General features: G+C 40.1%; 10 protein-coding genes, 5 long non-coding RNA genes and 1 pseudogene across 25 annotated transcripts; 11 read left to right on the top strand and 5 right to left on the bottom strand.

Annotated features, from left to right (window-relative positions):
- Positions 1–7092: 7092 nt before the first annotated feature.
- grxcr2 (glutaredoxin and cysteine rich domain containing 2) lies at positions 7093–21023 on the top strand. The gene is made up of 3 exons (XM_077248579.1): positions 7093–7441; positions 17013–17222; positions 19557–21023. Exons 1-3 carry the CDS (start codon positions 7109–7111, stop codon positions 19728–19730), a joined length of 717 nt encoding a protein of 238 aa, XP_077104694.1. The 5' UTR covers positions 7093–7108; the 3' UTR covers positions 19731–21023.
- A 124954-nt stretch (positions 21024–145977) lies between these two features.
- Positions 145978–146719, top strand: LOC143757655 (uncharacterized). Its single transcript, XR_013210729.1, has 3 exons — positions 145978–146031; positions 146110–146175; positions 146403–146719. It is a non-coding gene; the product is annotated as an uncharacterized LOC143757655 (long non-coding RNA).
- Positions 146720–183769: 37050 nt separating this feature from the next.
- On the bottom strand, positions 183770–677837 carry LOC143703835 (rho GTPase-activating protein 26-like). Of its 7 annotated transcripts, none has more exons than XM_077197298.1 (24): positions 677349–677836; positions 628748–628843; positions 626539–626600; positions 623010–623081; positions 621737–621838; positions 621474–621584; positions 620961–621065; positions 619503–619632; positions 618543–618643; positions 615343–615437; positions 610458–610536; positions 609569–609605; positions 609327–609392; positions 608602–608676; positions 598734–598818; positions 597103–597161; positions 594680–594785; positions 593190–593349; positions 580461–580611; positions 575627–575780; positions 556372–556407; positions 555640–555750; positions 542807–542898; positions 541395–542337 (listed from the first exon to the last, which is right to left on the bottom strand). In XM_077197298.1, exons 1-24 carry the CDS (start codon positions 677500–677502, stop codon positions 542249–542251), a joined length of 2328 nt encoding a protein of 775 aa, XP_077053413.1. In that variant the 5' UTR covers positions 677503–677836; the 3' UTR covers positions 541395–542248. The 7 variants fall into 7 exon arrangements, with proteins under 7 accessions (XP_077053454.1, XP_077053413.1, XP_077053415.1 ...); XM_077197300.1 differs by having other exon boundaries at positions 575627–575777; XM_077197307.1 differs by lacking the exon at positions 555640–555750.
- Positions 220778–345840, bottom strand: kctd16b (potassium channel tetramerization domain containing 16b). The gene is made up of 2 exons (XM_077197395.1): positions 344376–345840; positions 220778–222336 (listed from the first exon to the last, which is right to left on the bottom strand). Exons 1-2 carry the CDS (start codon positions 345190–345192, stop codon positions 221876–221878), a joined length of 1278 nt encoding a protein of 425 aa, XP_077053510.1. The 5' UTR covers positions 345193–345840; the 3' UTR covers positions 220778–221875.
- On the top strand, positions 361563–361679 carry LOC143704835 (5S ribosomal RNA; annotated as a pseudogene).
- Positions 368073–368825, top strand: LOC143757644 (uncharacterized). The gene is made up of 3 exons (XR_013210718.1): positions 368073–368458; positions 368544–368606; positions 368736–368825. It is a non-coding gene; the product is annotated as an uncharacterized LOC143757644 (long non-coding RNA).
- LOC143757633 (uncharacterized) lies at positions 375903–377114 on the top strand. The gene is made up of 4 exons (XR_013210706.1): positions 375903–375941; positions 376143–376267; positions 376534–376679; positions 376808–377114. It is a non-coding gene; the product is annotated as an uncharacterized LOC143757633 (long non-coding RNA).
- yipf5 (Yip1 domain family, member 5) lies at positions 388663–404124 on the top strand. The gene is made up of 6 exons (XM_077197278.1): positions 388663–388770; positions 389610–389729; positions 392044–392219; positions 397875–398020; positions 398179–398360; positions 402683–404124. The coding sequence occupies exons 2-6, from the start codon at positions 389620–389622 to the stop codon at positions 402843–402845; spliced, it is 777 nt and encodes a 258-aa protein (XP_077053393.1). The 5' UTR covers positions 388663–388770; positions 389610–389619; the 3' UTR covers positions 402846–404124.
- LOC143757622 (uncharacterized) lies at positions 425844–426065 on the top strand. Its single transcript, XR_013210695.1, has 2 exons — positions 425844–425873; positions 425949–426065. It is a non-coding gene; the product is annotated as an uncharacterized LOC143757622 (long non-coding RNA).
- On the top strand, positions 465145–540710 carry LOC143703878 (glucocorticoid receptor-like). Of its 4 annotated transcripts, none has more exons than XM_077197363.1 (10): positions 465145–465273; positions 467287–468338; positions 515239–515393; positions 520063–520089; positions 523504–523620; positions 527300–527578; positions 529134–529278; positions 531219–531349; positions 534948–535105; positions 537554–540710. In XM_077197363.1, the coding sequence occupies exons 2-10, from the start codon at positions 467296–467298 to the stop codon at positions 537704–537706; spliced, it is 2208 nt and encodes a 735-aa protein (XP_077053478.1). In that variant the 5' UTR covers positions 465145–465273; positions 467287–467295; the 3' UTR covers positions 537707–540710. The 4 variants fall into 4 exon arrangements, with proteins under 4 accessions (XP_077053478.1, XP_077053486.1, XP_077053467.1 ...); XM_077197352.1 differs by having other exon boundaries at positions 465167–466251; XM_077197371.1 differs by lacking the exon at positions 520063–520089 and having other exon boundaries at positions 465153–465273.
- A 10003-nt stretch (positions 677838–687840) lies between the features above and the next one.
- On the top strand, positions 687841–690682 carry fgf1b (fibroblast growth factor 1b). The gene is made up of 3 exons (XM_077248578.1): positions 687841–688056; positions 688416–688519; positions 689985–690682. Exons 1-3 carry the CDS (start codon positions 687888–687890, stop codon positions 690186–690188), a joined length of 477 nt encoding a protein of 158 aa, XP_077104693.1. The 5' UTR covers positions 687841–687887; the 3' UTR covers positions 690189–690682.
- A 34206-nt stretch (positions 690683–724888) lies between these two features.
- spry4 (sprouty homolog 4 (Drosophila)) lies at positions 724889–730376 on the top strand. The gene is made up of 2 exons (XM_077197277.1): positions 724889–725144; positions 726626–730376. The coding sequence occupies exon 2, from the start codon at positions 726677–726679 to the stop codon at positions 727610–727612; it is 936 nt and encodes a 311-aa protein (XP_077053392.1). The 5' UTR covers positions 724889–725144; positions 726626–726676; the 3' UTR covers positions 727613–730376.
- A 68144-nt stretch (positions 730377–798520) lies between these two features.
- Positions 798521–814218, bottom strand: ndfip1l (Nedd4 family interacting protein 1, like). 2 transcript variants are annotated; one of them, XM_077197420.1, is made up of 9 exons: positions 814019–814218; positions 811524–811611; positions 806814–806944; positions 806629–806679; positions 801461–801548; positions 800884–801008; positions 800571–800637; positions 800242–800342; positions 798521–799659 (listed from the first exon to the last, which is right to left on the bottom strand). In XM_077197420.1, the coding sequence occupies exons 1-8, from the start codon at positions 814046–814048 to the stop codon at positions 800242–800244; spliced, it is 681 nt and encodes a 226-aa protein (XP_077053535.1). In that variant the 5' UTR covers positions 814049–814218; the 3' UTR covers positions 798521–799659. The 2 variants fall into 2 exon arrangements, with proteins under 2 accessions (XP_077053535.1, XP_077053536.1); XM_077197421.1 differs by lacking the exon at positions 806629–806679.
- A 988-nt stretch (positions 814219–815206) lies between these two features.
- LOC143757589 (uncharacterized) lies at positions 815207–818113 on the top strand. The gene is made up of 2 exons (XM_077248577.1): positions 815207–815395; positions 816317–818113. The coding sequence occupies exon 2, from the start codon at positions 816394–816396 to the stop codon at positions 817537–817539; it is 1146 nt and encodes a 381-aa protein (XP_077104692.1). The 5' UTR covers positions 815207–815395; positions 816317–816393; the 3' UTR covers positions 817540–818113.
- An 8586-nt stretch (positions 818114–826699) lies between these two features.
- On the bottom strand, positions 826700–866455 carry mpp1 (MAGUK p55 scaffold protein 1). The gene is made up of 12 exons (XM_077197390.1): positions 866058–866455; positions 846185–846313; positions 845833–845911; positions 840148–840233; positions 839490–839558; positions 837769–837965; positions 837553–837659; positions 830732–830812; positions 830437–830517; positions 828867–829069; positions 828600–828674; positions 826700–827450 (listed from the first exon to the last, which is right to left on the bottom strand). The coding sequence occupies exons 1-12, from the start codon at positions 866178–866180 to the stop codon at positions 827274–827276; spliced, it is 1407 nt and encodes a 468-aa protein (XP_077053505.1). The 5' UTR covers positions 866181–866455; the 3' UTR covers positions 826700–827273.
- A 57428-nt stretch (positions 866456–923883) lies between these two features.
- Positions 923884–924755, bottom strand: LOC143757578 (uncharacterized). The gene is made up of 3 exons (XR_013210654.1): positions 924612–924755; positions 924369–924496; positions 923884–924284 (listed from the first exon to the last, which is right to left on the bottom strand). It is a non-coding gene; the product is annotated as an uncharacterized LOC143757578 (long non-coding RNA).
- Between the last annotated feature and the right edge of the window lie 245 nt (positions 924756–925000).

The raw sequence follows: 925000 nt of genomic DNA, 5'->3' as shown, positions 1-925000 counted from the left end.
CATTGCTATGCTGATGACATCCAAATTTATCTCACCACCAGCTCCGATAGGCCATCCCTGCCTGACTCACTCACTGCATGTATCAGGGACATCAAGCATTGGATGTCCCTGAATTTCCTCAAATTAAATAATAAAAAAACTGGGATATTTTTGATTGGCTCAGCTGCCTAAGTCAAAAGGATGGACCTGTCCTTTGATATTGATGGAGTTCATGTTAAGCCTTCGTCATCTGTTCGTAACCTTGGTGTCTTAATCGACTCAACTCTATCTTTTGGCTCTTATATTTCTTCTCTTGTTAAAAACACTTTTTTCCATCTTCGTAATATTGCACGTCTTCGATCTTCTCTCACTTTAGCTGATGCTGAAACCTTAATGAATGCATTAATCACATCACGTCTGGATTATTGCAATGCTCTATTTCTTGGTCTGCTCAAAAAACTTATTCCAAGATTACAGTATGTTCAAAACTCAGCAGCAAGAGTTCTCTCCTCCTCCAGGCGTTCTGCTCACATTACTCCTCTGCTTCATGACCTTCACTGGCTACCCGTGGCATCACGTATTCACTTTAAGTTATTACTTCTAACGTTTAAGGCATTAAATGGTCTTGCACCTCCATATCTGTCTGATCTGCTTTACTCTCACCGCCAGCCGGTCCCATCCGTCGTTTCTGGTTGGTAGGTGGAAGGTCATTTAGTGTTAATGCTCCTAAATTATGGAATTCACTACACCTTACACTTCGAAATATCTCATCTGTGGCTACATTCAAGTCTGAGCTAAAAACATATCTGTTTAACATGTATTTTGGATAATGTGACTATATGTGTCCTATGTGTTTGTAATGTGTGTGCAGGTGTGTAAATGTATTGTAATGTACAAAGTAAAGTGACCTTGAGCTACGGAAAGGCGCTATATAAATAAAACTTCTTCTTCTTCTTCTTCTCGCGGTCAAAAATGACCACATCGGAAATGAATGGGAAAAATTTTTTCGGTACTGCGGACAAACAAAATCTTACTGAAAGCAAATTTTTTGAGATATCAAGCTCAAATCTGGAACACAACTTGTTTAGATGTATGGCTTTAATTTCCTTTCGTTTTAAAGTAAAATGTATTTTTGAAAATATAGATTTAATATAAAATTGAAAATAGTATTTTCGGGCATTTTCCAAAACAATACATTTAAAATTCTGTAACTTTTTTAAAATTCGTTTTGTTAAACTTCTTCTTTTTTTACTTTAACAATAATTTTCCAAGTGTCGTCTTTAAAAAGAGATCAAACTTAAGTCTGTGCTTTAAAGCATTCAAGATTTCAGAAGTTTAAATGTTCAAAACGTGAATAAATGGATTATAACTACTGCATAAATATAATGTAGTACCATAAAATCCCTTCAAAATACAAAATGTTAAATAAAAAACATTATCAAACTAAAATATAGTACATCCCTTTCATTGAAATAATTTAAAAAAAAATCCGCCACGCAAATACCACCAGAGGGTTGGGCCTTGTCATTTTCAAAATATAAGATCATACAGTTGGGAACACATGTTAAAAATAATATTAATACTCCTATAACTTGTATTAATAGATTGCTTGTATTAAACAACATAACAGATTAACAGATGCATGCTTATGGAAATGAAACAAAGTAAGCATTGCAATCTCCATTACCTCGAAACACTTCCCCTATGATCACCAGTGCAGAAGTGAACCATCTCTGTTTACACATACGGCACTGGGACACAGTCATGAATATATTGTATGTCTTGCAGCTGCTTCACCGTCCTCATCACTGCAGGCAGAGCAGAGAGTTAGTGAGTTAGGAGCCATCTCTGGTTTGTTTGATAGTGCGAGCGCACAAATGTCAACTTCAAACAAATCATCTGCGATGTGTAATGACAAAAACAGAGTAATACTGTCATTCTGATTTCTGGCAGGATCATCAAAGTTTGGGCCAAACATGAATTACTGAATTATGAGAAAGCAAACTAGGTGTATTATAGGGCAATTTATTATTATTTGACCCTGTTACTAAGCAAATAGTTTAAGAACAGTGTTTTGTAGCACTGGGAAACTAATATTTAAAACATTTAATTTCAAGCAAATCAGTAGGGAGAAAATCTGAGAAATAAAAGTCAGAGTTGTGTTATAAACATGCAATCACGAGAAATAAAGTTAGAATTGTGAGATAAAAAGTCGCAAATACCTTATTTTTTTATTATTTATTATTAATTTTGAACTGACTTGAGGTGAATAATGATAATATTGTCATTATAGTAATGTGCATAATTTAAGATCATTGCAAAATGTCTCAGAAAAGTAGTTTTTGGAAAAGCTCAAGTCCCTTGGTTTGATATTATGTATCTAAATGTAATGACATTTAGAAAATGTTTAAGTGTAATTTAAATGTCCAAATTATTGGTGCCACTGTAGTTTTCATGAACCGATTCTAGATAAATAGATTGTTGAGAGCTCACACACACATTTAAAATTAATGGAGCCCATTATAAACAAACACTGCATGACACTCCATCAATGTCAGATACTCTAGCTTGCATTGAACATAATTAACTCTTTTCCTCAGACGAAAGGTTACGCCATCACATATTTTTACCCAGCGGCATGAGCTTTTATGACCATCTGGAAAATAAAGAACTGATGACATATCATCAGAGGCATCATTAAGACAACATCTAAAGCACTCAGAAATATGATGTCCCAATGAAGGTACCCCGCAGAAAAACACATTCTCCGGTGACAGCTGAAAATAAGCATGCATGCAGATTAATAATCATTTAGTACAGCCTAGTTTGAGACTTGACATCTTCAATGATTCTTTTACTAAGAGGTCCACAAAACAATTTATCACTTGAATGATTTCATAGTAATAGCAGATATGAATGTAGGGAGGAAAAGAGGCTAGCAGTCGCTTAGGATGCAATAACAGTCAACTAGGGAGATAATTGCAAGATGGATGTTAGAATGCACAAGGGTTAATGTCAGCCATTTGTTAGATTCTCTCAGTAAAATGGCTGATCTCAGGGATTTCTGCTGTTTTATACACTGCAAGATGCCCATAAAGAAATATAAAAGATGCAAATATTACAAAACCATCTAAATACGTGTAGGAATGTGACTAATCTGTTGAGATGTTGTAAACTAATTTAGATTCCATAGAAACTCAGCATTATATAACTTTGCTGGTTTGTTTGTGAGTCTTAACGTCTACTGCTCTTTTCTTCGACTGTCTTCATATTAAAGGTTAAGCGATATTTGCACCACTACAGAGTGTCCAAACAGAAACACCCAACAGCATTTTTGAGATAAGTCTCTTATGCTCACCAATTTGATCAAAAATACAATAAAAAAAAGCTGAATTATCAACAGCAATTACTATGACACCAGTCTTCAGTCAGAAATCCTTCTAATATGCTGATTTGCTGCTCAAGAAACTTTTCTAATTCAAATCAATGTTGTTAATGTTGTTTTTGCGGCGTAATATATACTTTTTGTGGAAACTATGAAACTCTACCATTCAAAAGTTTGAGGTTAGATTTCAAAATAAAATAAAATTAATACATCAAAGCTTTTCTTCAGCAAGGATGCATTCAACTGAAGATACTAACACTGACATTTGTATTATTCAAAGAATCCTGAAAAAGAAATGGTTTCAAGTGCCTTGACATGCGCAGCATTATTTAATGTGTTGATGTGATTTCACTGAAACAGGAAGACCAATAGTGTTTGGTTTATATCACAGCTTCGCCAGAGCTGTTGAGCTTGGCAAAGCCGCATTTGATAGCGTATGACAGCCACAGTGTAATAGATTCCTCTTTTAGATTTAATATGAAACTGTTATAAAGCAAAACTGTGATCATAGTTATGCTGAGGATGTAGTATAAAAAGTGTGTAATTTATGTTGCTGCATGTTATCTCTTCTACTCGTCAGTGCTGTTTCTCATCCATATTGCTTTAAAATACAGCATTCTTTGTATTTTGGTCTGTGCTGACGCGATCATATGATCCGCTTTGTGGTATCGTGTCTCTGGACTGGAGCTGTGGTAGTTCGCATGAGACTAAACTAGACTTCATTCGTCCCAATGGAAAGCATAGTTACACTGTCTGAATTGTTCCCTGTTCCCAATATATAGCACTATGTGCCATACATCATGTAGAAAATAGTAACAGTTTGAACAAGAGACCGATTTTAGCCGCAACTTTTTATAATGTAAGGGGTGGAGCTTCAGATTCTAGAGAGCATTTGATTGGACAGAAAATGAGAAGCTGAACTGCAGAGTGATGTCATCAAAATCATTGATTCATATTGGCAGAAGTGAGAGACTGTAAGTTTGAATGCTTGAATCTTCTAAATGTGAATTTTGTAATTGTTTTGGAGCACACTAGCTTATAGATATTCATAAAGTCATGTGGAATTTAAAGCAACACTATGTCATTTTTGCGGTTTTTGCTCTCGGGGTCCCCCTACAGTTGGGAAACAGTATTGTCTTTTACTACTGTCGTAAAACCTGTCATGGTTACACCAGGGAATACACGTACATTTGTTGACAAGCCGATACCATTTTGAGTTCTCACGTCTTGGGCAGACTGCCAGCGTTGCGTGTGAAATGTCTTCATCCCAGGTACATTGGCATATTTCAGCATGTCATATGAATATAATTTCATGGGTTTTATTTATTTTTCAAACGTCAAAAGATCACGTAGCTCACGTTTACAAGACCATTATAGTAGATTGGCTACTGTTTTACATAATGGATATGCTAATTTAATTCAATGTTTGTGTGGTAGGTAATAGCCATATATCGTCAATATTATAATATCAAGCTACCATAGATGAATCTGCAAATTTGAAAATCGATTTGCATTATAGCCTGAGGCAAGACACTTTCACAAGAAAAATAAAACAAACATAACTATCAGCCTGCAGACATTAGGATAGTTATCCTGAAAGATTATTTATTATAACCATCGTAAACTAGCATGTTAGTGTAGCCACCAGATTGATAATTCGCTACTCTACTAGCATTACTTGATTCATGAAGATAAATGGAGGACCAAATAGATTCCGTGACATGGCCAGGCCATGTTATTCAGCCTCTTACATTTCGCGCGGTAGTCAGCTCCCTGACTCCCTGATTTATTTATAAATGTATAAACACTTTATAGATGACTGACTGCTGCGCTTGTGACAGAGTGCATGTTACTGAAAGAACGAGCAGAGAGAGAGAGAGCTGGTCGCGCACGTGCACACTCTCACCGTCTTCAAACTGTCTTGCTCTCCCTCCAATATTGATCCTCGTCCGGCCTTTTAATTTGTCACTCTCCCTTTTTCTTCTTTTAGTCTCCTCTGACAAAACCTTTGCCTTCTTCCTTTTAGTTGTTACTTCGGCCAAGACAACAACAGACGGGTATCAAACGCTAGTTGGGCTCTCACGTCAGAATCTGAGGAAGTGGGGGAAGTGACGTATGCCGTAAAGCAGTCGAATTTTGTAGGGTTTTTTTGTGCTCGGGTTCCTACCCGAAACCCGAAGTTACATAGTGCCAGTAAAAGCGATACAGACACTGTCAGGCTACGGCAGACGTGTCATTCAACCTATTGTAAGTCGATGTACCATCACAAGGGTCTTGGAAATATATTAAGAAGGTTGAAAAACGACATAGTGTTGCTTTAAGCAGCTAAACTGTTTTCAACTTTGATGATAATAAGAACCATTATAAGTCATCACCTTCATTTATATACATTTAACAATTTAGATTGTTTCAAAGCAGCTTTTAATAGGAAATTAAAGTACCAGAGATTGTTTGGCTGTACAACAGAATAAAGCTCTAGAATAAAGTTATTGTCCAGCTAAAGTTAGTTTTGATTGATTCATTTCCGTTGCAAAGATAAATAGTTATTAACTTAGGGGCCACTAACACGAATAGTGTTGAGAATAATAATAGTTAAGAATAATTGATAATAATTAAGCACCAAATCAGCATTTTAGACTAAATTAAATTTTGGCAGGCATTTTGGAATGATGCAGCATCATGTAATAAAAAAAAAGAGAAAAAAGGTTTTCAATTACCATTGCCATTGTGGGCACTTTTAATTTATTACACATTAGGTGGTGCATTGTTATTATTATTATTTTAAAAATTATCATAAAAACAATCTAATCACTAATTTGAAGTCAAGTCAAACTACAGTCAAGCAACTCTTTAGAAAAAAGTAGTGTTCACATTTTAGATTAGGGTCCAATTCTCACTATTAACTAACTATTAACTATGAATTTTTCCTAATTACTGCTTATTAATAGTTAGTAAGGTAGTTGTTAAGTTTAGGTGTTGGGGAGGATTAAGGGATGTAGAATATGGTCATGCAGAATAAGGCAGTAATATGTGCTTTATAAGTACTAATAAACATCAAATATGCTAGTAATATGCATGCTAATAAGCAACTAGTTAATAGTGAGAATTGGACCCTAAACTAACGTGTTACCAGAGTAGTTATCTACATCTCAATTGGAATGAAAGTAACAAAACTGAACAAGTAAATTAATTCTAAATACAACAAAACTGTAATTAACATAACCAAAGTTGAAAACTTTGAAAACAGTGCAGGGTGCAGTAAGTCATTTTTTGTGTGATTTCAGTTCTGTCTGTGTATGTCTGCCCCCAAATAAATGGCATTTAAAAAAAGCTTTAATTAGGTTATTGATATAACTTCATATGAGTGTAGCTGATATTTTTTACTACTTTTCATTGATTTACTGTAGGTGTAAATCTTTATACTGATGTAAAAAGTTCAATGTGAACCCACAAAGTTATTACACACAACATTTGTAATAGTAGAGGTATCAGATTAAATGCATATTGATGTTCATTATAGGTGATGCATAAGCAAATTAGAGACACACCTGCTTCTCTCCTTCAACCATCATTATTTGATGAAACCATTAGGTCTCAATTTCCAGCTCTCCTGTTGTGCACAAGATCCCCTGCTCAATAATTCATCAGGACTATGGAAAGCAGCTGGACTGCCCCAGCCTTTCCTCAATACTTATCTTCCACAGTTCTTCCTCCTGTTCTTTACAAGACCATTGGGAATTTCATATGAGAGGGACTATGGAGGAGCTCCATGAGCAACCAGGCACCTTGACTGAGGGAAAGCCCAAAAAGGTGAGGTTCAAGCTGGCCTCGTCGTACAGCGGCCGGGTCCTGAAGCATGTGTATGAAGATGGACAGGAGCTGGATAGTCCAGAGGAGCAGTACCCTCACAGCTTCATGCACACCAAGATGGAGATGGGACATCTGTGTGGCTTAGAAGACATGCAGGACCAGAGTTTCTTCCCTCCGACAGGCCTGATCGCCCAGAGGATAAACGTCTATCGAGGAGTGACGGGATACAATTCCCTGGCCTGTGGAGATCTTCCACAGGATAATAAAGTAAGAACACCCTGCACTAAAAAATACATTTATTTTACTTTATTTGAAGGTGACCTATAGGTACACATGATACACATTAATAGCAGTAAATGATGCATAATTACAATTAACTGACCCTAAACCAAACCCTAACCAAAATAACCCTATATGGATGTAATTAATTTATATTACTCAGTATTATTTGTGTAATTGCACTGTGGGTAGCATAACCTTAAAAATAAACCTTTATTCAATTTCACTTACTTAGCTATTTTGGGGGTTAGGCATAAAGTAAAGAAATTCCAGCAAGATACTGTCCTGATTCCATAATAAAGAAAAAAACATGAAAATAATTAAATTATTGAAAAGACTTACTTAGTTTGCCATAATGGTGTAGTATTAAAATAGCATTAACTTTGATAGCAAAAATGTCTTCACAGCTTGTATTATATATTGCTTGATATTGCTTGAAACACAATATGGTTTGTTGCGCAAATAGTTCTCTTACGAGAGGTTCTCTCGTATTGCGTAAGTTTAGCTTACGCTACGGGAAAGATTCATCTTCTCGAGATACTGAAGCCAAAAAATTATCCTTAATTTTGTATAACTTGTCAACGCAGTGCAGCAGCTAGCAGACCTAGAGCAGGCCATCTCGCGTGCTCATTGGCTGCCCTGCGGGCAACTGCTGCAGCCTACCAGTGCGCCCGGCGTGACATCACGCCCAATGAAGGGCGCCCGCGCCTTTATAGCGACACAGCCCACCAGATAGGCGTGGCTTAGCGTATAAAATAGGGGCTGTAGGCTGAATTCTCTGATTTTTCGACTCTTCAGCGAGCTCTTCGCATCGCTGGATTTGAGAGAAGCCACCGCCGCCGTCGAACAGCGAACAGCCAGCTTAGGACAGCGCTGAGGAAGCCGGCCGTCTTCGCCACCTTCAGCCATCCGTGCGAGCTACGCTATCCGGCGACGTATCCTTTTTTGCAAATCATTCTAAAAGAGCAGCGAGCGTCTTTTTAAAGATGCCTCGCACTTCCTGCGGCTCGTGTAAAGCCCCGCTCAGCGCCGGAGACCGCCACCTGATCTGCGCTCTCTGCCTGGGCCTGGAACACGCAGAGCTCGCCCTCGCGTCCGGGGGCTGCGAGCTCTGTGAGGAGCTTCCGCTGTCGACCCTGCGGGCTCGACTCGAAGCGTTCAACACCACAGCAGTCACTGCGCGGTCCTGTGGGACCGCGCAGAAAGAAGCGCCGTTCCCTGAGACAGCCGGAACCTGTGGCCACAGCGACGCGCTCGCCGGAGAACCTCCCTCGAGCCTCGCTCTCGCCTTCCCCACCTCTCCTCACTGACGCGCAGCTGCTGCTTGCGAGCCTCACTGCCGTCACTTCGGAGGATGAGTCCGTGGGACACGCCACAAAAGACTGCTGCTCTATCCTGGCATCAGACAGCAAGGAATGGTCGCTTCACTCCGCCTCCTCGTCAATCCAGGAATCCGCCCGTACCCGCGCTGGAGCTGACGCGGAACTTATGCGCCTGCTGACGCAAGCTGTCGACCGTCTCGGGCTCGATTGGTCGCTGCCGAAGGAACCCGCGCCGAACAGGCTCGACGGCTGCTTCCTTCAAAGTCGCCGCCGCGCAGTTTCAGAAACCAGGCCCGCTCCATTCCTGCCGGAACTTCATGCGGAGCTGACGAAGTCGTGGAATTCGCCTTTTTCGGCTAGACTTCAGTCACAGGCCTCCGCGTCGCTCTCCCGAGTGGACGGCGCCGCCGAGAAAGGGTACACAGCGATTCCCCCTGTGGAAGAGGCGGTCGCAGCGCACCTTTGCCCGCCCTCCGCGAGATGGCGGTCACGGTCAGCCCTCCCGTCTAAAGCCTGCAGAGCCACTTCCGCCTTGGTCGGCCGTGCTTATGCCGCCTCCGGCCAGGCCGCGTCTGCTCTACACTCGATGGCTGTGCTTCAGATCCTGCAAGCCGACCTCCTCCGTGAATGGGATGAGAAGGGCCGGGACCCAGCTGCGGTTACGGATTTGAGAAGCGCGACGGATCTTTCTCTCCGCGCCACCAAAGCTGCAGCCCAGGCCATCGGACGAGCCATGGCCGCGTTAACCGTGACGGAGAGAGACCTCTGGTTAACGCTCGCGGATATGAGGGAAACTGAGCGAGCCACCTTTCTGAACGCGCCGCTTTCCCCCACTGGTCTCTTCGGCCCAGCGGTGAACGGGATTGTTGACCGCTTCTCTATGGTGCAAAAGACCACGCAGGCCATGAACCTCTTCCTGCCGCGACGCTCGAGTTCCGCCACAGGCCGCTCTCGCGAGAGACAAAGCCAGCCTCCTGTGCGAACCAGCACCCAGCGTCCAGCACAGCCTCAGCATCAGCCTTCGCAGCGACGTCAGGGCGGCCGCCCTAGATCGCGCTCAGACAGCCGTCGCAGACCGCCGCCCCCCAGAGGGCCTCGGCAAAGGCTCACGCTGAAGTCTGAGCACGCGAAGCCCTCCTAACAGCGGGAGAGAAAAGACGCGCGTGTCCCGCTGCGGCCGGACCGCCGTCAAAGTTCATTTCCCTGTCAGTCCCCTTCGAACAGGCTACTGCAGTGGTTCAACTAGCAGCCAACGAGCCGGTTTATTCACCCTCTCGCCTGCACACAAACGCCGTTTTCACGGCGACCCAGAGAAATCTCAAAAAGAGTATAATGTCTGGTCCGGCTCACGCCGTCAGTGTTTTAAGTGTAGTGAATGTGCCCACGCCCCAGTGTTCACCCCTACACATAAGCACTCAAAATCCCGTGTCACTCACAGAGCACACTCTCATAAAGCGCAGAAAAGCCGCTCGAGTGTTGAATGTAAGAAATGTGTCCACAGGTCTGTGCCCACTATCTGCCCGCTCTGTTACACGATCAAAAAAGCTTATGAACGTAAGTCTCGTGCCCGCCAGAGAGCGCTCACGCTTGCTAACACAAACCTTCCCCCGGGTCCCGCCTGTGCGTTTAAGTGTTATCACGAAACACAGGGCGTTAATAAAACGCTCCCCATCTACTATGATCGGGGCATCAGATACAGTTGTAAGTCTCGTGCCCGCGTGCGCGCGCTCACGCTTACAGAGAGCTCTCCCGCCCAGAGCGCTGCTCGCGCGTCAAAGTGTGGCAAAAGTATGTTCCCCATCCCTTATGATCGGGACATCTCACATAAGTCAGCCGGTCTCGGCTGTCAGCGAGCGGCCATTGCCCAGAACCGAGAGCGCGCGCGCCGCGCTCTCGGCTCCGGTTCAGTTTCACAAGCCCGCAAATGGCGGCGGTCTGAACCCGGAGGCCATTCGCCCCCTGGCGGCTCACATAGCTGCGTGGGAAACTATCCCAGGGATATCAGAATGGGTTCTGAGCACAATAAAGCAGGGCTATGCACTTCAATTCGTTCGCCGTCCTCCGCGCTTTCAAGCCCGGACCGCGACGATAGTGAATGCGGAAGTAGCACACCTACTTCACGCAGAAATAGCAAAGCTGCTGTCCAAAGGGGCTATAGAAAAGGTGCCGCCTTCTCTGAGCGAGTCAGGCTTTTACAGCCGATATTTTCTCGTACCCAAGAAGGACGGAGCCTTCAGACCTATCCTAGATCTGAGATATTTGAACAAAGTGCTTGTAAAAAGACCGTTCAAAATGCTTACGACCAGAAAAATCCTCGCGCACGTTCGCCCGAGGGACTGGTTTATTTCTCTAGATCTGAAGGATGCCTATTTTCAGATTCAGATAGTACCCCGTCACAGGCAATTTTTGAGATTCGCCTTCGACGGTCAGGCATATCAATACACCGTCCTGCCGTTCGGCCTGTCCCTAGCACCCCGTACATTTACAAAGTGCATGGACGCGGCGCTCGCCCCCCTGAGAAGTCAGGGGCTGCGCATAATGAACTATCTGGACGATTGGCTGATATTGGCACAGTCAGAGACAGAACTACTATCTCACAGAACAGTGCTTCTCAGTCATCTGGAAAGCTTGGGTCTCACGGTCAACTGGACCAAGAGCTCATTACTGCCCAGCCAGTCAATTTCCTTTTTAGGAATAGAACTGGACTCGGTGACCATGACGGCTCGTTTATCGACACAGCGCGCGCGCCGTGTTCGCCACCTAGCCGCATCTTTCCAGAAGGGCAGCTTTCTCCCTTTGAAAACATTTCAAAGGATGTTGGGCTGTATTGCATCAGCTGCAGCGGTGCTCCAGCTGGGCCTACTGCGCATGCGCCCGCTCCAACGCTGGTTGAACGCTCGCGCGCCTCGCCGAGCCTGGGTGTCTGGCGGCCAGAAAATCAGAGTGACTCAGACCTGCATAACAGCTCTGCAGCCCTGGTTAGTGGCCGATTGGTACCAGCATGGAGTAATGATGGGAACCATCTCTTATCGGAAGGTCATCTCGACAGACGCGTCCAACTCGGGTTGGGGCGCGCTGTTCGAGGGCAGACCGGCCTTCGGCCAGTGGTCAGACCAGGAGAAGCGTTTTCACATAAACTGTCTGGAAATGATAGCGGTCGAGAACGCGCTGAAGTGCTTCCTCCCGTTTATACAGGACCAGCATGTTCTTGTCCGCTCGGACAACACATCTGTGGTATCCTATGTAAACCGTCAGGGCGGTGTCAGATCCAGAAATCTCTGCAATCTGACGGAACGCCTCCTTATTTGGTCACAGACGAACCTGCGCTCGCTGAGGGCGGCGCATGTGCCTGGCCATTTGAACGACGGCCCAGACAGACTGTCCAGGGACAATGTTCCCCCAGGGGAATGGTCCCTGCACCCCCAAACGGTCCAGAAACTGTGGCGCCTATTCGGCAGAGCGGAAGTCGACCTGTTTGCGTCAAAAGACAACGCTCAATGCCCGATGTTCTTCTCGAAGGACGAGGACGCGCTGGCCCAGGTTTGGCCCAGCCTCCCGCTATATGCTTTCCCTCCGGTCTCTCTGTTGCCACAGGTGATCAAGAGGATCAGGGAAACGCGCCACTCGGTGCTCCTCATAGCCCCGCGTTGGGAGAATCAGACTTGGTTCCCGGAACTGGCACGGCTGTCACATACAGCTCCGTGGCCGATTCCGGTGAAGGCAGATCTCCTCTCTCAAGCTCGCGGCACGATCTGGCATCCCCATCCAGAGCGCTGGTCTCTGCATGCATGGTTGATCAACGGGTACTCGTTGCCCTGCCAGAAGGAGTGATGAACACGATCACGCAGTCTAGAGCCCCTTCCACTAGAAGGCTCTACGCGTCTAAATGGTCGGTGTTCTCTGGATGGTGCACCGACAGAGGTCTGGACCCGCGGACATGCGGGGTGGCGCATCTGCTCACTTTCCTACAAGAGCTGTTGGATAAGGCAAGATCCCCATCCACGCTCAAAGTTTACGTGGCGGCCGTAGCAGCATTCGCGGAATCGACGCACGGCCAGTCACTGGGAAGACATGAGTTGGTCATCCGCTTCCTTAGAGGAGCTAGAAGGATGAATCCGCCGCGCCCCCCGTCGGTTCCCATGTGGGATCTTTCACTGGTCCTCGAGGCCCTGAAAGCTTTTCCATTTGAACCACTAGACTCCGTGGAGTTGAAATATCTATCACTAAAAGCCGTTTTTCTGACTGCACTGTCGTCAGTAAAACGTGTAGGGGATCTGCACGCGCTGACTGTCAGCGCGTCGTGTCTTGAGTTCGGACCAAATGACTCTAAAGTCATCCTCAGACCTAGACATGGTTATGTCCCTAAAGTGATAGGCACTCCATTCAGAGCGCAAGTTATTTCGCTGTCAGCTCTGCCAGCATCTGACAGCGAAAGTGATGTGAATCTCCTCTGCCCTGTCAGAGCGCTGAGGGTTTACATTACGCGCTACGCCTCCTTCAGGCGTTCGGAACAGCTTTTCGTTTCGTTTGGTGGGCGCGCCAAGGGGCTTGCCTCCTCGAAACAGAGCCTGTCCAGATGGATAGTGGACGCTATAGCGGCAGCTTACGCGTCAAAAGGCCTGCAATGCCCTCTGGGCATCAGGGCTCATTCCACGAGAGGTGTGGCCTCGTCGTGGGCATGGTCCAGTGGAATTTCTATCCATGACATATGTGTAGCGGCGGGCTGGAGCTCCCCGTCTACCTTTGTCAGGTTTTATAACCTAGAAGTTCCTGCCTTGCAGGCTAAACTGTTGTCAGTCTGAAAAGAGGTGTATTCTGCCCAGATCTCCTGCTCAGATCACGTTCATGACTCAGCTCTCCTGGTTGAGCTGCACTAAGTAGGGTATGTGCCATATGACTATACAGACCGGCGCGCTGCTCTGTATTCCCTATGTGTGCTTATGTACAAGTGATGGCCCGCGTGGCTGGCCACCTTATTTTTTCCACTTATGGGGTTCCCCTTAAGCTCGGGATCTCATGTGGATGCTTGGCGCGCACGGCGTTGACAAAGTGTTCCCGTAGCGTAAGCTAAACTTACGCAATACGAGAGAACCTCTCGTAAGAGAACGATACTCGGTTACTAACGTAACCTCGGTTCTCTCTAGAGAGGGAACGAGTATTGCGTAACCGGCCGTGCTCACGCCACGAGCGACTTCGCTTCAGTCGTCGAAAAACCAGAGAATTCAGCCTACAGCCCCTATTTTATACGCTAAGCCACGCCTATCTGGTGGGCTGTGACGCTATAAAGGCGCGGGCGCCCTTCATTGGGCGTGACGTCACGCCGGGCGCACTGGTAGGCTGCAGCAGTTGCCCGCAGGGCAGCCAATGAGCACGCGAGATGGCCTGCTCTAGGTCTGCTAGCTGCTGCACTGCGTTGACAAGTTATACAAAATTAAGGATAATTTTTTGGCTTCAGTATCTCGAGAAGATGAATCTTTCCCGTAGCGTAAGCTAAACTTACGCAATACGAGAGAACCTCTCTAGAGAGAACCGAGGTTACGTTAGTAACCGAGTATCGTTTTACCACTTACTGCAGTTTGTTATTCTTCTTGTTATTTCCCTATAGCGTCAAATGAATCAGAAGTCTCACACATTTACACAAATAGCTTACTTCCACGTTGGAAAATAGGGTGGATAAACCAACCAGAACCTCAAAACATCAGTGTCCAATCAGTTATTACTGAGCAACTGTTGCTGTGTGTCTGGGATCTGGCTGTTTGGATAGTTCTAAACAAAAATGTACTCAAACTGCCAGATTGAGGACACACAACAGGAACGAGAGCAATTGACATTGGAAAGCGACGAGCCTTACACTGTAAGTTGATCAGCTTATGTATACGTTTGCAATTTTTTCATTTCTTTTAGGTCTTGTAGCATCTGCCATCTCTGACCTAGTTTGTTCGCTGGCTTTTATGGCTGTAATATGCTATTTTCCGCCAATTGGAATCCCGGGTTGTCGAAATACCATTGGGTAAATTTGCAGTGGGCGGGATCACAGACCAAAACAAAAACAGACAATCTGTCATGGAACGCAAATTTCAAAGTAGAATAACTTGCTGTAGTATTGCTTGTAGGAGAAACAAGTATTTGATCTTAGCAGTTAGCATGTTTCCTCAATTTAGGCAAACATACAATCAGAATCAGAATCAGAAAGAGATGTATTGCTAAGTATGTTTGCACACTCAATGAATTTGTTTTGGTGCCAGAAGAAGCTTCCAGTAAACAGAGACAACAAAAGTACACAGACAGTAAAATAATAAAAAAGATATGTGAATAAACAATTTTTTTTAATAAAAACTGGTATAGGTGTGCTATAATACACATAATACATATACACTATAATAGAATGAACAACAGGTAATGGATATTATGGATTTTTTATACGTTAGTACAGTAAAAAATAATTACATACAGCACTTTTAAGAGTATCCTAATGAAATCTGTTGAAAGAATGTGAGGAAATGTTCTGTTCACTAATGTTATCATTGCTTTCAAATTAGGCCTTTCTCTTTACAATTCACTACGGTAAATGTTTGCCTTGATTCTGATTTTCAGTCCCTGCTGCTTTTAACCATATTACTGCGTAATTTAACCGTTTCTTTAAAATTTATAAAAGCTTTCCTTGCGATGTCATTCCAGCCCCAGAATATCATCTATTAATTATATCTATTTTTTCCCACTTTATGATCACATAAGGATGGAAATTGCCCTGTTTACAGTAATAATCATTTCATTCCTGTGGGACTTTCTTTAAATATTGCAAAAGTAACTAAGCTGGCCAACTAAGTTTAGCAAAAGGTCAATTGTTGTAGGCGAAACACAATGCGTGTTTTGTAAGGGTTCCTTATTGTCCTCCTCATTATGTTTAGTATGTTTGATTCTGGCTCTGAAAAATGAATGCTGTAAAACATTTCCTGCCACTCAGTTTTTATGCCACACTGTTACTAATTCATAGTTCCCAGATCCAATAATAGACCCACACTCCAGCACAGCTTCTAAACATAGGCATGCAATTACATCCCCTCCACGCGGACATTCTCAGCTTTCTGTGATCGGTTTTGTTTCTCTGCCTCAAATCTGAAAAAGAAAAGAACATAATTCAAATACATAGACTGAACAAACCTAAACAATGTGGATCCTTAAGTAAGATTTAAAGCTAATTTGCTTTTTTTTTTACATAGTTCTAAAGCTTACATTTTCATTAAAATGTCACCTGTGACATGCTGTTGAAAGACTGAACTGTCAAAGATCTTCCCTTGCATATCAACATGTCAAAAAAAAAAATGACAGGATCTTTATCATATTTTTCATCACAAGATCCCTGACATTTAATCTAATCAATTTTATCAATGGCTCACAATTTTAAAAACCAGCCATGGTACAGTGGGCAGTGCACATGCTCATGACGCATAAAGGGAAGTTGGCTCATGGGGACGCAGGTTTCAGTCTGGCCTGCGTCATCTCCTAATCCTATTCCCCATCTCTCTCCCTGTGGTTTCCTTTTTCTCTTGACTTGACTTTAAAAAGTCTATTAAAGTCAAATAGATCCAGAGTAAAATATAGCTGCAAGCAGCAATTAACAGAGCCAAGCACAAAAAGGAACAATGAGACATGCAAGCATGGCTGGGAGCTTCAGAAAAACTGTAACAATAAGTAATTACAGACACGCTTGCTTATTACTTTGTCACTATACCAAAGCATTGCAGAGTCACAGCCCCAGAATCAGCCTTGCACCATGCCATCAAATTTGTAGATGCATTATTAGAGAACAGTTTTGGTCAATGAAAAAGCATTTAATAACTTTTTGCAGGCATGTTCTGAATATGATCTGAAAATACGACCAACGGTCTAGGAGGAGTGAAAAAAATCAACATGGCGGACAGCAAATTTGACCAAATATGGCATCATTGGTATCATTGATTTCTATATGACACAATGACTCTATAAAGACCAGTTTCATTAAAAGTAGTTTTTTTTCTATTTAATTTTGACCAGATGGTGGTGCTGTTCCAAAAAGTTGGGGGAATAATGTTAATACCATGGTAGTTTGGTACATATATAAGTACCGTGTTATTTAAATGGTACTTCCAAGTCATTTCAAAGACTATGATGGTAGTAACATATTCAAAGAAATTATTGTAGTATCATTTATACTTTTTGTAATCTTCTGCTTAGTGATTCTGTGTTTGTTTTTGCAGGCACCCGTATTAGATTTTGGAAAGATTATTATCTACACAAGCAACCTGAAGATTATCCGAGCTCCTCAGAGAAAGGGGGAGTCTGGAAGGAGTCCTCACCGCAGTCAGGACCGAAAAGAAAGTTCACCTGGACGGGAGTTCAGGAGCAAAGGGAGACGTAGAACAGCACGTTCCCATGCAGAGGAACCAGATGTGATGACTGAACAAAAGGTATCCACTGTCTGAAGTTTAGTAGAGTGTAAATACTGTTGACTCAATGCGCTTTACCCGATACGGACAATGATATCTCAAATCATTCGACACATTGAGTAGAGGTATTCCATTACTTTATTTCAACTTGGGGACAAAACGTCCCATGTGATGGCTGCATGTTATTATACAGTAGCTATTTTGATTGTCTCATAGAGTCAGAACAAACTGTTAATAGCATATTATTAACTTAAAAGTAAAATCTTTAATATGATATAATTACAATGGTCACTTTTTAAAAGTTTATATTTAAAGGCACAATATGTAAGATATGAAGATAAAAACATCCACAAACCACAAGAACAATGTTATGTATTTTGTTGACTTGTGTACTTACATTATCCATAATGTTTCCAACAGTGTTCAGTGTTCCAACAGTTAAATCCAGAGAAATCAGCTATTTTAACCCGTGTCATTGCGTCGCCTGCCAGTGACATCATATCCGCGTGACCCTCAATATCCGGTTTTACTTCTACAAAAACCACAGGAACACCAAAGTATATTTAACACTTTAATACATTATACGGATTATTAGACAGGTGAGCAACTGTTTGGATACCTTTATGGACAGAAAACTAATCATGGTTATATAGCTCAACACGGTTAGTCTGTGAATGTCTTGTTTTCTTGATTTACCGTGAGTAACGTGTTTGTACCTCAGAGACAACACTATTTTGTCAAGTGGCTAATACAGCATAATCAGAAAGAGCTTTATTTGTAGTAACAGTAATATAGCATTTTCCCCACTATACAATATATTTTAAAATGAGTAGCAACACAAGTCATTCAGCTTTTATTAATATGATATTTTAATATTGACCTAACTTACTGTTATGTGCAACAAGTGTCTCATACCAGCCACCAAGCAAACGCACAACATTATAACATACATTTCAACACACTTAAACATAGTTTAGTATGATTTAGGGTCATTTACGGTACGAAATGATTAAAACGGAGAAGTTTCTCCTTTGAGTTTTCCGCGTACAGACGACATTGTCAAAACGATCCCAATTCACACGGATCCGCAAAAACACCTAAAAACGCTGTAATCTGCTGCCAGACCATTAGATGGCGATGAAACACTACAGACTAAACACGTAATAAGGATGTTCATGACGTCATCATCTTCAGAGATTCGCTTTGTTGTTTACACGGAGACTGATTTAAAAAACGTACACTTTGAAACCCGTTTTCAAAAGTTTGCGTTTTCAGCCACCCAAAACGCTGTTGTCGAGTAAACGAATTGCCAAAACTCATAAAAAGTTTTACGTTTTAGTTGAAAAAGGTGTCATTTAAACAGCCCCTTAGTGTGATTTTAGTAACACAGTGCTACGTTACCCCACAATTTTTATTTGTCAGATAAAAGTGACTTGTATCAGTAGTAATTCAGCACTTGTGGGTATTTCATGTTATTGTTTTGAAAAAGTGACCTCTAGTGGCGAAACTTACATACTATGCCTTTAAGTGTGTCAAGAAACGTAAAAATAAAAGTTTAATATCTTTAAGTGCACTTTAATTATCGATAAAACACTTTATTTCGATAGTCCACTTTAGACATTCTACTAACTATAAGTAACTTTGCAGCTACATGTCAACTAACTGTCATTAGAGTATTAGTAGACTGTCTGCTTAATATCTGCTAACTCTTTATTTTGTTGGTCCCCAACAGACATTCAACTGACTATGAGTAACTTGGCAACTACAAGTCAACTTGTTCTCCTAACCCGAACCCTAACACCTAATCATAACCTAACAGTCTACTGACAGTCTACTACACTCTACTAATACTCTAATGAGAGTTAGTTAACATGTAGTAGCAAAGTTACTTAAAGTTAGTATGTCCAAAGTGGACTATCGAAATAAAGTGGAACCTATTTGTCTTTTATTTCTTTTATTTGCAAATATATTGCTTTAAACGAAAAGTGCACATTCATTACAATTAAGCACAAGGCTTTTTCTCAAGGCTTCATAGTTCACACAAAAAAGAACAATTCCTTCCAAACCTGTGTGACTTTCACAAAATAAGTTATTTAGAAAAAGGCTTCAATGAAAATGCTATAGTTTAGGCCCTGGGGTTACTCAAAACATTTTATTTTGTGTTTTTTGCAGGAGGAATTACATGCCCATTAGAAAATGATGTACAAAATATACATATTTCTGTGAACTATACATTTAAAACATGAAAGAGCAACAAGCTGCAAGCTTGTAATGTAGTGTGCACTTGGCTTTATCATTTTGCTTGCTTGTGCACCATGCTTGTTTGCAGTTCGTTTACTTGTTTTGTTTGTGCAGCAGGAATCAGGCTCATGTGGACAGTGTGGAGGTTCAGGTTGTGCGCCGTGCTCCCTCTGTCATGGAAGCAAACTGTCCATGCTGGCCAACCGCTTCAATGAGTCAATCAGAGAGCTGCGCTGTCCAGCGTGCAACCCCCACGGCCAAGAGCGGTGCCAGTCCTGCACTCACTAACACATCTACTGACGCCAAGCTGTGTCGGATGGAGATCAGACCCTTTGAGCTGTGAACCAAAGTGCATTTTGGATTAGTGAGTAAATATAAGAGCTTGAGGGTGGAATGGGCTGTTGGAAAGATCTGCAATGAACTGCAAACTCCCATGCTACGCCTCTGGATACATATTTTCTGTTTGAATAATGTATTAGTGACTTTTTTACTTTAGAATCATTTATATTGATTTATCATTTATAATCAACTAATGTAGTTAACTAATGTTAATAAAAGGAACCTTATTGTAGTGTTACCCGAACAAATCAATTTCCTCGATAAGTAAATAAATACAAATAGACATTTTATTGATGGAAATGATAGCCAAACCTCATCATGATCAAACAGTGGCTTTATTAATTGTCATGATCAAATCTGTCAAAAGTTCCCCTTATTAAAGAATCACCCAAAACTACTTATGTTACAAATGGTACAAAACATGTATTGATTACTTCAATGCATTTTTTCCTCCTTAAATTAATATTTTTTAATTTTTTAAATTAATATCACAGTCACCTCTGATAACAGATCACTCTAAATTGTACTCTCTGATCACTCTAATAATGTAGAAATACACATTTTCTGTAAAGCTGCTTTGAAACAATATGTATTGTGAAAAGCACTATACATTAAATATACAATAAATGTGAAATTAATTGAAAGCAGAAACATAACTGGGAGAATCATGACCACATGCAGGACAGAATTGTTGGGTTAAAGATTTTGATCATACTGTAGTTAGTATTGTTGTCTTAAAGGCCTAGTTGTTGTATGAAGGTCAACATTGCAAAAGAGTGTTGACACTTTATTTTATACATGCAATTTAACATTTAATGTTATATTCAACAATAATATTGATCTGCCTGCATTGACATTATTATATGAGAACTGAACTGAGCTGGACGATGACATCACGGTTTTCGCCAGAGTGGATTTATTTATAAATTAACTAAATTAAAATAACTTTTTTACAACAAAAATGAAAGATCAACTTACTTTAGCTGGACTGTGATGTTATTTTCTTCTGAGGGCAAACTTTGTTGCATTATTTTTCCTGTTATCTCTGTAAAGCTGCTTTAAAACAATCTGTATTGTAAAAAGCGCTATATAAATAATTGTGACTCGACTTGTGCCTAACCACATATCTGTGATTTGTCATGGATTATTACATGAAATTTTTATTTCAGCCACTCCTAAACACTAGTTTAACTATTGTCTTGTCAGACTTGCAAATTAAAATTAAATGAATATACAAAAATGTACATGACTCAAGTATTATTGTTCCTTATTGCTAAAATAGTTATTAAAGCTTTGAGCTATTGTTTTTCAGAGAGTTTTCATGCTGCGCAGCACAAAGCCCTAATCGATAAAGGTTCTAGCCTTCAGTTTTAAAAGCAACGCACATATTGGCAGATTTCACATCACTTCACTGAATAAAACTATATAGGATCTTGCCGGATAAGCTTCTTTAATCTGCTCAGGTTAAAGGAATTTTACGTCTACTGTTGCAAAAAGGGTCACATGCAAGTTGCTTATAAGTTTGTGGTCTATGGTCACTTTTTTTTTTTTTTGCTTTATTTTCTATAAATATTCATCTTGAGCTATCTGAATTTTCTATTTGAATGCTATTTTAATAAAAAATTCATGACAAAAAAATATGGATTTTTCAGATAATGACTTGATAGGAGGATAGGGGGTCAACATCCCACTAAGGTTCTCTATAAGGTGAAATCTACAAACTTCGACTTGACAGAGACGCCACTCTTGCTTGTACTTTATTAGACAGGTGAGCAAATGTACATAAAACTAATCAATGTTATATAGATCAACATGATGAAATGTTAGAATATGATCAGTAGTTATTCTAATGTTGATCTAGCTTACTGCTAGTCTCACATAGCCAACAAACTAACTCATAGAATAACATTATAACTTTCAACACACTCAAATGCTGTTTAGTGTGACAGTGTAGACCAAGTGAAACAGCATTGCGTTACCTAACAAGTTTCATTCGTCTAAGAAACTGACCTGTGTGAGTAGTAATTACTTGCTGGTTCGGTAGAATGAAATGTCCTTATTCCTTTATATCCGCGGGACTCGCGTGTGATATCGGTCTCTCATTAGCAATCGCAACCTGCTTCATACCACAGTCATGTTAAAAAACATCACTGTATTCCCTCATCAGTAAACATTAATAGATCCATCATCATGATGACAAGTTCCATAATTCTGCTTATTCACAACGTCATCAATCTACAGCTTAGTTATTGTTAGAGGTTAGCGACCCCTAGCGGCGGAAAAAATTACATATTGTAGCTTTAAAAGTTTTACTTTAAAGTACAATTTTAATAATTATGTTTTAATAATCTTGTGTCTTGCCTTAAATCAATACACTTATTTTGATTTGTTAACTAACACATTAAAGTAGCCTACTTGATTATAATTTTAACTGTGCATCTGATATTGCATTTACAGATAATGTATTTTGTATCTGATATTGCATTTAAAGATAATATATTTTACATGTAATACATTGCAACATAATCATTACAAATGTGTAATTACAACTATATTTAAATACATGACATACACGTTTCAATAGAAACTATATTAAAGTATATTTGAGTTTACAATAAATGCTTGTGAGTACATTTGACAGTACACTTTAATCAGAATAAGACAATGTAAGTTTTTAAGTTAAATTACATATGAGATGTACTTAAGTCATACTAAATATATAACTAATAAATATGATAACTAATATCATTTAGTATACTTTTAAACTATAATGCATTTTCATTTAACTGTAAATTAAACGCTGTTGTTCAAAAACATTACTGACAGTTTACACTAGTATATTATTTATAAATTTGATAATATTCCATTTTATATGATTTCTGCAATAATTAATCGTTTTAAAAATACACTGTGTATTTCTTTTTTACAAGGGTTAAACTCATAACATTTCAGCTTCCTGTTAGCCCGATCTGGCATCTTCAAACAAACAAATCCCACCTTTCAGTCAATGTGTCGATGAAACACCAGGTTTGTTCACCATAATGTTCAAAATCATCCTTCCCCTACACACAAAAGCAAGAGAAAAAAGAGAGATGAATATAAGCCTGTCAGGTTGTTCTTTGCTTTGAAGAAGTGGATATTCTCAAACCATCCGAGCCAAACTTTATCTAGTTAGGCAACAAAAGAGTGTACAGGATGTCAACAGTCATGAGCCGGCGTGAACGAGTCTGCTCTAATGTTTTGACAGGTCTCTGTGACGGCAAAGGCTTGTGCTGTGTCAAGGATCAGAGATGCTACTCCACTTTTCACTTAATTGTTTGTGCTTGACAAGGCAGAGGTGGTCAGATGTGTGTGCTAGTTGTTTTGTTGGTATTTTTTGTTGTTGTTCATTACAGGAAAGCACTGCAAGAAAAAAACTTGAGGTTACCTTGTCATAGACCTGCATATTTAACAACAGCTCTGTGTTAAAAAGGTAGGTCATAAAACGTGGCTATTACAGAGACGCAATAATAACTGTTCATTTAACTTACATCAAGTGAAATGGTCCATATCTCACTTATTGTAATATTCTAAACAGTCAAACAACTAAATGAAACAGCAATAATGGCCATTATTGTGATATTTTCGCGCTTCACACAAGTCTGTGATGAGCCAAGACTCGTTTTGTTTCACCGTGAAAGATCTTTGACTAAACATCATAAGCTGTGGTCCACAACTCAGCTTAAAACAGTCCAGTTTCAGAAATAAACACTCCATTCTTTTTCTGAGGTTCTGAGGTTGTTAATCGACGGTAAATGCTTTTGTGGAAGCCATCAGCCCTCATTGTTTTAACTTATTTTAAAAAATAATTGTGTTTAACAACTGAATTCATGGCGAGACACTACATTACCCATGATGTTTTACAGAGCATTCCACCAGTGAGAGACATGGCAAGAAAATTGTGTCAAAACAGCCTGCTAGGGAACGGTACATTCATGAAGTGCCACAAATTATATAATCGATTCAGTCTCGCTATCCTGTCAAATTACTTGTATATATGCATATTTTGCAATAACGCTACAATATATTGGTATTTAGATATAATCAACAACTTTAAAAGAATAATTTCTCCATTTTCAATTCACTTATGTAATTTGTTCACTAAAGCCTTTAAGTACACAGTCTCGGTATACCTTTGTCTTTTTATCCGATTTTCAAATACTTTTTTTGCTTCAAAAAATAAGTTTATGTTGTGATTTGCTTCGTAGCTGGTTGGCTTGGTTCATGGTCTATTGCCTTTTTAAAATCCCAATGAAAAAAATGAAAAAAGAATGAAAATATTCATAATTTGGAACCAGCATAACTGAAAGCTTGGGTGGGCACTAATCTGTATTTTGGCCCACTCATACAGGAAGAGACCATCTGACTGACATGTAAGGCCTATCAGTTTTTATTTGTGGATGCTATTTAGGGACAGGTTTAGATTCCCTCTAAAACCCATCCTATTTAGACCCATTCCTCATGATTATGACATGCTTTTTGTCTCCTATTCATGCCAGTGGTGTTTTTGGTCACTAAAAGACATTTAAAGTGAAGGCTTTTCAAAACGCTGTTTTCGGGTGATGTTTAAAGATTTTCTAATATGGAGTAATGAAATATTTGCATGTGGTAACACTGATTCATTTCATTTTGATTGGCTGTCACAGTTGTCCTCAGTGTGAAAAGATGGATCTCAAAATCATACAGTCACTGCTGAAAAGTGCTCAAATATGCGAAAGATTCTGCAAAACCAAAGAATTTGCGGGACCTGGATGATTTTTTCTGAAGAAGTTTGGGCAGTTTAACTGCTCAGAACAAACAAGGGACTCAAGAAAAACCATCACAAAACAAAAAGAAAGAAAAAAAACCGTTGATCATAAAGGGATTGACACAGTATTAAGAATAAAGGGTATGCACACTTCTAAACAGGTAATTTTTATTTTGTCTTGTAGACTAAACTGTATGTAACCATTTTTTTATGCAAAATATCTTATTCAGGGCAGTACTAAATACAAAATAACACACATTTTTTTAAGATCCCTCTTATTTCTTTATAATAATTTACATTTAGCTGATTTCTTGGCCTTGAAAGTGGTATTTGTGTAGCTGTTAATGGAGGGACAGAGAGCACTCAGATTTAATTAAAAATATCTTCATTTGTGTTCTGTGTTATGATGAACAAAAGTCTTACGGGTTTGGAACGACATAGGAGTGAGTAATTAATGACATAATTTTCATTGTTGGGTGAACTAACCCTTTAAAACTAAGTTAACTCACTATAGCCATCATACCTTCACAATTCAGTTCTATGCTTCTCATTAATCAACTGGTCTTTTCATCTGTTATTACACAGCCTTGAAAAACACCACATTGCTTCTCCAGTTTAGCACATGGTACCACAAAGAGGAAGCCTAAAAAGTTTGGTTTACTCTTCAATAGTGTCTTGACTCATGGGGTTTGTTGTCTAATCAATTTGTAGTCCTACCAGGTAATAGTACACAATGACGTCCCTACATTTCCTGCCTTCTACCTCATTACACCTACATAATATTTGGAATATAATTTTGCTTTAGTGCTGAACAACCCAAATAAGCCTATTTTTGATATGTCCTTAATTAGGTAGCTTATGTTAACTGGCTAAAATTGAAGTATTCAATTAATTCAGTAATGTTTTCACTGATAAAAGTATTTCCATATATCCTTCCCTGACATTGCTGTGCAGTATAAGTTTCTGAGCTTCAAAAACAGAGGTTGGGCTGGACCAACACATTTCCCAGCACTGATGTGAGCAGCTAGACACCATCATAGCCTTCTAAAGCCCCTTTTTATTTCAGCATAGAGCGGCGTGACTAGCATTTACTTAATGAGAACCCTGCAGCTGGAGTTCCAGTCATTAAATGGAATGACAACCCCCTACTCTGAACACACAAAGCTTCCTGCCTCGCTTCCTTTTGTGAAGACAATTAACATGAACTGCAGCCATGTGTGCTATTGTGTACAACACAATTTCATTATTCATTCATTTATTTGTTTAGAAATGTATGCCTACTTTAGTCATTGGAGCGCAAGTGTGTAAACCAGCACTAAATGGTGAATGTTGTTAGATTTTAGCATATCACACTTCCCTAAGATTACTTTTTTTTTTCTCCAGAGACAGTATTTAAAAGTTTTAATTGCCGTTTCTTGCTTCCTCAACTAAGATTTAGGAAGTCTGCCGGTCATTTCCTTTTGCCTGCTGTCACCATGGAGATCAGGTAGCCTTTGCCTCTGACTGGTCTTGTTATATTGGTGGGTCACCATGAGCCTAATTACTGTTGAGTTTAATTGACTCCATTAGTGTTCAATGTGAGCTTAAACTTACAGTAACACATGTTTAACGGATCAGCTATGTTTAGTTCTGTATAACTCTGATTAAGCTCAGTTTAGAATGTTGTGGTTTAACATATGAATTAGGCACAGACACCTAATAAATGTAATAAACAGCAGTTTTGTAATGAAGACCAGAGTGGCCCTGTCCCATATGGCAACCTAAACACTTCCTATATAGGATGTAACGCCACTTTGACTGTCGGGAAGAAGTCTGATGTGGAGTTTGCATCAGTGCAAAAGTGCGCATCGAGGGCGCATATCGACCACAAAGGGAGTGCTCGCGATCACACTTCTGAAACTTAAAATGACTTAATGGGACACCCTACGGTCTCATGGACTTAACAGACTCGCTGACACAACAGCCATTGTAAGTCCAAAAGCCTGAAAGTGCATATGAAGTGTGCCATTTGGGACAGGTCCAGTAGATGAAGTCATAGACAAGTCCATGGGTCATGTGAAACTGTTGTGAAATGTTGCACTATTAACCTCACAGGGGAGCTTCGGAAGCATAAAAGGAGGAGCGAAGACAGTAAAGGACAGAGAGGGGAGAGAGGAGAGGGGTTATGTTTTGTTTATGCCTGTGCTTTACTTTTGTTCCCGTTTCCTTCTTCCCTGAATTACTAACCTTATTACACTGAGGTTGTAGCTAAATAGGATAAAAACTTTACTATGGAGGAGATACATAGAGTAATATAAGGTCCAAGTTGGAGAAAACTGTAGAACAATCAAACTTGTATTAAAAAAGTACAAATATTTATTTTCGCTGTTGATGACAAATGAAAATTATAATTTATATGTATAGTATTTTCTCTGCCTTACAGTAAACATTAGTGAGTGATTACATCATTAGAGTAATGGTCAGAAACTGCTCAGTCATTGTTGAAATGGTAATGCATGCAAAGCAATGATATATTCAAGGCATGTTGTGGATAATGTTTATGATACTTTTTTATTTTGATTCATGTGCTCCTTGGAGCTTGATGGTCATAATCATAATAAGTCATCCCATCATAGCCATTCATCCCTCATTCAGAAAGAAATCTGTTTGGAAAGACATAAAAATGAAACAAAATGTTCTTATTGTTTCTGGAATGAGCAATTTGTTTAATATTTCTCCTGAAAAGCAGTCTCAGTTTATATTTAGATTCACTTGAAAAATGTTATGTATGTTTTCATCAAAAAGCATAAAGAAACTAGCAGAATATTGTTGGCAAAAAGAGGACAAAGTTTTTTTGTGTGTGAAAATTATAAATCTTCATTACTTTATAATAGTTTTTAATTTCCATTTAATATTCATTATTCTTCAGAAAAAAGCAGCAAAACGCTGAAAGAAAATGTCCCTTTTGAGGGAACTTCGACACTGCATCATGGTGTAGATGCTATGGGAACACCTATGGGAGGATGTTTTCAAACCTATAGATCGTTTGTTTTGTTCCATGGTCCTGAAGATGGAGTTAGTAGAGGAGTCTGAGATGGGTGTTCTCCTTTCTCTTGCTCTTTCTTCTGAGTTTGAGGGTCCCATTCTAGATTTGGAAGCTTGCTCTGCGATTTCTTCCAATCCGGATAAAGACCTACTTTCAGCCGCATCTGGTTCTGAACTGGGTAATATTTAAAGAAGCCGGCCTTGCCCTCTATGGCCATTTTGGGGATTTATGAAAGGAAAAAGACCTTTCTGCTGGACGCCCCGATATCGTTGTTTAGCCTGTTCATCGATGCATTAATGCTGTTTTGGCTGCTTGTGTCCCACTCCCCTGCCACCCTTAAGGTCTGGGGCCTCAGTTGGCGCACACAATCTCAGCTGTCCGGGATGAGAGCAGATCCAAGGTCTGTCATCGCCTCTCAGGTGGCAAAAAAAGAAGCCCTGACACATTCTAGGCTTCAAAGGTGAGCCCCTCTTGGGAGAGAAAGTGTAGCACCACAAAATCGTGTTCTCTCCCACAACACCTTTGCGAGGTCGTTTTGCATCGCTTGAACTCTGCAGACATACAGGTTCAAGACGCTAATGCTGAAGCGTATTGAGTCTCAAATTCAATCTCAGGATTGATTTGTCATGGTAGATCTGTAGGATGCATATTTTCATATCAATCGGGGTAAGGCCCAAGTAATGAAGTGAGCTGTGTCCCAATTCAGGGACTGCATCCTTCGAAGGCCGTATTTGAAGGCTGATTGAGTCAAAGCGGCGCGACGAAGGATGTCCCAATTCAATGGCTGCACCCTTCGAAGGGGACAACTTAGTAAGAAATAGTAACTTAGAAAAAAATACAAAGTAAGAAAGTCTATTCACACATCTTTGCTGAAATGTATTGTGCTGCTGTTGTTGTTCTTGTTAGCAAGCCATGGTTAATTTGTTCTGCCTTAGGATTGCAAGTGTCCTGGGACAGGTGAGGGTATGAGTGGGAAACCCACTTCTGAAACTTGGCGCTGGTTTGTCCTCATGGGTGAGGTGTTAGGACAGAGGCATTGCAACATCAGCAGCACCAGCACCACCAGCAGTAAATAAAAATAAATAATTATATACATAAAGAACGTTTTAAAACTATTTACAATATAACTTATGTATATCATCTGACAAACAACATAATTTAAATGAACGGTGCATAAAACAGAATAATTCAGCTGAGCAGGGAGACCCTGGTGGTGCTGCTGGACCTGGGTGGGCTCCACACAGCCTGGTAAGGCCTCTCTGCTGGTGGGACATCATCTAGGATGGTCTCCAGTGTGTTTGACTGCATATCTCCACTGTCCACTGCATTGTCTACCAACAGGTTTGCAGGGCTGACTCAATCGACGGCTGCCATCTCACTGAGATCATTTTAAAAAGAAGGAAGAATAAAAGAAATTAACTTGCATCTTCAAATCAAAGCATAAAATAGTTCAACATGCAAACCCGTTCTATGGCCAATCAGTTTTGGTGTTGGGCATTATATCTTTACAGTTACAAATTTACAGACTTGCCTGTTTCAAATAGTCATGATCAATGCATGCCTCCTCCAGGGCCGACACATCAGCAGACAGCTGGTTTTGCCAGGCCCCGCTGACTGTCTCCAAAACATGCTCTGCCACATCCTCCTCGTGCTCATCCTCCGGGGCCATGATGTCACCAAACCCAAGACAGATGTTGTGGAGGATGGCACAAGCTGTGATGACCTGAAATGAAAAATTAATATGGTCTGGAAAAAAGTTAATTATTTTTATGTTTTTTTGAAAATGTATTTTCAATTCACTTACGTGAGATACAAAGGTGTGGTGCACCTCCAGCGCTCTCAGGAAGATGGCCCTGAACCTGGTCTTCATCGTCCCAAAAGCACGCTCTATAAGGGAGCGTGCCCTGGAATGATGGAGATTAAAGCACTAGGCTCCCACACCTTGTACTGGCCTCTTGTAGGGAGTGATGAGGGGAAGTGGCTGTCGGAGGCATGGGTACACTCTGTCTGCGAGAATAAAGTGCCCTGGAGGTACACTGACCTCCTGTACAGTGGGCTGTACCGGAGCACTCCTGCGTCGTGCACTGACTCGGGCTAGCCCACGTAGGTGTCAATGAATGGCCACCACCTCCTCAGTGACTCGGTGGACAATGCGGTGGACAGTGTAACGTGGCATGTCAAACACTCCGGGGATGACCCTGTGTGATGTACCATACGCCAGCCAGAAAATAAATACCAGGGTCTCTATTGTGGAAACCTATCCGTGTTTCCGTTCACTTCTCAAAAGGTCCAGCGGCACTCTCAGGGCTCAGCTGAAAATCAGGTCGTGTGTTCATGTCATTAAAAAACCTGTCCAGCACTGGCACGTTAAAGTTTATCCTGCAGTACAGGGGTATGGTCTGATTTAGGGAAACAAAGAAAAGAGAAATTGTTTAGAGTTATTACAAAGTAATTGTTGGAAGATATATTGTGATACTTTAGTAAACTACTTTTAGTAAGTATTATGGCACATTGGGGAAATATTACTAGTCATATTTAAAATCTGACTTATGTACAGGTGTTATCTTGCATACTTTGCATACAACAAACAAGTACAGTTATGTATTCTGTATAAAAAAAAACTCCTTGTCAAGGTTTTTAAATTGATGTTGTTGCTTTAATATTACTGCTGCACTACGTGTATGTTGCATTTTAATTCTGAATATGTTGAAGGTTGTTATATTTAAAGTACTTTACTGTTGAGTAGTTTACTATAAAAAAATAATAATTTCAATTTAATTAAACTAATGTCTAATTAAAACATCTACAAATGTATACAACTGATCAGAGATCAGGTAAAACCCACAGACACTTCATTGGTTCTCAGTGACTCCTCATGATGGGTTGACAGAGATCATCGCCTCCAGCGGTGAACCACTGAAATTTCGAAGTGTTTCGAAACAGTTATGACGTAATGAAGCCTTGTTTACTGAAATCACGTGACTCTGGCAGTTTGATACACGCTCCGAACCACTGATTCGGAACAAAAGATTCGTAAAGGCGTCAAAGCTTCATTAAGCAGAGTTTTGAAATTGCCATCACTACTCCAAGCACATTCATAAGGTTTTATTGTGTCGGAATGGATTCAACCCCTGGCTTTTTTCGTGTCATCTTGGGTTAATTCATTACAACCTTATTTTGGGTATTTTGTGGGTATTAACATTCCCATAGTCTCAACAATATGAAACAGCACCTTGTTCCCCTCTCCGAAGCAGGTTACATATATAACCCTAGTCGTTAATGATTTTTAAGGTAAGCTTTTAAAGTTTTACCCAATCAAAGCATCACTAGTGACAAATAAAGGAATTTAGTTAAGTTTTTGACCGGATTTAAGAGGTTTCTGGATACTTGGACTCAACACAAGTAAGTCTGCCTCAAATACTACACTGACAATGACCATTTGTATGTTTTGCTGATGTATTTATTATACATTCTGACAATTAAAAATTGCCAAATGACTTTTGAGAGCATCACATGAGAATAACTATTAGATATGTTTGATAATTATTTAAACTATTTAAATTAACTTAGAATGAATGTAGCTTTAAACACATCAAAATTGTCTATTTTTCCATTCCATCTGAAGCATTGGGACTTTTCTAAGTGTGCACAATGTGTCGCTCTTTAGAATATATGAATGCAAAAATCTAGACCCTGTTTCACCCATGCATGGGTACAGAATGATAAAGCAGGCACATTTTGCAAACATCTATTGTGTATGTGTGGGGTAGTACTTTGTACTGGAGATGATGACAGCACGGTTACTGTGAAACTAATTATATGATCCTTTATTGAACTCAAATGAGTATGCCTTATGACAATGGCATTTATTACAGTTCCACTCTATATTGTCTGAGATAGCTGAAGTTTCTTCATTCCCATTGTGTGTCACGTAATCGTTAGTGGAGGCGTCCAAATTGATTGATTAATGGATTCATGAAACATGCACTTCTGCAACACCATGGAACTTGAACAGGAACAGGAGTATTGCATTCTTCAGAACAGCCTGCTTTTACTGCTAAATTGCTGTTAATTAACTTAGAAAGATTTGAGTTCATTTGAACTTTCTAAATTAAATAGTGTAATGTATTTGAGCTTATAGCTATTTAATAGTAATCCTATAAATCCTACTATTGATATGCAATTTCTAAGGCCTCTAAACATGATCAAAACGTTGCTGAAAATCCTCTTGTACACGATTTCCTTCCGTAATTTTTTTGATAGTTTATACTTTTTACCAATGCCTTTGGTATAATTTAATTTATATATATATTTTTTAAAAGTGTCCACTTTCAGGTTGTGGTTCATAACAGCTGCATTTCCTATGAAATCTTTACTGATTTTTAATAAAGTAAACGTAAGAATAACTTTTATATTGTTAGTAATATTTCAAGATAAATACTTACTGGACTGAAACAACTTAGGTTTACTTGATTTTTAGAAAAACCTTGTTAAAATGTGATATTTAAATATGGTACAACAGACTTTTAAGAAACATGTATTTACATCTCTCAATCATCATTGTATTGCTCACAATCAAAACTATAGGTTTGATCAACTAAAATATTAAATATAATTTTACTAAGACATATTATTGGGAGATATAGTTAGAACTGATATTCGTATGCATTTTATGCAATTAGTCTGCTATTCTGTTCCAAATATGTTATTGATTTACATTACAGGCTATCAGAATTTTATCTTACTTTTTGGCAATATAAATCTCAGCAAATGCATCAAATTGCATATTTTTGCTCAGTTTGGGCCTCTGAATAAAATGGAGATGATTTACCTGTACAAATGTATCCATGTTCATTCTCGTTTATTTTGATACATTATATTTGGTATATAATACAGTTCAAAAGTTTGTGATCAAAATACAGTAAAAACAGTAATATTGTAAAATGTTATAAAAATTTAAAATAACTGTTCTCTATGTGAATATATTGTAAAATGTAATTATATCTGTGATTATATCTGTGATGCAAAGCTGAATATTCAGCATCATTACTCCAGTCTTCAGTGTCACATGATCTCTCAGAAACCATTCTAATACCATTCTAATATGAGGATTTGCTGCTTAGGAAACATTTATTATTGAAACATAAAACTATGGAATTTCAGCAACATTTTTAGCAGCAGACATCTCACAAACCGAGACCATGGAGAATTTTGAATAACAGATAAGCCAACACATAAATAAACAATTATAAGTTACAAAAATAGTATGTCCATGCATACAGGTTTATTTTAGTTGTTACAGCAGGTGATGTATTCAACAAATGATAATAAGAACCAGTTTTAAAGCATCACAAGGTACAAAGGAAGAGCACAAGGCACTGAAATCAATGTAGACAAAGGCGGCTCTGCTGTATCCTAATGTTACACGAAATGCGTCATTTAATCATGGAAGTCTGCAAATTACATTTACATTTATGCATATAGTAGACGCTTTTATCCAAAGCGACATAAAGAGTGTTTCACAAAACATGCCAATAAAAACATTATAATTCGTTACAAAATGGCAAACACTTGTGGTTTAGGCATAAATTAATGCAACACTGAAACTATATGGATTATTTTATAAAGTTACCTTAATGAAATAATCCATTAAACATTCTGAGACAAATAGCATGAACTAAAATGCTCAGTTGCATACACAGTTGCGCATGTCTGGGAATGAATATGTGTATATGTGAATATCATGAATATATAATATATATATTTGCTCCGCCCACATACACCGAGAATCTCATAAACGGAAAATCACATAACATCTGAGCAACCGTGATATGTCAAAACTCACTTAAAAACTTATCTTTTTAGACAGGCATACTCTCTTTAACTTTTAAATTAGTTTTGACTGTAAGGATCTCATCCTTTCTCCAGTCATCAACGCACTACACTGTGCTCTGCCACGTCACAGCCTGTGATGAAGATTTTAAACCCGGAAGACGAAAATAGCGGGGAAAAACTAAAATTTAACCATTTTCACCCTACTATTAAAACTAACAGATGCTAACATTGTCTTCAATGGTGTTCAACACACATACCTCTGTTAAAATCTCAGAAAATTTGGTTTAGGGTTCCATGACCCTTTAATTGTATTTTATGTTATTATATTGCCTGCTTTCGTTGATTCAATGTTAATTGGATTGAGTGTTTTATTGTTGACTTTGTAAGGTGACCTTGAGTGTTGAGAAAGGCGCCTATAAATAAAATGCAATATTATTATTATTATTATTATTATTATTATTATGTACAGGTGAGTGACATCTGTACACAATATCCTGTGAAAACCATCTCGCTAGGTCTCAAATGTAAACACTTATAAATAATAGGCTTACCATTGTGAATCAGAGTAAGACAAAAACACATTTTGGAAGAAGGATTATGTATTTGAATTGTTAAAATGTTCTTAAAAAGTGACATAGTGTACCTTTAAATTGCTCAGATGAATAGATGAGGAATCGATGTTAGCACAGAGCACAGAGTGAAAGCTGCAGTGCAGAGACTTGAAGCAGCGCACTGTTTCTACATGTAGCTTGTATCTTTCCTTTTGTCTCCTGCGGTGTTTCACTGCAGAGCTTGTGTGTGTGGTCAACCGTTCTGTTTCTAGACTAGTGAAGCCAGGCCTTATTAATGCTGTCCTGAAATACTTCACTGCCTCCAGTCCAACATTTTATAATACCCACATTCACCATGCAATAATCTCATTTATAAACCATTCATTTTTTGTGTTGATGTCTTACAGGACAATACACAACATAAATCATGGTGTTGCAGTCTTTTAAATGAGGCATTCCAGAGGTTAATGTGCACTAATTGTGGAACAGTTGGCCATGATATACTTTAAGCCTGTCAAGCAGCAGGGTTTCTTTGCAGGAGTTTCAGCTGAACTTCACTGTTATATTCACTTTGTAATCCTAATCATTGAGGTGCTTTCAGATATATGGAGGGTGATATCAGTAGAGACAGGCCATACGAGATAGAGTGGATCTTTTCCTCAATTTGATCGGGAGAAGCGGTGTGTAACAAATTGTTTCATCATCTAAAAACTGCCCCGTTGCACCCCCACACTTTCCCCCAGTCTAATCCATTTTCCCTTTTCTTCACCGCTCATATATTCCGTTTAGTGAGGTTTGAAATCCAATGGAATGCTGAGCATCCCACACCATGGATGTATTTGGGTCAATGCTATGTTCAATCATCCAAAATACATTAAAATGCAATTCATATAGACAATTATCATTTGAAACCAACAATTAAACAAACAATTTCGCATTAGTATCATTAATATTTGAAAAAAAAAACTTTTTTCATGTAACATGCTGGAAGCCATTTTGAAAGAAAGGTATCACAGAGATGACATCTGCAGACCCATATGATTGCGTATGAAGGAATATTTTTTAAAGAAACTATTTTTTATTATTATTAAAAAGCAAAGTTAGTTCAAGTCAAATGGAGTAATCCAATAAATAATGATTTTTTTAAATAGAAAAATGATTTTGGAAAACAAATATGTGGACACTTGAGTGTATTCAAAGTGTAAAGGAAATAAGTTAAATACTTTTTACTTGATGGTGTCATGGACACACCAGGCTCATCAGTCTGAAATTGCATACTGTCTGAGTAGGCACTACATTTGAATTTTAATTTATTTTGCAACCGTTAAAAAAGGATGTACCGTATTGTCACAGTGTTGGTTTGTGTTTCCCCAGGTGTCCACTAGAGGTCTCTTTCCCTTACTGTCACCATTCATTCTGGAACTGCATTTCCCACAATCCTTTGTCTGTTCTCATCACGCATCATTGCACGCAGCTGTTTCTTATTACATTGTTTAGTTCTGTGTATAAATACCCTGTCTTTGTCAGTCCATGTCACGGAGTCGTTGTGTTAGATGTCCTCACACTTTATGGTTGGTTTCTTGTCTGTTCATGTTTTGTTTCTTGTTTTTGGACTGCCTGATTATTTGGAATTGACCCCTGCCTGGAAGACTACGATTTGGATTACCCTCAAATAAACTACTGCTATTGGATTTTCTGCCTCCTGTGTGTGTGACGTGACAGAACGACTCCGTCACAACCTAAATCCAGCGGTATGTTTTTAAACTTCTCTTCCCCAGCCACTGAGCGGGAGAGGAGAGATTATTTTGAGGGAACCCGCCTAGTCATTTTTCGTGGGACCCGGGGAGGTCGCAGAGGAGGAGGTGGTAGAGAGGAAGTTCAGCACCACTCTCCACCCTGGCCCTCCTTCGACCCTGGGGACAGCACAGAGCCAACATCTCACCGTCGCGGACGGAAAAGGGGGAAGAAATGCACGTCTACCAATTCAGAGACTGTTCACGTTCCGTCTGCCCAGTCAGAGATTGTTCACGTCACGTCTGCCCAGTCAGAGAATGGTCACGTCCCGTCTGCCCAGTCAGAGACTGGTCACGTCCCGTCTGCCCAGTCAGAGACTGTTCACGTTCCGTCTGCCCAGTCAGAGACTGTTCACGTTCCATCTGCCAAGTCAGAGACTGTTCACGTTCCGTCTGCCTTCCTGGACCTGGACTATCTGGAGCGTCTGGCTCGGATCCTGGACACGCCTGTGTCTGCTGTTCCAGAGCCGGAACCAGTGTCTGCTGTTCCAGAGCCGGAACCAGTGTCTCCTGTTCCAGGGCCGGAACCAGTGTCTGCTGTTCCAGAGCCGGAGGCAGAGCCAGTGCCCGTTCCAGAGCCGGAGGCAGAGCCAGTGCCCGTTCCAGAGCCGGAGGCAGAGCCAGTGCCCGTTCCAGAGCCGGAGGCAGAACCAGTGCCCGTTCCAGAGCCGGAGGCAGAACCAGTGCCCGTTCCAGAGCCGGAGGCAGAACCAGTGCCCGTTCCAGAGCCGGAGGCAGAACCAGTGCCCGTTCCAGAGCCGGAGGCAGAACCAGTGCCCGTTCCAGAGCCGGAGGCAGAACCAGTGCCCGTTCCAGAGCCGGAGGCAGAACCAGTGCCCGTTCCAGAGCCGGAGGCAGAACCAGTGCCCGTTCCAGAGCCGGAGGCAGAACCAGTGCCCGTTCCAGAGCCGGAGGCAGAACCAGTGCCCGTTCCAGAGCCGGAGGCAGAGACTTTGCCGGTTCCAGAGCCGGAGGCAGAGCCAGTACCCGTTCCAGAACCGGAGGCAGAGCCAGTGCCGTCTGCCTTATTGGATCTGGACTATCTGGAGCGTCTGGCTCGGATTCTGGACATGCCCGTATCTGCTGTTCCTGAGCCGGGGCCAGTGCCTGCTGTTCCTGAGCCGGAGCCAGTGCCTGCTGTTCCTGAGCCGGAGCCAGTGTCTGCTCCGGAGCCAATGTTTGTTTCTGTGTTTGTGTCTGTCCTTGTGGTTTTTACTGTCCTTGTGTCTATTCCTGAGCCGGTGTCTGTTCCTGAGCCGGTGTCTGTTCCTGAGCCGGTGTCTGTTCCTGAGCCGGTGTCTGTTCCTGAGCCGGTGTCTGTTCCTGAGCCGGTGTCTGTTCCTGAGCCGGTGTCTGTTCCTGAGCCGGTGTCTGTTCCTGAGCCGGTGTCTGTTCCTGAGCCGGTGTCTGTTCCTGAGCCGGTGTCTGTTCCTGAGCCGGTGTCTGTTCCTGAGCCGGTGTCTGTTCCTGAGCCGGTGTCTGTTCCTGAGCCGGTGTCTGTTCCTGAGCCGGTGTCTGTTCCTGAGCCGGTGTCTGTTCCTGAGCCGGTGTCTGTTCCTGAGCCGGTGTCTGTTCCTGAGCCGGTGTCTGTTCCTGAGCCGGTGTCTGTTCCTGAGCCGGTGTCTGTTCCTGAGCCGGTGTCTGTTCCTGAGCCGGTGTCTGTTCCTGAGCCGGTGTCTGTTCCTGAGCCGGTGTCTGTTCCTGAGCCGGTGTCTGTTCCTGAGCCGGTGTCTGTTCCTGAGCCGGTGTCTGTTCCTGAGCCGGTGTCTGTTCCTGAGCCGGTGTCTGTTCCTGAGCCGGTGTCTGTTCCTGAGCCGGTGTCTGTTCCTGAGCCGGTGTCTGTTCCTGAGCCGGTGTCTGTTCCTGAGCCGGTGTCTGTTCCTGAGCCGGTGTCTGTTCCTGAGCCGGTGTCTGTTCCTGAGCCGGTGTCTGTTCCTGAGCCGGTGTCTGTTCCTGAGCCGGTGTCTGTTCCTGAGCCGGTGTCTGTTCCTGAGCCGGTGTCTGTTCCTGAGCCGGTGTCTGTTCCTGAGCCGGTGTCTGTTCCTGAGCCGGTGTCTGTTCCTGAGCCGGTGTCTGTTCCTGAGCCGGTGTCTGTTCCTGAGCCGGTGTCTGTTCCTGAGCCGGTGTCTGTTCCTGAGCCGGTGTCTGTTCCTGAGCCGGTGTCTGTTCCTGAGCCGGTGTCTGTTCCTGAGCCGGTGTCTGTTCCTGAGCCGGTGTCTGTTCCTGAGCCGGTGTCTGTTCCTGAGCCGGTGTCTGTTCCTGAGCCGGTGTCTGTTCCTGAGCCGGTGTCTGTTCCTGAGCCGGTGTCTGTTCCTGAGCCGGTGTCTGTTCCTGAGCCGGTGTCTGTTCCTGAGCCGGTGTCTGTTCCTGAGCCGGTGTCTGTTCCTGAGCCGGTGTCTGTTCCTGAGCCGGTGTCTGTTCCTGAGCCGGTGTCTGTTCCTGAGCCGGTGTCTGTTCCTGAGCCGGTGTCTGTTCCTGAGCCGGTGTCTGTTCCTGAGCCGGTGTCTGTTCCTGAGCCGGTGTCTGTTCCTGAGCCGGTGTCTGTTCCTGAGCCGGTGTCTGTTCCTGAGCCGGTGTCTGTTCCTGAGCCGGTGTCTGTTCCTGAGCCGGTGTCTGTTCCTGAGCCGGTGTCTGTTCCTGAGCCGGTGTCTGTTCCTGAGCCGGTGTCTGTTCCTGAGCCGGTGTCTGTTCCTGAGCCGGTGTCTGTTCCTGAGCCGGTGTCTGTTCCTGAGCCGGTGTCTGTTCCTGAGCCGGTGTCTGTTCCTGAGCCGGTGTCTGTTCCTGAGCCGGTGTCTGTTCCTGAGCCGGTGTCTGTTCCTGAGCCGGTGTCTGTTCCTGAGCCGGTGTCTGTTCCTGAGCCGGTGTCTGTTCCTGAGCCGGTGTCTGTTCCTGAGCCGGTGTCTGTTCCTGAGCCGGTGTCTGTTCCTGAGCCGGTGTCTGTTCCTGAGCCGGTGTCTGTTCCTGAGCCGGTGTCTGTTCCTGAGCCGGTGTCTGTTCCTGAGCCGGTGTCTGTTCCTGAGCCGGTGTCTGTTCCTGAGCCGGTGTCTGTTCCTGAGCCGGTGTCTGTTCCTGAGCCGGTGTCTGTTCCTGAGCCGGTGTCTGTTCCTGAGCCGGTGTCTGTTCCTGAGCCGTGGCCACCCGAGGGGTCTTCACCGCCCTGGCCGCCCGAGGGGTCTTCACCGCCCTGGCCGCCCGAGGGGTCTTCACCGCCCTGGCCGCCCGAGGGGTCTTCACCGCCCTGGCCGCCCGAGGGGTCTTCACCGCCCTGGCCGCCCGAAGGGTCTTCACCGCCCTGGCCGCCCGAAGGGTCTTCACCGCCCTGGCCGCCCGAAGGGTCTGCACCTCCCTGGTCGTCACCGCCCTGGCCGCCCGAGGGGTCTTCACCGCCCTGGCCGCCCGAGGGGTCTTCACCGCCCTGGCCGCCCGAGGGGTCTTCACCGCCCTGGCCGCCCGAGGGGTCTTCACCGCCCCTGGCCGCCCGAAGGGTCTTCACCGCCCTGGCCGCCCGAAGGGTCTTCACCGCCCTGGCCGCCCGAAGGGTCTTCACCGCCCTGGCCGCCCGATGGGTCGCCTGCTTCGCCCTGGCCGCCCGATGGGTCGCCTGCTTCGCCCTGGCCGCCCTATGGACTGTCTGCTTCGCCCTGGCCGCCCTATGGACTGTCTGCTTCGCCCTGGCCGCCCGATGGACTGTCTGCTTCGCCCTGGCCGCCCGATGGACTGTCTGCTTCGCCCTGGCCGCCGGCTAAACCATCACCCCCTGTCTGTTTCCTTTCATGGACCTGGCCCCCCATCCCTCCCCCTGATCCTCCACCGTTCCACCACCCTCCTGGACTCTTGTTTTGTTTGTTTTTTGTGGGTCTTGGAGCGTCTGGTAGCCGCTCCGTAGAGGGGGGGTTATGTCACAGTGTTGGTTTGTGTTTCCCCAGGTGTCCACTAGAGGTCTCTTTCCCTTACTGTCACCATTCATTCTGGAACTGCATTTCCCACAATCCTTTGTCTGTTCTCATCACTCATCATTGCACGCAGCTGTTTCTTATTACATTGTTTAGTTCTGTGTATAAATACCCTGTCTTTGTCAGTCCATGTCACGGAGTCGTTGTGTTAGATGTCCTCACACTTTATGGTTGGTTTCTTGTCTGTTCATGTTTTGTTTCTTGTTTTTGGACTGCCTGATTATTTGGAATTGACCCCTGCCTGGAAGACTACGATTTGGATTACCCTCAAATAAACTACTGCTATTGGATTTTCTGCCTCCTGTGTGTGTGACGTGACACGTATAGTATGAATGTGGGTAGTATGAATGCAATTCGGACGTACTACCAAAGCCGCTTGAAGGCAAGCCTGCAACCTTAGCCGTAAGAAAGCGTAATGCCTGCTTACCCAACGATACACAGGGACGTTTTTTTAATGAATGTCAATGGAGGAGAGGCTTCACTACACTGAATTAACCACTTTTTGTGAGGAAACAGCCCAACGGCTAACCTTCAAAACGTTTGCTCTTAAACATTCGTTTTGGATTGATCTATTTTTAGTCTACAATAAAAAAAAAAATTATAAGAGAAGTCACAGATAAGGTATGATTCAGTTTACGTCACTTCTCATTAGTTTCGATGGGATCCACAAACAGTGATTGACTGTCGCACAACTCCGAATAAAATTTAATGACGTCAAGGCTGTAATGTGATTGGTTATCAAGGCACATGTGATCCAAGTTAGCCATTACACTTTTTTCCAATGGTAGAGCCACGGACCGTCGTATCTCCCAATAATAAGACCATCTCTGGTACTACATCTGCCATGTATTTACTGTCACCTTACCTACCAGCGTCAGTTTTATTAAAATAAAAATAATAAAATTACATTTGCAATCTTGCTGATATCCGGGAAAACAACACTTTTGCTACTTTATCACGGGATATAAACATAAAAAATGTAATCTCATACAGAGACACAAACTTGATATTTTTAAAGTTATTTAAAATAAAATATTTATAATATAATTCTATAATATTTTTCACAAATGCATTTACAGTTTTTTATCAATTGCTAAATCACTAGACCCCATTTCCTGGCTCAGTGACCTATTTGTCAAAGAAATCACTCTTAAGGTAAAACCTTAAACATGGTCAGGTAGTTAGACACCATTTGCAAATCTCATGCACTATTTTTTGCAAAATATTCTTGCTCACTAAAACACATTTTGCACTGTGATGCACTTGTGTTGGAAAACGGTAAACACGAGTGGCAAAGTTAAACACAACAACAATTGTTCACAATTGTTTCTAATGATGTGATCCAACCAACTGTACAAAATATAAGCCAGGTCAGAGTGCACTGGTGCCCTAAATATTGATACAAACAATGGATGGAAAACAATCTGATTGGGAGCCGAGGTGTACGTGTAAAAGTTGGTGAACGAGGATGATGAGGACGAGAAAGAGCAAGGTTTGTATAGCGTTGTCAAGGCTGGATTTGGCACACCAGAGGGTATTTCCCTTTGCCATCATTGCCTGTGATGTTTGTTGAAATGCATTGCTAGTATAATATATAATCAACATTAAAAACAAAAACTTACATAGGGTTTTGTATCGAAGGGAGTCTGAGTCTTAAAGGGGTGGTTGATTATGATTTCACTTTTTTACTTTAGTTAGTGTGTAATGCTGCTGTTTCAGCATAAACAACATCTGGAAAATTATGCTGCTCAAAGTTCAAAGCATAGGGAGATATGTTCTTTTATAGAATTCGCTTTTTAAGGACTACAAAAAACAGCTGGTAGGGACTACACGAGCTTCCCTCCCGGGTTAGTGACATCTCTAACCCTAAAATTTACATAAACCCGCCCCCCTTAATGAGATATATAGATTGTCATGACAGAATATGCTAATCAATGCTAGAAGATAGTTAACTCCATATCAGCTAAATAAATTCATCAACTAACCATTCAGAAATGTCCTGTTGCATTCTACATATTGTCACTTCTTCTTGAGTCTCTCCTTTCCGGCTCCGGTTTGAACATAATTTACATTTTCAGTGTGTTTCTGCATGAGGTAATCAGAGCTGCTAACACGCCAGCTCTTGAAGCTCCGCCCTCTGTGCCGGGAGTGCAGCTCATTTGCATTTAAAGGGACTACACAAAAACTAAACGATTTTGCTCACCCTCAAATTTAACATTTAACAGGTATTTTGAGCTAAAACTTCACATACTTCATGGGGACATCAGAGACTTATTTTTCATCTTGTGAAAATGGCATTATAGGACCCCTTTAAATCAATCTTAATGCACACTCTCTGTCTAGATTTGTTCTTTATGCTAGTAAGTGCTACAACCCAAGTTACATAGTTGAGAACTGCAGTAATGTAGTGCGATTTGCTGAGGCAGCATGCAGTCCATCATTTGCACACTGCTTCTGTGGATGCAATCAGTTTTGAAGATTAGGAAATTTGATTGGATGTTATTAATTTGAACTTTTACGGCACTACCATTTTCCTGTTTTTACACTAGCGGCGGCATTTTGTCTGTTAGAAATACATTTTAATGATTTTAATGTTATTTTAAGGTGGGGTAGAATTAAATGAATAGTAAAACTCAGCATCATGTTTGCGCAGCCCATCTGTGTTATGGAAGCAGACTCATGAGATGGTTAAAGCAGAACTAAGTAACTTTTTTACCTTAACCGAACAGCTTTGGAGTCATTGTATTGTTTAAATTACTGATTTCGTGTTGAATGGTGGTCGTCTCGCACCCCCCTGGTGCCTGTGAGCCACAAAACCACCCTTGCAACTTTGGGCCGGCGGGCCGATATCATGTGATATCAGGTCTCGCGAGGTAACGAATTGCTTTACGGCACTGCATACATTACATGCATACACGCCCCAATCCAGGATACGGCTAGCTATAAGAACAACTATCGTCCCATGGCAAAGCTGGCAAATAAGAAGCAGAAAGCTAGAAAAGCATTGTTGGAGGAACAGAGAAAGAGGAAATGGCAGACTGACCGTACTAGGAGCCAGACACGAGTAAATATCGGACCTGCGTTTTCAGAATGGCGAAAAAAAAAAAAAAGAAAGCGCGGTCGGAAGAGTCTAGAAAAAGGTAAAGAGAATCTGAAAGCACGAGGAACCGGACAAGAGTCCCACTGGCTCAGTCTTTCACTGTTAAAGTTGATTCCTGCGATTATCATGAGAACAGTTGTCAATATCTCACATAATTATCAGGACATAAATAAGCCTACATGTTGTAAATAGTGTTAATGAGCGCAATTTGCAAACTATTATGATAAATTGCAATAATCATGTCTAACAACATCATAACGGACATTGTTACGAAATCAGGGCTCTCAAGTGTCACGCATTGAGCGTGACAGTCACTCATTTCGGTCTTTTGTCACGCTCTCCCGCCACACATTGTATTTCTCACGCTGAAAAACTATTTGTAATATATTTAATATGCCAAAACTCCGGCCGCGCCGCTCTCACTGTGGAACCGGCAGGAATCAAGTGGGTCTCCTCTGGTGTTGTTCGTCGAGCTACACAATAGCCAATCAGAAAATAGCACTATTGTATCTGGGTAAGATTTAACGCAACAATCAATGACAAAAATGTATCTGTCGGCTGGATGTCACTCTTGCCTGTCTTCAAAACTTGAGAGCCCTGCGAAATAATGCGACGTACATGTTACACTTTATCGGTGTCATCTGGCATTTAGGCTCAGGTAAGCCTAACGCGGTAGGCTACTTTATTATTATGAAGTGCAGAGGCCGTGAGTCCAGATACGCTTTGCGTGAGTGGTGTTTACGACAGTAACGTTAAATACAAGTACTCTACAGCGACTCTAGGGATCGCTGTTTGACAAAAACAGAAATCCTGCATAGTGCCGCTTTAATGAAGATGTAACAGGAGTTTATTTGACAACACAGAGCGGAGATAGGATGCAGGTAAGTCATATGAACAATTATACTTTAGAGAGCGGTGCGGAGGTGATGATTGGAATAGTTCTTCTTACAGGAATGGAGACACGAGACAATGGAGACAATGGAGGTTTGTGATATCAAGGTAAGTAGTCCTTTACGAATAAACTAGACCGGACGGTGAACTGAGGTGAAGAGTATGGCTGCTTCCCAATTCGCTTACTTATACTACACCCTAAAAGTATGTATTCTTTTTGTGAAGAAAAAGTACATACTTTTGAGTGTGTAGCAAAAGAGTATGCAAGCTTTGGGACATACTACTACATCATCTTTAACGGACAGATCTGTTGCGTGCATCCTGTCACCGTAAACTGCCCTGTCAATCATCTTGTCACAGTTAAAATCCTCCATTCAATCTAATTTCATTTCCTACGTATCAGAGAACACGTTCACCTGTCAGTCATGGGTCTTTCATGCGGAGGCTCTCCTCATGTGTTTGCAATTTGAATATAATGATGCATTTAAAAGTTAATGTCTAAACTTATCTTTACAAAAGTGCACTATGCTGCTGCAGATGCAATATAATGTAGCCAACATTGAATAAATACATTTTCGTCAGATTAGATACTGATAATTAATCACTCAAACCCCTTTATCTAAACCTCTCTACATAACCGCCAGACTCGCGCGTCCTCCATGTCTGTAGTGTTTGTTGTTGTTTTTTTTAACACTTTTCACTCGTATTTGTAGTTCTAACCGAATCCTCATCCAATGTGCGATGGGTTGTAGGCAATATTAGTGTGCACTGATCTGCAATTCAGATTCTGACTGGAATTAGTAGACCATCCGGGTATCTTTGGAACACGCATTTCAACATACTACGATTTGGGACGTACTAATTCTATTTTCAAATACTAGCCTATTTAGGACGGATAGTATGCGAATTGGGACGCACCCTGTGTCTTTATAGTGCTGGTGATGATAGTGATGATGAGGTGCAGGTGTGTGTGATTAGTACTCAGTTGAAGGAGTGTGCTGTGATTGGCTGGTGTGAGAGCCTGGCTGATCTGCTACAGTCTGTCACCTCACGTACCCCAGTTTGGGAACCAAGGTGCTCCGTAGAATGGGTTATTAATTTTCCATGCCTTTCCAAATTAGGCTTTGGGCACATACCTACAACAATGGTTGTCTAGTCAACCTTAATTTGCATCGATTAGAAAATTCTCACCTTATGAATAACAAACCTTTTAGCAATACCTTTAACAGGCAACATTGTGACATCCTGACAGATCAATCACCAATGAGCCATTTATGACTACATCTCAACACCGCCACAGTTTTGGTTTTGACTCACTGATAGTCTTTCAGGTAATTTAATATTGAGCCAGTAGAAGCTGATCACAGGAGATCTGATTTGTAATGAAACTGGTTAAGATCAGTTCTAAGCCAACTGATAACTTTTGGTGTTAATTACCTTGTAAAGCTCAAAATTTTTTTTTTTTTTAAATGTTATGATTCTGCCTTAGTGTCCTTAATTTTCCCTAGTCGTGAGGCAGGATCATGACAGAATCATGTTTTGTTGACAAGCGCATGGCCAATTGTTTGGGCCATGTGCTTGTTGTCTCGTTACGTTACCCCGCCCCCTTGTTATCCGTGTCTTGTCATTAGTCTAGTCGGCTTCACCTGTCCTTGTCATTAGTGTTCCCCTATTTAATCCCCTTGTGTTTGCTGTCTTGGGCCGGTTCATTGTGATTCTCAGTGTGTGTATATCCTGTGATACAATATCTGTGTGTAGACCTTCCCGTGAGTACCTTGTGAAGAACTCTGTCTTGTAAAATCCTGATCTTGTTGCTGTTGTTAGTTATTTGTCTAGTTATCTGTCAAGTCTTAGTCTAGTGTTGTTAGTTTTTGTTTTTGCCCACCAGCCTTGTTTTGCCCCATCGTGGGTTTTGTTTTCCCTGTTTTGTCTGAATAAAACCGTGTTAATTGCATACTGTCTGCGATTGGGTTCATCTCCCCACATGCCATAACAAAAAAGGGCTTTTGTCTAAAGATTATTTCCACCCTTTTGTAAAAGAAGTGTGCTTAATTGTATTGAATGTGCACTTGTAGTTTAGCTCAAATCTTAAGAGTATATATAAAAAATTACTTGCAGATAATATTAATGAAAAAATTCCACAAGTATACTTCAAGAGTACACTTCATGAATGTTTTAAAAATTGCACTTTAAATTAAAACTTTGTAAAACTAAACATTTGGCGTTATTATAAAGTACCGTTTTAATCATCTGTATTCATGCTGGAAAGAGTAGGGGAGAGCGGGGCACAATGTAACACTTTTTGACTTTCTCAGTTTGTGTAAATCTACTCAGGGTTCAGAGTATTTATTTTTCCCTAAATTAATTTCACACATGTCTAGTACAATTATGTGGTTTTGTTTCATTAATACAGTGTATCCTTTTTTCTTGATATACCCCGAAAGAATGGAAGTGAAATGTGACAACATGCTCCATCGTTGGGGCATGTTGTAACATGTGAGGAGCACATTGACTGCTTTAAATGCTATCTGATCTAATCAAAAAAATATAGGAAAAAATAGGACAAACCTCAAATTTCCTCGAATATATACAACTATTACTTTTTCATATAAAATAATGGCATTTTTAAATAATTAAAAATAAACAAATTTTTGAGGTTGACAACAAACGCACCTGAAAACACAGCAATACAACATAGTTCAAAACATAATAATAATTAATCATTTCTGAACATTGACTCTCATTCTTATTCACCTTTTTCTCATGTTTTCTCAATAGAATTCATAAAAGTATAGAATAGCATAGTTCTAATAGGGGCACATTGTAATGCAGTGTTACAACATGCCCCAGCCGCGCAAACTGAGATTTAAACCCAGCGAGTGTCTTCTGATAGTTAGCGAAGCATTAAAGAACTATATCAACTGTTAAATAACACATTGGAGATTAAAATACTATCAGATTTGTCTAATTTTAAATACACACACAAAACGGAGATGAAAAAACATAGTTTTTTTTACTTTTGTTATGGTTAAATAAATGTTCAGTGATATCTTCCAAAGATTTCTGAATTTTGGCGCAATTTTTTCTCTAGTCAAGTCACCTTTATTTATATAGGGCTTTTTACAATACAAATTGTTTCAAAGCAGCTTTACAGAGATAACAGGAAATTAAAGTTGTAATAGTATTGTTAAATTCAAAATTAAATGTTAAATGTCCCCAACTAAGCAAGCCAAAAGCCAATGGCGAATAAAGGTGAAAAAAGGCGACAGTGGCAAGGAACCAAAACTCCATCAGGTGACCGAGTGGAGAAAAAAACCTTGGGAGAACCCAGGCTCAGTCAGGGGGGCAGTTCTCTTCTGGCCAACAAACGAACGGTGTATGATTATGATTTAGGCAGCATTATAGGTCAGAAGTCAGATTGGATCAGAACTTTCACAATATTTATCCAGTTCATCTGGTTAGGGTCCGGAGTCATCACGCCGGTATGGAGATGAGTTTGTGGAGGTGTCGATGAGGCCTTCACAGTGTTGATGAGGCTGGCACTTCAGGTATGCGTTGTCGTCGTGTCCATGTGATGGTCCTTCCTCAGATCTGGATATGGCCTTGATCCGGCAGTTTGCGGTAAACCTCTGGATAAACAGAGAGATTGATATTAGCATAGACGCCATCCTTCTTATGATGTATGATAGCATAGACGCCATCCTTCTTATGATGAATTTAACTCCTTCTATGATCGATTGCTGTTCCTGATCCTGATCGATTGCTCCTGTCTGCCTAGCTGCCTGCTGTGTTTTGTTTGCTTCGAGGCTGTAAGCTCCGTCTAAGCCTCGTATTAGCTTTGTATTTCTTTCTGTTTTGAACTATCATTTACTACCATTTCTAGTTGTTTATACTACTAAATACAGCTTAGACAACATCTCAGATTAAACTGACATCCATAGCTTCCGTTATTGTTAGCACAACACGCTAGTAACTCGCTAGCCAGTTAACGCGCCACCCGTGCGCTCAGTTATTTATTTATTTTTCTCTCGCGCGCCTGCGCCTCTGAGTTCATAAAAAGCCCAGGTGAGTAAGAATCAGTCAACAAACACGGTGAGTAATGTCTTGTCCTGTTATTTTCACCTGCACTTCATGTTACATGTTTAGCATATCCTTCCCCGTCGGCAATATAGGGTTTATATGTGATAAATGCAAGGAAACAGTCAGGCTGACGGAGAAGATTTCAGAATTAGAAACACGCATTCAAACTTTAATTGAGGATAGTAAGTGTGCTAGAGCTTTAGATTCTACTTTGGATGCGCCTAGCATAGTGAACCCTTTACATGATTCGGTTCCGGCTGAATTATTGCCTGTGCAACCAGGCAGATAGGTGACAGTGAGGGATCGCTCTAGTCACGGATCAAAAAAACACTCTTCCGTTCCGATTACCACAACAAATCGATTTGCCCCACTCAGTGAAACACCCACTGAGAATTCTGTTGATTGTGCCCTGGTAATTGCCGATTCTATTACACGGAACGTGAAAATAGGGACACCAGCCAACATAGTCACATGTTTGCCGTGAGCCAGAGCGCCTGACATCAAAGCAAATTTAAAAGTGCTGGCTAATCCTAATCGTAAATTCTCTAAGATTGTTATTCACGTCGGCACTAATGATGTTCGACTCCGCCGGTCGGAGATCACCAAAATTAATGTTAAAGAGGTGTTTGAATTTGCAAGTACGATGTCAGGCACTGTAATTTGCTCTGGCCCCCTTCCTGTTCGAAGGACTGATGAGATAGTTAGCAGATTGTCATCACTCAATGGCTGGCTGTCTAAGTGGTGTCCGCAAAATAATATAGAATTCATAGACAATTGGAGAAGTTTTTGGGGCAAACCTGACCTGTTGAAAAGAGATGGTATTCATCCCTCCTGGGATGGTGCTGCTCTTCTCTCTAGTAATTTGGTTCATAGTCTTAGAGACAAAACATGACAATCTGGGGCTCAGGTCAGGACCGTCCGACCGTCTGCTAGCGGCCTCGCGTCACCAAGGTCAGATAAATTCCATCACATAGAGCCTCTTTCACCTAGATATCATCATATAGAGACTGTGTCTGTTCCCCGAATTTGGAAATCCAAAAAACGTCCTAACCGATCTAAGGTTAAAAATGACGATTACATTACTTTAAATGAGTCCACCCCCCATGATTACTGTTATAAACATGAACCTCACCTGAAAGGCAAAGGGGGAGGTGTTGCTGTAATTTATAGTAATATTTTCAAAACCACTAAAAAATCTAGTTTTAAATATACTTCTTTTGAAGTGTTGGTGCCTAATGTAAAAACATATAATGTAAACGATAAATCAAGTTTGAGAATTCTGCTGGCAACTGTATACAGGCCACCAGGGCACCATAAAGATTTTTATCAAGGAATCTGCTCACTTTCTAGCAGAATTAGTATTGACTGCAGATAAAGTCCTAATTGTTGGTGATTTTAATATACATGTAGATAATGGAAAAGATGCAATGGGATTGGCATTTGAAGACATTCTTAACTCTATTGGAGTTAGACAACACGTGTCAGGACCTACTCATTGTCGTAATAATACTCTAGATCTAATATTATCACATGGAATCAATGTTGATGCTGTTGAAATTCTGCAGCAGAGCGACGACATCTCAGATCATTATCTAGTCTCATGTAAATTACATTTAGCCAAGGCTGCAAAGCCAACTTTGTGTTACAAGTATATTAGACCTATCACTTCTGCTTAGCTTAGAAGAACTTCCGTGTTTTTTTCTGTCAAAATGTCAAATCATTTTGTATTATCCATCCGTGTTTTTAAAATTTGTTAAAAGACAGACGTTTTACTGTTAACACAGCCCCATATTTCGGATTCATCTAAACTTATATAGGGGAGAGCCGGGACGATTGAAACGCGGGACGGATGAAACATTAAGATTTCCTTGAAAACCACTCACGTTATGTACGTCAAATTTCGTCAGCACGTACAGCACGCAATGCCTATCAGACCCGCAAAAACATTTCCTCTTTATGTCTTGCTGTTTTAAAGTTAGAGCCGGAAAGCTGTTTTTGAGTGTGGTTAGTGAAATCTTTTGTGCGGTACTTTTTTTTGACTGACAAGTGGTATTTATTGTTTCATGTGCCATTGTAATAATAATAATATGGCAGGTGTATTAGTACTGCATCACACCCTTAAGTGTATAATATCAGAGTTTTTTAGTTTACGGACAAAACAGGTTTAAATGTCTGGAGGCGCTGTCGGGACGGTTGAAACAGCGACTCGTGCCAGTTAAACCTGGTCATAGGAAAACACTCAATATGACTAAATCACTCAATATGACTCAAGGAATAAATGTAAGAAGTAATTGTAAACGGTTTTTTTCTATCTTCTTCAAAATAGACTATTAGAAAGATTACGCAAAATGCACAAAGGCTTATCGCCGATTGTTTATTGGGCGACAGAACAAAAATGTTAATATGAACTTTAAAATGAAAATAAATGACAAAATATGTTTGTAACAATATGTACATAAGTTACTTGTCAGGTATTGTTCATAAAAACAAGAATTAGATGAATAGTTACCGTTTAAACTGTTATGTTTCATCCGTCCCACCCCTGTGTTTAAATCGCCCTGCTGTGGAGGGACGATTTAAACAAAACCCAACTCCCGTTCAAAGTAAATTTTTACTTAAATCATTCTATGTTTCTACCGAATAACACATGATACTAAGAGAACACATATGTGAGTTGTTGATCACACACAAAAAATAAATAATCTATCTGTAATCTTATCTTAGAAAACGACGTTTATCTGAAAAGTGTTTCAACCGTCCCGGCTCTCCCCTACTTGATATTCTTTTTAGAATAAGTGATTCGTTTTGCTATTATTGGACACCTGTCTATTCATTGTCAACTATTTTCTATATGTTTGTATTGGCTAAAATATGTATAAAATATACATCTAAAATATGTTTGTATTGGCTAACGTTTATTCAGCTAATGCGTGTCCTGTTTAAAATGCACGTCACAAATAAAAGTCCTTTTTCCTGTGTGATTTAGTATCATATTTGGATATCGGAATAATAAATTAAGTAGCCTATCTTAAATGTACAAATCTATTTGTTGTTGTTTTTTTTTACTGTTTTCTAGGGGTTTCTTAATTTTAGACTAGTTATTAATCATGAATAAAAAATGGCCGAAAATATTACAATCTCAGGCCGATCTCAAATCTACCTTTTCTGGTAGATTTGAGATCTAGAAAAGGCAGTATCCTCACAACTGTGTTCCTTTCTTGAAAGAAATGGTATCTGCAAGGATTTCCAGTCAGGATTTAGACCGCACCATAGCACTGAGACAACTCTCCTTAGAGTCACAAATGATTTGCTCTTATCATCCGATCGTGGTTTTATCTCTCTATTAGTGTTACTTGATCTTAGTGCTGCATTTGACACCATTGACCACAACATTCTCTTACATAGACTAGAAAACTATGTTGGCATTAGTGGAATTGCATTAGCATGGTTTAAATCATATTTATCTGACCGCTATCAGTTTGTAGCAGTAAATGAAGTGATGTCTTATCGATCACAAGTTCAGTATGGCGTACCACAAGGCTCAGTACTAGGACCGCTGCTGTTTACTCTGTACATGCTACATTTAGGAGATATCATTAGGAAACATGGAATTAGCTTTCACTTTTATGCTGATGATACTCAGCTCTATATTTTTCCAAACCTAACGAAACTCACCAATTCACAAAATTATCGGAATGCATAGCTGATATAAAAAATTGGATGACTAGTAATTTCCTACTACTAAATTCTGAAAAAACAGAGATTCTAATTATTGGACAAAAAACTTCCACACGTAATAACCTAGAATACCGTCTAACACTTGATGGCTGCTCTGTTAAGTCTTCGTCGTCAGTTGGGGTGTGGGTGTGGGTGTGCTCCTTTATACCAATCTTTCATTTGAAAGTCACGTGTCTAGTGTCTGTAAAACCGCATTTTTCCATCTTAAAAATATATATAAATTACGTCATATGCTCTCATTGACAAATGCGGAACAACTAGTTCATGCGTTCATGACATCAAGGCTAGATTATTGTAATGCTCTACTGGGTGGTTGCCCTGCACGCTTAATAAACAAACTACAGCTAGTTCAAAACGCAGCCGCTAGAGTTCTTACCAGAACCAGGAAGTATGACCATATTTTTGTTTGAGATCGCAACAGACTGTGTCTGCTTCCCGGACAATGTTAGGAAGAATGTTCCAAAGTTTCGGTGCCAAGTAGGAAAAGGATGTACCGCCAGCAGTCGATTTTGATATTCTAGGAATTATCAACTGGCCAGAATTTTGAGATCGCAATAGACATGAAGGATTATAATGGGTTAAGAGCTTGCTCAAGTACTGTGGAGCTAAACCATTTAGTGCTTTGTAAGTAATCAGCAATATTTTAAAATGTATACGATGTTTAATAGGCAGCCAATGCAGTGTTGACAGAACCGGGCTAATATGGTCATACTTCCTGGTTCTGGTAAAAACTCTAGCAGCTGCGTTTTGAACTAGCTGTAGTTTGTTTATTTAGCGTGCAGGGCAACCACCCAGTAGAACATTACAATAATCTAGGCTTGAGGTCATGAACGCATTAATTAATTGTTCCTTATTTGTCAATGAGAGCATATGACGTAATTTAGATATATTTTTAAGTTGGAAAAATGCGCTTTTACAGATACTAGACACTTATTATTATTATTATTATTATTATTATTATTATTATATAGTGTTGACATGGCAACTATAAAATACTCTTAAGTTACGTCATGCAAAGAACATGTATTGATTTTAATTTTAACTCCTATTGTTATTTGATATTAAATTTAAAGTTATTATATTTATTTGATGTATAAATGTATGTACTAATTGCATTTAATACAAATTCAATCTATAATACAATTTCAGTTTATTGTAAATAACATGCATTTAAGTGTCGAATACATTACATTCAGTTAGTACTTAAGTATACAATTTTGAAGTTTATTATTACAGTTGGTAACACTTTATTTTGATGGGTTTTTTATACATTCTGTTTTCTATAATTAACTGTACAACTACATGTCAACTAACTTTTATTACAGCATTTGTAGACTGTCTGCTTATGCTTTATTGTGATTGTCCCTGATTTATATTTTGTCTATATTTGTAAGAACAAGATCCAAAGCACATGGAAGATTTTTATTCATATATTGGTTTATGATTCAAACACTGATTTTTCTTTAGATTTGACATGCCCACAGGCCCTTTAATGTTGCACAGCTTAGAATTTCATCTAATTTCATCTAAGAGTAATCACTTTATGATTAGCATTTTATGTGTGTTTTAATACTCTCAACCTTAGATAAACCAAGTGGCAGAATATCAAGTGCTTCTGGGTTTTTGAAGGAGAGGGGAAAATGTATTTTCGTAGCACACATACATTGTTGCTAAAGTTAAATGTACTCAACAAGGACGTGGGCTTGAAAATCATCCTGAAACTGTGTAGAACAGGTAAATCAAGTATAATTTAAACATATTTCTCTGCTTAAAAGTTTCACACCTCTTTCTTTCTTTCTTTCTTTCTTTCTTTCTTTATTTCTTTGTTTCTTTGTTTCTTTTTTTCTTTCTTTCTTTCTTTCTTGTATTGGTTTTGCAGCAAGACTAGCATACAAAAAAGAAAATTAAAAATAACATAACTACACAATACAACAACTGAAAAATGTGTTACATAAGGGTATATTATATTCACAGAATACTACTACTTTATCTCAGTATCCTAATATTGAATTATGACTTTCATTGATCTTCATTGTATGTTCTCATCTTGTTTTTCACGGTTGTATTCCTGTTTCTATTATATGTATCCTGAGTATTTTGTTTGGGGGTTTTGTTAATAAAATCTAAGACTGCTGGCAAATAGATCCTTCTCACCTCGTCTTGTTTGCAACTATGCGCTGACAATCATATAATTGCAGCTTTTTTCTTTTGATTGCAACTTTATTTCTCGTAATGTGACTATATTTTTCACAATTGCAAATGTATTTCTCTTTATATCTCACAACATGATTTGATATACCTCATTATGACTTATAAACGTATGACACTTTCCTGTTTCATTTTTCACTCTAAGGTGCAAAAGAGTATGAAAAAGAGTAAGAGTATACTTCATAGAGAATGTCATCTTCACTAAACAGGATATTTCTTCTGCCCAAATTCCAGTATTGAAGACATTTGGTGTAAAGCTTATGATGAGTTAAACTGTACCAACACAGTCTCATCGCAGTTCGTAACTATTTTACATTCTCATTTGTACATTTTCATATGAACTGCTTATGCTCCCCTGAAGTTTATGTTCAGGGGTAGACCTTCATCTTTACTTTTTTCTAAAAATCATATGTTCCATTCACACAAAATCGCCACCTTGTAAAGTACTAGTGTTTTCATGTGAGATAGGGTTGGTTGTACATCTTCTAACCCAATACAGGCCAACTTCCAAAACAACCAGAGGAAGAAACTGCACAGAAATCATGATGAAAGCTTGTTCATACACAAACTCATATTTCACAAGCTGTTTTCCCCTTTGATTTGTCTCCTATATAGAATCAGTCGTAAAAACTTACTCAATTTTCTCAAGGAGCCATGCTGTATTATGCTGGTTCAAAAAAGAAAAAAAGAATATAAAATAATATTTCAGGAATCAACAATTGTCATCAAATACCAAAAGTCCAAATAATCTTAGCTATGAAATTCACGTTAATTTTATAGCTATATACTAAATGTCAGCAGTTGCCTCATTTATGTCTATTTTTATTTTTCTCCTAAGGAATTTTTAGGAGAAAATGAAATAAAAGTCACACCACCACTCTGTCCACTGAGCCATAAATAAAGTAAAAATGTCCTCTGGAGTAACCTATTAGTGTCTCTTTCAAAACTGCAGCACACACTGCGACGTTGCCTGCCTTTGGCTTTAGAGAGCGACTGTGATGCTTAACATGGTAATGTGTCCTGGAGCAAGTTTATGTACAGTACACATGCACACAAACAGTTGGGCTAACAATATGCTTCATTAACCTTTAGAGGAAATTACATAACTACAACATCACAACATTACTAATTTATTTTTTTTAGGCTGTATCATGTAAATATTTTGGTATAATCATACAAATTATTCATATTGAAAGGCTATAATAATTAAGTAATAAATATAATATAATATATACAAATGTTATTGATTAATTATATATTATTTATCTTGAGTTACTATACAATTTTTGGCCTGAGAACAGTCTCTTCATCTTATTGCTTAAAATGACTTGCAAACTTGCAAGTGATTTCAATGTTGTTATAATTGAGACTGTCATCAACCAAGCAAATGCCTTCAGAATACGGCATTATCTTACATTACCTGCTCTTCTTACCCTGTACAAAACCTTGTTCGAACCTCACATTAGTTATTGTAATGTAATTTGGTGTAATACCTACCCGAGTCATTTAAATAAATTAATAAGTCTACAAAAGAAGATAATACGAGCTATATCGTGGTCTTGGTACAACACTCCTACTAGACCCCTCTTTCACTGCTTAGGTCTCCTCCGGCTTACTGAGTTGAACATATACCACAATGCGTGCATTATGCACCAAGTAGTTAATGTTACAAACAGCAGGCTATCTCAGCTCATTCCAATTAGTGGTCCGCTACATGCTCATGCCACCAGGAACAAACATCTGATTACTGGTAAAACCAGAAGACTTAAAGTGCAAATTTGAGCATTACAAGTAGAGGCCCAAAGATTTGGAATGAGCTAGATGGCAGGCTGAAGGTGTTGAAATCTGTATCCATCTTGAAGAAAACACTAAAAAAGGAACTTTCATGTTTATATCTATAACCTTGCCAGTAGCATACCTAGACTACAGTTGATCTTAAAAGCATTGTCCTGATTTACTTTTTGTGTGTCTCATGTTGTATTGTGTATTTTTGTATGATATCATTGTTATGTGACTGGTGTTTAGTATTTGTTTGTAATGTATTATTTTAATATGCCTCAGGCTCCCTATTATAAGCTTTGGTTAGCTTCTCTGGGAGACCTGATTCACACATGACTATATGTGCTATTTGTTCTGTGCCATTTGTCTTGAATTCATGTGTGGGTGAAACAATAATAAACAAACAAAAAACAAACAAAATAATTTTTCCAAAATGCACTAAAACACAGCAAACAGCACTTGTTCTGAAACAAAAACAAAACAGCAGGGACTTACCTCATGCAAACGGCCACGAGGGCATAATTACCATTCTTTAAGAATAAAAAAAATTATATTATATTATATATTATATAATGACCTTTTCTATGCGTAGCACATTTATGATGTCACCAAGTGTTAATTAGCATATGTTTGTTGTGTCACTCTAATTAACATGAATTAGCCTAATCCATTTAATTAAAAAACAGTCCTTTCTACTGATAAATCAACATCTTTAGCACTCTTAAACATACTAGGTTCACACCACTAAAGTACAATTTGACAGTGTTGCGCACCACCATTTATGTCTAATTACATGAGGTAATTAGGGGTTTTGCCAAGACAATGGTACTTCTGGGAAATTTGCAACTCAAAGAGAAATAGAAAACACTAACAATTAGCTCCACCGTGACACAAAAGGACAGAGGACACATCTGGAATACACTGCAATCAGCCAGTGGAATTAAACAGAGGAGCTCTATAGAGAGTAACACTGGCTTTAGCACCCCACAGGGGTATGTTGCAATGTTCGACTACACGCACCCAATTACAACATTCACTTTTTAATTTAAGTGACTAAACTGTGCAATGCATAATACAATAAAGTCATTGTAAACTCATTAGTATTTATTAGTATGTAATATGTTCTTGCACACATACATTTTTTAAACCAATATGTTCTATTAAGATGTGAAGAATGCTTAAAAAAAGTAAAATGTACAACCAGTGTCCAAACTTAAATGTTAAAACAAAGAAATAGTAAATAGTACTCTTTTTAACAATTGTTAAAAATAAAGCATAAACTGTAGTTGAAATTCAACCATATAGTTCACATTTTACAAAACATATGCTTTGCTGTTGTAAAACACATGTTTTATGCTGCAGATTTGGAGTTTACTGCATTGCAAACTTAAATATGTATGGTGAAAGATGGCTGTGTACTGCAAAACAACAACATGCAATTAAAAGAAAACATTTAACCATTTGGCACAGTATGTAACATTGTTTATTTTGTTGCCTTGATAGCAGAGGTTGTTGAAGAGAAACATTAACCCAGCTTAGATTTCATCTCTCATCTTCTGCTCAATATGTGACTGTAGCAGCATGAAACTTAAAAGCACTTTGATCATACAGTATTGCCTGACATAAAGGAAGCTTTTCAGACTCTTCCGAGGAAACAGGATGCTGAGTTTTGATGCAGTTAATCCCCATTAAAACACATTTTACAGCTGCACAGAATTTATTAATTTGGGTCATATTTAATAATTAAATATGAGGTTTAACTTCATAGCAAAAAAACTGTGGTTTTAAAATGAACCTGTTAAACATAAGAGATTTGCAAAAATGATAAGCGTTTATCTTTGAGGTTAGATAATTAACAACCTAAAAAACCCAACGAAACAAAAACAACAACAGCTGAAACCACATTTGTCATCTGATCATTGCAGAACCAAAAACATCTAAGTTAGGACTGCAACCCTGGTTTCCTGAGAAGGGAACAAGATGCTGTGTCAGAATGTTGATGCTATGGGAATGCTTCTGTGTGACACGCACGTGAAGCATGTGTGAAATTACTCCAATATCATTGGCCAACAGCAATCCCGTAACATGACGCCGCATACAGGAAGGTATAAAGGATAGTGGCTCAGTGGTTTATGTAGGTTGTCTGCAAACCGGAAGGTTGGTGGTTAGATCCCCGGTTCCATCTGACCAAGTGTCGCGGTGTCCATGAGCAAGACACGTAACCCCAGCTACTCCCGACAAGCTGGATGGTGCCCGACAAGCTGGATCACCGCCGTCGGTGAATAAATGAATGAGTGAATGGGTGAATGTGAGGCAAATATGTAAAGCGCTTTGGCGGCCATTGGGTCTGTGAAAGCGCTATATAAATGCAGTCCATTTACCATAAATGCAGTCCATTTAAGACAGGGATGGGCAACTCTGGTCCTTGAGGGTTACTGTCCTGCAGAGTTTAGCTCCAACCCTGACAAAAATTATTTTTTAGTAATCCTGAAAACATTGATTAGCTTGTTCAGGTGTGTTTAATTAGGGTTGGAGCTAAACTCTGCAGGACAGTGGCCCTCGAGGACCGGAGTTGCCCATCCCTGATTTAAGACATTCTCATGCATGCAGGAAGTATGGCAAAGTGATGCCAAACTTTGCCAAACTTGTTTCCTTCTGAGGGAACCAGGGTTATCGTCTTAACCAAGACGTTCCCTTTCAGAATGTTGATACTATGGGAACATTCATACCCACTACACCATACTTGAACAAATGCCTCCCTAAAAGTGTGAATCATAATGTGAACAAAACTTAAATCGCAAGCCCTTGAGAGCTTGGGGCAGATTCCGTTTCTAGGCTATATAATCTGATGAAGGTGTGCAGAGAAGACCAGCCTGCCACATCACAACATCTTGAAAAGAATCCCCTAAAAACAATGCCTTTGAGGAAGCCGTACTCATATTACAATGGGTCCTGGGGTCACATTTATTAAACTGTCCGTAGGATCCATACTAAAATTGTACGTGTGCCGGAAAGCCAAAAATGGCGTACACCAAAAAATATTCAGACTTATACAATTTTGCGTACGCCAGAACCTGTGCTAAATTCCCTTTAAAAAGGGTCAGAGTTTGCGTGCAGGTACGCAAATTTTCCCGTCAAGTTTGTTTTTATAAATTCCAACTTATGTGTCCAAAGTAGCACCTCTTTCAGGGCCTGTTTTGTGCGTACGCAACGGTTATAAATGAGGCTCTTGATGACTACGGGCAAGGGAAGATAACACGTCGCATAAGCCACATAAATTTCCTCTATGATCCATTTGCTTATGTGCTGCTTGGATGCTGAGGAAACCCCATCTGGGAAAAACCAAAGCACACCAACAACTGATCAGTTTTACGCCACTGAGAGGACGGTGAATGTAACAATTGAGGGCCCAAACTAGGCAAAGAAAATTGAGTTCCTCTTGGTTCTGCATCTGAAAAGGAGGAGGGCTCCATTCAAAACAATGGAGCAAAGTGCCTACACACATTGGTAGGCACTTTAGGGACATAACCTGGTCTAGGGTGTAGAAAAGCTTTGACCATGCAGAGAGTAAACACTAAGCAAGAAGAAGCAACATAAAAGGCCTACAGATCTCCTACTCTTTTAAGAGTTGAGTTGCCAGTAAGAAAGCTACCTCGAGAGTCCGAAATTTCTCAGAAGCAGACTCAATATGCTCAAAGTAGTACTCTCCGATACAATAGCCAAGTCCGAGGCTGTAACTCTAGCATGACATGCAGGCCTCAGCTGTAAAGTTCTAGGTAGGAAAATGGGACACCCTTTACTGTGGAAGGCTCTTCATAGGAGATTCCGATTCGGAGAGGTATTCGGTCACAAGCAGGTGGCACAATTTATTACCCCAACCGGAGAAATGGAAACTGTGGGTTTAGCCCTGAGGGGGTTCAACTTTTGAACACTGGTCTCTCAACTGAGGTTGTTGAGACCATCCAAGGGAGACATAGGGTCCAGGAGCAGAGCATCCTCAGCGGAAGATGTTCAAAATGAACACAGCCAGCCCCCTCGAGAGCGAACTGTGCATGCTCCACTTCCAAATTGAGGCAGGGACACACAGATACTAAATGGCTGCTTATTGTCATTTCAGTAATATAATAAAGGGACAAACAACACCAAACAAAAACTAACGTTTCACACAGAATGCTTCATGAACACATGTTTGGTTCAGATATCCTTTATACCTTCCGGTATGTGCCATCATCTGTCAAGGGACTGGTTTTGGCCAATGAGATTAGAGTGATTTCACACATGTTTCAGACACAGGTCACGCAGAAGCATTTCCATACCATCAGTACTCTGACACAGCGTTTAGAGTCTTAACTCTTTTCCCACAATTAACGGAACTTTCCTGCTTTCCGTATTTTCATTGTTAAGGTAGGGGGCGCTATTAGCCATCTTCAGAAAGAGTACAAAATGTCCAGATCAAACGATATGTGAAGAAGAAGCAGAAACAAGCAATATCGTAAGCAGATGCATATGTAAAATAACGCGATCATCAACATTAAACACCATATAAATCAAAACTGCCTCAGATATAGTCTTTGACAAAAAAAACGCTGGAACCCCAGTCTCTCGTGAACGCGTACGACAGTCAGTGGAAGTTAGAGATTACAGTTTGTAAAGTTTTAAATATGGTTATTTTTCTTAAGCATTGCTTCACTTCAGAACGCCTTTATTAACCCCCAGAGCGGCATTGGGCACTTTTATGATGGATAGATGCACTTTTATGGACTTCAAAACAGAAACATTCATTCACTGCCATTATAAATCTTGGAAGAGGCAGGACATTTTTTAATATAACTCCGATTGTATTTGTCTGAAAGAAGAATATCACATACATCTAGGATGACTTGAGGGTGAGTAAATCATGGGCTAATTTTCATTTATGGGTGAACTATCCCTTTAAATACTGAAAATCTATTTGGATGCTTAAAATAACTTAAATGTTATTCATAATTTCATGCCACCATTTAGCTTGTTCTTGACCTAACAGCCCAACAAACGGTAAATCAATATGCAGTACATACATAAGAGTAAATTAAACACTACTTACCATTCATATGAATTCTGGTGCTGAGATTTTGTGGACAGTGGCTATGTAGTTTTCAATCGACTTATGAATAAGATCGGGAAATTACCACTACACTTCTCAATGAAATTTGAGCGTGTTGTGCCACATCATGTTTGGTCGATGTATTATACATGACAAACGGGCATAAATGAATGTGTAATATGCAATAAGGTTTAATTGAATCGACACACTAGCAATCACTAAGAGAGCCATATAGTTGATTGCATAATCACAACTATGAATACGAAACAACTACTGACATAAAACTCCTTTTTTAATTTTATTGTGAGCAGAATTTCAACAATAAGGGAAAAATGAGTGAATAGCGGTTAGCAAGTGTAGCAGATTGGGGATTTTCCTCCATTACTCCCCCTGGTGGAGAACGGGAATAATTTCCACATGGATTCAGCTGTGTTCAATACCGGCTGGTTAATCAGTATCATGATTGCACTTTTAATAAAAGCAAGGTGCACAGGTAGCTGAGCTTGTGTTCAGCCATTCCTAATTGTCAATTTTATGCCCTTCCCGGATGGAGTCGTGTAGTTTGGGTTACTTGTTTCTCCAATCTCTGGTATGTGGATGAGTGTAAAGTGACATGTGATTTATTTTTGTTTAATATTTGTGTGTAACCTAAAGCCTGTTCTGCTGTTGTTGCAGTGCAGTGAGAGCATGTTGCAGCATTCAGTGGTTTTAGATACGTTGTTCTGACGCAGTGAGTATGATCTCTTTTTGGGGATTCTCTTCTGCTTTAAATGTGCTTAAACTTCACTGCTGTGTGTGTGTAGGTTGGGGTCGTGTCTAACAGCGTGCTTCCAGCTCGGAGCTCTGTAATCAGCAGGACACACGGACCCAGACTACGCTGCTGTTTTGTCTTTATTGTAAATGTATTGCTGCTTTTGTCTTCTGTATTAATATGTTGTGAGTATTTTTCTAGGGAACCTGCAATTTAAGTGCTGTGGTTTTCTCTCTGAGACATTTGTGAGGCTATTTGGCCCACCCGCTTTTGGGGTGTAGTGTTCAACACACTGAAGTGGGGATTTGTTTCATTGCCTTTGTAGTGAGGGTCACTGCGTGTGGGTGCAGTCTAATGAGTGACTACTTACAAGGTGGGTCAGGGATCCCTCTTCCTGTTAGTGTCTTTGATTAACCCAGTATTTATTTGTTTTGTTTTATTTATTTAAAAATACCTTTTTCTGTATTAACATCTGTGGGTAATTAAGAGGTAAATGTCGGAAAGGTAATTATTAGTGAATGTGTTGTCTTACATATCCTTGGGTGAAATTCCTGAGGTGGCGTAGTTGGCTACCATGTAAACCGTATTAGCGTTTTATTAATGTGAACTTCCAGGTTGCTTATCTTGGTCGGCATCTCTCACCTTAAATAGGTTTTTGGTCAATTTCAAGATCATATCATTTAACTCTGCTACCAGGCCTGCATCAATATATAGATGTAACATTGTTCCTTAGAAGGCTTAATGTACTAGAACTGGGCTGAGATCCTTTAGGTAGCATGTGGATAATACTAGACAGCAAACTTTTTATGTCTGTTGTATGTGAAAACATCTGTAAATTAACGAGAACAGATAAAAGCCATTTAATACAAAATAATTTATATTAATAATTTTTTTATTGCTTAGGCTTGGTACAATTTATTCGATAATAGACAAAGTGTTATTTAAATTAATTGCCTTTAGAACGATACTCAGCTGTCTGTGAATGTTGTGTGATAGGCCAGGGTTTGCATATAGACAAATAGAGTAAAATAATGTTTAATGATATATACGATCATGTTGTTCCAAACTTGTATGACTATCTTTCTTCTGCAGAACAAAAAAGAGAATATTTTGAAGTCTGTTTAAACTTTTTTGACCATACAGTGGTCACTGGTCAGTGGTGTCTAAAAAACAAAAAAATAACAAAAAAAAACTTTGTCATCCATTGACTTTCATTTAATAGACAAAAACAAAACTGATGTCAGGAAAGATAAAGACAGCCAGTGATTTGATCAAGCTGCAAAGTATTGTGCTAGCTGTGTTTTTTATTCTATTTGTATTTTTTTTAACATCACTTTGTTTATTTCACTCTTGGTCATTTTTGTAAATTTTTGCAGTACTCTGTAAACATCTTGTATGAAAGATTTCCCAGAAGCCACATTTTGGGGTATATTGCAAAAATCCTGGCACATATTGTTTTTCTGCCACAAACTGAAAACTCATTTGAAATATGGCACAGTTTTCCATTCCTCTAATCACAAAGCCGAATATATACACATGGGTTTGAGAAATTTGCAGTTAAGACACAGGAATGGACAGTTTTTGCAAAACAATGCCATGAACCTCACAAACTCACATCAAAACAACAAATCAAAATGTCCAGCTAGCTAATGACATAATATTGGTAATACTGGACTATGGAAACCGGAATAACATGGAAAAATTGATTTTTTCATCATCTACTCACCTTCACGTTGTTCCAAAACCATAACGCCGGGTTCAGACCGGACGCTGAAGCGACGCAGAACGGAAAATCACGCGCGGTCCGGCGCCTGCCTGTTCACACCAGACGCGCATTCTTCGTGGAGGTCGACAAGCGCTTCTGCTCAGTTGTTGTTTATTCAGAGCTATTTTTGTACATCAGGGGTAAGTAAATAACCTCATAATATAAATACACCATGTTTCTGTAACCAAGAAGTTTGTAGACTTCTTGTATTAATCCGTTGTCGAGACACACACGCAGCCAGAGAAAGAATATGGTAGACAGTTATAGTAGTGTATATATACCGTTGAAATATATATCCTCTCTTCAAATTTATTAAATCTATTTTCCTCTTCCTGTTTCCCAGTGCGAGTAGACAGGAGGAGAGCCCTTGCCCTATATCTTTTGATTATAGGGTATTATAGGGTATTTTAATTTGAAAATTGCTTATATTTTGACAATTGACCGGATGGTCGAGTGTTTCTTGGTGTAACTTCCTTCCGGAATTGACGCGGATCACTCGCGGCTCGCGAAAAAAATAGACCAGATGCCGAAACTGGCGCTTCACGCCGCCAGTTTCACGGTGCCAGGCGCTTCACTGGCGCTTCACTGGTGTGAACGATACCATAGGTTAACATGGGCACCGAAAGGAAGCGGCCTCCGTTCCGCGCCACTTCAGCGTCCGGTGTGAACCCGGCGTAAGGCTTTGCTTAATCTTTGAAAACAAATTAAGAATATTTTTATGAAACCTGAGTTTTCTGTCCCTCCAGTGAAAGTCTAACAACATTTTAAAGATCCAAAAAGGTTATAAAGGTATCGTAAAACAAATCTATACAAATCAACTGTTTTAATCCAAGTCTAAACAATCTATCAATGATGGAGACACATCCAGGTAGCACAGTGTTACTCACTGCACGGCTCGCCAAGATTTAATGGGACAAATGTAGCAGGGCTGTAGCAACGTTGTTGCGCGACATTCAGCAACTGAGAGACGATGTTCTCACAATTTATTTTATGTTATATAGGCTTATAGATATCCCCCATTTAGCATTTTATGTTTTGAGGTTAATTTTGAAGTAGTCAGATGTTAGATAATTATATACTTTTAAAATATTGTTTATCCTTATTATTATTTAATGGGGCTATCAGTAAATTAGCCTAATTATAACACCTGCAAGTGTATACTTTAAATAGTAAAAATGACAGATGGTTACGTTAATTCAACTTTATTAAAAATGCATATATGGTTATCAAATTGCACTTCCAAAAGTCATACATTTGTGAAAAAAAAAAAAACGAATATACAAAATTCTTTTAAGTATAATGAATAAAACATAAAAAGCAAAGATCAGAACATTTAATGAACAAAACCGGGTTCTGTACATGGCAGACAGTAGTCAAAAGCCGGGCGATAAAGGACGGTAACTTAACCGGAATCAGTCCAGGAAACATCCACAAATCCAGAGGAGCAAAGAAACGAATGAGACTAAATAGCAGACAAATCAAATGAAAAACTAAACAGTGCGAGCGAGGCTACATTGGTCACATTAGAAAATTAAGTTGTAGGTTGTGTTTGAATAATTACGTATCTTATTTAGGTAGGCTAAATTAAATAATGTTTTATTTAACAAGGTTCGGGAGGAGCAGGTGCAGATAATTAATCCAATCAGCACAAGTGGAGATCAGTCAGTAATCAACTCAGGACAAGATAAATAACAGCAGAACCCACCCTAGTCCTTGACAGTTTATCAGTATTTGGCCCCCGAGCAGCCTAAGTTACCTTCCTAACATGTCCGAATCGAGCTCTTCGCATTCGATGAAGAATCTTTCGTCTGTCAGAATCAAGAATCTTCGCCGCAATCCTCTGGTGTTTTCTCACGAGCGTCAGGCCAAACAAACGGGTCCTCGCCACTGCGGGCGAAACATGCGCGCATTTCTTTAAACCGGCCCATTTAAGTTTTCCTGCCATAGAGAAATGGATAATAAGGCAATGCCGCCCTCTTCACGCGAAGGAACGGGCCTTCCTCCAGCGTCAGGCCTTAATTAAGCCGTGCTGCAGATTTAGCCTGACCAGTCCACACTCTCAATGTCTTCCGGGTCAACTCCGCAAGTAATCAGTTCAAAACCTTTTCGGTTTCCATCCCGGGTCGAACTTCGCATCGCTTCAATTGTTGAATCACGAGCCAGTTATGCTATCTGGATACTAATTTTTTGATCGGGGGAACACTCGTTTTAAATCATGTCTGTACAAATGATTTACTGTCATTAACACGATGTTTCCTTGTGGCTTAAACTCCCACATAAACAGTAGGTCGCACATTACGTGCAGATTACACTCAGAATCATTAAGGACCTATCCTTAACACTGTCCAGCAATGTATCTACAAAAAATCGCTTAGAAACTTAAAGTTATAGTGTAAATGTATTTTTATTTTTTGAAGTAATTTAAACCCACAGCTTCACTATTGTTTTTCTGATTCAGAATGAACAAATCGGCAGGGAATGTGACCCATAGCCATAGAAATAATTAAAATAAACTGCCATGTTGAGGTTTCCTACTCAACTAAGAAAGTAATTTTAAAATTTAAAATTTAAAATTTTCGAATTACTTAATGACTAAATGAATATGCGTGTGCCACTCAAACCAGCAACGGATAAATTAACAAACAATCATCTAATTCAGACTGTACTTTGCTGTTTGATGATCATCCAACATCAAACAACGGTTACTGAATCAAACCGATGTGTCAAACTTTTTCAAACGTTTAATAATCGATAGGATATTTCTGATCTCGTCCACCTTCCCAGACAGTCAAATCTGTTCTAAACGCGAACTGCTATCTTTGCTCAGCCACCTAAACTTCAGATGTGCATAATCCTGCAAGGATTTAATCTCTCACCTTCTCTTCCTCGCGTCTTTGATTAATGTGCAAGAAGAAGAGCATCGGTCTGCCAGGCCCCAATCTCCTCCTACCTTCACTCAGCCTCACACCACAGGTCTCCTCTGCTCCCACAGGAGCTCTGTTTCTCTGGCTAATTTTCTCTGGCAAATTTTTCTCCACTGCCGTCAGACAATCATGAGGACACGGAGCCAGAATTCCGATATGGAATCCAAGATGGCCATGCCCTGCGTGACTCGTATAGTGCTGAAATGCTGAAAACCTACTGTAATTGTACTGATTTTTATTATCATTATTATTATTTTTCTCCCGTAAAACGCATTGTGCAGACCAAACCGTAAGTGCTGGAGCATTGAAACTTTGTCAGATGGTAGTACAAAAATCGAGAAGAGGTTCAGAGAGTATGACCCCGATTGGCCCATTGGTGGCGCTACAGCAATCAATTGCGCGAAAATGCTCATAACTCCTAGACCGTATGTCATAGACTCAAGTGTCTTAAATCATTGTCTCTCCAGCAGACACAGCATGTATCTATCTTCCCATTACCTCTGTCCAGCGAGCATTGGTCTCTCAGCGGACAGCACGTATCTACCTTTTTCATATTTCTGTCCAGCGAGCATTGGTCTCAGCGGACAGCACGTATCTACCTTTTTCATATTTCTGTCCAGCGAGCATTGGTCTCTCAGCGTACTCGACACGTATCTATCTTTCCTGCCCACCCAGCGTTTTCAAATTCATTCAACCTCGCAGGCGGCCGGTAGAGCCCAATATCCTGACGCCATCGAGCTGCTCACGTCAGAAGCTACATGGGCCCTCCCGGTCAGCCGTTTTTTCGATTCCCGCTTAACTCACCTGTTACTCACCCGGTAATGCCATGGAGATATACTTTATCAAGCGATCAAGCTTATTGAAAAGCCAGCCCGCCAAATTCGCAGCGTCTTTGGGGGGTCTATAGTCTGGCGGCTGTACTTTTGCTCTTTTGCTTTTTGGGTGGAGTACTCTGGGTTTGAGCAGAAGTTCCAAGCTCGGAGCCCTCCACCCAGACAGCACGCCAAGTACGCATAACCTTTACCATAATAATTATTTGTAGATGTGAACTCGTGAAATAATGTTTTATTTAACAAGGTTCGGGAGGAGCAGGTGCAGATAATTAACCCAATCAGCACAAGTGGAGATCAATCAGTAATCATCTCAGGACAAGATACATAACAGCAGAACCCACCCTGTTCATTGACAGTTTATCAGCATCCCACCTCCACCCCATCTCCTCACTTTTAGTTCCATCTCTAGTTCCATCTACTCTTACCAAGGGTGGGAGTACTCTGGGTTCGGGCAGAAATTCTGCACTCGGAGCCCTCCACCCGGACAGCACGACACGTATGCATAACCTTTACCATAATAATTATATGTAGATGTGAACTCGTGAAACACAATACTCATGTATCCTTGCTCGATGAAGAATGAGACAACACAATGAGCCCAACAGGCAGTTGAAATTTAAAAGGGTGATTTTCGCGCTTCAGGGCAGTGACGAGTACATATGTGGTCCAGTGTTTATCAAGACACCATAGGCACAACCTTGAACAATGGGTCTGAATGTTGGTTTAATGTCAACATTGTGAGAACGTTGTAACAACCTACACCACACAAGGTAGTTATAGCAACCTTTTCACCATGTTGTGAAAACGTTGTTAGAAGGTTGGGTACGTTGTGCCAACGTTCTGTGTTTGCTGGGATAACTCTAGATTGACTGAAAACCCAAAATGAAAGGACAACGTATGACATTGTTCCTGGCGAATTAAGTGTTATATAAATGAGTGTCCCGTCATTCTATAATTCTCCTGTCACTGCGTCTGTGAAGTGGAGCAGGACAACTTCCCACCAGTCCTTGTTTCAGATTCTCATCCTCAGATTTTGTGCTTTTTTACTGCATGTGTGATAAATATAAGCAGAACAGCACAACGGTTCATGTGTTCATTGTCTCCAAATTATAACCAGAAATTGATAAATATTAAGTATGCTGTTAAAAACAAATAAAGAACCAATGTAGGAGACATTGTAAGCGCAAACAGGGGAAAATCTGTATATTCGTGCGGCATGTCAAAAAATGTATTTCGATTTGAAGCTTCTGACATATAAATGCGCACATCAACCCGATCACGTTTAGCATTCATGTAAACTACAATACATTCAGATTCATCAATCGGAATACATTCAGTCCGATTGAAACAAAAGTTGTGCGTAAACATATCCAGTCTCTGCGGAGTTGCCAGTTATGGCGGTCTTACCAGCTCTTAACGCCGAATGTGCTCTTGGATGGTTACACGATGGGCTAATGTAGAAATTGTATGTATAGGGATGACAGATTGATAAGCAAAAATATGGTATTTATGACTGGATGTTATTTTTTATACTTTGCGGTAAAAATGACTCTCCTACTGACTTTGTCCTATCAGTGTGGCTCTCATAAAAAAATAGTAAAGGCCACTGATGTAGCACATTCCATATGGTCAACAAAGAATCTTTGTGCATCATGCACTAGAACAAACCTCATTGGGTACAGAGGGTGAGTAAATAATGACAGCATTTTCATTTTCAGTTAAAGTCTTTAATTTTTACAAAATATAAATCATGCCATGTACAATTTCAGCACTTATCAAATATCTTACATTCTGATATTTCATGTAAATGATGTCCCCATTTGCATACAATTAACCCTGAATATCGTCCTGGTTGCGTATGCAACCCACCGTTCCCTGAAGGAGGGAACGGAGGACGTAGTCGACGCGACTGAAATGGGATCACGCTAGGGAGCCTATCATCTTCGATTACTATTGAACGAGCCAATGGAATTTGGCGTGCGTGATTTGCATCACACACTCCGCCCCCGCGGCGCGGGTATAAATACGGAAGTGGATGCACGCACTAGTTGCTTTTCGCTGAGGAGCCGAGAGTAACCCGGGGTCAGCGGTGGTCCAGCGGTAGTGGCAAGGGGACTACGTCCTCCGTTCCCTCCTTCAGGGAACGGTGGGTTGCATACGCAACCAGGACGTTCCCTTTCAGTCGATAACGTCGGACGTAGTCGACGCGACTGAAATGGGATCAACCATTGAACACGCCACTAACGCTGCCACCTTCCAGTGCCTAAACCAAAGCCTCCTGATGCCCCCGCAAACTTAAGGCGGGGAAGGACAGGGCTTAGGCCAGGGAAGTCACTGCTGTTCCTACAGGACCACTGGGAAAGCGTTCCCCGTACGTTGGAAGGAAGGGACGCTGCGGAAGCCACATCCAACCCAGAGGGAGGTAATGTGGAGAATACACATATGAACTGGGCGGAAACCGGGCAGTCTAACATATGGAATGTCACTGGGGTGGCTCCAGCCTAAGACGGGGGGAGACACACCGGACAGTGACGGCAGAGAGACTCTGCCGAGGGAAGACACGGGCTCACCGCAGGGAGCCGTATCGTGGAAGAATACACATATGGGGTCACCGAAGGGACCGCAACATATGGACCCAGCCTAACACAGGTTCCACACTGCTTACGAGTGGTAGGCCTAACACCAGACGTTCCGCACGTCCGACGTCGGAGGGGTGTGGAGGAACTCAACAGGGTTCAATTTTAAGGGAACTCAACTGGAGTAAAAAGGCGCACGTATCCAGTCCATAGGAGGGGAATGGCGCAGCAAGCCGACACTTGAACCGGGCTCACGGTGAAACTGGCTTCATGAGAAGGGAGCCCACGGGAAGCAGCGGTTCAACCAGGTGTCGTCCAGCCCCCAACACTAGAATCTGTTTAGCAAAGTATATCGTCAACGCCCAGGCGGAGCCCTTTACACTCATCATAGAGGAGCTCAACACCTAAGTGGACATGTTGCATCTCGGATCTTTGCCGAAATGAAGGCAAGCACTAAGTGCAACTTTGCATGGAAACAGCCTTCCCTCTCTGCTGAATTCCAACAGATATTTGAAGAGCTGGTCTGAGGTCTATGACTTGCATTCTGTACACGTCCAAGCAAACGGACAGAGAAGCCAGGGCTGGATCTGCCTCCTCCAGGGCAGCGCTTGCAGGCTCACCACCTGCTCCTATTACGGGAGAGGTAGGAACCTTGGGCACAATCCGAGCCGGGGTCTCAGCCTGTGAGAGTTAGCCGGCCCAGACTCCAGGCACAATACGTTGACCGAAAGCGAGCAAGTCCCTACCCTCTAGTAGAGACCACGCGAGCAGGAGAACTGATATAACAGAATTTTTAACTCACTACCTGCAGTGGCTCAGGGGCGGTCTCTGCAGTGCAGTCGCACCAGGGACAAGGCCCAAGAGGATAAAGAGGGACACAAGGATTTACAAGACCTTGCTCCTCAGGAACCTGACGACCAGAACGTGCTTCTGCATACTTCTGCAACACGATGAGCGTCGTTTAAACACCGAGGCAACATCATTTTGAGGGTGATTTAGGAAAACAGCCTACTGCAACCCATTTTGCAGGAAAGAGAACACTGAAGTGATCGAAAGCTTTCAGGATCTCCTCAGGAGAGAAGACGCACTCAACGACTAGGTTCCACTTCTAAAGGCGTAAGCACGCTACCCAATTCTAGGGGGTGCTCGCAGAAGTGATGGTAACTATCACATGTCTTGTGATAGCCACCTGAACCTCCGCGTTCAGATGTAAGACCGCCCGGAATCTCCGGGGGAAGAACGCGTGTGCCATCGTGCCCTGTCCCCGAAAGAGTTTCCAGGGGAAGTCAGGAAGGCTGTTGAAGGGAACCAGGTCTAGTTGGGCCAATAAGGGGCAACTATGAAGACCTGTTCCTCTCCTGACATGGCACGTAGGTGCAAGTGACGGGCGCAAAAGACAGGAGCATTGCTCAACACAACATGTGAAGATCACTGGGCTTCAGGAGCATTTTCTGCTCAGCACTTGGGTGTGACAAGTTCACTGAGCTTCAGGAGCATTCCTGCTCAACACCTGAGTGTGATAAACTCACCGAGCTTCAGGAGCATTTCTGCTCAACACTTGAGCACGAAGAACCTCACTGAGCGACAGGAGCATTTCTGCTCAGCACTTGAGTGTGACAAGTTCACTGAACTTCAGGAGCATTCCCTCACTGAGCTTCAGGAGCATTTCTGCTCAACACTTGAGTGCGAAGAATTTCACTGAACGACAGGAGCATTTCTGCTCAGCACTTGAGTGTGACAAGTTCACTGAGCTTCAGGAGCATTACTGCTCAACACCTGAGTGTGATAAACTCACTGAGCTTCAGGAGTATTACTGCTCAACACTTGAGTGCGAGGAACTTCACTGAGCACCAAGAGCATTTCTGCTCAGCACTGCGTGTGATGAATTCACTGCGCTACCTGTGATGGACTCACTGAGCTACAGGAGCATTGCTGCTCAACACCTGAGTGCGATGAACTTCACTGAGTTTCAGGAGCAACTCTGCTCAACATGAAGTGTGATGATCTTACTGACCTGAGCAGCGCAAGGCGACCCTGAGTCGCCGTCACTTCTTAGAAGGCTCACTGGGGTTAAACGTATTCTGCGGGCCCCTGGGACAGCTGGGACCCCGTGTTTGTCCAAGGGTAGTCCGCTCGGTTTACTCAAACACTGGCGGAAAAATAAAACCGGGGGGGCAATTGAGCGGCCCCGGAATGGTCAAGACCCAGCGGACCCAGGGGATGGAGTCTCCACTTGCCCTGGCTATAACTGTCGTGAGGCTCGATGGCGGCACGATTGAGTAAGCGGGAGGGGTGGAACAAGGCGCCCTCAGAAGCGTCTGACTCCAAGGAGGAGGTGACGGGAGAGTTTGTGACACCCGCAATGTCTAACAACTCGAGGCACGAATGCCCGTGTAGTCGGGGGTCGCCCAGGCCCCCGTTAAAACACGCCCTTGGTCACCTCGGGACTCGATCGTAAGGCTAGCGCTGAAGCGGTCACATACGGAGGAAGCCAACTTAGGCTGTCGCTATCGTATACCCCAGGAGCCTCTGAATCTTTTCAGTGGGACCCTTTCTCACTTCAACACCGGCTGAACACATTCTCACTGGAGAGACGTGTTGGATCGAGTACCTCTCCAAAACTGAAACAGAGATACTCAGCCCATGGGCGAGCTCTCTTCCAGTTGACCTGAAGACCCAACGGGCTCTGGAGCACTCGAGGGGAAGGACACCACGTGTCCTTCAGGCCAAAGCTAGAGACCAATCTTGGGCCAAGATGGTCACAACCCACCACCTAGTAGCACGAAGAACGAGTTTACAACTGGCCTTCGTACCGGCTGGAGGAGCGGCTATATCAAATCCTTCGCCAGCAGGATGAGATAAGCACGCACAAGTCAGGAGCACTGCTCAACACTTGGTGTGAAGAATATCACTGAATTTTCAGGAGCACGTCTGCTCAACACCTAATGTGATGTTACTATCACTGACCTGAGCGGGGTCGCCGAGCCTGAGGTGGGGCAGCAAAGTAGAGACAGTGGTGTTAGTGTGCAGTGCAACACTTACCTGTCTCCACCAGCGGCAGGGGACGTGAGAAGGCGGATGACCGGGTCCTCGAACGCCCCAAGCTGCCTGTTGGCGACCAAGGGAAGCTGGGGGATGTAAGGCTATTATACAGGGTCACATCCGCCATACTGGCCCACTTGGGACTCAGGAATAGAAAAATTGCTCTTTTTCTGAATATGTGGGTACCGCTGACCCCGTTTTTATAAGGGCCAGCGGCGGAACAGACACACACATAACAAAAAACTCCAGCCGGCCCTCCAACCAGCCAGAGGGAGTGGATCGGCGACCACTCCACAAGCAACTCCTCCATTCCTGAGAGCCCGTCCAGGTTCAGCGTTTTCTTTTGCGCTGGAACTTACCACCTGGCTTGGCAGCGCCTGGAGCGGGCTGGGCGCCCCTTCCGCGGCCGGCTCCGCGCCGGAACCTGGGTGAAGGCTGCTGCGGTGGTTCGGCGGGAGCTGAGGCGGCTGCAGGTGGACGCCCTCGGCGACGAGCAGGCGGAGGATCTGACCTCGGGGGGCGGGTGAAGGCAGCAGCGTCCCTCCGAGGCAGGATGTGCCGGATGGCCTCCGTCTGCTTCTGAGCTGTAGAGAACTGTTGGGCAAAGTTCTCCACAGCGTCGCCGAATAACCCAACCTGGGAAATGGGAGAGTCCAGGAACCGAACCTTGTCCGCATCTCTCATATCGGCCAGGTTGAGCCAGAGATGGCGCTCCTGGACCACTAGTGTGGACATCGCCGAACCCACCGCGCGAGCTGCAACCTTCGCCGCCCGGAGGGCGAGGTCAGTTGCAGTGCGGAGCTCACCCATGAGCTCAGGGTCCGAACTACCCTCGTGCATGTTCATGAGTGCCTGGGCCTGGTGGACCTGGAGCAACGCCATGGCATGCAAGGAGGAAGCGGCTTGCCCACAAGCTTTGTAAGCCTTGCCCGTAAGAGCGGACGAGAACTTACAGGCTTTAGAGGGGTGACGAGGATCACCTCTCCAGGAAGCGGCCGCCGTTGGGCATAACTGCATCGCAACGGCCCGCTCCACCGGAGGGATAGCCTCGTAACCCTTCACCGCTCCCCCATCAAGGGTAGTGAGAGGGGAGGAGCTACTCAGGCGGTTTCTGGCAGAGAAAGGTGCCATCCATGCCCTCGTAAGCTCCTCATGCACTTCAGGAAAGAAAGGAACCGGGGCGGCGGACTGAGAACCAGTACGGCCCGCCCCGATATACCAATCATCCAACCGAGACGGCTCGGGACACGGTGGAGGGTTCCACACGAGCCCTACCGCCTCGGCGGCCTTTTTCAGCATAGCTGACATCTCTGGATCTGGCTCGGGCAACACTGGTCTCCCGGAGGGAGGCAGTGCAGCCGAGTCATCATCTCCAGAGTTCAGCTCCCCCTCCGATGCTGCGATTGACAACGTATCCCCTGGAGGGGCCCCAAATGACACGGCTGGCCCGTCCATTACAGAGGGACCAGCGGGATCAATGGGGAGCTCCACCGGTTGCGGTGTGAAAGAGGAGTGAGGGACCCACGGGGCGTGGCCGGGCGGATTACCCCTCACTGTGATCCTCAGATCACCCAGCTTGGACGGCACCCCAGTCCTCCTCTGGGAAGGTAACCCAGAGGAAGAACAGGGGCGGGGCCCAGAGGTGGGGACTGCGCCAACGCTTTTAACGAAGGCGAGTCTAGATCTCAACACCGAGATGGACATGTTCCCGCAGTGAGAACATGTCTCATCCACGAAAGCTGCCTCAGCATGCTGTAAGCCCAAACATGCGACACAACTTTCGTGACCGTCAGAAGGGGATAGTGCCAGACCGCACCCAGAAACGCACGGATGGAATGGCATCTTGAAAAAGACGCACTCACACCCGTGTTGCTCTTTTAGGAAATGGGACCGTCACCAGTGCCGGAGCACACAGGGAATGACCGCGGCAAACACTCAATAGTCTTTCAACTAACAGTGAAGCACTCACTTCTCGCCCTCTAACCAACCGTCAACACACAAACAAACAGTAGAAATTTGATGCTGTTAAAACAGCAGTTGAGAGCTGAGAAGCTCGCGATCACCGCTGCACCACGCTGTAGAACACCAACACTGGAGAGGTCTTCCCGCAAGAACACCGACACACTCGCTCGTTGAACACAACAGCACTCTTCAGAGACATCAAAGACGAACGGCTCCGAAGCGAAAGGCAACTAGTGCGTGCATCCACTTCCGTATTTATACCCGCGCCGCGGGGGCGGAGTGTGTGATGCAAATCACGCACGCCAAATTCCATTGGCTCGTTCAATAGTAATCGAAGATGATAGGCTCCCTAGCGTGATCCCATTTCAGTCGCGTCGACTACGTCCGACGTTATCGACTGAAAGGGAACTACTGATCACCCTTGCTATGTTTTTTCTTAAAAATATGAATCTTTAAAAAGCCACTTCTGTTTAGGGTGTTTTAAGAGAGACTATTGACTGCTGCTCTACCCACTGCACACTCCGAAGGAAATTGCTCTCTGACCATCTCAGCACATTTATCAATTAGCTGTATCTGAACACTCAAGTCAAGTCAAGTCACATTTATTTATATAGTGTTTTTTTAAAATGCAGATTGTTTCAAAGCAGCTTTACAGAGATAATAGGAAAATAATACCAAAAAGTTTCCAAAAGAAAATACCGTCACAGTCCAGCTTAAGTCCAGCTTTCAGATGTAAGTCGCTTTGGATAAAAGTGTCTACTAAATGTAAAATGTAAAAATGTAAGTAAAGTAAATTCAGTGACGTTTCATTTTTGTTTTAAAAAAAAGTTCATTATATATAAGCAACTATATACTATATAACAACTATATATAGTTAATTTATATATAGCCGCTCTGGAGTAAACCGTGATGTCATCGTCCAGCTCAATTCAGTTCTTGTATAATAGTGTCAATGAAGGCAGATCAATATTGTTGAATATTAAATTAAATGTTTAAATTTAATGTCCCCAACTACGCAAGCCAAGTAAATGGCAACAAAGGTGGAAAAAGGCGACGGTGGCAAGGAACCAAAACTCCATCAGGACAGAATGGAGAAAAATCCCAGACAATGTTAGGAAGACTGTTCCAGAGTTAAATAGGAAAAGGATCTACTGCCAGCAGTTTTGATATTCTAGGTATTATCAACTGGCCAGAGTCTTGAGATCGCCATAGACGTGAAAGGACTATAATGCGTTAAGAGCTTGCTCAAGTACTGTGGAAGTACCAAGTACCATTTAGTACTTTGTAAGTAATCAGCAATATTTTTAAATGTATACAATGTTTAATAGTGAGCCAATGCATTGTTGACAAAACCGGGCTAACATGGTCATACTTCCTGGTTCTAGTAAGAACTCTAGCTGCAGCGTTTTGGACCAGCTGCAGTTTGCTTATAATGCGTGCAGGGCAACCACCCATAAGAGCATTACAATAATCTAGCCTTAGGGTCATGAACGCATGAACTAATTGTTCAGCATTTTTCATTGAAAGCATATGTTGCAATTTAGATATATTTTTAAGATGGAATAATGCGGTTTTACAGATGCTAGAAACATGGCTTTCAAATGAAAGATTGGTATCAAAGAGCACACCCAGGTTCCTAACCGACGACGAAGACTTGACAGAGCAGCCATCAAGTGTTAGACATATTCTAGGTTAGTACGTGCAAAGGTTTTTGGTCCAATCATTAGAAACTCTATTTTTTCAGAATTAAGTTAAAGGAAATTACTAGTCATCCAAATTTTTTATCAGCTATGCATTCCGTTAATTTTGTAAATTGGCAAGTTTCGTAGGGGTGCGAAGAGATATAGAGCTGAGTATCATCAGCATAACAGTGAAACCTAATCCCATGCTTCCTAATGATCGGTCCTAGTACTGAGCCTTGTGGTACGCTATACTGAACTTTTGATCGATAAGACATTTCTTCATTTACTGCTACAAACTGATAACAGTCAGATAAGTATGATTTAAACCATGCTAATGCAATTTCACCAATGCAAACATAACTTTTGAGTCTATTTAAAATAATGTTGTGGTCAATGGTATGAAATGCAGAACTAAGATCAACTAACACTAATAGAGAGATAAAACCACCATCGGATGATAAGAGCAAATCATTTGTAACTCTAATGAGAGCAATCTTAGTACTATGGTACGGTGCCACGGTTCTGTTTCTGCTGTTTTGTGTGAGTGTATGCGTTTCTGTGTGGGCGTGGTTTTCCAATCCCATTGATTGTCCGTGCCAGCTGCTGTTCATCACCGTTCCCTTTATATGTCAGTAAGATCCTTCTCATGTTGTCAGATCGTTGTGGCTTCCCCGGTGTCGTGTCCTGTTCCTGTGTGGCTCTCTTCGTCTCCTCGTGTGGATCTTCTTCGTTGTCTTCGCCTGTTGGATTGTTTATTGTTCCTGGTTCCTGAGCACGCTGATCATCACCACCACTCACCGGATTGCCCATCAACGTCCCTGTGTCACTTCTCCACCTGAGTGTTTGTTTCCGGATCTGTGTTCAGTGTTTGACCTGACCATCTTCAATAAACGCCTTTTACTTGCATTTGTATCCGAACTGTTTCATCACAGAACGATCTGACCAGCCATGGATGCAGCAAGTTCGGCCAGTCTGAGTGATTTCCTCGCGCACAGCACCACAAGGATGGATCAACAAGGAGAGGAGATCGCGAACACAGGTCGCGCGGTTCAAGCACTCGTGACACAGGTGTCCGAGCTCACCCAACGTCTACAACATCTACATGTTTCCGCTGCGCCGCCCACACCGCCGATTCAGCCCCCCCCCGCCGCCACAAGAGAATCTGCCTGAGCCTCGTCTGCCCACGCCTGAGAGCTATTCAGGTGAGCCTGAGTACTGCCGTGCTTTTCTCACAAGATGTTCTATGCACTTTGCATTGCAGCCACGGACCTTTGCCAACGAACAGTCCAAGGTGGCGTTCGTTTTAACTCTGCTATCGGGGAAGGCGGCTCTCTGGGGAACGGCGGTGTGGGAGAACCAGGACATCTGCTGCGCCTCGTTCCAGGCACTCTCCGAGGAGATAAGAAGAGTGTTCGATCGGGCGGTGGCGGGTAAGGAGGCAGCCAGATTACTCGCCGATCTACGCCAAGGTGATGGCTCGGTGTCGGATTACTCCATTCAATTCCGCACCCTGGCTGCACAGTGCCATTGGAACGAGGAGGCGCAGTGGGACATGTTCCTGCATGGGCTGGCTGACCGCATCCAGAAAGAGATTTATATCCTGGACCTGCCTAGATGTCTTAATGGTCTGGTGGAGCTGGTGCTGAGGGTCGATTCACGTTTGAATCGCACGGCGAATCGGGTGCGTTCGAGTCCAACTATGGAGGTTCCACGAACCAGCGAGCGGGGCGCGGTCAGCCCAGTTTTCGACCATGAGCCCATGCAGGTAGGGAGAGCTCGGCTTTCCCGGGAGGAGAGGGAAAGGCGGAGGTCCCAAGGACTCTGCCTGTACTGTGGCAAGGCTGGCCATTTCCTCTACTCGTGTCCAGTAAAAGAGCAAGCCCGGTAGTAAGTATGAGGCTACTATCGGGTGGGATCTCCGCCGAGAAGTCCTCATCACCATCATCGACCCTCCTCCCGGTAAGACTGAGATGGGCAACCTCAACGCACGCCACTCAAGCACTATTGGATTCGGGAGCAGAGGGTAATTTTATGGATTTCAGTTTTGCATCTAAGCTCCAGATTCCCATCACTTCTCTCACGCACCGCATATCTGTCAACGCACTTAACGGACAAGAACTTCCCAGGATCTCTCACTCTACTGAGACCATCACACTCATCACGTCGGGCAATCACACGGAAAATATCTCATTTCTTCTCATGGACTCACCGTTAGCACCAGTAGTTTTGGGACATCCTTGGCTCACCAAACATAACCCACGTATCGACTGGCACAACAATTCCATTACCTCCTGGAGTAACCACTGTCATGAGTCATGTCTCTTGTCTGCCTGTTCATCTGTGTCTGGTTCTGTGTTTCAGAAGGAGGCAGTGGATTTGTCTAACGTGCCCAAAGAGTACCTCGACCTGAAGGAAGTGTTCAGTAAGTCTCGTGCTGCTTCTCTTCCTCCGCATCGTCCCTATGACTGTGCTATATATTTATTACCAGGTAAGTCTCCGTCTAAGGGCAAACTTTACTCTCTTTCTGTTCCTGAGAGGGAGGCCATGGAGAAATATATTTCTGATTCTCTAGCCTCTGGGTTCATCCAACCTTCCTCTTCTACTGCGGGGGCGGGGTTCTTTTTTGTTGGAAAGAAGGATGGCTCTCTGCGACCTTGCATTGATTACCGAGAGCTGAACAACATCACGGTAAAGAATACTTATCCTTTGCCGTTGATGTCTTCAGCTTTCGAGAGGTTGCAGGGAGCGTCCATTTTCACAAAATTGGACTTACGGAACGCTTATCATTTGGTTTGCATCAGGAAGGGGGATGAATGGAAAACCACATTTAATACCCCTAGGGGGCATTTTCAATATTTGGTCATGCCTTTCGGTCTGTCCAACTCCCCAGCGGTTTTCCAAGCACTCGTTAATGACGTGTTGAGAGACATGGTCGATCAGTTCATATATGTTTACCTGGATGACATATTGATTTTTTCTTCGTCTCTCCAGGAACACGTTCAACATGTCAGACGAGTGCTCCAGAGATTGTTAGAGAATGGGCTTTTTGTCAAAGCGGAGAAATTCGACTTTCATGCACAGTCTGTTTCTTTCCTAGGGTACATCGTCTCCTCTGAGGGAATGCGCATGGATCCTGACAAGGTTAAGGCTGTGATGGATTGGCCAAGTCCAGATTCCCGTAAGGCCCTACAGCGGTTTCTGGGGTTCGCCAATTTCTATCGGCGGTTCATTCGCAATTTCAGCCAACTAGCCGCACCTCTGACCGCCTTGACCTCCCCCAGAACTGCGTTCAGGTGGTCCGATACTGCGGAAGCAGTATTCACCAAACTCAAGAGTCGTTTTATTTCGGCTCCCATTCTTGTCACCCCTGATCCCACACGTCAGTTCGTGGTGGAGGTCGACGCGTCAGAGGTGGGGGTAGGCGCAGTTCTTTCCCAACGCTTTTCCTCAGACGACAAGATGCATCCCTGCGCGTTTTTTTCCCATCGCTTGTCACCTGCCGAACGTAATTATGACATTGGTAACAGAGAGTTGTTGGCGGTCAAATTAGCGTTGGAGGAATGGCGACATTGGTTAGAGGGGTCAGGGGTACCTTTTATCGTTTGGACCGACCATAAGAACCTTGAATATATTAGATCTGCTAAAAGACTCAACTCCAGGCAGGCTCGGTGGGCACTTTTTTTCGGACGTTTCGATTTTGTTCTCTCGTACCGCCCGGGTTCCAAGAACATCAAACCCGATGCCTTATCTCGTATTTTTGATCCATCCGAACGCCCGGTTACTCCCGAGTGTTTTACCTGAGAAAGTAGTTATCTCCGCACTCACATGGGAGGTCGAGTCGAAGGTCAAGACAGCCTTAGAAGGGGTAACGCCTCCGCCCGGTTGCCCACCGAGTCGTTTGTTTGTTCCGGAGGGGTTACGGTCCGACGTTATTCGGTGGGGTCATTGTTCCAACGTGGCTTGTCATCCAGGAGTAAGTCGTACCAGCGGTTTGGTCAAGCAACGATTCTGGTGGCCGTTAATGACCCGTGATATTCGCGATTTTGTTTTGGCTTGCTCGGTCTGTGCCACTTGCAAGACGTCTAACCGACCTCCTGATGGGTTACTCCGACCGCTGCCTGTCCCTTCGAGACCCTGGTCCCACATCGCGCTAGATTTTGTCACCGCCCTCCCGCCCTCTAATGGCATGACGGTTGTTTTGACCGTAGTGGACCGTTTCTCGAAGGCGGCACATTTCATTCCCTTGCTCAAATTACCTTCAGCCAAGGAGACAGCGGTCACAGTCGTTGATCACGTCTTTCGGTTACATGGCCTCCCGAAAGACGTGGTCTCTGACAGGGGTTCCCAATTTGTGTCCAAATTTTGGCGGTAGTTTTGTAAGTTATTGGGGGCCACGGTCAGTCTGTCTTCGGGCTATCATCCCCAGAGCAATGGTCAATCCGAGCGAGCTAACCAGGATTTGGAGAGAATGTTACGGTGTTTGGTAGCCAAGAATCCTTCGTCCTGGAGCCAGCAACTTTCTATGGTTGAGTACGCACATAACTCGTTACCAGTGTCATCAACGGGCCTCTCTCCGTTTAAGTGTAGTTTAGGTTACCAGCCACCAATATTTCCGAGTCTGGAATCCGAAGTCGCGGTTCCCTCCGCCCACGCATTCGTCCAGAGGTGCCGCCACACTTGGAGAATTTGTCCCGCCTTTCATGTCTCTAAAATCAAGCCCTTGTTTTATTCTCCTATTAACCCGCCAGTCCCAGTTCCCCCCCCGCCGCGACTCGTAGATGGAGAACCTACATATTCGGTACATCGTATTCTGGACTCGAGGCGAAGGGGACGCGGATTTCAGTACTTGGTGGACCGGGAAGGTTACGGTCCGGAGGAGAGAAGTTGGGTGCCTGCTAGAGACATTTTGGATCACTCCCTTATCGATGATTACAATCGACAGGTAAGTGTGGCTGGGAACGTCAGGAGGCGTTCCTAGGGGAGGGGGTACTGTCACGGTTCATGGATCCACTGTCTCTTTCTGCTGTTTTGTGTGTGTGTATGCGTGTCTGTGTGGGCGTGGTTTTCCAATCACATTGATTGTCCGTGCCAGCTGCTGTTCATCACCGTTCCCTTTATATGTCAGTAAGATCCTTCTCATGTTGTCAGATCGTTGTGGCTTCCCCGGTGCCGTGTCCTGTTCCTGTGTGGCTCTCTTCGTCTCCTCGTGTGGATCTTCTTCGTTGTCTTCGCCTGTTGGATTTTTTATTGTTCCTGGTTCCTGAGCACGCTGATCATCACCACCACTCACCGGATTGCCCATCAACGTCCCTGTGTCACTTCTCCACCTGAGTGTTTGTTCCCGGATCTGTGTTCAGTGTTTGACCTGACCATCTTCAATAAACGCCTTTTACTTGCATTTGTATCCGAACTGTTTCATCACATACGGTCTAAATCCTGACTGGAAATCCTCACAAATATCATTTATTTCTTAAAAGGAACAGTGCTCTTCATATTTCGACACATTTCAACACACAAACACTGTTCATTTAATTATTTGACTAAGCCATAAGGAAGCAGTATCTTGGGTTCCAATTCCATGTTTTATGGGGTCTTTCCATAGACATGCATTCCATTGAAGCAGACAAACTGGCTAAACCGACCGTCTGCTAGCGGCCTCGCGTCACCATGGTCAGATAAATCACATCACATAGAGGCTCTTTCACCTGGATATCATCATATAGAGACTGTGTCTGTTCCCCGAATTTGGAAATCCAAAAAACGTCCAAACCGATCTAAGGTTAAAAATGTAATTGATATTCAACAAATAAAAAATAGATATAATACAGATGAGCAAACGATAAAGCTTGGGTTGCTGAATATTCGATCCCTTACTTCAAAAGCACTCATAGTTAATGATATGATTTCAGATTATAACCTAGATGTGCTGTGTATGACAGAAACCTGGCTAAAACCAGACGATTACATTACTTTAAATGAGTCCACCCCTCATGATTACTGTTATAAACATGAACCTCGCCTGAAAGGCAAAGGGGGAGGTGTTGCTGTAATTTATAGTAATATTTTCAAAACCACTAAAAAATCTAGTTTAAAATATATTTCTTTTGAAGTGTTGGTGCTTAATATAAAAATATATAATGTAAACGATAAATCAAGTTTGAGAATTCTGCTGGCAACTGTCTACAGGCCACCAGGGCACCATAAAGATTTTATCAAAGAATTTGCTGACTTTCTATCAGAATTAGTATTGACTGCAGATAAAGTCCTAATTGTTGGTGATTTTAATATACATGTAGATAATGGAAAAGATGCAATGGGATTGTCATTTAAAGACATTCTTAACTCTATTGGAGTTAGACAACATGTGTCAGGACCTACTCATTGTCGTAATCATACTCTAGATCTAATATTATCACATGGAATCAATGTTGATGCTGTTGAAATTCTGCAGCAGAGCGACGACATCTCAGATCATTATCTAGTCTCATGTAAATTACGTTTAGCCAAGGCTGCAAAGCCAACTCCGTGTTACAAGTATGTTAGACCTATCACTTCTGCCACTAAAGATTGCTTTATCAATAATGTTCCTAATCAGTTTCATCGTCTCAGCATCCCAGATAGCTTAGAAGAATTGATATTGCAACAGAAACTTTTAACTCTCTCCTTTCTAGCACTTTAGATACAGTTGCTCCGTTGCGGTTAAAGAAGATTAAAGAAAATAGTCCAACACCGTGGTACAACGAGCACATCCGGGCCCTTAAGAGAGCAGCCAGAAAAATGGAGCGCAACTGGAAGAAAACAAAACTAGAGGTATTTCGGATTTCATGGAAGGAGAGCTCGATTGCTTACAGAGAGGCATTAAAAGCTGCTAGATCTGCTTATTTTTCAACCCTATTAAAAGAAAATAAACATAATCCAAGGTATTTATTTGAAAAAGTGGCTACACTAACGAAAAAGAAAGCTTCAAGCCCAGAAGTTTCCAGGAAACACAGCAGTAATGACTTTATGAACTTTTTCACTTATAAGATTGATAATATTAGGGACAAAATATTAAATATGCAACCGTCTACTACAGCATCACATCAGGGAGTGCATTATAGTCTCCCCGAGGTAAAATTTGATTCATTTGTTACCATAGGAGAGGAAGAATTTTGCAAACTCGTTAATTCATCTAAATTGACAACATGTATGTTAGACCATATACCGACTAAACTACTGAAAGAGATGCTTCCAGAAGTCATAGATCGTCTTCTTAACATCATTAATTCATCTTTGTCTCTAGGATACGTACCAAAAACCTTTAAGCTGGCTATGATTAAACCGCTTGTTAAAAAAACGCAACTTGATCCTACAGAATTTGTCAATTACAGGTCGATCTCAAATCTACCTTTTCTGTCAAAGATACTAGAAAAGGCAGTATCCTCACAACTGTGTTCCTTTCTTAAAAGAAATGGTATCTGCGAGGATTTCCAGTCAGGATTTAGACCGCACCATAGCACTGAGACAGCTCTCATTAGAGTCACAAATGATTTGCTCTTATGATCCGATCGTGGTTGTATCTCTCTATTAGTGTTACTTGATCTTAGTGCTGCATTTGACACCATTGACCACAACATTCTCTTAAATAGACTAGAAAACTATGTTGGCATTAGTGGAATTGCATAAGCATGGTTTAAATCATATTTATCTGACCGCTATCAGTTTGTAGCAGTAAATGTAGAGATGTCTTATCGATCACAAGTTCAGTATGGCGTACCACAAGGCTCAGTACTAGGACCGCTGCTGTTCACTCTGTACATGCTACCTTTAGGAGATATCATAAGGAAACATGGAATTAGATTTCACTGTCATGCTGATGATACTCAGCTCTATATTTCTTCCAAACCTAACGAAACTCACCAATTCACAAAATTATCGGAATGCATAGTTGATATCAAAATTTGGATGACTAGTAATTTCCTACTACTAAATTCTGAAAAAAACAGAGATTCTAATTATTGGACAAAAAACTTCCACACGTAATAACCTAGAATACCGTCTAACACTTGATGGCTGCTCTGTTAAGTCTTCGTCGTCAGTTAGGAACCTGGGTGTGCTCTTTGATACCAATCTTTCATTTGAAAGTCACGTGTCTAGTGTTTGTAAAACCGCATTTTTCCATCTTAAAAATATATCTAAATTACGTCATATGCTCTCATTGACAAATGCGGAACAACTAGTTCATGCGTTCATGACATCAAGGCTAGATTATTGTAATGCTCTACTGGGTGGTTGCCCTGCACGCTTAATAAACAAACTACAGCTAGTCCAAAACGCAGCCGCTAGAGTTCTTACCAGAACCAGGAAGTACGACCATATTAGCCCGGTTCTGTCAACACTGCATTGGCTCCCTATTAAACATCGTATAAATTTTAAAATATTGCTGATTACTTACAAAGCACTAAATGGTTTAGCTCCCCAGTACTTGAGCGAGCTCTTAACGCATTATAGTCCTTCACGTCTATTGCGATCTCAAAGTTCTGGCCAGTTGATAATACCTAGAATATATAAATCGACTGCTGGCGGTAGATCCATTCCTATTTAGCACCAAAACTTTGGAACAATCTTCCTAACATTGTCCGGGAAGCACACACAGTCTGTCAGTTCAAAGCTAGACTAAAAACACATCTCTTTGACCTAGCATTCACATAACACTCTATAGACTTCTATAATTCAATATTAGGCTGCTTAGATTAGGTCAGCCGGAACTGGGAACACTTCCCTCAAATCCTGATGTACTCGTTACATCATAAGAAGAATGGCATCTACGCTAATTTTAGTGTCTTTGTTTATCCTGAGGTTTTCCCGCAGCCTGCTGGATCCAGGCCGTTTCCAGATCTGACGAAGGACTTTCGCCTGGACCTGATGACAATGCAGTGCTGAAGTGCCAACTAGCCTCTCCCTGTGGAGGATCCCTATACCACTCTACAGATAAAGCGTTGTGGAATTTTTCGGTTCGCGTACCTAGCCAAAATTACCTAGTAAAAATTCTGATCAAAATTTATAGACAAGTAGTTTGTTTAGGCATGGTTTGTAAGGAATTACAAACCTGCGCACATATATTCAAACGCACATAACTATAGAATCAATCCTTAATGCGCATGTGAACGCCATCATCGTCTATCACAGGTTCACGTTTAAAGTCTGTTTAGAGAGAACGGTGTCGTCTTAGCGGCCCCTAATTTAATAACAAATGATCATTTAGACGGAAGTGAATCAATCAAAACTAACTTTAGCTGGAAAAAACATTTTTCAAGAGCCACTATAAAACCAAACCAATCTCTGTTACCTTAAATTATATGTTTATCTCTGTAAAGCTGCTTTGAAACAATCTACATTGTTAAAAGCGCTATATAAATGAGGATGACTTGACTTGACTTGACATAATGATTTTTATACTGTACAAACAGATTTTTTTTTTCTGGACAAGAAATTTACATTTCCTCATGCTTACGTAAATAATGTATGCAAATAAGGCAAAACAGGATTTCTAGGTAAGTATTTCCACTGAGGAAGGCAATTTATATCTGAGAGTGCTGTTATATTAAGAGCAAACATCTTTAGGAAATATTGCTTAAACAGTTCAAAAATAATTATTATAATAATTGGGTTTAGGGTCAAATTATATTCCAGGAAAGTTGTCTAAAGCTGCTATCTGCAGTTTTTCTTTTCTTCAAACATAAAAACACCATCAAGCAGCTGTTTGGGCAAGTATTTTCCTAGGAATTTTCACTCCCAGTGGAAAACTTCTCCCCCTTATCCTGGCAGGGTAATGGTTAGCCTCCTCCTTATGGTGTAATTAGTGTCATCTTTGTATGTTTGAGCTGACTTATGCCCCATTCATACTGACAGAGACTTGCAGTGGCAAAGCAACTGGATGTCATTCATTTCCTTTTAGAGTTGGCGATATTTGGACACATGAGTGACAGCGATTGTAGAAACGTTATGTGGACACGTCCTCTAATTTGACAAAGTTGAGAAAAGTTATGCAAACTTATGCAACTTGCAAATGCAAATTATGTTATTACGCAGTGTCTGTGAATGGGAGTGAAGTCAGTGGAGCTCATGTGAAGAGATACTGTAGTAGTTGAAGAGGAGAAGTTCTTGGTTCTGATTTCACTGGTCTATATGTTTTTTTCTCTGGCCGGCTAAATAATAATAATAAAAATCAAGTCACTTGTCCTAGTTGTCCTGGCATACAATATTTTGCACAAATCAAGCGTAGCGTCAGTTCTGGCAGGTCACGTTAGTCAAGCTCGCATCAGCTGACTCTCAGCCGATCCACGTCTACCAGGAATACGACGCCTATCACTGTATATATATATATATATATATATATATAAGCTCCTTCAGTACCTCAGGAGCTAATTACCCTCCTCCTTTGGCGATAGTGGTCCTGACAGAAATACCGGTTTCACAATATATGACGCGGTATTTTTATTTCAAGCATGACTGGGTGTTAACCACATTTTCTTCTGATTGAGACAGGAAACACTGCAGTAGATTGACTTAGAACGCCCTATTTTACTGTCATGAGTGAATATTGTAGAAAAAAATCCCCTCTCAAACAGTGTCGCGCCACACCGCGTAGCAGATCATTGTTAAAGCGACATACTATTTTAAATATTTATGTATAGATCATTTTAATATTTTTTAAAGTACAATATTTTGAAAAACATTTTTAACATTTACAATTTACCAACTATAATACATGTTTATGCATTGTAAACAACTATTATTAAGCATTGCAATAAGCATACTTAAAATTAATATGTTGTTCACTTTTACTTTTTTGTACTTGTAAAAGGCTACAAATGTTGTTGTCCATTACATGATACGCTCGTAATAGCTAGGCTACTACTGAAATTGCACAACTGATCCCAAGACTAAACTAGTATTAGGCTAGTAGTTTGTGGATGCAAACACCACGCTGTCTCATGGGAGCAACCTTTATAGTCAAGTCAAGTCACCTTTATTTATATAGCGCTTTTTAAAATGCAGATTGTTTCAAAGCAGCTTTACAGAGATTACAGGAAAATAATGTTGTAATAATATTGTTAAATATAAAATTAAATTATAAAGACGAGAGCGCTAGCCGCTGCTCTCAGAGCCTGCATACAGAAGACCTGTTTGGCTCCGAAGCGAAAGACAACTGGTGATTGCATCCACTACCTATTAATACCCGTGCTGCGAAGATGCAAATCACGCACGCCAATGTGCATTGGCTCTTTCTGTTTACACTCGAAGATGATTGAGGCTCTCTTATGCGAGTCGGTGCATCTATACCCGTAGAACGTGACCAACTGAAAGGGAACTGAGAGATTTATATCCCTCTGATGAAAGACGGTACACCAAAACTGTTCACGTTTCAAAAAGTTAATCACAAAAAAACATCACCTAAGTAATCCATATGAATCATGTGGTTTCCTCCAAGTCCTCTGAAGAGACACAATCGCAATTTAAAAGTTTAAATTTGACTACTAATCACATTCAAGTAACATGCACATTGCGCACGCACAGCATATCTGATAAACAGAAGCTCAGCTCATTATCATAAGAATCAATCAGAGCCAAATAGGTTTAGTCACATGTGTTACGCATGTTGTTTTAATTTAAAAAATCGATTTATGATGCATTTCAAATAATATGATGTTGAAATCTTTCTGGTACAACAACATTTGTAGCCTTTTACAAGTACAAACAAGTAAAAGTGAACAACATATTCATTTTAAGGTATGCTTATTGCAATGCTTAACAATAGTTGACAAATGTTTACAATGCATAAACATTTATGTATTATAGTAGCCTACATGTTAAAAGTATACTTGTGTTTGCATATTTCTTAAAGGGTAACTAAACCCTAAAACAATTTTTTTAAGTTAATGATCTGTAAGACTGGGGCTTTATTAATGCTGTTCATTGATTCGAGTGCATTTTTTGACATTTGGGTATAAAGTGTTTTAATTCCACAATATATAGTGTAAAAACTTCTGAGTGCTGCCCTCTTCAGGTTGAACGGTTGCTGCTGCAGTTGAATTTTCCTATTGGATGTTGTGGTACTGCGTGACGTACAGTAAGCAGACACCAGCTCACCACATCCTTGCCTACAGAGAGACGCGCGTCTCAGGCCCCGTCCACACTACTGTGTTTTCGTTTAAAAACGGAGAATTAAAACGAAAACGATCTCCGTCCACACCAGCGTTTTAGCTGCGTATTAGAATTGATCTCCGTCCACATTAAAACGACTGAAAACTCGGATCACGTGACCATTCTCCAACACTGTGCATGCGCGTGCCGGTGTAAACAGGAAACGGATGGACTATTCCTCAGATTTGATGAGGAAGCAAGTAACGTTAGCTACCTCTGCAATGATTAGAAAATGTCGTAGACCAGAGATTTCTTTTCATGGACCGCCGCTGCACACGGGAATTGTCATAGATCGCTCGAATAATAGTTTGCCTCCGGCGCATGTAGGCAGTTATAGCATTGTAAAATGCAGAATTTGCTTGCACAACAGCTGCTAACAAAGACATCAAAGTCAGTAACGCTTGTAATTCGTTATCCATGTTGCACTCACTAACATCAGCTACGTAGTCCGGGATGTTTTTGTTTGTTTTCTTCCGGAGACGGGACATGTGATGGGTGGCTGACGAATCAGGGAAGGATACGTCATGGGTGATGACACCCAATCATAGAGCCGAGCGTGACCTTCTACGTCATCGTTTCTAAACTCCTCCGTTTTGTCCCGTCTACACTAAAACGCCCTCCGGAGATTCAAAACGAAAAACGGAGCTGCAGCGTTTCTAAACTTCTCGGTTTTGGGTCTTCGTTTTTCCCGTTTTAGTGTGGACGGGAGGTGCAAACGTAGCAAAAGGTCTCCGTTTTTAAACGAAAACGCAGTAGTGTGGACGGGGCCTCAGGTGCACGTCCCCCCTCCGCTGGGGTCTGCCCACTTTCACAGCATTTTTCCAATATTGCCAGTGGGTGTAGTCAGGCTCTGACCAGGGGTTGTTACCCTTTATTTCGTAAGGGTTAGTAATGAAAGCACTTAACATTTTTAAAAAAATCACTAACATTTTTAAATAAAATAAAAAAAAACTTTTAACATCATGACATTGTTAGTAATTATTTTGATTTTTTTAAAGTAAGGTTTATTAGATTTGGCACATGTAAAAGTAACTGTAACAGCTTTCTAAACAATGTCATTATTTATTGTTTTATTAAAGATTTACATCTCACAAATACATCAGAGTAAACTTCATTTAATTGTGACATATACAGTATAAAATAAAGAAAAAATGCTATAAACAGTAAAAAAAAAGTAAAAAAAATATTTGAGTTCAGCGAGATGAACCCTACCAGCTTATGGTTATAGCTTTTCACAATTGAGTCAAGTCTTGCAGTTTATCTATCAATTAAATACATGACAACTTCTATTACTATTACTTTTTCATTCATTGGCAGCTTCTTAACGGCAGCTAGAATATATTGATACTAGGCTTGTGCAAAATTCAGAATTTCAGAATTGGCCTCCATTCAATTCATGAATTGGAATTTGAATTGAATTGACTCCGCCCCACAGGAAGTTGAATTTGAATTTGAATTGGAATGACAGGAAGTGGAATTAAATTCATGGCAATTCAAAGAAATTCTACACAGTCACACATAGGGTGACCACCATCAAACAAACCAAATGTGGGACGATGTGGGACATGTTACCAACACTAAAACATAACCTGAAACTGTTATATAATGTCCATTTAACTTAATAAAAACATTTATATTCTGCATTTCAGCTGATAAAAATACTTTGTTATTTAGTCCCTTCCAGACAACACCATTACATCACCAATGTAACATAACATGTCTTTATTTTACTTGCCATTTAAATTCAACATCACTGAGCAAGGCAGCAGGCATCATGCAGATCACTATTTTTGAAACAGTTCTGAATAAGTCCAACTAAAATCCAACAAAATAAATAATGAACAAATAAAATATAAAACAACATGAAATTAGTTTATTGACAGCCTTATATATTAAGAATATATTACACTAATGTTAACAAATGGAACCTTATTGTAAAGCGTTATCAGCACTTAACATAAAGTGGGTCCAATTTTACTATAGTCATACTGTAATGCTAAACAAAAATCCAGTTCTCATTACTGTAATGCAAAACAACAAAGATATATTTCATTTGTAAAGTATTTATAACGCATGTGTATTACATTTATGTTGTCCTGTAATATAGTAAACGTTACTGTTTAAAATAATTAAAATTACCATTGAAAATAAAGGGAATTACATAAAAAATGTGCAGATACACATTAATGAGGCTCTTTCATTCTTTCTATTTTTGTACTGGTGAAATGTAACCCAGACATGTTTTTATGAGATTAATCCATCTACTGTCTGAAAGTTCATCTTTCTTTGATGAGTACATCAGAACCCTCATCATTATTAGAAGTAGATTTGAGGCTCTCATATGAGTCATGGTTAAAATGAGGTCACTTACAGTATGTGGCACCACTCCACTGCCTTTCACAATGAGCCCTTGATACAGTCTCAGTTATCTGACTTTTTCAAGCAAGCCAGTTCATTTGGGATACAGTCAAGAAAGCCAATTCATTTGGGATATACAGAGGCCTTGGACTAAGTATATGTGACTCAGAATGAAACAAGCGAGCAAATTAGGGATGATTAAATCATTTCTCCATCTAGATAATACAAAGCGAGACATTCATCAGAGTTACTGGTGGGGATTAGTTTGTCTTGTGAAGAAAAAGAAGGAGATAAATGTTGCTCATTTGCTTTCACCTGTTTAGCCCATTACTGTTATTCTCAAACGAGTCACAGATGTACAAATTGTCTCTTGATGGAACCAATGCAATTACTCAATGATTTATTAAGAAGTGCTTTGTGAGATCCTAATTTGAGCAGTGAGCCATTTGCTTGATGGCTCATTTTACTGATTCCAATCTTTTTAACTTTTAACTAGAATAGAGTGCAGCAGTAGGGGTGCAAAAGGTAAAATTCCATTCATTATCTCAGTAAGAAACTTACTGATTTTTATATAGTTCACCAAAAAAAATCTAATTCTGTCATAAATTACTCACCCCCACATTGTTCAAAACTCATTTGATGTATTTTATTCTGCGAAACACGAAAGGAGATATTGTTCATTCAGTAATATTTAAAAGGGTTCAAATATCTTTTCATTCAGGCTCACAATGACATGAGGGTGAGTCAATTATGACAGACTTTTCATTTTTGGTGAACTATTCCTTGGCCCAATGGTATATGCTTTTATAGAAGTCAAAAGTCAGTTTTTCTGAAAAAAGAATTAAGCTAAACTACCCATAATTTAAAAAAAAAGATTCACCAGACTGCTAACCTGTGAAGCTGCCTTTACACTTCCAAATCAGTGTAGGTTTTTATCTCTCATCTTTGATCTTTATTGCCACACAAGCCAACACATTAACACAATTCCAGCAATGGAGTGCTAGATTGGTAAGCTTCCATCCGTTTGCAATCTGCCACTCTCACTAGTGTAATAATCATAAGCCACACCGGCTTCTAACACTACAAATCAGCCCGCCTAGCTGGCATGAATTGAAGTGCTGCTTGGTAGGATGCTAATTGCCATTTCCTCATCTCAAGCTTCTTGATTGCACCCCGGCTGTTAAGAATGACAGTCTCCAGTACAGGAATGGCATCGACACATCCAGTTGGAATGCAGAGTTCGCCACCCCACACTAATACTGCTGATGTGAAAATCAAGTTCTGTCAGTGGCCACATATGTTTTGAATCCTTTAGAATTAGGCCAAAAAAAACAATTGTTTGGAAATACTTTACAATGTGTTCACTAATATGCATTAATTTATGCTTTACTAATGCACAAGTAACAAGACTCATGAAGAACTAAACCAATCATTAATGATTACTGTATCAGCAATATAAAAATTGTGTTTAGTAATAAATATAAAAAGTATGTCTGATTAAGTAGATTGTCATATATGATTTGCTATTAATTAGATGTGTCAACATATATTAATTATTTATCAACTTATAGTATTAATTAGTGTTGTCAAAGTTCCGACTTCGGTACCAATTCGGTACTGAAATTTAAAAAATGTGACGCTTTGAATGCTGTTGAGCGGAATCGTAAACGCATCTGATTGGCCATTGTGTGTTCACATGCTCATCGAATATGTCTGTGACTGGCTACAATGATCAACGCACGGGAGCGTTTGAGAGAACACAGGCCAATCAGAGGTGTTTACGATTCCGCTCAACACCGCTCAAAGCGTCACATTTGTAAAATTTCAGTACCGACCTGGTACCGAAGTCGGTACTTTTGACAACACTAGTATAGTAGTGTACTAGTGTACATGAATGTACATTAATGTGTTGATTATCACAGTGGGTTGAAACCATGTATTTCAGCTTCCAGTTGTCTGATTTAATTAATCATTAGCCAATGATTTCTAAAGATATAATTGTATGACTTTACTTGTTGAGGCTCATGACTATTAACTCAATGTTAAGGAATATGTAATTTTGGTTTTGACATTCACACTAAGCCATGGATTTCAATTTTCAGGTGTCTACAACCGGGATTCCACTGGCGCATGCAGTGCCTTGTTGTTCATGTCACAGGAATATTTCTGGTTGAAGTTTGAGGTCTAGGATTCAAAGGTGGGACACTGAAAACCACTAGTGCTATTTCTTAACACCATGTCTACACTGGACGCGATCGGTGCAATACGACACGACAAAAGACAACCAAGTATAATCAGTTATACTGTCTACACTGGATACGGTATGATGCAACACAACAAATCCCTAAAGTAAAATGATTGATAGAACATTCCATTCTATTTTTGAGTAGTATTTTCATGTATTGTCTTGTCTTTGAGGTAGCGCGTGGTTTCGAGTTTCCTCCGGCTGTAATCTCGTTCGTCTAAGTGGTGAGTTGTTTTGTGTGTGGAGCGTGGTGTACGGATCTCGACACTTCGGTCTAGTTTGATTTTTTGAATCTGTGTCAGGATTCGGACATTCATGCTTACGTGTGTTTGTCTGTTGTGAGCACACAGGATAAGCATTCGCTCATTCTCCATGTGCTCTGTTTCTTTGTATGAGCATGTGGTTTTGAGTTTGTTGTCTTCTGTGTAGCATGCTGTTTGTGTTTGTATGGGCCGCATGCTTTCCTGTTGTCATGTTACATGTGGACATGAGGTCAGTGAGATCTCTCATGGGCTGTGTGTTTGTGTCGTGTTTGGTGTGAGCACATGGCTTGTCATGTTTGTTTCTATGTGCCATGTGCTCTCCTCTCTGTCTTAACCCCGCCCTTCTTTAGACCCACTCTCCCTCGATACCTACCAAATTTACTCTCCTATTTATTATCCCTATGTTTTCTGTCCAGTGCCTGTTCATTGTCACACACTTCATGTGTGCTATCCTGTTCCCAGCCTTGTCATGTCCTGCCATGCTCCAAGTCTTGCTGTGTCCTGCTCACAGCCTTGTGCTCAAGTCCTACTCTACCTGTTGTGCTGGAGGCCTTGGTGTTTTACTCCTATGGGTAGTTTTAGTTTGTCTTGTGTCATATTCTAAATAAAGAACATTGAAGTGATTTCTGCATTTGGGTCCTCACTTCCTACACCAACCCTGACAGTTGCAGCGCTACGTGTTCGGTTTAGACACGGTGTATCAGCTCTCAGTAACTAATGACATATACTTAAAGTATATGTGTAATAAGTATATACTTAGTAGTTTATAGACAAATATACATAATAATGAATTAGTTCTGTGCCTCGACAAGTAGTCATTACATAATTAAATATTTGCAAATCATTTACTAATGATTAGTTAAAACAGACAACTGGAAGTTAAAATACATATTTTGACCCGTTGTGGTATTTAACTCAAATTGAAATAAAAAAATGTCTTGCATTAGTGAAAAGGTTCCAATAAGTTCAACAATATTTTTTTGCATTCTACCATTGTTATGAACTGCTCCGAGACTTGGAGGTGAAGATCCAAATGCAGCTTTATTATAGAATAGTCAAACAGGCAGGGATCAACAACAGCAAAACAGGGCAACGGAGACAAGGCAGAGACAAACCAGATACAAGCAAAGGGTCGAGGCAGGCAGAGAGAATCAGAGTCCAGTGAAACAGTCCAGGGTCAGGGCAGGCAGCAATAATCAGAGTCCAAGAGCAATCCAAAGTCAAAACCAGAAAAACAAACACGGGAAAACGCTCGGAAATGCAGACACACAGTACAACAAGACTTCCTGGCTCTGGCTCAGGAACAGGAACAGACTCTGGCTCTGGCTCAGGAACAGGAACAGACTCCGGCTCGGCAGAAGTAACGTGAACAGTCTCTGAATCGGCCATCTTGTCCGTAGACACTGGCTCGGAGGCGGCCATCTTGTCCGTAGACACTGGCTCGGAGGCGGCCATCTTGTCCGTAGACACTGGCTCGGAGGAAGTGACGTGAACAGACTCTGGATCGGCCATCTTGTCCGTAGACACTGGCTCGAAGGTGGCCATCTTGTCCGTAGACACTGGCTCGGAGGAAGTGACGTGAACGGTCTCCGAATCGGCCATCTTGTCCGTAGACACTGGCTCGGAGGAAGTGACGTGAACCGACTCTGGATCGGCCATCTTGTCCGTAGACACTGGCTCTGTAGAAGTGATGTGAAGCGTCTCTGGCTGGACGTGGCTGACGTGAAGCTCTGGCTGGACGTGGCTGACGTGAAGCTCTGGCTGGACGTGGCTGACGTGAAGCTCTGGCTGGACGTGGCTGACGTGAAGCTCTGGCTGGACGTGGCTGACGTGAAGCTCTGGCTGGACGTGGCTGACGTGAAGCTCTGGCTGGACGTGGCTGACGTGAAGCTCTGGCTGGACGTGGCTGACGTGAAGCTCTGGCTGGACGTGGCTGACGTGAAGCTCTGGCTGGACGTGGCTGACGTGAAGCTCTGGCTGGACGTGGCTGACGTGAAGCTCTGGCTGGACGTGGCTGACGTGAAGCTCTGGCTGGACGTGGCTGGGCTCTGGAAGCTCTGCTGAGACGTGGCGAGGCTCTGGAAGCTCTGCTGAGACGTGGCGAGGCTCTGGAAGCTCTGCTGAGACGTGGCGAGGCTGGACAGGCTCTGGCTGGACAGGCTCTGGCTGGACAGGCTCTGGCTGGACAGGCTCTGGGACTGGTTCGGCGGGACGAGATTCAGGCAGGACGGTGATCCTTGCAGACCGTACAGACCTTAGCGGGGAATCTGCCAAGCTGGACATCAGCCCTGAACGCCCATAGACCGATCCAGTGTCAGACCCGCTGACTGGCGTGTCGCGAGGATCCTCAGGTTCAGTAGAGAAGATGTGAAGGAACCCGGTCTCGGCAGGAGGAGATACTGTGGGTTCACGGAGCTCTTTCTCTACCACGCCCACAGTAAACGATGAGTCGCTCAACAAAAGGGCCAGGTTAATATAGTGCTCTAAAGTCCAGTGAGGATCATGCAAGGGCATGAATGAACTGAGCGGTTCAGATAGTCCTCCCCGAAAAAAGATCATAAGACATACTGTGTCCATTGAGGTGAGATGTGCCAGTTCAATAAACTCCTCAACATACTTCTCAATCGGCCGATTCCCCTGACGGAGACGCATGATTTGTATACCTGTATCCATGGTTGGCATCGCTGCTGGATCTTGGTGTGGCGAAGTCTTCTGTTATGAACTGCTCCGAGACTTGGAGGTGAAGATCCAAATGCAGCTTTATTATAGAATAGTCAAACAGGCAGGGAATGAATGAACCTGGTATAAATAGACTGAGACTAGCAGGATGACAAGACACAGGTGAATACAATCAGTGACAAAGAGGTACAGGTGAATGTGATCAGTGATGATGAGTCCAGGCAGTGAGTATGGGAAATGTAGTTTGTGAGGAAGTGATCATAGTCTATTGTGGAGCGCCCTCTGGTGGCTCTGGAGGGCACTCCAGCTGGTGATCGTTACAACCATGTTACATTTATGGTTTTATTATGCCTTTTTAAAGGCTCCATTACATTACATTTTTTCAGTTTCTTTTGTATTCTGTTTTAAAAAGTAAAAAGTGATTTTTTTTATTTTTTATTAAAATGACAATAGAAAAAAAAAGTAAGTACTTCAAAGGAGACGTATGTAATAAATTTATTTCAATTAATCATAAAATGGCCCTAAAATGTCACTAGACATTAAGAAATCATGTTCATTTCAAATACTTACATCACTGACAACAGTAGTCCGGCCAGGATACTGTCATTTAAAAAGTGAAGTTTCAGCCCTCAACTGATGTTGATGTTGTCATGTTGTGTTTTGGTCTGATGCGCCACCCTCCACCTATCTACCCATCACCTAGTCAGTAGTGTTGTGGCATCCGGGTTGCCAGCTCTGCTCTAGTTACCACAGCTGCAGCTACAAACGTTTCGGAATCAGATAAAAAAAATGTCTAACATTGAGAAACCAAAAAAAACTCGTTATGAATCCGAAATACTTTGTGACAAAGTCCGAAATAAAACAAGGATCTGTATAGGAGATGCCTTTGAAAGATGGAGACGGCTGAAAACGGAGAAGAATTTGAAGGCCGACGCCAACGTTGCTAATTTTCTCCTGGACTGGTAAAATTCATCTATGTTTGGCTAACTTGTACTTGATGTAAATGGACATTTCAAATATTCATGACAGTCGAACAAAGTTATGCATGTTTGTGCAAAGTAACGTTACGTTAGCTCATATGGAGGAGGTGGGTCATCGAATTGAAAAGGTAAGGAATTGTTTGGGTAATAAAAACGACGAGTCGTCATTGAGCCTGTTTCTCTGTCATTATGCTGAGAAGCTGAGGAAAACAACATTAGCACGCCCATTATGGCAATGTGAAACGTAATTGAGACAGTAGCCTAACGTTACCTCGGTAAAAATGATTCCTCGTTAGTTCTTCACGTGTATTGTGGACTACACATGCTGCAAGTTGACCTGTATGACCATTGCTAATGTTATTTAGTTACAGATACCTACAAGTTAAACTAACAGCTACTGTTCTAACAATGTAGCCAAGTCAAGTCAAGTCATCATTTATATAGCGCTTTTAACAATGTAGATTGTTTCAAAGCAGCTTTACAGAGATAAACATATAATTTAAGGTAACAGAGATTGGTTTGGTTTTATAGTGGCTCTTGAAAAAAGTTTTTTTCCAGTTGAAGTTAGTTTTGATTGATTCCCTTCCGTCTAAATGATCATTTGTTATTAAATTAGGGGCCGCTAAGACGACACCGTTCTCTCTAAACACACTTTAAACGTGAACCTGTAATAGACGCTGATGGCGTTCACATGCGCATTAAGAATTGCTTCTATAGTTATGTGCGTTTGAATATATGTGTGTAGGTTTGTAATTCCTTACAAACCATGCCTAAACAAACTACTTGTCTATAAATTTTGATGCAGAATTTTTATTTTATCTTATCACTTTGGGTAGGTACGCGAACCGAAAAATTCCACAACGCTTTATCTGTTGAGTGGTATAGGGATCCTCCATAGGGAGAGGCTAGTTGCCACTTCAGCACTGCATTGTCATCAGATCCAGGCGAAAGTCCTTCGTCAGATCTGTAGCCTACTGTCACATACGAGCGTACATCTTCTGATTATATTTGGCTAATCGCCATTAGTAAATGTTTGCGATATACACTCACCTAAAGGATTATTAGGAACACCTGTTCAATTTCTCATTAATGCAATTATCTAATCAACCAATCACATGGCAGTTGCTTCAATGCATTTAGGGGTGTGGTCCTGGTCAAGACAATCTCCTGAACGCCAAACTGAATGTCAGAATGGGAAAGAAAGGTGATTTAAGCAATTTTGAGCATGGCATGGTTGTTGGTGCCAGACGGGCCGGTCTGAGTATTTCACAATCTGCTCAGTTACTGGGATTTTCACGCACAACCATTTTTAGGGTTTACAAATAATGGTGTGAAAAGGGAAAGACATCCAGTATGCGGCAGTCCTGTGGGCGAAAATGCCTTGTTGATGCCAGAGGTCAGAGGAGAATGGGCCGACTGATTCAAGCTGATCGAAGAGCAACTTTGACTGAAATAACCACTCGTTACAACCGAGGAATGCAGCAAAGCATTTGTGAAGCCACAACACGCACAACCTTGAGGCGGATGTGCTACAACAGCAGAAGACCCCACCGGGTACCACTAATCTCCAATACAAATAGGAAAAAGAGGCTACAATTTGCAAGAGCTTACCAAAATTGTACAGTTGAAGACTGGAAAATTGTTGCCTGGTCTGATGAGTCTCGATTTCTGTTGAGACATTCAAATGGTCAGAATTTGGCGTAAACAGAATGAGAACATGGATCCATCATGCCTTTTTACCACTGTGCAGGCTGGTGGTGGTGGTGTAATGGTGTGGGGGATGTTTTCGTGGCACACTCTAGGCCCCTTAGTGCCAATTGGGCAACGTTTAAATGCTACGGCCTACCTGAGCATTGTTTCTGACCATGCCATCCCTTTATGGCCACCATGTACCCATCCTCTGATGGCTACATCCAGCAGGATAATGCACCATGTCACAAAGCTCGAATGATTTCAAATTGGTTTCTTGAACATGACAATGAGTTCACTGTACTAAAATGGCCCCCACAGTCACCAGATCTCAACCCAATAAAGCATCTTTGGGATGTGGTGGAACGGGAGCTTCGTGCCCTGGATGTGCATCCCACAAATCTCAATCAACTGTAAGATGCTATCCTATCAATATGGGCCAACATTTCTAAAGAATGCTTTCAGCAACTTGTTTTGCACAATGCCACGTAGAATTAAGGCAGTTCTGAAGGCGAAAGGGGGTCAAACACAGTATTAGTATGGTGTTCCTAATAATCCTTTAGGTGAGTGTATAATTACTTTGCAAAACATCTCTCATTTGAAGCATAAACATAATTAACAGAAAAAAAAAATTACTGTGTAGGACTCCTCACTTGCCATTGGAAGCTTCTTGTAGCAGCCAATGTTCCTGCTGGATACTGCAGCATATTTGGCAACCTCGAGTCAGGGATACAACGCTCTACAGTAATTTGAAAGTGATTGCACTACCAGTTTTGGCCACAATCTTACATACGGCTCCTTTATGTAAAAGGAGTGGATAGTAGCTAAAATTGCACTCTGTATCACAGACTATGGTGCTAAAGATTAAAATAATCCACTGGCGGATCTTCAGCAGTGTAATGAAAGTTAAGAGTGATTTTAACAACCCAGCAATAATCCAATGCAAAGCTCTTGTGAAGTGCTGACTTTATTAGCAGGAGTTCTTGCCTATCAAAAACTACAGTGTTTTGTGCACATACAATTCACTTAAGAGCAATGCAAAGCTATCGGTTTTCATCTGCAGTCAACATGAAATCAAAATGGACAGTGAGTAGTTTTTATAATCGTATCAAAATGTATAGTAGCCTACATCACTAAGAGTGTGCAGTCTATTGGTATCACAATTCTGCAACCGATAGGACCCAAATGCACATGAGCAGACAATGGGTTTTTATTTACGAGATAGAAGACTTGAGACAGCAGGGAGAGTGAAGCGTGAACCACAGTTCAAACAAGAGGGCAGGGCAGACTACACAACGACAGGCAGGATGGCTGACCACTGAGACCATCAGTAAAATGGCAATGACATGAGCGCAATAGAGGCAGCTCCAAAAGAAAGACCAGGCGAGAACACAAGGAACTCGTAACTTGATGTAGATCTTAGATGTAGCATCAGTCTTGCCACTAGGTAAAGGCTCAGAGAACCAAAGGCTTGACACAGGGGTTAGATAGCTGCACCAGTCAGACTGCCAGGCAGTTAAAAGTCAGTGGCCAGGAAACTCGGGATACAGGGCAGGAACACACAAGACGAGACTCAAGACAGGCAAGATATAGCAACAATAAAGAGAGCCAAAACGAAACTGACAAAATCAATGACTAGAGAAACATAAAGTAGAGAAATAAATATAAATAAAAAAAGTTGAAAAAGTTGATAAAGAAGAGCAAGACTTCCAATTGACAGGAAAAAAAAGAACTGAAGAAAATAACTAAAAATAAAATTCTAAAACAAAAGATAACTCACACTAGATTATAAATCTAAAGCTAAACAAAATAGCAACAAGGATAATCTGATCCTGGGAATATGATTAAAAAACAAAAAACAGAGTAAGTGCTAGGATAATTTCAAGAGCACAAACTGGAAAACACCACAAAGTACATACACAAACCAAACCAACAAAGACACGAGGGAAAGAGGCACAATATAAAGGGGCCAGAGCACATGAGGATCAGGTGACCACAAATAGTGAAATGAGGGCAAGAAGTGGACTAAACAAGGGGGCGTGGTAACAGGAAACAAGGAGCACATGGCAAACACCGATCAAGACAGAGCCATGTGCTCAAACACAAGACAAACGTAGAAACATGAAACAAAGACAAGGCTGCCAGGACAGAACCTTGACAATTGGGGCAAAATAGCTACCCGTTGTTTTAACAAACTCACTCTCAGGTCTAGCTTTAAATGCAACTTTTCCTGCTGCAGCCAATTCCACTTTATAAAATCAAGTTTTAGTACATTTTTAACTGAATGTAAAATGTGTTTTGGTTAAACTTTATTTCGATAGTCACTTGACATTCTACTAACTATAAGTAACTTTTCAACTACATGTCAACTAACTGTCATTAGAGTATTAGTAGACTGTAGTAGACTGTCAGTAGACTGTTAGGTTATGGTTAGGTGCTAGGGTTCGGGTTAGGAGAACAAGTTGACTTGTAGTTGCTAAGTTACTTACAGTCAATATATATTGGGGGACCAACAAAATGAAGTGTTAGCAGATTTTAAGCAGACAGCATGACAGTTAGTTGACATGTAGCTGCAAAGTTACTTTTAGTTAGTAGAATGTCTAAAGTGGACTATCGAAATAAAGTCAGTCCCTCCAGTTTTTCGCGATTCTGCGATCGCTGAATACAACGCAAAATCAACAAAATGTCGCATTTTTTTGCGATCCTGCATAATTCCTAATTTAACCGCAAAATAATCACAAAAATTCAAAAAAAGACCACACAAAACATTAAATTATAATCACCCAATTGGAATATCTTTAGTTAATTAAAGTTTCAATGCATTTTTACGTGGGTACAGATGTTGCGCACGCGTGATGTCTGTGTGCGGTCTGTCAGAAACATGGCGAAAGAAAATGCGTCTCTCCTGCCCTCTCACATAAGCGCCCAGGTTTTCATTGGGCAGAACGGCAAACTTATTAACGCGTTTAACATGATTGAAGGACATAACAAAAAATGTGATATGCTCGATGGTACTAAAAATAATTTTTAAAAGCGCAGTATACCGTGAAAGAGAACTAATTCCAGCCAGTCGAGTGACAGTCTGTCCCTTACTGCAAATGTGTGCGTGTGTGTGACTGCCTGAATGACTGACTGCGTGTCACCGCCTGTTGGCCTAGTTTGAATATTGAATTCTCTTTATAGCGCTTGAACAAATACACATTGCTACAATTACTTCAAAATATTCATCTTGGCAAGTATTTACGTAAAACAATCAGTAATAACTGATTGGGACGTTTGTCATTACTGTAGTAGGTCTTAAAGTAACAGTAACCTAATTTACCTGCTGTTGTTAATGTTAATCAAGCAACAACAAAAAGCTACAGCACAATTTTTAAAAAAGTATTTGATTAGACCAAATAAACAAGCTTATGCATTTTTTTTTGTGATTTGTGTCATGTATGACTATTGTGCATCTCACATTATACTATTATGGTAAATGTGATGTCCTAATTATAAAATATAAAATTCGCAAATTTTTTCACAAATTTCTGGAAATTACCACCACAAAATCAGTCATTTTGATCGCAAAAATCACATTAAAAAAATCGTGAAATCCTGGAGGGACTGTAAAGTGTTACCTGTGTTTTGAACAGTTTTTACTACAATACTGATTCATAAAAAGAAGGGTTTAAGAGTTCATGAATTGGTGATTTTAAGATGAAGTTTATGTCATCCCTTAGACCAGTGATTCTCAATCCTGGTCCTGGGTACCCACAGCTCTGCACATTGTATATGTCTCCTTTATCTGACACACCCAGTTCAGTTCATAGAGCTCTTTCCTAACGAGCTGATGATCTGAATCAGGTGTGTTAAATGAGGGAGACATACAAACTGTGCAGAGCTGTGGGTACCCAGGACCAGGATTGAGAACCACTGCATCAGACAATATACTTGAATTGTAAAATGTATGTTGTGAGATAAAAGGTACTGCCATAGTAATTTTAGGGCCATTTCAGCTCAAATTCAAAGAGGTGTGCTCCTCCTATGCTGGGTTGTCAGTTGTTCACACTCTCGATCCACTTGGGAACTGCAGAAGTAGGTCAACAATGCCTCACCCTAACTACTCAACACAGCCTGCACAGGCTCTCTACCAGTGGTGCCCCCAGAAATAGGGGTGGCCAGAGGAGGCCACAGCAAAATCTTGGGGTGGCACCAAAAACAAACAAATTCAGTGTAATGTGTGTTATACTTGTTTACATTTGTTTACACTTGTTTCTGGTTAATGTAACAATATGGCTTTAAAGCCGCAGTCCGAAAAGAAAAGGCCAATTCACCCCAAACATCAAAGTGCATTCTAGCACTTAAACAATGCTAGAATGCACTTTGATGTTTGGGGTGAGTTTGCCTTTAATTGTCTCCAAAACTATACAGTATAATGACTTGAAAATAAACACAGTAATAGTCAGGGTCACTCTGAACAAATATCAATTGAAAGAATGAACAAACCTATAAAGGAAAGATTTTAATGAGTGTTTGAAAATGGGACATTGTGTAAGTGCTAAAATGCACTTTAATGTTTTTGGTTTTTTTTTTTCTTTAAAACTATACAGTAAAATTACTTTAAAATAAATACAGTAATAGTCAGGGTCACTCTCATGAGTGTTTGAAAATGGGACATGATGTTGTAATGATGGCGCAAACGCAAGGGGATCCATTCGCAGCATTTATTAGAATGGTCAAAACAGGCAGGGTCAAACAGTGGCAAACAGAACAGAGAAGGCAAGGCTGAGACAAACCAGGTAGACGGGCAAAGGGTCGAGGCAGGCAGAGAGAATCAGAGTCCAGTAAACGGTCCAGGGTCAGGGCAGGCAGAGAAGGGTCAGCTACGATAAACAATCCACAGGTAGTGATGTGACATTTGAAGCGAGGCGTCGGAGCTTGTGTCGAGCAAAAATGGGCGTGCCAGATGAAGCCGCGATTCGAGGTTTGTGTTGTTAACTTGAAAATCACGTGACTGATGACAAACGAGGCCTCAGTTTCAGTGGATACGTCATCGGTTCGGTTTGAGTGTCGTTTCCGGATAAAGGGGGTTCGAAACTCGCGCCACCTTGTGGGTGTTGTCAGGAGTAGTAGAAGCAGTTGTAGTAGTGTCAGCGAGTCAGAGTTAGAGAGTTGTTTCATCGTCGTTATTATGCAATATATGTGTTAGGGCTGTATATTATTACATTATATCAGGTTATATTAGTTATAGTATATTGTTAGTATTAGTTATAGTAGCTATATTATAGTATTGTTATATTAATTAGATAAGATTATTTGGATTGCTTTAGATTTTTGGATTTGGACTGGACTGCTTTTTGATTTGGATTGCCCTTTTGGAATTGTTTGCTTTTTGTGACCTCTTCCTTTTTCCTTGTAATGGAGCCAGCAATAAAGAGGAAATCCTCCCCTGTCTGGGAGTTTTTTGAAATGGTTGCTCACAATAAGGTACAAACACAATTTGTACTATTATTATTATTTTACTGTCTTGATATAATAATCCTCACTATATGGCTGTATTATATTTCATGTCTATTCATTTATGTTTCAAGGTGAAATGCTTGCTGTGCCTAAAGGAGCTGACATAGAGTAATAACACCTCCTCCATGCTCAGGCATTATCGAGCACTGCACGAGCATGCACAAACTACTAACCATCCACACAGTAGTCAAAGTAATTGATAATAATCTAGCGACAATGAGTCTTACATTAAACTAGCTCAAATTATATATAGGGAATTTAATAATTAATCATGAATGATTAATATATTGCATATTACAGTTAAATTATCGAAGCTGAAAATAGATCGATTGTATATATGAATGATCACCATAATGGGTTATGGTTCGTCATTAATATATCAATAGTCTTATTACAGATCGATTATATGAGATAACCTTAAATGGAATTAATTTAGTTATCGAACAATCTGTTTGTCCAGCAAACGGCCGTAAGATTAACTAATCAATTTTCAACAAAAACTATCTCTTTCATATAATTCCAAAAAAGCTATTTTTTGGCCATGAAAAATCACCTTCTTGTTATTATAAAATTTAGGTTACTGAAATAGTAACGAATTGTAAAGCTTTGTAGCTAAAGGGTCGAACATTTCATTGACTTTGTAAAAATAATGAGCATTTTAGACAGAAAGCAATCAAGAATATAATGGTTTTAATAATTGGACTAATAATACATCGAACTACAATTCACACATAATATATATGTATATACGACCAGGGCAGACAGAACGGAAGACATTACAAACACAAATTTACAATAGGATGAGAGAGGGAGAGAAAACGAGAGAGAGAGAGAGATAGAGGATGAGAAAGTGAAACTAACGGTCAGGATGAGAGAGATCACCGGGGTGATCGCAGCATGGCAAAAATCACAGACAACGTAACCCTTAGAGAGGCAACAAGAAATCACATCAATCAAATCAAATCAATAACCTATACTTGCGAATGCGTATGGTTCTCTTTGTGTTGCTGAGGAACGCAGAGTCGTATGCGTGTTTGTCCTTCGGCGCTATAGGCTTGTTCTCTCGTGTCTTCCGGGGCGAGCAGACTCGCGGGAAGTTTTAAAGGTTCACCGAACGTGAAGTTACCAAGGAAATAGTTCAGAGTTCATCTCCCTCGGGAGGTAGAGGCGAAAAATGAAAATAAAACTTAGTAAAGAAAGAAAAAGAAAAGAAACGCGATGTAAAGCTCCCTAAGGAGCCATGGGACCGGAAACCTCTCACAGAGAAAGTGCTCATTGAGAAACTTCTGTGTCAGTCTCTTATAGAGAGGAGGGGTTCACGCCTGCTTCGCGTATGTGAACCAATCATCTTAGAGCATCTCGAGCGGGAAAAGTTCTTCTTTGTCTTGTCAGGATAATTTACGATGGTATAACATTTTGTCATTTCTAGCCAGAAAGATTGTACACACAGAACAATACATTTTACTGTAATATCCTATGTATGACTTGTTTAGTCAAAACAAGACGGTCCAACAGGTACCAAGAATGGCCGGAAAGAGTAGAAGAAACATAAAGTTACATTCATATACAGAATTACACACATTTAATGTTCACTCACACGACTATAAAGCCATAATACCGGCTACCATGACCTAGGAAAGATCAAATTCATGTTTATACCTTTCTTAAGTGGTTATACTTATAGAAAATATAAGATTGCAGAGTCTATTAGTCTTTCTTTATCAGAATTCAAGTGGGAGCTGTGATTCCCTTGGAATTCCTTTTGGGGGTCATAAAGTTTTATGACCTAGCAAGAGGGAGAGTTACAGAAGATGATCCTGTTAAGTAATCTTTCTTTAGACATACACTTAAGATTCGAAGTTACAGACCAGTCTCCAATTACATCTATAGAATAAGACAAAACTAATTAGATATGCATGCATACAGGAAGGTCAGATACAATTCTGTGTTATATACATTAAGGACATTCCTATCCTAAGTTGCACACAAAGGACGTTTGTGTGCGGGTATGTGTGGATATCCTTATTTTCAGCATCTGTCCATCCGTGGTGTGTACCACGTGAGGGTTTCGAGAACAACGGGGACCTGTTTCTTGATTGCGCAATGCGTCATAAATGGAGTTAATCAATGACCTGCTGGCAGACATTGGGGCACCATTTCACATGATTCAAGGTTTTGTGAATTAAACATATATGTGTTCATATTTGTTCAGTAGTGAAAGGAAAACAGGATTCGGTCAGTCGCTACAATAATCATTAAAAAAACCATTATTTAAATAATGTTTTAGGCTCCTACAATACACCTGCATTTTATTTTATGATAGATTCCAAAAAAGAAATGGTGAATGAGGCCCTCGTGTACATGGTCATCAAGGACTCCCAACCCTTTTCCATTGTGGATGATGATGGGTTTAGGGAGCTCCTGTATGTGTTGGATCCTACTTATGTGATCCCAACTAGAAATGTATGTGATTAATAAAGTGGTTCATCATTATGTAAGAAGTTAAAAGTAAGAGTAACTGCATTTATTTTTATCCAAAGGCTTTGAAGGTCATGGTTGATCATAAGTACAAGGAGAAGGCCAGAGAGCAGTTGCAGAAAGTTCAGGCTATAAGCCTTACCTCTGACATGTGGACATCGCTAAACATGGATGCCTACCTGGCAGTAACTTGCCATTTTATAGATGACAATTACAAGCTCTGCACTATTTTACTAGGTGTACAGCATTTCCCTAAGAGCCATACTGCTGAGATCTTGGCTACTGGACATATCAAGCTCATGGAGGAGTGGGGCATAAAGGATAAAGTTAAGTGCCTGGTAACTGATGCTGCAGCCAACATGATAGTATGTGTACGATCACTGAATGTTAGGCATGCGATATGCATTGCACATGCACTAAACCTTATTGTGAGGAAATCTTTTGATGACATCAGTAGCTTGAATGACATTCGAACCAAATGTAGGAAACTTGTGACCTATTTCCGAACCAGCACTACAGCAAAAGAGAGACTGGCCCAAGTACAGGAGCAGATGGGGAGACCAGTTCTGAAAATGATAATTGAAGTGGACACTCGCTGGAACAGCACTTATAACATGCTGGAACGTCTCTATCAGCTGAGAGAGCCAGTGGGGCAGCCCTGGCCTCTCTAAAGACCGGCATCACCCCTCCTACAGCCCTGGAGTATGAGGCAGTCCAGGATGCTTTACATGTTCTTGCCCCTTTCCGCAAGGCTACAGTAGAGCTTTCGGGAGAGAAAAGGGTGTCTGCCTCCAAAGTGATTCCTTTGATGAAGATGCTTAATCATGCTGTAACGAGTAAGCTAGAAGGCCTGAAGTCCAATCTAACAAGGCAGCTGGGTGACAGCCTTGTACGGAGGGTCAGGGAACAAGCAGTACAATTAGAATCAATAAGTGTGATGACCACACCCACGTTATTGGATCCCAGATTCAAAAAACTAGGATTCTTAAGTCAAGGGAAACTGCAAGAAGGCGTATCAAGATTAAAATCTGAATGTGCTACTGTAATAAGAAGTTCTGGTCTCCATTCTGCTTCCACCAATACACCCCCAACTCAGCTGCCAGCCTCTTCAGAAGCAGGCCAATCCACAGACAACAGTAAGTAGTATATGTCTTGTTGTGTGAATGTTCAAATTAGTGATTAGTACTGTGAACCATTGTTAATGGAGTATTTTTTCTTTGTACCTCTATTATTAGGTGACCTTTGGCATCTGCTGGATAGCACGGTTGAACACAGTAGAAGGAGCTCAAGTGCAAAAGCAGATGCTACTGTAGAAGTGGACCGATATTTATCTGAAGTGAATCTCACAAGATATGAGGATCCACTGGTATATTGGGCTCAACATAAACATCAGTATCCTAATTTATACCAGCTGGCACTGGCATTTTTATGTTCACCTTATGGACATCATAAGTCTGCTCAGGTCATTGGTTCAGAATTAATTAATTTGTCTGCTACTTCTTTGCACAGTAGCTAGGTGTCACTAGTGAGCAATGCTGAATGAAGCTTCGAGTAATGAACCTTTGGGTGAACCAATGGTCTGCGAGGTCTCAGTGGTTCAGGAAGCCTCATTTTGCCATCACTATCCACAGGTCAAACACAGGAATCAAACTCAAGACAATAACGCTCAGAAATGATGGCCGGGGCAGATCAAGACTTCATAGAGAAATGGTGTGTGGAAGTGGCTTTTTTATGTGCGTGTAAATGAAGTGCAGGTGTGTGTGCAATCAGTGCAGTGCAGGTGTATGGTGTTTGGTGTAATCAGTCGAGGGGAGGTGTATGATGGGAAATGTAGTCCAAGTAAACCCAGGAAGTGCGTGGCTAATCGTGACAGATGTAAGTGCTAGAAGCAAAACTGTGCCGTTATATATAATGTGTGTGTGTGTGTGTGTGTTTTGAGTATCATATTTCATTCATCAGATATGAATGTATATTTCATAGATCAGGTTTTTATAGCTCATACTGTATATGCAATTCAATGATAATTGACAGATTAAACACCCCCAAAAGCCTGTTGTGTCATATCTGGCATTTACGTTAACATGACAAATGTAAGTAAATAAACATTAATAAATGATGTATAATGATTAATGTATTCTTTATATATACAAACATTATTGGAGCATTTCACCCGTGGGAACATTCATCTTTATTGAAAGTGGGTCATATATGTAGTCGAAATGTAACAAAAAATTCGAATTTTGTGATTTCTTGACCGAGTAAAGACAGAAAGTAACTTTAGGGCGCATTTGTATTGAAAAACCACAACTCCCACAATGCACCACATTGCACAGCTCCACAAGCCACTCCCACTAATACAGAACAATGCCTATGAGGTATCCGCCTATCAGATTCAGAGAAAGCACTGCCAGAGTTTGAAATTCATTTCACAGAAAAAAAATTGGAGTGGCAAACGGTAGAGTCTGGACTTTTGCCTGTGGGCCGGTAGTGTTTCTTTCTCTCGTCAAAACTGAATATGTTCATCAGTGGTTACAGTCTAAATCAAGCAGGGACACGTTTGTGTGCATTTTATTTTGTGATTTCACCGAAATGAATAGAGAGTCTCCGCAACGGCGATAGATTGAAGAGCGAGTCCGAGTGAAGACTGCGCGAGCCACAGAGAACACTGTGTCCATGCAACCGATCGCCACGGCAACGACCACTCAAAAACAACACATTTTAGCGCTAGATCTCTTATTTAATAGCGAACTCAATGAATGCTCTGCTAGTTAACTGGATATTTTTTTATTTATTTGTATTAGGTACATCCATGCCTAAATGTTTCAAAAAGTGGTGGGGGACAATATCGATCCTGAGAAAAAGTGGTGGGACATGACTTCACTGGATCTAAACAAATCAATCCAACCATAGATGTGACCAATAGTGGTGGCTTTCTTAATCTATTTAAAATCATTTTGCAAGGGTTCTTGGAAAAAAATATTGTATTTTTACCAAAATAGTCAGACTTCCCATCTGTCTCCACAGCGCTTCCTAGCTTAGCTTCCAAACAAGATGGTAGATATTGCTTTTAGTTTCTGCAAATCTAGTCCCACCCACTGATCTCTAAAAGGTCTGTAGCGTGAATGAGTCCCACCCCCTGGAGAAATGAGGAACTAGTTTTTGTAGTCTCCACCCATATGGGACTTTCTGCTTATAATGACGCAAAATGACGATTTATTCCGTCATTATAAGCAGGAACTGCAACACTGAAATCCTTAATTCTCCCATCTCAGGGGAAAATCAGGGAATAATACATGACCATTCAAAAATATGACTGGGTTTCTAACGATACAAAGCTTAATGCAAATGGGTGAAGTACCCCTTTAAAATCAACAATAAAAATGCACAAAAATTAATGTATGATAATTTACATTAATATTACATTTAATTAACATTAATAAATAAAGTATAATAATTAATGTATAATATATATAAAAACATTTATGATATATGGTATTAACATGAATCAATTATGTAATAATTAATGTATATCATATATAGGCTTACAAACATTATAATAATGAAAAATAAACACAAATAAAAGTCATGTTTTTTTTAATATCATGAAATATTATTATTTGTATTAGTCTTATTAGTTATTAGTATTATTAGTCTTAAAATCAATTTTGACCTCTTCCAGCACCCATACCGTAAGTGCACGATTAGACGCGCATACTAAAAAAAAAGTGTGGCTGGCTTGACCGTATATTTTCAACATGCGGCTGGCTTGAGCACAGTCAGTGTAAAAACTTTACTGAGGAAAAGTTAACTTAGAACACACATTCATGTCTTCACTATAAGTCACTACTGCATGGCATACATTGCCGTTTGTCGTCTCTCCAAAATGTGTAGATGCTCTCCTGTGATCGAATCAGTCAGTCCTGTTCTTGCTCTGACTGAGTAGTCAACGACGGGATTGAAGAGGGGGAGGGGCAGTAAAACAGCTTCTCTGGTGGCGCCAATCAATCTACAATCTTTTTTTAGTGGTTGCAGCGGGTGTTGTATTTTATTTTATTTCACTTACCGAACTATTGTGAATTTACATTATGTATTCAAATGAATAGTACCCACTACAAAATCATAATTGGGGTGGCCACAGGGGTCACCCCTTGGGGGCGCCCCTGCTCTCGACTAAACTGTAACTAGATTATTCTCAGGATAATTATTTTTCAATGCTTTTGTGTTATCTCACAGTTATATACTTTGGTGATCATTTTTATTGTAGGCCTATATAATTTGCAGTCATCAGGGAGCCTTCGCTATGCGAGGTATTGAAAATCGCATTTGACTGCGTGCTCGGTTTTCACTTTCGCAATCATGCATACTCTATGTAGAGGGAGTGGCGGTACTGACAGCACATTTTACAATATATTTATCAATGACGCTTAGGATCTGTTGTACACCAAATCCCCCGCCATCATCTTGTCAGTCATTGCTCCTTACTCTTGTCATGTGATCAGTGAAATTTGACACCGGGTGCACTGTGCTGTCACTCTTCAGCTTGTGCTGTATGGAGCAGAGAAGACGCTTTCAGTTAATAACTGTTGTGTTTGTTGACCAACTAAACTAAATGGTTTTTATATCTATAATAAAATGTAAATGACAGCAGGGATAGGTGCTACGGTGGTCAAGTAAGGTCATCCCTGTATAGCCAAACACTGTGTACCGCAGCAAGCCTAACGTCTCGGGTTACGACGATACGCTGCGTCGTATGACGACACTTTTAGGAACGCCTCCAGCATGACTGTGTCTGAAGCATGTGTGCAACTTGTCCAATCCCGATTTGTGCTAAAAAGGGAATCCAGCAATACAGCAACGTCAGCTTTTGATCGGCTAACGTAAGTCGCTTCCAGGCATGCAGGAAGCAAGGGTTACAGTCGTAACTTTCGAGGAAACCTATGCTGCATTGTATGAAGACACTTTGGTGAACAAAATACCGACTAGGACCAGGCCTCAGCCGCCATAAGCCCGAACACTCTCAGAAAGTGTTTGACAGTGGCATACCCACTAGTACTAAATCTTGGGCTAGCTTGATCCTGGTGACTGTAGCCAGAATGGTCTCGCATCATAGTCGAGTGCCACATGCATCCTTTAGATCAGGGGTCGGCAAGTAAGTTTGGCATTGGGACTAAATCTTTATTCACTATCTTTATTTTGATAGTCCACTTTAGACATTCTACTAACTATTAGTAACTTTGCAGCTAAATGTCAACTAACTGTCATTAGAGGATTAGTAGACTGTCTGATTAATATCTGCTAATTATCTGCTAAAACTTTATTTTGATGCTCCCGAACAGACATTCTACTGACTAGAAGTAACCTGGCAACTACAAGTCAACTTATTCTCCTAACCCGAACCCTAACCTAACAGTCTACTGACAGTCTACTAATACTCTAATGAGAGTTAGTTGACATGTAGTTGAAAAGTTACTTATAGTTATAAAAAAGTTACTATATAGTAGAATGTCTAAAGTGGACTATCGAAATAAAGTGTAACCAAAATTTTGCCACTAGATGGCGGGCCAGAACATAGTCAAAGGATAATTTAAGAAATTAATTGATGAAAAATGCAACTAGAATTGCCTGTACCAGACTGTTACAATGTCTTTTGTGACTGGTAGTGAGCTGTTACTCTGTGTTGAATCCTGTAGTAGGACAGCCATTAACAAAAATCCACATTTGTGTGGTGGTGTCCGGGTTTTACACTGGATAAATTAATAAAGCAATAGTGACACGTAACCCGGCAAGTAACTTCATTCAGCAACTTGCAACACAGAACGCCTTGCTAAAACACACATACATTATGTGGGAGATGCGGAATGGATAAAAATAACTAACCTAATAAAAATTAAAAGAGGACTTGAAAAGGCATGTTTGAGTCACTATGTATCATTTCCTTTATCCATATTGTGAATAATAAATGTGTATAATTTTAATTTTCTTGTTACTCAATGGAGCCTAACTTATTGTAATAATGATTTGACGTAGCCTACTTTTACACTCAGAATTATTCCTTAGGATCCTCACGTACTAAACTGCATTTTTTTGATTGTTTGCCTGCTGTAGGGCTCATTTGCTGCTGCCTAAACAGCCCCTTGGGACCGAGCGCGGAGAGGGATGAACCTATTACAAGCATCGAGGTCCTTTAATAGGTCAGCCTGGTAGGCTTGCATCCTTTTTTTTTGTGTGTGTGCAGACATGCACCAGCCTGATCTGCCGCCATATATGCTCTGCCCACCACATTAAGTGTAGTTCGGCAGGGTTTGGTGGGCAGTGTCGGGGCTGTAAGCCCGGCTCAATCTGCCCAAAAGAGGTTTTCCGATCAGCGGGTGAATGTCTCTGCGCGTTACTGTCTTTCCGTGTGGCAAAGTAATTTGATTAAATGAAATTCATTTTCTCATATGTATTAACTCGTTATTTGATCTGACTCCATTAATGAAAAAAGTTTTAATGATATCTGTACATCATTAAATGTGAGTCGATTAGAATACAGTCAAATGTTTACAATTTATTATGTCAGGTAAATATATCATGCCAATTGCACAATCAGTTTAAAGATAATAGATACAAACATCAAATGCTCTGGAATAAAGAGAGAAGATGCAATACCATGACATAAAATACATGATGCGAAGTGTTTTGCTTACACTTCACATCACGGGTGATTCTTTTTGCAAAACGAACACTTCGAAAACTAAGTTGTTCCACAGACTCTTCAGAGACCAGAAATAATATTATTTAATTCATATTCTTTTAAATATAATACAATTGTATTGTTATATACAATATACAATATACATTATATTGTAATCGCAAAGCCGGGCATTAATTGGAGAAAGTGACATTAATCCTTACAATTCGATTTCATTGGCCTGCTACCCAGTGTCAAAAGGGGAGGGGGTGTGCTTGTAAATTTACAGGGTGTGAAATGCTAAACATCAGACAGAAGTACCACAGCTTTTTGCAGGTCACAATAGATCTGCACTAACCAAATGTGTGAACGACACCACAAAACAGCAAATGCTAAGCAGGCAACACCGAAAGAGTTGAACTAATTTCTGCCCACAGATCTGACTGTAATGAGAGCAACTTTGAAGCCTTGAGCATCGACCCATTTGATCTCATGACAATATGAGTGAGAAAAACTAGATTAATCCAGAAAATCCAGAAAATTTCCCCAGCAGAACTGGGATCTCTAATGCTCATGACACAGCAGACTGTGATGGCTCAACTACAAGAGCAGCTTTAAGGTGTCACACACTGCACTGAAACAACAGCAATAATTCAGACCTGGTCAATGAAACTCAGTTTCATGTGACAACTGAAATTAAAATTGCAATGGACATGATGATCTCTGCATTTGTTTCTGTTTCAGGTTTACTACTGCAATTCCTTGGAGGATGGATGCCAGGACGGGCCGGACCCCTCGATCAATGGATCAAAGCCAGGACAGCGGAATTGTTAGAACATTACATGAGATTCGGGAGATGGGTGAAAAGACACTTCAAGAGGCCATTTACATCTCACAATAGCACATAACTGCATAAGCATGGCCTCCTATTAGTATATAACTGGAACTAAATTTACAACACAATTATTATAAATTAGATTCCAACAATCTCCTGTCATGAACACTGAACACACTCCTCCATCACTACACCCTCACATCATCATCACCTGGAATAGATCAAGTCTATCCAGGCTGAACACTACACATCACAAGAAGATAAAGATAACAGAGTCCAAAAGTGTCACTTCACTAAATATCTATTGTCCATCTTCACACTAACATATCCAGATAGCTTCACACACATAGGACGGTAAAGCTGATCCCATGACAGTCTAACAGAGACACACACAGCATACGCTATTCACAACACTCTGCCAACTCATGGGAAAACACTGTAATATACATATGAATGGCTACAGTCACAAATCGATGATGCAAATTATAAAGCAGCGACAGACCTGCTATTAAATTTCAAAATGTTTAAACTTTCTAATTTGTTGTTTGGGTGGTTGGAAAATCAGAGGGCCCCTGATTTCTCAACATACCACTAATAACAGAAACATCACAAAAAAGGTCTGAAGTGTGAGTGCTTCAATCAATTACAAAATTTACAATTGAACCCTGTCATCGACTGTGATTTAGCCACACACACACACGGAATTAACAATCTCCATTCTTGTATGACTAAGCAGGTTCCAAGTCACTTCTTAGATCTGCATTGGTGGCTTGCATTGGAAGATTCCTGAGCAAATGCAGTAATTATAATATGTATTTCTTCATAATTGTGATTGAATATTATTATTATTGTTATTACATGCCATCTATTTGATTGTTTAGATTACACTGACCTCTTGCTGACATGCCATCAATTTGATTGTTTAGAATTACACTGACCTCTTGCTGCATTTCCTTTGAGTAATTCAGACCAAGAATATTTAAATTCCACTACCATTTAACTCCATCACAGTGGTGATGAAGAATTGGATATTTAAAATGGGGCCACCCTACCATCCATGACCTTGAGAAACACTTGAGACCAGATGTACCTATAAGACTTGCTGACATGACCCCATTTATTGTTTTTGCTTTGTTGCATTGTGTGTTCTTATAGTTCATAAGTGCTCAATCGTGAGGTGGCCATTTAAGATGCTTTTTTTCCACACAAAGCTGTGTGGAACCAAGGAGAACCCATTGAGGTCTGCCCAGACAACCACACCATTGGAGGTGACAGGATTGGTCAAGAAGGGACAGATTATTGTCATGGGGAAGGTGCCACAGAAGCAGAAGTTTCTCCATGAAGGAATGACACGTCAACTGAACAAGTCACAAAGGTCCAGATTAACTCTATGAACTTTGCTCACATTCTAGGCTGAACCACAGGAAGAAAACCTGAACCGATTCACCCACCTGCTGAACTCAAGCCACATACACCTGGTGAGACCAGGTGTTCTGCAGGTGAACACAGCCATCTGAAAGCTTCCACAGATGCAAACATTGCAAAGAAAATTTTTGTGTTACATCAAGGATTACAACAAATGTCTTACTCTGACCCCGTAAGTAAATCTGAATTTGACCCACAAGGTCAAGGAGGGAAAACTGTAAGACTTGAGAAATTATATAAATGCCAGGCAGTCTACTTGAGGAATGACCACTCCCTGATGAGACAAAGGACCTTTCTGGAAATAAACATTTGAACTCTCTCGTGAAACTGGCGCCATCATTTGAGACGCAAGTCTCTCCTAAGCAATCCTAATCTACATGTTTTTCCCTAGACCCCCATTCCCCCATTTGCTCTTTCTATCATGCTGAGATTACCTGAAATTCACCCTAAAATCTATATGGGTTAATGTGATTAATTATAAAGTATTACTGTTATGGAACAGAGACTCACAACAAGGATTTAATGTGGAGAAACAGGTTTATTGAAACAAGAGACTGTGAATACTAGTAGGTGATGGCGAATGCCTCTTAATAATAATGATGAGATATACTGACAGTTTATGGTTATCTTGCAGATGGAGGCTGTAGTTGTTGCGGTGAGAGATTGCTGGAACATACACACAATGGAATGGAGAGAGGTAAGTAGCGGGCTGATGACTGGACCCGGGAAGACAAGGAGACATAGCATACACTGAAGGTAGACGATCACACTAAGACATCAATGGAGGGTAGGGAAGAGTAGCAGGGAAGTGAGTCCTTACTCAAACAAGACCAGACAATGTGACTGTTTGTGGAGAGTGCTGACTCTGTTGATAATCGGATGACCTGCAGGTGATAGCGATCTCTGTGATTGGGAAGTGCATGTGTCACCGGTGCGGGCCGGGGCGGACTCGGATGATCAGCCACCCCTGACTTAGACACCACCGTGAGTAGCCGACACCACGGCTCCGCAACAGATGGACAACGCAGACTACAGATAAATTCAAAGGAATAACAATCTTTATTGAACACAATATATCAACGAGCACAAACGTGATAGACTTCAGTCTCCTCAAGGTCTTCTTCGGCTACGAGTAGGTACTGATCGAACGTCACAGTTTCGCCCTGACGGCGACTTCACCAATGATACGGCTCACTTCAGCACTTGGACGGTAAGTACGAAGGTAAGAATTCTTCTCAGTCTATGATACTTTCGTCAGTGCACAGTAGTGAAACAGTGATTTAAAAGCTTTCTTCACCAACGATGCTGCATACTTCTAGACTCAGACGGTACGTAGGAAGATAAGGATTTTTCTCAGTACAGGATACTTTCGTCGGTGCACAGTAGTGAGACAGTGGTTTAAAAGCTTACTTCACCAACGATGCTGCATACTTCCAAACTGAGATGGTAAGTAGGAAGGTAAGGATTCTTCTCAGTATAGGATACTTTCGTTGGTGCGCAGTAGTGAGACAGTGATTTAAAAGCTTACTTCACCAGCGATGCTGTATACTTCCAGACTCAGACGGTAAATAGGAAGGTAAGGGTTCTTCTCAGTATAGGATACTTTCGTCGATGCGCAGTAGTGAGACTGTGATTTAAAAACTTACTTCACCATCGATGCTGCATACATCCAGACTCAGACGGTAAGTAGGAAGGTAAGGACTCTTCACAATATGGAATACTTTCGTCAGTGCACAGTAGTGAGACAGTGATTTAAAAGCTTACTTCACCAGCGATACTGCATACTTCCAGACTCAGCTGTATCACTCTGGGCTTCTGATGGAGAGCAGATATATTAACTTTTCACAAACTTGTAAGCAGGGGTTGGGGCCGCTTCTCAGCAAAAGCACACCACACTCGTGTTCACTTCAAATCCACAGCCATGAATCAATATATATAAATAAAGCAAAAGCACTGCAATTCACTCACACGATAGGGCTGATCAGAGTCCTCAATCCATTCGTTACACTCCCGTGGGGGATATTTAATCAGTTCCTCCTCAACACGCTCCAAAACACATAGCTTCCCCAACAGTCAGATTTACATTCACTGAATCCTCTTCGAGCTTTTCGAATGTTCGCAAGATGAAATCAATTCACTTATCTTTCTCTCTCCCTTCACAGCGCAGATTCAATCGATAAATCAGTCCGGCAGACTCCCACAGACAAACTCTGATCCAGCAGACTTCAATGGGCGGCTTCCACACCCAGACAACTTCCCCGAGTAAGCTTGTACCTGAAAAAGAACCAGGACGCCGAAACCTCTCTGAATAGTCCTTTTATCTTTGGCTTGTGAAGCCAGAAGCCTGTGTGAACACCGCTCGGGACGGGGGGGATGATGAATCAGGACGGGGGGGATGATGGGAGATGTAGTGAGGAGGAGACTAGATGGTGACCGTGACAATTACACATGTTTGATATCATTTTAAATGTCTCAGTGCGACTGGTACAAAGGTCTCATTCGCAAAGAAGTAAACCAAAAGGTAATAAGGTATTTAAGAGTTTAGAGATAATTCACAATCAGATGAGGGTGTGTTTTTCCAGGCAAATGGTCTCCTCCTCTCAAAAGGTGTAAACTCCATACAAATTCTTATTGTTAGCAAATGTTTCTGCCACCAGTCTGAGACTGTGATTAATGTTAATTCCCACTGTGAACTCATGTTTACATTTGAAAAGAGGTTTCCGCCTTGGTCTGGCTTGGTGCACACCAAACAAGTGGACCGAGACCACTAAAAAGATGGGTATTGGTCTGCTTCCAAACAAACTCTGGTGCGGTTCAAATTAAATATAAATGCAACACGGACCAAAGACATGTAAACTAACCCAAAATGGGACATGATGTCACAAGATGCAATCCTAAAAATGACAGAATGCTCAAGCATACCTGTTTTTTCTCACCATAGTTGCAATGTTGCTCATCACAGTTCGGTACAGGCATCAGAACCGCATCTCCTCGCAGCAGATCTTTGTTTGTGTGTGTCATCTTTGGATGATCGGTAAGTTCATGAAATATACTGTACATAATAAAAGCCGACCAATCAGGTTGTGAACATATCCCTATGCTTTTAGATTTGGTGTCAAAATGCCAATGTGAACGCTAAGTGTATCAGGACTTTTTTTTTTTTTTGGTCCTGACCAGACAAACCAAGCGAATCGAACTACAAGTGTAAACACACCCTAAATCATAACTTCAATACATGTGTTCATGCGACGAACAACCGTATAAGTCCAAAAAAATTTAGATAACCATGTGACTTGAATGTATGTGTGCCGCTTTGTATACAGAATCACTTTGGGGGGGTGTTCGCGCGACCAAAACTCTGTATTTTAAAATTTTAAATAGTCTCACGTGGAAAAACCTTTTATGTCCACTAATGAAAAATGGAGACACCGGGTGCTTTCGCGTCCGCTGCGGACATTAAAAGGCAAAACCTCGGCAAAAAAAGGAGAGCGAACATGAATGAATGGAAGGACAGAGCAAGGAAGTCTTTGAGGGATACTGGGAAACCATATGTGAACCGGAGAGGAGAGCAAAAAACAAGGAAAAAGTCTACCGAAAGAGGTGAGTGAAAGAACCTTATACAAAGTATCTGCTTAACGTTAGCTGTTACAGTCAGAGGGGCGTGTAGGCTACTGGCCGTCGTCTACTAGAGTTCATTCAAATAGCTCACTCTGTTTAACGGATCAATTCATGAATGGGTCGAAATTAATGCTGTAGGCTACTCCTTATAACCACAGATAAATTAATCGAAACATTTTAGCTGCGTTTGATGTCTGGCTAGCCAGTTACTTTGTAACGTAGCTGGTTACAGTCAGGGGGCATATTGCTGGGCGTCTAACGTTACTAATGTTCATACAGCTTGGACTGTTTAGCGAATCATGTCATGAATGGGTCGAAATGAAAGCTGAGAAAATTAGACTTTGATTACTTTATGTCTTCACTGAAATTGGTAAAAAAAAAAAATAGCCTATATATGTGACCCGTCACAGAAACCAGGGACATAAGTCGGCAGCACAACTTTCGAGCAAAATGAGAAAGAAGAGTTTTTTTTCAAATTTGGTGAATTTAAATTTTTGCAGAATCTGTTAATTGAAATCACGAAGTAGCCTCATCATGTTTGAGATAGCAGTATTGGTATATTTAAAAGCTTACATTTTGAGGTTTAAATCGGCTTGTTTTCGGAGATTCTAGCATACATTAGGGGCGTGGCGTGTCATTGTCTGTGTGTATATCCATACTGAATAACCCGGCGCTTTTGCCCCCGCCCTCCAAGTGAACCGCATGGCTACTTATTATGCAGTGCTCTGGCCGGCTCTATCTGATATCAAAATTCAATGAAGACGGATGCCGCAAAGATTGTCGCAGACGAAATTAACCGTGGCAGTTACACCGAAAATGTTTTCGCCGCACTTCGTGGGCTCGGGAAACTGAACCGGAGTTATGGGTGCGGCGCGCGCACTCTCAGTGCTTGAATACGGCGGCTCGGCTCGCTGACAGCGGTGGCTGGCTGTTTCATATGTGACGTCCCGATTGCTTTGAATGGGGAACGTTTTTTGAACAGGGAACAGAGTTAATGGACTGGCAACAATCTCCATAGAACATGAACTGGCACAGAGAATCGAAATAGAGGATGCAGTTAAGACCTTTGCTGCGATGAAGGCCCGCCGTGCGCGTTTCTGAAATGTAAGTTAAGCTTCATTTGCTCTTTAGTCGTTATTTAAGATGCTGAACCTGCTGATGATATAATGTGCTTGCGGACATTTCATTTGTGTTTGTATACGCACATAAGAAAGTGGTATAAAGAGATTTGCAACAGTAATTTGAGGAGGTGAAATGTGATTATTTGGAAAATTCCTGTCATGACTGCTTAAAGAAAAAATGCCAGCAGGCATTTGCCTCCTGCATAAACTTTAATATTGTTGACATTTTGGGCACACGAGCGTTGCACACTATTTGCATTATATGTAGGCCTATGGCTTATTGGTCTTTGTGTGTTGTTGCTGGTTTTGCGTTATATGTATATGGCATATTGGTCTTTGTGTGTTGTTGCTGGTTTTGCTTTATATGTATATGGCATTTTGGTATTTGTGTGTTGTTGCTGGTTTTGCGTTACATGTAGGCTATATGGCATATTGTTCTTTGTGTGTTGTTGCTGGTACGTTGCAAATAGAGGGGCAGCACAATTGTTTTTCGCCTAGTGCTACAGAAGTGCACTCATTCGAAATGCAAAAAAAGCTGTAAAGGACAGGGGGGAGCTTTACAGGGGGTATGGCTTATCTAAATGAGATGTAAATGAGCCCTATTGTCACTCCCAGCAGCAGAGACAGGTGAGAACTGCACAATCTTTAGAGGTCGTTTTCTCATCTTTGAGCTTTTTTAAGTGCCTAGCTTCAAATGGCCACAACTACTCCAAATATTATCAGATTTCCACAAGTTACACATCGTTGGAAAGCTTGGAGATTACACTTTCAGAATCTATGAATAACTCAAAATGCCCCAGAACCGACTTGTGTCCCTAGTTTCCGTGACCGGTCACATATGTGACCAGTCACGGAAACTAGGGACACAAGTCGGTTCTGGGGCATTTTGAGTTATTCATAGATTCTGAGAGTGTAATATCCAAGCTTTCCAACGATGTGTAACATGTGGAAATCTGATAATATTTGGAGAAGTTGTGGCCATTTTAAAGTAGGCACTTAAAAAAGCTCAAAGAGGAGAAAACGAGCTAAAGATTGTGCAGTTCTCACCTGTCTCTGCTGCTGGGGGTGACAATAGGGCTCATTTACATCTCATTTAGATAAGCCATACCCCCTGTAAAGCTCCTCCATGTGCTTTACAGCTTTTTTTACACTTCGAATGAGTGCACTTCTGCCGCACTAGGCGAAAAACAATTGTGCTGCCCCTCTATTTGCAACGTACCAGCAACAACACACAAAGACCAATAATGCCATATAGCCTGCATATAACGCGAAACCAGCAACAACACATAAAGACCAATATGCCATATACATATAACGCAAAACCAGCAACAACACACAAAGACCAATATGCCATATAGCCTGCATATAACGCAAAACCAGCAACAACACACAAAGGCCAATATGCCATATACATACAGTATAACGCAAAACCAGCAACAACACACAAAGACCAATATGCCATATACATATAACGCAAAACCAACAACAACAAACAAAGACCAATAAGCCATAGGCCTACATATCTATAGCGCAAATAGTACGCAACGCTCGTGTGCCCAAAATGTCAACAATATTAAAGTTTATGTAGGAGGCAAATGCCTGCTGGCATTTTTCTTTAAGCAGTCATTTCTGCAATTTTCCAAATAATCACATTTCACCTCCTCAAATTACTGTTGCAAATCTCTTTACACCACTTTCTTATGTGCGTATACACACACAAATGAAATGTCCGCAAGCACATTATATCATCAGCAGGTTCAGCATCTTAAATAACGACTAAAGAGCAAATGAAGCTTAACTTACATTTCAGAAACACGCACGGCAGGCCTTCATCGCAGCAGCAAAGGTCTTAACTGCATCCTCTATTTCGATTCTCCGTCACATATGAAACAGCCAGCCACCGCTGTCAGCGAGCCGAGCCGCCGTATTGAAGCACTGAGGGCGAGCGCGCTGCGCCCATACCTCCGGTTCAGTTTCCCGAGCCCACGAAGTGCGGCGAAAACATTTTCGGTGTAACTGCCAGACGGTTCATCTCGTCTGCGACAATCTTTGCGGCATCCATCTTCATTGAATTTTGATATCAGAGAGAGCTGGCCAGAGCACAGCATAATAAGTAGCCATGTGGTTGACTTGGAGGGCGGGGGCAAAAGCGCCGGGTTATTCAGTATGGCAATACACACAGACAATGACACGCCACGCCCCTACTGCAAGCAAGAATCTCCGAAAACAAGCCGATTTCAACCTCAAAATGTAAGCTTTTAAATATACCAATACTGCTATCTCAAACATGGAGAGGCTTCTTCGTGATTTCAATTAACAGATTCTCCAAAAAATTGAAAATCACCAATTTTGAAAAAAAACTCTTCTTTCTCATTTTGCTCGAAAGTTGTGCTGCCGACTTGTGTCCCTGGTTTCTGTGACGGGTCACATATATATAAAATAAAGTCATTGACGTGATTAAAATATTTTGATATATTGTTTGGATCTCGATGGTTAAAGGAAAGGTAGTAGATAAACATTCTTCATTAATGGTGAGGCAATACTAACAGTTTCTGAGAAGCCAGTGAAGAGTCTTGGGAGATGGTACGATGGGGATCTAAAGGACACAGTTCGAGTGGGAGAAGTTAGACGACAAGCAGTGGAAGGGTTGAAGAGCATAAACATCTGTGCTCTACCAGGCAAACTAAAACTCTGGTGCTTTCAGTTTGGTCTACTGCCAAGGTTGCTGTGGCCACTGACTGTGTAAGAGGTTTCTTTGACAACAGTGGATAAGCTGGAAGCGTTAATACGCTCATACATCAGGAAATGGTTGGGAGTTCCACGCTGCCTCAGCAGAGTGGGACTTTATAGTAAAGGAGTATTGCAGCTGCCAGTCTCTGCTTTAACCGAGGAGTTTAAGTGTGCCAAGGTCAGACTGGAAATGACTTTAGCAGAGTCACGCGACAAATGTGTAAGGGAGGTAGCCCCTGTGGTAAAAACTGGTAGAAAGTGGTCAGCAAAGAAATATGTAGTAGAGGCAAAGGCTGACCTCCAAATTGGGGATATCGTGGGACAGGTACAGCATGGAAGAGGGGGTTTTGGGCTCAGTTTAGCTCCTCCTAAATGGCACAAGGCAGGCCCAGCTCAAAGGAGGAAGCTGGTAGTCAACGAGGTGCGAAAGCAAGAGGAGAGGATGAGATGTATAAAGGCCATTTCCCAGGCCAAGCAGGGAGAGTGGATGAGATGGGAGAGTCTGGAACAACGCAAAATGGGCTGGCAAGACCTTTGGTCAATGGAAGAGAGTAGGATCAGTTTCCTTATTAGGTCAACATATGATGTTCTCCCATCACCGCAGAACCTAAACCTCTGTGTAAGAGAGGATCCCTCTTGTCCTTTGTGTTCATCACCTGCCACATTAAGGCACATTTTGACAGGATGTAAGGTGGCTCTTAGCCAAGGTCGGTTTACTTGGCGCCATCACCAAGTATTGCGATGTTTGGCTTTAGCATTGGAAGGCAAGCGTAGTATGACCAATAAGTTGCCGCCTGTTCTAGCAAAACATTACACGCAGAAGACAATATTCCTCCGCCCAGGCGAGCAACCACCAAGAAAAGGTGCTAACACCAATTCTCGCCCAGGACAACTGGAAGTTGCTAGGGACTGGAAGATGCTGGCTGATCTTGATCAACGGCTTATTTTTCCACCTGAGATTGCCACCACTAACCTACGCCCAGATATTGTTTTGTGATCTGGATCAGCACGCATTGTTCGACTGATAGAGTTAACATTGCCATGGGAGGATACGGTAGATGAGGCATATGAGAGGAAGAAACTGCGGTATGCTCGTCTGGCCGCTGAAGCAGAACAGCGAGGATGGAGAGTCCAGGTTTATCCAGTGGATAAGAGTTGGCCAAGAGTTGCGTCGCACAGTAAAGAACTTATCGAAAGCAGCAGAAAGGAGCAGCAACTGGCTGTGGTTGAGACGGAAAGATTCTAGCTGGCTGTGTACAGGCCGCCATGCTACGGTTTCGTAGAATTCTTGAAAACTTGAAGAGTCTGTTAGTTTATTTGTATAGGTTGTATAGTATTTACAGTCATTACGTTCCTGTGTATATTGCGTGAATGACGGGTGGTTGGGCAGACATTGTGTTTTGCGGTAGGTGGTATGCCATACGGAACCGTTGCCACTGAAACTGCATATTAACGCACCAGTGGGGCTCGACAGCCTTAGTCAAACGGGTTGGCACGTATGGTTGGGTTGCGGAGAGATTGTGAGATTGTGTTTAGGTCTCAGCAGCAGGAGGGATGTAGAGGTCAGTAAGCTGGGCTGAGTTGAGTGGGGGACGGAGGGGGGGGGGGGGGACTCTGGGACGCCAGAGTCACTGTCGAGCCCTCTTGAGGTGTCGTGGGCTAGTCGACGAAACACTGAGGACGGAAGGTGCCCACTTGAAGACCCTAGAGATGTCCCCTACTCAGCTCAATCCAGACGGTTGTCATGGGGGGACCGCACTGTGGTTGCAGCCGTTGTGTGTGCTGACGCGTGTTAACACAAGACAGAAGGAGATTTACATCACCATATGGAAAGAAGCGTAAATGGATGGAGTAGCATAGGTTACTGTAAAGCTATGTCTTAGTTAGTGCTTATCTTGGCGAAAGCCGAGTACAAATCAGCATGAAGTTTTAACATCTACTCTCGTGTAATGGAAATAATTTGGATCCCTTGTTACCATTTAATGCAACACTTTGTTTTGTAATATTGTATGCTATGTTTGTTTGTTACTCATTATTTAATAAATAAAATAAATAAATAAATAAAAGGTAATAATAAAAAAATGCATTGATTGTGTAAGCTGTTATATATTCTAGCTAGTAACCTTAATAGCTGTTAATACCTCTAGTGTTCTATAGCTAAAAAAACAACAACCGCTAATGTGACTTTGTTTTTGTTAAGGGCAATGTGTGCAAGGAGACGTGTCCCAGGCAGTTTTATGCTGTCTCTTATGAGAGGCAGCAGGCTATCATTCTCTCTGGTTTGGAGCAGGTAGGCTAACTTAAGCAATTCATGACCATATCATGTCAACAGTATGCAATGCATCACAATTTAAGCCGATGAAATAACCAGTGAATTGAACACTAAGTTAGTGAATTCACTAAGACTGCACATGTGCCTGATCACTGTAAATGTTAAATTCTGTGAGGATGGATGAAGGAGGATCGGCATCAAGTAGGCCACCAAGTGCATTACAGACCACAGCGCTTTGGTGCCCTAAAAGGCATACACATGGCTTATTCATTCTCCTAACCAAAGTCTACTCACATATTTAATGACCTTAGCTTGACAGCTCTACACTACGGCTAGTCTGCTACGCTATGGTAAATGTCTTTTGACTTCATGTCTTTTTACTTCTAGCACAAGGTGAGTCGACCACGTGGGCCTGACACTGAGATTACTAAGAGGAAGTACACCTTCAAGTACCATGTGCAAAAAGGAGGCCAAAGACTTGCTGTTTGTAAGCTCACATTTATGTCAGTCTTTCAACTGACCAACAGTCGCCTACAGGCAAGTTTTATATAGCCTAGCGTTTTCCGTTTGTTAACTTTTTATTGCATGCATGATTTTAATTAGATACATTGTCCATTACATATTTATTTAAAGTTACTTATCTTTGAAAAGGTTATTCAAGAAAAGTTAGGCAGTCAGTCTGAGGGAACAGAGCAGGTAGCTAAAGTCAGGTCTCCATAAGAGGACTTCAGAGGAAAACATAAGAAAAGGTAAGTAAAAAAAAAAAAAGATCTTGAAGGACCTCTCGTCCTGTTAGTTTTTAAAGCTGCACCATTGTCAGCATCCATTGCCCTACAACATTCCCTGGTCTAATGGTGCACTGGACGCTGGCAATATAGGGTGTTGGGTGCCTTGCCCTATGACGCTATGACGCCAGCGTGCACATACCGTAATGGTTAGGATTCAGCTCACTGTTGTTGTTGTTGTAGTTTAGAGGAATGTTTAGAATTATACATTTATTGTCACAGAAACAATGCAATTGTGCAAAACAGACCAGCATAGTTTATTATATTTCCCTTGTTCATGAGTTGTATTGTTTACTTTTTAGGCCTCATAGCATTCATCCTGCAGTGAGAGAGGGGATAAGAGAGCATATCTTCAACTTCCCACGCCAACCGAACCACTACTCACGGATGAAGGGAGATGTGGAGAGGGAGTACCTGAGCCCTGATTTAAACCTGCTCCCCTTGTTCCGCCTGCAAAGTTCTGGCTCTATAGGGACCTCTTCAAGCAGCAGAACCTCAGTTTTGGGCAGCCAAGAAGTGACACTTGTGCAAAATGTGACGCCCTGTTCTCAAAATTAACAGCTGCTACAACAGATGGAGAAAGGTTGAAGATCGCAGCCGAGAGTGAGCTTCACCACCGGAAAGCTGAAAAAGCGTACACCCAGTAGCAGGCTGACACAGAGTGGGCCAAAGCCAATGATGACTGCCATGTCATTTGTATCGACATGCAGGGTGTAGTGTTCACACCAAACCTGACACACTCCAACGTGTACTATCAACGGCAGCTGGCCAACTACAACCTCTGTATCCAGGAGATGGGCTCTGACGATCCTCCTACAATGTGCCTCTGGCATGAGGGCATCGCTCACAGAGGTTCCATCGAGGTGGCAAGCTGTCTTTTGAAGTGGGCAGAAACATCTTTCGCTCCCCTAGTCCAGGCAAAAGAACGGAAGCTTGTCATCTATAGTGACCAATGCTGTGGGCAGAACAACAACTGGCGAGTCCTAAACCTCATGGCCCTGCTCGTATCTAGAGGGTACTTCAGTCAGATAGAGCAGAAGTTCATGGTGTCTGGTCATTCCTTCCTTCCATGTGACCGTTCCTTTGCCACGCTGGACAAGAGGCGTAAGGTGTCCACACTCCACACCCCCAGCGATGTCGCCGAGAGGATCCGTGGAGCCAGACAGCAGCATCCATTCAAAGTCATTGAGATGAAATGTCCGGACTTCAGGCAGCTCCCTGATGCAACATTAAAGTGTCCACCTGGCTTGCTAATCACATCCATGATGTGGTTGAAAGTGACAGGTAAAAAACTAAAGAGTTGGTTTTCTGAGATTAACAGTGTTGGGAATATGTGCGTGAAAGAAGAATCTTTATTGAATTTCTTGTTGAATCATGATTTTAGATGCTGATCCATGGTGTGTCCACACAAAAGGGAGCCACAGCCTCTACGAGGGATGGAAGACCTGGCTGATCACCAAACAGAGGAAGAATCAACCACCTCCAGCTCCCTTGCTCTCCACCACGTATGCTCGTGCTTATGAGGACCCTCTGCCCGTCAAGAAGGAGAAGCACCGGGATCTTATGAAAATGCTAGCCTACATGCCAGCGGAGGCCCAAGAATTTTATGGGACATTAGAATGCGAAGAGTAGCCTGGTATGTGTAGGTCATGTGCAGGGTAAGGTGGGGTATATTGTGTATATTGTGTACAATTAATCATAATTGTAGTTGTAGCTTATCTTGTATGCCTTATCTTATGTTGTATAATAGAAATATATAGTTATTTATTTAGGAAATGAATGAATGGGGTGATTTATGAAATGTATTATAAAATGGTAAACTAGCATATGGAACCATAGCATGTGTAGCGGGCCTCACTCTTCTACGTGAGGAGCAACTATAGAAACGCCACCACTAGCTTAGGCATGACTACGCCACCCTGTCTACCAGGGAAATATTAATCCTATGTATTTAATGTTTTACCCACAAGACACACAGGAACGTGATTGTCAAAGGAGGGCCAGAGACGTGGATACTAAATATACAAAAAGTTTTATTTTAATACTCGCAACCATTTAAAAAAGACATTGAAAGAACTTGGTCATCAGCATTCACCGCAAAAGAGACCAAGAGATAAAGGAGGCCGAGGCTTAACGGCAGATACACAAATTTCAGTGCGCACAAGGCTTCTATATCACTCTCAACACCCCGTGTACAAGCATTAACACACACTGCAATCCAGTCCAGCACAGCACTCTGTGACAAGCCCACCACCGCACGTAAGGGCCTACTAGTGGCCTGCCCTGAAGCCTCGGCTCCTTCTACCAGCAGATTTGAGGGAAATCAGACGTCAAAACAAATACAATACTGCAAAACATGGAAAACAAGCGTCACCCAAGACTGTGAGCACACGCTTGGGAAGAGAGTTTGTTATGCAAATAATCTGAAGGTACAAGCAGCAGCGTCAAACCACGTTGCCCACCAGGCGCCCCCGAACGTCCATTATTCCTAAAATACAAACATAAGCATATATTTGCAATATATAACGGAATGGGCGCTGCACAAAATGGATGTTTCACCTACCTTTAATTCATAAACCGATGCCCATTCACGCCACGCCAAACATCACCATCCCCCAAAGCACGGGAATGCGAGAGGGACATGCAAAGGGGAGTGGCCGCCGCCCAGAGCCCACACAGCGAGCTATAGAGCTATATCCCACACAGTTATTACAACACATCACACATCGGGGTGCTAACTAGTTAGCCAACGCACACATACGTTACCTCAAAGCATCAGAAGACACGGGACTGCAAGAGAAGCATGTAACAGGAAGGCCAGGGCCGCCAACAGCCGCAAATTATACCCTCAAGCTATGAACGACACAATCGTTTATACACGATCCCGCATCTGTGTTCACTAACGAGCCAAATAGCACCTACCTCAAAGCAGAAACCGCAACGTAAACCAGAAGGGGCGGTCCCCGAGCAATGACGCGACCCAGACGGCAAGCACACGCAAGAGGTGACTAAACTTCCTTTTTATACTGTCCCTCCTGTTCTTAATTGGACTCTCAGTACCCCCAACACATCAGTTTAATTATAGAGCCACAATAAGTCCCACTACACATGGAATGATGATGATGCATGTCTGTATTGAAAATATATATTGTTTACAGTTATTACTGTTGTTTATTGTTTGTATGTATTGTTGATTGTATGTACGGTTTATTGTTTGTACTGACGTTTGTTTTCTGTACTATAAGTAGGCCTATGTATTGTTCATGTCATAATGTCTGGATGAAGGACAGGAAGCAGTTGCGAGTTAACAGTTTAATGGATGATAAAGAATACAGTACAAGCAGGAGGAACACCGTGACGCAGGGACTTCGATGGCCAGGATCCGTGAAGAAGTGCGGTGCGGAGGTGACGGTGAGAAGACAGGAGAACCAGATGCAGACGACGAGGAACAGGAACACAAAGCAGGAACAGAACACCGGAACACCAACACGCAGGACATCAAACAACGATCTGACAGGGATGATAGAACAGTGGTAAGTATTTAAGGAGTCGTGAGATTGATTGCAGCTGGTGATGAATGACGATCAGCTGGAGCGGATCAGGTGATGTCATACACTCACACCCACTACACACGTGCACTCACCCAACAACATAAACACAAGACTAGAAGGAACAGAGAATATGTCTACCGTGACAGTACCCCTCCTCCTAAGAACGCCTCCTGGCGTTCCCAGACTCCGTTACCTGTCGATTGTAATCATCAATAAGGGAGTGATCCAGGATGTCTCTAGCAGGCACCCAACTTCTCTCCTCCGGACCGTAACCTTCCCAGTCCACCAAGTACTGAAATCCGCGTCCTCTCCGCCTAGAGTCCAGAATACGATTAACCGAATATGTGGTCTCCCCATCTACGAGCCGCGGTGGGGGAGGAACCGGGACGGGCGGATTAATATGAGAATGAAACACGGGTTTAATTTTGGATACATGAAAGGCGGAATGGACCCTCCTGTACGCTGGAGGTAACTTGAGGCGGACTGCCACCGGACTAATGATCTTGGTGACAGGAAACGGGCCAATAAATTTGGGTGCAAGCTTATTAGAGACGGTGCGCAGTGGAATGTTCTTAGTTGAAAGCCACACTTTTTGACCAACGACGTATACGGGAGGCTTTGACCTGTGGCGATCGGCCTTGGCCTTGGTGCGCGCCCCCACCTGGAGTAGAGTCTCACGGGCTCTAATCCAGGTGCGGTGACACCTCTGAACAAAGGCGTGAGCGGAGGGGACCGCAACCTCGGATTCCATACTGGGAAAAATTGGTGGCTGGTAACCTACGCTACACTCGAACGGAGATAGGCCCGTGGCTGACACTGGCAACGTGTTGTGGGCGTACTCCACCATAGACAACTGTTGGCTCCATGAGGAAGGATTCTTGGAGACCAAACATCGCAACACTCTCTCCAAATCCTGATTGGCCCTCTCGGTTTGACCATTGCTCTGGGGATGAAACCCAGAGGATAGACTAACCGTCGCCCCCAATAATCTACAAAACTCTTGCCAAAATTTGGACACGAACTGGGGTCCCCTGTCGGAAACCACGTCAATCGGGAGGCCATGTAACCGAAAAACGTGGTCAACGACCGTCACCGCTGTCTCCTTAGCTGAGGGTAATTTGGGTAAGGGAACAAAATGGGCTGCCTTCGAGAATCGGTCCACCACAGTCAAAACGACTGTGTTCCCCTGAGAGGGGGGGAGGGCGGTGATAAAATCTAGAGCGATATGGGACCAGGGTCTCGAAGGAACCGACAGCGGCTGAAGTAACCCGTCTGGAGGTCGATTGGAAGTCTTACCAGCAGCACAAACCGAGCAGGCCAAAACAAAATCGTGAATGTCGCGAGCCATAAGTGGCCACCAGAATCGTTGCTTGACTAAAAAGCTAGTGCGATTAACTCCTGGATGGCAAGCTATATTGGAGCCATGACCCCACTGGATAACGTCAGACCGTAATCCCTCCGGCACAAACAAACGATTCGGTGGGCAACCGGGCGGAGGCGTTACCCCTTCTAAGGCCTTCTCGACCCTCGATTCGACCTCCCATGTGAGTGTGGAAACGAATAGAGTTTCGGGTAAAATGCACTCGGGAGTAGACGGGCGTTCGGAAAAATCAAATATGCGAGACAAGGCGTCGGGTTTGATGTTCTTGGAACCCGGACGGTATGAAAGAGTAAAGTCAAAACGACCGAAAAAAAGTGCCCACCGAGCCTGCCTGGAGTTCAATCTTTTGGCGGTTCTGATGTATTCTAGGTTCTTGTGATCAGTCCAGACGATAAAAGGTACCCCCGACCCTTCTAACCAGTGGCGCCATTCCTCCAATGCTAACTTAACTGCCAACAGCTCTCTGTTACCAATGTCGTAGTTACGTTCGGCTGGTGACAAACGATGGGACAAAAACGCGCAGGGATGCATCTTGTCGTCTGCCGGAGAGCGTTGGGACAACACTGCACCTACTCCCACCTCTGACGCGTCGACCTCCACCATGAACTGACGTGAGGGATCAGGGGCAACAAGGATGGGGGCTGAAACAAAGCGGCCTTTCAGTTTGGTAAACACGGCTTCCGCCGTGTCAGACCACCTGAACGTAGTTCTGGGGGAGGTCAAGGCAGTCAGAGGAGCGACTAGTTGGCTGAAATTGCGAATAAAACGCCGGTAGAAATTGGCGAACCCCAGGAACCTCTGCAGGGCCTTGCGAGAATCCGGGGTTGGCCAATTCACCACAGCCTTGATCTTCTCAGGGTCCATCCGCATACCTTCAGACGACACGATGTGTCCCAAGAACGGAACCGACTGTGCATGAAAATCGCATTTCTCCGCCTTGACAAAAAGCCCATTCTCTAGCAACCTCTGAAGCACTCGTCGGACGTGTTGCACATGTTCCTGGAGAGAAGAAGAAAAAATCAATATGTCATCCAGGTAGACATATATGAACTGATCGATCATATCTCGCAACACGTCATTGACCAGTGCCTGGAAAACTGCTGGGGAGTTGGACAACCCAAAAGGCATGACCAAATATTCAAAGTGCCCCCTGGGGGTGTTAAAAGCAGTTTTCCACTCATCCCCCTCCCTAATGCGAACCAAATGATAAGCGTTACGCAAATCCAATTTTGTGAAGATAGACGCTCCCTGCAACCTCTCGAAGGCTGAAGACATCAGCGGCAAAGGATACGTATTCTTTACCGTGATGTTATTCAACCCCCGGTAATCAATACAAGGTCGCAGAGAACCGTCCTTCTTCCCCACAAAAAAGAACCCCGCCCCCGCTGGAGAAGAGGAAGGGCGAATGAACTTGGTTGCTAGAGAATCAGAAATGTATTTCTCCATAGCCTCTCTTTCTGGAATAGAAAGTGAATATAACTTGCCCTTAGGCGGAGACTTACCTGGCAGTAAATCTATAGCACAGTCATAGGGACGATGCGGAGGAAGAGAAGCAGCACGAGACTTACTGAACACCTCCTTCAGATCCAGATACTCTGCGGGCACGTTAGACAGATCCCCTGTTTCCTCCTGAAAAACAGAAACAGGCACAGACGAACAAGCAGACACGAGACAAGACTTATGACATTCCTTGCTCCACTCCAGCACTGATCCATGAAACCAGTCCACCCGGGGATTGTGTTGGAGGAGCCAGGGATGTCCGAGGACGACGGGTGCAAGAGGTGAATCCATGATGTAGAATGAAACTGTCTCAGAGTGATTGCCAGAAGTGATAAGGGTAATGTCTTGAGTGGAGAGGGAAATGGTGGGGAGTTCTTGTCCATTGAGTGCGTGAACAGCGATCCTATGAGTGAGAGTTCTGAGGGGAATCTGAAATTTCTGTGCAAAAGTGTGGTCCATAAAATTACCTTCAGCCCCAGAGTCCAGAAGTGCTTGGCAGTCGTGCTGATGGACTGACCATCTTAGTCTCACCGGGAGGAGCGTGGAGATAGATGTAGTCGCTGATGAGGTCTTCCTGGCGGAGATCCCACCCGATAGTAGCCTCAAGTTTACTATCGGGCTTGGCCTTTTACCGGGCAATTATAAGCAAAATGTCCCGTTTCTCCACAATACAGGCAAAGGCCCTGGGACCTCCGCCTCTCCCTCTCCTCCCGGGAAAGCCGAGCTCGACCCACCTGCATGGGCTCGGGATCGTAGACTGGGCTGACCACGTCCCTGCCGCTGGATCGTGTCCCGTCATTTCCTCCGAAGGTACGGGTGGACGGAATCCGACGCTCGACTCTTGACAGTCGGGCGTCCACCCGCAGAGCAAGATCAATGAGGCCATTCAGTGTGGTCGGCAGATCCAGGGCGTAAATCTCTTTCTGGACGTGGTCAGCCAACCCATGCAGGAACATATCCCACTGCGCCTCCTCGTTCCAGCCGCACTCCGCCGCCAAGGTCCGAAACTCGATCGAGAAGTCGGAGACAGATTTCTCTCCCTGACGAAGGTCCGCCAATGCTCTGGCTGCCTCCCTCCCAGAGACAGCCCGATCGAATACTTTTCTCATCTCGGCGGCGAGGGTCTGGAACGAGGCGCAGCATGGATTCTGATTCTCCCACACCGCCGTTCCCCAAAGCGCCGCCTTCCCGGTTAGCAACGTCAGCACGAACGCCACTTTAGCCTGTTCCGTGTTGAAAGTATGTGGTTGAAGAGCGAAGTGCATGGAGCAGCGTGTCAGAAACGCTCTGCAAAAGGCTGGTTCTCCAGCGTATGACTCTGGTACCGGTAGGCGGGGCTCGGTCTGCGATGGTCTCTCTGGAGGTGGTGGGGGAACGGCCGGCGTGGGCGGCGCAGCGGGATTCTGTAGGCGTTGGATCTGCTGGGTGAGCTCGGACACCTGCGTCACTAATGCTTGTACTGCCCGGCCCGTGTCGCCGATATCCCGCTGCTGAGAATCCATCCTCCGAATGCTATGTTGGATAAATTCTTCCAAAGATCCCGAAGATGAACTCGCTGCTTCCATTTGACGGTCAGATCGTTCTGTCATAATGTCTGGATGAAGGACAGGAAGCAGTTGCGAGTTAACAGTTTAATGGATGATAAAGAATACAGTACAAGCAGGAGGAACACCGTGACGCAGGGACTTCGATGGCCAGGATCCGTGAAGAAGTGCGGTGCGGAGGTGACGGTGAGAAGACAGGAGAACCAGATGCAGACGACGAGGAACAGGAACACAAAGCAGGAACAGAACACCGGAACACCAACACGCAGGACATCAAACAACGATCTGACAGGGATGATAGAACAGTGGTAAGTATTTAAGGAGTCGTGAGATTGATTGCAGCTGGTGATGAATGACGATCAGCTGGAGCGGATCAGGTGATGTCATACACTCACACCCACTACACACGTGCACTCACCCAACAACATAAACACAAGACTAGAAGGAACAGAGAATATGTCTACCGTGACAGTTCATTGTTCGTACTGTATTGTCCGTGTTTTCGTTCTGTGATTTACGTTGGCAAAAATAAAAGAAATTGAAATAAAGAAATGCTTAATATTTTCTTTAAGGTTCTTTTACTGTATTAAAACTAAGATAAAGGAATCAAATCTCCAGTGGTTTAAAGTGATATGATGAATTGGACTTATACTGTTATTCCACATTAACTGGACATATACTGTTCTTCCACATTCCAGAAATGTAAATTACTCTAACTTTTTATTTTTAAGATCGATACTAAAAAATCGTATCTCATTAGAATTGTGAAGCTTTTGTTGTCTATCTTCAAGTAAAAAAAATACTAATAATATAATATTCAGAGTCCAAATAAAAAAAAAAATATTATTCAAAATTTGAAAATATGGACTTATATGGTTCTTCGTCTCAAGCTCTCACATTTTGGATCAAACTTAATCTGTCTGAGAGGCAGCCCCACTGAGTTATCCAATTCCACAATCTGTAGCTACTTGGAATTTAAACTGAGGTGATATTCTTGGTGAAGTGTCATTTCTGCACCATTGAGCAAAAAATAGAATTGCAAAAAAATAATAATTGTTTGTGTCAGGCTGCTTGGGATGCTCAAACATATAGAACAATATTGTCATGGCTTGACAGAGGGGAACTCAACCTATGAATACTGTATGTTTAAATAAGAATAGGAGAGAGTATTTTAACAACAACAAAATCACATACCTTTAAATAAATATTTAACAAATCTGGTCCTGCTTTAATGCTGTGTCTTTAACTAGTTGTAAGTCAGGCTGTGTAAACACACACGAAGATGAGGATGAGAGTAAACAGGCAATCTTTAATAATCCACACAGGTTAAATCCAACACAGAGGCAAACAATCCAACACAACAGTAATAGAAACAAGACCAGACAAAGACACAAACAGAACTGAATTTAAACAGTGAGAGGATAATGAGATTATTGATCAGTGCACAGCTGAAACTAATGAGTGTCCATGACAACAAACTAACCAAGGGAAAACGGTACTGACTGAAAACAAGGCTGCATCCGAAAACATAGGCTGACTTGTTCAAGCCCCTGCCCCTTTGGTCTCAAAATGTATTGTGCCCCTCTCTGATAATTGTAAATAATAATAATAATAATAATTATTATTATTATTATTATAAATAGTATAATAAATAACAATACACTTATACACTATTGCCATTTACAATAATAATAAAAAAAATAAAAATGTTTTTTGGCGGAAGAATTTGGCGCAGATGAAGTGGTAGGCGGAGTTTTCTCTGCAGTGCTAGTACACTCGCCGCAAGTCTTCAAACTAAAGGAGCAGCGGGTAACGTTAAGCTAATATGGAAAAGTTACATTTATCCTGCCATGCTACTGTAAAAGTTGCGGCTGCATGCGAGTTATGCTTAACTAAAACTCGATTCAGCCGCATTCTGAGTCTGGCAATGGCATTCGTTTTTATCCAAGGCAAGTGTTAGCTTGAGGAAATGCATAGTGAAATGAAACCTTAAGCCCATGTCCAACTCTAAATTGTAAGGAATTTATATCTTTGATTTCATAGTAACACTTTACAATAAGGTTAATTTGTGTATTATTCATGTATTAACTAACATGAACTAACCATGAGCAACACATTTGTTACTGTAGGCTATTTGTTAGTCTTAGTAAATAATATTACGCCTGTTAATTGTTTGTTCATGTTATGTCACAGTCAGTGCATTAACTAATGTTAACAAATAACTTTTGATTTTAATAATGTTTTAAATTCTGCAATTAATATTAACTAAGATTAATAAATGCTGTAGAAGTGCAGTTCATTATTAGTTAATGTTAAAAAAAATAACTAATGAAAGCTTATTGTAAAGTGATACTGATTTCATGATAGCTAACACTATATGCATGTAATAGTATTATCGTAATCGCACTCTTGAAAACATTTCTAACTTTAACTTACAGCGAAAATGTTTTTAAACAAAGAATGAGGGGCCGTTTGCATGACACCGTTTTCAACTAAAACGTTTTTGCCGTTCATTTACATGACAGTGGCATTTTGGGGCCCTGAAAATGCAAACTTTTGAAAACGGGTTTCAAAGTGCAAGATTTTGAAAACTGTGACGTTATGCGCACGCTTATTACGTGTTCAGTCTATAGGCGTGTAGTGTTTCTTCACAAAGTGGCATCGCTAACTACTGGCCTGGAATGTATATACAGCGTTATTAGTAATTTTCGCAAATCCTTGTGAAAGGGGATTTTTTTAATGTTGTTTTCGGTTTGCGAAAACTTCTTTTTTTAGTAAGCCTACATCGTTGTCATGTAAACATACCCTGAAAGAGTTGTCGGAAGCTTAGTGATGGTGATGTTATGCATTCTAATTGTATCAACATCTTTTCATAGAATGCCAAGGAAAAAAGGATAAAAAGAAAGAAAAAAACATGGAACTCCTCTTTTTTTCTTTTTGCCCTTTTTGGTCCTTCCGCCCCTGAGGAGGTCTGTTTACGCCACTGCTATCAGGCATCTCATGAAACTGATATCAGACAGACTTCTGAGGCAGTGTTACGGTTTAATGATCTACAGCAAAATAGAGCGAGCTTTGGTGAAAACTAAGTGAATATGTAATGACTACAATAGTAACTTCTCGCTAGAAATGACATCATAAGTGAAAAACATTGATCAAAAATGTACATTTACCCACAACCTGACGACCAGGCGCAACTTTCAGACGCCATCTTTATTTTTCTAGCTCAACTGTCACAAAATGGTAAGCACAAGATTGTGGGATGTCAAAGGCAGCAAAAAAAGATACATCTATGCTGCCTTCAAAAATCGATCAGATGAAAGTATCTTAAGAGACGGAAAGTGAAACTAACATTGCATTCGGATGTTCCTTGATGCCTTCCGACCTTGAAATTGTCCTCCTAAGTCTTCCTAAGGCAGCATTTGTCAGTTTTCGGACACAGCCCAAGAGTTCATGTGGTGTGAGGGTGTGACACTAGTATTACTAACAATTCACTTATTGTGTACATACATGTTATTACATTATACTTATTTTAAAAAATACCTGCATGTAATTACAGCTCTAATTATTTTCTGTAATTACATTTATATTTACTACGTCTTACTACGACTACATCTATATCTAGATCTACCGTACTGTCATTTATCCAGTGTTGTCCCGTGGCGAAAGATGTAGAACACTGTTTTTGTGTCATGGAAACAAAAATGCTGCGATGGATCTCCGGCATCACCCACTTCGACCACTTCGATGACATTCGGCAAAGGTATGGTGTTGCCTTAATATCTGACAAGCTATGTGAAGCCCGGATTCGGCGGTACGGCCATGTCCTGCGCGCTGGCCATACAACGCTTGCCAAAATGGGCTTCCAGCTGGAAGGCATGACCGAAACAGCAGTGGCTCAACACGCTGCATAACGATCTCAAGCTTACCGGTTTGCAGCCCGATCAAGCCTACGATTGCATCAAATGGTGCCAGCGATCCAGAGAAGCAGACCCTGCTAATATGTAGGATAAACGCCAAAGAAAAAGAAGAATTATATCTATATTTACACTGTTGACCCTTCCCTTATTAACCCACCCTTAAACCTAACCCAAACCTGTCCCTAACCAGATAATTTCAATAACAAATAAATGTAAAACAATTCTTGCAAAATTTGAGTTTGAATTTTTGTCTTTAATTATTTTTAATTTCATTCATTTTTTTTGCAATGTTTTTAGTGGTGGCATAAATGCAATTCAATAATTGCCCCTAACAAGTCTAAACAACATATTAAATAACAATACTAAGCAAAAAAAATATGGTAACACATTTCATTCATTACATTTATAAAATACCATGACCATAATATGTACCTTTGGCCTTCCTCCATTTGATCATTTTCAAAAGGTGGTTGGTAAAATGTCTGTTCCTAATACATTTATTCTAAGACACAAAGGTCAGCTGAATCACTCATAAGGGCTTTCAATTAATTTTACCTTTTTTTTGGCTTCTACATGAACCAAAAACATTTCAGTCATAATTATCTCTAAATGATAGAGGATCTCAGAAAAATTACAGAGAATGATGTAGAAATTAACTTTTATGATTGCCAATTAGAAGCAGGAAGAAAAAAACATTTGTCAAGTTTGGTTTGATTAAAATTCAGTCTGGTGTTGTTATTCTGTTCACATGCGGTTCGTTTGAAAAACTGCAAATGCTGCCATCCGAACCCTGGTCCGCACCAAATAAGCGGATTCCAAACAAACTCTGGTGTGGTTTGACTGAAATTTGAACGGAACACAGACCCATGCTCTATCCATGCTTGATGACACAGCGGGGGCTCTATGACAGCTTGTCCCCCCTTCCTCCCGTGCTTCGGCACCAGGGTAACAAGGTTTAAAGTTCAGGGAGGAAGGAGGCGGGAAACGGTGAATGTTAAAACATACTTTAATATCAAAATAAACAAACACACAAGTAAAGTAAAGCAGCCACTCCTCAAGGACGACCACCCCACAAACATAACAAAACACAATGTAAAATAGTCCAGGCCTGGTAATCTCTCGTCCTTCACTGTCGTCACTCCTCCTTTTATGCTCCGTGAGGTATGAGGCAGGTGTGCTCATTAGCAATCGCGACACCGGCCGCACCTCTTGGCCCCGCCCTGCATGCTGCAGACTCGTAAGCTGCCTTCCACTCCAAATTTTTATGCCCTTCACTTGCTAACTTCCCTCCATCTGGTTCACTCGGATGTGCGTCATTGCTTACGTTGCACGAGTGCCCACTACTGGCGGAACTCATGAATGAGGTTAAAATATAACGCACTAAGCCCTTGATCACTTGAAATTCACTATTGAGCTGGTTTATTATTTAAAGGTGACATATTATGGCCCTTTTCACAAGATGTAATATAAATCTATGGTGTCCCCACAATATGTCCGTGAAATCTCAGCTCAAAATACCCTCCAGATCATTTATTTTAGCTTGTCAAATGTGCCCCTTTTTGGGTGTGAGTTAAAACGAGTAGTTTTTTGTGTGTCCCTTTAAATACAAATGAGCTGCTGCTCCCCGCCTCCGTTCAGAAGACGACGGTCCTTTACACGAGCTTCGGATACAATAACAACACGCAAATAATCTCACTCATTCAAAATCTCAGAAATAACCAGAGGTGTCAATACCAGGGGTCAGAAAGTAAAAGTCCTGCTGTATGTTTATTCCACCCATGAACTCATCCAGCTATTTAGTTCAATTAGTTCTATCTACTGGCTGAAAAACTGCTAATTAACAAATCCAGGTGATTGGAAAAAACTACTAAGGAGAACTTTTACTTTCTGAACCTGGACTTTCCACCTCTGCTTGCGAAAACCAATTGCCGGCGCAATATTATAACAAGGTCCCTTTCCCACCTCAGAAGGGGAGCGAAATCTGATCAGCTTATTTTTTGACATGCTTATATAGAAAGACTTACCAAAACAAAGTTTCTGGGTTGTCACTTTCCACGTTTTTTGGGCTGGTAGATGGACTGGGGACCCAATTATAGCACTTAAACACGGAAAAAGTCAAATTTTCATTATATGTCCCCTTTAAACTTTTAAACCTTTTTTTACTTATTCATTTATTTTATGCACTGTTCTATATGCATATAAGTTGTGGGAAGAAATATATAAAATCATATAGGTACATGAGCTGTTGGAGAAAAGTAAAATTACACAAACGAGAAAAAAAAACTTTGACTGTGAACATAATGTAGATCTCAACATAATTATGCGATTAATTGTCAAAATAATTAAAGGGGTGTTTGATTAGGATTTCACTTTCCTGACTTTAGCTAGTGTGAAATGTTGCTGTTGGAGCATAAACAACATCTCAAAAAGTTACAACGCTCAAAGTTCAAAGCAAAGGGAGATATTATATTTAAAAGAAATTGCTTTTTAAGGACTACAACAAACGACTGGTAGGGACTACAAGACATTCCTCCCGGGTAAGTAACATCACTAACCCTAAAATGTACATAAACCCCGCCCCCGGGAACGCGATTTATAGATCATCATGACAGAATATGCTAATCAATGACTATAAGATAACTACACATCAGCTACATAAATTCATCAACTAACCATTCAGAAATGTCCTGTTGCATTTTACATGTTGTCACTTCTTCTTGAGTCTCTCCATCTTTGTCCGACTCCGGTTTGAACATAAAAGGCTTAAAGTTTTTGAAATTTTCAGTGCATGTCTGTGTGAGGTAAAAGTACAATGAAGTTGAATTGTGGGATATAGAGCTGCTTGAAGTGTATATTGGAGTCAGAGGTGTCAATTCCAGGGGTCAGAAAGTAAAAGTCCTGCCGTATGTTTATTCCACCCATTAACTCAGCCAGCTGATTTCACTTATTAGTTCTATCTCCTGGCTGAAAAAAACTGTGCTAAATAGCAAATCCAGGTGATTGGAACAAAATACTGAGGAGCAATTTTACTTACTGAACCTGGACTTGACACCTCTGATTGGAGTAGACTCGCTCCCTCTGTCAAAATTGAGGGGACAAGGGTCTGTCCATATAAACGTCTCTCGTCCACTTCACGAACTTCACGAACAGGACTAAATGTATATTTTTTTTTTGGTCTAGACCAAAAGAACTTAGAGCACCGAACTACAAGTGTGAACACACCCTAAAGTTGCTTTCACGCTAACACTTTTGGTGCGCACCCGGGTTTGAATGATGTCAGAGTTTGGTTCGTTCGGATGATGCGAATGCTGCACCCACGAACTGTACCCGAGTCCCCCTTAAAAGGGTGATTTTTGATACAGTTCATGTGAACTCTGGTACGGTTCACTGCTAATATAAATACAAACACACTAAATTGTGGAAGTGAACTGCTATTGATGATGTATAATTCGATAAAACTGTGTACTGTGGCTGTTTTTACTGACTTTCCTGATGAGAGTGACTGATGCACTACAACTCTGTTTTGAAGCACAGTTTAAGCAAAGTAGCCTACATTTAGTAAAGTAAATTTTTTAATTTCATCCCAGAGAGTGTAAAATATTCACCTTCATTTACTCATCACACTAAATATGAGTTACATCCATATGCATTTCAAACCCACATGTGCCAACTGCTTAATTTCACCTTAAATTTCCCTGCCTTTGGTCCTGCTTTCAGTTGTGAAGCATACAGTTTTTTTTCCCCGGGAACCTGATGAAGGTTAGAAAAAGACTAGCAAAACTTTGGACCTTCCCTGCATGGAGTATCATAAAGTCTATTGCAACAAACTACTCATATAAGACATCAGGGTCAATTGTCAGGTCTAGAGGCCAGCTACAATGCTGAAAGAGATGCTGAGCTGTCCAGAGAGATGGGGAAAATCACACAGACATCAATAATCTCTTCAACACTTCACATACTGCCTCTTTGGGAATAAAGCTAAAAGAAGACATGCCTACAGTCAAGAACCATAGAGTAACGTAAAGAGAATTTCTAGTTAGCTTGTTAAATACTAGTTAGCATTCTAAAGGGTGAGAACTTTGTTAAAGGGATAGTTTACCCCCCAAATAAAAACATTCTATCGAAATTAGCTTTCCTTCTAAAGAGTTGCAAGGATATTCTTTAAAAATATATATATATATTTTTGTGTTCCACTGTCGGGATTTTACATTATGTTCTGTTTAATTGTTCATGTGTTCTTGTTTTCCATTTCTGTCTCCTTGGTTACTTACTACCAGTATCATGCCCTAGTTTGTTTCTGTGACTGATAGTGACTGATTAGTTTCACTGAGCATTCTTTGTTAGCTCTTTGTATTTATACCATGTGTTTTATTCACTACTGTTCGGTTCTCTTTAATAGGCTGTATTGTGTTATTGTGCTCCAGTGTTCCTAAGTTTTGTGAAGATAAATACATTTCTTTCTATCTATTATTAAATAATTATTTCTATCTTCTTTGTTGTGATTGTGACAGCATGTGACAGAAGAACTGACCTCACAGAACGAATGAGGAAGAAAAGAGGATTTAATGTGGATTTGTTTGCCTTCTCCTCCGAACCCAAAAGATGATTAGTCCATAAAGGACCAGACAAGTGAGCTCCTGGACTTCGCCTACCAAACACACTACCCTGATAGTGCTCTTATTTCCCTTCACTGAACTGGTTTAAATCCCTGCATCAAACAACTTGTTCCCCAACCTACTGATGATCCCCGAGGGAGATTCATGTATTATGTTGAGTTAATTGATCCTTGTTCACCCTAGTGGAGGTCGATGAAGAGCCTCGCACCCGTGAAGGACCCAGACCCCAGCCAGCCGCCAACCACGCCCTACACGGCCAAGCAGCCAGATCCAATCGCAGATGGGGAGCACGAGCCCAACATAAAGCCCATACCAGAACCGAAGTCTGAGCGCAACTTTGTCCCAGAGCCTGAGCCCCACAGTGAGTCTGACCAGGTGCAAGAACCGCCAACACTGTTTTTCCCTGAGGGCATCCTTGTGAAGTATGGGCGCATGAAGGTTTAGCTGTGCCCGGTCCCCACAAAGTAATGGGAGGAATTAGAAGAGGTTCTTCCACAAAGGCTCCCATTGCCGCTGGTCCCGCCCAGCTCCAAATATCTTGCGTCTCCACTGGTCCTGCCCAGCTCTAAGTCTCCTGCATCTCAGCTGGTCTCGCCCAGCTCCAAGTCTCCTACATCTCAGCTGGTCTCGCCCAGCTCCAAGTCTCCTGCATATTCGCTGGTCTCGCACAGCTCCAAGTCTCCTACATCTCAGCTGGTCTCGCCCAGCTCTAAGTCTCCTGCATCTCAGTTGGTCTCGCTCAGCTCCAAGTCTCCTACATCTCAGCTGGTCTCGCAAGCTCCAAGTCTCCTGCATATTCGCTGGTCCCACCCAGCTCCAAGTCTCCAGCATATTTGCTGGTCCCATCCAGCTCAAATTCTTCTGCGTTGCTGCTGGTCTCTTCCAGCTCCAAGTCTACGGTCTCCGGTCTATATGTATACCCTGTGTTTTAGTCATTCCTTGTCAATTCTCATTAATGTATTGCGTTACTGTTATTACTCCTGTGTTCAAGAGTTTAAACAAAGTTCCTGAAGATAAATAAATATGGTTATTTCTATCTTCGTTGACGTCATCATCATGCCCTGCTACCAAATAACACATGACAACCACAGAATAATGAAAGTAGTATTGCTTGGAACGGCAATGATGAGCAAATGACAGATTCTTTTTTTCATTTTGGGGTTAACTACCCCTTTAAGACTAAAAGTATTATTTTAGAAATTAAGGATTCAGCAATTTGTGGGAAGCAGTCAAAACTTCTAAAGCTCAAGCTTAAACTATATTTTCTGAGCTGTTTGGAAATCACATGCAATGGAACTGGAAGACAATCACAAATGCATAAATATGCATGAGACTTTATCTCAGCACACATCCGCCTCTAAACCCAAGTATTAGAAATGATGGGACCTAAAATCTTATAATGGGGTAGAACAATTTGTAATGACTTTGCACATTCCTGCCTCCCCCTCATAGTGCTAACTTCACAAATAAAGGAATAGATAAAATGCCATTTCAGGTATTTATTTTGCAAACCTAGACTTGTTGTCCATCACGAAAAATGGAAGTTTTCAACTTCAACAAAGTGGTCTATGATATTTGTGTTGACCAAGCACTTGTGCGCCCCCCACAATTAATTAGTTATGCGCATATTGCTTAATTAGTTAATTAGGTTTTAATTAGGTAAACAAGTGTTACAAGTGTTATCTGTGTGGCCCAAACCACACAACATCTCAGACAGAATAAACAATTACATGATTAATCTGTTTGTTGAAGCCTGATGTTGGATCCACATTTAGATTTCTAAGATTGGTAAGCAAGGTTGGAACATTAGTCAAAACTATTCCATGTCATCCATCTTTTTACTTTGATTAGAACAAATAGGTGAAAATTTGACTGCTAGGATTAGTACATTAGTCTCTGCTTGCAGATGCCATAACTACACCATCTGGATCTTAAAAGCGTCTTTCTCAATCAGTGTGTCAAAATTACACATTTGACAAAATACTTCTATTTTTTTTTGGCAGTGGCTATGTGCATAGATGATATTTAAATTAAGTTCTAATAGTTATAGGTGCTATAAATAAAACATTTTCTTTGCTCTAAGTGTAAATATTGTTAGATGATATTTATTCTAAACATAAAACAGTATGCGGTAATAATATTCAGGGTACTGTAAATAATTATATTTATTAAAATAAATGGAATACTGCCTTTTTGGGATCTTACTTGCCCGTATCCCGTCCCAACATATATACGGGCTCTTCATCGACCTCCGCTAGGGTGAACAAGGATCCACAATCAATTAACACTTGCTCAACATAAACCATGAATATCCCTCGAGGACCATCAGTAGCAGTTGTTTGATGTAGGGATTTAAACCAGTTCAGTAAAGAGAAATAAATGCACTATTGGGGTAGTGTGTATACCAAAATATGGGAACTGAACATGCTGAGCGGTAAAGGTGTCCTCAAAGGTCCAAAAATGAGCGTCGGGTTTGAGCGCAGTAACAATAAATTGTTGATCAGCTGGAAAAAAAATTCTTAAAAGTGATTCCAACTATATCGTTCCTGTCATTATAATAATAGATGTGATGTGGACTTTCCTATTTGCACAGAATTTAATTGATTATTAAAACTTTATAGTTATCGTTATTGTCCTGAGGGTTGTTCCATAAAGGCCGCTTAGAAAAGCAGAGATTAAAGTCCAAGACCTGACTTGAATGAACCGAACTAATCAGCTGCACTAAAAATCGGTTCCATAAGGGTAAGTTGAAGATCTAGTGATCTTACTAATTTAAACCAGTTTCAAATAGTCTGTATAATACACACCGGCGACTGAGTAGCGTTTGCTTCTCGAGACTTATGAAGAATTTAAACATTTGATTACCAAAAAAGGGAATACCGCAGCTATTATTAAAACAAGAGAGAAAGGCTGGTAGGAAATTGCTGATCTTCTTAATGTGCAAGTTGGTGTGTGTGTGTGTGTGTGTGTGTGTGTGTGTGTGTGTGTGTGTGTGTGTGTGTGTGTGTGTGTGTGTGTGTGTGTGTGTGTGTGTGTGTGTGTGTGTGTGTGTGTGTGTGTGTGTGTGTGTGTGTGTGTGTGGATAATGACTAACTTTTACAGCAGCAACTTAAGTGAAGAAAAAAAGAACATGGCAGCAGTGATATTGTTCAGAATGCTAATATTGTTCAGAATGCTAAGTATAGCCTATGTAAATACTTAAGTATAGCCAGCTAGATGTTACAGCTGTCCAGTCTCATGATGTTTATTAATTGCAGCTGCCAAAAAGAAGAGTGAGGTTGCTGGTTCTGGGGGAGGGCCACCAACAGCCAACTTTACTCCTGCAGAGGAGCTGGCATTAGAAATGAACAAAGGGAGGCCTGTCATTGAAGGAATAGAGGGGGTAACAGCATCTGAATCCATCCCACCTAGTATAAGAAATGACTACATAAAAGGTGTTTTTTGTTTGTTAGTTTTGTATTCTTGCATTCCTAACCAAATATTTTCATTTCATAGTGATGCCAAATTCTCCGTGCTTGCTAGATCCACCAGACATCATGCTGAACCCTGTGAGTATAACAGAGTTTAAAGCACTGATTTATTGTCAAGTGGTGATTTATTAAACTCAGTTTATAAAATGGTTTCAGTTTGAAGGCCCATCCACAGTTGAGGAGGATGAGGAGACTGTGTCAGTATGTTCAAGGAGGCCTGAGGTAGCCACAGATTTACACATTATATATTTAAAAGCCTACCTGTGTGGTGCTAATCGTGTGTATTGCCCTTATTATTATTATTATTATTATTATTATTGGCTGCAGGATGCCGACACCCTTCTAGAGCCCTCTCAGTCTGAGACCAAATGTGACCAAATGAGTATTAAGCAATTACAAAAAAGTACCAAGAGCACTCAATCAAATAACTTAAATCCCTGTTCCTACAGAACCCAGTGAACATAAAGGGAGTCTACAAACGCTATCTCCTGAAACAAATGGAAGCCATAGATACTGACATCCAATATAAAAAACTCAAGATAAGAAAACTGGAGATGGAAATCCAACAGCTAGAGAAAAATGCAATTAGAACTGCCATATTTAAAACAATTACCTTTTTTTGACATTTCATTTTATGTTCACCTCCATCAACCTGAATAATAATAAAAAAAAACTTATTGTGACTTGTGTCTGGTAAATTAAGGGGAAATTCATTGTCCTCAAAAATGGCTTTAATGCCCCAGTCTTCCTCTATAACCATCATTGGTCTCCTCAGACAGGTAATGTTATGTACTGTAGCACAACACATGCAACTACTGTGTCGCATGTCCTTTGTGGAGTCACTCAGAGGTAATTCAGCCACTGGGACCTTGACTTGATGAGCCCAAATGCCATCTCTATACAAGCTCTTGGGGTGTGCATGCGCAATATTGTATCTGTGCTGTGCCTCAGTCTGGGGCTCCTGATGGGGAGATAAGGCAGGCATGCAAATCCCTTGTCTCCCAGCAAACTCCTGAGAATTTGGTAAAGGTATTTTAAAGCTGTAGTTTCTGCCATATGTTAAGTGACAAACATACTTGTGCCAGTTGGTGGGAAAGAGAAGAGGCCTGAAAGATTCTGCACTGAGCCAGGCCATTTTGCCTCTTCATTTGTGATGATGCAATCTGCATCACAGATCATCTAAATAATAAAAAATGTAGGTCACTACACTGGACTTAGATATAAAATGAGGATTGTTACTGCATTTGTAATGAACAGAACACTGGTTCCCAGCTAATTGTACAGAATAATCAGTTCTACAGTAGTTGCCTACAATGTAGTGGGACTGTACCTGTACATTGATGCTTGTAATGATTTCCTATTAACGAAGTCTGCTTCATGAGGACCAGACGGACGCTTCATGCGCAAGTGGGTGCAGTCCAGAGCCCCGATAACCTTTGGGAAAGCTACATGTGTTTGTCTTTCAATTGCCATGTCTAACATTAAAGGGTCATGAAACCCCCCTCATTCAGCTCAAGTCTAGCTCACAATCTTTTTGAAAAATGCAACTTAAATGGGCGTGGATGGCTGTGAGAAGAAGGGAGGGAATTGGTGTGGCACGGCAGGGGAGAGGAGAGGGGGAACTGTCATCAGCCAGCAGTGTTGCCAGATGTACGTTAATGATGGTATTTTTACAATAATTTTGACCTCTGTACAATGTACGATCAATAATGAACAATAATTTCAGAGTTTTCAGTCGTTCGTCCAAACACACATCCTATCGCTTCTCTCTCTGACCCCGAATCATTTCGCAGGCTCGCCCTGCCTGCACGCAAGCACGTACACACACACACACAGGCACCACACGGTGTCGCCCGGCCCGCACGTCAACACTACACATTCACAAGTCTCCCGCATTAAGCATACAATTGATATATTATCGAAATATCTAAAATGTGCATAATGACCGCTTATTTAACAAAAGGCAAGTAAAATGACCAGGGTTACATTTTAGACACACACGTAGCCTACCTCTGAAGGGATAGAAAAGTCCTCAGGACTTGGTACCGCATTACTTGCAAGACGTAACTTGCATTGGTCATCGATAAGGCCAAAGTCCACCATTCTCAAGTTCTCGAAGCTCTCTCGGGTAAAATGTTTGCGGCACACGTATTAGATGTGTCCGTGGTTGATGGCCAACCAACCGCCCGGAGCCAGAGTCTAGCCCTGGCAGCATCGCGGGGAAATATATTCAACCCACTTTGACTTTTGCACCACGAAAATTTTGCGTCCCATGATTGTCTCTCTCCTTTACTACGCGATATCACAGTTTGACATGTCTGTGGAAAGATCCACGTGGTGTCATGAATAATTAAGAGACAGTGTCTCATTAATAATTATGAGAGACCGATGAGTCATCAACGCACTACACTGTGCTCTGCCACGTCACAGCCTGCGATAAAGATTTTAAACCCGGAAGACGAAAATAGCGGGGAAAAACTAAAATGTAACCATTTTCAACCTACTATTAAAACTAACAGATGCTAACATTGTCTTCAATGGTGTTCAACACACATACCTCTGTTAAAATCTCAGAAAATTTGGTTTAGGGTTTCATGACCCTTTAACAGACAATAAATATGTCCATTTTCTATATAGTTATTATTTGAACTTACCTGCAATTCCATAAAAGGCCTGTTTAAAAGTATGAATCGCTCTGTGGCCAGGGAAAGTGATGAACACATTTTTTTAAAGACAGGTACACAATTCGTACAGAGCGGCAAACCGATGCTTTGCTGATATTCTCTGCATCTCCAACTGTGTACAAAAATGTTCCGCTGGCAAAAAAGCGAAGTGCAGTGCATAGTCTGTGCTGAGCGCTTTATTGCGCCGTGTGCTATTTGCGATGAGTGGGCTCAGTAATCTACAAATATATGCTATCCCTTCCCTAGAGAATCTATACCGCTCATGCAGGTTGTCAGAAAAAGCCAACGGGTCTGCCCTGTCCCTGAAAGTGCGTTCTCTTCGAAATGCCCTGCGTGTGATTATCGCTCCCTCATCCACCACCTCATCAATGAAAGGACACGCCATGATTATGTGTCCCACACTCCCTATTTATAGACATTTAATTGATTCATTACAAAAATCACATCAACTAAACAATTATAACTTTACTTCTTTACACTTTTTGTATGTTCAAATTTATTACATTTATTATTAAAGTGCATTTGCTTTCGTTTTTGGACTGATAGTGGTACATGAAATAAAATGGCAGCATGCCAGCGAGTTCGATGTAATATCATCACATTCCAAGCGGGTCATTGTTATACGGTATTCTGGTTAAGCATCAACTCAGACTTAGGCTGACAGTTAGCCTGCCCCGGACCAGGTTAGTTTCCCAGCATAAGTTGCCAGAGTAACTGAGTTTGAACAATTTTAAGATTCCTTTATGAAACGGAATCTACCAACAATAAGTCTGACTAACCAAAATAAGCCTGGCTTGTATTCTAATCTTGGTTTATGTAACAACCCTCTGGTGTGAGTTTGCTTGTTCACGTTTAGTTTGTTTTCATTCATGAATGTGTTTCTTGTGTGTTAATTGGTTCTGTCTTCCCACTTTCCAACCTGTTTGTCATGGTCACTGATTGCTTTGTATTATGGTCAGGTGTGTCTTGTCAATTATCTAGTTAGTTTCTCCCTCTGTTTGCTGTGTATATTAGCCCTGTGTTTAGTCCTGTCTAGTTATTTGTTATTGTTGCGTATCCAGATACAATATAGCCTACATCATTACAGCACATTGCTACCAATATTCTATTTAGTTCTTTTATTTTTAGAAATGTTCTTTTGCACCTGCATGCCAATTGGAATCTTGTGCTTCACTGCAAAATACACTTTTGTTCTTTCTTTTTGCCACCTTAATATATATAGTGTATCATTCTGGTCCTGTGCCAACCGAGAAATTGTTCTCCAGGTACAGTAATACACACTTCTTTGAACAGAACCAGTGTAAGTACAAAGCCATCCTTGTTCCCATTTGTTTAGAACAATATAATTTGCAATTAAATTATTCTTTGTACTGTCTGCTGTAAAAAGAACGAACTGTACTTACCTGTGCTGGGCTTTAAATAAAAACACCCTCCTACTGAGAGTGACAAAAGTTCTTTGAAGTTCTTTAAGATTTGTCTACTTTAGTGGATTCAAGAAGCTTGAGGATAATACCACGGGAATAGCATTCCTAATTCTGGATTTCAGATTTAAGGATCTTGAATGATGTGTGTAGTGATTCGTGCGGCTAGATTTTATGTCTAAACCTATTTTTGGCATGACCATCTGATGGTGCCTGTTTAAAATATCCTTCTTCCTGATGTTTTCATTGCTTCTTCAGGGGACAGTCACACCAGCCAAATGTAAGTTACATCTTAGCGTTTCTTTCACACTTTCCGCAAGCCAAGTGTATGCCACTTTGTTATTGGCTTCATGCGAAACTGGAATGGTGATACTGATTGCATTTTACTAACCCACTGCAATTAGAATTATGCAATATGTTTTACTGGATCACTCTGCAACACACACACACACACACACACACACACACTATTAAATTGACAGTACATTTTCCAAGTTTGTTTTATTGATTTATGGTCTCACTTTATATTAAGTGCAATTAACTGCATTGTATCAAATGATTAATTTATATGTTAGAAAATAGTACTTATATTTTAAAAATATTTTCATGTAATTGCAACTGTTTTTACAACTAATTAAGTAATCTATAATTACACTGTTGACCTTTCCCTTACAATGCACAAATTGTAGGTAAGTACATAGTAGTTAAGGACCACCTAATATAAAGTTGGACCATATTTATTTATTATCCCTGATAAATCTGAGGAAAAGATCTGAATATTGTTTTATATAGAAATGCATAAATAGTATTAATACAATTTCATGTTTATTTGTATATTGCATTCCCTATTATTGTGTATATACTGAATGGAAATTTGAATTTTTTCCATTGACACAAGAGGCAAAATAAGTTTGAAGAATCATAGAAGTGCCTGGCGTTTATGTAGGAACTCCTTATTGGATGAATTCAATCTTGCCATGAAAACAAATGGTAAAGCCAAACTAAGTACAGAGCTAGTAACGAACTTCTGTTACTAAGTACTGTTACTTATATCCCAGTCCCAATACTAAACTGTTTGAATGAGTATAAAACTTTTAATTCATTTAATTATTTAAATAAATGAAATAGGCAGCTACCATTCTGTAAAATAAAACAAATAAAAATAAAAAGGCCAATGGTTTACTTTTTTCCCCCTGATAATTAATTCACTTGGAGTTCTAATAAATTATTTGATCTCAGGTTGGTTATTGTTGTATGCTGAGAGCTGTAATAGCTATAGCTGTGAAGTGTTTCACTACATTTTGAAGCAGCTTAGTATGATTGCCACTTCGGGTGGTGTTGGCATTAAGAAGCCAAAATTAAACTGCTCGTTCTCAGATTTTCTGTTGATGCCAGTTGCTGCATTTGGCTCAGCTTCACCCCACAGGGAGCGAGGGAGATGCTTATACGCTTCTTTTGTAGTGCTGCTAAAGTCATCAGACACTGGGACACCCAAAGCCAGATGGTCTGGTGCTATACTTTTGTTGCTCTGACACGCTTATTTGAGGGTGAGCAGAAATAGATAACCCTCATACGTAGCGCACTTCCTGCCACCTATGAAACACAATGCCCTTATAGCTCAGCTGCATGTTATTCAACCCTATTACGAAGTTAAGTGGCAAAAGTTTGTGAAGGTTTCAAAGAAGCTCATCAAAAGTTTCAAAGATGTCCAAAGACTTTGGAAGAAATGTGCTTCCTGTAAAACCTTACTTCTACTGTTATTTTGCTTAACTGAAGCAGATTTTTTCTGTCCTTTATGATTCTGTTATTTTCTCTCATACGCATTAGGCCAGTTCACACCAAGAACGATAACTATAAATATAGCCATAATGATAAATATATTATTCTTTACATCAGTGCATGATAAAGTTCTGTTTCTTATCCATTTATTTTTTAGCATAAGAGCTAGTATGATCAGTTGTAAATTATCTGGCTTCCGGTGTCATCTGCTTCCAGTTGTTTTTAGGGATACACTTTATTTCAATGGTCCATTTTAGAACTTCTACTAACTATAAGTAACTTTGCAACTACATGTCAACTAACTCTCATTATAGCATTAGTAGACGGTTAGGTTAGGGTTGGTAAAATATGTTGACTTACGTATAGTCTGTATAGTAGAATGTCTGTTAGGGGACCATCACAATAGTATGTCAGCAGATATTAAGCTACTAATCAGTCAGGCGATTGGACAGTCTACTAATACTCTAATGACTGCTAGTTTATATATAGTTGCAAATTTAATTAATTATAGTTAGAATGTCTAAAGTGGACCATTAAAATAAAGTGTAACCATGCTTGATATTGCAAACTGGTATTTCTTACCATTTTAAAGTATTGCCGTAATTGTAAACACGTTTTTGTAGTGCAAACAGAAAACAGCTTACTTCGGCATTGCAAAACAAAGGGAATAAGCATTCACTGCAGTTCTGTCGTCGTCTGCTTTAACCCCTTAACTGTCACCCCTCTTTTTGAGAATGGACATTAAAATGCACTATTCAAAACTTAAATAGTTGCAATTTAAGAATGCATTGTAATATAGACCTCAGTCTTGTTTTTTTAAGAAAACACGCAGCAGATTATTGCTGAAGTGAAAGCACTTCAAAAAATGAAAGTATGAAAAAGTTATGGAAGTTTAAATTAACAGTAAATCAAATATACTGTACTTAATATTTTTACTTTTATATAAAATATATATTTTTACTATAAAATCAAAGCAATATATCTAACCTAGTTGTGTTCCAAATTAAGTTGATATCACAAAAATTGACATTCCCATGAGATTTTGTTTAGGCGTAACACCAAAAATAGCCACCGGGTAACATACATTCCATTGAATTTAATTGCATGTATTCTGTCGTAACAAATTAAAAAAATTCTGTCCAAATATGACTTCTGTCAAAAAATATGGAACCTTGAGACTCTCTGACAATATGTGTTTTGTCAAGATTAGAAAGACATAGTGAAACAAAAGGGGCTTTCGGACCAGATAGTTCTAGGAACTTAGTTCTAGGAACTAGCCCCCAGGGTGATTCCCCGAGAACTAATGGTTCCCATAGGAACGCTTTCCTCGTTGCATTCGCTTTGCCAGTAGGAACTCTGAAATGACGTAAGCCGCGCTTGTTGTTGTGACTTTTATTTTGACTCCGCGGCAGACCTTTATTTTGACGCCACTGAATGCTCGCATTCTTCGTGTTCATTAGTTTATGATCAGTCCTGTATAATACGTTATTAGATACAACTGTTATAAAGTAGACTGTAATGAAAAGGTATTAGCGTTTGCCGTGTGGTTGATGTCCAGTGTTGCTAGCAGAGCAGAAATACAGAACTGTATCTAACGATTATTTTTGTTGTCGATTAATCTATTGATTATTTCTTCGATTAGTCGACTAATCTAACGATTATTTTTGGGATTAGGTGATTTATTCATTGGCAAACTTTCCAATAAATAATAAGTACAACTTCCATTAGTATTTCAAACTTTTATTAATTCATTTTCTGAAAAATACTTTGAAATTTCCCAGTATAAAAAATAAAGTGCCAGCATTAAAATGCAAACAACACTTTAGTGCATCATGTAACATTAATGCCACATAAATTCTGCCAAACACTGTGCAAAAATTACATTAATATGAAGGCATTAAGTAGTTTAAAGGAGCAAAGTCCAACATAAGCAATGCCTAATACAGTGCAAAGAACACCTGAAATGCTACCTATAGAAAGGAGCAAAGTCCAACATAAATACTGCCCAATCTAAACAGTGCAAAAAAAGTTGGGGGACTGTGTTACTAATTTGAATAACTTAACTCGGTTCAAGTAACGGATAATAAAAAAAAGAGGCAGATAATCTAACAAAAATTCTGCATATCAATATCAGTATTGTACGTCAGCAAGATCTTAAATAGCATTGCAATGGAGGAATTAATATATTATTAATTATTATATTAGTTTGCGGAATCTGGGGTCAAGGGCTAATAATACATACATTCTCTCCATCATCTCTGAATTTAGTTTCCCACTCCCATCTTGATGTCATCTGCTGTGCAGCAACACCTTGGAAAGCCTTGACAGCTGCATTCTCAAATAATGTGCTCTTTATGGACTTCTGTAGGCCCTTCAACAGCGGAGGTAGAGCGGAAACAGTCACATAGGACTCTCCACTCAGGAAGAGGGTAGCATTTTTTTAAATCCAGGAAGCGCTTCCCTTGTGGTGTGACATCAGGATCTGAAAGCGTTGCGGTCACATTAGAGCCCGAAGCCATTTGTTTTGAGAATAATGGCTGGCTGATGAAGTTATTGGCTGGCTAGCCGGCTCAGCCAAAACCTAAATGGCTGCTGCAGCCGCCAAACTTTTCATAGCTGCAAATGGCTGAAGCTGCCACTTCATGTCTACAGATGTCTATGTTATACTGATTTACTAGATCTCAATATTTCCAAGCAATGCATGGCTTACACTATATTTCTACAAAATGCAATACAATGTAATAAAGAAAACACCAGATTTTACTTTCACAACGTATGTACATATTTATCATCTACAGACACAAACAGACGAAGTGTAGTAAAATAAAGACCTAAATGTGTATTTCGGACTTTTTTTCACCACAAGTCTGTAAGAAGACATGGAAGACAAATATCCAAAAATCTCAAAATTGACCAGTAAAAAAAAAAACGATGTTTTTGCCTGCCGTGTCTCGCCTTAATATAAACACACACTGTTATCAGTATTATTTTGGACAAAGTTTTGCACATTTCACTTCAATGTACACTGAAGCATGCGTCGTGAATTAGCAATGTGGAAACGGTGGTTTGTTACTGCAGTAATATCACGTTCAGTGCTATAAATCTCTCCGTTCCAGAATATTTGGTTCATAACATCATATCTTTGATTCAGGTGTTTGTGCAACCGTGCCCTGAAGATTTAACAAAAGTCTGGCTAGGCCTAAGTTAAAAAAAAAAGTAAGTAGGAATTAGCAAAGTATGTGAGAAGTGAGATCAAAATTACCTTGCTTGCTTCTTTCCGCCATTTCACCTCAGTGCGAGAAAAAAATGCATCGCTTCTTCTGTACGGAAAACGAGCAATTTTAATTGGTCGTCAATTCACTGTGAGTCTGTGTACCGTAGCAACGAGCACAAGACTGTGCTGTTATGAATCCAGTGGGAAAATAGATCTCGTGTATTGTTTATATATTCGTGTCGTGTGTGTATGTCTCTATGTGATAGAATTATTATTTGATGCAAATAATTCTAGCCAGCTCAGCCAAACTTTATCAGATGGCGGCTCAATTTGGCTTACGAAATTATTGGCTGGCGGCGGCTGAAATTCTAAATGGCGCAAATGGCGGCGCCTGGCGGCGGCTTCGGGGTCTAGGTCACATGCCACCTCTGTTCAAGCAGGCGGCTGATCATGTGCAAAGTACTGTTCCATCTTACGGACACATCTTGTATTAACGTATGCTCAGGGGTACCCATTTGTTACTGCTTTGCTTTCAGCCTTGTGCTGGCCAGCTCACTTTTAAAAAAATGTTCCACAAGGCTCTTCTTAGCCCTCAGTGCCCTGCTGATCTGGGGATCCTTTAGAGCATGGTTGACAACCAACTGTACTGTATGACCAGCACACCTGAGAGAAGCAATCCCATGCTTTTCTTCCAAAGTCCTTAGAGCAGCAACAAGATTTGCAGCATTATCATGTACAACCACCATTACATTGGTCATGGATCTCTCAAACTTCTCAGCTGCTTTTTCCACCCAGGTAGCAATATTTTCAGCTGTATGCCGATCTTCAAGTGGCATGGTGGTCAAGTTGAACGAAGTAAGCTCCCAGTCTTCATTAATGAAGTGGCAGGTGACACCCAAGTATGCCTCTGTGACAATACTGGTCCATGCATCTGTGGTGAGAGTGATTTTGGTTTTTACTTTTTTGAGTGAAGCTTTCACTCTCACTTTCACTTGAGTTACTTTCACCAAAATAGCTATACAGTAGTAGAACTTAACATTATAAGGCTGTAACGATATGCAATATGAAACCGAAATCGCGACACTCAGATCCACGAACCTGCAGAATCGCGACACACCCCTTCCAACTTTAAGAGTTATTCCTCACGTCCAGAGGCCGTATTCACAAAGGATTTTATTTTACCACTAGGAGTACTCCTAAATCACACTAAAATATTTTAGCTAGGAGTTTTCTCTTAAAAGTTATTCACAACGCCTTTCAGACCTACTCTTAGTTAGGAAAAATGACAACTCCTAAACTAAGAGTGAGTCTTCGTTGCTATGGATGACGTCAATTCTCATGCACGAGTTTCCTCGCAATGATCACGGTGATTGGTTGTTAGATGACAGGGCCATCATGCGGAACATAACACAGACGCAACAAATCATGGAATTACGACATCTAAATATGTCTATGTCCTACACAAAATAATAATAGTAATGTCATCGAAATGCATATATAATGACATGTTTGTGCAGGCCCCAGTGAAGTGTAATTCTAAAATGCCAGAGAGAGAGAGAAAAGTGGTGAATTAAATTAAATTAAATTAAGGTAGCCTAATACCCTAATGAAACCGCCACTTGCCTAATAATGAAAAACAACACTTGCATTAACACTTGCTTGGTTAATTGACATCCTATTAGTATGGAAGCTTGTTTCCGCCACTGAATAAAAATAAATAAAAAATAATTGCAACTTTTTATCTCACAATTGCAAGATATGAAGTCAGAATTGTGAGAAATAAAGTCGCAATTGTGAGATAAAAAGTCGCAATTACCTTTTTTATTTTTCTGTGGCGGAAACAAGATTCCATAGCCTAAATAGACTACTTAAAGCAAGGAAATGTTGCTCCTATTGAAGTAATGTAATAGTTGAATGACGATGGATTATGAACTCGCCAAAACGGAAAAGAAAGCCCAACTGGACGCAGGATTAGTTACTGCTGCTGGTCCAGTTGGTGCTGAAAAAAAAATAAAAATAAAAAAATAAAAGGGAAATTCGACACTGGGATATCAAGCAAAACTAAGCATGAGACATGGGAGAGGATTTGTTTGCAGATCAATGCAGCATTCCCGCTTGTGTCGCAGACCCCGGACGACTGCGAGAGGCGGTGGTATGCGTTACAATCCTTTGTGAATAGGTCTTAGTGAGTTAGGAGTCCTCTCGACTTCTTTTAAGCTGTCCCAGACGTAGGTGCTACTTTTAGGGCTAAAATGCTTCATGAATTACTCTTAGTGAAAAAAATTAGGAGTCCTAAAGTTAGGAGTGACACGCCCATTATTTTTAGGAGTTGCTCTTAAATTCGCCAGTTAGGAGCTACTTTTAGCCTTAAAATTATTTGTGAATACTGTCCCTGATCCAATGCTACCACATCTATAAATTAGTATTATTTGAATTTTGAAGTTAACATTATAAAATACGTAGACCTACACCACAAAACTAGTTGAGGATAAATTATTTAAAATTGGGGAGTTCCAGCGTTTTGGACGTGACATTTGCAGTCAAAACTTAAAATATAAATTTTCAGAAAATGCATTTAATACCAATATATTGAAACTTCTGTTTATTCATAGGATACCCCCTTAAAAGAGTCCAGACATTAGAAAAATATCAGTCTACAGATGCGTTTTATATTTAATATGAGGGAAATACACGCATTCATGGGTGACAAAAAAATATTTAAAATATTAAAATGTGTAATATATTTTTTTGTAATTCTGTGAATTACACTGCGCAAATCAAAAGTACTACCCACCGGATGAAGAAGGGTTGGCCCTCCACAGAACATAAAATATTATTTTATTTTTCGTATTCGCATTTATGAGGAAAAAACAATGTACGTGACAGTTCTCCGTTACGGACGCGACCGCTCTGAAGCGGCACTAAAAGACTATTTTAAAACTTTCACAGAGACCTCAAACAGAAGACACAAATTTCTTTAAAGTGAATTTCGATTTGTACTAATTGTATCTTAATTTTAATCAATGTTTCATCAACAATTGCCTCGATTTAATAAATAAGAAGTAAATATAGCAGACAATAGATAATCACGACACGGAGGCGCCTGCGCGTGAACTGGAGCGCATCTCATAAATGAACCGAAACTCAGCGTAGGCTATAAGGTAGCCTACTTCACAGACCTGAAAAATATGTATTGAAATGTCTACTTGTAAACAGAACAGTTCAAAACGAAAGAAAACAGACTGCTCTCTTATTATCTGTATGAAATGCGCATATCTCTCTGGCACATTCACTACTGCGAAGATCGCGAGTCAACAACGTCAACTTCATCTTTATTAATAAAGAATTAAAATGTCTCTTTGCATATTACTGAAAATTGATTAGTAATGCCTTACACTACTGCGTTACAGCAAAAAGTAATATGTTACTGTAATGCATTACTTTTGTAACGCGTTACTCCCAACACTGATCCTGGGTAGAACACGTTGATCATCTCACGAAAGCCCTGACCCTCTACAATAGAACAAGGTCTCGTATCCTTTACAATCATGTTCAGAATGTGGCCATGTGGAGCATGCAAACGTTGACGTCCTTTTTATGGAAGAAATCTTGCATGCAACTTTGTCTCTTCCTGAGAAATAAAACAAGCACAACAATAACATAATTAAATTTTTTAAACATGCAATCTATGAGTGCTAACAATATATCAGCTGTATTTTGAAGAGGGTATGCATCTGTATATTATTTTAACATGAAATCTATGAATCATGACAATTTTTTTTTTAACTAATTATTTTTTTAACTAATGGTAGCCTACTATTTCATAAAATCCCCTATTTAGGAAATGTGTTGTTTACTATAGTCTGTTGTTAATTACCGTAGTGGGAGTATGATTTACTCAATTAACTTGTCCATTAACTTGTCCGAAAATGCACTTGTGTTTACCTGCAAAAAGGTTTTCATACACTAGATTACAGCCTAGGCTACTATTAATGTAAATATAACGTTATTTGTTGTTGTTTGTCTACATTAGAGACCTGCGCGGGATGGATTTTTCCCTAAATAATTCCTAAAAACATCTCAGTTCTGCACGATCTCACAAATCTCTCTTATTATCAGTGAAACTTTCATAATATCTACACTTTGTTTGCTATAATCGGATGATTTGCCAGTATGCAGAACTCAGCACTGAACAAAAAGTCCATTTTGAGCGGTGAGGGGATTCTATCTTAAATGCATCTGATTGGCCATTGCGTTCAAGAAATCAACACATGTCTGTGATTGGCTACATTGTTCAACGCTGCAAACATGTTATAAATAGATAGCCTCTGGCCTGTAAATCGTTTCTATATTGTTTTAGTTGTTCTTGTTGCTTTTGTGCAACAGATGAATGACAATTTATTCGTTTTTTTAGGTGTTCAATTTATAAATTTCTATTTTGCGGGAGTCCCGTGAATCGTTTTATTCTCCCACAACCAGCACACACACGAGTGCATTACCGCCCGCACTCGGCCATCAGATCTGTATTCCCGCGCCACACTCAGTTGCGTTGGGTCCCGCGGGAGTGCATGTCTCTAGTCTACACGTTAGGGCTGGGACGTTTACCGCATTACCGCAATACCACGGTCACGTGACTCCAACCGCGGGTCTGAGCCACTGATCTATATAGAATGACTGTATAGCTCATGACATCATAAACAGTGAAGCCACTGCGCCACCATATTGGAATTCCCCAGTGAGCTGACACGTTTTTTTGAGTCAATAGGAAATTTTATTTGACTGAGAAAACATTGCCTAACGAGACACCGTTTTTAAATCTAGAGGTCTCCCTGAACATTCTTACAACGCAAACATCCTAAGCTTTTAAATGGGTATTTGTTTAAAGTCGGAAATTTTACCTGCTTATTAAAAATTGCTTTGATACCGGGGAGAGAAGCTTGGAGAGTGTCTGTCTAGGCTAACAGTATGGCAGTAATGAAGTTTTATTTTGTGATTGGCCCTTTGAATGAAGAAGAAGCTTACTTCCTCGTTGAAATTAATTTTAAAGTAAAATAATTTTTTAAAATATTTTATGAAAGATTTGTCACTGAAGAAAAATTCCTTATAGGCTATGTGTACTTAAAATATAGCTCTTTCTGATTGTGTTTTATAGATCAGTAGTTTGTTCATATAAAGTGTTTGATTAGTTGTTAAGAAAATATTCAGGAAATTCATAAAACAAATTGTAGGGGTTAATGTAACCCCTTACACTGCAAACGTCTGCGGCGCGTTACGGCTGCGAACTCTAGTCAATGCTTTTGTTTTCACCAGGCGCTTCGCTAACGCCTGTTTCACACACATTCCGTTTGCAGTGCATATTTTTTTCCGTACCCATGTTAACAGGCTAGAGCGTTCACACTGGATGCGTTCCATGTGCGGTGCGTATACAGCAGTGCAGAGATCGTTTCCACACCGAGTTCTGCTGCTGAAATAAAGTACTCAAAAGTTACAGCATTCTGAACAAACGTAGCCTTTTTGTTTAGTCCTCTCACATTTGAAAGGCAATAAAAAATTGTTGTTTTCTGAGTGACACACAAAACTAAAGACTCATAACTCCAAAACTATAGCAAGGAGAGTCAAAAGGTAGGTATCGTTTGATAGAACACTTTTCAAATTTTTTGAAAATATAAATTACATTACATTTGGACATTTTCCTGCCGAGAAACTGCTGATAAAAGACAAAAAATAAATATAATTTTTATTATGATTTTGCATATCTTTCTTATTTGACATATAATAACTCAGGAAGGAAATAAGGTAGGTGGAAAATTCTTTTTTGGTGAATTCCCTCTACATGTGAGCTGCATCTGGATAAAATTGTGTGGTGATTGGATAAAGGAATCAAAAGTTACAGCATTTGGAACCAAGACAGGCTTTTTGTTCAGTCATTGACGCCCCCTAATGGGCATTTTTAAAATTGTTCCTCCATGGAGAATATCTTGTCATAAACGCAATAGATTATGTTCATTTTGGGCTCATTTTAATTGTAATAGTATGCTGTAAAAAATGATGTGCCATTTTCAACGATCTGTGAATCTTTCATGAGCTGTATTGTGTTTTTGGCACATTGCAGTACATAGTAAAAAAAAGTATTTTATAGATTATGAAAAAAATAAATTCTATTTATTAGTAAATAACTAAGCAATACTTAGGAGATGTTCAAATTGGCTACATTCACTATTAAGTTCAGACTCTAAGCTTTCAAATGACACCTATTTTGTGTTAATCAAGGCAATATTTTTGAAAAATATGATAATTAATATTTTCGCAGCCAGGTGGCCTCCGCGGGCGGTGCCCTCAGAGTTAGAGGGACTACTCAGCACTCGTTCAGAGTTGATCGAAGTTGTTAGATGCTTTAAAAAGCTGAGATTCTAAGCTTTAAGATGATACATATTTTGTGTTATCCCACGTTTGAAAAAAGCACGGATGGCTCCGGAAACATTGGAAAACACATTGCATCCCGGAAAGATGAGATACATGTTTTTTTAGCCAAGCATGCATCACTTCGTGAGGTATATCTCGTGATCAACGAAATGGATCATGTTGTGTTTGGGCTCTTTGTAATCGAGAATCTGCTGTCAATAAAGATGTTCGATTTTTCACAATCCATGCATGTTTCATGGAGTTATGAGCTGAAACGTCACATCAAAACAACATAGCATCACTGCTACTGCTACTTCATTGGTGCGCATAGTGCAACGTCATGTGTTAGAAGTCCATAAGGAATATCTTTAGATCTGAGTGATGGATTATGGTGAGTTTGGGCTCTTTTTAATCTTAACAATCTGCTGTAAATAATGATGTGCCATTTTACACGATTTATGCATGCTTCATTGAGTTATGAGTGAAATCGCGGCATTAGTGCTCATTCTATATACAAGGCTCTATGTGCGCCTGTGGGGGTGCGTGTGTTACAACTCCATTAGGAATATCTTAAGATCTGAGTGATGGATTATGCTGTGTTTGGGCTCTTTTTGATCGTGAGAGTCTGCTGAAAATAATGTTGTGCAATATCCTACGATCTGTGCATGTTTCATGAAGTTATAAGCGAAAAACCAACGCGAGTGCTTCACCAGTATATACTTGGCTAGGTACGTCTGTGGTATTTTTTGTGTTGGAACGCCATGAGGAATATCTTTAGATCTGATTTATGGAATATATTGAGTTTGGGCTCTTTTTAATCGTGAGCCCCTGCTGTAAATAACGATATGTCATTTTTCATGATCGATGTATCTTTCATGAAGATACGAGTGAAAAGGCCAAGTCTAAGCTACCTTGCTTGGCTACGTGCGTCTGTGGATTTTCTTTGTGGTAGAAATCCATGAGGAATATCTTTAGTTCTGAGTGATGGATTATGTTAAATTTGGACTCATTTTAATCGTAAGAATCTGCTGTAAATAATGATGTGTCATTTCCCACAATCGGAGTATGTTTAATGAAGTTACGAACGGAAATGTGCCTTAAATTATGCATCCTTATATGATTTACATATGGTCTCTTGAGGGGCTTCTTGTACAAAACCTCACTCAAGTTTAGTAAAAAGCCCGAAACAATTATGCTTGTTCTATTCTACTCATTGAGACCTTTCAAATGACATATGGCACATGACTATCTGAGCTGTTTGATGTATTTGACATATTGTAGTATGTACTACTTCATAAATTATGAAAACATTTTTTTTCTATTTATCAGCAAATAACTCATCACTACTTAGGAAGTTATAAAATTGGCTACATTCATTGTAAATTGCAGACTCTAAGCTTTCAAATGACACCTATTTTAAGTTGATCAAGGTAATATTTTTGCCTTGCCAGCGTCCTTGCCAGCGTTGCCAGCGTCCTTCCTTTTATACCAAAGAGGTGGGGCGGAGTTACGCTATGCAAATTCCGCAGACCCATGGCATTTTCCTGCCATTGGCTCGTTTTATATTCTCAAAATTGATAGGCTTTCTAAGCAAAACCCCATTAGTTGTCACAACGTAACGTCTCCGTTCCCTACTCAGGGAACAAGGGTTACATACGTAAACGAGACGTTCTACATCATACAGAAAGCCATAAATATTAATTATTTTACATATGTATTAGGATTAAATTAGTCTTGTGTTTTGGCAACAATTCACAGACCCAACTTTTCCAGAAAGAAGTGGCTTGTATCACTTGTAAAACTCCAGATACAAAGCATTTGTCCCACAGGGGCAGTAAAGGAGAGCTGGAGCACTAATACTTTTTTCGTAGCTATACTGCACTTCATTTTAATGGATGTGAAAAATGAACTTCCCATCTCCTACATAATGTATGAGACCTTACTCAATCTAGACTGAGTTCTACACACCGTAGCCTTACACTAAAGATGAATATGCAGTCATGCAGTATGTGTGTCTGCTGCAGGAAATCTTTAAGCCGCAGCTGCTTTCTTATTCTCTATGTATGAACCTTCGCTTTCTGTTGTTAAATTAATGTGCAGTCTATGGAGTGATTTGCAAACAGGACAAAAAAAGTAAATCAAACTGCAAATATGCTATTTGTCTTACATTTCACATACAGTATTATACAGACTTCAATCACAGAAAATGCAATTCCAGTAATTTCTTGAACCGATGAGGATATTTATTGTTCTTTGAATTCAGTTGTCTATTGAATGTGCTTCATGGTGAATTAAAAACCAACAATATAAAAAAGAATTTTCCTTCAGCTCTACAACATCAGGAAAATAAGCTCCCTTCTCCGACCTCTCGCTCTCTCTCTCCCTCCATCTTTTTCCCAATCTTTCTTTCAAATTCCCATATGTTTTATTTAGATCCATTTGTTCTTGTTAGGTTGAATAGTTTGAATAAAATGTAGTAAAAATCCTTATTTACACTATTCTTATTGGACCTATTAAATCGTAGGCTACGACGCAAGTTAGTATAGAAGAATAAAACGTCATCAGCTTGCACTAGTGGTAAACAAATAGAGCAATATGAACCGCACTTTGGAAATCGTGTTTTTTATGTGCGCTGAAAAAAAGAGGAGGAAGTGAAAGAGGAGAATATTGATGTGGTCATGGCTAGGGAAAATAGGCCAACTTGGCATGTCAATCTTGTAAATTGAGCTTGAGGTATGTAGTTTTAAGTCTTAAAGCAATTACGCGTTGATCAGTATGCCAAGACTGTGACAACGGCCATCTCTGAACCTCTCTCACTGTACGATGAAGGACCACCGTTTACAAGCCACGATCACAGAAATCACCATGATTGGTCATCTTTGTCTTTGACAGCCCAAAATCGTACGATGTGTACCAGGCATAAGAGGATCCACAACTGCTTTTGCACTGTCATCAATTCATTATTGTTCTGTGTTCTCATTGGTTTGCTGGCATATGGGGGATTTCGGGATTGAGCAAGGAAAGATGTCAGCGAATGGCACTCCCAAGTAGGAGAATTTGCTGCCAGATCTCAATCACTGGAAAAAGTCACCTTTATATAACAAAAAGGTGTACATTACATGATTAGCATGCATGACGTGGAGGCAAAGAACCACTCATTCTTTAATTCATGTTATGTTTCAATTCGACAATTTTAAACATGAGTTGACCTGCTGAAAAAAAGATTTCAGAGGGGACAAGTAAACAAAAAATCAATGTATGCTAATGTTAAAAAATAAACTGAAAGAAGTACTGCTTCTCTAGACATGTTTAAAACCCAAAACGGCAAAAAGGAACAAAATGGTTAAATACATCCATCTTGATCACATAGGCAAAACAGCATGGGCAGACACAAAAAAACGCTTCTATTGTGAATGCCACAAATTGTTTGTAGAAGAATATCTACTTCATCCAGTGCTGTTTGTTCTCTGTGCTCTTAAGTGTCTTGATACTGTCTGTTTGTTTTACTGACTGAGAATTCAATTCAAATTCAAACAAATATGAATCGATTCAGACCATTTTACAAGCGTTAAATGGTCTGTAAAACGGTGCTTAAATGGTCTCGGTTACATACGTAACCTCGGTTCTCTCTAGAAGAGGGAACGAGTAAGTTGCTTACGCTACGGGTAAAGTCATCTTTTCTTGAGATATTGAAGCCAAAAATTATCCTTAATTGTCCATTTATTGTCAACGCAGTGCAGCAGCCAGCAGACCTAGAGCAGGCTATCTTGCGTGCCTATTGGCTGACCTGCGGCAACTGCTTCAGCCTACCCTCTGAGCCTCACGCGTGACTTCGCGCCTTCTACGCGTCACAGCCCGCCAAAATGGGGGTGGCTTAGCGTATAAAAGTCAGGCTCACATAAGCGGATGCAATAGCATCCACTATCCAGGACAGGCTCTTTTTCGAGGCGGCAAGACCTTTGGTGTGTCCACCAAACGAAACAAAGAGCTGCTCCGAGCGCCTGAAAGGGGCGGAGCGTGTAATGTAAGCCCTCAAAGCCCTGATAGGGCAGAGGAGATTAACAACTCTCTCACTATCGGATGCTGGCAGAGCCGATAGAGAAATTACCTGCGCTCTGAAGGGAGTGCCTATCACCTCAGGGACGTAGCCATGCCTTGGTTTAAGGATGACTTTAGAGTCATTTGGTCCAAACTCAAGACATGCAGCGCTAACAGACAGCGCGTGTACATCCCCCACACGTTTAACTGATGACAGAGCTGTCAGAAAAATGGTACTTTACAGAGGTACTTTAGGTCCACGAAGTCTATCTGTTCAAAGGGGAAAGCTTTCAGGGCCTCTAGGACCAAGGAAAGATCCCACATGGGAACCGACGGGGGTCACGGGGGATTCATCCTCCTGGCTCACCTAAGGAAGTGGATGACCAGCTCATTCCTTCCTATTGACTGGCCGTGCGTTGATTCAGCGAATGCTGCAACGGCCGCCACATAAACTTTAAGCGTGGAGGGGGACCTGCCCCTGTCCAACAGCTCTTGAAGGAAACTAAGCAACCACGATACCCCACATATCCGTGGGTCCAGAATTTCTATCGGCACACCATTTGGAGAACACAGACCATTTAGACGCGTAGAGCCGCCTCGTAGAGGGAGCTCTGGATTAAGTAATCGTGTTCATCACTCCTTCTGGCAAGACAACTTGTATCCGTTGATTAACCATACATGCAGACCAGCGCTCTGGATGGGGATGCAAGATTGAGCCGCGGGCTTGAGAGAGGAGAGCTCTCCTCACCGGAATCGGCCAAGGGGCTGTGTGTGACAGCCGCGTCAGCTCCGGGAACCAGATTTGGTTCTCCCATCGCGGGGCTATAAGTAGCACCGAGTGGCGCGTTTCCCTGATCCTCTTGATTACCTGTGGTAACGGAGAGACCGGCCAGCGCATCCTCGTTCTTTGAAAAGAACATCGGGCAATGAGCGTGGTCTTTTGACGCAAACAGGTCAACTTCCGCTTTGCCGAAAAGCGCAACAGTAACTGGACTGTTTGGGGGTGCAGGGACCATTCCCCTGCGGGAATGCTGTTCCTGGACAGTTTGTCTGGGGCATCGTTCAGATGGCCTGGCACATGCTGTCAGCAAGCGCAGAAGGTGCTGGGACCATATGAGGAGGCGTTCCGTCAGACTGCAGAGATTCCTGGATCTGACACTGCCCTGACGGTTCACGTATGACACTACAGACATGTTGCCCGATCGGACTAGAACGTGGTGGTCTCGTATGAGCAGGAGAAAGTGCTTCAGTGCGTTCTCAACCGCTATTTTCTCTAGACCGTTTATGTGAAGGCATTTCTCTCTGTCTGACCACAGGCAAAAGACCAACCTAGGTTGGAGGCGTCCATCGAGATTACTTTTCAATATGAGACGGCTCCCATCGTCACCCCTCGCTGGTACCAGTCGGCCGCTAACCAGGGCTGCAGAGCTGAAACGCAGCTCTGAGTCACTCTGATTCGTCTGCAGCCGAGAGCCCAAGCTCAGAGAGGCACTCGATCATTCAACCAGCGCTGTAGCGGGCGCATGCGCAGTAGGCCCAGCTGAAGCACTGCTGAAGCTGAGGCCATACAGCCCAGCATTGTTGAAACATCTTCAGAGAAGCGACGCTGCCCTTCTGGAAAGATGCGGACAGGTGTCGCACACGGCACGCACGCTGTGTCGATAAATGGGCCGTCATAGCCATAGAGTCCAGTTCTATCCCCAGAAAGGAAACTGACTAACTGGGCAGTAATTAGCTCTTGGTCAAGTTGACCGTGAGACCCAGGCTTTCCAGATGACTGAGGAGCACTGTTCTGTGAGATAACAGTTCTATCTCTGACTGTGCCAGAATCAGCCAATCATCCAAATAGTTAAGAATCCGCATGCCTGATTTCTCAGGGGAGCGAGAGCCATGCACTTTGTAATGTACAGGTTGCTAAAGACGGGCCGAACAGGAGGACGGTGTATTGATATACCTAGCCGTTGAATCTCAAGAAAGGCCTGTGACGGGGTATTATCTGAATCTGAAAGTAAACAACTTTCAGATCAAGAGATATAAACCAGTTTCAACCTCAAAAATTCAACCTCAGGTGAATTTGCGCGAGGATTTGTCTGGTCGTGAGCATTTTGAACGGTCTTTTCATGAGAGTTTTGTTCAAATATCTCAGATCTAAGATAGGTCTTAGAGCTCCGTCCTTCTTGGGTACGAGAAAATGGCTGCTGTAAAAGCCTTGCTCGCTCAAATGTAGAAGGTACTGGTTCTATAGCCCCTTTGCACAGCAGTTTGGCCATTTCTGCGCGGAGTAGATGCGCTACTTCCGCTCTCACTTTCGTCTCGGTCCGTGCTCGAAAGTGAGGGGGACGGCGAGCGCACTGTAGTAAATAGCTATTATTCTTATTGTGAATAGTCTTATTGTGCTTAGCCCCCACTCTGATATCCCTGGAATCGCTTCCCATGTTTTTACATGTATAGCTAGAGGCAAAATGGCCTCCGAGTTCCGATCGCTGCACTTCGTGGGCTCGGGAAACTGAACCGGAGGTCTGGGTGCGGCGCGCCCTCGGCGCTCGAATACGGCGGCTCGCTGACAGCAGTAGCTGGCTGTTTCATATGTGATGTCCCGATTTGTTTGAATGGGGAACGTTTCATGATACGCGAGCGGCGCCCGGGGCAAAATGTTTGTTAGTAAGCGTGAGCGCTCATGAGCGGGCACATAACTTACATTCATATGTGACGTCCCGATTGCTTTGAATGGGGAACGTTTTGTGATTTACATTTACATTTATTCATTTAGCTGACGCTTTTATCCAAAGCAACTTACAATTGCTTATATTTCAGAGGTCGCACGCCTCTGGAGCAACTAGGGGTTAAGTGTCTTGCTCAGGGACACATTGGTGTCTCACAGTGGATTCGAACCCGGGTCTCTCACACCACAGGCATGTGTCTTATCCACTGCGCCATCACCACCCCACCCCGCGGTGATCACTTTGTGATGCACGAGCGGCACCTGGGGCAAGGTGTTTGTTAGTAAGCGTGAGCGCTCGTGAGCGGGCACATAACTTACATTCATAACTTGACCGATATGAGGCTGCTTTGGCCGTGCAACAGAGCGGGCAGATAGTAGGCGTGGGCACGTAGTTGTGGGCACATTTCCTACATCTAACACTCGAGCGGCATTCGCCACCTTTAGGAGAGTGGGCTCTGTGAGAGCGAGAGACACGGGTATAGTGCTTGTGTGTAGGGGTGAACACTGAGATGTGGGCACCTTTTGTACACTTATGACACCATCGGCCTGAGCCGGATAACCAGACATTATACCCTTCTTTGTTATGCGCGAGCAGCGCAGGACGTTTATTAGTAAGTGTGAGCGCTCGTAAGCGGACACGTAACTTACATTCATAGCCACGCGGCGCGCACACCCTCGCTTTATGAGAGTGGGCTCTGTGAGTGTGAGAGACACAGGGGTATCTTGCTTGCGTGTAGGGGTGAACACTGAGATGTGGGCACATTTTGTACACTCAGAGCACCACGGCATGAGCCGGATAGCCAGACGTTATACTCTTGAAATTTTGCGGGCGAGCGGGTTGCATTACCGGCTCGTTGGCTGCCGAATACACCGCTGCAGTAGCCTTTCTAAGGGGACTGACAGGGCGAGATGTTTCAATGGTGGACCGGCCGCGGCGGGACTCAACCATCTTTTGAGAGATTTATCTGGGTCGCCGTAGCAACGGTGGTTGTGTGCAGGCGAGCGGGTTGCATTACCGGCTCGTTGGCTGCCGAATACACCGCTGCAGTAGCCTTTGTAGCCTTCCCGGATCGAGGAGGAGGCGGAGTGATGAGAACTCGACCACTCCTTGCTGTCCGATGCCAGGATGGAACAGCTGTCACCAGGGTCCATTCCTTCAGCTTCGTCCCCTGAGGCGGCGGCAGTGAGGGCCGAAGCCGGCAGCTGCGCGTCCGGGAGGGGCAGAGAAGGAGAGAGAGAAGCTGGCGGGATGTAATCCGGCGAGCTCTTCAGTGTGACCTCAGGCTCCGCTTGCTTCTGTGAACGGCGCTTCTTCTTGCGCGGTCCGGAGGGCGGAGTGACAGTATCCACAGTGAAGGCCTCGAGTCTAGCCCGCAGGGTCGGCAGCGGAAGCGCTTCACAGTGCACGCAGCCTCCCGAATCCAGGGCGAGGGCCCAGGCAGAGAGCGCAGATCACATGGCAGTCTCCGGCGCTGGGCGGGGCCCTGCACGAGCCACAGGAATGCGAGGCATTTTTAGAAAAACGCCTCGCGCTCTTTTAGAAAGTGAGTGTCGCAGCAGCGAACACTCACAGAAAGCAATAGCACTAAAAGGATACTTGTCGCCGGATAGCGTAGCAGGCACGGAAGGCTGAAGGCGGCGAAGACGACCGGCTTCCTCAGGCTCTTTCCTCTGCGTGCTGGTCGCTGGTTTCAACGGCGGCAGCTTCTCTCAGAGTCAAGCGATGCGGAGAGCTTCGCTGAAGATGATGAAATCAGCGACGCAGCCTCCGAGCCTGACTTTTATACGCTAAGCCTACCCCCCATTTTGGCGGCTGTGACGCGTAGAGGGCGCGAAGTCACGCGCGAGGCTCAGTGGTAGGCTGCAGCAGTTGCCGCAGGGCAGCCAATGAGCACGCAAGATAGCCTGCTCTAGGTCTCCTGGCTGCTGCACTGCGTTGACAATAAATGGAAAATTAAGGATAATTTTTGGCTTCCACATCTCGAGAAAAGATGACTTTACCCGTAGCGTAAGCAACTTACGCAATACGAGAGAACCTCTCGTAAGAGAACTCAACCAACTCCAAATGATTAATTCAAGAATGATTAGAATTGCTGGTTCAGTCGACACAAATGTTTCTCAGGTCAGTCAGGCCATGTGTATGTGTGGTCCATGTGAATGTATATGACAAATTAAAATCTTGACTTTGATAGGATGTCATACAGTTTTGAAAAGAAAGGATGGTAAATAATGTCATAATTTTAATTGTATGGTGACATATTCCTTTAAAGCTAAGGAACAGACTTTTTCCTTCCACTGATACATAAATCTACATTTACTGTATGTAGGCCTCCCATTTTCTAGCTACACCAGATAAATCCCTGTCCTCATTAAAGTGTTTTGAATAAATGTGTCATCCTCCTGTAAAGTCTTTTGTTAATGACCAATGATTCATGTGCTGCATTTCCATGGACTTGGAGACTAATAAAGGGACCTAGAGGCAATTATCGGACTCCCCTGGTGCGACGGAGGCATGTTGGACAACTGAAAGTAGAATTCCCATGTTGCTGGAAATGTAGGATTTGATACTTTCTGTAAAAATATGTTAAATGGGTGTAAGTCTTAGACATTAAAAAACAATAATAATAAAAAAAAGTAATAAATCCAATGTGTTGATAGAAGTCTGGAGGTTATTGATGCATATTTCTTTGGTAAAGCAGACCATGTACACATTGACATTTTTTTGACAATAACAAAACAACAACCTTTATGTGACATTCTTGTTATGAAAAATCTCAAATTCTATATGCATGACAGGCTATACAGAGTAGTGACTTGCTTGAAAGCTTTTAACAACATGAGCATTTACAATGAATAAATGTATCAGGGTTTCCTTTCATTCAGCTATTTCACTATTTTTTTTTTTTTATAATTGCTCATAAATGGAAGAATCTACAGCCTTCTGCACAGATCTTTGTAAGGCTACAAAACATTTCTGCTGTATCAGATATAGCAATATAGTTTACATTTTGCAACAAAATAAGCAATCAAGCAGTTAATAATTGCTATATGGTATATCTTTTTTGTATATGAATATATATCTTAAGTTGGTTATACTTTATATGCAACTTTATAGAGCTGTGCAATAATATAGTTTACATTTCATAAAAATATAAGTAATCACAGCCAGGATTTGATGTATAGTATATGCTTTACATGAGTACTGCATGGTATGCAGGGAAAGATGGATGTATCCAACTTTTAATATATTGCTAGGAGACAATATAGTTTTTTTTATTACTATAATATAGTAATTTTGCAACAATATAAACAATCAAGCAGTTGAAATTTGCTTTATAGTAAATGTCATATCCAATCTGGGCTTTATTGCAGAGTGGCTTGCAAATGGAAACATTTTCTCAGTGCAAGACACATGAAAGCCCACTTGGAATTTGCAAAAACGCACCAAAGGGCAATATTCTCTGGAGGAGAACATTGAGAAGATTGAACTGTTTGGCCTCAATTCCTCAAGTGTCATGTCTGGAGGAAACCAGTCACTACTCATCACCTGTTCAATAACATCAAAATGGTGAAGCATAGTGCTGGTATTATCATGCTGTGGGAGTGTTTTTCACAGGCAAGGACTGGGGGAATGAGCAGGGGTGCAATGATACAACAAATTTCCCATAAAGGAATTAACTCACTGCTTAACCATACTATGATGCATCGTTGTAGAAACTAACTAGCTAGTCATGCTTGTTTCCCGAACTTGGTCGCACCTTTGTTGTTTGAAACACATTCAACAATATAGCACTGTGGTTAATTTTGTCACATGCAGGTTGTGGAGTAATTACTTAGGCAAATGAATTGATTCGAGATCGCAATTAATGCATTTAACATTATTATAGTTAATTTGCATAACAGAAAGCCAGTATTAAATTTTTTTTTTTTTAACATTCAGTATTTTGAGTATATTTCCTTTGTTTATTAAGTCCTTGTTCTGTAACATGCAGATGAAGGAGCCTTGAAGGTGAAGGTTCTGAAATCTGTGGCACTAAGCTTATGGTCATATAGATCTCTTTCTCTCTCGCGCTTGCGCCTTTTACGAGTCTATCAAGAAACTAAGGTAAGTAGAATCAGTCAAAAAACACGGTGAGTAATGTCTTCTCTTGTTATTGTCACTTGCACTTCGTCTCACATGTATAGTATAGCCTTCTCTGTCAATGTCAGACACTGTAATTTGCTCTGGCCCCCTTCCTGTTCGCAGGATTGATGAGATACTTAGTAGACTGTGCTCACTCAATGGCTGGCTGTCTAAGTGGTGTCTGTAGAATAATATAGAATTCATAGACAATTAGAAAAGTTTTTTGGGCAGACTTGACATGTTGAAAAGAGATGGTATTCATCCCTCCTGGGATGGTGCTGCTCTTCTCTCTTGTAATATGGCACATAGTCTTAGAGCTCAAACATGAATATCTGGGGCTCAGATCAGGAAGCAGACAAACTGCCACACATAATACAACAAAACATCAAATAAAATAGTCCAGGCCTGGTCCTCTCCCCTCCTTCTCGCCTCACGCCGTTCTCTCACAGTCCTCGGCCTCGTCCTGCGCGCCACAATTTCTTTTTCTTTCTTTCTTTCTTTCTTTTATTTATTTAAGGCCAGTGCACATTAATTAACATGACTGTAAATGTGCCAGTGTTAGCCAGCAGGCTAATTTGGACCAGCCTGCCCCATCACAGATGTCATGGAGGAAAATCCATGATAATAAAGCCACTTCTTGGGACAGTAGGTCCCTCCTGGTCGGAATCTCCATCAGAGACATCCAGAAGGGACACCAGGGGCCTCATTTATAAAACTGTGCGTAGGATCCTTACTAAAAGTGTACGTGCGCCAGAAAGCCAAAAATGGCGAACGCAAAAAAATATTCAGACTTATAAAACCGTGCGTACACCAGAATCTGTGCAGAATTCACTTTATAAATGCCAGTTAGCGGAAGATTGTGCGCACATGCGTCTCCTCCCGAAACAACCATATATGGAGCTTACAACGCCTAGTTTTACTATGCATATCCTCATCTGCATATCATTTGCATATGATTATTCGTCCAAGTGATAACATGTTTAACGGTACAAGACATTAGGAAAATATGAAATATGGATGTGCTGTCACATTAATTACATTAATAAAAAGCATTTAGTAGCCTATCCTTGCCTTGTTTTTGAATAAATAAATCAAATTGTGTAAAATACATTTCGGAGAAAGTTTTTCTCAATCTTTTCCACTGACCAAGGAGTATTTTTAATTGAGTTATGTTTTTAATGGAAACAGATAGACCTTTTTGTGAATTATTTGCACAAAACTATTTTCTCAGACAATCTGCTATTATCATAAGCAATTATCTCTGTAGTTAAACATTAAAACACAGCATGCCAGAGGAAACGTGTTCGAAAGCACTGCATCCACAACAAATATTTATATTTATTGAATATAAAAAATGTTGTAACTTCTCAGTAATGATTTCATGTAATTATTTAATCTAAATGTTTAAATCAGAAGTAAAACAAAGTTTAAATCATTATTTTATTTATTTAAACTGTTATTGTGAACATGCACTGTATTTATGATTAGGACTTATAATGAAGATTTACGGTTTTAAATAGGCTTATGCGTCAGTTTCACTAAACGGCCCCACGTGCTCGCTGGCGCGGACATATAAGAAGGGATGGATGTTTGCTTCATGTGATAGGCTTGGTGAGTGAAATTATATTTGTATTATCTTTCTGTATGTGTATAATTTTTTTAGATTTTCTGTATAAAAGTGACCAAAAGACATTTTACTTCAGCTCACCATCGGTGTCGCCAAACTGCTCCATCTCCAAAATGTTCGTACGCATGGGTCAGAGTTTGCATGCAGATGCGCAAATTTTCCCGTCAAGTTTGTTTTTATAAATCACAACTTGTGCGTCGGAAGTGGCGTACGCCTCTTACAGGGCCTGTTTTGTGCGTACGCAATGGTTATAAATGAGGGCCCAGGTCCGAGAACCAAACAAAGGCCGGCCAGTAAAAAAAAAAAAAAACGCATAGGTGTAGCCTCGGCCACACATGAACCATCCAACCCGAGAGGAGCTGGGTGCGTGAGAGAGAATCACATAGAACAGTGTGTTGTATCTTACGATGCGAAAAGCTCAACTGGAACTTGACCGAAATTCTCACAGAGGAGCTTCACCACCTCAGGGTAAGTCTCTATTCCCCGGGCCTCAGTCCCTGCCTTGACAGGATATCCGCTCCCTGGTTTAGATGCCCTGGAATATAAACTGCCCTGAGAGACAGTACTTCTCCCTGGGCCCATAGGAGGATCTGATGAGCCAGTTTGCAAAGGTGACGTGATCTCAGACCCCCCTGATGGTTGATATAAGAGACCACCAATGTATTGTCCGTGTGGACAAGCACACGGTGACCTCTCAGGTCTGGCAGGAAGTGCTTGAGAGCTTGAAACACCGCCATCATTTCTAGCCAGTTTATGTGCCAAGAAAGTAGATGGTCCTGCCATAGACCTTTCACCGAGCGACCACTCATGATCGCCCCCCAACCTGTGAGGGAAGCATCTGTCAATAGCGTTACGCGTCAAAAAGAAAGCTCCAAAACTGGCCTTTGGGCGAGGAACCAATGTTTGTTCCACATTACTGAGGCACCTAGGCATCGCCGCGTGACCTTGATCATGCTAAACAGATTTCCCGTTGGAGAAAACCCCTTGGTCCTGAGCCACCACTGCAGGGGTCTCATGTACAGAAGGCCAAAAGTTATTACGTTGGACGCAGCTGCCATGAGACCCAACAGTCTCTGAAACTGTTTCACAGTGAGTGACTGGCCTAGTTTTACCTCATTTCATGAGTTCACACATACATGAAATCAAATGTAATATTAATGCGTATTTGGCTTGCTGTCCGGGGGAGGGCTCCGAGCTCGGAATTTTTCCCGAACCCAGAATACTCCCCCTATACTGGGGTAAACCCAGCCGAGTGTGAGGTGATGGGGTGGTGGAGGGATGCTGAGAGACTTGTCGTGAGACAGGAGGTGAGGAAAAGCTTTATTTATACCGGCTTCCTCTTGAGTTGATTGGTTGATTACCTGAACATGCTCCTCCCGAACTTTGTTACATAAAACTTCATTTCACAAGTTCACACATACATGAAATCAAATGTAATATTAATGCGTATTTGGCTTGCTGTCCGGGGGAGGGCTCCGAGCTCAGAATTTTGCCCGAACCCAGAGTAATCCCCCAAAAAGGCCAGGTAAGCGTGGGACAGCGAGCGTAGAAATAAAACCCCCCAAAAAAGTGGAGGGCATGAGAGGGCATTTACTAAAGAACGAGCTTGACCGTTCGACCGTGAGGGCTCTCGCGACGTCCGACGGGAACTTGGATGCTCACGGCATCGGACGGATGAGCCCCGCCAGCAGTTGAACTGACAGCTCGATGACGCCAGATTTGTGCAAGCGTGATATTGGAACGAGTTAAGCCGTTCAACCGGGAGGGCTCTCGCGGCATCCGACGGGCACTGGATGTACACAGCATTGGATGGGTATGCCTCGCCAGTTGGACGGGGGCGCCCGCTGTACTCGGTCGGGAGGGCTCGACCGGCGCTTTGAAGGGGGCTGGGGCACGGGAATAGACGCGAGTGCGGCCGTCCGACGAAGATTAAGACGGGCAGGCTCTCACTGCGATTCGGACGGGAGGGCTCGACCATCGCTTCAGAAGGGGGACGGGGCCCGGCACACGAGCGGGGAGCCATCACTGTGTACGAACGGGGGAGTCTGCGATTGTAAAAATTACGCTATATTTTAATATACTTATGTAGCGGGCGTGGCTGCGGTGAGAGTGGCAATGAAAGGAGCGCAACTGGTGATGGGAATTAACTATTTAATTAGTAACGGCTTGGTGTGCGTTTCGGATGTGGAAGTGGCTGGATCTGATGTAGGTTTTGAAAGCTTCAGATGACCAGCGACCGAGGGATTGAATTTGTTGTTGGGAAAGACCTTTTTGAGCGGCTGTGGTTGCTGCACCGATGCGAAAGGAATGGCTTGAAAATTTGTTTGCTGAAATGCCGGATTTGATGAGGACTGCTTTGAGATGTTTTTGGAACCAGAATCTCGTGGCTGGATGATTGGAGTTGTCTGTGAAGAGTGGATCGAGAGGAGATTTGTGCGAAAAACGTTTATACTGAAGGTAATTTAGCAAGGAATGGAACGGTTGAATGGGAGTCGGCAGATTGAAAATGTAAACGAAGTGACCTTTTTTAGCTCGATCTGTTTTGCTTTGTTTGATGAAAAAAGATATAGGGCCCTATCTTGCACCCGGCGCAAATGACTTTGTACACTGACGCATGTATCATTCCTATTTTGCACCCTCGATGAGCGGACTTTTCCCTCCACAGACACACGTCGGTTAACTAAGAAATACACTAGCGCTCCCCGGGGTGGTTCAGTGCAAAAAGGAGGCGTGTTCCGGCGCAAACTTTCCCTCATGCTATTTTGCTGTTCTATAAAACAATTGCGCCACTGACCAGAAAAAACCTAGTCTAAAGTCAGTGGCGCGTTGCGCGTACATTCAGATGCTATTTTAAGCGCGCATGCTTGGCCATAATACAGAGTGTGAACAACTCGCATACACTGTAGATGATTCTCTCATCTACACAGATGCATTTAACTTTTTGCAAATGATACATTATTATAAGGAAAAATATTAAAACACGAGGGAAATCATTGTTGTGTCCATGACGATGGGGAAAATAGTAATAAAGCTTACACATTTACCCAAATTATTATATGCATGTTTAACCTAAGCTAATTTGGGTGGGTTTGTCCCATCCCCAATGTCACTTCTCTTTCTTTTACGGCCCTGAAGAGAACATCGATCTCCTCGGCTGTGAACCGATTCTAAAGCGCGCCTGGTAAATGCGCCGTTATAATAGTATTGCGCCATGGAACAAGCGCACCTCGTTCATCATGCTCTTAAAGGGAATGTGATATAAAGCTCTTATTGGTTTGTTTCCCGTTACGCCCAAACCACACCTATGAATAATGAAGCTACTTCAGACCAACCCCTTTTAGATTTGCGCGAGGCGCAAGAGGCATTTATCCCGCCGGGAAAATAGCAACAGCGCCGGGATCCTCCCACAAAGTTACTTGCGCTTTGCGCTTTGACACTTGCGTTTCAGATTGTTAAAATAGGGCCCATAGTTTCGTTATCTACGATCTGTAAATCTGAAATGGTAGGGTAAATATTTGAATTGAAATTAGATGTGATGGTCAATTCGGAGCAGCGGAGAAAGCCGAAGAAAGCTAGGATGCACATTGCTTCTAGTGTGCGCGCCGTGTTGGTGGAGTGGTATCCGAGACAGAGTAATGAAATACATTTGGCGAGTATGTCAATTGTAATGGGTTGTCTGGTATCCGGGCGAGTGGGATGAGTTCTCTGAATTCCTTTAATGAGATGGGACGTTTGGAAGTTATTAATGGAGGCTGGCCTACCATAAACTAATTTGTGAAAGAATTGAATGCCGCTTAGATAGCTTTTTATTGATCCGGCTTGGAGACCTTTAACTCGATTGAGGTGAGATATGAACGAAGTAAAGGTTAGAAGAGAGAATTCGGGAAACGGCAGATTGTGTGAGAGGTGAAATGATTTGAAAGATTTCCACGCGGTGTAATATGATTGGAGAGTTCTGGGTGAAACTGCTTGTAGGATGGAATCGATGGACGTGTCCAGAAGGGATTTCAGCGGATGGTTTATGGGAAGATTGGTTATTGGTCCGCTTCTGGTGCCAGCATCCTGAATCTCTGAAAAGAGAAACGGGAGAGAGAGTCAGCGATTTGGTTGAGAGCACCTGGGACGTGTTTTGCATTTATTATGAACTGATCGCAGGCGGAGATCCAGATGAGGCGTCTGAGGAGTGGCATTAATGCAGGTGAGCGAGACCGACCTCTGTTAATGCATTGTACGGTAGCTTCCTTGTCGCAATGAACTTGAATGCTTTTGGATGACCACTCTTTCCCCCATAGTAAAGCTGCGACGACGATCGGGTAGAGCTCGAAAAGGGCAGAGGAAGCTGAAGACTGAGGAGTGTCTAGCAGCTAGGGGGGCTAGGGTGACGCGAACCAGCGACCTTGGTAATAACCTCCGAAGCCGACTGAGGGAGCTGCGTCTGTGAACAGTTTGATATCGAGGGGGAGAGAGATGAAGTCGTCGTAAAAAAAAGTTATGCTGTTCCACTGGTTAAGAAAAGTGATCCATAATTTTAGCTCATTTTTGCACTCGCAAGATAGGATAATTTGGTCTTCCAGCGCTTGAACGGATGACGAGAGGGCGAGGAGATGCGCGATGAAAGGGCGGCCTTGCGGGATAATGTGCATGGCATAGTTTAAGTGGCCAAGCAGCGAGAGGAGGTCGCGTTTTGGGTAGTCTGTAGATTGTCTGTAGTCGGTAGATTGGCGGCGATTAAAATGATTCGATCTATTTTTTCCTTTGGCAGTGAAGCCTGGAAATTAACTGAGTCAAGATTGATGCCCAGATATTCTATGTATGTGGTTGGCCCCGTTGTTTTTTCCTGAGCTAACGGAATCCCTAGCATGGCGAAGACTTTTTGCACCATGACGAGGTGAGCCGGGGGGATGGCTTCGTGAGGTGAAATGATTAAGAAATCATCGACCAGATGGAGAAGGTAAGGAATTGCATAATTGTTGGAAAGGATCCAACATATGGCTTCTGATAGTGTGTCAAAGATTTTGGAACCGAATGTTAAGCGCACCGCAAAATAAAATTCACGCCGAATAAATGCCACGAATCTGGGTGGATTGGCATTACTTTAAAAGCAGAAGTGATATTTACTTTCGCCAACCATGCGCCGCGACCCGCTATTTTGATCATGGTTATGGCTTGTTCGATGTCGTGGTATTTAATGGAATACTCTAACTCGGACATGACGGCACAAGGGCGGAGTCAAATGCTGAGAGACTTGTCGTGAGACAGGAGGTGAGGAAAAGCTTTATTTATACCGGCTTCCTCTTGAGTTGATTGGTTGATTACCTGAACATGCTCCTCCCGAACTTTGTTACATAAAACTTCATTTATGGCTAAATACGGTGACAATCGTGCCTGCATCATCATCGAATCCCATACCACACCTAGAAAAGTGGACCTCTGAGACGAGAGGAACATTGAGCCTCAAGCCCAGCATCTTCATGTGAGACAGAACGACATCTCGATGCCGAATCTGGGTGGATTGGCATTACTTTAAAAGCGGAAGTGATATTTACTTTCGCCAACCATGCGCCGCGACCCGCTATTTTGATCATGGTTATGGCTTGTTCGATGTCGTGGTATTTAATGGAATACTCTTTGAGGGGAATGAGACTGTTAATGCTTGGATATGGAGAGTTATGAGAAGCTGAGAGGTCAATTATCAAACGCTTTTTTCATGAAAATTTTCTTGTAGCCACACCTATGGGGCTGATGGGGGGGGGCCTCGAACGGACCAATCATGAAACATGATTCTATTTCTTTTTTAATTAGACAGTCTACTACTTCAGGCTCTGCTAGGGAGGACTGAAGATTGTTGCAGGTGATGTTTTGCGTAGGCTGGCATTCTACGTCGAGTTTAAAACCTTGGCTGAGACCGGACAGCAGGTAATTTGTAAAGTTGACGTCTGGGTGATGGAATAATTCCTCAGCCAGACGAGAAATATGCACTGGAGTCGAGAGATAAATTTTTTTCACTTTTATTTACGGCCTTTTGTTCAGGACATACCACGTGGGTGTGGGCACCGCCACAATAATTAAAGACGTGGAGATAGCGACAGCGTTGTCTTGGGCATTTACCCTCGTTGAAATTATTGCAGACTTGCCTGTTGGAAGCGACGTATGGATTTGATAAGGATCTGCGCTGGGCCGGGAGGAATCGAGGGATTAATTTGAGGGCATGCCGTGGTGGCATGGTTTACGGACCTGCAAATTGCGCAAGAGATGTTTCGGCACCCCGAGAAAAACTCGGTTGTGGAGATCAGAGTCCAACGCTCCCCAGTAAGGACACTGATTCCATTGGGAAATACGGTCGGCGCATTTAGCAGAGAATAATTTGTGGTAAGTGTAAAAATGACTACCCCCATAAGACAGCGCGAGCTCTGCTATGATAGAAAGGTAATCGTTGAGCTCGCGCCGTCTATGGGGAAAAACAGAGCATATAACTTCAGTATAGCGGTTGAAGGAGATACAAAATTCGGCCAACGACAGTGTGCGAGATGAAACCTGCGTCTTGTTTTTTAGAGTGACGGATATGTCGCCGCAGTCCACCTGGCGATTGGATTCTGACATGGGGAACATTGACAGGAGGTAGCTCAAGTCTACGTCCGCACCTGCGAGAATTTGAGCTCTGATGCTGTTCGTCACTGGCGGAGGTTCTGCGGCGACGGCGTTTGGAGGGGCTGGTTGAGGAGTGGCTGAAAAGAGAGAGAATGAAGATCGAGCGAGGAGAGGGTTGGAAGGAGGGAGGGCCGGTGCTGAAGCCGTTTGTCAGGAGGGAGAGGAAACATTTTAGGAGCTGCTATTATGTTGGTGTTGCGGAGATCTGGAGCGTACGGTGCCGAGGTGGGAGGGGCTGAGGAGGAGATTTGACCTGGAAGAGAAAGAAGCCCTTCCGCGACAGGCTCTGGGGCGCGGCCCAGGCTGGCGGCAGGTCTGCGGCGACGTGGCGCGTGGGTGGAGCCCGGCACTGCTTGTGAGGAAGGTGGAGACACAGGGGGGCGAGCGATCTGGGTCCGGTGGGCTCTGCTCGTTCGAGCCGATTAAATGGGAGCTGGAACAGAAGGGTGAGTAGATTGTAAAGAGACATATAGATTAAATAAATCTGCTTTGTTCAATCTGCGAGAAAAGTTAACATCAGAATTAATTAGGGCTAGTCTCAGCCCTTTAACAGTCCACTTCCCTATGGGAGGGATGTTTGGGTGGGCCGGAGAGGGCGAAGACGCGGAGGAAGATGGTGGAATCCTCGCCGGCGGTGGTGAGGGGAGTCCTCGGCGTCTTGGCGTGCGTGGAGAGGATCGCGGAAGCTGGCGTCCCCGGTTTGAGGAGGCTGGAGATGGAAAGATCCTTGGATCCGCGAATTGTGATGAGAGAATCATCATCGGAGGGGAAGAGCTCTAACTCGGACATGACGGCACAAGGGCGGAGTCAAATGCTGAGAGACTTGTCGTGAGACAGGAGGTGAGGAAAAGCTTTATTTATACCGGCTTCCTCTTGAGTTGATTGGTTGATTACCTGAACATGCTCCTCCCGAACTCTGTTACATAAAACTTCATTTATGGCTAAATACGGTGACAATCGTGCCTGCATCATCATCGAATCCCATACCACACCTAGAAAAGTGGACCTCTGAGACGAGAGGAACATTGAGCCTCAAGCCCAGCATCTTCATGTGAGACAGAACGACATCTCGATGCCGAACTGCCATCTGCTTAGACTGAGAAAATCAACCAATCGTCAATATAATTCAACTCGCGGATGCCCTGGAGTCTCAGGGGAGCCAGAGCTGCATCCACGCATTTCGTAAAAGTGCGGGGTGATAAACCTAGGCCGAACGGAAGAACACGATATTGGAATGCTTCGCCCCCGAAAGCAAACCTCAGGAATAGGGATGCACCGATACCATTTTTTTCAGAATCGATCCGATCCGATACAGCGCAGTTTTTTTTTTCAATCAAGTAGAATTTTTATAACTCTCTGTGTGTGGAACTGATAATAACTCTTTTATGTGTTAAACACAATCTACTGAATAGCTACAGACAACTTCATTATAAAGAAAACAACAAATCAAAAAAATATATGATCATAATCTATGACAAAAATGCTATTATAAACTAGATTAGTGGATAATTCAGCAGTAAAATTTAGTCTAGAAAAATCACGAGTGCACAATAATTGTATAAAATCTGAACATTTAGTGAAAAAAACATTTAGTGGGGAACAAAAGAGACAATAAGTGTAACACTAAATCCGGTAAAACGTTACACATTGCTCTTTGCATTTTTGTAAAATACATTCATGAAAAACAAGATAACAAAAATCAAAAAGTAAAAAAAAAATTATAGCTACAGGCTACTATAAAATTGACACGTTTTAAATGTATAGCACAGCTGTTTAATGAGGCAGCAACATATGATAGATAGGAAAGAACAAGAAAAGCTATTAATAATCTTTCATTGCGTCCCTGTATTATGATATGAAACACTGCAATACAGTGCAGCACAAAGTGCTTATGCGCATCCCGAGCGCAGAATGATGCGCTTGAAGCAACATGGAGTCAAAGCGCGAAGCGCGTCTAGTCCGCATTGAAAAGTTCAAAGCACAAAGGAAAGACATATTGATGCGTAGTGTACAGTATCTATCTATGCAATAGTTTATTGAGCCTTTTCTTTTAACATTTTTAAATTTCAGTTACTGTGCGCCTGAAGAAACAATTATAGTGCTCTGACTTTACTCTAGTGTTGTGATCTAACAGACACCCAGGAGATAGTAACATGATTAAGTTACAGCAATAAAGTCCAGCAAGATAAAGTTGTTTTATGCAAAACTAAAGACCTTTATCTACAGATCAAGTATAATAATAGTAACATTAAATCATCTTGGAGAGAGTTTCATCGAGTTGACTGTCGTAACCGAACACGACACGCTGTTTGAATGCTGAATGAAGAATGATTGACAGCCGCAGCGGAGGGAAAAGTTTACGTGATCTTGAATTTAATGACTTAAATGTTAATTTATATCTCACATTATACTATATAATGGCTTCAGAACACTTGTAATATAGTGCACAAAAACTTTATGGTGCTTTATAATGTTTTTGTGCCTTTTGGTGGGGCTTAACAATAACACAGTATATTAGTCTATACGCACAATATCGGATTTGGATTGGCCTCGTCTGACCGATACCCGATCGGCAAAAATGGCAGTATCGGAGCCGATGCATACCTATTCAGGAACTTCCTGTGATGAGAATGGATGGATACATGGAAGTAAGCATCCTTCAAGTCTATCGTGACAAACCAGTCCTCGGACTGAAGGTGTGACAGATAAGGTACTGGATCTGGCAGGTGAAGGCTGAGATAGGGTTGGGCCCGTCTCAAACCCTGCTGTCAGATCCATTTGCAAACCCCAAGATGTGCGTCACAGCTGTGCCTCGGGCAGTAGCGGGACCTGCACCCTGAGGAGCACTCACCGAAATGCCCTCCACAAAGAACACCCGGCGGGAGGGAAGCGTCCTCATGGACAGTTTCTCGCAATGCTCACAGTCAGCTCCCTGGAGAACTGACTGGGCATGCTCCACTCCCAAACAACCAACACAAAGCTGATGTGTGTCCCCACCCATGATAAAACGAGGGCAGGGCAATATATAAATATATATATTTATATATTACTTTCTGTAAAATATTGTGCTTGCAATGACAGACAACAATAAATAGACAGGGACAGTATACAGAGAGCGCTTGCTGAAGGCACAGAAGCTAGAGCGGTCTGTTTTCAGGTGTGCTTTTCCTGTTTCCTGGTCGATGACGTCACCCACCTATGACGTCTCGTCTTTCCATTGGTCTGATTATACACATGCTTCACGACGCAATCACGCAGGGGCGTTCCCACCGAGTCTCGACGTAGCTCTAGTTCCCTTGAAAGGGAACTGTTGAGTTCCTCTAAGCTATACAATGAGTCTTTGTTAAATCGTCCTGAAAAATCAGCTTTAAACTACCCATTCTCACACAGATAATCTTCCTGCAACTCAAGATCATCAGACAGCACATCCTCCATTTCCTCATCATTCAAAACATCTGAACAAATTTCTTCCTGATTTACATCATTTACACCTTCCTTACTTTTCAACTGTTTAACACCACTAGTACTAGGAACTGCTTCATCAGTTTTAACATCAGACACTAAAACGTTTGTACAAACACAAGGTTCCACATTAACTGCAACATTCCCATCAGCGCAAACATCATTATAATCTGAAAGAACAGACTGGATGTTTTCAGCCTCGTCAACAGATAACACAGCGTCAGGATTAACAGCACTCACCTCAGCAGCGAAACAACGCCATCTCGAGCGGCATCTCGAGAGCCGAATCTTCGATGTTACCTGCAGCATCAACAACTGATCCTGCCGCACTTCTGCATCTATTCTCTTGTGCGGACACGCTAGACGCTTGTGTCCAATGTCTCCACTTTCAAAACATCGCATACTGCCGGTGGTCGCATACACAATATACAACGTTTATTTCCAATGCGTTATCATTAGACTCCAACATCATAAAAACATGCCTCCTGAAAGGAAGGATGTTTACTGCCGAGTGAGATTAAGGACTAACAACCTTCCCGAATCGTGCTAATTCACTTTGTTAAACTTCATCGGATACTAATGGCAGAACATCTGAAATCATAACTTTTTTGGACGATGTGTAAAGCAGAGAAAGTTGAACAAAAGCATTATTAATAACAAGACCACTCACTATTAAACAACTGACTTTTTTCCTTTTTAAAAATACCACAACAGCCTTATTCATACGTGACGCAGATAATATGTTTTTTTGACCAATCTGATCCCCAACTACTAAGCACATCCTCCACTGTGACTGTCCTGTATTCAGGAGCACACCAGGAACCATTACGAAGTGATAATGGTGGCGTCTCAGCGAAAGACGCCAACCTACCACGCAAACTCAAAAACAATGCTTTTTTAAATGTACACTTTCCAACTCAACTTTGAAAAAGGGGCATTTATGGCGCTTTTCCACTGCATGGTACGGTACGGTTCGGTACAGCACGCTTTGACGCTTTTCAACTGCATGGTACGGTACGGCTCGGCTCGGTACAGCTCACATGTGGCGCTTTTCCACTGCATGGTACGGTACGGTACGGCTCGCTCTAAATGGTACCACCTCTGTTGAGGTTCCAAGCGTACCGTACCGATTATAAAATGTGAAATGAAAACACTGCACTGATTGGTCAGACAGACAGAATCGTCACTACCAGCGTCATTGTATTTGCAAGACATCAAACCCGCTAGATTTAAATAGCTAGTAACAGTCACCGCTGTAGCACCTGTTTTAAAACTACTTGCTTGACTTGCTTGAAGAAAAAAAACTTCCAAAAAAGAAATGGCTGAATTGTGGTCAGTGGACGAGAAGTGCAGACATTCCTCTTGTTGGTTGCCGAGGAGCGGATAAACTATAACGGTCAGTCATAATCCCACCCACTTTGAAGTTGTACTAAATGCAGTGGAAAAGCAACCGAGCTAAAATGAACCGAGCCGTGCCGCGCTGATTCGTACCACGCAGTGGAAAAGCGAAGCGAGCCGAGCCGTGCCGCGCTGAGCCGAACCGTACTGAGCCGTACCGAGCCGTACCATGCAGTGGAAAAGTGCCAATAGAAATCTCTCGCATCAGAGAGAGAGAAAGAGAGAGAGCGAGAGAGAGAGAGAGAGAGAGAGAGAGAGAGAGAGAGAGAGAGAGAGAGAGAGAGAGAGTAATTTAACTCTTCTAAATTAGTTTCTTCCAAGCCCCTAAGAGTTTCATTGTCTCCAGAAAAACCTTTTAATTCTTCCTGAGAAGGAGGGAATTGTAAATTGGCACTTTTCTGATTCAGTGTTGTGACTAGCTGATGTGGTCAAAGGTGGCCACAATACTACCTTCCTTTGGTGTGAGGGTTATTTGCATAATTCAATCACAGTTAGAATAGTGTCTTAAAAAGTTTTTGAATAACTATGATTGAATTAACTCACTTTTAAAAACCACTTCCCATTTAAAAAAAAAAGTTAGGTGAAGTACAAGTATGGTAACCCATAATCGGAATTTGTCCTCTGCATTTAACCCATCCAAGTTAGTGCATCTAAAGAATGGATATAGAGAGGATCTGCTCCATTTTGTGTAATAAAAGTATGTGTGGAGTCTGTGAAGATCTGTCCTTCCTTTATGGCTTCACCCATGTGGCAATACTTGTTTTCCCTGGGAGTCCTAAGGAATGTATTATCATTTACACTTTTTTGGATAAGAATGAGGGCGAACAAGGGAGTTCCTGTGATTGACGTGATCACTCTGTGCTGACAAACCCCTTCCTCCTGTTCTCCACAAGAATTGGTGTTATGCAAAAGGCATCTATGTTTTTGTTTTTCATTGAAGTCCAATCACATTAAGGTGAAACTCTTTCCATACGTGGGGTGGAAAGGTGTTGCCATTCTGTTCGCCTGCTGTTCACTATGACAATGACCCTAACCACACAACCAAGAAAACTGTGGTTAAGGGACGACTTTATCAAACATCAATTAAACATTTTTGGAGATACCTTAAAATGGCTGTTCATTGACGGTCCCCGTTCAACCTGACAAAAGATTTGCAGTAGTGGTCGACCGATATGGGTTTTTTGATGGCCGATGCCGATATCTTAGAGAGCAGGGTGGCCGATGGCCGATATAAAGCCGATATTTATAAATATATATTTTTTTATATATATATATATATATATATATATATATATATATATATATATATATATATTTATATATACATACACACACACACACTTTATATTTATATAAATCAATATTTAATAAATTTGATAAATGTAATACATATTTAAAAATCTTAGGCCCTGTACTTTAGATGGCAACTTCTTGAATCTGCAATCCTATTACAGAATTTTTTACAAATAAAGTAATTGTTTAAAAATATATGAATATGTGAATAAAAAGGAAGTAAACACTGTAACAGGGCACTCAGTAATCTGGTAATTAATCGCTGATAATCATATTTTTTCAAATAAACACGTTTTACTTTGACTTTTGACAAGGTAACGCTAATTTTACATACAGCACACAGTGAAAACGACATGAATATGACACAGTGGGCCACTGGATATAGCATAGCATATTTTAAAATGAAGGATTTAGAGTGTTTCGATCGCGTCTCCTGTGAAGCTGATCTTCTGTTCGCATTCACTCACTTCGCACTCGCAGGAACACGTTTATGCAGGCTACAAATGCACACTTCACAAGATATCACATCTGGATTCGATTAAATCTGCAAGGTTTGTGAAATTAAATGTTTATTAGATATTCAGAGATTTGTTTAAATTATGTAGATGCGCATTTGCTGAATGTTGACGGTAAATTAGAAAGTATTTTAGGCTGATTGTTTGCCTTTTCGGTTACAAATAATATAAAAGCAAACGTATTACTTTTTCGCATACCATTTACTTTCTTTGACCAGTTCTGTAGCCACCGGTTCTTTCTAACAAAGTATTAGATCTGACTGACAGAGATCGTAAACTAATGAAGACGGAGAATGTGAGTGAGCGATGTGTGATCGGGCGCTGCCGTTCTCTTCTGGTGCTGGTGTTCTCAGCGCCGCCCGTCAAAATAAAAGTCCGCAGCGCCGTCAAAATAAAAGTCCCGCTTCCAACACATCGGCCAATCAGAAAAACTTATCGGCCGATGCCGATATTTTTAAAAAGCCAAATATCGGCCGATATATCGGCCATGGCGATATATCGGTCGACCACTAATTTGCAGCGAAGAATGGCAGAAAATCCCTAAATTCAGGTGTTCTTTATAAAAATGTTCTTGACACGTTATGTGAGATTCAGTGATCTATTCTTATTCATAAATGTAGTCTTCTAAGACATGCCAATAGTGCTCACAATACAGTGCCCTTTTTCTTTTCTATCAAATGTTGTGTCAATACACATGGCTTGCATGGAGAACATCTGGCATTCAGCACAATGTAGGAACATATAATGCGAGCCGCTTTGACCTCTCTTCTCTTTTTTGACCTTCAATCTGGTGCACAGAACGAATGTCCTCCCCTTTTATAATATTCATTATCCTTTCAGAGTGTTTATTTTGTTTTGCTCTGTTCTTATCTCCTTGTTTTTTTATTTATTATTATTATTCATCCTCACACATCTTCTTTGTCACACTGTTTCCCCTCCTCTCCTCCTTTTTTTCCTTTTTCATCATCAGCTCCAGCTAGCTCTGAAGCCTTAATGATATTCTGAGATAGATGCCCACTGGGCTTTATTTGTTTTTGTTCTTTGCTCTATTTTCCCTGGAACAAAACCACAATACTGATGGCAGACAGATGAATTTCTTTTATGCAGGTTACTCACATACATTCTTCATCTTTCCACACCTCACACCTTTGCCTGCGTTTTATGGGGTACACATTGTACGATTTTGGGCAGTCCCAGACGAAAGATGACCAATCATGGCGGCATGGCAATTTCTCTTCTTTGTACTGTATCAGCGCACATAAAAACCACAATTGCCACAATGCGATTCATCTTGCTCTATTTTCTTACAACTAGCACATGCTGGTGATGTTTTATTTTTCTATACTATCTTGCGTCGTAGCATACGATTCAAGAGGTATCATCATCATACAGTCTACATACATGTTGTACTCAAGTTTAAAAGATCAGTGTCGTACAGTGGGATTTGTAATGATTATTTAGGATTGCCGAAATCATACAGTCTGTCATAGGTGTTATTTGGACTTTGAGTTACAATCACAGTGCACTCCCTCACCTGAGTTCTAATCACACACACCTGCACCTCATCATCACCGTCATCACTGCCACTATTTAGACTCACACTTCACCATAGTTCATTGTCCGGTCTCGTTCATATGAAGAGGACTACTTACTTTGCCTTAGCTACAATCTACCTGATATCTCCAGCGATCCTTCTACAGTTTCCATTCCAGCGTCTCATCTCCATTTTCCTCTTTGTGGTTCATCCAGTGTCTTGTCCTTACTCCGTGTCTCCATTTGTACTGTTGTTCAGAGTTCCAGCTATCCACTGCATCATCTACCAGTCATCTCACCTGTAAGAAGAAACATAATATTCACTACCAGCATTCTGGTCTCCAATCTATCATTGCACTTACCACTTAACTGCTTTGTTCATCCGCTCAGTTATTGTCTTAATAAACTTCCTGTTAACTTCAATCTCCTTCTCGTGAGTCTGATTCCGTAACCGAAGACCGGACCAATACCGACAGACAACATCATGAGGTCACTGGAACCAATCCAGGACGACACTGAACCCATCACACCAGCAGTCACCACCGCACCAGTCACCCCTCCGTCATCACCACCACCACCACTTCATCCACGATCCCGATCGCCAGTCCCAAGGCCAAACCAGCACCCTTCTCTGGCTTGGTGGAAGATTGCATGGGATTTCTCTTGCAATGCTCATTGACCCTGGAGATGCAGCCGCATCTCTTTACCAATGACCGGGCTAAGATCACGTTTATCCAGTCCCTCCAGAAAAACGTGATTATGCGATCGCATAATTCAATGAATGATCAGCCAAAGTCCACATATTTATGCGGGGGCCACATTTTTTCAAATATGCTGCACTAATCCCCGCATCTTTGTTTGCGAGAAGTCACACATCCTAGCAGAAAGTTGAAAAATGTTGCGTTTACTTCACACAAGAGCAGCCATTTTCCCCTGTTGCCATGGTAACATTATGAAGTGACTTAATTACGCGACGTGAACATTATCGAAAAGCTGTGAAACAGGAAGCACACTCTTTTTTTTATTTTATTTATTCATTTTTACAGAAGTTGTAGCATATTCCTTTTGCAAAGCTACATAACTTGTTTGACTCATCAATGTTTTGTAAGTTTGAGCCATATGTTTATTAAGGTCTGAAATAAAACAAGATGAGAACTTAAATATTCTCAGCACTTTCTGTTATGTAGTATGCTTGGTTATCATAGGAAGTAATAAGAAATTACTCTTTACATTAAGGTAGTAGCCTAGTGAGAACAGGATGTTGGGGGAATAACTTTTTTTTTCTCTTATTCATCAAACCGCAGTTTTTGCAAGTTCCCGCAATTTCATCACATAAAATTGCATAAATATCCGACATATTCCATCGCATTTAAGAAAACGTGCCGCATAATCAAGGATTTTTGCCCGCAACAATCTCAAAAAAACTCAGAATTTTTCTGTAAGGACTGTTCATCATCTCCCTGCTGAAGGGGCGAGCGTTCCAATTGGCCGAAACCATCTGGACTCAATCCAGTGCTGTAACCCAGTCCCTGAATGATTTCGTCACACACTTTCGTGAAGTTTTCGGCAAACCCGCGGGATATTCATTAGTGGGTGAGCAACTGTATCATCTCCCTCAAGGGAATATATGTCAATAAATGATTATGCTCTCAAGTTTAGAACCCTCGCGGCCACCAGCGACTGGAATGAACGTTCACTCCTCGCAACCTATCGGCAGGGATTGGATCCCCGAGTGCGGGGATCAACTGTACATCCCCTTCACCACCCGTATGCAGTCGTGTCTCGAAAAGCACCAGGGTCATTCACCATCTATCTTCCTCCACCAATCAGAGCACCTCAGCACTCCAGAACCAGTCTATGAATCCATTCAAGTTGACTCTACACGGCTACCGTTTAAGAAGCGGCAGAGGCGGTTTTGACCCAGGGGCTTTGCCTGTATTGTGGTGCTGGGGGGCATATCATCTCCGTATGCCCCATCCATCCTCCACGTCCAATGGTGAGTGTATAGAATAATCCAATCACGAATTTGAAGCCACTCATTACCACTGTGACCCTTACTGCTTCAAATGTATCTCTACCAGTTCATGCCCTCCTCGATTCTGGGTCAGCCGGGAATTTCATCTCCGGAAGCCTCTGCTGCCAACTCAACCTCTGACAACCGCAACTTAGGCCATCTACCAGGTCCAGTCGGTGACTGGACTACCACTATGCTGTAAACATGTTCGCTATAGCGCCGGTCCCATCAAGCTACAGGTTGGTCAATTTCATGTAGAATCCCTCCATCTCCTGGTTCTCAAGAATTCCACCCCTGAGGTGATCCTAGGGCGCCTGTGGCTTGTGCAGCATGATCCCATCATCTCCTGGAAGACCGGTGAAGTCCTGAAGGGGGGCAGGAAGTGTTTCCCCGACTGGTTCCCTCTAATTTCTCGCCCTGCTCCAGCATATATTAAAGCTTTGTTAAAAGATTTAATATAAAGCTTTTAATAGCTTTATATTATTACATTGTACAATTTATTTGATCAAGGATAGGTTTGGGGTCATTTTGAAACTCCCATTGATAGTCTCAGGATGCCTCATTGTTGGCACGACACAGGACTCATGGTAGTGTTCACCTTTTCTTCTCAGGACAATCGATTTTCCAAATAGTCAGAAGGATGCTTCATCAGATACAATAACTTTCCACCAGTCTTCTGCTGTCCAATTCTTGTACTTCCTGCAGAAATTCAGTCAATCTTTGATGTTTTTATTGGAGAGAAGTGGCTTCTTTTTTCATTAGTTTTTATTTTTATTTCGTTTTGACTTTTTTTCAAATTCAGTTTAGTTTTAATTAGTTTTTAAAGTGGGTTTGCTAGTTTAGTTTATTTTTAATTTTTTGAAAATGCTTAGTTTTAGTTTAGTTTTTATTAGTTTTAGTGTTAGTTTTAGTCTTTTTTGTAATTTGGGTTATTTGTCAGGGGCAAGATTCAAAAAGGTCAGAAAAAAGTATTGTGTAATAATAACTCAAAAAATATATCATACAATTTTAGAAATATGTATTCAGCAATAACACCAGTAGCTACATACGTTGAGTACATATGGGCACAAATATGTAAACAGTCTACACAAGACTCCGCAGTAAGTGCAAAATGTATAAGTGACGTGTGCCCGGAAAAAACCTAAATAGACAACAGACTAAAGACATGCATGAACAGCACCAACAGACTAAAGACATACATGAACAGCATGTATTCAACACCATTTTTGAGCCACACAAGACATTGCTGTCAGAGTGTCAGGGAGCTCAGTCTCTTCACCTTTACAAAATCCACACGCCGTACCAAAAATCTATAGCCTGGATGCCAGCCGAACTTAGCCCCGCCCACAACATTTGAGGATGGGAAGTTTGGTCTGGACTTGATCCGTTGTGATGCAAGTATGCCTGAACCAAAGCTGTTTGGACCATTCAAATTGTCAGGGCTGGCTTTATACGATGATGGACAACAGTAACGTAATCATCCACGTCACCAAAGAGCGAAAGGTTGAATTCGTTTACAACAAAGAATGGCTTCATTTTAACCCTCTGAGGTCTAAGGGGTTTTTGGGGTCCTTGAGGTGTTTTGACATGTTCTGACATTTGTGCTTTTCTCAGTTATTTATAAACATGTTAATGGCAAAGGTGTAAATTCACTCTATATAGCACAAACAGGGCTACCGTAATATGTGAGCAACATGTATGTACATGTTTGTATTTTTTAGAGAAAATGTTTATGCATGGTTATTGGAAAAACTAAAACTTAATGTGTCTGAAATAAGGCCACAAAACACATACTAAATATGTGTCCACAAGACTTTTGACTAATGAGTGTTGTTGCCTAGAATTTTTGCTTCAAAATGATCTGAAAATCATCCTGCCTAATCATTTACACAAACAATACATTGATTTAAATTTTATAAGACACCTTTTGTTTGGAAAGGCAATATGCGGAGGCGTGTTCACATTGGAGAACACAAAGGCCGGATAATGTGCCACATACATAATGAGCTGCATATTAATTAGCCCTTTCACACAGGTGTGTCACAGGATCCCAAAGAACGCAAGGACAAAAGGAATTATCCATATATACATATTTTACAATTAGAAATTGTAACCAATTACCACTAGGTTACAATTACAACAACAATTAAAATTTTAACAATATTTCAAGTGTATTTCTTTGTAAAAATAATGCATTTTATCATGCGTATTAAAAAAGGTAAGGATTCATTATTTTGAATATTGGAACAAACACTATAATAACATCTTAGTTGATAATTCAATATACCTACTTTATTTTTTACAAAACATCATACTATAGTATATTCAACTATGAGCAGAAATTGGTGAACAAAAGCGTACCTATTTAATGTGACAGTAGTCTTTTTTTACAGTCAAAACTTTATAATTATCCAAAACTAATCACAAAATCTTGTCTAAACATTCATATTTAGTCCGTAACATTGTGTATGATATATTAGCATATACATGTGAATTTGCAGTTTGTTGCTTATACAGACATTTTATTTCAACATATTTCAGTCTATTTTTAGGAACAGAGGAACATAATAACGTTCCATTTTTGGAAGGTAATTTATCTGCTAGACAACATGAGGGTCAAGACTAGGAGTCTCATTCTCATCTGAGGAGGATGCCTCATAATCAGGGTCCTCCTCAACATTGTGTCTGAGATGGATGATATTCTCCTCTGTCACTTTCAAAGAACTTTGACAAAATCTACTTGACAGAAAACCTTTGCTTAGAAGTCATTTTTAATTGAGAAAGAGCACAAAGATAGAGCTCACAGAGCACAAAGAGAAATGTTTTACAAAGCTTCTGTGGAAGCTTTCATATATTTGCTCCTCCCCTATATTATGTTTTCCCCTTCTTGCAAGAATTATGTGTTCCCTTTCCTGGAAATATCTAATTTCTTGAGAATTATGATTCCCCCCTCCACTATATCACGTGAACTATCAGTGGTTCTCGCAATACTTTAGGTAGTATATATATGGTATACTGTATGTTAGGTTATGGCCCTAAAGTTGAGGGAAGTTTTTTGAAGATCATAAAATCAAGTTATAAGGACCTAAATATCATCTAAAACAACCAAAACCAATGTGTGATTTGTGTCAAATCAATAATGTGTGAACAACAAAAAAATAGATATTTCATGTTTTATACAGCTAAATGAGCCTGGGGTCAAATTGACCCTAAAGAACACTGATGCTTCAAAATGTGTACAGAACGTTGAAGCCATATCATCATATTAATTTTATGTTTACCCAGTTTGTCACCATTAAAATAGGAAAAGTCTTTAAATATGAAGCAATTTTGTTTTTGTTAATTATGTATTTTGAGACGTTAAACACTGAATGGGGTCAAATCAACCTCAAAGGTAATTAATAAACTTCCTGTTTACTTTAATCTCCTTCTTGTGAGTCTGATTCCGTAACAATCAGGGCTTTAAAGGTGAAGATTGTAGTTTCCTCGATGCTAGTGGCACCTTGCGGAGTTATAAAAATAAAACATTTTCTAATTACCTTGCAATTGCCCCTTTGCGCATTGTGACTCCCCCAACATCACAAGCACAGCTCTTGTGAAGGCATGTCTCAACAGGTAAAAGTAAAACATACTTTGTATAGTATATGGTATTAAAGTGTCAATTTTAGCACACAGCATTGGTATGCCCCATTTGCTTTGTGTTCCTGACCTGTTTAATCTTTGAAGGTCTAAATGCCACAAATTTTGACTTTTCCCATGTAACGTGTCAGTCATGGTCCGACACCGCCTAAACACCCTCTGGCTCAGTCTGCTACAGTAGTCACGTCCCAAACCTCTGCTATAGGTTAAGCTAGAAAGAGATTGACAGATCTGAGCGGACTGCTCTTAATGTTTGGATGGTGGCCAAGGGGCCCAATGTTTACACTTTTGGTGGAGATATACCATAAGGGGCATAATAATAGCAGTCAGTGACCAATAATATGGGTGAGGAGAATGTATTTTAACATAAAAAAAACTTTAAAGTGTTTAAATGTCAAGTAAAATTTGGGTATAATATAATTGGAAAAACATATAGCTGTACTGATCAGTTTATTCTTAAGCCATTTATGACCTTACGCCAATAAAGGTAAACGGTCTAAAACATTTCCATGGTCAGACACATTGTCGGCTTATTAAAGTCTCCATGAAATCAAAATTGAAATTTTCTGTGTTAGCCTTACGGTTATTTTTAAGCCAGTGTGCTCAAAAACAATGACAACATTTGCATTTAGAAGATATAAGCACTCAAAACGTACAGTCTCTCGCTTCCGCCATTATGCATCAATGATTTTGATGACATCACTCTACACTTCAGATTCTCATCAGATTTTTTGTCCAATCAAATGTTCTCTAGAATCTGAAGCTTCTCGTTCCCTACATTATAAATAGATGCTGAAGCTGCGGCTAAAATTTGTCCCTTGTTCACACATTGACTATTTTCTACATGGTGAATGGCTCATAGTGCACTATATAGGGGACAGGGAACAATTCAGATGGTGTAAATATGCTTTCCATTGGGGCGAATGAAGTCTGGTTTCACATTAGTGTCACGCGAACCACCCCCGCTCTGGTCCAGCGACACGATAGCACAAATCGGATCAAATGATCGAGTCGGTGCAAACCACAAAACATATTGGACCCATTTGAATTCTACACAGATTGCTATATTTTATAACAGTACGGAGATTAGGAAGAGAAACGGTTAGAGATTAGTAGGAATCTGCGGCTTTACCAAGTTCAATGGTTCTGGTCGAGCTGTCCCTGTGATATAAATTAAACACTTTTGGCCATTTAAAAAAAGGAGAGGAGCTGTTCGATATGTCCTTCCCTGTCTTCTTGTTTCAGTGGAAATTACATCAACACATTGAATAATGCTGCACGTTTCAAGACACTTCAGTGGGTCTTAAGCATAATCAGTTAAAGAATGTACATGTAAGCAAACTCAATATATGTGAAAAGCCCTAATGTAATATTGTAATTACATTTTAACAAAAAATCATTTATGAAATCAGCTTCAGATGATGTCTCTAGTTGGTAAATAATATGACTGGATCCTGTTGCAAGTATCCATTTGAGGATGGGATAAATGTGGCCATAAAGGGATGCACATGGTGCACAGCATTCAAATGATGCTTGAATGGTATTAAGAGGGCTAACATGTGCCAAGAAAACATTCTCCACGCCATTACACACCAGTACCAGCCTGTGGTGTTGACAGAAGGGAGAAAGGATCAATGGATTTTGGCTTTGTACAGCAAATTCTGACCTTACCATCTGAGAAGAGGCAATCATTTTCCAATTTCAAACTATACCCAGTAGTCCAGAGATCCATGTTCTTGCTATAGACCTACCACAGGGTCTAAGTTTGTTAAAGGTACAATATGCAAGAGTTGTTTGCCGCTAGAGGGCGCTACATTCCAAACAACAACAACGGCCTAGCTTAATGAATGTGAAGGAGCGTGGAATGATGGGAACTGTCGTTTTAAACTCCACCGTGGATGTAAATCAGTCAGACGGGAATCGGAAAATCATATTCATGGATGAGGTTTTTTTTTTTATATAATGAAATGCTTTTTGTGGCGAGGGTGGCGTGGTTCAGCGTGGTCTGTAATGGGAGAGAGAAGAGACGAGCGGGAAGTAGGTCAAGTGCAAATGACGAACACCTGTGTCTTATTGCAGTGATCGGCGTGGAGAGACCGCTTATAAGCCGCGCGCTGGAACGAGAGAGAGAGACTGGAGAGAAAATTTGACACAGAGAAACAAAACCGGTGGATCCGAGCTCTCATTTTTGAACTGTTTTGTGCCGTCGCGGTTGCCACGGTGAATGCGCGTTGTGTGCGACTTTTGTTTGTTTTGTTTTATTTTAATAAAGTACGAGTCCCAGTCACGCAGACCCGTCTTCTTCCTTCATGACTCTTGAACCTCATCACACTTTTATTTCATTAAAATGAATTAACCGCAAGAAAAGTAAGGTTTAATACTAAATTGGTTATCATAGATGTTACTGTATGTCGAATTCATTATTGTGATAATGCTGTGCAGTTTTACGTGTTCTAAACAATTGTTGTAAAAGTACATTCGAACATAACGTTACCCACATCATTTGCCAAAATACTGATTAATCTTTATGTATAACACATGCTATATTTATTTACATGGCCATAAACATCAGACGTGATAAACAATGTCAATAAACTAAACACAAATCTAAAGCAATAATACTTCCCTTACATAAACATAACTATTAACGAATGCTACATTCGGAAAATATAAAATTAAGCATGCTTTGTCGACAGAACCAGCTGCAATCGGTAAAGAATAACTGTGTTCCGTAACGACTGCACGAAACAAGCTAACGTTTGTAGCTTGATAGACGCTACAACTACAACTTCCGTATTTGTCAAGGACTCCACGCAGTACGAGCGGAAACCGAGGGTAACTCGGATATGACGCAATTGACTGGCGACTCCCAGCTCCCCCCTGCTGTAACACCCGTTTCCTTGGTTAAAATCACAATTTTCTCATGATTTAAAAATAGTTGGAAACATTTGGGATATTGTAAGTAATCAACTTAACAAAATATATAACACTGGCCTTGAGATTATGGGATATTGTAATGCAAAATTCTTACATATTGTAGCTTTAAGTGATTATATGTCCTTCTGTACACTGAAGAAACATATACTTCGGTGCAACTTAAAAAAAAAAACTTGACAATGCTTTGACTTTTTGATCTACAATGTAAACTGAAACCCAAACTGTCTTATCTTGTTGCTTATAAGAAACATACATTTCTAAAAATAAACTGCTTAAATAATTTCACATTTTCAGTATGGGATTATGTTGTAGAGCAAAACTTCAAAGTATCGTCAAGTAATGTTTACCACAGGCTTTGTTTTACTCATGAATTGAAAAAAACCCATTATAAAACCCATAGGAAAATCTTTAGGGAACCAGCAGCGAATAAGTTATCGGGATTTTTAAGTCATCCCTGCACCACTCTATTCACTAAGCAAACATATAATCATCCGACACAATCCATTTCACCATTAAAAATAAACCATCCACTTTTTCCCGATGCTGGTTTCCTTCTGAAGTCTCTACATAAATGAGCAAATGAGCTGTTTAAACAGGATGTATTAGTTGCTTTATGCTTCCATTTGTTCTGATGTCGACAGACTCAAGTGCGTGCAGTATGTCAGAAACTGAACGCACATCTGTATACTGCATCCAGCATCCGTAATTATAATGGGTTCTATTTGCTTTTGATGTGACATGACGCTCACATCCAGTGTCGGCAAGTATCAGCTGTACACAGTGGGCGCGACCTATGGTGCGATGATATAAAAATTTTGTCAATGTCTTGGTCTCGAGGCAGTCATATGTAAATGTATTTGCCCATGTGACGACACAAGTCCCCCAATATCCAAACAAGCAGCTTTGGGAATTAACCTCATCCTTCCCTCTGGAAACTTTTATTTTATTTGTATTGAGTGTTCATCAGAAGACCCTAGGACTTTTGTCACACTTGAACCATGAATACACACAACTTTTTTTTTTTTCTTTTTTTTTTAAGTTTCGTGGTTGAAATTTAAAAATGTAACACATCCTTCCCTCGCGGGTCAATTTGACTCTCTTTCTAACCTGAGTTATTTTAGATCTAATATCCACTCAAATTCTATTATTATTTCAATAAGGATAAATGATGAATCAGGTTGTTGTTGTTCTCAAATAAACCCATAATTATAAAAATGTAAATGGAAATGAAATATTCCATCGTATATGTTCCTGTTTAGAAAGAAATGGCATCTGCAAGGATTTTCAGTCAGGATTTAGACTGTACCATAGTACTGAGACAGCTCTAATCAGAGTCACAAATGATTTGATCTTATCATCCGATAGTGGTTGTATCTCTCTATTAGTACTATATAAGCATGGCATTCGTTTTCACTGTTATGCTGATGATACTCAGCTCTATATTTCTTCACGCCCTGACGAAACCTACCAATTCACAAAATTAACAGAATGCATAGCTGATATAAAAAAACTGGATGACTAGTAATTTCCTACTACTTAGTTCTGAAAAAACAGATAAGGTAGGGAAAGCCTGAGCATATCTTGTGAAATAATCACACCAGATCCATGGGGCCATTGCTAATGATCTGGTGTAATTGAGCAGCTTTCTTCGGCAGAGACTTATGGATGACGCACTTCCCACAGTGCTTTATATATTCTTCGACTTCTAATGACATTTTAGGCCAACAGAATCGGTTTCTGATCATGTCCAGAATTCGGTCTACTCCAAAGTGTCCAAAATCATTGCGCACTGCTCTAAGCACCACGCTATGAAATTCACTCTAAAGAACCAACTCCCAGTCATAACACCAGACGATCTCTGTCTCACACGGTAGAGTATACCATCTTTCAATGTCAGCTTACTCATCTCATGCTTCATGATAGACAACTTTCCATTACATTCAAGATCTCCAGGCCATTTCCCTTGTTTCACTGCCTGAATAGTTGGTCCTACTATTCCATCATCAGCTTGTGCATTTTTAATGTCGTGTTCCGTCAATCATTCTAGGGGCGTCAACTCCAGACAAGTTGGGAATGCATAGAGATCGGGGATGCAATCTGGAGATGCTCCTAATAAATCTACATACCGAGGGGAACTAAACCCTTAAACTACATCAACTCTCCGACAAGCAGATTTCACACTTGACTCAGGTATGGTAACCCATTCAGATTCTTCTTCTTCTTCGGGCATACATCTAGAGAGAAGGTCTGCATCCACGTAGAATTTGCCAGGACAGTATTGTATATCAAAATCGTAAGCAGACAACGCAGCTAGCCATCTGTGACCAACAGCACTGAGTGTGGCTGTCGATAAGACATAGGTGGGTTGTTGTCCGTATGAACGGTAAAATTTGCCCCATTAAGGTACTCATGAAACTTAGCAACAACCGCCCATTTCAGAGACAAAAACTCAAATTGATGTATTGGGTAATTTTTCTCTGATGGCTTGAGTATTCTGCAGGCAAACGCAACCAGTCTCATGCCTTCAGAATACTCCTGATACAAGACTGCACCTTGACAAAAGTCAATTTTGACTTGCGTCAACATGTAAATGCTTTTGTGGCAAATGCAAGAACTGGGGTATGCATAAGACGATAAATAATTTGTCCAAAAGCGTCTGAACAAGACTGATCCCATCTCTTCCCAAAATGGTTCATAATCTTCGAGATACAATTTATGCTCAGTCTTGGCAAATTTGCCACTCTTGTGCGTCGGTGCATATCCTTTAGTGCAGGGTTCCTCAACCGGTGGGTCGCGACCCACAAGTGGGTCGTTGATAATTCTGTAGGGGGTCGCAAGACTTCAGTGTTCACTAGCACAGCCAATCAGTGGGCTTCACAATAGGCTCATTGCAATGCGTGCAAGTGCAACAAAATAATACGTTAGTAAACGCATTGGCTGCTCAATCGGACTAAAAAGCATTAACACCTAATCATATAAACGCGCACAGATTGAAACAAAAGTTGTGCATGTAAACATAGCCAGTCCTCCAACGAATCTGATTTTCGAATGTCGTACTTCATTATTGCCGTGGCTTCTAACGCTATATTTCAACTATCCTATCAAAATAATTTATTATTGCCGCGAAAGGCTCTTATTGGACAAGGTCCTACTCTATTTACATAATGTTACACACACTAGCCCTACCTGCTATGCCAAACCTTATTATTAAATTATACGCAGCCACGGCCTGTTAGCTTGACAAAATGCATCCGTTTTTTAAAAGAAAAAAAGCAGAAGATTCGGAAACTCCTTCAACATCAAAGGCAGCAAAATGTAAACAACGCAAGTACAACCCGGACTATATTAAATATGGATTTACTTCTTCGGATGAAAAACCACAGTGTGTCGAGTGTGGTGAGGTCTTGGCAAATGAGTCCATGAAGCCATCCAAACTTGAACCTCACCTACAGACTAAACATCCAACATGTGTGGGTAAACCTGTGGATTACTTTGTATGAAAGCGAGACCTACTTAAAAGACAGCAAAGCAGTATTGTGTCGCTCCCAATAGCTTCAAAAAGCACCCTGAAGGCAAGTTATCTGGCAGCTGGCCATATCGCCCATGCTAAGAAATCGTTTAATATTAGTGAAGAGCTAGTTATCCCATGTGCAGTTGACATGTGCCGCGAGGTACTAGGGGAAAGTGCTGCTAGCAAAATAAAAGAAATCCCACTCTCCAACAACACTGTCTCCAGACGGATTATAGACATGAGTGATGATATTGAAACACAACTTTTGGATCGAGTGAGAGCAAGCCCCTTGTTTGCCATTCAAATCGACGAATCAACAGATATTTCAAAGATGGCATTATTGCTTGCATTTGTACGCTACAACTGCGAAGGTGCAACACATGAGGATCTACTGATGACGACAGCAGATGAGTGTTTCAATTGCCTTGATGGCTATTTCACAAAGAATGGCCTGGTTTGGAATAATTGCGTAGGTATTCGCACGGATGGCGCGGCCGCAATGACTGGCAAACATAGTGGTGTTGTGAGAAAAATTTTGGACAGAGCACCTGAGGCGACGTGGGTTCACTGCTTTTTACACCGTGAAAGCCTTACAGCCAAATAAATGTCAGTGCCCTAAAATGAGGTAATGGACATTGCTGTCAAAACAATTAATTTAGTGAAGAACAGTGCTCTCAATTCCCGCTTGTTTTCAATTTTGTGCGACCAGCTGGAATCAGACCACCGCCAGTTGTTATATCATAGTGAAATTAGGTGGCTCTCGCGAGGAAAAGCCTTAATCGTCTTTTCGAAAAATGCGCAAGCAGGTGCACACATTTCTGGAGGAGAAACGGTCTCCCCAGGCAAAGCATTATACGGAGCCTGAATTTCTCGGGAAACTGGCATACAAGTCCGATATCTTTGACCAGCTAAACCTATCCTTTCAGGGGAGAAACAACAGTGTGTTCTTGATGGCTGACAAAATTGAAGCATTCAAACGGAAGTTGGTATTATGGGAGAAGAGAGTGCAGGAGAACATTTTTGACATGTTTCCTAACCTCACTGATGTTCTGCAGGAATTCCCTCACATCAGCACCGACATACACAGAATTGTCCGGGAACACCTGACCAGATTAACACAGAAATTCTCTGATTATTTCCCCAATGACGAAGAGTTGGGAATGCGTGGATTCGCGATCCTTTTTCAGTAGATCCAAGTGATGTGGATGTTGTACTCCCCATTAATTTGCAAACACAGTTAGTGGAACTTGCATCTGACGGCAGCCTGCAGCTTGCTTTTCACAAAACAGACCTGAGCTCATTCTGGATTCAAACCAGACACAAATATCCTGAACTCGTAGAACGTGAAACGAAGTTTCTCCTGCCATTTAGCACTACCTATCTTTGCGAGTCAGGATTTTCAACAGTGACTGCAACGAGTCTACGAGTCGCAATTTCACAAATTCCACCGTGTCTGGATATGATTATTTCAGAGCGACAGTCTCAAGTGTCACATTAACGTCAGTAAAAAAAAAATCAGTTTGCCTCAGTCTATCTATTGAAAATGTTTCTGTGTTTTTGTGAAATTAATTATAAAAAACATAGGCCTACGGAGTAGTAGCCTATATATCTAAGAGGCATTTCAGTTATTGAATTATTTCCAGCCTTAGTGGGTCGTATGACTGGCATACGAAAAAAAAGTGGGTCGCAGTAGGCAAAAGGTTGAGAAACCCTGCTTTAGTGAGGTCGGTCAAAGGCCTCACTATCGCAGACTAGTTAGTGATAAATCTGCAATAATAGCCACAATAGCCTAAGAAGGACTGCAATGCTGTCAAATTGGTAGGCATGGGCCATTTTGCAACTGCCTCAATCTTGGATGGATCAAGAAAAACACTGTCGGCCGACACAATATGTCCCAAGTACTTTACCTGTGTCTGACATATCTGACACTTATCTGGCGAGAGCTTTAACCCCACCTCTCTAAGGTAATCAAGCACTGAGAGCAATCACTCTTCACGCTCCTCGAGAGATCGGCCAAAGACAATTAAGTCATTTAGATAAACGAGTACCTGCAACAAATTCATATCACCGACGGCTCTCTCCATTACCAGTTGAAAAGTTGCCGGAGCTCCAGTTACCCCCTGCAGCATCCTTTCAAATTGGAAGAATCCAACAGGACAGATGAAGGCAGTCTTCTCTTTGTCTTCCTCTGCCATGGCTATTTGAAAATAGCCGCTCCTGAGGTCAAGCACCGAAAACCACCTACTACCAGACAGGGCATTTAAGGCATCCCCTATACAAGTAGTAGTGTACTAATCGGGCAACGTATGACTATTCAATAGCCTATAGTGTATGCACATCCTAATAGATCCATTTTTCGTTTTCACTATCAATATAGGAGAGTGTAACGTAGTTCAGATGTTATGGGAAGAAGGAGGCTGGAACCGTCGAACATTTAATAACAAAATAAAACGAATACAAAATCAAAGTAAAAACAACAACAACCCCCCCCCCCCCCCCCCCACCACACACACAATAAAACAAAACATTAAATAAAATCCAGGCCTGACCTCTCTCGATCTCCACTTTCGTCGCTCCTTTTATGCGTCCGCTCCTCCGTGAGAGATACGAGACCGGTGTGTCGCGCAGGTGGCACTCATCAGTAATCACGCCACCGGCCTCATGCCGCTCTCTCAAGAGCCTCGCCCTGCTCGCCACAGAGATGCATAGGGACTTCTCGACTCCTTAATGATCCCTGCTTCTAGCATTCCTTGAAGGTGCTTTCTGACGTCCTCGATATCGGTGGGAGCAAGTCTACGAGCTTGTTCTCTAAAAGGACGAGGATCAGACAGACGGATATGATGTTCAACACCCTCAGCTAACCCAACGACCCACTCATGCTTGGAAAACACATGAGCTCGGTTGGCTAACTTCTGCCTAAGCCTAATTTTCCACTCTTCAGGTAACGGGGAATCTGCAAAATCAATCAAATTCAGATCAAATACAGCTTCGTCCAAAGGGGATAAAGTACATCTGATCAGTCTGCCAGATACACGTCCAATTACTGTTCCCGTCCGAATGGACGCTTGTGTAGTGGACTCATTCTTAATTGGAACCCGGAAACTGTCACAGTCCACCACGTGCTCTGGCACGACCATAGGCTGAAGAAATTCCCCACCAGGTAAAGGAGACTCAATGGAAGAATCCACCATCAGTATTTCTTTATCAACCTTTTGGTTTAGCTCAAGTTCGCAGACAACTTCTACTTCCATCTTAGGATCTATAATCAGTGAATCAGATCCTTTCCAAACTACACACCCGACATCCTATTCGTCATTCACATCAGCAGGTACATGATTGGCTGGGACGGCATTATCCTTGAGATTCCCAACTTTAATGCCCAATAAGCATAAGCGAGTGATCTTCATCTAGACCTTCACCACAACACCATCCTTTTAGCTTAACTCTGAGCTGTCAGCCATATTACTGTTGCTATTGCCACGCACAACACTTGAAACAGCTAAACAGAAGCCCTTATCCCAGTGATGCCTCGATTTTCTGTAGCGCCCCCAACAGTTGTTTATGGGGAGGCTAACCTGAGTTTTCTTAGATCTAATATCTACTCAAATTCTATGATTATTTTAATAAGGGCAAATTATTAATCAGGTTGCTGTTGTTCTCAAATAAACCCACTGTTATAAAATTAAAATGGAAATGAAATAACAATAGCAACAACAATTGAAACAAATGGCCAAGCCTTTCACTGAATATAAAATAAAATAATTACACAAGAATATGAATTGGCAAACAACCAAAATATGATTGACAGTGTAATTCTTCAAACTAATAACCAGCAAAAATCAAATAGTCCAATACTAAAAATACCACAGTTCCCGTTGCAAGACAGGCAGTCTCTCGTCCCGCGCCGCCCACGCACTAGCCGTCAGCAGCTCACGTCAAACTACAAACTGTCCGTAAACAAACTGAATTGAGCTCTTCTTTAAAGCACTGTTCAGTGTTGTGATATCACCTGATAGTTTGTCAAGATTAATCACCCTAATATACCAGCTGTTACAAGACAAATATGTTATTCACATATTACGGTCTCTATTTATCGTACTCTCTGTAAACTGTTCTCTTCCTTGTCCTTCCGCCATTCCATACTCGCACAACACAACCAGTGAGCCTATGTAACTTTAACTTTATATAATAAAGTTAACATCTTACATGTCAAGTAACAATAACAATGTAAATTTATTTTTACAGAACTGGAAAAATGTACAATATGACATTAAACAAATTTAACAAACAACTGACTCAGGTCTGATTTATTGTATTACTAATTTTTCCCCAGGTTACACAAGGAATTCTTCAGTTCCATAGAAAAACCTAAGAATGCTCAAAATTCAAACTAAAAATGCTAAAACTTTACCAAAAAAATGATGTTATAATGTCTACATGTGTATTTGAATGCTCACTGAAGAAAAACTGACTCCAGGACCCAGCGGAACAGCTAATTTGCTCCAAATAGAGCTATAAGGCCATCTATGGCAAGAGTCAAGGAAAATCATGTTATATATATATATATATATATTTTTTTTTTTTTCCAAGAGCTCTGCAAAGACACCCAATGTAAGATATTTTAAAATGAAGAATGTGAGGAATGTGCTTAAAGATGCAATGTGTAAATATTTTGAGTATCTATTAACAGAAATGCAATATGACATCCATAACTATGTGTTCAGTGGTGTATAAAGAACTAACTTAATAAACCGTAATGTTTTTATTACCTTAGAATGAGGCATTTATATCTACATGGGCGCGGGAATCCCCTTCTATGAAGGTCGACACTACCTTGAAAGAGAAGCAGCAGACAGCTAGAAGCATGCCATAAACACCGTGAGTAGTGACTTTTCCCTTGTCAGTGGTGTAAAATATGTAGTTGGATTGTTTCATGTAACTTAATTCTTCTCCCTCGCTGTGTTATGGCTTTGCTATGTGTGGATAAATGTGCTGGTTACGTTCGTGAGACAGCTGATTAGTATTGTGTGTCTAGGGGATGCGGAGGCGAACGCGCTGTTTCAATCACGTTATTTTTGCCGCACGCACCTTTGGGCTCATAAGCGAGGGCACTCGCTTTGGGCACTATAAACAAGGCTTAACGCTTTAACCAGCTCAGCCACAGTAACAGCTCATATTAGCCAGCTAAACTTTGACTACCCTGTTAGAAAAAATATATAGTTGCATAGTTTCATGTGGTTCTTCTCCCTCGCTGTATTATGGGTTTGCTATGTGGGGAGAAATGTGCTGGTTACGTTCGTGAGACAATCAACTAATTACTATTATTATATTATATATTAAGACCCTTGATCCTCACCTGACTATGGCTTTGTAATCTTTATCCATGATGTGGTTTATAATGGACTGTGGTACAGAAACTTGGTTTACTCTGGCTATATGCCGTCTCAGACGTCGATGTTTGTCCCGTTTTAGCCACCGTAGCTTCTTCGAAAGGGAGGGGTGAGCGGTGGGCTGAGCCCTTAGTGTAAACTCGCAACCGAACCGCTAGATGTCGCTAAAAGTCATACACTGCACCTTTAAATTACTATTTATTTATTATTTATTAATCAAATCTAGTAATTTAAAGGTAAAAAAAATGCTTGTTTATAACGAGGACATTTAAAGCTATGGTACAAAGATCTCTTATATGTCAAAAGATCAAGGAAAATCGGATTTCTTATGTCATGACCCCTTTAAATTAATGACACGGCCCCACCTTGTTCAGTGTAGAAGCCGCAAGTTATTTGCCAATGGGGTAAGACAAATAATCCGGTTTCTGTTTGAATTCAATTATTTTTCTTACCCCACTGGCAGATAAATAAAAAGGCCACGTTCACACACAGAATATTTTTGTCAGTCCTGTATTTAAGTCTGTAATACGGTTACGTTCACACACAGTTTAGTTCTTCAGGAGTGACAACCGCATTCAATAACTAAACTCGCACCCATGCAGTGGCGGTCTTAACATAGAGGCATAGGTAGGCGGCTGCTTGGGGCCCCCTAAGAGCGGTCGTAGTAGGGGGGCCCCCAACCAACCAACCAACCAAAAAAAAAAAAAATAGAAAAGAAAAGAAAAAAAATGAAAAAGCCTCTTATCATCGTGAACACTTCAAAAGCATAGTAAATGTTATTAATATTCTTAAGAAATACGTAGTATTTAAAATGTCCAGTTCAAGGTAATCTGTCCCTACACAGGGGGGGGGGGAAATAATTTTTATCCAGACATCAATAGCTGTATTATTATCAGTCATCGGTCTACTGACCTTCATTCATAAAAAGATGCCATTAAACAAGTATTTAAAATATACTGTCATTATGTTGTCTCTACATTCATTTGTAGATTAGATGTGAAATTATTACATTATAAAATATATAAACTGATATAAACCTATAAAAATGTTTGTTTGTAGAATGTTTGAAATGTCAATCTCAAGTGCAATGAGATTGACTTGACCTCCCTCACTCACACAAAGTCAATTATTCATCTTGGCAATATTTGCTATGTGTTGCTGTTTGTGATGTTTTGCTAAGTAGACTATATGACTGTTTGTGGGGGTTTACCATAACTACCTGTCTTGCTGGTTATATTGATATTAATTTGATCTTAAAAAAAAATAAACTGCTGGATTTCCTGGCATTTTGGCAAAGACAGGTGTTATCTGAAACCGTATTCTCTTTTGTGTTCCATCATGACTATTAGTTTGTGTAGTGCTACACTTTGTGTGTTCTCTCCTTTCCATCTTCATTTTGGAGTAAAGAAATGCAAACCCTCTCCCCTCTCCTCTCCAACCTTTACTTCCCCGTAGATTAGCTTTCAGTCGATACATTTTTTTCGTTCTCTTTTAAAGAAGGGATGGGGGGGACCCATACCTACCTTTGCTTTGGGCCCCTCAATTTGCTAAATCCGCCACTGTACCCATGCATTTTGTCACTGTTCTTCACCGGAGCTGCTCCCATCAGTTTTGTGTTCTACATGCAGCTCAAATGCATGAGACGCTGCAAAAAAACATCCGTCTAGCTTATAGCGCGTGTTTACATTGAAGCTGTTGTCACTTAATAAAGATTTTACGGATGAACTCGTGGCTCGGTTAGACTCTTGTCGTGTCAAAAGTGATAAAACTTTTCAGTTTTATGGACGTAGCCATCTTGTTATTACTTTGGTCTCTGTCGTAATGGTTACTGGTAAAAGAATGTGGGCTTGGCTGTTGCTGTTGGAGAATGTTGTTTTAACAGGACAATTCAAGACTCACTCCTTTAAATGAATGCGATGTCAATCCCAAAAACTGACAGTTATAAACGTAGCCAAAGACATAACTGTCTCGTTTTAACCACCCAAGCTATATTTTATGTTTTTGAATATTTATCAGTAAACTTAAAAACGGTATATTTAATACTTTTATACCTTTATAGTTTACATGTTGCTGAATCTCATAGCCCAGTTCTCCTATAAATAATGTTCACAATCTTGTAATTAACATTTCTGCTTGAAATTAAATGTTGTAATGTTGTTTTTCATCTCAGAACCATTTATTTTGTTTTAATGCCTTATATAAGCCATGAATCTTTATTGTAGAATTTTATTTTTTAAATTCTGTAGAGAAAATGAACTGGAAAAATGCTTCCAGAACTTAGCCTGCTAAAATGGGGGTCTTTTCCGACCTGGCAACAGTAACCAAGGAAGACTAAGCTTAGTGAGAGGCCAGTTGCATTATGCATATATTTATTTATTTATTTATTTATTTAATGTTTCATGAAGTACACAAGACTTGCAGGTGCAAATGATCTCGAATAAAGTCTCACCTGTGCATATGACAGTTTGTAAAATGATCTTTTATTGAATGTGATCAACAAAAGTATCATCAGGCATGTGGGTTCACATCTTCTCTCTCAGTTTCCATGTCTATGGCTTATTCAGACACTATTTAAACATCCAGTAAATAAATAACTATTTTTAAAACAGCTAACATAACATATTTAATTTCAATTACAACCATCATACCAACTCTTACTTAGCACTCAAAACACCCATTTGGAATTACAAAGAGGAAAACTAGAAATACTCTTACATGACACACAATAATGCAACATAGCTGTATACATGATTTCCCCATTATAACACTTTTAAGATTTCACATGGCTTTCCCTTGTGAAAAAAAATATATACTAAAATGTACTTGAAATGCATTTATTTTATGCTAAGTATACAAATAATTAATTTACATATTAAATGTACTTAATATAAATACCCTGTAATTGTACTTTTGGTATACTAAACTGGTATGTCGTCTATGCCTAAATAACTTGTGAGACGTCCAGTATGATATGCGATCATGTAAGCAAAGCAACAGGGATTACAAGGTGTTTGGTTTCATTTATTTGACATGTTATATGTGTTGCCTGTGCTATTTTTGGGCTATTGTTAGACGTCTATTAAATTTTCACTGACAGCCCAAATTTTGCCTGGTTTTAGCCTAGACGTCAGGGCTGTGTTTGGACGGCTATTAGACGTCTTTTAAACGCAAAATTGCTTGCTGGGTTACTTTTGATGTAAGTTTACTGTTCACATATTGTTCTTACGTTACTTATGTGTTTTTTACTTGTAGTTTTTACTTCCGGAACCCGACTGTTGCACTATATTGTTGAACAAACGTGGTTCAAACAAGGGAGGTTCATGATATTACTATGGTTTTGGGAAACAGTTGTGACTAGTAAGTTAATTTTTCCAAGTATGCATTGTAATTCTGTGGTCAAGCAGTGTGTTACGTCATTGTACTTAAAACACATCCTTGGTTAGAGCAAAAACTCGGATTAACGTGGAAGAGATTTTATTGCTTGTTGCTACTTGTTCAGATAAGGTGTAAACTGGGAATTTGCTTGTAGAACTCATCTTAAAAGCATCTTGCAAATGACAGCTCATTTTCAACCCATACTGTGTAATGTTTATGGCGCAAACCTAAATATTACATTAAATCTGTTCAGCGCACCATTGGAGTCAGTGTACAGATGTGATTTACGCAGATCACCCACCATAATGTTAAATCTCAAAAATGTATATTTCCAAAAATAGTTCAGTGTGTTTGACAAAATATCTCATCACAGATGTGCTGCCGTAATAGGACGGCTGGAAAATGGAACAGAAACAAAATGGCTCACATCGAAGATTTTAATGGCAGAATTTATATTTCTGACTGCACCATAACACTTCACATTTCCTGTTCCCGTTCTGAGGTACTGATGAGAGAGAGAGAGAGAGAGAGAGAGAGAGAGAGAGAGAGAGAGAGAGAGAGAGAGAGAGAGAGAGAGAGAGAGAGAGAGAGAGAGAGAGAGAGAGAGAATGGAAAATGTAATGGCACCATCTGATTCTTTAATCAGAGCTGATATGCAAGGGGCTAACTGTCTCTGAGGGGCGTAAACCGGCCAGGCTGTCTGCCAGTAATGGGGCTGAGGAGCTTCATGCATACACATGATCAAAGATGGCAGAAATGGAACAAAACCAAGCCTTATCAGTCATTATCACTGTAAGATTTTTGCTATCTCTTAATTGGATACTCTGGATTAAAGACTTTTTTTTTTTAAGTATACATTACCAGTTAAAAGTTTGGAGTAATTAACATTTTTATTATTTTTGTGTTTTTAATAAGTGTCTTATGTTCATCCAGTCAACATTTATTTTTTACAGTAATAATGTGAAATATTATTAACTGTTTTCTATTTGAATATTTTTACAAAAATGTAAGTGTTCATTCTAATATGCTGATTTGGTGCTTAATTAACTTTTCTTAATATTATCAATGTTGTAAATATTTTGTGTAGAAACTGTGATACACTACCATTCAAAACTTTGGGGTAAGATAAAAAAAAGGGACACAGACATTTCAATTATGACATCTCTCTGGATACTTTTGGCATATTAAATATGGGCTAGATCTGTTATGCTGCTGCTGTTGTAGATCAAGTATAACTTGCCCCTGCTTATAAATACAGAGACACACTGCTGTGAGCGTGTGAGATATGCTACTGTTGCATAAATAGACATACATAAATCCCATAGCAGATCTAGGCAAGTGGAGCTGGGGGAGGTGGAGGGGTTCAGAGGAACTCTGATAATACGCTGCAGGACTATCCTACAGCAAACCAGGGCTCGAGACTAACGGCGTCCTATCGTCCTGGGGACGATAGAAAATGTGTTTAGGACGAACAGAAATATTCTCCAGGACGCCTACAGGACGAAAGACATTTTTGTATGCGTGTTCATTTATTACTAGCCTATTAGGCTAACTTACTTAGACAATGCCAAAATAAACTGACGAAGTGCTGACTACAAAGGAGCGCGTCTTCATGCTGTTACTATAGTTACTATCACTGGCCGGCTACTCACCCGGAGATTTGTTCCGCGGTACATCTATCAAATGGCTTTATGACATCGCAAATATGTTGCGCTGGTTAAACAACGGTAAGGTAAAACAGATCGAGCACCAAGACGGGCCTGCATCTCCTCCATCAAACCCGAGTAGGCCTACAATTCCCGAGTTTGATGCGAGTACAATTTAAATTGATTATTTAATTTTTATCAGTCATTGGTTTGAAACAGTCTGCTAACTGCTTTCTGCTAACTGCTTGCTGCTAACTTACTAACGTAACAGGCGCTACCCCGGCTATGTGTGTGTATAGGTATTAGCTAAAGAATACATTTAGATTTCAATATATTTGTGGTCTTTTTTTCTTAGTCAGTCTAATTTAGGGTGACCAGACTTTCATGTTTTCTGGGGACAGTCCCTGTTATTGGTGCAGTGTTAATTTCGTTTATTTTCATTATTTTCGTCAACAACATTTTTTCACAGACGAAAACGAGACGGTAACTAAATAAAAACTAGTTTTGAATGACAAAAACTATGACAAAATTCCATTGACATTTTCGTTAACGAATAAAAACTAGACAAAAATGTTAGATAGTGACGATTTGGGAAGCGATCCAGTCAGAACTGATGTCCTGCGTGTGTGGTAGATGCGCACAATTGTACATGCGCTGCATGTCTCATGAAACGTTAAAAAATGTAAACGTCTGGGAGAATGAGTAGAGCAGACATATAGATCTGAATAAGAGTGACGACGCAAATAAAGAGCTCTATTTGGTACTGTTTTCTGTGCGCACACACCCGACCGAAGCGTGCAGCCATGCCCGTAGACACCTATGCAGCGCGCGAGTACTGAATTGAGCTCTCTTTTGTGTCTGAATGGACAAATACACACAACATTATGTCGAAATGTCCGTTTTGGAGAGTATTCACGTAAACTATGTTGGTTATGTCTTAAACAGTTGTGAGTCTATCGGATGTGCATCAGTGCAATTGGATTGGAAAGAGAAAAGCATTCACTGCTCGTTAATAGCTTTAATAAGGATTCACTATATTTAATTCATACAAATAAATATGTCTTCTGCTTGATATAATAAAGTATGATGTATGCAAGTAGTTATAAAGAATGCATAAATCATTCATTGAAAAGAAGACTGTCTACTTTAGGAAAAGTGGTTTTATTTAATTTTAAGATATTTTTTTTTAAGTCACAGTAGTTAAATCTGTATCTTGCACGTTCAAACTTTAAAATCATTCAAATTAACAGGTTAATAGATGTTTTCTCCGGAATTTTAGAGAAATTCTAAATTAATGCATTACAATTGAACTAAACCCATTATATTTTAGTCATCTGAATTGTTTTAGTTTTAGTCTAGTTTTAGTCGATGAAATACAATAAGATTTTAGCCGACTAAATCTACAGTAGATCAACATTTTTATTTTGGGACGGTTGACATTCACTTTAGGACGGTTCAAATTGTTTTTCAGGACGGTTCCAGGACAGGGGTGAAAAAAGTTAGTCTGGAGCCCTGCAGCAAACACTAAACCAGACTATCCAAATGTTGAGCAAGCAATCTCATTGGCTGCAGAATCAGCAGAAGACAATCAGTTTGTGACATCACATGTGGCAATGGTCCGATTGCTTGCAGATCAGCCTTCATCATCTAGTTTCATGACTGAACTAGATATTTATTCAAATGAATGCTGTTCTTTTAAACATTTATGTTTTCAGGATTCTTTGATGAACTGAATAAGTTGCTTTAAAAATGTTTGTGTGCTAAAATTAACTTGCTAATAATCACAAAGCAGAATTGGCTAATGAGTTATTCCAGTCGATTTGATATAACACGTCTCTGGCTGCATATCCGTTTTGGTTTATGAGCTGTGTTCTACCAATCACCTGATCCCATCTCCAGCTGAAGCACGCTCATCCATTACGCTGAAAAATAGATGAATGCTGCTTCCTTATCTGTGTAATCCTGACAGTACCACAGCCCTTCCCTGTGAGATAAAGAGAAAGACAGCCCAGTCTAAAGGGAGATCTGTGGCAGATGTCTTTGCCTTCTCCAGCTAAATGCTGTCCTCAGAAATCCTGCTTAGGAAAACAGGCAACAGCAACACCACAAGATGTGTGGGGTCTCTTGCCTTTCTTTTGAACATGTTGTTAGTCTGTCTCACAATGAGAAACAAAGATAATGCATACTGAAATAAAGCATAGCAAAATTATTTAGACTTTTGCTAGTAGCAAAAAACTCTATTAAAGTGTGTGTGTGTGTGTGTGTGTGTGTGTGTGTGTGTGTGTGTGTGTGTGTGTGTGTGTGTGTGTGTACATTTGCTTTTCCCAGTAATTGTTTTGTCCACCGCTCAATCTGATCAGTTGTAGGTCTGCCTTTGCTCACCCCGACAGGGTTCCTCAGCTTCTAAACAAAGAATAAGCGAGTGGATTATAGAGGCTGTCTCTGTGACTACGAGGAGTATGGCTGCCTCGAAGGCATTGTTGTCAGGGGTTTCCCATCAGGAGGTTTGTGATGTGGCCGGCAGGGCCTTCATAAGATTTTATAGCATGGAAATAATGTCCACACCAGGACCACAAATCCTTGTTACCTAAATTAGTGCTCTGTATGATTCACACTCGTTCACGCATTTCTTCAGAATGGTGTAGTGGGTATGAACCTTCCAATAGTGTCAACATTCTGACTCAGCGTTGAGTTCCCTCGAAAAGGAACATCTTGGTTCTTTGTTGCCTGAGAAACGAACAAGATGCTGCGTCACTTTAACGTATTTCCGGAATGCCTGAGAGTGACTTCAGCCAATCAGAAGCTGATGCTGTTTGCTCCAGGTATCCTTCATAGCTTTAATATATAATTATTTCCTTTAATCCTTTAACAGGTTAAAGATAATTGTAATTTATTTTTCATATTGTTCGTGTTTTTATAACAATAAAAAATATATATTTTATAACACTATCATTCTATAATCTTCATATGTACAAAGATATTTCAGATAAAATCAATCTTCGCATGAATTTCCAACGGTATCTCAGGACCAATTCGTACGAATAAGTCTGATTTGTCTAAACCTCAGTGATGGGTAGATTTAGGGGCGGGGTCAGGGCTAGGTCATTCTTACGAGTTCATAAGAATTGGGCAACTCGTAAAATATAAAAATATAAAAATAAAATTAAAAAAAAATGTAGTGAGGTCGTATGAATTACCCACTTCGTAAAATTCGTACAAATTGCTGTGTGATCGGGTTGGAATTTCCCATCGATATGTTCCATGAGTTCCATAAGCTGGCTGGATAACAACAATTTCTATCATACGCCAAGAAAATTAACAACAAATGTGTCCAGCATACTGGACTAATGGAATGTGTCTATGTAACAAAAATATCTTTACTCTATACTTTTGTATGTCCTTCAAATGTTTTGATTCCAATCCTTTGCTATGACTTCAGAAAGTATTCATAAATCATTAATTCAATATCTCAGCACCACAGGCGAAACAGTGTTTCTATAGAATTTTATTTTTATGTACTCATACATTTTTAAATCCTCTATGCTTGTATCTAAAGACATCTCAGATGATGCTCTCTTTTATACATAACAATATACAGTACATTTGTGGCAAACATTAGCAGATACAACCCACACTTTGTGCTTTACCTTTTTTCCCTGTGTTTTTGGTATGTTTTAACATCATCACAAACAGACAAACATTTGCAATATTTATTTCTATTTCATACACTGGCATGCGCACAATCATCTGGACCTTTTTGAAGTCAAAACGACACCAAACATCCTTTTTGTGGAGTGCTCTGCAAGTTTTCAAATTAGCATTTTAATGCACTCATTTATTGGTATTATTCTCAGACACACGGTTTTATCATCCTTATGCAATTGATTTCTATGTGGGTTAAAAAGAAAATATAAAAAGGAACAAACAATAGGGGGTGTAGCTGTTGATACGCCAGGCAACCCTTTAAACAGGCGTGCCTGGCAGGAGAGCGGATCATGAGTGTGTGAACATCTGAAAGGAGTGGAAACAGACCCGATGTCTCACAAAATACGTGCCAAATGCTTTTTCTTGCTAGCCTATTTCAAAACCTTGCTCGGTATCATCATATTTTCTGTTTACAGACTCAGAAACCTGCTTTCAGGCTTCACTTTGACTTGAAATAACAATGAGCTAGTATTACATGTATTATCGCTGAATTTTCATGAACAAATAAAACCAATGAGCTAAAAGTCAAAAGAGCCTGCATAATTTTTTGATGCACGATTTTCATTGTTCATTGTGACACATCTATGACATTAAAAATTCGAAACATCTCTTTCATTCCTCTGTGTGCTTGTGAAAATACAGAGTCAATTTAGTAACAGTTTACAAGGTTCCACAAGTTAACATTAGTTACCGGCATTCGTTAACATGAATTAACAATAAAAATACTTAAGTATTTATTACTACATTATTCAAATCAAAAGTTGCATCTTTTAACATTAATGCACTGTGAACTAACATGAACAAACAATGAACTACTGTATTTTATTTACTAACGTTAACAAAGATTAATAAATACTATAACAAACGTATTACTCACTGTTAGTAAATCTTACTTTATACATTATCTAATGTTAATTAATGGGACCTTATTGTAAAGTGTTACCTTTAAAACACACCATTATGACGCATTAAATAAGACCTTTTACATTCACCATACATTCTTTTATGGGTAAAACAACCTGATCTCAAAGATTTTTTTTATTTTTTGTTTTACTATTTTACGAGGTGGAAATTTCTTATGAATTTGTTGATGTTAGATTTTTAGAAAAAAAAAGTGAGCATGAAGCTCCACCCCTAAACATAACCGTCACAAAGGCGTAAGCAGATAGTATGGAAATGCACAAAAAATTAGCCAGCAATTTTCCAAAACGTAAAATAGCTTTCGAAGACTGCGTTGGTTACAGTGCTAAATGATTTTTTATCATGTTTGAATATTTACAGTGTAGTTTAAACACATATTTTCTTTATAATATTTTTAACTTATACAATATAAAAACTAAAAAAATCTCAATTCTCAATAGCAACTACACACTTCTGGGATTTTGTGTATGAAATTTTTGAATGTAGCATCTTTATTTAAACTGCTTATAAACTGCTAAATAGACCATGTGACATCATAAACAAGTGTTTTATGTTTCTACTTACTACGGTGTCTTTTTTATTTTGCATCCTGGAATGGATTTTAAAGGAATGTTCTTTTTTTCCTTTTTATATTTTTCAGATATACATCACACATTGTGGTCTTCATTTATGTCTAAGGCCTATATTAGAATATTCTGAGATATATCTTAAATAACATGTATTAAAAATATAAAAAAACAAAAGGATGCACAACATTTTGAATATCTGTGGGATTCTTGTCACTTTCGCTGGCATTTGTACCCTAACGCTCAATTCTAGCCAGTTTATAGTGGAAAAGTTTATTAAGTTGAAATTGAAATTACAGTTAGTTGTGAAACAGAATATGATAACTGAAATGCTATGAGTTAATGAATAATCAATAAACATGTCAAACACTAGAATAACACTGATCTCAATCTACAGCTTGCTGCGGATTATCATGATAGCAATATGTGAGATTTTCATTTGAAATAGAAAGGGGAATCAGACTATCCTATCAGTCTGACAAAAAAAGATAATTTAAGAATATATTTATGTATATATATATATACTGTATATATACTGGCCATTCTCATTATTTTTGACAGTAAAAAAGAACATTGCAGACAATTGAAAAAGGTGCCGATGTGAAACTGCTGAGAGCTATATCTTTGAGAGATGTGAGATGAATCTTTGAATCAAGAAACCTGTGTCATGGACACGGAAGTTCAAATGAACAGTAGAACTCTGAGGCCGGTTTCACACTGCACACACAAGCATGAGAGCAAAACAGCAGCAGGATCATGTTGCCTCACACCAACTGCATTTCTGCGGCTCTACAGAAGAAACAGGGTAATATCTTAGTTACTGCATTGAACATCTACTCTAATAATAAATTATTAAATGGTTTTCGAGACTATGCTATCTTGAAATCTCTTTTACATGAGGAGGGGGACCATATTTATCCATGTAGTTATTCAGAATAGAGGTGGATCCGCAGGGTCGACAGATGGGATCAGATGATTGGTAGACAGAGTCGACTCGACGGACTGTGGCGCGCGACAAGTTTTGAATTGCTGAGTGCGGATGCGGGAGGAGAGATACTGATATGTGCGTGGGAACTCGTGGGCTATAATTATCTAATAATAACAGCACGCAGAAGTCTGTCACTGGAAATCGGATGCATTGTGTGTGTGGAAATTGGGAAAAAATAGCCTATAGAAATCAGCGTAGAACTCTTCCTATGGGGTTTTGCGGGCGGGAACGGGACAAAACGTGAAAGTTTTGGGCAGGAGTCGGATAAAATCTAACATATTTTAGCTGGGAGCGGTACATAATCTTGCTAAATTAAAAAAATCCTCTAATACGGAAAACAAACACCAAGCTGTAACTAATGACAGTATGGATTCAGTCAGATTCACTGAATAGATACCACTGTTTGTGTCACCTTGTGTGCCACTTTAAATAAAAAAGGGAGAAGTTTATTCCGTATTATATGTTGATTTAAAAAAAAATCTATATTACATAAGATTGTGTTGATAAAAAGGTTTAAATGGCATTTTTACTGTATTTTTGGGCAGGTGTGAATACTGTAACCTATTAGATTTGTGTGGATTTTGCAATGCTTTTGCATGCAGTATGAAAGAGGCCTTGTTTCTAGTAATCGGCCCAAAATGAATGTGTAAATGCTACATTTCGCAGCACAATAATAGTCAATATTTGTGTTTACAGTAAACCACTGCTAGTGTAAATGCCCCTTTAAATGGAAGAGACAACTTTTAACACATACTATTTTATTGCGTTGTGGCTAGCTAAGATATGGTGTAACTCTTTAACCATAAGCACAAAATGTCACTGGATTTTCACTAAGTAACCGGCATTATAATCAGAATGCAATTAATATTATCGGTAAATTTACAACTAATCAAATGAAACTATACTGATTTCCCTTGTGAAGAAGTACACTTTTGCATACTTTAAAAGGCGTACTTAATACGGAAGTTTATACTTTAAAAGACCTGAAGGTAATGTTTGCAGTTTAATTTGTCTAATTTAATGAAGGTAATTTACAAAAAAAAAAAAAATAATAAGTTTTAACTGATATTTAGTATACATAAGTGTTTAACTGATAGTTAGTTAAACATAAGAGTGCCTTTATGACCCACTTAAGTACATCTTTAAATGTAATTTCATAATTACTTCCATTATCTTTAAAATACCTATATTGAAATATAAGTGTACTGCCGAATGAATAAAATATACTTTAATGACATGTAGTAGAAGGAAATTCAAGGCACTCTTTTTAGGAATTGATAAAAAGCCTTTATTTGACTGGCTATTTCATGATAGAAAATTTAAAAGACATGGGGGAAAAAAACCACCCACGCGTAGCGGCACAAACAGCCTTCCTCAGGGTATTTCCCTATTTTCTTCAGGATTTCCTTCTACTACATGTTATTGAATTCTTGATCCCAAAGAGCACCTTCAAACACTTTTTTTGAACTCCTTGAGCACCCTGGACATTTTTTCCCCCTTATCCTATACTTTAATGACATTTCCATTGAAACCTGTGTCAAGTATTTAAATATATTTGGCATTACACATTTGCAATGATCAAGTGTTATTTTAGTACAATATCAATCAACTTTAAATATATCATCAAATAACACACTGCAGTTAAAATTATAATCAATTACTTTACGTGTGTTAGTCAACATTAAAAGTGATTTTTAAAGCATGACACAAGTGTATTAAAACATAATGATTTAAAGTCAAACAGTTAAAATTTGCCATTATTAAAAAGTGCACTTAAAAGTGTACTTAAGTGCATGTGATAAGAAACAGTCATAAAGGTACAATTATGGCCTTTTATATTGTCAGCAAGTGTGTGTGTGCGTGCGTGCGTGCGTGTTTTACTTTTAAGATTTAAAGTACAAGTGCACATTGATTAAGCACACTTTTTCACAAGGGCTCTCTGTCTGGCTACCATAAAAATGTCTTTTAGCAAAGCCTTAGGCAGGTTCTTCCTGGTAAAATGGCAGTGAGTTTGTAATTTAGATGAGTTGTGCTCATTATGTTAAATGTAACGGCTCAACTTCAACTTCCACAATTAGCTCCTTTCCCATTAGCTTACTCATATTGTGCTTATTTATTATATAAATATTACCATCTAATTGCCATTAATCCAATGGATTCCAAACACTTTTATTATAATTTTAGCTGTCTTGAGTGGTCAAAGAATAATCTCTTACAGTTTACAAGTGCAATTCATATAAAATACATTGTATTATCATGTTATTTACAAGTGATTTGCAATGCTATTATTTGACAGTCCCATTAGTGTTTGGATTAGAGCAGAAAACCTGTGCAATGCAATAAAATAATGACTTTACTGTTTCCTTTAAGTACCCAGATAATAAATAATATTTAACACGCTATTCTCTCTGCCCTTTAATTTAATATAAATGGACTTCTTGATATGGGAATGAGAGGCTGGAGGCTACATTTTGATTAGCACCCAATGTATCTTAATTTATATTTTAATTTAAAAAGGCTAGTTTGAGAAAAGGAAGTTTACAAGCCATGCCAGTCATTTACCCCCCAAACATTCTAAATCAATCTCATCACAAGCGTCTGGAGTCCGTCACACTTCACACAGTGAGGTTACAACAATATTACTATATATGGTAATACATTTAGGGTAGTGTCTAAAACCAGAAAAAAAAGTGATGTTTTAATTTATTTTTTAATGAAATAAATAAATAGATATTTTTTTCTAGTTAACCATAAATGCTCAGCACAGAAAATGGAATGCTAATCACAAGGTCCGGATCTTATACATTATATCTGTGAGGATTTACCTGTCTTTTAACATCAAGTCACATTTTTGACTATAAAACATTAAACTAAATTTTAGGTAAACTTAGGTTAAGGCTGTTCACCACAGGCAGATAAGGTATAATATATAGGAAATTAGCGGGGGGAAAGAATGGAAAATAAATTATGCAAGAGGCAGATCATTTATTACTTTTTCCATAATTATCAGTTGTAATTAACATTGGTATCAGTTATTTGAATATAAATGTATGGCATTAATATAAATTTGTAGCTATTACTCTATACCCCTTACACTGAAGTCTGTCTAGTATTGTTTAAAATAAATATAGCTCAATAGCAGCAAGTTATGATGCTTATATTGGTTTCCAAATTCCTTTCAAATCCTTGCAAAATGATTAAGTTAAACTAAACTTTAAATAGAATTCAAGATAAATGAAAAATATAAAGAATATCTAAGCTGCTTGGTAGTGATGTGTCTAAAACATGATGTTTATTAATAACTGTTTTCATTATTAACCATTACATACACCAATATGTTTCCACTGAATTATCATCAGCTCATTGTGTGCTGAATTATATCAGCTCATTGGTCTCATTATGTCTAACAGTCCTTCCGGAACATATTATCAAAGCCATACATTTCTCATATTTGCTCAGTATCGTTATTGATGGAATGAATACAGTAGCAAAAATGTCTTCTGCAAAAAAGATTGCACAACCCTAAACTATGTCCGTGTTGTTCGGTGTGTGATTGCTTTCAGAATATATCCCTAATATCGTATTTCTTTTCCTGTCAAATGTTTTTTTCCAAACATTCAGTATTTAACCTTTGACCTCAAGAGTAAGCCATCATCCACTCCCATTTGGAATATCATGTTTAAATCAATATGTTTCAGGCAGCAGTTTCAAAGCCTTTATGTCATGCTAATGAGTTTCCACCCACATCCCTTTTATGTCGTGACCATATGTGGAGAGGTCTTTACAGCCACTGATTGTGGCTTAGCTGAGGTACGCAAATGGAACGTAGAGAATCCGAAAAGGGAAAACACGTTTGGCTCCATGGTCTCCTGTGCTTCTCAGAGTGTTGAAATGGAAACCCGCTCACATGTCCGCCAAGGCAGTGGCTATTCTTAGAAAGTGCACAGTTGGGATCACATGCATTATTTATGAGGTGGATACACATTCATCTTTCAACCTCTGGGCCACCTCAACTCAATCGCTGTGCCACTGACATACCAAGGTCAAAAATTCAGTTGTAACAAACGCACAATTACACACACATTTGTTTAGCTCAGCAGGGGAGAACGAAACCAAAGAGACAAGTAGCTGTGTGTCTTTCGAAAACACTTGCGTCTCTCTGGAAGTCTACAAAAATGCAGGTGTCTACAAGTAAACAATTAGCATTCAAGCAGATGAAGTGGTCGCTCGGGTTATCGACCGACATTGACAAGAAAGTCAGAGGCAGTAGTATTGTGGAGTGTACTAGCAATAGTAGTTGTAGTAGTTAACACGTACATTATTGTAGCTTGCGCTTAAGGTTTGAAAACGGCTGAAACCCGCCGCCGTCCCTCAAAGACGGTATTTGCGCAGGAGGTCGGTCTGCCACATGTGTTTGTGCTCGGGAAAATGCTCAGGAATCTTGATCTTGCGGAAGTCCTTGATGCATTTGTCCAGCTCTTCTTCCACAGTCAACTTTTCTTTTGCTGGCCGTTTCTTGCAGGTGCTGGTGTCCCGGGAACTTGCGGTGAGCGTGCGGAGAAGGTCGCTCTTGCGGCGCTGTTCGGACTGCTGCTGCTGCAGGAGATGCTGAACAGGGCCTTTCTTTGGAGGCCTGTCCAATGTTTGCACGTGTGTCTGCCGATTGACCGGCCCACGGATGACGGTACCTTGCGGGGAGCTGGCCTCGGAGTGGCTCTCCGAGCTGGAGGTGGAGAGCTCGTTGAATGAGGTTCCACTCTCACCTTCGCCTTCACCTTTGTGACCCTTGCAGCAGCAGTCGCAAGGTGGAGATGACCAGCGAGATGGGCCACCTGGAAAAGAGAAGAGAAGAGTTCAAACAAGGCCTGAATGTATTTGTTTTCAGGGTGACATAGACCATGGGTGGGTTTACATGCACATTCTTAAGCTGATTACGCTTAATGGCCTGGTTTCACAGACAGGGCTTAGATTAGGCCAGGTGTAGGCCTTAGTTCATTTAAGACATTTAAGTTGCTTTTTAAAATATGCCTTAGAAAAAAAAAACATTACTGGAGTGTACTTGAGACAAAACAATGGCACTGACATATTTTAAGATATATCAGTGCAAGTTGCTTTCAGTTAAAACAGCTCAGACTTGGATTTTAGTCTAAGACTAGACTACCTTGTCTGTGAAACCAAGGGAATATGCTGACAATGCATGGAGTCAATGCATTAGCCTGTTTTCCTTAATCAGAGTAAGGTCATAAACGACTTGAGCATAAACCGATCGTCACAACTAGATTTTTGCCCATCACTCTGATTTTGCTCAGCGTGTAAACACCTTAACATGCATTGTAATCTACTTACTGAACTGTGTATGTCTGGCTATGTCAAGTCAAATCAAGTCAAGTCAACTTTATGTACTGTATATAGTGTTTTACACAAGATTGTTTCAAAGCCGCTTCACAGTACAGACAGTGATGGGCTTTATTTAAGAAACATTCAATTAAAAAGACAAAATGCTATTTTATATTTTGTATTTTAAAAAAAACAAATGCATTTTGTATTTGAATACATACAGGTTTAGTATTTTTGAATTTTCAAAATACATAAAATACTTTGTGCCAGTCACCCTCTTTATCAGGTTGCTGATTTCCTATATCTACTAGATCAGGCCTTTCAATGCCAGCTTTCATGAACATGAGCTGCAGCTGCTGTACGACTCCATATAGCGCTGGGTGAGCGAATTTTTTGCTTTAATAAGGAATAAGACAAGGTGAGGATGTCTACTTGTTGATTAAGGTTTAAATGGAACACAATTCAGATTTGCCTTCAGTTAACATGCAAAGAGCAATGGCAAGGAGAAAAATAGAGTTAGCCAGTCGGTCTTGATAGTTAATGGGTTGTTGGTTTTATCATCTAGCTAGAGAAGCATTATTGCTTGCAAGGACTAGGATATAAAATGTTAATTGATTTAACTTCTATGGAAGTGTGGAAATGTGTCCTTGCAGCTTTTAGTGGGCAGGAGTTATTGACATGTTAGAGCGTTAAAAGGAACATGGATGAATGAGTAAAAAAGAGCTGGATGTGCCTGATGTAAAAGTAAAAGAGTCATTAGAAGAGTTTTACTTGTCGTCAGTAGGGGGATTGAGCCAAAAATGAAAATAAATACTGGATCTAATCGCAAGCAGTTTCTTTAATGAAAACAAACTCAACTAAACACTTCTTGGATACTCGGGACACAAAAATTTGTCGAACAGAACAGCTGCTTATTAAAGATGAGATCAGACAACGAACAGAACAAACACAGGGCTATATATATACAAAAGCAGACTAATGAACAGAAATGAGAAACAGTTGTAGCAACAATATATATATATATATTTTATTTTCTTTTACTATGAAAAATACTCATATTGTGATGTAAGATTTTGGTAATATTGCCCATCCCTACTCATTGCTAGATAGCAGGAAAAGTTCACAGAGTTTTAGATTTATTTAGTAATGTTTGCCACAAGCAATAGGCTAATAGTGATACTTCACTCAATGGACAATTTCACATGTACTGTATATTGTGTATTTTAAAAATACAAACAAATACTGCATTTGTATGTAAATACATTTTCCCACACAATGCTCCTGAGGATTCAGCTACAAAAATCGTGTCACCACCAGTGCAGAGCTGCTCAATACTGGCAGCATGTGCTTGTGGATATATCTGCATGCACAGTGAGGCCAAGAAAGGCCGCAAAGAAGCCCCTTCTCTCCAAGACAAACAACAAGGACAGACTGAAATTCTGCAGGAACTACAAGGTACAGCTGATGAAGCCCCCTTATGTCTTTTTTGGACGTTTGTCAAATTGATTGTCCGGAGAAGAAAAGGTGAACGCTGCCTTGAGTCCTGTATCGGACCAACAGTGAAGCATACTGAGACTGTCCATGTGTGGGGTTGCTTTTCATCCAAGAGAATGGGCTCCCTAACAATTCTGCCCAAAACACTGCCATGAATAAAGAAGGGTATTAAAACGTCCTGCAAGAGCGACTTCTCCCAATGATCCAGTATCAATTTGGTGATGATCCGTGCATTTTCCATCATGATGGAGCAGTATGTAACAAGGCCAGAGTGATAATCAAGAGGCTCGGAGATCATTACATTGAAATTTTGGATCCGTGGCCAGACAACTCTCCGGATCTTAATCCCATTAAGAGCCTGTGGTCAATCCTCAAAAAGCAAGTGGACAAGCAGAAGTCCATAAACTGTGATCAACTCCGAGCACTAACAAGGCAAGAATGGATCACCATCAGTCAGGATTTGGCCTAGAAGCTGATATCCAGCACGCCAGAGCGAATTGCAGAGGTTAAGAAGAAGAAGGTTCAACACTGGAAATATTGACTTGTTTTGGCCAATAAAAGCCTTTAAAACTTGTGAAATGCTTATTGTTTTCCAGTATACCATAGAAACATGTAGAAAATATTGAAGCAGCAGACTTTGCAAAACAAAATTTATGTCACTGCCAATACTTTTGTCCACGGCTGTATTAAACAGGAAAATGATGCAAACTTAATCAAATATGAGTCACATTTAAATTCTGCTGTAAAGCAGCTCTAAAAAAGTGACATTTTTCAGCTCAAGTCAGTTGAGAGTTTGTTCATTTCAGATCGATAACTGCATAAAATTCATCAATGAATGAGTTCAATTCAGCTATAAGCAGCTCTACATAAGACAATAGTGTCGTTATTCAGCTCTAGTCAGTGCAATGTTGATTCAGTTCAGTTCAATAACAGTGTCGATGTTGCAAAATTTGTCAATTTTGAAAAAAGTCATATTCAGCTATGTGACAGAAAAGTGTTCTTACTGCAGATGTAAGTGCATTCAGCCAGAGTGTTTCAGATAGGGGAAGAGAAAATACACACACTTAGACTCTATCTCGATTCAAGAAATAAAACAAACGTGTTTTCAGCTTGTGTAGCCTAACTACAAATGATACAGTCAAAATACTGCATCCATAACGGCATGAGAGCAGAGTTTCCTGCTGACATTTTGGTATAGTATGGAGTTTATAATGCTTTAATTAATATAACAACCCACATGACAAATGAAATACAGTACAGTACAGTATCAAACTTACGGTTTGATGACCCCACAGGGAATAACCTGATTTTCATTAGTCTTGTAAACTTGTTTTACTTGTGTTGCCAGGTTATTGGTTTGCATGTTAGCTGGGACTACATGTTAATTAAAATAAGCAGATTTTTGAGAGGTATCAATGCTCAATGTTTAGTACTGCTTACTGTATGCTGTGCCGTATATGTTGTACAACTGTTCACTGTTTTTGAGAAATAGTGTAAGGTAGCATTCTGTAAGCAATAATAAATGTTGGCAGAAGTGAGCCACAGTTTTGAGCGCAGCAACAATACGATGGTGTTGCAGTCGATGAGCCTGCCCGTCTGATCAATGCAAGGACACAGCATACAATTAAATACCAAATTACCAAATTCATTTCCATTTTTTTTATATTTTCTTCAGTTTTATTTCAAATAAATTTCTCTTCGAGCTGATGTGAGATGGGAATAGGGCGAAGAATGGGTTTGGAAAAAGGCCAATTCCAAAATTGGCTAAATCCACCATCCTTTCTCTCCAAGCCACTGCTCCTGTTTCTAACAGTATATGCTATCGTCACATTAACTCATAGTATTGGGCACGAGAACAATTCAGTTATTCTGGAAATAGTGTTACAGTATGTCTGAAAACCCATGTGGTGAAAGCATTGATAATCTTAGCATTAGTACAATAAGGCTTAATCCACAAAAGCATACTATGTCGACTACAAAGCATTACAACCAGGAGTGCGAGACAGACAACATTCAGTATTCACCTAACAGAGTGAAGCCAATTATACAGGCTGTGTTTTCTAAGGCCTGTCACTGATGAACTATGTCTGTTATTCTCCACCACACTGATCTGTGCTATTTCACAACACTGATCCATGTCAGATTTTTAATTATGCAACCTCAATCCATTTGCATTTAATTATGCAAATGAAAGTTGGGGTGTCAAAAATGATTCACAGAGAGAGTGGCGGCACTTGATCAAACCCATTATCTGCCTATATGAGTGTTTATGCTCAAAGTCAGGGCCATATAGTTATAATTAACTATAATATAAAAGGTAATTGTGCAATTGTACCCACATTTAGCAATCTAGATTTGGCAAGCATAAATCCTCAGTGTAAAAATTATCATTTTCCAATGCGAAACACAATAGTATGGCACAAATATATCCTACAGTATACACTTAAAAGTTTTTAATATTTTTTTTTCTTTCATGTTTTGGAAATAAGTCTCTTATGCTCATTAAGGCTGCATCTATTTGATTAACAGCAGAAACAGTCATATAGTGAAATATTACTATTTAAAGTAACCGCTTTCTATTAGAATTTATTTTAAAATGTAATGTTTTCCTGTGATATCCATTTTTTTGTTACAAAATATTTTCTATCACAGTTTCCACTCACAAAAAAACCCTGTTTTCAACATTTGTAATAATAAGAACCATTATTAATAATTGAAAAACAAATCAGCATATTAGAATGATTTCTGAAGGATCATTGGACACTGAAGACTGGAGTAATGGTGCTAAAAAATTAAGCCTTGCCATCACATGTTAGAATATATTAAAATAGAAAACATTTGTTGTTAATTGTAATAAATAATAGTTCACAATATTACTGTTTTGACTGTACGTTTGATCAAATAAATACAGCCTTGGTGAGCATACAGGAATGAGACTTATTTTAAAAACATTTGTAAAAATCGTAATTATTCCAAACATTTGACCAGTGCCTATAAACTTACAAAGTTTACATAGGCTGTGTGTTAAATAAATGAAATGTCTTTAGACTAAGATTATAACTGTTTATGTAATCATTAGATGTTGTTAACAGCCCAACACATCTATTTAAGCATCACAAAATGTCAGCTCTAAATATATTCAGAATTTTTATTTAGTCTATTAAGGATTAACAGTTCACAAGGTGCATAATCCTGCAAAGCCGCAAATCACAGAAAGATGTTGCTGCTGTGAAACTATTTGTTATCGCTATTGATCCCACACCAGCAATAGAGACCTTGTATTGCCAAACACTGCAATAAAACTATTGTGCTGAGTTGCAAAAACAGACATCAAGCCTCTAGGGATCCTCCTCAAGCAAATGTAATTAGGTATAAATCGGATTTTAAGATTAAAACACTGACTCCCTTTTGCAATAACATCAGAGGGAGACAATATGCCAATAAATATCCATAGTCATCAAAACATGACCTATCTTTATTGGGACAGTAAGAGGCCCAACAAAAAATGACAGGAAGTTGTGTTTCTCATTATGTGGCAGAGAAACATTTGGAATTCATTTGTGTCACTCAGTATAAAAAGAGACCTTTGATCGATGAGTCAAGGCCTTGATAATTGGTGTTTTGAAAAATGGCCCAGTAAAACAGCTAAATCAGCCGGTGGCCAATTTTCTTGTCTAAACGGAATTAACAGGATGCGGCAAAGCAGTGTTGACAAATGCCAAGCATTTAAAAGGCTCAGTGAATAATATAGTCGGCCATGGGTAAGTTGGATAAGTGCATTAATGTACTGAATACATTTTTGTCCCTTCTTTAAAGTCGTTGCATGCGTTGAGTGTGTGTGTGTGTGTGTGTGTGCGGGCGGGTGTGTGAGTGTGTGTGCGTGTGTGTTGCTTAAGAATTCTTGTAATATATTTCGACAATGTTTATAGTGCTTTCACGGTGTGTGTGTGTGTGTGTGTGTTTATTTATTTTTTATTTAAGCCTAACAGATAGTCACTTTGAACTTTTGTTCTATATAAAAAGAAAGTGTTTGCTGATTCTTCTAAAATTCTCCTTTTGAGTTCCATGTAAGAAAGAAAGTCATACAGCTTTGGAATGATATGGGCATGAGTAAATGATTATTCCAAATTTTGGGTGATGTATTACTTTAAGACGACATACACTGCATCATCTATGTGGGTTTACTGTAGGCTTTCCCATTAGTGATTTTGTCCTGTTTCCATCTCAGAAGTGCATACTAAGAAATGTTAGTAACGAGAATCCTTGATAGCTGGACTTGTTTAAAAATGCTCTTACGTGATAATTACATTCTTTTGGAGAGCTCTTCTCCCTAAAAGCTGTGCACTTACTCTCTAGTGCTCATGGAGGGGGTGTGGGGTGTGGGGGGCTTGTCCCTGTCAGACTCTTTAATATGAAATATGAGCTTCTTATGCAGCCACTGTGAGGGGAAAAAAAATCCTGCACACCTCTGTACACTGGAGAAAGACATATGGATTATCATGTTGACTTCAAATGTCTATAGAGAGAAGAATTATATTTCGAATTTTTCCCCAAAATACGATGGAGTAAGCATTACTGAGCACTATAAACACGTTATGCCCGTTTCATTAATCCTGGAAGCCGGAGAACTCTCTCATGCAGAACTGATGCAATGCTATCAGACCTGAAAACGCCCTCGTCACCTCAAAACAAATAATCAGCACTTCAGTAGCCTACTCCTCTGCTTTACATCGAGTTTGGAATCTGTGTTTGTGCTGTGTTGTGCTGAGCACCTTGGATTTACCTAAGAGGAAATAGAATAATTATTTTTTCACAATTTGAAGATGAGAAAGATTTTTAAGGTAAGACATCCACTCGTTGTCACGGAACGTGCAAGGCAAAAAAGGTGTGAGGACTCAAATGCAGGAGAATGGTAATTTATTACAAAAATAAACGAACACAAAGCAAAAAACCCAAGAGGGGGAAAAACACAATGAATAAAAATGAAACAACTGAACCTTAACATGAAGCGGATCACAGGGAACGGGGGATCACAGGGAACGGGAGACATTAGACAACGATCCGACAAAGACTGCAAACAAGAGGAGACTTAAGAAGGGAACAAATCAAGAGGGGATAGGTGGAAGAACTCAAACAATAATCAGGTAACGAGGGAGAGGGATCAGACAACGACAAGAGCACATGGCCCAAAATAACAAAGCACCCATGTGCAACACAGGCATGTGACATTACCCCCTCCCTATGGAGCGGCTACCAGACACTCCATAAGACCAGGGCGGGACAGGAAGGAAACACCAGGATGGGACTGGAGGGACAGACCAGGGCGGGACGGGAGGGACAGACCAGGGCGGTACGGGAGGGACAGACCAGGGCGGTACGGGAGGGACAGACCAGGGCGGGGCGGGACGGGAGGGACAGACCAGAGGGGAGCATATATTCCATCAGTCGACCAGAGCAAAGTAGACCGTTCATCGGGAATCCCAGGCGAAGCGGACAGTTTGTCGAGTGGCCCGGGCGAAGCTGAAGACACCTCGGGTGGCCAGGGCGGCGAAGACCCCTCGGGCGGCCAGGGCGGCGAAGACCCCTCAGGCGGCCAGGGCGGAGACGACCCCTCAGGCGGCCAGGGCGGCGAAGACCCCTCGGGCGGCCAGGGCGGAGACGACCCCTCGGGCGGCCAAAACCCCTCGGGTGGCCAGGGCGGCGAAGACCCCTCGGGCGGCCAGGGCGGCGACGGCCCCTTGGGCGGCCAGGCCGGTGAAGACCCCTCGGGCGGCCAGGGCGTTGAAGACCCATCGAGTGGCCAGGGCGAAGCAGACGACCCATCGGGCGGCCAGGGCGAAACACACGACCCATCGGGCGGCCAGGGCGAAGCAGATGACCCATCGGGTGGCCAGGGCGGAGCAGACGACCCATCGGGCGGCCAGGGCGGAACAGACGACCCATCGGGCGGCCAGGGCGAAGCAGACGACCCATCGGGCGGCCAGGGTCAAGCAGACGACCCATCGGGCGGCCAGGCAAAGCAGACGACCCATCGGCCAGGCCAGGGCGGTGAAGACCCTTCGGGCGGCCATGGCGGAGCAGACCCCTCGGGCGGCCATGGAGGTGACGACCAGGGCGAAGACGACCACTCGGGCGACCAGGGCAAAGACAACCACTCGGGCGACCAGGGCGGAGACGTCCCCTCGGGCGGCCACGGCACAGGAACAGACACCGGCTCAGGAACAGACACCGGCTCAGCAACAGACACCAAAACTGTAACAGCCACAAGAACAGACACAGAAACAAACACTGGTTCAGGAACAGGCGCTGGCTCCGGCACAGCAGACACTGGCTCCGGCTCTAGAACAGCAGACACTGGTTCCGGCTCTGGAACAGGCACTGGCTCTGGTTTCGGCTCTGGAACAGGCACTGGCTCTGGCTATGGAACAGAAGACACTGGCTACGGCTTTGGAACAGCAGACACGGGCTCCGTCTCAGGAACAGCAGACACGGGCTCTGGCTCAGGAACAGCAGACACAGGCTCTGGCTCAGGAACAGCAGACACTGGCATGTCCAGGATCCGAGCCAGACGCTCCAGATAGTCCAGCATTGCCTTGGCCGCCAGACGAATGGGCATCTCTTGATCTGTCTCAGACTGGGCAGACGGGACGTGAACAGTCTCTGGCTGGGTAGACGTGACTTGACCATTCTCTGACTGGGCAGACGGAACATGAACAATCTCTGACTGGGCAGATGTGACATGAACAGTCTCTGACTGGGCAGATGGGACGTGAACAATCTCTGACTGGGCAGACGGAACGTGAACAGTCTCTGACTGGGCAGACGGAACATGAACAGTCTCTGACTGGGCAGACGGAACGTGAACAGTCTCTGACGTGGCCCCTCTTCTCCGCTGAGTCCTCATTCGTCGGATCGTTATGTCACGGAACGTGCAAGGCAAAAAAGGTGTGAGGACTCAAATTCAGGAGAATGGTAATTTATTACAAAAATAAACAAACACAAAGCAAAAAACCCACGAGGGGGAAAAACACAAAGAATAAAAATGAAACAACAACTGAACCTTAACATGAAGTGGATCACGGGGAACGGGGGATCACGGGGAACATTAGACAATGATCCGACAAAGACTGCAAACAAGAGGAGACTTAAGAAGGGAACAAATCAAGAGGGGAAAGGTGGAAGAACTCAAACAATAATCAGGTAACGATGGGGAGGGATCAGACAACGACAAGAGCACATGGTTGGTTGTGCCTTATAGGCATATGTGTAGCCTACAGTACACGTATATGCCTACAATGCACAACCAACCTGGTGTTCATTTTATATATATATATATAATGTATGTGTGTGTGTGTGTGTGTGTGTGTGTGTGTGTGTATGTGTGTGTGTGTGTGTGTGTGTATTTTGTACATTTTAAACCGCAATTTTAACCAGAAAAATCTCAAATGTATACCCAAAATCTCGCAGCCTATAGTTTATCTTGATATCTGCATGTTCACAGTTGTTTCTTTTTTTTTACAGGGACTAGATGCCACTGGATGAGTCCTGCTGACTTCAACATTCACATGAGTCTGTACATGAACATGGTAAAATCAAAAATCAAAAACCTTGGAAATGACAGGTATGTAGGCTACTATGTTTCAGGAATGGCACAAAGTTATGTGACTGTTCAAGTCTCTGTCTTTAGGTCAATGTGTTCAATAATGTGCTTTTTTGTCCTTTATTGTGTATCTTTGGATTATGTTGTGTTGTAAATAAATCCAAACATTCAAAAATCCATTCTTTTTTAAATCTCCTCATTCTTTGTGCAAGGCTCCTCATGATGATAGGGCCTGATAGCACCTAATAGGGCCATTTGAGGAGGGTGTTTGTCTTTCTCAGGTGTGAAAATGCATTCATATTAATGAGAGATCACGCCACTTCGCATAAAGCTTTCTTACACAAAACACGTCATACAAATTTTAAATGACTTTATTGTATTATCTGAATGAGTAGTCAGGATGATTTTCACATAGTTTTGGAGCAAATACTCTCTATGTGATACAATTTGCAAAAGTCTTGTGAAGAAATAATAAGTATGGGTTTTATGACCTTATTTCAGTTGCAATTTATTTTTGTTTTTTCACAAACCACGCATAAACGTCACTATCTCAAAACTACAAAGTTTTACATACATGCTGCTGACATATTATTGTAGCAGAGTTTGTGCTGAATACAGTGTAATAAGACTTTAGCCATAAAAATGTCACAAGTAACAGAAATAAGCACAAATGTCAGAGCATGTCAGAACACCTCCAGGACCCAGAAAACACCTTAGGGTTAAGAGCCGAATGTAAAATGTTGCACTACAAATAACTGTCACTGGGAATACTTAAATCCCTGAATAAGTATGAAATGAATGTGTTGTAGTTCACACCAGATTTAAGGTTACCAAACATGGTTATTAATGGATTTGGATGGATCTTTTTTATTTCATCCAAAGGGCCCTAAAGAATCTTTATGGTGGTTGTTATTTATCTATAGGGATTAGTCTCAAGATGGATGCAGGGAAGAAACTGCCTGTGGACCGATGAGAAGTTCTGTCCTTCGTGTGTTTGAGGTGTCTGTCAGTTGTTCTAGCATCCGTGGTGACTGATGGTGTTGGACATTTGTTTGTGCTAGTCCAGCAAGAACCAATCAAAATGTACCAAACCTTTCTCCAGTGTTGCAGTCAGAGGAGGGCCCGGATACAAATATGGGCCCCGGAATGTGCTGTTCACCATAAATATTACAGTTAAGGGTTTACTTTATTTTTTTTCTAGTATCGCATGGAGAAGTACAATGATATATTACCCTATCGATATTTTGTCCCACCCCTACTGAAAACATCTGTTTTGAGACAGCTTAGAAAGGTTTTGAAGCTTCTCCTTCAACAATTTACAGTATGTCATGTAAACCTGTACTGCCTGTTATTATTCCCACCATTATTCACAAAAAAAATCTGAAATTAAACTGATATAAAACAAATAATAGAGTTAGTTTATTGACCTTGGAACCCCTAAAATATGTAAAAGTAAAATATAAACTAATTGAACTGAAACTAGAGAACGTCTCAGGTTCCCTGAGAAGGGAAAGAGGCGTCAGCTGACGCAATGGGGACGCGTCCCGCACAACCCGGTGTCTGAGGCAAGTGTACATTTTGGCCGATGCAGTGATGATGTCACAGGGTGATCCACAGCATATAAAAAGGGCACCTGAAAACACGTCATCAGCTTCAAATGTCTCAAGGAAGATGTGCAGGCACGCCGAAGCATGGCAGTACGACGCGGCGTCTCCTTCCCTTCTCAGGTAAACACTCAGGGAAGATGTTGCCTCTAGAAACAATTTTCTACACCCCAGCTCTCTCCTCAGAGGGGGAGGGAGGAAAACTTTATACTCCTCTTAAAGCAGAATTATTGTAGCCTACCTCCTCAGAGGGGGAGGAAGATTATTTCCCTTTAAAACAAGCCTTTGTTGTACCCTCCACTGAAAATAACATACTGCACCCCACACCCTTCTCAGAGGGGGAGGGAGGAGATTTTTTAAACAGGAAATCGTTTTTTTTTCTCTCTCTTTTAATATACTATAGTCTTTTTTTTGTTTATGGTTGTTCTTTAACAAATAAAGCACATGCTATTAGCACAAGTTCATTTGAGGGCTGGAATCATAAGTGACACAAGAAAAGCTCCAAATAAATCAGATAATTCATGCTTCAATCTACAGAGTGTCCACAAGCCATTGAAAGATGAGCCTCAACATTTTTACAACAGCTGACAGGGGCACCACCCCGTCACAGCTTCACACCCTCTGTGTGTCGACCATCAAGACCCAATCAATCTGCTGTTCCAACACACACCGGTCCGATCTGCCCACCCGGCCGCCCAGCCATCCATCCATCTTCACTCGCACTCTGGCCGTATCAATACATCAGACAGCTGGTGGAGGTGTCTGAGCCATTGGACCCCGATTGATAATTGTCATATACTTTGGCAACATGCTGAAAATGGCAAGGTAAGATAAACGTCGACACTGCCATGCGAGCAAATAATCCCTCTCTTTGTCGTTTAATTTGTTTTCTACTGTCGCATCACTGATGCACAATTTTTTAATGACTTAGGCAATACATTTAAGAAGCTATTAGCAATAAATTTGTTAGGTGACTTATGACTTGAGGCATAACGTCTGGTCCACACTGCAGCTTATTTTTGTCAGAGAACTGCAAAATTTGACAGGAGGATACAAATATTATTTTCCTCAAATCTCATTTTCACAAAGGCTGTATTTATTTGATCCAAAAATACAGTACAGTAATATTATTAAATGTTATTACAATTTAAAATAAGTTTTTTTTCTATTTTAATATATTAGAATAGTTAATTTATTACTGTGATGGAAAAACGTCTCGGTTACGGATGTAACCCTAGTTCCCTGAGTAGGGAACGGAGACGTTCCGCCGGACGAATGGGGGTTTCGCTTAGAACACCTATCGACTTTGAGTATTACAAAATGAGCCAATGGCAAAGAAATGCCATGGGTCTGAGGAATTTGCATAGCGTATCTCCGCCTTACCTCGTGGGTATAAAAGGAGGACGGCGGCAATATGCAGATATGTTTCTTCGCTGAGGAGCCGAGACTGAACTCAGGCGATCCCCGCGGTACAGCGGAAGTGGCAAGTAGACGGAAAATCTCCGTTCCCTACTCAGGGAACGAGGGTTACATCCGTAACCGAGACGTTCCCTTTCGTTGTCACTCCGAGTTCCGTCGGATGACGACGAAAGGGGATACCAGTCTAATCACGCCACCTTCACAGCTGTCTTCCAGTGCCCTGCGTAAATCTGAGATCCCTGTCGTAAGACTAGCAAGGACTCCTATTTAACACAGGAATACCAAGGTACACTGGGGAGCAAATCCCATAGTTTAGAGGAAATATGCAAAATATTGCCAGCCCAAAATGGGGGGGACTTAGAGAATACACATATGACCCGAAGGATGCATATGGAGAACACTGGGGTGTCCAGCCGCAGGTGGAATATTTCAACCCCAGGGGTGGCAAGGTGGCTTGCCAAGGGAAAGACACATGCTCAAAGAGGCTTACAGTGGAAATACAACTATTCAACACGTAGACGTGTCTCGTGGACGACGCTCTAGCGGAAGTGATGGTAGCCACCACTGCAGGTGGTAGGGTAATCAAACCTGCCTGGTCCCGCCCAGGAGCCACACGTGGAGGCTCCAAAGATCGGGACGAGGGTGCCACAGGGTGCCCCGTCCCTGAGAAAGAAGGTCCTTCCTCAGAGGAATGGGCCAAGGAGGTGCTGTCGCAAGGACTATGAGTTCGGAGAACCAGGTCCGGGTGGGCCAGTAGGGCGCAACCAGAAGGACCTGCTCCTCTACCTCCTTGACTTTGCGCAAAACCTGCGCAAGAAGGCTCACTGGGGGAACGCATATTTGCGGCCCCGCAGCCAGCTGTGCGCCAGTGCATCCGTGCCGAGCGAGCCCTCGGTCAGGGAATAATACAGGTCGCAATGGGTCGAGTCGTGAGAGGCAAACAGATCTATATGTGCGTCCGCGAACAGGTCCCAAATCAGCTGAACCGACTGGGGATGGAGTCGCCATTCTCCAGAGAGGGGCTGAAGCCGTGAGAGCTCGTTGGGCTGCACAGTTCAGGACTCCGGGAATGAAAATGGCTCGAAGCGACCTCAGATGCTTCTGACTCCATAAGAGGAGGTGGCGGGCGAGTTGCGACATACGGTGCGAGCGTAGACCAGCTTGACGGTTGATGTACGCTACTGTGGCGGTATTGTCAGATCAGACTAGTACGTGTTGACCCCTGAGCAACGCCCAGAAGCGGTGCAGGGCAAGGCGTACTGCCAGCAACTTGAGGCAATAGACATGCCATACTGCTCAACACTACATGCGAGATTCACTGAGCTTCAGGAGCAACCTTGCTCAACACCTAAGTGTGAAGAAATTCACTGAACTTCAGGAGCATTTCTGCTCAACACCTGGGTGTGATAAATCTCACTGAATTTTTCAGGAGCATTTCTGCTCAACATGAGAGTGTGACAGCATGTCCATTGCGCATGGCGCTCAGCCAGTGTAGGCATCTGTTGAGACAACAACATGCCGGGAAGCTCGTTCCAGGGGCACTCGGACCCGTAGAAAACTGAGGTTCGACCATGGGGTGAGTACTGACGGCAGGTCGGAGTAACTGGTACTCGGAGGGTGCCGTGTTGCCATGCCCACCTCAGGACTCGGTCGCAAAGCCAAAGCTGAAGCGGTCTCATATGAAGCAATCTGAGCGGCGTACCGCGGCTGCAGATGCCATATGCCCCAGGAGCCTCTGAAAAAACTTCAGTGGAACCACACTTTTGCGCTTGATAGTCTCAGGCAAGTCAGCAATGGCTGAGTGGAGAAGGCGACCAAGTCCATACCGAGAAAAGAGCTCCTCTGCGGGGGGCAAAGTTTACTCCTTTCCCAGTTGACCCGAAGGCACAGACGGGCTAGGTGTCGGAGCACTGGGTCCCTGTATCCGCAAACCTGGTCCTAGGAGTGAGCTTAAGGCAGCCAGTCACCGAGATAGTTCAGGATGCGGACCCCGTGTTCCCATGGAGGAACAAGGGCTGCCTCAACAACCTTGTGAAGGCGCGAGGAGACAGGGCTAGCCCGAATGGGAGAACAGCATACTGATATGCACGCGCCCTGACAGCAAACCGTAGGTTTTGTCTGAGTCGGAGAACAGAGACATAAAAGTAGGCGTCCTTCAGGTCGATCGCTGCAAACCAATCCTGTGGCCGCACACATCCAGAAATGCGTTTGGCCAGGAGCATCTTGAACGGCAGCCTGTGAAGGGAGCTGTTCAGATGCGTAGCTCCAGGATTGGCCGTAACCCACCAGACTTCTCCGGGACAATGAGGTAGGGGCTGTAAACCCGGACCTAATTTCGGCTGGAGGGACAGTCTCAATCGCACCCTTCGCCAGTAGGGTAGCAACCTCCGCTCTCATGATAGGGGCATAGCCATCGACCAAAGTGGAGCGGACTCCCCTGAAGCGGGTAGGAGACCGTGCGAACTAAATCGCATAACTGAGCCGATGGTTCGCGCGACCCAGCGGAACAGATAGGGAAGCTCTAGGCAGGCTCCCAACTGTGCCAGCGGCGTCAAGAACCACAGACTTCCCCCCGGTGGTGCAGCGAAGCAGTATGTCCGGCCCAGACGTGGACGGCATAGCGGGCCGGTGTGGGGGCAAGGTCATAACCGCACCCTGACAGAGGAGGCCAGGGAAGGACCAGCGTTCCACGGGGGCCTGCTCTGTCAGGGGTCTGGCGACAGAGGGGGACAGGGGCGAAGCGGTCCGTGGACGGCACGCCGTGTCAACCGCCTCTGGGACAGAGGGGGACGAGGAGAGCACGGCTCGTGGGCGGCGCTCTGTGTCGTCCGAGAACTCTGTATGCTCAGAGATGAGAGAGTCAGCTCTTTCTGAATAAGGATTCTTCCCCAGCCCTCCACCGGGGAAAGGAGTGGCCCTGCTACCAACTCCTGGAAAGAACTGAGTCTTATTTCTGAGCAGCCATTCTCAAAAGTGCCGCTTAACCCGGCGTTTAGCGGGGCGCGGGGTTGGGGAGGGCTGTGGCATCCCCCCTACGGTCTTCCAGATCCAGGCCCGGGCGAACGGGCGGGGTTGGAACCATGGGGGGGCGCCTTCGGCGTTGGGCAGACTGAGGGATTTGAGCGTATGGCGGGGCCGTCGGGCAGAATAACCTCAATCTGCTCACGGGCGGTTGAGAACTGTTGGGCAGAAGCACTCAACCGCACCACCGAAGAGGCCGACCTGGGAGATGGGGGTGTCGAGCAGACGGGTCCGCCCGACATGGTGCACATCAGACCGGTCAGCCTCAGGATGGTGAAACATCAACTGACTCCGAGAGCGTACGGCCACTTTCGTCGCTCGGAAAGCAAGGTCAGTGGCGGCGCACAGCTCACTGAAGAGCCTCGGGTCAGTCCCGCCCTCCTGCATGTCCATGAGCATCTGGGTCAGGTAGACCAACAGAACGGTCATGGGATGCAGTGAGGCGGCTGCCTGTCCTGTGGCACTATAGGATTTCACCCCAGATTAGTGTAGATGATAAAGAACTACAGGCTTTGAACGGGTGCTTAGGATTGCGCCGGGAAGCACTCTGAGGACACAGTAGCATGGCAACAGAGCGTTCAACTGGGGGGACCCCAGTGTACCCATTCGCAGCGGCCCCTCAGGAGTGGAAAGGCGGATGAGACCAACGAGCGGACCCGTGATCTCATCATGCACGTCCGGGAGGAAAGATATTGGGGTTTGCCGTGGACGCGGGTCGGCCGCCTCACCCAAAAACCAATCGTCCCGGGAAAGCATGGCCGTCATCTCCAGATCAGACTCAAGTACAGCCGTATGCACACCAGAGGGTGGCAGCTGTGACGAGTCGTCATAATGTCTTTAAAAAAACGTGCCGCGTGCGAGCTCTTTTATCAGAGGAGAAAAAAACTCTGCGATGTTGAAACGCACAGGGAGACACACACACACTGGCAGATCACTGCACAGATCAGCAGGCACTGTGAGCTCGCTGCAGATCGCCGTCACACCAACACCGGAGAGAGAAGCTCGTCTCGTAGAGCGAAGTCAGAGATAACTGTGGAGTGAAGAAATACTCTTGGCTCCGAAGCGAAAACATATCTGCATATTGCCGGCATCCTCCTTTTATACCAACGAGGTAAGGCGGAGATACGCTATGCAAATTCCGCAGACCCATAGCATTTCTTTGCCATTGGCTCGTTTTGTAATACTCGAAGTCGATAGGTGTTCTAAGCGAAACCCCCATTCGTCGTCATCCGACGGAACTCGGAGTGACAACGAAAGGGAACTGAATTTTCAGCAGTCATTACTCCAGTCTTCAGTGTCACAGGATCCTTCAGAAATCATTCTAATATTGAATTATGACACTCTAATTATTATTACATACAGTATTATTGGTGCTAATTTATTATGGATCTTCAATGTAACAGTGTTTACTGCTAAATATTTTTGTGGAAACTGATACTTTTTTTTAAGGATTCTTTGATGAATAGAACGTTCAAAAGAACAGCATTTATATGAAAATAACAAATGTCTTTAACTGTCACTTTTGATTAGGGCTGCAACTAATAATCGATAAATTTGTCGATTATTTTTACGATTAATCGAATAAAAAAACAGAAGGAAAAAAATCATTAATTTCCAACCCTTTATTCAAAAACAGAACTGACAGTGCAAATTCACAGTGCAAAAGATCTTCAGAAAGTGCACAAACAGGTCACTCCTTGAACATCCCTGAGCTGTTAAAGTAATAATAATAATAAAAAAAATGGACTAACACAAAAAACATACACATGTATGCTTTACATCTGCCAAATATATAGGCTTTTTTAAAATAGTGAACAAAAAGATGTATATTTTTGTTAAAAGGGACCTGAGCTGTTAGAACAATAAATAATTTGATTTTAAAATGATTTGTTTGAATGTCAGAACTTGTTCTCTACACTACACTCACAGACGCACACACTCACAAAGTTTCACACTCACAGACGCACACACTCACAAACTCACAAACTCTCACACTCACAGACGCACACATTCACAAACTCTCACACTCACAGACGCACACACTCACAGACTCTCACACTCACAGACACACACACTCACAAACTCTCACACTCACAGACGCACACACTCACAAACTCACACTCACAGATGCACACACTCAAACTCTCACACTCACAGACGCACACACTCACAGACTCTCACACTCACAGATGCACACACTCACAAACTCTTACACTCACAAACTCTTACACTCACAGACGCACACACTCACAAACGCACACACTCACAGACGCACACACTCACAAACTTGTGTGTTGTTTTGTTTTTCGTCAAATATGTTGTAATCTTTAACAAAATGTTTGACATTATTTGACAAGCACATGCACCCAAAAGACAAGTCTCGTGCAGTCGGATAATAGGTAATAATAATAGCAACAATAATAATTACAACAGAAGATAATATCTCTAGTCTATCCTAATATTAATTAGAAATACAATGTATATAAAATACAAATACAATGGATTATCCATCTCATATGGTGTGTAAGGCCTATTTTGCAGCTCATCCATTCGGATCATATTGTGAAGTTTCTCGGAGTCATTTAGAATGAAAAATTCAGTGCTGCAAATTGTGGAAAAAATATTCCTCTTGTAGTGGTACTTGGGACAGACAAGAAAGTGTTTTCATCTTCTGTCTATCTGTTTGAAATCACAGTCTGCTAATTCAGTGGTAAAAATTTAATTGGTTTTATTTATTGTTGTCCATTTATCGAACTTCCATGCCTCTTAATAATTACGTTCCTATGTACCAATTTACTAATGCTCGGACACACTCGGTCTCTCTCTTGCGCAGACACACTCGGTATCTTTTGCACACTGTAGCTCGCGCGCTGACACACTCGGTATCTCTCGCGCGCAGACACAGTCGGTATCTTTCGCACACTATCGCTCGCGCGCTGACACACCCGGTCTCTCTCGCGCGCAGCGTCCTGTCCGGCGCCTCATAGCTCTGCTCCGCGCTGAACACATTTTTTTATACTCAAACATCTCCGCGACTTATTGATAGTCGCGCGACACAACGAATCGATAATGAAATTCGTTGCCAACTATTTTAATAATCGATTTTAATCGATTTAATCGATTCGTTGTTGCAGCCCTACTTTTGATCAATTTAATGTGTCCTTGCTAGATATTATTATTATAAATCTAACTTACCCCAGACTTTTGAATGATAGTGCATTATGGTTTCAACAAAAATATTAAGCAGCACAACTGTTTTCAATATTGACAATAGCAAGAAATGTTTCTTGAGGAGCAAAGTCAGCATAATAGCATGATTTCTGAAGGATCATGTGACAACAAAGACTGGTGTAATGATGCTAAAAATTCAGCTTTGCCATCACAGGAATACATTACATTTAAAATATTAAGGTGTCTCACACAAGATGTGCATGGGTGAGGAGCATGCTAGGAAAGTCCTTGAGGGGGCTGATTATGTATATTATGAATGTTTCAGTATGGGTAAACTTGATCCTGTTTGGCTCTCTTCCTGAGGAATGAGTCAAGTGCTTGCATCTCGTGGCTTGGGTCTCCTTGCTGCCCTGGCAGCGGAACAACTCAGGTCATGGGGATCGCAGGTTGAGTTGGTGAAGGCAGAGTTAGAGATGTACAAAAACACCTTATCTTTCTCTCTCTCTGCGGACTCAGTGGACCCCGTTTTGGATCTTGAAGCTCGCTCTGCAAATTTTTCAGACCACAATGAGGAACTCATGCTGTCTGCATCTAACTCTGAGGGGCTGGATATAGAAAAGCAGGCAGGTGCTTCAGCAGAGCAACTTCCTCAATCTACTGTATTTGCGGAGCTGCTTGAGGTTGTAACTCGGGCAGTGGCCAAATTAGAGATCAATTGACCCTTTGAGAAGAAAGCTGTCAGTCGTTCTAAGTTTGATGACTGCTTCCTCACCTCAGCTGGAGTGCAACCTCCCCACTGCTATTTCCTGTTCTTACCTGACCTCCACACTGAAGTGTCGAACGCGTGGAAGTACCCATACTCAGCCCGGTTACATAACCAGGCCACTTTGACATATTCTATGGTGGTCGGGATGCGTGAGCATGGTTTTGCATCAATGCCAAAGGTGGAGGAGACCTGCACATCATGGGTGTTCTGCAGGCATACCAGGGAGACCTGCTAAAAGAGCTGGATCACAATGAGGGGTTGGGTCCTGAGGTGGTTCAAGAGCTCAGGTGGGCCACATTTCTTGCCCTCCGTATGATCAAGTAGACGGGCCACGCTATTGGCCATTCAATGGCTGCATTGGCCACCATAAAATGATACCTGTGGTTTAAGCTAACAGGGATAAAAGAAAACAATAAAGCTTTTCTCCTTGATGCCGCAATTTCGCCCTCTTGCCTGTTCAATGACATCAACACTGCCGTTGACAGGTACCAGGCGACGAAGGAGCTGATTCCTTTGCAGCTTTGCAACAGCATTGACTAGCCGAGCTCAACCAGGGCCGAGCTCCAGGAGGTAGGAACAGAAAGTGAGTGTGATCAATCGATAACCGATTTCTAGGTTTCATGGCAGCAGTGGCCAGCATTATTACATTGGGCCTGCTGTATATGAGACCATTCCAGTTCTAGCTCAAGAGCAGAAGTTTTCATCCTCTGAATCATTATTTCAGGCTTTTAGGGGGTCACATGCCATGGGCTATGTGTTCTTCAGTTGTGGAAGAAGCCATGGTTTCTGAACAGGAGCTGGGCACTCGCAAGTCTCTCATGACAGACGCCTCTCTTTTGGGGTGGGGTGCGGTTCTTGATGGCCGACCAGCTCATGGCCTTTAGGTGGACAGTATGAGAGCAGTATTTCTAGCAGTAAAAAAAGCACTTCCTCCCACAGCTGAGGGGCTACCATGTGTTGGTCCACCTAGACAACACTACGGTAGTCTCTTACACCAATCTCCAAGGCGAGATGAGTTCGCACCCCCTTTTCAGGCAGGTGCAACAGATCCTGCTCTCTGCAGAAGGAATGCTGCTTTTTGTAAGGGCAATTTACATTCAGAGGGGGGAAAATGTGGGAGCAGATATCCTGTCAAGGCAGGATCTGCAGCCCAGGGAATGGCGACTCCATCCTCAAGTGATGGAGTCCATATGTTCGCCTCTGAGGAGATGACCAACTGTCCCCTCTGGTTCCCCCTTACACCTCCAGCTCTCCTGGATCCATAGATCATGCCTTTCTTCTAATAGCTCTGCTCCCAGGAGTTTTCTCAAGGGTTCACCGGGGCAGAGTTCACTTCCTTCTAGTGGCTCCTTTTTGGGGACCTTCAGGCCCTATCAGTAGAATTCTATCACTCTCTCTCCTCTCCACCTATAGCTGGCATGTGGTGAGCGCATTGGCGCCTTTGTACTGTGGCTGCCGTCGCATCATCCAAGTGGATGCTGCACATTGGTGGTGGTTGAGGAGAGATTCCCTTATATGATTGTAAAGCACTTTGGGTGTACAGTAGTACATATGAAAGCGCTATATAAATGCTTCATTCATTCAGTAGCCACACTGCACCCTAGACAGGACTATATCCCGAAAGTACTCTCTGCGGGTGGTCAGCCGGTTATCTTGCAGGTTTTTGGTGGTCGCAACAGAGGTATTTAATTTAAATACTATTTTTTTAACACGATTATTGGTGGGAGTTTTATTTCACTATATGAGCCACTTTACATTTTTTAAATTAAAAACTAAAACTAGGTTAACTAACATAAGTAAAGGTCCTCAAAACAATGACATAAGTATAAGTTAACATTTATCAATACAATAAGAACTAAGAAACTAATTACAAACAAAACAGTTTTTCAAGAAGATGTACTAACAGTGGTATTCATTTCAATGGTCATACAACAGAAATCGAATAAAGTAATCAAATATAAAATAACACTGCCTACTCGTGCCATATACATTAAATATAGATGAATCCTTATTAAAACTACTAAAGCTATTCAGTAAAGAGCAGTGAGTGATTTTCTTTTGTCTTAAACACCTGGTTGGCCATTGCATTCACGAGCTCAACATATATGTCTCTGATCGACCATTGTGTTTACGTGCTCAACATATATGTCTGTGATTGGCTACAATGATCAACGCTTCAAAAACATGTTGTCTTTGACGAGCTCTTACACAGATACACATAGGAGCGTTTGAAAGCAGGAGTCTATCAGCAGATCCGTCAATCAGTGGATATATTAGGCATAATTTACTGTAGTGAATTAGTATGCAAAATGTGGCACATTACAATATTTATTTTGTTATCAACAGATTTTAATTTTCTTAATGTCAAGACTGAATTATCACATTATATTATTAACTTGCATTTTATGCATATTAGTTCTAATTAAATGCTTTATTTAATGAGTATTTCAGATGTTCTGTCTGAATCAGAGCATGAAAAAGTCTCTATTGTGTTTTGCTACCTAAAAGAACATTTTGAGATGATTCTTTCATCAGCCATCTCTTTTAAGTCCAACTCAGCAACAACTGTGTGTGCGCCCGCATGTGTGTGTGTGTGTGTGTCTGTGTGTGTGTGTGTGTGTGTGTGTGTGTGTGTGTGTGTGTGTGTGTGTTGTCAGCATGCTCATCCATGTGTCTTTTATTCCTAGCAAGCACAAAGACAAGCTCCATGCACAGTTTAAGCAAGACTGCCCCAACTTCTGAGCAATATGCCAGCTGTCAGCCAGGCATGCTGGGTTCTCTGTAGTGATGGAGTTGTCTTATAGGCCCATCTATTTCTGGCCTTGAAACCGATGACAATTTTTCATTTAAAGCTCCAGTAGGTAGCTTTTGTAAACAAATATTTGTTAAAACTCTCATTATGTCCTGAAAGTAGAATATGAGACAGATAATCTGTGAAAAAATCAAGCTCCTCTGGCTCCTCCCTGTGGTCCTACTGCCATTTGCAGAAATACACCGCTCCCGGTCAGAAACAACCAATCAGAGCCAGGAGGGATGTCTTAGCAGTGTCAATCACGCTCGTGTACGCGCTGATCACCCCTCTCTTGCACAGCGCGAGCGCGTACCGTCGTTCGTGACTCTCCTGTTCAAACTCGTTCATCCAAATGAACGAATCTTTTTTCGAGTCATTTCGTTCATTCAACGAACGAAATGACTCGAAAAAAAATTCGTTCATTTTGAACGAGTCTTTTTCGGAGTCATTTCGTTCATTCAACGAACGAATGACTCGAAAAAAGATTTGTTCATTTTGATGAACGAGTTCGAACAGGATCACGAACGTGCATCACAGAACAGAGCAAGGCGAGCATTTGTGCTTATAAAACTTAAAGTTTTTTATTTATTTTTGAAATGACCGATCGTTTCGCTAGATAAGACCCTTATTCATCGTCTGGTATCGTTTAAAACCCTTTGAAGCTGGGCTGAAACTGTCATTTGGTCCTCGAAACGTTTGTGTCCTATTAAAGTCCATTATATGGAGAAAAAGCCTGGAATGTTTTCATCAAAAAACTTAATTTCTTTTCGACTGAAGAAAGAAAGACATGGACATCTTGGATGACATGGGGGTGAGTAAATTATCAGCAAAAGTTTTTTTTTTAAAGTGAACTAATCCTTTAATGTTATCTTAGTAGCTATAACTTATAGAAAGAGTGCAACCTTATAAAGTTACATGTATTGCAAAATGCATAATGATTTGAGGACCAAGTTTGTAGTCAAAGTATGGGCAGGCCATAGTCAATGTAAACCATATTGTTGATTTTTCGTCCCTATTAGTGAATGTTCCATAACTGTTTATAATCCGCCGTCATCGGTGGTCCTGCTTACTAGCCTGCGCGTTCACGGCAGGCTCCGCTGTGGGGGAGGAGCTGTGGAGGGAGGGCTGTAGCGTAGCAGAGAGCAAGGGGGTTGGACCTGTAGGTTGTGCTTGTTCAAATTTTCAGGCTTAGTCAACATTTTCTCAAAACTCCCTACTGTAGCTTTAAAGTTTGCTGAATAGTTTTATATTTTTTTTAATAATTGCTGGTCTCACAAAACAATTTTGTTAAATACCATGTGTTCTGCAGATAAAAGGAAGTCAAGCAGGTTTGGAACATAATGACAGTGAGTAAAGGATGACAGCACTTTTATCTTGTTTTTTATTTTGGGTGAACTACACGTTTAATACATTTTCCTTGTATTATTGTGCACAATACATCAGAAAAAAATGCTGGACTTGATTTTGCATTAAATTCAATAACATGCTCTGAAACAACCTTCATTTTCATCTTTTATTTCACACTTCTCATCCAAACACCTGGCTTCATTCTGCTGTTTGTTAAGATTCAATCAATTCTGATGGATGGAATCAAGTCTAACCCCAATTGCATCCAGTTTCAACTTTGTTATTTTTTTACTCTGTTAAAAGGGCATACTGCAGGAGCCTGTGAATTATTTTGTTTAATTGTTATATGTGTCACCAGCTGGATTGCCCTTGAGAATCCACCAGCTCTCAAGCGCACTCCACATCAGACTATTGTCATTCCCTCACAAACTACATCTCCCAAAACTCACTGCCCGGACTCTTCATCCATTATCACATTCACCTGTGTCTCATTGTCTTGTTTAGCTCACCCCATATAAGCCTGGTTTTCTTATTTATTATCTGTGAAGTCTTGTTTAGTGTTACACTGCAATTCCGGGCATTCTCCCTGGTTTCATGTCTCCTGGTTTTTGGATTTCTTGCCTGTTCCGTGGATTACTCCTTTGCCCGTGTTCCCTGCCTTGTTTTGTTTGTTATTGTTTGGACTGATTACCCGGTGTTTATGACCTTTGCCTTTTTTCGAATACAATTATGGATTACCCTTTCAATAAAACTGCATTTGGATCCTCAACCTTCGTGTCTCGAAGCAGTTTGTGACAATGTGAATGAATTTATATTTATTTAGCAAGATTCTGTTTTCCACTAAAGATGTAATGAGGGGGGCTGAACCTATGATGTCAATGTGTTTTAGTTAGATGGTAGTCATGTGGGGGTGTGGCCAGTTGGGGAAAGGAACACAGTTTCGAGAGAAAGTTTTGCGGGAGATTAGATCGGGCTCTGTTTTCCTTTACTTATTTTCCGAAGTTTATGATTGTTTGCAATAAATAAATGAAGTTTATGGAACACGCATCAACTGTATTTCCTCAACGGAAAGATGGTCCCTCCACACATACTGTGCTAACGCTAAGAAAGAGAAAGAGATTTCAGAATAGTAATTTTATAAGTTTGTATCGTGAATATTAATACAATTTTATTTGATTATAATGACGAACAAAATCATATTAACGCAACTACATCAGGTCCTTTTATGTTTCAGAGGGATTCATAGAAACAAACCATCACAATCAGTGTTTGGATAAGAGTGTAATCTTTAAGGTTCAGCTCTTATCTTTGCAACAACCAAATGACAAAACGAAATACTGACATTTCCATAGAATTTCCTACAGATCCCAAATCATTGGGATCATTGTCCTTGGGACTAATTAACTGACGCTTAAAGAAATTCACTACAAAAATGTTTGGAATACAACTAATACCATTCAATACTCTCATTAAGTTGCCCTTTTTCATTCAACTATCGTTCAGGTCTATCACTGCATCCAAACTCAAACTAGGGCTCCTCAGAATTCACACTTTTATGACGTAATGCTGCTTTGGCTTTCAGGTAGCTCTTTAGCACCCTTCTGCAATCTAAAATGACGAGTGAGACGTTCTACGGTCTTGTGGACTTAGCAGACATGCATAGTAGGCCATTGTCCGTCCACAAGACAGCAAGTGCACATGAGAAGTACTATATAGCATACTTTTAAAAAGACTACTTATTATGGAAATAACATGCTTTAAAAAAAATTACTTAAATTTAAACTAAATTTTATGTTTTTGGACACTTAACTGCATTGTATTTACAATTAAATGAAAAGGTATTATAGTTTAAATTTATATTAAATTCACTTAGTTGAACTTCAAAGGGACTTCAATGCATCTTTATATGTCATTTCATAACATAATTACTTCTGTTGTCTCTGAAATATGGTTAAAGTGTACTGCCAAATCTACTGACAAGCATTTATGATAAATTAAAATATACTTTAGTGTAATTTCTATTGAAACTTGTATTTAATGTATTTAAATATATATAATTACACATTTTTGCAGTTTTGTACATTTAAGACATATTAACAGTAAATGTAATCAAATAACACACTACAGTTAAATTGATAATTTTACATGTGCTTTAGTATGTTAGTCAACACATCAAAATAAGTGTACTTCTTTAAAGTATGATTTCAAATGTACTTGAAAGTAAAACTTTTCATTTAACATTATTATAAAGTGTTTTATTTAAAAAAGTGTACTTCTTTCTACTCTCTTTAAGTACACTTAAGTGGCCTTTATTTAACTGATAGCGTCAAGTAAAGTTTTTTTGGTAACACAATAAGGTCTCATTTGTTAACATTAGTTAATGTATTATCTAACATGAACTGACAATGAGCAATACATTTGTTACAGTATTTATTAATCTTTGTTAATGTTAGTTAATATAAATACTGTGGTTCATTGTTTGTTATTTTTTTTAAGCAGCAACTTCTGCCAAGGTCTCCATGCCACCTGCTGTGGTGCTTACAATGAACAAACATATCGACAGGGCTTATTTATCAACTGAGCAGTGGAAGAAAGTGTTGATGCTGCATTTACTGCCGCACCTGCAGATCGAGACCGCCGATAACTATGTGACAGCACGGGAAACCAGAGCAGCACTGAGATCTCCCTCCCTCTCTGCTGAACGACTGCTCGCGGAGTCACAAAATCAGGAAAAAGACACGCTTGCTTGCTTAATAACTGAAGCAAAGTGAAAGTCTGGAAAGGTGATGGATGCTGATAAAGGAGTGATAGGTACTGGATCAATACTGCATCAAGAATAAATCTTCTTGACATGGTTCCAGCCTCACCCCACAACCAAACCCAGATGCTTATCTTTCAGGTCTATGTGCTAGAGTGTTCATGTGCAGTGAGCGGTTACATTTAAAGAAGAAAAACATGGCTCAGGCTCTTTATGAAGACTGGAGAATGGAGCCATTGGACAACACTCTGTAGTAAATCCACCTTTTTTAATTTGATTTTCTCTCTCTCTTTTTTTAATAAAGTAAAATATTAACAGATAAAGAAGGATGTCTATTTGGAGATATCTTTCCATTTATGGAAAAATTACTTCGGAAGCAAGATGAGACAGAATGTGCTCATTGATATACTCTTATAGTTTCATAAATTCACATTTTGAGTTCCATAGATAAAAGAAAGTTTCATAAGTGTGGAACAACATTTGAGTAAATTGATGACTCATGAGGTTGAGTAAATGATGACAATTTTAATTTTTTTGGGTGAACCATCCATTTTAAAGGAGACACTAGTTTGCCTTATATGTATGTAAGCTAGAAAGCCTGGATAGTGAACAAGGTACAGAAAGGAGAAAGCCTATATTAGACAGCTGCAAAAAGAAAATCAATGAAAATTTTGTTTTGAACAAGTACATTTGATAAATGGAGACAGAGTGGGTAAAACAAAAACTGGAGCATACAGGCAATATAATGAAGTGGAAAACAAACTGCCACATAGTTTTATTTTCTAACTCAAAGGTGCTTAAACACATTTGTTCTTGTTCTTAGGTTCTTTGTTTTGTGGAAGTAGAGTTCCTAAACCACTTTCTGAATACTTAAAGAGAGAGCTGTAATAATGGAAAAGGACAGATTTTGATGTGGCATTGTCACGTAGCTTCAGTGAAAATGACACTAGCAGTTTCTCACTTGCTTTTCTAGCCATATTTACCAAAAAAACTGGCCTTTAATTTCAAAAGGAAGAAGGAGCCATGGGGAAATCAATGGCGTGATTCTCCTGGGACTCATTAGTTGTGGCATGTACAACACAAAAAAATCAGGCAAGGGTTTAAAGAGGCTGATGCAAGTACTAGTGAAGGTCTTAAAATATGCAAGTTGGATATTAATTTCATCTTTAACTGAGCAATATGCTTGTCTGCAGCTCTGCAAATAAACGTTCCTATTGAAGCAAAAGTGCATCCCAAACTTGAAAATATTTCATAGAATGTGTCCATACATTTTCATCTTGTCCAGATTTTTAAGCCTTTAAAAGGAAGAGAATTTACGCTAATACTGGTTTCGGAAAGATAGCTTGCACTATTTACAAAAATTCAATTACGTTTTTGTCCACTAAAGCACATGAGGTGCGCCTTTTTGAACATATTTTCTCATGGCCGCAAGGCTTTATGACTTTGTTTTTGTAGACTAAAGACATTTCTCAGTCCCCTTTCCAACTAAATGGCCTTATGGGCCATTATGGGAGGTTAATTCCAGCAGAACATCACATTTTTGTGCTGTTTCGTGTCTCAAAAGAGTTTTATAATTGGCTCCATTTCATGAGAATTCAAATAAAGTTCCAAGAGGTCCAGTCTCTTAATTTTCTTCCTTGCTGAGATTTCAGTAGCCAATTTATTTTTAGAGGTAATGAAATAAAATATGACTGTCCCTCTTAAAATGGGCTCTAGAAGAGTTTTGTCCAGTATAGGACCTGTACAGTATAGAACATAAGTAATAAACTGTGAAATAAATGCAGCTTTAGACTTGAGCTGTTGTTATATTTTGACTCTGTTGTCATGACAATCCAGATAAAAGCAATCCAGGGTCCACATCTTGAATGCTGTCCATTAATAGATCACAAGAGCAGGGCAACAGAGCAAAAGAAAGATTCACATTCATTTTGTCCATAGAGAAATTCATTTTTAAGTACAAAGTCTTTACTTTGTCATTATATATGATTTTCAAATACTTTGATTTGAAATAGTTTGTATACTACCAATCAAAAGTTTAGGGTCGCTATGTTTTTTTTTTCTTTCTTGAAGGAAATGAATACTTTTATTAGCAAGGATGCTTTAGATTGATTTAAAAAAGGCAGTCAACAATATATTAGAAAATTTCTACTTTGAATAAATGCTGTTCTTCAAACATTCTGTTCATCAAAGAACCATGAAAATAAAACACCCTGTCGAGGTTTCCAAACTTCATTAAACAGCACAACACTTTTCAACTGTGATAATAAGAAATGTTTCCTGAGCATCAAATCAGCATATTCAAATGATGTCTGAAGGATCATGTGACACTGAAGACTGGAGTAAAAAAAGTCATACAGGTTTGGAATGGCATGATGGTGAGTAAATTATGACAGACTTTTCATTTTTGAGTGAACAAGCCCTTCAAGGACAAAAAAAAAAATTGAAATACAAAATTCTGTCATGAAATACTGTAGATCCTTAACTCAACCTGCTTGCAATCACATCATTCTCTTTAGGGCACAGCTGATTGGTTCCTGCTGTATCAGTAGCCAATGAGCTCGCGAGCTCAACCTGGAAATACTTAGCATTTGCCTTAGCAATGCAGTGCACTTACAAAAACCCTCCTCCTTCCCCAGCTCCACCTTTATAGATCTGCTAAGGGTAAATCATGTACGCTATATTGTACAGCAGCAGCACGTCTTACTCACTCAGGGCTGCGTTTCCTGAAAGCATCGTTAGCCAACTATGGTCGCAAATCCCGTCATTATCAGCATAGTTGAACGAGTCGGTGTTTCCCGAAACCATCGTTCCAACGAACATTCGCAAACAGCATCGCAAAGTTGTGTGGTTGAAACGACAGCTCTCGAGCTGTGGTTAGGAGCATAGTTTCTACATTGCATGACATGTGGACTAAATAAATCCGTATCTTGAGCAAAATAAGCAAGCTGACATTCTACAACCTGGGTATTCTATTTAGAATACATACAAATGTCACTTACATCTTTGAGTTTGTCAAGATATTGCAAGTACCGTTTTTGACTGCGCATGTGCGAATGTGCTCTATTCTGTAAGAACGGGCCTATGATTGAATCTGGAAATAAAGCGAAATAATTGAGGAAAAATGAGAAATAGTCCTCAAATGCCATGTCTGTAATTTATATCAAAACATCTAGCATTCATTCGATCTCAAACCGTTTCATTAAAAGAAGTTATTTCTCCACCACGTGCGTGACGTCATAAACCAGCGTGGTTGAACGACCACTTTGCGACAATACGGTTTCGGGAAACAGTCGGGACTAGCTAGTTGATTTCTTCAACGGTGCATCATACTATGGTAGTGAAGCATCGAGTTACGTCGTTGTACGGGAAACGCACCCCAGAGCAGCGTGTCTGTGTATGTATTGGCAGTAGCAAGTCCCATAATTGCTCTGCAGCAGCAGCGTAGCAGATCTATTACGCCAAGACCAAACATATCAACATTGTCAAACCCATTACCATACCAACACTCAAAGAGTTGTCAGGACAGAACTGTAGTTTGTTATCTCAAAAGCACCTCTCATGATCAGTCAGTTAGTGGGTTGACCAATCAAACCAAATCACTGGCAAATAAAAAAAATAAACATGAACAGAATCTGGAGACTCTGCCTCAGCAGCTGAGAGAAAAATACTGCTATTTCCACTTTGATAAACATCATCTGCTCTTCCATGTCTTCAGCACCAGTCCCAGTATGTGGTAGGTCATTAGGTACGACATATTTTGGCTCTCCTTGACTTCTCCACTTGGAGATGAGCAGGCTCTTGCAGACTTTCTCACAACGTGACAGCTTTTCACACATCTGCTCTTTTGTCAGGCTTCAGGGCTGCTGAGTTCTGTCACACTAGATTGCTCTCACCATGGCTTGGCAGCTGAAATCTTCATGTAGTCACAACATGCTCTGTTCTGCTTGGATAAACTTTGTATTTGGAGAAGAATAGTTTTTGTGTGTATGGAGATGAAGAATCAGTTTTAAGTAAAACATACAGTACATAATGAAATATCTCCTATTTTAATCAATATAGCCTAATCTGTAATGTCATACTTGCTATGCTTTGAAGATGCAGCTCGGCATTTCTGTGACTATAGCTCACGGTAAGGTATTTTAACAACCCCTTAACCCCAGCTCTCAACAGTCCAGAGTAAAGACAATTCTGTGCTATTCTCTACTGGTAATTATTCATGCATACAAGCAGCTCTCACAGGACTCTCTCTTTCTCTGCTCAACATGGCAGTCTGCCCCGTCGCTCTCGATAGACAAAGACTGTTAGTTTTTGCAAGCCACTATCGACATTACATTTGGTGCATATTGTCACTTATTCTGACTGGGAACCATCCATTCAAATATGAGGGAGCCGTCTGACCTACATACTGTACAACACCACCTTCACACTTCACTAAAGAGTGCAAGAGATAGTTGAGCATAAGTGAATAGACATCTAGTTAGATAAATGCCCACAGAACATTTTGAATATCGCAGAAAGATTAAATATTATATATGTACAGATATTAGATTTTTTGAATTTATATTGATTTATTGTTGCTGTTTTATTATTATTATTATTATTATTATTTATCTATATTTGGTTGGAGTAAAATAAATAATCAAGCCATAACAGTTATGTTTGTGTATGGGGGTGGGGGAAGAGTTCAAAACCTTCTCAAGTTTTGTCTTTAGAAAAAAAAAAAAAGATATGACCATTCTTAAGAAATGTTTTTGGGAATATAAAATATACTCAACTTTATTCTTATTTACAGTAAGAAAACAATAAGAAATTAAAAAATATATATATTCTTGAATCCAGATCCAGAACATGGAGTCTATGTGTTAAGAAATGCTCAGTCAAAAATCGAGCGTTGGTGTTTGGCATATTGTAAATCTGCAATTCCAGGTTTCTTCTCATTATAAAGCTTTCACTGTCTATTATCTGATAAGGGCATAACCCGATGTGCTCCGCTCAGAGGAAGTGCTTAAATGCGTTTAAATCTTTCGATGGCTGTTGTATCCTTGGCAGCACATAGATGCCAATATATGTTGCCCACTCATCCATCATGCAATGCATTTAAAAGTCTGCAGCAGAACAGTGGTATTAGCTAAATGATGTGTAACCCAGTTAAGTCAAAGCTCTCGGGATGAAAGCACTTGGTTCAAACTTTAGCATTTCAAAAAAATTATATTGTGCAAAGCAAGCAAACTTTGACTGTGAAAAAGAACACAGATGAGAAAAGGTGTTAGATTTATGGTTATATAACTGCCTCTCCTTGTTTTATGTACTTCCATTGTGCAAACGCAAATGGCTGACAGATGTTTTCACAGAATAAAGGTGCAGTGCATCGATATTCCTGAGAAATAAATGGCACAAGGCAGATGCTACCTGTTTATTTGAGGTTTTAGTCTGAAAGGATTTATCAGAAACCCTCAGTCCACTTGCCTCACCACCAGGTTGTCATCTTGTAATTTCAATTCAATAATCCCCTATGAAGTACTCTATTTGTAAATATGTTGCCATAGGGCACCACAAAAGGCACGCATTCCAGTCATTGTGCACATGAATACATTTTATGAATTTAATGAATTTGAGAGTCTGATATTGCTATTCAGCTTAATTCAAGTTTGGTTTCTATAGCCCTATTCGCATGGGATTAGTACTATCTGGGGACATTGTGTGATTTAGAAATTACCCCCCCCACATCTGAATTTCATCTGGTGCATCCAGTGATTTTACTCAAATTTACTGACTTATCTCCCGGATATGACGTCAATAGGCTATTGCTTGGAAATGTATTTTCGTTATAGGTCTAGCTGTATGATATATTATGACATAAACAGAATAAAGTTCCTTACCGCATGCTGCTATACATGTCATTCATCTCCATCTAATCATTCTTTTTGTTTTTGCTCTTCTAAATGATTTTCAGCTTTCTCTTTCTGCAAATTGTATAGTTGTGAATAGCGATATGACCCAGCACCCAAAATACTATCAAAACACTCCAACACAGCCTCCATTCTTCGCGAAAGATGGATAAAAAGGCGCACATGAAACAAAACTGTGAAAAAATGATATATGCGATCCGACCAAATCACAGAGATGCCGATTCGCACGGGACTAATATTATCACAGGACCTTGGTGTTCAGCGAAATATAATAGGTAATTTGCGGGGGAATTTTTACTTTACAAATTACAGACATGGCCGATTCGCACGGAATTAAGATCTCAGACAAACTCCGCAATTATTACAAATGACTAGAGGTCACCAGGTAATACTTATCCCGTGCGAATAGGGCTTATGCCGTTGTTCTTAGGCCACAAAACAGTGAAGAAGACCAATATTATGGTAACACTTTACAATAAAGTTTCATTTGTTAACATTAGTTAACTAAATTCGTTAACATAAACTAATAATGAAAAATACTTCTACACCATTTATTAATCTTAGTTAATGTTAATTTCAATAGGGTCCGCTTTCTGCCGTCTCAGTCTCTGTGAACTCCTCTGAAACGAGTCACAAAATAATAATAAATGGAATGTGGATGAATGACTAAGTGCTATCGGGATCGCGCGTGCACCCGCTTCTCCAATAGCGGTATCAACAAGTGAGAAAAGTGTGTGTGGTGGTTGCGCTTATGTGTGTGTGTGTGATTATGTGCACCAGTTCTTCCGCTTGCAGCGGTGAAAAAGGTCACTTCTTCGAAGTCTCCAATTCACCTATACTGCATGTTTTACTGATTGTGGGGGAAACCGGAGCAACCCCACGCAGCTACAGGGAGAACAAGCAACCTCCAAACAGAAAGGACTCCTGGCTCAGCTGGGACATGATCTGGTCACCTTCTTGCTGTGAGGCGACAGTGCTACCCACTGAGCCACTGTGCCGCCAACAATTCCCTTACTACGCTAAACAATAATAATTGTGTTAATTACACTGACAATGAATGAAGAGCTATGTAGAGACTACAATGTATTAACTAGGAATAAAATATAAACTAATAGTTTGTTAATAATTTGTAAGTACTTTATTATAGTTTTTTATTATTAGTTTGTCAGAAGTGGTCTACAATGAATTGTTGTAAACGTTCTTGGACAATTAAAAAAAAGAATAATGATAATTGCATACTGGTTTGGAACAACATGAGAGTAAATTATATAATTCTTAAGTGAATTAATAATTTAAATGGACCTTCACTGTAGACTTTAATGAATGGAGAATCAGACTGAGTAAAGGGCCAGATAGAATCCATTTGGTAAGAAATCTTAAAATAGAAAAAAAGTATGTCAGAGCTGTTAAATAATTTAATGACTCCAGACATTGTTATATTGGTTATCTTCTCTACAGTGGAATGAGTTTGCCTGTAGAAAGAAAAGAAGAAAAATGACATGGTTCTAGTTTCTTATTTTGGGAGAGTTGGTTGACAGAGTGCCTGTGTCAATGAAATTTCTGTTTGGTTGATGTGCTCAGGCCGAAACCACGAGTTATTGAGACAATGTCAGTGTTACATAACTGACTGATCTTGGGATGCTGGTTATAGAGTTATAGTTACAATTGTGTGTTCAAGTCATATATAAATAGTAGAGCATGAGACACATAATCTTAAATCTGTGCGTTCACTGAAATATATGCCCAAGCTAATTACGGCTGCGGTTCTCACCAAGGAAGTCTATAATACCCAGAGAAAGCCATCCATTTGTCACATTCACATTTATGGCAATGATGAAATTGGACAAAACATCTACTATAATATAAAATCATGACCCCTTGGTTTTAACATTTAATACTACCTGACATCTCTGTTTAAAGGCCTATTAACACCAAATGCAAATATTTACTACAACTTTGAATCAAAACATTGCATTCCTTAATTTCTATCAGAATTAGTTTTGGCTGCAGATAAAGTAATTGTTGATGATTTGAATATACATGTAGATAATGAAAAAGATGCATTGGGATTGGCATTTAAAGACATTGTAAACTCAATTGGAGTTAGACAACACGTGTCAGGACCTACTCATTGTCGTAATCATACTCTAGATCTAATATTATCACATGGAATCAATGTTGATGCTGTTGAAATACTGCAGCAGAGCGACGACATCTCAGATCATTATCTAGTCTCATGTAAATTACATTTAGCCAAGGCTGCAAAGCCGACTCTGTGTTATAAATATGTTAGACCTATAACTTAAGCCACGAAAGATTGCTTTATCAATAATCTTCCTGATCAGTTTCATCATCTCAGCATCCCGGATAGCTTAGAAGAACTTCATATTGCAACAGAAACTTTTAACTCTCTCTTTTCCAGCACTTTAGACACAGTTGCTCCGCTGCGCTTAAAGAAGATTAAAGAAAATAGTCCAACGCCCTGGTACAACGAGCACACCCGGGGCCCTTAAGAGAGCAGCCAGAAAAATGGAGCGCAACTGGAAGAAAACAAAACTAGAGGTATTTCGGATTGCATGGAAACAGAGCTCGATTGCTTACAGAGAGGCTTTAAAAGCTGCTAGATCTGCTTATTTTTCAACCCTATTAGAAGAAAATAAACATAATACTAGGTATTTATTTGAAAAAGTGGCTAAACTAACGAAAAAGAAAGCTTCAAGCCCAGAAGTTTCCAAGAAACACAGCAGTAACGACTTTTTTGAACTTCTTTACTTATAAGATTGATAATATCAGGGACAGAATTATAATTATGCAATTCTCTACTACAGAATCGCATCAGGGAGTTCTTTGTAGTCTCCCTGAGGAAAAATTTGATTCATTTGTTTCTATAGGAGAAGAAGAATTTTGCAAAATCGTTAACTCATTTAAATCGACAACTTGTATTTTAGACCCTATACCGACTAAACTATTGAAAGACATGCTTCCAGAGGTCATAGATCCTCTTCTCATATCATTAATTCGTCTTTGTCTCTAGATACGGCTATGATTAAACCGCTTGTTAAAAAAACGCAACTTGATCCTACAGAATTAGTCAATTACAGGCCAATCTCGAATCTGCCTTTTCTGTCAAAGATATTAGAAAAGGCAGTATCCTCACAACTGTGTTCCTTTCTTGACGGAAATTATATCTGGGAGGATTTTCAGTCAGGATTTAGACCGCACCATAGTACTGAGACTGCTCTCATTAAAGTCACAAATGATTTGCTCTCATCATCTGATCGTGGTTGTATCTCTCTATTAGTGTTACTTGATCTTAGTGCTGCATTTGACACCATTGACCACAACATTCTATTAAATAGACCAGAAAACTATGTTGGCATTAGTGGAATTGCACTAGCATGGTTTAAATCATACTTATCTGACCGTTATCAGTTTGTAGCAGAAAATGAAGAGATGTCTTATCGGTCAAAAGTTCAGTATGGTGTACCACAAGGCTCAGTACTAGGCCCGCTGCGGTTCACTCTGTACATGCTACCATCATTAGGAAGCATGGAATTAGCTTTCACTGTTATGCCGATGATACTAAGCTGTATATATATTTCCTCAAACCTAACAAAACTTACCAATTCACAAAATTAACGGAATGCATAGCTGATATAAAAAATTGGATGACTAGTAATTTCCTACTACTAAATTCTGAAAAAAACAGAGATGATAATTATTGGACAAAAAACTTCCACACGTAATAACCTAGAATACTGTCTAACACTTGATGGCTACTCTGTCAAGTCCACGTCGTTGGTTAGGAACCTGGGTGTGCTCTTTGATACCAATCTCTAATTTGAAATTCACGTGTCTAGTATCTGTAAAAGCGCATTTTTCCAGCTTAAAAATATATCTAAATTACGTCATATGCTGTCATTGATAAATGCGGAACAATTAATTAATGCGTTCATGACCTCAAGGCTAGATTTTTGTAATGCTCTACTGGGTGGTTGCCCTGCACGCTTAATTAACAGACTACAGCTAGTTCAAAACGCAGCCGCTAGAGTTCTTACCAGAACCAGGAAGTATGACCGTACTAGCCCGGTTCTGTCAACACTGCATTGGCTCCCTATTAAACATCGTATACAATTTAAAATATTGCTGATTACTTACAAAGCACTAAATGGTTTAGCTCCGCAGTACTTGAGCGAGCTCTTAGCCCATTATAGTCCTTTACATCTATTGCGACCTCAAAATGTGGGCCGTTTGATAATACCTAGAATATCAAAATCAATTGCTGGCGGTAGATCCTTTTCCTACCTGGCACCAAAACGTTGGAACAATCTTCCTAACATGGTCCGGGAAGCAGACACAGTCTGTCAGTTTAAATATACACTAAAAACACATCTCTTTGGCTTAGCATACACATAACACATTATAGATTGCTATAATTCAATGTTAGGCTGCATAGTTTAGATCAGCCGGAACCGGAAACACTTCCCATTAATCCTGATGTACTTTGTACATCATAAGAAGGATGGCGTCTACGCTAATATTAGTCTCTCTGTTTATCCCGAGGTTTACCGCAAACCGCTGGGTCAAGGCCATATCCAGATCTGAGGAAGGACCATCACATGGACACGATGACAACGCATACCTGAAGTGCCAGCCTCATCAACACTGTGAAGGCCTCATCGACATCTCAACAAACTCATCTCCATACCGGCGTGATGACTCCGACCCCTAACCAGATGAACTGGATAATTATCGTGAAAGTTCTGATCCAATCTGACTTCTGACCTATTATGCCGCCTAAATCATAATCATACACAGTTCGTTTGTTGGCCAAAGGAGGACTGGCCCCCTGACTGAGCCTGGGTTCTCCCAAGGTTTTTTTCCCCATTCTGTCACCTGATGGAGTTTTGGTTCCTTGCCACTGTCGCCTTTATTCGCCTTTATTCGCCATTGGCTTTTGGCTTGCTTAGTTGGGGACATTTAACATTTAATTTTGAATTTAACAATACTATTACAATTTTACTTTCCTGTTATCTCTGTAAAGCTGCTTTGAAACAATTTGTTTTGTAAAAAGCGCTGTATAAATTAAGGTGACTTGACTTGACTTAATGACCTATTAGAGACAGATAAAAATTTTAATAAATAAATTAATTAATTAATGACCAATAAGTAGCTCTTTGAATGAGCTTTTGAAACCAATATTCCAGAAAGAACTCCTGGAACACAAGGACCATATACATACAATGCTATATGCTAAAAAAAAAATTAGGCAAAGTTCAGTATTACAAAAAATTTAATTATGTATTAGCCATATTCTTGTGCACTTCACTGATGCACATTTTTCTCTGGATTTGCAATGTTAATTAAATTGTGTGAAAAAAATTAAAAACTGTGTGTCTTTTCATCTTGAAATATTTATGAAGCCACAGCTAAACTGACAGCTAAACACTTTGGTGTGACATTAACATTCAACATGTGCAATGAAGTCATTTGTCAGTGATCCAAAATCAAATGATTGATATAAAATGCATTTAATCTACTTCATTCAGTGCTTTCATTCGGTGCTTCAGTCAAGCAGTTACTTGTTTTTGTGTGATTAATGGCCACCAATATGAACAAATGAACCAAATGAACAAAACTACTGTATACTGGTAACATTTTAGAATAACTTGAATTTAACATGATTTCTTAAACATTTTATATTATGTTTAACAGGTCTGTAGTTCTAACTATGAATATGAAATAATATTAATCAAACATTCATGACATTCATAGATAATTCAACTTATTAAATGGGACCTACTATGTACAATTCACTTTTGTTTGTTTTTGAACATAATTATGTGTCCACAGTGTCTTCACAACCACCCTATTATGGCAAAAATCCATCCACTCCGTTTGTTATTAGGACATATTATCCATCCTAATTGGCATTCTTAATTAGAATTACTGTGTCCCAAATAGTAGTATGTTGTAATGCGAATTCCAAATATACCTAGATGGTCTACTTTTTCTGGTTAGAATCCAAAGAGCAGATTCATGTTCTCTCTAACGGCCAATATTGCCCGCAATCCATAGCACATTGGAGAGGATTCAATTAAAAACACAAACACGAATAAAAAGTGCTAAGAAACTACAAACATGGAGGAATAAAGAGGTTTGAGTGATTAATAATCAGTATCTAACCTTTGAAAATATATTTATTCAATGTTATCCACATTATATCATTATATCATCTGCAATGGCATTGCAAATTTTTATAAAGACCTGTTTGGTTAACTTTAAAATGCATCATTATGCAAACACATGAGGGTCTTTAATTCTCCGAATTAAAGACCCGTGACTGGCAGATCAATGTGCTACTATATTTCCCTCCAATAATTTAGGAAATTAAATTAAATTGAATGTGGAGGATTTTAACTGTGACAAGATGATTTTCAGGGCAGTTTATACGGTGACAGGATGCACGTAAGCGACAGATTGGTCCGTTAAAGACACAATTATGATGAAATAGTATGTCCCAAAGCATGCCTACTGTTCTGCTACACACTCAAAAGTATGTACTTTTTCTTCACAAAAACAGTGCATACTTTTATGGCATGGTATAATTAGGTGAATTGGGATGCAACTAGTGTGACGAGCTATCAATGTGACGAGTGTGACGAGCTATCAATCACAGCATCGGAGGGCAGGCTTATGGCTAGCGGTTGGACGATTGGTTCCTGGGGTCGGATTGCCTTAACAGCACGTCTTTCTCAAGACAGAGCACAGTCAGTGCTGAAGTTCTTGAGACTGTTCAAGCACAAAACAGCGGATCCTGGGGCATATGGCTTCCGTGGCCACGGTCACACCGCTGGGGTTGAAGCATATGAGATCGATTCAGCATTGGCTTCAGGCTCAAGTCCCGAGATGGACATAGTGTTGCATGGCCATCAAGCTGACCTGTCGCCGTTTATTCAGCTCTTGGTCAGACCGTACGTTTCTACAGGAGTTCCCCTAGAACAAATGTCCAGATGTGTTGTTATCACAACAGAGGCCTCCAAGATGGGCTGGGGTGCTGTATGCAACAGCCAAGCAGCCTCGGGACCCTGGACTGCACTAGCACATCAACTGCCTCGAGTTGTTTACTGTTCTACTAGCCCTGATGAGTTTTCGACCGTTGATTCAGGGCAAGCACTGACAGACAACAAAGCGACAGTGCTGTTTACATTTCGCAGGGACACTCCTGTCGGATGTCACAACTCGCCCGCCATCTCCACCTCTGGAGTCAGAGAGCCACTTGCATTCTGGGCAACCTCAACTGCGCAGCCAATGTGTTCTTGCGAAAGTTTATGCTCCGTGGAGAGTGTAGACTGCATCCCCAGTTGGTCCAGCTGATAAGAAGTCAATTCGGAGAAGCACAGGTAGGCACCCACCATGTGGCAAAACATATATCTACTCTTCTAGCTTACCAAGAGAGCTGAGGTCACCGGGGTTACTTCAGCTGTCGTATACGTGACCACTTCTTTATTAACCCTCTGGGGTAGGCGGTACCAGCTCACTTTTTTCCTTATCAGTGCAAAAGAGACTCAAATTACTCTGTTGATTTTGATCTTACATATAAGTGCTGTACATCATTACATCCTGTTAAGTGTCTATTTTTTTGTGGGTACTCACAATAAAAACAAAGTGTTGTGCTTGTCGTCAAATAAAGAAAAATAAACATGATGCGTGTTTTACCTTCTCTCGTCAGTGAGGTCCATTCTGAAACGCGTCCGAAAAATGAACTGTAACTCTGTCAATACTTGTCACAGAGATACGAGAGATTTCTCTTTATGAAGCTGAAATTCTCTTCTTTTAAATGAAGTAATTTATATAAAAAAAATATTCTCAGTTTATGTAATCTGTATGAAAAGAGAGAGATGTCAGTATTTTTCTTTCCAGCTCATTATACCTCATTACGCGTTACGTGTCACACAGACACGCAATTCATATTTAAACAGTCTTTTTGCGGTTTATAGACACTATTCAATATCGTGATTAGAACAAAGCACTTAAGAATAAATGACTTAATACATCAGCTGGAACCGTTGCTCCTCGAAATGAAACTACCAGCACTTCTGGTACATTTTCCAGGGTAATTAGATAGTATTATTCCTCACAGCATAGGGATACGCTGTATTCACAGCGGTAGTAAGAAACTTACTAAACATGATTTTATAATCCAGCTGGTGGGCGTTGACATGTTTGAATGGCTTGCCTTAGATCATTTGCGTTTGAATACCGCGCGCTCTCCGTGGGCGTGGCACATTAACGCGTAATGAGGTATAACGAGCTGGAAAGATAAATACTGACATCTCTCTCTTTTCATACAGATTACATAAACTGAAAATATTTGTTTTTTTATATAAATTACTTCATTTAAAAGAAGAGAATTTCAGCTTCATAAAGAGAAATGTCTCGTATCTCTTTGACAAGTATTGACAGAGTTACAGTTCATTTTTCGGACGTGTTTCAGAATGGACCTCAATGACGAGAGAAGGTAAAACGCGCATCATATTTATTTTTCTTTATTTGACGAAAAGCACAACACTTTGTTTTTATTGTGAGTACCCACAAAAAAATAGACAATTAACAGGATGTAATTTTGTACAGCACTTATATGTAAGATAAAAATCAACAGAGTAATTTGAGTCTCTTTTGCACTGATAAGGAAAAAAGTGAGCTGGTATCGCCGCTTTGTTTACTACAGTTATATGGCGCGTGTCTGTGCCGTTCATTCACTCTCGCATCTACATTAGTAAACATGTTATTAAATTTACATGAACACATCCAAACTATATTGCTATAGCCTACTAAGATGAGTAAAAATAGACTGAAATATGTTGAAATAAAATGTCTGTATAAACAACAAACTGCAAATTAACATGTATATGCTAATATATCATACACAATGTTACAGACTAAATATGAATGTTTAGACAAGATTTTGTGATTAGTTTTGGATAGATTATAAAGTTTTGACTGTAAAAAAAGACTATGGTCACATTAAATAGGTAAGGTTTTGTTCCCCAATTTCTGCTCATGTTAAATAAACAATATGATGTTTTCTCAAAAATAAAGCAGGTATATTGAATTATCAACTAAGATGTTATTATAGTGTTTGTTCCAATATTCAAAATAATGAATCCTTACCTTTTTAATACGTATGATAAAATGTATACTTTTTACAAAGAAAGAATACACTTGAAATATTGTTAAAATTGTAATTCTTGTTGTAATTGTAACCTATTTGTAATTGTTTACAATTTCTAATTGTAAAATATGTACATATAGATAATTTCTTTTGTCCTTGCATTCTTTGGGATCCTGTGACACACATGTGTGAAAGGGCTAATTAATATGCAGCTCATTATGTATGTGGCACATTATCCGGCCTTTGTCTTCTCAGGTGTGAACACGCCTCCACGCATATTGCCTTTCCAAACAAAAGGTGTCTTATAAAATTTAAATCAATGTATTGTTTTGTGTAAATGATTAGGCAGGATGATTTTCAGATCATTTTGAAGCAAAAATTCTAGGCAACAACACTCATTAGTCAAAAGTCTTGTAGACACATATTTAGTATGTGTTTTGTGGCCTTATTTCAGACACTTTAAGTTTTAGTTTTTTCAATAACCATGCATAAACAATATTCTCTCAAAAATACAAACATGTACATACATGTTGCTCACATATTACGGTAGCCCCGTTTGTGCTATATAGAGTGAATTTAAAACTTTGCCATTAACATATAACATATCCAGTTTATAAATAACTGAAAAAAGCACAAATGTCAGAGCAAGTCAGAACACCTCCAGGACCCAGAAAACCCCTCAGACCCCTGTGGGTTAAAGCATGTAATTAAACTTTTCGATATTCAAATAATAATACTAATTGGAATATTGTCTGAACCTCTCACTGAGATAAAGAGCATGTTATCTGAATGTTTTGGGAAACTTTCCTGTTTGTAGTTTGAGTTCAACCAAATCCAGCTTTGAAGAAGCTGTGTATCTGTGTCTGCGTTAGTATTCTTTGTTACAGATAGGTGAACAACTGGCACCCTATGTTTGACACCTTTGACATGCTGGCGCCTAGGCACACAGTCTTGTGACCTCAGAGGGTGTCAAATCCTGAAGGTTGGGCAGGTACACACCAATTTATACTTCCAGCTGTCCTAACAGTCCATTGCAGTCTTCTTATATCCGATTTGCTGGCTGACCCAGACTAGCTATGAAAGTGCACAGTGTTAATGACTATCTCATTTGCTTTGAAATTAATATAGTCCTTAAATAATTTATGTTTGTATGGTATTTAATTGTTCTGATTTTGAGTTATTTGTGTTGTGGTAACGGAGGTCTTTTATTTTGAAGTTCATTCACGTGAGCGGATATAATGCACATATGGTCCAAACATTTCAGTATGAATGAGATCCAGACGTACATGGTTATGGTATCGAAAGCTTACGGTTTGCAAGGAATTTAAAAGGATTTAGCTCCTGGTTTGAATGGAGAACAAGGTATGATTATAGACTTCCTGTTATCTCTGTCCTTGTTTTGATTTATATTATTTGTATTATGTCTACTTATTGGTGGTTGTTTTGTATAATGTTTATTAAAACTGTGTCACCTGTGCATGTGGCAGGTTGACTTTTTCAGTTGATGAAGGAAGTACAACCTCTGTTCAATGTGATTGTCCCAATTAAGGTCCTGAGAGATGGTGGTGCCCAGGAACCTGAATGACTCCACTGCTGCCACAGTGCTTTCCACGATGCTGAGTGGGGGGAGTACAATCATCTCACCAATTTTGAGCGTGTTCTGCTCCAGGTTTTTGTGTCTTCACCAGATAGTCAACTGCTCAACCTCTTGTCTATAAGCAACTCCTGGATGAGGCCAATGACTGTGGTGTCATCTGCAAACTTAAGGAGCTTGACAGAGGTGTCTTTATAGGTGTAGTCATTTGTGTAGAGGGAGAAGAACAGTGGAGAGATCTTTGTGAATTTTCCCAGCCTCATTGGCTGCTGCAAGTCTTTCATGAAGCTGGTGATCCACTGACAGATGGAGGTGGGTACACAGAACTGTGTCAGTTTATTCAGGAGGATATCCGGGATGATGGTGTTGAAAGCAGAGCTGAAGTCCACAAACAGGTTCCTTGTAAAAGTCCCTGGTTTGTCCAGATGTTGCAGGATGTAGTGCAGTCCCGTGTTGACCGCATCATCCACAGACCTGTTTGGTCAATATGTAGGGGGTCCAGCAAGGGTCCAGTGATGTCCTTCAGGTAGGCCAACACCAGTCTCTAAAATGACTTCATGACCACAGACGTCAAAGCAACAGGTCTGTTTGTCATTTAGTAATGTGATTTTTGGATTCTTGGGTACAGGGATGATGGTGGAGTGTTTGAAGCAGGAAGACATTATTTGTGCTAAAATGCTTGCAAAATGAATTATCTATAGGACCTTTACCAATGGCTTGGCTTTTCTAAATAAACTGTTACCAGAGGTGTAAAGTTCAGGGGCCAGAAAGTAAAAGTCCTTATTCCACCCATGAACTCAGCCAGCTGATTTAACTAATTAGTTCTATCTCCTGGCTGAAAAAACTGTGCTAAATAGCAAATCCAGGAGGACTTTTACTTTCTGAACGTGGACTTTACACCTCTGACTGTAACAGCATTTACTTTTACTACACGGCTCTGTTTAATACTTGATTCTGTTTTGTCAATAGCACCATCCAGCGGTAAATTATTCCCAGATAACAACCGCTCAAAACAGATAACGCAGGCTCATCCGGTTTACTGAAGTCAGGAGTAATATACGCCTGTGCTAGGAAAGTTTTTTCATCGAACAGAATGAACAACATATAAGCCTGACTGAGATGTCTCATGAGGCCTACAGTGACATTAGGATGAAACCAATTTGGAATTGAAGAAATTGAAGAAAGCTGGTAATGTGATCTTGATACTGATTAAAAAAAACATTATTTTAATTAAACAATTTAAGATTCATTTTACCATGTAGCCTAACATAATTGATACTGCATGGAAAGTATGGCTTAGACAAATATTGTACAAAAAATGTATATATATATATATATTAAATGCAATTTATTCTTGTGATGCCAACGATACATTTTCAGCAGCCATGACTCAGTGTCACATGATCCTTCAGAAATCATTATTAGACTGTTTTGGTGCTTAAGAAACATGTCATGTTATTTTTAATGTTGAAAATGGTGTTGCTACTTAATAGTATTGTGGGAACTGTGATACATTAAAAGGAAAGTTCAAAACAGCATCTATTTGACATTTACTATATATAGCTAGCTCCACCAGCTCTGCGAAGCAAGAGGGTGTTGCCGACTGAGAATTGTCTACATCTATGCCTATCCTGTGATCAGCCAATCATTAATTCGAGTGAGTACTAATACATTCTAAAACAGTGATATTGTTGTACATAAGAGACATCAAATGCCAATAGTCTTCAGATGTCTCCTGACCAAACATCATGATGTGAAATGTGTAAAGATGCACACGAAGTTGCAAGTCAAATTGTAGCCACTATTCCTAACAATCAACAGCTAAACTAAAGCGGAAATGTGTCTCAACCCAGTACAAGCAAATCTGCACCATTCTTGAAAGAGTATGCAGTGGTCTGTTTCCTTTTTCAACAACCGTCAAAGATGCTTTGTTGCTTTGTTTAGTCACTCCAGTGGCCATGCTATGGCACTATTTTAACCTGGAGAAACCTGCAGATTCCTGGAGAAGGTAATTAGGCGTAGACCCCACCATAAGTCTTCCCTTCTCTAGCTAACATATTCATGGACCTCAGAGGAAGATTACTTATTCACATGGAGTACCATAAATCATGGATCTGAATGTCAGAATGGGTAAAACAGAACAGCAGCAGCAGAAACATTCCAAGAATAAACTAATGTGAAATTGAAGCTCTACTAGACTAATTGGTGCATATTATTGCAAATCTCATCAAAATGTTAACTTGATTCACCTATATATATATATATATATATATATATATATATATATATAAAGAATACTGACCAAACAGTCTTCATTTTTAACCCATCCCTTCCAGCAAGTGATGTAGTGTTAATTTTTTATTTATTAATTTTAATGTTTTAATTTATGAAATAAACTCATATTTTATATTTTTATTTGGGCATAATTTAAAAATGGCAGTGTTATACATAAGAAAAGAGTAAATTAAATACAATTATTTTATGAATTGAACAAAAGTAAATGATTGAAAATAAAACCTTATTAAGAAGTTTGACACATTTCTTATTCATTTATTATCTAAAAAAAAGTCATGTGGTGCAACCAACGAATTTATGTGGTCCAAACGTCCGACAACATTTGCTATGTTTCCATCACCCTGTTTGTATGTGCATTTTGAAGTATTGCATCACAAGTGAGTGATGAAAATGGGAAATAAATAAAAACAATCCTTTAATTCGTTTTTACGCTCACTTGAGGTGTTTTTTGACTTGTGCGTAAAATAGATGCAAGTTTTTGAAAACGGTCTCTGTGTAAATAACAAAAATACGAACCACTGAAGACGATGATGTCATGCACATGCGTATTACGTGTTTAATCTATAGTGTTTCATCGCCATCTAATGGCCTGGCAGCAGAAAACAGCATTTTTAGTCGTTTTCGCGGATCCATGTGAATGGGATTGAATATGCTTAAAACTTCTCCGTTTTAAGCATATCGTTGTCAAGTAAGTATCCTAAGTCTCTGTCCGTCTTCGTTTATAAATGAGTTTGATTGTTTCTCTGTGTTCTCAAAGTATTTATCGTTAAAGCTATACTGTGTAAGATATTCTCCCATCTAGTGGTGAAATTGTATATGACTACCAACTGAATATTACTTTCTAGTCCCTCCCATTCTGAGGGCGTTTTAACTCCTTCTGTGATCCTATTATTTCAAGATTAACATGGATTCTAGTTTGACTTCATCCATGAGTGTTCCTTCAAGTTATGAGGTTACTTTAGAAAACTATTACAAACTGCATTTAGTTATATAGTCAGTAAACATGTACAGTAGGTTATGACGTATGTGAAACGAATAATAGTTTTACGTTTTCGTTATTTTGGTACCATTTCATTGCTAACATCAGCTATCATGTTCCCAAACAGATGCAAGCTAATGTTAGTAAAGTATCAATGCTATCGTTATTCTGTATATTGTATGAGATTAATAATGTAAGGCAATGTTTACAGCGTAGGCTACATCATTTTCTCCGTGAGCAGAGTCAGAGATCAGTTGATGCGATGGAGGTGCGATGGAAAGCTAAAGGTAGAGGGAAAGGTAAACTTAGTGACGCTGTTACATATCCTCGAGAATAGGCCTGATCCTCCATTTTCAACAGGCTTTCAAATCTGCAGGCACTCACGAGTAATCTCCCCCTTGCATTCGTCATGGTGCCACTGACTTTAAAAGCGCGAAAGGCGGAGCTTGAATTTCCAGGTATGTCCCTCTTTGGCTAGTGTATTTTCAAGATGGAGGCGCAACATGGCTGCCGCCATTCAAGCGACTCGCTCGTATGTATTCTGAATGGCAGATTCTACACTCACAAGAATACTTGATTAGTTGGAAGTAATTACACATTAATGAGCACATATAATTTTGAAAGAACAAAGTATTTTTGCTAAGAATCAACTTAAAAAAGTACACAGTGTAGCTTTAAAGACTGTTTCAGTGTATTATCCTTCATCGTGCAATTCACTATTACAGCCAAAACGTGACACACATTATTAATACCCCCTTTATACAATCCAAACAATTAAGTCTCATTGTACCTCCTCTGCATGCAAGTGTATGGGACACATTTTATGACCCCAGACATATGCTTGTAAAGGTGGATTGTGCATTACTAGCAAAATATGTTGTTGCCATTGCAATTAAACCCTAAGATAACAAGGAAGCAGGTAGAACAATTAAGCAGATAAAAGGCCTTTCTGGCTGAGATGACAGGTTTTATCTAACATGCTTGCAGCAGTTGCAGATGACTCACGGTCTCCACTCCCAAAGATGCTGATGTTAAGAACTAAACAACAACTTACACACTCAACTTGAGGGCTTAATTAAGTATATGAGGCAATCATGCTTAATGAATGCAAAACACATGTACTAACAAGACTGTACAGTCTAAAGGCCTCCAAGCATAAGCTGCACGTTCAACATTTGCATAAGACATTGCAGCATTAAAACCCAACCATCAAACCTCTCCACATCGAAGCTCTCTCAATGGATTTCATTAGATATTTATGCTGGAACCAAGGCAAAAATCAGTAATAAACTACCCAGCAATCCCAGTCTTTTTTAACCCAGCATTTTTTCATTTTATTTGCATTGAAAAATGCAGCAGGGAGGTGTAGTGCTTTATAAGCATGTGACACTAACAATGTTTTCTTCCGCCTATTTTTATGCCCATTTTGGGATAAGTTGACATGTTACATGTGAAGGCCAAACCTTTAGGTTACCAGTCCAACTTACTAACCATTAGCACACGACTGCCCGGATATCGTATATAAATTTTTATTTATTTTTTAAACGCCAGATGGAAACGCCAGGATGCGCATAAATTCTGAAATTCTGAATAACGATAAAAACACATTTACAGAATAAATTCCTTTATGTGCATCAAAAAAGACACGCAACATTGTGATGGGAAGCAGAGATCGCAGCCACATAAACCTTCAGGGTGGTAGGAGACAGCCTTTGTTCCAACACTTATTTGAGGAAGACTGCCCTATGACAGTACAATTCGATGGTTTTCCCATTCAGATTGATAGATTGATGGTAATTCCCTGTGCATCATGGTGAGCCTGACTGGCCTTACTGCAATGGATTCAGAGAAATCAAATTGTGCAATTTACAAAAACACAATTGCATTGGGAAATGCACATGTGCTGGTCTGCAATGTATTGTCTATGGAGGCCTATACGCTTGTACAAATTAGAAAATTCAGCTTGAGATCAGGGCTTGTCAAATTCAGCAAACCCTTGAATGTATTGAAAGAGGTCTCTGTTTCCAACTACAACCTGTTAAGCTGCAACCCCACTTGGGACTAAAATCCCCAGAAATGGCATACCCAAACTGAAACAGATACAGTTCATGAACCCTTTGTACTAAAAGCACAAGTGTGATCTCATTTGAAAGCTGACACCTGGTAGTTTATTGTAAATGTAGAATTAATTTTTGTCATAATGAAAAAAATAGTTATAAATAGATTTTAAAAAATAAAGTTATGAGAATTTTTCTTTATGAAACATCTTCATGAAAATAAATTTGAAGTTGGCATTGTATAAGTCTAGAAATGCATTGCAGCTAAAGCCACATGTGTAAAGTAGATGTAGGCTAAGTGGAATCCATAAGCGGGTCTTTATTAAAGGATCTGAGCATCAAATCCAAACAATAGTCACAATTCATAGTCAGGTCACAGGCATTGGTCAAAACACAGGTAAAGCAATCCAAAGGCAGACAAATCCAAAGGCAGACAAATACAAAAACAGCAATCCAAAAGCGTGAGTCAAAAAGCAAAACAATGGTCATAACAGTAAATCAAAAGAGAATGTTAGAACGCTTAGTAAGGCAGAGAACTGGCAATACTTCGCAATAAGGCAGTGCTGTCACATGGCTTAAATACAGAGTGACAGGAAATGACAAGACAGGAAATGATGTGGCAGGAACAGGAAGTAACAGAGTTCAATATTCAGGTGATGGCTCCCTCTGGTGGACTGGTGCCTGATCAAACGTTACAGATTCCCCTCCCCTAGGAACACCTCCAGGTGTTCCTCTCCTAGGACGACCCCTTGGTCTGGGTGCCGGACGATTCGGGTGGGCTTGGTGAAAGTCTCTGATGAGTGATGAATCCAAGATGTCCTTAGTTGCTACCCACGATCTCTCCTCCAAACTGTATCCCTCCCAATCTACAAGGTATTGCATCTGACCCCTTCTCCTGCGAGAATCTAGGATCTCCCGAACTAGGTAGGCAGGAGCTCCATCGATCTCGAGCGGTGGAGGAGGTTCTTCGTCAGTGGTCTCGGGGCTCGATGAGCCGTGGGCCGGTTTCAGGAGGGACACATGAAAGGAAGGAGAGATGCGGTAGTTATTGGGCAACTGTAAACGGTATGTGACAGGATTAACTTGACGTACAATCTTAAAAGGGCCAACATACCTTGGACTTAATTTCTTGCAAGGAAGTTTCAGGCGTAGGTTGCGAGTGGAAAGCCACACCATTTGACCTGGCTGATACTCAGGATGAGGACGTCGGTGTTGATCAGCTTGGATCTTTTGAGATCGAACAGCTCGCTGGAGACGGACATGAGCATTGTCCCAGACCTGTTCACTTCTCCTAATCCAATCATCCACAGCAGGTACTTCAGATGGTTCCCCAGACCAGGGGAATAGGGGAGGCTGATATCCCAGGACACATTGGAAGGGGGTCAGACCAGTTGAAGAGTGCTTGAGGGAATTTTGGGCATACTCTGCCCATGGAAGGTATATGCTCCATTTTTCCTGTTCCTGGCTACAGTATGATCTCAAGAATCTACCAATTTCCTGATTGAGACGTTCTACTTGTCCATTAGCTTGAGGATGATAGCCCGATGTGAGACTGACATTGATGTTTAAATGTTTGCAAAAGGCTCTCCAAACCCGTGATGTAAACTGTGGCCCTCGATCCGTTACGATATCATCAGGTAGTCCATAAATTCTAAAAACTTGATTAAACAGAACTTGGGCAGTTTCCATGGCAGTGGGCAAACCTTTCAATGGAATGAGACGACAAGACTTAGAGAAGCGGTCAATGGAGACCATGATGGTGGTGAATCCTTGAGAGTAAGGAAGATCAGTGACAAAGTCAATGGAAAGGTGGGACCAGGGTCGTTGAGGAATGGGTAGTGGTTCTAGTAGTCCTGCAGGCAGTTGTCGAGCTGTACGTGACTGAGCGCAGATCTGACAAGCAGTTACATCGCTATTAACATCTGCAGATAATGTGGACCACCAAAATGAATTTCTGACCAAAGCGGTGGTGCGATTAATTCCAGGATGTCCAGAAGCAAGGGATGTGTGGACCCATTGAATGATTCTGTTGCGAAGACTGGATGGAACATAGCTTTTCCCAGCTGGACACTCTGGAGGGGATGGCTCTTCATGTAGGACATGCTGAATCTCTTCCATAATATCCCATTGGATGGGTGCGATGATGATGGAGCGTGGTAAGATAGTTTCTGGTCTCATGTGTGAATCAACAGAGTCGTGGATACGTGACAATGCATCTGCCTTGCTATTTTTGCTCCCTGGACGGTATGTGACTGAGAAATTGAAACGTGTAAAAAAGAGTGCCCATCTTGCCTGGCGAGGATTCAAACGCTTGAGGTCTTTGATATACTCTAGGTCAGGGGTACTCAATTAGAAACCTAAAAGGTCCACTCACCAAATTTTCCTTGCGTCCAGGGTCCGGAACAGTGATAGTCAAAATCCAAAAACAGAACTCCAACAAAAAAGGTTGTAAATCCCACAAAACGTTCAAACTATGTACAAAAGGTGATGGGGTCTGGCCTTATTAGTGTGAAAAGTGACACCTTTTTTGTGCCACCAGTTCTTTAAACTTGGGCATAAAAGGTGTGAGGGCCAGGCGGAGGCACTGATGTAAGTGTTCATTACTGAGGGTGCTCCTGTATTTGTTTTTCACCATATTCATGGTTGAAAAGGCAGACTCACAACAGGGCAATTGCTATTTCATTCATGCATTCCTTCACAATCTCCGAGTCAGAGAATGGTTTCTTGTGCTTTCCTAAGACCCACGCCACTCTTAATGAGGCTTCAGTTGCACGTTCTTGTTGGGTGGCTGATCTAATTATTACACTGCATGTTGTATGGTATGATGATTGCAGTTGTTTGATTTTTATGGTTCTTACCTCAGATTTAAGCGGGTAATTGTGGTCAAAGTGTCCGTGCTTTGAGTCATAATGACGTTTCACGTTACCACTCTTGACAATGGCAACCGTCTCCCTGCCGGCAGCACAAATGCATAACTGTCAGTCCACTCTGTCTTAAATTCGCGATTTTCAGAATCGACTTTTCTCTTTTTGTCAGGTTTTGAGCACGCCATGATTTTCGCTAGCAAGGAAACAGGTACCGCAGATGTATTAGCGCCTGCGTTGCGATTTGCGAATGACACACACACACACACACACGCACACAGCGCGGCCAACGAGTGAGTGAGTTGTCATGGTGATTACAGTTATTACAGCTCCTGATTGGATCTTTGGAATGGACAGACACAGAAGATAGATAAACCACATCTAGTAGGAAAACAATATAGGCGTGAAATCACGCACCAATGAAAACTCGCTTGGATCATGACTAAATTATATAATGTTGATTTTGGCTTCGGTCCAAATTGTATTGCGTCTGGGTCCGGATCCGGACCGCGGTCCGCCTATTGAGTACCCCCGCTCTAGGTTTTTGTGGTCTGTAATGACTTGAAAGGGATGAAGGGCACCTTCTAGCCAGTGTCTCCATTCATCAACTGCTGCCTTGATAGATAGTAATTCCTTGTTACCAATATCGTAATTGGTTTCTGCTGGAGTTAACTTTCGTGAGAAGAATGCACAGGGGTGTAACTTGCCTGGTGTTCCATGACGCTGGGAGAGGACAGCACCAATTCCACAGTCCGAGGCATCAACCTCTACGATAAAAGGAAGTCTTGGGTCAGGATGCTTAAGAATTGGAGCTGTGGTGAAACTGGACTTGAGCTTGTTGAATGCTGAAGTAGCCACTTCCGGCCACACTAACTTCCTGGGTTTTCCTTTAAGAAGTGAGGTGATGGGTGCAGCTATGGTACTGAAGTCACGGATGAATCTACGGTAAAAGTTTGCAAAGCCTAGAAATCGTTGTAACCCCTTGACAGTGCTGGGTATGGCCCAGTCCATGACAGCTTTTACTTTGGTATCATCCATTTCAACTCCAGAATAACTATTATTGTATCCCAGGAATTTGGTTGACGTAACATGGAACTCACACTTTTCGGCCTTGACAAAAAGGTCATTCTGGAGCAAGCGTGACAAAATAGTTCTTACATGACAGATATGTTCTTCCATGGAGTGTGAATAGATCAGGATATCGTCTATGTAGACAATCACATACTGATTCAAGAGATCTTTGAATACTTCATTAACGAAGGACTGGAAAACTGACGGAGCATTAGCCAGCCCATAAGGCATAACCAAATACTCGTAATGCCCCCTAGTGGTGAGAAAAGCCGTCTTCCATTCATCACCCTCACGGATTCTGATGAGATTGTAGGCAGACCTGAGGTCCAATTTGGTGAAATACTGGGCCTCCCGTAATTGCTCCAGAGAAGAAGGAATAAGAGGCAAGGGATGGCGATTCTTAACAGTTATTACTTTGAGAGCTCGATAGTCAATACAAGGTCTTAAGCTACCGTCTTTTTTGTCAACAAAGAAGAACCCAGATGCTGCAGGAGAGGTGGATGGTCTAATAAATCCATAAGATAAGGCTTCTTCAACATATTCTACCATGGCCTTGGTTTCAGGTATGGACAATGGGTAAACACGGCTTTTAGGTGGAGAGGTGTTAGGAAGGAGGTCGATTGCACAGTCCGAGGGGCGATGAGGTGGCAACTTGGTGGCCCTGTCTTTACTAAACACCTCAGCCAAGTCAGCATACTCATTGGGGACATTATCTGGTAACTGAAAAGGATTCTTGGCTAGATGGGTAGTGCAGACTGTAAGTTTTGTGGGAAGTTCCAGACAGTGAGCGTGACAACGAGGTGACCAACGGACCAATTCCTTTTCTTCCATGAAAATTGTGGGTCATGAGAAGATAACCAAGGATATCCAAGGATGACTGGGTTTCGTGGTGATGATATGACATAGAAAGTGATTTCTTCAGTGTGAAGCAGGCCAACTCTGAGTTTAATGGGGAGTGTTTGATGAGTGATATGACCTTTACCGATGGGACCATCATCAACGGCAGTAACAGCAATAGGTGATTCACATTTGGTCGTAGGAATGTTCAACTGCTTCACTAAATCTTGATGAATCACATTAGCAGCTGCTCCAGAATCTATTAACGCTGAGAAATGGTGGTCTAGATTAGCAACTGACAAAATGATGGAAAGTGACAAGCATAAACTGATTTGTAAAGTATTAACCATGTGACTCACTCGATAATTTGGAGAGGGGTTGGTCGTGGGTTTAACAGGACAGTTGGAACAACGATGACCTGATTCACCACAGTAGAAGCAGAGTTGATTGAGTAATCTTCTTCTCCGTTCATCAGGTGGTAAGTGAGTTCGTCCTATTTGCATGGGTTCAGTAGGAATAGACTGAGATGGTATTTGAGCAGTAGTTGCAGGCAGATAATAACCTGACTTGGGACTTGGTTGTGTTCGTAAGAGATTGTCAATTTTGATAGCAAGGGTAACGAACTGGGAGAAGTCAAGGGAGTCATCTTTACAAAGCAATTCTGCTTGTAATTTAGCAGACAGACTACGAAAAATGTGCTTCAAAGCAACATCATTAAACCCACTTTGGACTGCAAGGGTGCGAAACTGGATAGCATAGTCAGAAGCAGATCTGGTACCTTGACGTAGTTGAGTTAGTTGAGAAGCTGCGTCCATGCCCCCAGCAGGATATTGGAAGACATCACAAATCAATTGAGTGAAGTATTTGTATGACTGTTTGATATGGGTGTCGTGATCCCAAACAGCTGTGGCCCACTCTAAGGCCTTCCCGGTAAGCAAAGTCATGATAAAGGAACACTTTGTATGATCTTGGCTAAACTGTTCAGTTTGATTGGCAAAATAAATAGAACACTGTCGTAGGAAACCAGTGCAGTTGTCAGGAGAGCCATCAAACTTATCGGGTAAAGCGAATCTTACCGGGTCAGGACGTGGGGCAGGAAGAGAATGAATATACTGTGTCAGATGCTCGTTTGAGGCTTGCAGTGTCCGTAACTGGTGTTGAAAACCATTGAGCAGATCCTTTTGATACTCAATGGTAGAGAGGAGTTGAGCGACTTCCGCTGGATTCGCGCCGGGCGAAGTATTCTGTAAAGTAGATGTAGGCTGAGTGGAGTCCATAAGTGGGTCTTTATTAAAGGATCTGAGCATCAAATCCAAACAATAGTCACAATTCGTAGTCAGGTCACAGGCATTGGTCAAAATACAGGTAAAGCAATCCAAAGGCAGACAAATCCAAAGGCAGACAAAAACAAAAACAGCAATCCAAAAGCGTGAGTCAAAAAGCAAAACAATGGTCATAACAGTAAATCCAAAGAGAATGTTAGAACGCTTAGTAAGGCAGAGAACTGGCAATACTTCACAATAAGGCAGTGCTAGCACATGGCTTAAATACAGAGTGACAGGAAATGACAAGACAGGAAATGATGTGGCAGGAACAGGAAGTAACAGAGTTCAATATTCAGCTGATGGCTCCCTCTGGTGGACTGGTGCCTGATCAAACGTTACAACATGTCTGACCATGTTATACTTAAAATCTGAAGATTATGTCTAAAACTCTGTATTTAGGTAAATGTTTTCCAAGATCATGTCATAGGACTTTATTTATTAGCTTAGCACACCATCAATAAACGACAATTTATGAGATTAATACCATGTTTGTGCTCCAAACTTACTTTATAACTCAAGACGAGTGTTCTAAATAACCTTCTGTGATCTGATATGGCTTCAGATAAAAAAAATCAGACAAAAAATATAATATTTTATGTATAATGCAACGATGATAAAGTCTATCGATTAGCATAACATTATACATATAATCTATTATTATGAAAATGCCTGACATGACTCGAAGAACACAGGTAAGTCAAATATCATTGCAAAAATTTGTCTTCAAGACAACATAATCTGCATGTTACAGCGATCTGTTAGCTCTGTTTGTGGTCGGGGATTTGGGATTTCCTGCATTGTCGAACGCTCTTCATGCGTTTCAAATATGGACTATAATGTTCAGTAGAGCGCCCTCAGGCTGCTGGTATGAATTGAAGACACAGCACATTAGTATACAGCGCTCATAATGATTACATCGACGCATTGGCGCTTTATATATGGAACTTAGACAGGGCCAGTCACACAGGCCACTGTGGCCGTACAATGATTTTTTTTTTCACGGGGCATAAAGGCCAAAGTGTAGGGCAACGGCGGCCATGGCCGCGGTATAATTCCCACGCTGGTCGAGACATGAAAGTACGCGTCCTTCATGTCGATGGCTGCAAACCAATCCCGACACACGAACGCATTCGAAAATGAGTTTGGCTGTCAACATCTTGAATGAAAGCATGTGCAGGGTTCAGTTCACGGCATGCAGGTCCAGGATTGGTCGTAACCCAAAGCATTTCTTGGGTACAATGAAGTAAGTAATGACTTCATCTCGGCTGATCGTTCCCGTGAGCCAGTGGGACAGGTTGGGAAGCTCTAGCCAGGCTCCCAATGACTGAACCAGTGGGGTCATTGGAACTACAGGCGTACCCATGATGGGGCAGCGATGCGGAACAACCGGCCCAGACATGGGAGGCGTAGCGTCCCGGTGTGGGGGCGTGGTTAAGTTCCGTGTCCTGACAGAGGAGGGCAGGGACGGACGAGCGTTCCGCGGCGGCCTGCTCTGACAGGGGTCTGGAGACAGAGGAGGATGAGAGTGGCTAGGGATAGCGTCGCACACTGTCATCTGTGGCCTCTTAGGGTGCCGCCGACCGTGAGGCCAGCGGCGGGGAAGGGAGAACAAAAGATTCTCGGTGGAAGGAGTGGTCCTGCCACCATCTCCTGAAAAGAACTGAGGTGTAACTTTGAGCTGTCCATCTCAGGATAGTTAGCATCTGTAAAATCGCATTCTTCCATCTTAAAAATATATCTAAATTACGACATATGCTTTCAACGAAAAATGCGGAACAGTTTATGCGTTCATGACCTCAAGGCTAGATTATTGTAATGCTCTACTGGGTGGTTGCCCTGCACGATTAATAAATAAACTACATAATAAATAAACTGGTGCAAAATGTACAGGATATGTTTTATCACCTCAGTCTACTTCTGGGCGGCCGAGAACTGTTGGGCAAAGTCCTTGACCGCAGCGCTGAAGAGCCGAGCCTGGGATATGGGAAACGGATTCTCTCAGCCTCCCGCATATCGGCCAGGTTGAGCCACAGATGGCGTTCCTGGACCACACATGTGGACATCACCTGGCCCAGGGATTGCGCAGTGACCTTCGTCGCCTGTAGAGCGAGGTCGGTAGCAGTGCGCAGCTCTTGTATGAGCCCTGGGTCAGCCCTGCCCTTGTGCATGAAGTTTGGCCATGGCATGCAGGGCAGAGGCGGCCTGCCCCACAGCTCTGTAGGCCTTCACCACGAGAGTGGGAGAGAACCTACAGGCCTTGGAGTGGTGCTTAGGTTCACCACGCCAGGTGAAGGCGATCTGCAGGCAAAGCTGCATCGCAATAGAGTGCTCCACCGGAGAGACCCCAGTGTACCCTTTGGCCGCCGCGCCATCAAGGGCAGAGAAGTCGGAGGAAGCCGCCCGGCCGCGAGAAGTCAACGAGGACTTTCACGACCTGGTGACTTCCTGATAAACCTCGGGGAAGAAAGGCCCCCAGGCAGCGGACGTTACTCTAACCCGATGCTCTCAGCTGCCCGGGCAAGCATGGCCGTCAGCTCTGGATCTGACTCGGACAACATTGGTACGGTGGTTCCACACCGTAACCCTCAGATCACCCTGGCCACCAGCCAAAGTATCCCCTCTTGAGGAGGAGATAGATTGGGGTGTGGCAGAGGGGACTCTACCCCCACGGAGGTCATTGAGTCTTGATATAAGCACCGCGATGGCCATGTTCCCACAATGAGAACATGACTCATCTAAGCGTGATTAAAGCCCAAACACGTGAGGCAGCGCTCGTGACCGTCAGGCGGATGGACCATGAACCCACAACCAGAAACACACGGGCGAGACATCTTTAAAAAGACGTGCCCGTGCAGCTCTTTTAGAAAGAAAAGCTCTTTTAGTAGTGCTGAAGTGCCCAGGGGAGAAACACGAGCCACGTGCAAGCCACTGCACAGACCAGCAGCAGGATGATCCGCTGAAACGCGCCGTAACACCAACACTGACTGAAGAGCGCTCGTTGCTTTGAAGGCGGCGAAGGAGAAGCACATACACACTTTGGCTCTGAAGCAAAAACATAATGCGAGATATACCCACGCGGTGGGGCAGAGTTCGCGATGCAAATTTTTCATACCATTGGCTCGTTTTCTAATACTCAAAGGTGATAGGGCTCTCTAGCAAAACTCTTGTTTTGTCAGTCACTGACGTAACTCGTAGTGACAGACTGAAAGGGAACCATCGTTCTAAGGAACATTCGCAAACAGCATCGCAGAGTTGTGTGGTTGGAACGGCAGCTCTCCACCTGTGGTTAGAAGCATAATTTCTTGTTTGTATGACATGTGGACTCAATAAATCTTAAGCCAAATAAGCAAGCTGAAATTCAGTACAATCTATATCTTTTATTTAGAATACATACAAATGTAATTTACGTCTTTTAGTTTGTCAAGAGATTTAAAGCATTGTTTTTTAAGAGTGGCCGTGTGTGTACGTGCTCTAGTCTAGTACATAAGAACGAGCATATGATTGAATCTGGAAATAAAGCAAAATAACTGAGAAAAATGAGAAATAGTCCTCAGATGCCATGTCTGTAATTTATAGCAAAACATCTAGCATTCATTCGATCTCAAACAGATTCATTAAAAGAAGTTATTTCTCCACCACCTACGTGACATCATTAACCAACGTGGTTGAATGACCAATTTAGGAAAGTATGGTTTCAAGAAACAGTCGTGACTAGCTAGATGATTTCTTCAACAAGGCATCACACTATAGTAGTTAAGCAGCGAGTTGCGTTGTTGTATGGGAAGCACACCCCTGATTAGAGCTTACTAGTTCAACAAAGTACCAGTTTTGCTTGTAAAATACATCAGACGATCAGCAAACAGACTGTGGGCTGTCCATGGGTGTGTCATCTGAGGCTGATTCTAGAGTGTTGTGGTAATGACAGACAGGGTGAAATGGAAATGAAATGGACATACCTGGAGGAAGTAAGTTTGTGCACATCATTGGCAACAGACTTTGAGTTAAAGAGAAATGAACCAGAAGAAAATGAAGTAATTGTGAACAACTCTAATTGCCTCTATGAGCTTCATTACTCTTGTATTCATAGGCACTTACTTGCCATGGTGTTTTATGAACAGTCTTGAAATAGCTTTGAATTTGAAATGACATTTGATGAAGAAAATGGAAATGGGGTGCAAAAATAGGGACAAGCTCATTGTTTTTGGTCTCATATTTCATCTTGAATGTGAACGTTTCTCCATCTTCTTATAATATGATGCTAATAGTATAGAGGACATCTTGACAGAACGTGACTGAATGAGAACTTGCCGCTTCTGTTTTTGTTTACTGATCTCTGTCTCCCGCCTTTGCAATTACAGCCAAGTGCCTCTTCAAGCGCTCTTTCATTACTGATGCAAACTGTCTTTTGTTTTGTTTCACATGTTAGAGACAGGGAGGCCCTTGCCACAAGTGAGAGCTTTGCTTTATTCCTCAATTCCAACTTTTATGTGTAAGGTCGAAAGACCCTGATCCAGAGGCCTTCACAAACAGACCATAAAGGTGTATTGGAAATTGCTCATTTACGCAAAGAGAAATCTCATTACCACAGAGGATAGGAAGGTGATGAAAACATCTGGGCCTCTGAGATCAGAAATATGTTTATGTTGTAATCTCCCTCTGGTTAAGGAAACAGGTGCCTGTTAAGTATCATGTACGGCAAACCTCTTAAAAAATAACTAAAGAGAAAATTTATTCTGATTAGTAATGTAATTTGGAATAACAAACGTATGCTGTCTGTGTATTTTCACTAGTATTATGTAGCATAATTAATTAAGATTCAGCAGTAAAATGCACACAAAGGAAGTTTTTTAGTAATATTTGATTAAAAATGTTTTTTTTACTATGCCAATTATTGGATGTCACCTATAAAAAGACTATGAAAAGTTATATAGTATGTGTAAACATTATTTGAGAGAATTGGTTTGAATTTCTTGGTTTTTAAAATTATCTAAACATTTGGCATTACAATTGCATTTATTCTTTTTAATTATTATTCCTTACAAGTACTAACATATCCTAAAAGAAACAGATTTGGATATATCCACAAACTCTGCATTATAAACCAGCAAAAATAAGGTATCTTATCTTTTGGAACTGCCTTTGTGGAAGGAGAAAAAAGGAAGACAGTGCTTACATACAGTAGAAATGTTTACATGCACTAATTTGCACATCAATCCCAATAAATCCAGTCAGTTTTCAGATTATCAAAGTTCTGTTTATATGAACTTGAAACTTGTTGAATTGCAGCCATTTGCCTAAGGCCGTGTGTCCACCAAAGTGTGTTTTCAATGGGAGTGCCACGCTTTTTAAACGCCATGACCGTAACGAAGCACTGAGCGTTTTTTTCACGCTGAAGCGCCCGGCGTTTTTTACAGGTCGCTGAGAGTTGAAGAATGTTCAACTTTAGGGTAAAACGCAGCGCTCATCCCTGTCACTTTTTACCCAACCGTCCAATCACAGTGGAGGAGGGGCGGGACAAATATCACACTGACCTACCACCACATTCTGCTTGTTCAACGTCAACAGATGACAACAACAAGCATAATAACGTAACAAAATAATTTAAAACAAGAACCAAAAGAAAATATGTTACATTGTATCGACATTTTAATATAGAATCAACACAGAAACAAAATTTGTGTGAAATGAGATACTAGTAACACTTCCGTGGATATTCCGTATCATAACAAGTGTCTCAACTGAAAAAAAAAATGCAGCGCTGCCAAAACGCTCTCAAGCGCCCATAGCTAGGCGTTTGCAGCAGAGCGCCTAGCATTTTCAGCTGGCTAAAAACGCTTTGGTGGACACACAACCTAATTCTAGCATATTTACTGTTTTGGTAAGATTGATCATCCCTGTCAAAAGACACTGAAAGAGTGTTAGATCACTAACAGCCAAAATACGCCCACCACAGACTTCCTCATCAGAACCAACCTTCGATCCTCAGAGGCACTGGATACTCATTGCCAGTATTCACAAACACCACTGGTAATCAACTGCTAATCTGCACAAAGCTCTTTAGTATGTCAAAGGAAAATGGCAAGAGAGCAAACAGTAAGCCTGTCTTAATTTTCTCTGCACTTTGAGGACTTTCGTTTAGTGGAGTCATTATTCTACTGAATAAAGCTTCTCTAAAGTTCACAAGACAAAGATCAGTTGACTGATCTATGATGTTATTAATGTGTTTCTAATGAAAGCATCACTAATGTTCATACTGTAATTAAAGGGATAGTTCATCCTAAAATGAAAATTCTGTCATCATGACGCATGAGTACACACTTTGTTGATTCTCGTGGGTCAAGCATGCACGGTTGAGTTTCCGTGTTTACCATGGTTGATGAGCTCTATGTATATGCCTCAAAATCATGCAGCATTGTTTACAAATTAAACTAAATGTTTTCAACTTTGATTATAAAAAGGGGACACAACATTCCAGACTTGAACAAGAATTTGTGATCCGAGCCAGCTATATAGATCAGGTTATCATTAAAACAAGATTAGCAGTGTGCTCTTTTGACTTGGGTAAGCAAATACCTAACACCTTTTAGAAACTGCATAGCAACACATTGGCACAACAATCGTGATGGCGAGTTTCGCACAGGCACGCACAAAACAATTCAATCTGGTTCTGATGAAATCCTGTATTTTTTGATGAAGTTCATGAAACTGGCAAAAGCTATGTTTGTCTTTTTTTCTAAAGCAATTTCCCAGGAAGCAATGTGTTATACGTAAGTGCTGGTCTAATTTTAATAAGAATGCAAACAATATCAGCATTTTTTGTAGAGCTTTTTTTTTTTCAATCAATGCAGGCAGCATTCAGGACTGTAATGAAAAAGACTTGTTTTCGCACATATTAAAACTGCTTTGAGTGACTTGTCTGGCCAGCAGATGACTTGCCTCAGAGGAAGTGTGGAGGGACAGGAGTGGAGGTGTGTCTGAATGAAGTTATCGACTAAGTTTAAGTCTGAGTGAACCTGACACCATAATCCTGTCAACCACGTACCACTTTCTCAATGCCCTCGAGACTGCCAAAGACGCCAACTCAAAGACTGTGATCTACAAACACTGAAATTGTGCAAGGACCCTGAAGAAATCTTTCTACCTGACACCTGCAAGCTGAGAATCTTCGAGAAATAAGGGTAAAAGTGTAAGGAGGTGGGGAAAGTTGCCAACCTTTCTGCTTGGCAGAGTGAGAAAATTGCTGATGCACAGATACGATCTTTTGACCATATCCGATTTTTTTGGCCCGCCTGTTTACATTAACTTTAGTCAGGACTGGTATCTGATCTGTGTTTACATTAATTCCTGACCAAAATGATTTTCGGTGATCTTTTTACTGCGCACATGGTAGACCCTGGTTTTAAATGGCCGCGATATTAAAAATAACTTCCATAATTCATGTCGAGTGGTCAAAATCTGACGGAACAGATAGTCCGGAATTTTTTTTAGTTAATCTACAGCTCAGATCTAGAATTCTGAAGTGAAATAAAGTATCCCAATATATATATTTGTAATGAATTTGAATAAATGAACCAGAGAGAGACAGCGAGCGAGAAAAATCCGGATCTCAGGCGGATTTTTGTGTTTACACGTGGGCAACAAATTCCGATCTGTGTCAGATGTGAGTAAAATATCGTATTGTGCCGGTGTAAATGCAGCCTAAGTGGCAGCGACAGGTTGTGTGTCACATAGCGAATTAAAAAAACTCACATTACAGTAGTTCTGTTTTTATCAGAAATTTTACTTTTTTAAGTAGTTCTAAAATTGTGTACTTTTATTTGAGTTCATTTTCTCTGCTATTTTCTCTCCGTTTGTGGTCATTTCATGCTTGCTTTATTTTTATTTATATCCATCAACATGATAGGATAGAAAGAAAGAATTGGTTTCGTGACTCCCGTCAAATCTATCACGCATAGAAAACTTTAAGAAAAGCACATCCTGGAAGCATCAATTCAATCGAGGTATCAGCTACTTCCTCTAATTTGAAGAAACAAGCTAAGTGGATTTTTTGTGGATTTCTACCTACTTAATGATCTGTATATAAGCTAGCTACCGTTTCTGGTACTGCGTCCAATGTTAATAACTCCCGCAAGTGCCTTCATAATGGGGTGAATTTCCTTAAATCTCAAATTGGAATTTGTTGTGCATGTAAACAACGATAACATTAACAGAAAAAAAAGGGTTAGAGTTTGATTTAGGGTAAGTTTGATGTAATTATGCATAATTTACTGTATTATTACAGTAAATACAAGCAAGATTTGTACCAAGGACACGGTAAAATAGTGTTACCAGAACTACTACAACATGAAAAACATATTTATGTATTTCATTAAAAATTAGAAACATGGTACATGTTTTACAAGTGTCCAGATTTTATTTCAAGGACCCTTAAAAATATGTAATAGACTTTCCATGTCTGTCTTCTCACATGATAATATCTACAGTATATACTCTAGATACAAACATCTTACTGGGTCTGTTCTGGGTTTGAGTTTTGTTTGTGTTCTTGTTTGATTTGAACGGTTTCATGTTCAGTTTTCTGTGATAGTTTCATGCTTCATCTGGTTTTTGATTTGTCCTCATGTGTCAAAGCTGTGTCATGTTAATTTCCTTGTTTAGTCCCTAGTGTTTCTCTGTCTCTATATATAGCCGTCATTTTCAGTTGTTCTTTGTCAGATCTTGACTGTTATAGTGATTGTTTTGTGTATCGTTTTTTGTTTCGCAAATACCTATGGCTGGGTGATATGGCCAAAAAATTATCACGATAAAATGTTTCATATAATTCGATATTGATAATCATCACAATAATGATAATTAATGTAAAATCTTTATATTGCTCCTGAGGGAAATCTGTAGAAACAGTTATTTGTCAGTTAATCTTAAGAACATGGCAAACACTTGCCAAACAGGTGAACATTTCACAAAATAATATAACATGTTTTGTCTCTTAGAAATGCAAATTTGACAGTAGCTTGAGTTGAGTGACGGTAGCATGGCTTGAGTTGGGATGCAGATGTACATTTTTGTTCATTAAAGGATTAGTTTACTTCAGAATTAAAATTAACTAATATTTTACTCACCTACATGTCATCCAAGATGTTAAAGTCTTTATTTCTTCAGTTTTTGAGGAAAACATTCCAGGATTTGTCTTCATATATTGGACTTCAGTGGGGTCCAGCAGGTTGAAGGTCCAAATTGCAGTTTCAATGCAGTTTCAAAGGCACTACACGATCCCAGCCGAGGAATAAGGGTCTTATCTAACCAAATGATCGATCATTCAACAAAAAAAAAAAATACAAATGTATATATACTTTTTAATCATAAATGCTCCTCTTGCAGTAGCACAGCGATTCACGACGCATTGCGTAATCATGTTGAAGAATTTAGTCTTTGCACATTAGCTTTGTAAACGTCACGCGTGACCTTGCAACGTGATTACATAATGTGTGGCGTATCGCAAAGCTAGTGTAAGAAGAGCATTTGTGATTAAAAAGTAAATATATCTATATATAATTTTAATTTTTTTCTTAAAGAAAATGATCAATGGTTTGTCTAGATTAGACCCTTATTCCTCGGCTGGGATCGTGTAGAGCCTTTGAAGCTGCACTGAAACTGCAATTTGGACCTTCAAACCGTTATCCCATTGAAGTCTACTATTATATATGGAGAAAAATCCTAGAATAATTTCTTTTCGACAGAAGAAAGAAAGACATGAACATCTTGAATGATATGGGGGGTGAGTAAATTATCTGTAAAATTTAATCATGAATTGAACTAATCCTTTAACAAAAACAGCAATGTCTGTAAAAATTGTAACAACCTAATTTTTGTAGGGTAAAATTGGGTCTTCTGTAGTATTTGGATCATGTTAACCACCGGCTAAAAAGTAACTATATTGTTTTTGTGGTATTTATTATGAAAAAAAATTGCTTAAAACATTTAGCATTAAAACGCAAATGCACAAAAACTGCTGTAGCTTAATAACAATAAATACTGTAATTGAATTCCATTACTCCTTATTTGCATTTAATGTCTACATTTATTATCTAATAAAATTCAATATGAATATCCCACATTTCTGTCAGAATAACATGGCTTCAGTTAGTGTTACAGTAAATCGTGGTAAATGTTGATGACTTGTGCATTGAAAAGCCATCTAACTGTACCATTCTGTTTATCCTGTTCTCCGCATCAGTGTTGTTGAGAATGTCAGCGATGTTTAGTGGTCATGAGATTGAGATGGTCAGAGAGTAAATGCATTCGCTGTTGCACTGAAGTGGCGTGTGATTCAAACAAGCAGCTCTGTTTCATTCTGCTTCAAACATTTTATCGAGCACCTATCGAACTTTTGTTATAATTTTATCGAGGAAAATTAAACTCTGCTAAACTCTGGAACTCTGGACTGTAAATGACTAAGAATGTTGACACTGCAATCTTCAAAATGGTAAATTTGCTAAAACCTGGTCAGTTTCTTCTCATACATTGACAGCTGACAGTCACATCTCATTTTCAATACAAACATCTTAAAAGATGAAAAATAAAGCCATATTCTAAATACAAAATACAAACTAGACTTGCTTGATAAATTTTGGGGCGACTAGTCAACTATTACATTTTTCACCTCACTTATGGTTTGAAAGTGAAAAATAATATTTGGAACCAAGAACTTGTTCCATTTTTGTAAATCATTTTCTCTCTCTTTTGTTTTAATTATGTTTTTTGTCTAGAAGATATAAACCACGGTTCAGATGTCTGTTCGTGGGAAATCTTGCTTTATGTGGAGTCCTATTTCATGGCCTTTTTTAATAAACAAAATAATATTTATGACATTTATTTTTGTTAATGACATTTTTCTTGAACATACATTCTGCCGCCATTGTGAACAGAACACTATACTAAAATACTAAATACTAAAATGCATTTCCTGCTATTGAATCCACTTTCACAACAAAATATATGATGGTAAAGTTGTACACTTGCAGTCTGAGTTCAGTGATTACACAAAAACAATATAATACAACGTTCAAAGACTATAATATAGACAAACATCTTGTGTGTTCTCATGAGTAAAGTGCGACCTATTAGCCAGTTCTTTTTAAAAAGTCAAAAAGACTCAGCAAAATCTTGAACGTATGAATTAAATCAGTCACTGAATTGTTCAGAGCGGTTCTTGACCTGGAGGGAACTGGAACCATTAAGTGGAATCTGAACCAGGGTCATTAAATTCCATATGATTTCCATCCATAGCAAACAAAATATCTGTAGACTTAAAGCACGTCTAGGAGATTTTTAGTGTGGCTAATGCACAAACTCTGGAAAGAACAAAGTCCAGCAGTCACCTCTCTACCTCCATTCAGCCACCTTAACACTCACATAATGAAGGGAACCTCTGACTGAGAGGCTATTCAAGGCCCTCTAATCACATTGCCATTGAATGTGGCTGAAGCAGGGAACTAAATGCATGCTGTGAGACAATCAGAGCAGGCAGTTTATTTATTTATTTCAACTTTGTTGGTTAGCACGTTACCTGCATCGATTCAACTGCAGCCAACTTGATTGTTTCATCATTCATGGTCTGAGTTTGGAGAAAGTGGGCTGTCTGAACCCATTGGACATATCATCATAGCACAAGACAGTGATCAGTGCTAATGGAGTAATCTGGGTACACATCTTTTTGCCATCAACACATTTTTAGCTCATTGTTCAAGCAGCACAGCCTAGGGCTTTCTGGTAAATGTCGCTGACTGCTGTAATCAGGTGCGGTGCCAGAAAATTTTTAAAGCAGGTGAGGGGGTGCAAGATCATTGACATGGGGAGCTGCGCAATATATATATATATATATATATATATATATATATATATATATATATTAATAAATTAGCAAAACTTGGCCACTCAATATGTAATATTCAATTATTTTAATTATCCAGGGTTCCCACGGGTCCTTGAAATCCTTGAAAGTTGAAAATCTGAAAATTAAATTTCAAGGCCCTGGAAAGTTTTTGATAATAAACATATATAGATACAGGTCCTTGAAAGTGCTTGAATTTATATTTTGCTTTTAATTTATATAATAAAATTCTTTATTATTCCCTCCGTTCTGCTAATGTGTTATTTCGCCAACACTTCGTGGCCTATGCATACTAGCTTGCTTGATTTACGTTAGTTACGCGCATTTACGCGTTGCGGTAAGTGTTTCCTGCGTGAGGTACTTTGTGTTACATTGCCATGACTTTCACGCGCGCACAAAACTACTACGATGGTTCCTCAACGGTTCACAGACACACCGTGAAACATTGAAAAAATAGGCTGAAACGTGATGCCTGGAAAATGCAAGTTTCAAGATATTTGGAATGTTTTATAATGTATTTGATCTGCACTATGTTGTGATATGTATACAGTGCTTACACCGAACGCAAATATGTTCAGTCAATGACTGTATATTGTGTTCAATAAACATAAAACATTTGTGATAATGTTATTTAATGTAATGTTGAATTGCTTTTCTTGTTAAGATAATGTCAACCCATGAAGCAAGAAAAACTTAAAAGCATATTCATATCTTAAATCTTCTGGTTACATGAGCCTAAGCTCTTTCAAATCCAGGCAAAAGATAATATAAGATAATTTTAGAATAGGAAGCAACAAATATTTTTCAGTTTTATGCAAAACAGAAATACGACAAATAGAATATCAGATCTCTGTCATATGGCCAAAACAAATGCTTTTTTGCATAGTTGTGTTTAACACATAAAAAACTGTACAAATGTATCTTACAAGGTAACACGATGTAACCTTGTTTCGCTTTATTTATGATGAGATGCGCTCCAGTTTACATACAAAAAATCAGATGAGCCCAGAATAAGAACACAGCGTATTTAATTACACGTTAAGCATTTTCCTCCCATAGAAAACGTACTCGGTTACTAACGTAACCTCGGTTCTTTCTAGAGAGGGAACGAGTACTGTGCAATATCTTACGCTATGGGGAAAACGTCTTTTCCACGAGATAGTGAATGCAAAAATTATCCTTAATTTTGAATTAATGTAAAACGCTGTGCGGCAGCATGCGCAAGACGGCTCGCGCGCCTATTGGCTGCTCACGGCAACAGCAGCAGCCTATCGAGAGAGGCCCTGCGTGACACCATATCCAATGGGGGCATTTCGCACCCATTTCGTCACGTTCCGCCAGAAAGGGCGTGGCCTCATCCTATAAATATAGCTCGATGGGCTGATACAAACTGGTTTTCATCGCCGAAGCGAACCAGAGTGTGTTGTAAGCACGGCAAGATACACAGTACGTTCTCTTACGAGAGTATCTCTCGTACTACGTAATATCTTACGGTATGGGGAACATAGTGTAACACGCCGTGCGTACTGGGATTCAACACCAAAGTCCCAAGGGCAGTAGCCCGGGGCACGTATAGTGCACAATCACCATGAAGGAAGGAGAGTACTTCCGTAACCCCGCGGTCTACGGGTGAAAAGCCCTGAGCTTGACACCAGGCAGAGAACACAGACCATTTCGAGGAATAGAGCCGTCTAGTAGATGGGGCCCTCGCCTGCGTGATCGTGTTTAACACTCCCTCCGGGAGGTTAGCGGGCACCCGTTGATGGCCCATGCATGTAGGGACCATAGTTCCGGGTGAGGATGCTAAATCGAGCCCTTGGCCTGAGAGAGGAGGTCTTTGAGCGGTTTGTCCAGAGCGGAGCCACAAGCAGCACTGGGCATCCGTTTTCCCTGATTCGTTCCAACACTTGAGGCAGGAGCGAGACAGGGGGAAAAGCATAGAGGGGACAGCGGGGCCAAATGTGGGCCAGCGCATCCCTGCTTTTGGAGAAATATTTCGGACAGTGAGCGTTCTCGTGGGACGCGAACAGGTCCACCCGCGCTCTGCCGAATGTCTCCCACAGCAGTCGGATCATCTGAGGGTGCAGCGACCATTCCCCTGATGCGACATTGTTTCTGGACAGTCTGTCTGGTCCAGATTCAGGTGACCAGGCACATGCGCCGCTCTGTGAAAGCAGGTTGCTTACCATTCCGTCAGCCTGTAAAGGTTTCGGGACCTGATGCCGCCCTGGTGATTTATGTATGCCACCACTGACATTTTGTACGACCGGACCAAGACGTGGTGAACTTTTATTTGGGGACAAAAGCGCCGTAGCGCGTTGTCGACTGCCATCATTTCCAGACAGTTTATGTGTAAGAGCTTTTCCCGTTCTGACCACTGGCCAAAGAACGGTCTGCCCTCGAGCAGCGCTCCCCATCCCGAGGTGGAGGCCTCCATGGACATCACCTTCACACTCGAGGGAGTCCCAAGACTCACACCTCACTGATACCAGTCGGTTACTTTCCAAGGTTCCAAAGCTGAAACGCATTTTAGATCGACCCTGAAGCGCAACCGACCAGCGGTCCATATCCGGGGCGGAACTAGCGCTCTCAGCCACAGCTGCAGTGGGCGCATGCGAAGCAGACCCAGCAGGGGTACTGAAGCTGCTGAGGCCATGAGGTTTTTCTGAAACCTTTTTAGTGGGACTATCGAGCCGCGGCGGAAGGATTTTGCGGCGCGCTGAATGTCCAGTCCGCGTTCCGGCGACAGACGCGCTGTCATGGATAGCAAGTCCAGAACTGTTCACAGAAAAGAAACTTTCTGACTGGGAGACAGTGAACTCTTTGCCCAATTGACTGTGAGACCCAGATTCTCGAGATGCTCGAGTAATGTGGTCCTGTGTTCTATGAGCTCTAAATGTGATCGAGCTAGAATCAGCCAATCGTCCAAGTAGTTCAAAACTTGCATGCCCCGGAGTCTCAGGGGTGCGAGAGCCGCGTCCATGCACTTCGTAAATGTACGGGGTGCCAGGGACTTTGTATTGGTATGCCTGGCCCTCGAAGGCGAATCTCAAGAATTGCCTGTGACGTGACGCTATTTGTATTTGGAAATAGGCGTCTTTCAGATCTATTGACATAAACCAGTCCTCCTGGCGAACTTGCGCGAGGATTTTCCTGGTTTTAATCATTCTGAACTGGTGCTTCGAGAGCACTTTGTTCAGCTGTCGCAGATCTAGAATGGGTCTGAGACCCCCGTCTTTTTTCGGTACCAGAAAATATCTGCTGTATAGACCCCCTTCGCTCTGAGCCTGAGATAAAGGTTCTATGGCCCCTTTGCTCAGTAGTTTCGCTACCTCGGCTCGAAGTAGATACTTCGTTTTTTACCGTCGTTTCGACTCACGCCGTGCAAAAGCTACTGGAATAGCCTCTTTTTAAAGTGTTCAGCACCCATTCTGATACCCCAGGAAGCTTCGCCCACGCATCTGCATGAATAGCTAGAGGTAGAATGAAATCTGGGCTCTGGCCGCGGCATGACGGCGGCCGGAGAGCTCCGGTGTGCTGAGAAATAAACACTGTGTTTGCAGTGTGCGAGGCGGGGGGCGCGCTGATCACAGCGGGCAGCCCGACCGCGCTCAGCTTCTCTATGACCGGTTGTGGAGAGAAGGAGAGCGGGACGAGCCCCGTGGGGTTCGGCATGTCTGTGAGGGAATGTGGGCGCGGGACAGCGGGCACACTCACTGCACTGAGAAAAGCTTGCGCCGACTGAATGTGTGTTGGTTTCGTTTTTACAGAAACCGTGGGACATGCATCGTGTAGTGTTTGTGGGCACTTGGCCGTGGGCACATTCACTACATTTATTGCACAATCGACATGAGTCGATTTTATTTGTGTTAGCCCTGTACTGTGGCGGGCTGTGTCTGTGTGTGGGAATGGGCACTGAGACGTGGGCATTCTTACAACACTCATAACACCATCGGCCGTGGCAGGAACACCAGAAAATACACTCTTTATTTGGATTTACTGCGAGGTACGCTGGGACAGTCGCATTGTTTGGAACTGAACGAGCGAGAAGTTTCGGTGAAAATCCAGCCGCAGCGGGATTTGAACACCGTCGCTTTCCTAGAGAGGCTTTGAGACCTTGGGCTTGATTTCAATCCTCGGCCGGGGTCCGCACTGAGGGGGGCGGCGTCCAGCAGAGCGAGAGCGCGGTCTTTGGTCTCGGGCCTGGCGGCGCTGAGAAGCGGCGGCGGCGGGTGGTGCAGGCAGCTTGGAGCCCCGGGCATACGGCTGTTTCGAGCGGCGTGCTGCGAAACTAGAGCGCTTCGGCAGGAAGTGCTTCATAGCCTGTGATGTCTTCTATACCTCGACGAATCTGTCCGTGAAATCCTTTGACAGAGTGCTCCGCTTCCGTCATCTCAGACAGCGTTAGCCACAAATGTCTCTCAGCCACGGTGAGAGAGGCCATGTTGCGCCCAACAGCTTGTGCAGCGGCTTTCGCAGCGCGTCGAGCCAGGTCCGTAACGCTTCTTAAATCCGCCACGCAGATAGCTCCCGGTCCTTCCTCGTCCATTTTACGGAGAAGTTCGGCTTGGAAAATCTGCAAGATAGCCATTGTGTGCAGCGCTGACACAGCTTGCCCGGCGGCGGTGTAAGAGCGACCGTGCATGGCTGACGTCACTCGGCAGGCTTTCGAGGGTAGCGCTGTCGGAGCACGCCGTCCAGCAGAGGGCGGGCAGAGATGGGATGCTACAGCTGCTTCCACTGGAGGAAGAGAAAGGTACCCTCTATCTTTCGCACCGTCCAAAGTGGAGAATGCTGCAGGGACAGAGGTACGTATCCTGGCTGAGAAGGGGGCGTTCCAGGACTTCGCGACTTCCTCATGAAGCTCAGGAAGGAAAGGCGCGGGTCTCGACTGTGATGGGGCGGTGTCCTTCTTGAGGAAGCATCCATCCAGCCAGTTGCGCGCGGGCTGCGCGGGCGCCTTCCAGTCGAGGCAGAGGTTGTTGACGGCTTGAAAGAGCAGACGCATCAGCTCAGATTCAATGCCGGCTCATCTCCCAGAAGGCTCGCGGGCAGCGGGGGGGAGGTCCACAGAGCTCACCCAGTCCTCGCTGTCCGATGCCAGGATAGAACAGGCCTCGGCTGGTTCGTCGAGCTCAATGGCGGAAACGGCGGCAGACGGCGGCCGCTGTCCATCGGTGAGCGACTCGAGCGATGCCGGCGAAGCTGGCGGGCGAACCGGCGAGCTTTGGCGGACAGGAGAGAGCTCGGGGGTGCGCTGAGCACGGCGCTTCTTACGGCGCGGCACCACAGCGGGCAGAAGTGCGGGCTCCGAGAAGGATGCCAGGCAAGTCCTCAGAGTCACCATAGGCATCAGCTCGCAGTGAGGGCATCCGCCGTCAGCGAGCCCGAGATCCGCATGATCTTCACCCAGGCAGGAAACGCAGATCACATGGCGGTCCCCGTCGCTGAGTTGGGCTCGGCACGAGCCACAGGAAGATGGCATCTTGAAAAAGACGCTAGCTCTTTTATGAGTTATAGAGAAGTGTGAGTTGCAACGGCGAACAAACACTCTCAGCAGAGGTAAAGGATATATACGCCGGAAAGCGTAGCAGGTACGGCTACTGAAGGCGGCGAGGTGAAAGTATGGAAGTAAAATAATGTCAAATGTTTTTGAAATAAAAAGCCTGTTGAATTGCACTTGAAAAAAAATAGGCATTGCATTTAACCATGATTGCATTTTAATGCATTGTATTTTTAGGGCTTGCATTTTTATGGGCTGAAATTCAACATGGTTGAATATTTAAGCTGTGAATATTTCAATTAAAAACATTTCAAACACATTTTCATTATACAAATTCAATAATCCATATTCACCATTCATATTCCATTTCCAAAATATTCAAACCGTTTAAAAATACAACCAATAATATTCAACAGGCAATTTTCGGTCCATTTCATTTCGCTTTGCAAATTCGCTTCCACAAATTCAGTGGTTCAAATTCGACAGTAAATTCAACATTGACGTCCAGGAACTGCAGGAAAAGCAGTAGATTGCCGATCATACTCTCCATCTGCTGTTAATCGACCTCACCAGCAGGGGGTGCAAAAGCGTGTGTTTATGTTTCATTCAATAACTTCATTGTTACTTTCCCTGTGTATTCTACATGTCATCAGCTTTCTCTACCATGAACAGGATTATAATCGGTTTCCCTCAATACCTCATACTCAAGGATTCCCTTTCCGTTGGGACAAAACGCTTAACACATACAGTGATATGAAAGACCAATCTTGCACCTTATTGGGGATGTAGGCTGTAGGCTACTATATAGGCTACAGGCAAGAAGATGGACTCAGATTATAAACTTTACACGCAAAGTTTCATGCTGAGCGTTTCGTGATATACTGGCATAAAATCAACCCTTGATCAATTAATACTTACACTTTCTATTCTATTCTTCTCTCTCTCTCTCTCTCTCTCTCTCTATATATATATATATATATATATATATATATATATATAAGTCCAAGTGCTAAAATGCCTACGTGTATTGCATTAGCTTAAACTGGGATCATAGCACTTGCATATTGTTGTCCTCCTATTGTTAGTTTAACTGTACATCGCTTTGGATAAAAGCGTCTGCTAAATGACTAAATGTAACATTTGCTTGACATTGGGCATTCGCAAATTTAGGGACCGTCTCTTAAGTTGCATACAACACTGGCATGTACGTTTCTAATTTCAATAGCAAACTTAAATTTATTTGAATAAATATCAAAAATCCAAAGGGTGCGCATTATGCCTGACACTACATGAACACTTTACAGTTGGTTTTATGACTGTAAGTCGTTCAATTCAAATGCTATTGAAGTTAAAAACGTGTATACCAAAGTCGTATGTAACTTTAGAGACGGTCCCTAAATGTGCAAATGTCCAACATCAAGCCATCTTTATGCCAGTCTATCACTGGGAAACGCTCAGCTCTGCGCGTTATTCTGAGTCCTTCTGCTTGCCTGTGAGTTTGGACTTTTACATCACTAGTCCATTAAGCTACGTTAAGCGTTGTATATGTCCAGCAGGGGAATCCTGAAGTATTGAGGGAAACCATAATAGCCTGCATGCAGCACATCGCCACAATATAAAGTTAAGGCAACTAAACAACCAAGAGAAATATATGTCAACCTCAAAAATGTAACATTGGATCTGTATATCCGCATCGGGGAATAACATTATGATCTCGTTCACGGTAGAGAAATATGCATGTAGGCTACACAGGAAAAGTAACCGTGAAGGCACCGAATTTAACAAAAACAGCCGTCACATTGCTGTAAATGAGTTTTATGAATGAATGACTTGCTCTAATTTTGCTGGTCTTCGTCAACAACACGCGCTTTTGCACCCCCTGCTGGTGAGGTCGATTAACAGCAGATGGAGATTATGATCGGCAATCTACTGATTTTCCTGCAGTTCCTGGACGTCAATGTTGAATTTACTGTCGAATTTGAACCACTGAATTTGTGGAAGCGAATTTGCAAAGCGAAATAAAATGGACCGAAAATTGCCTGTTGAATATTATGGGTTGTATTTTTAAACAGTTAGAATATTTTGGAAATGAAATATGAAGGGTGAATATGGAGTATTGAATTTTTAATAATGAAAATGTGTTTGAAATGTTTTTAATTGAAATATTCACAGCTTAAATATTCAACCATGTTGAATTTCAGCCCATAAAAACGCAAGCCCTAAAAATACAATGCATTAAAATGCAAGCATGGTTAATGCAATGCCTATTTTTTTCAAGTAGTGCAATTCAACAGGCTTTTTATTTCAAAAACATTTGACATTATTTTACTTCCATATGAAAGCCAGTGGCTTCAGGTTCAAGGGCTCGTCCCGCAGAAGGCTTGTGTCAACGGCCCGGCTTCTCACTCTGGATCCAGCGATGCATGAGCTTCGCTGAAGAGATGAAAATCAGTTTGTATCAGCCCAACAAGCTATATTTATAGGATGAGGCCACGCTCTTTCTGGCGGGACGTGACGAAATGGGCGCGAAATGCCCCCATTGGATATGGTGTCACATAGGGCCTCTCTCGATAGGCTACGGCTGTTGCCGCAGGGCAGCCAATAGGCGCGCAAGCCGTCTTGCCTATGTCTGCATGCTGCCGCACAGCGTTTTACATTAATGCAAAATTAAGGATCATTTTTGGCTTCTATATCTCGTTTTCCCCATAGCATAAGATATTACGCAGTACGAGAGATACTCTCGTAAGAGAACCATTATAAGAAAGCTTAAAGTCCCTGTAAATGCAATTCTAAAAAGAAATTCTAAACATTATAAATGTTAGAAATGTATTGCTAAAACATATTACAAAGACTGTGAACTGTGAAGTACTGAATTGTGGAGTTAGACCGTTAAACAGTTTTTCATCATTGCTGTGTTTCGGATTTTTTGGGCGGGGCTAAAACGGGGTCTTGATGACGCACTGGAGTGCCTGAGTTCCTGGACACGCCCCTACTTGATGACGCACTGGACGCACAATTGCAGTTATTCGCGGAATCATCAACTTTACTTGGGTTGTGCCTCGGCACGGCACAGCGCAGATGAATCCAATGTTTTGAGCAGAATGTGTGGCTGTCAGTCACCGCGCCGGTGTGGATACTGTCATTCGGAATCACAGATTCTACTTGGAAGTATGGCCAACATAAGAATTTTCACCGGAAAATGTCATCTGAACAAGTAAGTAACATCCACTTTTGTTCTGACCAAATAAAGGGGCAAAAGCATTGCAGTAAATCGCGCTCATTAAATCTAACGATTGCTAATCATATCAAGTCAAACCGTGCAAATCATACTTTGTTCTCAAATTGTTAATGTTAACAACATCAGCATTGAATGACTACATTTAATGCCCTTCAGATATTTATCCTTGTTTTCGCATAGGCCCGGTTGCAGTCTCTTTTTATCTGTAGCCACTCCGAAGTCCTAAGTCTTTTGCATTTTACAATGGGTGAATATCCAGTTGTCACTGGTGATTGTCGTTTGAACCTTTCTGGATCCGCCATCAAATTGATAATTTTATATCAAGTGCTGTGAGGAAATGCTATAAATCTCCACCTCCAACAACCTCACCTGCAATATAGTCTACTAGCCATGACACCCTCTTTATGTGCAAAGACATACTCAAATGTCCTGCGGAAATCCACCAGTACCACTGGAATTAAAAACATTATTACAAGCTTACTGTTTTGAATAGTTTTGAACACTGGCTGGTTATGTACTTGCTCAGAAATTTATTTTGCTTAATTTTTTACCCAAAAAAGTTACGGACTGCAGCTTTAACATTATTGTTAATAATATAGTATTATTTAAAATAATCATATTCTTTATAGATTAATCTTCAAAACACTATTCATATCTTACGGTGCAGTTTTTCTGGTAAATATTTTTTTTATTACATTTTTTTAATTATAGTCATAATCAGCATTTTTGTCTCGTCGTTGTTAATGTTGACCAAAAAAAATTTCCAATAATTTAATTCACATGATTAGCGCTGGTTTGGTCAAATCTGGATACATTTTTGGGGTAATATATTCCATTAAATGCAATCCGTTATCTTTAAGCAAACTCACAGTGTGTTTCTTCAAAACTTTAGACATTTCTCCCAACTGAGGTTGTTTCATTTTGAAAGTCCAGATAGCAAAAACACCAGATCGTAGATGCATACCCTTTCTGCTGGAGCAGTGACACACCACAAAGCTAATTTGGTCAGCGGTACCAATCCTGTTCATAGCAGATCATCAGCGTTACTGCCATGTGTTCCTCTCTACCTCTGAAGCACTGAAACCTCGCTGAGCTTTGATGTAGCGAAGTACCGTGGAAAACTTCAGTTGAAAACTGTCTCTCAAGACTTCAAACAAGATCAGGCAAAGAAAGCTGTTTGATCCTGGGATGCAAAACCTCCCTAATGGCATGTGAGTGAAGTCGCAGAAGAAGAAAAATTATGGCATTGGAATGGGATCTCATAATTTCCCACCAGGAACACTAGCAAGCAGATCAACCAGATCTCGTTTTACGAGGAGCAAATTTCATAGGAATTTGTACAACGTGATTCGTATAAAAAATGAGAGAAAGTGGATTGTATGAAAATGTACAAGTGAGATAGTACAGATTCATACAAATTAGCTACCAATGCTACCAATAACGTAAAATAGTTCTGAATCACCATGCGTGTTGAGCAGACTGTTTTGAGATTGAAGGCTAAGTGCTTATGTTTAAGCAGACAGCTTAAAATGTTACTTATTTTAACACATCAGATAAAGTTTGAATCATGAATTGATCTTGTAGCAGATAAAATCACCAGCTCTGTTCCAAAACCTAAATGTTCTTTTTTGCTGAAATGAAAATCTCATAAGTTTTGATATTTGAACGCACTACATGGGCATCAACACTACATGGGCATCAAACTGATAAGCCTAGACATAAGAGCACACAAAAATATTACCTAAAATACTCAATTTTTAATTTGATATTTTGATTGATTAGACTGAACAATTTGAATCAATACTTTTTAAATCAATAGTTCTCTTACGAGAGGTTCTCTCGTATTGCGTAAGATAGCTTACGCTACGGGTAAACTCATCTTTGCTCGAGATATTGAAGCCAAAAATTATCCTTAATTTTGTATTTATTGTCAATGCAGTGCAGCAGCTAGCAGACCTAGAGCAGGCCCAACATGCTCGACGGCTGTTTCCTGCACAGCCGCCGCCCCCAGCCCGTTTCCAGATCTGCACCCTTTCTGCCACACATACACCTCAATCCCCACAGTGGAAGCGGCGTTCACAGCGCACCTTTGCCCGCCCTCCGCGAGATGGCGCTAAAATTCTGCCCTCCCGTCCAAAGCCTGCAGAACTACCTCAGCCCTTGTCGGCCGCGCCTTCGCCGCCGCCGGACAAGCTGCTTCTGCCCTGCATTCAATTGCCGTGCTGCAAATCCTTCAGGCTGATCTCCGTGAGTGGGACGAGAAAAGCAAGGACCCGGCCGCCATTACGGATTTGAGGAGTGCAACGGATCTCTCTCTTCGCGCCACTAAATCTGCAGGACAGGCGATGGGCAGATGCATGGCCTCGCTTACCGTCACAGAGAGGCACCCCTGGTTGACGCTGGCGGATATGGGGGAAGCTGAACGGTCCGTGTTCCTCGACGCGCCGCTCTCCCCTTCCGGTCTCTTCGGCCCAGCGGTAAACGGGATCGTCGACCGCTTCTCCGAAGTGTAGAAGACCACAAAGGCCATGAGCCTTTTCCTGCCGCGACGCGCTAGCTCTTCCGCAAGCTGCCCACGTGAGACGCCTGCACGTCAAGCTAGCCAGCGCCCAGCCCAGCCCCAGCCTCCGCAGTGTGGACAGGGCGGCCGCCCTAGATCTCGCTCCTCCGGTCGCAGGCCGCCTCCCCCTCTGCCTAGGGTTATGCTGAAGCCCGAGCAGGGAATGCCCTCCTAGCAACGCTAGTGAGGAAAAGACGCGCTGGTCTCGCCGCAGCCGGACCACCGTCGAAGCATCTCGTCCTGTCAGTCCCCTCGGTGAAGGCTATTGCAGACATACATATAGCAGCCAACGAGCCGGCAACACAACCCGCTCGCCTGCACACAAACGGCGACCCAGAGAAATCTCAAAAAGAGTATCAATTTTGGTTATCCGGCTCACGCCGAGTGTGCTTCATGTGTAGAAAATGTGCCCACAAGTCAGTGCTCACCCCTACATGTAAACACTATGCCCCATGTATCTCACATCCTCACAGAGACTACTCTCATAAAGCTGGCAAACGCCGCTGGAGTGCTAGATGTAGACAATGTGCCCACAAATCTGTGCTCACACCTACGCGCTGCACGCTCTGTTACATGGCAACAGCCTCACAGCGGCCATGTAATAAACGTAAGTCACGTGACCGCCCACGAGCACTCATGCTTACGGACAAACACTTCGCCCCAGGCTCCGCTCGCAATAAATATCACCCAGCAATGTTCCCCATTCCCAGTAATCGGGTCATATCAAGTGGCTCAGGCAGTTACAGCTGTCGGCGAGCCGTCGTTACTGAGATCAGAGAGCGCCCGCACCCGCTCACGCCTCCGGTACAGTTTCCGAGCCCGCGCTACGCTGCCAACGGAACCCGGAGTCCATTCTGCCCCTAGCTATACATGTAGAAGCATGGAAGGAAATTCCAGGTGTGACAGATTGGGTGCTAAGCACGATAAGTCAGGGCTATTCGCTTCAGTTCGCTCGCCCTCCCCCTCGCTTTCGAGCTCGGACCGAGACGAAAGTGAAAGCAGATGTAGCACATCTACTCCGCGCAGAAATAGCCAAACTGCTGTGCAAAGGGGCCATAGAACCAGTACCTCCTTCTCAGAGCGAGTCAGGCTTCTACAGCCATTATTTTCTCGTACCCAAGAAGGACGGAGCTCTAAGACCTATATTAGATCTGAGACATTTGAACAAAGCTCTCATGAGACGGTTGTTCAAAATGATTACGACCAGACAAATCCTCGCGCACATTCGCCCAGGAGACTGGTTCGTGTCTCTCGATCTGAAAGATGCATACTTTCAGATTCCGATAGTCCCGCGTCACAGGTCATTATTGAGATTCGCCTTCGGTCGGGCATATCAATACACCGTCCTCCCGTTCGGCCTATCCTTAGCACCCCGTACATTTACGAAATGCATGGATACGGCTCTCGCCCCCTTGAGAGTAAAAGGACTGCGAATTCTGAAACTATTTGGACGATTGGCTGATTTTAGCCCAGTCAGAGATGGAACTGATATCTCACAGAGCTGCGCTTCTCAGCCATCTGGAAAGCTTGGGTCTCACGGTCAACTGGACCAAGACCTCATTACTGCACCATGTACTGGTCCGCTCGGACAACATGTCGGTGGTGTCCTACATAAATCGTCAGGGCGGCGTCAGATCCAGAAACCTCTGCCATCTGACGGAATGCCTTCTTATGTGGTCTCAGGGCCGTCTGCGCTTGCTGAGAGCTGCGCATGTGCCAGGCCATCTAAACGACGGTCCAGACACACTGTCAAGGAACCACATCCCCCGGGGGAATGGTCCTTGCACCCCCAAACAGTCCAGTTACTATGGCGCCTTTTCGGCAAAGCGAAAGTCGACCTCTTTGCGTCAAAAGACAACGTTCATTGCCCGATGTTCTTTTCAAAGTACGACGATGCGCTGGCCCAAATCTGGCCCAGCCTCCCACTTTATGCTTTCCCTCCAGTCTCTCTGTTACCACAGGTAATCAAGAGAATCAGGGAAACGCGCCACTCGGTGCTCCTTATAGCCCCGCGCTGGGAGAATCAAACTTGGTTCCCGGAGCTGATGCGGCTGTCCCACACAGCCCCTTGGCCGATTCCGGTGAGGAGAGACCTCCTCTCTCAAGACCGCGACTCAATCTGGCATCCCCATCCCGAGCGCTGGTCTCTACATGCATGGTTGATCAACAGATACCCGTTGTACTGCCAGAGGGAGTGATGAACACGATCACACAATCCAGAGCCCCCTCTACGAGGCGGCTTTACGCGTCTAAATGGTCGGTGTTCTCCAAATGGTGCGCCGATAGAGATCTAGACCCACGAATGTGCGGGGTCCCGGGGTTGCTTAGCTTCCTTCAGGAGCTGTTGGATAAGGGCAGGTCCCCATCCACACTTAAAGTCTATGTGGCGGCCGTTGCAGCGTTCGCTGAGTCAACGCGCGGCCAGTCAATAGGAAGGAACGAGCTCGTCATTCGCTTCCTTAGAGGAGCTAGACGGATGAACCCCCCGCGACCCCCCTCGGTTCCCATCTGGGATCTTTCACTGGTCCTAGAGGCCCTGAAAGCTTTCACCTTTGAACCGTTAGACTCCGTGGACCTAAAGTACCTCTCGCTCAAAACCGTTTTTCTGACAGCTCTGTCATCAGTTAAACGTGTGGGGGATTTACACGCGCTATCTGTTAGTGCTGCGTGTCTTGAGTCTCTCGGCTCTGCCTGTATCCGACAGTGAGGGTGATGTGAATCTCCTCTGCCCCGTCAGGGCACTCAGGATTTACATTATGCGCTTATTAACATTATTAGCAAATAATTATTATTAACAATAACAAATAAGTATTATTAACAATAACTATTAACAATTATTAAAAATAATTACATAATTACATACTTTTTGACCCTCTCTGCTATTATAGTTTTTAAAGATGGCAGAAGGACATGGAAGCCTCTGTGGACCTACCCGTCACATGTATATAAAGATAATAAATTCTTCGTTTACGAGGATAAGTCAGATCATTGGCAGAGGTATTTGTACACCATTGAGGACATATTTATGAATAAAAATATTGATTTTAGATAATAAAATACCTAAAAAACTACAGATTGTCCCTTTAAGTTATAAAAAAAAAACATTACAAAACCATTGTTGTTGTTGTAGCTCAAACAGTACAACATGGTACTAACAAATCCAAGATCGTGGGTTTGATTAAACACATGAACTTATAAAATATAAATTTGGATAAAAGCGCCTGTGTCATGAACGGGTGGTTGCATAAATTTCATAATGCAGAAGAATACCAAATAAACAGTCTTTAATAGTACATCCAGTAAGGAATACGCAGGAGAAACAAGGACTACAGAAATGTACAACCACATAAAGTAACGTCAACTCCGACTCCAAAGAACTGTGAGAACTGAGGACTATAAATGCACGACGGACGGCGTCTTTTCAGTTTTGGTTTTCAATCGATCAAGTGAACATGTTCTCTCGATAAACCACCCCTTTCAATCCGATCAAAATTATTTGAAAATAGAGCTGACACTTTGAGTTTTTAATGGGTTATGTTATAGTCCTACTTCTTTTGAAATGTTTTTATGAAATATCTGCTCGTGAGCCGCGCAATGAGTAACACTGGTAAAGAGAATTGAACATTAAGCTCACATGTAGTCATTTGTATAGCTTTATCTACTGATTCAAAAGCTTATTTATATTACCTAATACATGTTTATTCATTTTAACTAAGTGCTTAATAGTAATTGATAAACTATAATTGTACATGTGTAATAGTTTTAAGGGTATAATAATTACATAATATCTAAATCATACAAATTATTATTATAAATAAAGATTATGTCTTTAAAAATCGTTTGTTAGTGTTCTTTAATTTGGAGTAGAAACAGGGGGAGTGACTTTATCACCTAAAACGACGTCATGATATATGGTATATTATTTATCAGCATCTCAGCAAATTTTTTTATATAGAAATCAAACTGAAATAATGTGAGGTCACAGGTGTCTGTATATTTTCTATATTGCAAACGCTTTAAATCACTGACAGTAAAATAAAAAATAAAAAGTTATGTAGTTATTCATTTCCCTCTCCTTTTCTTCTGCTTAACTGGAAGTTCAGAGCGGCAAATGCTCAGAAGCAGTTCTGGTCATATTCTCCGAGGGTCAACTGTGACACCCAGTGATCCTCGGCTCAGTTTAATCCTATAGAGTGAGCAAATTGTGTGAAGAAAATTAAATGAAGATAATAATTTAGAGGATTACTCCAGTCAGGGAGTTGCAATTATGTTCAATCTGTCTTAAAGAGCTATTCTTAACAGCTTAAGATATACATTTAAGAAAAAATGGAGACTTGTTAGGCAGAGAAAATTACTGTTAAATGTAAAAAGAACTCCTGAAAAAAGGGGATCTTTAATATCAACATAAGTGACTCTTGAAGCCTCATGTTTCATAATGATGTGATGATTGAGAAAAATTCTGTCATCACATCTGCATAACTTCTCCAAGGGCTTATTTTGCTAATTGTTAAAGAGGAATCAACTAAACACCTGTAAATGTGATTGTACAAAATATGAATAATAGTTATTAAAAATGTTACCCAATGTTTCACACTAATGGATTTACACTAATGGAAACTTTTCTAGCAGCACAGGTGATATGAAGAAAAAAAAGAAACAGCAATATTAACAGTAATAATGTCTTAAAACACATTTGAGCTATTCATTTGTCACACAGGGGCAGAGAGTTTTCTACACCTTTAATCTAACAGGCAGTGACACATAAACAAGGTTTTACCACATTTGGTGTGATAACCACTTACAGTTTCTCAAATAAACATTGTAACCGCGGTATCACACACTGTTAGGACAAAAGCCTGTTTAATGCCAGTCGTCTTAACACTACGCAGCTGTTACTGATGGGAGAGATTAGAATCCAGCATGCTTATTGATGTAATATTTTGGGAAAAAAATAATCTGATTCATGTGTGGCAGGACCTAGTATGATGACATTAGGTTTGTCAGCAGGAGAATAAAGCTTAAAGGGTAAGTTCAGCGTTTTACAAGTAAAGCCATGTTTTAAGATCGTTTCTGATTAAATCAAACAGTTAAGATTAAAATTTGGACACATGCTGCTGTCCCGAGAATTTTAGTTTTTTTTGTTAGCACCCCCACGTTCATGGCGTTCATAGGTGCCTTGGAACAATCATTCATATAAACGCATTAAACGTTAGTTTACAAAGACGTGAAACTCACCGAGTGGTCTGGGGTGTGCCCTGATATGCTCACGCAAAAATCGCTGCAAAAGCAAAAGAAGCTTTCCAACAGGTGTTTTACCATACGTTGTAAAACTGCGGACCTATTTTTCCAAATGCCTCACAACCGGACATTCTTCCAAAAACAACGATAAAACCTGTTGGAAAGCTTCTTTTGCAGCGATTTTTGCGTGTCCAAATTTTAATCTTAACTGTTCGATTTCTTCAGAAACTATCTTAAAACAGGGCTTTACTTGTAAAACGCCGAACTTACCCTTTAAGTGGCAGGCCATACAAAACAAGAAAATTGAACGCCAGTCATCACAGTGCCTAAGCAAAGCCAACTGGAGGCTGATGTGATGGCCAAGACAAGCTATCTCATTAAATGCAATGGCTCTAAAAATGGCATGTAGTGTAATCTTAAAGTAAAAAATTATTTTGACGAGATGAGAGTGTGTTTGATATATATATCTGCTAAGGGGCAATAATAGAACAACAGTTTTAAAATTAATTTTCCACTATTATTAAATACACTTCTTTCCTGGTAAACAAAAAACCTTTTTTTTTTTTTTAAAGTCCAAGAATTTGCGACAGCTGAATGTAACATTTTTGCCAAGCCAAACATGTCAGTCTCCAAGTAACATGTCATTTATTTAAACTTCATTTTGTAAAATAAGTATAATGAACTATGCAAAAAGCATTTTGAAAGGACTCCAGCACATTTTATAATTACCCAAAAATCAAACATAGTTCACCTCTCACGCACGTTACACATCCGTCAAAAACTAGGCTGGTTGTCGAGATATTAGAAATACAATCATCAATATAACACACTCTTGGGCATAAATCACTTCACTGAATACTTGCCGGCTAAGTAATAAATAATTATTATCCACAATACACAGTAGTATTTATGAGAAGCAGAGGTCCAGTGAGTTCAGTCATTTCCTGGAAAACCCAAACTACCGGATGTTTTAACTACTTCATCGCTTTCCGAGAGGGAGAAAATGCCGTCCTAAGTGGCTTCAGAATGCTGTCTGTCAGAGACGTTAATATGCTTCATACATAACGCACATGAGTATAACTTTGTTCTATACTCGCTGAAATTGAATCAGAATGAGTGAAATACTTCACACTGCATGCTAAGGAGAATAAACATCAATCCAATTGAAAAACTTCAGTGAACATTGTTCAACATGTTGGTTTTGGTGAACATTTTTATGCACAAACTACACATTCTGATTCTGACATTACTGATTTGAATATTTTTGATATTTTTCTATTCTTGACTGATCTTTTTTTTCAAAATGTTGGTAACTGTTAAATGAATTATCTTGAAATGAGACCCTGTAATTTGACTCTCATATGATGATGCAATATATCTAACTTGACAGGTGATTTTTATAAACATAATTTGATCACTATCGTCTGGTAATTATCAAATTTTGATAAAATGTTGTTTATTTTCCAATAAAAGATGACACATTTGTACATGTTTCATTAGATTTAAAGTTAAAATCAGCATACAGGCAATTCAACATACTTCCATAATGCAAAAATGATGAATTGACATTAACACACTCATTAAGGGTCAGCAGGAATCCTCTATATACCATTTCCTGTATGTTAAACTACTTAAGATTTCTTAAGGATTTTATCTTTTTAACAAGGTGTTTTTCTTTATTATAATATCAGGACAGTTGAATCACCCTGACATTTTGCCTTTATGTCCCCATAAATATCAAATAAATGTTATTACAAAAATGAAAAACATGCTCACCATAGGAGAGGAGTATTCAAATCATTGTATGTCAGAAATGCATTTTTTAATGTATTTTTGAATAAATTTATAGATCTGGGCAAAAAATTGAGCAGCACATCACATCACTGATACATAGCAGTGTTGTCGTGATTCTGGAATTTCCAACTTTGATGTGATACCTTGAAAAATATTGATATTCAAAACCATTTTCGATACGTCGAATACCAGGAAAACTTCCATTTATATACCAGCATACAGATAATTTGTAAAAAAAAAAAAAAACTCCAATTTTTTTGACGAGAAATTAGGTTGTAATAGCTTAAACACAGCACAAGGAGGCTATATTTGAATCGTTGAACTATATTTACAAAAAAAGTAAATAGTCAGTAATAAAAAAAAAAACAAATAGCACAAATAAATGCAGTAGAATAAAGAGACAAATTAAATAAACATGGCTTTAAGTTGTATTCAAGTAAGAATTACTGCAAAACTAAAAGGGGGTCCCTCAAGTGTTTCAAGAAACCTTAAAAACAAGTTTTGGGTGACTCATCGTCATTTTATTTATATTGTTTATCATTTTACTAAGCCAGGTATGTTCCAAGAGAGGCAATTTCTGAACATGATATGCCAGTTTTTTTGTTTTGTTTTTCATCCTGACATGAATTTGCTTATGAAAGCAAAGGTCCCCACCTCCTTACACCCAGGGGTGTCATGCACAACAGTGGCCAGATGTCTGATGGACCCGCTGAGGTTTATATAGCCCTTAGCAGTCCTATCAAACACGTCCCTTTAGTGAAATGAAGAGATGAACAAGAAATGCTTCACAAGAAAATCTTGTGACAACAACTTAAGGGAAGGCTTTTATCTGTCCCTTGCGGTGCTCTGTTTACTGAATATCCCTCATATTGGTTTTTGTGTATCGGAGATCCCGCTGGACTCACTGAGGCAATTGGCTAGACAGCCTCCTGCACAGGCAAGGCACCAGCTTCAAGAAGATCAATTTAACTGAAAAGACTGCAAGCAAATCAGTCAACCAAGAAGAAACATGTGCATGATGCAGATGATGATTTTTTGTTTAGGAATCATGCCAGTATTCAAGTTCAAGTATAATGATGTTTCTTTAGCTCTTGGCTACAGCAGAATGTCTGAATTTGTTGAAAAAAAGATTATGAAAAAAGTATCTCTTAAAGATAAAGTTTCCAAAAGAGTTTTTTGCAGCGATGCCAGTGTTTAAGGGTGTGTTCAGACTTTTTTTGTTCACACACAGAAAAAAGTCCTGGTCCGCTTAGAGTTAACATTGGCATTTTATCACCAAACCCACTGGTATAGTGCAGGTATACGGTGTATACCCACTTCTTTTTCAGTGTGCATTGCGTATACCCACTTCTAAATCCCCTCTGATGTGCATCATTTAGTAGGCTAGCTAATCCAATCTCATGTGAAAACAACCAGTCAGGGCCGTACCTACCATTGAGGTCCCCGAGGTCCGGACCTCAGTAACTTTTTTGAGTGTATAAAATGAAAGTTCTGAAATAATTGCCTAATATTAACTCTAATTTGGTGCTGCAATGATTCGCCCATCGCAACGATAACTGACCTTCTCATCTGAGCTTCTTCAGCACTCAAACACCTGTGCGTCAATGTCAAAATGTTTGAGACCAATCAAAGCAAGCAGGATTTATGTTCACAAAAGTGCAAGCCGAGCGCGAATCCCAACACGGTGTCACGCTTCAGTTAACGATAAAGTTTTAAATGACCGACAGAAATAATCAGTTTGATCACAGACAGTGGAAACTATAAGCTCAATTTAACAACACAAGCACCCTATTAAATATATTGCCATTATTAATATAAATATTATGTATAAATATATTTGTATAACGTTACCTCGAATGTGTTTGAATATTTCCCCAGTATCAGCACTGGGACTTTTCACTGCTTGTATCACTAGTCTGTGTTTGCGCAACTTGCATCATTAAGTGAGCAATTCAACCATTGATTAAATGAACAAATTAGTCCAAAAACATTGATTAATTTAGGAAAGAAAATGTAGTCTTTGATGCTCATACTACACAGATGGATTGCATTGGCGTTTGTTTGAAATGTAACATCTATGCAAAATAATCATTTCTTATTTAAGGCCATTCCTGTTTCGAATATGTGATTGTGTATTGTCAACAATAAGCATAAACATTCCTATTTTGTAGTGTGGATCATTCATTGCGACATTTAAACGGATTCTCATGTTTAAAAATATCTGATAAAATACTTCATGCTACTGCCGACATGCTTTTAAAGCTACTGCTGTTCTATTTTTTGGCCTTCAAAACACCTTAAAATGCACATGTCGAGATCAGGAAAATCTACATTTTCTCGAGGGGGCATGCCCCTGAACCCCCCCTAGCAGGATCATTTTCGGGACCTCGGTATTTATAAAACCCTGCGTACGGCCATAAGGAATAGTCACTCAAAATCCAGCATTAAAAAGCCAGTATTAATTGCAAAAACTTCACCTCTTCTGTGGCTAATATTATTTTCATAATGATCCTTCTCCATGAAGTCAAGCAGCAAAAGTTAAGTGATAATGTGCAAATACTACTAGTGGTTTGTTTACATGTCTTTGATCTGTGTTACTTTCATATTTCATTTGAATCGCACCAAAGTTTGTTTTGAAGGAGACCGCTTGTTTGGTGCGCACCAGGGTTAGGATTAGGACTGGGACGGTATGGATTTTTTCTTACCACGGTTGAAAAGCAAGAAATTCCCGCGGTATAGTGGTAAACCTCTTTAAGAGCAGCGGGTCCCGAGGCCTGGAGTTGAGAACCACTGCCCTAACACTACTTAAGTTCCTTTGGTCCCTCAGTTCATTGTCAGTTGTTGTCTGTGCACTAATACTGTTTCATATGTTGGCTTGTTATTCTGAGTTCATAATATATCTTATGTTCTTTTATAATCATCTTCGTCTTCTGTGGATCTAAGTGTTACAGTTATGCTCTAAACTGGAATGCAACTAAAACCTTAGTGATCCTTACAGTTGTTTGAACATATCTCAAATATGTATTCTGCAGTCCTATCACCAGAAGGGACACGTATTCCTGAATAAAAGGCAATGTATTTGAAAAAAAAAGCAATGTTTTATGTATTTGTCCTCTTTCAAACATTGAAGTATTCATTTATTGGTTTCCCTAACTTTAAATGAGTGCACAAGAAAAAAATATTAATGTTTCAATACACATTTTGTAAGGCATTCATAAAACTGTGAGAGCACGGATGGAATCTGCATACTTAATGCATTCTACCAAAATCCACAGATTGCAGAACTGAAAAATGTTAAAATGCCTTAAACAAAGCTCACTGTATGTGTCTACTGAAGCGGTTATTTTCAATTCATTCACTATGTGAGCTGAGCAGCAGACTTACATTTTTGCAGAAGTGACAGATAGCATAGAAAGGTCTGAGAGTGTGTTCAGTGTTCAGCTGTATTGCAGAGAGGTAAGAAATGATGGGCAGTATCTAACTACTGTGAAGTGAGGGTAGTGATGTCTGTCATACAAGTGTTTCAAAATCTGACAGAATTGATGGAGTTTCTGGTGGATCATGTATAATAAAATATATCTATTTTTTCCAGAAAACGCACAGCTAAAGTAGTTCCAGGCATGTCTTGACTGCATATAGTTCATTATCACTCAATATATATTATTCAAGACATTGACATAGTTAATAAATAAAATAATCAATATAAGGATAAAAATTACAAACTATTCCCATAAAATTACATTTTATGATTTATGTAAAGTGTATTTTCTCCCACCTTCTCTAGCATTCAAACGCACACATATACAGTACAGACACATTCACACACACAGAAAAACATGCATGTGCACAGAATCTTGTCATTGCTGCAAATTAGAAATAAATTGTTTTGCAAATGAAAAGCTACATTAAATTTCTCAGTAGCAAGGTCGGGAAGTTGCTGTTCTTAAAGCAGTTAAACTTAGTTTCGCTATTAGGGGAGATGCTGCTGCCGAACACTGTTGAGAGATGCAGAGACTCAGTTTTTTTTTCCTTTCTCTTTCTCTCAGTTTTTTGTTTTTTCTCTTAGAAACCCCGGCACGGTCACAGGAGTTCTTTAGCAGTTGACTGTTGTGGCCAGTGCATTACAGATTGTACCTTCATCTGGTTCATCTGAATGCCGTGATCACTGAAAACGTAACTCAGGAAATGGATAGTGTCTTGGTGGAACTTGCACTTCTCCAGCTTCATATGTAGATGGTGTTCCCGATAGAGATGCGCGGATGGGCTATTATTTCATCCGCAACCGCATCCCAAGACTCATCATCCGTCCGCCATCCATCCCCACCAACGTTTTTGACCAATTTTCAAAACCGCGCCCGCCCGACAAGGCGCTGCTGATGACAGCCGCGAGACTAGAAACCGCCCACAACCCGCCCGAATTGTATTAAAAAAACATTTTCGTCACGTCATCTGCCCGATCCGTGGTTTATCCGCGGAGTCCGCGGCTATAACCGCCAACCGCGCATCTCTAGTTTCTCAAAGTTTCTAAAGGACCATGCTACACGTGGCTGCGATGGTCGGCCAAGTTCTGGGAGTAGATGAGGATATCGTCAATGTAAACGATGACAAACCGCTGGAGGAACTCCCTAAACACCTCATTCATGAAACCCTGAAATATGGAGGGTGAGTTGGCCAGCCCGTACGGCATAACGTGATATTCGTAGTGGCCCGATGGTGTTACGAAGGCGGCCTTTCATTAATTACCCACACGTTTTCGAATAAGATTATATGCGCTCCACAGGTCCACCGTCAAGAAGATGCGAGCTCTATGTAGCTGCTCCTGAACGGCTGAAAGCAGAGGAAGGGGGTAGCGGTACTTGATGGTTTGTGAGATGTACTCCTCCCTGGCCTTCTGCTCCGGGATGGAGAGTGGATAGACTTTACCTTTGGGTAAGGTGGCCCCAGGCAACAGGTCAAATGGCAAATTCCCATGGCCATGAGGTGGTAGTTTTGTGGCCAGCTGCTTACTGAAAACATCATGGAATGCCAGGTACTCAGGGGGAATCTCATGATGTGTGTTGGTCTCTGGACTCTCAATGGAGGTCAAATTAAAAGGGATGCTGGCTGATGAAGAAGATTTGGTAGTGGAGATCTTCATGACGGATTGGAGACAGTTTAAAATATGGATGGGCGATATGGCCTTAAATCCATATTGCGATATACATTGCAGCCTCCTGCGATAACGATATATATCACGATATATATAATAGAACCATTTCAGAAGAGGTTAGATGGACCATAAGGAAAGCCAAACTGCTAAATGTATTTTTTTTTTAAGAAACGTACATAGCCTATAGTTTTGAGAACATTTATTATGCAAAACTGTAATTATAAAACATAATGTTGCAGATAAATAAAATTCAAGTACACTATAGCTGCAGAGACTTTAACAAAGAAAAAGCTTAAAGTATTTATTTCCTTTAGTGCACGCCTGTTTCACACATAGGCTACTCTGTGTGCAGTGCATACAGTATGCAGTGCATGTTGCGGTGGAATGCAGCGCTGGAGCAGCACGCGCTATTGTGCTTTCACATAATGCTGCATTTGCAGTGCACAACTGATCTACGGCTGTGTGACAAACACAACATTTATACTCTATTTTTTATTTCAATTCACTATTTTTATTATTAGTGTTTTTTTTATAAAATAATTTAAAGGTTTCAGCATTTTGCATTTCTATTTGTACACAGACAGTAGGCTAGAAATCGTCTACACTCTTTCACAGACTGTTCACGTTTAAACTTAATACACTTAAACTCATTATTACTTCTATATAGATTTATATATTAAGTTGATCAAGCAAGTGGCAAAACATTTAAGATTTAAAACATTTGACAAAAAAAGCTTTCTTATACCTTTTCTTTTGCATTTAAATAATTTTTAGAAGAAATATTGCGGTCTCAAAAAACTTGTTTTTCCACCTCCACGAAGAGACAAGTGCATCCATTATGTCACATTGTTGAGGTAATGTTACTGTGTATTTTTCCTTGCTTTAATTACCCCGAGCTTAAAGGGTATTTCTGGTGAAATAAATCTTAACCGATCTATTTCACCAGAAACGATCTTAAAACAGGGCTTTACTTGTAAAACGCCAAACTTACCCTTTAAAGTTAAAAAGAAAATGACTGTGAAAAATATTAGTATAGTTTAATTAAATGCATTTAAGGAGAGATTAGGCTACTATATTTTCATATCAATCCGCGTTAATTTCTTGACCATGAACCATACGCTGTCACTTTAATTCAGCGCGTGCATTATTTAAGTCCAAATAATGGATGTTGCACCGGTCTTTTTCACCAGCTCCTCCGTTTCGCTTTCAGCCATGTTTACTCAAGATGACGAATACGATGATGCGTTGCAGATGGTTGCATCTCGTGGCTCTAAATTTTGCGGGTAGATTGCGTCAACATGCATTATCGCGATAGTGCAATAGAATTAAAATCTCTACTGAGGCCAATTTTGTATCGTTTATATCTTATACTGTTTCTATCGCCCAATACTAGTTTAAAACAAGAATCACACCATTGTTGGATCTCTCCACGGATCCAGCACACAGTATGTTTCGACATCCACGGGCGTCCCAGAATGACGTCAGCAGTGGAACCCACTAGCACCATAAAGAAAATCCTTTCTTGATGTAAACAGGCATTGCGCAGTGTCACATTTGGGTTGCAGTGTGTAATGTGACCATAGCCTATCGGTTTTCCCAGAACAGAGTGGATGCTCAAAACCTTCATGCAGTTTTTTTTTCCGGAGGTGGAGCTTGCTGAGTCGAAAAGGGCTTGGGCTGAAACGGAGCGGTGGGAAGTCATTACTGTTACAGTAGTTTGTGTCAAATGTGCAACTCTGGGTGGTAATCGTATGATACTCATGCTGAAGGTAGCACTGGCCAGTCGGGAAGGAGAGGTCCCTCTGCACCACAGTTTAGACAATCTATTCTTGATTCTTTGTTGATGCTCTGCACGAGACAGATGGCAGTTGTCTAATTAAGTAGGTTCTGGACGGGCAACAGGTGGTGACATGGGCAGAGGATTCACAGTGGGTTGTTTACAAGCAGTAAATCGTTTAGGTATTCTTATGAAATGCTGGATGAAGTTCTCAAGACTTCATCACATCATCGTATATGGCCATCTGCTTGATTGAGATTCTGAGAGAAGGCGGTGATCAAAGCTGTCTCGTTACATCCTCTGAAAGCAGCAAGGATTTGGAATTGGAGAGCGAGAGCATAATCCATCACTGATGATTGTCCTTGGCGTAGATTATAAAGTTGATCATGTACGGAGAGGGAACTTGCAGTTTGACCGACATTTCCTTAAAATGCATTGTAAATGTTATCATGGAGCTTGTGACAGGGCCATTTCCATCCCAGATCGATCTCACCCATTGAAGTGCTCGTCCGGATAGCAGTAAGATGTAGGCTATTCTGGTTGGATCAGAATGGAAGAGATGTGTTTGCATTTCAAAGAACAGTAAACACTTTAGTAGAAACCCACTGTGTTCCTCCGCCTTGCCAGAGTAAGTTGCAGGTCAGGCCATGGAACTGGCAGAGGCAGTGCTCGAAGAAGGGGTGATGGGTGACTTATGTGACAGACGGACTGATTGCACCAGCTCAGCAAACGGATCGGTGGGGGAAATCACGGAAATTGCTTAGATCCATGTGTCTTTGGTCTGGTCTTCTGTCAGCGACAGAGGACGACACACAGAGGCAACTTCAAACACAGTGGTTTAATAGCAGGTATAGTGGTGCACAAGCAATATTAACAGGTAAGTGATGCAATTCAGATAGAGTTGCATGAAACTTAACTTGAATAATAAATTTAATTTTTCTATTACAGGTGCTGGCTGGTACAACTGAAGAAGATGAAGACAGAAGATGACTTGAAGATGGGATAATCCAGAGGTAAGTGTCTCAGAGAGGTAGTCAGATAAGTTCACACAGGCTAATACTCAACAAGACCAGACAATGGCCTGTGGTGGAGAGCATGCTGATATACAGTGCGGTGATGAGCGTTGCAGGTGCAGATTTTTAGAATTCAGGTGACTGGGAACGATGGGGTGGAACTGGAAGGTGTGGTGCTGAGGTGACAGACTCCATGACATACCTGAACAGAATACTCAAATCAATCAGAAACCATAGTGACAAACAGGCAGGAAACGGAGGAGAACTGACTAATAAACAAACTGGAAAGCTAACCTAGAAACACAGACACGAACAGAATAGGAAAAACAGAGCAAAGATGAACTCAAAACGTGACACCCCCAAAATCTGACGACTAAAAAATCTGAACAATGAAACATTCCATTTACATTAATCGATTTAGCAACATTTGTAATCATGCAGATTTTTTTTTGTTCTGTAAAGTAATAAACACATTAATGAATATTACAATGAATTATATTGTCAGTACAGCCTATGTGTTGTTCTGTTATTTTCTGTTGCAGAAATATACATAAAACATTTTAATCATAAAAATCCCTTATACATCCTGAAATACATGATTAAATAAACAGTTATGCACGAAAAGTAGTGTGCCCAAAATAAAATAAATTTAGTCATTTTCTCACTTCAAAAGCACTTACATCTGTGAAAAACAAAGATAAAGGATGAGAGGATGGTGATTGCAACCATCAAACTCTAAATGTGGCACATAAAAGTACCACAAAGGCGTACCAATATTACATGCATCATCGCGGGATTTGAATGTGTGAAAGTGAGCAAGATCTGCAATAACAGTAGCTGACATAAAAGAGAAAACTGACCATACGAGAAGAATAGCACCTGCAATAACATTGAGAATGCTTTTTGAAAATGACAGACTCTCCAATACTTTGGGAATCTGCTGAGCTGTCTGTGATTCTGTATGGCTCTGGCCATAAGAGACAGTCATTTGGATTAGCCTCTAACCACAGACAAAAGCTCATTAATTTGGGTGTTAACTGTGCTAAAACAGCAGTACTGCCAAACAATGTACTGTATGCTGGTAGGAAGGAATAGAGTTGTAGGAGGTCATTCTCCATCTGTCATTGACTGTCCCTGTCGTCTCCTCTTTCTTCACATCAGCAGCACCAACTGGAAATGCTATGGCAGGTGCAGAAATTGACTGTCACAAAGAGGTGAGTCTTTTAACTTGTATTATGTGATGAATTGCTTTTGCCACCCACCACTTCTCCTTTTTCCACATTGCCAGTGTGAAGATAAAGAGAGATAATGCAGGGGGCAACCAAGAAAGCTTCCCTCGGGAGTTTCTTGTATCTTCCAGCCACTCAGCAATTCAGCTGCAGGGTGAGATTGAGGCCATCCACCACAATGGTGTGTCTGCAACCTTTTCCGACCTGTCAATCAGGGTGGACTGTATCCTGGACGCCGGAACTCTACAAAGGGCTCTTGAGAAGTGGTGCTCAAGCTGAGAGTTATGGTGTATGGGACAAGGAAATGAAAGAGAAGCAATCAACACCACTATCAGCATGAATATTTGGCTGACAATTTCTGGTTGTTCTTGATTGAAACAGACCCTTCTGGGCCTTCTTTGTCTTTCACTGCAATAAAGAAAACTAGTTTGGTTCGTCAAACGGGAGAGTGAATGATGGCAGAATTTTCATTTTTTGATGACCTATTCAATGCCCTTTTAGTCAGGAAATACTGTGAGTAAATGACACAAGGTGACCTTAAACACAAAGGGAGCCTTCTTTTTTGGCACAGTGATGTTTACCAGCACACCTGATCCGTCAGTAACCTTCATTTATTGATTTAGGAGTTGCAGAGTACTCTCTGACTCCAAATACAAAACTTTTGGTCCATCTTCTGAATAACACATCCTAACTGGTGAAACCCCCATGGATTTAATGGGTTCTTCACCACATACTCCACACTTTAAATGAAGACTCAAAACTTGTCTACAATATGTTTTATTAAAGACAGAAAAAACAAGAATATAAAACTGCAGCTGCTATAGTAAAAGCCAGATTTTTCAATTTTAAACTACAATTTAGAACCGCTTCAAAGGATTTTGTTTATTTTTATATTTGTATCATTAGATATTTGAGTAAGCTGAAACCCAATACGGTTTAATTCGGTTTAAAAGTGTAATTCGGCATTTTTTTCTAAAGAAAATCCTGTTGTCGCAAATTTTGGGGTAGGCTAGGCCTCGAAGGATCCATCTGTTGTATCCTTCATTTCTCAGGAAACAAAGAGATCAACATTGTTAATTTTCATATACTACCGACATTGCCTATTTTCAACCCGCTTTGTACAATTACAAAGATACACAGTAAGCCAGTAAGCAACCACCCAGAACATGCTAGCAACACAGTAAAACCTCACAGAACACCTTAGATACTGCACAACTACAGCCTGGTAACCACAGACAACACCCTAGACCAGTGGTTCCCAAACTTTTTAGAGTGGAGGACCCCCTGAGCCATTTACCATCCTTCTGCGTACATACCATCGTTCTGCATCCTTCATCCTTCTTCCATTAGACTGCAGTCACACCTTTTCCATTAAAGGACCATATTTGCCAACTAAATTGATTTTCCAGTGCATTTTATTTTTACCTTATAAATAATTTTATAAAATAAATAATGCTTTAAATAAAAAAAATGTTCAATAGAGAAATATGCAATGATGGTAAAAATGAAGTGATACTTTTATATTTTAAAACTAAAACCACCAGTAGGTGGCAGTATGCTGCTGTCTTAATGAATGAGTCATTGAGTAATTCATTCATTCATTCAGTAATGGAGCAAGTAGCTGTATTAAGGAATGAATCATTGAATCACTGACTCTCAAGATTTGTTCAAAGCTGCAGAATCGTTCACGAAACACAATGTGTGTTGCAGTACTGCTGTGGTCTTTGATGGAACTATTATTTTGTTGCAAAATAGAGCAAATACTGACAATACTATGTTTAAAAGGTACGTTTTGTATGTTGACCTGTTGTATAATAATGAATGTCACGTTTGCAATCGTGTGGGTATTTGGGAACAGTTGCATTCATGCTCGTAATTATATTATCAATTTTAAATACAATAACTCACACAGGATATGTTTTTGTATCAAAGACATCTCAATCCACTCTCTGTGGTTAAATTTGTTCTTCATCTAGTAAGTGGTATATTCCCACTTTTACAAAGGTATATTGTCGAAAGCAGCAGTAATGGTAAAGTAGTAAAGGTAGCACGATTTGCTAAGGCAGCACTCTACACAGTGCACACAACCATATGCACCCTGCTTTTGTAGATGCAGTCAGTTTTGACACCAAAAGATTAGGTAATTTAATTAGATGTCATGTATTTAAAGCATTTTGCCAGTTAGAAATACATGCCCGGTTTTAATGTTATTTTAAGGTGGGGTAGAATTAAGTGAGTGCCAACAGAAAAAAAACAAAAAAAAAACACTAACTCTTCACAGCTGATTTGAACTTCATAAATCAATAGAAATGCTTGTCTTAATGCTCCTGGCGGGAATATAAGGAATTTCTTTCACGCTCCTTAACCTTTGCTATAAGATGCTGTATTTCATTAAAAAAAAAACTAACAAAAGGATTGAATTCAGCTTTTGATGACATCTATTTTTGGTCACTATTTTTATTTACACCATGCAACTGAAATGAGCAAAATCTGAGCAGCAAACAGTTTCTTCAGTGCCAGGAGCACTTCCTTTGAATTCACACGCTTAAGAAAACAGTTGGCTCTCTGAAGCAGTCCAGTAAGACACAGACACATGCCTGGATGGAAATTAGGGCTGAACGATTAATTGCATTTGCGATAATATCGCGATATGATGAAATGCGATTTTGTAACCGCAAAAGCTGCGATTACACTGGTCACGTGACACGCGAGGGAAAAGCAGTCTGCAGATCAAGCATCAACTTGGCACGCTACGCATAGGTCTGGCATACAGGAAAGAACAGTTTATTTTTTATGTATGTGATATTGTGTTATTTATTCTCTCTCCAACAATTCTGGATCGATTCAGAGAATTTCAGAATCCAATCTGAGCTTAGTTTTTAAACACAGATGCGTGATGACGCTGCGCGTGCTTTAGAAACAACCGTATTCTGCTTGCTTCTAATTCTCTCTCTCTCTCTCTCTCTCTCTCTCTCTCTCTCTCTCTCTCTCTCTCTCTCTCTCTCTCTCTCTCTCTCTCTCTTTCTCTCTCTCTCACACACACACACACACGACAACGCTCGAACCTTCCGAAAAATAAGCTTTCATAAAGTTTGGGGTTTAAGCGAATTACAAGGACAGTCGCGGGCTTCATTGCACAGGTTTTGCCGCTTTGATGTTACTCTTGCAGTGCGCGGTCTTGGCCGCCGGAATTTTCCTTACAAATGCTCCACAAAGGCATTATTTATGTCTTTAGGAATGCAGTTGGCTTATATATTAAAATATGAAAATCACTGAGAAAGCTGCTTTCATTTTAAAATACTAAAAAAAAAAAAATAAAGATTCCCATCCCTACTGTACAATGATTTATTGCTTGTCTTTGTCGACTAATACAGAAGGTAAAGAACTTAAAGTAATCGCATATTAAATCGCAATCGCAATATTGGTTAAAAAAATCGCAATTAGATTATTTTCCATAATCGTTCAGCCCTAATGGAAATGGGGGTGAAAATCAAAAGACAGCAGAGCTCGGAGAAAACTAGGCTCAGAAAAACAAGAGCAGAATAAAACGGTCCCACAAAGTTTATGTGTCAGACTTACAATGCTAGACTTAAAAAGTAGTAACATGTAATTGATACCAATTTCTGCTTGATTTAACCTATAAAGATTATAGGCATACCAATTTCTACTTGATCTAACCTATGAAGATTACTTTCGTCACTATGGTCAGGTTGATTTAGTCACTTGGATGCTAGGTGGTGTTATGGTGTAATTTCCCATTGCACAATAGCTTACCCTACACACAATGGCACAGGGAAGTTTGATTTCAAACCTTTCAATTCAATTAATTTATTTTAACTAAAATGAAAAAGAATGTGAGGTTTGTGAGGCCAACAGGCCAAACAGATTTTCACTCTTTTTAAGTAATTAAGAGCTTATTCATTATGATATTAACTTCTAAATGTTACGGGATTCAAAGCTTTACTGTATTAATACCAGGTGGTTACAAATAAAAGATAACATCTTCTAAAGAACTCTTTCAGGTCTTATAGGCAACTGTACATTATTCAATGGTGTTTTACTTGCTAGACTTCTGATATAGTAACTGTTCTTATTAAGTAAGTTCCTCTTTTTTATCTGATATAAAGTTTTGCACTGCCAGATCATCCCTTGTACCGACCATAACTGATAAATGATGAATGTAGTTTTAAATATCCATTCTCATAGCAAGTAGATTAAACTGCTGCTGTCTTTCCTGTAAACAGCATTGATTCTAAAAGTGAGTGAAAATCTCGTATCGCAGCGTGCAGCTCACTTGCAGTGATCTGAAGTCACAATAAAAGAGAGAGAGAGAGAGAGAGAGAGAGAGAGAGAGAGAGAGAGAGATGTGGTACAGTGCTGATTCACTCGCGCCTTTTGTGAAATTACAGTCCAAGAGAAAGATTTCAAAATGATTGACTTGATCAGTTGATCTGTGTGGATTCATATGGGTATCATATGATTGTTCATTTTTTATTTTTTTTATTGTGTGAGCAGGAAATTAAAAACAATCCAAACAAGCTGTTTAGTCAGCATAGTGAAACTCACGTTTTCCATCATACCCCATATTAATACTTTTGTATCGGTTGTCTGTGCTGTCATTCTAGACACATAGAGGCTGTTTTCACCTGGTCACTTCATGTATTTTCTCTGATCGGATAGCTATCAGATCGTGAAAAGACCAGATGTAAATGCCCTCTGAAACACATTCGAGACTGTTTTTTATCCGATCGCTCAAACCACTTCAAGAGGTGGTTTGATACTCTTTTCAAATTATACTGGACAAGTGTAAATGCATCTGGTTGTTGAAACCACGTATGTAAATATTACTGCTCGCAAAATAAAAAAAAGGGCTGTCAACGTTAACGCGTTAAAGCATGCAAGTGATTTTTTCCAGTTGAACACGTTAAAAATATTTAACGCAATTAACGCAGCATTCGTTTTTTCTGTCCTCCTTTGGCTAGAGTTACATTATATTATCACGCTCTTATTCATGCAAATGCTTTTAAACCATCGAAGCACGATAAATCAAAAGAGGTCGTACTGTCTGTGAATGTACTCTTTATGTGACCCACACAGTATCGAGTTCTCTTTCGCGCTTGAACGAACAATAACACAGTTATGCCAAACTGTCCGTTTTGTCGAGTCTCCTCACAAGAGCAGTCTTAAAAAAAACTCTGTCAGCAGTGGCAGGTCTTAAAGTGACAGCAGCCACTAATTCTGTCTGTCAGAAAAGTTAATCAAAGAACAAAGGTAACAGAGAATATTACTTACTGCTCTTGACTAAAGAACTTTTGTAGCTTTAATAAGGATTAATCTATATTTAACTTATAATTTATGCATCGCAGACTGTTTGATAACATTATTCAATTTCTGTATATTTCACAGAGCACAGGTAAATAGTAGGGGTGGCACGATCCGCCTTTTTTGCCTTCGATACAGATTCCGATACCTGGGACTCAGTATTGGCCGATACCGATCCGATCCAATACTAAAATAATAATTAAAAAAACAGTGCCAAATTACCTAATAAACTGTATCTGTATGCCTCACTGTGGGGAAGAGACTGTGATTATTCTTTTGTTAAAGGCATCAAAGCTTGACTTAAACATTATTTTCCTTACTTTGTAAAACAATACAGACAAAATATATACTATATAATTAAAATACATTTATTTTTAAATTTTAAGCGCAACTTTTTAATGAAGCAGCAACATATGATAGATTGGACAGAACAACTAAGGCTATCAATAAACTGCCATTGCGCAAAAGTATTGTAATATGAAAGGCTCCAATTCAGAGCGGCACGAAACGCTTATGCACTTCCCGTGCGCAGAACGATGCGCTCGAAGCAACATGGAGTCACGGCGCGCAGCGCCTCGCATTGAAAAGGTCAAAGCACAAAAGTAAGATATACATATATTTCTTTGTTTATTCATTATTATGAGCCTTTTAACAGTTTTAAATTTCAGTTAATGTGCGCTTGAAGAGCAATTATATCACTCTCTACTCCAGTGTTGTGTTCACTGATCAGTTGTGTTGTGATCTAACAGACACCCGGTAGAAAGTAACATGTGAAACTCCAGCACGTTAAAGTCCTTTTATGCAAACCATAGACCTTTATCTACAGATCTACAGTATAATAATAGGAACATTGACTCATCTTGGAGAGTGTTTCATCATGTTGACTGTTTTACCCGAGTGCTGTTTAAGTACTGGATGAAGAATGATTGACAGCCGCAGCGGAGGGAAGCACTAAGATTAATTTAACGATTTAAATCTTTACCTCACATTAAACTATATGTAATGGCTTCAGAAAACTTGGAATATAGTACACGGAAACATTATAGCGCTTTATAATGTTTTTGTGCCTTTTGCATTGTATAACAATAACATTCGTAGGCTACAATATCGGATCGGATTTGGATGGTCTCGTCTGGCGATACCCGATCCGGCAAATATTTGTAGTATCGGAGCAATACCGATACTGAGTATCGGATCGGCGCACCCCTAGTAAATAGGACATTTATTATGGGTTTATGTGAGGATTGTTCACTTAAAAAAAGTTGTCATTTTTTGAAGCCTAATAAATGTTTAAAAAATGTATAGCTTTCAATTACACTGTAATGTGGAATGGCTATAATGGCGGTATTAGTATCAGTGATACTGGCCTTCATTCATAAAAATATGCCATTAAACAAGTATTTAAAATAAACTGTCTTTATGTTGTCTCTACATTAATTTGGAGTATAATTTAACATTTAAAATACATAAAAAATGTGTTTGTGATTAATCGCAATTAATCACAGAAAAAATGTGTGATTAATCTAGTTGCGTTTTTTAATCGATTTACAGCACCCAAAAATATAGGTGTCATAGGCTATATGTCCAGATATGACAGCAGCAACACATCGCCGCAGACGAGTAGTCAGCAAGCCGAGGAGCAAACTGCCACAAATGAAACAAAATAAGTCGCAGACGCTCAACACATAATCATCCTCATTCAAAGTAGTGAGACTAAATGATCGCAGACACATTTATGTGACCAAACGTACATGGAACATGGATTTTAACAAATCAGATAGCTATCCAATCAGTAAAAACGCATGAAGTGACCATGTCCACATAAAAAAAAGAGCCAAATGTTTAAGCAGCAGCTTGGCCCAGACATATCAGGCCAGAACTTCACCTAATGGGATGAAATGAGATTCAGGGGTGATGGATTTTGATACTTGTTGGCGCTTGTTAGCCACATCACACAAGCCCTAGCATGCTGTCATGCATATTAAGCCACAGGCCTCTCTACTTAATGGGTGATGGAAACAGACTTCACAATTATCTCACTAACTCCAAGGCAGGTTAATCAATGCTGTTTATCAAATTAAGAACCCTTTCCAGAGGCCTAATAAGAGACACGACAGACTGGACTTTGATGGGTAGGGATTTGAAGACTCAAAGGCCTTACACCAGTTGGGGGACCTGCAGTAACTCCTGTCAAGAACTTTTGGAGTTTGACCTTCATGTTAGCAAGAATGGGGCAGTATTATAAAACCAGAAGGCAGCTTAGGAGGTTAGCATTACTATAAGTGTCAGCAAAATGTTGCTTTCAAATAAAAATCAAAGGGTTTAAAAGACTTTGGCAAAGCATCGTGTAAAGTGTAGTTGTACTGTAGTAGAAAATTCCCAAATGGGACTAAGTCATATTGTATTTTCTGTGTCTTGAACTGTTTATGTACATACTTTAGCATTTGATGCATGAAGAATCTGAGATACATTGTTATAATGGACACACACAGGGACAAATTTAGATGTTATGCCTGGATAGATGCAGTGCAGTCTGTATTTTGAACTTTTGGAATTGAGCTTTTTTTAGATGCAGTGCCATCTAACTCATCAAACAAAAAAATCATTAACAACAGCAGTGAGTCCAACTTTCAGCTCCTCATCAAATAGATATTTCTAGATTAAATGTTTTCCACAACATGCTTCACTTTATAATTCACCCAACATTTGTCTAATTGCAGGAGAAGAGGCAATTGGGATGATTTTTGATGAGACTTGAGAAAAGGCTGAGTGGGACTGTTACACACATCTTAGCATGTGGTGTGTGGATGTGTATACCTGTGCATGTGCATGTATGCGTGCATGTGCATGTGTATGAAAATAAAAAATACTGTGAAACCCAGTGTCACAAAAAAGACTTGTATATATGTATTATAGTTAGTTTTTCAACTTTGAAGTATTAGATTCCTTCGTTCATGATTTCACCGAATAAAAAATTTGTAAATTTATACCATTTATTTTTGTCTATTTAAATTCTATTTACAAAGTCACCACACACAGTAATTGTAAATAAGTGTAATGGGGCTGCTCGATTATGGCAAAAAATAATAATCAGGATCATTTTGGTCAATATTGAAATCACAATTATTTAAAGTTGGTACTCAACCAGAATAATACTTTTACCGCTGCTGTTCCCGCAGTGGTAAAATTGAGTGTGTGTATTTGCTGCCTTTTACCGCTAAAGGCCTGTTCACACCGGGACGAATTTCGCGCGCGATATTCGCCGACATTTAACGGCTCGTGATTAAACAAAGGGCACCAATGTGAGTGTGCACACCGGCGCGAAAAATGCCACGCGTAAAAGCATAATTTTTTAAAAAACGCCTCGGGTTCGTTTTTTTCGTTTGACGCACCGCGTCAAAAACTATCCGACCAATGAGATTGGCGCTTTTACTCACGTGTCTGGAGCTTCTGAAGTTACAGTAAAACACAACTTGGGGCCGTTCAAACACAAAACGGTCTTGCCGAACACACATACGTAACGGCAAAAAAGATATACGTCAAGTAACGTCTACACACTGCCGGGGAGAAGACGAGGAAGATGCAAGCCTAGATAAATGTAGAGCTGCTGGTCTCGTTGGTGTCGGAACATAAGGAACTGTATGACAAACGTGACAGCGACTACAAAAATATTGATAAAAGAGAACTGTTATGGAGTGGTATTGCAGAGCAAACAGGCCTTGATGGTGAGTTTCATTTCACTTAATTACATAGGCTTGTGTACCGGGGTATTTCTGTTTTACATTAAGCGCCATCTAATGTCAGGGAATGAATTTGCATGTTCACTCGGCTCATCGTCAGCGAAGATCGCTTGGGTGTGAACACAAAAATGCGTTGAAAAACGCTGGCGAATAATGCGCGCCAATCTTCGTCCCTTAAAAGGGGCTACAATCACCGACTTTGAAAAGTGTCAGTTTATTCTCTCTATTGCATAATCTGCCGCCGCGCCACAGCTCATCGAGAGATTTTTCTATAAAATTAAAACATTGGTCAGGATTTGCTAACCGATGTTAGTCAGCAGCATTTGTGTTTTAGCATTCTTTATTAAGAATTAAATAGGCTTACAGTAGGTAAAGCTGCATTGAAACAATCTATATTGAAGGTAATAAATGAAGGTGCCTAGGTCATTATGATTAGCATAATTTTCTTTAATAAATAATGAAAACATTTCAACATAAAACTTTCAATAGAAAAATGAGGCTTTGCATGAGCATAAGGCTTAGTTAAGCTCATGCCCTGAGACAGTGTTCAGATGATAGCTTTGTGGCTAACGCTACAAAATGTGCCTCACAGAGCTTCAAGCGTTCTGAGTTTGAATTTCAGCTAGGGCTGAAACAACTAATCGATTTAATCGATTAAAATCGACTATTAAAATAGTTGTCACCTAATTTAGTCATTGATTAGTTGCTAAATAACTTTTATTTACCGTAAGCGGCTCGTTTCGTAAATATTTTAAATCTGCGGTGACCAAAGTGTGGCAGTAATGAGCCACCAGAGGTTTTACTCAGCCAGTACAGCAGGAGAAGTAGCGAATAGCCAATAGCTGGCCTCGTTTTATGTCACGTGCTACCCGCACTGCGGCTCTGCGTCTCTGCAGCATTCAGTGAGACGGGGGCGGCAGTGGAGTAAGCTCGAGAAAGAGAAAGAAAAAAGTGGAAGATAAAACTAATCGAACGAATTAACCAACACATAAATAAATAAATAAATAAATAGATGTTCAGCTTCTTATCTGTGGTGATGCGTGTTGCAGTAGCGCCGTCATATCTAGAAAGGTTCAGTAGATTATTTGCTATAAATGAATGGTTAATGTCATGGTGTAATGAACAGAAACTGCTCTTTGTAAATAATTGGAATCTGTTCTGGGAGCGACCTAGGCTCTACCGTGCTGATGGCCTGCACCCCAGCAGAATCGGAGCGGCTGTTCTGTCGGACAACATCTCCAAGACGTTACACACCATATGACTAGTAAGTCAAAGTCCAAATCACAGTCTTTGCTGTCCCAACTTAATTGATATAAGTAGTGTAGAACATTATATAGAAACTGTGTCTATTCCCCGCTTAGTGAGGCCAAACAATAAATCTACTGTAGGATCTAGCAAAAATCTTATTGTAATTAAACCAGAAAATCTAAATATCAGTGAACAAAAACAATTTCTAAAGCTAGGTCTTCTAAACATTAGATCGCTCACACCTAAGGCGGTTATTGTAAATGAAATGGTCACAGATAATAGTTTCGATGTATTTTGCCTTACTGAAACCTGGCTTAAACCAAATGAGTATTTCGGTCTAAATGAGTCTACTCCACCAGGATACTGTTATAAGCATGAGCCCCGTCTGATCGGTCGTGGTGGCGGTGTTGCAACAATTTAGATATTCTAAATATTCTTAATGAGATATATTCTTATAGAGATATTCTTAATGTTACTCAGAAAACAGGTCACAGGTTTAATTCGTTTGAAGTACTTGTGCTAAATGTTACGCTCTTAGATGTAAGAAAGAAATCCCTATTATCTCTAGCCTTGGCTACTGTATATAGACCTCCAGGGCCCTATGCTGATTTCCTAAAAGAGTTTGCAAACTTTCTCTCAGATCTATTGGTCAATGTCGATAAAGCAATAATTGTTGGAGACTTTAACATACACGTAGATAACACAAATTATGCGTTAGGGGCTGCGTTTACAGATTTATTAAACTCCTTTGGGGTCAAGCAAAACGTCAGTGGTCCCACTCATCGTCTAAATCATACACTAGATTTAATTATATCATATGGAACCAATCCAACCGATATAGATATTATACCGCAAAGTGACGATCTCACTGATCATCACATGGTAACTTGCATAATACGTACTGATGAAATTTGTCATGTTGTGCCACGTTTTAGACCAGGCAGAACAATCCTTCCAAACACTATAGATAGATTCTCAAATAGCTTACCTGATCTATCTCAGCTGCGCAGTGCACCCAAACAAACAGATGAACTATAGGAAATGACTAGCAGTTTGAGCACCATGTTCTCTAGTACATTAGAAATTGTTGCACCAATTAGACTAAAAAAGGTTAGAGAGAAAACTAAAGCACCATGGTACAACAGTGCTACGCATAGAATCAAGAGAGAAACTCGTAACTTAGAGCGTAAATGGAAACAAACTAATTTAGAGGTCTTTAGAATCGTGTGGAAAGACAGTATGTCACGTTATAAAAAGGCTCTAGAAGCAGCCAGGGCTGAGCATCTCCGCAAGCTTATAGAAAATAACCAAAATAATCCAAGGTTTTTATTTAACACCGTGGCTAGACTAACAAATAAACAGACATCACCAGAGCAAAATATTCCGTTACAATATAGTAGTAATGATTTTATGAATTACTTCAATGAGAAAATTGAAAGCATCCGAAACACGATTGTAAATGTACAATCCTCTATGGTGTCTTATGATTCAGCCTCAATTATGGCCCCTCTAGAACAACTACACCACTTTACAACTATAGGACAGGAAGAGCTAAATAAACTTATCATTGCATCTAAACCAACAACATGTTTATTAGATCCAATACCCACTAAACTACTGAAAGAAGTGTTACCTGTAGTCGCAGAGCCTCTTCTTAATATTATTAACTCGTCTTTATTTTTAGGTCATGTTCCAAAAATATTCAAGCCGGCAGTAATACAACCTCTCATTAAGAAACCGCAATTAGATCCAAATATAAACTTAGCAAATTACAGACCCATCTCAAATCTTCCATTTATGTCTAAAATACTAGAAAAAATTGTGTCCGCTCAATTGTGCTCTTTCTTGCAAGAAAATGATATCTATGAAAAATTTCAGTCGGGATTCAGACCGCATCATAATAATAATAATAATAATAATACATTTTATTTGTAAAGCACTTTTCATAGTTAAAAACAATCCCAAGGTGCTACAGAGTATAAACAAAGATAAAAACCGTGAAGAGAAAATAAATCATGTATGATGCTACAGCATCATAGCACAGAAACTGCGCTAGTTAAAATTACAAATGATTTACTTTTAGCTTCTGACCAAGGCTGTATCTCAATACTAGTTCTACTTGATCTTAGCGCTGCGTTTGAAACTATAGATCATAAAATACTCTTGGATCGACTACAAAACTACGCTGGTGTTCAGGGACAGGCATTAAGCTGGTTTAGATCGTACTTATCAGACCATTACCATTTTTGTCTGTTTAAATTGGGAAAAATCGAAGTTAACATCAGTAGACTATGGAGTGCCACAAGGATCAGTGCTAGACCCTCAGCTATTCTCAATATACATGCTGCCACTTGGTAATATTATAAGAAAACATGGAATTAATTTCCACTGTTATGCTGATGATACTCAATTATATATTTCATCACATCCAGATGAAAACACTGACTTATCTAACTTGACAGAGTGTCTAAATGATATAAAGTGCTGGATGACGTGTAATTTCCTGCTATTAAATTAAGATAAAACGGAGGTATTACTTATTGGTCCAAAAAACTACCCACAAAATCCCTTACAATACAACTTTAATTTAGAAGGATGTCCTGTTACTTTATCCACTACAGTAAAAGACCTGGGTTTTATACTAGACCGCAACTTGACTTTCGAAAATCATATTTCATATGTTACAAGAACAGCCTTTTTCCACCTTAGAAACATTGCAAAGCTATGTAACATGCTATCTGTTTCTGATGCAGAAAAGTTAGTTCATGCATTCATGATCTCGAGACTAGATTACTGTAATGCTTTATTAGCTGGTTGTCCTGCATCCTCAATAAACAATCTACAGTTAGTGCAAAATGCAGCCGCTTTTATACTACTGTTGAATCAGTTCGAATGCATTAACATTATGAACATCAGCTATGCTAATTATTTCCCATCTGCCTTTCTGCTGTTATCTCGGGACGCTAGTCCCGAGGTAAATAGCGTTCGTCAGCTCCAGTTTGTATCCAGCCTCTCACGGAGACTCTCACAACACCTGTGATGAGACGACTCGACGCCTGTGAAGAGACGACTCAAAGCCGGCGATATGTTATGCCCTAAATTAATACATGATTAACTGACTGTATTTTTCTATGTACATTTCCGAAATGCACTTTCTGTAAAGCTGCTCTGAGACAATGTGTATTGTGAAAAGCGCTATACAAATAAATTTGAATTGAATTGAATTGAATATCTGGCTATAACATTTATACATATTACATATAACCTATATAACACACTCTCACATGTTTATTTTTTAGCATTTTTGGGAGGAGAAAAATTTACATGTGGTTTCAACAACCAGATCCATTTACACTTGTCCAGTTTCCTCTGGAATGAGTATCAGATCTCCTCCTGAAGCGGTTTGAGCGATCAGATTCAAATCCGTCTCAAATGCGTTTCGGAGGGCATTTACACCTTGGGCCCTATCTTGCACCCGGCGCAAATGACTTTGTACACTGACGCATGTATCATTCCTATTTTGCACCCACGCAAAGCGGACTTTTCCCTCCACAGACACACGTCGGTTAACTAAGAAATACACTAGCGCTCCCCGGGGGGGTTCAGCGCAAAGAGGAGGCGTGTTCCAGCGCAAACTTTCCCTAATGCTATTTTGCTGTTCTATAAAACAGTTGCGCCACTGACCAGAAAAAACCTAGTCTAAAGTCAATGGCGAGTTGCGCGTACATTCAGATGCTATTTTAAGCGCGCATGCTTGGCCATAATACAGAGTGTGAACAACTCGCATACACTGTAGACGATTCTCTCATCTACACAGATGCATTTAACTTTTTGCAAATGATACATTATTATAAGGAAAAATATTAAAACACAAGGAAAATCATTGCTGTGTCCATGACGATGGGGAAAATAGGCATAAAGCTTACACATTTACCCAAATTATTATATGCATGTTTAACCGAAGCTAATTTGGGTGGGTTTGTCCCATCTCGAATGTCACTTCTCTTTCTTTTACGGCCCTGACGAGAACATCGATCTCCTCGGCTGAGAACCGATTTTGAAGCGCGCCTGGTAAATGCGCCGTTATAATAGTATAGCGCCATGGAACAAGCGCACCTCGTTCATCATGCTCTTAAAGGGAATGTGATATAAAGCTCTTATTGGTTTGTTTCCCGTTACGCCCAAACCACACCTATGAATAAATGAAGCTACTTCAGACCAACCCCTTTTAGATTAGCTCCAGGCGCAAGAGGAATTTATCCCGCCGGGAAAATAGCAACAGCGTCAGGATCCGCCCACAAAGTTACTTGCGCTTTGCGCTTTGACACTTGCGTTTCTGATCATTAAAATAGGGCCCAAGGTCTTTTCACGACCAGATAGCTATCCAATCTGAGAAAACAATGCTACTGTGTAAACAGCTTTGTTTACTAACTTCGGGACAGTCACACTAGATCTTTTTGTCTCGAGCATCAGGTTGCGCAATCAGTTCGCTCGCAACATAAGTTATGGATTAAAATAGCGCTACCAAAGAAATTAAAACGGTGTTTACAAAGTGAAGCACTAAATATAAAGGCAGTTAATAACAGTAGCAGTAAAAGATTGTTTTTTAGTCACCGTAGTCAGTGGTTTTCAGCGAATGCTTGTGCACTAATGCATAATTTTTCCTGTCCTTTTAATCAAGCCTGTTAGCTTGCTCCATACCTCCATTCCATTCTCTTTTTATAGCATTTGTCTACTATTAAGTTTTAATTGTTTTTCAAACGCAATCTACTGCGGCTCTACTACGTTCACATGCTTGTTTTCAGTCTTTCTATATTTAATTCATCAATATATTAAGGTTTAAAATGTAAAAAATAAAGATTATATTAGTAAAACTCAATGTGTGGCTTTTGCACTTTAAGTACACGTAAAAGTACACTTTTACACATAAATACATTTATTTAGGGTTTTATTTAGTTATAATAAACAAATAATCAAATGAAATGTTCTAAAAACTTTTATCTGATTAATCGATTAATCGGAAAAAATAATCGTCCGATTAATCCATTATCAAAATAATCGTTAGTTGCAGCCCTAATTTCAGCTCTACGATCTTCATAATTTTGTCTCTAGTTTAATATTTGTCAAAAATAAAAACTTTTGAAATGTTTACTTATTGATTCGAAACACTTTTCGGAGGTTCGTTATGTTTGATTAGATTTGTTATATTTTTCTGTGTTTTTTATTAATAGGCGTTTAGACGATATAACATTGCAGCCTACATGCTATTAACCGGTGTTGGCCAACAGCATTTATGTTTTACCGTTCTTGATGCTTAAATTGGTAAAAGATTATTAAAGTCAAGCGGTTTGTTTAATTAATAATGGCACATTACAACATACATTTGCTACATTTCAGTTGAGTCTCTGTTGCGCTGCACGACGACAAAACCCGAAGGTGCTGTTGAAGATTATCAGCCGATCGCACTAGAAAATCAAGATGATGAAGCTCGTCTTTAATCTGCTAAATTATTGTTTTGTGAATCATTCACGAAATTGAGATGACTGTCTGACAGTAATACCCGGCCAAAGCAATGAAATACATTTTTCAAAACAGATCCATTGAACATTTCAGAAAAAAGACTAATTTTGTTGACTTGGCTACACAAAATAACAGACTAACTAAATAGTATTGCTTTCAATATAAAAACCAATGAAACTGTAAAAGAACACAATAAAATTATTTAAGTTTAAAACCCATCACACATTTCAAGGTTTAAATAAAAAGTCGGGACAGTTTATTTATTTAAAACAGGGTTGCATCGAGTTTAGAGTTTATTCCCTTTGCGATGCAAAATGAAATACAGAATCTTAGTCATGCGACATTTTAAATTTGTATTGCCAAAGAAATTGCAGCTAAATTGAAAAATTAAAACAGTACAAAATGAAAATAGAACAAAGCAACATAAATTAAGATCGGGCGTTTTTCTTTGCCTCACTCTCGCGGACGTGCTGGTTCTCTTTTTAGCAAGTTCTTTTGTCTCCCTCACTGCATTCGCCGGGTCTCTGTCAATATTAACTGTTTCAGGATAGAAACACATCATACAGCTGATAATACTGTATATGTCGCTGCGTGTCATCCACACCAATTACAAACTGTAACAAATTATTTAGCATTCGTTGCTTCAAAGAAACAGAATGCCTAGTTGAATTCCCCTTACAATAAAACAAAGTTGATCGTGAATTAAAGAGCTCTCTATCTCCTGATCATTCGCATTTGTTTAGTTGGCATGAACGCATTTCTTCAACAGTTTATGTTTAGATAATGCCAGATTGTTGAAAATCCTACAGTGTGCTCAAACAGTCTAAAACTCAACAAAACCAGTTGAAACAACTGGATTGAACACTTTTGACCACCACTCGCCCTCGAGTTTACTCACTGAAAATGCACAGAAGTTCGTTCCAGCAGAGTGTGTGTTCGCGCACACGAGAGAGAAGTGCTCTACATTTGTCTCTTTCCTCAATAGAATAGTAAAAATAATCAGTCATTGCACCTAATTTATTTTTGTTTGTTATTTTTGTTATTCATTTGTTTGTTTTATGTTATCGCGCTGCTCCCCCGAGGAATATATGCTTCAAAATGAAGCAATTGCTGCTGCTTTGCAAAATGTCCTTTTGTGCCACCTGTGGGTCATTTTGCGAACAACTTTAAAATGCGACTGGTTTATTTTTGCCGTGGTCGCTAACACGGTGGTAATAGACATTCTGGTTGACTACCAACTGTAACACGATTATTGGTGGGCAAAGTCTTATTTCACGATATGAGTCATTTTACATTTCTTTATTATTTATACTTCATCAAAAACTAAAACCAGGTTAACTAAGTAAAGTTCCTTAAAAAAAACAACTACAGAAGTACAAGTAAATGGTCAGCAACACAATAAATTAAAGAGACATTTGAAGGCCAGGTATGCTTGTTCGAAAACGTACAAATGAGATTTACAATTTCATACCAATTAGCCATAATTTGCCAAAATGTAAAATAGTTACGAATTGCCATGAGAGTGTGTTGCATTAGGCTTTAAAGAAAGGTGGTAGTAGATCAGTAAGAAAACACTTTCCATTTAGAGTCCACTATTTCACTGTGGACGACTGAAATTAGACCATTGATTTGCCACCACTAAATGTTAGTAACAAAACTGTTTTGGTGACCACTGACTTTGAATGAATGGCCAAAAGAAAACACAAATTTCTCAACATTTTGCAGCGAACTATCTTTTTATAAAAAAAATCCATTTAAATCCAATCTCGGTCTCTGGTAGTGAATAACACAGATGCTACATTCAGAGTTCAGTCCCCCTGGAATAAGCAGGGAAACAGCTGCACCTAACAAGTGGAGCATCAAAACTGTCATGGCTCATTCTCTAGCAAGACAAATCAGTTTAAGCAGGACACCACCACTCCACCAACCCTTTCCTCTTTTTTTTTTTTTTTACCAATCCCATTTATTGCTTTATTCACTACCCAACATGTACATGTTCACACCAACTGGTATTTAAGGAGTAAATGTATGTATGTACATCATTTACTGACCCTCATGTTTTTCCAAACCAATATGAATTTATTTTATTGCAGAACACTACAGAAGATATTTTGGAAAAAAAAAAACTTCTTTGCATACAATGAAGGTGATATGGGTCCAAAACAAAACTGAACTCCAGTGATTTCATTGTATTGAAATAAAAATAAAAAAATAAATAAAAAACATTGGGAAGATTTTTTCAAAAAATATTATTTTATTTTCCATAAAAGAAAAGCATACATGTTGGGGACAACATTAGGGTAAGTAAATAACAGAATTCTTGAGCAAACTGTCCCTTTAAAGGGATAGTTCACCAAAAAATTATTTACTTACCCTAGTCATCCTAGGTGTATTACATTATTCTTTCAGACAAATACAATCGGAGTTATATTAAAAAAATGTCCTGGCTCTTCCAAGCTTTATAATGGGAGTGAATGGGATTTCAAAAATATCTACAGATAAAACTGCAGTAAGATTAATGAATTCGTTCAGACATGAATTATAGATGTCAATCAAATATGTCCGTCTATACGCATGTTTACAAAGAAGAACAAGCTTTTCATCTTTTTCATCACTGCCACCACCGGGAGAGTCCAGTCACATATTTTATCCCATATAACTTCACAATCATATCGCAGGTAATCACAATTTCAAAATGTTTACTAAACCCTTAAACGTATTATCTTGATATACACAGATTAAAACTTGCATGAATAGCATCTTCAATTTAGACCACAAGTGGAGAGCCGTTACGCATTGGAGAGCCGTTATGTGCTTCTCAAGATTTAGGTTTGTGATTTGTAAAACATTCACACCTCTTTGAAGAATGCGTTGTTCTTCTTTGATAAGTTGCTTTGGATAAAATCATCTGATAAATCTGATAAATGCATACATGTTAAAGTATACATAAAATTTACATTCAAATATTAGTTGTTTTAAAAAGTAAAAATCTGGGTTACAGTGAAGCACTTTCAATAGAAGTGAATAGGGTCCATCTATAGCTACATGTTAAAATACTTACTGTTTCAAAAATATAGCAAGACAAACAACATGCATGTTAACATGGTTTTAGTGTGGAACAAAATGCTTAGTAACCTAGTAAATTTTGTATCAGTTTTACAGTTTACAACTTTGTTGCCATTACTATGGTCCACTGGTATAGAAGGAGATGTGACTAACATCTATCTAAGCGCATCCATTTGGGCGAGCATTGATAAAGACAATCTGGAAAGAATTATTTCAACGCTGCGTGAGTTATACGGTTGTGCAGAGTCCTATATTTCGCTTCAAGAAGCTTTTTATTTGCAGCGACAATTTGAGGGGGAAACGTTGCAAGAGTTCTCCCTGGCACTGTTGGTTCTATTTGATAAACTGAAACGGCAGTCACCGCATGTTATTTTAAATGCAGATGTCGTAGACCAATTTATTGAATGTGTGTTAGATAATGCATTATGTCAGGAATTAAAACAACTAGAACGGCGTCAGCCTGCTGCAACACTGTTGGAAGTGCGAGGGGAAGCTATTCGCTGGGAACGAGAGGGAATGCCAGGCGGTGTCAGGGGACAAAGTCAATCGGCTCCTCTGGTGCATGGGGTTCAAGGCAAGACTAGGCTAAGTTCAGAGCATGGTGATTGTTCATCGGAATTGGGTGAATAACGGGAAATGCTGAACCAGCAGCAGAAGCAGATTGATCAGCTTACTCAAATTCTAACTCGTAGTCAAAGTCCCCAATTTCGTGGTCGTCTGTCTCTTTTTGTTTCACTGGTTTGCAGATGATGTCGGCATCCCGGTCATTTTGCTCTGGAGTGTAATTGGGAACATCGTTCTCCTGGCCCTCCAAACCGTTCTCATGCTGATTTGACATCCAGCGACTTCAGGCCCAAATTACCAAATTCTGACCCAAACCAGTCGGGAAACTAGTTCCCACTGGGTTGCGGAGCCACAGTTCGGCTGGGGGTAAGCATGGCTCTTGTGTTTTTTCATGATGGCGAATCCATGTCTCGTTTAGTCTCCTCATGCCCAGATCTTGTTGTTACTATTGGGACTGTCTCAGGTGTCTCTGTTTAATAGATACTGGGTCTATGGTATCGACCATTACAGAGAACTGTTTTAGGTCACAGTTTGAACCATGGGTCAGGATCATTTCCAGTCATGCCACTGGTTGCAGCTCAGGGCTGCCAATGGACTGGAAATTCCTTACATTGGGTACATAGTATTAGACATCAAACTGTGTGGTCGAGTGGTATCCGAGTGTGGAATATTGGTGGTTCGTGACCCTCCAGGTGGCAGAAGATAGAATAGAAAATAGAATAGAAAATAAAATAGAAAATCGGACAAATTTTTGCTGCAGAATGCGCAACACATTTATAACATGATGTTTCATTAAACAAAGTTCGGGAGGTTCGTTCAAATAATCGTTCAAATACGTTGAAATAATCAATCCAATTAACTTGTCATCAACAATCATCATGTCAACCCCATCAGCATGAGAGGAAGCATATATCTATATATATGCACTCAGTCGACTCACCTACATTCATTGACAGTTTTTCAGCATCCCTCCACCACCCCGACACCTCACTCTTGGCTTTTTCCTTCCACAGCCAGGAATACGGGGGGAGTACTCTGGGTTCGGGCCGAATACCGAGCCCGGAGCCCTCTCCTCGGACAGTACGCCAAATATGCACACCATTTAATCTATCTGACTTATTTGTAAGTGTGAACTTGTGAAATATGATTAATTCAGTGAATATAGAGGTCTATGTTTGGATGCATATTTTGACGAGCATTACAGACGAGCCGTGGCTGGTCACTGTGAATGCCAATGACGTGGTTTTCAGCACAGTGGGCAGACTGCAGAAAGTCCTCGACCTGTCACATTCAATGATTGATCATCAATCACTCTAACCATGCAACAAATTGGTAAATAAATTTGCCTTCAAGGGATTGCACTCTAGGTAGACTTTGAGTCAGAGCAGCGAAGCCTATAAAAAGCAACTGGTGCGCTCTGCCAGAGGCAAAGCCAATTCAACAGGCTTGCTGGGTTGTGTAGGAGGCTGGATATCAACCCTCAAAACACTCGCTGAAACTTTCTCAACTCCTTTCTGTTGCATGGCATTTTCACAAACTTTGGTTGGTGATTGATTAATGTAAGGGAATGATATTAATAATGTCAGGGAATGATATAAATAATTTGAGGATTGTTTCTTTTATAATATTTTAGTGTATACAGTTGGTGCTGGATTTGAAAAGATAACATGTATGGCACAAATAAATGCAGTAACAAAATTGTCACACAAAAAAATAGGACTATTTATTGGTTATAGGATGGAGGAAAAATTATTGAATCACCGCCCCAAAAATGCATAAGGGGGTCAAATTCATCAGTATTCATTTACTACGGAATTTTGACTCAACACAGTATTTTAGGATACATTTTTGACAATGATAATGTGTATTTTCTTTAAAACTTTATGAATTACTTAAAAATCTGCTGTGACTTTTTTGTTGTTGCTCTGAGCCAAGAATATGCCTCAGACATAGGGGTGTAAATCGGACAGTTCATCACGATACGATACGATATCGATTCTCTCAGCCAGCGATACGATTATTGCCGATACCTCAAAAAATTCTGCGATACGATTACGATTCGATTCGATTCAGGGTTATCAATCGATTTATCGATATTTAGATATTATGTGCCAAGTTTACACAACCAGTTACGTTTATTAACTCACAAATGCATCCAAAAATATATGAAAGTTTAATTAAACTCTTTGAAAATGGCACACCCTCTCCCAATTGGGACATTTACAAGTTGTTTGTTACAAGTTACAAGTAAAAAAAAAAACATGATAGCCTATATGAAAATGAACAAGAACGGAGTTATCTGTTTTTGCAAATGAACTATAACAGAAGAGGTTGTTTTGATTAAGTAATAATATATATAAAAATATAGTGTATATATATTTTTTTTTTTTTTTTTTTTTTGTGTGTCTGGCAAAAGCAGATAACTCCACATTTCATGTTTCAGAGTTAAACAAAGCCTAGTAATTGCTATGATACTTAATAAAACACTTAATCGTTGTAACGTTAATCTCCTCAGCTGACATCTAACGTTAGACGCCTGTCAAACTTTGTTGTTGTGAATAACGTACACGCGATACAGAGAGCTTTTCCCTCACCATTAACCTGCTGTTTTAGCAAGATTCCGTGAAAAAGTTTCAGATCTTATTTTCCTTTTACGCCATGAAGTTCATCAAGTTCGTTGAAATCCATCCTCGATCACTTTTAATCAGCTTTGACGAAACTCCTCGCAGCTAGCGCGTCTTTTCAAAGTGACTAGCAGGCTTGTCACCCGACCTGAATACTGCGCAGTGCGCACTGATTCGCTAACACAGACTTTTCGGGTTGATTTCACAAACAAGGGTGCTTGTCGTTTCTGCTGTAAAAGATGAACCCGCGATGCCTTGACAGTGGAAAATACCCGCTTTTGTGACAAAGGGTTCTGTCAATCTTGTCAGGTGTCTATTTCAGCTGAGAAAAGTTCCGTGTGAGGATGTGGAGAGTGTCAAAATAAAGGTACCGTATAATCGATATTTTGTGTGTGGCATCGATGCATCGTATCGTTAGACTTTTGATCGATGCATCGATCCATATCGATGTATTGTTACACCCCTACTCAGACACCAACCCCGTGTTTGAATATGCCTATCTTACTACTATATAGTAGGTGAGAAACACTATGTGAAATGAGTAGTATGTCTGAATTCACGGTATTCATAAAACTCTAGACAAAAAAAAAAGTATCCTGATAACCTACTTGTCACACCGTGGTTTCCTCAGGAACAGACTAGTGATGTTACATTTGACACTGAAGCTTCAAAGCGTGTATCGAGTACGCAGCGCAATTTCTCATGAAAACTCATTTGCGTGTTGGAATGTTTGAACCCACACCACTACTCTACAGGTTTTTGGAAGTTTAAGTTTTTTAAAAAACATTTTTTTTTGTATATAAATAGGCCTATAGCCTATGTTACATGATCATATATTCTGACACATAAACAGCATAGAAACCATAAAATAATTAGACCAACATTTACTTGTATCAAGCAACTCTGTTGCAATTTTTATAATTAGTATGAATATAATTGTTACATTTAATTTATTACCACACTTTAATATGTGAATTATATTATCAGAAAACTGAACATTTAGCGTTGTCAAGCTTTTATTTGTGCTTAAAGGATAAAACAACGGCGCTGCGCACTCAGCTGTTCATAAACATGGCTGCAATAAATTTGACCTGCCACAAGACGGCGCTGTTTTCGACACTCTCGATGTTTCGAATCTTTTCCCGAACATTCAGAGGAAAGCCTCAGTGCTTCATTAGGCTTAATTTGCTAGAACATACTGAAGACTTCAATTATCAATACAAACTCAAACTTTAATAATAGTATATAAATCGGAAACGGCCGGTTTGTGCTCTAAACACACAATCGGCAACTGGACTGTTTTTAGTTTAATTTTGGCTGATCTCTATTCCAGACTTGCACACAAACTGCATTGCAATCATTTCCTGAAATGTAATTTGTTGGAAACTATTATGAAAGTCTGTTTACAGGATGTTAGCACAGGCCAGAGACAGGACACGCTGAAGGACGCAATGTGGAAAGTGCAGAGAAAATACCAGACACAGCAAGATCACTGTTCGTGATGCTCGAAATATAGAAAGAAAAATATAAATATTTAATTGTAATGGGAATTTATATGAACGTTCCCAAAGAAACGCTTCTTTTCCATAAGCACCACCTACTGTCAGAGAGTGAATTTGCATTTTCATTCAGTCTGTCTGTTTTTGTTTTATTGGGGTTTGTCTTTTGTAACAATTTCTCAAAGCTTAAGTTAGACCATTCTGTATTTGCTCTCAGTCTTGAAATTATGTAATCTAATTTATATAAAAAACAACAACTGTTCATGCTACATGTGTAGCATCTTTGTTTGGATTGTGATTAAAATGAAGTGGTTGACTGTAATATCAAATGGCTACAGTTTTTAAGGCCTTTTTGAGCAAATTAACAACAAATGCATTTGCTTAAACAAAGAAGAAGAAAGTTCGTAATCAAAGGTAGAACTTATTCAGACAGTATGCAATTTCACATGCAACAGATGAGTAGAGAAAGGCTACAAACGACAGCTGAAGGCCCAAACAAAGGAATAGGTGCAATCACTGCCCAAAAGTTATGCTTAGAAAGGTGCACATCTTTTTTGAAATGTTCTGTCTCTGTCTGAAAAGATCCGTTTCACATGTTATGTGAGAAAATTGGGGAAGGAAGGTTCAGACTTGAATATACTCTACAGTAGATTAGTTAAGAGTTTAAGAAAAAGTGAAAAACTTCATTATAAAAAGGTTAGCTGTCTATTAAGGGTTGGAGACGATAAACTGTCCATGTTGCGCAGCTTAAATGAGTAGCGCAGTTTAGTTCCATTTTCGTTTCGTTTGCCGTTTGATGTTTCTCATATGCAACAGAAATGTTTTATGAAACTCTTATCAGTTGGGAAACGTGGTGGTGGCATGAAAATGCAACCATTTTGTCGCTGTCTGGAGCCCTTCAAATGTGGATTCATTTCAACCAGCAGCAGTCATTTTTAAACAATAGTTGAGTTAAAACAGCACAGTATGTAAACATTAAACATTTAACCCAACGCAGCTGGGTCAAAACCACTCAGCTCTAGTTTCATCACTTTTTGATTGGCGCTGGGTTACCAAAATAATCCAACATTTTTAGAGTGTGTCCTTTTCAAACGAGAGTGTTTTGTTGCAGTATTTTCTCACACACCAAAATCTGGTCAGCAAGAACTGAAAAAGTTGTAATGCTGCTCAAGAGGAGGAATTAAAATCCTGTTGATTCGATATAATACACCGTTAATTCTAGACTATCAGTGTTTATTACGGGCTTTCAGTCTTGCCGGGACTCAAAGTCTGAGGCTTTGGCCGTAGTGGGACTATCTTTGTTGGGAGGGATAAAAACAAACCATAAATAACTGGGGGGGGGATTGTTCGGTTTTGTTGATGGGGGGGGGATGGGGATTGTCCGGTTTTGTTGATGGGGAATGGGGGGGGGGGGGGGGGGGATTGTACATGCGCTTCAAGAGACTGTGAGTTAGTGGAATCGGGGCTGATTTGCATATTCATAGAACCACGTATATACTGAATGTGGCAAGGGTGCAGAGTTACATTCAAGCTATTTTAAGGCATGAAGACGTTTTTTTTTCAAGGACATTTTTTTTAAATATGTCATTTTGGTAATCAAAGATGAGTTTTTTAATAGATCAAATTATTGACTACAGGGAGACTTTAAAGTGAGTTTAATTTAAAACCCATTTTATGTAGGTTTTAACCCAGCAATATAGTAATCTTTAAACAATAATTGATTTAAAAAGCAGCACAGCATGTTGGGTCAAACATTTAACTCAGATCAGCATTGGGTTTGTCCATTTTTGACCAAGAGCTGGGTTGCCAACTGACCCAAAATGGGTTAATTGGAACCTTTTTAGAGTGTAAGCATCATATTCAGTACCTTGCATAACATATGATATAGCATGCATTTGTTAAAAGAAAAGAATATAGTAGTAATCTGGTTGTATTAATGACTATGTCCATTAGGGCTGCACGATTAATCGCAATTTACATGAAATAGCACTTAAACCGATTTGGCTTATCGCGATTATGAAATTGCAAATGCTGCGATATTTTTTTATGTGCAGCTTGTCATTGATGTACGGCTCTGTAAACGCTGCTCCATCTGAAAGCACTGTGAGTTTGAGTCGCTTATAACGTGCATTTGAAAAAGCAACATGTCAAACATCTTTCCAAGCATTTATGAGCCTCTTGTCTAACTGAAGACAACATTTAATAACATGCTTTTACTCCAAACTCACTTCATAACGACAGTTGAGTATCCTTCTGTGAGATGATGTGGCTTCTTACAGGGAATAAGGCAGTTGTGTGTTTATAAGTCATGTTTAATCAAACAAAGCGTTTGAATTTTCTGTTTATTTAGCTACAGCGATAGGGATTTCCTGGAATGATGTGCGTTATTGTATTTCTGCGGCGGGGCGTATTTGGTGTGTCTGCGTTAGAGCGCCCTCTGGTGTTCAGATGGAGCAGCGTTTACTACAGATCAGCCGCACTGTTCTGACAAGCTGCGCATAAAATAATCGCAGCCTTTGCTAAATCGCGTGCAGTTTCATTGCGATTAATCGTGCAGCCCTAATGTCCACCAAGACAAAATCTCAAGTTACATTTCTGTGTAAGATGGTAAGGATGTAAAATGCTAAAACATGTCTATTTAAAAGACTTTCTTGTGAGAATCAGTAAACCTCTATAATAAAGGCAGCTACAATGTCTTTAATGGGCTCGGTATAAAGTCCATTATGTGCTTCCTCCATTTTGCCTTGTGGCAGGGCTACTGCTGGCTCGACAGCACATTAGCCACTACCAGCCTGAAGTGGGTGGTGTTTTGTTACATCATAAAATGTTATGAGAGCTATTACAGAGAGCCATCATCCTCTGCCACTCCATTGAGATGCTTGCAAAGATAGACATTTGGAGCGGGGGAAGGGCTCTCTTTAAAGACATTACTTAGCAGGTAAGGGCCTTACATAAAGGCTTTCAGTGTCTGGATACCTCAGAACAGGTACAAAGTCGGGAAACATAAACACAATTGTTTGTCTTGATAAAAACGGCTGTATCAAGTGAGCAACAATTAGACTTAAAAAAAATAGTTTAGTAATCTAAATGCCTAGCTTTTTTTAGTTTCCTTATTCATTAGATACTTATTCCTAAATCAATCTATTCACCTGATCACTATGCTATCAATTCTATGGGAATCTGATTCTGTGATTCAGGTAACTAATCACTTACGACTATATATATATATATATATATGTATATACTCCAGTTAATGCTAATTCCAGTTCAACTTATTCTTTAGTTATCTGTAACTATTCAAACAGCTACTAGTATCTATTCCTAGTACTAACTGAATAGAATCTAGCAACTGTTAATTAGAAATGTTATACTAATTATAGTATAAAAAAGTACTATTATCAGTAACACTTTACACACACATTCCTGTTACCCAGTGTTAATGCCTGTTACGCAGTGTTTTATTCCTGCAATTAAATTGTATTTTACTTCTAAAAAATAAAAGTTAAACCTTGTTTTTATCAGTTTTGTTTGGTCCATCATTTATGCTAAATCACAGTAATAGATAGACATTCACAGTTATGTACAGTAATCTCCAGCTGTTTACTGCTAAATTACAGTAATGATAGACACCAACAGTAATTTTACAGTTAAATACATTAATTCTACAGCTGCTTATTGCTAAATTACTGTAATACATAGACACCAACTGCAATTTCACAGTAAAATACATTAACTCTACAGTATCTTACTGCTAAATCACAGTAATGCGACGGCATAATTACTGTGAAGTCACGGTATACAACTGTCATTTCACAATAATTTACTGTAAAAATGATACAGTAACTTACTGTGAAAGTCATGCAACTGGTAACCTGCAATTTATTGTAAATTTACAGTCAAATTATTAACAGTGTAGTTAATGTTCAATTCGACATGTATTAATAGGCTACATTATTAAAATCAAATGTTGTATTTGTTAACATTAGTTAATGCACTGTGAACTAACATGCACAAACAATGAACAGCTGTATTTAACTAACATTAATAAAGATGAATCAATTCTGCAACAAATGTATAGCTCAATGCTAGTTCATGTTAGTTAATACATTAAACAATATTAACAAATGAGACCTTATAGTAAAGTGTTACCCTATTATCTAATGAATAGTTACTAGTAAAACTGAAGCAGGTATGTGAATAGCAAAAACGTGCTATGGACTAAAGGAGATGGATGTCAAGTATTGAAATAAGTACTAGTATCTCATGAACAAGTACTAGTGAACTAGTATCAATGTATACATGCTACTTGCAATATTATTTGTCCCTATGAGACCTCGAGTGAAGAAGGCAGAAAAAAAGTATAAACCGAGTGCGCCGTCTATTGGTAATTCAAGGAAAACCTCAGCAAGTAACCTCACAAGATAATGTAGTGGCAGAGCATGCGAAATGCAAATGTTGACAAAACTTTAGAAAGGAAACTTACGGTAAAAGACGTACTCAGTGTAACTTGACCATATCTTGTCGTCAGTGTGCTGGTTGACGACCGAGGCCGTCACTGACGAGTTGCACGCGACCATCTGGAAACCGCACTCCGAGAGCATGTCGAAAGAGCGCTCCAGGTGCTTGAACTTGAGGTAAAAGCGGGACGTGTACCTGTCAGGGGTCCTATCCGGGTCCCTGCTCTCGTTCAAGGTCTCGCCAAAAACTTCTTTGGCCAGCGCAATCCTCCCACATATCATAATCCGTGGCACCCTCCGGAATTTGGCATCGGTTTGACTCTCCCTACCCATCGTACAAGATCCGCGATATCCGACGGTTATGAACCCGCTTTTTCTGTCAGCGGGAACGAGCGAGGGTGGAGGGCACATTCTCTGGTCGCTTCCTTGAGACCCATCCTCGTAATCACTGTGGATGTTATCGTCGGGACTGGGCTTCAAGTCGTCCGGGGTTAAGAGTTTCACCAAATCAGGCAATTGAAAGTACTCCGCTTCTTTCCTCAGCCTCCCCTTCTCAGGGAAGTGGTCAGGGAGGACAACTTGCTTGTCTCTAAGGTAGTCTAACACATATCTGAACAAAAACCCATCCCGGTCGATGAAATAACGACCTTTGGTGTCCCTGGCTAGATCATTCGAGGGGTTATTTTTAGGAGAAAATATTTTCCCCAAAAGGGAGCCAGGATTGCTTATTAACGTGACGTGTCGGGTATAATACACTTGGCCCCCGACGTTTAGTTCGATAACATCTGGAAAACTGTTGTCTTTAGCTTTAGAGTTTCCACTTAACGCCATTGTTTCAGTCATGGGTGACAAAATATCCGATGGTGGAAAAAGCGGAAAAGTTCGCTCTACAGCTTAGGAAACGGTTTAAGAAATACAGACGATGGACCATGCACATTAAATAGCAAAACAATAGCATTTCGAGTAATTGGAGCAGGTACCTTACATTTAAAAAAAAAACACGTCTTCTGCACAGTTGGTGGGGGGAAAAAAGAAAAAAAGAGCGAAAGTAGCCAACGGTGAAATATCCGAGGAGGAACTACAGCACGCGCACACCAGAGAGTATGGGTTGCTCAGCAGCGTATGGACTGGGGCGCTTTTTTCTTCGCCTGAAAAAAGCCTGTATGCATACGGAAGCTGCTGTTTAAATTATGCAAAAACATTATAGAATAAAAGTATTTTTTTTTCTGTTTGGCGGTTCCAAAGTTCCATACAAGTTCTGCTGCGGTTTGAATCCAACTTTTGACGACCAAATCGAACCAGAATCTATAGTTTTAAAAGAAAACAATCGAAAACAGTTCAAAGCAAATGTTTCTACAGTGGGGTTGATCGGTAATCCCAGCTGTTAAGCGGAAAATCCAGTGAGTGTGATCCTCTGCAATAATCCAGGGTTTTGCATGTTGGAAGGGTTTAGGAGTGAAGATGATGCAGCATCACTCTCTGTGCGCGCGATCAGGGATGTGGCGCCAGAAAATAACGCTTCAGCTGTTGTTGCCTCAGCGGGCGGGAATAAAAAAACATAATGGGTTATCAAAAATTACATCATCTTAAAGGAGTATGCACGCGATGCTGTGGCGTTGCTGGTTTTCGCGTCAGTGTAGGCTATATGTCATTGTCAGCCAGCTGTGTTCAATACTTGATTTGGTTACAGGGAGGAAACCGATTGCCTGGAACATTTTGTGGTCTCGTGCTTTAATTTACACATTTGCCAATGACTTACTGTATTTTTTTTTTTTTAGAAGTATTCTCAGGTTGTGTGACGCTGTGAAGCCACAGTCAATTTCAGAACCTTGGACAGCGGAAACAACATCTCCTCTTCCCAGCTTGATTCCCATCAGGGGTTCTTTACAGCAGGACCGACAAAGACCCTCACAATGTGATGACAACCTTCCTAAAATACAAAAGCCATTTATACAGATGTATAGTGTTTAAACAATCAAGCATGATATTATAAAGACAGCATGTTCGATTAAATAATTTAACCAAATGGAAAGTCTTTTGAATTGCCATTGTTCTAAAAATAAATAAATGATTAAAATACTGAAATCTGAAATATATTCACTTTGTATTAAGATGACAGAGTATATTTTTCTGCATACTATTAGGGTAAAGGCAGCGATGAGGAGAAAGTCCCCAGAAATATACAAGTTTGTATGTTGTAACCTTTACAAATAAACAATAGATACTCATTCTACTCACTTTCAAAAGTAGTTTTGATACATTTCAGTTTTGTAAATGTATCTTAAATCAATAATTTTACCCTACTATGGTATTTTCTACCCCCTGCAAAATCTTTTATTGTTATAATTTGATTTGATTTTCACAAAAACTGTGTAGCTCCACCAATATTTCATAAAAAAATTCTTCAATCTTCTCTCACTTTACAACCAGAAACAAATACTGTGTACTTTGCTATGGAAAGTAAGTCAATAGATACAGCGACAGTGCATTCACTTGTAAGTAGGCCATGAGCTGTATTCATAAATGCATGCATGCCTTCACCTCTTGTATGCTGCTCTTTTTTCAAAGATATTTGAGTGTAGCAGTTGACATGGCTTACTTTAAATAGCTCAAACTCGACTCTCGTCTGGCAGATTTCCTGTTGTTTTTTCATGACTCTACATCTCTGAAAGCATTGGCATTCTTAATTTTTGAAAAGCTTTTCTTTTCTTTTTCATTTGAAGAGTCTCTTAGGGCTCTCAGCAGGTAGCTGTATTTATCAGAGGCCGGTTCCTCTCCTGTCTTTCTAATATGTTTCCTCAGCAGAATTGTCTTTAAAAACACAAGGCTTTATGTTTTAGGTAAACCAGTTAAACCAGGCAAGAAATAAGTCTGCCTTAGAAAAAGCAGGTGGACGGAGACTTTTACCTGTGATCATCTTTCTCCACAGTGTCTCCGTAATCTAATGCTTTTTATTCATTTTTTATCAGTGCTTTTTATGATCATTCCACCGGAACATTAGACCCAAAAGGTACAGATAACAGTTACAAAAGACTTTCACGCTATCACAAAGCAACCTTTTCATTTAACTAATTAAATGCTTCCGTAGGAAAGAACAAACCGCCAAGCTTTCCTATGATAGAGAACTTCTTTCGTGTTTAGATACCCGGAGTCTTCCCTTGAGAGGCAATTATCCTGGAAGATTTCAATGTTCCCTGCATGTTCTTTTTTTGACTAATGTATTTGCGAAGGTCAGTTAAAGGTCTTCAAGGGCACTGTTTCCAGGTTTAATTGATGTTTTATGTAATTTTACACAGCATTGGGGAGCAGCTAGCTACAATTAACATAATGGAACTACATTTTTCAGTAGCTTGACGCTACTTCAACCAAGTAGCAGTGTAGCAACACAAAATGCCACCGTCTGTATGCTTGTTTAGAATATAAACTAGCAATGGATGCGTCCAACAGTAAGTAATCCAAATTGGTTCAAGACTCAGGCTGAACTAAGTAAAACAATTACACACATAAAATAAAGAGGTTACACAAAGGCACTTACTATAAATTACCATGACAAATCCTTGGGCATTACCATGTTTACAGACATAGATAGTTTCATTTTGTTAAGGATATTTGTGTGAAGACTTTTGTTGTTGACAAAAATGGAGTTTTTAGAAATACAGTTATAATATAACTGAAAATATTTAAGTTTATTATTGCCTGTGGATGGATTTTGCTTTTCTTTATCTCCATGTATTGGGAGTCAGAGATAAATATCCTGGGCAATGCAAATGATATGATAAATAATGCATCTTTTCATTTTAAATTCATTACAAATCAATAAGTGAAGACGTCATCCCTTAATACCTTCAAAGTATTAGTGTTCTCAGGACATAGCTGAAAATACGCTCCTCTTTGTCAGTTGCCCTTTTAATTCACTATAAACGGAGCAATTTGTTTCAATGCTATGAAACACTCACTGTGAGAAATGTTCAAAACAGAACATTTTTTTTGTTTGTTTTTTGCAGCACTCTGAATAAGAGAAAAACGACATCATTACAGGCTACTGATTCGTTTATGCCTATTTGAACTACCAAGCACCAAAGAAAAAAAGACAAATCTAAAGCAAGCAAGAATAAGGAGAGGTTGCATTTTGTATGTCTTGGGGGAATTGTTATTTGTTTTTTATAATTTATTACGACAAAATATTTTTTTTATTACGACCTCTTAATCACTCATTCACTGACCCGTTCTCAGTGGGGTCAGGGATACACAAACAACTTATTTTAAGAAACATCAGTAGTGCTGCGTTCCATTGCCATGTCGAACAAGAACAGAGAATATGATTCACAAAATGACATCTTTTGTCCTAGAAGTATCAAAAAAAAGAGCCTCATCTCTAGCTGAGATAGTGCTGTCGTGAGAGAATCAGTTTCTTCTATTTATTTTTTATAAGTAAGGGTTATTTGATTTCATACATTTATCACAAATAAAGCTATAAGGTAATATGCTTAATTAGAATTATAAACTAATTTTACCATTATGTAATGGATGCATGTTTGCTGCATCTTTATGCATATGTGCAAAATTCAGTAGTGTTATTTCATGTCTGGTGGTTTGTGTACTTGATTTTCTGAAGGTTTATGATAAATGTTTTATTTTGCAGATATTTCACTTTAAATGTAATCTTGAAGTTTTGGATAATATGTAAAGGATTAATTCTACAAAAACTAATCCTTGATTGATTGATTATTGATTGATTGATTGATTGATTGATTGATTGATTGATTGATTGATTGATTGATTGACTGACTGATTGATTTATTTAGGGCCATTTAGTACCATATTTTTTCATTGTGACAATTTTCCTGACAATTAGGCACATCTCCCCATATTTGATTTAAATGAATAAAAATGAACAGATACATTAAATAAATGATAATTTTATATACACTCTCTCCCCAGCACATCTGGAGGGGGCAGTCAAAAGGCAAATGGGGATTCTTCTATTCAGCATTTTAGGAACATTTTTGAAGTGAAAATAATGACTTCGTTCACGCTATATGTATCAAGTATCAAGAGGTTTGTGCCAGAAGTGTGAGTGTGGGACTTAAAATGTAGTTATGTTATCCAATACTATAAATGTTTTATGATACTTATGATACACTAAAAGAAGACAGCACAGAGAATATGAAATATAAGCATAGGAAATCTTCAGATATGTGCTGATGCGAAACAGTTTGAGTCTTATTTAACCCTAGCGATTTGCCTTGTATTGCTTTCAGGTTTTCTTGACCCCACCCAGCAACTGTTGCGAACACACACAGACACACACACCGCTAAAGTAGGTCTGCCAGATTCTCAAGGGACAGACTGCCTCACTGAACATTAAGGGCACTAGCTAGTTTGCCCGAGCTCATAAACCACTAGGTGAGGGTAAAACATTTGTCTTGGCTCTTGATCTCCCAGCCTCTCTCTCTCTCTCTCTCTCTCTCTCTCTCTCTCTCTCTCTCTCTCTCTCTCTCTCTCTCTCTCTCTCTCTCTCTCTCTCTCTCTCTCTCTCTCTCTCTCTCTTCTCACAGTTTAAAAAAAATATTTAAAGGGGTCATGTCATGGATACTCTTTCAAGTATTTAAATAGGTTTCTTGAGGTACACTTATAATAATAATACAGTGAAAAACGATGACTTTCAACCCTCATTCTGACCCTCTGTCTGAAATGATCCGTTTTTAAGGGGCGGCTCCTCAGGAAATGGCCACTGTTATTATTGGAAATGTCATTGCATAGGAAACAGAATCAACGCAAACTCGTAATTGCATGTGGGTAAGTGCTTTGAAAACATTATCCATATAAAACCGTCATTTACAGACAAAGCATTATGAAATTATTTACTTACGGTTTGTGATGCAGTTGCTGTCTGATTCAATACTGCTGCATACAAACATTCCTTTTTTTTTAAAGGAATATTTCACCCAAAAATGAAAATTACCCCATTATTTACTCACCCTCAAGCCTTCCTATGTGTACATGACTTCTTTCAGATGAATAGAATCTGAGTTAAATTAAAAAATGTCCTGGCTCTTCCAAACTTTAAAATGGCAGTGAATGGAGGATGAGATTTTGAAGCCCATCAGTTCATCCATCCATGATAAAAGTAAATCCACATGGCTCCGGGGGGTTAATAAAAGCCTTCTGAAGTGAAACAATGCATTTGTGTTAGACAAATATCCATATTTAAAACTTCATCAACTAAAATAGTAGAAACATCTTGGGTTATTTTTTTCTACCCAAATCCTGGATTGAGCCTTTTGGGTCATTTTTTGGGGGTTATTTTTTCAGTATTAGGGTAGTCTTTTTTTTGTGTGTTTTCTTGTGTTACCCGGATGTTGGGTCAGACGTAACAACCCAGGGATTGAGTTATTTATCGCAGGCTTTTTGGGACCTCTTCAGGAGAGAGCAGTGCAGCTCCTTCAAAATGGTGCATGTCTTCAGTAAAATACAGGTTTGTGTACATTTTATTTTATCTATAAATTTCTTATTGTTCTGTATATCGTTTAATTTTATGCAAAGCAACATACAGGTGCGCGATGTGAGTCACCTACACTAGTGTCACATGACTCGCGTAGGTCTTTTCGCGTGATGGAAATGCCCCGATGCCTTGCTTAAAGGTGCCTTGTGTAATATCCGCAAAAAAATCAATTCTTACTCCACATTCCATACCAGATGGGGGCAGTCTACCTCCAGAAAGTGAATTGATCTATTCTAGAGTAACAAACGAGAAACAGCATAGTCTCTATGCTCCGTCCCTACCTTCACAACGACCCTAGAGCCATAGCTGAAGCCGAGCCAACTAACTCCAGAGGAACGTTGGTTGATGTCAAGTGATTTTTAAATGACATCTTCAAGCTACTCCCCTTCACCAGTGAATGTTCATATTCGTTTTGTTCATATTACATTTGTATTGTTAGTTTGAATTACATTAATTTGACAGACAGCATTCGCTGCTGTTGACCAAGCTAGCGCCATTCAGAGCTGCCAACTCTCACGAATTCACCGTCACCGATTCTGTCAATGTTATTACGCAATTCAAACAAAAGAGTACCGTTTTGGCGCTTGTAAATGTTAACGTTACACGACAGATCCCTAGTGCACGTGAACCGATCATCTCTACTAGCTAATAGTAAAAACACACGAACACTGTTGAAAGATACAGTATGCTACAACTTAACAAAATGTATTCTTCATACATAATACCGACCAATCATTTTTTTAACCAGCGTGCAGAGGTCAATAACATAGCTGGAGAACAAATATGTCAGATTTAGTTACCTCAGGAAAGCAATTTAGTAAACATAATATAGCTCACGTAGTTCTCATTACACCTTGCAATGTAGCCATCGCTAACTTTAGAACTTATATCGAACAGCCTTCGATACATTTCTATGTTATAACTTCCCAAAAAAACTAAACAAACTTATAAAACAAACTTCTAGCGAAATACTAACAGCATGTTACCAATCCAAAAGAAATGTTGCAAGTTCGGACTCGAACCTCATTTCTTTAATTTCCATTAGTTGTTTCCAACGATGGAAATCAGTGCCAATGTTAAGTCTGGTTCTGCTCCTTTTTCGATCTGATTTTATTTGAGATCCCGAGCGCGGTTTTTTCCCTGCAGCGGGTGGTTGAGGTGGTGGTAAGGGTCTCTTGCCAAGGGCTTCAGCCATTCTTCCGCTCTCTTCCCTGAACTGAACTGTAGTAGTGGGGTGTACTTTCCACACGATTGACATCAGGTTCAAGTACGCCCACAAGCCGTGCGACTTATTCGTGTATTGCAGTTTGGCTGGTGTTGCCCGCATACCGCCTCCCATGGCCGAAACTGGTATTATGACATCTGTCGGGCCGGGGCTAGTAATTTAGCATGCTAATTCAGGTTGATATCTCTGCAACACTATAACTTTTCATTTTTTAATGACATCATCCCCCTTATTTCTTCTCATTCTTTTGATCCGTGTAACTCATTTTTTGTGTATTTTTAACTCAATTCTGACACATGGCACCTTTAAAATGTTATGATTTTTTTCAAAATTATACAGAATATAAATACGTATGATGTTAAAATATGTTCTCAGAACTGTATACTGTTTGTTTATTGCCAGGTTATGGTGCCTGTCGCCGCATATTTCGGCTACAAGTGAAACACAGGGCGGCGGTCTGAAGTTAGAAGTTCCCCCAAATTGGGTTGTTTTTAACCCAGTGTTTTTTTAGAGTGTAGCTTCCGACAGATGGCCGTACGCATCGTTTTACAGCGAAAGAGTAACCCCTGACCCGACGCATGACGTATTGACAAATGCGGAAGCATAGAGGATAGAGCAAAATAAAACACGAGTTGTGAATTAGAAGTCTAAAACGATAATTTAATTACTTGAGTTTGTTGCCCAGCCCTGTTTGTTTGAACAGCAAGAGGCGTCAAAGCTTACGCTACTCCTACATCCTACGTCATACATTGCTCCAAGTGTTGTATTCATATGAAAAAGAGATATGAAGTAATGACAAAAAATAAAAATGACAAATCACTGTTTCGAAAAATAATGACAGAAACTTCATTTTTGGGTGAACTATCCTTTTATGCTGCAGGTCTATTATCAGCTGTTGTGAACCAGCAGGACAGTGCAGGTGTGGAAAGGAATTAAGCACACTGTCTAGAAGCACAATGCTATTTTAGCATCACTGACCTGCATAATTCAGCTGAAACATCCATATGTCCTCACCATCACCAGAATTAAAGCGCCAAGAGTTCTATAGATAACCAGATTCTTGTGTGTTTATTATTTTGACAAATACAATTATGCTTTCTGCTCCATTTAACACAGATTCCACTTCAAATTAGCACACAAAAAAAAAAACCCTGAAAAAAGCCTTAAGAAATTAAAATACGAATACAGCATGAGACTGAAGATTCCTGTAGCATAGAAGCACAATGCCAAGTGCTTAAAACAACACACAAGGCCTTTATTTGTTTGATCTTTTATTTATTATCTTGTATTAATATTTAAAGGGCTGCTCAAACTGTATGCTTACTTAATGCAATCTCAGTAGCCCAACCATATGTGGGACTACACAAATGTGTATTGAGTGCAACAGCCACTACATTATGCATTACATACGGTATATGACTTTCAACCTGGGAACAGAGTTGATTTTGTTTGATTTCTTAGGATGTATTAGTTTTTGTTTTGCACAAATGACGTTACACTTACTTTATGGGTGGTTCCCTTGGCCTGGGAGAGGCGTTTCCGTAATCAACATGAGTTCAGCATCTTCTTATTTTCCTCCATGTAGCTTTTTCTCTGCAGTCAAGGTTAAAGTAACCTTCTGAAGTTTGTTGTTCTGTTTTCTTCAACTTACAGGAAAGTTTTTTTTTTCTCAAAGGTTCTGTCACCAGTTATCTACCCTGATGTCATTCCAAACCTCTATGACTTTCTTTCTTCTGTTGAACACAAAAAGAAGATCTTTTGAAGTGTCTCCGTGTTTGTTTGTTTGTTTTTGTCCATACAATGAAAGTCAATTGAGTCCAATGTTTTTCAAAACATTACATTTTGTGTGAAATTTTGCGGGCATAAAAGGTCCATTGTCAGTCATCAATGCAGCGATGTATTAAGCACAGTTTGCACAGAAGTTACTTTCAAATCAAGCAGGTTTATGTTCAACAATGCAGCACATTCATGACATGAGCCTGTTGTGAAATCTGCAAGGGGAATTCTTTTGCTCTCGCAAGAAATTCCGAATCGCGTGGATTCCTAAAATTGTTGAATTTCACCACAAAAATTTGTTGAACAATCAAGGCCATATGCAGGGTTTTTTTATTTATTATTCATATGCTGACAAAGTGATCAAATTATATTAGATTTAATAAGCTGGCAGGCTAACACACCCATTTAAGGTTTTAGAGTTTCTTGTAATGAATTGAATCACATGTGTTTGATTAGGGTGACATCTGAAATGTGCAGTGTTGAGGGTTGTCCAGGACCTGGGTTGGGAATCACAATGGGCAAATTCCAAACAGCGTTTTTGCACCCACTTCCGTAAGGGGACGGCATTTGTAGAGGTGTTCCACATGAAAGTGAACAACTGGATCCCTTCACGAAGGGCCCGTCCACAAGGCCGTTAGAGTGTGTACATGCGATGGTCACTTCAAGATTCCAGTTCACAACGATACGCGGAAGCAACAAAAAATTCTGTATTATTAATTTATAATAATAAGGCCAGACAAGTAATTTGTTGTGGTCAATTTGTAAATAAAGACTACACGCCTGCGCACATACATATTCAAACACGCATATCTATAGACAAAACACGTAATACACATGTGCACTCAGTCAGCGTTTTCACAGATTCGCGTTTTTGGAAGGTTACGTGAAGATAACGTTTTTTCAAAAAGTTTTTAAAAAAAAATTCAACGCTTGCACCTTGGAACCTATTTCAATGTCTGCGTTCTCGAGCCACCAGGCACTGTTGTTGTGCAGATGAGCGGACGGAGCGCATTAAGGGTTTTCTATTAGAACGGTGTCGTGGAAGTGAATCAATCAAAACTAACTTTAGCTGGACAAATAACTTTATTTGGAACACTTTATATTACGACCCTCAAACAACTGCGTAAGTAAACTGAAATTACGGTGTACGTTTCTGTAATTATAGTGTAGGCTACTTCCGTGTAGGTAAAAGGGTTACCCCTTGTTACCCCTTTATTACCCAAAACTTAACATATTATTCCCTTATAACTACACGGAGGTAGGCCTACACTATAATTACAGAAACGTACACCGTAATTTCGGTTTACTTACGAAGTTCTTTGCAGGTTGTATATCTGCTTGTTACCCCTTTATTACCCAAAACGTAACATATTGTTCCCTTATACCTACACAGAAGTACACTATAATTACAGAAACGTACACCGTAATTTCGGTTTACTTACGCAGTTGTTTGCGGGTCGTAATATAAAGTGTTACCCTTTATTCTAGAGCTGCTGTAAAGCCAAAACAATCTCTGTTACTTTAATTTCCTATTATCACTGTAAAGCTGCTTTGAAACAATCTATATTGTTAAAAGCACTATATAAATGAAGGTGAATTGACTTGACTTCAAGGAAGTAATTTTATCATTAATGATCATGTAACCCTGCAAATACTCATGATTCATTTTAAAGCTAGATGGCGGGAGAGTTCGAGTTTACTTACATTTATGAATAAAAGTATTAGGACACACCTCTTGTTGGGAAGACTTAAAAGGACTGTATTTTATTTCTATTGCTGGAACTTTTGTGTGCTTAAATGATAAATAATGTCTGCACTGGATGTATAATATGTAAATATAAATGTAGAGTAATGAAAATAAACAAGGTGATTAACACAATAACTCTAGCATTGCATCAGTCAGACATTAGTGATAAATATCAACACAAACACAATTATCTTAATCACTAAATAGCAGATGAAGTATAATATTAGTATAACACACTCCAAACGGTGAATAATCTCAGCAGTGTCGTCCCTTCACACACTTGCTTCACCATCGTCCGTGAAATCTGCACAGAGCAGAGCGCTGCTCGTTGCGTGCGCTAAGGGTGTTTCGGAGCGCATCAATATGCGCCAGAGGTGCGCATACACGATTATACAGTCATCTGTACGGCATTTCTTAAAGCCACTCCCAAATGTGTGCAGCACATTTGTTCCTGAATAGGTGATCAGTTCAGTATCCGGGGACAGGCATAAGGACTTAGTTCTCTTTGATCTTCATCTGGAACCTCTGGTAGAACAATCAGTCTGGCTACAGGTCTAGTGTAAGTTCTATTGTTTATCCTTGCATCCATTGTCCTTATGTGTCCGTCTGCACTGGGGTACACAAGACCAACCACCTAGCATGCTCTCGGCAGTTGAGGGTCCATCATCAGTACCACTGATCCTAGGGTCATATCTGTAGGATTGGCATTCCATTTCTAGTGGGACTGCAGGTTTGGGAGATAGTTCTAAATGAAACTAGACCAAAACTGGTCCGCAAGACTTTGGGAATGTCTCCAGAAATCTCTCTCTCCAAATATCTAAAGGGGACGATCTTCAGGGAGCAGGCGGACCTGGTGGAACATGGCTTTCACATCACCACTTATGGCTATGGTGTGTTCCCGGAACCGTAACAGCACTGCTAGGAGTGAAGGTCCTAGGGTGGCGCCAGGTAACAGCCTCTCATTTAGGTTTAGACCTCAGTACCGATAAGAACAGTTGAACACAATGCAGTTCTCATAGTTGTGGGGTCACCATGTGATGTGGGATATACCATGATTCCCCTGACTGTGTCAACTCGTGGGAACTCAACTTCTTGACGGTTCCTGTCTGGGTCATTTTCTGAATTTCAGTATTGTACGCCTTGGCTCGATCTGCGTGTTTAGCGAGGCACTGTTCAGTGTTCCGGAGGCTGGGCGCTAGCATTTCCTTTGGGGCTTGCAAATGCAGCATATCTTTATGCCTAAGCAGAGGCAGGGTGGCATAACATAAGACTCCATGCACTTCAACTCGGGTGGTCTTTGATTCAAGGATATGGTCTTGCCGGGACCTGGTGACCTCCTTCTCATTCCTGAAGGAGAGTATGTCAACCTGCTACAGTTTCTTGATGTTCCTGAAGAGCTCTGCCATTTGGGGAATGGTGGAGGTCAATAAACACACAATGGACTACTCTACAAGTCTAGTGGGACCCTGCAATGTCCATCCTAAATGTGTCTTAAGGGCTGCAGGTCCTCCTGGGGGTCCTAAACTTACTGGCTTAATGAGTAATTAAGTGAGGGTGGTCAGCTCCAAAGAGCACCAAGGGCTGCGCCTGCTCGAATGCCTGTACTGAGAGGGCCACAAGGTGCTTGTACCTCTTCTGAAATTTGTCCATTGGGTAAGAGTGAAATGCAAAACCCAGTTGTTCTGTGGTAAAGGCACCAGGAATGAGGAAGCTGTGCTGAGACTTATCGGCAGGCGAAATACAGAATGACATCATGGACCCGTGAAGGATTTGAATGTCATGTTGTATAGTCCGCAGGGCATGGTTTTCTTGCTCCCTTCAGAGGCCCAGGTGGCGTGCTGCAGCTGGTAAGAGCATAGTCCTTTCTGAGCCATCGTCCAGGATGGCATATGTGCTCAGGGAGTGCTTGCCATGGTGGAGTAGTACTTTAATAACCTTTAATAGCACACGGCTGCCATCTACTGGTCTGTCCACATACAGCACTTTCAAAGGTGTATTCACCAGACAGCTCTCCTCTTTAGTCGGCTTGATCACAGTCTTAGGTGTCATGGAATTAATTTCGTGCAGCACTGCTAAGTGTTTACCTTGACAAATGCTGCAGGGATTCCACAGGTTGCAATGTGCAGCTTGGTGGGTTCTAGCACATCTCCAGCACCTTTTAATGGTACGGATCCACTCTGATAATTGGTTTCTGGTCAGTTTTACAACCTCTGTGCATTGGGTCAAGAAGTGATCTGAGTTGTTACAGACTGGGTAGTAAGGCTTAATTCTTTTCTTGGCAGAGAGATTCACAGGCACTGGTGAAACTTCTCTCTCTGTCGCCTCTCTGGCTCTATGCAACACAGTGGTAGTCCACCTCTTCCAGCGAGGTTCCTGGCTAGGCCAGCAACAGGAATGATTATTGTTGTTACAGCTTGAACAGGAACGTTTGAAATTGGAAGTAGAGTGTGAAAAAACTAGAAATGAACAGCCTAATGTTGAGCAGCAGAAATACCGCTTGAAGATAATAAGAGAAGGTGGGCAAAATGGTTCAGCTGATGCTTTGCAGGGTCCTTCTCAAATGTTTGACACTGCTGGAAAGATGTTAATGCCTAAGTTTAATGAGCAAGACCCAGATACATTTTTATATTGTTTGAGTGAATAGCAGAGGCAAGAGATTGGCCTTGTAAGGAACATACACTGCTTTTACAATGTGTGCTCACTGGCAGGGCTCAAGAATCTTATTCTGCCCTTTCACTCTCGGACTACAACGATTACTATACCGTTAAAGCGACCGTTTTAAATGTGTACGAGTTAGTACCAGAAGCGTACCAACAAAAATTTAGAACATTGTCCAAGGGTGTAAAGGAGGCTCATGTGGACTTTGCTAGAGAGCTCACTACTGCATTTCACCGCTGGTGTATGGCATCTGAGGTAACCACGTTTGAGGAGTTGACTAACTTAATTGTGCTTGAACAGTTTAAGAACTCTGTTCCCGCTCGAATAGTAACATATATAAATGAGCAGAAAGCTGAAACAGCTGCTAAAGCTGCCGAGTTGGCTGATGACTATATTTTAACGCACAAGAGTAGTTTTGAGTTTCGGAAAAGGGCTGATTTCTTTTTAGATAAAGTGGTTTGCATACACAGGGATTAATCTCTGATCTGTAATCATTGTTGTGGTAAAGGCCACTGAAAAAATTAGTACCCTGTGCTTAAAATTAAGAGTAAAAGGGGAAAAGGTTCCTCGCATTAAACCAGCTGTCCTTGTGGCACCATTGTCTGTCCCTTTACATAAAATAATGTTGTCATCTGAACTTGTGAATGGAGAAGTGGTGGTTGGAGTGCGTCCATTATTGCTAGTGGAGGGGGTGGATATAATCCTGGGAAATAATTTGGCAGGGGGCAGGGTTTGGCTTAATACCTTTTCACCTCCTGTGGTTTCATATTTTCCCCTTCCAGGTCCTGGCGAGAGCAACAAGAGCTTTCCAGAGGTATTTACTGCATTTGATGTAACTCTATCTATGACCTCTGCACAGCTATGGCCATCCTCTGATTCTGTAGTTCAACCAACATTTTCCTTGCCTGATGACTTTTCTGTTTCCTCTTCTGAATTGATCCAGGAGCAGCAACTTTATTCTTCTCTCCAGAAATTGTTTGAGAGTGTGATGTCTTCTGATGAAATTAGGCATGTTGCTCATGGTTATCTTTTTCAGGATGGAATGTTGGTGAGGAAATGGATTCCTCATGGAAGTGACTTTGCTGGGGATCCTATCATGCAGGTGGTAGTTCCGCAGAAATATCGATCATTGGTGTTGGAGATTTCTCATGATAAACTTACTGGACATTTAGGTGTAAGAAAGACTTATGACAGAATCTTCGACATTTTTTTTGGCCAAAATTGAAGAAGGACGTGTCAAAGTATATCAAGACATGTCATACCTGTCAACTAACAGGCAATCCAAATCATAAGATCAAACCTGCTCCACTGTTTCCTATTCCTGCTGTTAGTTCACCTTTTGAGCACTTGATTATTGATTGTGTAGGCCCACTGCCTAGATCAATATCAGGTAGTATTTATTTTCTCACTGCAATGTGTGCATCAACTCGGTACCCTGCGGCCTATCCACTCCGTACAATCACTGTAAAATCATTGGTGAAGGCATCAGCCGCGTTTCCACTGCCGGGCCAAGGCCAAGGCCGAGCCGTGCTAGTGCGTGCAAGGGCCAGTCGCGTTTCCACTGTCACTTCCGGGGCTTGATAGGGGCTTACTTGGGGCCAACGGCCAGGATTTCTGGCCCGTCGAATACCCTGGGCCAAAGCAGGCCAGCTAGGGCTAGAGGCGTGGTCAAGGTAAAAGGCGGAGTTTATCGGTGTTAGGTAAAGGTATGGTCTGCGGCAAGACGCACATTTTAACTTTTTTATATCGCAAAACTATCGCTGCTCTTCTGAGCATTTGGGCACAAGAAAGAAACGAGGATGTTATCAAGTACAGCATTTATAAATATTTGCTAACCCATTTATTAATACATTACACACCAATGTTTTAATTGTTACAATCAGTTAACGCACTGTGAACAAACTAACAAACCAACAGCTGATTTTTTTGAAAATCTAGCGTTAACAAAGATAAACAAATACAGTAACAAATGTATTGCTTATGTTTCGTTCATGTTAACCCATACATTACATACTTTACTTTCTTGCAAAGTGGTACTGTAAACATTACTTCCCTAATTATGCGAAATGTAAATGCATATATTCATAATCATGGGTATAAATAGATGTATTAAACGAATAATACAAATACAGTTTAACATTAACACCTAACTTTATTTTTATTAATATAGCAAGCAAGATATGATAAGCTAGCAAAATATTTGTGTCTTTTCAGCAGATAGTAAAGTTAGTGAAAAGCTCATAAAAACAACTCTGTGCAATATGATTTGAAGTTATGCTCACATCGACTACAAGATACGAATTAACTATACTATAAAATAAAATATTTACCGTTTCCATCCATTGCTGGCGACTCTGCATTCGCTGTAACCGAATCGCACGTCGTTGGATTGCTCTCTTTCGCCTTGCAGCCAACATAAGCTTTCGGCGTTGTCGCCGCTGAACCTCCATCTTCTTATCTTGGCTTTGCTGCCTCATCTTCCACCAAGCAAATCGCAGACGCTTCGGTCCTCTCCATCTCGATCGTCGTGTGATTTTAGCAAGCTAGTGTGTCCTGCCTGAATGAACTTCATAATTCCCGCTGAAATGGGTGGGGTTGTATGACGTTCGATCCAGGAAGGTGTGTTAAGGGCGGGGTTTATGGCAGCGCTGCGGGGCTACTGGCCTGGCAGTGGAAACGCAAGCCCCGGTGCTTGAGGCCCGAGGCCAGTGGCCCGGCTCGGCTCGCTTTTAACCCTGGCCCGGCCCTGGCCCGACAGTGGAAACGTGGCTATTGACTCAGTTCATTTCCATTTTTGGCATTCCGAAGATTGTGCAAAGTGATCAGGGTTCTGATTTTACTCCTCATTTGTTTTCGCAAGTTTTGAAACTGTTGCACATAAAGCACAATAAAGCTAGTGCTTATCATGCCCAAAGCCAGGGGGCTTTGGAGCATTTCCATCAGATGCTGAAGTCCCTATTGTTTGCTTATTGTAGAGAGCTGGAGGGAGATTGGGAACAGGGATTGCCATGGTTGATGTTGTCAGTGTGTGAGGTAAGCCAGGAAAGTACTGGTTTCAGTCCCAAAGATTTGGTGTTTGGGCACACCGTTTGGGAACCACTGGCTGTGCTCCGCGACAACTGGACTGAGGGTACACCACCGTCAGAATTATCTGCGTTATGTGAACAACTTTAAGCGCAGATTGTATGAAGCAGGTAAGATTGCAAAAGAACAATTGCATTTTTCGCAGAGACGTATGAAGTCACTTTATGATAGGCGAACTGAGAAACGACAATTTATGCCTGGCGATCAAATGTTGATATCCCAGCAGCCATATCACCCTGTAGCCCAAGACCAGTTGCCCACTGACGCTAAGCAGGGTTGAGCCTGGTTAGTACCTGGATGGGAGACCTTCTGGGAAAACCAGGTTGCTACTGGAAGAGGTGTTAGTGAGGCCAGCAGGGGGTGCTCACCCTGTGGTCTGTGTGGGTCCTAACGCCCCAGTATAGTGACGGGGACACTATACTGTCAAAGAGCACTGTCCTTCGGATGAGAAGTTAAACCGAGGTCCTGACTCTCTGTGGTCATAAAAATCCCAGGATGTACTTCGGAAAAAAGAGTAAGGGTGTAACCCGTCATCCTGGCGAAATTTGCCCATTGGCCTCTGTCCATCATGGCCTCCTAATCATCCCCATATACTGATTGGCTTCAACACTCTGTCTCCTCTCCACCAGTAAGCTGGTGTGTGGTGAGCGTTCTGGCGCAATATGGCTGCCGTTACATCATCCACGTGGATGCTGCACATTGGTGGTGGTTGAGGAGATTCCCCCCTCTATGTAAAGCGCTTTGAGTACCCAGAAAAGTGTTATATAAATGTAACAAATTATTATTATTATTAAGTGTTGGTGAACTTCTCCAGGTGATGTGGCATTGCAGTGTCTGAAAGTGTGAAGTGAGCATGTGTAAAGAGTTATAGTATTAATGCATGCACGAGTGTGGGAGACCAAATCAATACCATCATTCTATGATCTTTGTTTGGGGAAGCCGAACCAGTGGGGTATCAAATCTAATCTGATCCATTGATTGTAAAGTTGTGTCCAGGTTCCCAACCACCTGATGTTATATTGGAGAGAAAGGAGAAGCTCGGCCTCATGTGCTGGTGAGAAGAACCGTAATTAAGTTTATGGGATATTACTTTGTGGTCATTTATTCTAAAAGAACAGAAAAAGCCCAGCCACCTTACCTGGTCTGTTAATCCCTTTTTCCTGCTTACTGCTGTGTTTGATCTGCTGCCGCTCTACGAGCTGAGAGAGTCAGCTGACTGCTGCGCCCTCACCGTCTGTCCTGAGAGGAGAAAGAGCCGAGAGTCTGCTGCCTGTTGCACCCTCACCGTCTGTCCTGAGAGGAGAAAGAGCCGGTTAGTAGCAGTTGGATTTCATACTCACGATTGTGTCCCGTGTGTATAGAGAGTCTGTTGACTGCTGTTTGATCTGCTGCCGTTCTACGAGTTGAGAGATCTTGTGAGCCATTGCTCTGAAGGAGAGTCTGCTGACTGCTGCATCCGATCTGCTGCCGTTCTACGAGCTGAGAGAGTCTGCTGACTGCTGCGCCCTCACCATCTGTCCTGAGAGGAGAAAGAGTCGAGAGTCTGCTGCCTGTTGCGCCCTCACCGTCTGTCCTGAGAGGAGAAAGAGCCGGTTAGTAGCAGTTGGATTTCATACTCACGATTGTGTCCCGTGTGTATAGAGAGTCTGCTGACTGCTTTTTGATCTGCTGCAGTTCTACGAGTTGAGAGATCTTGTGAGCCATTGCTCTGAAGGAGAGTCTGCTGAACTGCTGCGTCTGATCTGCTGCCGTTCTACGAGCTGAGAGACCCTGTGAACCATTGCTCTGAAGGAGAGTCTGCTGATTGCTGCATTCGACCTGCTGCCGCTCTACGAGCTGAGAGATCCTTTGAACCATTACCCTGAAGGACAGTCTGCTGACTGCTGCGTCTGATCTGCTGCCGCTCTACGAGCTGAGAGATCCTGTGAACCATTGCTCCGAAGGAGAGTCTGCTGACTGCTGCATTCGATCTGCTGCCGTTCTACGAGCTGAGAGATCCTGTGAACCATTACTATGAAGGGGAGTCTGCTGACTGCTGCGTCTGATCTGGTGCCGTTCTACGAGCTGATAGACCCTGTGAACCATTGCTCTGAAGGAGAGACTGCTGCCTGCTGCGTTCGATCTGTTACTGTTTGAGGAGCTGAGAAAGCTTGCTACTGTTACCCACCTGTTGTCCTCCGGTTACGGTAGAGATCTGGTCCTCCGAGGCGGTGTTCCGCCTCCGCCGTCCTGCAAGCAATATACAAGCAATATACCATAAGTGTATATAGGCGGCGCCGGCAGTGCAGGGAGCCAGGGTGGCACAGGAAGTGCGGAAGCCAGAGCGGCGCCGGCAGTGCAGGGAGCCAGGGTGGCACAGGAAGTGTAGGAAGCCAGGGTGGCGCCGGCAGTGCAGGGAGCCAGGGTGGCACAGGAAGTGCAAATGAATTTTCCCCCTGGCAGTTTAGACTACACCGGTTCGTTTAGCCCAAAGCAGAAAATGTCCTTTAGAGCCACGTTATTAAAGTCCACAAAAGTCCTGAACATAGGTCTCGATGGCCTGGTCGCCTTGACGGAGGTTCAAGAGACAAATAACTGCTGGGTTCATAGTTGGTCAAGTTTTCTGTAAAAATCCACTGAAGGCAAGTTGTATAGAGAACCCAAGTGCAGTTTATTTATCAATCAAACAAAATAAAAACCTGGCGTGGCATGAAACATGAAACAAAAGCATAAAACAAAAACCATGACATGACGCTTACCAACAGAGATTACATTGAAACAAAACTTGACAAGGAAACATGGTAAACATGAGGGCTTAAATATGACAAGGGACACCTGTGAACAATGTACAGACGATTAACCAATGACAAGACACATGGCAGGATCACATGACAAACAGGGAATCACATGATAGACATGACATGAACAAACCAAAATGTGAGGGAGACAAGACCAAAACGTGACATTATGTTTATGACACCTTTTTCAGTTAACCAGATGAGCTCTCTAATATACAGCATTTCTATGGATGACAATGAATTTAAGGAAATATATTAGGCCGCTAAATGGTGCGATTGACTTATTAGAATCAAGAGAGCCATGTAATAAATGGGTAGCGTAGATCAGATAATTTGCTTGAGAATTTAATGAGAATCTTTTCAGTCCATATTAAAACCGTGATCGCAAACCGTTTGAGGTTGTTGAGATCTCTTCTGAAACTCAAGATACATTTGAGATTATTGGGCTCTTCTTCTCAAGAAGATCTTCTTCTTTGCTGTTTAATCTTTCTCTGTTTAATCCAACACATAATACATCCATATAATTTCATACGTATCACATCTACGAAATCACCAGCTCATAAATTGTTATGTTTTGTCTTGAGATTCCGTTGCTTAATCCCATTACCATCTAGGAGAAAGAACTAAGATATCAAAGTGATACACACAAAATAAATGATGAATGAGCTTTCATATAAAATATGTAAATATCTCTGTAGGTTGGAAAGGCAATAAAGACTCAATGATAAATTAATTCCTATATATAAGATTTTTTTTTTTTTTACTATGTGTAACGTTTTTTAAGCGCAGAGCTATTCCCATCATTAAAACTGAAACATTGCACATTTTGCTGATTGTAGTTTCATATCCTCAGTATCTCATTAAGCCCAGGCATAGTTTGCCATTCCAGGCTTCTGCTATTTTTGGAGCCTTGGAGGGTATTAGATGATTCACTCTCTGGATCCTAAACTAACTTTTGTCAGTCTGCAGGTCTCCAGCAAATAGCAGCTGATGATGAATTATTTGTTCGAGGAGGGTTTTAAGGAGGCCTGCTTGCCGCATGGGGTTAGACTATAATTGAGACAGAGCCGCAGCCACGGAGGGACTCTGCCACTGCCAGCAGTGATTCCATTAGATGTCGCCATGCCCCTGTGGTACCCTGTTTTTCCCGTCACACTTCTCAACCCTGAAAAGCACAGCAGACTCGCAATTTTCAGCATAACAGCAGATCGTGCTGCACGGATTTGACGAACTTGAAGGGGTGTTGATATACTATGCTCTTGGCTACTACATTTTGGCATCTGGCATGTGGGAGATAATTGTTTAGGGTAGCGAGGGAGCATGCTCGGATGTATGAGCTAACAAACACACATACGCACACGGTCGAATCGCTCCTGCATAGTCTAATGACTTATTTATTGCCTTTAACCCACACATCAAAAAGGTTTGAAATATAAATGAATGAAGAGGAAGCTAAATATTCCAGTCTGCAAGTGTTCATGCTCTGTTCAGTGCTTAAGCATTTCCAAAATTGTGCCCCCACTAACAGACCTTAAAGGAAACGGTGTGTTTGCAGACAAACATGCCCTATTTCCACAGGTCTCTGATGCATTCAGTCAGAGCATGGAATCAGAGTGAAGTGAGGGTGTGTGTGTGTATGTGTTTTATGCGCTGGAAAAAACAGGTTGTTGTAATCTGCATGTACAGCCAGGCAATCTTGCAGGATTAAAGCACAAAACATTAGCAGAAGGTAATTATGCCGGAATGGCGATTCACTGACCTAGATTTGTGTGCGTCTCTAACGCTTTTCAATTTTCTTTCATTAAAGGAATAGTTCACCCGAAAATAAACATTTTGCATCATTTCCTCCCTCCTGTGTCATTACAAACCCAGCCCTGACGTCTAAGCTAAAACTAGGGAAAATTGGGTCTGTCAGTGAAAATTGAATAGACGTCTAATCATACGCCAGGAATAGACGCACAGGCTACACATAGTATTTGTCAAAGAAATTAACCAAACATCTTGTAATCACTGTTGACTTTGCTTACATGATGGAATATCATACTGAACATCTCACAAGTTATTTAGGCAAAAACAACATTTATGTAACCAAATTCAAGGTTATTGGTGCTAGAAGTGGGTTACTCATAGCCGGACTAAATCAGGTCTATAGTTAACCTAGACAGTGAAATGACGGCTATTGCTTGCTGCGTATTATTAAGGCCGACACATGTGTTGCAAGCTAGTTCAGTATCCTAACTTAGCATATTATTGTAACAGTGTGACTCTATGTTTCCCGTTTTTCTTAGTGTTTTGGTTTAGTCCTGTTCAGTTTTCCCACTCCTCATCATCCCTCAGTGTTTAGTTAAAGGAGAACTCCGCGCAATTTTTAAGTTAATCTTGATCGCTAGACCTTTGTGAGTACTGACTATAGAAAAAATAAAACGAACCGGATTGGTGCTTGCTACTCGGAGCTGCGACCGCGAATGCCCAGAGCTCCCACCCAGCTAAAACGGCAGCTATGGGGGCATGTACATAAAGAGCGTTTTTGAGCCTCTTTACAGACACAAAATGCAATTAAAATGTCTGTCCAACATGAACAGGGACCCTACATGTGAACAAGATGCGTTTAGCAACTTAGCCATTGTTTCAACTCACCTAAATAGTCTTTTAGGCGGCAAGCTGTAGTCTCGTGCTGCAGTCCCGTAAAAAAGGTAAACAATGTCCAGGTAGGAGGAGCGTTGATCATGTGCGACGAGTTATGATCAGAGTTGCTTACAAGTGAAGAAGAAATGGTTCGTGTTTGTGCCTTTCCGAATTGTGGCAACAGAATGCGAAAATATCAGAGCTTAAATTTTCATCGTCTTCCTTTTCATGACCTCGAGATTCTGCAGTTGTGGCTAGTTGTACTTCAACTTGATGTGCAAACTCCCGCAGAAGTACTACGCGCTAAAGATTACCGCATTTGCAGCGAACACTTTCACAAGGATGACTACACACACTCAACACAGCGGGGCCGTTTGAAGAAAAATGCCATTCCATGTACGAAGACGGGTGCAACCACTGTGGAGGTAATGTAACATTTATTTATCCTTCCATTTGGGCAGACACGGCCTGAGGAGACATCAAGGGGGTAATCCATCAGCCGGAAGTTGAAGCCTCGCGGGAGCCGCCATTGTAGCAGAACTTCACCTGCTGTTAGCATTCCATTGACTCCCATTCATTTTGGCGTCACTTTGACAGCGAATAACTTTACATCTGAGGCGTCCAAAGACTTCATTTGTCCATTATATATTTCTAAATAAACACGACAATGTATAAAAGGCTCCATTACTTTGTATCTTACGTTATGGCCCCGTAGAAGCCGTTTTTGTTAAAAACAGGCTAACGATTGCGTCATAACCACGTGACTTTTTGTCGCACAATAGAGACATTACCGTATAGACAGGAGGAGAAGCTCGCAGGCAATCGGGGGGACGTCCCGTCAAGGGAGAAGCCCATAGATAATGAGTCCATAAAAGCAACGGGACAAAATATTTCAACAACGTTTTTGGGGAATTGGAAATAATTCGGTATGTGGCAAGTGAATACATATGAATTGATTAACGTTGGCAATTTTCACGCACAGCTACTAGAAGATTTACGTCTGTCAGACAGGTTGCTCACGTCATCAAGCTTAGTTTGAGTCGGTTTGAGTCTGCGCGTCAGGAACGGAAGTGCTAAAAAATCGCTAAAAATGGGCTTCAACTGTCTCAACTTAGTTCCAATGAGATGGCTCTGTCCACTTCTTATACTGTCTATGGGGGGATGTGCATGAATGTTTTTTTAGTCTTATTTACAAAGCTTTAATTATTTCACTAGCTTCTTCGACTTGAATTGTATTTGTGTTTTGCGAATTTCTATAAGAATCCAATGCACTTGCTAGAGATAATAAATTGTGTGGGAGTGTGCAGTACGGGGGAGGGGGAGATGTGTGATGATCACACAGGCTACGACCTATCTGGGGAAATACTGTCCAAATGACCACACTAAATGTTCGATATACATACAAATAGAAAATGTTACTGTGTTTTGCAGTTGGATAAATCTATTATTTTCTTTATTATTAATTCCTACTTATGCAGGAGACTGATGCTGCTGGTGTGCATCTGAATGAATCACAATTAGCTGGAGTGCCACAGTCAACTCCAAAGAAAGCTCTCCAAAGAGGAAGTGAATCCAGATCAAGTCGCTCTGGTCCGTCCTCCTGCCTAACCCTACTTCTCTCTAGTCCAGAGACATCATATGTAAGGCCTCGCACAAAGCCTTCACTAACTGGGACATTTATAGCACGACCTCTTTCATGGGAACAATCAGTGGTAAGCCTCTCAATGATCAAATCTTTTCATACATTTTTTAACACATTTGCCATCACTAGAGGGTAATATCATACATTTCCAATAGGACCAGGGTGCCATGGCGTCATATCTGTCTGTCCCCAACACAGCCAGTGGAGATTTGGCACAAGTGAGTTGAATGACTTTTCTTTTGAGGCTGTACTACTGTTATTTTTTGTGTGATAATCCTTATTCATTTTTAAAAAAAATACATGTAAATGTATTTATACAACAAATATATTTTAAATTTTACAAACAGGACGATAAAGAACATTCAACAACGTTGGATATGAGCAGAAGCTTTGGGGAAATGCTTTTATCCGACGTAAGCTTTTCGCCTATTAGCGACACCCCAACATCAACCTCTGGTTCAGGTTCTGGCTCTGGAAAAGAACCGGAAAATGAAAGAAAGTGGATTGTGAATGAATCCAGACATTTAGAACTGTTCAACACATGCAAGACATGTGGCTCAGCAGTGGAGAACAAAAGGATTATAACCCATGACAGCCAAATCAGAGTTCTTTGGACATGCTTGAAGACCCTGGAAGTTGGTCTTCATGTCCAGACATTAGAGGGATGGCAGAAAATAACCTGCTCATCAGCGCATGCACTGTCTTCACAGGAACCACCCATACCACCATTTCTGACTGGGCTGAGCTTCTTCATACCCCAATTCCGAAGAAAACTCAATATTACTCAATGCAATCTGTCTACTTAATACCAGTCATCAATCAAGCGTACATGGATAAACACGAGAAATTAATGGAAGGTCTCGTGCAACTTTGTGCACCAGGACAGAAAGTTGAGCTCTGTGGGGATGCTAGAAGTGACAGTCCAGGGAAGCATTTTGCTGGAATTGTAAATCATAACTCCAGGAGTTATAATAGAAATGATTCTGATTATTCTGATTATACTGTATGACACATGGCAACCCTACAACATAGTAACAAATTCATCTCTGCTTTTTTCTCACAACAGGTTTCAGTAGCAAATACTGTACATAATGTCACAGCCCGGCTCAGAGGTTGTGACAAAGAAGCGGGACGCCAAAACCTCAATCAAGAGATGACCAATTTATTTACCAAACAAAAAGCACAATAAACACAAAATGCCGGCAACAACACAAAACATGTAAAGGGAAAAGCACGCAGGAGGGAGAACCCCTCGCTCGTTCCTCCTGAAGGCAGGGAGCCGGAAGCTTTTATCAGGAAGAGAAACTCCCACCGCAGGTGTCCTCCATCCGCGCTCAGGGTTAAAGCTCCGCCCCACTGAAACACAGACATAACACAAACAAGTATGCAGGCCGTCACACTCCCCCCCCATAAAAAGGGGAACCCCAGAAGGAAACCCGACAACAATAAATATTACTCCCACTTAAACTCAAAACAATTATCCCACCCCCTACCAACATTCCAGGATAAATAAATGAATACTTAACTAGCCATTACTATTCCAATCATCTGCATCTTTCAGTCCCACTTCTGGTTCAGCAGTCGATATACCTAAAAGGCAATTTAAAGAATCCAGAAGAGGCAAACGACTATAAGTACCAAACAATTACCCTAGCGGCGCCCTAGACAGCTCGTCCGCAATTATATTGTCCACTCCCTTCACATAGCAAACGTCCAAGCAATAGGACTGCAAAAACAATGACCATCGAATCAATCTTTGGTTCGGACACTGTAAAGAATTTAAGAAAGTCAACTGATTATGATCGGTAAAGACCACCACAGGAGCACTACCACTAACATAAACATCAAAATGTTTTAGAGCCAAAATCAGAGCAAGCGTCTCCTTTTCGATCACAGAATAATTCCCCTGGTAACGATTAAATTTCTTTGAAAATAAACTAACCGGCCTCTCAATACCACAGTCATCCTCTTCCATGAGGACCGCCCCAGCCCCTACCTGGCTTGCATCCACATACAATTTAAACGATCTGTCCAAACGTGGCGCCGCTAACACTGGAGCGGTACATAAGAGCGTTTTGACATATTGGAAGGCACTTTGACAAACAGAGGACCAGAAAAAGTTGACTTTATCCCTCAACAAATCAGTGAGAGGTGCTACAACGCTAGAAAAGTTTCTACAGAATGCTCTGTAATAACCTACCAGCCCCAGAAAACGCATCAGCTTTTTTTTAGTTGTTGGAACTGGAAACTGCTCCACCGCCTGAATTTTTGCATTCACCGGACGCACCCGCCCCTGCCCAACTACTCGGCCAAGATAAGCCACGGTCACCCTCGCAAACTCACACTTTGCGAGATTGACCGTGAGCTTTGCCTCCGCCAAACGAGTAAACAATTCCCGCATACGTTCCAAGTGACTATCCCAGGTGTTTGAATAAATGACTACATCGTCAAGATATACAGCGCAACCATGCATGTCACCTACAACGTGATTCATGAGACGCTGAAAGGTCGCAGGTGAATTACGAAGCCCAAACGGCATTACCTTATACGAATATAATCCCTTTGGGGTAATAAACGCAGCAATCTCACGAGCACGTCTAGACAAGGGCACCTGCCAGTAGCCTTTAAGGAGATCAAACTTACTGACAAATTTCGAGGCACCCACCTGATCGATGCAGTCATCCATTCTCGGGAGGGGAAACGAGTCCGGCTTGGTAACAGAATTAACTTTACGGAAATCAGTGCAAAAACGCATAGTACCATCCGATTTAGGAACAAGTATACAGGGAGAAGCCCAGCTAGAAAAACTAGGTTCAGCAATGTTATTTTCCAACATATATTTTAACTGCTCCTCCATTTGCTTTTGTTTGTCCATATTTACCCGATAGAATCTCTGCTTTATTGGCTTCTCAGCGTCCACCTCAATGTCATGTTCTATCAGATGAGTGCACGTCGGTGAATCAGAAAATAAACAAGAAAAACAATTAATTAATTCTGTCAACTGCTCCGCACGTGCCGCCGGCAAATGAGCAAACAACTTCTCCAGTTCAGCCAAAGTCTGTGAGTTACTAAAACCACCTATAGACATTTCTTCTACCTCATCCAATGTTTCCTCAATGTCTCTACCGTCAGTTTTAACTGGACCTGTAGAGACCGCGACACACGCCGCCTGAGCTTGAACTACTGTATGAGGACCACTACACGCAGAAGGCTGAGGTACACTAGTAAAATATGGCTTTAGTAAATTCACATGACAAAGCTGTGTACTTTTCCTACGCTCCGGAGTTGCAATAATGTAATTTTGCTCTGACACCTGCTTTACAATCGTATAAGGTCCTGCAAACTTTGCCTGAAATGGAGAACTAATTACCGGAAACAGAGCCAACACCTGGTCCCCCCGGCTAAACGTGCGTAACTCAGCATGCCGATCATACCACGATTTCATTTTCTCCTGAGATGACGCCAAATTTGTTTTCGCTAACATCCCAGCTGTATAAAGGCGATGTCGAAACCCATTAACAAAATCTATCAAGTTTACAGGAGGTTCAACATCCTTCCAACCATCTGCCAATGCTCCTAAGGGACCCCGCACTTTATGCGCAAACACAAGCTCATTCGGGGAAAACCCCAAGCTCTCCTGTGTAACTTCTCTAGCTGAAAGCATTAACCAGGAAAGACCTTCCTCCCAGTCCCCACCTAATTCAGTGCAATACGCTCGTAACAGGGATTTTAACGTTTGATGGAAACGTTCTAACGCCCCCTGACTCTGCGCATGATAGGCCGAGGCTTGAACATGACGAACACGAAGTTGTTTTAAAACCTGACTGAACATATGGGAGGAGAAATTAGATCCTTGATCTGATTGAACTACCCTTGGAATGCCGAAAATCGAAATAAACTGAGAAAGTGCACGAACCACAGACCTAGTAGTTATCGTGCGTAAAGGATATGCCGCAGGATACCGGGTACTCTGACACATCACTGTTAGTAAATAATTTGCCCCCGATTTCGATCTAGGCAAAGGACCTACGCAGTCAATTATAAGATGTTCAAACGACTGGCCTACTGCAGGAATAGGAAATAGCGGAGCAGGTTTTAACGTCTGATTCGGTTTATCGGTAAGCTGACACGTATGACAAGTTTTAATATAGGCGGAAACATCTTTTTTTACACGAGGCCAAAAAAAATGTCTCAACACTCTGTCATAAGTTTTATTAACGCCCGCATGCCCAGATTCATTATGTGCCACCTTCAAAACCGCCTCACGAAATCTTAATGGCAGCACAACCTGAAGAAGCGGTTCCCCAAGGACTTTACCTTTACGATCCACCCACTTTCTCACTAACAATGAGTTCTGGAGAAAATATCCACTGACACTATCCTCTATCTCAGCGTCGGGCTTCACGTGCTGAAACAGCTCAGATAAAGAGGAATCCCCCTGTTGCTATGAGACCAACTCACTGCAAGATACAGACACAGGGAAATCAGCCAAAGGCAAGTACATTCTTTTCAAAGGCTTATTCGCACAAGACAGTGCGGTAGATTCCTCATCAATTTTTACGCGGGACATAGCACGCGTTACCGCACAAGCCGTAAAAACTTCAGGAAAATCCAACCTTCCTTCATCCAGCTCCTGACCTAACCAACGTTTTTCCTCTACCGCCCCCAACGGTGGGATATCGGGCCAAATCCGATCACCTGCTAGTTTGTTACCAAGAATAACGGTGACTCCTTCAATCGGCAACGCCGGACACACCGCCAGTGCGGCCTCACCCTGAAACAGATCACATTCAAGCATCACTTTATGCAGTGGCACATGCAAAACATTTAACCCAATTCTGACTCCCGAGAAAAGGGCAACACATCGGCCAGAATAAAGGAATCAAATGCTCCTGTGTCTCTTAAAATTTTGACAGGCACTTTTACCCCACTGCCTAACAAAGACACAAACCCTGTTCTAACAAAAGGCTGGTACGAATTCAGCACTGCAGAACACAAAGTTTTAGTTTGTCCAAAAGTATTCCCATCAGACGAACTTGAGTCACACGAACGCACAGGGGCCGCTAAACCCGTACCTTTAGCCGAAGCACCTGAAACAAATGTCGGCTTAGATTTAAGTACATAACAGTCAGCTTTCCAATGACCCCGTCTATGGCAATATTGACAAAATTTATCTGATTCACGCAAACTATTATTTCTATTTTCTGACTGGAATCCTCTACTCTTGCGCGACCCAATCTCGTCCGACACATTAACACTTGGCAAACTGTAATTTGGCTGGGACTCGTACTGATCAAAAATGCGTTTGTGCATTAACACATAATCGTCTGCAAGCATTGCCGCCTTGGTTGCAGTCGGAGCTTTTTGTTCACTAACATAGACTGCAACGCGACTGGGAACCGAATTTTTAAATTGTTCCAAAACAATTAAATTGCACAACCCCTCAAAATCACTGACTTCGGCAGCAGAACACTAACGGGAAAAATGCATTTGTATTAGTTCTAAATTGCTGCCTGTAAAATTCTGGAACACGTTCATAGGCTTTCAATACTGCCGCCTTGACTTCCACATAATCCTGACTATCCTCCACAGTTAACGACGAATACACCTCTTGTGCTTTACCTGTCAATACAGTCTGAAGCATTAACGCTCTGGCCCCATCCGGCCATTTACACGCATCGGCAATTCGTTCAAAAAGTACAAAAAAAGAATCAGGATCTCTTTCGCAAAATTTCGGTACAAGCCGCAAATTTCCTACGACATCAAAACCAGAAACACCCCTATTTGAAAAAGAAGTTGACCGTGCATACACATCTGTACCGGCTGCAGCACCTTCCCTGTCCGTTTCAAGTCTAAATTCCAAATCAAGCTTTGCCTGCATTGTTTCCTGTCGCATTTTTTCCACTGCCAAATCCCTATCTATTTCGACCTTCACTTTGAACCTTTCATGCTCAATTTGCATGCTAAGCAACTCTTTTTGCTGTTCAAATGTTAAATTTGAAGTCGACATAGAAAGTGAAGGTGACGATACAGACGTGTTTTCTGCCAGAATTCTCTTTTCTATTAAGCTACTTCTTACAATAGCTTTCTGCCGCTCTTTAAGTATATTATTACTGATATCAATCTCATAATGTTCAGCTATTCCAAGCAGCTGCTCTTTTGTGCAAAGATCTAATAATTCTTCCGACGGAGATGCAATAAATTCCTCTACAGCCGACATTTTAACCGCGTGCGTGAAATCTCCGTAAGCCTAATGGAAATCAAATTACCACATTACTAGGCTACCAACATAAAAAAAAGGTGTGTCCCTCTAACTAACTCAACCCCAAACTTACTACATACACTCAACCCTAGTCTTCATGCGGCTACTTATGGTGGTTCCATTATGCACAGAGCCCGATTGGCAAGGAAAAGCAACCAGAAACTGGCGACTCTCCTAAATCCACGGTAGTGCCCCCGAGACAACTGCTCTGTCCACTTTCACCGCAACACTACACAACCCAACCAGACGAAACCCAAAAGGGTAACGCCACTAAGCCTCCCAGAGACACACCCCTTTGATAACAATGACAATTTAAAATAACCTACTTACCTCGATTTCCCGCACACCGGTCAAAATCATGACATCACACCAGCGACACTTCATTCACAAATAGGCCTACCGTCCCGCCACTGCACCATTTAATACGTAGCGAAAATAAACAAACGGACGAGCCCCCATTTGTCACAGCCCGGCTCAGAGGTTGTGACAAAGAAGCGGGACGCCAAAACCTCAATCAAGAGATGACCAATTTATTTACCAAACAAAAAGCACAATAAACACAAAATGCCGGCAACAACACAAAACATGTAAATGGAAAAGCACGCAGGAGGGAGAACCCCTCGCTCGTTCCTCCTGAAGGCAGGGAGCCGGAAGCTTTTATCAGGAAGAGAAACTCCCACCGCAGGTGTCCTCCATCCGCGCTCAGGGTTGAAGCCCCGCCCCACTGAAACACAGACATAACACAAACAAGTATGCAGGCCGTCACAATATTCATTTCAAGATGATGCCACAAAAGAGATCATTCATTTTGAATTGGTTCAGGTACGTTATCTATTATGATTTGTAAAACCAAATTATGTAAGTGTTTTCAAAATCAAATGTAGACATTCTTTGTCTGATCGGTCAATATTATTCTCTAGGTCACAGAAACAACCAGCTCTGTTGCTATGGAGGTGTTGGGATTTCAGAGGGGTCTGGATTACTTGCTTGACAGGGGAGTGGTTGTTGATGTTGTGACCACTGACAGATCGCCATCTGTCCGCAAACTTATGCAAGACAACTACACTAGCATCCAACATGAATTTGATCCCTGGCATGTGAGCAAAAGTAAGTAAATTTAATTGAAAAGACAATCAACGGTTTGTATCTCTCAAGAAAAGTTTGTTTTCTCTTTTATTTTTTTACTAACTTTTTATATGTAATTTTTGGTAACAAAGACTTGCAGCCATGGATAAAGTCAATCACTAACCATCTGTACTGGTCATGCAGCACAAGCAAAGGTGAAAAAGAGGTAAGAATATTAAATAGTACATAACATTGATACAATATTTTTGGTATAGAATATTTACTGTTATATCAATGATAACAACACATGTTCTTGTCGGTGTAATTACAGTAGTTAATATTTATGATAGTATTTACCTTGCACATAACATAATATTTGAACCAGGAAAGTATTTCTCAAACTATGACTTCAATCTTATTATTAAAGGAATGTGTACGAAGATGGAAGTCGCTTCTGCACCACATATGTGGTATTCACCGGTGGGAGGAGGATGGTGCTCAGTACACCTGCAATCACACAACTCTGACAGAGGATGAACAGAGGCGCAAAAAGTGGCTGAGACCAGATTCATCAGCTTTTGTGGCACTGAAGGGAGTGATGTTGGACAAAAATCTCCTTAGAGACTTGAGGCAGATGTAACTCTTCAAGCATACTGGTATCTATTTACATTGATTCAAATATTTTTCCAGTCATGATGATTATTGTCACAACATCTATAAATTTTTTTGAGAGGAGCAGTTTTGTTTCATTACTGCCTACAACGCAATAATACCAGTTACATTAGGATCATTGAGTGTGTGATATTACATTTATACAGGATCTTTGGAGGTGTACCATCAGGTCATGCTGAAATATGCTGAGAAGCGACTTCACTACAGTTACGACAGCATGTGGGCTCGTACCCAACTTACAGTACTTGACCATATAGCAACGTTGGGAGGACACACGCGAAGACAATAGAAGGTATCATATAATATATGCTCATTTATATAAATATGTTTTACATGACATCACATTCATTGTATATTATCAAGTCTCTTTAGGTTTTCCATGGAGATGCTGTATTTAATTTGTAATTTCATGTATTTTAGGACAACCACGGTACAAAGCGGTATATTCAAGACAGAGTCAGCAATGGGTTGCAAAACCCATGTTTGACAACACCACACAGGCCTTTCGCGATGATCTTGTTGAGCGTGTGCTGAGGAGGAGAGAGGACAGTACTGTTGTCTTCTCTGACAATTTACCCCCTCGTAAACCAGGGCAAAAGAAATTGCTCCAGAACATCGCTCCAATTCCAAGGCCGGACAAGAGTGATCTGGTCGCTCATGCCACATCACGCTTTTGATCTTTGCAAAACCATTGTTATCGGACCATGTTGAAATTTTTAATATGAAGCATCCACTGTTATTTCATTTATTGTTGTAAAATAAAGTTTTGTTTGTAACTGTAATAATGTGTTATTATTGTTTTATTAAAAACATAGGAGCACAAGAACTTTGATTTACCTACTTTATTATAATGAATGACATCATGATGAAATCTTTTTAAACATGCACAATGTATAATTCAGACTAAGCATTTAGAATATCTCCTCTGTCTCCTGAAATCCAATGTAAGTACCAGTGGGGGAGGGATACTTTCTTCTGATCATTGATACAACACAGCTAGGTAATGGTCTTCTACTGCCACGCCCTAGGCGCTCTCCTTTTAGTGCCCATTCTAGCACAACACGGTAGGCCACCAGTCTGTATTGGCTATAGGGAATGGGGTTGGGGGCAGAGAGAGCAAACATTTGGTTAGTTCACTAGCGAAAATGCAGAATTATTATTATTATTTTTTTCAATAAAAAATAAAATGACTACGTAATAGGTATATGTAATCAATCAGATATTAAACTCACTCTATGGATAGCTGCCCATTTGGTCCCTCTGGTTTTGGACGTCTCTTCCAGTTTATTTTAGGAACGAAGAAGAAAGTGTCCAGGACTGCCTTTTGGATAAGAGCAGGAAATTCCTCGGTACAGGTGACACGTTTCTCGTTACCTGGCTGTAAGAGATCCCACTCTTTACAGCACAGGCTTTCTTCCTCGGTAGGCATTGGGTCACAACATCCACACAAACACCACCAGTTGCACGAAATTCGTGTCGTTGAAGCATTTGCTTCATCTGCTGGTTGCTCCGCGGTCTGTCTCCTTCTTTCCAACTCTTGTGAGGCTATCTCTTCGTCAGTATACTCGGGTTCGAATAAATAAGGACGACCATCAAACTCAAACGCCTCTTCCATGTGTTCAAAATCTTCTAAATTCTCCATAGTTACGTTACTACTTGTTTCTTCACTTGTAAGCAACTCTGATCATAACTCGTCGCACATGATCAACGCTCCTCCCACCTGGACATTGTTTACCTTTTCCGGCTACAGCACGGGACTGCAGCGCGAGACTACAGCTTGCCCTCTAAAAGACTATTTAGGTGAGTTGAAACAATGGCTAAGTTGCTAAACGCATCTTGTTCACATGTAGGGTCCCTGTTCATGTTGGACAGACATTTTAATTGCATTTTGTGTCTGTAAAGAGCCTCAAAAACGCTCTTTATGTACATGCCCCCATAGCTGCCGTTTTAGCTGGGTGGGAGCTCTGGGCATTCGCGGTCGCAGCTCCGCGTAGCAAGCACCAATCCGGTTCGGGTTTTTTTCTATAGTCAGTACTCACAAAGGTCTAACGATCAAGATTAACTTAAAAATTGCCCGGAGTTCTCCTTTAATTATCCTCATCTGTGTCACCTGTGCCCCAATTACGTTGCTTTGTTTCCCTGTGTTATTTAAGCCCTCTGTTTCTCTCTATTCCTGGTCCGTTTTCATTTGTATTTCGTTAATGTATAGCCGTTTAATGTATGACGTGTGTAGCGACTCCTGAGTTTTCTTTAAATAAATTCCTGTTCTCCTGTTCCTTGTCGTCTTCCTCGTGATTCATCTACAACGTCCCGCCACTATTATAAGCCAACTTTTACAACGTTTTAATTTCATAATCAGTAGCTTTGGTTATGTTCTGTTATGTGCATAATATAATTTAAATATCATCGGGTCTCATTCGATAACCATGTAAATGTTTTTTATGAACAAATCATGTTTCATCACAAACTTTAAACTAAAATGTATTCTAAATTCACATAAAAATTGGAACAACTGAAATTACACTTACACACCAAAAAATCACATACTTTTAGTGGCCTTATAATCATGTTAAGATGAAATGTTGTACATAGACATTTTATCTTATTTTGCATCATACAGTATATAAGTACACGTACATCATGTTTGTCAGGATATACCAGACACAAAGACAGATATAACAATCCAAACAGTTGTTTATTGAATAGAAGGATGGATGCCACATTTCAGGTGAGTAAATTACACATACAGTTTAATAATGAAGACTGGTGGATAACTCGGTTTTCTTTACATTGCATGAAGTGACGGGTGATGATGACATTGGAACTGGATGAAGCGCACATCTCAACAAATCTCTGACAATCGAAGTTCGGTGGTCTCCGGCAGGCTGGTCCTCTCTGCACACATTTGTAAGATTCTACAGCTTGAATATGGATTCAACCCCTGGATCTCAGTTTCTGATGGGCTAATTCTTTACAACTTGCCAAAAGAGGCATGAAATAAAAATGTTAGGTGCTGTTGTGCGGCAGGCTATTCTTTCCTGCACCAATTCTTAAGGTGTTTCAGTTGGAATGGTCTCGAGACCTTTGGAAAACATGATTCCCTTAATGAAGTATGGAATTATGCGACCATATTGAAAAGTTATATCTTTGCTCGCTTAAGAGGCGTGTGGATTGCTTCGCCTCTAGGCACCAGTAGTGTGATTTTTGCCCGTGTTTGTAAATGCAACAGTGTTAATGGGTTGTGCTATGGTGGGTTGTTCTTTTCCATGAGCATTCATGGATTTTTATTATACTCAATAAAATGTAGTTATTCAGGCCTATTAGGCATGTAGTATGCTTCATGTTCAGGCACTAATGTACAGGAAACTACCATTTTGATGAAGTATTATATCATTCACCTTTTTTTGTGCTGCAGAAGGAGAGGCCTGTCCAGATACATTTCTATACAGTGTTACGACCCCAGTGTGGGTCATATTGTGTGGGTTCGGTTGTCTTTGTTACTTGTTTTGTAGGTTGGAGTTGGAGTGAGTGACGTCATGATGACTGATGGTTTACACCTGTGCTAGAGCTGATGCCGGCAAACAAAAGCAGCTCCCTTCGGTCGTGACGGGGCGCGCTCTCCCCTCGTGCCATTTTTGTTGTTGTCCTAGTTATTGTCTTGTTCCCGTTTTGGTCTATTCTCTTACTTTATTACTTTTACTTTAATAAATGTTATTCCTTTTTGCATATCATTTTAACGTGTCATCTCCTTCTTTGTCGCGGCTTGCGAGTCGGCCGTGACAACAGTATATGTTTTAACTAAGGAAAATTGTGTTACCCTAAGCTTGTCCATTTTGGGTACTGTAGACCAAGGGTTTTGTTCTTGTGCATACTTCACAACCTGCAGGGCATTTCCAGAAAGCATCCAACTATGTTAGTCAACTTATTATAGCAATATTGTGGCCAGCCTAAGGCACACCTGTGCAATAATCATGCTGTCTAATCAGCATCTTGATATGCAACACCTGTGAGGTGGATGGATTATCTAGGCAAAGGAGAAGTGCTCACTAACACATATTTAGACAGATTTGTGAACAATATTTGAGAGAAATATGCCTTTTTTTGTACATAGAAAAAGTCTTTGAGTTGACGTAATTTTCACTAAAACAGGAAGCTGAGGCAGGACATATTGAATGGACATATGAATCCCCCTTTTCATATAGCCTCACAGACTGCTAGCCTGCTTGACTGACTGATGATACATTGGATTCAATAGTAGAAGTGTGTTTAAATTCTTGCCATTTCATTCTTAACCAAAGTACAGTTGGTACAGTTGTCAGTACCACATTGTTTATAACAGTTCGTGTGGAATTTTTTAATCTCAGAATGAAAATTTCTGCAGTGCCTTTGACTTCTCAGCCTCCGCTTTCTGAATATTTACTCTACATCCTACACTCAGATCTTCTGGCATCCACGTGCAGAGTGTGATGAAAGAATCATGAAAATGACAGGATTTTTACCCCACATTCCCAGAAGGGGCTCACTGGCTTTTGTATCTAGAGTTAAATGTGGTGTCAAATTCTGATTTCCTGGAAATCAAATAAATAAAAATAAAAAACCGGCACACTACGCTACCTGCTGTCTGCTGTCATTGTTATGTATAGGTTATATATATATATATATGTGTGTGTGTGTTTGTGCATGTGATAGGAAGGTGACGGCGCTGTAAATCGAGTTTCCCCTCCCACTTCAAGCTAGTTTTACTGAGATTTCTTATCCCGTCCGAATTGGCAATTAATATTACAGATGTCCTGTGGTAAAATTACATTACTCCATCTACCCTTGTCAAACTAATAATAATAATAATAATAATAATAACAATTTATTTATAATGGGCTTTTCTTATACCTAAAGTGCTACAACAAGTACAGTACAAAAGTACATCCATAAAAGAAAATTAAGAAAACCCAAAATGCAACAACAGGTACAGTAAAATATACATCCAGTGTCCAGTGTCTCCAATTAAGACATAAACACTATCTTAATAAGATGTGTATTTTAACTGTTTCTTAAAACTACCTAATGTTGGGGCATTCCTAACAGTTAAAGGAAGTGCATTCCACAACCTAGGGGCCGCCACTTTCACCCATAGTTTTTGGTCTGCAAGAAGGCTGTTTAAGGAGAAAAGAGTCTGAGGAGCGGAGAATGATATTTTGTAATTAAATCACATATGATATGATAATCCTGTCCGAATAGGGTTTTATAGAGAATAACGGTCCCAGGTTGAAGAAACATTGGCAGCTTATCTCTCTCCTGATGCTGCATCATCCCTAAAGGGCCAGACACTGCCCACCAAACCCTGCCGTACTACTTCTTCTTTGGTGGGCAATGAGTATATGGCGGCAGGTCAGGCTGGAGCTTGCTTGCATGCCATGGCTATTTTGCCCTGCTAGAGGACCTGGACAAAGGCTAGGAGGTGGCCCGACACAGCTCTTTATAACCCCACACCCTGATGCTGTGGGGAGAGATAAGCTGCCAATGTCTCTTCAACACTGGGCATCACAATTCATTGATGCTCAATTCCCACAAATAACCCAAGAGACCCTCAGTTATGCAGGGGAGATCACGGGATTTTCCTGCTCACAAACCGCTTCATAGTCGCACATCATATTGCAATACAGTGGCTCAGTCAGGACCATGTAAGTGACGTGCTGTGAGGAGCGAGCAGCCAGCACACGGCAGATGGAAAGACCAGCTTACAGTCTAAGCCTGTGGCAACCACGGATGACGTCACAAGGGCGATACCAAGAGGCCACCACACATCGCTTATATATCAAACAAGAAAGGGGAGGGGGCTTATTAAACTAAGCACAGGTGAATGATATCCTCATAAGTGGATTCAGTCACCCTGCTACAACCAGTAACTCTAAAGGTTCAATGAGTCTGTGTGAAGACTGTTCAGCTGGTGGAGAGGGCATCATTTCACATAGAGTCTTCTCTCTCTCCTCTGTTCTGTTTCCTTTATGTTTGTCTGACACGATCGACACGGTGAATCACTGGCTGAGCTTCTGTGCTCTCCTGACAGCAAAGCTAATGGACTGCTGTCTCTTACCCACTGGCCATGATGCATTTAAGGTGTGCCTAGTGCTCTCAGCTCCATCTGAATGACCTGCAATGAGCATGGAAAAAACTATCTTGATCCATGAACCTCTCTGTGCTCGTCCCCCAACTGTTAAGGCATTTTTAGACACTGGCCGCATTTCCACTATCTACATACTAAAAAAACTGGGTTAAAAACAACACAATTTGGGTTATTTTCAACCCAAGGGCTTGGTAAATGTAGGACAGCTAGGGATGGGCATTTAAAAAAAATATTGCTTTCGAATATTCGGGCTCATAAAAATCGAATATATGGAATATTAGTTTATTTAAATGACGTTAAATGAGAAAGACAATATTTTTTACGTTTAGGTTTTTGTCACTATTTCTTAACAAGTTTACGATTAGGCAATATACACAACAAGCTTACAATATATCTTAAGGTTTTCTTTGAGTTGAAAAAATTAAACAATATGTGTCAACAAAAAATATAAAGAACAAAAGCATTTAAACTCAAGCAGCGCGAACGGAAAAAAGGCTAATAAAGCAGACTGTGCCAATTATCGTACAGAACATACACACTCGAGTCAGTCAGAATAAGATTATTGTGATTAAATTGTTTCATGTTCATTTTGAGAAAAACAATTAGCCTATATCCACATGCTCGAGTGACAAAACGCGCTTCACTGCCGCTGACAGACGCTTCAGAGACACAGATAACTGTGTGCTAAGCGAATTTTTCTAACAGCACTTTGCGTTTCTGTTCTTAAACATGTCTCCCTCAACGAAACTTAAAGGAAGCACATATCTCAAAATAATTTTGCTATCAGATAAGTTATCATCTCTGATCACTCATGCTACAGCTGCGCTTACCTGCAGTCGTGAATGCAGTGATGGACAGCTGTCTTTCCTCATTCGACTGCTGTTTGGATTTCATGTGATTTCTCATTGTGGTGATGATATTATGATAATGCAGATTCATTAAAGCTGCAGTCGGCAAGTCTGGCAGATTGAGGGGACTTCAACTCTCATACCCCACTACCACCGAGCACCCTCCCATCAAGTTCGTCCTCGTCAGTGTGTGTATATTGTAACATCTGTTACATCACATGTATCTGTGGCGTGTGCACGAATTGTGATTGACAGTCAGATCTCACACAGCCCTGCGCTGATTGGACCAGAAGAACCAGGAGCGGTGGATTTTTGCAAAATAAATAACAGGCTCTAGGTGGAGTTAGAAGCGCAGGTTTTTTTCTAAAACTGGCTGATTTATGTTGTTCTGTCGGAGCACATGTCAGTTTCAGTGAATATGATTAAAAAAAAATGTTGCATTTTTAAAGCTGACTGCAGCTTTAATTATTTTGATCATAAGTAATTCCATTCTGTTAGATCATTTAGTTTGATAATTTTCATCTAAGTATTCCAAACTTCGCAAGGCAGACGATGACAACTTGTTAAACACGCTCCACAGCACCACCAGTGGATTTAATTATAACTGCGAGTTAGTGCTTGGGATTTATCATGGATTCACTGCATTTACGGCCAGCAACGTAGTAAAATTTGAATAGTATTTTATTTTTCAAATAATGATTACAGATCGAATATTCGAAAATTTGAGCACACCCCTCAAATTGGGTTGTTTATTTAACCCAGCATAATGAGTTGTTTTAACCCAGCTTAGTTGATTCATTTTTACTATAATACTAGCTTCTTCTTTGTATTTTTACTTCATACTAAATGTCTACGGATTAACTTAAATCCTCTAAACTTTTTTAAAATACTCGATACAACCACTGGCTTGCATGATAATTCCTTTATTTTCAATCATATTTTACAGTATAGTATTTTTTAAATAATTTTTAATACATATTGCCAACATTTAAGCTCGTTTAACAAATATTAGAAGTAACAATTAAACATTTAGAAGTAACAATTAAACATTTGGAAGGTAGTTCAAGTGTAATCTACCAGTCTCTGTTGTCCCGTTTCCACCGTAACGGCGCTGGATCTTTTGCTTGCACTTGTATAATGTTCAGTTCTAACTTCAGACCGCCGCCATGCTTTTTACTCGTAGCCCAAATATGCTGTGACTGACTCCATAACCTGTTCATAAACAATCAGTGTACAGTTCTGAGAACATATTTTAACATCATACGCATTCATATTCTGTATTTTTTAATCAAATCATAAAATTTTATGCAAGGCATCAGACGAGACACTCGTTTAGATGACTCACATCTCGCCCCTGTACACAGTAAAAAAAAAAAAAAAAAAAAAAGTTGCTGCCTTAAATTTTTAAGTGCAATCAACTTAAGCCTGGTTCACACGGCAGGATAGTTAGGCCAATTTTAGCCCTGTTTTACCCCTTCCGACAATCTTAAGTATGCTCCGATTATGGTAAAATAATCTGATCAGATATTCCTGCCGTGTGTGGTGTGTTAAGAGTGCTCTCGTCTGCTCGGAAGGACGTCGGGACCACTCCGATCTCAAATCCCGGATATCCAACATGTTGGATTTTTTTGGCCCGATTTGTCCTCGTGTGTGGTGCCCCCCGGGGACAAACGAGCACGCAGCCTGTGGACTGTGGCGTGTAGCCAATCAGAAAGCGAGGTGACGAGGCGCAGAGGAAGCACTGGGAAACAAAATCAAAACAGCCGTCCATGCTCGCGTTGTCTCCACTATTTTGACCACCGCCTTTTCTTTTGATAACATTTATTTTTTCGGTTAAAAACAAACTACAAACTATCGCCACTGCATCCTCTTCGTCCGCCATGATTGTTTACTCTGAAGTCACGTTTGATCTCGAGGGATTTTGCGAGATTTTCCGTCTGACCTGGCTGGGAATGCTCGGGAGTCAAATCGGTTCGTGTGAGATGATGTGTTGATTTTGCCGTGTGGCTGCGCACCACACACTGTACGACCAAAACTGTTAGACCCGTGATTTTTTATCGCCGTGTGTGGGGTCTCTCAGGTTTGGAAAATCGGCCGACAATTTTAAAATCGTCCCGTGTGAACCAGGCTTTAGATATTTAAGTTATTTCAACTTAAATTACATTAAACTGACTTAAACAAATAGTTGAATCTTGTTGTCACAGTTTGGGTGTTTGTTTCTTAATCCTGGGTTCTGGTATGTCATGTGATCCCCCGTTTTAGTCATGTGATCCTGCCTTCTGTTCCCTTGTCTGTGTCATGTTGTCATTGGTTTATTGTTTAAATGTTCACCGTTGTCCCTTGTCTCGTCGTTAGTCCTGTATGTATTTAAGCCCTCATGTTTGCCCTGTGTCTTTGTTGAGTATTGTTTGTTCCATGCCGCCTCTGGTAGTCTTGTCCGCTTGAAAATTGCTTAACTTATTTTGATGAGTTAAAGCAATGTAAAAACATATTGTCACAACTTAATGATCATATATTTTTTTACAGTGTGTGTTGCTTTGCATAAAATAAAATGATATATAGCCTAATAATGAATGTAAAGATCAAATAAAATGTACACAAACCTGTATTTTACCGAAGACATGCACCATTTTGATGGAGCTGCACTGCTCTCTCCTGAAGAGGTTGCAAAAAGCCTGCGATAAATATCTCAATCTCTGACCCAAGATCTGGGTAACAAAAGAAAACTACCCAAACACTGGGTTGTTACGTCTGACCTAGAAGCTAGGTAACAGAAAAACTACCCCAATACTGAAATAATAACCCAAAAAAAATTACCCAAAAAGGCTCAGGATTTGGGAAGAAAAAATAACCCAAGATTTTTTAGAGCGTATCGTTCTATCTATCGTTTTATCTATATCTATCTGTAAAACCTTAAAACTTTAAAAAAAATTAACTTTCAAGGCTTTACCAAGCTAACATCAAAGTTTTTGTGACAAACTTCCATTAGCTGTATATTATTTTCTTCAGAAAGCATGTGTTTATAAATGCAGGTCTAAATGTGGAAGTGCTGATTTTGCTGCTGGTTATCTGTTTTATGTTTTTCTTTTTAGTAGATGCTTTGTCTCCCTGGAGTGACTTGAGGAGTGCTTAAGGGTGCAAAATGCAACGGTGGATTTCAGTAATGACTCAAACATAACTATGATGGGACTTTTGTGTTACCAGCCGCCCTGAGCCTCAACCTCCACATTATCACTCCATTCCACCTGCACCATTATGCTGCTTTATTTCTGTTGCATGAACATTTCAGTGGATCGAGCCTTTCCTAATCTCTCCCTGTATAATAAAACAATCACCCCTCACATATAACCTCTATTTTTCCTGCAAAATAATAATAATGATGATTTCCCAGCAGGTATTTATTTTTAGTTCCTCTTGACACCTACACATTCGTGTCTGCTTTGTCTAGCTGCCATCACATTGTATATGCAGGAGCAGATGATTAATGATTCATACATAACCTGCTTTAGACCAGGCACATGTTTACATTTTGCCAGACTAATGAGGAATTCAGGACAGAATAGAGAGTTAATTGCTTTTTTTAAAAAGTATATGTGATGTAACAGTTTAGTTTTATTAGTATTTAATCCACAAACATATGTTGTTGTTATTTTTTTAAAGATTACATTTCTTGATGGTACAAAGAAACACGGATACACTGATCTTTCAATAATGAAACAATGAAAATTTCCAACAAATAACAATGATCATAATGAAAATGATCATAATGAATTTACTGAATTAAATGATTGCTTGTATTATTGCTTGTATTATTGCTTGTTAATTGCTTGATGTATTGCTGTATATATTGCATATATATATATATATATATATATATATATATATATATCTGAACCTGAATTACTTGATCTGTTTTGTATTAGTATAAGGTAATATTTGCTAATGTTATTAATTAATTATTACTATTTTATGTAATTGTTTTACTAGTAGTAGTTGTAATATTTTTTTATATATAGGCCAACTGTGAAAACATACAAAACTGTTTGGACAGCAACCTTGAGGGATAATTTGCTATGGATTCGCTCCAGTCAATAATAATAATAAAAAAAGTGTTATGTTTTAAAACTAAACATTAAAGATAATTTTAACCATAGACCCTAATTTACGCAAATCCAAAACTATCATTCTAAACAACCATTTGAATTTTCTGAGGATAATCAAGAATTAGGCTGCATCTGAAATCGCACACTTCCCTGTAAGCGAAAAAGGTATGTCACAAAAAACAAGTATGTCCGAATTCACAGTACTCATAAACGAGCCGGCGAGATTCTGAAGTGTGCATACGATGGACACTTTACTATCCCATGAGGCCACAGGAGAGGATTTATGAAGTGCCTCAACTAAACGTTCATGTGAATGTAGTACATCTGGATTACATTCATACTATACACATTAATTTATTAAAATTAAACATTTCCCTTTCTTAGTGTTTTCAGTTAGATCTGTATCATTGGAGACGGTGTAGCTAACTTGCATCATGTGCGCTAGTCATAATGGCCTAACATCCTTCAATTGTTTTCAGAGTTACAGTCAGTAGCCATTTGCGGATAGCATAGAAATTAATGGATAGGGCTGACTTCTCTTTTAAAACAGGTCATTTTGTAGGAGATCCCAAATATAGATCACTCCTAAATTAATGTCTAATAGAAAAATGTTGTATATTAGCAGACAATCCGTCACTTTTGTGACAAACAGTTTCCACACAAAGGCAGTTCATTCAGCAATGTGAAGTGCATCATCCCCATTTACTGTCATTCAAACACTTCAGCTTCATATTTTCCCTGTCAGGATCCTCATACTTTACCTGTTGTTTTCTTTTAGCTAACCCTGCATCTTTCCCTTGGGAGACAATTTACTCACACCTAATTTTCTTGGCTGCCTGCAGTTAGATAGGCTTAGGAATTGTTCATTCTGATTATCTTAATTATATTAGGATTGCATTTATTAAAATAATTTGAATGGATCTTACCAGAAAATAACAAGACATTTTAAACACTTGTTTAGTTTGTGTTACTAACAATAGCCTGTTAAACGTTTTTGTTAAAAAAGAAAAAGGTTGACAACAAGCAACGTTGTCATAATTACAGCAGAAACGGGGTAATCTTATATGTTGTGTCAAGAGAGGCCAACGGGGGCCCTCGAGTCAAAAAGGTTGAGAATCGTAAGCACTTTTTTTGAAATAGCCTACCTCCGTCGTGTAAAATAATAAACTCGTTTCGTCCCATAGAGGACGCACTTTAGTTTTCTGCAGCCTATACGTACACAATGACGTCTTCGTCCCCATGACCCGGAAGTTCTGCTGCTATTTCTTGACACGTAGGTAGCGGTGTTGGCGGAGTCTTGGGCGATTAACGGTGTGAGTAAAACTGCAGAATTTACTTCATTACATCTGTATGTTTTAGCTGTGTCACATGTTTGAAGATGTGTGTAGAACAGTGTTTGAATAGGGCTAGCAGTGATTGTATGTGCCGCTGCAGTGCTTTAGTTGAGCTGTGCTAACTGAACCCAAACAAAACAAACATTATTTATGCTACAATCACATTTAATATGTCTGGATGTTCTACAAATATGTGAAAAATAGAATTAGTGCGGCATGCTTTTAGTAAACATACTGAATTAGCGTGGTAAACATACAATCTGATATATAATATGGTTCTCATCTGACAAAAAAATGCCGTGTTTTTTTACATGTATCATTTTAATAGCAAGTTATTTTACATAAACCATGGTAATACCATGCTTCTTTGGCCATGCACTGTGGTAATACCGTTGTTTTACTATGGCAATATCATTGTACTGTGATTGTTATACCATAGTTGTTTCCCTTGTTGGACCATAGTACTTTTTGGTCCTTTTTTGTAAGTGTAATCTTTAAGTAACGTTACCATTGTATTAAAATCTGATTCTGTCTCTTTGCCATGGTACCTTTTTGTGTATGTTGATTCTTTATCCAGAGCATTTGTGTGTGATTCATTAATATATCCATCTCTTCTTGTCAATCAATAGCCTATAATTTGCATGCTTTAAACCTTCTTTATTACAACATCATTTATGTTAGTGATTTAAATAACATCCTAAATGTAGTTCTTCAGCTTAACCGAGATCTCCATCCAAATGATCTTCTTGCCTTTGATACTATTAGATCAAAATCTGATTTAATAATATTGTCCATTGCTGACTGATTTTCTTCCAGGCTGCTTGCAATGGCAGGGTTTGACAACTTCAACACAGACTTTTACCAGTCCAGTTACAGTGTAGATGACCAGAACCAAGCAGGATACGGCTACAGCAACACAGAGGACCCGTACAGCAAGTATGCAAGTCCTGATAATATCATTATTATTATTATCATAATATAACCCTATTTATCAAGTCAGTTTTATTTGTATAGCTCTTTTCTGCAATACTCATTGTTTCAGAGCTGCTTTACAGAAAAGCATGGTCTTAAAGTTTATTATTTCTTACTATCCTCATGCCTTATGTCGCATTTAACAGATTTGAGCTGTTCCATGATATAGTTTACAGTTTGCGGTGAAGATATAGACAATCCAGGAGTTGAGATTTGCTATTTAGTATATATAATTTCAAGTGAGTATACTAGTGTATGTGGTTAAAGTTGGACAATACATCAACGCTTTATCCCTGGATAACTTTTGATTCACTATACGTTTGTGTTGTTTACATTGAATTTCCGGATCCATTACATATAGTGTCGAACTGGGGCTTGTTTATTAGGGGTGTGAACCTACACTGGTCTCACGGTTCGGTTCGATTACGATTATCATGTCATCGATTCATTTCAATTCGATATCGCGGTGCACTGCATCTGCAATTTAAATTTTTTACTCCAAAAGAGATGTGCGCGTGCGCCGCCTGTTCGGGAAGTCGCACTGACAGAAACAGTGACATTCCAGTTTAAGTTTCAAGGGAGTAAAGCCTGTTAATGCCATTTAGTAAATTAAATTTTGTCAAATCAATTTTGTTGTAAAGAAATGTTCATTTAAAAGCAGCGCTCATTCATCAGTGTATAATGTTACCATAGAGATGCGCGCATCAACCGCCGCCGAGCCCGCTGTTGAAGGTAACGATAATCCATTTATAATCACGCGTAACAACACAGAATAATTGTTATTTGACCATCGGGTTCGGATACTTAAATCAGCTCTGTGTGCGTGAAATTAGCGCACACAGCGCGTGTCTTCTCCAGGTCGTGCTTACCAGGTTGTTCATTAGAGCCGAAATATGCCCAGAATAGATGTAGGCTTTTAAAGTATTCGGAGCATTTTTAATTACTCGCACCTGCCTCCTCGGCCATTGTATGCTACCGCGACAAAGCAAACACGTGACAAATGACGTCAGAAAAGCGTCAGTATAACCGGTTATGGTCTATTACTGAACCGATACCGAATCGTCCTCGTCTGCATCGCGATGCATCGTAGAAACGATTAATTTCGACACCCCTATTGTTTATAAAACATTTGTCACCGAAATGCTGGAAACAAACAAACAAACTTGCACAAATCCATTGCTGCCCGGAAAAACGAACTGCATTCACTGTTCCCCTAACGCTGGGTTCTTTGGGAAGCTGAACAAGGTACTCTTTCCCTCACAACCAAAAACACACTGATTTCGTGGTCTAAAAACCAAATGACAACGCTGCCGGCGGCCTCTGTAACTTCCACGAAGCACGTTGATGGGCGATGCTCTGGTTGATGTGTGTGCGCATGTGCTCTTCCGGAAAAAGTGTCCATACAAGGAATTCCGCCCTTTATGACGTCGTGCAGGGCCATACTCTGAAAATAAATCCTGAAGTAGTGTATTTGGCACAGAAATACTCCGTCATACGTCCAGCTCGTTTTTTTCAACTTTGTTAAAGTGTTGGATACTCGTGCTAAACATGGTCAGTGTAAATAAGTCAGAATGCATGAAATGGCATTAGACATCCCCTTTAAATGTATACTTGGGGTTAGGGAGTGGCTTCGGAAAAGGGTTATAAGTAGTCATGTCTGGGGTCGATGAATGTTAGGTGAGCGTTTGGATTTCCGGTCTGATATGATTACCACATGGACCTGTCATGTTTTTTTCTGCGACTAACCGACTAATTAAAATTTGGTCGACTATTAGGAGCCAGCCCTGGTATATATCCAACTTTGAATATATATAATTGGTTCTTCATACAGTTTACATTATTTTGCAACCGTATAAACAACAATGCTGTTGTTATATTGCTTTAAGTGAGCTCACTGTATTAATGCGGACAAAGTTGGATATACTTCTATGTACAACTTTATATATAGAGTGGTGCAATAACAGTTACATTTTGCGACAATCACGCATCTGAGATTTGCTATATATTATGTATTGTTTACAATGTCATGTATCTGTCTGTTGGTGAAGTTGGATGTGCTATATATTCGAAATTATACCTCATGAGGCAATTATATACAAAGCTTTAGACGGTAATCAGCACATCATAATGCAAATTTGTATTTTTAAAAAACGTACAAGGTGTTTTTATTTCATAATTGTAGTAAAATAACAAGTCTTAACCTGTTTATGCACATGCTGAGTGCGTGAGTGTGTCTGTCACCTGATTCTGACTTTATATCTCTGTTTGCGTCCGACAGAGCGTATGGCCAGTATGATTACTCTCAGCCGATGGGCTACACGGGCGCTCCGGGGATGATGCCGCCCCAGCAGCCGTACACGGGGCAGATCTTCCAGCCCACGCCAGCGTTTACACCCGCCTCCCCACAGTCCATGTACAGCAGCAGCTTTGAGGACGAGCCCCCGTTGCTGGAGGGTGAGTGAGACTTTGCCTTGTCGTTGTTTACCTGAAAATGAGAGTTTGGTCATAATATTCTAGCCCTCATGTCGATCTAAACTGTTTGTGGACCGATGTTGAATTAGTTCTTTTCATGGCCGATGCCCATATTTTTGAAAGTAGGGTGGCCAATGTATAATTAATATTTATTTTACCCTTATATTTAATCAGTTTGAAATCAATAAAACCTAGGGCTGCTCGATTATAGAAAAAATCATAATCACGATTATTTTGGTCAGTATTGAAATCACGATTATGTAACACGATTATTTCACATGACTTTGGGAACGTGTTGCATTTATTAAAAGACACCTTTCAGGTAACCTGAAAAAGGTTACCTTTTTACAAAGTAATTTGTTGTAGGGGGTCACCAGGGCATTATTTACCTTAATAAAGGACAATTTATTAAACCTTACTAAATATGTTTTATGTCAAATTCTTACATTTGATCAAATTCAGTTTTAATAAAAAGGGCTGTTATCCATTAAATTAATTTACACTGCAAAATTACAACTGTAAAAATATTATGAGATTAATGTTTAAACAAATAATGAAATAAAAAATAAAATCAATGATACCTTTAAACAATTAATCAATAGGTGGCGACAAGTGACCATCTTAATAAATGAATCGAGTCATTCATTAAAACGATTCGTTCAAAATAATGAATCATTCAGTAACAAAACACAGCACTTAGTGTTGCTTTTCTTTTGTAACTATTTTCGTCGGTGAAATAGAACAAAACCAGTCAATACTGCGTCTATAATGTAAGTTACTACATATAAACTAGGCTACTTGTTTATTAAACTATAAATTCAATGTAACATTCGCAATCGTGATATTATAGAACAGCTCTTAGTTGTGTTATGTTATGTATGTTATATGTTATGTATAATATATGTATCATATATTATAAATTAAAAAAACTCAACATTTCTACCTCAGTATGTTTCTTCTGTGAGTTTTTGTGTGAGCTGTTAAGCTCATTTGTTTTGATTTCTCCACTAATGTCTCTCTCACAAATAGACAGGGCAGCTTCCAGAAACTATCCATTACCGATCTCTGTTTACACTGACTGTGTAAGATCAAAACCATCTCACGTTTCAATCGGTCGGGCAAGTAAAACTCTTTCACTTGTAACTTAAAAATCCCCTATTCCCGGACTAGCGTTAATGTCGCTCCTTGTGTTAATCCTCTATTTGTTTCGTGCTGTAAAGCGGAACAGATCAGATGATCAGGTCATGTGCGCGCGCTACCGTTCGCTTGAACTGAGGCGCTACAGTGATCGAGCAGAAAGAGATCTGCGACAGCTCGAGAGACGTCTTTGGTCTCACTCCAGTCTATATTAAATTAGCCAATTGTAATAGTGAAGTTTATTGTGCTTGCAATTTATGACTGTATAGGCTGAGAGAGTTTATGGCTTTGGGAGGGATGGATGTGCGCTTGCGCGAGTCATTCAGAAAACAAGACAAAATAAGAGTGTTCTTGCAAAACAGAAAATGGCAAAATAATCGTTTTTACTCGATTGTACCATTTTGGAGATCGTTTGGAGCCAAAATTGAAATCGAAATTCGATTAATTGCACAGCCCTAATAAAACCAGACTTGTACTTTAGATGGCAACTTTTTGATTCTGAAATCCTATTATAGTATTTTTCACAAATAAAGAAGTTGTTAAAAATAAATGAATAAAAAAAAGTTAGGCTAAGTAAACACTGCAAGCAACAGGGCACGCAGTAATCTGGTAAATTTGTGCGCACCGGAAATCATATTTTTTCAAATAAAGTCTAGTTAACACTAATTTTACATACACAGTGAAAATGACACGAATATGACCGTGGGCAACTGGATATACAGGTCCTTCTCAAAAAATTAGCATATTGTGATAAAGTTCATTATTTTCCATAATGTAATAATAAAAATTAAACTTTCATATATTTTAGATTCATTGCACACCAACTGAAATACTGATAATAAATAATACTGATGATTTTGGCATACAGCTCATGAAAACCCAAAATTCCTATCTAAAAAAATTAGCATATTTCATCCGACCAATAAAATAAGTGTTTTTAATACAAAAAAAGTCAACCTTCACATAATTATGTTCAGTTATGCACACAATAGTCAATACTTGGTCGGGAATCCTTTTGCAGAAATGACTGCTTCAATGCGGCGTGGCATGGAGGCAATCAGCCTGTGGCACTGCTGAGGTGTTATGGAGGCCCAGGATGCTTCGATAGCGGCTTTAAGCTCATCCAGAGTGTTGGGTCTTGCGTCTCTCAACTTTCTCTTCACAATATCCCACAATTCTCTATGGGGTTCAGGTCAGGAGAGTTGGCAGGCCAATTGAGCACAGTAATACCATGGTCAATAAACCACTTACCAGTGGTTTTGGCACTGTGAGCAGGTGCCAGGTCGTGCTGAAAAATGAAATCTGCATCTCCATAAAGCTTTTCAGCAGATGGAAGCATGAAGTGCTCCACAATCTCCTGATAGCTAGCTGCATTGACCCTGCCCTTGATAACACACAGTGGACCAACACCAGCAGCTGACATGGCACCCCAGACCATCACTGACTGTGGGTACTTGACACTGGACTTCAGGCATTTTGGCATTTCCTTCTCCCCAGTCTTCCTCCAGACTCTGGCACCTTGATTTCCAAATGATATGCAAAATTTGCTTTGATCGAAAAAAGTACTTTGGACCACTGAGCAACAGTCCAGTGCTGCTTCTCTGTAGCCCAGGTCAGGCGCTTCTGCCGCTGTTTCTGGTTCAAAAGTGGCTTGACCTGGGGAATGCGGCACCTGTAGCCCATTTCCTGCACACGCCTGTGCACGGTGGCTCTGGATGTTTCTACTCCAGACTCAGTCCACTGCTTCCGCAGGTCCCCCAAGGTCTGGAATCGGTCCTTCTCCACAATCTTCCTCAGGGTCCGGTCACCTCTTCTCGTTGTGCAGCGTTTATTGCCACACTTTTTCCTTCCCACAGACTTCCCACTGAGGTGCCTTGATACAGCACTCTGGGAACAGCCCATTTGTTCAGAAATTTCTTTCTGTCTTACCCTCTTGCTTGAGGGTGTCAATGATGGCCTTCTGGACAGCAGTCAGGTCGGCAGTCTTACCCATGATTGCGGTTTTGAGTAATGAAACAGGCTGGGAGTTTTTAAAAGCCTCAGGAATCTTTTGCAGGTGTTTAGAGTTAATCAGTTGATTCAGATGATTAGGTTAATAGCTCGTTTAGAGACCCTTTTCATCATATGCTAATTTTTTGAGATAGGAATTTTGGGTTTTCATGAGCTGTATGCCAAAATCATCAGTATTAAAACAATAAAAGACCTGAAATATTTCAGTTGGTGTGCAAAGAATCTAAAATATATGAAAGTTTAATTTTTATCATTACATTATGGAAAATAATGAACTTTATCACAATATGCTAATTTTTTGAGAAGGACCTGTAATGTAGCATAATTTGGAATCGAGGGTTTAAAGTTTGTCGATAGTGAATCTCCAGTAAAGCTGAACTCTCCTGTCCGCATTCATTTCACATGGACTGACTATTACACGCACTTCTGCGAGGCTTGTGAAATGAAATATTTATATTTTATTTAAATAATATATATATTATATATAAAAATATTTATATATTATTTAAATATTGTTTAAATTGGGGGTAGGCAGCCTATGGTACGTGGAGGGGCTATATATTTGGAGATTTTCAACTAAGTATATTGAGTCATATTCAACATCAAAAACACACCTGGTCACTTCGTGTTTTCTCTGATCGCATAGCTGTCCAATCGTGAAAAGACCAGATGTAAATAAACTGTTTTAATTATTCTGATTTCTTTTGAAGGTTTTAATTATTCTGATTTCTTTTGAATATTTTAATTTCTTCTATGTAAAGCACTTTGAATTACCATTGTGTATGAAATGTGCTATATAAATAAACTTGCCTTGCCTAAATGCCTTCCGAAAGAGTATTCCAGATGAAACTGGACACAATGCATCTGGTTGTTGAAGCCACAAATGTAAATGCTTTGCTAATTCTTTATTTTAAGGTGACGTAGTACGTGTTGTCAAAAGTACCGACTTCGGTACCATGTTGGTATTGACATTTTAAAAATGTGACGCTTTGAGCGAAGTCGTAAACACCTCTGATTGGCCACTGTTCATGCGCTCATCTGATATGACTGTGATTGACTACAATGATCAGCGCTTCAAAAACATGTTGTTAATATACATCAATGATGCTTTTCACAGAGCGCTTGCACAGATACACACGGGAGCGTTTGAAAACAGGACCGGTCTGCCGATAGACGGCTGTTTGTGCTCTCAAAAACTCCAGTGCGCTGATCATTGTAGCCTATCGCAGACATATCCGATGAGCGCGTGAACACAATGGCCAATCCGAGGTGTCACATGTTCATTTTACTTGCATAAACTTTACTTTCATATGAAGAAGATAAACACAGCTTGAATATCCTTTTCATGTTGCAATGGTTCATCAATACGTGGATGCAAAGTGAAATGTGGACCTTTTCTTTTCCTAACCTCCTAAAAGCTATGGATTAAAAATGTTTGTACCTCTTCTGGGTCAAAATGGATCCGAAAGGTTTGGGTCCTAGTTTGTCGTTGATTAAGGACTTTTCTTTTAACTCTGTGACATTCATATTTTTCTGTAGTGCTTTGGTATACATGTAGAATCGTTTTCAGAATCAGCGATCCGCTTCTCTTAGTCACACTGCTGTGATTCCCGGGGTTGAGTTCATTCTTGTTCAAAGAGAAATCGATAATGCATTGTTTCTGCGTCCCAAAGCCAGAACTGAGCTTTACAAAACAAATAAGTGTCTCCTGGGGCCGTGTTTAGCACAACCACATCTGTGTCCCCGCATACTGACGTTAAGTAGTGCTTGTGAAAGCCACTTGCCCCAGTTCTTCAGAGAGATGTGGAGAAAGCCACTTCACTGATGACTGCTGCTCGCTGATGTCATCCAGTATCGGAAGTGCATTTATCATCCTGTGCAATAATGCCAATCCTGTCTTATTATTCTAGTCTTCTGCCTTACTAGTGCTGCTCACTGAGGCAAGCATCACCATTAGCATTGCTCGGTATCAGTAGAAAATAAGCAGTGAAGCAAGTTGCACAACATTTAGGAAAGTTTTGTCTGGCACATTTAAGTCATGTGATGCATGAGGGGAGCATCAAACAAATTATATCATAGAGATATGGGATTATATTTGTTGCATATTTCCAAATAAATACCATTAGGTTACGATCCACAATTCTCAAATTAAACAACTGAATGGAATGAGAAGTAAAAAAAAAAAATTAAATTGACAACGAAATATGTCTAGCTCTGTCTATCAATCATTAGTCAGTTACCGGATGCAGTTTGTGGAGATTTCGGGAGTCAAGATGCCTGTAGTTTAGGGCTTCCCAAACTTTTCTCAGCCGGACCCTGTTGGCATGAAATGTTTTCTTGAAGCACCCGCTGAGATTGTAAGTTAATATTTCAATAATTTAACAACACATCCCCCCGTTTGGGAAACCCTGGCCTAGTAGAATGTGGCGAGTTGTGCAGGGCACACAGTTATTCTTTCAAAAAAAGTGAAAATGTATTTTCCATTTGCAGAGCTGGGGATCAACTTTGACCACATCTGGCAGAAAACGCTGACTGTGCTGCACCCGCTGAAGGCAGCAGATGGCAGTATAATGAACGAAACAGATCTGACTGGTCCCATGGTGTTCTGTTTGGCTTTTGGGGCGACGCTACTCTTGGTAAGAGACAAATGTTTAATCTTAAAATTAATATTGGATTTTAAGCATTTGTTTTATTCATTTCTTTCTGATGCTGATAAATCTGACAAGAAGATATTTTGTTTGATGAAAGAAGTGCCAACCACACAACCACATGTTTTTCTTCTTCCTCATTTTAGACGGGTAAGATCCAGTTTGGTTACGTGTACGGTATCAGTGCCATCGGGTGCCTGGGCATGTACTGCCTGCTCAACCTCATGAGCATGACGGGGGTTTCGTTTGGCTGTGTCGCTAGTGTTCTGGGGTACTGTCTGCTCCCCATGATCATCCTGTCCAGTTTCGGGGTCCTCTTCTCCTTACAGTAAGCCACGCTTTACAACCTTTTCAGTCTGGTTGTTCCCTAACTTTTTACTTAGAGATTTCAAGTAATGTCAATATAGAGTTTAGTTTACTAATTAATGTTTTTAAGATAAGTTTTTGTTTTTTTAAATAAAACATTTTCTAAATATGTGAAAGAATGTAGTATAAATAATGTGTGTGTATATATATATATATATATATATAATGTATGCATAGTTTAAAGAATTATAAAGTACACAACTAGTCAAAAGTCTCTTATGCTCACAAAGTCTGCATTTATTTGATCAATAACTAAAATGGTTATATTGTGCAATATTATTACATTTTTAAATAATTCTATTATATTATAAAAATGTAATTTATTCCTGTGATAAAAGCTGAATTTTCAGCATCATTACTACAGTCTTCAATGTCACATGATCCTTCAGAAATTATTCTAATATGATGATTTGCTGCTCAATTATAATTCATTCTTCTTAATATGAATTTTGAAAATAGTTTTTGCGGCTTAATGTTTTTTTGTGATATGTTTTTTTGTTCTTTCAGGATTCTTTGTTGAATAGAAACTTCAGAAGAACAGTATTTATTTGAAATGGAAATCTTTTGTAGTATTATACATTTCTTTACCCTCACTCTTGATCAATTTCTTGTGCCCTTGCTGAAAAAAATTATTATTATCATTATTCAATTTAAAACTCACTCCAAACTTAAGTGTAGGGTAGTGTATCAAGCAGCAAAAGCAGCAAAAGCTATTTTCAAGGTGTATAATCAGAAATGTTTCTTGAGCATCAAATCATATTATAGTGATTTCTGAAGGATCATGTGACACTGCAGACTGGAGTAATGATGCTGAAAATTCAGCTTTGATCACCGGAATAAATTACATTTTAAAAGATATTCAAATAGAAAACCATTATTTTAAATTCTAATATTACAGTTATTACTGTATTTTTGATCAGCCTTGGTGAGCATAAACGCCTGCTTTAAAAAACATTAGAAAATCTTAATGTTCCAAACATTTGAACAGAAGTGTATGTTTTAATATGTAATAAACTATTAAAAATGTAATATCATATAAATTATTAATACCATAATCTATAATAAAATATATTATTGAATATTCTAAAGTTTTTTTTTTTTAGCACTGCCACCTAATCAGCCAAATATTAGTCAGCTAGAACAGGCTTGGTCTAATCAAATTTTAATTAGTCACTAGTCATTTGGAAAATAACCTGTCAAAGTCACGCATCACGTGTCTGACAGATGGTTTACACGTTTGGTCTGTGTGGTAATTATATTTGGCATTGTAAGAAGGTAAAGGGTGACGCTATAAAGGTGACGTCCAAATGTTTGCCTATCATTAAACAACCTTAAACATCATTTTAAACATGTAAGTAGTAGCCTAATGTTAGCCGCTATACATGGGCACTCGCTCTAACGTTAACTTTGATAAACATATGCTACGATTATGCGCATATCTAAAGGCTGCAATGTACTCACAGCAAAGTTCATTTTTGTGCTTCGCTTGGGGGTAAAATGTAGTTCAAAATACGTTTGCAGCGGTATACTGTTACTCATTTACATGAATATCTGCATAGCATCGGATCAAAGCAATGTGGATATGTTTGCACTAGCCCTGCAATTCAGTCAATTCACTCCAGTGACGTCACGTTTATTTATACTACTCTATACAATATTGCTTCAGGGCTCGAATTTCGGTGCGGGATTGCGGGTATTGTGCATCATTTTAATCATTCCCGCAGGTCTTGTGTTTATAATGCGGGGAATTCCCGCAAACATTCGTTCAATCTAGCATGTAGGCCTATGAGTGAATTTAACCTAACAGATTATATGATCAAATCAGTAATTTTAAAACTTTATGCGATACGCAATTTTACAAACAGCGTGAGTGATTCTGCCAATGCCTCGTCTTCTCTGTCTCTCAAAATGTGTTGCACAAGGCAAGCCAATCGCGCATCAGCTGCAGGCGGTGATTCTAGACTCTCGCGTTTCAGGAGTCGGGACATATGATGGAAATGTCACTTGCACAATCCGGGCCATTGCATCGTCACTAATGTTTATAATTTGTGCGTCTTTTTAAGTCTTACCTATTTAAACATTCAAGCGATTTTAACCTGCATAAAAAACAGCTCGTGAGTAACAAAACTGAGTTATTTTTCTTGAATTATAGCGCTTTAACGGTCAAAAGCACACAACATTGTCTAAATTCCGGTCTTGGGGAGTATCCTCTCAAACACAATCGGTTATGTCTTAAAAAAATAATACAAAAAGAAAATGCATGTGACACTATAATGAAAACAGTATGGGCCGTTCACGTTACGTCTTTTGCGTGCTCATCCTTTACTGAAACGTCTTCGTCTTCATTGAGAACGTGGCTCATGATTGCTAAGCAACAGGGAGCCCGTTTTAAAAGAGGAGAAAGTGGCGCGGACTGCGCTTTACACGCAACATGTGAACGGCCCCTTAATGGATCCGTGCACTAGCTCTTAAAGTGAGAGTAGCCTAAAATGTGTCTGTCATTATTGTATATAAAACAACAAAAGATAGCATGAGATTTCATGTATTTATTTGTGCTACTTTTTTCAATTTAATTCAAAGATTGAAATCAAGCTTCCTTTTGTTGTATAAACTAAAAAAAAATGACCCCATTGTAAAAACACAAATACAATGAGAGAGCAAACATTTAGCTGAATGTATTTTTAAAAATTGTCAAAAAAACTCCCCCTTCAAATTAAAAAATCCCCCCCATAAGAACAACCTAAAGGGGGATTTCCCCCCTATTTTCCAAAACGAAATTCAGGCCCTGTTGCTTTAAAACAAGCAGCTTGCCAGAAAGTTTGCTTTGGCAAGCTGTTTTGAACTCCTGGAACAAACACAAAACAACCTTTGTTTTGGCCGGATTTTGTTCGAAATGACGACACACCGTTTCGTTATATATAGCTAGCTAGTTTATAATGGACCTTGCTAGTGCTGTTATAATTCCTTGATTAAATTTGAGTACTCTATTTAAAAAAAAATCCTTGATTACAATTTAACGTGTCGAGTAACCGGAAAAATACCGGAAGACCGTTCGACCGTTTTCTAAGGTTGCACAATGTATTAAAACCATATAAAAACCATAGCATAGTGCTATTGTGAATTCACAAAAGCTGTGAATCAATTAAATATGCGGCATGCATAATATATATATATATATATATGCGATTAAATGCGTGTAGGTTTCGTGCTTCTCAGATTCACTCCGTTCACAGTAAATGCTGCTAAAAAAATGAACTGTTATCATTTACACACTTGGAGCTTGAAGCTTCAAACGCCATCTCTGCTTATGCTATGAGTTTGGGTTGCTTATAATGGTAATCTGGGAATTTTCAATGTGAGCCAGCGGCGAGAGTTGAAGTCGGCGGCAACCAATCGGAAAGTAGAAGTCCTCCGCTTGAGGATTCCAGAGAACGCAGTCCTGTAAAATTTTGTTACGACCACATTAGTTCCCAAGCAAAATGGAGGAGAGGTTGATCATGTGAATTTGATAAGGCGCGCAACACTATTTATAGGCAACAGTGGGAATAAAATGAATTTGCTCAAAACAACTACGATTTGACCAATTGCATTAAGGCTACACTTCAACCTGCACAGTTATTGTAATATAGGCTGCACACAAATGAATGTTAAAGACCAAGGCATGTAAACGTCTCCTATAAACTGCATGTTGAAATTAGACTAGCACTTAACCATGAACACAAAAGCCACATTACACACATGGCTTTAAATTGGTTTATTTCGTTAGCAAACATGTAACTATAATTAAGTTCTTTCCATGGATCAATTTCTTACTTTCACATTTAAAGATTTCATGAGGTTAACCTATACCCTACTTGTGGTCAGTCTGCACAAACACTTTGCGCGGCCCCTGTAAACAAAGTTTAAAAAAAGACTAAGCATTTGATCTACGTCAGAGCATCAACAAATATTTCTACAGTGTTGTTGGCAGGGCAGCCACAGCGAATTTTGCCGCTCTCGCTGGCGGCGGTGTGAACGCACGGTGTTATGCATCTTATGTATCAACACTAACAGTGTTGTTCTATAAAACCATATGATTACTTGCTTTTGATACTTAATTTGAACCAACTATTATTGCTTTGTTGTTATTATACATGTATTTTAAGTCATTTTAAAGGCTTAGGTCTCCTTTTATTTACACAAAAAAAAAATCGTCAAAATAATCAACGGATTACTCTGTTACTAAAATAATCGTCAGTGACAGCCCTAGACCTTGTTAACCTGGTGTTTTCCTGTGTCTTTCAGGGGCATGATGGGTATCATTATAACAGCCTCCATCATTGGTTGGTGCAGTTTTTCGGCCTCTAAAATCTTCATCTCTGCTTTGGCCATGGACGGGCAGCAGCTGCTGGTGGCGTATCCCTGCGCCCTGCTGTACGGAGTCTTCGCCCTCATCTCCGTTTTTTGATCTCTCAACCTCTTTTAATGGACAAAATGACCATGATACGCAACACCTTTTATTTGAGGACTGCTTTTGATAACACACACCACAAACCGCTCACTGAGTGTGTCCAGTGTTTATCATGCTCTAAGAGAATGTGGCATTCATTTCTTCTGCTTTATTCTTACCCGCCCACCTACACTGAGAAATGTTCTTGCTTACGTAATGCAGGTTAAAACTTGGTTCTTTTTCTTTTATACGTTCACCGCATTCTATTGTTTTTGGAAAATACTTCAACAAAGCCAGAAAATGAAGTGTGTTTACCGAAGAGAAGAATCAATGCAAAGGGCACACGTCTCCTCCTACACAACACTGCTTTTCACTCCAGAACGTTCTTTGCAAAGTGCACTAGTAATTGTTCTTTCTTGGAATAGTTTTCCTTTACATTCCTGAAATGCTGTCGATTTGTTCGGCCTGTGTTCATTCACACACTTGGGTCAGTGAGTGCCATTTCACACATTCTCCATAATGTACTAGGTAAATTAACTGGAACGATAAAAATAATCACTCTTTTGTGCGTCTTTTTCAAGCCGATTTGAAGGAATAGTTTAGGCAAAAATAAAAATGCTTCCATTTACTCACCCACAATATGGTTCCAAGCCTCTATGACTTTCATTATATAATCATATAATGAGAATTTCCTGTGGATTTTACTGGTTGTTCCTATGTTCAATTGGATTTGGATGGGGGAAAAGCATATACAATTATATCTGTGTGTTCCATTGGAGAAAGTCATACTTGTTTGAAATGAGTAATTGATGAATTTTCTTTTTTTGTGAACTTTCCCTCCAAGAGTTTATTTCAGACTACTGCAGGTTGTTTATTGTCTGATTTGCATTTCACCCACCAACAATCTCATGTCTGCAAATTAGTCTTTGTAAACTCTGGCTGAATTTTGTTTCCATTACTGATTTATTTTCTTTCACACACTTATCTTTTGAAATGCACGAGGGAGAGCCAAGGTTTAGCACCATTTGAAATAGTTCTTAAAGCTTTAAATCCAACCTACAGAACAAATCTTTCTGAATACGTATGGGCTCTTTGTTAATTTTAAGGAGTCATGACCGTCCTCTCAAATGGATGGGTATATTTATATACAATGTAACTTTGTTTTGTATATCCAGAAGAGTACAAATGTTTATATCAATCCGGTCTTGTGGAAAATCTGTGACCAACTGGTAGGGTGTTACACTTGTGCTGTTTCACAGGCTGTTTTAATTAAATAAAAGTACGTCTGTTGCTTGAATTGTCTGTATCCGTAATTCTTTAAAGCAGTTCTTCTCAATCTTTTAACTCCTCATTGTCCATGATATTTGAAAGTTCCATGACCTTTTCAGTTGTTTGACATACTGTATAAGGATTAAGCCAGTGTTTTAAAGGGTTAGTTCACCCAGATATGAAGATTGACTGTTAAATTTCAGTCCCTCTATTGACAGGTACGCAAGTACCACTTTGATGCTTCAAAAAGTTCATAAAGCGATTGTAAAATTAATCCATATGAATCGAGGTGTTTAGTCAATTTTCACAAGACTTGATCGATTTATATGATGAACAGATTGAATTTAGGCTTTTATTCACATATAAACATTGATCAGCGTACAAATAAGCTCAACTGAACCTGCTAAACACTTGAGAACAAACCTCTTGCGGAAGCTCAAACGTGCTGCGTAACGAGAATGAACCTCATTGGTTCTTATAGAAGCTCAAACGTGCTGCGTAACACGAGAATGAACCTCATTGGTTCTTATAGAAGCTCAAACAAGCTGCGTAACACGAGAATGAACCTCATTGGTTCTTATAGAAGCTCAAACGTGCTGTGTAACACGAGAATGAACCTCATTGTTTTCTTGCTGAAGCTCAAACGTGCTGCGTAACACGAGAATGAACCTCATTGGTTCTTATAGAAGCTCAAACGTGCTGTGTAACACGAGAATGAACCTCATTGGTTCTTATAGAAGCTCAAACAAGCTGCGTAACACGAGGATGAACCTCATTGGTTCTTATAGAAGCTCAAACGTGCTGCGAAACAAGAGAATGAACCTCATTAGTTCTTGCGGAAGCTCAAACGTGCTGCGAAACAAGAGAATGAACCTCATTGGTTCTTATAGAAGCTCAAACAGGCTGTGTAACACGAGAATGAACCTCATTGGTTCTTATAGAAGCTCAAACGTGCTGTGTAACACGAGAATGAACCTCATTGGTTCTTATAGAAGCTCAAACATGCTGCGTAACACGAGAATGAACCTCATTGTTTTCTTGCGGAAGCTCAAACGTGCTGTGTAACACGAGAATGAAGCTCATTGGTTCTTATAGAAGCTTAAACGTGCTGTGTAACACGAGAATGAACCTCATTGGTTCTTATAGAAGCTCAAACAAGCTGCGTAACACGAGAATGAACCTCATTGGTTCTTGCAGAAGCTCAAACGTGCTGCGAAACATGAGAATGAACCTCATTGGTTCTTATAGAAGCTCAAACGTGCTGCGTAACACGAGACTGAACCTCATTGGTTCTTATAGAAGCTCAGACAAGCTGCGTAACACGAGAATGAACCTCATTGGTTCTTATAGAAGCTCAAACAAGCTGCATAACACGAGAATGAACCTCATTGGTTCTTGCGGAAGCTCAAACGTGCTGCGTAACGAGAATGAACCTCATTGGTTCTTATAGAAGCTCAAATGTGCTGCGTAACACGAGAATGAACCTCATTGGTTCTTATAGAAACTCAAACGTGCTGCGTAACACGAGAATGAACCTCATTGGTTCTTATAGAAGCTCAAACGTGCTGTGTAACACGAGACTGAACCTCATTGGTTCTTATTGAAGCTCAAACAAGCTGCGTAACACGAGAATGAACCTCATTGGTTCTTATAGAAGCTCAAATGTGCTGCGTAACACGAGAATGAACCTCATTGGTTCTTATAGAAGCTAAAACAAGCTGCGTAACACGAGAATGAACCTCATTGGTTCTTGCGGAAGCTCAAACGTGCTGCGTAACGAGAATGAACCTCATTCGTTCTTATAGAAGCTCAAATGTGCTGCGTAACACGAGAATGAACCTCATTGGTTCTTATAGAAGCTCAAACGTGCTGCGTAACACGAGAATGAACCTCATTGGTTCTTATAGAAGCTCAAACGTGCTGTGTAACACGAGAATGAACCTCATTGGTTCTTATAGAAACTCAAACGTGCTGCGTAACACGAGAATGAACCTCATTGGTTCTTATAGAAGCTCAAACGTGCTGTGTAACACGAGAATGAACCTCATTGGTTCTTATAGAAGCTCAAACGTGCTGCGTAACACGAGAATGAACCTCATTGGTTCTTGCTGAAGCTCAAACGTGCTGCAAAACAAGAGAATGAACCTCATTGGTTCTTATAGAAGCTCAAACGTGCTGCGTAACACGAGACTGAACCTCATTGGTTCGTAGAGAAGCTCAAACGTGCTGTGTAACACGAGACTGAACCTCATTGGTTCTTATAGAAGCTCAAATGTGCTGCGTAACACGAGAATGAACCTCATTGGTTCTTATAGAAGCTAAAACAAGCTGCGTAACATGAGAATGAACCTCATTGGTTCTTGCGGAAGCTCAAACGTGCTGCGTAACGAGAATGAACCTCATTTGTTCTTATAGAAGCTCAAATGTGCTGCGTAACACGAGAATGAACCTCATTGGTTCTTATAGAAACTCAAACGTGCTGCGTAACACGAGAATGAACCTCATTGGTTCTTATAGAAGCTCAAACGTGCTGTGTAACACGAGAATGAACCTCATTGGTTCTTATAGAAGCTCAAACGTGCTGCGTAACACGAGAATGAACCTCATTGGTTCTTATAGAAGCTCAAACGTGCTGTGTAACACGAGAATGAACCTCATTGGTTCTTATAGAAACTCAAACGTGCTGCGTAACACGAGAATGAACCTCATTGGTTCTTGCTGAAGCTCAAACGTGCTGCAAAACAAGAGAATGAACCTCATTGGTTCTTATAGAAGCTCAAACGTGCTGCGTAACACGAGACTGAACCTCATTGGTTCGTAGAGAAGCTCAAACGTGCTGCGTAACGAGAATGAACCTTGTAGCAATCCATAATTTAAGAAGTATAACATTATTATAATAAAATGTTCATAATGTAATAATTTCCTCAAAATGAAATAAAATCTTGAGCTCATAATCATCAATAATCATTTTTATATTGAGAAATGTATTACATTATAAACTCACCAAAACATTGCCATATTGTCATAATTGTAATAGCTTTAAAAATAAATAAAAGTATTCCCTTACAGTACATTTTTAAAATCTAAAAATCGCGCGTGTGTGTGTGTGTGTGTGTGTGTGTGTGTGTGTGTGTGTGTGTGTGTGTGTGTGTGTGTGTGTGTGTGTGTGTGTGTGTGTGTGTGTGTGTGTGTGTGTGTGTGAGGTATAACATAAAGGTGAGTAAGGATGACGGAACTATTCCTTTAATTCAGGTTTAAGTCTAATACTAACATTAAACATCTTTGATGTTTCGACACACATTATGGTCTGCACTTCCCAAACAAGCCTTAAATTATCTTGTCAGATGAATTGATAGCCTTCATACTTTGTATATACTTTACATATTTGTAATACTGTCTTATGACATTGGTTCTCGATAGAGAGAGAGCGAGAGAGAGTGAGAGAGAGAGATAAAGTTCACATCTGCTCTCACTGAAGGAAATTCCAGCTGATGTCACAGCCGAATTCCTGCCAATTGCCTGAGCCATTTCCTCTTGTAAAGCCAACTCAGTTCATTTGTAACAGCAGATGGCAGTGTTGAGTTATTCAAAGCCATTATGTCTCCAGCAAAGGTTACATAAGGTAATCCCATTTAATTTTTAAAGTTATGTTTAAGGGAACAATAGTGATCAAGCTACAAACTTTCAGTTAGCTGCGCAAATCTTTAAACCACCCGCATACATTCACTTCTGTGAATAACCACATAAAGTGATGCAGACAAACCTCACATACCAAGTCATTAGTCATTCAGCATTGACGCCAACAGGGATGATCCATTCTCAAGATATGTGCAAAATAATATCATATTTGCAGCATTCATTTGCACGTATTTATCGTAATACTTACTCATTTGAAGGACAGACGTGTGTGTTATTCCGATGTTTTTCTTTCTATTTCAGCAGGGTTTCCTAAACTGAGCTAAGATTGGTAGATCATTTTTTAACAAAGTATAAATGGTATTATAATTGGACTATAATAACTTCATTCAACAGACATCACATCTTGTTAGACTAAGTTCACACAGCATAGCGCTTTCTTCAGTTTTAGGGGGAAATATGCTGAATGCATTTTAACTTGGTTGATTGACTGAACTAGGGTACTATTATCTTAGTATCTGAAATATTTATCAGATTTGCTGATATTAATATGCAGGGAAGTTGTAGAGCTTTGTGAATGACAATGATATCTGTTGAGTTTTAACATGTTTTGTGGATAATTTTGCATTATATTTTAAATTAGTCAGTTATTGTGTTTGTACAAATGTACAAAAGAAAGAATTTCTCAGGTTCTCCTGTTGGTGGCGCCACTAATTTGGGTTTTCCAGATTTGGGACCCTGAACTTCAATAGCTCAAAGAGACTAGATTTCTGGAATACTCTGGATTTAACGATCCTCCATTACACTATAGGCTACTTTTTATGACTAATTAGCATGCTATCGTTTCAAGCTTAATGCTGTTTGAAGATACTAATACTAGCTCAATAATTTAAAGAAGAATAAGTTTGACTACATATAATAGTAAATTAAGTGTTAGCATTTTTTCCCCCCATGTAACGTTGTTTATTGCATTAGCCCTGAGAGCATATATGCTAACTCTATCAACAACAAAAAAATACTTTTAAAATACTCCTTGATCCTGTGCTGTTGTTGTTGTTGTTGTTGTGCAAAATTCGGATTTACATATAGGTCTAATCCAGCTGTGACTTTTGCATTATTATTTTTAATAATGCTATTACCATGGTTTAATTAGCTACACACACAAAAAGGGAGATCTTTGTAATATCTCAATTGTTTCTCCTAAATACTAATAATGAATATGAGAGCCAATGGAGACTTCTTCTAATTAAGTATCATCGCCGCTTGGAGAACACAGCCTAAACTGGTTGGCTGGTCTTAGCTGGTTTAGCAGGGTTTGGGCACTTTTTTAGATGCTCAGGCTGGGAGAATAGCTGACCAACCAGGTGAAACCCAGCCTGGCCATCTTAAACCAGCTAAGACAAGCCAACCGTCTTATGCTGGTTTTAGCTGTTTTTGTTTGTGTTTTATCCAGCAGGACTGCTTCTCTTAAACATAAACTCCTTTGGTGATCTCTCAAAACTGATATGTCTCAAACTGTGCTAAAATAGGCTGGTTTTGTTATTATTATTCTGTTTTCAACAGGGTTGACATCAAAAAGTTTAAAACCCCCTGATCTAAGCAATACCAATTTCCTCTGGGTAGACATTAAACTCTTGTTGTCTCTTGTCTTGTGACTTGTTTTAGGAAAAAATATGGCTTGCTTTGTGCCTTTCAAAATGGCAGATGTTATGTCTGAGAGGAGAACGAACCAAAAATAATGAACTCAATGAGCACGATTAGAGTGTGATCGTGCACAGGCAGATATTGCGTTTGGCGGGAAATGCAGCTATTGGTATTCAGCGGCGCGAGGCATTATGAATCTGTGAGCTGCCAACACATGAATATTCAAGGCATCAGTGTTACTTGAGCACTAAGTGTGACTTCCTAATGCGTCCGCTCTTCATTAAGTTAATTGTTGCACAGACTCCAAGTCGATTCAGAACTCAATGAGCTGCTGCTTTAGTGAGATCACCAACCATTGTGTTCATGTCGGCCAGCTAAATTGTTATGTGAATAATACATATGATTGTTTATGTGAAAACAAATTAGATAGATGCACACTTTAGGGTCAATGTGATATAGAAGAGTTTAGTACACTATGTACTTAACGGTGTAATGTATGAATTGTGTAAGGTTATTTTGTCATTGAACATTTGAGAATGTAAGCCCCTCCCCCTCCGCTGTGTAATGAAAGCTGCGTCAATGGATTGCATGAAGTGTCCAACATTCCACAATTCGTTTTTTAGGCTAATTAAGTGCATCATCTGGGTATATAAAGCACTTTTTTCTTTTTTTTGCAATTTTCAGTGTGAACATTACTCTTTATACTATGTATACTACAAATCGGCATAGAATAGTGCATAAGTACGCGCAATTGGACGCACCTTTTGAGACACAAAGTTTATTCATTGTTATTATTCCACAAATCAAAGTCACATGGAAGGTGCACATTCCTGTCAGGTTTCTGTCACTTCTGTCAAGTTTATTTCTTGGTTTTGTGACTGAGCCGTGACACTCCTGTTTTGTCTTGTCTGTGTGTTTTTATGTCATGTTTCGTCTTGTGCTGTGTTGCATGCAGCTTGTGTTTATCACTGGCTGTGCTTTCATGTTGTCATGTTTAGTGTGAAAACGTGGCTTATGAGTGTTCTCATTGGGTGAGTGTTCATGTCTTGTTTTGTGTGAGCACATGACTCGTGATTTGTTTTACTGGCTATGTGCTTGTTTTAGTCATGTTTGGTGTGAGCACATGGCTTGTCATGTGTGTTTCCTTGTGCCATTGTGCTCTCCTGTCGATTGGCATCTTGTTACCTGATTATTGATTCATTTGCCTCACCTGTCCTCCCTCGTTACCCTTTTTTGTTTGCTTCCCTATTTATTCTCCTTGTGTTTTCAGTCCTGTGCTGGTTTGTACACTGTGTATTTCCCTGCTGTGTAGTCAAGTCCAAGTCCAAGTCCAAGTCCAAGTCCAAGTCCAAGTCCAAGTCCAAGTCCAAGTCATCCCCCTCGGGGTAGTTTTTGTTGTCTGTTTTATTTTATTATCATTAAAAGCCCATCAACTCTGCACCTGAGTCCTCGCTCCTTTCACCACCCCCACACCTGACAATTCCAGTGTGTCTAGTGTTTGGTATTCTGTGTCTTGGTTTCTGCAAATAAGAAAACATGAAATGGAATTAGACAATCAATGCTTTGTGATCATGGTGAATTTCTTTGTCTTATCTTTTCCTCTGAGCTTTCTAATAGGAGCGGCCCGTGAACAGAAAGCCAGGTATATACATTGTCCTAAGGAGTTGAGTTAAGAATGTTATTGCATTGAATGCGTGTTTTCAAATGCATGTGGGTTTTTATGGTTGATGTAGAGCATGTTAAATAATATGCTTTTATTAATGTTTGTAGAATGATGAAGCAATTATCCTAATCGCCCTGTTAAACTTAGACTATTATAATGACAGAGGGTTGTGATTGGACTGTTTGAATGTGGGGGGAGGAGCCTCATCTATAAAGAGAGGCCCAAACCGGTGGCTATGGAAAAAAGGGTGTTTGTTGGACCTGTAGCCAATGCTTTGCTTTTCTTTATGTATTAAATGCCCACTGAAGTGCCTTGGAACAAGCAGCTTTGTATGATGCGTTGAGGTAATTTCCACTGAAACAGGAAATTGAGGCGGGACATATTGAATGGCTCCTCCCCCTTCTCAAATAGCCAATAGTGTTTAGTTTACCTCACAGACTGCAAGTCGTACTTGACAGCACCATGGAAACGAATCCGAGCGCTGATGATACGTTGGATTCAATTGTAGAGGTGTGAATAAATTCTAGCCATTTCATTCTTAACCTAAGTACATTTGGGAAACGGAATAAAACTCGAGCGTTTGAGCAACCGATCACACATCTCCAACACATATTGCTCCTTGACATGTCAACAGTCGCTTTGGCCAGGTGGTATTTATAGCAAAGGGGGCGGAGCTTTAGATTCTAGAGAGCATTTGATTGGACAGAAGATGTGATGAGAAGCTTAACTCCGCGGTGATGTTATAAAAATCCGTGATCCATTTTAGCAGAAGTGAGAGACTGTAAGTTCTGAATGCTTATATAAGCATTCTTATATCTAAATGTGAATTTTGGTATTGTTTTGGAACACACCAGCTTATTCTTAACCTTAAGGCTTATTCATTTATAAATTCATTCATTTATTCATTCTAAAAGCTAAAAAAAAAAAATTTGATTTAAATAATTGATGTACATTTTGAATTGCTATGGGGTAAAACAAATTAGATGTGTGAATATTTGTAACGCGGGTCGATTATGTGTAAGCTTCTGATTTGTGGATAGGGGGTGGGATTAAAAAGGTTTTTTTTTTCTTCCCACTCCTTTTCCAATATGTAATGGACAATGACAAGAGTTAAAAAGTCTATGGCTGTAACTATTGTTAATTGTTTTTTGTGTTATTCTTATCACTTTGATTTGTCTATTTGATTTTAATTTTCTTGTCGGATGTTTTTTTTTTTTTACATTAATTTGAAATAAACTTTTTAAAAAAAATCTTCATGGGGCCTGTAAGCGTTATCTTAATTGTTTCTTTGTTTTGTTTTGTAATTTGGTTCTTTACTTCTATGTTCTATGTTGGATGACCATAGTCCCTGTTACACTCTCACAATTGTTTCTTTGGCCAACCTTCCATTGCCCAATGAAGGAATGTAGACCACTTGTACAATAACATGAGAAAACTCTCTTGGCAAATAAGGTCGGCAACTTACAGCAAGCAGCTCAATGTTCTGGTTACAAATTGGCCTTTTTACCGTGACATGACCAGGATGACACAATTGATCATTCACGTAGAGGCATACACCTCCTCCCAGTTTTTATTTTTTTTCACCAGTCCTCTCTGAGTCTCTATCCATTCTATGCAGTGAGAATCCTTCTATTTTTACATGGGACTCTGGTATCCCATCCAACAGCCAAGTCTCCTTGATACACAGTAGGCTGCACTGATAAAGGCAATCGTATTGAACAAGAGCCGTCAATTCATGCACTTTTTTTTAACCAAAGAGTGGACATTCCCCATGATCACTGAGTGTAACACGGGTTTATACCTCCGTCGTTCTCTGCAACCTCTCGACCTGGTCTTAAACTTGATTCCGACAGATTGACAAAAAGCCGTAACTGCAAAAGTTCCAGCCGACTATAGGCCTAGCGCAGGGGTAGGCAAGTTCGGTCCTAGAGAGCCGCTGTCCTGCAGAATTTAGGTCCAACCCTAATCAAACACACCTGAACAAGCTAATCAATATCTTCAGGATTACTAAAACTATAGGCAGGTGAGGTCTTTTTTCAGTGTTGGAGCCAAACTCTGCAGGACAGCGGCTCTGTAGGACCGAACTTGCCTACCCCTGGCCTAGCGGATGAAAGGCATTCAGTGGGTGGGGTTCAAAGAACAGTGGGTGGGGTGGGTGAACAGTGGGTGGGGTGGGTGAACAGTGGGTGGGGTGGGTGAACAGTGGGTGGGGTGGGTGAACAGTGGGGTGGGGTGGGTGAACAGTGGGGTGGGGTGGGTGAACAGTGGGGTGGGGTGGGTGAACAGCGGGGTGGGGTGGGGTGGGTGAACAGCGGGGTGGGGTGGGGTGGGGTGGGTGAACAGTGGGTGGGGTGGGTGAACAGTGGGTGGGGTGGGTGAACAGTGGGTGGGGTGGGTGAACAGCGGGGTGGGGTGGGGTGGGGTGGGTGAACAGTGGGTGGGGTGGGTGAACAGCGGGTGGGGTGGGTGAACAGTGGGTTGGGTTTGAGGGGCTCGCCCGTGTAGGGTTGTAATGGTATGAGATTTTCACTGTATGATAACATCTCCGAAAATATCACAGTTTACAGTATTAATAAATTATTAAATAAATAAACGTTATTATTAAATTATGGTTATTATTATTATCATCAGTTAAAATGACAATTAAATGAAAGAAAACAGGTTTTTTGGGGGTTGAACGAATGCTTTTATTATAACAAACTTGAAACCATTTGTTTGTTTTGTTTATTAAAATGTCAATAAAACGAATCAATTAAATTCAATAATTGATAATGAATTAGATTAACAACTTATTTTTAACATTAATAATTTATTAAAATGTTTAAGAATAATATAGTCCTATGAAATGTATTTTATTCAGAAAATTAATGTTTCTTTTTATGATTTAATCCAAATATATTATCCTTTTTTGGGGACGAGTTGCAAAAACAGATTTACTAAATTAAACAATGGACAAAAAATATATTCCTTAAATAATGTTTAAATAAATTATATTATTATTGTTGTTATTATTATTATTTTGAGGAGTATGTTCTATTGTATGCCTACAATAATACATTTCTGTCATAATTTCTCCTAGTTAAACCAAACTTTTATTTTGACGGGTTGTAGTGAAGACCTGTTTCAAAGTGTATTTGACAATGGTTTTTCTCAAATAAAATGGTGAAAATTAGGTGTTCTCTCAGAGCAGCTCTGGAAATGTTCATGTATTCATGTCCTCAAATTGTTCGTGAGACGCTGAAAACAGCATGTACTTGAGTAGCCTATGTAGTAACCTGGACCAAGCGGAGCAGCTCATTCACACCGATTCACACAGAAACGCAGAACAAGCAGGTTATATATTTACATAGCAGTATTTTTGCGCTTAAATATTGACAGACCATGTCGCGATTTGAATTATTGCACAGTTCTACTTTCCATGTATTCATCCATCCATCATTTTGCGTTTTTTAGCCTACATGACATCTGCGTAAGTACAATACTTCAAACAAAACGTACTTAAGTAAAAGTAAAATTACAGATTTTAAAAACTACTTAAAAAAGTAGAAGTACACAAAAAAACGACTCAATTACGTGACGCGAGTAAATGTAATTCGTTACTTTCCACCTCTGGAACAGCCAATCATAGCGCTGCCTCCTCTCACGTGACATTTCTCCATTCATTCTCCTTTATCTGCCACCAAAGTCACGGTTTGTGAGTTCCTTCTCAGTGTACCGTGAGTTTTGTGGGGGATAAATGATAAAACTCAGGAAAAGCAAGAGAGACGCTGCCTCCTGCTATAACTTTCACCGCCGGCCTCTTTTTAATACACTTTTTAATGTCATATATCATAATATTTGCTTTGTTTAATTTTTGTTCTGTGGAATATTTTCTCATTTAAGTTTTTGAGGAGGCACCACTTGCCACTCCTGTTAACTATTGTGACAAATGGTGTTAGCTAAATGTCCTAGATTCAAACCCTGTCATTATTGTGCTATAAGCAAGGCACTTAACCAACCAAGATTGCTCCAGAGGGACTGTTTTTGCAGTGAATCTGCTGAAAGTAGCCTTGCGTAACAGCCATTTGCTAATTAGCAAATAACGAATAATTGGAAATTATCAATCACAAGGGCTATACCCCACAAGTCATTTTATAGGCCCTAACCTATTACCTGTTTGTTTGTTTGTTTTGCGTGACATTAAAGGATCATATTTGTTAAGCATAATTATAGCCAATTTGATAGAACAATACGGTAAGCTTTAAATGTTTTAATTGAGTTTATTTTTGAGTTGCTTTGTCCTGCCTGTTTTCAACCAATACTCCCACGTGTTTTTTGGGTTTTGGTTTAATAAATGTGCTTTCATTAAGGATATAACCAAATAGTCAAATTAAAATTTAAGGTGGACCAATTGTAATAAGTAAAAATAAGTTTTACGGCCAATGAAAAACATTTTGATCTACCACTAACCTTGATATTTGATATGTTACGAGATATTAAAAGTTGGACGTGGATGTGGAAATATAAAAAGTCCATGATTTTAAGAGCCCTCAATAAACTAATTTGTGACTACAGTAAAACAATTACACTAATATTATAAAATATTAGAGATAAATATTTTAATTGCAAAAATGTTTTACTTGGTCAGATTATGCATCTACTTTTGGCCATCAATGGAGACAATTTCTCCATCCAAATAATTTTGAAATCATCAGGATGGTCTAATGGTGTGATTTGCTAACCAGCAAAACCTTAACCTAATGGCAATGACTCACTGTTTCTATTTCTAATTGAGCAATTTCTTCTAGATCCTTGAAAGTGTTGCAAATCCTTCTAGATCCTTGAAAATGTAGAATCAACCCAACAAGAAGGAAATAAGAGAATTTTAGGTTTTGTAAAAGTTTTTATCTCCTACAGTTAATTCAGTTTGCAATGATTGTGTTTACATATTCATTTATTCAGTCCTGCAGTGTTACACCAACACATATTTCACCATTAATTATAATTAAATTAAATAAAAAAATATATACTTATAGGCTACTATCATTTTTATACAGTGGATATAAATACACACCCTTGTTTCAAACAGCTGATTTTTGTGATAAAATTTTTAAAAAACAAAAATAAATAAGAAAACTGTGGCACATTTGTACCGTGGCGGAGAGAGGTCAATGCGCTGCAACTGAAGAAAACACATGCAAATAGAAAAAACAAGTGGAGGAATACGTGAAATATCCACTGAATCAGAGAACACATGACTTGTTGTGCCTTTGGATATCAGAATCGGAATGCAAAAAAAAGATGGTCTTCATTTTTACAGAATACTGTGGTTGAAGACGCCATTTGAAGCTAAACGCAGACGTTTATGGTTGCAAGCCATTAAACGGACAGACTGGACTGATGAAACCTGCGACGATTACCCTACTTTTACACCATAAATTTGATGTAAACAATAGGTCTATATAATACAGTATTCACATTTGCAGTTCATATGGAACGTAATGTGTTAGCCCTACAGGTACAGCATGAAAGTATATTTAAACCTATAACATTTTTATTTCACAATTCTGACTTTTTTCTTGCAATTGCGAGTTTATATATCCCAAATGATACTTTATAACTTGCAATTGTAAGTTCATATGTTTCTGAGAAGTAAAGTGAGAATTGCAGGATATACATTCAATATTCTGAGGAAAAAAAGGCAAAATGTCGAGTTTATATCTCACAATTCTTATTTTTCTTCTCAGAATTGCGAAATATAAACTTGGAATTGCGCGGGGAGAAAAAAGTCAGAATAATGAAATATAAACTTGAAATCACTACCTTTTTTACTCTTTCGTTCCGTGGCTTTCATAGACTGCCACTGCAGAACTGTCATTCCCTTTCAGTCGCTCACGTTCGACGTGACGTCTCCTGTTCCCTCCTTTAGGGAACGAGGGTTACATTAGTAACCAAGACGTTTTCTGCCTCCAGGTAGGCTCCGCCCACAAAACACATCATTGCTGTTTGCAGACACCCAAATGAAAACCTTGTGACAGTTTGGTCACTTTATATCTACTTTAGGCGAACTCTTCCTTTAAATATTTCCTTTGAAATGGGATGTGATAGACGGTAACGATACCGTCTCAGAGGTGAGGGTAATCCCAGGGACATGTGCAGGCTTGTGAGAGGGTACTTTCAATAAAAAAACACCAGATAGAATTATCAACCGTCACTACATTAATTATAGCATCATTATCAAATGCCTGTTCAGACAATACCAAAGAGGCATTTCGGAAAAAAAAAAACTTGATTTGTTCTTCGTCTCATACCTCATCTCGTTTTATTTTCGTCTTGTATATGAAACACAACTCATGCTTTACTGTTTCAGACACGTGATTGATACATTAAAAATAATGCGTTATTTTTTCCGCATAGCTGTTAACAGGTCAGTTTAATTAACTTTAAATAACCTGCTCAGCAAGACTCTCTTCAAACTCTTACCCCACCCTGACAGTGAAAAGAGAAGACTTACATGAAGACACTAAGGCTGTGTTTACACTGCAAGTCTTAATGCACAGATCTGATCTTTTGACCATATCAGATTTTTTTTTTTGCCCTGGCTGTTTACATTTGCCCCTTTCACACAGAAATCACGGTAAATTACCGTAAAATTGCCAGAACGAATTTACCTGTAAATTCAAAAATGTTCACATAAGCAAAGGCGTTCTGTCTTTTTACTGGTAAAAGACCATTCACACATTAGTTCCAAAATACCGGTAAACTCTGTGATGATGTCTTTAACCGGAAGTTTATGACTTGTTCCTGAAGAAGGCTAGTTATTTTATAATACATGACAGTATTGATAACTGTTCCTCTAAGTTTTTGACAAATCTCTTATAAATCTCTTATAAGACGAGGAGAAGTGCTTTATTTTCAGTATCACTGCAATATGAAGACATTTGTTAACAGTGCTGAGTAAACGCGTAATCTGCGACATAATTTTCTGAATGATCCAGAGCCGTTGCTCTTTCAGTGGCTTCTGATTGGCCCAAATGACTTCTTACGTCAGCGCGTTCTGACTTCTACATGCAAAATACTAATCTTCATTCCGCGTTCACACAGCGCATACAGGTAATTTACTTGTAATGTTACAACTTCCCTTACTGGTAAATTGCCGGATCCAATTTACCGGCATTTTCAACGCTATCTCATGACCAATTCGTACGAATTTGTAAGAGTGATTAAAAAGTGGCTAATTTGTATGAATTTGTACGATTTGTCTAAACCCACGTGATGGGTAGGTTTAGGGGCGTAGGTCATTCATACAAATTCATATGAATTGGGCAACTCATAAAATATGTACGATTTAGCAAAAATCGTACTAATTCGTACGAGTGAGGTCGTATGAATTCGTACAAATTAGCCACCTCGTAAAATTTGTACGAAATTGCCGTGATATCGGGGCTGGCATTTTTGACAAGGTCCTTTTCACACATGATCTGTTACCCGGAATTTACCGGTAATTAACCAGTAAAGACTCAGATTTGCTTTGGATGAAGGCATCCGCCAAATAATTAAATGTGAACTATATGCACAAAATAGACACAGGGGTTTGTATTCACTTACTTGCGTATGTTTTGGGCCAGATAAAGTGAACTGCTTTAAGACATTCACCAGCTGATGCAAATGTGCCACATTCTAGTGTTTGATATTTCAGAATCATCGAAAGGCATTTCAGTAACATATTAGAATATTCGTAATCTACACATTTACAGTTCAGTTAACATTCACAATGCAGATTAAATGCTTTATACCCAGTATCTCTGAAAACAAAAATAAATTATTTTTTATAGAAATATAAAAGCATAAATGTGTTAAAGTACATGAGGCTTGCCAGAAAGAGCTGGAACTCTTTAAATGTCGCTGCAGGCCTCTTGACATCTCTTATGAATGTTTGAAGCGTTACTTTATGGTTAGCATTTTATCCGGGATATACATTTGATCTAACCATCTATTCAACAATCAAACCTTCTCTCATTCCGATGAAATGAAATACTAAATGGAGTCAAACCACAACACAGAACTCTTCAATGTGGAAGCAAATTAGTAAAGAAGTTAAATATTAAAAAGTATTTAAATATAATCATGTATTTTTAAAATAAGGTATATTATATTGCATTTTTAATTAATAAGAAATTACATTATATAAAGAAAACTAGGTCTTATTTCATTGATTTTAATTCTCTTTATTGTGATACAGTGATGTTTTACTGCATGACAGTTAAAGGTACAATATGTAGGATTTTAGCAGTAAAATATCCAAAAACCACTAGGCCAATGTTATTTATTTTGTTTAGTTGATTACTTACAATATCCCAGAGGTGTCAAGTCCAGGTTCAGAAAGTAAAATTCCTCCTCAGTATTTTGTTCCAATCACCTGGATTTGCTAATTAGCACAGTTTTTCAGCCAGGAGATAGAACTAATTAGTGAAATCAGCTGGCTGATTTAATGGGTGGAATAAACATATGGCAGGACTTTTACTTTCTGACCCCTGGAATTGACACCTCTGCAATATCCCAAATGTTTCAAACAATTTGTAAATCGTGAGAAAATTGCGATTTTAACCAAGGAAACGGGACGTGTGAGGAGGGGTGAGGAGTCTCCAGTCAATGGCGTCATATCCGCGTTACCCTTGGTTTCCGCCAGGTTTGCGCTCGCACTGTGTTAGTAACCATGGCGACAGACGTGGACAACCGGGTTATTGCCGTTATGCCTAGCAGGACGCTCACGCTGTTGTTGTTTTGTTCAAACATTTTGGATCATGGCAAGCAGACTTTGAGACAAAAAGAGGACTAAAACGAAGATCAACATCTTTCGAGATGCCGAGAGCTCCACGTCCGCGACAAACTTCGACTTGACAGAGACGCGATGTGTTGCATGTTCTTTTAGACAGGTGAGCAAATGTACATAAAACAAATGTTATCAAGGTTGAGCAATGTTATTTAGTTCAACATGATGAAATGTTAGAATATGATCTGTATGTTATTCTAATGTTGATCTAGCTTAACATACTTAGTCTCATACAGCCAACACACAACCTAACTAACAACATTCAACACACTCAAATGCCGTTTAGTGTGATCGTGTAACTGTTAGAGCAAGTGAAACAGCGCTGCGTTACCTCAAGTTTGATTCATCTAATAAACTGACCTGTGTGAGTATTAATTCATTAATTCGGTAGAATGAAATGTCCTTATTCTTTTATATCCACGGGACTCGCGTTGCGTGTGGCGCTGGTATACGTCTAGCAATCGCGCCCTGCTTCACACCACAGTCATGTTAAAAAAATCAATGTATTCACTCATCCATAAAAGATACATCAGCTTGACGACAAGATTCATAATTCAGCTTAATGTGGAATATACGTCATCATTATACGCCTTTGTTATTGTACGAGGTTTCGCCCCTGGTGGCGAAAAATCCTTGCATATTGTACCTTTAAATTTACTTTACAAAGAAAAAGATATATTAGTTTTTCACATTACAATAATGAGAATGAGAGTGGGGAGAGTGTTTCATTGACAAGAATATTCTGTTAAATGTAGCATATGTTAGCTGTCCTCTTTTTTTCTGAACAAAACTGGAAGCAATTGGAGGGAATGTGGTATGGCAGCAGTATAGCACACAAAGCACTCATCTATGTAACACGCTATGACAGCGCCTTAGATGAACTCTCCATTCTACATTATTTAATGAGTGGCTCTCTGTCACACATGGTTGCCCTGCCTGCCCAGGCAAGGATGCTAACCTGCACGATACAGGGCCAGCGCGCTCCCTGCTGAGACAGAAAGAAAAGAGTAAAAGTGTAGGAATGCAGAGGGACCCCTCGCACATTGAGTTTCCAATTCAACACTGTTGGTTCAGCAATGCTTGATACACACAGGCTACATTGAGACCACACCTGCTCGACAAACTAGATTGCAAACATGGCCTTAATCGGAGTCATCCATTAATTATTTCATTCTGTTAATTCACGTAGTTGAACTTCATGGGTGGATATTATGCTAATTTAGTATGCTTCAACCACCAGCTGTGTATTTGAATTTTTAAATTTAATTTTAAAGCGATTTGTGTTTAATGAGTCAGTAAAGATTAAATCAGATCTCTGTGCTCAGAAGAGCAGAGGAGAGGAGAGGAGAGGAGAAGAGGAGAGAAGAGAAGAGAAGAGAAGAGAAGAAAAGAGAAGAGGAGAGAAGAGAAGAGAAGAGAAGAGAAGAGAAGAGAAGAGGAGTGAAGAGAAGAGAGGAGAGGAGAGGAGAGGAGAGGAGAGAAGAGAAGAGAAGAGAAGAGAAGAGAAGAGAAGAGAAGTGAAGAGAAGAGAGGAGAGGAGAGGAGATGAGAGAAGAGAAGAGAAGAGAAGAGAAGAGGAGTGAAGAGAAGAGAGGAGAGGAGAGGAGAGAAGAGAAGAGAAGAGGAGTGAAGAGAGGAGAGAAGAGAAGAGGAGTGAAGAGAGGAGAGAAGAGAAGAGGAGTGAAGAGAGGAGAGAAGAGAAGAGGAGTGAAGAGAGGAGAGAAGAGGAGTGAAGAGAGGAGAGAAGAGGAGTGAAGAGAGGAGAGAAGAGGAGTGAAGAGAGGAGAGAAGAGAAGAGGAGTGAAGAGAGAAGAGAGAAGAGAAGAGGAGTGAAGAGAGGAGAGAAGAGAAGAGGAGTGAAGAGAGGAGAGAAGAGAAGAGGAGTGAAGAGAGGAGAGAAGAGAAGAGGAGTGAAGAGAAGAGAGGAGAGGAGAGGAGAGAAGAGAAGAGGAGTGAAGAGAGGAGAGAAGAGAAGAGGAGTGAAGAGAGGAGAGAAGAGAAGAGTGCATTCAAAAGTGGCTGTTAAAAAAAATTTTTTACCGGGCAGCTGAATGTCCATTTTTGAGAAGATAAAGAAAGCGATACTTTGAAGAACATTATGAGAAGAGGGAGAGAGGTCTGGAAATCCAAACATATATGAATTTGATGGCGAACACCTGAGGCTATAAGTGGATGCGAGGACATTAAAACAGATGTTGCCATAAAGCATGACAAAAGCTCATTAAATTGTTTTCAGATCATTTCAAAAAAAATATTTTTGACATTAAAATTTGAATCTATTTGTTATATGTTATTGAGATATACCAACCATAAAAGGTGCGCTAATAATATAATGCGTACAAAAAATTGCATAATCTAAGATTTCTAAGAAATTGTTTCTGGACTAGTAAGTGAGATATTCATAGATATTCAAATTCAGAAAAGAGTTTGGATTTTGTAAAGCATTCTTAATTCATACAGGTCAAAGATTACCCTCCTACATTTGTGTGTGTGTGTGTGTGTGTGTGTGTGTGTGTGTGTGTGTGTGTGTGTGTGTGTGTGTGTGTGTGTGTGTGTGTGTGTGTGTGTGTGTGTGTGTGTGTGTGTGTGTGTGTGTGTGTGTGTGTGCGATTTGCTTGCATTTAAAAATCATGACAATTTTCATAATGAAGATTAACAAGAGGTTCAATTTACCTCCTAAATTATTTATTTAGTGCATTTCGCAATTAAATTATTCTTCATCAGATCTGAAAATATCATTCTGTTGCCTTAAAGAGTTCTCAAATTCTGTCATCATTTACTCATCACTTTCTATATTCTGCAGAACACAAAATGAGATAATTTGATGAACGTTGGTAATCAGATTGTTTTGGTGACCACTGTCCTCCATTTTATAGACAAAAAATAAATAAAACTGAGACTGATGCTGACCACAAGTACTTCCCATATCTAAAGTCATGATTACGGTATTAGTCGCATTCAATCGCTTTGCTGTCAGAAAGAACAGGACTCATGGAGGACACCAGGCTTTTTTGACAACCATATAAAAAACATCATCTCTCTTACTGACAATTCTGGTATTTCAGTCAAATACAGGCTATTTTCTCAGAGTATAAAACATAAAATACACTTTAAATGATTATTCATATATGTAAATATGCCCTTCTTTATCGGCAAGACAAGGCGATGTAGCTGTTGTGGAAAAACGAATAAAAATACACACAAAATACCTCCCTGTTTAAAGCTTACATCCGCTCAACATTGGGAACTTGGGTATCAAAATGATCCCAGATCTTCCCAGTGGTAAATATGACATGAGAGGGCGTTCATGTGCAGTTTTTAACTATAGGAAACTCGTATTTAAGATAACTTCGGTACAACACCTTGAGGTTGGACACCTTGTTTGATTCTAGTTACTGATGAAGTCCCACCTGTGTCTTGTTATAGATCTGTGTTTGAGTTCCCTCGTGTCTGATCTCGTATGAGTAGTGCTTGTTTATGTTCTCAGAGTTTCCCAGTGCTCTTGTGTTCCTTGTGATTCAAAAGAAAAGTTCGAGGTTGTGTGGGTTTAGTGTGCGATAAGGGCACTGACCTTTGGCGTTTTTAAGACCCGGGACAGTCATGCGCACTTACTTCCTGTTGAGTGCACACGCTCTCAAGTGGCCAATACTGCAAGTGTGTGTATTTGAATAGGCCCTGTGTCTCCATCCCTGGCTCCACCACGCTCTTCTCCTCTGCCGGCTCCGTGTGTCTGGAAATTAAATTTCTTCTTCCTTTCAACCACAATGTGACGGATAGAGGAATTCCATCTTTAAAGGGAAAATTGTGATACTTAAAATGTTGCTTATTATGTGTAAATAGACAGAAAAGCCTAACTTTTTATCTTCCCTAAAACCTTTAAACATGTTGATTACTAAATGTTTGGAAACAGTTTAGTTCAGGGTCCAATCCTCACTATTAACTAGTTGCTTATTAGCATGCATATTACTAGGTTATTAGTACTTATTGAGCACATATTAAATGTTGGTAATCAGATTGTTTTGGCGACCACTGTCTTCCATTGTTCAAAAAAAAAAAAAAACTACCTTTACGTGCTGTGGGAAATTTAAACTTAACAATTACCTTACTATAAACAAGCAATAATTAGAAGTTTACTGAGGCAAAAGTCATAGTCAATAGTTAGTTAATAGTGAGAACTGGACCCTAAACTAAAGTGTGACCAAATATTTTCCTCACATGACAAATCAAATCAGTAAAATGTGCCTAACAGTAGACATAACGGTCATAGAAACAGTCTACACACTCATGTGCTTATGCGGTTTTCTCTGACCATTTTTTACGTTGTGTGGATTTGGATCAGCATCCTTCAAGTTAAACGTGCATCACATGATGTAATTTCATAAATCTCTCGTAAGTGTCAGAGAAGAAAAACCTGCTTGTGTCTGTGACATAGATCATAAGATCAGCATGTAAAACACACCACAGTGTCTCTGTTCATCTGCCGTTTGTGGCATAACAGGAAAGAAACATCTCAAATAAGATTCATCTCATTTATTTCTTTTAAAAAGTAATGAGATTAGGAATGCTTAAAAGGATAGATCGCCCAAAAATGAAGATGAGTACATGACAGAATGTTCATGTCATTCCAAACCTGTGTGAATTCATTTTATTTTTTGTGTACGATTGACAGCCTTCCCAGAAAATTATTTGAATGTGTGTTTGTGCTTTTGTTTCTTTTTATCTCATACATTACATCTTCATCTCTTTTTAGATACAGGGTTTTCCACATTCTTCACCTATCTTTCCAAAATAGTGCTGAATTTGTTTACCAAATGTGTTTCGTTTACTGCTCCCTGTTAATGGTAGCACACGGCTCAGTTACTAGATGCTATAAAATCAAAACTATGGAACAGAAACAGAAGAGTTAGATCGACTCGCTGAAGCAAACATTTGCTCAGGTCTCGTGGATTCATTTTCTGGAAACATCAGAGCGGAGATCTTTTGCAGCTCACAATGAAGCACTTCCTGCACGGTTATTCCGCTGTCTCGGGTGATAGCCTTCAGTTCTTCCACATACCCTTCAGTAATGTTGTATCTTGTTGCAGAAGTATATACAATCCTCAAGCTGCGTACATGGAATACAATATTAGAATCTAGTGTGCTTCTGATAGTCAAGGGCAGTGAGGCTTCCAAGTTGTGCATGGCAGACTCATGTGAGAATTCCACAATAGCACTGTGGTGATACTCTGACTTGGGATCGTCAATGATTACGTTGCGTTTGATGGACCCATATTTTAGCAGGCAGTCTTCTATCTCTAAATCTGAGTCAGAAAGGGTTAACCCACTTACAATGACTGCTCTCCGGACGTTAATGTCTTCACGTTTCACTACTTCCATTTCTATCTGTTTTAACTGTTATTCTACTGAGCAAGCATGCTTAACTTTTTTCTTCTTTCTTTTCTCTTAAACTCTTTATTGTCTATTTGTGATTATCAAGTTGCTTTATATATACACTTTGCTGTAATTTTGATCCTGTCTGGCTCGCCAAGTTTTATGTAGCACAAGGCTCAGTTACTAGATCCTATAAAATCAAAACTATGGACCAGAAACAGAAGAGTTAGATCGACTCGCTGAAGCAAAAATTTGCAAAGATGATAATAAGAAAGAATAAAACAAATGAACCACTCAGACCACTGGAATGCAGCTAATTAATGAAGAGGTAAGTGTATTTTTTCTCTTTGTTCTGTATTTTGCCTGAGTTGTATCTTTCTTTTTTTTTAAAGGAAGGATTGAGAGAATGAAAGAAAAACAAAATAAAAAGACAAATAGATGACAATAACACAGAGTCAAAAATTACCAATGTCAATTTTTGAAATTCAACCACAGTGTCTCAATTTCAAGTTCAATGTCCCTTTTTTTTCAGATTCCCCGAAAAAAAAATTACTGAGTAGGAATGTTCACGAAAAATGATCACAGTTCAGTCCATGAAGAGAAAAAAAAAATCTTCAAAAAAAAATCCAGGAAAACTTGAGAAAAACAAAATGTATGCGGTTCTTTCCTACCCAATCAGAAAACTCTTTTCTCACAACTTTCACAACTCTTTTTACTTCGTTTCCAGGTACAAGAAGACGGGATAGCTCGCCAGTCCAACCAGGAATAGGAACTCCACAGCAGGACAGAAATCGGAATCTCAGCAGCAATCTTTTTCCGACACTCACCAAAGAGAAAAATAAAAACACAAGAAACAAAAAAAAAAACGGCCTTGCAAAAACAAAGCCAAAACAATCATCAGTAACTCATTCCAATAAACAGTTTCAAATTACCAAAATGTGTTTCAATTATTTAGATATAGACACACATATATGCTATTCACCATGTGCTTGACTGACACACTTGAGTCTATGTACAAAGCTAGCACCGCATGGCACACACTTCACAATAGGAAAAAAATATATAATCTCAACAAATACTACGTCTTTCAAACATTTGAACATAACTATATGCACTCACAGATTGTATTAGAAAACAAGTACAGCATTTTCAAACATTTTATACATCACTTATCATTTTTTCAAATGTATTTTTCACATTAATATTCCAAAAACAGTATGCACATTACCTAAAAACATTTCTTATAAAGAAATTGCTCACCAAAGAGAAATATACATCAGAGAACCAAAAAAAAAAAAAAAAAAAGTTTCTCAAGGAAAATATTTGAAGATTGATCCTATCGCGTCAGTGTGTTTTCTTCACGTCGCGTTCAGATTCACAACCCACTCTTAAAGCGTTAACTTTCTAAAGAATTAATACCTCATAAATCTATTTCTCGCTTGTTAATAATCTATTGCTGGACTATTAAACAGTTTGTTCTCACTCAAATCAATCAAATCGCATCTGCTCTCACTCGTGTTGTTCGTAATCTCTCGTATCTCTCATCAATCTCTGCTTGTACGCGATCTTCTGAAAACTTTTTCGAGAGGCGGAGCTAACCTTTCACCTCACCAATCAGAAATCAGTTTAGGAACTTTTTCTTTCCTTGAGATTATTTATAATAGTATAAATACATTTTACTTCATATTCTTTTCATACTATTAGTTTTGTATCGATATAAATACTAATTATTAACATCATGACCCGAGTTAATGACCTGGGTTACATATGGTGAAACACACATCTACAGTATAAAGAAATTAAAACCAAGTGATAATTCTTCATATTTTTATTTGGGCCTAATTTTTGAGGAAAGTTCACCCCCACGTACGGTTTGATTTCCCTAATGAAGGTTTAATGCGGCCCCTTACCCCCCTTGTCTTCACATCTGTTAATATTTGGTTGTGTCCACTTCCATGGTCTCTCAGTGTCCGCCACATGTAAGTTTAAATAAGAGAAAATTGTTGATATGAACAAGGCATGGTGAACAGCTGCGTCCATCGGAGAGTGGGATAGGGAACATCACTCACAGAGCATTCTAATAGCTAATTAAAATGGCCTCTTCCTAATAGTCTGTAATAACGGCATCAAATTGCCTCGACAAATAAACAAGAATTCTATTAGGAGACCAAGAACAAAGGTAATGAAATGCCTGTGTTTCAGACACAAAGATACGACGGTTAAGAAGGTTCATGATGACCAAATTCAATAGTGTTGCTTAAGCCTCCATAAATGCAATGAAATGTATAATTGTTTCTTAAAAGTATAATTTAAAGCAAATTAAGTTTACAATACAGTAATTTTTTTACATTACTTAAAATTTGATCATGAAAACAGATTAAGGGATTTTTTTTAATAGTAATCCTATAATTTGTTTTGTAAAGTAATTTAAAACGAAGCCTGTTCCTGTTATACGGGATATGTTTTAACCTAACATAGTTTCTACTTTCATGAATGCATTAAATATTTAAAATGTAAAATTATATGACATCTTGAGATTCTATTCTTAATTTATATGATTATAGAGCTAGTGTTGTAGTTATTATTTTTAAAATTTTTAAAATTATATATATTTTAAACATTTAAAAACATAATCCATCAATTATACTTCAATAGTCATGATTACAATGACCAAGGAAGCAGATTTAGATGTAACTTGTGCAATCATATTAAATGAATGTTTCGGTTTAATCTTGTAACTTATATCTGTCCTGTTTATAATTTATATCTGTCTTGGCTATCTATCGTATGGTCACTCTGAGCATGACTGTATCTTTCAAGATCGTATCTTGCCAAGTTCTGACTTTGTTTACTACAGTAGAAATGCCTACATCTGCCAGTCATTAAGGTTATACACATCTCTGGGGTAAAAATGCTATCATTAAAACCATAGGTGTGACTCATGCGTTGCTGATGGTCAGACTGCAGGGTTTTTTTTTTCTTTCCTTTTTTCGGTTTTGTCCTACTACATATTTCTTATACTAAATGATTAATGCTTTATCAAAAGCAGATCTTTTTATTTTATTACTTACTAACATTCCTTCTGTTATATTTGTTAGTATTCATATAGGCTAGTACATTTTTTAAACTAATTCTTAATCAATAGTGGTGTTTGGTAAGACAAACATCACTAAACAAAAAGTTCTGTGCTATTTACTTACCAGAATTCCTTCCAGGATACAAAACCATGTAAAGGTTTTAAATTCAATTTCTTCATAATATCAATTCAGCTGCAATTATGTAGTGATTTTAAATTTGAACCATGCTATTCACATAAAACTTTTGCTTCGGATTAGTTCAACTTTACCTGAAATAAAGTGAATTGTACGGAAGCATGGTGTTGAGTGAAACAAAACTTGTGTGGCATATTTGGGTTATATTCGGGTTTTAGAGAAACAGCCTTCACATCTTGTATCATATTGAGTAAAAATCCGAGATCTTTTACACTGAAAGCTTTCAGAAAAACCTCATGGAAGTATTTATGCTTCTCAAGACAGCATGGACATGGTATGCATTGTGGCTTAAATATAAACAGTCATCATTGCTCAACTTTAAAAAAAAGAAATGACCAAATAATCAAAGATATACAAAAGCATCAATAAAGGTAGCATATACAATATAATTTTCTGTCTTCCTTTATCTCACAGGTTTTGTACAGTACCTCTTAGCACTTGAACTTACAGTATAACTGAATAGGAAATATGTCAACACACAATAGGAAACAAACCCTTTGTCATGAATTTACTTCTTATGTCCATGTAAATTACTGAAAGTCTTATAGTCTTATGACTTCCAAAATGTAAGTTTTTCTAATTTGATTTGAAATGTGATAGACGTGCCAGAATGAATGAATGAATGACTAAGACTTGGCAGACAAACACATTAAACTAAATGAGGCTGTATGCGTGAAACAAAATTTTTTCTGGTTTTTAGAGAAATGCATGGGGTTGCCATGGCAGCATCTGAGGAAGAGGACAGTCATTATGGCTATATATACTGTAGATTTTCTCTAAAGAAGCTGATATTGTCCTCAAGATACTGTCATATCTTTTCATGAACGACAGGAAGCAAAATGCAAGTGAACACTTTTAATGAAAGGTCTTATGGAAAACAGTGCAAGGCGATGTGAAGATGGTGACGCAGGGACTTCGGTGGTCAGGATCCGTGATGAAGTGCAGTGAAGAGGTGACGGTGAGACGACAGTTGAAACCACTCGACGAAGACAAGGAACAGGAACACAAGGCAGGAACTGGACACCGGAACACCAACATGGACGACATCAAACAACGATCTGACAAGGATGATAGAACAGCGGTAAGTATAAATAGAGTGGTGAGATTGATTGCAGCTGGTGAAGTGGATGAGGATCAGCTGAAGTTGATCAGGTGATGTCATAAACTCACGCCCACTACACACGTGCATTCATACCACAACATAAACACGAGACAAGCAGGAACAGAGAATGCGTCTACCGTGACAGTACCCCTCCTCCTAAGAATGCCTCCTGGCGTTCCCAGACTCCTTACCCTGTCGATTGTAATCATCGATAAGGGAGTGATCCAGTATGTCTCTAGCAGGCACCCAACTTCTCTCCTCCGGACCGTAACCTTCCCAGTCCACCAAGTACTGAAATCCGCGTCCCCTCCGCCTAGAGTCCAGAATACGATGAACCGAATACGTGGTCTCCCCATCTACGAGTCGCGGTGGGGGTGGAACCTGGACAGGTGGATTAATGTGAGAATGAAACACGGGCTTGATCTTTGATACATGAAAGGCGGAATGGACCCTCCTGTACGCGGGAGGTTATTTGAGGCAGACTGCCACCGGACTAATGATCTTGGTGACAGTAAACGGGCCAATAAATTTGGGTGCAAGTTTATTAGAGACGGTGCGAAGAGGAATGTTCTTGGTTGAAAGGCACACTTTTTGACCAACGACGTATACGGGAGGCTTCGACCTGTGGCGATCGGCCTTAGCCTCGCCCCCACCTGGAGTAGACTTTCACGGGCTCTAGTCCAAGTGCGGTGACACCTCTGAACAAAGGCGTGAGCGGAGGGAACCGCGACCTCGGATTCCAGACTGGGAAAAATTGGTGGCTGGTAACCTACGCTACACTCAAACGGAGATAGGCCCGTAGCCCACACTGGCAACGTGTTGTGAGCGTACTCCAACATGGACAGTTGTTGACTCCAAGCAGAAGGATTCTTGGAAACCAAACATCGCAGCACTCTCTCCAAATCCTGATTGGCTCTCTCGGTTTGGCCATTGCTCTGGGGATGAAACCCCGGGGACAAACTAACCGTCGCCCCCAATAATTTGCAAAACTCTCGCCAAAATTTGGACACGAACTGGGGACCACGTCAATCGGAAGGCCATGTAAACGAAAGACGTGAACTACGACCGTAACCGCTGTCTCCTTAGCTGAGGGCAATTTGGGTAAGGGCACAAAATGGGCTGCCTTCGAGAACCGGTCCACTACAGTCAAAACGACTGTGTTACCCTGAGAGGGCGGGAGGGCGGTGATAAAATCTAGAGCGATGTGGGACCAGGGTCTCGAAGGAACCGACAGCGGCTGAAGTAACCCGTCTGGAGGTCGATTGGAAGTCTTACCAGTGGCACAAACCGAGCAAGCCAAAACAAAATCGTGAATGTCGCGAGCCATAAGTGGCCACCAAAATCGTTGCTTGACTAAAAAACTAGTACGATTAACTCCTGGATGGCAAGCCACGTTGGAGCTATGACCCCACTGGATAACGTCAGACCGTAATCCCTCCGGCACAAACAAACGATTCGGTAGGCAACCGGGCGGAGGTGTTACCCCTTCTAAGGCCTTCTTGACCCTCGATTCGACCTCCCATGTGAGTGTGGAAACGAGCGTTTCGGGCAAAATGCACTCGGGAGTAGACGGGCGTTCGGAAAAATCTAATATACGAGATAATGAATCGGGTTTGATGTTCTTGGAACCCGGACGGTATGAAAGAGAGAAATCAAAGGGACCGAAAAATAATGCCCACCGAGCCTGCCTGGAGTTCAATCTCTTGGCGGTTCTAATGTATTCTAGGTGCTTGTGATCAGTCCAGACGATAAAAGGTACCCCCGACCCTTCTAACCAGTGGCGCCATTCCTCCAACGCTAACTTAACTGCCAACAACTCTCTGTTGCCAATGTCGTAATTACGCTCGGCTGGGGATAAACGATGAGATAAAAACGCGCAGGGATGCATCCTGTCATCTATGGAAGAGCGTTGGGACAACACTGCGCCTACTCCCACCTCTGACGCGTCGACCTCCACCACAAACTGACGTGAAGAATCAGGGGCGACAAGGATGACGGCTGAAACAAAGCGGCCTTTCAGTTTGGAGAACACAGCCTCAGCTGTGTCTGACCACCTGAACGTAGTTCTGGGTGAGGTCAAGGCAGTCAGAAATGCGACTAGTTGGCTGAAATTGCGAATAAAACGCAGATAGAAATTGGCGATTCCCAGAAACCTCTGCAGGGCCTTGCGGGAATCTGGGCTTGGCCAATCTACCACAGCCTTGATCTACTCAGGGTCCATCCGCACTCCCTCAGACAAAACGATGTACCCTAGGAAAGGGAACGACTGTGCATGAAAATCGCATTTCTCCGCCTTGACAAAAAGCCCATTCTCTAGCAACCTCTGAAGCACTCGTTGGACGTGTTGCACGTGTTCCTGGAGAGAAGAAGAAAAAATCAATATGTCATCCAGGTAGACATATATGAACTGATCGATCATATCTCGCAACACGTCATTGACCAGTGCCAGGAAAACTGCTGGGGAGTTGGACATCCCGAAAGGCATGATCAAATATTCCAAATGCCCCCTGGGGGTGTTAAACGCAGTTTTCCATTCATCCCCCTCCCTAATGCGAACCAAATGATAAGCGTTACCCAAATCCAATTTTGTGAAGATGGACGCTCCCCTGCAACCTCTCGAAGGCTGAAGACGTCAACGGCAAAGGATAAGTATTCTTTACCGTGATGTTATTCAGCCCTTGGTAATCAATACAAGGTCGCAGAGAACCGTCTTTCTTCCCCACAAAAAAGAACCCCGCCCCCGCTGGAAAAGAGGAAGGGCGAATGAACTTGGTTGCTAGAGAATCAGAAATATATTTCTCCATAGCCTCCCTTTCTGGAATAGAAAGTGAATATAACTTGCCCTTAGGCGGAGACTTACCTGGCAGTAAATCTATAGCACAGTCATAGGTACGATGCGGAGGGAGAGGAGCAGCACGAGACTTACTGAACACCTCCTTCAGGTCCAGGTACTCCGCGGGCACGTTAGACAAATCCCCTGCTTCCTCCTGAAAAACAGAAACAGGCACAGACGAACAGGCAGACACGAGACAAGACTTATGACATTCCTTGCTCCACTCCAGTACTGATCTATGGTGCCAGTCCACTCGGGGGTTGTGACGGATGAGCCAGGGATGTCCAAGGACGACGGGTGCAAGAGGTGAATCCATGATATAGAATGAAATAGTCTCAGAATGGTTGACGGAAGTGATGAGGGTAATGTCTTCAGTAGAAAGGGAAATGGTGGGAAGTTCTTGTCCATTAAGTGCGTGAACTGCAATCCTGTGTGTGAGGGGTCTGAGGGGAATCTGAAATTTCAGTGCAAAAGTGTGGTCCATAAAATTACCTTCAGCCCCAGAGTCCAGAAGTGCATGGCAGTCGTGCTGGTGGACTGACCACCTTAGTCTTACCGGGAGGAGTGTGGAGGTAGATGTAATCGATGATGAGGTCTTCCTGGCGGAGATCCCACCCGATAGTAGCCTCAAGTTTACTATCGGGCTTGGCCTTTTACCGGGCAGTTGTATGCATAATGTCCCACTCCTCCACAATACAGGCAAAGGCCCTGGGACCTCCGCCTCTCCCTCTCCTCCCGGGAAAGCCGAGCTCGACCCACCTGCATGGGCTCGGGATCGTAGACGGGGCTGACCACGTCCCTGCCGCTGGATCGTGGAACGTCGATCCCTCCGAAGGTACGGGTGGACGGAACTCGGCGCTCGACCCTAGACAGCTGAGTGTCCACCGGCAGAGCTAAGTCGATCAACCCGTTCAGTGTGGTAGGTAGATCCAGGGCGTAGATCTCCTTCTGGACGTGGTCAGCCAGCCCATGCAGGAACATATCCCACTGCGCCTCCTCATTCCAGCCGCACTCCGCCGCCAAGGTCCGAAACTCTTTTGAAAAATCGGAAACTGATCTCTCTCCTTGTTGCAGTTCCGCCAGTCTTCTGGCTGCCTCTCTTCCCGAGACGGCCCGGTCGAAAACCTTCTTCATCTCGGCGGCGAGGGTCTGGAACGAGGCGCAACATGGGTTCTGAATCTCCCTCACCGCCGTTCCCCAAAGCGCCGCCTACCCAGTCAGCAGGGTGAGGACAAAAGCCACTTTAGCCTGTTCGGTGTCGAACGTACGAGGCTGCAAAGCGAAATGCATTGAGCAGCGGGTCAGAAACGCTCTGCAGAAGGCTGGCTCACCGGAATAGTGCTCTGGTAAAGGAAGATGGGGCTCTGACTGGGAGGGTCTCTCGGGTAAGTGTGGGAGGAACGGCCGGTGTGGGCGGCGCAGTGGGACCCTGTAGTCGTTGGATCTGCTGGGTGAGCTCGGACATCTGCGTCACCAAAACTTGGACTGCGCGACCCGTGTCGCCGATCTCTCTCTGCTGGGAATCCATTCTCCTGATGCTGTGATGGATAAACTCTTCCATGGACCTCGGAGACGCACTCGCTGCTTCCATTTCTCGGTCAGATCGTTCTGTCATATCTTTTGATGAACGACAGGAAGCAAAATGCAAGTGAACACTTTTAATGAAAGGTCTTAGGGAAAACAGTGCAAGCCGATGTGAAGATGGTGACGCAGGGACTTCGGTGGTCAGGATCCGTGATGAAGTGCAGTGAAGAGGTGACGCTAAGACGACAGTTGAAACCACTCGACGAAGACAAGGAACAGGAACACAAGGCAGGAACTGGACACCGGAACACCAACACGGACGACATCAAACAACGATCTGACAAGGATGATAGAACAGCGGTAAGTATAAATAAAGTGGTGAGATTGATTGCAGCTGGTGAAGTGGATGAGGATCAGCTGAAGTGGATCAGGTGATGTCATACACTCACGCCCACTACACACGTGCATTCATACCACAACATAAACACGAGACAAGAAGGAACAGATAATGCGTCTACCGTGAGACATACTTCATGTATATGTGCATGCTGTTCAGAACCAACATTTGCCATTCACAGTGCTTCAGTTATGAAAGACCAAGAATATTTCACCAACAGTCATATTTCTAGATTTGTGTGTCTTCCGCTCTGAATGTGTAACTGGTTGTAGTATTGTGTGTGTGTGTGTGTGTGTGTGTGTGTGTGTGTGTGTATGTGTGTGTGTGTGTGTGTCAGCTAGTGGTTCCCTCCAATTTCTTCTCCAAAATCCCCAGGCACTGATTGTCATCTAGTCCATGTGTAAATGGAAGATCCAGCAGCAGCAAACATAGAGGTTAGAGTAACACTAAAAATGAACACAGCAAAGCATCAGTGTTTTGACACTGGTAGTGTAAAAAAATACTATAGAAGTCAATGTCCATCAACTGTTTGGTTACCGACGACATTTCAAAATTTCTTATGTGTGTTCAGCAGGAGAAAGAAAGTCATACAGTTTTGGAACAACTTCAGCGTGAGTAAATGATGTCCATCATTATGAGGTGAACTATCCCTTTAAAAACTGAAAAGTTTTCCTTTGCGTTTTTGAAGGGTTTCACGTTCAGTGAAAACGACTAAAAATGCTGTATTATGCAGGCCGGGCCAGTAGTTGACGAGGTCAGAATTAGAATTAGTTGGCGATGTAAGAATTTGGCATATGCAAATAATGCGTCTCCACTGGTCATTGTAGTGGTTCAGTAAATACATACTTTGCTGGAGAATCATTAATAAACTCAGTATCTTGAGAAGCAAAAACACAGTCCTGTAGTCCACCATTGTTGTTTTGGTTGTCGATTAGGATGAATTGCCCTAATTTTTTGTGACATATTGCGATGTGTAGCAAAAACATGAAAACTACACCCAATGCCATTTAAAAACAGGATGTGTCCTAATCAAATCAAAAGAGAAAATGCAGATAGACCATTCATAAAAGAAATTATAGATATATTAGTACTCTTAGTGCAAGTTGTCTGAGACAATCTGCAGCTTCCTAATGTGGGACACTGAAAAAATGCTGACAAAATCTATGATAAAAGGCCCAAATCACCTTGATTCATGTAGAATAGTAAAATCTTCTTAAATTAGTAATTCTCTTGGTTATTGATGGATGAAACATGGATAATTGAACCTCATCAGACAAATAATACAATATGATATGTAAGGAACTCAGCTTTTTGGAAATATTAATAATCAATAATATCTTGTTATTATTAATTATAAATATTTGGGTCAGTTAATTAACTTGATTAACTTAATGTGGCTGAATTAATATTACAATCAATTAATCAGTTCTTCCAACGAACTCTTTTGATTATTAATTTATTCTAAGAAAAGGGTATCTTCCATGGCCACAGAAGAATAATTATTTCTTCGCCTGTACAGTACTTTGAGCCAGTAGCAAAAACCGTGATTGTAAAGTGACTTGTATTGCAAACAAAACAGAACCAAATACATATTATGTACAAGTTTTATTAACTAAATATAGATATTTATATGAATAAATAATAATAAATAAACTAAACAACATACACACATGAATACATAAATAGGTTAGTGATAGGATGAAATTGGAAACCGGAAGAGGGTCTATGAGAAGAACCATCAGAATTTCATTTTCACATTTCATTGAATTGAATACTTGCATTTGTAATGGGAACAATTCTTGAAGTTGTTGAAAATTGAAGTCGTTGATGGTTCCGGCAGTGTCAAGTGGAAGTTGGTTGAGCGTTCTCTTTCTCCAGGAACGCATGACTGGTTTGGTCAAGGCCTGGGACTCTGTTGAGGCCACGCCGAGCACCCAGGAGAAGTGAGGAAGTCGGAAGGATGGGTGATTTGAGTCGTTGTTGGTTGGAGTCTTTGTTCCAAAACTCTTGAGATTGTCCTTGGTTCTTTGTGAGAGAGTCATCTCTCTCCTGCCTGAGCCCATATCTGGTTGGAATCGAGGCCTGCTGGGCCCTGGGGCCCCCGTGGAGGGGGAGGGGGTTCCCCAGTATAACCAGAACAGTGTTGCGGCTGGATGAAAGAACTAAGAGAGGGAGGTCACATGTGGACTGTCTCTAATAAGGCCTGGAAAAGATCCTCCCCTAAGGGTTGAACTCGACCAATCAGAAAGGTGACATGTCTGAGAGGGAAAGTGGCTCTTAGTTGATTTACGGATCTTTGTCCCTAGCATGATTATACCTTCATTAATGCTCAGATAGCTATAACACATCCACACTGCATTCTAGAAGAAGGTGATGTACATCAAAGTGTGAGTCATTAAATGAGGATTAATTAGGTAGGAGGCATGATACAGGTGAGGTTACATTGATCGTTAGTTGGTTGTATACCAGGATACATACCATAATATATACCTAATAGTACACGAGACAGTAAACCATTTACACTGTTTCTTTCACAGTTTTATGCATGTTCATTTATAGATCAGTTAGTCTATGATTAATGCAGCAAAGTCTGTTTTAAAGAGGGTTTCTGTTTCATAGTCTATCTCTTGAGTATGTGGCCACATTCCTCGGAGGTCGTAAAATCTCCTTATCATGCCCTGTAACATGACACTGTTTCTGCCCTTGTGTTTGTTCATTTGGGCTGTGTGAGGAGTTTCATAAAGCTTTGTATATAATGAATAATTAGTATGTGTCTGATTGGTCCATACCCTACAGATAGTTTTGATGCATTTTTTATAAAGACATTAAGCACATATTATCATAGGCCTATACCATGTGCCAGTTTAGCTTCATCCTCCCTCTGGTTTTCTTCCTATTGATGAAAGTGGTCATTGTCATTGACATGCCCTGGCCAACAGTCTCAGCTGCAGGACCCCACCATCCTCAACAATCTGCCTATGCTCGTCCTCTATGGCTCCTTTCATCATGTCCTGCCTCCACTGATTTAATTTCTTTCTCTTATCCTTTCCCTGATTCTGCCTCTATTTAATTAACCATTACATGCATAAAATAAAGTGGAATAGCTTTTTGAGTTTTTTAAATTCAGAGCTATTTTTTCATTTTAAGACACCCACAGGCATCGGTGGAGAAGGCCTGAGTTGCAATTTTGAATTTTTAGTTGTTCAACCACAGACCACTCCGGAGTGCTGAGTTCCAAGTGGGACATTTTCTTTTCAAAAATTACCGCGGCCACCTCGTGACGCAGTCACTTATCAGTCTCTCATTTTTTAGTCCGAGAAGCTCCGGCTTTGCCTCCAACAGGCAGCAGTCAGCAGCTTTCCAAAATGAGCTGCCATCTGTTTAAGGCAAGAAAGGGCAGTATCAATAGCCCTCACCTCTAGTCCCTTGCCCACGGCTATGTTTAACGTGTGTGCCAAGCAAGGTACATGTATAAGGCCTAAATCACGTATGGCTTTCACATAATTCTACACATTGCCTTTGATGACCGCTATTACTGCTTCACGGGATTTATCCCAGTCGCCCAAGGTGTTGCTGATGCTCTCTGCGACATGGGCAGCTGTGTGACTTTCCCTTAGCTCTTTCGTACAAAGAACGAAATTCTCTAGTTCCCATGTGTCTGAAATGAAGTGAGCTGTGATTGCCACGTCAGCATGTGTGGCCAGTGATGTACACCCATCTGTAGTTAGAGCGACTTTCTTGTCATGCAATAAGGTCTTAATATTTTCTCATGTGGTGTCATACAACTTTACTATGCGGGCTGACATAGTGGTGCGACATGGAATTGTGTATCGTGGCTCCAGCTCCATTATGAGTAGGGTTGGGCCAACTTGGAACCGTTTAAAAAATAACGATGCCATTGGAATTGTTTAGAAAATTTGATTTCGATTCCAATCATTGGTTCCAAACGCGCAAGTTTTGGTCCATAGTGGCCACCGGATTTCCGGAAGTGCTTGCTGCGCCCGCTTGTTCTGTTGCAGCCATGGAGCACAGCAGGGATGTGACGGTGAGGATATTTTCGCACCGGTTAATCGACGTGTGACAACACCGGTAATACAGTATCACCGGCCGGGGCTTTTAAATCGCTAATTTAAAGGCAAACGTAAAATGCGCACTTTTGCACGGACATGCACAATGGTGCGGTCGTGCGGAGCAGCACTGTTTTGTTATTGTGCCCTGAATTGGCGCTAATTTGAAAGCAATTTTTTTTACATCGCTTATAAAAAGCTGGTGCGGCAGTGTGCACTTCACTCTCACTTTTAAATTAGCGTCAATTCATCCTTCGCAGGGAGTTTGATTGACATGCGATCTGTCCGACAAAGCAGTCAGGAGAGTTAGCAGATTAACGTTGGTGGATTTGAACTTGGCTTTAACTGAGGCAACCTGTCACGACAAATTAAAGAGCCACAAAACGGTAGGCCTATTTATTGTTTAATTTTCTTTGACTGACCAAATTTGAAAGTTGAGACTTTGTTTCATATTAAATATTACCTGCTCGGTCCTGTCTGTCAGCGCGTTGTCAGTGTCCTCTATTTTTCACTGCTTGAGAACATGCGTTGAATCTGAAATCGCCCCCTAAACCCTCATTCACTAAGTTAGGCCTATTCCCTACGTTAGTCCACTAATACTGTTCATTTGAAGGAGTGAATGAAAACGAGTGAGCGCTGCTCCCAAAACTAAAACTATAAATTAGATTTTCCTCTGTGAAATGAGCCTGTGACATGTTTTGACTCCATACGTAAGTAAATCGTTTTTTGCAAATTCGGCAAACTACCTTATCTTTAACGGTTACATTACCATCTACGGTGTAGAACCCCAAATATCTCCAGACACTACTTTTTAGATGAGTTGGGGTCGTAATTGTCCGCTCAGGCTGGCCGTTTTGTGCGTTATCTTCAATTTTTAAAACAGGGTGGCTATTGGCTATTATTCGCTTGACTTGGTCATGGGCCAATGCTACAATACGTTTAAAGCGCCCGCTACTGGATGAGATGGCAAGCAATAAAATAAAAAACAAACAGTCTAATCATAGATGCAACATCATGAAACTCAATCTTAGATATTTTAATACTCTCATGGCAAACTACAGTCAATTCTCCACCTCTAAAATGGAAACGAGGTTGAGAGAAATAGATGTACCAAGGTGGTCTTAAGAGGTTTAAGTAAACAAAAAAAGAACAACTCCTAGAAATGTAATGGAGAAAGCACAATCTTCTTAGAGTTTAGTCTTAACTCAAAGCACCTCATGTGCCCAAACTGAGCTAGAATAAATAAGTAGCAAAAGTAACTGAGCACACAAATGCCTTGGAATCGAAACAGAGCCAGAGCTGCGTACATGCACTTTGTGAATGTGTGAGGTGATAAGGCTAGACCGAATGGTAGAACCTAATATTGGTAAACTTTTCCCCCAAAAGCGAACCTGAGGAACTTCCTGTGTTGAGGAAGGATCGATTGAGAAAGTAAGCATCTTCTATTGTAACAAACCAGTCTTTGGACTTAATTTGGAGCACAATAAGTTTCAGAATTAGAATTTTGAACCCATGAGTCCATAGTTGACGCCATTCCAAAATTGAGCGTAGAGATAAGAAATATGTAAGATATTTGAGCCCGTTCTCATCCTTTGGCGGCATATGTGACGCCATATGACAAAACGGCGAAATACTACGCACATGGCACCCTTTAGCGTGAATATAACACGCGAACCCAAGGCGCCATAAAGTTGACTGGCATCCTTTAGCGTGAATATGAGACGCAGACCCTACCCCACACCTAAACCTACCCATCACAGTGCGTGTTATATTGACGATAAAGGGTGCCATGTGCGTAGTATTTCGCCGTTTTGTCATATGGCATCACATATAACGCCAAAGGATGAGAATGCGTTAGATATTTTAGTTGCTCAATAGGTAGCTAGCTAATTTGCAATGTGTGAACTGATCTGACTTAGCAATCATTGGATCCAAACGTCAGTAACATGATTTATTTTATAAACATTTTCATTTAACAGAACAAAAGTGGGAGTTATGTTACTTGTTCAAATTATTATTTTTCCAGATATATGCCTAGTATGCCGTGCTTCTTATTGTCATGTTGACGTACAATGACAGATCTTCTCTGACTAGATGAACACTCATTGATCCACGAAGAGGAGCAGTGCCGAAGCACCACCCACATAAAAATAAATAAATATATTTTTATGTTTCTAACAGATATGGCGAAGTTCCAAACTGCAGCTTTAATGTGAGTGTGTCAGATGATGCATTGTTTGTGGGGCACCAGCCAAGGAGTTCCACCTCCACAGTGATGTACAATCCAGGAAGATTGTTGAAAAATACTGGTTTGTTCTCCACAAGAGGTGGCATCGTCTTATCTGAGGCAAAAGCATCTTCTGCTTATGTTTTCAATAGAATATCAATCACACTGAAATAAAACTATTCCACACATGTGGAAGGTTGCCGTCCTGTTTGCCTGCTGTTCACTAAACGGTTATGTGCCTATTATAGTGCGCCTACCTCTTTCTCTTCCCACCCTCCCTGGCTGAGTCATATCTTCATACACTCATAGAGAATAGTCTCCCTCCCACAATCATTCAGACGTAGTATCAACTGGCAAAAACTCACAAGCTCCCTGAATACATAATGAAAATGTCACACTGACTTTCAAATGAACTAGTAGGGTCACTATAGGAGAGCAGCATGTTCTAATCTTTACTGCATAGTGTTCTTTCATATGAGACTTGAAATAATTAGGACTGGATTTGGGATTTCTTGTATTATATTGACTTAGACATGAAATCTATGAATATGGCACTAATTTTTTGGTATCTAATTGTACATTTGGTCCAACATAATGCAAACAATCACTTTTTTTAACATTAAGATTCATTTTAATATTTTCTGGGACATAAAGTCAAAAATACAGAGGTGATACAACTGTCCTGATATCATTATGATGAAATAAAATCTTCAGGAAATCTAAATAAATGGTTTTAATATTATTAAAATACTATTCAACAAAACTGCTTATTAAAGGTGTAATAGGTGATCTGAGAAATGCTAACTTTAGCCTGCTATTATTGAAAGCATACGATCCCACCATCCCTGCAAATCATCGTCCAAAGCCACACCTCCTCCAAAACACATGGAAGCGCACACACCAGAAGGGAGACGACCAGAGACAACATTATTGGATTATATCATGTGTAATTCACCTGTGAGAAAACTTTACAGTACAGCGAGTAACAGTACAGTAGACAACTATTTGCCTGCCAATTCTAGCTCTGTCTGTACAGCGTACGTGAACGTATGTCTGTGTGAACAGGCTGCGCAGAGGTATGCAAACACATGTTAGCTTACAGGGAACACATGCTTTCATTTGATTCGGACCGAATGCAAAGATTGAATGAACATTTTATGATCCTACGCAGGGCTTAAATTGGGATTTATTATGTGGGGGTGCTCTCCCTAGGGGGGTCCAGGGGCATTCCCCCTGGGAATTTTTTTTTTTTTGTGAAAAATAAACCATTAAATAGCAATTTCTGGAGAGTTTTGGGCAAAGAAATGGAGAAATTGAGTATTACATGATATGTGTAAAACTGCAAGGTTAAGAGCATATTGCATTGTTGTAGTATCAACAGGTATTAGGACATTTAGCATTTACATTACTGTTAATCAATCATCACTTGATTACACATTGTACTACCTTGTTATGATATATAGTGACCCATACAATGCGCCAAACATAATGTGCCACATGAAGAGACAGTGCAGCATATGACAGTAGCAACAACTGAGAAGATTTGGGTCTGTGGTGACCAGGTCCAGCTCACACACACTTCCTTCTCCCATTCTCTCTCTTTAATACTACAACACACACACACACACACACTCATCCTACTCTGCATCATTTCTCATCAAGATATGCACAAGTCACAAAAATAAAAATCAATCTATCCTTGTGGAAATGTTGCTTGGTAGCTAAATGTAGATCTAGCAAGTCTTATATTTCTGTAATTCACACAGATCAAATACAAATATGCTGACTGAATATATTGCTAGTTTATTTTGAGTAGCCAGCTAACAGTTCTCTTGCAGTTTGCTGATAATCCGGTGTCTGAAGTAAAATGCTCAAAACATCTGCTGAGTAAAATCACATGGTCAGCCTAGTCTTGGTTATTTAATTTGGATTTAGTCTTTTTTTCCTTACCTTGTCATTCAAGGCCAGGGCACTTTTTGTACATTTCTGGAACTTTTGCGCGCTTCCACATCCCGCGCAACTACGGATCTCCCAGGAATTTCATTATATATTGCTGCGTACATTTATCCGTGTCACCTAGATGCGCGTGCGCGAGCGGTGCGCGATCATGGTCGACTGACAACGAGATTAAGCAGCTGAACAAGAATGCGGCCATGTTCCGATTGTTCTCAGCTCCACCGAGAAAAAATTGACATGCCATTTCAAAAATCTTTCATTTATTGTCATAAATATGTTTTCAAAAGCATTACTTTCATCAAATTTTATGTGACATAATGTCCAGTAGGCATCTGACTGTAAACAAGCAGGCTTATGTGCCGGGGCTGAGCCCCGGAGAGCCCCGTCCCAATTTAACCACTGGTCCTACGCCTCCGATAGACGATATAAAACATAGGCCCAATCCCAATTCTACCCCTTTGCCCTTCGCCTTCCCCTTGAAACAGAGTGGCAAGGCATAGGGGTGAAAAAATTCCCCTAAGCAATGGGACACAACTACTACACTGTTACACGTCATTATAAGTCGTAGCGCCTATGTCACTAGAGATGCGCCGATGTTTATCACAAACTGCCAAGATGCCGTCGACAGCTGCAGTCATCTCAGTTGCGTGGGTTACAGCTATTTTTTTGCATTTGTCTTGTGACGTAAGTTTGCTGGTGGATCAGTTTATGGTAACGTTATATATGATGGCTGCAAAATGGACTTATTTGGACTTAAAGAAACGTTGCTCACTGTCAGACTGGTTGATCTGATCATGTTGCAAAAAGCACGAAACTGTAAGCACTGTTCGTTTATATCATGTTCACATATAACCACAAGAAAACAATGCGTTCATAGCAGATGTACGGTAAAATATAAGCCAATTCCCTTCCGCGATTACATTCACCAGTTATCAGACATGTAAATATGTTGCGGGACTATCATTAACAAACTATAGCGATTTTTTTTTACAAACGTTTCTGAAACTGACCGTAAATATGAACTCAAGATTGAATGTAACATAAAGCAAATCATTATTTGTTGTGAAAATACTTATTAAAGCCCAAAATTCTTACATTTATGGGTCTTGTTTTTTGCTGCCATTTTGCGTCTGTAGCCGGTGTATGCAGTGACAATTCTCATACCCCTTCGTTTGAAGTGTGGTCCCGATAAATCTTCGTTTGAAGTGTGGTCCCGAAAAATCTTCGTTTGAAGGGCTATCTGGCCCTTCCCCTTAGCCCTCCCCCTCCAACCAAAAGAGAATCGGGACAGCCCTACCCCTTCACGTGAACGTGCAAAACAGAAGGGAAGGGGAAAGTGAAGGGGTAAGTGGTAGAATTGGGATTGGCCCTTAAGGTGTGTTCACACCGCCGCCGACTTGAGCTTCCAAAGCGGCCGGAAGTCATTCATTTTCAATGGAAGCTGGCTTCTCTCAGCTGCAAGGAGCGTCAAATCCCTCGGCGTCGCGTTTTGGGCGTTTTGAGCGTCAATCAGAAAGTTGAAAGAAGCTCAACTTTATGGTAATGAGCTATGACGTGGTTCAGCGGCAAGCAGCAGCAAAACGCCAGAAACCAATCAGAATAAAGACGTCCTTCACTCTGGCTGATTCCGGAGAAACATACGATGTGAACTTTCGTTCCTACCAAAACATTAGTTCCGAGAAAATGGAGGAGAAGCTGATAATCGCTGTTGCTGGGTTTCCTATCATATATTATATGACGTTGTTTGCTTACAGGGACCAGTTACAAAAGAACGAGGCATGGGAATGCAATTCATTTGCTCACGGTGACAACGATTTGACCAATTGCACTAATGCAAATAATAGCCTAATGCAAATAATAATAATAATAATAATAGGTAATTATTATTTTTTTCCCCGACCAAATGTGACCAAAACAGTTATAAAAATGCTGTCATTATAAAAGGTTTCTTCAATGTATTGCTTGTTTTTTCTGTTTATTACATTTCATGTTGTGACACTTCTCTTCTCCCTGCTACGTCAGAGCGTCCAAAGCGTCAACGAGCTTCCCCGTGCTTTTTGACAAGCGTCCTTGACAGAGCGGCCAGAGCTTCTTTGACGCTCAAGTCGGCGGCGGTGTGAACGTACAGTTAGACTGCTTAACATGATTGCTTGAGACTTTCAGCCAACATATTAAAAAATGCTTCTGTAGAGAATCACCTATTGCACCTTTAATATTTGAAAAGCTTTTGAGCACCAAATCAAAATCATATAATTAAAGAAAAAACATAAAATAGAAAATTATGTCATAGAGAGGATCCCTGCAGATTCTCATCACTGTGTATGAAGGGTTTCTAAAATATCAGATAATTTGACCTTTTTATGAAAGATTAGTTTAGGTTGTACAATGTGGTACGACTCACCAGAAAGCAAAGTAATTATATTTCTGAATTAATAATTCATAATACTAGGGGACACATTTTAGCTTGAAAAGTATATTAATATATTTTTTAATATAATTTTTTTAAATACCTTTATGGAAGATCCCAAATCATTAGGGACATTTTGCCTAAACTTTAACTATTACATAACTACAGCAAAACACTTAAAGGGATATTTCACCCAAAAATGAAAATTAGCCCATGATTTACTCACCCTGAAGCCATCAGGTGTATATGAGATTCTTCTTTCAGACGAATACAATCTGAGTTATATTAAAAATGTCCCGGCTCTTCCAAGCCTTATAATGGGAGTCAATGGGTATATATTTTTGGAAGTCCATCAAACCCTATCCATCCGTGATAAAAGTGCTTGAAACGGCTCCGGGGGTTAATAAAGGTCTTCTGAAGCGAAGCGATGTGTTCGTGTAAAAAAAATATCCATATTTAAAACTCTGATTGTATTCATCTGAAAGAAGAATGTCATATACACCTAGGTTTACTTCAGGGTGAGTAAATCATGGGCTAATTTTCATTAAAGTCCCCCTGTGGTGAAAATCCAGCTTTTAATGTTGTTTATATGTCTATGTGGTGTTTTTTAATATGCTTTAAACAAACCACGTACAAATACACAAGTCAACACCATTCTTCTTAAAACTGGAGTGAACCAAAGACGGTCTCCCTCAACAATGCGGTTTTAAATCGTTGGTGTTTCTGACGTCACAAACTACCTTGTAACCAATCAGATCAAAGTGTGATCGTCAACAAGTGGATCTCTGAGCTGGTGTGAGTGGCTCACTCCCATATTCATAGAACCGTGTATACTAAATGAGGCAAGGGTGTAGAGTTACATTCAAACTATTTTAAGGCATGAAGATATTTTTAAATATTTAAATATTTCATTTAAATATGAAAATATTTAAATATTAAATATTTCATTTTGATGATCAAAGATGAGTTTTAAGGGATACAATAATTGACTACAGGGGGACTTTAACAAGCACTAACATATATAACCTAAAACTGCAAATCTACAGTTTTCTACTGCATCTTAAAGCTTGGTTGGAGTTCTGCCTCATTTTGGCCTGGCTGGGTTGCTTTTAATAACCTAAGATGCATCATTCTGTGTAGCTACAAGATTCTCTCATCTCCGATAGGGAGAGAAATGCTAATGGAGTTTAGGGCTGAGTAAGCAAAAAAGAACATAATAAATTAACAAGACAAGAACTTTGCATTCCTTAGATTGCTACTGCCAACAATAGAGTCCTCAAAGAAACATCGAGATGTTTCTCATCTTCAAACAGTGTTTTTGTGGTTACTGCACTTTGTTCAAAAGCATTGTGGTCTAAATATTGTCAGGGTTGTCTGGTTTTTGTGTTTGCTTGAGTTTGACTTATGAAAGAAATTATAAATTTTTGTTCACACTGGGATGATTTTGTATGCCAGCTTACCATATACTTACTTACACATTCTTGAATAACTCCAGATATTCTTCAGACAGAAGTTCAGTTTTGAAATTTAAAATTGTTTGTTACACCACAGGACTTTTAAGTGAACTTCAAAGAAAATATATTCATTTAAAATAATTTTGATTTAAAATGATTAAAAAACTGGTAGCACTTTATGCCTATGTACAAACTGTTATAGTACTTACAATAATTGGGTAATAACTAGGTTCTAACCCTGAACCTACACCTAAACTTAACCCATGTAGTTACCTTATATTCCTCAGTCCTTTCTTATACACTGTAAGTACGCATACATGCACGTACTGTAAAATAAAGTGCCAACAATAAACCTACAAAACTGCAACTAAATACCTTGTTTTGTTCAGGACAAAAGCACAGTTATGTTACTTGTTGACGTACAATAACAGATCTGCTCTGATTGTGGTTATTACAGATTCATCGATGAAGAAGCAGTACCGAAGCACAACCCACATAATAAAAAATGCATGTTTCAAACAGAGAATGGCGATAGAGAGGAGAGTGTGAGAGCGTCAGATGATACTTTTGCTGCGTCATAATTCGCCTACTTATACTATGCTCTAAAAAGCATGTACTCTTTTTTTGAAGAAAAAGTACATACTTTTTGTGAGTGTGAAGCAAAAGAGTAGACAAGCTTTGAGAAATACTATCACGTCATTAAATCGAGGCTTTTAACAGACGCTCTGTCGCATAGTTACACGCATCCTGTCACGTAAACTGGCCTGTCAATCACCTTGTCACAGTTAAAATCCTCCACATTTCATTTAATTTCTGACCATGTTGAAGAGAAAAGAAGTTGCACATTGATCTGCCAGTCGTGAGCATGTTTGCATAATGATGCATTTAAAAGTTAATGGCCAAACGGATCTTTATAAAAGTCCACATTGTAGGTGCAGATTAAATATAACAGAAATATAACGTTAATTATTATTTTTTTAATCAGGTTAAATGTTGATTATTAGTCACTCAAAACCCTGCAATTAAACCTCTCGACTTAACTGTCGGTCATGCGCACCCACCATGTTTGTAGTTTTTTAACTTATTATTCGTGTTTGTAGCTCTGAACCGAAATCCTCCTCCAAAGCGCATTAGGTTGTGGGCAATATTAGTGAGGCATACTCTTATCAATATACTATGCTTTGGGACACACTTATTCTATAATCTCACATACTATTTAGGATGGATATGCACAGTGGGACGCAGGATAATTTTGCCAAGGAGTTCCACCTTGACAGTGAAGTACAATCCATGAAGACTGTTGAAAAATAGTTTGCTCTCCACAAGACATAGGATTGTATTCTCTGAGGCAAAAGCATCTTCTGTTTATGTTGTCCACAGAATCATCAGTAAAACATGTCCACACATGTGAAAAGAAACATGTATGGAAAGTATGTAGTTTTAAACATATGTAAAATTACACAAAATGTTCAATATATACCCATTGTGCTTGTCAGTATATGCACGTGTCTTCCCCTTTAATTTTCTGACTGCAATGTGTGAATCTTAATCATTTCCTGCCTTGGCTCCTCCCTTCCCTTTTGACACCAGTCTGTATGGGAGAGGTAGGCTTATATTAAGCTCTAATAGATCTAGTTTAATATTAGATTTAAAAATAATTTTTATATACATTTTTCTTTCAGTTGGTTTGTTGATGATGTTATTTTCACTTATGATTGACTTTTTCATTTTTTCACATGTTTTAGAGTATGATTAATTTTCTTGTCAGCAAACTTGAAGCACATGCTGATTATTACATTGCACATGATATTTATTTATGAAAATGGAAAACTCACACAAAAGACTGCTTTATTTCTTTTATCTGGTATATGTTATTGTCACATTGTTAAATCTTTGTAAGTAATTTTATTTGCTTGAATTTTTCTCCACTTAAATAAATAAATTTAAATAAAATAAAACTTTTTAAATAAAAAGGGAAAACTTACACAGTTTAAAAGATTGTTTTATTTCTTTTATCAGAGATCACCCCATCCACTGACGTCTGTTGTACAATTAAGCTGAAAAAAAAATGAAAAAATGAAAAAAACACAAAAAACCCCCCCACAATGCTGACAACATTAGTAACACAGATAACATAGGCTGTGCATCCAATTAAACTAGAAAATACATCCATCACTTGCTAGAAGCTAGCGGGATTATGGCCTGTTAACACAGAGGATGCTAACTCGATAACAATATTAACATCCACACCAGTGGACAATATCGTTCTGTTTATTCTAAGCAGGCACTGCAGTTTTGTCGTCTGTCACTTTAAATCCTGTCAATGTTTTTATCGTTCATCAACAAGAAATAAATTGTTCCAAAAGTGATTCCAACAAATATCTTTTCTCTGTGCTGTTGTCGTTATAGTTGTGGTGTAGACTCTGCTGTTCTTTTTTTTATATTTACAAATGATTTTTAAAACGATGTCTTTATAGTTACAGTTATCGTCCATGGTGTGAACATGCCTTTTAGGTAGATGCCAACGTGGACAGGTTAGGTGACATTCCATGAACAAAACTGCACAAGATATGCACAAGATAACACAAGCCGGGCCACATTGTTTTGGATTTCCACTTGATGTCCAATGTAAAATATGCGCCCACAAACTAAAAAAAAAGAAGAAGAAAATAAACAACTTTATACTCGTAACTTTTTACCCGTAATTTTTATGTTGAGTGTATTTGGAGTACATGGGCATATTAGAAAGAGATCTTGCAGTGCAGCAAAATTCTGCACAAGGAAGGAGGAAACCACATTCTGCAGTCCTAATCTTTTTTTTTTTTAGTTCCTTCGTTCTTGTATTGATCTGCTCATCAAAATGTGTTGTGTTGCACTGCTTTTGTGATTGCAAAGTGGGTTTGTGAGTCAACCTGACTCATTTATCTGAAATCATACACACCAACAGGGACTTCACATCATCATGCTACATGTAGGAACACCTCTATTTTAACTACACAGTTACAAAGCATAACCAAATATGTCTACATGTGTCAATCTTGCTTAACAATTGCTAAGCAATTTTCTGAGCTCTTTTCATCTGGCCTACACTCGCACAGGTACTTAAAATACAGTTACTCTCACTTTTGTTATTCTTGAGAAAATAGACGGGCAGTGGATGACAGGTTCTCAATACAGGCTATTAACTACCCAGGCGGGTAGCTTGATTATTTGGGTCAGTGGAGTTCTTGGCATTTTGGGGGAATGCCTCCCTGTCAGACAGATCATATTCATGCTTAACAGCTGCCGCTGTATAAAGCTTGCTGGATGAGCCAAAGCAAAAAGCCCCACATGGTTGCAAATAGTGATGCAGTTTTAACACCCTCTGGCTGGTGTTTTTATAAGACAGTGATGGAAAGCAAGCAACTGTTGGAGCTACTTACATGTTCTTCAGGGCTTCTTTATTTCTTCCCGCTAGTGCAAGAGTTTAACTGATTGGGAAAAAAATGGCAACCCCATTTCTAAGAAAACAATTGCACTAGGAAGCTTCTGAGCATGTTTGCATGGTGGCCAGAATGACTGTGAGGCAAAGGAAATCATGGCTCATAGCTAAAATAAGTCAGGACATGTTGCTCCAATAAAATGAGCACAGAAGTTCAAGAGTTTAGAACATTTAAAAAGATTCAAACATCTAAACTAATATGATATAAAATAATAAAGATCATGGGTGTCAAAACTCGATTCTTGCCTAGGCCATACATCTCTGATTAATGTTACTCATTATATTCAGACTATTGTTTTTATTAAAGTAAGAGCAGAGAAGGCCCTCTAAAAGGAGAGGTTTAGAGAGACAGATTTTTTTACTAAACAATTGATGAAATTAAAGTGTTTTTTTATTTTATTTTTTTACCTTGGATGCATGTAAACCCATTGTAGGAAAACTTAAAGAACTTGCTGTTCTGAAAGCAATAGCATTGCTAGAGAATGTATTGGGTTTCAACTTCCATGGTGATGCATCAAACTTGTCACCTCAGTTATGATCTAAGCTATATAGACATAATATAGATGATGTGTAATATGACATTTTCTGAACAGTTACTCACCTTCTATGGTGGATTACTCCCTTCCTTTGTTGTATTTGTTCTATTGTGGATTACTCCCCATTGGCTACCATTCTCTCAAGTCATCCAGTCTCTGGCAGTTAAGTGTATTTACTGTTAATAAAGATACCCACAACTGGTCCATCAGCTACACCAGTGTGTTCACTTCCTTGCAGAAGACTTGACCGCAACATGGACTTAGTGGGATGGCATCTTCAACACAACCAGCACACACAAGGCCCTTGTAAATGCCTTTGTCGACTCAGGCTCGGCATGGAATTACAACTCCAGAACGCTCAGCCATCATTTCCTCACCTGCTCCCAATCCACTCTGTAGTGTGCCAACCATTGAGGAAGACCAATGCTATAGAGTGCCTTACTCTTCTTCTTAGCCACCAGTCACGGCAGGCTTGCTTCTAGAACAGAAAGACATGAAGGTGTATGTAGAGGAGGAACTCAACCAGGAATTCATACATCTCTCAAGATAACTTGCTTCCAGCTTCTTTTTGTAGATAAGAAAGACACAGACCAGCACTTGCAAATACCTCATCTGAATATACACAGGAGATATGAGGAAAGTCACTAAGGATATTGGGTGATGTTATATAGCTTGCCAGCACTTCTGTGTTTTAAGAAATTATAATCAAAATCTTCCATGAGTATTAACAGCATGAATACTCAATTCGTCCTCATTTATATTGACACTATTCTTATCTTGTTCAAAACCTTGGTGGAACATCATCAGCATGTCCGTCTGGTTCTCCAAAGACTCATTGAACACCAGTTCTTCTAAGGTAGAGACCTGCTCTCCCGTAGGACTCGACACAACAGAGTACGACGCGGGACAAGATTTGATGGCCAGATGCGGGTGGTAAGGTACTCGTGTGTGTGCGGGTTGCGTGAGAATAAACGATTTGCGGGACTAATAAAGAGATACTTAGAATATCTAAATATATAACATCTAAAAACAATTGTTATTCATCTATGGCTCAAAAGCAAAAAACATAATTCAAATAAAATAAAAACGATTGGGCAATGTAGCCAATCACAGACATATGTGTTGATTTATTGAACACAATATCCAATCAGATGCATTTAAGTAAGATACCACTAACTGCTCAAAACGTCAGAGTTTTCGTTCAGTGCATTCTGCATGCTGGTGAATCCTCTGATTATAACAAAAAAAAAAGTGTAGACATTATTAAACATTCATTGTGAAGTCAGCTTCACAGATTATAACGAAGCTGTGTGAGATAGTGATGAACTGAGAAGTCATCTTTATAGGGATTATAAAGGGAGCGCTCTTTGCACACATATTTTATATATGTAGAGGAAGACAAGGAGTCCAGAATTCCAATACAAGAACTTTCACTAATAATATAAACATACAAGGGTGCAAACAGGCAGACAGAAAGGAGGATACACACACCACTATACAACGTAGAACCGACAAAGACTAACTGAACAGAAGGGAACTAAATACAGACACAAATGAACAATAATGAGGTGAGCACAGGTGACACGGATGATGATGATGACAGGCAGGTGCGGGTAAATGAGGGGCCGAGTGCAGGTGTGAAGACTAGAGGGATGCTGGGAAGTGTAGTGCAGACGATGACAGAGTGGTGCAGACGATAACTGTGACAGTACGCCCCCTCCCAAAAAGGCCCTGCCCTGAAGGCTGACAAGGGCGTGGCCTATCTGGAGCAGGAAGCCTCCAGGGCGGAGCAGGCACTGGGACAGACTCTGGGACCGGGACAGGCTCAGGTACAGGCTTAGGGACAGGTTTAGGGACATGCTCAGGCTCGGGAAGCATCACGTTAACAGTCTCTGGCTCAGTGGGCATGACGTGAACAGTCTCTGGCTCGGCGGGCATGACTTGAACAGTCTCTGGCTCGGCAGGCATGACGAGAACAGTCTCTGGCTCGGCAGGACTGACGTGAATTGCAGGCTCGGCAGGACTGACGTGAAGTGCAGGCTCGGCAGGACTGACGTGAAGCTCAGGCACGGCAGGGCTGACGTGAAGCTCAGGATCGACAGGGCTGACGTGAAGCTGACGTTCGGCAGGACTGACGCGAAGCGCAGGCTCGGCAGGGCTATCGTGAAGCTCAATCACGGCAGGGCTGCCACAAAGCTCAGACTCGGCAGGGGTGATGCGAAGCTCAGGCTCGGCAGGGCTGACGTGAAGCTCAGGCACGGCAGGGCTGCCACGAAGCTCAGACTCGGCAGGGCTGATGTGAAGCTCAGGTTCGGCAGGGCTGATGCGAAGCTCAGTCTCGGCAGGGCTGACGTGAAGCTCAGGCTCGGCAGGGCTGACGTGAGGCTCAGGCTCGACAGGAAGAGACTCCGGCAGGGCGGTCTCTGGACCAGGAATGAACACAGGAGGGGTGACGTGCCGATCAGGTGTTGTCATGGCGTGCCACGGGAGGAAGCTCTCCAGACAACTGGAGAGTGCCTCTCTCCAGTCCAGACCGGAGAGATGTGGGAGCTCCCTTAGATCGACCACCTTTGCCCCCAGCCGGTAACACGCCTTGATCGTCTCGTCGCTTAAAGTGCAGGTGACAGCGAGAAGACAAAACCTCTCTGTGTATTTGAACAGATCGCGGTTATCCTGAGCCATAGCCGCAATCTGTCCAACGAGTTCCCAACTCATATTTAGGTCGGTTCTTCTGTTACAGGAGTGGTGTATGTAGAGGAAGACAAGGAGTCCAGAATTCCAATACAAGAACTTTTACTGATAATATAAACTTACAAGGGTGCAAACAGGCAGACGGACGGAGGATACACACACCACAATACAACGTAGAACAGACAAAGACTAACTGAACAGAAGGGAACTAAATACAGACAAATGAACAATAATGAGGTGTGCACAGGTGACACGGATGATGATGATGACAGGCAGGTGCGGGTAAATGAGGGAGTGAGCGCAGGTGTGAAGACTAGAGGGATGCTGGGAAGTGTAGTGCAGAAGATGACAGAGTGGTGCAGACAACTGTGACAGGAGCAGCCTATGCTTACTTTTATGTCAAATTAACAGTGGATTGAGAATGTTGATGCTTTAATAAATAATTTATCTGGAGCGTTTATGCTGGGAGCGTTTATGCAGATGGACACGGGCAGTGGTTCAATCATGCTCACAACTTACCATATAAAAACGTTTCCTTGGTTCTGTCAACTTCTACCACCAATTCATAAAAAAAAAATTCAGTATCATTTCTGCTCCACTAACTTCCCTTTTCGATATCCCAATCAGAAACTCAAATATGGAAGGTCTTCACACTTCTAGGTGTGTCCATCAGTCTCTCCTATGGGTACCATCTTCAAAAAAATGTGTAGACGGAATTTAAAATCCAAGAGATTGTCCATTTCCTGAGGACATTGCGCCATCACCAACAGAAAAGCTGGAACCATTTTCTGCTCTGGGCCCAGAATTCCCTCTGTAATCCTGTCACTGGATTTACCCCCTCCCAACACATACTTAGCTTCACATCAGATGTACCTGCTAACGACCACCAGGCTGATGCTCGGCACTCTGTTCCACCTCCGTACAAACCAGCCCGAGCAGAAGGTCTGGCTTTTTACAATACATTCAGCTTTGACTGCCCTGCAAAAAGTTAAAGCTTGTTAACCCAAATAAGTTAACAATAAGTTATTGATTGCCTCCAAATGCCAACAAATTATAGAACTGCACCCACTTTTCACACCTAACATCTCAAACCTCACTATCCCTCTTTGTCTAGTTCCACAGAGCCTGGTAAGGTTGGTGACCCCCCTCCAACTCTGCTCCTTGATGATGACCCAGTGTATGTTGTGCAGTAAATCCTGAATTCGTCCTAGGATCGTCATTCGTCGAGCAGTGAAAGGAAAAGCAGCTGAACGAATACGGTGTTTTAAATAGCGTAAAAAAAAAAATAATAATAATAACAAAACTCAATATGTGGCGGCCAATGTTCATTCTGTGGCGCATTGCCACGAATTAGTCTATGAGTGAGAAACACTGAATATTGAACTTCACTGACCTGTACTGAAGTGTTACTCACCTCCTATGGTTGATTAGTGTGTAAGTAAGTGATCAAACATAGGTTACTCCTGTGGTTGATTACTCTCTGCCTTTATTGTCCTCCTTCCATTGTGGATTACTAACTATTGACAACCAATCTCCTATGGAATGCCAAAGCTGACTTAATTAAAAATAAATAAATACATAAATAAATATACAAAGAAATTTAAAAAAAAGTACAAATTAATGAGTATTTATACTTTTATTTCCTTATTTATGTATAATTGTATTTTTTCACACATTTATTTATTTATTTATTTATACATTTATTTATTTCCACATTCATTTATGTATATATGTTTTTATGTCTACATTTATTTATTTTCACATTTATTTATTTCTACATTTATTTATTTCCACATTTATTTATTTCTACATTTCTTTGTCCGTATGCTAATGAGGGGGGCGTGTTTAACCTCAGACATCAGCAATCGAGCTCAGAGTGGCAGTGCTGGAGCTTTGAGGCCACAGTGACACCTTGTGGTGTGTGACCAAACGAAACGCAAGAGGTCTGGGACAATATCACATTTTAAGTCATGTATATCACCCTAACGGTATGTAGGGTAGGCTATATAGGGTTAACACACATAGCACACATGAACAGCAACTGCACTTCAACGGGTCTGATAGCAGACACTTGGACATGGAAGCGCATGAAAGTATTCAATATTAATAACAATGTAAACGCGGTGGATAGGGCTGATAAGAGCTTGCGTTTATTGTCGATGAGACTCGCACACCAGCGCAGAACGCGGAGAGAAACCAGCGCACATTTCACTGACTCCTACGGAAGCATATTAATCAATGAGTTTGAAACGCGACTCAATACACGGTTTACATTCGCGTTTCATAATTTCTTATGCATAACAGGTGACAATTCAAATGGTAAAATGGTAAATGGACTGCATTTATATAGCGCTTTTTAACAGACCCAATGGCCACCAAAGCGCTTTAAATATTGCCTCACATTCACCCATTTACACACTCATTCACACACCGACGGCGGTGTCAGCCATGCAAGGCGCCATCCAGCGCGTCGGGAGCAGCCGGGCACCTGTCGTGCCCAGGGTCGTGGTGATATTTCCCCCTATATATTGATTTTATATCTACCCAAACCTTAGTAAATAGGTAGGCTATACATCATCATATATGTCAAGTTCTTAATATTAATCGATAAACTAATCAGTTATAATTATAATAAGGCACTATGATGTTATCAGTAAAATAAAATTAACAACAGTCAATACAGAGGAGAATGCTTTTACACCGCAATTACAATTGCTTAAAAGTCGTTATGAGATTAATGATATTACTCACTCGTTTAAGACAGTGACTTACCGCCACCTACTGGCTGTTTTAGTTTCATAATTAATCATACAATTTAATTGATTCCATCATTTCATATTTCTATATTCATTTATTTTTAACATTAATCTCATAGCGACTTTTACTTTCTACCTATTTAATAAGGTTTGGGTAGATATAAAATCAATTTATAGGGGGAAATATCACCACGACCATGGGCACGAGAGGTGCCCGGCTGCTCCCGACGCGCTGGATGGCGCCTTGCATGGCTGACACCGCCTTCGGTGTGTGAATGAGTGTGTGAATGGGTGAATGTGAGGCAATATTTAAAGCGCTTTGGTGGCCATTGGGTCTGTTAAAAAGCGCTATATAAATGCAGTCCATTTACCATTTTACCATTTGAATTGTCACCTGTTATGCATAAGAAATTATGTAAACCGTGTATTGAGTCGCGTTTCAAACTCATTGATCAATATGCTTGCGTAGGAGTCAGTGAAATGTGCGCTGGTTTCTCTCCGCGTTCTGCGGCGGTGTGCGAGTCTCATCGACAATAAACGCAAGCTCTTATCAGCCCTATCCACCGCGTTGTTATTAATATTGAATACTTTCATGCGCTTCCATGTCCAAGTGTCTGCTATCAGACCCGTTGAAGTGCAGTTGCTGTTCATGTGTGCTATGTGTGTTAACCCTATATTAGCTACCCTACAAACAGTTAGGGTGATATACATGACTTAAAATGTGATATTGTCCCAGACCTCTTGCGTTTCGTTTGGTCACACACCACAAGGTGTCACTGTGGCCTCAAAGCTTCAGCACTGCCACTCTGAGCTCGATTGCTGACGTGTGAGGTAAAACACGCCCCCTCATTAGCATACGGACAAAGAAATGTAGAAATAAATAAATGTAGAAATAAATAAATGTGAAAATAAATAAATGTAGATATAAAAACATATATACATAAATGAATGTGGAAATAAATAAAAGTGGAAATAAATAAATGAATAAATGAAAAAATACAATTATACATAAATAAGGAAATAAAAGTATAAATACTCATATATTTGTACTTTTTTACATTTCTTTGTATATTTATTTATGTATTTTTCCTTTTTTACATTTATTCGTATATTTATTTATCTATGTATTTATTTATTTTTAATTAAGTCAGCTGTGGCATTCCATAATCTCCTAGTTAGTGGGTGCTTGCCAAGGCCGCCCAAACTGCCCATTTGAATGAGAAAGACAGAGATACATGGATAAAATGTACATTTTCGGCTCCGATCCTTATTTTGTTACCCCCAGTTTTCTTTTGTCCTTTATTATCTGCCCCAGACTTGCCCCAATTTGCCTTCTATGATATATACACTCACCTAAAGGATTATAAGGAACACCATACTAATACTGTATTTGACCCCGTTTTGCCTTCAGAACTGCCTTAGTTCTACGTGGCATGATTCAACAAGGTGCTGAAAGCATTCTTTAGAAATGTTGGCACATATTGATAGGATAGTATCTTGCCCAATTCGATGCCCAATTGGCACTCAGGGGCCTAAAGTGTGCCAAGAAAACATCCCCCACACCATTACACCATCACCACCAGCCTGCACAGTGGTAACAAGGCATGATCGATCCATGTTCTCATTCTGTTTACGCCAAATTCTGACTCTACCATCTGAATGTCTCAACAGAAATCGAGACTCATCAGACCAGGCAACATTTTTCCAGTCTTCAACTGTCCAATTTTGGTGAGCTCTTGCAAATTGTAGCCTCTTTTTCCTATTTGTAGTGGAGATGAGTGGTACCCACAGGCCGCTCTCGCGAGAGACAAAGCCAGCCTCCTGTGCGAGCCAGCGCCCAGCGTCCAGCACAGCCTCAGCCTTCGCAACGACGTCAGGGCGGCCGCCCTAGGTCGCGCTCAGACAGCCGTCACAGACCGCTGCCCCCCAGAGGGCCTCGGCAGAAGATCACGCTGAAGTCTGAGCACGCGAAGCCCTCCTAACAAAGAGAGAGAAAAGACGCGCGTGCCCCGCTGCGGCCGGACCGCCGTCAAAGTTTATTTCCCTGTCAGTCCCCTTCAAACAGGCTACTGCAGTGGTTCATTTAGCAGCCAACGAGCCGGTTTGTTTACCCTCTCGCCTGCACACAAACGCCGTTTTATCGGCGACCCAGAGAAAGCGCGGAAAGCGCGGATCTCAAATCGAGCGGATTATTAAGGAATGGTGTGCTATGACTTTTATAAGCGTACGATGTTCGCCCCAGGGGTGAAAAAGTGGCCAAAAAATCCCATAGACTTAACATTGCGTCAAACTTTGAGGAGTTATAGCTCAGAGCGAGGATTAGCAGAAACGTGCGATTTGCCAAATTTGAAGAGGCAGGCTCTGTAAGAACATACCTCACAATGGGGTAAAAGTTGAACCCCTGGGGGGCAGTACACCATAGCATGCGTTTTTTCTACTATGGTAAATTGCAGAGGAATTTTGTATTGAACATAGCTCTGGATCACAGTGTTATAGAGACAATGAGGTGGGCTCATTTTACTCAGACGACCAACCAGTCTCTCATGATCATTATGAAGCTATCAAGCCATGCCCTAGCAACCATTTAGAGCACCTTAGCAACAAGTTCCCTAAACTTCCATTGAAAGAGATCAAAGAGATATCTTCGGACTGAATTGTCATAGAAACACGAAGGGTGGTCTCGGTTCACTCGGGGCAGCAAACAGCCAATCATGAATCACCTCAACACTTCCTAGCCCTTCTCTAACAACCATTGTTGAGCACCTTAGCAACCAAAATCCATAGAGGGATATCTTCCATTCTGAATGTCACACATGGGAGTTGGTTTATATTAGGGATGTGAATTTCTGCCAAAAATGGCATTCGAAAATCGAGGAGCAAAAGTCGATTATCGTTCAAAAAAATAAATAAGTGATTTGTCATCAAACAAACTGTTTATTAATTGAACAAGTAACATGTTTTCGTCGTTTTTTAACATAGTTAACATAGAAGAAAAAAACAATAAGCACGACAGTCCGTTTTTGCATCGCCAAACCAGATGCTCGTTAGATAAAAAAATAATGTCATATGTCATAAAGATTTTATGCGGACCTGCCTTGTTACTGCAATAGCCTACTTTTAAGACACATTAGTTTCAATCAAAACTATTCGTGTGATGCCACTGCACTATACACACACATTACCGCGGGATGGCGGGTGTTCATTTCATAAACTGTGGACAATGGTAGCTTATTTAATGTAGCCTATAAATTAACATGTTCAAAAAACGGATAATGTCATCATACTTGTAGCAGTACTATCGTCGCGTGATAATCTGTATGGTTGTAAAATGTATTACCTGAATGAAATGAACTCGAATGTATCGTCCCGTGGAATCATTCATTCACAGACATCATACGAAGATGTTCAACAAGATCTTCATCGCTGGCAAAAATATGATGCATTTGCAGATTTGCTTTCACTAGACTAAACTGTAGGCCCACGGCCACTTCATCCATCGCTCTTGATGTTCTTAAATCTTCCTGTTACGACTCCGAGTGTGAATTGAAAGCGTATCAGAGGATTCAGTGCGTGCAGGAAACTGAACAGACCATTCAAACTGATCTGCGAACCGATTTAGACAGATCTGTTTGATGAAGTCTTTGAACAGAATCGACTCAAAAGAGTGATTCATTTGTGAATTGAGCATCGCTCATGCCCATAAAAAAGATGCAGCGCGCTTGGAATAAACGATGCATTTAACAGCATGTATTGCATTAAAATAAAGTAACGAGAGGAACGTCGCCCCAACGTAAGGAAGTAAATGTAGCCTACTTTGTAGACGGTTACTACCGTAGACAGTAAAAGGTTACTACCCACCTCTGTTGGGCGCAGAGTTAACGGTCACGGTGCTCTTCTTCTGTTGTTTGTTTACACTATATAAAACACTGGTATCCTATTGCGCTGTTCATTCATGTTAGTGACACCTTGTGTCCCTGACAGGAAAATACCTTGCTGCGCAATCTGTGACAGTTGGCACGCCGTCAATTATGACACATTGGAATTGCGCGAAAATATAACGATATTCGAAAAAGTAATTTTATGATCGAATTTTGAACGCAGTTCGACTATTCGAAGATCGCAACTCATCCCTAGTTTATATCATTCATACTGACAAGCAGCCTTTGGAGTTTCATGATTGCCAGCTGCCAAGCCACTCCCTAGCAACCAAACAGAGTACCCAAGCAACCATTTTGCAAGACCTAGGCTATATCTCTGCATCAGAACATCGTATATAGATGGGGGTTGGCTCTTTTGACTAAATCATGCTAAACTATGGTAAATCATGCTAGAATTATGGTAAATCATACTAGAAAATGGTAAATCATGGTAAACTATGGTAAATAATGCTAGAATCATGGTAAGTCATGGTAAACTATGGTAAACCATTCTAGCAACATGGTAAATGGTGTTAAAATCATGCTAACAACATGCTAATATTGCTAGCATCATGCTAATCATGCTAGCATGATGCTAGCAACATGCTAATTGTGCTAGCATGATGTTAACAACATACTAATAATGCTAGCATCTTGCTAAAACGTGTTAACATCATGCTAACATGATGCTAGCAACATGCGTATCATGCTGGCAAAATACTAATCATGCTAGCAACATGCTAATCATGTTAGTATCTTGCTAAAAACATGCTAATCGTGCTAGCATTTTGCTTAAAACATGCTAATTGTGCTAGCATCTTGCTAAAAAAATGCTAGCATGATGCTAACAACATCCTAATCATGCTAGCATTATGCTAGTCACATGCTAATCATGCTATCATGATGCTAATTTTGTTACCATTTTGCTAAAAACTAGCTAACCGCAGCCTAGCAACTGAGTGGCGAGTTTTGCCACTGCAAGCACCCACTCACATTTTCTAAGGAAATGTACATTCTCACTCACTATTCACCTGTGATCTATTTACTCAATGGTGTGGCTCTGTCAGTTAAGCTTACTTAGTTTCCATCAACTGCACCAGTGTTTATTTTTATTATTTATTTATTTTTTTACAAACATCATAAATAATTAATTCACAATTACCAGGGAGTCACATGCAATTTTAACCTGACACGTCATATTTTAGGCTTTTTTCGACTTGAAACGGCGCTGCAGAGACCGATCGTTTGATGATCGTTTAATAATCACCAAAACGGCCTTTTTACACCTACGAAATATTGCTCGTCTACGCCCTATCCTCTCCATATCTAATGCGGAAACTCTCATCCATGCATTCATTACATCAAGACTCGACTACTGCAATAGTCTCCTATATGGCCTCCCATCCTCTGATATAAAAAAACTGCAATACGTTCAAAACTCCGCTGCCCGCCTCCTCACCCACACCCGCTCCATAGACCACATCACCCCCGTTCTTCAACAGCTTCATTGGCTCCCTGTACAACAGCGCATCCATTACAAAGTTCTGCTCATCACTCACAAAGCCCTCAATAACTTGGCACCTCCATATCTCACAGACCTCTTACAGCTTCATCGCCCCTCCCGACGTCTCCGCTCTGCCGACTTGGGCCTTCTCAAACCCATCACCAAATCAACGCACCGAACTTTGGGGGACCGAGCATTTGCCATCGCTGCCCCCACCCTTTGGAAATTACTCCCTATCCACATCAGAAACTCGGATTCACTGACCACCTACAAAAAACTGCTCAAAAACCACCTGTTTCAGCTCGCCTACAATCTATATTAGCACTCTCATCATTGTTTGTTTGTTTTATTTGTAAAGCGTCTTTGAGTTCCTTGGAAAGCGCTATATAAGACTTATGTATTATTATTATTAATGACAAACTACTGCGAGAGCGATTCAAACACCGTGTCCTAACTACACACGACGCGATAAAATTCACACGTCAATCAAAAATCACAGCCATTCAGAACAGCGTGTGGGCGTGTAGACTATGCATAATAGCCCCTCTGCCCCGTGTGACACCGCCGGCGCCTCTGCTACGAGCAGCGCGCCGAGTGTGCCGAGTGTGCACAGCTCGGACTACTGTCATTGTCATTGCGACTCCCCACCATGCCTGTATTTCAGTAGATTGTCTGGAATGACACCCCTGGATACAAGGACACAAATCGTCATGCCTATTCACTCTACTTTACATTGAAAATAAAGTGGAATTTGTTTTACACAGGTTGATGCGTCATTAGTAGCCTACTATAGCTAAATGCTACATTCATTCATTCATTCATTCGCTGTAGATGAAAGTTCTAAATTTAACTTACCATGTGTATTCAATGCTTCAGCTATACTTCTCCAGACGGAATCCTTTTTCCTGATGTCTTTGTGGAATTTGTGGGATTTATCGTAGAGAATTGAATGCCTTTAAACTTCGACAATCAGTTCCTCGTCGTCCATGTTCGATGATTAAATATTCATGACACGCAGAACTTCCATCCAATGAGATCTCTGTATGGGCGGATCTGTCAGCCGCGACGTCGCAGAAATAGGAACCGTTTCTAAATTAGAAACTTTGCGTGTCGCCGTCGCGTCTGGTTTGAACAAAAACTCGGATTAACATGGAAAAGATACCTTTTAACGCGTGTCGCGGCGTCGCGTGTAGTTGGGACACGGTGAAAAGCATACGAAGCAGTCCACTTTAAATCGAACAAGTCTTTTGAAATTAGTCATGTGATTCCCTGTTCCCGTCTTGTTCATGTGTCATGTTTTCATTGGTTTATTGTCTTATCTTGTCATCAGTTTTGCCATCGGTTGTTTATGTCATGTGAATACCCATTGTCTTGTATTTAAGCCCTCATGATTGCCATGTGTCCTTGTCGTGCATTGAAGAATGTTTGATGTTACATTTTCCACATATCAGATTATTGTTTCAAATCAAGTTTAAAGTTGTTCATTATTATGCTTTAATTTCATGTTTTGGATTCTATTCATGGTTTGTTTAACGCCCTTGGATAAATAAACTGCACTTGGGTTCACTTTAACATCGTCTTTGTCTGCTTCTTTGCCACGCTAACTACGTTACACTAGCCTTGTCATAAAGGTCAAACGATCTGATATTTTAAGAGACTAATTGAAAACAGTCATTAGGGTCTCTATCAGTTTGCTTTCTGTTGGCACCACATGCATTTGATTTTCTAAGAAGTAATAATTTAAAAGATTGTGCCAAACTTTAAGGATTTCTTTTTGAGAATTTCTTCTTTTTAAGGGTTATGCTTTTTATTCATAACGATATTAGGACGGTTGTATCACTGTCACATTGTTCACTTTTGGGTGAACTATTACTTAGACATCTTTCATCCAGCACATCCTCAACATCCTCAACTAAAGATCATTTTGCAATTATTGAATAGCTGCCTGCCCAAACCTAACACAATTTGCAGAATTTTAAGAAGTGGCTGTGTTTATTAATGACCCATGATTGCAGTTAGAGAAGGGTGTCATTGGATCAGTAATGACCATGTCTCACACAATAATCTGGAGGCTCTGTGCTCCCTGGTGCTACTTCACAGAGTCAAAGAACAGTGTGATTTCTTCTAGTTGGCCCCTGGAGATGGTTTGTATGCTTTTTCTCTCCAACGGCATAATTAAACATCCACATGCCCACGCCACACCCCATAATGAACTTGTTTGCATGGGGGAGTGAATCTGCCTCGTCTCTTCACTCTTTAACATCTTAGAACACCTTCCCATTTTCTCTACATTAGACTCTGCCTTCTTTACCCCAGCATTGTGTACCTTTTATATTGGAGTATGTGGGGTCTGATGTAACCCCTCTGTCAGTGCAGGTAAAAGTTAGCAAAGACATGAACGTGTAAAATTCCTTGCTACATGTGGACTGCTTATATAAAATTCAACATGACATTCAATGATAATCTGGAGCTCAGGAGGTTTTCAGATGCAGTCAAAGTATGAAATAACAGGAGACTCATTGTTAGCCAAGTAACAGAATGGCTGTTGAATTCTGTGAGTTTAAGAAAAACTTTCAAGGCTAAGTAAATGTGAAATTCTGTAATGGATAAATTGACGTGTGCTGGAAAAGTAATACTGGCTAATAAGTGAATTCTCTACTCTAGCTATGTTCGGAATAACATACTACCATACTGCTCTTGCTATTGCAGCAGAATATAGATTTTACGTATGCAAATATTCAAATGACCTACAATACTACATCGCAGTTTACAACAAGAGTGCACAGCATAGAATACTCTACTACCACAATGCAATGCTCTAGACATGATCCTCCATTTCCTGCGATATGGATGAACCGGAACCGGAACCGGAAGTTCAAAAAATGAAGGGTCAAGGGAGAACATTGCCTGTGGGTTGCATTATTCCATGCATTATGCTCTGTTGTAAACTGCTCATTTTGACAGATATTCTGTAGAAGGTCATCTACTACAGAAAATGTGCTTACTAGATGCACACAATACATAGCATCTACTGCAGGAACAGTACAGACACTACTTTTTTTTCTCTTTGAGGGGGTCACACACCAGACGAGAAGCCTAGATTGGTTGTTGATTTATTTCAAGCAATATATTGAGCTATGTTGCACACCATGTTAGCCCATTTTATCTCCAAGTTGGTCTTTTCAAACACTTCTTAAATACAAATAAAACACAATTAACTATATACTCAGGCATAGTTAAGCTAAATAAATGGGCTTAATGACAATACATTGGAGAAAATGCTTTTTGTTTCATTTTGTTGTTTTGCATCCAGTAAGACTAAAATCATCTCTCACTTGGTCGGCTGATTTAGCAAATATTTATACAGTAGCCTACTTAGCAAAGTGTTTATTCAGTAGCATATTAGGCTAGTAAAGCACACTGCTGGTGTTTCATGCATTTTCCAAATTGATCATTTTTAGCCCGGTTATTTTAAAGAAAATTACATTGTAATTTAATTTTTAGGACACTGTATTCATCAGTTCATCATCATCATCTACAATCTGAATCCTGAAGCAAAAAGTTGTGAACTACGGATGTTATTCTTCTTTTCCCCCCATACCATATCAGCAATCTGGGAACTTTACATAAGCTGTAATACTGTTTCTGTCACCATATACGAGTTATATTTCAAAACCTTTGCAGTCGCACATTCACTGAACTGAATAATTTATTATAATAGCCTGCATCTTATTCAACATGCAATATATTACACGCGAGTGCAAATGAGAATATTGACATTAAACTGAGTCCTTGTGCGCATGTCGCTTTCTCTTTACTCAACAGTCTAAAGTCATGTTTCAATTCTTTATTGAGCAGATGTGGACTAATAAGCGGACACGGTGCAATACGGGACAGCTGTTACTCGTTTTATCCCAAGATAGAGACGGTATAACCATATTTTTCTCTCTCAGTTCGCTTGTATTTCGGGTTTATCCCGTGGATGTGCCCTTTGCCCCTTTATTTACGGACTGAACTGCGCCATCCTGAATGCTTCTCTCTCACAGTCTTTAGCTCGCCGTTGTTTGTTCCAAGCAAATATCCGTCTACTCTAGAGATTTTCGTATAGAGAGTTTGTACAGTTCGTTGTGAGGCGCATGCAAAAGTTGCGTTATGATATACGAAAGTTGCAGCGCTCGCTCAGCTCTCGCGACTGCTAATGTGTATTAGCTAGCGCAGTCGAGCCCTAATCAAACTCTTTAGGACAAATATGCGTTTTATCCGCGGTTGACAGCCTGTATACGGTGTCGTCGGTTTAAAATGACATCGATGGAATGACATACGCCAGTGTTCACACAGCGTTTCTGTTTTGAGGGCATTCAAATGTCTGAAGCGGCGGCATTTGTCTGCTCGGTGACACTTTTGACATTAGCATCAGCTCGTTTGTCGATTCGGCGCGGATTTGATTAAGGTTTTATTGTGATTTGTATTCGAATGGCTGAAGGGTAACTTGTACTGGAGTTTTGTGTGTGTGCGTGTCTGTGTGTGTGTGTTGGAGGGGCGTTTACCGTGTTGAAGCTAGCCGAAGCTTTTTGACGGGTTGATCACGGGCTGTCGGGAGTTTGACAAGCTGCTTATGTAATGCTGGCGATTCCCCGCTCGACCTCAAAAGACGAAGAACAACAACGAGTATTCAGAGCGCGGCTAAGTTTATTTTGTGACACGACTTGTGTGCGTCGTCATAACGGCGCATTTAGTTGTTTTTGCGACTCGCTGCTGTTGAAATAGTGTCGAAGCTGCAGCGCGTCCTGTTAAATCTATTGACCATGCGGGAAGTTAAACGAGAAACTATTGTGAACGCCACCTAAACGCATTGACAGCTTTGGACTCGTATAGAAATGCATTTTTCGTCATAAATCTGTTAAAGGTAAGTCTGTAAATGTAACGTTTCTTGGGGTCATTTGCTTTCCATGCGTGGTGAATGCAGAGTGCATTTTTTTTAATTTACATGCCATCTGCAATTTTTTTTCTTGTTTTAATGGTTGAAATTTCGAATAACAACCCATATAGCTGCTCTTATAGCTCCTATATATAGCCTATATTTTTTAAAAGCTTCTCTTGCTACCTTGAAAATTTGCGTCATTTGGCCAGTCCTGGCCTTTTTTACGTTTAAACCATATCCTTAGAATTGTTTTTAATTCTCGTCAAGTAATGTAGTATTGGCATTCTGTTTGACATTTATGTATGTTTAGCAAGCTTTAATGTACGTTAAAGCAGGTTATCAGACTGAAGTTTATTTTGGATGCAGTAGCTAAGTTCTATGGCAGGTGGCAGCACTGCGGTGCATCGACTAATGCATTTGGAGGATTTGTATGAGTTTTAATGTCTCTAACGTTACGTGCCTGAAGCCTTCATTATCTGAGCAAACAATCGCCTCATCAAGCTCCATTTTGTTGGATGAGTTTAAATGCTTTGCGTTCGTTTTATGAAACTGCAGAATTTACTACTGCTGTAATGCAGACTATTGATTCAAATAAGTTGTCTGGAGAAATTACTCATACAAGGGTCAAAACAACTTGAAATATTGTTTAGCTAAAAAGTATTTAAAATCTGCATAACCAATTCGTTATATCACCTCAAGAGAGCTTGTGGGGCAGAATATGCATAGAGATGTAGTTTCATATATAGTTTCATTCTGTTTGGAGCTGAGAGGAACTTCAGGTGGGAGTCGAGTCCAGACATAGGCTACACGACTCAAAGTCTGAATCTGTAATATTTTCTGAATGAAAAGGCCTTGGTGCAAAACTTAGTTTGGTTTACACCAGCTTTATGTAAACATAAGTGCTATGTAAAATACTATAATGTATTAACAATTCCTGCTCTATTTTATATGTAAACATATTGTAACTTTTTATCAAATTAACTGAGGTTTGCCCTTTTCTTCTTTCTGTCTATACAACAGGATTGAGATATGGACCGTGGACTGAAACGCAGCAGTAACAATACTGATAATTTAACTTTTGGAGAATGTATTGAGAGAGGCCTTGTTCCGGAAATTGGTGTCAATGCGCCCGCTTTAAATGCATCAAAAGATTTCTCAAACGGACTAAGCGGTAGTGACGTTCAAAGAAGCCTGTCTATGGTAGATCCATCCTTAATGGGACGTAACATACAAGAACCAGATGTCAAAGTATTTCAACCCTTGAGAATGCAGCACCAGCAAAAGGCAAAAGAGCCCCTTAGTCTCAACATTGGGGAGAACTTTTCACTTTTGGACGAGAGCATTGCAGACTTAAATCGTGACTCTGATATCCAGGCTCTGAACACTTTTAAAGTGAAAATGGAGGAACTTTCCCCCACGGAGAAAGATAGGCTGGACTTTCCACCCTATGGCCAAATGGAGAAGGAAATGGCTGGTCACGAGAGGGTTATTGGCGACAACACCATGGACATCTTAAAGGATCTGGACTTACCTGACTCACTCACTGACCTGAATGAGTTCTACGTTACGGACGAGACTGCCTTTCTCTCCTCACTGGCAGTGGATGATGCCCTGTTGGCAGAAAGCAACTTGCTGAAGGGAACCAGCCCTGTTGTCACTGGCAACAGTGCAGCATGTACAAATGTGAACGGCACAGGGAAACGGCAGCAGATGGTGGAAGCCAGTGTCAACATGCCGGTCATAAAGACGGAGAAAGAGACAGACTTTATCCAGCTTTGCACACCGGGTGTCATCAAACAGGAAAGTGAGAGGCGGAGCTACTGTCAGATGTCAGGGATGGGTGGGTCTCACAGTGGGCCCACCACGTTGGGAGATATGGGCAGCCCGGGATACCACTATGGAGGCAACACCACCTCAGCTGCGAGTTTACCCGATCAGAAACCTCTGTTCGGCCTGTTTGCTCACTTACCCGGCTTAAGTGACGGCTGGGGTAGAGGAAATGGATATGGAGATTCATCTGGGATGCAGAGAGCCAATGAGACAGGACTTCCGTCCACATATTCATTCAGCAGGTAGGATTGATTTTAAAAGGCAGCTTTATGATTATGATTATGAACGATGATATGGATAAATAGTGAATAATTAGATCTAAAATGAAATGAGGCTGAGGTTGTGCACATCATTTTGCATATCTGCCTGTTTTAACACGAGGTTTTCCTACGCTCATGGAACTTATGGAAATTTTCAAAATTGTGATTTCCAGGCCTGAGAAAGATATGGAAAATAAACAAATATTTTCTGTAGTGAATATACATTTTGTAGTTATGCTGAGCTGTAGGAGATTTATTCAGCTGGAAATTTATGGCTGTTTTATGGGAAATCCTGCCCTATTTGGGTCATATTGACAAAATCCAGTTTGCCATCATGGAAAACTTATGAGGGGAATTTTAAAATTGTGATTTCCAGACTTGGAAAAGGTCAAAGTCCAAACGTTTTTGTGGTGAATATACACTGGCTAAAAATAGCATTCTGTGGGTGTCATTTTAATAAATTGATTATAGCGGCTAAATCATGATCCAGACAAGAGTAATGGCAATGCGAAGTGATTCTCTGTCTGCCAGACTCATTTGCCTGGTAGTAGTATTTGAAAAACTGGCTACAAAACTTCTCAAAACTGCATGATATTTGATAAAGCTGTTTGCAGCTTTAATTCGTTTGAACAGAGCAAGTGCTGGTCAGCTTCTTCTCCCCGGAGCCCATGAGTGTGTATCTGTATTGGTGCGATGCCTGTCCAAAGCAAACACATGGGCCTCGTGGAGCTCTCTTCGGCCCAGGACGGCACACATGCACACCTTCTCGTTTCAGGAGGCTTTAAGCTCCAATAAAATCATCGAGTGGAACACCTCTATTGCTGTTGCTGGAGTTTGTGATATTGTTTTTCGGTGAGTGTGGAGAGGACCAGAAGCTATGAGTCATTATGTCTTAAAATTCCCTGAGTAAATATGACATTGATGAAATGAAAACTGGTGTTTTATGGCCAACCCTTCTACTTAGATGTAAATGTATGCTCTGGCCGATCCTAAAAGATAGGGACTCCCTGTTATGCTTTTGTTCACGTTCATATCTGTATGTTTAACAACGAACGGTTTATTGATCTGTCAAGGTAAAGCGTGAAAAGGGGATTTACTTTTTCCCCATCCAACTTGATCCACTGTGCCATCTCATTTGCGCAAGAAAAACCTTAAAACTTTTCCCATTGGCCGTCCTGAATGTTAATCTGGCAGTCTACTTAGGAAAGCCAAATTAGAGATATCTGGGTCAACATGATTCCGCCACTAAACCAATTTGGACTGTGTAGTTCTGTTAGGGGAAACGTATCAGTCTAACCTGAACCATTTTTTTTTTATGGACACATCTTAGATATTTTTGCAGTTTACTTAATAGTTATAGCAAACCTGTAACCCTGCAATTTCAGTTTAAACAGACAGACTCCTTAGGTGTGCTATTTTGCTGTTGCTTTTCATAGACTTTGTTCTTATGAAGACGTTTCACAAGATAAGTCTGAAAATCTCCCTGACGTTCACTGATTGCATTTAAAACGTAACCAGCAGTGATGCCTGCATTATAATATTTGAATTACGATTGTTCTTCTTTCTTACACTAGTTTGTGTGCTGAATTGTTATTATTGGTTGTCTTTCTTGCATATTCAACCATTTATAGCTGTCTTTACACTGCACGTTTAGTGTGCAGCAACAAAAACAAGACATGCTCTGACTGTCATGACAACAGCAAAGTGACATTTCATTTACACAGAGCCAAAAAACTAAAACCATTCTTTAGTTCGCGTTAGAAATGTAGGCCTAAGTCTTATGTTTTTAATAATTTTTTTAAAAGTTGTCAATCATGTTACGTAAGAAAACCCACTAAGACAATTTTTTTTGTGAACATTTGTACTTTTTTAGGTATTAGTTTTAGGTATTTTTAGTCATTATGTCTTAATTTGTTGATCTTGTAGAAATTTTTGCTGTATTTTTGACGAGTTTGCTTCGAGGGATTTTACCAGTCGTGCAGGTTTTTTTTCTGGAGGTCAGGAATGTGTTTTGCTGCTGAAAAGTGATGATAAATCAAAAATTTAATAAATTATCATTCAATGTGACAGGTCAGTTAAGAGGTGGGCCATACTGAACTGTTTATCAAGTTTTTCACACAGTGAAGTTGAACTGAATATAAGGCTAAATATACATTAATCCAGATAGATTTGTTTCAAAACACTCTCCATCTACATTAGCATTTTCCAAAAGTTTCTCATCCACACTGAAACGTCGGAAAAAGCTAAATTCACCTTAGCTCACTGAGATGATGCAGACGGAACAGACATAATAAAGTTATCATGCTATTCTACGCTAGATAATGCTATTTCTTTGTATAGCACTTTGAATTACCATTGTGTATGTAATGTGCTATATAAATAAACTTTGCTTGCCTATTCTTCTGGCAGAATCATTTTATTTAGCAAAATATCTCACCATTCACTGATGCGTCCAGGTCTCATTAAGTCACCATTATGTTTGGTCTAAACCACAACTGACCTCATGTTTTGCAAGTACATTTTCTGTCATCTTTGCAGGACTGCGATATGAAGATACGATTCAATATGAGTCACATGTCTAAACATGCGTCATCATTTTCAAATACCTCCATTTTCACAGTCCACACTACAACTTGAAAGCGGCGTTTACAAATTTACCCACTTGGGAAAGCATTCTCAGTGTGGACGAAAGGCCAAAACGGAGAAAAAAATGTGCGTTTTCAAAAGAAAACGTATTAGTGTGGACAAAGCCTTACAATGCTAAAAGTGCTGATACAGCCAGTACAGTTTAAATAGCCAATAGCCTTTAGTTTACATCACATTCATGGATCATTTGAATAAGAGGTAATTTGGCACTTGCTATTAGTGAGACAAAATTAATTTTTCTTTCCTGGATACAAGATGAGTCAATAATATTTTTGGTTCATTTTCCTTGGAAGAGGAAGTCTCTACACTTTATGACTGTCAAAGTACAATTTTGAATATTTGTGAAAAAATAAAAAGCACATTCAAATGTTAGGTGTGTCGTGGGCAGAAGTACCAGTTATTAACAAAGACGTTGGTATCATGGTTACGTTTTAATGTTTTGTATAAGCCTATCCAGTTCAATTCAATGGATCATGACTGCATTGTTCTTTTGAAACCACTGTGAGTCTTGAGCATGAGCAGTGAGTTTTTAGAGTTAAACATGTCTTGAGACCTTTTCCCCTCATTCCGCTGCCCTGCCTTTCACATTTTTAAAAGCAAAAATGCATTCTGTGTGAACAGCCCCTTAAAAAGTGCTGTGTGGCACTTTGATTTCTGGAGTGTCAATGTCAAAACTGCTGACAGTTTTCATGTTTGCATAATACTGTACATAACACTCTCTGTCTGAGATTTGATATAATAAGAACAGGCTTCTATGCACTTTTGTGACTAGTCAGGTTCTTTTGCTTTATACTGTGCCTAAAACACAATGCTGTTTTGTTTATAATGTTGATGCAGTTAATGCCCTTATATTTGTTTTATGAAAGTTTAAGTATTAGGCTACACACTTACAGACCCTTATTATGCTTGTTCATTGCTTTGAATAAAAAAAAAACTATTTGAACATTAGTAATGTTTAAGTAAAAAAAATAAACAAGATTTTCATCCCTTTTGGCTGCCCTACTACTTTTCAAATGTGTATATCTGACATAAGTCATTTTACAAACTTTTTTAAGTGCATAAGTGGCTTTAAAGGTCACAAAAGTCTTTAGAAACCATCATAATAATAATAATAATTGTATATTTGCAGTGTAGCTAGAAAACTTGGTCTAATGTTTAAACCAGTAATCTCTTTAAACCGTGCCAGTGAGTAATGTTTGACTTCGAATTAGTTTTGTTAACTTTAGCTGTTTCCTAAATCACACCTTTGGTTATCTTTAATACCAACATCTGTTTTCTTAGGTTTGTTTCAACTTGTTTTCTAATCTGAGAATCAATGGAATTTCCAACAGCAGGCCTTAATTCTAGTAGCTCTCTCTCATACTTCAGCAGAAAGAAATATCTTGTCCATACCGGTCTATTTTGCTCTCTTTCCTGTGGGCAACATACCAGCAAGTTTGTTGCTTCCCTTCACCTTGGCAGTGGGTGATACAGCAACAAAGCGTTTCATTTGGATATTAATTTTCCCCAGATGGAAGTTCTCTGGAAAGATCAAAGACAGTCTAGGTCTTCTGGGAAGGGGTCAAACAGTAGTTTATAGCTGTTGGGATCCTAGTAAATAAATATCTAGGAATGGATCAGTGTATCTCTGCATCTGATAATAATTTGTCGAACTTGACAGGGTTATAAACCTTATAGAGTATTATAGGGTATACATTACAGGTCTACCAAATATCAATGTTTTTATTTACCTGAAACTAAGAGAAAATATTTTTAAATAAATATATTGACAGAAAAATAATTAACTTAATTTTTAATTAATCACATTTTATTTAGTTCAAAAAAAGGTTTCAGGTTGCGTGTGCAACCAGGTTCCCTGAGAAGAGGAAGGAGACGTGTGTCTTGGTTTTGACGCAATTAAGAACACCATCAGCATGACTGATGTCATACGCGAATATAAAAGGGTGCCCGAGTTACACGTCATCAACTCAAGACAGAGTCTCATTCCCCTTCTCAGGGATCAGGTTTGCAATGAGCTTTGACGCTGTGTCTTGGTGTGGATGCTATGGGGAACCAATCCTCATCTTGCTATGCTGAAAATATTCCTGCCTTACTAAGCTGTGAATATGCACAAACAAAGTGGGCATAGCACTTAATAACTCTATGGACAGTGTTGTGCCTGAACTCTTCTATTTTGGGCGAACGTGAACTGAACGTACTGTATTACTGGCTGGTGAACGTTACTGTGAACTCGTTCATTCGCGGCGCGCTCTCAGTTTAACTTCGTTCAATAGGGTGCCAGATTACTATAGACTATAGAGCCTTCCAGGCGAAAACCCGGCTATAATACACAGTAAACAGACCTTAATATGTAGCGGAAAAAACACCCAATCTGGCAACATTAGCGTCGCACCGCCGCATGCGTGATCTAAACAGAATGCAGCAAGGAAGCGTCGTATGATCATTTAAACAAGTTTTATGACAAGGTCGGTGAGGATGGGAAAAGTCTTACATTTCTGTTCAAACTTTGCCCGCGAATAAAATAATTGCTGTCTGTAGTTCTATATGGGTTGTGGCAATCATTTTGAAAAATAATTGCTCACAGCAACAAATGGAAAAAAAGAACTACGAATGAACTAGTTCAAAATTTTTAAGTATGAACTGAACTGAACTTTTTTCATTTTAAAATTTGTGAACTGAACTTTAAACTAGTTCATGTAAAAAAGTGAACTTTCCCAACAATATGAAGTCAAGAGCGCATCAACCCCAAGTGTAAAAACAGTTAGGCTATTTTTTTTTATTTTGAGTTCGACATAAATAAAAATTGATGACAATCAATACAATAAATGATTGTATAATACATGTAACATCTACATGTAATGATGGCATGTAATCAGCATCAGATGTAAGGGCTCTGTGTTGAGCGTAGTCAGGTGTCGCTACAAACCACCACTGACTCTCTTTATTTCACTTCTAAAGAGTGCATCGTAGATTAGAGGTCTCCAGGACAACCCATGGGATTTCTAATTCAATTATCTGCATTCCTTGAGCCAGTATTTGATCATTCCGAAAGTTTATCATTTATAAATAGCTTCTAGTGTCTTTTGGTGTATTCATGTCTAACACCTAGAATTTATTTTATCACATTTTTGAAATTCTCAAATTTTATTTGATATACATATAATATACAGTAAAATATGTTTTAATAGTTTCTCGTTTTCTTATTTACCAATTCTCAGTAATGAGCATAGTGATGTAATCTACTCCTATAATTCTGCGTGTAATAAAATGACAGAAGAGGTTTGCTTGTTTCTACAAACTGAAGAATATTTCTGCTTGAAAATGAGACTCATTCCACTGAACACTGACCAAATGCAGAATGTATGAGTCAGGCGAACGGTGAATAATTGGTGTTTCTGCCGAAGTTGCGACTTTACACCTTCAAGCAGCCCACTCTAACTTTTTTCTGCTTTTGGTATTATTTTTCTTTGCAAGTGAAAGTTCAGAAACAGATATTTTCCAAGCGATGTTCTCTGTTGACAGTAGTGCTGTTTTATTTTATTGTTGTTATTATTTACCTTTTTTGGCCTTTTTTATTTCTGTTGGATAGAAACTGTGTAGAGGCGATGTTAATTATGTGGGGATGGGATCAGAAAATGAGCCAGATTCAAACTTGCAGGGTTGCATGAGCACCACAACTAAGCCACGGCTCTTGAATATGTGATAACGTTTATTAAAGTGTCTGTGTAACTGATCAGGGAAAAACAAGTCCTTTCAGACATATCATTCTTTATTCAATACTCGTTAATGTATGTACTGCCCCAGTGACAGCTTTACCTTTTTTCAAAATAGAGTGAATCAGTAACATGACGCTTAGAACAAAGATTCTATCATTACATCGTTACACCAGTAGGTGACGACACATGACTGTTAAAAAGGTATTTGTTCGTCCAAAAGATTCGTTCAAAAACGCTGATTCATCCAGCAGGGTTTCCGTTGTCCGGTAATTACCGGACATTGGCCGGGGAAAAAATGAAATGTCCGACAAAATTAAACCTCTCCGGTCAAATTGTCCAATTAAAATTGTCTAATAATCCCGCCCCCTAACAAAATCTGAATTTGAGAATAAGCCTAAAATGTATAAAGCAAAAATACACTAACCTTTGGCTATGTTATAAATAAAGGAACAGGGTCTACTGTATGAAAGTTATGAAACAACATCGCATGCTGCATTTCAAATAAAGCGCACGCCTAAAACGGCTGTAATATAGACCTAAACAGCGAACGATTGAGTGAGACGTTTCAAATATGGCCAGGCCCAAGGCAGACTAGCCTTAAAAGCTTTTTTCAGAGGCCAGACGATGGTGAATCAGGAACATCTCATTATAGCCTATAGATCATTGGTTCTAATCCGCGCACTCGTAGGCCTACAGTTTATTTTTCATTCATCAAAACTGAATAGCTTATATGTTCATCAGTGCATGGTTACAGTCTATATCAAGGAGGGACACCTTTGTGTGCATTTTATTTTGTGATTTCACCAGAATGAATAGAGTCTCCGCAACGGCGATAGATTGAAACTCGCGTCCAAGTGAAGATTGCGCAACTCGCGCAGCGCGTCGTCCATGCAGCTGATAGCAGCGGACACGAGCGCTCAGCTTGATTTAAAAACAACCGATTTTAGCGCTAGATCTCTTATTTAATAGCGAACTAAATGAATGATCTGCTAGTTAACTGGAGATGTTTTATTTATTTGTATTAGGTACATCCGTACCTCAATGTTTCAAAAAGTGAATGTGTGTGAAACGTGTGTGTGACGCCAATCGGACGTTCATGTTTTTTTCCGTCTATTTGAAAGTTAAGCTAATAATAACATGTTGCATTCTATGCGGCCTTATTATTTCATTTTTTAAGTTACATAGACTGCCTCCAGTTTTCCTCAACTTGACTAATTGAGAGGCGATATTTGACCGGCATCAAAATGTCCGTTAAACGAAACCTCTGCCGGTCACTTTGACCTGCACCATTTTTTTCTAGCGGAAACTCTGTCAACCAGTAAGGAAACAGGTGAAGTCTTTATGAGTGAAGTCTTTATGCATTCAAAACTATAAAAAAAAAAATGCAAATGAATTGTTTAGTTGTCTTTTCAGAATCATGAGAGAATCGCTATCTCTATTTTTTTAAATCTTGATTCTCAATTTATCCAGAATTGTGCAGCTCTAACATGCATGCTTAAAGGGTTACTAAACCCCTGGTCAAAGCCTGACTCCACCCACTGGCAATATTTGAAAATGCTGGAAAAGTGGGCAGACCCCAGCGGAGATAGAGGCGACGAACTGAGGGCGGGGCTGAGCGGGGGGGGAAAGCCCATTTCCACCTCCATTGCGTTGGAGAAGCAATCCCACGTAAAATGCAGGTTGCACACTGGAGCGATAGGCGAGATTAACTACCTAGGCTGCACAAAATAATCTAAATAACTATATAAATGCTATGCTAACTAGATGCTAATATATATCTATCCTGATCGTTTTCAATACGATCGTAATTCCAACTCCTGACTCGCTACAGTAGTTTTGACGGAACCAGATGCTTTTATACCAGGGGCTGCCAAGGGCGTGGTGAGCTCGCACCAAGGGCGTGACCGAGTGACGTCAGAGAGTATTCTACGTTAGAGAGTACCCCTACTGCAGGAGCTTTCCGTTTAACCTGAAGAGGGCAGCACTCAGACGTTTTTACACCATGTATTTGAAGATTAAAACACTTTATACCCAAATGTCAAAAAATGTACTCAAATCAATGAACAGCATTTATGAAGCTCCATTCTTACAGATAATTAACTAAAAAAAGTTGTTTTAGTGTTTAGTTACCCTTTAACAGTGTATCTTAATTTGAAAGGAGTTCACTGCTTGATATTTCAAAATACTGTTGTGCATATGGTTAAAACAGATTTATTATTATTTGGTTTTCTCCAGAAACATTAGCTTCAGTTTTTATTTAATAATCATACATGTCCTGTGTGAATCTGAATAGCTTGTATTAGGGCTTAGTGGGGCAATACTTTTCTGGGAAAGCTTATTTCTAGGAACAGATTGTTTGATGCAAAGCGTTCTAAAAAGCTTATTGGACAGTAGAAGATGACATAGGGAAATGAAACGGTTTTCTGAGTAGTGGAATGTGGGTGACTTTGGTGCCACCAACACTCTTTCTCACCCCGTTTGTTCAATGCAGTATTCAGCAAGAATGGAGATGTCATTAGGCCATGTGCACAACATGCCCTTATTTTTTTTGCAAATGCAATGTGCAATCTTTGATATAATGCAATGTGCAGTTTTTGATATAATGCAATGTCCAATCTTTGATATAATGCAATGTGCAATCTTTGATATAATGCAATAAAAAACACATTTTTATTAAAATTCTGAATGGATTATTTATTTGGGCTGGGTAATAAATATCGATTTCTCGATATTAATCGATTCTCATTTTTACGAACCGATATCGATTCTTAAATCTCAAGAATCGATTAGTCATCCTGTGTCATTTGAATGAATGGAACATTGTGGCGCGGCTGCGCGCATCCAAAAAAATCGCAAAAATCTTTGTCCTTTTACTATTGATATGAAACATAGTCTCAATTTTCAAATTACGCCCATTTTCTTTCGAAATTCAAAAACACAAATATCGTTTTGGCGCTGTGGCGTGAGATCGCTCTGGCGCAGCTCAAGAGAAGCAGCAGCGCTGATCTCTCTTCCGGCTTAATAACACCAGTTACAGCGCGAAATAAACATGAATGAGCATCTGAAAGTGTGTTAAAAGATAGAGTACAGCTTATCGAAATCCGTATCATGACACATTGATTCGCTCAATCAGCGTTTCAACCGTAGAAAGACGTCAGTTAAACAGCTTGTAATCAATGTCATGTTTCGTCATATTTACCTAGAAAAAACCACATGTGACCATAAACTCGTTAGTCAGCTAGAAAAAATAACTCTAGAGAGAGGAGCATTTTGCTAAATATATGCACCATATTACATGCATTATAATCTTAATGTTCTTCAATATTTAATGCATATTTGAATAAATCTGGCAAGTTTTTATGACAGCCACCATTTAAATGTTTATATTTCATATAATCTTCTTATTATAAAAATAAATAAAAGTGTAATTTAAGTGTTAAGTGTATAGCTACAAAACAGTTAACTATTACCTTCATATTAAGCTAATGAAGCCAAGTAGGCTACAACTAGACTCCCATATTTTACAGCATTAGTTAAGAGATTTGATTTCCTTGAGAAAACTTGCCATTTATTGTAACTGATATCCAAAATAATCAATATTGAATCGAATCGAAATCGAATCGAATTGCAAGCTTGTGAATGGAAATCGAATCGAATTGTGAAATTTGTGTCAATACCCAGCCCTATTATTTATACCCTAGCGTTCAAAGAGCGCTCCCTTTATAATCACTAAAAAGCTGTCACTCATCTCAGTTCATCATAATTTCTGCACAATGAATCGGTTAATGTCATAGTGTCACTTTGTTTGTTATATCAAGGGTATCATCTATATTAGGGCTGGGAATTAATCGCCAGATGCCCCATTATACGATACTATTGCGATAAAAAAAAAAAGAATTGTGATATGCTGTGCTGAGTACTGTGATAAGATTAGGGCTGGATCAAATAACTATTTTTCAATTGATTAGGCTAATCTATCGATTATTTTTTCAAGTAGCTGCTTGAATATAGTAATTCAGCTGAAGTCATAACCGTATTCTAACTAACCACAGCGACAGTGTCAAACATGGCAGCCGTGAAGTTCTGCCACGATTGAGTTAGTGAGAGTTTGAGAGTTCGTGTCACTATAGAGTTAAACCGATGAATGCGGTTTATTTAAATAGGTTTATAGGATTCATAGAAAGAGAATTACTGAATGTGAGCGGCAGTCAGCCAAATCAGTTGATGTACTTTAATGCCGACCAAAAACCAGAGGCAATGCGAAACGCAAAGACATGAAATCATGTTTTAAAGAAGAGTTGCTTTATTAGGTGGTGGAAATAACCACAGCACAGTAACAAAACTCTGCATGATTTACAATTACAGACCTACCACTCAAAATACCTCAGTTATAGAGTTGTGTGTGGGTTTCAGGGATGTTTAGATAACTATAGAAGAATTCACATGTTCATTTTTTTTAAATATATTTAGCTATTAGATCTGTTTAAATGCTTAAGTTTGCTTTCATATTAGAATTGATATAATATTGAATAGAAAAAATTGAAGCATTGAAACTGTAAATAAACTCTTGCATTCTTGCAAATTCACAAGCAATAAACAAACATTTCATTTTGCCAAAAATTGACCATACAAAAACACATGATGCAGTTACATCAAGAGTCAATTCAAATAGAAACAGCACATTAAGGTTAAACGTGACAACTGAATGATATAACCACCTTTTGTGTGACCGTGCGCTGTACAGGTCAGGTATAAAACATGTTTTTGCTCAGGTGGCCAAAAATGTTTTCCCAATATAAAAGTTTTACTCAGCAAGAAAAAAATTAGAGGGAACATTGCTGATCGGGGTAAGCTATGCGATCGTGGTGTTTTTAGTGGTAAAAAGAGTAGCCAGAATATTCTTTAAACAAATTCACCACTTTTATTCCACAAAAGAGGAAGATAAAGTCACATGGGTTTGGATTAAGTTTCATTTCTGTGTGAACTATTCCTTTAAGACCTGCATTCTCGCTCTGCTCTTCAAGTTGGGAGCCCTTGGCCTGGTTTCCTCGATACGATTGGAGTCGTCGTCGAGCTGTACTGTATGTGGGCTTAGAGCCAGCTGGACTAAAGTTGCAACTTCACCCTCAAGCTCAGTGAATTCCTCCCCTCTCTCTGTTTGTTTTGAGTTTTCCAGAAGATCGAGATATATCTGTTCTCTGGTGGCGAGTTATTGCACACGGTGGAATGAAGTATTTGAATCCTGTGGAAATCTCATCCGCACTCTTCACTGCAAACTCATTGAATTGTGTGTGTTTGGTATATACACACAAGCTGTGTTTGTGTGTGTTTCCCCCCCATATGTAAAAGCCAATCTAAAGATTAGTGCTTAGACAGATGTCCTCTGCTCGAAGTCAGGAAATGTACTGCAGTAGGGCTGCATGGGTATTGGCACAAATTTCACAATTCGATTTCGATTCACAAGCTTGCAATTCGATTTCGATTCAATATTGATTATTTTGGATATCAGGTACAATACATGGCAAATTCATTTTTCTAGCTGACTAACGAGTTTATGGTCACTGGATATGGTTTTTCTGAGGTTATTGTGACGTTCCATTCATTCATCAACTGAAAACAGGATGACTATAGCCTAATCGATTCTTGGTATTTAAGAATCGATATCGGTTCTTAAAAAAGAGAATCGATTAATCGAGAAATTGATATTTTTACCCAGCCCTATACAGCAGGATATGGTTGTGAAAGAGAGAACATCATCTTTTTTAGAGAAAGGAAGAATACTATCCTTTGGACTGGATTGCCTCGCAAAGATCAAACACTAAAGAGGTGTTATATAAATTAAACCCTTTTTTTCATGAAAAGTGGTCTAGTGTGAAACAATTAATAATAATAATGCTAATAATTGGTCTGATTGGCATTGTTTTTATTAATAAACCAAAAATAAGCCTTAAACATAAGCATTTGCTTCCTCCGTTTGGCACTTCTTATCCCTAATTTCATGTTTTGAATACAGCATGACCTTCCAAGGAAATTTAAGCTCTTTTGTCATCTACCATATTGTATTTAATAATGGCAAAGGTAATTCACTGTATCTGATTCAGCCTCTCCATGTTTGCTAGAAGCAGAACAACAGCTAGAAGGAGATCATGACAGAGATAGCAACACTAACTAAGGAGGAGGGGCTTAGCAGTTGACGACACCTTATTATAAAGATATAGATACAGACGGTTGGTCTGGGAACGCCCCCGGGAACGCCCTGTCACGTGATGTGAATTTAGCCCGTGGGGGAAAACATTGCCTTGGCGCTCATTGAAATACACGCGACAATCATGCCGAAGAGGTGCTGTGTCGTTTTCTGTACCGCCAATAAACAAACAAATTATGAATTGAAGTTCTACATCCTTCCTAATAAACACACAGAACCGGAAAGGAGGACAAAATGGCTACAAGCAATAAATAGTAGTGTAATACTTATGTGATGTTCTGTAATACCTCTATAGTACTTCTATAGTATGTCCCAACATACTATAGTATTCCTATAGGATTACTATAATATTTTGTCCTAAAATACTACAAGATTCCTATAGTTGTTTTTCATAAGGGATGTCTCATTCACATTAGCGTTATCAGCTGAAGGCTCGCTTGATAGGCCAACCGCTACAGTCTACACTCAATACAGACTGCAGTCTGCGCGTTAGGGATCACTGTCAGCACAGTCCCTCGGCAACCTCGTACTTCTGATCATCGTTTACAAAAGCATTAATAGTTTGGGGTGAAGCATACGTACAATTGGTAAGTGACAAGGTTTTGTGGAGTTATAGTATGCAACATAGAGTATACAAAAGTTGATTGAGTTCTAGGCTAATGTTACTGCTACAGCTACCACAATGTCTTACCTGGAGATTCAACCAGATAACAAAATATGTCTGGAAACAACACCTCCGGCCTTTTGTTTGGGTCATTGATCCAGTTTTGAATTAAATAAGGGCAATCATAACCTATTGCAGTTCATTTTGCAATGTACCGTTACCGGTCGGCAGGCGTCAATGACATGAAATACGACATTTTGTCATTCAAAAACACACGCCGTTCGCAGTGTTTCCCCCACGCCGAACACGCCCCCAACTATGACTAGTTGCCGACTGTATCTATGCCTTCCTTTCATGGGGATTTTTCAAGTGATTGGAATATTTTGTACTGTTTTTTTTCACAACCTTACACACAGATTTAAATACTGGTTGAAAAATCTTTACTACCTATTTTGGAACACATAACCAGGGTCCATGTGAAGCAGAACAGCGATTGAATGTATATTTGAAATAATAAATGATTCAATTGCTGAAGCATCTCTTAATAAGCAACTAATGAAATCTATCTCTTTCATACAGAGTGTTATTTCTCTTGCTCTCTGTCCATTTGTCTTTCAGGCCTCTGTTTATTTTGTGGCCTCTTTCACATGTAATTATTGTCAATGTTCTGTCCTGTCCTGGTCAATTTTGCACTGCTGCAGTGATTTTTCTGAACATCTCGGTCGCGTCCTTGACCTCTGACTGGAAGAGCAACAATTAGCCCCTATTTACACTCCACTTAGCTTTGTTTTTTTCACCACTAAATTAGACTGTTTTTCTCTGCAAAATTAGTTTTCCTCTTTCGGATCTAAAGTAGAAACTAGATTACCTGCATTATAAAAAGTGCATCTTTGACTGAAAAGAGAAAAGTAATATGTTCTTAACAGTTGCCTTGCTAAACAAAATAAATAAAAGCACTTTAAAATGCCACAAAGCTGATTTCCGTTGGTCTAGTGTGATAAAAAATAATATTATTATTGTTTTAATTATAATGGCACAAATGACACAATTATACAATTCTTCTTTTGCACTGCAAAGATACATTTTTTTAATTAAGATTTTTTTTGACTTTTTTAAAATATCTAAACATCATTAGAACGGGAAGCAATTGAGAAACAAAAATGTGTAATGTTATACAAGTAGGCCTTTTTTTAGAATATATTGTTATTATTATTATTATTATTATACCACTTTGCCTGATTCGTTCTTGTTTAAAGCATACAATTAATAAAGTTTTTACTTAGAAACAATTTTCAACAAGGAAATAAAAAAAATAAGCATAAAAATCCTAAGATATATTCATGATATAAAGTATTATTTTACAGAACTGTGCCTCTAAAGTAAATCTGTCTTCTTTAGAGGTTCTTTAAAAAAATGACTGAAAGAAAAACAACATGCGAATTGCAAATTAAGAAAATAAGAAATAAAAAACACATTTGAATAGCTGAAAACGAGCTGTAGAACTATACGTGTAAGAGCACCAGTTATTGATTTTAATACAGGTCTCCACTGATGCATTGGTTGCCATGGTGAAGCTCAGGGTCTTGTGAACGTTCATGTTTACCTCTGACTTCCTGTCTGTTCTCCACTTTTATGTGGTAATCACTCTCTCTGGTGCGAAACTCCCATGAATGCCACACTACCACCTCAGTCTGTTTCACACCACGATAAGCATCTAGCGTATGCGTGAGACTCTTCAGTTTGATAATGGAGTTGCTGCAGTTTGTCTTGTCTTTGATTTCGATTTTTCTACTCATATTTCAGATTGTTTTTTGAAACACACTGATATACTGCATTGCAATGGTGAGACAGTGAACTGAAATGTACATTATTTGATTTTATGTACATCACTAGTTTAAGGTTTGCTATTCTTACGTTTAGACTTTCATTTTCAGTTAGAGCTGCACGATTATGACAAAAATCATAATTGCCGATTATTCCCTTGAAATTGTAATTGCGATTATTAATTACGATTATCACAATTTACATTGAATATATATAGGCATATTTAATACATGTTTACACAAAAATTATTAATTACGATTATCACAATTTACATTGAATATATATAGGCATATTTAATACATGTTTACACAAAAATTGTTAACACACACACAAGTACTGTCCCCCTTTACTTAACATACACATACATTGTATAACTCATAGTAAAGACTATAAAAACATTAGGACTATGCTAAAGCAATTAAATATAGCAGTCCCAAACTAGTTTTTGTTAATACAATGTTGATATGAGCCACCACAGTCATTTAAAAATATAAAAAAATAACACAAAGTGAAAATAAAGTGGCATTTTGGGGTTATGGAAACGACAGTTACCATGGTGAATACACAATATACTAACAAGAACTGTTAATGAAACGCTCTTGGTGAATAGAATGAAAATCATACCTGCATGTAAATCCTTCTCAGCTAACACGTGATTTATTGGTATTTTACTTCTATTTCGTGACTTGCTAATTTACATTGTAACAACGTTGCATGCTCGTAGTTTCTTTTGCACTTTATACAGTGAAGCGATACACAGCGCGCGCCGCCGCATTTGCGCGTGCGATTGAAGAGTGCGCGCTACGAGCACAGTATAACGGGACAGGACAGTAAAGTCCGTTTGTCTGAGGTGAAAGTCTTTTTATTTCAGCGTACACTTACGTCACTGCCTGGTATGTCATATTTTGCTGGGTTTTCTGAAGTAGTTGTGATTCGCCTCTCATAACATAATTATGCTCTAAACACACACACGCAGAGTGGATTTTCTTTTGTAATCACGGCTTTGAACGATTACGTAATCGTGGCATCCGTAATCGTAATCACAATTAGAAATTCGATTAATTGTGCAGCCCTATTTTCAGTTCTTGCTTTTTCAGTTTCAGGGTAATTTGCTTACATTCCCAACTTTTCTTAGAGGTTAAGTTTGTAATTTCTGTGCAACTAGTGTCACCAATGGTGCTTTTCCACTGCATGGTACGGCTCGGTATGGCTCAGAACGGTTTGGCGCGGCACGGTTCGGCTCGCTTCGCTTTTCCACTGCGTGGTACGACTCGGCGCGGCACGGCTCGGTTCGCTTTAGTTCGGTTGCTTTTCCACTGCAGTTAGTACCGCTTCAAAGTGGGTGGGATTATGACTGATCGTTATAGTTTATCCGCTCCTCGGCAACCAACAAGAGGAACATCTGCGCTTCTCGTCCACTGACCACGATTCAGTCATTTTTTTTTTTTGGAAGTCTTTTTTCTTCAAGCAAGTCAAGCAAGGAGTTTTAAAACATTGGAGGCTGTTACTGGCTATTTAAATCTAGCGGGTTTGATGTCTCGCAAATACAATGACGCTGGTAGTGACGATTCTGTCTGTCTGCCCAATCAGTGATCTACAGTGCTTCCACGTCACATTTTAGTGTCGGTATGGTACGCTTGGAACCTCAACAGAGTTGGTACCATTTAAAGCGAGCCGTACCGTACCGTACCATGCAGTGGAAAAGCGCCACAATTGAGCCGTGCCGAGCCGTACCGTACCATGAAGTGGAAAAGCGCCAAAGCGTGCCGTACCGAACAGAACCGAACCGTACCATGCAGTAGAAAAGCGCCAAAGCGTGCCGTACCGAACCGAACCGTACCATGCAGTGGAAAAGCGCCACTAGTCACCAAACAGAACTGCAAAAATTCTGACAATTTTCAAACAGGTTTCCTCAAACATTCTCCCCATCTGGATTGACAAACAAAGGAAGGATAAAAAGGATTAAAAAAAATCAGCTTAACTCTGGTGTTTTTTGGTCATTTTAGACCGAACAAAAAAAAAGTTTTACATTTTTAAAAATTGCCACTTCATCGGAATGGTGTGGACTTGATTCGGAAAGCAAAATGGTTGTCAAAAAAAATAGTCACACTTGTGTTGTTCATGGTCAAAAATAACCTCCAAACTGAGCCAGAAGACTCAAATAAGAGGATGAAATCAGATTGATAAAGCATTCCTGTTCTGTTTTACTGAATATTGACGTTGTGTGTAACAAAAGGTCTTGCACTTTCTGTAAAGCTGCTTTGAGACAATGTGTATTGTGAAAAGCGCTATACAAATAAATTTGAATTGAATTCTCATTCTCAAAGACTACTTTTTGTCACAGAGACAGAAGTTTAAATATATATCCAAATCCACAACCTAATAAAAGAACATTTTTATGTCTAAAACCAGCTACAGAATTGACAAGCCTCTTTATATAGAGCTATATAGGAATCTAGTGGTTATATTTGAATTAAGTGGGTATGTATTCTTGTCTATATTTTAACATGAAATACAGAATACAATATTGATATTATTGATAATTATTGCATGCATATTAATTAGTAACATACAATTCTCTCAAAATACAAAATAATATATTACATTGACAATATATGTCATGTAACGTATGTAATATAAACAATATATTACATTGATTTTACAGAAAAGAAAAAAGTTTCAGGTGTTCGGTCACTTTTGACTGTAAACAACACAAGAGTGACTCCCAAATGAACAATACCGGAGGTTTAAATTGAGAAATAATAAAAAAAGATGTTTCATTTTGTATTGGTGAAATAAATGAATGAATATGTGGAATAAGTTTTAATTCCATTTGGCAACCGTGTGCTGTCTCCTGGATCTGTTGAGTTCAGGTATCTGGTATGTATAAATGAAATTATGAGCTGAGATCTGAATATTTCTGAGCTTTACACAATGCATACTTTTTCATCTTTCCCCTTTACTGAGCCTTCAGTGGGAAAACCCCCACATACATTTCCACTTTATCGCTGTTGGTATCTTGTTAGCTTAGGCCCTTTCCACCTCTGTACTGTTTCTTAGACACAAATTGATGTGAGATCAGGTAATTGAGTTTCCCTAAGCTAGGCACTCTACCCAGCAGTCTGCAAAACTCGAATCACCCCATTTATCAGAAATCATAATTAAAAGGCTGCTCTGAATGTATCACACTAGACCGCAAACTGGAGAGCAGACCGTTTACTAACATGCAGACTTGCATCATGCATCACCTTCTACATCTGTGTTGGTTAGGTTTTAGTTATAAAATGGGACATTTCTGTTGCAAATGTGCTAACAGTTATTTATTTATTTTTTGTTGCTGTATAGGAGGCAAATTAACTTCATGACGCGACTACTGTACATGTCTAATGTTATGCAATGGCATAAACATTACATCACATTTTCTGAAAGCCCATTGTGTGCAAGCTGGAAAGTCTTGCATTATTTTTAAGTAATTTCATGGTTGAGAATTTCTTGTTGCTTCCTCTTCCTGTTGAGGGTTTCATTGATCTTCATTAAAGGGGTCATAAATTGCATTTTTATTTTATTTTATTTTATAATGTTCTCTGAGGTCCACTTATAATGTTATCAAGATATTTACATCAAAAACATTCTAATTTAGAAGTGATACGCTAGCCTATTTTCTATCCTGTTTTGGAACCTGTCTTTCAAACACTAGCTGCGTTTACATGGACACTTATAATCGGATTGACGGCTCAATCGGACTAAAAAACCTTCATGTAAACACCTTAATCGATCCGATTGAAATTTCGATCGGATTGAAAGGGGTGGTTTACTCCTTTTGTAATCCAATCGAGAGAACATGTAAACACTTGATCGGATTGAAAACCGAAACTTAAAGGACTGCGCATGTGCAATGACGTTGAAATAGCGTAATGACGTATGACGCGTGGAACAAGCTGTTCTTCCTGTTGAATAAAGTGAATATAAATGAGTGTTCCGTCATTAAAAAATTCTCATTTCACTCAGCGTCTGTGAAGTGGAGCAGGACAACGTCCCACCAGTGCTTGTTTCAGATTATCATCCATGGACGACAGGTTTTGGGCGCGTGGTTTTACTGCGTGATCAATAGCAGCACGGCAAAACGGTTCATGCTCATCGTCTCCAAATCATGACCAGAGACGGATAAATATTAAGTCTGCTGTTTAAAAAAAATAAAGAACCAATAAAGGACAATAGTTATGCGCGAACAGCGGCATATTCGTGCAGTGTGCGCATGCCAAAAAATCAATTCCGATTTGAATCTTGTGACATATAAACGCGCACATCAACCCGATTACTTTATTTATAGTTCATGTAAACACCGTGTTCGGATTCATCAATCGTATTGATTTCATTCCGATTGTGTCCATGTAAACGTAGCTACTGTTTTGATGGGTGTTCTGCATTCAAGATCTGGAAGTAAATGCCCACTGAAATGATTGGGTAACAGTTTTGCATATTAATATAATTTTCCCTGTATAATATAATATAACATTAATATAAAAGTCCTTGCCATACACGTGTGGAATTGTTTTGAAAACTTGCGTTCCGATGTTAAAAAAAACGATGTAAACAGTGTGATTCATAGGGATTACTTACGATATCTGTATAAATCTTTACAATTTTGGTGGAATTCACTTTCAATGGAGAGATACAAATCTCTACATTACGATTAAATCAGTCACATTTGTGACTGGGGTTTCACTCCAGGTGACTAAATAATGAATGTCATTAGTTATAGGCTAATAAACCGTTAGATTTCTCTCGTAAGTGATTGAGTAAGAGAAGAATAATTTTAGCATTGATACATTTTCACTGTTTTCTGCTCTGACCTCTTTAGTTCGCCTACACACTGAAACTGAGTGTTTGATCAGAAAGAATGCATAAGCTCATTTAGAACCATTCTAAATAAAATGGAAATACACTAAATTGGACCACAGACTGCTTTGATTCTCAGCGTTCTCTGACACACCATAGACCTGTTCACTCACACACGTAAAGAGAGAGAAAGCAAGGATCTTCACTAGGTAGAATTGATGCACTACATGTAAATGATTGTCAAAATGGAGTTTGGAATGGAGTCCAGTTTGTTTTCTGCAATGCAGTGAACGCAGGCAACCTGATTAATACAGTAGTCATGAGCCCATCAGTCTGTCAGACCTTAGCGCATTATTATTATTATATTATATCTTATAGTTCGTTTTTTTTTGAGAATCATTCAACTACCAATAATTCTCAAGCACCACCAAATATGTGACAAATATGCATTTTCATAGGCTACATGGAATGTTTTAGGCCTAGTTCTAATTACTGAAGTTCTGTCATAAAAATGGTTAATTGATTGATGTTTTCTTAAAAGTTTAGTGTTTATTAGGGCTGCCCCCTAAAGGCTGGGACACACCAAGCCGATGGATTGCCGTCAGGCAATGTAGGGCCGTTTTTGAGAGTCTGTCGGCATGCTTTTTTGAGTGTGTTCTGCACCTTTGGCTCTAGATGGACTCCTTCTGGGTTTTTTGGGCCGATTCAGCATGTTGAATTATCATCAGACTCACGACATCTGTGAGAGAAAGAATTGGCTGTTAATAAAAGATAAAGTGAAGAAAGCATCAGAAGGTACAGACAGAAGCCTGTTATTTTACGTCAGTTTGTCACAAAAAAAAACAACAACGTGAAATTGGTGAAGTCACGCATTGACAGATCGCTAACATGACCGGTACATGCAGTAATATGACAGGCAGAAAATCCAAACTGTGGGAACATTTCGAGAGGGTAAAGAATTACCGCAAAAAAGAGACGTAGAACCTCAAACTTGATTTATTTAAAACATGTAATGTTAGCCACTTTACATTTGCTGCTCGCACTAACAACAACCTAGCTGAATGTGCGCTAATAATAGGCACATATCCGAGTGGTCGTGCAAAGTAGAACCACGCTGATATCTATGCCATCAAAGTGCATCTTCTCAAAGGCCGGCTTCATTGTGAGCAAGACTGGGGTCTCACTTCTCCCAGACAATGTGGGCAAACTTGTGTTCTTTTCTCATAATACGCCATTTTTGTTTCCTTGCTGTAGCAGCTGGAGAAATACAACGTCTGCGCTAAACACATTACAAATATTCTGTTATTGGATGTACCAACGAACATAAAGAGTCTAGACTCCCGGCATCTGAGCCACTGAGGACACCATGGTTGAATTTAATTTATGAAAGAAATGTGCTGTCGTTAAAGTGTTGTATATTTGTGCAAATAATTTTACGCAGGTCTGCTTCACAAACAAGGGTCAGTTCAATGCTGGATTTGCACAGAAGTTTTTTCTGAAAGATTTAGGCTATTAGATTCACATGAAGGTATATGCTAGTCGATGAATCAACTAAACTCCACAACTACATAAATGCTTGATTTTGCTTGATTTTGCTCACACCCAAAGCGGGGCAAATTTGACAAGCTATAAAAAATGATCTGTGGGGTATTTTGAGATGAAACTTCACATACACATTCTGGGGACATCAGAGACTTGTATTACATCTTGTGAAAAGGGTCATAATTGGTTCCATTTAAATGAGCGACTGACAGTCGACTAGGAAAATCTTTAGTCGAGGGCAGCCTTAGTTATTGTGTTAAATGTTATGACACATCTTTCATTTTGTGAAGAGAAGCTGATTTGATTTAGAATTTGTAATGAGGGTAATACATTTGCATGTGTTTGTCAAAAGTCTGGCACTAATTTTTGAGCTAACTCTTTAAAACCACCACGTTATCCACTGGTGAGTTGGGCTAATTGCCATAACAAGGAGGAAGAAATATGAGAAACAAACTGAATCAAAACATTGCTTTGTCACAAGAGTATTGTAATCAGGCGCATGCCAACAAAATAAATTTATAGTAACTGTTCTGCAAGCTTGTTCCAGCAGAAGCTTTGACTCAGTTTTTCTTTCCTTTTGGTTGTTTCGTTTGAGCTTCATGGGTGGGTAGAGATGGTGGGTGGCGGTAAAGCATGCCATGCACACATGAAGAGTGACGCATCCTCCACAGAGGTGACCTCTTTTCTATTTCCTCTTGTACTGACCTGTCACTTAGAAATCCTTTTCATGATTGTCAGATCAAACAAAGACTTCACATTTGAAATGTTTCACAGAGGTGGAATGTTGCAATATCCCATTACTAGCTTTTTGAGGTTTATCCGCATGTTGTTGTCCCGTTACAAACACATGTTGATTACAGGTGTGTAAATGCTTCCATCTGAGGACATAGACTTCCTGCGTTTTACTGCCCTTCCCGAGGGCCTGCCAGGTGCACTGCAGCAGGCAAACGCTAACAAATAAAAGTTAGAGTACTAAGGGTTATTAGAGTTTTGAAAAATCATATATTTGTTGGATTTTTGTTTTAAATTTCTGTTATGCTCAAGTTATGCTTTTATTGTGATTCAGAAGTGCTTTAAAAAGTTAAACAAAAAGGCCTTGAACATGAAAGCAGAATAAAGTAAGCCATGTTTAATGTTGTAGTCTTTAATGTTGACAGCTAGTGGTTGAAATGGGAACTGCAGTCCAAATTCAAAATATTGGAAGTGAGTATTGGAGGACAGTAGAAGGTGAGGAGACTTACACAATGTAAGTTGATGAGTTGATTTTTCTGCGTATGCTCCCATAAATAGAGCTTTTTAGATGGATGACAATGCTTTTTAGGTCTCTTAGACTGCAATCTCTGACCCAGTTTGTTTGCTGGCTTTCATGGCTGCAATGCGCTTTTTTCTGCCAACTTGAAACCCCGGGAGGTCGAAATACTTTGGGATAAATTTGACTAAAACAAAAATAGACAATCCGACATGGAACGCACATTTCAAAGTAGAATAACTGGCTGTAGCATTGTTTTTAGGAGAAACAAGTATGTGAACTTGCTATGTTTCCTAAATATCTGCAAACATATGGTATTTTTATGCTTAAGTACAGTCAAAAAATTACATACAGCACTTTTAAATTTATTTCCACAACTGTGTTTGCATATATTCTGCTCTATGCTTTGAAGGTTTTGTTACCAGACTGATATTATGTTTTTGGCAATACTACACTCAATCTGAAAAGTAATTGAACTGACTACAGGAAAAATATCAATTTTATGCTTTAAAATAAAGAATTACAAAAAAATTCAAGCTTTACTAATAATAATAATTTTTTTTAAAATAAAATTATAATTATATTACAGACAAGAAAACGTACGTATTCCCGCCATGCTCGTTGTTTTCAAATATCTTATTAGCTTTCACTGAATGCTTGGTAACATGATTTTTTTTATTTTTTTATGAACTGCTTTCTGTTGTAGTGGAATCAACTTTAAAGATTGGACATTAATTGCAATCTTGAATTGATTGATTAGCAGAATTTCTTTCTCCACCACCTGCACATGACGTCATTTACACCAATCCTGTAATGCTTAACCAATGTGGTTCACACGACAGTGGTGAGAGCCTGTTTCTAGAGTTTTAGGAAACAGTCATGACTAACTAGTTAGTTTCTCCACAATGCAGTGAATATGGTGGTTAATCTGTGAGTTATGTTGTTGCACAGGAAACACACTCCACCATTGGCTGTTTGCTAAACCAATAGCAGATGGAATGTTTGAAATATGTTTGATATAGCACACTTTCAATTGTAGTTTCAGTTTTAGAAATGTACTAAACTATTATCTAAATTTGTGCATGCTTTTTCAAAATAATTTACTTTCTTTTTTTTCTTCACAATTTGCTGTTCAGATTACTATTTACCTTGAATTGTTTACTAACATAACTATTCTCTGAAAAAGTTTCTGACCCCCCCCCCCCCCTTTTTTCTGTTGACCTAACCTAGATTGAAAGCTTTGAACATTTATTTGTTCTTAAGCTAGGATTTGAAGAGCGCCAAAGCATTAAATTTTCTTTATTTTTTCCAAGCCAGAAACCAATAGCTATGGAAATCTCCGAAATGTAGTGGAATAAAAGCGAACGGAAGTCTGAGCCCGGCTGCTTTAATGTCAAATGTGTACAAACAATGTGTTCCCATTAGCTTTGCTGTAGCTGTAATGTTCTAAATGAAGGCTAATCACATAAAACGGACAAGGAAATGGCAGCGTCCACTGACTCCCTAGCCATCCGTCTGCTTTAACTCTGAGGACGTGTCAGGTGTTAATCGAATTGGCTTCTTTGCACCCAATCCATGAATTCTTTTATTGCTACCCTGTGGGACTGAAAAGCAGCATCATTTGAGCATTAACCTCGCAAACTTGATAGATAGAAGTGTCACCACAACCCACAGAAACGTCCTTGAAAATGCCAGAGCTTGCATTTTTTGGGGAATGTGAGAAATCATGAGAAAGTCATGTTGAGAAGCTCTGTTTTACTTAAATAACCTTGAGGTTTCAGAAAGGTGTCTGGGAGGTAAAATTCCATCACGACTAGCTGTCGGCTGGCCCGTCGCGCTGCCCTTGGCCTGCCTCGTGGCGTACTGCAGATATTTGTGTCTGTCAAGACTCTAAAATGGAAGCTGAAGCCATTTTGCAAAGAAGCCTTAGCTGTCTTTGCCTCTTGTTTATCTCTTACTGTGTTCATTCATTTTATCGTTCTAACATGATTCTACACATGTGCTAAAAGAGTGATGACTCACATGGAACTGTGGACTTTCTATAGTGATAGCGGTGTAGTGCAGTGACAGGCTGATGATGACATAAGCACTGGCCCACTGAATGTTGCTTGGCTATAAAAATGCAGTAAATATTCTGTGTTTAAAATGTGTAAAGCATTGTTTTTTTTTTAACCCATTGCTTGTGAAAAATAAATATACTTAAAATATATTTGAAATACATTTATTTTATGTTAAGTATACTACAAGTACATTTACATGTTTATGCACTTAAAGGGACATTGTGTAGGAATTTCTCCCATCTAGCGGTGAAATTGTATTTTGCATTCAAACGAATTGTGCCATCCGTCGCCTCGCTTTTTTCAAATGCGTGTTTTATCTACGGTAGCTGTTATGTGCCAAAAAGTTATGACAGGATGTCTCCTAATAGCACTTCGTCGAAACGAACGAAAACGCTTTGTGGAAACGCGTTAGCCTAGTACTTTTTGACCCTCTCTGCTATTATAGTTTTTCAAGATGGCGGAACGACATGGAAGCCTCCGTGGACCTACCCGTCACATGTATATAAAGATAATAAATTCTTCATTTACGAGGATAAGTCAGATAATTGGCAGAGGTATTTGTACACCATTGAGGACATATTTATGAATAAAAATATTGATTTTAGATAAAAAAAATACCTAAAAAACTACACATTGTCCCTTTAAAATAAATATACTGCAATTGTACTTTTGGTATACTAAATAGATATACTTAAAGTCTGCTATATTGGAACAACTAATTTTTTACTTAAAGTGCTTTAGTTAGCTATTCAAAATTAGTGCTGATTTAGTGCAAAATTAGGTACACTTTAAGTATCTTGCATTTAAAGACTGATATTATACAGTGATCATACTATCCTTACTAACAGGGATATTAAAACACAGTTTAAGTTTAATATACATTGTGCAATAAAGAAATACTCCAAAAAAAGTTTAATTATATTATTTCAATAAGTCTCAAGTGATATTTTAATGGATTTGTAGTATACTTAGTATGAAATAAATATATTTTAAATACATTTTGGTATAGGTTTTTTTCACTAGGGTGATGACTAGATTTTTTGTACTGCTTATTTTTGGCACAATATTTTATAAGAAAGCAATTTTAAGTGTATTTTTCAGATAAAGATTTAAATATGCCACCATGGATTAAACCATATTAACTGTCAAATTGTCAAAAGCTTTTCCTAAGGTTGTCTACTTGTATGCCAGTTTTTTCTTTTTTATTGTCTAAAGTTAATATCACTTATTATCACAAATGGAAAAAGTAGAGCCTTTAGCAAGTCAGCTAGCAAGTCAGAAACATGGAATCTTGTCTGCTTTTTTATTTGCGCACACACACACACATTTTTTATTCGAAGTTGTGTGTAAAACAAATGATGTACTCTGGGTTTGGGCTGAATTCAGAGCGCTGAGCCCTCTCTCCAGAGAGCACGCCAAATATGCATATTTTTATACTATACCTGATTATATTTAAGTGTGAACTCATGAAAGATTATCCTAGGACATTTTACAAGACCATTTCACTCTTTCTACTTCAAAATTCCATGCTTAATTCAATGCAACACTTGCGTTTCTTTGTATTTGTGAAATTTACTAGCAGTTTCGGAGTATAAATTAGATTATTTTTTTCAGTGAAGCTTCTTTTTCTTGCTTTGCTCCATGTGTGGTTAACACCAGGGATGGACACAGTATGTATGATTCACTTAAATGAGATAATGTCTGTTCACTTAATGTAGACCAAAGATTTTTCACATAGCATTACATATACAAATGACACCATGCAGCCATTGCTTGAAGAGATTGATGTATCCATGGTAGGTCTAAAATAGTTTAGCAAGTGCAGGGTCAGATGGTACTCCGTAATGAGTCCAAATGATATTCTTGAACATAAATGCTGTGAAGGAAACAGAAAGCTCATTCTTCAGTGTTCAGGCCCAAACTGGATGCACAAAAGGGACACTGTGGGATTGTTGTCATGCCCACTGCATTTAAATTCTTTTATATTCTTGATCAAGGGTTGTGGAGATCTAATGGAAACATTTTTTAAACTTAAATATAAAAAAATTTATGTTAACTTACAAAAATGAAGTAACTAGTTGCAAAGCATTTTTGAGTTCACTCAACTAGTGGTTAAAGTTGTACCAAAAAACGTTTAAAAGTTCACTGAAACTATTGGTTTCAGTTAAAGGGATAGTTCACAAAAAAACAAAACAAAAGAATATTCTGGCTTCGTATGAATTCCTTTCCTTTGTTGAACACAAAAGACCATATTTTGAAAGTCGGTAACCAAACAGTTAATGGGCCCCCTTGACTTCCGTAGTATTTTTTTTCTATTCTATGGAAGTCAATGGGGCCCATCATATGTGTGGTTACCCATTTTTTTCAAAATATCTTCTTTTGTGTGCAGCAGAAGAAAGCAATTCATACAAGTTTGGAACAACATGAGGGTGAATAAATGATGATAGAATTTTCATGTTTGTGTAAACTGTCCCTTTAAGTATACCTTCCTCAGTAAGTACATTTAACTACTCATGAGTTTTTCAAAAATTGAATGGGTTGAATGAACTTTAAGAAATGAGTAGGCACAAATAAAGGCCTGAAGTTCAGTAAATTCAAGAAAGATTTGCAGCTGTTTGCCTTTTTTTATTTATTTTTTTATTAAATATCTTTTAATTTATAGCTTTAAATCTAATATCCAATTTTCTTACCCAGATTATTGTATGGCCCTGACAGTAATAATTCAAATGCATAGATTACAAACCATAGGCCTACTTTAAATACAATGCAAAAGATGTCATCATTACAGAAAATGTTTATTGACGATTCTGCAAAATTGCACATTTTCTGTTAGCATGAGGTACAGAAATTTGAATGTGATGTTCTACTTCTCAATCAAGTTGAAATACAAAAAAATAAATAATAACTTAATAGGCTAAAAGACCTTTATCCTCTTCTCTTGTAATGCTGGCTGTAATTAAAGTGCTGGCGTAATACAAAATATATAGTTTTAAAGTGCTGGAGTAACAAAATTGTTCTTAAAGTGCTAGAGTAACAAGTCTTCCGAGTTCTAAAACACTCGAAGTTACACTCCTTGCATGCAATTTGGTGTATTGCATTTGGTACATTCATGCAAACAACATTCAAGAGTTTCAGGACAGTTTTGTGAAGCAGTACTTTTCCATTGTCTTTGCTTTGGTATAGCCTAACACTTGTTGAATTTGTGCTGACCGCTGAAATCAGACTGATCACAGAAAGATTCAACTTAGATTATTCAATAAATATTTGCCATATTTGCCTTTTTGTCTCATGGTTTCTACTCTTTCCCCTGTCTCTTGGCTGATAGAAGAGTTAGTTGATTCGTTTTAGATAAGAGACTACACTGTTATCTCCTGACAGGATCTATTGAAGGATCGCAGGTATGAGTCTATATGCTGATAACACACATCTTCTTACCAGGCAAGTCTTCAGGAAGTTTCCTGACTTTTCCCTCATATACAAAGGTAGACATTTGCGAGCTGTAGCCTTTCTATTAGCAAGCACATTGGAGGTCTGAAAGACAGAAAACATAGAACAAATTATATTCATGTTATATCCAACCAGAAGCATGGGACTTAGCTTGACAAAGATGTCACCTTTTTACCTTTAACCCTAACTATGGCATCAGTTTTGCCGTATCAGTTTGAGCCTTTGTCCTTTAATGACAGTCAAAAAGAACAAGCTGATCCGAACCACCTTCACAAGCACAACTTGTGCTGGAGATTTCACAGTGGTATATCATTTATTTTGTCTCTCTCTCTAAATACACAGAAATATACTAGCCAGTTTAGGTGTATATTACGCAAAAGTGATGGAAATAATGTTTGGAACTACAAATTAGGTGGTTCAGGCAGGCGTTTTCTTTTGGAGAGATCATATAACTTTGAAATGGACTTTGTACTTTGTAACTTTGCAGATCGATTGCATTCACAAATACCTACATTACACACTAAAATAAAGGTAAAGTCCAAAAAGTCAGAAGCTCTCGGATTTGCTCAAAAATGTCTTTTGTGTTCTGAAGATGTCTTACGGGTTTGGAACGACGTGAGGTTGAGTAATTAATGACAGATTTTTTATTTTTGACAGTAAGAATTAAGTGTACACAAGTTGATTAATTCATCTTTAAAAACTCTCCTGATCTTCCAAAAAATAACACTGACCATTGTTTTAGGGAATCAGCCAAAAGAGGTTCTTTGTCAACTATCTCCTTCCTTCTCAGTGAGAATCTCACTTCCATTTTTGTAATGTTTCTTCTTCAAATCTTTCTGTAGTGCATCTCTTTCCTTTTGTAGTGAATAATCTGTCTGCGCAAGTGTGTTGTCTGGGAGGAAGTTTTCTTCAAGTTTCTAGAATCCTTGTTTGTTCTTTTCTGGTCTAGCAACCTGGCGGTAGTTCCCAACCTTACATTTGATGCTCATAGTTTACCTGTTCCTAAGCCTGGATCCTTAGGACATGGATGCTTCTCAATCAATGCAGCAGACACACTGACTATAGCCTAACTCTTGATTGTTTGGATAAGCTTTGAATGAAAAAACATAATAGCTTGAGCTATGCTATCCAATATGTCAGTTTTCATTTCTTTTGGTATTGTGAGCAGGGTTTTTATTTTCTTGAAAATTCCCTTTCCCTTTGGCAAGCCACAACTCGACATCATAAGATAACTTAGAAATCTGGAAAGTCAAGAAATTTCACGCTGTCTGACAGTCACAGAAGATGAACTCTGGTTTGAGCTGTTGGATGGGGATGATACTGGTATTGTCTAAAGAGGACTCTGTGGAGGCTTCTGAATCTGGTTCTTCGGGGAACTCTCTGGACTATCCTCAGCACTGCTCTATCTGGTGTAAGCTCTGCTATTTAGGTCAAGTTCATTTGCTCAGGATCCTCACATTGAATTAGAACGTCATCCTTGATTTCGAGCCTTCAAGAATTCTTTTTAAGTGTTTGACTTAAGTGAGATGTTTCAAAATATACTTCCTAATATTTTCACATATTCTGTAAAAACTGACTAAGGTGAGAGGAATGTTTTTGAAATTTTGGACGTCACTTACCTCAACTTTTGAAATAGGTGTGCTTGGTCTCAAATCTGATTGTTCAGAGCGTGACTTAATGGCCCAAAGCAGAGAATCAAGTGCGGATAGTGCTTCACATAGTGGTGTTTTAGTCACAATTTCATGTTTTGGAATGTGTCTGTCTTTGAGTAGCTGTCAGTGTTCTAAAATGTTCTAAAAAATGCATAGCTTCTGAGAACTGGACTGACAACTCCACTATGTCTCTCAAGTCCATCTAAATGTCCCAAGCAGGCTAAGAATTGGGTACAAGGTTACCAATAGGTAAAAAGGCATAGCAGTGCCCAATTCTCATGCCCATTTCCACCTATGGTTTTCTTTGAGTAAACAGACCCCAAGTAATTTCACAGTCCAGCTTTTTAGAGTCATTGTAAGGAAAGGACTTTTTTTTTATTGAAAACCAGCAAGACTGTGAGCCCCAAGATTGCAATCACATACACAATACTCCATTCCTCTAAGTTGTGCATTCTAGGCTTCAACAAACACACCTTGCTGCTCCAGGTCTTTCATGTCTTTTAACCGTGGATCAAAAAACAAAAGTGATATATATACATATATATATATATATATATATATATATACACACACCTTGTGTCCCTGACAGGAAAATACCCTGCTGCGCGATCTGTGACAGTAGGCGCGGCGTCGATTACGTAAAAATATACTAGGCTACACATGGAATTGCGCGAAGATATAACAATATTCGAAACAGCTATTTTATGATCCCAACCCAACTTTGAGAATAGATTAACGGCGATATTTTTTTTATCGCCTGATAAGAATCTTGCCGATAACGCCCCACCACTAATATATATATATACATTTTTTTTTACATCACTTTTTATTCCGAGTAAATTAAGTTTTTTTTGGGGGGGGAAGTGTAGATTGGAATTTGGCTGGCAAATTTAGAAGCACCCAATGAACAGCTGTGATCTTGTGAATATTTTTCAAAGTGCACATGGGATTGCAAACCTCAAAATCATCAATGCAAACACCAACTACAATGCAATTAGTTTTCCTTTTAATGCTGCCTACTACGAGTAAATTTCTTCTGTTCTGGTAACTCCTCAACAAAAACAACTCTTTACAAGACATATGCTCTGTTGAGTAACACTTCAACAACGTCATACACAAAGGTATTTTGGTGTAGCCTATCAAAATGGTACTCCAAGGAATCAATTAAAATGCTCTTTAAAATAAGCATTCCTTCTATAATCAGTTAAGAGTGTACCCTTCTTTGTAGTGGCTGTAAAAACGGGATTTGTTTTAAGCACTTCAGCTGATATCAATTCAGCAAGCTCCTCTGCCAATGACCAGTGTGGCTTTCGTATTTTCTTAAAATATACCTGATCGATCGTTTTGCTCCTAGACAGCGAAAAGGTATCACTCATCCAGCTTAATATCTCCTGAGTTGCACTTTTTGAAACATGCAAAATTCTCTGCATATAAAGGATCAATGATGCAAGTTTACACTCTAGTTTGTTACAGGTCCAGAAGGAATTACAGAAACAGTGATATCTGTAACATTTGACTAGCCTGGTTTCTATTACAGATTTGCACAAAACCTTTGCAATGTTTTTTTAAATGTTGTTAAAAAATTGTGTAATATCAAGGTCTTGATAAATTGTCATTTCTTTGTTGTTTAGAATCCCGTGATACTTTTGTCCTTTATGAGTTTAATAAAGAACTCTGTCTTGTCTTCTGTCCAAACAGTGAGTCATATTTAAAGAAGGACCGACTTTTACGTACACCAGGTGACCTGTAAATGCAAATGTTTCCATTGCAGTTTTGCAAAATATTCCTTTTTGAATTGTCTGAAAAAACACCTCATGTGAGCGTAAAAACTTTTATTTTTATTTTTGCATATTTTCAAATCACTATTTCAATTTGCGCAATTTTAAGGGTAATGGAAGGAAGGCTACTGTGGATTTGGCCTGACCACCATGCCTCTTAATTTCTTTCTAAAGGAGGGTCATTATAGTCAAGTGAACAGTCTGGAATACACACATTACAAGCATAAATGAATACTATACAATAAAGTTACAAATAATGTAAGGTCTAACAGTATTCAGGTACAGCAATGGAATAATGACATAAAATAGCACTATTGTGTTCAGTGCATAAATTACATATAGATTAATATTTGGTAAAGCTGTGTTTTGTTGTTTGATTAACATTAATGATAAAGAAAGCAACAGGTATTTATAGGCTGCTGTCATTTTAAAACATAATGCATGAATCCAGTATAATTTTATGCATCCGTTTTCTTTCTCAACTGTTTATAAATATTCACTTAAGGCGAGACACGGCAGGCAAAAACATAGTGAAACATTTTTTTTTTTTCACTGGTCAATTTTGAGACTTTGGCCTATTTGTCTTCAATAACATGTCTTCTTTCAGACTTGTGCTGAAAAAAATTCCAAAATACACATTTAGGTCTTTATTTTACTACACTTTGTCTTTTTGCGTGTGTAGATTTTGCCTAAATTCATCAAAAGTTGGCGTTCTAAATCATCACGCTGATCCGGGATCGCTGTCTGCACCCTGTCATCACACACACCGTTAGAAAGCTCTCTCCTTTGCAATGCTGTCGGATCTAAATATGGTCATTTCCTGTTTATCAGCAACCAATCATGAAAGTAAGATGGGCGATTTAACTAAAATTGTGATTCGTTCAGAATCGTCACGTGACACGCTCTGACATTATAGGGTATACATAGGCCTACATCACATATATACTATACACACTATATATACAAAACAATTACATTACACAACACATTTCAGTTTTTGTATAATATAATTACTATATACTACGAAACAAATCTGTAATTGTGGGATCCTAAAGTGGTTGTGAGTCCCAGATACACCTGTGTGATGGACTGTTGATGTGTTGTTTTGGATGTTATGATCAGTTATGGATGAAGCAATGAGTTTTGAATCTTAAACAGTGTGATACATGGATTTTACATGGACCTAAAGCATATTTTGTCTGTAATTCATGGCTTTCAATAGAAATTAGTGGAATTTTGCCATAAAAATCTTTAAAGGCCATTTTCTCAAAATGAGTTTTTTTCTCACACTCCTAGTGACGATTTTCCACTTCTGTAGCACCTACGTACACCACACTTTACAGTCGTATTCCTAACTATATTGTGAAGGTTTGTTCAGAGGGATTTGTTGATATATCATTCTTGGCCTGAATAATATGAAATGTTATGCCTAAAAATGTTAAGGCTATTGGCAGTATTTTCTGATTTACAGGGTGACAAAAGGAGATATTTATAATCCCCTCTGGTAATGTCTTTTCATTGAATATATCAACAAAATGCCGAAATAATTTTTAACCTTGTTTTTTTAATGGATCGATTTGTCACTTCAAAATATATGCAAATTAGCGCATATTTAATTAGATATAGCCTGATTTGCATATTTAAACATAAAATTACAGAACACTTGCAATACATTTTTTTTCTCCTATTCATGCGAGTAATCAACTGGTAAAGTTTCATGGTGATATCTGTAAGTTAAAAATTTGACCCTATTCACCTGCAGTGTCTCGCCTTAACTGACTTTGTTTACTAGAAGACTTGTCGAGATAGTATTTTGAGATCATTTTGTGTGTATGTGTCCGTTCATGGAGACGCAGAAGAGAAGTCGATTCGGTGATAACAGCGCGTGAGAAATGAATTGAGTTGTTTCACCTCTTCTAGAGCTTGAATGGTTTACAATCGTTTTAATGTTTAAATTTCCAAGACTTAGCTAAACTTTTCATGCAATCCGCAAATCACATGCGTGGCTGGTCAACTATGATCCGTTAACTTACACCCCTAGTTGAATGTATTTACTACATTATTATTAATAATTTATTTAATTATTGGTGATATAATTGCTGGATACATTTACACCGCAAAGATTTCTCATTTCCTCATTTCCATGGTCAAAATCTGACCATGAACGCAATTTCTGCAGCACAGTACAGCATGACAAAATCAGAAAAGGACGAACATTAACACATAATCCACTTCGATAGATTTTATTGTATTGATTGACACTCTCGTATGTTTTTATACATACCCTTCAAATTTTATCTGGTGATTGAAATATGAAGATTGCTAACTAGCTGTCTGAGCTCATTTGAAAACATAACCACGTGCTTTGGAAAGAGTTTAGTCTTTTTGGAACATAACATTAGATTCTAGATGTGCAATTTATTTAGCTTATTTTCAATAATAATACTAAAAAGAAAACCTTTAAAACTCAACCAGATGAAATCCAGTCCCTTCGCCAGCGTGGCTGAAGAACCGACAACAGACTGCGTACAATATGCCCAATGACAGGAAGTTAAACAGTCGAACGAAGAAATTAAAATATTGAGTTTTTTCAACTTAATTGTTTACATTCATTGGACATAAAAAATAGTTTGTATAAGACTCGACACTGTGCTCAAAAATGTGTCCACTTGACTTCGAATTATAAACAATTTTAATTATAAACAATTATAAACAATAAACAAAAAAGAGTTAACAATTTGCAATTTTTTTTTTTTTTTCAGTGTATAAAGCTGTGAAGGTAATGCACACAATGTCACACTGTGCAGTAATGAATGACAAATGGTGTCATATTAAGCTGCAACAGCAGCCATTCCTTTTCCAGCATGAGAGCTCTTTGTTCTGTTGGCAGCCTATGTGGAAATTAGTGGTAATGAGAAGCATGGCAAGTTTGGCTAATCACGCTTTATTTGCCAAAGAGAATGAACATAAAACATGCAAACGTCAACATGAGCGGAAGTAGAAGTTATTTTCTCTTGAGAGTTCTGTATTGGCTGCTATTAAATATATTATTAGACTATATCATTAAACAGTAGAGCATGTGGCTTGCAATGACAATGTCATGGGTTCGATTCACAGTGAATTCATGTACTGATATACCTTGCTTAAATGCAAAGTTACTTTAGATAAAAGCATCTGCCAATGGAATTAGAGTTATTAATGTATTGTATCAGTCAATATTGTATATCTACTGTACTACTGAACAGTATTGTATGCGTATTTGTGCATTCTCATTTCCCTTATTTTTACATTGATTATCTTCTCTATCATATAATGCTGCTCATTCAATCAATTACATTTAATTGGTAACATTTCACAATATGGTTCTCATTGTTAACATTAGTTAACTATATTGGTTAACATGAACTAACAATGAACAATAATTGAACATGAACTAATACATGTTTTAAATCAATGAATAACTGTATTTATTAAATGACAAAGATTAAAGTCAAAATCTGCTAAGGGGTAATTGAATGTAACAAATCATGTAAAATATTTATCATATTTTACCGGAAAATTAAACAACATTTTATCTTACTTTGATAACTGCCTTAAACTTTTAAACAACTGAGAAAATAGTGATCAAACTAACTACATTTTATAAAAACCACCTGTAAAATGTATAATATTACATCAGCATGTGAGTCAAATTGGATGACTACAGGGACTCATTTGAAGATCACTCATTTAACAGTTCATCATTGACAAAATTATGAAAATGAGAATAGTCAAGAATAGAAAACTATTGAAAATACTAAAATCCGGAATCAGAATGTGTAGTTTGTGCATAAAAAATGTCCGTCAAAACAAATGCGTTGAATGATGTTCACTAACATGGCAAAGTTTTTCAGTTGGATTGGCGTTTACTTCCTTTAGCATGCAGCGTGAAGTATTTCAGTCAGTTCCCTGATCATTCCCATTCAATTTCAGCGAGGGAAGAACATTATGCTTTCGTTATGTTTACTCGTTATCGTCTCTGCAGTTGCTTAGGCCGCCATTTTACCCTTCTCGGAAAGAGAGGTGAACTATGTTTGATTTTCGGGTAATTATAAAGCGCTGGAGAAGTTCTAAATGTTTTTTGCATAGTTCATTATACTTATTTTACAGAATGAAGTTTATTTCTTGGCTTAAATAAATGACCTGTTACTCAGAGACCGACATGTTTGGCTTGTCAAAAATGTTACATTTAGCTGTCGCAAATTCATTGACGTTTAAAAATAAAGCTCTTTTTCTTTTCTTTTTTTTTAACCAGGAATTGAGTGTTTTTGAGGCACTCAGTTGTTTTTTATCGTTGTTTTATGGAAAATAACTTTTAAAATCCTCCTTTTGTGTTCCACTGAAAAAGTAACAGCATAAAGGATTAAAACAACATGAGGGTATATAGTAAATTTGTATTGTGGATGAACTTTTTCTCTAAATAGCTATTCATAACAGTGGTTTCATTTCCAGTCCAGAACTGTATTATTTGTTACTCAGTATGTTACATTACTGGAAGTTGACAGAAGCACTATTTATGGCACTATGGTGCAAGAAAAAAGAAAAAACAATTACCATAAGAGTGCAAAGAGAGATGAAAGAAAATTCTGCATGTGTGTTTCTGACTTTCTGTTGGCGGATAAATTGGATAATCCCATGATCCATGTGACCTCCTTTTTTATTTTTCATGTGTAGCAGGATTGGCTCAGCTCAAGCTTTGCAAGTCTAGCCATAGTGTTAGTTTAGATATTATATAAGCACCTCAGAGCTGGAGCGAATGTAAAGGGAGGACGAGAGGGCAGGGCTCTGTAGTCTCTCCGATACACTCTTTCAGTGAGACCCGTGATAACTCTTTTCACACGAAGGGCCAAAAAGCTGATGTCTTCTCCTCAGGGTAAGTCGAATGTTAGGCCCTTCCCTCTACCAAGACACATGTGATACTGTATGGATGTGACATAGGCTACACTACAGTGACCTTTGTACCCAGGGCTTTACATTTTTGTTAAGGAGCATTCATGACCATTTTTAAAGGCAGAGACAGAGTTCTTTTTTTTTTTTTTTTAAGACTGCAATATTAATGCGTCACAATATAAAAGTGCATGCACATTGAAAACAAACAAAAACATTGAAGAACTGTTGGATGTACAGAGTATACGCAGCCCTACAGGACAAGCAATGTGGAAAATGAATGAATGAATGAATGGATGGATGGATGCATGGATGGTGATTCAGCCAGGGCTTGCATGTAATTATTAAGCTTTAAAAGACTATGATTTCATAAAATAAATGTTACCCAGTAAAAACACCACACTGTTGCATATTTTACACACAGAACAGTTTGCAATCAGTGGATACCACACTTTTATGATTGGTTATGATCTACTGTTGATACATTTTAATAATGTTTTATGGTGTTCACATTTTAATATGTTGTAGATGGTTGTCTTTTGAATCTAGTTCATCTTTTTGAATGAGCAGCTGGAAGTAAAGCATAGACATTTCAAAATAAGAGCCTTGGTGAATTTCAGGCTTTCTTATAAGTCAAGTATTTTGCACTTTTATTTTTCTGGTTATTATTGGTATTTTAGTTACACAATAAATTATGTTTGGCATTTAATTCTACATAAACTCGGTTACACTTTGTTTTAAGGTGACAATTATTCTTACTCAGATAGATACTGAGTAAAATTAATTAACTACATGTACTTACTGTAGAGTTACGGTTAGGGATAGGTTTTGGTTCAGGGTTAGTTACTTGTAATTATGCATAATTTACTGTTATTACTATAGTATGTTGTAACGTGTAACTACGTCACCCTAAAATAGTGACCTAAACTCTTGTAGCTTCTCTCTGGGCTGCCCCATCACAGTAAAGAAAGACTAAGAACATTGCACATTCAATATAATCACAATAATTAGCTTTTAAAAATATATATATTTGTGTTGTATTAGCAATATCCATTATCAGTTGACCTCTATATATTGATATAACACAGCAATTTAAATTTAATTTTGGTTAACCTAGGAATTTTTATGTGTGTGCAATTTTGTGATAATTTCTTATTTAGTGTCACGAAGAAGTGAGGTTCGTTGTGGAATGCATGTACTGTACAACGATTTTGATTTCTGAGGGTCAATTTGACCCACAATTTCATGGTTGACCGCAGCTGCACAGACCCATAACAAGAATAATAAAAAAATGTATGTATATTTTTATGTCAGTTTCTCTGCTACCCACTGAGGGCATTTAAATGTACATTTATGCATTTTGGCAGACGCTTTTATACAAATAAGTGTATACTGTTAAAGTATTGCATTTTTATTAGTTCAAGAATGTTAATTTTGCTGGGAATCGAACACATGGTTTTGCCCTTGCTATTTTTTACTTAAAAAATTTGTTACAGTAGAATCCCCTTTTGGGTCATTTTGGAAACAAAGCTCTGGGAATACACACAGGAAATTACTACAGTAAAAACAGAGGCAACAGTAATTGGCAAAGGCTAACTTTGTTTATAAGCAAGAACACCCAAAATGGATAAAAATATAGGCAAGAGTAAAAGCAACGTGGACATTTTTATGTGGGCGAGAAAAGAATGAAGACTCAAACTCGTTTTTTACAGCTTATTAAACAAAATTGTGTTTTAATCAACAATGTTAAGAACAAATTTTACCAGTGATTTCGGGTTTATTTTTATTTTTTCTTCCGCCGATGAACACCAGACGACTTAAACCAATCAGGCTGAGTGCCACCAAGAAATACACAATCTGTAAAACTGTTATATTCCCTGAAAGTTGGGATTAAATGATGTATTTCAGTGAATCAACAAGATTGTACCCTCTGTTTAATACGTTTATAATAACTCAATTATGAGCACTCTCAAGCGCTATTCCGGCTTGTTCAGTTCCAGCTCATCAGTCACCGTTCGGGTGATTTGGATTTGAAAGAAAACACTCAGACAAAAACCTGCGGTTTTAAAAGAACATGCAGTCCTCGCTAAAGTAAATTTTAAAGTTCTCTCTTTAAAGTTCTCTGGGATTCGAAGTGCCATGAGTGCCAAGTTTGTTTCAGGCGTCACTTTTTCAGTTTCACTTCTTTCCACTTTTCTCAGAACAGTCACCAATCCAGTTTTAAAACAATGTGCTCCTCGATGCAGTCAGTTTCAAAGATCTCTCTCCTCTCCGCTTGGATTCGTTTTCTTCTATTTTTTTTTACACATATTCCTGTCGCGAACAAGGGGAGGTGAACACTAACTCGGATCAAAGTCCTATATTGATTGTGAAACACTCATTGTGCTATTGCTTCAAATGCACTAGCCCACAATGCATCACGTACTACAGTACAAACCCGTAATGCATAAATACAGTAAATTAGTGTTGAAAATGGGCTTTAAATTAAAAGCAGTTCCTTACCATGCAGAATATTGCCAGGAATGCATTGTTTTCTACAGTACATTACTCTTTTAGGGCGTGTTCACACTTGGCATGTATGGTTCGATTAAAACGGTCAATTGTTCCGTTAGTGTGCTTCATTTGAATAAGTGTGAACGCTGCCATCCTAACCCTGGTGCGCACCAAACAAGCGGACCGAAACCCCTGAAAAGATGGGTCTCGGTCTGTTCCCAAACGAACTCGGGTGCAGTTCGAATGAAATATGAACACAACATGGACCTGTACAACAAGACATGTAAACGAACAAAAATAGGCAAAACATCATAAAAGCCGACCAATCATGTTGTGAACGTATCCCTATGCCTTTAGATTCGGCATCTGTAGATCCAGTGTTAAAAATGCTAATCTGAATGTTAAGCGGACCAGGACTAAATGTTTTTTTTTTCGTTTGTTTTTTGGTCCGGACCAAACTCAGAATTCGGTTGTTTTTTACAGTGTGCGCCACAATCTTTACAGTGCGAGTTTTAGAGGGGAAAAAAACTTGATTTTCAAACCCTGCAAGGCTGTATAGTCAAACCAGGAAAATGTTGACTCATTGTCTTAAAAACACAACTTTCATGGTGCAAGACATGGCTGTATTAGGGAGCTGTTAATTCTAATCGTACTAGATAAATTCATGTGTTTTGATCGGGGTGTCATAGGTCTGCCCAATAATATTCCACTTTTGCACACATTTCCGCTTGCAAATGCGAAATGCTCGCACTGCATCTTTGCACTTTACAGCCAACGGAGCTGTGATTAATGGGACGTATCAGGAATTTTGTGTAGCAACATGACTGTTATGAAACTTGCCTTTCCTGTTGGACGAGCATTCTTGGCGATAACAGCCCCTCCGTTTCTCGTTTGTATTGTTAGCATATTTTATTTATCACTTACCCGGAATATTCAAGGACTTGCTTTCGAGAATGAAGATAAAGGGGTCCTGCAGAAGGACTCTCAAATTGTAGCTAATGGATGTTTTGGAATTGAAGTTCTGGGTGTAATAGTTGTTAAATGTTCTATTGATTTAGCAAAATTGGTTGGTTAAGGGATTGCTTGGATCAGACACTTTGCCTCAGGCAAAAGGCTAATGTGACTATAATTTATTAAACGCATGCCTCCTACTTGTGTCTACTACTTCAGAGCATTGTGTTTGAGAGAAGCGAATCTGTGAATGCAGCAACTGTATGCCACATGTCGGATCCAATTTCCCAAATAATCATTTGGTAGTATTGGTACGTTTAGCCTGGGACGATGTTTCCGGATCTCTGGATGTCCCTGGTCACTGAGGAGTGTGTGTGCGTGGCTGTATCGCAGCGTGTGTGTACTTGGTTCGGGGAGAAGAATATCTTTTGGATCTCTTGCTGCAAGAAACATCTCCCAAAAAATAAATAGCGAAGGAGAAGGGAGAGGGCCTTGTATATGAACTGGGGATCACATGTAATACAGCCCCGTTACCTCAGTCAGATATTCTTGACAAGAATCATATCCTCTTAATGGAATTGTAAAGAGAAAGGATAAGATTATTCTCAAATAGTTATGGACATGAATGATGATCCTTAAATCAGTACATAATCATATTGTATGGTGTTGCACATTATACTGTAACACTTGAATTATAAAGACTCAAATAGACTCGAATAGTAATAGTTCATAATTACGACTAGATCAGCCAACTTTTTGCTTGGTGACATTTTAATTATTTTTTTAATGACCATGCTATAAACTATGTAGTACAATCTTCATTGTATATAAGTACCATCGTATCTTTTAACTTTAAGGTACACCATCGATTATTTAATACTTAGTCTCATTTGATCAACAACAAATTGGAAGTTGATTTAATAGATCCCAAATGTGCAATTTAAATGTTCGTATGCAACTGTTTTTATTTGAAAGTCGATGATTATATCTAAAAATAAATAGAAATTGGATTTGGAGCGTTGTTCATTTTAACCTTTATTATCAAGAGCTTGTGAATCAGAATCGAACCGATTTGTGAAATCTTTATCAATACCAAGCCCTGATAAAGTGACTATCATAAGATATTGATATACAATCCCATGATCATGTCTATTGAATTCTATATTTAATAGGAAGTTGCAATATTTACCAGGAGGCAACAGTTATTAGTATTCTTGATCAAGGTAAATATGAATTGATAGCAGAACATTTTTATTCTATATCATTCCTAATCAAGCTTTAATTTTTTCAAAAAGTATGAAAACATTATTTAATTTAAATTTTTTACAGATGGCGTATTATGTTAGCTATAAAATGAGTATTTTCTCTAAAATTGTTTCAATCTTCATCATTTCCACCACAAAAAACTACAAAATCAATACATAATTTACACTCCTACAAATGAACTGAACTAGTGAGAGTGTGAAAGTGTTTTAATGGGGTTTATTTTCTAAAATTCTACACATAAAGAGTCCATTGAAAAAACACATGTATTGCAATAGTGGCGTTCGTTCAGCCCTCAGAGCCTTTCTATTAGAACGCAATGAAGCATTTCAGTCTGGAAAATGATTCAGAGCTTTACAGAGGCACAAGTGAATTTGCATTTATTTCACCATCAGTGGTGCCAGAACACTTTAGTAGTTCACATTAAAAGTGTTGAGGTAGCTCAGTACTAGGTTTTGATCATATCTTTTTTCTGCTCGGCCTGCAAACAAGTAGGCGGCAACTAATTGCTGAGGTCAGTGAACTACATTCTCATGATGTGGAGCTGTGTGTGTTTGTGCCGAGAAGGTCTCGGATTCTCAAAGGGCTGTTGTGCAAGAAGAGAGTAGAAGGAAATATATCAGGAAGAAGAGAGACAGTCACACACCACCTGCTGGATGGAGCTCAAATCGAAATCCTGCAGGGGAAAACCATCAAACCCTGCAGGCACACGCTGGATTTGGCAGCGTTTGACTATAGCTCTCAGTATTAGAGGCTGCATTATGCCACAGCACAATATTACCGCCTGCAATCCTGCAAAAATATACTAGAAAATGACAGACTTGGTACAAACGCATGTACTAAACTATGGTCGTCAGGATACCCCAATCACATTGGATGAGCTGTTCCTTATACAGAATGTATTCTGCTGTTGAAAAATAATAATATTATGAATTTAAATACACAGGTGGATTAACCCAAATCTGAACTTTATTTATCTTAAAAAAAATAAGAAGGTAATCTTACACCATGTTTTGGTTACTATAATCCAGGGAATCAAATCATTTGCAAATGACAAGTAATTAATCTAATTTTGATTTATTTTCTCTTTTTATTTGGAACTTGATTGAATATCAATCTGACCCCCGACAAGTCTTGCATCAGTGCAAAAACGTGCAATAAGCGTGCAGTCCTTGCTTATTATTTTATGTTATTTCTGAAATAACTTTGTTTAAAATATAGGGCTGCAACTAACGATTATTTTGATAATCGATTAATCGGACGATTATTTTTTCGATTAATCGATTAATCGGATAGAAATTAAATTAGACTTTTTTTTTTATTATAACTAAATAAAACCGTAAATCAGGGTATTTATGTGTAAAAGTGTACTTTAAAAAGTGCAAAAGCCACACATTGAGTTTTACTAATATAAATATTTGCATTGTTTTTAATGATAATTGCTGATGGCAAGTTGACAAACATGATTATTGTTAAAAAAATGATATCCAACATATTATGTTTTAACACAATTTTTGTTAAAACAAATTTACACAGACATGTTGTTCAGATGTGAATATCTGAACAAAAAACAAACTAAAAACATCTAAAATATATAATTCATTTAATTTTTATTTAAAATTAATTATATATAAGGAATATAAGGATAAAGAATATAATATATATTATATATAATATATAAAAGAATAATATAAGGATAAATTGATTAAATAAATATAGAAAGACTGAAAACAATTGTGTGAATGTAGAGCCGCAGTAGATCGCGTTTGAAAAACAATTAAAACTTAGTAGACAAATGCTATAAAAAGAGAACGGAATGGAGGTAACGTTACCCAGCAAGCTAACAGGCTTGAGTAAAGGACAGGAGAAATTATGCATTAGTGCACAAGCATTCGCTGAAAACCACTGAGTACAGTGACTAAAAAACAATATTTTACTGCTGCTATTATTAACTGCCTTTATATTTAGTGCTTCGCTTTGTAAAGACCGTTTTAATTTAACCTATTTCTGCGGTAGCGCTATTTTAATCCATCACTTACGTTGCGAGCGAACTGATTGCGCAACCTGATGCTCGAGACAAAATACAGACATCCCAAGATCCCGGAAGTCCCGGGAGTCTCCCGCATATTGATTGCGGCTCCCTGATGCCCGCGAATTAGTTCAAACTCCCGAAATCTAGAGCGCGCAAGCAAGAGCGCGCATGCGAGACAGAAGAGACTGCTCCAAACCGTGTAGCGCGCGCGCTCGGCAGAGCGCCTGAGGGAGAGAGACCTTGCGTGTGTGTGCGTACCAGTAAACGCTCCCCGTGACGTAAGCAGACCAACTAATCGATAATGACATTCGTTGACAACGATTTTCATAATCGATTATAATCGATTTTATCGATTAGTTGTTGCAGCCCTATTAAAATATGAGCGAATAATATTAGTAATGTGCATAAAGTGGTAGTTATGATGGTGGCGTTTTCATAATAGAACCAGTCAGTCTTTCTCTAGTCTTTCATATCAAACATGTTTGATATAATCGCAAGTCTTTAGTCTGAGACTAAAAACTGTGAAACCAAGTCTTTAGATGTGAGCTGATAATCTTATAAAGTCTTTTCTAAATCTTTTCAAAGTCTAGGTGTACAGAAAGCATTAGAAATACACAAGTTTGCTGGGAAATAAGTGTTGCGACTGGACCTCTTGGAACTAGATGCTTCGAAAAGATCCATCATTTGAATCTCATCAAAAATCATTAGGCACAGTCATCTGCATTTGTAACTCAAAGGAAAAAAAAAAAAAGTTTAAAGGAAATGATTACTCATACATGTCAGTTGAACTGAATTGCAGTATAGCGTGAGTAATTTTGGTTGATGAGAAAGAGCTTGCCTCACCGGTTTATGAGCGGTATCATCTTTCTAGTGACCCCTCTAGTCCGTAGACCTAACTTTAGGTCAGACTTGTTGGGCTTGAGAATACAAGCGTTCTTGTGAGCTAAACACGGGGCCTGGTATTACAGTATTCTGAAACCTGAAACCCTTATAGCAATTGGTGTCGTTTTTAAATGGGTGTGAAGGTATTACTTGCAACAATGTATTTCTCTGCTACGAATAGCCTGTCAATCAGCTGACATGCAGCTTAATGTGTTCATGCAGATGGGAGCTAAATATGGCAGCTTGTGGCATGTTGGCTAACCTGTCAGACAGTTCTGGTTACTTGAGAGGGTGTCAGGGATTTGTAATACCAAAAAGCAGATCATCAAAGCGGTAAACCAGCACAAATGAAGCTCAATCGGGATAGTGAAATTGCTGTAACAGTTGTTGATGATCAGTGGCAGTATTCCGCCAATGATTATTAGCTGTCCTGGGCATCTCCTGTCAGATAATTAATGGTGTTAACCCTCAGATGGCGCTATGTTGAACGCTGGAATAGAACAGATCTGAAAACACAAGCTATCATACACTTGCCGACTTTGTAAATGGTTGCCGAGGAAAACACTGGGCATCATACACTTCACAGGAGCCCTATGAAATCCGTTTTATTTTAATTGTACTGGTTTCTGTTTTAATGTTAAATAAAATTTCAGTAATAATCATGAATGAAATCATGACATTTCGATAATTTAGGAACAATTTATCAAAATTTTAACAATTATTATTTTAGGGCCCCGATGAATTCTGAAAACCCAATTTCAACGGTTCTATTTATTTTTTTGTGCCTTTTTTCATAGCTTAGAACTCAAAAACAAAAAAATAAAAAAACAGCTCAGGGAATACAAACTTCTGTTACAACCTATTAGCTCACATCGTGGAACAAACGCACAAAGAAACATGCATCGTTGCTAGGAGATGCATGACAAATGGTAACAAAAAATATTTTCTAAAATCGGCTCAAAATATCAAAAATATCTGATGTCGTACAAGTGGGATGGAATCAAAGTTTGAAGCTATTTTTTTTTCTTCCTGTGAAATCTGTTAGCTCAAGTCTACAACAGAAACATAAGTTAGGAAACAAATCCATAAATAGTTGCTGGATTTGCCAAAGCCATATAATCTTTGCAAGATATGATTTGTTGGATGGAGTTACTAAAATTCCTTATATCTGTGATTTGGATTTGGAAAGATTTGTCCACAATGTCTACATCCTTTTTTTGTTGTTTTTTGTACCACATTTGATGAAGACTGCTACACCATTATTTGAATTAAATTGAAGATTATGATATAACTGATTTTAAATGTACCTTCTTTTGTCACTTAAGGGTTTTACATGTTGTCAGGTTCATGTTCCTTCCAGTTCAAGCATGCCCTTCTTAGCTAGGTACAGCGTGCACCTTGCCCAGGGCTTCAGACTAACATTTGAGAGCAGTAACACCGGTGCCACTAGTTTCTACAGATGGTGGCACCAGCACCTTTAAAGAAGTAAATAAAATAAAAAAGTAATTTAGTAAGTGCAGTTACTAATAATATTACATGTTTATGTCTTGGAAATGCACATTTGACAGCAAATCACTGAGCTTGAGTTAAGATGCAGATACAATTTATTAACAACAGAAATGTACAAAAACCTAATTATAAAGATTATAAATATATCCTAAATATATTTTACTCTTATTAAATGTGCCATTGTTTTTCTATCGTATCATACTGAACTGACTGACAGCTTCAGTCATTATAAAAGGAGCTCTTGCTTTGTGGAATTCAGTTGCAATTTTAAGAAAAGTTTGTTTTCCATGAGACTTTTTGAGTTTTTCTACTTCATACTTTAGAACAAAAGAGTGCCAAATTGGACAATAAAATATTTCTTGATGATTTTATTATAGTGACTTTCCTAATTTCTAAATATAAATCTAAAAGCAATACTTGTGAAAAAATATATTTATATTCTGGCTAATAAGCCAATAATTGCTCATCCTAGTGGTAATTTCATGTCTTTTTTTATTTTTAAATAAAACTGTTTGTTTGCCACAAAGTTTTAGTTTTCCATCTTGAAACCTTCAATTATGGGGACAATCTTTGAAGGATGAACATATAATGTTTTTTGTCATCACATTAAAATAACACTGATATTTGATAATTGGTTAATATTTAGAAATTGGATAATATTGTCTCTAAAGGTTGTACAAATCCTGAAAATATTATTTCTGCCACAATACCATGGTTACAGTTAATGTTACTACATTTAATACATTGTGAATATCGATTATTTGTGGACTGAAAAGCATTCTATAACTTGTTTGTTTTGCTCATGACACGTTTCTCCCGATTTCCACGTCGGTGCTGTTTATTTTGATATCTATCTGTGGTTCATAACAGAGAATTCTGCACTAAGTTTGAATGCTTCTCACTAGATCTCGCTTCAATGTTATTAATACCGTGGCAAATTCAAACCCTTTCTCACTTGATCTCCCAGCTCTGTGTAGTAACGGCGATCGAGATCGGCCTGAAATTAAATCTGTTCTGAGCTCGTGCTGCGCGTTCTTAGTAAACTTGTGTTTTTTAATGTGTTTCTTTTGGTGCATATTCCTTTGTGACTTGGTAATAGCAAGCTACATTAAACTCAATGTTAAATACTTTGTTAGGTGGCCACTTAATGTCCAATGTGAAATATGGGTTTTTTGTTGATTGTATTAGAAGAGCTATTTAACTTAATTTGAATTGCCTTAAACTTTTTGTTTCTTTGTATTCTTGTTTTCTTCTCTTTGGCCAGGCCTGAAGTGAGCAGTTCCAATCCGCCCGGATCAGTCAAGCCCAGCGGAAACGGCCATAAGATCTGCTTGGTGTGCTCAGATGAGGCGTCTGGATGTCATTATGGTGTGCTCACCTGTGGCAGCTGCAAGGTTTTCTTCAAAAGAGCTGTAGAGGGTGAGCCTGCAGGAACTTACACTTACTACTTCATCTTCCTTTTTGACGGCACTGGGCTGATAAATACGTTGATTCTCATTTTATTATACAGCGAACAACAAATGAATTGCATGTAATCAGGTTCTGCTGTTGAATACATTTTGAATGGCTGATAAAATGATGGCATATGGACACTCAAAATTGAGTTTTGATGAAACACCCATAAGATGTGCTTGGTGTTAGGCCATGTATATGTTAAAAATGATTTATTTTTGGAATGTACACAACATTTAAATTTATAGCACAAGGCCCTTTAATATGTAATGCCCTAACCTCTAGTTTATATAGGAAATACATCAAAACAGTTTAATAGTAAAGTACGTAGCAAATGAGTTGCACAGACAATTGATGAAATTAAATGGGCATTTATTTTATGTATTATTTAATGAAAGTTAAATAATACAATCATTAATGATATTATTTTATATTGTCTGGTGAATGGGCATTTAATATTTGTGCATTAATTCTGATATTGCAATGTGCGGATTTATTATTGTGATCCTTTTGTAAATCACTCAATATGTGGTCATAGGTAGCCATTTCCAACTTGTGTTTGAAAGCACGAGTAGCTCAAAAGTCTAAAAACATTAGGGAACAAAAGTTGGGAGAAATAAATAATTCAACAAGTGGAATCTAATGTCCTTCAGCATGCTTTGAGAAGGTTCGAAAGGGCATTTTTCTGTGCTTTAATGAAAGCAGGGACATCTGACCTTTAGTACAATGTTTCTAGGTCACTAATTCTGACACTGACCATGTGAACTACAGTGGAGAATCTGAAATATTTCTCAATGACTTCTGAGCCACTGCTTTTTTTTCTCATACTGAGCATGACCTTAATCTATATCCTTTGAGTAATTTCTGTGTGATCTACTCCATCAATCAGAGTTTCTGTATACCTCAGTAGACAGAGGATCAGGTTTTCCTCAATCACAGGAAGAAAAAAAAAACTGTCAAACATTGTCAAAGTGTGGTTTTCTTTTGGAGGTGTCAACTTGAGATGAGATATTTCTTTAGAGTTATAACACAGAAAAAGAGCATGCAGCAATAAAGCATGTGTGCTTGGCTACCTGACAAAATACCCTCCTGTTTAAACACATGCTCCATCTGAATACTGAACTACAGGGCACCTGCATAATATTCACTACAATATCTACTCCTTTGGCTTTATCCACCATCCATTCTCTAAAGAGCACAAAATAGAGGTCCAAAAATAAAATACAATTCATTTTCTCCACAAATTAGATTACTTATAAACCTTTCAGAACAGACCTTCCATGTACTCACAGGTTGAAGAGATGGTGTTTCTGTAGAAGCTATGTACGCAAGTCAAAGTCATTTCACTTGCATTAAAAAAAAACAGTGGAGAACTACATTACACATAATCCAGAAGAAAAACCTATCAATTAGAAAAGTATTTGCATCTGAATCATAGACTTTAAAAAAAGATGGATGACGCACCTTCACTATCTTTCATTGTAGAAAAGTGAAGCCACCAATTTCCCAATATGGCGCTGACATATTGCGCTGGTTCAGAACCCGACTCTGCGCAGTAGTGAGTGAAGTGGAGCCTCGGTATCAATATCCCAAAGAATCGGTTAGTACAGTTTACTGCAGAACAACTCATGTCGATGTGAAATATGGAAATATAGAAAATAAAGGTAAAGCTCCAATCTCCTCCCGAAAATCCCGAAAAAAGTCTGTTGGTTCCTCAGTGACTACTTCACTCAGAGAACATGTCAATCTCAGCTGTCAATCATGACATCACACTCCAATTTTTATAGCATCAAATAATTAACTCAAACCAAACTTATTTAAAAAAAAAAAAAAAAAAAAAATTTTAACTTGCATCAGTGTGATTAAAAACTATCTAAATTGACAGAAACTATCTTTGGAATAAACTTATACAGGTAGATATTACAGTATGCTAACATCACAGACAATGGCAGACAGTGACTAAGGCAGATCTGGCATAATGTCAATAACACATCTATAAATGACTTAGTTTCTTTACAGTTATTGAGGTAAACATGCCTAAAGTACAGAAAAAAGGTACCGTTGGGTATATATCGCGCCGTGGAGGGTGAGGAGATGCTACGGTAGGTGGCCAACCAGAATAATACTTTTACTGCCGCCGTTCCGCCGCGGCGGTAAAATTTGGGGTGTATTTTTTTGCTGCCTTTTACCGCTAAGAGGCGCTACAATCATAGACTTTGAAAAGTGTCCGTTAACTCCTTTATTCTCTATATTGCGTAATCTCTGCCGCCACGCTGCGGCTCATTCAGAGCGATTGAAAGCTGGTAGCAGATGAATTCAAGTGAAACGTAGTTAGAATAATTCATAATCACAATTCTGAAATTACTGAAATTAAATTGAATAAATAATGAAAACTTAAAACATTGCAAAAGAAACATATTAGGCTACATCAATGAGGCTTTGCAAGAGCATAATACGTTGACTGAAAAGCTTTGAGACGGTAGCTCACGCAACGACGAGTGGTCAACGCAACGACATGTGCCTCTCGGAGCTACAAGCGACCCGAGATCAAATCTCATTGTAGCATACATGCTGTTAGCCGACAGCGTTAATGTTTTACCGTTCTTGATGCTCAACTGTTTATTAGCGAGTTTGACTGTTTATTTATTTAAAGTCAAGCGTTTTGTTTAATTAGCAATGTTTACAACATAAATTTGCTACATTCCTGTAGAGCCGCTGCCCAGACAACAAAACTGATAAAGGAAGATTGTCAGCCGATTGCGTCCGAAAATAAAAATGAAGAAGCTTGTCTTTAGTCTGCTAAATTATTTTGTAAAAAAACACCAAGATTACTTGAAACCCCATCGAACATTTCAAGGTTTAAATAAAGTGTCGGGACAGTTTTTTTAAAATTTAAATTTATATTTTAAAGTTTATTTCCTTTGCGACGCAAAATAAGAAACACAGAATCTTATTCTTGCGACATTTTAAATTTGTATTGCCAAAGAAATTGCAGCTAAATTAAACAATTAAAACAGTACAAAACGAAAATAGTCCAAAGCAACATAAGACCCTGGAGCAGACAAGGCAGACAAGACCCTGGAGGCGATGATGGTGGAAGTATCCATGATGATGATGATGGGCGGAGTTGCCAGGTGGTAGAGACCCAGAGCACAGCAGAGATTGACTTGCAAGTACATGGCGCAGGCAGAGTGACGACTGAACCCGGGACAAGGGCACCCGGTGGAACCGCAAGGCTGAGGGTCTCTGGTGGAGCCAAGGGTGGGAGGAGCCAAGGAGGAGCCGACAGGTCGACAGGCTGAGGTGGAGCGTGGGGATCAGAGGCCGGAGACGAGGGATCCTCTCGCTTGGTGAATGCACGACCTGAGGCTTCACAATAGCACAAGGCATCACAGGGGATGATGAAGGGCTGCTGGTATCCAGCTGAGGTGGAGCTCATTCCTCACAGCGAGCGGAAGAACTGTCTGTCGGCGGGGGGCTATAGCAAAATCTCCATGGTGCTGGGTGGTGGTGGGCTGGGCTCTGGGTCTAGCTGTAGTCTCGATCGAGGGGAGATGCTCTTCAGGATGTCTACAGGATGATGGCAATTTGCCCTGATCCAATACAATGACAATGTCAAAAGGAGCGCTGACGGCGAAACTGCAAAACTCCACTGTAAAGTCCATCAGTTCCAGGCCTCTCCGGGCCAATACAGTAAAATTAGCTGCATAATGAATTCTGGGTCCGGTCTTCTGTCACGATGTGTTGCAGGCAAATGCACAAAGATGATGGTGAAGTTTTAACACAAAGTTTTTATAATAATTCAACTGCCACAGAACAGAAGGTAGGTGCAGAGTAGTGATGGGTCATTCATGAACGAAAGACTCGGAAGCATGCATTATAATGATTTCTTAATTCAAAATATGATCAAGATTGCGTAGGTGGATGTGTTCGGGGAATTTGGCTGTTAAAAGTTTAACATTTAAAGCCACTCAATCATGAACGAAATGACTCTAATAAAAAATTATTTCATTTTGATGAACGAGATCTAACGAGAGAGTCTGTAAAATGATTTGAACTTCCCATCACTATTACACAGGTGAGACCATACACTAAACAAAAGAAAAGGAGGACCCTGAAGTAGTAGTACAAACATGGTAAATAAATTAAACATAGCTGAACTAAAATAATGAATCATATCAGTAACCATCTTAAAATCATGTGGGTATGTTTCTCACCACTAAAGATGGTGGGAAAGTCAAACAAAGGAAACCAGAAAACGAAATGAAACTAAGATAGAAACAACTTAATATATGTAACCGTTGCACAGTATTTTAGCATTTGGTGTGACTAAAAGACTAATTGTGTGGACACTGTTTGAAGGTGGTGGTTTTGTAAAACGACTGTTTTTGTGCGAGAAGCCTTGAGGCTTTTTATGCAAAAATAACAGATATGAATCTGTCCTGCATAGAGGATTCTTCATATTGTAAAATTCATAGTTGTAGCTAAACTGAAATTAATAACTTCCGCTAACCAACATCATTTGTTGTCAAAGTGTCAGCATGAACTGAGCTGTGTTTTCAGCACTTGAAACATTTATATCTGTTATTTTTGTTTTTCTTCCCTGATTTCTTCGGTTGCTCTGGCAATGGTGAAGGATGGAGAGCGCGACAAAACACTGATGGTAAATACATTCACTTTAAATAATGTTTTGCTAACAGTCGCCCCACAATGCATCTGTGCTTTAATGCTTTTGTCTAATAATTCATAGTAGTAACACTGGTACAATGAAGCTCAGCAGGAAAAGAAATCACCCACAAGCACTGTCAGAAATGAATGGCTAGCTAGACTTATTTTTACCTTTCTTTTTTCTTTTTTTACATTTTTTTACCTTTATCAGGGCATTTTTCATTCTAACCAAATGAAAACACAAAAACATGTTCTCCAATTAAGTCAAACAACATATTTTCAATGTTGGCCATTATTATGACTCAGTTATGACCATTATGTGTAAAATCAATTCAGCATTAAATTCAAGTAGCTGACAATATTTCAGTGTTTAATTTCATCAATCTACTAACCTCTATGTTAAGTTTATGAATATGTTCTTAATTTTTTAATATTTTAAAGTTTATTATGATTTTAACAGCACTTGCCTCTGATACAGTTAATATTTATTTAGGACATTTTTGTCACTGTTATTCAACCCAAGTTGATTTCTGACCCTGCTCACAGGCATGTTAACTGCACTAGTTATTAGTCTTTAGTTTGCAAACTATGATGATTATCAGAATGCACTTGACTTGATTTTGCTTGCATCACAGTTAGTGCCTCTGAGTTGCTGTATGAGTGCTTTTGTACGGTGGCCGACAGAGCTCAACGTGCTGCAACCTAAAGAAGACACATGCAAATAGAAAAAACGCATGCAATTAGAAAAAAACGCATGCAAATAGAAAAAAACGCATGCAAATAAAAAAACACCCGCAAATTAAGAAAACATCTTCATCAGTTTCACAACACACGTGTGCTCCAAATACTCACAACACAACAAAATACAGAAACGCGCTGCAAAACTTCACAACACAACCAAATATAGAAACGCGCTGCAAGTAATACAGACCACAACGGAAATGTTTCCGAGGGAACCAAATAAGTGACGAACCCGGCTGGGACGTGCTTATTGCACGTGAGCATCCCTATGCCCTACTCCCTTACAAGGGCAGACGGCAGAGCTCTTCAAGTGGGACTTTGGAGTGAGCATGGCACTAGTGTGCCATTTATGTAGCCGTTTCGAACGCACTTGATGAAGGGAGCAGTGAAAGACAACTTCAAACGTAATTATTTTCACCTGGGATGTTCCCATGACAACGCAGCACGTTGTCCATCAGCTGAATAGCTGTTCTGAGGACAGAAATATAATGCTGTTAACATAACGGTTGCAAATAAATTTATTTTTACTTTACAAAAAAACTGTTAAAATATGCGTTGTATATATCCGTTATATATCTGTGTGTCAGTGTCTCAACTTTAAAACATTGGACCCTACATTACCTACACCTTCTTATGAAACTTTTCTTTATGAAAATTTAAACATAACATGAAACAATTTGTATAGTGTAACTCAGAGCCATAGAGAGAATGGCTCTGGTGTAATTGATGTAAAGATTAATATATTTCCTTCATGTTCTTCTTCTATATCTTTTTTATTTATTTTAGTTTTCAGCTCATTGTTCTTTTCTCATTTCTGATGACATTGAACATATTGTTAATACATTGTATATTGTATACAAGTTGTCATAAAAAAATAATCTCTGTATGTTTTGCGGAAAAAAAAGTTATAATAAATAAAATAAAATAAAGTAGAATTTTGAGCTGTAAGCAAAGAGTAGAAGAACTATAAAAAGTATACTATTACAATATAATATTATAATATTATTTCTATATACAATATTATTTTAATATTATAGTTTATTTATATATAAAAAAAATAGGCTTTCACTTCTTGTCAGTTCTTTGCTGGAAGCACGTCCCAGCCGGGTTCGTCACTTATTTGGTTCCCCCGGAAACATTTCCGTTGTGGTCTGAGTTACTTGCAGCGCGTTTCTGTATTTGGTTGTGTTGTGAGTATTTGGAGCACACGTGTGCTGTGAAACTGATGAAGATGTTTTCTTAATTTGCTGGTGTTTTTTTCTATTTGCATACGTTTTTTTCTTTTTGCATGCGTCTTCTTTAGGTTGCAGCAGGTTGAGCTCTCTCGGCCACCGTACTTTTGCATTGATCCGTTTTGTTGATGTGTCTTTACTATGACTAATGGGAAGACATTTGAGTCAGAGTGCCTCAAGCCTGCTAAACATGTTTGAGACATTATTGTTTTATTTGAACCGTTAATGAAAAGAGGACGTGGGGTGTCAAGCAGTGTTCTGGGAAATGAGGATAAAGCTAAATTGTCTTTTGATCACTTTTCCTCATCTATTTAGTTGAAAGGCAGACATAAATGGATTTCCAAGCTCTATTTATCAGGGGGAAAATATGCTTATATAAAAAAAATATCCTTAATCGAATATATATTATCTAAAGTTTTCTCAATCTTCTCTATGCAGATGTGGAAATTATTAAAATGTTTTGGGAATGTATGTTTTTATTAAAAAAAAAAAGTTCAAGGTCGTTGTACACTTTGTGTACGTTGTACACATACACAGCATCAAACGTATCATATAGTACATTCATATACACATACAAATAGACAGTAACTAAACAGCATATTATATTTAATAATGAATAATTAGAGAACATTCTGTATATGTTATATTTAGAGAGAAATAGAACAAAGAGGCACAGAAACTGTTTTTAAATGGCAGCATATACTTGGCAATTGGATGCTTTGAAATGCTTCAAAATGAACAATTCTGTACAGCAAGTTGGGTCTCTACAGACTGTTGGATGGGATGTTCTCCACACCAAATGGAGGGATCCTCAAAGGTCTTTGGCTGAGTGCTTGGCAGTAGATTGGTAGAGGTGGCGTTTGATTATTCATCTGTTTTGGCTTACAAGTCTGTAATAATTCCAAGCATGTCTGACTTTAAGCTTTCAGAAGTTTGTAGAAATGAATAAAGATGTGACCGTTATGTTCTCATAATGTGTACAGCATGTGCTGGAATGGCTTTTTACAGGGACGCTTCAACCAAAACTGCGTTCGGCCAATCAGCGTACACTAACTTCACAGATAGTTCCTATAGTGCTGGTTTAGTCCCGACTCTGAAGTATGAGCTAAATTAGTTCCTCCAAAAGGACTTCCTAGGACTAAAATCGTTCCTAGTTCCTGCGGTGCGAACACGCCACAATCCGGGATCTTCCGCTAATAGTTTGAGAAACTTTGAAAAGGTTCCTCCAGTGCGAAAGCCCCTTTATTTAGTTTTACTAGACAGTTTTACTGATCAAGACACTTAATCAGTTTGTCACTTTTCCTGATTACAGCTAAATAAATTCAATCTACAAAATCTATCTTTTCTGCAAAGTCTATTTGAGTTTTTTGGGGGGTGATGCTATAACCTCAAACATCAGAGGCACTCATTGTAATTGTAATTCTTCTTTTTTCCAGGGCAGCACAACTATCTCTGCGCTGGAAGAAATGATTGCATAATCGACAAGATAAGGAGGAAAAACTGCCCGGCATGCCGCTTCCGCAAGTGTCTTCAGGCCGGCATGAATCTGGAAGGTGAGGATGCTCTGATGGATTGATGAGTGGTTGTCATGTGGCTCACTGGAGTGATTTATGACCTTTATATGCCACAGCACAGGAGCGCAAGCCAGCAAGTAAACTAGGAGTGACATTTGTGAGGAGTTTCCCGAAAATTATAGATTTCAATTGAACCGCTTTGAAGGGAAAAACTAAATTTTAATATGGTACACTTTTCGCATCAATGATCGAGGAATGTCAACTGAATAAAATGTCATCAAATAATCCAGTTCCAGTATTTCTTTTAAACGAATAGGCTTTTTTTTCAGTGCATGTCCTTAAGTAGGTGGAGAAAACACGGTGAGAACAGAGACTTTGTGCAGATTTTTCTTTCATGCGCAAAAGATGAAGGAAGTTCTAAAATGGCCAGCAAGCTTTAAGAAGGCAGCAGTGCCTCATTGACAGCGTGCTGATGTACTTCACAGATATTGGACAGGATTCATCCATCTCTGTGCAAGCCTTTAAAATTATGGATAATTTATTTGCGTGAAGCACCAAACAGGAGATAAAAAGACCTTGATGCAGTAGCTGCTAACTAAATCTGGGGGTTGGACCAGAGAGGCTTTTAGTTGCCATGGAAACATTTATGGCAGAAAGTTTAGAAAGGGGGACAAAATTACATTGTGCATGATGGTAAGCTCACGATCAACAGAACATGGATTTTACGAGAGGAAACCTCGTGATGAGGCGTTGGCACATCAAAACACACAGGCGTTCATTTATCCCTATTAAGCTCCATTCATATAGTCTGTGCTAAAATGTGAAAGATTCACTGGAATATTCCTTCATATAGGATCTCAGAATTCACCATAAATTACTAAAAAGCACATGCTAATTCTTACTCTGTAGTCATTGTCACTTGAGAACATTGTTTTTAATATAGAACATTAGAATCTGGATTTGTTCACTTCTGCTTTTGGTTGCTCAAGTCCGTTTATACAAAAATAATATAATAATAATTCCATACAATTACCTTGAATACACATTTTCTGTAATGAATATGTTCTAAGTTTAAATCAAATCATTATAATATTGGTGTGGTCCAATATGTCCAAAAGACTGTTTGTGCAGAGGTTTTTATTATTGTTATTCTCATTTTTAACCTGAGGTTGCAGTCAGTCATTTTATCAGACCGAATTTCATTAACAGCGTCAAAATCCATTCCCTCCTCAAAGAAAAGACTTAACATGAAAAAGAATATCTGAAAATGACATATTTTGTGCAGGTAACTGTCTTCCTCTTGTTTTGACTAATTAAAAAACAATAATGTTGCAAAAGTAGACGACGCTGATATCCGACCCAACGTTTGACATTACCTTATTAACACTTTTTTTTAACAACAAATGATTCCTCAGACAGTTGCCTTTTTGAACGAAGCAACAGAGAAGAGTTTACTGGCTTTTCAGAGATTTCGACACTTCAGCCACTGATAGCAGTCTATTGCAGTTATTAATAGAGTTATAGAGAGGGAGAAAGAGATTAAACGTATGTGAATTAATCGAGTCTGTGTGTCTTTCAACGGTGTCATACTAAAAGCGAAACTGTATGTTCATCTGCTCCAAGAACAGCACCGGTATTACCTTGCCAATAAGAAATATCATGTAGCTTTTAAGTTGTTATACTATTTTAATGCTAAAATCGTCAGAGCAGCTCCGTCAACACGTTTCTGTCAAAGTGTGTGTGTATGTTTGAGTGGGAGAGAGAGCGGGAGAAAGAGAAGTATGCTTTCCATACATGGTAAAACGTGATTTTGTGACTAAAAACATTTAGTCCTATTGTTTACTTTATTTATTTATTTATTTATTTATTTATTATATTCAGTGTTGTTGTTTTTTTGTTTGTTTTTTTGCTGTTGTCAGCTGTAAAAACCTTTTGAAATAATCATTTGGCGAGGTGATATGGAACTGTCTGTAATGCAGTCGAGACCTGCCTGGATCTACTTTAGCCGTGCGTTTCCCTGAAAATAATTGCACACCTTCGTTCGTCACCCAATCAGATTCAAGCATTCAACTGCCCCGTAGTATAAATAATATTATTGGATACAACTTTTGATTTTAATAAAGTTTTAGTAAATGCAGAAACCTGAAATGAACACTAAGATTAATAAATGCTTTAAAAGTATTTTTCATTGCAAGTTCGTGCAAACTTATGGAACCTTATTGTAAATAAATTTGACTTGACGACGTGCACAGAAAATGTACTTTGTACTTTTAGGGTTTCACTATATGAATTTTTTACTTGTTTTGAAGATGCAAACGTTTTTTAGAAATGATTGTTCTTATAATTTGGCACATGTTTTTTTAAACTAGATTTCTTTGTTACTCATCTTTGAGATCCTTGTCACTGAATCCTTTACAAAACTTGAACAGCAACAGAAGATATGAGAATGAATTTCCCAAAGGCTGTATCAAGATAAAAGATAAAAGTCTATTTACTCATGTAAGTGTCTTCACTTAAATCCCAAGAATCGATCTTTCAGTCTGTTGTTTTCAGTTGATGAATGAACAAAGCTTTGTATCGCTTCATATCAAATAAATCGCAATAAGCTTTGTGCTATGTTACTTTTGGTGTAAAACAAAGTCTCAGTTTTCAAATTCTGTAATTTTTATTGTGAAATTCAAACAATTTTGGCGCTCTTCAATGTGGCACGACAGAACACAGAGCAGTTTAAGCGACGCGGCAGAACGGAGCTCACATGAACAGATCATCTCTTACGCTTTACTACTAGTTACAGGGGGAAAAAAAGAACATGAATGAACAACAAAAGGTATGTTACAGTAAAACTTATAGAAATCCGTGTCTCATGTAACCGCGCAATCAGTGTTTCAATCCCGCAAAGTCGTCAATAAAACAGCTTGTAAGCAATTGATGCGTTCACGCCATGTCGTAATTACCGTAAATAAAGCTCTGTACGCTTTCGAATCGCTCTCACAGCACTTTTCTTCAAGTCGAACACATCTTAAATCTGCAGTGGTCAGGTGGTACAGTGGCCACGTGGCACAATTCATAGCTCTCAGAAAATTACGAGTTTACACATTGTAATCACAATTTCTACAAGCACGTGAAGGCTTTTTACAGTTCAGAATCGCTACGGTAATTACGACATGGAGTGAATGCACCTTAAGTCACGTACATCACATTTACCTCTGGAAAGCCAGTCAATGTCCCAAAAACTCATTAATCAGAAACATATACATCAAAAGGAGCATTTTGCTAAATATATGCATACATGCAAGAATGTACGGTTGTGAGGCGTTTGGAAAAATAGGTCCGCAGTTTTACAACGAATGGTAAAACACCTGTTGGAAAGCATCTTTGGCAGTGATTTTTTTGTGTGAGCATATCAGTGAACACCCCAGACCACTCGGTGAGTTTCACGTCTCTGTAAACTAAAGTTTAATGCGTTTTATGAATGATTGTTCCAATGCATCTATGAAACCATTGTAGAGGTGGGGGGGTGCTAACACAAAAACCTAAAATTCTCGGGCAGGCAGCATGTGTCCAAATTTCAATCTTAACCGATCTATTTCACCAGAAACGATCTTAAAACAGGGCTTTAAGTGTAAAATACCGAACTTGTCCTTTAAACATTCAGATGATTGTTAGATCAATGTCGTCATTGATTCATTATTATTCACATATCTCTCTTTTATTTCAGCTCGAAAAAACAAGAAACTAATGCGGTTGCGGGGACATTCGTCTTCAAGTGAGCAGGCGCCCACTCTGCCCGATGACAACATGTGCTCGCTGGTGCCCAAGGCCATGCCCCAGCTGGTGCCCACCATGCTGTCCCTGCTCAAAGCCATTGAGCCGGAGATCATTTACTCGGGCTATGACAGCACCATCCCGGACACCTCCACCCGCCTCATGACGACACTTAACCGCTTGGGCGGCCGCCAAGTCGTCTCTGCAGTCAAGTGGGCCAAAGCCCTTCCTGGTGAGCCCTCAGAATTATCCATACCTTATACATGTCAGAACTAGTGCTGTCAAATCGATTAATCACATCTAACATAAATGTAAGTGTTATATATAAATATATATACACTACCTTTCAAAAGTTTTGGGTGGGGAAGATTTTTAATGCTTTTAAAAGAAGTCTCTTCTGCTCACCAAGACTGCATTTATTTGATTAAACATACAAAACAAACCAGTAATATTGTGAAATATGATTTCAATGTAAAACAGCTGTTTTCTATGTGCATATGTAGGAAAGTGTAATTTATTCCTGTGATCAAAGCTGAATTTTCAGCATCATTGCTCCAGTCTTCAGTGTCACATGATCCTCCAGAAATCATTATAATATGATTATTTGATGCTCAAGAAATTATTATTGATTATTTTGATTATTATTATTATTATTATTATTATTGATTGATTATTATCACAGTTGAAAACAGTTGTGCTGCTTCATATTTTTGTGCAAACCGTGATTCATTTTTTTCAGGATTCTTTGAAAGTTCAAGAGAAAAGCATCTAATTAAAAAATAAATATTTTGCATTATTATAAATGTCTTTACTGTCACTTTTGATCAATTTAATGCATCCTTTCTGAAGAAAAGTATTCATTTCTTTAAAAAAAAAAAAAAAAATATATATATATATATATATATATATATATATATATATATATCGTATTGACTCCAAACTTTTGAACTGTAGTGTATACAGAAAATAAATAAGTGTTTATATAATACATGTGTGTATGCGATTAATCATTTTGACAGTACTATTTTACTTAACTTTTTTTTTAAATTAATGGGCTACTAGAAACTCATAACCAACCAAAGGCGTGAGAAAAGAAGCACATGATATTCTCTGCTCAGGCAGTGTGTCGTGGGCTTACTGGGCAAAAATGCTTGTGGAAGAGGATTACAAAAAGATCCAGATGGTTGAGCAAACTCATTTGGAGCTGTACGTCCCCCTTAAGGAGACCTATAGAAGAATACATTATGCTACTACAGCCTTTTTAGCATTCTGACAACACAAGTAATTATTTTTTAAGTGACATGACGTTAAGGTCATTTATGGTAACCCATACTCAGAATGGTTCATACTCTAATGATTATTTCAGTCAATTGAATCTGACATTTTATGTAACAATGGTTTCATGAACAATTTACACAAATTTGTTCTGCTCCAGTTTCATGAATAAAGCCCAGTGTCTTTGGAGGGTTTTGATGTCAGGAAAGAAGATTTGGTTTTGGTTTTAGTGACATCAAAATCATGTCAAAATCAGAACAGAGCGATGTCATTATGAAGTTGCGTCAGAGAGGTCTGAAGCAAGAGCAATCATATAATATTGTACAGGCTGAATCACAAAAACAAAGTGTAATTCAAACCATTTTACATTTTGAAACAAGGCCCTTCGATGATTCTTTGCAGCTCTTCGGTTCTGCAACGAATGTTCTTTATGTCATGAACTGTTTTGCTTGACTAGGACTCTTGAGTTGGCTATGGTGTTTTTAAAGAGTTACCGTCTCTGTCATATTCAGGGTTCAGAAACCTGCACTTGGATGACCAGATGACGCTGTTGCAGTGCTCCTGGCTCTTCCTCATGTCCTTCGGCTTGGGCTGGAGATCGTACCAGCAGTGTGATGGAGGGATGCTGTGTTTCGCTCCAGACCTCGTCATCAATGAGTGAGCCCACCTTTACTCCACACAATTGGAATGTTTTGACTTTAAATGACAGGTTATGTGGTTTACTTTAAATGACAGGTTATGTGGTTTTTAACACCGATTGTGTTACCATTTTTAAACTTCCAGACTTTTATCTTTCTTTATCAGTTATCAGACTTTTTGGTTACACTTTATTTCGATAGTCCACTTTAGACGTTCTACTAACTATAAGTAACTTTTCAACTACATGTTAACTAACTCTCATTAGAGTATTAGTAGAGTGTAGTAGACTGTCAGTAGACTGTTAGGTTATGGTTAGGTGTTAGGGTTCGGGTTAGTAGAATAAGTTGACTTGTAGTTGCCAAGTAACTTATAGTCAGTTGAAAGTCTGTTGGGGGAGCATCAAGATGAAGTGTTAGCAGATATTAAGCAGACAGTCTACTAATTCTCTAATGACAGTTAGTTGACATGTAGCTGCAAAGTTACTTATAGTTAGTAGAATTTCTAAAGTGGACTATCGAAATAGAGTGTTACCGACTTTTCTTTTTTGTCTTTTTAAATAGACTTTTGTTTAATGATGAAAAACACGAGACCTGTCTTGTGTTATATGTGCTCTATTTCAGTGTAAGTGTTTCCTTTGGGTTATTCTTAATGGAAATCTAGGTCTTTTGATATCTGAGTAATGAGCAAAGCAGGGCTGTGCGCTGACATTTGAGATGTTAGCTCTGGTCCTACAGGGACGAAAATGTAAATTGAATTGGACATGGAACATGGTGTGTGAAGATTCAGTCCATTGAACTTCACAAAAGTTAGCAAATCGTCAACTACTTCTTTCTCAGACATGCTTATTGTAGCAGCCTTAGGAGCTTTATTGCATATAAATAATACAATTTGCATTCCTAAATTAACATATACACATTTTTTTAAAAGTTAATAATATTTAAAAAAAGAAATCTGTTCAACTGTATAATGTAAAAAATAAATGCATGTTCAGTGAAATATCGTCTATTCCAAATGTGTCGCTTTCATAAATGTCTTAAAAATACAAAACAAAGTAAAACGTGCATTTCATGAATTACACAAGCTGTTTTTATATTATTCAGTCATATGTATTGCATGGAATGCTATGTGAGAAATGACAGCTTCTGGGTATTGAAACATTTGATGCACAACTAGGAAATGCAAATCCTACGTGTTGCATTTGTCAGTTTGGAAATTGCACATTATATCGCATATTCTTTTCTATCAATATATAATCCTATCGTCAATTAAACCTGTATAGTTTCACAGGCATGCTGCTTTATGTCCATGTCAAAGATAAAATTATCGGATGTTAGAATAAATATCTAGTTCAGTCATAAAACTCTAGATGGCGCAGACTGTTTGTCCTTTACATGAAATCTGCAAGCAATCACATCATTACCGCATGGTGGTCTCAGCTGATCCTGTAGCCAATGAGATTGCTTGCCCAACATTTAAATAGTCGGGTTCAGTGTTTGCTGTAGGGTAAAACCCTTCACCTTCCCCAGCTCCACCTGCCTAGATCTGCTACGGGATTTATTTATGCAGCAGCAGCTGCCTAATGTTCACAGCAGGGTGTCTCTGTATCTATTAGCAGTAGCAAGTTCATACTTGTGCAGCAGCAGCGTAGAAGATCTAGTCCACCAAGACCAAATACATTTACATTGCCATATTCATTATCATGCTAAAACCATTTCAAGTTGTCATGTTTCTTTTGTCTGCCATGATGTTTGGCCTATCTCTCTCTCTCTCTCTCTCTCTCTCTCTCTCTCTCTCTCTCTCTCTCTCTCTCTCTCTCTCTCTCTCTCTCTCTCTCTCTCTCTCTCTCTCTCTCTCTCTCTCTCTCTCTCTCTCTCTCTCTCTCTCTCTCTCTCTCTCTCTCTCTCTCTCTCTCTCTCTCTGTGAAATGCTTTTAGAATATACATATGTGTGTGTTAAAGGGAGAGGATGAAACTGCCCTACATGGGTGACCAGTGTAACCAGATGCTGCAGATTGCCAGTGAGCTGGTCCGGCTGCAGGTTTCCTACGACGAGTATCTCTGCATGAAAGTGCTTCTCCTCCTCAGTACAGGTATTGTACCAGCGGCCATCAGAATTCACACGTATATCACACTTACAGTGACCTCAAAAAGTATTTTGACACCTAAGTCATACTGAAAAAAATGTTTATTTTAAAGAAAGCACATATTTCACAATTTTGTGGTTTCAAATTATAACACAATGTATAAGTTATGTATTTGGACACTTTATCAGACAACAGTGGAACTTGTTCATAATTAATGTGTTGAAATACACCTGTGGATACTTTCATAGGATGAATTAATGCATTCATGTGACTTCAGTCTCCAACTAGATTTTGAGGCCACTGTATTACTGTCCTATGCAGATTTCCCATAGTATATTGGTATTATGGTGACACTATTTTACAGTGTCTTTGTTACTAATCTTACATGTACATACTATAGTAATAACAGTAAATTATGCATAATAGCAAACAACTAACCCTAAACCAAACCCTAACTTTAAATCTAATTATAGAGTAGCCACTTATTTGTATAATTTCACTGTAACAACATCACCTTAAAATGTAAAAGTGTAACCAGTATATTATTTATTGGCGCATATGCTTGTTAATGTACTACCTTGGATAAACTCTAGTAATTGAGTTTCAACAGGTTGTCTATAAAAATATTGTTTATAAAATATTTAAATACATTTTTTTTCCCTATAATCCTGGAATGTTAGAAAAAGCAAACATCAGGATGAACTTTTATTGCCTCTAAATGAAATTGCTTTTATTCATGAAGTAATTTCTCTGATTTTATTTAACCATTTCTACATTAGCTTTGTTTCCATCCAAAGTTGCAAATTTAACTTGTGCACAAAATCAGAATTTCACATAAAAAACATTTGCAAATAATGCACCGTTTCCATCCAGTGAGCCAAGAGAACAAAATCGTCACTTCCTGATAAACTGGCACTAAATATTACTAAGAAAAATGGAAGTTGCTGCAGTAGGAGAAGTTACTGAATGTAATAATTTCATATATAATAAATTACTTGCGCCTCAGTTTGGGAACGCAGTCTTGTAAGACAGTTCTGATAATTATACCGAACCAACAGTCTTTGCTCAGGTATTTCATAATGACCAAAACATTTCAGATGCTGTCCAATGAGATCGGTCCGCTGGTTGGTCCACTTATGCTTCCTATCAACTATCGGTTTATAGTTAAACCAAGTACACTCAGACAATATTAATTTAAAATATGTATATAATTCCTTACTGTATAGTGCATAATAACACAAATTGGATATTATGTAATTTCTTTGACTTGATAAACTGTTAATTAATAATAATATTAATAATAATAAACAAATAATTGAACATCATTACATTGTTCTTTTTATAACTAAAATATATGGACATAACTTAATTTAACACTTAATTACATTACAGATTGTTGTGAATAAATTGTGGTCGTGCACTTTTAACAGCCAAATGTTGAAACATTTTCTATACAAAATTATTTAAAATGAATATTCCGAGTTTAAGACAAGCACAAGTAACAGCATTTATGACATAATGTATATGACATACTACGAGAATACATTTGCGACTGGTTCCTCATTTTCATTTTTTGTGACTTGAGAAATCCAATTTTCCCTGATCTTTTCACATTTAAGAGGTCATTGTACTATAAAGGTTTCAGAACTTAAAACTTCCTTGTTAGTCCAAAAACAGCTTTTATTGAAACCAAGCTGCCACAATGACTCGTTTTCTACTTTTTATTATGTAATAGAAATGAATGCATCAGCACAAGACTGCCGACACCAGGGGCTGGGAACCTGTTTTGACCAAATAGCTTTTTTTGACCAAATAACCAAATTTTTGAATTTTTGGTTTATGCATTTTTCCAAAGGAGCCATAGTAAAAAATATGTATATATTATTTAAAAAATAATATCATTATAATGTTTCAATAACATTTCAAAAAGAGTAACTTTTATTAGGTCTATAGACAACTAAAAACAAACAAATATGCAACAACCAATAAATAACGAGTTGCAATATGGCATTAATTGTGCTGGGCGTTCACCGTGAGGTTGAGTTATACCTGAGGATTCTTTGGGAAAAAGAATTCTCCCTTTAACTTTCCAAAACTCTCACTCGCCAAAACTCCGGTTATAATCAATGACACTGTCTACACTGATCAATGAATATCTTATATTTACATTGTGCTTGCATTGTGTTAGTTTTATGATTACTTATGAAAATTAAGTAAAGTCAAGTAGTACTAGTGAGCTCATTTGTGTGCTTAACAGACATGACTGTGATTGGCTAAAATGCTTAGTGCTGCAAGCTTTTATTTAAAGTATATTAATTTAAATATAATGCTGAATCAAGACTTTCCATGATTAGTTAATCTAGGCAGCTGTAATAGTAAAAACTAGTCAAGTTTTCAAAAGAGCTCCACATGTAATACTTACTTCATATGCAACAATGTTACCCAATCACAGCAGTGGGCGTTTACATTGAAGAGAAACCCATTTAAACAGAGTGCTCAAATCAAAGGGCTAAAATCAGGGTAGAGCATTTTTTTTTTTTTTAAATTGACAGTTTTTGACGTAAAAATCCTACTAACAACGTGTCCTCAGGAAACAAAATAAAAAATTCACTTCATGACCCCCTCAAACCATCGTATTTACAGTCGTTTTAGGGTTTATGACAGCTCATTCTGCAAACAAAGGTTTAAAATTGTATATAACTTTACACAGGAGAGGTTTGTAAGTTTTTTTTTTTTTCACACTTAAGTCCTATTAACAGACATATTGTTTATGTCTTGAGGATATCCCTTTGAAACGGTGAGTATTGTGGTGAAAATCCAGTTTTTAATGTTGTTTATATGTCTTTGTGGTGTTTTTAATATGTTGAAATCGCCGTGTTTCTTACGTCACAAACTACCAATCACGTCAACGTGCCGGCGGGCTTTAGCATATCAGTAACCGTGAACTAGCAGGGGAGTCTCGAGAGCCAGGTTATCCCGGTATATTTTTCTGTTGCACAAAATTCAGTAAATATCCTGACAAACAGCCGTACTTTCCGATGAGTTGTGAAGTCCTGCTGTCTTATCTGATTAGAGATCAGGATATAATTCCACCAAGACTATCAACGTCTTCTGCGTTTTGCATAGGTTTGTTTGTGTTTGCTTGGGCTGGAATCCAGCGTCCCTAAGCCTCAAATCCCTGGCTTATACGCCATTGATCTGAACGCCTCGGGGACTCAGCTTTGCATACTTTCCTTTGAGTTATACGTGAATCGGTAGGACCGTTGCAAGAGGAACCCTCACATATGGTGTAGTCTCTTGTAATAAGCTTTATGATGTGTCTCAGCACAAAGGTGTATATACATATAACATGAAGATGAAGATTGATGTGCAGATTTTAAGTCAGTAGGGCAATTCTGACATGGTTAATATATGTTCCTATCTGTGAAATGCTCTGTCAGAGCTTTCCTGAGTGTGAATGCACTCTTAGTATTGGAATTTGTTTAATTCTGATTCTTTAATGACATAATGACTTACAGACTTTGCTACTCCTTGGAATATTTTCCTGATTAAAAGGCAATAATGTAATGTTAATGTCTAATCCTGACCCCATCTGTTTTCACAGTACCAAAGGATGGCCTTAAAAGCCAAGCTGTGTTTGATGAAATCCGCATGTCGTACATCAAGGAGCTGGGAAAAGCCATTGTTAAACGAGAGGAGAACTCCAGCCAGAACTGGCAGAGGTTCTACCAGCTCACTAAGCTTTTGGACACCATGCAGGAGGTAAGCGGGCATCTCTTACAATCAGCAAACACAAACAAGACACATTATTGGCACTGATGCGCATACAAGAGAGAAAAACATGCTAGGCCAGAAACGCTTCATGCAAGTATGGAACAGTGTGGTCAGCACATTGCAAATGTTTGGCCTACATACTTATTGCTAGAGGTGGGGGACTCGAGTCACATGACTTGATACGAGTCGCAAATTTAAGAACTTGATACATTTATAAGTATAATATGTATTATAATAATTTATTATTAAGATTAGGGTATACATGTAAAGTTAAGGAAGTTAAGGCGGTCGGAGCCAATATAAACTCTTGGCTACTTGTTTCTTGTTTGGTGCTGTGACTTGACTTGACCCTTAGCAGGTCTCGACTTGACGCGCTTGGTTTGTCTGCACTGTGACTTAAGAATTACTTGAGACTTGATAGTAGGGACTAGAGACTTACTTGAGATTTGATAGTAGGGACTAGAGACTTACTTGAGACTTGATAGTAGGGACTAGAGACTTGAGACTTGATAGTAGGGACTAGAGACTTGAGACTGGATAGTAGGGACTAGAGACTTGAGACTTGATAGTAGGGACTAGAGACTTACTTGAGACTTGATAGTAGGGACTAGAGACTGGAGACTGGATAGTAGGGACTAGAGACTTGAGACTGGATAGTAGGGACTAGAGACTTACTTGAGACTTGAACACGTGTGACTTGCTTATTGCACATACTGCATTAAAGGATTAGTTCACTTCCCCCACGTCAACCAAGATGTTCATGTCTTTCTTTCTTTCTTTCTTTCTTTCTTCAGTCAAAAAGAAATTAAGGTTTTTATGGAAAACATTCCAGGATTTTTCTCCATATAGTCGACTATGGGACAATGGGAACCAACGGTTTGAAAGTCCAAATTGCAGTTTCAGTGCAGCTTCAAAGATCTCTACATTATCCCATCCGAGGAATAAAGGTCTTATCTAGACAAACCATCGATCATTTAAAAAAAAAAAAAAAAAAAAAAAAAAAAAAAAAAATACATTTATATACTTTTTAACCACAAATGCTCGTCTTGCACTAGCTGTGATGCGCAACACATTACGTAATCACATTGAAAGGTCACGCGTGACATAGTTTTTGCAGACACTAGGTCGGTACTTCTGCCTAAGACAAATTCCCTTTATAAAAAAATTATTGTTATTAAATTAAATTAAAGGTAAAACAACAATGTCGGATGATTTTCATAGTTTTTTGCCCTAGCCTACCTTTTTGAACCGGAACACTCGTGACCTTTAAATGTGATTACATAATGTGTGGCGCATCACAGCTAGTGCAAGATGAGCGTTTGTGGATAACAATTATATAAATGTTTTTTTTTTTTTTTTAAGAAAATGATTGATGGTTTGTCTAGATAAGACCTTTATTCCTCGGCTGGGATCATGTAGAGATCTTTGAAGCTGCACTGAAACTGCAATTTGGACCTTCAAACCGTTGGTTCCCATTGTCCCATAGTCCACTATATGAAGAAAAATCCTGGAATGTTTTCCACAAAAACCTTCATATCTTTTCGACTGAAGAAAGACAGACATGAACATCTTGGATGAAGTGGGGGAGAATAAATGTTCATTCTGAAGTGAAAAATGCTTTAAAGCCCAATCCTGTCCCTAGAGAGCTTCCTACAACTTTCAGATTTCCCTGAAGATCTTAATCGGGTTGGAGCTGAATTTTGCAGGAAGATACTACTGCAGGGTGGTACGACCAAAAACCTGTATCACGGTATTGTTTACGATTCTGATGGTATTTATGAGCAAGTCATTCAACCATCACATTCAAAAACACTGATTCATTCAGGAACAAAACAACAGTGCTGTGATTATCTGAAATGTGAACGCCACCTTACATGACTCAACCAACAAGCAATGCGCCTCCGGGGAAACTGAATGCTGAGAAGAATACTTTAAAGTATTATAGTGTTTGCCTTTTCATTATTAGACAGAACTGTTCAACAAAGACAGTATATTACAGAAGACGATTCTCGGCTCTATCAAAGTAAAGGTCCCGCTTTTGACACGTAACGGCCCAACAGAAAAACTTGTCATCAGCCTTTTTTTTTACACATATCATGCATTAAAGTAACTTGGAGGTTGTACCACATGGCATTTTACTACCTAAACAAACCAAAACATTAATAAAAATCTCATATAAAATTTACTTATTGACCTTGACAGACAGTCTTGAGGGTCTGGAGTTGTCGTCCCTATGCTACTATTTAATGTTTAATGTTATGTCGGTTGCACCACATGACTTGATTTGGAAAAAAAAAAATTCAAAGAAGCAATAATAAAACAGCAGAACCCCCCCCCCCCCCCCCCCCCCCTTTTGGAGGACACATGCTGTCCTGCGGTTGCATTGTTTGGGCCATGTATGTAAAAGCTCTATTGAAATACTACTTCTGTCCATAGATGGTGGAGGGGCTTCTCGACTTCTGTTTCTACACGTTTGTGAATAAATCTCTGAGCGTGGAGTTTCCTGAGATGCTGGCAGAGATCATCAGCCATCAGCTACCAAAATTTAAAGACGGGAGTGTCAAGCCTCTTCTGTTCCATCAGAAATGACTGCCTTAGATCATAACAATGCCTTAACGCCACCCTTCCCTTACCAGCGCCAGTCCAACCTGCCCGCTTGCCCCCAAACATCCTGAAGGAATTGAGCAATCGCTTGATTCTCAGAGAAGAGAGGTGAAGTTCGCTCTTCACAAATGTTTGTGGAGCAGGACGAAGGACAAAGCAGAGTCATGTACTCGGAGCAGACGGAATATGACTTTCAGAAAGACATATTTTAGCGAAATTTTCTCTTTTTTTGCATGTACACTGCTGAAATGTTTACAAAGGTATATCAAAAAAAGGGAAATGTGCCTTTTTTGCGCTTTGCGAATCAATTTCAGACATTTCTCAGGCTAACGCAATGACTTGGCATACACACTTTATGTCGACGACTCCCATTCTTCACGTCTGTTTTCTTGTCTAAGCCTGCCTCTTGGTTCACTGTAGGGTGGCAGCTTAACGGTCCTCTGAGGTGCTCAAAGTTTGAAGCAGCCCATGAAACATGAGACCCTTTTTTTTGTTTTTCAATCTCATCGAAGTTCCAAAACAAGTATGTATGCAGCACCGTGGAAATGCCATTTGATAATTCAACTCAAATCAAGATCTGTTCCATGACTGGCAGCAAATACTAAGTTGTTTATTTGTTTTTTTTAAATAGTTCACCCAAAAATGCAAATTCTTCCATCGTTTACTCGCCCTCGTGTTGTTCCAATCTTGTATGCCTCTCCATGGAACACAGAAGGAGAAATTCTAAATAATTTCCTGGTCGCAGTTTTCAATTCAGCTGCTATGAATGGTGGCTGGAGCTTTCAAGCTTCAAAAAATACACAAAAGCGCCATAAATGTATTGTTAAAGTGGCTCATATACCACTCATGTTGTGTGTTTCAGGTTTAAAGGCTAAATTTAAGTCTTTATTCACTGAAAATGTACCACTTCGGTGAGAACCAGATTAGTCCGATTCATAAACAAATCATTCATTCGTAAATTTGAATAATTCGCTCATGAATCTTTGTCGGTCCTCACTCTCTTCCATTATTATGAAAAAAATAATAATAATCAGTGTTCCACGGAAACAAGTAATTCATACCGGAATAGCATGAGGGTGAGAAACTTTTTTTTTGTTATATATATTAAATAAGATATTAAAAGATAACCTATTTTACTACAATTAAAATTAAAATACAGAATAGTATCTCAATTATACTAAAATAGCACTGAAAAAAAAAAGAATTTTCTTTAGGTGAACTTTTTATTTAACTGAAATGTAAGCATATTATATTGACAATTGATTATTAAATTAATTTAGTTTGTATGTTAATTATGAGCTCAGGTTCACGTAAAATGAATGACCATCAGCACTTGGTAAGTCCTGGAATCAGAGGATAATTCAGGGTTATTTAGTTAAATTCCTGTCCCTTCTGGCCATATTCAGATTCGCATATCCCAGCATTCCCCTCCTCTCGACTGTGGTCTGTTCACGTCTTTGTGTGAATGTTTGTGCGTTTATTTAAGTGCGTCTCGGATTATTTGTCCATGCATTTAATTTTCTGCCATCCTTGGAAACCATCTTGATTGAAATGTTTGTGGAATGTGCTCTGCTTATTCTAAATCTGGTAACCCACATGAGGCCCACAAGTTTCGACCCACAACATCAGAACAAAAGGAACATTTGTTGTTCTCGTGCTCGAGTACGTGTGTTTGCTCGTTGTTACGTGTGTTACTGCGCTTCAGGGTGTCTGCACCAGCTAAGCTTCATTACTAGCCCAAAGGAATAATTCTCTCAAAAATGAAAAATGGTTATTAGTCTGTCATTATTTACTCATCATCATGTTGTTCCAAGCTCATGCTGTTATTTTTCTGTCACTATGAACTGTTGTATTGAAAAGTGCTGTGTGAAGATTCTTCGAAGTCTCTTCTTTGAATATACGGGGTCGGAACGGCACGAAGGTGAGTAAATAGAGACAGAGTTTAAATTTTTGGGTGAAATATTTCCTCTTTTCAGTGTTGCACTTGAGTATCCTGCACATACCTAGAATTCCCATTGTTTGAGTGTATAAGAAAACTGAACATTCAAAGATTAAACTAACAATGTTATTTAAAAAAAATACAATTAGATTTGGTCATTCGACAAGATTCAGCCATTTATTTAGCCACTATGGCCATGTACAGTATTAAAACTCTCATGGTGAGCGCAGGGTTAATGGTTCATTTCCAGTAATGTAGCCGATTGTCGTCACCTGGCGTATGTCACAGGATCCGGTGTGTGTTGTAGTGTTCGGTGTGTTACCAAGCTACTGTTTGTTTAACGCTCATTTCCAACAGCTTCATTAATGTAACATGAAATCGAAATGTACACGGTAAAAATCCCAATCACATATTTTAGCGTATTTTACGAGACTTATTTTTTTACAAATTCCTCGCTAGGTTTGTGAGATGACGCATTTTCTAATTGTTTCACAATAGGCCTTGCAAAGGGAGTTTGTGAGCCATAAACCAGAGGTTGTATAAATTCAGAAAAAAGCTGAAGTGTCTAAAAAATATTTTTTTGTTTGGTAATCATTGATCATTTTTAAAAGTAACTAAAACGAAAATATAATTACACAGATACACTTTGATATACACATCATTTTACAACAAAATTTTAATACATAAAGTTGTATTGCTATCTTTTTTGTGTCAAGAACTGTATTGCAGATGTTATATGTAAATGCAAATTCTATAAATCTATAGGGAATATACGAGTAATCACTGTTTTAAAGAATGACAGCTTAAAATTAGAAGTCGGGGGTTGCGAGTATAGTTTGTATAGAGCAACAGAGTGACCAAAGCAACGCAGATTAAAAAAAAAAAAAGAGAAAAATAAATATTTAAAGCAGTTACATTTTACAGTAGCACTTACTACCCAACTCTAGTACTTTATTTTATCCTTTTCTATTTCTTTTATAAAGATTTAGGCTTTGGTCTCATACATAATGCTGAAAAAATAAAAGCGTAACTAGTAAAAAAAAAAAAAAATATATATATATATATATATATATATATATATATATATATATAAAAATATATATACATATATATAAATAAAGCTGTGTGTAAAAGTAATGTATCAGAGCCTGAGAATTTGCACTACTCTAATACTGGCTTGACATAGTATATTTTGTACAAAAAATTCATGCAAATACTATCTTTAAAGATTAAGGGCAAATCATATTTCACTGGTATATGGCTTTCATTAAAGTCTTTTTTTTTTTTTTGCATTTCAGTTATATGTAAAAGTAATCCAATGTAAAGGATATACAATGTCTATTTGTTTGAAAAATAGTTTTGTATGATTTCTGTATTACACCTCTCCTGTAGTCAATGTCGATCATTACACATATTTGATTAAATGTTGGATAAAAATTGTTCAGAGGAGGTCTGTGTGTTTTTTATACTGTGAAATCAATGTTTCTTAATTTGCTATTTTTTCCCCATTGTATCTGAATGTTGACACAAATCTACACTTGGACATGCTGGTTTATTTTCTTCTCAAGCCTATATCTGATCCGCAAAGTTCTGGAACCGATTGTCGTTTAAAAAACCCAAAAACAACAACAAAAAAGACCTGTACAATATTTCTTCTGAAACAATTGTATTCCAATTAAACCAAGCAACTTCTAACAAAATAATAATAATAATAATAATAATAATCAACATCAATTTGTATTTAAATGAAATTTTTATTGAATAGAAAAAAAAAATCAAAACAACTGAACCATGTTTTTATTTATTCAATATTCTAAAGAAGATTAAGGCTCATAAAATTGTACACATTTTTTTTTTTAAATGTAAAAAGATCAATTGGGCTATCAAAAAAATTAAGTTAGTGTGCTACAATACAAATATATATATATAATTCACATTTTACAAAAAAAATTATACCTTATCAATTGTCACTTATTTACAATGTTAATACACTCCAAAAGAACACAAATCTCTTCAGAGATAATGCTTAAATAAGAGTGGTTTACATGATGTTAATTCACATTAAGAAATAATTTACGCTTTTCCACTTACATGCTAAAAAAGGAGAAAGAAATTAAATTCAATTTTTAATTGCTTCCTGATATACAAAAGAGTGCAATAGTCCCCCCCCCCCCCCCCATCCCATAATTAACAGTTAAATCTTAGTAGTTCTAAACAAAACAGTTACGAGGACCTGAAAGACACAAAACACATTCAAAAAGCCCCAGACTGCATAGAAACTGAACACATATTACATCATGGTGAACCAGGAAGTGCTCACATATTTATAAAAAAAATAAAAAATCACGATAAGCCCTGTTTGAAAATCTAAAAAGAGTTTCTTGATTGTGGCCAAAGCGGCAGCAACAACTTGGTCCCTTTTTTAAACAGCTGCAGTGCACTGTGGGATATGTGGGACAATGATGCTAGAGAAATGCCACAGCTGCCAAAAACCCATAACATCGGACAGACACGCTCAGGCATGCTAATGTGGCTTTTCTGTACAAATCCAGTTCTTTTGCCTCGCCAAAGACTCCAACCAAAAGCGTCTACACAAACTCCACGTAGTTCTCGGGAATTAAGCCCGTCTTCCCATCCAAGGTGCCCTCCAGCCAACCTGGTTCTCTTGACCGATGAACTATGAGACAAAGATGCAAAAGGAAGATTGTATTGACAACTTTATCCTCTAGTTATCCTCTTATTTCTACAGTGCCAAAGGAAAAACTGTTCCAGATTCAAGTTAAGCTCTATGTTGCTTAATGTTGATTACCACCAGAAATACCGTCGACTCATCCCTGAGTTTCTAATAGAAGTTGACTCTATCCCCCAAAAAAGAGGCCCAAAAAAATCATCTGGAGAATTTGAAGCCTCTATTGAATCTTGCAGTAGAGCACGCCTGAGGTTTCATTAAACACTGATCTTATCTACTGCTCCACAGTGTCAAATGTGAAAGTGTGGAAGGTCCGAGCTCTGATCCCTGTTGAGGGCCAGGAGGTGGAGCAAAGCAGATATATTGATTTACTGCTCCTACGCCACCGCTCAAGGCTCAAACCTTCCCAACTAACCAAATATAATACAGATACTGAGGTTTAAAAATGGAGACGTACCATTGTCGAATATGGTCCCTGCGATAAAGGACAGCTCAGAGTCATGCTCAGCCTTGCAGGCGTATAGTGCACGTGCTTTTCGGAGCGGGGTACTGGAAAAGAAAAGAACATTTGTTAGGGCTATTAATGAATTCAACATTTTAATTGAATTAAATGCATGCTATCAGTATCTGCTCAGAAAAATACATGAAGGCAATTCAAAGGCATTAAGTTTGCAGACTTTTTTTTTTTTTTTTAATTACCATGGTATTATTATGGGTTGTTCATAATGTTGCCATGGTAATATTACAATATTATTATTTTACATGTTTTAAAGGACCATTTTAGACTTTGAAGTATCTTGGGATACCATGTACAGGACTCATATATGAATGAATACACCCCTCGGAACGTAAAGATATTTTTATTTTTCTTGATCACTATTACAACTCATGGAGAGATGACAAAATTGAAATGTATTAAACATACAGCAATTGTAAAAAGTTTAGGAACAAATTTTTTTTACATTTTTTTTAAAAGAAGTCTCTTATGCTCACCACGGCTGCAAATATTGCGAAACATTGTTAGAAATTAAAAAAATAACTGTTCCCTTTCGTTGTCACTCCGAGTTACGTCGGATGACGACGAATGGGGTTTCGCTTAGAAAGCCTATCAACTTCGAGTATTACAAAACGAGCCAATGGCAAAGAAATGCCATGGGTCTGCGGAATTTGCATGGCGTAACTCCGCCCCACCTCGTGGGTATAAAAGGAGGAAGCCGGCAGCAAGCAGATATGTTTTCGCTTCGGAGCCAAGTGTATTCTTCTCTCCACAAGCCATCTCTGAATTGTCAGCTTTACAAACGAGTACCTCGAGTGTTGGTGTGACGGCGATCTACGGCGAGAGCGTGCTTCCTGCTGATCTGTTGCAGTGGTCTGCCAGTCGGTGCGTTTCTCCCCGGGTGCTTCAACACTTGAGTTTTCTCTCACTAAAAGAGCTTACACGTGGCACGTCTTTTTAAAGATGTCTCGCCCGTGTACTTCTGGTTGCGGCAGATTGGTATCGGACTCTGATGGGCACGAGCGTTGCATAGTATGTTTGGGCATTGATCATGCTAGAGCAGCGCTCGTGGATGACTCATGTTCTCTCTGTGGGAACATGACCATCGCGTCATTACGGTCGAGACTCCGTGAACTCGCAAGAGTGAGAGTCCCCTCATCCACCCCCCGTCCTGCGGCTGGTGGCCAGGGTGATCTGAGGGTTACGGTCTGGAACAAGGCGCCGACTATGTGTCCGCGACCCCAGCCCCCCTCTTCAATGACGGTGCCCGCTAGTGAACTGCTGATTCCCGCGGGTCTACCCTCTGGTGGCCCGCGGGCTTCAGTTGAAGCTACAGAGGAAGATGCCATGTCTGTTGCAGCATCACTAGGCGGGTTTGACTCTTCTGGAAGTGAGGGCTCGTCACAGCTGCCACCTTCCGGTGTGCATACGGCTGTGCTCGAGTCTGATCCGGAGATGACGGCCATGCTTTCCCGGGCAGCCGCGAGCATCGGACTTGAGTGGAGGCCTCCACCCTGTCCTGAGCGCTCGCGGCTGGACGATTGGTTTTTGGGTAAGGCCGCCGACCCTCGTCCTCGGCAAACCCCAATACCTTTCTTCCCGGATGTGCATGATGAGATCTCGAAGTCCTGGAAGACCCCCCTGTCTTCTCGGGACCGCTCGCTGGTCTCATCCGCCTTTCCTCCCCTCGATGAGGCAGCTGCCCGTGGGTACACTGGGCTTCCCCCGGTTGAACGCTCTGTTGCCATGCAACTATGTCCGCAGAGTGCTTCTTCTCGGGGCGAGCCTAAGCACCCATCCAAAGCCTGTAGATTTTCGTCGACCCTGGTGGCGAAGTCTTACAGAGCGGCGGGACAGGCGGCTGCTTCACTGCATGCTATGGCCACTCTGCAGGTCTACCAGGCCCAGATGCTCAGAGACATGCACGAGGGTAGGACAAACCCAGGGCTCTTTGATGAGCTGCGCGCCGCGACCGACCTTGCTCTCCGGGCGACGAAGGTTACCGCGCGCTCCCTGGGTTTGGTGATGTCCACAGCTGTGGTCCAGGAGCGACATCTGTGGCTGAACCTGGCTGACATGCGGGACGCTGAGCGGACCCGTCTGCTTAACGCCCCCTTGTCCCAGGCCGGCCTCTTCGGCGGTGCAGTTGAAGACTTTGCCCAACAGTTTTCAACTGCCCAGAAACAGACCGAGGCCATCAAACACATTCTGCCCCGCCGGCCCGCTGCTGCCTCCACCTTGCCGGCCGGGCAGACGCCTCGACCTGTTTCCCGCCGAGGGCGCCCTCCTGCGGCTCCCGCCCCTCCCGCCCGGACCACGCAGCAGCCTCCACCCAGGGCCGGTCGCGGAGGAAGCCGTAAGAAGGCGCCACAGCCCTCTCCTGCCCCGCCCCCCGCTAAACGCCGGGCCAAGCGGTGCTCCTGAGACGGGCTGCTCAGGGATGATGATTGTTTCTCAGGAGGTGGTAGCAGGACCACTCCTTCCCCCGGTGGAGGGCCGGGGGAGAATCTTTTGTTCTCCACTCCCCGCTGCTCACCCACGGGTGGGCAGCACCCTAATGTGGTTAAAGACAGAAACAATCCCCTCTTCCCTGAGCTCACAGAGTTCTCGGGCGACACAGAGCGCCGCCCACAAGCCGTGCTCTCCTCGCCCCCCTCTGTCCCAGAGGCGGTTGACACGGCGTGCCGTCCACGGACCGCTTCGCCCCTGTCCCCCTCTGTCGCCAGACCCCTGGCAGAGCAGGCCCCCGCGGGACGACCAGCCTGGTCCTCCCCTGGCCCCCTCTGCCAGGGTGCGGTTGCTAACTGTGCCCCCTCTCCGGGCCGCTATGCCGTCCACATCTGGGCCAGTTACTCCGCCTCGCTGCCCCTCCGGGGGGACGCCTGTGGCCCGCATGATCCCGTTGGTTCAGTTCCTGGGAGCCTGGCTAGAGCTTCCCCGTCTGTCCCACTGGATCGCGCGTACCGTCAGGCTCGGCTATGCGATTCAGTTCGCACGGTCTCCTCCCCGCTTCAGGGGAGTCCGCTCCACTTTGGTCGGTGGCAATGCCCCTATCATGAGAGCAGAGATTGCCACCCTGCTGGCGAAGGGTGCAATCGAGACTGTCCCTCCAGCCGAGATGAGGTCCGGCTTCTACAGCCCCTACTTCATTGTCCCCAAGAAAACCGGTGGGTTACGGCCAATCCTGGACTTGCGCGTGCTGAACCGCTCCCTTCATCGGATGCCGTTCAAGATGCTCACCGCCAAACGCGTTTTCGAATGCATACGGCCCCAGGATTGGTTTGCAGCGATCGACCTGAAGGACGCCTACTTTCATGTCTCCATTCTTCCTCGACACAGACCGTTCCTCCGGTTTGCTTTCGAGGGGCAGGCATACCAGTACGCGGTTCTCCCTTTTGGGCTAGCCCTGTCTCCTCGCATCTTCACGAAGGTCGTTGAGGCGGCCCTTGTTCCCCTTCGAGAGCAAGGGGTTCGCATCCTGAGTTATATCGACGACTGGCTGATCCTAGCTCACTCTCGAGATCAGGTTTGCGAACACAGGGACCTAGTGCTCCGGCACCTAGCCCGTCTGGGCCTTCGGGTCAACTGGGAGAAGAGCAAACTTTGCCCCGTGCAGAGGATCTCTTTTCTCGGTATGGACATCGACTCGGTCGCCATGTCCGCGCAGCTTACGAGCGAGCGCGCGCAGTCACTGCTGACTTGCCTAAGACAATTCGAGGGCAAGAGTGCGGTTCCACTGAAACTTTTTCAGAGGCTCCTGGGGCATATGGCATCTGCAGCCGCGGTCACGCCGCTCGGATTGCTTCATATGAGACCGCTTCAGCTTTGGCTTCGCGACCGAGTCCCAAGGTGGGCATGGCAACACGGCACGTTCCGAGTACCAGTTACTCCGACCTGCCGTCAGTTCTTCACCCCGTGGTCGAACCTCGATTTTCTCAGGGCCGGTGTCCCCCTGGCTCGAGCTTCCCGGCATGTTGTTGTCTCAACAGATGCCTCCACCACGGGCTGGGGCGCCATGTGCAATGGACATGCTGCTGCGGGCTCCTGGACAGGACCCCAGCGGCTGTGGCATGTCAATTGCCTCGAGTTGTTGGCAGTACGCCTTGCCCTGCACCGCTTCCGGGCGTTGCTCAGGGGTCAACACGTACTAGTCCGCTCAGACAATACCGCCACTGTAGCGTACATCAACCATCAAGGTGGTCTACGCTCCCGCCGTATGTCACAACTCGCTCGCCACCTCCTCCTATGGAGTCAGAAGCATCTGAGGTCGCTTCGAGCCATCTTCATTCCCGGAGCGCTGAACTGTGCAGCCGACGAGCTCTCACGGCTTCAGCCCCTCCCTGGAGAATGGCGACTCCATCCCCAGTCGGTTCAGCTGATTTGGGACCAGTTCGGGGACGCGCAGATAGATCTGTTTGCCTCTCACGACTCGACCCACTGCGCCCAGTTCTATTCCCTGACCGAGGGCACGCTCGGCACGGATGCTCTGGCGCACAGCTGGCCGCAGGGCCGCAAGTATGCGTTTCCCCCAGTGAGCCTTCTTGCGCACACTTTGCGCAAGGTCAGGGAGGACGAGGAGCAGGTCATTCTGGTTGCCCCTTACTGGCCCAACCGGACCTGGTTCCCCGAACTAGTACTCCTCGCGACAGCACCTCCCTGGCCGATCCCTCTGAGGAAGAACCTTCTTTCTCAGGGACGGGGCACCCTATGGCACCCTCGTCCCGATCTTTGGAACCTCCACGTGTGGCTCCTGGATGGGACGAGGCAGGTTTGAGTACCCTACCACCAGCGGTGGTGGCTACCATCACTTCCGCTAGAGCGTCGTCCACGAGACACGTCTATGCGTTGAAGTGGAACCTCTTCGTCAACTGGTGCTCTTCTCACCGAGAAGACCCCCGGAGATGCTCGATCAGTGTTTTGCTTTCCTTCCTTCAACAGGGGCTGGAGCGAAGGCTGTCTCCCTCCACCCTGAAGGTCTATGTTGCCGCCATTGCCGCACATCATGACCTCATCGAAGGTAAGTCGGTAGGGAAGCACGACCTGATCATCAGGTTCCTGAGAGGAGCGAGGAGACTAAATCCTCCTCGTCCTCCTCTCGTTCCCTCTTGGGACCTCTCAGTGGTTCTAACTGCCCTGAAGAGTGCTCCCTTTGAGCCCCTGCAATCAGTTGAGCTTAAGTTCCTGTCGATGAAGACAGCGCTTCTGGTTGCACTGGCCTCCATCAAGAGGGTTGGGGACCTGCACGCATTCTCCGTTGACGAAGCGTGCCTGGAATTTGGGCCGGCTTACTCTCACGTGATCCTGAGACCCCGGCCTGGATATGTGCCCAAGGTTCCTACCACTCCCTTCCGGGACCAGGTGGTGAACCTGCAAGCGCTGCCCTCGGAGGAGGCAGACCCAGCCTTGGCACTGCTCTGTCCAGTACGCGCTCTCCGCGCCTATGTAGACAGAACGCAGTGTTTCAGGACCTCAGACCAGCTCTTTGTCTGTTATGGTGGGAAGCTGAAGGGAAAGGCTCTCTCCAAGCAAAGGTTGTCTCACTGGATAGTGGACACCATTGCCTTGGCTTACCAGCAGCAAGGTCGACCGTGCCCCCTTGGTGTGACTGCCCACTCCACCCGGAGTGTGGCGTCCTCTTGGGCTCTAGCGCATGGCGCCTCGCTAACAGACATCTGCAGAGCTGCAGGCTGGGCGACACCTAACACATTCGCCAGATTCTATAATCTCCGAGTGGAGCCTGTGTCCTCTCGTGTACTCGCTTCAACCAGCTAGTACCGGACCCGCTCAGGTGTCTTCGCTTGCTCGCCATTCCACTCCACGGACTGGATACGTGCGATATTTTTCTCAGGTGAGCTTCTCCGAAAGCCCTGAGCTCCTCCAGCACTCCTGACGTCGGCGCCAGTGTCTATTGCCTGTGCGTCGGCTAGGTGCCTCCCGTGTGCATGGTCCCTCCTCTGAGCGACCCCCACATGTGTATTTCCACTGTAAGCCTCTCTGAGCGTGTGTCTTTCCCTTGGCAAGCCACCTTGCCACCCCTGGGGTTGAAATATTCCACCTGCGGCTGGACACCCCAGTGTTTCCCATATGCTTCCTTCGGGTCATATGTGTATTCTCTAAGTCCCCCCCCTCCGGGCTGGCATTAATTGCATACTTCCCCTAGCTTGGGATATGCTTCCCAGTGTACCTTGGTATTCCTGTGTTATATGGAGTCCTTTGTCCAGGCTGACAGGGATCTCGATTTACGCAGGGCACTGGAAGACAGCTGAGAAGGTGGCGTGATTAGACTGGTAACCCCATTCGTCGTCATCCGACGTAACTCGGAGTGACAACGAAAGGGAACGTCTACGGTTACGTATGTAACCCTCGTTCCCTGAGTAGGGAACGGAGACGTTACGTCTGCCTGCCACTTTCCGCTGTACCGCGGGGATCGCCTGAGCTCAGTCTTGGCTCCTCAGCGAAGAAACATATCTGCTTGCTGCCGGCTTCCTCCTTTTATACCCACGAGGTGGGGCGGAGTTACGCCATGCAAATTCCGCAGACCCATGGCATTTCTTTGCCATTGGCTCGTTTTGTAATACTCGAAGTTGATAGGCTTTCTAAGCGAAACCCCATTCGTCGTCATCCGACGTAACGTCTCCGTTCCCTACTCAGGGAACGAGGGTTACATACGTAACCGTAGACGTTTTCTATTTTATTGTATTTTAAAATATAATGATGGCAAAGCTGAATTTTCAGCATCATTACTCTAGTCTTCAGAGTCTCATAATCCTTCAGAAATCATTCTAATATACTGATTTGCTGCTCAAGAAATATGTATTATTGTTATTATTATCAATGTTGAAAATAATTGTGCTGCTTAACATTTTTGTGGATATGCTGATACTTTTTTTCAGGATTCTTTGTGAATACAAAAATCAATAAACAGGATTTATTTGTATTTATTAAGCTGATTTGTTAAATTTAATAAAGGGCCGACCACTACGAAAGCTCGATCTGAGCCCTGCGTTGTAAGCGAGATCGTGGAACAGACAAGAGATGTTCATCTCTTGATCTAAGTGATCAGGATGGGTTATGAGTGACAATTGCGTCAGAAAGGTATTTGGGGGCTTGGTTGCTGAGAGATTTATAAACGAATAGTACAATTTTAAAATCAATTCTGTATCGGACTGTTAACCAATGCAGAAGGATGTAGGATTGGGGTGATGTGATCTCGTTTTGGACCATTTGGAAATGATAAATGGAAGAGAGCGGTAACCCGACATATGAGTTACAGTAGTTGAGTCGTGTTGAAATAAAAGCGTAAGTGAATAATTGTTTCAAAGCTATTCCTGTTTAAAAATGGTTTGACTTTGGCTAACCGGCGTACGTGGTAAAAACTGGGGCTGACTGTTGCATTGATTTGTTTGTTCAATTTAAGACTACTGTTGAGATAAAATCCTACATTTTTAACGTTGGAGGTAAGGTGTGGTGTGAGGGTGCCTAGATCGATAGAATTTCTGTCAGAGAGCTCATTTGGACCAAATTGGATAATTTGGCTTTTATCATCATTAAACAAGATTAAATTGTTAGTGAGCCACAGCTTGAGTTCGTGAAGATAGTCTTGTAATCTCTAATATGCAGAGTTATCTTTATGTTTTATAGGTATGTAGAAAATTGTAATATGTATCATAATTGATCCTAGTACCCCTAGGATCAATTATGATACATATTACAATTTTCTACATACCTATAAAACATAAAGATAACTCTGCATGTACAATGAGAGTAGTAGGGGCCAGAGTCGATCCCTGGGGTACCCCACAATTGAGGTGAGTCGCAGGGGATGAATGAGTACCGAACCTACTGAAAAACTTCTTTTAGATAAGAAAATCTGGAACCATTTTAAGTACCGTACCTGAGACACTGTACCAATCGAATGTTCCAGCCGAGATAAAAGAATCCTATGATCTACGAAGTCAAAAGCTGAGCTCAAGTCTAATAGCACCAAAGCCATGGTGTCGCCAGCATCTGTCGTTATTAAATAGTATTTCAGAATATTACTGTTTTTATTGTATTTTTGATTAAATAAATACAGCCTTGGTGAGCAGAAAATACTTCTTTAAAAAAAAAAAAATAATAATAATAATTTCCAAACCTTTGACAGGTACAGTACTTAATTAATAGAAAAGAAATCATTAATATCTGTAAAATTAGAAAATTAGCCAATTTTGCGTAAATGAAGGGTTGCAAAAATAAGTACACCTTTGATTAAATTCAACAATCGTGTAGTATTCTAGTATGTAGGATGTCCTCCATAACTAAGTATACTTCTCTGACCCTTCTTGGCATTGAGTGTACAAGTTTATGACAAATTGTCACATCTATTCTGTTGAACTCGTGAAGGAGTACCCTGATGTTTGATGCAGAGGACAAATTCCGAGTATGGGTTACCATAATTGGCCTTCACTTCACTTCAATACTAGGATTTTCACCTTGGGAGTATGTATTGAGTCATTGTCATGTTGAAAAAGTGCCCACCAATGCAAGGAATAAGGAGAGTTGCATCTTCTGTTTCTAGAATTACAGGTTATGTTAGGTTCTAGATTTTGAATTACATCACACAATGGTTTGTGAATTCATGACACTATTGATTAGACTATTGAAGATATCTCCCCCACATTCATCCCTATATAAGAACTTTACTACCACCGAACTTCACCGTGGAGACCAGAGATGGGCACTCGAGTTAGAGACTCGGATTTGAGTAGCGTTTTAATAGACTTCAGACTTGACTCGGACTCGCTTTATTGTAGAAAATTAAGTTGTGCTTCTGATGAAACGAGACACTGACACTGTTTTTCATGTTTAATATGCAAAAGCTACTGGATTTTAAGCAATCTATTGTATAAAGTGCTATATATAAATGTGACATAACTTTACTAGAGTGCTGGATTGCAGAGCTTGTGCAAACATACCCACATTTCTATGATTAGATTCTTTTCTTATGCGTTATTAAAAAAAATGCTTGCTGTTATCTCTATTTTGTTGTGTATTTAATATGTTACAGAGAGGAAAGAGCGCAGCACATATTTACATATTCATCTAACCATCGCTCTCAGCAGTGTGGGCGAAGTCAGGTGTTCACTAACTGTATATCGCTGATCACGTATTTCAAACTTAATTTTACCTAAAAACGAAGAACGAAAAACAACTTTGCCGTGAGTATATTGGGGCCTTAAACAGGAGGTGGCTACAGACAGGGCCTGCAGATCAACTACTCCTTTAACCAAGGTAATTGCAAGTAAGAATGCCAATCTTAAGAGTCAGAAATGTATCTGCAGCTGACTCTAAAAGCTCAAAGGCTGCCAAAGTACTACGGCCAAGTCCCTGCCCGAATCTCTTGCATAACATGAAGGCCTCAGCCGTACAGTACCATGTAGGAAATGAGACACTAATTTGTCTCTCCAAAGACCCAACACCGACAGGTGTTGTAAACAGCCAATGCCGCCACGTACACCTTCAATGTGAAGGGTGTTAACCTAGCAGAAATGCAATTCTGAATTAACTCCAGCACTGAACCAACCGGGCAGAGTGTCCAAATGATGCTCTCTGCACCATAAAGTGAAGAGTCACCACTTAAATGCATAAAGTTTCCTCCTAGAGGGAGCTCTACAGTTAAGGATGGTCTCCACAACCTCGTTTGAGAGACCAGAGTTCCAAGAGTTGATCCCCCTCAGGGGCCAAACCCACGTATTCTATATTTCTACTTCCTACTTGAGACAGAAGATTCCTCCTGATGGGAATCTCCCATGGAGAGCTGTCCAGGAGAGACATCAGGTCCAAGAACCAAACTTGGGACGACCAGAATGGGGCTACTATTAACAGACGAACCCCGTCCAGCAAACCCACTCTAAAACTCCCGGGAGCAGATCGATTGGGGGAAATGAGTACAGACATCAGCCAAGTCTGAACCATGGCATCCAACCCTAACAGACCTGGATTTGCGTGAGGGAGAACCAGGGTAGACAGTGTGCCGTTTCTTCTGATGAGAACAAGACCACCTCTGCCTGGTTGAACCTTTTTCTGGGTGGATGTCTTGATTTAGGTGACCGGGGATGTAAACTGCCCTCACCGAGATAAGCTTGCCCTGAACCCAGAGGAGGATCTGTTGCAGCAATCTGCATAGAGAGTGTGCAAACGCAAAACTTCCTGGTGATTTGTGTATGAGACTACTGATGTTGTTTGAATGGACGATGCCATGGTAGCCTCTGTGATCTGGGAGGAAGTATAGAAATATAGCCATCATCTCCAAGCTATGTATCTTTGAAGACCACTCCACAGACCCTGAATTGAGCGGCCATCTAGGACCGTAACCCAGCCCATGAGGGAAGTGTCTGTCGTTAGCAGCTTGGCCTAGCCTGATTTTACCTACGGCTGAAAGAGCAGGAGACAGGTATAAAAATTTGATTAATTCATTGCTATAGGAGAGGAAGAATTTTCTAAACTCGTTAAATCATATAAATCGACAACATGTATGTTAGACTCTATACCGACTAAGCTATTGAAAGAGATTCTTCCAGAGGTCATAGATCCTCTTAATATCATTAATTCATTTTTGTCATTAGGATACTTACCAAAAACTTTTAAGCGGCTATGATTAAACCGCATGTATTAACGATAAATAATTTAACAAGTAATTTGTTGAGGTCAATTTGTAAAGAAAGACTACATGCCTGCACATATATATATTCAAACGCGCATACCTATACGCATGTGCATGCCGTCAGCGTTTTTACAGGTTTGCGTTTTTAAAGGTTTATTAGATTATTTTTGTATTTCAAGGCTTGCAACTTGGAACCTATTTCAAGGTCTGCATTCTCAAGCCACCAGGCACTTTTGTTGTGCGGATGAGCGCGTTAAGGGTTTTCTGTTAGAACGGTGTCCTGTAAGCGGCCGCTAAGTTAATAACTAATGATCTTTGCAACAGAAGTGAATAAATCAAAACTAAATTTAGCTGGAAAATTACTTTATTCTAGAGCTGCTGTAAAGCCAAAACACTCTGTTAGTTTAATTTCCTATTATCACTGTAAAGCAGCTTTGAAACAATCTTTATTGTTAAAAGCACTATATAAATGAAGGTGACTTGACTTACTCCATTGAAGCGTGGTGGATGAAAACCAAACTGAATTCTGTACCCTTTTTCTACAATATGAGCCATCTGACGTCAGGACTTCTTGCCTGAAATGCCTTCGGCTGTGATCACCCTCAACCCCCAGTCTCTCTGAAGGGCTTCTCGAGGAGCGACACTCTGGTTTTTTTGTTCTCTTCGGGAGGAGCTTGTATTATAGCCAACATCGGGGCTACACTAAGACGAGAAGAAACCACAGAACGTACTTTTGGCCCCAGGCTGATAAAGGGAAAAACCCATCTCAAGTTTCTCTGGCAATTCTATTTGAGACCCCCATGATCTGAGCCTTCACCCGAACCAGGAGCGGCGCGTGCCTGGCCTCCCTGTTCAATTCGAGCTAGGTGGGAACAGAGCGTTCTTAACAGCAAATGGTCACAATGAACACAGCCAGCCTACTAGAGAGCTGACAGTGTGTGCTCCACTCCCAAGCAGACCAGATTGTCACCTGAGTGTCACCTCCTGTAATGTAGAGTGGGCAGGGAGACACACAGATCTTAAACTGCTGCTTACTACTTGCCATAATAATATAATAATGAGACAAACAACATTAAATAAGGCTCACAACGACACAGAAGCTGACGATGTTTGGTCCGTGTGTCCTTTATAGTTTCCAGGGTGTGCCAATATCTGTCTCGGGACCATGTTTCCCCAGTGAGATTCACACATGCGTCTGAGCAGAAGCGTTCCCATAGCATCAACATTCTTACGCAGCAATGCGTTCTTCGTTCATTCTTCGTTCCCTCGAAAAGGAAACAATGCATTTCACTTCTGCACATTGCATCACTCTTCTCACAACTTTTGTCAGCTCTGAGACACTTGCTGGCATTTCTCCTGCTCTTTGTTTCATGATTGTTCCAGGGACTTTGTCACAAGTCCATTATTTTTGAGTTTCTGTTTCTTTAACTATATTTTCACATGTGCTTTGGGAATCCTCTTGTACCATTGTCCTCTTTTGTGAAAAGAAATACAAGAATTTTGACAATTCTCTCCCAAGTGGATTCAACAGTCTATAAACACTTTTAAGTGTTGAGAAATTGCTTGTATTAAAATATTTTGGTTCAATATACTCACGTTGATAAAAACAATTGCTTTGAACTTGCTAAAGAAAATCTTTATTTTGTTTTATTTTGTAACTTTCAGGACGGTGTACTCATTTTTGCAACACAACATTTGATCCCTTTGATAATTAAATCTGGTCAAGCAGACTTGCTGGAACATTTCATCTTCAAGGAACCCTAATATGTCTTCTACATAAAGAATAATTGCAGACTTTATTAACTTTCAGAGGAGGTGTAGGCATTTATTCTGAGTACTGTAAATACTATAGGACACAGTATGCATTAATCATTCTGTACAATATTATATAAAAGGGATGCCCCTATTTGAAAATATGTGTTGATGTCAACAATTATTTTCATGTTATAGCTGATAACCGATTTTTAAAATTCGATTCTGTTTTGTCTAAATCAAAAATAAAATAAAGCACTAAAAACTAATATTAGTGGAGTTGGTGTATCCGCTCAGACTTGAGGAGGAAGGTGTGAATTTGCAAAGCTGAAGCTTAACACTGAACGATTAGAAAACCGCTATAGATAGTGTTCTAAGCAGGCCAGAGCAGGACACACACCTGAGGGGGGAGGATTCGCTGGAGGGGCTGGAGGCCAGCTGGGGGCTGGAGGGGGCAGAGAACATCGGCCACGAGGGGGAGCGTGGTGAAGTGGGACTGGGTGAAGCTGGGCTGTGACAAACACACACACGCATCCAAGCACAAACGTTTATGTTATAGCAGCTGCTGAGTTAGAACTTTCACAAGAGACTTTAAGAGGAAGTCGGCATAAAGAAATAGACAAACACAGTAAAACGTGCTTGAGAGTTTCATGCTTACTGTAACAATTCAGCCGAAAATGACAATTGTGTCATCATTTACACAACATGTCTTTCCAATATGTGAACACAAAATATGTTTCATCTTTGTGCAACATATGCACACAGTAAAGCACCAGAAAGAACAGCCTTTTGTTATTGTATGTTTTTTTATTGCATACAAATACTTTAGCAGCGTAAATATATGCCAAAATATCTTAATTTAGTTTTTTTTACTGAACAAAGAAAGTCATACAGATGCTGGTTTGGTGGGTAAATGATGACAAAATTTTCATATTTAGTGGAACTGTTCCTGAGTAAAACATGCCGAGGAAAAACATTAGTGATAATTTGTTAATGCAGCATAATGAGCTCTCTCTCTCTCTCTCTCTCTCTCTCTCTCTCTCTCTCTCTCTCTCTCTCGCTCTCGCTCTCGCTCTCTCTCTCTCTCGTCCAAAAATACGTCAATGCTGGCTGCCAAACTTGATCAACTTACCTTGTTGACGTACTGCTGCGAACCTTCGGATTTTGACTGTAAATTACAGAAAACAATGTTAAAATAATTTTTGCTATCTTAGCCTTGCTGCTTGCCAGGTCAGGCAAGTACTTCTGAGTTCTACTTGCTCTGCCAACATTTTCACATTTTATTATTGCTACATTTTTTTTTTACTTTAAAAGTACAATCTGTATATTTATTGTTTACTATATTTTGTTTACATTATATATATATATATATATATATATATATATATATATATATATATATATATATATATATATATATATATATATATATATATTATACAGTTTTCACTCTGTATGAGATATATATATATATATATATATATATATATATATATATATATATATATATACATGTGTATTTAAAATAAAGAATGTCCAACAATTGCAGGAAAAAACATAATGGCATACATGTCAAAACAATAGTGATTGGTTTGTAATTTTAACCGATTTCTTACTGATGCTACATGATCTACATGATCTCAAATCATTCTTCAAGCTTTGACAAAATCTCATATACAGTATGTTATTCAATCAGATCATGTTGCATAGCTGACAAGTTTAATAACAATCAATACAAAAAAAAAAGTAGTTTTAATTGTAATGTTCATGATGAAAAACTGTAAGATATAGCAGTTCCATCAACTGTCCTGAAACTCTCTCCCACTGGCCTCGGGCCTTCCTAAATATTGAGGAGCCATTCTGACCTCCAGCAGTGACTCAACCATTAGCATGAGTTTGGGACGGAACTGTCTGTTAGTCCAACCAATGTAAGATGAGAAACCTGCATGACCTAAAACATTCATTATTTTTCCAGTTCTGTTTGGTGACATTAGTGGCACAGAAACCACACACTTCATCTTTTAGCAGAGGGAAACAGGCTGTATGGACTGTTTTTACAAGTCGGAAACATCCAGCAAGACAGAAGCAACCTTTTTAACCTCTATTGTAAACATTTATGGACTTTTTTAGTCCCACTTTAACTACAATGTAATAACATTTAAATTAAACATTTGATACAATGCACATATTGTGTGCATATGTTCTATGCATTGCCATTTTTTATATTATCTATAATTACACTATTGACCCTTCCTTTATCCCACCCTTAAACCTAATCATACCTCCAAACCTGTCCCTAACCTTACCCGTAGCCCATCTCAATAACAGCATCATGAACACAAGAAGTACATTGTACTTAACATTACATTACATAGTAGTTAAAGACCCCTAATATAAAGTTAGACTTATAATCGAACACATCAGACAATGATGTTAAGCTATCGTGGGTGGTTGCTAGTAAGTAGTTGATACATTGTTGTTGCAGAATGAATCCTCTGTTGCTAATTCAAGCACATCTATGTTCACGTGTCCAAAACAATCCACAGTAAAATACAATCTCAAGTGATGCATAAGTTAGTGGATATGATCATAATCTTTTTTTTTTATTTGCACGGGAGCAAATAAAGCTGCTTATTGGACGCTGTGGAATATGTAGCCAAGCATCCATTGCACTCATCACTAAACTGACGAGCGTCTACTCAGTTGATAGTGGGGTTGTCATGGGAACAATGTGAGCTCAAGTGGCGAGTTAACTTTAATAATCTAAATGTCCGTACATTAGCAGTGTTAATGGACTCTCACTCAGTGAAAATACATTATGCTGTCACATCTAGTCCCTACCATTCTGTATTTCCTGTTTAAACGATGGAAAGTTCCGGTGCTCGTTGGTCAATAGAATACGTTAAAGGGCTAGGACGCTAAATATCTTTATCTAGATACTTTTAGTATCACTGTGCAGCACCTGTGCAGCCTATAAACTTTCAGAGGATTTTATTTTCCAGCAGAAGGATGAAACCAAAGCAATTTTCTTAAAAAAAAAAGAAAGGAAGAAAAAAAAAAAGAATAAAATGTGTTTTATGTTGGCTCCTTTCAAATATTTAATATTTAAATAAATATTAGTGGATCCATTTTTAGTGACTATTAACTATTTGTATTGATTTCTTTGTGGCAAAGTCATTGCAGGTGCAGTACTATATTTTGTATAAGGTCTAAAGGATTTATCAATTTGTTCTGTGTATATTTTTGAAAGTCTCTTCTGTTCACCAAGGCTGGATTTATATGATAAAAATGACAGTATCCCCCCCCTAATATTGTGAAAGACAAAGACTTAAATAGCTAATCCACATAATTACTCCAGTCTTCAAAGGCATTTAATCGAAATAGAAATACATATTTTGTAACACTGTAAATGTTTTTACTGTCACTTTTGATCAATTTAATGCATCCTTGCTAATGAAGTTGCCAAAGAGGAAATTGGTCATTATCTTAGAAACTACTTCTACATATTGACATGAAATGACACATACCTATCGTTGGAACATTGATCTGTAAATATTGTGTAAATCTGGTGACATCATGTGTTATAAAGTAAAAAAATGTAAATCATGCTAAATCTAATCATCTCTTTATGACTACTTTTCCTTTAATTCACTACTGAGAATGATCCAACAAACCTGGTCAACACTACAAAGTGTGTTTGCCCCCCTTCCAGCAGCTATATAAGAGACACATATATACACACAGCTGATACACCTGGTTATCTCGACTGGCACCCCAACACCTCACTCTCGGCTGGTTCCTATTCGCAGCCGGTACTCTGGGTTTGGGCTAGATTCCGAGCTCAGAGCCTGATCCCGTCGGATAGTATGCCAAATATGCCTATTTTACTCTTTTACTTTATTCAATGTACGTATAAATTTATTCTCCATCATTCAATGTATTTTGCCTGTACATGAATGAACCTTTATGTTATGTCATCGCAGATTCAAATCTATAAATCAAAATATTTATTGCAATTAAGAAAAGGCTCTATCGCCTGTTACCTCAATAGTGTACAGTGTCTTTGGGCGGACAACATCAGCCATTTTAGGATTGCTTGTGATTTGGTCTTAGTGACTTAGGAGTTCTCTTGACTACCCCTACGGTTTCACATATTTAGAGCTACTTTTAGCCTTTAGATCTTTTGTGAATATGGCCCCAGATGTGTTTAGACTATGTTCACACTGCACGCAAAAGTGGTCCAAATTATTTGCTCATATGTGACTCAGATCTGTTTTTTTTATTATTATTATTTTTAATAACAGTGTGAACAGCACAAACCACGTGGAATCTCTGATTTGGGCCACTTCCATATTTGGTCCTAAACCCGATACAGGTCAGATGTAGGGTCGGGTACTGAACTCTGTAGTACTGACGTAATTCAGTCGGTGCCGTTAAAAGTACAGAGTACCAATTCACATTAGATCAATCAGTGCCAAATTTCGGTACCCGAGAACGCATCTGGGCGCAAGAGTAAGACTATTTAAATACGAATCCTGCATGTCACGCGTTATATCATATAACATGAGTGGCGCAGACATGAGGCTTCATTTACCACACACAGACTGAAGCACGCGTGACGCTCAGTGTTGTTCAGCCTCTGCAGTCTCACTATATGAGAACATGAATGCATTACCAGAGCCACTATGAGAGTCACTGAAGTTCATCAGCATTTTACAGTTTCAATTAAGAAAAAATATCGTTATATCATTAGCACACGGAAACTCAAATGTCTTCACCACAACCCATCAAAATAAAAGTTTGGTTTAACTTGATAATATATTACTGTTGTACAGTAGAATTTAGATATCTCAACTTAATAACACTAATTCATTTTTTAAGGAGTAATCACACTTTTTCTTCTATGTTGTCATTTTAACAGTATAAAATTCAGTTGTTTGACAAAAAAGTTTAATTTCATATAAAGGATCAATTAAATTCATGTTTTATGTCTTCATTTGATTATTAGAAAATTCACAACACAGAATTTGTGGAAAACAAAACATTTCATAGAAATTGAACAATTTTTTTTTTATTATTATTATTTCTAAAATGGTTGTTTTTATTAATATTCAAGCATCGCAGACAATGGGAGACCGCGACCAAGGCAGCTCTGGCATAATGTCAATAACAATTCTACAAAGGACTTTGTTTCTTTACAGTTATTGAGGTACACATGCCTAAATTACAGAAAGAAAATGTGAACGGTACCCAACCCTAGTCAGATGTTTTGCAATCGAGTTGCAGGGCTTTAACCTTAAACACACCTGATCCAGCTAATAAAGTCTGCAAGGCCTGCCCAATCGGGCCAACTACAGTTTCCCATAAGCGAGTGAAAGTTTATGCGTGTCTTTTCAGCGTGACAAAGTCAATTAATTCCAATTAAACTTTTATCTGACTCCATTTTATCATGACCTCGAATTTAGGTTGGAATGCCAATTGGTTATTGGTAATTTATATAATAGTTTATCTTCACTTTTGATTATTCTATTTAACTCTTTACTCTTATTGTATTTGTTAATTCAGGTGCCAAAGTCGCACAGGGTCCTCGCACCAGCCGTTCATTTTTATGCGGGCTCACGATCACAAACTCGCCAGTCTGATTGATAACCAGAAGTTATGGCTAAAGCAATTTAACAGTGCCGCCCATGCTTGCTATTGTTAAAAGGTACCCATTTAGCCCCCTACAGTCGCCTATATAACAACTTAGTTAAAGCCCAAACAATAATCAGAAGTTATGGCTAGTACATTTAAGATAATGCCGCTCCAATGCTAGCTATTATTTCCTCAATAGTATTTTCATTTAGCCCCCTATAATGCGACTGCATAACAACTTAGTTAAAGTCAAGCAGTTAGTCAGAAATCTAGAATCCCACCTGATGTGCCCCATGCTCCATCAAACCTGAGATCTAGTATGTACATAACCCTGGACACAGCTTTGCGTTAACAATGGATACAACGTAATCTACTAAAGTTACAAATTTCAAAATAATTCAGAATAAAATCAAATGTAGCAATTTATTATTAGTCAGGTAAATGTATCACGCCAATTACAGAATCAATTCAAAGATGATCAATACATAACATCAAATGCTCTGAGGTGAAGAGTAAAAGATGCATACCTGACGCATTACGGGCTGATCTCATTAAAAACCGCCCTGAGCCTCTTGAGACATTTCTTTATATATTCAGACCACGACAGAAACCTAAACATGTGCTAACAATGGGAATTTGCATTAATCACGGTTTCCAGAGTTTCCACCTTTTGAGGGCAGGATGCATATATGGAAGACCCACGCTCCTCTGTAAGCAAGATATCTCTAAACTCTTAAGAACTGGGATGGGTAATGAGGAGGTGTGAATTGCTTGGTGTGGTGCTGGGTAATTTCGCAAGAGGAAGTTCAAATGTTAATTTCCAGAAACGTGCTTTGTCTTCTCGGGGAGTGGTCGTTCCTCAACCAGATGGCCCAGAATTTTTGAATTTCTCAAGTCTTACAAGTCCTTCAGGCTTATTTAAAAAATACATTTATGTGTGTTGGAGCAGAGTTAGAACTAAACTCTGTAGGACAGTGGCCCTCCAGGAGTGGAGTTTGACACCACTGTTGTAGATAATTGCATACACTTGGCCTTTGCATTCAGGGCACCACTTTCATTTTCTAGAATGTGACATTGGCTCCCCCGGCCAACGTAATTCAACTGATAACACGTTTTCTCAAGAAGTTCATCAATCTCAGGCCACCATTGATTTACAGCCTGCTGGGTGCTCTGGGGCCTTTGAGACGGATATATCAGCACACAGCCACAATTCATATATTTATGTCTATATATAGATGACAGCATTCATCTCAGTCTTGTGGCTTTGGACCACTGATCCTCACAGCTGATATATAGGTCTTTACCACCGATCACGAGCGAACCCACACATTTTGGGTTTCCATGGTTTTATGGGGACTTACCAAAAACATAATGATTTTTATACTGTACAAACTGTATATAATATCCCCTAACCCAGTGGTTCACAAACTACGGTATGCATACCCATCGGGTGTTCATGAGGTGATAGAGGGTGTGCGCAAACAAAACGCTGAGTTTTGCAATACATTTAATTCTACCCCACCTTACAATAACATAAATGGCAAAATGCCGCCTCTAGTGAAAAAACAGGAAAATGGTAGTGCCGTAAAAGTTCAAATACATGACATCCAATAAAATGGATGTCTCATCTTTTGTGGTACAAAACAGTCTGCATCAACATAAGCAGAGTGCATATGATAGGTTACATGCAGAGTACGGGTTGAACACCTTCTGACAAAAAATAAACAAAAAAACGTTGTCTTTTAATGACTTAAAGTTGAGTTGACGTCGGCTAGTAACTGATGAAGTCATAAACGAACAAATAGGCCTGAACCTTGAGCATCCAGATATAATCAAACATATCTTGTGGACCGCTCTCAGAGTATGCATTTATTTGTCATTCCAACTGTTGGAACTTCAAAAACTTCAAAGATTTTTTATCCTGTTGCGCCCCCTATAGGCCATGATCAGCGACTAGTCGACGTTAAGCTTAAAGTGTCATGGCAGAGCATTAAAGGGGACCTATTATGCCCCTTTTCACAAGATGTAAAATAAGTCTCTGATGTCCCCAGAGTGTGCATGTGAAGTTTTAGCTCAAAATACCCAGCAGATAATTTTCTACAGGATGTTTAAATTGTCACTTTTTGAGGCTCAGAAAAAACGCACCGTTTTAGTGTGTATCCCTTTAAATGCAAATGAGCAGCTGCTGCCGGCCTGCGAGCCTCACGAACTCGCAGGACGTGTGTCAGGACAATCTCTCATCTCACGGAATGAAAATATCAAAACATAAACTCTCAGTAGCCGTGTTCATTTCGACCCGGAGTCGGACAATAATGCCCACACAGAGCCAGATAATATATGCTGTATGGAGACTGAACAGGTATAGTCTAGTTTAATTACGGTTATATCTTGTTTTTACATCTTTCTTTTATCCACTATTAGTACAAGCCTGTTGTAGCAGACCGAGTCCGAGTGTTGTAAAAATATACTGATGAGTTCAATGAAGTTTATTGTACATCACACAAAAGATGAAGCGTCAATTTCACTCTAGAAAATCTCTGTAAGAGCTGAATAAACACTGTAACGTTATAAGAAGTCCGCATTAAAGTATTATCCATAAACTCTCTCCCTCTCCCTTTCATTATTATCAACATACACAGAGATCGTTATAACTAACGTTAACAGTAAACAAATATTATACACACCTTTTCAGGGGGTGCTTAATAAACTGGTCAACTTATGAACTGTAATAAAATGTGCGCTCTCACTTTCATTACTGCCATGATCAATAAAGTTAGGCCTATCGCTCCAGTAAATAAACAGAGCTATGTGGATTAATACATCCAGCTACAACAAAACCGACAACACTTGGGAGACATTCTCGTCAGTGCTGCAATGGCGGATGTGTAAAATTCGCTGTGAACTCGATCAGGGCGGGTCTATGTTAGAACGGCAGTGTCTGTAAACACTCGTGGGCGGGGCCTGTGGCTTTAGTGACGTCACTAAAGCCACATTCTGAAAACAGGTCGTTGGGAGACACTGCTTATGATTTATGGGGATTTTAAAAAAAAGAGTGGGTGGATTTTTATCACGGCTGGGTGGTTGTGTACACACACTGCCATCACACATTTATGTCCAAACACCATGCAAAAGTGAATTTTGCATAATAGGTCCCCTTTAAAGTCTGTGCAACTCCTAATGCAGCTAATGCTCCTTAGAAAATCACCCTACATTACTACCAATCTTGACTATGTATCTTTGTAAAAGTGGGGTTTCAGCTCTTACTAGCATAAAGAACAAATATAGAACTGCCAATGAACTTGCGTGCTTAACCTTCAAATACATGGGTAGCATTTGCCTTTATAGATCTGCTACGGGTAATTCATGTATGCTATATTGTACAGCAGCAGCATGTCTTACTCACTCACAGCAGTGTGTCTGTGTATGTATTGGCTGTAGCAAGACCTGTATTTGCTCTACAGCAGCGTAGCAGATTTATTCCGCCAAGACCAAACGTATTAACATTGTCATATCCATTACCATGCTTCACCATATCACTTTGAGAGAGAGAGTTGTCATGACAGAAATAGTGTTAGGTCTATTTGGCAATGAAATAACAGTTCTAATAAAAGTCACAACAGAACTGTCCCAAGCGACACACAGCGGTGTTACGTTAGTGAAAAAATCTGCAACTTTGAACAAATTAGCATAGACAATGATTCAATGACCCATTCATAAATACAGCCACTTGCTTCGTTACTGAATGAATGATTCAATGACGCACTCATTAAGACTTACTGCCACTTACTGGCGGTTTTAGTTTAATATTTAAAAGTGTCACTTTGTTTGTACCACAATTTCATATTTATCTATTTAACATTTTTTATTTAAAATATCTCATAAGATTAGTTATGCCATTGTAACTGCATTCATGCCACCTCTGAGCAATATTAAACAGTGTGAAAATACATCTAGATGCAGCTTATGCCACTGCAGTGCCAAGATGGCATTTGTTGATACTGATTTAATTTGATTGAAATTATTGATTTACTTTATTTTTTTATTACATCATTTAAATGAATGGAATTTTAAGAATTTGACATAAAACATGACACATACATTCAATAGGGTTACAAAAATGTTGCCTTTATATGGGTAAAATATGCACCTGAAAATCAATTTAAGGGGGCAAATATTGTCTCTTAATGGAAATCTGCAGTCTTAGTGAAAGAGAAGGGGTACACAGAAGGATGGTGTATGCCTCGGGTGGTACTCCACTCTAAAATGTTAGGGAACCACTGCACTAAACCCACTACAGTAAACATTCGACATTTTCAAAATAATAATAATAATAATAATAATAGTTTAGTATCATTTATAAGCTGTTTTCATCATATGGATGAAAAATGTCCACAAGATAAAAATATTTCTGGTATTACTATCCTTCTGGGGTTGGTTTCTACCTACAATGTAGGAAACACCTGAATCACGCAGCAGTGCTGTGACTATTAATCTCATAATATCATGGACGCTTATCTGGATTAACCTTCAATGACTACAAAATAAACAGATTTCAATGTTACAAAAGCAGGACCTTTTGTCCAAAATACATGAAAATATTTAGATGTCACACTGTCATCATCTTATGTTACTCGATGTCTCTGCATTTCACAGCAGTAAGTCCTATTTTTTTTTTTATTTTGTCATTTTAATCTAATAATCTAAAGTTGGTTAAGTTAGTTAACCTTCATTCTGTTCCTCTAAAACGGCTGAGTTATAAAAACAATGCGAACAACTATCTAAACTATCTATCCTATTAATACTTCTGAAAATGAAAATTCAAAGCGTTTAAATCTGTTTTTTGTATAATTTAAATTTGTGTTTGTTTCATACAGTGTACTATTTACTATATTGTTCATATTAATATACTATTTATTACAAACGGGTCACTTCAAAGTCTCATCAGCATTTTATAACAACAACAATACATTTGTAAAAAGCATGTTTTGTGTAGATTTTGTTTGGCCATTATTTTTATTAGTCACCTTGTTTTCAGGAAATTTGTCAACAAATCTGCAGTAACAACTCGATCTCACTGGAAACATTTATATGTCACTGGGGCGGAAATGTATGAATGAGATTCTACGAATTCATATGAATAAACCACCCATTTGCCAAAACGCAGGATAGTTACGAATCGCCATGACATGGTGATGGCAGTACATTAGTCTGTACATTTCAACCAGTTTGACTCATTTAGGCCAATTTGTGGACCGGCTGCAGTCATGATAGACAGGCATTACCTCATTGACGGGTAATCAACATTCAATTGCATAACTTTTTTTTTTTTTACCTACATTTTGCAGTTACTCTTCTCACATTCCCGCCATGGTTCAGTGAGAACACAAACTCAAGGGAGTCAGGAGAGTTGCTGCCTCCCCCTGAAACGTTATTGTTAGTGTTGCTGAATAGAAATTATTTTTAACACACACTATTTGATCTAATATTTTGTAACATGTCTTTAGTGTCTTTTTTCAGTCTTACACACTTTTTTGAAAAAGCACCGTCTCAGATGCCTCTATGGACAAAACGTTCCTGCTATCCACATAACTGATCTCATAAGAAACTTCTTATCAGTGTGAGAGATACAATGCTATCACTCACTTGTTGCAACTGGCTTTCTTATTTTCCTATCAAACTGAGTCATACTGAAATCCCACAAAGAATAAAAAAAAGCATTAGCACTTGCTAATACCGAATACCCAGAATTCACACATTAGATCAATAAAATCTAAATTATACATGCTTATTAATTATGCATTCACATTTGATACTCAGTTCTCTGTTTACTTCTAATTATGTATGTTCTTGTGCATGTTTTTGGCTTGTGCAGCCCTTTGGTACTAGGAAATACTAGAGTTTGGACCTTGCTCTGTTAAACGTGGCAGATTTTGCTGTGCTTTTTGGTTTGCACAAAGAGAGTGATGTTAACCGAATAAAAAGAGAGAGAGAGGCCAGTATTGCCATAAACAAAACAAGCAATACAAGCCCAAAATAAGCAACTTGGCTCATCAAAATAGTATATAGATGGAGAATTCATGCATAAATCTGCATGAAACGTATTAAACAGGAGGATAATGAAATAAACTAAATTAGGGTATGGTGTTGCTTAAAATAAGCAGACATGGCTTCTCGATTTTGAATCAAAATTTGATTCGATATATGCATACCCAGACAGCAACATAGTGTCGGCCCAGACCCGGGCCACATCTGGTACAGTACATGTGGATTCAACGCTATCAGATGTGGGCCAGCACATCTGACCGACACTATGTTGCTGTCTGGGCCGACACTATGTTGCTGTCTGGGTAGTTTACCGTATTTTGTGTTACTTTTCTTATTTGACAGCGGTAGACAAAAAAAATTCACTTAGTTAATTGTAAACTTTTTTTCCCCCCATTGTAGTCAACCCAACATTATGAATGTCAAAGCTAACTGCAATCATTACACAAATGACTGGCAGTCTTCTGCGAATTGCAGGAGATAGAATCGTGATTCATATGTGAATCGATTGTCTTTTGCAATGTGTGTTTCATGATTAAAGTACATTTTGAATATACCTATTTTCATGCGTGATCTACGTTCCACCCCAAGGATGATTAATGACTTAGTGTATGAGGGAAATATTTATATGGCAGTATTCAATGAAAATGTTTGAAGGGCCAGAATCACTGGATGTTTGCTTTTTCACACTAATCTTGGTATCTGTGTGAGAGTATATTTCACAGGAATAAAACCATTTTTTATGACGTGAACCTTAAGAGTGTGATCTCCTACTGGAAGGGGGAGATTGGAAAAGGGTCGAGGACATAATCTTGGGGAACACGGGTTAACCCCCTGGGGTCGGCGGTCACTTTTTTTCTAATCATTGCAAAAGAGACCCAAAATACTCTGTTGAGTTTGATCTTACATATAAGTGCTATATAACATTCGATCCTGTTAATTGTCTATTTTTTGTGTGTGTATAATAACAATAAAAACTAATTGTTATGCTTTTTGCCAAATAAAGAAAAATAAACATGATAAGAGGTTTGCCCTCTGTCTGTCAGTGAAGTCCATTCTGAAACACGTCCGAAAATGAACTGTAACTCTGCGAATACTTGTCACACAGGCACAAGAGATTTTTTCTTTATGAAGCTTGAGTTCACTTCTTTTAAATAAAGTAATTTATATAAAGTACAAATATTCTCAGTTTATGTAATCTGTATGAAAAGAGAGAGATGTCAGTGTTTTTCCTTTCAGCTCATTATAGCTTATTAAGTGCTAATGTGCCACGCCAACAGAGAGAGCGCGCGATTCAAACTCAAATGATCTGAGGCAAGCCATGCAAACATGCCAACGCTCACATCAGCTGGATAAAACATATCAAGTTCTTCAATAAGAATCTTGTACTTTACCTCGTCTTGCTGCGCTGTGAGGAATAATACTATCTAATAATCCTGGAACATTACCTCAGAAATGCTGGTAGCTTCATTCCGAGGAGCAACGGATCCAGCTGATGTAGTAAGTCATTTATTCTTAAGTGCTTTGTTCTAATAGTGTCTGTAAACCGCAAAAATACTGTTTAAATATGAATTGCATGCCTGTGTGTGAATGAATGAATGAACAGCACAGGCGCACGTAATGTTGTTTACTATAGCAGTACAGAGCGCAATAAACATGTTATTTTTACTTGACCACATCCAAACTATATTGCTATAGCCTACTAAGATGAGTAAAAATAGACTGAAATATGCTGAAATAAAATGTCTTTGTATAAGCAACAAACTGCAAATTAACATTTATATGCTAATATATCATAAACATGATATGTTACAGACTAAATATGAATGTTTAGACAAGATTTCGTTGATTAATTTTGGATAGATTATAAAGTTTTTACTGTAAAAAAAAGGCTACTGCCACATCAAATAAGCTTTTGTTTGCCAATTTCTGCTCATACGTTAAATATATAGTATGGGATGTTTGGTCAAAAATAAAGTAGGTATATTGGGTTATCAACTAAGATGTTATTATAGTGTTTGTTCCAATATTCAAACTAATGAATCCTTACCTTTGAAATACGTATGATTAAATGTTTTTTTTTTTTAAGTTATACTTTTTTGAAATACAGTATGAGAATTAACTGCACAATTTCTAGAAATGTTTACCTTGGATATTATACAATTTGCATGCATACAATATTTGCGGAAAAAGACAAATTGTTTATATATTCTACAGAATTGGTTAAAAGTTATAGTTGGAAACATCTTGAAAAAATTTGTCTTTTTCCACTGGGTACCACAAGAAAGAATGTGAGTATATATAGGTGGGCATAGAATAATTTTTTTAATCTAGATTAATCTCACTGGAATCTTGGAATTAATCTAGATTAATCTAGATTAAAATGGCTCATTTGAATTCTGCCGAAGGGATTCAGAATATGTGTGCTACCCAAATAATGACTAAAAGTAAGTCTTTCAGAATAGTTCGCCTCGCGTAGGGATGTGAATTTCTGCCAAAACTGCCATTCGACAATAGAGGAGCAAAAGTCGAATATCGGTCAAAAAGATTTATAAAATAAATAAATAAAAAGCACAATTACAATGACAGAAAGGAGGCCAATTTCATCTTTAGCGATTTGTCATCAAACAAACTGTTTATTAATTGAACAAGTAACATGTTTTCGTCGTTTTTTTTTTTAACATAGTAGGCTAATTGGAAGAAGAAAAAAACAAAAAGCACGACGTAGCTACAGTCCGTTTTTGCATCACCAAACCAGATGCTCGTTAGATCAAAAAATAATGTCATATGTCATAATGATTTTATGTGAACCTGCCTTTATACCGGGAATAGCCTTAAACAAATTAGTTTCAATCAATGTAAACTATTCGTGTGACTATGCCCCTGCGCAATACACACACATTACCGCGGGATGGCGGGTGATCATTTCATAAACTGTACACAATGGTAGCTTATTTATTTTGTAGCCTATAAATTAAAGTATATGTCCAACGGATAATGTCATACTTTTTAGTAGTGCTATCGTGGTGTAATAATCTGTTTGGTTGTAAAATGTATTACCTGAATGAAATGAAATCGAATGTATCGTCCTGTGGAATCATTCATTCACAGACAGCTTACGAAGATGTTCAACTAATAAAGATCTTCATCGCTGGCAAAAATATGATGCATTTGCAGATTTGCTTTCACTAGACTAAACTGTAGCTCTTGATGTTCTTAAATCTTCCTGTTACGACTCCGTGTCGAGTGTGCATGAACGCGCTTCAGAGTTCAGACGATTCAGTGCGTGAGGAACTGAACAGAACTGATTCGTGAACCGATTTAGACAGATCTGCCAACTTGTTTGATGAAGTCTTTGAACAGAATCGACCCAAAAGAGTGATTCATTTGTAAATTGAGCATCGCTCATGCCCATAAAAAAGATACAGCGCGCTTGGAATAAACTCATTTAACAACATGTAAAGTAACGAGAGGAACGATCGACGTAACATGTAAAAGTATACACCTTGTGTCCCTGACAGGAAAATACCCTGCTGCACGATTTGCGCGAAAATATAACGATATTTGAAAAAGCTATTTTATGATACCATCCCAACTTTGAGAATAGATTAACGCTGATATTTTTTTTATTGCCCGATAAGAGTCTCTTACGCCGATAACGGCCCACCACTAATATATATATAATTAATTTTGTCCTTGCATTCTTAATTGTGTGAAAGGCTCATTATGCGGCTCATTGTCTTCTCAGGTGTGAATCAGGCCCCCCCAAACATCTCAAGGACCCCAAATACACCTTAGACCCCAGAGGGTTAAAAGCAAGACCTTGGCAGTCATGCCTCTCTCAACAGTAAATATGTTGGCAGGAAATTGAGAGAATCTGAGGCCTGTGCTGGGTTTCATAATTTCCGTTCACATAATAAAAACCTCAGAGCAAGCAAAGATTGTAGCCAATGTAAGGTAATGAAATGAATCACAGATTGTAACCAAATGTTGTAACGTCTGATAAAACAATCTACCCTTTTGACCCTAAATCAAAAGCTAAAACTAAAAACTATGGGCAAACAGTAAAGATCTCCTAAATGTAAGATGCTGTGTACTTCATAGCAAACATGGAGATAAATCATTGTTCTATTCCACATACTAATTCCAACAGTTAAGACAGATGATGGTAGCAAGGGCGCTGTTATTATGTTCTTGTACTTGCTTATGATGTATTGTTATTGTTATTAGTATTGTTATGATGTTGCTAGGGTGTTCTGAGTGGTTTCTAGGGCATTGCTGCTATAGTGGTTGCTAGGATGTTCTGGGTGGTTGCTCTATGATGTCTCTATTTAATTTATTTTATGTTATTGTTTATATGACAGGGACAATACCCTCTACAGTATATTCTTCTAGATAATAGATGATTGTCAGAAATTAAGAAATATAGCAGCTAACAACCAAATTCAAAACAATATATGTGAAAACAACAACAAATAATAATAATTTAATGTTAGGCTAGGCTTTTTTATATTAACACTTTCTGTTATTCTCTCTCTTCACATCCTGATAGCAATCAATAATATAAGTGGTCTGAATATTAAAACATGTACATATGTTCGTCCAATCATTGCATTCATTCCGATTAATTGTAATTAATTGACATGGAACATTGTATACATTTCTGTATGAATTAATGTGTATGACTATTTGAATGCCACCGATCCTGATCTGAATTCTGACTTGTGAAGCAGCCTGAATCATAGTCACATCATAACTAATCTCCCGACTGAGCCTGGTTTCTCCCAAGGCTTTTCTTCTCCACTGTTACCCGATGGAGTTTGGGTTCCTTGCCACTGTCGCCTCTGACTTGCTTAGTTGGGGACATATAATATTGAATCATATTATTGATCTGACTGTACGGACACTGTTGTGCGAGAACTGAACTGAGCTGGAAAATGACATTAGATTTTTGTAGAACTGCTTTAATAATTGATGATCTTTACCATGGAACTGAATCAACACTGAACTGACTTCAGCTGAACAACAGCCTTAATCATCATCATTTTCCTGTTATCACTTTAAAGCTGCTTTGAAACAATCTGTATAATATAAAGCACTATATGAATAAAGTTGACTTGACTTAAAATCAATCTTATCTGTAGCACAAACTGTGCATTATAAGATCCACACCAAAATGTAATACTTAGAATTAGGGCTTTGTTGAAATCCAACGTATATACAACGCATGTAGAAATGCTTGCCCTAAACAAACACCACTAACAACAGTTTAAACTGACCTCAGCACAGTCAGCAGAGTACAATTTGAGAAAATTGCTTGCATTCAGATTTCTAATAGGTTTCCAAAAAAAGAAAAGCAATAAGTGTTTCACTGAAATCAAGATCTTGAGAACATGGGGACTTTTTGTATGTTTTTCCTTGTCATTCGGAATGAAGTAAACATCTGCTCCGTATGTGCTTGTGCTGCAGAGAAGTAGCATTGAAAACTACCCTCATCTCATGCCATAGCTGTGCACAGCTAAGAGCTATCAAAATGGGCCCAAGATAGTGGTTCAAAAACCCATTACCGACCCATGGCCAACCAGAGACAGTGAGATGCATACTTCAAACAGTGTGCCTTAGAAAGCGTGAACAGCAGAAAAGGGCTGTAGGAGATTGGAAAAGTTACAGGGAAAATCATTACTGCAGCCCATATGAGTGGGTATATATGTTTGCTTTGAAGGGGATGTATCATGGAAAACAGGATTTTTTTTTACTTTGGAAGTAAAAGATCTATTATGTTTAGATATATTTTGTAGATATGCTCTAACATTGAACCAAAAGCAAAGCAGTTAACACATACGCTTTAGACATGAGCTAAAGTGCTTATGTGTGCGACAAAGGTTCATGTCCGGCCTGCAACTTGCGGCAAATCTACTTAGAAAATACATCTCAATTATGCTTTGAACATTGACATATTTGCTGCACCTCATTGCATATAGAAAGCAGTCTTAAAGGTGCAGAACGGGTCAGAGAGAAAATGGTCAAGTAAAACTAGATTCTGACAACTTTTTGGTGCAAGAAACCCTGACTAAAGGTGTGGTCACAAGTACCAGGGTCAGAAATTTATTTTTGCATTAAGGCCACGTGTCCACCAAAGCACGTTTAGCCAGCTGAAAACGCAAGGCGCTCTGCTGAAAAAGCCTAGCTGTGGGCGCTTGAGAGCGTTTTGGTAGTGCAGCGTTTTTTTTTCCAGTTGAGAGGCTTTGCTTGCTATGATACGGAATATCCTTAGTGTTTCTAGTATCTCATTTCACAGATAGTTTGTTTCTGTGCTGTTTCTATATAAAAATGTCGATACAATATATAATTGCTCTGGCACTTGTTTTAAATTGTTTTGTTCCGTTATTATGCATGTTGTTGTCATCTGTCGACATTGTACAAGCAGAATGTGTCGGTTGGTCAGTGTGGTATTTGTCCCGCTCCTCCTCCACTGTGATTGGACGGCTGGGTAAAAAGTGACATTGATGAGTGCTGCGTTTTACCCAAATTTGACGATTCTTCAACTCTCGGTGACCGGTAAAAAATGCTTCAGCGTGAAATAGACACTCAGCGCCTCGTTACCGTCCTGGCATTTTAAAAACGTGGCACTCCCATTGAAAACAATTGGAAAAATAAGCCAGCCGCATGAAAAAACACTTTGGTGGACACAGGGCCTAAGGGTCAATATTTGCCCTATATAAGTAATTTTCTGGGACTTTTTTAACTTTGTAAAGTTATTTTTATATATATAATTACCTTATAATGACCTTATGCCTCATCTGTCATGGCATGTTTCTTTACATAGACTGTTCAATGCTGCTCAAAGGTGGCATAAATGTATTTTCACAGCAACTGCATAATGTTATGAAATTTTACATTTTAAATATCCTCCATAAAGTATATAAATAATTATAATAATAAAAAAAAATTTTAAAGTAAAAAAATTACAAGGTAGGACCGCAATATTATGACAAAAGTCATTATTCTCAATTATTGGCTTTGATATTGGAATAACGATGCTGCTAAACAGAATGTGTTTGTTTGTGGAGAAATTGCATATTCTATTAGTCTACACAGGCAAAACCATCTACATTTACATTTACATTTATTCATTTAGCTGATGCTTTTATCCAAAGCGACTTACAATTGCTATATATGTCAGAGGTTGCACGCCTCTGGAGCAACTAGGGGTTAAGTGTCTTGCTCAGGGACACATTGGTGTCTCACAGTGGATTCGAACCCGGGTCTCTCACACCAAAGGCATATGTCTAACCGTACGTTCACACCGCCGCCGACTTGAGTGGCAAAGAAGCTCTGGACGCCCTGTCAAGGACGCTTGTCAAAAAGTACGGGGAAGCTTGTTGACGCTTTGGTCGCTTTGACTTAGCAGGGAGAAGAGAAGTGTCACAACATGAAATGTCACATGAGATTGGTGTTTTTGCATTCCACTTCACTGCTTTTCTGTTTAACTATGTAAACACACGCTAGACTGTGTGCTCGAGATCTGTGTCTTTTGCCGCGTCTCGCGCATGTCACAGTGTTTTAAAAAACGCGTCATTCAAATTAAAATAAGTTCAACTTTAAGAACAAAAATGTAAACCATACCAGCTATTTTATCCCATGCCTCGTTCTTTTGTAACTGGTCCCTAGAAGCAAACAACGTCATATCATAAATGACAGGAAACCCAGCAACGGCGATTATTAGCTTCTCCTCAATTTTATCTGAACTAATGTTTTGGTAGGAATGAAAGTTTACGTCGTGTGTTTCTCCGGAATCAGCCAGCGTGGAGGACGTCTATATTCCGATTGGTTGCTGGCTTTTGCTGCTGCTTGCCGCTGAACCGCGTCATAGCTCATTACCATGAAGTTGAGCTATTTTCAACTTTCTGATTGACGCTCAAAACGGCCAAAACGTGACGCCGATGGATTTGACGCTCCTTGCAGCTGAGAGAAGCCAGCTTCCATTGAATATGAATGACTTCCGGTAGCTTTGGAAGCTCAAGTCGGCGGCGGTGTGAACGTACAGTTTATCCATTGCGTCATCACCACCCCACCACCCCATCTGAAAACCAATTATTAAATATAGCTATAATTCTAAATATATATATATATATATATATATATATAATTATAAATATAATTATTAAATATAGTGCCTTTACCTAAAGGCACCAAGGTGGCGATGGCACCGGCTCGGGCCCTTCATCGCTGCTCGCAGCTATATTTATGTATGTATGTATATATATATATATATATTTATACACATATTTATATATGAATATATTTATACACCCATATATGAATATATTTATACACCCATATATATAAAAAAAGGTTTTATATATAAAAAAAAATATATATAAAAAAAGGCTCTTTTAGATGTAATCTCTAGGAGAAGTGTTTCAAATTCCAAAGCATGCGTTTTCCAAACAACCCATAATAGCCGACTTCCTGTTGCGCTGGCGTAAAACTTAGAGCACGAAAGTTGTTCGGCTCAATGAGATCTATATGTGTACCGAGCTTCATGTTAATTCATGCAAGCGTGTTTGATATATGGACCAAATGGCATTGGTTCGGCCAATTTTGTTGTGTTGGGGTGGCTGGGATGCTCAAATAAACAGAGGCAACAAGGAGAATGGGAGACAGTATTTGAACACACTTTTGCTTTAAAGCATGTACTGTTCACTTACAGAGAATTAGGCTGACTCGGTTTGGCCAGTTGAAGCCCATCATGATCTCCGTCTCCGGTGGGCAGGCTGTTGAGTTGAGTCCAGTTGTGTGTGCTGTTGCAATTTACTGAGTCTGCACTGGAGTTTACAACCACACTGTTCCTCTTCTCCACTGCTGATGGAAAAGCAAAAAGGTTGTTATGCTAATGAAGAGTTAATGGTATGCTAATATGATTACTCCAGCCTGTGGCTAAAACATGGCCTGGTGGGATTTAGTGGTTTGCATTTATTTATTTATTTTTAATGGTGGTTTGTATTTCAATAAGTAATTCAAGTTACACGTATAGTGACTCCTGTCTTTAGACAATAACTAAATGGAATCTAATACTGTATTGGTGGACTAGTTAATTCGTCACATGCCCAGAAGGGGTTGGCAGCATTTTTTAGTAATTACGAACAGGGTGGTGTCTGGTCATACTGTAGGTGTTCCAACTTGAAACCCGAAACTATTTCAATAATTGATTCCATTGTAATTTATAGCACAACAATTTATAGGCATCAAACTGAATTTTCTTCTCCAGCTGACCTGATGCACAGAGCTTAGCAATGTAAAACCGTTTGCATGTAAACCCTCTGGGAGAATGCAAAACAATCTTTGGGGTTTCCTTTTTACAATTAAGGTTTCATTTGTTAACATTAGTTAACTACACTAGTTACATGAACAATAATTCTACAGCACTTATTCATCTTAGTTAATGTTAATCTCAACATTTACTAAAGCATTTTATCTGTTAACATTAGTTAATGCACTGTGAACTAACATTAACATTTACTAACAACTAATATTAACACATTTTAAATGCTGTAATATATTTGTTTTGTGATGGTTGAGTCCCTTGTTTGTTCAGAAAAATCCTCCAGGTCCCCCAAATTCTTTGGTTTTCCAAAATCTTTTGCATATTTGAACCCTTTCCAGTAGTGACAGTATGAATGTGAGATCCATATTTTCACACTGAGTCCCTCATACTCAACCATTACAAAAGCTGCAAACATTCATTGATGCTCCAGAAGGAGGAAACAATGCATTAAAAGCCAGGGGGTGAAAACTTTTTTTTAAACAGGAACAGGATAAAGATGTGTACATTTTCCTTGTTTTGTTTAAAGATAATATATTTTTTAATTTAGTGCTGCCCTTCAGAAGCTACAGGAAATACTTACAAGTTTCCCAGTAGACAAAATAAGTACAATTTACCTTGATCTTCAAATTCAAAAAGTTCACACTCCCTAGTTCTAAATGCATTGTGTTTCCTTCTGGAGCCTCATGGCACCCCAGCCAATTTTGGATGCATCAGTAGTTATTGTTTCTCTTGAACAGACCTGACCCAGCCCCCTTGCTGGAGGCCTGGCATTGAAAACCACCATCTCATGGCTGGGACATACTCTGGACCCATTTGCAAAAAAAAAAAAAAAAACACTGCTTTAAAGGAACACTACGACTTTTTTGGACTTTAGCTTATTCACTGTATCCCCCAGAGTTAGATAAGTCCATGCATACATTTTTCTTCTCCGTGCGTCCCGTAACTCTGTTTGACGCACCCACCGCTAGCCTAGCTTAGCACAAAGACTGGATGTAAATGGCTACAGCTAGCATACTAATCCCAATAAGAGACAAAATAACGCAAGCATTTTCCTATTTACATGTTGTAATTTGTATAGTTACAGAGTGTACAAATAAAAAGGTCATATGAGACACAGACATCTTTCAAGCGTATAAATATTGGGAACTATATTCTTGGAAGGCGACGCACTGCTACTTGGGCGGAGTGATAACCGCAGCACCTGAGACGCGCCATGCTGTCGGTGATGAGTAGCAGAGAGTTCGTTCAGAGTTGGAGTAATAGAGTCAGCAATTACTAGATAGTAAAAGCATAGTTTACAATCATAGGTGTTCGCTGTATTGTAAAGAGCTGCGACAATAAACAGAGGAGACCAAGTAATACCATGATGTTTCATAGAATTCCAACCAAAAACGCTGACCTGATGAATCAATGGCTATACTTGCTCTGGATATCGATCCCTAACACACCTGAAGAGATCATCAAGGACCATCTTGTTTGCTCAGTACATTTCACTGAGGACAACTATTTTGAAAAAAATGGAATTTGCCGCATGGACCATGAAACGTGTGCTGAAGGATACAGCCATCCCATCGATAGCACAGACAGGACAAAGTGGATCGGCTGCGGTAAGTGTTCCGTTATGTTTTTAGATGACTAGCCTACTATAAAAGTGCCATTAGCTAGATCTAATGTAACGTTAGTGACACTATTATATGAATAGGGTGGTCACTACTATAGTTGTTCCCGGGCTCCATGTATCCCCTGTAATGTTAGTATTGTGTTGTCACGAACGCGCTCTATCACCCCAGTAACAAATGAGCGGAGCTAGAGGTAAACAAGAGGAAACAACAGTGCGTCTCTCAGGTGCTGCGGTTATCACTCCGCCCAAGTAGCAGTACTTCGCCTTCTGAGAATATAGTTCCCAATATTTATACGGTTAAAAGATGGCTGTGTCTGATAAGACCTTGTGATTTGTACACTCTGTGACTATAAAAATCACATGTAAATAGGAAAATGTTTGCGTTATTTTGTCACTTATTGGGATTAGTATGCTAGCTGTAGCCATTTACATCCAGTCTTTGTGCTAAGCTAGGCTAGCGGTGGGTGCGTCAAACAGAGTTACAGCACGCACGGAGATGAAAAAGGTATGTATGGACTTATCTAACTCACAGTGAATAAGTTTAAGTCCAAAAAAGTCGGAGTGTTCTTTTAACGGCTGCATGTGAAGTAAACCTTGTGACAACCTGAGAGGCTGCAGCCATCAGACTGAGGAGCCTCTGGCCACACTTCACACTTGCAGATGGGGGGGAAGACAGGCTCTCATGGTGATTGAGTCCAGAGCTAAGCCCAGATGTGATACTATTCTGCATGGAGTAAGCCAGGTCTTCTATTCCCTCAACATCAAGTCCTAGTCTTTTGTGTCACTCCTCGCTTGTTTGGTTTGGGGCACATATAGGCCAATTGTTCAAGTAATTTATGATGTAAATTCCCTGCCAACGGAGAGTAAAGAGTGCTGCATCCATGTACTTGGTAAAAATTCGAGGAGCCAGAGCCAGTTTAAAAGAGAAGAACCTTGTACTCTTACGAGCTGTCTTGAAAGAAAAAACAGAGGTACTTTCTGTGATCTCTGTGGATGAGAATGTGAAAAAATGTATCACAGAATTCCACTGAGGTGAACCAGTGTCCCTTGTCTTATGCTCGTGAAGAGGGTTGACAGGTTCAACATTCGAAAAGGTAGACGTTTTAAAGACCAAATGAACCGTTTCAGATTAAAGATGGAACGCCAGTCTCCATCCTTCTTTGAAATTAGAAAGTAGGCTGAATAAAACCCTTGCCCTACTGACTCTGAAGGCAGGAGTGTTATTGCTCTTTTCCGCAATAGTGTTGAGACCTCTGCCGAGAGGGATTTGCGCACTGCATTTCCTTTTTAGACGGTTGGAACAATACCCTGGTAATCTAGTGGCTTGGTTCTGAACTAATGCCTGTATCCTGATCTTAAGGTATTGAGTTCCCAGGTACCCTAACAGTCGCATTTCTAGCTGCTTTGTTGGCTACTGCTGGCAAAAAGAGTGGCGGTTGCCCTTCCTCGGGTTTACCAAGGAACTCTGAGTCAAAGTACGCTGTGAACCTCCCCAGTCTTGGACAGATGAGATTGAACGACCCCAGCCTCCTGTTGCCAAAAACAGTCCTATTTGCCTCATCTGTCGCACTGCATAAGTTAACTCCCTTTGCTTTCCGTGCCTGTTCCAGGGCTGCTCCTGATGATGGGCCAAAAACCTCCCCTGGTACAACTGGGGCAGCTACCACTGTTGCACAATTTTGGTCAGAAACATTTGCTTCTGATAACCAAACCTGGCGGCGTGCTTGGACTACTGAAGCCATGGACTGGAAACTTGTGCCAGAAAGCCTTGCTGCTAAAGCTGATGCCTGATAAGCTTTACACAGCTGAACATCCACAGCCCTGCTCCGCTTGTCTGAATGATTTTGTCTCTATCTGCTCTTGCTGTTGCTCCAGCCAACATACCAAATGTAGGTCCCACCAGAGGCACTCTGGCAAGGCCACAGCTATACGGCCTTTAACTAACTGTGTTTTGGGTAAGGCGTTAGCGCTAGTGGTGCCTTCCAGGAAGAGATTGTAGCTCTTCAGCCCTTCTGATTTCTGACGATGGGAGCCTCTAACAAAAACAGATGTTGTTTGGCACTTGAAATCGCTCTGCTGCCCTAGACATCATAGCTTTATCTGATGGATCAAGAAGTGCTGATTCTGAGGCCTGGGAAGTATCTTTTATCCAGCTCAGAATCTGAAAGATCCTCTAAATTTCAAACTTAAATATTACTAATATTTGAATTACATTTAAATTTAAAAGGCATAATTTCAGTTGGGGGTGGGGGGTGGGAGCAGGCAGCCTTATCAGTGGTGCATGATATGCGATAAAGATAATGATGTAAGTGTCGTTGTTGCGTTTGAATGTTTTTGAAATAATATTCGAAATTCTAATTTTGATTTCACAGCCCTAATTTTGCACAGGTGGAGAGTGTTTCATTTGAAATACGATCTCCTGGCAGCTTGCCCTGTAGCAAGGCTGACCCATATGGAGGCGTGTTGACCGAGATGAAATAGAACTGGCTACAGAGTCATGAAGGTCTTGTAAATCATGCATTCTAGCATTATTTTTAGTTCTGAAGTTTTAGTTCTATAATTTAAAATATTTTAAAGAAAGCACTTGGTGGTGTACCTTTGTCTTTCTCTGAGAATGTGGGTGTAGGGAAAAGCGTGAGGGGTCTCTCACTGCAGGACGGGGCCTTGCTGTCTGCACTTCTCCGCCTGGGCAGGTTGAGCTGGGTGTTGCCCTGCCCTCCTCCAGACACTGGCATGTCTTTGAAAATCTGCAGAGCCGAGAGGAAATTCAAATCAGCATAAAGATGTCAGAGAGCCACAATGATGGGATGAGTGTCTGCACAAAAATAGAACAGACTGAAATGCTGCTAGTGATCCTGGGAGAATATACCTTATACCTTTAGGCAATTGAAAAGTTTGATAGTAATGACATTAAGAAAGAAAGGCAATAACTGTGGATGAAAAGTTTATATAAATTAAATTGATATATACTATTTGTAGTGAAAATAATACTTTGCAATCTTGTATATTGTATTAACAATTGAAAATATGCTAATTGAAAATATGTTTGAGAAAAGTGAATTTTTGTTGCGAGATTAGTTCTAAGAGAGAAGAAAGAGATAAAATGTACCACTTGTTTGTGAAAATAGCATTAAACAATGAAATTTGAGATACTATAGAATTACTGTGATTTTGCAGTTTTGTATTATAAACTATTATTAAGGCTCCATTTGCAAACAGTCAGAAATCTAAAATAGAAAATTTTGACAGTTATCCAACACTGTTATTTTAAGCATGGATTGGAAATCGAGTTAAATTCAGCCAATAATCTTATTTTATTCTCCGAAGGTGGCTGCGTTAGCTGGAAGAGACTTCATTATAATCGCAAAAGGCTGAAGTTCCCAACTTAAAAGAATTCTGATAACAATGGTGACTTTAAACTAAATAATTATTGTCAATTGGGGCCAGATCTAGGCATAGGCAGGGCTGGGCTGAGCCCAACCAAATGTCTGACTTGTCCACCCGATCAGATTTTTTTTTTTTTTTTTTTTTACGATTTGGCATTGTCTTAACACAATCTGAGGCAAGCTATATGTTGAGAAGTTTGATTCGCTGTAGAAGTCCCAAAAACAATCAAAAACAAAAAAGTATTTATTAGCTGAAAGTAAGCCGGCGCATTATACTGACAAATTATACTAAAACAAATAAGTAAATCAATCAATAAATGCACTGCAATAATTGAATCAATGAACTTTATAGATATTGCCTCTCATTTACATCTGGTCAAAGATTTTCATCAACATCACAGCCTATTTTGTGAATGCTGGGTCCATCCTTGTGCCTCAACTTCTCCAAAGGGCTCTTCCATCGCTTGAAGAAGACTTACTTGGTTTAAGGGTTGCAAACACATACTTTCCATCTCCAAGAGGAGAATATGCTGGAAGGAACACCATTCTGACATGTGCCTGATGCTCAAACCACTCTTGCACCAGTGCTAAGTGGTGCAATTGGAAATTGTCCCAAATAACTACACAATTTCGCTCAATTTGTTCCTGATCACCCAGTGGAAATTGTTTAAAAAGCCTTCCTGTGCGTTCAAACAAAGCAAACAAGCATGTTGAAGCATATTTGTGCAGACTGACCACAAGTAGGTTATAGTTATTATAATTATCGATGGAAATAACTCAACAATTATAGTTACATGTTTGCTAATTAAATAAACCAATTTAAAGCCATGTGTGTAATGTGGCTTTTGTGTTCATGGTTAAGTGCTAGTCTAATTTCATAATTTAAAGGAGTTTATAGGAGACGTTTACATGCCTTGGTCTTTAATTAACATTAATTTGAGTGTAGCCTACGTTACAATAAGTGTCCAGGTTGAAGTGTAGCCTTAATGCAATTGGCCGGTGTTGATTTGAGCAAATTAATTGCATACGTTAAGTGTTCTAGAGCGAAAATGTTGCCTATAAATTGTGTTGCTCCCTATTGTTATCAAATTCACATGATCAACCTCTCCTCCATTTTGCTTGGGAACTAATGTGGTCGGAACCAAAGTTTACTTGACTGCACTCTCTGGAATCCTCTCAAGCGGAGTACTTCTACTTTCCGAATGGTTGCCGCCTAACTGGGTCATGGCTCATTACCTTAAAGTTGACCTGACTTCAACTCTCCTCTTTCTGTATTGTGCGGCCCAAAGACAGTGCTGTGTGCTACAACACCAGTGGACTGCAGTACTTGCTGACCAGGGACATTGTGGCACCATGTTTATATTGGGCTGAACTCTCTGTCCAGCTTCCTGCAAGGAAAGACCATAATTTATATCATGGTCAATTAGGTTGGCTCTGATTTCAATTGAAACCTTTCTGTATACTATCCTTCCACCTCTCCTCCCTCCTCTTCCACCTTCCTCTCCCCTTCCCCTCTGTACATGTCTTATATTTTCTTCTCTTGCCCTTTCCACTAATACCATTGCCTCCCACTCTACCATCTCTTCTCCCTCTTCCTACATCCTCAACTCTTCTTGCTCCATCTCATCTTCCTGTACCATCTATTCCTTTCCCCTCATCTCTTTCTACCTCTTCCACTGTTCCTCTCCCTCTCAATATTACCCTTTCTCTATCCTCTCCAAAACCTCTCACCTTAAGCCGCGTTTCCACTGCAGGAACTTTCTCCAGAAACGAGGGACTTTGGGGTGGTACTTCGGTGTGTTTCGACCACAGGAAAAAGGATCTAAATGAAGCTCTGGTTAAAAATTTCCCCCTCAGAAAGCCCGTACTACTTTTTCAAAGTTAAGGAACTTTCCAAGGTGGTTTTAGAAGACAGTTGCTGTGCGTGTAGTAAGAGTTGTTTGCTATTTGAATCAACAATGGAGTTTAAAAAATATGACAGATGGGTCGACGATGAGGTTCAGGCTTTATTAAGCTTTAATTCATGGATGAAATTCAACGGGAACTGTAAAGTTGCGCGGCGTGTCCTACGTCACCAGACTAATTTGCCTAATCTTCACAGTACTTTGGACCACGATGGAAACGCAGACAGCAACAGTTCTGGGGGACAAAAAGTTCCCCAGACAAATTGTTCTGGGTAATTTTGGTGGAAAAGCGACTTTACACCTCCTCCTTTTCCCATTCTTCTTTTTTTCTTTTCCCCTTTTATAGTTTCTGTAATTGAGAAATTTGCATATCCTGTGTTGTGTTGCATTACTAACTCAGCAGATATGTATTTGGGGCTAATTGAGTCTATTTCAAGTACAACTGAGAATTTAACAAATAACAGATTTTTGTTTGTTGTGTTTAGGAAAATGGTGCACAGATGATTTTGATTTTTGTAAAACCAATAAAAAAAGCTGCAATTGTTTTTTCCTGATATATTAAAGTTTGGTTGGTTGTATGAACTACTGTGAAAACATTTGAGAATTTTGTGCACAGTGTGATGCATGTGATTTGTAATGTGCATGAAAATTAAGGAAAATGTACAACCTTTTTAGGAAAATTACAAAGTGTTCAGATTACTGTGTTAACTGTTTTGAGAACAGTGACTTAAGTAATGAGAAATGTATCAAATCGATTGAGAAAAAATGTAACATTAAAAGCACATAAACAGTATCTGCGATCATCATATTTCCAGCTGCGATGTTGCCGAAAAAAAATAAATGTTTCTAAAATAGAATAATCTCGTGTCGACGTCGCGGCTAGGTTGCTAGTTAACTCTGATTAACATGAAAAAGATACTTTTTATCACGTGTCTCGGGATTGCGTCAAGTCTGGTTAGGACACGGTGTTAGCGTGAACTATCCCTTTAAGCACACTAAATGACTAAATATGTGTTTTAATCGAACAAATGAACCAATAAAATGCATTAAAAAAATAGACTGAGGGATATTAGGCTACATTTTATTCTGGCCTCAGTGAATGCATACAAGGAAAAAGAACAGTTTGGGCATTCTGTAAAATTTCATATGAGGGGTCATATGACTGTGGAACAACATAAAATTGAGTAAAAGATGCCAAGATATAATTTTTTTGGTGAACTAGGCTAATAAGAATGCTGAGAAAAATCCCATTCTCTTGTGACACAAAATGTATGAGGGTCACAAGTTTTTATGCAAAGAGTCTATTACGTGTTTGTAAATAAAAAGCTTTTTTGAGGATCAGGTTTATGTTAGTCAGTTTACTGTTTGTTTCCTGCTGTACATAACTTTGTATACAGTATATGCAGATATAGGATAGGTAGCCTACAATGCTTGAAGGATTAATTACAGGTTAACCTCATTCACAGAGTAACATAAAGCACGTGCCATGTTTTTACGGGGACGAGACATGAGAAGGTTAAATGGACAGGACGTGGTGACAGCCTTGATCTTAAAACTTACCCAGGCCACCTCACCCCTTCAGGCACGGGGGAGTGGCTCTATGTCATGTGACTATGGGGTCAGCTTGAGGAATCAGCCATGAGCCGATTTGCATGTTGCCATGGCAACTACTCTAAGCTGATTTACCCTTAAGCTCCTGTTGGCTTTGAAGTTACCCGTTACACCAAACATGGTCTGAGTGTGTCCCTTGAAAAGGGTCTCGCTGTTGAATCAGTGTCGCCTCCTTTAATAGAGGAATTACATCCTTCTTTCACACTTTGGTGTGAGCACTTTTAGGATGAATACGGTGACAAAAACAATCTAATGAGCCAATACGCTTATTTCACGCAGCCGTTATTTTGAAATCGAAAGCGAGGCTCCGGTGGGAAGAAAACTGGAAGTGTCACCTTTAATCACAAGAGATCGCGAATGCGATGGTGTATTGTTGTGTTTAATGTAGAAATGAGTTATTCTAAAACTGTACATACATATCTTTCATACTTTATAGTATATACAGTGAAATTAATTTAAATATATATATATGTATATAATAAAGTAAAAAAAAGAATCAGGAACGAACTAAATACACATCCTATATTGGATATTAACATCACGGCAGCAGCTTCGGGTTGGTAGTCCAAGGCATTGTTATTTATCTTTACTTCCGGGGTTCTTCCCACCGGAGCCTCACTTTCGATTTCAAAACAGCGGCTGCGTGAAATCAGCGTATTAAATCATTAGCTGTGCAGATCATCACCAAAGTTTCAGAAGAAAAGAAAATGCTTAAACCAAGTTTCATAGTATATGACTGGCTATTCTGGTCAGCTAGCATCCATAACTTACAAACAACCCAGTAAACACAGAACGTTCCCCCAACGTTCCCATGTGGTTCCCATTTGGGTTTTTTGGAACCAAATAAAATTCTAGGAACGTTCTCTGTAGGTTATGTTTTTTTGTAACTCCCAGAATGTAGCAGGGAGGTTCTAAAGAGAACCTTCCCAGAAGGTTCCTTGCAGGTTATTTATATGTTTTATTTTTATAACTAAGTAAACTTGTGCGATGACCAATACAGGGATTATTCTAATGCTGAAATGTGTAATTTTTCATAACCATAAACTATATTTTGCCTGAAATTAGTTTAATACAGCTTTTAATAAAGAATAGAAATTAGATCAGTCAAACGCATTATAATGATATGATCAATCCAATTTCATAGCTAAAAATATTAAGCCAAGCCATTTGTCTTTCACAGAAAGCCGCGCCAACTTGAATAATTTAAAAATTAATGGTCATATTGTTTTTCTGACTGAGTGACTAACATGTATATTGATCTCTTTATTGATTACTTACAATTAATAGACATATGAGAGTAAATAGTGATTTCAGAGAGATTTGATACGCCTAATTGAAGAGAAAATGATGTTTGCTGACCAAAAAAAATGAAGTATGTCAAGCTAAACTGCTCAATTCAGTGGTAAGAAATGATGTGATGTTATCCTATTTGAAGTAAAATAATTATGGAAGCTTGTTTCCGCCACAGAATAAAAAATTCTCACAACTGCTATAGTTTACATCTTGCAATTCTGACTTTTTATCTTAGAATTGTGTGATATAATGCATAAATAATGGTCGCCTTGAGAAACTCATGGGGGTCAGCCAGAATATTTTAAATGTACAACTTAGTTTTTTTTTTTAAATGCAGTACTTTTTACTTATTTTAAGTGCAGTACAGTTTTTATTTCACTTTTAGGTGCAATACATTTTAATTGAATCATTATTTAAGTTTTTTATTTACCTGTATGTAAGCAGCACAGTGCAGTGTTGATATTCAAAATGTGTTTTTGCAGTGTTTAAAGGGGCTGACAATAATAAATATTCTTATTAGAAATAAACAGCCTCATTTTTGAGCTGTGCATAACTGTAGCTGAATAGTTAGGCCTACTACGCTACTGTATTTTCATACTTATCCTTATCGTGGTACTTGGAGAGCCAAATATTTTCTGAGGTTGTACTAAGTTTGAGAACCACTGCTCCAATTAATGATTTATGTGCTAGGATTATTTCTAATGATTAAACAATAGATCAAATCTAGACATGGTTTGAGGTAGACTATACTGATTATTGATGTCCATCCATCCTATACCCCTTAAACTACACGGGACACAGCAGTGCTGGATGATAACTGACGTACAGCAGGTTAAATGATATCAGCGTAAAGAGGTCAGGAAAACCGACTGGGAACGTTCTGAGAACTTACTGGGAAGGTTAGGGGAACGCTCTATTTACGTGAAGAACACTTTCCTGGCTAACCAAAAGAGAATGTTAGTTCTATCTGTTCGGGGAACCAGAAACGTCTCGGTTACGTTTGTAACCCTCGTTCCCTGAGTACAGGGAATGGAGACGTGTCGTCGAGGGAGTTCCCTGACGAATTGAGATCACGCTAGGGAGCCACCTGCCTTCGATAATTAAATGGACATTGGCATGCAAGATTTGCATTCCGCAGCCCGCCTACCAGCGCGGGTATAAAAGGTGGAAGTAAACATTGCGTCAATGCTTTTCGCTGAGGAGCCGAACAGTGTCCAGTCCTCCGTGAAGGTACAGCAACATGGCGAAGGGACGACACATCTCCGTTCCCTGTACTCAGGGAATGAGGGTTACATACTTAACCGAGACGTTCCCTTTCGTCCTGGGAACTCCGACGTGTCGTCGGGGGAGTTCCCTGACGAATTGGGATCCCTAATAAAACGCCATGGTGCTGGCCCCTTCCAGCGCCCAGCTAAGCTACCCTTTAGCAGTTTCTTGAAATAGTTGCGGGAGCAAGCAAGGGAAACACACTGCTGTTCCACAAGACCCGCTCAGTGGACATTGGATAACACTGGGAAAGCGTTCCCCCCAAAAAAGAAAAAAGGGGGGAAACGCTGCGGAAGCCCCAGCCGGACTGAGGAAGGCCAGAAATACACACATGTACTAGCCCAATGGGATAGTGAAACATATGGCAGTCCCTGAGGTGGTCCCAACCCGATGGAAGTGGGAGCGTACTCAACAGGGACGACGAACGAGTCCGTCAAGGGGAAGACACGGCTGAACTGCACGTGGCATCATGGGTCACTGTAGAGACCACTAGAAAAACACCCAGTCTACTAGCAACTCCTAGTAGAGGTAGCAGACCTGGCACCGGAGAGGTGATGGAGGAACTCACGAGGCTACCGATGTAGGGCACCAACGGAGCAAGACGCACATATCCAGCCGAGGCACGGAGTGGCGTAGCAAGCCGACACAACCTATTCCCTCGCACCACTGGCCGTAGCGAATACTCGGGAGGAAAAAGGCGCCACACATAGGCTATAGAACCTAGCGAACGTGTTGGGTGTCGCCCAGCCCGCAGCTCTACAGATGTCTGTCAGCGAGGCGCTTTGAGCCAAAGCCCAGGAAGCGGCAACACCTCTCGTGGAGTGAGCATGCAACCTGGGAGAACAGGGCTCACCCAGAGACTCATACGCTCGGGTGATAGCATCCACTAACCAGTGAACTAACCTCTGCTTGGAGACAGCCTTCCCCTTCTGCTGGCCTCTGTAACAGACAAAGAGTTGATCTGAGGCCCTGAAGCTTTGCGTTCTGTCAATATAAACCCGCATGGCGCGGACGGGACAGAGAAAAGCTAGGGCTGGGTCTGCCTCCTCCTGGGGCAGCGCTTGCAGGTTCACTACCTGGTCCATGAAGGGAGTGGTAGGAACCTTGGGCACATATCCGAGCCGGGGTCTCAATACAGATCCCCAACCCTCTTGAAAGAGGCCAATGCTAACAGGAGCACTGTCTTAATGGACAGGATACTATGCTCCACTGTCAGCAAAGGCTCAAAGGAAGGACTTTGAAGAGCTCTAAGTACCAGAGCTAAGTCCCAAGAGGGTACAGAGTGCAAAACACAAGGTGGATTTAACCTCCTGGCACCCTTAAGGAATCTGATGACCAGGTCGTGCTTCCCCAAGGACTTACCTTCTACTGCATCGTGATGTGCGGCTATAGCAGCGACATACACTTTGAGGGTGGAGGGAGACAGCCTTCGCTCCAACCCATCTTGCAGGAAGGAAAACACGACTCTGATCGGGCAGGTTCGGGGGTCCTCCTGACGGGAGGAACACCAATCAACGAACAGGTTCCACTTCAACGCATAGAGGCGCCTCGTAGAGGGGGCTCTAGCGGAAGTGATGGTATCTACCACTGCCTGTGGTAGACCACCTAGAACCTCTGTGTCCCGTCCAGGGACCAGACATGGAGTTTCCAGAAGTCTGGACGTGGGTGGAAAAGAGTGCCCCGTCTCTGAGAAAGGTGGTCCTTCCTCAGAGGAATCGGCAAAGGAGGGGCTGTCGCAAGGTGCATGAGTTCCGTGAACCAAGTCCTGGTAGGCCAATACGGCGCCACTAGAAGGACCTGCTCCTCGTCCTCCCTGACCTTGCACAGGGTCTGTGCAAGAAGGCTCACTGGGGGAAACGCATACTTGCGCATACTTGCCAGCTGTGAGCCAGGGCGTCCGTGCCGAGGGTCCCCTCGGTCAGGTTGTAAAACCACTGGCAATGGGTCGTGTCTGGAGAGGCAAACAGGTCTACCTGTGCGACTCCGAAGACACTCCAAATCAGCTGGACCGCCTGGGGATGGAGTCGCCATTCTCCTGGAAGGAAGGCAGCCGTGAGAGCTTGTCTCCCACACGGTTGAGCTCCCCTGGAACGTTAAAGGCACGAAGCGACCTCAGATGCTTCTGACTCCATAGTAAGAGGTGGGAGGCGAGTCGCGACATACGACGGGAGTGTAGACCACCTTGATGGTTCATGTACGCAACGGTCGCAGTGCTGTCCGTACGGACCAGTACGTGCTTGTGTCTGAGAAACCCCTTGAGGCGACGCAAGGCTAGGCGTACTGCTTGCAACTCTAGGCATTTGATGTGCCAATGCAGCAGCGTTACTGCGGCTGCGGCTGCCATATGCCCCAGGAGCCTCTGAAATTGTTTCAGTGGAAGCGCTGTCCTGCCTCGAAAGGACCTGAGGCATGTGAGCACTGACTGGACGCGTTCCTCTGCGTGGTGCGCAGTCTGGGCGACCGAGTCCAGCTCCATACCGAGATAAGAGATCCTCTGTACGGGGCAGAGTTTGCTCTTGTCCCAGTTGACCTGAAGCCCCAACTGGTTGAGGTGCCGAAGCACCATGTCCCCGTGATCGCACAACACATCTCGCGAGTGAGCTAAAATGAGCCAGTCGTCAAGATAGTTGAGAATGCGAACGCCCTGTTTTCTCATGGGAACAATGGCCGCCTCTCCGACTTTCGCGAAGACACGAGGCGACAAGGCCAGCCCGAAGGGTAGGACTGTGTACTGATACGCTCAACCCTCGAAAGCAAACTGTAGAAACGGTCTGTGTCGAGGAAGACAGAGATGTGAAAGTACGTGTCCTTCAGGTCGATCGATGCAAACCAATCCTGGGGACGGATGCATTCGAAAATGCGCTTCTGCGTGAGCATTTTGAACGGGAGTTTGTGCAGGGCCAGATTCAAAACTCGCAGGTCCAGGATTGGCCGTAACCCACCGCCTTTCTTGGGTACAATGAAGTAGGGGCGCTGTAAAACCCAGACCTCATCTCGGCAGGAGAGACCGGCTTGATCGCGTCCTTCGCCACCAGGACATCGATCTCTTTCCTCAAGACAGGGGCGTCCACCGACCGCACACAGGTGAAGTGGACGCCCCTTAACTTGGGAGGCCAGCGTGCAAACTGAATTGCATAGCCGAACCGAATGGTGCGGATGAGCCAGCCAGGTAGCCAGGCTTCCAGATAACGTCCCAACAAGCCCACCCGAACCACCGGCGTACCCGCGGAGGGGCAGCGGGGTGGAAGACAGGGACCCGGCTCTTATGGCGTTGTAGCGACCGGGACCGGGGTCTGGGCTAGAATTTGACACCAATCTGCTTCCACCTGTGGGCAGACGGCAGAGAAGGCCCGTGGGACAGGAGGGGGAGAGACGAGGAACGAGGCCCTGACTCCTCGTGTGCTGGTCTCTGCGCCTCCGGGCCCAGCTGCCAACAGGAGTGACGCAGCTGAGGCCGCGTCACTGCTATCTGCGAGCTGGGGAGAGGAGAGCGGGAGTGGCACCGTTCGGAGGCGGGGCGAACTGCCACTCTGTGCCCCCCAGATTTCGGCCGTGAATGACCTGGAAGAGGAAGTAGAAACTGCTCTTTTATTGAAAACTTGGGTAAAACTTGGCGGCACAGAAACAAAACTTAACAAGATTTTCCACCCGGCCCTCCCCCGGGGGAAGGAGGTGTGCAGAGGCACCCTTCTGAAAGGCAGCATCCAGGTTCTCCTCCAGGTCCCCCAGGGGTAGACTGCTGCCCTGAAGGAGGAGTGGCCGCAGAAGGGCGGCCTCGGCGACGAGCTGCCGGAGGCTCTACGGCCACAGAGGTGTGCAGGACATGCCGTATCGCCTCCGACTGCTTGTGGGCGTTAGAGAACTCTTGGGTGAAGCTTTCCACCGCGTCGCCGAAGAGGCCCCATTGGGATATGGGGAAGTTGATATCCGCAAAGGTAAGCCACAGGTGGCGTTTCTGGACCACCAGTGTGGACATCGCCCAACCCAGGGAACGTGCGGTGACTTTCGTCGCCCGGAGGGCGAAGTCCGTCGCACACGCAGCTCCTGCAGCAATCTTGGGTCGAGACCACCCCCCTGCATGTCATGGAGTGCCTTGGCCTGGTGGACATTCAGCAGCGCCATGGCATGCAAGGCGGAAGCGGCGTCTCCACACGCCATGTAGGCATCCCTGGTCAGACCAGATGAAAACCTACAGGCGCAGGAGGGGAGTGATGGGGCACCCCGCCAAGTGGAAGCGGTCTTTGGACACAACTGCATCGCAACCGACTGCTCCACTGGGGGGGATTCCCTCGTACCCGTGCGCCGCTCCGCCATCAAGAGTGGTGAGGAAGGAGGAGCGAGGTTGCCTACGCCTGGTCCCCAGAGGGGCCAGCCAAGACTTCCTCAGCTCATCATGCACTTCAGGGAAGAATGGTACTGGAGCAGACTGTGGGGCAACAGCACGGCCTGCTCCGAGACACCAATCATCCAGCCGCGAAGGTTCGGGACCCGGTGGAGGGTTCCAGACGAGCCCGACATTCGCGGCTGCCCTTTCGAGGATAGCGGCCATTTCCGGATCCGGCTCAGCCGAAGCCACCACACCCGAAGGGGGTAGACCCGCTGAGTCATCACCAGAAGATGACCGCTCTTCCTCCGATGCCGTGATAGACATCTGATCCCCAGGCGGCGCCCCAAAGGAGACAACCGGAACCGCACGAGGCGGCCCCGGAAGCTCCTCTGGGACAACCAATGGCAACGAGCAACTAGAGGAGTGAGAAGCCCGTGAGGATCTTTCACCAGACGGGGCGTTCTGCACTGTAATCCTCATCCGCTCACCAACAGGAATCACAGAAGTAGCCGTCTGCCGAACTGAACCAGCAGATGAACTAGATCGGGGATTCTCTGAAGGGACTCGTCCATCTTTCAGGGTTCGCAGTCTCGAGCGCAGCATCGCCAGAGTCATGTTCCCGCAATGAGAACATAACTCGTTCACAAACGCTGCCTCAGCGTGCCCTAAGCCCAAACACGAGAGGCAGTGTTTATGACCATCATCCTGAGGGAGAAGTCGACTGCATCCAGAAACGCACGGGTGAAACGACATCCTAAAAAAAGGACGTGAACACCCGAAAGCTCTTTTAGAAAGGAGAAAAAAAAAAAAAAAAAAACTCTTTCCACGCCGAAGCGCCAAGGGACCACCGCGGCAGACACAACGGGGAAACTGCAAGCCCGTGTGCTGCACTCACCCGTTACAAGCCGGATTCCCTTCAGAGAATCCCCGATCTAGTTCATCTGCTGGTTCAGTTCGGCAGACGGCTACTTCGGTGATTCCTGCTGGTGAGCGGATGAGGATTACAGTCCAGAACGCTCCGTCTGGTGAAAGATCTTCACGGGCTTCTCACTCCTCTAGTAGCTCGTTGCCATGGTTGTCCCGGAGGAGCTTCCGGGGCTGCCTCGTGCGGTTCCGGTAAAAAAACGGCTCTTTTTTTAAAAGACAAATCCAGTCAACAGGCAGCGGGAACGCGATGATTGCTCAGAGCGCCGTCACACCAGCATCAGAGATCTCAATTCACTTCCTTCTCCTAAAGGCTTGTAATAATTCAGAATTCGGCAGAGACACTGAACGGCTCCGAAGCAAAAAGCATTGACGCAATGTTTACTTCCGCCTTTTATACCCACGCTGGTAGGCGGGCTGCGGAATGCAAATCTTGCATGCCAATGTCCATTGGCTTGTTTTTAATTCTCTCAAAGGCAATTAGCTCCCTAGCGTGATCCCAATTCGTCAGGGAACTCCCCCGACGACACGTCGGAGTTCCCAGGATGAAAGGGAACTAACGTTTCCAGAAGGTTCTGGGAAACCAAAATTGTTAGCTGGGAATAGAAACATACCCGCTCATGGTTCTCGATCAGGATTTCTACCACAATGTTCTGGAACTTGATGTCCATGATCGCTGCAACGGTCTCTTCCTGAGGCCTCAGAAGTGTAGGGCCGAACACTACGCCGAGGTTAGCGACCGTCATCAGATTCTGCTGGTGGTGACTGGCCACTCTGTGGAGAGAGTCATTCATTCCTTATCATAGGTCAGTGCTTTTCACTATATTTAGCTTTATTTACAGTGTAACTAAAATAGGGCTGCAATAACTAAACAGTAAAATCAACAAAAATGTATTATGGAAATAATACAAATTTTGATTAAAAAAATAATTTCATGATGTCATTTAATTCTTTACTCATAATGTCCTCTTTTATTCTTATAATGGGATCATTTTCATTCTAAAAAACAGCACAAGCAAATGTTGCTCTCTTTTTAAAACTTTCTGTAATATATCACGCATTCCTAAACATCAAATGTATGATATAAATTTAATATAACTGAAATCCTAAAACCCACACGCACACGCATGCACACACACACACACAAACTGACATACAAGACCATTGACGTCTAAACAGTTTGTCTGGGCTTTTACCCAAGATTTCATTAACCCTATAAAGCCTACTTTATCAAATTTGATACGTAAATTTCCAAGTCCTCTAAATTATTAACATGATCAAAACCTATTGTACTCAATCTTCTGTCGCCTGATTGATAATTATTTAGCAAGTAAAAAGTGTTTAAGTATAATTCCTAAAACATCACAACAACATTAAAACAAACCTTCAGGTTGAGAGGTGTTTTTAAAGTGAAATCTTTAGCATTACGTTATCTTAAACATAAGAATACATTTTATATTGTTGGTAATATTTCAAGATGAACACTTACTTGCCTCAAGCTGCTTAGGTTTACTTGATTATCCATACAGTAATTAATTTTTTTTTTGTTGAAAAAAAATCATTAAAATGTGAGTATCAATTTTTTTTTTTTTTTTTTGAGGAAAGCTTATTTGTTCATATCTCAATGGCCCCAACATGACAAGATAATTTCCAACCGACGAGGACAGCATTCAATGCCACCGATTCCATCCAATAAAGGCTATGCAAATAAATAAATTGGGTATATTCAAATTCTATATCCCAAAATTCTTACGGATTATGAATCTGATCTTTTAAAAAGGATTTTGGCTTAGAAGTTTTCTGTGAAACTCCAAAACCTGCCAGCATTAGTGAGAAACGGCTCTGCAGAGCTTGGCAGTCAGGGTGTCAAATTAGACTCGCACAAAAGAAAACGGAGCCGGGTACAGGAGGGAAGGAGACTGAGGAAAGGACAGGTGGAGGAAAACAAGCCGCTCTTTTCAGCTGGACAAACACAAAGGGGAAGTTGAGGCCTTTATTGCCATCAGCATGCTTGAGGGTTTTTTACAATGGCAATCCTCTAAGGTCTTTGGCTCTGCTGGATTTGTAACACCGTATAAAAAGGGGCGTCAACACCAAAACTCACTTGGCCAAGTGTTTCATGAGAAGTTCCAGCATCTGGCGGTTCTTCTCTGGGAGACGGTGCACTATGGAGTGGATTTCTGCAACCCTGGCCTCGGGATTGTCCAGTTCTAGGAAGACCGGTAAAAGAGGAAGCAAGAGAGTGAGGGGTTGCAAAGGAAAACAAGCACGTTTCCTTTTGTTCCGCATGAACTGTAGGCGTTGTACTGTTGTATTTAACTGGAGTCGAGTCTCTTTGGCTTCAGCCATGTAAGTCTTGATGTATACTTCAATATTCACTGACAGTTTCAGGTCTGTTAAATCTGCTGTTTAAAACGGAACAAAAGATCCCGTTCCCCACTGACACAGTCTACACCAACACAGACACATTATTCCAATTAAAATGATATTAATGCTCACGTGTGTGTGTGTGTGTGTCTTTCTAGTTGTAAAAGCACAGAAACTGTGCCACCTAGTGCATGTGACGGCTGCAGCAGTGTTTAAGGGCAAGGATAAGCCACCGGACGCGGCTCTTAAAGGTCACTGAAATATTAGAGTAATCTAACCGGCTGCCTTGATATCCTAATAATCCCCAGTAACAAGAGTATATAGATGACATTACAAGGGAGAAAAATATATTGGGGATTATTATATTTCTGTAGCCTCACATTCATTGCTTTAAAAAAAAAAATGCCGAAACCTGGATTCGAACAAACAATGCCTGTTTTATTTATTGATAAAATATTATAAAAAAGCAATCATTAATGTGTTTTCAGAACGTGTACATTTTATATCTATAATTATTTTTGTTCCCCCCCCCCCTTTTCTTTCTTTTTTTGCAATTTATATTGTATTGTAAAGCATATGTTCTTCTGATGTAAAATATAAAAGTTACCCTTGTACTGCTATTTGTTGTAAATAAAGCATTTAAAAAATCTAGAATTATTTCTTCCTTCCCAATTAGTTAAAAATGCTTTTAATTAATTCATAATTTAAGAAATTATTTTAATCATTTTAGCAAACGTTTTTTTTTTACACACAAAATACAGATAGAAAATGATCTCCTGCAAATATTAAACTGCAAGTCCCATTTTTTTGAAGATAGCACATAACCAGACCAGACATGCATTTCATTGTGTTGAACAGAAACTGAACCTCTGACTGTACACAAACATTTTCACACTTTCTTGTCTCTCTTGATTTACTCTTCTCCAGTTACATACACATTCACATCGTCTCTCACTCCCATATTCCCATCTCTCTCTGATGAGGGGAAAACTCCAGATGGTACCTTGCTCTTTATCACATAAACGGCTCGCATAGACAGGAATGAACAAGGGGAGGGGTGGAAAAAAGAGAGAATATGAAAGGCAGAAAGGGAGGGGTGGAGCACTCCGAAAAAAACTAGTTCATATGAGGACAAGGGCCTAACGTCACCCTGAAGGGGTGGGAAAAAAACAAGAGAAATACAGACAAACAGAAACAATGATAGAGAGCAAAACAATATCAAATGAAGATAGCATGAGATACTATGGAGAGAAAAAAATAATCTTGTTAATCACTGTTTTTGTCTTGTTTTCCTGAACAAAATATTCAAACATCCTTAAAGCTAGATAAATGTACTTGCAAAATTATATGAAAAATTATTTTCATAGAATATATTCTTTAATATTATATATATATTTATAATAATTTCCCTCCAGTAGTTGAATGCTTGTAATTAATTAACCATTTTAATATTTTACAAAATAATTGGGATAATTTTAGCAAACGGTTGTTTTAAGCAAAGATCAAATTGAATGAAGTTGGTGCTTAAAGCTGAAGTGTGAAATTTCTGACTGAACATCACTCAAATATTAATATGTCTGGCTGCCATGGTATACTAATAATCCCCAGTAAAAATATAAAGTGAGGGAGATGTATAAAAGAGGCTGACAAGGGGGGAAATATATCGTGCATTAATATATTTCTGTAGCTCAACCTTCATTGCTTTATAGGAAATTAGCCACAGCTTTGTTTATTTATAAAACAGTATACAAATATTTAATTATACATTTGTTATATTATATTATATTAATAAAAGGAATTATGTATTTTTTTAAGAATACACTTCACTAAATGTTGTATATTTATGCTTAAGAGAAGAATATAATATCTGAAAACAAGTCTTATTATCGAAGTTTGTGCTTAAAGCTCAGCTTTTTTTGCAGTGTGAAAATGAAAGTTTATGGTCTACAAAAAGAAGATCTGGAGGAGGGACAACATCCCTTGAGGTCTCAGACAACAGCCACCACGCTGTGAATCCGTTTTCATTTTTTTGCACCCTGGTTTCCTGCTCTGGACTGAGTCTTACTAGCTTGAGCTCTCCAACTCTTTAAACGGTCGATCAATCAAACAGACAATCAGAACAGATGAGTGTAAATCAGCAGAGAGATGAGAGAGACTCACTGGCTGCTTTGATGAAGTTCCTCTGGTACTGGTATGTCATGAGAGGGCCCGGCAGCATCCTGAGAGAGAGAAGAAGAGAACAGATTAGCCATTAGATAACAGACAAATAGACTCAAAGACTAAAGGAATCATGGCCTCCAGAAAGAGCGTTTGAAGACATGAAGGTCTTCCTTGACCGGATTTAAAGTTGTACACTACTTATTCACTAACTTCCGAGAGGTTTTATTTTTAGACTGGAGGTTAATTTGTAATGTATTATTAGCAATGCTGTTGAATAATATGAATGATCAGATGGTTTGTTAGAAAACATCTTATGCTTACAACATTAATGACTATATATTTTTTTACATTTTCTAACACAAATGTGAGTGGTGATTGCGCGTGCAAAACTTGATGCCACAGTGCCAGCATGTTGTGGGTGTTTGCCAGGCCGGTGTAATGAACAAATGAGTTCCCTGTATTCCCCTTGTGAAAACGTGCGTGGTGAAAACTTGTAGTGTACTTCAAATCTTAAATGTTTTTGCAGATTCAATTTCACAATACATATTGTTTCAAAGCAGCTTTACATAAAATGCATGTTTGTACATTACAATTTAGAATGATCTGTTATCAGAGGCAACTGTGTCCAAGTTATGTATTTCAGAAATGTACACATACAAATCACACAGTAAGCTAATAATGTATTCATTTAAACAATGTATTCATTTAAGTGTATTTTCTAGATTGTTTTTTATTTGCCAGGGTGTTTTGCATGGTTGCTAAGTTAATAACTCTAAGTATAAGGGTTATTATTATTTTTTTCACGACAAAAGTTGTATTCCTCTAAACAGATCAAAACGTTATCAAAATGATGCTCATTCACACGGATCTGCGGAAACGACTAAAATGACTAAAAGCGATGTCACTTTGTAAAGAAAGACTATACGCCCGCGCACATACACATTCAAACGCGCATGCCTTCCCAGACAGCAACATAGTGTCGGCCCAGATCCGGGCCACATCTGGTACATGTGGATTTCAACGCGTACCAGATTTGGGCCGGATCTGGGCCGACACTATGTTGCTGTCTTCGCATGTGCATGCCGGCACCTTTTTCACAGATTCACGTTTTTGAAGTTTACACGGAGATGATAACAGTATCGCTTTCAAAAAACATATTTCAAAGATTGCGTTCTCAGGCCACCAAAACGACGTTGTCGTGTAAATGAACGGCCAGAACGCATTAAAAGCTTTCTGTTTTCCGTTGAAAACGGTGTCGTGTAAGCGGCCCCTAAGTTAATAACTAAAGATGTTTAGAACAGAAGTGAATCAATCAAAAACGTACTTAAACATACCTAAACGACTTTCTTCTAGAGCTGCTGTAAAGCCAAAACAATCTCTGTTGCATTCATTTCCTATTATCACTGTAAAGCTGCTTTGAAACAATCTATATTGGATAAAGCCCTATATAAATAAAGGTGTATATAAATGAAGGATTTCTAGAAATGATGCTTGCTTTAGCGGTCAAGCCAACTTTTGAAATACTACAGGGGCTAGTCAAAGCGAGGTAGGTAAAATACATGTTGTGTTGCATAGACTGTTATAACTGGATTGATGCCCCTCTGGTCATGTGTGAGTGGGACGGCTGGTACCTGAGGTAGTGCTTTATTGCACTGGTGATGGTCTTGATCTCCCATTCTGTGCTGTCCAGCTCCACATCTGCACAGGTTTTGGGGTCTAGAGAAGGGATTACAGTATCTTTATCAGTATCTACAGTATCAAAGTGAAGCTTTATACACAAATGAGGCAGATGTGCTTTGAAAGTACAGTAAGAATACTGCAATTTGGGAGGGACTTGAACATGGTTTTTGGCATGGTAGCAAAGAACGAGGTCAAGGTATTCAACGCTGGTTAGGATTTAAATCATCCTAATTATCATTTGATTTGACAAGATGAACTGAGAAAATAAAACGTGTCTACCATGCATACGATCCAACCCCACAAAAAATAATCATTGTTGTTGTAGTCAACATGTCTGTCTGTACAAGAGCAATGCATGACACACTGTAATCAATAAATCTGTCTGCACTGCAAGAGAGGAATGTGGCAAACCTAGATACATCCCATTATAATCAACGAGCAGTTTACACTGTAAATCAATAGCGCAACGTGACAACTAGACCTCTCACATTACTATTAAACAAAGCTGTCTAAAAACTACAAGTGAGTGTTGCAATAAAACTAGATACCATGGTACCAATAGACACCATGGTCAACGGTATCCATTTAGTTTCACTAACTGTCTGATCTGACAACATTGGGTCTCATTCACATAGCATGCGTATGAACGAATTTGTTTCTAACAATTTAAATCTTTACTCTCTCTTTTTATCAATTGAACATATCCTTGCTGAATAAAAGTATTCAGTTATTTCAAAAAAAAAAGAAAAGAAAAGAAATTACTGACCCTAAACTTTTGAACAGTAGAGTATTTTGTTCTATTTTAAATAAATGCTGTCCTTTTTTTTCTTTTTATTCATCAAAGAATCCTGAAAAAAGTATCTCAGGTTATAACAAACATTAAGCAGCACAGCTGTTTCCAACATTGATAATAACTGGGTCTCAAATCAGCATATTAGAATGATTTCTGAAGGATCATGTGACACAATTCAGCTCTGCATCACAGAAATGATCAAAAAAATAATATTTGAAAGTATGTCAAAATAGAAAACCATTATTTTAAATTGTAACTATATTTCATTATATTACAGTTTTGTTTTTTGTTTTTTTGATCAAATAATTTCAGGCTTGATGAGCATACAAGACTTTTTTCAAAAACATTAAAAATAGCAATGTTTCAAAACTTTTAACCGGTATTTTGTATGTATAAATACTGTATATAATATATATATATAGGTATATATGTATCTGGATAAAGACGCAGATACGCATATCTACAGCAGGCTAATCAGATGTCTGTAATGTCTGTATAAAAAGTGTTTATTGTTTTTGAGCTTGTTTTGAGGATTGCACTCTTGGCATTGCTCGGAGATCTTGCTGCGCGTGATCTCAGTTGAGAACGAGTCTTTAGAGAGCGTCATGTTTGCTGAGAGTGACAAAAAAAGGCAGTAGGGGTAAAATCTTTGCGTGGCAGGGGGAGTTGCCACTCGAACAGTCACAGATATATGCGCCCGCCACTCGACCAGTCACGGATATATGCGCCTGCCACTCGACCAGTCACGGATATATGCGCCCGCCACTCGACCAGTCACGGATATATGCGCCCGCCACTCGACCAGTCACGGATATATGCACCCGCCACTCGACCAGTCACGGATATATGCGCCTGCCACTCGACCAGTCACGGATATATGCGCCCGCCACTCGACCAGTCACGGATATATGCGCCTGCCACTTGAACTTACACAATATGTAATATATGTTTTTAAACCAAATGCAGCGCATATCCCCTGAAGCCAGCGGGAGCCAGAACGGGTACGTACAATAGGTCAATATTCACCATTAACCAAACGCTTTTCGCCTGACTTACAACTACTACCAGCTTTTTTTAATCCTGAGCACCAGTCTCGTGAGGCTTGCGCCTGCCTCAAAATCTCTCACTGTTTTAATATACAAGACAAACCCACAGACAGTGCAATGCTGATCTTATTTTACCTATTTCTCATCTGATCTTATATTTTATTCGCTCTTTTTATCCGTATATGGAAGTGCTCTCGTGGCTCTATTAAGCCTCGCGATCTCTCACTGTTTACACCTATCAGACACTCCTAAAGATACAGGAGAGCACACAGACAGTGCAATACAGATCTTATTTACCTATTTCTCATCTGATCTTATATTTTATTCGCTCTTTTTATCCGTATATGGGAGTGCTCTCGTGGCTCTATCCCAGATAGCAAAAAATATCGGCACGGCTTCTTTTTGCCGCCGGCCCCAAACTGTCGGCTATAGGTGTGCCCCGCTGGCGGAGATGAAACGTTTGCCGCCGAATACGTCACTCCCATTTCTTGCGAGATGCCGCCGGCGAACAGCCGCCGGGCCGCCGACTTCATTCTCTCTGGCGGTTGCCGCCGTCTAAATGAACCGCGGCCGGCTGGCGGCAAGCCGCTTTGAAATCAACCAGCCATGTCATTGGCATGAGTGGAAATGACAGCATTTTAACTTTCACATTTAAAGCGATTATAATTATTATGTGAATTATATCAAATTTTGTTGTTGTTGTTGCTCCAAAGTCATTAGGGTTTATAACAGATTTGACTCAGTCTGATTCCATGATAAGTTTTAGGAAAATACATTTAAATTACGTTGAAACTCTGAAGCGATTCAGTGATATGCCTATGTAAAATATATAGAATTATTTTAGTCACTTAAGGTGACAATTCTTTACATTTCTTTGATTTATGCACAATTGAGATGCACAAATAGTCAAAAAAGAATTCCTTTTGTAAAACTTACTTGGCAATAAATATCTTTCTGATTAGGTTTTAAAATAAATATTTCATTCATGGTATGAACAATTTAGCAGAATAAATGGATGAAGTTAGACTTTTCACCAATGCCTGAAATCAGTGAACAGTGAAAGACATCTGCAACTTGGCCAAAAGCTTGGGTATGCTTTAGATTTTTTTTATTAATTTGCAACCATGGTAATATTTATAATAAACATGAAAATCCCTGTTTTGACCTGAAAGATAAAGTGAAATATTTAGAAATATTTTGTCTCTCTGTCACCCCAGGAAATTTCGTTTATGTCTTTCATTTTTTTACAAGCTCGATTTTTTTATTTATTTGACCTTTTACAGGTATAAGGGATTAATTTGCAATTGCGAGTTTTGCAATCTGTACAAATGTTTAAGAAAGTATTAAAGCACAAACAGAGAAGTACCTCCACCGGCCGAGAGGGGCAGTACCTAAAAAACGGAAGCAGATTTACCAACACAACAGTGGCCACTCGTCACACGATTTCAGGATTTGGAGAGGATATCCTATCTAGTCATTGACTACGATCTTTAAAGTAAGTACATTTTTCCTTTTTGTGTAACGCAATATTATGTTAATTTTTTTACATTTTTAGTTCATCTTTTTCAAATATGTTCTTGCCTTACTAGTCAAGCTAGTAAGTTAGCCTTGTTTACAAAGTTTCCGTCGTGTTTCTGACATAGCTAACGTTAGTTAGGCTAACGTTACTTAGTTTCTTCCTGGCGTTAGTTTTTTCTTTTCTTCTTTTAACTATATTTACGTATGTTTATGCCAGTGTGAGTACTACAGTATGTGGTTTAAGATAGTATTGGTCAGTCGAATAATTAACTAACATACGTAACCAAATCCTGAAGGACAATTCTCCCGCCCACGTGGGAATGGTAACGTTAGCAAAATCTTTACGACAAGAAAGACTGATCAGTATAACTTGTGTTGTTTTCTAACTAAACATAATGATGTTTTGTTTGATTCGACAACCATGCTGCTAGTCTAGTTTAACTTACAGTGTTAGCTAACACATGCTGCTTCGCCTTTTTTACTCACTGAATTCAAGCATGTTCGACATGTTGAAATGTATCTAGCTACAGTAAATCGCCAATGCTTTACATCTAGAAAGAAAGCTTTACATCTAGAAAGTTTAACTTTTGGTGTTTATATATATATATATATATATATATATATATATGTATATAATGTGTATATATGTGTTTATATGTATATATGTGTGTGTATATGTATATGATTGTGTTTGTCTGAACATGGTTTTCTGTTGATCCACTTGTGAAAATGACTCGTTTTTTTGAAGGGGTGAGCATTTTAATGTTATTGATTTTGCCTGGAAATTAATCAAAAAGTATACTTTATGCAAAATGTTCTTCTATTTTAGATGGTTCACATTGTTCAGTTTATCAACGAGGAGGATCTGCCATTTGCAGTGGTTCCGCAAGAGTGGCTCAGCGAGAGCATGTGCCATTGGCCCCCATTTAACCTCAGCAAAAAGACGAAGGCAACAATTTAGCCATCCTCTGCACACCTCCACACAGCACCTGGGAGAAACATCATTTTAAGTTCATGAAGGGAGCAGGTAAATGGGTCTGACTTGTGTATTTGATTTTCCTGTATTTCATCTGTGTAATTTATTTTCTGTTTATTGTGAATAACTGACTCTTTCATTCATTATTCCCTACTCTAGAATCTTGGAAGTCTCAAGAAAAAAAAAAACTCTAGAAAGATGCATCGATTCCAGAAAACCAGAAAAATGCTGAACTGGTATGTAAAATCTATTGCTGTGATGCTGGATTTGTGATCCTGCCACTAAACTATACCATTTGTTAGATTTTCAAATTTCTGTTTCCTCTTTCTCGCAACCAGGTTTCTCACCAGTAATCCAGACTCCACTTCACAGAGCCAAGAGTTTGAGTACAAGTAAGTGATGTTATTTGTGAAGTTTTTTTGTCTTGGAAACTATTGCTTCTATTTGATGTCGGCATGAACCGGAAGTTACAAACGACTTTTCTCCAGTGTTGTGACATATTTAAAAGTGAAACGGTATATTGAACGGAGGGCAGGGTTTTACTCTAGCGCTCCTCTTCTCCATCTCTGCTCATAGCACGGTTTGAGGGGAGTTGCCACGCCCTCGCACCATAGCACATGACCTGAAGAGAAGAGAAGTCGTTTCGAGGGGGGAGGGAAGGGTAACGTATTTGATTAAAGATTATAAGGCTACATGAATTTTAAAAGAATAATGAAGTGCACAGATAAATCATTTATAATAAACACTACAATATTACATATAAAAATACGAATTGTAAAATCTTACTTCAAGAGCAGGTGAAACAAGTTCAACAAACAATGTTGAAGACGTTTGCTTGCACTGAGCAATTAGGCACAACTTGCAAACAGCACCTGTGGTTGTCGGTTTAATTCCCACTGGGGCTACCTGTACATGTAGTAGACCTAGATATAAAGTAAAATTTAAGATTGTATACTGCATATATTACATGAGAAGCTTCAGAGAAATGTAATTTGTAACACTTTTTTGGATTTTCAGCTTGGTGTAGGGGATAAAGCATGTTTTAGAGACATGTTCCTGAAGACCATTGTTCAAAGTAAGTTGGATATTTTTTTTAGATTTAAGTAGATGTGTATGTCCTATTGTCCTCATGCAATTCAAATTAAATGACAGATCTGTATTTTCTATATTAGCCATCCGGAAGGACCCGGCAACCCAGGATGCACTGATGAGGCGGTCCAGGTTAACGTTACGCGTTACCTGAAAGGAGCATCTGACCGTGAAGGCAGAAAAAGGCGCCGCACAGCTGAGAGGGACCCACAGCCGACCACTTAAAACTAGACTGACTACTGACACCCCAGAATCACTGACAACTGGAATCCTTTCTTTATCTTGCAGTCAGTAGAATCAAGACCCCTAAAGAAGTCAGAAGTGTCAGACTACACTCACTCACTGTGGAAATTACTTTCTTTTTTTCTTTTTCAAATAAAGCTTGTAAATCCTTGTGCCACAGGTCAGCATTGCCGTTATAATGGCCTATTCTACTCCAGAGCTTTACTATAAATTACTACCACTTATCATATTGTTAGAAATGGCTTGTAAATGTAGTTATACTTTTATTTATTTGGTATCTTGCACATTATTTGGTATCAAATATCCTCTTTACTTGTCATAATGTTTACTGGTAATTTTTTACCCTAGAGCTGTCCTTTTTATATGAACACTTATTGTAAGTGTTGTAATTTGCTTGTAAGGCTGTTTAACCAAAATTGAATTGGAAACCTGCATGTTAGTATATTGATTTATTTATTTTTCTGTTATGTTTTAGTGATCTGAAATATCTTGTTTAAATGACAGTTACTGTACTTTGAAATGTGGAATAAAAATGCCAATTGTAAATTTGTCTGGTTTGAGCAATCATTATTCTTGCTAAACTGCATGCTATAAATAAAAATATATATATATAGCCAGAATAAGCGGCGGCAGAGCGCTCGAAAATAGCGTTTGCCTCCGGCGGGCCGCGGAAGGACGGCCTTCAATATAAAGGCGGCGGAACGGCGGTTGGCCCGCGGGCCGGCCGCTTAACGAAGGCGGTATGAAGGCGGCTGCCGCTTTTAAAAAGCGGCTGCCGCCGGCAGGTGCGCCGTCCAACGTGTTTGCGATGTCGCCATTCTGACGCTTCTACTGCCGCCGGAGAACCGACGGTGGTCCGCCGACTCATTGCTATCTGGGCTGTCATCCAGGAATGGTGCAGGAGAACAAACTGTCAGTCACAGAACATGTCAAAGTCAAGTGAGTAAATTGAATATTTAAACATCACATTGTGGTTTATGAAATATTGTTTAAGTACCTTTTTAAGTAGTTAGGCTACCTGTATACACTTTTGGGTGGGGGTGGCTGATTTCAATTAATACACCTTTTCTACAACCAATACTCGTAACTCGACTACATTTTCTTAGCTTCAGATATCGAGCAATTAATAAGATAGGTTATTTAGTGAGCGTGTGGGTGGCACGGGGTGACAACCACCACCTCCACCCATCCATAAAGTGTTTTCTGTGACAGTGTTGGCTACAAAGATGAAGTTGGACTTAACATCTTCGCAGTAGTGAACGCGCGGAGAGAACTGCTCATTTCATACGGATTACATAATCTGAGAGTATAGCCTATTTATTTTTGTTTTGAATTGTTTCGTTTAAAACTAGGCTAGACATTTCTACCTTTCTAGATACTAGATATATTTCTCATGCATGTGAGGAACGTGCAATGCAAAAATGTCATGATTTTATTGTTATAGGCCTATGTCTGCTATATTTGCTTCTTTTTTTATAAAATCCAGGGAATTGGTTGATCAAACATTGATTAAAATTAAGATACAATTTATACAAAACGAAATTCACTTTAAGGAAATGCTTTATACAAAACAAAATTTAATGGAGTGGTCAAAAACATTCTCCTTCAGAATATGTCAATCGGAGTATCAGGCGCTGTAACGTAGAGATCTTGTGGCTGGCGCGCCACGAGATGCGCTCCATATTACGGGACAAAGGAGCTAATAAAAAATAAGATAAGAGGTCAAATAGGTAAATAAGAGCAGGATTGCACTGTTTGTATGTCGAGTGTATCAATCCGAGTGTCTGAAAACAGTGAGCGATCTTGTGGCTGGTGACGTAAGAGCCACGATCGAGACGCGCTTTATCACGGGCAAAAAGAGCAAATAAAATATTAGATAAGATGACATTAAGGTAAAAAAGAGCAGGATTGCACTGTCTGTGTGTTTTCGTGTATTAATCCGAGTGTCTGGTAGATGAAAACAGTGAGAGATCTGGTGGCTGGTGACTGGTGAAGTTTAGTAAGAGCCACGATCGAGACGCGCTCTATCACGGGCAAAAAGAGCGAATAAAATATAAGATGACAAGGTGAGAAAAGGGGTAAATAAGAGCAGGATTGCACTGTTTGTGTGTTTTCGTGTATCAATCTGAGTGTCTGGTAGATGAAAACAGTGAGACATCTGGTGGCTGGTGATGTAAGAGCCAGGATCGAGACGCGCTTCATCACGGGCAAAAAGAGACGAATAAAACATAAGATCAGATGAGAAATAGGTAAATAAGATCTGTACTGCACTTGTCTGTGTGCTCTATCATTAGGAGTGTCTGATAGGTGTAAACAGTGAGAGATCGTGTGGCTGGCGCGAGGCTTAATAGAGCCACGAGCGCACTCCCATATACGGATAAAAAGAGCGAATAAAATATAAGATCAGATGAGAAATAGGTAAATAAGATCTGTATTGCACTTGTCTGTGTGCTCTTGTGTATCTTTAGGAGTGTCTGATAGGTGTAAACAGTGAGAGATCGTGTGGCTGGCGCGATTAATAGAGCCACGAGCGCACTCCCATATACGGATAAAAAGAGCGAATAAAATATAAGTTCAGATGAGAAATAGGTATATAAGATCTGTATTGCACTTGTCTGTGTGCTCTATCTTTAGGAGTGTCTGATAGGTGTAAACAGTGAAAGATCGTGTGGCTGGCGCGAGGCTTAATAAAGCCACGAGCGCACTCCCATATACGGATAAAAAGAGCGAATAAAATATAAGATCAGATGAGAAATAGGTAAAATAAGATCAGCATTGCACTGTCTGTGGGTTTGTCTTGTATATTAAAACAGTGAGAGATTTTGAGGCAGGCGCAAGCCTCACGAGACTGGTGCTCAGGATTAAAAAAAGCTGGTAGATAGTTGTAAGTCAGGCGAAAAGCGTTTGGTTAATGGTGAATATTGACCTATTGTGCGTACCGTTCTGGCTCCCGCTGGCTTCAGGGGATATGCGCTGCATTTGGTTTAAAAACATATATTACATATTGTGTAACTTCGAGTGGCAGGCGCATATATCCGTGACTGGTCGAGTGGCGGGTGCATATATCCGTGACTGGTCGACTGGCAGGCGCATATATCCGTGACTGGTCGAGTGGCAGGCGCATATATCCGTGACTGGTCGAGTGGCGGGTGCATATATCCGTGACTGGTCGTGTGGCGGGCGCATATATCCGTGACTGGTTGTGTGGCGGGCGCATATATCCGTGACTGGTCGAGTGGCGGGCGCATATATCTGTGACTGGTCGAGTGGCGGGCGCATATATCCGTGACTGGTCGAGTGGCGGGCGCATATATCCGTGACTGGTCGAGTGGCGGGTGCATATATCCGTGACTGGTCGTGTGGCGGGCACATATATCCGTGACTGGTCGTGTGGCGGGCGCATATATCCGTGACTGGTCGAGTGGCGGGCGCATATATCTGTGACTGGTCGAGTGGCGGGCGCATATATCCGTGACTGGTCGAGTGGCGGGCGCATATATCCGTGACTGGTCGAGTGGCAGGCGCACAGTGGCAGGCGCATTTCTGTGACTGGTCGAGTGGCAGCTCCCCCTGCCACGCAAAGATTTTACCCCCTCTCAAAAAAGGGGTGTATGGAAAGGCCTTATATGGACAGGGTGTGTTTTATGTAAATTACTGTCCTCGAGCACACGGTCACTTATTTAGAATCCTCTGAATTCATCAACATTAGAACGAGGTTCAGAACAAATTCATTTGCGTACGCATATGTTGTGTATAAGGCGGAAAGTTTTCGTGAGAGGTTCATATAAATACGAACAGTGTACGCAATTATCAGTGAATGAGACACATTGTTTTTTTTACTTCTGAGTGACAGGCATAAGGGGATGATCACACAAAAACATGTTTTTGCGTATGTTTACATCTGATGATTTATGATTAATGATTTATGATACAACTTCTCATACTGAAAATGTATTGGTATTTATGAAAAGGTCCTGCACACAATCTAGTAATGGTAATTTCACAGTATATGTGTGAAAACTGCCTAATGTGTTACTTGAAAATGTTAAGGCTAAGAAATTGTACAGGTGACATTTATGGCTGAACTTCATTTCATTTTAATCTCCTTAAATTCACTAAAGCAAAATGACCAGCAGCAGAATGCTGATTCTCACCCATGGCCAGGCCGAGTAGTTTCTGCACTCTGGAGTTGACGCCAACGATCCTGTACAGTCCCTGTTCATCAATACCTGTCATAGGAAACCAAAGGTTGTCAGACAAAGGCTGCATCTGAAATTGCACACTTAAGTAAGTCCGAATTCACAGTACTCATGAAAGAGTAGGCGACAAGTACCCAGATGACCTACTACTTCCAGTGAGATTCTGAAGTGTGCATATGATGGACACTTTACTATCCCATGAGGCCACGGGAGAGAATTTGTGAATGGGAGTGAAGCGATGCAACTGACATGGTCAGATGTATCATGTAGGTCACATGATAATGATAATCGCATAGACAGGAATGAACAAGGGGAGGGGTGGAAAAAAGAGAGAATATGAAAGGCAGAAAGAGAGGGGTGGAGCACTCCGAAAAAAACTAGTTCATATGAGGACAAGGGCCTAACGTCACCCTGAAGGGGTGGGAAAAAAAGCAGAGAAAGACAGACAAACAGAAACAATGATAGAGAGCAAAACGAGATCAAATGAAGATAGCATGAGATGTATGACATCATGGTACATGTAATTCAGCTGGATTACATTCATACTACACACACTCGTGCTATTTATAGAACATACTTTTTTAGCGGTCGTGAAGTAATTACTTAACTACTCAAGAGAGTATGTGATTTCGGTTACTCTATTTCTGAACAAAAGAAAACAAAAACAATATGAGGCGTACCTCTGGTTTCTACGGCATAGATGAATTTTGTGACAATGTTGAAGCCGATGACATCTAGTTGGGCCACTTGAATAGAAAGTACATTGGGACAGAGAAAACATCAGAACAACCTCATGGTGAAACAAACAGTAATATAAAACATACAAGTGTTCATGAAAATGACATGATAAGAGTGTGCAATTCTGTGATTCAATTGAATTATGATTTTCAAATTGAGATGACTGAACTGGCGCCATACTTACTGGCTTCATTCTGGCTATCCCGATTGAGGTTGTACACCTGTGAGAAGACATTGTGGTTAAGATTGTGGCAGTTAACACAAAAAACATCTCCTACTTAACAAGTAAAATTTTGTTTTACCAGACGAGCCGTCATAGCACACAATGCAGACGCCTCATTTGCGCTATTTTACTTGTATAATATCTTTGCTTAGTGCTTCTGAAATCAGGCTTCCCCATACTGAAAGAGTCATTCGTTATCAGTTTCAAAACCTAGTGAGCTGCCTTCATATGGCGGACAACTCCAAAATGGATTACAAATGTATAATTAATTCAAAACCAAATAATATTTGATAAAAATTTAAATGGTTAACTATTTTACCAAATAGTCGTGCGGTCTATGAATTTTGATGCTAATTAGCTAAGCAGCATGCTAACAGTTAACTATAAAAATCAACTGCCGAAGTTTTTTGTCCTGTACGTTGTTTATTCTTTATGTGATAAACACAATTCGAGATGTTGCCTAACGAGTGTTTCATCAGTCACTGATTCTGGTTCTAATCAAGTTAGCGTGCTGCCCTTAAACATAGCTGTCTATAGAGACAGCAGACAAGCGAGGGAGCTCACTAGATTATTACACAGAGCCTAAAACTTTCTACAATACATTGCAGATTCAATTATGAAGCAAATATTTAACTAAACCAGTGTATGGGAATTCAGATACAAAACAACAACACAGGCTAAAGGCCTTAACATGCCTATTTATGAGGTGCAATGAGTCTCATGAATATGCATTCAAAATGAGAATTCACTTTATCTGATGCACGGCAGTGCCAAGCATGTGAAACACTCTTAAGATGAAGCCTATCAGATTTGAAAGCGAAACAAATTTATGATCCCTCAGATAAAGTACCGGTTCTCTTCCGTCCATGGCTTCCATCCAGAGTCTGCGGTCTTCTTCTGACAGCGCCTGCATGGTGATCACGCCAGGCCTGAAACATGCACACATGTCCACACGTACGCATGCACAAGGGTACAACCCACAGACACAGGCACACACACACACACACACACAGACAGAGACACACACAGACACACACGTTGGATTTTCATGTTTTATGGGGACTTTCCATCGACATAATGATTTTTATACTGTACAAACTGTATATTCAATCCCTTATCCCTAAACCATCACAGAAAACATTCTGCATTTATGATTTATAAGCGATTTCCTCATGGGGACCAAAGAATTTCCCCACAAGGACAAATATCCCGGATATTGTCATATATTGTGGGGACATTTTGTCTCGGGGTACAGTCCACATGCATGCACACACACACCTCTGATGCATGCGATAAAAAAAAAAATTATGAATGAATTGCACGATTAATCACACCTAACAATACAGTTTTTTATATATTTCTATGTTGTAATAATTTCACAGTTAATATCCAAATGTAGTATAATAATATAAAGTTATCAAACACAGTCTTCACTGCATACATTATCATTTAAAAATTAGATTAATCCTTATTAAAACTACAAAAGTTATTCAGCCAAGAGCAGTGAGTGATTTTCTCTTTGCCTTTTGTTCTTTGATTTACATAAATGACAGACATCAGAGCAGCAGGTTTATTAGGCTGCTGTCACTTTAAGACCTGCCACACGCGGACCTGACAACTCTTTACGATCATTTAAGACTTTATTTAACTAATTTAAGACTGTGGTTACAAGGACACTCGACCAAATGGTAATTTTGGCATTCGTTTGTGTGTTTTTGTCCGTTTAAGTGCGAAAGAAAACTCAAAGCGGCCAGCGGTAAAGGTGCAGTAAGCGATTTCTGAGAAACACTGTTGATATTTGAAATCGACACCTGAACAAAAACACCCCTACCTAAAAGAAATACACCCCTCCCTTCATCGTACGATATGCAACACAGACAATGACTAACCACTTCAGACAGCTGGCACAAAAGTGGATGAATCAGCTGCGATTCAACAACTACGACAGCATGCAACAGCATATCTTGGTTCTGTGAAACATGGCAAAAACCAATGTTAATCACGTATTGAGCAGAAACAAAGCAACCTCTGTGTTGCTTGCAAGAGTGTTTTGGTGATCCGTGGATCGTTTTTTTACACAGCCAGGACTTAGTAAAAGTACAAACACAATATGTTTTGAGCACACAAACAGAACAGACATCTAGCAAACACTGGCAAAATGATTTGTTTAAATGTTGATTTAAATTTTCAACAGCGTTTCTCAGAAATCACTTACTGTACCTTTTGAAGTAAATATATTTGAATGTAGTAAATTATAACTGCATCATTCAAAATTTTGAAATCGCAAATATATTTAAATACATGACATACAAGTTTTATATTTTTGTCAGTATATTTGACAGTACATTATCCAAGTATTAAATTGCATATAAATATGTACTTAAGTCCTACTTACGGTAAATGGGTCAAAAAGGCACAAGTATATTCTTTTAAAGTATATTATTTCTGTAATAAACTTTTTAAACGTATGCTAAAGGGTACTTTTTTTTAACAAGGACAAAAGCATTCATAGTTGAAGAAACTATATATATATAAAGACTCACAAATATATTTTAAACAAATCACATTGCAATTTTACAAAATCCTGTTTTTCTGATTGCAAACCCACAAAAACACTATCCAAACACCTTCCCATATGTCGGCTTAGCCAATAAAAAAATTGAACATCACATACACAAAATATCATCGTTTTTCCACACCACCAGTGCACTAACACATTGTAAATCTATCAGTGGCTTCTGTCCACAAACTCATTTAAAAAGCGCAGTTCTATTACCATCACTCTGCCTGACCCGACATGGCCTTACCTTCAGTTGTCACAGGGGTTAATGGTGTGTGAGTGTGTGCTACTGATTTACTGATAGAGCTGCCATACTGAAATATTAAGAGGTTTTCCAACACACGGCACAGTACACTGGCTTTTACTTGTATGCTAGGTACAGCCATATTTCTTCAGAAATAAAGGTCAGAGAGTGACCAGCACATGTGAAAGTCTGTGGTTCTCTTTCAGTCAATCCCGTTCAACATTACGTCAGAACGACTGACGAAATGGGATCTCGCCTGAGAGCCCAATCACCTTCGAGTGTAAACTCAACGAGCCAATGCACGTTGCCATACGATATTCGATTCGCAAGCCGCGCCTGCAGCGCGCATGAATACGGAAGAGGGTTTGCTCGCATTTCAGCTTTTCACTTCGGAGCCGAGCACTTGTTTGAGTGATCAAGTGATTTACTATGAGTCAGGAAGAAGCTCTGCTTATCAGTGTTGGTAGCGATCTTCAAGAGCATTTCCTGCTGTTTCAATGACACCCTAAAAGAGCTTTCCTTGCACACTTGCACTAATTCCTGTAAGCTGTTCTGCGGCCGTTTCCCCAGTGTGCTTCAGCACTAAAAGAGCTTATGTCCCTGAAAGAGCAAACACATCTTTTTAAAGATGTTATTCCACCCGTGCGTTTCTGGATGCAGTCGTTCCTGTCCTTATCTGACGGCCACGGTCGCTGTCTCACATGCCTTGCCACAAGCGCGCTGAGGCACCGTTTATGGGTGGTTCATGTTTTCACATAACCACGACTCAATTCTTAATCCGGAAAGTTCGATTCCCCTCTGCTGTTGACCAGCCGCTGCTTGACACTTTGAGGGATCGAGGATCTCAGCGAGAGTTGATCCGCCGGGCAAAATCCCAGTGGACCTCCCACTCCTCACCGTGTCGTGTGCCGGCGAGCCGCCGGTTGATGTAGGAACCGTGATAAAGTCACAGCAAAAGCCCTCGGCCGGACGATGTCTGATGTAACGTCTCAGGGAACGAGGGTTACATACGTATCCGAGATGTTTGCTATAACAGGTATTGATGAGCAGGGGCTCTACAGGACCGTTGTGTGCTGAATTAGAGAAAGGTTTTCGCTTGGTAAAATAACTTGTTCATACTCTTATTTCGCAAATCCTGAACTCTGATCCAAATAATGTTGTCAATATCTGTGATAGCTAAATCGTTTGCTATAGTAATATGTTTTTTTTTTCTTTTTTTACACCATCTGACAATAGCAGTCAGTGTGGAAAGAGAAGATGGAAAACTGGAAATCATGTTCATCATGACACATTGACACTGTGCTGAATCATTAGGTAACATAGACGGAAAAGGCATTACTGTAATATACACACTGTGTGTGACATTTTTTGCTTACTAAATGGCCACAGTAAGAAAAACTAGTGAATTCAGACATACACTCACTTGCCACTTTATTAGGTACACCTTGCTAGCGCTGGACCCAGTTTTCATTTCAGAACTGCCGTTGCAGTATTTATTATGGGTCGTGGGAATGGGGTTGTTTCATGACAATATGTCAGTCATCGTGTGATAACGAAAATATGACTAGGCCTAGACTACTTGTTCTGAGCAGGTGTTGTCATTGAACAGGCTAAGTTACAGACACTAATGAAAAACTGATGCTAATTATCCGGGAAACATTCTCTAACAGTAGTCAAGTTGTCATTGTTTGTGTCAAAGAAGTTGTGAATTTGTTGTGGCATTAAAACAGGAGATAATGAGTTACTCTGTGCTCAAAGTGATGCTTGGAGCTCCAGTGGTTTCCTCTTTGGGCTAATGAAACTTTTGGAAGATGTTGTAGCAGAATCACATGAACAATTCCAGGATATGCTTTTTTTTCATTGGTTGTTGCGTTAAATCTTACCCAGATACAATAGTGCTATTTTCTGATTGGCTATTGTGTAACACCTTTCTTTTTTCTGATTGGCTGATAAGTGGTGGGCTCGACTAAGAACTCCAGGGGAGACGCGCTTGATTCCTGCCGGTTCCATAGTGAGAGCGGCGCGGCCAGAGAAATTTTGGTCGCTACGGCATATTAAATATATTATAAATATTTTTTCCGCGTGAGAAATACAATGTGTGGCGGGAGTGCATGACAAAAGACCGAAATGAGTGACTGTCACGCTCAATGCGTGACACTTGAGAGCCCTGCTGTAGAAGTGCAGTCCATTCTTAGTTAATGTTAACTAAAGTAGTTAACTAATGAAACCTTATTGTAAAGTGTTACCGCTCAATGACAAAAGGCATATTAAAACACATTCAAATGGAGATAAATATACAGTGTTGTATGGCTCGTCGCTTTCCATTGTCAATTGCACTCGCTCCTGTTGCGTGAGCGTCGAGTCTGAGGAGGAGGTGGGGGAAACAACAAGTCTCAAATATTTTTTTTTACCGCATTACACATTTTAACCACTAGCTGTCAATATTACATACTGTGCATTTAAACGCAAATATAATAAGGTATATACTGGAATCTTAGTGGGGAAAGAAAAACAAGATATATATTCTGTGGTAATAAATCTTTTTTTCGGACACAATTTTGCTGGTAAAACAAGACTAAAATATCAAAAAATATATATTTTTGCAGTGTGCAAAGTGTGGTGCAGGCTACTACCTAACAGTCCAACATTGTATCACCATTCTGAGAAGGGCTGAGGACATTTTGGCCTAAAGTAATCGCCTGCTTTCTCCTACCCTCAACCCATGAGATGACCACTTTAGCTCTCCATTCCTAGATACTGCAACAGTTATGACAGGTTGAAGCTATCTGCAGTGTACTCTTTTTATGCCTGGCAGACCTAGTTGAAATCTCCACCCCCTTTCCCGAGTAGCAGCCAGGAAGTGTGACTCCTGCTGGATGTTATGTGGACTAAAGCGCCATCTGGTGGCGGGTATGCGGGCCGTCAACTCACCGGTCCACGGCTTCAATGTCAAAGCAGAACCTCTTCTCAATGGAGTCTGTTTTCCTTCTGGTGCAAGATTTGAGCGTAAAGCTTTCCTCATCTCCCTGAAAAAAGAAACATAAGGTTAAATATAGGCACCAAATTCTCACTATTTGACAGATTTTTACGTGAGTCTGGACAGCTGAAAGGAAAATGTGACCATATGTTCTATATTTACAGACTACACTGTCATCACATAAATGATTATATAAATGTGTGATAAAGTGTCAGGTTACTCCATATCTTCTTGCAAAGTCTGGCCAAGGAATGGGTGTTCAAATGTGGTGAGCTATTTTTATTTCAACACTTCACAACTCCTTTACCGACTGACAACACATTACACACATGCCACTGGAGTTCATTACCAGAGCGCTGAAGTTCTCTTTTTTCAGTGACCTCTCCACTTACAGTCTAATTGTTTCTATCAATCCACTCTAATGAGTGACCTCTCTCTAGTTTTCTTTCTCTCTTGTCATACCAGAAAAGGTGATAAGGTAAAGCTAGCATAACGATTCCAGACTAAACAAACTGAGATCATGTTAGCACTCATCTGAAACTAAAAATGACAAATGGGACACTATGCAGTCTAGTCTACAATAAGTGTGCAAGACTTTAAGTGCACAATTAGGGATAAAGTCATGTGTTAAGGAATAGTCTAGGTTATTAAATAATGTTTCCTATGGGAGGCATTAGTATTTGAACCCTTAACCTGAAGAATTCAATTTTGGTCCATAATTCAACCACACCATTTGTGCTGCAAACATGATTTATCATATTGTGTGCCTTGTTGAGCTGCAGTGTGCTATCACTACTGGAATTGATAACACTAACAATTTGTATTACGAATATACTTGACTTGGACTAGTAAGAAGCCACAGAACACCCTAGTAACTAGCTTAGCAAAACCTTGCTTACCTTTATCTGTGTAAAGTAATATTTTTAACTCATCACATTTGTCTAATTCAATATATGTTTTTTTTTGTTTTGTTTTTTGCCAGATGTGACCTCTTCTAAAACTAAATTTTCATTAATATTATCCATATATAGCTCACTAAAATATCATGCCAAATATGTTGAAGATGAGCGGACAGGCAGTCAACTGGTTTCGTAGATGTGAAACATTAGGTTTAAAAACTAGAAAAAAATACTGGAATATACATATAGGAATATTTAATGTACATTAATTAAAAAAATCTATATTTTAATTCTATTAAGAATTGGTGTTTGTGTGAAGTGGCTACACAAGCTTCTGTAATGTGTACTGAATTTGGCTGTACTGAACTGAGACCGCAAACATGATTCTAATTCAAATATGACTTGAAAGAAAAGTAGAATTAAAATAGAATGAAACTTGAAAAAAAAGTAACTACACGTTACAGCACTAGAACAATGTTATATATTTTGTTGACTTGTGTACTTACATTAACCCAAATGTTTCAACAGTGTTTAAATCCAGAGAAATCAAGCTATTTTAACCAGTGTAACGGCCTGTTGCCTGTCAGTGATGTCATATCCACATTACCCTCTTCAGAAACACCAAAAGACGCTTTAATATGAGTTTTATTAAGTGAGTAACTGTTTGGATACGTTTATCGACAGAAAACGAATCATTGTTATACAGCTCAACACGGTTAGGATGAAAGAATTCATTTGAAATAATTATATTTAAAACTCAAATTGAATGAATGATTCAATGATTCATTAATACTTCAATTGTTTCATTACTGGATGAATCATAATTTTTTAAAGGTACACTGTGTAGGAATTTCTCCCATCTAGCGGTCAAATTGTATTTTGCTTTCAAATGAATGATGCTCTCTAGTGCCTTGCTTTTTCAAATGCGTGTTGAAACTACGGTAGCCGTTATGTACCAAGAAGCTATGACAACATGTCTGGGAAAAGCTATCCCGATATTTACCCTCGTTTTTGAAATCGCCGGTCACGTTTCCTTTTAAATTAAATTTTCCGTTTTTTTTGGCGATGAGGATTCCTTCTCCTGTGGCTTAGGTAATGCATAAGTATGATCCTGCATTATGAAGTACCGTGCAGTGCAGCCTTTCAAATTTGCCGGGACAGTGACAAGCGCCTCTCACTAATCTCCTTGTCCGTTTCAGCTGGTTTCAGTCACGTGACGCTGGCTTTGAACGAAAACGCGTTGTTGAAACGCGTCGAGGTAGCCTAGTGCTTTTTGTCCCTCTCTGCTATTATAGTTTTTCAAAATGGCGGAACGACATGGCAGACTCCTTGGACTTACCCGTCCAATGTAAATAAAGATAAGAAATTCTTTGCTTAGATCATTGGCAGAGGTAATTTTACATCAATGAGGACATATTTATGAATAAAGACATTGATTTTAGCTAATAAAATACTTAAAAAACTACAGTGTACCTTTAATGAATCTTTTGAATGAATGATTGAATGTCACTTGTCGCCACGTAGTGTTATGTTTTAATGATTAATCGTGCAGCTATACGTGTTGGACTCATGCAATTCCTCTGTTGTTGAATTGTTTAAAATTACAATTCGGTAAATTGCTCTTTTTTGCCATTCCACTGGAAACACCAGTGGGTGACAGCAATTCAAATACCAACTCAAGAATCGAAAGCAATTTTTTAACTCTGCAATTTGCCTTTATTCAACTGAAGGGGTTTTCATTGCAACCGGGGAAAACCTTTCAATGGAATGTAGGAGAATTTCGTGCATTTCTAAGCAAATATGTCAGCAATAACAAACCATACAAATCAAGAAATATTGTGGTTCTGAATTGAATTTATATTCAGAATAAAACACGTTTTCTGTTTGCTTTTCTCTTGCGGTTGGCAGGCTTGTGTGTTTAGTTTGGTTGTGAGTGGTCAGAATGTAATCAGGCCGTACGCAGTCGCTGGTGTGAGATTCGTGCTATTGACCCTGTGTGTGTGGCTGTGGAGAGTGGGACGGGCACAGAGCCAGGTGCAGACACTAGTGCCAGCTCAACCATGCGATACACAGCTTTCTGTGCAGGATAAGAGTCGTGTCAGTGCCAGCATGGGGAACAAGCACGTGGCCGGTGCCAGAATCCACTCTCCATTCCAAAGGTTACACTTGCAGCTGAGTGAAAGGGTGCGAGAGGGTTTGTATGTGAGAGAGTGTGTGTGTGTGTGTGTGTGAGAGAGAGAGAGAGAACAACTTACAATTTTGCCCCCAGACTTCTGATCGAACAGCATCAAGGTCATGCGTTTGGGCTCTCGGTGATAGGAGCAGTAATACTTCACCCACGTGGACACGAAGGAACCTGATTGGGTAAAATGCAGGGAGCCACATGAGAAAAATACACAGTTAGAGCACAAGATACAGTATGGTGGATCACGAAGCTCTCCTCCCCAGAGTGTAACAAAACAGACTTATTACACTACTTTTTTTTTTTTTGTCCAGATATCTTAATATCAGTCTATTATGATAAAATAGTACTCTTTGATATTTATGTGTGATTTTTATTTTATTTACCTCTAAATCCTTGAATTGTATTATTTTAATTGAAAATATGCATTTTACATTATTTCACAAAAACAAGAAAAGACATTATTCAAGATCATCAAGATCACATTTCATTTAAACTGGCACAATAAGTGCATAAAATGTCGGCACAGTTATATTTATTTGTTTCAGAACATTTCACTTTGCAACTGCCACGAACCATGCAAAAAACAATGTGATATTTTTACAAAAATGACACCACAGGCACATATTTTTCATTGCCTGGGTTGCAACAAAGCTCTGTGAATAGTGAAACATCATATAAAATAGCAACAGTTGCCTGCAATATAAAACAACTGAATTAGAGTCTTTGATAAATACATTTTTGATATTACATATACACAAACGCACAAGTAGTTTGAGAATGCAGAGAGATCAATGATGTTCAATGACGTCATTAGCAATGCTTCATGGTAGAGCTGTTTCACCACTATTTCTGTGTCCATGCAAACGTCTCTGAATGTTGGGTCGCCATTTAGTATTGTGGGTATAGTGTAGTTGATTAGTTGATTAACTCAATTAAAAATAAAATCACACTAACTTCTAAAGAGGCCACAAGTCAGTGTGATCAGTTGTGTCTTAGAAATAAGAGAGAAGCTCCACACTTTTCAACTTACGTTTCTCCTGCACAAACAGATATCCCTGCATTGTGTGCGGACTGATGCTCTTGTGTTCGTGTGGGTTTTCCTTCATCTTCTTCATCAAACATTCCACCTCTGAACGTGTACTCCCAAACCGGTTCCGGGTCTGAAAGACCACCAAGACAATTTAAGAAGGTGAATGCTTCAACAGATACTGTATGACGATTCGAGAATGCTTGTTCTTACATTACAAATCCCAAATTCCTACATTAATCTACTCTACTGCTTAAATATATCACATATCTGACCAGGCTCATTGTGAAGTGGCTAGTTTTATCATAGTTGTAATTTATATTTTGGCAAAAGGACATTGACTGCTCCCATCAGGGATCAGGAGTCATGTTGATATCCTGTTCAGTGAACATAAACTCATCCCAATGGACTTAACAGAACATGACATGGTGATGATTCTCATTTGCAAATTATTAAAGGGATAGTTCACCCAAAAATGAAAATTCCATCATTATTTCTCACCCCCATGCCGCTCCAAACCCATAAGACTTTCGTTCATCTTCGGAACACAAATGAAGATCTGAGAGCTTTCTGTCCCTCCATTGACAGCTACGCAACTAACACTTTGATACTCCAAAAGGTTTTCGAGGAGATCGTAAAAATAATCCATATCAATTGAGTGCTTTAGTACAAATTTTCTGAAGAGACTTGATCGCTTTATATCATGAACAGATTGAATTTAGGCTTTTATTCACATATAAACATTGATTAGCGAACATAAACAGAAGCTCAACCGAACCAGCTTAACGCATGAGAACAAACATCTTGCTGAAGCGTAACACGAGAATGAACCTCATTGGTTCTTATAGAAGCTCAAACGTGCTGCGTAACATGAGAATGAACCTCATTGGTTCTTGCGGAAGCTCAAACGTGCTGCGTAACACGAGAATGAACCTCATTGGTTCTTGTGGAAGCTCAAACGTGCTGCGTAACACGAGAATGAACCTCATTGGTTCTTGTGGAAGCTCAAACGTGCTGTGTAACACGAGAATGAACCTCATTGGTTCTCACACGTCAAGCAAACATGCTTGAGCTTCCGTTTACCACAACTGATGTGTGAGTTGATCAATGTTTATATGTGAATAAAAGCCTAAATTCAATATTTTCAAATGTTGAAAATTTGGACTAAACCGCTCAATTCATATGGATTAGTTTTACAATCTCATTAAGAACTTTTTGAAGTGTCAAAATGGTAGTTGCGTAGCTGTCAATGGAGGAACGGAAATCTCTCAGATTTCATTAAAAATATCTTCAGTTGTGTTCCGAAGATGAAACAAAATCTTACGGGTTTGGAACGACATGAGGGCGAATAATTACTGACAGAATTTGAATGTACTAAAGCAATAAACTGAACAAATTCAGCTTTTTAAAAAATGTGTAATATCAACATCTGTGAGGATTTGTTGTAAGATATGGACTCACATTTTGAATGCTGATAGTGAGGTCTGTCTTGAAATGGTTGAAGTCTTTGGCCAGTTCGTACCCATGATGATAATATGTAAATAGACCCTGTAGAAAAGCCAGCAACTACACACAACAACAAAGAGGAAAGCAGCTGTTGTGAAAAGGAAATACAATATAATTTAAAGATGTATAATTGCAATTATATTTAGCAAATTTGAGAGCTTTACTAACAAAAAAGTAACAGACAGTACCATCCCAGCGAACATCGGTCCGACGGCAACGTCGTGTCCCTATCCAAAAATAGTCGGAGTAGGACGGCATAAATCAGTAAAAATATGTAACAAAGAACAGATAACGTCAAAGACGTCCGTTCAACTTTCATTTTGGAACTATTTTTCAACCATGACGTGACGTGTCGGAGGGACGTCTTTTCAATGGTCATTAAATGTCCAAATGTTTGCTGGGATGGGATACCATGTTTTTGGCAGTGCTATTGTATTTTTGAAGAACCACTGCAATAAAATGTTTTACCGGCTCCACAAAATCAAACATTTTCCTTTCCTGAACTTCCTGCACTTTGAAGACATATTCCAGTGAGACCTCATAGAAGTGCTGCCTCACGTGGTCCACCTGGTTATCCGCCTGTGGGGAAATGTGTTTAGAAAATCACACAGAATACACAAGTGAACAAATCCACATGAAATCAAATTGGGAGGTTGTGGCTTTTACTCCCTTAACCGTATGCAAAAAGGTCATTTCAGTATACATAGATTGGCATTGAGAGCAGTACATACTTCATGAAGGTGTGCTTCCTTCTTCTTGGCAGACAGGCTGAGATGTTTCTCCAACACTGTACAATACTTCTCTGTCTCTTTATCATATTTCTTTTTGGCCTCCTTTGGGATAAAAATGCAAACTCTTGAGTCAACTCAAACAGACAACAGCTATACAGTTAGACTACATGCGTAGACTTGAATGTATGCACTGTATTTAAATTGAATATATTTTACATTTTGAAATCAGTTAAGTCATTTCTGTTTGAAGTGCATGCATTCACTTTAATTAAACTATATCAAGCAGGACGTTTGGGCTGGATGCTGAAGTTCTCAGGCTGTTTCGCTTGTCCCTTGACTGTGATTAGACAGATAACCTAAATGTCTCTGTTCTCCAACCCTTGTGAAAAAGAAGTGCGCGTAATTGTACCGAATGTGCACTTATAGTGTGCTTTAAATATTTAAAGTATAGTATTATACAAAATTAAATAAATAAAAGACCACTAAAGAGTGCTTAAAGAGAGTAATTTCATGATTTTTTATGAAATTAAAAGGTTTACTTAAAGTACATTTTCAATCATTATGTTTTAATACTCCCTTTAAATGCTTTTTTCACTGATGAGCGTGTAGTAAATACACAAGAGAGATGTGTGAGAATGAACCATGAAATAGTCTTTAAAAAACACAACACATAAACAATTAAAACGGAACACAGAACTGAGAAAACTGAAGGCTTAAATACACAGAGGGAATGATCAACAGAACAAGAAACAGGTGTGTAACTAATCAGAAACCATGACAACTAATGATGGACTAGATTAGAAACACAGGCAAAACAGTGACAAAAATAACCAATTTGCATACTTATACTATGGCCTGAATGTATACCATTGGTATTCGGATAAATGTACTTTTTAAAGTTTTATTTATTTATTTACTTTTTTAAGAGAAATGCACAAACTGTTATATGTATCAAATTAAGCAGATTAATTGTATCTGTTTATTTTCATCATGAACACTATAATAAATGCTTACACAACCTAACCAACAGATGGCAGTGCTGTTTAAAACGTTAAGTTTAAGGACAGTTTCTTAGAAACACTGCTTACGGCCAACATGGAATCTCCACGTGTTGACTCTGTAACATTAATCATAAGTGACACATTTGCCTTTGAACAGGGTACTTCTTCAATGGCATTGATAATTAAACTGTTATGTGATGGCGGGAGTTCAGAAACACAATAAGCCTGTGAATACCATAACAGCATAAAGTGGTTTGAACAGGAACTCTCACCTTTGCAGCTGCAATCTGCTCCTTCCTAAAGCGCTCCAGCGGCAAGATCAACACATCATTGGCATTTTCAATCTGAAGAGACACAAGTCGCAGAGGTCCTTTCATTACTTACATACAAAACTGGCATTTCAGTCAACATTTACTCACCATCATGGCATCATGATGTGACAGGCCTGAAAATGCACACTCAATCATTTTCTTCATTGAAAGGACGGGTATTATATGGCCATATAGTTTGTTTTAGTAATTCATTTTAATCAATTGCTTGTTTGTTTTTTTAATAATGATTTTTTTTTTTTCACGTACAATTTAGGCCACGAGTCCACATGAAGTGTGCCATTTGACACCAAAAGTGGGATGAATAAGCCTCAGGCTGAAGGAAATGCACATTCACTCCTGTACAGTAGAGGGCGCAGTTCAAACAAACCTTTCAGATGTGCTGTCATTCTGGACCACTATGTTTTCCTAGTCATTTTTGCTTATTCGTATGGTATGAATTGGATCATCAAAAGTCAGCAGCAAAGACATAGGTTAACAAAGTGAGATTAAATTCATAAAAAAATATTTGTAAAATTTAACATATTTAATTATTGCAGGTTTGCGTAATAATCTGAGCTTGCATTTCACTGTTTTTATTTATGTTGAGGAATACTGAATCTCTTTTTGTGCGAGTGAGATGAGTAAACGCATGCTAACATTTAGTCTAGAACTACAATATCCATCATGTTCACACACAACGCCTCTGCACCTTTACTTCAGATTGCTCTCACCATGGGGAGAGGGTGGCAGGCAATAAATGAGGAAACAAATGAACTTGTGTTAGTTATGTGAAAAAATAACAGATATTTTCTGTAAATTTAAAAGTGCGTGACCAGTTCTGGGTAGTAACTGATTACATGTTATCTGGATTACATAATCAGATTCCAAAAAATAAGTACTTGTAATTAGATTGTTTTAAATACTCGTAATCAGACTTAAATTTAAATAATAAATTTACATTTTATTCATACAATGGCAGAAAAGCATTTATAATTTATTTGATTCTCCTTCATTGAATGAATGAATCAATGAAATTCTTCTTTTTCTCAGCATTGCAACATTGAATATCTGTACAACTTCTGATGAACACTGTGATATTATTTGAATTATCACTCAGTAGTTCATTTAACCTCCACTGTCTTTGGAAGGCTTTTGCCTTTTAAACACTTTTTAAATTATTTTACAGTTATTTATTTTAATTTTTAATTTTTATGATTTATTTAATTATTAGCTTTTCATTAAACTCCCTGCAGTTCCTACACAAACCCCATTTCGGGAAACCCTGACTTAAAGGGATAGTTCACTCGAAAATGAAAATTAGCCCATGATTTACTCACCCTGAAGCCATCCCAGGTGTATATGACATATTCTTTCAGACTAGGGCTGGACGATATGGCCAAATTTTATATCACGATATATTTCTTAATTTCGGTCGATACGATATAATTCCGATATCGATATGAACAATATAAAAGCCTCAGAAAAACTGCCAAGAACGCCCATAACAGATGTCTGTTCCTACAATCTTTTGAAAAATGAATTTGCCAAGTCTATGAAATCTGCTGGAGTCTTTCGCTACTGCACCATAACAAACTACATGAAGCAATGAAATAACCCATCATAACAATAATATTCTCTTCTCAATACCTGCTACAAGACTATGAAAGCATATGGGTAGCAATATTCAGTATGCAATATGCATTTCTGTTTTTAAATTTACATTTGCCATAACATTTGTGCAACATTTGGTACACTAAATGGGGGATTTTTTTTCCGATTTAAATCCCATTTCCTGCATTTACATAAATTTAGGGACTATGGTGTTACTAAATCCAGGAAATAATTAAGTTGATTATAATGATAAATTCTGCCAAAAATAAAAGTAGGCTACTAAACTATGTATAACAAAAATGTCTTACTTTTTTCAAGACTTGAGATAATCATTTTATAAAGTCAAAAATGTTCACCATTAATGTTTTGTGTGTAAATAAAACTGAAATATACAGAAATTGAATAAGGTTATCAAATAGTCTGAACTGCTTAAATTATAAATTAAATATAGATTAATCCCTATTAAAGCTACACACGTTCTTTAGACACGATCAGTGAGTAATTTGCTCTGTTCCCCTTTGTTCTTTGGTTAACTTTACTGACAGACAGAATTGGCTGCTGTCCCTTTAAGATCTGTCACTGATGAGAGGATCTTACGCATTTAATTTTCTCATTTGGCTACTCTTAACTTTCATTTAAGATTTTATTTAACTCATTTAGACTGTTCTTGTGAGGATACAATTGACAAAACGGACATTTTGGCATAAATGTGTGTGTTATTATTCAAGCGCGAAACGAAAGAGAACTGGATTCTGTGCGTCGTGTGTGCGCGCGTCAGGACATTCACAGGGAGCGATACCTGCTCATTAGAACTTTCGGTGAGCTATTTTTAGAGTGTGGACGCGACGTTCCTGGCCGCGGACGCGCGCATCGGCACAGTCTATCTCCTGATCCTCGTCTGATGTGTTCCCGCTGCTAGTCGGACTCAGCAGTCACACTCCGGCACATTTTGCAGCACGCTGAAACACCGAAACACCACTAAATTTATACCACTGAATTAGTCTTTCCTCTCTTATCAACTATTTCGTATGCTTTCTCCTCACTTGTGGAAGCTTGTTCAGTCACATTTGCATTGCGGTCAGGGACGCTCATTCTGTGGTTGAAACTTGCCGCGTTGGAGATCCGCTGCTCTGAGCAGTGGCTGCGTGTCTGTGGTGTACGTCATCAGGAAAGTAGCCAATTGTGTTCTGCTCTTTCTGACGGCTGCGCGCCTAACGTCAGTCAGTGACAAATTCTGCTATGTATATTGAAATATCGAAAATGTGTTTAAAAATCATGTCACCGTTATGAAAAAAATGAAAAAATATCGCGATATATATTGATATTGAATTATTGACCAGCCCTATTTCAGACGAATACAATCGGAGTTATATTAAAAAATGTCCTGGCTCTTCCAAGCTTTATAATGACAGTGAATGGCTGTATGTCTTTGGAAGTCCATCAAAACGCGTCCATCCATGATAAAAGTACTCCTCACGGCTCTGGAGGTTAATAAAGGTCTTCTGAAATGGATATATTTGTTACACAAACGCTTCGCTACACTTCAGAAGACCTTTATTACCATCCAGAGCTGAGATGAGCACTTTTTTTTATTTGTTTATCTCCTTCGTGCAAGATTTTGTCAGCAGCACTATGGTACAAATTCTATAGCAGAATCTCTCTCTCTTCTCTTTCTCTCTCTCGTCTCTCTCTCTCTCTCTCTCTCTATATATATATATATATATATATATATATCATTATACTGTCCAACAATCTTTATGGAACGGAACTGGTTTGGAACAACATGGGGGTAAGTTTCATTTTTGAATGAACCTTTAAAATATTAGTGATAAGCATTATGATACTGAAGCTGATGATGATGATGAAAAAAACAGCTCACCATTCGTGTCCTCTCATCTTCCAGGTTCTGTAAGACTCCAGCAAACTCCTGTAGTGATTTAGCTTTGAAAGAAAAAATATGAGACTGATGACCACACACAACACAACATCTTAGCCATATTACGTTAAATTGCATCTACAGTACAAGCACTGAAGTCAGACATTTGTCCTTTTATAATTCACCACATAAACCAGGACATCAGGTTTGTGTTCAACAAGCATAATATGTCCGTGTGACGACCACGAGAAGGTGACAACACAGATGTACCATGTGTTTAGTGCTCTTACAAAACACCAGTGGCCAAATACCAAAATTTTTGAAAAGACTGTGTTTAACACTGGAAAAACAAAGGGGAGATATCAATAATATAATAATAATTATATTAAGTTATAATAATAATAATAGATATAATAATAATAATAATTTCCCCCTGAAATTAACCAAATGTTTGTATCTGTGCATATGGTAAAGAATAAATAAATAATAACAACTTTTGTTATTATATATAAAGTTATTTTTCTGAAGAAAATGTAAGGTATTTACTTGCCCATGCAAAACATAATGCTAAAGTACTTATTACAGAAATATACTGTATATAATTTAAAACAAGTTTAATTGTGAACTGAATGTAATGTTTTCAGAAACTTGCAAAATGCTTGTCATTTGCATTTAAATTAAAATGTATCATTCACATTTATATTAAATGCAATTAGTTGCTTAAGAGTTACGTTTTTTAACCCGCTTAAAAGTTTAAGTTCATCTTTTAAAGTGCACAGAATGTACAGACATTTATGGTCAAATAAAATATACTTCATGTCATGTATCTAAATATATTGTAATTACACATTTATAATGATGACATAGCAATTTAGCACATGTAAAATCTATTAACTATAAATGTAATATCAAATAACACACTACAGTTAAAATCATACTCTAGTATGTCAAATATCAAAATAAGTGTACTTCTTTAAAACATACAAAAGATTATTCAAACATAATGATTTAAAATGTACTTTAAAGTCAAACTTTTAATATGAAAAAGCCTTGAAGTATCCTATACAATAAAGTCCACTTCTTTTTCACAAGGGGTGGACTGTTGCCAGGGCGTTGCTAGGGGTGTAGGGTGGTATTTGAATGTTGCTATGCTAAGTCAAAAAAAGAAAGAAAAAAACCCCCACTAAATTATATTTTGGTCCCTAGATACTAATTAAGTCCTTATTTCAGTGCAAGTCTGGTTGAATTTTCTTTTCTTTTTTGACTTTTTTATTGTCCACCAGTCAAAAACATCAAAGTGTTATGAAACTGGTGAAACACCTCCATATAGAACTTATGCGTTATATGACATTCATGTCTGCAGCAAACATGTATGTCTAACTATGTGCAGAAGTAATACTGATGCTTGCCTTTCATTGCTTGGCACTAGTATATCAAAACTAAAGCCGCTAACTCATCAAATCTCTCAAGATACTCAACCTCAGACATGCAATGGATGCGTTTACTAAGAAAACTCCAGAGTCCAGATATAATAAAGTGGGCTCTGCTGTGGCCTATGGTTTTAATGTTCAACTTCATAAAGAACAATGTCAACAGAAAGTAGGAGACTGCAGGACTGCAAGGCTGCAATTGAAGATGAGATCAGAAGAAAGGCAAGTCCATACTTGTTCCTTCTTCAGATTCAGCCAAGCAGGATTTTAGCAAGTTTCCATGTAAGGTGCCAGGACTTACAGAAAGCCACAAAAATTCCCACAGGTTCCAACACTTAAGTCTTTGATGCCACACAGTCAAGTGAAATGATGGCAAATACATAAAAGTTGAGCTTAGTTTAATTGTGGCTCAATGAAACGGTCATGTGGATGGCGCACAGTAAAATATGTCTATTTGAGTTAAAAGCTTGTAATGAATATATTGTGTAAGAACTGGAGTGGAATCAGATGGCCATGGATCAATTTGTACTCAACCGATTCTCTTTAGAGAAACAATGATGAAGCTGGTGCTTTTAAGGTTGAGTTCATAGATCACATATGCTTTCTACAAATGTTCTATGCATAATAGCATACAAAACATTGAAAAAAAAATTTGGGTTTAAAACTGGAGTATAATGCTGATGATACTTTGGTTTCATGCTGAAGTTAAAGCTTTTTTTTTTTTTCTTCATTACACTGATCTTAACAACAAACATTCAGAAGAAGCAATGATGTGATCTTACCAATGCATATCTCATCATCTGTTTCTGCATCACCAATGCACTGGAATTTAAACTCGTTCAGCGACTCTGCAAACTTTCTCTTTGCTGTGGACAAATCTGCAAAAGATATGAGATCAGAGATGTGTTAAAAGAATACGAGACGAGAATAACACAGGGTGACAAAACCACAAATTGTCAGTCAGAGACCGAGAGACACGCACTTGACTTTGGAAACTTTGTGCTGTTGGGGTCTTTCAAGACATAAGAGTTCTGTGAGGGAATAAGAAAAAGAGACTACAAGGGGAAAATGTCCAAGAAAGAAAGCTAAGAAGAGACAGAAAGAGCCCAAAAGACCCTTAAAAATAAATACTGTTTGTCATGGAATGAGAATTTGGCTGCTCAGATCAGCTTATAAATCGAAGAAAGGCCCCTTGGATTTAGATTGTCATAACTATGGAAAAATTCTTCTTCAAAATAGCAAACAAAAGATAAACTTGCACGCAGATGTGTCGAGCTAGATGTCCACCTCTGTAGCACTTTTTAGTTATCATTTGAGGTAAATCGCATATACTTTAACAATAATTCATTATAATTGGTTATCTATTTTGGAAATTGCAAACCAGTTCTATAGAATCAATTATCTATAGAAATCTATAGATGTTCCAAATGAATGATTAATCATTAAGATCACTTGGATTGAATGATAGACAAATGTATTAAACTCCTGCCAGTTGAATAAACCGCTAAGACTAGTCTTACAAGTTAGATATCATTTTTTTTTTCTTTAAGAGCGTTAACTTTTTAAAATCAGATACATAAAAACGTAGATTGGCCTTATCTGATACCGAAAAGTAAGACTGGTTTCCCTTTGACTAACTGTTAGTGAGTCATTCTAGATAAGACACTGTCTTAACATAATGCCTTGATATTAACATAATAGAAGACAGTTGCTGTTAATGAAACGTTTATATAGATTAAACATATTATATGAAGTGGAAAGAATACTTTGTAATTTTGTTTATCATACTAACACTTGAAAATATGCTGAAATATTTGAAAAAAAATAAAAGTACATTTTAATGACTATTATCAGATTATTACTAAAAAAAATTAAAATGAACAACTTGCTTGTGGTTCCAAGCCAATAAAAAGAATAATAAATAAATAAATAAACTTTTTTTTAAAGGATTTGGCTTGGCAGCTCTTTTCAAAAGAATGGATAAACTCACAGCAATATGAACCAAACATTCTGTATGTGACTGTCAAAGTGTCAAAATCAAAAGCACATTTTGGGCAAACTTAATTCCCTGTGTGTAAACTCTCTCAAATACAAATGACATAAGTGATAATAATCAACTCAGTTGTAAGTTTGCCAGCATACAAATTCTTTAGGACATACATTTACATCTTGTGAAACAAATTGACCCAGTTCTTCACGGAAAGAAATACGACTCTGTTTGGCTTACCAAGCTACAAGGTTACAAGACGTTTTAAAATGCATGAACAAAACTGTAAACTGTTAAATCTGCATGAATCTCTAATAAAAAAAATTCACTCCAATTACCAGTGAAGTTATGTCATCTCATGGGTATATTCAAAAGCATAGTCGTTTTTGCTTTGGGATCAATAATAATTTAATTTAACTAGTATTGGGATCGACTGCTGAAAGTGACAACGCTACTTTACAACAATCTTCCACTTGATATCTACGGACAGTTATTTTAGCACTCGGGAATCCAAGATTGAATAGTTAAGTAGCAACCGGCCCTAAAAATAATCAGCTTCTATTGACAACCACAAGCTTTTTCCTCCACATGTCCTCCAAGAACACAGAATTCCCCACAATTTGTCTCCTCCAGTGTGCCCTGCTTCCTGCCTTCTGCCCAGCGACACAATGGTGCCGTCCAAGCACCCGGAAGGAATGCACACGTACAGTTGTGTATGTACGCACAAACACTCACAAATACAAGCCAACTAGACAGGAAATCAAATAACAAGATGCAGCATTTTTGTTTCCAAAGGCTACAGTGGAATGCTGCTGACGCTGAAGTCTCCGTGCACCCGAAAACTTTAGTTAGCATGCCTGCTTGCACAGTAAATTTCCTCTACGTTTTAGAGGCATTTTTAATCTAAACTAACCATGCCATGTCATAAAAAGGTCCATTTCTAGAGACTTCTTAGTTCTCTTGATGAAACGTTTTTCAGTTTTTTCCTACATGTTTGGTGCACCACATGGCTTCTTTTGGTCACACCACATAAAAGTTTTTCAAATATTTTGAAGGGATAGTTCACCCAAAAATTAAAATTCGGTCATCATTTACTCACCCTCAAGTCGTTCCAAACCTGTATACATTTCTTTTCTTCTGCTGAACACAAAAGACGGTATTTTGAAGAAAATGGGTAACCAAACAGTTGATGTAACCCATTGATTTCCATAGTTTGGAGGAAATAATATAGGAAGTATTTTATATACTCTAAACAAGGATTTTCTTTTCCTGAATTAATTTATTTTAATTAGGCTTTTTTACTGAAATATATCAGCACACTTGTGCCACCCAGCCATTTTTGACTTTACACTCCCCTAAACTATTAAAATAAAATATAAGTAAGAAATGTTAATCACAGAAGAGCTGTATTCAAGTTCATTGTACATATGCATGCCATTTTATCTTATAATGTATTCAAAATACATTAAAATGTTTTTTAATTGCATAAAAAAACTAAAATATCATACACAGAAAAAACTAATTGGGGAGTGATTCCTGTATTATTTACAGAAGGAGCAAGGAGCAATAACATGCATTTGAATGTGGTTGTCACCCCTAAAACCTGAAGTGTGAACATGTCCACCGGTGAAGTGAGAAAATGGAAACACTGAAGTATGTAATCTGGCCTTGTTTCAAAAGTTTCCTGCACTGGGTTGAGACAGATCGCTGATGGTGTGGAACGGATACCAGCTGCTGTCTGCAGGGAGCTCCCATTTATGTGAGGGAGGATCGGCTCTCCCAAATCCTTCATCATCCTTCATCAACTATTTTGGATGTTCCTGAACATGTGCATTTTTTTAATCTCTCAAATGAGATGAATGAATTCAAAGACTTACAGATGAGCTCAAGGTTTCTAACTAAAAGCAGCAACAGTACAAAACTAAAACAGTACAAAAGTACCTATATTTTTAAGCAGCACGAATGACTGCATTTTTTCAACAAAAAAAAATATTGTTTTTTCCAGCAAGATCATTTTATGGAAAAATCCTACATTGCTACATGCCACAGATGTAATGCATTTATCTGAGAAAACTGAATCTACTCGACTTCCTAGAATCTCTCTCCCGTGGTGTCTGGAGGTGTAATCCATTTTAGTGAATCGTTTGGTTTCTTTGTTTTGCTCACGATTAATTAACTTCAGTGTAGTCTCAGGGTACGTTTACACGACAACGATATGGTTAAGTTTTTCCTTTGAGTTTTTCTCATACAGAAGACACCATTGTCAATTAGACATGGATCCGCAAAAACGACTAAAACGCTGTATTCTGCTGCCAGACCATTAGATGGCGATGTAACACTATAGACTGAAGACTTAAAGCAACACCAATGAACTTTTCCTCTGCGGTCGCCCTACAGGTTGGAAGCGGAATTGTCCATTACTGCTGTCGTAAATAATTTAGCCTACCGCAGCCTACTGTCGCACGCGCACGCTCTGTTTATCCAGCACCGGCTTTGGAATCAACAATGGCCACAGACAAGGTAGAGTATGACGCATGATTTTATGAAAGACATCACAAACGAGGAAAAACTATGTATGCCGTAAAGCAGTCGAATTTTGTAGTTCTTTTTGTGCTCCGGATACTACCCGAAACCCGAAGTTACATAGTGCCAGTAAAAGCGATACAGACCACGTTAGGCTATGGCAGACGTGTCATTTAACCTATTGTAAGTCGATGTACCATCACAAGGGTCTTGGAAATATATTATGAAGGTTGAAAAACTACATAGTGTTACTTTAATACACATGTGCAATGACGTCATCATCTTCAGAGACTCCCGATTTTGTTGTTTACATGGAGACGTTTTCAAAAACTTGCACTTTGAAACCCGTTTTCAAAAGTTTGCATTTTCAGGCACCCAAAACTAGCCTGGTCCCATCAGACTCTCGTACGTACATTTCATTTGTACATAGAGTCTGGCACCGCTCCATTGACAACCGTTAACTTCCTTGTAGGCGGGTACTCTATTGAAATCTAAAACTATTGGATTTGCCCAGAGTCACTCTGGATCTGCCATAACCAATCGCTAACGTTTGGTCGTGACTCGTGATGTATGTCATGTTGAACCCCGTGGGGAGGAGGGCCACAACATCATGGCCACCAACAAAACTAACCAAAGATTGTTCTTGCTCCGGCTTTAACTTCTTGATATTCGGCAGCGTTGCCACAACGGACCGAATGGCTTCACTCGGACCTTTCTCCACTGACATTACTGAACTACAACTCAAAATAACGCACAACATCAACATCTTCATTCTCAGCCACTCCCTCTGTTCGCTGATTGGCCCGGTAAAAAATTTACCAGAGAAAACCAAAGACTACAGCACTATCCCAGACGTAGTTGCGAAGGAAAATGAAAATTGAGTGTTAGTACGTAGGAGGGCAGAGCCAGGCTAACCCAAAACGACTTTTCAGTGTAAATCAATGGACAAAATGCATAAAAAGTTTTATGTTTTTAGTTGAAAACGGTGCCGTGTTAACAGCCGTGTTAACAACGTGACACCCACGGACAGTTGGCTGAACGTCTGATGGATAAGGAACGCAAAATGGGAAACACTTTGGGATTTTTGAAGTCGTCATCTGAATACTACAGGATTTTTGGGAAGTTGTGTGAGTCAACTGTGACAATGAGTGCTTATCAGGATCCAACTAAATGCTGGATTTTAACAAGTATGGGAAGTTTGAGGCACCATTGTTGCAGTAAACTTAGTAGATGCAAGCCGGTCTGTTATGGTAGGGACATCAACTTTACATTTTCACGCCCCTAAACATGATGCAGAACAAAACAAACTGTCAGACTAACGGCAGAGAGTCTGGCTACGCAAGACTAGCTTCAGTATAGTTAGCTTTCTGCTAGTAGTGCAGCTAGTTCCTTTATCAAATGGGTAGCTTGTGGTTTAAATACATGAAATTATGAGTATCTTGAAGCTTATTGAACTGCAGTTTCTTCCCAACATACAATATTTCTCATGCTACCCACAATTTCTGCAATGCAACTGTCTGCATCGTAACCTGGAAGTGTTTTGGAATGCTAACAGAAAGATGCCATGAACAGAGTCATTGGTTGAGGTCCAGGAGCACATAACTCAGCCTCAGCCAAGTGAAGGAGTGTAATTTGTTTCTCAAGACCATTACGGAAGACACTTAGCAGTCACTTTGTACAACCCAGCTAGCTCTGTTAAACATGTATATGTGTGTTATGTATTCAGAAACTAGATGCTAACCTAAAAATCACAAACTTTCTGAAGGAGATCGGTCTACATGTTGTAACACTACACAATTTGTCATTGTTATTGTTTTAAAAAGACTACTTATCACGGAAAAAGTGAGAAATGAATGCAATGTTTTCGAAATGTATTAATTTATTTACAATTAAATTAAAATGTATTATTGTATAAAATTATGTGCAAATATATCAATGCAATTAGTTTAACTTAAGAGTGTTTTTATTAAGTTGTATAAGTTAGTAGCACTTAAAGGGGAACTGAAACGAAATAGGAGGTAAAGGAGATATAACACATGCGTTATCATTGTTATTTGTGGTAGGACACTTAAAACTACTGAAGTAGTTACAAGGGGGGGTTGACAGTGATGTTAGTTTGTTGTTTAGTTACTAGGGCGCAGCCATCTTGAGCTTCAACGGTCCGTGACTTTAGTTCTTAAAGTGACAGCAGTCTTTATAAGAGTCAGTAGCTATACGTTTCATTCATACAGTGAAGAAAATGCCGTTTTATTATTTCATTTGATGATTCAATTTCTTACTTAAATGCTGTTTTTAGTGTTAACTTGTGCAGTTACAGCACTGACATTCTAACTTGACTCATTTCTCTGTCCATACTCTGAAAATCAGTCAGTTCAGTCAGAGTACAGTAGAGTAGCCTGGCATAACGTTAGTAGCATACAGTGGTACCATGCCAGTGACATCATCGAACACGGCTGCGCTCTGATGACAACCAATGTAAATTTCAGTATTGGGAAAAACTTCATATATGTTTTGTTTTTAATATTATTTTTGAATTAATTTGTTTACAATTTTAATAACCAACATGTTATCGAATTATATTTTGTTCGTTTCAGTTCTCCTTTAAGTACACCTTTATATGTACAGTAATTTCATAAATACTTCTTTTGTCTTTGAAATATGGTTCAGCCGACAAACTGTACACAACGCAGACTGTACTGGCAAACATTTACGAAGTAACTAAAACATAATTAACCTACATAATTTCTACTGAAATTTGTATGTCATGTATTTCAAATTATTTGTATTTGTAATGAACTTGCAATTCAGTTTTTATTTCAATAATACAATGTTATCTGACTGCAAGTACAGATTTATTAAATATGCTTTTTAAGATTTGAAGTACATTACACGTGCACATTCAAAATACTTAAGCACATTCTTTTCCCCAAGGGTTCTCATTTGAATTGAGAGCTACAGTGGAAATGATCACTGAATAATGTAAATGTTGGTCTATTCCTCATACTAAGCAATTGTATGAATACAGAATACTTAAGAGTTAAAAAATACTTAGCTTGGCAGCCAAGTTAAATACATCTTTTCATATAATAACATATAATATAATAATAAATAAACAACAACCAATTCTGTGGGTAATTTTGTTTCCACCTATTTGCATTCTTTCTAATACTCATAAAGGAAAAAAAGTCACATCTTGAGCAGTATAACTGATAAAAGCTTTTGTAATGGAGGCCAGCGAAGACCTGGAAGACACATCTCTCCAGATGGTCCAAACGCCAGAGCTTCCATTACACACAGCACTTTACCAGCATGGAGCTGTACTGGGCCACACAGAGAGAGCTAGACAGAAGCCAAAGTCTACTCAGCAAAACACAGCCACATCACTGTAGGACACACACACACGCACGCACGCACACACACACACACACACAAACAATATAATGTCCGGGATATTTTACTTGGAACACTTACAGGAGCAAATCAATTAGGATATAATTTGAAGAAGATGCAGATATGCATTCAAGTTCATTAATTCATTACAAAACAAACACATTCTGACATATGGACCATAACAGGGTTGTCAAAGACCAAACATGTTGCACATACAAATGGAAATTTGCATAAACAAAAGAGAAATAAACATTGGGCCTAAGTCATACTTATAATGATGTCATTGCGATAGATCACACTGTTAAGGATAAATGTCTATTTCAAATCTACAAACAAAAAACAAAAAATGACTGCAACAATTGTTAAGTAACGTTGCAATTTAACTGATACCCTAAGGTGAATGTCAACTAGAAACATCTGACTCATCTTTACATGTAATGTCATTATGTTACATAAGGCTATTGAGAATTAAGGGGATTTCGATGTTTCTTGACAGCTTTCGCACAACACTAGCCTCCTCATTGTGCACATTACAAAAGTTTATACAGTTTTATCTTTTATCTTTTTTTATGTTTTAGCACACAAAAGGAGATATCTTTTTGAAACAAGGCCAAATATGCATTTTTAAAATCAACACATTTGTCGACAACAGAGTAAACAAACATGAAGGAGACAGATGAGCAGTTGTTCAAAGAATGAAGGCCAGCAGTTTTACTCTACATCCTCTAATTGACCTCTGTGGAATTGACTCTTGTTGTTTTTGGGTCAATTTCAGAGCACTGCAATTTTTGCTCATTTAGTTTAGTCAGCAAGATAAGATGAAAGCGGCAGCCATCTGGGATTTGTGTGGCCGCTGTGCTGACTGACGCTTGCAGCTGAAGTACAGTTACAGCAGTGTTAGCAACTCAATGAGCATGAAATTACTAGTTAACCTTCCAGAAACGGACACTGGAATACATTTCCTCCATTTGCAGCCCTCAAGGCAAAAAAAAAATTGTCAGTGAAATTCTCAGAAAATGTAAATACCAATTAAATAAGTCTTGTGTTTTCTCTGCTGTAGTAATATGCATACAGGAAGTGGATTTTGATGGAGTATCGATGGACCATGAAAGTGGATTTCCGACACTGATGCACACGTCCTTCAGAGAGGAGGATGGTGGTATGCCACAGGAAAAGGAAATGAATAATAGGGTAGGAAGTGAGTTATAACCGGATACTTATTCCATGCAATGTCAGCGAATACACATGAATCACTGCAACAAACTCACTAAAGGCCCTATCCCACTAGTAGACTCAAACCAACAATATTTTGGTAAGAGATGTCAACAACTGCTAAACAACTTATTTTGTTGGCTGTCCGTCTGCCTCCAACATTACCCTACATTGCATAGTTGTTTCTTCAGGGTTTGCTATAATATATGTTTGTTAGTATGTCTTTTTTTGATTATGGTCAAATACAAAACAATCGATTATACTTTTTCTGTAGACATGAGTATGTATATCTAGCATATAAAATTCATATTTGATTTGCCAGTTTTTCTCTTTATAATTTTAAAATGTAATCATGTAATTTTTGAACCACTTTCAATGATTTCTTGAACACTCCCCTGCCTCCAGGCAGATAACCCTGCTCCAAACTCAAGCCTCTGCTCTAGACAATTTTGCTGCGTCAGGCTGGTTGGGAATCAGCCAATGAATGCATTACTTGTAGTATTCTCTGCATATTAAGCTACCAGAGGGGAAAAAAAATCCAAAATCCAAAAAATTACACAGATTGCATTCATTGCCACCTCATTACTATTTGATAAGTAACCCTTCCTCATTTCAAAGTAAAGTTTTGTCATATGCGTTGGATGAATATGGCTGGAGATTTTTAGACCCAAACATCGGCCCACCAGATTACATGCGGACAGTATGTCATAGGGCTGGATGATTAATCGAAAAATAATCGAAACCGAAATTCAGAGCCTATAACCAAGGTAATTTTACCATGTCGGTTATTTCGCTTTTTTAATCCTATTAATATTTCCGCCCACTGTGTGTTAATGTACTTTCCCCTTAAAACATATTACCGCGTGTGTAGTCACGTAACTCCGCCCCGTCCAGTCTGCGACATTGAAGCAACATGAGCCCCTTTCACACAGCGCGTTGCCAGAACAAACACCTTCTGTGTGAACGCAAACACGACCCGGGATTGATGCCAGGTTGGGGACATAGTAACATTGCCGTGTTCAGTCCCGGAACGCGCGCTGTGTGAACAAAAGCCATAATCAATGCTGTGTCGTAATGATGGCGCTAAGCCGGGATCGTTCGCCAGCGTCAAACGGTTCGTAATGCGCTAGTTTATGATTCTTAGTTCTTAGTTCTTGATTCCGGAAAATCACTGGCAGTGTGAATGAACCAAAGTCAAACGAACCTGGGTCAAATCCCGGGCCACTTTATTCGTGTATTTTCCGGAATCTCTGTATGAAAGGTAACTCAAACACTGAGTCAACTCAGCAACAGGAGCCGCTTGTACCAAAGAAACACGCGAAAAAAGAGAGAGACTGACAAACGCCCAGCAACAAGTGCCTCCACTCCACAAAGCAGGTTTCGATAACACAAGCATTTACAAATGCTACACAACATGAAAAGGATTAGTTTTTTTAGTTTTATACAATTTATATTTTACTTTTAAGATGGCAATATTTACAATAATTAATTTTGTTTACAAAAATAACTATTTTCTACATTTTTAGGAAACTTTCTTTTTACATTAAAACTTAATTACTTTTTTATAAGACGTTTTTATTTCAAGCATTGTATGCTCTGTTTGATTCAATTGTTTGAAATATTTAATAAGTAAGCATTAAAATCTATCTGTGTGTTTCCTTATTTTAGAATCACAAAGATAGGATTATGCATTATGCATTCTTTCATTAAAAAAAATAACCGTGAACATATTTACAGTATAAGCCTTGCCAGTGACACATGAGAAAGATTTTTTTTTTAAATAATCGTTCAATAATCGTAATCGAGGTAACCTGTTCGATTAATCGCGATTTTGATTTTAGCCAAAATCGTCCAGCCCTAGTATGTCACTTTAAAAAGGATGTACAACAGCTGCTTCCTGAAGGCCAAAATGTAAATCAACACAGAAACAAAACAAAATAAATAAATAAATAAAGATCAGACCAAACAATGAAAAAGTCTGTAACCCCAACACTCTCTAAACCTCTCAATATCCTGTTAATAAGTTTCACTTGTATAAACATAGTCAATTGGTTGCTTAAAGAATTGTGAGATGAGAAGTGTGTAAAGCATGGACAAAACAAGGAACAAAGAGGAAGAGGAAAGTCGGCATATCACGAAAAACGTCTTGTTCTTTTGAATAAAATAACTTGATCGTCTATGTAACGTTCGTTATTCCAAAATGGTCATCGAAAAGCCAAAAATGACTGTTTATTAGAAATAAGTTGCAAAAATCTTAATTTTATGAAATCAGGACCATGAACATTAAAGCTGCAGTCGGTAAGTCTGGCATATTGAGTGGACTTTGGCAAAATTTTTAATGTTTACAACTCTCATGTCCCTCCCCCACTATCAACGAATACCCTCCCACCGAGTTCTCGTTCGTCAGTGCGTGTGCACCAGATTTTCTGTGAACGCGCCCGTCTGTGAATCAGCATCCATCAACACCATGGAGTATTTGGAGCACATACAATAACAGTAGCTTTACTAATGTTCTTACTCTCGCAAGAAAGATAGAGTAGCATTGATTCTTCCAAAAACCGAACTTTACCCCTTCATCAGGACATGTTTATCCACCTAACGTTACGTTCACACGGATTTCAGTGCAAACAAATCTAACGAACCTGCCCAACAAGTGCTAACGTTAGCTATCCATACCAACTAGGGGTGGGAGATATTGACAAATATGAATATCTCAATATTTTTTTTCAATATCTCGATATCGATATTCAGACGATATTTTTGCAATCCTTCAAAGAAATGTGTGCAAACTGGTAAAGAAGGTCCGGTTGGTCTTTTGACTTGCTGCATTTGACCTATTATTGTATAGAATTACTAGTACATAAAGATATGAGACATTATTGATTTAAAGACTCCTAAACTTTTTAAAATAACAAAATATTATTCAATAGTCATTTATTATTCAAAGTCTTTATTGTTCTTTTATATTTTGAATAGGGGTGTAACGGTTCACAAAATTCACGGTTTGTTTTGATACGATACAGTGGTGTCACGGTTCGGTACGTTTTCGATACAGCAAAAATAAAGAAATGCCATTGAAATTTCCTATTTATTAATAGAAAAAATATTTTTAAATAATTGTGAGTTTTCCTACATCTTGAAACTTTTAGTTTTATAAATGGGGGTAATCTTTGAAGGATGAACAAATAATGTTTTGGTCATCACATTAAAAATAAAATTTAAATAACATATAACATTTGAGTTTTGAAGTGATGGAAAAAGATGTGTGACGTACTTGAAAGCATTTTAATATTTCTGCCAAACTTCCATGGTTACAAGTTAGTGTTACTACATTAAATCCATGGTGAATGATCTGTGGACTTAAAACCTATAACTAGTTAATTCATGGAACAATGTTTCTCCTGGTTTCCACATCAGCGCTGTTCGATCAGTTAATAATGGAGAAATTGTAATGCTTCTCACTAGATCTCGTAGCGATGTTATTACTTAAGTGGCGAATTCAAATGCTTTGTTTACTGGATCTCTTATGTAGTAACGGTGTTGCTTCAAGATCGGATCGCGCTGCACTGATATTTGTCCGAAATGATAAATGGTCCGTAAAGCACAAAATAATGAGTTTCGTTCCGCTTTCATTACATTTGCCAGTTGATGTTGCGCAACATTGTGGTGTTCGCTCCAAGGGGGTAATCCATCAGCCGGAAGTTGAAGCCTCGCGGGGGCTGCCATTGCAGCAGAACTTCACCTGCTGTTAGCATTCTATTGACTCCCATTCATTTTGGCGTCACTTTGACAGCGAATAACTTTACATCTGAGGGGTCCAAAGACTTCATTTGTCCATTATATATTTCTAAATAAACACGACAATGTATAAAAGGCTCCATTACTTTGTATCTTACGTTATGGCCCCGTAGAAGCCGTTTTTGTTAAAAACAGGCTAACGATTGCGTCATAACCACGCGACTTTATGTCGCACAATAGAGACATTACCGTATAGACAGGAGGAGAAGCTCGCAGGCAATCGTCAAGGGAGAAGCCCATAGATAATGAGTCCATAAAAGCAACGGGACAAAATATTTCAACAACGTTTTTGGGGAATTGGAAATAATTCGGTATGTGGCAAGTGAATACATATGAAGTGATTAACGTTGGCAATTTTCACGCAAAGCTACTAGAAGATTTACGTCTGTCAGACAGGTTGCTCACGTCATCAAGCTTAGTTTGAGTCGTTTTGAGTCTGCGCGTCAGGAACGGAAGTGCTAAAAAATCGCTAAAAATGGGCTTCAACTGTCTGAGTTCCAATGAGATGGCTCTGTCCACTTCTTATACTGTCTATGGTTCACTCCAGCGCGGATTTTGGTCGGCAGGAAAAATGGTCCAACCACCGGAATGGTTCGGTTTGTAATGCGTACGGAACCGATCTCTTGGGAAAATGTATTCCATCTTTTGGACTCATACAACGCAATTTTCTAATGATGCAATCACGAAGCTCGCCACTCGAGGACGCCACAGACATTTAAGAAAAACTTTTTAACTTAAGATCATTTTTCCACAAACAACGCATATTTTGCCTTCTCTTTACGATTTTGGATTGTTGCTTCAACCTAAACGTCATAACACACAGGTAAGAACTTCGTAGTTGTATATTGCAAATTAATAACTTTAGCAGCTTACTCTCGTGCAATTGAGGAACGATCGTGATTTTGTACAAAAAAAAATACAGTCAAACAAACCCCTACAGTATTAAACTCGCTACATATAATTGTTTAGAAGGTTATAGTGTGCGTTATTTGTTTTCTCTTTAACTTCCTTCAGCTCTTTTCATGTTTGGGGGATCTCATCACGCCCTCAGTCAGATCTCACACCCCCTGCACTGATTGGACCAGATGATCCGGGAGCGGTGGATTTTTGCAAAACAAATAACATGCTCCAGGTGGAGTTAGAAGCTCGGGTTGTTTTCTAAAACCACTTTATTTATGTTGTTCTGTCGGATTATAGTGTCGATTTCACTGAATATGATCAAAATAAAATTACCGACGGCAGCTTTAACAAACATCTGTGCACATTTATAAATCAATTGTTATTCTGAAATCAGCCACTGAGAACTGCACCACATTGCACATATAATTAAGTTAGCCAATCATAACAGTGACAATTTACATCTATTAGTCTTAAAGGTGTAGTAAACAAAACAGTCTCAACATAGTGAACTTATGGGGAAAATGTGCATGATAAAGAGAATGTGTCAAGCTCAAAGGCCAAATTCATCAATTGTGCTCTTCGTATTAGTATAAAGAATCAAAACAAAACAGTATATAAAACAGATGTAGCTGCTTTGTGTATTCAAAGTGTGATAAGTGAGGACATAGACAACATTACATGTTGTGCTGGATAGGTTAAAAGGAGGGATCTCGTGACATGGATCCGTTGGTGGTGTACAAGAGAGCAGTCGAACATGTGCTGGATACACACCCTTTGTCTCGGCTAAAGCTGCTTTTCATTCAACCAGCAAGTGTCAGCATGAAAAACAGTGAGCAGATGTGTTTGTGTGTGCATGAAAAAATTAGAGCAAATTGTATTGGTGAACAACATTGAACAGTTTAAAATATCATTAATTGTTGTTTATTTATTTATCTATTGCTTAATATGCAATATTGGTGCCCCCAATTTTTTTTTTTAAGAAATTCATTTGGGGGTGTAACTATCTGTAACAGAATAGAAGGGTGTTCATTTACTCCCTACTGTTTCCAATATTCTCCATCTATCTGGGCTATGGGGCAGGCCGGCAAGACACAAACCTTTTCTGACTAAAAGCAACATCTAAGCATGGCTAAACATTGCAAAAAACATATATCTAGTCTCCCTAAAGTTAAACCATGTTGGAAATGTGTTAAGGTCTGATAAGACCAAGATTGACATTTCTGTCCAAAATTGTATAAGTTATGTGCAAAGGTGCAAAAACAACAAAGCACATACCATAGCAAAAGAACAACGCACCAAAGGTGAAGCATGATGGTGAAGTATCATGTTTTGTGGCTGCTTTTCTTCAACTGGAACTGGGGCTTTAGTTAAGAGTATATTATCATGAATAGCTCACGATTTGCTCACAAATTTTCACATTTCAGCAGGAAAATGATCCAAAACACACATCTAAATCAACAGAAGAATCACTTCAACAAAGACAGATTAACGTATTGGAATTGCCCAGCCAGAGCCCAGACCTGAATCTATAGACAATCTGTGGGGGGACCTGAAGAGGACTGGAGATGCCCTCGCAGTTTAGCGATCTGGAACGTTTTTGCAAAAAAAGAGTGGGAAAATATTCCTAAGTCAAGATGCACTAAGCTGATAGACTCCTATCCAAACAGACAGAGAGCTATAATAGCATCAACGGGAGCTTCAATTAAGTATTATTCCAAGAACGGTCCTAAAGGGTGAAAATATCCAGTGAGCGGCAGTTCTGCGAAAATATCTTCTTGATGCCAGAGGTCAGAGGAAAATGGCCAGACTGGTTCGAGCGGATTGAGAGGCAACAGTAACTCAAATAAGCACTCGTTACAACCGAGGTCTGCAGAAGAGCATCTCTGAACGCACAACACATCCAACCATGAAGCAGAAGGGCTACAACAGCAGAAGACACAATGGTGCCACTCCTGTCAGCTGAGAAAGGAAAGTGAGACTACAATTCGCACAGGCTCACCAACATTGGAAAGTAGAAGACTAGAAAAACATTGCCTGGTCTAATTTCTGCTGCAACGTTCAGATGGTAGGGTCGGAATTTGACATAAACAATGGTGTAATGGTGGGATATTTTCTTGGTACACTTTGGGCCACTTAGTAACAATTGAGTATCGTTTAAACTCCATAGCCGACCTGAGTATTGTTTATGATCATGTCCATCGCTTTGTGACCACAGTGTACCCATCTTCAGATGGCTACATCCAGCAGGGTAACGCACCGTGTGACAAAGTTCAAATCATCTCAAACTGCTTTCTTGAACATCGTTTTACTCAAATGGCCTCCACAGTCACCAGATCTCAATCCAATAGAGCACATTTGGTATGTGTTGTAACGGGATATTCGCTTCATGAATGAGCAGCTGATAAATCAATAGCAACTGCGTGATGCAATCATATCAATATGGACCAAAATCTCTGAGAAATGATTCCAGCACCTTGTTGAATCTGTGCCACGAAGAATTAAGGCAGTTCAGGAGGAAATACTGGTGTAAAAGTGTCCAGTGAGTGTAAATAAACTTTAAATGTAATATTGAAAAACACTACAGTTGAAATTATAATCAAGTACTTTTCATGTGCTTTAGTATGTAAGTCAGCACATGAAAATTAGTATACTTTAAAGCACAACAAAAGATTATTAAAACAGCGATTTAAAATGCACCTTTCTTAAGTGCACTTAAGTGTGATTAGAAACATAATCATAACGATGTACTGTATTTAAGTACACTTAAACGCCCTTGTATTTCATTAATATTATTCAAGTAGGCCTACATATAACATACTTTTAAGATTGGAAGTCCACTACAAGAGTACATTCAATATAGTTCAGCGTACCAGACATTTCTAAGGCTCAGAAGCCTAATGCTTCAAGCATTCATGTCTATTTTCTGGAAGCAAAGACATTTAAGAGCCATTAAAAGGACTTTCCTTAGTGTGAAGATGCAAAAACAAATAAATAAGGAGTTTGACTCAATGGAGTCCCTCCATTTTAAGCCTTCCCCCATCTTTTCATTCTTTTTACTCTTCTGTCCTTCGGCCTGTCCCATATCTATTCTCCACCCTCCCCATCCTGTTCTCGCTGCAGTGTTCGGCCACACAGCTCCAGTCTCCTAGCAACCCCGACAAAGAGGTTCCCAACAAAGTCAGGAAGATTTCTCTCTCCCTTGTTTCCCCCCTCTGACGGAATCCTACTTTAGGGATCCAGGCTTTAGCCATGGCGGATGCTGACACAGCACCCAGAGAGATAAAAAGTGGTTTGGAGGTCACACTGAAAAAATAAAATGAAATCTTTCCTAAATTCTATATGGTAGCGCAACACCCTCCCCTCACTTCGGTCTGTGTTGACTTCGGCCATTTTTAACACGCTGCAACAATGAAACTGAATGCTGGTCTGCAACAGGAAAACCATAAAGTGCTCAAACAATGCATGAGCAACTGTTGGTGATGCATGCATGGTATACCCAAAGAAAAATCCTTAAACATTTTCAAGTTTATATAAAATGATCTTAACACTTGTGAAAAAAGTTCACTTAATTGTATTGAATGTGCACTTGTAGTGTACTTCAAATCTTTGAAGTAAATTGAAAAAAAAATTGCACTTGCAGATAATATCATATTAATGAAATACAAGTTATCTTAAATGTACTTGAAGACAGTACACTTTCATCACAATGTTTCTTAGCACACTTAAGTACACTTTTGAAAAGTGCACTTTGTAATATTGTCAAATCAAAAGTTCTACTTTAAAGTACATTTTAAATCATTGTGCTTGATTATTCTTTTGATGTGCTTTAAATAAGTACAATTATTTAAGTGCACTGCATACTAATTTGAACTGAAGTGTGTTATTCGCTTTTATGTTTAAAGCTGTTAAATTGTAACTTCATTATTACAAATATATTTAAATACATTGCATGAATGTTTAAAAAGAAATCACATTATATTTTAGTTTACTGTGCAAAAGTTGTCACAATGCTAAGGTATTTATGGTGGTTTCTAGGGTGTTTTGGCTGAACGTTGTGTAGTCAAAAGTCAAAACACTTTGATATTATAGTCTCTATATGACTGCTTCAATGTAAGTTTAAAATATTTTTATTGTTTTATAGATATTTCACACCTTTTCCTCCCCAAGCTGCATGATTTTAGGTATCATAAATGTCCACTGTACAACGTCTAAATCATAGGGTATAGTTACAGTTTCTAAAAGCTATAGGCCTAGTTGGCAACTGTGTTGTTAAACACCATTCTCACATATATAGCACACACTCAGAGATTGATCATACACATAGCAAAAGTTTTTGTCAGATGAATGATGATTGAACCACTAGACTAATCTGCTCATGGGGAATTTAAAGCTGCCTTGTGTGACTGTAACATCACAGAACAATAAAACTTAAGAATGGGGGCATGAAATTAAATTATTCTTTTAAAGGGAGGATAGTTCACCAAAAAAAAAAAATTCTGACATTAACTACTCACCCTCATGTTGTTTCAAACCCGTAAGACTTAACTTCATCTTCGTAACAAAAATGAAGATATTTTCAATGAAATCTGAGAGATTTCTGTCCCTCCATAGACAGCTACGCAACTACCACTTTGACGCTTTAAAAAAAAGTTAATTCAACTATCTTAAAACCAATCGTTATGAATCGAGCGGTTTAGTTCAAATTTCTGAAGAGAGATGATCGCTTTATATGATAAACAGATTTAATTTAGGCTTTTATTTACATATAAACATTGATCAGCAAAAATAAACAGAAGCTCATTTGTACTTGCTTTGACAAACCTCATTGGTTCTTGCAACACAAGATAATGAACCTCAATTGGTTTCTCACAGTCCCATGTTGACTAAACCGCTTAATTCATATGGATTCGTTTTACAATCTCGTTATGAACCTTTTGAAGGCTCAAAGTGATAGTTGCGTAGCTGTCAATGGAGGGACTGAAATTTCTCAGATTTCATTAAAAATATCTACATTTGTGTTCCATAGATGAACGCAAGTCTTATGGGTTTGGACCGACACGAGGGTGAGTAATTAATGACAGAATTTACATTTTTGGGTGAACTATCCCTTTAATTATGTAATCTATCTTATAGTTATATTGGAAAATACAAAATGACAATTCAAGTCAACAAGGCCGTAGACAGTTCTCGAAATGTTTTTCTTTTATGGGTAAATATCTACTGTAGGATTCAAGTAAATATATTAAATGATTTAAACAAATAATAGAAACAAACAAACATGCAAATTGCTGGTTTTCCCAGTGGTTTTCCCAGATGTTGAATGAAGTGCTAAATGAACCATCGTATCATTTCTATGGCACGTGACATAGATCAGTTATGCTTCTGCAGGCGTGTAATCTCATCATATGTTGCTAAATAACGGTGTTGTAACCTCATTATAGTCTGGCAGCATTTGCAGTATGGGGAAGTATTCTGGCCCAGCTGGAATACATACAAAAGATTCATTATGAACTATTTAAAACGAGTCATTTAATCTAATAAAATGATTGGGTGTAAACAGCATTCCTGCACCTGGCTCACAGCTTTAGCTGTATCTATATGACACTTGACCTGAAAGAAGTGCATCCGTTATTCCGGCTGACAGGTTACCGAGGTGACTCCATGACCTCTTCCGTCAGCTCCCATTATGAATGAGGAAACCGTGACGAATCTTCGGGAAAAGGAGCTCCACATAAATGTGTATGGAGTACTGTGGGTTAGTAGTTACATGTCAACATGTAACATGAATGCACTGTGTATATGTCCAAGTAACCTTTTACACCTTTTTGAATGCGTATGAAGATAACTTGTTATATCATTCACTTTTACGTCCTTCTTTAGTTTATCCATGTAAAGCCCAATTTATACTTCTGCGTCGAACTTACGCCGTAGCTACGCCGTAGGCTGTGCGTAGCGCGCGTACCCTTCGGCGTACCCTGACGTGCACCTCTCCAAAAATGTAACAACGCGTCAATTCTACGCGGACGCAAGCGCTGTGATTGGTCTGCTCAAACCGCTCCCTCGGGTTTCACATGCTCCCTCCAACGCGGACAACGACGCAGAAGTATGAATTAAAACCAATGCGTTGTCTACGGCGTAGAGGCTCCGGCGTATGTCCGACGTAGAAGTATAAATCAGCCTTAACACTTACTCTGTCAACATAATAAGTTAAGTCTGACATTTGAAATAATAGGAATAAATATAAATATTTTTACAAATGTAACCGTTTATTGAACCTTTAGATAAAATTGTTAAAAAAAAGAAAACTTTTGCATATGTTTGTATCATATTTGATCAAGCTCATTTTGATGGCTCATTTAGTATGATATAGGAGAATATGGAGATCATGCCCGAGGAGGAAAAAAAAAACCTGTTTTATTCAGAGGCTCAAACTGCAAAAATATGCAATTTGCTGCCACTTTTATTATTTATATGGCGAAAAATTTCTGGTAGTTTGTAGTTATAATACATTTATTCACTTTTCAAGCATAGACCTGAAATTGAAATTTCCAACTTAATCTGTCGTACATTTTGAATGCTTTGGAGGACAGAAAAAAGAAGTCACATGGCAGACTATTGCTGAAGTGAAAACTTTTAAAAAAAAAGCTATTTCCAAAACATATTTTACTCTAAAACTGTCAGAAATTCAAAGGCATGAATCTAACCAAGTTGTGTTCCATATTTGAGGTTGATATCTCAAAAGGGATGCAGTACTAAACGTTTGCACTAGATGCGGTCATTTTTGACAATATTTTTTGTTCAGGATCATGTTTGTGTGTGTGTGTGTGTGTGTGTGTGTGTGTGTGTGTGTGTGTGTGTGTGTGTGTGTGTGTGTGTGTGTGTGTGTGTGTGTGTGTGTGTGTGTGTGTGTGTGTGTGTGTGTGTGTGTGTGTGTGTGTGTGTGTGTGTGTGTGTTTTGACATAGCAAGTGCCAAAACCTTTACCAAGTTCCGCACTATTACAATGAAGTAACAAATTCTATGAAACCAATATGTTTTTCAAAATGACTGAAGAACACCACAAGAAAATAGGGAACTTTTGATTTCATGTTGACTTTTACATGTTTACAGTTTAATGCTGTAAATTGTTTGGCTTGTAATTTTTAATTAAGTTGAAAACAGTGTTTATGCTAATGATCACTCATGCCCTTTCTGTGGGCTTTCAACTGATACAACTGCAAATAAGACTCGAAGGAGAAGTCAAATCTGGAGTGGATAATCAATATTCACTTTGATCCTCTTAGAACTTCTTCAAGCATCGCTTGCTTTACCCAAGTAGAAATGAATCATTCAAATTATTCATGAGATCGGCATGCCAACATGCTGAACATGTGCGTGTGTGATGCTTGCAGGAGAAAGGGAGGGCAGCACACGTCCCGAGATGAGTGTATGCTGGCGGGTTGGTTGGGATCTCCGCTTCTGCTCGCCAGGAAGAGGATTCTAGGTCAGCAGGGAAATCCCATTATTATGGCAAGCCATGACGGAGAACTTTAAGCCTACATGCATGAGCTTTTGAGCTCACTTGTTTGTGTGCTTTTGTGCACACTTCTTGCAGAGAGTGTGTTTAATTGTGTTTATCGGGGGCCGAATGTTTGGTCGCATAAGCTGCTTTTTCATCGGTCAGAATGTAAAATAAACACCTGCCACTCGTGGTGCTGTCCAACGGACGTGCTGGCATGGATTGCTAGTTATTAAGCAGGCGGAGGGTGATCGCTGTTATCTGGATGAGGCAGAAGGGCTTGAGGAAGGTGCCTGTACCAAACAGACAACAGACACCCCAACTGTGAAGGACTAGGAGGGTTTCATGAAACCCAAATGTCTGTCCTTTTGAGGAGAATGCAATGAAAGGCTAAATGAGACCTGGGGAAGCTGCTTTGAAACTGTTGCCAAGCTACTTGTAGTACAACTATAGTAAGTTACAAGTAACTTATAAAATGGAGAGGTATGCTATTACTTTTCTAAGCATTCTTTGACTCTTTTTTTAATTAATTAATCTTAGATTTTCATAAAGACTTCATGGTGCGCTATTTTGAGTTGAGCCAGTAAGCATCCACCTTAGCAACTGCAAGGCAATGCCCTGGCAACCACCTACAAAGCCTATATCAGTGCTAGTCAAATGGCGGCATGGTTTCATCCAAGCGGAAACCTTAGTTGTCTCTCTCTTGAAACCAACACATAAGTGACATAAACTACAATTCATGGATTTGCTGATAGACAGGCTGCAAAAGAGAGTCAATCCCATATAACCCCCATGTTAAAGTACCCAACTTTACCGTTGAAAAAAAATGTGTTTAGAGCCTTGTACTCAAAGTGGTTTTGGTCTATATAGCTAATTTATGCCCTTCATTAAACACCGGGGGGTTGGGGGGGGGGGGGGGGGGGCTGGGTTGCCGGATTGCCGCTGCTGTCACTACTAGCTGTCTGTTAGCGTCACGTCACCTCAGCTAATCCCGCCTTTTTGCACATTTTCGTTTATCCGGGAGTGACGCGCTGCAAACCAAGATGACAACTTACCACATAACTATAAAATATAATATTTACTTATCTAATCTGTCATGTATTAATGAAAATGGCAATTCAGCTGTTCTCCCGAAGTAGCTGTTAAAGTCGCGCATGCGCAACAGGAACACCAGAACGCTGTTGCCATTCCATTCCATTAAAGTGAGCAACAGAGCCATTCACACCACAAGCACTCAGGGTTGTTTAATATTAATAATAATAATAAAAATAACAACTTATACTTATATAATGTATTTCATGGAACCCAAGGTCGCTTAACAAATAGGGGGGTTAGGGGTCAAAGGACTTAGTGAAAATAAATGTTTTGAGGAGTATTTTGAACATGGGCAGGGTTGTGGGAGGGCGGATGTGGAGGGATAAACTGTTCCAGAGTGTGGGAGCATTGGCAGAGAAAGCCCTGTCCCCAAATGTCCGCAACCTGGTGCGGGGGATGTCCAGCAGGTCCTTGTCTGAGGACCGCAGGGAACGTGACTGAGTGTAGGGGTGGCGGAGATCTGTGAAGTATTTTGGTGAGAGTCCATGGAGAGATTTGTAAGTGAGCAGGAGGATATTGTAGGTGATGCGTGACTTGACTGGCAACCAGTGGAGCTGTTTGAGAATGGGAGTGATATGCTGCCAGGGCTTTTGTGTGGGTTAGAACCCTGGCAGCAGAGTCTGGACATACTGGAGTCTGCTAAGGGCCTTGGTGGGCAGATCAGACAGGACACCATTGCGTGAGATGTTTCTGAGGTGGTAAAAGGCAGACTTGGGGATGTTGTTGATGTGGGACCGGAAGGAAAGAGAGGAGTCCAGGATGATGCCCAAGTTGCGCCCCTCGGGAGATGGGGAAATGGAGCAGCCATCCACAAGCAGGGCCAGGTCTCCAACTTGCCTGATTAGTGGTGCAGGGGCCACCACCATGAGTCCTCTCTTATTACTGTTGAGTTTGAGAGGGTTTGTGGTCATCCATGATTTGAGTCCCTGCAGACGGTTGACAAGTTGTGTGGGTAAGAGCTGGGAGGAGGGGTTTGTGCTGATATAAAGTTGAGTGTCATCGGCGTAGCAGTGGAAGTTGAGTTTATGGGAATGATCTTTCGGAGCTATATCTATAATATTTTTATCTAGAGCCAAAAGTGCTTAATTCAAGCCCTTTTCCGCGCGCATTGCTTAGATCTCTCTCTCCGCTAAAAATATAAAGCGCCACATTAAGAGCTGAAGATGACGTGGTTATTTTAATAACAACAGTAGCAAAAACACGGTGAGCCACAAAACATATACTTGCGCTAAAACACTGCAGAAGACGAGAATGCAGCTAAAACAATTATTTTTTATCTGTCGTACAGATGACTCTGACTGTTTAACTGAACCAGGTTTGAGACTAAGTTAATGTGTGGCGTTTTCATACATTTGCAACATTTTATCCTGCTACACCACTACTTCACTAGAAAAAAAAACAGCTGGTTTCTGCGGCATGCTATTTTGAAACAGCTGAGTTTCTGTCAGGCTTCTGAATAAATAGCTACGTTTATAGCCGCTATAGAAACTCTTTTAAGTTGCTTCTTCCCCTTTCTGAGACATAAATACCTCTGAGATCACTGCAATACTCCGTACTTCTCCATTTATATTTATTTATATATATATACAGGTCCTTCTCAAAAAATTAGCATATTGTGATAAAGTTCATTATTTTCCATAATGTAATGATAAAAATTAAACTTTCATATATTTTAGATTCATTGCACACCAACTGAAATATTTCAGGTCTTTTATTGTTTTAATACTGATGATTTTGGCATACAGCTCATGAAAACCCCAAATTCCTATCTCAAAAAATTAGCATATTTCATCCGACCAATAAAAGAAGTGTTTTTAATTTTAAAAAAAAAGAGTCAACCTTCGAATAATTATGTTCAGTTATGCACTCAATAGTCAATACTTGGTCGGGAATCCTTTTGCAGAAATTACTGCTTCAATGTGGCGTGGCATGGAGCCAATCAGCCTGTGGCACTGCTGAGGTGTTATGGAGGCCCAGGATGCTTCGATAGCGGCTTTAAGCTCATCCAGAGTGTCGGGTCTTGCGTCTCTCAACTTTCTCTTCACAATATCCCACAGATTCTCTATGGCGTTCAGGTCAGGACAGTTGGCAGGCCAATTGAGCACAGTAATACCATGGTCAGTAAACCATTTACCAGTGGTTTTGGCACTGTGAGCAGGTGCCAGGTCGTGCTGAAAAATGAAATCTTCATCTCCATAAAGCTTTTCAGCAGATGGAAGCATGAAGTGCTCCAAAATCTCCTGATAGCTAGCTGCATTGACCCTGCCCTTGATAAAACACAGTGGACCAACACCAGCAGCTGACATGGCACCCCAGACCATCACTGACTGTGGGTACTTGACACTGGACTTCAAGCATTTTGGCATTTCCTTCTCCCCAGTCTTCCTCCAGACTCTGGCACCTTGATTTCCGAATGACATGCAAAACTGAGCAACAGTCCAGTGCTGCTTCTCTGTAGCCCAGGTCAGGCACTTCTGCTGCTGTTTCTGGTTCAAAAGTGGCTTGACCTGGGGAATGCAGCACCTGTAGCCCATTTCCTGCACACGCCTGTGCACGGTGGCTCTGGATGTTTCTACTCCAGACTCAGTCCACTGCTTCCGGAGGTCCCCCAAGGTCTGGAATCGGTCCTTCTCCACAATCTGTATATACATGTGAACGAACAGCAATTTCTGACTAAGTGCTTATGTTCAAAGGTAAACGGACTGTATCCTCTTGGTGTTGTGCTGTTGTTGGCACTCCAGGATTCATAGGAATAATAGGCCGGAAGAGCAAACTCACATGCTTCAGTAACTTCACTGGCTCCTTCAGAGTCTGCTGCTGTCTCATGAAGATAATAACTGGCCTTTTTCAAAAAGCATCTATGCTCTTTTTTCCTTCTACATCCTCTGTTCCAGGTCAAATAAGCCAATTTATGACATAATGAATGAAGAAAGGCTTTAGTAGGTCAGCTGCAGTCTTCATGCCTCACTGGAGTCCCAAATTGCTTTGGAAAGCATCTCTCAATACTTTAGAATAATAATAAAAAGATTTGGCCATAATTATAAATCCGCAATACGAAATTGATCATGTTTTTGTGTTTATTTGAATTTAGCATATCTTATCAATGGCATAGGTTATTGATGGGTTAACAGATAAAAACATTTATTGTAAAAATTTACAGTATTTTACAATAGCTTTTAAGTGTAAATTAACACCACATTACTGGCTACTGAGTTGCATTACTATTATAGTTTACACAAATTCTACAGCAGCATACTGCTGAATCACAGTAATACAATGGAATTACAACTGTGAGGTCACAGAATACAGCTGTCGTTTCACAATTATTCACTGTAAAAATGATACAGTAACTTACTGTGAAAGTAATGGAACTAGTTGCCAGTAATTTACTGTGAATGTACTGTCAAATAATTCACAGTGCAGCAAATCAACGAATATACTTTTTTTATATACTGAGCTATTAAAATTAAGCAAAAGAAAAGTGTAGAGACTGCAGCATCTCTAAACGTTAGAATAATTATCATTTTTTAAAAATTGACCATCATTATGTTTGTTAGCTAAACAATGAATTACTTAATTTTTATATTGAGATATTCAAAAAGAAAACTGTAGAAACAGCAGACTTACGTTTTTAAAAACTTAAGTTAATATTAAAAACACTAATAATTAAAAAACATTAAGTGTAATATTTTAAAACAATGCATTGGTTCAAAATAATATTTTTATATTGTACAATATAATATGAATACTGTACAATATATTGTTTATAAAGTTTCTGTGCCTAAAATTGACATATTTTCCAAAATCATTCTACACATATGTGGCCATTAGTCTGTTTTTGGCTGCTGTGCATTTAAAGGTGCTTGAAATGACTGAAAAAAAAAAATTGGTAACCTAAAATTGGTAACATCTATATTGACTGGTTTTATTCAAGTCAAAAATATTAAAGGGATAATGAAAAAATTAAAATTAGCCCATGATTTACTCACCCTTAAGCCATCCCAGGTGTATATGACATTCTTCTTTCAGACGAATACAATCAGAGTTATATTAAAAAATGCTTTATAATGACAGTGAATGGCTGTATGTCTTTGGAAGTCCATCAAAACGCATCCATCCATGATAAAAGTGCTCCTCACGGCTCTGGAGGTTAATAAAGGTCATCTGAAGTGAAGCGATGCGTTTGTGTAAGGAAAATATCCATATTTAAAACTTTATCGACTAAAATAACTAGCTTCCGGCAGACGGCCCTACGCATCGATTTACGGCGAAAGAGTAACCCTTGAACTTGACGCACAACGTAATGACGAATGCGGTTGCCCAGTCTTGTTTGTTTGAACTGCGAGAGGCGTCAAAGCTTACGCTACTCCTACATACACTCTGCATACATCGTCAAACGTTACTCTATTGGCGTAGTTTGACTTGCGTACGGCCGTCTGTCGGAAGCTAGTTATTCCCTGGTGAAAAAAATATATATGCTAAGTATACTTGCAGCCAGACTAATTATCAGTATACTTCAAGTGTTATAATGATTAGTTAACTTGAAATGTGTTATTTTGTAACAACTCATTTTGTACTAAGTATATTTTTGTTGTAATTAAATTGTAGTAAAGCATAAATTTAAGTGTATTTAGTGTACTTTTGTGCACTAAATTGGACCAACTTCAAGTATACTTAGTATACTTTAAGTATATGCCTGTGTAGGGGCTAATTACATGCTTGATTAGTGATATTAAAATGTACTTAATTTACAAGTACATTACGAATTCATTACGAGTGTCTTCGAAACATACAAGCAATATACCATAAGTGTATTTATATATAATTAAAAAAATAATATTTTGGGCGTTTGCACCTTTTATTAGGATAGGACAGTAGCTGGACAGGAAGTGAGAGAGAGAGAGAGGAGGGACGGGTTCAGGAAAGGTCCACGAGCCGGGACTCGAACTCAGGTCTCCTGAAGCACATGTCAGCGCACTTGCTCACGAGGCTATCGTGGTGTGAGAGATATATATAGGAGTAAAAAGTATAGGCTCATTAATATCTTTGGCTTATTCCAAATACTACTAATTGCATACTTTGTCTTCAATAACAAATGTACATTATTAGTCAAATAAAACTTAGTACTTTGTACAAAATACTATTGTATACTATCAAGTATTTTGAAACTATACTTTATATGCATTGTTACAATAATCATTTCCAACACACTTAAAATATAACTGAAATTTAATTCTAAAAATATAATTCTAAAATAGATATATTTTAAAATATACTAAAGTACAATTATTTTAAAGTGTGTTAAAGGTTGTATTGTGAAAATAGGTAAAAGCATGATGCTAATATACTTTTAATATATTTAAAGATAGTAGAATTTTTGTATTTGCAATGTACTATTGAAAAAAGGGAATATATTTCAAATACAATAAAGTATACTTTTTTCCACTGGGGTTTTAGTCGATAAAGTTTTAAATATGGACATTTTTCTTACAAGAATGCCTCGACATGTTCAGTAGGCCTTTATTAACCCCTCGGAGCCGTTTGGGACGTTGAATGGACTTGTCATGGAAGAATGTCATATACAGCTAGGATGGCTTCAGGGTGAGTAAATCATGGGCTAATTTTAATTTTTGGGTGAACTATCCCTTTAACATCACTTAATCACTGAAACTGAAACCCTGTTTCAATAAAACTCATTTTCATGGGTTAGATCATGTAGAAAAGCTCTCTGCTGATGGTTGTCACTTTTTACAGTGTAACTTCTGTGCCACTAAATGGTGTCAGTAAACTTGTTTTAAACGTGTTTCACAAATACTTATCCTGTCTGACATTAGTCAAACAATCAGGTAGTCCTTACCAAAACTTATGGCATACACTACGTCAATATAAATATGAACCTTTGTTCATTGTATTCACAAGGAAATTATATAAGGCGAAAATCATATGATCCCATGAAGTTTATGAGACAATAATACATGGAAGATTGACATTCCTTTGACTGCATTGTTTAAAGGAATTTTTTATACAATGCATTGGCTTTGGATATCTTTTTTTTTTAAATATATATAAATATATATATATATATATATATATATATATATATATATATATATATATATATATACTGTGTTAATAAGGTTATGCATCAAGAAAAGCTCTCGATACTGAGGTCTTGTCTGCTGAGGTTTTGGATCAGTGCACAGGTGCTAATCACCAAATCACTCTGTGCTGATCTACAAATCGCTCCCAGATTTCACAGTTTCTTTCAAAAGCAAGCACAAGACTTGAATTTTGGAAATCTTTCTGGCCAACAGTATTCCTCGAACCCCCTAGAGGGGGTTGTGTTGAGATTAAAAACCTGTCAGCAGGGGTTATTTTCGGAGCTGTATGAGAGGGAAACGGCCCCGGAGCTTGCCTGTCATTGCCAGTGTGTTGTGGTTTGTTTGAGTTGGCATGCGGAGAGCCATCCCTGCTCACAGTCCACAGCCATTAGCCCTTCCTCCTCCAGAGACCACCGAGAACATGTGCAGGGGGGGGGAAGTCATTTCTGCCTTCACATTAGTGACGTTAAAAAAGCAAGGTGGACCATTAATGCACATAATTATTTGAAGTCTCTTTTTAGCCAAATGTCAGGGTGACACTAGCTGCCCTGATAAGATAATAAAGGAAAAAAGCTTAATTAAAAATTAAATTCTTTAAAAACTAGTGTGGTATAATCTTCCCTTGTGGAAAAAGAAGTATACTTTAGCATACTTTTAAAAAAGAGTACTTATGGAATGGAAATAACATAATTAAAAATATGTTTTCGGACACATAATTGAACGCTATTTGCAATTAAAGGGTAACTAAACCCTAAACCAACTTTTTTTAGTTAATGATCTGTAAGAATGGGGCTTTATTAGTACTGTTCATTGATTCGAGTAACTTTTTTGACATTTGTGTATAAAGTGTTTTAATTCTACAATATATGGTGTAAAAACGTCTGAGTGCTGCCCTCTTCAGGTTGAACGGTGGCTACTGCAGTTGAATTTTCCTATTGGATGTTTGGGGTGGTTCGTGACGTAAGGGGTTGTTGGTGGGGTAGGCAAGTCCCATACAGACAGATGCGTCTCAGGTGCACGCCCCCCTCCGCTGGGCTCTGCCCACTTTTCCAGCATTTTTCAAATATTGATAGTGGGTGGAGTCAGGCTCTGACCAGGGGTTTAATTACCCTTTAAATGTATTCTAGTTTAAGTTTAAATAAAATGCAATTAGCATTAAATTAAAGGGTTAGTTCACATAAAAATGAAAATCATCCCATAATTTACTCACCCTCAAGCCATCCTACGTAGGTGTATATGATTTTCTTCTTTCAGCTTTTTTTCAGACTTTCTTCTTTTAAAATGGAAGTGAATGGTACCCTAGATTTTGAAGTCCAAAAAAGTGGATCCATCCATCATAATCATCCGGCTCCAGGGGGTTATAAAGGCCTTCTGAAGCGAAGTGATGCGCTTTTGTAAGAAAAATATCCATATTTATAACTTTATAAACTATAATCACTGGCTTTTGGTAACAGTCGTACGCGAGTCTAGTTCCGGTGGAAGAGTGAACTCTGACCCGATGCATGACGTAGGATGTAGGAGTAGCACCAGCTTGGAAGCACCAGGATATTTTTTTATATAACTCCGATTGTGTTTGGCTGAAAGAAGAAACTCATATAGATCTAGGATAGCTTGAGGGTGAGTAAATTATGGGATAATTTTTATTTTTTGGTATTATAACTCAAGTACATTATATGTAATTGTATAATTACTTCTATTGTCTTTGGAATATGATTAAAGTGTAAAATAGACTTAATTTAATTTCTAATTAAGTACATAACATTACTTTAGTATGTGTCAGCACACGTCACTGTCAACATATCAAAATAAGTAAACTTCTTTTAAAAGTGACATGATGATTTATAATGTACTTTAAAGGAAAACTTAATTTGACATTATTACAAAGTGCACTTTTTAAAATTCGACTTAAGTGTGTTAAGAAACTTTGGTCATTAAATTGTTCTGTCTTTTATTACACTTAAGTGGCCTTTTATTTCATTAATATTATATTATATGCAAGTACAGTTTTTTTTCTTCTTCAAATATATACTCATACTATTTGAAGTAGACTACAATTGTAAATTCAATACAATTACTAAATATGGGGTGTAACGATACATGTATTCGTATTGAACCGTTCGATACGAGGCTTTCGGTTCAGTATTCGGTACGCATTCGAAAGAACCGAACGATTCGTTGGACCATTTTTCCTGCTGACCATAATTCACCATCACAATGTTGCGCAACATCAAATGTCAAACGTAATGAAAGAGGAACGAAACTGCGCTAATCATTATTTTGTGCTTCACGGATCGTTTATCAGTTCGGACCATCAACATCAGTGCAGCGCGAGCCGATCTTGATCATGCGACACTGTTACACAGCGCTGAGAGATCCAGTAAACGAAGCATTTGAATTCGCCACTGAAGTAATAACATCGCTGCGAGATCTAGTGAGAAGCATTAAAATTTCCCCGTTATTAACAGCGCTGACGTGGAAACAAGGAGAAACATTGTTCCATGAATGACCTAGTTATAGGTTTTAAGTCCACTGAGCAGCAACATTCACCATGAATTTGTAGTAACACTAACTGTAACCATGGAAGTTTGGCAGAAATATTCAAATGCTTTCAAGTAGGGCTGGGACAACGCGTGGACGTCATCGATTACGTCGACGCAAAAAATGTTGACGCAAAATATGCGCGTCAAACAAAAACAAAGATGGCGGCGCCGGAGAGTAGTAGCAACACGAGTTGCTCCTCAGACTATCAGAAGTGCAAGGCGGCACTCGTTCCTCTGAAGTACACACACGCACACAACCCACAGAAAAATGTGCGTCAGTATCGAGTTCTCTTTCGGGCTTGAACGAACCATAACACGCACAAATTATGCCAAACTGACCGTTTTGTCGAGTGTCCTCATAAGAGCAGTCTTAAATGAGTAAAATAAAGTATTTTATTTTAAAGAGTAAATTACTCATCAGACCCGGCGCCAGGATGATTATTATACCAGGAGCCTAATAATCATGAATGCACTCCGCTATCTTTTAACACATCTCCGGCGAACAGCTTCTTTGCGCAAAAGGAAAAAAAGTCAAAAAAGCGCAGTGAAATGCAGCGACCTGTGGCGTTTCCTGATGGATCGAGGTTGTTCCTTAACTTCAGTTTATACGTGCAATTCACACGAGCTCTAAGCGCGTGCGAGAGTGCTGCAAGTATGCGCTATTAATTTCGAGAAAAAATACATAGAGGACACAGACAGGACCAAGAAGGTAACTTTTAATAAAGTCTCAACTTTCAAATTTGGTCAGTCAAAGAAAATTAAACCATAAATACACAATGACACAACTGTATCGTATCAGACCGAACCGTGAATTTTGTGAACCGTTACACCCCTTCTAAATGTATATATGCTGCCTACATTATGTAGTCAATTAGTCTATTCACAGGCTTTTAAAACCAATCTCATGATTCTGAGCAAGAAAGACTCCCCTTCTCCTATGAATTCACATCCTATACAAGAATTCTTTAAGTCTGTACAGTAATGATAGTTGTGTTGTGGCTGAAAGGGATCAGGTATCTGATCACCGCCCCTTGTGACTGCTTGCTGACAGAGCGTTTTTGTTCAAACTGACGGCCCGGCCAGTAAAAGTATGTAAGAGAAGATAAGAGCCGATGACAGACCCTCTGCTGCCTGGTCAACCATCCTGGTTAATTATTCATCCGTTTCCCTCACAGAATGACTGGCAGAGTCCATTCCTTTTCATACTTTCTCAGTCCAGCAAATCATCAATTCCCTCAACAGAATTTTTTTTTACCATTTTTACCTAGGACAAGGAGAACCCTTGTGATGAAGTACATGTTAGCATACTTTTTAAAAAAGTACTTATTACAGAAAGAATATATTTAAGCACAAACTAAATGTAATGTTTTTGGACACTTTATTATAGAGTTAAGTACATCTTTATATTCACTTTTTATTAACCTCTATTTATTCATTAATTATTATTTTTTTAAATATGGTTAAAGTGCACTGTTCAACTTGTTTGTCATGTATTTGTATATTTGTAATTACGCAATTGTAATGATGAAGTCACAATTTAATATATTTAAAATGTTGCCTTTAAATGTAATATCAAACAACACGCTGAAGTTAAAATTATAATCAAGTATGGTTACACTTTATTTTAAGGTGTCATTGCTACAGTGTAATTAGGCTATATATTTAAGTACAGAGTAATAGTAATTAACAACATGTACTTACTATAGGGTTAGACAAGGATTAGGATCTGGTTAGTTTCCATGTAATTATGCATCATTTGCTGTTATTACTATAATAATAATTCATTACATTTATATAAATAGCGCTTTTTATTACTATGTATGTAACATACGTAACAAATACACAGTAAAATAAAGTGTTACCTCAAGTACCTTACATGTGCTTTAGTGTGTCATGTACATATCTATACATATCTATATAGTGTTTCAGAGTCTATATGTAATGATTCAAAGGAGCTAGCTCATGGTTTCAATCCACTTGCCAAACTGTTATAGACTCTGTGGCTACATTGAAAACCAGGCAATCCAAAACTAAAACTGAACCCTGGCTAAATGACACTACCCGTGTTGTCATACGTGAGTGCCGTACGGCTGCGTGCAAATGGAAAAAGGATAAACTACATGTTTTTTTTCAAATGTTAAGGGACTACTGGCGGCATTATCAGACAATTATTAAGAAGCTAAAAGGAAATATTTCGCTGAAATTATTCTGTCAAACTGTAATAAGCCTCGTGTTTTGTTTAAGACTATTGACTCTGTTCTCAATGTACCGCTAACTGTCTGCTTTGATGCCTCCTATGGTGTATGTGAAAAGTTTCTTCAATTTTTTATTGATATTTATTTGTATATGTCCACTGGAAGCCTCAGTACCAAAACAAATTCCTTGTGTGTGCAAGCACACTTGGCAATAAAGCTCTTTCTGATTCTGATTCTGATAAGGTCACTACCATTAGGGCTCAAATCCCACTGTCTGGTTATGACTCCTCAGTCCCTGTCCTCTACTCTGCTGTCTTTGGCAAGTTTGAACCTGTGACTCTGTCTGTTTTACAGAAGATTGTTGAGCATTTGAAGCACTCAGGTTCTCCAAATGATATTATCCCTCCTCGACTTTTTAAGGAGTTTTTTTCCTACTAGGGCCATCTATTCTTGCAGTTTTAAATAGCAGCCTTTCCTCAGGGGCGGTCCGCAAATTTCAGACCTACATCTAAACTATCCTTTATGTCAAAAATCCTTGAAAACATAGTTTGCTGTCAATTAATGGCCTTCTTGGATGAGCACAATATTCCCGAAGTCTTCCAATCTGGTTTTAAAACCCTACATAGCACAGAATCGGCTCTTCTGAAAGTTTTTAATGATATCTTTTTAGCTACTGACTCTGCGGATTGTGTTATTCTTGTGCTTCTTGATCTGACTGCTGCTTTTGACACAGTGGACCATGAATTGCTGATCTCTCATTTGGAGCGGTGGGTGGGCATCAAGGGCAGTGCACTGAAATGGTTCAGGTCCTACTTGGAACGTAGAACTTTCAGCTGTGTCAGCTGTGGAGATTTTGTGTCCTCCTCTGCTCCTCTGTCTTGTGGGGTCCCACAGGGCTCAATTTTAGGCCCTCTTCTTTTCTCTCTTTATTTACTCCCGCTTGGTTCCATACTTAGGGAGCATGGTATGTCAATTCACTGTTATGCTGACGATAGTCAGATCTATGTGCCACTTGAAAAAAAAATTAAACTGTTGATCCATTACTTAAGTGTATTGATTACATAAAGGCCTGGATGGCTCTTAACTTTTTAAGATTTAATGAAAGTAAGACAGAAGTGATGTTTTTTGGTGGCACTACTGGGACCCCCGTGCCGATCTGGGTTACTTGAGTCAATATATCAAACCTAATATCACTTATCTAGGGGTTAAAATCGACTCCGACCTTAAGTTTGATAGACAGATAAGGTCAGTGGTTAAAATAAGAGGCAACTGGCCAAAATAAAGCCATTTCTTTCCAGGCAGCATTTTGAGACAGTAATCCACGCCTTTGTTACCACTCAGTTGGATTACTGTAATGCACTGTACATGGGGGTCAGTGGGTCCTCTATTGCTCGTCTGCAGATGGTGCAAAACGCTACTGCACGTCTTTTAACTGGAACACGTAAATACGAGCATATTTCCTCCATTTTATCCTCACTACATTGGATGCCTATACATTATTTTAAATGCTTAAATGGTCATGCCCCACCATATATCTCTGAGCTGCTACATCCTTATAGACCTTCCCGTTCTCTCAGGTCAGCCGATAAACTGCTCCTAAGTGTGCCCAAAACAAAGTGCAAGATTAAAGGGGACGTGCTTTTGCTGTAGCAGCTCCTAAACTATGGAACGATCTACCTCTGCACATTAGACAGGCATCTTCATTGTCTGTTTTTAAGTCTCTTCTTAAAACCCACCTCTTTTTCTTGGCCTATGATAACTGAAATTGTCAATTCTTGTTGTGGTTGTTTTGATTTTATTGTCTCGTATATATACGTTTGTTATTGTTTTACTTTGTATTTTATGGGTCATGTGAGCATTGTATTTAGGGCTTTTTGTGTATTCATTTATTGTTTTACTGTACAGCACTTTGTGTCCACTTTGGATTATTAAAGTGCTCTATAATTACATTTTCATTGATTGATTAATGTCTGTTTTTTGGTTTTGTTTCATGTCCATGTTTTTTTCATGTCTTTTATTTTTAAGTTTTCCCAGTGTCATGTTCCAGGTTTGTCATGTGATTTCCCTGACCCCATCATGCGACCCTGTCATGTGCTTCCCCTGTTCATGTCTTGTTTTCATTGGTTGTTTGTTCCTTGTGTCACTTTCTGATTGGTTCATTGTCATATGTCAATGCCATTGATTTCTCTTAAGATGCACACCGGTAATATTTTTTTTCTAAGGCGTGTTTATAAAAGTTACTTAAATGTCCGAATTGAAATAAGGCCTAATCCAAACTTAATCTAAGCCCTGCCTGTGAAACCAAGTCATAATGTTGCTAAATTATAATAATTCTTATAATAATTCAAAATATAAATACAAAGGCTGCAAAATTAAAGTGGCCAGCAGTTCATTAGTGATACTCTTCTTGTGTGAACTGAAAACTTTCAGGCACCTATCAAAAGTTGAGGACAATAAACTACTTAAAAACAGTGTTTTGTCCCTCTCTAATTAATAATTTTGGAACCTGTCTGAAACGGTTCTTCCTAACATCAGCAGCTTTTCAGATTTAGCATTCAGTGTAGCTTTTTTTGAGCCTGCACTCTTTGGTTTGAAGTGTAACATGTAACCTAAAGCAGCAAAATCAAGCATTCATTTGAAAAGTTAATGAGAAGTACTTAATCACCAATCAATCATTGACAGGTAGGGCTGGACAATAATTCAATATCAATATATATCACGATATTTTTTTTTTCGATAACGCTTATATGATTTTTAAACACATTTTCGATATTAAGATATACAGCATTTGTCACTGACTGACGTTAGGCGCCCAGCCGTCAGAAAGAGCAGAACACAATTGGCTGCTTTCGTGATGACGTTCACCACAGACACGCGGACGCAACCAGTGCTCAGCACTAGTAGGCTGATCTCCAACGCGGCAAGTTTCAGCTACAGAATGAGCGCCCCTGACCGCAATACAAATGTGACTTAACGAGCTTCCACGAGTGAGGAGAAAGCAGACTAAATAGTTGATAAGAGAGGAAAGACTAATTCAGTGGTATAAATTCAGTGGTGTTTCGGCTGAGATCTCAAAACTTCAGGTTTCAGCGCGCTGCTGGTGACGACTAGCAGCGGGAACACATCAAACCTGTTCCACCCGATAGAAGCACCACAAACAACACTTTAACATCCACCAACAAACGAGACTTTTTTGCGTTAATTTGGAGCATGTGGGGATGATGAGTGACCTCAGAATGACCAATACATATGATTTTAATATCTAAGAAACCGAAACTTCACGCAGTGATTGACAGGGCGGGAGGGGGCGGGACGTGATCGGCTCGGAATGTATTTTCAATTTGCACATTGAATTTTGCTACATTCATTGCGGGACATTTAATGAAAATGCAATCGCAAGAGTCTAACTGTCGGTGTAAATGCAATTAAGAAAAATAACATTTAAATGATCATTTTGCGATAGTTTTTGCTTGAAAATAATTGTTAAACATATCTAATCATATCTGTAATACATTTTAATTTTGCAACTTATAAAGCGTTAAAATATGTATTCAATTTAGTGTATGAAATGGCTAGGGCTGTGTTGAAAAAATCGATTCACCAATTCTGAATCGATTTTGATATTAATTTCTAAAGATCGATCTGTAACTTAGAGGATCGATTTAATAATAGGCTTACATTTTCCCCGTGAACTTTAACTTGCCGCGACTGGGAGATCCCTGTATGCGCATTGAAAGGCTTTCACTCAGCGCGCACATTGTTACGACAACGGGCTTTGAGTGAGTCATTAAACCGTTCATTCAACGAACACGTTCAAAAAAGCTGATTCATTAAAAGACATGTAATGAAACAATGTGTTCATTATTTTTAACTTTGAGTTCCACTTTTCAAGGCTCAGCTGAGCAGCAATGCGTCGCATGGGTAACGCTGAAGCTGATGCTTCACTTATTAGAGACCAATAATGCATTGATTCAATATGTGACTCGCTGATTTTATTTTCCCGCGGCCTCCTCGCGCTGTGGAATGCTGACCAGCGCTGCTGCTGACACGCATTAATGGTAAATACCCGTGATGTGAAAGTTAGAAGGATGATACGACAAATATTTCGCTTTCCTTTGACACGGCAATACGAATTTTCACGAATACACATGACTTCAAAGACAGACGCAGGTAATCGCACGCGCTCTGCCGATCTCTCTCATTCACTGTCTGTGCAAAGCCTCTGTAGGCTACACATCACCACGATAAACAGTCTTGTTTGTTATCATTATGAACTTGTTTAACATTCAATACACATGCATGAAGTTCAAAACAAGAAGGGTATAGCCTTATAAAAAAACGTGAATATCGCGGTTGCTGCGGTTACTTGCAATCCTCTGCGGTTGACTTGTCAGTAGCGCGGTAGGCCTACTACAAGATCGCGGTAGCCTAATCGCGATAGCCCTAGTAGCCTACTGCTGCTGAAATACCTCTGCGTCCTCTGTCGTCTACACCAGTGCAAGTTTGTGAAAGCAGTTGTATCAACACTCTGGAAGGGGGATTGTTCTTTACAACCATCAATACTCCATTAATTTGCAGTTAAATGTCTATAATAATAGTATCAATATGTTGCATAACTAGTCCTGTAATTCAGGTAACAGCTGGAAAAAATGCTTTTTTCTAAAACACTTATCTAAATCTCGAAGATCGGATCAGATCGGATCGAATCGAATCGAATAATGATAATCGATTCAAGATCTTGAGAATCGGAATCGAATCGATTCTTGAAATTTGAATCGAAACCCAGCCCTAGAAATGGCAAATGTAAATTAGATTATTGAATTTTAACTTTGCACCAAACGTTGCATAAATGTAAAGGCAAATGTAAATTTAAAAACAGAAATGCATTGTCATTTTACATATTGCATTGTCATTTTGCATATTACATTTCAAATTGAATATTGCTACCCAAATGCTTTCATAGTCTTGTAGCAGGTATTGAGAAGAGAATATTATTGTTATGATGGGTTATTTCATTGGTTCCTGTAGTTTGTTATGGTGCAGTACCAAAAGACTCCAGCAGGTTTCATAGACTTGGCCAATTCATTTTTCAAAAGATCTGTTGTGGGCGTTCTTGGCAATTTTTCTGAGGCTTTTATATTGTTTATATCGATATCGGAATTATATCGTATCGACCTATATTAAGAAATATATCGTGATATAAAATTTGGCCATATCGTCCAGCCCTATTGACAAGACATTTAAAGTTCCTGCCTCATCTCCAAGCAATCTGGACCTAAACGATTCAGTCCGGCCCAGCCAGGCCCTGTGAACACTGGCCCATTGTCTTACTGCGCTCCTCCTGGGGACTCACTGGTTCTACACTCATCGAGTTAGGACATGGGAGAGTAGCCTCGGGCCACAATGGTCAGCATTCAGAAAGAGACAGAGAGAGTTAAATAACCCAAGGGGACTTTACCCAAAGCCCACACATTTGACAGCTTTGGAAAAGAGGAATTTTGGGACAGTGACTGTGGATCACGTGACTGATGAGTAAGAGAAAGAATATACATATTATGCTGGCAAAAATCACAGAACAAACGGTAATGTTCATCTTTAAATCCATCAGTTACGCATAATTCAGAGAGATACGTTTAGAAATTCCAAAGTGCTTACAGCATTTTCTGGGATTGTCAGATGGAACAAAGGCCTGTGTTCTTAGCAATACTCAGTACTGTCTCATGCCTGAACGCCCACTTCCACTTTGTTCCTGTGCTGTCACCAAGCCAAAGAGAGGTTTTTACTGTATAACAGAGAGTGAAAGGCCTGACTGAGGAGCAGTCAGACAATATTTGGCTCAATGACGGGGAAAATCATTAACAACATCTGTCTGAATTACATGTAAAAAAAACAAAAAACAAAACCTGCTATTTGCTTTCCTCTCCATTGAGACAGCAATAACTGGAAAATGCTGAATGTGACACCTACAGCAAGTCTCAGCAATACGCTAATGAATCCCAAATGCGGCGGGTTGCAATTACAGCTGTGAGCAAAATACAGAAGGGCTTCGGCCAACTGAATTTTAGATCAACGCATTGCTGCACTTCTAAGAGAACATTTAACCAATTGGACACTTGTTATTTTAAACAGAGCCTGTGGTATAATGATACCATGCTATTAGTTACTGTGGTTACTCATCGTCAGACAAGTCAGAGTTCACGGAATGGAATTATATGTATCGCTTGAGGGCAAAACTTGGGTTTGAATTTCCATTGTGTTGGTAAACTGTTCATTGAGGTAAGCTTATTTTCAACACTCTTTTCCTCAACCCAGGCCCATTGGAAAAACATGCTTCTACCAACATGTTTGCAGAAATCTAAAGACGTTCCTATACAATTCACTACAGTTTTCAGCTGAACACTAGAGGCAGTAAAACAGCAACAACATTTATTCCTTTTCATTATTCCTTCATTAGCAGATTATCAAATAAAGACTTGTCTTCACATTTTCTTTGAACAATACTATGTTATGACCTCAAAACGCTTTACCATAGCACGTTTTGCTGATGTAGTAAACTTGCTCGGTAGCTCACTTGGTACAGCATTTGGGCTTTGCATGCAGAGCGCGGCTTAAGTATGAGTCCTGTGAAACACAAGTCCCAATAAAAGAGCTCAAAGACATGTAGAAGCCAGCTAACATATTGTGTCTGTATCAGCAAATATGTTTTAGCCCATTTTTTGTTAAAGGATTAGTTACCTTCAGAATTAAATTTTCCTGATATTTCCTGAATTTATTCACCCTCCACGTCATCCAAGATATTCATGTCTTTCTTTCTTCAGTTGAAAAGAAATAAAGGTTTTTGAGGAAAACATTACATGATTTTTCTCCATATGTGGACTTCAACGGTTATCAACGGTTTGAAGGTCCAAATTGGGCTCGTTTGCTTTGTAAACACTAGGTCGGTACTACCGTCTAAGTCAATGGGATTTCAATGGGATGGGTTGGCAATTTTTCGTTTTTAATAAAATTTTGCAGAGTGCTTACACCATCCAATAATCACATTAAGCGTTGTGCTTTGCTACCTTGGATATGCAACGAAGCTTAATCTTTCAAATTCCGTCAATTTTATAATAAAATTAAAACAATAAGTGTAGTTTTGACGCTCCTTAATTTGGTGTGACAGATCGCTGTTTTTGAATCAGATCAAGTGGCAGCACGGAGCACAAAGTGAACCTATAGTTATAGCACAAACAATAAACAGGAATAAACTTCAGAAGATATGTTGAAAAAAGCAGTACAATTCTAAAACTCTCAATCACTGTTTCAACCATGGAAAGACGTCAATAGAGAAGATTGTAAACAGTAACGCAACATTACATTTACCTCAAGAAAGCCATTCAATGTCCAAAGCTTGTTAATTGGTTAGAAAAAAATAACTCTAGATAGGAGAATTTTGATCATTTTATACACAATATATTACATATGCATTATATTTTGAACCTGTTGTCTTCATTGTTTAGTGTATTTTAAAGTCCCCCTGTAGTCAATAATCTTATCCCTTAAAACTCATCTTTTATCATCAAAATGACATATTTAAACGTTATTTCCTTGAAAAAAAATTTCTTCATGCCTTAAAATTGCTTGAATGTAACTCTACACCCTTGCATCATTTAGTATACGTGGTTCTATCAATATGCAAATGAGCCCCGCCTCCACTCACTCACAGCAGCTCAGAGATCCACTCGTTGACGATCACACGTTGATCTGATTGGTTACAAGGTCGTTTGTGACGTCAGAAACTTCCTGGTTGCGTATGCAACCCACCGTTCCCTGAAGGACGCAACGGAGGACGTAGTCGACGCCGACTGAAATGGGATCACGCCAGGGAGCCTATTGTCTTCGAGTATTATTGAACGAGCCAATACACATTGGCGTGCAAGATTTTGCATCTCACACTCCGCCCCGTGGCGCGGGTATGAATACGGAAGTAGATGCACGCACCATTTGCTTTTCGCTGAGGAGACGAGCGTAACTCGGAGTCAGCGGTGGTCCAGCGGTAGTGGCAAGGGGACTACGTCCTGGACGTTGCATACGCAACCAGGACGTTCCCTTTCAGTCGATAACGTCGGATGTAGTCGACGCCGACTGAAATTGGATCAACCTTTGAAAGCGCCACTAACGCTGCCACCTTCCAGTGCCTAGACAAAAGCCTCCTGGTCCTCCCGATGTTTCCGCGGAAGAGGACAGGGCTTAGACCAAGAAGTCACTGCTGTTCCACAAGACCCACTCAGTTAGACTTAGTAACACTGGGAAAGCGTGCCCGATACAAGGAAGGGATGCTGCGGAAGCCCAACCAACCCGTATAAGGGGTGGAAATACACATATGAACTGGGCGATTTACAGTGATGGCAGGAACTGCCAAGGGACAGACACGGGCTCACCGTAGGGAGTCGAACCGTGGAAAAACACATAAGGGATCGCCGAAGGGATCACAACCTATGGGCCCAGCCTAGCACAGTTTCCACACTGCATACAAGTGGTAGGCCTAACATCGACGTTCCGCCACGTCTGATGTCGAAGGGGTGCGGAGGAACTCAACAGGGTTCGGATAAGGGAACTCGGTGGAGCAGAATGGCGCACGTATCCAGTCCATCGGAGGGGAATGGCGCAGCAAGCCGACACTGAACCGGGCTCACGGTGTTACTGGCTTCTATGAGAAGAGAGCACACGAGAAGAAACCGGTTCGACAAGTAGACTATAGAATCTGGCGAACGTATTAGGTGTCGCCCAGCCCGCAGCTCTACAGACATCTGCCAGCGAGGCACCCTGCGCCAACACCCACGAGGCGGCAACACTCCTTGTGAAGTGAGCTCGCAGTCCGGGGGGACAGGGTTAACCTTGGGACTCATACGCCAAGATGATGGCATCCACTATCCAGTGGGCCAACCTCTGCTTGGAGACAGCCTTTCCCTTCTGCTGATCTCCGTAACAAACGAAGAGCTGCTCTGAGGTCCTAAAGCTTTGCATTCTGTCCACGTACAAGCGCAGGGCGCGAACGGGAAAGAGAAAAGCCAGGGCTGGGTCTGCCTCCTCCGAGGGCAGAGCTTGCAGGTTCAATACCTGGTCCCGAAAGGGAGTGGTAGGAACCTTGGGCACATACCCAGACCGAGGTCTCAGGATAACGTGAGAGTTAGCCGGCCCGAGTTCCAGGCACGATTCGCTGACCGAAAATGCGTGCAGATCCCCTACCCTCCTGATGGAGGCCAGAGCAAGCAGGAGAACTGTCTTCTGACACAGAATTTTTAACTCTGCCACCTGCAAAGGCTCAAAAGGAGATCTCTGCAGTGCGGTTAGCACCAGAGATAAGTCCCAAGAGGGTATAGAGGCGGGGCGAGGCGGATTCAATCTCCTCGCTCCCCTCAGGAACCTGACGATCACATCATGCTTCCTCAGGGACTTCCCGTCCACTGTATCGTGATGTGCGGCAATAGTGGCAAGGTACACTTTGAGGGTGGAGGGGGACAGCCTGTGCTCCAACCCCTCTTGCAGGGAAGAAAGCATGGAAATGACCGAACATCTTCGGGGGTCCTCTGGGTAAGAGGCACACCACTCAACGAACAGGTTCCACTTCAGGGAGTAAGCAAGCCTCGTGGAGGGGGCCCTCGCTAAAGTGATGGTATCTATGACTGACTGTGATAGATTACCTAGAACCTCCGCGTCCTATCCATGGACCATACATGAAGTCTCCAATAGTCTGGACGCGGTTGCCATAAGGTGCCCCGTCCCTGAGAGAGGAGGTCCTCCCTCAGAGGAATGTGCCAGGGAGGAGCTGTCGGGAGGAGAAAAAGTTCGGGGAACCAGGTTCGGTTGGGCCAATAAGGGGCAACTAGCAAAACCTGCTCCTCTTCCTCCCTGACTTTGCACAGTAGTTGTGCAATAAGGCTCACTGGGGGAAACGCATACTTGTGGAGGCCCCGGGGCCAGCTGTGGGCCAGTGCATCAGTGCTGAGGGTCCCCTCGGTGAGGGCATAAAACAACTGGCAATGGGTCGAGTCCGGGGAGGCAAACAGATCTATCTGTGCGGCCCCGAAGTGGTCCCATATCAGATGGAGCCGGGTCCCTGTCCTCCACCTCGCTGCCCCACCCCGGGTATGCCGGTGGTGCCCCGGGTCCCCCTGGCCCGGTTCATCGAAGCCTGGAAATTGCTTCCCAACCGGTCCACCTGGCTCCTCCGTACCATCAGGCTCGGCTACACGATTCAGTTCCTACAGAACACTAGCGATTTCAAACCGTGTTTTTGAGACCGTCTTTGGTTCACTGCAGTTTTAAGGAGAAAATACTCAGCAATGGTGTTGACTTATGAATTTGCACATGGTTTGTCTTAAAGCTGCAGTCGGCAAGTCTGGCAGATTGAGTGGACTTAGGCAAAATTTTGAATGTTTACAACTCTCATGGCCCCTCACCCACTATCAACGAATACCCTCCCACCGGGTTCGTGCTCGTCAGTGCGTGTGCACCAGATTTTCAGTGACCGCGCCTGTCTCATCAGCATCCATCAACACCATGGAGTATTTGTAGGTATGCTGCCCTGGCTAATCTACCAATAGATTGCAATTGCTAACATCATTTATACTATAAATGAGCTTACTTGATTTGTTAGTGTTTTGAAAGCGAGATACAAGTGTCGGATGAAGAATCTGTCCCCGCGGATGTTTCTACACTCCAGCGGACGGACCAATGTGATTGTAACGAGCGCGAAGTGTGGCGTGTGCACAACCTGTGATTGACAGTCAGATCTCACACACCCCTGCGCTGATTGGACCAGATGATCCGGGAGTGGTGGATTTTTGCAAAACAAATAACCTTCTCCAGGTGGAGTTAGAAGCTCGAGTTTTTTTCTAAAACCACTTTATTTATGTGGTTCTGTCGGATTATAGTGTCGATTTCACTGAATGATCAAAAAAATGTTTGCCGACGGCAGCTTTAAAGCACATTAAAAACACAACACAGACATATAAACAAGATTAAAAGCTTAAACACCACAAACAAACCCTTTTACACAACAGGGGGACTTAACATAATTTGGAAACATAATAAAAAAATTTAAAAAATTATTAATAAAGCAATAAGGCCCAAGAAGCCCCACAACTAAATTAACAGTAAACTTTGGCTTCACAGTGCTTATTAAACAAGGCACAACCAATCTGAATCAAGGACCGGGACTATCCGTGTTATAATTAAAGTTTTAGTATTAATATTATATTAGCAGTTTTACAGTTCTATAGTAGAATATGAGAATGTGTTTTTTTTTCTTAAAGGAATCTCTCATATAAAGGCTTCAAAAGTTTATTTTGGCTCTTTTATTCCTTTAAACTCGCTGACCTGCTGGAATCATTTCCTGTGCAGGTACAGTACATAAATGCATTTCACAACAATCTGGACAGCAATGAGGACACAGTCATAAAGCAATCCAAGAAAACATCTCCTGTGTCCTCTCTCTCCCCTCCACTCATTAACTTTTATGGTACACCAGGAGAATGTTATAATAAGATCAATTTAATGTGTAACAGAACTTAAGATGTGGCACACGCACACAAAATCTCACAGGCTGAGCTGGTTTCCAAACCACACATGGTTCCTCGACCCCTGACTGCTGTGGCTCTCTAATTAAAAAGACCTGGCAAAGCTCACCAATGAAACCTCCAGTCAACACAGGTCATGTTCAAGCAAAAGTTCATCTAGGTTAGGTTCATAACAAGAAATCTAGAGCTCCTGCATCGTTTTACCTTTGAGGTGGTTTTGTTTCAACATTACAGGATTAGTTCATCCAAAAACATCCAAACTTATATTTCATAATATACAGTATTTTTTCCAGTAATAATACTTTAAGGCAAATGGCTATGTATTCCAATTACCAGACAGAGGACAAATTAATTTAAAAGAGGGAACATGCCAACCATACATTATTAATGCATCTGGAGGCAACACCATCACTTACTAGTAATAGAAATCCTCCATCAAAGACACTTGATTAATTGATTGATTGATTGATAGTAATCCTGAGTTTAAGAGCACACCTCATGCAATTACAATCTCATAGTATATCAGAGTTTCTTTATTAAAGAGGATATGTAATAATCCTACTAACGATAATCCTACTTTACTCATGCTCAGCGCGAGACGGAAGCTACGTCAGCTATTGTAGGTCGCCTCCAGACACAGGGCTGAGATTATAGAGCGACAATAATTATCAAGTGGAGGCTGCCCTAATTCCCCTCCACCCCACTCCTCACACAGTACAAACCAAGCAAAACAAACACCCTGTTTCTTTGTTCTCCTCTCATGCATTCATCTGTGGATGTGCCCTCGCTTAGCACAACCGAATGTATCTTTTCCCCATTTACAGCTGTGCAGTGTGTAAACCGCCTCATCCATCGGGAGTATGTTCTCTTTCCGTTCATAACCTATAAAACACTCTGCAGTGTGTGAACTCAACTTTATAAAGACCCCCTGTAATGAAAATCAAGTTTTTAATATTGTTTATATGTATGTGTGGTGACAAAACATGCAGTATTTTCTCATTAAAACTGCAGTGTAAAGATGCAGATGTTTGAGTAACACATTATTGATAACGTAGTCGAGCCAAAGGGCTAATCAATTACTATAAACCCTAATGCTCAAAAATAGATCATTTTGAGTTCACAAAACTGACACATTTTAGGTAATCTGAATTGTTTCGTTGTTTTGAGTTTTAAGAACTTGTTTCTTTTAATTTAGTCAAACTTAAATTTAACTGAAACGGGGCTGGGATTTCAGATTTGTTAAATGATATGTTAAATGTTCTATAATGCCGTATTCATTCAGCAATTGCTATGCTAATGCTATCAAAGCATTCGGTGCGTCCGAAATCGCACACTGTCCGAGTGCGTAACATTTCAATTTGAACTTTTGCAACAGTAAAAAAGTATGTTCCATATATGTGATGTGTTCAGAAACATTTCTCCAGAATGCAAACACAAATACGCACTGGAGTATATATGTGAAGTAAAATATGTTTTTTCAATATGATATTATTACAGGAACAACTGAGTGTGCTCTTGCTTTCTTTTGAGGGTGCTCAAGCTGCCCCGTAAAGCCGGACCTGCCTGTACAATTCGCTTCTTCTGAATCAGTTTTTGGTTCAAACATATATGTATAAATAAAACCAATATTTCCACTTGCCATTGTGTAGCATTTACTACAGTTGATCGAGCTGGTATGATTGAGTGGAGGCGGGGACTAATTTCCGCATATACTAAATGAAGCAAGGGTGTTAAATTCAAGCTAATTTTAAAGGGATAGTTCACCCAAAAATGAAAATTCTGTGATATTTTTGATGAAATCTGAGAGATTTCTGTCCCTCCTTTGACAGTTAGTTGCTACGCAACTATCACTGTAACGCTTCAAAACGTTTTTTTTTTTAAAGTTCATAAGAGATTGTACAACTAATCCATATGTATCGAGTGCTTTATTCTTTAGAGACTCAATCGCTTTATTTGATGAACAGATTCAATTCTTGCTGAATTTCAAACGTGCTGCGTAACACGAGAATGAACCCCATTGATAATGAATTTTTAAATGTGAATAAAAGCTTAAATTAAATCTGATCATCATATGAAGTGATCGATCGAGTCTCATCAGAAAAATTATCGCTCAATTTATATCGATTAGTTTTACTATCTCTTTTTGAACTCTTTTTATAACTCCTTCGAACATTATTCGACCTCTCCAGTAAATTTGCACCCTGACTTTCCAACAATCCATTAACCACAACATCATGTTAGTCACTCCAAAAACAAACAAACAAAAAAAAACTGCATTTTCATGCTAAAAAACTATGTGGCAGCAATGCACAGGCCCATTGAAGGTTACGGTGTCCTGATGTCTGTGAATCAGTCACAGCTCAAACCGTACTGCCGATCTGGGCTCATGGATCAAGCACAGCTCACAGCGCTGACACAGTGATATAGAGCAGCCGTTCGCACGCCTCTACAGGTTCAGAGGTGATCAGCCTTCAGGACAGTAGGAGCCAATCACAAACCAGTCACTGGTGGAATGAAGCAAGACAATCTCATACACACGTATACATAAGTAAGAAGAAGAGGGGGAAAAATAGGAAGGGTAGACCGATAGAGGATTCAGGCATTGTGAAATAATGAGTAACAAAGTTACAAAAAGAGTGAACTGTCTATCCTTTGGACATAGCAACCAAACAATAGTGATTAAACTCCAGTTCACACTTTAAAAGCCAGAATCATTCCGAAGAAATGTGACTGCAGTGATATTGGTACACATTAACTTTATGTTTAAAAAAGAGAGACTTGGTTCGCAATTGTATTTAAATCCCATAGCCTTATATTGAAGACAGGATCTGACCCATAGAGACCAAAATATCTTCGTGGGAAGAAAAAATAAACCTTGACAAATAACAATTAGCAATTACTGTTACCCTATACCACATGTCACAAAATGACATGCTTCCCCTATAAAACAGTCCTTCCTCGAGCCATTTTTTGGGTGTTGCCAAAATATGAGTCGCTGAGAACATTTGCTTATAACCTTTGAACCTACCTCAACTCATCCTCTGTCTTTTAATGTCAAAAATACATTTGTGAGGAGTACAAGACCTGTGATTAGTGTTTATGGAGGTATTGGAGGTAAACATGACTTCAGGTTTCAGACTGTGGAAAGAAGCTCTATGTTGACACAAAATAACAAGTTAATGTGTTAAGTGTTTTTGAAGTCTCTCACTCATGACAGGTCAAACATCGCATAAGCTATTGAGTGGAGTGAAAAACATCAGCAACGGATAAAGAGGAGAGGAGGGGTTTGGTCTCATGTGAAATCCAACACAGGGACAATTTGTAATTATTTTATGTTTTGGCAAATTGGTTGCAATCTCGTACAATGACATTCCTACATTTTCTATAACAACAAATAGAGAAGCAAGAGAATCTTGACAAGCAAACATCTTCATTTTTAGGGCTTATTCAGGACTTGCCCATGACAAAAAAGATGGAAATGGATAAATATTCTAAATGTTCCGATCCAATCTGACTTGTAATGCTGCCCGAATCATAAATCATGCACTGTTCCTTCGTTGGCCAGAGGAGAACTGGCCCTCCGACTGAGTCTGGTTTCTCCCAAGGTTTTTTTCTCCATTCTGTCACCTGATGGAGTTTTGGTTCCTTGCCACTGTTGCCTTGGCTTTTGGCTTGCTTAGTTGGGGACATTTAATATTCAATAATATTATTGATCTGCCTTACTTAAGGTGGACGTTGACGCAATTTTCTTTAAGAAACAAACTATGTTATATTATTTTCATGTTATCACTGTGAAGCTGCTTTGATACAATCTGTATTGTAAAAAGCGCTATATAAATAAAGGTGACTTGACTTGACTTGAGAAAAGTCATTAAACTGATGATTCCAATATTAGAAACCACATCTAAGAGGAGGCTTTTCCAGCTATACAACTTTATATAACAAACCTGAGGTATTTAGAGCTGTCAAACTTGTGAGCTGTGACACGCCTCGGTATTGTATTCAACACCTGAAGTCTTAGGACATGTCTCTTGGGTCAACACAGAGAGCCGGTTTAGTGTTGTGAAAGGTAATGGGGAGTGGGGTCTGTATCTGTGGGTCACTGCGACTGTGTGATGCACTTCTGAGATGTTAATGCATTCTGCTACTAGTATTCTGCAAGAACACCTGTAAACCTAAAGGGAAATTACTTAATTGTAATTAAAATAATTGCAAAAAAAAATTAAAAATAGCCCTAGAATTTTTTTTGAGAACATTTTGTTAATGTAAATGACATGCAAACATTTTTAAGAGTGACGTTTTGGGGCAACTGGATGTGATAATAATTTATTGTCTTAAATTCGACAGATTATTCAAAAGCAACACACTAAAAAAGTAGTTTATTCGTAAAACTACTTTTAAGTGTGTTGCTTTTGATTAATCTCCCTACTATGTCTCTACATAAAACAATAACTTAGGCTACTCTTTAACTTAAGGACTAGCCTATATTAATCGAGCTTGTGTAATAAACAATCTGTTACAGATTAATAAACAAAGTACAAGATCCATTCATACATTCATAAGCAAACCAAATATGTATCTTACTTTTCAGTGCTTGAATTAAAGCTTTCCCATCCTTGATCAGCTCCTTGATGAACTTATTGGTCTTCTCTAATTCCATTTCATGAGACTTCAGCCTCTCTCGGAATTGCGGGCTGTCCAAATAGCAGTCGCTGAACTCTAAGGCAGGCAATCCCATTCTTACTCCAGCTCCTCGGTTCAGGACAAGAGAGGAATGCAATGCAGATACAACTTAATCGCAACTTTAACTAATAATAAAAGGCATAGAAGTGGAAACTACATAGCTGTAGTCGGAAATGGATGCTGTCTGACAAAAATTACAAGTGCATCTCTTCAACAAAGCCGCTGCTGGGGGGAAAAGCTAGAAATATTTGAAGCGATCTGTCTATCAAGGGAATCCACGGAATACCCGTGCGCTTCTCATGACGACGTCATAATGTTCGTCTGTAGGGTGATGATAAAACAAAACGCGGTAATTGCGGACTCCTGCTTGGGCGTTTTTAAACGCTTCTGTACCAACCTACCATGAAGCGGATAATCCTGTGATTGGCATGTCTTTCGGCCAATGGTGTCGCGGGATTCCGGAGCGGGCGGTAAACGCGGCACGCACGCTTTGTATGCGACAGGATAAGAACGTGATTGGTTGGATGGTCAAGAGCGATGATGTCACTACGATGCGAGGATTTCATAGTTCCGTTCACATATTTTCCCACTGTAAAACCCATTGTAAAAATGTAAAAAATCTATCTATCTATCTATCTATCTATCTATCTATCTATCTATCTATCTATATATTCTGTCCAGGCTATCCAATTGTCTTTGTAGTGCACAGATTAATGTATGACCTCCACACTCCACACACACACACACACACACACAAAAAAGTTACTACCTTACATTTGTAAGTACAATCACCTTGGATGTTTAAGTCATTTAAACTTAAATTACATTTAAAAAAATTGGAGTTGAAAAAAAAAAGTTGAAAATTGCTTAACTTATTTTGATGAGTTAAAACGACGTAAAAACATATGTTGTCATAATTTATTGACCGTATAACTTTTGTACAGTGAATGACAGCTTAGAAATCCTGGAACACAGACGGGGTCAGACTTTTTTCCGAACCATCCTGAATTCCTTGCTCCCACTTTACTCCAGGGTTTGTCTCACTTTCGCTCTAAATATATTTCAGTCAGAATCTTGTTCAAACCTGTAAGCATCTCCTAAAGCCATTTAAGGCAATGATAATGAAAAGCACCGATATTTATAACATAAACTGAACTGAAAGGAGAACAGATACCATATTGCCATCGCTGCTGGGGAAGTTCACTTTGGTGTTGCTGTATGGCAGCGGAATTGACATAGGCCTATTGGTTAAGAAAGTAAGGAAACTTGTTGAATCCTGTGTTGCAAGAGTCTGATAGTTGATAAATGTTCCCTGGGCGCGAGTATATCTCAGTATCATAAGAACTGCCTCATATCATTTCTTGTTATTAATGAATGTATTGGTGCAACACAACTGTCTGCATCTCCGATGTGAACTATACTGCCACCATGTGTCTAAAAAGGGGCATAACTTATATCGGGTGACACTTTATATGAAGTATACAACAACAAATCACTTATAAATCATTTGCAAACTATTCGTTTATAGTTCATTAAAAATGTATCAACTGTAATTAATACATTTAATTGACTTTATTATGATCACTGTAATTATCATTTAAATAGCTTACATATATGTAAAGAGTTAGATAATGCTTTTTTAACAACTTATTAACCATGAATTGTTCTCACTAGATTAGGTCACGGGATATCGGAAAAAATGTCATTAAATGAGTGCTTTAAACCAACCTTTATTGGACATTAGTTACGTTAGTAATTATGTTCTGTAACATTTTTGCAAATACATTAAGCACACACACATGTTGGGTTTCCATGTTTTATGGGGACTTTCCATAGAAATAATTGTATGTATACTGTACAAACTGTATATTCTTTCCTCTAACCCTAAACCTACCCCTAATACAAAGTGATTTTAACAGTGTGACTTATAATGAGTTTTATATATTGGCAGCAATATGTTATCTACATTTTATGTTTTATGTTAGAGATAGGCTTAATGTATTTGTATACATTTGAATGAACTCTTAATACTAATATAATTAATATCCATGAAAATGGTTTAAAGCACTTAATTCCGTGAAACATAATAAGTTGTTAACAAAGCATTATCTAACTTTTTATATATGAGCTAATTAAACAATAATAATTTGTTAACAACAGTGACAATGAATGAAGAACTCACTGTTTGTGTATAGTCTATTAATGTATCAACTAGCTTATAAACTATTAATTAACTATAAACTAATAGTTTGCAAATTATTTGTAAATAATTTTTTTACTGTATACTTATTATAAAGTGTCGCCTTATTATATGTCGTGCTGGTATTATTTGTCATCTGGTAATAGTTATCATTCTTTATACTTTGAGTTTATTGTGATGTTAATACGCACAAAACATATTTAATTCTTTATTGATCCTTACAGGAAATTTTATTGTCACGGCAGCCTTCAACACACAAAAACAGAGCACCACACACAACAAACAAGTCATCTCTGAAACTGTACGATCTACAATATAAAAATGTAAAAAAAATGAGGAAATAAGAAATGGGCGCTAATATACTAAGAAAAAAAGAAAATAATATATAGATTATAGATCATTATCATCACAACACATTGAACAATCTGATAGGAAGGACTTCCTGGTGCGCTCAGACTTGCACTTTGGTGCGATCAGTCTGAGACAGCTTTCTTAATAAGTTTGTGGACTCTGTTTCTATCCATACGGGCACCCTCTCCTCAGCACGCCACAGCAAAGAACAGTGCACTGGGCACCACTGACTGGTAGACGTTGCACAGTAGTGGATGGCATATGCTGAATGACCTCAGCTTCCTTAAGAAACAAAGCCAGCTTTGACCCTTCCTGTACACCGTCTCCATGGGGGCTTTCACAGCGGAGGAACCTTTTCATAGATTTTGGCGTGTTCGCAACGCAGGAACTAGGAACGATTATAGTTATAGGAAGTCCTTTTGGAGGAACTAATTTAGCTCCTACTTCAGAGTTGAGACCAAACCAGCGCTATAGGAACTATCCTGGACGTTAGTGTACGCTGATTGGCCGAACCCACGCACCAGCAGCCGCCATTTTTAAAAAAGGCTGTGTAAACATACTTTAAAGCCTATATAATTACTCTAGAAACTAACTCTACAAACGTGCAAAACAGTGATAGATGGTCCTCTTAAACTTTACGCTGAGGAGAAAATCCAACGCAACTTTTGAGGGGACCAAGAGAAACAGGATTATGTATTTCTGCTCAGCTAGCAACACAGGACATCAACCACACGGCATACGCTAATACATTTTCATATACTGTCTTTCTATGTATAATCTAATAACGTATTAGACAAGACTGTTAGACAGATCGTAAACTAATGAACACGGAGAATGCAAGCGCTGTGTTTTACGGCTCTGCCGTTCTCCACGCTATCAAAATAAAGGTCAGCTGCACCGTCAAAATAAAAATCACAACAAATGCGGCTTACGTCTCTTCAGAGTTCCTACTGGCGGTGCGAATTCAACCAGGAAAACGTTCTTAGCAGAACCATTAGTTCTCGGGGAACCATTCTGGTGGCTAGTTCCTAGAACTATCGGGTGCGAAAGCCCCTTGTGTGGCTCTTCCAGTCGAGGTTGTTGTTGAGCTGCACACCAAGGTGTCTGTGGCCGGAGACCATCTCCACCTCGATGCCCTGGATGGTGATCGGAATTGATTGTTTCCTCTTCCTCATAAAATCCACAACCATCTCCTTGTTTTTTGAGATGGTAAACAGAAACGGCCAGAACGGTTCCTTGTGACACCCCAAAATTACTTTGGATAGTATTGGAGACACTATTCTGCAGACACACATAGTGTGGTCTGCAGGATATTGTTCATGCACCACAGGATCAATGATGAATCCACCTGCATTCTCCTCATCTTCTCACACAGCAGTCGAGGCCGGATTGTTTTGAAGGCGCTTGAGAAGTCAAAGAATGTGAACCTCACAGATGCATCAGGAGTGTCCAGGTGTGCATGGGTCCTCTGTAGCATGTAAATGAGGACATCATCTACACCCATGTTGAGCTAATATGAAAACTACAGAGGATGGATTTTAGTTGACATACTAGCCTTGATGTAAGAGAGGACCTTTCTCTCAAATGTCTACATAATATTTGAGGTGCGCGCTACAGGTCTATAATCATTGAAAACAATGAAAGCATGAACACCCAACATGAAGCTACGAGACTAGAAAATCTGATTCAGTGATCCATTCGTGTAGCCCAATGCATTACTGCATGCCAACTGAAAGCATCATCGCTGCAATCCTCTCCATTCATGCCATCAGCCACTCCAGTTGCAACTCCAAGCGAGCCTATAAAGGTTTACTGCTGATAATCGCAGCCTTGGCTCATAAACCTTTCAGCTCTCTCCTTCAAACCAAATCACAATACTCTCTCTTCACAGCAACATCGATGCCCATCCCATCTAACGCTGTTGCCTCGGAGCCACCCCAGTGGCTCACAAGATCCGAGCACAGATCCTGGCAGAAAATCAGGATGCTGGCTCCAGAGGCAGACCAATTCCCAACTCCAGTACCTCACTATTCAGAACTGATATTCCCATAACCCACCCATTAAAACCCCCTCTCGACAAATCATTCGACACCATCCTCCAAGCAGTCTCCCCCAGAACCCTCCAATCCTACGTGACAGCATGGAGATGTTTCAAAGCATTCCACTTCTTATATAACATGTAGTTTCCAGATATTTCTCTCCTTTTAATCACCTCATTTATCTTCTATCTGAACAGCGTTAAGGGCCTCCAAGTAGGGTCCATCAAAGGTTACATGAGCGGCATCCAATTTTTCCACAGATTGATTTATGGTGCTCTCTCCTGTCCGTGCTTTCCGTCCGTCTGCCGGCAAGGCTTACCCGTCTGATGCCGTATGTCTTGATCTCCAGTCAGACCCCGAGAGCTCTCCTGGCCGGGCGTTTCAAATTTCTTTCACCCTGCCGCCGGCTGATAGGACCCACTCCCCAGAACCCCGTGAGCTGCTCCCGTCAGAGGCTATGTGGGCCCTCTCGGTCGGTATTTAAAATCATGCAGCTCTTCATTCATCGGCCGGTAAGGGTCACCTGTCCGATGCTCCAAGATGTTCCTGTCTGTGATTGCTTGGGCCCTCCCGGTCAAACGACCAGGCTTCTTCTCGAAACGCCAGCCCGCCAATGCCGGCGCTTATTTTTGGGAGTCTTTAGTCTGGTGGCTGTCCTTTGCTCATTTGCTTTTTGGGGGAGTACTCTGGGTTCGGGCCAAATTCTGAGCTCGGAGCCCTCCCCTCAGACAGCTCCCAGCTCCCCGTCTCTTTCGGGGGTGGAGGGGGGACAAATTGCCTCATGGCGCCGGTCCTGCTTTTGGCCATGGCTGAAGAATGATTTCTGAGGGATCATGCGACACTGAAGATTGGAGTCTTCAGCAAAGACCATGAGGATCAAGTCCTCTGCACAGAAACCCTATGGCCAGCTTCAACTTCTCCTTCCTCCATATGCCGGCATGAGGGATCTCAATTTTCAAGCAGGAAATGGTTTAAATATTCTGAATGATATCAAACCACAATCTCACTCAATGCAGCCTTGAATCATAATCATGTTGTGTCCGTTCGTTTGACCAGAGGAGAACTGGCCCCATGAGCATGGTTTCTCACAAGGGTTTTTTCTCCATTTCTGAACGTTTGGGTTCTTTGCCACTGTGTGGCTTGCTTAGCTGGGGGAACCTTAACATTCAGTAATATTATTGATTTGACTGTACTGACACTATTGGATGACAACTAAAATGAGCTGGATGATGACATAAATGTGTCACTGGTCGAGGGTGAACGCCAGATGACCGGCCGCTTCAACCCCCGACTCACGTACCACCGCGAGGAGCCAACACCACAGAGGACACAGAGGCAACCAGCAATTTAGGAGTTAAAGCACAAAATCTTTATTAAATAAAATATGTTAAAACGTTCCAGGCCAAGAGGAGGTGAGGATTCAACAATGTCACTGGCTTGCTTCACAGGGCTCAGGCAAACAGAGGGACGATGAGAATTCAATAGTGTCGCTGGTTTTCTTCACAGGGCTCTGATAGGCAGAGAGAAGATGAGGATTCAACAGGGTCGCTGACTTTCCCCACAGGGCTCAGGCAGACAGCGAGAAGATGAGGATTCAATAATGTCGCTGGCGTCCTTCACAGGGTTCAGATAGACAGAGAGAAGATGAGGATTCGACAGTGTCACTGGCTTTCTCCACAGGGCTCAGGCAGACAGAGAGAAGATGAGGACTCGACAGTGTCGCTGGCGTGCTTCACAGGGCTCAGGTAGACAGAGAGAGAAGATGAGAATTCAACAGTGTCACTGGCTTTCTCCACAGGGCTCAGGCAGACAGAGAGAAGATGAGGACTCAACAGTGTCGCCGGCGTTCTCCACAGGGCTCCGACAGACAGAGAGAAGATGAAGATTCAATAGTGTCGCTGGCGTTCTTCACAGGGCTCAGGTAGGCAGAGAGAGGTAAGGAATCAACAGCGAAGCTGGCTCTCTTCACAGGGCTCAAACAACCAGAGAGATGAGGATTTAACAGTGTCGCTGAGTTTCTCCACAGGACTCAGGCAGACAGAGAGAAGATGAGGATTCAACCGTGTCACTGGCTTTCTCCACAGGGCTCAGGCAGACAGAGAGAAGATGAGGATTCAATAGTGTCGCTGGCGTTCTTCACAGGGCTCAGGTAGACCGAGAGAGGATGAAGATTCAACAGCGAAGCTGTCTCTATCCACAGGGCTCAGACAGACAGAGAGAAGAGGAAGATTCAACAGCGAAGCTGGCTCTATTCACAGGGCTCAGACAAAGAGAGAGAGGATGAGGATTCAACAGCGAAGCTGGCTTTCTTCACGGGGCTCAGGTAAACAGAGAGAAGATGAAGATTCAACAGCGAAGCTGGCTCTCTTCACAGGGCTCAGACAGACAGAGAGAAGATGAGGATTCAACAGTGTCGCTGGCGTTCCTCACAGGGCTCAGGACGACAGAGAGAGGATGAGGATTCAACAGCAAAGCTGGCTCTATTCACAGGGCTCAGACAAACAGAGAGAGGATGAGGATTCAACTGCGAAGCTGGCTTTCTTCACGGGGCTCGGGTAAACAGAGAGTAGATGAAGATTCAGCAGCGAAGCTGGCTCTCTTCACAGGGCTCAGGTAGGCAGAGAGAGGTAAGGAATCAACAGCGAAGCTGGCTCTCTTCACTGGGCTCAAACGACCAGCGAGATGAGGATTTAACAGTGTCGCTGACTTTCTCCACAGGACTCAGGCAGACAAAGAGAAGATGAGGATTCAACAGCGAAGCTGGCTCTATTCACAGGGCTCAGACAGACAGAGAGAAGATGAGGATTCAACAGTGTCGCTGGCGTTCCTCACAGGGCTCAGGCCGACGGAGAGAGGATGAGGATTCAACAGCAAAGCTGGCTCTATCCACAGGGCTCAGACAGACAGAGAGAAGAGGAAGATTCAACAGCGAAGCTGGCTCTATTCACAGGGCTCAGACAAACAGAGAGAGGATGAGGATTCAACAGCGAAGCTGGCTTTCTTCACGGGGCTCGGGTAAACAGAGAGTAGATGAAGATTCAGCAGCGAAGCTGGCTCTCTTCACAGGGCTCAGGTAGGCAGAGAGAGGTAAGGAATCAACAGCGAAGCTGGCTCTCTTCACTGGGCTCAAACGACCAGCGAGATGAGGATTTAACAGTGTCGCTGACTTTCTCCACAGGACTCAGGCAGACAAAGAGAAGATGAGGATTCAACAGCGAAGCTGGCTCTATTCACAGGGCTCAGACAGACAGAGAGAAGATGAGGATTCAACAGCGAAGCTGGCTCTCTTCACAAGGCTCAGGTAGACAGGGAGAAGATGAGGATTCAACAGCGAAGCTGGCTCTCTTCACAGGGCTCAGGTAGGCAGAGAGAGGTAAGAAATCAACAGCGAAGCTGGCTCTCTTCACAGGGCTCAAACGACCAGCGAGATGAGGATTTAACAGTGTCACTGACTTTTTCCACAGGACTCAGGCAGACAAAGAGAAGATGAGGATTCAACAGCGAAGCTGGCTCTATCTTAGTTGAAGATGAGATACCCTTTTATCCTTCCCGAATGACAACGTGTCCAAATCCCCATCATGTTCGCGCTCTCCCGCACCTGTTTCGAATCTTTCACTAATAATTCTCCGTCTCTCCCCGGTGCTTCCGGGTTGGTGTCTTCCGGGTCCCACACCGGAAATCCTTCCCGTCCGACACCCGACCGTGATTAAGGTTCCGCCTAACTTTGTCACCCTGGTGACAAATGCTTTCTCCAGAGCTGCTTTATAGCTTAGTTGAATCCCTTTGATATTTGATGAAGCTTGCAGAGTTATTGAACTGAACCGAATCAACATTGAACTGACTATTGTCTTTTTAGAGCTGCTTAACTGCAGAACTGAATTCTGTTTGCATCATTATTTTCCTGTTCATCTCTGTAAAACTGCTTTGAAACAATCTGTATAAAGCACTATAGAAATAAAGGTGATTTGACTTGACTTGACTTGAAATTCAGCATTGCCATCACAGGAATAAATTACATCTTACATTTTTTAAATTGTAATATTATTTCAAAATATCACTGTATTTACTGCATTTTTAATCAAATATAATTTATTTAGGATTTTTTTTTCAATTATTTTACTAAATTATCTATATTTTATATTATTATTTATATTTTATATTTTAAATTATATCGTATCCATTAATCACATATGGAAACATATAACTGGACAAGTAATTGAAATTTAGAAGGTTTGGGAACATTTTTCACTTATCTGTACATTTAGTAACTACACAGTTAAACTGTCAAAGGTTCAGAAAAACTGGGTGTGTAAACAAATGTGCAACAAATAGCAACGATACAGACCGATCTAAATATAGAATGTCCTGAAATGAACACAGTTCACTGTCTGGGCAACAGATGAGGTCACATCTTCTACCAGATCTGACCGCATCTACTGCAGCAGTAGTGCCTCAGTGAACACAGGCAGGTTTTCCGAGCATATCGTAGGCCCACGTCACACACATAGACTGCACTGGATAGAATGCAAACGCTGCCTTTTTTGCCCTGGGATGTATCTCATAATACTAGTCATCCTTCAATAGAACAAGAAGAAACCTGCCCACTGACTCCATCCAGACTATCCAGAGTGAAAAAAAACCAAAAGGACTAACTTTTTTTTCCAGAGCTACAATGAGATTGCATTTCTCTTTGCAGCTCTGAAACAAAGTCACAGGTAAGTCTCAAACGTTGCTGGCCAACCTAGTTCATTAGCACTCCATTGAGGGCCATCATTCACACTGGCTGCTTTGCACAGTGTTCTCGACAACCTGTCTGGCACTAAGGCTCTATGTCTAATAAATACAATGTATCCGTGCAGTGGCTGCTTGGAAAATAGGCTCGGTGAAGGCCGAACGCATTCCTGTTCTGTTTGTTCTCTCTTGCTCTCCGAACATGTTTCTGATAGCTTTTCAAACCACTTCAGATGTGTTGTCTGGCTGAGGCTCTTTGAAGTGAATGAAAACCAAACTACCTATTGGCCTTAAGGGGATAGTTCACCCGATAATGGAACAAAATACACATAGAGCACATCACATATGGTAGCTTGCATGTTTACCATATGTGATGTGGTTTTAGTTATAGCTGTTATAGGTGAATAACAGCCTTCAATCTGTTCATTATAAAAAAAGTTATTATATCTCTTGACAAGATTCATATGGATTCATGTTTTAAGCCTTTTATGACATAATTGGATCTTCTAAGTTTTGGATACCTGGGCTTTCAATTTGAGAGAACCACTCGGGTTTCATTAAAAATATCTCATTTGTGTTTTGAAGATGTCTTATGGGTTTGGAATAAGATGATTTTTATTTTTGGGTTAACTATCCCTTTAAGCAAGGATCTTGAAAGGGCCATAAATACAAATAATGTTTGTTCTATTATGAGCATCTTTATATGTACTGTCAATCCTGGCTACATGCATTTTAGATTTCAGCGTTTTGTAGTAGAATGATTCTCTTGCGTAAAAGTAACATACTATTGTAATATTTCATTTACACACACACACACACACACACACACAGACACACACACAGACACACACACACACACACACACACACACACACACACACACACACACACACACACACATGTTTGTAATATACTTCTTATGGTCCAAAATTATAAGAACCATAATTATAATTACGTTTCAGAATAGCAGAGCAAATTTGGCTGTTTATAATAAGACAGTGTGAAGGAGGTTGCATGACACATACTCGTTATAAGTGGTAGTTGAGCCCGGGAGACGGATCCATTTCACTCACAGGGGTGTTCGTGCGCACATCGCGTCTCAGAGCAACACTCTGCGCCATGACCGAGCGGGATATCCCCTCCTTCACACTACTACCGACGACCACCGACCAGAAAGATCACAAACATAATTCTCTGCAAAAACTCTACTGCAGGAATGGAGGATACCATCTCCGGATCCAACCCAGCGGGACTGTGGACGCGAGTCGACAAGATAACGACGTTTACAGTTAGTATTTGTTTGAAGCATACTGGACTAGCCCGAGATTCTCTTGATTATGTCCTAACACAGAGCTAAATGTAAAAATGTTATCTAAAATATCTATGAAATAATGTTAAAAGCGATTGAACACGTGTAATTTAGGCGCACATGTGTAATACCTATGCAATAAAAAAATAGGCCTAGTAATAGTATGTATGCACTATAAAATGTAATTAATGTCATGGAAAATAATGGAAACTGCCTCTGTGTAAGAACCTCTGAATTGTAACAACTGTTACATAGTTACATATTGTTACTGTACCATATAGGTAAGAATAATCAAATAATGTAAAGGCAGTCAATGTTTTATGATTATTGTATGACAGCTCTTTTGAAGGTAAAAGCTGTGAAAGCAGGATTGGTGGCCATCAGGGGTCATGCGACTGGACTATACCTGGCAATGGACAGATGTGGAAAACTTTATGGCACTGTAAGTAACCTAGTTGTTATAGCTAATCAATTACATTTTGAGCAAATTCACAACTTTTATATAAATTTAAAATAAATATCTATTCCTACAAATTAAATAGAACATATTAACATCTCAATGGTTCTTTAAACTGGAGCATGATGTTTAAACTTGTTAAATTCCTGAACTCTGATTCATTAAATGATCTGGGGCCGTATTCACAAAGGATTTTATTTTACCACTAGGAGTACTCCTAAATCACATTAAAATATTTTAGCTAGGAGTTTTCTCTTAAAAGTTATTCACAACGCCTTTCAGACCTACTCTTAGTAAGGAAAAATGACAAATCCTAAACGAAGAGTGAGTCTTCGTTGCTATGGATGACGACAATTCTCATGCACGAGTTTCCTCGCAATGATCACGGTGATTGGTTGTTAGATGACAGGGCCATCATGCGGAACATAACACAGACGCAACAAATCATGGAATTACGACATCTAAATATGTCTGTGTCCTACACAAAATAATAATAGTAATGTCATCGAAATGCATATATAATGACATGTTTGTGCAGGCCCCAGTGAAGTGTAATTCTAAAAAGCCAGAGAGAGAGAGAAAAGTGGTGAATTAAATTAAATTAAATTAAGGTAGCCTAATACCCTAATGAAACCGCCACTTGCCTAATAATGAAAAACGACACTTGCATTAACACTTGCTTGGTGAATTGACATCCTATTAGTATGGAAGCTTGTTTCCGCCACTGAATAAAAATAATAATAATAATAATTGCAACTTTTTATCTCACAATTGCGATATCTGAAGTCAGAATTGTGAGAAATAAAGTCGCAATTGTGAGATAAAAAGTCGCAATTACCTTTTTTATTTTTCATTCTGTGGCGGAAACAAGATTCCATAGCCTAAATAGACTACTTAAAGCAAGGAAATGTTGCTCCTATTGAAGTAATGTAATAGTTGAATAACGATGGATTATGAACTCGCCAAAACGGAAAAGAAAGCCCAACTGGACGCAGGATTAGTTACTGCTGCTTGGTGTTGGTGCTGAAAAAAATAAAAAAATAAAAATAAAAGGGAAATTCGACACTGGGATATCAAGTAAAACTAAACGTGAGACATGGGAGAATATTTGTTTGCAGATCAATGCAGCATTCCCGCTTGTGTCGCAGACCCCGGACGACTGCGAGAGGCGGTGGTATGCGTTACAATCCTTTGTGAATAGGTCTTAGTGAGTTAGGAGTCCTCTCGACTTCTTTTAAGCTGTCCCAGACGTAGGTGCTACTTTTAGGGCTAAAATGCTTCGTGAATTACTCTTAGTGAAAAAAATTAGGAGTCCTAAAGTTAGGAGTGACACGCCCATTATTTTTAGGAGTTGTTCCTATATTCGCCAGTTAGGAGCTACTTTTAGCCTTAAAATTACTTGTGAATACGTTCCCTGAACTGTGTAACAGCTCTAATCTCTATGTGTCAGGCCATGTTGAATGACGAGTGTTACTTCATTGAGAAGATAGAGGAGAACCACTACAACACATATCGCTCACAGAGGTATCAGGAGAACGGAGACTGGTACGTGGGGATCAGAAAGAATGGACGGACAAAAAGCGGCTCCAAAACACACAAGGGCCAAAATGCAATCTACTTCCTGCCAATTCCAGTGGATGGCAGCATACAGTAATGTGTTGGCATGTCCAGGCTCACAAAACACCCCAAGCACTACTAAGAATTATAAAATAAGTAAATGAGAAGACAATGCTTAGTTAGTCATTATATCTATATAATATTTGTCCATATAAATAAAATTAAACATTTATTTTTTATATTTATTTTAGATCATTTTGTCTGTACAGGTGAATGTAAAGAAAGTTGAAAAAAAAATTCACTATTGTATTTTTTCAACCAATACAAGTATTTTGTTATCATTGGAGCCTTTGATATAGTTATATCTTAAGAATGTCTGATCCTGTCCTATGTAAATATACTGTATATGTTACTAACTTTACTGAATATTTATGCGGTACATAATAATTGAAATATATCTTAAATGGCATAGCTTCACTGTGACTGTGAAAAGTACTTTCAATAGTGCAACAATAAATCATTTTAACCATTTAACATCAAATAAAAGACAATAAAATGTATATTGTGGTTAAAAACACATTAGAAACAAAAGGTTGTATTATTTTTTTATATAATTTTGTGGCCAAAATTATATCCCCATATAATATAAATAAATATATATATATACACACACACACACAAACACACACACACACACACACACACACACACACAGTGCCCTCGACTAATATTGGCACCTTTGGTTAATATCAGCAAAGGCAGCTGCGTTTTTTTTTTTTCTATCACACCAGAGTGTATAGGAGCATGAAATTGTCCATCCTTGACTTCCTTTTTCACAGGAGTATAAATATGAGTAAATACAAAGACCAAATTCCCTTAATTATCCATCACAATGAGTAAAACCAAAGAATATAGTTCTGATGTGTAGCAAAAGATTGTTTGAGCTTTAAAAAATAGAAAGTGGTTGTAAGAAAATAGCTAAAGAATTGAAAATCCCCATTTCCACCATCAGGGCAATAATTAAGAAGTTCCAGTCAACTAAAGATGTTATGAATCTACCAGGAAGAGGACGTGTGTCCGTATCGTCTGCGGTGAGGAGGAAAGTTTGAGTGGACAACGACTCTCCAAGGATCACAGATGGAGAATTGCAGAGATAACTTGAGTCTTGATACTTGAGTAGTTGATACTTTGGACACGTGGTTCGAATGAAAACAGAATGACTTCCAAATGTCACTCTATCTGGCCACGTCCACGGGACAAGGAGGAGAGGGCAACCAAAGAAAAGATGCTTCAGCAACTTGGAAGAGGATCTGGAAAAAATTAGTTTGAACATCGTCGAGGCCTGCAGACTTGCAACCTCTGACCGAAATGAATAGAGGGACTCCGTGTCGGGGCTGTCAGAGCGTGGTCTACCATCGCCATGACACACACACACAGTTGATTCTTGTGGTCAGAAAGCTTAATTTTCTTTTAACAAAAAGCACCTACATCACCACAAATTGTTTGGGAGGGTTTCAAGAATAATTCACTTCACTCATCCAAAAACAAACTCCAGCATATTCAGTTGTCAGATACATGGTATCACAGATCTCAGACAGCAACACACTTAGCGTTTACACTTGGCATTAGCATGTGACCTGTATCCAGATGTTGTCCACATACACATTGAAAAAACAAGTGTAAACGCGCTTCTGATTGGAATGTTATCCGATAAGCGTGTCCAGGTTCGGAGGGAGTCGAGTACGCATTGTGATCGGATCTCAGTGTAATGTAAATGCAATCCAGCCATCGTGTCTGCATTCACAGGTGGACTCAACACAAAACCCCCCACTGTCATTATTCCCCCTCCTCTTTCCAGGAATTGCTGTACGTAGCTGTGTGGTTTTACGAGACAGTCGAGTGTGAAGTACATCGCAAATATACTGAAATGTGTGCTTTCGCTCCCTAAAGTTGCAGAATCGTTAATCTTCTGTAAAGAATGCGCATTTTGTTCTCGGATACGTTTCTCTATGTTGATGCCGTTGAAATTCTGCAGCAGAGCGACAACATCTCAGATCATTATCTAGTCTCATGTAAATTACATTTAGCCAAGGCTGCAAAGCCGCCTCCGTGTTACAAGTATGTTAGACCCATCACTTCTGCCACTAAAGATTGCTTTATCAATAATCTTCCTGATCAGTTTCATCATCTCAGCATCCCGGGTAGCTTAGAAGAACTCGATATTGCAACAGAAACTTTTAACTCTCTCTTGTCCAGCACTTTAGACACAGTTGCTCAGTTGTGCTTAAAGAAGATTAAAGAAAATAGTCCAACTCCGTGGTACAACGAGCACACCCGGGCCCTTAAGAGAGCAGCCAGAAAAATGGAGCGCAACTGGAAGAGAACAAAACTTGAGGTATTTCAGATTTCATGGAAGGAGAGCTCGATTGCTTACAGTGAGGCTTTAAAAGCTGCTAGATCTGCTTATTTTTCGACCCTATTAGAAGAAAATAAACATAATCCAAGGTATTTATTTGAAAAAGTGGCTAAACTAACAAAAAAGAAAACTTCAAGCCCATAAGTTTCAAAGCAGCACAGCAGTAATGACTTTCACTTATAAGACTCTTCACTTATAAGATGGATAATATTAGGGACAAAAATATAACTATGCAACCGTCTTTACAGCATCACATCAGGCAGTGCATTATAGTCTCCCAGAGGTAAAATTTGATTCATTTGTTACCATTGGAGAGGAAGAATTTTGCAAACTCTTTAATTCATCTAAATCGACAACATGTATGTTAGACCCTATACTGACTAAGCTACTGAAAGAGATGCTTCCAGAAGTCATAGATCCTCTTCTCAATATCATTAATTTGTCTTTGTCTCTAGGATACGTACCAAAAACCTTTAAGCTGGCTATGATTAAACCGCTTGTTAAAAAAACACATCTTGATCCTACAGAATTAGTCAGTTACAGGCCGATCTCAAATCTACCTTTTCTGTCAAAGATATTAGAAAAGGCAGTATCCTCACAACTGTGTTCCTTTCTTGAAAGAAAGGATATTTGCGAGGATTTCCAGTCAGGATTTAGACCGCACCATAGCACTGAGACAGCTCTCATCAGAGTCACAAATGATTTGCTCTTATCATCTGTTCGTGTTTGTATCTCTCTATTAGTGTTACTCGATCTTAGTGCTGCATTTGACACCATTGACCACAACATTCTTTTAAATAGACTAGAAAACTATGTTGGCATTAGTGGAATTGCACTAGCATGGTTTAAATCATATTTATCTGACCGTTATCAGTTTGTAGCAGTAAATGAAGAGATGTCTTATCGATCACAAGTTCAGTATGGCGTACCACAAGGCTCAGTACTAGGACCGCTGCTGTTCACTCTGTACATGCTACCTTTAGGAGATATCATTAGGAAACATGGAATTAGCTTTCACTGTTATGCTGATGATACTCAGCTGTATATTTCTTCAAAACCTAACGAAACTTACCAATTCACAAAATTATCGTAATGCATAGTTGATATAAAAAATTGGATTACTAGTAATTTCCTACTACTAAATTCTGAAAAAACAGAGATTCTAATTATTGGACAAAAAACTTCCACACGTAATAACCTAGAATACTGTCTAACACTTGATAGCTGCTCTGTCAAGTCTTCGTCGTCAGTTGGGGTGTGGGTGTGGGTGTGCTCTTTGATACCAATCTTTCATTTGAAAGTCAGGTGTCTAGTATCTGTAAAACTGCATTTTTCCATCTTAAAAATATATCTAAATTACGTCATATGCTCTCATTGACAAGTGCGGAACAACTAGTTCATGCGTTCATGACATCAATGCTAGATTATTGTAATGCTCTACTGGGTGGTTGCCCTGTACGCTTAAAGCGGCACTATGCAGGATATCCGTTTTTGTGAAACAGCGACCCCTAGAGTCGCTGTAGAGTACTTGTATTTAACGTTACTGTCGTAAATACCATTCACCAAGAGCGTGACAGTCTATGATCTGCACTCACGGCCTCTGCACTTTGTTATAATAAAGTAGTCTAGGCTTACCTGAGCCTAAATGCCAGATGACATCGATAAAGTTACATCATGTACGTCACATTATTTCGTTACAATGTCCGTTAAGATGTTAGACATGATTATTGCAATTTATCATAATAGTTTGCAAATTGCGCTCATTTACACTATTTACAACGTCTAGGCTTATTTATATCCTGATAATTATGTGAGATATTGCCAACTGTTTGTCACATGCCTGTCCTGTCTCGTGTAGCACATGTGGTGTTTTGTGTTCCTGTCTCTGTCTCGATCCCACCCTCCTTGTTATCTCATTATTGGTTTATTTTGCCCCACCTATTGATCCCTCTTTACCTGCTTGATTTGTCCCTTTTTTAAGTTCCTGAGCCAGAGCCGGAGCCAGTGTCTGCTGTTCAGCCGGAGACAGTGTCTGCTGTGCCTGAGCCGGAGCCAATGTTTGTTTCTATGTTTGTTCCTGTCCTTGTGGTTGTTACTGTTCTGGTGTCTGTTCCTGAGCCGGTGTCTGTTCCTGAGCCGGTGTCTGTTCCTGTGCCGTGGCCGCCCGAGGGGTCGTCTCCGCCCTGGCCGCCCGAGGGGACTTCACCGCCCTGCCCGCACGAGAGGTCTTCACCGCCCTGGCCGCCCGAGGGGTCTTCACCGCCCTGGCCGCCCGAGGGGTCGTCTGCTTCGCCCTGGCCAGCCGAGGGGTCGTCTGCTTCGCCCTGGCCGCCCGAGGGGTCGTCTGCTTCGCCCTGGCCGCCCGAGTGGTCGTCTGCTTCGCCCTGGCCACCCGATGGACTGTCCACTTTGCCCGGGCAGCCGGATTAACTGTCCGCTTCGCCCTGGCCACCCGATGAACTGTCCGCTTCGCCCTGGTACAGATGCCACTTGATGTGGACAGGTGTAAACGCACCGTGTCCTGATTGGCTTATGATCCGATCTGCTTGATTGGATCACGGTGATCGCATGTTAATGCCAAGTGTAAACTCAGCCTGTCGGTCCAGATCCGGCTCACATCTGGAACGTGTTGAATCCACATGTACCAGATGTGGGCCGTATCTGGACCGACACTATGTTGCTGTCTGGGTATCAAATACCAACAGATAAAAAATCGAAACCTGACTGCTTCTACTAGAAATCTTATAATGGACCGTGGTTGGATCTTCCATCAGGACAACGATCAAAACAATCTCTCTCACACTTACACACACACACACACACACACACACACACACACACACACACACACACACACACACACACATATCAAAATTTATTAACAGCCATAGAAACAAACCAGTGGCGGGAAAATGAGAACAAAGGAGATTGAAACTAGAATAAAACCTAAACAGAACCTACACGTGACAACTGTAGTATCATGGTAGTGGGTTTTGTATGGGCAAACACCATTCACATCACACACACACACACACACACCCAAATGAGTTACAATACAATGTAGAATTTATCAGGATAAATTGTTTTGAACATAACACAGATTGTACTTTCTCCAGTAGATGGCAGTAATGCATTTAATTAGCCACTTTTCAGTTGACTTGAGCTGAAAATGGCAGCGCTACACACTTTTCAGAGTAACCTCAGAATATATTAGTGAAGTTTTCTTTTAAGAGTTTCAGTGTAAATTATTTCCCGGTTGCTGATTGATATTTAGTATGGGCAAAAATGCAATTGGTCTTGCTCATATAAAGGTACCTCACTACCTTTGCGGAAGGACAGCTGAAGCAAATGGCCAATTGCAACAGTATTGGTTGGAAATGAGACCCCTTTCTGTAAACAGTTAAAAGTTGAAGAATTAAAAAAAGTCCAAGGACTGTTTTAGTAATGCAAATCTGTGAGGTTAAATGACACACACACACACACACACACACACACACACACACACACACACACACACACACACACACACACACACACACACACACACACACACACTATCAAACAAACAGATGTATGATTGCATATCCACCCACATAAGCAGAAAGGAGCTCTCTCTCTCTCTCTCTCTCTCTCTCTCTCTCTCTCTCTCTCTCACACACACACACACACACACAGCCCTGCACCCTGGCCTCGAGCCTTTGAGGCCACGGTTGGAGCAGGAAGGGAGCCATTCACAGTAAACTGAACAAGCAACAGCTTCCTCTGGGACTCCCCCGGCGCAACTGCAGCCAAGATACCAGCATTATAAAGCACTTTGACAGACCTCTGTCAAAGCGGAAGACAAATCCTTTAAAAATTGTACAAACACTTCTTCATTACCCCAAGTACACACACACACACACACACACACCCCTGCAACGTGCCTCTGGAGGAGTCTCAAACCGGAGTGTGTTGTTGACATCTGCGTGAATCCATGTGTGTGCGGCCTTACTTTTCAACCTTGCTGTTGTTCAGCCTCCGTCCATCCAGGAGGGAAAGAGGGGATGCATGCCGGTCAGCTGATTCCACTGTAATTAAAGTCTGCTTTCCATCTGCTGAAACACTTTGCAACGTCCCGAGTGGCTGCAAAAGCTATGAGGCTGAAGGGGGGGGGTATGAAGAGGATGGAAGGAGGGAGGGAGGAAGAAAGAAAGGGTGAGGGGGGGGGGGGGGGGGGGGCATTGGGGGAGAATGGAGAATTCCTTACGGTGTGCCTCGCATGCTTGCGGTAGGGCCTCGGAGAGCGGCTTATTAGGATCCAGGCCTTCTCGTTTTCAAAACTGCAGTTCTGGGCTGTGTGGACACATTCTTCAAAAAAAATAATTCTTTAAACGTTAGTTTATACTGTTATCACAGGGATGTCGTCCGGGGACGTTGCGCCAGGCCCACTAAGGTTTTCTATAGGGTGCTGCATTAATAACATATTTTTGTATAGGCCAACCTCGGAAGTTAGTATCACTCTGGTTCCCTCTACAGAAACCTAATAGGGTTTTTTCATTGGCTTTTGGATTGTTGCAGAAAATAAGCTCTGTGAAAAACAAGTTTATGATTCTTACATGTTATGTTCATCATGGTAACCACCACATATGAACAGAACTTGTATGCATTTTAAAGCCTAAATACAATCACAAGAATCTTCAACATCACCACCATTAAGCTTCGACAACTCTTTCAGTCTTTATTTAAAGACATTTTCTCTGAATGTTTGAGTTAGAATAGTTTGTAAGAGCTCGACTGTGGATTATTGAGACGATGAGTTTACATGTTCAGCGTGATGACGTTGAATGTCCCGTTTAGCCACATGCTACCAAACACCTTTTTCAAGACAAGTAAAAGGGACAAGACAAATCACAAGGGGTATTACTAATCTATTTCATGCTGTAGAATAAAAAAGTGCTAAAATGCTAACTCGTTTCCAGGTTTTGGCCTACAAAAAAATGCCATCTCTGCAGCTCTCTATACTGGTTAATAGCAAACTCATTCATATTTTATCCCAGGTCACAGGAATTATTAATTTTTTTTCCAGCAGGCTCAAAGTAACATTCACAGAGAGATTGTAAATTCATGTTAAAATCTGGTATATTGGCTATTATTAATATTATCAAGCAGACTTACTCATAATGCATCTTTTTCAATGAATACTTTCCAGAATAGCTTCGTTTGTAGTATGAGATGCTTGCATCTGCACTCAACATCACAATGCTTCTGGGTGGTTCCCAGGTTATTAGGTCAGTGACTTGATTCATTATTGTCCCACATATTAATTAATTCAAACAATACACAAAATCATGTGATGAAACCAACATGCAGAAACATGAAGGGGAACAAAAACATGAAACAGGAAATAATGTCACAGAGAGGACCCCTGTAACCTCCATGAATATGTGTGCTAAGGTCAATAAGTCTCTTAAAAAATCAGAAAATTTGACCTTTTTATGACATGTCAAGGTTAGTTCAGGCTGTAAAATGTTATGGCGCTCTTATATATCGTTGACCCTGTTGCTATGTTGTTGCTAAGATTTTCTGAATGGTTGCTTGGGACTTCTGGGTGGTTGATATGGTGCACCGTAAAAAGTGGTTACCTTAAACTATTACCTTAACTCTTTCCCTGCCATGGATGACATTTTCCATGGGCGCTATTGTGCATCTTCTGAAAGAGTGCAGAACCTCTGGATAAAAAACACAAGTAAAAAAGGATCAGAAACAAGTGATAAAAGCATTGCTTAGCCTACATATGTACGTTGTAGTCTTTGAAAAAGAAACATCGATTTTCTTAGCTTTTTGTTTAAAATGTGAAAAAAGAATGCATGAAGATAGAATAAAACAGCTTTCAGGGGGCCATGAAAGTTTTGTGAAAATTATCAAAAATTGTTAAAAAAACGCTGGTGGGGAAAGAGTTAAGGAGCTGTTTCTACCTGATTTAACCTATAAAAATGAGTTTGTTGGTATAAATGAATGTATTTAGGTTGATTTAGGGAACATCAGTTAATATAGATGTTACCATTTTTAGGTTACCATTTTTTCAGTGTTTTCTAGTGTGTTTTGGCCAGTGAAACACACTAAATCAACCCTATTATGTTCTTACTCTCATTGCGAAAAAATCTTCTTGGTGAACGATATGAATATTTTATCAAAATGTAATAACTTGCTCTCCATCAAATGAATTTGCTTTTCAGCTGACATCATCAAGCTTATGTATTTTTCAATCCCTTCCTCCCAACCACCTGTCAAATATTAACCACATTTCACAATCCAATCCATTTCTGATGGAAAAATCAACACCAACCATACACTCTCCAATCAAATATTCAACAATATTATGAATATGGAAGTAAAATGGATTGTGAAGGTTTCCTGATGACTGATTACGGAGAGCTGAAAAAACAAATCAAATCAATGATGAACAAATTATCATTGAATGATATGAACAAATGAACAAATTATAATGATGAAAAAACGATTTTGAAAATAAATGATGTTGTGTAATTGCCAGATTAGAGAAATGTTGGGCCAAACTGTACAGAAAGATGCTTGATGATTTCATAAACTTGTAATATTATGCAATCTGACATCCTTAAAAAAATTAATTAAAAAACAATGTGTATTTCAGTAATAACAGAAGGTCCCACAGAAATGAACTGACTATATTCGTTGGGAATTCATTGTGTATTTTTGGCTCAGTGTGTTGGTCACCTTTTCCTCTTCCTGTGAGATATCAGTCAGATTTACATAACAACCAGAATCCCAGCTAGCCCACCACATTCTCATTTGTCACACCTCCCGTTCTTATCCACACAACTGACCGATTCATTGACGGAAAGAGCTAAAAAAAGACTCTCACCCTCTGAAATATCTAAAAAAGAGTGTGGTGTTACGATAACAAATACATGGCAGCTGTACTCTCCCTTTGTGCGTCACGCTAACACAAGCGAGGCTCTCGGCAGGATCCGTTCTCTATATTCCCATTATGTGATACAGCGCAAGCTATTACATCTCCATCCAGAAGAACAGGAAGTCCACTTCCTGTCTTTCCTACTTCCTGATTATAAACCCTCTTGGCAGGAGAGTGTGAATGGAATATTACAATCTTTTATCCCTGTCCCATTTCTTTGATGAGCTGTAATACATCCTCAGGAAATAGGATATTGACATTAGTTTCAATAATTAAGTGGCCGTCAGAGAGACTGATCTCATCTAAACTGCACTCTTATGTGATGTGTGCTAAAGAGTTTTTATTTTTGGCATGAAACTGGGTCACATAGAGCATGTTATGATAATCACTTTTTTTTACTACACAGAAGCCCATTGGGGTTTGGGTAAATGGTGTTATACTATGTTAAGGAATGGGTTAAGAAACCCTCTAAGAATCCTGTTTAAAAGGAATTCACTTCAAAATGAAAATTCTGTCATCATTTACTCATCCTCGAGTTGTTTCAAACCTGTATGAATTTCTTTCTTCTGCTGAACACAAAAGAAGATATTTTGAAGAATGTCAGTAACCATATAAGGGGGAAAAAAATACTATGGAAGTCAATGGGATACATCAACTGTTGGGTTACTGACATTCTTCAAAATATCTTCTTTTGTGTTCAGCAGAAGAAATAAATTTATACAGGTTTGAAACAACTTGAGGATGAGTAAATGATGACAGAATTTTCATTTTGAAGTGAAATATACCTTTAAATTTCTTTGTTCCGTGGAACACAAAAGAAGATATTTAGCAGAATGGTCACGTTGCCCTTTTGAAATGAAAATGTCAAAATCCAAACATGACCAAAATCATTTCAAAAGTATCATAAAAGTGGTAAATACCTGTATACTTTGTACATAATGTGATATCTTTCAAAGTCTACTGAGGAAATAGGATAGCTTTGTGTGAGGAAATCTGAACGTCAAATCAAAACTCTGTAGAACACAAAAGAAGATATATTTCGAAGAACTGTTTGGTTTAAACAGCATCAGACCTTATTGTCTTTCATAGTATGAAAAAAACCCACTAAGACATTTTTTTTTTAAATCTTCCTTTGGGTTCCACATTAGAAACCACAAAGTTATTCAGGTTAATGTGAGGTTGAATAAATAATGACAGAATTAAAATTTTTGGGTGAACTGTCCCTATTAACCATGTCCTCAGCTCTCTCTGTTTCGTGTTTATGTATATTGGTACACCAGGTTTGACGCCTTGATGTCCGTCTTTTTAGTAATAAACAGCTCAAATCTCAGTCTGTTTCTCACACAAAACTATCGTATTATGAAAATAAATATAAGGCATGAGTAAGGACACCTTTTATGAACATTTTATGGTGTTTTTTGCCATTTTTGAGCATTTTTGCCTAATGTCTCTTTTTGCAACCTTCTGAAGAATGTGTCAACGATGATTGCATTTTCATACCTGTGTCAACTATAACTGTAACGTCCTCATGGGGAAAAAAACATATTTTTAGAAGTTAGCGCGCGTAACATGCCCACCCACCTTTTTCCACATAAAAAACACATCAGAAGACCAGTTGGCTATAAAAAAAAGGAAATGGTCTCTGGATGTTTGTTTAACATCCATCATCACTTCTTTTTCCCTTTTCCAGCCCTTCTCTAGATAGAATTCGATTTGAAATTAAAATAGTCACTGTCTAACCTAACAACAAACAAAAACCACTGAGTCGTGGCCCTATTTATGGTGAATGCCTCACATACCAAGAATATCCCAGGCATCTCCTTCCCTTTACGATGTCAATGCTGCAGGATACACACACACTTATGCATGTATACACACACCCATTCATTGTCCTTCATTCATTGCCTCTTTTTGAGCTGTATCCTCTCTTGTGAAAGAGCAGGAGACCTGCTGTAATTATTCCCTTATTCACAGGAATGTCCAAACAAATAGGCCTCTTTTGAAGCGGGCCATTGTCTCGATGTGGGAGTGGATCAGGTCTGGCGCAGTAGGAACGGAGTAGCTTCCTGAGGACAGAATGTCTCCAGTGAATCCACGCAAGCACTCCCCCGACCCAAAAAGTCCATGTTGCCCAAAGTCCTAATTTTAGGACAGATAATCGGATGCTTCCTGGTAGGATAGATGCATGTCGTTCTCATAAAAGTAGATTAGACTGACATTACACAAAAGAGTAACATCCTTCAGACGGAATCCTAAAAGCAGGACAACACAACATAATATACAAACACACTATACTAATACTATACTAAAATTACACTGCCTTTTAGTAATGGTCCCCTGGTGTAGCCTGGTTTCACACAATGTTTTTTTTTTCCTCCGTTATCCAACAATAAATGCAGTTTTTACTTATTTTCCACAGTTGCCTTGGCTCGCACACTAGGGACTAAATATATTTTGTATGTACTATGTATTATGTATTATGTATTTTATAATATAAGTATGCCTTGACTTTAAATGAACTTTTCAGTTGACATTTACCATTACCCCCTTTTTGAGCATAGACATAAAAATAAACTACCCGAACTTAAATGGTTGTAATTCATGAATACAGATCTAAGGGTGGTCACTTTTTTAAGAAGACACTCAGCAGATTAAGTGAAGTGCTGACTTGAAACCATTTAAAACAATTGTAAAAAAATTACGGTAAAGCAAATGTACTGTACTAAACTTTAAAAGTAAACGTTTCTATTTTATAGAAAAATATATATTTAGGAAAATAATTTGGACTTTAACATTGTTATAAAATCAAATCCATGTCTAACCAAGGTTTGTTCCAAAATTGAAGTTTATGTCACAAAAATTGTGGTTCCTATGAGATTTTGTATGTTTGTTGGCGCTATACCAAAATTAGCCACCGTGAGACTCCGACATTATAGAATTAATCAATTTCTGTAACAATATCACTTCTATAACAAAACAATGGACTAATTTGAAACCTTGAATCTCATATCTTTCCAACTACATGTGTTGTCAAGATTGAAAAAAGATTTGATTACAACATAGTGCAGTAAATTTTGTAAAAATTAGAAACATGAGACTGGAGGAGCCCGCAACAAGGATTTAAAGTACAGTTGCGATGGAAATGCAATGACCAATTTCAAAACGGATTCAAAGGATGAGTTTTTCGAGCTTTTGGAAAGATAACTAATTTATGATGATTACTTAAATATGTGATGGGGGGGGGGGGCTATAAAAAGCGTGGCAAGTGTCCTGCTATTTTCTGATAATATTTTATCAATCATGTTGTCTGTGTTTTTTATCCGCTGTTTAGTATCTGAACAAATGGTGGCAGATTTGACAATAAATCGCTCTTTTTATCTAATCTGACGAACAGGTTTGCAAAAAAGTCGTTCGTGATTCAGTTTGATTCAGTCCGTTTGCAGTGATTTCTCATTCCAAACACTGTAACAAAATATAACAGAGAACAAAAAGATTGCTGGATGAGGTGGACCTATTTTAACTATAATCCATTGTAGCAAACAAAACTGGCAAAAGTCTTATCAGTGAAAGGCTAGAAATGATTTCCAATTGTATCCTACTCTAGAACAGAATTTCCAGCTTAAGAATACAGTAGAAGCAGCATAGAAAATGCTTGGCCTGTGTGTGTAAATAGTTCACACATCTGTGTATTGACAGGAATGGGTTGGTCAGGAAACCCGCAGGTGTCGTTGGCATTACATTGAGAGTTAGTTTCTGGTAGGACAGGCTGCTAGGGGTGTAATAACGGTGGGTGTGGTGCGAGGTGGTTCGAGGGGATTTTCAGGCTTACTGGTCGTATTCTGGCAGGGCCCTTTTAGGAGCCGTCAGGGGAGACGTGTCGCTTCCTGTCTGGAAGTGTGTGAGAGCTCCGGACACAGATCTGTGTGAGAGATGAGCTGTCCCTGGATCCTGAGAGATCTCTTTCTCCCTATTTGTCTAACTGTGTGCCATACTCTTCCTTTCAGTAATCTTTTTCTTTTTTCTCCTCTGTGACTGTTTGTTTTTACAGTGCTTGGAAGGCAGATCTTTTTATTCTCCTTCGCTGCAATTTATTGCGGTTAATTCAGCTTAAACTCCATACAAATTTTGTTTGTAGATCATTCTTATATACAGTAAGGTGCATTTCATAGATGTGTGTGCAATTTTTGAAAAATAAATGCAATAAATGTATACTATTTATTTTGATCTTTACTCTCCATAATTGTCTGTATAAATTCAGCTTGAATTTCTTAATTCAGCTTGACTACATTCATTTATTTTAGAGATTGTCAGATCATTTTCACTGCGCTACATGTTGGCTTTTCATAAACGTTACACTTTAAAGTTTGAGTTCCGCTGTCACGTCTGGTCTGCGTTTGTGTTTTGCTTCAGTTGCGACTTTCAGGGTACGTTTACATGACAATGATGTACTTAAAACGGAAAGTTTATTGTTCAGTTTTCTTTATTCATACTCATTCTGTTGCCATGGTTTTTGCTTTACATTCATGTGTCTCGCCTGTGTCTTGTTAATTCCTGAGTGTTTCCTTGAGTATATATAGCCCTCAGTTTCAGTTGTTCTTTGTCAGATCTCGTCTCACAATATGTGTTGATCTCTTTTCTGTGTTTTTGTTTCCAGATAGCCTGCAGAAGGGTCATTTTTAGTTTAATTTGTTTAAAGAAAACTGCAAATAGATCAAGCTCTTTTATCTCTGTCTTTTTGCAACCCTATGATATCTGCATTCAAAATCTAATGTCAATGATGTTTTTGTTGTAAGATTTGCATACTTAATTGCATTTGGTCTGCTCTCTTGTATATATTAGCAGTGAAACAAAACTTTTTGAAACTTTGAATCAACTGAACCAGTTTCTTTGCCAAATGATTCAGTTTTGAAGTGCCACACGTTAGTGACCAATGCTGGTCATAACAGTGTGAATGCAGCCAAAACTCAGTCCAAACCTGTATAAAAACACCTCTTTCAAAGTGGCAACGTTTTTATTGTAAAATTGCAAATGTTTTGTTGAAGGTGTAATCGATTAAATGCAATTAATAATTAATATAATACAATTAAATATGCAGTGTCTTTATAGTATGTGATATTTAATGAAACTGTAGGCTTTTTTTATTTTTTTTTTGCTTTTGTAGGGCTACAAATTAAAAAAAAGAAAACCATATACAGTATAGACACTGGTTCATGAGGTCACCCCTAGTGGTGATTATTGAAATTTCAAATCATTAAGAAACAGCTATGACATGTTTACTGAAATCACATGATTTTTTGCTTCGAATCACCGATTCGGAATGATTCGCAAACGTTTCGAAGCTTCCATCACTATTATTGGCATTCTGAATTGTTATGGGTCTTTTCTTTCTTACGTCTATATATGGCAGTGTTGATTCTTAAGCACAGCTGACGGAAAACAAGTGACGCATTGAGTGTCAAGACAACAGCAAAGCATAACCAAATAAAACCCAAGCTTGCCTAAAACTATTCTCAAGCCAGTTTTAATATAGGTTCTTTTGTATTCTGTCTCTTTGACATTGCTGTAACCTAAACAGTGCAGAAATGATAATGTCAGAATCTTCCCAAAGAACCCATTAACACCAGGCCAGTGAAGACACGGCTCACGAAATGTAATGTTTGCTTTGTGCTTGTGTTAGCTTCTGTTAAGTCCTTTCTTTCTGTCAGACTCCACAGCAAGAGGAGGACAGGAGATTCGGCAGCGGAGAAGGATTTCTAATCAGAGGTCCCTTTGGAGCCGGTGAAAGGAGCAGTTCCACGGTAGACTAGAGAAGAACAGGAGCCTTTGGGGCCCCGCCAGCGGAGGCCAGCTCACACATCACTGCTCGCCTGCGTCTTTGTATGCATGTGGAATTAAAAGGATGTGGGTGAAAGTTTGTGAGGAGCAGAAGCAAAATTTCTGTCCGTTCACTCTTTAAATCACACACGATTGACTCGAGATATTCTCAAGAGAGAAACACCGAGTTTTAAACCACTTAATGGTTTCCCATTGTGAGCAATTTTGCTCGTACCTTGTTTTTTTTTCTGTTTTTTTTTTCTTCTTCGTGGTGTAAATTACAAGATGGGCCACATCCTGATCTTTTTAAACCTACATAGCAAACCTCCAAGACCGTAATCTCTTACAGGAAAGAGATACTTGGCACAGGACAGCTTGCTGACAGACACATGTAGACTCACGTTTCCGTACCATAAATGGGGAAATATCAGTTTACACTCTTAAAAGGGCCTAGGTTTTCATTTGACAGTGACAAAAGGAATTGTTTTCTATTTGATGCCTCCTTTTAGGACATTAACCAGATAATAGTGTAAGTTGAATGAGAGGAATGTGTACAAGATAACTGGAAAGATATATATAAAAAAGTATATATATATATATACATATATATATAGTATACATATATATATATATATATATATATATATATATATATATATATATATATCTTTCCATATAATTAAACATCTAAATAAAATATATATACAAAAGATTTGTTAAAAAAAATGAAATTACGCATTCTACGTAGCCCCTAAAAGGACATGGTGATGGAAAAAATATAAGATGGGATGAAAAAATAAATTTCAATGCATTTGCGTTCACTCACAACTATATGGTTGGGTAGTTATATTGGTAGCCTACTGACCACACATTTTACACGATAAGATATTGCCAATGACACTCAGGGTCTGTTGCGCACCAGATCCTCTGACATCGTCCTGTCAATCATCTCTCCTTACTCTCGTCACATGATCAGTGCAATGTGATGTTCTGCAATGTAACTGACTACTAAAGCAAGCCTATATCTGTAAAATGCATCATTCATTTGCTGTGCCTTCCCGAATTCAGATTTAGGCTTTGGGCACATCCGTATTTTATTTCATGTTGACTTTAAAATGAAAGAGTGGTAATTTATGAAAGAAAACCAACAGGATCACTATTCTCAGGTATAGTTCAGCAGTTAGACACTGATTTGAACAATATAAACATATGGACAGTATCTAAAAACCTGAAAAAAAATAATGAGATCATGTTGTGATACCATAAGTTTGTATGACATAAAAGACAAGAGAGGGAGATTTTTACCAAACCCCTAATCTGTGCATCTGCATTTGTGTTTGCATCTTGAGACAAACAGGATGTTTGAGCATGAACTGTTCTGCAAAGCTTTGAAATAGAGGTGGACACGGCATTCATGGAGTTGGGTTAGGGTTAGGGTTAGCGTTAGGGTTAGGTTTAGTGTGTGTGTGTGTGTGTGTGTGTGTGTGTGTGTGTGTGTGTGTGTGTGTGTGTGTGTGTGTGTGTGTGTGTGTGTGTGTGTGTGTGTGTGTGTGTGTGTGTGTGTGTGTGTGTGTGTGTGTGTGTGAGGTTTCCCCACCGTGCCCCTCAGCACAGCATATACAGTTACTCACATCCCCAGGAAGCGGAGGTATGACATCACCCTTATCAGCCACTCCGAGAGGAGGAGGGGAGCGCAGGAAGACAGGAGAGGCTGTGAGATGGATTACAAGGGGAGGAAGAGGAAGGCTTGAGACTGTTTTACATTTTTTACATTACAAAGGTGTTTTACATTAGTGAAGACACAGAGCGGAGCACGAGAAATGCAATCAGTCAAACGGCAATTTGTTCAATCGTATTGAAGAGTGAAATATGACAAGAACTTGTTTGGGCCACATATGCTCTGATAAAAGGTACAGATTTAATGCACTTCAAAATTCTTTTGATGAATGCATCTGTGGACATTTTACATAAAGATTTTTGTTGTTGTTTTTTTTACAAACATTAACACATTTTTATTTTCTATGACAATTTCTACCCCAATTCTCATAACTATAATGTGTAAAAAAATCACATTGTTATTACCGTATTTTGAAAAAAAAGAAGAAAAAAAATTATATATATGTAGTTATGAGAATATATGAATTATTTAAGTTTTCAATTATTTATGATTTGATACTGTTTTATAGAATCACTAGAAATCATTCTAAGATGCATATTTGGAGCTTACTTATTAGTGTTGCTCAATTATGAATAATGTTTTATTATTATTATCAATGTTGAAAATAATTTCTGCTTAAAACTTTTATGGAAACATTGATACATTTTTTTCATATAAATATTTTTTATAAAATTTTAAATGTCTTCACTGTCTCTTGATTAATGTATTGTGTACTTGCTTAATAAAAGTATTAATTTATTTTTTCTTTCTTTCATTTTTTTTCAATATCACAAAACATTTGAATTGTAGGGCATCTCAGTTTTCACAAAAATATGAAGTAGCACAACATTGATTATAATAAAAAATGTTTCTTGAGCAAAACATTTTCTGAAGATTTCTGAAGGATCACAAAGACACTGAAGGCTTGAGTTATGGCTGCTTTGCCATCACATTAATAAATTACATTTTAAAATATATTCAAATAGAAAACAGTTCTTTTAAATTGTAATATTATTTCACAATTGTTGTGTATTTTTTGTCAAATAAATGCAGCCTTGATGAGCATGAGACTTAAAAAAAAAACATTATTATTCCGTCAATTAATTCTTGCAGAATTTGACACAGTGTATATATTCCTTATGGTCCAGAAATAGGAGAAACTTTATTTTCTAGATATTTTGCAGAAATATTTTTTTTTCCTAAATTTGACCTGCATGTTTTCATGAGACTGACCCTAAAAGTGTAGATCAGTACAAGTCAATGCTATGATGCAGAACATTGATAAAGCAGCTCATGTTGACCTGTTAGTTTAAATCATTGAACTTGAACTCAGATGTACTCATTACATAATAAAAGCAAACCAACACACCATAAGTACCACCAGATTTGGATAATAGCACCGCTACAATAACAACTTTCCCCTGTACAGCTATGAGTAATCATTAAAAATTATGTGTTTTTCGAAAACAACCAGCTCTATTGCATAGTTCACCTAAGCATGACCTACACAGGGTTATTACACAATACTGCAATCCAGCATTGCGCCATTACAAAACTGGCTTGATGCCTTCATGTCAGCATATCTGACAGCATATGTAACAACTGACCAGATATCCTCCTGAAAAGTCTGTGGGGAAAATAAGGAAGTTGCGAAAGAGAGGACGAGGATCTGGTTCACACATGTGTGGTTTATTACAGTGTGTCCAGCAGAAGCTCTGTATTATCTGTTTTCTGATTGAGAGCTTGAGGTGGGCCGTGAGTCCTGTCTCCAGGCTGGACCCACAACACACGGCAATTCAACAGACACAACTTCATTTACTCTCCGAGAGCTGAAAGACACCACTGTTACTGTACAGTAAATGAGAGGAACGAACAGAAGGAGAACGGACGAGAGAGCAGGAAAACCAGATAACATCAACTTCATTCATTGCTTGTGCACTGTAATCAGAGAAGGAGAGAAGAAGACAGGAGAAGTAGACGGTTGGGCTGAGTTGAGAACACTTATCAGCAAACTAACATTCAGCGTTTCTCAATTGGTTTTGCTTTAGAATATTGATATTATATCGGACATCAAGTGGTGACACAGTACTTATAAAAAATAAATATATGTATATATTCACACTTGTAGTTTGGTTCACTTGGACGGAACTTACTGAACATCCAAAACAATGCTGTGCGCTGGCTAAATGTGCATGCATATGATGATATTTTTACCAGCTGAGAACTCATGAAGAGCTAATGAAATGTGTAAAGGAGTCAAAACAGTGTCCGGAATTCCTGTGTTGCACACAAATGAAGATCTACTGTGGGCAGACAGCGTTTACCGACACCTGTACCGACAACTTAATGAGCATTGTAGCGTATGAAAACGTATGCTTGAGCATTCTGTCCGTATTAGGGTCTCATCTTGTGACATCAAATCCTGCTTTTGGTTTGTTTAGATGTCTTTGGTCCGTGTTGCGTTCATATTTCAGTCAAACTCCAGGGTTCAGATGGCAGCGTTCACACTTATTCAAATGAACCACACTAACTGGAGGATAGCAAGACGGCTGCCTTGTCAATTGTGTTGCCTTGAAAGGAAAAGAGAAGCACAGTGCTATTAGTGCTTATTCACAAAAGTCAGTGCTATTTACCTGCCGCGATTAACGTTGTGCTATTGCCAATGGAAATGAAGACATTTTTTGGTACATTTTTTTTTTTATCATGGCAGGAGTAATTCATTAAATGAGGGACAGGAATGTTATAATTGGCATATATCCAGATGGAAGAACTTGATTTCACCAAGTTTAACATGTTCCTGAATCAACATCTTTGTTAATCCTGGAACAACATTCCAATCAACCATTCAGATTTGAGAGACAAGTGTACAATTTATGTCAAGTTTAGGCTTACAGCCAGGGTTAGGTGCTTCTACATCAGTATTATTTACCTGACATTTCCCTCTGATTTTAGGGATAAGTTATGGGTAGAGTTAGGTTTAGGGGTAGGGACATTTTCAGACAGGACTGTTGTTCCAGTATCAACAAAATGTTGAACAAGGAACGCATCTAACTCAGCAAAATCAGGACGTGCCAAATGAGCAGTGTAGTAGAACTTTTGCGGGTGGATCCATAGTTTCTCAGGGGAGAGCAAATGTTTCACAAGTGAATGCAAAATATAAATATATATATATATTGAAAATATATTGAACAAATATTTTTTAAATTAGGGATCCTGTACGTTTCAGACAAGATGTAGCCTATTTTGGGGTAGAAAACCAGCAGCTGAAAATCACTGGTGGCACAAATTAATTAGTTTCTCACGAAGAAGATTATCATATCATTATTAGATGGGAGAAAAACTCAGCAAACATCTAAATTTGGAAAGCAAAAGATTACTTTTAAGCAAAACAGTGGGTGGTAATTAAAGTTAACACTTGGAAGTTGTCTCATAAATGTTCTTCTTAAAGTCAAAGACATTTAAGAACATGGCTTTAGGGCATAAGAGACACCTTAAGAGAAGCAACAAATAAAAGAGGAATTGAAATTTCACCAGAGTTATTTAATGTTCACACCTGAAATATATTCAGTAATTTTGTTGAGCTTTGGCTTTTGAGGCAACTCAACAGAATACCCTTGCAAGCACACATGTATATTATTTGTTTTCAGAGTTAAATCTGTAGTTTCAGACAAATGGAAGATTGGAAACAAAAATATTATTCACTTGTTTCTTTGCTGTGGCAGAACTACCACTTTGTTGTGCTTTTGTTGTGTCACCCCACCCCCCAACCCAAAGGGTTATACTTTCCTATAATTTTCAAAAAAAGACAAGTCTCTGTAGTCATATTGGCATGAACTTAGAGAAGATAACAAGTCTTGTAGGGTATTTTGGCTGCAAGGGACACACTTAATGAGAACTGCTTGACTGGTACATGCATGCCATTGCTTCTAAACCCTCTGAAAAGTTGTCTGTGGATGCTTTGAAGTAAATCTCCAACTTCCCCTCCCCAAGGGCTCCTCTCTATCTGAATGAGCAACCCTGCATCCATGTTCCGCTTTTCAGGCTTCCCTTCCTGATGGTCAGCAACACCCTCTTTGAAACACAGGAAGTCCAACCAATAGGCCTGCTGTTCATCACCAGTATGCAACAACAAGACCAGGATACGGGGGACAGATTCTGCCCTGCCACCAAAAGTGCCTCATGATCATCTAAATGGGGCAGCCAGGGTGGAGAGGGGGGTGGGAGTCGATCCATTATTTGAACTCGGCCCTGGCCCTTTTGTGAGCAGCTCACTGTTTGAATGGGAGTGATCAGCCAACCATAACAGACCATAATGCATTTTCTGCCTCATCCACAAGTCTAGAAGTGTGCCTCCGGTTCCCGGCACCACTTCACATCAGCAAAGCGGCGGCCAGCATGGATGCACCATGACCGTGAGTGGAATAAAACTGCTACTGGATCTGCTGACAGCAAACATTTCAGGCAAAAAAAGACGACAGTGACAATGCATCTATCACTATCACATTGTTTCTGTGAAATTTGTCTCCAAGACCAACTCTGACTTTTTTGTAAACATTTTGTTACTTTTCTTTGCATTTCATTTTGCATTTTAACTTTGTAAATGTTGCATGATGGTGATAAAACACCTAAATAATTACCATGGATATGGTTCAATGGTAATACCATGGGTTTAGTATTGAAAGGGGTAGTTCAGCGAAAAATTCAAAAATTTTGTCATCATTTACTCACATTGTTCCAAACCTGTATTTTTCTTCTGTTGAACACAATAGAAGATATTTTGAAGAACGTTGGTAATCAAACAGTTAGCCATTAGCCGATAGCCATTGACTTCCATATAGTCTTTTTCCTATTTGGAAGGAAATGGCTACCGTCAACTGTTTGATTACCAACATTCTTCAAAATATCTTCTTTTGTGTTCAACAGAAGAAAGAAAATCATACAGGTTTCGAACAACTTGAGTGTGCGTAAACGATGACAGGATTTTTATTTTGGGGTGAACTATCCTGTGTGAACTAGAAGTAGATATTTTAATGACGTGATTTTTAAGCATTAAAACATTAAAGCATTTGGAGTACCATGTAAATGCCCTGGTATATAAATATGGTAAGCATTCCATATCATAGTACCATAATTTGACACCATATAGTACCGCCACAGTATGTTTTTGTAAGGAAAATGTTGTGTAAACTGTAAAGACACAGGGATCTTTAATATGTGCCATGAGATTTCACATGCATGTGTGTTTGTGAGAGGCCCTCTTACATGAAGAGGTTGCCTTCAGTCTTAAGATTTAAAGGGTTGATTTTAAGTGCCTACAGCCCTTACCTCTCATTCTCCTATAGGATTAGCATACATCTTTTTTGGAAAGGGGGAAATTAAGTTTCTGGATCATTTTACAAGCTGTAGGGAAGAAGGAAAAGAGCCAGACAAATTACTAAATGAGTCAAGTAGGGGGGGTTGCACCCAATTTCAGTTACCCCAGTCAGAGCCATTCAGCCCAGGTCAGAGCGAGAAGGCCTGTGCCCTGCCCTGTAGTGCCAAAGAAAGGAAATTCAGGGGCACGCGGCTCCATCAGTTATTTTCTCTGTTTTCAATGGCCAAACTACTTTATGCAGGTAATCATTCATTCATTGGCCAGAGGAGAACTGGCCCCCCGACTGAGCTTGGTTTCTCCCAAGGTTTTTTTCTCTCCATTCTGTCACCTGATGCAGTTTTGGTTCCTTGCCACTGTCGCCTTTGGCTTTTGGCTTGCTTAATTGGGGACACTTAATATTCAACAATATTATTGATCTGCCTGCATTGACACCATTATATGAGAACTGAACTGAGCTGGACGATGACATCACTGTTTTCTCCAGAGCACCTGCATAGATAAATGAACTATATTAAATTTAATTAAATTAATTTCGGAGGTGGAAAAAAAGTAATTATATTTTATGACAAATTATGAAGACAAATTTGAAAAAAATTGGAACACTGTACATCATACACAGTAAGAATAGGAACGTGCATTAAGAAGGTAAATAAGGTCTATTTGGACTTCATGTCGACTTTAACAAATTAAATGATGGATATAACATTATCAGAAGTTTAAACGCTGTGCATGTCTGAATATGAAAAGATTTTACTTCCTGACAAGACCATATTCATTAATGCATGACAGTTATACTTGCTCTTTCTTTTAATAAATTACCTCGTGTCAGATCTAAGAAAAATTACCCTCTTTCTTTGTCTTCTTCCGCAATTAATTTGCAGCTAAGAAAATCATTGTGCTGGAATCTTGGAGGGACTCCTAAGCAGGAATGCTGCTCTTGAAAAGTAGTTATGACTTAATGAGAATTCCACTTGCAAGCAGGAAGGAAGGGCTTAGAATGCGTGTCCCTCAGCGAATTGAACGAATGTTAATCATGATCCCTTCGGCACTCACGGAAAGCTTGAGCCTGGGCTGGTGAAGAAACAGAAGGAAAGGGAGAAATGGATATAGAGTTAAAGGATTAATTTTGTCAGGGTATTTAAAAAAATGTCACCTGTATCAGTGCTGAGAATGTCCAGGAAGTTACTTTGAAACAAAAGCAAAATTTTCAAAACTTTTAAAAGAGAAACACACAATTGCTATATGTATTATTTTTGAAAACAGTAGCATTTGACCAAATACTGTACGCTCATTTTAGAGTTCCATTTTAAATGGCCAAATAGTCAAATCTCAGATTTCTCAAAAGTCAGATTTTTCTTCCATTGCTGTCATTTCCTGATAGCTTGAGTCCAGTATGCACTGCAAACAAACAGATGGGCTGAGTTTTCAGGGCCTGTTTTGATTAAGGGTTACATGCGTTCTCCAGACTTGAATGTGTGCACGAACTTGCAGCTAGTCTGTACTAGTCTTTCTTTCTCTCTTTTCTCGCTCTCTGTCTCTGTGAAGGACAATGATGTGAAGGACACCAGACCTCCAGAGATCCTATCCCAGAGGAAGTAATGCTTTCTGCCCATTTTTTCATAACATATTATTTATGTTTGACAGAGCTCTTTGAGACAAATGGCTGCCATATGGAGAAAAGAAAAACTCATGCTGCTTTTCCACTATGAGGGCTGGCCAGTCCAGGGTTACCCTGGAGAATTATTCCATAGATAGGACCAGAGAAAAGCCATGGGTCTGTATAGTCAGAGCTAATGCTTTGGGAAACTGCCAAATGTTAAAGTTAAATCACTTGTTAGCTGCATATTCTTCCCTAATCAGCTCACATGGATGGATGGGTGGCTAAGGTAGATAGATAGATAGATAGATAGATAGATAGATAGATAGATAGATAGATAGATAGATAGATAGATAGATAGATAGATAGATAGATAGATAGATAGATAGATAGATAGATAGATAGATAGATAGATAGATAGATTTCCAAAAACATGCACATTGATATTTTCTTCAAAAGTTTAGTTAGTGTTTACTACTTGTGAAGTTTTTTTTTTAAATAGCACTGCAATTAAATTAAATCTCAGTTTGGTGTCTAATGAGCAAAGTGTTTTCAAAAATCAAGCGTTATCATCCCATGTCTTTAAGACACCTCTGAGAACACATACACTTCTCTAGATTACACATTTATGTGAATAAGCTTCTTATTCATGTCAAGTCAAGTCACCTTTATTTATATACTGTAGCGCTTTTTACAATGCAGATTGTTTCAAAGCAGCTAGACAGTGATAACAGGAAAATAATGCAACAAAGTTTGTTTCTGCTGTACAGCAGATCTAGAAGAAAATAGTGTCATCGTCCAGCTCTGGCCAGTTCAGTTGTCATATAATGGTGTCAATGCAGGCAGATCAATAATATTGTTGAATATTAAGTGTCCCCAACAAAGCAAGCCAAAGGCGACAGTGGCAAGGAACCATCATAATGTTGTCATGTCATCAGGACATATCATTCCTCAATTTCCTCAATGTATCCATAGCTGTCCCTAACTCTTGATTCCTTCTGAAATAAAAATGCCTTCCATGTCTTACCCCAAAGGGAGCAGCTGGGATAACTAATCCCCCCTGGGGCACCTGATTCCCCCCCAAACCCAACCCTCCCAAATCTCCTTTCCTTCCTTCCTCCATCTCTGTTCTAATGGCTCCCTTGTTCGTGCTGGACAAAACTGGCCCTTTGTGGCTGCTCTCAGAGCAACATTAAAAACAGGAATAGGGAAATTGTAAACAGCAGGCTTCTAGCCAAAGGCATACAGCAGGCCTCAGAGGCCTACTTCAGTATAAAGCAGAGAAACAGACCCTTGTTGCTGTGGGGATTAAAAGGGCTGGGGGATTTCAGGAGCACTGCGGAGGCACAAAGCCAGTGTGGAGGGAGGGCTTGGTAAGGAGATACCTGCATTATATATCTACGAGCGGAAATCATACCTTTATTTATACAATGGCATGGGTGACTTGATATGGTATCGGCACAGAGTGAATAGAATGACACTTGCTAAAGCCAAACTTTAGGATGGCCAATCTGTCAGCTGGTTAGTGGATCAGCCCGCAGCGCTCACTGTCGCTCAGCCAACGTAAACTCATGCTGCTTTGTAATTAGTGAGGCCGCACACACATGCTCATAGTTTGCATTTGATTGGAGCTGATTTTTTCCTTCACTGTTAATGTTTGTTTGGAGATTTACCCAGACTTGGTTCAGGGAGATTGTTCTAAACTCTTATTTGTGTTATTCAACAAATGAAAAAGATTTCCAAGGCTGCTTTTTCAGTCACTATTATTGTCCCATCAGCATGCTAACATGTTCCACTATAGCAGAACAATGGATTCACCCCTGAGCGTCAGATATACGCAGATTTAGGTCATCGTAAGTTTGCCCTAGTTCTAAGGTTTCCGCTTGTAAAGTTGTCCATATAATGTAATTGTTGTCTGCGCACAAGTTACAATAACATGTGCTCTACATTGATTTTACATGACTCATAAAAAATAAATCCAATGACTGTAGAAGGGACGTTGACAAACAGGACACATGGTTCTCTTGATGATACATCATTCCTCACCACTGCATGATAGCAAATAAATTTGGGCTGATTCACTTCATTCCAATCAAACTATGGCAAGGTTTACTCAGAAACTGCAGTCAGAATGCAATAGAGGATGCAGTGCAGCCATCAAGTCATCAAAGCTGTGCATTTATTGAAAGCTCACATTACGCTGTAAATTGAGACCAAATTGGGGCTTAACATGCCTTCACATCAAAGATTCATTTGATGTTAGGCATACAACTGTATGCACATAAATAAGGATTTTTACCACAAGTGACATCCATTTTTAATTAAAGAGCTCTCTCTGTTTCTGAAAAGGGAGGCACAAATTGAGGGCAGGAAGCAAAATCATTTTTCCCAACTCTGAGCTGCATTCTTATCTGTGCCGTGCAGGCTAAACTGTACAGCCACTGACTGCTTCGTCTTCAAAAGACAGGCCATATGCTGCAGAAGATACCGTGAATACGTCATATGTTTATGAAATTGAAATATATTTAGTGCAGAGGCAAGGTGGCGTGTACAGGAGAATGATAACCTAATGTCGAAGATTTACTGCCTAGGAGAACACAGAGTATGGCAGGTTGGGGGAGGCCTTTCATGAGCAATATTGAATCCCCTTTGAGGCCCTCTCCCCCAACCCCCCTCCCCCCCACATCTCTTTGCCTCTCCATATGATTCTGAACTCTCCATCGACTCGCTCTCACTGTGTGTGCTTTGAACTCCTAGCCACTCTTTGAAGGAAAGTCATAAAAAGACCTTTTATTTGGGCCCGGCTGCTTTGATGGGTTTGTCACTTTGTACAATGTACTAAACCATCCTGGGGAGACAGCCTTGTTGTCTGACTAGCTAGACGGGTTGGTGGGTTTGGACGGAGCCGCACAGAAGTTGGAGGCAACACCTAAAAACAAGCAAACCTAGTCTCCTGTGCACATGTTGCCATCGTATGGCTTTTTGTGGTTAGCCATTTCACATCTCAACAGGCTCAACACCCCTGTTTTTATGTGCCTGGATCACATCGGTTAAAATTTCTATCAAAATTTGTATATTTTCTATTTATCTTTGATGTCCTGCTTCAAGCGCAATAGTGGATTGTTGCAACAAGAGATTATTGTGCTTCCTCTATTTAGGAGAATGAAGTACTTTGTACCTTATTGTGAGGAGGATTTAAAGAGCAGCAGTAAAGACAGTGGGACACCAGATAGGTCATGTTTGAACAATGCCTTCAAATTAATCCTGGAGAATGGTTTTACATGTACAATAAACTGTATTCAGTGGCCTGAGCCCAAAGGCTACTGCAAACCAACAGTTAGACCCCTCCTTTCAAGTTCATACTTGCTTTTCACTGGGACCATGCAATTATAGCCTGGATTGAGGCGAAAGGAAGTGAGGAGAGTCCCGAGCCAGTTGGGCACAAAGGCAGTGTGAAGTAGAGTGGAGTGATGCATGGGAACCAGCACTGAGAGATCTTTCCGGATAGGTTACTGAGACCAGGAGCACAAAGGTGGCTCGTTGAGGTTGGCACCGCGCCAGCGTCGAAGCGCCGCTGTCCCAGGTGTCGAGTGTCGGGGCGCCATTCAGCCCAGGAAGTGTCCCGTGTTGCCCTGTCCCCACGCCCATGAAAGAGGCTGCTGTGTGCTCGCCATCAACCTCAGCATGGCTCAATGTCCAGTGGGGAAAGACATGGCCAGTCGCTTCTTTCCCAGGACTGCAGGTACCTGAGCTGGATCAAGGAAGAGAATGGATGTGAAACAGAGCTTTTGAGGATTGGCTGAGCTTTCTGTTTCAACCCTCTCCCACGGTCACAAAGGAGTGAGAGGATACCCAACAGTGAGTGGTTTACTGGAAACAGTGAGGATTAAGGGGTGTTCTGGAGAGAATCATGCTGTCCTGTTTGGACATTCCATGGAACGGAGATGCCTGGTTTTGAAACTGTGAAGTAATCTGTCTGAGGGTTTCATAATTCAAAGTAGGGCCGTACGATTAATCGAAACGTAATCGAAACCGAAATTTAGAACCTCTAACCTACGCAAATTTCCCATGTCGGTTATTTAGTATTTTAACCCTTTTAATACTTTCCCCTTAAAACATATTTACTGCGTGTATAGTCACGTGATTCCGCCCCATCTAGTCAGCGGCATGGAAGCAATGTGGAGAAGAACTCAAAACACCAAGTCAACTGAGCGACAGGAGCAGCTTGTACCAAAGAAAAACGCAGTGTCCGTCCTTTGGACAGATTTTGTCTTCAGTAAAGAACACACACAGCGCCCCGAAGCAAGAGCACTAAAGCTTGCGTGCTCACGAAAGTTTGTCAATTGTATATGTTAAAAGGCTTGCCAGTTTGAACATTCAAGTGAGTTTAGACCATCGGGTGTCTATTATCATATTGAACTAATGCGGTGATACATTGTGGCACAGGAACACTCATACCGACAGTAGCTCGCACATCACGTGAAGATCGCGCGCACAGAGAAACATTCAGGAGCGCAGAAACTCATTACCAATGCTGTCCAGTGATTTATCACTGAAGTAGCTTAGAAACTCAACAGTTATAGGATAGATTTTTCAACTTTTGAAGTAACTACAACCACAGCTTCAAAATGAATAGAGAGATTTATAGATCTGCTGTACAGCCGACACAAACTTTGTTATTTTATTTTCCTGTTATCACTCTAAATCTGCTTTGAAACAATCAGTATTTATAAAAAGCACTATATAAATAAAGGTGACTTGACTTGAATAATTCACACACGCAATCTCTCTCATTAATGCATTAAAATAAATATTGGTACTTTGCTAATTTATCTGTTTCTGATTCACAATGAGCAGATATCTGTAAGAAATGTTACGACCCATATAAACAATAACTGTTGAAAGAGAGCTGTCATGTCGGAGCAATAGCACTGTGGGAAGCGCTATGACACTTTCTCAAGCCATGATCAAAGATTGTTTCCTTCAATTATTTTCAAATCACAAAGATAATAAATGCACTCTTTCATTAAAAAAATAATATTCCACCTTTAATAGTTGAGCATATTTACAAAACAAACATTGTCAGTGAACTAAGAGGGAGGGGGGGGGGGGGGGGGGGGGACATTGAGCCAACAAAATAAAATCTTTTATTAATCGTAATCTAGTTAAAATGTTCAATTAACCCTATTTCAAAGTACTGATTATGAACATTTCAAACTTGAAAAATCTGTCTGAGCTTGATGAGAGTGACAAAACAAACAGAATGTCGCATCCATCATTTACCAAACACTTCCCAAAAGGGAAAGGTTTTTCTAAATAAAAAAGCTAAGTGTCACCAAGAACATCAGGCCACTAGTCTGGCTAAGGAGTGTATAAATACACTAGGGACAATAGAACCTTGGGTGACTGTAGCCCAGCTCTATCTTCAATTGTCACAGAGTTCCATTTGGTGGAAGGGTTACCATTGAAGAAAACTGGGGGAAGGGCAGGTGGGGTGAGGGCATTTGGAAAGGGAATGAGTACGTGTTGTTTCAGGTGGCCTAACTTGCAGGCTTCCAGCTGGCCCCAGGAAGTAGCCCTTGAGGGCAGTATTGGCAGCTCATTAGCAGAGATCAAAGCCCTGTACTTCCTCCTGGGTAAACTTGCTCTACTCAGCACCCTCCACCCAGATCCCTCAGCGCTAATCTGATTGATAAGCAGACAATAAGGCTTATTAACAAAATGGAAACTGCAGTAAGTTAGCAAAAACTCTGAACATATCAGGAATTTCGGGTCAGGTTGCTAAACAAAATGTTACAAATACCTAAGGACGCAAATTATGTAGATAATACGCTTATTTCACGCAGCCATTATTTTGAAATCGAAAGCGAGGCTCCGGTGGGAAGAAAACCGGAAGTGTCGCCTTTAATCATAGGAGAGTCCCGAATGCGAAGGCGTATTGTTGTGTTTAATGTAGAAATTAGTTATTCTAAAAATGTACATACATATCTTTCATACTTTAGACTATATACAGTGAAAATCATTTATAAATTTTTTTTTTTTCAGAAAGTAAAAAAAGAAGCAGGAACGAACTATATACACATCCTATATTGGATATTAACATCCAATAGTGTAAATCGCGGCAGCAGCTTCGGGTTGGTAGTCCAAGGCATTGTTGTTTATCTTTACTTCCGGGGTTCTTCCCACCGGAGCCTCACTTTCGATTTCAAAATAACGGCTGTGTGAAATAAGCGTATACTGGATGTTAGCACTTCCTAATCTTGTTCCACTGACTGAGGCTACGTCTACATTAATCCGGATACATTTGAAAACGGCGTTTTCATTTAAAAACACTCTCCGTCCACACTAGCATTTTCAGGCGTTCTCCGACGTTTCAGTGTGGATGAGAAACTTTTGGAAACCGCCTGAAAGCGCTATATTCACCTTACTGCGCATGCGTAATACCTCAAAAAAGCTCAATGAAATGATGAAATAATAGTTATCGTGCAATTCTTCTGACAGAATAATTTTATTTAGCGAAATATCTCACCATTCACTTATGTATTCAGGTCGCACTCAGTCACCATGTTTGGCCTAAAATGCAACTGCTCTTATGTTTTGCCACAGGACAGCAAATGTGAGAACATTTTCTGTCATCTTTGCAGGACTGTGATATGAAGAGTGTGCAAAGTAACATTATAGCAACAGTGTGAAAGTGAATAGCACATAACAGGCACAATATGTATAAACATGAATATCTATTGGCACAATATGCGTCACATGACCAAACTTACGTCATCGTTTTTAAATACCACCCTTCTGACAGTCGACACTAAAACGTGAAAATGGCGTTTTTAAATGTATCTACTTTGGAGAGCGTCTTCAAAAACCTTCTTTTTCATTAATAAAAACGCCGTCTCAGTGTGGATGGAAGGCCAAAACGGAGAGAAAAATATGCGTTTTCAAACTAAAAAGATTAGTGTGGACAAGGCCTGACACTCAAAGCCCTCCTGCCCATTAATAATTAATTAGTTTTATTCACAAAACAAATAAATAACTATGGAGTAATGTCCGATGGATGTGTGGACGATTCTCCTTCATCATTCAGAAAAATGCTGTCTCACAGGAAGTGGGCTGCTGATGGAAATGGGTGCCTCCTCCCGGCTGGAGTTTATTTTAGCTGATAGCTTGTCAACAAAGGCCTCCTTGGGATGGATAATGCTGATCCACTGTGCTTTGCTTGGGCCAGCATTGCTGATTCAGGTCTCAAATATAGCTCCCCGCTGTTAGTGACTCCATGATGCACTACTAATGAAGGTCAGGCATTCTCATGTCAGCAAGGAGCGCTGAGGACAGCATGAAGGTTGACCTCCTACTTTGCCACCCAACTGCACTGACTGGCATTATGGTCAGATTCATAATTGCTGACTCAAGCCTGACAGAGTATATTTTCAACATATAACTGAAATGGGGAAAAAAACTATAACGTGAACATTGTAAACTCTATATATTGCTATACTTCTATAAAGATAAGATCAGGTTGTTTAACAAGAGCAGCTGGCATGTTATTACAGGCTTCACACATTTCTTTTGATTTTATCCAGTTCTGCAAGCCGAAAACCAGCTGCTGTCACAGGAAGTGGGGATGTTCATCTATGCAAACAGACATATAAAGAGGCTGAAAAACACACCTTTTTCCTCAACTTTCAAGTCTTTAGCAAACTTTTGGATTTGAGTGTCCTGTCTGGTTTCTGTTTCGACACATTTATTCCTCTTTTCTGGCATTTTCTTATACAAGGCTTGTGTGGAAATGCAGGTAATGGTGTCTAGCATTGATGGTGTGGAATAGGAACTTTGTGATGGGGATAGTGGGGTACTGGTTCTCATGGGAGGGGGGAGTATGCTATGTAAGGGGAATGACGCGTGGAATGCCCAGAATGCTTGCGGCCTGAATGGCAGGTCCACGCCCCCAGCAACAGGTCACGCTTCATCGCTAGTTTGTCCCATGGGTGAGAGTTCAGGGCCGCTCCTGTCAGTTCTCTGAAGAAGGGTCAAGGGTCACCATCTCTCCAAGAGCTCGGCTTTCCCTTCCCTATCAGCAGGGGACCCGACGGGGCCTTCCCCTTCTTCCCACACAGACCCAGATCTCCAAGGGCGGGCATTCTCTGCATATATCCCTCTCACAAGCTCCTTCCTGTGGGCTTGGCTTGAAGCTGAGGGACCCCCCAATTGGACACAGGCTGCTGGTTTTTAAATCAGGTCACTACTTAAGTCTAGCCTAAAAGCAACAACACAAATTTAAGTTAGGGATAAAACACTCCATATACTTTATAATAAAAAATTATACTCGAAATATGCGCTGCTTTCATTTACAAAGAAAGGCTCTAAGTGATAAAACTTTAAGCAGATAATAACTGCAATGCAGTGGGGTTGTTAAAAAAAACTGAGGGCGAGAATTTTTGGAGTTACAAACTACCAATCTAATTATATTTATAATCTTTTATTTATGAATGTTAAATGGTTGCACAAAAATAAATCTCTAACCATCTAACCTTAAACACTAAAACAAGGGTTAAAGGGATAGTCCCCCAAGAATGAAAATTCTGTCAGTAATTACTCACCATCATGTTCTTCCAACCCCGTAAGACTTTCGTTCATCTCCGGAACACAAATGAAGATATTTTTGATGAAAAGAGAGCTGGCTCACTCCTTCATATGCTGCTGGGTAATTGATAGCTCCCGGCCCAGAAAAGTTAGTAAAAATATTGTTAAAATAGTCAAAGTGATTACAGTGACCTTAAGTTTATCAAGCGACGAGAATACATTTTGTGCACAACCCCCCCCCCCAAAATTACGACTTTATTCAACTATTGATTTCCTTCTGTGTGGGCCTCTGACGTGAGTACATGAGAGCGCCACGACGCATGCGCGAGAACTGAGAAGATGACGTTCACGATCATTTGATGGGAAAGTGTGAAAGGTAAGTCATTCATTTTGCGGCATTGGTAAGGCACTTTTACGTTTTCTCGTTGGTTTCTCATGATTCGGACATCCAGGAAATGCACACTTTAGAACCACTTTAAACACTACATCGAAACCCATCTGCATCATCTTCTCAGTTCTCGCACATGCGTCGTGGCGCTCTCGTGAACTCACGTCAGAGGCCCACTGAGAAGAAAATTAATAGTTGAATAGTTCTTGTCGCTTGATAGACTTAAGGTTGAGCCACTGTAGTCACTTAGACTATTTTAACAATGTTTTTACTAACTTTTCTGGGCCGGCAGATATCAATTACCTAGCAGCCAATGAGGGAGTGAGCCAGCTCTCAGATTTCATCAAAAATATCTGTTCCGAAGGTGAATGAAAGTCTTACTGGGTTTGAACAACATCATGGTAAGTAATTAGTGACAGAATTTTCATTTTTGGGTGAAGTATCTCTTTAAAGTCAGAAAAGCAAAATAGACTGGGTGATAAAAAATAGACTGGTGATTGAATGAATGAATGAATGAATGAATTAATGAATTAATTAACCATTCATTAGTGAGTCATCATTAGATTTATCTGCAATTAGGCAGAAAGTAAATAAATAAATAATCAAGGATTCATCATTAGATATATATTACATTTGGCAGAACGTAAATAAATAAATAATCAATAATTTATCATTAGATTTATATGCCATTTGGCAGAATGTAAATAAATAAATAACCAATAATTTATCATTCGATTTATATGACATTTGGCAGAACGTAAATAATAAATAATAGGCTAATAAAAATCATGATGTGTCATTAGATTTATATGACATTTGGCAGAACGTAAATAATAAATAATAGGCTAATAATAATCATGATGTGTCATTAGATTTATATGACATTTGGCAGAAGGATTGTCCATGGTATGGTATGCTATGTAACCCATTGTGTATTGGAGATGTTAAATTGCCCCATTTGATAATCCTGTTCTCAGTTTGTGGTCGTTTGCACCAAATGGAAAACACTGTGTTCAAAGAGAGTGACTGCACTATATTTAGCTCTTCCTCTCTCCCTCAGGTTCCATCTAATCAATATTGAAAGTGTTTTCTTTTTTTCTATTTTCTAAGAGGCATATACCATTTTAGCACAGTATATATTGTTTTTACCTAACAAAGCTATAATAATAATAATAATGAAAACATTCATCTCCTAAATTAAGCATATAAAAAATGTGATTGTATTTTTAATAAGAAAGCAGATGTTGTCATGGAAATGTGTGCTAATGTGGAGGCTGCCCATTAACATTTGACAGCATTAGTCAAGCCACAAGCTGGGAATTATCCGTGGGGGGAAGGGTAGACTGGGGGGTGTTAAAAAGGAAATCCACACACATTTCCTGCTTGTGGGATCGTTACAAATCGACAACATCCTGTTCTTTTGTTGATCCTGCATGACCTCATGCTGCTGCGTCATAAACGTGTTTTTGCCACTCCAGTGCACGAGCTCAATCAAATAGGAAATCAAAATGGGACTGATTAAACTCTCTCTCAAATTTTTCTTCTTCATTTTAAGCAGTGCCGATTGTTCCTGCCCTGTTTTCTGGTAAAAAAAAAAAAAAAAAGGAGGATAAAGTGCATTCGAAGCTTACAAATTAACCCGTGGTGACGAAACTCGGAAGTGTTTTGGACTAAAACGTTATCTAACTATTCAACAATTTCACATTCCCAGTGCGTCATATCAAACAATAAGAGATGAACACCGCATTTTAAATTGTCCAGTACCCTACATATGTTGCCTTAAATTTCGTTGAAAGAGAAGAATACTTCCATTCCATACCATAGCAGGTCAGGATCTTAAGAAGACACTCATAAGGCAATTTATAGAAAACATGAATTAAAGCAGTTGTGACCGCCTTCTTCATGTAATCCGCTTTGGCATTGCCCTTGTGACGAAAAGCCCCTCATTCTTCCATTCATGAAATCTTGAAATGGCGCATGCGCTGTAAAATCCGGAGCTCTCCCATTCATAAAAGTGTAACCCCCGAGTCGTAATGCCCTCCCATTCACAAAAAAATCTGTCAAAGCATCTGCGCAGTACATTTCTTACCCTCCCATTCATAAAAAGCCATTTCCCTCATGTAGTTGCAACATCGTATGGAGAAGAAGACTGTGTCCTTATTGCGGTGCACATCGCACGGATAGTCGTGCGGATTTTTTTTCCCTTCGTGGCTTCGTTTGGATCTATCTATTGTTGGAATATATCGCAATAATCTGTTCATCTGAGAAGGAAATGATCTGTTTCCTAATACAAGTGAGTTTTTCGTTTATTTTAAAAAAATATATTTTATAATATACATAGCATACATATAGGCTATATATATATATATATATATATATATATATATATATATATATATATATATATATATATATATATATATATATGCCATGTACTTTACATTTTTATAATATAGGCTAATACTATAATAGCCTAAAAATGTCAAAGACAACGCTAAAACACGGAGTTTCATATTCTTCTTTCGAATCGAGTCGTTTTTGCTGGTTTATCACAAGCGCCGATACAGCCGTTCTTTAGCAACGAATTGTAGGTGTATGTGCCTTGTAGCTACATATTTAACTACGGACGAAACTAACCACAACGGGAACGTATGCGATTTAAGAATGAAATGGACGCGTAAAACAGGTGAGGTTCGAGTTTAACCGTATAGGCTACACGTAGTTTCATTTGATCGGAGAAACAACAGGATTTCGTGTGGCGTATCAAGATTCTGTTCCATTTGCTCGTGCGAGCAGCTCGTTCGGTCGTTGAATTCTGTCGAATATCATCGCGTGACGCTTCACTGCAGCTCGCGCATTCGAAATCAGTGTTTTAATGAGTGAAACATTTAATGGAGATTAGTCAGACACAGACGTTTTATATTCTACTAAATATGTAAAAGTCTGTATTAAAACTTCCGTTTGAATGTAGACTGCTTTGTATGAAACTGTAATTGAGGCACGCCAGCATAGTAAACTGTCGTTTTAATAGAAGACACGACAGTAGGGTACAAGCTTACTTAAGAGAAGCACAGAAGCCTTTAATTCGCAATGTATCCTGTGCCACTTCAATAGATAGCTCACGCAAAAATCCCGCAACAGGTTGATTTTTTTCCACGTCATATACAGTTATCTTTAGCGATGTAGCAAACACATAGAGACAAATAGGCTGTGTAACATTTTACAGGACCGTCCAAGAAAAATATTTCCCTGGATTAACTGTTTCAAACGTGCAGCTGCGTTTAAGAGAGGATTTTAACCCTTAAACTCTTGAGTAGGCTAATAACGTCAAATGAATCATAATGAATCCCGGTTTGAATTCATCAACTTGTAGTGATTTGTAACTCTATTGTTTTAGAAAAAGCTGTAAATCTTAATTTAGCCTATGTGTGGTTTTCTTAACTTGTTTTTGGTCTATTCTGAATACACCCCCCCCCCCCCCCCTTTAGAACACTAATGCGGGCTTAAACTGATACAAATACATCTGATTGTTTATGTGAAGGTTTAAACACTCCTTTTTTACTTATAATTACGAGTTACATTTAACCCTAATTATTTTACACATGTCATTTTCAAGCTCCAATTTGCTCTGGTTTGCAAAGGACAACTTTATTTTAGATGTAGGTGTTTCCAACACACAAACCAATCTTTGTAATTGGCAAGAAAAAAAAGTGTGAGTAGAATAGAATCTATAAGGGTGCTTTTCAGTACTAAGCTGTGCTGTTATCTTTGCAGGAGTGCTAAATGCTGACCTGATCTCTGGTATATGAGGAACATAACCTACAGATGGAGTCAAGGGTTCCTCACCACATTCCTGGAGTCTCCTCCTCCATCATTGTGCAGCCTTTGCTGGACAGCCGAGTTCCCTATGGACGGCTCCAGCACCCATTAACTATCTACCCCATTGACCAAATGAAATCTTTACATTTGGAGAATGACTACATTGACACCCCTGCTGTGATCTCACAACAGCCACCAAGCCACAAGGCAAGCACGAGGGGGCAGGAAGTCCTGCTGGGAGCCCCACACCATCCTCATCTGTCCCGCTGCGAGGTCCCAGATTCCACCACACATCCGTGGATTTCATTCAGTGGTCGGCCCAGCTCCATCAGCAGCTCCAGCAGCACCTCCTCCGACCAACGGCTGCTGGACCATGCAGCCCCCCCCCCTGTTGTGGATCCATACACTACTGGCAATGGCCATGGCAGGACTCTAGGTGCAGAGCAACCCAAGGGGATGAGCTCCAAGACTCAGAACCTTAAGGCAGTGACGGCCTTGCCAGTAGAGGAGAAGCATGTGCTATTGTGTGAGAAGTGTGGCAAATGCCGATGTACAGAGTGCACATTGCCTCGGGCCTTGCCCTCTTGTTGGGTTTGCAACCAAGACTGCTTGTGCTCAGCGCAGAACCTAGTGGACTCTGTCACTTGCATGTGTCTAGTCAAGGGCGTCTTCTACCACTGTACTGATGAGGACGAGGAAGGCTCCTGTGCTGACAAGCCATGCTCCTGCTCGCACTCGAACTGTTGCGCACGATGGTCCTTCATGGCAGCCATTTCACTGGTGCTGCCCTGCCTGATGTGTTATTTGCCCGCCACTGGTTGTGCCAAGCTTTCGCAGAAGTGCTACGATGGCATAAGCCGCCCAGGCTGCCGCTGCAAAAGCACCCAGTCCTGCAAAGTGGCGGAGGTCAAGGCCTGTCAGCTGGAAAAACAGGCCTCGTGATGGTGTGCCAGAAATGGAGAGTACAAAAAGACTCGTGAGCAAAGTTTGCAGGACCCTCTCCAGTAATGGTGTACTTCCCAAAATCATGGTACTTAAGGTTCACGCATTATCCTCACCTCAAGGTATTCTGGCGTAAATCAGTAGCAGTGTTTGACTGACCAACGGACACAAACCATTATTTTACTAGAGGAGAGGCCTGGATTTTCTTTTCCTGGGGTTCTCACAATGGCTGCAGGATCAAAGTATTTGCCATTTCAGCCCCTAGTAAAAGAACTTGCTAACACAGAATGCTGCATTTTAGCAAAATGTCTTTTTTTGAAAGATTCCGATCTCTTCTCTGATGTTTATTTTCTCTTTGGGTGGCTTTGAAAAGTCAAAGTAAATATCACCCATTCAAGAACACTCTATACTTTGGCAATCCTTCTCCGGATCTGGCACTGTGGAAAGGTTGCAGCGAATTCCAAGCTGATAACATGTCACAATCAAAATAACCAGACTTCATCTCTGTGCACAGTGCATTTACAAGCTTGTTATAGAGCTTTATTTCTTCTGTTGTTTGAAATGCAAACATAGGAGGTAATTTCGCTTCATTGAAGGATTCTAAGTTCCCTTGATGTCCCTAAATGCAATGTGTACTATTGCGAAAGACATTGGTGACCACCCGTAACCGCGTGGCAGGATGTTTCTATCTTCTGTGGGGGCATATTGTTTGTTTTTGACGGCAAATAGGTGAAATAGCTTTCAAAAGTAGTCCCTTTGATGACATGCCATAGCATACATGAACTTCCATAATGATTCTTCCAAATGTAAGCGGTTCAATTTGTTGTAGACAATGACCTCAGGGATCATCAGTTCATCTGAATTACGTACAGCGTGTGAATTCAGCTTGGAACTAGTTTGGTGACTAGAGTTAAGGAAACAGGCAGTGAAATTGTTTGGGGGGGGAAAAGGTAAAAAAAAAAAGCAATTCAGACACCAAGCGTTCATAAGCTATGAGAAATATAGGGCCAGTAGTTACGGGAAAAGGAGAAACTATAAAGTTAGCTTATACTGCTCTGCCGCTAATAAACTAAACATGCCAATTGTATCACCATTATAATAAGGCAAAAGAACAGTATTATGTACAGTAGCATGTACAAAGTGTTTCACTGTAGTTGGAAAAGTTCCTCTAGTTTACTACGCACCATACCACCACCAAACACAACGCTCTATCAATGTGCCCTTGTATCGAACTGCTTTCTCCACATATATTTTTGTTATATGTAGAGTATAGAGATTTTGCCAAAGGAGTGCACCATGGAGTTTGCGTTGACCATTTTATAGTTCTAATTGTTTGTTTTCAAGTGAGCATGCATTGTTGTACTCTAGCCAAGTAGTGCGACAGTAAGCTCTTAAAGGTACGGTGCTCTACTTCCCAGGATTCCTAGAGTCTCGGAGCACTTGGGAATGTTTTCTGCCTGCTCAACACAAACCCACGGTTCACGCATTTATACAGAACTGAGACCTCGCTCATTTAGTCCCACATACTCCAACGTTTGTACTTGTCGCACAAATCAGAAAGGCAGAAATACACTACTGTTCTTAGTCTTGAATGTATAAGGCTAGTGTTTAAGTTTAAGTTTGCAATCTAACCCGTGGATAAGTGCCAGAGTAGTTCTGAATGGAGAAGCTTGCATAGAGAAGAGTTGCAAATGTACCATAGATATCTTAGATTTTGACCTATGCAGGTTACACGTTCTTGTAAATAGTCTCAAGAAACTAGCTATCTTAAAATATGTTTCAAATGTCCTGAGAAATTGCATGGTACAATTTAATTACAATTCAGTACAAAAGTATATAAATGAATTATTATATTTTTGGGAGGGCTGGGGGCGGGTGGGGGTTAAGATTATGTGGATGTGGCATATAAGGTAGGGTGTTTTAGGTATTTCGATTACAAGCACTTGATTTAGAAAAGTGTGCCAGGCAATAAAAATACCTCTGTTAATGCTAGCCATGCCTCATTAGCACGAGAGAGGCAAGGCTAATTCACGGTTCCTCGGTGCCCCTGAAACTGTAGATTTAATTGCATTCACCGATGGAACGACATTTCATCACGCTCAAAGTCACGTTTTTTTAAAATTTATTTTTTTACCCGAATGTGGCCAAGCATTTTGTTTTTGCTCCTTCCTCCTAAAATGGTGCAACATCTTCAGTGCTTGATTGACATATACAGCTGCTGTGCGTGAACTGGGAGGAAAGGGGATCCCTCTCAAGTAACATTACATTCCATCCTATTCGGTTTTTGCCCCAACTCATCTTTCACATTTCTCTTGACTACAGAGAAACTTTATGGTTGTTCACATAATAATCTGGCCTACGCGTAATTGAACGATCTTCCTTCTATCAACCTATTGCTGAGATATTTCCATCAGTATGCTATGCCTTTTTGTGGTACAGTTTCTTGGCCACTAGAAACCTATTCTTTTAACCCACTTTAAGCTGCCTTCCAAACTGTGCTTGTACTCTCTGCATTTTTTTTTTGGTTTCATTGTTAATGTTGAGGATTAAAGTAAAGAGCAATGTGCTTTTGTTTTGTTTAAAAAAGCAAAAAGCAAAAAAAAATCTCTCACACACATGAAAATGTCCCTTTATAGATATATTTATTTTGAAGTTCTATTTTATATAGTATTTATTTAGATGCCTACTTTTGTTTGTGAATAAAAGCTTATGTCAAAACGGAATGTACATTGAAATCGGAAAATATATATTGTTAAATATAAAACTCTGTGTCGTGTCTTCAGTGTCCCTGCATTCATACAGAACATTCTGTTGGAAAACATGATCATTTTAAACAATGTTATTTTACAACAATTTGTAATCTTGACTTTCATTTGTTAACTGGGTCAAATTCAAATGATAAAAAAAGTTTTTAATTAAAGAAATAAAGTACAATTAAACCGTTATTATTGCAATATAAATCCAGTGATCAGCTGGCTACTATCCAAATAAATGGACATGAAATAGTGAGTTGAAATCATTTTATTACACAATTTTATTACACGATGTATGAAATCATAGGACTGTAGATAATTGTACAGTGTTTAGTAATTTTTGCACAAAAATATGCAGCTGAATAGTTCTCCATAACGGAAAATGTCATGTATATGGGATGCTAAAGGGCAGGTATCTTATTTCGAGTTAAAACATAATGGAATCACATCCTCTAGGTGTATGGGTTGCTAAACAGTTGCTTGGGTTTCTGGGTAATAACTAGGGTGTTCTAGGTTATTCTGGGTAGTTTTCCAGGTGGTATCATATTGGTCCAGGCCAACAGAGATCACCTTCACATCTCTATAGGTATGTTTGCATGCACCAGTATTTTTTAATCTGAATGAATCCAGTCCAATTTCAGTTTATGAAAGTCCTGTTTAAATGAACCCTGAACTTCAATTCGATTCACATATTCGTTTGCATTTGCATTACATATGAAACTTCAGCATACTGTCACTGCAGCTACCGTGAGTAAAATAGAGTGCTGCAGGGATGACGTCATTTTGTAAGCCAAAACCCAGAAACAAATTAGCATTTTAGCATTTCCTTAGTCCTGAATAGCTTGAAATAAGATTTGCGTTGAACACAAGCTCAAAATAGTTTCATTCTTCAACATAAAATAAATCACTAACACCCCCTGGTGATTTTTTAAAGCTTTTGTCTTGTAAAAGGTGGTTGCTAGCATGTGGCTAAATGGGACGACAGAGGTTGTCGGGAACATAAAATGTCATCACGCCGAACAGGTAAACTCACCTACTCGTTGTGTTTATAGTCGAGCTCTTGCAAACTATTCTAACTCAAACATTCAGGGAAAAAGGTTTTTAATTAAAGAATGAAAGAGTTGCTTAATGGTGGTGATGTTGAAGTCATGCAATTTACAGCCTAAGTTCAGATTTTCACTTCTGGTGATGGTATTTAGAATTCAAATTTAATAATCTAAAAGCCAATGAAAAAATCCGATTGGGTTTTTGTTGAGGGAACCAGGGATGCCAACTTCTGGGTTTGCCCACAAAAATATGTCTTCACTGCAACACTATTGTTGTTTTTGCCTCAATGACATCTAAAAAGAAAGCTGACACATGTGACTGTAGAGCTTTTTAAGCAAATATTTAGTAAATAAATTTAGTCTCCTTCACTTACCAGTTCGTAAGACGTAATTAAACATGGATCGTTGCGAGACGTAAAAATCACTGCATGTGCACAAGGCATTTTTTATTTTGAAACTAGTCGTATTCAAGCGTTTACATGCTTTTTTTTTTCCCTATTGACAGGATTATTTCAGGTCTACACCACACTTTCCAATCCGATCAAAATTTAATTCAGACTGAGCTTAATAGGATCGATTGAGGTGTTTACATGAAGCCTTATCAGTCCAATTGAGCCATCAATCCGATTACTAAAGGAGTACTTAATGGCATAAATGTAGCTTATGACATTCTGATGTCTAGATATGGCTTGGGTCCCTCGTTCAGTGTGGGTTTACAGGATTTTTAATCATCCCATTTCACTAGTTCACACTTACACATAATCGAATAGAGTAAAGAGTATGCGTATTTGGCATGCTGTCTGGGGCGAGGGTTCCGAGCCCAGAGTACTCCCCCCATCTTGGATAAGTTTGGGTGGAGGAGAGATGCTGGAACACTGTCATGGGACAGGGGTGAGTCAGCTATTTATATATAGGCCTCCTCGCCCCTGATTGGGTAGATTCTCTGAACATGCTCCACCCAAACTTTATTAAGTAAACATAATTTAATTGCCCACCATTTGTAAATTGTTAATCTGTTCACAGAAGATTAATAGCACAACACTCCTCAACAACTCACATAATTTAAGGTGTCATTCATGTCATGTGTGACGGGTGGGTTACAAAACGTTTAATACTTAGGGTAGGTAGTCAGAGTAAAAGCAAAAGAAACACCATTTTGTACCCATTTGGGTTACATTTTATTTCAATAGTCCACTTTAGACATTCCACTAACTATAAGTAACTTTTCAACTACATGTCAACTAACTCTCATTAGAGTATTAGTAGAGTTTAGTAGACTGTCAGTAGACTGTTAGGTTATGATTAGGTGTTAGGGTTCGGGTTAGTAGAATAAGTTGACTTGTAGTTGCCAAGTTACTTATAGTCAGTTGAATGTCTGTTGGGGACCAACAAAATGAAGTGTTAGCAGATATTAAGCAGACAGCCTACTAATACTCTAATGACAGTAAGTTGACATGTAGCTGCTAAGTTACTTATAGATAGTAGAATGTCTAAATTGGACTATCGAAATAAAGTGTTACCCAAATGGGTCACTACATCTACAAACATCACTAAGTAACCTTTTTAAACCAACTCAATGCATGCATCAAAACCCCGAACTTTCTCCTTGCAGCTCTATCTGACATCTGCTCTCGCTAAGTCACATGTCCAGTAAATTTGTACAATACAGTCTGCGTTGATAGCCTGGTTTGCATGTGCATTTCCGAAGTGAACTCATCCACGGTGTCTTGGTTCAAGAAAACGTCCTCTTGCGAATGACATATTGCAAAACTCCTGAGCACATCTGGTGCTGTACTCATGCCCTCCCCTCTCATTTTCATTCTTATCCCCCCCCCCCCCCCCCCCCACACACACACACACACCCCTCCCTCAACCGGCTCTGATATGAATGCAATGCACCAGAGAGGCAAACAAGAGTGAAGCTCAGTGATTTGCAAGGCAGGGGGGAATTGGTAGGTAAGACTGTTAATGGAACTTCCTCTGGTTCATGTGTGTGTGCAAATCTGCTGGAATTGAAGCTGGGGATCGATGGGAACATCAAGGGCAGGATATTTCTAAATGTTATCTGGCACAGAAAGAAACAATCTGATTAATGCACAGCAAAGAATTTCCTAAAAAGAGTATTTGACTGAACTTGAATCATCTGATTTATATATGGTTATACCATATAGACTAAGAAAATGAAAGTCATTTTAGACAGGGCTATTGTTTTAGCCATTTTTAAGCCATTCCTACCCATTATGCTTAAAATCCGCTAAAAAACTATTTAATGTATTTCAGAGTTATACAGTATTTTGTATGAATAACTTTCTGTAATAAGAACATAAAATGTCATCATTATTAAATGCTCTTTAAGGCAATTTTAACCAAAAAGAAATACTCAATGTGTGGTATTTAATACTTGAATGCTTAAATAGTGGTTTAAGCTTCCTAGTTTGGGTTTTAAGGTTTAGTCAGAAAGTCTCTACTGGATAGGATACAACTACAGCTAAATAGACCAGTCTGATGTGTTCAGTCAACAAGTAGCCTCATAGTCTCAGTTGTACAAGAAACCAACCCGAACATCTCCTCTAAAGGCTAGTCTTGTTACTAAATGGTGTAATTAAATAGTGAACTATTTATAACATTATTGAAATAGCCTATAAAATAAACTAGAATAAACAAATTAAAAATGATATATTTTATTAATGATTTAATAATCAATTACAAATATCTTCTCTTATACTCACAGATACAGAGCAACATTTGCTGTTTTTAAAAGGTTAAACAATTTACAATTAAATCATCATGCTGGATCGCAATCATTTTGTATTGTTTCAATAAAACACATTTTATAGATTTTTTTTGTTCCCAAGTAATGTAAATGGAATAAATATACAACAAATAAATTAAATCTGAGTCAATTTTTTTTATTTACTTTTACATTTTTTTACTTTTAATGTCAGTGGTGCCTAATATCAACCAGAATTTTACTATAATACAAAAAAGATAAAGTTACCATGGATCGTACACCTTGCATGGATAGACACGTTTGCGAAATGCATAAATTAAAATGTGATGTAGGAAACAAATAAAATCATCTGAGGTGAGGAAAAGTGAGAAATAAGGAAAGCCAGACACAGAGAGATGGCCCAATCTTTCAGCTCCAATCGGCTCGCAACACTAATTTTGCCATCTCCATGGCACAGACCCAAGCGAGCAACTTTTAAAAACAAAGGGCTACTGTCTTGCATCATTTCCCCTCTCTGCTGCTGCTCCGGAAAGCACTTCTTATCACCATTTATTGCCGGTCTGTATCAGTGGCCTGGTCTGTGCTAACACCCAACCCCAATGGATTTTCAGTGCTCCAAATACAGAGTTGTAAAATGCATAGCAGGGTCGTCTTACAAATACTCATTTACATTTCCCCCATAAATTTACCATGTTCTAATAAAAAAAAAAATCTTCATGATGAAATACCTTTCTCCTAAAGCCCTATCTTTTGTCGCTGGACAACAGGAACAGGAAGCAACAAGCAAAATAAGAATGCATGCATTTAGAAAAATTGCATTATATGTTAACATTATCTGTAATCTGTCTTTGTTTTACAGTTTGCCGATTTTCATGCTTCAAGTACTGTTGCAAGCACGTGCACACACACACACACACACACACACACACACAGGGCTTGCTTATCTGCGGGCTGTGTGAAAAACAGCCCCTCCACTGAGCGCAGCAGCCCCCCCACAGGCGCCGGAGGGGACAGAGCCAACCAAACTTGGCTTTCGATATCAGAAGTGCAACACGCCCACTTGGCCTCAGCAGTGGTGCATTCCTAGGGAGCTCATTGTCAAAAGCCGAACACTTCCTCTAGTGTACAGACCGACACGACCGCAGAGACATTTCATACATGCATGGCGCTCAGACTGAAGACAGCTGCACCCCGCTCAACAAGTCCTCGACCCATTGCTTTTTTTTACTTCATTATAGTTATAAAGAAAGTGAGTTTTAAGGACAGGAAAAAGTGTTAAAAGTCACCATGAAATCAAAATGGATATTGCAATGTTTATTATAAATGAATTAATCAAATAACTTCCCCTCCCTCTTGCAGCAACATCTTTTCTCCAATGACATGCTTACTTGTGCGAGGGCTGCAGTTTTTTTCTAGCTTGAGAAGCCATTTCACTCTGTATCATATATACGTCACAATAGGGATGATAAGACTGTCACAACTTCTCATGCTGACTTTAATAAATCATTTAATAAATCATAAATTTTAAATAAATTGTCAGAGGTCTTTTAACTTACTTTAAATATGATAATGAATGTTAATAATGTTAGATACAATTGATAATATACAGTGCTTTAAAAAAATATTGGCATCTGCAAACAATTGCTGCTAGACTTTATGTATCAGATAACTTTATAATTTTACTTTTCTGAGTAATTTTTGTCAGAGTTCACGCGGCATGTTCCGCTAACATTTCATAACCTGAAAGTGTCCAAATCTTCTTTTTGAGTGGTAAATCTGGTTTTCTACTACTAAAATTTAAACCTATCAAGCTTCATTAAAAGTGTATTTGTGCTATCTTTCTTTCAGAATGGTCTGATATTTTGCTATCTTTTCTCATCTAAACGTGGCTTTTATCTAAGTGTAAAAATAATTTTTGGAGCCACTGTATTGCAACACAGTAGAGGTAAAGCCAAAACACATACGCAAAAAGTAAAAATGGGACTATTAATTGGATGAACTTGAATTTCAATGGTCCCTTTAACACATTCTGTTAACTTTAAGTAACGTTGCTCCTACATGTCTACTAACTCTCATTAGAGTGTTAGTAGAGTATTGGTAGACTGGTTAATGGTTAGAATAAGTTGAGGTACTTGCAAAGTTACTTACAGTCAGTAGAATGTCTGTTGGGGGACCATCACAATTAGCAGATATGAAGAAGGTCCTAGTCGACTCGCTCCGAGCGGGATTCAAACCATCATCTCCTGCATGCGAGGCGCGCGCGCTAACAAAGACTGCTGTCTCTAGTGTGCCTCTTGAGGCCAGGGGAGTGAGGTTTCCCTGCACAGCTCTTTCTAGCTGGCTTCCGTTATGCCCACTCCCATGTGGGTCACGGCACCATGTGTAACTGGTCCTACTCAGCCTGCTCTGAGCGGGATTCAAAGTGGCGTCTCTGGCATGGGAGGCGGGCACGCTAACAAGGACACCAAATACTGCAGCCGCTAACAAAAGTTGCTAGCATGCCTCTTGAGGCCAGGGGAGTCACACAGCTCTTACTAGCTTGAATCTGTTACATATATTTTATGATACAGATTTAAAACATTCACATAAAATAATGTGGATGCTATATTATGGTTGTGAGGTTTTGAGTTTGAGACTGGGCTAAGCCTCACCTTTATCCTGTGGTGTTGATAGCAGCTCTGGTGACGCAAATTGTCAGTGTGCAGTGGTTGAAAGATGCTAAGCAGCGGGGCAATGCTGAGGTTATGAGTCATTACTCAGCAAGTGGAGTATGATCTTAGGGGGCAAGAGACATTGTAGTACAAAAAGACTGCAATTTAATCTGCAAAAATACTTTTTGGGGTGTTCAATCCTAAATTAGAAGAGAGTTCAAGAGCTGATGCAAAAAGAAAGGTCTAACATTGGCTGGCCATTTTCAATCAAAGTGCAAAAATATATAGTATGTGTGTTGTTCTTTCTATGAGGTTGGGACTTGAGAAGGATTTCTGGTTTTGGTTAGTTTCAATAAAGGCGTCTCCAGTAGTGTAATCAGTCATGCAAAGCAGAGTTGGAGCCCCACCTGGACAATGGTTTCAGGATGTAAAAGACTTTGTGGTAAGAAGAGCTCAACAGCTTATGCAAAAAAAAAAAAAAAAGAAAACAGGTGTACACTCTGTAGCATGTACTAATCTTACATCGAGCACGACTTTGGGTGTAAGTATCCTCATTCTAAAATCTAATATTTTAAGTTGGCTTTTCCCTATTGTGTTTTGTAATAAAGATTTAAGATTGCTGCTTTAGTGGCACAATCAGTTTGTGGAAGGAACTTATAAGGTGTTACACGGCAGTATGCAGAACTTATAACGCAGTATGCAACAGAGCATGATTTTATGAGATGGAGCTTTACCTGGCAATGTTAGGTTGCAAGAGACATTGAGTTCAACAATTAAGTTTATGCTGGCCATTAAGCTAGTCATTCTGCAGCATTTGTGCTACTTTTCCTTTGAGATATTTGAGGTTGCACTTAGTAGCCCAGTTTTAAAAACCGAAGGTTTAAGACCTCAGAGTGTTCTCTGATCTTTTTCAGTGCTCATTTGGCTGTATATAGCAGGTAATTGGTGACGTTGAGCGTTTGTATGCAAAAAGATTTCAAATGCTAATGCAAGACAGGTCTAACACTGGCTGTCCATCTTCAGAGGCAGACACCCTGTAGCATATTCTAAGCTTTTTTTTGAGAGAGAGAGAGAGAGAGAGAGAGAGAGAGAGAGAGAGAGAGAGAGAGAGAGAGAGAGAGAGAGAGAGAGAGAGAGAGAGAGAGAGAGAGACACTCTTTGGAATGTAGAACGGGGTTTCTCAACTCACTCTGGCTTCTTGAGGTCCACTGTGCTGCAGAGTTTATCCTGAAGACTTTCATTAGCTTGTTCAGGTGTGTTTGATTAGGGTTGGAGATTTTCTAAAATCAAGGACCACAATGGAAATAAGATAATGCAACTTTATTGTGTTATCCTTGACAAATAAGTTTTAACGCAGTTGTATTTTTTATTTCAAACTCTGCAGGACAGTGGACATCAAGGGCCAGAGTAGAGAAACCCTGCTGTAGAATGTGCTAATCCAGTGGTTTTCAATCCTGGTCCTGCGGGGACCCTCAGCACTGCGCATTATGGGCATTTTTGTGGCCTTGAAGGGTACTGTGGAAAGAGACAGCCATACAAACTGTCATTCCAAATGAAAGTGAGCAACATAACCCCATTTGTAAAGTATTCAAGGATGTGCGATAGTAATTTAGCCATTTAGGATAATGTGATGCAAGAGACTTTGTAATAAGAAGAGAGCTCTAAAGCTAATGCAAAAGACCAGTTTCCTAGCCTTCTTCAATTAAAGGATTATTCAAGAGGCAATGTGCAAGACAGTCTAACATTGGCTGACCAAATACAATTGAGTTGGGCACTCTGTAGAATACAGATTTGAAGGTTGGGGCTTTTGTATGTAAGCTAATGTAATTTGTCAGCTTGCTGCACTTATGAGGCAACAGGGCAATGCTTAGGATGTGTCTGGAAAATTGTTTTAGGTGCAAGAGACATTGTAGTAAGGCAAGAGTTCATGAATTACTGTTGAAACATTGACTGGCTGTCTTGATATGAAATGGTCAGAATGTTGCATGTGTTTTTGTGAGGCTTGGATGTTTTTCTCATTTATGCTCCTAGATAAGATGTTAGATGATTCTAACCATATTTTAATTACTGTATTCAAATTGTTGTTGTATTCAATCTGTCTTTCTCTTGTTAATTTACTTTGTGGGAGTGGGACACATGGTATGCTCTTGTGTACCAAATCAGCTACTTGTTGCATTTACCTTCTCATTCATTCTGAATTCAATGGCCTCTAATTTGCAACAGTTTAAAAGGCACACACCTTACTTTGATTTCATTGAATTTCCTTTGTATCTTTTTAAACTTTCATTGTAATTGCATTGAAAGAGAATGGAAAACAATCTTGAAAATGTCTGCTTTTGTGTTCAACAGAAGAACGTCATAGGTTTACAACCCATAAGAGTGAATTTTCATTTGCGAGTGAACTAGTCCTTGAACTCTTTTTGTCTCTAGGGAAAAAGATGTGACTGAATGTGCTCTTTATCGGATGTTGCCACAGGACGTCACAACAAAAGACAGTCAGACATGGGCCACTGCCGAGAAACACCATCCAACGTCTAGCCTAAAATCCCCAGGTCAGTGCAACAGGAAGCAAGCCCTTATGTAATATGTATGACCTCACAGGAAGGCAACTGAACAAAGGTTTTGCGGGTTTTTCTTTTTTTGGATGCACAGACATACAGATAAAGGTCCACTGTGTCCCTTCCTTGGGGTTACAAAGACGCTTTGTTGTCACACTCCGGAGAAGAGGAGGGGGAATGGGACAAGCATATGTATCAATTGTCTCCTCTGCTCAAGCTGCGTGGGCGACCTGTAGGCATTAGGCCAATCTGATTAAAAGTAAAAAGCTACTCGAACCCAGACCCGGGAGTGGGGGGGTGTTTTTTGGTGGCCTGTTTCATGCCTGTCTCTCATGTGCTATAGGAGCTGATGTCCTGGCAATGATAAGAAGGTCGAACTTTGACTTTTTTAGCAAACTGAGCTATGGATTACCACGCTTGAGCAAACACAGAGTGCGATCGGTCCTACTTTTACAAACATCCTTTAAGTCACACATTGGCTTCCTGATGCATGATACAACAAATGTTATGATATATGACAGGCTAAAAATACACAAGCTGTCAAGTTTGAACATTCATTATTTTTCTCTCCAGGCCATTAAGAATCATTATACATTGTAAAATGAGGTTGAATGAAAAAAAGGTTTTATATAATTTAATTTTTTATTCAGTTTTTTTCTCTCTTTATTTCTCTTTTATTCTTTTTTATTCTTTAAGGCTTTAATTTAAACACCCTCTTCACATGTAAAATAAGAAACAGCTTAATCACAAATTGTGTTTGTTGTCTTGACTCTGATGATTCACATTATGAAAAATCACATTATGACATGCACGAAACGATTAACGCTGAAATACTCCACGCACACTGTTAAAAACAGGCTAAAATCACCAGCATATTTTTAAACTTCAGATGCTCGTTTTTAATGTTGGAATCCTTCAGAATGATATGCAAATATGCTGATCGACTAATTTATTCATAAATACATTAAAAAGCAATTCATACATAAGATGAATACACTTCTTGAGTGATACGACAACAGATCAGAATCATGCAGGGAAAAAAACCTTAAACAGGAAGTGATATCATAGAGAGGTCATAGGTTAATACAAACATTACGGTACTAAGCACATGGTACATGCAGTTTAAAGTAGATTTTATTTTTTAAGTCTTATTTGTCATTTAACAAGTGGAACAGCATTTTGCTCTTGAAGTGGTATACTTTTTCATAATAATTTCATAATAATCGTACTCTTTTGTGACAGGATGGGTTTCTAATCACCCAGTTGTTGTTGTTAGTTTATAAATGTTGACAATCGTTTGTTGATATGTTCTAATATGTAAGTTGTTGACGTTTGTAATGAGATTTTTGCAGCTTAGTTTCCATAAATGCTCTGAAATTATATGTATAGAGTTTTCATAGTGAATTTGTTCCTTTCAGTCGATTCAGGAAAATATGATTTCTCATGTTATGACCCCTTGAAGACTCTACAAAAACTTTCAGAACAGCTGTAGGAAAACATAGGATATAGATGAGGTTTTTAACATCCAGGAATTAGAGTTTTTTTGCAATGTCACACAACACTTCCACATTCTCATTTAAACTCAGCTCTGAATGTTGAGAATTCCTCTGTGCTCTGAGCCGTAATGATGGAGTAAGCTTTTTCCACACTGACGTTCAAAGGAATGCCACAACAGGAACCACATTTAAGTGGTGACCACAGCTTGAAATATATCTCCACTGCATGTCATTGTGGTATGGAATATGCTTGTGTAACAATTACTCAACTGAAGTTCGTTTGATTCAAGAGTCCCGAAGCTAATGAGATTGTTTTATGTTAAACTGATGCCTAGATACACATTACACCAATAAATGTTGGGGTAAATCTCAAAGGAGTAGTGATTATAAAGTGTAAAACAAAAGAGTCACTCTACACACACTCACACAACGCAAGCACCACAAGAGTCTGTTGAAAAACAGTAAAAATGTCTCAATGGAACACTGTGAGGTCTGTAACCCAAGAATGCAGATCAGCCAGGTGTGTGTGAAGCGTTGGCTTCTTGTTCTGGTACTCTTTCTTTTGAGATCCATTCCTAGAAAACAGTTTTGCTATCCATCACAACATGTTAGGTAAAAATGCACATCTCTTTCTTTCTAAATTTCTTAATGTTGAAGTCACAAGCTTTTTTAATTGAGAAGGTGATTACCTTTTATTGTGAAAACAAAATGGGTTGACAGTTCTGTCCAGTCATTCTGGCTGTGGAATCAGATGGTAACATCAAGGTACTGAATCATCACAGTCAGGTTGTATGGTACAGTATTTGCAGGTACTTTGGCGTTCTTCAAAAAAGACAACACTATGTCGAACAATTTTCATGGTGTTATGAGAGATCTGTTTACTTTTCTCGCTCTGTCTGGAAGCTGAAAGAGACATGCAATAACCTACTTGCTAAACCTTCTTTGGTCCCTCCACCAGAAGGGCTGAACACAGGAGCCCCCGGGGCAGCTGAAAGCACCTGCTAAAGCAACGGATGCTTCCAGACAAAGGCACCTCTGTCCAGCCTCACAACAGTGGCCAGGCCCTTTCCTCCAGCTAGTCCAGCCCCATGGTTTGCCCTCTCAGAGTAGACTTTACCCAGCCATATAATGTCTAACTGTAATCATTTTACTACAATATTGTGAGTGCTTGGCTTCAGATCTCTCTCAGAGTTGTCCCTCTTTTCCATCGACTTGACAGCTAAACAATGACATGACTTTGTTACTAAATAATCTGCACACAAAAAGAACAATATGTATCACAGTCTTACCTTTATTCCTTAGTTTAACTCTTCCACCTACCTTTATTGTAGCTCAAAAAGAAGTGCATGGTGCTAGAGTTGCTGAAAGTCAGGGGTGTGTTGCCATAAGAATGCATGATAAAATTGAAAACTAATAAAAAAAATAATTTGGACTGGCCATTTCTTTAGGGTGTCCCCCTCCTGTGCCCTGAAATAATCCCTGCGACCCTGCAAAGGATAAAGAGGTTTGGAGAATGGATGAATGGAGTTATATTATTCTGTTAAACAAGGCAGTGAGAACGGAGCAAAGCCGGTGGCGCGAGTGTTAATGCGCATCACCTGCGCGCCACACAGGTCTCGAGTCCCACGGAGGAGCTCATAAAAGGAGGAGTGAAAACAGCGTAAAACCCGTGCCAAATCAAATGTGATTTAGTACATCGTTGTCGTGTAAACCTACCCTAAGCATCATTCTATGCATCAGCTGTTGATTGGATTTTGAGATGTGGGTTTTGCACTCAAAAACCGAGGGAGATGAACACAGGCTTGCACTCCAATCGAAGTACATCGCCAGAGAGAAGTTTTCACATGAAGGTCTAGTTATGAATTTTTGATTAAACATTACGAAGTCATAACTTCTTAAAAAAGTTAATATATGCACGGATAAACTACTCACAATAAGATCTATAACACGGACTCTGAAATATGCCAATTAAATCTCCATAAAAAGCTCACTTATAAAGTATGGAAAAAATTTTATTCGGAAACAAAACATATCAAATGTTATGTGACTGCCTATATGTGACTGAATAAATCTCTCAGTGAAGAAAATATCAGCTGACCAATATCTTCACATAGCATCTCAAATGCTGAAGACAAAGATTGTCATCAGAATAATTAGTATGACATGCATTCCCAAAAGTAAAGAATTTGCTGCTGATTGGTTGCAAACACAAGGTTCATGAGAGCACTAAATTAAAAAAAGAGCCACAGTAGCTTCTCATGTGGCTACAACTTCAATTTTCATTGGTATTCTGTGACAATTTCTCTAGAAGAAACTATTTTGTTCTTTTGAACAAACTGTATGAAAACACTGTTTTATCTGCAAATGTTTTTTTGCATTATTCCTTAATTAAAAAAAATAAAAATTATAATTATAATTTTTAAAAAAAGCCTTTATTTCAGGCATGTTATGTTGGAATTCACAGTTCTTGAAGGCCATGAAGGCTAAAGTGTCTTAGCAAAGCCATTTTAGGAGGATCGATTCCTAATAACTCGCTTCCACCTTTTTCTCTCCTGTCCATTAATTTATCGTTTGGTTCTTTTACTGGAACATTCTTTTTCTGCTTTCCTAACATATCAAAACATCAGCTGAATTGATTTCTCCACGGTCATCTTTACTTTTCCCAAGTCATGTACATAGTCCTTCCACAAACTTTGGGCACAGAAGATCTGGAGAAAAAAGCGTGCGTGTGTGTGTGTGTGTGTGTGTGTAAGTGTGTGTTTGTGAGCCTCCTACCCCAGTGCATTAGTGAATCTACATTAATCTTGGCTGACACGGGCCAGGAAGGGCCTCTGAGAGAGCCGGGACTGAGCGCTCACACCGCCTGCTCAAATATTTATCCAGGATGTTTTTTCACCAGGGAAAAAGAGGCATGTCGCAGGTTAACTAGATCAAGATGAAAAAAGTCATTCAGTGGGATGCAGAGGCTCACGGGACACGCTGGGAATAACGCTCATCTTAGTGCAGATGTGGACAGGTGCGTAAACCAGGACTGCAAATTCAGTGCCCTAAATTACAACATTAATATTAGTATAAACTGGCATAATGTTCTATTTTCTTCTCGCCCACGCAACCCCCAAATCCTGTGCATTGCATTGTTTTGTGTTATGCACCTGAATTAAAATATGACGGCTTCTGTCAGCACATGCCAGATGAAGTGCTTCCTAAAATAGCTGTTTCCAGGAGAGCGGTGTTAAGCACTGTAATCATTCACCTGACTAAATGCACCAAGGGTGGATGAAAGCACAAGGATGTGGGCATCAAGTGGAAATACCAGATGATTGGCCCAAATTAGTGGGAGTGCATTAAGCGTGATTGCTAATTGTGCAGTGATTGTTGGAACTGTTTGATCCCAGTGGCCGACTGCATGCCTGGTGGGCTTTCCCTGCCAGTGCCTAAGTACAAAATACTACAAAAATGTCTGGAAATGGGACTAGAAATGTCAGCATGTCAAGACACAAAACATGCACACATAAAATGTCCAAATATTAAGATGACAGAAGCAGTAATATAAAGGAAGCCTTTGTGTTAAATAAAGGATGCATTGTAAATATTTACAGATTTTGAGAAGCTCATTTGAGCTCATTGCTGTATAAAAACAGAGGGATCTCAATGCCAGTCAGTTGAGCCTATTATGCCCTTTTACGAAGTCTTGATTTTGTATTTGGGGCGTACTAGAATATGCTTTCAGTCTTGATTGTTCAAAAAACACATTATTTTTCACATATTTTACATTACAGCTACTCACTCCCCAGTCTGTACCGAACACGTTGTTTAGTTCCGGTTTCAATGAAGCCCCCTCCTTCCAAAATACGGAATGATCTTTGATTGATTGGCTGGCCCAGTGTGTTCGGGAAATGTCTCGCCCCTCCATAATTGCGAGTTCTGCTCTAGTGTAAATATTAAGGATGGTGGCAACTTCAAACCAATTTGAGATCGATTCAGACCCTGACAATGTTAACAAACAAGAGGATCGTCCAGAACAGATTTCATGCATGGACTTTGCAAGCACGGATTTCACAGGACATTTATTTTTTATATATATATATTCTTATACATTTTATATATGATGTTACACCATTTAATCATGATATTTGTCTAAATACTATGGTAAAACAAACATTAATGGATCACAAAACCATGGTTAATTTTCCTAAGGGGCGGTGAACAGCCTTACAAAAGCGAGAGCTTACAAAAGCTTTAACACTTTATCAACACTAATGTTGGCTAGCAGGCGAGCGTAGCAACAACATAAAACGTATAATTTGAACTGTTAATAGAAAACGCAACTACAAAATTAATAATAAGGCATACTTACAAGTTGTGATCCACAAACAACAGATTGTCCTGACAAAGTGAAAACTGCTCCATTTCAGAAGAAGCTTTTGTGCATAGTTGTGGTTCTGGAAGCTTTTCTCCATAAAATGAGCAGCGTACAGATAAACTTTCGGATTATAATGTCCAGGAACAGTGTTTGAAATAAATTTGACCCGCTCTAAGTTCATCAGCCTTAGGAAGGTCAAACAAATGAGTTGTGGAAAAAACAGCATCTCTTTGACATAGCAGCAGTTCAACCAGGCCTTGTCCGCTTCTTTGCGTATTCCGTGGGCGGGATTATTTAAATGAGTAACTTATGACTTCATAAAGCCCAGAAAAAATTGTGTTAGAAGTCCAAACGAGCCGTTTGTTATAGTTCTACCAGAAAGACTCTGGAGAATAAATACTGTAACAATTATACATTTATTGACAGCCCACCAAGCAATAAAGTTCTTTGACGTAGGCCCCGTCCATAGCTCGCAATCCGAGGGTCCGGACTCTGCATTTCCTGCCTGAAGACGAAGGCAGGGGCGCAGCCGACCCCTGGGAGGTATAGGAAGGGACCATCCTGGTGGTCCTGGGGAGAATGGAGGTAAGTAGAAGTGGCAGCATCTGCGAACTCAGACATGTGTATCTTATATACCATGAGTATTAGAACACGATTGGATAGATGAGAAGGTAATGAGTGACGTAAAAATTTAGTCTTCCCGGCAGAACTTATGCTAGAGCTTCATTTCTTGGAAAGTGGATTATGTTTAATAAAATATTTCCCTTTGGAATGGACTTTGAGCTTTTAACTTTGTAGATCTTTTTTACATTACAGACTAAATAAAGTTGAAAAAGTGAAAAAGCACAATAGGACCCCTTTAAATAAAGTTTGACATGACAAAGCTGGCAGATAATATGCACCTGCAAGGTTTAAAGCTCCTGAAAACAAATTGAATAATTTCCATCTCTGCCGTTTCTCTTCTAAGACATGATTGGCTTTTTATTTATGTTTTATGCGATCATTAACTTTGTCATTAAACCATCTGTTTCTCCTGAATTTTCCTCCCAGAGTAAATAATACACAAATGGAACAATCGTTGACATAGTGTAAAACTTGGTTCCCAAAGGATGATGAAGACAACGAAGATAACGAGAATAACAAAAATAGGAGGATTTATTCCGAACATGATTATTAGCCAACATACGAAACAGTGTGTATCAAACACAAACAATAACCAACAAAGAACCCTGACAGAGAGGAACTTAAATACACAGATGAATAAGGGAAGACAAGGTGACAACAGCTGAACACGGTGAGTGATGACGATGATGATCGCTGGCAGGTGTGGGTAATGGTGTAGTGAGTGCAGGTGTGAGCCGGAGAGGATGATGGGACATGTATTGCAGACGATGACTAACTTGTGACTGTGACACATATACCCCTTTTCCACCAACAAGAACCGGGTGCTGGTTCAGAGCCAGAGCCAAAGCTGGTTCAGAGTGGGTTCGACTGACGAGCTTAATAAGAACCGATTTGCCTTTCCACCGGCTAGAGAGCCACAACAGAGCCAGATCTTACGTCACTGTATACGTCTCATGTTGCCCAGCAACGCTAGTGCGGTAGCGCCAAACAGTACGCCAGGCTTGTTCGAGATGCATCGGCTTCTCGCAGATCGATCTCCGCATGACATCAAAGCACTGCGATAGCGATCTAAAAGCACAAGGAGTCGTATGTTCTCCAAACACTCCCGCAGCTCCGATCGGTCCGCGCCGCTCCGATGCATCTCGAACAAGCCATCAACAATAACGGACGTTGCAATACTATGGATGCTCATGGGTTTACAAAATACATCGGAGTCCAACGCGTTTGTGCAGCTCGCCGTAACTTACATAGACGGATATTTATAATCGAGCTGCTATTAGCTCGACTAGCTGCTATTTAAAAATGGCGGTCACAAGTTTCTATTCGTCTTGTTGGTCACGGTAACCCCGCCCCCAGCCCCTGACGCAAGTGGTTCTTACTTGGCTCTGTTCTAGACCAGCAATGATTTGGTGCTACTTAAGAACCACTTTTCCTGGTTCGGAGCTGGTGCTTTGCGTGTGGAAAACCAAAGAACCGAATTGAAACTAGGCTCTGGCTCCGAACCAGCACCAGCTCTGCCTTGGTGGAAAAGGGGTAATAGACTACAGTAAGATTTTAGAGCTAAAATGAATGTGAATAGCACAACTAAGTCAAATAACCACAACTAAGTATATATTTTGTATATATATTGTATATATATTGCTGAGTTTATGACATTTTTAATATCTCTTAATATGTGACACCAGTGGAGTATTTGGACCCACTTTACATTAAATCTTTAACTATGTAATAACATTTAAATGAATCGTTTGACATAAATTAAAACCTATCAGGAGGCAGGATCAACTTCAGATTAATGTTGTGTTTCAAAAAAGAAACATGGATCACTCACACACACACACAAACTGAGTTTCGCTATTGTGGGGACTCTCCATAGGCTTAATGGTTTTTATACTGTACAAACTGTATATTCTATCCCCTTACACTATAACACTACCCCTAAATCTACCCATCACAGAAAACGTTCTGCATTTTTACATTTTCAAAAAAACATAATTTAGTATGATTATTAATACATTTCCCTCGTGGGTAACGTGCAAATTATATACTATATCTTGTACATATACGTACATGCAGTTTATTAATATTATTCAGTACTTAAATGTATAATTACACTGTAACAAGGTAATTTGTTTCGGTTACACTTAATTTTAATGTATCCTTGTTAAAGTGTAATTATAAATGTAAGTACTGAGTAATATCAATGAACAACATGTACTTACTACATAATTAGGGTTAAGGTTTGGTTTAGGTTAAGTTACTTGTAAGTATACATAATTTACTGTTACGTAATGTACGATGTGTAACAGGGACACTGTGAAATAAAGTGTAACCGGTGTTTTGGTCTCAGGCAAAAAAACAAAACAAAAAACATGGTCATTATATTATTACTGAATCTGTTCATACCCTAATTATCTTTAAAATGTCCGGTTTCACTTTATTTTGATGGTCCCTTTAACACATTCTGTTGTCTATAAGTAACATTGCACCTTCATGTCTACTAACTCTCATTAGAGTATTAGTAGAGTATTAGTAGACTGGTAGGGTTAGGGTTAGAATAGGTTGACATGTAGTTGCAAAGTTACTTATAGTCAGTAGAATTTCTGTTGGAGGACCATCACAATTAAGAGTTTTCTGATATGAAGCAGATAGACCACTAATACTCTAATGAGAGTTAGTTGACATGTAGTTGCAAAGTTACTTAAAGGTAACAGAATGTTCAAAAGGAACCATCAAAATAAAGTGTTACCAAATGTCCTAAAAGCGCTTTCTTGAATTCAACATGTCTGCAGGGAAACAAACTTCTTTTTTAAACTCCAGACTCCATTACTTTTGAAAACTTTATTACAAATAAATAAGGGTGTAAATGCAACACCAAACTGCTAAACACTCTTCTCACCCTCAACCCAAAACAGGGACGGTTAACACTAAAATCATTCAAATTCCATGATATTTCTTAGGGATTTATTTGCATGCTCGTGTTTTTTTTCTCTTTATTGCCACAAGTAAACAAAATTCCTTGCCTTCCAGTTGTTTCATTTATTGCTGTGAATGAGGTCTTTCGTGGTTTTGTTTTACACAGGGGAGTAAGATTGTGCTTTCAACAGGAGAACGGGGTCATAATTCAACAAATCAGTGTGCGGTGGAGTACGAAGATGGATGGTAATTATTTGGCTGAAGTGTAGCCGTCGCTGAAGCCAGATCAGGACATTTATAGGTTATATTACTTTCTACTAGCCAAGGATTCAGGAATTAGGCCAGTGAATGGTCATTTATAAAATTACTTTTTATTGCAAAATAACATGTTTGTGTTTGGATTTGTGTTTAAATTGTGTTGAACTTTAAAGCCTTGACTTTTAAATGAAGTCTGTATGGTTAAATATGGTTTACTGTAATAGCCTGTAATGTAAAATTGGTTTCTTTATAAGCAAAACATCTATCTATCTATCTATCTATCTATCTATCTATCTATCTATCTATCTATCTATCTATCTATCTATCTATCTATCTATCTATCTATCTATCTATCTATCTATCTATCTATCTATCTATCTACCTATCTATCTATCTATCTATCTATCTATCTACCTATCTATCTATCTATCTATCTATCTATCTATCTATCTATCTATCTATCTATCTATCTATCTATCAAGATTTTCGAGTAAAATGTATGAATGCATGGGAGAATATGTATAACAATAGCAGTGGTAACACTTTACAATAAGGTTCATTAGTTAACATTAGTTAATGTATGAACTAACAATGAGCAATACATTTGTTGAAGTATTTATTAATCTTTGTTAATGTTAGTTAATAAAAATAAAGCTGTTCATGTCAGTTCACAGTGCATTAACTAATGGTAACAAATACAACCTTTGATTGTAATAACATATTAGTAAATGTTGAAATTAATATTAACTAAGATTAGAAGTATTGTTCAGTCTTAGTTCATGTTAACTAAGGTAGTTAACTAATGTTAACTAATGAACCTTATTGTAAAGTGTTACCATAACAGAAAACATTGTGACAACGCTACACTCAAATCTGTTTCTCAACATCTGACCATGCAGCCGGGGAATATGAGCAGAATATGAGATGTATTTACAGGACAGCTTAAAATGTTCCACTCCATGTTTTTGTCATCTTGATGCCGGATAAAGGCATGTAGCAGTCCAATTCGGAGAAAACGTTACGTAGCTGGACAGGCTGTGTTTCTAAGAAAGAGAGGGAAGAAATGTGGAGGGGAAGTAGTTGAAGGTTTAAAGAATGTGATTGTGTTTATTTGCGGGCTGTGTGTGGGATGCAGGAAGCCCCGGGGGCCCGGCCTCTCTCTGTTTGTTATAGAGTGAAGAGGAAACTGTTGGCGGTCTCTGTCCTCTGAAACTGGGATGGAGCCGTTCTGTGGCATGTTCGTTTTTTTTTGTTTTTTTGGGGGGGTTTTTCAAGGAAAGATTCGAGCTGTCCTTCATAACTCTCCAAACACACAAACAACTTGCCATGTGTTAGAAGTGCTTTTGTGATCGCTCTTGGCTGGTGACAAATAAAATTGCAAAAATAAGTTTGGTACTCAGGCAGACAGACAGATTTTTACATTTTCAGGAGAATCAACTTTGAAATATATTTCTTAAAATGGCATGTTAATCTGGGATTGTATAACATTTCTTAACATTGAAAAAAGCAGAAACTTCACCTTTAAGTCTTGGGTCTTTAATTATATACAATACACTTCCAACAATTTAAGCAAACCAAAGTGATAACACTTTAGAATGCTGTTCCATCATTAATGAATAACTTCACAGGAACAAATGAGTAAAGCACTATTAACACTCTAGTTACTACTATTAATTATCAAGAAACTCTGATTAACGAACTAGTAAATAATAGCACTCAGTTGAATGTGGTAGTTCACTATTAGCTAATCAATAACTACTATTTTTTCCATACTTCCTAGAGGACTGCTACATACAGGTTCATTATTAACTTGAATAATGCATAATGTATAATTAGTTCTAAAGTGAAGATCTTAGTAACCCACTAGTAATGACTCAAGTATTACCAAATCCGTCAGAAGGGATTACTAATAGTTTGGATCAGTATTCTAAAGTGGAGATAATGGTAACACATTAGTAATGACTCTGGTGTTACCAAATTTATTGGAAGGAATAACTATCCAAAACCTTACAAAAACCTCAAAAGCTTACAATGACTTCAGTCAAAATTAGAGATTTGTCTTGTTTTCAACATTAGAATACTGATTATCCAAATTATTAGTAATTCCTTCTGAAGGATTTAGCGATACTTGAGTCATTACTAGTTAGTTACCAGTACCTTCACTTTAGAATGAATTATATATTATGCATTATTCAAGATAATTATGAACCTCTATATAGTCATCAGTAGTCCTCTGGGAGCTATGCAAAATATTAATTATTGATTGGCTAATACTGAACTACCACATTCGACTAAGCACTATTAACTACTAATTTGTTAATCAGAGTTTCACGTTAGTTAATAGTTGTTACTAGAGTGTTAATAGTGCTTTACTCGTTTGTTCATGTGTAGTTATTCAATAATGATGGAACAGTATTCTAAAGTGTGACCCACCAAAGCTATTAAATCAGATCATCCCAGGCCTCCGTTCTTAGATGCAGCTCACAGTGTTGCAAAATACAAATGCGCCTATAGCTGCTCTCATTCGCCTTGAGGTTTACCCTCCATTTCCTTTTTGGTAATTTGACATTTTCACCACATCCACTTGGGTTTCTCGCTGGTGTCTTGGCTCAGAGCAGCCATGGCTTTTTCTGGAACTTTCTACCCCCTGCTAGGTCTCTCTTGTGTGGTTTTCCTCCAAAGCACATGGCTTGCGTCCCAGAGGGGGATGGAACAGCTTGTGGATCGGGGCAAACATGGTCAGGCCAGCTAAGGCCTCTCTCGCAAGGACATCAACAGCAAACACGAGCCCGAGGAACTTTTTCATTTAGCAATTTGTTCTATTTTCAAATCTTTTCCTGGATCTCTGATTGTGGAATGGAGGGAAAAGGAACAAAAAAAAAAACTGGATAGAATTCTGGCCGAACAGGTCGTCCGTCCTTCTTGACACTCTATCCTTCCACTGCGAGTCAAGCACTGGCCAAGAACTTTTCTTCTGGCAATCGTTATGCTTTCAGAGCCAATATGAGAAAAATATGATCATGAAACCCAAGTTTGTTAATGAATCGTTTCCGCAGTCAAATGCTGTCCCTGTAGATTGTTTTACTTTGCATGCCGCAAAATGCTGTCCGCAGATCCGGGGTTGGGATCGTGATCCAATAAAAAATTAAAACCTGAAGTGGAATACAGCTCTGAGATTCAGAAATAGATAAGGGTGTAAAGAATGATTTTTCGTTTAGACTATATATTGCATCAGGGCTAAAACTTGCTCTATTTTTGGTTGAACGAATATTGGACAGAAACCCACACAAAACCTAGGCTTCCTTCAGAAAATATTTTTGCATGTTTATAGGGGCATGCAATGTGAGAAGCCAATAGATAAACAGTTACTAGTGTAAAACATGTCAGTGCTGTTTGAGTAAACTTTACAGTAGTATTAATCTACAACAACAACTACTTTCAGACCTGCAAAGTTTTATGATTCAAATCCCTGAAGGGGGGTCTGGGGTCATCCTACCCCATAAGAACATTTTTGTGATTTTAACACGTAAACAAAGCATTCTGGTGCACTCTGACAAGAAGATAAAGGAAAAAAGACAACATTTGCTTCAAGTAAAAACAAAAAAGCAAACAAACATCTATTGACTCTAGGGCTGGGCATTGAAACAAATTTCAGAAATCCGATTTGATCCGATTTTGATTAGATTAGATTTGGAATCAGTTAATTTGGGGCCTATCAGGTACAGCAACATGCAAAACAATCTCTTAACTGATGCTGTAAACAAGGATACAGGAATCCCAGTTGGTACATCATTCAAATATTTAAGGTTAAAATTAACTGATTTGTAGGCTACTTACATTTAAATTAAATTAAAGGACATTTTTATAATAATGTTATAATAATACATTTTGACAAACATTTAAATGGTGGCTGTAATATATAACGGATTTATTCAAACATACATTTACTATTAAAGAACAAGTAAAAGGTGCATTTTGTAATATTTCTGAGGATCCATTGACAAAAATGCAATATAAGATCCATAACTACATAATGAACCGTTATGTTTTTATTACCTTAGAATGAGACATTTATATCTCCATAACCGCAGGCACCCCCTTCTATGGAGGTCGACATATTGTGTCGTCCTGTTTCTACCGTAGCCGACAGCGAACAAACAGCGCTACAGAACACGTTTCGTCACTACCTTGAAAAGGAAGTTTTCAGTGGTCTATAAAGACTTTACTTAATGAACCGTTATATTTGTATTACTTTAGAATGAGCAGTTTCTATCTACATACACCCCGGGCTCCCTTACACTGAAATGTGCCAACACGTTTCTACAGTAGCCCTAAACGGACAAACGCATTTCGTTACTATGTTGCTCTTTGTGCAAGGAAGCAAGCTAAGTTCAGCAAATAAAACACTGACACAATGATGAACAAGTAACAATAATATTCGCAATAACATATAGTTTTACTGAATAATTAAGTAAAAATAATTTCTTAATTCATCCTTGTAAAGAAACCTCATTGCTGAACTGGCTACTCTATGATGTCTCAGACGATGACATATTTTCCTGTCGGCCACCGTAACTTTTGTTGGTTGCAATTCGTAACCTCACCACTAGATGTCACTAAAAATCACACACTGCACCTTTAAGTAAAAATACGATAAATATGTAATATACAGTAAGTGCATGTATTTATCAAAATGCTCCTCTCTTTGTTCATTTTTCGAGTTTTTGGACATTGAATGGCTTTTCTGAGGAAAATATGATTTTATGTGACACTGTTTACATGCTGTTTTATTGACGTCTTTCCGCGGTTAAAAAAAAGAACTCTTTGGATTTACACCTAATTATTCACATAGATGACGGTAAATGAAAAAATGAATTGAATGAATTCCGCCGAAAAGCGACTAGTTTGCAGGTATGTACTTTGCATACTTCTTCAAAAGTTTTAATAACTAATATTTACTAACCCAGATGTCATTTCAAAACCATGGCACACAAAAGATGTTTAGTAGAATGTTCATGCAGCTCTTATCCATACAACAAATGCACAGTAAAAATCCACACTACTGTATATTATATGTTTTCTCAAAGCTTTGTGTGACCGACATTCGAGCCCGTTCTCATCCTTTGGCGGCATATGTGACGCCATATGACAAAACGGCGAAATACTACGCACATGGCACCCTTTAGCGTGAATATAACACGCAAACCCAAGGCGTCATAAAGTTGACTGGCATCCTTTAGCGTGAATATGAGATGCAGACCCTACCCCACACCTAAACCTACCCATCACAGTGCGTGTTATATTGACGATAAAGGGTGCCATGTGCGTAGTATTTCGCCGTTTTGTCATATGGCGTCACATATGACGCCAAAGGATGAGAATGCGTTAGACATTCTGTTTGGAAAAAGTTGGAAAAATAACTTAAATCTGCTTTTGAATCGAATAAACACTTCCACATTTGTTGTGTCACTAATTATGAGGCACACTGATGTCAAAACCTAGCATGTTGATGTGCAATATCTGAACATACACAAACTTGATGCATTCTGAAAAACAAGAGGGTTCATTCTTGAATGATCTATCCCTTTAAGGATATTTAAAGACAATTTCTGGTTATTTAGTAATTGCGGTAATGAAGACTATGCCAAGATTTTGCTGCACTAATATCATTAAATGGTGATGGCAGCATTCATCTCACACACAATCTGGAGTCTGGAGCGATTCTATGGTACCACAAAAGAAGCCCCAAACATTCACAATCCTGCTTTAGGTCACACAATTTACTGCCTTTTAAAGCGTCTATTTTCATCCCAGCCCAAACACCTCTGCCCTTCCCTGCCGCCTCACTACCGGGGCTGGAAGGAGCTCATTTAGCAGACAGCGGGACAGCTCACACTCACAGAGTCCCAATAATGCCTCCACACTGGGCCATGGGCGACGGAGGAGGAGCAGACAGCTTCACTTAGCACTTTATGGATCATACTTCCTTCACACTAATGCTCAGATTTATTGGCCCCGGCTGAGCAGCGCATGAATCCAGTGAGCGCCAGTCTGCCCTCTGCGACTCGCTGTCTCTTTATCAGACTCCAGAACAAGGAGGTATTATAAAAAATACATGGGTGACCCCTGCTCCAAGGAAAGAGGACGTAAAATTAACACAGGGAAATAATTAACCTAATCCAGGTCCAGGCAGGCTAGTTTACGGTCAGCAAGTAAAGACAGCGGGATGTCTGGTTCTAAAGAGTGATATTGTGCTTATCTGTTTTTTCATGGGGTTTTTTTGTTCATTGCAAAGTTGGGTTATACACAGAAAGTCACAGAAAGCTAAAAGCTAAAAAAAAAAATCACTAAATCAAAGGACTGTTCAACCAATTCACTGTTAAGTATTCTGTTATTTTTTAAAAGAAAGAAACCCTAATGCCTCATTTAGTTCAGCAATATTTGAATGATAGGCAACACTTTACTTAAAACCTTATGCATTATAAAATAATTTGAATGCATTAATTATGCCTTGTAATGCACCTTATAATGCATTGTATGGTCTAATGAATAATTGTAACCACAGATATAATACATTTCATTACTTATCTATTCATTGAACACACCTTTAGAAAGTATAATGCATTACAAAACACATGACAAACAACCAATTTCAGATGTATCAAGGAATCTGCAAATATTATAATGCTTTTTAACATTGGTTACAAGTATTTATATATATATTAAGATGCATTTTCAGTGATCTGATCACAAGTAGTCAGCCAAGATACATTACCGTTTACACCTGGTCTTAATCCGTTTTATAATGACTCTTGTGACCACTTGTGCTCGGATTTGATCTATACCAGGGGTGTCCAAACTCTGTCCTTGAGGGCCACTGTCCTGCATAGTTTAGCTCCAACTTGCCTCAACACACCTGACTGGAAGTTTCTAGTATGCCTAGTAGTAGTGGGAAGTTCGGATCATTTTACTGACTAGGATCTTTGAATCTCGTTCATCAAAATGAACAACTCTTCTTTCGTGTCATTTCGTTCATTTCAGAAGAATGTATTTAAAATGTTACATGTTAGCCAAATTCCCCAAACACATCAAATGTTATCGCTTTTAGAATAAGAAAAAAAAATTGCAATGCAAGGAAAAGGCCAAATTATGAGAAACAGAAACGATTAATTAATTTATCTGGGTCTTCAGGCTATGCACTGTGTTAGTTTACCTCACCTCCCGAAGCCATTCATTCACTCCATGACATCCTCATAAACTGAGCTTTGCAGTCTGTAGTACCAGATACAGAATTGATTAGTTCACGTTTCGAGTCTATCGACTTCGGATTTGAGTCATTCGTTCATCACGTGACAGCCCCATATAGGCTGAGCTATGCAGTCGGTACTACCAGATACAGAGTTGATTAGTTCATCTTTTGAGTCTTTGGGTACGAGTCATTCGTTCATCACATGACAAAAGAACAAAAGACTCGGACCCGAAGACTCGAGAGATTAACTAATCATTTCTCTTTCCAGTACAGGCAGCATAGTCTCTATGGGATTGACAGGAAGAACGAAAGACTTGGACCCGAACCGGAACCCGAAGACTCGAGAGATGAACTAATCATTTCGGTTTCCTGTACAGAACCCATAGGATGTTGCGCATGCGCGGTCAACACAAAATGAACGAATCACTCTCTAAGACAACTCGGTAGTCCCGAGTCATATTAAAGATTCGTTCAAAATGAACAAACCCATATACCCTAATGCCTAGCAAGAACTTGACTAGCTGGTTCTGGTTCTGGTTCAGGACCGAGTTTGGAGACCCCTGGTCTAGACACTCGTCTTGTCACATACATCACTCTCACAATACGATTGAATAAATGAAGCCATTTCGCTGCTTACATGTGAATAGGGAAATGAAGTGAATGTAAAAATATATTAATGGAAATGCGATTTCAGTTGTTTTGGCACAAGCTTTAATCCATTTTTTTAGTGTGTTTTGTCAAAATATGTCTCATATTGCTCACGTATAGGCAGTCTTTTATGGCTGTTTGGATATGACCACATGAGCATCTAAACTACGAAAGCAATCCTGTTGAATGTGTTTTTTACTATCTCTGGAGGTGTTCGAAAATGTAAAAAATCCACATATTAAGTAACGGGTAAAATCGAAATATTTCCTGAAATACCGCTGGATCCAGTTTGAGTACCTGCTGGTTAATTCCACTGTGGTGAATCTCTAAGAATGAACATCACATAGAATGACGTCAGGCACTGGCTTCGCCCGGTAGACAGAATTCCTCACTGATGTGCTGTGCCAGGCCTGGTGAGTAACATTCTTCCTGGAGAATAAATAAAGTGTTAGCTGATGAGACAAACAAATGCTTCTAGTCAAAGATGAGGTCACCGTGACATGCACCAATCCCCCAGAGCTTGCTTCCCTGTGCTCAACCACATAGATAAATTAACTATATGTTTTTGTTAACATGACAGCAGGAAAGAGTTAGGATTAACAAGTGCATGGCTTGGTTGTGCAACCAGGCAACTGCTTCCACACTGCTTTAGCTGTATCCCAATTGCCTGACCTGAATATTTTAGCTGACAAAGTACAACATGTTTGGAATTTCAAACCGTGAGCATGTGTGTCTTTTTACAGGACTTAATACACATTGGCTTTTAAAAGCATGGTCTCATTTTGCTGAACTACAAATTATTTCAGTATATATGTATAAATATATATTGTTAGAAAATATTATTAGTTAATTTTTAAGTATTTTCTTAACGATATGATCAAATCTGATATTTGCATAAATCATCAGATTTTGTCCAGAATCAACCGTCTTTGGAGTAAGCATGTACCAATTTTGCATACTGCTCAGCATTGATTTTGGCAAATTCCTCCCGACAGATGTGCTCCAGTTGTTTAGGTTTGTTTGATGATGCGTGAGTACCAGAGTTTTCAAATAGTTTTGCAGATTCTCAATTGGATCCAGATCTGAGCTTTGACTGGACCACTGTAGGACATTCAACTTCTTGTTCTTGTGCCACTCCAGTTTTTTTGCTAAAATATACACCTTATTCCAAACATGCAGCAGTTCCATTCTTCCTTCGGTTTTAACACAATGATGAATGAATGATGCTGAACCATCTCTCTGCCGATAAAATGCAGCCCTTCGGCATGATGTGTAAGTGTATGCTGTTCATTGAGGAGCGTGAGATTTGTTAGACATTGTTAGATTTTGTTTAACATTCAATTTAGATTTGTATTCAAATGTCTATCTTGGTCCCATTTAAACACAAAATGTATTCCTACATCGCAACTGGGTCAATATTACAGTTATTCTGTTCTATTGTGCCACCCAATGTGATTTCTGTGGTTTCTCTTGGGACTCTCCTTCTTGTTCACAAAGAGTTTTTAGGGACAATGTTTGCAGGGTCTAGGGATGTGGCTTGTACATCCTGATCATGTTATTTTATTTACCCCCTAAGTTTTACCTTAAAACCTTTGATTTTTCAATTTATACAATCACACCTAAATAACAATACTGGGTTTCTGGGTTTTTAAGCAGAAAATGTGGTACTTATTTTAAGAATTTAAGGAAGGATTTAAGAAAATTGAGTTTGAAAATAGGATTATTAAATGTGTATGAGAGATTTGGTTACTTCTTCAAATCATTTTATATAAGCAGGTGATTCTTCAAAATATTTCATCTACGTCATAACATTTATCAAGTCCTGGAATAAAGCTGGCCTTGATCAATTTCCACGTGGATTTTTGGTATGTTGTGTGATGGTGATGACGTGTGACGGTAATGACATGAGTAATAATATGAATTTTGAATAAGTCTTGGACATACTAGCACAACTAGTTAACAAGTAGTCAATTAACTTATGAACTTAAATGTACTGTCAGGTGTGTTTGTGCTTTCAGTTCATTGGTGTTTTGTTTTTCCCGTCTGTCTGCCGTCTGTGTTCCTAGTTAGTCTCCGCTGTTATTAATTTAGCACATACCTGTTCCCTGTTCTGTTATTTAGACTCCCTTGTGTAATTAAGCCTTGAGTTCTCACAGTTCTTTGTTCAAAGTTGTTGTTCTTTATGTTGTGTTTATTCTCTTGTGTTCCTGAATTTGTGTCTTAAGCGATCTTTATTAAAGACTTATTCTAGTATTTTCCTATCCGTTCGTACTGCTTACCACACCAGCCGTTACAGAACATTACCTGCAGTAAGTTAGCTCTGCCTGAAGCAGGAACAACAATCCCTCAAGGACAACTCAAGAGACTATTTACATCTGGTGTGCCTTATAGGCACAAGTAACTAAGGCACGCCTGCCCAACGATGGTCATCGAGGGACATTCACAACCATTCTGACTTAGAGACCGAGTCTGCCATGAAGACACCTCTGGAGCTGAAAACTGAGGCCATCTTCGTCCTGAAGCCCAAGACCCACAGAAAGTCAGACCAGGTGGATGAACCGGCAACAACATCCTGCGAGGATGGTTTCACCCATCCTCCCTCTCCAGCATCCTTTACCCAAGACAGCCAGTTCTTTGGCCCTGCCTCCGCTGGCTCCCTTCAGTTCCTCTGCATCTCCTCTGTTTACTCCACTCTACTGTGCGGATACACCTCAGGTCTGGTCACCAGCGCCGCCTTGTCCACCTCGAGCCCTTCACTCCATCGGTTGCGCCTCAGTCCTCTGGCACCCTGGCTCCACCTTGGCCCCTCATCACCACGGCTCCGCCTTGGCCTCAAGGACCTCCGGTGTCGTCCGATCTCATCGTCTTCACCTGGGTCTCCACCTCTCCCGTCTCCACCTCTCCCGTCTCCGCCTCTGTCGGACGGTCGCCAGGTTTCAGTCGGATGGTCTGTGAAAGCTCCACCATATGGCTCCTCACACTGTTCTCCACTGTGGTGTTTTTCTCTGCATGGAACTGTTCCCTGTTCTGTTAGCCTCCCTTGTGTATCTAAGTCTTGAGTTCTCACAGTTCTTTGTTTGGTGTTGGTTGCATTTATATTGATGTGGTATGCATATTCTCTTGCGTTCCTAGATTCGTCCGTCAATCTAAATCAAATACTTATTCTAGTATTTTCCTGTTAGTGTGTACTGCTAACCACACCAGTTGTAACAATATGCTAAAATGTATTCATTGAATGTAAGCTACGTTCAGAAATGAAATGAATACGTAAGATAAAATGTAAAAACAATTTCTCACCGTCATGCATGGAAGAGATATGATTGCCTGTTACTTCTCATTTACAACCAAATAAAATTTATAACCAAATATATATATATATTTGATGGTGATGGTGCAGTGGATAAGATACATGCCTTTGGTGTGAGAGACCCGGGTTTGAATCCACTGTGAGACACCAATGTGTCCCTGAGCAAGACACTTAACCCCTAGTTGCTCCAGAGGCCTGCGACCTCTGACATATCTAGCAATTGTAAGTTGCTTTGGATGAAAGCGTCAGCTAAATGAATAAAATGAAATGAAATAAAAGTGCAATGTTAAGGAAAGCGCTAAATAATTTTTTTCAGATTTTCTTCTTTCTTTTTCTTTCTTATAAATTTATTATACAGGGTAGTTAAAAGATCTGAAAAGAGGAGAACACAACTAAAGTAACTCTTAAAATGACAAACAATAATTAAAACTAGAATGATGTTTTTTTTTCTTTAAAAAATAAGCATTTTTGGAGGGTACTGATTTACACACGCTGCTTATTTTGCCACAGTAAATCATTTGCCAAGTAAAATAAGATGAATGCATTTGTATCCGATAACATCTGATCAAATGTTGCAATCGCTTATAGCCTGCAGCACACATGCTAACATCTTCACCAGGTGGAAGTTCTGCTATATTATTTGCACTGAGCAGACACACTCAGCCTTGTGCTGAAATGTCCTCCCAGAGATTTATTGACCCAGAGGCCCTGTTCAGCACTATAGAAACCCGGTAGGCAAGCCAAAGGAGGAGGTGGACACTTCCAGTGCGATGAGGAGCACGAGGAACACAGCTGGTTCTGCTCATGAGCAAAGAATTTCCTAATATGTCTCATTTTTATCAAGCAGGCTCATCCATTAGGATGAAATATTACCATGCATCACTTCACGCTGAAAGTATGGGTAACCGCTCATAATGGAGAGGATCAGCTAGAAGGTTAAAGATACATGTTAGTGAGTAGCGAAGTAGCTGCCACTGTTCAGTTGTAAACAAAGCACAGATCTGCCTGGAAACATCTGGACAAAATCCAATTAATCACTGAAACATTTAAAAAATGACACATTTAGGTATAATGCCTGGTTTACAGTAATAGCGATTATATCATAGAAAAAGTTCCTTCAGCTAGATTATATATGATATTTTGGATTCTGCTATGTTGCTCTCCATTACGGACTGATCTGTGTGCTGTTAGGATGACAAAAAAATGTATGTGAATTCACACACTTCACATAATTACACATACATCCTACTTTCTGTTTTATGTATTTTGTATTGATGGTATCGTCTAACTGTGTTTTGTTCTATGTTCTGCGTAAATAAAAAATAAAAAAGGATGACAAAAAAATGTAAACAGGTATTTTTTAGGATGTTCTGCTTCAGAGGTTTAGCAGCGGTGGTCAATGTCAAATTGACTGAGATGGCCAATCAGCACGATGCTTCAGTTTCAACAGTGTGTCTTGTAAGTAGCTAAACATTTATTATTTGACAACTGTTTTATGTCATAAATGCAAGTAATATTTTTTTTCCTTGGTATCTTTTCACAAATTAAATGTGCTGCCAATAAAAAAAGATGCTATTTTCTTTTACCAAGAAATCCTTTTTTGCACCTGTTGTTGATGGACACGCCCATATTGCTGCTCATGCTACCAGAAATGAGCAACTCTGAATGAAAATAGGTGTTTGCCTTCATGCGGTGCTGCACAGACTGATTCCCAGACAGCAACATAGTGTCTGCCCAGATCCGGGCCACATCTGGTTCATGTGAATTCAACACGTTCCAGATGTGGGACGGATCTGGGCTGGATGGCCGGATTCACTGAAGACAAAACTCTCTGTTTTTCGAACAGTAATAACAGTTTTCAGTTTTATTATATTGTGTCATGTTTATCTAAATAAAACTGATATAGACCAACATTTGGTGATTAATTAGTATAGGCTATTTTTGAACTTTATTCTTGTACACACAGACGCTGTATTTAACAGTGCATGAAGTATTAAACAAAGTGTTTCTGTTTTTACATAGAAATGTCTGTGTATTTGACAATTATTGCACCTCATCTGATATATAGTACGTGAACACCGCCTAAGATGCAGAAAATGTCCCGACTTCCATAAACTCCTCCCTCGACTGGTAAATCTAGCTGATTCATTAAATACAGAAAGACTTCTGTTCTCTTTGTCGTGGCAAATCGCTTTCAGTGTGAACACCCCTTAACTCATTCGGAGGAAGCTGAGGTTTATGTTACTGGGGTTCTCTGTACAAGGTGATGTGATGTCCATTCAAGCAGAAAGGACCCCCCAGTTAAGCTATTAACATACTGTGACCTCTGACCTCCCACCTCTGACCTGATAAAATGGAGTCTTAATGGAGGCCAGACGCCAGCGAAGGGCGACGGTTGTGGCCCATGGGAAGGACGAGTGTCTTTCGATTTCAAGCACCCACTGAAAAGGGCCAATGAAGAGGAGGAGGACAAGAGAGGAAGTTTATACAGCCGACTTCGGAGGGCCGCAGGAGCGTATCTATTTATAAAACTAGCATTGCTTTGCTAAAATTAATAAATACGCACAATTGAAGGCATCCTGTTATTTTGTGGCCAGGACTGAGGAAGTTATTTTGTGGTACACTGATAATTTTGGTTAGAACACCAGGCTATAAATACTGTCAGCACCGCTCCCTCCCAAACTCCAAATGAAAATCCGGTGTTTAGGAAAACAACTGCAGGGGGAAAAAAGGAAGAAAAAAAAGATGGAGGTGGAACATTTTTGAAGCAGGAGATTTGAAGGAAGACTCTTGTGCTTGAGCACAGCTTACAGAGCGGCCAAAACGTAGTCATTGTCACAGCTGATTGAAAAGGCAATTTTGACAATGTAAATACTGTCAGTGAAATAGTTTCCAACATACAATAACACTGTATCCAAAGCAGCAACAGGAAATAGGTTAGTTCACAGTGAACATGAAACTGCTACAGAATGTCACAAAATTCCATCAAATGAGACACTTTTTCATGTTTATTATACACGCTTCTGGCCTTTTAATCTGTGTGGACAATTGGCTTTCCAAGAGTGCCAATGTATGTGACATGCTTGAAATTTTACTGTAATATGTTTTGCTATTTTTGATAAAAACAAAGTCTTAGCTTTCACATTATGCCATTCTCTCATGAAATACAATAAACTTTTTGTAACACTTTAAGTTAGTGTCCTTATTACACGTTACATTATAATAACAGTAAATTATGCATACTTACAAGCAACTTACCCTATACCAACCCCTAATCCTGAATAAATAAAATCATCAAGTATTGTAATTGCAATTGAAATATATTTGTGTGTGGCAGCTGCAAGCAAAATTATTATTAATAATATTAATAATAACAACAACAGTTATAATAATAAAAACGAGCTTAAAATCACATTTTAAAGGGTTTTATTGCATGAAAAACAGGCTATATTCTTAATATATAAACAAGTGATCAATGCATAGTAAACAAATGTGAAAAACTCATACTTTGACATTTAAATTCCAACATTGTTTGTGAAAGTCCAACGGTTAAGTTAAATGTGGCAAAATTAATATAGAAATAAATACTCAAACCTGAAAAGTTGTGTGGCTCCCTGTTTTCATTTCATTATCGTTGTAGGCTACACTTGGCGGCTTGGTTGTAACACTGTGCTACAACTAATCCGCTGTGTAAAACATATTTTAAGCCTAGCTAAAAGTTGCTAGGGGTTGCTGATATGTTTCAAAATGGTACTATGTTTTAGCCAACAAGACAGTGATTAGGTAATATAAAGTTACCTACCCAACTCAGAAAACGAATGATGAAAAAATGTACTTGCATGGTGACAAAACACTCTTTGTCCAGTATCTCCACGAAATCTTATCAAAACTTTCCACAAATCTTCTAGGAAGACCATCTTCTGGCAGCGAGAGAGAAAGAGCGGAAACACATTCTGCTTGACCCTGACTAACTATGTAAAAGGTCCGTGTTACATTTAACCCCGCGTTAGGTTGTGCCCCGCGCTCCCCTATAACTTATCTTTCATCTTGCTTTTATCCACTATTAGTACAAGGCTGTTGTAGCCGACGGACTGATGGCCAAAAAATTTTATTGTACATCACAAAAAAGATGAAGTGACAGTTTTACTCCAGAAATCACAGTAAGAGCTGAATAAAACACAGTATAAAAAGTGTGCATTAAAGTCTTATCCATAAACTCTCTCTCTCCCTTTCATTATCATCAACATACACAGGGAATGAAACAGAAACACTCATTACAACTAACAGTAAACAAATATATACACAGCTTTTCAGGGGGTGCTTAATAAACTGGTAAACTTTATATCCGTAAAACGACTGTAGATGAAAAAAAGATGAACTGTAATAAAGTGCGCGCTCTCTCTTCCATTACTGCCGTGATCAGTAACGTTAGGCCTATCGCTACGGAGACTGTAAGCTGGATCACAAACAGTTTGTACAGATCCATCCTCGGGTAACAACGAGAGTAAATGACGACTGCTATGTCTTACAACTTATAACAAAACACCTCAATCGCTTTAAAAAACATTCTTGTCTACAGCTGCTCTGGCGTTGAATCAATGTTGGACTGTGTTTAGCTCACTCAGGGCGGGTCTATGCAAATACAGCAGTGCCAGTTAACAGTCGTGGGAGGGGCTTGTGCAAAAGTACATCACATTGCCCAGGGTTGTTATGATTTATGGGGATTAAAATAAAAGCACTGGGTGGATCTTGATCATTATAGGGTGGTTGTGCCAACACACATTTATGTTCAAACACCATGTAAAAGTGAATTTTGCATAATAGGTGCTCTTTAAGGAAATTATTTGTTAATATATGCATATATTATGCATATACAGTACGTTAGTATTTTCACACACACACACACACACACACACACACACACACACACACACACACACACACACACACACACACACACACACACACACACACACACACGCAAATGGTTTTAACCCTGTTATTTATATCTTTTGCTGTAGTGTGTCAGAAATATTAGTTTACATTTCCAAGCATTCCTTTTGCCATTAATTGCAATAATCCATTAAGATTTTTGCATGCACACGGAGTATGACAACAGCCAGTGCTCCACACTGAGATCTGATCTCACCATCATCTAGGATTACATAAAGAAACAGAAAAACTGAGACAGACTAAATCCAGAAGAATTGCAAGAGTTTTAGGCACTTGTGTAAAAATGCTGTAACGTGAGAATGATTTCAAAAATAATGTCATAAATTGATTTTATTTATCAGTTTACTTCTATTCACTAAATAAAATCAATATTTGGTGTGACCACCATTTGTTTTTAAACTTGCACATAGTTTTTCAGGTAGATTTGGAGGTAAGTTTCTTTTCTTGGAGGTAAGCCACCATTTACATGAATATGTAGTATATATTGCACACACATTACATATGGGGACAGTTCAAATTATAAAACATAATAATTGTGTCATTAGAAAGCAGATACTTCTCTTTTTATTCAGTGTATAAAACTTCAAAATGAGTGAGACTCAACCAAACAACTGACCAAATGTTTTGGGGGAAAAAAAACCTAAATGTTTTGGGAGGCTTTGGGCAGCTTTGTCTGAGAGGCCATGCAATGTCAGCCTGCTTTGTTCTGACAGCAGGAGTGCAGGAGTGGCTGTTGAAAGGAGCTCTTTTTTTCAGCGGGTTTGTTTGTTATTTGATGTAGCTCAGTCTACAGTCTTGTCAGTTGACCATAACTCAAGCGAACATTGCTGGGGCACTCCAGTCAATTATGTAGAGGCAGCAGACAGGGTAGTTAGTGTTGGATAGGTGGGAGAGACTTGGGGTCAAGCCCCAATCAACACCCCCCCCTCCCCCACCCCCCACTGCTCTGTCAAGTGCCATTTTCCACTGACGCCAATACCATAAAACTCCACCGAGGTTTAGGACACACAAAATGGCTTTTATGACTTAACAGAAATTGTTTTACAATAACCACTAACAAAACACTCAGCATTTAACACGATGAGATTCCCAGCTTCTGAGATAATCGGGCGCCAAATATAGATGAATATCAAAGGACGTTTTGGTAACATTCAATGCATATTCATGTGCACAGAGTTCTTACTTAAAAAAGTCAAAGTAACCTTAACTTCCATGCCAGCCACCACTGTGTTATTCTTATTCACTAAAATGTCAACATTAACATTAGGGCATAAACAGCTTCCTTTGGTTCCGGTGGTCTCTTCCATGTTGTCCCAGTGTCCTGGCCCCCAACAGAGAAGGCAGGCAACAGGGGCCACCGTGACCCCAGCCTGTTGCCGCGGGATATGAGCTGGAGCCAGCTTGGCTTGTATAAGACTTGTTTATGGCCTCTGAGAGGCAGGAAGTGCCGCCAGGGATTCCTGTTGGACCTGTCTCGTAGTTAATTTTACAGCCACTTTTTATTTACTGATAGTTACACTTGGGCCCTTGTCATTCATAAGGAAACATGCAGAGTTCAAGCTTACAACTGACAACCCCAACCACTCCATTCCCACTGTCCTTCCTGTACTCCTTCAAATCCTCTTCCTCTGGAAAAAAAGAGGGGTTCACAATGCCAATGCAGCGATATCGTTGCTTTCAATCAGCGTGCCAAGCCCAGACAGTTATCCCTGTTCATCGGAGCAGATTGTTTATTCCTGTTGTAATATGTTTAAATCTGTGGAGGATGTTTTGATTTGCCAACAGGTCTGTTTTTCATTGGAGGTTCACTGGAGATCAGCTAACCACAACCCATTGCCCTGTAGATGGGAGGAAGCGACTGAACAGAGTCTGAGAAGTGTCCTTATTAACTGCCGCTGACAGACACAGTGAAGACTATACTCCAGATGTTTCACATCCAACGTTTTTTAATGAAGGATCCGGAAGCTGAGTAACGATTTAGATAATTGGTCTAATGGCAACATTTGAAATTGATCAAATTAAAAATTGGCTACAAAATAGCAAATGTTTAACGTCCAGCCTATTTCCTTGAATCACTTCTTTTGAACAAACTTACTTTTCACACCATCGGTCAAATTCTTGGTTCATTCCAAATGAATCGCACAGCTTACTCGTCAATCCTCAGCTCTTTATATTTTTCACCTAACCCTCTGGTGCTCTTTTGGCCGAAAAATGTACGTTTTTGAAAAATGTTTTTTACTTCATTGGAATGGTACAAAACTTGGTAAAGGTTTTGGCACTGGCTATGTGAACACAAAAAAAATCATGGACATGATTCAAAAAGGTTAATTGGTCCTGAAAAAAAAAAGTCACACTTGTGCTCCTCGCGGTCAAAAATGACCGCATTGGAAATGAATGGGACGAATTTCATCTAGTGAAATCTTTTGGTACTGAGGCCAAACAAAATCTTATTGAAAGCAAATTTTTTGAGATATCAATCTCAAATTTGGAACACAGCTTGTTTAGATTTATGGCTTTGATTTTCTTGCAGTTTTAGAGTAAAACGTGTTTTTGAACATTTCTGAAGAATTTTTATTAAATGTAAAATTCTGTACCTTTTTTAAGTTCTCTTTTTTATACTTTTTTCACTTCAGCAATAATTTGCCAAGTGATAATTTAACTTAAGTGTATTGAACATCTGTGCTGTAAAGCATTCAAGATTTAAGTTGGAAATTCAATTTTCAAGTCTATGCTCAAAACGTGAATAAATGGATTATAACTACTGCGTAAATATAATTCATTACCATAAAATACAAAATATTAAATTAAAAATATTATCAAACTAAAATATAGTACATTCCTTTCATTGAAATAATAAAACAAATTCTGTCATTTGACCTCCACGCGAAGAGCACTTTTTTTTAGAAATTGTAGAGGATATTTTCACAAAACAAGCTCTTGTGACAGCCACCATTAGAGTATTATGTATAAACAAAGGCAGCAATTATAATACATATCGACATTGACAGCTGTTTCTTACACGGATGTGTCAGAAAGAGGTGGTTCTTTGTTTATTTAGTTGTTGACTTGTAATAAAATTGCTCTTTTTAATAATATATACACTAACAGGTAAAAACACACACACAACATATATATGAACAATGTCCACATTTTTATAAGCAAATGTATGAAATTAATACAAATTACTAATTATTGTGGAATTTTTTTATTTTTTTTTTAGCATTTTAAGCAACTTAAGTTGCATGTGTGAAACTCATTTGTGTGATGCAAGCTCTTTCTCAAAAGTGGAACAGCAGTTTCACATGGTGCGCACATCTAGCCCAGGATTCACTGCTAAAGGAACATGAACCGAACGGCCCTCATGTGACAGATAAGGGCAGGCAGGGTAAACAGAAGCTAAGATAACATGCTGATAGAGTGTTCCTGTACTTCCGGTACTGAATATTTGCCATCTGATTGAGTGGGCAATGAGTTGTGTGAGTGTGTGGGAGTGTGAGGAAAGAAGACTTGCAGACTTGTGTCCATCTGTGCAAGGCTACTCACCTGATAAAGCACAGCACAAACACTGTCAGATTCCACGGTTGTGAGCCATAGAGAACCGAACTGAGAAAATACCAATCCTGTTCATGAATTCAGAAAATTCCTCTTTCTGTCATTCCGTTTTAAATTCCAATTCAAAATCATGAGGCATGTGGCCAAACAATATATATTGCTACTTATGATTTGATAGAGTGACAAATTCTACATCCTGAATTTTGCTCAACCCTGTCAGATGCACACCAACAAACGTCAAACTGGGACATTCCCTTCCCTGTACCCCTTAACGTGTGTTCTGGACAGTAATGTTTCCACATCCAGCTGGGTCATCAATCACACTGATAGCAACAGTGTGAACTGATCTGAGATCTGCTATTTCACCATCAAAGCTGTAATTATGTGCCTCAGGTTAAACTACGGACTACGATCCTGACACTCCACCTGAAAAAGCAGCAATAAACATGACAGCAACCGGATGTGGGCCCCTAGGGCATGGATGAGGGGAAAGATGCAACGATGGTGAGAAAGAACAAGGAATGGGGATGACCGCAAATAGTGGCCACATTCAAATACAAAGGCCAAATTATTGTAGCCAAGGGATGAGGAGTGACCATACTCTCAAATCTGAGTTCAGTGCATTTCCTTAAACTTTAAGCAGGACAAAGAAGAAGATAACTGCAAACAATGTTGGGAACAGCATTTTAGCAAGCAAAAAAGGCACTATCCCAAATGACACACTTAATGTGCATTTACGTAACAATAATGCAGGGTGTCCTGCGCTCTTTTGCCGAGCCCGCAGCAGACTTTTACCCGACAATCAAAGCTGCATTGTCACAAAAATGTGGACTCAGAGGAAGATTGCAAGGACTCACGGTTCCAGCTGGGAGAGGGCCTAATACAATTTCTTCAGTATGGCAATATGCATCTATATTTTCTGTATGCATGCAATACCCATAAGACCATGCCAAAATGTGCATTGGAATACCTTATATCACACTGTAATGCACTCAATCTGGCAATCCATTCCAATTGTGACATTTTTCATATTTCTTTCTTTGCTTATTACATAATCAAACTGCCCAAAGTACAGATGCTTTTATTAAAAATGCAAAATAACATTACTTATGTTGGGGATGATAACTGCTAAATAAAACGTACAATACAATTAGGTAATATAATGTGACATCAATGTAGTTTACTACTGTTGAAAACGTTCATAATGTGTACCAGTTCACATTGCATTTTCCAAAAATAGTAGGCACTGTATAAACTACACAACATACAGTGAGCAGTGGCCGGTAGGCTAGGGTCAAGCAAGACATGTTCCTGGATCAACATATTTAGTTGATCCTGGAACAACATTCCTGTCTGAAAATGTAGTCCTAACCCTATCCCTATACCCCTAAACCAAACCCTACCCATAACTTATCCTAAAATCAGAGGGAAATGATAGGTGAATAACACTTATGTAAAAGCACCTTAAGCCTAAACTTGACATGACCTGTAAACCTATCCATTAAATCTGATTGGTTGATTTGAATATTGAATAAAGATGTTGACCCAGGAACATGTTGTAGTTAGTGAAATCAAATTCAGTGGTATGGTCAGTATTCTACTCTGACAAAACAAGCAAATCTACTGCAGTTCACATGGCAGTACATAAACACTCATATATGTTTGAAATCATATGCATAATTGTATAGTATAATCAGAGATTGATAAATGTGCACGAATATGTTTGAATTGTTATTGGTAATTTTTAGACAGTCACTTTTAAATAGTATATTGCAGGCATTGATTTCAGGTAAAGGGGGGATAGGGTTTAGTTTAGAGCTACCAGCACCTCCATCACCAAGGTTCTCCACTTCTCTTCATCCTATCCAGCCTCAGCGGAGTGTGACAGTCAAGGCGTGAAGATGGAGTTCAAAACAACAAGAGCCAAGAAACAAGAGAGGACGCCTTTGTGTCCCACAGCCCTGAGCTGCCCCTGGGAGTTCTCAAAGACTTGTTTACCCGTGGAAAGGAAATTTTAAAGATTTTGGATGTCTTTGAGGATAACGTGAAGTAAATTTGCATTAAAAAATAATAATGCCAGTAGCGCAAAATTGAACTGTATTGTAAAAAACAAAAAAAAACAAAAAAACAAGTGTTTCTCTGGTAACATATTTACTGAGCATATTTATATGGCCATATGTAAAGACTTTTTTCTTTTCTAGTGTTCTTCTGTACTTCAGCAGTGTGTTCGCGATAGAGCCTTGAGGTCCTGCTGGAAGCACAGCTGAGTCGAATGGAAGGGTGGCGGATCAGTGTGGGAAATTGGGAATGTGCGGTATGCCAGATTAGAGGAAATCTTCTGGTCGTTCTGATGAGCACTGTTAGAGCTCTACTTTGAGAGAAACATGGAACACTGCATGAGCAACTTTCAAAATACATTTTCAAGTATTTTGAAGTGGGTAACACAAAATATGTGCCCTACTTAACCTGGTGTGCAGGTTACCACCATCCATAGTATGATTACCACTCTTTGTGTTGTTTGAAAGGCCTGTTGTCATTAGTACTCAACAAACTTTTTCAAAAGCCCTTCTTTTATGTATAGTATTGCTGTTAAAATCCACCTCAGAAAGTTAATCATCACTATTCTGTCTTCATGCTTCCTACAGACTCATGGCACAGTGCACATGTAAGGCCACTCCACACAAACAACACAAAGTCAACAGGAACTGCCAACAACACAGATGAGGCTGAAGGGGTTAAATGCCTCATTCATTCTTGTTCAAGGGAAAGAGAGAGAGAGAAGAAAAGGAGGGGTGGAGAAAAAAAAAAAAAGAAAAGGCAAAGAAGCAGGCACAACCCAGCCACCTGCCACATTCCCCGACAAGAATCAAGCCAGCGGAAGGAGCCATTTCTGCAGGAAGCCACGGCGGCTCAGGAGAGCCTCTTAAACCCATTACATTGGCGAGAGCCAGCACGCTTGACTAGAGGATTTCAAAGCAGGAAGGAGCCTCAGCCATGCCCACTCACTCCAAGAGAGAGAGAGAGAGAGAGAGAGAGAGAGAGAGAGAGAGAGAGAGAGAGAGAGAGAGAGAGAGAGAGAGAGAGACTCTTAGAGATGGCTGAACTGATTAAAGAACGAGTATAACCACCAGCAGCAGACTTCCTTACACCTGACTCCACCGAGACTAAGTTCCATCAAAAATGTCAGCCAATCTTCTATAGTAATGGCGATATATCCGTCTTTCCACTGTTATACGGTAGGGGGTGCTATCACGCATCTTCTGAAAGAGTACTCAATCTCCTGATCAAAACACAGGTGAAAAAGAAGCAGAAACATGCGATAGCATATGTAAGCAGATGCATATGTAAAATAACACGGTCATCAATATTAAACAGCAAATAAATCAAACTTGCCTAATGTTACTAAATAAAATGTGGACCCAGGATGAGCTACGGGACTGTGCAAGCCTTGGGGGCGTTGATGGACTCCATCTACTCCATCTGTGTTTTGATCATCGCTCTGAATCCGATCCAGATGTAGTCTTTGACCAAAACATGATTTTCTCAGCTTTTTGCTCAAAATGTTGCTTTTTTTTATGAAACCTACCCACATTCAATGCATGAAGCTAGAATAATATTGCATGTTAAGATATTCATACAACATAATATTTTGGGAGCCATTAAACTTTTGTGAAAATGATCAAAAATGCCGGTGGTTGCCAGCAACTTAAAAAAAAAAAAAAAAAATTTGTTTTTATAATTTTAATTTTAATTTTGGGTTTAAAGTATTTTTTAAATAACTGCAAATTGATAGTGTGGTTCCCTTCGAGTAATAAACAAGATTGCCTACTGTATGTTATCTCAGTCTTTTTGCCAAACCCAATCAAATAAGGTGATGTCTTTCGACAGATCACCAACTGCTAGGATTGGGAATCCTGCTAGTGCGTCTGCAGTGATAGGGAATCAGGGAATTCAATCAGTGAACCCCCAATGCTCACACCCCAACAAAGGTGTCCTTTCAGGGATGTTACAAACATTGAGTCTTGCTTTGTCTTAATAGACTCTAAGCAGGAGTCATTCCATGAGAAGGTGAAAGGGAGAAAGAGAAGGAAAGAGAGAGAGACAGAGGGCAAGTGGCTAAAATGGAAGACAAAAAAACACAGGCAGAATGCTAGAATGAGCACTGCAACTGTAAATGGAATTGGAAAGAGTCCAACTCATGCATTTTTCAGTATATGACTACAGCTGTTACACCCTGTTAACACTGTCAAGTTCAGGAGTCAAAGTGTACATCCAACATGCTGGAGTAATAGTTCTTATTGTATTTCCCTACATAGCGGGAAAATCATAGCGTCAGAACAATTCCATGAATAATGAGGCTCAGTATGATACGAGCAGTGTGCATCTGACTATTGCCCACGCACTCCAAAGTGTCAAACACACCATTCTACATGCTAGAATATCAGGAGCCCACTAGCCGTGCCTGCTAAAAATAGGACAACATAGCTAACACAAAGTCCTCCACCCTCTTTCATGTTTTCTGGACGTTACCTTGTCACTGGCCTTTATTTACGATCATTACAGCCCATTTTAACTTGAGCTTAAAAGCTTAAGAGCATTACCTCTCCCATTCACAAACCCACTTCCCAAATTAAGCATAAGAAGAAAGGCCCACGGGTGTGAACGGTGTAATCATCCTTCATTTATGCTGAGGTCACTTTGAATTTGGTGCATCCCTGAGCCTTAAGGGCACACCGCTCGACTTTAAGACCTTTAAGAAGGTCAAAGGAACAAAGGCCATCCACATCACATAGACTCCCTATCCCAAAACGCAGACTTCCAGAGCTGATGATATTTTAGCAAACTAGCTAACTACAATTACCACTACCTCTTTTTCCTTGCATCCCCCTTCCTCTCCTCCTCCACTCCCCTGTTCTCCAACTCCGCCTCTAGCACCTGCGTCCCTCCAGAGGGGGAGGTTAAGAGAGGAAGCCCTGCAGGCGTCTTACAGATGGTTCCCGAATTACACCTTCATTACCCCCCCCCCCACCCCCCACCTCCTAACCCCATCTTCACTGCTCTCTCCACCCCCTTCCGTTTCTCAGTACACCCCCCACAGCACCTCCTCCACCCCCAGCCGCCACACCTCACAGTGAGGAAAAGAGACATGTCTGCCCGGCAATTTACCTTTCTAGCAAAAAAGGGAATGTGTTTGGGCAACCAGGTCAAGTGTGAGTATTAATAATACATTTCAATCACTTTTTGTCATTATGAATGTACCTCTAAAGCTGAGGAAATCTTATTTACAGTACCATTGCAGTACAATAATGATGCTCCCCTATTGGTTGAATGATAAAGCAGCATCACAGGTATCCTTCATGGAGAATTTAGAACATTCTAAAAACAACTTACAAGACTCTTCCCATGGAGTCAATAGGCAGGGAAGCAGCTTGACGAATACAAGTTTCTTCCATGTGTTAGCCCTTTATTTAAATATAAAAGAAAACCATAATTTTACAGAAAAACTGTTTCCCTAAGTATCCTCCCAGAGAAAACCTTTTTTTTCTCAAAAATCTGTTTTGATTTGCATGAAGCAAATTCATTTAATAAAAACATATTTAAAAAATATGCATAATGCATACCATAGTAGTTAGTTTAAGTTTATTTAAAATGTTTATTTTGTCAGCAGTTAAAGAGTACACCAGCATATATGACCTCATAACTGATATATATGCAGTACAATTTTGATTTCATGTGTTTTTAAATAGTAATAATTCATTTTTTGTGATTTTATTGTTATTTTATAGATTAAAGTTAAGAATATAAGATTACATGACTATAGGGTCAGGCTGCAATAGCTTTTTCACTGAGGCGGCACACTCCGCAAACTCCAAATGTGCTGCTGTCATAATAACAAGCATGAATGACTACTTCCTACAATGCATTTTGACAGTTTAACCTAACAGAGTTACCATATCCATTTACAGACTTAACCCATTAGGCAGTTATCAGGATCCTTGTGTAATGGTTCATATAACCGGGTTATGTCCCCTACTGAGAATACTGTGCCCTTTGCCTTGAGCTGTCCTGCCAGATTAAGTTAACTACCAAATCCTACCTACAACTCTTTTATAAAAGTCTTACAAACTTTGCCACTGTTAAAGAGGAATGCAAAACCCCAAAAGATTCCCAGGGTCAGTCCCTTTGGCCGCTGAGAGGATGATACAGTTTCTGGTCAGGATGTCATTACAATGGAATGCATTCTGCAAGACCAAAAACAAGATCTATAGGTTCCATATGCGACTGCAGCTGGCGGACAGTTTGCCGCAGAAGTGAGAGAATGCTAATGCTAAGTAAACAGTGCTCTGTGTTTCCCCGCTTGCTGTTTTGCAACAGTTGCAAAATCATTTTCAGCATAATTAATCCAGTCTTCAGTGTCATGATTATTCAGACAAAAAAATTGGTTGGTGCTCAAAAAACATCCCATTATTATCAATGTTGAACACATTTGTATTTCAGAATTCTTTGATGAATAGAAAGTTCAAAAGAACATCATTTATCTGATATAGAAAGCTTTTGTAACATTAAACACTAACGTTAAAAAGTTTGGGGGAAATAAATAAAATAAATCAATACTTTTATTCATCAAGGATGAATTAAATTGATCAAAAGTTACAGTAAAGACATTTATAATTCTATTCTATTTCAAATAAATGCTTTTCTTTTTAACTTTCTATTCATCAAAGAATCCTGAAAAATGGAATGAATGGAAAAGGAATGAATTGCATTTTAAAATATATTAAAATAGAAAACAGTCATTCCCTTTCGTAGTCACTCCGAGTTATGTCGGATGACGACGAATGGGGGTTTCGCTTAGAACACCTATCGACTTTGAGTATTACAAAACGAGCCAATGGCGATGAAATGCCATTGGTCTGCGGAATTTGCATAGCGTATCTCCGCCCCACCGCGTGGGTATAAAAGGAGGACGCCGGCAACATACAGATATGTTTTTCGCTTCGGAGCCAAGAGTATTTCTTCACTCCACAATCATCTCTGACTTCGCTCTACGAGACGAGCTGCTCTCTCCGGTGTTGGTGTGACGGCGATCTGCAGCGAGCTCACAGTGCCTGCTGATCTGTGCAGTGATCTTCCAGTGTGTGTGTGTCTCCCTGTGCGCTTCAACATTGCAGAGTTTTTTCTCCTCTCATAAAAGAGCTTGCACGCGGCACGTCTTTTTAAAGACGGCTCGCCTGTGCATTTCTGGTTGCAGCGGACTGGTATCGGACTCTAATGGGCACGAGCGCTGTCTAGTGTGTTTGGGCTTTGATCATGCTTGAACAGCGCTCGTGGATGACTCATGTTCTCTCTGGGAACGTGATCATCGCGTCATATATAGGTCGAGACTCGGTGAACTCGCAAGAGTGAGAGTCCCCTCATCCACCACCCGATCTTCGGCTGGTGGCCAGGGTGACCTGAGGGTGTTGGTCTGGAACAAGGCGCCGACTCTGTGTCCACGCCCCAGCCCCCCCTCTTTAATGACGGTGCCCGCTAGCGAACTGATGATTCCACGAGTCTACCCTCGGGCGGCCCGTGTGTTTTCATTTGAAGCTACAGAGGATGATGCTGTGTCTGTAGCAGCATCACTAGGTGGGCTTGATTCTTCTGGAAATGACGACTCGTCACAGCTGCCACCCTCTGGCGTCTACCTGTCTGCTCGACACCCCCATCTCCCAGGTCGGCCTCTTCGGCGGTGCGGATGAGTGCTTCTGCCCAACAGTTCTCAACCGCCCGTGAGCAGATTGAGGTTATTCTGCCCAACGCCCCCGCCGTCTGCTCAGAACCCTCAGTCTGCCCACCGCCGAAGGCTCCCTCCCACGGTTCTAACCCCGCCCATTCACCCGGGCCTGGCTTTGGAAGACCGTAGGGGGGATGCCACAACCCTCTCCAGCCCGCCCCCCGCTAAACGCCGGTTTAGCGCCACTTTTGAGATGGGCTGCTCAGAGATGAGACTCAGTTCTTTCCAGGAGTTGGTAGCAGGGCCACTCCTTTCCCCGGTGGAGGGGTGGGGAAGAATCCTTATTCAGAAAGAACTGACTCTCTCGTCTCTGAGCATACAGAGATCTCGGACGACACAGAGCGCCGCCCACAAGCCGTGCTCTCCTCGTCCCCCTCTGTCCCAGAGGCGGTTGACACGGCGTGCCGTCCACTGACCGCTTCGCCCCTGTTCCCCTCTGTCGCCAGACCCCTGACAGAGCAGGCCCCTGTGGAATGCTGGTCCTTCCCTGGCCTCCTCTGTCAGGGTGCGGTTATGACCTTGCCCCCACACCGGGCCGCTATGTCGTCCACGTCTGGGCCGGTCATTCCGCATGGCTGCACCACCGGGGGGACGTCTGTGGTTCTTGACGCCGCTAGCACAGTTGGGAGCCTGCCTAGAGCTTCCCTATCTTTTCCGCTGGGTCGTGCGAACCATCGGCTCGGCTATGCGATTCAGTTCGCACGGTCTCCTCCCCGCTTCAGGGGAGTCTGCTCCACTTTGGTCGGTGGCTATGCCCCTATCATGAGAGCGGAGGTTGCTACCCTACTGGCGAAGGGTGCGATTGAGACTGTCCCTGCAGCTGAAATGAGGTCCGGGTTTACAGCCCCTACCTCATTGTCCAGGAGAAGTCTGGTGGGTTACGGCCAATCCTGGAGCTACCCATCTGAACCGCTCCCTTCACAGGCTGCCGTTCAAGATGCTCCTGGCCAAACGCATTTCTGGATGTGTGCGGCCACAGGATTGGTTTGCAGCGATCGACCTGAAGGACGCTTACTTTTATGTCTCCATTCTCCTTCGGCTCAGATCATACCTACGGTTTGCTGTCAGGGCGCGTGCATATCAGTACGCTGTTCTCCCATTCGGGCTAGCCCTGTCTCCTCGTGCCTTCATAAAGGTTGTTGAGGCAGCCCTTGTTCCTCCATGGGAACACGGGGTTCGCATCCTGAACTATCTCGGTGACTGGCTGTCTTAAGCTCACTCCTGAGACCAGGTTTGCGAATACAGGGACCCAGTGCTCCGGCATCTAGCTCGTCTGGGCCTTCGGGTCAACTGGGAAAGGAGTAAACTTTGCCCCGTGCAGAGGAGCTCTTTTCTGGTTATGGACTTGGTCACCTTCTCCACTCAGCCATTGCTGACTTGCCTGAGACTATCAAGCGCAAGAGTGCGGTTCCACTGAAGTTTTTTTTCAGAGGCTCCTGGGGCATATGGCATCTCCAGCTGCGGTACGCCGCTCAGATTGCTTCATATGAGACCGCTTAAGCTTTGGCTTCGCGACCGAGTCCCGAGGTGGGCATGGCAACACGGCACCCTCCGAGTACCAGTTACTCCGACCTGCCGTCAGTACTCACCTCGTGGTCGAACCTCAGTTTTCTACGGGCCCGAGTGCCCTTGGAACGAGCTTCCTGGCATGCTGTTGTCTCAACAGATGCCTCCACGGGCTGGTGCGCCATGTGCAATGGACATGCTGTCACACTCTCACGTTGAGCAGAAATGCTCCTGAAAAATTCAGTGAGATTTATCACACCCAGGTGTTGAGCAGAAATGGTCCTGAGGTTCAGTGAATTTCTTCACACTTAGGTGTTGAGCAAGGCTGCTCCTGAAGCTCAGTGATTCTCGCATGTAGTGTTGAGCAGTATGGCATGTCTATTGCCTCGAGTTGCTGGCAGTACGCCTTGCCCTGCACCGCTTCCGGGCGTTGCTCAGGGGTCAACACGTACTAGTCCGATCAGACAATAACGCCACAATAGCGTACATCAACCGTCAAGGTGGTCTACGCTCGCGCCGTATGTCGCAACTCGCCCGCAACCTCCTCTTATGGAGTCAGAAGCATCTGAGGTCGCTTCGAGCCATTTTCATTCCCGGAGTCCTGAACTGTGCAGCCGACGAGCTCTCACGGCTTCAGCCCCTACCTGGAGAATGGCGACTCCATTCCCAGTCGGTTCAGCTGATTTGGGTCCAGTTCGGGGACGCACAGACAGATCTGTTTGCCTCTCACGACTCGACCCGTTGCGACCTGTATTATTCCCTGACCGAGGGCACGCTCGGCACGGATGCACTGTCGCACAGCTGGCTGCGGGTGCCGCAGATATGCGTTCCCCCAGTGAGCCTTCTTGCGCAGGTTTTGTGCAAAGTCAAGGAGGTCGAGGAGCAGGTCCTTCTGGTTGCGCCCTACTGGCCCACCCGGGCCTGGTTCTCCGAACTCATACTCCTCGCAACAGCACCTCCTTGTCCCATTCCTCTGAGGAAGGACCTTCTTTCTCAGGGACGGGGCACCCTGTGGTACCCTCGTCCCTATCTTTGGAGCCTCATCGTGTGGCTCCTGGGCGGGACCAGGCAGGTTTGAGTACCCTACCACCTGCGGTGGTGGCTACCTTCACTTCCGCTAGAGCGTCGTCCACGAGACACGTCTACGCGTTGAAGTGGAACCTCTTCGTCAGCTGGTGCTCTTCTCGCCGAGAAGACCCCCGGAGATGCTCGGTCGGTGTCGTGCTTTCCTTCCTTCAAGAAGGGTTGGAGCGAAGGCTGTCTCCCTCCACCCTCAAAGCCTATGTCGACACTATTGCCGAACTCCATGACTTGGTAGAAGGTAAGTCCGTGGGGAAGCACGACCTGATCATCAGGTTCCTGAGAGGAGCGAGAAGACTGAATCCTCCTCGCCTCCTCTCGTTCCCCCTTGGAGCCTTTGCAATCAGTGGAGCTTAAGCAGCGCTCCTGGTTGCACTGCCCTCTATCAAGAGGGTAGGGGACCTGTACGCATTCTCCTTTGAGGAAGCGTGCCTGGTGTTCGGGCCGGCTTACTCTCACGTGATCCTGAGACCCCGGCCTGGATATGTGCCCAAGGTTCCTACTTCTCTCTTCCGGGACCAGGTGGTGAACCTGCAAGCGCTGCCCTCGGAGGAGGCAACTGGGGTAAGTCCCCCCCGTTTGGGCTGGCAAACTATGGGATATGCTCCCCAGTGTACCTTGGTATTCCTGTGTTAAATAGGAGTCCTTGCTAGTCTTACGACAGGGATCTCAGTTTTACGCAGGGCACTGGAAGACAGCTGTGAAGTGGCGTGATTACACAGGGACCCCCATTCGTCGTCATCCGACATAACTCGGAGTGACTACGAAAGGGAACGTCTCGGTTACGTATGTAACCCTCGTTCCCTGAGTAGGGAACGGAGACATTACGTCTCCCTGCCACTTCCGCTGTACCGCTGGGTAGACGCCTGAGTTCAGTCTCGGCTCCTCAGCGAAGACATATCTGCATGTTGCCGGCGTCCTCCTTTTATACCCACGCGGTGGGGCGGAGATACGCTATGGAAATTCAGCAGACCCATGGCATTTCATCGCCATTGGCTCGTTTTGTAATACTCGAAGTCGATAGGTTTTCTAAGCGAAACCTCCATTCGTCGTCATCCGACGTAACGTAACCGAGACGTTTTAAATTGTCATAATATTTAACAATATTTCTTTTTTTTTTTTATCAAATAAATGCAGCCTAGGTGAGCAGAAGAGACTTCTTTTAAATACATTAAAAATCTTACTTATCCAAAATTTTTGACTGGTAGTGTATATGTATGTATGTATATATATATATTGAATCTTGTCTTGTAAGGAAATGTCCTGTATTGAAGACTCCTGCCTGGCCAGTGTGGAGGCAGGAAGACCCGACTAGAGATGGGTTAGTCAGGCAAGAATAAGTGATTCCATGGAGATCCCACTCCTGGCAGGGAGGAACAGCAGCGGGGGAGTGTATGACTCACTGTCCATCCCGACAAGATTCCACACAACAGCAAACAGTGATGCGGACGCGATGAGTTGAGGGATAAGTGTGGCTTTAAAAGCCTACTCAATAGCAGGACACCATTGCTGAGCACCAAAACTATACTAAATACAACTACTTCCTAAAAAACAGATGCTAAACAAGCTTTTTAAATTGTAATAAACAAGTTGCAGGATGTCATAATCCACTAATAATTCTGAGAATAAATTGTGACTCATAACTGTATTTGTAGTCATCAGAGGTTCCATGCAAGAGAGCTTTGTTTGCTGGGCTCTGCTGTTTTTGAAGATCTAATAACTAAGCAGGAAGAGGCCTCTTCTCCCACTAATGACAAAAACACACTCTGTTTGGGACCGCTTTGGGAGGACAGTCAGAAAACACACACACACACACACACACACACACACACACACACACACACACACACACACACACACACACACACACACACACACACACACACACACACACACACACACACACACACACACACACCAGAGTGTTTCTGGACTCCACGAGAGGCAGCAGTGGCATTCTAGGTTTACTCATTAGAGATTCCAGCTCAACATCTATTCTTTCTTCTTTTTCTTTCAACCACCTCTTGATTTCTTCATCTCAGTGGAATGGTATTCTGAAGCATTTGGTTGGATCATTCTAGGCCATAAGTTGTGCAGGCGGCTAATTATAGGCCACACTGTAGACCTGAGGGCCGGATGTGACAGCATGCAGTGTCTCTCTCTCTGTGTGTGTGTGTGTGTGTGTGTGTGTTTTAAAGAGAGAGAGAGAGAGAGAGAGAGAGAGAGAGAGGGAGAGAGAGAAAGAGAGAGAGAGAGAGAGAGAGAGAGAGAGAGAGAGAGAGAGAGAGAGAGAGAGAGAGAGAGAGAGAGAGAGAGAGAGAGAGAGAGAGAGAGAAATCATGCTTGCGAGTATGTTGAACTGGGTTTGCAGCAGGGGATCCAACCTTAGCTCCTCCCACAGAGCACTGCAGTAGTGACTCATTCAGGATCAAGGCAGAGACGGACAGGGTCTGAACACGCAAACGCATTTCTCACACACACACCACACTCACATACACACAGCTTCAGCTCCCCAGTATGTACTCAAATACACACAGTTTGAAATCATTCACAAAAATACTGACATAAAGGACGATACATATCCTTATGTTAGAAAAACTGTATAACTAGATAATTTTAGGCAAATAATATGATATAATACCGAATATACTGAAAATAGAATGGAATAGAATAGAATAGAATGGAATATAACAGAATAAAATAGAAACAGAACACAGTAGAGGAGAGCAAAACAGAACAGATCAAAATAGAATAGAAACAAGCCAAACAGAATACAGCAGAATAGAAATAGAGTAGGAGCATAAAATAATACGAGCAGAATATAATAAATCTCAGTTGAACGTAACAGAGAAAATTAACAAAATGGAACAGATTACTAATTTAACAGAACAGTAACATAATAGAATTGAATCAGAATAGCATGGGAGCAGAACAAAACAGAGTTTGAATGGAATATAATCAATCTGTGTAGAACCTAATAGAATAGGAGCATAAGAGCAGAGCAGTATGAGCAGAACCGACCAGATTAGAATATAAACAGAATACAACAGTAGCATACAAGAAGAATAGAATAGAAAAATAATGTAATAGAACAGAAACAGCGGAATTTAATAAGAACAGCAAAGAATAGAATAGGAGCAGAATATAATAAATCTGAGTTGAACATAATAGAGAAAATTAATAAAATAGAACAGATTACTAAAATAACAAAACAGTAGCTAAATAGAATGGAAGCAGAATAGCATGGGAGCAGAGCAAAATAGAGTTTGAATGGAATATAATCAATCTGTGTAGAACCTAATAAAATAGGGGCATAAGAGCAGAGCAGAACAGAACATATGAGAATACAAACAGAATACAACAGAAGTAGAATACAAGAAGAATAGAACAGAAAAAGAATATAATTGAATAGAAACAGTAGAATTTGATAAGAGCAGTACAGAAGTAGAATAGAAGCAGAATAGGATAGGAGCGTAACAGAACATGTATGAGCAGAATAGAACAAAAATGGAATACAACAGGAGCAGGACTGCACACAATAGAAATAGAACAGAAGAATAGAACCAAAAAGAAATGAATAGGAGCTGAGGATAATGTAATAAAAACAGTATAGAATAAAGCTGATTAGAACAGAATAGGATCCATATAGAATAGAACTGAGAAGAAAGTAGAGTAGGAACCGAACTGAATAGAGTAAAACAGAACAGGAGCAAAGCAGAATAGGACTTCAGCATAGGTGGAAAGCTTTTTATATTGCAGCTGACATCACACATTTACAAGGTTTGTTCCTCATTACGCTGGAGACACGGTTCAGTTACACTTCCATGTACAGTCCACTTAATATTGGTGTTAATGCTGGTGTCTGTAATTATAATACAATAATTATGAAACTAAAGCTATTACATTCTCATTGTCTGTAATGAACGGTCATGCAGTAGTTAATAATGTATATCCACCAGAACACACGCAGAGTAAAGTGAACACTCACTGTCACCTTCATGCATTCTGCCTACATGTGTGACAAAGAGTGAGATCAGCATGCAAACTCATTTAAGCTCTATTCAGAGCTGCTGCAAAGGAAGCCAGCAGTTTTTTCTCCACTTCCTTTTTTTTCCCCTCAATGAACAAGTGACGTGCTTCTGCCTCAGTCCACCCAAACCCCCTCCCCACAGGGAACAGAGCGGCTCATTCATACGAGCACTCAGCCAATCGGCTGCCAGGAGGAAGCGGGGGTGGTCTGTGACGAATAGGTCACCTGTATTACATCACTGGGCTCCAGGAGCAGCGAGCGAGAAAATCAGAATGAAGAGCAAGCCCTCCCCACTCGCTCTTTCTCTCAATGTCTCCAGCATGAGTCAGAGGCAGTCTGAATCCCTTGATGCACTGCGGAAGCGTAGCATGACGTCTCCTCGCTCTTTCTGTGTGTATGTGTGTGTGTTTGGGGGGTGTGTGATTGAATGAGCCCTCTGCAGCCAATTGCAGCATCCAGTATCTCTCCTCATTCATAAAAATATGAAATGTGGATGTAGATAACTGGATAATAAGGCTGGCCTGCATTCCAGCATCTCAAAGACTCTGTAGGACACTTGCATCACTGCATGATTCTACGCCTCATAGAAGTGATTCCCATCTAGGGGTATACTTTTTTTATATTTAATATTTAATGTTTGTTAATGGGATAGCTCACCAAAATATTAGAATGTCGTCATCCTTTACTCACCCTCACGTCGATTGAAAGCCTGTTAAATGCATTCTTCTGTGGAACACAAAATAAAATATTTTCAAAAATGTCAATACAATTAAAATCAGTGGGATCCAATTTTGTTTTGGACCCCACTGACTTTCATTGTTTGGACAAAATGGTTGAAACATTCTTCAAAATATCTTCTCATGTTCAACAGGCTAGAGAATAACCATAATTCACTTAACATGCTGGAGGAGCTGCCAGTTTTCTAAGTTTCAAATGATTATTAAACGGCAAGCATAAACTATGCAAAAGCGACAGAATTTTGAGCTTGTCCATATTCAACCACTTCCAGAGGTAGTGGAACACGCATTCGACCGGATTGCTTTTGTAGTGTAGACGCTCATGTGGTTGAATGCATTCGAACAGCCACAAAAGACGCCTACTCTCCGCCTACTAATGCGCAAACATTATGGGAAGAGCGCTAGCCAGACGGGATTTAAACTTTGTTGGCTGGAGACCCAAGTTTGGTTAGAAGATGAAAAATGTACCAAGCACAATGTTCTCTCACCATTCTTGATTTCTGACACACAAATCACCGTGTTCTGCGGGGTCTTAAACAAAAGCATATGCTCTCTGTATGTTTTTCCATCGTCTCTGGGTGCGTTCAAATGTAAATAGCGTGAGCTTATTTCATCTATTAAAACGAAATATCTGAAAAGGCCCATACATTTACCAACCCATAGATCCTCACCTCAAAGAAATCAGGACGAAATGGTTGAAAGTGGAAAAAAAGACTGCCTATACTTGTGATCCTACGTCTACTTATGATCCGATTAGACTAAACGCATCTTAAAACCAGATGTAAACAGGGCCCCAGTGTCCAAGTTCACTCCCTCAAGTGAACTTTATTAGTGGACCAATGTAGGGAATAGTGCATGAGGGTATAGGGGGCGATTTAAGTGTGTCAGATAAAGGAGTACTCCAGGACAGGTCTAAAAACCCCTGCACTAGACAGTAGAATACATACTGCATAGTATGCAGTGCATAGTGTATTTGGGACACAACTTTTGTCATTTTAATAATAGAAATGTTGATGATATGAAGTGGTTTTTGAGCTTCATTTATGTGGCTGTGGGGACTCATACAACCAAAAAGGTAAGGAAACACTGATCTGTAGAGTCATGGCAGCAGTTTATATGACGGTTATTGATTGCTGGTGGGGAAATCAGGTGATATAGGATTTGCAAAAATACAGAGATTGTGAATGGACGCCATTCACAAACAGAGGGATGATAGAGAGAGGTGCAGAAAGCAAGTGTGAGCAGAATACATTGGACTCATCACTGCCAGCAGCAGCCGCCGATGAGTCACCAATCTCTTGGCCGTCACTCCTGGTAACTGGTCCGCCCTCGCCGCGGTAACCAGTCAGAGTCCTTGCACCGTTCGATTGACTTTATCAGCGCAGAGGCAGAGACACACACACACACACACACACACCAACAAAACATCTATGTCAAATGTGTGTGAGGTGGGGGGGGGGGGGGGGGGGGGGGGGTGAGTGAGGATGGGGGGCTGTATGAGTCATAAGTGACTAAATCCCCCAACCCCACCCCCACCTTTGCTAAGTGCTGAGGCGGTACCATGTTACAGTCGAATCAAGTCAGCTTTATTTTTATACAGCGCTTTTTACAATATAGATTGTATCAAAGCAGCTTTACAGTGATAACAGGAAAATAATGCAACAGAGTTTGTTTCTGCTGTGCAGCAGATCTAGAAGAAAATAGTGTCACATTCCAGCTTAAGTAAGTTCAGTGGTGGTTTATTTCTGTTGTAAAAAAGTTAATTCAGTTAATTTATCTATACAGCCGCTCAGGAGAAGTCCTATACAGTCCAGCTCAGTTCAGTTGTCATATAATGGTGTCAATGCAGGCAGATCAATAATATTGTTGCATATTAAGTGTCCCCAACTAAGCAAGCCAAAAGCCAAAAGGCGACAGTGGCAAAGAACCAAAACTCCATCACGTGACAGAATGGAGAAAAAAAAAACCTTGGGAGAAACCAGGCTCAGTCGGGGGGCCAGTTCTCCTCTGGCCAACGAATGAACAGTGACAGAACCGGGCTAATACGGTCATACTTTCTGAACTCTAGCTGCTGCGTTTTGGACCAGTTGGAGTTTGTTTATTAATCCTGCAGGGCAACCACCCAGTAGAGCAGGGGTGTCAAATTCAAACTCAGTAAGGGCCATGTTGAGGGTTGTGAATAAAATCAGGGGCCGGATATATATTTAGAGGATTTTTCATTTATTGAAATATAAGTGTAGGCTATTAGTAGTAACTTTATAAAACAAACTCTCAATTCATGTTTTGTTGCGAAATGCCTTCTTATATTCTTTGAAAACCACGAGTGACTCTTGACATGTCTTTGTAATCACAGAATCAATATTTGGTTTCACATCTTGCTTGGAATTGTCGATATTCGCAGTCCACTTTTCTTTTTTTTAGCCATTGTACTAGCTTCTTTAAAGTCAGATAGCGTTTTTTACAGTTATACTACGAGGCTATTGAATGCTTGAATATGATTGGTTGACGAACGTTCTAGGGCGCATTTTCAATGAAACGCACCGGCCAGTTATTTCAAAGGTCCTTACAGCCAACAACAGCAAAATAACCAAAACTCACAGAAATATGTGATTAAGCAAAGAAATATAGTAGGCTATATAAATACCCACAAATTCATAAATCATGCCCACGCTGTTGCAATCCGTTCCCACGGATCTGTTGCCACCTTCAACCATGCCACCTGTTTAGGTGCTGGTGCATTGTGTTTAAACTTTTTTTTTTAATTGATAATAATTTCTTGAATTTTCTAAAAAACGACATTTACTTGTATCTTTAAAGTCATTTTTTGGGGGAGGAAAAAGCTCATAATAGAATAAGCGAATAAAGACTTTGTCATGTTAGGCAGAAACACAGGAAGCAATCGCGAGTATAATACAATTTATTAGAAGCACAAAACACACAAGTCCAGGGTGCAGTGAGCCAGGTGGAGATAGGTGACGCAGGGACTTCGATGGTCAATACCGGTGACGTGCAGACAAACGGTGAGACGATCCAAATCCACACGGAAGACGACGAACAGGAAACACCAGGCAGGAACACGAACCAGAAGACAGGGGAACATCAAACAACGATCTGACAAAGGTGAGAGAACAGCGGTGAGTTTAAGAAGCGTGGTGAGATGAACTGCAGCTGGTGATTGTAATGATGAACAGCTGGAGTGGATCAGGTAATGACATACAGACACGCCCCTTGCACACGTGCACTCATACAACAACATAAACACAGGACTAGAAGGAACCAGCGAATACATCTACCGTGACAGTACCCCTCCTCCTAAGAATGCCTCCTGGCGTTCTCAGACTCCCTTACCTGCCGATTGTAATCATCGATAAGGGAGTGATCCAGGATGTCCCTAGCAGGAACCCAACTTCTCTCCTCCGGACCGTAACCTTCCCAGTCCACCAAGTACTGAAATCCGCGTCCCCTCCGCCTAGAGTCCAGAATACGGTTGACCGAATATGTGGTCTCCCCATCTACGAGCCGCGGTGGGGGAGGAACCGGGACAGGCGGATTAATGTGAGAATGAAAAACGGGCTTGATTTTAGATACATGGAACACGGAATGAACCCTCCTGTACGCAGGAGGTAGTTTGAGGCGGACTGCCACCGGACTAATAATCTTGGTGACAGGAAACGGGCCAATAAATTTGGGAGCAAGTTTATTAGAAACGGTGCGAAGAGGAATGTTCTTAGTTGAAAGCCACACTTTTTGACCAACGACGTATACGGGAGGCTTTGACCGGTGGCGATCGGCCTTGGCCTTGGTGCGCGCCCCCACCTGGAGTAGAGTCTCCCGGGCTCTAGTCCAGGTGCGGTGACACCTCTGGACAAAGGCGTGAGCGGAGGGAACCGCAACCTCGGATTCCAGACTGGGAAAAATTGGTGGCTGGTAACCTACACTACACTCAAACGGAGATAGGCCCGTCGCTGACACTGGCAACGTGTTGTGTGCGTACTCCACCATAGACAGTTGTTGACTCCAAGACGAAGGATTTCTGGAAACCAAACATCGCAACATTCTCTCCAAATCTTGGTTGGCTCTCTCTGTTTGACCATTGCTCTGGGGATGAAACCCAGATGACAGACTAACCGTCGCCCCCAGTAATCTACAAAATTCTCGCCAAAATTTTGACACAAACTGGGGTCCCCGGTCGGAGACCACGTCTATCGGGAGGCCATGTAACCGAAAGACATGATCTACGACCGTAGCCGCTGTCTCCTTAGCTGAAGGTAATTTGGGTAAGGGAATGAAATGTGCTGCCTTCGAGAATCGGTCCACCACAGTTAAAACTACTGTGTTACCCTGGGAGGGTGGGAGGGGGGTAATAAAATCTAGAGCGATATGGGACCAGGGTCTCGAAGGCACCGGCAGCGGTTGAAGTAGCCCATCTGGAGGTCGATTGGAAGACTTACCCGTGGCACAAACAGAGCAAGCCAAAACAAAATCGCGAATGTCACGAGCCATAAGTGGCCACCAGAATCGTTGCTTGACTAGAAATCCAGTGCGATTAATTCCTGGATGACAAGCTACGTTGGAGCTGTGACCCCACTGGATAACGTCAGACCGTAAGCCCTCCGGCACAAATAATCGGTTCGGTGGACATCCGGGCGGAGGCGTTACCCCTTCCAAGGCCTCTTTGACCTTCGCTTCGACCTCCCATGTGAGTGTTGAAACAAATACGGTTTCGGGTAAAATACACTCGGGAGTGGACGGGCGACCGGAAAAATCAAATATACGAGAAAGTGAGTCGGGTTTGATGTTCTTAGAACCCGGACGATATTGGAGAGAAAAATCAAAACGACCGAAAAAAAGTGCCCACCGAGCCTGCCTGGAGTTCAATCTTTTAGCAGTTCTGATATATTCGAGGTTCTTATGATCAGTCCAGACGATAAAAGGTACCCCCGACCCTTCTAACCAGTGTCGCCACTCCTCCAACGCCAACTTGACTGCCAACAACTCTCTATTACCAATGTCGTAATTACGTTCGGCTGGAGATAAACGATGGGACAAAAACGCGCAAGGATGCATCTTGTCGTCTACAGGTGAACGCTGAGATAACACCGCCCCTACTCCCACCTCTGATGCGTCGACCTCCACCACGAACTGACGTGATGAATCAGGGGTAATTAGAATGGGGGCTGAAACAAAGCGGCCTTTGAGTTTCTTGAACACAGTCTCGGCTGTGTCGGACCACCTGAACGCAGTTCTGGGGGAGGTCAAGGCAGTCAGAGGCGCGACCAGCTGGCTGAAGTTGCGAATGAATCGCCGGTAGAAATTGGCGAACCCCAGAAACCTCTGCAGGGCCTTGCGGGAATCTGGACTTGGCCAATCCACCACAGCCTTAATCTTCTCAGGGTCCATCCGCATCCCCTCAGACGACACGATGTATCCTAAAAAAGGAACAGACTGTGCATGAAAATCGCATTTCTCCGCCTTGACAAAAAGCCCATTCTCTAGCAACCTCTGAAGCACTCGTCGGACGTGCTGCACATGCTCCTGGAGAGATGCAGAAAAAATCAATATGTCATCCAGGTAGACATATATGAATTGATCGATCATATCTCGCAACACGTCATTGACCAGTGCCTGGAAAACTGCTGGGGAGTTGGACAGCCCAAACGGCATGACCAAATATTCAAAGTGCCCCCTAGGGGTGTTAAACGCAGTTTTCCACTCATCACCCTCCCTGATGCGGACCAAATGATAAGCGTTACGTAAGTCCAATTTGGTGAAGATGGATGCTCCCTGCAACCTCTCGAAGGCTGAAGACATCAACGGCAAAGGATAAGTATTCTTTACCGTGATGTTATTCAGCCCTCGGTAATCAATGCAAGGTCGCAGAGAACCATCCTTTTTCCCCACAAAAAAGAACCCCGCCCCTGCTGGAGAAGAGGAAGGGCGAATAAACTTGGTTGCTAGAGAATCAGAAATATATTTCTCCATAGCCTCTCTTTCAGGAATCGAAAGCGAATATAACTTGCCCTTAGGCGGAGACTTACCTGGGAGTAAATCTATTGCACAGTCGTAGGGACGATGCGGAGGGAGAGAAGCAGCACGAGACTTACTGAACACTTCCTTCAGGTCCAGATACTCCGCGGGCACGTTAGACAAATCCCCTGCTTCCTCCTGAAACACAGAAACAGGTACAGACGAACAAGCAGACACGAGACAAGACCTATGACATTCCTGACTCCACTCCAGCACAGATCTATGTATCCAGTCCACTCGGGGGTTGTGTTGAATGAGCCATGGGTGTCCTAGAACAACGGGTGCCAGGGGTGAATCCAGAATAAAAAATGAAATAGTTTCCGAGTGATTGCCAGAGGTGATGAGAGTGATTTCTTCAGTGGATAATGAGATGGTGGGAAGTTCTTGTCCATTGAGTGCATGAACTGCAATCTGCTGTGGGAGGGGTTTGATGGGAATCTGAAATTTGCGTGCAAAATTATGGTCCATGAAATTACCTTCGGCCCCCGAATCCAACAGTGCTTGACAATCGTGCTGGTGGACTGACCATCTTAGTCTTACCGAGAGGAGGGTGGAGGTAGATCTTGTCGTGGATGAGGTCTTCCTGGCGGAGATCCCACCCGATAGTAGCCTCATGTTTACTATCGGGCTGGGCCTTTTACCGGACAGTTGTAGGCGTAGTGTCCGGCTCCTCCGCAGTACAGGCAAAGGCCCTGGGACCTCCGCCTCTCCCTCTCCTCCCGGGAAAGCCGAGCTCGACCCACCTGCATGGGCTCGTGATCGTAGACGGGGCTGACCACGTCCCTGCCGCTGGATCGTAGCCCGTCGGCTGCCTCAAGTGTGCGGGTGGGCGTGGCTCGACGCTCGACTCTGGACAGCCGAGCGTCCACCCGCAGGGCCAGATCAATGAGTCCGTTGAGGGTAGTGGGAAGATCCAGGCCGTAGATCTCCTTCTGGACGTGGTCAGCCAGCCCATGCAGGAACATGTCCCACTGCGCCTCCTCGTTCCATCCACACTCCGCCGCCAAGGTCCGGAACTCGATGGAAAACTCGGACACTGATCTTCTTCCCTGCCGTAGCTCGACCAATGTTCTGGCCGCCTCTCTTCCAGTGACCGCACGGTCAAAAACCAGTCTCATCTCGGCAGGGAGGGTCTGGAACGAGGCACAGCATGGATTTTGGTTCTCCCACACCGCCGTTCCCCAGAGTGCCGCTCTCCCAGTCAATAGCGTCAGCACAAACGCCACTTTGGCTTGTTCGGTCTGAAAAGTGTGAGGTTGCAGGGCAAAGTGCATAGAACATCGAGTCAAAAAAGCTCTACAAAATGACGGTTCACCTGAGTATGCCTCTGGGGTGGGTAGCCGGGGTTCTGACTGGGAGGGGCTTCCTGATGGTGCGGGAGGAACGGCCGGTGTGGGTGGCGCAGTGGGAGGTCGTAGGCGCTGGATCTGCTGGGTGAGCTCGGACACCTGCGTCACCAGGGCTTGAACTGCACGGCCCGTATCTCCAATCTCCTTCTCTTGCGAGTCCATTCTACGGATGCTGTGATGGATGAACTCTTCGAGTGAGGATGACGAGGCGCTCGCTGCTTCCATACCACGGTCAGATCGTTCTGTCATGTTAGGCAGAAACACAGGAAGCAATCGCGAGTATAATACAATTTATTAGAAGCACAAAACACACAAGTCCAGGGTGCAGTGAGCCAGGTGGAGATAGGTGACGCAGGGACTTCGATGGTCAATACCGGTGACGTGCAGACAAACGGTGAGACGATCCAAATCCACACGGAAGACGACGAACAGGAAACACCAGGCAGGAACACGAACCAGAAGACAGGGGAACATCAAACAACGATCTGACAAAGGTGAGAGAACAGCGGTGAGTTTAAGAAGCGTGGTGAGATGAACTGCAGCTGGTGATTGTAATGATGAACAGCTGGAGTGGATCAGGTAATGACATACAGACACGCCCCTTGCACACGTGCACTCATACAACAACATAAACACAGGACTAGAAGGAACCAGCGAATACATCTACCGTGACAGACTTAACATATAAAAAATAATTATAACACACACATTTCCAAAATTGTAAAATGTTATGTTATATAAAAATAGAACATTCATCAGTTATTTTTCGATTAAGTGAACTCATAATAAACGCAAATTTTTAATAATTATTATTACATTTAGGCTACATATTTAGAAGACGCTTTTATCCAAAAAAAGGAACAAAGCAATTCGTTAAATGTCAGTCATAATACAGGTTAGGCAATAATAATACAGGGCTAAGATTATCAAAAATAAACACAAGATTTTGACGCATTTGTGCGGAGTGAGGCTTACTTCATGGCACGGGCGCGCGGGCGCGAACACTTGCATTTTCCTATCAGCAGTGAAAACAACTCAAAATACTCAATAAAACATAATTCGCAACTCATTTTATTTGTGTAAACTCACAAAAAAAATCGTTGTGCTTTTGTAAAATAAAAGAAAACAATCAGGCGCGCTTTCATGATCTCCTTGAACTGGAGTACGTCTTAAAAATGAACTGAAACAAAGCATAGCCTACCTATATAAAGCTTGAAATGTCCACTTGTAAACAATCGAAAGCAAATACCGTCTGAAAGGTGCAATTCTCTCTAAAGGCGCATTCGCTTTACAGTGGAGATGGAGATAATGCGTTTGCAGCCATTTTAAAATAATTAAAATGCCTCGTTATTTTTCCAGACCCATTTATTATCATTAGCCTATAAATTACATCAATCACCTCTCTGTATGGTTGCACAGACATTGCAATTTGGCCTTAGAAAACCAGTAACATCGACATTTTTTCCATATTAATTTGTGAATATTTTAAATGTTTAATAAATGGGCAAAAAGTCATAAACAAAACTTTTTGCGCAGCATTTGATGTGTAGCCTACAGTTCAAATGTTGGTGTTAAACTTTGGATTTTAAAAGTAGGCCTACAACAAACGTTCATGTTCGTTTTTCAATTAAGGGAAAACTGGTTTATAAAGGAAAAACGAATGGACGCAAAAGTAGCCTACACGGTCCGTGTACTTTTTCGTTTATTCATTATTCTATTTCGGAATGAAAGATGAAATGTAAAAAATGGTGAAGCTTGTTTTTTTGTTTAAAAGAAAAAAAGCAGAAATGGCTGGATTTTGTTTTCCAAATGTATTGTTGTCATCAAATAATAGTATTAGAAAATTGGACGACATTTCCGATCGTTTTTTAATTTGTAATATTTATTTGTACGTTTATTTTTATTTAATTTGACTCAGAGCGCTGATAAGGGGGCGTCTGAAATACCCAGACCAATACGAGACACGTACGTCTGCAAGATGTCTGTTAAAGATCACTTCATCTGGAAAGCATCTGCTATTTAATAACATCTGATAGACATCTTTAAGATGTCAATTTAACATACATTCTAAATCATTACATCTTAAAGACATTTTCTAAACGTCTATTTGACATCTGACAGGAAACATCCTATAGACGTATTGCAGATGAGCAAACACTCTAAAAAATACGTCTTCCAGATGTAAACAAGCGCATCAAATAGACGTCTCCGTGATGTACGTGTGCTATCTGGGGAGGGGCATTTACATTAACGCACGTCACCACTTTTTTTGCCAGGGTCGATATTCTCCCCACCACTTTTTTAACACATCTTCGTGGCACGGATGTACCAATATAAATGAATAAAACGTCTCCAGTTAACTAGCAGAGCATTAATTTTGTTCGTTTGTCAAATTAGAGTCGTTCTAGCGCTGAAATGTGTTGTTTTTTAAATCAAGTGATCAAAGTGCACGTTGCCGCTTCGATCAGTGAACAAGAATCCTTTATCGCTTAATCCATCTGGATCTGATCTCATTTCAACCTCTTTTTTACTGTATGGTAATAGCAATACCAGTTAATGTCTATGTATAATTGTGTTTGTGTGTGTGGGTGGATCTGTTTTGGACATTTTGTTGTGATTTCACCAGAACGAAACGTTAGTCTTAAACCGATTGAAGCGCGCGTCCATGTGAAGACTGCGCGAGCCACAAGACAACACTGTATCCGCTTCACTGATCGAAGCGGTAACGAGCACTTTGATCACTTGATCACTTGGTGGGGAGAATATCGACCCTGGTAAAAAAGTGGTGACGAGCGTTAATGTGAACGCCCCCTCTCGGTATTTCAGACGCCCCCTCATCAGCGCTCGGCTGGCGCCGGCTCTGAGTCAAATGAAATGAAAATAAACGTAAAAATAAATATTACAAATTAAAAAACGATCGGAAATGTCGTCCAATTTTCTAATACTATTATTTGATGACAACAATACATTTGGAGAACAAAATACAACCATTTCTGCTTTTTTTCTTTTAAACAAAAAAACAAGCTTCACCCTTTTTTAAATTTCAAATTTCATTGATTTATTGCATTTTTTGGGAGGGGGGGAGGTAATCAGTTTTTCTATTTATCTATTCAGTTTTCTTAAGTCTCTGAAAGTCAAAATCTAAAAAAATTACGTTATTATAACCTAATAATGCTATGTGAAAGTTTGAAACAGAAAATAGTGGTTTTCATCTTGCCTCTTTCATGGTAAACACATTTTTTTTTTACTCAAATGAATCAAAATGGATGTAGGCTATTGCGTTTTGGAACCAAACTCTTCATTCAATGTTTTTGCTACAAAATAACGTTTTATTATGCATAGACAGCACATGCTCTCTCTCCCACCCATAACGCAAACAGATGGACAAACACTCGCACATACACGTGTTGTCAGCGCTGCTCTGAAGATTTCATCAGTAAAATAGTTTAACAACTTAAAAGCTACAAGACATTTATCCTGGAGTGGATAAACTTACAGTCTCACTATATGAGAACCGCTGCTGCTGAACACTGAAGACACTTATCGAACACTCTCTCCCTCAGCATTAATCTGCATTAAACGGCCCGTCGTCAATTATTCCTTACTGATTGGCATTTTCTCTTATAAAATTAGCGAGTTGAGTGAAGCGCGACAACACCACCTGCGTCTTAATGTTGTAATTGTCACAGATGTGTATTTAAACAGCGCACGGGCAACATTAAATTCATCACCAGAAATTGTTGGCGGGCCTGATTAAAAGTCCTGGCGGGCCGTGTTTGGCCCGCGGGCCTTGTAATTGACACATGCGCAGTAGAGCATTACAATAAACTAATGATAATAATAATAATAATAATAATAATAATAACTGTTTCGCATTCGTCATTGAGAACATATGTCTTAATTTAGATATATATTTTAAGATGCTAAAAACATGGATTTCAAATTAAAGATTGGTATCAAAGAGCACACCCAGGTTCCTAACCAAGGATGAAGACTTGACAGAGCAGCCATCAAGTGTTAAACAGTATTAATGGTTATTACTTACAGTGATTTTCGGAGAGGCTGAAAATAGAGAGCTAGCTTTGAAAGCATTAGATCTCCAAAGCCACGCCTCCTCCAAAACACATGAACGCGCACAGCAGGGAGCAAACAAAAGCATCACAAGAGATGGCGTTAAAGAACCTCATATCTCAAAGCACATAATATTACAATAAAAAGAGCATAAACAACTTAAAGAGCACTGACCTGTACCACCTGAAAATATGAAAATACATACAGTTGTAATCAAAATGATCTAACCCCCATTAAAAAAATCAGGTTTACTGGCAAATTTTACAGACTTTCAGGTGTTTGCAATGACCAAAATAAAACAAAAGTAATTGAAATAGCTCAACACAACAAATGTTTCAAGTGGTTTCCCCAAATTCAACTGAAAATGCAACTTATAATGACTTCTGCAGTTTTCAAATTATTCAACCCCCTGAATAGAATCCCGTACAACACACATCTGCAAAACAGCTGTTGTCTCAAGTACACCTGATACAACTAATCAAGGGCTTCATTAGTTGAACCAGGTGTGCTTGAGCTAGAACACATGAATTATCTGAACTGGCTAGGTTTGTTGAGTGTTCACGTTTGACTGCATGTTAGAAATATGGCTCAGTCAAAAGAATGGTCCAAAAGGTTAAGAGAAGATATCATCGCCCTTCACAAACAAGGAACAGGATACAAAAAGATAGCGAAGGCACTAAATTTTCCTAGAGACACCGTTGGAAGCATAGTTTGCAAGTTCAAAGTTAAAGGAACAGTGGTTACACAACCTGGATGGGGCAGAAAAAGGAAACTATCAACGGCTGCAACCAGATTTCTGAGAAGGCAGGATCAGAAAACCCTCAAGTGACTGCAAAGAGACCTGCAGCAAGACTTGTTTGCAACATACACTGAGGTTTCAGCTTGCACAGTAAGGCGCGTGCTGAACGCATACCAGAACTCCAAGACATACTTTGCTCAAAATCATATAAATAAGCCACAGAAATCTTGGGATTCTGTTCTGTTCTGATAAAACAAAATTGGAACTTATCGGCCCTATGGATCAGCGGCATGTCTGGAGGAAGAAGAATGAAGCATAAGATGAAAAGAACACTCTGTCTACAGTTAAGTATGGTGAGGCTCAGTGAGGCTTGGTGATGCTCTGCGGCTCTGATGCAACCTCTGCCACTGGAAACCTGCAGTGTGTGGAAGGAGAGATGGATTCATTGAAGTATCAGGAAATCCTAAGTGAGGAAGCTGAAGCTTGGGCGTCATTGGACCTTCCAACAGGACAATGATCCCAAGCATACCTCAAATTCCACCAAGGCTTGGTTGCAGAAGTCGTCCTGGAAGATTCTATAGTGGCCATCACAGTCACCTGACTTAAATAGGAAATCTCTGGTGGGATTTGAAGAAGGCGGTTACAGCACGCAAACCCAGGAATATTACTGACCTGGAGGCCATTGCTCATGAGGAATGGGCTAAGATTCCTCAGAAACGCTGCCAGAAGCTGGTGTCTGGTTATACATCTTGTTTTCAGCAGGTCATAACAGCAAAAGGCTGTTCTACTAAGTACTAAAGATGCTTGCCATGAAGGGGTTGAATAATTCTGAGACTGCAGAAGACATTAAAAGTTGCATTTTCAGTTGAATTTGGGGAAACCACATAAAAACTTTTGTTGTGTTGAGCTATTTCAATTACTTTTGTTTGATGTATTCATTGCAAACAGCTGAAAGTCTGTAGAGTTTGCCAATAAACCTGATGCAATAGGGGTTGAATAATTTCGATTACAACTGTACACTGACAGGCAGGTAGGACATCATATCGTTGCATTCGGAACTAATGCAATGATTAGACAAACATTGTATGGCCCTACACCTTCCATAGGCAAGATATATACATATAAATACATTTAGACAACTTCACTCAGTGATTGCTATCAGGATGTGCACAGACTTTCAACCAGCATAACAAAAATGTTTCTGGAGAAAATCACCTGCCCTGCCTTTAAGGGTTCACTGAAAGGTGGTTTTAGGGAACACAAAATTGTTCTTATATGGCATCACTGCGAAACACCCCTTTTGGAACCTTTATTTTTTGGAGTGCATTTTCAGGCCAAATAATAATAATAATAATAATAATAAATTATTGCCATGACAACTTTAATTTTTGCAAACACAGTCATCTGTTAGTCCCTGCAAACACCTCCCTCCAAATTCAAATTCAAATGGGACTCTGGTCACCTTCTTGGAAAGCTATCCTGGGATATATTTAGGACCCCAGAGCATGAGCGTGTTTGTGTTTGCAGAGATGATTGTCAGTGGTAGGAGAGTGTTAGGTTATTAAATGCGATGCGCTTCCCCCAGGAAGTCACACCAGAAGGAGGAATGAGAAGTGTTGGCTTCACACCTCAAATGGACGGCACAAACAGGCAATAACAGGAGACAGCCTGTGCCTGCTCCTCAAACCCACACTCACATACTCATACTGCATTCATGAGCTATTAGACGGGCATCTGCAAATATCACCGATGCGCAAGCCACAAAAAATATCACTGTATTCAAAACCAGCTGTTTATGTTCTACATTCCACATGATTCATTACTTTCATTTCACTGACATGATATATTGCCTGTCAATAGTCTCCAGCTGCAACCACAACAGAAATTTGCCCTTGTTGACATGAATACTTTCCCTCTACATCCGACCAAGGAAATCAGGTCAGACTAGTTTTATATGTTCAGCAACTCAGGCTAACAGCTGAAAACAAACCTTTGGTAACAGATCATTCTTTCCAAAGTTTGCAAAGGCTTTTGCTGTTAGAAAATGGTCAATGACAAATAATATAGTGCAAAGAAAAACTAAATTAAAAATCATTTTAAAATCTAGTTTAGAATAGAGGTGCCAGATGTTAGGATATTTTTTGTTTGTTTCATATGGTTTTATACTACTTTTAACCACAGTTTGAAACAGTCTAAAAAGTCAAGCAAGAGAGTAAATAAGTACTACTAATTATATTTTACTTTAAGTATTGTGTAGACATTTTCATTTAATTATAATTACTGATTCACAAATGGTGGGTTATTAAATTCAACCTTTGTGTGTGTGTTTGCATGTGTGTATGGTATCAAGTTTTTAATAACTTTTATTAATAAGTTATAAGTTATGCATTTAAGTGCATAAAAGCTGACTGTAAAAGTTAACTCATATTTCTCATGGATATACATCAAAACTATGACAAAGATGCACCAAAAACATTACCACTAAACTTTGACCAGACACATTTAATAGCAGTATCTTATTTACAAGCAAATACATGTGCATATCCACTGGAATTTGAAGGGTGACCGCAAAGCTGTATGGAAAAGAGAGCACAAAAGAGTAACTTCCTGTGTCATGGACGAGACCCAAGGTGACAAGAGCAGACAAGCCAAAGCAGAATCATGCATGATTAGACAGAGAGATCAAACGGGCCCCTATCATGGCCACTGCACACGGGGGAGAGGCATCCGGCTAAATGTATATTCAAAGGAAAAATCTGCAATGCCATAGTATAAAAGGAAAAAGGTTTGACTGCTTGCAACACAGATAATAGCAGGGGTTTTTTTTTCTTTTCAAAGTTGCAAGTAGTCAAACATGGTGCTCTAAGAGCCCCTTTGTGGACGCCAAATGTTCAGTGTGAAAACAATTTGCATTTGCTGATGCAAGATGCTATTCATATGCCTTCTGGATCTTAACAAGCCATTTCAAACAACTACATATGTTTTATTGGCTGTCTAAACCACATTAAAAGTGTAAACTTAAAAACAGTAACTTTAATTTCATGTCATGTAGGGAGGCTGAGAGAAAGAGAAACAGTAAAGAGAACGGAAGAAAAGAAAAGCATTGACTGTTTTAGATTCAATTCATTTCACACTGCCATTCACAAAGAGAAAAGCTCTTCATGAATGGTGACCAGCAGTGACTGGTTGCTGTCTTGTCAAACGTGACTGAATGAAAAAAAGAAAAGAAAAAAGACTGAAATATAAAAGCAAGACTTCCCCCTACTGGTTAACAGGGAGCATAGCACATGCCTTTACTACAGACAATATCTCATACATTTCAGACTGAAAATAGAAAATAGGACTCAACATCAAACCACAAATGATTTCAGAACGGGTACAAAGCTGTTAGCATCCACTACTTTACATCTAGAAACGTAAAAAGAGTATCTTGCAATCTGACACACAGACAGTATTTTCAGAAGCAGAGGGTGGAAAATAAAAGTTCTTCCTCCATCGCTCTGGAATCCAGTCTTCATTCAGATGGGTAGATTACAGAAGGAAGTGTTTTTTTGTAAAGATATTTTCCCCGCCGGGTCAATGGCTCAACACAGGCCCATACATGTGGTTTCATTTCCAGCAAGTGACTAGAGTAGATTAAACAAATGTATATATCAGTATGTGTTTACTTGACTGGCCAGTCATTATTTTCAACTTATGAAACTTAATAATATATGTATATATATTTGTGTTGTCAAATCAATTGATTAATCATGATTAATTGCATCTAACATGCTAGTTTTTGTTTACATAATGTGTGTATATGTATAAATTTGTTTGTGCGTACAGTATATATCACAATTTGACAGCACAAATATATATATACACACACAATTATTATATAAGGGGGAAAAAAATGAATCAGGAATTCATTAGATCCTGAAAAAAGTTGTTCATAAAAGCATAGGAAAAAGGGCTTTTAATTATCACATACATTTTCTATTATCTCTCTCTCTCACACACACACACACACACACACACACACACACACACACACACACACACACACACACACACACACACACACACACACACACACACACACACACATTTTGATTTCATGTCTTTAAAATGTAATAACACAATAATAACCAAAATGAACAATTGAAGGTAAATCCCAAGACAATTAAGACAAGTTGCCTTCATAAAACAGGCTGACAAAAATTAACCTAGATGAAGAGAATTCTGGTCCGTGGAAGAGTAGAAAAGGAGTCTGACATTTTTCGGATCTTTGCGTAGTTGATAAAGCCTCTGAGGAAGAGCAGGAAGCCTGTAGGTCATGGAAACTCATATCAGCGCTTGCGTCTCTCCTTTTAATTAGCCCAACAATGTACAATTTCTTAACTCAAACTAAGTTTTGGTATTTATGGAAACACAACTTAAGCCTGTTTTACAACCCAAACATTTTAGATCAACAAGAAAATCAACTGATATCATTCAATGTCTTTCGATTGGAAAGCAGCAAAAACGTAGTTGTGTTTAGTGCCCTTATACTTACCAAGCACCAGAAACACCCACCACAGCCAGTACTGTCCATCAAAGTAACCAGGGAAATACGTGGAAAACTGAGAAAGCAAAGAGAGAGGAAGAGTGAGAATCAGAAGACCAATCATGTTCAGGTTTGTAATGTCAAGAAAACGCATTACAATAAATCACAGCCTGTTTATCTCATTCAGTCAGATCATAATGCGGTGTAATGTATTTCTGTAATGTTCTCACAAACCCAGCCACGCCTAAATGGTTAACCAATAGATATACTAAATAAAACGAAATGTGTAAAATTAGCTGCAGTTGTCTAGGTGGTGGCATACCCGTACGATGAGGATCCATTTGATGAGTGACAGACCAAACCCAGATATGGCACCATAACGCCCGGCTGCTGAAGTTGTAAGGCAGAATGATAGAAAGAAGCCAATCCAGTTGAAGAGGAAAGCCACTGAGGAAAAATAATATATATTCAATTATATTAGATTTGTTTTCTTTTCTTTTTTGTTTATTCTAGCAATTCCTTTTCCTGTACTATCATCACATTCAGAGAAAAAAATCAACAAAAAAAATCAACATGACCCTCATTACCATAATAACCAGTTGATGTAACCCATTGACTTCCATAGAATTTTTTTTCCAACTATGGAAATCAATGGGGTCCATCAACTGTTTGATTACCCACATTCTCCAAAATATCTTCTTTTGTGTTCAGCAGAAGAAAGAAATTCATACAGGTTTGAAACAACTTGAGGATGAGTAAATGGTGACAGAATTTTCATTCTGAAGTGAACTATTCCTTTAACTTCTGTTTGGAAACTCCCAATTATCATAAAGAGAATAAAAGAACAAAGAGAAAGTGCAAAAACAGTTTCTGAATCCTACATCGCTGAAAACACTTACTGAAAAACGTCAACATGAAAATGCCGTCGTTGCCTATCCGCAGCTGGTCCGCGTCCTCAAAGTCATCTCTGGCCACAAAGTCATCATCCTGGAGGAAAACACAAACACATGGATGTATATCAACAGAGAAAGAAACACACTGGGACAAATCAAGTGATCGTTTAAATGAGAAAACAGAGCATTTCATATTGCAAGAAAAGAAACGTGACTGGATGCAGTGCATAAAATTCACAGAAACAAAAACCACAGACGCACATATAAATAGGTGACGCTAAAGCAACACTTTAAGAGCAAACTTGGTTGAAATGTAGCTTAAAGGCCCGGACATACTTCAAGCCAAATTGAAGAACGATTTGGCGTGGAGTTTGATTCAAGAATTCAAAACAGCTTGACAAAGCCAACTTTCTGGAAAAGTTCGGTCTGGCTGCTTGTAAACACCTTCGTCCTACCATTGGTCCATCACGATTACATAATAGGTTGGTGTAGCTCTGAGGCTCCGCCTTCTCTGACATGGACATTTTTGGTTCAGTCCGTCAAAGTCAGACGTCCACGAGTAAAAACATGGACACCAGACGAGTGCTGCTTTATAGTAGAAATTGAAGTTCAAATTTCAGTATAAAAAGTAATACGATTGTTCATGAGTTTTTCATGTTTAATACTGTCAAGCTGCATGCGTTAAAGCAATATTGTTTAAAGTGGTATAAATGAGCCAAATTGCAGAGCTCGAGTAAACATAATCCACATCGCTAAGAACAGATGCTTTCTTATCTGATGTTTCCTCCGCTGTTATTTTTGTTCTGTTTATTTTATCATCAAGAGAAAAGCGTGCAGAACATTTACAAATTCATTCATACGCTACTCCAAGCAGCGTCAGTATGATCGCTAAAGCCCCGTTCACGCCGCCAGTGACACGCAGCGACAAAGCGACATGATCCCATTCATTTCAATGGAGCGCTGGCGACTTCCGGGGGACACGAGCGACATTGACTGTTGGCGACAGAATGTGGGCGAGTCAAGCGACAAAAGTTGAGAAATTCAGGGAAGACAGAAGAGTTCGAGGACGATTTCACTGTTTTATATGATTTGACTGTAACCACATATATGGATATAATAAAATGATGCATGGAAAAGAAACTGTCGACAGCCTCAGTGAGTTTAATTCATACATTTATAGTTCGAGTGGTGTAATTTTATGATTCAAGTTTAGTACTGCTGCAGTTCATTTTACAGTTTCCCCTGCATTATGTTGACTTATTAGGGACAAGAAAATTGATTATTTGTCAAATTTGAGCCTAATTCCAAGTCAAATTAAAATTATATAGTTGTATATACGAGTTGTGATGTTATTTTGTATAGACAGCCAGACATGCAGTCTACCAATAACATTAGAACGACAGCGCTACGAACGCCCACAAGCGACTTCACAGTACAGAGCCTAGCGACATACAGCGACAAAGTCACTGGCGGTGTGAACGGGGCTTAACAGTATACCATTGCAAACTTTTTTTTACCCCCCCAAGCAAAAACTGAAAAAGAACTTTGCCTTAATGGTGCTTTCAAACTTGTTTGATTGCTTGATCAAAACCAGAGTTTGATTGCTCACTCCTTCCTCTGCCTCGTATGGATTCTGTTCACACTGTATTTAATGGGTCAGTGGCACGTTTGCTCCCGATGCGAGGTAATGGGTACACAGGAGGCAGCAAAATGTATGGTGTTTGCTCCTCACTTTTGTACTCAAAATCTAGGGGTGCAACAACTAATAGATACAAATTATTTGATAATGAAAGTAAAAAACAACAAAATTGATTATTAAATAATCCTATCTGCGCAATATGCACAGAAAACAACCGCCAGTCACGTCACTTTTCAGCAGCAAATAACGCATTTCTATGAACAAAAACGGATCAGCAAAAATAGCAGAGGATGTGGAGTGAGCATGCGTCTGGAAATTCCAGATCATGACTGAGATGACAATTTCACCGCACAAAGGTCAATGTGACGGCTCTTTAAGAGCTAAAGCATAAGAAGCACTGAGCTTGTTAATTCAAGCAAGGCTTCAAAACATTATCTAAACGAGGCGATATGTTTTCACAGTTACAGTATGTTTTAACCCTTGTGCATCAATTAACAAAAGTTACACATAGGCCCATAGAGGACAAAAAACTGTCATACAAATTTGAAGCTTGGGAGCACAGACTTAAGTTTGAAGAGTTTGGAATTTTAAAGAAGACCCTTGGCAGATTATTGCTGAAGTAAAAAAAAAAAAATACCTAAGTAAATCCAAACAAAAGTTATATAGGTTTAAGTTTACGAAAATTATTTATGAACATTATTTTATATAAAATATATATTTTATGAAACAAGTTGAAAATCATGGTGCAGTAACAGATTTCCCCCACCATTGGGTGCCAGCAAAACTCCACTGGTGCACACAGTGATTGGATTTGTTATTTGCAGTTGAGTTTTTCTCTCTCAATATTTAAAACACACACACACATTTTTTTATAACACACATACCAATCACACTCTGACATCCTTACCAACACATCCACACAATTATCGTTGCATAATTTACCCAATTGGCTCTATAATATGCCGAAGCAGAAAACAGGAATAAAGCGAGTTATTGCTTTATAGGCCAAACCTGAAAAAATGGCACCATCTGGTAAAAATTGTAATTGAGGCCTTGCCAAAAGAATGAAAGCCTCTTAAAGATTGAATCATTTTATAGTTAAATGGCCCTGGGATTAAAAATTGCAGTTTTAATGGGTTTCAATGCAGACTTTTTTGTCCAAAAGGCACTGAGAGGAAATATATTGTGTACCTAGTGCAAAATAGAATTTTTTAAAGAAAATGGCGGTGAAATAGTAAAATTCCAACAAAAATGCACACCTGTCCCAAATTTTATGCAGTTAGCATTAACAAAAGTGATAAAAAAAAACTGAAAAACACAAAAATGTCCATAAGGACGCACAAGGGTTAATAGTACAATGAATTCTTAAAATATATGTAGGATTAATTTGGGATAATGGTGACATTTTCCCCACAGACAGACAGAGATATATATGTATATATATATATATATATACATATACACACTGCTCACAAAAATAAAGGGAACACTACAATAACACATCCTAGATCTGAATGAATGAAATAATCTTATTAAATACTTTTTTTCTTTACATAGTTGAATGCGCTGACAACAAAATCACATACAAATTATCAATGGAATTCAAATTTATCAACCCATGGAGGTCTGGATTTGGAGTCACACTAAAAATTAAAGTGGAAAACCACACTATAGGGCTGATCCAATTTTGATGTAATGTCCTTAAAACAAGTCAAAATGAGGCTCAGTAGTGTGTGTGGCCTCCACGTGCCTGTTAGACCTCCCTACAACGCCTGGGCATGCTCCTGATGAGGTGGCGGATGGTCTCCTGAGGGATCTCCTCCCAGGACTAAAGCATCCGCCAACTCCTGGACAGTCTGTGGTGCAACGTGGCGTTGGTGGATGGAGCGAGACATGACGTCCCAGATGTGCTCAATTGGATTCAGGTCTGGGGAACGGGTGGGCCAGTCCATAGCATCAATGCCTTCCTCTTGCAGGAACTGCTGACACACTCCAGCCACATGAGGTCTAGCATTGTCTTGCATTAGGAGGAACCCAGGGCCAACCGCACCAGCATATGGTCTCACAAGGGGGATCTCATCTCGGTACATAATGGCAGTCAGGCTACCTCTGGCGAGCACATGGAGGGCTGTGTCGCCCCCCAAAGAAATGTCACCCCACACCATTACCGACTCACCGCCAAACTGGTCATGCTGGAGGATGTTGCAGGCAGCAGAACGTTCTCCATGGCGTCTCCAGACTCTGACACGTCTGTCACATGTGCTCAGTGTGAACCTGCTTTCATCTGTGAAGAGCACAGGGCGCCAGTGGCGAATTTGCCAATCTTGATGTTCTCTGGCAAATGCCAAACGTCCTGCACTGTGTTGGGCTGTAAGCACAACCCCCACCTGTGGACGTCGGGCCCTCATACCACCCTCATGGAGTCTATTTCTGACCGTTAGAGCAGACACATGCACATTTGTGGCCTTCTGGAGGTCATTTTGCAGTGCTCCTCCTTGCACAAAGGCGGTGGTAGCGGTCCTGCTGCTGGGTTGTTGCCCTCCAACAGCCTCCTCCACTACTCCTGATGTACTGGCCTGTCTCCTGGTAGCGCCTCCATGCTCTGGGCACTACGCTGACAGACACAGCAAACCTTCTTACCACAGCTCGCATTGATGTGCCATCCTGGATGAGCTGCACTACCTGAGCCACTTGTGTGGGTTGTAGACTCCGTCTCATGCTACCACTAGAATGAAAGCACCGCCAGCATTCAAAAGTGACCAGAACATCAGCCAGGAAGCATAGGAACTGAGAAGTGGTCAGTGGTCACCACCTGCAGAACCACTCCTTTATTGGGGGTGTCTTGCTAATTGCCTATATTTTGCCTATAATTTCCACCAGTTGTTTATTCCATTTGCACAAAAGCATGTGAAATTGACTGTCAATCAGTGTTGCTTCCTAAGTGGACAGTTTGATTTCACAGAAGTGTGATTGACTTGGAGCTACATTGTGTTGTTTAAGTGTTCCCTTTATTTTTTGAGCAGTGTATATATATATATATATATATATATATATACACATATATATATATATATAGAGAGAGAGAGAGACAGACAAATATATATATATATATATATAGACAGACAGACAGATTTGTTCAGGCAATAAAAAACAATGTCATATATACAAGTTTTTTGAAGGTTATTGTGCCAAATTATTAAATAATTTAGTAGAATTAGAAATTCAAACAGTAAAATCCCTCCAGAAATAAATGTTTAATATACTTTATAGCACTTGCTCTATAGAATCATTGCGTCTAAAATCCAACTCTCCAGGGGCAACATTTCACGGCTAATGCTAATAATTTGATCAAATACGCAAAGTCTGCTGTTATTACTGTTGTTCTTCTGCACAGCAAATTATATATCACATTCCAAAAATACATATATATGTCTCTTTCTAATCAAGACATGCAGCGAGGTTCAAGCCCTGGGGTCTTCCATGGACGTCACCTGCACCATCACAGTTTACAATCTCACACACTCTGTTACTGTACCTCCAGCGCACAGCGAGTTACATCATCGAGTGTGTCCAGACGTTCCCTGTGCTGTACGCAAGCAGTGTGTGGCAGAGAAACAGAGCAATGAACAGGGGAAACCACATCACTTTAAAACAGTATTTCCTGTGGTGATGTTGTTAAGGACATTTGTTGGATTCATGAGTGAGATTTGTGGTACTTACTCGACCTGACACCAGTGGGACGGTAACCTCTGCTTTGGATCTCTCAGCCTCATCGTACGATGGAAGTGAGGTGGCTACATTGTAAGATGGGGGCTTGGGAAATGCTGCATCGTCTTTGTAATCAAAATATGCTGAGAAGTGGGAAAGAATATGAATAGTGATTACTTACACATATGCTATTGCATAATGTGATGAAAAAGCATTGCCGTAAGTTTATAGGGATCCATTAATTAGGGCACTATGATTTCCACCATGCAGATTTTTTGTATGAAAAAAGGGCTGTACACTTAGGCCCTGTCCACACAGAGACGCGTTTAGCTGTATATGTACACATTTTTTATCGGATCGACGTTTCGTCCAGACGGATCCGGCGTTTTGGGAGACTGAAACCGCTATTTTTTGAAACCGGGTCCCAGGGCGGATAAATCTGAAAACGACACCTTTGTGTTTTCGTGTGTACGGCCAATCCGTATATTTTGTGAAACGATGATGTCATCACCCCACGTGTCGACTAGTCAGACACGCTAAATCAGTAGTCTAACAGCAACTGCGACTACTTGCTTGAGTTCATGCTTCAGAAGCTACTGAGCCTCTTTTATTTCTTTATTTATTATTTAGGCCTACTTTAATGTATTTTTATTTTATTTCTTTATTTTACTTCTTAATTTATTTATATTTCTTTCTTATGCTATGATGCTTGTATTTTGTCTGATTAAGACATTTCATATTTTGTAGGGATGGGCATTTCAAGCAAACATAATATTCGACGATCGCTGGGAATTATTTTATTATTATTTAAAAAAAACGCACATCTGCCCCCCTCATGCTCACCGGTACAGTACATTTTTTCTGTACTGTAGGCCTACATGTTATAGCCATTAAAGAAAAGTTGGTTTCATATTTATGTTTAAATATTGTTATTTTTTTCCATTTCATATATGTTGATTATATGAAAAGTGATCAGCCTATCAGCCAGTATGAGTAGCCTAATCATAAGATGCGCAATATTGAGACATTATTTTGACCACTTCATTAAGGTTTGTTTTGTATAAAGCCTTTCTTTAAAGTGAATTTCATTTTGTATAAATTGTATCTTAATTTTAATCAATGTTTCATCAACCAATTGCCTGGATTTAATAAATAAGAAGCAAATATAGCAGACAATAGCCTATAATCAGGACACGGAGGCGCCGACGCGATATAACTTGCATCGCACGTGAACTGGAGCTGGTCTCATAAATGAACAGAAACTCAGAAATATATCTAAGCTTGAAATGTCTACTTTTAAACAAAACAATTCAAAACGAAAAGAGAAAGACAACTCTAATAATCCATATGAAGTGCACATTTCTCTTTATAGGCACCTTCACAATACTGTGAAGGTGGCGAGTCAGCATCGTCACAGAAAACACTAGTTTATTAATAAACAATTAAAATGTCTCCTTGCTATATTTGACAGATTCATAATGATTAGGCTATTTGCCGGTTCTTTGTGGCAAGCTTTATGCTTTAGCTAACTAATCGAATATCGAGACTCATCCCTATTTTGTGGCAGGGATGACCAGGCCATTTATGGTTTTTCATATTGTTCAATAAAGTTCTTGGTAAAAAAGAAAAGAATCTACTGTGCCTAATATTACATACTGTATGTTATTGTATACGGCGCGAAAGATTTATGCGCAAGTCTTCTTCTCTGTATTTAGTGTATCTGTGTCAGAAATACAGCGCCTCATACTGGTCTGGCATGTATACTACATCGGTTTGAGTCTGTTTCAGTGGTTTCATGTGTAAGCAGATATTTCTTGAGACGACGTCGTGTTTACGGAATTTTTTTTTAGAACGAGGAAAAAAAAGATCGGATAGGGAAAGCTCTGGCTTCGTGTGGACGTGGCCTTAATCAAATCACGATACGGACCAGTGTCTGTGGATATTAAACTTCAAAAAGACTGCTAATAAAAAATCTCCATGTTCTGTGTGTGAATTAACCACACACTCAAGCACACGTGACGCTTCTGGTGTTTTCAGCATCTGCCATCTCACTGTATGAGAACACTACACATGAGCTTCATCTCCAGAGCTGCTCTAGGTGTTCACTTCACAAGCAGTTCACCTTTACATGTGATAAACTATCTAAGATACACACAGAAAGTCAAAGGTCTTCACTGAAAAAAAATAAAAAATTTGGTTTAACATGACTATTACACAGCACAGTATTACTATTGTGCAGTAGAATGTACTTCACAATGTAACAACAACAACAAGAATAATAATAATTTAAACAGTAAACCCGTTTGCCAAAAAATAAAAATGAACGGATGATTTTAATTTGATTAAATTGTTAAAGTTTTATGCATTCATTTGATTTTTACTGTTTTAGATAATACATTTAGGGATGTCCTGATCCTATCTTAAGAATCAGTATTGGGCGATTTTTTTACAGATCGGTTATAGAAACAGAGCACATTTAGGGGGATCCAACCCTCTCCGTTGACTTTGTATTGCGTGTAGCTGCCTCCTTGTCATTTCTTGCTTCTAACAAAATACAGAACAACGCCTAAAAGCTGGATGTACAGCAAACAAGCTAAAAAAAAAAACAGAACTACATTTCTATAAGCTACCGAACCGTAAAAACCAGCCTTTAAGGAGACAAAAGTGGATGCAGGCAAAAAGACGTTTGAGTTTCTGTGTTTTGAATATTTGATGCATACTTTTGTAAGTAATCACTCAAAGGTCATTTATTTACTTTCATTTATTATTCAGACTTGACTGACTGGCATTCTAACACTGAGCTTCATGCTCTCTAACCTTATCTACACATTTTTCCCCCTTTTTGTTGCTGTTATTCTGTTTATTGTACGTATAAAATACAAGAAGTTTGTATTCAGTAGTCCCATATTTATAATTGTGAACCTACAGTCTGTTTACAATATCTACCATTATAACAGATGTTGTTTATATCTACCAACATCTTTATACTGATAGGCCTGTAGACATAACTACTGTATATTGGAATTACATGCTCCTTTTTATTTTTTTTATTTTTTTTTACATTTGTGACCCTGGATCACAAAACCAGTCTTAAGTCGCACGGGTATATTTGTGGGAATAGCCAACAATACATTGTATGGGTCAAAATTATAAATTTTTCTCTTATGCCAAAAATCATTAGGATATTAAGTAAAGATCATGTTCCATGAAGATATTTTGTAAATTTCCTACCGTAAATGTATAAAACATTTATTTTTGTGAGTGAATGCAGCACAATCGCGAACATAAATAGACAACTTTAAAGGCGATTTTCTCAATGTTTCAATTTTTCTGCACCCTCAGATTCCAGATTTTCAAATAGTTGTATCTCGGCCAAATATTGTCCTATCCTAACAAACCATACATCAATGGAAAGCTTATTTATCCAGCTTTCATGTGATGTATCAATTTCAACAAAATGACCCATAAGACATTTGAGCCCTCTGCACATCCCTGTATACATTGGATTGATTTGAATAACTTTAATGTACTTGAAGTGTGTACTAAGGAAGATATAGTAAAAACTCGGATTGGGGGCATAAAAAACTTGATCGGGACATCCCAATAAATTTGTCAAATCATAAACCAAAGAATCCAGAAAAATCAAAACACAATACAGAATTTGTGAAAAGTATTCAAAAGGCAATAATATTGTATAAGGCAATAATATAAAGCAACACAATTGTAATAAATGATATAAATTTGAACTAGTCTCAGACTATGGACCATTGGCTGAACGTCAATGCATAGGGACAAAATGTGAAACACTTCAAAAGTCATAATCTAATTCAGGGGTTTTCAAAGTCAAAAGCCCTATTCGCAGAGGATTAGTATTATCTGGGAACCTTGTGTGATTTAGAAATTACCCCATCACATCTGAATTTCGTGTGGCGCATTCGCACGGGATAAGCAAAGCCTGTGTTTTACTCGGATTTACTGACTTATCTCCCTGATATGATGTCAATAGGCTATTGCTTTGAAATGTCTTGTTGTTATAGGTCTAGCTGTATGCTATATTATAATGTTCCTTATCGCATGCTGCTATACATGTCATCCATCTCCATCTAATCATTTTTTTTTTTTTTTTTTGCTCTACTGATGGTTTTCAGCTTTCTCTTTCTGCAAATTGTATAGTTGTATGGTCTATAGCGATATTACCCAGCACCATCAAAACACTCGAGCCTCCATTCTTTGCGAAAGATGGACAAAAAAGCGCACAGGAAACAAAAACCTCGAAAAAATTATATACGACCCCATCAAATCACAGAGATGCTGATTCGCACGGGACTAATATTATCACAGGACCTCGGTGTTCGGCGAAATATGGTAGGTCATTTGCGGGGGAATTTTTAAGTTACAAATTACAGACATGGCCGATTCGCGCGGGATTAAATTCACAGACAACCTCCGCAATTATTACAAATGACTAGAGGTCACCAGGTAATACTTATCCCGTGCGATTAGGGCTTAAATCAGTGGGCCTACATTTTGACAAAACGTACACAATGTCGCCTCTAGTCTCAACCCCCCAATTTTTACTAATTTCAAAAGCGATCAGTTTAATCAACCATTAAAACGAAATCCTGGAAAATTAAAACAGAAAACATGCATGTTGGGAAAAAATAAAGCTGAATTTGGGACAACATAAAACCAATTTCATAGAGCCCTATAAAAGTTGCATACCTGCATTGTCAGCTGCAATACTGCTGTAAGGGGGCGGAGCATCACAGGCCAGCTGAGGCCCCTCCTCCGGATCCTCCTCATTGGGCAGCTGGAGACACAAGAGACAGTTCATTGGGTGCACAAATCCTAAACTTTGCCTGCCCGGTTTCATTGTGATATGGTTGCACTGTAAACACGATCATGGTGTAAAGGCAGATGAAAATATGAGATCATTGTTTTTGGTTCATGTCAAGCCTAAATAAATGGGTTCTGTATACTATTCTGTAGTACTTCCTGAAACCGTAAAAAGACCATGACAAATGTAACCCGAAGCTGAAACTCACATGACTTTCCATACACTTAACACTCACATGTGTTCCAAGAAAGAGTTCACCTTCAGCCTTTCATAAATAAAGTAAAGGTTGGGCAACCAAACCGCCTTTCATTAATGATGACCAGAAACATTCATTACATAAAACAACATTCAAGGAATCTGGACAATGCAATCACTAAGTAATAAAATAAACAGTCCCATAATAAAAACACGTCAGATTAAAATTACAACATTTTTGTAGAAACATTAATAACAATATTAACCCTAAAAAGCCTACTGTATCAAATTTGATACATGAATTTTAAATTATTAACATGATCAAAACTGCAGAAAAACCTGTTGAACGAAATCTATCGTATTGCCTTCTGTCATTCGATTGGTAGTTTAACTTTTTAATAAGTAAAATGCCTTTTAGCATTATTCTAAAAATGGTTCAGGACAGGTTGTGGTTCATGTGTCTTTTTGCTGTGACATTTAATAATTTTTTATAAAGTAATGTAGGAATAACCTTTATATTGTTAGTAATATTTCAAGATTGACATTTAAGAAACTTAGGTTTACTTGATCATCCATACATGGGTGTGGTTTCACAGAAAGGGCTTTTAATAATACAAGTATTTACATATCTTAAATGGGATATTTCATCTAAAAAATTAAAATGTTGTCATTACTAACTCAACCTCAAATGTTTCCAAACCTGTATGAGACTCTTTCTTCCATTGAACACAAAATAAGATATTTTGAAGAATATTGGAAACCACACAGTCGATGGCACCCATTGACTTCCGTAGTAGAAAAACAAGTTCCAGTTTTGGAGCATGAGGGTGAGTAAATGATGACAGAAATTATTTTTTTAGGGTGAACTATCACTTTAATACATTATTTGGGAGATATGGGAGGTATAGAGTGACTGAAGATTGGTATGTAGTCTGCTATAGGCTACAAACTCATTGATTTACATTACGATCATTTTTATTTAGAGCTTTAGATGTTATATCATGTAAATATTTTGTATAAAGGTTCAATAAAGTGTTCCAGTTTATTATAAATTTATGTCGACTATCTGGTCAATTATCTGAGAAGTTGACCAATTGACCAAATCGCTGCTGTCAATTATCAATCATGGGAGGGGCGTCCGTTTTATTGACGTCACAAAATCGAACGACTCAATTTGAGGCAGGGGAAAACATATTAAAACAAAAACACTGGATGGATTTTTATCATTATATGATGGTTGTGTACAGGCACTGCCAACACACATTTCAGTACAATCAACTTTTAAAAGTGCATGTACCATTATATGACCCCTTTTTAAACAGCTCATGCATTTTAGTCAGTCTGCAACTAGACTTAAACCTAGTCTGTGAAACCGGGGGTAAATGTGCTAAGCTAAGGTATTATTATAGTTACATTGTTTTCCAGCCATGTACCATAGTGACATCATGGTAATACAGTGTTTTGCGGTCATGTCACATGGGAATGCCATGGTTTTTGAGACATGTTAAATGTCCAGAATCACGGATTTAACATGATGCACGTAGTTTTTGAAGAAGCTTGGACAAAGTGTGAATATGATAATCATTCTATAGTATCAAAGTAACGTTAACGTTACCAAGGTATTACCATCTGATACCAGGACTGCACCGTAGTACCACATAAAGGCCATTGTAATAACCTTGAAAAAAAATTTTCATTGAGTAGTTTGTTTGTTTCTTAATAAAAACAAAAAATAAAGATCAATCATGTCTGTAGTGGTGGAATATTATATTACATTGGTCTCTGCAAATTATCAGTAATCTTACCAGATATTTTGTCAACTTGGCTACTAACGTTACATAAATATCAGCCAATTTGCAGTAACGTTAACCCTCCCTGCATTAATTTTATTTAATTGCATGGTAAATGAGATACGAGGATTATGTGGCATGAATGAAAACTTCTGACGTAAGCAAGAAACTATAGTATTACCAACTATTTTAAAATAACAAACTGGTTAAACACAATATGTTCACAAATCTATGCAGTCTATGTGTTGTCATGCCACAATCATTTAAATGATCGTGTTATTCATTTCAAAATACTACGGCCTGCATCCTGTCAGAGCCTCGGTGTTTCACGAAAATACTCTCCGACGTGGACGCGCTTGCCGCTGGTCTGCTTTAAAAATTAAAGACTCACTCACCTGCTGATATCTCCCACTTGGCTCAGCCATCCTCAGCGAGCTTTGAGAAGATAACGAAAATCCCCGTAAAGGCACAATTCAAGCAACAAACTGTCTAAATTATTTTTTTAACAAGTTAATGGCAAAGCCAGAAGCCACAGCCCTCATCAGATCAGATTTGCCTTAGAGCTTCCTGTGATGTCAGACAGACGGGCGTGATCTTTAGCGCCATCACAGGACAAAACGAGAACAAAACCCATCGAGCTGACTGTAGCCTACTGACACTATGATATGAAAATTAACAAAAAACACCTGGGCCAGTTGTATGAAACATAAATGTTAATTTAGTAGGCTACTATTAGTATGACCAACTTAATCAAGGGGTAGTCGAGTATTACTTGTAAGTACAAAAGTAGACCAATATCCAATCTACATTTTATAACTGACTTAAAACAGTTATGTCTTAAAGAAAAAAGTCTTAAAGTCTTTTGTAGAGCTGCTTTATTGTGTTGGCTTGAGAAAGCCAATTCTGATCTACTACTATTTGACTAGTATTATTATTCTGAGACTTTTTTTTTTTTTTAATGAATCCTCCTAGAGTTTTACATTCACCAAACTCAGGCCAGACCTTTTGCTCTGACTAGGACGTGTGCTAGTATGCTACTTAGTGTGCACATACTTTACATTATTGTTACCTTATCTTTATATGGCAGAAAATGTAAGAAGTTGTATGCTATAAACAGATCTGAATTCAGCAAATCTCGCTAATTATTCTCTATCCACTTAAACACGATCCTATACTGACATCTGGTGGTCTGAAATGTTCAGTTTAACAAAAGCAGAATGCAAGGCTGTTATTACTAAACGTTATTAAGAGATGTGTGATCATTTACAAAAATAATGAATTTAGCAACATAATAACACTTTTTCCTCGCCCGCGCACGGCCCCGTCCTGGGACCAGTCCACTGTCCAATATCACGTAGCCCAAGACTGGTTGCCCACTGAAGTTTAGCTAGAATTTATTGAAATATGTATTTATTATGTCTATCATATTATTAAACGGATATTTGTAGATGTAAGGAAGTGACGTATTTGGTCCTCGGACGTTTCCGGTATATTAGCGCGCACATTCGAAACATCGGCAGACTCGGGTGGCGCTTTGTTTACTTAATAATTTATTTATTCATACGAATAAACCATGTCAAAATTAAAATTAGGACCATGTTGTTCGGTGGTTGGATGTTCTCTCAGGCCCGGAACTAACTTGCTTTCGGAAATCAAAGCGTTTAGATTTCCGAAAAACAAAAAACAACGTGACGCCTGGATCGCTGCAGTGAAGAGAGAAGGCTGGATACCAACTAGCAACTCTAGGATATGTAGCACACATTTTACCTCTGGTAAGTAACTTAAACGACATTATTTGTCACTGAATTATTTCTATACGTTCACTAGTTAAGTATGATGAATCATTATTTGAACCTGCAGTGTGGCTCCGTCAGTGTTTTCATATGTAACGTAAGTTACATAGCATTTAAATAGCTAACTTAGTGTTTTGATACGTTTGCAGTGAAGAAGACAGGTTTTTATTTCCGTTTCATTTCTAAATGCTGTAATTAGGAAAGTATCCGTACATTAGTTGTCTATCTATCTATTCAGCTGAAAGATGCAGTGTATAACACTTTACAATAATTATTGTGTAACATTAGCTAACTGCACTGCATTATTTCACAAAAGATAACGACAAACAATATTTGTACATCACTTATTAAGCTTGTTTAATGTTAATTCCAACATGCACTAATGCATTAAACAATAACAGTATTGTTATTTTTTCTTCATTGCTGATTAACCTGGTCAAGTTAAATATTAACTACATTTACATTTAATTTACAAATAAAGAGAGCAATAAAAGCAGTCAAATCAACTTAATTCAATATTTAAGTAATATTCTTTTATAAAAAATCTTTTTAAAAAGCGTTTTAAAAGTTTTAACTCGATTTTGCCATACAATTTTGCCATTAAATCACGAACAAGCTGTGCATTATGAACTTGTGAACAATTGTAAATGTATTCATTAGAATTTATAAAAGCTGTAAAATGTTAATTGTTCATGATACCTAAAATATGTACTAATATAAGACCCTTTTGTAAAGTGTTACAGTGCAGTATGCAGTGGTCATACTGATAGCTAGCTAGCTAGTTTATTGCTAGATAACATTATTAAAAATAGTCTTGGCCTTTGTCATCATCTATCTTCAACCAGTGATGTGTGAAAGCTATAACCTATCCCAATAATGTTGTTCTACTTTTTTCTTTAGGAAAGCCATCAGATGACCCTCTAAATCCAGATTACATCCCATCAAAGCTTCTTCACAGACCTGGCACCTCCAGAAAAATGGCCCGATATCAGAGGTCTCTGAGACGAGCACCAGAGGTCTCTGAGATAAGCATTGGAGTTCAGCCTACTGAGGAAGTAGAGGACATGGACATAAATGTAACAGAAGTTAAGTCTTACAATGACATGTGTCTTGGAAAAGATCTCACTATGAGTGATATTGAAGATATGCAGAAACTGAACACATCTTACACAGAGCAAGTGAGAAGCCTAGAGTCAAAGGGACAAACTGTCACCTGTGAGCGGAAACAACTGAAATCTGATGTGGATTTAAATAATGATCAAATCATTCACGTCTACACTGGCCTCCGCTCATCCAAAGTGTTTTTCGCCCTACTGACATATCTTACCACTTCTTGGAGTCCGCGGACACAGAGTCTTCCAACACCTCTCCAGTTTTACTTAGTCTTAATGAAACTGAGACTTGGCCTCACTCATGAAGATCTTGCCTTCAGGTTTAATTGCTCTTGTGCAACAATTTCTGCAATATTTCATGACTGGTTGAACGTAATGACACAGCGCTTCAGCTTTCTAATTCATTGGCCTTCTAGGGAAGAGATTAAAAAGAATCTTCCTGCCCTGTTCAAAAGTCCCCCTTTCAATTCAGTGAGATGTATCATAGACTGCAGCGAGATTTTTATTGACCGACCAACATCACTCAGTGAAAGAACAATGACATACTCCAACTGTAAGTCCCACAACACCATCAAATTCCTGGTTGGCATCAGTCCAACAGGGTCAATCACGTTCCTTTCCAAGTCTTGGGGTGGGAGAGCCAGTGACGAAACAATCACTAAATCATCTGGTTTAATTGATCTTTTGGAAGAGGGAGACATTGTCATGGCTGGCAGAGGGTTCAGTTTCCCGGAGGATTTTGCTGCGAAAGGAGTCCAGCTACTCATACCAGCTTCACCCCGTGGAAAGACACCGCTTTCAGGACAGGAAGTGACTGTGTCACGTCACATGTCAAGGTTGAGGGCTCACATGGAAAGAGCTATTGGTCGCATTAAAAAGTTCTGCATTTTGCGACAAACACTCCCCATGAACTTGGTGAAGCGAAGATCAAAAGACACAGTGGCGACTGTTGATAAAATTCTATTGGTTTGTTCTGCATTATCTAATTTGGACATGTCATTAATTCAGTAAAGAAAATACATTAAACAGTAGACACTGACAAGTGGTTGGAAACCTTTTATTTTGTTATGGAATGTACAGAGTTAACATTGGTGGCAGATTTACCACATGAAATGTTGCACTGTGTATATCCTTTGTATATAGATTTTTATTGGATTTATGTTAAACTTTAATTGTTTTTTCCCCCTAACTATCTACAATTATTAAACATTTGTTTGTTAATGAGAGCATTTGTTGTCCTGCAATTGATTGAATGTATTTCACAACAAAAATAACAATTTTAACAAATGACTAAAAAGGCTGTGTATGATTTCACATTTATTTGGATTATGGTGAACACACTGAACAAAACCATTGCTCACCAGGGTGCCTTTTTAAGCCTACACATTTCAGATGAAACACCTTGTGACAGACAGAGTACTGTGTGACATGTTTTAGACCTACTTTTACACAAACAGGAATTCTCTGCAATCAGAATTTGTTTCCTCAGTTTGTGTGTGCAAATTTCTCTGTATTTGACTTGTAGCCCATGATTTTAGATGTCTCACTATCTTTACTTGTCTTGCTTCTTAACAGTTCATTAAAGTGGCTTGTGGTGTTTCTGCTCAAACCACTGTTCACAAGAGGACTGACCCAGTGTACCAGTGTACTACTCTATATAGTGCTGTCAGTACAAGCTGTGCCGCTCTGAACCACTGTGTGTGATTCCTTACTAGAATCTGCCTCAGCTGTAGTCATGTTACTCTCCTGTTCTCCCTCAGATGCAGTGTCTGTGCCACTACCAAAGGTTATAGTGGCAAACAGTGCAGTCTGGGATTTCATTCTGAAATCGGAATCACATTTAATAAGTCATAGTCAAATTTATTTGTGTAGCATATCACAAAAAACACATTTCAGAAAAAACTTTGGAAAGGTAAGAGAATTTATTTGCTGATGACAGTCTAGTTACATATCTGTAGTCTATGGCATTTGGTTTACATTATTCTATGCATTACAACAGAATATTTACAATGTCAAAAATCCTAACTACTTTTGCTTTGCCCTTACAAAGTTCCTATTTGGCAATTCAAGCCATGTAAACGCACACACACACACACACATATATATATATATATATATATGTGTGTGTGTGTGCGTTTATATATATATATATGAACATGTCGTGTTTTGCATATATTTTCATCAGGTATCTGCAAAATCCTTACCTTCAAGGACCTAAAAAGCATGCTTTGTGAGACTGGTGTATAAGATGGGCTCCCTACTCTGAACTGCTATTTGTCTGACAGGCTTGGAAAAGTGAATGTCTCCCACTGGTTTTGGGTCAATCTAAAACAGTGTGATAATAATAATTCATAATTTATTACATTTATATAGCCACTCAAAGCACTTTACATAGAAGGGGAATCTCCTCAACCACCACCAATGTGCAGCACCACCTGGATGATGCGACGGGAGCCATTTTGCACCAGAACGCCCACCACACACCAGGATAATACATTTACTGCAAGTATTTACTTTTATCTGAAACCAGCAATACATCCCTTATGATAATTAACTATGGTTATTAACCAAGTAAAAGTCTAGTAACCATGTTTTTTTTGTTATTGTTTTTTTTTTCAGATTGATAACCATGCAATTATCTTAGTTTCATAAGATACACATCCTTATACATAACAATATTGATGGCCATAAAGTTGACCGAGTTGTCCGAGACGAGACGCTGCACTTCTCGTCCGATGTGCTACCCTCTTGACATTGAGCGCTCGAGCCAGTTTTGACAGTCAGAGCAAATATCATACTTCGGAGGCTGCTCTAAGAGACTGCCAGTTACGAAGCAGAGACTCTCTCATTGGATAGGGGACGCGATAGAACTAGCCTGCAAGTCCTTGGACTTGTAGTGCCCTATTGGGGTGAGGGCCCACTCCACCAGGGGAATGCCCTCCGAGTGTCCATCGCGGATATCTGTACAGCGGCCGCCTGGTCCTCGCCATCCACCTTGTTTGAACCGGATAATATTCTGATTGTCAAATCCAAACTGACTTCTGACCTATAATGCTGCCTGAATCATAATCATACACTGTTCGTTCGTTGGCCAGAGGAGAACTGGCCCCCGACTGAGCCTGGGTTCTCCCAAGGTTTTTTTCTCCACTCTCCCACTTGATGGAGTTTTGGTTTCTTGCCACTGTCGCCTTTTTTCACCTTTGTTGCCATTGGCTTTTGGCTTGCTTAGTTGGGGACATTCAATTTAACATTTGATTAAATATTCAACAATAATCTTGATTTTTTGCATTGACACCATTATATGAGAACTGAACTGAGCTCGATGATGACATCACGGTTTTCTCCAGAGCGGCTACATAAATTAACTAAATTAATAACTTTTTTACAACAAAAATGAAACTTCATTGAACTTTCTTAAGCTGGACTGTGAGTTATTTTCTTTTGGAAACAAACTTTATTGCATTATTTTCCTGTTATCTCTGTAAAGCTGCTTTTAAACAATATGTATTGTAAAAAGCGCTATATAAATAAACGTGACGCCGCCAGGTTTTACAACTTGGAAGTCCCTGCTCTTCAGGCACAGATATTATCTGCTTAACCAGTCCCCAAACGCAGGGTTTTTCCAAGTGGTGTCATGCCTCATGGGCATCGGCTTGCTGGGAAAAAATACTTTAAGTCCGTGTCTCTCATGTAGCCTGCTGTGGGGTACTTGTCACCCAAGTGCCCCGGGCTACAGGATCGCAGGACGGCATTCTGTTCTGCTCTAGTAGCACGGCACTATTGAATTGCATTCCCCATAAGCAGTCAGTAACTGATGGAATGCGAGTGAACCGTATTGAAAGGGAACGTTTCAGTTACTAACCTTGGTTCTCTGAGATATTCCAAGATGGCTGCATGTCTGTTTGTCTGCTCTTTGTCTGTTCATTTTTAACTTCTTTAAAGGATTTTAGGGCCCCTTTCACTGAAATATTCCAGATAGTGCCTTCCAGTCAAGTTTTTGTGACTATGGATATTATACCCTGTCATTTTTGTAAGCTCTTGGCCTATCATTTGGTTTGAGGCCTATCTTCATGCTGCAGCCCAGGGAACTGCTGCAGTGTGGCTCGTCTTCAGCCTAGATCTGTGACGGGTTCTTGAAACAGGATTTACAGCAAGATAACAACATCTATCTCCAGCTGCATTGTGGTTTGCTTCCAGCGCACGCTAAAGCCTATGCTATCTGGCTACAGCTACAACAGAGGTTCTCAACCTACTCCACCTGGTCTGAGACCTACCAGCTTGTTCCGAGAGGATCTCGGCCGATTCCACCTGGACTGAGGCCTACATGGACCTGCTGCAGTGTGGCTTGTCTCCAGCCTAGATCTGTGGCAGGGGTTTACGAATCAGGATTTACATCAAGATAACAACACAGAGATCTATCTCTAGCTGCATTGTGGCTTGCCTCCAGCACACATTGAAGCCTGTGCTACCATACTAAAGACCCAACAAATCTATTGGTTCTCTGGATTTTGTCACTTGCCTTTTTGCTGCATGTACAGTATCAGGACCCCGAGCATGCTGGTAAACGCACTCTGTGATCTCCCACAGCATTTCACTGTTGGGAACATTAGACTTCATTCTACAATCGAGAGATGTCCCATCCTATTGGATTACTAAATATGTTGGACTTTCTTCCACCCAGGTATTTCAAACTCTTCCATATTTTTCAATTATGCTGCTGCAGGTGCTGTTTGACTCTAACTGGCTTGGCCCCTTGTAAAAGACAGACAATGGCTTTGTTCTGGTGTTGTTCTTAGACGCATGCTAATTAATCTCATGTTATTTATCTCTGGTAAAGCTCATCCAAGTCCTGGGCCAGCTAACTCAGTAAACCATTGGGTTTTCTACATGTAAATATCTGCAGTCTGCTAAATTCTAAGCATTTTGACACTTTAAAAACATTGGTGCACACAGCTAATCCCTATCTCTGAATCATGGCTTAAAAAAGGGAACACTGATCTTAACATCTTCATAACAGGCTATAATGTGTTTAGTCAGGACAGAGCTAGGAACGTTCTGACAAGTCAGTTCCTAAACAACTTGAACTACTGGTACTAAAGCTTAGGCTGTAAACTACTTTCTCTCTCTCTCTGTTGCTGTTTGCTATAGAGCACCTTCAGCTCCAGTCTCTGCACTCACAGCCTTTAGTCAACTCCTAGCTCCATACATATCCTCTGAGTTTGTCCTTATGGGTGATCTAATCTGGGATATGATCAATCCCCCAGATCCAGTTTTGCAACAGTTTGATGCTCTAAACCTTACTCATTATATCTGAGCCCACCAGACCTAATCCTAAATCTTCCTCATCATTCACTCTGATTGACCTCCTTTTGACTAACAGCCCATCTAATTATCAAACCGGAGTTTTCAGTTAGCAAGTGATCACTGCGCTATTGCATGTATACACTCTGGCCTCTCATTCAAAAGGCCCCCAGTAATTGTAACTAAACGCTCTCTGAAAAATCTTGACATGCAAGCTTTTCTCCAAGATGTTGCGGCTGTGTCCTGGGACAGAATTACCTCCTTGGAAGAGGCAGTCTTTTTTCAAAAACACCTTCAGTATGACTATGATTAAGCATGCCCCTCTGAAAAAAATTAGAATCAAAAACTGATATAGTCCCTGGTTTTCCAATGACCCGGCCGAGATTATTCATCGCAAAAAATGCCCTCTGGAGAAAGGCCCGCTCCACCCAATCGCCAGTTGACTGACTGGCCTTTCGTCAATGCAGAAATAAAGCAACACAGGCTATTAGAAATGGCAAAATCACTAATTTTAAAAAGAAACTCACCACATGTTGCACTGATGCTAGGGCATTCTGGAAAACAGCCAAGGTAATGGAAAACAACAATGTTATTTAATGATACTGTTATTATTGACAAGTCTCGGATGGCCTCACTTCTAAACCGCCACTTTATTAATGCAACTCACTCATTCAGTTTCAATGTCAAACCGTAATCCAGTCTCAATGGACACTTCAGTTGCAACTTCAGCAGATCTCCAACTTTCTTCATCTAGTATCAGTGGCTTCTCCTTTTCGCCTCTTTCCACCTCTGATGTCCAGGATGATCTCACCAAGCTGAATACAAACAAATCTGCTGGTCTTGATACCATGTGCTTAACCCTAAAACAGGCAACGTGACTCACGAGATACATCGTTTTTATTGTCTTTTTTCGGGCATAAGAACGATTTTTTCATCAAATCCTTTTATCACTTATGACAGCCTGGTCTGTCTTGAGTATGCTGGTCACATAATTTGCTTCAAATTTTTTGTGATCAATTAGTCAGCCTGACCTAAATCCAACATGGCTGCCAGTGGTGCAGAACATTCCGATTTTGAGATAAGTAAATATATATTAAACTTACTTTTCTTCTGAAAAAAAAAAGAATACTGCTAACATTAATTGTGAACATTGTCTTAAAGGGCACCTATTATGCAAAATTCACTTTTACATGCTGTTTGAACATAAATGTGTGTTGGCAGTGTGTGAGCAAAACCACCCTAGAATGATAAAAATGCACCCAGTGTTTTTTTTACAATCTCAATAATTCATATACACTCTCTCAGAATGAGCTGTTCTAAGATTCAGCTTTTTGTGACGTAGAACATGGGAAAGGGGTTTGATTGACAGTGTGGTTGGTACCTCCCTCGGTGATCTGATCCTCCATTGTTGTTTCAACGACAGCCGGACCGCTGTTCTGAAGATTTGTGCTGCCTTCTAGAAAATGCCTCCTGAGAAAAATAAGTGTTTTGTTGTGGGCTGTAATACTTCGCATCGTTGTTTGCACTTGCTTCCGACATCAGAGCCACTGAAAACGCAGTTGGTGGATTTTATTTATGAAGGAAATGCGCCTCTTACACTCCCGAAGTACGTTTATGTTTGCTCAAATCATTTTGAGAGTGACTGTTTTTGAACGGCGGTCAATTCAAAGCAGGTCTTGCTACAAAATTAATCCTCAAGGGTGGATCGTTGCCTAGTGTTCGCGATCCAACGACAATTCCTGAAGAAGTAAGTGTATTTTATGATTTCTGAGGTAACGTTAATAGTCATCGACAACAAATGTTGTTGTCGTCGTCGCCGTATGATTTATGTAATTTAAACCTTTTAAATAACCAAACGTTTTCATATGTTTTTTAAGATATTGTTATTGTTATTATCGGTATTTGTGTTTGTGTTTTCAAACATTTGCGTCATCGTTATCACAGTTTGTGTGTGTCTGTGTGTGTGTTGCACAGCGATGACAACGCAATGAGTTCATAAATGTATCAAATAACCATTCCGAGACATCCTGGTCCATTCTCGATCGTGTTTCTTCAGCCGGAGTCTCTTCGTCATCTGGGTCGGACTCTGGTTCAAACAAACGGCCGAATGCCAAACACAATTGCGGGTCTATCACTCTCGGCCATTATGGTTCTACCGACTGTTAATTGCCATAGTTATGCAAGTTACGCCCACATCCAGCGGCAGGGTGGGGATTAGCAGCTCATTTGCATTTAAGGTCGTCTGCCTCAAAACAGCTTGTTTCAAAACAGGCCCCAAAAATGACACATTCAAATGGTTATAATAAATTAACTGGGGGGTATTTTGTGCTGAAACTTCACAAATACATTCTGGGGACACCCAAGACCAATATTACATCTTGTAAAAAGGGCCATAATAGGTGCCCTTTAAGGTGCTGAAGGAGAAAATTAAGTAATATGTTGTTCATGTTGTTACTTAGCACGTTTTGAAATGTATGTAACCCCTGAGACACTTGCCTGTTTAGAGTATAAAAAGGGATGAAACTAGCTCTATTCAAAATGATTGTAATTCAAGAATGCTTTGGAATATAGACCTAAGTTTGGTCTTGTTTTAAAGAACACAGTCAGCAGATTATTGTTGAAGTGAAATAACTTTAAAAAAATGAAAGATAAAATAATTTAGAGTACAGTTTCTATGGTAACGCAACGTCCAATTTCAAAACGGGTTCCACAGGCTGAATCTTGAGTTCGTAAGCTTTCGAATGATATATCATTTCTCAACATTAGATCAGGTGAAGTATGGCATATAGTTGTTTTAAACATGCAGTGGCAGTAACAGTTAAGAGTTAACATTGGTCCTTTTTTATACCCTAATCAGGCAACGTGTCTCAGGAGACACAACTCATAAAATTCAAAATATATCCAATTTTTAAAACATTCTTTTGGATATGTTTAATTTAAGTCCAGATGATATAAAAAATGACATGAAATTATTTTTTGCTTAGCATTTTCCACTCTTGCCTGTTTAAGGGTTAAAAGCAGCAGCCTGTATTATTGCCGCTACCTTCACAAGACTATTTAACATGTCCCTACAGCTCTCTGAGTTCCCTATTGATTGGAAATCAGCCATAATTTTCCCCTTTTCAAAGGGGGTTCTGAATCTGACCCAAATTTTTATGGCCCAATATCCATCCTACCATGCCTTTCCAAAGTTTTGCAGAAGCTCACCCAAAAACAGTAATATGATTTCCTGGATAAAAATCATACATTATTTGACATACAATCTAGTTTCCGGACGGGACATGGGTGCATAACAGCCACTACAAAGGTCATTGATGATGTAATTACAGCATTAGACAGTAAGCAGGTCTGTATTGCCACCTTTATAGACCTTGCCGAGGCCTTTGGTTCCGTTGACCATAGGATCCTTTTACATAGGCTTTCCAGTATTGGTCTGTCCACCTCTAGCTGTGATTGGTTTGCCAGTTACCTCACTAACCATGTCCAGCAATTGAAGGTTGAAAACATCATGTCAGACCCACTTATCATCTCTAAAGGTGTGCCTCAAGGCTCCATACTGGGCCTAACACTTTTTTCTATTTACATCAATGACATAGCCAGAGCCCCTGGCACCTCCCGGTTTCACCTTTATAGAGACGACACCATTTTTTTACTAAGTTGGTTCCTCTCCCAAGTCTGTGGCTTCAAAGTCTTAAAGTCAGCTTCTCCTCTATAGAGCAGTTCTTTGACAATCTCTATCTCCGCATTAACACCAGTGAGACAAAATGTATCCTTTTTAGCCGAAAACCTGTTACCAAGACTCCACTTACAATCACCTGCATGAACGGTATGGCTCCGGAATATGTCAAAACATACAAATACCTAGGCATCTGTTTGGATTCATCCCTGTCATTCATTACACACATCAATAACCTTCAAACAAAAGTCAAAGCTAGACTAGCCTTTCTTTTCCGCAATCTCATGCTATCAAATGCACCCTCGTTAAGATGACAGTACTGCCAATTTTGGACTATGGCGATATTATTTACAGAATGGCACCACTTACAGGCCTAAAAAAACTTGACACACTCTATCATTCAGCCATCCGTTTTGCCACTAATGCACCCTTTTACACTCATCACTGTGACCTGTATGAACTGTTGGGCTGGCCCTCCCTTCGTACCCGGCGGCTCCATCATTGGTTTCTTTTCATATAGAAGACAATCCTGGACAAGACACCTCTCTATCGGTCATCTCCTCAAGTAATTTTATTTAAGTTTAGTACCCCCCCCCCCACCCATTTCTACTACCTTTGGCCGTAATGCCTTCCGCTTCAGAGCAGTACATGACTAGAACATACTACAAAATACCCTGAAACTTGTGTCTCTGATCCCAACATCCACCTTTAAGCAGAATTTCCAAAACAACATAGTTGACTCTCGTTCCTGCTGACAATCCTGAACCATATTTATATACACTTACTTAAGCACTTTATTTGTTTTTTTTCTTTGTTTTTTCTTTCTCTCTTATTTTAATTGCTTGTTCTATGTGTCATGTGTATGACTATGTACAGTTGTACAGTATGTTTCTATTTATTTCTAAAGGTTAAATAAAATAAATACATAAAAAGATAACGGAAAGAAGCATTACGTAGCTTGTCAAAGCTCTTGCTCATCAGTCGAAAAATTCTGACGAAATTGGCAATCAGCACGACTTAAATAGGTAGTCTGTTTTGGCGGGTTGAAATGCCATTTGTCGTCAGAATTCGGAGAAAAACTGAGTTTTCCCCATAAGCATCAGTAACTGACGCAATGCTCATTACCGTCATCTCAGGGAACTAAGGTTACATTAGTAACCGAAACGTTTTCCATTCTTTAACACAGAGACACAATTGAAGTGTGGGGAGACGTTTATTCAGTACTTTTAAAAGTGCCTTACATTATGACTTGAGGTAAATCCATATATCATAATGAGAAACATTTCAGGACAAGACAAACCTGCTTACAAATATAGATTATTACAATTTCCCTGTGTTTTTAACGTATTTGTTTTTTAAAAACGTAATTATATTTAAGAAGAACACCATGCCACATGGTATAAAAAATACACTGAAACTCCAGGGAAGATCAAAAACCAACAGACCTTTATGAACAAGGTGGTATTTTGAATCACAGTAGAGGTCCTTGTTGCATCGCTAACAATGTCATCGCTTACTGCTTTATATATATATATATATATATATATATATATATATATATATATATATATATACTGTACTGGTATGGTTATAGCACTCTGGCATTTAAAAATTATTCACATATTAAACAAAAAGAACAAACTTATTGCTTTTTTAAAAACATTCTTTAAACCACTTATTCATGTGCAAACTGTCTTGATGACCGTGTGAGTGTGGTTTACTCTTATGGTATATTTGGAGGGGAGATTAGGGAAAGGGACTGGGGTTTTTAGTACACCCATGAGATTGGCACCCACTGTGGGGTCGAGGAGGCTCTCTCGATGGCCTCCTCTACACCCTTAACACTCTCATCTACATCATTGTTGACGAGCATTTCATCGAAGAAGTGGCGGTATGAACTGAGGATGACATCGGATTCTTTCTGGATGTTCTGCACTGCCTCTGACTGAAAAGTAGAAAAGCATAGATTACAAATCTTCAGTCTACAAAGGAAACATTGCTTTATTATAAACTTCAGGTCGTAAGCATGGATAGGCTTGTGGGTAGGCTTATTGGACCAGATTCACAAAAATCTTCTTAAGAAATAATTTCTCGAGATAAAATGTTCTCAAATATTTTCTTAAGAACATGTTATTGTTTTTTCTTAAGACTTGGTGAAGACTCTTTAATCAATTGATGAAAAACACCACAAATGCTGTGTTTTTTCTCTCTCTAGAGCAGTGGTTTTCAGTCCTGGTGAACAAGCCCTCTCATTTGTGCTGAATTGATAGTTACTGAATTTCAAATTCAGCAAACGGTTGTGTCACGCATAATCATGATCAATCATTGTTCACATTGGTGTAACTTCAAAGGAATCAAGCGCAACCCTATTAGCAGTAATATGCAATACATATCTAGTGTTATATTGTAATGCTTAAGTGCAAAAATGATTTTCAAACAACCTAATAAAAACATAAAAGATCTTACCTTTGAGGATTTAAGACAAGTTGGAAGTTATCCTAACTTTGGGAAGTTATTTACGATGGTTTTTAATAGGCCTGTCATGATTCCTCAATTAAATTTGAGAACTTGATTTAAAAAAATCCTTGATTGCAATTTACCCATGTCGATTAACTGGCAAAATACCATAAGTGGTGCATAAGTTGATTGTTTATATTATGTATATTACATTTTGTATTTTAACAGTGTTGTTCAACAAAACCACATGATTACTTGTTTTGATACATTATTTGAACCAACTCTTATTGCTTCATTGTTATTATATATGTATTTTAAGTAATTTTATTGGCGATTGTTCACTTAGTCTATTTTTATTACAACAAAAAAATATCCGATGACTCGATCAATCATCAAAACAATCGACCGATTACTCTATTACCAAAATAATCATTAGTGAAAGCTCTTTTTTATTTTCACAAATTTGATTCGTTTTCAAGTTTTGTCTTAAGAAAAATGTTAAGAACATTCTTAAGAAGTATTTTTAGAAATACTTTTAAACAATCTTTTATTGGAAATATAAAAACAATTTAATTCTTAAGAATTTTACTTGAATCTGGCCCCTGGGGCTTAAAGCCTGAATGAATCAGTTTCTAACCTGATTGCCAGTGTTAGTAGGAGCAATGAACATCACAAGAGGAGCAAACTCTGCCGTTCTGAGCACTTTCAGCGTCTGGAAAAAAACAAAAAGTGTTCAGAAAGCAATTGCCCGACAAGGCTAAAAATAGTGACGGTTCATCAAAATAAAAACAAACAATTTTTTTAAGAAAATGTGACTGGTGTTTTCTGTGCAAAACTTGACACCACAATGCTAGGGATCGAATGCTATGCTTATTTAATAGCTGACTCCACAGTGTGGCATTACCTGTGGTTCCACATCCAGCAGAGCAATCTTCCCCTGAGCGTGAATCTTTTCAACAGTTTCGATCTTAGTACCAAACATGTGTCCCTGGTGACTGCCGTATTCAAGTAGCTGATTCCCGACGATACATTTGGTCATTTCATCATTGGAAATAAAGTAATATTCTTTGCCATTCTCCTCGTCCTTCTTTGGAGGTCTAGTGGTGTCTGCAAAGAAATGTTTTATTTATGATTCATTATTTTGTCATGTTTTTCAGTGAAGAATTGTTAAAAAATATAACTATAACTTGTTTACAGTGAATACAAATTTATATAAATCTTTAAATATTTGAAAGATATGTCATATTATAGTCTTATTATAGATCTTATAGTCTTATATAGATCTTATTCAGTTTTGTTTCTCAAGTAAAATTGATCTTGTTTTAAGGATGATAGGATACTGGAAAACAAAATAAAACTAAATTAAGAAAATTATTTCGCAGCAAAAAGTTGTCAAAACAGCCTTAAGTGTTTTAAACATGCTTTTCCGTTTTAAATTAGAATTTTAAAAAAACGCAGGGTCTAGTGACACATTTTGTAAAAGTTGAACTTATATTAACATGAGTGCTGCGTTAAAAGAAACAAACAAAGATGTCCATCTAGCATCTTCTTACATAGAAGAACAATGGAAAATCAGCACAATGGAAAGCAAAAACGTGTGAACAGCCCCTTAAAATGATAATTTACCCAAAAATGAAAGTTTTGTCATCATTTACTCACCCTCAAGTTGTTCCAAACATGTATGAGTTTCTTTCTTCTGTTTAACACTAAAGAAGATATTTCGAAGAATGTTGCTAACCAGGCAGTTGGTGGTAGCCATTGACTAACAACTTGAATAGAATTGAAACTATAAAGTAACTCTCCAGTCTGTTCATTTTTACTCGTGTCTGACCTTGACAAAGAAATTGATTGAGGGAAGAAATGAACCTGAAAAGATTGCTGGGGCCCAGAGCACACCTACCTATTAGTTAAATAGTCATGGCTTTGTTTTGGCTAGATTTTATTCAAATAGACCTCGTATCCATTTGTTTTGCGGTTTCGTACATAAACAATAAAAATGGTGTGGCATGTCAACTTGATGTTATTAATGCCAAACAGCTTTGGAACAACATGAGGGTGAGTAATGAATGACACATTTTTAGGTGAACTAGTGTGCTGAAAATTCCTAAATAAACCAGCGTGAAATCCATGTTGGTCCGGGCTTGTTAGAGTTGGTATAATGCTGGTCTAGCTGGTTAACCAGCATAGTCAAGCTGTTATCAAGATAAACTGAGTTGGTCCACCAGCACACCTGCTTCCCATGCAAGGGATCAGCAAACCAGAAACCAGCATATCATGCTGGTTTGCAAACACACCGTATGCTGGTGAACACCAATTCTGGATTTTTCAGCAGGGTATCCATACATGGATTTGCTATAAAATTGTTTTGCTCCGTTTAAACATTCCTAAACACTGTCTAAAATTCCTAATTACAGGTGGAAGACTTTGGAGTTAAGAAATAAAAATGAGAAGTGATGCAGCTGGAATGTACGTACGTGGTGCTGGGTAGGAAAACTTATCAGGATATTTGGTCAGCAGGGAATTTTTAATATGGCTCCTTCCAACTCCAGGTGCACCTTTAAACAAGAGCAAAACATTAAATAACACCTTTTTTTAGCCTGTAAACAGCTGCACATTTTCAAATATTTAGCTGATTTTTGTGGATCTACATGGTAATTTACCCTAATGAAAAAAACTATACCAAAATGTATTTATATATGTATTATATTTATAATAAGTATACTACAAATCCATTAATCCCCCAATGGAATAGGGTATGATGATGCTTACCGATCAGAACCAGAGTTTTTCGGATGAATGCAGGAAGTCTCACCACTTCTTCATAGGATATTACATCAAGCTGGTCAAAGACTAAGGAAGAAAAACTTCATCAGTTAATGCTTGACAAGTGTATCTGTCTAAGGCCTGCTCCTATAAGACCAGACTCATGTTGTTGCCCTTAACTCAGACACCATTTGAGCTCCGTAACAGAGCTGAAGCTCTATACGGAAAAAAACGTCTCGGTTACATATGTAACCCTCGTTCCCTGAGTAGGGAACGGAGACGTTACGTCGGATGACGACGAATGGGGGTTTCGCCTAGAAAGCCAATCATCTTCGTGTATTATAAAACGAGCCAATGGCGATGAAATGCCATGGGTCTGCGGAATTTGCATAGCGTAACTCCGCCCCACCTCGTGGGTATAAAAGGAGGACGCTCGGCAACATGCAGATATGTCTTCGCTGAGGAGCTGAGACTGAACTCAGGCGTCTACCCAGCGGTACAGCGGAAGTGGCAGGGAGACGTAACGTCTCCGTTCCCTACTCAGGGAACGAGGGTTACATATGTAACCGAGACGTTCCCTTTCGTAGTCACTCCGAGTTACGTCGGATGACGACGAATGGGGGTCCCCGTGAAATCACGCCACCTTCACAGCTGTCTTCCAGTGCCCTGCGAAAGTCTGATCCCCCTGTCGTGATACTGGCACAGACGAAGGAGTCCTACTTAACACAGGAATACCAAGGTACACTGGGAAGCATATCTCAGAGGAGATATGCCGCAGCATGCCTACCCGTAGGGAGGACTTAAGATACACATATGGCCGGAGGGCTACATATGGAGGAACACTGGAGTGACCAGCCCGAGGGGTGGCAACTTTCAACTCCAGGAGGGCAAGATGGCTTGCCAAGGGAAAGACACATGCTCAAGGAGGCTTACAGTGGAAATACACATGTGGGGGTTACTCAGGGAGGAACCATGCACACGGAGGCACCTAGCCGACGCCCAGGCAATAGACACTGGCGCCAGCATCAACAGTGCTGGAGGAACTCAGGGCTTCAGAGAGGAAGGCCCACCTGAGGAATAATCGCACGTATCCAGTCCGTGGAGTGGAAAGGCGAGCAAGCGAAGACACCTGAGCGGGTCCAGTACTAGCTGACTGAAGCGAGTACGCGAGAGGACACAGGCTCCACTCGGAGATTATAGAATCTGGCGAATGTGTTGGGTGTCGCCCAGCCTTCAGCTCTACAAATGTCTGCCAGCGAGGCGCCATGCGCTAGAGCCCAAGAGGAAGCCACACTCCGGGTGGAGTGGGCTGTCACACCAAGGGGGCACGGTCGGCCTTGCTGTTGGTAAGCCAAAGCAATGGCGTCCACTATCCAGTGAGACAACCTCTGCTTTGAGAGAGCCTTTCCCTTCAGTCTCCCACCATAACAGACAAAGAGCTGGTCTGAGGTCCTGAAACACTGCGTCCTGTCTACGTAAGCGCGGAGAGCGCGTACTGGACAGAGCAGTGCCAAGGCTGGGTCTGCCTCCTCCCGGGGCAGCGCTTGCAGGTTCACCACCTGGTCCCGGAAGGGAGTGGTGGGAACCTTGGGCACATATCCAGGCCGGGGTCTCAGGATCACGTGAGAGTGACCGGGCCCGAATTCCAGGCACGCTTCGTCAACGGAGAATGCGTGCAGGTCCCCTACCCTCTTGATGGAGGCCAATGCAACCAGGAGCGCTGTCTTCATAGACAGGAACTTAAGCTCCACTGATTGCAGAGGCTCAAAGGGAGCCCTCTGCAGGGCATTTAAGACCACTGAGAGGTCCCAAGAGGGAACGAGAGGAGGACGAGGAGGATTTAGTCTCCTCGCTCCTCTCAGGAACCTGACGATCAGGTCGTGCTTCCCCAGAGACTTACCTTGAACTGCTTCGTGATATGCGGCGATAGCGGCCACATACACCTTCAGGGTGGAGGGAGACAGCCTTCGCTCCAACCCCTCTTGCAGGAAGGAAAGCACGACAGAGATCGAGCATTTCCTGGGGTCTTCTCGACGAGAAGAGCACCAGTTGACGAAGAGGTTCCACTTCAACGCATAGACATGTCTCGTGGACGATGCTCTAGCGGAAGTGATGGTAGCCGCCACCGCTGGTGGCAGGGTACTCAAACCTGCCTCGTCCCGTCCAGGAGCCACACGTGGAGCCTCCAGAGATCGGGTCGAGGGTGCCAAAGGGTGCCCCGTCTCTGAGAAAGGAGATCCGTCCTCAGAGGAATTGGCCAAGGAGGTGCTGTCGCGAGGAGCACCAGTTCGGAGAACCAGGTCCGGTTGGGCCAATACGGCGCAACCAGAATGAGCTGCTCCTCGTCCTCCTTGATCTTGCACAAGGTCTGTGCGAGAAGGCTCACTAGGGGAAACGCATACTTGCGTAGGCCCCGCGGCCAGCTGTGCGCCAGTGCATCCGTGCCGAGAGAGCCCTCGGTCAGGGAATAGAACAGGGCGCAATGGGTCGAGTCGTGAGAGGCAAACAGATCTGTCTGTGCGTCCCCGAACTGGTCCCAAATCAGCTGAACCGACTGGGGATGGAGTCTCCATTCGCCGGAGATGGGCCGAAACCGTGACAGCTCGTCGGCTGCAAAGTTCCGATCTCCCGGAATGTAGATAGCACGAAGGGACCTCAGGTGCTTCTGACTCCATAAGAGGAGGTGGCGTGCGAGTTGCAACATACAGCGGGAGCGTAGACCACCCTGACGGTTGATGTACGCTACAGTCGCGGTATTGTCTGAACGGACTAGTACGTGTTGACCCCTGAGCAACGTGAGGAAACGGTGCAGGGCAAGGCGTACTGCCAGCAACTCGAGGCAATTGACGTGCAAAAGGCACTGGGGTCCTGTCCAGGAGCCTGCGGCAGCATGTCCGTTGCACATGGCGCCCCAACCCGTGGAAGAGGCATCTGTGGAGACAACAACATGCCTGGAAACTCGTTCTAGGGGAACTCCGGCCCGTAGAAAGCTGAGGTTCCTCCACGGAGTGAAGGACTGACGGCAGGTCGGAGTCACTGGGACTCGGAACGTGCCGTGATGCCATGCCCACCTCGGGACTCGATCGCGAAGCCACAGCTGAAGCGGTCTCATATGAAGCAATCCGAGCGGCGTTGCTGCGGCTGCGGATGCCATATGCCCCAGGAGCCTCTGAAACAATTTCAGTGGGACCGCACTCTTGCCATCGAACTGTCGAAGGCAAGTCAGCAGCGAGTGTGCGCGCTCGCTCGTAAGCTGCGCGGACATGGCGACCGAGTCGATCTCCATACCGAGAAAAGAGATCCTCTGCACGGGGCAGAGTTTGCTCTTCTCCCAGTTGACCCGAAGGCCCAGACGGGCTAGGTGCCGAAGCACAAGATCCCTGTGTTCGCAAACCTGGTCTCGAGAGTGAGCTAGGATCAGCCAGTTGTCGAGATAGTTCAGGATGCGAACCCCGTGTTCCCGAAGGGGAACAAGGGCAGCCTCGACGATCTTCGTGAAGACGCGAGGAGACAGGGCTAGCCCGAAGGGGAGAACCGCGTACTGGTATGCCTGCCCCTCGAAGGCAAACCGTAGGAACAGTCTGTGTCGAGGTAAGATGGAGACATGAAAGTAGGCGTCCTTCAGGTCTATGGCTGCAAACCAATCCCGTGGCCGCACACATTCGAAAATGCGTTTGGCCGTGAGCATCTTGAACGGCAGCCTGTGAAGGGAGCGGTTCAAGACGCGCAGATCCAGGATCGGCCGTAACCCACCGGATTTCTTGGGGACAATGAAGTACGGGCTGTAAAACCCTGACTTCATCTCGGCTGGAGGGACAGTCTCGATTGCACCCTTCGCCAGCAGGGTAGCAACCTCCGCTCTCATGATAGGGGCATTGCCACCGACCATAGTGAAGCGAACTCCCCTGAAGCGGGGAGGAGACCGTGCGAACTGAATCGCATAGCCGAGCCTGATAGTTCGGGCGACCCAGCGAGAAAGGCTGGGAAACTTCAACCAAGCTGTCAGATACTGAACCAGCGGGGTCATACGAACCACAGGCATCCCCCCGGAGGGGCAGCGAAGCGGAGTGACCAGCCCAGGCGAGGGTGGCAAAGCGGCCCGGAGCGGGGGCGCGGTCATGCTCCGCGTCCTGACAGAGGAGACCAGGGAAGGACCAGCGTTCCACGGGGGTCTGCTCTGCCAGGGGTCTGGCGATAGAGGGGGACGAGAGTGGTGAGGTCCGGAGACGGCACACACTGTCGCCCGCACCCTCCGGGACAGAGGGGGACGGGAGTGGCGAGGCCCGGAGGCGGCACACACTGCGGTCCGAGAACTCTGTGACAGAGGGGGATGAGAGCGGCGAGGCCCGGGGGCGTCGCGCACTGTCAACCGGCTCTGTGTGCTCAGTGATGGGTGTATTGATTCTTTCTTTGACCATAATAGGGTACTGCCCACCCGTGGGTGGGCAGCGGGAGAACAAAAGATTCTCCCCCGGCCCTCCGCCGGGGGAAGGAGGGGGCCTGCAACCACCTCCTGGGAAAAAACCGACACCATCACTGAGCAGCCCGTCTCAGGAGCGCCGCTTAGCCTGGCATTTAGCGGGGCGCGGGGCTGGAGAGGGCTGTGGCGCCTTCCTGCGGCCTCCTCCACGACGCGGCCCGGGTGAAGGCTGCTGCTGGGGCCGTGCGGGAGGGGAGGGAGCCACAGGAGGGCGCCCTCGGCGGCGAGCAGTCTGAGGTGTCTGTACCGACGGCTGGGTGGAGGCAGCAGCAGGCCGTCGGGGCAGAATATGTTTAATCGCCTCAGACTGCTTCTGTGCGGTTGAGAACTGCTGGGCAAAGTCCTCAACCGCTCCGCCGAAGAGGCCGGCCTGGGATATGGGGGCGTCGAGCAGACGGGTACGCTCGGCGTCCCGCATATCAGCCAGGTTCAGCCATAGGTGACGCTCCTGGACCACAGAGGTGGCCATCACCTGACCCAGGGAGCGTGAGGCCACTTTCGTCGCTCGGAGAGCGAGGTCAGTGGCGGCACGCAGCTCATTGAAGAGCCCTGGGTCAGTCCCCGCCTCGTGCATATCTCTGAGCAGCTGGGCCTGGTAGACCTGCAAGGTGCTCATCGCATGCAGAGCGGCAGCCGCCTGTCCTGCAGCTCTGTGAGACCTCGCCACTAAGGTGGACGAGAATCTACAGGCCTTGGACGGGTGCTTAGGATTACCACGAGATGAAGCACTCTGAGGACATAGTTGCATGGCAACAGAGCGTTCAACCGGGGGAATCCCAGTGTACACATGGGCGGCTGCCCCATCGAGGGGAGGAAAAGCGGAGAAAGCTGACGAACGTACACGGGAGGTCAAGGGAGCCTTCCATGATTTCGTCAACTCCTCATGCACCTCCGGGAAGAATGGCATTGGGGTTGGCTGTGGCCGTGAGGCGGCAGCCGCACCCAAAAACCAATCATCCAACCGCGAGCGCTCAGGGCGGGGCGGAGGGTTCCACTCAAGCCCGATGCTCGCGGCGGCCCGGGAGAGCATGGCCGTCATCTCGGGATCTGATACGGGCAACGCTGGAGCTCCAGAAGGAGGCAACGCAGCCGCATCGTCACTTCCCGATGACTCTTGCCCGCCTTGTGATGCCGCGATCGACATCGAGTCTTCCTCTGGAGCGCCGAATGAAACACGCGGGGCATCGAAGGATGAACCCGGTAGAATCACCGCGGCACTCGCGGGTTGCAACACTGTAGAGGGGGGCGTAGTCCGAGGACGCATCGTCGGATTGTCCCACACCGTAACCCTCAGATCACCCTGTCCACCAGCCGAAGTACAGCCTCTCGTGGAGGATGTAGATCGGGGTGTGGATGAGGGGACTCTCTCCCGAATGAGATCATTGAGTCTAGACCTCAGTGTTGCGATGGCCATGTTCCCACAGAAGGAACATGAGTCATCCACAAGCGCTGCTTTAGCGTGCTCTAAGCCCAAACACGCAAAGCAGCGATTGTGCCCATCAAAGGAAGACAGGAAACGACCGCACCCAGAAGAACACGGGCGAGACATCTTTAAAAAGACGTGCCACGTGCAGCTCTTTTAGAGAAAAAACTCAGCGATGCTGAGGCGACCAGGGAGAAACACACAGACTGGCAGATCACTGCTCAGATCGCAGGCAATGTGAACTCGCTGGGTACCGCCGTCACACCAACACCGGAGAGTTCGCTCGTCACAGAAGATGAAGTCAGGATTGGCTTGTGGAGTGAAGAGAAGCTCTTGGCTCCGAAGCGAAAACATATCTGCATGTTGCCGAGCGTCCTCCTTTTATACCCACGAGGTGGGGCGGAGTTACGCTATGCAAATTCCGCAGACCCATGGCATTTCATCGCCATTGGCTCGTTTTATAATACACGAAGATGATTGGCTTTCTAGGCGAAACCCCCATTCGTCGTCATCCGACGTAACTCGGAGTGACTACGAAAGGGAACAATGATTTCTGGGTTACCACAGTCAGAATTTTTTAATTACAGCCATAAAATGGTTATTGGGAAATGGCATTGGAGAATAACTCATCATTGTGAAGTCATATTTACATTAGTAGAGGTGTCTGTTACCTTTATATCCAAAAAGAAAATGAATCTACATGGAATGGAACACAAATCTAAAGTGCAGATTATCAACAGCTTAAATCACCTGCATTTAGTGCAGCACAGAAAGTGCATTTTCAAACAATGGGTAAGTAGTTTGCGCTAGAATTTTATATTGCTTTATAAAAGCTTATTTTTCAAGAGTGTTATAAGAGCATTTTATCAAAACAATGATGTTGAAACAAGCCTTAGAAATTATAAAGAGGTGAGCTTCACTAACTTGAGCTGTGTTTGGCCAGGTATTTGTCTTTGCATTTCTTCTTCTTGCCAAAAGGACTGCAGGACTGTCCGGCTTCCCGTGTCGCTTTGCTTTTGCTTGCTACTCGCCTGAAGAAACATCAGAAATGTTTAGCTTGTGAAAGAGAGGGAGATCTTAAATGTACATCACTAATTACTTGTCATCAAATACAAGAAAAGAATGCAGGTCAGAACGCACCATTCCTGAAGTTCCCGAGAAGGGATGAGTCCTGCAAAGTCTGTGGAGGAGCTGTCCACCTTTCCTTGCCACCAGTTTGGATCTTTCTTGTTGATGATATGAATGATGTCGCCCGTTTGGAATTTCAGGCCAACTTCTTTGCATGGGATCAGGTCATCTTTGGCAGGGTCATAGTCAAACTGTGCTCTCATATACATCTGCAAAAACATTTTCCGGAAAACATTACTCTCTCATAAAACCATCAGAAGTGCTTCATAAAGATGATTTAGCCAATCAGTGGTCGGTTTCTCCAGGGTCAACGAATCCAGGAACATGTCCTACTTGTGTGCATCATGTTGTTTATATAAACATCATCCTGTTGCTTAATTCATTTCAATTTAAGTTGAAGCTATAACTAGCATCTTCAAAATAAATAAATAAATAGATACGTTTCCCCTTATGTAATGCATTCCCACCGGTCAAAAGTTTGGAATAATTAAGATATTTTTTTAATGCTCATCAATGCTGCATTTATTTGATCAAAAATACAATAAAATAGAAATATTGTTACAATAAGAAAATGTTAATACAATTTAAAATAAATGTTTTCTATTGTAGAATTTTTCGATACATTTTTGTCATTGGTAGTTGCGTTACATCTTACCCAGATACAATAGTGCTATTTTCTGATTGGCTATTGTGTAGCTCGACGAACAACACGAGAGGAGACGCGCTTGATTCCTGCCGGTTCCACAGTGAGAGCGGCGCGGCCAGAATTTTGGTCGCTGCGGCATATTAAATATATTACAAATAGTTTTTCAGCGTGAGAAATACAATGTGTGGCGGGAGAGCGTGACAAAAGACCGAAATGTGTGACTGTCACGCTCAATGCGTGACACTTGAGAGCCCTGACTCTACTAATACTCTAATGAGAGTTAGTTGACATGTAGTTGAAAAGTTACTTATAGTTAGTGGAATGTCTAAAGTGACTATCGAAATAAAGTGTAACCTAAGATACAGATATACAGAAAGCAGACAGATATATTGACAGACACACAGATAGATATATAGATATATATATATAGATTAGATACATATATATATAGATAAATAGGTAGATAGATAGATAGATAGATAGATAGATAGATAGATAGATAGATAGATAGATAGATAGATAGATAGATAGATAGATAGATAGATAGATAGATAGATAGATAGATAGATAGATTTTAGTGACAATATCTACAGCTAGTGCCAGTACAGTCTAAAACAGATAAGCAAAACTCTAGATTGAACTAGATGTTTTGACTTAAACGTAGCACAGTGGTTACTTGTATATGGTGAAAGAGGATTTAGAAATACTGCCAGCGCTCATCACAATGTCAAACAATGTTTCACAACCAACTGCAGTGCAGTTTGACGCTGTGTGACCAGAAGATGGCAGAAGAGGGTTTGAAGTTACTTCATCTAATGAGAAAAGTAAGTGTAAGTATCTGCTATTGATGCTTAAATAGTCACCTGTGTCTTTCATTGGTTTCCCATTCCCATGATAAACCCCACACCTTAATTTAATCAAGGATACAGAATAGACAAAGAAAGAAGTGATCAAATCACATTTGAGCGCATATTTACAGATCAAAGGGTAAAGCGAGATGAGGAGATTGTGATCATAAAAAAATAATAATAATAAAATGAAGCAAGAAAAAGGTATGATGTGAGATTGATTTAGCTGTTTTACTCACCTCACATGCCATATGGCGACTTGGCTGATTGGGGATGATTTTCAATGTGACAACACCGTTTGTGTCTTTCTGTAATGTTAAAAAGTATCCAACAACATAAAATAAAAGAGTAACATAAATCACAAATATGTGTCCAAATTCTTCTTAAAAACTGCTCAAAATGTGCCAGTGTTGGGGAAGCTGCTTTGAAACTGTAGCTAGAGAAGCATCAAGCAAATCACAATTTAAAGTTAATCTTTTAATAAAGTATTTACACAAAAATTTACTACCAGACAGTAGCAATTTACATTGACATTACTTTCACAGCAAATTCTAATTAGCGTAATGCAAAAAATCTTTCTTATTTATGTATATAGTACTGTATATATATATATATATATATATATATATATATATATTTAAAACTGTACTTGCCGATAACATCGTATTAATCAAATAAAAGGCCACTGATTACGTTTCTTAACACACTTGTATTTTTATATCAAATTAAATTTTACTTTAAAGTTACAATAACATGCAATTAAGTGTACGAAGACATTACATTCAGTTTCCACTTTACCATTTTCTTTTTTAAAGTGTTATTTCTGTAATAAGCACTCTTTTTAAAAATGTATGTTAAAGTGTACTTCTTTTTCAGTGTGCAGACACAACAACCCACCAGAATCTTCTGCAATTGGTCTACACTTTGATTAGCAACACTTTTCCCATTGATTTCTGCGATTTCATCGCCTTCATGTAAAGAACCTGTTTAAAAAAAGAGAGAGATGCAGTTATCCATTGATCTGTATGGAAACTAGGGATGTCCCGATTAGGTTTTTTTGTGCTCCCGATCTGATACTTATATTTCCCTAATATTTGGTTAAATTTATAGACCTGTATATATATATATATATATATATATATATATATATATATATATATACACACATACATATATACATACATAAGGGATAACCCACAGCTAGGTGTGCATTAAGTTAGGAATAATTGATTTACTATACCGGGTGTGCATTATTTTTCTAATAATTCAACGGCCTGAAGTCAATTATTCCGCTTATACTACAGTTATCACACCTCGAAACATGTTCAGATGATGCATTTCAAGACGTTTGTCAAGTTTTTGTCATTAAAACGCTCTTGTATGTAGGACTAATTTCTTACGCATCTAATCCCAAGCCTCCGTTGCTAATTCCAAAACGTCATTTTAGAGTTAGTAACGGAGGTTTGAGCCACTGATAGCAGACTAATGATGGGGACACACTTACGACTCGCTGAAACATTCGAAGACTAACTGTTTCCATCGACTGTAGCAGGTCTTAAACACCGACTGTGAACACAGACTGAACGCGCTGAACACGCGTGATGATCGATCATAAGTATCAAATTACATTCATAACTGGCCTACGAGTAAGTGTGTCCCCGGCTTTATTATTAATGCAGTTATGAGAGAGAGAGAGAGAGAGAGAGAGAGAGAGAGAGAGAGAGAGAGAGAGAGAGAGAGATGTTGCAATAATGAAACAGAAAAGCATGCATCAATATTATTATTTATTAATTAATTCAATTCGTTTTAATTAATTCGTTCATTCTTTTTTCTATTATTGACAGACAGCAACTGCCTAACAACCACCCAGAACACCCTAGCAACCACCCAAAATACCTTAAAAAACCCTAGCAACACCATAGCAACCACCCAAAATAGCCTAGAACACCCTAGCAACACCATAGCAACCACCCAGCACACCCTAGCAACTGCCTAGCAACCACCCATAACACCATAGAAACCACCCAAAATACCTTAAAACACCCTAGCAACACCCTAGCAACCATCTTAAATAGTGTAGAACACCCTAGCAACACCATAGCAACCACATAGAACACCCTAGCAACACCATAGCAACCAACCAAAATACCTTAGAACACCCTAGCAACTGCCTAGCAACCACCCAGAACACCCTAACAACCACCCAAAATACCTTAAAACACCCTAGCAAAACCATAGCAACCACCCAAAATACCCTAGAACACCCTAGCAACTGCCTAGCAACCCCCAGAACACCCTAGCAACTGCCTAGCAACCACCCAGAACACCCTAGCAACCACCCAAAATACCTTAAATCACCTTAGCAACACCCTAGCAACTGCCTAGCAACGACCCAGAACACCCTAGCAACCACCCAACATACCCTAGAACACCCTAGCAACACCCTAGCAACCACCCAGAACACCCTAGCAACCACCCAAAATACATTAAAACATCCTAGCAACACCATAGCAACCACCCAAAATACCCTAGAACACCATAGCAACACCATAGCAACCACCCAAAATACCCTAGAACACCCCAGCAACACCCTAGCAACCACCAGAACACCCTAGCAACTGCCTTGCAACCACCCAGAAAACCCTAGCAACCACCCAAAATACCTTAAATCACCCTAGCAACACCATATCAACCACTCAAAATACCCTAGAACACTCTAGCAACACCATAGCAACCCCCCAGAACACCCTAGCAACCACCCAAAATACCTTAAATCACCCTAGCAACACCATAGCAACCACTCAAAATACCCTAGAAAACAATAGCAACACCATAGCAACCACCCAGAACACCCTAGCAACCACCCAGAACACCCTAGCAACTAATATAAACTTCAAACTACTTTAAAATTCAAACTAATTTAAACTTTAAACTAATTTAAACTATAAACTAATTTAAACTTCAAACTACTTCAAACTTCAAACTATTTTACACTTTTAACTACTTTTAACTTTAAACTTATTTAAAATTTAAACTAATTTAAACTATAAACTAATTTAAACTTCAAACTACTTTAAACTTCAAGCTAATGTAAACTTCAAACTACTTTAAACTTCTTTAAACTTTCTGGTCCAAACTTTCACAAGCCAAATTAAAGTTTGTCTCGATGAACTTTTTCTAGTTATTTATTTGTTGTATTATCTGGAATAATTATGAAAACCCGTGCAGCAGGACTATCAATTTATTTATCCCAGTAAGTGTCCCAGTGCACAACCTTTCTGGGCGTGGTGTGGAACTCGACTACGATGCAGGCACGCATGTCTCCTGTGCGTATCGTCAAAATTATTATTAGAATTTATTAGGATTAACCCCTTGAGTATCGAGTCCATTCTGGCGATGGTGTCCAAGTTAAAGCTAGGCCAGGTCATCATTGTAAAGCAATTTCAAAGACTGCTGGGCCTCATGGCAGCGGCATCCAACATTATACCTTTGGGCCTTCTACACATGAGGCCCCTTCAGTGGTGGCTGAAAGCCAAGGGGTTTTCCCCCAAGGGGAATCCATTTCGTACGATCAGAGTAACGCGCAGATGCCTTCGTTCTCTAATAATATGGAAGAAACCTTGGTTCCTGTCCCAAGGGCCAGTGTTAGGAGCGTCATGTCGTCGGAAAACCGTTTCGACAGACGCCTCCCTCACTGGCTGGGGCGCGGTCATGGACGGCCACTTTGCCAGGGGTCTGTGGCAGGACCATCATCATTTTTGGCACATAAATTGTCTAAAGATGTTGGCTGTGTTCAGGGCTCTGAGGAGCTTCCTTCCAGAAATCAAGGGTTACCATGTCCTAGTACGATCGGACAATACATCAGTGGTAGCTTATCTGAACCGACATGGGGGACTCAGATCGCGCCCTCTGTGCAGACTGGTGCATCAGGTTATTCTTTGGTCCCAAGGGAAAATACTGTCTATCAGAGCAATGTATATTCCGGGGGTTCAGAATCAGGGAGCAGACATCCTGTCGAGGCAGGGGCTGAGGCCCGGGGAATGGAGACTTCATCCAGATGTGGTGAAGTTGATATGGGAGAGGTTTGGACCCATGGAAGTGGATCTATTCGCGTCTCAAGAGACGTCCCACTGCCCACTTTGGTTTTCCCTCTCACATCCAGCCCCACTGGGGTTGGATGCCATGGTACAGGCCTGGCCGAGGCTTCGCCTGTACGGATTTCCCCCGATCGCTCTGCTTCCGGGAGTCCTGGAGAGGGTCCGTCAGGAGGGCATCAGTCTACTTCTGGTTGCCCCAATGTGGCCGACCCGAGTATGGTTTTCAGACATAATTTCACTCCTAATAGCTCTGCCATGGCAGATTCCTCTGAGGAGGGATCTGTTGTCTCAGGCGGAGGGCACAATTTTCCACCCTCACCCAGAGCTGTGGAAACTGTGGGTCTGGCCTCTGAGGGGGTTCAGTACCTAAATGCTGGTCTATCAGCCAGGGTGGTTGAAACCATTCTTAGCTCTAGGGCTCCGTCTACTAGGAGATTATATGGCCTAAAGTGGAATGTATTCATCACTTGGTGTAGAGAACATGATTTAGACCCAGTTAACTGCCCGGTGGCTTGAGTTCTGGAGTTTCTTCAAGATCGTTTCTCTGCGGGTCTCTCCCCTTCCACGCTTAAGGTGTACGTGGCTGCCATTGCGGCTTTCCACGCGCCATTAAGTGATGGGCCTCTGGGGAGGCACCAGCTGGTTGTTCTTTTTCTCCGTGGTACTTGGAGGATGAGACCGACAACCAGGTCCAGGGTTCCTGCCTGGGACCTGGCAGTGGTTCTGGAAGGGTTATCCCTGGCCCCCTTCGAACTTCTTCAGTCGGCTTTGCCTAAAGATCTTACATACAAATTGTTCTTTCTCTTAGCCATCACCTCTCTTAAGAGGGTGGGAGATCTCCAAGCCCTGGCAGTGACACCAACTTGCTTGGAGTTTGCCCCTGGCAGGGTTAAGGCCTTTTTGCACCCGAGACCGGGCTATGTGCCTAAAGTGCCTGCTAATACGCTAGGTCTACGATCCTGCAGGTATTCCATCCTCCACCTCATGTGTCGGCAGAAGAAGAGAAGCTTCATTTGCTCTGCCCCGTCAGAGCTTTGAGTATTTACCTCGAGAGGTCCTCTTCTTGGAGGAGGTCGGACAAACTGTTAGTGTGTTTTGGTTCACCTAGGAGAGGGCTTCCGGCATCCAAGCAAACTATTAGTAATTGGATTGTTCAGGCTATTGCCTTGGCGTACGAGGTGCGCAATTTGCCTTCACCTCTGGCCATTAGGACTCATTCGACTAGAGGCATGGCGTCCTCTAGGGCCCTCCTCTCGGGAGTTCCCCTCCAGGAGATCTGTGAGGCAGCCGGTTGGGCTACCCCGCACACTTTCTTTAGGTTCTATAGTCTGCACCGCCCTAGTACGCCTGGCGCACATGTGCTCTCGTCCTAGCTGAGTGATTGAATCAGTTTCACTCCAGGGCAGGCCTATTTCGGTGCGTGCCCTAGTGGGCATTCGTTCCCCAAAGAGTCGTTTTCAACGACGCACTGCGAGTTCCCTCGAAAGGGAGCGTCTCGGGTTATGACTATAACCCTTGTTCCCTGAGAAGGGAATGAGACACTGCGTCGTCCTGCCACGCCCCTAAAGGCCTTAGAGCGTCTTGCTTCATCGCGAGGCTAGTGTGTGTGTGTGTCGGCGTCTCTTTTAAACATCCGGTAATCCCGTCACATGTTACGTCACGATGCAACACCAATCAGGATTGGATTAGTTTCATTCATACTTTAGAGGCGCACGCTAAAGGAGCGTCCCCAAAGAGTCGTTTTCAACGACGCAGTGTCTCATTCCCTTCTCAGGGAACAAGGGTTATAGTCATAACCCGAGACGTTATTGATGTTTGCTGCACAATATTTGACCAGAAGGGGAAAAAATTGCGGATATTTTAGTTAGTTACGGCTTGTTAGATCTAGGTTTCTGCCCGCTTTGAATCAGACACAGGGATAAAGTAGTGAGTAAGATTAAATTTATTTAAATTAATGAATTATAGCATTTATTTGAATTCTTTGTCAAGATATATATATATAGAGAGAGAGAGAGAGAGAGAGAGAGAGAAATCTATGCGTGTGTGAATTATCTGTGTCTGTTCAGCATCTCTCTCTATAGGAGTGTGACAATGAACCTGTGAGTTTAATTACTTCAAAACCAGGGATGCGTTAGAAATATAACAAGGTGATTCAGTAGCGAGGCTATTTTAGTGCTAAAAGTCGCGGGGAAGCGTTGATAAGTTTCTGACGCGCTAGAACATACCTCATTGGTTCAATTGAGCTGCTTTTTTCACTTTTAACGGCAGTTGGAAAATTCAAATTCACTTGAAGGTTCATACCGCCACCTACTGCACGACACATGCGTAACAGCTGACATAAAATAAAGAATCAGGCTTATGATAGTGTATATGATCAGTAAAAAAAACTGATTAATCGGACCAATACTGTTCCTTGAGATCGGCTCGGGACATCCCTTATGGCAACTGCATAATTGTTCACAAACAAACCAAGAATGCACTGTACCTTGTCTGTGTATCATCCCTCCATGCAATATTCTGGCCACTGCACACCTCTGCTTTTCATTCAGCTTAAGAGTTACACCCTGAATAGACAGAACACAATATTACACTTCTGCTGTTTAGAGACTTCAAAACTGCTTTTCATTTCATGGTCTTTATGAACTGTCATAGAATGGATAAGATCGTCTTAAAATACTCCTTGTCCGTTGAAGAAATAACAGCATCAACACAAGTAAATAATAACAGAATGAAGCTGTGAATTATTCCTTTGAAGAGAATTCAAAGTTTCATGAGTTTAATTTTGTAAATACAAAATACAAAAGACATGAAACACATGAAAATAAAAGGTATAATACCAGTGGCTCAGAGGGGTTCTTCTCAAAGGCTACTTCTCTCATCTTGGTTACGTCTTTGCCGTTCATGTGGCCCGCGCTGCCGTTGGTGAAGACTTCCTGTCCTTTGTTGTCATATGTCTGCATGGCGGCCTGGGAATGCAAACATGGAGCACATTAAGCTCTGTATTATAGGAACCAAACCTTTGAGATCCTAATAATTAGCTTTGTCTTAGCTGAATTCATGTATCCGTGACGAGATATAAGGAACAGGGTTCGTACAGATTCTGTAAAATGAATTTCAAGCACTACTTTTTTGGATTTCAAATCAGCACTTATCAAACAATACCTTTATTATTTTTATTTATTATTTTATTTTATTTTATCAAATTACATATATCTGATGTTTCACTTCATAGAGATCAATCCATTGACCAGGCTGTCAGGCATGAGAAATCCCCTTAACCAATGAAAGGATATTAAAAGGATATTTTTCCATGAATATATGATTGACCTGAATAATGAAAGTTGTATTATATACTTATAGAGCTGTTTCACATGGCTATGAGTATGATATTAAGTTTATTATATCTCAGACGGACTGCAGTTTTAATTTGGCGTGAAACGATTATATTTTCTTAAAAAAATTCAAGCACTTTTCAAGCTTTTTTTTCAAGGATTTTCCAGGACTTCAATTTCAAAAAGTCAAATTCAAGTACTTCAAGCACTTTCAACACCTTGTACGAACCCTGAAGGAAGGAACCATAACATTCACATTTATAACATTGTTACTCAGTATTGTAATAACAGCAAATTATTCATAATTACATGCGACTATCGATAATCCTAATCCTATAGTGAGTATATATTGCTAATTAACATTACTTGATACTTAAATGTATGATTATACTGTAAAAAAGACACCTTAAAATAAAGTGTAACCAAACATATATAAGCACTTTGTCTAGGCATAAAATAAAGTGGTATGATGGAGGAGAATTAAGGAGTCATTGTGGACATCTGTCCTGGGTTAACGATTAAACAGTCACATCTTAACACTTCATTAAATCCTGCAATGCTGGGAACAGGTTGGCATGGTTATGTTGTCTGATGAGGGGGCTTGATTTCAACTAGCATGACTAAAACTTCATCACAACTTAATAATGGTACCTTCTATAGTGCTGTTATTAATATGTTAAATAGAGCAGTCCAAAGTTTTTTTTTTCTTTCTATATATATCCAACTTTTCATTAGTGGATTAAAATTTATTTTCATTCTGATATAAACACTCCCATCTTTATTTTTTTTTAAATTCACATAAGAATAAAGTTGCAAATCTTTGTTAATTTTGTTACAAATAAACATTACATTGGCTATAATCATCTCTGTATTTACCTTTATGCTGGAAAAGTCAGGTTTTTTAACAAACTAGGCTGTTTTTAGGTAACTGCCACAGAAAATGGCCAGTTCATTACCCGTTGAGATCAAGTTACTCAAGTCAATAAAATCACAAACGCGATCCATTTGTTGAAGTCCCAATATTATGTGACTAATAAGAAAAGGATGAATTACTTTATTCCAGGCGGGGGAATTAAAAGAGTAAAAAGAGTAATAATTTTTCCTCTTAACTTCCTAATATGGTGTATGAGAAGATGCTTACAATTGCTTAAAATTACAATATTGTATATTAATGAAGTTTTTTGTTTTCTCTTATACACTACATTTTTGAAAACATTATTTACTTGATTTTACAAGCACATACACTAAGAAAACAATCTGAAAAGAACATATGTGTAGATTTTCTCCTTTTACTCCATTAGATAAAATTAATGACTTTATTTTCAATTAACCCATTTATTACAAACTAGACACCTAAACCTGCTAAATACAATACCGCTCAGGGACGAACGACATCTCTTTCTTTCCAATGACTACTATTCATACCCATGTGATTGTGAATGCAAGAGACTGGAAATGTACTCTTGTGCGAAACGTTTTGCATTTTGCTGCCTTCCAAAATTCAAGTTTGGTGAACTCTGACCTGCATGAAGATGTGTGACCAAAAGAAGAACAAGACGTCTCAGCGTGATCTCTAACACTGTGTCTACACAGGAAGTGACAGTTGTTGAGTCAGCTTGAGGCTGTCTACACTGGACGAGACAAATCAGCCGTTGCAAATCTATTTGTTCTTCGTGTCAGAAGTAGTGCGAGCACTTCAAGTACATCAGAAATAGAATGGGGCATCAGTTGTGTCGGGTATTTGTTGTGTCGCACCAGATCCAATGTAGACAGCATCACTGATTATAATGGGTTCAATTTGCTTTTGCCACATCGTGCCGCTTGCGTCTGGTGTAAACGCAGTTTTAGCTGGATTAAAACGTTTCTACATTGCAGGAAGGTGGAGTAAATTGTGTGTTTTTACATCTTGTATTTATTTATTTTTTGTTGTTGAATTTATGCTTTTACAAAAGGCACCAGAGCGTGACATCATATCTCATTCACTGCAGTGTCATAAGTGCTCAAAGTATAGTGTGACAGTAGCTTTAGGCTTAAACATTTTTTTACTCAAGCACATTAACACAAACGCTTTTAGTTACAAAAGCATGAATATATGTGTCGTATATCCCGAGCTCAGGGCAAAGTTTTCACCACATTAGTATTACACGATGATCAGGACTTTGGAACTCGGCTTTTAAGACATGATGACTGATGATTCGCTGATGTCAGGTTTTGATAACCAGCATAATCCAGTGTCAGCTAGATACTTGTTATTAGAAACAGAGGATTAGACTCATATGAACAAACTCTTGGGAGTAGATTACTGCAGCCTTGTAAAAATTATAAGAAATCTTTAACATGTCTATTGAAAGAGGTTGTTTTTGAAAGCAAAGAACGAGACAAAATCTCACTTGTCATGAGTCATGAATCATTTCGGTTTGAACTTGACACACCTAAAGGTTTAGTCCAAAACAATCCCTGACACATTACATGCTTTGTCAATAAACTGTTCAACAAAAAAAAAAACTAAAAGATAAGTGTGCAATATATCGTCACAATTTGAAAATATTATCACCCAGCTCTTGTCTGCTAAATGTGACTAACTATATGCATGCATACAAATAGAATTGACTTGACACATTATATGACATTTAGGTCTTAATTAACTATCAAAAGATGCTTTTGATTATACCTCCATAGGAAAACTTTAAGTCAGTAATTGAATAAAAGCATGTTAGATGCTCTGCATTTATTTCTCTAACTAAACAGGATAGTGACAGTGAAAGCAAAGGTGGACAAAGTACACAACTTCCTTACTTGAATGAAAGTACAGATACTACGGATTCAAATATTACTCCGTTACAAGTAAAAACAGAAGTTTTTTTTTAAAAGTATTTAAATTTTAACGGGTACGTTTGATGTTATACAATTAAAGCCCTGTTTTAAGATATTTCTGATGAAATCGAATGGTTAAGATAAAATTTTGGACACATGCTGCTGTCCCGAGAATTTTAGGTTTCTTTGGCAGCACCCCCCACCTCTACAATGGTTTCATTGGTGCATATGAAAGAATCATTCATTAAACGCATTAAACTTTAGTTTACAAAGACGTAAAACTCACCGAGTGGTCTGGGGTGTTCACTGATATGCTCACACAAAAATACATCATTTAAAATGAATAATTTCCATAAAAAATAAGATTTGTCCAATTTGATTTCATGATGACTTTAAAGGGGCACTCGGCAACTCTACCTATTTCTTCGCTGATTTTCACTTTTGTTGTCGCATGTTTTCTCAGCTCCCCCTACAGCTGTGAGGCGTATATTTCACAACGATGTCATAAAAAAACTCCCCCCTCTTTCTACCGCTGCTCATGTGCATTTGTTATTACCGGAGCCGGCCAACTTTATCGTGTGGAGCTATGTCTACCGAGGTGGGTAATACATCATACACATTGAGGGCGGCGTGTGTGTTTATGTCGAATTGCCGTAAAGCAGTTTGTGTTTCTTGCTCGTTCTCGCTTCTCACGAGACTTCCTATTTCCAACTTACCGGGACGTTAGTCCCCATGTTGCAAGGTTGGTTTTCCGCCTAGGAACGTTGGGGGGAGCGGGGAAAGTCACCATTCTCACCAGAACAGGTTATTAAACCATCCAAATGATTTCTAAACAGTTTTATTAAGTTGAAATAGTTGCCAAATGCCCCTTTAAGGACAATCACATAGCGGAGCAAATTCAATACTAGACAAAGACACAGGGCAAACATGAGGGCTTAAATACATAGACTAATTACTAGATAAGGGACACCTGCGAACAATTACACAATGAACCAATTACAACATGACACATCAGACAAGGGAACACATGGCAGGATCATATGACTTGAACAGGGGATCACATGACATACATGAAACAGGAACAAGGAACCAAACCCAAACCGTGACAAAAATAAATAAAGGGAATTGTTCAATTTAATGTGACTGCATTTTAAAAGATTAATTAAATTTTTGCCTTCATTTGATTACCACTGTTTTTGATAATAAATTTGTATTAAATCATAAATTAAAATATACATATAATTTCTGAAAAAAATAAAAATTTCACAGGGTCCAATTAATGTACAAACAAATTGAATTATTAAATGGCTAAAAGTACAATAAAAGTTTTATGAATTCAATTGATTATTATTATTAAAATGTAATTTCACTTTTAAAAGGGAATTTTGGGGGAAAAAGAAAAATTGATTCTGTAGGGCCGTATCAATAATCAAGTATTTCACTTTATCAGCTGTTACAGTGTATAGAGAGAGAGAGAGAGAGAGAGAGAGAGAGAGAGAGAGAGAGAGAGAGAGAGAGAGAGAGAGAGAGAGTAGACACATAATTTTTGATCGCCAACCAATTTACCAAGTTTCCATTTAAACAGCAGCTATTACGTACAAATTAAAAAGGAAGGAAGACCCAAGCCTATGTTGGACATACAGCCGAACAAATAAAGTAGGGTAGATTTCCTATGTGACCAAAAAAAGTTGCAAATATAAAGCTTTAATAATCATTAACAATTATGTGAAAATAGGGAAGTTCACACCACAACTACAATGATAACGAGGAACAATTTCATTAGAATCATTAGAATTATTATTATTTTTTGCTAGCTGATAAACGATAAAAACATTAAAGGTCAATCAGAAAACACCAGACTTTAAAAAACTCAAGCATTTAAAGCTGCAAATGACATAACTACAGTACATAAGTTTACTACAGTACGTTAATATATTTATCATTAGTTATCATTCTAGGTGTGAACTGGTCTTAAAGAAAGAAAGAAAGAAAAAAAAGTCTATAATTAAATAAAAATTAAAATATAATAGTTATAAAAAATATAACTATAGTTTAGTATGCTTCCTCTGTTTTAAATCCTACCAATTGATACCAACCATACCAGCCTGGAGACCAATCATCAGCAAAGCCTAGGGTACCTGCAATTCCGTTCCCGTACCCAACGGTACCCTTTTTCGGTACATTAGGCATGTTATGTCATATTAAGTCATTAATTGAAGTGTTATTGACAGTATGCCAAATCTGCCTTGGTCGCTGTCTGCATAATGTTTGTATACTGTAATATGTACCGTAAATACAAGGATACTAGCTACTTAATTCATTTAATTAATAAAAACAACCAAATGTTTTGTGTTTTATGTTTTGTTTTCCACAATTTGTGTGTGTGTGGTAAATGAAAACCACATGTCTACGCCATTCATTGACACAGAGACACACAGCACAAGCAGGATTCATATTTAAATACTCTCGTGCCCAGATGCGTTCTCTCGGGTAAACTTGGCTTTGATTGATTTAATGTGAATCAGTACTCGGTAGTACCGATGTAATTCAGGTCGGTGCCCTAGAAGTAGCGAGTTCGTTACCCAACCCATAGTAAAACCCTTCATACTGCTGACAAAGCTGTCGTCATTAAAGGGGAGTCACATGCTCATAGGAAACAGCCAAACATCCTGAGCAAAGTTTGCATGCCATGATTTGGCTGATAAAACAGCAATGCATGGGTCAGCTAAAGAGAACATACTAATGCATGTCCATGCAAAGAAACATGTTGACTCAGGTCTTGTGAAATCAAGACTTCAAGTAGAATTCATAACTACAGATATTGCAGTTTACAGCAGCCAGAGGTCATATTTGCTATCTCTTGAAGCAAATCCCATATCCAACCATTAACTGTAATGCTAATTAGGCACTTTATTTGTACACTCCCAAAAAATTGTAGTGCATATGAGGATGATGACAATTTGTGGCAGGCCCTAACACATCCTCATTCCCAATGTCAAAATAATGGTCTGTGACATGATCTCCTTATTCAGCTCGCTACACTTCCTACTTTAGAGTTTCACTGTGTCAGGACTGTCATGTGACTCAATAGACAAAAAAGAAAGAAAAAGTGTGGCAGTGTCATCGCATGGCTTTAGACGTTAAACGGTCACCTGATTTTCAGTGCTGAACACAAAAATGAGCAGCAGCAATAACCAAGACACTCCTAAATATTTGAAATCATGTATCATGTAAAACATCACTTTAAACACCTCATTCTGGAACTCTGCAGTCTATTATTCTCCATCTAAATCAAGCAAACAAATCTAAAAGAAAGAAGAGCTCTGGAGATACGCACTGCAGTGCACTTCACCAAAACCAGTGTGATAGACTGGGTGTCTCTGCTGATATCTGCAGTGTGTTGACTCTCCAGTCTTGAGCCCTGGGTGACAAAGCTGATCTATGACGACTGCACTGAGCGAACACAAGCCAAAACAACACTACTGAGATTTAGCTGTCATCTTCCAAACCATGTAGACCAACCTGCCTGAAAGGGTCACTTCATGAATCTTGTTGGATTGGACTGCTATCTGATTTAAAACATTTAGATGGATCTCCACAGAATGCATATAAATACAATATTGTATTCACACAATATATATATATATATATATATATATATATAAATATAACACTGGGGCTGGGTGGTATGACAATATATATCATTACCACCGTATAAAATGTCTGTCATTAGAGATTTTGCCATATCGTGGCATGTACATGTATAGCACTATTGACACTTCAGAGTGATGAAATGCATGACTGTGAATATAAAGAGCAGGACGTGCTTGATGTTAAAAAGAGTTATGAGCACAATATCTCCTGAAAAGAACCTCAGAACGGTGCTCATGCTGACTGGTACACTGCCAAAGTGCGCGCGCAGAAAGCTGCCTCTCAGAAGACGATCATGAATTTGGGATGTCCTCGATGTTAAAAAGTGTTAAATAAGCAGTGAAAATGAACCCAATGCGGTGCATGTGCTGACTCACACAGCGTAAGCACGTACACGAAAAGCAGCATCTATCAGTCTATCAATAGCAAATTCAGTTCTCTTTCACATCTTATAGTGCTTACATTCAATTCAATTCACATGTATTTGTATAGCGCTTTTCACAATACACATCATTTCAAAGCAGCTTTACAGAAAATGCACGAGTTCCTTTACAGTTTAGAGTGATCTGTTATCAGAGTATGTAAACATAGCCGGTTAAGTCTCAAGTGAAAGTAAACAGTTGGGTGTAAACCAGATGTCTGTCAGTATGATGGATCCGTACGTTTGATTTTAAAGTGACAGCAGCCTAAAACACCTAGCTTCTGCTCTGTGTGATTAATGTGAATCAAACAAAAGACAATATAAATTACTGCTCTTGACTGAATTACTTTTTTTTAGCTTTAATAAGAATACATTTATATTTAATTCAGACAGTGAATTCTACAATGCAATAGCCTATTTTATTTTTTACATTTGATTATTTAATTTTTTTAATAATTCTAACATTTTAATTCATATTTTTGTTATATTGTTTTTGTCTTATTGTTTGTAATTTTCTTCTTTTTTCCTGTTTCTGATAACTATATAAAATATCTATATCGCGATGTATATCGTTACCGTGAAATAACATTCTCTGGCCTGAATAACCAGATGTATACATAAGAATCCTTTACACATAAAGTTTCCATAAACTCATCACACCAACACTAAACTAAAAAAATGGCCCAGCCAATTTATATTTATATAAGGTGTGCTCACATTGTGGCAAGATTTTGCAAAACGTTTACACATTTCCACGGTAGACCAGCAACTCATAGATTTACTAGAGTCTCAGCACTTACAATCACCCATGTGTGAACAGGGAAGCTACATGTCTTTTGCTTTTATCTAAAGCAAACACAATACAAGGACACTGTGTTTTACACAAGCAGCTACAAACTGTTCTCCAGACTTTCCCCCCCTTTATCTGCAGAGAAAGTTATAGCTTCTATTTATAGAAAGCGTGTGGTCCTTCAGTTTGACTAGTGAATTGAAGCATTGCAGATCTATGAGTAAGAAGGTGCTGTGCCAGCAAGCCAGCACCCACAATGCTCAGAGTCAATTAAACACCCCTTTCAGTAATACCACTGTACAGGTCTGGTATTCTGATGAGATTCTGGTGAGTAGATTTGCAACAAACTGTTTTGTTTATTATCGCCATTCTCATTTAAAAAGAGTTAAAGTGTTTCTTGGTGGTAGGATATGCTAGAGTAGCTTACATGTTCAGTCAAATGATCCTCTTACAAGTGATATTCTGATATATGACAATTCACAGTATAGCCTACTGGTGCCATAATGTGTTTATTGGGCAATATTAGTGCTGAATTGACTTTTGTAAGGAGATGATATCAGGACAGTCAGCATCAGAATATATTTAAGGTTTCCATCTTTGTAGCGTAAAATAAATAGTTTTGATTTCAATTTAGGATTTAACATAAAATTATGGTCAAGCTTTATTGTAAACATTAGATTTTAGTAAACTGATTATTACATAAAAATATTTATTGGCTATCTATCCCTACACCAATATATCTAAAACACAAGGAAAAGTATTTTCCAACTTGTTTAGAGCAGATTTTAAGAGAATCAAAGGCCTTTAAAAAAATCAAAAATTGTGTTGATCCAATCACAACGACGCTAAATACAGGTGTGAATGGGGTCTAAAACATTTTGGTAACACTTTAATTTAAGGATCAGAAATTAGACACTAATTAATGACTAATAACTGCATGTGTAAGTAACTAGTTATGCACTTGTATGCCATTACAAGCTATTTATAAGGCCTTCATTGGCTGTCGTCTTATTTTTGTCTTATAGCCCCTTTATACTTGTTTCTGTCCTAACAATGTACTAATTAGCTAAACATAAAACAAACTAATAGCTTGTACTGTGCCAATTACACACTTTATAAGTTCCCAGTACACTGTGTGAATGTGTAGCTTATTAGTGTGAAATAAATAAAGAATGGGCATTTCAACACAGACATTTAAATTTGCCGAGAAACACTGTCTTTCTAGCAGTTCTAACAAATTATTTATAACTGAAATTTTCTCTTTATTAATATGTAACAAGCACATTTATCACTAATAAATGCAGTATTACTTCAGATTATGTTCCCTTTTCTAAAGAAAACATTTGCTGTTTTCCAATAAGAAAAGAGACATGTAATATTGCAGTGAACAACACATCTTGAATAATCACAATCAACACTCTTTTCTTTTCTTTCTTTTACATGACATTACATAAATCATTCATTGAAAAGAAGACTGTTCTACTTTAGGAAAAGTGGTTTTATTTAATTTTAAGATATTTTTTTTTAAGTCACAGTAGTTAAATCTGTATCTTGCACGTTCAAACTTTAAAATCATTCAAATTAACAGGTTAATAGATGTTTTCTCCGGAATTTTAGAGACATTCTAAATTAATGCATTACAATTGAACTAAACCCATTATATTTTAGTCATCTGAATTGTTTTAGTTTTAGTCTAGTTTTAGTCGATGAAATACAATAAGATTTTAGCCGACTAAATCTACAGTAGATCAAAAAGTCGACGTACACACTTTCAATAACTGAAACTTTGGTTTTTTAATGCTAAAAGTTCATAATAAAACATAATCTAGTATTTGTCAATAAAAAAAGATAAAATTATATTTTAAAAAGTAAAGTAAAAAGTCCTCTAAAAAGTATATTATATATTATATATATATATATATATATAGAATTTTTTATTATTATTATATCACATATTTTAGTAGTTATCATAAATTAGGTATCATTTGAAAGCTTACGAACTCAGAATTCATCCTGTAAAACCGTTTTGAAATTGGACGTTGCGTTACCATAGAAACGGTATTTTTTATTAGGCCCCTCCCCTTTTGGGCATCATCTTTCATAATTTATTATCAAAAATGTTCTAATCTTGACAAAACACATATTGTCAGAAAGGTCTGAGTCTCAAGGTTCCATATTTAGTGACAGAAGTGATATTTGGATAGAAATGTATTAATTTGTTATGGCAGAATGCATACAATTAAATTCAATGGAATACAATGGCACCCGGTGGCTATTTTTGGTATAACGCCTAAACAAAATCTCATGGGAACTTCAATTTTTGTGATATCAACTTTAAATTTGGAACACAACTTGGTTAGATATATAGCTTTCATTTTATAGTAATTTTATAGTAAAAAATATTTTGTAAAATATTTATTTTATATTAAAAAAAATATATTAATAAAGTATATTTGATTTACTGTAAATTTTAACTTCCATAACTTTTTCATACTTTAATTTTTTGAAGTGCTTTCACTTCAGTAATAATCTGCCGATTGTTTTCTTTAAAACAAGACCAAACTTAGGTCTATATTCCAAAGCATTCTTGAATTACAACCATTTAGGTTTGTATACTGCATTTTAATGTCAATTATCAAAAGGGGGATGACAGCTAAGGGGTTAAATTTGCCGAGAAACACTGTCTTTCTAGCAGTTCTAACAAATTATTTATAACTGAAATTTTCTCTTTATTAATAGGTAACAAGCACATTTATCACTAATAAATGCAGTATTACTTCAGATTATGTTCCCTTTTCTAAAGAAAACATTTGCTGTTTTCCAATAAGAAAAGAGACATGTAATATTGCAGTGAACAACACATCTTGAATAATCACAATCAACACTCTTTTCTTTTCTTTCTTTTACATGACATTACATTAATCATTCATTGAAAAGAAGACTGTTCTACTTTAGGAAAAGTGGTTTTATTTAATTTTAAGATATTTTTTTTTAAGTCACAGTAGTTAAATCTGTATCTTGCACGTTCAAACTTTAAAATCATTCAAATTAACAGGTTAATAGATGTTTTCTCCGGAATTTTAGAGACATTCTAAATTAATGCATTACAATTGAACTAAACCCATTATATTTTAGTCATCTGAATTGTTTTAGTTTTAGTCTAGTTTTAGTCGATGAAATACAATAAGATTTTAGCCGACTAAATCTACAGTAGATCAACATTTTGGGACGGTTGACATTCACTTTAGGACGGTTCAAATTGTTTTTCAGGACGGTTCCAGGACGGAGGTGAAAAAAGTTAGTCTGGAGCCCTGCAATATATATATATATATAAATATAACACTGGGGCTGGGTGGTATGACGATATATATCATTACCACCGTATAAAATGTCTGTCATTAGAGATTTTGCTATATCGTGGCATGTAAATGTATAGCACTATTGACACTTCAGAGTGATGAAATGCATGACTGTGAATATATATATATATATATATATTTCAGTTTCCCCAAATTCAACTGAAAATGCAACTTTTAATGTCTTCTGCAGTCTCAGAATTATTCAACCCCTCCAAGGCGAGCATCCTTTGTACTTAGTAGAACAGCCTTTTGCTGTTATGACCTGCTGAAAACAAGATGTATAACCAGACACCAGCTTCTGGCAGCGTTTCTGAGGAATCTTAGCCCATTCCTCATGAGCAATGGCCTCGAGGTCAGTAGTATTCCTGGGTTTGCGTGCTGTAACCGCCTTCTTCAAGTCAGGTGACTGTGATGGCCACTGTAAAATCTTCCAAGACTCCTTCTGAAACCAAGAATTGGTGGAATTTGAGGTATGCTTGGGATCATTGTCCTGTTGGAAGGTCCAATGATGCCCAAGCTTCAGCTTCCTTACTGACGGCATGGTGTTTTCTACTAGGATTTCCTGATACAAAAATGAATCCATCTTGCCTTCCAAACGCTGCAGGTTTCCAGTGCTAGAGGATGCAACGTAGCCCCAGAGTTCCTTGTTTGTGAAGGGCGATGATATCTTCTCTTAATTTTTTGGACCATTCTTTTGACTAAGCCATATTTCTAACATGACGTCAAACGTGAACACTCAACAAACCTAGCCAGTTCAGATATTTCATGTGTTCTAGCTCAAGCAAATCTGTTGCAACAAATGAAGCCCTTGATGAGTTGCATCAGGTGTGCTTGAGACAACAGATGTTTTGCAGATGTGTGTTGTTGCACGGGATTCTATTCAGGGGGTTGAATAATTTTGCAGTTTCAGTTGAATTTGAGGAAACCACTCATGTTGTGTTGAACTATTTCAATTACTTTTGTTTAATTTGTTCGTTGCAAAAGGCTGCAAGTCTGTAGATTTTGCCAATAAACCTGATTTGCAATGGGGGTTGAATAATTTAGATTCCAACTGTAAATGCCAGGGCTCGCAAAATTTCAAAATTCGCTGGTAGCGATTAATTTTACTAGCCCAAATAAAAAGACAATTTTTAATGTAGAAAAGTTGGTTAGGAGTCAAAACATCAATCAAAAACTTTTTCAAAACACAAATATCAACAAGTGCGCAGCTCCGTTGTTTTAAAGTCTGACAACGCTAAAACTGTTTATTTTCTGATGGAATAATTCACATTGAAGTGTAGCAATAAATAATAATAATAATAACAATACCAGATTTTTTGAGGCAAGTAAATGGTGCTCTAGTAAATTTTATGCTGTTTATAGCAGAATATATGATGGTCAAGTCACCTTTATTTATGTAGTGCTTTTTGCCATACAGATTTGTTTGATTCAAAGCAGCTTTACAGTGATAGTGTTAGCACATGGATTCAAACATTCTGACACACAAAGTAAAGCATTCATGTCAAAGTGGAGCTTTACTTTTTATGCATAGGCGTAATTTATGGGTGGGACATGTCCCCACCACTTTTTCTTGGGGTCGATATTGTCCCCCACCACTTTGTGAAACATTTCGAGGCACGGATGGTCCTAATACAAATAAATAAAACATCTCCAGCAGAGCATTCATTTAGTTCGTTATTAAATATGAGATCTAGCGCTAAAATGTGTTGTTTTTTAACTCAAGCTGAGTGCTCGTCGCCGCGGCGATCGGTCGCATGGATACAGTGTTCTCTTGTGGCTCGCGCAGTCTTCACTCGGACGCGCTTCAATCTATCGCCGTTGCAGAGACTCTCTATCTATTTGTTCCGGTGAAATCACAAAACAAAATGCACCCAAACGTGTCCCTGCTTGATATATACTGTAACCACTGATGAACATATTCAGTTTTGATGAGAGAAAAAAAAATCTATAAGTGTGCGGATTAGAACCCAGAACCCCAGACACGCTTGGCAAATGCGTAACCACAAGCAAAATTGCTGATCTATGCATTTATTCACGTGAAAATTCTCACCATTAACAATATTAGTAGATTAAAAGACTAATTAAACCCAATTTAACGTTAATATTGAAATTGATTTCTAGACATCGTAATCTTATCTTTTTCTAAAATTGTTATTGTACATATATCTGATTTTGCATTGTATTAGCAACAATCGCCCCCACCCACACACACACACACGCACACACACACACACACTCACACACACACACACCTGTCCCACCCACCTTTAAAAAAAAAAACTTACGCCACTGATCATGTGTTTCTCTTAAAACAGGCACGGAGATTCATGAGAAATTGCGCTGCGGATAAATCAGCATGATCATAAACTTGCACGGTCATATTTTTCCTTAAAATAACTAGTCAATAACGTGAATAAAGGGAGCAATTTGATTACACTATTTCAGATAGCCTGTCGGGCAAGCTGGTTATGAATTTTGGTAGCCTGACTGGAAAACACAATAGCCCCGGGAGGTCGGGCTAGCGATTTTGCGATCCCCACATGCACAAAACTTTATGCAGCATCTTTGTTTGCTAACAACACAAGCAGAACAGCTCTACGGTATTATTAATGTGCATTGTCATGTAACCCTCCCACTGGTGTTTTGATGAAAACAGAGGGACCCGCACATAGACCTCCCCTCAAAGTAATCAGGACAGAAGTCTTACAAGTAAGACTTATTGCCCCTTGACTAATCGCTAGTTGGTCGGGTGGGCGGTATGAACGTGCGAACGTGCACTCCTCTAAACTGTAGCTTACGGGTACTGCACTGCTCTAGTTGACTGCTGCGCCTTTTTTCCCGAAAACATCACGTTAACAACAACCCTTTAGAAAATGCAATTCCTTTTGTGGATCCTCTTGATCTGCTTTCTCAATGTTTCTTTGACAAATCTCAGTCTCACAGTCTCACGCACGCTGCACGTGCTTTAACCATGCCTACTTATTTACATGTCGCAGTATGCACGGAATTAAAAAAGCTGTTACGGTTGACATTTTCTAACGCGGTCACGGTATGTACCGTAATACCGCCCAAATCACAGTCTTAACAACATAATGGATATGTTTATGCAATTGGTCCCAGGTGTAAACGGGAATGTGTCTCCCTTATCTACTTCTGATACCAGAGGTGTAAACAGGGCCAAAGTAATGTGCCATAAACATCAGCTGTTCATTTAAGTTTCAGGGAAAAATTCATAATCATGCATGAGCAGTTTCAGTGGGTCTCCCTCAAACTATTAGACAACACACATTGAACCAAGATGACTAACTACTAATATGATAATAATATATATTGTGACTCCTACTAATCCAATCCTTGCCACATGAGTAATGTACTACTGTCACATCATTAGTGTCTTGAAAAGTTTAGCATTAACCTTGTTAGTAAACTAGACCTTCACAACTGGAAATGTCTTTACAATTTCAAACATAATGTCCCAAGTTGAGACGCACCAGTTGACCGGCCATCTTTCTTCTTCTCTTTTTGGCCCACCTGTGTTCCAGAAGTACACCCATGCAAAGAAATTTATTGTAATAATTTCCCAAAATGTCATATTACAAAGTCTGTGAACAGGATGTTAAGATTGCAAGCTGTAATGTCTGCAAAGGGACAAAAAGGTTAATTGCAGAAGAATTACAGTGAAGACATTCGGCATGACAAATTTGATCTGACATTTGGAAGTCCATCACCCAGAAGAACACAATGAGTATTTTAAATTTGTTGATGATGCTAAACACGCAGATAGCAAGAAGCGAACTAGAATGTACATTTCCAGAAGAAAATGTAAAGTGGTGCTTGCAGTGGCAAAACTCGCCTCTCGGTTGCTAGAGTGTGGTACATTATTGCATACGAGCCAACAACCATGTGTGTACGATATTGTGGAGCTGAGATATGGCTTATTCATGTGTTTGTATGGTTACTAGGGTACTCTATATGGTTGCTATGGTCTGCTTATACAGTTTATGAGATGATATTTAAAGACTAGTTGACAGTCTAACTATGTTTCTACTATTGTCTGGGGCTGAAATATGGCTTGTAAATGTTGTTTTATGGTTGCTAGGGTGCCCCAAGTGGTTGCTAGGGCACGGCTATGAAGTTATTATGTCACTACTTATTGGCCTCTTGATATGCTGAGTCAAAAGAGCCCAATCCCAAGTCTCTATGACCTCCTGGTCAAAAGATATGATCTCACAAATTTTGTGCCAATGTTAAGTCTATGGGACTTTTTTCGGCCGCCGGATGATCATCGTACACCCGATCGCTTAGAAAAGACATAGCACACCTCTCCTCAATGAACCGGTCGATTTGACACCTCATTCATGGGTCAAAAGCTGCGGGAGGAGTAGCGCGCCGAAGTTTTGTCTAGATGAATAGTAATCACAATACTAGAATGTACATTTCCAGAAGAAAATGTGAAGTGGTGCTTGCAGTGGCAAAACTCGCCACTCGGTTGCTAGGGTGTGGTACATGATTGCATACTAGGCAACAAACATGTCTGTACTATGTTCTGGTGCTGAGATATGGCTTATTCATGTTGTTCAGGTGGTTGCTAGGGCATTGCTAAGGTGTTCTGAGTGGTTGCTAGGGTGTTTTGGGTGGTTGCTAGGGTATTCTGGGTGGTTGCTAGGGTGTTCTGGTTGGTTGCTAGGGTATTTTGGGTGGTTGCTAGGGCATTGCTAGGGTGTTCTGGGTGGTTGCTAGGGTGTTCTGGGTGGTTGCTATGGTGTTGCTAGGCGGTTGCTAGGGTATTCTGGGTGGTTGCTAGGGCGTTGCTAGGCGGTTGCTAGGGTATTCTGGGTGGTTGCTAGGGCGTTGCTAGGCGGTTGCTAGGGTGTTCTGGGTGGTTGCCTGGGTGTTGCTAGGCGGTTGCTAGGGTATTCTGGATGGTTGCCAGGGTGTTGCTAGGCGGTTGCTAGGGTGTTTTGGGTGGTTGCTAGGGTGTTGCTAGGTGGTTGCTAGGGTGTTCTGAGTGGTTGCTAGGGTGTTGCTAGGCGGTTGCTAGGGTATCCTGGGTGGTTGCTAGGCGGTTGCTAGGGTGTTCTGGGTGGTTGCTAGGGCGTTGCTAGGCAGTTGCTAGGGTGTTCTGGGTGGTTGCTAGGGTGTTGCTAGGGTAATTTGGGTGGTTGCTATGGTGTTACTAGGTGGTTGGTAGTTGTCAAAGATGGTTACTGTTGAGTTTGTAGCATTTTATTGGCATGATTTAGCACTTAGCTAATCAATATTAGCATGTAGCTATTCACTGCTAGCATGTTTAGCATGTAGCAAGTCCTGTTTGCTAGCATGAGTAAAAAGAGCCAACCCCCATCTCTATACGATGTTTTGATGCAGAGATATAGGTCTTGCAAAACGGTTGCTAGGGTACTATGTTTGGTTGCTAGGGAGTGGCTTGGCAGCTGCCAATCATGAAGCTCCAAAGTCAATGTGAATGTATAAACCAACCCCCATCTCTATACGATGTTTTGATGCAGAGATATAGGTCTTGCAAAATGGTTGCTAGGGTACTCTGTTTGGTTGCTAGGGAGTGGCTTGGCAGCTGCCAATCATGAAACTCCAAAGGCTGCTTGTCAGTATGAATGATATAAACCAACTCCCATGCCTCTGTGACATTCAGAATGGAAGATATCCCTCTTTGGATTTTGGTTGCTAAGGTGCTCGACAATGGTTGCTAGGGCGTGGCTAGGAAGTGTTGAGGTGATTCATGATTGGCTGTTTGCTGCCCCGAGTCAAACGAGACCACCCTCATGTTTCTATGACAATTCAGTCCAGAGATATCCCTTCGATCTCTTTCAATGGAAGTCTATGGGAGTTGTTGCTAAGGTGCTCTAAATGGTTGCTAGGGCGTGGCTTGATAGCTTCACAATTATCCTGAGAGACTGAATGGTTGTCTGAGTAAAATGAGCCCGCCCCTTTGTCTCTACGACACTGTGATCCAGAGTTATGTTCAATATAAAAGCGGTTTCTATGGTGTAGGACGGCCCATTTCATGGGCCGTCCTACACCATAGTAAGTCAATGGGGAAACTTTGGGCAGCTCCTGCCCCCCAGGGGTGCAACTTTTACCCCATTGTGTGGTATGTTCTTACAGAGTCTGTCAGCCTCTTCAAATGTGGTAAATTACACGTTTCTGCGACATCCTCGTTCCGAGCTACGACTCGTCAAAGTTTGACGCAATGTTAAGTCTATGGGATTTTTCGGCCGGTTTTTCGCCCCTGGGGCGAACATCGTACCCCCGATCCCTTATAAAAGTCATAGCACACCATTCCCGAACAGGCCGCACGTTTTGACGCCTCATTCGTGGGTCTGTGACAAAAACTGCGGGAGGAGTAGCGCGTCAAAAAGTGGCCAGAAGAATAAGAATAAGAAGAATAAGAATAATAAGTATGTGAGATAACAATAGTGTTGCTTTGCCATAGGCAAGCACCACTAACTAGAGTTGGTCTATGTAGCAGAATTGTGAACGTACCTGTCTGCACCCAGCACGAGTCAGTGAATGTTTGTTCAGCTCGGCTTAACGTGGTGGATGAGAAAAGAAAAAGCCTAGCTTGTGACAAAGTTGAAATGCTTGTTTTTGTAAAAAAAAAGAAAAAAGCTTACAAAAGCTGTTAAAAGAAAAGCCATGAATAAAGGCAATATAGGCTATTCTGTGTATGATTATAATGTCATTTTATCTTAAAATTACATTAACATTAGATTGCATAACATAATGTTTTAAATTATTTTATTTTGGTTTTATGTAATTTTACAAAGCTACTATAAAGTCAGACCATTCAGTTTTTTGCTCTAATAAAAAAAATGTATTTGTTCATGTACCATTTGCAATCTTTCTTGCCTGTTGCTTAAAGAAAAAAAAAATAGGCAATAAGGCTAGTATTGGAATCACCTCATTTGGTTGTAAAAAAAAAAAAATCAAAAAAGGAAATTAAATTGGACAAGTAAAATTATAATCTGATCATCCCTAATCCCAGGTCTATGAAGTTCTTTTGAACAATCACCAGCACTGCTGATAACAAAAGGAAAAGCAGTTAACGGCGTTAACTCGTAAAAGTAAATAGTAGAGAGACTGGTAATGATGATAAATTGACGTGAATCTGAGACAATGATTGATTCAATTATCAGTCAAAGTATGATTGTGTTTTAAGATAAATGTTAGTGGGCGTGATTATAATATTTGCTAGCCCATAGGAACAATAAATTAAATCACTGTTGTTTCTATTGTTTAACCTAGAAAGGAACAAAATTAAATTGAGACTTTACCTGAAGTGTCACAGTTCTATTTACTCCTGAAAAAAGTCCCCAGACCCACTGCTCAGGAATTTTTTTCAAATCATCTGAGCTATTATATCTACATTAAATATTAAAACTCTTCCTCAAATATCCACAATTGACAGACTTGTGTCAGACAAAAGTTCATACATAAACTAACTGAACTCTACTAGGTGTGCTGGGCTATAAGCAACCTTTAAGCAATACAAATTCCTTATTTATTTGCAAACTAGTCATTTGATATGACCGGTGATTCGAGTATATGACAACAACAAAAAGTAGAAACAGTAGGCCTGTCTTAAATTATCTGAGAGCATAAGAATATGTTTCCAGACACAGAGAAGAAAAATCCCCATCAGCACTAAATTACATACTTTTACAAATGAACGTATATGTTCCAAAGAGAAACGACGCGCACACAGCTGCCATGTAGCTGTTACGTAAATGAATCGTTTCTTTTCAAATGAATTGGTGAACCGGTTCACTAATCATTATGAACGATTTGTTCACAAAGCAGACTGTCTGAGCGATTCGAAAAAAAAAGAAAAGAAAAGAATAACGAAACGAAACGTAAAACCTAACGTTACTGGAAAAACGTCATGGCATTAAAAGATTCACCAAAACTTCTTTAAAGATCGGTTAATCGTGTTCGAACGAAACGATTCGCAGAAAGGAGTCGGACTTCCCAGCAACTATTAACGTGACGTCACGATGCGTCATGCACAATAATATTTAATAATGTATTCAAAGCCTGTATATGCGAGTCATGTAAAATTTGCGAACTATTTCAGGCTGAAATCGTCAAAATATCAAATGACATGAAGAGGAAAGTTGTTCTGAGCAGCGGTGTGATGTCAAACCGGGCTGCACCAGTCTAAACCAGCACATCTTCATTCCTCATACACAAGAAGAAACTCTTATATCTGTGACACTGATAAAAACTATCGACAGACACGGTCAACATCCGATTGTCAAATGGAAATGCTGAAATAAGGAAATGAGTCGCGTTCTAGATCGTGTTGTTTAATGCGAATCCTCTTACCTTGTCAGACTTGGGTTTATTCTGCAGCAGCTGTTCGAGATAGAGATCGGAGAGAGCCGTTCGCGCGCTGTTCACACGCTCCAGAGTGACAGCAGGTTCGTTTTTATTGGAATTTAATGTCATGTTTTACAGTTTGAGGGAGTGGGGGTAGGAAAAAAAGGGAAAATAGTGTGGACCGCGTTGTGTCTGCTCAAGGTCCGAAAGGGGTGGGTCAGTAGAGCGACACGACGTGATAAGAAAGCTTGAGATAGTTGAAGATAAAGCTTGAGATTCGGGCTCGAAGTCCGGAGTTTGCGCAAGAGACAGACACAGCTGACAAAGCACATAAACATTAGTGTGAGGAGGGGGCTGGAACACTGCAGCTTCCCTTTAGAGTGTGCACTTGCGTAGTTACTGTCCCTGACAGAACGTAACGGGGAACCGCAAGCGATTTCTACTATGGCAAAGACTAAAATTATGAATATTAATTACGTAACGCGAATGGTCCCCTTGAATTGGCTGAAAGACAGCGTCGGTAGGCGGGCGCCAGTTCTCTGACGAATCCTGTTATTGAAGGCGTGGATCATGAATATTAAAGTAGGTAATGTGACTGGATTCTCCATGACAGTTCGAGAAATATTAATGAGCAAAGCCTTCTCCATAATAGGATTTAAAAATTAGCTGACGGTCTTTCGAAATACAGTTTTGTGTTTACCACTTTCTGCTGATTGGAGTTTCGTTTCCCTATGGAACTGAAAATGTCATAAACAAGACAACGAAAAAGCTTGTTGTTCAGTGTTGCTTCCCAGTACCAATATATAAGAATATACAATAAAAAAACCCAGAGCGAAATAAAACTAATCCTCATGTCTCTTAATATCATAGCAATGAAAATGAACGTTCCGTATCCTTTCCATATTCAGTCAATGTGTGAAATTTAAGACATGCTTGAGTTAAGCCCATGTACTCCCCCTTGCGTCCCAAACACGAAAAAAAAAATCCTAAATCTTCAATTGCCATGGATTCTTCTTCTGTAAACAAGAGCTCAACAGGTGAGATTGAAATAAAGATTTCATATAATTTCTGAGGACACTTTTATTTTATTGTTCTGTTCTTATTCCAGAAGGAGTTTGTTTATTTTTTTAATATTATTTTATTACTACATTTTTGGGAGAAGTATTTCAGAGGAGAGTTGAATTTTATTCTCTTTTTTGTGTTTTGTTTTTTTATTTGTTTTTTTTGCAGTTTGAAAGAGGATGCTCTAGTTTTGCATTTATGGTGTGTTATGACGTTGACGTATGACAATGATTCACTATAAAGAAAATTGTGCGAGGTAACCCATTTGATCCCCCAATTTTCCCAGCTAAGTGATCACATTTATTTGATTTCTTGCATATGAAATAAACTTTTAAATTTGAGTAACTATAGTAACAATTTGTGATTAACCACTGACATTGATTATTAATTATTATTATTAAAGTATTACTAACTATGTGATGTGTGAAATTTTCCAGCCGCTTGCATATGAAAAAACTTTTAAATTTGAGTAACTATAGTATCAATTTGTGATTTACCTCTGACATTGATTATTCATTAGTATTATTATTTTTTAAGTATTACTAACTATGTGATGTGTGAAATTTGCCAGCCTCAGGCCGCTCCAGATCCTGGAGAACTGCTTCCACAGATTATTCTCCGGGCATCATGCCATCATCAGCTTTGTCCCTCTCTGAGGTTAATGTTGAGCGCTGGTTCTGTAGAGTCGGGTTTCCCAACCTTTTTTCAGCCAGGCACCCTGTGAATTTTTTTTTCTTTGAAAGATTTGTGGCATCCTACACTAGTGTTGTTATGAAACGACTTTGATACATACCTTGAAATGTATCGATTTTCAATACCATAGGGAAGAACCGCCTGTCATAGATATTTTTAATATTATCACATTTTTTTGTCCATCCATTGAAATTCTAGGAATCAGTCATTTCTTCTGAAAAGATCACTTTATATCCCCTTAACTGCCTGCTCGACCATATGGTTGAGCACAATTTGAGTCACTATATTTTATTGAGAGGAGTACCTAACTTAGCTCAAACTGATTGAGCCATCTCTAACATCTAGTTGAGGTATGTTATGCCAAAAAGAATCCACTAGATGTCACAGTGTCAATCAATGTAACAAAGGGTCAGAGTCGTGCGGATCCATTCGCAGTAGTTTTATTAATACAGTGCACACAGAGAGTAATCAGAGATAAACAGGCAAGAAGTGCAAATCCAAACTCAGAAACGATACCAGGCTGGGGTCGGGACAGGCAGCAGACAAAGATTTTTTTATTTTTTGAATGAAGAAAGAATGTAATGTCTTTGGTTTTGTTACTTGTGTTATTTATTTTTGTTTATTGTTAAAAAACAAGAAAACATAATTTCCTGTGTTAAAATGAAAACCTGAAATATTTAAGTGCATACTTCAATAAATAAAGAAGTAAATAAATAAATACAATATACAGAAATATTTTATTTTGATTATGTTTTTAAATAAATTAGTATTATAGTTCATATTTTCTGATTTTCATAGTATGTGTATGAATTCCAGTACTTTTTAGTTTTTTTCACCTTTAAGTGACATCTCAACCATTTGGTAGAGGCCGATGTGTGGTTACTAGCAACATAAGGAGATAAGAAATGCAAAGAAAAAAAAAATTCCATTACTTTTTTCTTGGTGAGGACTTTAAAGGGATATGATGACATTTAATTAAGGCTTTTATTCATATAAAAACATTGCTTAATTACCATTGCAAATCTCACCTAAATGTTTGCTCACTCAGTGTATTTGTGTTTTTATATTGGGATTATGTTGTAATAGCACAAGATAGCTTGTTTGTAATATAAGTTTTTAATATATTTTATACTTTCACAATTAATCTCCAAATTAATGTAGAAACAACATGAAGACAGTATATTTTAAATAATTGTTTAATGGCATCTTTTTATGAATGAAGATATCACTATTTTATGCTATCACTAATACTAATGATACCAAATGTACCAATTTTTTTTATTTTCTATTTTAAACATCGCCATTCAACATTACAGTATAATTGAAAGCTATCAATTTGAACATTTATTAGGCTCCAAAAAAATAACAACTTTTAATTTAAGTGAATTTAAAACAATCTTCACTTGGATGCAATGGTTCAGGTGTGGCCAAGGCTACACCTGTACGCTTTCCCCCTGGTATCATTGCTCCCGGGAGTTCTGGAGAGGGTTCGCCAGGAAGGGGCCCGTCTGTTATTGGTAGCCCCGTACTGGCCGGCCCGAGTTTGGTTCTTGGACCTGCTGTTCCTTCTGGACGGCTCTCCGATGGAGATTCCGATCAGGAGGGACCTACTGTCCCAAGCAGGGGGCACTATATTTCACCCTCGCCTGGAGTTGTGGAAACTGTGGGCTTGAATCAGCTCATAGAATCTGGTCTCTCGACCGAGGACGTGGAGACCATACTCCAATCTAGAGCTCATTCCAAGAGAAGACTTTATGCACTGAAATGGAAACTGTTCTCTGCCTGCCTGGTGAATCCTGTTGATTATTGATTATTTGCAAGAGCGTTTCTCTGCTGGATAATCTCCTTCCACCTTGAAGGTGTATGTGGCGGCTAAATCTGCTTACCACACCCTTCTGGGTGGTGCATCATTAGGAAGAGATCCTCTCATTATTCGTTTTCTTCATGGCACACTGAGGCTGAGGCCTGCACTGCGCACTAGAGCACCTGCCTGGGATTTGGCCGTTGTACTGGAAGGCCTGGCTTTGGCTCCCTACGAGCCCATTGAAGAGGTTTCAGAAAAGTTCCTTACTCTAAAAACTTTATTTCTCATTGCCATTTCTTCTAAGAGAATTGGTGATTTGCAAGCCTTGTCGGTTCCTCCTTCGTGCCTAGAATTTGCACCTGGTATGGTGAAAGCTTTTCTCCACCCTAGGCCGGGTTATATTCCTAAGGTCCCTACTAATGTTACGGGCCCAATTGTGCTGCAGGCCTTTCGTATTCCACCTTTTAATACTCCAGATCAGGAAAAACTTTATCTGCTGTGCCCTGTTTGGGCTTTGGATGCTTACGTACACAGAGCTGCCCTGTGGCGTAAATCGGATTAACTATTTGTCTGTTTTGGGTCACCTGACAAAGGTAACCCATGATCTAAGCAGAGGATGAGCAAGTGGATAGTCGAGGAAATCTCACTTGCTTATGAAGCGGCTGGTCAGCCTCACCTTTGGTTGCCGGGCCCATTCTACCAGGAGTATGGCTGCCTCAAAGGCTTTATTATTGGGGGTTTCCTACATGACATCTGTGATGCGGCAGGCTGGTCCTCACCGCATTCATTTGTTAGATTTTATGACTTGGATCTAGGCTCCACTCCAGGGTCTAGGGTCCTTGCTTCTAATTGTGCGCATTGACTTCACAGAGAACAGGCATTTGTATTATGGTTGCTTGGGTATGGTGTTCCCACCTCTTCTCGACGCAGCTCGAGTTCCCTTGAAAGGGAATGTCTCAGGCTACGTATGTAACCCTGGTTCCCTGAAGAGGGAATGAGTCACTGCGTCGCCCTGCCATACTCCCTGCATGCCTGTGATCGACTTGCTTCAACTTTTTCAGAAGCTAGCGCGGTCTGTTTTCAGGTGTGCTTTATAGTTATACAAACCAACACTTCTAAGCCTATCCAACAAAATATCATGATCCACTGTGTCAAAAGCTTTAGTTAAATCAATAAAAATACATGCACAGTGGTGTTTTTTATCTAGGGACCCGACAAGGACCCACATTTAGAACTTTTAGTACAGCCGTAATGGTGCTGTGTTTTTTACGAAATCCTGATTGGTTGATAGACAAAAGTTTATGAATTTGTAAATTCTGTGTCAGTTGTTCACTGATAAAACTTTCCAAAAGTTATGACAAAATACAAAGCTTTGAGATATGTCTGTGGTTATCTAATAAAGAAGAGTCACCCCCTTTCAACAAAGGAACCACGAATGCAGACTTCCAGATCCGTGGGATTTCCTTGTTTGTTTAGGAAAGATTGAACAGATATGTATATGGTGGTGAGATAATATAATTTTAAAAACAGTGGTTCAATAAGATCAGGACCTGATCATTTATTCACATCTAGGTCTTTTAATGCAGAGCAAACATCAGAAGAGGTAATATGATTAAAAACAAACTCTGTTGTCCATAGATGACGCTCTGCATTAAGGAATTCGGAATTTACGGAAGTATAATTATTACTCCCAGACAATGACCCAGATGCAATAAAGTGGCTATTAAAACAGTTGAGTATTTATCCTCTATTACTACAATATTTTGCAATGCCATTTGGAAGACCTGAAACAGATCTATTACAAGTCAAAAGCTTTACGGTTTTCCAAAACTTACTAATATTTGCCGAAGCTTTATCAAGAAAATACTCTGCTTTTGCCTTTCTGATCGTAACTGTACATTTGTTACAAAGCTGTTTAAAATACAACCAACCAGGATTTGAGTTGGTTTGTCTGGCCTTAGCCCATGCAGCATCCCGCTCATGAATAAGGTCAGACAATGCGTTTGAAAACCACGTATTATCCCGGCATTCGACTCTATATTTTTTTAAAGGAGCATACTTGTTAATAATCAAAATAAAATTATCATCAAAATATTTCCAAGCACCTTCAATATCTGGGATTAATGTAATTGTATCCCAATCAAATTGAGTGAGGTCATGTAAAAAACCTTTTTTTATTGAAGTGTTTCATAGAGTGCTTAGTGATAATTTGTGGTTTCTGCCTTGGTAGTTTAACATCTCTAGCTACCGCAACAACACAATGATCACATATATCATTTGCAAATACGGAAGCTAAAGAATATTTATGAGGGGCATTTGTGAGAACAAGATCTAATAATGTGGATTTTTCAGGAAATTTCAAATTAGGTCTAGTATGTGAATCAACCAACTGAAATAAAAATAATGCTTTAAAGACACACAGAATGCTTTAAAGACATCAGATACCGGGTGAATCCAATTCAAGTTAAAATCACCCATTAATATCAATTCTTTATAGTTCAAGGAAACCAGAGAGTGCATCAAAGAGGACTATACATGTTGTTAAATGCGTAGTTTATTCCAAGGGCGCTGTATCTTTTTTGGAGGTGCATGAATGATGCTCAATTTGAGTCGATTCTGTTCAAATACTTCAAACAAGTTGGTAGATCTGTCTAAATTGGTTTGCAAATCAGTTGGAATGATCTGTTCAGTTCAAGCTATAAAGGACACCGGCACACATGAGATGTCAGCTTTTTGTTCTTCAGCAAATCGCTCTCTGTTTGACTTGTCTGTCTTATTTGGTGTTGTCTGTCACAAAGCATTACAACTATATATATATATATATATATATATATATATATATACATATACATATACAGTATATATATATATATATATATATATATATTATGGCGAGCCCAAGTTTCACTCGGTGTGTGCATCCCTGCCCTCGTTATATCACGGGTGGGGACACACATTGTTTGTGTAGGCCTACACATTGTTTGGGTGTGCAGCACGTGCTGGCAGCTCTAGAGGGGGCTGCTTGCGAGGATTGTGAAAAATTTCCAATCCGTGTGCTGCGCTCCCGCCTGGCCATTTAAAAAAAAAAAAAAAAGAAAGGAGGAGGATGGTCAGGCTCTGCTGAGGCGGCGCGGCAACGCTCTTCATGGGGCTCGCAAATGGGTCTGTTGCAATACAGAATCTATAGGCCTAGTGCCTCGAATCTCGCGTTTGCCGAGGCAGCACGTTGATTACGGGTCTTCTCTGCAATAAGATTCTGTGACTTGGATATCGCGTTTGTCGAGGCAGCGCGTAGATCAAAGGTCTACATTGCAATACAGAATCTAGTTGCTCGGATCTCGCGTCATGCGAGGCATGAACAGTCGCTCCCGAGGGTGCCGGCTGTGTTCATTGAGAAATATCTCGACGCGTATATCCGTGCGCTGTCGGATGTTTCAGCCTCGCACCTGTTGACTTTCTTCTTGGGTTGGAAGCCAAATATATTGTGAACGACTCGAATCTTGCGTTGCCGAGGCAGCGTGTGGATTACGAGATATCCTAACACAAAACAGTATTGTCTGGTAATTATGGCTGCATTTAATTTTAAGAAATTAAAATGATGAAATATTTCTGACTTTTGAATATCGGAAGTTAGATATTTTAATTAATATTTTAATTCAGCCTACCATTCAGACCGTGTTTCACTTATACAGTGTTTATGGCTACATTTATTTCTGAGGAATTAAAATGATAAGCAGCGAACGCAGGCTTGCGGCCATGCAGTGTTCCTTCTGCACATCAAAAATCTTTTTTCGTTTCTTCCCTGCCAGTCCTCCGCTTCAGGGTATCGAAAACGAGACAAAAATAACAGGGCTATCCCCCCCGTGGAGGGACGAGCGAGAATTGCTCTTCCGCGGAGCCCTCAGAAAATCGATGTTTGTATCCCGCGTCAAGCGCGCTTCGGGACACATCGGTTTTCAGCAAATGCGCGCTGCAGTGTCCGCCCCAATGGCTTGCGGCCAGGCAGTGCTCATGTTCGCCCATCGGAAACGGTTTTCGATTATTCCCTGCCGGTCCTCCGCTTCAGGGTGTCGAGAACGAAACCGAAAGAGCCTCCCCTCAGGGGAGCCCTCAGGAAGTCGATGTCTGTATCCCGCCGTTAAGTGCGCTTCGGGACACATCGGTTTCCAGCGAACGCACGCTGCTCTGTCTGCCCCACAGGCTTGCGGCCAGGCAGCAATCGCGTCCGCCCATCGAGAATCGTTTTCGGTCAAACCCTGCCGGAGATCCGCTTCAGGGGGTCGAGAACGAATCCCGATTGGTACCCGAAGCCAGGCTCGAGAGCCTGGTTCCTTTGGTAAAATATTTCGATGCATGCGCACCATTCACAAGGGGTACAGGCTGCAGTTCGGTTTATGCTCACCAAGGTTCAACGGGGTGGTCTGGACTGCAGTCGACCCAGTGCAGGGTCAGGTATTGGAACAGGAAGTAAACGCCCTGCTGGTAAAGGAGGCTATAGAACATATTCCTCCACCGGACAGGGAGTCCGGGTTTTACAGCCGCTACTTTATTGTTCCCAAAAAGGATTGGGGGTTGCGTCCAATAATAGATCTCAGACACTTGAATCGTTCTCTGAGGAGATTCAGGTTCAAGATGCTCACTATTCCCATCATCGTGAGTCAAATTCAATCCGAGGATTGGTTTGTCACGATAGATCTAAAGGACGCATACTTCCACATATCCATCCTTCCATCTCACAGGAAGTTCCTGAGGTTCGCTTTCGGGGGCAAAGCGTACCAATATTGGTTCTTCCGTTCGGCCTAGCTCTCTCCCCACGCACATTTACCAAATGTATGGATGCAGCTCTAGCACCGCTGAGGCTCCAGGGCATCAGGGTGCTCAATTATATCGACGACTGGCTGATTCTGGCCCAGTCAAAAGAGCTGGCGGTTCGGCATCGAGATGTCGTCCTCGCCCACATTCAAAGCCTGGGGTTGAGACTCAACACGAAAAAGAGCGTGTTGACACCAGCCCAGAGAACCACGTTCCTGGGAGTGGTGTGGGACTCGGTCACGATGCAGGCACAGTTGTCTCCTGCACGAATCGAGTCCATTCTGGCCACAGTGTCCAGGATAAAGCTAGAACAAGCCATTACTGTGAAACATTTTCAAAGAGTGTTGGGACTCATGGCAGCAGCGTCCAACATTATTCCATTTGGCCTGCTGCACATGAGGGCCCTCCAGTGGTGGTTGAAAACCAAGGGTTTCTCCCCTAGGGGGGACCCGTTCCGCATGATCAGGGTTACGCGCAGATGCCTTCGTTCCCTATCTATGTGGAAAAAAGCTTGGTTTCTGTCCCAAGGTCCAGTGTTGGGAGCGTCATGTTGCCGGAAAACCGTTTCGACAGACGCCTCCCTCACGGGCTGGGGCGCGGTCATGGACGGCCGCTTTACGACAGGCCTATGGCAGGACCATCATTCCTCCTGGCACATAAACTGCCTGGAGATGTTGGCGGTGCTCCGAGCTCTGAGGAGCTTCCTGCTGGACCACAAAGGTCATCATGTCCTTGTGAGGTCAGAAAATATGTCGGTTGTGGCCTATATAAACCATCAGGGGGGTCTGAGGTCTCGCCCTCTATGCAGACTGGCGCATCAGATCCTCCTGTGGTCCCAGGGGAAGCTGTTATCTCTAAGAGCAACATTCATCCCAGGGAGTAAAAATCAGGGAGCAGACATCCTGTCGAGACTTGGGCTGAGGCCAGGGGAATGGAGACTCCACCCCGAGGTGGTGGAGTCAATATCTCAGAGGTTCGGCCCAGTGGATGTGGACCTATTCGCGTCTCGAGAGACGACCCACTGTCCACTGTGGTTTTCCCTCACTCATCCAGCCCCGCTGGGGTTGGATGCCATGGTGCAGACGTGGCCGAGGCTGTGTCTGTATGCATTTCCCCCGAACGCTCTGCTCCCGGGAGTTCCAGAGAGGGTCCGTCGCGACGAGATCAGTCTACTGCTGGTAGCCCTGTTGTGGCCGGCCCGAGTATGGTTCTCAGACATTCTATCGCTCCTAGACGGCCCTCCGTGGGAGAGTCCCCTCAGGAGGGACCTGCTCTCACAGGCAGAGGGCTCAATGTTTCACCCTCGGCCCGAGTTATGGAAACTGTGGGTCTGGCCCCTGAGGGGGCACAGTACCTAGAGGCCGGCATATCAGCTGGAGTAGTGGAGACCATACTCAGCTCCAGAGCGTCCCTTCGCCATGCCTTCCCCTGCCTGGGAGCACTTGCTTCATCACAGAAGCTGACATCTCATGTGTGCCGGCGTCCTTTATAGCTTCCGCTTGTATGCCGTCACACATTACGTCATGACGAACACACCAATCAGAGATTGGCTTAGTTTCATTCATACTTCAGAGACCCTACGCTGAGGGGCGTTCCCGCCCTCCCCCGCGTGTCAAACGACGCAGTCCTCGTTCCCTTTCTCAGGGAACAAGGGTTACAGGCGTAACCTGAGGACGTTTCCTTCATGCATGGTATTGTCTGAAGCGGTTTAACACTCGGAGTCGAACAGGAAGATTTAAGAACATCAAGAGCATTGGATGAAGTGGCCTTGGACCTACAGTCCAATATGTTTTAGCATATTCTCCATCATGGGTATTTTATGGTGTCAGGCTGTCAGCCCTACATTTCGGGTTGGCCTAGACTTAACAGCATAGTTGGCATGAAAGTCTTAAAATGCTTGAACCCCGCTAATTGCTGCTTGCAGCTATATTATTTTATTATTGTTGTGTTGTTAGTGGAAATGAGGAGCTTTTGTGACTCATGTTTATGAAGTTATGAGCCATAAAGCAAACTAACGGTTTTTGTGTAGTTTTAGGTTGGACTTGTATGATATTGATTGTGACTGTTACTCAAAAAAGTAGTTGTTTTGATGAATATCTGTTTCATCAAAAAATGTATGTGCCCCCCTATGAAATTGGGGGGGATATATCAAAATTTGGTGTGGGGAGATTTTATTCATTCTAGATGGAAATGGACAGAACATGGTGAAAAGAATACAATTTTTTTTCATAATTTAGAAAATGTAAATGCTAGTGTTAACAGTATATATAAACTTGAAAATTACCAAAAGTATAAAACTTCTCAAAACTGCTCTTAAGATTAGTCTTAAGCTTTGACTTAAGTGTCTAAACATTCTTAGTAAAAAGTAGGACTTCTCTAAGACTTTTATAAAGAAGCTAAAGTCAACTTTCAGTAAAGTCTAGGTCTGATTCTCAAGTGCTGACTGAAGTGGCACATAAGTGTTGTGAACTAAGGAATACAGTGATGTCAACTCAAAATGGCCGCCCTCAACCACTGACATCCAATAGTGAGTCTGCAAAGGTGATGTCACTGCAGGATGACACCAATCATTTAATGTAATTATAATAAAATCATTTAATTAAGACACTGATACTTTAATATTTAAATTTATTAAAAAAATTGCTTTGCATTGTGTAAAATTATCAAAAATTAGTATTGATGCTGTGGAATCCTTTTCTGTTTATATATGTCTCCTCAGTTATGGTCAGAGCAATGATGCATAGATGAGTTCCATCAATGGATCCAACAACTCAGGGAAGCTTGCAATCCTCATGAAAGTGTTTTGATTTTGCTGCAAGATTTGAAGATCAAATTGGAAAGTGAATGAAGTGGCCAAAAGTTATTTCCGGCATCAGACAAACGGCAAAGGAAAATGGACATATTCATCAAATAGTATTAAAAATGTGTTAAAGATTTTGTAATATTGTGTAGTTGTGTAGTCATCCTATACATGCATGTACGAGTCTCTGATAAAATCAGCAAAACTATAGCTTGAACGCGCCTTCCTAAGAAACGGCAAAAGTTTCTCAATGCTACAATGCATGTTTAAATTGTACGATAAGAAACTAACTGATATTAGCGAAGAAATCCTATTTTCAGTCCTAAATCGAGCGTAAGCCTTCTCTGACGAAGAAATCTCAGACAAACAGCACTTATAAAAGGTACCAGAATAAATTAATCTGATCTTGGGCGAAGAAATCCCCATTGTCTGCATTTTTGAAGGTGATCTGAGCGATGCTCCTCAGTCACCATTAAGGCCTTATTATTCGTTACGTCATTGTATTCATATTAAACCGCTGAACCGCTCATATGAAACAATTGCAAATAATGGTGTCAATTCTAGCCTAGCTAACTAGTAATTTGCCATTGTCTGTGAAGGGAATGTAGTGGTTTGATTTGTGAAAGAGTTGCATGCAACGTCATGACTGACTGCGCTGAAGACTCAATGCATGCTTTCAGCACGGCTCCGAGCGCTGCTCCGTTCGAGTTGTGTTGTTGGTTTGCATTGGTCTCTTAGCAAGGCATGACACCTTAAAGCGCGACCAGGCACTTCTGAAAATCTTAATAACAGCACCAACCTCACAGACCCTTGTGTAAACAAGTGATTGCGTGTAACCAAATGGAGCTTCCTAGCAACCCTACACGCATATAAGTTAAAGCTCTTTACCTCGACTTATAGCTTTTAGTGCCCGGCTAAAACTTAGACACGTGTGAGTGTAATGTGTAACCTTAAACCAAAGACTAAAGACTTTGGGCCTTGAGACAAAAAGGATAGTGATTTGAACTAGTGATGATGAGAGACAAAGCTCCTCGAGGCTTTGAATCAAAGGAGTCAAATTGCGTCACAAATGATTAATTGTTTTGAAGCGCCCCCGCTGGCGATCCCTGCTGGTCAGAACAGTGTAAGTGTAGCGAAAACGTCTCGGTTACGTATGTAACCCTGGTTCCCTGATAGGGAACGTGACGCTGTGTCAAGCTGTGGGAACGCCCCTGCGTGTGTGCGTCATGAAGCACGTATGGAATCAGTCCAATGGAGAGACGGAACGTCATAGGCGGGTGACGTCATCGACCAGGAAACTATAAAGCACCCCCAAAACACAAGCGCGACAGCTTCTGATAGGCCTGAAGGAAGCGCTAACGGGCATGCTGGGAGTATGGCAAAACGACGCAGCGTCTCGTTCCCTATCAGGGAACTAGGGTTACAGACGTAACCGAGACGTTCCCTTTCGAGGGAACTCGAGCTGCGTCAAGCTGTAGGAACGCCAATACTCTAGTCGCCATAGGAGCAAATGACCGTCATGTGGGAACTAGCGCACAGAGGACGAGAGCACCTGCGCCCCAGGATTGGAACTTAAGTCCAATTCATAGAACTTAACAAATGTATGCGGTGAGGACCACCCAGCCGCATCACAAACATCACTTAGCGATACTCCTGACAACAATGCTTTAGAAGCAGCCATACTCCTAGTAGAGTGGGCTCGTACAGCCAAAGGTGAAGGCTGACCAGCCGACTCATAAGCAAGTGAGATGGCCTCAACCACCCACTTGCTCATTCTCTGTTTAGACGCGGGAGACCCTTTCCTGGGTGGTCCAAAGCACACAAATAACTGTTCTGATTTCCTCCACAGGGCAGCTCTGTGGACGTAAGCGTCTAACGCCCTAACCGGGCAGAGAAGGTTAAGTTTCTCCTGATCTGATGACACAAAAGGAGGAGGATAGAAAGCCTGCAGCACTGTAGGTCTAACAGCGTTAGTGGGACCTTAGGGACATAACCTGGTCTAGGGTATAGAAAAGCCTTAACCATACCAGGCGAAAACTCCAGGCACGAGGGTGCAACCGACAGGGCCTGTAAATCTCCGATTCTCTTAAGTGAGGAGATTGCAAGCAGAAAAAGAGTTTTGTAAGAGAGAAATTTCTCAGAAACTTCCTCAATAGGTTCAAAGGGGGCCAAAGAAAGGCCCTCTAGTACAATGGCCAAATCCCAAGTCGGCACCCTCGTACGAACTGCAGGCCTCAGCCTCAAAGTGCCACGAAGGAAGCGAGTTATAAGTGGGTGTCTCCCAAGAGAAACTCCACTGAAAGGGACATGGAAAGCAGCTAGTGCCGCCACATACACCTTTAGTGTGGAGGGGGGATAACCCTGCAGAGAAACGCTCCTGCTGAAACTCCAGCACTGCACCCACTGGGCCGTTAACTGGGTCCTGCCGGTGTTCTGCACACCAAGAAGTGAAAAGTTTCCACTTCAGGGCATATAACTTCCTCGTGGACGGAGCTCTGGAGTGAAGGATGGTCTCAACAACCTCAGTTGAGTGACCAGATTCTATGAGCTGGGACCCCTCAGAGGCCACGCCCACAGTATCCACAACTCTGGGCGGGGGTGAAATATCGTACCGCCCTCCTGAGAGAGTAGATCCCTCCTGATCGGAATCTCCAAGGGACCCCTGCCATCAGACCCAACAGTCTCTGAAACTGTTTTACAGTGAGTAGCTGGCCTAGCTTTACTTGTTTCATAGCTGAAAGAATCGAAGCGATGCGGGTCGGAGAAAGTCGCGCCCGCATCGAGATCGAATCCCAAACGACACCCAGAAAAGTGGTCTTCTGAGAAGGAGATAATACACTTTTCTTTGCGTTCAGCCTCAACCCCAACTTTCTCATATGAGCGAGAACAACATCTCGATGCTGAACCGCTATCTGCTCTGTCTGAGCTAAAATCAACCAATCGTCGATGTAATTGAGGATACGAATGCCCTGAAACCTCAGGGGCGCTAAAGCTGCATCCATGCATTTCGTGAAAGTGCGGGGAGATAAAGCTAGGCCAAATAGAAGAACCTTGTACTGGTACGCCTCGCCCCCGACGGCGAACCTCAGGAACTTCCTGTGTTGTGGAAGGAAGGAAATATGGAAGAACGCATCCTTCAGATCTATCGTGACAAACCAGTCCTCGGATCTGATTTGTGACACGATCTGCTTGATAGTGAGCATCTTGAATTTTAGCTTCCCTACCGAGGGATTCAACAGGCGCAGATCTAAAATTGGACGCAACCCCCCATCCTTCTTTGGAACGATGAAATATCGGCTGTAAAAACCTGTAATGTGGTGAACACCTCTCTCCCACGACAGGGACCACCCTCAGCATCCTGACGACACTTCCTCTTTGCCGAAGCCTTCTTAGCCATAATAACTGTCCTCAGATCAGTTTTGCCAGAAGACTTCGGCTGAGATTGCCGCGTCTGGTCCCACTGTTTGGAAGGGGGAGCGCGAGACGCGACACTCTGCTTCTGTTGCGCCCTATGTGAGGAGCTGACTGACGGCCTGGACTGCTCCCGCCCAGCAGTACCGGGGACATGAATTTTAAGAGGCATAAATTTCTGAAACGCTGCCGACTGTTTCTTCTCTTCCTGAAATCTGTCTATGACAGTATTTACAGAATCACCAAAAAGACCATGAGGAGAGAGCGGAGCGTCCAAAAGAAAAGCTTTGTCTTTTTCTTTCATACCAGAGAGATTTAACCATGGATGCCTCTCTGCGGCCACCAGGGCTGCCATAGTACGGCCCATTAGCTTGGCCGACTCCTTGGTGGCGCGCAGAGATAAATCTCCAGCCTGACGCAGTTCGCGAACTACATCAGTGCTGACCTCTTGAGTGTCACTCACATCCTTTAATAAGTCAGCCTGGAATGCTTGCAAGATGGACATCGTGTGCAGGCACGCCGAGGCTTGACCGGCCACCGAATACGCCTTACCCACTAAAGCTGACGTACTTCTAAGAGGCTTAGAGGGTAAAAGTGGGGCTTTAAAAGAAGATGCAGCTTCAGCAGAAAGATGACTAGCAAGCGCCTCTTCTGCTTTGGGCATCGCCCCATAACCATGAGATTTAGCCCCCACAATGTTTGAATAAGTGGAAGTTTGAGGGCTAAAAACACGATAAGAGACCGGCTTTTTCCACGTTCTCGAAACCTCTGTGTGGAGATCAGGGAAGAAGGGCAAGCACCGGCGTGGAGGTTGAGAACGGGAAGGCAAAAATCTTTCATCTAATTTAGATTTTTCTCAAGAAGCTGTCGCGCTTGTGTTTTGGGGGTGCTTTATAGTTTCCTGTGACGTTCCGTAACTCCATTGGACTGATTCCATACGTGCTTCATGACGCACACACGCAGGGGCGTTCCCACAGCTTGACACAGCTCGAGTTCCCTTGAAAGGGAACCCAACTCAATGAAACACCTTTTACAAACCAATCGCAAATGTTTTGTCAAAGGCGTAGCTAATCAAGTAATGGCAATCCACAAACCATTGAAATTTAATGAACCAGCTATGAAGTGTAACTAAGCCCCGTTTACTGAAATCACGTGACTTAAGCAGTTTGATCCGAATCACTGATCCAAACCACTCCTTCCTTCCTCTTTCTCTCTCTCTCTACCCCCTCCCTCGGTTTCACTTCTACCCCTATTTTATTTTGTGTATTACACCTGATGAGCCTGAATATTCCTATTCAGCTAAGTAAAATTTAATTAATTTTTTTAATTTAATTAAACCAACTTGCTTATTCAATTTCCCTTTTAGTTACCAGAGCTATGAGGGCATTGCACGTGTACTCTTTATTTTGATTTTATTTATTTACCTTTGTTTCAGCCTGAATTTTCCTATTCAGCTAAGTTGAGTTTAATTAAATTTGAAATTTAATTAAATCAATTGGTGTTTCCCTTTCCTTTTAGTTTTCCAAAGCTAAAAGGACATTCTACTTTTACTTTACCTTATCTAAGATATTTACTATCAACATATTCTCTCTCTCTATAGGATTACAGTAGCTCTAGCTCTAGAGCTACACAGGCTATTAGTATCCTAATTCCTGTCTGTGCTTTACCCCTCCTCACTCCTTAGCACCAAGCTAAGTACATGAAGTATGGTTAAAGTTAAAGCACTGTAGGCACCAGATAGAACTAGAAACAATTCTCAGTGTTTTCTTTCTGTTTTTTTTTTCTTTTGACCTGGAGATGTTTTATGTGCCTAACTTAGTCTTGATGTGCCTAGCATAACCCATACGTGACACCTGTTTACCTAGGTCTTCTAGCTAAACTAAATAGGTACACACTCCTTTCTTCTTTTTCCTTTCTGATTTCATCTTATTGTTTTATTTTGGTTTTGCTCTATTTGTTACTCTTGTAGTCCAACAAGTGAAAAGAACCATCAGTATTTTGAGTAATAGTTTGATGACATGTAAAAGCCCAGTCATCAATCTATGCTGCTTAAAGCACGCCAACTAAGATACTCAAAACCTGTTTGTTGTGTGTGCTCACTAACACTAAATCTTAGCTGCTCCACATCAGCTATGCACACCTTACATGACATAGCTTTTCTCCCACACAGATAACTTACCACCTCTGTAGAAACTTGCATTTGCTTTTGCCATTTCTCTCTTGTGTTCCCACAAGTGTGCCAGTAGGCCTCAGACACCCAGCCCTGCCACCTACCAGGACCACCTGGAGACCCGGCAGAGCAGTGTCATGGACATCCTTCAGGCTGAAGCAGGCAACGACCTGCGCCGGCAGAGAAAGGAACAGTTAGACGACAACGAAAGTGGACGTCTGACACCCAGCCTGAGCCACCAAGAGCTGACCAGCATCATCTTCTCCTTGGCCATGCTCCCGCAGGCCTCAAACAGGAGGTAAATGAACTAACGCTGCCAGCCACAGAATTCCAGAGAGAATGAACCCTGCTTAACGTGAGAAGGCATAGGACAGATGAAAAGATCCTTTCAGAGTGGAGCAACTGAAGGAGATCACCAGTCTTCAGGCGGCTCTGACAGCTGCTGAGCACCTGCCAGCAGACGAGAAAATTACTGTTTCACTCAAATAACTTAAAGAACTGTTTGAACTCAAAGAGAGAGACGCTAAAGCCATCGGCGTGCGAAGTCCGAACATTGACTCCGCAATGCTGCAACATTATAGACAAGCTCAATGTGGTCCAAAGAGAACTGAAACATTCCAACCAACTGCAAATGGACCCCACAAGAAAGATGTACCCTGCTGAACTTCACATCACCAGCGTAATCTTCCCCAACCCTGCATAAAGGGGCGCTTAACACTTCACCAGCCAGTGTCCTAAGAGCCCCTGCAGCCGCAGGAGGAAAAGGATTAATTCAGACAAACCCTGAAACGACACATGAAGTGACACTCAAAGATCTCGAGCGAATGGTCATAAACATCCCTGCATTGACATCAGAGCTCGCAGGAGACCACGACGTCCCTCCCAACCGAGAAATTGGTTTTCACCTGCAGTCTTCGACTGGTGTGACACACCAAGATAGACTCTATCTGCTCTGGATCCCATCCTGCCCAGGGTGGTGACACTTCCTGGTTTTGACTTTGGCACTACCAGCAGCTTGAACAAGCCATCATAACAGGATTCTCAGACTTGGAATCATCCACAGAGTGGCCCAGAATATATGGGACAATCTGAGGAGAGCAATCTGCTTCCCTCTAACAGTGGACATGCCTGCAGTTGGTCAGGGATTCGTCAACATTTCAGGAACCTCTGCATTCCACAATGTGGCTGGAGCAATCGATGGCAGCCACATACGGATAAAACCACCACAGCTTCACAGATTAGACTATTTGAATTATAAAGGATTTTACTCAGTCAACATGCAGGCAATATGTGACTCAAATGGCAGGTTTCTGGACATTTATGTGGGGTACCCGGGGTCTGTCCATGACACGCGCATAATGAAAAACAGCAGTTTTTATACCGCGAGACGGTATCCACCAACGGGCTACATCCTTCTGGGAGATGGTGGGTATCCTTGTCTGGAAACGCTGATTTGCCTCATCACCCCATCCAAGGAGCCAGTGCATGGAAAAGTACAGCAACGATTTAATTACTATCAGTCAAGGGGGTGCAGCATAATAGAAAGGGCGTTCGGCATGATAAAGACCAGGTGGAGGTCAACACTTTTTAGAGCTTTGGAGGTGAAGCCCACGTTTGCACCCCAGGTAATTGCTTCATGTGCCTTTTTGCACAATGTGTCTATGGACAATGGTGACACACTGGTTCCAGATAAAGACATTTTAAGGGATAGGCATGACCCCCAACCACCCTGTGTACCCATGGCAAACAGTGAAACCTATGGGAATGACACATGAAACAGACTAGCTGTCCTAGTTTCAGGCGATGAGCAAGCCCCATGAACACGACAACAGTGTCATATGCATTCATATATTTTATACTTTATACTTCTTTTGTTCACTTTGGTGTTGGATATGAATGCAGATGTTCTTATCTGTGTAATACTTACGTATGTTTCCAATAAATATTTTTATACACACTGCATGGTGTTATGCATATCTGTTTCAGTTATCACTGTTTTGAATGTCACTGATGTTCAGAAACACTTTCTTTGTTAACAAAAATCTGTCTTTATTGCCCAATAAAGTACTATTATATATATATACACTGTATATATATACTGTATATATATAAATATATAAATAAGTAACCCTTGCCAGTAACCCTCCGCCTAGTGACGAGCTCTGGCTTTTACCGGACATGCGGAGACGAAGTGACCAGCCGAAGCGAAGTACATGCAGAGACGGTTGGCTATCCTCCGCTCGCGTTCCTTGACAGAGATGCGTAATCCACCAAGCTGCATGGGCTCGGACTCAGGAGCGGCTGGGGGCGGAGGAAAGGCAGCGGATGGAGTAGAGAGCAGCGCGGCCTCTAGGCTGCGGGCTGGTCGACGCCGATCAAAGAGTTTCTCAACACGGATGGCCAGGTCGATTAAGGGGTCGATACGGGTTGGTACCTCACGAACGAAGATCTCGTCCTTGAGCTCCGAGTTGTGTCCCTCCAGGAATCGAGCCACCTGTGCCGGTTTGTTCCAACCCCAAGTTGTAGACAGGGTGCGAAACTCGATAGCAAAGTCTGCTGTGGAGCGCCTTCCCTTGCGAAGAGTTGAGAGGACACGTGAAGCCTCCTCTCCATGGACTGAGCGATCGAAGACGCGAATCATCTCCTCCTTGAAGAGAGAAAAATTGTGGACGCAGTCCACCTCTGCTTCCCAGTTGACCGCTCCCCACTCGCGTGCTCGCCCGGTAAGGAGAGAGATAACATAGGCCACCTTGGCATATGTAAAGGGCTGCAGAAAAAACACAACCTCGCATTGGGTGTTAAAGGGGCGGCATTGAGTGGGCTCGGGTGGTTTGCGAATCTCCGGAGATGCAGGAGGATCACGGCGGAGATTATGGAGCTGTAGTGAGAGATCCGATACCTGGGCAGCCAAGGACTCAACAGCCTGTCTTGCGGCAGATAACTCCTCCTGATGTCTGCCCAGCATAGCGCCCTGGATCTCCATAGCAGTCTGGAACGGATTGCCACTCGCTGGGTACATGCTTGGCTAGATTATTCTGTCAGGTATGTGAGAGAAAGGAGCCAAATGCGCTGTAGCAGTTTAACAGTCTTTAAACAACTTAGGAAGCTGTCCACAGGAAAGATAAAAGAACAGTATATTGCAGTCAATAATAAATGTTGAACATAAATAGCCAGCAGAGTGGACTGAAGAAAAGAAACGTAAATCCCCCTTCTAGGACAGCGCAGCGCAGAAAGAGACTGAGGTCCCGGGAGGAGAACTGCAGGCTTCGGATACCTCGGGATACCAGAGCATAGAGGATGGCTGGAAACTGGCGCTGGTCTCTGCAATAGTTTGAGCTGGGTAGAGTTCAGAGTGCGCGCAACAGCATACACAGAGAAATACCTACAGCTGGTTATCATCGAGCAGTAACACCTTGACAACCGGACAGGACAGGACAAGACAGGACCGAGAGGTAAGCACGCAGTGATTCTTCAAGTGGGTACATTATTAATCTGGCGACAAGATGGGAAAAGGAGGACTAGAAGAAGCAAACACAATTAGAGGGAAAGGGGGAGCAGGTGTGGGAATGATTAGTGCGATGCCGGGATAGAGTAGGGACAGCTGAGAGTGATGAGAGAGTGTGTAATGAGTGTATGCTTAACGAGCGGTGAGTGAGAGACCAAGAGAGGGAGACAGAGAAAAGAGAAAGATACCAGGATCATGTCACCACCACCACCACAGGAGGGTCTAGTGAGGGCCTGGAACCCAACACATCATGCATATCTTCATAATATTGCCGGGTTGCAGAAGTCACTTCCCCCCTTTCTGTTCCTGACCCTGTTTTGGGAGTTCGTAGTTCCTGGAAGGACACAAAACACACAAAAAATTAACTAATGCCTACAACTAGGGCTTTATTTAAGAGTATTGAGTGATTTTATCTTTGTCTTTTCTTGTTTGATTAACAATAATGATAATATTAATAGTTTAATAGTTTAGCATCAGTAGCCTCAATTTTACATCACTCACTTATTTAACTTAGTATGCATTCATTGCCTTGCAATGAGATTGAAGATGTATGTTTTTTTTTCTTTAACAGAACATCACATACCTTGTATCTTTGCATAAGATTTTCCCACTTTTTCAATGCCTGTTGGCCAGAAACCCTTCCCTCCAACCCCATTTCTTTCATCAGTGTCATGTATCATAAAAAACAACAATGTACAGGTGCATGAACAGGAATTAATTACAAATGATTACAATAATACAATACCAATACAATAATGAATCGCTACAACATGAATGCATGACTCACTCCCATAGTTGCTTTGCAGCATATTTTGATCTTAGAAACTTCATCTCGTTTTCATCCCGAAAGTGAATCAGCCGCCGGGTTTCCTCATACGTCCCTTTGTGATACAGGACTATGTAAAGCACGTATCGATGTCTCCAGGGTGACCATACAACGTCCTCTTTTTCTCGCAATCTCGAAATCTGGGAAAAGGAAATTCACTACTTATGAGTTTAGTTTATGAAGGCTAGTCAGAGAAATGCGGGACTGATTGTGCAAATCAGCAATGTAACGTTAGCATAGCCTAGCGTAGCAGACTAGCAATTTTTAGAAACGTTTAAAAACGTTTCAATTAACATCATGGTTGCATATATATATGTACATGACTGTGAGGAGCACAAAACAAGACTGTCATAATTTTTTAATCAATCATTTAAGCCGAAAATACTTACATTTATGGGACCTTCTGGATGGTATCCCCACCAATGTTGCCGGTTGCGCAGTGCATTCTGGGTACCCCTTGGTTTCAAGTAGGCTCGCAAAATTCTTGGTTTTAAGGGGTATCTACCCCTTCCCCTTAGCCCTACCCCTAGATCAAAATGAGAATTGGGATACTTACTTCTGCAAAACTAAGGGGAAGGGGTAAGGGGGAGGGGTAAGACAGAGAATTGGGATTCAGCCTTAGTATGGTGTTCCTAATAATCCTTTAGGTGAGTGTATATATGTAGACTTGGGTAACGCCCCCCTTTCTACAATGTTAAGGCCTTACAAATTATTGTTAGAATGATGTAATTCATCTAAATTTTAGCTGCATCTACAAGCAGAGCTACCTAGCAATCAAAACTGGGTTTCACTCGCTGTAAGGTCAGTATTTATGCACGAAATGGACGTAACGATGTATGCTTAGACAAACGTTGACTTACAGCAAATCTATTTCCTTACTCTTTAAACAAGTAGAAGAAGTTGTTTACAGTAAAGAGAAGAGTTATATGAGTAAAATTTGCAAATGCCAAACAACATTTGCATTTTACTGAATATAACATCAAGTTTTGGAAAGACTTAAAGTATAGGGGCCACATTTTAACTAATTCAAACATGCATAAATCGTTTTAAAAGGTGCAGACATTCTTCATGGACTTCACTTCCTGCTCAGCTACTGTTCGGACGCTCTCGCTTACTGCTCCGCGCTTTGCTCTATCGCTTTTATATTTTTATATTTTATCTCCTTTTTTCACCTAATTTTAACTTCAGCAAATCAGCACCGTGCTCAAACGCTTGGATTACTGCAAAAAAAAGCTGAATTATTTTATTCGACCAGCCTCCCACTGAAAGCTTACATTCCGGGAAAGAGAAAACACAACTGCAATTAGGACATTCATAAGGATAAGAAAATGCCTCTTCTGGAATCTACTTGCTGCTCTAACTGCCACAGACTTCTACAAAGGATTGCCGTTCTTGAAACAAAGTTAATTGCGGGACCACCAAACCAGACGGAACACACAACAGAGCTTCGTCATGGACACCCTCAGCATACAGCCGGTGAGTTCCATGAATCTAGTCCCATGATCCCTAGTCCCAGCATACAGCCACGAGTCCCTGCTCCTCGATAGGCCATACTGTTGTAGAGAAACAAGCCGATCGACTTACAAATCGATGGCACAAACAGGGAGCGAGACCCAAAGGCACTTTGACATCAGATTGTCACAAGCATCACATATTGCCGCAGTAGCATCCTCTACCCCAGATACGGCTCTGACAAGGATTGCAAACACTGGTCTCCTACCAACGCCTATAGATTTTGAGAACAGATTTGAAGTATTAATGAATGAGGAATCCCCAAATTTGATGAATGTGATCGAACACAGACTGAATCAGCCTGTAGCTTACAGTGATGCTAACTGGGGCTCAAGGTCGAGCAGACAGCTGCACTCAGCTCAGAGCGCAGCCGGGCCCAGGACTCTAATAGTGGGCAACTCCATAATTAGAAACATTAGTAGCAGGGATACAACTACACGCTGCCCTCCACAAGCAACAACTTCTGATGTAAACAGGGAACTTCAGAACATTCTGATGAAACATAAGACTGCAAATCAACTCATCATTCATGTGGGGAAGAATGATATTCATAAAGAGCAGTTGGAACTCCTTAAGAAGGATTTAAATGAACTTTTTGAAACACTTAAAAGACTGAAAGTTCAAACATTCATCAGTGGACCACTCCCAGAAAGAGGAACAAACAGGTTTTCACGGTTGCTTGGGCTTAATACATGGCTGCAAAAAACCTTCAATATAAAGGGAGTGAACTTCATTGACAACTTCAATCTTTTCTGGAGTCAGAGGCAACTGTTTCAACAGAATGGCCACCACCCAAACAAACTTGGTTCAAGAATGCTAAAGGACAATATCTACTTCTCCATCCGTCATCCTTCTGCAGTGTGTGTCAATCCACTCAACCTGAATGGCACACACACACCTGGATACAGTATGAATGACCACAGGACTTCACTTCAGCACCTGAATGGACATACGGTTGACACATCACACAAGGACAATGATAACACCACTCAGCCACAACAACCTCTGCTCACGGACACAATCTCAGCTGAGCCCTGCCCACAGAGCTCACCACAGACAGACTGTGACATACTAGCACTGCTCCAAGATTCAGCACCCAAGGATGACTTTTTGGAAAACAGCCAGGGAAACCAGGACAGCATATTACAGCCTCCGATAACACCAGAGCAACAGCCCCTGTCACCAGACACGTTATCCCTCTCTCCAGCATCTCCACTTCTGTGCTTTTCAGATAAAATGGAACAACTGGTTTATGCTGTAACCAAACTTTTCCACTCTTTTGCTGCAAGCCCCCAAATACCAACCAAAAAACGGCAGGCCCCGCAACCACCAAAGCCTGCGGGCCCAGCTCGCCCACCCCCTCCTCCTGTGAGAGCTCTTCGGCCTCTGCCAAATTGCCAGGGCCCACACCCTCCTCCAGCGGCTCAAGGTGAACCACAAACAACTGATACCAGCCCTCAGTGATATGTGTCGGGTCCCCGCTATGATAGCAGTAACTTTCTCAAATGTTTACAGAACAAGCGGGAACCCAGTGTGCCTGTATCTTTCTCTATTGCTGTTCAAATACATGATAGAAAGTCTAAGGCCTACAGCAAACCCATCTAATCTAGTGCCTATTACACGCCAAACTAAGATTGCTGTGGGGACAAAAAGTAAGATTGTTAAGTTAGCACTTTTATACATCTGCTCACTTAAAAAAAAAAAACGACTTAACCACATTCAACCTGGATTTTATGTTTCTAAATGAAACTTGGCTAGAAGACAGCTGCAGTGCAACAGTCCTCAATGAAACATCTCCTCCTAACTTTACTTTTATGAGTAAATGTCTGCAGAGCTGTTAGAAGAGGTGGGGGTTTAGCTGATCTTTTTAATGAGGTCTATCAATGTAAGCAAATATCATTTGGGAATTACCCGTCTTTCAAATATCTGGGTATTTTGTTAAAAGGTGCTCCACGCATTTTACTAATCATTATTTACAGGCCTCCAAAATACTCTCCAGCCTTTGCGGAGGACTTTACAGAACTGTTATCAACAATTGCCTCTGAGTTTGACTGTTTTGCCATTGCTGGAGATTTTAACATTCATGATTTCCATTACACGAGAGTAGATGTTAAAACTTCATGCTGATTTGTACTCGGCTTTCGCCAAGATAAGCACCAACTAAGACGTAGCTTTACAGTAACCTATGCTTCTCCATCCATTTACGCCTCTTTCCATCTGGTGACGTGAATCTCCTTCTGTCTGGTGTTAATAGTGTATTTGCGCGTCAGCACACACAACGGCTGCAACCACAGTGCGGTCCCCCCATAACTACCCTCTGGATTGAGCGGAGTAGGGAACATCTCTAGGGTCTTCAAGTGGGCACCTTCCGTCCTCAGTGTTTCGTCGACTAGCCCACGACACCTCAAGAGGGCTCGACAGTGACTCTGGCGTCCCAGAGTCACCCCCCTCCGTCCCCCACTCAACTCAGCCCAGCTTACTGACCTCTACTTCCCTCTTGCTGCTGAGACCTAACCACAATCTCACAATCTCTCCGCAACCCAACCATACGCGCCAACCCGTTTGACTAAGGCTGTCGAGCCCCACTGGTGCGTTAATATGCAGTTTCAGTGGCAACGGTTCCGTATGGCATACCACCTACCGCAAATCACAATATCTGCCCAACCACCCGTCATTCACGCAATATACAGAGGAACGTAATGACTGTAAATACAATACAACCTCTACAAATAAACCAACAGTGCTGCTGAGACCTAACCACAATCTCACAATCTCTCCGCAACCCAACCATACGCGCCAACCCGTTTGACTAAGGCTGTCGAGCCCCGCTGGTGCGTTAATATGCAGTTTCAGTGGCAACGGTCCCGTATGGCATACCACCTACCGCAAAACACAATATCTGCCCAACTTCCCGTCATTCACGCAATATACACAGGAACGTAATGACTTCTACCTCTACAAATAAACCAACACCCTTCAAGTTTTCAAGAATTCTACGAAACCGTAGCATGGCGGCCTGTACTCAGCCAGCTAGAATCTTTCCGTCTCAACCACAGCCAGTTGCTGCTCCTTTCTGCTGCTTCAGATAAGTTCTTTACTGTGCGACGCAACTCTTGACCACTGAATCCGACGTCTCTGAGGAACCGGGTTGTAGAGTGTGCCACAAAACCTCGACAACCCACTTCCACTGGATAAACCTGGACTCTCCATCCTCGCTGTTCTGCTTCAGTGGCCAGATGAGCATACCGCAATTTCTTCCTCTCATATGCCTCATCTACCGCATCCTCCCATGGCACTGTTAAGTCTATCAGTTGAACAATGCGTGCTGATCCAGACCACAAAACAATATCTGGTCGTAGGTTAGTGGTGGCAATCTCAGGTGGAAAAATAAGCCGTTGATCAAGATCAGCCAGCATCTTCCAGTCCCTAGCAGCTTCCAGTTGTCCTGTGCGAGAATTGGTGTTAGCACCTTTTCTTGGTGGTTGCTCGCCTGGGCGGAGGAATATTGTCTTCTGCGTGTAATGTTTTGCTAGAACAGGCGGCAACTTATTGGCACCTTCCAATGCTAAAGCCAAACATCGCAATACTTGGTCATGGCGCCAAGTAAACCGACCTTGGCTAAGAGCCACCTTACATCCTGTCAAAATATGCCTTAATGTGGCAGGTGATGAACACAAAGGACAAGAGGGATCCTCTCCTACCCAGAGGTTTAGGTTCTGCGGTGATGGGAGAACATCATATGTTGACCTAATAAGGAAACTGATCCTACTCTCTTCCATTGACCAAAGGTCTTGCCAGCCCATTTTTCGTTGTTCCACACTCTCCCATCTCATCCACTCTCCCTGCTTGGCCTGGGAAATGGCCTTTATACATCTCATCCTCTCCTCCTGGTTTCGCACCTCGTTGACTACCAGCTTCTTCCTTTGAGCTGGGCCTGCCTTGTGCCATTTAGGAGGAGCTAACCTGAGCCCAAAATCCACTCTTCCATGCTGTACCTGTCCCACGATATCCCCAATTTGAAGGTCAGCCTTTGCCTCTACTACAGATTTCTTTGCTGACCACTTTCTACCAGTTTTTACCACAGGGGCTGCCTCCCTTACACATTTGTCGCGTGACTCTGCTAAAGTCATTTCCAGTCTGACCTTGGCACACTTAAACTCCTCGGTTAAAGCAGAGACTGGCAGCTGCAATACTCCTTTACTATAAAGTCCCACTTTGCTGAGGCAGCGTGGAACTCCCAACCATTTCCTGATGTATGAACTTATTAACGCTTCCAGCTTATCCACTGTTGTCAAAGAAACCTCGTACACAGTCAGTGGCCACAGCAACCTTGGCAGTAGACCAAACTGAAAGCACCAGAGTTTTAGTTTGCCTGGTAGAGCACAGCTGTTTATGCTCTTCAACCCTTCCACTGCTTGTCGTCTAACTTCTCCCACTCGAACTGTGTCCTTTAGATCCCCATCGTACCATCTCCCTTGACTCTTCACTGGCTTCTGAGAAACTGTTGGTATTGCCTCACCATTAATGAAGAATATTTTATCTACTACCTTGCCTTTAACTATTGAGATGCTCCTTGATTTAGAGGGCTTAAATTGCATTCGTGCCCATTCAATATTATCTGTGAACTTCCCCAATAACCGATTAGTGCAGGCTACCGTTGTAGTCATGGTTGTCATGTCATCCATGTATGCTCTGATTGGTGGTAGTCGCATCCCAGAAGCCAAGCGCTCTCCTCCTACTACCCATTTTGATGCCCTAATGATTACTTCCATTGCCATGGTAAAAGCCAGTGGAGAAATGGTGCATCCTGCCATTATTCCAACCTCTAAGCATTGCCATGTAGTGCTGAATTCTGGAGTTGAGAAACTAAATTGCAAATCTCCAAAATAGGCTTTCACTAAATTTGTTATCGACATCGGTACCCTGAAAAAATCAAATGATGCCCAAAGAAGCTCATGTGGCACTGAACCATATGCATTAGCCAAATCCAGGAATGTCACGTGCAGCTCCTTCCTCTCCTTTTTAGCTGATTGTATTCGTTGCCAGATAACACTGATATGTTCTAAGCATCCTGAGAATCCTGGAATGCCCGCTTTTTGAACTGAAGTGTCAATGAAGCCATTCTTTAATAGGTAGGTTGACAATCTCTGAGCAATAATGCTGAAAAAAAATTAATAGTGAAATAGGGCGAAACTGACTGATGCTTGTAGCATCTTTTTCTTTGGGTATAAAGACTCCCCCTGCTCGGCGCCATGATCTAGGTACAACCTGCTTTTCCCAAGCCACTTTTATCAATTTCCACAGAATCCTTAGAACTCCTGAAGCACTCTTGTACACTCTGTACGGAACTCCATTAGGCCCTGGAGATGATGAAGCCCTTGCCTTTCTCACAACCTGCTCTATCTCTTTCCACTTAGGTGCACAGACCTCCATTTGGTATTCTGGTGGATTGACAGGTGGGATGTCTGACGGAATTGACATAGGCTCATGCCTTTTTGCATCTGTATGCGTTTCCTCCAAATATCTCTCTAGCTCAACCCTAGATGCTTTTAAAGTGCCATTCTTCTCACTGGTGAATAACTTCTTTATGAATTTGAATGGATCTTTATAGAAATTAGCCCTCGCACGTTCCTTCTTTTTGTAGCGTTTCCGTAGGCGCTCAGCTCTGCGTAATGTTGCAAGCTTATCTTTTATGGCCCTTTGTAAGAGATTGAGTCCCTCCTTCTGACTTTGTTCCGCTCTTTTCCATTGCTTCCTCAGCTGTCTCCTTTCTCTAACTAACCCTTCAATTTTCTGCTGCCGTCTAGACAATCCAGGAGTAGTTTGTACTTTTTCCTTCCTTTTTTCCACACCAAACCTCTCACTTCCATATGCGTAAATGATGTCCCCAAATCTATCCAGCTTCTTTTCAACTGTACCAGTTAATCTTTCCAATGCAAAGCATAGATCTGTGTTTACCGTGTCCCATGCAGTTTTCTCACTAGCTCTTGGCCATCTAACTCCAGGCCCGTTGAGGTTCTTTTCTCTCTTATGCTGGTTAGTCTGACCGGGTTCACAAGAATCAATGTGTTCATCACTAACTGTGCAAACCCTCATCTCCTCTATGACAGGGGTGCTGATATCCTGCGAACTGTGGTTTGCTTCCTGTCGCTGGATTTCATTCGACTGACTTGACTGACTCCGTAAGAAGTACTGATCAATGCGAGGCCCTTGTCCCTTCTCCCTCAAGCATTTCATTTCACATAGATAATGCAGAAACCAATAAAAATAAATCAAAACTGTTTTAAAAACTTTTCATCTTTTGATCTGCTGACTCTGTTGATTTTCTCCTTGATTATTTTAACTCAAAAGTTAAGAGTGTAATTGATGATATTGCTCCTGTGAAAGTCAGGAAGAAGAGTGGCAGACAAAAAGCACCTTGGAGAAACTCAACAGCAGTGCAAAATATGGAAAGACAATGCAGAAAAGCAGAGAGCATGTGGCGGAAGACAAAACTTGTAGTCCATTATAGCATCTACAAAGACAGCATCCATGCTTTCAATAAGGAACTAGGCAAAGCCAGAGGTGTCAAGTAACGAAGTACAAATACTTTGTTACCTTACTTAAGTAGAAATTTGGGGTATCTATACTTTACTTGAGTAATTATTTTTCAGCCGACTTTTTACTCCTACTTCTTACATTTTCACGCAATTATCTGTACTTTCTACTCCTTACATTTTAAAAATAGCCTCGTTACTCCCATTTCATTTCGGCTTGTTTTCATTCCGGCTTATCATCATTCAAAAAATTGCCAATTACACAAACGTTTAATAGATCTGAGTCCTGCCTCCTGAACATCGCTGAACAAAACTGATTGGCTTTGTATTTTCTTTCTGTGAGAGGCTGTTAGATTTGGTTGTGCGAAGCGGCAAAACTCATCCGAAGTAATTAAGAAACCTAGATGCGGTAAGTGAGGGAGAAATCAACAGTTCTCTGCTCAAGAATACGGGGCAAATCGCGTCAAATATTGATTTGGGGACAGCAGTTTTTACAATAAACTGTTAGACAATCGCGGGATAAGTGGCAAACATAATGGAGTGTGCGTGTGTGTGTGTGTGAGAGAGAGAGAGTCTGTGTGTGTGTGTGTGTGTGTGTGTGTGTGTGTGTGTGTGTGTGTGTGTGTAACCCTACATTATAGGCTCAAAATATCCCCATAAAGATGGCAATATCCAAAATCCTTGTCGGGATTTTTATTTATTTTTGAAAACGGTTTATAAATCAGACTAAGTGATGTTTTTTGAAAATGCAGAAAGTTATCTGTGATAGGGTTAGTGTAGGGGGGTAGAATACACAGTTTGTACAGTATAAAAATCATTATGTCTATACACGGGTTTCTGTGCAACGTCATCACATAGATGCGCGCGCATCTAAGAGGCAGAAAACAACATTCTTTACGTCTATTCTAGCAGAAGCAGAGATGACACGGAGCTGTTGTGCTGTAAACTAACCTAAATGCATAGGGTATGTCAGGTTTTTATGATTCGCAAACTTAGTTGGACAATTTCATTCAGAGACCTGATGACTAACATTATAACTTAGCTTACTAGTCAACTAACTAACATTTTACATAATGTTATATTAATATGCAAATGAAACACAAACAAACAGATCCAACTCTGAAATTGCAGTTTATTATTGAGTCAACAAGAATTTACAAACAATGCAAAATCTAAGTTAATTGCAATGTTCTTTTACAGAACTCGGCCTAACATATAGCGGTCTTGCCTCTTGGATGCGTGCGCATCCGGTATTGTTTGTATACAAGAAACCTGTTTATGGAAAGTCCCAATAAAACATTAAAAAATAACATTGCTTGGTCTGTTGAAATGAGAGGCCTGTTTGATCAAGTTGAAACCTTGTCATCCCAGTCTCATCAGCTGGACTGAAAGAAGTTTCAGTGCACTTAGGACGCTGAAAACATGTCTCAGAGCAATGGTCACAAGTGACACTTGACAGTGTTGCTGTCTGTCGTGTCCAACAGGACAAACTTGACAGTATTGATGCAAAACATATGCCAACAGTTCATTTCTGTTAAAGGGATAAGTTCACTTATTTAAAAATACAAATTATGTCATCATTTGCTCACTCTCAAGTTGTTTCAAACCAGATTCTTTCTTCTGCTGAAGACAAAAGAAGATATTTTGAAGAATGTCGATAACCAAACAGTTGATGGTAGCCATTGACTTCCATAGTATTTTTTTTTCTTACAATGGAAGTCAATGGCTAAAATCAACTGTTTGGTTATCGACATTCTTCAAAATATCTTCTTTTGTGTTCAGCAGAAGAAAGAAACTGGTTTGAAACAACTTAAGAGTGAGTAGCCTAAACGATTTTCGTTTTTTGTTGAACTATATCCTTTTAATGAAAGATGCAGACGTGTTTGGCTTTTTCAAAAAGCAAGGAACAAGACATTGCACTATTGCATTGCACTATGAACGGAGTAAAGTTAAGTCTCTGTTAAACTGCCTCCTTGGCTTTATTAGTTACCTGTAATATTACAGAATTAATGAATTAACGTATTGTTAAGGTCAATATAAAGACCTTAATACATTATTCTATTACTTTCCTGATTCCTCCGCTTCTGTGGATGTCCCCAGTCCTCACCAATCTCAAAATCAAACCTACGCCCTTAAAGAGAAGTATAAACATATACCATTTTGATGATAACATGCCTCTGAAGTTTGACTTTTTGCACCATTACAATACTTATAGGCAACTAGTCATCATATCTTCCTCTCCATGAAACACATGTTAATGCTCAGTAGTAAATATGGTTCTTTAATGTATTTGCATTTTACTAAAATGGAAATTGGACTGAAATTCATTTTCTATGTGCATATATGCGGCTGAAACAGGTAGTGCATCCCAAATTTTTCAACAATTACGTAAATATAACGTTATAGTCATGGCCTTTAGAAAAATGTTTTTTTGAGAAGGTGGGGTGGTGCACTATAGGCCCCTGTGGCACGGCCTAAGCTTTTTTCCTTAATGGCATTTTTTCCCTTACATTACTTTTACTTTTATACTTTAAGTAGTTTTGAAACCAGTACTTTTACACTATTACTAGAGTAAAAAGCCTGAGTTGATACTTCAACTTCTACAGATGTCTTTTTAAACCCTAATATCTATACTTCTAATTGAGTAACGAATATGAATACTTTTGACACCTCTGGGCAAAGCTAGACAGACTTTCTTCTCAAAAATTATAAACAGCAACATAAACAACACACGCGGTCTTTTTGCTACTGTAGAGAGACTAACAAACCCCCCAAGCCAAATTCCCATTCAAATGCTCTCAGAGAGCAAGTTCAATGAGCTTGCTTCTTTCTTCTCTGAGAAAATCAATAATGTCAGAAAGGTGATCAGCTCATCCTTGAGTTGCGCTGGGGTCAGGCAGATCAAACCGCAACCTGAGAAAGTAGGTACTATGTCTGATTTTGAAGAAATTGATGTCTGATTTTGAAGAAAATGATGGCTAAATTTTGGAAGAAACCGTACAGCACCTTACAACATCAACCTGCGCCCTTGAGGCACTTCCCACATCTTTTTTCAAAAATGTGTTAAATTGTTTAGAAGCAGATCTCCTAGAAGTGGTAAATGCCTCACTTCTCTCTGGCAGTTTTCCGAACTCCCTGAAAACTGCAGTTGTCAAGCCCCTTCTGAAAAAGAGCAATCTGGATAAGACCATATTAAACTATACTATAGACTGATCTCAAATATTCCTTTCATAGGCAAGATCATTGAAAAAGTTGTCTTCAATCAGCTGAACAAATTCTTAAGCTCAAATGGATACTTTGACAATTTCCAATCTGGTTTCTGACCGCATCACAGCACAGAGACAGCACATAATAAACAATATTCGCTTAAATACTGATACAAGCAAATTATCAGTGCTGGTACTACTCAACCTCAGTGCTGCATTTGACACTGTCGATCACAACAAACTTCTTGACAGGCTGGAAAACTGGGTGGGGTTTTCTGGGATAGTCCTAAAATGGTTCAGGTCATACTTGGTAGGGAGAGGTTATTGCAAGAATTAGATGCTTTGTTTCCAGTCAAGACTTAGAGAAACTTGTGCATGCTTTCATCACCAGCAGAGTGGATTATTTAAATGGACTCCTCCCTGGCCTTCCCAAAAAGACCATAAGACAGTTGCAGCTCATACAGAACGCTGCTGCTAGGATTCTGAGCAGAACCAGAAAATATGAACACATCACACCAGTCCTCAGGCCTTAACACTGGCTGCCAATTACATATAGGATTGATTTTAAAGTATTATTACTGGTATATAAATCATTCAATGGCCTAGGACCTCAATACATTGCAGATATGCTCACTGAATATAAACCCAACAGATCACTCAGATCATTAGGATCACATCAGCTAGAAATACCAAGGGTTCACTCTAAGCATGGCGAGTCTGCTTTTAGCTACTGTGCCAGCCGCAGCTGGAACCAACTTCCAGAAGAGATCAGATGTGCTCCTACAATAGTCACATTCAAATCTAAACTCAAAACACATCTGTTTAGCTGTGCATTTACTGAATGAGCACTGTACCACTGTTCGTCCGACTGTTTATACTGCATTTTATGTTTTAAATTTTCTGATTTCTTTTGATTATTTTAATGTATTCTATGTACAGCACTTTGAATTACCATTGTGACTGTTTGTACTGTATTTTATCTTTTATTCTAAACTGTTTTAATTATTCTAATTTCTCTTGAATATTTTAATTTCTTCTATGTAAGGCACTTTGTTGTGTATGAAATATTCTGTTACATCCTCCCCGTTCTAGGGTAGGGATGCTAACCGATGACCGTTTGACCGACGGTTGACCGTATCAACATTAACCGATCAAAGTTTTCGGTAGTCGGTAAAAAAAAAAAAAGTGATCTCTAAATTAGGCTATTTTAGACAGTGGACTAATCGCTACTACAGTTAGCCATCTCATTCCAATATATTTTTGTGTGAAGTGAACAAATCCCTCACCCTCAGTTTTTCATAACTCGCCTGTTTGTACTTTAATAAACCAATAAAAACATTTGGCGCGAGGTCACAGCGTTTGGGTTCGCGCGCTCACAAGGTTTGCGAAAAGTAAAGCCTACAGGCTAAAACACTCGAGGTTAGAGCCAGGGCAGACCACAGGATGCAGCGTGCAAAGAAAAGTAGTGTGTGGGACTATTTCATGAAAAAGAATGACACAGATGTAAGTTGCAACTTGTGTGATACAGTGCTTAAATACAGTAGGCCTACATCATCTATGATGTATTACCTGAAAACGCGACTTGTTCTGTACATTATTAGACCTGCCTTGCCCGGTGCGTCTTTTACGCATTCTGAAGGTGCCTGATTTATCCATTGGTTTTATCGTGTTGCAGTCTATTAGGCAATAAGATGGCATAAGATGGGCTTAGATTTGGAAATACATTACATCTACATTTCAGTGGTTACAGATAAGGTGATGATGATCATCATCTTTCTTTATTATTGTTAGCACTAACGTTACCTCAAACTAAAGCGGCGTCTCTTCGGAGCTGTCATTTTCTTAAATTGAGCCGCGGCAATGTTTCAAATGAGCTTCTAACGCTAGACTAACGCCTTTATTTTCAACGCGATCACCTTGTTCCCAAACCATTTCGAAACTAAGGAGCCATTTGTCCTCTGATGCCAAGCTCCTCGGCGCCGCGTACTTTGCGGGATTAATGTTTCGCGCTGTAGGGGATTTAAAAAAAAGTGACGTGAGTGGAAGGGCGGCCTCGGGGCAGTGTGTGTGTGAGCGGTAGGCAGAGAGAGATGCGACAGAGTTGCGAAATTGCAGGCGCGGCTCGAAATGGCTGTTATTTCAAATAGCGTAGCATATTTCAAACTAATCGGTTAACCGGTTTCAACCGGCTAATGAGGCTCGGTGGTCGGTCAAGAAAATGTTTAGTTTTCGCCAATCCTAGTCTAGGGTAGAGGAGAACAAACAGAAATAAATAAATAGAAATAACCGTCTTCAGAGCCCCTGTCTCCCGTCCCAGTACTGATTCCACACTAGAAATCACTTTCCAAATCAAAAGGAATTTTTTAAGGGAAGACATAACAGTGACCAAGAATACTCAAAACTTTACAAGAAAGTAATATTTCAAGAGGAGGCTAATGCAAAAATAACAAACAAAACAAATCTAACTTTTTTAATAACTAAATAACCTAAACACCAAAATAACGACGTAAACAGGAGAAAAAAATAAGTCAAACTAAAATGGCGCCTACCTCCCTACAGCTTCCCTAACTAAAAACAAAATGATAAAGAAATAATACAACCAAAACTTGAAGAAAATAACTCCCCCTGCACTCAGGGAGTAGAAAAAATAAATAAAAAACTATAACAGTCCAAACAACATTTCACTGGTCTCTCACCTCGGTAAGTTTTACTTAGAACACAAACACAAAATAGGGAGAACTAAATCACAGGACTGGAATAGGAGAAAGGGTCTCTTCAGAAGAGAGACGGAGGGGAAAACCTCCCGCCTCTGTTGCACTGTAAGACTGGACAGCTTTCATACCGAGCACAGGACGGCAAGAGTAAATCAGCATAGTGAGCGCTGATTACCAACAGGTGCCACTACTTAACCTATGGGAGATCAGAAACAATAAAAAAGACAAACACTCACAACACTGATAAGGATACGTACTTTGACGTAACAGTGCTATATAAATAAACTTACCTTGCCTTGTTGAATTGCTCTGACATGCAGTGGTTCCCACGACAACGACTTGTCACAGGAAGTGCTAACTCGTGATGTCACATTGTAAACAAACCAGCCTAGGTGGCTAAGCTAACCTAACCTAGCGTCCGTTCAGCTTAGGCTAAGCTAAATAATACCTTCTGCGGTTAGCATCATTTACTTGAAGCCTTTAACTATGGCCTGTGTACATGCAGTGCAAAGTGATCTGAAATACTTTTCCTTTAACCCCATTTAGGGTTTCTAATTTTCACTTTCTATATCCTTACTTTAATTCTTCTCAGCTGAATTTCACCTTCACTAGTTTAGGCATAGTCCTTGCTGAGCACTGTCGGCTAAATTTGCAGTTACCTTGTCAATTAAACCTAAATTGAATTACATGTAAACTGTGTAGCTAGAGAAGAATTCTTATAGTAATGAGAATTTTCATCAGCATGTTGACTAAACTTTTGGAGGGACACACACACACGGTGTGGTCTTGAACATGCAGCAGCTGTGACCCACCATGGAGTGTTGGTCCAAGAAAATCTAAAAGGTTAGTCACTAGTGCTATTGATTATTCCCAATTTCAGATCATTCCTGCTGTTTTGATCACTTATTTAAGCCCTTTCTATTGTATTTTACTTTGATAATAATAGCAGTCAGCTATTCACTTGTCTATCCTTTCATCTATATGATTTATTTACATTTCCCCTCTTGTTCTAATGTGGTTCCACTTCCCATAGGGCCCAGAAAGAAACCACAGACACTTTTATTTGTGATTTTGTTTGTTCTCATCAAATGCACTCATTCTTATGACCCTGCTACACAAATAATCTCAACAATTACTAAGGCATAAATATAGTCCTGAGGATTGATAATAAGTATGATCTGAATAGGAAAGCTGTCCTTTTTCCTTTCTCCTCCTATCATTCACTTCGTCAAGCCCGTCGTGAACCATCAGTTAACTAAAGTTAAATAATAAGTTAAATAATTTAGCCATTATTTCATCCTGGCTTATGTCCTTTCCAGATAATTTTTTTGGAACCACACAAGTCTTAGCCTCCTAACACCCACAGCGAAGATGATAAGGATGCAAGACACACTTCACAAGCTAACTACACACGAAAGACCAAGCTTTATGCTACATACTTAGCTAACCCATTAACCCCCTGGGGTCTGCAGTATCGCGGGCAATACCAGCTCACTATTTTTTCTCACGATTTGAAAATGAGAAAGACATCCACTCATAATGTTATTGCTATATAAACTTTACATTTCAGAACTCAAACTGATGCCAGACTAAAATGTACGTTATGAAATGAGACTCTGTACGCGCTGAGTTTCAGTCAGTCGCGCTGTGCGTTTGTAAAGCAAAACACACCAAACAATAGGCTTCATGGTTTTACTTCAATCTCATTTCTTAACGTCACAACGAATGGAAACATTTGAAGTAACATATGATCCATATATTTTTCTCTAGTGTAGTGTTTCTGAAGTGTTAATTTTTAACGATTTATAGGCCGCCTGCTATAGGCTAGTTATTGTTATTTTATGCAACCCTACACATAAAATGAACACCAGGTTGGTTGTGCCTTATAGGCATATTTATGTGTAGCCTACACGTATATCCTACAAGGCACAACCAACCTGGTGTTCATTTTATATATATATATAATTTATTTTATATTTTAACCAGAAAAATCTAAAATGTATTCCCAAAATCGTGCAGCCTATAGTTTATCTAGATATCAGCATGTTCAAGATAAACTATAGGCTGTTGTTTTTTTTTTTTTTTTTTTTGTTTTTACAGGGACCAGATGCCACTGATGAGTCCTACTGACTTCAACATTCACATGAGTCTCTGTACATCAACATGGTAAAGTGAAAAATCAAACACCTTGGAAATGACAGGTATGTAACCTACTATGTTTTAGGAATGGCACAAAGGTGTGTGTCTGTCCAAGTGTCTGTCTTTAGATCAGTGTGTTTACTAATGTGCTTTTTTGTCATTTGTTATGTATCTTTGGATTATGTTGAGTTGTAAATAAATCAAAAAAATTTAAAAGCCATTCTTTTTAAAATTTCTCCTAATTCTTTGTGCAAGGCTCCTCATAATGATTGGGCCTGATAGCACCCAATAGGGCCATTAGGGGAGGGTCTTTGTCTTTCTCAGGTGTGAAAAACTATATATTAATGGGTGGTTTACGCTTCCTCGCATAAAGCTTTCTTACACAAAACATGTCTTACAAATTTTAAATAAATAAATGTTTTAAATGTTTTCTCACCTCAATCAGTGTTATAGCATGACGTGTCTGAGATGGTTATATGTGTTCCCCTCCTAAAAGCCCTAGACGGTTATGAGTCATAGGAGGGTCGTAACATAATGGGGGCTCATCCGGGATCCAACTGAATTAAACAAATAACCAGTTCATGACACTGTCTTCTGTATCACTGTGTGTGTTGAGGATTTGTGCGTGCGGTTCTATTGTCGCTAGGATGTTCATTTTAGAAAGGTTTCTTGATAGTCCTTCGCAAGAGGAATTAGATGGTTGTAGGAAGGATGATTTGTTGAGGATAGCAAGTCATTTTCAGATCTCAGTAAATAAGCAGTCACTTAAGAGAGAGATTAAGTCTGTGATACTTAACCGTTTGGTGGAGTTGAATGTGCTGATATTGCAGGAGAAACAATCAGTTGGGATCAGTGTGGAGATGGATGCGTTTGAGGGGAGTGAAAAGGTGAGCGAGGAGGAGGAGCTAACGCCTACGGCGGAGGTTGAGGCTGATGCTAGGGTGAGTTTACCTCCGTTTGAACCATTCTCCCCTTTGTCTGTTGGCTCAAAGAGCGAAACGAGACTTAAAGTCCGTTTGGCTCGTTTGCAGTTTGAATCACAGGAGAAAATACAGGCTCGGCAGGCGGAAATTGATTTGCGATTACAAGTTCGTAAATTCGAGATCGAGGCGGAGAAACAGGTAAAGATGCGACAGCTGGAGCTGGACGCAATGCGAATTGTGGGAGGCTCCGCAGCGCTACCAGATCTCCCTCGTGTTAGTCCCGCTGCCACTGTTGATCGTACTCCTTCTGTAGTGTCTTCTCCCACTGTTGCCCCAACGTCTGTTTCGTCCGTAGCAACCAACTCATTCGATGTTAGTAAAAATATTATACTAGTGCCACTTTTTCGTGAAGCTGAGATTGATTCCTATTTTAGTGCTTTTGAGCGCATTGCTATGTCTTTTCGTTGGCCAAAGGATTGCTGGTCTTTGTTATTGCAATGTCGTTTAACGGGTAAAGCGTTAGAGGTGTTCTCTACTCTTTCCTTAGAGGACAGTTTAAACTATGACGCTGTAAAATTAGCAATTTTACGTGCTTACGAATTAGTCCCAGAAGCCTATAGGCAGAAATTTAGAGGCCATAAGAAGAGCTTGTCTCAAACCTTTGTTGAATTTTCAAGAGAGAAGGCTCTTCTCTTTGATAAATGGTGCAGTGCAACTAAGGTTGATGATTTCAATTCCTTAAGGGAATTAATTCTGCTTGAGGAGTTTAAGGGATGTTTATCCGAACGTGTGGTCGTCTATTTGAACGACCAGAAGGTTAATGCGTTAGCGCCAGCTGCTGTTTTAGCAGACGAGTTTATGCTCACTCATAAGGGTGCATTTTTCGTGACACGTAGTGAAAAGAGCGGGACTGGTTGTCCATCTCGAACTCAGGGTGTTCGGGAAAAATCTGGTGTGCCGAATTCGAAAGAGCTAAGGGATTGCTTTTATTGCCATAAACCCGGACATTTTAATTGCTGATTGCCCGGTGCTGATGCGTAAACAGCAATCTAGGGACCCGAAAAGTGTTGCGTTCATAAAGACTGTACCACCGTCAGAACTATCGTGTTGTACTGAGGGCTTTGATGCAAATTATGAACCTTTCGTTATGCCAGGATTTGTTTCGTTGTCTGGAAAGGAAGAGGATCGGAGAGAAATCTCTATTCTCCGAGATACTGGTGCCATGCAATCTATTATGCTGTCTGATGTATTACCGTTCTCTGAAGAATCATATTGTGGCTCAAGTGTGTTGATTCGTGGAATAGAAATGCAAGTAGTGTCTGTGCCTTTGCATAATGTACACTTACGATGTTCTCTACTTTCAGGTGTTGTACAAGTTGGAATTCGGAAATCACTTCCTGTTAAAGGAATAACTCTCATACTGGGAAATGATTTAGCTGGAGGCAAAGTTTTGCCAGTTCTAGAAGTGACTGATGTTCCACAGGTTTGTTTGTTAGGTGATGTTGTCAGTCAGCACCCTGAAGTGTTTTCTTCCTGTGCCATGACTCGTGCTCAGTCAGCTAAAACGGTGGGTGAAGTTGACTTGGCTGATTCACTGATCGGAGATGTGTGGGCAGAGGGTGAGAGAGTTTTAGAGACAAATAAAATTTCTGAAAAGGTTCTTAAGGTGAAGAATTCAGAGAATGTGTTAGAAGGCTTTGTTTCGTTAAATTTACCAGTTACTCGTTCTCAGATTGTGATGGCGCAAAATGATGATTCTTCTTTGAAGAAATGTTTATCAGCTGTGATAAGTTGTGAGGCCGCTAAGAAAAGAAATACTGCATATTTCAGAGACAATGGTTTGCTTATGCGAAAGTGGTGTGCTAATGTTGAGGAGGATCTAGATTGGAACGTGGTATATCAAGTGGTAGTTCCACTCAGATATCGTTCTCATGTTTTGAGTTTAGCACATGAACATTTGTTCTCTGGACATTTAGGGGTAACTAAAACTTACCATCGCATTCTGCAGCATTTTTTTTGGCCTGGACTGAAACGAGATGTGGCTAAGTTTTGTCAAACATGTCATACGTGTCAAATTGCAGGAAAGCCGAATCAGGTTATCTCGCCTGCTCCACTGTTTCCAATTCCAGTTATCGGAGAAGCGTTTGAGGAGGTACTGATTGACTGTGTCGGACCGCTACCGAAAACGAAGGCAGGTAACCAATATCTCTGTACTATTATGTGTAGAGCGACCAGATTTCCTGAAGCTATTCCGTTACGGAAGATTACGTCTCCTGTTGTTCTGAAAGCGTTGATCAAGTTCTTTTCTACGTTTGGACTTCCGAAAGTTGTCCAAACAGATCAAGGGACTAACTTTTTGTCACGAGTTTTTACGCAAACATTGAAGTCTTTGTCTATCGAACATCGTATATCTAGTGCATACCATCCAGAGAGTCAAGGTGCAATTGAAAGATTTCATCAGACTTTGAAAGCCATGCTCCGAAAATTTTGTATGGACACAAGTAAAGATTGGGATGAAGGTATTCCGTTAGTGTTATTTGCGGCGCGAGAAAGTGTGCAAGAATCACTTGGATTTAGTCCAGCCGAGATGGTTTTTGGACATACACTTCGAGGACCATTAAAAGTTCTAAAAGACCAGATGTTAGAGGATAAAACAGAGAAACGAACGAACGTTCTTGATTATGTTAATCGATTCCGAGCGAAGTTACATGGTGCTTGCGACCTTGCGCGCAAGTTTTTGACAAACGCGCAATCAGAGATGAAGGATCGATTTGATAGACATGCTGTGGCACGGTCTTTTCTGCCTAATGATAAAGTGGTAGTATTATTACCGATACCAGGGTCAGCTTTGTCTGCTAAATTTTCGGGTCCGTATAATGTTGTTAAGAAACTTAGTGATACGGATTATGTAATTTGCACTCCTGACAGACGGCGCAAAACGCGTGTTTGCCACATTAACATGCTTAAAGCCTATCACGAACGTGACGAGTGTGAGCCTGTGAAACAGGACACTGACAATGTAGTGTTAGTAACGTCACCAGTTTTGTCTGTTATAGAGGGTGATGCGAATGCTGATGAGGATGGATTGATGTTGAGAAATACTCCGCAACAGTGTAGTAAGTTGGAAAACTCTGCTATACTGTTTAATCTGTCTTCTCATTTGTCTTCTGTACCCAATGAGAAAAGAGGTGATGTGATGGCACTTATCATGTCATTCCCAGCTTTATTTTCTGATGTTCCCTCTCAGACTGGTGTTCTGGAACATGACATTGAAGTTAAAGATGCCAAACCGATAAAGCAACATCCATATCGTGTTAACGAAATTAAGAGATCTGCAATGAAGGTTGAAACTGACTATTTGTTAGAAAATGATTTAGCTCGTCATAGGCATAGTCCATGGAGTTCGCCATGTCTGTTGGTAAAGAAACCTGATGGTTCTTTCCGTTTTTGTACGGACTACCGAAAGGTTAACGCTGTCACCGTACCTGATTGCTATCCATTACCGAGAATGGAGGATTGCGTTGATAGTGTTGGTTCAGCAAAAGTCGTTAGTAAACTTGACCTATTGAAGGGGTACTGGCAAGTGCCATTAACAGCACGCGCATCTGACATATCTGCTTTTGTAACTCCGGATTCTTTCCTACAGTACCAAGTTATGGCGTTCGGGTTACGAAACGCACCTGCTACGTTCCAGCGGTTGATACAAACTGTTCTTGCTGGCGTTCCGAATTGTAGAGCATATCTGGACGATTTAGTGATCTTTTCCAATGACTGGAATGAACATTTGACTTTGTTACGTACTGTGTTTGAACGGTTGGAACGTGCGTCGTTAACTGTTAACCTCGCGAAATGCGTGTTTGGTCAAGCAACTGTGACTTATTTGGGAAAACATGTGGGAAATGGACAAGTAAAGCCAGTGGAAGAGAAAGTGGCGGCTATTACCGTTTTCCCGGTGCCAGTTACAAGGCGAGAGTTGAGGCGTTTTCTGGGTATGATTGGGTATTACCGAAGTTTCTGCAAGAATTTCGCTACCGTGGTAACCCCGCTTACGGATCTCCTCAGCCCTAAGAAAATTTTTGTGTGGACAGATGAATGTCAGGTAGCCTTTGAAAATGCGAAAGCATTAATGTGTACAAACCCTGTTTTGATCGCTCCTCAATTTGAGCGGGCATTCAAGTTAGAGGTTGATGCGAGCGCAGTAGGCGCTGGTGCAGTTCTGATTCAGGAAACGCAGGATGGAGTGGACCATCCAGTGTGTTTTTTTTCGCGTAAATTTAACAAGTATCAAGCAAACTATTCTACCATCGAGAAGGAAACCTTGGCATTGTTACTAGCGTTACAATTCTTCGAAGTTTATTTGGGTTTTTCTAATTTGCCTATTCTTGTGTTTACGGATCACCAACCCCTTGTATATTTGTCTCGCATGTATAATGCAAACCAACGATTAATGCGTTGGGCTTTGTTCATACAGAATTTTCAGCTGGAGATTCACCATAAGAAGGGATCTGAAAATATCCTCGCAGATACTCTTTCTAGAGCCTGAATCTTAAAAGTGTGGGTATGATGAAGTTTTGGTGTTATTGTTTTATTTAAACGTCGGGTTTAAAATCTTAAATGTGGGGGTGTTACGTCCGTAAGGAAAGTTTGTGTGTGTGTGGAGGGGGGGAATTGTTTTTCCGCTCTATCTGTTTCTCTCACTTTCACTTTTCTTAGGATGTTGCTGATTGGCTATCGTGCTTGTCAGTTAAGACAATGAGTTGCCGCGCCTTGGAAGGCGGGATCGGCAATTAGCGTGATGAGTGACACCCGGTGAAGTGGATACTTAAAGACCATGCTGCTGCAGGCTGGTAGAGAACCTTGTCTTGTCGTGTTTTGAGAGAACCTTGTCTTGTCGTGTTTTGAGAGAATCTTGTCTTGTTTTGAGAGAACCTTTTACGTTGTTCACATGTATGCTCATTGATCTTTGTTTTGGCTGCGTCCAAAACCTTCTCATTTGTGAGCGTGGCGGTCTACAGAGAAGAAGGGGATGAGTAAGTTTGTCACGTGACGTACATGGTGCACACGTAGGGAAATCGGTCTGTATTAAAAACACTAGTTAGGGAATTGTGCCACCCGCTGTATTTATGTTTTTTAGTTAGTGTAGTTTTAGTTATGACGTCTTGGACGTTGAAGACTTTTCTTTTTGGGTTTTCTTTGTATCCTAGTATTAGTTGTTTAATGTGTTAGATAACCATTATGTTTGTTACTTTCATTACTTTGGCACAATTCAGTTTCCCCTTTTTCCTTTGTGGTTGGTTCTGTTATATCTTTATTCATTATCATATTTATTAAAACTTATTCACTTTATTCAGTGGTCTCTCGTGTTTTCTCACCTCAATCAGTGTTATAGCATGAAGTGTCTGAGATGGTTATATGTGTTCCCCTCCTAAAAGCCCTAGACGGGTATGAGTCATAGGAGGGTCGTAACATATTGTCTTATCTGAATGAGTAGTCAGGATGATTTTCACATAGTTTTGAATTTTCTCTTTACCCCACCTTATGGATATGAAACGGAAGGTAAACAACCTAACGTAACAGATCACAGCGTCCCACAAGGAATGGACCTGTGCTCAAAGCCTTACAGACCAGCTAGACCCTGAGGTTCAAACCAGATTCAATACAGCTGGACTGAGCATGCCCAGGACCAGCAGATAACTGTCACCATGGCAACAACCTGGGTACCAGCCAAGCCCCTGGGAGACGCCATAGAAGACAGCACCCTCAACCTGCAAATACCACAGGATGACCGACGGCTGTCAACACAACATCCTCCTCCACACCCTTCACACAGGTGTCAATTGGAGGCTCCACAAGGACAGCTGGACGCACCTGCCTCAGTTACAGGAGCTGCTGTCACAAGCAAAATAACTCCCTGAATGAACTCACCCGAGGAGTCCTCTAAAGTACAAGCTTCCGACTCCCTGCATACCCCAGCTTGGGCATGCTCACGTCGGCACCACCATAAGGACAGAGCAACACTCCAATCCTTCAGACTTCTCACAACTGAGAGGCTAACAACCACCTTCTGATCTCCTGCCACCAGCACTAGGTTGGCCTGACACCCTCTCTATGCTACACAGAGCCCTAACCACTTCCTGCAACCACAAACAAGCACCTGCTGCCTCAACAACTGCTGCACCTGCTGCAGAGACCTGGACTTGGCTACTATCTACATCACCTGATGGAACGACCACCGATCCAGGAAACCCAAACAACTAGAGGCCACCATGGCCTGGAAGCCTTCTATGACAGAGGTGTGTCTGATCTTGCTGCACTTTCTACGTCGCTCGTGGTTCTCCTTAAGAGGGACAACAAAGATCGAAAAGGGGGAATCTGTAACGACTGAGACAAATCAGATACAATTATTTGTTTTAGGTAACAAATAACATTTAAAACTTACTCTGGGATCTGTGGTCCCATCCCCCAACAAAGGCAAGAAGGATCTTTGGTTATCATGACTACCATCAGATAAGTTGGTTTTATTGCTGTTAAGAATGTGGTCAGGGCCCTTGCCATTAGAACCTAGAGACATTAACCCTCTGAGGTCTAGGGTGTTTTTGGGGTCCTTGAGATGTTTTGACATGCCCTGACATTTGTGCTTTTTTCAGTTGCTTATAAACATATTAATTGCAAATGTATAATTACACTCTATTTAGCACAAACAGGGCTACCATAATATGTGTCCAAGATGTATGTACATGTTTTTATTTTTGAGAGAATATTGTTTATGCATGGTTATTGAAAAAACTAAAACTTAAAGTGTCTGAAATAAGGCCACAAAACACATACTAAATATGTGTCTACAAGACTTTTGACTAATGGGTATTGTTGCCTAGAATTTTTGCTTCAAAATGATCTGAAAATCATCCTGCCTAATCATTTACACAAAACAATACATTGATTTAAATTTTATAAGACACCTTGTTTGGAAAGGCAATATGCGTGGAGGGTTCACACCTGAGAAGACAAAGGCCGGATAATGTGCGAGCTGCATATTAATGAGCCTTTCACACAGATGTGTCACTGGGTACCAAAGAATGCGACCTCGGACAGAAGAACTAATATATATATATATATATATATATATATATATATTACAATTAGAAATTGTAACCAATTACAAATAGGTTACAATTGCAACAACAAATACAATTTTAACAATATTTCAAGTGTATTCTTTCTTTGTAAAAAGTATACATTTTATGATACGTATTAAAAAAGGTAAGGATTCATTGGTTTGAATATTGGAACAAACAGTATAATAACATCTTAGTTGATAATTCAATATACCTACTTTATTTTGACAAAACATACCATACTATAGTATATGAGCAGAAATTGGCGAACAAAAGCTTACCTATTTAATGTGACAGTAGTCTTTTTTTACAGTTAAAACTTTATAATCTATCCAAAACCAATCACGAAATCTTGTCTAAACATTCATATTTAGCCTGTAACATATCGTGTTTATGATATTATATTAGCATGTTAATTTGCAGTTTGTTGCTTATATAGACATTTTATTTCAACATATTTCAGTCTATTTTTACTCATCTTAGTAGGCTATAGCAATATAGTTTGGATGTGTTCATGAATGGCACAGACACGCGCTGTATAACTGAATAAACAACGCGCGCCCGCCTGTGTCGTTCATTCATCATTTAGCCTACACACCTACACACTTTATATATATTCATATATAAACAGTTTTTTTGCGGTTTACAGACAATATTCAATATCGCGATTAGAACAAAGCACTTAAGAATAAATTACTTACTACATCAGCTGGATCCATTGCTCCTCGAAATGAAACTGCCAGCACTTCTGGTACATTCTCCAGGGTAATTAGATAGTATTATTCCTCACAGCGTAGGGATACGCTGTGTACACAGCGGTAGTAAGATACTTCCTAAACATGATGTGTTATATAATCCAGCTGGTGGGCGTTGGCATGTTTGAATTGCTTGCCTTAGATCATTTGCGTTTGAATACCGCACGCTCTCCGTGGGCGTGGCACATTAACGCGTAATCAGGTATAATAAGCTGGAAAGAAAAAGATTGACATCTCTCTCTTTTCATACAGATTACATAATCTGAGAATATTTGTTTTTTTATATAAATTAATTCATTTAAAAGAAGAGAGTTCAAGCTTCATTATGGAAAAACACTCGTGCCTGTATGACAAGTATTCGCGGAATTACCGTTAATTTTCGGACGCGTTTCAGAATGGACTTCACTGACAGAGAGAAAGCAAAACTAGCATCATGTTTATTTTTCTTTATTTGACTAAAAGCACAATACTTTGTTTATATTGTGAGTATACACAAAAAACTTGAAACTTAACAGGATCGAATGATGTATAACACTAACACGTAAGATCAAAATCAACAGAGTATTTTGTGTCTCTTTTGCACTGATAAGAAAAAAAGCGAGACTATCGCGCTGGCGCGATAGCCGACCTCAGAGGGTTAAAACAGACTTCCCTGCATTTATTTATCGATAAACGGATCTATAAATGAGCATGCATCCCAGAACATTTTTGTGAATGATTTACTGTCTTGTATTTTATGTATATTGTGTATTTGATACTACGGTATGTATTTTATTATACAACCAACGGTCATTGTAACATCACCAATGCCGTGTTTGGTCTCTATGACTTAGTGCTTTGAAGATCGAAGTGACTGTGTACATGGTGTGTCGATAGCGACAACATATTGGTATTGCAGGAGTCTTTCATGGTTTCTTCATCGGCTACCACCCATCCAGCTGCACAATGCACATGCAAATGAGCACCCTTGAAATAAAGAGCCATAAACCAAGGTCTCCCGTCTGGAACTTCCACCTTTCTTATTGGCTGAGCCAACCCTGAGAGGTGGGACCTTTCTCGGGCTTTAACCCCCTGGGGTCGGCTATCGCGCCGTCACGATAGTCTCGCTTTTTTTCTTATCAGTGAAAAAGAAGCTCAAATAACTCAGTCGATGTTTGTCATACAGGCAAGTGTTATACATCATTAAAAACTGTTAAATGTCTTCTTTTATTTGTGTACACTAATAATAAAAACAAAAAGTTGTGTTTTTCGTAAAATAAAAAAAATTTAAAACATGATGCACGTTCTGTCTTCTCTCTCAATGTGAAGTTCATTCTGAAACGCGACAGAAAATGATCTGTAACTGACCTTTTTTAAATGAAAATGTAAAATGAAAATGTAAATCATATCAAAGACAAATATTCTCGGTTTAAGAAATCCGTATGAAAGCAACGACATGTACAGTTTCTCCAGCCCGAGCTCATTAACTTGTGACCACACCCCCACCCGCGCGAGCTGTTCTCATTCAAATGAGCCGCGTGAAGGAAAACAGAGCTGTTAACGCCCTCATCAGCTCGACACAAAGAATCAGCAACTCCAGTGTTTCTCTACTTTTCAGTTTGGAAGACTGTTTGTGCTGTGGATTTACCTTGGAGTTACCTCAGAAGGACACGTTTTGATTATGAGAACAATTTTTAAGGTAAGAGACATAATAGTAAGTGTTTTATTGTTGCATAAACTTTACATTGTAGCTACTAAACTGGTGCCAGCCTAAAATTTTATGAAATGAGATACAAGTATGCTAGTATGAGTGTTTATTCTAATATGGTGAATATTTTAATGTTTAGACCTGTGTTTACTGTTAAATACTGTGTTTGTGGATATCTGCTCAAACGTAGATGTATAATGTAACAATAATGTTTCATAGTTTGGAGCGGCTCGATCGCTGCACGTGCTGAGTTTGGGTCTGAGTCACGCTGTGTGTTTGAAAAGCAAAACACACCACACATTAGACTTCACGCCAAACTCATCTCATTTCATAACGAATAGAAATATTTGAAGTAACATATGATAAACAATATATGTTTGTCTAGTGTAGTGTTACTGAAGTGTTCATTTTTAACGATTTATAGGCTGCCTGCTATCTAGGCTATTGTTATTATTTTATGCAGCCCTACACATGCCTATATACAAGGCACAACAAACTAGGTGTTCGTATATATATTTACAAAATACATATACATATATACACTGCCGTTCAAAAGTTTGGGGTCGGTAAGATTTTTTATGTTTTTAAAAGAAGTCACTTATGCTCACCAAGGCTGTATCTAAAAATACAAAACAAACCCATTAATATTGTGAAATATTATTTCAATGTAAAACAGCTGTTTTCTATGTAAATATATAGTAAAAAGCGTAATTAATTCCTGTGATCAAAGCTGAATTTTCAGCATCATTACTCCAGTCTTCAGTGTCACATGATCCTTCAGAAATCAGTATAATATGATGATGTGATGCTCAAGAAACATTTGTGATTATTATCAATGTTGAAGACAGTTGTGTACCTTTGTTTTAGAATTCTTTGATGAACAAAGTTAAAAACAACAGCATTTATTTGAAATGGAATCTTTTGTAATGTTATAAATGTCTTTACTGTCACTTTTTTATCAATTTAATTCCTCCTAGATGAATAAAAGTATTGATCCATTTTATTTATTTCCCCCCAAAAATAAAATAAAAATTCCTACTGACCCCAAAGTTTTGAACGGTAGTGTTTAATGTTACAAAAGATTATTATACTGAAAAATATTTCTTGAGCATCAAATCATCATATTATACTGATTTCTGAAGGATCATGTGACACTGAAGACTGGAGCAATGATGCTGAAAATTCAGCTTTGATCACAGGAATAAATTACACTTTACTATATATTTACATAGAAATACATTGAATTACATTTTTTACATTGAATACATTGAATACATTGAATTACATTTGAATTACAATTACAATTACATTGAAATATTATTTCACAATATTACTGGGATTGATTTGTATTTTTAATCAAATAAATGCGGCCTTTGTGAGCATAAGTGACTTCTTTTAAAAACATTAAAAATCATACCGACGCCAAACTTTTGAACGGCAGTGTGTGTGTGTGTCTATATATATATATAAGTGTGTGTGTGTGTGTGTGTGTGTGTGTGTGTGTGTGTGTGTGTGTGTGTGTGTGTGTGTGTGTGTGTGTGTGTGTGAAAAATCTAAAAGGTATTCCCAGAATCGTGCAGCCCTATAGTTTGTCTTGATATCAACATGTTTACAGGTGTTTATTTATTTATTTTTTAGAAAGGGACCAGATGCCACTGGAGTCCTGCTGACTTCAACATTCACATGAGTCTCTGTACATGAACATTGTAAAATGAAATGTCGAACACCTTGGACATGACAGGTATGTAGGCTACTATGTTTCAGGAATGGCACAAAGGTGTGTGACTGTTTAAGTCTTTATCTTTAGATCAGTGTGTTTACTAATGTGCTTTTTGTCCTTTGTTGTGTATCTTTGGATTATGTTGTGTTGTGAATAAATCCTGACAGTCTAAAAGCCATTCTTTTTTTAATTTCTCCTCATTCTTTGTGCAAGGCTCCTCATAATGATCAGGCCTGATAGCACCTGATATGGCCATTAGGGGAGGGTCTTTCTCAGGTGTAAAATGCATTCATATTAATGAGAGATTCACACCTCCTCGCATAAAGCTCTCACACAAAACACGTAATACAAATTTTAAATCAATATATTGTCCTATCTAAATGAGAATGCAGGATGATTTTCACATAGTTTTGGAGCAAATATTCTAGGCTACGTGATACAATTTTCAAAAGTCTTGTGAAGAAATAATCACAATGGGTTTTATGACCTTATTTCAGTGACATTTGTTTTTTGTTTTTTCACAAACCACGCATAAACATTATTAACTTAAAACTACAAACTTTTACATACATGCTGATGACATATTACTGTAGCAGAGTTTGTGCTGAATTCAATGTAATAAGACTTTAGCCATGAAAATGTCACAAGTAACAGAAATAAGCACAAATGTCAGAGCATGTCAGAACACCTCCAGGACCCAGAAAACACATCAGACCCCAGAGGGTTAAATTGCATCCACACCAGCCTTCGCTCTCTTGACTTCTCGGTACGTTCGCGGTGTTTTGCTGTCCTGTGCGGCCTCAGCAGGCCCCAGGGCAGCAAGCCTTGACTCACAACCAGCCATGTGCTCATTCAGGCGAGAGAGGACTCTCTCAACCGCAGCAGAATCCAAAACAACCTCAGCAGTTTGCACAACTTCTTCATTCAACGCAGAAGAAGTCCATCGTAACTCCCACCATTGGCTCTCTTAGTCCTCTCTTCCTCTGGCCTTCACTGCTGCTTCTTTGGGTCGATGTCTCCATGGGCCCCAGCAGGCTGTGACCAAAGTGTGACCACAGCCTGCTAGGCCTTCACTCTCCCAACAGAGTCGAACTAACCACGCAAGTTCATCATACCTTCTTCATCCAAAGGAGAAGAAAACGATTGCTACTTCAACATTTGACACGCACAGAACCACTGGTGGACAGTAACGAAGTACAAGTAATTTGTTACCGTACTTAAGTAACTTTTTTTGCGTATCTGTACTTTACTTGAGTATCATTGTTTTGTGAGACTTTATACTTTGACTCTACTACATTTCGAAGTGGAAAACCTTACTTTTTACTCCACTAATTTCCTAAAACCTGTCATTTCTTTCTATGTTCCTTTCCACGACATACATGCGTGACCAGTGACAGGTCCAAATAAGTGCACGTGCTCCGCAAGTGTACCAATCAGAACACATCTTGTTTCGTGCAGTTTGGGCGCTGCTGCTGGCTGCGCCTGCGCTTTACTGACTATTCATTTACCGATTTTTTTTTGCTGTCACGTTTATAGACAACACAATAATGGAAGAAGCGCCAGACATTGAAATTGAGCACCCATGGCCATATTTAAGCGAACTATTTGAAGTAGTGGAAAGGAAGAACGAATCGTTAATTTTTAAGTGCCTTCTCTGTCTGCCTCAGAAGCATACGATTTCTTCCTACAAGAATTCACCGTCCAATCTAAAGAAACGCATAGAGGTAAGTAATTTTGAGTTTGACTGAGTTTGACTCAGTTTGACTTTTAAATTAATTAAAGGCTAATATACCTGTCGTTTTACCCAAACTGGATATAATACGCTCATACGTTAATAATAAACGTGGACATCAGTTCCATTGTGCAAGGTTAAGCTAGGAAACTGCAGACTAGTAACATTACAAAAGCTCATTAACACCAAGGCACTTGGCTAGAAATAGCCTAATGTTACCCCCTAAAAATGCCATTTACTTGTCAAGCTCGTTCATAGAATGTGCAGTGTGTCTAAGGAAATTCAATGTAAAATGATGAAAATGCATTTAGGCGTTTAGGCTTCTATTTGACTAGGTTTACATGCAAGGTATAATTAATTGGTAGCTACTTGAACAGTAACCTGCGATTGATGTAGGCTAGCTAGTTACTCAGCCTTCTCGGCAGCCTACTGTACATGCAAAAAACTATTTTCAAAATTATGAAATTGAGATATATTGCTGTGAAGATATGATGTTCATGATGTGTTTTTCCCCCTTTCTTTCCGGAGAAAGCATTCAAGTCACTTGGAAAGATACAATGCCCTGACAGCCCCTCGAAAAAGAAAAGCTACTCACTTAAAAAAGTTGGGTTAAAAACGACCCAACAGCTAACCCAATGGTGGGTTGATATAGCACCGACCTATTATTGGGTTATTTTAACCCAATAAATTAGGTAACTAGTTTTACCCAATAAATTGGGTTACAAAAAACGAATCTGTTGGGTTATTTGACCAAAATGCTTTAATCAACCTATTATTAATATTAATTATAATTACTATTATTGCCATGTGTTACGGCGTCCAGTCTCCCTGAGTCCATTTCTCAACCACGAGCGCCCTCTCCTGAGTTCTAGTGTGTTGCATACTCTCTTATTAGTATGCATCATCTGCGCTGTGACTACCTTCACCTGTTCTGCATTAATCATTGCTCAGCCTTTATCTGCCTCTTTGACTCAGTGTTCTTTGCGAAGTATTGCCTCTCTATGTGTGCATGTCCGAGCCGTTTCTGTGTATCAAGATTACCCGTATTTCTGATCCTCGCTATACTAACCTACTCTGATTGCCTGCAGCCATCCTCTCGACCCTCTGCCTGATCCGGACACTGATTCAAGCCGCCTGCCAAGACCTTTATGCCTGTTCCAGTTTGCTGCATGCACGCCGCCTGCCTCCGACTTCCAGCCTGATTTCACCCTGCTGCCTGCGCAACCTCATCAGTGGCTACCTGAGTTTATTTCTGACTGTGTCTTTGAGTTATCCTCCAAGAATTCCTGAGTTTATTTCTGTCTGCCTTTGAGTTATTAAAGTAGTTGCAAATGGATCTGCCTCAGCCTTCTGACTCGTTACAGAATACTTCGCCACACGAGGATCCAGCAACTATGACCGCATTAGCCGCAGCGTTCAACTCACAAGCCTCGCAACTGGCTTCCCATCACCATCAGCTTACACGTCTTACAGCTGTGACGGAGGAACTGGTAAAGGCTGTACAAGCTCTACGTACCTCTTCCTCGGGCGCTTCTTCTGATTCTGTCTCTCCGTCGCCGGCGCCGATGTCTCCACTACAGACCACCGCGAGCCCTCGACTCGCGTTACCGGAAAAGTTTGACGGTAATCCAGGTAAATGCAAGGGATTCATCCTTCAATGTTCTCTGTTTCTGAGCCAACAGCCTTCTCAACACCCCACGGACGCCAGCAAGATCCATTTCGTCTCCTCCCTGCTGACCGGCCGCGCACTGGATTGGATGACGGCCGTTTGGAGAACGGATGGCACTGCATTCCGCTCGTACGACGCGTTTCTTCAGGAATTCCGGGCCGTCTTCGAACATTCCAAAGAGGGGAAGGGAGCGGAGGATTTGCTACTGGAACTCACGCAAGGACGTAATTCTGCAGCTGAGTATGCACTAGAATTTCGCACTTTTGCCGCGCAAACTAACTGGACTGATGATTCCCTCAAAGTGATTTTCCGGCGTGGTCTGAGTCACGTGTTACAGGCAGAGCTGGCTTGCCGCGATGAAGGAAAGGATTTCAACCAGTATGCTCAACTCGCCATTCAGATTGATAACCTGATGCGCTCACGCCGCGCTGGCATGCGCCCCTCTACCTCCTCTCGCAGTTTTCCTGTGCCACGGTACCACTGTTCCATGCCTTCTGATTCAGGTGAACCCATGCAAATCAACTCGTTTCATATCTCAGATGAGGAAAGAGAACGTCGCCGATCACAGAGACTATGCTTGTACTGTGGAGGGGAAGGTCACGTTCGTCAAAACTGTCCACGTCGGTCTGCCAACAGAGAGAGTGCTGCGGTGAGTCTAACCCTTGACTGTTTAAATCCTAAGTCATGTGTTGTAGTGCCCATAGAATTAACTGTCAATGGTAAATCCGTTTCCACATCGGCATTGTTGGATTCTGGCGCTGCTGGGAACTTCATGTCACAAGAATTTGCTAACCTACATAGGATTACTCTAATTCCATGCATTTCTCCCCTTTCTGTCGAGGCTGTTGACGGTAGACCGCTGGGCACCGGTCACGTCACTCACCTGTCTCAAGAGTTGCGTATGCGCACCGGGCTGCTACATAGCGAATTGATTCAATTCTACATCCTTCAAGCTCCTCACACTCCCGTGATTTTGGGGTTGCCCTGGCTCCGTAAGCATGATCCACTGCTGCAATGGACCTCCGGCCAGATCATCAGCTGGGGAAAAAGCTGCTTCTCCAACTGCCTGTCCTCCATTCAGCCACTTCCAGTGAGGAGCGTCCGAGAGACCCCCGGTGACACCGCGCTGAATCGCCTCCCCGCTGTGTACCACGACCTGGCGGAAGCCTTCAGTAAGTCTAAGGCCGCTAAGCTGCCGCCTCACCGGTCCTACGACTGCGCCATTGACTTCTTGCCTGACGCCACACCGCCTAAGGGGCGCATCTTCCCTCTGTCTCAACCCGAGACTGAAGCCATGCAGAAATACATTGAGGAGGAGCTCGCCAAGGGTTTCATTCGACCATCCACTTCTCCCGCCTCAGCCGGATTCTTCTTCGTTCAGAAGAGGGATGGAGGACTCCGACCATGTATTGATTACAGAGCGCTCAACGATTGCACCGTCAAATTTCGCTATCCTCTGCCTCTGGTTCCGGCTGCACTGGAGCTGCTCCGTAAAGCAAGATACTATACCAAGCTGGACCTGCGAAGTGCATACAACCTGGTTCGTATCCGCGAAGGGGATGAGTGGAAGACGGCCTTTTCTACGTGTACCGGGCACTATGAATACTTGGTTATGCCGTTCGGGCTTTCCAACAGTCCAGCTGTATTCCAGTCTTTCATTAATGACGTGTTCCGAGACATGCTCCAACGCCACGTCATCGTCTATATTGACGACATTCTGGTCTACTCTGACTCCCTAGAAGCTCATGTCCAACACGTTCGTGCTGTGCTACAGAGGCTCATCCAGTATCAGCTCTATGCGAAAATGGAGAAGTGTGACTTCCACCAAACCTCTACCTCGTTCTTGGGCTACATCATCAGTCCGGAGGGTGTGGCTATGGATGATGGCAAAGTAAGGGCAGTGGTGGAGTGGTCCCAGCCCACTACTCTGAAGGAGCTGCAGCGCTTCCTAGGGTTCGCAAACTTTTATCGCCGCTTTATCAGAGGGTTCAGCACGGTGGCGGCACCCCTTACCGCGCTGGTTCGCAAGGGTACTTCTCGTCTGCCTTGGAGTGACGAGGCTGCCCGGGCCTTTAACTGTCTCAAACAGGCTTTTACCTCAGCCCCCATCCTGCATCATCCTGATCCAGAGTCACCTTTTGTGGTTGAAGTGGACGCCTCGAGTACCGGCCTGGGTGCAGTGTTGTCTCAGCGTCAAGGATCGCCTCCCAAACTGTACCCCTGCGCCTATTATTCCAGGAAGCTCAGTCCTGCGGAGAGGAATTACGATGTGGGTGATCGTGAGTTGCTGGCCATGAAGGCAGCCTTTGAAGAGTGGAGGCACTGGCTGGAGGGCTCCACATACCCTTTCATCGTTCTGACTGATCACAAGAACTTGGAGTACCTGCGCTCGGCTAAACGGCTGAATCCCCGTCAGGCCAGGTGGTCTCTGTTCTTTTCTCGCTTCCAGTTCACTGTCACTTATCGTCCGGGCTCGAGGAACGTCAAGGCGGATTCCTTGTCTCGTCAGTTTGATTCTGAGGTAACCATCCAGACTCCAGAAACCATACTCAATCCTGATCTGATCATCAGTCCCATACGGTGGGACATCGAGACCGAACTCGAACTGGCCAACGCTGACTCCGAGACTCCTCCAGAATGCCCCCCGGGGAGGCTCTATGTTCCCGAAGCTCTCCGAGAAGAAGTGCTTAAGCATGTTCATGCCCTGCCCAGTTCCGGACACCCGGGTATCACCTCCACCATCCATCTCCTTCAGAATCGCTTCTGGTGGTCCACCTTGTCCCAGGATGCCAGTCGGTTCGTTCACCACTGCCTAACCTGTAATACCCAGAAAGCTTCCCATCTCATGCCTGCCGGTTTACTTCAACCACTGCCCATACCTCAACGACCCTGGTCTCATATTGCTATCGATTTTATTACGGATCTGCCACCATCTGATGGACACACCACTATCCTCACTGTAATCGACCGCTTCTCCAAGGCCTGCCGCCTCATACCCCTCAGTAAGCTTCCTACAGCCCTGCAAACAGCTGAACACCTCTGTAATCTAGTATTCCGGTTTTATGGTCTGCCTGAAGACATTGTCTCGGACAGGGGTCCTCAATTCACTTCCCGAGTCTGGTCTGCCTTCTTCCAAATGCTCCAAGTTAACGTGAGTCTTACCTCCGGCTACCATCCTCAGGCCAACGGTCAGGTAGAACGACTCAACCAGGAGATCTCCCGTTTCCTCCGGTCCTACTGCCAACTCCATCAGAAGGACTGGAGCCGGTATCTGATGTGGGCAGAATATGCACAAAACTCCATTCAGAAACACTCCACTGGCTTGACTCCGTTCCAGTGTGTTCTCGGATTTCAACCACCCCTGTTTCCCTGGTCTGGTGAGCCCACGAACGTTCCCGCAGTTAATGACTGGCTAAATCGGAGCGAGGAGACCTGGAATCTGGCTCATACACACCTTCAGCGGGCTGTCAACCGTGGTAAGAGGCAGGCTGATCGTCACCGCCGTCCCAACCCAGAGTATCAGCCAGGTCAATGGGTATGGTTATCCACGCGTAATTTGCGTCTAAACCTTCCTTGCAAGAAGCTCAGTCCAAGATTTATGGGGCCTTACAAGATCTTGCGTCAGATAACTCCAGTATCCTTCCGTTTAGCTCTGCCCAGGCATCTGCGAATATCTCCCACTTTCCATGTCTCACTACTCAAACCCGCCACACCTCCCCCTGAGGAAAGGAGGGGAGAATCCGCTGAACAGTCCTCCCAAGCCATCATTGTGGAGGGTGAGGAAGCCTACCGTGTTCATCAGCTACTGGATTCCAGACGTCGGGGGGGATTTCTGCAGTATTTGGTTGACTGGGAGGGCTCCAGTCCAGAGGAACGGTCTTGGGTCAACTCTGGTGACATTCTGGATCCCTCACTCACTCAAGAGTTTCACCGTACTCATCCTGAAAAACCTGCACCTCGTGCTCGTGGCAGACCCCGCCGTCGTCAGCATCCTCGCGCCAGGAGTCGCTCGCAGGGAGGGGGCTCTGTTACGGCGTCCAGTCTCCCTGAGTCCATTTCTCAACCACGAGCGCCCTCTCCTGAGTTCTAGTGTGTTGCATACTCTCTTATTAGTATGCATCATCTGCGCTGTGACTACCTTCACCTGTTCTGCATTAATCATTGCTCAGCCTTTATCTGCCTCTTTGACTCAGTGTTCTTTGCGAAGTATTGCCTCTCTATGTGTGCATGTCCGAGCCGTTTCTGTGTATCAAGATTACCCGTATTTCTGATCCTCGCTATACTAACCTACTCTGATTGCCTGCAGCCATCCTCTCGACCCTCTGCCTGATCCGGACACTGATTCAAGCCGCCTGCCAAGACCTTTATGCCTGTTCCAGTTTGCTGCATGCACGCCGCCTGCCTCCGACTTCCAGCCTGATTTCACCCTGCTGCCTGCGCAACCTCATCAGTGGCTACCTGAGTTTATTTCTGACTGTGTCTTTGAGTTATCCTCCAAGAATTCCTGAGTTTATTTCTGTCTGCCTTTGAGTTATTAAAGTAGTTGCAAATGGATCTGCCTCAGCCTTCTGACTCGTTACACCATGTAAATAAATAACTCACTCACAACTTAAGTATATTAACAATGCTTTATTTACATTCAATTGCATTGCATTCTAAAGTTATTGTTGCAATTGTTTTAATGTAATTACCTAAAGGTAAGAAATTGTGTCAATAAATAAAAATAAAAAAGTAATGCAATTATAAACTGCCTCATAAGGCGACGTGTTGAGGAAACACCTCCAAGTACAGAATATTAATGTTAAAATTAATTAATTTAGAGTTGTGTTTTAAGTTCTTAGAAACATGGATCACAAAAACACAAACAGTTGTTAAGATTACAAGTTGTAAACATTTTCATTAAGTTATTGTTTGCAATTGCTTTAATTTACTTCCTTAAGATAAGAAATTCTTTCAATAAATAAATAAATAGAAGTAATGCAATTATAAACCCCCTCATAAGGCGATAGTGTGTTGAGGGAACACCTCCAGGCACAGAATATTAATGCTAACATGAATTTACTTACAATTATGTTTTAAGTTCTAAGAAACATGGAATATAAATACACAAACAAAACAAACCAAAGCTTGTCCAGGTTATCCAATTATAAACTGCCTAAGTAGGCGACAATGAGTTGATGGAACTCCTCCTGGCACAGAATATATTGTGTGTTGTAGAAACTGCCAAACAGCTGCCGCAGGCTTTGGATACTCAATGTCTAAAACATAAAATAATTTAAAGCATGTATCCACAGCTTGTAAAAGGCTGTCTTGCTCTAGTGCCGCTCCTCACACAATGACGAAGGCTTGTGAGCAGTTGAATTTGTCCCCAAGCTGCAGGACATGAGGGAATTGCCTCCGTTGCTCCTCCTCCTCCAAATACTGGATGATGTTTGTTCCAACCTTTAAATAGAAATTTTAAATGGTAAATATGCACACATGGATCAAATATTACCCCAAATGGGTTGTCATAAATGATGTACCTACAGGCTGTAAATCAACAAATGCTTGTTTTGCCTCCTGGTAAGAGGGCCGCACCATCTTGCAGCCCGATTTGTGTGGCAATGGAGGAATGATAGCTGGCAGGGTTTTTAAAGCAACTTCTCCAAGAGTGTCTTTACATAAAACAGAAAGAACAATGGATTAATCTTCAAACAAGTGCAATATATTATAGACAAAATATTATAACTTGACATGAAAGTACAGAGCTGTTGTGCAGGATTTTCTCACCAGAAGAAATGTTAGTCTGAATAGGAAGAAGATCCAAGGCTCTCTTCTCGGTCTTGCAATATGAAAGGATTCGCTGAGATGCATGTCCCCACATTTCAAAAAGTTTATCTTTGGCATGTGGGTATAAAATACCAAAGTCCTGAGCAATCTAAAAATTAATAAAGGAAAAGAAAAGTTAAAATCACACCAACACCTCATATGTAAGGGATTATGTAGAGCAAGACGGTTGTTATAGTGAATACAACCCGACAGGCTAATTATGACCCCGACGTGAAGCGGAGCTTGAATCAGCCTGAAGGGGTTGTATTCGCTATAACAAACGCCTCGCTCTACATTATCCCGCTTATTACATGGCTACCTACCAAATAAATCAATAATTTGACACAAAA

The sequence above is a fragment of the Siphateles boraxobius genome, unplaced genomic scaffold, assembly GCF_051911475.1.
Source record: "Siphateles boraxobius isolate OS27281-9 unplaced genomic scaffold, OSU_SipBor_1 11, whole genome shotgun sequence".
NCBI lineage: Eukaryota > Metazoa > Chordata > Actinopteri > Cypriniformes > Leuciscidae > Siphateles > Siphateles boraxobius.
This window is presented reverse-complemented; position numbering and strand designations above follow the sequence as displayed.

Excerpts from the sequence above, each read along its gene's own strand:
- grxcr2 (XM_077248579.1), top strand. The coding sequence starts at position 7,109 with ATGAGAGGGACTATGGAGGAGCTCCATGAGCAACCAGGCACCTTGACT. Across the intron at positions 7,442-17,012 it reads ATCTTCCACAGGATAATAAA|GCACCCGTATTAGATTTTGG; the intron begins GTAAGAACACCC and ends TTGTTTTTGCAG. Across the intron at positions 17,223-19,556 it reads ATGTGATGACTGAACAAAAG|CAGGAATCAGGCTCATGTGG; the intron begins GTATCCACTGTC and ends TTGTTTGTGCAG.
- kctd16b (XM_077197395.1), bottom strand. The coding sequence starts at position 345,192 with ATGACTGAAACAATGGCGTTAAGTGGAAACTCTAAAGCTAAAGACAAC. Across the intron at positions 222,337-344,375 it reads CACTGAGTACGTCTTTTACC|GTGGCCCATCTCGCTGGTCA; the intron begins GTAAGTTTCCTT and ends TCTCTTTTCCAG.
- yipf5 (XM_077197278.1), top strand. The coding sequence starts at position 389,620 with ATGGCAGGGTTTGACAACTTCAACACAGACTTTTACCAGTCCAGTTAC. Across the intron at positions 392,220-397,874 it reads CGAGCCCCCGTTGCTGGAGG|AGCTGGGGATCAACTTTGAC; the intron begins GTGAGTGAGACT and ends TTCCATTTGCAG. Across the intron at positions 398,361-402,682 it reads GGGGTCCTCTTCTCCTTACA|GGGCATGATGGGTATCATTA; the intron begins GTAAGCCACGCT and ends TGTGTCTTTCAG.
- LOC143703878 (XM_077197363.1), top strand. The coding sequence starts at position 467,296 with ATGGACCGTGGACTGAAACGCAGCAGTAACAATACTGATAATTTAACT. Across the intron at positions 468,339-515,238 it reads TCCACATATTCATTCAGCAG|GCCTGAAGTGAGCAGTTCCA; the intron begins GTAGGATTGATT and ends CTCTTTGGCCAG. Across the intron at positions 523,621-527,299 it reads GGCCGGCATGAATCTGGAAG|CTCGAAAAAACAAGAAACTA; the intron begins GTGAGGATGCTC and ends CTTTTATTTCAG.
- LOC143703835 (XM_077197298.1), bottom strand. The coding sequence starts at position 677,502 with ATGGGATTGCCTGCCTTAGAGTTCAGCGACTGCTATTTGGACAGCCCG. Across the intron at positions 621,839-623,009 it reads AGCAGATTGCAGCTGCAAAG|GAGGCCAAAAAGAAATATGA; the intron begins GTGAGAGTTCCT and ends TTTATCCCAAAG. Across the intron at positions 593,350-594,679 it reads CTCATGAAACACTTGGCCAA|AGTGGCCAGTCACCACCAGC; the intron begins GTGAGTTTTGGT and ends CTCTCTCCACAG.
- fgf1b (XM_077248578.1), top strand. The coding sequence starts at position 687,888 with ATGACCGAGCGGGATATCCCCTCCTTCACACTACTACCGACGACCACC. Across the intron at positions 688,057-688,415 it reads ACAAGATAACGACGTTTACA|CTCTTTTGAAGGTAAAAGCT; the intron begins GTTAGTATTTGT and ends ATTGTATGACAG. Across the intron at positions 688,520-689,984 it reads GTGGAAAACTTTATGGCACT|GCCATGTTGAATGACGAGTG; the intron begins GTAAGTAACCTA and ends TCTATGTGTCAG.
- spry4 (XM_077197277.1), top strand. The coding sequence starts at position 726,677 with ATGGAGTCAAGGGTTCCTCACCACATTCCTGGAGTCTCCTCCTCCATC.
- ndfip1l (XM_077197420.1), bottom strand. The coding sequence starts at position 814,048 with ATGGCTGAGCCAAGTGGGAGATATCAGCAG. Across the intron at positions 806,945-811,523 it reads TATTGCAGCTGACAATGCAG|CATATTTTGATTACAAAGAC; the intron begins GTATGCAACTTT and ends CCCACTTCTCAG. Across the intron at positions 800,638-800,883 it reads AATGGATCCTCATCGTACGG|TTTTCCACGTATTTCCCTGG; the intron begins GTATGCCACCAC and ends TTGCTTTCTCAG.
- LOC143757589 (XM_077248577.1), top strand. The coding sequence starts at position 816,394 with ATGGCCCGATATCAGAGGTCTCTGAGACGAGCACCAGAGGTCTCTGAG.
- mpp1 (XM_077197390.1), bottom strand. The coding sequence starts at position 866,180 with ATGACATTAAATTCCAATAAAAACGAACCTGCTGTCACTCTGGAGCGT. Across the intron at positions 830,518-830,731 it reads AAAAACTCTGGTTCTGATCG|GTGCACCTGGAGTTGGAAGG; the intron begins GTAAGCATCATC and ends TCTTGTTTAAAG. Across the intron at positions 827,451-828,599 it reads CTACTAACACTGGCAATCAG|TCAGAGGCAGTGCAGAACAT; the intron begins GTTAGAAACTGA and ends TCTACTTTTCAG.